The sequence below is a fragment of the Amblyomma americanum genome, chromosome 7 (genome assembly GCF_052857255.1).
Source record: "Amblyomma americanum isolate KBUSLIRL-KWMA chromosome 7, ASM5285725v1, whole genome shotgun sequence".
NCBI classification, from domain to species: domain Eukaryota; kingdom Metazoa; phylum Arthropoda; class Arachnida; order Ixodida; family Ixodidae; genus Amblyomma; species Amblyomma americanum.
Genome location: NC_135503.1, coordinates 167,658,359 through 168,811,791, shown reverse-complemented (window position 1 = coordinate 168,811,791; position 1,153,433 = coordinate 167,658,359). Strand labels below are relative to the sequence as shown.

Here is a 1,153,433-nt window from a genome sequence, read left to right as displayed (position 1 = left end):
TGCGGCCTAGGGATCGTTTCTAATGCACGGCAATATTTTCACTCTTACTGACGGAGGATCCACTGCCCTGCATCGACGACAACCACAACGGCTGAGCCTGTCTGATACGGCAGGAATATCGCTTGCCACGGGTGCCACGTGTGCCATCATCTGCACTGCGCACATCTTGGTCAAAGTAAATACTCCCGTAACCACCCGAAACGCGCATCTTTATGGACTATACAAAGGGTGACCAATGACTAAACGGAATTTGCGGCCTAGGGATCGCTTCTAATGCACGGCGATATATTCACTCTTACTGACGGAGGATCCATTGCCCTGCGTCGACGGCAACCCAACGGCTGAGCCGGGCTGATACGGCAGGAATATCGCTTGCCACGGGTGAAACGTGTGCCATCATATGCACTGCGCACATCCTGGTCAAAGAAAATACTCCCGTTACCGCCCGAAACGCGCTTGTTTATCGACTATACAAAGGCTGACCAAAGACTAAACGGAATTAGCGGACTTGAGATCGTTTCTATTTCACGGAATTATTTTCACTCTAACTGATGTAGGATCCGCTGCCCTGCGTCGACGGCAACCACAACGGCTGAGCCTGTCGGATACGGCAGGAATATCGCTTGCCAAGGGTGCCACGTGTGCCATCATCTGCACTGCGCACATCTTGGTCAAATTAAATAGTCCCGTTACCGATCGAAACGCGCTTGTTTATCGACTATACAAAGGCTGACCAACGACTAAACGAAATTTGCTGCCTAGGGATCGTTCCTCATGGACGGCGATATTTTCCCTCTTACTGACGGAAGATCCGCTGCCCTGCGTCGACGGCAACCACAACGGCTGAGCCTGTATGATACTGCAGGAATATCGCTTGCCACAGGTGCCACGTGTGCCATCATCTGCACTGCCCACATCTTGGTCAAAGTAAATTCTCCCATTACCGCCCGAAACGGGCTTGTTTATCGACTATACAAAGGCTGACGAACGACTGAACGAAATTTGCTGCCTAGGGATCGTTTCTAATGCATGGCAATATTTTCACTCTTACTGACGGAGGATCCGCTGCTCTGCGTCGACGGCAACCACAACGGCTGAGCATGTATGATACGGCAGGAATATCGCTTGGCACGGGTGCCACGTGTGCCATCATCTGCACTGCCCACATCTTGGTGAAAGCAAATACTCCCGTTACCACCCGAAACGCGCTTGTTTATCCACTATACAAAGGCTGACCAATGACTAAACGGAATTTGCGGCCTTGAGATCGTTTCTATTGCACGGAAATATTGTCACTCTTACTGACGGAGGATCCGCTGCCCTGTGTCGACGGCAACCACAACGGCTGAGCCTGTCTGATACGGCAGAAATATCGCTTGCCACAAGTGCCACGTGTGCCATCATCTGCACTGCGCACATCTTGGTCAAAGTTAATACTACCGTCGCCGTCCGCAACGCGCCTCTCAATCGACTATACAAAGGCTGACCAACAAAAAAACGGAATTTGCGGCCTTGGGAACGTTTCTAATGCACGGCAGTATTTTCACTCTTACTGACGGAGGATTCACTGCCCTCCGTCGACGAGAACCACAACGGCTGAACCTGTCTGACACGGGAGGAATATCGCTTGACACGCGTGCCGCGTCTCCCATCATCTGTACTGCGCACATCTTGGTCAAAGCAAGCACTCCTGTCACCGCCCGCAAAGCGCCTCGCGATCGACTATACAAAGGCTGTCAAACGACTAAACGGAATTTGCAGCCTTGGAATCGTTTATAATACACGGCAATATTTTCACTCTTACTGACGGAGGATCCACTGCCCTGCGTCGACGGGAGCCACAACGGCTGAACCTGTCTGACACGGGAGGAATATCGCTTGCCACGCGTGCCGCGTCTACCATCATCTGTACTGCGCACATCTTGGTCAAAGCGAGCACTCCTGTCACCGCCCGCAAAGCGCCTCGCGATCGACTATACAAAGGCTGTCAAACGACTAAACGGAATTTGCAGCCTTGGAATCGTTTATAATACACGGCAATATTTTCACTCTTACTGACGGAGGATCCACTGCCCTGCGTCGACGGGAGCCACAACGGCTGAACCTGTCTGACACGGGAGGAATATCGCTTGACACGCGTGCCGCGTCTCCCATCATCTGTACTGCGCACATCTTGGTCAAAGCGAGCACTCCTGTCACCGCCCGCAAAGCGCCTCGCGATCGACTATACAAAGGCTGTCAAACGACTAAACGGAATTTGCAGCCTTGGAATCGTTTATAATACACGGCAATATTTTCACTCTTACTGACGGAGGATCCACTGCCCTGCGTCGACGGGAGCCACAACGGCTGAACCTGTCTGACACGGGAGGAATATCGCTTGCCACGCGTGCCGCGTCTACCATCATCTGTACTGCGCACATCTTGGTCAAAGCAACAACTCCCGTCACCGCCCGCAACGCGCCTCGGGAACGACTACACACAGGCTGTCAAACGACTAAACGGAATTTGCGGCCTTGGGATCGTTTATAATACACGGCAATATTTTCACTCTTACTGACGGAGGATTCACTGCCGTTCGTCGCCGAGAACCACAACGGCTGAACCTGTCTGACACGGGAGGAATATCGCTTGCCACGCGTGCCGCGTCTGCCATCATCTGTACTGCGCATATCTTGGTCAAAGAAGCTACTCCCGTCACAGCCCGCAACGCGCCTCGCGATCGACTATACAAAGGCTCTCCAACGACAAAACGGAATTTGCGGCCTTGGGATCGTTTCTAATGCATGGCAATCTTTTCACTCTAACTGACGGAGGAGCCACTGAATTGCGTCGACGGGAACCACGACGGCTGAGCCTGTCTGATACGGCAGGAATATCGCTTGCCACGCGTGCCGCGTCTGCCATCATCTGTACTGCGCACATCTTGGTCAAAGCAACTACTCCCGTCACCGCCCGCAACGCGCCTCGCGATAGACTATACACAGGCTGTCAAACGACTAAACGGAATTTGCGGCCTTGGGATCGTTTATAATACACGGCAATATTTTCACTCTTACTGACGAAGGATTCACTGCCCTGTGTCGACGGGAACCACGACGGCTGAGCGTGTTTGATACGGCAGGAATATCGCATGCCACGGGTGCCGCGTCTGCCACCATCTGTACTGCGCATATCTTGGTCAAAGAAGCTACTTCCGTCACCGCCCGCAACGCGCCTCTCAATCGAGTATACAAAGGGTGACCAACGACAAAACGGAATTTGCGGCCTTGCGATCGCTTCTAATAAACGGCAATCTTTTCACTCTAACTCTCGTAGGATCCACTACCCTGCGTCGATGGCAACCACAAAGGTTGAGCCTGTCTGATACGGCAGGAATATTGCTTCCCACGGGTGCCACGTGTGCCATCATCTGCACCGCGCACATTTTTGTCAAAGTAAATACTCCCGTCACCGCCCTAAACGCGCTTGTTTGTTGACTATACAAAGGCTGACAAACGACTAAACGAAATTTGCGGCCAAGGGATCGTTTCTAAACCACGGCAATATTTTCACTCTTACTGATGCAGGGTCCACTGCACTGTGTCGACGGGAACCACAGCAGCTGAATCGGTCTTACACGGGAGTAATATCGCTTGCCACAAGTGCCGCATGTGCCATAATCTGTACTGCGCACATCTTGGTGTCAAAGTTAATACTACCGTCGCTATCCGCAAAGCGCCTCTCAATCGACTATACAAAGGCTGACCAGCAAAAAAACGGAATTTGCGGCCTTGGGATCGTTTTTAATGCACGGCAGTATTTTCACTCTTATTGACGGAGGATTCACTGCCCTGCGTCGACGAGAACCACAACGCTGAACCTGTCTGACACGGGAGGAATACCGCTTGCCATGCGTGCCGCGTCTGCCATCATCTGTACTGCGCACATCTTGGTCAAAGCAACAACTCCCGTCACCGCCCGCAACGCGCCTCGCGATCGACTACACACAGGCTGTCAAACGACTAAACGGAATTTGCAGCCTTGGGATCGTTTATAATATACGGCAATATTTTGACTCTTACTGACGGAGGATCCACTGCCCTGCGTCGAGAGGAACTACGACGGCTGAGCCTGTCTGATACGGCAGGAATATCGCTTGCCACGGGTGCCGCGTCTGCCACCATCAGTACTGCGCATATCTTGGTCAAAGAAGCTACTCCCGTCACCGCCCGCAACGCGCCTCTCAATCGACTATACAAAGGCTGACCAACGACAAAACGGAATTTGCGGCCTTGCTATCGCTTCTAATAAACGGCAATATTTTCACTCTAACTGTCGGAGGATCCACTACCCTGCGTCGATGGCAACCACAACGGCTGAGCCTGTCTGATACGGCAGGAATATCGCTTGCCACGGGTTCCACCTGTGCCTGTGGCATCATCTGCACTGAGCACATCCTGGTCAAAGAAAATACTCCCGTTACCGCCCGAAACGCGCTTGTTTATCGACTACACAAAGGCTGACCAACGACTAAATTGAATTTGCTGCCTACGGATCGTTTCTAATGGACGGCAATATTTTCACTCTTACTGACGGAACATCCGCTGCCCTGCGTCGACGGCAACCACAACGGCTGAGCCTGTCGGATACGGCAGGAATATCGCTTGCCAAGGGTGCCACGTGTGCCATCATCTGCACTGCGCACATCTTGGTCAAATTAAATACTCCCGTTACCGATCGAAACACGCTTGTTTATCGACTATACAAAGGCTGACCAACGACTAAACGAAATTTGCTGCCTAGGGATCGTTCCTAATGGACGGCAATATTTTCCCTCTTACTGACGGAAGATCCGCTGCCCTGCGTCGACGGCAACCACAACGGCTGAGCCTGAATGATACTGCAGGAATATCGCTTGCCACAGGTGCCACGTGTGCCATCATCTGCACTGCCCACATCTTGGTGAAAGCAAATACTCCCGTTACCACCCGAAACGCGCTTGTTTATCCACTATACAAAGGCTGACCAATGACTAAACGGAATTTGCGGCCTTGAGATCGTTTCTATTGCACGGAAATATTGTCACTCTTACTGACGGAGGATCCGCTGCCCTGTGTCGACGGCAACCACAACGGCTGAGCATGTCTGATACGGCAGAAATATCGCTTGCCACGGATGCCACGTGTGCCATCATCTGCACTGCGCACATCTTGGTCAAAGTTAATACTACCGTCGCCGTCCGCAACGCGCCTCTCAATCGACTCTACAAGGCTGACCAACAAAAAAACAAAATTTGCGGCCTTGGGATCGTTTCTAATACACGGCAGTATTTTCACTCTTACTGACAGAGGATTCACTGCCCTGCGTCGACGATAACCACAATGGCTTAACCTGTCTGACACGGGAGGAATATCGCTTGCCACGCGTGCCGCGTGTGCCATCATCTGTACTCCGCACATCTTGGTCAAAGCAACCACTCCCGTCACCGCCCGCAAAGCGCCTCGCGATCGACTATACAAAGGCTGTCAAACGACTAAACGGAATTTGCAGCCTTGGGATCGTTTCTAATGCACGGCAATATTTTCACTCTTACTGACGCAATATCCACGGACCTGCGTCGACGGGAACAACAACAGCTGAATCTGTCTTACACGGGAGTAATATCGCTTGCCACAAGCGCCACCTGTGCCATAATCTGTACTGCGCACATCTTGGTCAAAGTTAATACTACCGTCGCCGTCCGCAATGCGCCTCTCAATCGACTATACAAAGGCTGACCAACAAAAAAACGGAATTTGCGGCCTTGGGAACGTTTCTAATGCACGGCAGTATTTTCACTCTTACTGACGGAGGATTCACTGCCCTGCGTCGACGAGAACCACAACGGCTGAACCTGTCTGACACGGGAGGAATATCGCTTGACACGCGTGCCGCGTCTGCCATCATCGGTACTGCGCACATCTTGGTCAAAGCGAGCACTCCTGTCACCGCCCGCAAAGCGCCTCGCGATCGACTATACAAAGGCTGTCAAACGACTAAACGGAATTTGCAGCCTTGGAATCGTTTATAATACACGGAAATATTTTCACTCTTACTGACGGAGGATCCACTGCCCTGCGTCGACGGGAACCACAACGGCTGAACCTGTCTGACACGGGAGGAATATCGCTTGCCACGCGTGCCGCGTCTACCATCATCTGTACTGCGCACATCTTGGTCAAAGCAACAACTCCCGTCACCGCCCGCAACGCGCCTCGATCGACTACACACAGGCTGTCAAACGACAAAACGAAATTTGCGGCCTAGGGATCGTGTCTAATGCACGGCAATATTTTGACTCTTACTGATGCAGGGTCCACTGCCCTGCGTCGACGGGAACCACAACAGCTGAATCTGTCTTACACGGGAGTAATATCGCTTGCCACAAGTGCCACATGTGCCATAATTTGTACTGCGCACATCTTGGTCAAAGTTAATACTACCGTCGCCATCCGCAAAGCGCCTCTCAATCGACTATACAAAGGCTGACCAACAAAAAAACGGTATTTGCGGCTTGGGATCGTTTCTAATGCACGGCAGTATTCTCACTCTTACTGACGGAGGATTCACTGCCCTGCGTCGACGGCAACCACTGCGGCTGAGCCTGTCTGATACGGGAGGAATATCGCTTGCCACGGGTGCCACGTGTGCCATCATCTGCACTGCGCACATCTTGGTCGAAGTAAATAGTCCCGTTAACGGCCGAAACGAGCTTTTTATCGACTATACAAAGGCTGACCAACGACTAAACGGAATTTGCGGCCTAAGGATCGTTTCTAATGCACGGCAATATTTTCACTCTTACTGACGGAGGATCCGCTGCCCTGTGTCGACGGCAACCACAACGGCTGAGCCTGTATGATACGGCAGGAATATCGCTTGCCACGGGTGCCACGTGTGCCATCATCTGCACTGCGCACATCTTGGTCGAAGTAAATACTCCCGTTATAGCCAGAAACGCGCTTGTTTATCGACTATACTACCGCTGACCAACGACTAAACGGAATTTGCGGCCAAGTGATCGTTTCTATTGCACAGCAATATTTTCACTCTTACTGACCGAGGATCCGCTGCCCTGCGTCGACGGCAACCACAACGGCGGAGCCTGTATGATACGGCAGGAATATCGCTTGCCACGGGTGCCACGTGTGCCATCATCTGTACTGCGCACATCTTGGTCAAAGTAAATACTCCCGTTACCGCCCGAAACGGGCTTGTTTATCGAATATACAAGGGCTGAACAACGGCTAAACGGAATTTCCGGAATAGGGATCGTTTCTAATGCACGGCAATATTTTAACTCTTACTAACGGAGGATCCGCTGACTTGCTTCGACGGCAACCACAACGGCTGAGCCTGTCTGATACGGCAGGAATATCGCTTGTCACGGGTGCCTCGTGTGCCATCATCTGCACTACGCACATCTTGGTCAAAGCAAATATTCCCGTTACCGCCCGAAACGCGCTTTTTTGTCGTATATACAAAGGCTGAACAACGGCTAAACGAAATTTGCGGCCTAGGGATCGTTTCTAATGCACGGCAATATTTTCACTCTTACTGACGGAGGATCCACTGCCCTGCATCGACGACAACCACAACGGCTGAGCCTGTCTGATACGGCAGGAATATCGCTTGCCACGGGTGCCACGTGTGCCATCATCTGCACTGCGCACATCTTGGTCAAAGTAAATACTCCCGTAACCACCCGAAACGCGCATCTTTATGGACTATACAAAGGGTGACCAATGACTAAACGGAATTTGCGGCCTAGGGATCGCTTCTAATGCACGGCGATATATTCACTCTTACTGACGGAGGATCCATTGCCCTGCGTCGACGGCAACCCAACGGCTGAGCCGGGCTGATACGGCAGGAATATCGCTTGCCACGGGTGAAACGTGTGCCATCATATGCACTGCGCACATCCTGGTCAAAGAAAATACTCCCGTTACCGCCCGAAACGCGCTTGTTTATCGACTATACAAAGGCTGACCAAAGACTAAACGGAATTAGCGGACTTGAGATCGTTTCTATTTCACGGAAATATTTTCACTCTAACTGATGTAGGATCCGCTGCCCTGCGTCGACGGCAACCACAACGGCTGAGCCTGTGGGATACGGCAGGAATATCGCTTGCCAAGGGTGCCACGTGTGCCATCATCTGCACTGCGCACATCTTGGTCAAATTAAATACTCCCGTTACCGATCGAAACGCGCTTGTTTATCGACTATACAAAGGCTGACCAACGACTAAACGAAATTTGCTGCCTAGGGATCGTTCCTAATGGACGGCGATATTTTCCCTCTTACTGACGGAAGATCCGCTGCCCTGCGTCGACGGCAACCACAACGGCTGAGCCTGTATGATACTGCAGGAATATCGCTTGCCACAGGTGCCACGTGTGCCATCATCTGCACTGCCCACATCTTGGTCAAAGTAAATTCTCCCATTACCGCCCGAAACGGGCTTGTTTATCGACTATACAAAGGCTGACGAACGACTGAACGAAATTTGCTGCCTAGGGATCGTTTCTAATGCATGGCAATATTTTCACTCTTACTGACGGAGGATCCGCTGCCCTGCGTCGACGGCAACCACAACGGCTGAGCATGTATGATACGGCAGGAATATCGCTTGCCACGGGTGCCACGTGTGCCATCATCTGCACTGCCCACATCTTGGTGAAAGCAAATACTCCCGTTACCACCCGAAACGCGCTTGTTTATCCACTATACAAAGGCTGACCAATGACTAAACAGAATTTGCGGCCTTGAGATCGTTTCTATTGCACGGAAATATTGTCACTCCTACTGACGGAGGATCCGCTGCCCTGTGTCGACGGCAACCACAACGGCTGAGCCTGTCTGATACGGCAGAAATATCGCTTGCCACGGGTGCCACGTGTGCCATCATCTGCACTGCGCACATCTTGGTCAAAGTTAATACTACCGTCGCCGTCCGCAACGCGCCTCTCAATCGACTCTACAAAGGCTCACCAACAAAAAAAACACAATTTGCGGCCTCGGGATCGTTTCTAATGCACGGCAGTATTTTCACTCTTACTGACAGAGGATTCACTGCCCTGCGTCGACGATAACCACAACGGCTTAACCTGCCTGACACGGGAGGAATATCGCTTGCCACGCGTGCCGCGTCTGCCATCATCTGTAATCCGCACATCTTGGTCAAAGCAACCACTCCCGTCACCGCCCGCAAAGCGCCTCGCGATCGACTATGCAAAGGCTGTCAAACGACTAAACGGAATTTGCAGCCTTGGGATCGTTTCTAATGCACGGCAATATTTTCACTCTTACTGACGCAGGATCCACGGACCTGCGTCGACGGGAACCACAACAGCTGAATCTGTCTTACACGGGAGTAATATCGCTTGCCACAAGTGCCACGTGTGCCATCATCTGCACTGCGCACATCTTGGTCAAAGTTAATACTACCGTCGCCGTCCGCAACGCGCCTCTCAATCGACTATACAAAGGCTGACCAACAAAAAAACGGAATTTGCGGCCTTGGGAACGTTTCTAATGCACGGCAGTATTTTCACTCTTACTGACGGAGGATTCACTGCCCTCCGTCGACGAGAACCACAACGGCTGAACCTGTCTGACACGGGAGGAATATCGCTTGACACGCGTGCCGCGTCTCCCATCATCTGTACTGCGCACATCTTGGTCAAAGCAAGCACTCCTGTCACCGCCCGCAAAGCGCCTCGCGATCGACTATACAAAGGCTGTCAAACGACTAAACGGAATTTGCAGCCTTGGAATCGTTTATAATACACGGCAATATTTTCACTCTTACTGACGGAGGATCCACTGCCCTGCGTCAACGGGAGCCACAACGGCTGAACCTGTCTGACACGGGAGGAATATCGCTTGCCACGCGTGCCGCGTCTACCATCATCTGTACTGCGCACATCTTGGTCAAAGCAACAACTCCCGTCACCGCCCGCAACGCGCCTCGGGAACGACTACACACAGGCTGTCAAACGACTAAACGGAATTTGCGGCCTTGGGATCGTTTATAATACACGGCAATATTTTCACTCTTACTGACGGAGGATTCACTGCCGTTCGTCGCCGAGAACCACAACGGCTGAACCTGTCTGACACGGGAGGAATATCGCTTGCCACGCGTGCCGCGTCTGCCATCATCTGTACTGCGCATATCTTGGTCAAAGAAGCTACTCCCGTCACAGCCCGCAACGCGCCTCGCGATCGACTATACAAAGGCTCTCCAACGACAAAACGGAATTTGCGGCCTTGGGATCGTTTCTAATGCATGGCAATCTTTTCACTCTAACTGACGGAGGAGCCACTGAATTGCGTCGACGGGAACCACGACGGCTGAGCCTGTCTGATACGGCAGGAATATCGCTTGCCACGCGTGCCGCGTCTGCCATCATCTGTACTGCGCACATCTTGGTCAAAGCAACTACTCCCGTCACCGCCCGCAACGCGCCTCGCGATAGACTATACACAGGCTGTCAAACGACTAAACGGAATTTGCGGCCTTGGGATCGTTTATAATACACGGCAATATTTTCACTCTTACTGACGAAGGATTCACTGCCCTGTGTCGACGGGAACCACGACGGCTGAGCGTGTTTGATACGGCAGGAATATCGCATGCCACGGGTGCCGCGTCTGCCACCATCTGTACTGCGCATATCTTGGTCAAAGAAGCTACTTCCGTCACCGCCCGCAACGCGCCTCTCAATCGAGTATACAAAGGGTGACCAACGACAAAACGGAATTTGCGGCCTTGCGATCGCTTCTAATAAACGGCAATATTTTCACTCTAACTCTCGTAGGATCCACTACCCTGCGTCGATGGCAACCACAAAGGTTGAGCCTGTCTGATACGGCAGGAATATTGCTTCCCACGGGTGCCACGTGTGCCATCATCTGCACCGCGCACATTTTTGTCAAAGTAAATACTCCCGTCACCGCCCTAAACGCGCTTGTTTGTTGACTATACAAAGGCTGACAAACGACTAAACGAATTTTGCGGCCAAGGGATCGTTTCTAAACCACGGCAATATTTTCACTCTTACTGATGCAGGGTCCACTGCACTGTGTCGACGGGAACCACAGCAGCTGAATCGGTCTTACACGGGAGTAATATCGCTTGCCACAAGTGCCGCATGTGCCATAATCTGTACTGCGCACATCTTGGTGTCAAAGTTAATACTACCGTCGCTATCCGCAAAGCGCCTCTCAATCGACTATACAAAGGCTGACCAGCAAAAAAACGGAATTTGCGGCCTTGGGATCGTTTTTAATGCACGGCAGTATTTTCACTCTTATTGACGGAGGATTCACTGCCCTGCGTCGACGAGAACCACAACGCTGAACCTGTCTGACACGGGAGGAATACCGCTTGCCATGCGTGCCGCGTCTGCCATCATCTGTACTGCGCACATCTTGGTCAAAGCAACAACTCCCGTCACCGCCCGCAACGCGCCTCGCGATCGACTACACACAGGCTGTCAAACGACTAAACGGAATTTGCTGCCTAGGGATCGTTCCTAAAGGACGGCAATATTTCCCTCTTACTGACGGAAGATCCGCTGCCCTGCGTCGACGGCAACCACAACGGCTGAGCCTGTATGATACTGCAGGAATATCGCTTGCCACAGGTGCCACGTGTGCCATCATCTGCACTGCCCACATCTTGGTGAAAGCAAATACTCCCGTTACCACCCGAAACGCGCTTGTTTATCCACTATACAAAGGCTGACCAATGACTAAACGGAATTTGCGGCCTTGAGATCGTTTCTATTGCACGGAAATATTGTCACTCTTACTGACGGAGGATCCGCTGCCCTGTGTCGACGGCAACCACAACGACTGAGCCTGTCTGATACGGCAGAAATATCGCTTGCCACGGATGCCACGTGTGCCATCATCTGCACTGCGCACATCTTGGTCAAAGTTAATACTACCGTCGCCGTCCGCAACGCGCCTCTCAATCGACTCTACAAATGCTGACCAACAAAAAAACAAAATTTGCGGCCTTGGGATCGTTTCTAATGCACGGCAGTATTTTCACTCTTACTGACAGAGGATTCACTGCCCTGCGTCGACGATAACCACAACGGCTTAACCTGTCTGACACGGGAGGAATATCGCTTGCCACGCGTGCCGCGTGTGCCATCATCTGTACTCCGCACATCTTGGTCAAAGCAACAACTCCCGTCACCGCCCGCAACGCGCCTCGCGATCAACTACACACAGGCTGTCAAACGACTAAACGGAATTTGCAGCCTTGGAATCGTTTATAATACACGGAAATATTTTCACTCTTACTGACGGAGGATCCACTGCCCTGCGTCGACGGGAACCGCAACGGCTGAACCTGTCTGACACTGGAGGAATATCGCTTGCCACGCGTGCCGCGTGTGCCATCATCTGTACTCCGCACATCTTGTTCAAAGCAACAACTCCCGTCACCGCCCGCAACGCGCCTCGCGATCGACTACACACAGGCTGTCAAACGACTAAACGGAATTTGCAGCCTTGGGATCGTTTATAATACACGGCAATATTTTGACTCTTACTGACGGAGGATCCACTGCCCTGCGTCGACGGGAACCACGACGGCTGAGCCTGTCTGATACGGCAGGAATATCGCTTGCCACGGGTGCCGTGTCTGCCACCATCTGTACTGCACACATCTTGGTCAAAGTAAATACTCCCGTCAACGCCCGAAACGCGTTTTTTTATTGACTATACAAAGGCTGACAAACGATAAAACGAAATTTGCGGCCTAGGAATCGTGTCTAATGCACGGCAATATTTTCACTCATACTGATGCAGGGTCCACTGCTCTACGTCGACGGGAACCACAACAGCTGAATCTGTCTTACACGGGAGTAATATCGCTTGCCACAAGTGCCACATGTGCCATAATTTGTACTGCGCACATCTCGGTCAAAGTTAATACTACCGTCGCCAGCCGCAAAGCGCCTCTCAATCGACTATACAAAGGCTGACCAACAAAAAAACGGTATTTGCGGCTTGGGATCGTTTCTAATGCACGGCAGTATTCTCACTCTTACTGACGGAGGATTCACTGCCCTGCGTCGAAGGCAACCACTGCGGCTGAGCCTGTCTGATACGGGAGGAATATCGCTTGCCACGGGTGCCACCTGTGCCATCATCTGCACTGAGCACATCTTGGTTATAGTAAATACTCCCGTTATTGCCCGAAACGCGCTTGTTTATCGACTATACAAAGGCTGACCAACGACAAAACGGAATTTGCTGCATGGGATCGTTTCTAATGCACGGCAATATTTTCACTCTTACTGACGGAAGATCCGCTGCCCTGCGTCGACGGCAACCACAACGGCTGAGCCTGTCTGATACGGCAGGAATATCGCTTGCCACGGGTGCCACGTGTGCCATCATCTGCACTGCGCACATCTTGGTCGAAGTAAATAGTCCCGTTACCGGTCGAAACGAGGTTTTTATCGACTATACAAAGGCTGACCAACGACTAAACGGAATTTGCGGCCTAGGGATCGTTTCTAATGCACGGCAATATTTTCACTCTTACTGACGGAGGATCCGCTGCCCTGCGTCGACGGCAACCACAACGGCTGAGCCTGTATGATACGGCAGGAATATCGCTTGCCACGGGTGCCACGTATGCCATCATCTGCACTGCGCACATCTTGGTCAAAGTAAATACTCCCGTTACCGCCCGAAACGGGCTTGTTTATCGACTATACAATGGCTGAACAACGGCTAAACGGAATTTGAGGCCTAGGGATCGCTTGTAATACGCGGCAATATTTTCACTCTTACTGACGGAGGATCAACTGCCCTGCGTCGACGGCAACCACAACTGCTGAGCCTGTATGATACGGCAGGAATATCGCTTGCCACGGGTGCCACGTGTGCCATCATCTGCACTGCGCACATCTTGGTCAAAGTAAATACTCCCGTTATAGCCAGAAACGCGCTTGTTTATCGACTATACTACCGCTGACCAACGACTAAACGGAATTTGCGGCCAAGTGATCGTTTCTATTGCACAGCAATATTTTCACTCTTACTGACCGAGGATCCGCTGCCCTGCGTCGACGGCAACCACAACGGCGGAGCCTGTCTGATACGGGAGGAATATCGCTTGCCACGGGTGCCACCTGTGCCATCATCTGCACTGAGCACATCTTGGTTATAGTAAATACTCCCGTTATTGCCCGAAACGCGCTTGTTTTTCGACTATACAAAGGCTGACCAACGACAAAACGGAATTTGCTGCATGGGATCGTTTCTAATGCACGGCAATATTTTCACTCTTACTGACGGAAGATCCGCTGCCCTGCGTCGACGGCAACCACAACGGCTGAGCCTGTCTGATACGGCAGGAATATCGCTTGCCACGGGTGCCACGTGTGCCATCATCTGCACTGCGCACATCTTGGTCAAAGTAAATACTCCCGTAACCACCCGAAACGCGCATCTTTATGGACTATACAAAGGGTGACCAATGACTAAACGGAATTTGCGGCCTAGGGATCGCTTCTAATGCACGGCGATATATTCACTCTTACTGACGGAGGATCCATTGCCCTGCGTCGACGGCAACCCAACGGCTGAGCCGGGCTGATACGGCAGGAATATCGCTTGCCACGGCTGAAACGTGTGCCATCATATGCACTGCGCACATCTTGGTCGAAGTAAATACTCCCGTTACCGCCCGAAACGGGCTTGTTTATCGACTATACAATGGCTGAACAACGGCTAAACGGAATTTCAGGCCTAGGGATCGCTTGTAATGCGCGGCAATATTTGCACTCTTACTGACGGAGGATCACTGCCCTGCGTCAACGGCAACCACTGCGGCTGAGCCTGTCTGATACGGCAGGAATATCGCTTGCCACGGGTGCCACCTGTGCCTGTGCCATCATCTGCACTGAGCACATCCTGGTCAAAGAAAATACTCCCGTTACCGCCCGAAACGCGCTTGTTTATCGACTACACAAAGGCTGACCAACGACTAACTGGAATTTGCTGCCTAGGGATCGTTTCTAATGGACGGCAATATTTTCACTCTTACTGACGGAACATCCGCTGCCCTGCGTCGAAGGCAACCACAACGGTTGAGCCTGTATGATACTGCAGGAATATCGCTTGCCACGGGTGCCAAGTGTGTCATCATCTGCACTGCCCACATCTTGGTCAAAGTAAATACTCCCGTTACCACCCGAAACGCGCTTGTTTATCCACTATACAAAGGCTGACCAAAGACTAAACGGAATTAGCGGACTTGAGATCGTTTCTATTTCACGGAAATATTTTCACTCTAACTGATGGAGGATCCGCTGCCCTGCGTCGACGGCAACCACAACGGCTGAGCCTGTCGGATACAGCAGGAATATCGCTTGCCAAGGGTGCCACGTGTGCCATCATCTGCACTGCGCACATATTGGTCAAATTAAATACTCCCGTTACCGATCGAAACGCGCTTGTTTATCGACTATACAAAGGCTGACCAACGACTAAACGAAATTTGATGCCTAGGGATCGTTCCTAATGGACGGCGATATTTTCCCTCTTACTGACGGAAGATCCGCTGCCCTGCGTCGACGGCAACCACAACGGCTGAGCCTGTATGATACTGCAGGAATATCGCTTGCCACAGGTGCCACGTGTGCCATCATCTGCACTGCCCACATCTTGGTCAAAGTAAATTCTCCCATTACCGCCCGGAACGGGCTTGTTTATCGACTATACAAAGGCTGACCAACGACTAAACGGAATTTGCGGCCTTGAGATCGTTTCTATTGCACGGAAATATTGTCACTCTTACTGACGGAGGATCCGCTGCCCTGTGTCGACGGCAATCACAACGGCTGAGCCTGTCTGATACGGCAGAAATATCGCTTGCCACGGGTGCCACGTGTGCCATCATCTGCACTGCGCACATCTTGGTCAAAGTTAATACTACCGTCGCCGTCCGCAACGCGCCTCTCAATCGACTCTACAAAGGCTCACCTACAGAAAAAAACTAAATTTGCGGCCTTGGGATCGTTTCTAATGCACGGCAGTATTTTCACTCTTACTGACAGAGGATTCACTGCCCTGCGTCGACGATAACCACAACGGCTTAACCTGTCTGACACGGGAGGAATATCGCTTGCCACGCGTGCCGCGTCTGCCATCATCTGTACTCCGCACATCTTGGTCAAAGCAAGCACTCCTGTCACCGCCCGGAAAGCGCCTCGCGATCGACTATACAAAGGCTGTCAAACGACTAAACGGAAATTGCAGCCTTGGGATCGTTTCTAATGCTCGGCAATATTTTCACTCTTACTAACGCAGGATCCACGGACCTGCGTCGACGGGAAACACAACAGCTGAATCTGTCTTACACGGGAGTAATATCGCTTGCCACAAGTGCCACCTGTGCCATAATCTGTACTGCGCACATCTTGGTCAAAGTTAATACTACCGTCGCCGTCCGCAACGCGCCTCTTAATCGACTATACAAAGGCTGACCAACAAAAAAACGGAATTTGCGGCCTTGGGAACGCTTCTAATGCACGGCAGTATTTTCACTCTTACTGACGGAGGATTCACTGCCCTGCGTCGACGAGAACCACAACGGCTGAACCTGTCTGACACGGGAGGAATATCGCTTGACACGCGTGCCGCGTCTGCCATCATCTGTACTGCACACATCTTGGTCAAAGCAAGCACTCCTGTCACCGCCCGGAAAGCGCCTCGCGATCGACTACACGCAGGCTGTCAAACGACTAAACGGAATTTGCAGCCTTGGAATCGTTTATAATACACGGCAATATTTTCACTCTTACTGACGGAGGATCAACTGCCCTGCGTCGACGGGAACCACAACGGCTGAACCTGTCTGACACGGGAGGAATATCGCTTGCCACGCGTGCCGCGTCTGCCATCATCTGTACTGCACACATCTTGGTCAAAGCAACAACTCCCGTCACCGCCCGCAACGCGCCTCGCGATCGCCTACACACAGGCTGTCAAACGACTAAACGGAATTTGCGGCCTTGGGATCGTTTATAATACACGGCAATATTTTCACTCTTACTGACGGAGGATTCACTGCCGTTCGTCAACGAGAACCACAACGGCTGTACCTGTCTGACACAGGAGGAATATCGCTTGCCACGCGTGCCGCGTCTGCCATCATCTCTACTGCGCACATCTTGGTCAAAGAAGCTACTCCCGTCACAGCCCGCAAAGCGCCTCGCGATCGACTATACAAAGGCTGTCAAACGACTAAACGGAATTTGCAGCCTTGGAATCGTTTATAATACACGGCAATATTTTCACTCTTACTGACGGAGGATTCACTGCCGTTCGTCGACGAGAACCACAACGGCTGAACCTGTCTGACACGGGAGGAATATCGCTTGCCACGCGTGCCGCGTCTGCCATCATCTGTACTGCGCACATCTTGGTCAAAGAAGCTACTCCCGTCACAGCCCGCAAAGCGCCTCGCGATCGACTATACAAAGGCTGTCAAACGACTAAACGGAATTTGCAGCCTTGGAATCGTTTATAATACACGGAAATATTTTCACTCTTACTGACGGAGGATCCACTGCCCTGCGTCGACGGGAACCACAACGGCTGAACCTGTCTGACACGGGAGGAATATCGCTTGCCACGCGTGCCGCGTCTACCATCATCTGTACTGCGCACATCTTGGTCAAAGCAACAACTCCCGTCACCGCCCGCAACGCGCCTCGCGATCGACTATACACAGGCTGTCAAACGACTAAACGGAATTTGCAGCCTTGGAATCGTTTATAATACACGGCAATATTTTCACTCTTACTGACGGAGGATCCACTGCCCTGTGTCGACGGGAACCACGACGGCTGATCCTGTCTGTTACGGCAGGAATATCGCTTGCCACGGGTGCCGCGTCTGCCATCATCTGTACTGCGCATATCTTGGTCAAAGAAGCTACTCCCGTCACAGCCCGCAAAGCGCCTCGCGATCGACTATACAAAGGCTCTCCAACGACAAAACGGAATTTGCGGCCTTGGGATCGTTTCTAATGCATGGCAATCTTTTCACTCTAACTGACGGAGGAGCCACTGAATTGCGTCGACGGGAACCACGACGGCTGAGCGTGTTTGATACGGCAGGAATATCGCATGCCACGCGTGCCGCGTCTGCCATCATCTGTACTGCGCACATCTTGGTCAAAGCAACTACTCCCGTCACCGCCCGCAAAGCGCCTCGCGATCGACTATACAAAGGCTGTCAAACGACTAAACGGAATTTGCAGCCTTGGAATCGTTTATAATACACGGCAATATTTTCACTCTTACTGACGGAGGATTCACTGCCGTTCGTCAACGAGAACCACAACGGCTGTACCTGTCTGACACGGGAGGAATATCGCTTGCCACGCGTGCCGCGTCTGCCATCATCTCTACTGCGCACATCTTGGTCAAAGAAGCTACTCCCGTCACAGCCCGCAAAGCGCCTCGCGATCGACTATACAAAGGCTGTCAAACGACTAAACGGAATTTGCAGCCTTGGAATCGTTTATAATACACGGCAATATTTTCACTCTTACTGACGGAGGATTCACTGCCGTTCGTCGACGAGAACCACAACGGCTGAACCTGTCTGACACGGGAGGAATATCGCTTGCCACGCGTGCCGCGTCTGCCATCATCTGTACTGCGCACATCTTGGTCAAAGAAGCTACTCCCGTCACAGCCCGCAAAGCGCCTCGCGATCGACTATACACAGGCTGTCAAACGACTAAACGGAATTTGCAGCCTTGGAATCGTTTATAATACACGGCAATATTTTCACTCTTACTGACGGAGGATCCACTGCCCTGTGTCGACGGGAACCACAACGGCTGAACCTGTCTGACACGGGAGGAATATCGCTTGCCACGCGTGCCGCGTCTACCATCATCTGTACTGCGCACATCTTGGTCAAAGCAACAACTCCCGTCACCGCCCGCAACGCGCCTCGCGATCGACTATACACAGGCTGTCAAACGACTAAACGGAATTTGCAGCCTTGGAATCGTTTATAATACACGGCAATATTTTCACTCTTACTGACGGAGGATCCACTGCCCTGCGTCGACGGGAACCACAACGGCTGAACCTGTCTGACACGGCAGGAATATCGCTTGCCACGCGTGCCGCGTCTGCCATCATCTGTACTGCGCACATCTTGGTCAAAGCAACTACTCCCGTCACCGCCCGCAACGCGCCTCGCGATAGACTATACACAGGCTGTCAACCGACTAAACGGAATTTGCGGCCTTGGGATCGTTTATAATACACGGCAATATTTTCACTCTTACTGACGAAGGATCCACTGCCCTGTGTCGACGGGAACCACGACGGCTGAGCGTGTTTGATACGGCAGGAATATCGCATGCCACGGGTGCCGCGTCTGCCACCATCTGTACTGCGCATATCTTGGTCAAAGAAGCTACTTCCGTCACCGCCCGCAACGCGCCTCTCAATCGAGTATACAAAGGGTGACCAACGACAAAACGGAATTTGCAGCCTTGCGATCGCTTCTAATAAACGGCAATATTTTCACTCTAACTCTCGTAGGATCCACTACCCTGCGTCGATGGCAACCACAAAGGTTGAGCCTGTCTGATACGGCAGGAATATTGCTTCCCACGGGTGCCACGTGTGCCATCATCTGCACCGCGCACATTTTTGTCAAAGTAAATACTCCCGTCACCGCCCTAAACGCGCTTGTTTGTTGACTATACAAAGGCTGACAAACGACTAAACGAAATTTGCGGCCAAGGGATCGTTTCTAATGCACGGCAATATTTTCACTCTTACTGATGCAGGGTCCACTGCACTGTGTCGACGGGAACCACAGCAGCTGAATCTGTCTTACACGGGAGTAATATCGCTTGCCACAAGTGCCACATGTGCCATAATCTGTACTGCGCACATCTTGGTGTCAAAGTTAATACTACCGTCGCTATCCGCAAAGCGCCTCTCAATCGACTATACAAAGGCTGACCAGCAAAAAAACGGAATTTGCGGCCTTGGGATCGTTTTTATTGCACGGCAGTATTTTCACTCTTATTGACGGAGGATTCACTGCCCTGCGTCGACGAGAACCACAACGCTGAACCTGTCTGACACGGGAGGAATACCGCTTGTGATGCGTGCCGCGTCTGCCATCATCTGTACTGCGCACATCTTGGTCAAAGCAACCACTCCCGTCACCGCCCCCAAAGCGCCTCGCGATCGACTATACAAAGGCTGTCAAATGACTAAACGGAATTTGCAGCCTTGGTATCGTGTATAATACACGCCAATATTTTCACTCTTACCGACGGAGGATCCAATGCCCTGCGTCGACGGGAACCACAACGCTGAACCTGTCTGACACGGGAGGAATACCGCTTGCCATGCGTGCCGCGTCTGCCATCATCTGTACTGCGCACATCTTGGTCAAAGCAACAACTCCCGTCACCGCCCGCAACGCGCCTCGCGATCGACTACACACAGGCTGTCAAACGACTAAACGGAATTTGCTGCCTAGGGATCGTTCCTAATGGACGGCAATATTTCCCTCTTACTGACGGAAGATCCGCTGCCCTGCGTCGACGGCAACCACAACGGCTGAGCCTGTATGATACTGCAGGAATATCGCTTGCCACAGGTGCCACGTGTGCCATCATCTGCACTGCCCACATCTTGGTGAAAGCAAATACTCCCGTTACCACCCGAAACGCGCTTGTTTATCCACTATACAAAGGCTGACCAATGACTAAACGGAATTTGCGGCCTTGAGATCGTTTCTATTGCACGGAAATATTGTCACTCTTACTGACGGAGGATCCGCTGCCCTGTGTCGACGGCAACCACAACGACTGAGCCTGTCTGATACGGCAGAAATATCGCTTGCCACGGATGCCACGTGTGCCATCATCTGCACTGCGCACATCTTGGTCAAAGTTAATACTACCGTCGCCGTCCGCAACGCGCCTCTCAATCGACTCTACAAATGCTGACCAACAAAAAAACAAAATTTGCGGCCTTGGGATCGTTTCTAATGCACGGCAGTATTTTCACTCTTACTGACAGAGGATTCACTGCCCTGCGTCGACGATAACCACAACGGCTTAACCTGTCTGACACGGGAGGAATATCGCTTGCCACGCGTGCCGCGTGTGCCATCATCTGTACTCCGCACATCTTGGTCAAAGCAACAACTCCCGTCACCGCCCGCAACGCGCCTCGCGATCAACTACACACAGGCTGTCAAACGACTAAACGGAATTTGCAGCCTTGGAATCGTTTATAATACACGGAAATATTTTCACTCTTACTGACGGAGGATCCACTGCCCTGCGTCGACGGGAACCGCAACGGCTGAACCTGTCTGACACTGGAGGAATATCGCTTGCCACGCGTGCCGCGTGTGCCATCATCTGTACTCCGCACATCTTGTTCAAAGCAACAACTCCCGTCACCGCCCGCAACGCGCCTCGCGATCGACTACACACAGGCTGTCAAACGACTAAACGGAATTTGCAGCCTTGGGATCGTTTATAATACACGGCAATATTTTGACTCTTACTGACGGAGGATCCACTGCCCTGCGTCGACGGGAACCACGACGGCTGAGCCTGTCTGATACGGCAGGAATATCGCTTGCCACGGGTGCCGTGTCTGCCACCATCTGTACTGCACACATCTTGGTCAAAGTAAATACTCCCGTCAACGCCCGAAACGCGTTTTTTTATTGACTATACAAAGGCTGACAAACGATAAAACGAAATTTGCGGCCTAGGAATCGTGTCTAATGCACGGCAATATTTTCACTCATACTGATGCAGGGTCCACTGCTCTACGTCGACGGGAACCACAACAGCTGAATCTGTCTTACACGGGAGTAATATCGCTTGCCACAAGTGCCACATGTGCCATAATTTGTACTGCGCACATCTCGGTCAAAGTTAATACTACCGTCGCCAGCCGCAAAGCGCCTCTCAATCGACTATACAAAGGCTGACCAACAAAAAAACGGTATTTGCGGCTTGGGATCGTTTCTAATGCACGGCAGTATTCTCACTCTTACTGACGGAGGATTCACTGCCCTGCGTCGAAGGCAACCACTGCGGCTGAGCCTGTCTGATACGGGAGGAATATCGCTTGCCACGGGTGCCACCTGTGCCATCATCTGCACTGAGCACATCTTGGTTATAGTAAATACTCCCGTTATTGCCCGAAACGCGCTTGTTTATCGACTATACAAAGGCTGACCAACGACAAAACGGAATTTGCTGCATGGGATCGTTTCTAATGCACGGCAATATTTTCACTCTTACTGACGGAAGATCCGCTGCCCTGCGTCGACGGCAACCACAACGGCTGAGCCTGTCTGATACGGCAGGAATATCGCTTGCCACGGGTGCCACGTGTGCCATCATCTGCACTGCGCACATCTTGGTCGAAGTAAATAGTCCCGTTACCGGTCGAAACGAGGTTTTTATCGACTATACAAAGGCTGACCAACGACTAAACGGAATTTGCGGCCTAGGGATCGTTTCTAATGCACGGCAATATTTTCACTCTTACTGACGGAGGATCCGCTGCCCTGCGTCGACGGCAACCACAACGGCTGAGCCTGTATGATACGGCAGGAATATCGCTTGCCACGGGTGCCACGTATGCCATCATCTGCACTGCGCACATCTTGGTCAAAGTAAATACTCCCGTTACCGCCCGAAACGGGCTTGTTTATCGACTATACAATGGCTGAACAACGGCTAAACGGAATTTGAGGCCTAGGGATCGCTTGTAATACGCGGCAATATTTTCACTCTTACTGACGGAGGATCAACTGCCCTGCGTCGACGGCAACCACAACTGCTGAGCCTGTATGATACGGCAGGAATATCGCTTGCCACGGGTGCCACGTGTGCCATCATCTGCACTGCGCACATCTTGGTCAAAGTAAATACTCCCGTTATAGCCAGAAACGCGCTTGTTTATCGACTATACTACCGCTGACCAACGACTAAACGGAATTTGCGGCCAAGTGATCGTTTCTATTGCACAGCAATATTTTCACTCTTACTGACCGAGGATCCGCTGCCCTGCGTCGACGGCAACCACAACGGCGGAGCCTGTCTGATACGGGAGGAATATCGCTTGCCACGGGTGCCACCTGTGCCATCATCTGCACTGAGCACATCTTGGTTATAGTAAATACTCCCGTTATTGCCCGAAACGCGCTTGTTTTTCGACTATACAAAGGCTGACCAACGACAAAACGGAATTTGCTGCATGGGATCGTTTCTAATGCACGGCAATATTTTCACTCTTACTGACGGAAGATCCGCTGCCCTGCGTCGACGGCAACCACAACGGCTGAGCCTGTCTGATACGGCAGGAATATCGCTTGCCACGGGTGCCACGTGTGCCATCATCTGCACTGCGCACATCTTGGTCAAAGTAAATACTCCCGTAACCACCCGAAACGCGCATCTTTATGGACTATACAAAGGGTGACCAATGACTAAACGGAATTTGCGGCCTAGGGATCGCTTCTAATGCACGGCGATATATTCACTCTTACTGACGGAGGATCCATTGCCCTGCGTCGACGGCAACCCAACGGCTGAGCCGGGCTGATACGGCAGGAATATCGCTTGCCACGGCTGAAACGTGTGCCATCATATGCACTGCGCACATCTTGGTCGAAGTAAATACTCCCGTTACCGCCCGAAACGGGCTTGTTTATCGACTATACAATGGCTGAACAACGGCTAAACGGAATTTCAGGCCTAGGGATCGCTTGTAATGCGCGGCAATATTTGCACTCTTACTGACGGAGGATCACTGCCCTGCGTCAACGGCAACCACTGCGGCTGAGCCTGTCTGATACGGCAGGAATATCGCTTGCCACGGGTGCCACCTGTGCCTGTGCCATCATCTGCACTGAGCACATCCTGGTCAAAGAAAATACTCCCGTTACCGCCCGAAACGCGCTTGTTTATCGACTACACAAAGGCTGACCAACGACTAACTGGAATTTGCTGCCTAGGGATCGTTTCTAATGGACGGCAATATTTTCACTCTTACTGACGGAACATCCGCTGCCCTGCGTCGAAGGCAACCACAACGGTTGAGCCTGTATGATACTGCAGGAATATCGCTTGCCACGGGTGCCAAGTGTGTCATCATCTGCACTGCCCACATCTTGGTCAAAGTAAATACTCCCGTTACCACCCGAAACGCGCTTGTTTATCCACTATACAAAGGCTGACCAAAGACTAAACGGAATTAGCGGACTTGAGATCGTTTCTATTTCACGGAAATATTTTCACTCTAACTGATGGAGGATCCGCTGCCCTGCGTCGACGGCAACCACAACGGCTGAGCCTGTCGGATACAGCAGGAATATCGCTTGCCAAGGGTGCCACGTGTGCCATCATCTGCACTGCGCACATATTGGTCAAATTAAATACTCCCGTTACCGATCGAAACGCGCTTGTTTATCGACTATACAAAGGCTGACCAACGACTAAACGAAATTTGATGCCTAGGGATCGTTCCTAATGGACGGCGATATTTTCCCTCTTACTGACGGAAGATCCGCTGCCCTGCGTCGACGGCAACCACAACGGCTGAGCCTGTATGATACTGCAGGAATATCGCTTGCCACAGGTGCCATGTGTGCCATCATCTGCACTGCCCACATCTTGGTCAAAGTAAATTCTCCCATTACCGCCCGGAACGGGCTTGTTTATCGACTATACAAAGGCTGACCAACGACTAAACGGAATTTGCGGCCTTGAGATCGTTTCTATTGCACGGAAATATTGTCACTCTTACTGACGGAGGATCCGCTGCCCTGTGTCGACGGCAACCACAACGGCTGAGCCTGTCTGATACGGCAGAAATATCGCTTGCCACGGGTGCCACGTGTGCCATCATCTGCACTGCGCACATCTTGGTCAAAGTTAATACTACCGTCGCCGTCCGCAACGCGCCTCTCAATCGACTCTACAAAGGCTCACCTACAAAAAAAAACAAATTTGCGGCCTTGGGATCGTTTCTAATGCACGGCAGTATTTTCACTCTTACTGACAGAGGATTCACTGCCCTGCGTCGACGATAACCACAACGGCTTAACCTGTCTGACACGGGAGGAATATCGCTTGCCACGCGTGCCGCGTCTGCCATCATCTGTACTCCGCACATCTTGGTCAAAGCAAGCACTCCTGTCACCGCCCGGAAAGCGCCTCGCGATCGACTATACAAAGGCTGTCAAACGACTAAAAGGAAATTGCAGCCTTGGGATCGTTTCTAATGCTCGGCAATATTTTCACTCTTACTAACGCAGGATACACGGACCTGCGTCGACGGGAAACACAACAGCTGAATCTGTCTTACACGGGAGTAATATCGCTTGCCACAAGTGCCACCTGTGCCATAATCTGTACTGCGCACATCTTGGTCAAAGTTAATACTACCGTCGCCGTCCGCAACGCGCCTCTTAATCGACTATACAAAGGCTGACCAACAAAAAAACGGAATTTGCGGCCTTGGGAACGCTTCTAATGCACGGCAGTATTTTCACTCTTACTGACGGAGGATTCACTGCCCTGCGTCGACGAGAACCACAACGGCTGAACCTGTCTGACACGGGAGGAATATCGCTTGACACGCGTGCCGCGTCTGCCATCATCTGTACTGCACACATCTTGGTCAAAGCAAGCACTCCTGTCACCGCCCGGAAAGCGCCTCGCGATCGACTACACGCAGGCTGTCAAACGACTAAACGGAATTTGCAGCCTTGGAATCGTTTATAATACACGGCAATATTTTCACTCTTACTGACGGAGGATCAACTGCCCTGCGTCGACGGGAACCACAACGGCTGAACCTGTCTGACACGGGAGGAATATCGCTTGCCACGCGTGCCGCGTCTGCCATCATCTGTACTGCACACATCTTGGTCAAAGCAACAACTCCCGTCACCGCCCGCAACGCGCCTCGCGATCGCCTACACACAGGCTGTCAAACGACTAAACGGAATTTGCGGCCTTGGGATCGTTTATAATACACGGCAATATTTTCACTCTTACTGACGGAGGATTCACTGCCGTTCGTCAACGAGAACCACAACGGCTGTACCTGTCTGACACAGGAGGAATATCGCTTGCCACGCGTGCCGCGTCTGCCATCATCTCTACTGCGCACATCTTGGTCAAAGAAGCTACTCCCGTCACAGCCCGCAAAGCGCCTCGCGATCGACTATACAAAGGCTGTCAAACGACTAAACGGAATTTGCAGCCTTGGAATCGTTTATAATACACGGCAATATTTTCACTCTTACTGACGGAGGATTCACTGCCGTTCGTCGACGAGAACCACAACGGCTGAACCTGTCTGACACGGGAGGAATATCGCTTGCCACGCGTGCCGCGTCTGCCATCATCTGTACTGCGCACATCTTGGTCAAAGAAGCTACTCCCGTCACAGCCCGCAAAGCGCCTCGCGATCGACTATACAAAGGCTGTCAAACGACTAAACGGAATTTGCAGCCTTGGAATCGTTTATAATACACGGAAATATTTTCACTCTTACTGACGGAGGATCCACTGCCCTGCGTCGACGGGAACCACAACGGCTGAACCTGTCTGACACGGGAGGAATATCGCTTGCCACGCGTGCCGCGTCTACCATCATCTGTACTGCGCACATCTTGGTCAAAGCAACAACTCCCGTCACCGCCCGCAACGCGCCTCGCGATCGACTATACACAGGCTGTCAAACGACTAAACGGAATTTGCAGCCTTGGAATCGTTTATAATACACGGCAATATTTTCACTCTTACTGACGGAGGATCCACTGCCCTGTGTCGACGGGAACCACGACGGCTGATCCTGTCTGTTACGGCAGGAATATCGCTTGCCACGGGTGCCGCGTCTGCCATCATCTGTACTGCGCATATCTTGGTCAAAGAAGCTACTCCCGTCACAGCCCGCAAAGCGCCTCGCGATCGACTATACAAAGGCTCTCCAACGACAAAACGGAATTTGCGGCCTTGGGATCGTTTCTAATGCATGGCAATCTTTTCACTCTAACTGACGGAGGAGCCACTGAATTGCGTCGACGGGAACCACGACGGCTGAGCGTGTTTGATACGGCAGGAATATCGCATGCCACGCGTGCCGCGTCTGCCATCATCTGTACTGCGCACATCTTGGTCAAAGCAACTACTCCCGTCACCGCCCGCAAAGCGCCTCGCGATCGACTATACAAAGGCTGTCAAACGACTAAACGGAATTTGCAGCCTTGGAATCGTTTATAATACACGGCAATATTTTCACTCTTACTGACGGAGGATTCACTGCCGTTCGTCAACGAGAACCACAACGGCTGTACCTGTCTGACACGGGAGGAATATCGCTTGCCACGCGTGCCGCGTCTGCCATCATCTCTACTGCGCACATCTTGGTCAAAGAAGCTACTCCCGTCACCGCCCGCAAAGCGCCTCGCGATCGACTATACAAAGGCTGTCAAACGACTAAACGGAATTTGCAGCCTTGGAATCGTTTATAATACACGGCAATATTTTCACTCTTACTGACGGAGGATTCACTGCCGTTCGTCGACGAGAACCACAACGGCTGAACCTGTCTGACACGGGAGGAATATCGCTTGCCACGCGTGCCGCGTCTGCCATCATCTGTACTGCGCACATCTTGGTCAAAGAAGCTACTCCCGTCACAGCCCGCAAAGCGCCTCGCGATCGACTATACACAGGCTGTCAAACGACTAAACGGAATTTGCAGCCTTGGAATCGTTTATAATACACGGCAATATTTTCACTCTTACTGACGGAGGATCCACTGCCCTGTGTCGACGGGAACCACAACGGCTGAACCTGTCTGACACGGGAGGAATATCGCTTGCCACGCGTGCCGCGTCTACCATCATCTGTACTGCGCACATCTTGGTCAAAGCAACAACTCCCGTCACCGCCCGCAACGCGCCTCGCGATCGACTATACACAGGCTGTCAAACGACTAAACGGAATTTGCAGCCTTGGAATCGTTTATAATACACGGCAATATTTTCACTCTTACTGACGGAGGATCCACTGCCCTGCGTCGACGGGAACCACAACGGCTGAACCTGTCTGACACGGCAGGAATATCGCTTGCCACGCGTGCCGCGTCTGCCATCATCTGTACTGCGCACATCTTGGTCAAAGCAACTACTCCCGTCACCGCCCGCAACGCGCCTCGCGATAGACTATACACAGGCTGTCAACCGACTAAACGGAATTTGCGGCCTTGGGATCGTTTATAATACACGGCAATATTTTCACTCTTACTGACGAAGGATCCACTGCCCTGTGTCGACGGGAACCACGACGGCTGAGCGTGTTTGATACGGCAGGAATATCGCATGCCACGGGTGCCGCGTCTGCCACCATCTGTACTGCGCATATCTTGGTCAAAGAAGCTACTTCCGTCACCGCCCGCAACGCGCCTCTCAATCGAGTATACAAAGGGTGACCAACGACAAAACGGAATTTGCAGCCTTGCGATCGCTTCTAATAAACGGCAATATTTTCACTCTAACTCTCGTAGGATCCACTACCCTGCGTCGATGGCAACCACAAAGGTTGATCCTGTCTGATACGGCAGGAATATTGCTTCCCACGGGTGCCACGTGTGCCATCATCTGCACCGCGCACATTTTTGTCAAAGTAAATACTCCCGTCACCGCCCTAAACGCGCTTGTTTGTTGACTATACAAAGGCTGACAAACGACTAAACGAAATTTGCGGCCAAGGGATCGTTTCTAATGCACGGCAATATTTTCACTCTTACTGATGCAGGGTCCACTGCACTGTGTCGACGGGAACCACAGCAGCTGAATCTGTCTTACACGGGAGTAATATCGGTTGCCACAAGTGCCACATGTGCCATAATCTGTACTGCGCACATCTTGGTGTCAAAGTTAATACTACCGTCGCTATCCGCAAAGCGCCTCTCAATCGACTATACAAAGGCTGACCAGCAAAAAAACGGAATTTGCGGCCTTGGGATCGTTTTTATTGCACGGCAGTATTTTCACTCTTATTGACGGAGGATTCACTGCCCTGCGTCGACGAGAACCACAACGCTGAACCTGTCTGACACGGGAGGAATACCGCTTGTGATGCGTGCCGCGTCTGCCATCATCTGTACTGCGCACATCTTGGTCAAAGCAACCACTCCCGTCACCGCCCCCAAAGCGCCTCGCGATCGACTATACAAAGGCTGTCAAATGACTAAACGGAATTTGCAGCCTTGGTATCGTGTATAATACACGCCAATATTTTCACTCTTACCGACGGAGGATCCAATGCCCTGCGTCGACGGGAACCACTGCGGCTGAGCATGTCTGATACGGCAGGAATATCGCTTGCCACGGGTGCCGCGTCTGCCATCATCTGTACTGCGCACATCTTTGTCAAAGCAAATACTCCCGTCACCGCCCACAACGCGCCTCGCGATCGACTATACACAGGCTGTCGAACGACTAAACGGAATTTGCGGCCTTGGGATCGTTTATAATACACGGCATTATTTTCACTCTGACTGACGGAGGATCCACTGCCCTGCGTCGACGGGAACCACGACGGCTGAGCATGTCTGATGCTGCAAGAATATCGCTTGCCACGGGTGCCGCGTCTGCCATCATCTGTACTGCGCATATCTTGGTCAAAGAAGCTACTCGCGTCACAGCCCGCAACGCGCCTCGCGATCGACTATACAAGTGCTCTCCAACGACAAAGCGGAATTTGCGGCCTTGGGATCGTTTATAATACACGGCAATATTTTCACTCTGACTGACGGAGGATCCACTGCCCTGCGTCGACGGGAACCACGACGGCTGAGCATGTCTGATGCTGCAAGAATATCGCTTGCCCCGGGTGCCGCGTCTGCCATCATCTGTACTGCGCATATCTTGGTCAAAGAAGCTACTCCCGTCACCGCCCGCAACGCGCCTCTCAATGGACTATACAAAGGCTGAAGAACGACAAAACGGAATTTGCGGCCTCGCGATTTTTTCTAATAAACGGCAATATTTTCACTCTAACTGTCGGAGGATCCACCACCCTGCGTCGATGGCAACCACAAGGGCTGAGCCTGTCTGATACGGCAGGAATATTGCTTCCCACGGGTGCCACGTGTGCCATCATCTGCACTGCGCACATCTTGGTCAAAGTAAATACTCCCGTTACAGCCTGAAACGCGATTGTTTATCGATTACACAAAGCCTGACCAACGACTAAACGGAATTTGCGGCCTTCGGATTGTTTTTAATGCACAGCAATATTTTCACTCTTACTGATGGAGGATCCGCTGCCCTGCGTCGACGGAAACCACAACGGCTGAGCCTGTCTGATACCGCAGGAATATCGCTTGCCACGGGTGCCACGTGTGCCATCATCTGCACCGCGCACATCTTGGTCAAAGTAAATCCTCCCGTTACCGCCCGAAACGCGCTTGTTTATCAACTATACAAAGGCTGACCAACGACAAAACGAAATTTGCGGCCTTGGGATCGTTTCTAATGCACGGCAATATTTTCACTCTTAGTGACGGAGGATCCGCTGCCCTGCGTCGACGGCAACCACAACGGCTGAGCCTGTCTGATACGGCAGGAATATCGCTTGCCACGGGTGCCACGTGTGCCATCATCTGCACCGCGCACATCTTGGTCAAAGTAAATTCTCCCGATACCGCCCGAAACGCGCTTGTTTATCAACTATACAAAAGCTGACCAACGACAAAACGAAATTTGCGGCCTTGGGATCGTTTCTAAAGCACGGCAATATTTTCACTTTTACTGACGGGGGATCCACTGCCCTGCGTCGACGGCAACCACAACGGGTGAGCCTGTCTGATACGGCAGGAATATCGCTTGCCACGGGTGCCACATGTGACATCATCTGCACTGCGCACATCTTGGTCAAAGTAAATACTAAAGTCACCGCCCACAATGCGCTCCGTTATTGGCCATACAAAGGCTGACCGACAACGACAAAACGGAATTTGCGCCCTTCGGATCGTTTATAATGCACAAGAATATTTTTACTCTAACTGAAGGAGGGTCCACTGCCCTGCGTCGACGTTAACCAGAACGGCTGAGCCTGTCTGACATGGCAGGAATATCGCTTGCCACGGGTGCCGCGTGTGCCATCATCTGCACTGCGCACATCTTGGATGAAGCAATTGCTCCCGTCGCCGCCCGCAATGTGCCTCCCGATAGACTTATACAAAGGCTGGCCAGAAACGATAAAATGGTCTTTGCGGTCTTGGGGTCGTTTCTAATGCGCGGTAATATTTTCACTCGTTAGGTTAGTGTAAATGTGTGCAGGAAAGCGTACATTTGACCCCCTTTGTCTGCAAATCCCAACTGTAGTGGATACGTGTGTGCAGAGAAAGGGGGTCAAATGCACGCTTTCCTTCACAAATTTACACTAACTTAACGAGTGAAAATATTACCGTGCATTAGAAACGACCCCAAGACCGCAAATCTTATTTTATCGTTTCTGGTCAGCCTTTGTATAAGTCTATCGGGAGGCGCATTGCGGGCGGCGACGGGAGTAATTGCTTTATCCAAGATGTGCGCAGTGCAGATGATGGCACACGCGGCACCCGTGGCAAGCGATATTCCTGCCATGTCAGACAGGCTCAGCCGTTCTGGTAGTGGTCATCTTAATCGGAGTCGACCTTTGCACCTACTGCACTCGAATAGACGTTTTTGTAGGGATTTTTTAAGCGAACGTTATTGCCCCAGGGCATCAATCATGGATGAAGGTGTGATGAATAATGTAGTAGAGAATAAATGAATGGAAAAAGGTTACATAATTTGATGAAGTCCTGTAGAGAACGATGGTACGGTCCCTGCGTCCAGGTAATGTATGAAGCCGGGTTGCTTGGTAAAGACGTGCAACCATCAGGTGCCGGATCCTTGTAGGCTTGAGAGCTTAGCAGTCCCACAGTGTGTGATGAATGTCGGCCTCCTATTCCTCGTGTTTACATATCGACAACCTGGCCGTGGAAACAATTCTCGGTACTGAGGCTACTTCCGAGTGATGGCTGGTGTGAGGGCAACTTCGACCCGGGTCCTCCTAAGCGCAACCTCCTCTGCACGTATAAGACCGCTGGGGAAGGTTACCGCACACGGAGAGATGAGTGCACGTGTGCGGAGCCGGAGAAGTTCCTTTCTTGATGAAAGGAGGGCAAAATTGTCCAAATGAAGGAGCCGAGACGGTGATGAGTTCGTATTCGCAAGGTGGGTCGCTAAATCTGCCTGGCTTTGATAGCTCAGCAGATCCCGTGGGACCCACTCAATATGACTGGCTGCGGGATGCTGCTGCGAGCCGGTGAATGTCCTGACTTATTCTGGGACAGCGGCTAACACGTCGTAGCAACCGGACAACTAGAAGGGCGTCAGTGCTGATGACAACGCGGTCCGCAGGGAGCATAGTTATGTCGGCCACAGAGCAGAGTGCTTCTTGAACTCCAACGAACTCAGCACAAAAGCACGATGGGGGTTGCGTAAGCTGAAACCAAGAGGTTTGATTTAGGGTTGGTCTGCACGGACAGTAGATAGCTCTTGTTGCTTTGCAGTCTTGTGTGCTTGCGTCTACGTAGACAACAATGGATCCTTAAGGCATGCAAGCATCTTGTTCCTCAAATTTCTGGGGAAGCAACGATGCCGAATGAGCAGATGTTGACCGGCGATTATCTGTTGGCTTGTTCTCTCTGAGCTGTACAAACTTCCATGGGGGAAGGACTGGCGTTGGCGGCTGAAGAATGGAGTGTTAGGTTGCATAAGTCCTCAGTGCATGCGTGGAGAGCAATAGACTGGCCTTAAGGCTGCGCGCTTCACGGCGCTGCTGCACCAGCTCAACAATGGTAATGAGCTGCGCATTCTCTTGTAAATCTATGACCGGTTTGGTGCGTGGAATGCACGTAATGGTCCTCATAGCGTCTCGGTTCACGGCTTTAAGGCGACCCCATTGGGCTCTCGTTAAGATGTTGAAACTGGGCTTGATAAACAATACGTGGCTGCAGAACTGCCCTCACCAGTTGCCGTGCAACGAACGAGCCTGCGCCACCAGTTTTAGGGGAATTCTTCTAATCAAACACAAAGTCTGAATAGCTTGCTTTTTGCCTGAGAAATCCATGCAGTCGCTGATCGTGATTGGTGAATTATTAAGCCAAGGATTTTTACACTCGGACTTTCCTGTAGTAGGGTGCCTGATAGACAAAGACGGATTGGACTTGCAGCAAGTTTACGGCGTCCCCAGCGGTTGACGACTGACGTTTTTGTTGTTTTATGCACGGATAGCTGAAGTCCGATGGATGATGCGCAATTACAGGTAACATCTAAGGCATCTTGAAGGGCAGCCTACTGAGTACGAAGATCTTGGTGAGTACTCCACACCGTGATGTCGTCAGCGTACTGAAGAAATTTTATTGCACGGATGGCAGGCTAGCGCCAAGCCAGAGGGATGAAAGCAGTATTAAATAACGTCGGCGACAATACTGATCCCTGCGGCATGCCGCAGAGAGGAACAAATGATCCGACCGCTTCGCCGCTGAGGCGTATTGCAAATTGTCTGCCTTCCAGAAATCATTGGACAAAACTACGCACTCTCAGAGGGAGATGAAGCATGTCAATGGAGTTCAGAATGGCTGCATGACTGATGTTGTCATATGCCTTTTCAACGTCCATTGCTAAAACAGTACGCACATTGCGGCTTCGGGTAGATGAGAAAACAGCAGATGCTAAGACAGCCAACCCATCCTCTGTACTAATATATAGACGAAAGCCTATTTGTGCTGAATGTTAAAACCGTGCCGCTCTAGCCACCATGACAATCGTGTGGCTAGCATTTTATTCGCCAGCTTACATAGCGTAGGAGTTAAGGAGACAGGTCGCAAGTTGGCAAGGTCTGTCGGAGGCTTTCCTGGTTTCGGGATGGGAATCACGACAGCGGATTTCCTGCTTTCGGGCACTACGCCATCCAACAATACTTTTTTCATGGTGTCAAGTATTTGAGGGAGTGCAGCGCTACTCAGGTTCTTGTACACCTCGAACTGAATATTGTCCGGGCCGGGCGCTGTTTTTCGTTTTGCAACATCGATTGCAGCCAGCAACTCAGACATAGAGAATGGACACGCAATTCTATCTACGTCGACATCAGACGGCATTTGATATACATGCGCTGGGATGCCTGCCATATTTAAACTAGCGGTTGAAGAAGGCACAGCATCGTATTTCGGGAAAAACTTTCGCGCTGCTTCTTTGGCGAAATCATCTGGCGACAAGTTAGCCCCGAATCATGCGGTTGCCGCTGTGTCAGTCGAACTGCGGCCGCGCTCCATTGTACGGAATGTTCGCCAGAGAGAGGCATTCGAGGATTTTGCAGAAAATTGTTCGCACCACGCATGCCACTGCCGCCGAGAGAGGTCGCGTTCATATTTGCTTGCCTTAGCTGTAAGATAGTGCAATCGCATACGTGCCTGCGACGAAGTAGGGTCTCTCGTAGCAGGCAGCTGGGCTTGACGGCGCGTCGCCCAGAAGTTAAGAAGGCCGAGGTCTGGTGCCGGTCGACCAACATCAGTTCAGGCGGTAGTTGTAGCACTGTTGAGTGCTGTTTTTATGCGCTCAACGAGGATTGGCGAAGAATCTGAGGAGAGATTGTCCATACAAGAGCGGAAACTATCACAGTTGATCACATAAAATTTGTAGCGTTAAGGTCGGAAATTTGAGGTGTGATGACCGATGATGAGAGGGTGCTCAAGTCTGGAGCATAGGAAGCACTGCGAGTTTGACGCACTGTTCGCGTTGCTGTCCCAGGATGGCTGAGCAGCACAAATTGGGCATCCGTGAAGGCGTCCCGCACACGCCTGAACGAGGGCTTTAAGTAGGGTACCCCCAATCCTGGTGTGGGGCATTAAAGTCGCCTCCGATTAAAATCGGACACCCCGGATACTGCCGACGGACACTTCTTAACCAGCCAAGATTAATACGGCAAGAAGCACCACCGGCTGGTCTAACGTAAAATGAAACGACCACAACGGTTCCCTTCTTAAGTTTCGCAGCCACTGCCACTACCTCTTGATACGACGTGCACTAGTTTTCGAGAGCAAGGCGTACATGAGGAAAACGTGAGTCCACATACACCGCCGCCTTTCCCGGGGGAGCAGCAGTTTGTACACGACGGTCTATCATTGAAGGAGACATGTAGGCACTGAAGCCTGGAATCGATGGCAAGGCGTTTGTTTCCTGTAGCAGCATGACCCACACCTGGAGCTTGTGAATATGTAGCCGGGTCTTGAGCTCTTCCACCTTCGTGGAAATGCCTCGGCAGTTCCCCTGCAGCACACCAGCACGATTGGAACTTGCCATTTCTAGTTACTAGCCCAAGCGGTGTAGAATCACGGACGTCAGGTTAGACAACTGGCTGACCATAAACCGGAGCAAAGACGTCGCAGAGTTGTCCAGTGGCATTGCGGTAATCTGGGAAGAGGCGGCAGGAAATGACACTGGTGGGCGGCAGGAAGGCGATGTTGCTGCGCCATTGATAGATGCGGCGGATGATTCCGCTGCCCGTCTACGTCGAGCGAGCAGTTTACGGTGTTGCCGGAGCTTGGTGACCTCCGCTAAAAGACGTGCGATTCGTTCGTCGACTGCGGCCATGTCGTCCAAGCGGTAGTTCAGGCACACTGCGCTGCTTTGCTGACTGTTTTCGGATGCGTTCATTTTCAACAGTACCGTTAGGAGACTTCTGAGTTGAAGGATCATGCGAGGTGTGCTCAGGGAGCTCCGGCCACTCGTCGTCATCCCACTGGAGAGCTCCGAACCGATTGGATGTCGGCAATGAAGTTATACTGTCTTGTATTGGCCAATGCTTAGTCATTCGACGACGAGCCTGTTGTGTTGACTTTTGTTTTGTCGGACCGCTTGGAGATCTTATCTTGTGGTCGTCGGATTTACAAAGGTCTCATCGATAAGCCACTTTCCCTTCCGATGTACGTTCACCGGCAGCAGTGAAGGGGAAGGATTTGCGCATATGTCCAGTACGGAAGCAGTTATAGCAATATACCACACTCGGTTTAAATGGCCAAGGCCGTAAAATACAGCCATAATAGTACAGAAAGGCTGGTAGTGACAGAGGGCCGTGCAAGGTGACTATGCAAGAGCGCCCCTTCCCCATGCGTCGGGCCTGGATGACACGGTGCGTGGCACAGTCCAGCTCACGCTGGAGGGCAGTTTAATCCTTAGTGATATCGACGTTGTAGACGACGCAGCGCTGCAAGTCGGAGCCTTCAACTAAATACACTTGTACTGGCACTGATATTTCGCTTGTCAGTGAAATACTGGTGAGCGTTTACTGCCGTTCTACGGCTGTCAGTGTCGGAAGCCACACTGCAATGGTGTTGGAATTTGTCCTGACTGTGAAGCCCCGAAAACCTTTGGTTCAGAGGCATGCGTCCAAGTTAGCTTGTGAAGTCTTGTTCGGTATATCTGTGAGTGTTTTGTTGGCCAGTGATTTAATAGTCACTTTGTAAGAAGGCGATCCGGGTGTAGGCTTACTGAGTTCTCGATCAAAAGACAAGTGCGCTTACCTTAGGAGTCATCACTTGCCGAAGGTGTAATCAGTTGACTGTCTTTTGAGGGACGCTTGTGAGTTGCGCGAAGGCACTTTTGCACGGGTAGAGGTGCCGATAAGTCCATTGGAATACCCTGTTCATCATGACGTGCGGTTTGAGGCCCATCCGGTGGTGTAGAGTTGATGGCCATGGGCCCTGGTGGCAGATCACTCACGAGCAGTCCGGCATTTCGGGAAGGCAGGAGGGGTGCATCTGCTTATGAACCGGGAGCACAAAGCTGGACCTGGCACCGCGGATCAGGTGTCGACTGCGTGGCAGGTGATGCCACGAGAGAGGCCGGCAGAGCTACCTGCGCCAGCGTGGCAGCGGAGGCACTAAGCCTAGCGTCAGTGCCCAGCTCAGCTACACTCATGCATGGTTCCGAGGAGGCCTCAGACAGTGGGAGGACGTCCACAGCTTCTTCAGAAGGCGAGGATGCAGTTCTCTTCAAATAGCGCACGTATTTACGTGGATGGTGCGATTTTTCTGAAGAGCGCTGTGCAGCCACTTAAGCAGGGAAACACTTCTTGTTCCCCCAAGTCAGGTTTGGTTAATGGTTTATGGGGGTTTAACGTCCCAAAGCGACCCAGGCTGTGAGAGACACCGTAGTGAAGGGCTCCCGAAATTTGGACCAGCTCGGATTCTTTCTCGTGAACTGACATCGCGCAGTACACGGGCCTCTGGAATTTCGCCTACATCAAAATTTGACCGCCGTGGCCGGTATCGAACCCGCGTCTTTCGGGTCAGCAGCCGAGCGCTATAACCACTGGGCCACCGCGGCGGCTCGGTTTTGTAGGATGCAGTAGAGTTATCAAAGCATCCTCCCCTGTGTGGCTTCCGCCTGGAAACCTTGCTGTCCACTTGTACTTGGGTGGCCGTTTAACAGCGGTTCAGTGTTTAGCTCTGTTGTTCTTATACGCGGGCAATATTGAAGCCAACCCTGGCCCCGAATATGTAGATCAAGTTACAACCAGTGCCAAAGAAATGGCAGTGTTCAATAAAAAGTTTCAGAAAGATATTCCAGGAAAACTGAAAGATTAGCCGATGAATGTCAAGGACGATAAAAAACGCTTTTCTATGTAAGAAGTGCTCTGTTACTGTCAGCCATGCTTGCACGGAAGTCAAAAATGTGTGCGTGATGTTATAAAAATCTCAAGATCAACTTAGAAGCATAGAAATGAAACAGACAGAATAATCATGCCGAGTGATTGACGACCTTAGTAATAGAATGCGTCGAAATATACTTTTTAAAGGCATTCCTGGGAAGCCTTTTGAAACATGGAAAGATATAGAAGGATGTTTACCGAATTTTTCTGAAACACTTAGGAATTCCAACAGGTGAACTACAACTTGCACACAGACTTGAAGCGGAAGAAATTACTGGTGGTTTAGCTCTGGTAAACTCTGGTCCGAAGCAAAAAGCTGCATCTCCCTGGCTATGTTTTTGGTCTGGCGGTGTCCACGGCAGGCGTCGCATCGAACACACATAGCGTTAGGTTTGCTTTGTGGAGGTTGAAAGGAACTATGCAATAAGTGATTTGAGGTTAGGTAAAGCAGACCAGAGATAGGCATTCCATGACTCGTCACTCCAGGGCAAGAGCTTTTGAGCTAGCATCAATAACAACAAAAATATAGAGGACTAGAAATTACGCTCCTCCTCTCCCCCTCAGCTCGTACACGCGGGGAAACAGAAAAAAATAAAGAAAACAGCTCTGGGACTGGGTCCCGCTCATGAACACGTCAACCGCTGACGTTTCGTTTGCGACTTCCGGTTGTCGCTCCCAGCGCCTCAGCAGCAGCGTTTCTTCGGTCTCTCTCGCCTGCCTGGATTGCGGTGCGCGTCGGTTTACTTTGCTTGTCGTCTGTTGTATTAGGGTATTTCCAGGAACCCTAGTTGTAGTTTTAAGAGCCTGTCACACTAGGCCAACAGTAAAGCAGGCGACACATGTGCGTAAACTTGGCCGGCGCGCTGCAGCGGTCGGCGCTTACGAACTGCAGCACCACTGCAAGCATGGACACTCGGTGCGGCAAGCATCGATGCACCGCTTTGCCCAAGCTCAAAGCGCAAGGTGTACCACTGCGTAGCAGACACCGACCACTCACTAGTAAAGACATAATAGCCATATTATCAGACAGACCGCACGATGTATACTCGAACAGCGGCAAAGCATGCCTGCCAAAGTAGCAAGCCTTCGGCAACAGCGCCGCCCGCGCTCGCGCCTGCCGACGAATTGCTCTGCTGCCTGGCTGCCTAGGCCTACAACTTCTTTCGCATCGAGCGCCGTTTCGGAGATGCCTGCGGTAAGAAAAGGTACGCTCTTAATATCGCTTTGCGCTCAACAACTAAAGCTGTGGTCAATTTCCGCGACGCCTTTGGCAGCGGAGCTAGCGAACAGCTGCGGGCGTCAGGCGAGCAGGACCGCAATGGCGGGCGAGCGGCAGCTGCGAGGCGATTCGGGCGAGAAATTGGCCCGTATCACGGTTGTTACTTCCACCAGAGACTCGCATTGATCAACGATCCTCAAAAATGATACATTTTTTACCTTTCTCTATGCCAACGTTTTTGATTTACGTCAAAAACCATCTTAAGCTCATTTTTATGACTGCGGCCGACGGGATCCAGGCTGGTCGGCCTGCCATCTGGCTCGGTCTACTTCACGTTTGCACCAGAAAAGACAAAACAGCCATGCTATCAGAAAGGCTGCCTGCCATATGCGAACAACGATAGCATGCCTGCGCAAGGGCCGCGCTTTCGGCAACGACGCCGCCAGTGGGAGCGCCGGGCGACGGACTGCGCTGTTTCCCGGCTGTTCTGGTCGTCGCTAAGCCTAGCTGGTTTCGCATTGAAGTCGTAGCTGAGGGCGCTACGGAACCAGCCGGCGACGTGATAAAGGAACTACTCTAGTAACTTTGCCTTTACTGCGAGCCCGTTCCATGGTAAAATAAAGTTGTGCTCGATTTCCGCGACGCCTCCAGCAGCGGATCTAGCAGACGCATGAAGAGCCGCTCCAACCAGCAGCAGCAGCAGCCGGAAAAGCCGCAGCAGCAAGCGGCTATAGAATGAAATTTGCTGGTATCGTAGTTACCACTTAAACCAGCACCTCGGTAATGGCCAACGATCCTAAGAAATTACACATTTTTCACATTCATCTATTCCAGAGCTTCTTATGAACATAAATCGTGTTCGTATCTGGTGAATGTTTTAGGTCGGCGACCGATCCCGCGAAGACACCCGGTTGGCAGACTGGTTTTGTTTCCGTCGCCGGTCCCAAACCATGTCACACTGCGAAAATATCTGGTCGTCGGTCTCGCTGGTGTCGCAGTCGGCTAGTACGAGAGCTCGATTTGCCGTAGACAAGTTCCGCCGACCGGGTTGGCCAATCTCCAGTCTTCAACGGGTCGGTGTTGGCAGCGTGTCGCACATGCTAGTGTCACAGGCCCTTAGGAGAAATGGACCCAGAGCAAGACATATTAACCATGGGAGGACGAAAAAGACACTGCGAGTGCCTCCAGAACTCCCGCGGCAGAGGTAAATTGAAACCATATGCGCGAAGGCAATGGCCTGGCTCGCGCTTGCCCGAGCGCCTCGCGCGGCGGCACGAGCAGACGACCTTCACTGCAACCGGAAGTGTGCCCGCGACATCGTGGCTGCCGTGGCTCCAGCGAATGACAGCGTGTGGTGGCTTGCCGACGTCCCGGAACTAGTGAGGCTATTTTCACAATTTCAGTTCTAAAATCGGTCACTACGAGAATACCAATCGGCTCGGGAATTTTTAAAAAACACGATTTTTTAAAAATTCATAATAAATTGATTGCTCACTTTAAAACACTCATACTTAGTCGGAATGCTTCTTAGCATCATTTCTAAGCCTTGAAAGCGACTTTTATTTTATTGCATAGTCTCTTTAGCGTCCCAAAGCGACTCAGGTAATGAGGGGCGCAGTAGTGAAGGGCTCCAGAAATTTCGACCACCTGGGGTTCTTTTACATGCACTGTCATCCCACAGTACACGGGCCTCTAGAATTTTGTCTCCACGAAATTCCACCGCCGCGGCCGGGATCGAACCCGCGTCTTTCGGGCCAGGAACATCTAGCGTTAGGCTGAACGCATCAAAGTGCACAGGCGTTTTATGCAGAGCCCACTTTGATGCCCTCAGCATGCCATTCCAGCAGATGCTTTCCCGCTTCGCTCGGTCAGGGTGTGCGACGTCACGCAGGGAGTAGGCAGCACACCCGGTATTCCTCCTTTGCCCCTCTCCGCAATGCGATAACGGAGCGCACATCTGCCGCTCTCCATGGCAGGCGTCGCATCGATCACACCTAGTGTTCCGCTGAGCGCATCAAAGTGCACCTTCGCTTTATGCAGAAGCCACTTTCATGACCTACGGTCGCGATTCCGGCAGACGCTTTCCCGCTTCACCTAAGGTCAAGGTCGAACGTCAAGGTCCAAGGTCACGGTGTCACCACTTCGCGCACTTTTGCGTGCGCTCCCAGATACCTTTAGAGCGTGTGGTGGTAGCGGTCTCGGTCACAAAGGAGATGCCCTCGACTCAGCGTGGCAAGGTCAGCCGGAGACCAGCTTCCAAGTGACAAGCGGGTTGGTCGTTTGGCGCCCAGCTTTCGCCGGTCGCAAGCCAGAGAATGGGTCGGAGCCAAAAGTTCACAAACCCAAACTTTTTACAGCAGAGACGATACAGATGATTTCACAATCACTCGCGCGAGCAATTTGTGATTTAAAAAACAATGCAACTCATGCAAATTAACAATCTAGAAAGCTTACAATTTAAACAACCTTTGCACATAAAGTGGACTAACGATGAGAGACAAACAAACACAAATTGTTCCCAAGCACTGCGACAGTCCGACGACCTGAGGAGCGTGACGGGGCCGATCTGCAGACCGGCGCACGCTGCCACGCTGGTCCGTGGCTGCGCGAGTGGTGTTCTCCCGGGAGTCGAGCGGGCGCACTTCTCGGAAGCTTAAACGGCGGCTCGGGCTAACAGACAGCGGTTGCAGCCCCTCATTTATAGACGCAGTCCGCGTCTGTTTGTTCTTCGCGCCAAGGCAGGCGCGCACGTACACGCAGTTTCAAATGCGCAAGCTCCTCCTTCTCGCCCTGCGCGCGCGACCCCATTGGTCGAGCGCGGAGACAGCCTTCGAGAAATTTCTGGGTCCTTCTCGCATGCGAAAACGCCGGCGCAAGAGCGAAGGGGAAAGGGTATCACTTTAGCGCGGTCACGGTCATGACCTCTGTCTACGATGAGTAGAAACTATTCACAAATTCTAGGAAAATCGACGCCGCGCGTGGCTATGTTTACTTTGGCGCCGAGCCGGCGAGCTGAGTGGAACGGGCAGCAAAACACTCAGTTACGCGCTCTCCGGGGATCCTTCCCAGCTGTTTTTGTTTTATTTTACCGCGCGCGGGCGCGGCTGCTTACGCGCAGCGCCGGTTTTTTTGAGTATGCGCCGAATTTTCGGACACTGCCCTTCCTTTAATAATATTGTGCAACAATATTTACAAAACACAAAATTCATGCGCACATGCTTGCGCTCACAAACGGAATGGAGAATGCAAACATGTACACATCAATACAATGATGTCTCCACGTAGATTACACTTGACAATTGTCAAGATTCACTTCAATCCATGCCGCAACTCGTCAACACACTTGCATAACATTACACAGGGAGCACACAAGTACGATGCATACTTTTAGCCGACACTTCCACACAGATTTCTTATTTGCGCTTCCGTAATGCGCGCGTTAGGACCTTCAAAGTTGCCTTTTGTCGCCACAAGAGTCTCTTCGACTCGCGGGTCTCTTTTCTCGGTCAAAGTGGGCTTCTGTTTCGCCCAACCTGAAACCTCCAGATAAATTTTCCGACTCGGAAAAGAATTGTGCGCTAAGGTATGCACACACAAACAAGACAATCGATGGATTCCAGCGCACTTGCGTCGAAATACACAGGCTCACAATATTGACCGATGTTCCAATAATTTTCTGTGCGATCGAAAGGCAGCTGAAGTAATGTGCACAACAGCACATTGAACATTCCCACAACCTGCCCTAAGCTTAGGTTAGCCGGAGTTTCAGACATTTTGTCCACTTGAGCTGTCTTTCATTCGCGTTTCGCTCCTTCCTTGTGACCATTTGGCCTTTCTTTCGGCTTCGCATAGCTTTCTACTGCATTGCCCATACCTTCCTGCGGAAACGTTTTCTCTTCCACGGAGCGTTCATCCGCATGACTCTTTCGTTCTTCGTTTTTAGCTTTCTGCTTGACTGCTCCTTTCATTGAGCTAGCACGCACGCGCTTCCTCCGCCACTTTCCTTTCGCTTGGCGATCACTGCGCCGTTCCGAAGAGCAAGATTCGGATTTCTCTGTCTCGTGGCTACATTCTGGGTCCTATGGAAATTTTGCCCTCTTTATGTTTCAAAATATGAGGTCGTATATGGAGCGCTTTATTATCAGTGCAGTTAGTTCCCCGCTGTAGTACAGATTCCGCACATGTACTTCAGCTTCCGGCATGCGCTGAAACGAGTCGTCCTCTAGCCGCAGAAAGCTCTTCTTTCCGGTGAGATCCTTATCTCTCACTAATATTCGTTTCATGATTACAAGGCTGGAACCCGCGTTTTGCAAAACTTTGTTTTTTTCTCTTACCCTCCCTTCCAGGACAGGCATTCTGTTCATTTCGGCTTCCGGTAGCACGTTCACTATGGCGTTCGCCACTGGAACCTTCTTGCCGTTCTTCAGTTCTACAAAACCATTTTCATCCTCTTTCTCCAGGTGGCGACCTGAGGAGGCCCGTACGCATGGTACCTGGGGCATTGGCTTTCTTCGGTTCGGACAAACCGCGGCTCTGTGCCCCTTCAGGCCACACTTAAAACAAGCTGTTGGGCTACTGTTCGTAGCGCTGTTGTGGCACTAGACGCGTAGTGGCCTTACTTGTTGCACAGGTAGCACTTTGGTGGAGCCTTGGGGCAAAATCGGGAATCGCGGCTGTCGGTTTTCTCCGCGCTCTCCGAATTCGTATTCATAATCTTGGTCAGATTCGTTCCTCCTTGAGCCTCAAAACTTTTATCGGAAAGATTTAGCATTTCGTAGTGAGTCTTGGCTCTTTCCTTCACGTACAGCAACAAGCTCGGGTGACAGCTTCTCAGGAGCTGTTCCTTGGTGAGTAGCTCGCGAAGTTCACTCTATTCCTCTGCAATTGTTCTATCCATCGATCAAAGTTGTGATTTAATCTTGCCGCATACTTGGTTGCCGTTTCGCCATCTGTGGGCTTCCCTGCTCTGAATTTATCTCGCAATCCCTCGGTGGTGAGGCGGAATCGCTTAAGCAAGGCGGCCCTTACCTTGCTCTAGCTTGCAGCAACTTCCGGAGAAAGTCGCCCGAATACGTTTAGACTCTAGCTTCCTCGTTGAGACATGTGCTAAGAACTGTAGCACACTCACCGTCTGCCCAATTGTGACTTCCCGCGATCCTTTCGAATCGCCTAAAGAACGCGTCAACATCGTCCCTTTTTTCATCAAACCTGGGAAGTAACCTGCTGGCATCTATCCGCAGGCCGCTGCCTTCTCCTCTTGTGCTATGGATTTCCGCTGAGTGGTTAGCAGCACGTTTGAGCTTGAGCTTCATGGCAAGCAGTTCTTTTTCGCGTTCGAATTCTCTCTCTCGTTCTTTCTCAGCTTCTTCTCAAGCCTTCTGTCTCTCCTCTTCAACCCTCTCTCTCCTTTTCTGCTTCTTATCGAGCCTTCTTTCTCTCTTTTTAAACCTTCTCTCTCTCCTTTTCGGCTTTATCTTGAGCCTTCTGTCTCGCCTTTTCAACCCTCTTTCTCTCCTTTCCGGCTTCTTCTCGAGCCTTCTGCCTTTCTTTTCCAGCCTTCCCTCTCTCCTGGTTCACCCATTTCCATAGTTCTGCCCCGGACATCCCCCCATCTGGGTGCCAATCTCAACTAGTTCCTTCAAGCTCATTTTCGTATACTGAACTTCTCAAGACAAAGACTACCTCTACACGGTGAACCTCAATAACCGCTTCAGCGCGGCTCTTCACATTATCGCTCTGCGGCAAGACACTCGTTTACGACCTCTTCGTAAACTCCTTCGGACTCTCTCCGTTCTTTGTGCTTACACAACACCAAGCGTCCTGTCGTGGACGCCAGAATATATCACCACTTCGCGCACTTTTGCATGCGCTCCCAAACACCCTTAGAGCGTGTGGGGGAAGCGGTTTCGGTCACAAAGGAGAAGACCTCGACTCCGCGTGGCAAGCTCAGCCGGAGACTAGCTACCAAGTGACAAGGTTGTTGGCCGTTTGGCGTATAGCTTTCGCCGGTCGCAAGCCAGAGAATGGGTCGGAGCCAAAGGTTCACAAAACCAAACAAAGTTTATACAGCAAAGAGACGATACAGAGGATTTCACAATCACTCGTACGAGCACATACGCAGTGATTTACAAAAGCAATGCAACTCGTGCAAAGTACCAATCGAGAAAGTTTACAATTTAACAGAACCTTTGCACATCAAGTGCACTAACGCAGAGAGAGACAAACAAATAAAACACAATTTGTTCACCGTGCACTGCGACAGTCCGACGACCAGAGGAGAACGACGGGGCCGATCCGCAGACTGGCGCGCGTTGCCTCGCTGGTCCGTGGCTGGGCGAGTGGTGTTCTTCCGGGAGTCTAGAGGGCGCGCTTCTCGCGGAAGCTTAAACGGCGGCTCGGGCTAACTGACAGCGGTTGAAGCCCCTCATTTATAGGCGCAGTCTGCGTCTGTTCTTCGCGCCAAGGCCGGCGCGCACATTCACGCAGTTCTAACTGCACAAGCTCCTCCTCGCGCCGGGCGCGCGACCCCATTGGTCGTGCGCGGAGACAGCCTTCGAGAAATTTCTGTGTCCTCGCATGCGAAGACGCCGGCGCGAGAGCGAAGGGGAGAGGGTATTATTTTAGCGCGGTCAAAGTCACGCCCTCTCTGTCTACGATGAGTAGAAACTACTCAGATATTCTAGACAAATCGACGGCACGTGACTATGTCTACTTCGGCGCCGCGCCGGCGAGCTGAGTGGAAAGGGCAGCAGCAAACTCAAAATGACGCGCTCTCCGGGGATCCTTTTCCGCTGTTTTTGTTGTTTTTTTACCGCGCGCGTGCGCGATTTCTAAAGTGCAGTGCCGGTTTTTTTCGGACATGCGCCGAATTTTGTGACACACGGTAGAAGGTCAAAATACAAAGTCGAGATTGCTGGTGTAACAGGGTCACAGGCGCTGCTGTCGCTGCTGTAGCTGACGACATTTGTCGAACCTGACTTCCAGCAGTAATGCTCATGGTTTTACCTCTAGTTAGACTTGTGGCCCACTGGCCTCTAGCTACATTCATGGTCACACTTGAGGGCCCCGCTTACGGCCCGAAAAGCTGTCGTAGTGAATATTTTCGCTTCAAAATCCTGACTAGGTTCACCCCATTACTTTTTAATTTCTAGACTTTAATGATAAAAGCGACTTACTAAAGAATGGGTCTAAGCCAAAAGGTCTTGATTCGCCCTGTGTGTGGATTGAGGAGAACTCGGCAGAATGCAAGTAATGAGGAAGTTTAGAGACTTCTCGTGCTAATTGCCAGCCAGAAGAAAAACACAAGATTCCGTACAATAAGCTCCTCCTGAACAATAAGATGTATTGTTTTCACAACGCTATGAGCGAGGTAACCAAAAATGTTCTTCGTCAATTTCAGTATCAATCTTTCGTAGTTTGTTTCAAAGGCAATGCACTTTTCTTCTTATGTGGAATCCTGTTCAGCAGACCTTGTGCTCGGCACGGAAACATGGTTATCCCCTGACATTGCGGATTTTGAGCTTCTTTGTCAGGCCACTTCTCGATATTCCGAAAAGACCGAGTCACGTCACGTGGAGGTGGAGTGTTAATCGCTGTGAAACAAAAACTTGCAAGCACGTGTGATCCCTACAGATTCTCGCCTCGCGATTTTGTGGATAGCACTACCTCAGTCGCCTTTTGTAACTTGGGCCGGCGGGGTTTGCTATCGCCCGCCTGATTCACTTGAAGAATTTATTGAAAATATATATGATTAGTTACATTTTGTACAAAATAAATTTTCACTGTTGCCAATATTCCTGGCCAGTGATTTTAATTATCCAAACATCGACTTGCGTGACGGGAGGCCCCTGGGCGGTACAAGAAAACTTGAAAGTCACAATTTTCTTGTCATCTTGTCACTTTTTTAAATGCATCAAATTGTTTATGTTCCTACACGCCGTGATTCGCTCTTAGATTTTCTACATACCACAGAACAAGACAATACGTCAGTCAATGTATTAGACGGTATTAGCGATCAAAGCATTCTGCACTGTGAATTTACAGTGCCTAGGAGAATAGCAGCAAACAAGAAGAAACTTATATTCGATTACTCAAAAGTGAACACTGACATGATGATCAGAGACCTGACATCCTTTTCTGCTGAGCTCATGCATTCATTCACTCCTCACGATGCAAGTGAAAACGACACTTCTTCGCAACAAACTGATTTCGCTTAAGGAAAAAGTATATACCTAGAATCGCTATCACTCAGTCGACGCAATGTCTGCGGTTCACAACGCGCACAAAGCGCAGTATAAGCAAAGAGAAACGATTTCATTCGAAAGCCATACGGACGGGCTCCGCGGAAGACTTGAATCATTACCGCGAGCATGCGCAGTTGTGTAACTCCAAAATTGAAGCAGCCAAACACACATTTTACAATGCAGACATTTCAAGTATGGTCTAAATTAATACAAGAAAATTTTAGAAATTTATTAACCCAACTAGGCATCAGTATCTTAATACAAGTGAGGGGAGGATGCTTACTTCGGACGAGGTCGCTATACAGTGTAATTTTTTTTCCTCTGTATTCACTGATGAGACTCCAATACCAACAAACCTTCAATTTCCGACGTTAGATTCCTGCATCAATGATATAGTTGACACTCTCGAAAATATACCATCCGCCATTGATCGTCTTCCGGCGAACGCGGCACCTGCCCGCGACGAAATATGCCCTAATATGCTTAAAATAGCTGTGCCTGGAACTTCTTGTATTCTTGCTGCTGTCTTCCAACAGTCTATCGCCAAATGATTGGAAAGTTGCTCGCGTCATCTTTGTTTTTAAGTCCGGCAGCTAATATAATCCAACCAACTATGGAATTATATCATTAACTAACATATGTCGTAAATTACTGCAACACATTATTTCGTCAGCTGTCATGAATCACCACGACAAACAAGACTTTTTCTAGTCAACCAGCATAGCTTTTTGCGTCGTGTATCTTATGAAATGCACATTTTTGAGTTAATCAGTGATATTCATCATGCCGTTCACTCTTTGTCCCAAATAGACGCGAAATATACAGGTTTCACGAACGCCTTTCATAAGGTTCCACATCTGGGCCTGATTAGGAAGCTTACATATTTGAACATCAATACGAAAGTTGTTACATGGATACATAATCTTCTATCAAATCTTAAATAATCAGTATTCGTCAATAACAGTTGATCTCCACTTGCCCTCGTGTAATTTGGAGTACCACAGTATTCTGTACTCCGGCCGATCTTGTTAATATTTCTGCAAATGACATCAGTAACAACCTGTGCTCTACATTGCCACTATTTGCAGATCATGGCGTAGTATATTGTCACGAGGTTACATCAGTCCGGAGAGAAGAAAGGCTGCGAAAATGGTGTCTAAACAAAACTTTTTATTTGGCCTTACTTGCGCCCACAATGAACCTAATCAGTCAGCGGTGGCGTAGAAAAAGCGTGCGCGGCGATCGTCGAACAGAATTCGAGACGCTGTCGGCCATGCTCAATTTAAAACTGACAGCCAACATTCGCGATAAAGCGTGCAAAGTTACTAGAACAGTCTGAAACAACAAATAATCAGCTCTGCCTGGATGAGATTAATCTAGATAATTCTGGTCGCGTCATACGTATCAAACAAAGCGATAAAGCGGCGTGCCAGCAGCTTTGAAGGATGAATAAACAATGGAAAGATTCGCGGCATTACTCCCTTAACAAAAATAACATCGACCTGATGCATTAAAACAAAGAATTAGACAGTGGTTTAGCTCTGGTTAAGCCTGGATAAACAAGCGAAAAGCTTCAGTTATATTTCGTTTGACGTCATGGTTATGCTCCGTAGCTTAGCTGGTATTGTATACATTGTTTATCCATAGGCGTAGACTTGGTTACTCTATGGCATATGTTTACGAGTTAGAAAAAAAGCGACAGTATATAACTTCTTTAGCCGATGTGGCCAAGACACGCTTTTCGGCTTCTTTCCGACTTCGTTTAGCAAGGCGTATTTCACTTTGTTCAGGCGTTTGGGCTGCAAGTTTAGCTTTGGCTTTATCATTTTTCCGCTGTTGTGCAGCCAACTCCCAAGCGACTACTTCTGGATCGGACGAAATTATTTTCTCAGCTTTGCTGCAGCTGCCGCACTCTCCTTCTCTTCCATGTCGAGTGCGCACGCCTATTCTCTGGCAAGCGCATTATATAGCCTCCTTGCGCATGCACGTGACATCCATGTGCAGTAGCGCGCGGCTGCGCCGAAAGGTCAGGCGACGGAGTCGGCGGCGCTGACGGCTGCGGCAGCGCGAGGAGTGACCACATGCGCTGCACTTGACGTCACTCGGTTTCGGGCATGCGCGTAACTCACCAGTTCGGCTCACGCGAAGCTCGGCTCTGAACCGCGTAGTGAAGCTTTTCGCTTCAATAAGGCGACGAGCAACAACTAAAACGGATCGTGCTGAAATAAACACAGAGTGCGGAAACAGGGTCCTTTAGCGCGCATAATACGGCTTCAGACGGACTACATGGACAACTTCTGGTCGAACGCGGCGTCGCTGGGATGCATTCGTTGCGTCAGGGATGACTTCATAATCCAGTTCACCTAGCAGACGAAGAACCTTGTACGCGCTGAAATAGCGGCGCAAAAGCTTTGCACTCAATCCACGGCGGCGAATGGGCGTCCAAACCGAGACTTGGTACCCTGGTGGTATTCCGCGTTCCGCATTCTTAGGTTGTAGCGTCTGGCGTCGGACCGCTGCTGATCTTTGATCCATAATCGGGCAAGCCTTAGAGCTGCTTCTGCGCGTTGAAGGTAGGCGGCAACGTCGACGTTCTCTTCTTCGGTAACGTTGGGCAGCATGGCGTCGAGCGTGGTCGTTGCCTCCCTGCCATGGACGACCCTAAAGGGCGTCATCTGGGTGGTCTCCTGCACTGCGATGCTGTAGGCGAAGACGGCGTAAGGCAAGATGACATCCCACGTTTTGTGTTCGGCATCGACATACACGGCGAGCATACCGGCGATGGTTTTGTTCAGGCGCTCAGTCAGTCCGTTGGTCTGCGGATGGTATGCAGTTGTCCTCCGGTGGCTGGTTTGGATGTAACGCAGGATTGCTTGCGTAAGTTCTGCCGTGAATGCTGTTCCTGTGTACGTGAGGAGGACATCTGGATCGCCGTGTCGCCGAAGAATGCACTCCACGAAACATTTGTCGACTTCTGCACCTGTTCTTTTCGGTAGGGCTTTTGCCTCGGCGTAGCGGGTCATGTAGTCGGTCGCTATGATGATCCACTTATTTCCAGACATTGACTTAGGAAAGGGCCAAGCAAATTCATGCCGATCTGCTGAAAACACCTTGATTGTTGTTCAACAGGGTTCAGAAATCCTCCTGGTCGGGTGGGAGGGGTCTTTCGTCGCTGACAATCTCGGCAGGGTTTCACATATTGTGCGACATCGGCAGAAAGCCGGGGCCAGTAATGCTCTTCTTCAATGCGGTGGAGAATGCGAGAAAACCCGAGATGTCCAGCTCTCGGCTCGTTGTGTGAAGCCTGATTAAATTCGTCGCGGATACAAGCAGGTACAACAAGGAGGTAGGCTGTTTTGCTCGGTGCGAAATTCTTCTCCACGAGGACATCATTCCGTACACAAAAGCAAGAGAGAGTGCTCGCTTGAATGAGATAGGTGTGAAGAAACCTTGCCTACCAAGTACTCGATGAGGCGTTTTAGGTCTGGGTCCGAGAGTTTCTGCTGTGGAAAAGAGCTGGACCTGATGGGTCCCAGGAAGGCATCCTCATCGTCGTCCGGTGGCGGTGCATGTACAGGGGCTCGTGAGAGGCAATTTGCGTGAGAGTGCTTGCGTCCGGACTTCTAAACGACGGTGACGTCACACTCCTGGAGGCGCAGACTCCATGCAGCGAGGCGGCCAGATGGGTCCTTCTAATTGCAAGCCAGCACAGAGCGTGGTGATCGCAGACCACCTTGAACGGTTATCCATCCAGGTAGGGGCGTAATTTCGACATAGCCCAGTTGATGGCAAGGCACTCCTTCTCAGTTATCGAATAGTTAGCCTCGGCCTTGGAAAGGGAAGGGCTAGTGTAACTAATAATTTTCTCCAGCCCGTCGCTTTTTTGAACGTGGACGGCGCCTATTCCCACGATGCTTGCGTCGGCATGAATTTCAGTATCGGCGTTTTCATCAAAATGCGCGAGGATCGGTGGGGACTGTAAACGACGCTGAAATTCTTTCAAGGCTTTGCTTGCGGCGTTTCCTAGTTAAATGGCACGTCTGCCTTCGTTAGTTGCGTCAGAGGCGCGGCGATGCGCGAAAAGTTTTTCACAAATCGTCTGTAATGTGCGCACAGTCTGAGGAATCTGCGCACTGCTTTCTTATCGCCCGGTAGTAGACACTGTTCAACTGCAGCTGTTTTCTGTGGATCTGGGCGTACTCCCTCATTGCTAACGATGTGGCCTAGAAACAGCAGCTCTTCATAGACAAAGTGGCATTTCTGTGCTTTCAAGGTTACACCCGACGACTTGATGGCGTTTAGTACTGTTCGAAGTGTTTTGAAGTGCTCTTCAAAGTATGAGGTGAAGGCAACGACGTCATCTAAATACACCAGGCAAATATGCCACTTCAGGGCTGTCAGAACTGTATCCATTACTCGCTGAAACGTCGCTGGTGCGGAACAGAGACCAAATGGCGTCACCTTAACTCAACGAACCCATCCGGAGTGATGAATCCTGTCTTTCCGCGACCTCTTTCATCGACCTCTGTTTGCCAGTAGCCGCTCTTGAGGTCCATCGATGAGAAATACTTGGCGTTGCAGAGCCGGTCCAGTGCGTCGTCGAGGCGGGGGAGGGGGTAGACGTCCTTGTTTGTTATGTTGTTCAAGCGGCGGTAAACAACGCAGAATCGAAGTGCGCCGTCTTTATTTCTCACTAGAACAACCTGTGCCGCCCATAGGCTGTTTGATGGCTGGATGACGTCGTCGCAAGGCATTTCTTCCACTTAAACCCAGATGGCTTGTCATTCTCGCGGCGACACAGGGTAAGGGCTTTGACGGAAATGTCGGGCGTGCCGGTCAGTTGTAATGCGATGCTTGGCAATCGGCGATTGTCGGACCATCGGCGATGAAGAAAAACACTCGCCGTAGCTTCGAAGCAGATTGCAGATCTGGTCTTGTCTGTTCCGGGGCAGGGTCGGGTTGATGTCGAAAGTGGGCGTGTTCTCTTGGTCAGGCGAATCTTCTGCGGATGGGTCGGAGAGGGTGAAGGAATCTCGTAAGTCGGATATATCGTTTAAGAAAGCAATCGTCGTTCCTCTCTTAGAGAGCCGGTATTCTTCGCTCAAGTCAGTCAGCAGTACTTCGGCCTAGCCATTGCGGAAATGTGCGATGTCTGTTGCGATGCTGATTCCTTGGTCTTGAAGCAACTGCATGTTCCTTTCGATGATGGCTTCAGCGTTAAAGGCTTTCGTGGCGCCTACGGCCATGATGATGCTTGAATGTGGAGGGACTCTCACTTCTTCCAGGACACTCAGGGCAACGTAATTTTCCAGAGCTCTCATCGAAGGGATGGCCTCGTCCGTCGAAAGCGTGATCAGCTTGGATCGCAGGTCGATGATCGCCTGATGCTCATTAAGGAAACCCATTCGCAAGATCTCTTCGTGGAAACATTGCTGTGGCACAACGAAGGTCGCGGGATAGGTATGCACTTTGATAGTCACTACCGTTGGGCATCGTACTGATGGTTAATGAAGTGTCCCTCTGCGGTGAGAATTTTTGGGCGATCTCAAGCTGCTGTGACTTTCCTCAGCTGTGCAGCGAATGTTCCATTCATCACCGAGTAATCAGCACCTGTGTCGACCAGAGCGGTAACTTTCCGACCGTCGATAACTACTTCTGAGTTGGATGTCCTGGCTCTTGCGTTGCACATCGTCGTAGGCTTCTGGTCACGGCTTCGTGCCGTATAGAAATCGGCGGCAGAACGCGTCGTAAAAGCTGTTCTTGGTAGCGGCGTCGTTTCTAAGGCGGTTCGCGTCGTGGTCGAGGTTGTCATTGTATACAGTGTCGGCTTGTCGGGGGCGGCGTCTTCGTGCGGTATGGTAGTTGGAGGATCTTCGGTGTTTCGCTCTGGAGCAACCTCACCTCCAGAGGTTGCTGTCATTAATTTCCCCTACGTGGGGTGGGAGACATTCCTCGTACAGCGGCGAGGTAGGTGCTGCGTGCTGACGGAAAGTGCGAGGTGGACGGCGATGGTGAGCGCGAAACGCGGTTCGGCGAGTACTCCTCTCGACGCAGGTACTCGTCGATTCCTTGCGGACGTTAGCCGAAGCGCGGTCGTGGTGCGTCAACGCCATGTCCACGAAAACCGATAAGTCGGTACGGCCAGTGACGAAGAAAATGGCCCGCGTTTCTGCAATTGAAGCAGAACGGTATGTTGTCGGAAATCTAGCAGGCGTCGCATTTCCGGGGGCCTGAGCTTCGCTCGTAGGCTGGGCGGGCATGGGCAAGGAGGAGGCGTTCTGGAACAAGTGTGCCGTCTCAGGGAGGCCGTGGACGTTGTAGGGGGTGTCGTTGGTGATGCGGAGTGCGTACTGCAGCGGCGTAGGTCATGGCCTGGTGTTCTGTGGCCGCCGGGGTGCCAAGTGCCGGTTGCACTTCACCCCACACCACATCCATGAGAGTCGCTGCTTGCGGCTGTGCGGAGGATGCAGCAGTATAGCTCCTTGTGAACAATATCGTGGATAACTTCCCGCAAGCGGTCGCTTGTGGTGGTTGTCGTGTCCGGACAGATTGCACAAACAGATGAAGGGCGTTTGTACTGCCGCGCCCGGATGTCGAGGGTCTTCGCGATCGTGGACACTTCTTGCATGAATTCGTCGACTGTTTTTGACGACTGGCGGACGAGGCTGCCAATAAATTGTTCTTTTATGCCGCGCATTAAAAACTGAACTTACTTTTCCTTGGTCATCTCGGTGCCGGCGCGGCAAAACAGGCGCTTCCACTTTTCGACTTCACCGCGGGCGGGCTCATTCGCAAGCTGGATCCTGGATTCGAGGAGTCGTTCTGCTCTTTCTTTTCTCACGACACTGATTAAAACATTCAAAATGTCTTTCTTGAATAGCTCCTTTGTCGTTAGGGACGACTCGTGGTTTTAGTACCACGTACCAGCTGAGCCCTCCAGTGATAAATATAAGTGTCCATTTATTGCCGCATAATCCCACTTGTTCAATTATGCCACGCGCTCAAATTGGTCTAACCATTCTCCGGGGTTTTCACCTAGGTATCCATTGAAAGTTGGCGGCACCCGCGGCTGTTGCAGTATGATTGGTGTAATCATCTTTAGTGAGGTTGCAGTGCTCGTAGCTGCGTCTTTTCGCTGTCCAGTGGGGTCCGGCAGGGTCCCGAACTCAAGCTCCTCTCCCTAGAGACGTCGGCTGGTTCGATGAGCTGCTGGCTCGCCCACGGGTGCAAAGCAGAGTGGGCTAGCGTCACGACTTGAAGGGGGTGTCCGGTACACGGAAGGCTACCCAGCACCTCCACCAGATGTCACAAGGTGACTGCAGTCCGAGGAGTAGAAAGGCTGCGAAAATACTGTCTTAACAAAACTCTTTATTTGGCCTGACTTGCGCCCACAATGGGCCGAATCAGTGAGCGGTGGCCCAGCAACAAGTGTGCTCGGCGGTCGTCGAACGGAATGCCCGCCGCTGTCGGCCGTGCTAAATTGACAGTTGACCCCGCTCAATTGACTCCGCTTAAGCTGTCTCTTCTGTCAGGAACTGCTCCATGTGCCCATTGCCTTCTTTAGGACTCTCCGCTATTGCTGATGGCGTTACACCGTGATGGTGTTCGATGGGCGATGGACGTCAAATCCGCACTAGTTCGAAGAGCCGAGAACGTTGTCAATTATTAATGGCTTCAACATACAGGCAAGGATGGCAGTTGTGTAAAAACACATTGTAGGCTTGGTGCTGACGCGGAACGAGTTGGCAGCGGGTGGAAGCGAGGTTTCACCCACGGGAGGCATCTGGGGAGATGGCAGGGGCTGAGATACCGGTGTAGACCTTTGATGGGAATACTGAACCGGTGCGATGGGCACAGTTTCTTGAGGGAGTGCCACAGGCACGGAGATGGTGGATCAGTCCATGGCACAGGCCGATGTCCTTGCATCGGAAGACGGAGCAGGCTCGAGACCCGGAGGTTGCGACAGGTTGCAACAGAGCGGACGCCCGTGTACCTGTAGTCGACAACGGCGAATCTAAGCATTCGCGTAGCGTGGCCTCACTGGCCAGCGCCAAGCTATAGGCCTAGCTACCGTCTGGGGGTTCCGGTGGGGTTTTTTAACTTCAAAATGACGCCACCTTGCCGGGAATTCCTCTGCAGGGGCATCCTCGGCATTCTTTCTCACGGAGGACACTGTCCCACCCACACAACAGATGAGAAAAGAGGCGAAAAGAGGCGAAAACAGAGCTAGACGCAGACACGCATCCACCCACTAGGTCTTCGTCTTCGTCCTCCGTATCGTAGATCTTGCTTTATGAACAAAACATTCGCGCTTGGCAGGTGCCTCAATCCTCATCTTCACCTTCGTCTTCCTCATCTTTTGGAAATATTTAACAGTAATAGAGTAATTAAACACTGGCATCCACCCAAGCGCAGCCATAAAGCTGCAAAGGAAAGTACACAGTTTCCACAGGAGCTGCGTAATCGAAAAATAATTCGTCCTTTCCGCAGTTCGAACAAGGGCCAACTCTTGATTGGAGCAGTTCGTGGACCAAATGTGCTAACCAGGGCTGCTAGCATATGGTAGGACGAGAGCGAATTATTCAGTAACTCGAAATGGGAACAGTGTTGAAGAAATAATAATTAGTGTTATCGATTATTTTGTTAAATGCAGTAAGCACAACTCTGATGTTTTCTTTCATGGACACCATTTTAGTGCGGTGCATGAGATAGTACACGCAGGGCAGTGCTACGCATCTCGCACGCTCATTGCGCTTGTCGTTCAGTTGTCTGCACTCGTTTCCCACTTCCATCCTTTCTATCAGGCTCTCAGCGATTGATGCCACCATTTCCAAAGAAAACCTGCCTTTGTCATACGAGCAGCCTGCTTTACCTTCTTTAATGTTGTGCGAGCAGGACTCTTCCAGAGCAGCTGGAAGGCATGTCTGTGCAATGTCTCTTTTCACCAATTTCGATTGGCGAAACAAAATTTAAAATTCCTTTTCTTTACCTTTACTGGCACATCTCGTTTTCCCTTTCTGCGGCCTTCGTGAAGATTGCGCTGTGTTCATTGTGGTACTGTATCAAAAGTGTGACTCATCGAATAAACGAATGAACATCTAAGAACTGTAGGTTACCATTAATATCGCTTTAGTGAGTGAAAATCAGGACATGGGCGGAGGACCTAAAAAGTTCTAAATTATGCGGGAGTATATCCTCATTTCTATCTTCTGCAGCTTCTACGACTACAAGAAAATGATTTACATGTTTAAAAATTTTAAAACCTTGTACACATTGAGGCGCGCATTAATCTGTTGGTCCAAACCAGCTAAAAACAGTTAACTAAGCAACGGGGCGCCACACGCGCCTATGCATACGAAGTTGCGCTGAACAAACTTCTCCCTCACTAAGTTTACGAAAATACTGGAAAGATAATGCTCTAAAGACGATAAACAGAACGTCCAGAAAAATTCCCACATAATTCTGAAAACCTACTGTTTCTTTAGTTTCTATACTTTACTTCATTGTCGTTAAAATATCATTTTGGGAAATGGAGTAGAACAGAGCAGAATGACCAAAGCGAGGGAGACCCATATTATTCAGCCACGCGGATATACAGGTAATTGATGCACATCATTCATCAAACTACATGACCAGCAATTCTTTCCTTCTGGAGCGGAACTTTAGCGCGAATGGGCGAGCCGTTTGCAAGCAAGATTCTTTTGTACCCCTTAAGGAAGTGTGTGCCACACCTTGAAAAAAAATTTTAAGCGTACTTCTCTGTTGCTTTGGCTTCACAATAAACTTTTCTTTTAAAAGCGTTAGCAACGCTCTCCTCGTGCTCGTCTTTTTACAGCCTTTTTAGTAAAGAAGCAAGCTGATAAAACGACCTGTTTCTGATCGTGTAAGCTACTATGTTGGTTTGTATTCTCCTCTGAGGGCATTATTTAGACTGGGCCGATGTTTCTGTGCCCGTCCACTAAGTCTGAAAAGGACGCGCTGATAATTCGTTTTTTAAGTGGCGCTGATGCGCAGGGAAACACACCTAGCGCTGTGTAGAGCTTTCTAAGATTCTAAAATGAAGCGGTGCTGATGATGACGATGTCCGCAGGCTGAATGGCACGTACCCATGGCTGGCGACTGGCAGGGTGCATTGCTGGTACTAACGCACACAAGGGTAAGGAGTGGAGTAATTGGATAATTTTGTGGACTCGAATTTGGTTTAAACAAGGTGATGAAAAACAAATGAAAAAGCTGTGCATTCACTTTGTAGCATAAAAACCTACCTGACGCAAATATATATCCGTGAATAAAATCGCACACTTTCAAGACATATCCCTTGGCACTTTCCCCAAAGGAGAGGAGGATCGGAATTGAAAGCGGAAGCCCAAGTCGAGCGAGGGGGATCTCGAAGTATGTTCTACAGAGAGAAGCGAACCACCGGCAAAAGTGCAAAAAGTGATCTATTAATTCAATTTCGCCACAATACTCGCAAAGGTTTGTGAGCGATAACCCTGATCGACATAAATAATATTTAGTCTCGGAATTCAGCAGCGCAGGAGTGTTATGGACACCTCACATTTCCTTGAACTGCACATCAGCGCACTCCAAGGAAATGCCAGGTGTTGAAAATTCGCCACAACAAGGAGGAGCTCATGGCTCAGGTAATGGAGGCGCTGGAACCGTTGGAAGCGTGCTGCAATCAAGAAGACAGTATTAGGGACGAACGAGACAGTCGGTCCCCCAAGGGCAGACTTTGCAAAAAATCAGCCCTCTCATTAGAAGCAATGCCACAGTGCCAGGGACCCAGTGAAAACGTACTTCTGTAATATGTGGTGGAAAAAAATCGAAGAGATCGGCTTAGGAGTATCCCTCAATTTTTCGAGCGCTGTCAAGACGGAAAGGCTGTCTGAAAGTATAATAACTTGAGAGATACTGCACAGAATCCTTATTAAAGGGACTCTGAGGAGAAATTGAAGGTGGCTTGTATCGATAAAATACCAGCTCCTGATCACAAAAACGCCGCTCTTACTGAAAACAAAGCTCTTGTAAGGTAGAAAATAGCAAGAACCAAAATACAGGTATCGCCACCACAGGCCAATCTCGCAAGTAAAAGCGTGGTGACGCCATAGGACAAGAGACGCCACCTTGGAGGAATTTTCCATCCTATTTCGAGTGTCGAATCTCTGAGGCTATAGCAAAGGTAGGTCCCGCAGATCAATATTGAAGTAAGTTTTGTTTTAAAACCAATAGTGCACTTTTGTCACACAAAGAAGGCAGGCAAAAGACAACCTGAATGTTCGAAGCAAAGAAAATGGATGCTTGGCGGCGCCACAGGCGGCCAGGAGAGTTTCGATTTTTTATGGCACTTCGCGTCTATGAGCTTTGCGTGTCCCGTGGTTTTGTTTTTGACGCGCTTCGATTTACAAGCGCCGAACAGCAGAGGAACTCTAAGTGCCGCTTCAAGTGCTAGTTAACCTTTCAAGGAGCCTGTTAAGGCTTGTCAGATGATCGCCACGGTCGATGAAAAGCTATGATGGCACGATGGTCGGTGATCGTACAACGCAGCACTTGTGTATTCTCACGCTTGCCCGGCGAAACATTCCCGGCTGTGCCAGTCAACTTCAAACTACTTAACGGAAATCGTTTATTAGGGACGGGAGACAAGCAACAACGCAGTTCAGAAAAATTGCTGAATTCCTAGCTCTGTCAGGCCAGGATATACCTAGCGAAAGCGCGGCGATTTCTGCATCAGAAGAGTGCATTCACTAGATGCGACTTTATTGACGGCTGTAACTTGAGCCGCCGTGGCGGAGCGGTAGCGTTTCCGCCTCAAACGCCGAAGGCCCTGGCTCGATTCCGAACCTCTGCACCGGACTTCTTTTCTTTTATTCATTCAGTGGGCGGGGGGCTTCAGTGGCTCCCATGGATACCGCCACTGAATACGTTGGTTAGCTGTTAAGCGCAGGCTCTGTTAAGGCGCGTTAAAGCGAGACCCTCTATACTCCAACTGCGCTTGACCGCCGACGCGTTCGGCGGCTTCGGCGCACTCTGACCGCACTGGCGGGGAGATTGGAGCATGTATCTATTTCGCGCCGAGTGCGCCAGCCGCCGCCTGCCCGGCCAGACTGATTTGCCTCCGCGGCGAGGTGCGCGTTATATTCAATAGCTGCGGCAGTTGGGCGGAGCTCTTCTTTTCGAGCTCGGCTATTTTAATCCATTCACAGTACACATCTGAAGGTACATGCAAGTTGGCGAGAGAGCCAGATCCAGTGGACCCGTTGGATCTAGCGGAAGCCGTTGAAGCGTCGTGCGCCGGCTTTGGTTTCAAGCCGCCGACTTTAAACGCGACCGCCCTCGAGCACCCGTTTGTTTTTTTCTGGCAAAAAAGTAAATAAATAACTTGGCCCTTGTAACCATGGGAGACCTCGACGCCGCCTGCTGCGCCGTGCAACCGCGCCGTTCAAGGAATCATAATCCGTTGGCCCCAAATCCCCGGCCAGCCTCCGATGGGCGTAAGGCGCCGACCTTGTCCTGGCCCCTTGCGACTCCCTGCACTGGGGTTATGATATTTAGTTTGCAACGGCAGCTCACTGAGGAAGGGCGAAACGGCCCGCCGGCGCCTAACCTAACCGTGCTCCCTGAAAAGCATCGCACGCTCTGTGGGGCTGAGGTCGCTCAAATGCAGACCAGAGTTTTTGCGAGAGCTATGTCGTCGGGTTCGGGAACGGGATCCATCGTAACGCTGGCAAGACGCCGGTGCAAACGTAAACGCAGCGACGGTGGTGACCACCGATAGATGCCTTCAACGTGCGGCGGCGGTAGCTTTCATTTCGGCAGCTCCTAGACCGCACCGCTAGCGGCCAGAAATCACGGAGTCTCCGTTTACGTCACGCTGCACGTCACTCCGCTCTGTGTCGTCATAAGAATTCTCCGTGTCGTCATAAGAGTTTTCGAGTTTGAATCGGAGCAGCGGGAAAAAATTGTTCAACTTTGAATCCAAATTTCTTTGAAATAAATGCCTGTTTCGCTCTCGGACAAGCGTCAACAAAGCCATGAAATGCCGAACTATCAGATATTGCTAACAAAAAAATTTTTATAGGGTTCTCCTCAGTGTCCCTTTAAGGCAAACTCAATGGCCAGAAACTCGGCGACAAAAATAGGAGTATAGACAGGGGTCCGAAATAAATAGCTCAAGTCGAGAGCCACTGAGTAAATGCCAATGACTGCCTTCTCATTTTGCTGGGAGGTGTCTGTAACAACGGCAAAATGGTTAGGAAGATTAAGCAGATGCTCCTCAATAAGCCCATTTATTACACGGGGAGGCAGATCTTTTGCGTTCCCTGGGAGAGTGTCATCAAAGCAGACTACAGTATCAGCGCAGCAGTGCATAACTGGTACTATCGAATTTACTGAAACAGATATTTTTCACAGCGGGTAATTAGTGAACACAACCTGAGGAAGCTTTTACCTAGGCCAAAAAGCACAAAAGAATAGAGAGGGGTTCGTTGTAAATATGGGGTTAGCCAATCCAGGAACAGGCTCCAAGAACCTTAAAAACTTCCGCACAGTACGAAGCTGACTCCGCCAATTTAGATCAGGTATCCGCGCCTCCAAGTACAGCACAGCATTCGCCACTGATTTAGGCAGACCTAAGCAAAGGCGCAGAGCGCGTCACTCCATATCACAAAGGGGTCGAAGCTTGCGCCGTGGGGACCCAGAAAAGAGAACAGAGCTAAATTGTACTAACACGGACAATGGAGCTAGTTGATACATCTTTGAAAACTTTCCAAAGCGCTGCGAGAGGGGACACAAAGAGAAAGACACGAAGGACAAGCGCCGTCCTTCGTGTATTTCTGTTTGTGTCCCCTGTCTCAGCGCTTTCGAAAGTTTTCAGAGAACAGAGCTGAATTCATGTACTGGCCGCACATAGGCCTTATAAAGAAAGAGCAAAGTGTCGCGACGCATACCAAATTTTTTTGTTGCTGATCCTAACAAACCGGCCAAGGGCACGCTGACCTTTAAGCACAATGGTTCGAATATGGGGCCACCAGTCTAACGCCGGATCATATAGTATACCCAAGTATTTAACCAAATCAACTTGCGTTTTTAGGATAGATTGATACGGCAAAGAAATGTAAAGATAGAATGATTGTGGAAAAACAAGGTCGGCACACTTGTTGACATTTAAAGTGAACATCAAGCTGTGGAGCCAAATTTCTAGAGCACTTAAATACTCCTGCAACAATTAATACAGGATATGAATATTTTTGGCAGACGCGAAAAAAGCAATATCGTCCGCGTACACACAAACATTGACGACCGGGTGAATAGAGATATGACGCATTAGTATGTTAATCAACAACGGCGAAAGAACGGAGCCTTGTGGGACACCTCTAGACCGGGCGTATGTGTTAGAATTCAACGTACCCTCAGTGCAAAACAATGATCTGTTCCTTAAGAACTTCCTTATCCAAGCGAAGAGGTACCAATGAGGTTGTACACCAGCTAGCTTTTGAAGCAGAATGCTGCGTTCAGCGCTGTCATAAGCCTTAGCTATATCTAAAGTAACCAGAGCAGATGCCTCACCCTAATACGGCTCTCGAAGTCTTATGTGCGCGGTCCAAATTGAACAACCACTGTGGAAATCAATCTGAGCCTCACTGAGGCCTTGAATAGAGAGAACATGACTTGTGAGGCGGCTGAAGACTACCCGTTCTACAAAATTTAACCGAATTTAATGTGAGAGCAATTGACCTAGTATTGTTGAGATCAAAGCCCTTTTTCTGGTCTTTTAGCAATAAAATTATTTTCGCTGTTTTCCAATTTTGTGGAATCCAGGCTTTTTCCAAAGACGAATTGAAAATCTGCCAGAGGTCCGGTGCAAAGTCTTAAATTAGTAACTTCAGCATGCCAAACAGTTGCTCCGTCGATACCAGGGACAGCAGACTGCAGACAATTTACCATACACGCTAAATCAGATACAGAGACAGTGAACTCTGCACTCAAATGGGGTCGAAGGACAGGCAGTACGAGCATAAAAACGCTAGCAAGGCCTTGAGCTATGGACTCCAATTGGTCTTTTTTTTCCCGATGGGGCAGCACTCTGTACTGAACGATATGAGAAGAGGGCAGAACGTTATTACGTTTTATGTATCCATAGAGATTTCCGTTTGTCTGGGTTGGACAAATAGGTGTTCAGATTTTCATTGTAACATCCTTAGCCTTAGATGTGGTTCTTTTAAAAAGATGCTGCAAATAATTTGTAATTCATTCAGTACATAGGGCACTGGTTATGCGCTAGGCTCTTCCATTCGGCTTTCCTCTATCGATAGGCTTTTCCGCAGGCTTCATTCCACCAGATCGAAGGAGTCTTATTTTCAAGCGTTGACTGAACCGTAAAGACTGATCGCCGAGTGGCGTCTAACATGGAGTTTAAACTTAAGGACCACGGTCTGATTTATCCGAGTGAAGAACCGACGAGATGTCCTCACCTAGAATTCTCTTGAACAGTGTATTATTGACTACTTTTTGTGCATAACAAGTCGCCCTAAGCGGGCTGCATGCAATAGTGAATGCGATTCGGTAGTGGCCACTTGACTTCTTGTTGTTGTTGCCTTCGTGACATGGCACACACCCACGACGGGGGACAGGCCAGGGTACAGTGGAGAGACTCCATAGAATTGTTAACTGGTGTCAAACTAGTGATTGTGTCTTGGATGAAATTTTAGAGTAATTTCAAGGAAAAAGAAGAAACAAAATGTCGCGAGAGAGTATCTGGGAATTAAATATATGAAAATACCGAAACGCTCTTTTAAATGCGAAAATTTCGGAAACAATTAGCAAGGGAATCAGCCGGTAGCTGTTATATAATTCCAGAGGTATTCGCAAACAGCATGCAATGCAAATCCCCTGGCGCACGCGGCGACAGAAAGGAGGAGGGGAACCGACAAAATGAGACCCAACTTTGTAATGGGAATTTCAAGGTGTGGTCACCCCTGATGTGCAAACCTCCGGCAAGAGAGTAGAAATTGCTCCAATATCTCGATTTCACCACAAGCCGCACAAAGGTTTGTGGTACTGAACCCGCATCTCCATAAGAAAAGATTTAAACGGGAAATCTTGCACCGCATGAGTGCCATCGCTACCTCACACTGCCGGGTGTTACACGCACGAGCCTTCCATGGGTACATGAGATTTTGGTAGTCAACAGTAGACCGTAAGGGATTTAACGTGGCGGTTATAAACTGATAACTCTGAAATCGAGTAATACAGAAAAGAACAAGATTAAGGACGTTAGAGGCAACAGGTGCATTTAGAGTTGATTTTGCCAAAACGTCTGCTGCTTCATTTTGTAAAATACCGCAGTGGCCTGGTATCCAAGCGAAGCGCACTTCTTTCACCCATCCAGGAATAAAAACTTCAGTGAGCGTTTCAAAAAAGCGTTTCGTGTCGACTCCAGCCCCAACAAAACAGAGAGACAATCTCATAGGGATATCACCTGAGAAACAGTTGTGGGAATTTTCAAGGCGGCCAGCCCAATAGCCAAGAACACAGCTGGAAATATGGTTGTGTAATCCAGGACTCTAACGGAAAAGCTTCAGGAGAGAGACTGAAAAAATGCCAACCGCTGCCTTCTAGCCGGACCCAGACGCATCTGTAGCAATCACAGCGTGTTGCGGGAACTGGGCAAGGTGATCAATGAGGAGTCCAGTTTATGTCCTTTCGGGCAGATGCTTCGCATTAGGCAGGAAGCTATGATCAAAAGCAATATGCACTGTAGACGCTGCCCAACCAACTCTGCATACAAAAGTGAGATCCATACCAATGTTGGTTTAAAGGTTTCTAGTAAACACAACTTGAGGGAGGCCGAACCTTGGCCAATGAGGAGTGAGAAAAAGGGCTGGGTGCGAGACGAAAATAGGCATAGCCACACCAGGAGCCGACTCAAATGCCCGCGAAAAAATCCTCACAGTTAAAAGGTGAAAACTGGAGTTGAGGTCGGGAATACGAGCCTCTAGGTACAGAACTGCGGTGGAAACTGATTGAGGGAGACCTAGGCAGAGGCGCAGTGCACGCCTTTCTAACAGCAGCAACGGATGAAGTTTATATTTAGGGGAGCCATAAAAAAGTATGCAGCCAAATTCCAAAGTGGCTCTGACATAGGCTTTGTAGAGAAGTACAAGCGTGTCTCGGCGCATGCCAAATTTCCTATTACTTATTCTTAGTAGCCTACCTAGTGCACGCTCTCCTTTCTCAACGTTAGCCTTGATGTAGGGCCGCGAATCCATACCGGCATCATAAATGACGCCTAGATACCTCAACGATTGTACCTGAGGTATACTGCCCGAGCCATAGTGTAGTGATATATATATATGCACGTTGGTTTTAAAAACCACCATTGTGTTTTTGTGCACATTTAATACCAAATTTAACGTATCCAGCCAAATCTCGAGTGTATAAACATATAGTGTAAAATAAGGGTTTACTGGAATGTCGCACATCAGCAGATTGAATAAAAGTGGCGAAAGTACAGAACCTTGGGGCACGCCTCTGGTCTCGGCATAGGTGTCTCAAGTGAAGGAACCGTCAGAGCAAAAGAACTGCTGTCCTGTCACAAATTCGCGAATCCATGCTCAGAATATAGTACGGTGGGTGTAATACTGTCAGTTTGGAGAGATGGATCGAATATTCAACACTGTCGTACGCTTTAGCAATGTCAAGCGTCACTAAAGCTGGTACTTCATTCTTGCGCATAGCAAGGCGGACTCTGCTCTCTAAATCGACATGGGCAGGCCAAATGGAGCATCCGCGGCGAAAGCCAATCTGGGCAGAGCTCAATGCGTTGTCTTCTGAAACATGCGCTGAGAGGCGGCTGCGCACAACTCTTTCTATGAGCTTTACCAAATGGGATGTTAGTGCTATCTGCCGAATGTTATTAATATGGAGGCCTTTCTTTGTATCTTTTAAGAGCAATACCATTTTCGCCACCTTCCAGGAGTGCGGCAACCACGCAATTTCTAATGATGTATTGACCAGCTCGAGGAGGTCCCGAGTGAAGACTTGGGCGATGATTTTCAACATACCGACCGTAACACCATCCCAACCCGGAGTTGCGCAGTCTGCGTAGTCTGCGCAGGGGTAGGAGGCGAACAGAGTGACTATACGCTGCTCCTGAAAACGTGAAGCAAGCCCTTGAGCAATTCGCTCTAACACATCTTTCGCCTCGTGTGCTGAGAGCACCACCCAGGTGGTTAACTGCATAGCTAAGAAGTTCACATTCCGTTCAAAGCCTTCCTATTTTTTTGGTTTGACAAGTATGTGTTCAAATTGTGGTATTTGTCATCATTTGCCTTTGCTACGGTTCGTTTAAACGAGGCCGAGAAAAATTTGTAGTTGATCCAATTTCCCGGCCTCTGATTATGCAAAAGGCTCCTCCACGCTGCTTTGCTACGAAGGAAAGCTGTCTCACACGCGTCATTCCACCATGGGGATGGTGATTTCTTGCAAATAGCAGAACGCACAGTGAACTGGGAGCTCTCCGTAGCCTTCAAAATTGAAGAAAACACTCGCTGAGCCCTGTCGGTCCTACATAAATAAGAATCAGATGTAAGGGAGGCGCGCAAAGATCATTTGTAGGCTGCAAGATTAACTAATTTTCGGGTAGAACCATGATCTCGGAGGGGGCTCACCAGTATGGTGAAAGTAATTGGCAGGTGGTCACTAGATGCGTCGCAGTCAATTATGGACCATGCCCCTATACCTTATCCTCTTGCTGCCAAGGGCAAATCGAAAGCTGAACGCGAGTGTCTGCGGCTGAAGGTTATGGCCCGAGAATTGCAACACCACACATCATTTGCTGACCTCCATGTCTACAACATATGTCTATGTGAATCAGTATAGGAACCCCTGAAGACGTGATTTGAGTTGAAGTCTCTTGCAATGATTATCCTGCTCGAGTTTAAAGTAAGCTGTATACGTGGTCTGTTCTGCATACTCCATTTGGAAAATAGACGTTTGCAACTGTGACAGTAGTGCAGTGCGGCAAATTAAGATCTATAGCTAGAATCTCGCAATCAGAATCCATTACTTTATTTAGTTAATAATGCCCGATGACAGAATTTTGACGAAATCAGGGTCACCAACCCGCTTCCCCTACCATTTATGCTGTCCGCACGGAAAACGCAAGACCTGTTTAAATAAAATGACTTAACTGGGGAGAGCCAAGTTTCCTGCAAGATCACAATATCTATGTTATGAGAAGATACATTTTTTAAATCAAAAAGAGAAGATGCAATAGAGCGGCAATCTCATTGGAGAACCTTTACAACCGTCATGATGTCTATTCAAGAATAGAGGCTGAAACAGCCTCTTGTAGCACATCTGACTTGGAAGACACTCAAAAAGGCCCTTTTTTTGGTCTTGAGCTGGGGAACGGAGGACTTATAAGGAGAGGTTGAAGCACGACGCTTCTGCGTAGGGCAAGTCATTTCTGCATCCTTAGTGCAAACAGTGTTCCGAGAAAGACTTACAGGGACGCTGTCAAGAGGCGGCACGCGAGACGGCACCTTGGGTGATGACGTGGCAACGAAACTTTGAGCACAGGAATGCTGTGATGTTCATGCGGGTGGAACTACAAGCTGAAGTTGAGAAATGGCCTGATTTGCAACAATATTAGACAGCGCCTGCATGAAGCTGCTTAGCACGCGCTCGACCACAACTGAGAGTGCTTTTCGACGGTTCACGCTACTGATGCAGACAATGTGGCCTCGAGGTCTGGAGTAGAGGAACGCACAAGGCTAGCATATGAATGTCTTTTGCGGTTAAGGAGTGCATAAGCATCTGCCCATGAGCAGCGATTCTGCTGAATTAATTCCAATAAACTTTGCTCCTGTGATCGACTTTCACAAGTGGCATCATCGGCGCTGTGACTGCTACTGCATAGACAACAGCTTGGTTGCTCAGCGGTGCAGCTGTCGGGAGAATGACCTTCACCACACACTTGGCATCTGGTCGCTGGCTTAATTACAGGCTCTACCGCTATGTCCAAATCTCTAACAGATGGTACATCGCTGGCGTCTAGGATGCAGCGGGTCACGCCGTAGACAATTGGCTAAATTTTCAACTCCAAGGGGCATGTGCGACCAGCAAAAGTAGTTATGACTGACTCCGTGGCAACAAGCACTCCAGCCATCTCGCGAGAGCAGTGGTATACAGAAATAATTCCCGCCCCGGCTTCCTGGAACTCCTCCACAATTTCTTGAATTGAAGATGACTGGTCCACTCCACGTACAATGCTTTTAGAGCGCGCAAACTGCTCGGGAATGAAGGCTTTAACCGGCAGAGAAGACAAGGTATTACACCGGAGCAGAGCGATACGCACTAAATGTCTGCCGACTTAAAAACAATTCCATGCGTCCCAAGAGGTTGCACTTCGAAATGTCGAGATAGTGACTGGTTAGACTTTTTAGTTGATGCTGTACTGTTTTCGGATTCTTTATTTTGAGAATTCCATCTCCAGTCGGTACAAGTTCCACGGGAATTGAACTGACTTTCAGGGTTGTTGTTAGACGGACACTTTCTCTTCTTTGTCCTCGCTCAGGTAAGCAAAGAAATATGAATTAATGGAAACGACAAAATCGGAAAAGAGGAGTGCCGTGGAAGAAGCAGAAGCCTCACAAGGCGCGTGCTTCCAGGCTTTGTGAAAGGCCGTTCACGCCAGCAAGCGCCTCTTCCAACAGATTCCAACCACAGCAGGCACTTCTTCCGAGAGCCGGCCAGCGACAAGTAGTCCGAAATGGGTGAGTTCGAATGCTGTCTCTTCTGCGTGTCCTGGGGCATCACTGGCGCGTGATACACAGGTGTCTTCGGTACCCCCCGGCCCCGGTGTAACCAACGTCCGCAAGCAGCTTGGCATGGCCGTGGTATAGTCCTGTAGAATCGTGTGGAAACGCATTGGCATTACGATGGAAGCACAAAGACAGCCAAAAGCTTAGAGCTTAGTGCGAAGAAGTTATGAATGATCGCGCTGCTAACATCTTGGTACCCAACATTTAACCGTCTTCGTGATCTCGTGCATATCTGAACGACCTCCAATAGGATGAAAGCTTCGACTAAATAGAAATGCTTTGTTATATCATATACACAGAGTTTAGTGTTTCGTACGGGGACGAAGGAATAGAAGAAAACGGGACGAGCGTCCCGTATTCTATTTCTATTTCAAATTGAATCCGTCAATCTGTTGCTACCTGCTCGGTCTATGAACTTATAGTGGCAAGGAAAAAGTGAAAGGGGTGCTCTGCATTCTCGGAACAGGCGCCTGACGAAGTCTGGTTTCGAGATACTCGCGCAGACCACCAAACACCTCCCGTTGCGTCGCCCATACTTTCCTTTTTATGCGATAGCATGAGAGTCCCGTCTACTCACCGGCGGTGGCTCTCTTTGTCACTTGCTGTCTACACGAGTGGCACACGTAAGAGCCAGCTGCAACCTGCCATGGTTCATTATCATCAGCCCGACTACGCCCACTCCACGCAAAGGCTTCTCCCTTGTCTCTCCAATTAAATCTTTCATTTTCCAGCTGCGGCCGTATCCACGGCCGTCCACATAAATTTCTGCCACCCCCTGCTACGCTTGCCTTCCCTTGAAATCCACTCCGTTACCCTTAAGTACCATGAAATCCACTCCGTTACTCTTAAATACCAGCGGTTATCTTGCCTTCCCATTACTTGCCCTGCCCAAGCCCATTTCTTTCACTTGACTTCGACTCAGATGTCATTATTTCGCGTTTGTCCCGCCACCCACTCTGCGCGCTTCCGTTCTCTTAACGTTATACGTATCATTTCTCTACCCATAGCTGGCTTCTTGTCTTTAAGCTGATCTCTTTTCGTTGGCCTCAACGTTTCTGCCCAGTAGGTGAGTACCGGTAAAATGGAGCTAAGTAAGAGGCGACCGGCAACCAAATAATGGAGCGTAAAGCGGGGGGCTACCTTTCTACGGGCACCTGTTTCCTCCTGACTACAGTAAACGGTATACTAGTCGAAGTCATGATGAATAAATTGGCATGGGCAGTGCCTGTAATGCAAAGTGAATATGACCAATGGTGCTTTCAGGTAACGGGGTGGATTGAAAGCACGGAATGCTATCCATTGCTCAGGAACTCAATTGGGCAAATGAGCTTGGGAATTTTGCAGCGATAAATCAGCCACAGCTACACAAGACAGGGATAATTGAAAAAATATAGGCGCGACCTTTCTCCGGTGCTGGATGCAGGCAGGCTGATGTCGATGAAGGGGGCAAGGATAATATGGTGATTTAACGTTGGACCGTAGTTCGCTCACGTTACTCCTCTTTTCTCCTTGAAATCCAGCTGCCTACGGAATAGTTTCCGCAGTGCAAACGATGCGCTGACAATTCTTGCAGGAGCTCTTGTTCCGGCAGCGCCACCGGGATTAAAACAGAGGCACAGGAGTTCGCGATGATAGCAGGCACGATACCATATTGGATGGATTTTGTTGACACCCCCTTAGACTGTGTGCGATGACGAACGCCACCTTCCTAGTACCATCAAGGGGCAGTTTACAACATGCGATAGCATTTAAACTGGCGTCATGCACTTTCCGGCTTCTCCGTCAAGAAATTCTCTGATTGATCGATTCCTTCGTCATCAAGGACACGTGACCCCAACTAACAAATCAGAGGTAGCACTCCTAGATTGGAAAGGTCACGTGGCATTGTGATGTCCTCGCAACCTGACGACCGGGAGCAAAGTGCCCACCGTTGCCAGATTCAATGCATTTCCCCCTGCTCAAATTGGCGGTTCTCCATGAGCCTTCCGGGAGCACGGGAAGAACATCAAGACCCTCATCGTCCCCACCGTTGGCATTGTTTGAAACAATCACCTGTCGAGTCAGAAGAAGCGCATTGCTTAACCGCCGTACTACTGCACCAGTAGGGGTATCAGGACTGCTCGCAGTATATGAATGCGATTGAGATGGCCAGTCGACCAATAACAGCTGACCGCAAAATTTCAAAATATTGTTTGGTATGGCTTATGCTGTTTCACATCCCAAACGACTCAGGCTATAAGAGACGCCGTAGTAAAGGGCTCCGGAAATTTCGACCACCTGGGGCTCCTTAATGTGCACTGACATCGCACAGTACACGGGCCTCTAGAATTTCAACTCTATCGTAATTCGACCGCTGCGGCCGGGATCTAACCCCATCTTTCGGGCCGGCAGCCGAGCGCTGTAACCACTCAGCCACAGTGGCGGCTATTTCAAAATATCAGATCCCCCAAGCTGTTTAATAACTCAACCGTAAAAAAAATTCCAAGGAAATCCAAAACTTTGCAAGTATGCACAGCCAAGAAAATTAAATAAGGTCGATTATTGGGCCGGATTAGTAATAATGCCTCAAGATAATTCAAACAACGGTACTCGTATACTATAAAAGCTGACGACTGATGCATACCATATTGAAACCTGGTATTGGAACCTGTTCGAAACGCAGTTTTTTCAGGAAAATTCCAAGAATAATACACACTCATTGTAAACACCTCAGCAAGAAACTCAAACGCTCTCACATTTTCTTCTATAATAACGTGGTTAAAAAAGCCCCCAAGCCTTTATTTCGTCCTTAATCTAACTTTTCGTCCTTTCGAACTTTCGTTTTTTTGAGGGCGGGGGGGGGGGGGGCTAGCACGACCAGGCTTTTTTCCAAGCGCCTACCCCCTCTGAACTCATTCTGAAGGGCTCCGAGTAGCTTAATTCTTTATACCCATGACTGCATTATTATTTCACCGCCTGCACTGCCAGGCTGTATATAACAGGTATACAGTAATCGGTTAGAAGGACTTTATGTGCCTCCTTTCTCGTTTTTCTTCACAAATCAAATTTACATTCCTCTCTCCTGCATTGCGGAATTTGCTTACTCTTGCTGTCTCCAATGCTTCTAACAACGTTTCTTTGCTTCTCGACGAAGTCCACCGTCTATCCTAGCGGGTACGGATTTAGGGATATTTGCTTTGCCATATTTCCATTCAAGACTAGTAAGTTGTAAGCTGCTTTCTATTACGCTGTCCTGTGTTGCTCCCTCGTTTGGGGAGACAACTTATCTTCGCTCCTAAATGACTCACCTATAACAGATGTATTGTAGTTCACAGCCTCATTCCCCTCTAAACATTTTCCCTCAGCATCTTGAATATTTTCCCGCGTTTCTTTGATTCGTTTTACTCCGCCAGCTTACATGTTCCTGAATTTTCTTTCCCCTCTTTTACTTGCATCACAAACTTCAGACAGCCAGCGGTTAGTAAACTGCTTTATTTTAGCCTGGACGAGGACCTGGACTTGAGGCTTTGTTTGCCCTAAGAATCCCATTTTTGGTCTAATACCTGTCGAGGAGGCCATTTATTCGGCAACATTTGCGCATAACATTCACAGCTTCGGCCTCCTGTACCAATTGAAACCGCGTCTCCTTAAATTCACCGATCCCTCAAATTACTTGCGTTTAATCAACATTTGCTCGACCTTTTTATCACCACGCATTTATTGCTACCACATAATGCTCAGAACATCCGCAAGGTGATAAAAAACACATGCAAACACGGGCTGAAATAAAATTCTGCTGTCAAGAATGTCGAGAATCTAATGCCGAGAATAACTTCCTTTCTAAAACATCTAACGTTAAAGATCCATGAAAATCCTAGCTGCCTGCACGTATAAACCCGGCCGTTAGGACATGGACCTAAATTCCGCTCTCTAACCTGTGCTTTGCCTAACTAAACTAAATCTAAATATGCCTTACCTTAAAAGTGTTGAAATGACGGGATCTGCTGACCTAACAAAACCAGGCATATTTAGCGCACCACCTTGCGAATCCAAACTCATCACTGCCCCGGCTCCTTCATTTGGACAGTTTTAACGTCCTTTCATCAAGAAAGGAACTCCTCCGGCGCCGCACATATGCTCTCATCCCTCCGTGTGCGGTAACCCTCCACCGCGGTTTTACCCGTGCAGAGGAGGTTCCGCTTAGGAGGATCCTGGTCGGGGTTGCACTCGCAACTGCTGTCACTCAGAAGTAGCCTCATGGTTTATACTATAGGGGGGTTTAACTTCCCAAAGCAACTAAGGCAATGAGAGACGCCGTAGTGAAGGGCTCCGAAAATTTCGACCACCTGTGGTTCTTTAACGTGCACTGACATTGTACAGCACATGGGCCTTTAGAATTTCGCCTCCATCGAAATACGACCGCCGCGGCCGGGATCTAACCCGCGTCTTTCGAGCCAGCAGCCGAGCGCCATAACCACTCAGCCACCGCGGCGGCGGAAGTGGCCTCAGTACCGAGATTTTTCTCCTTGGCCAGGGCGTCCGATATGCAAACATGAGGACATTGAAGCCGACATTCATCACTTACTGTGGGACTGCCCAGCTCTCAAGCCTGCAAGGATCCGGCACCTGAAGGTAGCGGGTCTTTCACCAAGCAACCCTGCTCATACATTGCCTGGACGCAGGGGCCGTACCATCTTTCTCTACGGGACTTCATCAAAACAGCTATCCTTTTAACATTCATTTAATCACTGATACATATTTCATCACTCCTTCACCCATTATTGATGCACTGCGGTAATAAATTTCGCTTAAAAAAAACTCAAATGTGTGACGCCATCACGTCCATCCCGCAGCCGTCACTCCGTCCGGCGCGGGTCAACATGCGTAATATGAAGAGCACCGAAACGTGCGTCCGCGCCGCACGGATGGATGGATGAATGAATGGGTGTCCGGGTGTAAGGGTGGATGGATGGACGAACGGACAGGCGGACGGAGGAACGGACGGACAAGCCTGAACCCTTTAAATCGGGCGGTGGTTCAAGCCACCTAGCTGTGACTCGTGAAATTTTACTCTTGTCTTGATTTTAGACATCATTCAGATAACCTTCACTTCTTTGCTTCTACCCGCTTAAAATCTACTTTTCCTTCACTATTCTTAAACCTCAATGCTTTGAATAAATTAGGCCCGCTGCTTTCCACTGCCGAGTGAAGCCCTTTAAAGAAAAGTATCAAGTGTTCAGCCTTTTTCTCCAGCTCTCCACAAGCACCGCACAACGTGTCTATCTCGTGGTACCTGACTCTAAATGTCTTATTCCGAAAAACTCTCGTCCTGGCCTCAAGCAACAAAGAGCTTCCCGTACAATTATCAGAGATATTTTCTATGGCAATTTCCTGCTTAAGGATCCTGTGTGTTCCCAGTGCCGATTTCTTTAGCGTCACTGTTTTCCACAGAGCTCTCTCTATTTCCTTAACCTTTTTCTTGGCCAATAGTTGCTGATTTGCCCTTCTACTGCTGTCCTGATATTTTCTTGTCAATTTTCTAGTTCGCTTTCTCCATTTCGGGTCAACATTCCTTATGTACAGCTATCTGAAAACTTTCCTAGACCACTTCTTTCCCCTATTTTATTCAATCGCTCCTCAAATACTACCTTACTGCTAGCTTCTCTTCTCTCGAACGACGCCCATTCCATATCACACTGTACCCCATGATTTGGTTTATTGCCATGTGCTCCGAAAATTAGCCTCCCTACGCCGCGTTGTTTGATTTCTAACCTTGCTTGAACATCACGTCTTATGTACAGGACCACATTTCCGAAGCAGAGACTAGGAATCATCACCCCTTTTTAGATCCCTCTTACCACTTCATACCTATTGTAATTCCACAGTGCCCTGTTATTCATGGCAGCTGCATTTGTAATAGCTTTATTGATTGCATATTTTTCATCCTCTGTCAGATACTCAGCACCGTTATTTATTAAAACCCCAAAATTCTTGTATTCTTCCACTACTTCCAGCATGAACTCGTTTGTTCTATGCCTGCCACCCTCATCATTTGATATCATGACTGCAGATTTTTCCTTACTAGAATTGAAATCAAATCTATCTCCCTCTGTACCATAAATGTGTATCAACTTCTGCAACTTTTCCTTGTCAGCCCTTAGCGCAATATCTTCGTCCGCGTACATTTGCCTCGGGAATGACTGTTTAATTCAATCTCCTTGCTTTAAAAAAGCAATGTTGAATCTTAGTCCTGTCCTCTTTAGTATGGTCTCTCACCCTTGCAGGTACAACATGAACAACAAAGGAGAAAGAGGACATCCTTGCCTAAGCCCTCTCGGTCTCTCTATAGACCCTGATACATTTTGTTCCATTTTCTGAGCACTCTGTAACATTTAATATAGGTCTTTTAAAAGATTAATTACTCCATCTTCCGCATCCAATGTGTCCAGTATGCTCCACAAATCCTCTTGGATAACTTTGCCGTAATCTCCCCTGCTATCCAGAAATGCTAGCCACAGTGGCATGTGTTGCTTTTGAGCAATCTGCATACACTGGGCAAATGAAAACAGATTGTCCTCCAACATCCTTTGTTTTCGGAACCGGTTTTGTAGCTCCCCTAGTAACCCCTCGTTCTCCACCCAAGCCTGCACTCTGTCCTTTATTATCTGCATCATCACCGGGTAAACCACAGATGTCACTGCTATAGGACGGTAGTTGCTTATGTCAGCTTTATCCCCCTTGCCCTAATATGTCATGTTCCTTCTACTTAATCGCCTTTTATTGGGGGCTTTACCATCCACTATCATATTGTTCACTACCTCTAGTAATGTTTGCTTGGATTTTGGCCCTTGCTTCTTTATTTACATAATCGGAATACCATATGGTCCTGTCCACCTCCCAATAGCAGCCTTCTTCTCTGCCCTTTCCCACTCTCTTTGGTCAAAATTGCCCACGGCATTATGTTAAGCAGCGCCACCCAGCGTTAAATAGCAGACACTTTACGCGAACCTATAAAAACACAATTGAATGCGGACGCTCTCATCGCTTCGGTGGCGCAGCACTATGGAACTGGAAGTGTTAACGCGAGGATCAAAGCCGCAATACGCACAGCGCCATCCTGCAGGGCATCCAAGAGCTGCAGTTGGGGCCTAAGACCTACAACTATATTCGGGCCTTCTTAAACGGTCGCATAGCCCCACTGCATATAGATGATATACAGACCCCTCCTTCACACTTGGTAATGTTGGTACCCCGCAAGGAGCGGTGTTATCTCCCTTCCTTGGCGAAAATAATGAAGCGCCGACCAAAAGGTGTTGTCAAGATGGAAGGACGTTTCGACTTCCACACGGAAGTCTTGTTCACTGATGGAAAAATTTCGCACACAAAGCTTAAGTACGTTGTGCTAATCGTCGCAGGCATCTAGCGTACGAGGGCGGTAGATTGCCGATGTTACGGTTGAGCGTCTGATCTGTTGTCTGGATAAACAGAGACTCCAGATATTGGCGTGACATCCAGTTTTTCTCACGGCCGATAATTGCCACTTCTTCCCAAGCGATATCATGCTTCGTGTTTTCAACGTGTTCAGCCAGTGCGTTGGAACAAGCCTTCTTTTTCTTGACATCATTCTTGTGCTCATTCAGCCGTCTTTCAAAGTTTCCGCTTTCACCTATGTAGGAGTGATCGCAGTCTGAGCAGGGGATTTTATAAATTACTCCGGGAAACTTTTCCTTTTTAGCTTGTCCTTTACGGACACCAATTCGTGACGAAGCTTGCACGCAGGCACGTGAGCTATATGCACATCGTAGGTGCGAAAAATGCGGGCCAATGACTCGCTCACGCCTGGCACATAGGGTATTGCAGCTCGGGCACGGCAAGGTAGGCGAACGGGCTGAGCTGGTCTCGTTGTCTGCTGTATTACAGCGTTCACGAAGTGCTGTGGGTAGCCACAATTGTTGAGCTCGCGTCGCACTTGGCGTATGTCAGAGGCTTTTTCTTCGGGTTTCGAGCACATTCTTTCCGCACGACCGACGAGGGTAGAAACGACGGAGCGCTTATGGCACGTAGGATGGACTGAATTAAAGTGAAGGTATTGGCCTATGTGCGTGTTCTTTCTGTACACCTTGAATGATAGGCGGTCATCACGTCGCTCCACCATGACGTCCAGAAAAGGAAGACGGCCAGAAATCTCCTCCTCGACGGTAAACTGGATGGAATCTTCCATGCTGTTCAAATGGTTCGTGAAAGCAGCCAAGGCATTCTTTTTGATTATGCAAAAGCAGTCATCAATGTACCGCAGGAAGACCTTCGGGCGCGGCTCGAACGAAGCCAAAGCGCGGCTTTCCAGTGCTTCCATTGTGAGGTTTGCGGTTGTGACCGAGATAGATGCTCCCATGGCAGTGCCATGAACCTGCTTGTAGACAGTGCCTCGAAAGATGAAGTACGTGTTCTTCAAGCAAAACTGCAGAAGCTTCAACAGGTCCGATGGATCGATGGGTGTCCTAGCACTCAGTCCGTCGTCGTCTCGAAGCGCTGAACGGCATACCTCCACCGCCAGATCCACGGGGACGCTGGTAAACAGTGATCTGACGTCAAATGACACCATTATCTCGTCGCTGTCAATCGTGATTTCGCGTATTTTTTCAGTAAAATCAAAGAAGTTGCGTACGAAAGTCGGTCTCTTGCCAACGAGTGGCGAAAAAACTGTGCAAGTAGCCTGAAAGCCGGTACAAGGGAGAGCAGGTAAAATCCACTATTGGTCGCATTGGAACGCCTGGCTTGTGGATCTTCGGGAGGCCATATAAAGCAGGGGCAGATCCATTGTGGCAGAGGAGCGTGAAGTATAACGACCTGTGCTGTGGTGGAACAAACTGGAAGACGTCTGTCAAAAGCCTTTGCAACTCTCGCTCTACCTTGAGTGTAGGGTCCCGCTTGAGACGCATGTACGTGCCATCATCCTCCAGAAGCTTCGCCATTTTCTCAACGTAGTCGCTGTGGTTTAGGATGACGATGGCGTTGCCCTTGTCAGCAGGTAGGATTGCGATATCCGTATTGCTCCGCAGGCTCCTGACTGCATCACGCTCCTGAGCAAGGAGTGGGATGGGGTGCCGATGTGGCAGCTTGGCGAGTATGCTGATCGCACGGGTACGAGCTTCTTCTCGGCGATTGTTTTCCACACGTCCCACAGCCTGTTCCACGGCACAGATGATTTTTCTTGCGTCCGGAGCCGCTCTCGTATTGAAGTTCAAACCAAGCTCCAGAACGGCGAGCTCTGTTCGAGTAGGCCTATACGAAGACAGATTGTGGACGGTGGGGGTAGGTCTGTTGGCCAGACTCCCTTTACGGCCAGGTAGCAGTCTGATTAGCTTCTCTTTGTGTGTGCGCCCACGCTGACCAGACTGTAGACTAGCTACGAAGTTCGCGTGCAACTGGATGCTGACGAACTCGTTCGGACACTGGTGTTCAAGGCGGCGACGGGCAAAAAAGGCTTGGTTCTGAAGGTGCCTTATTGAGTCCTTGCACTCCAGGATTCTGGCTTGAAGCAACTGTCGTTCTGCTCTTGACACCACTGTTGCAAATGGGTTGCAAGCCCCAAGGGTAGCGTTGGCCTGGCGGCCTGGGGCACAACTGGAAACATCCGAAGGTCCTGGCAAAGGATGAGTCGACTGGCAACAGAACAACTTGTTTATTCTGGCATCTCAAAAGAGCAGCCGGTCAGGTCGACCACGTTACTCGAAGGAAGAAAATCTAAGTCTCTCTGGCGTCCGGGGCAGCTGCCTTTTTATACCCTCGGAGTCGAGGGCAAGAAGGAACGGCTCTGGATGAGGCGCCCGATACGGCGACGCTCAAACATGTTCAGACGTGATGTGCGCGTCCGCCGGGCCGGCGCCGGTCAGACCTCCTCGCCTCCCAGTTGGGGAGCTCCTCTCCCCGGCTGCCGCGCTTTGACAAGCGTGGGCACCAACATGCACACACACACGCACACACGAAGACACGTGGCATTGAAACCTGCCTGGACGCGCTTGGCGGGAGGCGTTACGGCAGCACTGAACGGGCCCAAAATGACCGCCACTTTGAACGAAGCTCCGGCGTCCGTTGCATCCACGCCGGCTATACCGCGCGTCGTAGGCGAAACGTAACAGACCGCCCCGCCGGGAGAAGGAGATCCCGATGGTCAGGGGACTGCATCCGCTGTCCGGAGGGATGTCGCTCGATGATGCTCGTAATCGAAACCGATCGTCCCTCGACGTTGCTTGAGCGCAGCGCACAGAGAAGGCCTCGTTCTGAGGTTCAGGATCACACAGGACACTGCAAAGTGACTTCGGGAGAGTTGCCATTTTTGTGCTCGTTCCCAGCAAGCGTTAGAACTACGCCGAAACGCAACCGCTCAGTCAGCAAGCACGAGACAACCCTCACTAAGCTCTGCCAGGCTCTTTCCCCTTTTATACTACTGCCTAGTTCCTTGCAGTAGTCAAGCAGCACTCAGAACGCGTCCACAAATTGGAAAATTGCACAAGAAAGCACATCATCACTTTGAAACACTAAACAAAAGCAATATGTTAAAAATCCTGCCTCAGGAAGAAAACATCAGTAACAAACAACTTTGAGGCGGATTCCTACGTTAGGGGCTTCGACTTAAGCCATCGGCGTTACCGTTGAGACTCCCCTTTTTGTAACGCACCTCAAAGGAATATTGTTGCAAAGTGAGGCTCCAGCGCAGGAGGCGGCCATTTTTGGGAGAGATGGTCTGCAGCCATTGGAGAGGGCAGTGATCCGTCTCAATGATAAATCTCGAGCCGGCTAGGTAGCATGACAATTTCTGAACGGCCCACACGAGACACGCACACTCTTTCTCGGTGGCGCTGTACGCCTGCTCACGACAGGTCAGCTTACGACTAGCATACAGGACGGGGTGTTCCACTTATCCATTGTCCCTTTGGCACAGTACAACGCCCATGCCTCGCTCACTAGCATCGCACTGAACAACGAACCCCTTTGTGTAGTCTGGCCATCGTAGCACAGGCTGGCTTGTTAGGGCGCTCTTTAGGGCGCTAAAAGCTCTTTCCTTTGTCTCGCCCCAGACGACTGTTTGGGGCTCTGTTTTTCTTAGAGCATCCGTCAGGGGAGCCGCGATATCGGAGTACCTGGGGATGTACCTCTGATAGTAGCCGGCGACACCTAAGAACGACCGAATATCGGTCTTCGTGCGCGGTTGCGGGAAGTCTCGCACAGCGGCCACCTTTATTTCAGAGGGGCGGCGACGACCCTGTCCAATCACGTGACCGAGGTAGACAACCTCGGCCTGTGCTAATTGGCACTTGGGAGCCTTGACTGTCAAGCCCGCTTCGCGCAGGCGGGTTAGCCCTGCCCGCAAGTGTGCCATATGCTCAGACCAGGATGCGGAGAATATCGCTACGTCTTCTAAATACGGTAAAGCGAATTCTTCCTGTCCCCGCAACACTTTGTCCATGAGGCTTGAAAAGCAGTATGGCGCGTTCTTCAAACCAAAACTCAAAACTTTAGGACGGAATGTTCCCATTGGTGAAATGAACGCCGCATACCTACTAGCCTCTTCTGTAAGTGGAACCTGCCAATAACCCCTGACAAGATCTAGGGTGGAAATACACTGAGCGCTACTAACTTTCTCAAGGCGCTCCTCGATGTTAGGGATCGGATAAATTTGATCCTTAGTGATGGAATTAAGCCTGCGGTAGCCGACGCAAGGACGAGGTTCCTTGCCCGGTACCTCAACTAAAATCAAAGGGGAGGTATAATCACTCTCACCCGCCTCAATAACACCGAGCTGTAGCATTTTCTTTACCTCAGCCTCCATAATATCGCGCTGGCGGGGTGACACCCGGTACGCCTTGGATCGTACTGGCTCTGGGGAGGTAAGTTCTATATCATGAGTAAGGACAGAAGTCCTACCAGGCCTCTCAGAGAACTGACCTTGAAACTCTTGTAAGAGTTGGTGTAGTTCGGTTTTCTGCTCAGCCGACAGCGGTGCTTTAATTATTAAGTCACTAATGACCTGATCAGTGTCTTCCCTGTTCGTCACTGAGCCTAGTCCCGGAAGCTCGACCGGAAGCTTTTCGGGAACGTTTACCATCATACACACCACTGCTTCCCGTTGTCTATAGGGTTTGAGCCGATTACAGTGGTAAACTTGCTGTGCTTTCCGTTTTCCTGGCACACTCACCACGTAGTTAACATCCGACAGTTTTTGAACAATCCGTGCTGGGCCCTCCCACTGCACGTCGAGTTTGTTTTTTAGCGATGTGCGCAATATCATTACCTCATCGCCCACCTCAAAACGACGGGCCCTGGCTGTCCGATCATAATAAACCTTGGCCCTCTGCTGGGCCTTTGCCATTGCTTCACCTGACAACTCCTGTGCCCTTCTTAAGCGTTCGAGGAGACTAAGCACGTACTCGACCACAACTGGGTCGTCGCCCCTGCCTTCCCACGAGTCTCGAAGCATGCGAAGCGGAGACCGCAGCGAGCGACCGTACACCAGCTCAGCTGGCGAAAACCCCGTAGCCGCATGCGGCGCGGTCCTTAATGCAAACATCACCCCAGGCAGACACAGCTCCCAATCACTTTGTTGCTCAAAACACAATGCTCTCAACACGCGCTTCATGACGGAGTGGAGCTTCTCAACGGAATTCGACTGTGGGTGGTACACTGAGCTGTGTAACAGCTTTACCCCACACCTCTCGAGAAAGGCTGTCGTCAAAGCGCTAGTAAACACTGTGCCCTGATCTGACTGGATTTCCGCAGGAAAACCAACTCGCGCAAATATGGACAGTAGTGCATTGACTATCTCAACTGAGCTGAGTTCTTTATGCGGCACGGCTTCAGGGAACTTTGTCGCTGGGCAGATCACAGTCAAAATGTGTCTGTACCCCGTGGCTGTTACCGGCAGAGGTCCCACTGTATCAATAACGAGCCGTCTAAAAGGCTCCGTAATGATAGGTACCAACTTCAACGGCGCCCTCGATTTGTCCCCTGGTTTGCCAACCCGCTGACAGGTGTCACATGTCCTCACAAAGTGTTCTGCGTCACGAAAACACCCTGGCCAATAGTACTCTTGCAAGAGACGGTCCTTGGTCTTCTTAACTCCTAGGTGTCCGGACCACGAGCCGCCATGCGACAAGCGCAACAGATCCTGACGGTAACACTGAGGCACGATCAGCTGATCGAACTGCACTCCTCTGCGGTCTAGATACTTGCGGTACAGGACCCCACCTCTTTCCACAAAACGAGCATTTTTCTTTGCGATACCTTCCTTGACATTGCAGCGCATGTTTTCTAGGCTGCCATCCTTTTTTTGCTCGGCTATCAAAGCCGACCGGCTGACTTTTAGCAACCTATTAAGTCCATCGGACGTAGGCGCGATGAGCAAATCTGCAGATAGCTCTTCTAACTTTCCCGTGTCGGGCATTTCCTCTCCAGTACCTGGTGCCTTCAACGCTACAGGCTCAATTTTATTCAGTTCGGACGTGCTCTGAATATCAGCTTGCTGCGCCTCCGCCCCTTTCTCATTGTTCGACAACGTATGCCCCGCAGCTACCGACTTTGCAGCGAGCTCCCGAACTCTCGATCTGGTTAAGGCCTGAACGCTAGCCTCACCAAACAAAAGCCCCTTCTCGCGCAGGAGGTGATCGGACCTGTTCGAAAATAGGTACGGGTACTGGGGGGGCAGCATAGATGACACTGCGGCCTCCGACTCAATTGCTCCGAAAGGTCCTTCAATAAGCACTTTTGCTACGGGCAGACACACGCTGTGAGCTTCCACGGCTTGCTTGATCCATGCGCACTCGCCCGTGAACATATCGGGTTCTACGTAAGAGGGGTGAACTACATCCATTGTAGCTGCGGAATCACGAAGCACTCGGCACTCTTTCCCGTTCACGAGGAAGTCTCGCATGTAAGGCTCGAGAAGCTTCATGTTCTCGTCAGTGCTGCATAATGACAAAAACACGACTTTTGTTTTTGTTTCTGGACACTGCGCCGAAAAGTGACCCGGCTTCTGGCACGTATAACACACGCCTTGCCTCGTCTCGAACCGCTTTCTGCGTTCGGCTTCGGCTGCCGCCGTCTCCTTACGTTCGGTCGGACTGCTTTCACTTGCATCCGCACTACGTGTGTCCCCCCTTGCTCTCATGGGTGTGAACTTCGGCCTCTCAGACTTGGAGCCAAATTCACCCTTTTGACCGTCCTTAGCTCCGCGAGCCCGACGCGTCACAAACTCCTCGGCTAGCTCGGCGTTTTAGCCACTGTACTCACGTCTGGCCTATCCAAGACCCAGTACCGCACGTTCTCAGGTAACCGACTATAAAACTGTTCTAGCCCGAAACACTGCAGAATTTTCTCGTGGTCACCAAACGCTTTCTCTTCTGTGAGCCACTCCTGCATGTTTGACATAAGCCTGTAGGCAAACTCTGTATATGACTCACTTCTGCCTTTTTCATTTTCCCGAAACTTCCGACGGAACGCCTCCGCAGACAGCCTGTACTTTTATAGCAGACTCGATTTCACTTGGTCGAAATCCTCTGCCTCCTCTCTCTTCAAGCGAGCGACTACGTCGGCCGCCTCGCCGGGTAACAAAGTGAGCAAGCGCTGTGGCCACGTTTCCCGACAGAACCCCTGCTTCTCGCACGTTCGCTCAAAGTTAACCAGGAACAAACCAATGTCCTCTCCAAGCTTAAACGGCTGCATCAGGTCAGTCATTTTGAACGATACTCGTTCTCCTGCACCGTGTGCCTGACTTCCATTACGAGCGCGTTCCATCTCTACCTCGAGACGCTTCATTTCCAAAGCGTGTTGACGGTCGCGCTCTTCTTTCTCTTTATCTTTTTGCTCTTTACGTTCGCGCTCGTCTTTCTGTTTTTGCTCTTTACGTTCGCGCTCGTCTTTCTCTTTTTGCTCTTTACGTTCGCGCTCGTCTTTCTCTTCTTTTTGCTCCCTCTCCTCAATGGTCTCAAGGCATTCCGACAGCTCGTCACCCTCAGCCTCAAGCTCAAGAATAGCCCTTAGCAGTTCTGGTTTTCTGAGTTTGTCTGAGACATCCAGACCCAACTCTCTTGCAAGCTCCAGCAATTTCGGTTTGCGCAACGACTTCAAATCCATGGCTGCTCCGAATGCTGCTTTCTCTACTGCCTACTATTGTCTTGCCGCAAACTAACCCGGCAGCAACGAAAACACAATTACCGGCTTTGTTTCTGACATTAACAAAAGCCTGGCAAAACTCAGAAGAAGAAAGTCCCGCACTCACCAAACCTCGCAGCCAAGAATTCAGCGCAGTCGTTCCGCTGCAGGCAACCAGTCATCACACAGGGCTCGTTGCACTGCTCCCGGATGGTCGTTGTGCTGCTCAGCATACAGTTGACGGCATATCTTCGCTGCTGGCCTCCGTTGTCGGGATCTCACCGTTGTTGCAAATGGGTTGCAAGCCCCAAGGGTAGCGTTGGCCTGGCGGCCTGGGGCACAACTGGAAACATCCGAAGGTCCTGGCAAAGGATGAGTCGACTGGCAACAGAACAACTTGTTTATTCGGGCATCTCAAAAGAGCAGCCGGTCAGGGCGACCACGTTACTCGAAGGAAGAAAATCGAAGTCTCTCTGGCGTCCGGGGCAGCTGCCTTTTTATACCCTCGGAGTCGAGGGCAAGAAGGAACGGCTCTGGATGAGGCGCCCGATACGGCGACGCTCAAACGTGTTCAGACGTGACGTGCGCGTCCGCCGGGCCGGCGCCGGTCAGACCTCCTCGCCTCCCAGTTGGGGAGCTCCTCTCCCCGCCTGCCGCGCTTTGACAAGCGTGGGCACCAACATGCACACACACACACGCACACACGAAGACACGTAGCATTGAAACCTGCCTGGACGCGCTTGGCGGGAGGCGTTACGGCAGCACTGAACGGGCCCAAAATGACCGCCACTTTGAACGAAGCCCCGGCGTGCGTTGCATCCGCGCCGGCTATACCGCGCTTCGTAGGCGAAACGTAACACCACGCTATGACCGAAGGGCGTATCGACCGGTCGTAGCAAGCGGAGGGACCGCGGGGTTAGGTTCCTGGCTTTGCATATGAGGTTGAATTCTAGATGAGCCTTGAACGCAGAAAGCCGGACGGTTAGCGAAACGAACTGGCGCACTTGAGTGATGAAATTCTGGCCATACGACCATCGTAGCATGATGAAATCTAAGGTTCGACGAAATCTCGTCTGGTCGGGTGAATACATTGGCGAAAATAATGAAGCGCCGACCAAAAGATGTTGTCAAGATGGAAGGACGTTTCGACTTCCACACGGAAGTCTTGTTCACTGATGGAAAAATTTCGCACACAAAGCTTAAGTACGTTGTGCTAATCGTCGCAGGCATCTAGCGTACGAGGGAGGTAGATTGCCGATGTTACGGTTGAGCGTCTGATCTGTTGTCTGGATAAACAGAGACTCCTGATATTGGCGTGACATCCAGTTTTTCTCACGGCCGATAATTGCCGCTTCTTCCCAAGCGATATCATGCTTCGTGTTTTCAACGTGTTCAGCCAGTGCGTTGGAACAAGCCTTCGTTTTCTTGACATCATTCTTGTGCTCATTCAGCCGTCTTTCAAAGTTTCCGCTTTCACCTATATAGGAGTGATCGCAGTCTGAGCAGGGGATTATATAAATTACTCCGGGAAACTTTTCCTTTTTTAGCTTGTCCTTTACGGACACCAACTCGTGACGAAGCTTGCACGCAGGCACGTGAGCTATATGCACATCGTAGGTGCGAAAAATGCGGGCCAATGACTCGCTCGTTGAAATGACTCGTTGAGAACACGAAGCATGATATCGCTTGGGAAGAAGCGGCAATTGTCGGCTGTGAGAAAAACTGTATGTCACGCCAATTTCTGGAGTCTCTGTTTATCCAGACAACAGATCAGACGCTCAACCGTAACATCGGCAATATACCGCCCTCGTACGCTAGATGCCTGCGACGATTAGCACAACGTACTTAAGCTTTGTGTGCGAAATTTTTCCATCAGTGAACAAGACTTCCGTGTGGAAGTCGAAGCGTCCTTCCATCTTGACAACACCTTTTGGACGGCGCTTCATTATTTTCGCCAATGTATTCACCCGACCAGACGAGATTTCGTCGAACCTTAGATTTCATCATGCTACGACGGTCGTATGGCCAGAATTTCATCACTCAAGTGCGCCAGTTCGTTTCGCTAACCGTCCGGCTTTCTGCGTTCAAGGCTCATCTAGAATTCAACCTCATATGCAAAGCCAGGAACCTAACCCCGCGGTCCCTCCGCTTGCTACGATCGGTCGATACGCCCTTCGGTCATAGCGTGGTGTCAAGAGCAGAACGACAGTTGCTTCAAGCCAGAATCCTGGAGTGCAAGGACTCATTAAGGCACCTTCAGAACCAAGCCTTTTTTGCCCGTCGCCGCCTTGAACACCAGTGTCCGAACGAGTTCGTCAGCATCCAGTTGCACGCGCACTTCGTAGCTAGTCTACAGTCTGGTCAGCGTGGGCGCACACACAAAGAGAAGCTAATCAGACTGCTACCTGGCCGTAAAGGGAGTCCGGCCAACAGACCTACCCCCACCGCCCACAATCTGTCTTGGTATAGGCCTACTCGAACAGAGCTCGCCGTTCTGGAGCTTGGTTTGAACTTCAAAACGAGAGCGGCTCCGCACGCAAGAAAAATCATCTGTGCCGTGGAACAGGCTGTGGGACGTGTGGAAAACAATCGCCGAGAAGAAGCTCGTACCCGTGCGATCAGCATACTCGCCAAGCTGCCACATCGGCACCCCACCCCACTCCTTGCCCAGGAGCGTGATGCAGTCAGGAGCCTGCTGAGCAATACGGATATCGTAATCCTACCTGCTGACAAGGGCAACGCCACCGTCATCCTAAACCACAGCGACTACGTTGAGAAAATGACGAAGCTTCTGGAGGATGATGGCACGTACATGCGTCTCAAGCGGGACCCTACACTCGAGGTAGAGCGAGAGTTGCAAAGGCTTTTGACAGACGTCTTCCAGTTTGTTCCACCACAGCACAGGTCGTTATACTTCACGCTCCTCTGCCACAATGGATCTGACCCTGCTTTATATGGCCTCCCGAAGATCCACAAGCCAGGCGTTCCAATGCGACCAATAGTGGATTTTACCCGCTCTCCCTTGTACCGGCTTTCAGGCTACTTGCACAAAGTTTTTTCGACACACGTTGGCAAGAGACCGACTTTCGTACGCAACTCCTTTGATTTTACTGAAAAAATACGCGAAATCACGATTGACAGCGACGAGATAATGGTGTCATTTGACGTCAGATCACTGTTTGCCAGCGTCCCCGTGGATCTGGCGGTGGAGGTATGCCGTTCAGCGCTTCGAGACGACGACGGACTGAGTGCTAGGACACCCATCGGTCCATCGGACCTGTTGAAGCTTCTGCAGTTTTGCTTGAAGAAAACGTACTTCATCTTTCGGGGCACTGTCTACAAGCAGGTTCATGGCACTGCCATGGGAGCATCTATCTCGGTCACAACCGCAAACCTCACAATGGAAGTACTGGAAAGCCGCGCTTTGGCTTCGTTCGAGCCGCGCCCGAAGGTCTTCCTGCGGTACATTGATGACTGCTTTTGCATAATCAAAAAGAATGCCTTGGCTGCTTTCACGAACCATTTGAACAGCATGGAAGATTCCATCCAGTTTACCGTCGAGGAGGAGATTTCTGGCCGTCTTCCTTTTCTGGACGTCATGGTGGAGCGACGTGATGACCGCCTATCATTCAAGGTGTACAGAAAGAACACGCACATAGGCCAATACCTTCACTTTAATTCAGTCCATCCTACGTGCCATAAGCGCTCCGTCGTTTCTACCCTCGTCCGTCGTGCGGAAAGAATATGCTCGAAACCCGAAGAAAAAGCCTCTGACATACGCCAAGTGCGACGCGAGCTCAACAATTGTGGCTACCCACAGCACTTCGTGAACGCTGTAATACAGCAGACAACGAGACCAGCTCAGCCCGTTCGCCTACCTTGCCGTGCCCGAGCTGCAATACCCTATGTGCCAGGCGTGAGCGAGTGAGTGGCCCGCATTTTTCGCGCCTACGATGTGCATATAGCTCACGTGCCTGCGTGCAAGCTTCGTCACGAGTTGGTGTCCGTAAAGGACAAGCTAAAAAAGGAAAAGTTTCCCGGAGTAATTTATAAAATCCCCTGCTCAGACTGCGATCACTCCTACATAGGTGAAAGCGGAAACTTTGAAAGACGGCTGAATGAGCACAAGAATGATGTCAAGAAAAAGAAGGCTTGTTCCAACGCACTGGCTGAACACGTTGAGAACACGAAGCATGATATCGCTTGGGAGGAAGCGGCAATTATCGCCCGTGAGAAAAACTGGATGTCACGCCAATATCTGGAGTCTCTGTTTATCCAGACAACAGATCAGACGCTCAACCGTAACATCGGCAATCTACCGCCCTCGTACGCTAGATGCCTGCGACGATTAGCACAACGTACTTAAGCTTTGTGTGCGAAATTTTTTCATCAGTGAACAAGACTTCCGTGTGGAAGTCGATACGTCCTTCCATCTTGACAACACCTTTTGGTCGGCGCTTTATTATTTTCGCCAATGTATTCACCCGACCAGACGAGATTTCGTCGAACCTTCGATTTTATCTCCCTTCCTCTTCAACCTCACTCTCATCCCCCTGGCCAAGGCTCTCAGCCGCATTCCGCACTTAGGACACACACTTTGCGCGGGTGATATAACGGTTTGGACCACATACGGCTCGGATGGCGACATAGAATCGACCCTTCAGGAAGCAGCCAGAACTATAGCTACTCACGCGGCAAACATTGGGCTTGAATGCTCCCCCACAAAGTCAGCACTCCTCATAATCCGCCCGCGGCGCGTCCCTACCTCCCCCATCACGATCTACCTGCATGACACTCCCATACCGCAAACACGTACCCTCCGCATTCTTGGCCTGCATTTACAGTACACGGGGGAAAATAACCTTACCCTGAAAGCACTAAAACAGTCCACTTACTCCGTCATCCATCTTCTTAGAAGGGTTTCACACTCACGAGCCGGTCTAGACGAAGCAGACAATCTCAAGGTGCTGCATGCCTTTTTGCTTAGCCACATTCTTTACGCCACTCCTTACCTGAACCTCTCCTGTGCGGATAAAGACAAGATCAATGCTCTAATCCGCACGGCTACCAAAGCAGCGCTAAACCTACCAAAGAGCACTAGCACGGAGAGGCTGTTCAAATTATGAATGCACAACACTATACAAGAACTTATAGATGCACATCGCTACACACAGTACCTTCGCCTGGCTGGCACGGAAACCGGACGATATATACTGGATTCTCTGGAAATTCGCATACCGGCACACACGACAGACTTCATCTCTCTCCCTCGCGCCATATACACCGCGCTTATCCTGAAACCCCTTCCTAAGAATGTCCACCCTGAATACCATCAATCCCGCCGCGTCGCGCGAGCCAGAGCTCTCCACAAAGAATATGGCACTTCATTCAGAGGATGTGCGCTGGGTGGACGCCGCGTGTGGTCCAGACCGTTCAGTAGCTGTGGCTTACCATCCAGCAGCCCCCCAATTTACCCTTTTCATAGACCCCCTATGTACCCCAGAAGAAGGAGAGAAGCAGCTATAGCAATAGCCATTGCCCAAACCAATGCGGCTTATATACTTAGCGATTCTAAAACAGCCGTTCTTAACTTCCCCCGCGGACGCGTCCAACCCCCCGCTTGGCAGATATTGAGAATGTGCACCCTAAATCCCGATAGGCGTATTGAGCTCGTGTGGGTGCCGGCTCACTCTGGCAATCCCGGAAATGAGGCCGCCGATAACATAGCCCGAGGACTTATTTGCCGGGCAAATGGCGACCCCAGCCGGGATTTCCAGAGGGAGCGGGCACACACGTTTTCAGAACTAACTCAACAAGCATGCCTTGCCCGTCAACTCTATTCCCCTCCCCACACCCGCCTATCCCACTCCCAACAAATCCTCTGGAGGCGACTCCAGACCCGAACTCTTCCTACCCCTCAGCGTCTCTCCTACTTCCGCCGTGTTTCCCCAGAGTGCACTCTCCGCGGAGCTCCGCACGCCACCCTGGACCACATCCTCTTCGGCTGCCCTGCCGATCCTCCCCGCAGGGACAGCCCGCCATCGGTACATGGGAGGAATGGGAGGCCCTCCTTGCGTCGCAGGACCCGGACACTCATCTTCGCTGTGTGAACCGGGGTGCCAGTGCCATGGCCCTACGTGGCCTGGACACATGCGCGTAATGTGACGGCTGTTCGGTGGCCCTGAGACCTTGCACGGTCCAAACTCGCTTGCTTAATAAAGTTTTTCCATCCATCCATGGACGGGACGGAGGCAGGCGACAACACAGAACGGTAGTGACAACTGAACATTTATTGAAAAAACAGCAGACCTTATATGGATCAGTGGCGCTTGTAATCTGGAAAGCAATCGTAAAATGAAGATGAAGAATGAGAAAACAATTCAATGGAAACCATGACGAAAGCAATCGGTACGGCGAAGTGATGGAAACCGAGCAAGGATGACGAAACTAACCTGCGCAGAAACTTTTCGAGGAAAAAGCATCAAACGCAGTGACCAAGAATTTCCAGGCCATCAGTCAGACGCCATATATCTTTAAAAGCAAGGCAACCGCTCTTTTAGATGGACTGAACTTGCAGATGCTGAAGAAGCAGGCGTCGGTAAGCCAGTCTGATGTCCTGAACATCTTTTTTTACGACAAAGATTCATAAGAATGCTCGTCCGTTTAGGGCGATTGTATCAGAGAGAGGATACTGGCAGGGCGAAGTCAGCAGGTTTCTTCAAACCCATCTGAAAAACCTAAAACCTAAAGACGCTTTCAAAATTGACGGGTCTAACCATTTGGTTGACGTGCTAAAACAGCCGTCCCTTGTGCTAATTGGGTGGTGTTCGTGATGTTGAAGAAATATTTTATTCTGTTCCCCATGGAACTTTTCAGTGCTGTAAGGGAGCTCATCGAAGCTGGCGACATGGCCAACTAGCCGAACTCTTGTGATGTGTCTGTGGATATCATTTCGGAGCTGCTCAGGTTCTATTTAAGTCCAACCATTCTCTCATTTGATGTTAAATTTTATGGTAAAAGGAAAGGAATCTGTATTGGCTCAAGCGTTGTGCCACTGTGCTGTGCGAAATCTTTCTGGGCAATTTAGATTTACTGCTCAAACGCAAGTTGACCCATGCCTTCATTTATAGTGTTTTTAGATACGTAGATGATTTTTTATCAGTTTAAAGCTTTCACCTAGTTATGTACTAGCTGACGTGGCAGATGAGCTTTTTGGCTGTGTTATGAAGATTTTCACATTCTCTCAATATAACTCTCGACCTTCCGCAAGGGGATTACATGCAGTTTTTGGACTTAAAGTTAGATTTTAATCAACATGACCATGCTTGCTAGGCTTTTCAGTCGAGATCGAAGAAAGCTTTACTGCCGTACGACTCATCCCATTCGAAGTTCGCAAAACAGGCCTTGGCATCTTCATGTGTTAGGTCTGCTCTTTTGAAATCATGCCATCACTAAATGCAGCTCAGTTTTCATCTTGAACTCGAGCGACTCGAAAAGGCGGGCTTTCCGAACTCCCTGTTAAGATCTGTGGCCGAATCGTTGCTCAAAAAGTTTCGCCACACGGCGAAAGAAAAAGACACCTTTTGCCATGTGCCACCTAGTCGAAATATGTGTTGTCGTCCTATATCTTCATAATATTTCCCTCAATCTTAAGGTCTCAGGCAGACATGGCTTTGACGTGGTCATGTCTGCGCCCTGCAAGCTATCAAAACTCTTCAATTTGGTGAGGAAACACACTTCAACGCATGTAGTTTGCGGCGTTCGGCATTCGAAGAAGTATGTCTCATGCGCAACTGGGGTGGTTAATAAGATTCCCCTCAGCTGTGGTCGATTTTATATGGGAAAAACTAACAGATCTTTAAACATTCGTTTGCAAGAGCATGCGCGTTCCTTGATTAGGCCCGCAGCGCCTGCCCTGGCAGTTCGCTGTCGCAGTTGCAAATGCTGCTATCCTAAGATGAATCGCAAAGAAATCATAGGAAGAAGGGGCAGTTGGAAAGGAAATTGTCGAGGCTGTCGCTATCCAGGGACCGGAGTCAGACAAGTGTGTTAACATGCCTTCTCTGTCTATTTTTCAGAAAAAATTAGTGTTTCTGTCAGCGTTTCACTAGGTTATATTTGTTTGATTCTGCGCAGGTTAGTTGTGTCATCCTTGCTCGGTTTCCTTCCCTTCGCCGTACCGATTGTTCTCGTCATGGTTGTCATTGAACTGTTTTCTCATGCTTCATCTTCATTTTACGATTGCTTTCCAGATTACACGCGCCACTGATCCATATAAGCTCTGCTGTTTTTTCATAAATGTTCAGTTGTCAGTACCGCCCTGTGTTGTCGCCTGCCTCAGTCCCGTCCTGTTTTGCGGTTTTGCTCCTCACGATGTCCTACAAGCTTGCCTACAACAAAGTCCTAAGTGTTAACGAGCATGATAGCTGTCCGATACGCCTAGCTCTGAAGGATCTTGTCTTCATGCTTTATAAATACAAAGTTAACAGCAGCTGTGAACCTTCTCTCTGGGCATGTGCGTTACATTTTGAGCCAGATGTTCAGTTTTTTTTTGGATTACAGGCGCGAAAACAGACAGACCACAAGGTAGATAAACGGGACGGAGCGCCTCTCTCGTCCTTGTTCTTTTCGCGGCGTCCCAACATCATCTACAGTCAGTGTGCAGCTGCCACAGCATCTCTGCCATTGCACTAAATGGCTCCAGAGCGCAAAAGAAGCTGCTAGACACACGAACGAATAGCCCACAAAACGACAAAACCGCGTAAAAAGTTTAGTGTGGCGGACACCACTATCATATCCTAAGCGTAGCAGCCGGAACTCAGTGGTGTGACCCGCTGCGGGCATTTGGCTGTTGCCGCAGGAGCCTGTAGCACCCTCTCCCTTAACATTAGCCTGTCAAGGCGTCAATTCACCTCATCCATGCACCTGACTTGGTTTTGAACGCGGTTCATACATAATACGGCGGTGGCAAGCGCAATGTACGAAATTCGAAACGGCGCGAACGGACGCCCGCGGCAACGTAGGTTGACGGAAAGTATTCACCCGCTTTCGAATGACAAATTATTCCGCAGCATAACTGGAGCAGGCGGGAAGACTGACTTTGAGCGCTCCTTATGTTAAGCTTATTACAAACAGCAGCCTCTGTACCGGTGCAGAAATTAATATTCACTCCAGAATCCCCAGTCGCACATTCGGCGTCTGCAGCTTTTTCAAGCAATGCGCAGCAGCGATATTTGCTGGCTTCGATTGGTGATTTAGTTATGTTACAGAGTGGCAAGTGTTGAGAACAAACAATATCAAGAAACCAAAAATAATAATGCTAAAATCATATTGATGAAGCAGAAGTGAGAAGCAGACTGATGAGGTTAAAGACGAAATCATCTTATGGAGAAATAATGGACAAACATAAACAAGCAGTTGTGGAAAATTCCAGTCATATTACTGCAGTATAAAGATATGGCTCTAAGACTAAACTTACGCGCAATAAGATTCAGTAATTAAAACTTACGGGAAGAAAACAGGTGCGGAGAACGATGTTTCATTCAACAATGTAAAGTGAATGTATGCCAAGCAACATCAATTGCACCTTTGAAGTCCAGAGAAACAAAAATCAAAGTAGAACGTTTTTCTCCGTCGATTGGTGAATGACAGGTACTGAAAAAAGGCCAACAAGCTCTTGTCAGTGTACCTTTCTTGTGGTCGTCTGTATTAGCGCTTCTTATGTTCGTCTAATGTAGCAAGTAATTTTTTGTTATTTCATACTATCTAAGAACTCGCGCAAATGATAGAAGACCTGGGCACAACTGCTTCCGAGCATGAAACAAAGCTAATTTCTGCACTGAAGCTAGTTCTTTGTTGCGAATACAGTCAAGTAGACGCTCAAGCAGCTTGCCAGCTGCCCCACTGTGGTTAGGGAATTTTGTCTCTGAAACGCACCTAATTTTTTTTTTTTAAATAGCAGCGGACTTAACAATTCTCGCGGGAAGTTCGAACTACATATGTCAGATGTCGTAGTCCCGCCTTGCCAGGTAATTGTTTCTCTTTCTTTGTACTACCCGTGGTGTTTCCTGCGGCCACCATGGTACCATTCCCCTCTTCAGGGAACTTTGCATCGTAACCCGCAGTTGCTGACAAATGTTTTATTCATTCTTGGGATTGTGAAGTTCGCGGGTCTCCTCGCATTGAAGTGGACCTCGGCATGGAAATCCGATTGGAACGATCCCATGTATTCATATGGCGTGCAGGGCAATGAACTATTAATGCGAATGTATTAAAATGCTCATTACGTAAAATACACGGCGTGGTTAGCTGAAAATTCGCTTGCTAATCGAGACAGAAAAGGCGCCACAGGTAGACGTGACATGACATGGGCTGAATGGTCAACGGTGTGTGGAACTTGATTGGACCACGTGACAGCGTGTTCGGTTGGCAGCTTTGCGTAGATCACACTGCGCTCGTTGCCCTACGAGCTTTCGGCATGGGGGAAAGTCGCACTGCAGAAAAAAGAGCACCATCGAAGCTCTTTTCTGTTAACGTTGCCGTAGTATTGTGACGAAGATCATTTCTATCGCACACGCTTGCTGGGAATGTGAATTTATGCAATCAGCGGCGACTGATTGGAGTTTCTTTCCTTCGCAGGAGAGGCTTCCGAGGTGAGCTCCATGTCCGGTAAGCATTTACGTTCATTCCTGCAACAGATTCTCCACGTGTTTGGCATGAAATCCGTGCGCATCTCACGGGAAAGCATTCACTGTCGTCCACATCAACAGCGCCAAAGACTGCATGCCTTTAGAGCCAAGCAACAAGAAATGAATCTTTACGTTACACTAACCAACTTCTAGAGGTCTGCTCGGTTAGAGCAGGCGGCAGACATTTAGAACGTCGCAATAGAGAGCTGGATTGCACGTTTGTGTTGATTTGGCCGTGTTGGTGCTAGTGTATCAGCTTTATTACGCTATGTAGCCAACAAAATCCACGGGCGTACTTTAAGCAAGCTGATTCCATATAAGGTGACCAAAAGATCTAATTTGAGAGACATGGGGGAGATTTTTGCACTGCAGTGGGCGTAGCCAGACTGATGGTGTTTATGATGAGTGGTTGGTTGGTCTCTTAAATGTACCTGACGCCTTCCATGTCCTTGGAGTATGATTAAAATAAGGATAAGGATATCCGCAATCAGTTTTGTCATCCAAGGTTATATCGAAGCAAGAAAAAAAAATTGCACGCCGTGCATACGCGATCTGCTCTATTCGCCATTTTTGGTTATGAATAAATTGAATTAAATAATATTATGTGCCTGGAAAATTATAGGGTGCAATTATGAGCGCTATAAACTCTGCTTTGTAAGTTGGTCTTATACAAAAGCTGTTTTTTACAGCGAAAAGCTGTTTAAGGATCTCACCCACACCGGAAGTTCGGCCAACTGCGAATGAGAACGAGTTTACGCAGGCTATCGCCATAAATTACTCGCAGTCTTCGTATCGGACAGGCACCTGCGTTTTTAGTGTAACGCTTCCCTTTCCCTCTCCCGCCCTTTCCCTCTACGCGTCCTGTCCGCGCGGGAGGCTTGCATGTTTTCCAAGCTTTCGTTTCGGAGCACTCGTTCTACCTCCTCTAGGGCGAATTGTGAGGAAAAGGCAGCCTCGCCGAGGAGGCCGGCTCCAGAGAGGACATTGCTATGCTCCGTTTCATGCATTAGGTGCAATGCTCTTAAATCTAGCGCTTCTGTTTGCGCTGCCTACATCTATGATAAAAGAGCAGCGTGTTCCCTGTGATGAGCGAGAAATAGAAAATGCTTTCTCTGTCGGCCTTTACGCGGCAAATTTGTCATGGCTGGAATAAACGCGTTGTTATTCATGACGACATGCTTTCTCTTTCTCGTGCCTTAGAACGGTAAGAAAACAACCGCAGAATAGCACGCATCTCTGTTTTTTCATGCGGACTACTTCCGTACTTTCCACAGCGTTGCACCTGATATATGAAACGGATAATACAGCCTGCTACCGAGAGCATCTGGGATGAGGTTGATGGGCGGCTCACGCCGCAAAGTGGCCTGTTTACATGGGCACCTAAGCAGCCTTGTTGCCATAAACAGCGCTTTGCTAAATCAAGCGATAGTGTTCTAAAGGCTCTGGGTCGTCATTTATACTAACGTACTAAATTTATTAGGCCTAACTTTTATTTATTGATTTATTCAAATAACCTCAGGGCCTGAAGGCATAAAAGAGGGGAGTGGGAAGGACATACATTGGGTCAGATACAGCGCAGCAGAAAAACAAAATGAGAAGAAATGAGAACGCGGCGTAAAATGAACAAATCTTAACACAAAATAAGGCAAGCGAAGGCAAAGGGGAAAAAAATTCCCAAAAAGAGAACATTTCTGGAAGACAGCAATAAGAAAACGAGAACGAACGCAAAATAAAACTGACTAAAATCTACATATAAAGATTACATAGGGCAGTCTTAAAAGAACTTGGGTTAGAAATATCGACAATGTGCCCGGGAAGGTGGTTCCAACTGTCCGAAGTGTCGGGCACAAAACAAGAAAAAGCCTGTTTTGTATAGCATGACGGGACACCTACTTGGCGAAGATTATCAATGCGGCCTGAAACATATGTAGGTGTAGTTAGTAGTCTGCTCTTAAGGACAGGATTGTAGTAATAGTTCTTATGAAATAGTCATAAGCGCGAAATTTTTCAGCGAAGTGAAAGAGGTGGCAATGATAAGGTAGCTTTCATAACAGTAACACTGGGGATTCGGTGATAATTGGAAAGTATGAAACGTGACGCACAGTTTTGAATAGATTCGATTTCAGTAGCTAATGATGACAAGTCAGGGTCCCAGACAAATGCTGCATATTCCAATTTAGGTCGAACAAGTGTTTTATAAAGGAGAAATCATATTGAAGAAGAAGAAAGGGAGAGGTTTCTACGCAGGTACCCCAACATGCGGTTAGCATTGTTAGTAATAGATTTCAAGCGCAGTTTTCGAGAAAGATGAGAAGTTATGTGCACACCTAGGTACTTATACGAAGACACAGTTTCAAGAGGAATAATATTAAGGTAGTTGTGGGTATTCCAATGTTGCGTCGAAAAACACGCAAATCATCACATCTATTAATGTTAAGTTTCATGTGCCATAATTTACACCATTCTGAAACTTGGTTAATATCAGATCAAAGGAAAGAAGTGTCAGACTCACTGTTAATTTATCTGTAAATAACGCATTCGCCGGCAAAAGGAAATACGGAAGAAGCAATGTTTTTAGGCAATTCATTAATACAAATCAGAAAAACTAGGGGCCCTAGGACAGAACCCTGGGGAACTTCTGAGCCCACTGGATAGAAAAGAGAGTTGGATTTATTAGCAGTCACGTATTGAGAACGATTAGTGAGGAAAGACTGAAGCCACAAGATGATGTTAGGGTCGAGATTGAGACTGTTTAATTTGAAAAGTAGTAATTGGTGAGAAACTTTGTCAAAGGCTTTGGAGAAATCGAGGAATATACAGTCAGCTATGGAACCACGGTCAAGAATGAAATGAAGGTTCTGTGTAAAGCATAGAAGTTGCGTCTCGCATGAGAATAATTTACGAAACCCGTGTTGGAAATGACTGAAAAAAAGAATTTGACTCACGGAAATTGGCAAGGTGAGAGCAGATGACATGTTTTATGATCTTACAAGGAATGCTAAGAAGTGAAATGGGCCCATATTTATTAGGAGAATGTTTGACAACAGCCTTGTGCAGAGGAACCACCTTGCCCACCTTCCAGTCGCTAGGAACACAGCCAGACACAAGAGATTGTTGAGAGAGTTCAGCAAGAATAGCAGCACTATACACTTTGGTATTTTTAAAAATGTTCGAGGTTATGCTAATCACTCTTCATGATGATGACGTCTTCAGCTGAACAATTATTTTTTCGATACCAACAGAATCTATTATAATGGTGTTCATAGACAAGAAGTCGTGGGTGTGTAATGAAGAGTTGCGGTAATTAATTCGTTAGTAAAAGAAGCCGTAAACACATTATTAAGGACATTAGCACACATTTCACTGGAAATTACTTGATCGTCTAAAGTATTAACATTAATTGTAGATGGATCAGTTTTCTTAACCACGTTCCAAAATTTTTTGGGTTTATTTAATTGCATCGACGGAAGAGTATGACTAAAAAATTACTCTTTAGCTTGTTTTAGTGCTGACTTATATTCAGGCGCAGCGGAGTGATTAGCATTCCACCGGGGCACAGAATTGCACAGTTTGGCGGAACGAAACAGACGTTTATTTTTATTTAATAGCCTTTTAGTGAATAACTAAACCAGGGCGAACATTTGGTAGTTAATACTTTTCTCAGGGACACATAGGAATCTGTCAGGAATGCAATTTTCTGCTTAAAAAGGTTCCAGCCAATTTCGATTGGGCGCTCGTGAAAAGACGTTAAGTATACATCGATAAAAGCAGCGATTTCACGATTTATGGCCTCAAAGTTGGCATATTTGTAGTCACGGATGTATTTAAAATCGCTTGTTTGGCGTGGCGACATTACGTTCAATGAAAAAGGAAGCATACAATGATCACTTAAGCCCGGCAAAAAAGATATGGGAGCCACAAGATCAAGCGACGTGGTAAGAACAAGGTGTAACAAGTTGGACGATGAAGATGTAACGCGGGTAGGCGTAGTGACAAGTTGGGAGAGATTAAAGTCGGCACATGCGCGGAAAAAATCATCGCACTCCGTTGAAAAAGGGTCTGCATAAGAACGTACATTGGACCAAAAAATAGTATGAAAGTTGAACTCTCCTACCAAAAGAATAGGAACATTTTAAAAGCGAACAATAATCGAGCAAACAGCATCATGAAGTTTTTCAACGAAAGTGGCACTGTACGAGGGAGGGCCATAGCAAATGCCCTAAATCATTTTTTTCACGCGCGTGTGCAGTTCAACCCAAAGAAGTTCTAATCAGGTAACAACATGAACAGGAGAAGAAATTAGTGTGTCGGCAACAGCGGTCACAACACCACCACCGTTTCTGTCACCCCTGTCGTAGCGATAAGTGGTAAAATGCTTGTGGCAATGAGATTTGCGAGCTATCAACTTTAGCTGAAAGCCACGTTTCAGTAAGGCAAACGATATCCGCATCACATGCGTCGATAGTCGCACAGAGCTCATCACGTTTAGGCAGAACACTTGTGATATTAGTATCAGAAACGATAATAAGTGATTGGACAGTGACGGGTGCCACCTACTCCTCACGCATCGTTAATATGCGGACGATACAGCGAACTTCTGAAACGCTGTCATTAAGCTGGTCGTAACATTAACACCTACCGTTCATGTAAAGCTTATTATAGCGGAGTTTGAATTTAGACTTTTGAGCGATACCAAATTCAACGAGTTTTTCCGCACCTGCCGAGTCAGGAGAGATAATCTTCCCTTACACTAATGTGATTATCTTTCACTTAAGAACTTGAGAAGAAAATTTTTGCCTTGTTTTAAAAGATGAGAACTTCGCAATAACTGGCCTGCTTTTATCTTCAGAAAAAGCTCCAAGTCTATGAGCCCGTTCAATCGATAGTTCTGACGGTGGCAAATTCAAGGCAGATGAATGTACATTCATAAGGTTTTCTACAGGCTCATCCCAGGACTAAGAATTGGCGTCAGAAAGGCCGTAAAACAGATTATCACGGCGCTGCCTATCTTCGAGTTCCGCCTGATTAGCCCTCAATTTCGAATTTTCACTAGCTAGGCTAACAGCAAAACATCGTAGTCGTTGGCACTCTTTCTGCAAAGATTCACTCGTTGCAGTTTTGCCTTCGACCACAGTTAGCCTACTATCAATATCTGATAAATGATTCTGAATTTCCTCCAGACTTCTCTTGATTTAGTTGACAGTACTGATTATGTCGACTTGGTCTTTCTCCATTTTGGCGGTTCGAATAGTCATATCCTGTAGCAACCAAACATATCACTTAGCTGCTCCTGCTGTGCATCGTCGTCATCTCCTGCATCGTGGGAACGGGCATTGCATCGCGGTCCTGGGTTTTCTTCCACATCACCGGACAGCAGAAGCGGCTCTTTAACAACAACGCACTCACATAGCAAACACAAAAGTATTCCCGTGTGTGGGAACAGCAGCAAGCATGCATTGTCCGATTTACTTGCGTAAACACAAGAGTCATGACTGACCTGGGCAAAGAAACGCACGAAATTAAAGAGCCTCACCACGTATCTGCTCCCACGCCCACTGATAGTTCCGGAGCACGCCAGCAGTTCTTATCGACGACGAGTGTTGATGACATAGTCGATCCGGAGGCCTTGATCCACGCGGAAGCGATCCAGCAGGGTTGCCAGTGGTGGTCAAAATCTTCACCGTGAAAGCTGACGAAACGTGTTGGCGAGTCTTTGCATTCCCGTGCTTCCGAGGTATACAAGGCGCCAAGCTGGAGACATGAAGTAACCTGGGCAAAGAAACGGGCGAAATTGAAGAACCGAATCACGTAGCTGCTCCCCGCCCACTCAACTCGCTCCTCTTCAAATTATTTGCGTCCGCAGAAGGCAGTGCATCCTGACACACCCTTGGAATCCGCGGCCGTTATGCATGTGTCGAACAGCAGCAGAAACGCAACATCGGGGAAGATTTTCTCTCAGATATAAGCAACAGGTTAACCGATGAAAATTTTGTAATACAGTCGTGCCTCCTTATATAACACCATTATTATGGGCGACATCAATTGTGTACAGTTTTCTGAGAACTAAACTTTTCAGTACTTACTTCTCGTTAATATGGAACCTCGCTGTCCAGACTGTGGACAAGGAAAATATGCGCAGAACCCATTCGGGTTCATGTGTTTGTGTCACGATATTGTGGGCAGTGATGAGAGGAAAATTTCTGCTGCACCTACAAGATGTTTCACTTTCCTCATTTTGAGTGCAGGGCTCCATGAATAACACCACACGACAAAACACCATGCGTCAAAACAGCGCGCAAGAAAGAGCAACGGAACATACCAGCACCGGGAAGAAACTGCACAGCGACCAAGCAGCACGGCGAAAAAACAGCACAGGCAAAAAACGGCTCGTGTCAAAACAGCGCACAAGAAAGAGCAAATTGGCATAACAGCACATGTAAAAAACGCCACAGCGACGAAACACCACAGGGAAAAAACAGTACGCGTCAAAACAGCGCATAAGAAACAGCAAAGCGACATAACAGCCCCAGGCAAAAACGGCACTGCGAGAAAACAGGACAGAGAAAACATGCTGGCGACAAAAAGAGCGCAAGAAAAAATACCACGCGACTGAATAGCGTACAAGAAAGAGCAAAGCAATATAACAGCGCAGGAAAAAGCCGTAAAGTCACAAATTAGCATAGGGAAAAAACATGACGGCAAAGAAGCACAGGGAAAAAACAGCACCCGTCAAAACAGCGCACAAGAAACAGCAAATGAAACGCAGGCAAGAACATCATGGGTACAAAACAGCACAGGAAAAAGCAGCATGCGTTAAAACAGCACTCAATAGAAGGAAATGCAATAAAACAGCACCGGGAAAAACACCACGGCAACAAAAAAGCACAGAAAAGACGGCACGAAGACAAAACAGCACAACGAAAAAACATCATCGAGACAAAATAACGCAGGAAAAATAGCGCCTGTCAAAACACTGCACAAGGAACAACAAAACGATAGAACAGCACAAGGAATAGATGGCGCAGCGACAAAAGACCATTGGAAAAACAGCACTCCTCTAAACAGCGCACAAGAAAGAGCAAAACGGCATAACTGCACAGGAAAATGCTACAGCTAAAAAACAGCACAGGAAAAACATCCTGGTGAGAAAGCACCACAGAAAAGAAAAGCACGTGTCAAAATAGCAGAAAAGAAACAGCAAAGCAACATAACATCACAAGGAAAAACTGCACACGGACAAAAAGTAGAGAGAAAAATATCATGGCCACAAAATAGCACCACAAAAAACAACACGCATGAAAAGAGCCAACATTAAACAGCCAAGCGACATAATAGCGCACAGGAAACAGCAGAGCGATATAACAGCTCCGGTAAAAAAAATCATTGCGACAAGCAGCGAATGGGAAAACACCAGGCATCAAAACTGCGCATAATATACAGCAAAGCGACATACCAGCACAGAGAAAAACAACACCGCAGCAAAACAGGAGAGGAAAACAACATGGAGAGATAAGAGCACAAGGAAAAATAGCACGCGTCAAAAAAGCATAGAAGAGCAAAGCGATATAACAACAAAGGAAGAAGTCGCCCAGTGACAAAACAGCACAGGGAAGAAACATGAGGGCAAATCAGCGCAGGGAAAAAACAGCACTCGTCAAACCAGCGCACAAGAAACAGCAAAGCGAGAGAACAGCGCTGTGAAGAATGTCATGGCGACAAAACAGCACAGGGAAAAAACGGCACAACGAAAGAACTGCACAGAGGAAAAACATCATAGCGACAAAACAACGCAGGGAAAACATCAACAGTCAAAACAGCGCACAAGAAACAGGAAAACGACAGAACAGCACGTTGGAAAAATGGCACAGCGACAAAAGAGCACAGGGAAAAAACATGATGGTGACAAGAAAGGACAGCGAAAAACAACATGGTGACAAAACAGCACAAGGAAAGAACAGCACGCGTCAAAACAGCGCACAAGAAAGAGCAAAGCGACATATCTTCAAAAGGAAATACACTATGGCAACAAAAAAGCACAAGGAAAAAACAGAAAGCGTCAAAACAGTGCACAAGAAACAGCAAAGTGACATAACAGCACAAGGAAAAAACGGCAGTGACAATACAGCAAAGGAAAAAACAACATGGTGATCAAATAGCACAGGGAAAAACGTCATATCGACAAAACAGTACTGTGAAAAAACAGTACATGTCAAAACAGCATTATATTGATTGTGTGCATAAATGGTGACTGCGGGAGCGAATGTGTGCTAATATAAGAGACTGTGCGCTTAGCGGGCTAGATGCGGCATTGTTAATATCGAAGGGACGCTGCGGTGGAGCAATTGCCGGCAGAGAAAGCAATGCTAACCTCACCTGTGGCATTCAACACCTCAACTCAACTCAACTCAGCACACAAGAAACAGCAAGCATCGCATCAGCATAGCGAAAACGGCAGAGGCAACAAACATCATGGCGGTAAAACAGCACAAGTAGAAAAATGCCGCCACTGTCTTTAAGGCGAAGTAAAGAGCATTAGCTGTTTGGTAGCGCAGTCTATCGTACATGCGATGTATTACCACGTTATTAGGATACTTTTCCATACTTCAAGGCGAGCAGGCGTCTACCGCCTTGAAGTCATACATTTTTGACCAATTTGGGCCGAAAAAGTTTTTCGATTCTATTTAGGGTATTTTTCCTTACCTCAAGGCGGTAGGTGCCCGGTCGCCATGAGGTATGAAATTGTGACCTGCCGAGTGCTGACGTCACGCCCGCAACGATATGCCTATTGAAAACTAAATATTAACCTAATTGGGGGATATTGGAGTCTAACATCTACTCGTCGAGCCCGATACAAATATGGCATTAGCTATATCATGAATTCTGAGCAATAAAAATTGAGCTTAACCATGACTAAATATTAACTTCAGTACTTAATATAGGTATATAACGTGTTCTACTCATCTAGAGGATTCCAAATATATAATTCGTTTTATTACGACCTCGTGTTTTACTGATTTGCAATCGAATAAACATAGTCTCGTGACTAGTTAATTACGTCACAAAATCAACACAGGGGAAAACATCATGGTAAAAAACAGCATAGGGAAAAAGATTGTAGAAAAAGCATTGTAGAAACAACCACCTGTTACATGCCAATGATGACATCACGGTACAATATAGTGGATAGAGGCGCAACTATGTAAGCATGACGTCACCGGGCGCAATGGCGGCATAGTTTCGGTTTCTAGAATCCAAGATGGCGGCCAGTATATTTGCCTGTGCCCTCCCATCTCTTTCCATCCTCCGCTAGGTGGAAAATTTGTTACTTCTCCGAGCCTGCTCAGCGTTTTCTTCACTGGCCCCGCTGGATGCAGAAAGACTTGTTTAACGCATGGCCAATAAAGCGAACGCTCTTTACTTCGTCTTCCAGACGGTGGTGCCCTGTTTTTTTCTTGATACTCAGTTAATATGGCCGACTCACTCTATGCACAGTTTTGCGCGGGGACCAAAGTGTCCATATAAACGAGGCACAACTTGGCCAAGCTTGGCCAATATGGTCTACATGAAAAGGCTGCCTCTTCCGAAGCTGCCATAACTAATTTTTTTGCATAAACATGCCTATAAAACTGCCGCAGTTTGTTTTTACCTGGTTTATGCATAAGGAGATATAGGTGCGCTAACTTAAAAGAAAAACACAGAACAACGCAAGATTCTAACGACGATTTAAAAATGCAATTTTTAATGTTTGGAGCTCTGGACATATATAGTTCAGGAATATCAGCGCTCACAGGCATAAAACATATGCTGCATTTTATTGAAGTCATTGTAGTTAAAGTGCCTCGCAGCGCATGCTGCAGGGTAAAAAATGAGAATGATGCTTAATTTATGCACCCACGCCTTTTTCGTTTGTCGCCATCACCTTCTTACGTGTTACGAATTTGAGAACACAAACAGCACAACTTTATTCGGCCCGGAAAAAAACCACTGGAACGCCATACAGACTTCCTACCTTCTTTAGCCCAAGTGCCAACATTGGTGTAGTGTACAAACTGCCGATGTCTTGCGGAGCGGCGTATACAGGATAAACGGGGCGGTGCCAGAACGTTAGGCTAGGTGAACGATGTAATTTCCTAAAAGATCATAATAGGATCTTCGTGAGCATTGCGGCGAATGAATCGAACATGAGGAGCAAAAGAGAAGTTGGTTATAAATATGTCAAGCAAAATCGAAGATGCGGGAGTAACTCGTGTTGGTTCCGTAATGGCATTTTTACATCCGTAAGCATTTATAATTCTTCCGGTTTTATGGACAAATCCTGAGGCATACTAGTGTAAAATGCTACGCCAATAATTATAGCGAAGTTAGTTTCATTTGAAAATGTCAGACAAAATTCTAGAAATACAAGAACTATTTTGCACATTCCCACTCGAGGGCGATAGAGAACGCCTGAGAAAAGTTTGTTGACTACCAAACAGAGAACTTTTATAGCAAGGTGCAAGGGCCTTGTCCGTGTTTTTATTTTTTCGTCCTGTCTACTCCTGCGCTTGTATCTTCAAGTCGTGCACCAACTCGCCCGGCAGTCGTTTTTTTTTTAACTTAACGATCTTCATGGGCGCAAATGAAGTTTAGCACTTGGTCACAAATACGGTGTTTTTTCACCATCAGTGACACTCCTCCTCCGCCACAGGTGGTTAGATTTTACAAAAAGTAATGTAAGAGGGTAAGCTTAGACATTATTTTTATGATGGTATCATGCCTTAGTTAACATAACTACTTAAAAATCAGCCGACTGAACAGTATTTCAAAACGGTCGGCTTTTTTCCTTGATCATTGGTCATTAAGATGAAACAGCTTTAAAGCATTTGCCTATTCCACTCCGCAGACTTCTCGAAAGTCCGATGGTGCATTGTAATCTTAGTTCGACATTGTGATAGCGCGGTGTACTAGCTGGTATGAGCAAGGTTGAAAACCTTTAAAGTTCGCGCGAAGTTCTTTTTGCGTCCTACATAATGTGCTGTTCCATATTTATGGCGGACAAAACGTTTCCTATTTCTGTGCCAGGCATATTTAAAATTGAGACCATTACCCCGTTCTTCATTGCCTCACGCAAAGTCCTGTTTTTTGTGGTGAAGTTTTCTTGAATGTGGAAACGCATTTCCGACTTGTTGATTTCTGCTTTTTTGCTTAAAAACTCATCCTTCAGATCCTTTCTGTACAGGAAAATGGACGATCATTCCTCGTATCTTATCGTTCATGGTGGAAGCCTGTGTGCAGAAAAGACGTCTTCCTTTGTTACTTGTAAAGATGAACCTCGGCTGCCACTTCATTCACTTTTTACAGCGTCTTCCTTATCAGTGAGAGGAATGCCATGGAAATCTAGATTTAGTTTTCTACTTTGCCATTCGAGATCATTAAGCTCTTGAGTTATCTCCTCTTTTTCAGATGCTCAGCCTTGATATTTATTGGAATAAGCTCGTTTTTTTAGCTACAATTTCTCTTTGTCCTGGTTGTGCATTGACGCAAAGACATTGTATTTATCAGATATCACTCGTTGTACATGGTCAATTTTTCTAGAGTGTCTTCCAGTGACATGAGGATTTCAAGTGTTTCGCATTAATTCTCCCATTAATGCTACGTCATAATCTACCGATAAAATATCCTGACTGCATAAGGATCTAGCCCTAAATATTGCCAGGTTCCGTTTCTAATGGCACCCTGGTCGCAGCCAGAGATTCTTGGCACCCTCCGCTGCGTCACAGGTCTGACCGCCGCACTGGCCAGTTGCTGCACAGTTGCTGGGGGCTGACGGCCAAGTGTTAAATGCTGTATTGATGTAGGAGGTTGTTGTCAAGTACAGCACCAGGGTGGCCAAATCCCCTGGTAGTGCTCTGGCGGTTCTCATCACTGAGATCAGGACGCACCCCACGCCTGGCCTTGCAATTTTATCGGCCCATTTTTTAGCGCGAAAGCACTACTCCCATGTGTCAGCACTGAGCAAAATCTTGGGATGTTTGTATGGTCGCGGCATTTTTGGGTTCGTGCCAAATGAAAGTCATAAATAAAAAGAAACCAAATTAATATCCACAACTGGGATTCGAACCCGCGGTGGCGCAAACAGATCTTCACAGGCCGCAGCCCGGGAGACTAAGCTTCACCGCAGCCGAACACGCCTCACGTTAAACGGCAACACACACCACTCGCGCTGTGAATTGCATAATGTCTTCGTCCTCTGCCATTACTGCTATGAAAATAATATTCGCGGTTTGAGCTATGTGGCGACCGTAACAAAGAGAAATTCGCTGCATGTTTTGGTGTGGAGAGCGTTCTGGTCGAAACACGGAACTAGAGCACTACTCGTTGGCGTTCAAAACATTTCTGCAGAATCGCGGCAATAGAGCACAGCCCGCCTGAGGGCATTACGCAAATTTTCATTGACGATAAAAAGATGAAGACTCTCAGAACTGGCTCCCGGGGTCTGTGGAAAACGTTATCGCGCTTTTGAGGTGCGTGGCGGTGGTGTCCAAATACAAACGTTGAACTTTTGCACAGTATTTCTTGCTTGGAAACGCTAAATCACCAGCTACAGTGTTCGATCTGGCGGAGTATGGCGTGCCACCGAGATTCCAACCCCCGTCCTCTTGCACGCGAGGCGGATGCTCTACCTCAAACCTGCTGTGCAAAACTGCGCTATCGCGTCTCAATTTAACCTTCAGCCCCTTCAGCCATGGCTCACGGCGTCATGGCTCTGGATAGGTACAGTGGAACTACCCAATGCACTGACCTTCTTCAGCCGTTCTACGGAAAAAGTCCAGCCACGTGAAAAGATCCAACCACTAGGCAGAAACGCCATCTACCTTGTCTGCGTCTTATCATCGGCAGCACGGTCTATCCATATACGAGAGGCCCATCCGCAATGTGTTTTCAAAAGCCTGCAGCTGCTGCCATCTGAGAAACTAAATTACACTATCCTCAAGCATGCATTCCTCTGTCAGATCGGCGTTTCCCGGGCACTGAAGTTGCCTATTTTCATTTGATATTAAACAGCGCTACACATTCAGACGATTACATAGAAAAACATGACAGCACGGGCGCTTGGTGATGCACTTTCCTTGCCTGAAAAAAAAAGAGCGCTACATATACAGACGATTACATAGATCGTAACGCTAGCAGCTAAAATCCTGCAAGACAGCCACAGCCGTGGCTACCAACTCACAATCAAACACCTAATATTGGTACCAGGTCACAAGGGCATCCCAGAGAACGAGACCACACTTGCATCAGCCCGAGCATTTCTCCCCAGATGTCGTGGAACCTCCCGCCCCACTACTAACTTGCATCGATATACTTGAGCACTTAAGATTATCCCGTCGGGTCAACCCTGCGCCGGCTAAGACACTAGGCAAAGGAAAGGAACTACACCTCCGATAGCTACAGACCAACACTTAAAACAACACACGAAGACCACACGCAATAGATCCGGAGTCATTTGACTCACAGGATGGGTGCCCGTGTTTTATCATGTTGCCTACATTTGCTTCCGCCAAGCCTCCGGAGCCAACCAGCCGCACCTGCAACCGAGCTCGCCACTAGAAGACCTTCCCGCCTAGACACTGACATCTCGTTTGAGCAGCAAGGGGAAGACACAACCTAGACACGGGCAAACGTCCAGTTTTCACCCTTCCGTCTCCAGTAATGCACCTCGAGACTGGCCCAATTTAAGGCACGTTTCCACGTGTACAGTGTGACTTCACAAGCCAAGTTCTACGCATTCCTAAAAGCGACGCTGCGTAACAGCTGCTACACTATTAAACCACAAGTGGTCGCCCTTACGATCTGCTCAGACAGGCGGTCCTCAGCTAATTTAATGTGCTGCTCTCCAAGGCTCCAGTGAATACCGTCAGTAAATTTGCTTCGCCGAGCCACTCAGCTTCCCTGTCACCAACATTCCTGAGTTGAAAGCCCTGCAGCCATTGGCACAGCTTCGCAAAGAGCTGGTCTTTCTGTTTCTGATGCCTTGTCATGCTCCACGACGACGGTCAGCACACCAACCGTCAGCACAATGCTGGGAACTATCGACTCGTCTGCTGGCTGCGCTTTAATCCTACGATGGCCTGTCAGCTGAAGAGGTGGGCTATCCTCAAGTGCTGATCCTGCCGACAGCGCTCGCAAGGCCGCTCACAATACGGTTTTTCCTGGAGAAGAGTTGTCCCGCCTCCATTCAAGGCCGACACTGTGGGTCCTCGCACCTGAGCTTGTAGCCTGCCGACTGGATTGGCGCCTTGCCACCAACATCGGGTGACGCCTCGTCAGACCAGCAGCCCATCCAATCGTCTGTGACTAGAGTGCACTCTCAGCGAGAACTCTACAGCAGGCGGACAGCGGTACATCCACGTTCTTTAAGCCCAATCCTTTGCACTCGTACGCCTGCGTCATCGTGCTGCCCTCATCACGCCTGCCCAGTACATCGGGCCCCTGAAAACATGGCACCACCGGCTACTGCTGTTCAACCCACATGCATACACCATGCAGGGAGTGTAGTAAAACCTTGTTGTCTGCAGTAACAAAGGTGTCTGCGCCTAAGCAGTAACCAGAGCGCCAGCTTTCGGCGGCTGCTGCTTTCCAACAATGTGGCCATGATAGGCGGTGGAAATGCAGCCTTTGCGGTCTTCTCTTTTGCCTTGTCTGTCCTCTTTTCTGCTTCTTTTATTTTTCCGTATCGTTTCCTTTTTCTTCCTTGTACCGCGCTCTAAGCAGGAGAAGGTGATGCGACGCGCCGGCACCAGGATACGTGGTACGTGTCATTCGAAAATGGTTCTCACATGCGCGCTACTCGTCGTTCTCGTGAACCTCCTCCCTCGTGCCTTTGCGACACATCTTCAGGCCACCTCTCTCTCCGCTCGCTTTACTTCTCCCCTTTCGAGTTTTTTATCTTTGCCAGAAGAAGGCAGTCTGCTCTGAATCTCTGTGCTTTAATGTCGTTTTTAATCGGTGTCTTGACCTGACCTAGCTCACTTTATATACAACATATTACAAAGAAAAGCGCTAGGCTCCGCATGCAAACCTCAATGTGGAAACCGCTTCACAATGACTTTCAAACAGGAGGAGAGGCGGAGGTGTGGTTCTGACGTTAGATCACGCTGCGCCGCAGCTGCGCTCGCTCCTCACCGCTGCCTCCCTTTCTTTGAGTAACACCAGAGCCACCGCTCGCCGAATCACGTGCTCATATTGGAAACGGACAAAATATAAGTGGCTGCCTGGCAAAGACCAGGCGTAACAGAGCTTGTGCGCCGCCAAGAAAGCTGCACCCATTACCATCCCCTCGACCCCTGTACCCTGATATTTTAGAGGTACTCGCATTAAGCTCAATAGCTGCCTTGGGGTCAACTTCATACCCCTAAGCCACTGCCTGCGCCACTCCACTTTGGCGGCTTTGGTGGCGGCTCCACTTTGCTTTTCTTTTCAACGCCAATTTGCCATCTTGTTGGAAGCGGAAGCGCCAAGTACGGTTTGGCACACGGAATACCGACGTATGAGAGGTAAGTGTACTTTCACTACTATGCATTAAGTGAGATGAAGTGCCAGAGTCTTACATTTATCTGCTAAGACAGGTGCTGTCTCAAGCATGCACCACTCAGTGTCGCGGCGTAAACAACTTGTCAGGCCTCCAGTGCACAAATGCGTTGCCTCTAGACCATACGAATTTCGCGTTCATTTAACGTCTACCACAGAACGCTCGAATGTGTTGTGTAGATTACCGATCAAATATCGGCTTACAGTGGGCTTTCGGAAAATAGTAGAATGCTGTTCGTAATGCAATATGTTTCGTTTGTTTCTGCTTAATTAAAAATCTGTCTAAACTTTATTAACTGGTTATTTAGCGTATTGGAAAACAAGAAAACAATACATAGAGAATTGTTCTCTACCACTGTTCTTTGTGGCGTCTCGCAGTTGCATGCTACTACCTGGTTCGTGGCGCGTCCCGTTCATTTCTGCTTCTGCTTGAGGTGGAGCTTTGTTCGCATGGGTCGAGGCTGTTGACAAGGGGCAAGGGCCCATTGAGAAAAAACACCTTTCTAACTGGAGAGCAGGGAGAATGCCGTTCGCAGAGTGCATCCGTCTCGCGCTCTCGACCTAGCGTAAATGTCCGCTTTGCCTTTTTTTGCTTTCCCTCTGTGAGACCATCTCCTGCATTCCAAGGTTGACCATACCATTTTTCTTCCTCTATTCCCGACAGTCACGTTCTTTCAACGAGCCAAGCAAAGCCAAACACTTTATGTGCGTTGCTGGCGGTGGCAAATGGTTGCTTTCGGAACTTTCGGGAATCGGCTTTGAGGTGATCTAAGCCGACGTACGCCAGCCGCTTTCGTCTTTCCTGTCTTCGACCGATGCGCAACCTGACTTACCTTAAGCTGTCGTTGCAGGCGACGGGCTACGTACAACCCTTCACCGCGGCTCCTGTAGAGGCCCGAAAGGCCCTTTTCCCTGCCCGGTTTCCTCGTGCTGCAGCCCATTCCACGGCGGCCATGGCTTACTCGTCTCTCGAAGCGCTCGCCTTCCTCCACACGCCTCTGCAGTGGCTCCCTCGCACCATACTGATTCTTAGGACTTTGTCCGTGCTGTGCTCGGCGCGTTTCTTGGTGTGCCAGCTCGAGCTTCAGCCTACTTCACCCATCGTCATCTGGATTATCTCCGTGTGGTTCTGTTCACAAGAGAGAGAGCTTGGTGTGCGCGTCTTTCGCGCTCCTTTCGTTTAATGCGTGCCTCAGTGTGCCCATTATAATAATCTCAGTTTCTCTTCGACTGCTGCATGTGTTTCACTTCAAATGCTTTACGCGCACTTGGACACACTGGTAGCTCTTGTTTTTGGTAGCATCGCACTCTATGTGCATCTTATCATGTGCCGTGTCAAAGTTCGCGATCCAACTGTTCACATTGTTTGCAGGCCAGGAACAGAGCGCGCATCAATCGTTTACGTCAAGATTATGAACTCATAACCTGACACTTCGCACCGCAACCGTTCTCACTCCCTGTGTACTGGCTTCGTGCCACTGGCAACAAAAAAGTTTAATGGAAGTTGTGCGATGAGGCGTACTTTTGATTACACCAGCTGCTTTTATTCTTGCTTCGCAGTAAAGCGCTACCATATGTCAAGCGCGACGGCATTTAAACGGAAGCAGTGATACTAATTTCAAGGGTCTTGCCGCTGTGGCGTCAGGTGTCTGTTGTTCAGAATATAACATCATATTCTTGCACTGTCACCAAATCTTGTCGTGTGTCAGTCGCGCCACCATGCTGCTGTAATTCTGTCCAGTGTAAAAAATGTCTTCTCTGGTAATGGTAGGTGAGCGACTTCTGCCTGGATTCGCTGCAACTTGTGTCACTGCAATTGGATGACGCTGTGAAATTAAGACATCTAAAAGTCTTGGCTAGTGTAAAAAAGTAGGAAGAGAATACTGTTATCGGAGGTAGTCTTGCATTGCAGCTTTTAAATACCTTCTTCGTAAAAGGAATGAAGAGAGGCTGCAAGAGTGGCATCTGTATTTCATTCCTCGCTCAGAGAAATCGTTTATCCTAACTAAGCAATGGTCGCTATTTCTCAAGGTTCAGTTCGGAACATTAGTATGCCTCTTCATTTTAACATTGAATGACTGAAGGACCGTCAAGAGCATTGCCTTCATTTTTCTTCCTTGATGCTTTCGCAGCATGCAGTGGTGTGCCTACAGATTGCTCTTTAACTTTTATTTGCATTCTCTGAAGCAACGTTTAGGCGGCCAAATTCACTGACTTTGTGGACCTTAAGTGCTTCCTGTGAATGTTATTGTTAATGCAGGGATCATCTTAAGTTAAGGAAAAGCAGCAAGCAATGCACGGAACCAGGATGGGTGTAACGTTAAGAAACCGGAAGCGCGTAGGCAAGGTGAGGAAACAAACGCGGGCTAATGACATTCTAGTCGAAATCAGAGAAAAAAATTGTGCTTTGGCAGAGTACATAATGCGAAGGAAATATAATCGCTAGTTCTTAACGGTAAAGGAATAGATTCCAAGAGAGGGGAAGTGTAGCAGAGGCGGCAAGAAGTGAGGTTTGCTGATAAGAAAATTTTTCAGGGACAGGATGGCGCAGCTGGCAAAGGACAGGGTTAAATGAAGAGACATAGGATAGTCCTTTGCCCTGCAGTGGGCGTAGTCAGTCTGATGATGATTATGACTTTAAAGTGTGTTTCGTATCTTGTATGCTAAGATTCTTGTCTTCAAGGACGGCTTGGATGTTTCAAATGTCTGGGTGGGGTTGCAAGTAACAGCCTTTCCAGGTAATATTATTAATTACAGGCAGGTTCTTCATGTACAGTCAGACCCGAATGAAGCGTGCACACAGGTATGGCGTACGTTTTCTACATTTCACCGAAATAATAATTTAGAAAGGCTTTATAAATGTGCACTGCGTTTCGGTGACCAGGCAATGCATTATAAAAGTACTCAGGAACAGTTCATTTCTTGCGGTAAAAACTCACCAAAGTCATCCGTTGACTTAGTCCTGCACTATCGTTCGTGTGATTACACCCTGGTTTTTTCCGTTACAGCCATCCTTTTAAGGGACAAGGACAAAGTGGCTAGAGGAATAATTGAAGCGTAGTACATGCTTAATTCTCGAGACATTTGCTTCAGTCGGCCATCAGTAGTGGTTTTGACAAAAAAGAACTACATTTCCTAAAAGGTGCCTGTCTCGATCGATAGTGTCAGGCGACGATAGTGTCGAGAGAGCTTTTGAGAGCTCCCTGTGTCGAGAGAGCTTTTGTAGTTGGACACGTACGCATATTGTTCGTGCCTTTTGTCCCGGTTTTGTTTTTTTTTAACGATCCGTAATTTATATGCTATTCTGTTCTCGTAATAAACTTCAGCTGAAGTGAGTGCTTGTTTTCTCTAGTCTCCTTTTCCGTGTTTACTGCGTTGTTGCGAATCAAGAGTAAATGCAACCTCTCCCAACTTTCTTTACTCATGCCCTGTGCTCCCTCATTTCGGCAAATGTTGGCTTCCGTCAAAAATGTCATAACTAGCCACTCTTTTCCCTTCCCTTGTCTGCTCAATAACTAACGAGGGCCTTGATTATGGCAGACCTGATGCCATAGGCCGCATGCGAGTGTTCTCGCATAGCTTCCGCAATCACCGTTTCACCACGTTCCTACGTGGTACTAACGGCAATAGAGGACGTACTGCGTTCGCGGCAATGGACGAGGATGGCGATGGTGAACACTCTCAAGGTTCGCTTACACTACACTTAAATACCCCCTATAAGCAGAAGATTGCACGATCGTCGCCGTAGCTCAGATGGTAGAGCACCGGACGCGATTTTCGGAGGTCATGGGTTCGGATCCCACCGGTTATATTTGGTTGTTTTTCCTCTGATTTATGATCCATTATCTTCAGGAGAATAATAAAAATAATCACCATAATAATCTCCCATTGATGGCCACTACAGATCAAAAACAAAACATTCCTTATGCTTCCTCGTTTCGGTGACTACTGGCTCCCCTCATTTATTGTATCGTGTGCCAGTCTACGGTAGTTCTTTGCCACTGTTTTAGGTAGTTCGCTGTGAGGTAGCCAACGGAAGCACTGTTGACTATCACAATATATCACGCATATATCACTCATGCAATTCACAATTGCAGCAGCCCCTCAATTTCTTTCCGTTCAGATATTTGGCCATAGATATTTTATGCTTCTTTCCCAGTTCAGTGCACTGGAAATAAAATTTGCCTTCTCTGTTGCAGGTAGAATCTACAATGAGTGCTACTCTGTGTCTTGTAAGCAGGATGCCGTGTTTATGAGCCATGACTTTTTCTAGAAAATGACATGCATTCGTTTGCCGTATTGAGCGCTGAGCATTGAGTGTGAAGAGGCAAATGTCAACACTTCGATTTCTTCACAGGTGAGACATCACACCAAGCTCCATTTTTATGCTACATGCGTATTAAACTAGCGAACCTTCGTATTGCGCTTATTTCACCTTTTTCAGTGCTCTGGCATGGTAAGTAGATCTGGTATGTGTGCGACAACATGTCAGTATATAGATGTATGGGCCCGTAAAGAGTTGTTTGAATTTCTGCATTTCTATTTTGCATTTTCTCTTCTAATTCTCTCTCAGCATTGGTATGTCTAATGAAATGAACCGCTTTTTGTGCTTCAGACACTTTCTGGTTTCAGGAAGTTAATACCAAACAGCGGAGGTCTGCAAAATAGTTCTTTGAGTTAAGCACAGTAATGTCTGTAATACAGGGCCAAAAGGCGTTTTGCATTTGTATTCATACCTCTAGTAGCGGAGACAATAAGAAAACTAACTTCAATTTTTGATTTCATTCTTCAAGACATCATATGGAGGCAAGCCTAGAACCAGAATGCAAAACGTGCACTGTTTATGTGTGCTTGCAGATGCCTTTGAAGAAAGACGGAAGAAATTTGCTTTATGGAGAATGGAAGGTTGAAATTTTTTTGCATAATTATATCATATTTGAACTGTGAAGTTCCATGTAAAACGATGAAACCTGCCATACTGTGCTGCATTTTCTGCGCCAGGGTTCCGACTCCTGCATCCAGCTAAAGACATTAAGGTCATCTGGCTAGACTCCTTCCGTAAGCCCAGATTTCCGCAAGTAGTTCCTAATTATGGGAGTTCTATTTCGATCATAATTTATTAGAGTGTATTACAGACACCATATTTTGTGACCTAATATGAGAAAATCCAAAAGAAGATTGAACTTTGGTATTGTTTAGCCTTGACCAATAAAATGCCATGCACATAGTGCAAATTAAAATTAAATATGACCATGGTCTAACAAAACAAACTCCTCTTTTTTTATAGGGCAATTTTTGAACCCAAAGACTGGAGTGCCACGGCTTTAAGTCATTGACACTGATGCACTTAAACTACTCGTATTCGAGATGGCGCCAGAACTGCAGAAATTGTTTCAAATAGGTGAGTAACTTGTTGCTGTATTTTCTGCTGTTGCTTAGGTGACGAACTTTTATTTTTTCGTTTAATAAAAGTGAGAGTCTCAAAATCTGAGAAGTTCGGAGCATTTAGATATTCTTGCATGAGATACTACGGTGACAAATGGAAAATAATGATGTGTTTATTATATCTTAAACTGAAATGGTGAATACTCTAAGCAAGCTTTAGTAGCTGAGTGCCTCTGCTTTCCTGTGTGGAAATAAATATAAATATGTGGAAATAACCAGGTTGCTCCGCAATGTATGGCACAGCCCAGTTTAGCACTTTGAGGCTTCTTGAGGTACAGAATGAAGACGGTAATTGCTTTAACAACAGAATACGGCACAAACCACAGGGCCAGGAAGAAATAGCTGACACAACACGCTGACCAGAATGACACTGGGAACATACACATTATGGTGTTGCCTGTCTTGTCACGCGAGATGGTCGCTCAGGATAGGTGTTAAAGTAATCTGATGCAGACGCTTTCTTTCTGTGCGTGGTTCTCACTGTAAAACTGAACGAACAAGAAGCAAAAGGTAACAGCAGAGCATGCCCAGGTCCTTGTGCTTCCGTCCGCAAGCAGTCTGTATGTGCAGTTTTGAAAATCTTTTTTTTTCGCTCGCAACATGCATTATCGCAGCATGTGTCGAGGAAAAACACATTTACTTGATTTCAAATGACAGCGCACTCACAGGTCCCGGTAATAGCACACTAAGGTATTCTAATACATCTACAGGGCGCCTCACGAGGAATGAATTCTCAGGCTTCAGAACAGGTAGTGCTCTTTGCAGAAACTGTTCCAAAGTTTATTTCCACATGAATCTCTTTTAAATAATGTTTCAGAAAGGCAAGCCTTCCTTATCTGTCTTTTCTGTGAAAAAATGCCTAAGGCATGACTCTTTCTGCTTCTACACGAATGCTGAAATATTTGTGAGATATCTCTTTCCACATTGGAATCGCTCGGCAAAAAACACAAAAAGGCTACCATGAGGCTGTGCGAAGCAACGGGAATAACAAACGCTTCACAGCAGATGAAGAAGCAGAAAAACGTTCTCTCTGGCCTTTTTTCACACCAGGGAAATAAGGACACTTATCACTTTTGTCAACATTTTGTAAAGGTCCACGTGTCAATGCCCTTCGGTTAAATTTCTGCAAAGCGTCCGTTCTAAAAGCTTGAGAATCTATTCCTCGTGAGGCGCATCGCAGAGGTATCGGAATACCTTAGTGAGCTGTGACCGGCACCTGTGAGTGCCTTTTCACTTGATATTAGGGATCTATACACTTCTTGCATATGCTCTAATAACGGAAGCTGTGAGTGAACACAAGATTTGCGTAATGTGCGCCAGATTGATTGTGAGGAAGTGTGAGGCCATTTTCCTTGGTCGCAGATCTGTGCGGTTAGTAACATGGACACAAAGAAGCCATCTGCATCGAAAGTATTTGGCACACATCCTGAGCTACTTTGTTTTCGCACGAAACGAGAGATAACTATAATGGCATTCATGCACACAGTGTCGTCCAGGTAAGCGCATTGTGTCTGCTTCTGCCTGATCGTGGAGTTTTTTGCTGTTTCCTGTAATGAAAAATGAATTTTATGCAATGAATCGTAATGGTTTATATCTCAGTAAATAGTTTTCGCAAGCTTCTAATAAATCCAATTGCTGAAGAGGATATGGTCTTATTATATTTAATTGTTTTTTATTCATACCTCAAAGGCCCCGTTACTGGGTATTATATGAGAAGGAGAAATTCCTGAAATTGTGAAATTTATTTACAATTCGCGTTGTGTTTCTACTTAAAGGTGTGGTTTTATACCTTACAGATGAATCTGACAGCAATGTTCAGAGACACAACGTATGCATTTATGAAAATAAAATATATGCACATGTATTATCCCGAAACACTGTTCTTTCTAAGCTGCATGATTTGTATGTATGCAATACACAAGTTGCATAAACGAAGGACTTGCACATAAAACTTCAATTCTTCGGCACCTGAACTGCTACTGCAGATGTTTGAATGAATATCAAGACGTTTGGTGAGTCACAGAAATTGTGAATATCGATGAGCACTGTCAGTATGACTGAGATGGATTTGCAAGTGTGGTCATCTGGGACCACGCACTGCTCCTGTAACGTTTTGTCCAAGCCAATGGCGACAAGCCGCATCACTTGAAAGCATGGAGAAGGGTCCGAGTAGAGCTTACACGAAAGATTACGTAAGCCATTTTTTCCGGATGGTTTCTGTGCTAAATTGCACGTAATTTCCGTGATTAAAAACACGGAGTTCGGCTTTAGGGCTTTCCATGTTTCTCAGAGTGTCTGTTTATGAATTACGTAAAGTGGTAGGCAAAGCATTACCCCAGGTTTCTACTTAAACATGAGCAAATTCTTTTACTGTTTATGCCATGACACCTATTACGCTTGGCACAGCACAAGCAGGGTAATAAACGTGAGGAACCTGTTCCTTTACTTACTGCTATGCTGTTGGGTAGAATCGCTGCATCGTGCAATGTTGCTTTGTTTTTCCGGTGTCCTCCATTAATAGTGCTCGAATGGACACTGCACATCAAATGCGGATAAGTGGGAGCCGTTCGACGGAAATTTAGCTTTTTTTTTAGTTCTATTTACCAGCCTGTAACTTCCAGAAACACATTATGTATAAAAGCAGTTTAGTATTCCTCGGGCAGCTTCTGGCATTTGTCTCTTGCGCAGCAGTCCACAACTGAAGTAATTCTGCAGCCATTATGCTTAGCAAAGCACCAGCGGGCACAAGTATCCAGTTCAGAGAGCACTGCACACCGGTACTGCACGTAAAGCAAGATAAGCTGAGCAATAGGTCTCTCCTACATGCAATTGTCGCGTGCACTCCCAGAAACCCTTACAGCGTGGGGCGTAGCGGTCTCGGCCCCAAAAGGGATGTCCTGCACTCAGCGTGGCAAGCTTAGTCAGCAACCGGCTACCAAGTGACAAGGGGGTAGTCGTTTCATGCCCAGTATTCGCCGGTCGCTAGCCACAGAATGGGTTCGAGCCAAATGTTCAGAAACGATAGAAACTTTATACAGCAAACAGGCGATACATAGCAATTTTTGATCGCTCGTAATAACACATGCAAAGTAATTACATAATACAATGCAACACATGCAAAGTAACGCAATAGAGAGACTACGAAACAAGAGAGGCGTTGCACATACCTGCACTAATGCTCTACAGAGGCAATCAAAGCACAACACAATTTGTTCACCGGGCACAGTGACAGTCCGACGATCAGAGGATCCCACGGGGTTGTCCCTAACGCAGGAGAGCGCTGCCTCGCAGGTCCGTGGCCGGACGAGTGGTGCTGACCCGGCAGCCGTGGGGGCGCGCTTTTCCGAAGCTTAAACGGCGGCTCCGGCTTACAGACAGCGTCCAACGACCTTCATATATAGGCGCGTGCCAAGGCAGGCGCCTCCGTCAGGAAAGAGTAATATTTTCTACAAACTCCTTGAATGATCGACGGCACGCGCGCACGTGATTCGTTTCGCAACACTCCGGCGAGCGAAATGCAGAAGGCAGCAACACACACAAGGTTGCGTGCTATCCGGGGTTTGTTTCTCAAATGTTCCAGAATGGTCTATGTCACGTTATGGCGAGAATTCTTCCGCGTCACGCTGGATTTCTGAATATGAGCCGAATTTTGTGCCACCAGGCCTTGGAAAAAGCTTATACCCATTAGAGTACTGGAGGGAACCTGCGGCACTTGGGATTGAACCCTCTCGCCTCCTCCACGCGAGGTGGATGCTGAAATATCAGGAAGATATGAGAAATTTAGTGGCACCAGTTAAGGGACACTTGTTTCCTAATTCGAATATGGGGTAGATTTTTCAGGGAGCATTTTATCCAAGAACATTTTTTACCGAGTTTTTACAAGCGTATGTAATTTAAAAAATGTTTAGTAATTATGTAAACACTTGAAAGCATACCAATATAACTAAACTGATTTCACTGTCCATGTTAATGTATACGACAAAAACAGAATTCAGTCAACATACAGTTGCCTCATCGTTTCCCACATAAAGTGGCAACTTTTCTGCGCGCCACACCAGATGAGTGCTTCCTCAACAGGTGCGACTCACGAGATGAGCAAAAAAGCGAGCTCAGGCAGCAGCGGTTCCCGTGTTGCTCTTGCTCAACTCTTCATGATTTCGGTCGCGAGCGCAAAACGACACAAATCTGTAATTGGCGAAGCACCGACATCACTAACAAATGAAGGAACACGACGCCAACAGTGACCGGCGTCGCAAAGCAGGCCACAGCGCCCGAGATAAGTCGACTGATGGAGTTCGCGAAACACGCAGACGATCAAGGTGTATTGTTGAGCAAGCTGGTGAGACATTCTGTAGGAAAACAGCCCAAAAAACACAGGACTAGGGAGACAGACAGACTCTAACGCTGACTAACAACTGAGTGTAATTAGTTCGAGAGCGGAATAAATGCACGGTAAAAATGACTGCTGCACAGGCGCGGAAAAGGAAATCAACAACGACGTCAAGGCAAGAGCACCAAGACCATCAGACAGTGTTAAGATAGTTCAGCTCGTGGCGTGATAATAAAACAGAAGGTTTGCTGGCACATGAAGATCCCTTGCGCGCGATGAGAATTTGGCACTGTTCAAATCGTGCGAGAACTACGTCGCCCTTTTTGAACAGAACAAAATTATCAGGCTCTACCCCGAGCAATGCACGAGGGAGATCTATAAAGCCCTTGTCATCACGCGCAACGGATCTTCATGTGCCAGCAAACCTTCTGTTTCATTATCACGCCACGAGCTGAACTAAACACCGACTGACGATCTTGGTGCCCTTGCCTGGACGTTGTTTTTTTTTCTTTTCCGCGCCTGCGCACCAGTCATTATTTCCGTGTATTCATTTCGCTCTCGCACTAAATGCACTCAGTTGTTAGTCAGCGCTCGAGTCTATCTATCTTTCTTGCGCTGTGTTTTTTACGCTGTTTTTCTACACAACGCAGAGGTTGCGCGGTGTTTTCAAAGGCCGCGTGGGTTAGAAATTCAAAAGGAACAGAGAAAGAGAGGCCATTTGTCATTTCGAAACTTCTTGCAGTTAGATCTTATATAGGTTATTTAGCGCCAATTCCTCCTTCAGTCAGGTTCAGAGCGGATGTTGAGGCCGTTACGGCTTTAGTGGAGGCTTCTCAATTAGCCGGGACTTAAATTCTTCCGGCTTTGCTCCCCTTTGCGGCAGGGACTCCAATTTTTTTTTAATTTGAAGCCTTCTACAATAGTATTTAAAATTAGGCTATTTTATACCTAAATCTGCCTTCTTATGAAAGGAACTATCTATCAAAATTTTCATTTAGCTGCGCGTAGGTAAAGAGAATTTTAGTTAGGTCAAATCTAGCTATTTTCGTTTATTCTATGTTTATTCTAGGGAATGTTCTCTGTCAGCTGTCTTCCAAATAATTATCAGTGACTTGGAAGCCGCAGAAGCAGATGATGTTCTTTTTGGAGCCGTCGGGCCCCGAGGCGCATTAGTCTATCAGCGTCGAAAGGCACCTCCCAGCTCCTAACCGCAGTTACAGTCCTTCAACGACTTAAAATATAAAAAATAGCAACCCTGCCAGTTCTACATTCTGATATAGTCTAACGTTCGACGGAATACCGTCTGGTCAGGATGAAGCATAATAACAGGGTGAAGTTTGGGTCACTGACCAAGTCAAGAACAAACGAAAATGACGTTTCGGGTCCCGTACGGGACCCTTGTTCACAATAAGACTGTCAAAGAAGAAGGCGGGAACAATCCTGAAGACTATATAATCCCACCTTCTTCTTTGACAGTCTTATTGTGAACAAGGGTCCCGTACGGGACCCGAAACGTCATTTTCGTTAGTTTTTGACTTGGTCAGTGACCCAAACTTCACCCTGTTATTATACATTCTGATATGTGAGATGATCGGAACCAGCCATCCATGCAGGAGTTAGAGCAGCTTCCTCTCAATCATCCTCGAAGAAGCCTCGGCGTCGACAGCGACTTTTTAACCTCTCCAGGTCCGCAAGAAAAGGAGTGACAGGAAAAAACTTTTCGCGTCTTATGAACTGGATAACAAAAAAAAATTCACAGGACGGTTACGACTGTGTAACGCGAGATTCAGCGATAGCTCTTTAGGCTTTTATTTGTGGGCAAATATTGCTGGCGCACTGGTGCAGTGGTCAAGTGATGCACCCGTGTACTGGGCAGGCGGCTGTTGCAAACAGCCACGCGTAGGCTTATGCGACCCAGGTTGGCTGGTACGCAAGCGGTGAATGCCCTAGCACCCACCAGGGACGGGCGCCTAACAGCTATCACTGTAAAACCGTGGATAAGACAATTGCTATGATACACGACATGAAAAGGGTAGGAACACGTGTGTCCCTATTCACTTGAAGGCTTCCCGCAGCCGCTATTTTCTCGCGCCGTGATTTTCCAGAAAACTGTTCTTTGCCACCTGAAAGCCCATGTGCACGCCACAAACTGTGCAAAATTGATTTGTCGTTTTTTAACCATCTACTTCAGCCAATTAGAACAGCTATTGCGAGAGTCACCTTCGTTCATTTCATATTCATTTAAATGCATTGACATTCATCACTGCTGAACAAATTGGAAGTGATGCGGGGCTAACTTTATCTTGGCCGGGTACGCACTCAACTAGTCTGTACTCCACTGCATCGACATTTTCAAATTTCCTTGACCTATAAGACTCTCCGCGTGATCCTCCTTTTAGCTTTTTCTTGGGAATGTCAGTACAGCTGGGCTCTGTCGACACAGTTCACCTGATGCGTTTACTTTGGGGATGGGAAGATTGCTGCCTATCTAGGTGCCCAGTGTCCATATCTTACTCAGTCTTAAGCGCTTCTTGCCGCAAGGAATACAGATCTTAACAATGTAGTTGTAAATCGGCCTTATTATCCCTAAGAAATCGCACTAAACATTGATCCTGCCACCCGCTTGCGAGATAAACAGCAGCCGATAAATGCAGCTCGGAGGCTTCGTGCATAGAAAGTTTTTTCGCAACAGTTGTATCGATATTACAAAAGTATTGGGTAAAGTCTTCCGCATGGATTTCTGTGCGTCTAGTTGGTGGGATAATGTGCGACAATATATGATCCTTCTCTCGAAGTGTAATACTTGAGTCAACTATTTGTCACATTTTACGCGGGGCTTGCTTTCAAAAAGAGTTGTATCATACCTCCACGGAATTTTCTAAGTAAAGCCAGAACTTTTTTTCTATGTATTTAATATCGTACTCGATAGTATTCATTCGCTTTGAACTGTTAGTGCTTTCTGTACCATTTTTCTTTAGTTTGAATAGCGGTCAAGATCTCAGTCGTTACGCAAGAACATACTGGGTCAGAATAATATTTTTCATCAGCAATTGTTTCTTTAAAGGAAGATGAGGTAACATTTATGAGGTGGTGAAACTCTTCATTAATATTCGTACTGTTCGCAACCTTTATCTATAAGGTGCTTTTCACCCGTTCCTTAATTTCTTGTTTGAGAGGGGAGCAAGGTTTTACAAAGAACACTGGAATATGATCACAAATATCTGCATCCATGACACCAAAGACAGACGGCGAGATATACAATTTGCTAAGGCATGACTTCTGAGTGTCGGAGTAGAGGGGGTGAGTCCAGTTGGTTTTGCTATTTCATTAAAGGACCAGTAAGACCCTATCATGTTCACGTATGGTGTTGCGTTGTCGTTTAAGGTGTCAATGTTGATGTCTCCAAATATTATTGATGATATCTCCACAGGAATATTCACAGAAGCGAAATGCTCTAGGGCAAGTTCAAAGGCATCTATAAAACGACTGTGTGAATTTCGGGAAAGCAAAAAAAAAACCTACGGTTAACTTTGAACCTAGTTCGAGGAATAAGAAATCATATGCTTTGACAATCTGGCATGCCAGTTTGGGACAATGCTTAAAAGAAATATTCTTGTGTATATACAAAGCAACTCCTCCACCATGCTTCTCTGTTGGCGGCAAGAGGTGGACTGAATTAAAATTTGGTATGTTACGGAATTTCTTACTCAAAGGACAGAGAATTTAATACAACCAGGGGAGAATCAATACTGTTAGTTAAGTTTCCTATAATGCAGTGTAGTATCTTCAGATTATGTGCATCTGTAACAGCTGCACTTAGATGCGACACACTACACACTTTTTAAGATGGCTTCCCTACTGCAGAGGCCACTAAATAATACAATTAAATTCAGTTCTTCTTCAGATGTGATGTCAATGACCAACGAGGTTTAACTTTTCCTGACAAGAATTTTTTTATTGAAAACCCAGAAAAATTTCCATTGTTTTCCTTTCCTTTTTTGAGTGGTCTTTCCGAGTAAGATCTTCAATTCTGGACATAAACGTCCATTAATGTAAATTGGATTGTCATCGTCGAATTGCTGGTTAACTGTGGAAAGTTTCTTCTATTTTGCGAGTAGAAGGAAGTTTTCTGCAACTTTGCGAAATGCAAACCGAACAACAATGTTACACTTCATCTTACCTTTGGTTGATACGCGATGAACAACATCAATGTCTGACGAAGAGACTTCCATACCAAGTTGACCTCAAGTGCCTGTACGTTTTACAGGTACTCAAACAGTGAGAGGAAGACCCTGAATTTCCTTGTTCATTGCCCTGCTGTATTGCTTTAAATCTGTCACGTACTTCTCTGTGGCGACAGGTTCCTGCTTAAGGTGTAGGTTTCCTTTCCGAACTTCCCCTATTGTGCATAGAAACGCATACAGGTTGTTTCACCTATGATTTTACAGAATTTTTAAAACAGGTTTTTTGAGTTTAAAGAGCGCTTATTTCGCCGCGGATTATAAGCAGTGCATACTTCAGAATACAGCTAAATGTGCTAAATATTAGGCTAATTAATATTGAATACTTTATAACTATTACTGTTACGCTCCTTTATCATTGACAGGTGTGTACTGTACCGCAAGCATCAAAAAATTGCTTTTTGAAAATTATTTTTTGAGGAAAGCAAATGACGTAGTAACTGTCTCACATATCACTGTGCGGACCCAAACCGCGTCGTAAATGAAGGAATAAAAAAGGGCGTGAAAGAAGATAGGAACAAAGAGGTGTCGTAGTGGAGAGCTCAAGATTAATTTCGACCACCTCTGGATCTATAATGGCGACTCAGCTGTTAAGACGCTTGTCTACTGAGCCGGGGTACCCGGGTTGGAACCCGACCGCGGCGACCGCATTCTGATGGCGGCGAAACGCAATAGGCGCCCGTAAGGTGTGCGATGTCAGTGCACGTTAAAAATCCCTGGGTCGTCAAAATTAATCAGGAGACCTCCACTACGGCACCTCTTCCTTCACAAAGACCAATCTACATCAGTTTAGAATTTCGAAAATGCGGTTACTATCGCCGCTGCAGCCCAACAAATTTCGCCTAATTCGACGAGTTACGTGTACTGGAGAGGTTGCTTTTCCTGCAAATTCGCATGTATTTTAGCGCGATGAAGGCAAAATTTGTTGAGCCACAGCGCCGAGGGTAAGCACGTATTCGCAATTGTAAAAACTAATATGGGTATTAGTTAGCCTCTGGAAGGAGGCGCACCTGTCACACCTGCCAGCAGTCAAACTAAGCAAAATGCTGTATGGCAGAACAATCTTTGGCCACGGTGGCGCGACCGCAGGTGAGCTTCGCTGGCCACTGCATTGGGCCACTACGCCGTTTTCGCTGCCCGACATTCCGCGTGTTCAACTGCCAAACTCTCGCGCCCTGCTTTGGATGTCGCCGTCTTTATCAATGTCCATCCGTGCGCGACGGATTGGGAACGCACCGCTATCGTATTTGTAGTGTATATTACCCCCAACCCTTATCATATCTTACTATCGTTCCCTCGTTTCTTTCCCTCTCTCTGTCCTTTTATTCCCGCTAGCCGCAGCTGAGGTGCTTCAGGTTTCAAGGGCAGATGCCGCAGCTAGCAACATCTTCTGCTTCCATTGTTATTTTATTAATAAATAGCCACTAACAACAAGTATCGCATTGCCCTCATAAAACGAGCCTCGAAACGACATGAAACAGAAGTGCTTCCATGCCTAATTTGCGTATGGCCTAATCCGTCCTAATCGTCCGTCATTTGTTTCCTGAAATTTTTTTTCATAACTTCTGCTTAGGAATGCCAGCACTGGAGACTATGTTGCATTGTGCTTCAATTAAATACCTTGATGCGGCCCTATTTCTTTCCAAAAGATGGGTCACATGCTCTCGAAGCCGACGGTGGACCCTAAAATCAATGCAGGAAACTAACATGGAAATTTCTCTTATTACGTAAGAGGGGGCATGACACCGCCAGTCACAGGATGCTCACCAACCTGCTAACTTTCCAGGTCCTGACGTTCTGGATCCCGGAAAGTACCCTCCCTTCGGCCTTCTACAAACCACCTACCGGATTCTTCCGCTCACAAGAAGCGAACGCCCCTTCAACCAGATATTTTCCGCCTCAAGCGAACACCACCAGTGATCCGCCACCCACAGTGCATTTCCGGCTCTCTGCCCGGCAACCATGGCATTCACCGACGTCATCAATCACGGGACCTGATCGCTGGCTACTTAACCGTCAGCAACCTGCCAGCTGCTTGGGGCATGACACCGCCAGTCACAGGATGCTCACCAACCTGCTAACTTTCCAGGTCCTGACGTTCTGGATCCCGGAAAGTACCCTCCCTTCGGCCTTCTACAAACCACCTACCGGATTCTTCCGCTCACAAGAAGCGAACGCCCCTTCAACCAGATATTTTCCGCCTCAAGCGAACACCACCAGTGATCCGCCACCCACAGTGCATTTCCGGCTCTCTGCCCGGCAACCATGGCATTCACCGACGTCATCAATCACGGGACCTGATCGCTGGCTACTTAACCGTCAGCAACCTGCCAGCTGCTTGGGGCATGACACCGCCAGTCACAGGATGCTCACCAACCTGCTAACTTTCCAGGTTCGTTACCTCACATTTTGCAAAGAATTAAGGAGTGATGATAGATTCCTTGTTGCGGTGTCGTCCCCTACGACTTGAAGCGCTTTTTTGTCAGTCTTCTCCATATTTGCTGTACCACGTTTGCATTTGATTTGCTATGCCAGCTTATGTTATTGCTGTCCGGCGATGTCGAAGAGAACCCTGGACCTCCCTCTAATAGCGACGACATTGAAATCCAGGAAGCCATCAAGCGCTTAGAAATCAGCCTAACAGCGATACACGCTGAGCTTGAGCAAATTAAATCGATTCAAAATGCACAAGAGAAGCGGATATCTGACTTTTTAAATAGCACAAATAATTTTGATGCAGATAAACAAAGTGTCTCGGGCAATGTATTCAACGCAGGAGTGTCACATAACCTGGAACGTGAAATAGCCGCCTTGAAAGCAGCAAGCGTTGATACCAGCAATCGAATGCGTCGGGCAAATCTTTTGTTCTTTGGGATCAACGATTCCTTCAATGAGCAATGGAAAGATTCCGAGGAAAAAGTTCTGTCGCTCTGCGAAAACAATCTAGACCTAAAACTTGATCATTCATGCATAGAGCGTGCACACCGTCTTGGTAACTTTTCATCATCAAAAAAGCGCCCTATAATCGTAAAATTCGCTCATTTCAAGACGAAAGAAACCATACTGAGTTGCGGACGTAAGCTCAAAGACACAGATTTTGCAATTAGAGAGGACTTCGCTGCTCCCACGCGGTTTGCACGCTCAAAACTGTTGGCTTTCATCCGGCCGCTGAAATGTGCATTTAAGCTTAGCTTTGACAAACTGTACGTGGGAAGCAAGTGCTACTTTTATGACCCCGCATCTGATAGTGTCAAAGAACACACCATGCCTCGCCCCACACGTCACAACGCCGCACCACCTGATAGCATCCATGACAATGGTAATTGACGCACTGCCACACAACCCACCCGGGCTCCCTTCAGCACTCGGCCGCGTTCTTTTCTGGATTTAAACATCACATTTACTAACATACGAAGTGTAATGCCAAAACGTGAAGAACTTCTCTGCTTTATCGAGGACAGTAATACAGACATCATTCTACTCACTGAAACGTGGCTACACCAGGACATATACGACCACGAAATTTTTCCCTCCAACGCTAACTTAACACTATATCGTCGCGACAGACTGGGCAAAAGAGGAGGAGGAGTACTTCTAGCCGTGAAAAGCACCGTATCATCATCGCTCATTAGCCACGACGATATCATAGAACTGACGTGGGTCTGCGTACAATGTACAGGTATCAAAACAGTTTTTGGTATCTGCTACCGTCCTCCTGGAAATAGCCCATCATTCTGCAATTCCCTTCGCCTTTCACTGACATCAATTCGGAGCAAGCTACCCAACACGCCTATCTTTCTATTTGGTGACTTCAACTACCCGACTATCAACTGGGCTCTGCTATCAGAACCTCACAAATCACAATCAAACGAAGCAAAACAGTTCCTTGATTCAGTTCTAGATTTCAACTTACATCAAGTAATAACATGTCCAACAAGAGGCGACAATACACTGGGTCTTTTACTGACATCTAATCCAGACGACATTAAAAGCATAAACATATTACCGGGCTTCAGCGATCATAGCCTCCTTCATATATGCATCTCATTACCTATCAAAAATAGATCCCCTACCCAAAAGCTTATCACTGATTATAAGAGAGCGGACTTTGAAGCAATTAACCAGGAACTTGAACAGTTTTATGAACACTTTAGTACTATATACTCATCTCGCTCTGTCAACGCGAATTGGGAATTATATAAAAACATGATACTTAATTTACAAGCTTCTTACATTCCCACCGTCCTTATAAAGACTGATTTAAACAACCAATGGTTCAACAACCGTCTTAAAAGCCTCCTTAACAAGAAAAAACGGCACTACAGGCATGCGAAACTAGTTAATGGCTGCACGGCATGGGAGCGATACCGTCTTAGTGCAGATAATTATGTTAAAGAATTGAAGGCGTCTAAAAAGAAATTTTTTTCTTCTGATCTGCTATCAATATTACAATCAAACCCAAGTAAATTCTGGCGAATTCTCTCCCCCAAAAGACATACTAAGCAGTTCGAACTCTCAGGAGATGATGACCAACCGGTCGAGTTAGATCAATGCGCGACGGCTCTTAACAAGTATTTTTCATCAGTGTTTTCTTCCACTAACGCTATTGTTCCTTCCATGCATGACTTTCCAGTGACTTCAATGCCAGAAATAGAAATTAATGCCGATGGAATAGCCAACTTAATTAACTCCCTCAAACTATCGTCGTCAGCTGGATGTGACCAAATTAGCACCAAAATGTTAAAGAATACTACCGCAATATCAAGTAAAATACTATACCTGTTGTTCTCACAGTCCCTAAGTACCGGCGAAGTTCCTCACGATTGGAAAAAAGCAAAAATAATTCCTATTTACAAATCAGGAGATCGGTCAAAACCAAACAACTATCGACCAATTTCGCTCACCAGCATCCCGTCCAAACTCCTTGAGCACGTAATAGCATCAAATTTAATTGCTCATCTTGAATCACTAAATTACTTTTACCCGCACCAACATGGCTTTCGAAAACTACTATCATGCGAAACACAGCTCGCCGAATTCACTCACGACATCCTTCAGTACATGGACAATCGCCTACAAATTGATGCCATCTTTCTCGACTTTTCCAAGGCATTCGACCGTGTTCCGCATAATCATCTGCTAGCTAAAATTGCTTTACTTGGAATCCCGCAAACATTACTTATCTGGCTCGAGCACTTTCTTAAAGGGCGCGTGCAATTTACATTCGCCAACTGTTGCAGCTCATCGCATACTGACGTCACATCAGGTGTCCCTCAGGGCGCAGGGTTATCACCGTTGTTATTCTTAATCTACATAAATGATCTCCCATCTAACACAATAACCAAACTTCGACTTTTTGCGGATGACTGCGTCGTTTATAACATCATCCATGCCCCTGAAGACACCATTAAGCTACAAAGTGATATAGACACAATTGCATCATGGTGTGGAAAATGGCACATGCCACTTAACCTAGACAAATGCCAACTCATGTCCTTTTCTCGTAAACAAACCTCTATTAACTGCACATACCATATTAATTCAACTCCCATTGCCCGAACTTCCTCTTACAAATACCTTGGCGTTCACCTGACATCATCCTTATCATGGGTCACTCATATTAATTCAATATGCTCCCAGGCCTCACGCACTCTTGGTTATCTGCGACGGAACCTAACATCAGCACCACCTGAAATCAGACAACTAGCTTATCAGACATACGTACGCCCAAAGCTTGAATACGCCTCATCCATCTGGAACCCTTCACAAGCATACCTTACAAATGAATTAGAAGCCGTTCAAAATCGAGCTGCACGGTTCATCATGTCACAGTACTCGCGTGATAGTAGTGTCACTGCACTAAAACGAGCCCTTTCCCTCCCAAGTCTCCAATCACGTCGCATCGTATCACGCCTATGCCTCCTTCATTCCTTTTTCTACCGCCCTATTAACAGGCATCCTTTGCTGCAGCCGCCATCAAGAATATCCCCTCGCCTAAACCACACTCATCCCATAGCTCCCATTAAAGGCCGCACATCAGCTATGAATGTTTCATTCTTCCCAGATGCAATAGCCCGATGGAATGCCCTGCCTGATAATATTGCTTCTTGCACAGATCGAGCAATTTTCCGCACTGAATTAGCGAATCACCTGTGTCTTACGTGATGTATTCGGCTTCATCAAATAATCTGATCCTGTGTTACTATCTCCTTTAATGTTTTTAATTTTAATGTTTTAATTTTAATGTTTTGCTTTGTTTCGTTTCATTGCTTTTTGTTTTTGTTTTTGTTGAGCTGGCACCATATGTTGTACACACTGTTCTTGCCCCCGCCTTATGTAATGCCCACGGGCCCTTAAGGCTTCAATAAATGAAATGAAATGAAATGAAAAGAAGCAGTATTGTGACAAAAAAAAGGTCGCCACCGTCTGGAAGACGTTGAAGAACAGAGCGTTAGCTGTTTGGTTTACTAGAATTGATATGAAATAGTTTAAAGGGAGGAACACCAATGGAAATACGAATTTGTACGTTTACTTCCCCATATGATAAACACACTCAAACATTTCACTGGTACATATTGCAACCAACTATCATACAAATCACTGTTTAATATATTCACTGACACCATCAAATCCTTGACTTGATTGGATATACAAACTATCTTCTTCCATAACACTTTTTTTGTCATCCATGAATTCACATTCTTCTTGGCGGTAAATGGCGCTAGAAGTCCTAATGCGAGATGTGCTGTTTTCTAGTTGCTGCCACAGATGGCGCTGTGAGCTCAGGGTGGTAGCAGACCTCACGAAATCTCGAAACGTTATGAGTAGTTGCTCCCACAGATGGCGCTGCGATTTCAGGGTGGCAGCAGACCCCACGAAATCTCGAAACGTGATGAGTAAGAGCTAACGCTCTTAAAAGTTTAAAACACAGAGTCGGACATCTTTGTTCATGCCTTTCATAAAGCCCAGTGCGTGCCGTCGTCAGCAAAAAATAAGCCCTAACATTAGCTTGTTGAAGCTCTACACATCCTTTCAAAATATGTATTAACATAATTGGTAGCAATACAGCGATTTAAAAGCACCTTGAACGTGATACATATGTAAAATATACATTGGAAGAGCACTTGAAAATTTGCAGCGGATTTTAAGCTACTTGCTTGTCGTTTTAGCGGCTCTTACCTACTTTTTCGATGCAATCTAGCTCCTTTCAGGCCATGGGATTGGGCAGCAGTGGTCTGCAGTGACTCATGGGCTATAGCTTTGGTCTCCTAATACAATTGCCGTGGGGGCATCGCCAGATCATGCTAATGAAATTTCGGTCAACGTAATTAATCCGAAGCCCTCCGTCACATCTACGTTCACACCCTTCATACAGCTTAGAGATGAAGAAGACGTTGTATAAATTCATTGCATGCTCAGTAAAAAGGTGCATTACAGTCGATAGGTTAAACCAGCATACACAGAGCATGAGCACAAGATATAAAGACAAGAAGGCGTTGTCCTTAAAATCCGAGCCAAGACCGTCTGATCTAAATCTCATGCATTCTTATCACTTTACTATGGCTTCACCCGTCGACACCCGTGCCACTACGCCTGTGTGAAGCGTGTTTCCCGCTGTGGTGCGCTATGCTGAAATAGTGAATGCTCCATATCATTCCATCCTTTTAAAGCCGCAGTACTTCTACTGGGGTAAAGAGGCAGAGGTCAATTACAGCCCACAACACATCAAATAAAACTAATCGTTTCTGTCCTTCTGGAGGCCTAAGATAGCAGTTCGAAGCTACTTGTTTAAAAAAAAAACACAATTTCCTTTTTTACCTCATAAGCGTCTAATTCATAAAATGAAGGCGCTGAAAAATACAGAGCAATTAACTAGCTGAGAGAATTAATGAAACCGGTGCGAAGGTGTACTCAAAGATGTTCGTTCCATATTGCAACTTATCAGGTCTCGTGTTCCACAGCGTTTCATGTTAAAGCTAAGTTTACTTTGGTCTGTAATAATGATAATCACGTTGGTATTAACTCTTAGAGGCTCGTGTTCTCTAAGCACTGTTATATACCGTCCTTTTATAAAGTTGCAGAACGTATTGAATTCTAAGTTGTACCTAAAGAAGATAACTGGTAGAGGGATTAGCAAATTCATACAGATGGCAATAAGACGAACTTTCTTCGTTTTAACAGAAACATTCAGCACTTATAGTTTCGCACTAAACTCAGTCGTTCTTGAACCAGTACAATTACAATATATTTAAATATTTAAAAAACACTGATCAAGTTATTTCACTCCAACCCGCTCCTGGAGTTTATGTACTGATTCAATTTTTCCTAAGACATAGAAGACTTGATTTTCTCCATGGCTCATTTCGGTATGCTAGCCAGAACAGTGAGCTACTAGCGTATGCCTCCAAACAACGCTCGATATTGGAATGTGCGCGCATTTGGACTACTTATCCGGGTTTCCTTATTAATAAGCTGCAAAGCATGGCTCCTAGATTTATTTCTGGTAAATACTCAACATACGGAAGTATATCAGGAATCATGCGCGATATCGGCTTCTTGTTATAGGAATCTAGAAAGAAACGGTCCGGGCTTGCATTTTTCGTCATCATATATTATAATCATACTAAGTACCCGGCAGAACTACCGTGGACATAAGTCCGTGAATCCTTCATAATTGCTAGCCTAACCCTACAAAGCCAGGTCATACCGTTTTCGTTTCCACACTAGGTAAGTATTTAATGGAGTCACCTCCCCAGACCCACTGCATATTCTGCTCACCACACATCTGAATTACATATTAGCTTCAACATCTAATTGTCAAATCATTTATTTGTCTTACTCTGGCACAAAATGTTCCTGTATAAAGCAATTCATGTAACCATTTGATTGTTTTATTACAATTAACTGATGTTATCTCTTCATTATTCAACTAATGTTTTTATAAGTTTTCGAGGAATAAGAGTTGTATCTGACAAATGATTAGATGTTCTTTCCTGTGTATGCTTGTCTTACATATATGGTTGAGCATGCACCACCTTGCATGCGGGAGGTGCGGGGTTCGATCACCAGTGCCGCCGGGTACCCACCGGTGATATAATGGATGCAAGCTTTACTCTGGGCTGGTGCTGACTGAAATCCTGGGAAAGCTGGTTTTTGGGCCCACCTTGAATATTGGAAAATACCTTGTGTCATGGCGCTCGTTGGCGTGAGATGCTCTTGTGTCATAAAAATCCATAATTTTCATCACCTTTCAATGATGTGAACAGGGGAGGAGTTTGTATACGTCATCCTCCTGCTGTTCGCTAAAACCACCTAGACTGTCATCATGAAAAGTCGCGCCTATACTGCTGTGGCCTTGCCACACAGACTATTTGCACCTCTATACATAAACTAACACGGCACTCGTCATGGCAGTCAGGTTCTGTACTCGCTTCCCTCGAGAAATTCACGGGTTCAAATCGGACACGTGCAACTTTTTTGGAGGAAAATTTCTGATAATGTGAAACATGGACGACACACACATCACTGAAATCGCTGACCGCGGCCAGTTATGTCAGCTACAGACCGTTGGCGTTAATTGTCGTTGCCGTTGACAGTGTTCTAGACTCAGATGATTTTGAGGAAAGGAAGGCGCATAGCTGGATTTCTCGGTCAGTGGACGCCTCAATCGCGCTTTGAGGTATTTGGTGGTGGTGAGAGAGAGAGAGAGAGATGTGGGCTGCATGCATTAGCGCTGACAACGTTGTGGCAGACACGCGGCACTGCAGCTATAGGCCGCAGCGTTCATTTCTTGATCAACCTCTCGAGATCAACCATTAATTTTACTGACACCTGCCAGGGTGGCAGGGTGGGTGCAATGCCTATCTAGTGTGCGGAATGCGCTCAACGTTACAGACGCCAACCCGCGTCTACTTGCCCGATACACCACAGCTTTCTCTCGATAACCAGGTTCAAAAGTAGTTGAACAGCAGCTAATTTTTTAACGCCATCTCAAGGTCACGTCCGCAAAGAAAGTGTTCGCGAGAGACGGCAACATGTGGCGTCACAAGCCTACAAGTAACTTGCTGATGATTATCATATAATTAAACACTAATTAACATACATGATAAATGCTAGTTTGTTTTTTTGGTAACAAGAATAACTGGTAGATTTAATGGTAACTTCATATTCGTAAGACGTTATCCAAGCTGACGCTACAACGGTGTAATGGGACGTCGCACCTGGTTACATGACAGTGTAATGTCAGACCAAGTCACGCAACAACAATGTAATGATTAGAAACAATTTTATTTCCATACGTACACATGTCAAGGTGCCCGTTTTGGGTGGAAAAAACAGCGCGAAAGGGACGGAAGACAAAGAAGAAGGAAACCTCACGGACGAGCGGATATATTGACATTCACAAGTATAAATGACGATCCACTTAAAATGCAAGGCGATCCAATTAAGTAGGTACCATAAGCTTCTTTGAGTAACAGGAAATGCTCGTGGGCGAGGCAAAACACGAAAGTATACCTATTGACAGAAGAGTGAAGCAGCAATGATCTCACCCAAAAAAAAGACCTTAGAGCCAGTTTGGCCTAAAAACCAGAACAAGGCGATCATTGCTAAAAGAAATGATCGTCATGAAAGTGCGGGGCCCAAGGACCTGCGTGTCCCTGTCTCAAATAAATTTTTCACCACTACCACCATTACCGGAGAAATTCTTCCACTTGCAAGAAAGAGAGTTCCTCCGACAAGAAACAGACGCCAACGCAAAATCGCTTAGTGGGAAACAGATGGGCTACAACATGCTCACAAGAAGAATTTTAGTGATCGCTGTAGGCGACATCGCTACAGAGAGGTATCCTCTTACATTCATTTTTGAAAGTGGAAAAGGGTTTATTGTAATTTATAATTTTATCTCTCCTATGGAGAAATTTGGTAACTTGAAAAGGCATTGTTTGATGGCCATAATTTGTCCTTACTCTCGGCATCCTTATTTTAGGGCTCTGATAGCGTACAAGCTTACTCTGTACGTGGATGTGACATACAAACGATTCCTATGTACCCATTGTAGCAACTTAATGTGGTATACCTTTTCTACCCTCAGCATCTTGTACTTTGTAAAAAGTCGATGCGTTCTTAGCCACCTTTTCTCGCTGTGATAATCTTCGCATATGCATAATACCTTCTTCTCTAATGTAATTAATTTTTTGTAAGTGGAAGCAGTTGTATCGCAGACTAAGATACTATATATGATTCCGGAATTTACCCCCGCCGCGGTGGCTCAGTGGTTAGGGCGCTCGACTACTGATCCGGAGTTCCCGGGTTCGAACCCGACCGCGGCGGCTGCGTTTTTATGGAGGAAAAACGCTAAGGCGCCCCTGTGCTGTGCGATGTCAGTGCACGTTAAAGATCCCCAGGTGGTCGAAATTATTCCGGAGCCCTCCACTACGGCACCTCTCTCTTCCTTTCTTCTTTCACTCCCTCCTTTACCCTTCCCTTACGGCGCGGTTCAGGTGTCCAACGATAATGAGACAGATACTGCGCCATTTCCTTTCCCCCAAAACCAATTATTATTATTCCGGAATAGAACAGCAATTTAGTGTCTGCTTCATCCAAGATGGAATTAAGTGTTGGATACTGTACAGACAACCAGTGACACGTGATAAGTCAGCCTGAAGGCAAGTAACGTGGGCGCTCCAGTACAGACCACTACTAAGCCATACACCCAGGACATTTTGCTCAGTGACCACCTCTAGCAGACTGCCTTCATATCTGATGCTAATAGGAAATATAAATACGTAATATTTAAGCCCACAAGCGTGAGAGACGAGAGTGGTGGTGGTAGTGGTTTTATTAAAAATAATAGTAAAAAGGAAGGAAAAGATTTTTGCTAGCCCCGGCATCTGCCATCGACACAGGTGCTTCAGTATCGATGGCAGATGCCGGGGCTAGCAAAAATCTTTTCCTTCCTTTTTACTATTATTTTTAATAAAGCCACTACCACCACCACTCTCGTCTCTCACGCTTGTGGGCTTAAAAATTACGTATTTATATTAAGTTTTATTTGGAGTAATGCGATTGGCTTGTAGCCAGGTGGAAAGTTTTCATAAGTAATAATTAACACATTTTCAAGGCATCTATTGGTTGTTCCTGCAAAAAAATATATTCGTGTTGTCAGCATAACTCAGCATTAATGTCGTCAACATTAACTGAGGAGATCCTGGTATCATAGTTATATCATTCACACATATAAGAAATTTTAAAGACCCCAAAATTGATCCTTGAAGCACGCTGTGTCGTATATCTACTTTAATCGATCGTTTATGAATACATATTGAGATCTGTCTTTCAGGTACGTTTTCAGTAGTCAATAAATTGCATTCCGCCGACTGTACACGCAGCGCGTCCACGCTGCTACCCTGGCAGTTGGAAATTAAATCAATGGTGGATGGCGAGAGGTTGGTCAGGTATTGAACGCTGCGGCCTATTCCTGCAGTGCCACGTGTCTGTCGCAACGTTGTCAGCGCTAATGCATGCAGCTTTCATCTCTCTCACTGCCGCCACGTACCTCAGAACACGATTGAGGCGTCCACAATCCCAGGAAGCCAGTTACGCGTCTTCCTTTCCTCTATATTGCTACGCTACTAACTACTCTAGTGGCGCCATACAGCGACTAAACAGCATTTCCTGGCAGTTGGCAAGCCTAGAACCATCTCGGGGCTAGATGACTCGTCTTCATCTTCTTGCTGCCTGCTGCCTTGCGCGTTCCAACGTCTTGCGCGTCTAATTAAAGCAAGTAAACCAGCCCTGCTTACGTCAACCGTTTCTCAGTGACATATTTGATGGAGGTGCTGGGTAACGGCCCATGTACGCTGACCTCGAGGACACCTTTACGTCAGCTCTCAACGCGTGGCTACAACACCAGTCCACAAGGCGAGCCGCCGCCTGCGAGGCCTACAACCCGAGTTCGGCCAACTGACAGCGCCGGTAAGGGCCATGACATCCACCGCGGCTAGCCAGACAAGTCAGCACTCCGGGAATGCCCCGCCATTTGTCCTTCACGCACCTCGATCGCAGCCACCGTTCCACGGGGACAGGTTCGAGGACGTCGAAGACTGGTTGGTCAGCTTTGACCGAGTGGCGGGTTTCAATGAGTGGGACGGCGAGCGCAAGCTGCGCAACGTCTAATTTGCGCTGCAGGACTCGGCCAAAACGTGGTTTGAGAACCACGAAGCTTCCTTTACCACCTGGGAGGCTTTTCGTCGAGAGCTCCTAGCGACATTTACCAGCAGCGAAAGAAAAGAGAAAGCTGAAATCGCCCTGCGCTCGAGATCACAGCAGCCGAAAGAAGGGGGTCGCGATGTTCATCGAGGACATGACCCGACTGTTCAATCGGGCCGACCCTACTATGCCCGAAGCCCAGAAGGTACGCCACTTAATGCGTGGCGTAAAATTGCAGCTGTTTGCCGGACTGGTCCGTGACCCTCCACGAACAGTGTCCGACTTCACCAAGGAGGCAATGGGTATCGAGCGCTCTTTACAGGAACGGGGCGCCCACTACGGACGTCAGGCTACTGTAGCAGCCGCTTCCCAGTCCCAGTACACGCATACGTCGCTGCCTGCCGAGGACCTTCGAGAGCTTGTAAAAAGCCTTGTGCGCGAGGAACTGGCGAAACTTCACTTTGAAGCTCCACAGGTCAGCGTCGCTGCCGTTACGGACGTTGTCCGCGAAGAAATCCGAAGAGTTGTGCAGCCACCCCCAGCTCCACATCCGGCGCCCTCCGTTATGACGTACAGCGAGGCGCTACGAAGTCCCGGGCCAGCGATGCGAGCCTTTTCCCCCATCGCTCATGTGCAATACCCGCAGGAGCCAATCGCAACAGCACTTCCGGGCCGCAGGAGTTCAGGCCCCCCGTGAGCAAAGCGCACGTTTGGCGTACGCCAAACAATCGGCCGCTCTGTTACCACTGCGGAGAGCCCGGCCACATCCTCCGCCACTGCCCCTACCGCAGGATGGGTTTAAGGGGGTTTTCACCTGACGCACCTCGACCACGCTACGGTGAAAGACCACGGGATATCGAAGAGTACTTGGCTGATAACGTGCAATCTTCGACCTCGCAGCGACGCCAGTCCCGATCGCCATCCCCAAGGCGATTCTCTTCGCCCGGCCGCCCGTCATCGTCGGGCCAGTTCAGAGGTACGTCCCCACGTCGGGAAAACTGAAGCCGGCGTCCTCCGGGGGTAGGGCTGCCGCTACTGGACCGAGTCAAGAGCCTCCACCCGACGATTCGCCGCGACGCTCCGACCGACGACGACCTGACCCGACGACCTCGACGACGCGCTGCGACCGACTGGCCTCCGCCGAAATTCCGGTATCCGCCGACAACCACGACGTTAACGCACTCGTGGATACCGGCGCCGATTTTTCGGTAATGAGCAGACGGTTAGCCATGGTCTTGAGGAAGGTTCTGACCCCTTGGTCTGGGCCGCAAATCCGGACAGCTGGTGGCCACGTGGTAACTCCGATCGGTGTCTGCACTTCGCGAATCCAGATCCGCGGTGTTACTTTCCCTGGTTGCTTTGCTGTTACCCGAGTGCTCCAAAGACCTCATACTTGGTTTGGATTTCCTTCAAGAGTACGGTGCCGTTATCAACCTCCAGGAGCTAATCGTGTCGTTTTCCACCCAAGGTCCTGTCGACGACGATACCAAGCCAAGCAGGGCTAAGTTATGCGTCTGTGACGACCACGTTTTGATCCCATCAAGATCCAGCATGTTTGTTACTGTAGAGAGCGATAACAGCACCAAAATTCGTGGCATCGCTGAAACCAACATGTCGCTGTTCCTTGGTCGGCAAGTCTGTGTTGCTCGAGGAATTGTTGAACTGAACAAGGGCCGAACCGAACTCTTGGTGACCAATTTTGGTTGTGAACCTCAGTGTTTGCCTGGCAGAACAGCTATTGCGTATTTCGAGGAACTCAGCGAATTCGCGGGACAGCACGCTTTGTCCGGAGCCCCAGCATCAGCAGAGGAACCGACCACTCCCATAAACACTAACGTGAACCCAAACCTCCCAACTAACCAGAAACGCTGCTTGGAAAGCGTTATCCAGTCTTTCTGCGACTGCTTTGCCTCGACCTCTAAGGTTAGGCAGACACCGTTCACAAAGCACCGAATTATAGTTGACGACAACCAACGGCCGTTATGTCAGCCGCCCTACTGCATCTCTTCAAAGGAGTGCGATGCCATTCGCCGCCAAGTTCAAGAAATGCTCAAGGATGACGTGATACAGCCGTCGACGAGCCCGTGGGCGTCGCCTGTTGTTCTAGTGGCAAAGAAAGATGGAACCCTACGGTTCTGCGTTGATTAGAGACGTTTTAACAAAGTCACTAAAAAGGATGTTTATCCTCTCCCGCGTATTGACGACTCCCTGGACCGGCTGCGCCACGCCAAGTACTTCTCATCGCTAGATTTACGAAGCGGCTATTGGCAAATCGAGGTGGACGAACGCGACCGGAAAAAGACCGCCTTTATTACACCGGACGGTCTACGAATTCCGGGTGCTCCCTTTCGGCCTGTGCTCGGCTCCTGCAACCATCGAGAGGATGATGGACAGCGTTCTTGCCGATCTCAAATGGCAGTCCTGTCTCGTGTACTTGGATGACGTTGTCATCTTTTCTGACACGTTTGAAGAGCACCTGAGACGCCTGCGCGCTGTGTTCGAAGCAATTCGGTCGGCCGGTCTTTCCCTGAAGCCCGAAAAGTGTCACTTCGCTTTCGAAGAGTTGAAGTTTCTGGGCCACCTCGTGAGCGCTAAAGGGGTTAGCGCAGACCCCGATAAGACTGCTGCCGTGGCTGCTTTTCCTATGCCCACCGATAAGCGCAGTGTGCGCCGCTTTCTGGGACTGTGCGCCTATTATCGGCGTTTTGTGCAGAACTTCTCCCAGATCGCTGAGCCCCCTCACGCGACTCACGAAAGATTCCGAACCATTCTTCTGGGGCCTGGAGCAACAGCAAGCCTTTGAAGACCTCCGCACTCGTCTCCAAAGTACGCCCATCCTTGGACACTTCGACGAGTCAGCCGACACTGAACTACACACAGTCGCCAGCAACATCGGCCACGGTGCGGTCCTTGTGCAGAGGCAGGATGGTCTCGAACGCGTAATCGCATACGCGAGCCGCACCTTGTCACGATCTGAGGCGAACTATTCTACCACCGAAAAAGAATGCCTGGCCATTGTGTGGGCAGTAACAAAAATTCGCCCGTACCTATATGGCCGCCCTTTCAGGGTCGTCAGCGACCATCACTCGCTGTGTTGGCTGGCGAACCTCAAAGATCGCTCGGGACGGCTTGCACGCTGGAGCCTTCGACTTCAGGAATTCGACGTCACCATCGTCTATAAGTCTGGTAGGAAGCACAGTGATGCCGACTGTTTGCCTCGTGCTCCTATCGACAACAACCGAGCTGACCCCGACGACGATTCTGTTTTTCTTGGTGCCATCTCCACGTCCATCCTCATTCAACACCAAAGGGACGACAGCGAACTACGGCCCCTCATTGAGTATCTAGAAGGAAGCGCTCAGTCTCCCCCGCGAATCTTTTCGCGCGGGCTGTCGTCGTTTACGTGACCGCGTCCTGTATAAGAAAAACTACAGTCCAACAGAAGCTGGCTATCGACTCCTCGTGCCTGCGGCCCTTCGCGACAAACTCCTGCAGGCGAGCCATGATGACTCATCTTCTGGTCACCTGGGTTTTTGTCGAACTTTGGCACGAATACGGCAAAAATACTACTGGCCAAGGGTTGCCGCAGTTGTGAAACGTTACGTAAGAACTTGCCGCGAGTGCCAGCGTCGCAAGACACCGCCGACTAAGCCAGCCGGCCTACTCCAGCCTATTGATCCGCCTCAGGTTCCCTTCCACCAAGTTGGCATGGACATACTCCGGCCATTTCCGGAGTCCTCTCTGGGTAACCGCTACATTGTGGTCGCCACCGACTACCTCAGCCGATACTGTGAGACTAAAGCTCTTCCCCGTGGTACTGCTGACGAAATTGCGAACTTTTTCATTCAAAACATTGTGCTTCGTCACGGTGCACCCACCATCATTTTAACTGACAGGGGAACAGCGTTCACCTCGGCCCTTACGCAGGAGGTTATGCGCCTAAGCGGCACCAGTCACCGCAAAACAACCGCTTACCAACTTCAAACGAACGGCCTCACCGAACGGCTCAACAAGACGATCGCCGGCATGATTTCTATGTACGTCGACGCGCACCACCGGAACTGGGACGCCATACTCCCTTACGTCACCTTTGCTTATAATACTGCGGTCCAGGAAATGACATGCTTCAATCCATTTCGTTTAGTACATGGTCGCGAAGCCACAACCATACTTGATGCAGTGCTGCTTCCAGCTAGCGCTACCCCCTCTGTTATGGGTGCTGCCCAATTTGTTCGTTACGCTGAGGCCGCCCGACAACTCGCTCGACAGCGCATCCGGCACCAGCAAGTTCACGATGCTCGGCGCTACAACTTCCGCCACCGAAATGTGCGTTACCTGCCCGGCGAACAAGTCTGGGTGTGGAGCCCAAACCGCATGAGGGGGCGCTCTGAGAAGCTTCTACGCAGATACTTTGGCCCTACGAGGTGCTCCGCCAGCTCAGTCAAGTTACCTACGAAGTTCTCCCCCAAGGAACAGTTCGCTCTTCTAGACGGCCGACCTCCGAAGTTGTCCACGTCGCTCGGATGAAGCCGTACCACGCCCGCTAGCCCCTCGCGCGTGTCTGCACCACACGCCAGACACGTGCGACTACCCTTGTGGTCCTGCCTGCAATTGCTACCACACCGAGTCGGTTTCTTCAAGAGAGGGGGAGCAATGCTACGCTACTAACTACTCTAGTGGCGCCATACAGCGGCTAAACTGCATTTCCTGGCAGTTGGCAAGCCTACAGCCATCTCGGGGCTAGATGCTTCGTCTTCTTCATCTCTCGTGCTGCCTGCTGCCTTGCGCGCTAACGTCTTGCACGTCTAATTAAAGCAAGGAAACCAGCCCTGCTTACGTCAAACGTTTCTCAGTAACAATATCATTCGAGTCTAGACCTTTGTCAACACCAACAGCATTAATACAATGAGTGCAGACGGTCTATAGCTTCAGTGCCGCGTTTCTCCTAGAACGTTATGAATGCAAACGCATGCAGTGCACATCTGTCACTACCACCATGTAGATTAAAGTTAAAGGCGATTGAAGTGTCCACTGCCCAAAGCGGCAAGTTATGAGCCGCCTTTCCATTGCTTTCGAAGAAAATTGAAGATTGGCTTTTAAAATTGGTTTTAATAATAATAATAATAATAATAATTGGTTTTTAGGGAAAGGAAATGACTCAGTATCTGTCTCATGTAACGTTGGACACCTGAACCGCGCCGTAAAGGAAGGGATAAAGGAGAGAGTGAAATAAGAAAGGAAGAGAGAGATGCCGTGCTGAAGGGCTCCGGAATAATTTCGACCACCTGGGGATCTTTAACGTGCACTGACATGGCACAGCACACGGGCGCCTAAGCGTTTTGCCTCCTTAAAACGCAGCCGCTGTGGTAGGGTTCGCGCCCGGGAGCTCCGGATCAGTAGCCGAGCGCCTAACCACTAAGCCACCGCGGCGGGGATTAAGATTGGTTATGAAAGTTGGTTTTAGTTAAAGGAAATGGCGCAGTAACTGTCGCACATATATCGGTGGACACCAGAATCATGCAGTAAGGAAGGGATAAATGTAGTTGGGCTGAAGGTCGTTGTAGGTCATTCTCTGGCCTAAGAAATGACTGCTTTGCTAGCGTAGTGAAGTTTTTCGCTGGATAAATGAAAATTGGTTTTCGAAGAAAGGAAATGGCGCAGTAACTGTCTTGCATATGTCGGTGGACACCCAAACTGTGCCGTAAGGGAAGGGTTGAAGGAGGAGGTGAAAGAAGAAAGGAAGAAAGATGTGCCGCCGTGGAGGCCTCCGGTAAACTTTCGACCACCTGGGGATCTTTAACGTGCACTGACATCGCACAGCACACGGGCGATGTAAGTGCACGTTAAAGATGCCCTGCTTTTCGCTACAAAATTGGTTTTGAGGAACGAAAATGGCACAGTAACGGTCTCACGTATATTAGTGGACACCCGAACCGCGCCCAGCGGCGGCGAGGTCGCGAGCCAAAGCACCTGCGGCTCGGCTGAAGGTCAAACTCCGTCTTTCGCGAAACGCACCGCAGCTAGCCCAGTGAAGCTTTCGCTTAAAATAAAACACATGGTGGAAGCCACAGTTGGCGCGACGCCAGAATCTTTAAGCAGACAATGTTCGATGGAAGCGGAGCAGGTGGTGGTGTTGGTGGCGGTGAAAAACATCTATTTCCAAGCAATACAGAGTGGGAAAACCCTCCAACATGGCACGAGGCAACCCTTAGGGGGCTGCCCTTAAAAAGCAAAGTGTAGCCCTTAGAGGGCTATCCGTTTCAGGCGATATTCTTGGGTCACTTCAGCCGCTCCAGGCGGCCGGCAGTTAGTGTGTCGGCGACCTCTTGCGCTCTTGCCGTAGCCTTGGCCCGGGACTGAACGTCCGGGCCCTGGCTGGCGAGAACAGCTTCACATTTTTCAAGCGTTGGCGATGTGACTATATCTGACGGAGGCGGATCCTCCGTGCCGTCCCAGATTATGTGGTCTAAGGTGGCAGTCTCGCCGCACAGCTGGCAATACGGATTTACCAAATCAGGAAAGATAATGGAACACGTCCACGGGTTCGGCTGCGACCGCGTTTGCAGTCGCCTCTACGTGGTAGCCTGTTCGCGGCTCAGCGAAACGTGCGGAGGAGGCAGGCTCGCAGTAAGCTCCCTGTAATAATTGGTTATGCCCTGAAATGTAATTAGCGTCTCGCCCCTGGGAAATCCGGGTCCGAGACCCCCGCACCGGCTCGGCTGACAAAACCTCAAAATACTGGTGAGCGGCTTCGCTCCCTGGAACGCCCGCGTGGACCAGGACCCATACCAGACCCACTTCCTTCCTATCTTTTGGCATCGCACGAATAATCTTGTATGCAGTGGCGGAGATACGTTCCCTCGCGAGTTTGCGAAGGGCCGTTTTGGGATCACTGAGAATTGTGCCGGTGCCTTCCTGAACGATCCCTAGTGCTATTGCAGCCTCTTCGGCCTCAACTCGGTCCGTGACCACCGTAGCTGCTACCCTGCGGGAGATGCTCACCGCGCTCACAGCGAAAGCGTCTTTGCCTGTTATGTGCCGCATCAACATCCACGGCATTATCGTCCCCTTGATACTGTTTGTTTAACGTCTTCGCCCTGGCCTCCCTCCGGTTTCCGTGACTGTCCGCTTGCATGTTCTTGGGGATAGGTTTGACGCGAATGCGTTCGCGCATCTCTGTAGGTATAATCACCGGGCCTGAAGGGTCCTCGTCCTGAATGCCTAAGCTTCGCAAAATGTAGAACCCCGTATCTGTCTGCCTCAGCCGCTGCTCTTGCGATGTCAGTTGTGCCTCGATGAGCTCTTCAAGGGTGTTGTTGACCCCAAGAGACAGAATTGTCGCGGTGGGCGTGTCTCTGGGGAGGCCGGGAGCCCTCTTGTATGCCTGCCTTATCAGGCAGTTCAGATTTTCACTTTGCTCTCTTGATATCCAGGTAAGCGATAGCGTACACGAGCCGACTGATGAAAAAAACCTGAACGAGCCCAAATGTGTAGCGCTCTCTCATGCCCTGCCGCCCAGTGGCCACGTGCTTAATGAGCCTTATGGTTTGCTTATCCGAGGTCGTGAAACTGTCCAGCGTTACTTTGTTGCATCTGCTGGATTGTATAAGCATTCCAAACACTGGTATCATATCTACTTCCAGAATTTCGTTGTCTTGGGTTTTCAATTGCATCCTATTGGACTCAGTTTTGCAGGCCCATCCGTTATTACGGATGACCAGTAGTTCCGACTTTTGTGGGGAGCATTCCAGTCCTGCCCAATGGGCTTGGGCGTCTACGACGTGAGCCGTCTCTTGTAGGGCCGTCTCGATCTGCCCGTCCGATCCGTGATTCATCCATAGCGTGACGTTATCAGCATACAGGGTAGGTCTAATACCCTCTATGCCGTCAAGTTTTCTAGGGAGCGTGATCAGCGCAGTGTTGAATAGGGCGTCGGTAATTATCCGTCGCTGGTCAGCAGCAGCGGAGCTGGCCAGGAGAGTCTACCAATATGACTTCGGCATGGCTGGGGATGGAGGGTGTGGGAAGGTAGGACATGTGAGGGGGACGGGAAGAAAGTGTTTCGGTTTCCTGCAGAGCTCACACGAGGAGAGGAATTGATTGGGGTATGGGGCATGAGGGAGAATATAGTAGGGAGCAGTAGGGGGAGTGGGTCTGGCGCCGACGCCAGTGAGAAGCCTCCGTTAAGGTTAGAGAGGGTGGCGGTGGTGCGTAAACGCGCCGGGTATCTCGGTAATACATAGGTGTTAATATCTTTGAACGTAAGCAGACGCTTCTGGGATGGTGGAGGAGGTCCAACTCCGGCCCAGAAAGTGAGACCTCGGGCGAGGGAGTGGACCTCCTGGTGACCCGGAAGGCCTGCGTGTGCGGGTGTCCAGAAAAGGGTTATGGGGCGGGTGGAATTTTAGAAGCGTAGAATCCGAGCCGTGGTGCGGGATGTCATGCCTTCGGTGAAATTGGATAGCGTGCATTTTGAGTCGGAGAGAATTTCGATTGCAGAGGTGGAGATGACAGCGAACGCAATGGCCGCTTCTTCTGCAATTTCGGATCAGTCTGTGGTGATCGAGCATGATGCTAATAATCGGGTCTGTTTGTTAGCGATAGCGAGGACCAAGCGGGAGTTCGACAAGTACGCTGCCACGTCCACGCAGGCTAACTCATAACTGTCGCCGTGCAGCTTTTGAAGGGCTTTGGCGCGGGCTGCCCTGCGATCTCCGTCGTGCTCGAGGTGCATGTTGTTTGGGATCGGAAGGATGATGAAATGAGAGCGCCGGTCTGGAGGTAGGGGACCCCCTCTGTAGGAAGGGGAATCGGGGTGATGCCTAGCTGGCAGATCAGAGAGTGGCCTGCCGCGGTACCCGACAGGCGAGTTAGCTATGCTACTAGAGTGGCTTCTGCCAGCACTGAAACGGGTTGTTGATTCCGAGGTTGAGGTGCCCGGCATTACAGGTGCTAGGGGTAGGCTGAGGGCGACCTCAATGCAGCTTCTGAGGAGCGCGTTGTTGCGGTCCCGCTCCTTCTGCTTTAGAGGGAGGTAGGGGAATGAGTACGCCGTGTGGTTCTTGATGTAGGCTTGGGTGAGGAGGAGAGTGTTGCGCTCCCGCACACCCGCGTGCTAGTTCGCCACGCGCCAATGCGACGGCGGGCTTGCTGGGTCCGGAGAGTTTGTATAGCGCGGCCGTGCGCGCCGTGGAAGTAAAGGACGTGGCTCAGATGTCAATCAGTGGGAAGACGCCAAAGTAGTCTTTATTTCCAAAGCCGGCAAACCACTTCCTCTCCTATCCTCTGTCCCATCTCTTACGTCATGTGTGGGCAAGCTCATGGAGCACGTTCTACAGACCCGGCTCAACCCGCATTTGGAGAACAACTACATCATGCCTTCTAGCATGTTCGGTTTCCGCCCGGGCTTGCCCGCCCAGGACGCGTGCCTACAGCTCAAGCACCACATCCTTGACTCCCCCGAGGGCGACACCAAGGCTATCGTTGCCGTCGACCTAACAAAAGCTTTCGACAACAATACCCACGCAGCGGTCCTAGAAGGCCCCCACTGCCTAGGCGGATGCACGCGGATGTACAATTACGCCCGAGATTTCCTGTCCGAACGCACAGCCACACTCACCCTGGGCATCCATCGGCTTCCAGGTGTCTCGGGAGCACGGGTAACTCCTCAAGTTGCTCTACTGTCTCCTATCCTCTTTAACATGGCCCTTCTCCAACTCCCCCACCAACTCACCCAAGTACCAGACACATTTAAGCCTCTATGCTTACGACATCACTGTCTGGGCAAATCGAGGCAGTAATCCCGACACAGAACACAACCCACAGTCGGCCCTTAATATCAACTCATACGCTCGCGCGCGCGGCTTAGACTGATCCCTTTCCAAATTAGAACTCTTCGTCTACCGCCCCCGGCCGCACAACACCGTTAACCCCATCTCCCATCACACTCACTCTACGGAACCACCCAATTCCCCCGGTCTCCAGGATTCTTATCCCGGGCTTCGTCCTGCACTCCTCGAGGAGCAGGTATTCGCGCCGCGCGCTCCATACGTAGTCCTGCTGGTGCTCGGGTTTCTCGGGCGCCACTGCGCTCGACAGAGGAAATGTCGTCGGTGCCACAAAGAAGCCCCTGACATGCTCAAAAGCATTCACAACCAAATGTCGCCTGTGAACTACTCGCAGGTAGCGCAGCGTATCGAGTCGACATCTATTGTAGCTCTTCTGCGCTAGGTGTGCAAGACATCGCAACACCGCGCGCAGTAACTGACTGTTCTCAAAAATTTATGCGCTCCATAGGGAAGCTTAGTGTTGCCTTTATTAACGCGACAGCGTTGAGGGTTCCATTCAGTGGATAGAGCAGCGGCGACCGCTCGCCTTCCAGGTTGTTCAATCGCCACATTCGGATTAGTCGGAAAGGTGTGACATCAGACGTGGAGCGGCAGAAATGAAACGTTACTCAAGCTGTGATTTCAAAGTGGCAATATATCTGAAACATAACGACGGCATGCAAGTATATTGTCGCGTCTGAGTGATCTCCAAGCAGGACCTAAGGAACAACCGCTTCGTCTTCTTCTACCCTCCCGCTCGTGGCCTCAGTCGCCGTCGTCTTTCCTGAGGCATTTGCCTCCTCCCCAGGAGGCATTGTCACGATGGCAAGTAAAAGTAAACTAGTAATGGTTTCACTACAAATGGTATGGCTTCATGCGGACATGTTCGACGCCGGCTTGGAGCTGGCGTCGCTCCGATGTCGAACACCTATCTGGCGCCACCTGCTACGTTACATCGCTGAGCGTGGTTGAACGACGTAGGGTCCGAAGTAGCGCCGCAGCAGTTTTTCTGAGAGTCCACGGCGGCAGATAGGCGTCCAGACCCACACCCTCCTCGTTCATAGCATGCCATGGCGAAGATTATACCGTCGTGCATCATAGTCCTGCTGGCTTCTGATGCGCACACGCGCTAGCTGCAGAGCTTGCTCTGCGCGTTGGGTAAATACGTCGGCGCCTGACCTACAACTTCGTCGTCGGCGTTACGGTGCAACATTGCATCCAGCATAGGAACACTGGTCGCCCATAAAGAAGGCTCAAGGGTGTCTTGGGAGTGGTTTCCTGCTGGCCAGTATAGTAGGCAATGTAAGGTACGGGAGAATTGCAGCCCAGTTCTGTGCTATACGACGACGTACATAGAAAGCACATCAGCGAGGGTCTTATTAAGGCGTTCCGTCAATCCATTGGTTTGAGGATGGCAGGCCGTCGTCTGACGGTGACTGGCGCCGCTGAATCGGGGAACGGTCGCCACAGTTTCGTCAGTGAACGCAGTTCCTCTGGCGTGTATGATGAGAGCCGGGGCGCCGTGCCTCAGGAGAATATTTAAAAAAAAAAACCGAGCTACTTCGGTGGCTGCGCCCCTAGGCAGATCTTTCGTCTCCGCGTAGCGAGCGTAAGCAATCACTTTCCCCGCGTTATTCTGACGTTGCACAACCACAGCACCTAAACACATATTGCTCGCATCTGTCATAAGAGGCGTAGGGTTATCCTCATCAAAGTGCACCAGTACAGGTGGCGACTGTAGGCATCTCCGGATTTCAGTAAAAAGAGGTGTTCTTTACCCCAGGTAAAGGCCGCTTTGTAGCCTGTTAGTGAAGTTAATAGCCAGGCAGTATCGGAGAAGCCAGGAATAAATCGGCGGTAATACGTAGGTGCAAAGGACCAGGAAGCGCCACAGCGTTTTCTTGTGCGTGGGTGTTGGGAACTTGGTGACTGCAGAGATCTTCGCGGTATCGGGTCGCACACCGTCCTGGCTAGCTACATGGCTTAAGAACTGAAGCTCCTCGTAACCAAAGTGGCACTTCTCAAGTTTTAGTGTGAGGCCCGTAGACAGTAAGGCCTGAAACACGGCGAGCAAACGGCGCTGGTGCTCCTCGAAGGTGGCCGAAAATATGATGACGTCGTCAAGGCCCACAAGCCACGTTTGCCATTTGACTCCGTAGAGGACAGTGTCCATCAGTCGCTGAAAGGTTGCTGCTGCCGAGCATAAAACTAATCAAAGAACCTTAAACTTATACAGCCCGTCCTAAGTAAAAATCGCTGTCTCCTCCCCGTCCCGCTCGTCGACTTATGTTTACCAATATCCGGTTTTCGGGTCCATTGATGAGAAGCAACGTGTGTGCCGCAGCCGCTCAAGCGAAACGTTGATGCGAGGGAAGGAGTACACGTCGGTATGGGTACCTAATTGAGCTTACTGCAGTCAGTACAAAGTAAGATGCCATCATTTTTGTTGAAAAGTACCACGGGGGACGCCAGGTGCCCGGCGACGGCTGGATAACATCGTCTCTGAGCATATCAGTCGCCTGGCGCTAGATTGCTTCACGTTCTTTCGGAGCTACACGGTCAGGGTTCTGTCGCATCGGGCAAACCGTGTCGTCCGTGAAAACCCGATGTTTGGTCAAAGGCGTTTGGTCGAGCCTCGACGCTGAAGCGAAACAGTCTCGAAATTCGCCTATCAGGTCAAGAAGGCAGGCCCGTTCTGAATGCTACAAACTTGGGCTGACGTCGACGACGGGTGCGGGCGCCTTGAAAACTGATGCTTCTTGTTGCAGGTTGAAACAGTCCTAAACATTTGGTAAGCTGTCGAAAAAGACCACAGTTGTATCTTTCGGAATTTGCTGGCGTTCGCCGCTTAACTTGGTCAGTAGCATTTGAGTGTATCATTGGGCCAAGGTGACTAGCCCACGCGCTTTAGAAACACCACGGCTGAGGATTAGGCCGATTGTCTGCTCGGTGACGCCATTCCCGGTATAAACCACATCACACTTCACAGTAAGAAGAGAACAGGCTCGCGGAGGTAATGTCACCTTTTTCATCGGCAACACGTAGGGGCATCAGCAGGAAAGTAAACACAGGGCGAATTGAATGACACTGTGCCTAACGTTGATTACGACCCCATGAAACCGCAGAAAGCCATGCCCAAGCAAGGTCTTTGATGCAGTCGGAGAGGGTGACGAAGGTGCCAACGAACACCGCATTGCCAATGCTTATCCGGGCAGTTCACTTTCGAATCGCCGCCAGCAGCTTATCCCCAGCACTTCTTATTACGAGTCCAGTCCATTAAGTTCTAACTTTGCGCAGTTTATTGGCTACTTTGTGGCTCAGAATTAAAAAATTGGCCCCATTATCCACTAGAGCGTGTACTTCCTGCCCGTCAATGAAAACGGCGAGGTCGGCGCTAACAATTTTGGGGGGAGTTTCTCGTGTATTTCGCATTTGAAGCCTTAGTGCGCAAGGTCGGCGGTATCTGTGCCGTCGTCGTGACTGCTCGTTTCGTGTGGTATTTTTGGCGGTAGAGCGACAAGATCAGTCATAAGAGCATAGTCAGAACTACGTGTTGCGGTAGCCGGTAAAGAGAGCTTTGAGGAATTTTGTGCGTTTGCAGCCTCCCCAGTAAGGTTGCGGCCGTTCGTTTTCCAGGGGAGGGCATGGAGACCGCAGTCCGCTAACATCAGCAAAGCTACGATTGGGCTGCGACGAATAACGCGTTGTGGATGGCGAGCGGTGGCGATATTCACGTGAGTCAGCTTCCCTGTTCGTTGTGTGGCCCTGCATATGCGCAGAATCAGCGTCGAAATGGCGGCGAGCAGAATCGGGAGCAAAGGCATGCTCCTCTCGCGGTAGCGGCAGTACCGATACACAGGGCCTGGTTGCCCGCAGTAGAGGCAGAGAGGTAGGCTGTCAGTGGAGCAACACATGTCGGTTCGACGCCGTTGAGAGCACCTTTAATGCGGTGCCCACAGGTCTCCCTGGGAGAATCGCGTCTCCTGACGGGAAGGTGAGCTTGACATGGCATGGCCTGGCGGCTGGCTACGAACGGCTGCTGCATAGCTCACAGGTGGCCCGTGGTATCATTCGGGAACGGCGGAAGCGTAGTTGACAGGTTGTGGTTCTTGATATGGCCCGTGGTATGTTTTGGGAACGACGGCAGTGTAACTGACATGTTCTGGTTCGTGGTATAGGTGAGTAACGTTAGCCGTGCAGTTGCCAGTGTGTAGTCCTCGTACGGGGCAAAAGGTGACGGGCCTTCTGAATTTCGTCCCGCACGATTTCTGCGATGGCCGCTGCCGGCTGAGCCTTCAGAGCAGTAAACCTCTGCACCTCTTCATTGACAATTTCTTGAATGAGTTTGCGCCGAGCACTCCCACTAGCTCCTGTCAGCACCGCCGCACTCGTAGGAGTGCCGTCGTACGGCCGGCCATACTGGCAGTGCCGTCTGTGGAGGGCACGCTCGATCGTTGTGGCGTCCTTGACGAAGTCACTGATGGTCGTAGGCGGGTTACGTACCAAGCCGGCAAAGATCTGCTCCTTGACGCCACGCATTTGACGCCGTAGCTTCTTTTGTTCACTCGTGTCCGGATCGGCACGGTAACAGAGGCGGGCCATGCCCTCCGCGAAGATAGCCGCGAATATCATTCGGCTTCTGGATGCGCGCTTCAAGCAGGCGCAGTGCGTTTTCTCGACAACCAGGGCTCGCAAAGGTGTCTACTACCTGCCGGCAGAACTCGCTTCATGTTGTTAAGGTGGCCTCGACATTCAAACCAAATTCTGGCGCTTTCTTGAAGCGCTAAATAAGCGTTGGACAGTTTTTGGTCTGGGCTCTACTGGTTGAACTGGCGACCCTTTCGAACTGGTCGAGTCAGTCTTCCACATCCTCGAACGCATTCCCGCGGAAGCACTCCGGCCTCTTGGGGTGTGGCGAGTCAGCGGCGTAGGTGTGATGTGTGCCATGCCTTCGGGAACATGGCGAACTTGGATGCTTGAAGAGCCGCCCGGTAGATGGATGTACTCCGGGGTTAGGCTTAGAAAGCGGCGGCTAGCGCGATGAACAGGAGTGTTAATGCTCGGGATTCGCTGTGCACTGTCGGAAAGAGTCCTGCGTTTTTGTAGCGGAAGCTACACTACTCTAGCCAGGGCGATTTCGCCCGCCTTGGCCGTCAGCTCCTACTGCGCCGCGTTTGACGTCACTGCTGCGCCGCCGCTGCCACCGCCGTCTACTCCACCGCCTCGCCTCCGCCCCCGCTGTGCGTTGATGCTACAATTATCTATGCGCCTTACTGAACATGCGCATGGGTTCGAATGAACACAGAAGGCGATGCGCTCGGCCGTCAGTTGAAAGCCATGAAAGAAGAAAAGCCTTGTTCGTTGCGGCAGCAACGTAGGCTTCGGGAGACGAACTCGACAGACCCCGAATTCGTTGCCCGGGCTGTTCGCCACGACTGACAGGCTCACAGGCTGACATCAGTCAGGCTGTATCAGATAATGGCCCCTTTCGCTACGTATACTAGGCGTAGCAGAGCTAAGCCACCGCTAATTTTTTTAGCTCCGTCTTCTGCTAGCATCCCGCTCGTGGTCTCAGTCGTCGTCTTCTATGCGACAATATAATGTAAAACAATTGCGATGAAAACAACTTGGGCTATTGAGAGGCGAAAAGAACCCCTGACCCTTTAATTGAGATTTACACACGCTACTCCTAGGCCACGCAGGTAGAGTCGCGGGTAAGAAAGATTACCACAGTGACGTCGCCGGAGGGGCGAAAATCGCACCCCGCGGCTGACGTGGCGGAGTTCTCTGCGAAAACCCCTGGCACATTCGTTATCGACGTATTCCTAACCACAGCGCCTAGCGTTGCTACCTTCCGGCCTGTCGGCGCGTCACTAGTGCTAGTCTTTGCTCGCGACTTTACCCTTTTAAAGCGGGGTTTTATATGTATGTTGCGCGGACTTTCACATAACATGCTAGCTTACTACTGTATGCTATTGATAATGAGTATGTGGGCGATTTGCGATTCATTAAAAAAGTTTGCTCCGGTTCAATTACTGCTAAACCTGGTTAGAGAGCGAGGTGTATCGGACAACTAGACGCGGCTTGGCGTGTGTAACGTTGACTTCAGTGCGCCCACCCTGTCATCTTGCAGGTGGCAGTTAAATTTAAAAAATTGAAAATTGGTTTTAGGGGAAAGGAAATGGCGCAGTATCTGTCTCACATCTCGGCGGACACCTGCATCGCGCCTTAATCAAAAGGATAAAGGAGGGAGTGAAAGAAGAAAGGAAGAAAGAGGTGCCGTACAGTGGAGGGCTCCAGAATAATTTCGACCACCTGGGGATCTTCAACGTGCACTGACATCGCACAGCACAAGGGCGCCTTTGCGTTTGACCTCCATCGACACGCTGCCGCCGCGGTCGGGTTCGAACCCGAGTGCTCCGGAGCAGCAGCCGAGCGCCTTAACCACTGAGCCGCCGCGGCGGGTAAATTAATATTTGATCGCGAGAGGTTCTTCACCCAATGAACGCTGTGGCCTATTGCTGCAGCGCCATGTGTACGGCACAACGTTTGCAGCCCACAGCTCTCTCACAATCGCCATGTACTTCAAAGAGCCATTGAGGCGTCCACTGTTCCCGGGAGGTAGTTATGCACCTTCCTTTCTTCAAAATCATCGGAATATAGAACGTTGTCAACGACAACGGCGATGAACACAAATAAACGCCGACGGTCTTTAGTTTGACTGCCGTGTTTCTGCTACAACGTTGTGAATGCTAACGCATGCGACGCACATATGACACTACCGCCACGTACGTTAAAGCGCGATTGAGCTGTCCACTGTCCCAAGGGGCCAGTTATGCGCCTTTCTTTTACTTTCAAAGAAAATTGAAGATTGGTTCCGAAAATTGGTTTTTAGGAAAGGAAATGGCACAGTAACTGCCTCAGATATATCAGTGGACTCCCGAACGGCGCCAGGCGGCGGCTACGGCGCGCGGAAGATCACCTGTGCTTCGGCTAAGTTCGAATTCCGGCGTATACGAAACGCGCCGCAGGTAGCCCAGTGAAGCTTTCGCTTCAATAATTGGTAGTGACTAACCGAGTAGCAAAGCGCGTGCCTGTGATGGGAGTGTATGGAAACAGCTGCATGCGGTATGATCTTATACCCGATTTAATAGAGAAGTGCATATTGCAACCGCGCAAAACGACGAGGGACGAAGAGAAGAATGCACAATACACAACGCGTTGTGTCTTGTGCATTCTTCTCTTCGTCCCTCGTCGTTTTGCGCGGTTGCAATATGCACTCCCTTGTTAACCACCAAATAGTCCACCTTTGCTTCTTAAACCTGATTTAATATCTGCTGCGGGTCCTTGGCCACAAGATATTGAACTTATTTTTGGAATATGGCGGTGTGCTCGGCTTGAAGCACTCCGGCACGGGTCGGCTCGGTATTGCACTGCCTTCGGGATCGGCCCGGGGCATATTCGCGCGGGCCTTTTCTTTCTATCTTTGCTCTCCTATCCTTTAGCTCTCCTACTTTCAGCACTCGGCAGCGAGCGTGGCTCGGCTTGAGCCAGTAGGCAGGCCTGCGCACTTTCCTTTTCTTTCTTCCTATCAGCAACAGCAGCAGCAGTGTCATGTGACATCAGTTTTTAGTGTGATGTAACCTTGTTAGAGCATCTCTTTGGGTAATAAGCGAATGATATCAACTGGAGTCACTGAGAATGAAGGCGGACCGTAGCCGCCTACACATTTTTTCGCCTACTGATTATTTACCTTGAGGAATTTTCTGCATGGTTTCATTTTCGCTAAGGCTTGTTCGGCAGTGGCGGATACTAGTAAGCGGTTCCTGTAATGTGTATGCATAGTCGATCACTGTTCCATCACATAATTTAGTCGCGAAAAGCGCGTGGCGTTGTTTTCTTGCCTACCAAGCTGCCCACAGTCGCGCGGCGTTAGACACGCAGGCATGTTTAACTGAACCCAAAGCCCTTGTAAAACAATGAATGTACGTGATGTAATTCTACTTTCTTTATGCTGGTCGTTCGCTTCTAATATAAGATGAGGGCCGTAAAGAAGCAGTTTAAAGAAGCTTTATGTAAGCACGCTCATATATTTCACACTTCACTAGTTGTAATTACGCCTGCACTGAACTCGATAGCTGATGTCTTTACATAGTCGCAATAACAACCGAATGCTCCAGCGAGATTTTGCACATTGAGGCGGGAAACGAGGAAATTAAAATGACTGACATCTTTATAATTGTGGGTAACACGTGTGATGCTCTGGAATCAAGTGTGAGAAGAATCCGAGTAAATAATGCAATTAAGATATACCGTGAAATTATATTTCATGTCGCTTCTACTAAAATAATTTTACTTTTCGCTCTTTTTGGTCGCAGAGGTGTCCACGGCCGGTAAGTCATATTTACCTATTGCGCAGACACGCGAATGAGCCTTCAACTTTTCTATTTGGCCGTATTTGTTTCGTTGCAACCTTCTAAGTTTACCCTCCCGCTTGTTTTCAATTTCAGACACAGCGTAAGTTGAATTTGTCTTCATGGCTGCCGTCGCATGTACAAGCGCATGGTTAGAGGTCGAGAAAGGGGTTGGCGCCAATGAGTGTCCTAGTGTATGCTAACGTTTCATGCACAACGAAGCAAGCGGCGGATCTGCTGGGTGATCTGAGAGCAAGCTCAGACTGTTACGCACAATTATCCGCCGTGTCACCAAACCCCTTGCATCAATTTAGGCGAAGTTATCCAGTCCACTCCGTCTCCCGCATGGATTGGAGCAGACACTCGACAGCTCTTCCGGGTGGCGTGGCAAAGGTTTTGCGGCTTCACTGGTCAGGTGAACGGTTCTTCGAGAGCATGCAGCGAAGCTCAGTGTGGAAAAGCCTAGAAGCTAAAGCGTGCTTAATTTGTTTGGTAAACCCACCCATGGTTTCAAAAGTATCATAAAACCGATCTTACATATTTTAACAAGATCGAACGAGGGCCATGCGAGCTTGTTTTCTTCGTAAAGAAGGTGTACAAGAAAATATATTTTTGTCAAAACATCTGCAACTTCCAAGTTTTTGCTAACACCTGTGAATTTTCCCATGCCAATGAACTGAGGCTTGCTACAGTAACACGGAAAGCCGAGCTATTTGTTAGGACATTATGAGGAAACAGCGTGAAACACAGCAGAAAAGAAAGAAGACGGGACCAGCGCTATGAACAGAATTAATGCGAGGAAACACACATAACTACACAGAATAGTCATGCAACGAGGTGCGCAATTATTTATAAAACCAGACACTGAAAATTCTTCAGATTCGTGAAGATATGAGATTCCACGCCAATGGATTACAGCAGATTCGTTGGTTACGCATGTGTCGCGGTTCTTTGGATGAGGTATGTTTCCTCCAATTCTTTTGTCAATAATCTTTATCGCTTGTATAAGACCGAAACTTCGTTGATCAGTGGGGTGCAAGGGGGTTGGGGTGACTATTTTGGTCGTGCAGTGCAAAATTTGAGGACAGATCTTTGCCCAAGGAACTATTCTATTCTTGCAGCCGTATTTTCAGGCATCTACCTGTTTGGCCAATATAGTTTTCCCACACGAGAAAGGCACATTATAAGCGACACCTTCTGTACATGGAAGGAAAGGTACCTTATGCTTAACATAGCATTCCGTGCTGCTTACGCTTGTTCAATTCTGAACTCTTAATTTTCTGTCCACTTTTACACAAAGGCCACCCAGTTTCATGCGCGCGGAGAACACCACTTCCACACACTACCTGTTTCCTACATGTTTTTGGGCGATGCGACAGCCCATGAGTGTATGGCACCACGGCGAACTTCCTTTTCTGTTTTCAGGAGCCCCTGTAGTCTCTGGTCTTTCACTCGACTTTACTTTTTTAAGGTTCTTGCTACACGCTAGCAGGATAACATCGTTAGGAAAGCCGGCTGACTTTAGTTTGTAGCCGTGCTCTTGCAAACTATACTCGATGGCACGTTCGCAGAACTTGAACACCGCCGAGCAAATACTTGGCACTGCTATGCCATGGGAGACATGGGACATTAGAGACATGGGAGAGGCATTTTCCCTGCAGTGGATGTAGTAAGGCTGATGATGATGATTATTCTATACTAAACTTCACAAGCTTGGAATGCTCAGAGTTTTAATTCATCAATGACCTGGTTGACCTCGGCAGTAAGCTCTAGCAACCATGGTCTTTCCTCAGAATCAGCCCTAAATCCGAAAATTGCAACATGCCTTCAGACGGAGTTTCGAAGCTGTATTTAAGGCCTTTTCTATAGTTCCTGGATTGCCTTAAAATGTCTTTGACACGCTTGGTAACGCCATGTGTTGGAGCACCCCGTCTGTTGTGATCCATAGGCGTGAAATCTCATATCTTGACGAATATGAATGATTTTCAGTGTCAAGTTTTATCTACGTACATGAGACCGTGGTTGCAGACCATTCTGTATATTTACGTGTGTTTTCTCAAATAAATTCTGCTTATAGTCAGCACTCGTCCTGTCTTCTTCCTTGTCCGCTGTGTTTCACGCAGTTTTTTTTTCATTTCTTCATAATTATGGTTGCTATAATGAGCTCATAGTTTTCTTGGAGCTTGCTGTTTTTAAGATTACAAAATTAAGGACCTACTTAGGCATTTCCAAGAATGGCTTTTGTTGTAGACAAGATTTTTATTTGCTTGTAACGGGCTTCGCCATTACGAGTTTCTAGGCTAGTTTGGTATCGCTTAAAGATTTCAACCTGTATAGATCCTGTATAGAAGCGATCACACGAGAAAAAACGACGAAAATTCATGCGCGTTCGAAGGCCAACCAAGAACGACATTTCATTTTTGCAAAACGTTATGGTGTACTACTGCACGCTGCTCTTTCAGTCCTTATCAATCGGGCCTCTGCAATCTTAGGGTTTGGGCGATCCCCGCTCTTAGCTTACAGTTAGTATTAGCTGACCAACAGCTAGCAGGGTTTGGTAAGTATCCTAACAATGCACAGGTAATCTCTCTGTTTTTTCACTTTTTGTTGACGGAATCTTTACATTCTACTTGCCACGTGTCAAAAGAATCCGGTACATTACTTTTCCTGCGCCCTCAGCACACTGGCATCCTTGTACCGCCATGTATGACTGGACATATCGCGCAAAAATGACTTCACATTTGTCAGGGACAAGGAGAGGAGGCAGCGGGATGCGCTGGCGCAGGTGTGGGTCGGACACAGGAGATGCCTCGCCCATCTACGCCGCTCGTCGATAATTTGAGATGCCTCACATCTCCGCGCCATCATTAAAACGTCTTATCGCTCTGCTCCCTCTCTCTCGTTGGCTCCGCACTCTCTTTTCGAATTTGTTTCGTTGTTGCGAAGAATAAAATCAGTCTGCTCTGAATCTCCATGTTGTCAGCACGTCTGTTTAAATGCTGCAGCGAAGCCGAAGCCCTTTCTATTAAACTGCTGACCCAGACACATCGAAACTCTAAGCCCGACCACGAACAACCGACCACACTGAGCTCGCCTTCCTTCGCGGCCGCAGAGCTAAATCTTGCAATTTTCCAAAGAAACCACAAGTATGATTCAGCCAAGTCGCTGCTCGCTTCCAGCTCCAGAGCATCATGTCGAAGTCTACGAAACATCTGCACGTGGTCGCTGTGCTGGCTCCCGACATCGCCGACGTCATAGACGACATACTTCTGTCTACACCGCCTGAGGACCCATACGAGGAGCTGAAGAGCGCCGTGCTTCAGCGCCTCAAGACTTCTGAACAAGGCAGATCCGGCAGCCTGGGTAAGGAAGTACTTGGGGACGAACGTCCCACACAACTGCTGCACTGCATGCGGCAACTACTGGGTGTCAAGTGGGGGAGCTTCCCAACCTTCGAGTACTGCTCCTCCAGCGATTTCCACACTCCATGCGACTGATTCTAGCTGGCTCGGAAGATATGACACTCGACAGGCTCACTTAAATGGCTGACCGTATCGCTGACTAGTTCGTGAGCCGCGGTGTCCACCTCCCCAGCACGGGTTGTCGAGAAGGCCTACCGACTGTCTCATCAGGAGGCAAGAATCTATCAGCTATCTCTTGTGTTGAAAAGCTCAATACCTCCGCTGGAGCTCGTTACCTGCAGGACACGGATTTTGCCTCCACATGGTGACCTCAGGAGTGTCTATTTGGGTTTTTGCGGACAGTGTTTCAGTGATTTCTATTTAAGTGTCACTACGGTGGAGCAATTGCCGGCAGCAACTGCAAGGCTAACCCCACCAGTAGTTTACAACCACTCAACTCAACGACAATGTTCCAGACACAGCCGCCCACCATCATGTGGAGCAAGGACGCAGTCCCGCAGCCAGTCCAGCGAAGATGATCGCCGCGTCTGCTAGTGCCATCAACGTTTTAGGGAACGAGTCACCTGGTGCACGCATTCTTTATCACGCACGGGAAACGCTCCAGTCAGTCACTGACGACCGCGTGTGACACCGGCCAGCAGCTCAGCCGCCTGTTCCTTGTTGTTGACTGCGTCAGTGGCACCCAACTGCTGGTGGGCACTGGAGCCAAGATTTCCATCGTCCCTACAATGGCCGGAAATAACCAATGCGGCAAGTTCACATCTCGTTTGCACGCGCTGAACAACACCGCGATTACGTCATAAAGCCTCTGCTCAGTGACAGTGGACATTGCATTGGACTCAGACGCCTGTTCAGATGGATTTTCGTGTTAACCGCTGCCAGCTTTGCCATGTTTGAGGCAGACTTCCTGAGCTACTTCAACCTGGACGTAAGCGTTCGTGATCGTCAGCTGAAAGACAGTATCAGGTCGCTCACAGTACTCGGAGTGAAGACGAACTGTCATCTTCTGAAATATGCTCGTTTTGTCTTACCTCAACCTATTAAAGGATACTGGCCGAATTCACCATGCTCACGAAGCCGCGCAACACAAAGCTTACCGTGAGGCACAAGGGGACGCACCATATAGTCACCACCGGACCACCTGTCGCAGCCCGGTACCGACGGCTTGCTGGACAGAGGCTGAAAATCGCTCACCGGGAGTTCGAACACATGCTGCACCTCGGCATAATGCAGCCCGCTTCTGGCAACTGATCCTCTGCGCTAGATATGCTCCCTAAAAAGGACTCGGAATACTGGCGGTCCTGTGGTGATTACCCTGCCATAAGCGCTAGGACTACGGCCGATAAGCATCCACTGCCTTACAGCCAGGATTTTAGTGCCCGTTTCGCTGGAACCAAAACCTATAGCAATATTGATTTGATGACCGTCGAAGCTAGTGACATCCCCTATACGGCTGTAGTAACACCTTCTGGCCTTTTTGTGTTTGCGCGCATGGAATACGGATTGAAAAACGCAGCACGAACATACCAGTGCTCCAAGGGCGCGTTAACTCGCGGGCTGATATTTGTGTTCGTGTATCTGGACAAGGTTTTGATGGCAAGCAACAAACCTCACTCAACACGAGAGCCAGCTCCGCTTCCTCTTCAAGCGCCTAGACGAACATGCACAAGTGTTGATACCTCAAAAATGCATCTTCAGCAAGGAAAGCCTGGAATTCTTCGGCCATCGTGCTACTTCTCGACGTCCTGTCCCTTGATTCACGAGTACAAGTAATGAAGGACTTTCCCACCCTAAATTAAACCGTGCCTGAGCCCGTTCCGGAGAGTAAACAGAGGACGCTGTCACCTGCTACGGCCAGGGGTGTCTCCAGCGCTGTTGCCACCCATCCGGGTGGTGCCCCCACCGCCAACAACACCGGCATCACCTCCACGGGCGCTTGGACCGGGAGTTTGTACGACGCAGCCAGCGACGACGCCAGCGACGCCAGCCCAGCCATGTCGTACACCGCCTCAACGCCGGCTACTGGATCCGCACAACGCCGCAGCCTCACCGAATCAACCGTGAGCACGAACGCCGACCGCTACCAGTAGAACGCTAGTAGTAGACGCTAGTAGCTGTGTTACCGGGTCGTGTGTATTTAGTCTGTGTTTTGTATTAGTTTTGTTAGTTTTGTGTTCTAGTGTGTGTGTCACGTAGGGTGTAGTAAATGTGCGTTTGTGTGGGTACACCTGTCGCCTAGTCTATTCTTTCAGTCAGAGTGTTCTCAGGGGAGATCCATGACAAAGATAAGTGGCGAGCCTATGCCAGGATTCATTTCCTTGTTTCTTTATTGCTTTGTCTAGGATTTTTCCGATCTCTCGGCGGCAGGAAGTATGGATTTGGGAACAACGTTAGAACTGGCACTCAAGCTTGGGTTAAGCAAGGAAGAGACGATGCGTCTCTGCGACCAGCAGAAAGAGGAGGCAGATAGGCAGAGAGAGGAAAGGACGCAAGCTCGCGCAGACGCCTCCGAAGCAGAAGAGCGTGAGGATAAAAGAGCTCGCGAAGCAGATGAGAGAGCTCGCGAGCAAGAAGAGCGAGAGACTAGAAGAGCTCGCGAGGCAGTAGAACAGGAGAAAAGAAGGATAGAACGGGAGAAAGAGTTCCTTTTGTGGAAACAGGCGCATGTCGCGGGGGGATAGGAGGAGATCACGCACAATGATCAGCGTTCCTTAGCGGGTACAGAATCTCCTAGACCGGCTAGAGTTTGTAAAAGAAAGCTGAAGGGTCCTTTTGATGGCAAGGGATATGATTTGGATGCATATCTGCAACGATTCGAGCGGATGCCTTTGGGGCAAGGCTGTGAGCGCTGTGAATGGGCCACGGCATTGATCATGTGTGGAGTTTGACAGGCGCTGATTGTGTTTCGAAGTATGCCTGCTGCTGATTCTATGGACTACGAGAAAGTGAAAAAGGCACTTCTACAAAGATTCAGGTTTACGGCAGAGGGTTTTCGTGAGATTTTGGACCGTGAAACCTGAGGATTCGGAAACCGCTAAGCAGTTTTCCTGCAGGCTAACCAACTATTTTGATAGCTGGCTTGATATGCCAAACACAGAAAAGAGTTGTGAAGGGGTGCGTGACAAGCTGGTCACAGAGCAATTTGTAGCATGCTGCAGCTCTAAGCTAGCGCTACTGCTGAAAGAAAGAAAGTTGTGTTCATTGGAAGAGTTCCCCGCCACTGGAGGCCAATTTCTCGAGGCTCAAGGGCAAAGAAATTTGAGTAAGGCAAGGGAGGAAACCCAAAAGATCCCAGAGACAGATGCGGCAAAACCAAGAGCATATGGCGGTGCATCTAAGGCGCCAGTAAGGTGTTTTCTCTGCGGCAAGGGGGCACACCGTGCAGCTGACTGTCAGACTAGTAGGGCTGCTCAAAAAACACAGGTTGCGTGTCAAGGGTGCACGAGGAAGGGTCATGCTCTGGATGAACGCCGATACATAACGCAGGACCGAGCTGCAGGCGTTGTCGACTGAAGGGTAGAACTTGTCACGCCACCCGAAGTTGCACAGCTGAAAGGAGAGCTAACGCCGCTGGAAAATGAGGCGGTGAGTGGAACACCCAAGTCGAAAGCAGCAATGCCGGTGGTTGTTGGGCAAATAGGGGACCGTCCTATATTGTTGCTTAGACACAGCGGAGCCAACACAGTCTTGGTTCGGAGAAGCCTGGTGATGGACGAGGATCTTACAGGGGAAGCGTCGGCCGTCACTCTTGTAGATAGCACAGTAAGGTACATTCCTGAAGCCAGGATTCTAGTGTCCACGCCATACTATACGGGGCAGGTAGTGGCAAAATGAGTAGGCCAACCCATCTACGATCTGATCTTGGGAAACATTACGGGTGCAAGAAGTGTCGGAAGACCCCGATCCCGAGTGGAGGATGCTCGACGTTGAAGAACATCCAAAGGAGGAAAGGCCTGCGACAGCTCAGACGGGTGCAGTCAGTTTCTCGTCGCCAGTAGAGACAAGAGATCAAGCGACAGCGCGAACAACGCATCGTCCGCTCTCTACTCCTGTTGAGATGTGCCTTAGCGCAACACCGGGCGAAATTGCAATTAGGCAAAAAGAAGACCAAAGCCTGAAGGCCTTCTTCGAAAGAGTCGGGGAAAAAGTGAAAAAAAGAAGTGTCGTACGTCCTTCGAATATCAATTGGTAAATGGTCTTTTGCACAGGGAATTCATATTTAGTTCAGCAAGGCGGGTCCAACAGCTGGTGTTACCGAGAGATATGCGAGAGACCATGCTACGCTTAGGACATGACGCCATTACGGCCGGACACCAGGGTGTTCAAAAAACGGTGTCTAGGATCACCGAGGAGTTCTCTTGGCCGGGTGTTCAGAGTGATGTTAAGCGCTTTGTTCACTCATGTAACGTGTGCCAGCACACAGTTCCGAAGGGAAGAATTGGTCCCGTACCTCTGGGCAAGATGCCAGCCATCAACCTACCGTTTCAGCGAGTGGCAATTGACATTGTGGGGCCAATCTCTACAGTATCCGCCAAAGGCAATAGATATGTGCTTTCTCTGGTTGACGTGGCCTCTCGTTATTCTAACGCTATTCCACTGAGATATATTGACAGTATCCAAGTGGCGGAGGGTCTCGTGGAAATGTTCTCGCGTTATGGGCACCCGAGGGAAGTTTTGAGTGACCGGGACTCGAACATCACATCGGGACAAATGAAGGAGGTTAACCGCCTTTTGTCAGTAAGGCAGTTACTTACAACGCCTTACCATCACATGTGTAATGGGCTTGTAGAAAGGTTCAACGGCACCCTCAAAAATGTTATCAAGAAAATGTGCCAGGAGAGACCTACTGATTGGGATAGATATCTCCCAGCTATTTTGTTCGCTTACCGCGAAGTACCGCAAACGAGTCATGGTTTCTCGCCCTACGAGATATTGTATGGGAGAACCGTTAGATGTCCACTTGCAATACTCAAAGAGCTGTCGGCTAATAAGGAGATAGCATCAGATCTCAAGAAAACATACACGTACGTTCTTGAGTTGCGGGACAGGTTGAAGGAAACATGCAGGCTTGCACATGAAGGCCTGGAAAAGGCGCGTGAACGCCATAAGGGATATTATGAAAATAAAGCTATTCACAGGATTCTGAATCCGGGCGACAAGTTTCTCGTCCTGCTACCCACGGATCATAAGTTACTGATGCAGTGGAAGGGCCTGCACCTTGTGACGCGGAAGAAAAAGGACATGGATTATGAGTTATTGATAGATGACACTAAGAACGTTTTCCATGTAAAAATGTTGAAGAAGTGCGAAGAAAGGGGTCCCGTACGGTACGCCCCCAAGGTAGCATGTGCTGTAGTTGCCGAGGAGACAGGTAATATTTCCGAGGTGCCTGCGTGCAGTGGGAGGAAAAATGCAGGAGGGGATGACGTACTAATGAGGCCCAATGTAAATGAAGACAGACGATCACAGCTCTACTCCAAATCAAGGGGTAGATGTTTTCGGATAGGCCAGGCAAAACGGAGGTCATAGGTTACAAATCAGACCTGCATACAAATAGAGTCAACTAAATAGCTCTAGGTATTTCTGGGATGCATCTTGTTGTTGTTGCTGTGTTAATGTATCTCTTGAATCTATCTTGTTGTTGGTGGTGGTGGTGGTGTTAAGTGATTACACAAGGGAGTGTGTTGTGGACATCGACATGTTTAGTAAGGACTCTGAACGGACAGCGGCAGAGATGTTTGTGTGTTCTGAAAACGAAATTAGGTGTGCTGTATTAGTGGTGTGCGTTTGGTGTGTGCTGGACATCTGCGGTATGTTGTGCGCTGGATCCAGGAACTAAGAACGAAAACCACGCAAAGGACGATACACAGGGAAGAAGTAGACAGGATCCGCGCTCATCCTGTCTACTTCTTCCCTGTGTATCGTCCTTTGCGTGGTTTTCGTTCTTAGTTCATGGATTACCAACTAGCCCCCCATCGTACACTCCTGGATCCAGGATCGCCACAAAATGTAGTCGATTGGCTGGACGGCTTGAAGATGATTATGACTTGTGCAGTTTTTTATGGAAAAACTCTTGAGAGAGGGGGCCTTTGTCACATATAATAAAGAGTCCAAAATGAAATTATGAACGAAAGAGGTGTGAAGAAGACGACGTGGATTAACCGAAGAATAAAGAAGAGGAAGAAGCATTCGGTGAGGTGGAGAGAGGTGATAGGTGGAGAAGAGAAGAACACGACGACAATGCTTAAGTGTACTAACGCGAAGACTATAAAAGGGCGAGTGAGAGCGAGGCACGAGGGGAACAACAGAGAAGCCGAAGCTCCGGTGGGTCAGGGACGCATCGGCTGGAAGAGAACGACGCCGGCTACTGCTCCGGTGAGCTCGCGTTCTACGGCTTCGCATCATGGACTTCCTGCCGTGCCTGAGCCCGTTCCAGGGAGTCAACAGAGGACGCTACCACCTGCTACGGCCAGGGGTGTCTCCAGCGCGGTTGTTACCCATCCGGGTGGTGCCCCCAAAGCCAACAACACCGGCATCACCTCCACGGGCGCTTGGACCGGGAGCTTGTACGACACAGCCAGCGACGCCGCCAGCGACGCCAGCCCAAGCACGTCGAACGCCGCCTCGACGCCGGCTACTGGATCCACACAACGCCGCAGCCGCACCGAATCAACCGTGAGCACGAACGCCGACCGCTACCAGTAGAACGCTAGTAGTAGACGCCAGTAGCAGTGTTACCGGCTCGTGTATATCTATAGACTTTGTGTTTTGTGTTAATTTTGTCAGTTTTGTGTTCTAGTGAGTGTGTCACGTAGGGTGTATTAAATGAGCATTTGTGTGGGTAAACCTGTCACCTAGTCCATTCTTTCGGTCCAATTGCTCTCCGGGGAGATCCGTGACAAACTTGCATCGGGGATTTATCCTCTCCTGTGCCGAGTTTCTCCAACCGCTCAGTGACCTCCTCTGCGGTGACTCAAAGGAGACCCGAGTTCTGTTAGAGAGAGGAGCACACTGACGCTTTTCTCAAAGCAAAGCACCGGCTGGCCGACGCAACTCCTGATGCACCCCCTTGCGAAAGCTCGAACGCGCCTGATGGTCGACGCTTTACCAACGGCAGTAGGGGCTGTCCTTCAGCAATACGATGGCTGTGCGTGGTTAGCAGTAGATTTCTTCCCTAAATACCTCAAGCCTGCAGAGGTGCGGTTTAGCACATTTGGCAGAGAGATGCTGGCAATATATTGCGCTGTCAAGCATTTTCATTTATTTCTTGAAGCCCGAACTTTTTGAATGCTAACCGATCACAAGCCTCTAACCTTCGTGATCATAAACAACAGCTCTTCGAGCTCTGAACGCGAAATCCGGCAGCTTGCGTTAATTTTATGATTCATTACTGGCATTCGCCCATGGCACCGGATCCGAGAACGAAGCAGCCGACGCTCTCTCCCGAATCAGCGCACTCTATATCAGCCTTTCTCTTTGGATTTCGAAGCACTCGCAGCCGCCCACGTAGGCGACCCTGAACTACGTAGGCTACGTGACGGAAATTAATCCCTGGTACTTGCTCAAATACGGCTTCCATACACCACATCAAAAGTGACGTGCGACACCCCCAAAGCAGATTCGTAACCCTTCTTTGCCGCTTAATTTAGCTGTAGAAAATTCTACAGGGCAGAGAGGCTCCTATTCAGGCGCATTATTGATAGCCTATTCGCCAGCCCTTACATTGGTAACTCTGTTTTTGGCGAGACGGAGTTTTTTCCTTCGATTATATGTTAGTTTGTCTTTAGGGGTGCTATAAGTGCTTTCTTATGGACTAATGCGGTGCATAAGCAAGACTGAAGACTTATGACTAAGGCTCAATATTGCTGCGGGGGAATTTAATATGCTGAAGAAAAGACGGGAAAATACCCGGCGAAACACTCAGTCACGCCAGCGCTGACTAACATATGGGTGACTGTAATGCTTCAACCCATTCAAAATACTCGCGACGGCTATCGAACCAACAACAGAAATATACATCCAAAAGGATAGGCAAGTGTGATCCTTTAGCTCAGCTGTGAACATACGCACACCATTGGTGCGTCAACAAAACTGGCGACTGCCTGACTAAGGGCTTCCGGTGGCGCTCGACAACAGCATTGCCTCTGGAGAAGACAAGGACGCCATCTTCTAGATGTGCCGACGTGAGAAACCTGCAAAATATCACACAAAACCTGTCGTCAACGGGTTTTCCGGAATCGTCTTAGCTGAGCGTTCCGAAAAAGTTTCGGGAGCGTTGCCGAAACACTGGCCACCCCCACACCAGCAAATCGGAGTAACAACGCCGCCGGTGTGCCCTAGTAAACGGGTTGTCCAAGCAGAAAGCGTTTTCCGCTCGATGCAGTCCTATTTCGATCGTGGGAAAGGACGAAACTTGAAAGTCCCTAATGATTTCCTCAAGAAGGAAGCAAGATGTTTATGGTATGCTGCTTTCGGACTGGTCTTGTTACGCTGGTCAGGCGCAGTGATGGATTACCTCGGAGGCCCTGCTTCTTCCAGAAGTAGCCCCTAGCACGCAGCCTGGAAATCCTATGCATGTCGTCTGAATGTCCTGCCGCTTTAATCACAGAGCAATCTAGAAAGATAATTCTTATTCGAGGACACGCAGGCATTTCTATGCCCATATGCTGTCGACTGCAACGGGTGTCTTGCATTATGAAGCCATCGATTGAATTCGTCCCACAGAGGACAGCTTTCTTTGACACCGGAGCCACGTTGCTTAGAGTTGGCCTTGGTTTCTTCGTGTTTATTTGCTCAAAATCTGTAATATTGGTTAAGGGCGAACATTGCCTTTCACATATATATAACGCTGTCAGCAGGGATACATTCATTTACAGGAGATCTGAAATGAAGAACAGGCATAAGACCTATCTTTCAAGGCAAAAGAAATCGCGCAGGAGGATGGCTCGTTTGTTTGAACACTATCCATCCTGCTTTTGGAATAGGGTTGGCTTCTCTGGATACAAGAGCGTGAAGGGCGCTTAGGGTATTTGATGGTTGGATATCCATCTTTGCAATGTTTGTAATGCAGGAGTTATTAGTCATTAGCATACGCCCAAGCAGAGTTATACGTCTACAAGAGAAAGCTGTGCAGTTTTCAGAGACTCAATAGTTAAGAAAAAAATTTCTCCTGACAGCCGGTTTAAAAACTCAACAAGCCTGGCTCTGTACTATCTTCAGCGTTCTGTACTATTTTCTTTTTCTACCTGTTTTGTGTTCGCGCTGCTGATACATATGGATCGCAACAAACTAGCTCGGCAGATGGTGTTATTCAAGCCCGGCTAACAGACGCAAGACGGGAACGCACTGATGAAAAACTCGAAGAATAAACGAAGCTCCCAAGGTAGAGTAGATTTGCAATAAAGAATTACTCAGTACCGACTACCCAAACGTAGCAATATGGCTACCATCGAAAGGTGTTCAGCTTTCATAGAAACTTCTTGCCTGAAACCAACAGCCGTCCTGGTCTCAACTGTACTCCACCGTGGGGGATTCCACTAAGTATTGAGAAAACTCAGTTTCTACTTCTATTTTTTGACCATTTCGCTCACCCCAATTCCTTCTGCTAACCTTCCTGGATAGCTCAGGTTGTAAGGCGACTTCCCTGGACAGGTGGTGGTCCCAGGTGCAGGCCCTCGACAAGGACAAACTTTTCTTCAAGTGAGAGACTCCACGAGAGATGAAACTGTCCAAGTACTTCAAATTTTTATTATCCTTCACTATTTCATATATTGTGCGCACATTTGCTCAGCAGGCCAGCAGTGAATTTTGTTGTATGAAAATGTTCAAATTTCAACCGGAAAAAAATTTAAATGATATGGAGGCAGAGAGTTTTTTCATAAACTTAATTTCGCAAATTTACAATGACGTCAGAATCGAGGTATGAAAGCCAAGATGAGTATTTGGCGTGCTAAATTTGAAGGTGAGAAAGAATACGTTAGGCTTATGTTCGCCATTCTGGTCAAGTTGTCGATTGCCAGAAAAAAATTCGAAAATAACGCGTCTCAAAGTAGGCGATTTTCAAGACTTTTTTCTCGCGAAAATAAAACACATCTTCAATTTGCCCAGTAGACAAACATCTAGGTGCTAAAATAATGTACAGACTTTCATTGTTACATGATATAAGAAAATAGAAAAATTATTGACCGAAATTTCGGCATCGTTGATTATGGGAGTGTTAATCAAAAATGAAAGAAAAAAAACGCCTCAATTTTTCTGCAACTTCTGAAACAAGTCTCTAAAAGGATGCGAAAAAGAATAACAAAGAACATAATGCTTATTCCGTTTCCAACAATATCATCCAAGCTAAAACTTGTAGCTTCTTGAGCATCGCCATGAGCGCCTAAATGAAACGCGGAAGCAGCAAGCACGCCTACCGCTGCTCTAAATTTTCCCCAGATCCCATGACTGAGACTTTTTCCATCAGGAGAGAGCATACTTAATTACTTTTTGTGGACAAACACTGATATGTGGCGTAAGCAGGATTCGATGGCGCCGCTATCGTCGAGCGCGGGTAACAACTGAGAGCGCGGCCCTTAGGAATGCGTGTAAAGAAAATGTATGAATATAATTTTCTTACTTCACAGCGCATTTGCGAAGCCGTGCGTGTCCCCCGGCTTTCGCTTTACCGTTCCACTCCAGGCATAGCGTTGTTAATTTTCTTTTCTAATCAGCGTTTGATTTAAAAATACATTTTGGTTTCATTTTTAGCTGTTCATTTGATTGGTTATGCTGGTATATGCTGGATTCGTTATATGCTGGAGTAGGCATTCCCTCAACTTATGTACAATTTTCTTTAAGCTCTTGCCTATCACAAAGACTATCAATTGATTTAAAGGGGTCCTCCTTCTTTAATAAAAGGCGATAAAAGCCTCTATTACCGAATGTGGATTTTAAAATGTCTCTGGCAAGCACATATTGTGTTGCGTACAAAAATTCGCTTTGAAATTACGTTGTACGCTTCCACGTTTCTTTGTTTGATATAGACGGCTTTTTGTAATAAAAGACGACCTCACAGGTCCGCAGTGCAATAAGAAAATTACACTCAGGGCATTTATTTGCATGCATTCCTAAGGGCCGCACTTGAAATTGTTACCCTCACTCGGAAATAGCGGCGCCATCGAGTCCTGCTTACGTCATAGATCTCATTTTAGCCACAAAAAAGTAACTTGGTACGCTCTGTTTTGATTGAAAGGGGCTGCCCTGGGATTTGAGAATAGGGCGTGCTTGCTAATTGCGCACCTTCATCATATATATATATATATATATATATATATATATATATATATATATATATATATATATATATATATATATTGTAGAGCGGTTTATTGGCACGTTGGAAGCACCGGTGAAGAAGACTTAGTACACGTAATGTACGAGCCAGCGAGGCGAGAGACTGGGACACAAGCGGCAGCGTTCCAGCACGAGCATCCGACGGACTTCTATATCTCAGTAAACGAGGGCGGAAGCGCTTCGTCGTCGTTGGCGTCGGTGCTGGATCATCTTCTTCGTTCCAACTGCCCCGGCAGAAAAAGGGAGCCATCCTGGCGATTCAAGGCTAGGAGCCGACGAGGGTGCTTTAATAAGCCTTCAAGCGGCTGACATGAACGACGTCGCGGCCACGGCGGCGATGGTCCGAAGAAAGTGTCACCGGTTCGATAACGTAGTTTACCGGTGACCTACGCTCTAAGATGCGATAAGGGCCGATGTGCTTGGCCGAAAATTTGGACGAAGCCGGAACAGAGCCAGACCAGTGAGCCAGTGGAGAAATGAACAGCGGGCGGGTCTGGATCGGAATCATGGTGGTGGAGGCCTTAACAGTCTGCGGTGAAGGAGCGAGCCAACTGGCGGCACTGCTCAGCGTGGCGGGTAATGTCAGAAAGGGAAGTATATTTCGAGTTGTCGGGGTTGTAGGGAAGGATTGTATCCAACATAGAAGGAGGTTCGCGCCCGAATAAAAGAAAGAAAGGGGAAAAGCCGGTGGTTGCTTGAGAGGCGGTGTTATATGCATAGGTGACGAACTGAAGAACCTGATCCTAATTAGAGTTGTCGGAGCGAATGTACATGGCGATCATGTCCCCAAGAGTCCGGTTGAATCGTTCGGTGGGGCCGTTGGTTTGAGGGTGGTGAGCAGTAGTGGTGTGGTGGACTGTATGGCACGCAGCGAGAAGCTCGCAAAGAACTTTAGACAAGAAAATGCGGCCGCGGTCACGGAGAAGTTCTCGAGGAGTGCCGTGACGCAGGACAAAGTGATGAAGAAGGAATAAGGCTACATCGCGAGCAGTAGCCGCCGGTAGGGCAGCGGTCTCAGCATACCGAGTCAGGTGGTCCACGGCGACTATGATCCAGCGATTCCCAGCGGTGGCGAAGGGCAGTGCCCATATAGGTCGATGCCCACACGATCGAAAGGGGAAGCCGGACATGGTATTGGTTGTAACGGGGCAGTCGAAGGGCGAAGCGTCGACTTCCGCTGCTGACAAGCAGTGCAGGAGCGAACGTAGCGACGAATGAAGTTGTACATGCCCCGCCAATAGTATCTCTGGCGTAGTCGCTCGTACGTTTTCAGCGAGCCAGCGTGAGCGCTCTGAGGGTCGGCGTGGTGGTGTTCACAAATCTCAGATCGGAGATGTCGGGGAATCACAAGAAGCCACTTTCGGCCGCCTGGACGATAGTTACGGCGGTGTAGAAAATCGTCGCGGAGGGCAAAATGGGAAGCTTGGCGAAGAAGGGCCCGAGGGAAGGAGGCCGTAGAGGGTGCACGAAGTACGTCGAGCAAGGATGAAATCCATGGATCTTGGCGTTGTTGAAGGGGCATGTCCATGGCAGTGAGCGCTGCGAGTACGGAATCAGATATTGGCGAAGAGTGCGCAGGAGAGCGCAGTGGCGAGCTTGACAAGGCGTCTGCGTCGGAGTCAGGGTGTAAGAATACCATCTGAGGTGTTGACACTCTCCCCCCGCCGAGCGCGAGAGCGCCGCCCACTGGCGGCCACAATATGTTCGGGGGGAGGGAGAAGGGATGCCGTGGAAACTGGTCGCTAACTTAGAGGGCGCTGCGAAAGGCGGGCCCACGCTGGGCGGCTCGGTTCGGCGTGGCGCGGTACTGCGCACGTGTTTTTGGCACATTTCATAATGCGCGGCTGCGCTGCTGTGCTGTAACAAGTTCTTTTAATTTGCACCGAGACCTTGTGTTTGGCTATCGTCGGCAGAGTAGCCCACAGCAGGTGAGTACTGCGCTGAGTGCTGTGCGATGGGAATAAAGTGCTTCGTGCCAAACTGCAATTCAGGTTAATAATAATAATAATTGGTTTTTTGGGGAAAGGAAATGGCGCAGTATCTGTCTCATATATCGTTGGACACCTGAACTGCGCCGTAAGGAAAGGGTACAGGAGGGAGTGAAAGAAGAAAGGAAGAAAGAGGTGCCGTAGTGGAGGGCTCCGGATTATTTTCGACCACGTGGGGATCGTTAACGTGCACTGACATCGCACAGCACACGGGCGCCTTAGCGTTTTTCCTTCATAAAAGCGCAGCCGCCGCGGTCGTGTTCGAACCCGGGAACTCCGGATCAGTAGTCGAACGCCCTACTACTGAGCCACCGCGGCGGGCGCCTCTTACGTTGCCATGATAGAATTACTGCGGGGTAATTCTTGGCTACACTTGGCTATTGGTACACGTTTGCGATTTCTTGATACAAGCTATGCGTGCATTCAGGCTACCGGACATGTGCCGAGCGTGTGCCATTATTCAAAGCTCCGTCCGACAATGTTCGTTTGGAGAAGTGGCGCCGGGCGATTCCCAGGGCAGACCGGACGTTAGTGCCCACTGACCATGTCTGCGCCAAGCATTTTGCAGAGGATTCGATACCCCGGGAATATTACGCGCAGCTCGATGGAAGAGTGCTACTTTACGCGTAAAAGCGGCCCGTGCTTTCCAAAGATGCAGTTCCTACATTATTTCCGAACTGTCTCAAGTATCTCACGCGGCCAGACCGACTTATCAAGTCACCCCGGAAGACGAAACCTCCTGCGCAAGCAACCAAGCTACTTCGGCCGAAAGTCGCCGACAACGGTGCGATGCAGCTTCTCCGAACTTCCTTGCCTGCTGTGATGCCTGCAGATCCGGAAACAGCCTTGGAGCCAGCGGTTAAGCGACAGCATCTTGACTCTGACTTTGCCACTCTGATGCCATGTCTGGCACTAGATGGTGCTTCAACAAATACACCGCATCGTCATCTAGCATCCAGTGTAAAGGAGCTTACTGAAAATTATGCCCGTTCTATGATAATTTGCATCGGAATAAAAATGCCATTTTCTCCAGCTTTCGTGTTAGGTTATGGTTCATGATCCGACGCGCCCTTTCATCCCGCCGGATACATTTCCGGCGAGGGAAAGTTTTTACCTAAAACTTCAGTCGTAAATAGACGCGCTATTCTAGTACTGTGCATCTTGAAAATTAGCCCACTCAACGAAACAATGTTTGAACGGTCTTCATATAGAGTGAAGAAGCAACGATAAGCGTGCAGCAAACACTTTCCGATGCTATATTTCTCTTCCTTTGTGAGCGGAAAAAGGCACGAGCACCGCCACATATGTTTATTATGCTTAGATCTATGATTAGATCGAATGAAACATGAATTGAGAGAGGAAGCGAAAGGTGAATGAGCTACGAGTGTTGCTCGACCGAGTCGATATCATTAATTGCTTTACACAAGATAATTTTATGCAAACAAAATTTGAAGAATGCCACACTGCAGATTTTAATTTCAAGCAACGAATTTCCTTTGCGTTTTGAATTCAATTCACGCCGCCAAAACGAAAATTGAGCTTGGGCAGCGGAATCTCAAGGCGCCAGAACAGCTCAACTGGGCCCGCTGACATCGGCGCCATCTGTCGGTTTGCAGCCGAACTGCAAGGAGCGCTCCGCTGCGGCCGAACATAATAGGGCCGCTCCAGCGGGCGCAGTGTCAACACCTCAGTATCCTTGCACCATGGTCGGAGTGCTTGCGGCCCGACCGGTAAACTACGGTAATATCGAATTCCTGAAGACGGAGGGCCCAGCGGCCAAGGCGCCCTGAGGGATCTTTGAGTGAGGCCAGCCAGCACAAGATGTGGTGATCAGTGACGACGGTGAACGGGCGGCCATATAAGTATGGGCGGAATTTTGTTAGAGCTCACGCTACGGCGAGACACACCTTTTCTGTCACGGAGTAGTTCGACTCAGCTTTGCTGAGGACACGGCTGGCGTACGCAACGACGTATTCAGAAAATTCGGGCTTGCACTGGGCAGTGACAGCACCGAGGCCGATTCCACTACAAATGATAAAAAATAAAAGAAAACCGATTAGAAACATTCCCCTATGTACCTTGGTTTCGTTGACTGTTAGCTTCCTTAATATGTCTGTCAAACGAGCACCTCATTTCATATGCCTTGTCTGCTAATATATATATATATATATATATATATATATATATGTGAGGGCTTAACTTCTCTTGGGAAAGTATTGAAAAGGACAGGCTCTCTCCGAAACGTCGACTCAAAACAAATCTAGGGCTAAATGAAGCGTTTCTCAACTTTGCATTTTACATCTAGCAACCAAATACGTTTATCTTTCTATATATATATATATATATATATAACCTTTATCCGTAAAGTTCCGAGACTGACTTCATTAAAAAATGCGTTTAACATTGAAATAATTTGTGCACCACCCCTTCGAACTTCGAAAGAGTATCTCTTGCAGGCTATGCACAGCTGCCAACGCTTTATGAGGTCTTGGAAACAGTTGGAAAACGCTTCTTTTGGCTGGGCTGTCAGCTCCTTTGTCGTGGCTTCTTGAATGCCCTCCACGCTTCCCATCCAGCTACCTTTTAGGGCTCTCTTCACACAAGGAAACAGGAAAAAATCGCATATAGAGGTCAGGCGAGCATGGCGGATGGTGAAGTACAATGATGTTGTGCTTGGCGAGAAATTATGTCACGCTGAGTGCAGTGTGCGGCCTTGCGTTATCATGGAGAAGGCTCCATTGTCCAGATGCCCATCATTCAGGGCGACGGCGTCGCAGTGCATCACGCATGTGTTGCAGTAGGCGGATATAAAACTCTTGATTCACCATCTGCCCTTGTGGGACGAACTGGTGGTGTGTGATACCTCCGGCATTGAAAAAAATTATCAGCATCGTCTTTGGTTTCGTCTTCGGTTGCCGCACCTTTCTCGACGCCGGAGAGCTTGTAGACCGCCATGCGGCACTCTGTCTCTTTGTTTGGAGATCGTATTGAAAACACCATGTTTCGTCTTCAGCAATGATGCTGTCGACGAACGCAACATCCTTCTCTGCCTCGGAGAGCAAATCAGTGCTCACTGATGCCCGCTTGTCCTTCTGATCTTGTGTGAGGGAGTGCGCCACAAGTCTGGCATTCAGCTTTCGTTTACCCAAGTCCTCACGCGAAATTTTCTGGCATGTTATCTTCCTAATATCGAGAGCATCTGATAGGATTCAGACTGTAATGGTGCGGTCTTGCTGGGCGATTTCCCTGATCCGCGTCACGTTGTTTCATTCCGTGAGGTTGAAGGGCGCCCCTGCCTTGTGTCGTCTTCCACCGACGTTCTCCCCGAAACGTACCTCTTGTGTCACTCGAAAACTCGCGCCCACGATAATGTCTCTTTGCCGTAAGCGTCACAAAGGATCTCATACGTCTGTGTGGCTGTGTTGCCAAGCTTCACGCAGAATTTTATGTTTACACGCTGTTCCAATGTAGACGTCCATCTCTCCACATTCACTCACAGCAGAATGCGCAGACGACTAGTGGCAACGTATTTTGCACATGTGCCATCTTGCGGCTGCCAAAGTAATTAACACAAATAGCCCTGGTTAGTGTGAAAAGATGGCGATACACACACGCATCAAAATTTGTTTCGTGGAATCATTTCTAGAGAAGAAAATAAATCAGTCTCCAAAATGTACGGAAAAATGACACACACACACAATTATATATATATATATATATATATATATATATATATATATATATATATATATATATATATATATATATATATATATATATTGTACAGAAGAAGATGACAGAAAAAGAAGATGACTCATGAGAAACAGGAAGACGGCCCTGAGCCTCAGCCGTATGGCCATCGCCGCAAATATCTGTGCCCAACCTGGCTGCTCTCGGACTGTTTTCGCTACTGCTCCCGTCCTCCCAGCTCCTTTGAATAAACCCCGCGTTAGATTTCGTGAAAGTGCCCGATAACAGCCCTAGAATTACGCAATCGTATTCTCCCGCCACCTGTGTAGCCTAACAATGTTCAACAAGCCGCGGAAGTGCATGGGCCCAGCTGTAACCTGCGCCGGCTCCCTTCTCCAACCGGATCCAGCCATCTTCAGCGGGACCGATGAGCAGGATGTCGAATATTGGCTCACTTTTTACGAGCGAGTGAGCCTTTACAAAAAACGGGATGACGCGACAAAACTAAATAACTTAATTTTTATCTCACCGACGTTGCTAACCTGTGGTATCGGAACCACAAGGTGGACATCCGAACTTGGCCTGCTTTCAAGACAACCTTATCCGAATTGTTAGGTCGTCCTGCGGTCCGGAAACTCCGCGCCGAACAAACCTTGTGTGAACGGTCACAGCAGGCCGGCGGAAGCTTCACCAGTTGCATAGAAGATGTCATTGACCTATGCAAGCGTGTCAACATCAATATGGCCGAAGCTGACAAGGTTAAGCACATTTTGGTAGCGCGCGGCTTGCGCAGCGTTGCTGAAGTCGTAACCATCTGCCAAAGCTTCGAGGAGTTGCGGAAGAAGAGGCTCCTGACTCGTCAGCACCCCCGACAGGTTGAGTCGCTTGCTGGGCTGACACCAGCATCCAACACTTCCTTCCTGCTGCAGCAGATCAAAGACTGTTCCGGAAGAAGTGGCGCGTCAGCTCTCTCTTTTTCCAAGCCCTACAGAGCAAGCTCCATATTTGGCTCCTGCTCTTAGACGTGCCATCCAAGAGCAGGTTGCCGAGGCTCTTCCACCCGCCCATCCGCCCCCTATGGCCGCTCCGCTGATGTAAGCGGACGTCGTCGCCAGACCTCGACCGCCTACCCATCATTTCCCTCGAACACCTGCGCGAGCGGCAGCTCCTTCTCTTCGACCGGCTGCGCGAGTCAGCAATTCCTGACGCTCAATCGACAGTCGGCCTATCTTCTACAAATACGACTTCCTTGGCCATGTGGCCCGGCTTTGCCGTCGTCGTCTCTAAGCCGATGCGCCACCTCCTCAAGATCCCGCGTAGTGGAATTCCACGAGTCAGTACTCCGGGCCTGCTGAGCTGCCGTCAAGCCGTCCTTTTTCTCCTGACCGTTCTGCCCTTTCTAGACACCGTTAACTTTTGCAGAGGCGCCGCACCGTTTCTCTTATGCTTCGTCGCCCCAATACCATTCAGGAAAAATCTGGGTGCCGCAGTTACTGATGTGAGAACTGCGTCCCCGTCGAACTTTCCAAGGCCTCGCATATCCCCTGCTAATCTGTTCGAAGTTTCTGTCGTGGGTATTTCTGTCTTGGCTCTTGTGGACACCTGTGCTGCAGTTTCTGTTATGCACGAAAAGTTTTGTCGTTCTTTTAAGAAGCTAAAGACGCCGATTGCTGGACCGTCGCTACGTACGGCGAGCGCTGAGCACATCAAGCCATCCGCTGGGTACACTGCTCGAGTTGTGAGTCAGGACTCCTTCTACACTATGCAATTCGTTGTGCTGCCTCCCTGTCCCCATCCTGTTATTCTGGGCTGGGATTTTCTTTGCCGCCTTGAAGCTATCATCAATTGTGCTAAAGCGGAAGTTGGGTTCCCTTCTCCACCCAATCCTTTGCTGGACGCTACTGCTTGTATTGCCTGTGTCAAAGCCTTCTCGCTAACTACATCGACATTCTCCAATGCTCATCCGTTTTTGTTCACCTGTCTTGCTTCTGTATAGGTGACATGTCCTCTTTGCTCCAGGCCGTACTTTTGTGCATCGCAACTGTCTCCCTCTGCCACACGCCGTACTGTGTCCGCTGGCCTATCGATATTTTTGGTCTTGAACCGGTTTTCCTGCCCTACCGCTCTGCGCCTTTGTGAATACTTCGGCAGTGTGCAGCCCATCGCATCTCTGCTCATCCCTGAGGAGACCGACGATAGACCGCCCCTCGCCATGAATGCACTCAGCCCACCTGCCTCTGCGTCAGATCCCACTTCTACAGAATTGTTCTTGCGCTCCATCCACGCCGATGTTCCTCCGCCGCAAAGAACACAGCTTCTCACCTTTCTTCATCAATTCCGCTCTTCCTTCGACGCTCACCAAAGTGCCTTGGGCCGAAATTCCGAGGTCACCCATCGCATCGACATTGGTGCTCAAGCGGCGCTGCGGCAGAGCCCTTATAGTGTGTCTCCAACCGAGCGCCAGACTATTGCAGAGCAAGTCGACCAAGTGCTTCAAAACGGCGTAATTCAGTCCTCAAGCAGCCCTTAGGCATCGCCTGTGGTCCTTGTGAAAAATAAAGATGGCTCCACACACTTCTGTGTCGATTAGCGCCGCCTTAACAAGATCACGCGCAAGGATGTCTATCCCCTCCCACGCATAGACGACGCACTGGACTGTTTGCAAGGGGCGGTGCTCCTTTTGTCCCTCGATTTAGGTTCTGGGTACTGGCAGGTCCTCATGGAAGCGGCCGATCACCCCAAAACGGCGTTTGTGACCCCCGACAGACTGTATGAATTTACTGTGATAGCGTTCGGCCTTTTTAATGCCGCTGCAAGCTTCGGAAGGATAATGGTCACCATTTTGCGTGGAATCAAGTAGATGTGCCTATGCTGCCTCGACGACATTGCCGTCTTTTCCGCCGGGTATGAAACCCATCTATCCAGCCTGAAGCATGTTTTTACCTGCTTCTATGACCGCGGCCTGCAGCTCAACTTGAAGAAATGCCGTTTTGCTGCGCGTCCATTCACCGTTTTAGGCCACGTTGTCTCCAATCAAGCCGTCTGTCCTGACCCAGACAAGCTTCGCGCTGTCGCTGCCTCTCCCAAGCCTACTTCTTTTAAAGACCGGCGCAGCTTCCTAGGTATGTGCTATTACTTTCGCCGGTTTACTCTCAACTTTACTTCCATTGCTGCGCCTTTAACACAACTGCCCGGCAGTTCCGATTTATCGCTGTGGTCTCCGGCGTGTGACGAAATGACATAGTTTCATTAGAAAAAAACTACGATCTAAGCCGGCCGCCGTCGCAGAATACCCGACGCAGGGTGCAATCAAGGACTTAACCATACTAAACATAAATGCCCGAAGTATCCTCAACAAAACTGATCACCTTGAGTACTTACTACTAGAGCACGATCCCGATATAGTAGGCATCACCGAAACGTGGCTGACGGCAAACATTTCGAATGATGAAATCGCCCCTCCAAACTATTCAGTAATACGTAAAGATCGCCAGACACGTGGCGGAGACATAGCGCTACTAATAAAACAACACTTTTCCTTTGTCATCCTCCCAGATGTAGAAGCCGAGGCCATATTTTGTAAGCTAGAAGCCCATGGTGCTCATATTGTCATAGGTTGTGTTTATCGTAGCCCTTCTTCAGGGCACGAGAGCATAAAAATATTTCAAGAGTTCATGCAACGTCACATTCGCAATCTCAATACTCGAGTTATACTCATGGGTGATTTTAATCTACCTGAGATGGATTGGACAAATATGAACCTCTCATCCCCTGCAACTTATGCGATCGTCGATTTAATGTTGAACTTTAACCTTCGCCAAACTGTATCATGTGCAACACGGACGCAAGATACAACGAAAACAATACTTGATCTTATATTTCTCAGCGATAATTTTCCGCTAGACCAGTCCCAGACTGACATCATCAAAGGGATGTCTCACCATGATATTCCTATATGCGTACTACCCCTGGGGATCACTATCACGCCTCGAACTGAATTAACAACGGTGCGTAATTTTGACAAAGCTGACGATGCTAGCATACTCACTTATCTCGAACATGAATTTCATTCCTTTTCCGCACTTTCATGCAATACAGATACAGATATTAATGCTCTCTGGCTTAAGTTTAAGAACACTGTAGGTCACTGTATATCTCATTTTGTACCGCTGTTAACAAAACGCCCTCGTACAAAAAATCCTTGGATTACACGTGAGGTTATTCATGCAAAACCACGAGTTAAACGGCTCAGGCAGAACATGAAACCCAAAGGAGTAACCGCACTTGAAACAAGTAAACTGGCGCATGCTACTTCAGACTTTAAGTAAAAAGCAAAAATGGCCAAACAACGCTACTTTCCGGTTACACTTCCTAATTTCCTCACGAATAATCCGCGACGGTTCTTGGAACATTTTAGCACCAACAGAAATAATACTTCACACTTGCCAGTTCCAGAAAAGAATAAAAAAGCAAATGCTTATAATGATTATTTTCGTTCAGTTTTTACTGTAGATAACTGTGTTATACCCAGAGCAGAATTATGCAATGGTTCGGAAATTGGTCCCCTTAGCATTACCGACGCTGGTGTTTTCAATCTTCTGCTCGGTCTGGACAGTAAAAAAGCAAGTGGCCCAGGTGAAATTCCAAACGCCTTTTTAAAACGATATGCTGAACCCTGCAGCAGGTACCTAGGTCTAATCTACCGTAAATCCCTTGCCACTTGCAGACTACCAGACGACTGGAAAATCGCCAAGGTATTGCTGATCCATAAATCAGGAAAAACTTCTTTGGTTTCCAACTTCAGGCCGATATCACTCACTAGTACCGCATGTAAAATACTAGAACATACAATTTCAAAGCACCTAACAGAGTTTCTAGAGTGCAATAACTTATTGTCGCCTCATCAGCATGGATTTCGCCGCGGCTTATCAACAGTTACTCAATTAACAGAAGTTGTGCATGACCTAGCTTTAAGTATTGACAAAAACAGCCAAACTGACATCATATTACTCGACTTTGCTAAAACCTTCGACTGCGTATGCCATTCCAAACTAATCGTAAAACTACGGGGTTACATCCGTGATGGGGAACTTTTGGCTTGGATTGAAGATTTCTTGTGGCAACGTTCCCAACTCGTTTTGTATGATAACATTCAATCTGAAACGGTACCAGTCACATCCGGAGTTGCTCAAGGGTCTGTCCTTGAGCCACTGCTGTTTCTTATATTTATTAATGACATTACCACCGACATTACCTGTAACATCAAACTTTTTTGCAGACGATTGCATAATTTACAGAGAAATCAGAAGCCATCAAGATCATGCCATACTTAACAGATCACTGCAAAAACTTTCGGACTGGTGTAGTGATTGGCAAATGTCAATTAACAATGTGAAATCTGTAGCAATTGCAGTAACTACAAAAAAGCAACCATCAAATTTCTTGTACAAAATCAATGGTACTCCACTGGCCTTCGTCAATGAACACAAATTCTTAGGAGTTACATTAACTAACGATCTTAGATGGGGCAAACACATTGACAACATTACTTCAACTGCATTACGAAAACTGTTCTTTCTTAAAAGGTGTCTCCGTCTTGCGCCAACACAAACTAAACTTTTAGCTTATAAAACGTTTGTTAGGCCTGTACTAGAATATGCTAACACTGTTTGGTTTCCTGAGTCTGTAACCAATATTTCGCGACTTGAAAGAATTCAACGTAAAGCAGTGAGGTTTATTCACAACAGATACAAAAGAAACGACTCACCAACACAACTAGCTGAAATCTCCAGGCTTGAAATGCTGTCAACAAGGGCAAAGCGCGAGCGACTAAAATTTCTTTATCAGCTCCTTAATAACACATTTAAGATCGATTCATCAAAGTACATTTCACTGTCACTAAAACGTGCATTAAGAAACCAGCACGCGTATACGCTAACCGAATATCCTTATCACAGTGACACCTTCAAAAATTCTTTCTTCCCGCTAGTAACAAGAGAATGGAACCGTCTAGACGAATCCATAACTAACGCCGATTCATTTTCAAATTTTTGCACCGAACTAGAAGCCGTGTTTTAAAACTAGAGGAGTGGCTAGAAGTATTTTTCTGCATTTTTGTCTATTTTAAGGAGTACACGACGTGTTGTGCCCATGTTAATGTTCATGTTTGTTGTGCCCATGTTAATGTTCATGTTTGCGAACGAGCATGTTTTTTCTTCAGTTACTTGAGCAAATATGTCAACTTCTTTTGAGTTTTTTTTTCTGTGATATGAACTGTCTAATTTATAGCTGTCTTACGCACAGCCGCTTTTAGAAATGTTATCCTCTGTTGTGATACGTGCTATGCCCACCTGCTAAGGTCTCAACTAGAGACTGACAGTATTTCAAATAAATAAAAAATAAAAAATATAACACCTTGCGCCACCTCCTCACAGCGCCTCTCATACTGCAACATGGACTCGGCGCCGTACTTGCGCAGCGCATCTCTGGTTTCGATGAATACGTTTTTGCCTTTGCAAGCCGCACACTTACAAAGGCTGAATCTAATTACTCCGTCAGTGAAAATGAGTGTTTGGCCATCGGATGGGCCCTTGCCAAATTCCGCCCGCACCTCTATTGCCGCTCTTTTGACGTTGTGACGAACCATCATTGGCTTTGTTTGCTTTCCTCCTTGAAAGAACCATCCGGCTGCCTTGAAATGTAGACTCTTCGTCTGCAAGAATATGACATCCGCGTGGTATATCGCTCCGACCGCAAGCATCGAGACACTGATGAGCTGTCCCGCTGCCCGCTTCCAGCCGAACTCACCAGCCTTTCCACCTCTGACGCCTCCCCATCGTCGCTTCACATAAGCGACATGCACTCAGCGCAACGTAGCGACCTCTGGATCTTTTCGCTTCTCGACTTTCTCTCCAGCCCCACAGCTGCTTCTCCATCCCGTGCTCTCTGCCGCCATGCTTCCCAATTCGTCATTCGCGATAATCTCCTCTATCGCTGTAACTACAGCTCCGACGGCCTCAAGTGGTTACTCGTTATTCCTCGCCACTTGCGCGCGCAACTCTGCGCCTATTTTCACCTGACCCACAATGCGCTCAAGCAGGAGTTTTCAAGACATGCACCCGCATCCGGCTCCGCTACTACAGGCGCGGCAAGTACACCTTCTTACTTAAGTACGTACGCTCTTGCCTCGCATGTCAATGTGCAAGGCATCTTCTCATCGTTCTGTTGGAGAGTTGCCCCAGCCGCTTCCTTCCTCACTAGGCACTGTCCACCGGATCGGCATTGATTTTTACGGCCCCGTTTCATACAGTGCGGCTGGCAACCGTTGGGCTATCATGGCGGTTGGTCATCTGACGCGGCATGCCTAAACCGCCGCCCTTCCGTCTGCCACAGCAGCAGACACTGCCTCCATCATTTTGCAGCGTTTCGTCCTTCGTCACGGTGCACCTCGTGAACTGCCTAGCAACCATGGACCCGTCTTTTTGTCCGATGTCGTCAAAGCCCTACTCCGCCAGTGCAACATAATACATTGAACCACCTCCGCCTACCATCCGCAGACCAACCGCCTCACCGAGCGATTTAACCTCACCCTCGGAGACACGCTCTCTATGTATGTCGCATCTAACCACTCAGAATGTGATCTCGTCCTTCCTTCTGTTACTTGTGCCTAGAACACCGCTCAGCAGTCCACCCCTACTGGCTTCTCTCTTTTCTTTCTTCTTTACGGTCGTCATCCGTGTGCGTCTGCTAATGAAAATTAGAGATGCTTGGCACTCGCGTGCTCATCTTCTTACCTCATCTTCATGCTCATCTTCTTTCCAGCATCCGTTTGCTTGTTGTTTTGTTCATGTGTCGTGCATGTGTGCTAATGCCAACTCGTTAAGAAGAGGAAGCAGATCGCTTTAACTGCAGTCTTGAGAAAGGACAGGCTCTGTTCGGTACGTCGACTCAAAATAAATCTATGGCTAACTGATACGTTTTTACCTTCATATATATATATATATATATATATATATATATATATATATATATATATATATATATATATATATATATATATATATATATATATATGAAGGGAGCTAACAGTCACCGAAACCAAGGTGCATAGAGGAACGTGTTAACTTTTTTTTAATGTGTTATGCTTTTCAGTGGGATAATAATATTTAGATTAATAAATCGCTTGTACAAAGTTACTTATAAAGCAGCAGAAAAAACAACCATGCCGCCGGTGGGATCCGAACCCACGACCTCCGAATATTGCGTCCGGTGCTCTTACCAACTGAGCTACGGCGACGGCTGTCCAATCTGCTGCTCTCGTGGGTATTTATGTTTACTTGGGTGTAAGCGAGCCTTGATAGTGTTCACCAGCGCCACCCTCGACCATAGCGACGGACGTAGCACGTCCTATAATACCGCGAGCGTGACGTAGAACGTCATCTAACGGCGAGGGCGGAAACTGTGCGAGAGCCCTCTTATGCTACCTATGGCATAAAAACTGCCAGAACCGAGACCCTCGTTAAGCTATTAGCAGACAAGTTAGGAAAATGAGGGGCCCGTTTGACAAATTTATGAAGGGAGCCAACAGTCACCGAAACCAAGGTGCATAGTGGAACGTTAATTTTTTTTTTAATGTGTTATGCTTATCAGTGGGATAATAATAATTAGATTAATAAACCGCTTAAAGAAAATTACTTATAAAGCAGCAGAAAAAACAACCATGCCGCCGGTGGGATCCGAACCCACGACCTCCGAATATCGCGTCCGGTGCTCTTACCAACTGAGCTACGGCGACGGCTGTCCAATCTGCTGCTCTCGTGGGTATTTATGTTTACTGGGTGTAAGCGAGCCTTGAGAGTGTTCACCAGCGCCACCCTCGACCATAGCGGCAGACGTAGCACGTCCTATAATACCGCGAGCGTGACGTAGAACGTCATCTAACGGCGAGGGCGGAAACTGTGCGAGAGCCCTCTTATGCTACCTATGGCATCAAGACTGCCAGAACCGAAACCCTCGTTAAGCTATTAGCAGACAAGTTAAAGGAAATGAGGGGCCTGTTTGACAAATTTATGAAGGGAGCCAACAGTCACCGAAACCATGGCGCATAGAGGAACGTTAATTTTTTTTAATGTGTTATGCTTATCAGTGGGATAATAATACTTAGATTAATAAATCGCTTAAACAAAGTTACTTATAAAGCAGCAGAAAAAACAACCATGCCGCCTGTGGGATCCGATCCCACGACCTCCGAATATCGCGTCCGGTGCTCTTACCAACTGAGCTACGGCGACGGCTGTCCAATCTGCCGCTCTCGTGGGTATTTATGTTTACTGGGTGTAAGCGAGCCTTGAGAGTGTTCACCAGCGCCACCCTCGACCATAGCGGCGGACGTAGCACGTCCTATAATACCGCGAGCGTGACGTAGAACGTCATCTAACGGCGAGGGCGCAAACTGCGCGAGAGCCCTCTTATGCTACCTATGGCATAAAAACTGCCAGAACCGAGACCCTCGTTAAGCTATTAGCAGACAAGTTAGGGAAATGAGGGGCCCGTTTGACAGATTTATGAAGGGAGCCAACAGTCACCGAAACCAAGGTGCATAGAGGAACGTTAATTTTTTTAATGTGTTATGCTTATCAGTGGAATAATAATAAGATTAATAAACCGCTTAAAGAAAATTACTTATAAAGCAGCAGAAAAAACAACCATGCCTCCGGTGGGGTCCGAACCCACGACCTCCGAATATCGCGTCCGGTGCTCTTACCAACTGAGCTACGGCGACGGCTGTCCAATCTGCTGCTCTCGTGGGTATTTATGTTTACTGGGTGTAAGCGAGCCTTGAGAGTGTTCACCAGCGCCACCCTCGACCATAGCGGCAGACGTAGCACGTCCTATAATACCGCGAGCGTGACGTAGAACGTCATCTAACGGCGAGGGCGGAAACTGTGCGAGAGCCCTCTATGCTATGCTATATATATATGCTATATATATATATATACTATGCTATATATATATATATATATATATATATATATATATATATATATATATATATATATCGAATTATACGCTTCGTTTAAGGAAACATTTTTATTTTACTCGACATTTCGATCGGAGGGCCGATCTTTTTCAAGTTACCAAACAATGCATGGGCGCGTGTTTTTATAGCATAGACCTTTACACACAGAAGGCTTAAAAGGAAAAGAAATAAAGAAAAATAAAGAAAAGGGGAGAGGGCGGCCGGGAGAACGGAACACGACAGACGCCTATGGCATATTAGGGAAGCAAAGACAGAAGGACATATTGCAGGCCTTCGGGACACGAAAATCTGGTCAACCTAACCTCACAAAAAAACAACGTAACGCCTTAGTGTCACTCGGGAAACGAACCGACATCGTCATTAAGCCCGCCGAGAAGGGTGGAGGTATAGTTATTTTGGACAAAGATGATTACATTCAGGAGGCCAACCGCCAACTCAACGACTCAAAATTCTATAAGAAACTATCATCAGACCCCACCTCTGATCACCACAAGATCATAGCAAAAACTCTGAATAAACTAACCGATGAAGGTGAATTACCACGGCGAATAAATAAGGCGCTGACTCCAAAAAATGCCTCCACGGGAGCTTTTACATGCTTCCAAAAATACACAAAGAGAACCATCCGGGGCGACCTATTGTTTCTGGTGTCGGCACACTCACAGAACCGATCTCCGGTTACATCGATTCTCTCATCAAATATATACCTCCGAAAAATCCATCTTATATACGGGGTACTAACCACTTTCTGAGATAATTATCTGATGTCACCTTCCCTCATGGCGCTTTCCTAGTTAGCCTGGACGTGGTGTCACTTTACACTAACATCCCACATGACGACGGAATCCAGGCCATGGTTGGAGCCTATAAAGAACACAGAATACTAGACTATCCCAGTCCAAGTGCCATCGAGACGCTTGCAACTTTGGTTCTTTAACTTAACACTTTCGAATTCAATAACTCATATTATCTTCAAACGAGTGCTACGGCTATGAGCACTAAAATTGCTTCAAATTACGCCAACATATTTATGAAAAAAATTGAATCAGACTTCCTTTCCTCATAACCAACCAAACCGGATTTTTACAAATATTTTCTTGATGAAATTCATAATTTGGACAGAAACAGAGGAAGAACTTATTCATTTTATCACCCCATTCAGCAACATACATCCGAATATCTCTTTCACACACTCGTACTCAACTAATCGCATTAACTTCCTTGATGTGCTTGTGCGTGTTGAACGGGGTGCATTAATCACTATCGTTTATAAAAAAACCCACAGACAGACAACAGTATCTCCATTTCAACAGTTGCCACCCACGCCATTGCAAAACTTCAATTCCATGCTCACAGGCTATCCGATTCAAACGCATTTGCTCTCGATCAGAAGATTTAAAAAAAATGCTAAACAGACGGGTGAAATTCTAAAGAAACAGCACTACCCGTCATCTATCATCAACGATGCAATTAAAAGGGCGGAAGTTGCTAACCGTAAACACATCCCTGCGGAATCCCCACCAACACCGCATCGCTCTAATCTAGTACTGACATTCACAGACAACCTCCCGAATATTAACAAAATCCTTTAAAAACGCTTCAATATCATAGAACAAAGTGAGTGGCTCTCAAAAATGTTTTCCGATGGTCCCCCAGGTAACATACAGAAGGCAAAAAAATTTACAAAACCAGCTTTTGCACTCAACGGTTAATAAACCGAAGGCGGTGGGTTGCACACCGTGCGGAAAGAACAGATGCCAAGATCGCAAACACATGAAAACCACAGCACTGGCTAAAAGTACCCATTCAGATTTCAAACACTTTATCCGAGAGGACGTAAACTGCGATTCCAGTAATGTGGTTTACATGCTCGAATATGGCGAATGTCAAATGCAATACATTGGCCAAACAGACAATTGCTTCCGATTAATATTTAATATACAACCACCGCTCACATACTCAATCTCTTATTGGCCTCCCACTTTCGAGACACCTCCGCGAAAAAGGCCGTTTGAAAAACTTAAAATAAAGATATTGCAGAGTAACTTTAAAAACACTCAGGAGCGCGAACAACGCGAATCATACTTCATTTTCATCATTTTCAAATTTAACACAGTTCAAAATGGCATCAACGAAAACCATGGCACCCTATCGTCTCTTTCGATGGCAGAAACCAAAGAAAATTTCAACCCTAATAGACAAAGTACCACCACTGACTGAGTCGTCTGAGGTCATACCCCTGTTGCATGTCAGTTTCGGCTAGCTGTTTCCATCTGCCGTTCTACTCATTCTTTGGTCCCGTGAGGGCCACATGTCCTCTTCTCTTTCTTCTTCTTTTTCTGTCATTATATTTTTTAATTTTTAAATTTCTCTATGTTATATTTCTTCTTTTTTGCATTCCTGTCAACAAGCCTTTCCATCTGGTCCTCCTATGGGAAGCTCATCTGGTTTTAGCGCCTCGCTTGTCACCATGTGGGGCAACATTGGGCGGTCATAACCTGTTCGGCCTCGTCCGGGCCATCTTTCGGAGTGGCACGTGGCCAGAGAGATACAGACACCCACAATTGGCGGACACATCCCTTCTTTTGTTAAGCCCCACCACGTATTTTTCTTCTTCTTTGATTTTCCCCTTTTCTCTGCTTTTGTTTTTCTCTCTCTCTTTTTCTTTTTCCTTTTTTCTTGTCGCAGTAGCCGCGTGCGCACCCAGCCCGGCCTCCCCCTTTCACCTCGTGTGTGCGTGTGTGTGTGTGTGTGTGTGTGTGTTTGTGTGTGCAGTAAGTTCACTGGTACGCGACGCGCCGTCTTTGGTTCCCTAGTATGCCATAGGCGTCTGTTGTGTTCCGTTCTCCCGGCCGCCCCCTATCCCCTTTGTCTTCTCTTTATTTTTCTTTATTTCTTTTCTTTTTAAGCCTTCTGTGAGTAAAGTCCCATGCTATAAAAACACGCGCACATGCATTGGATGGTTACTCTTGAAAAAGATCGGTCCTCCGATCGAAACGTCGAGTAAAATGAAAATGTTTCCTTAAACGAAGCGTATACTTCGATGTATAGTATTTTAAGCAGTCAAGTACCTCATGTTTTCGCCACTACTAAATATATATATATATATATATATATATATATATATATATATATATATATATATATATATATATATATATATATAGGAGTTTGAGCTCTGATAACATTGCTGGTTGTTGGAAACAAAATAATGCAACATGTTCTTATGCATTGCTTTTGCCACCTTCTAGAGACTAGTTTACAAAATTTTAAGGAAAAATGTGGATTGGATTTTTTCTTGATTTTTGAACAATATTTCTACGCTCAAAATGGCATATTTAGGATAATATATCTTGAACTTCGCTATATTATGAGACAATGAAAGTAGGCACACTGCTTTAGCACCTGGATGTTTATCTGTTGCGAAAAATTTAAAGGAGATGTGCTTTATACTTTCCAAGAAAAAATGCTTGAATAAGCGTGATTTGAGACGTGTCCTTTTTTGGAAATTTCCTCTAGCAAGCGACAACTTCCTCACATCTGCGGATATAAGCCTAACATATTCTTCCTCACCTGCACTTTTAGGACGCTAACTATATCCATCATGGCTTTCATATGGCGATTCTTACGTCATTGTAAATTTTCGAAATTCAGGTGTGCTTGAAAACGCTTCCTCTCGCACGACGTCATTGATATTTTTTTTCTGCTGATTACCGTTTTCTCAAAACTAGATGGCCTAAGCCGCCGGCGTAGCTCGGTTCGTAAAGCACCGGACTGCTGGCATACTAAATAATGTGTGCGTAACATATAAAATAATAGAGAAAATTCAAAAAATGAGATATTAACGCAGCTTGATCTCTCGTGGAATCGCCCAAGTGAGAAATTTCTGTGAAGTCAGCATACACCCTATTCACTACCAGATTTGGCGGGTGACAGGAGGCTCCTGCGTGGGTGCGGGCGCAACAAAAAAGACTGAATGAAGGCAGGTGATGAGCGAGGCAATGCAGAGCAAGATTGTCTGGCAAGTGTGGCTGCGGCAGCCTGCTTGTTGCGCGCCATTTTTCCCTGGATAGGCGCTTCGCGGCATCGGCAAAGTGGATAAGTTTTATAGCTTTCCTTTGTAGTCATACGGCAGGGCTTTGACTGCTGATACTAAGCGCTGCCTTGTTAAAACTCTATTCCACCCGAGGCGATTCCCCTAAATTTAAGCACAACTTTGTATTGCATGTCATAGTTTGTCCCCTTTTCTGTGTTTATTCCTCCAGGCCCTCGGAAGAAATTCAGTGTTTGTGTTCTGTTTCTGTATTTTGTTCCTTTGTCTTTGCCTTTTCGGTGGGCTTTGCTTCACTTATCATCAACAGCAGAAGCCTACCTAGGTGCACTCCAGGACAGAGGAGTTTCGTTAACCCTCTAACGAACCTTATTCCTGCCAGTCGTAGCCAATTTATCGCTGAAAATTTCCTGATCTCATGAACCCACCTGACTCTGAGGTCCCCTGTTAAGTTAACCATATCGAGAAATACATTGCCCTTCTATTAGTGACTGTCAGCTATATGCCATGTCATGCCGATTGCTCGTTGATTTCGAAAAACTCGCGTTTTGTTTGTGACCAATCCAATAGTCTTGCGATGTGCTTCGAGTTCCGGTCACTGTTTGCTTCCTTCTTTATCACAACAAGCCCCCTCTATTCCTTTCCCTTGTCTGCTCAATATCTTAACGAGGGCCTCGGTTCTGGAAGTCTTGATGCAATAGCTAGCATAACGGTGTCTCCTACAGCTTCGCCCTCACCGTTCAATCACGTCTCACGTGGCACTCGCGATAATACAGGACGTACAACGTGCGTCCCTACGCACGGGTGTGACGCTCACTCAAGGTTTGGTTGCACTACACTATAAGTGCCCCCGACAGCAGAAGATTGGATAGCCTTCGCATTATGACAGTTGGTGGAGCACCGGACGCGAAATTCGGAGGTCGTATGTTCGGATTCCATCAGCGGCATGTGGCTGTTTTTCTGCTTTGTAATAATTATGTTTAAGCGATAAAATATTTACACCAATATTATCGCATTGATCAACACCACACATGAAAAAAATAGACATCTTCTATACTATTTGGTTTGGGTGACTGTGGGCTTCCTTCATATTCATTCCAACGAACCCATCTTTTCTCTTCCCTTGTCTCCTTTCTCTTAAATTTGCACTCCTTCGTTTTCTTTTTTTCTCTTGGTGTCCCCGGTCGCAGCGCTTTTACAAGTGTTAAAATTATATTTACACGCATCATTTTCATATTTTTCATAATTGTCAACCAAGAAGCTGAAGATTCCGTGTTACTTTCTCTCTCGGGTTGTTATTTGGTAGTCACTCTTATATTTTTCGTTCGGTTCTGCTGTGGAGTGTAGGACAACAGCAGTTTAGCTGTCACCAAATACGATGAGGAAGGGGATGCCTAATGCCATCTTGATCGAGCCAGCTTGTATACTCCCTGGACTTTCTCGTTTGCGTGTAACTGTACCCCAAGTAACCGGGAGTTCACCACCACTCTGTACGACGCGCTGTCACCTTGCCTTGATGTGACTGCTTACGCATCACCTTTATTCTCGGTGCAGAAAAGGCGGTGGTGGAGGCGGCGGAGGAAGCAAGGCCAAGATCCTCGTTCCTGTTGTTGTAGTGCTTGTTGTCTTGTCTGTAATCGGAGCTGTCATCATCACCGGTGGTCAGGGTAAGTAGGTTGCATTGTTTCTACGGATCTCTCCCGTATACTGGTGACAAGCATTACGTACTCGAAAATGGAGCTCGTAATTTTCCTTTAGCCACGCCCTGTCACGTCTCGTCACAGAAATGACTTGTTCCTTCGCAACATGCTTTTTTCATTTTCACAGTGTGTACTGCTCTAGCCAGTTCATTTCATTTACGAGCGAGGTCCCAATTGCTAGTGACAAATAGTGATTAAGGTTTTCAGGATATCAAAAAAGCAATTCATCTCCACTTCTGAAAATTGCACGCCAGCAATCTGAATAGAAAAGTAACTGCATATATTTGCGAGAATCTGTGGCTACTGCAAAAGACAGCAATCGGTGGCCAACATTCCTTTTCGCGGCACAGCCCTGTAACATAGCGGTGTCTCAGGTTTTTGTGCTTACGCTGCCCCTGCATATATCAAACAAATTGTATACATTGGCATTAGGTATTTCTAGATAATTCTCGCAGATAACTGAGTGATCTAAAAAATTGTACACTGTTCAGATAACCTTCCAAAGCGCGCAAGATAATTGGGATCAGCGTGTCTAACCGGAAATTTTTGTGGTTCAGTTCTGATTCAGGTTCCCGCCTTTCCGGTTAAATCGCGGGTTTGGCTCCGGGGCGACATTCCGTGCCGACTCGGGCCGGTTCAGACCGAATCGAGCAACTTGAAACGTGTTCAAGACAAAAATAATCCTGAACAAAGATGAGATAAACAAGTAAAATTTGTTTTATGAGACAAGTTTCAGTTTACCCACCTTATTTTATTGTACGCGGCAAAAAATAGGAATATACAGCAAGACGTCGAAAATAAAGTAAACAAAAAAATGCCAATCGGCTATGTGTATACTAGCATCCATCTGATGAGGTATAGTCGAAAACAAGTCTCTGAACCGCGTGCTGCGTAAACAAAGCCGATAGCTATATTGTTAGCCGTCGGATGAACAGCGCCCTTTCGGTGTTGAAAGAACAAGATTTCGATTTTCATCTCCGCAAGTGTGGTCTCCCGTCGCCGCCTAATATAAGAGCTATCGACCTTGTTGACGGAGCACGCGGTCCAGATACTTTTGTCTCCGACTGTACATAAAGCAAAATTCTTGTTGGTTTTGCGCCTACAAAACCCTACAGCTTCAGCAGATCTGGAGACCACGTGACACGAGAAATAGGTCTCTCCCGAAGCTTGTGTCAGTCGAGATAATTTCCGGTGCGCACAGCATTTACGTTATGGCTTCTACGGTGCCGCACACTATTGAGAGAAGAAGCTATCTCGTTTCGGCAACTATATACAGACAGAAACCCTTCCACCTCCCCAAAATCAACTTGCCAGCCACCCTCATCTCACCCACCCTCTTCTATGAAGCATCCCGTCGAATCGCTACCACATCTACGAGAATATGCGAGCACCTCCTCAACCACCCATCCCCACCCAGCAAGAGCCTCGCGAAAATGCTGGCTCTCCTTAACAACAAAGAGCTTACCAACCAGATTTTGTTTATTTCACCTGTTCGAAATCGCCTTTGTAGTTAGCAATCTGCCCCTATAACTCAGCATCTTCAAAAATTCGCGGCTGCTCTCTAGTACGGCCTAAAATTTATATTTTGGTCGATGCTAGTGACGTCGCCCTTTCGAGAGCGAGAGGTACTGCTCGGGGAACACTTCCGATCTTATCGCGGATGAGAAAATGAACTTCAATGTCTCACAAGGTCAAACTGGACTTGACTTTGTGGTTGTATGGCCCAAGCTATGGTAGTGTGACCATTTTATCATATGACTATAATCACTGCTTACCTGATTTTGACCCTTCCCTTTGACATTTGATTTGAGACAGTGGAGATCACGCTTAACAGAGCTTTCGCTCGTACAACTATATGTGGAAGCCACGATAAACACTAGCCATTATTTATAAAAAGAAGAGCATGATAAACAAGAGCAGGCTTGAATAGGTTGGGAGCACATCGTGTCTGCACTGACATAAATTTGCAACATCCCTGCGGCGTTGTGTTGCGACACTGTTGTAAGTGTTGCATTGTGCGTGGAAGAAGGTACATGCGCGGCATGGAGATTTCGCACCCTTTCTGGGGCGTTATCAAAGAGAGACCTAAGCGCCCTAATAATCTTATACTCACTTGATAGAATGTGATGAATCTGCCGTGCACTTTTTGTCCGCGAACTTGTTTCAGGGTTTTCATTTTTCAATAGCTCATACCACCCTTTCCTGGCGGCTGGCCTAAAAGCGAAGAAGGAATCACCTCTCTTTTCTGAACATAGTCGTGAGAGAATCTTTGGCTGATAGATTCGGTTTGTCACTCTCTCTTTTTCCTTAGAATACCTGTACGGCCTTTCCAGAAGGCCCATAACAAAGGTTCTGATCGGCCATTGCATCCTGCTGCCTTTCCAAGCCTTTCTTTATAACTGTTCACTATAGGGATTCAGAAGCACCTTCAGAGGAGAGTAAACTCGCTAAATCTCTCTAATGAACACCGGAGTCAAATAATAGAATTCTACACGCACCAGAGAGCCCGTAATGAAGCGCGAAAGTCCACAAGCCCTTTCCGACTTCTTAATACTCGCACTCTCAATTTCACGCTCCGGCTTATCTATTGGTTATATTTTTCAAGGCCACACGGCTGCGGTGGCCGCCGCCAGTCAGCCGCGCGCTGAGGCCGCCGAAGGAGGTGAGACCGTAAAGCGAGCAAGTAATGCCGAGTGGACGGGATAGGCGAGATGTTGCTAAAATTTAAATCTTTACTATAAAACACATTAAAAAATTCTTGCTGGAAGATATTTGTGAAGCGGCGTTCTTTAAAATTCCAGGAATACCTGCACCTTTCAGAGCTCATCTGAAGCGTGTTCAGAAAGTGTAAATTTATTTGGCCGAAAAACCCTTTTTTCAGACTAGAAACCCGGACATCAAGTGTTAGGACGTGCCTTCGTGCCAAGGGTACATTTGTGCTGTGGGCAGCAAAAGGCAACGAGAAACTCTTGAACAATGAACTGATTTGCATTATGTCGTCATGCTGTGTTCTTTTGGCCCGCACTTGTGAAGAGTTTTAAAAAGATATTGAGATCAAGCCTTACACTACAAAATTTCCGCCTGTAAGGAAACACTCCGGAACCCTGTGTGTGCTTTTCGTATTAAGTGGACCGTTTGCGCGTGGAGAGGCCGCATGATGAATAAAGACGCAGAACCGCCGCATCCAACGAGGTTCATAGAACTGCATGCTAGGGCATTTGCCACCTCTTGATTAGCTGCCCTTTCGTTGAATTAAAGCCGGTCAAGAAAGGCACGAGCGAGCGCCAGGCAGGTTCCTGGTATATCCCTTGCAGCACCAATAAAAAAGAATCTTCGGAGATAGCCGAGTAGCATAAGGCATCGACCTTTCTGTTGCGCCCCCACTGATTGGGATCCCACTCGGGGTGGTTGGAATATGGAGATTTCTTTGCGTTAGTGCTTTAGTATTATAGCATCACAATTGCCGTGATGTCCATGCGCGTTGTGCGCCTGTGCGTGTGCAGCCTCGACCCTTTATGCATGTTCCGGTCGGCGCACATCCGTGCACCAACCGATAAAAATGCCCAAAGTAGTCGCAGTGACAAGCAGCGATGCTCTAACAAGTTACAAATTTTCGATCCGACGCCGTGCTCAGGCGCTTGCACGTGAACCAGCCTTCACACACGAAGAATCAAAAGTGCCATAGCGAGAGACAGACATAAGTGAACCATTTTCAAGATTCAGCATTTCGAGAACAGCGTGACCAAGACGCCTGCTAGCGATTAGCATCTATTTTTTTTTCATCTGCAGAACACTTTGAGCGCACCGGCATAAAAAAAAAACTTTTCATCGCAGTTGAATCTCAGTGCAGTACCATCTTGACGTTAGAAATCATTGTTCAGTTTTTTCTTTACTGGGGTTTAACGTCCAAAAGCGACTCGGGCTGTGCAGAACGCCGTAGTGAAGGGCTCCGGAAATTTCGACCACATGGGTTTGGTTATCCTTGGTTTATGGGAGTTTAACGTCTCAAAGTGACTGAGGCCTTGGGGGACGCCGTATAGAAGGTCTCCGCAAATTTGACCCCCTGGGGTTCTTTAACATGCACTCACATCGCACAATACACGGGCCTCTAGAATTTCGTCTTCATAGAAATTCCGCCGCCGTGACCGGGATCAAATCCACGCCTTTGGGGTCAGCAGCCATACGCCAAATCATTGTTCTTAGGGTTTACTGTGGTTTAACTTTCCAAGCGACTCAGGCTAGGGACTCCGCAATTAAGCGCTTCGGAAATTTCGACCACCTGGGGTGCTTTAACATACACTCAGATCGCACAGCACAAAGGCGTCTAGCAATTTTCCTCCATCTAAATGCGACCGCCGCGGCTGCGACCTGACCCGCGTCTTTCGGGGCAGCAACCGAGTACCATAACCACTGAGCCACCACGGCGGCACTGGGCGTAATTATGTTCACCTGCCAATAACCGCATGCAGTTCCGCATTGTCCCTTTGTGTAATCGACATTGAACTTTCTTATCTCTTGAGCATTAGTACCGCTACCACAAGCCACCGTTTCCTTACTTATTAATGCGATAGCATTATATGGCTATGTCCTATCGGAAAAACGTCATCCAAAATATCCCAGCAAAATTTGTCGGCATGAAAACTACGCCCCATATGGATGTAGATAAAAAGCTTTTTGGTGTTGGGCAAAACATTCATGAGCATGAAATATGCATTGGTGATATTGACCCATTTTAATTACTTAATTAGATTTATTTATTGATTTAAATGTTTCAGTTCGAAGCATGCTTTTTCGTGAAAGTGTTGGTGAAAAAATACTTTGTGTGTGAAAATATGCTGCGGTTAAAATGAGAGCAAAAATTGTAATCAAATAAATAATAATGCTTTAATTAATTCGTAGAACTGATTCAATGGAATTGTCAAGGTCATCGTCAGACTTGTTGCAGAGTATCAGAGGTGACAAAAAGAAAAATTGTAGTTAAAACAATTATGAATTAATGAATGTCACTGATTTAAGACAACTGACAAGTCACGTGCTAACTTCCGACGGCGGTTTGGGCCGATGGCATATGCATCTTAAGTTGTATGCTTTAAAGAGCGGTTGACGTGTCCACCGAGATGTTGAGATCTGAGAGCTACTGCATTCTTTCCTCCCCTCGAAGACATTTCCTTTCCCCAAAACACATGCTTTCGCATTCCTCCACGTAGGCACACTTAAGGGCCCTCTAAATTTTTCCCGTTGCGTGGAAGAAAGAATATTCGCATTCAAAAAACTACCGCAATTTATACATTCTATATTTTCTAAAAATACTACAGTAATATCTGGATTTAACGTGTCGAAGCGACCCGTGGCTATCGGGGACGCTTTAGTGGACGGCTCCATATTAACGAAGACCATAAGGGGTTCTTAAACGTGCTCCCGCCGCACATCACAAGTGCCTTTTTGCATTTCGCCGCCATCAAAACGGGACTCTGCGGCTGGGACTGAACCCGCGACCTTGGGATCAGCAGCCCTTCGGCACGGTCACTGAAGCATCGTGAAAGGTCTTATTTAGTATTTGCTGTCTTACTCAACAAATACTGCCCAAAAGTAAATGAACTGCACAAAGTGATTGGGTCGTTGCGCCTATGTTCTACATATTTATCCTACAGGACACAAAGGGAAGCTGTTCTCACTGGGTGCTTTAAGAGTTGCAGCAGTGCTACTAATTTGATCAAAATCATAGGCACAAATTTGAAAGGGGGAAACTAATAAAGACAAGATTTCACATCACTATGGCACACAATGCAGTGGAATTGCCGAAAGCACGTTACAGAAGCGTAATTAATTGGGGTTCTTTCCAGACACAAGAATTCGCTCGATTTTGTTGTCAAATAGAGTGGGTGCCATTTTTCTCCTGCCCAGTGCAGACAGCTTTCGGTGGCTAGCACTCTACTTGCTAGCACATCTCATTTTCTCTGAAGAAAAAGGTATTCCGGCCTGCCAAAACAGTGGGGCTGAACCGATTCCCGAACGGGTTCGGAACGATTCCTTTCAGACGTTTCGGTTCGTGTTCAGTTCCAAGGTCGCGATAAAATATGGGTTTGGTACCGGTTCTACACCTTGATTAAGACACTTTTTTCCTGGCATGGTGATTTAGGCTCGACATCAAACACTAGAAAATGTACACTTCTCAAGTTCTGCAGGAACAGCAATAACACTTTTAATGCACAAAGTAACCATGCTCCCTTGCCAAAGCGCAAGGTTTTAAATTATTAATCGTTCATTGATGTGCTGACTTCGGGGTCAAGCATTCAAGCCACGTCGTGCAGAAAGCAACATCTTAAACACCTCCACTTCAGTACATGATGTGCAACGCAATTTTTGTTCTTTTACCGCAAAACGCCTTCACTTTATTTCTTAATTATACATGCTTGCTTACTCGATCACTTAGCTAATTAAAATTACTTAAATTTCTGTAAAGGGTTAGCGTACATAATACAGAAAAAAAATTCGCAGAAACACTTAAGTCTCGTTATGTGTAGAAATTGAAAATCATTACTGTCCATTGGGGCATTGTGCATGCATATTATTTGTGCATGTATTAAAGTTATTTTCTACGAGTTGCAATCGCATACTGGTTGCGACCGAGATCACAAAAGTTCGGACAATCTCGTTGCACGGCGATGAGGTTGGCTAAGTCAACATGCAGTGCACTCAAGACGAGACATTTGGGTGCGGATTGTTCACTCCAGGCGATGAGTTCGATGTCAAAAGAAAAATCAGCCCCCCTCCACCCCCCCCCCCCCACACACACACACGAACGCACACACATGAAGACGAACGGTTTTAAGACAAACGGTTTTAGCACGGTTTTGATACGGCAGTCTGTGATGGCGTAGAATTTAAGGTACTGATGTCACTATTTCGAATTCCTTTCGCAAGCTAGCCTCCACTTTGACTAGCGCATGTAAGCTAAAACCAACGAGAAATTGTGTGACACCACCTGGAAACTGTACGACAAACGGTTGGGTCACAGTGGTGGCACAAATGTCGGGAAAACTGGCGCCACATCAAGGTCTGCAAATGGTGAGTATATATAGATGAACGAAATATGTATTATTGTCTTAGCTGATTGTGCTCGGCCTCCTGTGCGCGGCATACGGCCGCCTGATGACGTCAATCAATCTCTTGCCATCGCTGCGATTTTCTGTACCATGTGCGAGTACGCATATACACATACGCACGCAACGCCATTTCTTGCAATTGGACTGATAATACTTTCGAAGCATTAAAAATAACGGGAATCAATCTTCGGGTCGTAGTACACAAAAAACGGTTTTTCATTGAGAAAGGGCTCTTCTTATCGCAGCGAGTTCTCGTGGAATGTTTTCTTGTTAGCAGGGAAGCCCGTATTCGTTATATTTGCAGCTGACGGCCGGAGCGAAGAGTGAAGCGTGATAGGCGGCGCAAATGTGAGGTGTCTGTCGTAGCTCAGCATAAAACAACGTGTGAAACAAGCAGGCACCGTACTGAAGCGTTCGGGAAATTTCTACCATCTACGGTTCGTTAACATGCGCTAACATCCCACAGTACAGGCTCTACAATTTCGCTTCCATCGAAATGCGATCGCCACGGCCGGGATCGAATCCGAGTCTTTCAGGTCAGTAGCCGAGTGCCGTAGGCACTGAGCCACCGCGGCGGCTTTTAATGCAGTATGTGCATATTTCTTTAAATTTATTCAGTAGTACAGAGACCTAATTTCCTTGAAAATCCCTCCGGTATAGGTGAAGATAATCAAGTGCCTTTTCATCACTGGCACGCGACAAGCTTTTACAGGAATAGGCATTGCTGGTAAGAGTTCTTTGGCTTTCTTTAACGCTGCATGAAAAACGGTCCATACTCTGATTGCAGAGGCCGTTTTCTTTTTCTAAATTCAATAGTGCAAAACTTGCACAGGCCCAAGAAGGGTGGGCCAAAAGATTAACAAAGCATTACAAGGAAAGTTAATAAAATATCGAACTATCAATGCGCAGTGAGAGGCAATGAATCCTTCAAGTCTGCTGCAGTGCCAGGAAAAAATGAAATTTTGAGCACATGTTTCGCGCAAAATAAGGCATCACCAAATTTGGATGTTGCTGGTGCGTGGGACATGACGTTAAACGAGATAGGGTAACCGCATAATTGCTAGAAATAATAATAATAATAATAATAGGTTTTTGGGGAAAGGAAATGGCGCAGTATCTGTCTCATATATCGTTGGACACCTGAACCGCGCCGTAAGGGAAGAGATAAAGGAGGGAGTGAAAGAAGAAAGGAAGAATAGGTACCGTAGTGGAGGGCTCCGGAATAATTTCGACCACCTGGGGATCTTTAACGTGCACTGACATCGCACAGCACACGGGCGCCTTAGCGTTTTTATGGAAGAAAACTGCAGAAGTAAATTTTTCCTACGTTGTTCGAGACATTGAATGCCATTAGCCTGCATTGTTTCAGAGGGTGAGTTATAGAGTGAAAATTGTGTGTAAATAGACCTTACAGCTTTCCTGTGCACATTTTCGAGGCGGGGCAACATTGCGCTTAGTAAACGAATCCCAAACAAAGCATGCGTATTCGTGTTTCGGTCCAATTAGTGCATTTTAAGCAAGTAATGTTACGCTAGGAGGTAAATTTTTAAGCTTGAGTCTTAAAAATATTGTCTATAGAAAGCAGATGAGCAGATATTATCTATGAGTCAATTCTCAGATCAAGTATTAGAAAGTGCGCCACCTAAGTGGCGCATTTCCTTTCTAAGGGGCGATATTAAATCTCTACCTGTAATTGGAATGAACGTGCGTAAAGGAAAGCGATGTTTTTTGGTATAAAGACTGTGTCACGGATCTCCCCGAATCACACTCGAACCGAAAGAATGAACTAGGCGACAGGTCTACCCACACAGACGCACATTTACACATGAACACATGAACCTACGTGAACACACACTACAACACAAAACACAAAGAATGAAATTACGCACGACCCGGGATCACTGCTACCAGCGTTTACTACTAGCGTTCCTCTGTTAGTGGTCGGCGTTCGTGCTCACGGTTGGTTCGGTGAGGCTGCGGCGTTGTATGGATCTGGTAGCCGGCGTCGAGGCGGCTTTCGACGTGCTTGGGCTGGCGTCGCTGGCTGCGTCGTATAACCTCCCGGTCCAAGCGCCCGTGGAGGTGATACCGATGCTGTTGGCGTTGGGGGCACCACCCGGATGGGTGGCAACAGCGCTGAAGACACCCCTGGCCGTAGAGGTGGTAGCGTCCTCCGTTGACTCCCCGGAACGGGCTCAGGCACGACAGGAAGTCCACGATGCGCAGCCGTAGAACGTGAGCTCACCGGAGCAGTAGCCGGCGTCGCTCTCTTCCAGCCGAAACGTCCCTGACCCGCCGGAGCCTCCGCTTCTCTGTCCCCCCCCCCCCCCGCCGTGCCTTGCTCTCCCTCGCCGTTTTATAGCCTTGGCGTTAGTCCACGTAAGCCTTGTCATCGTCTTCTCCTTCTCTTCTCCACCATTCATCTCTTTCCACCTCACCGAATGCTTCTTCTTTATTCATCGGTTAATCCACGTCGTCTTCTTCACAGCTCATTCCTTCATAATTTTATTTTAGACTCCTTATTATATGTGACACTGTGTAATCTGCATGAAGTTTCATAAGCCACGTTTTGCTTCTTTGATAAAATGTTTGGAAGAGCCGAGTTATGTTGGGTTTGATTGTTCGTTTATGTGATTTCCTGAAACAGCATACAATAATCCACAAATTACTTATTTGCCCACTGGGACTAACTACAGTGAAAATATCGTTGACATACAGTACAAACAGTAATGGCTCCAGCACACTCCCTTAGAGAACCCGGGAACCGACCGGAAGGCAGCATTATTGTTGCTCATTTACTGCTACAAAGTCATATTGATTGGCTCGTTCGGTTATCCTTTTTCTTGCTGGCATCACAGAGTAGTCCTTTTAGAACCTCGCTCCGCTTGGTCGTGGTCAGCTGGGCGGCTTGCCGCTTGAAGAAAACACAGCTCTTTTTAGGAAGCCACCAAAATGAGCCGTGCGGTGGTGTGAGAGAATGCAATGTCTCCTAGAAGTGGCTAGATGTGCTTGAGAGCGGACCAAAGTACGGCATTCGACCGGTGGTGCCTGCCCATTAACTGCTGGCCACAAACATGAAGATTGAGGAAAAGTGACAGGAGAAAACCATGTTTGTTGGAAGGATTGGGCGGATCTCAAAAGATCTGCTACGGCGGCTGTGACCAGTCGACTGGAGCGTGATGTCCGCTATGTTACGTCTTATTTTAAAAAGACTGAGCTGTGTCTCCTTCAGTCAGACAAATATGGTAGGTTTGTGGTTATGAAAAATGGCCTTTACAATGAAAGAGCGTTAAAAGCGGTTGGCAAGAACTTTATTGGCATTAAAAAGGCGGCTGTGAGAGTAAAAACAATGTTTATTAACTTTTCTAGGGCCTTGCTACTGCCAAAAGTGGCTAGTGGTATAGGAAAAAGTAAACGGAACTCTCTTTCAGTATTCTGCACTACTAAAACCCACAGACCTGACATACCGTTCAGGACTATAGTATGCGAAAATGGTTCGTGGCAGCATAATGTCGGACGTCTTTTGCAAAGGAAGCTTAACTTTCTTAAACTGGGCGACCCGTTTCATCAAGGAACTCACTAGAGGTTCTTCATTGTTTTAAGGCAAATCTATAAATTAGGTCCGCATTTTCGGTAGACATAGAGGATTTCTTTTATACTGTCCCGCATGCTGAGCTTCATGCATCTGTATTGCCGTGTGTTAACAGTACAGGTGAAATGGCCATTCGTGATGCCGCGGGTATGACTTCGGAAAAATGCTTGGATTTAATGAAGCAATATCTTTAGGGCACTTTAGTCGTTTTTAATCAGCAACCTTATTTACTGAGAAAAGTGTATGTATTGGTTCCTGTCTCGCCCATATTTTGTGACATTCTTAGGTGTTTTAGACAAGGAGATTGCACAGTTGTTTTTAGGAGGAACTTTTTTTTTTAATCTTCAGATACTTTGACGATTTTCTTATCCTTTTGTTTATTGCTCTTGACAATTCTTTTAAAGGTAATATGTCGAAGATTTTAAGCGTTCTTAACGTAAACGGTCTCACGGCCTAATCTTTACGCATGAACTCTCAAATGACAGAAGACAGCAATTTTTAAACCCAAGCTTACCGTTCCGGGAGGACCGTTTATGGCGGGGTTAATTTCCCCGTGTTAGCAAATAACTGCTACCCTTCAATACAGTTAATTCAAAAATTATGATGTGCACCATCGCCTCTTCATGCATTAAGTCCTCGCTTTGCAAGTCCTGTCCGCACCAAATTCACGGTAGCCTAGCAAATCAGGTTGCCGCCTTTTGCGTCCTGGGTTCCCCTGATTGGTATTGACTGCCGTCGCTGAGAACCTTCTCCAAAAAACAAAGCGGTTTACCAGTCCAAAGAATCCTGAAGAAAGAGGGCCCTGCGGTAAACCGAAAAATACAAAGTTCACTATAATAAGCTCGTCATCGTTACCACCGCGTACACTCTTGACCACGTTTCAAAGTCGTTCCTCGCACTCCATAGCTACTCCATGGCCTTACTGAAAGGTCAAAGCTCCTTCTTTTGACCTTCTTTACACTAACATCCGCAGCCTTCCACCTAAGCTTGGCACCCTCGACATTCTCGTACGCACGACGGAGAGCAACCTAATTGTATTAATGGAAACGTGGCTAAATTCGTCCATAGGACACAAAGAGATACATTCTGTGTTTCCAGATTTCAATTTCGTTCGACATCACAGGATATATAGGCGAGGAGGGGCGTAATATTAGGTGCTCGTCATTCATATAGCTGTTCCGAGATTGAAGCACTCCGCTTGAAAGCTACGTCACATCAGCACATTACCATTCTTTTTTATGGTTACTTTAATTTTCCTGATAGTACCTCTTGTGACCTCCCTGACATTGCATTCAAAGATGTCATGTCAGGGATATGTAATAGCAGAGAAAAACGCGTGCCTAACCTATGGCTTGTCTCAGCTCGTATCTAACCCAACCAGACAAACTGATCGTTCTTCTAATATTCTTGATCTCGTTTTCTCTTCCCGCCCAGATATCGTTTAACCGCCACTTAACTTATCTTGGATTAGTGACCACTCCGTAACACTAAAGACATTTTCCTACCACCTGCCAGGCCTGAAAAAGCAATGAAAGACGCTCCCCTTCTACGACAAAGGGAACTACACAGCCATGGACACAGAACGGTCCGATTTTTGGGCGTGGCTGGTCCTTGACTTCTCACTCTTCTAAAGAAATTAACTGGTCTCTCTTCAGACACAAAATTCCCCAACTGAATGATAAGCACATCGCTGCTATCATCATCACTGAAAAATCATCGTTACTGTTGTTTAATAACGAACTAAAGCATCTGAACAACAAAATAAAAATACTTTTTCGAAGCACCAAGCCCTGGCGCCTGGAAAAGGTATGAGTACGCAGTAAAGATATTCCAATCTTTAGCAAGCCAAACCAAATGTTCTTTTTTGCTCAGTATTACCGTCTGTGCTACTCACCAACCCTAACAAGTTTTGGAAAACTATTAACCCTGCACGCCGCAAACCTATAATATTGTTCAACGATGACAACATTCTGAAACTGGAACATAAAGTCTGTAGCATTCTTAACTTCTTTTTTGCTCAGTGTTTCTAAAGAACCGGACGGCAGATTACCATATTTTCCTGTATTTGAACATCCTGCTATGCCAGACATTTTGTTAGATCCCAGTGGAATTAAGAAGCTAATCGAATCATTGAAAGTATCATCATCATCTGGTATTCATGGCTTAAAATCGAACGCCCTAAAGAATATTAAAAAAATTGTTATTTTGATATTATTCCACCTTTTTAAATCATTTTTTCATACGGTGTGCTCCCGCAAGGCTGGAAAATAGGCTGGATCATCCAAAGGTTCCTCTTTTTCACGTAAAATTTACCGCCTTGTTTTCCTCAAAAGCATCTCTTCAAAATTAATGGCACATGATATTTAATCACATTGTTCCCGTGATTCCAAACTAGCCCTTTTTATCAAAGACCTTAGTTCGCATCTTGACTTAAATATACCCGTTGACACGCTCTTCCTTGACTTTGAAAAACCCTTCGATAAAGTACCGCACAAAAGATTACTACTAAAACATTCGCGTCTAAAGCATTTATTGATGAAATGGCTTCAAAATTTTTCGACTTACAGAGTAATTCGTCCACGCTAACAAATCTTCGTCCCCTCGTTTTCCACTTGCTTCTGGTGTTCCTCAAGGCACAGTGCTTGGACCCTTGCTTTTTCTTATTTACATTAACGACCTTCCTCCCAACGTGACCTCTAACATCTGACTTTTTGCCGATGATTGCATAATTTACCGCCCGATTTCCGCGACCACTCACGCCGACACCCTTCAACAAGATCAGACTCCAAGGAAAACTTGGTGCAAGCTTTGGTTAATGTCCCTTAATATTCTAAAACATGTTTCATGTCTTTTCATCGCAGGTGATTCCACATTCCATCTAAACATGTTATTTTTGGTTCTGAAGTGTGTTCCGTTCTTACCTCAAAGTGTTTTGGCATTACTTTGACGCATACCTGAACAATGCATTCACATATAACAAACATCACTAATGATGCTAACCGCTCCCTTGGCTTTCTACCTCGCAATCTCCGTTTTGCAACCTCTTCTATCAAATTGTTAGCTTACCAAATTTTGTGTCCGACCTAAACTAGGATTCCCTTCAGCCGTATGGGACCCTCATCAGTCAGACCTCTCAATAACACTTGAAAATATACAAAATCGCGCTCTCCGCTTCATTTACTGTGATTACTTATATTATACTAGTGTGTCTCCTCTGAAATACAGAGCCTCATTATCTTATTTTGAAATGAGAAGAAAAATATCTTGATTATGCCTGTTCTATAAATTTTAAAATTCATCTTTAGCAGCATCAATCATACCAGCAGCACATCGTCTCTCCAGCATCATTCACCGCAGCAAGACCGTGCACCCACCCCCTGCAAGAACTACATCTTATTTCCAATCTTTTTCGTCAAATCTCTGTACTGGAACAATCTGCCGCAAGAAACCATAGCTCGTACCAACTCCATGAAATGAAAAAAAGATCGAGGCCATCGTCTAGTAGTCTTTCATTCCCATCCCTCATGTAATGCCCCATATCCTGGTCTTTGAGGTAATAAATAAATAAATGAATAAATTAATAAATGAATGTAAAACCTGAAGTTGCCGTAAGTGCACAGAGTGTCCCATAATCTGAAGAAAGTGCCTGACATACATAGGATACCGCTGGCTTTTCCAGGCCCGAACAAAATACCCCGGATTTGTGACACTGTGCGCCCTGGGTGCACGATAAAACATCGGCTTACCTTCACCCGCTGTATGGAAGGAGTGGTGTATGAGATACTCCTGACCTTTTGTATGTCCTATATAGGGAAAACGAGGAAGTGCCTCAAGAAACACCTTGGGGATAAATATTCCCAGATAAATATCCCAAGCAGCACGCCGATAATGGCCCGGAACTGGTCGAATACCGGAGAAAATTGGCTCCAATAAAGGCCTATAATGGCATCTGACTGGGGCGCTACACGATTAAGTGTTCGAGCCAGTGCACCCCATTGGCTTTCCAATCAGAAGCCATTAATGGCATACAAGGTTATTTATTGGCTGGCCTGAATGACATTCCTTGGCTATTCAATAATAGCCATCCAAGATTCCTCATTGGCGTATCTATCATAAGCAGCCGGCCATACTCAGCGGCTATCCAATATTTCCCATCCAAGCATATCCACTGGTTGTTTATCATAGGCATCCAGGGACACTTTCTGGCTACCCACTATTGCCTACTCAAGCTTATACATTGGCTGTTCGCAAAACGCATCCCGCCACTCACTGGCTACCGCACATTTTCCACCTAAGTGCACCCGCTGGTTGTTCACCGCATGCATCTAGGGACACTCTCTAGCAGTCTTATTAGTCATTCCTCAACCTTGCTTACTATGCATTTTTTGCTTCGCACTGCCAAATCCATCGACGAGTATTCTATTTTGGCAACCGTTGTCTATGCCATTAGTTTTTTAAATGTCTCATTCTATTGTTACATGCATTGGAAAGAAGCAAACCAGCGATGATGCTTAATTTTTGAACATTTTAATAAAACATAACAAAGAGCCACAGGTCTACTCGGGCAGTGGAGGCTGCACGGAGGCAATTAGTCCTGTAGGGTCTCATCAGGGCTGGACCGCCTCGCCACAGGCTCAGCTGCTGGAGCAGGCCCTGGGTTCAAGGAAGCGGCTACATTAAGGGCAGGACCAAGTGCCATCCCAGTCAGCTAGTACCTCAGCCATGCGCTTTTTGCGGCCGCCTACCTTGGTGCAAGCTGTGGACAGCCACCTGCGAATGTATGCCGGGACAACTTGCACAGCTGCCTTCTCCTTTTCGGTGATGGCATCTGCACATACAAACAGCAAAAGAAAACGTTATTCGGCAATATGCATTTTGGACAATAGTAGCTGGGATAGCTCGTACATGCAGTAAGGAAATAAAAATATCACCTGTAGCCCCTCCGCAGAGCCTTGTCAACATAAAGGCTCTCTTGCTGAACTTTAGCTGGTCGGGAAGGCCCATAATATGCCTTCGCAACACTGGCCGCAAACTCAAGCAGCTTGCGGGCCCCTAGCTGGACGAGCTACCGGCGCTGCAAACAAGAAGCAAATAATTGTGAATGACAATTTGAAATCACAAAAATAGAAAGTATTCTGCGAAAAAATAAACTCTTCGGCTAGTGGGTCATGTATTTTGACTCTTACAGTGCAAAAAGGAAAAGGAACAAGCTTGAACAAGCACTGCGATCCTTGTCCTTTTTAGCGAAAACATATCTGCGTGTCTCGAACCCGTTTTAGCGAGCAGCCGCTTTCTACCACGACCCAAGGATCGCGTCCCCACCGAGAAGCACCCAGATGTAATTTACAAATTGTCATTCTCTATGTGCCCGGCCTCATTCAGCGGCTAGACAAAAAGCCTCGATCAGAGAATCAGGCAGCACAAGGATGACGTCCGCTCAATGATTTCGGAAGACAACACCATCGCCGAGCGCTGTGAACACATCAACAACAAAATGGCCTGAGGAGATGAGAGTCTTAATTTGCCGTGAAGCTTAATCCGGTCAAGCGGAGGCTGGCAAAGGAGATTTTGTATAAAGAAGAGGTGAGTGACGTGACCGATCCGCCAAACTCCGCCCCTGCTCTTGGAGTCACGTTCACATGGGTTGCAGGGAGCAGCCGAGAGAGACCAGAGAAGCGGCCGGGCTATGGAGGCAGTGGGAAGGGTCGAAAAAGAAGGGGCCTAAACGATACCCCCTTGAAGGGTTGTGTCCGCGTGCCGGCACTGGAGGGGAAAAAAGACTCAGGGGGAAAGAGAATAGATGCGCGAAAGGAAGGGAGATAAGAGAAGAAAAAGAAAACGCAGAGATGGAACAGACAAAAAAAAAAACAAAGACGGCAGCGGGCTATAACCCACGCATGCCAATTCTACTTCCACTGTACGACCATTGCGGGGCGACACTCTACGCGTTGCCCCTTGTCTCGGTGCGCAAACTGTGCTGGAGAAAACTGGAGCTCCACCACCGCAAGTTCCTGCGCGTGTGCCTCGGCGTTCCGAAAAATTCTCAGCGCGCCAGAAAAATGCCCAGCCCCAGCCCGCCCTGGCCTGCTGCCTCAGCCAGAGCTAGTCGGCATCGCGGGAAAGCGGAGCACGCCCCTCTGCGCTATGCAGCAGCTGACCAGAGCCGTCATACACGAGGAGCCTCAGGACCATCTGCTCGTGTACACCGACGGCTCAGTGGTCCGCGACAGCCGCTCCCTCGCAGCGGCGGCTACCATCCCCACCATGCGTCTGCACAGCCAGACACACGCCACCTTCCTGGGCTCCTCCACTACGGCGGAGCTGTTGAGGATTTAGCTGGGATTTTACCTGCTGCTCTCCATTGTCCCTCCGCCATCCAGGAGTGCTCCGCTATTTTACTCCCGCACCGCCCTCACCCGCCTGCAGTGCAACAGTCGTAGTACCCCACTAGTGGGCGGCATTCGCGCAAGCATCGAGTGCCTAGCGCACAAATAATGCGTTGTGCGTGGACAGTAGGTGCCCGGCAACTGTGGCATCGCTGGCAACGAGGAGGCCAACGAACTTCGCGACCGCCGCACAGCAGCTACCTCCGAGTGATCTCCCCCTTGCGCTGGAGGACATTTGTGCGGTTATCCACGACCATGTCCGAAAGCAGCACCCCGACCCACGCATCGCAGGAGGTGAGCACATCGCCAGCATCAACGGCTGCCGCGCTCTTTCGCGTTCGCAACGCGCAATGACCCTCCGCGCGCGCATCGGCTGCGTGTGGCCTGGGGAACGACGGGTGCGTCACGGACTCGCGACGAGTGGTGTGTGTGATGGATGCGGTGCAGTGGAGACACTGGAGCACCTGCTCCTTCGCAGTGCCGCGTTCGCTGACACTCGTCGCTATATGCTCGCGGCCTATAGGACGCTGGGCATACTCCCAGACTCGCTCAAGACACTATTGTGGCCGCAGGGCAGTGCGCACACCCGTGAGCGAACCATGGTGAGCCTATGTGCATTTCTCGAACAGACGGGCTTGACGTCCCGTCTGTTTTGCGCCAGGTAGTGACGCGCAGGGATCTAACGCTCCGTGTGAACTACTTTGGACGAATAACAGCTGGGCGCCCCACCCCAGCGTTTGTGTGAAAAGTGTTGTGCGTGTGTTTTTATTTTTTATTTCTTAACTGCACATACGCACATCCTGGACAATTTTATTGTTACCCTTTGTAAATAGTGTATATATGACCACTCCCTGTGTCCTTTCTCGTTGCCCTCTCAACACTTTCATTTCACTTCTTCAAACTGCCTGTTATGCTTTATTTCCGGTGCCCCAGCTCAGTTGCCGCCGCCACAGCGATGGCAGATGCCGGGGTTAGCAAAAATATTTTAACTTCTATTTTAATATTACATTTATTAAACAGTTACTACTACTACTACGACTATTGCACAAAAGCTCTGCTCAAGACAAACTCTGCTGCGCCGATGCCACCTCGACAGAACTTCGCCGAAGACATACAGCTAAAAAATTATAAGCAACGTTCGCCGGTGCGCAATGAACCATAGGTTGCTGCCATTAAACAAAATCATGCGCAAAGTCAGCGATAGAATATAGGGATGAAGAATTCACCTATAATGAGTGTTTCACCTGATTTTCTGCAATTTCTTTAAAACAAGCTTTTGGAGTTAGAAGACTGCATTTTCGGCGTAACATTGACAGTGGTGTAGTGCTTTTATTACAATTAAAATGAGCTAATTGGCATGCCGCTTAACTGATAGTAAGTAGTTAAGTTTTTAGCTATTGCTGATAAGCTTTGTAATTACTGGATGGCGTGTAGCCCACGGTAAGTAAAATCCATATAATATAATAATAATAATAATAATTGGTTTTTGGTGAAAGGAATTGGCGCAGTATCTGTCTCATATATCGTTGGACACCTCAACAGCGCCGTAAGGGAAGGGATAAAGGAGGGAGTGAAAGAAGAAAGGAAGAGAAGGGTGCTGTAGTGGAGGGCTCCGGAAACATTTCGACCACCTGTGGATCGTTAACGCGCACTGACATCTCACAGCACACGGGCGCCTTGGCGTTCTGCCTCCATAAAAACGCAGCCGCCGCGGTCGGGTTCGATCCGGGGAACAATAGATCAGTAGCCGAGCGCCCTAACCACTGAGCCACCGCGGCGGGTAACCTCCGTATCAGATTTTGAATTTCGAAACCGCAGTTACCCTGGGCGCTCTGGCCCAACAAATTTCGAGAACATCGCGCTAAATTACAGACGCTTCCGAGAACCCTCCAGACAAATGAACTTCTCCAGCCAAAATAGGAAACAGCAGCCAAAATTTGTCGGGGCCACTGCGCCGAGGGTAACCACAATTTCAAAACCATAAGAACTGATTCGAATATTATTTACGGTGGGTTAGCGCCTCTGAATAATTAAGGAGCCTAACAGTAACCGGTAAAAATTAATTATTCAAGATTTGTTAACCAGCCTGCTAGTTATCACTTCATAGCTGTGTTGTGATGTGCTACATAATTGACAATGCCATGGCGGAAAAAGCGCTCTTGTGGCTCAAGAAGACTAATTTAGAAATTGCTGAAAGTATTATGTGAGCTAACTCATAACGGCGTGTATTCTGGAGATTGCGGGTCGCGAGTTTATGTACGTGCGAAGCAATACCTACAACAATTAGTATAAATATACAAGAAATGTACTCACGTATCAACCAGGTGGCTGCACACGGTTTGCGATACATTTTCAAAGATATCATGTGTGGAAGGGAAGAAACGGGTCCGAAGGGCTGTGTGCTCCGGCAGTCAACCGGAGTAGAGGCTGCAGTGGGAGCGCGGCAAGCTGTGAGAAACGGGCAGGGGGTGGACAGAACACAGGAGCCTCAAAAGGCTCGCAAGGTCAAGAAAAAAAATTTCGTTCCTTGCTACGATGGGGTAAAGGGGGGATGCGGCGCGGGCATTAACTTCTCTATGACGAGGAGCAGCGTTGGAAGGGGGGGATTGAAAGGATAGTAACGTGAAGGGCCCTTCGTGCGCCAAGAAGGAGCGGAGAAAGGCAAGAGGTAAAGACGCCCGCGTTTCCGTGCGGGGTGTCACAGAAGGAAGGTTGCAATGCAAGAATGCAAGTTAGGGAGGTCGTCGAAAAAAAAAACGGGCTGCACGCTGTGGCAGCCGAAGATGGTCCATTGAAAGTTCGCGGAAACAGTGGCTCAGCTGGGCTATGTCAGGATATATGTAGCGAAAGCAAGTGTGAAACACCCCGGTTGGTCTTGTCCACACATTCCACAACGTATGAAGCACAGGCATAAACGTCCAGTAAGACCTGCAGGTCCATGTTTGATTTCAGTACCGAGGCTATCCAAGTATTGAAGGGGTCGCGTCACTCTTACGCCTATTCTCCAGGCTAACGGCACGTTGTTCTTCGGTTTCTAGAGCCGCCGCTGAAGTCTCTTGGTCGCATGCCATCGTTCATCACGGGCCGTCCTCAGTGAAGCAGGGCTCAGGTTCCTCCTCCAGCTGCTGTCGCTGTGGCTAGCGGTCGAGACACCGGACGTTAAACGTGCCTGCCTCGCGGCGGCATATTCACGGCGGCGTTTAGCCAGTCGTTCGGCGCGCTGTTTGTTTCCTGGGCGATTCGTTTCCTCTTCATCTCGTTCCGCGCTCGATTCCAGGCCTCCTCCAGCATATCAGAATTGTTGCCGTCCATACTGTGGTTGCGGCGCACGTCAGCTCTCCTTTTCAATCCTGTGACATATTACCACGCATGCGACGCAGCTGTCGAAGCGAGCGGAGGCGAGCGCAACGACGAGGAACGCGGTGTCACGTCCTACCAAACGGCGGCGGCGGCGAGCGGTGCAGTGTGACGTCATGCCAGATGGCGCGGCGAGCGTGCGAAGCACAGTGACCTTCCGCGGCGAGGCGCGCGTTGTGGCGTCACGTGCCTCGATGGAGTACCGCCACGGCGAAATCGCGAGTTTGCGGCCAATAACGCTTTCGCGTTAAGAGGCCCCGGCACACCAAGGACTGCATCCTCTGTAAGCGCGGTGCACTGCAGCGCTCGGCTCCGCCATGAGGGCTGAAAAGTAACTTAGGTCTGTAGGATATTTCTGAATTTTAAAACTGCGCATGGACATGAAAAAGAGCTTTTGGTACTTGTCATCGTCGCCGGCTACTTTTGCAACGGGAGCTGCGGCAAGCTATTAATACACAACACAGAACTAATGGACACGCCAGAAATGCATACTGTTTACTAGGAAGCGCACAAAACGGACGAGTGACGGAGGAGGGGACTTGCGCTTCCTAGTAAACAACATGCATCACCAACTAGCCAGGTAGCTTGCTCTCAAGAAATGCATACAGGCAGTGAATGAATATCTTGGAATGAGTGAAGAAGATCACATTAAAGAATGAATAAGAAATAAACAAAATATTTAAATAACCCAAAAGCAAGACTATATTTGCAGTATTATATGCGTAATAACCACAGCCATATGCGCAAAACTGAATACAATTTAAAGTAACTAACATTAAGTCATAAAGGACATAACATAAAAGACATAACATAAAGGACATAACATCACAGATCCGGAGGTAAAGCGAAAGATTGATTAAGACAGTCAGGAAAAAAGAAATGGAACTGAGGACTTTTAGACAGGACAGAAACAGTGGGCCATACAGGAATTGTACGGCTGCGGACAGAATGGTATGGACCAAGATTCAGCAGCCAAACACATATGACGAGTTTGGAAGTGAAAATTACCTGATTTTTACATTTAAGGATGCAATTACGGTTCTTTCGTTTTTGCCTATATCAAGGCAGCAGCGTTTCTATTTCTGTTATGATATGCCAGGTAAGAGTCAATTGGAACCTGGAGCCTGTAATCACGATAATAATATAGGAGTGCCTTAGCAAGTTGTGTGAAACCGACTACTTGGGTGCTGCTATGAGCCGTGTGGGCACGTCTGCTTCGTTTTTATATGCTGAAAAGGTGCTTATTTTTTAGGCTAATTGGCTAATGTTTCACATATTCGCCTAGGGAAAATCGCGTGATAGCGGCAGCTAGCGCCTCAGGACGCACGTTCTCTGAAAATAAAATCCGCTCATTTCCGGAGCGCAGCCTCGACTCGATCGGCTTTGCATTTGCAGTGGCCGCAAAATATTCGCCAGTAATCTGCTAACCCGTTCGCTGACTAGTCCTTTAAAGAGGGTAAAAAACGCTACGTAAAAGGCGCCTTACTAAAAACAGTTTGGTCTGCTTCAAAAAATTACTTTTTCCATGGTCCAGTATTTAGGAACTTAGGCCATTAAAAGTAAATTCACAAAACGAACGAACTATAGACTATGCCACACGACTCCCAACAGTGCAAAGATGATTGAGCTGAGACACTTTCATAATTTTTGCCCACAACTTTTAATAATTTATATACGTAATAAATATCAGGTGGGTGAGGAGTAATGGAATACCTATTGCTCAACCACTTTTCTTAACCGCGCAGTAAACATCACGTCATGCTGAAAGAATAAAAAGAAGCCTCCATCATGAAACATGCCGGCGACGCGCGAAGATGGCTTGCGAAATTAAGCGGATGAGCTTATGTAAGCGATCACGGCAAGAAGACGCCCGCAAACAAATTTTCAGGCTTAATTTATTTTTGACCGTTCCAATTCTTTAACGTAGCGTTGGCGGCCTTGAGATTGCTAAGGGGGTTGTTGGATCCTTAATATCATAGATCATATTATACGTTTTAATCCTATCGCCCACACCACCTGGACATTAAGGACATATACTTGTCAAACTGCCTCAGACGAAAGATATCGATCGTGCCCTCTAAACTGAGGATCATGCTCACAACTGCTGAGCAGCTTGAGGCCATGCGCGAAGAACCACAAAGGCACTCGAGTCAAAATTCTTGCGACAAAATTAAGTTCGTTTGCTAGGAGACTACATAGATTACTGAAAACGCGGCACTAACCCGTCGGAAGGAGAACGGCACTGAGGGCAGAAGGTGCTAGCCGCCCAAACCACAGAAGTTATGTGCCAGTGCATTCGAATGAATCTTCAAGCGGAAAGTGGTCTTTCTGAATACGGGCACCCGTGGATCCGTTCTCTGTCTTCTGCCGTACATGCGTCGAGCGCGTCTCCTTGTTGGCTACTCCTCCTGGGGATCTCTTCACCCAGAGGGCCATTCGCCACTCCCGCACATACTTACTTTGCACAGGTGAGGCAACGGCCCCGCAATTTCCAGGAAATTGGTGAGTGTTGCGCCGAGTTCACTCCGCTACTCATCGGGCCGCGTTTCGGAACAATGGGGAGACCAGGGGTCGCACTCCGTCCTGTAGAGTGATTGGGAAGCGTGCAGGCGCACGCGCGCACACGGCGCTCGTTTTGCCCGAGCTTGGGGGCGGCTCAACCAAACTCAATTATCCCAGCGAACGGTGATAGAGACAGAATGGAAGATTGTGTCCTGAAGATGGCGGTGTGGCCACCGCCGACGACAAAGGCAAAACCGAGGGGCTGAGGAACAAAGAGCGCACGCTATAAAAAAGTTCCCAATCAAACACCCGAGAACATAGCCATAACGCGACCGGCTCTCACACACCTGCCAAGCCGCTCGGCTGCGCTTGCCCGCGCTCGCCGCTATTAACATTGTGAACTCGCACTGCTCATATGGCTCTCACCGCTATACTGACAAAACCGAAAGGTGCATTTGAAGCTGTTTTATCTTTCTTATTTTTTGGCACTGTGGCCTAAGCAAAATCTAGTTTGCACGGCTTATGAACTAGACTACAATACTTGCCTCGCGTGGCATCACACGTAGAAGCCAAGTAGTGTCATGATCAATGCCGACGAGCCATCAGAATTGGTGCGAGAATATTGACCAAGGTATGCGGGGAAGTATGCGATTTCGGCGGCCAGTCGCTACAGGCAGGACAATGCTGAACAGCGTATGCCAGGGTATACACATTTCATACAAGCGATTGTTTCTCGTGGGACAATGTTGACCAATGGATCCCTAGATTGGTGCTACACGGTGGTGCAATATTGGGCAGCCATACCCACTAAGTATGCATTGTTGATAAGTCATCCCAACTTCAAGGGCAGTATTGACCAACCTATACCAAGATATGTCTGATGTTCACTGGCCATAAAAATTGGCATGACAACATCTACCAACGATTGTCATGATGTATCCTCCTACTCTGGCCAGCCATCGCCGCTGCCAGGGTAATCTTCGCCATCGAATGCCAAGTTATAGGCGATGTTGACGGGAAATTACTAATGGCAGGCCATCGTAGATCGCTGTTCATCAGGGTATGCCAATGTTGGGGAATAAAGAGCCTAGCCGGGCCATTATTGAACGTGTTCTCAAATCGAATCGCCATTATTGGTAACGCATTGGCAAGAACGAGCCACCGTAGGACCGCGGATTACCAACGCGTTTCAAATATCGGACCGATGACTTGTGCTGCCTGGAATGCCAGTTTGGTCAGCTATGCTAGCACGTGGAACTGTGAATCTCGACTGGGAAAGGCGAGGGTTCTAGGCAGAAGCAAGATCAAGCAGGTGAAGCTTTTATTGGAAGCCATTCAGAAAGAAAAAGGCAGCCTTGTGCGTGACACTTCAGTTGAATTGTATGTGGCGGAGTACGATTTTCTGTGCAAATATAATAGTGCGAGGCGATAAGTCAGGACTCTGGCAAGGCACGTGGAGTGAAAACGTGGGTGTAGCCTGAGGCTATAACTGTATGTGCTTTTCTTGTGCAAAACATTGTTGGAAGTTGGCGCCTGTCGGTCTTCTCGTCTCTTTTGTGTATGTGAACTTTTGCGGCAAGGTGTTTCAAGTTTCAAGGTGCAAAAACAATTAGCCCAGCAATATGCTTTACTAAAGAACTGTTAAAATTAAGAACACAACATTTCAAGAAACCCGAAAGCGATCTGCACAGACACAGGGAAGGTTATTCACAGCTAAAACAAACTTTGCTGATGTAGTGTGAAGGGGTGGGGAACTACTTCAGGCAGCAGACTTCGGCGCCTGCTCAGACCACACACAGTAAGCTTGAGGCAATGCCATCCGTGACCCCGGAAGATTCAGGAAAAGGTTCCCTGCCACCACTAACAAAGGGCTGGCCGGCGTCTGGGTCGGCAGCCCGCCAGGCTTCTCCCATTGAGGAGAGGCCTAAAACTCCTGCACACGCAGGAACATTTGTGCACCCGCAGGTACAAGAGCACCTCTAGGGAGGCAATGGACAAAACACCAAGATTGCCCCCGCTTCAGCGAAGGTGGAGCTCTGATGATCAAAAAATAAAAAAAGTCTCAATAACAGGCTAAAACACTCCGCAGACATATTTTTTAAATACACCTTAAAAATTCACTTAATATGGCATTTTTTTTACCGGAATTGTCGCGGATAATAAAAATACTAATGCGATGTAAAAGATATTGAACTTGCTTTCTCCTGTCACCCTCTGTCTACAACAAAGAAATTAGAACAAGAAATTTGAATTACCGCCTTTTGTCCACAGCATTTCGCATAATTTAAAAAGAGTAGCTGGAACAATCGGAGTAGATATTGTTTTCACTGCCCCTCGAAAGCTTTCAAATTTTTGCGCTCTTTATAGCAGGAATATTGCCAAGAAACCAGCTTGCAACATCAAGCATGCAACTAAATTTGTTGAGTGCACTGTTTTCATTGTGTACGAAATACCTCTAAGCTGCGGCAGCGTCTACATAGGCCAAACTGGCCGATGCTTGAATGATCGCTTACGCGAGCACTCCAAACCACTCGAGGGTGTAAGCGGTAGGCACTTGCCCATGCATTGTAGAGACTGCGGGTGCCGTCCTCTTTTGTACAAAACTAAGGTTGTTGGCCGCGCCAAAGACCAGCTTGCCAGGGAAATTCTTGAGGCGTCTAACATCCAAAGTACTGGAAGGGACAAGTGTGTTAGCGAACCTTCCCTCCCTCTCTTGCATAAAGAATTTTGTTTCCTCAATTCAAAGTAAAATTTTTCTTCGTGATGAAAGTTAAAGATACAAGGGGGTGTTTGCTCTTACCTTTTGTCTGGGGCTCTGAATTTTTGTCCATGTGATGTTTTCTTGATAACTGTATCGGCGTCGTAATCTTTCCGTTTGTTGCTGCGTGGCTGAACGTGCGCACTGGTTTTCTCGAGATTGGATTTCAAATAAACCTGCAGTTGTTAGCGCTCATCCTGTGTTTTCTCTGCACTGTCCTCTATTCATGCGCTATGTCTTTTTCAAAAGGCCTAATGGTGATGCCTGCTTACTGCATTCGTCGTAGGACAATGATTAGATGAACGAGGTGCTATTTTATACTTTGCAAGAACACTACTACGTCATCCAAGTTTGCCATAGCGTGGTTAAATTTAGCGTATCAGAGCACAATATCCATTACTCCCTGAAAAGTCGCAGGTGAATTGCACAAACCGAAGAGCAATCGGACAAACTAAGAACCATCCCAGATAGCAAGTGCATGCAGTTTTCTTAATTTCACAGCAGTCAATCGGAATTTGCTGACAACCCATGATACAATGGAGAGTAATGAAACTTAGTTGACCCGATTGAATAGATGGCAGAGTCGACTGAAGGAGAGGGGTATGAGTCTCGCACTGTAACAGCATTGAGCCATCGGTAATCTACAAACAATTATGGTGAGCCTTTTTTTTACGCACAAGAACAACCAGAAATGGCTAGGACTTTTTTGTGGGTCTCAACGCACCGGTGGCTACCATTGCGTCGAGGGAACCATCCATAGAGCTCGCTTGTGCGCGCTCAGAGACCTCGGGTTGAATCTGATGAGTCTGATCGGTCGCGCACAGCCAGTGTGAATCGTGTGAGTTAGTACATCCTGTGAGGATCCTCTGTGAAGGAAGTGGCAAAGCGTCTGATTTTTGCCTCGATTCTGCATCTTCCGCTGGTGACACCCTCCAGGACTTCAAGACATCGACAACGCCACTTCCTGTAATATTCTCCGAAGGGCTGTTTGTGGCAAGCAACTCTCACTACTGCTCGGGGGGCTTGGTCATGAATATAAATACGTGTGTAGCGGTGCCGCACCGGTAGATGCCCTTATAGAGATCCATCGTTATTCCTCCCTTTGCTATGAGAAACGGCCCATTATGACTGGAGAGGACACACCGGGGAGATATGGAAAGCGCTGCCTATTATCTTTTGCCTATAACACATAAATTAACCGTAACACATAAATATGAGCTAGTTGGTTGATGTTCGCAATTTTTACCAATGCCGCGACAGGGAACAGGGAGCAAGAGACAGAAGGAAAAGCGCTGCTAACAACTGAAAGTTTATTGAAAATACATGAGTAATATACTGTTATATACAACCACAAGCGCATGTGCTACCCCTCGCCGAAAAAAACATAAAAGAGACTCCTAAGAATCCAAATAAGAAACCTTAAAATCATCGATGGTTACTCTCAGTTTCTTTACATACCTGTCGCTTTTTTTCTGAATACAATCTACTTTACTCAATTCCCTACTCAATTTATCTTCATACATGAACACAATCTTAGCCTGATAAAGAAGCGGAGTACATGCTTTCCAATCGATACTTTGGACACACTGGGATCATTAAGATTAGCGTCTCTCTAATGTGGGGCCAAATTGGATGGCGGCCACCTTTCAAAGACGTTTTCTGTTAGCGCAAACGCATGTTTATGCACTTCCCAGTTTGCCCTATATAATTCTTTCCGCATGCAAAAGGAATATCACAAACCACTACCTCTGCACATGCCACAAACCGCAACTGATGCTTCACTTGGCTCCCTTTCTTAGTTTTCGTTCTTGTTCGCTGGCTCTTCTATCAACTATAGAAAAAATTCTTTCCAGCTTATTGGGAGCTGTAAACATTCCGGCCAATCTGGCCGCAACTAGTGGTGCGCTGTCCAGGCGGTTTTCATTTAGGCAAGAAATTGACGGCATTGCGCTCACTCTGCGTTTATGCGGTTCTTAGGGCCATGATTCCTGCACAGGAGGCGGTGTCGATAGACCAGGCGCTGCCGATGGCACCTGTGACGATTTCAGCTGGACGTACAATCTCTGTCTCAGCTGATCCGGCGGTTGGCCGCAGCTCTGCTTCCTGCCATCAGGGAGATGTGACGAAGAAGGCTATGCTCCGTGCTGCGGCTTTTGCTCCAGTGGTCCCGAACTTGAGTACCGGCGAATAGGTCTGAGTACGCTCACCTCCACTTGCCGCTGGTAGGGTGATGAAGGTCGATTGCTTGCACCCACAACTTTTTCAGCGAAAGAGGGCAGACGTGTTGTGCCCACAACCTCGTCAGCTAGAGGGGGTAGGCCAGTTGCACCCATAACCCTGTGACCGGGAGGTGACAGAAATGTTTCACCAGCAACTCAGTCAGCGGGAGGTGGCGGAGATGTTGCACCAACAGCTCTGTCTGGGGGAGGGAGCAGACGTGTTGCACCCACAACTGCGTCAGAAGGAGGGAGCGGACATGTTGCGCTCGCAAATCTATCACCTGGAGGGAGCGGACGTGTTTCGCCTACAACTTCGTCAGCGGGAGTGGGCGGACGTGTTGCACCCACAACTCCCCCAGCAGGAGATAGCGGACATGTTGCACTAACAACTCCGTCAGCGGGAGGTGGCCAAAATGTTGCACCAACAACTTCGTCAGCGAAGGGGGCCGTCGTGTTGTACCCAAAACTCTGTCAGCGGAGGGGTGGACGTTTTCCACCCACAACTCTGTAAGCGGGAGAGGGCGGATGTGTTCACCCGCAACTTCGTCAGTGGGACGAAGCTGGTGAGTTGAACCCACAACTCCGTCAGTGGAAGGGGGCGGTCGAGGTTCACCCAAGCTAGGGGGAGAGGTGGTCGCGTTGCAGCCCAAACCGCGTGGCAGCCAACAGCTGCTCTTGGAGGCTTCCTCAGCGCCTATGTCAGGCTCTGGTACTGGGTCGCGTAGTGGCCTTGTTCTCCGTAACAGAGGCAAACTGGAGGTGGATCGGCACGAAAAACAGTAGTTCCGCCTTCACCTGAAGGCAGAGTCCGTGTGGTACTTGCTGGCCATGTATTCGATCCATGCAGAAAAGCGCTCGAGGGATGCTTCACGTCCCAACGTGAATTTTTGCTCGCGTACCTGTTCGCCCGACTTTGGGTGCAAAAAGACCTTGCCTTCCAGGAAACGGAGTTCGTGAGCCGTGCTGTCGCCCGATGAGTGACACGCCCACATTCAGCACGAAAATACGGGTTTATTCCGGAACAAAACGACGCTCGAAAAGGGGCACATCATAGAACAACGGAGCCAAGCATGCGCCATCTCCCAGGACAGCGCAAGGCTAAGGCTGCAAGAAAGCAGCCGCCGCATGTGACCGTGGCAGAACCGAAGTGCAGAGTCGAAAGGGCAGTTAAAAAGAAGAAACAAAAAGTAGAATATGAAAAGTGGAGCGAAATAAAGCACTTGAATATAATAGCCCTTGCCTGCACCATTTTCGTACAACAGACCTAATCCAATTTATTTATTGAAATACAGCGCACGAATTCGCATTATTGTAGGGGAGGCCCAGCATGGAGAGGCCAAAAAACAATTGTGATGTTGGCACACGAAGGTGGGAAAATATAAGGGGGAGGAGCTACTAAGCTACCATCGGCCAGAGACGCAGGCCAGGAGAGACTCTCCTGATCTTTCCTGGGAAGTCGAAGGTAGCGGTGGGTTTGGGATATAGGTACGGGGTGATGGGAATTAGGTGATAGTGAGACGCAGATTACACGAAGCAGCAGCGATGATGGCTTGAAACGCTACATCAAACCTTGCTGCTTGTGTAGCAGCCACTCACGCCAAACAGCTCTTCCATCCTTGCAGATGGCACTTCGAACTGCGCTCTGATCCCGGCACGGTGTCGCCGCGCCATGCCTGTACATCCTGCCTGCTCGTGCTGATCGCTGAAATTTTGCACGCTCTAGCAACGCTCCCACAGGAATTCCCCCTCGCGTCGCTTCGCTACCCTATTAAAGCCTTCACCGCAGCGATTGCCCCATCTGGCGCGCAGCAGCTCGGTAAACGCAGCTGCGCTGCCTGCACCCGCACCTAGATGACTAGAAAAGGGTGCGCAGTTTAAATGGTTGCAAAGAGAGCCGTAGATCCCCGCACAACATAGCCCATATAAGGGAGAGACAATCCTTCTTTATTGCTTAATAGTTAGCAAAGGCTTTCGACAGGGAACGAGTAGCGGACGCGAATACCATCGGCCCGTCGCTTTTCTGAACGGGGACAGCACCTATGGCCACGCTGTTTGCGTGTTTTGAATGATGAGGTGGACGTGGTATTCTCGGCTAAGAATAAGGTAGGGTGGATACGCGCCGCCATTGAGAAGTGTGATGCACCGAAGAAAAGTTTGTGGTGTGAAGCATTCCGATTCGTTTGTGGACGGTGCTTGTCTCACATATTGTAGAAATTACACAGGGCAGACGGGACGTTGTCAAAATGTACGCCTCCAGGAACATGCCAGGTCACTTGACGGAGGATTGGGGACGCATTTGACCAACCATGTGAAAAGCGACAAGTGTGTCTCACTCTTCAAGGAAACGCGCGTTTCCTGACGTTCTCTGGAAACAAAGATAAGACTTCCCGGGAGATTATGGAGGCCTTCTGTATAAGGAAGTCGGCCGATGAATGCGTGAGTTCACCACCATTGCTGCTACTTGACGCTGAGATTGATCTTCTTGAAGGAGCATTAAACTTATAAGAGGTTGATTCATGATGCTGTATCACGTGTAATTGCCTGGCGGTTTTGTAACCTGGTTCTGGACTGCGCACGTAACCGTTGGTTTTTTCTACATATATTTTGCGCTTCTAATAAATTTTGCAAGTTGTTAGTGAGCACTTGTCTTGTCATGACTGCGTCTACGTCCTTGTCCTTGCGGTGCCACATAAATATTAAGTGGTATTAATTTCTCTTTCTGCTTTTCGTCCAACCGCCAAGGATTGAAGGGTACTGTAAACAGCGTTGACGTTCTTTCATGACTTCCGCTTTCAGTGCTTCCTATTTGAATGCACATGTCACTTCGACAGCTGGGTGTAGAGACCAGCAAAACGCTAAAAGTTATTAAAACTTTCGGTAGCACGGAGACAGCCCCAAGAATCTGCGCAGATCATTCGCGATTGTCGGCGGCAGTAACTGCACGATAGCAGCTGTTTTCTGCTGGTCAGGGAGCATTCCATCCGCACTTGCGGTATGGCCGTTGAACCGCAGTTCCCCGCAAACGAGGCGGTGTTGTGCCCGCCCTGATAACATGCATACTGCTGAAAAACTTTTCAGGCGATCCTGAAAATTCTAAGCGAAGACGACGGCAATACCTGTTGTATGTGGCTAATTTCGGCACTTGGGGCAGCAAGTTCCGTGCCCATTACACACAGGAATGTTATCGGAACCGAGAAAGCACCAAATAGCAATGTCCAACTCGAGCAGCCCATTCGGCGTGGTGATGGTGGTCTTTCGATTTCTTTTCATCGAATACGACCTTCCAATTCCGTCTCTTTAGAGCCATGGACAAGAAGCACTTGGTGTCGCAAAGGCGACCTTAGGGTGTCGTTGATCCAGGGCACAGTTGAGTTGGCAGTAATAGACGAAAAACAACAGTTCCGTTCTTTCTGTTGTCAAGGTCGACTAGTGCTGCCCAGAGACTGTTCGATGGCAGGACGACATTGTCCGGCAGCTGTTCCTCGGCTGGTTGCAGGATGATTTGGGTCTCACGCCTAGAAACACCGTAGAGACATCGTCGGAGAGGGCGGGTGTCTTCGCCTGTTATAATTCCATGTTTGGTATCAGAAGTTCGTCGGACCTTTAAGGGGGCAGAAAACAGTCCCATAGCTGCAAAGAAATCTCTGCAGAAGTTTTATTCACTGCAGCTGCGGGGTTTGGTTCCGTGGAATCATTGACAGCGGGTGTCACAAGGCGAGTGTTTGCTCACCTGAGGAATTTCTTTCAGGAAGGCGGTGGTCGTGCCTCGACTAGTGGGACGATATGGGGTTGATACTCACACCGGCAGCTCTTTACCAGAGCGGAGACTTGTCCATTTCCGAACTGCATGATGCCACTTGTGATTGGATGCCTCCTTTCAGCAGTAAATGAATTTTTCATTCGAAGTCGCCATCGATGTTTTCGGGCGTACGAGCCGCTACGGAGGGCAGAATGGGTGGGGGGGGGGGGCACTCACGTTTTCTTTGTGCACACTGAGCGCTGCTTGATTATTCAGTGGCAAGTCTGGAAGCAGTGCCTCGACCGACGAGCCTGCGATGGATTTAGATCTGATATCGATCATCGCTGGGTGCTGTATTAAGAGCCCTCTTCACTTCACTTCATGGGAGCAACTTTGAAGGGCGAAGAAAGTCTAAATTCTCTCACTCTAGTATAGCGTCTTCCTTCGATGTACTGAGGTGGCCTTCAGCTTTGAGCTTCTGCGAGCCATCCCAATCGGTCTTAATTTTGTGCAAGTGAGCGGCGAAGGGTCTACTGAGTGGAATGAGCGCGAAGTAAGGAAATTGAAAAGACGATGGAAGAGGTTGAAATATGAGACAGTCAGGTCGACGAATTAAATGACGACACTGAAAATATTGAATGCAGGAGCCGCCGCTTTAACTTTGAATTCCATGGCATCCAAGTATCTCAAAATGAGGGCCTACTTAACCATACAAATGCACTGACTGCTCAGAACAGACTTCCGGCGCTCACACTAAGTAACGTAGTGGCAACTCACTGCCTGCCAGGAAAAAAAAAGATAAAACACCAGGGATCATTTGTCGGCATGCAGGCTGATAGAGACGCGTAGTGGCAAAACGGAAACAAACTTCATGTAGCAGGCGATAACTTCGTGCGGAAAAAGCCTAACGAGAAGATCCCGTGCACTGCTCTTCGAAGCTAAGAACTGGACAAAAATTTCTGAAATGCAAGAGCGTGTGGCACAGCAACGGCTGAATTCTAATGCGAAAGGCTGATAGAATGAATGTAGAGCTGGTTTCTAGCACTGACAACTTAGATAAGCTTGCTTATAAGCTGGGAACTAAGGGGATGGTGCTTTGTTCTGCCACGCAACTTTCCGGAACATATTGGCAGACCCATTTTTGCAGTATTTCAGATGTTTTCTTCTGGATGTCAAGTCGACTAAAAACAAGAAGCTAGCCCTGGACGTGCATTTTTAGGGGATGAATGAGTCACTAGATTCAGTATTGTTAAATTAGAGTCAAGCGACGGCGCCGATACCTACCGTCTTTCCGGATATGAAATATGCAGCTTCAACCGCTCCGCTATACGGGGTGGCGGAATATGTATTTTAGTGGAGAAAACATACGACTTTCAACTACATCAAGATTGCTGTATACATTAAGAATATTGTGAACTTTTATCTCTTCGTGTGAAAAATGCTTTGCTCGTAACCTGTTACCGTCCTCCAGATAGGGAGCTAGCACCTTTGATCATTTGGAAACACTCTTTTCGTTTGTGTATATCAATTGTTATAATGTTATTTTTGGTGGTGACATTAATATTAATATTGTTACGTGGCGCGAGACGTGATGACAAATGGCAACGAGATTTTTTTTAAAGCCGCTGCTGAGCCCTTGCGCTTCGTCTGGCGCCAGTGTCAGATTCGTCTTCGTGACAATATGATAAACAACTCTTTGCAAACCAACCTTATTCTTTTGGCAAACACTTGTGCTATTTAGGAAACAATTGATAATCCAACGAGAGTGACACAAAGTACATCGTCCTTAACTCATGTATTCCTTACCAAAACCCATGCATGCAGAATTAAAGCAGGGCTTCTGATATCAGAGCTCAGCGACCATTCGCCCGTATTTTTATACGCCATAGGTCAGGTGGACACTAGCACGGCCCGACATACATTTATTTCGAAACATGACATAGCGCAACAATGCCCAGTTCTGTGATTGCATGCACGTCGTGGGACCAAGTTGTTTTAAGCAAAGGTTTCATCACTGCAAACGACATGTCCTTCAAGATACTAAAGCCAACGTATGAGGAAATATTTCCTTTAGTAGGAGCGAAAAACGATTATAAATTTCAGAAACCTTGGATTAGCGCATTGCTTTCCGCCAGAATTCGCAAAAATAACTTTTTCCACAAGTTTATTCAAAGCAAAGATGAAAAAACACTACTGGAGCTTAAAGGCAATCGTATTTCTTTACATAAAGATATAATGAATGCTAGGCGTGATAGAGAAAATACCTTTTTTCCTGCAGCCGAACGCAGTAATGTACTTTGGTGTAAGCTGTACTCAGTGCTTAACTACAAATTAGCACCCAAAAAAGTGTTTAAAATGAAAGTAGATGACGTAGAGATATCAGGAAAAGTCACTTCCGGATATTTTAATAATTATTTCACAAACGTTAACAGTAGCACTTTTTTCAATGACTGCTTCTTTCAGCGTTTTAATGTTTTGTTTAGTGTTCTTGGCTCCGTAACTTAAGCAGAAATTACAAATATAATTTTAAATTTAAAGAATACTCCTGCCAACGATGTTGAATTTATTCAAGTAAAACCAATCAAACACGTCGCGAATTTGCTTGCTTTGTGTCCAGTGCATATATTTACGTTTTGAGCAGCCCATATTTCCTCAATTGCAGGTCGATTGAGCAAGTGTATTCCATAAAAAAAAGTGCGAAAATGATTTAGGAAATCATTGTTCCACACGAATGCTTCCTCTCCTTCCTCAAGCTTTAGAAAAGGCTACCTTAAAACGTGTGACAAGTTTTGAAGAAAAGTTTAAGTACCTTTTTCCGACCTACTTCATGTTTCCAATGATGTGGCACAAGGCAGCATCCTGGACTCCTTTCTTTTCAATTCATACGTGCAGGTGACGTGCTATGAGATAGGAAATTATATCAAAACTTCCTGTATTTTCTTTTAAAAAGTTGTCCCAAGTAATGGGTATACTTTCTCGTAAACACCACGAATTGCTTCTTCACATTGTGATATTGACAAAATAGCGTTCTCTCTTAGAGACTAGACTACGGTCACTTAATATGGGCATCAACTACCAAATCTAATACAAAATGACTGCTATGCCCTCAAGAAAGTTTTTAAGAGCTTTCCATGTCGACTCCGGTTCAAGAAGCTTATGAGTTGTGCGAAAAGCTAAAATAATTTTAAAACTTGTCAATGTGGTACGAAACTACGCCGAAAGAAACATACCTTGCTTAATGGCGATAATATAAGAGGAATACCTACAGGTAGGCACTTTGGAAATGCTGCAAAGGCTCGCCGAAAACTATTGCATTACGTGCGCAATATAGAGCGTCAAGGTACGACGTTGTCGCTCTGAGTAGACTTGCAAAAAGACATTTCCAGCATCGTTTCTGTCCATGCACAAAAAGGCACGCGAAAACATGGTCGCTAGTCAACCATATTCGTGGTAGAAGCCTAGGTAACCAGACAATAACACACTTTTTCCCGGAAAGCCCTGAAGCTTTGGCGAATGGCTTTAATCATTTTTTTCGCAGGCCCCACCTCAGAAAACACTCCTTCAATAGGAGCCCCTGATTGTTCGTTGAGAGAAACTGTATATGCCTCCGCCCATCTGCCGCAGTTATCAATTGCCAATTTGAGCAAAATTATCGTTAGCTTTCGTCTGAACAAACCACTTGGTATAGATAGCTCATCACTCCGTCTTTTACAATGAAGCTGTGCTGCGCTGTCAGGTCTTCTTTTGTTCATAATAAACGGCTTTCTAGATCGCCCTTGTATTCCAGAAAAAATTTGGGCCGAGATTAGAGAAATGATTGGATACGGACCTCAAATGAAATATTAACAAAGTTAATGTCCCCTAACAAGAATATAGGTAAGGCAGGATAGCGAGACACGATGAAGCTAATAGCATCATGCAGTTCATCGATGAACGTTGCTCCGGTATTTGGAGGGCCTTAACATACGCCGAGTATTAGTCTGCTATTTCTGAGAGTGATACCAACACATGCTGTTTTCAAACTAGGACACACGTGAATGGAAAACGACGGGATTGATCTTGATACAGCATGTAGTGCTCCACCACCAGTGCCGGCTTTCTCTATCACGACGGTAGATATCGAACTTCCTTTCAACGTCGAAAATTTCACTACTGTGAATTCTTGCATTCAGCCATGTTTCGGTTAAAATGATTATGTCGGCGTCTGTAGCCGAAACAACGGAGCCAAGTTGATTTCGCTTGTTTGTTATGCTTCTTGTTTTGAAAAATATTACTGAAACCGCCTTAGATGCCTGACGAACGCCACATCCCGTCGATAACCTCTAACTTCCTATGCTCTACGCTTCACTAGACGACGATGTTTTCAGTTTCTTAGTACGCGCACGAGTGCGAGAAGCCGGTCCACATTTTTTATGATTAGTCGGGTCGCCATGCACGTCTCCAGTGTGAGGATGATTTTTGCTGTTTATCATTTGGATGTTATCAGAGCACTTATCGTAGGTATGCGTGGTGTCATTCACACATAGTTTATCATACCGAAGCTGACACCGATACATCGCTGCTTTTCAGTTTTGAACGTTGTGTTAACACCATTCGCTTGAACTTAAAGATAAGGAATTTGACAATCACAGGCCTGCATCGATCTTCTTCATAACCACCACCGAGATGATGCGCACGCTCAACCGCATCATGACTAATATTGGCGTCAATATATTCATTTATTAAGTCAACGACCTCCTTCTCACTTTCATGGCACGTTTCGTCGCTATCAGTGGTGCCGAAAATCAACAGGTTGTTGCGACGGCCTCTGTCTTCAAGTCCATCAAGCCTTGAACGCATATCGCAGTTTTCCTGAGCAATGTTTTGAATGGTCTGATTGGCTGCGTAGAAATCCTGTTTTATATCCTCGAGATCATCACATCTGGTTTGAACAGAAGATATCCTGTCATTCATAGCTGTGATTTTCGCTTCAAGAAATTTCTGTGCTGTTTTTATTTCGTTAACGGACTTTATTAGTTCAGCTTGCTCCTGGGCTAAAGTGCCTGTCGGCATTTTCAACTCCCGTAAATGCTGAAGCATCAATTTCTGCCAATAACCTTTTTCTGTACGTACAGAAGGATTATCTCTATTAGACCTGTTGGGACCAGGATTGCTCTCGACGTCGCCACACACAACAAAAGCATTCGCAGTACATCAAAGCACTCATCGAAAATGTCGCAAAAAACGTGTGGACAAGAGAACAGCAATAAAGAACGACTGCATGAGCGTTTAGCGTATAACGAGTGCTGTTTACATACCTGAAAAAATTGAAGATAGGAAACGTCAATCATCTTCACTTTGGGGCCGTTCCCATGTCCACTCAGGTGCCGCCAGTTGGCCACGGTATTTATACGCTCCGAAGTTGGGGATGTTTTCCACGATGCGGCTGTCCTCTTGTACCAGACGAACGTGTCATTGTAGAAAGCACTCAAGCCATTTACAGCCGCCTGGTGGTACGTCCGGGTGTTATTGCTGATTGGCACGGGCACAATGAGCGGCTGGTAGTTTGGTTCCATGTCGTAGAAAGGGCACCATGCGAGGAAGATCAGGACCTGAAGAAATCGAAGCTAGGAAACGTCAAGCATCGTCACAGTTGGACCGTTCCCATGTCCACTCTGATCATGTTCCCATCTGTTCCCACGGTTCCCACTGTGATCATGTTCCCATGTTGAGGAAGACATTGGTTTTCTGTTCATTTATTCTTAGGCCCGCCGTACTGCTCTGCCTGTATACCTCATTGATCATGGTGTGCAGTTCATCTCCGGAGCGATCGCAACGTCACCAGCGAATCGCAGATTACTAAATTATTTTTCATTAACTCTTCTCTAAAACTGATCCCAACCCAGGCTTCTAAATGATTCTTGTGAACAGGCACAGGCAGTGAATTGCATTGGCGTGGTCGTGTTTCCTTGCCTGACTCTATTCCTTATTAGAATTTTATTGCTTAAGTTTTGGACGACTGTGGCAGCTGCGCAGCCGTTATGGATATCCACTACTATTTTTCCATGAGTGCTCTTCGGAACTACTAACCCACAATTCCCGCAAAATTGCTGATGTTTTGGCTGAGTTAAATAATTTTTTCTTAATCCATGAACGCTACCTATGATATATCTATGATACATTGGGCAGTGGTGGCGCTGGCAGGTTGCTGCACAAAGGTGGTCTTCAACTGTTTTGAACTTGCAGTCCCCGGAAAACTTACCGTATCATGTGCGATCTTCAATGTGCTATCACAGCTTATCCCGCCGAGTGGGGCTGCATACCGTGCTGTCATCATGTAAAGACAGGCCTCTTCGTTGCGACTGTAAAACTGCGCAGCTCGTCAGCCTTCATACATCGTGCAGCGGTGGCGGTAACTGGTCGCTGCACAAGGGTGCAAGCATAAAACTGTTTTGAATTTGCAGTCCCCAGCAGGATTACTGTATCGAGTGCGATCTGCAATATGCTATCTTACCTTATCCCGCTGAGTGCGGCTGCATGCCGTGCTGTCATCACGTAAGACAGGCCTCTTCTTTGCGACTGTAAAACCGTGCAACTTATCAACAGCCTTCATGCATCGGACAGAGGTGGCGGTGGCTGCACGAGGGTGGTCTTCAACTACTTTGAGCTTGCAGTCCTCGGCTAGATTACCGTATCAAGTGCGATGTGCTATTTTAGATGATCCGGGATGCAAGGAACATTTATGTATAAAAGGAAAACTGATAGGGGAGCAAACGCTCCTTGGCCCTATATACCTGTGGACAGGAGCTAAAGCCAAAGAGAAAAACCGGAATATGTTAGAATACATTGCAAGCGACATTGATGAGCTAGAAGGACAGGGCGAGATAATTTTATTAGGCGACATTAACGCCCATATAGAAGACCTGGATGGGTGCACAGATTCGACAGGAAGCATGCTGCAGGACATGTGTGACAGGCATGATTTAGTTTTATCAGACAGTACCGAGAAGTGTGAAGGGCTCATAACATAGAAGGCAGCGAGTATGCACTTGACGATAGATTATGCACTAATGTCACAAGGATGTATAATAGATTAGGGGTAGGGAGCATAGATGAACATGGTTCCAGAATTCTAGGTAGTGACCACAAGCGCATAAAGTTGACGTTCAGAAGAGAAACCAATGTAGGACTGAAGCGAGATGGACAATCAGGGGGGAATTTTTACTCAGAAATGCAATTGGAAGCAGCAGCCAAATGAAACAGAAAGTAATTTTTGAGGATAATGATACAGAATGGACTTATACCAAATTAACTCGATTACTTGCGCTAGATCTAGCTGTGATGACAACCATAATGCCCAGGTCCACACGGGACGGAGAGGCAAAGAGACACCGTAGGGCTCAGTTTAAACAAACAGGTATATTCAGTAATTACACATGAATAAGATTATACATCAGAGGCTGGGGCGTCCGAGCTTACGTGCCGACGACTTCATGGGGGCGATGGAGTGGCTCCGGAGTTGGGCTCGAGCGGTTGCTGGTGGTAGCTGCACGCCGTCGGGTTTCGGCGCTGAAGGCCCTCTTGGCGAACGATGTCGTCCTGAGCGTGTATGCAGTAGAATTTCAATAGTCGTCCGTTTCTTCGAGGATGGTTCACAAACCCTTCCTCTAGTGTCGTTCGGCTTGGAAGATGAACAGGAGGCGAGCTTGTAGATGATGACAGCAGAGCATAATTTTACAACATACATATACAGAGAGTTAAACTGGAAAAAGCAGAACTGAATTTACAAAAGAACAAACTTTGCACTTCTTTACTCATCGACCGGGCAGGTTAGTGCCTAAGTAGCATCACATTACATGCTAAGCATGGAGCCCCAGCTCAGACTGGACCGCATCCGTTTACATGTGCTTTTAAGCACTTGATTAACAGAGGACTAAGGGCGGTCATTTCCAGTGGCCCGCCCAAAGCATCAATTCTCCAATCCAAAATAACATGCGAGATGGGGACCACCCCTTGGGTTGGGCTTAGCCTCGAACCCAGAGTCTGTTAACAATACAAACTAAATAAACAACAAAAACGCCACCACTCTCTCTCAAGTGAGAGTATACACAGGCTCTCTCTTCGGAGCTAATTCACTAGCGCCTGTCTTTCCACATTCTTGGAGAGTACTGCCTGTCCGCCATGACAGGTGTCCGTCACGGCCCTTCTGGGAATGCGCTTTTGTTCACGAGGCACGGCGGGAAGCTGTGGGTGCCTTCCCGGCGATAGCCCACGTCGAAAGGGGAAGGAGGGAAAGAATGTTGTCTTCGCGGTAGCGCATAGCGTCGGCTGTGGTACGGCGCGCTCTGGCCCGCTGACAGCTCCCTTGTCCTGGAATGTGCCCGGAAATTGGGGAGGATAAAGCCTGTTTCCCCGCGGCGGCGGCGGCGGGTCCGGTTGTTCTGGTCGTCACTCAAAGAGCATGGCTGGTTAATTGATGATGCCGCTGTCACGGCGGCGGGTCCCTTCGTCTACGCCGCGCCGTCGAACGTGGATCCTCGTAGCACACACAAAGAAATACCTGGGTTTCCGTCTACGCCGCGTCGTCGAACAATGTACTTCGTAGCACACAAGGAATGTCACACTCGCTCACCCTCCAGAAGAATGTTCTCCGAACATTTGAGTCCCTGCAGCTCCCCTTGTCTTTCAGAATCGCCTCGCACAGTGCGTCCGACAAAACACTTTTCGCTGCACTCAACACCACTGCACAACACCAATGCCTCCGCTGTCATAACTGGCGTCTCCAGGGGCAGCACTGATCTTCTTTTACAGATAAACATGAAACTCAGCACCCAAGCCTCTCCTTTCTAGTCCAAACTGGACGAAATAAACTTACCACAGTTACAAAGGAGCTCCCACTTCTAGCACGATCACGGCACAGACAAAAAATATAGATAACGAAAGGAAGTAGGGCAGGTTCTGCATGCGCTCCGCATGCTCTCCTGTGAAGGTGTTACTTAATGACAGAAAGGTTTAACTATTAACTCCGATAACTTAACACATACGCATATAGCAATGTTATGAGCTGCGGCATTACACAATTCTAACCAGTTCACAACTCCGCTCTGTTTACGCCATTAGTCCGACTTAGCTTTCCGATTTCGCAGCGGATATCGGCCTTCATGAGTCATACTAAGTAAGTCTGTGCCCCTTTGTCTGCTTTGGGACTCGCGAGGGCTCGTGGCAGGAGCCTCTCCTGGCGTTATCTGCGCGGCAACCTCGCGCGCTTCTTCTTCTAGCAATGCATGAAGTAAATCCGGTGGCATTCCGGCCGTCACCTCGGGCGCCTGCCGAACAAATGCAGGAGAGGGCGTTTCTTGCGAACTATCTGCGCGCTCCGCTTCACTTCTGTCCCCATCAAAATCCGCGCTTTCCCTTTCCTCATTTCGTGAATACTGAACCGGTGCCGACTTGAGGCGATTTGCGTGTATCCTTATCAAACGCCGGTTCACGTCTCGGACTCTGAAGTTTATCGGAGAAAGCTTCTCGACAACCTCGCACGGTCCTCTCCACTTCGTCTGGAACTTACGAGCTAGCCCAATCTGCCTTTGGCAGTTTTCAATGTACACGCTGTCCCCCACATCAAACGGCGCGTCTCTAGCACTGCGATCGTGCACCTCCTTCCTGCGCTTCGCCGCTTTCTTTAAGGACTCCTTTGCGATGTCCCTCGCCACTTGCAAGCGCGATTCTAGCTCAACCTTATAGTCGTCCAGTGAAGCGTATGTGACACGACGGGGGCCCTCTGGCACTTCACTAGGCTGGTCCGGGTCTCGGCCGTAGAGAAGAAAGAATGGCGATTCGCCCGTGCTCTCGTGTGCTGCGGAATTGTAGGCAAACATTGCATACGGGAGCCACAAGTCCCAGTCCCGCTGGTCGCGCGAAACAAAATGCGACAGGAACCCGGCCACGGTTTGGTTCAGTCGCTCCACCGCGCCGTTGCAAGCCGGATGGTACGGTGTTGTCTGCTTCTTAGCGATCTTAAGCAGCTCGCAAACTCTCCTCATTAGCTGCGACACGAAGTTCGTTCCCCGATCTGTCAAGAGTTGCCTCGGGGGTCCATGTCGGAGCACGATCTGTTCGACAAATGCTCTTGCAACCGTGTCTGCCTTCTGATCTGGGAGTGCTACCGCTTCCGCGTATTTTGAAAGGTGATCGACAAATACTAAAATGTACTTGTTTCCGGAAGTGGTCGTGGGCAATGGGCCCATTATGTCCATACCTGTCCGCTCGAAGGGAGCCGAAACCTCAGGGAACGGCTGAATTGGAGCTGGTCTTCGTCCCTTGGGTGTTTTTCTTTCGAGACAGGAATGACACTTCGCACAGTAGTCTCTAACATCCTGTCGCATGCCACTCCAAAAGTACAAACGCTCCACACGCCTGCGTGTCTTCGCTACGCCAAAATGACCGGCGCATGGCGCATCGTGAAACGCGCGAAGAACCCTTTCTGTCCACGACCGAGGCATGACGACTCTCTCCCAAGCGGTTTTCTCTGGTCTCCCTTTCCTGGTTGGCCTCGTGCGCCGACACAGGGTGCCGTCTTTGCCAATGAAATAACCTAGCTGTTCGGGGTGAGACGGTGCGCCCTCTAAGCTTTCGATTATTTGCTTCAGGTCAGGATCTTTGCACTGCTCTGTGCGTAATTCGGCGGGGTCGACTACGGGGACAAACTCATCTATAGCTGCCACGGCAGCTGTGCGGCTGAGTGCATCAGCATTCAGATGCGTCTTTCCTGACTTGTGCTCAACTTCAAAGCAGTATTCCTGCAGGTGTAGATTCCATCTAGCGAGTCGCGAGCTAGGGTCCCTGACACTCATCACCCATTTCAGAGGATGGCAGTCTGTGACTAGCTTGAATTTGCGGCCGTAAAGGTAGCATCTGAAGTGCTTTACTGCCCAGACAACGGCGAGGCACTCCCTTTCCGTAGCTCCGTACTTTTGCTCTGTGGGGCTCAGCTGTCGGCTAGCAAAAGCAACGGGATGTTCTTTGCCCTCGATAACCTGAGAGAGCACGGCATCAACTGCGAACTTTGACGCATCTGTGGCCATAACGAAGGGCAAATTAAAATCCGGGTGGCGCAACAGCGGTGCACTCATTAGCTTCCTTTTCAGGGCCCCAAAAGCATTCTCCGCGTTTTCGTCCCAGCGAAAGGCGACATTTTTGGCTGTTAAGGCAGTGAGCGGCTTAGCGAGCTTGGCGAACTCCTCTATGTGCCTTCGGTAGTAACCGATCAGGCCGAGAAACTGCCGGACCTGGCGGACGCTAGTCGGGGATGGAAAATCTGAGACACACCTTAGTTTCTCAGGGTCCGGTCGCACGCCGTCAGCTGAAACAACGTGCCCGAGGTATTTCACCTCGTTTTTGAGGAATTGGCACTTAGAGGGCTTCAGCTTGAGACCCGCTCCTCTTAGTCGCACCAAAACCTGCTCAATATCGCGCAAATGGTTCTCAAAACTGTCACTGTATATGATAATGTCATCCATATACACGAAGCACAGCCTCCCCAGAAGACCTGCCAGGATAACATCAGCGGTTCTCTGCCAGACAGCAGGGCTGTTGGCCAGACCCATCGGCATTCTTTTCCATTCATAGTGCCCTGAGGGCGTGTTGAATGCCGTTTTCTCGGCATCTGCCGGATCCATTGCTATCTGCCAGAATCCCGCCGCCATGTCCACTACCGTGAAGTACCTGGCAGAGCCCAGCTGAGCAAGCGTCTCCTGTATATTGGGGATGGGGTATGGATCGATGCGAGTTACGGTATTTAGTTTGCGGGAGTCCACTACCAATCGATACGAGCCATCTGGCTTTTCCACCAATAGTGCTGGTGCTCCCCAGGGTGACTTTGAGTGTTCGACAATGCCGCGATCAATCAGGTCCTGCACCTGCCGCTCCATCTCCTCACGTTGGGAGTAAGGAGTCCTGTACGCACGCTGGTAAACGGGCGATGAAGTGCCGGTTTCTATCCTGTGCTTTATAACGCCACAGCAGCCCAAATCCAGGTTGGACGCGGCGAATACCTCCGAGTAGTCGTTCAGCAAACCAGCCAGAGCCTCCCTCTCCCTGGATTTTACGTGAGAAAGATCGAACGACACCTTTGGAGCAGCCGAAGGACTAGCATGCTCTACAGTTGCGAGTACCGTATCGGTGGGCTCACGTTGCTCTATCGCAGAGGTGAAGAAAGCCAATGTTTTGTTCTTGGGAAGGCTCAGTGGCTGCTGGCTACAGTTAACCACCCGTAGGGGCACTCTGTGGGCGTCATTAACTGTCACGAGGCACGCGGCTGCCTTCAGGCCATTGCTGAGAGAGTCGACCGGCTCAAGCACTCCCACGGCGCCGCTCTCTACATCTGAAGGCACAAACGCGTACAAAATGTGCTCCGACCAAGGAAGGACGACCGCCTCCTCGACCAGCCGGACGGCAACCCGCGAATATACCTTTTCCAATGATCCCACTGTTTGACGGGTGTCAATATCGGTCATGCGAATCTCAGCCCCTCTCCTGTTCAAAAACGGAACTTTTGAGCCGCCCGCATTAACCTCTTCCTCAGAGAATGAGACTACTACCTTCCCTTTTCTCAAAAAATCCTGCCCTAATATACCTGACACTCCGTTTGGCAGAGACACCTTGTCCGGGCATACGTAGCAGGGGTGCTCCAATGCAATTCCGCCGAGAGAGAAGTGTAACCGGTAGAGTCCACTTATGCCAAGAGGATCCCCCGTTATGCCTACAAATTTGGTTGCCATACCACCAGACGCTTCCAACACCTCGCGGTCCCCCTTCCTTCGAAGCGTGTTAAAACTGCTCTCCTTAAGCAATGTCACCTTTGACCCCGTATCTATCAACAATTCCATACAACAACCATTTAACTTGCAACGCACAACAGGGCATGCCTCGTCGGCCACACAAACTACCACCACCTCATCATCTACTGCTCCCTCCCCACGCTCCTCAGGCTGGGGAGGACGAACTAGTTTTTTGTCTCGGTATCTGGAGCCCCGCTGTAGGCTTGCTTAGGGCGTGTCTCGCCTGCTTCTCTTTGTGGCTCCCCACGGCGCACGTTTTGGCAGAACCTGGCGATGTGTCCGCGACCGTGGCAAGCGAAGCATACGATTTCTTCAAAATCTCGCATACCGCGCCTGTAGCTTTGTGGCGGTCTCCGGTTTCCAGCGAATGGGCGCTGTTGAGCGCGCGCTTCAACCTGGCATTCTACCTGCTGAGATAGCAGCTGTTCTAAGCGATCTAACCGCTCTGTCAAGAGAGCAACCTCAGGGTTGAGCACCGCTCTCTCTATGACGCGTACTCTCGCTGCGGCTGTCGTTAACGCCTCATTTCGTTCCTCATCCAATGCGGCCTCCACGGCTTGGTCGAAATTGCTCGGCTTGCGCGAGAGCACGAACCGGCGCACGGGGTCTTGCAGACCAGCCACGAACAAAGCGGTCATTTCCTCTTTAAGTATATCCTCCGCGTATTTCTTCCTTAGCTGGTCTCCTTCCTCCTCCCTGCTTAACGTATCGCGTGCTAGGCGCTGAAGCCGCGACGCAAATGTTCGCACGTCCTCCCCTACCATCTGTCCGGCGTCACGGAACCTCTGTACCCGCACGTGACGTGGTTCAGTGTCGAAATGCTCAAACGCGAGCTTCTTAAATTCCGCAAATGATTTTGTGGATTTTACTTTTTCGTCTCGCCAGGCAAAATCATGAGCAGCTCCTGCCATCTTACACCTCGCCATTCCCAGCATTTGAGCATCGGACCATCCCCCCATTTTCCCAATCTCTTCTAGCATGGAAAAGAAATCGCAGATTGGAACCCCTGTCTTATCTCCCGTAAACGTCGGAATGACGCTTCCTAATGCCAGCATGCTTGCTCCGAGCGACGGCTGTGGAGTGGGAGCTCCCTCAGATACAGTCATTTTTTTTTTCAAGCCCTCCAGTGCCTCAAGCCTCTCAAATGGGGGTAAAAGTCCCACAAAATCAGTCCCGTGATTCCCTCTTGATTACAATTTTGAAGTCATGAATGTCACAGCATTCAGAGGACATTTGCTTTTGACACCCCACTTCTGACACCAGTGTGATGACCCCCATAATGCGCAGGTCCACACGGGACGGAGAGGCAAAGAGACACCGTAGGGCTCAGTTTAAACAAACAGGTATATTCAGTAATTACACATGAATAAGATTATACATCAGAGGCTGGGGCGTCCGAGCTTACGTGCCGACGACTTCATGGGGGCGATGGAGTGGCTCCGGAGTTGGGCTCGAGCGGTTGCTGGTGGCAGCTGCACGCCGTCGGGTTTCGGCGCTGAAGGCCCTCTTGGCGAACGATGTCGTCCTGAGCGTGTATGCAGTAGAATTTCAATAGTCGTCCGTTTCTTCGAGGATGGTTCACAAACCCTTCCTCTAGTGTCGTTGGGCTTGGAAGATGAACAGGAGGCGAGCTTGTAGATGATGACAGCAGAGCATAATTTTACAACATACATATACAGAGAGTTAAACTGGAAAAAAGCAGAACTGAATTTACAAAAGAACAAACTTTGCACTTCTTTACTCATCGACCGGGCAGGTTAGTGCCTAAGTAGCATCACATTACATGCTAAGCATGGAGCCCCAGCTCAGACTGGACCGCATCCGTTTACATGTGCTTTTAAGCACTTGATTAACAGAGGACTAAGGGCGGTCATTTCCAGTGGCCCGCCCAAAGCATCAATTCTCCAATCCAAAATAACATGCGAGATGGGGACCACCCCTTGGGTTGGGCTTAGCCTCGAACCCAGAGTCTGTTAACAATACAAACTAAATAAACAACAAAAACGCCACCACTCTCTCTCAAGTGAGAGTATACACAGGCTCTTTCTTCGGAGCTAATTCACTAGCGCCTGTCTTTCCACATTCTTGGCGAGTACTGCCTGTCCGCCATGACAGGTGTCCGTCACGGCCCTTCTGGGAATGCGCTTTTGTTCACGAGGCACGGCGGGAAGCTGTGGGTGCCTTCCCGGCGATAGCCCACGTCGAAAGGGGAAGGAGGGAAAGAATGTTGTCTTCGCGGTAGCGCATAGCGTCGGCTGTGGTACGGCGCGCTCTGGCCCGCTGACAGCTCCCTTGTCCTGGAATGTGCCCGGAAATTGGGGAGGATAAAGCCTGTTTCCCCGCGGCGGCGGCGGCGGGTCCGGTTGTTCTGGTCGTCACTCAAAGAGCATGGCTGGGTTATTGATGATGCCGCTGTCACGGCGGCGGGTCCCTTCGTCTACGCCGCGCCGTCGAACGTGGATCCTCGTAGCACACACAAAGAAATACCTGGGTTTCCGTCTACGCCGCGCCGTCGAACAATGTACCTCGTAGCACACAAGGAATGTCACATAGCTAACGTGCTAGTACAGCCAAAAGGAAAAAGACGCAACCCCAAGAGTTTGTGCGATGAAGAGGTCAAGAGGGCGATAGAGGAACGTCAGGAATTATCCAGGGAACACAGGTATTCCAAGAAGAGGGGGGAACTAGAAGTCGAAGAAGACAGAAAATGGGATACCTTCATAAAGTGTAGAACGGAAGCATCCTAGTTGACTAAAGAAAACATATGAAGAAAGGGTGCCCAATGGATGTGAAATCCAAATAAAAAGAATAGAAAACCAGCTCAAAAATTCCGGTAAAATCTAAATGCAATGAGTAATAAGACTAGGATAGAGCAATGGTTTATTGTTACATATCACGGCATTCAACCAGAAGGAGATGAAGCAATGAAAGACATAGGAAGAAGGATGACAGAAAAATTTAAAGAAATGTGGCACATAATTTATTGAAGGAGGATAGACCAGTTACTGCAATAGCTTTACTTGAGCAAATAGAGTGGGAAAATGAAGATAAGAAGGTTCCTAGTGGTACAGCAGCAGGACCAGATGGTGTTCTGATTATGTTAATAAAGAAGCTAGGACCAAAATCCAAGCAAAAATTAATGCAGGTAGTGAATAAAATGATAGTGGATGGAAAAGTCTACCATGAATGGTGTTTAAGTAGAATAAACATGATATATAAGGGAAAGGGGGACCAAGCTGACGTAGGTAAATAGCGTCCCGTAACAGTGACATCTGTGGTTTACACTGTGGTGATGCAGGTTATAAAGGACGGATTCCAGGCTTGGAAGGATGGCTTGGATGGCTTCTAAATGTTTCTTGTGAACAGGCACAGGCAGTGAATTGCATTGGCGTGGTCATGTTTCCTTGCCTGACTCTATTCCTTATTAGAAGTTTATTGCCTAAGTTATGGACGACTGTGGCAGCTGCGCAGCCGTTATGGATATCCACTACTATTTTTCCATGAGTGCTCTTCGGAACTACGGACCCACAATTCCCGCAAAATTGCTGATGTTTTGGCTGAGTGAAATAATTTTTTCTTAATCCATGAACGCTACCTATGATATATCTATGATACATTGGGCAGTGGTGGCGCTGGCAGGTTGCTGCACAAAGGTGGTCTTCAACTGTTTTGAACTTGCAGTCCCAGGAAAACTTACCGTATCATGTGCGATCTTCAATGTGCTATCACAGCTTATCCCGCCGAGTGGGGCTGCATATCGTGCTGTCATCATGTAAAGACAGGCCTCTTCGTTGCGACTGTAAAACTGTGCAGCTCGTCAGCCTTCATACATCGTGCAGCGGTGGCGGTAACTGGTCGCTGCACAAGGGTGCAAGCATAAAACTGTTTTGAATTTGCAGTCCCCAGCAGGAGTACTGTATCGAGTGCGATCTGCAATATGCTATCTTACCTTATCCCGCTGAGTGCGGCTGCATGCCGTGCTGTCATCACGCAGAGACAGGCCTCTTCTTTGCGACTGTAAAACCGTGCAACTTATCAACAGCCTTCATGCATCGGACAGAGGTGGCGGTGGCTGCACGAGGGTGGTTTTCAACTACTTTGAGCTTGCAGTCCCCGGCTAGATTACCGTATCAAGTGCGATCTGCTATTTTAGATGATCCGGGATGCAAGGAACATTTATGTATAAAAGGAAAACTGACAGGGGAGCAAACGCTCCTTGGCCCTATATACCTGTGGACAGGAGCTAAAGCCAAAGAGAAAAACCGGAATATGTTAGAATACATTGCAAGCGACATTGATCAGCTAGAAGGACAGGGCGAGATAATTTTATTAGGCGACATGAACGCTCATATAGAAGACCTGGATGGGTGCACAGATTCGACAGGAAGCATGCTGCAGGACATGTGTGACAGGCATGATTTAGTTTTATCAGACAGTACCGAGAAGTGTGAAGGGCTCATAACATGGGAGGCAGCGAGTCTGCACTTGACGATAGATTATGCACTAATGTCACAAGGATGTATAATAGATTAGGGGTAGGGAGCATAGATGAACATGGTTCCAGAATTCTAGATAGTGACCACAAGCGCATAAAGTTGAGGTTCAGAAGAGAAACCAATGTAGGACTGAAGCGAGATGGACAATCAGGGGGGAATTTTTACTCAGAAATGCAATTGGAAGCAGCAGCCAAATGAAACAGAAAGTAATTTTTTAGGATAATGATACAGAATGGACTTATACCAAATTAACTCGATTACTTGCGCTAGATCTAGCTAACGTGCTAGTACAGCCAAAAGGAAAAAGACTCAACCCCAACAGTTTGTGCGATTAAGAGGTCAAGAGGGCGATAGAGGAACGTCAGGAATTATCCAGGGAACACAGGTATTCCAAGAAGAGGGGGGAACTAGAAGTCGAAGTAGACAGAAAATGGGATACCTTCATAAAGTGTAGAACGGAAGCATCCTAGTTGACTTAAGAAAACATATGAAGAAAGGGTGCCCAATGGATGTGAAATCCAAATAAAAAGAATAGAAAACCAGCTCAAAAATTGCGGTAAAATCTAAATGCAATGAGTAATAAGACTAGGCTAGAGCAATGGTTTATTGTTACATATCACGGTATTCAACCAGAAGGAGATGAAGCAATGAAAGACATAGGAAGAAGGATGACAGAAAAATTTAAAGAAATGTGGCACATAATTTATTGAAGGAGGATAGACCAGTTACTGCAATAGCTTTACTTGAGCAAATAGAGTGGGAAAATGAAGATAAGAAGATTCCTAGTGGTACAGCAGCAGGACCAGATGGTGTTCTGATTATGTTAATAAAGAAGCTAGGACCAAAATCCAAGCAAAAATAATGCAGGTAGTGAATAAAATGATAGTGGATGGAAAAGTCTACCATGAATGGTGATTAAGTAGAATAAACATGATATATAAGGGAAAGGGGGACCAAGCTGACGTAGGTAAATAACGTCCCGTAACAGTGACATCTGTGGTTTACACTGTGGTGATGCAGGTTATAAAGGACGGATTCCAGGCTTGGATGGAGAACGATGGGGTGCTAGGGGAGCTACAAAATGGACTCCGGAAACAAAGAAGGTTGGAGGACAATCTGCTTTCATTGACGCAGTGTATTGAGATTGCTGAAAAGGAACACAAGCCCCCATGGCTAGCATTTCTGGATATAAGGGGAGTCTACGACAAAGTTATTTAAGAGTATACTTGTGGGACATACTGCGCACATTCGATGTGGAAGATGTATATATATACATATATATATATATATATATATATATATATATATATATATATATATATATATATATATATATATATATATATAATATGAAGGTAACATAGTACTCATAAGATGGGAAAAGAATGTAGCAGGGCCTGTAGATATAAAACTTGGGCATAGGTAAAGATGTCCTCTGTCTCATTTGTTGTTCACGTTACCTTCAAGGGTTGGAGACCAAGGTAGAGAGGAGCGGACTAGGCTTCAAAGTTTCTTTTTCAAGCAAGAGGAAGGGATTAAACAGTCATTACCGTGACTAATACACGCGGATTATTTAATGCTAAGGGCTGACAACATGGAAGACTTGCAGAAGTTGATAGACATAAGTGGTACAGAGGGACATAGATTAGGTTTCAAGTTTAGTAAGAAAAAATCTGCAGTCATGATAGTTAATGATGAGGGCGGCGAGCATAGAATACAGGATTTCACGATAGAGGTAGTGGATGGGTACAAGTATCTTGGGGTGTGGATAAATAACGGTGCTGAGTATCTGACAGAGCTTGAAAAATATGTAATGAATAAATCTAGTAGGAATGCAGCTGTCATGAAAATAGGGATCATTTTCGCTCTCAGCGCAACACGAACAGGACACAAGACGAAGACCTAGCACAAACAAGCGCTGAATAAAAATAGGGCACTGCGGAATTGAAATAGGTATGAAGTGGTAAGAGGGATCTAGAAAGGGGTGATGGTTCCTAGCCTGACTTTCAGTAATGCAGTGCTGTGCATGAGACCAGATGTTCAAGCAAGGTTAGAAATCAAACAAGGCGGCTTAAGGAAGGTAGCTTTGGGAGCGCATGGCAATACACCAAATCAGTGTGTACAGGGTGATATGGGATGGGCGTCGTTCGAGAGCAGAGAACCCAGCAGTAAGATGGCATTTGAGGAGCGATTGAGAAAAATTGGGGGCAAATCAGCAATTATCTGTTAAGGAAAATGCTAAAGAAACAGACAGAGCTCTGTGGAGAACAGGGATGCTGATGAAATCAGAACTGGGAACATACGGGATTTTTAAGCAGGAAATGGCCAAAGAAAATATCTATGATAAGTGTAGGGAAGCTATTTGTTTTTTGAGGCCAGGACGGTTGTCTTGAGGACTAAGACATATAGAGTCGGGTACCACAAGATAGACACGTTGCACGTTGCGTGCGGAGAGGAGGAGGAAACGGCTGAACTCTTGATACTTTGTAAAGGATTTCACCCTAGTGAAGCCACGAACCCACTACACTCAGCTTCACGATGTAAAATCCACTTTTGGTTCGATGAATTAGAGTGTCCCTCAGGGTTCAATTTACGGACCACTTTTATTTATTTTGCATATCAACTGCATTGTCTGCATTCCATTAACTGCTAATATTATGATATATGCCGACGATAAAAATGTCTTTTTTTTCTCGCTCCAATCTTCAAGGGCTTTAACAGCAATCCAATGCCTCGCTTAACCAGTGAGAGATTTGGCTCTCTGTTAGCCAACTTCAGTTAATCGTCAACAACACAAAGTTTATGCTCTTCCATCCAAAAACAAACCATTAAGTCATAACTTCAATTTAACTTTTATTGACTTGATCATCGAGTAAGTTCATAGTTCCCGGTTTCTAGATGTATATTTTCACAGTCATATGCGGTGCACAGGTTATGTACTCTGCGTTAGACCTAACATGGCTGGGTCTATTTGTGTTAATCTATCGTATTAGGCATCTGCTTCACTACAGGTTAAAAAAACTATCATATTTTGCCCTTGTTCATTCTCATCTTGTATACTGCAACTTGGTAACCTTTAAGAATGCCTGCTTGCTTCATTTGGATGTTTGAAGTCTAAGGGTGTCCTGTCTTTATTAGCGATTCCCTCAGCACAATCTCCCGTCCGTCCTTCAACAGAATTACTGGTGCCTTGGCCAGGTGCTTTCCTCCTTCGCGTTGCTACTAAGGTTTCCTCTTCCCTTACTGGCTGGATGCCTGATTGCTGTATACTACTGTATCTCATTTAAGTTCTGATGGCATTGGCTACAGTATAGATTTGTGTAGAAATCTGCCACTACATTAACTATCTTATTTATAATATTAACGGCATTGCCGCCTTTGTCTCTTAACGCCTAGATGTGATTTTCCTATACCAAGCTTCCTTTTAGGCGCCTTTAGGCTACTTAAACTTTTTGCGCATGTCGGTTCTATCCTTATTAAACTTTGTTATGTCAGTTATTTTGTGCTTAGTGATTAACTCTGCCGGATTTATTCTGCCTGCGGGGTTTGATGCTTTCATGCCTTGGCGTTTCCTAATTAGATCTTTCGGGTGCTTAGAGAAATTGGCGGCATCATTTCAAACTATCCTACCACCTACGTCTGCTGCATACTCGTTAACGTAAGCTGCGAGAATATCGTTAACAGCTTTAACAATATGACTGAAGGAAAAGGAACGCCGACCAAAAGGTTGTTTAAAACGAAGACGTTTCGGCTTCCATACGGAAGCCTTCATCAAGGCTTCCGTATGGAAGCCGAAACGTCTTCGTTTTAAACAACAACCTTTTGGTCGGCGTTCCTTTTTCTTCAGTCAAGAATCTTCTACCCGACCAGACGAGTTTTCGTCAGAATTTAGATATCAGCTTTAACAATATAGTCGTCGTCCGTTAACTTCGAATATCTCTATCGTATTGATATCCTGAATTTATCTATTTTGCCTTTTACTGTTAAGTCGTTAATCAGCTCCTCCTTCACTAGTTTTTTTCTGTTCCGTCGTCTTGAAGTCAAGACTGATCCGAGACCTTACAATAATCTGGTCGATACAGCGTACCTTTCCGATAACCTCCGCATCGTCCAAGACGCCAGGGTGCCGCAAAGTTTGAATTTTATTTCCGTTTTATTCTCACCATTGGGGTTCTTCGGCGTACGCTTCCTGTTCTATTCCTGGAAAAAGGTATTCATATCCTTATACTATATATCTCTTCGAGCTATACTAATAATTTCTTCTTGCTAAACATACAGCCTATGCTATAGTCGCCTACTGCCTGCTGTCCAGCCTGCTTCTTTCCTACTTATATTGATGTCTCCCATCAGTACTGTGTTTTTGTTTTCACTTTGGTAGTTATCGATTTCAAGTCTTCATGGAAGCTTTTGACGATTTGGTCATCATTGCTGGATGTACACGCGCAAGTCTGTGCCACCTTTAGTTTCTACATCTTAAGTCTTGCTGGCCGTCGATATGCACAAATTGTTCGATAACGTTTGCCACTATGTTATCCGTAAAGAGCTCGCTAATTGCTATACTAGCCGGCGTGCCCAGAAATAGGTTCGGAATTTCCTTGTAGCCCGTCCAGTTCGTTTGCATAGCGTGACGCCTGGATGGACCTCAAGCACTAATTACTTGGATAGGCATGTTCCCCAGGGTTCCATCTTGGGACCCATGCTGTTTAACCTGGCCATGTGCAGAGTAGCAGTTAACCTCCAATCCAACGTGACTCAGCATTTCTATTCGCGATCTATGCTTATGATGTCAGCATCTTGACTGAAGCGTCAGGCTACACTGATAAAGAAAGCATACATGTCGAATTACAGGCAGTTCTCAGTCTGGAGACCGCCCTTACGGCTTTCCTCCGACAAGCCTCCGACTTTCCCCTCAGAAGACGGAACTTGTCAGCGTAGATGCTAAGCATTGGACCAATACCGACTTGCGCATCTCGCTCCATATTGAGCCACACACCGTACAATCGCAGACGGAGAGATTAGTGTACGCTGTTTGCCTATCGCAAGCTGCAACAGCCGCCAAAAGTGGGTGCGCAATTTAATAGAGGCATGGCCGGCCATGCTGCTCACAGAACGTCGTCGGTGTAGAAAGTTCGGAGGAGCAAGACAACATGCTTGTCGTGCCCTAGCTATGGCTGTTGCCATAGGAAACAGCTTATATAGCGCTACCCTATCTGCATTCACTCTGGCCGATGTCAAGAATCTCGAACGCTTTCATAGGTCTACACAACGAACCGTCACTGGGCCACCTAAGCAAACCAATATAATTGCACATGAACGCGCCGCTGATCTGCCACCACTACATGAAATTATGCGCGAGGCCAACATCTGACATTAGATTCCCTTGTAAAATACCCTGTAAGGCCGGCACCCTATAGCTTGGGATTTCCAACAACATGACGATGCTCCCCCACACAATCAGTCTCGACCCCATGGAAAACACCGACCGCTTCTCGTCTATTATGTAGTCCCAAGCTCGTGACAATATACCCCTCCGCAAGCTCCTCGCAACACGCCAGCTTGTGGATGGACAGCTACCCTCGACATCTACACTGATGCCGCTGTCAGGCGACCAATCTCGAATGGCGTTGATTCGTTTGCAGACACCCGTCTACTCGAGGGTCTGCACGTGCCACCTTCCTTCCATTACCCCACTGCAGTCTGTGATTTTCGCAATCTGGGGAGTCATTGCCTCCCTCCCTTACGCTGGTATCAAACCTGTCAGTGTCCTCATTGCTTCACACGCGGCATACTCAGAGATTATTCGCCTTGCCTCGGGGTTGCGACGGCCATTCAACACATTATCCGCAGTCATGCACAGGTTGGCAATCAGATCGAAATCATTTGGACACCGGGTCATACGGGTGTGCCAAGGGACAATATGGCGCTACATGCTGCTGCTGCTACCGCGGGTATGACGATCAACACTTCATTACCTCCACCCCTTAGGGCAAACCCGTACAACCTCCCTTCCACCGCCCTTTTTATTTTCGCAAGTGATACGACCGCACAGTTAACGAGTTTCTTTGTGGCTTAACAATCATCGGCACGTCAAACCGATTAGCTGCCTTTGTTAGGTTGTGTGTGGCATTGTGCAATGCTGAAGAAATTCCGGTCTCTGTTGACCCTCCAGAGGCTTCCCAGCAGTCGTTCGCGTTCCGGGCTTCATTTTCTTTCGCAGCGTTTCTTCCACTGACACCGCGACCGACCAAAGGCAGAGAGCTGAAAACAGCCTAGCCAATTGATGATCAAAATTTGCGGATTCAAGGCATGAGCGAATAGCGGTCTTTTGGTTCGAAGTGAATTTGAATCGGTTGGTGATTTTCTTCAAATAATTTTGAAGCAAACATTTCGAATTCTTCTAGTGCGCAAAATAATTTGAATGGCCAATAGGCATTATAAAATCGTGTATTTTTCAAACAAAATAGGACATTACCTGAAAATAAAAGAGAATGCGTTGAAATTTATTGCACAGATTGAAGCGTGTCGACGTCCTGCCATAGGGGCCATCGAAAATTAGGGAGTTGGCCTATATGTGGAGCTGACACATTTGGGGTTGTGAGACCCATTTGAGACCCATGAGTGCTAGTCTTAATTGCGGTTGCGTCTTTGCGCAGTTATTGCTTTTAAACGACGACTCCATGAACACGTGCTAGCGAGTGCGCAGGGTTTTCCATTAGGGGTAGCCAAGTTTCTCCGCAGCGCTCCCCGCCCCACCTTCCCAACTCCCTCCCACCCAATACCAGTGTTATGGTACTGGAACATCTACAAAATATTAGTAAGCAGTAGTTTTAGTATTATCGTCAAAAAACCTGCATGGCCATATCCCTGAGCTTTAAACGATGGGACAGGTCGAAAAGAGTAAATGCATGGGGAACTTGGCACCTCCATTAGATGACGGTGAAGGCGTCAGTTCCAGCATGCTAGAGCATCGTTCCGGCATCCTAGAGTGAAATAGCGTTTCGAGCTTGGCGTGCTACAGAAATGTGTTGCATGTTGGCTACACAAAGCAATTCATACACAACCTACTTGCACCCCGCCATGAATGGACGATAGATGCATAAAAGTATGGTATGCGCGTACTGTTCCGCGGCTGCTGCGGTTAGCTGTATATCGCGAATGGTAATTTTCCACATTTAAGTGGCCCCGAAGATCAAAGCTACGCTTTGTATTCACCAGAATTATCGGCTTAAGGAAACAGTGCCATTCAACTATATATATATATATATTATATATATATATATATATATATATATATATATATATATATTGCAATGTTTACCCTATAATATACAGGACTCATTGAGACACGCAAGGTTTGGTTACAAATTGTATACTTCAATATTCACATTTGAACAGCGCAATAAAACAACGGGACACAACGAAGAAAGGACACCACAAGCGCTGACTCGCAACTAGATTTTAATTCACGTCCAAGCATCTTAACTACTAAGAACGCCAAACACAAACAAGAGGGAAAAACCAAAAGAAAAACGATACAAAGCTGCTAATCATGCCCACAAAAGTGACAATCAGCACGAGCGCGAGACTACACATCTTGGCCGGATAAAAACATCATCTCTTTATCAGTTAGTGTGACAGAAGGATCACTAATACAGCTATCAGGTTCCAAGCGGATGTGAAAAGTTTCCAAAATTTCCCGCGTTAGGCTGTCATTATGTTTTCCTAGGATGACGGTGTTAGACAACAGAGGGGTGCAAGTACCTTCTCTCCAGTGGCGGGCAAGGTTACAAGAAGACCCATTATCTCGGGACCTGTGGTGCTCACTAAGACGAGCGTTGATACAACGTCCTGTCTGGCCAATATAACTCAACCCGCAAGTGCACGGAATCCTGTAGACAACCCCCACATTACAGGGCACAAAAGGGTTCTTAAGGTTGGTCTGACAACCCCCAGTCTTTTTCTTCGCGGTTGTTGCCTTAGCCTTCTCTTCCACCTGCCTGCAAACACCTCTAAGTTTTTTAGGCGCTGAAAAGACCACATCAACATCGTATCTCGCCGCAACATTCTTCAAACCATGTCCCACACCATGCGTGTAAGGCACCACCACAAACTTCTTTTTTTCCTTTTTGGCTTATCCCCGCTCTTGATCCATCTAAGAAGCTTATCGCATTCCCTGGAAATCACATGAGAAGGGTAACCACTAGATTTTAATCGGCCAACTTGACGCAAAATACTTTCATTGATTCTTTCAAGACATGATTTGTTCATGGCAGATTTCAAGCTAGAAAAAACAATGCCATTTTTTTTTGCGGATTCAAGGCATGAGCGAATAGCGGTCTTTTGGTTCGAAGTGAATTTGAATCGGTTGGTGATTTTCTTCGAATAATTTTGAAGCAAACATTTCGAATTCTTCTAGTGCGCAAAATAATTTGAATGGCCAATAGGCATTATAAAATCGTGTATTTTTCAAACAAAATACGACATTACCTGAAAATAAAAGAGAATGCGTTGAAATTTATTGCACAGATTGAAGCGTGTCGACATCCTGCCATAGGGGCCATCGAAAATTAGGGAGTTGGCCTATATGTGGAGCTGACACATTTGGGGTTGTGAGACCCATTTGAGACCCATGAGTGCTAGTCTTAATTGCGGTTGCGTCTTTGCGCAGTTATTGCTTTTAAACGACGACTCCATGAACACGTGCTAGCGAGTGCGCAGGGTTTTCCATTAGGGGTAGCCAAGTTTCTCCGCAGCGCTCCCCGCCCCACCTTCCCAACTCCCTCCCACCCAATACCAGTGTTATGGTACTGGAACATCTACAAAATATTAGTAAGCAGTAGTTTTAGTATTATCGTCAAAAAACCTGCATGGCCATATCCCTGAGCTTTAAACGATGGGACAGGACGAAAAGAGTAAATGCATGGGGAACTTGGCACCTCCATTAGATGACGGTGAAGGCGTCAGTTCCAGCATGCTAGAGCATCGTTCCGGCATCCTAGAGTGAAATAGCGTTTCGAGCTTGGCGTGCTACAGAAATGTGTTGCATGTTGGCTACACAAAGCAATTCATACACAACCTACTTGCACCCCGCCATGAATGGACGATAGATGCATAAAAGTATGGTATGCGCGTACTGTTCCGCGGCTGCTGCGGTTAGCTGCGGTTAGCTGTATATTTTTTTTTCTCTCACCTGTAATCGATTAAGGAAACCCAAAATGTGTTAACACCTTTTGTGATACTACTGGCATATTTCTGGACATTAACATGGGTGCATCCCTATTAAAAATGGTTTACTGATGCACCTGATTTGAATATCTAATAATAATAGCCTTTATTTCCATCAGCATGATGGGGGAGGTTGGGGAAAAAAGCTAGACAGCTTCACAGGTTCCCGCCCCGCCATATAAAATACACAATTGCTTCCACAAAGGCCGAGCTAAGCGGGCAACAGAACACATTTCAAAACTAAGCGCAGTCATAACGACCATAAGAAATGAAAATAACACGAAATAAAACAAGTTATCATGAAACGAAAGAAACAACGTAGTATCAATAGTGAGGCCTATTTTTACATACTGAGACAATTGTAGTGCTATCGCATTCACATGGCTCTAGACACACACAAAAACTACAAATGCATATTTACACGTATTAAGGGGTATATTTCAAGCCATTACATACAACAGTACGTTAAACATTGTAAAGACATTCAAAAATCAATTCAGGTATAGTAGGATAATGTTAATGATCTACAAGAAAATAGATTTAATCCCAAAAAAAAAACAATTTTAGGTCTCTCATTGATGCTTTTACGGGATGTATGTTGTCTCTATAACAAATAATAAATATTTCTGGCAGTTTTTGTTTAATCATTTGCTTCCCGTAGTTTGTTCTGCACCTCTCAATTTTCCAAATTTCCGGACAACGTGTATCATGCGAAGGTGTTCTCTTTGATAAGAAAGCTAAGGAAGAAAGAAAGTTTGTTTTGTTTTACATCTTTTTTGTAAGTTAAGCACAGGCGGTAAAGGTAGAGTTGAGTAATTTTTATAATCCCTAATTGTTCATATAAAGGCGAACTTGGGTGATCCATTGGAACATTAAAAATTTGTCGCAACATTCGTTTCTGCAATGTAAGGACTTCTCTTTTCATTTGTAGCAGTAGTACTCCCCCAAACTAAGTGAGCATTATTAATGTGAGAGTCAAATAATACATTGCAAAGAATGACCTTAACGTTTAATGGCAACGACTCTTTATTAATGTATGTAACTCCTACGATGCTTGACAGCTTGGAAACATGTTCGACGTGATCATCCCAAGACAGATTTTCATTAAAAACTACACCAAGAGTCTTGAAAGCATGGAGTATTTCTATTTTTGAATTGCCTAACCACAAATCTGCATTAATAAAAACATTCTTATTTCTGGGACGAAAGTATGGCCTTTGTCTTAGACGTGTTTATTTTTAACGCGTTAGCCTTTGCCCAATCATGTAGCCGTGCTAATGAGTTGTTTGCTTTAGTGATAAAATCATTGGGATACGCAGCAGAAAAAAGCTTAGTCGTATCATCGACATAAGTTATATATTTATTACTCGGGTCGTTATGGACAATGTCTTTTAAATAGATATTAAATAAAAAGGGACCAAGTATAGTTCCCTGTGGTACTCCTGATGTTATTGGTTTTGGAACTGACGAAAAACGATTGAGGTAAACATACTGCTGACGATCATTTAAATAAGAATTTAACAGCGTTAGAACATTCCCACGTATTCCATATGCTTCTAATTTTCTAAGTAAGATAGAATGGTTAAGAAAGTCTAATGCTTTTGTAAAGTCTACAAACACACCCAAGGCCAATTCTTTTTGCACAAAAGCATTTAAAATGAATTCTTTTTGTTGTAGTAAAGCCTGTTCTGTTGACCGGTGTTTACGGAAGCCAAACTGTGACCTGTTTAGTACGTTGTATTTATCGCAGAAGTTATTTATTTTGTCGAGAATAATTTTTTCTAATCCCTTAGAGAAAACTGGAAGTATTGACACAGGCCTATAATTACCAATGTCGTTCTTATTACATTTTTTATACAACACTGTGACTTTCGCAAGCTGTAATCGTTTCGAAAACACTCCCTGCAATAAGCAAAGGTTGAATATGTAGGCCAAACGAGGTGAGATAATATCAATTACATGTTTCACAGCTTGAATTTTTATGTCATCTGCGTCGCTGCTTTTACTGTTATTTATTCCTTGAAATACTGAGACAACTTCAGCCTCTATTACATAGCTCAAAAAAAGGGATTCCTGATGGACTACTTTGATGTAACTGAGTGCGCCATCAGTAGGACTGTCTGGATTAGGATTGACAAAATATCTATTGAAATCGTCTGCCAAACGTGTCCCCGAGATCTGTTCCGTGCCACGCTCAATCTTCGTAACAGTGGTTAGATTCGTGCGGCGATAAAGGAATGCGTTTAGTTTTTTCCAAACTTCATCTGTGTTGCCTGCTGAGGTCTCAAAAAAATTGCAAAAGTATTCATTTCTTGCACATCTAAGCTCTTCTTTCAGTTTATTGCGAAATTTTTTAAAAGTTTTCAATACATCTGAATCACGAGTAGCTAGAAATTTAGCATATAGTTTATCCCTTGTTTCCATCTTTCGCTGAAGTTCCCTCGTCACCCACGGCTTACGTATCTTCTTTGACTTCGAAAATGTCTTAATGGGGAAACACTGATTGTATATTTCTAATGATTGCAGCAAAAATCTAATAAAATCACTTTCAGCGTCAATCGCGTTAAGCACAGCACTCCAATCGACACACGAAATTTGCTGTTTAAACATGTCCATGGCTGTGTCTGAAAATTCCTGCAAATATTGCGGGGCAAGCTTTTTCCTGGGCAGAGTACACTTCTCTAAGCACACACACACATATATATATATATATATATATATATATATATATATATATATATATATATATATATATATATATATATATATATATATATATATATATATATATATATATATATATATATATATATGCCAAAATGATCACTTATATGTGTGCACATTGTTCCGGCCTTTATATTAGTTTCATGCAAGTTGGTTATAAATATGTAAAGCAATGTGGAAGATGTGAGAGTCACTCTTGTTGGTTCCTTGATAATATTCTTACATCCGTAAACACTTATTAATTGCTCAAGTTCCCGTTTTATAGGCAAATCCCCAAGCATATTAATGTTGAAATCACCGCCAATGATCACAGCAGCTTATTTTCACATTAATTGCTCAAGTTCCCGTTTTATAGGCAAATCTCCAAGCATATTAATGTTGAAATCACCGCCAATGATCACAGCAGCTTATTTTCACTTGAAAATGTCAGCAAAGATTCCAGAAACACAAAAACGTTTTGCACATTCCGAGTTGGCGGACGACATACTAGGCCTATTAAATATTTTTCAACTACCAAAGACAGAACTTCATAATCTTCTTGCATGTAAGTAAAATTTGGCACTTGGTCGCAATCATGGCAATTCTTCACCACCAAGGACACTCCTCCTCCACGAGTGGTGGTTCGGTTTAACAAATAAGTGTTGTAATAAGGTAATTTTAGAGCATTGGCTTCATCATTACACCAGGTCTCAGTTAACATAACTACATCAAAAGCAAAATCAAGCCTACTGAACAGTATTTCAAATTGGACTTTTTTTTTTCGTGCCGACTGGGCATTGAGAAGAAACAGTTTAAAAGAATTCGCATATTCGCCTCCACAGACTTCTCGAAAGTCAGACGGTGCAATGTAATCATTTTTTGACATAGTGACGACGCTGACTACGGGCTCATAAAGAAAGATTGAGAGCTTATGCTATTTGCGCTAGGTCCTCCTTGCATCTCACGTGATGGGCTCTTGTTCCATCTTTCTGGCGAACAAAAACTTTCCCGTTCCTATGCCAGGCATATTTAAAATTGAGCTCTTTAGCCCAGTTTCTTGTTGCCTGAAGCAAAGCCCTGTTTCTTTTGGTCAAGTTTTCTTGTGTGTAGCAACGCATTTTCAGCTAGTTGAGTTGTACTTATTTTGCTTAGAAACTGATACTTCAAAGCCTTCCTTGCAAAATGTACAATGATGCCTGGTATCTTAACTTTCGATGCTGGAAGCCTGTGCAGAGCAACAACGTCTTCCTTTCTTAACTCTGGAAGGTCAAGCTCTGCTGCCACTTCATTCACTTTTGACAGCAAGTCTTCCTTATCACTGACAGAAAGGACATGAAACTCTAGATTTAAATTTCGACTTTGTCATTCGAGATCGTTCAGTTCGTGAGCTATCTGCACTTTTTCTGATTCGCGGTCTTGAGACTCAAAGGCATTAACTCGTTTTTTAGCTCAGTTTTCTCCTTGTCCTGTTTATTCATGCGCGCAAGAACTTCGTCATATTTATCAGGCATAACTTGTACTGCATGCTCGATGTTTTCTACAGTGTCATTCAGTGACATGAGCCTTTCTAGTTATCTATTAATACCTTGAAGCACAAGTGCAATGTCTGGATCTTGTTCCTTTTTTGTTTTACTGCTTTGGCTGCCCCACGCCTTCGCAGCCTTACATGATTGGCAGCGCCAGGCTTTCCGCCACAATTCCCCTTTCGATTTGGAGGTGGATTCTTCTATCCCAGAGCAGTTACCGTAGTGGTAAATGCAAGAGCACTCTGCACACATCAGACCATCATCACAACTCTCATCACAAGCAGGGCAATCATCTGTAGTAAGAATGTATACAAAATCTCGAAGAACTGCCCAGAGCACAACGCGGAAATGTATGTGATGTTCTCTTCCTTCAAGAAGACAGGAACCCGTCACAGTACAGTTCAGGACATTGTCTGCCCGAGTGGAAACCAGAGATGCAGAAGGGAGGCTGCACGCCTTTTTTAACTTTCTGCAGGACACGGATCTGCAGGAACGGACAGCAGGAACGGACTATTGCCTACTGTGATTGAATGTGTGCGTAGATGCTGTCTTCTGGAGTGGACTACGTTATACTGTGAGTGAATGTGTGTATGGATTGTGGCAGTACACTGGACCATTTTCTACTGTGACTGAATATATGCACAGATGGCGACTTCTGGAGTGGACTGTGATGTGGACTGGGTGGATTCATTGTGTGCATAGATGGTGACTGCGGGAGAGAATGTGTGCTATTATAAGAGACTGTGCGCACAGCGGGGTAGATGCGACACGCTTTAGGACATTATTAGTATAAAAGGGACGCTACGGTGGAGCAATTTCTGGCAGATGAAGCAAGGCTAGCCCCACCTGTAGCATCCAACACCTCAACTCAACTCAACGCTCCTTAGAGGTCAAACCAATATGTCACTGCTGTAGGAGATGCACACATATGGAAGTGCAGTTATGAATTGCAGGCAGTGCAGGCTTGAAAAAATAAAAATCAGTGCATGATGAAGGTAGCTTCAGGCGATGCCAAAGTTCAAATGATCCTTGGAACAGAGGTTGAGATGGGTAGGATTTAACAACGCGCTTCTAATATTTAAAAAGCGCATAATCAGAAAGGCAAAAAACACAAATTAAGGAGCTTATTCAATACAACAGTGCAGCAGACTGCAGAATAAGGGCAAATATAATATATAAACTAAAAAGGGAGAAAAGGGAGGAAAACAGAAAATATCTCGAAACCTTTCTGAATCATGACATTACACTTGAATAAAAAATGACTATGTGATATCTGGGCCTTAGAGCATTTGGTGCTCGAAATCACATATGAAACGCAATAAAACTTAGCTACATACAGGTGTTCCACACAAACTGCATTGACATCTCAGACAGCAGGTTAGCGAAGGAATGAATATTCAATAAATATTGCCTTCTTGCACAAACATGCTCCATATAGCTGAAAGTTTACTGGCACATCTCTGGGAACCACATAAACACACACAAGCCATGCAACAGTCCTGTAAATATTGTAACATTTTCAGCTGTACATTAAAACTCTGGCAGCGTGCTTTCCTCACACTAGCGCAGACATGAGCGTGCCTCCTATGTTTTGCTTCTTAATTCACTGAAAACGCTTGCATATAGGGAGAAAAAATGGCAGTTTGCATGTAGGTATTATGTGTGTCCCGCGACGTCAGCGGGACGATCTTTATCCAAACTGCGACTCAGTGGAACCCTGGACTAGGGGCCCAACCCTGCTTTGAAGGTCAACAGTCTGCAGCGATGAAGAAGAAGACCAAACGCTAAACCCTTAATGGACCAAATAAAGTTTTTTTCTCTCTATCTCTCTCTCCGAACTGCACCAAAAAGTGAATCAGTTGTTCTGTAAGGATGCGGTTCACCAGTAATATCAGGCGCCTCTGATGCTGCTATTTCTGGAATTAGACAACAGAGAATACAATTCAGCAAAATTACATCTGCAGTGCAGCACAGGGCTCGTCATGACAACACACAGTATGAAACTGGTATCCATTACACCATAATTTGCGCCCTACATTCGCATCAGATCTCTTTACTTGGAAGCAGTAGAAAATGAGTAGGTGTTAAAGTAGTTAAACCCAGTAGACTTGCGAAAGCTGGGGCTCATTCTTCAATATGAAGGGACACTTAAGCCCCAGCTTAACGGTATGACGCTATATCTTTAGTGCGTAGATGTCCACATATGCAGAGTAGGTCATTCTCTATTTACCATTCATGTATGGCAGCAAGCCCTCATACCACCAGCTGTTGAATGGAACAGCGGTTAAGCGATGCGTCGCTGCACTGGCGGTGGCTGTTGTTATAGCCACCACTAGGGATTGTGCGACGCATTTTGCTCGCCCCGAGCAACCTCTCGCGCAGCTGGCGTGGCACTCCTCCGAACTTGCGCGAGCTTACCCGAGTAACTCTCTCTACAACGGTGGGAAGGATGTTGTAAAGCTTTCGTCGAGTATTAGCCCTGAACAGAGTGGACTACCCGGCGATTTTCTTCGGGCAACTTATAAGTGCGAAAGCACTCGTACGCTAACCTGCACCAACTGAAAATCTTGTCAGCATACGTATTATCGTACGTTCGTTCGACCTTGCGTCGTTTACCAGCAACCAGAGCTGGGGTTAGCTGGGGTAGTAACTCGGCTGGCGTTACTACCCGAGCTAACCCTAGTTACTCGGGTAAGCTCGGTTAGTAACTCGGGTTGCTAGTAAGCGACGCAAGGTCGAACGAACGCACGAAAATACGTATGGTGACAAGATTTTCAGTTGGTGCAGGTTGGTGTACGAGTGCTTTCGCACTTATAAGTTGCCCGAGGAAAATAGCCGGGTAGTCCACCCTGTTCAGAGTTAATACTCGACGACAGCTTTACAACATCCTGCCCACCGTTGTCGAGACCGCGCCCGTTCGAAAGATCACCTGTACTATGTGAGCACATGTGGCATATACACCAAACCGTCCAGAGTGTGCTCCGCAGGCCCCACATGGCTCAAGCTCACAAGACAAACCATTACATGCCCAGAATAATTATCATTGCCCAGCAGGAGAACGCCAGAGTTCTCGCTGCCGAGAGAACACGACGTTGTTGCACGAAGACCCGCTGTAAGATCCAAGGCACGAAGACCTGGCTGTAAATGAAAGTGACTGAAAATGTGGACGTCAGAGGCGAAAAACCTGCGGCGTTCCCCAATTTTGTTTTCATAAAAATAGCAAAAAAGCAGCTGCCTTCCTCAGCGCGATAATGAAACCACAGCAACGCGTCCCCATGTGTGCTTCTTCTTTTAGAGCACTCTCCCGTTATCGCACAGTCAGCTGGTCATCCCGGCACATTACGAAAACTTTGTGCCACCTTTCATGAAATAGAAATGTTTTTTGTATCGTAGTAATTTCACTGGCGTCTGGGACTCCTAGAGGCAGTTTTCTATATACGTGAATTGGATCCGGCAAAAATACTACATGCATCAAAGTAAAATTGGCGACACGAAAAAAGCACACTCACCAGTGTTTCTTTTCTGCAGAAGGCACCTCGAAATGCGCGCACGTTTGTAGGCAAACATGACGAAACTTCTCACTTTCTCCGAGCATTTTGCTTGTCAAACACCGTCATTTTGATGTTCATAGAGGAACAAAACTCAGAAACTGCGATAACCTCAAAACGGGCGTTGATATTGGCATGTTTGACAAATTTTTACGCACGGCCAGATGAGCTTTGATTCAACTACTCGCTGCGTCACCATTTATGCTCAGAGTGTAATTAGTTCGTGGTCACACGCAATTCTAAGAGGGAAAGATAGATGAGTCTAGGCAGGGGTTTTCTAGGCGACCAACGAGCTCCCCACAAAATGAAAAAAAAAAGCCTGTGGGTGAGTTGAGCGGAAGAGGTAAAGAGCGTATGCGCTGAGCGCGCCGCCATAGATTTCCGGCTGCTAGTGTTGGCGCCTAGCCTGCTTCTCTTCCACGTATGCCAAGCAGAGAAAAGCGTCGGTCACACTTGGGGAACCTTGCCTCGCTGCGGTTTATTTACGGCTGGTCGACAGAACAGCCGCTTAAGGACCAGCGTCAGGCAGCGATGCTTTGGACACATACTTTCTCGCTCGTAGCCGCTTCTAAGCGGGGCTGTAAGCAGCCCACCGCAGTGCGCTTCTTATATTGCCGTTGCTAACCACGACATTAATAAGAGTGTCTGAACTGAGTATTATTGAGAAAAAGACGCTTTTTAAAGAACGCTCTTTGTATATGTAACCCTCTTTGTAACACAATAGACACATCTTCGTCAGAGATTAATCAACAAAGCTCTCTAAAAATGTGAATTTCATGCAGACTCAAGGTCGTGCTGCGAACACTAGTGTCGCCTGTATTCTATTTCCTTTTACATGCTGCGGCAACGCCCCGTGTTACAGAACCTCGGTGTTCCAGTAACAAAGCAGTTTTTATCTTAGTGGTGAAAACACTCTGGTGGAATCATTATGCTCGCCTACTGCTCGGCTCGGTATCTGAATGATCAGCTCGAGAAGTATAGAAAATGCTGTCGTAATCGCGTATTGAGGCGTATTCATGTCTGTCACCTGTACACCTTTGGGCATGACAGCGGAATGCTCTGCTCTACGATTTAGGCACGTGAGAAATACCTCAGCTGATGCCAAACACCACAGCCTGGATTGACGCACGATTCCGCTCTCATGTGGGCCCATGCTCATATCCGTCTTACCCGCTTTGGGAACCGAGAACATCATATATAAGTCGTATCGTGACCCAATTTTCTTCAGTCGATTTGCCATGCCATGAATTTAGCTGTTACAGGCATTGTACTGAAAACACATCCTTTTTTTGTGGTTTGTGGGCTTGTATGGCCCCTGGCCCCCCTACTGAAACGAATCCGTGTGAGCAAGTATGGAACACTAATGGATTCTGTATCTATTACATATTGCGCGTATAGAGGACAAACGGATTCCATGCAGTCGATACGGGGGTCCTTGCTGAACTTTAATATTTTATACGCCGGCTACGGCCGGCTGCATGCGGAGAGGATACGGGCGTCATATGGTTTTTACGGACCACAATGAAGCTTGTACGGCCGATATGGACGTCTACGTGCGGAACATACAGATTTATTCCTGATGTCATACGACCCATACACACTCCGTTTGCATTCTTCATACGGACATGTACGGCTCATACGGAAACTGCATCATATAAACGGAGAAACACGGAAGAAATGCTTTATATTCACGGGAAGTTGACGACCTACAGCCCAACGTTCTCGACAAGTAAGGGCACGCTAGCGTGTGACTGGAACGTACGTACGTTCCAGTATCTGCCCTTATTTTCCCAGGCTCGTGCCCGCAAATATTTGTACCTTTCGACGGCGGTGATAACTGCACTCGACCGACGACGTCGAAGATCAGAATCACTGGCGCTGTCGGCCGCGCTCAGTTTACAGGTGGCGAAGAACTTTCGTCATAGAGCGCGGGAACAGGTGGCAGGAATAGAACGCGAATGTCCTGGAAAGTTGCGCGCGATTACGATCGTTCCAGAGAATCCAGGCAGCATCTCGATTGTGTAGCAAGCAAACTGATAAGGCCGCCTGTTTGAGCGCCGGCGAGGAACCAACACCCGGGGGAAAAAATCGAACTTGTTCGAGCCGGTTCTAGCTGGAACCAGTTGAACTGGGTTATGGAACAATTTCTAGCTGGAACTGGGTGCCTTTCCGATTCCAGCAGGAAAAACCAAAGAAAATTGCAAGGTACAGCCAGCAGCATGCACGCCGGCAGATAGCTTCCGGCCGCGGAGCGTGTTACGCAGCGAAGCGTAAACACATTGAATTTTTTTTTTACCTGAGGGTCCTTAACTTGCGCTGACATTGCACAAAACAGGGACGCACCCAATTGTTAGCTCTTTCCATCAAAAAGCGGCCACCGCAGTCGGGATTTAACCCCGCGCGACCTTGGGATCAGCAGCCGAACGACTCTAATTGGCACTCATTGTTCCGGGTCCCAAAGAAGCTTCCATCCGATATGCTTTGAAGCATATTTGCAGACCCTGATGGTCACATAAAGACTTAGCAGTTAAAGTAGCAAAAATTTGTGGGTATATAAGTACACTCGTCTTTCTACAAGCAGCCACATTATTAACGCGACAGCTTTAAGGGCCCCCTGTCGCAGAAAAGCCGGTGTCGTCGGCGGTGTTGGCCGTGAGCGAAAATTCCCAGAAGCGCGCACGTAGCGCCATCAGGCGGCGAACACAAAAACCACTCCCGTCTCGTCCTCCTCCTCCTTCTCGCAATTTGCCCCACTACCCCCAACAGATAGCGCGCGACGGTAGCGACTCCCGCCCGCTCGTCTCGTTCGGGCGCAGTGGGGCCGTGCTCGGACGCAGGAATCGCGCGGTTAGCGGCGAACAACTTAGCGCACATCAACGGCGCGTTCACCACGAAGCTTGCGGCTTGCTGCCCGTTCATTCGGCGCGGAAGCTATGCTGGAATTAGTGGCATCGGGTGTGTCGAATACGATGTGCCGACAAACTACGACTGCAACTTGAGTCCCGCGCGTTTCCGCAAGGCGCCTGGCAGCGCTTCTACGTGGTTTGCCGCTCCGCGCGTCAGTTTCACCGTAGGTAGCAGAGCGATTTGTCTAACGGGAAAGGCGTCGCACCGAACGGGCGATGGCGTTCCGTGGACTCCCTGGCAGTGCTCCAACACGCTGTGTGTTCCACTCTTAAAGGCGACGCTTAAGCGTCCTCCAATATTTTTTCTTTCATTTCATTTCCTTCTTTTTAATTCAGTTGGTTTATCTATTTGTTTTATTTATTCGCTCTTCAAAGGCCGCTACCTTGTTTTAACAAGTGAGGGGTACAACAACATTACAGCAAATCCAAAATTTGATAGCCCGACATAGATGCGACGTGAGGCTGGCTGGTGAGCCGAGAACTTTTTGTGCCTCTGCAAAAGACTCATTTAGCCTTGCCTAGATGTAGCTGACAGTTCTAGTGATAGGTGAGGGTAATTTTTAACATCGGTGCTGGGAGAAGCATATATCCGCGCAAATATCGGTGCGCAGCTATTGCAGCCGTGGTTTGCGCTGTGAAGCTGAGAACTTCGGTGGTGTCTGCTTTTTTTTTGACACGCAGAGAGTAATTTTTCATAGAGCCTAACATTCTCATTTTTTCATAGCTGAGCACGAACAGTGCTGTAGTAGTGAAAGCTAAATTTTTGCGGTATTTTCTACAGGTATTTTGAGCAATCGCACGAAAATAGAGCAGACCTGCGCTGCCTGATCTACGCAATCCAAAGCAGGAGCTGTAAAAAGCCGGAGCTATCCCTAGTCGATACTGTAGAAGCTTGGGCAAGTTGGTGTGACATTGTTTTTCAGCAGCGCAGGACACAAAGGATGAGAGAAGTGCACAGACACGGCGCTAAACTTACAACTGGTTTTTATTGAGGCGATTTCCACTACTTAAATACAGTGGCAACCAATCTCAAATGAAAAGACAGATACACAAAACAGATTGGCAATAATGACAATAAAAACCAGTGGTAAGTTCAGCGCCGTGTCTCTGCACTTGTCTCGTCTTTTGCCCCCTGCGCTGCTGAAAAAATATCCCTAGCTGAACATAGCCGAACAGCTGTTTCTTGTTTTAAGCAATGACGGCGCCAATAGCGTGCGGCGATCGTGGTTTTCTTCATTCACCTTTGTGTGTGTGTGTGTGTGTGTGTGTGTGTGTGTGTGTGTGTGTGTGTGTGTGTGTGTGTGTGTGTGTGTGTGTGTGTGTGTGTGTGTGTGTGTGTGTGTGTGTGTGTGTGTGTGTGTGTGTGTGTGTGTGTGTGTGTGTGTGTGTGTGTGTGTGTGTGTGTGTGTGTGTGTGTGTGTGTGTGTGTGTGTGTGTGTGTGTGTGTGTGTGTGTGTGTTAATTAATGACCCCTACGCGCGCGCGCGTAGGGGCCATTGATTTTTTTATGCACTTCATAAATTGAGTTCACTGACGTACCCTAGATATAGTAGTTCTCTCTACATGTGTGGGGGTAGACCCCGTGTACTGCGTGATGTCAGTGCACGTTAAAGAACCCCAGGTGATCGAAATTTCAGGAACCCTTCACTACGGCGTCCCTCATAGCGTGAGTAGCTTTGGGACGTTAAACCCCAATAAACCAGACCTACATGTGTGGTATATGAGGCGGCCGTGGAACTGATGGCGAGTGCCCTGGCGATTTTCGTCGAAACCTTCCCGGGAAGATGCGATGTGGACTCCACTGCGGTCACGGACGACGAAGGCATTTACTTCAACAGCGTTGAAGAATTGAGTAGTAAGTCAGCATTTTGCACTCTGTACTTAGTGGGCTTAGGTCAGGTGAAGAGCGCGGCGCCATTAACAGGCGTTTATACTTGGTAAATAAAAGAGTGGCCGTTTCTTTGTTTGCTTGGCGAGCAGAAGCCAATTTTAATACAATTTTGGACGTGAAGGCTTGTTTTACGCCACTATGTTCCAGAGCGATACATTCCTTTGCTGCCTGCTCGTAACTGCTGTGCCATTTTCTCACGATCGAGAATCATTTAATTCATGCTTCCTGAAGGATTGTGTTGTGTCAGTGCCTGTTTGCGCTGACCTCTAAAGCTATGTCCTCGGTGCCTAATCCAGCTTGCGCATGCAAGCTTGTATGAAATTTGAAATCGCTGTTCACTATTCGGTCTATTTAACTGACGTTGCCCATCGAATCATCTTTCAGCGCAAAAAACGTTTTTAGCAGTAAGTCTGCTTGTGGGCAGTAAATAAAAAGGCACGCATGACTGGGCTAGTCAGTGCGTGGTATGCTCTCGACTGGCGTGTTGTCCTTCACTTGTGGCCGGGAAATGTTACCGGCCCGGATTATCACAAATGGTGACGAGTGATAAACCACGGTCACGTATCCGTTATCCGCCACCCTGTATCGGCCATTTCTGTTGCCGGGAAGGTGGAACCATTAGACGCGGATACGTCGGATTGGACCGAGTATCGTGAACGGGTGGAACTGTACTTCTCAGCGAACGACATCGCCGAGGAGAAGACTGCTGTGTTTCTGACATGCTGTGGATCAGAAACGTACTCTCTGCTGCGGAGCATGCTAGCCCCTACGAAGCCTGCCGGCACCACCTTGGCTGCAATTTTCGACGCTCTGAACAAGCACTACTCGCCAAAGGTATCGGAGGTTGTGGCCAGTTTCAAGTTTTTTTCTCGACACCGGCGGAACGGAGTGTCCGTTAGCGACTTCATCGCATCACTAACGAAGCTTGCCGATGACTGCAAGTTCGCATCGTTTCGTGAGCGGATGCTGCGGATGCAAATCGTGAGCGGAATCAACGTTGTCACAATGCATACTCGGCTGCTGGAAACGGCAGATTTGGAGTTCGAGACCGCAAAGAATACCATCATTGCCATGGAGGCTGCACGGAAAGATCCCCGTGTATTATGTACTAAGCTACTCCAAGCGACGCCAGTACAATCCGAGGAGTCTGCGGATGTTGTGAAAACCAAGAAGCAGGCAAGTGGGTCTTGTTTCCGGTTTGGGGGGAATAATCGGGCACCTCAATTCCGTCACGTGAGTAGCGTTTGTCTCAAGTGCGAGTAGAAAGGTCGTCTGGCCAGAGTATGCCGGTCAAGCACGTCAAAAACTGCAAAAACGAGGTTCCGGAATTGACCTAAACCTGTCGACAACCTGGAGGACGAGCTGGCGGCGACGGAATACAGGCCAGAGAAGGAGGCAGCGTACGACTTATGGACGCTTCAAACGGCAGGGCCAGAGCCAATGCGTGTTGAAGTTTCCATCAATGGGGTAACTTTCGACATGGAGCTCGATACCGGCGCCAATGTGTCAACTATCAGCAAGAGGAAGTTTACGCGGCTGTTTCCCTCGGCGAGACTGGAGACATCGGAGGTGCAGCTGAGAGAATTTTTTTGGCGACACGAAGCCTGTCGTAGGCAAGTTCGTGGCAACCGTGAAGCTCGGTGAGAGCGAATGTGTGCTGCTTTTGTTCGTCGTGAACGGCCGTGCTCAACGCTGCTCGGTAGAAGTTGGATAAAAGAATTTCAGCTCGGAATCCGCAAGCCAGAAAGTCAATGCGGTGACGTCCGTGGAAGAAGTGGTGAGTCAATTCCATGAAGTGTTCTCGGAGGGACTGGGCACCCTTGACGGCGTGACCACCCAGATTACCGTGCAAGAAGGTGCTAAGCCATGGTTTTTTTAAGCCGCGGGTCGTTCCGTTCGCGTTAGGAGGCAGAGTTGCCGACGAGTTGCAGTGGATGAAACGTGAGGGAGTCATCCGCCCTGTAAAGACGTCCGAATGGGCCACGCCCATCTTTCCCGCAGTAAAGTGGGATGGCCGCGTTCACCTGTGCGCCGACTTCAAGATGACAGTCAACACCGTGACGGTGCTGGAGGTCTACCCAATCCGTCGCATCAAAGAGCTGTTTGCAAGGCTAACGGGGGGCGCTAAGTTTACAAATCTTGACCTGAGAGATGCGTGCCAGCAGGTTAAGCTGCACGAAGACTCTAGAAAATTGGTCACCATCACCACCACGAAGGGCTTGTACCAGTTCACCAGACTTCCGTTTGGGATGTCGTCAGCCCCGGCTTTATTTCAACGCGAGATGGAGAACCTTCTGCACAATCTTGATCATGTCACGGTATACTTTGACGATATACTGGTGACAGGCGCCAATGACAGTGGCCATTAGGCTAATGTGTGCCGAGTCGTGGAGCGACTGAGGAGAGCCGGGCTGCGGCCGAAGCTTTCTAACTGCGAGTTCCTGGTACCTAAGGTGGAGTATCTGGGGCGCGTCATCAGTGCATCCGGTCTTCAACCGAACCCAACCAAGACCGAAGTCATGCTGACAGCACCAGTGCCTCGGAATGTGAAGGAGCTACAGAGCTACTTGGACCTGATCAACGTTTATAGAATGCTCGTGCCAAACCTGTCTAGTGTGTTGCACCCCCTGAACCGCCTGCTGGGGGAGGGGCTCGGTGGTGCTGGACGTCTGAGGAGGAGCAAGCTTTCTGGAAAAGCAAAGAGCTGCTTACGTCCCGCTAGAGTTTTAGCACATTTTGACCCTGCAAGGCCGACAGTGCTGATCACAGATGCCTCACCTTACGGCCTGGGGGCAGCCTTGGCACTACGCGAGACGTCGGGGGAAGAGCGTCCCATTGCTTTTGCGTCTCGAAGTCTGGCGGCTCCAGAAAGGAACTACAGCCAGTTGAACAAGGAAGCGTTAGTCCTCGTGTTTGGGGTCACAAAGTTCAGACAGTACTTGCGGGGTCGACCGTGCGAAGCCGTCACTGACCAGAAGGCACAACTAAGTTTGCTCGCAGCAGACAGACCTGTCCCAGAGTCGTGCTCTCCCAGCGTGCTAGGATGGGCCGTGCTGTTTACTCGGCATTGATATACACTAAGCTAGTGGTCTGGTAGCCACATAGCACTTGCGGACGGACTGAGTCGCCTGCCACTTCCCACAACAGAATTTCCCGTGGACTGCCCTGCTGCCGTCTTCATGCTGGCGGCAGTATACCCGTGAATGCGCTCGTCAGCTGCTGTTGCTGACGCCACTTCCCGGGATCCAGTGGTTTCGCGAGTGAGGGAAGCCTTGTGGACTGGCCGCCAGTTGTACATGGGGCCTGAGGGGAAACCGTATGAAACACGGTTATCTGATATGAGTGTGCAAGGGAACAGCGTGCTCTGGGGCAATCGTTCGTTGGTCCCTGCATCACTCCAGGCTGACATCTTGAGGCTGCTTCATGAGGGCCGTCCAGGGATATCCAAGATGAAAGCTGTAGCGAGGAGGCGCATATGGTGGCCTGCAATGGATGACTATATCGTTGCTGCAGTCCAGGGGTGCCCCACGTGCCAGGAGCAGCAGCGAGTGTCACAGCCAATACCGGTCATGCCCTGGGGATCAGGTATTCGCCAGAAACTTTAGGCCAGGGCCTGCTTGGGTGCCGGCTGTAGTCACAGCTCCGAAACCGTTTTCATCGGACTTCCAACTGGCAGACCGACGACGTTGCACGCGCCATCATGATCATCTCCGTACTCAAACCCGCTACCCTAGGTTGAGCATAACCAACCGTCCATCACGGTCACAGACCCTGACGTTCCCGGGCCCAGTCCTGACATATCCAAGCCGGCAGGGCAGGTTGTGGCACCTGACTTGTCCGATCAGAGTTCTGAAATCCACTGTCCAGGGGCATCAACTGAGAAATCTAGGCAGCCAAGGGCTGCAGAAGGTACAGCGTCCCCTCGTCAAACACCTGTCACCACGCCTTGCCGAAGGGGCACCAGGGTCCGTCGGCCTGTACAGTGCTACTGCCCATAACTAAAGTGTTGCCATTGTTACGCATAATAGCCTTATAATTGTTTGTGTTTTTTATTAACTTAGGGTGGGAGTTATGTGACGTTATTGATCACCGGAGGGCACCACCGCGTCGGTAAATAAAAAGGCACGAATGACTGGGCTTTCTCTTGCAATGCGTGGCATGCACTCCACTGGCGTGTTGTCCTTCACTCGTGGCCGGGAAATGTTCCCGGCCTGGATTACCACACATCTCCACTTTAGTTACCATGATTCACCTGATGCTTTTTGCATACACTATCCTCGTAAGGCCAATTTTAGAATAATCAAGCACTGTTTGGTTCCCGCAATCAATCACTAACATCACTCGGCTTGAGAGAATGCCACGAAAAGCTGTCAGGTTTATACATAACAAACACAAACCCTCTGAATCCCCTACCGATCTTACCGCATCATCTGGCCTTCCATCACTATTATCTAGGGCAAAAGAATCCCGCCTGAAGTTTTTCTATCAATTATTACGCAACAGCTACAGTATATATGTGTCTAAATATGCATCCTTCTCACAGTCACGGCAATACCAGCACGAGCATGCGCACACGCTAACTGAATACTTATGCCGAGCGAGCGCTCTCAAGCATTATTTCTTTCCTTTAGCCATCAGCGAATGGAATCAACTTGATCCATCGATTACCATGTCGGACTCACTATCTTTCTTCATCTCAAGGTTAATAAAATGTAACAAGAATCAGTAAAATGCCAATAGTCCTACATTTTACCAGATGACTGCCCAACAATAATTTATTTACATCTCTTGATACTATGTTATTTTAAGGATGATTGCGTTGTCTATTGTCACCTGTTAACTTCTTTTTCGCTTTCTTCTAGTTCCTATTGTTAAATACTTCGAATACTAGCATGCTGGCTGGCATGAACGACTGCTGCTGTACTTATTTTCTTTTTTTGTTACAGTTATGTATCTTCAAAGTATTCTTGGTAACCTGCCTACTAGTAGTTACCTAACACTTATTCTAAGATTTATCTTTTTGTTGATCTACTTGTAATTTCTCTTTTATGCTTTGAACTCTAAATTGAACCAATTTCCCACCTGCTACGGTCTCTTACTGAGACTGGCAGTATTATATATAAATAAATAATAAATAAATAAACAATTTGTCCGCCAACACTAATATTGCAATGCTGCAAAAACTGCGGCTAGTTCATCGTGTTTTTAAGTATTAGTAGAAGGCTTTCGTGAAGGGAAGGAGTGACTAGTCATCAGCATTCACCCAAGCGCAGTCTTGAGGCCACGAAATAAATTGTTCTTTAGGCACTCTCTATATGGGATATCGAACTGAGGCCCTAACAAATAATTTTTGAATTTTTATAATTCTCCTTGTTAATAGAGTAGCAGGTGCCGTGTATTTATTTCTGAATAGCACAATACTCTTGGGTGTACTTATTTAGTCGAGCAGAAATTTGAACTAACTGTTGTATGAATAACCAACAATGATTACTTCATTGTTGAGGAAACAGTTTACCTTGTAGATGCTGAGATTGCGTGCACTTTTTCAAATCGATTATTTGATTTAATGCAGATTAAGTTATATCTTCATGTGCTGCTTGCCTTTCGCAGGTACCTTTCCCAGGGCAGGCGTGGTCATGGCACCTTGAAGAATGACAGAAAAAAATGAAGTTGGTTGACATTTTAACAGCGTAGAAGAACTGCACCGCGTTCATATGCAGTGCGGCTCGTCAGCATTTTCAGAGGTTACACGGCTGTGGGTAATAAATTGAAACCACTGGGAAACGTGACAGCATCACTACTTATTATGTGCCAGTGCAAGTAATTGGGCACAGAGTGGGATTGCTGCTTGTTTTGTGAAGCGCACATTTTGCTTGGTCTTAGCACACATTTTTTTTGCTGCAGCTGATGAAAAACTTCGTCCACAATGCATATAAGTCATTGATATGCAATTGGTAGAAAACTTCTCAATTGCCGCATTTTTAAAAGCCAACACTGCCCATTTCAGGTGTAGATGTAAATTTGTACCAGGCAGAAACGTGTCCGTAACTTCTGTATACTGCGGAAAACGTTTGTCTATATCATATAGAAAATCATATGACTTCTGTATTCTACGGAAATCCATATGTTTAAGCAATATATAGAGCTCCAATTAGATTTCATATAATATGGAGTCCGTATTCTCATATGTGTGTATGAAAGGAATTTGCGGAGTCCATATATGCGGTTTTTTCCAGTAGGGCCGAGTGTCCTTCAATAGTATTATGCAGCATCTTTCTCAGTTGCGAAAATTTCGCTGCACGTTGCTACGGTTGACTACTCCGCGCCCTGACACTGTGGCGCGTGCTCAGCCGTCAGCAGTGATGCGACGCGTTGGCATCATAACGCAATGACTCGAAACTTGTACAATTCATTCAGTGTGGCGCATGTGAAATGCAAGTGGGACTGCGACACTGGCGCCGCAGATTTCTTCTGTGCCGCACTGCCACGCCGGCTGCAGGGAAACGGTCGAAATGGAGTCGTTGTTCACATCGCCGAGCGGCTGCATTTAGCTCAGGGTGCTGCAATCAATCCCATGGTCAATGAATGAATGTCGGGCAATTAATCGCTCAATTAATCATGAAGTTTATCTTGGAATTGGTCACGCCGAGGCAGGAATCTGAGACTGTTCACTTCGACTTTACGGACACCACGGCGAAAAACGAACTTTGACGTCCATTAGAGCATTCGTGTCATCCAAGCTGTCGTATTGTCGCATGAGAGCAGGCGGTCATGAAGCATCGTAAAATTGTGCCCATTCAGTGCTAGAATTCTCCAACACAGCCCGTGTAAATGACGGCTGTTACGTGGTCCAGCAGTAGCAGCCATCCTCTTCGTTGACTTCATTTATATTACGCCCCAGACACGCGAGCTCCATCTTTTGGGTAAAAGCTTTACTAGCCCCACCAAACGAAGTTCCCTAGGCCACCGGCGTTGAGGCAGATAAGGTCCTAAAAAGATGGCGTCATAAAATCCGTCATCTAGCCACCTAAGCGAGTGCGACGGCGGCGTGCGCAACAGATGCCAAGGGCAGCCACCTCAATCCTCCATCCCCAGCTGCGTCCGGCGCGCCACTTGTTCATACGGCATAACTGGAGAACCTAGTTTCCCTATACATTCTTACAAAAATTGTGACGCAACCATTTGTCGTGCAGCTTTCACTCTGATGTCATACGATTTTCCGTTGAATGTAGCTTTCATGTGCTAGTAATGTTGGAGGCAAGCTTGAGACAGAGATTCGAACCGACGACATACGCACCTTCGATTATATACCTTCCCAGACCCTACCATTTCCATGAGGCTTGGTATAGGTGTCCATCTTAATGTGAGACAATTACTGCCTATTTTCTTTCCTCGAAAACCAATTTTCTTTGAAAACAGCGTTCCGGGTGATGTCATACGAGTGCCCCATGCACATAGTACACACCTGCTAGTCAAGTTCAAGGCTAGCTCGCGGCAGCTATTCCAACCGAGTATCCGAGTCTTGCACTCAGACCTTTGTGGCATCAGCGCCGTTCCGAGGCGCGCCTTCGTTTCATTTTGAAGTACGCAACCTGCGTCGAGGTAAAGGTCATAGGTCGAGGTCGAGGTCATAGCGAAACACTAATGCCTTCACATTCACAGCACGTAAGCATTCTTAAGTGTCCCCTGAAGGTGCATAGACTACTACAAATAGAGGTGTAAGCGCGGCTTGCTAAAAGCGGCAGATCATATACTGCGCCTCAGCCGTGCAGAAAGGGATAACGAAGCTCTACTGCGTAAACAGCGATTTCGCACAAGACGGTGGCAATGTTACTCTCGGGAACAGTATTTCGAGACAGCAAACTTGGCACAAAAACAAGCCAATAGCTGTAACAATTCATTGCATACGGAGGGGCAACGAGTTCGCGGTTTCCGTGTTCTTTGTTTTAAACCTTGCATGTAAAATTTGCAAAATGTAGCATTTTATGCCGCCAAGCTACGTGTGGGCAATAAGAGACTGTTGTTGGGCGTGCTCCGCATTAATTTAGGCAGCTGGGTAACCCTCGCTAACATTACACAGCATACGGCCGTTTCCCCAGTTCGCCCATCAATTAAAAAACGACCTCCATGGAAAGTCGAACCTGCGGCCTTAGGGTCTGAATCCGAATTTCAAAGGCACTGAGCCAGTGCGGGAAGTGATAATTATCCGACTTCATTTACACACTGCTGAGTCAGAATAACTCGTTTGACATTTGATGCCTGCACACTTGTTTATTCATTCCAAAACAGTATATGCATATTTTATCACAAAAGCCGGCTTCCATCGCCGTCCAAGCGACGAAATTCCTTTCTTACGGCACCACGATCTCCAATGACGTCAGCAGCAGACCATAAGATAGTGATGTCTGCAGCAAAGAACAATAAATAGAATTTCTTGCGAAGGTGCGGTAATCGAACCAAGGACCTTGACAAGCACGTTACTTCTAAGCGAATAATAATGCACCTAGTGGGAGCGTTTCCTTACGACGGTACGCTGATGTGTAGGTGTGTCATTAGAAAGGAAGGAATTCATTAGAAAGGAAGGTCTCATTAGAAATGAAGGTGTCATTAGAAAGGAAGCATCCGCCTTGGCGGGCCATGAACCAAGTTCCAAGGTTGATAGGTGTTCATAAACGGTCAAAATGTACTATCAGGATTTCATTTTAACCTCGCGTTCAGCTTCCCCACCAGCCTCTTAGTTCAGTTTTACATATCAACGCTCGCTCCGCTAATAATAAAGACCAGATAACGGAACTGCTGAGCCAAATCACGTTTCATTTTAGTATTATTATGCTAACCGAAACATGGTTCAATAGCGATAGCAGCGCACTACGCCTAAATGGGTACAGCAATTATTTCATTAATCGGCCGAACAGGCGTGGTGGCGGTTTTGCTGCATACATTGAAACGCAGCGCCGTTGCGTTCCTATTCCGGAGTTCTGCATTTCAACGAGTGATTATGAGATGTTAACCTTGAAATGGAATATAAAAATTATAACGGTAGTGTACCGGCCTCCGAATGGCATTATTTCAAGCTTTATAGACCTCTTTGAAACATTCTTATATTAAGTTAGCGCAAACAATTTTCGCCTCATCTGCGGAGGTGTTTCAATGCATATATCGCAGGGGATAGCACCTTAACCCGTTTTCTGATTACCCTTCAGTCGACTGGTTTCATGAATTTAATCAACAAACCTACAGGTGTTACACAGACTACTTCATCCTGTATTGGTCTGCTGATTACCAATATTGAAACTATCGTCAACCAAGCTGGTACCATTACCTCAGATGTCAGTGATCACTGTCCTGTGTTTATGTTCTTTTACACAGATTCGAAAAGTGGTAGGCGTCCTGAAGCGCCAATTTACGTTCAATACATATCAAATAGCGCTCTGGAAACAATCGAGCATGACATTAGTATTCACGATTGGTCCCACTTATACGAGATAAAAGACGCAGATGTTGCGTACACAAAGTTTATTTTTGAATTTATAACAATATACGCCTCATATTTTCCTCTCAAAGAAATTAAACAATCAGAAAAATATGAAAACCGTGGGTCACACTCGCACATATTAAAATGATAAAGAACTAGAATAAGCTTTACCACGCTCTTCTAAGTACTCGGTCGCCAGAAATTTTGATTACATTCAAAAGCGCACGAAACAAACTAAACGCTCAGCTTAGACACGCCAAACGAACATATTTTCAGCAACTATTTTCTGAACTTAAAGGAAACAGCCCAACGTAGTTTGGAAGCTGATAAATGGCCTTATGGGCCGCGGAAAAAAGAGCGCGTCAGTCGAAAGAATAACCCATAAAGGAACTGAGCTGTCAGGGAACGCACTTGCTGACCATTTCAATAGTAATTTCACGAATGTTGGAATACCTGTGAATCAGATATCCAATTCAGAAACGAGGATAAAGACATGCGCCGACAGTCTATTTCTTGAGCCTACCGACGAGTTACAGGTTTACAGGACATTCATGAACTTAAACAATAGCAAGGCCTTAGACACAGATAGCCTTCAAATAAAACCAGTTAAGTATGTCATAGAATTCATAGCTCCTGTGGTTGCTCATATTTTTAACCTGCTTCTAAAAACAGGCGTCTATCCTGTTGAAATTAAGAAAAGTAGGGTGAACGTCATATTCAAGGGTGGTGACAGAAACGACACAAGCAATTATAAGCCAGTCTCTGTCATTCCTGTCTTTTCTAAAGGATTAGAGAAGGTGATGTTCACTCGCATGTCTAAATTTTTCCATTGTAAGAATATTATATGTGACGCCCAATTCGGCTTCCGGAAAGGACGCCTAATGAATTTATTGTGTAAAATATTCAAGAAGACCTTTTCACTCTCGGCCTGTTTATCGATTTTTGTAAGGTGTTTCACGGCCTCAACCATAAAATTTTAATTTACAAGCTTTCACTTGGTGGAATCCGCGGAACACCTCTTGCTTTAATAAAGTCGTACTTAGAAAGCAGGAAGCAGGCAGTGTACATAGATAATGAGAAATCCCGTTTTTTACCAGTAGAAAACGGTGTACCACAAGGCAGTGTATTAGAGCCCTTGCTTTTAATTATATATATATATATACCTATAAGAAAGGACAGCCTCTGTCCGAAACGTCGACTCAAAATAAATCTATGGCTAAATGAAGCGTTTTCAACTTTGAATTTTTGCCTCTAGCAACCAAACACGTTTATCTTTCTATAAACGTATTTGGTTGCTAGAGGCAAAAATTCAAAGTTGAAAACGCTTCATTTAGCCATAGATTTATTTTGAGTCGACGTTTCGGACAGAGCCTGTCCTTTCTCAAGACTGAAGTTACAGTGGTCTTCTTCCTCTTCTTAAGGAGTTGGCACTGGCACACATGTACGACACATGAATAAAAGAAACAAACGGTGGCAAAGAATACTAGAAAAGATACAGATAGAAAGGGAAAAAAGGGGGAACAAATAAAAAAGAAAAACGTGTTGTACCCCGCCGCCCACCCCGAAGCCGAGGGGAGCCGACCCCGGACGAGGAAAACAAAAAAAAGGAAAACACGGAGCGGGAGAGGATAATGGCTACCCATCAAGGCAACAGAGCGGCGGCGTGTAAGGTGGACAGGAGCAGACCGTGGCGGGATCGCCCTACACACAAAAGTTAAAGACGCGTGCACTCGCGTGCCCCGTACACAAAGAGTAAACAAATAAACAGAATAAAATGCAGACAGGGTCGGAGCTTCCGTCATCTTGAACCACTTCGGCAGCCAGAGCCAAGGCCGAATCAGCGGCGCCGTGAGCTTAACTAAACACACGTGCACTGTGCATGAAAACACCCAGACACACAGCAGTAAAACATCCGAGCTCATGCCAGTGTCCTGTGGCGGCTAAATGACAATGGCGGGAGCATTTAAGCGAGTAAGGTGTACAGAAACAGACGGTGGCGGAATTGTCCAACATATATAAATTGGAGATGCTTGCACTCGCGTGACCTGGCCAGAAAAAGTAAACAAATAAACAAAATAAAATGCAGACAGGACAGGAGACTTCCGTCATCTGGAACCATTTCCGCAGCCCGAGTCAAGGTAGAATCAGGGCGCCGTGAGCTTAACTACACACACGTGCACTGTGCCTGAAAACACCCACAAAAGAAAAAAAGTGGAAAAACATCCGAGTTCGGCCAAGTGTGGTGTGGGAGGTAAATGTGAATGGCGTGAGCAATTAGGCAAGGGTTCTTCAATTGCACCCCGTCGTCAAGGTAATCGAACTGGGAAGATAGGGGCAGGATGGGGTAGGGAATGAAGAAATTTGTGTGAGCTTGAAAAAGATGTCGCTGGCAAGAAACGACCGAGGTATGTCAAGCTGGCTCTCGTAATGTCAGCAACGGCCCTGCAAGGGGCGGATGGAGGACAATACACCTGGACTTTCATTAATGCCGTGAGGAATTGTTTCAAATTTGTAAATGAAGTACGACTCGCGTTGTTCTCTTTCCCGGGTGTTGTGGAACCCACCCTGCAGGACTGTTAACTTAATTGCATCAAATGGGTGGTTTCGCTCAATAATGTGTTTTGACAAGGGAAGGTTGGGTAGGGATAAGATATGCGCGCGGTGGTTATTAAAGCGAATTCGTAGAGGGTTGACGGTCTGTCCAATGTACTGCATACTGCACACACTGCATTCTAGGAGGTATATTACGTTGCAGGAATCACAATCAAAGTTGCCATTAATTTCCCATTTGAAGCCTGAAGCTGTGCTTACTGCACATCTTGATGTTTGTATGTGTTTGCAGACCTGGCATCTACTTTTTCCACAGGGCCGGCACCCCAAAACCGGCTGGTTATTTGTTTTTGAGTGTACAAGAATATTTTTAATGTTTTTTGGTCGTCTGTAGATCACGTGAGGGGGAGCAGTGAAAATTTTGGTGAGGCGCTCGCTTTGTTCGAGGATGTTGAAATGTTTTCTGAGGATTTTGTTTACGTTAGGCGGGTTACTGGTGAAGGTAAGTACGAGATTGGCCCGGTGGTCTGTTTTGTCGTTGTAGCGACATCCCTCCAGTATTTGCTCTCGGTTGAGTTTAGATGCCTTTTCAATGGCATCGTCGACAATGGCGGGGGGGTATCGTTACTTAATGAGGACTTCTCACATGCGTTTGGAATTTTTTACGAAGTCCTCGTCTTGGGAACATATTCTTTTAAATCGATGTGCCTGAGAGTATGGGATGCTTGTTTTAGAGTGACGAGGATGGCAGCTTTGGAAGTGTAGGTATTGTTGGCGGTCCGTCGGTTTTCTATATACACCGGTGGTAAGTGAGCCTTTGTTTACCGAAATCTCAACATCTAGAAAGTTAATTTTGGTGTTGGAGTACGTGTAAGTGAAAGATATGTTGGGGTGGACGAGGTTGAAGTTTTCAATAAAACGTACGAGTTCTTGCTCTGTGTCAGTTCATATTAAAAAGATGTCATCCAAGTAGCGTTTGTATAGGGTGGGCTTAATGGGGCAATCTTTCAGAAATTTGGATTCAATACTATGCATGAAGATATTGGCGTAGGTTGGTGCCATCCTTGTACCCATGGCTGTGCCATTAATTTGCAAATAGTGTTCATTGTTAAATTCGAAGTTGTTATATTCGAGTACGATTTTTGCCAGTATTTCTAAAACACGTGGGGTAGGGGTTTCCTCCTTTCTGTTTTGTTCATACGCTTCGATCAGAGATTTAATGCCATCGGAATGAGGAATGTTTGTGTAGAGAGAGACTACATCTAGTGTTGCCAGGAAGGCTCCTTCCGGGAGTTTGAGACCTGCTATTGCGCGAAGGAAATGGTTTGTGTCGCGTATGTATGATGCGTGTGTTGTTGGAATATGTCTAATTAGTGTGTCAATGTAACTGGAAATTGGTTCTGTAATCGTGCCAATGCCAGATACTATAGGGCGGCCAGGATTATTCTTTTTGTGGATTTTCGGTAACATGTAGAATCGGCCCGGCGACGGGTGTGGTGCGGTGAGGGCTTTAGATAACCGTAGGGATATGTCTCCATTCTTCGCAAGTTGACCCGGGGTCTCCGCTACAAAATGTTGGTATTGCGCAGTTGGGTCTGCTTCAAGACGTTGATAGAAACTAATGTTAGAGAGTTGTCTCAAGCCTTCTTCAATGTATTTTTCGCTGTCCATGACAACTATACCACCTCCCTTATCCGCTGGTATTATGATTATATCTGTCCTTCTGCTCAGAGCCTTCAATGCATCCCGTTCGTTTTTAGACAAGTTCTGCCTCCCTGGAGTTTGGTTCTTGTAGGCGTAAATAATGTCTTTCTGGACGGCGTTAATGTACATGTCCAAGTGTTTGTCCCTTCCTATACTAGGAGTCCAGTGGTGGTTAGTAACGACGAGTTCTCTGCTATCCGCGGTAACCCGCGCCCGATCGAAGAAGTATTCCCGGAGTCGCAACATTCGTGCAAAGTTGTCCAAATCTTTTAACACCGAGAATTCGCTGTATTTACCGGTGGTAGGGCAGAATGTAAGGCCTCGAGAAAGGACGGATATTTCCTCTGTCGTTAAGGCCCTGGTTGATAGATTAATAATATTGTGCTGGAAAGCAAAGTCGGCGCTTGGAACCGCAAGATTATTATTAGTAGGTGCTGTCATTTCAGATCGTTCTACGCGTGTTTCTTGAACTGTTGACGTTTGTGTCGTTCTACTGGATTTGTTGTTGGAGTTTATTATAATAGTGGGGTTAATATTTGTAGCTGCCTCCGTTCTTGATTCTTTTTCGCTTGTTATTGATTTTGACCACACGTGTTCTGGAACCCTGTCTCGAATAAATTTTTTGTGTTTGGTCTTGCGTACCTCAGTCGCTCTCTTTTCTTCAAAGAACATAAGCTCTGTGGCCTCCACGGTGGAGGGCCAGGTTGATACGATATCCAGCCGGAAAGAAGAGCTTCCCAGCACCCCTCTATCACGCTACGATCTTCGAAAGCGCTGCGGTTCGGCACAACGGGTTCGTCAACAGTGACATTCAGGCCGCGTGAGTACGCCGACTCTCTCTCACTCATCCTACCGACAGCCTTCCTCAAATAACTCTAAATTTTTAAAATTAAGAAAAATTGTGGATAAACGAATTAGGCATGAACTACATATTCATAGCCTAAAGGCCTATCTTGAATCAAAAATCGTACCAAAAGGTTTACAAGTGTCGCTAACACCATCAATGGGTGACCTGTGTGAAGAGGAGAAGGCTAATTGGAATCGTATACTACAATCTGCCTCTTTAAATTTGCTTGTAGTTACCATTGGCCACTTTGAGAAGGCGTTGGTGGCTCTGAGAATGGAAGAGAGTCGTGCTCATCAACAAATTACCCTTACCGCGCTGGAGGCCACAGAGCTTATGTTCTTTGAAGAAAAGAGAGCGACTGAGGTACGCAAGACCAAACACAAAAAATTTATTCGAGACGGGGTTCCAGAACACGTGTGGTCAAAATCAATAACAAGCGAAAAAGAATCAAGAACGGAGGCAGCTACAAATATTAACCCCACTATTATAATAAACTCCAACAACAAATCCAGTAGAACGACACAAACGTCAACAGTTCAAGAAACACGCGTAGAACGATCTGAAATGACAGCACCTACTAATAATAATCTTGCGGTTCCAAGCGCCGACTTTGCTTTCCAGCACAATATTATTAATCTATCAACCAGGGCCTTAACGACCGAGGAAATATCCGTCCTTTCTCGAGGCCTTACATTCTGCCCTACCACCGGTAAATACAGCGAATTCTCGGTGTTAAAAGATTTGGACAACTTTGCACGAATGTTGCGACTCCGGGAATACTTCTTCGATCGGGCGCGGGTTACCGCGGATAGCAGAGAACTCGTCGTTACTAACCACCACTGGACTCCTAGTATAGGAAGGGACAAACACTTGGACATGTACATTAACGCCGTCCAGAAAGACATTATTTACGCCTACAAGAACCAAACTCCAGGGAGGCAGAACTTGTCTAAAAACGAACGGGATGCATTGAAGGCTCTGAGCAGAAGGACAGATATAATCATAAAACCAGCGGATAAGGGAGGTGGTATAGTTGTCATGGACAGCGAAAAATACATTGAAGAAGGCTTGAGACAACTCTCTAACATTAGTTTCTATCAACGTCTTGAAGCAGACCCAACTGCGCAATACCAACATTTTGTAGCGGAGACCCCGGGTCAACTTGCGAAGAATGGAGACATATCCCTACGGTTATCTAAAGCCCTCACCGCACCACACCCGTCGCCGGGCCGATTCTACATGTTACCGAAAATCCACAAAAAGAATAATCCTGGCCGCCCTATAGTATCTGGCATTGGCACGATTACAGAACCAATTTCCAGTTACATTGACACACTAATTAGACATATTCCAACAACACACGCATCATACATACGCGACACAAACCATTTCCTTCGCGCAATAGCAGGTCTCAAACTCCCGGAAGGAGCCTTCCTGGCAACACTAGATGTAGTCTCTCTCTACACAAACATTCCTCATTCCGATGGCATTAAATCTCTGATCGAAGCGTATGAACAAAACAGAATGGAGGAAACCCCTACCCCACGTGTTTTAGAAATACTGGCAAAAATCGTACTCGAATATAACAACTTCGAATTTAACAATGAACACTATCTGCAAATTAATGGCACAGCCATGGGTACAAGGATGGCACCAACCTACGCCAATATCTTCATGCATAGTATTGAATCCAAATTTCTGAAAGATTGCCCCATTAAGCCCACCCTATACAAACGCTACTTGGATGACATCTTTTTAATATGGACTGACACAGAGCAAGAACTCGTACGTTTTATTGAAAACTTCAACCTCGTCCACCTCAACATATCTTTCACTTACACTTACTCCAACACCAAAATTAACTTTCTAGATGTTGAGATTTCGGTAAACAAAGGCTCACTTACCACCGGTGTATATAGAAAACCGACGGACCGCCAACAATACCTACACTTCCAAAGCTGCCATCCTCGTCACTCTAAAACAAGCATCCCATACTCTCAGGCACATCGATTTAAAAGAATATGTTCCCAAGACGAGGACTTCGTAAAAAATTCCAAACGCATGCGAGAAGTCCTCATTAAGCAACGATACCCCCCCGCCATTGTCGACGATGCCATTGAAAAGGCATCTAAACTCAACCGAGAGCAAATACTGGAGAGATGTCGCTACAACGACGAAACAGACCACCGGGCCAATCTCGTACTTACCTTCACCAGTAACCCGCCTAACGTAAACAAAATCCTCAGAAAACATTTCAACATCCTCGAACAAAGCGAGCGCCTCACCAAAATTTTCACTGCTCCCCCTCACGTGATCTACAGACGACCAAAAAACATTAAAAATATTCTTGTACACTCAAAAACAAATAACCAGCCGGTTTTGGGGTGCCGGCTCTGTGGAAAAAGTAGATGCCAGGTCTGCAAACACATACAAACATCAAGCTGTGCAGTCAGCACAGCTTCAGGCTTCAAATGGGAAATTAATGGCAACTTTGATTGTGATTCCTGCAACGTAATATACCTCCTAGAATGCAGTGTGTGCAGTATGCAGTACATTGGACAGACCGTCAACCCTCTACGAATTCGCTTTAATAACCACCGCGCGCATATCTTATCCCTACCCAACCTTCCCTTGTCAAAACACATTAATGAGCGAAACCACCCATTTGATGCAATTAAGTTAACAGTCCTACAGGGTGGGTTCCACAACACCCGGGAAAGAGAACAACGCGAGTCGTACTTCATTTACAAATTTGAAACAATTCCTCACGGCGTTAATGAAAGTCCAGGTGTATTGTCCTCCATCCGCCCCTTGCAGGGCCGTTGCTGACATTACGAGAGCCAGCTTGACATACCTCGGTCGTTTCTTGCCAGCGACATCTTTTTCAAGCTCACACAAATTTCTTCATTCCCTACCCCATCCTGCCCCTATCTTCCCAGTTCGATTACCTTGACGACGGGGTGCAATTGAAGAACCCTTGCCTAATTGCTCACGCCATTCACATTTACCTCCCACACCACACTTGGCCGAACTCGGATGTTTTTCCACTTTTTTTCTTTTGTGGGTGTTTTCAGGCACAGTGCACGTGTGTGTAGTTAAGCTCACGGCGCCCTGATTCTACCTTGACTCGGGCTGCGGAAATGGTTCCAGATGACGGAAGTCTCCTGTCCTGTCTGCATTTTATTTTGTTTATTTGTTTACTTTTTCTGGCCAGGTCACGCGAGTGCAAGCATCTCCAATTTATATATGTTGGACAATTCCGCCACCGTCTGTTTCTGTACACCTTACTCGCTTAAATGCTCCCGCCATTGTCATTTAGCCGCCACAGGACACTGGCATGAGCTCGGATGTTTTACTGCTGTGTCTGGGTGTTTTCATGCACAGTGCACGTGTGTTTAGTTAAGCTCACGGCGCCGCTGATTCGGCCTTGGCTCTGGCTGCCGAAGTGGTTCAAGATGACGGAAGCTCCGACCCTGTCTGCATTTTATTCTGTTTATTTGTTTACTCTTTGTGTACGGGGCACGCGAGTGCACGCGTCTTTAACTTTTGTGTGTAGGGCGATCCCGCCACGGTCTGCTCCTGTCCACCTTACACGCCGCCGCTCTGTTGCCTTGATGGGTAGCCATTATCCTCTCCCGCTCCGTGTTTTCCTTTTTTTTGTTTCCCTCGTCCGGGGTCGGCTCCCTGCGGCTTCGGGGTGGGCGGCGGGGTACAACACGTTTTTCTTTTTTATTTGTTCCCCCTTTTTTTCCTTTCTATCTGTATGTTTTCTAGTATTCTTTGCCACCGTTTGTTTCTTTTGTTCATGTGTCGTACATGTGTGCCAGTGCCAACTCCTTAAGAAGAGGAAGAAGACCCCTGTAACTTCAGTCTTGAGAAAGGACAGGCTCTGTCCGAAACGTCGACTCAAAATAAATCTATGGCTAAATGAAGCGTTTTCAACTTTGAATATATATATATATATATATATATATATATATATATATATATATAAATGATACCGTGAACATTGATTGAAATGTAAAATTCTGTCATATATGCAGACTACAGACTACAGCAGCGTAATAATTTCGGGTCCTAATGTAGACGATTTAATCATAAAATATAATCAAATACTTTACAAATTACACATGAGGTCCAATTTAAATTGCATAAGGATAAATCCTCAGAAGACAAAAGTAGTAATATTTAGAGCTAAAACTAAGACAGTCAAAACATGACAAGCCGTCAGATGCGAGGGCCAAGAAGTGAATGAACATAAAATTTTCGGGGTTACGTTCTCTTCAAACTTAATTTGGGAGAAACGCATAGAAGCTGTTTGTAGAAAACAAGCCGCAGTGACGGGAATCTTATCTCGCTGCTGACATCTTCTTACAACACAGGCCAAAATCCAAATTTATCACGCACTGTTTGCTTCACATATCGACTACTGGGGTCTAGTATGGGCTACAACGACAAAAGCAAACGTTGCAAAGATAGTTGTACTTCAAAAGAGGATCATGCGACATATCGCAAACCTTGACTAGCTGTCTCCCACGCGAAGTGCTTTTATAAGTTACAACATCGTTACTGCTGATTATATGTATCCGTATCGCCTGCTCCGCTCTTTTTAATTTTCCACTGTAGCTTTCCAAGATTTTTTTAATGAATCTAGGATCTCTAAAAAGAAGACATGTTACACTATCCACACGTAATGATGTCTGGGTCCGCCCGAAATTCTGAAATAATTATAAATTTCAGTCATTACAGCATAATATGCCTTTTATTCTAAATGAGCATAAATGTGCGATGAGTTGCGGCGTAAAAGAACTGAGAATGTATTCTCTAATAAAGAATAAATGGCTATGCGTGTTTACCTTTTTATTTGCAAGAGCTGTTTTTCATGAACATGTATGAATTCTTTTCAAAACAAAGAGACGCCGACCAGTTGAAATGTATCCCCCCGGCCAGACGGGATTCCGTCACACTCTCGACTTCATGTATGAATTCTATTTTTCTTTATATTTCTGTCTGCTTAACTTCTCTTCTTGGTATTGTGCTGTGTTCAAAACTATAAGTACAGTTATTGTAAACACATTTTGAAATAATATGCTGTTTAGTTAATAATTTATTTGCATTTCTGCTATTGTATCACTCATTGTTCTTTGCATTTCTTGATGTCAATTAATATGGACACTACCTGTTGCTGTAAACCACTACTGCCTTGTAGAAGGGGTCATGGGCTTAGGCTAGCGGTCGAGACAGCTTTTAGCTCTTGACTCTTTCCAGGATAAATTATTTCTGGAAAAGTAAAGAACTGAATTGAATTGAGAAATTTAAATAACCACCCAACAGAGGTCACGATGAGACACTGGTTTCGCATTCAGATTATGTAAGCAGGCCTAAATATCGCCCGTACTTTTTGTGTACTAAATATTTGTCGAGTAGGTATGATATTTGAGAACACAAATATGTGGAGTGAATTACAAAGCCGGGTGCGTCATATTTGTTGTGAACGTCTGCCTTCAAACGGTTTTCGAGTTTATTAGTAGTACGGATCATGTGATAGAGGAGTTCTAATTTCGATGTAAAATTTTATATTCCTCACGGTGGCTCTCCCAGGTTCTGCCGAACATACTCCCTCTAAAAAACACTCTCTATAGAGATTGTCAAATAGCGATACCCGCACTTCCAAGCAGCAATAAGTTCTCTCATGTAGCCATGCACTGGTCGCGTGCGCCGTCGGAAGCGCGTAACCACAGTGCAGCACCTGCAACTTTTGCTCTTCATTGGAGGCAAAAGAGCCGCGGTACAGCTTTCCATGACCGTCTATCTCATGGGCCCCACCGCCTTGGACTAACCCTGGGCCCTCATACTCATCATATTATATTTTTACCTCCTAGATAATTCTTACTGACGTTACGTTGTAGTAAAGTCGGAATAAGTTCCTTCAAGCGTCACACGGCAGCCCTGACGATCAATCATGACATTATTGCCAACCCATGTCTTTCTCCAATCTTTCTTTTTCCTCTCAGAAGTGCCCAGTGAATTATCTGCATGACACACAAGTTCACATGATAGAGGCCTAAGAAACACATAGGCCAGTAAATGCTTTCAGTGCAGCAGCAGCTTATGCCTCAATTTTGCAGTGCTGCGGCCTCTTCCTCATGACTTGTCGCTGCGCCCCTAGTTGCAGTTTCTGTGCCTGTAAAAGCTTTCTGGAAAGCTCCATCACCCGCAAACGAGCACGAAAAGAATCTGGTAACAAAAAACCTCTGGATGCTTGGATATGGTAAAAAGAAAAACCTCGTGCCATGGCGCTCTTTGGCCACAGATGACCTTGCGCCATCCAAATTAATCATCATCATCGGTGGCAAAGTGTTATCGTCGCCGTCTGCTACGAAGAAATTCCAGTGCCACTCGTTTTTGTATTTTTTTCTTGCTTAGACGATCCAGCCAACAAAAGCAGCGAGTCCGCGGAAGAAGGTCCGTCTGGTTCAGGTGGAGGAGGCCCCAGTTCTTCAGGTGATGCAGGAGAAACAAAGAAGCCCAGTGAGTAGCGTGCCTTTTTTCTCAAGAGCGGAAGGGTCCGAAAGATGTTCCCCTGGAGACAGGCGCGATGCAGCAGCTCGCTCGCACTACGTACGCCAGGGGACATCCGTTCTTATATTTGAACCACTTCAAGAAACTCCTCTGGTGTTGTACATGCCATCTTCGGTCCTACGAAGGAGCCGACAGTGAACACCATATTGCTTACAGCGCAACAAGAACAGCACACGAGAGGAAAGACTAACACAAACAAGCGCTGAATTCATAATTTTGCTCAGAGCGCAAGAAGAATGGGGCACGAGACGAAAAACTAACACAAACAAGCGCTCTTAGTCCCGTTCTTGTTGCCCAATGAGCAAAATTATGAATACTAACCAACACGCCCAAATATCCGCCTTGCTGACCGACAGTGAAGAGAGGGAGGGGTGCAGCTTAGGAAGGGGGCCTTGGAATGCGGCTAGTTTTTTTAGCATGTTCTCAAAAGTTGTCCGCTCCAGTTATTGATTTCATGTTAAAACACTGTCAATGGATGATCGCATAGAAGGTAGGAGAGTCCATTTTGTAAAAAAGTGGCGATAGTTGCCCCTATGCTCGGCTTTAAGCGCGATGGCGTTAGAAACCCCGTTCCTCAGAAAATGCGGTGTCGGCGTTGTCGATGTTGCCGTTGTCAGCGAAAATTCACGGGCATGGCTCTGGCAGGTGGTCCACACAGACCAACCGAGGAGGCAGGTCGGCGGACTAGGTTACGCGATCTTATTGCTTCATCACACCCTGCCCAACGAATCATGTGCGAACTACCCATCGTGGCAGCTTGCTGCTAAATTAATGATTGTTAGCTCCAGAATGCAAGCCTGAGTGACACAAGGCCCTTCGCTGAGAGCACCTGCCATCGCAGGGAAGGGGCGCATCGCTTCACCGCTGCACCACTAAGCAAGGAGGAGTCTGAGGACTCCCAGGGCTCTAAGAATGTCAAGTAGAGAATGACATTCTTCATATATCGGGAATCAACGCATTGCGCCACCGTGTCAGTCCCTTAAAGCGAAGGTTAAGTCTCCCCTCCAATTTTTTCCGCCTATGTTTTTAGCACTCCCACAAACTTGAAGCTATCGTCTATGATTCGCCATTTTGAAACACAATTTTAAATCCCCCCTTTAAATCTTACGGCACCGCCTCGCATTTGAGCCATCAATCTTGCATTCAGTTTATTCTAACATCCAAGGTAGACTCATTCATGTGACCTTTATCTCTAATCCCTAAGGACTCATGTAAAGTTACTGTGCCTGCATGCACACCCGGATGGAAATTTCCACATTATAATATAAGATGTCCAATTCTTTCGCCTGATTTACCAAGCAGGGCACATGTGTCATAATCTTGGTCAATTTTCGTATTGCAGCTACGCCTTCTAAAAACATCCTGATCCGTTTTTCCAGAGTAGAACGCTGCCTATAGAATTTTGATAGGATGATTCTTTCCTCCTTTGTCATTTCCGATGTCGATATAGTTCTAAGTCTGCTTGATTTTCAGTTAGACAAGTTCGTAAGTGTTGCGATTTTGGCTGCTGTGTAAATCTCTTCATTTTTCAGTGCTCGTTTCTTACATACATACTGGTTAGTTTTTAAACGTTTTGCGCCACTGAGTACGAATGCTGTTTCTATATAAGTATTTGAATATCTTAGATGCCCATTTGTTATCGTTCATTTTCTTTGAGCGCTCTTTGTACAGTATTTTGCTCTGAGCTTCCTCTGCTTCGAACTATGCCCAGCCTATACGTACGCATGTAATGGTGCATTTGTTGTTTTGCCGTAGGAACTTAGTGCTAATCGTTCAACAACTGTCAAAATATCCGGCGCATATTCGAAACAAAACCGGAGCACCGCGAAAGCAATCGCGCCCGCGCGCGTTGTAGAGAAAACGAACAGCGGAGAAGGAACCCCGGAGAGCGCGTAACCTTCTTTGTGCTGCTCCCCTTTCCGCTTTGCTCACCGGCGCGGCGAAAAAGGAAATACGGCCGCGTGCGCCGTCGATTGTTCCAGAAGGTCGGAGTACATTCTACCCATTGTGTATACAGAAGGCGTAGCTTTGACCGCGCTAAGTGTTTCTCTCTCCCCTTTTCTCTCGCGTCGACAACGGCGCATCCCGAGAATGACCTGGAAACTTCTCAAATCCGGATTTAGCGCTCGACCAATGGGGTCGCGCGCCCGACGCGAGAAGGAGAAGGAAATTGTGCAGTTGATATTGCATGTATGTGCGCGCCTGCCTTGTCGCGAAGAACGAACAGACGCGGAGCACGCCTATAAACCTTCCTTAAACCTAACACTACGCGCCAAACACGAAATCATCATACACAATCATTAACCCCTTACAGTGCTAGGATTAACGCCTTTAAATGCTCATTTTTTCCACGCACCATTGAGGAGTGGAACAGGTGTTCGCCAGATCTCTTAACCAGAGCTGATTCTTTTGAATCAATGTTTTCTTCACAGCATTTAATTTGAGAGCCGTTTTTTTCGTTCACTTTTTGTATTTTGCATCTGAGCCTTGTATTTATTGCTGTATTTTGTGTTACACCTTGTATTTAACATTTTTTCAATTTTGCTAAACCTGTTCTTTTTTGCATATATTATGTACTCGCCCCTCCTGCTTGGGCCTACTGTAGGCCTGCAGTATGTTCTAAATAAAAATAAATAAATAAAAATGAGGGGCTGTAACCGCTGTCCGTTAGCCCGAGCCGCCGTTTAAGCTTCCGAGAAGCGCGCCCGCTCGACTCCGGGGAGAACACCACTCGCCCAGCCACGGACCAGCGAGGCATCGTGCGCCAGTCTGCGGATCGGCTCCGTCGTGTTCAACAGGTCGTCGGACTGTCACAGTGCCCGGTGAAGAAATTGTGTTTTGTTTGTTTCTCTCTCTCTGTGCACTTAAGGTGCAAAGATTTTTGTTGTATTGTAATCTCTCTCGAGTGTTACTTTGTGCGAGTTGCATCGTATTGTAAATCGCTTTGCATGTGCGCGGACGAGTGATTGTGAAATCCTCTGTATCGTCTGTTTGCTGTATAAACTTTGTTTTGTTTTGTGAAGTTTTGGCTCTGACCCATTCTCTGGCTTGCGACCGGCGAAAGCTGGGCACCAAACGACTAACCTCCTTGTCACTTGGTAGCTGGTCTCCGGCTGAGCTTGCCACACTGAGTCGAGGGCATCTCCTTTGTGACCGAGACCGCTACCCCCACACGCTCTAAGGGTGTCTGGGAGAGCACACAAAAGCGCGCGAATAATTGACAACAGCTCTTTCATTTATTTCTTGTCCCAATCGAACTGCTGCCCCTAGGCACAAAACATTCCCAAAAGCAAGTCTTGGCATCAATATTCCTTTCCGAATACCTCTCAGTACTTCATATCTATTATACTTCCATAATGCCAGTTGTTCCATTGCCAAGGCCCTTCTCCTTCACCCTTTCTCCTCAAGAGTGTATTCATCTTTTAAATGTATATCTCAACTTGCTTCCTCCGCACACCGAGATGTTCGTGTGTATTGTGTGTTGTGTTTTATGGCACATAGGCAGCTCAGTCCATCATGCGCCGAACTCAAGGTGCGAGATTTTTGTATTTTGCCAGTGTGTTCACGCTTATCCTTGCATATCTGCCCTTCGTTTACTCATACTCCGAGGTATTTAAAGTTCGGAAGTCTGGGTGTCTGCTAGCCTTGTATTTTAAGTACTTTATTGCGCTATACGTCAAGCCTAGAGCATCTCTTCTGTCTCCACAAGAACGGACCAGAGTCTGTAAATCTTTGAGGCTACAGTAAGTTCAACATACATTAAACCACGGAGCCGCTGTTCTACAGCTCTCCATCTAAGCTGTGTCATAGACCCTAACCTTTATTACATTCTTGCAGCCCGCTTTTCATATTTATCGTATCAATCAACTTGGAACTAAAAGCTCTGCCGTAATCATTTTCATACCTCGGCGGCTAACGTAGTTCTGAACCCTCCCCATGCAATTTCCACGTTATTATGTCTGAAGATTTCCTTTAGGTAATCAATTATCTCATGACGTATATGTTCATCTTTGAGTGTCTTCCACAGGAATTCCCTATTTATGTTTTCATAGAGACAGCTTATCTCCAGAAGGCTAAATACGAGGCCCTGCTGTCCACTATGCCCTTTCCAAGCATTGGGTCAGCACCAAGAGGCTATCATGTAAGCAGCTATTGCTTCTGAAGCTGTTCTGACATTCGCCGAGTATATTGATATTGTGAACTAGTGAATGCCCGGAGCAAGCTTTATTCCCAGCCGCGTCAATGCTGTTCACGACGAAGACGACGATGGGAGATGATGGGTATAGGCAAATGAAGATGAGGGTCACGCAAAATGCTTACAATAATTGCCCCCTCCCCCCGAGGATGAAAGCGACCATCCTGGTTGCTAGTTAGAAGGATGACGGGCGACGCGCAAAGGGCTTGAGGCGCGACAAGTAGACGCTCTCGATGCCAAGACAGCGACGATCAGATGAAACGTGTGCGACACGATGGTTAACAGGCGACGTTTGTTGGAGCATTGTATACGGAGCAATATAGCGGCTCATAAGTTTTTGCATAACCCTATTGTGCGCACTGGTGTCCACCGTTTAATCTTATCACCTGGGGAAGGGAATAAGAAACTTGACGATGGGCAAGGTCATAACTGCATTTTCGGGAGGCCTGACAAGCGTCCATGTTCAGTCGCCAAGTTCGCGGCAGTGGACGAGGCGGGAAGTAGATTGTTCGTGCGAAGGTGCTGGAGAAGAGACGGCGGAAAAAGAAAGGTGCTTTCAAGATGACAGTAAGGGAGCGGCCACAAACAAAGAGAAATTGAGAGTAACGGGTCGTTCGGTGCAGCGCTGTATTGTAGGCAAAGGTAAAAAGTGGAAACAGGGAGTCCCAATTGGTACGGTCAGGTTGAATGAAGGTAGAGAGCATGTCCAAAACGGTTCGATGGAAGAGTTCGGTGAGGCTATTAGTTTGGGGATGAAAAGCAGAGGTTCTTTTGTGGATGGTATTCGAGCCAGAAGAACTTGCTCCAAGACGGCTTGCCTTGTCGCGGTCGCTGAGAACACGAGGAGCTCCGTGGCGCAGAAAAATGGCGTGCGGGAAAAAATTCGCGATCTCTGCAGCCGAGACGGAAGAAAGAGCAGCAGTTTCTGCATATCGAGTGAGGCGGTCAACGGAGGTAACTAAGCGATTTTCCGCAGGTGTCAACGGCGGAGGTCAATATAGGTCGATGCCGGCCACGTCGTACGGAGTGACTGGGCAAGGAAGTGGTTGTAGGAAATCCGCAGAAGGAGACGTTGAAAGTTTATTGTGTTGGCAGGGAACACTGGTGGCAACGTATTTTCTAACGCTAGTCGAAAGGCTCAGCCAAAAGAAGGGTTTTTAAGGCAATCGTAGGTCTTCCGGAAGCCCAGGTGACCAGCCTTCGAATCATTGTGGAACGCTCGCAAAAGTTGACGGCCAAGGGGATGGAGAACAACAGGAACCCAGAATTGGCCGAGAGGTTTGTTATTGTGCCGGAGCAGCATGCCTATCTGTATCGAGAAATTGAGAGTTGGCGGCGCAGTCGCGCGTCCGGAGGCTGCGTTGCACCGTTGAGCCGATTGATGAGCATTCGGCAGTCAGTATCTGCCTGTTGTTCCGAGGCGAAATCTCTGGACATGGATGGGAAGACGAAATCAATGTGGGCAGTTGTCACGGCAGGAGACGGGTTATCCTCAGGACGTCCTGGAGCTGGAGACGACCTTGTTGGGAGTGGCGGCGAAGTGAGCGGGCAAAGAGAAAGAGCGTTGGCGTCCTTATGATAGTTGCCAGATTTGTAATTGATGGTGAAATTGAATTTCTGGAGGCGGAGAATCCAGCGCCCGAGCAACCCAGATAGGTTCTTAAGGATGACAACCATCAAAAAACATGGTGGTCACTAACGACTGTGAAGTGGCGGCCATAGAGATAGGGGCAAAATATTTGAACGGTCGAGACCAAGGCGGGACATTCCTTTTCGGTGATGGTATGGTTCTGGAGACAGTGTACGACTCGCGTAGGCAACAACCTTTTCGGCGGATTAAACTTGTCGCTGCAAAAGCACAGCTCCAAGACAGTGGCCGCCGGCATCGGTGTGCATAATGTTTGGAAGCAGACTCATCAAAATGGCAGAGTACTGGATCAGACGTCAGAGCTTGTTTAAGTTCTCCAAATGCTGCCTCGCAATCCACCAACCAGACGAAATGTTTTCCAGCTGTCAGATGTTTGTGTATAGGAGACGCGATGGAGGCGAAGTGGCGGATGAAGATGCGAAAGTAGGATGCCAATTCAAAGAAACTGCGAAGCTCTTTGTAACTAGATGGACGCAGGAAATGCGAAGCAGCCGCAAGTTTATCGGGGTCAGGGCGGGTGCAATCTCTACTGAAGACATGCCCAAGCACTTTCATGGATTTGGAGGCAAAGCGACATTTTTTTATTATTCAGATGAAGGCCAGCCCCTCCAAGCATCTTCGGACACAGCGGCACGGCCGTGACAATGTCACCAAATGTACCCCTACCTGTGCAGGTTATCGCTGGCTGCTTGCTCTTAGTTTTTGGCGGATCGGCATCGTTCCCTGCTGAAGGATGCTGCCTGCACCTTGACGGAATCAACGGGACGTAATAGCCCCAAGGGTACAGCTCGTTCTGCGCATCTTCATCCGACTTCGATATATTCCACCTCCCGTACGTGGATAAGGAGGACTACGGCGTACTACCTTCAGGCACGCTGACATCACCACGCCATTACAGGACAGCAAGGCCAGTGGATATAAGAGGCGCTCCTGCAAGCTCCTGCTTCAGTGGATACGGCGGCACGGCCATGACAATGTCACCGAACGTACCCCTACCTTTGCAGGTTTTCGCTGGCTGCTTGCTCTTCGTTTTCGGCGAATCGGCATCGTTCCCTGCTGAAGGATGCTTCCTGCACCTTCACTGAATCAGCGCGGCTCATTGGCCGCTTGGCTACAGCTCGTTGTGCGCATCTTCATCCGACTTCGATATATTCCGCCTCCCGCACGTGGATAAGTGGACAAGGACTACGGCGTACTATCTTCGGGCACGCACGTCACCACGCCATCACGGGACAGCAGGGCCAGTGGATATAAAAGGCGCTCCTGCAAGCTCCTGCTTCAGTGGACACGGCGGCACGGCTGTGACGATGTCACCAAACGGACCTCTACCTGTGCAGGTTTTCGCTGGCTGCTTGCTCCTAGTTTTTGGCGAATCGGCATCATTTCCTGCTGAAGGATGCTGCCTGCACCTTCACTGAATCAACGCGGCTCATTGGCCACTTGGCTACAGCTCGTTGTGCGCATCTTCATCCGACTTCGATATATTCCGCCTCCCGCACGTGGATAAGTGGACAAGGACTACGGCGTATTATCTTCGGGCACGCACGTCACCACGCCATCACGGGACAGCAGGGCCAGTGGATATAAAAGGCGCTCCTGCAAGCTCCTGCTTCAGTGGACATGGCGGCACGGCCGTGACGATGTCACCAAACGGACCTCTACCTGTGCTGGTTTTCCCTGGCTGCTTGCTCCTCGTTTTTGGCGAATCGGCATCATTTCCTGCTGAAGGATGTTGCCTGCCCCTTGACGGAATCAGTGCGGCGCAATGGCACTTTGAGTACAGCTCGTTCTGCGGTTCTTCACCCGACTTCGATATTCTCTGCCTCCCGCACGTGGATAAAGACTATGGTGCACTATCTTCGGGCACGCTGACGTCACCACACCACTACGTTACAACAAGACTAGTGGATATAAAAGGCACTTCTGGGAGCTCCTGCTCCAGTGGACACGGCGGCACGGCCGTGACAATGTCGCAAATTGTACCCCTACCTATGCACGTTGGGGATGAAAAGTATTGTTTTGTTAGTAGTAACCCTTGTATAATGGTGCTTGCGTGTCCACATCAGCTCTTGCATTAGCTGTGTGACTGTTTTTCGATGGTAGTCGTTTTACTCAAGCTGTGTGGAGACACTGAATACAACCCCGTCCCTCTTACTGAAGAAATGTTCAATGAACTAATTAGCACACAAAAAGGAAATATTGTCCAAAATCGCAGATAATCAGCAAAGCCAAACTTTGAGATACGCATTCTTGATATACAAACCAGGCTTCAGACTACTGAAAACAAACTGCGTAGCCTTGACGGAACACACAAAAGGCTTGACGACTAAGAAACTGCAGTGGAAGGTCACTGCATGACCATTAATAGTATCTCGAGGCAGCTTGACGATTTAGGAAATCGGTCTCGTCGCAACAACCTCATAATTGGAGGAGTAAAAGAGGAAGGGCGCGAATGGTAAGAGATTTTGCTGAAGAAGGTAAATAACAATATATTCGGGGAAAAATTTTGCACAATCTAAATGCTATCGAAAGAATTCATAGATTAGGAAAGAAAACGTCGGGCAAGAACTGTCCTGTTATCCTGAAACTAATGATTTTATAGATAAGATAAAAATTATGTAGAACTGACACTTGCTCAAAGGTAGTCAAATAAGCATATCAGAGGTCTATTCTAAAAGAGTTGTTGATATCCGCAAAAAGCTGTGGAAATGGTCAGATGTGGAGAACACCAACGGCGAGAAAGTTAACTTACTTTTTGATAAGATCAAAATTGGCGACGACCTTTATGTTTGGGCTGAAGTAACCGGTCAGAGAGTGAAGTGTCACACCCCAAAAGAAAGCGAGCATATTTGACTCAATAATTCTGTCAATAATTCTCCGCATTATGGCTACAAATATAAACGCAAGAAGCATTGCAAACAAAGAAACTGCCATTGAGAGCATTATCTTGGAAGACGATCAACCACGTATACTAAAAAAAACTGAAACTTGGCGACATCAAGATGTATCGGACGAGGACGTCACGCCGCCTAATTATACAATAGTGAGAAGAGATTGGATAGAAAGAGGGGGTGGAGTGGAAATCATGGTCAAAAGCGATATAGTATTTTCTGTGTTAGATCGTTCAAGTAAACTATAATCAATATGGAAAAAAATTAAAGTAAATAACCGCTAGGGATTTGTAGGTGGTGTACAAAAAGCTCCAAACTCCTCTGTAGACATGCTTGTTAGCTTAAAAAATTTCATGGACATGAATTTCAAACCGGATGACCCAATCCTACTTTTTGGTGATTTTATTTTGCCCGGAATTGATTGGAATACACTTTCCTTTAGTCCAACGAATATGCCTATCTGTGAAGAACTAATTAAGCTTACATATTGCTACAGCATAACTCAAGTTGCAGAAGGTTACACCAGAGTATGCGAAACAACGTCATCACTTCTTGACTTCATCTTTGTATCCTCAGAACTGCTACTATATATTTGTACCTGTGAACCCTACGAAAGTATATCAGATCACAAAATGGTAATAATTGCTTTAGGTATGGTGCCAGATCATTCGCATAGTAAACTTCGCGGCCGCTGACGATGTTAGTGTGTTGGAATGCCTCGAAGGTTCATTTGATGATTTTATGCATCTTGCTGATAGTGGTGCTGCAGTCAACAAACTATGGGCTTACTTTTCAAACATAGTGGAGCACTGTATTAAGCAATTTATTTTCAAGGGTTTAAAATGTACAAGAAAGAAGAATCCCCGGATGACAAGAGAAATCATACATATGAAACGGAAATTAAAACGAAAACTGAGGGCAAACAGGATTAAGTCTCTCCCTTGTGAGAGCAGTGTCAATAATCAAATGAGTAAGGAATCAAGCGTCTTGTCAAGGTGGCTAAGGAGAAGTTCTACAATGTAAGACTGAAAACATTTTCAATCGAGGCACCTAGCAAATATTGGTGCTATGTTATTCCTGCGAAGCCTCGACAAAATGGAGATAAAAATAACACAGGAAGAGCTGAAAACCTTAACTCGTTTTTTTTCATCCGTCTTCACTTCTAACGACAAATTGCCACCAAAAGTAGCAGACGCGCCTGGCTGCCCTCCAGTTCAATTCTTAAGAGCAAGGAGGGCTTAACTTGCTGCTTGAATTGTCTGTAAAGAAAATCCCAGGCCCTCCGTGGAAGCGCCATCGAATTCCTGTCCAGATATGCAGAGTTGGTTGCTAAATACCTGACAAAAGGTTTTCAAATATCCACAGGTTCTTTCCCGTCCGCTTGAATGTATGCAAAAGTTAATCTGATCCTTAAGAGTTTCTCTACATCGATTATCAATAATTTCCGACCAATTTCTCTCCTTTGTACATGTTATAAGTTGCTTGAACATTTTCTATTTAGACACGTTGTGGCGTATGTTGAAAATAATAATACATTTCATCCTACTCAACATGGGTTAAGAAAAGGCCGAGCTCATATAAATCGTTCACGATCTTTTCGAAAGAATAAACTACCATTGTCAATCTCAAACATTATTCCTGTACTTTTCAGAAGCATTCGATAGGGTATCCCATCCATAGTTGATGCTAAAGAATAATGCTATATTCAGGAACTCCAAAATAACAAACAGGTTTTCTTCCTACGTCTCCTCGTCTAGTATATCGTCTTCTTCCCCGGTGGTTTCAGGGGTTCCACACAGAAGTGTCTTGGGCCCCTTTTTATTCCTGGTTTTCATACATGATCTCCCAAAATCTATAACAGTTGCAATCAGACAGTTCGCTGATGGTTGTGTGGTATAAAAAACAATTAAGATCTGAACTGATCAAGAACTGAACGCGAATCTGCATGCATAGAAAATTTGTGTGCTAAGTGGCAAATGGTGCTTAACTCTGACAAATCCGTAAAATATAATGATATATCCTTACTCCATGGCAGGTAAACCAATTAATAGAGTACAAGAGCATAAATATCTCGGCTTAACCTTCACTTCTGACCAATACAGGAATACAAACTTAAATAACGTGTGATCCAAGGCACACAAAGCAATTTTGGCACTAAGACGCAAAATCCGTAATGCAACTTCCGATGAAAAAACTCTCAATTATAATACCGTCGTAAAACCTGTAATAGAATATTTCAAAATGGTTTGGGGTCAGTACACTGCGTCTAACAAAATGAAAATTTAGAAAGTTCAGAAACTCGCTCCCCGTTCAATCTTCAGTTAATATCGCCGGTCTCATTCACAGACGGAATTATGAAAATTAGCAAACCTTAAAAGTCTTGAATACTGCACAAAGGTAGACAGGCTGAAGTTCCTTTACCTCTTTATTCATGTCCTTTTTCATATCAACACATCAGCCTAATTTGCAATACACCCTAATGAGACATCAAGACATCGCTATAGCATGTACATTCCTGGGCCGCGTTCCTATAATGATTGTTTTAAGTACAGCTTTTGTCCTAGTGTTATCAAAGAATGGAACTTGCTGCCTGGCTCCATTGGAAATATTAATTCCCTCGATGCTTTTCTAGAAAGCCTGAAATCATACCTAGACCGTGATACACCAGTATAATAGTTCTGCCTCAGAACATGCGTTTTCTTATCTACGGTTTCATTTTTCTTTTGTGTCTTTTCTCTGGACGTTCTAGTAATGAAATGTACCTTGCTTTGAATGTGTGTTTATTAGATTTTGCACTCATGTAATAGCCTGAGAAAGGCTGACAGTATGAATGAAAGATTGAATGATTGAATGAATGAATGAATGAATAAATGAATGAATGAATGAATGAATGAAGAACATCATACAGGCGTTGAAGGTGGTCACGAAAGGTCGGCGAAAAGGTGACATCACCCAGGTAACAAAGGCAAGCTTTTCCTTTGAAGCCCCGCACAACTGTATCAATCGTGCGCTCGAACGTAGCAGGAGCGTTGCACAACCCAAAACGCATAACGTTGAATTCGTACAAGCCATACGGGCTGGTGATCGCTGTCTTTTGTTTGTCACCTTCATGAATAGGGATTTGGCAGGAACCGGATCGCAGGTCGAGGCTAGAGCAAAATTTAGCTTCCTGTAAGCAGTAAAGGGTGTCGTCAATGCAAGGCAAGGGTGTACATCCTTGGGAGTGATGTTGTTCAGAGCACAATATTCGGTTAAACGTACAGAACCATTCTTCTGCACTAACACGACTGGTGAGAACCAAAGAGTGGATGAAGGAAGTGTGATGTTACGATTCAGCATGTCAGGAACATTGGCCTGGATAATCTGGCGTTCGGAACTAGACACCCGGTACGGGAGGCGACCGACGCTCCCAGAGCCGTCAGTTCCGATGTGGTGGGTGGTTGTACATGTTTGGCCCAAAACTGGGGAATGTATGTCAAAGGAACAGGCGTGCTTCTTCAAGACGGCGACCAAGGCTTGTGCCTGAACTGAGGTGCGGTCGGAGCTGGTATTAGCGGAAAGTATCTTACCAAAGGAAGCAGAGGAGGAGGCTGGTTGTACGGCTTTGTGAAGCAAGAGAACAGTCATAGGCTGAACGCTGGCGATTGAAGCGACAGTAGATCTTTAGCGCAGAAGAATATGCTCACGCGTAGTGTTTGAGGCGGCCAGTAGTGGCGAACCGCGTGAAAAACGAAGCGACACAACAATAAAAATTCGTTGGGACAGAAAGCGCTGGCTCAGTACAACTAATGGTGGGTGATGTTACGATTCAGCATGTCAGGAACATTGGCCTGGATAATCTGGCGTTCGGAACTAGACACCGGTACGGGAGGCGACCGACGCTCCCCGAGCCGTCAGTTCCGATGTGGTGGGTGGTTGTACATGTTTGGCCCAAAACAGGGAAATGTATGTCAAAGGAACGGGCGTGCTTCTTTAAGACGGCGACCAAGGCTTGTGCCTGATCTGAGCTGAGGTCGAAGCTGGTGGTAGGGGGAAGTGCCTTACCAAAGAAAGCAGAGGAGGATGCGGCTTGTGCGGCTTTGTGAAGCGAGAGAATAGTCATAGGCTGAACGCTGGCGATTGAAGCGACAGTAGATCCTTGGCGCAGAAGAATACGCTCACGCGTACTGTTCGAGGCGTAGTGGTGAACCGCGTGAAAAACGAAGAAGCGACAAAGCAATAAAAATTCGTCGGGGCAGAAAGCGTTGGCTCAATACAACCAATGCGTCCCCATTGCTAATGTGGGCGGAGAAAACGAATGACATCGTCACAGCCATGATACAGGACATGGTCAGCGGCTGTAACCAAGAAGCGAGGCGTCCGGTCAGACAGGTCACAGATTGTGGTTTCATTAATCGCGAGATGGCTGGCCGCGCGTTATAAAAGCGGACACTGATGAACGGTAATTTCAGCCAAGAATGAGCTAATGAGCACAGGAAGACAGCACAGCCAGTTCGATGTGGTGGCAAATCTCGTTGATTGAGATCCGAGCTGTACACTGTACTGAAGGATTTATCGGAGCCTCATTAGCAGCACGGAAATGCGGTGTACGGAGTACGGACGTTTTTCAAAAGTAAGCGCAGGTCGGATCGGATGGCAGAGAGCGGCGCTGGTATCGATTAGTGCTTCCACAAGAGTTCCTTCAATTTCTACGAAAAACATATTGGACGGGGCCGGCGGAGGACTTGCCGGATTAGGTCGTGGTGCAGTTTTACTACCTCAAACTGCTCTAGTCAGTTTTCCGGGCGGCAGTTTGAGAGCTGAGAAGGTGTGAAGAGGCGGTGAAGAGCGACGGAAAGGTGAAGGGCAGCTGCGGCGTGATCCACGGACGTGTGAAGCTTGATCAGTAGGAGGCGGCGCTGAAGGAGAGCGACGATTATCGTAGTTCGGGCGGTACGGAAACTGCAAGTACTTGTCGACGTGTCGGAAATCAATGTGACCTGCAGGTTCGTCACGCATTCGCTGGCTACAGACTCGGGCGACATGGCCATTAATTCCGCAGTAAAAACATAGGGGACGGGTGAACGGTGACTCCACACAGGAGGATAAGCAGCGGCGGAAGGTCTTGAAGAAAGAGTGGCGAGGTTGTGATTCACAGGTTCAGAAAGAGAAGGCAGGAAAGGTGACGGTGGTGTCGCAGCAGCTTCAGCATACGTCGGGAGGCAGCGGAAGACAGGGGGATCTTTATTAACTGGACGCAATAGCGGGGACAGCTCATCTTTGATCATGGCGCGCAAATTGGGTCAGTAGGAGAAGGTAGGAAATTGGCGGCAGACGAAGAAATCGCGCCATGGAGTTATTAGGATATTATGGAGCAAATGAGTGTGCGCGAGTCTGAAATGGTAGAAGGGGGAGAATCCAACGTTTCTTGAAGCCGGTTCGACTGCAGGTCGTCAAGACGCTGGAAGGTGGTGCGAATGTCCTCTATCCAGGAAGGACTCCAGGCGGCTAGAGCAGTGAAGGTGAACGAGCCGATGCCTTTCAGGACATGGCGAACGCGGTCGGCTTCAAGCATGGCCTCGTTCACGCGGCGGCAACGAGCAAGCATGTTCTCAATGCGAGATGTGTAACGCGGTCGGCTTCAAGCATGGCCTCGTTCACGCGGCGGCAAAGAGCAAGCATGTTCTCAATACGAGATGTGTAGGACTCTCCTGGGAGCTGAACGCAAGTATCCAAATTTTTTTGTAGACAGCGGGGCCAGCGATGACGGTCACAAGGAACTGGCGAATCTGCGACGTGAATTGAAACATGTCGTGAAAGGAGACTTCACGGTTGAGAAACCATGTTTTGGCCACAGCAGACAAATAAAAGGAGACATTTATGAGCTCCATCGAAACGTCCCATGGATTGAAAGCGCTTTCGCGGTCGTAGTGCTGCAGCCAGACTGACGTCTTCACCACGAAGGCCCGCGAAAACTGCAGGGTCGCGCAAGCAGGTGCTTACCGTCCGAGCGGGCTGGCCCAGCAGCAGGGGCTCCACTGGGTCCCAGACTGTCGGCAGAAGGATCAGAGCCAAGAGGAAACATGCCGGTGGTGACAAGGGGGAAGCGCGGTGGGCTGTTGGGTCGACGTGCTCCATCGGTGCAGGTGGGCCGACCAGGCAGCGGCCGGAACGAAGCTCTAGGGGCGGAGAGGTACAGAGGGACAAGAGCCAACTATACCACGTCTGTGCTAGTGAATACCCGGAGCCGGCTTTATTGCCAGCCGCAGCAGCAATGGCGTTCGCGACGAAGACGACAATGGGAGATGATGATGAATATAGGCAAATGAAGGTGAGGGTCACGTGCGATGCTTACTATGCTTTCTATCTATATCTGCCTTCCTATTTTCAGCCCCGGTAGTGCCAGCTTTTGTGCAACAGATGTTACCCCAATCGGTCTAAAAAATCTGAAGGATTTTGTGTTCACGTGGGATCACTGCAGCCACTAGCCCTTCTAATACTGAGTTACTCACACATCGCGAGTACGTCTCGGACCACACGGGCACCTTCTGTGGGAGCATTATGGTCCCTCAGATGCTGCGCTCCTTCGCATGTTACGAGGCTAATATTAGTATAGTGCCTATAACACCAGCAAAGTAAAGAAGACCTGATGAAGAGCCATTATCCGCTAGCCAGCGTTTCTACAATAGGGTTTCTCTTCACATTCGAAAAGCATTCATAAATGCAATGGGTTCAATGGGCTTTCGCTCCGAGGATGAAGCACTGATGAGTGTCAGGAGGGTGTGATGTGGTGAAGATAGTGAGATGGGGAACGCGATCTTTCTTTGTTTTTTTTTGAGAAACATTCTTACAGAACGTCGTGTTTTGAACATCGCTGCCAAATGTTAACAATCAATGCTTTTATCTCAAAGAAAACTATGCATGCAGGAATACTGCAAGGCGGAATTACGAGGTCCTGTTCTTACTTAGCTTGTATATTAATGATGATAAAAAGATTGATGGCACCTTTAGACTGCGCGAAAATACAAAAGGAAATTGAAGAAGGTAGACAGCACAAGCGTTGACTTTAAACTAGTTTTACGCTAAAACGTATGCAGCTCATTTTGTCGAAAAGCCGTCGGCGTCGTAGTAGTCGTTGTAGTAGTATTTTTCGGCACCGCGCGTCGGAAATAGTCGGAGGCTGCGTGAAAATCACAGGGAACACACACTCAATGAATAAAAAAGTCTGGGTGAAGGCTGGGAATCAGTGAATTTGGTGTTCTAGACGGAGAAGCTTCCTCTCCGCCACGCCTGCTCGATGTTTGGACATGTGAGTCTAGTGAGTGCACGGGATTGTTAGAAGCTTATCTTCGAGGTCTGCTCTGAGGCGTACAAAAGAGGTTATGAGCATGTAATTATAGATGTCGGATTTAGAGAGTACCATGCGTCTCCGTCAAATTTTCTGCGGGCTTCGTGTGCAGCATAACTTGGCAGTGCCCCTCTTGACTCTTGACAAGTTTGGAGCGCGCAGAGTCATACGAGAGCAGTGGCTTGTTGGCATGTGGTTCGTATTTCCACTAAATCTAATTGTCTTGAAATAAAAGCCTGATGTCAAGGAAGTGAAGACTGTCCTCTGATGGCAATTCATGGGTACTGATAAGAGGCTTCACAAATGCCATAAAAAATCCTGCCCTCAGCTAATAATCGAAAGTTTTGCTCAACAAGTACAGAGGCTAATTGAAGACGGTTTTCCTACCCATATTCTTCTAAGTGTTGCCGAAATGCTCCTTAAGGAGATCGGTTACCCTCATGTTCCACCACCGTCCCATTCACTAAACAAATTGGCTGTGATTCCGTACACTCACCGCTTGTCCCACCGCTTGAAGAAGATTGGACAACGGGCAAAAGTGAAAGGCACTTGTTCAGCTCTAGAGAAGCTGCAGACAACTTGCAGATTGACAAGACCAGGCCCTGCTACAAATAGTGGGTGTAAGATGAATCATCAAACCAAGTTCGTTAAATGGACGGAATTCATTGTGTACTGCATACCACTGACGTGTGGAAAGAAGTGTGTAGGTCAAAGTGAAAAGTGGTTAAACGAGCGCCTTCATGAACATCATTACAATGTTAACGAAAAGAAAGGTGGTTTTTTAGATGCGCACTGCAGAAAATGTGAATCAAAGTGTAAACCTCTTTTTCAAGCATGCACGGTCATTTCCAAAAACACTTGCAAACTCACGCGGGAAATAATCGGAGCAGGAATGATAGGTAGCTTAGGTGATAAGTGCATAGAGAAACCCTCTGTTGGGCTATATCGTAAGGAATTAGATTCTCTCAGAAGCCACTAACAACTGACTGTCTGCCGCGCTCGCGCAATGTATCGCTATGTCATATATATCTACAGGCTCTCTTCCGCAATAAACTCTTGCAAGTTAGCGTTCGTGTGTGTTTTTTCATGTCCTTGTCTGGTGTTGCGCTATTTTATACGTCATGCACTACCAACAAGCCCAAACTGCCACCTTATTGGATTTTGTTTGGATTTATACTGCCGTGTAGAAAATGCTGCATCGGCCGATTCAGCCAGTGCAGTGCTTAAGTGTGCGGTCAAGTGGCATATGTGGCTATCGAGGCAGTATAATGCTACGGAAACCTTGGTACACATTACGAATGGTATTAGGATAAACATGATTCGATTGAGCAAATTCTGTTACATTGACCGATAATAAGAATGAGCACAAAATTCTCCAAGCTTTGCCCTACTGATTCGTAAAGAAAATTGTGGCACCACTACATAACAGGCTCTTTTCTTAAAGCACGTAAAATTTTTAAAACACAGATTGTCAACTCGCATGCGTTTTGAACTTGTTTCCTCGACGGAGTGGTTTTGTGAATAATTAAAGGTGCCCTTTAATAATTTAGATCTCTGTTCTTGTTGTGTGAAGATATCAACTGTGCCTGCTTTACCTAAGGATAGTCGGCATACTCTGGTTCTCATTATGCGCTTCATGGCAAAAGACCTGACAGTTCTTCTAGCAGTGTGAGCGCTAAAAGAGTAGTGCATACTTGAACATCCTTCCATTTCCATTTATTTTTCGCTTCCGCCACCAGCCAAAATACATCTATCGTGAAAAAAACAGCTGAAAAATACATCTCTGTAATGCTTCAACTACGCTACAGGTCTGAAAATAGTAAACATTATTTTTCGTTAATCCATTACACATACAAAAAAAACTGTTTTAGAGCTGGGCTGTTGCCTATACTTGTCGTTTAATTATATTCTGCTGTCATATGTATTCACTGATCCTGAATACCTTATTCATGCGTTATGCTCAAGGCTTCTCGGCTTATTACTACTACACGGCGCTTAAGTTATATATTAAGAAAGAATATACCTCTCTTGCAGCCTTCAGTGGGCCAAACAAAGTCCTGTTCTGCTTCATTGGAGAAACAACACGCTTGGAGGCTGACGACTTTCCAGACGACAACCTTTGCACTCATCTGATTCTGCAGTGTGCCGAAGTCAGCGAAACAAACAAAGATTTTCAGCTGAGCACGAGTTGCGAAGGGACGAAAAAACATATGGACAATCTCCTAACGAATCGTTATAAGAAGACTGAAGGTGGCATATCAGTGCAAGGAGAGTAAGTGAAAGTAAATTTATACCATTTCTCTCCACTGTTTTTAACTCGCATCGCTTTTGAAATCTGTATCTGGTTACTCTCTCACAGAAGCAGCGCAGTGCAGCGTTCCGGCGTGTAAGCAACTTTTTGGCCATCAGCTTAGACAAACCAATAAGACCGCTTCACATTTCACGCCTCGGCGATGGTTAGAGGTTCAAATCTCAAGCCAAACTCTTGACTTGATGACAAGTTTCAAATTGTGGAACATCACTATTGTACCAAAAATAATTTTTTACATCAATTCATTTTGTTTTTTTTCAACGCGAGGTTAAGGACCCCCAGGCGAAAAAGCTGTTTTATGACAGCTTGAAAAGTGCCTGGGGTCCCATACAAGCCAGCAATGGTCACACAATAATAAAGTCTAAGTTCACTTCTTCAAAGAAAATTTGAAACAAATACAAAATAAAACAATTAACAAAACAATATCTATACATGAAAATTTCAAGTAAGCTTTATGCTTCAATTCACGATGAAGACTGGAAAAAATTCCCGAATTCATACTTGTCAATCCACCTGTAATCACAATCTGAACGAGGTTATTGTACATAGTTACAAAATTCTGTCTGAATTGCTTTTTATTGAAGGTTTCTAAATATATTTCCGTCTTTTCATAATCATTCAGATGGAATCAGTACGCCGGCGTGGCACAAACCAGCTTTCACAGCTGGGAGTACGAACGTGGCGTTTTTGCTTGCCTAAACTTTCGGAACTGTTTAAAAACTTTTGAAGTGTATGATATGCAAGAAAGAATACGCATTGGGCGAAATTTTAGATAATGTGTTGCTGTTATTAATTTACACTTGAGAAACAGTTCTTCTGTCGGATGGTAGCAAAATACATCAGAATATTACGACGGGCTTTTCTCTGTAGAAGGGAAATTGCGTCCACATCTATTTGTATTGTTGTGTGGGCACCCGTCACCAAATACCGCCTAAATAGTGGGACATACAGCCAGTAACTAAAGGGGAAGTATGTCATCTTTCTAAATTGTCGAAAGCGGTGTATTATGTCATTAACGGAAATGAAGAGGTTCAGTACTTCGTAGCCGGAAATTGTCGCAAGTGTTGTACTGTGTCGTAACCGGAAATTGTGGCAGAAAAGAAGCAGATGGTTGCAGGAGCCAACCAAGTAAGTAGTCGAACTAGAAGCAGCCAGTCACACGCAGCAGCATCAAAAAACGCAACGCGGACGCATGTGTCACTTAAGCCGACTTCAGTTCCCTCGTAATTTTGTTGTTCTCCATACAGCTGAAGAAGCCCAAAAAAGGATTTCCTATAAATGCACAAGTATATATATATATATATATATATATATATATATATATATATATATATATATATATATATATATATATATATATATATATATATATATATATATATATATATATGTATATATATATAATTTTTATTTCTGATGTTCACGAATGGAGATTATTAGTGAATATATTTTATTGCTTTAAGATCATTTATTTTAAAAGAAGAAGAAAAAACAACCACATGCCGCTGGTGGGAACCGAAACCATGACCTCCGAATTACGCGCCCGGTGCTCTACCAACTGAGCTTTGGCGACGGTTGTCAGATCTCCTGCTTTCGGGAGTATTTAAGTTTACGGTTGACCTAACCATGAAAGTGTACACCAGCGCCACCCTCGACGATAAACGGCAGATGTAATACGTGCTGGTAGAGCATCGGACGCGTCATTCGGAAGGCGTGGGTTCGGTTCCCACCTGCGGCATGTGGTTGGTTTTTCTTCTGCTTTTCAAATCAATTATCTTAAAGCAATAAAATTATTCATAATAATCTCTATTCACTCACACCATACATGATAATATAATAATAAAAATATCTCCTATGCTCCATAGTTCCTGTCGCTGTTGGCGTCTGATAATTATAACGAGCCCCTCATTTCCCTTTCCTTGCCTCCTTAATAGCTCAACAAGGGCCTCGGTTCTAGCAGCTTGATCCATAGGAATCACAAGAGCTTTATCCCATAGCTTCTGCCCTCACCGTTTAATGGCGTTCCACGTCACGCGAGATGTAATGCAGTTACCATTCGTTACCTACGCTTATAATTCTGCAACGCAACTACGGGTTTTTCCCCATATTTTTTTCTCTACGGCCGGGAGCCATCTTCCATTAAGGACACCATACTCCCTTGCCGCTCAGGTTCCTCCAAATTTACAACCGTCTCTCAAGCCGTTGCACATTCCTAAGAATGCCATTAACTCGCCCGTTCCTTTACTTCCCACGACGAGCACCGTCAGAAAAGTGCCCGCGCCACTTCTACCTGTCTGCCGCCGGCATAACTTCCTGAATCCTTAGTTTGGATTTGGGTGCCCTCGTCCAGCCCGGGCCAGTCTACAAAACTGCTGAGCAAATACCACAGCCCCTATCGCGTAGTTCAGCAGACATTTCCAGTTAATTATCTCGCCTAGTCCCTCACGCCTTTGCCAGATCATCGCTGCCGCGGCTGTGAAATTGTCCACTTCGACCGCCTGAAACACTATTATGTCCCCGCTATCATCCCGTGCCCTTAGGCCTTCAGGATGGCGCCTTTTACCCCGGGAGTATTGTAAGACAGACAATTTGGGTTTGATGCCCCAGTGGCCAGTGCAGCCGAAGGACAGAAAGCAGGCTGAAAACGAAGCTGGCGAAGTTCAGATTTGGCGCTCACGAACCCTTGACCATACTGAGCTGCTCTGTGCCAACAAAGATTGTGGTCGTCTATATTTATTCCTTGATTTGCGTCATTACAATATATATATATACGGAGGTCGCGGCTGCATGCTTGTTTTTGCTCCTGCTTTATAAGTATTTTTTTTAAGCGGCAGATTATTCGAAGTAGTTTTCTCCCTTTGATCACCACTACAAATTAAAAGAAAATAGAAACATTCCTCTTTGCACATTGGTTTCGGTGACTGTTGGCTCCCCTCGTATATATCGGCATTGCTCAATGGGCCAGTGAAGACTTGCAATCTAAAACGGTCACAAATGGTATGGTTTGTAGTTTATGAGGGTTTAACGTTCCAAAGTGACTTAGCCTATGAGAGACGCCGTAGTGTAGGGCTCTACAAATTTCGACCACCTGCGATTCTTATAACTTCAACTGACATCGCACAGTACACGGGCCACTAGAATTTCGCCAACATCAAAATTCGACCGCCGCGGTCGGGATCGAACCCTTGACTTTCATGCCGGCAGCCGAACGCCATCGCTACTCAACCACCGCGGTGCCAAAAGTGGTACGATCATCTTGGTTCATACGCCAACTGTTGCGGACCGTGGACTGTCTTTCATCAGGGCTAAAGTTCAGTGAACACAGAGATCCGCGCATTTACTGTACTGATAATAGAGGGACTCTCTATAAAAATGATAATAGCGCTAATAGAGGATTATAGGAGGGACTCTCTCTTTCTCTTCTATGAGAATTAAAACACACACACACACATAACGGAGTTGAAGGCGAGAGTTCCCTCTTCTATTCAAGGAAAGAGAGATGGTAGTAAAAGATGCAAGTTAGAATAAATGCAGACGTAAAAGACAAGTAGCGGGTGCGGTGAGGGGTGAGTTTTCTGCGAGAATACGCGCACAAGAAAGCTTTCTTTCGTCGGGAGCGAGAAGTGTGAACACAATTGTAAAATATAACGAAAACGAAAAAAACAAGAAAAGAGCAAAAACGAAAAAAAAACAAGAGAATAATAAACTGAAATGGAGCAAAGCAGCGCACATAGAAAGAACCGCTTCCCAGCGGTGCAGGCGTTGAGGACCATTCCAATGTAGTTTACGGTTGCTCAAGAGCAACCAGTGACCGTTACGACGGCGGCGCGTCGCCTCAGCGGCAGGAAAGCGCTCCTCCATGCGGAAAGCCGACCCCACGATGAGGTTCTGCAGAGAGCCTCCGTTCGTCAGAGGGCCGCCTGTGCCACACGTCCCACCACGGACAGTTCGTTGGGTGGGAGGGGGGCTCGAAGGACGTGGAGTAAAAGAGAACCAGCAGACATAAAAGGAGTACGGAGCGGGGGGAGCACGGTAAGCACGGTAACTGAAAAATCACAAATGGGAGCTTCTTTCGCCTCTTTCAGTTAAACAGATTATTGAGGAAATCAGAATTGTCAAAGTTCTTATTGTTGCCATCGGTTAATGTTCGAAATTGTGCATCAAATATGACTCGATATGCTCTCTTTCACGGTTTGTTTGAAAGCATGACTGGAGGACTACTAACCGGATGCTTTCGAATGTCTGCTGTGGCATACATGGGTGCTTAAAGAAGGGCAGTGCGTGAATATGGGCCTTGTATTTGTTGAATCACAGCCTGAACGGTGTTTCTGTCTGGCCAATGTATTGCATGCCGCTTCTTGAATAGTATTAAACTTAGCGATAAACTTGGGTTCACATAGTTTACATCTGACAGTGCCTGTCGGTCCTTAGGAGAGCAGAAAGTTGGGCTAGTTGGTTGAAATGCATAGTGAATAAGTTGGCGCGGAAAAACGAGGACAAGTGTTATTTTCACATTGGCGCATGGACTGAAAAATGTTGCCGGGTGTTATCAAATTCCGATTGTGTTTTCCGCCCCTCGGAAGTTGGGAGCAATCTGTTCACAGGTGCACAAACGGATGGAAGAAGGAGGCGAAAGAACGCTACGAAAAACAAGAAAAACAAGAAATTAATGCAACATCAAACACAAAACCCCGTTCGTTACCTGTGCCAGGGGGGTTGTGTACAGATTGCCGTTGTCGTGTGGCGCTCTATACATCGGCCAAACTGGACGATGCGTCAACGAGAGATTAGGAGAGCACCGAAGATTGCTCGGGGGAGATTCTCTTGATAACCTTCCTAAACATTGCCGCACGTGCATTACAAACGACAAGGGAAAGAAAATCCAGTGTAAACCGCTTTTTGAAAAAACGACCATCCTATTCAGGCACAGGGAGCAACTCACGCGGGAGCTCATGGAAGCCTTTCATATGCGCATCAGTGGCGATAAGTGCATTAGTCAGACTTCCGTCCGCTTCTCCGATAGGGAGTATTTGTCCCTAACCAAATCATTGGGATTCACGGGGTAACTTGTGGTGTTCATGACGTTTGTTTGTTTTTGTTTTTGTTCTTGTTGGTTTCACTATTTATTCGAGCATTGTCTGGAATAAACCTTCAGTTGTGAGTAGCGCTCGTCTTTGTTTGTCTCACTTGTCCTCGTTTTTACGCGCCAACTTCTTCAGTATGCCTGTCGGTCCTCTCTATTTCTGGTTGCAGAGGGTATATGTAAGGTGTCCCAGCTAACTTTAGCCAGGGTTTAAAAATATGCCATGGCACTCTAGGACGACGCGACCAAATGCACGTTGCTAGATATTGTATAGAGCAACTCACATTAATTTTGCATTGGTATTAATTGCATATTCAGTCGAGATTAAATAACTAACTTCGGAAGCAACGAATGGAAGCGAACAAGGCCAATGATAAAGTTGTAGAACGGTCCGCGAAACGCCTCATTACACAGTATTCAACAGTATTCAATCTAGTACGTATCCGCTTTTTCGCTCTCAGCAGATCCCCCGCAATACAAAAATACCACGTGTGATGTCCGCTTTCCACGCATCAATTGCAGTGCTTTCAAACGTTCTACCCAGCAAACAAACAGCTCATTTACACCGATTTGCTGCTGCTTAAAATTGACAGGGCTGCGACGCAGGCGCTGGCTGTGCGATTACGAGAGCGCAAACGATGACGACTGTGTCTGCTGGTCGCAATCATCGAGCACCGCAAGGGAAGCGTACAATGCTGGCGTAAATCGCACAGCTAGGTGCTGCGTCGCTGCCCTGCCACCTTTTTAAGCGGCAGTGCACCGGGCTAAATGATGTGTTCGTTCCTACACGGAACGTTTCAGAGCACTGCTATCGCGGCGACCAAGCGGGAATGTCACGTGGTATGTTTTTGTATTTCGCGGACATCGGCAGTGAGCAAAAAAAGCTGGCACCTAATAGAAGGAAACTTGAAAACCTTTCAATCGGTCGTTTTGCAGAGCGAACTCTCTCATTGGCCATTTTCGTCTAATTTCTTTGCTTGCAAGGTTGGCTAATTAATATACAGTAATTAATTAATCCCGACTAATAGTGTGACTTGCTCCATACAATAACCAGTAGCATGCATTTGGTTGCGTTCTGCGTATTTTTAAACCCTGACTAAAGTTAGCTGGGACGCCTTGTATATATATATAGTACATAGAGAGTGAGAGAGAGGAGGGCATAAGCGTACCTAGATGCTAGAGGTAAAATGGGAAACTGAGAAACGCTTCATTTAGGTTGCTGACACATTTCTGACACATTTAGGTTTCTGATGTTTCTGACACATCCTGTCATTTGTCAAGACTGCAGTTACAGGGATGTCCTCCTCTCCTTTAGGAGTTTGCATCGGCACACATGTCCGACACATCAACAAAACAACAAGCAAACGGATGCGGAAAGAATGCGGACTAAAAAGAAAGTACTCTACTGCGGACACAAAACACATTCTAAACATTCTAGCGCACTAAAAAACAGATTACTACCCGGGGTTGGTATGCCGACCCTGTAAAAAAAGCAGATGCCAGGTCTGCAGAGATACATATACACACATCAAGCTGTGCATTAAGCACAGCCTCAGGCTTAAAATGGAAACCCAATGGAACTGTAATTGTGATTCCTCCTGCGTTATATACCTCCTAGAATGCAGTGTGTGCACAATAGAGTGCGTTGGGCAGATAATTAACGCTCTACGAATTCACTTTAATAACCATCGTGCTCATATCATATCCCTACCCAACCTCCCCTTGTGAAAACACAATCACGAGAAAAATCATGTTTCACGCAATAAGTTAAGTCCTACAGTGTGGGTTCAACAGTACCCGGGAGCGGGAGCAACGCGAGTAACACTTTATTTACAAGTCCGTAGCAATTCCCCAAGGCATTAACGAAAGTCTCGACGTGTTGCTCTCACTCGGTCATTTGTAAAAACAGTGCTGACGTTCTGAGTTCCGGCTTCACATACCTCGGTCGTTCCTCGCCAGTCGCATTTTTTAAAGCTTCTGCTTATTCGATTACACAAAGCTCTCCATCCCCTAACACAGCCTTCTGCTCTTCCCTAGGTCGACCACACTGGCGAGCGCGGTGCAGTCAAAGAACCCTCGCTTAAACGCTCCCGCCATTAATTGTGGCCCCCACACACTTCTTTCCCGAACTCACATGCGTTGCCGCCTTTTTTCTTTTGCGTGCGTGCGTGTGTGCGTGCGTGCGTGCGTGCGCAGTACACGTGTGTCTAGTTGCGTTCACTGTGCCGCTGAAGAGTCCGCCTTGTCTGATCGTGCCGAAGAAGTTCCAGATGACGGAAGTCCTCTGCCCTCTCCGAATTTATTTTATTTTGCGTCTCAACTTACTCCTATCAGTCGGCAGCACTCGAATGCTTGCATCTCTAATCCTTATCAGCTCGGTCGTTCCGCCACCTTCTTCTTCTGTGCACTCGACTCGCGGCTCTGCGTTGTGGCCGGGGACGGGGCCTATTCTTCCCGCGCTCTCCTCGCATTTTTTTCTTTTTGCGCCAGCGCTTACGGCGAGAATTCCCAGATTTTTCGTTGTGTGTTTGTTTCACTGTCTATATTTCTGAAGCCTGCTTGGAAGCAGTCTGCTCACCTGCCCACCGGGAGATGGGCAACCTGTCCAGGCATATACATGGTGTTTCATCTAAGATTTTACACAATTTTTAAAAATAGGCTTCCTGAGTTAGAAAAGCACTTCTGCGGCGCAGCATTACCTGTGGTGCAATACATCACAATAAAGCTAGGACGTGCAAACTACCAGTCTGGCTAACTAATACAGAACGGCTAAATTTTTCAATATTACTGTTGGGCTCCTTAAATACTGAGAGCCGTGTAACCCATCAAATGTGATACATATATAATATATTGAATTTCCAAAGTGCACTTATCCTCGGCTGTGGCCCAACACATTTTGGCTATTTCGATGAGGTACGTCCACAAGAGTTTGCTATCCCTGAAAGATTCTTGAAAACGGATGTATCGATAGTTTAGATGCCCACCGAAAGTAAAATAAAATTTGTGGAACCTAAATGTTTTTTGAGGAATTCTACGCATTTGTGTTGGAAGCAATGCAAAGACATTTTTCGGTTGCTCTAGTTCTGCAGCAAACAAATAGCAAACTTTGCTCAAAAACTAAGAAATTCCAGAACGGGACAGATGATTCACAAATATGCATTTAAGTGGAATATAATTTTAAAAATTCGAGAAGAAAGGCGAGCTTTGACAGAGATTTAAAAAAAACACACACGCCCTCCCTGATTTTTTAAACATTCCCTTGAACACCTTTAATACAACTATAAAATTAAACTACTAAAACATAGTGGCTGTTCGGGCGAGTTGGTTTGCCATGACGGAACATATAGCGGTTTTGCAGTTTTCCCTAAGGATATTTTCAATGCAAAAGCAAATGAGGCCATTTCAGTACTCTTCAACTGTCACGCTAAGGAGTCACTTTCTAGACTGAAAACTCGTGCAAAAACATTATGTCAGCAGCTAAACCTCGATGGGGTCGTGAAGCACATAGAAAGTAGTACGCGTAATTATTTGGAAGTCTTTTGTAGTTCGAAAGCGCACTAACCTGACATGCCTTCAAGCGTAATTGTATCTGAAAATGACACCTGGCAGAAGTGAGTCGCTTCCTTTCTAAGAAATAAACTAAAGGTTTTGACTCTCAAGGACCCATTCCTTATAAAAAACTAGGAGGAGATCTTGAAATTCTTCACAGCACAGCATGACAAGGGCGTTCAAGCCTTCTCCGTCGACATTAAAGATTTGTACTACTCACTACCCCAGACAGGCTTAGCAAAGTGCATAGAAAGAAGCATTGACTTAATTCAGGGCCGTTGAATTTAAGAACGCTACTGGTGTGTCAATACAAAAATTTTTATATCTTTTAGTTTTGTATCTCCGGTCCAAATTTATTAACTGGCAGGCAAAACCCTACATTCAAAAGGAAGGTATATGTAGCGGGTCTTGCTTGGCACCAGTACTAAGCAATCTGTTCTTTTCTCATCTTGACAGGATTCTTAATGATCGCCTTAAATCTACAAGAGTAAAAAGAGTTTTGTTATGTTGATGATTTTGTGGTCGTCATCGACGGCACCATGGACCATATTCGGATCGCAAGCTCCGAGATAATCTCAGTAATCAAAGAATGTTTGAACCCGCTTCAGCTGACGTCTGAAATGCCAGCTAACAATGAAATTCGTTTTTTGGACATTAAGTTAACTTTTGCAGAAGATCGCACATGCTGGAGCTATGCACCTAGGACTCACAAACCATTTCTTCCGTACACTTCAGCTCATTCAAAACTAATCATGCGAAGCATAATCGAAACCATCTTTAAGAAAGCACTGTAAAAGTCATGCCAGCACATGACGAGCAATAGTTTCTACCAGCAGGTTGAACGGTTGCAAGAAGTAGGCTATCCTAGTGCACTTCTGGTAGCAGTAGCCGAAAGTTTGATCGGAAAAAACCCAGGTCAAAGCTCGCCCGAGCAATATAAACGGGTAGCGGTGCTTCCGTATATCCACAAGATTTCGCATAATCTAAAAAAATCGGGCAGCGTGCAGGAGTCAAAGTAGTGTTTTCAGCACCTAATAAACTGGCCAAGCTTTGTAGGATAACCGATCGCTATGCTGTTAAAAAAGAAACGTGCACAATAAGGCACCAAAACAAGCGTGTACAATGTGCAGAAGGGATGGTATATCCCTTGCCCTTGTCGTGTGGAAAATATTACATTGGTCAAACCGGTAGGTGTATTAATGAAAGACTCCAAGAACATAATAGGAACTTGGAGAACGACAAAGGAAACCTTGCCGAAAACTGTTTGGATTGCAAGGTGGTTGGATGCCATCTAGTTTTCAAAGAATGCCGAATCATAAGCAAGAATAAACAGCAACTAACTCGTGATATTGTAGAAGCCAGACAGATACGAAAATTGAAAGATAAATGTGTTAGTGCCGCATCTATCTCGCTCTTTAAGAAAGAAATTGACTTCCTTTGTTATGTCAATAAAAAGTAATTGTGTTATGAGGTGACTCACGACATGATAGCCTGGTAGTTTTTCTGCGATATTCAGCCTGTCTAAAAATTCGCATGCAATGAATAAACTTCAGTTGAAAGTTAGCGCTCGTGGTGTCTCTTTTATTGTTCGTCGTGGTTTCGTAGCGCTATATGTTCCGTCCTAAAACAGACTATATTTTGTTCAGTTACCTTTACTGAATGTTATGTGTTAAAAATAGCAATGGGCATAAATTAGGCTTCGAACTGAGCACACGTCATTGCAATTTAGTGAGCACAATGATAGAGCCTGAGAATACAGCTTGGAAGCATGTTTTTCCTTCTCAGCGTATTGTTAATCCTGTTAAACGGAATTTTAAGTATTCTTTTGTCGTAATTCCTCCAGCTCTTGATCACGCGAGCAAAAAAAAAAAAACTTCAGGTCTTCCTAATTTGAGTCTTCTGGCCTTCCTAATTTGAGTCTACTGTTATTTTCTAGCTATCATGAATATTGTCAAGGCATTATAATTATACATTGTCCTTATTCGGCGGAAATACTTTTTCGGCGGTAATACTATCAGAATTCTTAATACTGCATTTTAATAAACCCGGGTTCGAACCCGACCGCGGCGGCTGCGTTTTTATGAAGAAAAAACGCTAAGGCCCCCGTGTGCTGTGCGTTGTCAGCGCACGTTAAAAATGCCCAGGTGGTCGAAATTATTCCGGAGCCCTCCACTACGGCACTTCTCTCTTCCTTTCTTCTTTCACTCCATCCATTATCTCTTCCCTTACGGCGCGGTTCAGATGTCCAAAGATATATGAGACAGATACTGCGCCATTTCCTTTCCCCAAAAACCAATTATTATTATTATTATTATTATTATTTTAATAACGGCAATTTTTTCAAGTGTCAATATATATATACCTTCATTGCAACCCTGATTATTTTACTTTCATTACATTACAACTGACAGGTAATTTTGGCTAACGTTCAAGCCGGAGCGGATTCAACTACTCCATGAACTCTTCACACTGGACATTGGCAGCGCGCATTAGCCCACAAACGCTCTCCTATCTTGCGTATGTCGCGTTTTATGGTTATGATGGCCCTCCATGTCAAGGTCTGTTCAGAAACCGTATCCAGCATTGAATCGTTTAGCATTTCAATGTCTCGATGTCTTATGAGAAACGCGAACTACTCGAAAAGAAAAAAACTTTTCAGCTGTGCGACTCCGTTTTCGCAAAACGTACTACAAAATAAAGGAGAACCGTTCATGTGGCAATACCGATAAAGAGCGGCCCCGCAGAAGACAGCAATCTTGTACAGAACTGATTTCACTACAAAACAGTATTGTAAGTCACCTAGGTGTTGCCTAAATTATGTTGAACATCTTTTTACATTCGATGCATATAGTTATCGCTTACTTTCCCAGCTCTCTTGCATGCTGTCCTAAAACTCAGTCAGCTGACTATACCGTAGGTCCTTAGTGCTAATATTATTTACCTTTCCTCTGAGTGCGCCTACGAAGCAAGTGGCTCTTTCTAAGCTTCTATTTGCTATTGTGATCAAGGTGGGAAGCCTTTGTTAACTTGCTCCGTGTTTGTCAAGTAGCCAAGCATCGCCGTTGCACGCACTTTCGCTTTGCCTAGTGGCCGTAAACAAGTTTATGTGATATTCCTGGCGTGACCGATTATGTAAATATTTGATCTGACAGCATCTGGGGGTCCTTTCATTGGCAAAAGTTGCCTTCCCATATAGATGGACGCAATGCTGGCTTGATGCATGTCATGCGACGGAGCCAGCCAAGTATGCGCCGGTTCGTTAAACAGTTCGTCGGAAATAATGATTGTTCTCCGCGTGCAATTTTTTGACATGGAACTACATGTGAAGAGCGGTAGCCAATTTTTCCCTTAAGGTACACTTTCAGTCCATTTGGAATCCCAACTATTTAGATGTATTCAATGCAGAAGTACAACACCATATTTTCTGCTCATAGCTCTGCTATCCTTCATTCGCAAATCCTTTAGGAATAGATCTTGTAAATATGTAATAAAACGGACTCGGATAGGTTGTTCTCTCTACAAAAAAGAGCCTTGCGCACTTTGGGTAGATACAGTGTTAGTACTAAGGACATGTTTACCTCTTGTAAGGTGTTACCGGTTTTTCTATGCTACAAACACTACTTAGCACTCCTAATCTACCAAAAAATAAAACATGACTTTGAATCTTTTTTCCCGTTCTTATTTGAATAGAGCAATCACACATAACTTGCGCACAATTTTTTTGATTGGTTCTAGGCCTCGTACTAATTACGGCACCCAGACTACAGATCACCAAATAACAGTTTTATGCAACACATATCCAACATTAATTGCTTGTGCCCTAGAGAGTGTCAACATTCATCAATTCAAGAAGAAAATGAGGCATCTTTTGAACACCCCCGTGTGAAATTTTATTATGCATACCTGCTGCATTTCATTGTTATTCCTACTGTACTGTATGTATGTGTTTTTCTTTTGTACGCCACTTGCTATTGCTCATTGTTGATGACCTCTTCAGTATTATTTTCTACCTGACCAGTGCTTGTGTAATTGCTTATTTTGAATTCTTGTCTCGCCGTGTTTGGTGTACCACTGTTCTCATATGTTACTCCGCACCATCTGCACCGACGTGTAATGCGGGTGTTAGGCCTCGCCAGGAGACATCCTGGTCTCCTTTAGCCTCTCCCCGCGAACACCACGGATTGTTGTCCGAAATAAATGAAAAAAAGAAAAAGAAAAAAACTTATCGTAATTCGGCTGCCCTACTTAAAAATTATTACAGCGAATGCTCTAATACTACATGTTTCCCAACGTCAGTCTTCAGGCGAGTTTCACCTTGAGGCCCGGAGCGCAAGCAGGTGCACACCTGCACGCGCTAGCTGGCTCCGCCACTAGCTATACCACCTGGTTAAGAGCGGGTGGGTTGGGAGAGGCGAAGCTGCACGTGCTTCCAGGCTTCGTCGATGTGATATCACGTGACTAAGAGAAGGTGTAACAGCTGCTGCGCTGGTGGCTCCTCCTTCATTTTCATGGATGAGGCATGCGCCGGACTGTGTCAAATCTTCGGCGTCAAGCCGCTTCCGATCATGTAGTCGATGTAGCTCGCCGAGAAGGTGTATTGCCGAGGACGCGAGCTAAACGAGCCGCTGAAACCGAGGAGTAACGAGAGGCTCCAGGAGGGAAAGGCCGAACGGTTAGCGGCGGAGGCTGCCGATGCTGTCTCTTCAACGACGGCTTCGCCCTTTCGGGAGACTGAAATATCGGAATCTGAGTCTAACCGGCGTTTGAGGGAACACAGCATTTATTTGGTGGAAATATAATCTGCAACGAATAGGTTTAGTCATGACTTCACTGAAAATAAACTTTAATCAGAACTGTGTACCTAGTCTTTGCTAAACAAAAATAACGCAAATGATTTATAAACCTATGCTTAACAAAAATACTTTACAAAGCATAACCAAGCAAACTAAGCCACGCAGAGTTTTCGCTCTGTATAACTAGATTTAGTAGAGTTCAATCTCTTAAAATTGTTTTTCGGCAATAAGGAAGTCTCAGCTATTTAACCATCTTATTCGACTCCGATGTTGCGGTTAGGTTTTTCGCGCTCACTGCATATTCATTTTTCTTTTAGTGGCAAACGTTACCACATTTCAGCAACGCTAGTCATCACCGAAGATCCAGGCTGCACTAGCGTGCCGAAAATAGGCACAAAAACGTCTTGTTCCTCGGATAAAAGCGCCTTCCTGGCTCATTTTACAGCACCAAAAGGACAAAACACAACTATAGCATTTCGCGCACCTTTATGTTTATTTATTTATTTATTTATTCAAAATACCCCCAAAGGCCCTCATTTGAGGGTATTACATGGGGGGGGGGGAGTAAGTACAAAGCATTGTTATAAGGTTAAAGATATTGCACTAAAATAAAATAGAAATCACAAAATATTAATCATAAATAGGCATTCACAGAAAGGGTCGCAACAATGCACATAACAGCAAAATTTGAGCATAAATAACAGCACCGCTAGAAAAAGAAAAATACAACACTGGAAAAGGTGCGCTGAAGTACAAAAAAAAATATAAAATAAAAAGAAGACAAGGCGGAAGAAAAGAACGCTCAAAAAATACCTTTTTAGTTGTTGAAACATGAGTGCATAAGATGTTGGAATTTATTTAGATCAGATTCAGTGGCAATTTCTGATGGCAAAGCGTTCCATTCGGTTATTGTGCGTGGTAAAAAAGAATAGGCATAATGGAATGACTGGCAGTTAATGCGTTTAACTTTGTAAGGATGATCGCGACGTGGAAAGATAACTGGCGGTGGCTGAAAGAATTCATCATGAAGGGAAGGATGGTGATAAAGCTTGTGGAAAAGTGACAGACGGGAAATTTTTCGGCGCAGTGCTAAGTTATCTAACTCGGCTTTAGTCTTCAATGAGGTGACGCTGGTGTAACATGAATAATCAGAAAAGATGAATCGCGCAGCACGGTTTTGCAGGGCTTCGATGTTACTGATGATATAATTTAATTAAATCAACTATCGTTGATCACACTGTTGGCAGCCTTACTAAACGCCTTAAAACTTTGAGGTAAATTTTTTATAAATCTGATTCTCAGCCAAATTGCCATGCTTTGCATACTTTTAAACAGGGCAAAATTCCGAATCCCATTACCAGGCGTCTAGGAGCCACGTGAAGAAGCAAATGTATTCCTGTTTTGAATTCTAAAAAACACTTACCTGAAAAAACATGTCTTCAAGTTATTTTCTGAGACCCTGCCATTGTGGGAACAAAAACGCAACCTCATGAAATCAATTCGAAATCGAATGCAAGACCATTGCCCTTTTAAACACACAATATTCTCTATTGGTAACTGGTCCGCGTGAGGTCAATAGTTTTATATTAGAAAAAAGCGTTCGTTGGTTGTCACCGACAAACGGTCAACGTACGCAGGGCACGTTTACTTATGCTTGCTAGGACGCGTAGCTCGACAGAGGCAAACGAAGACCCCTCTCCGCAAGAATGCCCAAAGCTTGCCAATCTTCAGATAAGGCAGTTCGGGCGTGGTGCGGCGCCACTAGTGGGTTACTACAATAAATACTACCTACCTAGCTATAGTAAATCTATATCTATCAATAATAAATACCCCTCTTGTAAAGCCCTCACCCAAAGGCTCTTGAGGTACCTAAATTAAATACTAGTGGGATATTACTCCCCGCTCTTTCAAGGGCACCGGCCCAGTACCAGACAAATGACAAATAGGAAGAGAAGAAACGTCGGAAGTTTGTGCCACCTGATGCTGACATGCATGCTAGCGGGAAGCAGCATTGCGAGCAGCATGGTGGCGGCTCCGCGACCATGGACTGAACGAAACGAATTGAAGCGCGCCGTTACTTAAATCGCAGTGCAATTAGCAAAGGTGGCGTAAGAGAGTATTTCGTCCCAGTTCCGGTTTTCCGCATCGACATACAAGGAAAGTAGTAGTAGTAGTAAAAACATTTATTTTCACAGAAGGAAGAGTAAGGGAGTAGGGTGATGGGGATAGATAGAAGTGGAGCTGCAGTGGTCGGTATTCCCTAGTCCAGGATCCCGTTGGCCTCCGCCGCTGCCTTGGCCCTCGTCACCAGCATAAGCTGTGTGCTCGGGTCGGAGTCAGCCAGGAGGGCCTCCCACTGCTCTAGACTAGGGCTATTTATCTTTGGTAGTAAAGGGCTTTTTTCACAGCCCCAGGTGGCGTGGTACGTTGTGGCGTAGCCCCCACACCACACGCACTCTTTCGCATATCTGTTCGGCCACATTTTATGATACATGGCTCTGCTTGGGTAGGTGTCTGTTTGTAGTCTTCTGAGCGTGGTGGCCTGCTCTCTGTTGAGGATATCCGCCGGAGCCGAGTACTTCTTGCGCGCTCCCAACAACGCCTTCATTGCCTCCCCGTACGATCAGACAACAAGGTGAGGAGCGAGGCAATGCAAGGTTCCCTCAGTTCGGAAAGCACGTCAGGGACGTCGAGCGACGAGATATCGTAGCCGCAGACAATGACACAGGCTTAAACGCACGGGAGCAATGAACGGGGAAGAGTGCCTGTGTCAGATTGCTAGTATCCAGAGCGATGTACGACTTAAAGATAAAACTCCTAGAGACCTATAGCCGAGCGGGTGTGCGGTATAAAATAATGTCACAAGCGGCAAAAGGATGGGCTTTCGGCTAAGGGTTCGGGACGAAGAATGCAGTGCGGGATGAGACAGCAAGGTGAAGAGCGAGGCAATCCAAGGTTCGCTCAGTTCGGAAAGCACGTCAGGAACGTCGAGCGACGAGATATCGTAGCCGCATACAATGGCACAGGCGAAATCGCACAGGAGCAGTGAACGGGGAAGGGTGCCTGTGTCTGATTGCTTGCATCCAGAGAGATGTAAGACTTGAAGATAGAACTCCTAGAGACCTATAGCCAGGCGGGTATGGCGCTAGAAAATGCCGTCACGAGCGGCGCAGAGGAAGGCACAGGAGCAGTCGCATGAGAGCGGTGAACGCGGAAGGGCATCAGTGTCAGTTTGCTTGCATGAAGAGGGTTGTACGACTTGAAGGTAAAACCCCTACAGAGCTAAAGCAGAGCGGGTATGAAGGTATAAAGAGCTGTCATGGTCGGCAATGTGATGGGCTTGGCGGCTAAGAAAGTACGCGGTGTTGGATCAGACAGGAAGGTGAGGCGCGAGGGAATCCAAGGTTCCTTCAGTTCGGAAACAACGCCAGGGGGTTTGAACGGCGATATATCATAGGCGCAGACGAAGCCACAGGCGGAATCACATGATAGCGGTGAATTGGCAAGGTAGCCGGTGTCAGATTGTTTGCCTCGAGAGCGTCGTAAGCCGAGCGGGCATGGCGGTATAAAAGGTCGTCACGAGCGGCAAAGTGATGGGCTTGGCTGCTAATGATTCGGGACGACGAACGCGATGAGGGATCAAACAGGAAGGTGAGGAGCGATGCAATCCAAGACTCCTTCATTTCATAAAGAACTTCAAGGACGTTGAACGACGAGATATCGTAGGTTCAGAGGAAGGCACAGGCGGAATCACATGGGTGTGCTGAACGGTCAAGGGCGTCGGTGTCAGATTGCTTGCATCCAGAGCGATGTAGGATTTCAAGATAAAACTCTTAGAAACCCAAAGAAAGGCGGGTACGGCTTTATAAAAGGGTGTCACGAACGACAAAGTGATGTGCTTGGCAGTTAAGGTCCGGAACGAAGAAAGCGGTGAGGGATCAGACACAAGGTGCTGTGCTAGGCAATCCAAGACTGTTTTATATCATAAAGAACTTCGGGGTCGTCGAACGACGACATATCGTAGGTGCAGAGGAAGGCGCAGGCGGAATCACATGAGGGCGATGAATGGGGAAGGACGGCGGTGTCGGACTGCTTGCATCCAGAGCAATGTACGACCTGAAGATAAAACTCCTACAGAACTAAAGCTGAGCGGGTAGGGCGGCGGTACAAAAGGCCGTCTGGAGCGGCAAAGTTCTTGGCGGCTTAGGGTTTGTTACGAAGAACGCGGTGAGGAATCAGACAGGAAGGTGAGATGCGTGGAAATAAATGGTTTCCCCATTTCAGAAAGAAATTCAGGCACGTCGAACAACGAGATATCGTAGGTGCAGAGGAAGGCACAGGCGGAATCATATGGGAGCGGCGAATGGAGAAGGGCGTCGGTGTCGGATTGCTTGCATCCAGAGCAATATTCGACTGGAAGATAAAACGCCTGGAGAAGTAAAGCAGAGCGGGTATTTCGATATGAATGGTCGTCACGAGCCACAAAGTGAAGGGCTTGGAGGAAAAGTGTTAGGGACGAGTTACGTGTTGAGGGATCAGACACGAAGGTGCGGTCCGAGGCAATTGAAGATTCCTTCATTTCATAAAGAACTTCAAGGACGTTTAACGACAAGATATCGTAGGTTGAGAGTAAGGTAAAGAAGGAATCATATGGGAGTGGAGAATGGGGAAGGGCGTCGGAGTCAGATGGTTTGCATCGATAGCAATATACGACTGGAAGATAAAACGCCTGGAGAAGTAAAGCCGGGCGGGTATGGCGGTATAAATGGTCGTCACGAGCGGCAAAGTGATGGGCTTGGCGGATAAGGGCTAGGGACGAGGAACGTGGTGAGGGATCAGACACGAAGGTGCGGTGCGAGGAAATCCAGGACTCCTTCATTTCATAAGAACTTCAAGGACGTTGAACGACGAGATACCATAGGTTATGAGGAAGGCACAGGCGGAATCATGTGGGAGCGGTGAATGGGGAAGGGCGTCGGTGTCAGATTGCTTGCATCCAGAGCAATATACGACTGGAAGATAAAACGCCTGGAGAAGTAAAGCATAGCGGGTATCGCGGTATATGTGGTCGTCACGAGCGGTAAACTGGTGGGATTGGCGGAAAAGTGTTAGGGACGAGGAACGTGGTGAGGGATCAGACATGAATGTGCGGTGCGAGCCAATCCAAGACTGCTTCATTTCATAAAGAACTTCAAGGGCGTTGAACGACGAGATATCGTAGGCTCAGAAGAAGGCACAGGCAGAATAATATGGAAGAGCTGAATGGGGAAGGGTGTCGGTGTCAGATTGCTTGCATCCAGAAGAGTATATGACTGGAAGATAAAACGCCTGGAGAAGTAAAGCCGAGTGGGTATGGTGGTATAAATGGTCGCCACGAGCAGCAAAATGATGGGCTTGGCGGATAAGGGTTAGAACGACGAACGTGGTGAGGGATCAGGCACAAAGGTGCGGTACGAGGCAATCCAAGACTCCTTCATTTCATAAAGAACTTCGAGGTCGTTGAATGACGAGATATCGTAGGTTCACAGGAAGGCGCAGGCAGAATCATATGGGAGCGGTGAATGGGGAAGGGCGTCGGTGTCAGATTGCTTGCATCCAAAGCCTTGTACGACTGGAAGATAAAACGCCTAGGGAACTAAAGCCGAGCGGGTACGGCAGGATAAAAGGCCGTCGCGAGCGGCAAAGTTATGGGCTTGGCTGCGAAGGTTTTGGGACGAAGAACGCGGTGAGAGATCAGACAGGAATGTGCGGAGCGAAGCAATCCAAGGTTCCTTAGTTCGCATGGTGCTGAGGGGATGGATGCAACTGCTGCTCCGCCTCTTTTACAGAGGCGGAACAGCTCTCTCGAGCGAAAAAAAGACAGGCCTCTCATAATGGGTCCAGAACATCAGTAAACCTCATATCGTTCCACCCCAAAAGATAAACATGGCTTTTTTAGTTCAGTGGAACTGTAGGGGCCTGTTTAGGAATTACAGAGACATAGCAGATATTTTAGGATCAATGTTGCCCGTATCCTTATATCTTCAGGAAGCCAATCTAGGTCAACAACATATGAATATTCTCAAACATTACAAAACCTTCAGACGCGATCGCGAGCAGGCTAATAGACTCTCAGGCGGCGTCGCGATTGTCGTTCGAAGCTGCGTCTCTGCTCGAGAAATCAAAACCAAAACAAAACTTGAAGTTGTTTCGGTCAGCATCATCAGCTATTAAGCAATTACTATCTGTTCTGTTTATATTCCTCTACATTTTACACTAACGGTTCATGATCTACAAGAACTCATTCACGAGCTTCCACAACTATATTTAGTAGATGGGGATTTTAACGCTCACTCCCCTTTTTGGGGAAGCGAGGGCTGTAACTATAGGGGACAAATAATCAAAGATTTTATTCCTACAAGTAATGTATGTCTTTTAAATGCGGAAAAAGCTACATACTGCTCCCCTACCTCGGGGTAAATGACCTGTTTAGATGTGTCATTTACTTTACCTTCTGTTTTTAACGATTTTAAATGGAATATCATTGACAACCCATATAGTAGCGATCACCTCCCTATACTAATCAGTTTAATATCTCCACCGGAAATAATCCCCACAAAACCGCGGCGCTGGAAGCTGCATCTAGCACACTGGGAACTTTTTAGAGAAAAAGCCACTTCACAAAATGTTGATTTAGAAAACCTGGCCATCGATCAGATAAACAAGAAGTTCGCCGATTGTTTTGTAACGGCTGCAGAATTAGCTATTCCGCAGTCTTCTGGAGTAGTGCGACAAAACCACAAAGTGCGGTGGACAAGAAACTGGAAGGAAGCAAAGAAAACAGCAAATTGGAGATTTGGGTAAATTTCGCAGGTATCCGACATATGAAAATCTCGTATATTTTAAAAAGGTAAGAGTTAAAGCTCGGTACATCCGTCACATTGCCGAATAAGCTTCATGGCAGAGTTATGTTCCATCTATAAACAGTCAAATCACATCTAAAACTGAGAAAATATGGGAGCATTTCGTAAATTAAACAACTTCTCACCGTTCACAATTCCTCTTCTGACAACACCTGGTACAGAAACAAGCATAAGAGAACAGGCAGACATTTTGGGTGAACACTACGCTGCAGTTTCCAGTTCATCGCAATAAATGCACTCATTTATAAAACACAAAAACGTAACCGAAAAACGAAGACTTTCAATAAGTGGAGGTGAAAAAGAAGAATACAACAACTTAATTACTCTCCAAGAAATAAACACAGTACTGTCTGTCGGAAAGAAAACTGCTCCAGGAGCAGACCAAATACACTATGAAGTGCTCGCCCATCTTTCTGAGCCAGCTGTAGAAGCATTTTTAAGATTCTTTAACAAAGTATGTGTTTCGGGGAAAATACCTGAAGCCTGGAAGAAAGCTTTTATTGTACCGTTTCTTAAACCTAATAAACCTCCATCATCTCCTAGCAGTTATTGACCCATAGCTCTTACCAGTTGCCTCGCCAAATACTTTGAAAGTCTCATGAATATAAGAATAACGTTTGTCCTTCAATCTTGCAAACTTCTAGATATCTATCAATGCTGTTTTAAAAAGGGATGCTCCACAAAAGATTACCTAGTCCGTCTAGAAAATACTGTCAGAGAAGCTTTTATCCACAAACAATACTGCTTTGCAGTCTTTTTCGATTTAGAAAAAGCTTATGATTCAAAATGGAGGTTCGGTATTCTTCAGGACTTAGGTGAGGTCGGCATCCGTGGAAGAATGCTGAACTCCCTTAAAGACTTTTTGTCTAACCGTTCACTTATTGTCCGCCTGGGCTCAACGCTTTCGTGAAATTTTGTTCAAGAAAATGGAGTACCTCGAGGCTGTATTTTAAGGACAACCCTCTTTGTTGTAAAAATGAACTCTCTTAGTAAAATAATCCCGAGGTTCGTTATGTACTCATTCTATGTAGACGACCTTCAAATAGCTTGTACATCCTAAAATGTATCAACATGTGAAAGACAAATACAATTGACAACAAAAAACTAGCAGCATGGGCGGATAAAAATGGTTTCCGGTTTTTACCACAGAAGTCAGTGGCAATACTGTTCTCATTAAAACGACGATTACAGGCAGATCCGACCCTACATCTGAACGAAACAGAGTTGCCCGTAAAAAATAAGCACAAATTTCTAGGTAAAACATTTGACAAAAAAATTCACTTTCCTGCCTCATATTAATGCATTAAAAAGACTTCCCGATCACTGAACATACTCAAAGTACTTTGACATAAACACTGGGGTTCTGACAGGGCAAGCATCCTAAAAATTTACCGCTCTGTGGTACGATCCTGCTTAGCCTATGGCAGTATAGTATATAATATCACCAAGGCCATCGTACTTGAAACGACTCGACCTAGTGCAGAATTTAGGTTTACGCCTTTCAACTGGTGCTTACAGGACGTCACCTATAAACAGTCTTTATGTTGAAACCAACGAGCCGTCACTTACAGAAGACCCATGATCACATGCTCGTACATTCTAAAAATTCGTTCACTGCACAAAAATATTTGTTACCCCATCGCTACAGAGTGCCCATCTAGAGTACTCTTTAACAATAAACCGCGAGCTACCCCCCGTCCAGTGCTCTTACGATTCCAAGACATGTGCCAGAACCTTGCGTACTAGACAGATTGCCAAGCATTTCTCGAAAGCGAGGTCCACTGCCGCCATGGTGCAACTTTCCGGAAACCTGTGATCTCACTCTTACAGACTTCCGTAAAAAAACAAATTCCGCAAGAACATATACAAGAATTCCTCACACCTGAAGAAAAATACAGTAATCGCGCAGCTTTTTATACAGACGGTTCCAAAACAGACACGTTGGAAGTGCAGCGGTAGATGGGAATTGGAATAAAATAGTAAGACTTAGAGTGTGCTTCAATCTTCACTGCGGAAAGTTACGCTATCGGTGTAGCCACAGAAAAAATAGAAAATGAGAACCTCGCCAACAGTATTATTTACATAGACTCGCTAAGTGTGCTCACAGCCGTTCATTCTAGAAATGCAATAACCCCGCTTCTTGGCGACGTCATACTAAGCATCACAACAGCCCTAGCTCAATGACAAAACATAAGACTCTGCTGGGTACCAAGTCACATCGGCATAAAGGTCAATGAAAGAGCAGATTTGTTTGCTGCTCAAGCTTGTGGCAAGCAAATAAAGAAAGCAAATACTACAATGTAAGGCAAGGAAAATTTGCCAGTCCACTTGGGACAGCAAAGTAAATAACAAGCTACACTGAATAAAACCAGTGATCGGTGAATGGAAGTCAGGAGTGCATCAGAAATTTTTCAACGAAGTCATTATCTGCCGCCTCTGTATAGGCCACACACACATTACTCACAACTTCCTGCTAACAAAAGAAGGTAAACCAGTTTGTGCATGTGGAGATCACCTTACAGTCAGTCACATTTTAATTTCATGTTCAAAACTGGAAAAGCAACGGATAAAGGGCTTATCTTTGTTTTATGACCAACGCATCCGTTTTCATCCATCACTGCTCTTAGGTGATAATGCAATTGTGGACATGTACTGCGATTTTATATTTTTAGCAGAAGCTGCTGTTCTTAAAAATATGCAAAACATGACCCAGTACTTTGCCTGATGCACCTCAGCCACTTTCGCAATCCAGGGGAAAGGGCTGAGGAATTTTTTATTTTAAATCGTGGGGGCGTCCAGTCCTTGCCCAGCCAAGGACGGCTGATGAGGTTACACAGCCTCTTTGAAATCTTTAATATTGTTATGAAGACGAAGAAGAGGGCAGTGGCGCGGGACGGAGCGCTCGCGCTAGGCCCTCAGCCATTAAATCATTTCTTCATTCTGTAATCATGTCGTGCTTTCATTGGCTTGCCACCACGTAACATTTGGTGTGAGGTGCTGGGAACGCATCGTCATCCTAGTCCCCGGAGCATCACCGCCTTCTGGTCGCCTTCGTCGTCGGCCGAGGGGACCTGGGCTCCGCCGCCCGGCCCAACCCCAGCTCGAACTGTCCAGAACCGACCAGCCGCTTTCCCCCGCCCCGTCCCCAGCCCCGAACACAAGACACGACGACCAGGACCTGACATACGATGACCCGACTACGACCCGAACCAAGACGGCACCCCTGCCCAGGCTGTGTGGCGATCCCTCAACCCTTGACCTTCGGCAGTGGGTGACCGACCGCTGGACCTGAAGCTCCGGGGGCAACCGTCCACCAGATAATCTCCTTCATCTTGGTGGCAAGCCTTTCATCTTCTTCTACCCTTTCTGGCCATGCTCATTGTCACCTCACCGTAATTCAAGCAATCGATCGGGACGATGGCTCGGAGGACCGGGGTCATGTTATGAAGACGAAGAAGATGGCAGTGGCGCGGGACGGAGCGCTCGCGCTAGGCCCTCAGACATTAAATCATATCTTCATTCTGTCATCATGTCGTGCTTTCCTTGGCTTCCCACCACGTAACAATATCTTCTTTTGCTCTCAATACTTGGCAGAAAGGTGTAACCTTTTAGGCATTCTACACCGACATAATTTTTATACGTTTGTAAAATTCCACAGAAAAAATTTCTTATACCTTGAGCTTGGCGCGTGATACCCTTAGTCGCTTATGCGCCATTAAACACAACTCGACTCACAGTTCGGTAGTACTGTCAGGGACGTCGAACGACGAGATATCGTAGGCGCAGACAAAGGCACAGGCGGAATCACATGGGAATGATGAAAGGGGAAGGGTGTCGTCAGATTGCTTGCATACAGAGCGATGAACGAATTGAACATAAAACCCCTAGAGACCTAGAGCCGAGCGGGTATGGCGGTATAAAAGGCCGTCACGAGCGGCAAAGTGATGGGCTTGGCGGCTAAATGTTTGGGGTGAAGCACGCTGTGAGGGATCAGACAGGAAGGTAAAGTGCGAGCCATTCCAAGGTTTCCTCAGTTCGGAGAGCACGTCAGTGACGTCGAACGACGGCACATCGAAGCCGCAGACGAAGGCACAAGCGCAATCACATGGGAGGCGTTAACGGGGAAGGGTGCCTCTGTCAGATTGCTTGACCAGAGCGATGTTCGACTTGAAGATAAAACTCCTAGAGAGATAAAGCCAAGTGTGTATGGTGGTAAAGAAGGTCGTCACGAGCGGCAAAATGACGGGCTAGGCGGATAAGGGTTTGTTACGAAGAAAACGGTGAGGGATCAGACAGGGAGGGGAGGAGCGAGGCAATCCAAGCTTCCTACAGTTCGGTAAGAACGTCAGGGGCACCAAACAACGAGATATTTTAGGGGCGGAGGAAGGCACAGGCGGAATCACATGAGAATGGTGAATTACGAAGGGATTCGGTGTCAGATTGGTTGCTTCCAGAGCGAAGTACGACTTGAATATAAAACTCTTAGAGACATAAACCCTAGAGGGTATGGTGGTAAAGAAGGCCGTCACGAGCGGCAAAGTGATGGGCTTGGAGCCTAAGGATCCGGGACGAAGAACGCGGTGAGGGATCACACACGAAGGTGAGGAGCGAGGCAATCGAATGTTTTTTCAGTCCGGAAAGAACGTCAGCGGCGTGGAACGACGAGATATCTTAGGCGCAGAGGTAGGCACAGGAGCAATCGCATGAGGGCGGTGAATGGGGAAGAGCATCAGTGTCAGATTGCTTGCATCAAGAGGGTTTTAGGACTTGAAGGTAAAACTCCTAGAGAGCTGAAGCCGAGTGTGTAGGGCGGTACAAAGGGCTGTCACGAGCGGCAATGTGATGGGCTTGGAGGCTAAGGATCCGGGACGAAGAACGCGGTGAGAGATCAGACATGAAGGTGAGGAGCGAGGCAATCTAGTGTTCCTTCCATCCGGAAAGAACGTCAGCGAAGTCGAACGACGAGATATCGTACGCGCAGAGGAAGGCACAGGAGATATCGCATGAGAGTGGTAAATGCGGAAGGACGTCAGTGTCAGATTGCTTGCATCAAGAGGGTTGTACGACTTGAAGGTAAAACCCCTACAGAGCTAAAACCAAGCGGGTATGGCGGTATAAAGGGCTGTCACGGTCGGCAATGTAATGGGCTTGGAGGATAAGGTTCCGGGACGAAGAACGCGGTGAGGCATCAGACACGAAGGTGAGGAGCGAGGCAATCGAATGTTCCTTCAGTCTGGAAAGAACGTCAGCGGCGTCGAACGACGAGATATCATAGGCGCAGAGGAAGGCACAGGAGCAGTCGCTTGGTAGCGGTGAATGGGCAAGGGCGTCAGTGTCAGATAGCTTGCATCAAGATGGTTGTACGACTTTAAGGTAAAACCCCTAGAGAGCTGAAACCGAGCGGGTAGGCGGTATAAATGGCTGTCGTGAGCGGCAATGTGATGGGCTTGGAGCCTAAGGTTCCAGGACGAAGAACGCGGTGATGGATCAGACACGAATGTGAGGAGCGAGGTAATCGAATGTTCCTTCAGTTCGGAAAGAACAGCAGCGGCATCGAACGACGAGATATCGTAGGCGAGGAGGGAGGCACAGAAGCAATCGCATGAGAGCAGTGAATGGGGACGGGCGTCAGTGTCAGATAGCTTGCATCAAGATGGTTCTACGACTTAAGGTAAAACCCCTAGAGAGCTAAAGCCGACCGTGTAGGGCAGTATAAAGGGCTGTCACGAGCGGCGATTTGATGGGCTTGGAGGCCAAGGTTCCAAGACGAAGCACGCGGTGAGGAATCAGACACGAAGATGAGGAGCGAGGCAATCGAATGTCTTTTTTCAGTCTGGAAAGAACGTCAAGGGCATCGAACGAATAGATATCGTAGGCGCAGAGGAAGGCACAGGAGCAATTGCATGAGAGCGGTGAATGGGGAAGGGCGTCAGTGTCAGATTGCTTGCATCAAGAGGGTTGTATGAATTTAAGGTAAAACCCCTAGAGAGCTAAAGCCGACCAGGTATGGCGGTATAAAGGGCTGTCACGAGCGGCAATGTGATGGGCTTGGAGGCTAAGGTTCCGGGACGAAGAACGCGGTGAGGGATCAGACACGAAGGTGAGGAGCGAGGCAATCGAATGTTCCTTCAGCCGGAAAGAACGTCAGCGCCGTCGAACGACGAGATATCACCGGCGCAGAGGAATGCAAAGGAGCAATCGCTTGAGAACGTTGAATGGGGAAGGGCGTCAGTGTCAGTTTGCTTGCATCAAGAGGGTTGTACGACTTGAAGGTAAAAGCCCAAGAGAGCTGAAGCCAAGCGGGTATGGAGGTGTAAAGGGCTGTCACGAGCGGCAATGTGATGGGCTTGGAGCCTAAGGTTCCAGGACGAGGAACGCGGTGATGGATCAGACACGAATGTGAGGAGGGAGGTAATCGGGTGTTCCTTCAATTCGGAAAGAACAGCAGCGGCATAGAACGAAGAGATATCGTAGGCGCAGAGGAAGGCACAGAAGCAATCGCATGAGTGCGGTGAAAGGGGACGGGCGTCATTTTCAGATAGCTTGCATCAAGATGGTTGTACGACTTTAAGGTAAAACTCCTAGAGACATAAAGCGACCGTGTAGGGAAGTATAAAGGGCTGTCACGAGCGGCGATGTGATGGGCTTGGAGGCCAAGGTTCCAAGACGAAGCTCGCGGTGAGGGATCAGACACGAAGGCGAGGAGCGAGGCAATCGAATGTTGCTTCAGTCTCGAAAGAACTTCAGCGGCGTCGAACGACGAGATATCATAGGCCCAGAGGAAGGCACAGGAGCAGTCGCATGAGAGCGGTGAATGGGGAAGGGCGTAAGTGTCAGATTGCTTGCATCAAGAGGGTTGCACGGCTTTAACGTAAAACCCCTAGAGAGCTAAAGCCGACCGGGTAGGGCTGTAGAAAGGGCTGTAACGAGATGCAATGTGATGGGCTTGGAGGCTAAGGTTCAGGGACGAAGAGCGCTGTGAGGGATCAGACACGAAGGTGAGGAGCGATGCAATCGAATGTTCCTCCAGTCCGGAAAGAACGTCAGCGCCGTCGAACGACGAGATATCATAGGCACAGAGGAATGCAAAGGAGCAATCGCATGAGAACGTTGAATGGGGAAGGGCGTCAGTGTCAGTTTGCTTGCATCAAGAGGGTTGTACGACTTTAAGGTAAAACCCCTAGAGAGCTGAAGCCAAGCGGGTATGGATGTGTAAAGGGCTGTCACGAGCGGCAATGTGATGGGCTTGGAGGCTAAGGTTCCGGGACGAAGAACGTGGTGAGGTATCAGACACGAAGGTGAGGAGCGAGGCAATCGAATGTTCCTTAAGTCCGGAAAGAACGGCACCGGCATCGAACGACGAGATATCGTAGGCGCAGAGGAAGGCGCAGAAGCAATCGCATGAGAGCGGTGAATGGGGAAAGGCGTCAGTGTCAGATCGCTTGCATCAAGAGGGTTGTATGAATTTAAGGTAAAACCCCTAGAGAGCTAAAGCCGACCGGGTATGCGTTATAAAGGGCTGTCACGAGCGGCAATGTGGTGGGCTTGGAGGCTAAGGTTCCGGGACAAAGAACGCGGTGAGGGATCAGACACGAAGGTGAGGAGCGAGGCAATCGAATGTTCCTTAAGTCCGGAAAGAACGTCAGTGGCATCGAACGACGAGATATCGTAGGCGCAGAGGAAGGCACAGAAGCAATCGCATGAGTGCGGTGAATGGGGACGGGCGTCAGTGTCAGATAGCTTGCATCAATATGGTTGTACGACTTTAAGGTAAAACCCCTAGAGAGCTAAAGCCGACCGTGTAGGGAAGTATAAAGGGCTGTCACGAGCGGCGATGTGATGTGCTTGGAGGCCAAGGTTCCAAGACGGAGCACGCGTGAGGGATCAGACACGAAGGCGAGGAGCGAGGCAATCAAATGTTCCTTCAGTCTGGAAAGAACTTCAGCGGCATCGAACGACGAGATATCATAGGCCCAGAGGAAGGCACAGGAGCAGTCGCATGAGAGCGGTGAATGGGGAAGGGCATCAGTGTCAGTTTTCTTGCATGAAGAGGGTTGTACTACTTGAAGGTAAAACCCCTACAGAGCTAAAGCCGAGCGGGTATGGCGGTATAAAGGGCTGTCACGGTTGGCAATGTGATGGGCTTAGAGGCTAAGGTTCCGGGACGAAGAACGCGGTAAAGGATCAGACACGAAGGTGAGGAGCGAGGCAGTCGAATGTTTTTTCAGTCCGGAAAGAAAGTCAGCGGCATCGAACGACGAGATATCGTAGGCGCAGAGGAAGGCACAGGAGCAATCGCATGAGAGCGGTGAATGGAGAAGGGCGTAAGTGTCAGATTGCTTGCATCAAGAGGGTTGTACGGCTTTAACGTAAAACCCCTAGAGAGCTAAAGCCGACCGGGTAGGGTTGTAGAAAGGGCTGTCACGAGAGGCAATGTGATGGTCTTGGAGGCTAAGGTTCAGGGACGAAGAGCGCTGTGAGGGATCAGACACGAAGGTGAGGAGCGATGCAATCGAATGTTCCTTCAGTCTGCAAAGAACGTCAGCGGCGTGGAACGACGAGATATGATAGGCGCAGAGGAAGGCACAGGAGCAATCGCATGAGAGTGGTGAATGGGGAAGGGCATCAGTGTCAGATTGTTTGCATCAAGAGGGCTTTGCTACTTGAAGGTAAAACCCCTAGAGAGCTGAAGCGGAGCGTGTAGGGCGGTACAAAGGTCTGTCACGAGTGGCAATGTGATGGACTTGAAGGCTAAGGTTCCGGACGAAGACCATTGTGAGAGATCAGACAAGAAGGTGAGGAGCGAGGCAATCGAATGCTCCTTCAGTCCGGAAAGAACGTCAGCGCCGTCGAACAACGAGATATCATAGGCGCAGAGGAATGTAAATGAGCAATTGCAAGAGATCGTTGAATGGGGAAGGGCATCAGTGTGAGTTTGCTTGCATCCAGAGGGTTGTACGACTTGAAAGTAAAACCCCAAGAGAGCTGAAGCCAAGCGGGTATGGTGGTAAAGAAGGCCGTCACGAGCGGCAAAGTGATGGGCTTGGAGCCTAAGGATCCGGGACGAAGAACGCGGTGAGGGATCACACACGAAGGTGAGGAGCGAGGCAATCGAATGTTTTTTCAGTCCGGAAAGAACGTCAGCGGCGTGGAACGACGAGATATCATAGGCGCAGAGGAAGGCACAGGAGCAATCGCATGAGGGCGGTGAATGGGGAAGAGCATCAGTGTCAGATTGCTTGCATCAAGAGGGTTTTAGGACTTGAAGGTAAAACTCCTAGAGAGCTGAAGCCGAGTGTGTAGGGCGGTACAAAGGGCTGTCACGAGCGGCAATGTGATGGGCTTGGAGGCTAAGGATCCGGGACGAAGAACGCGGTGAGTGATCAGACATGAAGGTGAGGAGCGAGGCAATCTAGTGTTCCTTCCATCCGGAAAGAACGTCAGCGAAGTCGAACGACGAGATATCGTACGCGCAGAGGAAGGCACAGGAGATATCGCATGAGAGTGGTAAATGCGGAAGGACGTCAGTGTCAGATTGCTTGCATCAAGAGGGTTGTACGACTTGAAGGTAAAACCCCTACAGAGCTAAAACCGAGCGGGCATGGCGGTATAAAGGGCTGTCACGGTCGGCAATGTAATGGGCTTGGAGGATAAGGTTCCGGGACGAAGAACGCGGTGAGGCATCAGACACGAAGGTGAGGAGCGAGGCAATCGAATGTTCCTTCAGTCTGGAAAGAACGTCAGCGGCGTCGAGCGACGAGATATCATAGGCGCAGAGGAAGGCACAGGAGCAGTCGCTTGGTAGCGGTGAATGGGCAAGGGCGTCAGTGTCAGATAGCTTGCATCAAGATGGTTGTACGACTTTAAGGTAAAACCCCTAGAGAGCTAAAGCCGAGCTGGTATGGCCGTATAACGGGCTGTCATGGTCGGCGATGTGATGGGATTGGAGGCTAAGGTTCCCGAACGAAGAACGCGGTGAGGGACCAGACACGAAGGTGAGGAGCGAGGCAATCGAATGTTCCTTCAGTTCGGAATGAACGTCAGTGACGTCGAACGACGAGATATCATAGGCGAAGAGGAAGGCACAGGAGCAGTCGTTTGCGAGCTGTGACTGAGGAAGGGCGTCAGTGTCAGTTTGCTTGCATGAAGAGAGCTGTACGACTTGAAGGTAAAACCCCTAGAGAGCTGAAACAGAGCGGGTAGGCGGTATAAAGGGCTGTCGTGAGCGGCAATGTGATGGGCTTGGAGCCTAAGGTTCCAGGACGAAGAACGCGGTGATGGATCAGACACGAATGTGAGGAGCGAGGTAATCGAATGTTCCTTCAGTTCGGAAAGAACAGCAGCGGCATCGAACGACGAGATATCGTAGGCGAGGAGGGAGGCACAGAAGCAATCGCATGAGAGCGGTGAATGGGGACGGGCGTCAGTGTCAGATAGCTTGCATCAAGATGGTTGTACGACATTAAGGTAAAACCCCTAGAGAGCTAAAGCCGACCGTGTAGGGCAGTATAAAGGGCTGTCACGAGCGGCGATTTGATGGGCTTGGAGGCCAAGGTTCCAAGAAGAAGCACGTGGTGAGGAATCAGACACGAAGATGAGGAGCGAGGCAATCGAATGTTTTTTTCAGTCTGGAAAGAACGTCAAGGGCATCTAAAGAATAGATATCGTAGGCGCAGAGGAAGGCACAGGAGCAATTGCATGAGAGCGGTGAATGGGGAAGGGCGTCAGTGTCAGATTGCTTGCATCAAGAGGGTTGTATGAATTTAAGGTAAAACCCCTAGAGAGCTAAAGCCGACCAGGTATGGCGGTATAAAGGGCTGTCACGAGCGGCAATGTGATGGGCTTGGAGGCTAAGGTTCCGGGACGAAGAACGCGGTGAGGGATCAGACACGAAGGTGAGGAGCGAGGCAATCGAATGTTCCTTAGTCCGGAAAGAACGTCAGCGCCGTCGAACGACGAGATATCACCGGCGCAGAGGAAGGCACAGAAGAAATCGCATGAATGCGGTGAATGGGGACGGGCGTCAGTGTCAGATAGCTTGCATCAATATGGTTGTACGACTTTAAGGTAAAACCCCTAGAGAGCTAAAGCCGACCGTGTAGGGAAGTATAAAGGGCTGTCACGAGCGGCGATGTGATGGGCTTGGAGGCCAAGGTTCCAAGACGGAGCACGCGGTGAGGGATCAGACACGAAGGCGAGGAGCGAGGCAATCAAATGTTCCTTCAGTCTGGAAAGAACTTCAGCGGCATCGAACGACGAGATATCATAGGCCCAGAGGAAGGCACAGGAGCAGTCGTATGAGAGCGGTGAATGGGGAAGGGCATCAGTGTCAGTTTTCTTGCATGAAGTGGGTTGTACTACTTGAAGGTAAAACCCCTACTGAGCTAAAGCCGAGCGGGTATGGCGGTACGAAAGGCTGTCACGGTTGGCAATGTGATGGGCTTAGAGGCTAAGGTTCCGGGACGAAGAACGCGGTAAAGGATCAGACACGAAGGTGAGGAGCGAGGCAATCGAATGTTTTTTCAGTCCGGAAAGAAAGTCAGCGGCATCGAACGACGAGATATCGTAGGCGCAGAGGAAGGCACAGGAGCAATCGCATGAGAGCGGTGAATGGAGAAGGGCGTAAGTGTCAGATTGCTTGCATCAAGAGGGTTGTACGGCTTTAACGTAAAACCCCTAGAGAGCTAAAGCCGAACGGGTAGGGCTGTAGAAAGGTCTTTCACGAGAGGCAATGTGATGGTCTTGGAGGCTAAGGTTCAGGGACGAAGAGCGCTGTGAGGGATCAGACACGAAGGTGAGGAGCGATGCAATCGAATGTTCCTTCAGTCTGCAAAGAACGTCAGCGGCGTGGAACGACGAGATATCATAGGCGCAGAGGAAGGCACAGGAGCAATCGCATGAGAGTGGTGAATGGGGAAGGGCATCAGTGTCAGATTGTTTGCATCAAGAGGGCTTTGCTACTTGAAAGTAAAACCCGTAGAGAGCTGAAGCCGAGCGTGTAGGGCGGTACAAAGGTCTGTCACGAGTGGCAATGTGATGGGCTTGAAGGCTAAGGTTCCGGGACGAAGACCATTGTGAGAGATCAGACACGAAGGTGAGGAGCGAGGCAATCGAATGTTCCTTCAGTCTGGAAAGAACGTCAGCGGCGTCGAGCGACGAGATATCATAGGCGCAGAGGAAGGCACAGGAGCAGTCGCTTGGTAGCGGTGAATGGGCAAGGGCGTCAGTGTGAGTTTGCTTGCATCCAGAGGGTTGTACGACTTGAAAGTAAAACCCCAAGAGAGCTGAAGCCAAGCGGGTATGGAGGTGTAAAGGGCTGTCACGAGCGGCAATGTGATGGGCTTGGAGGCTAATTTTCCGGGACGAAGAACGCGGTGAGGGATCAGACACGAAGGTGAGGAGCGAGGCAATCGAATGTTCCTTAAGTCCGGAAAGAACGTCAGTGGCATCGAACGACGAGATATTGTAGGCGGAGAGGAAGGCAAAGAAGCAATCGCATGAGAGCGGTGAATGGGGAAAGGCGTCAGTGACAGATTGCTTGCATCAAGAGGGTTGTATGGATTTAAGGTAAAACCCCTAGAAAGCTGAAATCGACCGGGTATGGCGTTATAAAGGGCTGTCACGAGCGGCAATGTGATGGGCTTGGAGCCTAAGGTTCCAGGACGAAGTACGCGGTGATGGATCAGACACGAATGTGAGGAACGAGGTAATCGAATGTTCCTTCAGTTCGGAAAGAACAGCAGCGGCATAGAACGACGAGATATCGTAGGCGCAGAGGAAGGCACAGAAGCAATCGCATGAGAGCGGTGAATGGGGACGGGCGTCAATGTCAGATAGCTTGCATCAAGAGGGTTGTACGACTTTAAGGTAAAACCCCTAGAGAGCTAAAGCCGACTGTCTGGGGAAGTATAAAGGGCTGTCAAGAGCGGCGATGTGATGGGCTTGGAGGCCAAGATTCCAAGACGGAGCACGCGGTGAGGGATCAGACACGAAGGCGAGGAGCGAGGCAATCGAATGTTCCTTCAGTCTGGAAAGAACTTCAGCGGCGTCGAACGACGAGATATCATAGGCCCAGAGGAAGGCACAGGAGCAGTCGCATGAGAGCGGTGAATGGGGAAGGGCATCAGTGTCAGTTTTCTTGCATGAAGAGGGTTGTACTACTTGAAGGTAAAACCCCTACAGAGCTAAAGCCGAGAGAGTATGGCTGTATAAAGGGCTGTCACGGCTGGCAATCTGATGGGCTTGGAGGCTAAGGTTCCGGGACGAAGAACGCAGTAAAGGATCAGACACGAAGGTGAGGAGCGAGGCAATCGAATGTTCCTTCAGTCTGCAAAGAACGTCAGCGGCGTGGAACGACGAGATATCATAGGCGCAGAGGAAGGCACAGGAGCAATCGCATGAGAGCGGTGAATGGGGAAGGGCATCAATGTCAGATTGCTTGCATCAAGAGGGTTTTACTACTTGAAGGTAAAACCCCTAGAGAGCTGAAGTCGAGCTTGTAGGGCGGTACAAAGGTCTGTCACGAGTGGCAATGTGATGGGCTTGAAGGCTAAGGTTCCGGGACGAAGACCATTGTGAGAGATCAGACACGAAGGTGAGGAGCGAGGCAATCGAATACTTCTTCAGTCCGGAAAGAACGTCAGCGGCGTCGAAATACGAGATATCATAGGCGCAGAGGAAGGCACAGGAGCAGTTGCATGAGAGCGGTGAATGGGCAAGGGCGTCAGTGTCAGTTTGCTTGCTTGCATCACGAGGGTTGTACGACTTGAAGGTAAAACCCCTAGAGAGCTTATGCCTACCGGGTAGGGCGGTATAAAGGGCTCTCACAAGCGGCAATGAGATGGGCCTGGAGGCTAAGATTCCGGGACGAAGAACGCGGGAATGGATCAGACACGAATGGGAGGAGCGAGTCAATCGAATGTTCCTTTAGTCCGGAAAGAACTTCAGCGGCGTCGAACGACGAGATATCATAGGCGCAGAGGAAGGCACAGGAGATATCGCATGAGAGCGGTGAATGGGGAAGGGAATCAGTGTCAGATTGCTTGCATCAAGAGGGTTTTACGACTTGAAGGAAGCTGAAGCCGAGCGTGTAGGGCGGTACAAAGGTCTGTCACGAGCGGCAATGTGATGGGCTCGGAGGCTAAGGATCCGGGACGAAGAACGCGGCGAGGGATCAGACACGAAGGTGAGGAGCGAGGCAATCGAGTGTTCGTTCACTCCGGAAAGAACATCAGCGAAGTCGAACGACGAGATATCGTAGGCGCAGAGGAAGGCACAGGAGCAATCGCATGAGAGCGGTGAATGGGGAAGGGCCTCAGTGTCAGATTGCTTGCATCAAGAGGGTTTTACGACTTGAGGGTAAAACCCCTAGAGAGCTGAAGCCGAGCGTGTAGGGCGGTACAAAGGGCTGTCACGAGCGGCAATGTGATGGGCTTGGAGGCTAAGGATCCGGGACGAACAACGCGGTGAGGGTTCAGACATGAAGGTGAGGAGCGAGGCAATCTAGTGTTCCTTCAATCCGGAAAGAACGTCAGCGAAGTCGAACGACGAGATATCGTACGCGCAGAAGAAGGCACAGGAGCGTGGTAAATGGGGAAGGACGTCAGTGTCAGATTGCTTGCATCAAGAGGGTTGTACGACGTGAAAGTAAAACCCCTACAGAGCTAAAGCCGAGTGGGTATGGCTGTATAAAGGGCTGTCATGAGCGGCAATGTGATGGGCTTGGAGCCTAATGTTCCAGGACGAATAACGCGGTGATGGATCAGACACGAATGTGAGGAGCGAGGTAATCGAATGTTCCTTCATTTCGGAAAGAACGGCAGCGGCTTCGAACGACGAGATATCGTAGGCGCAGAGGAAGGCACAGAAGCAATCGCATGAGACGGTGAATGCGGACGGGCGTCAGTGTCAGATAGCTTGCATCAAGATGGTTGTACGACTTTAAGGTAAAACCCCTAGAGAGATAAAGCCGACCGTGTAGCGCAGTATAAAGGGCTCTCACGAGCGGCGATGTGATGGGCATGGAGGCCGAGGTTCCAAGACGAAGCACGCGGTGAGGGATCAGACACGAAGGCGAGGAGCGAGGCAATCGAATGTTCCTTCAGTCCGGAAAGAACTTCAGCGGCGTCGAACGACGAGATAACATAGGCGCAGAGGAAGGCACAGGAGCAGTCGCATGCGAGCGGTGAATGGGGAAGGGCATCAGTGTCAGTTTGCATGCATTAAGAGGATTGTACTACTTGAAGGTAAAACCCCTACAGAGCTAAAGCCGAGCGGGTATGGCGATAAAAAGGGCTCTCACGAGCGGCAATGTGATGGGCTTGGAGGCTAAGGTTCCGGGACGAAGAGCGCTGTGAGGGATCAGACACGAAGGTGAAGAGCGATGCAATCGAATGTTCCTTCAGTCTACAAAGAACGTCAGCGGCGTGGAACGACGAGATATCATAGGCGCAGAGGAAGGCACAGGAGCAATCGCATGAGAGCGGTGAATGGGGAAGGGCATCAGTGTCAGATTGCTTGCATCAAGAGGGTTTTACGACTTGAAGGTAAAACCCCTAGAGAGCTGAAGCCGAGTGTGTAGGGCGGTACAAAGGTCTGTCACGAGCGGCAATGTGATGGGCTTGGAGGCTAAGCATCCGGGCAAAGAACGCGGTGAGGGATCAGACACGAAGGTGAGGAGCGAGGCAATCGAGTGTTCCTTCAATCCGGAAAGAACGTCAGCGAAGTCGAACGACGAGATATCGTAGGCGCAGAGGAAGGCACAGGAGCAATCACATGAGAGCGGTGAATGGGGAAGGGCGTCAGAGTCAGATTGCTTGCATCAAGAGGGTTGTACGACTTGAAGGTAAAACCCCTACAGAGCTAAAGCCGAGCGGGTATGGCGGTATAAAGGGCTGTCACGGTCGGCAGTGTGATGGGCTTGGAGGCTAACGATCCGTGACGAAGAACGCGGTGAGGGATCAGATATGAGGGTGAGGAGCGAGGCAATCCAATGTTCCTTCTGTCCGGAAAGAACGTCAGCGACGTCGAACGACGAGATATCACAGGCCAAGAGGAATGCACAGGAGCAGTCGTATGAGAGCGGTGAATGGGGAAGGGCGTCAGTGTCAGTTTGCTTGCATCAAGAGGGTTGCACGACTTGAAGGTAAAACCCCTAGAGAGCTAAAGCAGAGCGGGTATGGCGGTAGAAATGGCTGTAATGAGCGGCAATGTGATGGGCTTGCAGGATAAGTTTCCGGGACAAAGAATACGGTGAGGAATCAGACCCGAAGGTGAGGAGCGAGGCAATCATGTTCCTTCAGACCGGAAAGAGCGTCAGCGACGTCGAACGACGAGATATCATAGGCACAGAGGAAGGCACAGGAGCGGTCGCTTGCGAGCGGTGACTGGGTAAGGGCGTCAGTGTCAGTTTGCTTGTATGAAGAAGGTTGCACGACTTGAAAGTAAAACCCCTAGAGAGCTAAAGCCGAGCTGGTATGGCCGTATAAAGGGCTGTCACGGTCGGCAATGTGATGGGCTTGGAGGCTAAGGTTCCCGGACGACGAACGCGGTGAGGGATCAGACACGAAGGTGAGGAGCGAGGCAATCGAATGTTTTTTTCAGTCTGGAAAGAACGACACCGGCATCGAACGAATAGATATCGTTGGCGCAGAGGAAGGCACAGGAGCAATCGCATGAGAGCGGTGAATGGGGACGGGCGTCAGAGTCAGTTTGCTTGCATCAAGAGGGTTGTACGACTTGAAGGTAAAACCCCTAGAGAGCTAAAGTCGAGCGGGTATGGCGGTATAAAGGGCTGTCACGAGCGGCAATGTGATGGGCTTGGAGGCTAAGGTTCCAGGACGAAGAACGCGGCGAGGGATCAGACACGAAAGCGAGGAGCGAGGCAATCGAATGTTCCTTCAGTCTGGAAAGAACTTCAGCGGCGTCGAACGACGAGATATAGGCGCAGAGGAAGGCACATGGGCAGTCACATGAGAGCGATGAATGGGGAAGGGCATCAGTGTCAGTTTGCTTGCATGAAGAGGATTGTACGACTTGAAGGTAAAACCTCTACAGAGCTAAAGCCGAGCGGGTTTGGCGGTATAAAGGGCTCTCACGAGCGGCAATGTGATGGGCTTGGAGGCTAAGGTTCCGGGACGAAGAACGCGGTGAGGGATCAGACACGAAGGTGAGGAGCGAGGCAATCGGGTGTTCCTTCAATCCGGAAAGAACGTCAGCGGCGTCGAACGACGAGATATCATTGGCGCTGAGGAAGGCACAGGAGCAGTGGTAGCGGTGAATGGGGAAGGGCGTCAGAGTCAGTTTGCTTGCATCAAGAGGGTTGTACGACTTGAAGGTAAAACCCCTAGAGAGCTAAAGCCGAGCGGGTATGGCGGTATAAAGGGCTGTCACGAGCGGCAATGTGATGGGCTTGGAGGCTAAGGTTCCAGGACGAAGAACGCGGCGAGGGATCAGACACGAAAGCGAGGAGCGAGGCAATCGAATGTTCCTTCAGTCTGGAAAGAACTTCAGCGGCATCGAACGACGAGATATCATAGGCGCACAGGAAGGCACATGAGCAGTCACATGAGAGCGATGAATGGGGAAGGGCATCAGTGTCAGTTTGCTTGCATGAAGAGGATTGTACGACTTGAAGGTAAATCCTCTACAGAGCTAAAGCCGAGCGGGTTTGGCGGTATAAAGGGCTCTCACGAGCGGCAATGTGATGGGCTTGGAGGCTAAGGTTCCGGGACGAAAAACGCGGTGAGGGATCAGACACGAAGGTGAGGAGCGAGGCAATCGGGTGTTCCTTCAATCCGGAAAGAACGTCAGCGAAGTCGAAAGACGAGATATCGTAGGCGCAGAGGAAGGCACAGGAGCAATCGCATGAGAGCGGTGAATGGGAAAGGGCGTCAGTGTCAGATTGCTTGCATCAAGAGGGTTGTACGGCTTTAAGGTAAAACCCCTAGAGAGCTAAAGCCGAGCTGGTATGGCGGTATAAAGGGCGGTCACGAGCGGCAATGTGATGGGCTTGGAGGCTAAGGTTCTGGGACAAAGAACGCGGTGAGTGATCAGACACGAAGGTGAGGTGCGAGGCAATCGAATAATCCTTCAGACTGGAAGGAACGTCAGTGGCGTCCAACGACGAGATATAATAGGCGCAGAGGAAGGCACAGGAGCAGTCGCTTGGTAGCGGTGAATGGGGAAGGGCGTCAGAGACAGTTTGCTTACATCAAGAGGGTTGTACGACTTGAAGGTAAAACCCCTATAGAGCTAAAGCCGAGCGGGTATGGCGGTATAAAGGGCTGTCACGAGCGGCAATGTGATGGGCTTGGAGGCTAAGTTTCCGGGACGAAGAAAGCGGTGAGGGATCAGACACGAAGGTGAGGAGCGAGGCAATCAAATGTTCCTTCAGTCCGGAAAGAACGTCAGCGACATCGAACGATGAGATATCGTAGGCACAGAGGGAGGCACAGGAGCAATCGCATGAGAGCGGTGAATGAGGAAGGGTGTTAGTGTCAGATTGCTTGCATCAAGAGGGTTGGACGACTTGAAGGTAAAACCCCTGGAGAGCTGAAGCCGAGAGGGTAGGGCAGTATAAAGGGCTGTCACGAGCGGCAATGTGATGGACTTGGAGGCTGAGGTTCCGGGACGAAGAACGCGCTGATGGTTCAGACACGAATGTAAGGAGCGAGGTAATCGAATGTTCCTTCAGTTCGGAAAGAACGGAAGCGGCATCGAACGACGAGATGTCGTAGGCGCAGAGGAAGGCACAGGAGCAGTTGCATGAGAGCGGTGAATGGGGAAGGGCGTCAGTGTCAGTTTGCTTGCTTGCATCACGAGGGTTGTACGACTTGAAGGTAAAACCCGTAGAGAGCTTATGCCTACCGGGTAGGGCGGTATAAAGGGCTCTCACAAGCGGCAATGAGATGGGCCTGGAGGCTAAGGTTCCGGGACGAAGAACGCGGGGATGGATCAGACACGAATGTGAGGAGCGAGTCAATCGAATGTTCCTTCAGTTCGGAAAGAACGTCAGCGACGTCGAACGACGAGATATCATAGGCGTCTAGGAAGGCACAGGAGCAGTCGTTTGCGAGCGGTGACTGGGGAAGGGCGTCAGTGTCAGTTTGATTGCATGAAGAGAGCTGTACGACTTGAAGGTAAAACACCTAGAGAGCTGAAACCGAGCGGGTTGGGCGGTATAAAGGGCTGTCATGAGCGGCAATGTGTTGGGCTTGGAGACTAAGGTTCCAGGACGAAGAACGCGGTGATGGATCAGACACGAATGTGAGGAGCGAGGTAATCGAATGTTCCTTCAGTTCGGAAAGAACGCCAGCGGCATCGAACGACGATATATCGTAGGCGCAGAGGAAGGCACAGAAGCAATCGCATGAGAGCGGTGAATGGGGAAAGGCGACAGTGTCAGATTGCTTGCATCAAGAGGGTTGTATGAATTTAAGGTAAAACCCCTAGAGAGCTAAAGCCGACCGTGTAGGGCAGTATAAAGAGCTGTCACAAGCGGCGATGTGATGGGCTTGGAGGCCAAGGTTCTAAGACGAAGCACGCGGTGAGGGATCAGACACGAAGGCGAGGAGCGAGGCAATCGAATGTTCCTTTAGTCCGGAGAGAACTTCAGCGGCGTCGAACGACCAGATATCATAGGCGTAGAGGAAGGGACAGGAGCAGTCGTTTGCGAGCGTTGACTGGGGAAGGGCGTCAGTGTCAGTTTGCTTGCTTGAAGAGAGCTGTACGACTTGAAAGTAAAACCCCTAGAGAGCTGAAACCGAGCGGGTAGGGAGGTATAAAGGGCTGTCATGAGCGGCAATGTGATGGGCTTGAAGGCTAAGGTTCCGGGACGAAGACCATTGTGAGAGATCAGACACGAAGGTGAGGAGCGAGGCAATCGAATGTTCCTTCAGTCCGGAAAGAACGTCAGCGCCGTCTAACGACGAGATATCATAGGCGCAGAGGAAGGCACAGGAGCAATCGCATGAGAGCGGTGAATGGGGAAGGGCATCAGTGTCAGTTTGCTTGAATGAAGAGGATTGTACGACTTGAAGGTAAATCCTCTACAGAGCTAAAGCCGATCGGGTTTGGCGGTATAAAGGGCTCTCACGAGCGGCAATGTGATGGGCTTGGAGGCTAAGGTTCCGGGACGAAGAACGCGGTGAGGGATCAGACACGAAGGTGAGGAGCGAGGCAATGGGGTGTTCCTTCAATCCGGAAAGCACGTCAGCGAAGTCGAAAGACGAGATATCGTAGGCGCAGAGGAAGGCACATGAGCAATCGCATGAGAGTGGTAAATGGGGAAGGACGTCAGTGTCAGATTGCTTGCATCAAGAGGGTTGTACGACTTAAAGGTAAAACCCCTAGAGAGATGAAGCCGAGCGGATATGGCGGTGTAAATAGCTGTCACGAGCGGCAATGTGATGGGCTTGGAGGCTAAGGATCCGTGACGAAGAACGCGGTGATGGATCAGACACGAATGTGAGGAGCGAGGTAATCGAATGTTCCTTCAGTTCGGAAAGAACGCCAGCGGCATCGAACGACGAGATATCGTAGGCGCAGAGGAAGGCACAGAAGCAATCGCATGAGAGCGGTGAATGGGGAAAGGCGACAGTGTCAGATTGCTTGCATCAAGAGGGTTGTATGAATTTAAGGTAAAACCCCTAGAGAGCTAAAGCCGACCGTGTAGGGCAGTATAAAGAGCTGTCACAAGCGGCGATGTGATGGGCTTGGAGGCCAAGGTTCTAAGACGAAGCACGCGGTGAGGGATCAGACACGAAGGCGAGGAGCGAGGCAATCGAATGTTCCTTTAGTCCGGAAAGAACTTCAGCGGCGTCGAACGACGAGATATCATAGGCGTAGAGGAAGGCACAGGAGCAGTCGTTTGCGAGCGTTGACTGGGGAAGGGCATCAGTGTCAGATTGCTTGCATCAAGAGGGTTTTACGACTTGAAGGAAGCTGAAGCCGAGCGTGTAGGGCGGTACAAAGGTCTGTCACGAGCGGCAATGTGATGGGCTCGGAGGCTAAGGATCCGGGACGAAGAACGCGGCGAGGGATCAGACACGAAGGTGAGGAGCGAGGCAATCGAGTGTTCGTTCACTCCTGAAAGAACATCAGCGAAGTCGAACGACGAGATATCGTAGGCGCAGAGGAAGGCACAGGAGCAATCGCATGAGAGCGGTGAATGGGGAAGGGCCTCAGTGTCAGATTGCTTGCATCAAGAGGGTTTTACGACTTGAGGGTAAAACCCCTAGAGAGCTGAAGCCGAGCGTGTAGGGCGGTACAAAGGGCTGTCACGAGCGGCAATGTGATGGGCTTGGAGGCTAAGGATCCGGGACGAACAACGCGGTGAGGGTTCAGACATGAAGGTGAGGAGCGAGGCAATCTAGTGTTCCTTCAATCCGGAAAGAACGTCAGCGAAGTCGAACGACGAGATATCGTACGCGCAGAAGAAGGCACAGGAGCGTGGTATATGGGGAAGGACGTCAGTGTCAGATTGCTTGCATCAAGAGGGTTGTACGACGTGAAAGTAAAACCCCTACAGAGCTAAACCCGAGTGGGTATGGCTGTATAAAGGGCTGTCAGGGTCGGCAATGTGGTGGGCTTGGAGGCTAAGGATCTGGGACGAAGAACGCGGTGAGGGATCAGACACGAATGTGAGGAGCGAGGCAATCGAATGTTCCTTAAGTCCGGAAAGAAAGTCAGCGGCATCGAACGACGAGATATCGTAGGCGCAGAGGAAGGCACAGGAGCAATCGCATGAGAGCGGTGAATGGAGAAGGGCGTAAGTGTCAGATTGCTTGCATCAAGAGGGTTGTACGGCTTTAACGTAAAACCCCTAGAGAGCTAAAGCCGACCGGGTAGGGCTGTAGAAAGGGCTGTCACGAGAGGCAATGTGATGGTCTTGGAGGCTAAGGTTCAGGGACGAAGAGCGCTGTGAGGGATCAGACACGAAGGTGAGGAGCGATGCAATCGAATGTTCCTTCAGTCTGCAAAGAACGTCAGCGGCGTGGAACGACGAGATATGATAGGCGCAGAGGAAGGCACAGGAGCAATCGCATGAGAGTGGTGAATGGGGAAGGGCATCAGTGTCAGATTGTTTGCATCAAGAGGGCTTTGCTACTTGAAGGTAAAACCCCTAGAGAGCTGAAGCGGAGCGTGTAGGGCGGTACAAAGGTCTGTCACGAGTGGCAATGTGATGGACTTGAAGGCTAAGGTTCCGGGACGAAGACCATTGTGAGAGATCAGACAAGAAGGTGAGGAGCGAGGCAATCGAATGCTCCTTCAGTCCGGAAAGAACGTCAGCGCCGTCGAACAACGAGATATCATAGGCGCAGAGGAATGTAAATGAGCAATTGCATGAGATCGTTGAATGGGGAAGGGCATCAGTGTGAGTTTGCTTGCATCCAGAGGGTTGTACGACTTGAAAGTAAAACCCCAAGAGAGCTGAAGCCAAGCGGGTATGGTGGTAAAGAAGGCCGTCACGAGCGGCAAAGTGATGGGCTTGGAGCCTAAGGATCCGGGACGAAGAACGCGGTGAGGGATCACACACGAAGGTGAGGAGCGAGGCAATCGAATGTTTTTTCAGTCCGGAAAGAACGTCAGCGGCGTGGAACGACGAGATATCATAGGCGCAGAGGAAGGCACAGGAGCAATCGCATGAGGGCGGTGAATGGGGAAGAGCATCAGTGTCAGATTGCTTGCATCAAGAGGGTTTTAGGACTTGAAGGTAAAACTCCTAGAGAGCTGAAGCCGAGTGTGTAGGGCGGTACAAAGGGCTGTCACGAGCGGCAATGTGATGGGCTTGGAGGCTAAGGATCCGGGACGAAGAACGCGGTGAGTGATCAGACATGAAGGTGAGGAGCGAGGCAATCTAGTGTTCCTTCCATCCGGAAAGAACGTCAGCGAAGTCGAACGACGAGATATCGTACGCGCAGAGGAAGGCACAGGAGATATCGCATGAGAGTGGTAAATGCGGAAGGACGTCAGTGTCAGATTGCTTGCATCAAGAGGGTTGTACGACTTGAAGGTAAAACCCCTACAGAGCTAAAACCGAGCGGGCATGGCGGTATAAAGGGCTGTCACGGTCGGCAATGTAATGGGCTTGGAGGATAAGGTTCCGGGACGAAGAACGCGGTGAGGCATCAGACACGAAGGTGAGGAGCGAGGCAATCGAATGTTCCTTCAGTCTGGAAAGAACGTCAGCGGCGTCGAGCGACGAGATATCATAGGCGCAGAGGAAGCCACAGGAGCAGTCGCTTGGTAGCGGTGAATGGGCAAGGGCGTCAGTGTCAGATAGCTTGCATCAAGATGGTTGTACGACTTTAAGGTAAAACCCCTAGAGAGCTAAAGCCGAGCTGGTATGGCCGTATAACGGGCTGTCATGGTCGGCGATGTGATGGGCTTGGAGGCTAAGGTTCCCGAACGAAGAACGCGGTGAGGGACCAGACACGAAGGTGAGGAGCGAGGCAATCGAATGTTCCTTCAGTTCGGAATGAACGTCAGTGACGTCGAACGACGAGATATCATAGGCGAAGAGGAAGGCACAGGAGCAGTCGTTTGCGAGCTGTGACTGAGGAAGGGCGTCAGTGTCAGTTTGCTTGCATGAAGAGAGCTGTACGACTTGAAGGTAAAACCCCTAGAGAGCTGAAACAGAGCGGGTAGGCGGTATAAAGGGCTGTCGTGAGCGGCAATGTGATGGGCTTGGAGCCTAAGGTTCCAGGACGAAGAACGCGGTGATGGATCAGACACGAATGTGAGGAGCGAGGTAATCGAATGTTCCTTCAGTTCGGAAAGAACAGCAGCGGCATCGAACGACGAGATATCGTAGGCGAGGAGGGAGGCACAGAAGCAATCGCATGAGAGCGGTGAATGGGGACGGGCGTCAGTGTCAGATAGCTTGCATCAAGATGGTTGTACGACATTAAGGTAAAACCCCTAGAGAGCTAAAGCCGACCGTGTAGGGCAGTATAAAGGGCTGTCACGAGCGGCGATTTGATGGGCTTGGAGGCCAAGGTTCCAAGAAGAAGCACGCGGTGAGGAATCAGACACGAAGATGAGGAGCGAGGCAATCGAATGTTTTTTTCAGTCTGGAAAGAACGTCAAGGGCATCGAAAGAATAGATATCGTAGGCGCAGAGGAAGGCACAGGAGCAATTGCATGAGAGCGGTGAATGGGGAAGGGCGTCAGTGTCAGATTGCTTGCATCAAGAGGGTTGTATGAATTTAAGGTAAAACCCCTAGAGAGCTAAAGCCGACCAGGTATGGCGGTATAAAGGGCTGTCACGAGCGGCAATGTGATGGGCTTGGAGGCTAAGGTTCCGGGACGAAGAACGCGGTGAGGGATCAGACACGAAGGTGAGGAGCGAGGCAATCGAATGTTCCTTAGTCCGGAAAGAACGTCAGCGCCGTCGAACGACGAGATATCACCGGCGCAGAGGAATGCAAAGGAGCAATCGCTTGAGAACGTTGAATGGGGAAGGGCGTCAGTGTCAGTTTGCTTGCATCAAGAGGGTTGTACGACTTGAAGGTAAAACCCCAAGAGAGCTGAAGCCAAGCGGGTATGGAGGTGTAAAGGGCTGTCACGAGCGGCAATGTGATGGGCTTGGAGCCTAAGGTTCCAGGACGAGGAACGCGGTGATGGATCAGACACGAATGTGAGGAGCGAGGTAATCGAGTGTTCCTTCAATTCGGAAAGAACAGCAGCGGCATAGAACGAAGAGATATCGTAGGCGCAGAGGAAGGCACAGAAGAAATCGCATGAGTGCGGTGAAAGGGGACGGGTGTCATTGTCAGATAGGTTGCATCAAGATGGTTGTACGACTTTAAGGTAAAACCCCTAGAGACCTAAAGCCGACCGTGTAGGGAAGTATAAAGGGCTGTCACGAGCGGCGATGTGATGGGCTTGGAGGCCAAGGTTCCAAGACGAAGCTCGCGGTGAGGGATCAGACACGAAGGCGAGGAGCGAGGCAATCGAATGTTGCTTCAGTCTCGAAAGAACTTCAGCGGCGTCGAACGACGAGATATCATAGGCCCAGAGGAAGGCACAGGAGCAGTCGCATGAGAGCGGTGAATGGGGAAGGGCGTAAGTGTCAGATTGCTTACATCAAGAGGGTTGCACGGCTTTAACGTAAAACCCCTAGAGAGCTAAAGCCGACCGGGTAGGGCTGTAGAAAGGGCTGTAACGAGAGGCAATGTGATGGGCTTGGAGGCTAAGGTTCAGGGACGAAGAGCGCTGTGAGGGATCAGACACGAAGGTGAGGAGCGATGCAATCGAATGTTCCTTCAGTCCGGAAAGAACGTCAGCGCCGTCGAACGACGAGATATCATAGGCACAGAGGAATGCAAAGGAGCAATCGCATGAGAACGTTGACCGGGGAAGGGCGTCACTGCCAGTTTGCTTGCATCAAGAGGGTTGTACGACTTTAAGGTAAAACCCCTAGAGAGCTGAAGCCAAGCGGGTATGGATGTGTAAAGGGCTGTCACGAGCGGCAATGTGATGGGCTTGGAGGCTAAGGTTCCGGGACGAAGAACGTGGTGAGGTATCAGACACGAAGGTGAGGAGCGAGGCAATCGAATGTTCCTTAAGTCCAGAAAGAACGGCACCGGCATCGAACGACGAGATATCGTAGGCGCAGAGGAAGGCGCATTGCAATCGCATGAGAGCGGTGAATGGGGAAAGGCGTCAGTGTCAGATCGCTTGCATCAAGAGGGTTGTATGAATTTAAAGTAAAACCCCTAGAGAGCTAAAGCCGACCGGGTATGGCGTTATAAAGGGCTGTCACGAGCGGCAATGTGATGGGCTTGGAGGCTAAGGTTCCGGGACAAAGATGGCGGTGAGGGATCAGACACGAAGGTGAGGAGCAAGGCAATCGAATGTTCCTTCAGTCCGGAAAGAACGTCAGTGCCGTCGAACGACGAGATATCATAGGCGCAGAGGAATGCAAAAGAGCAATCACATGAGAACGTTGAATGGGGAAGGGCGTCAGTGTAAGTTTGCTTTCATCAATAGGGTTGTACGAGTTGAAGGTAAAACCCCAAGAGAGCTGAAGCCAAGCGGGTATGGAGGTGTAAAGGGCTGTCACGAGCGGCAATGTGATGGGCTTGGAGGCTAAGGTTCCGGGACGAAGAACGCGCTGAGGGATCAGACACGAAGGTGAGGAGCGAGGCAATCGAATGTTCCTTAAGTCCGGAAAGAACGTCAGTGGCATCGAACGACGAGATATCGTAGGCGCAGAGGAAGGCACAGAAGCAATCGCATGAGTGCGGTGAATGGGGACGGGCGTCAGTGTCAGATAGCTTGCATCAATATGGTTGTACGACTTTAAGGTAAAACCCCTAGAGAGCTAAAGCCGACCGTGTAGGGAAGTATAAAGGGCTGTCACGAGCGGCGATGTGATGGGCTTGGAGGCCAAGGTTCCAAGACGGAGCACGCGGTGAGGGATCAGACACGAAGGCGAGGAGCGAGGCAATCAAATGTTCCTTCAGTCTGGAAAGAACTTCAGCGGCATCGAACGACGAGATATCATAGGCCCAGAGGAAGGCACAGGAGCAGTCGTATGAGAGCGGTGAATGGGGAAGGGCATCAGTGTCAGTTTTCTTGCATGAAGTGGGTTGTACTACTTGAAGGTAAAACCCCTACTGAGCTAAAGCCGAGCGGGTATGGCGGTACGAAAGGCTGTCACGGTTGGCAATGTGATGGGCTTAGAGGCTAAGGTTCCGGGACGAAGAACGCGGTAAAGGATCAGACACGAAGGTGAGGAGCGAGGCAATCGAATGTTTTTTCAGTCCGGAAAGAAAGTCAGCGGCATCGAACGACGAGATATCGTAGGCGCAGAGGAAGGCACAGGAGCAATCGCATGAGAGCGGTGAATGGAGAAGGGCGTAAGTGTCAGATTGCTTGCATCAAGAGGGTTGTACGGCTTTAACGTAAAACCCCTAGAGAGCTAAAGCCGAACGGGTAGGGCTGTAGAAAGGTCTTTCACGAGAGGCAATGTGATGGTCTTGGAGGCTAAGGTTCAGGGACGAAGAGCGCTGTGAGGGATCAGACACGAAGGTGAGGAGCGATGCAATCGAATGTTCCTTCAGTCTGCAAAGAACGTCAGCGGCGTGGAACGACGAGATATCATAGGCGCAGAGGAAGGCACAGGAGCAATCGCATGAGAGTGGTGAATGGGGAAGGGCATCAGTGTCAGATTGTTTGCATCAAGAGGGCTTTGCTACTTGAAGGTAAAACCCGTAGAGAGCTGAAGCCGAGCGTGTAGGGCGGTACAAAGGTCTGTCACGAGTGGCAATGTGATGGGCTTGAAGGCTAAGGTTCCGGGACGAAGACCATTGTGAGAGATCAGACACGAAGGTGAGGAGCGAGGCAATCGAATGTTCCTTCAGTCTGGAAAGAACGTCAGCGGCGTCGAGCGACGAGATATCATAGGCGCAGAGGAAGGCACAGGAGCAGTCGCTTGGTAGCGGTGAATGGGCAAGGGCGTCAGTGTGAGTTTGCTTGCATCCAGAGGGTTGTACGACTTGAAAGTAAAACCCCAAGAGAGCTGAAGCCAAGCGGGTATGGAGGTGTAAAGGGCTGTCACGAGCGGCAATGTGATGGGCTTGGAGGCTAATTTTCCGGGACGAAGAACGCGGTGAGGGATGAGACACGAAGGTGAGGAGCGAGGCAATCGAATGTTCCTTAAGTCCGGAAAGAACGTCAGTGGCATCGAACGACGAGATATTGTAGGCGGAGAGGAAGGCAAAGAAGCAATCGCATGAGAGCGGTGAATGGGGAAAGGCGTCAGTGACAGATTGCTTGCATCAAGAGGGTTGTATGGATTTAAGGTAAAACCCCTAGAAAGCTGAAATCGACCGGGTATGGCGTTATAAAGGGCTGTCACGAGCGGCAATGTGATGGGCTTGGAGCCTAAGGTTCCAGGACGAAGTACGCGGTGATGGATCAGACACGAATGTGAGGAACGAGGTAATCGAATGTTCCTTCAGTTCGGAAAGAACAGCAGCGGCATAGAACGACGAGATATCGTAGGCGCAGAGGAAGGCACAGAAGCAATCGCATGAGAGCGGTGAATGGGGACGGGCGTCAATGTCAGATAGCTTGCATCAAGAGGGTTGTACGACTTTAAAATAAAACCCCTAGAGAGCTAAAGCCGACTGTCTGGGGAAGTATAAAGGGCTGTCAAGAGCGGCGATGTGATGGGCTTGGAGGCCAAGATTCCAAGACGGAGCACGCGGTGAGGGATCAGACACGAAGGCGAGGAGCGAGGCAATCGAATGTTCCTTCAGTCTGGAAAGAACTTCAGCGGCGTCGAACGACGAGATATCATAGGCCCAGAGGAAGGCACAGGAGCAGTCGCATGAGAGCGGTGAATGGGGAAGGGCATCAGTGTCAGTTTTCTTGCATGAAGAGGGTTGTACTACTTGAAGGTAAAACCCCTACAGAGCTAAAGCCGAGAGAGTATGGCTGTATAAAGGGCTGTCACGGCTGGCAATCTGATGGGCTTGGAGGCTAAGGTTCCGGGACGAAGAACGCAGTAAAGGATCAGACACGAAGGTGAGGAGCGAGGCAATCGAATGTTCCTTCAGTCTGCAAAGAACGTCAGCGGCGTGGAACGACGAGATATCATAGGCGCAGAGGAAGGCACAGGAGCAATCGCATGAGAGCGGTGAATGGGGAAGGGCATCAATGTCAGATTGCTTGCATCAAGAGGGTTTTACTACTTGAAGGTAAAACCCCTAGAGAGCTGAAGTCGAGCTTGTAGGGCGGTACAAAGGTCTGTCACGAGTGGCAATGTGATGGGCTTGAAGGCTAAGGTTCCGGGACGAAGACCATTGTGAGAGATCAGACACGAAGGTGAGGAGCGAGGCAATCGAATACTTCTTCAGTCCGGAAAGAACGTCAGCGGCGTCGAAATACGAGATATCATAGGCGCAGAGGAAGGCACAGGAGCAGTTGCATGAGAGCGGTGAATGGGGAAGGGCGTCAGTGTCAGTTTGCTTGCTTGCATCACGAGGGTTGTACGACTTGAAGGTAAAACCCCTAGAGAGCTTATGCCTACCGGGTAGGGCGGTATAAAGGGCTCTCACAAGCGGCAATGAGATGGGCCTGGAGGCTAAGATTCCGGGACGAAGAACGCGGGAATGGATCAGACACGAATGGGAGGAGCGAGTCAATCGAATGTTCCTTTAGTCCGGAAAGAACTTCAGCGGCGTCGAACGACGAGATATCATAGGCGCAGAGGAAGGCACAGGAGATATCGCATGAGAGCGGTGAATGGGGAAGGGAATCAGTGTCAGATTGCTTGCATCAAGAGGGTTTTACGACTTGAAGGAAGCTGAAGCCGAGCGTGTAGGGCGGTACAAAGGTCTGTCACGAGCGGCAATGTGATGGGCTCGGAGGCTAAGGATCCGGGACGAAGAACGCGGCGAGGGATCAGACACGAAGGTGAGGAGCGAGGCAATCGAGTGTTCGTTCACTCCGGAAAGAACATCAGCGAAGTCGAACGACGAGATATCGTAGGCGCAGAGGAAGGCACAGGAGCAATCGCATGAGAGCGGTGAATGGGGAAGGGCCTCAGTGTCAGATTGCTTGCATCAAGAGGGTTTTACGACTTGAGGGTAAAACCCCTAGAGAGCTGAAGCCGAGCGTGTAGGGCGGTACAAAGGGCTGTCACGAGCGGCAATGTGATGGGCTTGGAGGCTAAGGATCCGGGACGAACAACGCGGTGAGGGTTCAGACATGAAGGTGAGGAGCGAGGCAATCTAGTGTTCCTTCAATCCGGAAAGAACGTCAGCGAAGTCGAACGACGAGATATCGTACGCGCAGAAGAAGGCACAGGAGCGTGGTAAATGGGGAAGGACGTCAGTGTCAGATTGCTTGCATCAAGAGGGTTGTACGACGTGAAAGTAAAACCCCTACAGAGCTAAAGCCGAGTGGGTATGGCTGTATAAAGGGCTGTCATGAGCGGCAATGTGATGGGCTTGGAGCCTAATGTTCCAGGACGAATAACGCGGTGATGGATCAGACACGAATGTGAGGAGCGAGGTAATCGAATGTTCCTTCATTTCGGAAAGAACGGTAGCGGCTTCGAACGACGAGATATCGTAGGCGCAGAGGAAGGCACAGAAGCAATCGCATGAGACGGTGAATGCGGACGGGCGTCAGTGTCAGATAGCTTGCATCAAGATGGTTGTACGACTTTAAGGTAAAACCCCTAGAGAGATAAAGCCGAAAGTGTAGCGCAGTATAAAGGGCTCTCACGAGCGGCGATGTGATGGGCATGGAGGCCGAGGTTCCAAGACGAAGCACGCGGTGAGGGATCAGACACGAAGGCGAGGAGCGAGGCAATCGAATGTTCCTTCAGTCCGGAAAGAACTTCAGCGGCGTCGAACGACGAGATAACATAGGCGCAGAGGAAGGCACAGGAGCAGTCGCATGCGAGCGGTGAATGGGGAAGGGCATCAGTGTCAGTTTGCATGCATTAAGAGGATTGTACTACTTGAAGGTAAAACCCCTACAGAGCTAAAGCCGAGCGGGTATGGCGATAAAAAGGGCTCTCACGAGCGGCAATGTGATGGGCTTGGAGGCTAAGGTTCCGGGACGAAGAGCGCTGTGAGGGATCAGACACGAAGGTGAAGAGCGATGCAATCGAATGTTCCTTCAGTCTACAAAGAACGTCAGCGGCGTGGAACGACGAGATATCATAGGCGCAGAGGAAGGCACAGGAGCAATCGCATGAGAGCGGTGAATGGGGAAGGGCATCAGTGTCAGATTGCTTGCATCAAGAGGGTTTTACGACTTGAAGGTAAAACCCCTAGAGCTGAAGCCGAGTGTGTAGGGCGGTACAAAGGTCTGTCACGAGCGGCAATGTGATGGGCTTGGAGGCTAAGCATCCGGGCAAAGAACGCGGTGAGGGATCAGACACGAAGGTGAGGAGCGAGGCAATCGAGTGTTCCTTCAATCCGGAAAGAACGTCAGCGAAGTCGAACGACGAGATATCGTAGGCGCAGAGGAAGGCACAGGAGCAATCACATGAGAGCGGTGAATGGGGAAGGGCGTCAGAGTCAGATTGCTTGCATCAAGAGGGTTGTACGACTTGAAGGTAAAACCCCTACAGAGCTAAAGCCGAGCGGGTATGGCGGTATAAAGGGCTGTCACGGTCGGCAGTGTGATGGGCTTGGAGGCTAACGATCCGTGACGAAGAACGCGGTGAGGGATCAGATACGAGGGTGAGGAGCGAGGCAATCCAATGTTCCTTCTGTCCGGAAAGAACGTCAGCGACGTCGAACGACGAGATATCACAGGCCAAGAGGAATGCACAGGAGCAGTCGTATGAGAGCGGTGAATGGGGAAGGGCGTCAGTGTCAGTTTGCTTGCATCAAGAGGGTTGCACGACTTGAAGGTAAAACCCCTAGAGAGCTAAAGCAGAGCGGGTATGGCGGTAGAAATGGCTGTAATGAGCGGCAATGTGATGGGCTTGCAGGATAAGTTTCCGGGACAAAGAATACGGTGAGGAATCAGACCCGAAGGTGAGGAGCGAGGCAATCATGTTCCTTCAGACCGGAAAGAGCGTCAGCGACGTCGAACGACGAGATATCATAGGCGCAGAGGAAGGCACAGGAGCGGTCGCTTGCGAGCGGTGACTGGGTAAGGGCGTCAGTGTCAGTTTGCTTGTATGAAGAAGGTTGCACGACTTGAAAGTAAAACCCCTAGAGAGCTAAAGCCGAGCTGGTATGGCCGTATAAAGGGCTGTCACGGTCGGCAATGTGATGGGCTTGGAGGCTAAGGTTCCCGGACGACGAACGCGGTGAGGCATCAGACACGAAGGTGAGGAGCGAGGCAATCGAATGTTTTTTTCAGTCTGGAAAGAACGACACCGGCATCGAACGAATAGATATCGTTGGCGCAGAGGAAGGCACAGGAGCAATCGCATGAGAGCGGTGAATGGGGAAGGGCGTCAGTGTCAGATTGCTTGCATCAAGAGGGTTGTACGACATTAAGGTAAAACCCCTAGAGAGCTAAAGCCGACCGGGTAGTGCGGTATAAAGGGCTGTCACGAGCGGCAATGTGATGGGCTTGGAGGCTAAGGTTCTGGGACAAAGAACGCGGTGAGGGATGAGACACGAAGGTGAGGAGCGAGGCAATCGAATGTTCCTTCAGACTGGAAAGAACGTCAGCGGCGTCGAACGAAGAGATATCATTGGCGCTGAGGAAGGCACAGGAGCAGTCGTTTGGTAGCGGTGAATGGGGACGGGCGTCAGAGTCAGTTTGCTTGCATCAAGAGGGTTGTACGACTTGAAGGTAAAACCCCTAGAGAGCTAAAGTCGAGCGGGTATGGCGGTATAAAGGGCTGTCACGAGCGGCAATGTGATGGGCTTGGAGGCTAAGGTTCCAGGACGAAGAACGCGGCGAGGGATCAGACACGAAAGCGAGGAGCGAGGCAATCGAATGTTCCTTCAGTCCGGAAAGAACTTCAGCGCCGTCGAACGACGAGATATAGGCGCAGAGGAAGGCACATGGGCAGTCACATGAGAGCGATGAATGGGGAAGGGCATCAGTGTCAGTTTGCTTGCATGAAGAGGATTGTACGACTTGAAGGTAAAACCTCTACAGAGCTAAAGCCGAGCGGGTTTGGCGGTATAAAGGGCTCTCACGAGCGGCAATGTGATGGGCTTGGAGGCTAAGGTTCCGGGACGAAGAACGCGGTGAGGGATCAGACACGAAGGTGAGGAGCGAGGCAATCGGGTGTTCCTTCAATCCGGAAAGAACGTCAGCGGCGTCGAACGACGAGATATCATTGGCGCTGAGGAAGGCACAGGAGCAGTGGTAGCGGTGAATGGGGAAGGGCGTCAGAGTCAGTTTGCTTGCATCAAGAGGGTTGTACGACTTGAAGGTAAAACCCCTAGAGAGCTAAAGCCGAGCGGGTATGGCGGTATAAAGGGCTGTCACGAGCGGCAATGTGATGGGCTTGGAGGCTAAGGTTCCAGGACGAAGAACGCGGCGAGGGATCAGACACGAAAGCGAGGAGCGAGGCAATCGAATGTTCCTTCAGTCTGGAAAGAACTTCAGCGGCATCGAACGACGAGATATCATAGGCGCACAGGAAGGCACATGAGCAGTCACATGAGAGCGATGAATGGGGAAGGGCATCAGTGTCAGTTTGCTTGCATGAAGAGGATTGTACGACTTGAAGGTAAATCCTCTACAGAGCTAAAGCCGAGCGGGTTTGGCGGTATAAAGGGCTCTCACGAGCGGCAATGTGATGGGCTTGGAGGCTAAGGTTCCGGGACGAAAAACGCGGTGAGGGATCAGACACGAAGGTGAGGAGCGAGGCAATCGGGTGTTCCTTCAATCCGGAAAGAACGTCAGCGAAGTCGAAAGACGAGATATCGTAGGCGCAGAGGAAGGCACATGAGCAATCGCATGAGAGTGGTAAATGGGGAAGGACGTCGGTGTCAGATTGCTCGCATCAAGAGGGTTGTACGACTTAAAGGTAAAACCCCTAGAGAGATGAAGCCGAGCGGATATGGCGGTGTAAAGAGCTGTCACGAGCGGCAATGTGATGGGCTTGGAGGCTAAGGATCCGTGACGAAGAACGCGGTGAGGGATCAGACACGAAGGTGAGGAGCGAGGAAATCGAATGTTCCTTCTGTCCGGAAAGAACGACAGCGACGTCGAACGACGAGATATCGTAGGCGCAGAGGAAGGCACAGGAGCAATCGCATGAGAGCGGTGAATGGGAAAGGGCGTCAGTGTCAGATTGCTTGCATCAAGAGGGTTGTACGGCTTTAAGGTAAAACCCCTAGAGAGCTAAAGCCGAGCTGGTATGGCGGTATAAAGGGCGGTCACGAGCGGCAATGTGATGGGCTTGGGGGCTAAGGTTCTGGGACAAAGAACGCGGTGAGTGATCAGACACGAAGGTGAGGTGCGAGGCAATCGAATAATCCTTCAGACTGGAAGGAACGTCAGTGGCGTCCAACGACGAGATATCATAGGCGCAGAGGAAGGCACAGGAGCAGTCGCTTGGTAGCGGTGAATGGGGAAGGGCGTCAGAGACAGTTTGCTTACATCAAGAGGGTTGTACGACTTGAAGGTAAAACCCCTAGAGAGCTAAAGCCGAGCGGGTATGGCGGTATAAAGGGCTGTCACGAGCGGCAATGTGATGGGCTTGGAGGCTAAGTTTCCGGGACGAAGAAAGCGGTGAGGGATCAGACACGAAGGTGAGGAGCGAGGCAATCAAATGTTCCTTCAGTCCGGAAAGAACGTCAGCGACATCGAACGATGAGATATCGTAGGCACAGAGGGAGGCACAGGAGCAATCGCATGAGAGCGGTGAATGAGGAAGGGTGTTAGTGTCAGATTGCTTGCATCAAGAGGGTTGGACGACTTGAAGGTAAAACCCCTGGAGAGCTGAAGCCGAGAGCGTAGGGCAGTATAAAGGGCTGTCACGAGCGGCAATGTGATGGACTTGGAGGCTGAGGTTCCGGGACGAAGAACGCGCTGATGGTTCAGACACGAATGTAAGGAGCGAGGTAATCGAATGTTCCTTCAGTTCGGAAAGAACGGAAGCGGCATCGAACGACGAGATGTCGTAGGCGCAGAGGAAGGCACAGGAGCAGTTGCATGAGAGCGGTGAATGGGGAAGGGCGTCAGTGTCAGTTTGCTTGCTTGCATCACGAGGGTTGTACGACTTGAAGGTAAAACCCGTAGAGAGCTTATGCCTACCGGGTAGGGCGGTATAAAGGGCTCTCACAAGCGGCAATGAGATGGGCCTGGAGGCTAAGGTTCCGGGACGAAGAACGCGGGGATGGATCAGACACGAATGTGAGGAGCGAGTCAATCGAATGTTCCTTCAGTTCGGAAAGAACGTCAGCGACGTCGAACGACGAGATATCATAGGCGTCTAGGAAGGCACAGGAGCAGTCGTTTGCGAGCGGTGACTGGGGAAGGGCGTCAGTGTCAGTTTGATTGCATGAAGAGAGCTGTACGACTTGAAGGTAAAACACCTAGAGAGCTGAAACCGAGCGGGTTGGGCGGTATAAAGGGCTGTCATGAGCGGCAATGTGTTGGGCTTGGAGACTAAGGTTCCAGGACGAAGAACGCGGTGATGGATCAGACACGAATGTGAGGAGCGAGGTAATCGAATGTTCCTTCAGTTCGGAAAGAACGCCAGCGGCATCGAACGACGAGATATCGTAGGCGCAGAGGAAGGCACAGAAGCAATCGCATGAGAGCGGTGAATGGGGAAAGGCGACAGTGTCAGATTGCTTGCATCAAGAGGGTTGTATGAATTTAAGGTAAAACCCCTAGAGAGCTAAAGCCGACCGTGTAGGGCAGTATAAAGAGCTGTCACAAGCGGCGATGTGATGGGCTTGGAGGCCAAGGTTCTAAGACGAAGCACGCGGTGAGGGATCAGACACGAAGGCGAGGAGCGAGGCAATCGAATGTTCCTTTAGTCCGGAAAGAACTTCAGCGGCGTCGAACGACCAGATATCATAGGCGTAGAGGAAGGCACAGGAGCAGTCGTTTGCGAGCGTTGACTGGGGAAGGGCGTCAGTGTCAGTTTGCTTGCTTGAAGAGAGCTGTACGACTTGAAAGTAAAACCCCTAGAGAGCTGAAACCGAGCGGGTAGGGAGGTATAAAGGGCTGTCATGAGCGGCAATGTGATGGGCTTGAAGGCTAAGGTTCCGGGACGAAGACCATTGTGAGAGATAAGACACGAAGGTGAGGAGCGAGGCAATCGAATGTTCCTTCAGTCCGGAAAGAACGTCAGCGCCGTCGAACGACGAGATATCATAGGCGCAGAGGAAGGCACAGGAGCAATCGCATGAGAGCGGTGAATGGGGAAGGGCATCAGTGTCAGTTTGCTTGAATGAAGAGGATTGTACGACTTGAAGGTAAATCCTCTACAGAGCTAAAGCCGATCGGGTTTGGCGGTATAAAGGGCTCTCACGAGCGGCAATGTGATGGGCTTGGAGGCTAAGGTTCCGGGACGAAGAACGCGGTGAGGGATCAGACACGAAGGTGAGGAGCGAGGCAATGGGGTGTTCCTTCAATCCGGAAAGCACGTCAGCGAAGTCGAAAGACGAGATATCGTAGGCGCAGAGGAAGGCACATGAGCAATCGCATGAGAGTGGTAAATGGGGAAGGACGTCAGTGTCAGATTGCTTGCATCAAGAGGGTTGTACGACTTAAAGGTAAAACCCCTAGAGAGATGAAGCCGAGCGGATATGGCGGTGTAAATAGCTGTCACGAGCGGCAATGTGATGGGCTTGGAGGCTAAGGATCCGTGACGAAGAACGCGGTGATGGATCAGACACGAATGTGAGGAGCGAGGTAATCGAATGTTCCTTCAGTTCGGAAAGAACGCCAGCGGCATCGAACGACGAGATATCGTAGGCGCAGAGGAAGGCACAGAAGCAATCGCATGAGAGCGGTGAATGGGGAAAGGCGACAGTGTCAGATTGCTTGCATCAAGAGGGTTGTATGAATTTAAGGTAAAACCCCTAGAGAGCTAAAGCCGACCGTGTAGGGCAGTATAAAGAGCTGTCACAAGCGGCGATGTGATGGGCTTGGAGGCCAAGGTTCTAAGACGAAGCACGCGGTGAGGGATCAGACACGAAGGCGAGGAGCGAGGCAATCGAATGTTCCTTTAGTCCGGAAAGAACTTCAGCGGCGTCGAACGACGAGATATCATAGGCGTAGAGGAAGGCACAGGAGCAGTCGTTTGCGAGCGTTGACTGGGGAAGGGCATCAGTGTCAGATTGCTTGCATCAAGAGGGTTTTACGACTTGAAGGAAGCTGAAGCCGAGCGTGTAGGGCGGTACAAAGGTCTGTCACGAGCGGCAATGTGATGGGCTCGGAGGCTAAGGATCCGGGACGAAGAACGCGGCGAGGGATCAGACACGAAGGTGAGGAGCGAGGCAATCGAGTGTTCGTTCACTCCTGAAAGAACATCAGCGAAGTCGAACGACGAGATATCGTAGGCGCAGAGGAAGGCACAGGAGCAATCGCATGAGAGCGGTGAATGGGGAAGGGCCTCAGTGTCAGATTGCTTGCATCAAGAGGGTTTTACGACTTGAGGGCAAAACCCCTAGAGAGCTGAAGCCGAGCGTGTAGGGCGGTACAAAGGGCTGTCACGAGCGGCAATGTGATGGGCTTGGAGGCTAAGGATCCGGGACGAACAACGCGGTGAGGGTTCAGACATGAAGGTGAGGAGCGAGGCAATCTAGTGTTCCTTCAATCCGGAAAGAACGTCAGCGAAGTCGAACGACGAGATATCGTACGCGCAGAAGAAGGCACAGGAGCGTGGTATATGGGGAAGGACGTCAGTGTCAGATTGCTTGCATCAAGAGGGTTGTACGACGTGAAAGTAAAACCCCTACAGAGCTAAACCCGAGTGGGTATGGCTGTATAAAGGGCTGTCAGGGTCGGCAATGTGGTGGGCTTGGAGGCTAAGGATCTGGGACGAAGAACGCGGTGAGGGATCAGACACGAATGTGAGGAGCGAGGCAATCGAATGTTCCTTAAGTCCGGAAAGAACGTCAGCGGCATCGAACGACGAGATATCATAGGCGTAGAGGAAGGCACAGGAGCAGTCGTTTGCGAGCGGTGACTGGGGAAGGACGTCAGTGTCAGTTTGCTTGCATGAAGAGAGCTCACGACTTGAATGTAAAAACCCTAGAGAGCTGAAACCGAGCGGGTAGGGCGGTATAAAGGGCTGTCATGAGCGGCAATGTGATGGGCTTGGAGCCTAATGTTCCAGGACGAAGAACGCGGTGATGGATCAGACACGAATGTGAGGAGCGAGGTAATCGAATGTTCCTTCAGTTCGGAACGAACGGCAGCGGCATCGAACGACGAGATATCGTAGGCGAGGAGGAAGGCACAGAAGAAATCGCATGAGAGCGGTGAATGGGGACGGGCGTCAGTGTCAGATAGCTTGCATCAAGATGGTTGTGCGACTTTAAGGTAAAACCCCTAGAGAGCTAAAGCCGACCGTGTAGGGCAGTATAAAGGGCTGTCACGAGCGGCGAAGTGATGGGCTTGGAGCCTAAGGTTCCAGGACGAAGCACGCGGTGAGGGATCAGACACGAAGGTGAGGAGCGATGCAATCGAATGTTGTTTTCAGTCTGGAAAGAACGTCACCGGCATCGAACGAATAGATATCGTAGGCGCAGAGGAAGGCACAGGAGCAATCGCATGGGAGCGGTGAATGCGGACGAGCGTCAGTGTCAGATAGCTTGCATCAAGATGGTTGTACGACATTAAGGTAAAACCCCTAGAGAGCTAAAGCCTACCGTGTAGCGCAGTATAAAGGGCTGTCACGAGCGGCGATGTGATGGGCTTGGAGCCTAAGGTTCCAGGACGAAGCACGCGGTGAGGGATCAGACACGAAGGTGAGGAGCGATGCAATCGAATGTTGTTTTCAGTCTGGAAAGAACGTCACCGGCATCGAACGAATAGATATCGTAGGCGCAGAGGAAGGCACAGGAGCAGTCGCATGAGAGCGGTGAATGGGGAAGGGCATCAGTGTCAGTTTGCATGCATGAAGGGGGTTGTACTACTTGAAGGTAAAACCCCTACAGAGCTAAAGCCGAGCGGGTATGGCGATAAAAAGGGCTCTCACGAGCGGCAATGTGATGGGCTTGGAGGCTAAGGTTCCGGGACGAAGAACGTGGTAAAGGATCAGACACGAAGGTGAGGAGCGAGGCAATCGAACGTTTTTTCAGTCCGGAAAGAAAGTCAGCGGCATCGAACGACGAGATATCGTAGGCGCAGAGGAAGGCACAGGAGCAATCGCATGAGAGCGGTAAATGGGGAAGGGCGTAAGTGTCAGATTGCTTGCATCAATAGGGTTGTACGACTTTAAGGTAAAACCCCTACAGAGCTAAAGCCGAGCTGGTATGGCCGTATAAAGGGCTGTCACGGTCGGCAATGTGACGGGCTTGGAGGCTAAGGTTCAGGGACGAAGAGCGCTGTGAGGGATCAGACACGAAGGTGAAGAGCGATGCAATCGAATGTTCCTTCAGTCTGCAAAGAACGTCAGCGGCGTGGAACGGCGAGATATCATAGGCGCAGAGGAAGGCACAGGAGCAATCGCATGAGAGCGGTGAATGGGGAAGGCCATCAGTGTCAGATTGCTTGCATCAAGAGGGTTTTACGACTTGAAGGTAAAACCCCTAGAGAGCTGAAGCCGAGCGTGTAGGGCGGTACAAAGGTCTGTCACGAGCGGCAATGTGATGGGCTTGGAGGCTAAGCATCCGGGCAAAGAACGCGGTGAGGGATCAGACACGAAGGTGAGGAGCGAGGCAATCGAGTGTTCCTTCAATCCGGAAAGAACGTCAGCGAAGTCGAACGACGAGATATCGTAGGCGCAGAGGAAGGCACAGGAGCAATCGCATGAGAGCGGTGAATGGGGAAGGGCGTCAGTGTCAGATTGCTTGCATCAAGAGGGTTGTACGACTTGAAGGTAAAACCCCTACAGAGCTAAAGCCGAGCGGGTATGGCGGTATAAAGGGCGGTCACGGTCGGCAGTGTGATGGGCTTGGAGGCTAAGGACCCTGGACGAACACAGTGAGGGATCAGACACGAAGGTGAGGAGCGATGCAATCGAATGTTCCTTCAGTCTGGAAAGAACGTCAGCAGCGTGGAATGACGAGATATCATACGCGCAGAGGAAGGCACAAGAGCAGTCGCTTGGTAGCGGTGAATGGACAAGGGCGTCAGTGTCAGCTTGCATCAAGATGGTTGTACGACTTTAAGGTAAAACCCCTAGAGAGCTAAAGCCGAGCTGGTCTGGCCGTATAAAGGCTTCACGGTCGGCAATGTGACGGGCTTGGAGGCGAAGGTTCCCGGACGAAGAACGCGGTGAGGGTTCAGACACGAAGGTGAGGAGCGAGGCAATCGAATGTTCCTTCAGTTCGGAAAGAACGTCAGCGACGTCGAACGACGAGATATCATAGGCGTAGAGGAAGGCACAGGAGCAGTCGTTTGCGAGCTGTGACTGGGGAAGGGCGTCAGTGTCAGTTTGCTTGCATGAAGAGAGCTGTACGACGTGAAGGTAAAACCCCTAGAGAGCTGAAACCGAGCGGGTAGGGCGGTATAAAGGGCTGTCGTGAGCGGCAATGTGACGGGCTTGGAGCCTAAGGTTCTAGGACGAAGAACGCGGTGATGGATCAGACACGAATGTGAGGAGCGAGGTAATCGAATGTTCCTTCAGTTCGGAAAGAACGGCAGCGGCATCGAATGACGAGATATCGTAGGCAAGGAGGAAGGCACAGAAGCAATCGCATGAGAGCGGTGAATGGGGACGGGCGTCAGTGTCAGATAGCTTGCATCAAGATGGTTGTGCGACTTTAAGGTAAAACCCCTAGAGAGCTAAAGCCGACCGTGTAGGGCAGTATAAAGGGCTGTCACGAGCGGCGATGTGATGGGCTTGGAGCCTAAGGTTCCAGGACGAAGCACGCGGTGAGGGATCAGACACGAAGGTGAGGAGCGATGCAATCGAATATTGTTTTCAGTCTGGAAAGAACGTCACCGGCATCGAACGAATAGATATCGTAGGCGCAGAGGACGGCACAGGAGCAATCGCATGAGAGCGGTGAATGGCTAAGGGCGTCAGTGTCAGATTGCTTGCACCAAGAGGATTGTATGAATTTAAGGTAAAACCCCTAGAGAGCTAAAGCCTAGCGGGTATAGCGGTATAAAGGGCTGTCACGAGCGGCAATGTGATGGGCTTGGAGGCTAAGGATCCGTGACGAAGAACGCGGTGAGGGATCAGCCACGAAGGCGAGGAGCGAGGCAATCGAATGTTCCTTCAGTCTGTAAAGTACGTCAGCGGCGTCGAACGACGAGATATCATAGGCGCAGAGGAAGGCACAGGAGCAGTCGCTTAGTAGCGGTGAATGGAGAAGGGCGTCAGTGTCAGTTTGCTTGCATCAAGAGGGATGTACGACTTGAAGGCAAAACCATTAGAGAGCTTAAGCCGAGCGGGTATGGCGGTATAAAGGGCTGTCACGAGCGGCAATCTGATGGGCTTGGTGGCTAAGGTTCCGGGACGAAGATCGCAGTGAGGGATCAGACACGAAGGTGAGGAACGAGGCAATCGAATGTTTGTTCAGTCCGGAAACAACGTCAGCGGCATCGAACGACGAGATATCGTAGGCACAGAGGAAGGCGCCGGAGCAATCGCATGAGAGCGATGAATGGGGAATGACGTCAGTATCAGATTACTTGCATCAAGAGGGTTGAACGACTTTAAGGTAAAACCCCTAGAGAGCTAAAGCCGACCGTGTAGGGCTGTAGAAAGGGCTGTCACGAGAGGCAATGTGATGGGCTTGGAGGCTAAGGTTCCGGGACAAAGAACGCGTTGAGGAATCAGACACGAAGGTGAGGAGCGAGGCAATCATGTTCCTTCAGTCCGGAAAGAACGTCAGCGACGTCGAACGACGAAATATCATAGGCGCAGAGGAAGGCACAGGAGCAGTCGCTTGCGAGCGGTGACTGGGGAAGGGCGTCAGTGTCAGTGTGCTTGTATGAAGAAGGTTGCACGACTTGAAGGTAAAACCCCTAGAGAGCTAAAGCCGAGCTGGTATGGCCGTTTAAAGGGCTGTCACGGTCGGCGATGTGATGGGCTTGGAGGCTAAGGCTCCCGGACGAAGAACGCGTTGAGGGATCAGACACGAAGGTGAGGAGCGAGGCAATCGAATGTTTTTTTTCAGTCTGGAAAGAACGACACCGGCATTGAACGAATAGATATCGTAGGCGCAGAGGAAGGCACAGGAGCTATCGCATGAGAGCGGTGAATGAGGAAGGGCGTCAGTGTCAGATTGCTTGCATCAAGAGGGTTGTACGACTTTAAGGTAAAACCCCTAGAGAGCTAAAGCCGACCGGGTAGGGCGGTATAAAGGGCTGTCACGAGCGGCAATGTAATGGGCTTGGAGGCTAAGGTTCTGGGACAAAGATCGCGGTGAGGGATCAGACACGAAGGTGAGGAGCGAGGTAATCGAATGTTCCTTCAGACTGGAAAGAACGTGAGCGGCGTCGAACGACGAGATATCATAGGCGCTGAGGAAGGCACAGGAGCAGTCGCTTGGTAGCGGTGAATGGGGAAGGGCGTCAGAGTCAGTTTGCTTGCATCAAGAGGGTTGTACGACTTGAAGGTAAAACCCCTAGAGAGCTAAAGCCGAGCGGGTATGGCGGTATAAAGGGCTCTCACGAGCGGCAATGTGATGGGCTTGGAGGCTAAGGTTCCGGGACGAAGAACGCGGTGAGGGATCAGACACGAAGGTGAGGAGCGAGGCAATCGAGTGTTCCTTCAATCCGGAAAGAACGTCACCGAAGTCGAACTACGAGATATCGTAGGCGCAGAGGAAGGCACATGAGCAATCGCATGAGAGTGGTGAATGGGGAAGGACGTCAGTGTCAGATTGCTCGCATCAGGAGGGTTGTACGACTTAAAGGTAAAACCCCTAGAGAGATGAAGCCGAGCGGATATGGCGGTGTAAAGAGCTGTCACGAGCGGCAATGTGATGGGCTTGGAGGCTAACGATCCGTGACGAAGAACGCGGTGAGGGATCAGACACGAGGGTGAGGAGCGAGGCAATCGAATGTTCCTTCTGTACGGAAAGAACGTCAGCGACGTCGAACGACAAGATATCACAGGCGCAGAGGAAGGCACAGGAGCAGTCGTATGAGAGCGGTGAATGGGGAAGGGCGTCAGTGTCAATTTGCTTGCATCAAGAGGGTTGTACGACTTGAAGGTAAAACCCGTAGAGAGCTAAAGCAGAGCGAGTTTGGCGGTAGAAATGGCTGTAATGAGCGGCAATGTGATGGGCTTGGAGGATAAGTTTCCGGGACAAAGAATACGGTGAGGAATCAGACACGAAGGTGAGGAGCGAGGCAATCATGTTCCTTCAGACCGGAAAGAGCGTCAGCGACGTCGAACGACGAGATATCATAGGCGTAGAGGAAGGCACAGGAGCAGTCGCTTGGGAGCGGTGACTGGGTATGGGCGTCAGTGTCAGTTTGCTTGTATGAAGAAGGTTGCACGACTTGAAAGTAAAACCCCTAGAGAGCTAAAGCCGAGCTGGTATGGCCGTATAAAGGGCTGTCACGGTGGGCAATGTGATGGGCTTGGAGGCTAAGGTTGCCGGACGACGAACGCGGTGAGGGATCAGACACGAACGTGAGGAGCGAGGCAATCGAATGTTTTTTTCAGTCTGGAAAGAACGACACCGGCATCGAACGAATAGATATCTTAGGCGCAGAGGAAGGCACAGGAGCAATCGCATGAGAGCGGTGAATGGGGAAGGGCGTCAGTGTCAGATTGCTTGCATCAAGAGGGTTGTACGACTTGAAGGTAAAACCCCTAGAGATCTAAAGCCGAGCGGGTATGGCGGTATAAAGGGCTGTCACGAGTGGCAATGTGATGGGCTTGGAGGCTAAGGTTCCAGGACGAAGAACGCGGTGAGGGATCAGACACGAAAGCGAGGAGCGAGGCAATCGAATGTTCTTTCAGACTGGAAAGAACGTCAGCGGCGTCGAACGTCGAGATATCATTGGCGCTGAGGAAGGCACAGGAGCAGTCGTTTGGTAGCGGTGAATGGGGAAGGGCGTCAGAGTCAGTTTGCTTGCATCAAGAGGGTTGTACGACTTGAAGGTAAAACCCCTAGAGAGCTAAAGCCGAGCGGGTATGGCGGTATAAAGGGCTGTCACGAGCGGCAATGTGATGGGCTTGGAGGCTAAGGTTCCAGGACGAAGAACGCGGCGAGGGATCAGACACTAAAGCGAGGAGCGAGGCAATCGAATGTTCCTTCAGTCCGGAAAGAACTTCAGCGGCGTCGAACGACGAGATATAGGCGCAGAGGAAGGCACATGGGCAGTCACATGAGAGCGATGAATGGGGAAGGGCATCAGTGTCAGTTTGCTTGCATGAAGAGGATTGTACGACTTGAAGGTAAAACCTCTACAGAGCTAAAGCCGAGCGGGTTTGGCGGTATAAAGGGCTCTCACGAGCGGCAATGTGATGGGCTTTGAGGCTAAGGTTCCGGGACGAAGAACGCGGTGAGGAATCAGACACGAAGGTGAGGAGCGAGGCAATCGAATGTTCCTTCAGACTGGAAGGAACGTCAGCGGCGTCCAACGACGAGATATCATAGCAAGAGAGGAAGGCACAGGAGCAGTCACTTGGTAGCGGTGAATGGGGAAGGGCGTCAGAGACAGTTTGCTTACATCAAGAGGGTTGTAGACTTGAAGGTAAAACCCCTAGGGAGCTAAAGCCGAGCGGGTATGGCGGTATAAAGGGCTGTCACGAGCGGCAATGTGATGGGCTTGGAGGCTAAGTTTCCGGGACGAAGAAAGCGGATAGGGATCAGACACGAAGGTGAGGAGCGAGGCAATCGAATGTCCCTTCAGACTGGAAAGAACGTGAGCGGCGTCGAACGACGAGTTATCATAGGCGCAGAGGAAGGCACAGGAGCAGTCGCTTGGTAGCGGTGAATGGGGAAGGGCGTCAGAGTCAGTTTGCTTGCATCAAGAGGGTTGTACGACTTGAAGGTAAAACCCCTAGAGAGCTAAAGCCGAGCGGGTATGGCGGTATAAAGGGCTCTCACGAGCGGCAATGTGATGGGCTTGGAGGCTAAGGTTCCGGGACGAAGAACGCGGTGAGGGATCAGACACGAAGGTGAGGAGCGAGGCAATCGAGTGTTCCTTCAATCCGGAAAGAACGTCAGCGAAGTCGAACGACGAGATATCGTAGGCGCAGAGGAAGGCACATGAGCAATCTTATGAAAGTGGTGAATGGGGAAGGACGTCAGTGTCAGATTGCTTGCATCAGGAGGGTTGTACGACTTAAAGGTAAAACCCCTAGAGGGATGAAGCCGAACGGATATGGCGGTGTAAAGAGCTGTCACGAGCGGCAATGTGATGGGCTTGGAGGCTAACGATCCGTGACGAAGAACGCGGTGAGGGATCAGACACGAGGGTGAGGAGCGAGGCAATCGAATGTTCCTTCTGTCCGGAAAGAACGTCAGCGACGTCGAACGACGAGATATCACAGGCGCAGAGGAAGGCACAGGAGCAGTCTTATGAGAGCGGTGAATGGGGAAGGGCGTCAGTGTCAGTTTGCTTGCATCAAGAGGGTTGCACGACTTGAAGGTAAAACCCCTAGAGAGCTAAAGCAGAGCGGGTATGGCGGTAGAAATGGCTGTAATGAGCGGCAATGTGATGGGCTTGGAGGATAAGTTTCCGGGACAAAGAATACGGTGAGGAATCAGACACGAAGGTGAGGAGCGAGGCAATCATGTTCCTTCAGACCGGAAAGAGCGTCAGCGACGTCGAACGACGAGATATCATAGGCGCAGAGGAAGGCACAGGAGCAGTCGCTTGCGAGCGGTGACTGGGTAAGGGCGTCAGTGTCAGTTTGCTTGTATGAAGAAGGTTGCACGACTTGAAAGTAAAACCCCTAGAGAGCTAAAGCCGAGCTGGTATGGCCGTTTAAAGGGCTGTCACGGTCGGCAATGTGATGGGCTTGGCGGCTAAGGTTCCCGGACGACGAACGCGGTAAGGGATCAGACACGAAGGTGAGGAGCGAGGCAATCGAATGTTTTTTTCAGTCTGGAAAGAACGACACCGGCATCGAACGAATAGATATCGTAGGCGCAGAGGAAGGCACAGGAGCAATCGCATGAGAGCGGTGAATGGGGAAGGGCGTCAGTGTCAGATTGCTTGCATCAAGAGGGTTGTACGACATTAAGGTAAAACCCCTAGAGAGCTAACGCCGACCGGGTAGTGCGGTATAAAGGGCTGTCACGAGCGGCAATGTGATGGGCTTGGAGGCTAAGGTTCTGGGACAAAGAACGCGGTGAGGGATCAGACACGAAGGTGAGGAGCGAGGCAATCGAATGTTCCTTCAGACTGGAAAGAACGTCAGCGGCGTCGAACGACGAGATATCATTGGCGCTGAGGAAGGCACAGGAGCAGTCGTTTGGTAGCGGTGAATGGGGAAGGGCGTCAGAGTCAGTTTGCTTGCATCAAGAGGGTTGTACGACTTGAAGGTAAAACCCCTAGAGAGCTAAAGTCGAGCGGGTATGGCGGTATAAAGGGCTGTCACGAGCGGCAATGTGATGGGCTTGGAGGCTAAGGTTCCAGGACAAAGAACGCGGCGAGGGATCAGACACGAAAGCGAGGAGCGAGGCAATCGAATGTTCCTTCAGTCCGGAAAGAACTTCAGCGGCGTCGAACGACGACATATAGGCGCAGAGGAAGGCACATGGGCAGTCACATGAGAGCGATGAATGGGGAAGGGCATCAGTGTCAGTTTGCTTGCATGAAGAGGATTGTACGACTTGAAGGTAAAACCTCTACAGAGCTAAAGCCGAGCGGGTTTGGCGGTATAAAGGGCTCTCACGAGCGGCAGTGTGATGGTCTTGGAGGCTAAGGTTCCGGGACGAAGAACGCGGTGAGGGGTCAGACACGAAGGTGAGGAGCGAGGCAATCGGGTGTTCCTTCAATCCGGAAAGAACGTCAGCGAAGTCGAACGACGAGATATCGTAGGCGCAGAGGAAGGCACATGAGCAAACGCATGAGAGTGGTAAATGGGGAAGGACGTCAGTGTCACATTGCTTGCATCAAGAGGGTTGTACGACTTAAAGGTAAAACCCCTAGAGAGATGAAGCCGAGCGGATATGGCGGTGTAAAGAGCTGTCACGAGCGGCAATGTGATGGGCTTGGAGGCTAAGGATCCGTGACGAAGAACGCGGTGAGGGATCAGACACGAAGGTGAGGAGCGAGGCAATCGAATGTTCCTTCTGTCCGGAAAGAACGTCAGCGACATCGAACGACGAGATATCATAGGCGCAGAGGAAGGCACAGGAGCAGTCGCATGCGAGCGGTGACTGGGGAAGGGCGTCAGTGTCAGTTTGCTTGTATGAAGAAGGTTGTACGACTTGAAGGTAAAACCCCTAGAGAGCTAAAGCCGAGCTGATATGGCCGTATAAAGGGCTGCCACGGTCGGCAATGTGATGGGCTTGGAGGCTAATGTTCCCGGACGAAGAACGCGGTGAGGGATCAGACACGAAGGTGAGGAGCGAGGTAATCGAATGTTTTTTTTAGTCTGGAAAGAACGACACCGGCATGGAACGAATAGATATCGTAGGCGCAGAGGAAGGCACAGGAGCAATCGCATGAGAGCGGTGAATGAGAAAGGGCGTCAGTGTCAGATTGCTTGCATCAAGAGGGTTGTACGGCTTTAAGGTAAAACCCCTAGAGAGCTAAAGCCGGCCGGGTAGGGCGGTGTAAAGGGCTGTCACGAGCGGCAATGTGATGGGCTTGGAGGCTAAGGTTCTGGAACAAAGAACGCGGTGAGTGATCAGACACGAAGGTGAGGAGCGAGGCAATCGAATGTTCCTTCAGACTGGAAGGAACGTCAGCGGCGTCCAACGACGAGATATCATAGGCAGAGAGGAAGGCACAGGAGCAGTCACTTGGTAGCGGTGAATGGGGAAGGGCGTCAGAGAGTTTGCTTACATCAAGAGGGTTGTACGACTTGAAGGTAAAACCCCAAGAGAGCTGAAGCCAAGCGGGTATGGAGGTGTAAAGGGCTGTCACGAGCGTCAATGTGATGGGCTTGGAGGCTAAGGTTCTGGGACAAAGAACGCGGTGAGGCATGAGACACGAAGGTGAGGAGCGAGGCAATCGAATGTTCCTTCAGACTGGAAAGAACTTCAGCGGCGTCGAACGACGAGATATCATTGGCGCTGAGGAAGGCACAGGAGCAGTCGCTTGGTAGCGGTGAATGGGGAAGGGCGTCAGTGTCAGATTGCTTGCATCAAGAGGGTTGTACGACTTGAAGGTAAAACCCCTAGAGATCTAAAGCCGAGCGGGTATGGCGGTATAAAGGGCTGTCACGAGCGGCAATGTGATGGGCTTGGAGGCTAAGGTTCCAGGACGAAGAACGCGGTGAGGGATCAGACACGAAAGCGAGGAGCGAGGCAATCGAATGTTCTTTCAGACTGGAAAGAACGTCAGCGGCGTCGAACGTCGAGATATCATTGGCGCTGAGGAAGGCACAGGAGCAGTCGTTTGGTAGCGGTGAATGGGGAAGGGCATCAGAGTCAGTTTGCTTGCATCAAGAGGGTTGTACGACTTGAAGGTAAAACCCCTAGAGAGCTAAAGCCGAGCGGGTATGACGGTATAAAGGGCTGTCACGAGCGGCAATGTGATGGGCTTGGAGGCTAAGGTTCCAGGACGAAGAACGCGGCGAGGGATCAGACACGAAAGCGAGGAGCGAGGCAATCGAATGTTCCTTCAGTCCGGAAAGAACTTCAGCGGCGTCGAACGACGAGATATAGGCGCAGAGGAAGGCACATGGGCAGTCACATGAGAGCGATGAATGGGGAAGGGCATCAGTGTCAGTTTGCTTGCATGAAGAGGATTGTACGACTTGAAGGTAAAACCTCTACAGAGCTAAAGCCGAGCGGGTTTGGCGGTATAAAGGGCTCTCACGAGCGGCAATGTGATGGGCTTTGAGGCTAAGGTTCCGGGACGAAGAACGCGGTGAGGGATCAGACACGAAGGTAGGAGCGAGGCAATCGAATGTTCCTTCAGACTGGAAGGAACGTCAGCGGCGTCCAACGACGAGATATCATAGGCAGAGAGGAAGGCACAGGAGCAGTCACTTGGTAGCGGTGAATGGGGAAGGGCGTCAGAGACAGTTTGCTTACATCAAGAGGGTTGTACGACTTGAAAGTAAAACCCCTAGAGAGCTAAAGCCGAGCGGGTATGGCGGTATAAAGGGCTGTCACGAGCGGCAATGTGATGGGCTTGGAGGCTAAGTTTCCGGGACGAAGAAAGCGGTGAGGGATCAGACACGAAGGTGAGGAGCGAGGCAATCGAATGTCCCTTCAGACTGGAAAGAACGTGAGCGGCGTCGAACGACGAGTTATCATAGGCGCAGAGGAAGGCACAGGAGCAGTCGCTTGGTAGCGGTGAATGGGGAAGGGCGTCAGAGTCAGTTTGCTTGCATCAAGAGGGTTGTACGACTTGAAGGTAAAACCCCTAGAGAGCTAAAGCCGAGCGGGTATGGCGGTATAAAGAGCTCTCACGAGCGGCAATGTGATGGGCTTGGAGGCTAAGGTTCCGGGACGAAGAACGCGGTGAGGGATCAGACACGAAGGTGAGGAGCGAGGCAATCGAGTGTTCCTTCAATCCGGAAAGAACGTCAGCGAAGTCGAACGAGGAGATATCGTAGGCGCAGAGGAAGGCACATGAGCAATCGCATGAGAGTGGTGAATGGGGAAGGACGTCAGTGTCAGATTGCTTGCATGAGGAGGGTTGTACGACTTAAAGGTAAAACCCCTAGAGGGATGAAGCCGAACGGATATGGCGGTGTAAAGAGCTGTCACGAGCGGCAATGTGATGGGCTTGGAGGCTAACGATCCGTGACGAAGAACGCGGTGAGGGATCAGACACGAGGGTGAGGAGCGAGGCAATCGAATGTTCCTTCTGTCCAGAAAGAACGTCAGCGACGTCGAACGACGAGATATCACAGGCGCAGAGGAAGGCACAGGAGCAGTCGTATGAGAGCGGTGAATGGGGAAGGGCGTCAGTGTCAGTTTGCTTGCATCAAGAGGGTTGCACGACTTGAAGGTAAAACCCCTAGAGAGCTAAAGCAGAGCGGGTATGGCGGTAGAAATGGCTGTAATGAGCGGCAATGTGATGGGCTTGGAGGATAAGTTTCCGGGACAAAGAATACGGTGAGGAATCAGACATGAAGGTGAGGAGCGAGGCAATCATGTTCCTTCAGACCGGAAAGAGCGTCAGCGACGTCGAACGACGAGATATCATAGGCGCAGAGGAAGGCACAGGAGCAGTCGCTTGCGAGCGGTGACTGGGTAAGGGCGTCAGTGTCAGTTTGCTTGTATGAAGAAGGTTGCACGACTTGAAAGTAAAACCCCTAGAGAGCTAAAGCCGAGCTGGTATGGCCGTATAAAGGGCTGTCACGGTCGGCAATGTGATGGGCTTGGCGGCTAAGGTTCCCGGACGACGAACGCGGTAAGGGATCAGACACGAAGGTGAGGAGCGAGGCAATCGAATGTTTTTTTCAGTCTGGAAAGAACGACACCGGCATCGAACGAATAGATATCGTAGGCGCAGAGGAAGGCACAGGAGCAATCGCATGAGAGCGGTGAATGGGGAAGGGCGTCAGTGTCAGATTGCTTGCATCAAGAGGGTTGTACGACATTAAGGTAAAACCCCTAGAGAGCTAACGCCGACCGGGTAGTGCGGTATAAAGGGCTGTCACGAGCGGCAATGTGATGGGCTTGGAGGCTAAGGTTCTGGGACAAAGAACGCGGTGAGGGATCAGACACGAAGGTGAGGAGCGAGGCAATCGAATGTTCCTTCAGACTGGAAAGAACGTCAGCGGCGTCGAACGACGAGATATCATTGGCGCTGAGGAAGGCACAGGAGCAGTCGTTTGGTAGCGGTGAATGGGGAAGGGCGTCAGAGTCAGTTTGCTTGCATCAAGAGGGTTGTACGACTTGAAGGTAAAACCCCTAGAGAGCTAAAGTCGAGCGGGTATGGCGGTATAAAGGGCTGTCACGAGCGGCAATGTGATGGGCTTGGAGGCTAAGGTTCCAGGACAAAGAACGCGGCGAGGGATCAGACACGAAAGCGAGGAGCGAGGCAATCGAATGTTCCTTCAGTCCGGAAAGAACTTCAGCGGCGTCGAACGACGACATATAGGCGCAGAGGAAGGCACATGGGCAGTCACATGAGAGCGATGAATGGGGAAGGGCATCAGTGTCAGTTTGCTTGCATGAAGAGGATTGTACGACTTGAAGGTAAAACCTCTACAGAGCTAAAGCCGAGCGGATTTGGCGGTATAAAGGGCTCTCACGAGCGGCAGTGTGATGGTCTTGGAGGCTAAGGTTCCGGGACGAAGAACGCGGTGAGGGGTCAGACACGAAGGTGAGGAGCGAGGCAATCGGGTGTTCCTTCAATCCGGAAAGAACGTCAGCGAAGTCGAACGACGAGATATCGTAGGCGCAGAGGAAGGCACATGAGCAAACGCATGAGAGTGGTAAATGGGGAAGGACGTCAGTGTCACATTGCTTGCATCAAGAGGGTTGTACGACTTAAAGGTAAAACCCCTAGAGAGATGAAGCCGAGCGGATATGGCGGTGTAAAGAGCTGTCACGAGCGGCAATGTGATGGGCTTGGAGGCTAAGGATCCGTGACGAAGAACGCGGTGAGGGATCAGACACGAAGGTGAGGAGCGAGGCAATCGAATGTTCCTTCTGTCCGGAAAGAACGTCAGCGACATCGAACGACGAGATATCATAGGCGCAGAGGAAGGCACAGGAGCAGTCGCATGCGAGCGGTGACTGGGGAAGGGCGTCAGTGTCAGTTTGCTTGTATGAAGAAGGTTGTACGACTTGAAGGTAAAACCCCTAGAGAGCTAAAGCCGAGCTGGTATGGCCGTATAAAGGGGTGCCACGGTCGGCAATGTGATGGGCTTGGAGGCTAATGTTCCCGGACGAAGAACGCGGTGAGGGATCAAACACGAAGGTGAGGAGCGAGGTAATCGAATGTTTTTTTAGTCTGGAAAGAACGACACCGGCATGGAACGAATAGATATCGTAGGCGCAGAGGAAGGCACAGGATCAATCGCATGAGAGCGGTGAATGAGAAAGGGCGTCAGTGTCAGATTGCTTGCATCAAGAGGGTTGTACGGCTTTAAGGTAAAACCCCTAGAGAGCTAAAGCCGGCCGGGTAGGGCGGTGTAAAGGGCTGTCACGAGCGGCAATGTGATGGGCTTGGAGGCTAAGGTTCTGGAACAAAGAACGCGGTGAGTGATCAGACACGAAGGTGAGGAGCGAGGCAATCGAATGTTCCTTCAGACTGGAAGGAACGTCAGCGGCGTCCAACGACGAGATATCATAGGCAGAGAGGAAGGCACAGGAGCAGTCACTTGGTAGCGGTGAATGGGGAAGGGCGTCAGAGAGTTTGCTTACATCAAGAGGGTTGTACGACTTGAAGGTAAAACCCCAAGAGAGCTGAAGCCAAGCGGGTATGGAGGTGTAAAGGGCTGTCACGAGCGTCAATGTGATGGGCTTGGAGGCTAAGGTTCTGGGACAAAGAACGCGGTGAGGCATGAGACACGAAGGTGAGGAGCGAGGCAATCGAATGTTCCTTCAGACTGGAAAGAACTTCAGCGGCGTCGAACGACGAGATATCATTGGCGCTGAGGAAGGCACAGGAGCAGTCGCTTGGTAGCGGTGAATGGGGAAGGGCGTCAGTGTCAGATTGCTTGCATCAAGAGGGTTGTACGACTTGAAGGTAAAACCCCTAGAGATCTAAAGCCGAGCGGGTATGGCGGTATAAAGGGCTGTCACGAGCGGCAATGTGATGGGCTTGGAGGCTAAGGTTCCAGGACGAAGAACGCGGCGAGGGATCAGACACGAAAGCGAGGAGCGAGGCAATCGAATGTTCCTTCAGTCCGGAAAGAACTTCAGCGGCGTCGAACGACGAGATATAGGCGCAGAGGAAGGCACATGGGCAGTCACATGAGAGCGATGAATGGGGAAGGGCATCAGTGTCAGTTTGCTTGCATGAAGAGGATTGTACGACTTGAAGGTAAAACCTCTACAGAGCTAAAGCCGAGCGGGTTTGGCGGTATAAAGGGCTCTCACGAGCGGCAATGTGATGGGCTTTGAGGCTAAGGTTCCGGGACGAAGAACGCGGTGAGGGATCAGACACGAAGGTAGGAGCGAGGCAATCGAATGTTCCTTCAGACTGGAAGGAACGTCAGCGGCGTCCAACGACGAGATATCATAGGCAGAGAGGAAGGCACAGGAGCAGTCACTTGGTAGCGGTGAATGGGGAAGGGCGTCAGAGACAGTTTGCTTACATCAAGAGGGTTGTACGACTTGAAGGTAAAACCCCTAGAGAGCTAAAGCCGAGCGGGTATGGCGGTATAAAGGGCTGTCACGAGCGGCAATGTGATGGGCTTGGAGGCTAAGTTTCCGGGACGAAGAAAGCGGTGAGGGATCAGACACGAAGGTGAGGAGCGAGGCAATCGAATGTCCCTTCAGACTGGAAAGAACGTGAGCGGCGTCGAACGACGAGTTATCATAGGCGCAGAGGAAGGCACAGGAGCAGTCGCTTGGTAGCGGTGAATGGGGAAGGGCGTCAGAGTCAGTTTGCTTGCATCAAGAGGGTTGTACGACTTGAAGGTAAAACCCCTAGAGAGCTAAAGCCGAGCGGGTATGGCGGTATAAAGGGCTCTCACGAGCGGCAATGTGATGGGCTTGGAGGCTAAGGTTCCGGGACGAAGAACGCGGTGAGGGATCAGACACGAAGGTGAGGAGCGAGGCAATCGAGTGTTCCTTCAATCCGGAAAGAACGTCAGCGAAGTCGAACGAGGAGATATCGTAGGCGCAGAGGAAGGCACATGAGCAATCGCATGAGAGTGGTGAATGGGGAAGGACGTCAGTGTCAGATTGCTTGCATCAGGAGGGTTGTACGACTTAAAGGTAAAACCCCTAGAGGGATGAAGCCGAACGGATATGGCGGTGTAAAGAGCTGTCACGAGCGGCAATGTGATGGGCTTGGAGGCTAACGATCCGTGACGAAGAACGCGGTGAGGGATCAGACACGAGGGTGAGGAGCGAGGCAATCGAATGTTCCTTCTGTCCAGAAAGAACGTCAGCGACGTCAAACGACGAGATATCACAGGCGCAGAGGAAGGCACAGGAGCAGTCGTATGAGAGCGGTGAATGGGGAAGGGCGTCAGTGTCAGTTTGCTTGCATCAAGAGGGTTGCACGACTTGAAGGTAAAACCCCTAGAGAGCTAAAGCAGAGCGGGTATGGCGGTAGAAATGGCTGTAATGAGCGGCAATGTGATGGGCTTGGAGGATAAGTTTCCGGGACAAAGAATACGGTGAGGAATCAGACACGAAGGTGAGGAGCGAGGCAATCATGTTCCTTCAGACCGGAAAGAGCGTCAGCGACGTCGAACGACGAGATATCATAGGCGCAGAGGAAGGCACAGGAGCAGTCGCTTGCGAGCGGTGACTGGGTAAGGGCGTCAGTGTCAGTTTGCTTGTATGAAGAAGGTTGCACGACTTGAAAGTAAAACCCCTAGAGAGCTAAAGCCGAGCTGGTATGGCCGTATAAAGGGCTGTCACGGTCGGCAATGTGATGGGCTTGGCGGCTAAGGTTCCCGGACGACGAACGCGGTAAGGGATCAGACACGAAGGTGAGGAGCGAGGCAATCGAATGTTTTTTTCAGTCTGGAAAGAACGACACCGGCATCGAACGAATAGATATCGTAGGCGCAGAGGAAGGCACAGGAGCAATCGCATGAGAGCGGTGAATGGGGAAGGGCGTCAGTGTCAGATTGCTTGCATCAAGAGGGTTGTACGACATTAAGGTAAAACCCCTAGAGAGCTAACGCCGACCGGGTAGTGCGGTATAAAGGGCTGTCACGAGCGGCAATGTGATGGGCTTGGAGGCTAAGTTTCCGGGACGAAGAAAGCGGTGAGGGATCAGACACGAAGGTGAGGAGCGAGGCAATCGAATGTCCCTTCAGACTGGAAAGAACGTGAGCGGCGTCGAACGACGAGTTATCATAGGCGCAGAGGAAGGCACAGGAGCAGTCGCTTGGTAGCGGTGAATGGGGAAGGGCGTCAGAGTCAGTTTGCTTGCATCAAGAGGGTTGTACGACTTGAAGGTAAAACCCCTGGAGAGCTAAAGCCGAGCGGGTATGGCGGTATAAAGGGCTCTCACGAGCGGCAATGTGATGGGCTTGGAGGCTAAGGTTCCGGGACGAAGAACGCGGTGAGGGATCAGACACGAAGGTGAGGAGCGAGGCAATCGAGTGTTCCTTCAATCCGGAAAGAACGTCAGCGAAGTCGAACGACGAGATATCGTAGGCGCAGAGGAAGGCACATGAGCAATCGCATGAGAGTGGTGAATGGGGAAGGACGTCAGTGTCAGATTGCTTGCATCAGGAGGGTTGTACGACTTAAAGGTAAAACCCCTAGAGGGATGAAGCCGAACGGATATGGCGGTGTAAAGAGCTGTCACGAGCGGCAATGTGATGGGCTTGGAGGCTAACGATCCGTGACGAAGAACGCGGTGAGGGATCAGACACGAGGGTGAGGAGCGAGGCAATCGAATGTTCCTTCTGTCCGGAAAGAACGTCAGCGACGTCGAACGACGAGATATCACAGGCGCAGAGTAAGGCACAGGAGCAGTCGTATGAGAGCGGTTAATGGGGAAGGGCGTCAGAGTCAGTTTGCTTGCATCAAGAGGGTTGCACGACTTGAAGGTAAAACCCCTAGAGAGCTAAAGCCGAGCTGGTATGGCGGTAGAAATGGCTGTAATGAGCGGCAATGTGATGGGCTTGGAGGATAAGTTTCCGGGACAAAGAATACGGTGAGGAATCAGACACGAAGGTGAGCAGCGAGGCAATCATGTTCCTTCAGACCGGAAAGAGCGTCAGCGACGTCGAACGACGAGATATCATAGGCGCAGAGGAAGGCACAGGAGCAGTCGCTTGCGAGCGGTGACTGGGTAAGGGCGTCAGTGTCAGTTTGCTTGTATGAAGAAGGTTGCACGACTTGAAAGTAAAACCCCTAGAGAACTAAAGCCGAGCTGGTATGGCCGTATAAAGGGCTGTCACGGTCGGCAATGTGATGGGCTTGGCGGCTAAGGTTCCCGGACGACGAACGCGGTAAGGGATCAGACACGAAGGTGAGGAGCGAGGCAATCGAATGTTTTTTTCAGTCTGGAAAGAACGACACCGGCATCGAACGAATAGATATCGTAGGCGCAGAGGAAGGCACAGGAGCAATCGCATGAGAGCGGTGAATGGGGAAGGGCGTCAGTGTCAGATTGCTTGCATCAAGAGGGTTGTACGACATTAAGGTAAAACCCCTAGAGAGATAACGCCGACCGGGTAGTGCGGTATAAAGGGCTGTCACGAGCGGCAATGTGATGGGCTTGGAGGCTAAGGTTCTGGGACAAAGAACGCGGTGAGGGATCAGACACGAAGGTGAGGAGCGAGGCAATCGAATGTTCCTTCAGACTGGAAAGAACGTCAGCGGCGTCGAACGACGAGATATCATTGGCGCTGAGGAAGGCACAGGAGCAGTCGTTTGGTAGCGGTGAATGGGGAAGGGCGTCAGAGTCAGTTTGCTTGCATCAAGAGGGTTGTACGACTTGAAGGTAAAACCCCTAGAGAGCTAAAGTCGAGCGGGTATGGCGGTATAAAGGGCTGTCACGAGCGGCAATGTGATGGGCTTGGAGGCTAAGGTTCCAGGACGAAGAACGCGGCGAGGGATCAGACACGAAAGCGAGGAGCGAGGCAATCGAATGTTCCTTCAGTCCGGAAAGAACTTCAGCGGCGTCGAACGACGAGATATAGGCGCAGAGGAAGGCACATGGGCAGTCACATGAGAGCGATGAATGGGGAAGGGCATCAGTGTCAGTTTGCTTGCATGAAGAGGATTGTACGACTTGAAGGTAAAACCTCTACAGCGGGTTTGGCGGTATAAAGGGCTCTCACGAGCGGCAGTGTGATGGTCTTGGAGGCTAAGGTTCCGGGACGAAGAACGCGGTGAGGGCTCAGACACGAAGGTGAGGAGCGAGGCAATCGGGTGTTCCTTCAATCCGGAAAGAACGTCAGCGAAGTCGAACGACGAGATATCGTAGGCGCAGAGGAAGGCACATGAGCAAACGCATGAGAGTGGTAAATGGGGAAGGACGTCAGTGTCAGATTGCTTGCATCAAGAGGGTTGTACGACTTAAAGGTAAAACCCCTAGAGAGATGAAGCCGAGCGGATATGGCGGTGTAAAGAGCTGTCACGAGCGGCAATGTGATGGGCTTGGAGGCTAAGGATCCGTGACGAAGAACGCAGTGAGGGATCAGACACGAAGGTGAGGAGCGAGGCAATCGAATGTTCCTTCTGTCCGGAAAGAACGTCAGCGACGTCGAACGACGAGATATCATAGGCGCAGAGGAAGGCACAGGAGCAGTCGCTTGGTAGCGGTGAAATGGGAAGGGCGTCAGAGTCAGTTTGCTTGCATCAAGAGGGTTGTACGACTTGAAGGTAAAACCCCTAGAGAGCTAAAGCTGACCGGGTAGGGGGGTAAAGGGCTGTCATGAGCGGCAATGTGATGGGCTTGGAGGCTAAGGTTCTGGGACAAAGATCGCGGTGAGGGATCAGACACGAAGTTGAGGAGCGAGGCAATCGAATGTTCCTTCAGACTGGAAAGAAAGTGAGCGGCGTCGAACGACGAGATATCATAGGCGCAGAGGAAGGCACAGGAGCAGTCGCTTGGTAGCGGTGAATGGGGAAGGGCGTCAGAGTCAGTTTGCTTGCATCAAGAGGGTTGTACGACTTGAAGGTAAAGCCCCTAGAGAGCTAAAGCCGAGCGGGTATGGCGGTATAAAGGGCTCTCACGAGCGGCAATGTGATGGGCTTGGAGGCTAAGGTTCCGGGACGAAGAATGCGGTGAGGGATCAGACACGAAGGTGAGGAGCGAGGCAATCGAGTGTTCCTTCAATCCGGAAAGAACGTCAGCGAAGTCGAACGACGAGATATCGTAGGCGCAGAGGAAGGCACATGAGCAATCGCATGAGAGTGGTGAATGGGGAAGGACGCCAGTGTCAGTTTGCTTGCATCAAGAGGGTTGCACGACTTGAAGGTAAAGCCCCTAGAGAGATGAAGCCGAGCGGATATGGCGGTGTAAAGAGCTGTCACGAGCGGAAATGTGATGGGCTTGGAGGCTAAGGATCCGTGACGAAGAACGCGGTGAGGGATCAGACACGAAGGTGAGGAGCGAGGCAATCGAATGTTTTTTTTTCAGTCTGGAAAGAACGCCACCGGCATCGAACGAATAGATATCGTAGGCGCAGAGGAAGACACAGGAGCAATCGCATGAGAGCGGTGAATGGGAAAGGGCGTCAGTGTCAGATTGCTTGCATCAAGAGGGTTGTACGACTTTAAGGTAAAACCCCTAGAGAGCTGAAGCCGAGAGGGTAGGGCAGTATAAAGGGCTGTCACGGTCGGCAATGTGATGGGCTTGGAGGCTAAGGTTCCCGGACGAAGAACGCGGTGAGGGATCAGACACGAAGGTGAGGAGCGAGGCAATCGATTGTTTTTTTCAGTCTGGAAAGAACGACACCGGCATCGAACGAATAGATATCGGACGCGCTGAGGAAGGCACAGGAGCAATCGCATGAGAGCGGTGAATGGGGAATGGCGTCAGAGTCAGATTGCTTGCATCAAGAGGGTTGTACGACTTTAAGGTAAAACCCCTAGAGAGCTAAAGCAGAGCGGGTATGGCGGTATAAAGGGCTGTCATGAGCGGCAATGTGATGGGCTTGGAGGCTAAGGTTCCGGGACGAAGAAAGCGGTAAGGGATCAGAAATGAAGGTGAGCAGCGAGGCAATCGAATGTTCCTTCAGTCCGGAAAGAACGTCAGCGACATCGAACGATGAGATATCGTAGGCACAGAGGAAGGCACAGGAGCAATCGCATGAGAGCGGTGAATGGGGAAGGGCGTCAGTGTCAGATTGCTTGTATCAAGAGGGTTGTACGACTTGAAGGTAAAACCCCTAGAGAGCTGAAGCCGAGCGGGTAGGGCAGTATAAAAGGCTGTCACGAGCGGCAATGTGATGTGCTTGGAGGCTGAGGTTCCGGGACGAAGAACGCGGTGATGGTTCAGACACGAATGTGAGGAGCGAGGTAATCGAATGTTCCTTTAGTTCGGAAAGAACGGCAGCGGCATCGAACGACGAAATGTCGTAGGCGCAGAGGAAGGCACAGAAGCAATCGCATGAGAGCGGTGAATGGGGACGGGCGTCAATGTCAGATAGCTTGCATCAAGAGGGTTGTACGACTTTAAGGTAAAACCCCTATAGAGCTAAAGCCGACCGTGTAGGGCGGTATAAAGGGCTGTCAAGAGCGGCAATGTGATGGGCTTGGAGGCTAAGGTTCCAGGACGAAGAACGCGGTGAGGGATCAGACACGAAAGCAAGGAGCGAGGCAATCGAATGTTCCTTCAGTCCGGAAAGATCTTCAGCGGCGTCGAATGACGAGATATCAGGCGCAGAGGAAGGCACAGGAGCAGTCACATGAGAGCGATGAATGGGGAAGGGCATCAGTGTCAGTTTGCTTGCATGAAGAGGATTGTACGACTTGAAGGTAAAACCTCTACAGAGCTAAAGCCGAGCGGGTATGGCGGTATAAAGGGCTGTCACGAGCGGCAATGTGATGGGCTTGGAGGCTAAGGTTCAGGAACGAAGAACGCGGTGAGGGATCAGACACGAAGGTGAGGAGCGAGTCAATCGAGTGTTCCTTCAATACGGAAAAAACGTCGGCGAAGTCGAACGACGAGATATCGTAGGCGCAGAGGAAGGCACAGGAGCAATCGCATGAGAGTGGCAAATGGGGAAGGACGTCAGAGTCAGATTGCTTGCATCAAGAGGGTTGTACGATTTTAAGGTAAAACCCCTAGAGAGCTAAAGCAGAGCGGGTATGGCGGTATAAAGGGCTGTCACGAGCGGCAATGTGATGGGCTTGGAGGCTAAGGTTCCGGGACGAAGAAAGCGGTGAGGGATCAGAAACGAGGGTGAGCAGCGAGGCAATCGAATGTTCCTTCAGTCCGGAAAGAACGTCAGCGATATCGAACGATGAGATATCGTAGGCACAGAGGAAGGCACAGGAGCAATCGCATGAGAGCGGTGAATGGAGAAGGGCGTCAGTGTCAGATTGCTTGCATCAAGAGGGTTGTACGACATTAAGGTAAAACCCCTAGAGAGATAACGCCGACCGGGTAGTGCGGTATAAAGGGCTGTCACGAGCGGCAATGTGATGGGCTTGGAGGCTAAGATTCTGGGACAAAGAACGCGGTGAGGGATCAGACACGAAGGTGAGGAGCGAGGCAATCGAATGTTCCTTCAGACTGGAAAGAACGTCAGCGGCGTCGAACGACGAGATATCATTGGCGCTGAGGAAGGCACAGGAGCAGTCGTTTGGTAGCGGTGAATGGGGAAGGGCGTCAGAGTCAGTTTGCTTGCATCAAGAGGGTTGTACGACTTGAAGGTAAAACCCCTAGAGAGCTAAAGTCGAGCGGGTATGGCGGTATAAAGGGCTGTCACGAGCGGCAATGTGATAGGCTTGGAGGCTAAGGTTCCAGGACGAAGAACGCGGCGAGGGATCAGACACGAAAGCGAGGAGCGAGGCAATCGAATGTTCCTTCAGTCCGGAAAGAACTTCAGCGGCGTCGAACGACGAGATATTGGCGCAGAGGAAGGCACATGGGCAGTCACATGAGAGCGATGAATGGGGAAGGGCATCAGTGTCAGTTTGCTTGCATGTAGAGGATTGTACGACTTGAAGGTAAAACCTCTACAGCGGGTTTGGCGGTATAAAGGGCTCTCACGAGCGGCAGTGTGATGGTCTTGGAGGCTAAGGTTCCGGGACGAGGAACGCGGTGAGGGCTCAGACACGAAGGTGAGGAGCGAGGCAATCGGGTGTTCCTTCAATCCGGAAAGAACGTCAGCGAAGTCGAACGACGAGATATCGTAGGCGCAGAGGAAGGCACATGAGCAAACGCATGAGAGTGGTAAATGGGGAAGGACGTCAGTGTCAGATTGCTTGCATCAAGAGGGTTGTACGACTTAAAGGTAAAACCCCTAGAGAGATGAAGCCGAGCGGATATGGCGGTGTAAAGAGCTGTCACGAGCGGCAATGTGATGGGCTTGGAGGCTAAGGATCCGTGACGAAGAACGCGGTGAGGGATCAGACACGAAGGTGAGGAGCGAGGCAATCGAATGTTCCTTCTGTCCGGAAAGAACGTCAGCGACGTCGAACGACGAGATATCATAGGCGCAGAGGAAGGCACAGGAGCAGTCGCTTGCGAGCGGTGACTGGGGAAGGGCGTCAGTGTCAGTTTGCTTGTATGAAGAAGGTTGCACGACTTGAAGGTAAAACCCCTAGAGAGCTAAAGCCGAGCTGGTATGGCCGTGTAAAGGGCTGCCGCGGTCGGCAATGTGATGGGCTTGGAGGCTAAGGTTCCCGGACGAAGAACGCGGTGAGGGATCAGACACGAAGGTGAGGAGCGAGGCAATCGAATGTTTTTTTTCAGTCTGGAAAGAACGACACCGGCATCGAACGAATAGATATCGTAGGCGCAGAGGAAGGCACAGTAGCAATCGCATGAGAGCGGTGAGTGGGAAAGGGCGTCAGTGTCAGATTGCTTGCATCAAGAGGGTTGTACGACTTTAAGGTAAAACCCCTAGAGAGCTAAAGCCGGCCGGGTAGGGCGGTATAAAGGGCTGTCACGAGCGGCAATGTGATGGGCTTGGAGGCTAAGGTTCTGGGACAAAGATCGCGGTGAGTGATCAGACACGGAGGTGAGGAGCGAGGCAATCGAATAATCCTTCAGACTGGAAGGAACGTAAGCGGCGTCCAACGACGAGATATCATAGGCGCAGAGGAAGGCACAGGAGCAGTCGCTTGGTAGCGGTGAATGGGGAAGGGCGTCAGAGACAGTTTGCTTACATCAAGAGGGTTGTACGACTTGAAGGTAAAACCCCTAGAGAGCTAAAGCCGAGCGGGTATGCCGGTATAAAGGGCTGTCACGAGCGGCAATGTGATGGGCTTGGAGGCTAAGGTTCTGGGACAAAGATCGCGGTGAGGGATCAGACACGAAGGTGAGGAGCGAGGCAATCGAATGTTCCTTCAGACTGGAAAGAACGTGAGCGGCGTCGAACGACGAGATATCATAGGCGCAGAGGAAGGCACAGGAGCAGTCGCTTGGTAGCGGTGAATGGGGAAGGGCGTCAGTGTCAGATTGCTTGCATCAAGAGGGTTGTACGACTTTAAGGTAAAACCCCTAGAGAGCTAAAGCCGACCGGGTAGGGCGGTATAAAGGGCTGTCACGAGCGGCAATGTGATGGGCTTGGAGGCTAAGGTTCTGGGACAAAGATCGCGGTGAGGGATCAGACACGAAGGTAAGGAGCGAGGCAATCGAATGTTCCTTCAGACTGGAAAGAACGTGAGCGGCGTCGAACGACGAGATATCATAGGCGCAGAGGAAGGCACAGGAGCAGTCGCTTGGCAGCGGTGAATGGGGAAGGGCGTCAGAGTCAGTTTGCTTGCATCAAGAGGGTTGTACGACTTGAAGGTAAAACCCCTAGAGAGATAAATCCGAGCTGGTATGGCCGTATAAAGGGCTGCCACGGTCGGCAATGTGATGGGCTTGGAGGCTAAGGTTCCCGGACGAAGAACGCGGTGAGGGATCAGACACGAAGGTGAGGAGCGAGGCAATCGAATGTTTTTTTTCAGTCTGGAAAGAACGACACCGGCATCGAACGAATAGATATCGTAGGCGCAGAGGAAGGCACAGGAGCAATCGCATGAGAGCGGTGAATGGGAAAGGACGTCAGTGTCAGATTGCTTGCATCAAGAGGGTTGTACGACTTTAAGGTAAAACCCCTAGAGAGCTAAAGCCGGCCGGGTAGGGCGGTATAAAGGGCTGTCACGAGCGGCAATGTGATGGGCTTGGAGGCTAAGGTTCTGGGACAAAGATCGCGGTGAGGGATCAGACACGAAGGTAAGGAGCGAGGCAATCGAATGTTCCTTCAGACTGGAAAGAACGTGAGCGGCGTCGAACGACGAGATATCATAGGCGCAGAGGAAGGCACAGGAGCAGTCGCTTGGTAGCGGTGAATGGGGAAGGGCGTCAGAGTCAGTTTGCTTGCATCAAGAGGGTTGTACGACTTGAAGGTAAAACCCCTAGAGAGGTAAAGCTGACCGGGTAGGGCGGTATAAAGGGCTGTCACGAGCGGCAATGTGATGGGCTTGGAGGCTAAGGTTCTGGGACAAAGATCGCGGTGAGGGATCAGACACGAAGGTGAGGAGCGAGGCAATCGAGTGTTCCTTCAATCCGGAAAGAACGTCAGCGAAGTCGAACGACGAGATATCGTAGGCGCAGAGGAAGGCACATGAGCAATCGCATGAGAGTGGTGAATGGGGAAGGACGCCAGTGTCAGTTTGCTTGCATCAAGAGGGTTGCACGACTTGAAGGTAAAGCCCCTAGAGAGATGAAGCCGAGCGGATATGGCGGTGTAAAGAGCTGTCACGAGCGGAAATGTGATGTGCTTGGAGGCTAAGGATCCGTGACGAGGAACGCGGTGAGGGATCAGACACGAAGGTGAGGAGCGAGGAAATTGATTGTTCCTTCTGTCCGGAAAGAACGTCAGCGACGTCGAACGACGAGATATCATAGGCGCAGAGGAAGGCACAGGAGCAGTCGCTTGCGAGCGGGGACTGGGGAAGGGCGTCAGTGTCAGTTTGCTTGTATGAAGAAGATTGCACGACTTGAAGGTAAAACCCCTAGAGAGCTAAAGCCGAGCTGGTATGGCCGTATAAAGGGCTGTCACGGTCGGCAATGTGATGGGCTTGGAGGCTAAGGTTCCCGGACGAAGAACGCGGTGAGGGATCAGACACGAAGGTGAGGAGCGAGGCAATCGAATGTTTTTTTTTTCAGTCTGGAAAGAACGCCACCGGCATCGAACGAATAGATATCGTAGGCGCAGAGGAAGACACAGGAGCAATCGCATGAGAGCGGTGAATGGGAAAGGGCGTCAGTGTCAGATTGCTTGCATCAAGAGGGTTGTACGACTTTAAGGTAAAACCCCTAGAGAGCTAAAGCCGGCCGGGTAGGGCGGTATAAAGGGCTGTCACGAGCGGCAATGTGATGGGCTTGGAGGCTAAGGTTCTGGGACAAAGAACGCGGTGAGTGATCAGACACGAAGGTGAGGAGCGAGGCAATCGAATGTTCCTTCAGACTGGAAGGAACGTCAGCGGCGTCCAACGACGAGATATCATAGGCGCAGAGGAAGGCACAGGAGCAGTCGCTTGGTAGCGGTGAATGGGGAAGGGCGTCAGAGACAGTTTGCTTACATCAAGAGGGTTGTACGACTTGAAGGTAAAACCCCTAGAGAGCTAAAGCCGAGCGGGTATGGCGGTATAAAGGGCTGTCACGAGAGGCAATGTGATGGGCTTGGAGGCTAAGTTTCCGGGACGAAGAAAGCGGTGAGGGATCAGACACGAAGGTGAGGAGCGAGGCAATCAAATGTTCCTTCAGTCCGGAAAGAACGTCAGCGACATCGAACGATGAGATATCGTAGGCACAGAGGGAGGCACAGGAGCAATCGCTTGAGAGCGGTGAATGAGGAAGGGTGTCAGTGCCAGATTGCTTGCATCAAGAGGGTTGGACGACTTGAAGGTAAAACCCCTAGAGAGCTGAAGCCGAGAGGGTAGGGCAGTATAAAGGGCTGTCACGAGCGGCAATGTGATGGGCTTGGAGGCTGAGGTTCCCGGACGAAGAACGCGGTGATGGTTCAGACACGAATGTAAGGAACGAGGTAATCGAATGTTCCTTCAGTTCGGAAAGAACGGAAGCGGCATCGAACGACGAGATGTCGTAGGCGCAGAGGAAGGCACAGAAGCAATCGCATGAGAGCGGTGAATGGGGACGGGCGTCAATGTCAGAAAGCTTGCATCAAGAGGGTTGTACGACTTGAAGGTAAAACCCCTAAAGAGCTGAAGCCGAGCGGGTAGGGCAGTATAATCGGCTGTCACGAGCGGCAATGTGATGTGCTTGGAGGCTGAGGTTCCAGGACGAAGAACGCGGTGAGGGATCAGACACGAAAGCGAGGAGCGAGGCATTCAAATGTTTCTTCAGTCCGGAAAGAACTTCAGCGGCGTCGAACGACGAGATATCATAGGCGCAGAGGAAGCAACAGGAGCAGTCTCTTGCGAGCGGTGACTGGGGAAGGACGCCAGTGTCAGTCTGCTTGTATGAAGAAGGTTGCACGACTTGAAGGTAAAACCCCTAGAGAGCTAAAGCCGAGCTGGTATGGCCGTATAAAGGGCTGTCACGGTCGGCAATGTGATGGGCTTGGAGGCTAAGGTTCCCGGACGAAGAACGCGGTGAGGGATCAGACACGAAGGTGAGGAGCGAGGCAATCGATTGTTTTTTTCAGTCTGGAAAGAACGACACCGGCATCGAACGAATAGATATCGGACGCGCTGAGGAAGGCACAGGAGCAATCGCATGAGAGCGGTGAATGGGGAATGGCGTCAGAGTCAGATTGCTTGCATCAAAAGGGTTGTACGACTTTAAGGTAAAACCCCTAGAGAGCTAAAGCAGAGCGGGTATGGCGGTATAAAGGGCTGTCATGAGCGGCAATGTGATGGGCTTGGAGGCTAAGGTTCCGGGACGAAGAAAGCGGTAAGGGATCAGAAATGAAGGTGAGCAGCGAGGCAATCGAATGTTCCTTCAGTCCGGAAAGAACGTCAGCGACATCGAACGATGAGATATCGTAGGCACAGAGGAAGGCACAGGAGCAATCGCATGAGAGCGGTGAATGGGGAAGGGCGTCAGTGTCAGATTGCTTGTATCAAGAGGGTTGTACGACTTGAAGGTAAAACCCCTAGAGAGCTGAAGCCGAGCGGGTAGGGCAGTATAAAAGGCTGTCACGAGCGGCAATGTGATGTGCTTGGAGGCTGAGGTTCCGGGACGAAGAACGCGGTGATGGTTCAGACACGAATGTGAGGAGCGAGGTAATCGAATGTTCCTTTAGTTCGGAAAGAACGGCAGCGGCATCGAACGACGAAATGTCGTAGGCGCAGAGGAAGGCACAGAAGCAATCGCATGAGAGCGGTGAATGGGGACGGGCGTCAATGTCAGATAGCTTGCATCAAGAGGGTTGTACGACTTTAAGGTAAAACCCCTATAGAGCTAAAGCCGACCGTGTCGGGCGGTATAAAGGGCTGTCAAGAGCGGCAATGTGATGGGCTTGGAGGCTAAGGTTCCAGGACGAAGAACGCGGTGAGGGATCAGACACGAAAGCAAGGAGCGAGGCAATCGAATGTTCCTTCAGTCCGGAAAGATCTTCAGCGGCGTCGAACGACGAGATATCAGGCGCAGAGGAAGGCACAGGAGCAGTCACATGAGAGCGATGAATGGGGAAGGGCATCAGTGTCAGTTTGCTTGCATGAAGAGGATTGTACGACTTGAAGGTAAAACCTCTACAGAGCTAAAGCCGAGCGGGTATGGCGGTATAAAGGGCTGTCACGAGCGGCAATGTGATGGGCTTGGAGGCTAAGGTTCAGGAACGAAGAACGCGGTGAGGAATCAGACACGAAGGTGAGGAGCGAGTCAATCGAGTGTTCCTTCAATACGGAAAAAACGTCAGCGAAGTCGAACGACGAGATATCGTAGGCGCAGAGGAAGGCACAGGAGCAATCGCATGAGAGTGGCAAATGGGGAAGGACGTCAGAGTCAGATTGCTTGCATCAAGAGGGTTGTACGATTTTAAGGTAAAACCCCTAGAGAGCTAAAGCAGAGCGGGTATGGCGGTATAAAGGGCTGTCACGAGCGGCAATGTGATGGGCTTGGAGGCTAAGGTTCCGGGACGAAGAAAGCGGTGAGGGATCAGAAACGAAGGTGAGCAGCGAGGCAATCGAATGTTCCTTCAGTCCGGAAAGAACGTCAGCGACATCGAACGATGAGATATCGTAGGCACAGAGGAAGGCACAGGAGCAATCGCATGAGAGCGGTGAATGGGGAAGGGCGTCAGTGTCAGTTTGCTTGAATGGAGAGGATTGTACGACTTGAAGGTAAAACCTCTACAGAGCTAAAGCCGAGCGGGTATGGCGGTATAAAGGGCTGTCACGAGCGGCAATGTGATGGGCTTGGAGGCTAAGGTTCAGGAACGAAGAACGCGGTGAGGGATCAGACACGAAGGTGAGGAGCGAGGCAATCGAGTGTTCCTTCATTACGGAAAAAACGTCAGCGAAGTCGAACGACGAGATATCGTAGGCGCAGAGGAAGGCACAGGAGCAATCGCATGAGAGTGGCAAATGGGGAAGGGCATCAGTGTCAGTTTGCATGCATCAAGAGGGTTATACGACTTGAAAGTAAAACTCCGAGAGAGCTAAAGCCGACCGTGTAGGGCGGTATAAAGGGCTGTCACGAGCGGCAATGTGATGGGCTTGGAGGCTAAGGTTCCAGGACGAAGAACGCGGTGAGGGATCAGACACGAAAGCGAGGAGCGAGGCATTCGAATGTTCCTTCAGTCCGGAAAGAACTTCAGCGGCGTCGAACGACGAGATATCGTAGGCGCAGAGGAAGGCACAGGAGCAGTCGCTTGCGAGCGGTGACTGGGGAAGGGCGTCAGTGTCAGTTTGCTTGTATGAAGAAGGTTGCACGACTTGAAGGTAAACCCCCTGGAGAGCTAAAGCCGAGCTGGTATGGCCGTATAAAAGGCTGTCACGGTCGGCAATGTGATGGGTTTGGATGCTAAGGTTCCCGGACGAAGAACGCGGTGAGGAATCAGACACGAAGGTGAGGAGCGAGGCGATCGAATGTTTTTTTCAGTCTGGAAAGAACGACACCGGCATCGCACAAACAGATATCGTAGGCGCAGAGGAAGGCACAGGAGCAATCGCTTGGTAGCGGTGAATGGGGAAGGGCGTCAGAGTCAGTTTGCTTGCATCAAGAGGGTTGTACGACTTGAAGGTAAAACCCCTAGAGAGCTAAAGCCGAGCGGGTAAGGCGGTATAAAGGGCTGTCACGAGCGGCAATGTGATGGGCTTGGAGGCTAAGGTTCCGGGACGAAGGAAGCGGTGAGGGATCAGACAGGAAGGTGAGGAGCGAGGCAATCGAATGTACCTTCAGTGCGGAAAGAACTTCAGCGACATCGAACGATGAGATATCGTAGGCACAGAGGAAGGCACAGGAGCAATCGCATGAGAGCGGTGAATGGGGAAGGGCGTCAGTGTCAGTTTGCTTGCATGGAGAGGATTGTACGACTTGAAGGTAAAACCTCTACAGAGCTAAAGCCGAGCGGGTATGGCGGTATAAAGGGCTGTCACGAGCGGCAATGTGATGGGCTTGGAGGCTAAGGTTCAGGAACGAAGAACGCGGTGAGGGATCAGACACGAAGGTGAGGAGCGAGGCAATCGAGTGTTCCTTCATTACGGAAAAAACGTCAGCGAAGTCGAACGACGAGATATCGCAGGCGCAGAGGAAGGCACAGGAGCAATCGCATGAGAGTGGCATATGGGGAAGGACGTCAGTGTCAGATTGCTTGCATCAAGAGGGTTGTATGACTTGAAGGTAAAACCCCTAGAGAGCTGAAGCCGAGAGGGTGGGGCAGTATAAATGGCTGTCACGAGCGGCAATGTGATGGGCTTGGAGGCTGAGGTTCCGGGACCAAGAACGCGGTGATGGTTCAGACACAAAAGCGAGGAGCGAGGCGTTCGATTGTTCCTTCAGTCCGGAAAGAACTTCAGCGGCGTCGAACGACGAGGTATCGTACGCGCAGAGGAAGGCACAGAAGCAATCGCATGAGAGCGGTGAATGGGGACGGGCGTCAATGTCAGATAGCTTGCATCAAGAGGGTTGTACGACTTTAAGGTAAAACCCCTAGAGAGCTAAAGCCGACCGTGTAGGGCGGAATAAAGGGCTGTCAAGAGCGGCAATGTGATGGGCTTGGAGGTTAAGGTTCCAGGACGAAGAACGCGGTGTGGGATCAGACAGGAAAGCGAGGAGCGAGGCAATCGAATGTTCCTTCAGTCCAGAAAGAACTTCAGCAGCGTCGAACGACGAGATATCCAAGGCGCAGAGGAAGGCACAGGAGCAATCGCATGAGAGCGGTGAATGGGGAAGGGCGTCAGTGTCAGATTGCTTGCATCAAGAGGGTTGTACGACTTTAAGGTAAAATACCTAGAGAGCTAAAGCCGACGGGGTGGGGCGGTGTAAAGGGCAGTCACGAGCGGCAATGTGATGGGCTTGGAGGCTAAGGTTCTGGGACAAAGAACGCGGTGAGGGATCAGACACGAAGGTGAGGAGCGAGGCAATAATGTTCCTTCAGACTGGAAAGAACGTGAGCGGCGTCGAACGACGAGGTATCATAGGCGCAGAGGAAGGCACAGGAGCAGTCGCTTGGTAGCGGTGAATGGGGAAGGGCGTCAGAGTCAGTTTGCTTGCATCAAGAGGGTTGTACGACTTGAAGGTAAAACTCCTAGAGAGCTAAAGCCGACCGTGTAGGGCGGTATAAAGGGCTGTCACGAGCGGCAATATGATGGGCTTGGACGCTAAGGTTCCAGGACGAAGAACGCGGTGAGGGATCAGACACGAAAGCGAGGAGCGAGACATTCGAATGTTCCTTCAGTCGGGAGAGAACTTCAGCGGCGTCGAACGACGAGATATCGTAGGCGCAGAGGAAGGCACAGGAGCAGTCGCTTGCGACCGGTGACTGGGGAAGGGCGTCAGTGTCAGTTTGCTTGTATGAAGAAGGTTGCACGACTTGAAGGTAAACCCCCTGGAGAGCTAAAGCCGAGCTGGTATGGCCGTATAAAGGGCTGTCACGGTCGGCAATGTGATGGGCTTGGAGGCTAAGGTTCCCGGACGAATAACGCGGTGAGGGATCAGACACGAAGGTGAGGAGCGAGGCGATCGAATGTTTTTTTCAGTCTGGAAAGAACTTCAGCGGCGTCGAACGACGAGATATCATAGGCGCAGAGGAAGGCACAGGAGCAGTCGCTTGCGAGCGGTGACTGGGGAAGGGCGTCAGTGTCAGTTTGCTTGTATGAAGAAGGTTGCACGTCTTGAAGGTAAACCCCCTAGAGAGCTAAAGTCGAGCTGGTATGGACGTATAAAGGGCTGTCACGGTCGGCAATGTGATGGGCTTGGAGGCTAAGGTTCCCGGACGAAGAACGCGGTGAGGGATCAGACACGAAGGTGAGGAGCGAGGCAATCGAATGTTCCTTCAGTCCGGAAAGAACGTCAGCGACATCGAACGATGAGATATCGTAGGCACAGAGGGAGGCACAGGAGCAGTCGCTTGGTAGCGGTGAATGGGGAAGGGCGTCAGAGTCAGTTTTCTTGCATCAAGAGGGTTGTACGACTTGAAGGTAAAACCCCTAGAGAGCTGAAGCCGAGAGGGTGGGGCAGCATAAATGGCTGTCACGAGCGGCAATGTGATGGGCTTTGAGGCTCAGGTTCCGGGACGAAGAACGCGGTGAGGGATCAGACACGAAGGTGAGGAGCGAGGCAATCGAGTGTTCCTTCAATCCGGAAAGAACGTCAACGAAGTCGAACGTCGAGATATCGTAGGCGCAGAGGAAGGCACAGGAGCAATCGCATGAGTGGCAAATGGGGAAGGGCATCAGTGTCAGTTTGCATGCATCAAGAGGGTTATACGACTTGAAAGTAAAACTCCGAGAGAGCTAAAGCCGACCGTGTAGGGCGGTATAAAGGGCTGTCACGAGCGGCAATGTGATGGGCTTGGAGGCTAAGGTTCCAGGACGAAGAACGCGGTGAGGAATCAGACACGAAGGTGAGGAGCGAGGCGATCGAATGTTTTTTTCAGTCTGGAAAGAACGACACCGGCATCGAACAAACAGATATCGTAGGCGCAGAGGAAGGCACAGGAGCAGTCGCTTGGTAGCGGTGAATGGGGAAGGGCGTCAGAGTCAGTTTGCTTGCATCAAGAGGGTTGTACGACTTGAAGGTAAAACCCCTAGAGAGCTAAAGCCGAGCGGGTAAGGCGGTATAAAGGGCTGTCACGAGCGGCAATGTGATGGGCTTGGAGGCTAAGGTTCCGGGACGAAGGAAGCGGTGAGGGATCAGACAGGAATGTGAGGAGCGAGGCAATCGAATGTACCTTCAGTGCGGAAAGAACTTCAGCGACATCGAACGATGAGATATCGTAGGCACAGAGGAAGGCACAGGAGCAATCGCATGAGAGCGGTGAATGGGGAAGGGCGTCAGTGTCAGATTGCTTGCATCAAGAGGGTTGTACGACTTGAAGGTAAAACCCCTAGAGAGCTGAAGCCGAGAGGGTGGGGCAGTATAAATGGCTGTCACGAGCGGCAATGTGATGGGCTTGGAGGCTGAGGTTCCGGGACCAAGAACGCGGTGATGGTTCAGACACAAAAGCGAGGAGCGAGGCGTTCGATTGTTCCTTCAGTCCGGAAAGAACTTCAGCGGCGTCGAACGACGAGGTATCGTACGCGCAGAGGAAGGCACAGAAGCAATCGCATGAGAGCGGTGAATGGGGACGGGCGTCAATGTCAGATAGCTTGCATCAAGAGGGTTGTACGACTTTAAGGTAAAACCCCTAGAGAGCTAAAGCCGACCGTGTAGGGCGGAATAAAGGGCTGTCAAGAGCGGCAATGTGATGGGCTTGGAGGTTAAGGTTCCAGGACGAAGAACGCGGTGTGGGATCAGACAGGAAAGCGAGGAGTGAGGCAATCGAATGTTCCTTCAGTCCAGAAAGAACTTCAGCAGCGTCGAACGACGAGATATCCAAGGCGCAGAGGAAGGCACAGGAGCAATCGCATGAGAGCGGTGAATGGGGAAGGGCGTCAGTGTCAGATTGCTTGCATCAAGAGGGTTGTACGACTTTAAGGTAAAATACCTAGAGAGCTAAAGCCGACGGGGTGGGGCGGTGTAAAGGGCTGTCACGAGCGGCAATGTGATGGGCTTGGAGGCTAAGGTTCTGGGACAAAGAACGCGGTGAGGGATCAGACACGAAGGTGAGGAGCGAGGCAATAATGTTCCTTCAGACTGGAAAGAACGTGAGCGGCGTCGAACGACGAGGTATCATAGGCGCAGAGGAAGGCACAGGAGCAGTCGCTTGGTAGCGGTGAATGGGGAAGGGCGTCAGAGTCAGTTTGCTTGCATCAAGAGGGTTGTACGACTTGAAGGTAAAACTCTTAGAGAGCTAAAGCCGACCGTGTAGGGCGGTATAAAGGGCTGTCACGAGCGGCAATATGATGGGCTTGGACGCTAAGGTTCCAGGACGAAGAACGCGGTGAGGGATCAGACACGAAAGCGAGGAGCGAGGCATTCGAATGTTCCTTCAGTCGGGAAAGAACTTCAGCGGCGTCGAACGACGAGATATCGTAGGCGCAGAGGAAGGCACAGGAGCAGTCGCTTGCGACCGGTGACTGGGGAAGGGCGTCAGTGTCAGTTTGCGTGTATGAAGAAGGTTGCACGACTTGAAGGTAAACCCCCTGGAGAGCTAAAGCCGAGCTGGTATGGCCGTATAAAGGGCTGTCACGGTCGGCAATGTGATGGGCTTGGAGGCTAAGGTTCCCGGACGAATAACGCGGTGAGGGATCAGACACGAAGGTGAGGAGCGAGGCGATCGAATGTTTTTTTCAGTCTGGAAAGAACTTCAGCGGCGTCGAACGACGAGATATCATAGGCGCAGAGGAAGGCACAGGAGCAGTCGCTTGCGAGCGGTGACTGGGGAAGGGCGTCAGTGTCAGTTTGCTTGTATGAAGAAGGTTGCACGTCTTGAAGGTAAACCCCCTAGAGAGCTAAAGTCGAGCTGGTATGGACGTATAAAGGGCTGTCACGGTCGGCAATGTGATGGGCTTGGAGGCTAAGGTTCCCGGACGAAGAACGCGGTGAGGGATCAGACACGAAGGTGAGGAGCGAGGCAATCGAATGTACCTTCAGTCCGGAAAGAACGTCAGCGACATCGAACGATGAGATATCGTAGGCACAGAGGGAGGCACAGGAGCAGTCGCTTGGTAGCGGTGAATGGGGAAGGGCGTCAGAGTCAGTTTTCTTGCATCAAGAGGGTTGTACGACTTGAAGGTAAAACCCCTAGAGAGCTGAAGGAGAGAGGGTGGGGCAGCATAAATGGCTGTCACGAGCGGCAATGTGATGGGCTTTGAGGCTAAGGTTCCGGGACGAAGAACGCGGTGAGGGATCAGACACGAAGGTGAGGAGCGAGGCAATCGAGTGTTCCTTCAATCCGGAAAGAACGTCAACGAAGTCGAACGTCGAGATATCGTAGGCGCAGAGGAAGGCACAGGAGCAATCGCATGAGTGGCAAATGGGGAAGGGCATCAGTGTCAGTTTGCATGCATCAAGAGGGTTATACGACTTGAAAGTAAAACTCCGAGAGAGCTAAAGCCGACCGTGTAGGGCGGTATAAAGGGCTGTCACGAGCGGCAATGTGATGGGCTTGGAGGCTAAGGTTCCAGGACGAAGAACGCGGTGAGGGATCAGACACGAAAGCGAGGAGCGAGGCATTCGAATGTTCCTTCAGTCCGGAAAGAACTTCAGCGGCGTCGAACGACGAGATATCGTAGGCGCAGAGGAAGGCACAGGAGCAGTCGCTTGCGAGCGGTGACTGGGGAAGGGCGTCAGTGTCAGTTTGCTTGTATGAAGAAGGTTGCACGACTTGAAGGTAAACCCCCTGGAGAGCTAAAGCCGAGCTGGTATGGCCGTATAAAAGGCTGTCACGGTCGGCAATGTGATGGGTTTGGATGCTAAGGTTCCCGGACGAAGAACGCGGTGAGGAATCAGACACGAAGGTGAGGAGCGAGGCGATCGAATGTTTTTTTCAGTCTGGAAAGAACGACACCGGCATCGAACAAACAGATATCGTAGGCGCAGAGGAAGGCACAGGAGCAGTCGCTTGGTAGCGGTGAATGGGGAAGGGCGTCAGAGTCAGTTTGCTTGCATCAAGAGGGTTGTACGACTTGAAGGTAAAACCCCTAGAGAGCTAAAGCCGAGCGGGTAAGGCGGTATAAAGGGCTGTCACGAGCGGCAATGTGATCGGCTTGGAGGCTAAGGTTCCGGGACGAAGGAAGCGGTGAGGGATCAGACAGGAAGGTGAGGAGCGAGGCAATCGAATGTACCTTCAGTGCGGAAAGAACTTCAGCGACATCGAACGATGAGATATCGTAGGCACAGAGGAAGGCACAGGAGCAATCGCATGAGAGCGGTGAATGGGGAAGGGCGTCAGTGTCAGATTGCTTGCATCAAGAGGGTTGTACGACTTGAAGGTAAAACCCCTAGAGAGCTGAAGCCGAGAGGGTGGGGCTGTATAAATGGCTGTCGCGAGCGGCAATGTGATGGGCTTGGAGGCTGAGGTTCCGGGACGAAGAACGCGGTGATGGTTCAGACACGAATGTGAGGAGGGAGGTAATCGAATGTTCTTTCAGTTCGGAAAGAACGGCAGCGGCATCGAACGACGAGATGTCGTAGGCGCAGAGGAAGGCACAGAAGCAATCGCATGAGAGCGGTGAGTGGGGACGGGCGTCAATGTCAGATAGCTTGCATCAAGAGGGCTGTACGACTTTAAGGTAAAACTCCTAGAGAGCTAAAGCCGACCGTGTAGGGCGGAATAAAGGGCTGTCAAGAGCGGCAATGTGATGGGCTTGGAGGATAAGGTTCCAGGACGAAGAGCGCGGTGTGGGATCAGACACGAAAGCGAGGAGCGAGGCAATCGAATGTTCCTTCAGTCCACAAAGAACTTTAGCGGCGTCGAACGACGAGATATCATAGGCGCAGAGGAAGGCACAGGAGCAATCGCATGAGAGCGGTGAATGAGAAAGGGCGTCAGTGTCAGATTGCTTGCATCAAGAGGGTTGTACGGCTTTAAGGTAAAACCCCTAGAGAGCTAAAGCCGGCCGGGTAGGGCGGTGTAAAGGGCTGTCACGAGCGGCAATGTGATGGGCTTGGAGGCTAAGGTTCTGGAACAAAGAACGCGGTGAGTGATCAGACACGAAGGTGAGGAGCGAGGCAATCGAATGTTCCTTCAGACTGGAAGGAACGTCAGCGGCGTCCAACGACGAGATATCATAGGCAGAGAGGAAGGCACAGGAGCAGTCGCTTGGTAGCGGTGAATGGGGAAGGGCGTCAGAGTCAGTTTGCTTGCATCAAGAGGGTTGTGCGACTTGAAGGTAAAACCCCTAGAGAGCTAAAGCCGAGCGGGTATGGCGGTATAAAGGGCTGTCACGAGCGGCAATGTGATGGGCTTGGAGCCTAAGGTTACGGGACGAAGACAGCGGTGAGGGATCAGACACGAAGGTGACGAGCGAGGCAATCGAATGTACCTTCAGTCCGGAAAGAACGTCAGCGACATCGAACGATGCGATATCGTAGGCACAGAGGGTGCACAGGAGCAATCGCATGAGAGCGGTGAATGGGGAAGGGCGTCGGTATCAGATTGCTTGCATCAAGAGGGTTGTACGACTTGAAGGTAAAACTCCTAGAGAGCTAAAGCCGAGCTGGTATGGCCGTATAAAGGGCTGTCACGGTCGGCAATGTGATGGGCTTGGAGGCTAAGGTTCCCGGACGAAGAACGCGGTGAGGGATCAGACACGAAGGTGAGGAGCGAGGCGATCGAATGTTTTTTTCAGTCTGGAAGGAACGACACCGGCATCGAACAAATAGATATCGTAGGCGCAGAGGAAGGCACAGGACCAATCGCATGATAGCGGTGAATGGGGAAGGGCGTCAGAGTCAGATTGCTTGCATCAAGAGGGTTGTACGACTTTAAGGTAAAACCCCTAGAGAGCTAAAGCCGACCGGGTAGGGCGGTATTGAGGGCTGTCACGAGCGGCAATGTGATGGGATTGGAGGCAAAGGTTCTGGGACAAAGAACGCGGCGAGGGATCAGACACGAAGGTGAGGAGCGAGGCAATTGAATGTTCCTTCAGACTGGAAAGAACGTCAGCGGCGTCGAACGACGAGATATCATAGGCGCAGAGGAAGGCACAGGAGCAGTCGCTTGGTAGCGGTGAATGGGGAAGGGCGTCAGAGTCAGTTTGCTTGCATCAAGAGGGTTGTATGACTTGAAGGTAAAACCCCTAGAGAGCTAAAGCCGAGCGGGTAAGGCGGTATAAAGGGCTGTCACGAGCGGCAATGTGATGGGCTTGGAGGCTAAGGTTCTGGGACAAAGAACGCGGTGAGGGATCAGACACGAAGGTGAGGAGCGAGTCAATCAATGTTCCTTCAGACTGGAAAGAACGTCAGCGGCGTCGAACGACGTGATATCATAGGCGCAGAGGAAGGCACAGGAGCAGTCGCTTGGTAGCGGTGAATGGGGAAGGGCGTCAGAGTCAGTTTGCTTGCATCAAGAGGGTTATACGACTTGAAGGTAAAACTCCGAGAGAGCTGAAGCTGACCGTGTAGGGCGGTATAAAGGGCTGTCACGAGCGGCAATGTGATGGGCTTGGAGGCTAAGGTTCCAGGACGAAGAACGCGGTGAGGGATCAGATACGAAAGCGAGGAGCGAGGCATTCGACTGTTCCTTCACTCCGGAAAGAACTTCAGCGGCGTCGAACGACGAGATATCGTAGGCGCAGAGGAAGGCACAGGAGCAGTCGCTTGCGAGCGGTGACTGGGGAAGGGCGTCAGTGTCAGTTTGCTTGTATGAAGAAGGTTGCACGACTTGAAGGTAAACCCCCTGGAGAGCTAAAGCCGAGCTGGTATGGCCGTATAAAAGGCTGTCACGGTCGGCAATGTGATGGGTTTGGATGCTAAGGTTCCCGGACGAAGAACGCGGTGAGGAATCAGACACGAAGGTGAGGAGCGAGGCGATCGAATGTTTTTTTCAGTCTGGAAAGAACGACACCGGCATCGAACAAACAGATATCGTAGGCGCAGAGGAAGGCACAGGAGCAATCGCATGAGAGCGGTGAATGGGGAAGGGCGTCAGAGTCAGATTGCTTGCATCAAGAGGGTTGTACGACTTTAAGGTAAAACCACTAGAGAGCTAAAGCCGACCGTGTAGGGCGGTATAAAGGGCTGTCACGAGCGGCAATGTGATGGGCTTGGAGGCTAAGGTTCCAGGACGAAGAACGCCGTGAGGGATCAGACACGAAAGCGAGGAGCGAGGCAATCGAATGTTCCTTCAGTCCGGAAAGAACTTCAGCGGCCTCGAACGACGAGATATCATAGGTGCAGAGGAAGGCACAGGAGCAGTCACATGAGAGCGATGAATGTGGAAGGGCATCAGTGTCAGTTTGCTTGCATGAAGAGGATTGTACGACTTGAAGGTAAAACCTCTACAGAGCTAAAGCCGAGCGGGTATGGCGGTATAAAGGGCTGTCACGAGCGGCAATGTGATGGGCTTGGAGGCTAAGGTTCCGGGACGAAGAACGCGGTGAGGGATCAGACACGAAGCTGAGGAGCGATGCAATCGAGTGTTCTTTATATCCGGAAAAAACGTCAGGGAAGTCGAACGACGAGATATCGTAGGCGCAGAGGAAGGCACAGGAGCAATCGCATGAGAGTGGCAAATGGGGAAGGACGTCAGTGTCAGATTGCTTGCATCAGGAGGGTTGTACGACTTAAAGGTAAAACCCCTAGAGAGATGAAGCCGAGCGGATATGGCGGCGTAAAGAGCCGTCACGAGCGGCAATGTGATGGGCTTGGAGGCTAAGGATCCGTGACGAAGAACGCGGTGAGGGATCAGACACGAAGATGAGGTGCGAAGCAATCGAATGTTCCTTCTGTCCGGAAAGAACGTCAGCGACGTCGAACGACGAGATATAATAGGCGCAGAGGAAGGCACAGGAGCAGTCGCTTGCGAGCGGTGACTGGGGAAGGGCGTCAGTGTCAGTTTGCTTGTATGAAGAAGGTTGCACGACTTGAAGGTAAAACCCCTAGAGAGCTAAAGCCGAGCTGGTATGGCCGTATAAAGGGCTGTCACGGTCGGCAATGTGATGGGCTTGGAGGCTAAGGTTCCCGGACGAAGAACGCGGTGATTGATCAGACACGAAGGTGAGGAGCGAGGCAATGGAATGTTTTTTTCAGTCTGGAAAGAACGACACCGGCATCGAACGAATAGTTATCGTAGGCGCAGAGGAAGGCACAGGAGCAATCGCATGAGAGCGGTGAATGGGGAAGGGCGTCAGTGTCAGATTGCTTGCATCAAGAGGGTTGTACGACTTTACGGTAAAATACCTAGAGAGCTAAAGCCGACGGGGTGGGGCGGTATAAAGGGCTGTCACGAGCGGCATTGTGATGGGCTGGGAGGCTAAGGTTCTGGGACAAAGAACGCGGTGAGGGATCAGACTCGAAGGTGAGGAGCGAGGCAATCGAATGTTCCTTCAGACTGGAAAGAACGTCCGCGGCGTCGAACGACGAGATATCATAGGCGCAGAGGAAGGCACAGGAGCAGTCGCTTGGTAGCGGTGAATGGGGAAGGGCGTCATAGTCAGTTTGCTTGCATCAAGAGGGTTGTGCGACTTGAAGGTTAAAACCCCTAGAGAGCTAAAGCCGAGCGGGTATGGCGGTATAAAGGGCTGTCACGAGCGGCAATGTGATGGGCTTGGAGGCAAAGGTTACGGGACGAAGAAAGCGGTGAGGGATCAGACACGAAGGTGAGGAGCGAGGCAATCGAATGTTCCTTCAGTCCGGAAAGAACGTCAGCGACATCGAACGATGAGATGTCGTAGGCGCAGAGGAAGGTACAGAAGCAATCGCATGAGAGCGGTGAATGGGGACGGGCGTCAATGTCAGATAGCTTGCATCAAGAGGGTTGTACGACTTTAAGGTAAAACCTCTAGAGAGCTAAAGCCGACCGTGTAGGGCGGTATAAAGGGCTGTCACGAGCGGCAATGTGATGGCCTTGGAGGCTAAGGTTCCAGTACGAAGAACGCGGTGAGGGATCAGACACGAAAGCGAGGAGCGAGACATTCGAATGTTCCTTCAGTCCGGAAAGAACTTCAGCGGCGTCGAACGACGAGATATCATAGGCGCAGAGGAAGGCACAGGAGCAGTCGCTTGCGAGCGGTGACTGGGGAAGGGCGTCAGTGTCAGTTTGCTTGTATGAAGAAGGTTGCACGACTAGAAGGTAAACCCCCTAGAGAGCTAAAGCCGAGCTGGTATGGCCGTATAAAGGGCTGTCACGGTCGGCAATGTGATAGGCTTGGAGGCTAAGGTTCCCGGACGAAGAACGCGGTGAGGGATCAGACACGAAGGTGATGAGCGAGGCGATCGAATGTTTTTTTCAGTCTGGAAAGAACGACACCGGCATCGAACGATTAGATATCGTAGGCGCAGAGGAAGGCACAGGAGCAATCGCATGAGAGCGGTGAATGGGGAAGGGCGTCAGAGTCAGTTTGCTTGCATCAAGAGGGTTGCACGACTTTAAGGTAAAACCGCTAGAGAGCTAAAGCCGAGCGGGTATGGCGGTATAAAGGGCTGTCACGAGTGGCAATGTGATGGGCTTGGAGGCTAAGGTTCCGGGACGAAGAAAGCGGTGAGGGATCAGACACGAAGGTGAGGAGCGAGGCAATCGAATGTTCCTTCAGACTGGAAAGAACGTCAGCGGCGTCGAACGACAAGATATTATAGGCGCAGAGGAAGGCAGAGGAGCAGTCGCTTGGTAGCGGTGAATCGGGAAGGGCTTCAGAGTCAGTTTGCTTGCATCAGGAGGGTTGTACGACTTGAAGGTAAAACCCCTAGAGAGCTAAAGCCGAGCGGGTATGGCGGTATAAAGGGCTGTCACGAGCGGCAATGTGGTGGGCTTAGAGGCTAAGGTTCCGGGACGAAAAAAGCGGTGAGGGATCAGACACGAAGGTGAGGAGCGAGGCAATCGAATGTTCCTTCAGTCCCGAAAGAACGTCAGCGACATCGAACGATGATATATCGTAGGCACAGAGGAAGACACAGGAGCAATCGCATGAGAGCGGTGAATGGGGAAGGGCGTCAGAGTCAGATTGTTTGCATCAAGAGGATTGTACGACTTGAAGGTAAAACCCCTAGAGAGCTGAAGCCGAGAGGGTAGGGCAGTGTAAAGGCCTGTCACGAGCGGCAATGTGATGGGCTTGGAGGCTGAGGTTCCGGGACGAAGAACGCGGTGATGGTTCAGACACGAATGTGAGGAGCGAGGTAATCGAATGTTCCTTCAGTTCGGAAAGAATGGCAGCGGCATCGAACGACGAGATGTCGTAGGCGCAGAGGAAGGCACAGAAGCAATCGCATGAGAGCGGTGAATGGGGACGGGCGTCAATGTCAGATAGCTTGCATCAAGAGGGTTGTACGACTTTAAGGTAAAACCCCTAGAGAGCTAAAGCCGACCGTGTAGGGCGGTATAATGGGCTGTCACGAGCGGCAATGTGATGGGTTTGGAGGCTAAGGTTCCAGGACGAAGAAGGCGGTGAGCGATCAGACACGAAAGCGAGGAGCGAGGCAATCGAATGTTCCTTCAGTCCGGAAAGAACTTCAGCGGCGTCGAACGACGAGATATCATAGGCGCAGAGGAAGACACAGGAGAGTCACATGAGAGCGATGAATGGGGAAGGGCATCAGTGTCAGTTTGCTTGCATGAAGAGGATTGTACGACTTGAAGGTAAAACCTCTACAGAGCTAAAGCCGAGCGAGTATGGCGGTATAAAGGGCTGTCACGAGTGGCAATGTGATGGGCTTGGAGGCTAAGGTTCCGGGACGAAGATTGCGGGGAGGGATCAGACACGAAGGTGAGGTGCGAGGCAATCGAGTGTTCCTTAAATCCGGAAAGAACGTCAGCGAAGTCGAACGACGAGATATCGTAGGCGCAGAGGAAGGCACAGGAGCAATCGCATGAGAGTGGTAAATGGGGAAGGACGTCAGTGTCAGATTGCTTGCATCAAGAGGGTTGTACGACTTAAAGGTAAAACCCCTAGAGAGATGAAGCCGACCGTGTCGGGCGGTATAAAGGGCTGTCAAGAGCGGCAATGTTATGGGCTTGGAGGCTAAGGTTCCAGGACGAAGAACGCCGTGAGGGATCAGACACGAAAGCGAGGAGCGAGGCAATCGAATGTTCCTTCAGTCCGGAAAGAACTTCAGCGGCCTCGAACGACGAGATATCATAGGCGCAGAGGAAGGCACAGGAGCAGTCACATGAGAGCGATGAATGTGGAAGGGCATCAGTGTCAGTTTGCTTGCATGAAGAGGATTGTACGACTTGAAGGTAAAACCTCTACAGAGCTAAAGCCGAGCGGGTATGGCGGTATAAAGGGCTGTCACGAGCGGCAATGTGATGGGCTTGGAGGCTAAGGTTCCGGGACGAAGAACGCGGTGAGGGATCAGACACGAAGCTGAGGAGCGATGCAATCGAGTGTTCTTTATATCCGGAAAAAACGTCAGCGAAGTCGAACGACGAGATATCGTAGGCGCAGAGGAAGGCACAGGAGCAATCGCATGAGAGTGGCAAATGGGGAAGGACGTCAGTGTCAGATTGCTTGCATCAGGAGGGTTGTACGACTTAAAGGTAAAACCCCTAGAGAGATGAAGCCGAGCGGATATGGCGGCGTAAAGAGCCGTCACGAGCGGCAATGTGATGGGCTTGGAGGCTAAGGATCCGTGACGAAGAACGCGGTGAGGGATCAGACACGAAGATGAGGTGCGAAGCAATCGAATGTTCCTTCTGTCCGGAAAGAACGTCAGCGACGTCGAACGACGAGATATAATAGGCGCAGAGGAAGGCACAGGAGCAGTCGCTTGCGAGCGGTGACTGGGGAAGGGCGTCAGTGTCAGTTTGCTTGTATGAAGAAGGTTGCACGACTTGAAGGTAAAACCCCTAGAGAGCTAAAGCCGAGCTGGTATGGCCGTATAAAGGGCTGTCACGGTCGGCAATGTGATGGGCTTGGAGGCTAAGGTTCCCGGACGAAGAACGCGGTGATTGATCAGACACGAAGGTGAGGAGCGAGGCAATCGAATGTTTTTTTTTCAGTCTGGAAAGAACGACACCGGCATCGAACGAATAGTTATCGTAGGCGCAGAGGAAGGCACAGGAGCAATCGCATGAGAGCGGTGAATGGGGAAGGGCGTCAGTGTCAGATTGCTTGCATCAAGAGGGTTGTACGACTTTACGGTAAAATAACTAGAGAGCTAAAGCCGACGGGGTGGGGCGGTATAAAGGGCTGTCACGAGCGGCATTGTGATGGGCTTGGAGGCTAAGGTTCTGGGACAAAGAACGCGGTGAGGGATCAGACACGAAGGTGAGGAGCGAGGCAATCGAATGTTCCTTCAGACTGGAAAGAACGTCCGCGGCGTCGAACGACGAGATATCATAGGCGCAGAGGAAGGCACAGGAGCAGTCGCTTGGTAGCGGTGAATGGGGAAGGGCGTCATAGTCAGTTTGCTTGCATCAAGAGGGTTGTGCGACTTGAAGGTTAAAACCCCTAGAGAGCTAAAGCCGAGCGGGTATGGCGGTATAAAGGGCTGTCACGAGCGGCAATGTGATGGGCTTGGAGGCAAAGGTTACGGGACGAAGAAAGCGGTGAGGGATCAGACACGAAGGTGAGGAGCGAGGCAATCGAATGTTCCTTCAGTCCGGAAAGAACGTCAGCGACATCGAACGATGAGATGTCGTAGGCGCAGAGGAAGGTACAGAAGCAATCGCATGAGAGCGGTGAATGGGGACGGGCGTCAATGTCAGATAGCTTGCATCAAGAGGGTTGTACGACTTTAAGGTAAAACCTCTAGAGAGCTAAAGCCGACCGTGTAGGGCGGTATAAAGGGCTGTCACGAGCGGCAATGTGATGGCCTTGGAGGCTAAGGTTCCAGTACGAAGAACGCGGTGAGGGATCAGACACGAAAGCGAGGAGCGAGACATTCGAATGTTCCTTCAGTCCGGAAAGAACTTCAGCGGCGTCGAACGACGAGATATCATAGGCGCAGAGGAAGGCACAGGAGCAGTCGCTTGCGAGCGGTGACTGGGGAAGGGCGTCAGTGTCAGTTTTCTTGTATGAAGAAGGTTGCAAGACTAGAAGGTAAACCCCCTAGAGAGCTAAAGCCGAGCTGGTATGGCCGTATAAAGGGCTGTCACGGTCGGCAATGTGACAGGCTTGGAGGCTAAGGTTCCCGGACGAAGAACGCGGTGAGGGATCAGACACGAAGGTGATGAGCAAGGCGATCGAATGTTTTTTTTCAGTCTGGAAAGAACGACACCGGCATCGAACGAATAGATATCGTAGGCGCAGAGGAAGGCACAGGAGCAATCGCATGAGAGCGGTGAATGGGGAAGGGCGTCAGAGTCAGTTTGCTTGCATCAAGAGGGTTGTACGACTTTAAGGTAAAACCGCTAGAGAGCTAACGCCGAGCGGGTATGGCGGTATAAAGGGCTGTCACGAGTGGCAATGTGATGGGCTTGGAGGCTAAGGTTCCGGGACGAAGAAAGCGGTGAGGGATCAGACACGAAGGTGAGGAGCGAGGCAATCGAATGTTCCTTCAGACTCGAAAGAACGTCAGCGGCGTCGAACGACAAGATATCATAGGCGCAGAGGAAGGCACAGGAGCAGATACTTGGTTGCGGTGAAAGGGTAAGGGCGTCAGAGTCAGTTTGCTTGCATCAAGAGGGTTGTACGACTTGAAGGTAAAACCCCTAGAGAGCTAAAGCCGAGCTGGTAGGGCGGTATAAAGGGCTGTCACGAGCGGCAATGTGATGGGCTTGGAGGCTAAGGTTCTGGGACAAAGAACGTGGTGAGGGATCAGACACGAAGGTGAGGAGCGAGGCAATCGAATGTTCCTACAGACTGGAAAGAACGTCAGCGGCGTATAACGACAAGATATCATAGGCGCAGAGGAAGGCAGAGGAGCAGTCGCTTGGTAGCGGTGAATCGGGAAGGGCTTCAGAGTCAGTTTGCTTGCATCAGGAGGGTTGTACGACTTGAAGGTAAAACCCCTAGAGAGCTAAAGCCGAGCGGGTATGGCGGTATAAAGGGCTGTCACGAGCGGCAATGTGGTGGGCTTAGAGGCTAAGGTTCCGGGACGAAAAAAGCGGTGAGGGATCAGACACGAAGGTGAGGAGCGAGGCAATCGAATGTTCCTTCAGTCCGGAAAGAACGTCAGCGACATCGAACGATGAGATATCGTAGGCACAGAGGAAGACACAGGAGCAATCGCATGAGAGCGGTGAATGGGGAAGGGCGTCAGAGTCAGATTGTTTGCATCAAGAGGATTGTACGACTTGAAGGTAAAACCCCTAGAGAGCTGAAGCCGAGAGGGTAGGGCAGTATAAAGGCCTGTTACGAGCGGCAATGTGATGGGCTTGGAGGCTGAGGTTCCGGGACGAAGAACGCGGTGATGGTTCAGACACGAATGTGAGGAGCGAGGTAATCGAATGTTCCTTCAGTTCGGAAAGAACAGCAGCGGCATCGAACGACGAGATGTCGTAGGCGCAGAGGAAGGCACAGAAGCAATCGCATGAGAGCGGTGAATGGGGACGGGCGTCAATGTCAGATAGCTTGCATCAAGAGGGTTGTACGACTTTAAGGTAAAACCGCTAGAGAGCTAAAGCCGACCGTGTAGGGCGGTATAAAGGGCTGTCACGAGCGGCAATGTGATGGGCTTGGAGGCTAAGGTTCCAGGACGAAGAAGGCGGTGAGCGATCAGACACGAAAGCGAGGAGCGAGGCAATCGAATGTTCCTTCAGTCCGGAAAGAACTTCAGCGAAGTCGAACGACGAGATATCGTAGGCGCAGAGGAAGGCACAGGAGCAATCGCATGAGAGTGGTAAATGGGGAAGGACGTCAGTGTCAGATTGCTTGCATCAAGAGGGTTGTACGACTTAAAGGTAAAACCCCTAGAGAGATGAAGCCGAGTGGATATGGCGGTGTAAAGAGCTGTCACGAGCGGCAATGTGATGGGCTTGGAGGCTAAGGTTCTGGGACAAAGAACGCGGTGAGGGATCAGACACGAAGGTGAGGAGCGAGGCAATCGAATGTTCCTTCAGACTGGAAAGAACGTCAGCGGCGTAGAACGACAAGATATCATAGGCGCAGAGGAAGGCACAGGAGCAGTCGCTTGGTAGCGGTGAATGGGGAAGGGCGTCAGAGTCAGTTTGCTTGCATCAAGAGGATTGTACGACTTGAAGGTAAAACCCCTAGAGAGCTGAAGCCGAGAGGGTAGGGCAGTATAAAGGCCTGTCACGAGCGGCAATGTGATGGGCTTGGAGGCTGAGGTTCCGGGACGAAGAACGCGGTGATGGTTCAGACACGAATGTGAGGAGCGAGGTAATCGAATGTTCCTTCAGTTCGGAAAGAATGGCAGCGGCATCGAACGACGAGATGTCGTAGGCGCAGAGGAAGGCACAGAAGCAATCGCATGAGAGCGGTGAATGGGGACGGGCGTCAATGTCAGATAGCTTGCATCAAGAGGGTTGTACGACTTTAAGGTAAAACCCCTAGAGAGCTAAAGCCGACCGTGTAGGGCCGTATAAAGGGCTGTCACGAGCGGCAATGTGATGGGCTTGGAGGCTAAGGTTCCAGGACGAAGAAGGCGGTGAGCGATCAGACACGAAAGCGAGGAGCGAGGCAATCGAATGTTCCTTCAGTCCGGAAAGAACTTCAGCGGCGTCGAACGACGAGATATCATAGGCGCAGAGGAAGACACAGGAGCAGTCACATGAGAGCGATGAATGGGGAAGGGCATCAGTGTCAGTTTGCTTGCATGAAGAGGATTGTACGACTTGAAGGTAAAACCTCTACAGAGCTAAAGCCGAGCGAGTATGGCGGTATAAAGGGCTGTCACGAGCGGCAATGTGGTGGGCCTAGAGGCTAAGGTTCCGGGACGAAAAAAGCGGTGAGGGATCAGACACGAAGGTGAGGAGCGAGGCAATCGAATGTTCCTTCAGTCCGGAAAGAACGTCAGCGACATCGAACGATGAGATATCGTAGGCACAGAGGAAGACACAGGAGCAATCGCATGAGAGCGGTGAATGGGGAAGGGCGTCAGAGTCAGATTGTTTGCATCAAGAGGATTGTACGACTTGAAGGTAAAACCCCTAGAGAGCTGAAGCCGAGAGGGTAGGGCAGTATATAGGCCTGTCACGAGCGGCAATGTGATGGGCTTGGAGGCTGAGGTTCCGGGACGAAGAACGCGGTGATGGTTCAGACACGAATGTGAGGAGCGAGGTAATCGAATGTTCCTTCAGTTCGGAAAGAACGGCAGCGGCATCGAACGACGAGATGTCGTAGGCGCAGAGGAAGGCACAGAAGCAATCGCATGAGAGCGGTGAATGGGGACGGGCGTCAATGTCAGATGGCTTGCATCAGGAGGGTTGTACGACTTTAAGGTAAAACCCCTAGAGAGCTAAAGCCGACCGTGTAGGGCGGTATAAAGGGCTGTCACGAGCGGCAATGTGATGGGCTTGGAGGCTAAGGTTCCGGGACGAAGAATGCGGTGAGGGATCAGACACGAAGGTGAGGTGCGAGGCAATCGAGTGTTCCTTCAATCCGGAAAGAACGTCAGCGAAGTCGAACGACGAGATATCGTAGGCGCAGAGGAAGGCACAGGAGCAATCGCATGAGAGTGGTAAATGGGGAAGGACGTCAGTGTCAGATTGCTTGCATCAAGAGGGTTGTACGACTTAAAGGTAAAACCCCTAGAGAGATGAAGCCGAGTGGATATGGCGGTGTAAAGAGCTATCACGAGCGGCAATGTGATGGGCTTGGAGGCTAAGGTTCTGGGACAAAGAACGCGGTGAGGGATCAGACACGAAGGTGAGGAGCGAGGCAATCGAATGTTCCCTCAGACTGGAAAGAACGTCAGTGGCGTCGAACGACAAGATATCATAGGCGCAGAGGAAGGCACAGGAGCAGATACTTGGTTGCGGTGAAAGGGTAAGGGCGTCAGAGTCAGTTTGCTTGCATCAAGAGGGTTGTACGACTTGAAGGTCAAACCCCTAGAGAGCTAAAGCCGAGCTGGTAGGGCGGTATAAAGGGCTGTCACGAGCGGCAATGTGATGGGCTTGGAGGCTAAGGTTCTGGGACAAAGAACGCGGTGAGGGATCAGACACGAAGGTGAGGAGCGAGGCAATCGAATGTTCCTTCAGACTGGAAAGAACGTCAGCGGCGTAGAACGACAAGATATCATAGGCGCAGAGGAAGGCACAGGAGCAGTCGCTTGGTAGCGGTGAATGGGGAAGGGCGTCAGAGTCAGTTTGCTTGCATCAAGAGGATTGTACGACTTGAAGGTAAAACCCCTAGAGAGCTGAAGCCGAGAGGGTAGGGCAGTATAAAGGCCTGTCACGAGCGGCAATGTGATGGGCTTGGAGGCTGAGGTTCCGGGACGAAGAACGCGGTGATGGTTCAGACACGAATGTGAGGAGCGAGGTAATCGAATGTTCCTTCAGTTCGGAAAGAATGGCAGCGGCATCGAACGACGAGATGTCGTAGGCGCAGAGGAAGGCACAGAAGCAATCGCATGAGAGCGGTGAATGGGGACGGGCGTCAATGTCAGATAGCTTGCATCAAGAGGGTTGTACGACTTTAAGGTAAAACCCCTAGAGAGCTAAAGCCGACCGTGTAGGGCCGTATAAAGGGCTGTCACGAGCGGCAATGTGATGGGCTTGGAGGCTAAGGTTCCAGGACGAAGAAGGCGGTGAGCAATCAGACACGAAAGCGAGGAGCGAGGCTATCGAATGTTCCTTCAGACCGGAAAGAACTTCAGCGGCGTCGAACGACGAGATATCATAGGCGCAGAGGCAGACACAGGAGCAGTCACATGAGAGCGATGAATGGGGAAGGGCATCAGTGTCAGTTTGCTTGCATGAAGAGGATTGTACGACTTGAAGGTAAAACCTCTACAGAGCTAAACCCGAGCGAGTATGGCGGTATAAAGGGCTGTCACGAGCGGCAATGTGGTGGGCTTAGAGGCTAAGGTTCCGGGACGAAAAAAGCGGTGAGGGATCAGACACGAAGGTGAGGAGCGAGGCAATCGAATGTTCCTTCAGTCCGGAAAGAACGTCAGCGACATCGAACGATGAGATATCGTAGGCACAGAGGAAGACACAGGAGCAATCGCATGAGAGCGGTGAATGGGGAAGGGCGTCAGAGTCAGATTGTTTGCATCAAGAGGATTGTACGACTTGAAGGTAAAACCCCTAGAGAGCTGAAGCCGAGAGGGTAGGGCAGTATAAAGGCCTGTCACGAGCGGCAATGTGATGGGCTTGGAGGCTGAGGTTCCGGGACGAAGAACGCGGTGATGGTTCAGACACGAATGTGAGGAGCGAGGTAATCGAATGTTCCTTCAGTTCGGAAAGAACGGCAGCGGCATCGAACGACGAGATGTCGTAGGCGCAGAGGAAGGCACAGAAGCAATCGCATGAGAGCGGTGAATGGGGACGGGCGTCAATGTCAGATAGCTTGCATCAAGAGGGTTGTACGACTTTAAGGTAAAACCCCTAGAGAGCTAAAGCCGACCGTGTAGGGCGGTATAAAGGGCTGTCACGAGCGGCAATGTGATGGGCTTGGAGGCTAAGGTTCCAGGACGAAGAAGGCGGTGAGCGATCAGACACGAAAGCGAGGAGCGAGGCAATCGAATGTTCCTTCAGTCCGGAAAGAACTTCAGCGGCGTCGAACGACGAGATATCATAGGCGCAGAGGAAGACACAGGAGCAGTCACATGAGAGCGATGAATGGGGAAGGGCATCAGTGTCAGTTTGCTTGCATGAAGAGGATTGTACGACTTGAAGGTAAAACCTCTACAGAGATAAAGCCGAGCGAGTATGGCAGTATAAAGGGCTGTCACGAGCGGCAATGTGATGGCCTTGGAGGCTAAGGTTCCAGTACGAAGAACGCGGTGAGGAATCAGACACGAAAGCGAGGAGCGAGACATTCGAATGTTCCTTCAGTCCGGAAAGAACTTCAGCGGCGTCGAACGACAAGATATCATAGGCGCAGAGGAAGGCACAGGAGCAGATACTTGGTTGCGGTGAAAGGGTAAGGGCGTCAGAGTCAGTTTGATTGCATCAAGAGGGTTGTACGACTTGAAGGTAAAACCCCTAGAGAGCTAAAGCCGAGCTGGTAGGGCGGTATAAAGGGCTGTCACGAGCGGCAATGTGATGGGCTTGGAGGCTAAGGTTCTGGGACAAAGAACGCGGTGAGGGATCAGACACGAAGGTGAGGAGCGAGGCAATCGAATGTTCCTTCAGACTGGAAAGAACGTCAGCGGCGTAGAACGACAAGTTATCATGGGCGCAGAGGAAGGCAGAGGAGCAGTCGCTTGGTAGCGGTGAATCGGGAAGGGCTTCAGAGTCAGTTTGCTTGCATCAGGAGGGTTGTACGACTTGAAGGTAAAACCCCTAGAGAGCTAAAGCCGAGCGGGTATGGCGGTATAAAGGGCTGTCACGAGCGGCAATGTGGTGGGCTTAGAGGCTAAGGTTCCGGGACGAAAAAAGCGGTGAGGAATCAGACACGAAGGTGAGGAGCGAGGCAATCGAATGTTCCTTCAGTCCGGAAAGAACGTCAGCGACATCGAACGATGAGATATCGTAGGCACAGAGGAAGACACAGGAGCAATCGCATGAGAGCGGTGAATGGGGAAGGGCGTCAGAGTCAGATTGTTTGCATCAAGAGGATTGTACGACTTGAAGGTAAAACCCCTAGAGAGCTGAAGCCGAGAGGGTAGGGCAGTATAAAGGCCTGTCACGAGCGGCAATGTGATGGGCTTGGAGGCTGAGGTTCCGGGACGAAGAACGCGGTGATGGTTCAGACACGAATGTGAGGAGCGAGGTAATCGAATGTTCCTTCAGTTCGGAAAGAACGGCAGCGGCATCGAACGACGAGATGTCGTAGGCGCAGAGGAAGGCACAGAAGCAATCGCATGAGAGCGGTGAATGGGGACGGGCGTCAATGTCAGATAGCTTGCATCAAGAGGGTTGTACGACTTTAAGGTAAAACCCCTAGAGAGCTAAAGCCGACCGTGAGGGCGGTATAAAGGGCTGTCACGAGCGGCAATGTGATGGGCTTGGAGGCTAAGGTTCCAGGACGAAGAAGGCGGTGAGCGATCAGACACGAAAGCGAGGAGCGAGGCAATCGAATGTTCCTTCAGTCCGGAAAGAACTTCAGCGGCGTCGAACGACGAGATATCATAGGCGCAGAGGAAGACACAGGAGCAGTCACATGAGAGCGATGAATGGGGAAGGGCATCAGTGTCAGTTTGCTTGCATGAAGAGGATTGTACGACTTGAAGGTAAAACCTCTACAGAGCTAAAGCCGAGCGAGTATGGCGGTATAAAGGGCTGTCACGAGCGGCAATGTGATGGGCTTGGAGGCTGAGGTTCCGGGACGAAGAATGCGGTGAGGGATCAGACACGAAGGTGAGGTGCGAGGCAATCGAGTGTTCCTTCAATCCGGAAAGAACGTCAGCGAAGTCGAACGACGAGATATCGTAGGCGCAGAGGAAGGCACAGGAGCAATCGCATGAGAGTGGTAAATGGGGAAGGACGTCAGTGTCAGATTGCTTGCATCAAGAGGGTTGTACGACTTAAAGGTAAAACCCCTAGAGAGATGAAGCCGAGTGGATATGGCGGTGTAAAGAGCTATCACGAGCGGCAATGTGATGGGCTTGGAGGCTAAGGTTCTGGGACAAAGAACGCGGTGAGGGATCAGACACGAAGGTGAGGAGCGAGGCAATCGAATGTTCCCTCAGACTGGAAAGAACGTCAGTGGCGTCGAACGACAAGATATCATAGGCGCAGAGGAAGGCACAGGAGCAGATACTTGGTTGCGGTGAAAGGGTAAGGGCGTCAGAGTCAGTTTGCTTGCATCAAGAGGGTTGTACGACTTGAAGGTCAAACCCCTAGAGAGCTAAAGCCGAGCTGGTAGGGCGGTATAAAGAGCTGTCACGAGCGGCAATGTGATGGGCTTGGAGGCTGATGTTCCGGGACGAAGAACGCGGTGGTGGTTCAGAAACGAATGTGAGGAGCGAGGTAATCGGATGTTCCTTCAGTTCGGAAAGAACGGCAGCGGCATCGAACGACGAGATGTCGTAGGCGCAGAGGAAGGCACAGAAGCAATCGCATGAGAGCGGTGAATGGGGACGGGCGTCAATGTCAGATATCTTGCATCAAGAGGGTTGTACGACTTTAAGGTAAAACCCCTAGAGAGCTAAAGCCGACCGTGTAGGGCGGTATAAAGGGCTGTCACGAGCGGCAATGTGATTAGCTTGGAGGCTAAGGTTCCAGGACGAAGAACGCGGTGAGGGATCAGACACGAAAGCGAGGAGCGAGGCGATCGAATGTTCCTTCAGTCCGGAAAGATCTTCAGCGGCGTCGAACGACGAGATATCCTAGGCGCAGAGGAAGGCACAGGAGCAGTCACATGAGAGCGATGAATGGGGAAGGGCATCAGTGTCAGTTTGCTTCGGTGAAGAGGATTGTACGACTTGAAGGTAAAACCTCTACAGAGCTAAAGCCAAGCAGGTATGGCGGTATAAAGGGCTGTCACGAGCGGCAATGTGTTGGGCTTGGAGGCTAGTGATCCGTGACGAAGAACGCGGTGAGTGATCAGACACGAAAGTGAAGTGAGGCAATCGAATGTTCCTTCTGTCCGGAAAGAACGTCAGCGACGTCGAACGACGAGATATTATAGGCGCAGAGGAAGGCACAGGAGCAGTCGCTTGCGAGCGTGACTGGGCAAAGGCGTCAGTGTCAGTTTGCTTGTATGAAGAAGGTTGCACGACTTGAAGGTAAAACCCCTAGAGAGCTAAAGCCGAGCTGGTATGGCTGTATAAAGGCTGTCACGGTCGGCAATGTGATGGGCTTGGAGGCTAAGGTTCCCGGACGAAGAACGAGGTGAGGGATCAGATACGAAGGTCAGGAGCGAGGCAATCGAATGTTTTTTTCAGTCTGGAAAGAACGACACCGGCATCGAACGAATAGATATCGTAGGCGCAGAGGAAGGCACAGGAGCAATCGCATGAGAGCGGTGAATGGGGACGGGCGTCAATGTCAGATAGCTTGCATCAAGAGGGTTGTACGACTTTAAGGTAAAACCCCTAGAGAGCTAAAGCCGACCGTGTAGGGCGGTATAAAGGGCTGTCACGAGCGACAATGTGATGGGATTGGAGGCTAAGGTTCCGGGACGAAGAAAGCGGTGAGGGATCAGACACGAAGGTGACGAGCGAGGCAATCGAATGTTCCTTCAGTTCGGAAAGAACGGCAGCGGCATCAAACGACGAGATGTCGTAGGCGCAGAGGAGGGCACAGAAGCAATCGCATGAGAGCGGTGAATGGGGAAGGGCGTCAGTGTCAGTTTGCTTGCATGAAGAGGATTGTACGACATGTAGGTAAAACCTCTACAGAGCTAAAGCCGAGCGGATATGGCGGTATAAAGGGCTGTCATGAGCGGCAATGTGATGGGCTTGGAGGCAAAGTTTCCAGGACGAAGAACGCGGTGAGGGACCAGACACGAAAGCAAGGAGCGAGGCATTCGAATGTACCTTCAGTCCGGAAAGAACTTCAGCGGCGTCGAACGACGAGATATCATAGGCGCAGAGGAAGGCACAGGAGCAGTTGCTTGCGAGCGGTGACTGGGGAAGGGCGTCAGTGTCAGTTTGCTTGTATGAAGAAGGTTGCACGACTTGAAGGTAAAACCCCTAGAGAGCTAAATCCGAGCTGGCAGGGCGGTATAAAGGGCTGTCACGAGCGGCAATGTGATGGGCTTGGAGGCTAAGGTTCCGGGACGAAGAACGCGGTGAGGGATAAGACACGAAGGTGAGGAGCGAGGCAATCGAGTGTTCCTTCAATCCGGAAAGAACGTCAGCGAAGTCGAGCGGCGAGATATCGTAGGCGCAGAGGAAGGCACAGGAGCAATCGCATGAGAGTGGTAAATGGGGAAGGACGTCAGTGTCAGATTGCTTGCATCAAGAGGGTTGTACGACTTAAAGGTAAAACCCCTAGAGAGATGAAGCCGAGCGGATATGTCGGTGTAAAGAGCTGTCACGAGCGGCAATGTGATGGGCTTGGAGGCTAAGGTTCTGGGACAAAGAACGCGGTGCGGGATCTGACACGAAGGTGAGGAGCGAGGCAATCGAATGTTCCTTCAGACTGGAAAGAACGTCAGCGGCGTCGAATGACGAGATATCATAGGCGCAGAGGAAAGCACAGGAGCAGATTACTTGGTAGCGGTGAAAGGGGAAGGGCGTCAGAGTCAGTTTGCTTGCATCAAGAGGGTTTTACGACTTGAAGGTAAAACCCCTAGAGAGCTAAAGCCGAGCGGGTATGGCGGTATAAAGGGCTGTAACGAGCGGCAATGTGATGGGCTTGGAGGCTAAGGTTCCGGGACGAAGAAAGCGGTGAGGGAACAGACACGAAGGTGAGGAGCGAGGCAATCGAATGTTCCTTCAGTCCGGAAAGAACGTCAGCGACATCGAACGATGAGATATCGTAGGCACAGAGGAAGACACAGAAGCAATCGCATGAGAGCGGTGAATGGGGAAGGGCGTCAGTGTCAGATTGCTTGCATCAAGAGGGTTGTACGACTTGAAGGTAAAACCCCTAGAGAGCTAAAGCCGACCGTGTAGGGTGGTATAAAGGGCTTTGACGAGTGGCAATGTGATGGGCTTGGAGGCTAAGGTTCCTGGACGAAGAACGCGGTGAGGGATCAGACACGAAGGTGAGGAGCGAGGCAATCGAATGTTTTTTTCAGTCTGGAAAGAAGGACACCGGCATCGAACGAATAGATATCGTAGGCGCAGAGGAAGGCACATGAGCAGTCGCTTGGTAGCGGTGAATGGGGAAGGGCGTCAGTGTCAGATTGCTTGCATCAAGAGGGCTGTATGAATTTAAGGTAAAACCCCTAGAGAGCTAAAGCCGACCGGGTATGGCGGTATTAAGGGCTGTCACGAGCGGCAATGTGATGGGCTTGGAGGCTAAGGTTCCGGGACGAAGAACGCGGTGAGGGATCAGACACGAAGCTGAGGAGCGAGGCAATCGAAGGTTCCTTCAGTCCGGAAAGAACGTCAGCGGCGTCGAACGTTGAGATATCATAGGCGCAGAGGAAGGCAGAAGAGCAGTTGCATGAGAGCGGTGAATGGGGAAGGGCGTCAGTGTCAGTTTGCTTGCATCAAGATGGTTGTAGGACTTGAAGGTAAAACCCCTAGAGCGCTGAAGCCGAGGTGGTATGGCCGTATAAAGGGCTGTCACGGTCGGCAATGTGATGGGCTTGGAGGCTAAGGATCCGGGACGAAGAACGCGGTGAGGGATCAGACAAGAAGGTGAGGAGCGAGGCAATCGAGTGTTCCTTCAATACGGAAAGAACGTCAGCGAGATATCGTAGGCGCAGAGGAAGGCACAGGAGCAATCGCATGAGAGGGGTAAATGGGGAAGGACATCAGTGTCAGATTGCTTGCATCAAGATGGTTGTAGGACTTAAAGGTAAAACCCTAGAGAGCTGAAGCCGAGGTGGTATGGCCGTATAAAGGGCTGTCACGGTCGGCAATGTGATGGGCTTGAAGGCTAAGGTTCTCGGACGAAGAACGCGGTGAGGGATCAGACACGAAGGTGAGGAGCGGGGCAATCGAATGTTTTTTCAGTCTGGAAAGAACGTCACCGGCATCGAACGAATAGATATCGTAGGCGAAGAGGAAGGCACAGGAGCAATCGCATGGGAGCGGTGAATGGGGAAGGGCGTCAGTGTCAGATGGCTTGCATCAAAAGGGTTGTATGACTTTAAGGTAAAACCCCTAGAGAGCTAAAAGCGACCGTGTAGGGCGGTATAAAGGGCTGTCACGAGCGGCAATGTGATGGGCTTGGAGGCTAATGTTCCAGGACGAAGAACGCGGTGAGGGATCAGACACCAAAAGCGAGGAGCGAGGCATTCGAATGTTCCTTCATTCCGGAAAGAACATCAGCGGTATCGAAGGACGAGATATCGTAGGCGCAGAGGAGGGCACAGAAGCAATCGCATGAGAGTGGTGAATGATGAAGGGCTTCAGTATCAGATTGCTTGCATCAAAAGGGTTGTATGACTTTAAGGTAAAACCCCTAGAGAGATAAAGCCGAGCGGTTAGGGCGGTATAGAGGACTGTCCGAGTGGCAATGTGATGGGCTTGAAAGCTAAGGTTCCGGGACGAAGAACACTGCGAGAGATCAGACACGAAGGTGAGGAGCGAAGCAATCGAATGTTCCTTCAGTCCGGAAAGAACGTCAGCGCCGTCGAACGACGAGATATCATAGGCGCAGAGGAATGCAAAGGAGCAGTCGCATGAGAACGTTGAATGGAGAAGGGCGTCAGTGTCAGTTTGCTTGCATGAAGAGAGATGTACGACTTGAAGGTAAAACCCATAAAGAGCTAAAGCCGACCGTGTAGGGCAGTATAAAGGGCTGTCACGAGCGGCGATGTGATGGGCTTGGAGGCCAAGGTTCCAAGACGAAGCACGCGGTGAGGGATCAGACACGGAGGCGAGGAGCGAGGCAATCGAATGTTCCTTCAGTCCGGAAAGAACTTCAGCGGCGTCGAACGACGAGATATCATAGGTGCAGAGGAAGGCACAGGAGCAGTCGCATGAGAGCGGTGAATGGGGAAGGGCATCAGTGTCAGTTTGCTTGCATGAAGAGGGTTGTACTACTTGAAGGTAAAACCCCTACAGAGCTAAAGCCGAGCGGGTATGGGGATATAAAGGGCTGTCACGGTTGGCAATGTGATGGGCTTGGAGGCTAAGGTTCCGGGACGAAGAACGCGGTAAAGGATCAGACACGAAGGTGAGGAGCGAGGCAATCGAATGTTTTTTCAGTCCGGAAAGAAAGTCAGCGGCATCGAACGACGAGGTATCGTAGGCGCAGAGGAAGGCACAGGAGCAATCGCATCAGAGCGGTGAATGGGGAAGGGCGTAAGTGTCAGATTTCTTGCATCAAGAGGGTTGTACGACTTGAAGGTAAAACCCCTAGAGAGCTAAAGCAGAGCGGGTATGGCGGTATAAATGGCTGTAACCGGCGGCAATGTGATGGGCTTGGAGGATAACGTTCCGGGACATAGATCGCGGTGAGGAATCAGACACGAAGGTGAGGAGCGAGGCAATCGAATGTTCCTTCAGTCTGGAAAGGACGTCAGCGGCGTCGAACGACGAGATATCATAGGCGCAGAGGAAGGCACAGGAGCAGTCGCTTGGTAGCGGTGAATGGGCAAGGGCGTCAGTGTCAGATAGATTGCATCAAGATGGTTGTACGACTTTAAGGTAAAACCCCTAGAGAGCTAAAGCCGAGCTGGTATGGCCGTATAAAGGGCTGTCTCGGTCGGCAATGTGATGGGCTTGGAGGCTAAGGTTCCCGGACGAAGAACGCGGTGAGGGATCAGATACGAAGGTGAGGAGCGAGGCATTCGAATGTTCCTTCAGTTCGGAAAGAACGTCAGCGACGTCGAACGACGAGATATCATAGGCGAGGAGGAAGGCACAGAAGCAATCGCATGAGAGCGGTGAATGGGGAAGGGCGTCAGTGTCAGATTGCTTGCATCAAGAGGGTTGTATGAATTTAAGGTAAAACCCCTAGAGAGCTAAAGCCGACCGGGTATGGCGGTATAAAGGGCTGTCACGAGCGGCAATGTGATGGGCTTGGAGGCTAAGGTTCCGGGACGAAGAACGCGGTGATGGATCAGACACGAATGTGAGGAGCGAGTCAATCGAATGTTCCTTCAGCTCGGAAAGAACGTCAGCGACGTCGAACGACGAGATATCATAGGCGTAGAGGAAGGCACAGGAGCAGTCGTTTGCGAGCGGTGACTGGGGAAGGGCGTCAGTGTCAGTTTGCTTGCATGAAGAGAGCTGTACGACTTGAAGGTAAAACCCCTAGAGAGCTGAAACCGAGCGGGTAGGGCGGTATAAAGGGCTGTCATGAGCGGCAATGTTCTGGGCTTGGAGCCTAAGGTTCCAGGACGAAGAACGCGGTGATGGATCAGACACGAATGTGAGGAGCGAGGCAATCGAATGTTCCTTCAGTCCGGAAAGAACTTCAGCGGCGTCGAACGACGAGATATCATAGGCGTAGAGGAAGGCACAGGAGCAGTCGTTTGCGAGCGGTGACTGGGGAAGGGCGTCAGTGTCAGTTTGCTTGCATGAAGAGAGCTGTACGACTTGAAGGTAAAACCCCTAGAGAGCTGAAACCGAGCGGGTAGGGTGGTATAAAGGGCTGTCATGAGCGGCAATGTGACGGGCTTGAAGGCTAAGGTTCCGGGACGAAGACCATTGTGAGAGATCAGACACGAAGGTGAGGAGCGAGGCAATCGAATGTTCGTTCAGTCCGGAAAGAACGTCAGCGCCGTCGAACGACGGGATATCATAGGCGCAGTGGAAGGCACAGGAGCAATCGCATGAGAGAGGTGAAAGGGGAAGGGCATCAGTGTAGATTGCTTGCATCAAGAGGGTTTTACGACTTGAAGGTAATACCCCTAGAGAGCTGAAGCCGAGCGTGTAGGGCGGTACAAAGATCTGTCACGAGCGGCAATGTGATGGGCTCGGAGGCTAAGGATCCGGGACGAAGAACGCGGTGAGGGATCAGACACGAAGGTGAGGAGCGAGGCAATCGAGTGTTCCTTCAATCCGGAAAGAACATCAGCGAAGACGAACGACGAGATATCGTAGGCGCAGAAGAAAGCGCAGGCGGAATCACCTGAGCAGGGCGAATGGGGAAGGGCGTCGGTGTCATATTGCTTGCATCCAGAGCGATGTACGACTTGAAGATGAAACTCCTAGAGAACTAAAGCCGAGCGGGTATGGCGGTATAAATGGCTGTAACGAGCGGCAATGCTATGGGCTTGAAGGCTAAGCTTCTCTGTCAAAGAACGCGTTGAGGAATCAGACACGAAGGTGAGAAGCGAGGCAATCGAATGTTCCTTCAGTCAGGAAAGAACGTCAGCGGCGTCGAAAACGAGATATCGTAGGCCCAGAGGAAGGCACAGGAGCAATTGCATGGGAGCGGTGAATGGGGAAGGGCGTCAGTGTCAGTTTTTTTGCATCAAGAGGGTTGTTCGTCTTGAAGGTAAAACCCCTACAGATTTAAAGCCGAGCGTGTAGGGCGGTATAAAGGTTTGTCACGAGCGGCAATGTGATGGGCTCGGAGGCTAAGGCGCGGGGGCGAAGAACGCGGGGAGAGATCAGATACGAAGGTGACGAGCGAGGCAATCGAATGTATCTTCAGTCCGCTAAGAACGTCAGCGGCATCGAACGACGAGATATCGTAGGCGCAGAGGAAGGCACAGGAGCTATCGCATGAGAGCGGTGAATGGGGAAGGGCGTCAGTGTCAGATTGCTTGCATCAAGAGGGTTGTACGACTTGAAGGTAAAATCCCTACAGAGCTAAAGCCGAGCGGGTATGGCGGTATAAAGGGCTGTCACGGTCGGCAATGTGATGGGCTTGGAGGCTAAGGATCCTGGACGAAGAACGCGGTGAGGGACCAGACACGAAAGCAAGGAGCGAGGCATTCGAATGTACCTTCAGTCCGGAAAGAACTTCAGCGGCGTCGAACGACGAGATATCATAGGCGGAGAGGAAGGCACAGGAGCAGTTGCTTGCGAGCGGTGACTGGGGAAGGGCGTCAGTGTCAGTTTGCTTGTATGAAGAAGGTTGCACGACTTGAAGGTAAAACCCCTAGAGAGCTAAATCCGAGCTGGCAGGGCGGTATAAAGGGCTGTCACGAGCGGCAATGTGATGGGCTTGGAGGCTAAGGTTCCGGGACGAAGAACGCGGTGAAGGATCAGACACGAAGGTGAGGAGCGAGGCAATCGAGTGTTCCTTCAATCCGGAAAGAACGTCAGCGAAGTCGAGCGGCGAGATATCGTAGGCGCTGAGGAAGGCACAGGAGCAATCGCATGAGAGTGGTAAATGGGGAAGGACGTCAGTGTCAGATTGCTTGCATCAAGAGGGTTGTACGACTTAAAGGTAAAACCCCTAGAGAGATGAAGCCGAGCGGATATGTCGGTGTAAAGAGCTGTCACGAGCGGCAATGTGATGGGCTTGGAGGCTAAGGTTCTGGGACAAAGAACGCGGTGCGGGATCAGACACGAAGGTGAGGAGCGAGGCAATCGAATGTTCCTTCAGACTGGAAAGAACGTCAGCGGCGTCGAATGACGAGATATCATAGGCGCAGAGGAAAGCACAGGAGCAGATTACTTGGTAGCGGTGAAAGGGGAAGGGCGTCAGAGTCAGTTTGCTTGCATCAAGAGGGTTTTACGACTTGAAGGTAAACCCCTAGAGAGCTAAAGCCGAGCGGGTATGGCGGTATAAAGGGCTGTAACGAGCGGCAATGTGATGGGCTTGGAGGCTAAGGTTCCGTGACGAAGAAAGCGGTGAGGGATCAGACACGAAGGTGAGGAGCGAGGCAATCGAATGTTCCTTCAGTCCGGAAAGAACGTCAGCGACATCGAACGATGAGATATCGTAGGCACAGAGGAAGGCACAGAAGCAATCGCATGAGAGCGGTGAATGGGGAAGGGCGTCAGTGTCAGATTGCTTGCATCAAGAGGGTTGTACGACTTGAAGGTAAAAGCCCTAGAGAGCTAAAGCCGACCGTGTAGGGTGGTATAAAGGGCTTTGACGAGTGGCAATGTGATGGGCTTGGAGGCTAAGGTTCCTGGACGAAGAACGTGGTGAGGGATCAGACACGAAGGTGAGGAGCGAGGCAATCGAATGTACCTTCAGTCCGGAAAGAACTTCAGCGACATCGAACGATGAGATATCGTAGGCACAGAGGAAGGCACAGGAGCAATCGCATGAGAGCGGTGAATGGGGAAGGGCGTCAGTGTCAGATTGCTTGCATCAAGAGGGTTGTACGACTTGAAGGTAAAACCCCTAGAGAGCTGAAGCCGAGAGGGTGGGGCTGTATAAATGGCTGTCGCGAGCGGCAATGTGATGGGCTTGGAGGCTGAGGTTCCGGGACGAAGAACGCGGTGATGGTTCAGACACGAATGTGAGGAGGGAGGTAATCGAATGTTCTTTCAGTTCGGAAAGAACGGCAGCGGCATCGAACGACGAGATGTCGTAGGCGCAGAGGAAGGCACAGAAGCAATCGCATGAGAGCGGTGAATGGGGACGGGCGTCAATGTCAGATAGCTTGCATCAAGAGGGCTGTACGACTTTAAGGTAAAACTCCTAGAGAGCTAAAGCCGACCGTGTAGGGCGGAATAAAGGGCTGTCAAGAGCGGCAATGTGATGGGCTTGGAGGTTAAGGTTCCAGGACGAAGAGCGCGGTGTGGGATCAGACACGAAAGCGAGGAGCGAGGCAATCGAATGTTCCTTCAGTCCAGAAAGAACTTCAGCGGCGTCGAACGACGAGATATCATAGGGGCAGAGGAAGGCACAGGAGCAGTCACATGAGAGGGATGAATGGGGAAGGGCATCAGAGTCAGTTTGCTTGCATGAAGAGGATTGTACGACTTGAAGGTAAAACCTCTACAGAGCTAAAGCCGAGCGGGTATGGCGGTATAAAGGGCTGTCACGAGCGGCAATGCGATGGGCTTTGAGGCTAAGGTTCCGGGACGAAGAACGCGGTGAGGGATCAGACACGAAGGTGAGGAGAGAGGCAATCGAGTGTTCCTTGAATCCGGAAAGAACGTCAACGAAGTCGAACGACGAGATATCGTAGGCGCAGAGGAAGGCACAGGAGCAATCGCATGAGAGCGGTGAATGGGGAAGGGCGTCAGTGTCAGATTGCTTGCATCAAGAGGGTTGTACGACTTTAAGGTAAAATACCTAGAGAGCTAAAGCCGACGGGGTGGGGCGGTGTAAAGGGCTGTCAAGAGCGGCAATGTGATGGGCTTGGAGGCTAAGGTTCTGGGACAAAGAACGCGGTGAGGGATCAGACACGAAGGTGAGGAGCGAGGCAATCGAATGTTCCTTCAGACTGGAAAGAACGTCAGCGGCGTCGAACGACGTGATATCATAGGCGCAGAGGAAGGCACAGGAGCAGTCGCTTGGTAGCGGTGAATGGGGACGGGCGTCAATGTCAGATGGCTTGCATCAGGAGGGTTGTACGACTTTAAGGTAAAACCCCTAGAGAGCTAAAGCCGACCGTGTAGGGCGGTATAAAGGGCTGTCACGAGCGGCAATGTGATGGGCTTGGAGGCTAAGGTTCCAGGACGAAGAAGGCGGTGAGCGATCAGACACGAAAGCGAGGAGCGAGGCAATCGAATGTTCCTTCAGTCCGGAAAGAACTTCAGCGGCGTCGAACGACGAGATATCATAGGCGCAGAGGAAGACACAGGAGCAGTCACATGAGAGCGATGAATGGGGAAGGGCATCAGTGTCAGTTTGCTTGCATGAAGAGGATTGTACGACTTGAAGGTAAAACCTCTACAGAGCTAAAGCCGAGCGAGTATGGCGGTATAAAGGGCTGTCACGAGCGGCAATGTGATGGCCTTGGAGGCTAAGGTTCCAGTACGAAGAACGCGGTGAGGGATCAGACACGAAAGCGAGGAGCGAGACATTCGAATGTTCCTTCAGTCCGGAAAGAACTTCAGCGGCGTCGAACGACAAGATATCATAGGCGCAGAGGAAGGCACAGGAGCAGATACTTGGTTGCGGTGAAAGGGTAAGGGCGTCAGAGTCAGTTTGCTTGCATCAAGAGGGTTGTACGACTTGAAGGTAAAACCCCTAGAGAGCTAAAGCCGAGCTGGTAGGGCGGTATAAAGGGCTGTCACGAGCGGCAATGTGATGGGCTTGGAGGCTAAGGTTCTGGGACAAAGAACGCGGTGAGGGATCAGACACGAAGGTGAGGAGCGAGGCAATCGAATGTTCCTTCAGACTGGAAAGAACGTCAGCGGCGTAGAACGACAAGATATCATAGGCGCAGAGGAAGGCAGAGGAGCAGTCGCTTGGTAGCGGTGAATCGGGAAGGGCTTCAGAGTCAGTTTGCTTGCATCAGGAGGGTTGTACGACTTGAAGGTAAAACCCCTAGAGAGCTAAAGCCGAGCGGGTATGGCGGTATAAAGGGCTGTCACGAACGGCAATGTGGTGGGCTTAGAGGCTAAGGTTCCGGGACGAAAAAAGCGGTGAGGAATCAGACACGAAGGTGAGGAGCGAGGCAATCGAATGTTCCTTCAGTCCGGAAAGAACGTCAGCGACATCGAACGATGAGATATCGTAGGCACAGAGGAAGACACAGGAGCAATCGCATGAGAGCGGTGAATGGGGAAGGGCGTCAGAGTCAGATTGTTTGCATCAAGAGGATTGTACGACTTGAAGGTAAAACCTCTACAGAGCTAAAGCCGAGCGAGTATGGCGGTATAAAGGGCTGTCACGAGCGGCAATGTGATGGGCTTGGAGGCTGAGGTTCCGGGACGAAGAATGCGGTGAGGGATCAGACACGAAGGTGAGGTGCGAGGCAATCGAGTGTTCCTTCAATCCGGAAAGAACGTCAGCGAAGTCGAACGAGGAGATATCGTAGGCGCAGAGGAAGGCACAGGAGCAATCGCATGAGAGTGGTAAATGGGGAAGAACGTCAGTGTCAGATTGCTTGCATCAAGAGGGTTGTACGACTTAAAGGTAAAACCCCTAGAGAGATGAAGCCGAGTGGATATGGCGGTGTAAATAGCTATCACGAGCGGCAATGTGATGGGCTTGGAGGCTAAGGTTCTGGGACAAAGAACGCGGTGAGGGATCAGACACGAAGGTGAGGAGCGAGGCAATCGAATGTTCCCTCAGACTGGAAAGAACGTCAGTGGCGTCGAACGACAAGATATCATAGGCGCAGAGGAAGGCACAGGAGCAGATACTTGGTTGCGGTGAAAGGGTAAGGGCGTCAGAGTCAGTTTGCTTGCATCAAGAGGGTTGTACGACTTGAAGGTCAAACCCCTAGAGAGCTAAAGCCGAGCTGGTAGGGCGGTATAAAGAGCTGTCACGAGCGGCAATGTGATGGGCTTGGAGGCTGATGTTCCGGGACGAAGAACGCGGTGATGGTTCAGACACGAATGTGAGGAGCGAGGTAATCGGATGTTCCTTCAGTTCGGAAAGAACGGCAGCGGCATCGAACGACGAGATGTCGTAGGCGCAGAGGAAGGCACAGAAGCTATCGCATGAGAGCGGTGAATGGGGACGGGCGTCAATGTCAGATAGCTTGCATCAAGAGGGTTGTACGACTTTAAGGTAAAACCCCTAGAGAGCTAAAGCCGACCGTGTAGGGCGGTATAAAGGGCTGTCACGAGCGGCATTGTGATTAGCTTGGAGGCTAATGTTCCAGGACGAAGAACGCGGTGAGGGATAAGACACGAAAGCGAGGAGCGAGGCGATCGAATGTTCCTTCAGTCCGGAAAGATCTTCAGCGGCGTCGAACGACGAGATATCATAGGCGCAGAGGAAGGCACAGGAGCAGTCACATGAGAGCGATGAATGGGGAAGGGCATCAGTGTCAGTTTGCTTGGATGAAGAGGATTGTACGACTTGAAGGTGAAACCTCTACAGAGCTAAAGCCAAGCAGGTATGGCGGTATAAAGGGCTGTCACGAGCGGCAATGTGATGGGCTTGGAGGCTAGTGATCCGTGACGAAGAACGCGGTGAGTGATCAGACACGAAAGTGAAGTGAGGCAATCGAATGTTCCTTCTGTCCGGAAAGAACGTCAGCGACGTCGAACGACGAGATATCATAGGCGCAGAGGAAGGCACAGGAGCAGTCGCTTGCGAGCGTGACTGGGCAAAGGCGTCAGTGTCAGTTTGCTTGTATGAAGAAGGTTGCACGGCTTGAAGGTAAAACCCCTAGAGAGCTAAAGCCGAGCTGGTATGGCTGTATAAAGGCTGTCACGGTCGGCAATGTGATGGGCTTGGAGGCTAAGGTTCCCGGACGAAGAACGAGGTGAGGGATCAGATACGAAGGTGAGGAGCGAGGCAATCGAATGTTTTTTTCAGTGTGGAAAGAACGACACCGGCATCGAACGAATAGATATCGTAGGCGCAGAGGAAGGCACAGGAGCAATCGCATGAGAGCGGTGAATGGGGACGGGCGTCAATGTCAGATAGCTTGCATCAAGAGGGTTGTACGACTTTAAGGTAAAACCCCTAGAGAGCTAAAGCCGACCGTGTAGGGCGGTATAAAGGTCTGTCACGAGCGGCAATGTGATGGGCTTGGAGGCTAAGGTTCCGGGACGAAGAACGCGGTGAGGGATAAGACACGAAGGTGAGGAGCGAGGCAATCGAGTGTTCCTTCAATCCGGAAAGAACGTCAGCGAAGTCGAGCGGCGAGATATCGTAGGCGCAGAGGAAGGCACAGGAGCAATCGCATGAGAGTGGTAAATGGGGAAGGACGTCAGTGTCAGATTGCTTGCATCAAGAGGGTTGTACGACTTAAAGGTAAAACCCCTAGAGAGATGAAGCCGAGCGGATATGTCGGTGTAAAGAGCTGTCACGAGCGGCAATGTGATGGGCTTGGAGGCTAAGGTTCTGGGACAAAGAACGCGGTGCGGGATCTGACACGAAGGTGAGGAGCGAGGCAATCGAATGTTCCTTCAGACTGGAAAGAACGTCAGCGGCGTCGAATGACGAGATATCATAGGCGCAGAGGAAAGCACAGGAGCAGATTACTTGGTAGCGGTGAAAGGGGAAGGGCGTCAGAGTCAGTTTGCTTGCATCAAGAGGGTTTTACGACTTGAAGGTAAAACCCCTAGAGAGCTAAAGCCGACCGTGTAGGGTGGTATAAAGGGCTTTGACGAGTGGCAATGTGATGGGCTTGGAGGCTAAGGTTCCGGGACGAAGAAAGCGGTGAGGGATCAGACACGAAGGTGAGGAGCGAGGCAATCGAATGTTCCTTCAGTCCGGAAAGAACGTCAGCGACATCGAACGATGAGATATCGTAGGCACAGAGGAAGGCACAGAAGCAATCGCATGAGAGCGGTGAATGGGGAAGGGCGTCAGTGTCAGATTGCTTGCATCAAGAGGGTTGTACGACTTGAAGGTAAAACCCCTAGAGAGCTAAAGCCGACCGTGTAGGGTGGTATAAAGGGCTTTGACGAGTGGCAATGTGATGGGCTTGGAGGCTAAGGTTCCTGGATGAAGAACGTGGTGAGGGATCAGACACGAAGGTGAGGAGCGAGGCAATCGAATGTACCTTCAGTCCGGAAAGAACTTCAGCGACATCGAACGATGAGATATCGTAGGCACAGAGGAAGGCACAGGAGCAATCGCATGAGAGCGGTGAATGGGGAAGGGCGTCAGTGTCAGATTGCTTGCATCAAGAGGGTTGTACGACTTGAAGGTAAAACCCCTAGAGAGCTGAAGCCGAGAGGGTGGGGCTGTATAAATGGCTGTCGCGAGCGGCAATGTGATGGGCTTGGAGGCTGAGGTTCCGGGACGAAGAACGCGGTGATGGTTCAGACACGAATGTGAGGAGGGAGGTAATCGAATGTTCTTTCAGTTCGGAAAGAACGGCAGCGGCATCGAACGACGAGATGTCGTAGGCGCAGAGGAAGGCACAGAAGCAATCGCATGAGAGCGGTGAATGGGGACGGGCGTCAATGTCAGATAGCTTGCATCAAGAGGGCTGTACGACTTTAAGGTAAAACTCCTAGAGAGCTAAAGCCGACCGTGTAGGGCGGAATAAAGGGCTGTCAAGAGCGGCAATGTGATGGGCTTGGAGGTTAAGGTTCCAGGACGAAGAGCGCGGTGTGGGATCAGACACGAAAGCGAGGAGCGAGGCAATCGAATGTTCCTTCAGTCCAGAAAGAACTTCAGCGGCGTCGAACGACGAGATATCATAGGCGCAGAGGAAGGCACAGGAGCAGTCACATGAGAGGGATGAATGGGGAAGGGCATCAGAGTCAGTTTGCTTGCATGAAGAGGATTGTACGACTTGAAGGTAAAACCTCTACAGAGCTAAAGCCGAGCGGGTATGGCGGTATAAAGGGCTGTCACGAGCGGCAATGCGATGGGCTTTGAGGCTAAGGTTCCGGGACGAAGAACGCGGTGAGGGATCAGACACGAAGGTGAGGAGAGAGGCAATCGAGTGTTCCTTGAATCCGGAAAGAACGTCAACGAAGTCGAACGACGAGATATCGTAGGCGCAGAGGAAGGCACAGGAGCAATCGCATGAGAGCGGTGAATGGGGAAGGGCGTCAGTGTCAGATTGCTTGCATCAAGAGGGTTGTACGACTTTAAGGTAAAATACCTAGAGAGCTAAAGCCGACGGGGTGGGGCGGTGTAAAGGGCTGTCACGAGCGGCAATGTGATGGGCTTGGAGGCTAAGGTTCTGGGACAAAGAACGCGGTGAGGGATCAGACACGAAGGTGAGGAGCGAGGCAATCGAATGTTCCTTCAGACTGGAAAGAACGTCAGCGGCGTCGAACGACGTGATATCATAGGCGCAGAGGAAGGCACAGGAGCAGTCGCTTGGTAGCGGTGAATGGGGAAGGGCGTCAGAGTCAGTTTGCTTGCATCAAGAGGGTTGTGCGACTTGAAGGTAAAACCCCTAGAGAGCTAAAGCCGAGCGGGTATGGCGGTATAAAGGGCTGTAACGAGCGGCAATGTGATGGGCTTGGAGCCTAAGGTTACGGGACGAAGAAAGCGGTGAGGGATCAGATACGAAGGTGACGAGCGAGGCAATCGAATGTACCTTCAGTCCGGAAAGAACGTCAGCGACATCGAAAGATGCGATATCGTAGGCACAGAGGGTGCACAGGAGCAATCGCATGAGAGCGGTGAATGGGGAAGGGCGTCAGTATCAGATTGCTTGCATCAAGAGGGTTGTACGACTTGAAGGTAAAACTCCTAGAGAGCTAAAGCCGAGCTGGTATGGCCGTATAAAGGGCTGTCACGGTCGGCAATGTGATGGGCTTGGAGGCTAAGGTTCCCGGACGAAGAACGCGGTGAGGGATCAGACACGAAGGTGAGGAGCGAGGCGATCGAATGTTTTTTTCAGTCTGGAAAGAACGACACCGGCATCGAACAAATAGATATCGTAGGCGCAGAGGAAGGCACAGGACCAATCGCATAATAGCGGTGAATGGGGAAGGGCGTCAGAGTCAGATTGCTTGCATCAAGAGGGTTGTACGACTTTAAGGTAAAACCCCTAGAGAGCTAAAGCCGACCGGGTAGGGCGGTATTAAGGGCTGTCACGAGCGGCAATGTGATGGGCTTGGAGGCAAAGGTTCTGGGACAAAGAACGCGGCGAGGGATCAGACACGAAGGTGAGGAGCGAGGCAATTGAATGTTCCTTCAGACTGGAAAGAACGTCAGCGGCGTCGAACGACGAGATATCATAGGCGCAGAGGAAGGCACAGGAGCAGTCGCTTGGTAGCGGTGAATGGGGAAGGGCGTCAGAGTCAGTTTGCTTGCATCAAGAGGGTTGTATGACTTGAAGGTAAAACCCCTAGAGAGGTAAAGCCGAGCGGGTAAGGCGGTATAAAGGGCTGTCACGAGCGGCAATGTGATGGGCTTGGAGGCTAAGGTTCTGGGACAAAGAACGCGGTGAGGGATCAGACACGAAGGTGAGGAGCGAGGCAATCGAATGTACCTTCAGTCCGGAAAGAACTTCAGCGACATCGAACGATGAGATATCGTAGGCACAGAGGAAGGCACAGGAGCAATCGCATGAGAGCGGTGAATGGGGAAGGGCGTCAGTGTCAGATTGCTTGCATCAAGAGGGTTGTACGACTTGAAGGTAAAACCCCTAGAGAGCTGAAGCCGAGAGGGTGGGGCAGTATAAATGGCTGTCACGAGCGGCAATGTGATGGGCTTGGAGGCTGAGGTTCCGGGACCAAGAACGCGGTGATGGTTCAGACACGAATGTGAGGAGCGAGGTAATCGAATGTTCTTTCAGTTCGGAAAGAACGGCCGCGGCATCGAACGACGAGATGTCGTAGGCGCAGAGGAAGGCACAGAAGCAATCGCATGAGAGCGGTGAATGGGGACGGGCGTCAATGTCAGATACCTTGCATCAAGAGGGTTGTACGACTTTAAGGTAAAACCCCTAGAGAGCTAAAGCCGACCGTGTAGGGCGGAATAAAGGGCTGTCAAAAGCGGCAATGTGATGGGCTTGGAGGTTAAGGTTCCAGGACGAAGAACGCGGTGTGGGATCAGACACGAAAGCGAGGAGCGAGGCAATCGAATGTTCCTTCAGTCCAGAAAGAACTTCAGCGGCGTCGAACGACGAGATATCGTAGGCGCAGAGGAAGGCACAGGAGCAGTCGCTTGCGAGCGGTGACTGGGGAAGGGCGTCAGTGTCAGTTTGCTTCTGTGAAGAAGGTTGCACGGCATGAAGGTAAACCCCCTGGAGAGCTAAAGCCGAGCTGGTATGGCCGTAAAAAGGGCTGTCACGGTCGGCAATGTGATGGGTTTGGAGGCTAAGGTTCCCGGACGAAGAACGCGGTGAGGGATCAGACACCAAGGGGAGGAGCGAGGCGATCGAATGTTTTTTTCAGTCTGGAAAGAACGACACCGGCATCGAACAAATAGATATCGTAGGCGCAGAGGAAGGCACAGGAGCAACCGCATGAGAGCGGTGTATGGGGAAGGGCGTAAGAGTCAGATTGCTTGCATCAAGAGGGTTGTACAACTTTAAGGTAAAACCCCTAGAGAGCTAAAGCCGACCGGGTAGGGCGGTATAAAAGGCTCTCACTAGCGGCAATGTGATGGGCTTGGAGGCAAAGGTTCTGGGACAAAGAACGCGGTGAGGGATCAGACACGAAGGTGAGGAGCGAGGTTATTGAATGTTCCTTCAGACGGGAAAGAACGTCCGCGGCGTCAAACGACGAGATATCATAGGCGCAGAGGAAGGCACAGGAGCAGTCGCTTGGTAGCGGTGAATGGGGAAGGGCGTCAGAGTCGGTTTGCTTGCATCAAGAGGGTTGTACGACTTGAAGGTAAAACCCCTAGAGAGCTAAAGCCGAGCGGGTAAGGCGGTATAAAGGGCTGTCACGAGCGGCAATGTGATGGGCTTGGAGGCTAAGGTTCCGGGACGAAGAAAGCGATGAGGGATCAGACACGAAGGTGAGGAGCGAGGCAATCGAATGTACCTTCAGTCTGGAAAGAACTTCAGCGACATCGAACGATGAGATATCGTAGGCACAGAGGAAGGCACAGGAGCAATCGCATGAGGGCGGTGAATGGGGAAGGGCGTTAGAATCAGTTTACTTGCATCAAGAGGGTTGTACGACTTGAAGGTAAAACCCCTAGAGAGCTAAAGCCGAGCGGGTAAGGCGGTATAAAGGGCTGTCACGAGCGGCAATGTGATGGGCTTGGAGGCTAAGGTTCCGGGACGAAGAAAGCGGTGAGGGATCAGACACGAAGGTGAGGAGCAAGGCAATCGAATGTACCTTCAGTCCGGAAAGAACTTCAGCGACATCGAACGATGAGATATCGTAGGCACAGAGGAAGGCACAGGAGCAATCGCATGAGAGCGGTGAATGGGGAAGGGCGTCAGTGTCAGATTTCTTGCATTCAAGAGGGTTGTACGACTTGAAGGTAAAACCCCTAGAGAGCTGAAGCCGACCGTGTAGGGCGGTATAAAGGGCTGTCACGAGCGGCAATGTGATGGGCTTGGAGGCTAAGGTTCCAGGACGAAGAACGCGGTGAGGGATCAGACACGAAAGCGAGGAGCGAGGCATTCGAATGTTCCTTCAGTCCGGAAAGAACTTCAGCGGCGTCGAACGACGAGATATCATAGGCGCAGAGGAAGTCACAGGAGCAGTCGCTTGCGAGCGGTGACTGGGAAAGGGCGTCAGTGTCAGTTTGCTTGTATGAAGAAGGTTGCACGACTTAAAGGTAAACCCCCTAGAGAGCTAAAGCCGAGCTGGTATGGACGTATAAAGGGCTGTCACGGTCGGCAATGTGATGGGCTTGGAGGCTAAGGTTCCCGGACGAAGAACGCGGTGAGGGATCAGACGCGAAGGTGAGGAGCGAGGCGATCGAATGTTTTTTTCAGTCTGGAAAGAATGACAAAGGCATCGAACGAATAGATATCGTAGGCGCAGAGGAAGGCACAGGAGCAATCGCATGAGAGCGGTGAATGGGGAAGGGCGTCAGAGTCAGATTGCTTGCATCAAGAGGGTTGTACGACTTTAAGGTAAAACCACTAGAGAGCTAAAGCCGACCGGGTAGGGCGGTATAAAGGACTGTCACGAGCGGCAATGTGATGGGCTTGGAGGCAAAGGTTCTGGGACAAAGTACGCGGTGAGGGATCAGACACGAAGGTGAGGAGCGAGGCAATCGAATGTTCCTTCAGACTGGAAAGAACGTCAGCGGCGTCGAACGACGAGATATCATAGGCGCAGAGGAAGGCACAGGAGCAGCCGCTTGGTTGCGGTGAATGGGGAACGGCGTCAGTGTCAGATCCCTTGCATCAAGAGGGTTGTACGACTTGAAGGTAAAACCCCTAGAGAGCTGAAGCCGAGAGGGTAGGGCAGTATAAAGAGTGTCACGAGCGGCAATGTGATGGGCTTGGAGGCTGAGGTTCCGGGACGAAGAACGCGGTGATGGTTCAGACACGAATGTGAGGAGCGAGGTAATCGAATGTTCCTTCAGTTCGGAAAGAACGGCAGCGGCATCAAACGACGAGATATCATAGGCGCAGAGGAAGGCACAGGAGCAGTTGCTTGCGAGCGGTGACTGGGGAAGGGCGTCAGTGTCAGTTTGCTTGTATGAAGAAGGTTGCACGACTTGAAGGTAAAACCCCTAGAGAGCTAAAGCCGAGCTGGTATGGCCATATAAAGGGCTGTCATGGTTGGAAATGTGATGGGCTTGGAGGCTAAGGTTCCCGGACGAAGAACGCGGTGAGGGATCAGACACGAAGGTGAGGAGCGAGGCAATCGAATGTTTTTTTCAGTCTGGAAAGAACGACACCGGCATCGAACGAATAGATATCGTAGGCGCAGAGGAAGGCACAGGAGCAATCGCATGAGAGCGGTGAATGGGGAAGGGCGTCAGCGTCAGATTGCTTGCATCAAGAGGGTTGTACGACTTTAAGGTAAAACCCCTAGAGAGCTAAAGCCGACGGGGAGGGGCGGTGTAAAGGGCTGTCACGAGCGGCAATGTGATGGGCTTGGAGGCTAAGGTTCTGGGACAAAGAACACGGTGAGGGATCGGACACGAAGGTGAGGAGCGAGGCAATCGAATGTTCCTTCAGTCTGCAAAGAACGTCAGTGGCGTGGAACGACGAGATATCATAGGCGCAGAGGAAGGCACAGGAGCAATCGCATGAGAGCGGTGAATGGGGACGGGCGTCAATGTCAGATAGCTTGCATCAAGAGGGTTGTATGACTTTAAGGTAAAATCCCTAGAGAGCTAAAGCCGACCGTGTATGGCGGTATAAAGGGCTGTCACGAGCGGCAATGTGATGGGCTTGGAGGCTAAGGTTCCAGGACGAAGAACGCGGTGAGGGATCAGACACGAATGCGAGGAGCGAGGCATTCGAATGTACCTTCAGTCCGGAAAGAACTTCAGCGACGTCGAACGACGAGATATCATAGGCGCAGAGGAAGGCACAGGAGCAGTCGCTTGCGAGCGGTGACTGGGGAAGGGCGTCAGTGTCAGTTTGCTTGTATGAAGAAGGTTGCACGACTTGAAGGTAAACCCCCTAGAGAGATAAAGCCGAGCTGGTATGGACATATAAAGGGCTGTCACGGTCGGCAATGTGATGGGCTTGGAGGCTAAGGTTCCCGGACGAAGAACGCGGTGAGGGATCAGACACGAAGGTGAGGAGCGAGGCAATCGAATGTTCCTTCAGTCCGGAAATACGTCAGCGACATCGAACGATGAGATATCGTAGGCACAGAGGAAGGCACAGGAGCAATCGCATGAGAGCGGTGAATGGGGAAGGGCGTCAGTGTCAGATTGCTTGCATTCAAGAGGGTTGTACGACTTGAAGGTAAAACCCCTAGAGAGCTGAAGCCGAGAGGGTAGGGCAGTAAAAAGGGCTGTCACGAGCGGCAATGCGATGGGCTTGGAGGCTGATGTTCCGGGACGAAGAACTGCGGTGATGGTTCAGACACGAATGTGAGGAGCGAGGTAATCGAATGTTCCTTCAGTTCGGAAAGAACGGCAGCGGCATCGAACGACGAGATATCGTAGGCGCGGAGGAAGGCACAGGAGCAATCGCATGAGAGCGTTGAATGGGGACGGGCGTCAATGTCAGATAGCTTGCATCAAGAGGGTTGTATGACTTTAAGGTAAAACCCCTAGAGAGCTAAAGCCGACCGTGTAGGGCGGTATAAAGGGCTGTCACGAGCGGCAATGTGATGGGCTTGGAGGCTAAGGTTCCGGGACGAAGAACGCGGTGATGGTTCAGACACGAATGTGAGGAGCGAGGTAATCGAATGTTCCTTCAGTTCGGAAAGAACGGCAGCGGCGTCGAACGACGAGATATCATAGGCGCAGAGGAAGTCACAGGAGCAGTCGCTTGCGAGCGGTGACTGGGGAAGGGCGTCAGTGTCAGTTTGCTTGTATGAAGAAGGTTGCACGACTTGAAGGTAAACCCCCTAGAGAGCTAAATCCGAGCTGGTATGGACGTATAAAGGGCTGTCACGGTCGGCAATGTGATGGGCTTGGAGGCAAAGGTTCCCGGACGAAGAACGCGGCGAGGGATCAGACGCGAAGGTGAGGAGTGAGGCGATCGAATGTTTTTTTCAGTCTGGAAAGAACGACACCGGCATCGAACGAATAGATATCGTAGGCGCAGAGGAAGTCACAGGAGCAGTCGCTTGCGAGCGTTGACTGGGGAAGGGCGTCAGTGTCAGTTTCCTTGTATGAAGAAGGTTCCACGACTTGAAGGTAAACCCCCTAGAGAGCTAAATCCGAGCTGGTATGGACGTATAAAGGGCTGTCACGGTCGGCAATGTGATGGGCTTGGAGGCTAAGGTTCCCGGACGAAGAACGCGGCGAGGGATCAGACGCGAAGGTGAGGAGTGAGGCAGTCGAATGTTTTTTTCAGTCTGGAAAGAACGACACCGGCATCGAACGAATAGATATCGTAGGCGCAGAGGAAGGCACAGGAGCAATCGCATGAGTGCGGTGAATGGGGAAGGGCGTCAGAGTCAGATTGCTTGCATCAAGAGAGTTGTAAGACTTTAAGGTAAAACCACTAGAGAGCTAAAGCCGACCGGGTAGGGCGGTATAAAGGACTGTCACGAGCGGCAATGTGATGGGCTTGGAGGCAAAGGTTCTGGGACAAAGAACGCGGTGAGGGATCAGACACGAAGGTGAGGAGCGAGGCAATCGAATGTTCCTTCAGACTGGAAAGAACGTCAGCGGCGTCGAACGACGAGATATCATAGGCGCAGAGGAAGGCACAGGAGCAGTCGCTTGGTAGCGGTGAATGGGGAAGGGCGTCAGAGTCAGTTTGCTTGCATCAAGAGGTTTGTACGGCTTGAAGGTAAAACCCCTTGAGAGCTAAAGCCGAGCGGGTATGGCGGTATAAAGGGCTGTCACGAGCGGCAATGTGATGGGCTTGGAGGCTAAGGTTCCGGGACGAAGAAAGCGGTGCGGGATTAGACACGAAGGTGAGGAGCGAGGCAATCGAATGTTCCTTCATTCCGGAAAGAACTTCAGCGACATCGAACGATGAGATATCGTGGGCACCGAGGAAGGCACAGGAGCAATCGCATGAGAGCGGTGATTGGGGAAGGGCGTCAGTGTCAGATTCCTTGCATCAAGAGGGTTGTACGACTTGAAGGTAAAACCCCTAGAGAGCTGAAGCCGAGAGGGTAGGGCAGTATAAAGGGCTGTCACGAGCGGCAATGTGATGGGCTTGGAGGCTGAGGTTCCGGGACGAAGAACGCGGTGATGGTTCAGACACGAATGTGAGGAGCGAGGTAATCGAATGTTCCTTCAGTTCGCAAAGAACGGCAGCGGCATCAAACGACGAGATATCATAGGCGCAGAGGAAGGCACAGGAGCAGTTGCTTGCGAGCGGTGACTGGGGAAGGGCGTCAGTGTCAGTTTGCTTGTATGAAGAAGGTTGCACGACTTGAAGGTAAAACCCCTAGAGAGCTAAAGCCGAGCTGGTATGGCCATATAAAGGGCTGTCATGGTTGGCAATGTGATGGGCTTGGAGGCTAAGGTTCCCGGACGAAGAACGCGGTGAGGGATCAGACACGAAGGTGAGGAGCGAGGCAATCGAATGTTTTTTCAGTCTGGAAAGAACGACACCGGCATCGAACGAATAGATATCGTAGGCGCAGAGGAAGGCACAGGAGCAATCGCAAGAGAGTGGTGAATAGGGAAGGGCGTCAGTGTCAGATTGCTTGCATCAAGAGGGTTGTACGACTTTAGGGTAAAACCCCTAGAGAGCTAAAGCCGACGGGGAGGGGCGGTGTAAAGGGCTGTCACGAGCGGCAATGTGATGGGCTTGGAGGCTAAGGTTCTGGGACAAAGAACACGGTGAGGGATCAGACACGACGGTGAGGAGCGAGGCAATCGAATGTTCCTTCAGTCTGCAAAGAACGTCAGTGGCGTGGAACGACGAGATATCATAGTCGCAGAGGAAGGCACAGGAGCAATCGCATGAGAGCGGTGAATGGGGACGGGCGTTCAATGTCAGATAGCTTGCATCAAGAGGGTTGTATGACTTTAAGGTAAAATCCCTAGAGAGCTAAAGCCGACCGTGTATGGCGGTATAAAGGGCTGTCACGAGCGGCAATGTGATGGGCTTGGAGGCTAAGGTTCCAGGACGAAGAACGCGGTTAGGGATCAGACACGAATGCGAGGAGCGAGGCATTCGAATGTACCTTCAGTCCGGAAAGAACTTCAGCGACGTCGAACGACGAGATATCATAGGCGCAGAGGAAGGCACAGGAGCAGTCGCTTGCGAGCGGTGACTGGGGAAGGGCGTCAGTGTCAGTTTGCTTGTATGAAGAAGGTTGCACGACTTGAAGGTAAACCCCCTAGAGAGATAAAGCCGAGCTGGTATGGACATATAAAGGGCTGTCACGGTCGGCAATGTGATGGGCTTGGAGGCTAAGGTTCCCGGACGAAGAACGCGGTGAGGGATCAGACACGAAGGTGAGGAGCGAGGCAATCGAATGTTCCTTCAGTCCGGAAATACGTCAGCGACATCGAACGATGAGATATCGTAGGCACAGAGGAAGGCACAGGAGCAATCGCATGAGAGCGGTGAATGGGGAAGGGCGTCAGTGTCAGATTGCTTGCATTCAAGAGGGTTGTACGACTTGAAGGTAAAACCCCTAGAGAGCTGAAGCCGAGAGGGTAGGGCAGTAAAAAGGGCTGTCACGAGCGGCAATGCGATGGGCTTGGAGGCTGATGTTCCGGGACGAAGAACTGCGGTGATGGTTCAGACACGAATGTGAGGAGCGAGGTAATCGAATGTTCCTTCAGTTCGGAAAGAACGGCAGCGGCATCGAACGACGAGATATCGTAGGCGCGGAGGAAGGCACAGAAGCAATCGCATGAGAGCGGTGAATGGGGAAGGGCGTCAATGTCAGATAGCTTGCATCAAGAGGGTTGTATGACTTTAAGGTAAAACCCCTAGAGAGCTGAAGCCGACCGTGTAGGGCGGTATAAAGGGCTGTCACGAGCGGCAATGTGATGGGCTTGGAGGCTAAGGTTCCAGGACGAAGAACGCGGTGAGGGATCAGACACGAAAGCGAGGAGCGAGGCATTCGAATGTTCCTTCAGTCCGGAAAGAACTTCAGCGGCGTCGAACGACGAGATATCATAGGCGCAGAGGAAGTCACAGGAGCAGTCGCTTGCGAGCGGTGACTGGGAAAGGGCGTCAGTGTCAGTTTGCTTGTATGAAGAAGGTTGCACGACTTAAAGGTAAACCCCCTAGAGAGCTAAAGCCGAGCTGGTATGGACGTATAAAGGGCTGTCACGGTCGGCAATGTGATGGGCTTGGAGGCTAAGGTTCCCGGACGAAGAACGCGGTGAGGGATCAGACGCGAAGGTGAGGAGCGAGGCGATCGAATGTTTTTTTCAGTCTGGAAAGAATGACAAAGGCATCGAACGAATAGATATCGTAGGCGCAGAGGAAGGCACAGGAGCAATCGCATGAGAGCGGTGAATGGGGAAGGGCGTCAGAGTCAGATTGCTTGCATCAAGAGGGTTGTACGACTTTAAGGTAAAACCACTAGAGAGCTAAAGCCGACCGGGTAGGGCGGTATAAAGGACTGTCACGAGCGGCAATGTGATGGGCTTGGAGGCAAAGGTTCTGGGACAAAGTACGCGGTGAGGGATCAGACACGAAGGTGAGGAGCGAGGCAATCGAATGTTCCTTCAGACTGGAAAGAACGTCAGCGGCGTCGAACGACGAGATATCATAGGCGCAGAGGAAGGCACAGGAGCAGCCGCTTGGTTGCGGTGAATGGGGAACGGCGTCAGTGTCAGATCCCTTGCATCAAGAGGGTTGTACGACTTGAAGGTAAAACCCCTAGAGAGCTGAAGCCGAGAGGGTAGGGCAGTATAAAGAGTGTCACGAGCGGCAATGTGATGGGCTTGGAGGCTGAGGTTCCGGGACGAAGAACGCGGTGATGGTTCAGACACGAATGTGAGGAGCGAGGTAATCGAATGTTCCTTCAGTTCGGAAAGAACGGCAGCGGCATCAAACGACGAGATATCATAGGCGCAGAGGAAGGCACAGGAGCAGTTGCTTGCGAGCGGTGACTGGGGAAGGGCGTCAGTGTCAGTTTGCTTGTATGAAGAAGGTTGCACGACTTGAAGGTAAAACCCCTAGAGAGCTAAAGCCGAGCTGGTATGGCCATATAAAGGGCTGTCATGGTTGGAAATGTGATGGGCTTGGAGGCTAAGGTTCCCGGACGAAGAACGCGGTGAGGGATCAGACACGAAGGTGAGGAGCGAGGCAATCGAATGTTTTTTTCAGTCTGGAAAGAACGACACCGGCATCGAACGAATAGATATCGTAGGCGCAGAGGAAGGCACAGGAGCAATCGCATGAGAGCGGTGAATGGGGAAGGGCGTCAGCGTCAGATTGCTTGCATCAAGAGGGTTGTACGACTTTAAGGTAAAACCCCTAGAGAGCTAAAGCCGACGGGGAGGGGCGGTGTAAAGGGCTGTCACGAGCGGCAATGTGATGGGCTTGGAGGCTAAGGTTCTGGGACAAAGAACACGGTGAGGGATCGGACACGAAGGTGAGGAGCGAGGCAATCGAATGTTCCTTCAGTCTGCAAAGAACGTCAGTGGCGTGGAACGACGAGATATCATAGGCGCAGAGGAAGGCACAGGAGCAATCGCATGAGAGCGGTGAATGGGGACGGGCGTCAATGTCAGATAGCTTGCATCAAGAGGGTTGTATGACTTTAAGGTAAAATCCCTAGAGAGCTAAAGCCGACCGTGTATGGCGGTATAAAGGGCTGTCACGAGCGGCAATGTGATGGGCTTGGAGGCTAAGGTTCCAGGACGAAGAACGCGGTGAGGGATCAGACACGAATGCGAGGAGCGAGGCATTCGAATGTACCTTCAGTCCGGAAAGAACTTCAGCGACGTCGAACGACGAGATATCATAGGCGCAGAGGAAGGCACAGGAGCAGTCGCTTGCGAGCGGTGACTGGGGAAGGGCGTCAGTGTCAGTTTGCTTGTATGAAGAAGGTTGCACGACTTGAAGGTAAACCCCCTAGAGAGATAAAGCCGAGCTGGTATGGACATATAAAGGGCTGTCACGGTCGGCAATGTGATGGGCTTGGAGGCTAAGGTTCCCGGACGAAGAACGCGGTGAGGGATCAGACACGAAGGTGAGGAGCGAGGCAATCGAATGTTCCTTCAGTCCGGAAATACGTCAGCGACATCGAACGATGAGATATCGTAGGCACAGAGGAAGGCACAGGAGCAATCGCATGAGAGCGGTGAATGGGGAAGGGCGTCAGTGTCAGATTGCTTGCATTCAAGAGGGTTGTACGACTTGAAGGTAAAACCCCTAGAGAGCTGAAGCCGAGAGGGTAGGGCAGTAAAAAGGGCTGTCACGAGCGGCAATGCGATGGGCTTGGAGGCTGATGTTCCGGGACGAAGAACTGCGGTGATGGTTCAGACACGAATGTGAGGAGCGAGGTAATCGAATGTTCCTTCAGTTCGGAAAGAACGGCAGCGGCATCGAACGACGAGATATCGTAGGCGCGGAGGAAGGCACAGGAGCAATCGCATGAGAGCGTTGAATGGGGACGGGCGTCAATGTCAGATAGCTTGCATCAAGAGGGTTGTATGACTTTAAGGTAAAACCCCTAGAGAGCTAAAGCCGACCGTGTAGGGCGGTATAAAGGGCTGTCACGAGCGGCAATGTGATGGGCTTGGAGGCTAAGGTTCCGGGACGAAGAACGCGGTGATGGTTCAGACACGAATGTGAGGAGCGAGGTAATCGAATGTTCCTTCAGTTCGGAAAGAACGGCAGCGGCGTCGAACGACGAGATATCATAGGCGCAGAGGAAGTCACAGGAGCAGTCGCTTGCGAGCGGTGACTGGGGAAGGGCGTCAGTGTCAGTTTGCTTGTATGAAGAAGGTTGCACGACTTGAAGGTAAACCCCCTAGAGAGCTAAATCCGAGCTGGTATGGACGTATAAAGGGCTGTCACGGTCGGCAATGTGATGGGCTTGGAGGCAAAGGTTCCCGGACGAAGAACGCGGCGAGGGATCAGACGCGAAGGTGAGGAGTGAGGCGATCGAATGTTTTTTTCAGTCTGGAAAGAACGACACCGGCATCGAACGAATAGATATCGTAGGCGCAGAGGAAGTCACAGGAGCAGTCGCTTGCGAGCGTTGACTGGGGAAGGGCGTCAGTGTCAGTTTCCTTGTATGAAGCAGGTTCCACGACTTGAAGGTAAACCCCCTAGAGAGCTAAATCCGAGCTGGTATGGACGTATAAAGGGCTGTCACGGTCGGCAATGTGATGGGCTTGGAGGCTAAGGTTCCCGGACGAAGAACGCGGCGAGGGATCAGACGCGAAGGTGAGGAGTGAGGCAGTCGAATGTTTTTTTCAGTCTGGAAAGAACGACACCGGCATCGAACGAATAGATATCGTAGGCGCAGAGGAAGGCACAGGAGCAATCGCATGAGTGCGGTGAATGGGGAAGGGCGTCAGAGTCAGATTGCTTGCATCAAGAGAGTTGTAAGACTTTAAGGTAAAACCACTAGAGAGCTAAAGCCGACCGGGTAGGGCGGTTATAAAGGACTGTCACGAGCGGCAATGTGATGGGCTTGGAGGCAAAGGTTCTGGGACAAAGAACGCGGTGAGGGATCAGACACGAAGGTGAGGAGCGAGGCAATCGAATGTTCCTTCAGACTGGAAAGAACGTCAGCGGCGTCGAACGACGAGATATCATAGGCGCAGAGGAAGGCACAGGAGCAGTCGCTTGGTAGCGGTGAATGGGGAAGGGCGTCAGAGTCAGTTTGCTTGCATCAAGAGGTTTGTACGGCTTGAAGGTAAAACCCCTTGAGAGCTAAAGCCGAGCGGGTATGGCGGTATAAAGGGCTGTCACGAGCGGCAATGTGATGGGCTTGGAGGCTAAGGTTCCGGGACGAAGAAAGCGGTGCGGGATTAGACACGAAGGTGAGGAGCGAGGCAATCGAATGTTCCTTCATTCCGGAAAGAACTTCAGCGACATCGAACGATGAGATATCGTGGGCACCGAGGAAGGCACAGGAGCAATCGCATGAGAGCGGTGATTGGGGAAGGGCGTCAGTGTCAGATTCCTTGCATCAAGAGGGTTGTACGACTTGAAGGTAAAACCCCTAGAGAGCTGAAGCCGAGAGGGTAGGGCAGTATAAAGGGCTGTCACGAGCGGCAATGTGATGGGCTTGGAGGCTGAGGTTCCGGGACGAAGAACGCGGTGATGGTTCAGACACGAATGTGAGGAGCGAGGTAATCGAATGTTCCTTCAGTTCGCAAAGAACGGCAGCGGCATCAAACGACGAGATATCATAGGCGCAGAGGAAGGCACAGGAGCAGTTGCTTGCGAGCGGTGACTGGGGAAGGGCGTCAGTGTCAGTTTGCTTGTATGAAGAAGGTTGCACGACTTGAAGGTAAAACCCCTAGAGAGCTAAAGCCGAGCTGGTATGGCCATATAAAGGGCTGTCATGGTTGGCAATGTGATGGGCTTGGAGGCTAAGGTTCCCGGACGAAGAACGCGGTGAGGGATCAGACACGAAGGTGAGGAGCGAGGCAATCGAATGTTTTTTCAGTCTGGAAAGAACGACACCGGCATCGAACGAATAGATATCGTAGGCGCAGAGGAAGGCACAGGAGCAATCGCAAGAGAGTGGTGAATAGGGAAGGGCGTCAGTGTCAGATTGCTTGCATCAAGAGGGTTGTACGACTTTAGGGTAAAACCCTAGAGAGCTAAAGCGACGGGGAGGGGCGGTGGTAAAGGGCTGTCACGAGCGGCAATGTGATGGGCTTGGAGGCTAAGGTTCTGGACAAAGAACACGGTGAGGGATCAGACACGACGGTGAGGAGCGAGGCAATCGAATGTTCCTTCAGTCTGCAAAGAACGTCAGTGGCGTGGAACGACGAGATATCATAGTCGCAGAGGAAGGCACAGGAGCAATCGCATGAGAGCGGTGAATGGGGACGGGCGTTCAATGTCAGATAGCTTGCATCAAGAGGGTTGTATGACTTTAAGGTAAAATCCCTAGAGAGCTAAAGCCGACCGTGTATGGCGGTATAAAGGGCTGTCACGAGCGGCAATGTGATGGGCTTGGAGGCTAAGGTTCCAGGACGAAGAACGCGGTTAGGGATCAGACACGAATGCGAGGAGCGAGGCATTCGAATGTACCTTCAGTCCGGAAAGAACTTCAGCGACGTCGAACGACGAGATATCATAGGCGCAGAGGAAGGCACAGGAGCAGTCGCTTGCGAGCGGTGACTGGGGAAGGGCGTCAGTGTCAGTTTGCTTGTATGAAGAAGGTTGCACGACTTGAAGGTAAACCCCCTAGAGAGATAAAGCCGAGCTGGTATGGACATATAAAGGGCTGTCACGGTCGGCAATGTGATGGGCTTGGAGGCTAAGGTTCCCGGACGAAGAACGCGGTGAGGGATCAGACACGAAGGTGAGGAGCGAGGCAATCGAATGTTCCTTCAGTCCGGAAATACGTCAGCGACATCGAACGATGAGATATCGTAGGCACAGAGGGAAGGCACAGGAGCAATCGCATGAGAGCGGTGAATGGGGAAGGGCGTCAGTGTCAGATTGCTTGCATTCAAGAGGGTTGTACGACTTGAAGGTAAAACCCCTAGAGAGCTGAAGCCGAGAGGGTAGGGCAGTAAAAAGGGCTGTCACGAGCGGCAATGCGATGGGCTTGGAGGCTGATGTTCCGGGACGAAGAACTGCGGTGATGGTTCAGACACGAATGTGAGGAGCGAGGTAATCGAATGTTCCTTCAGTTCGGAAAGAACGGCAGCGGCATCGAACGACGAGATATCGTAGGCGCGGAGGAAGGCACAGAAGCAATCGCATGAGAGCGGTGAATGGGGAAGGGCGTCAATGTCAGATAGCTTGCATCAAGAGGGTTGTATGACTTTAAGGTAAAACCCCTAGAGAGCTAAGCCGACCGTGTAGGGCGGTATAAAGGGCTGTCACGAGCGGCAATGTGATGGGCTTGGAGGCTAAGGTTCCCGGACGAAGAACGCGGCGAGGGATCAGACGCGAAGGTGAGAGTGAGGCGATCGAATGTTTTTTTCAGTCTGGAAAGAACGACACCGGCATCGAACGAATAGATATCGTAGGCGCAGAGGAAGTCACAGGAGCAGTCGCTTGAGAGCGGTGACTGGGAAGGGCGTCAGTGTCAGTTTCCTTGTATGAAGAAGGTTGCACGACTTGAAGGTAAACCCCCTAGAGAGCTAAATCCGAGCTGGTATGGACGTATAAAGGGCTGTCACGGTCGGCAATGTGATGGGCTTGGAGGCTAATACCCCTGTCACACGGGCATTTCGAGGGCCCTCGAACCGATAGTCTATCGACTCAAAGGCGATCGAGCGCTGCCACACGGGCAGTTTCAATGGCGATCGAGTCAATAGCCTATCGAGTCAACGGAGTAGCGCAGAACTCCATCGAGATTTCGAGGGCCTTCGAGCGCTGCCCAAGGTTGCTAGCGTTGCTCCGAGCGGCGCCAAGCGCACTTTCGTACACGACGCATTTATTGTACAAAAGCATGAACAATCATTATTCGCATAAAATTTAATGCAAACAGCCTGTAACATTATTTTAAAATTTTATTAGTCTGGTTTTAAGTGCATTAAGCGCATTAATTTTGCGTTGCAGTCTTTGCGTTGCTTGCGTACTTAATGTTGACAACATGGCGGCACCCTGCCCGCCCGCTTCACAAAGATAACAGCTTCGTCGCTAATCCCTCAAAGCAATATCGTGTTCTAAGCTGTTGTATTCGCCTTCGATTTGCCCATTATTACCCTCGCATAAAGTTTCAAGAGACAAATAGCTCTTGTTTTTCAGATATCATAGCAATTTCCCAGGTCTTAAGCCTGACGAGGCAGCGCTCCGACGCAGTTGTACTGGCTTGGTTTTGGCTCGTCTTGTATTAGAGTGGCTACAGCAGTGTCTGCACATGTCCGTCGCGTACGTGCAATTAAAAGGGTTTGAACGACTCGCGTATGCGTGTATTTCAGCATTTAGTATACATTTATCAAATATTTTTGTTATTTTTGCAAAATCCAAAGTAGCGATTGTGGCGCCACACATCCGTGGCGTAAGACACGAGAACCATTTCAATGGCCATTGAGATTTGCCGTGTAGCAGCGACGAGTTCGATGGCGATTGAGAATCTCGAAGACCCTCGACTCGAGGGTGATTGAAACTGGCCGTGTGACAGGGGTATAAGGTTCCCGGACGAAGAACGCGGCGAGGATCAGACGCGAAGGTGAGGAGTGAGGCGGTCGAATGTTTTTTTCAGTCTGGAAAGAACGACACCGGCATCGAACGAATAGATATCGTAGGCGCAGAGGAAGGCACAGGAGCAATCGCATGAGTGCGGTGAATGGGGAAGGGCGTCAGAGTCAGATTGCTTGCATCAAGAGGGTTGTACGACTTTAAGGTAAAACCGCTAGAGAGCTAAAGCCGAGCGGGTATGGCGGTATAAAGGGCTGTCACGAGTGGCAATGTGATGGCTTGGAGGCTAAGGTTCCAGTACGAAGAACGCGGTGAGGGATCAGACACGAAAGCGAGGAGCGAGACATTCGAATGTTCCTTCAGTCCGGAAAGAACTTCAGCGGCGTCGAACGACGAGATATCATAGGCGCAGAGGAAGGCACAGGAGCAGTCGCTTGCGAGCGGTGACTGGGGAAGGGCGTCAGTGTCAGTTTGCTTGTATGAAGAAGGTTGCACGACTAGAAGGTAAACCCCCTAGAGAGCTAAAGCCGAGCTGGTATGGCCGTATAAAGGGCTGTCACGGTCGGCAATGTGATAGGCTTGGAGGCTAAGGTTCCCGGACGAAGAACGCGGTGAGGGATCAGACACGAAGGTGATGAGCGGGGCGATCGAATGTTTTTTTCAGTCTGGAAAGAACGACACCGGCATCGAACGAATAGATATCGTAGGCGCAGAGGAAGGCACAGGAGCAATCGCATGAGAGCGGTGAATGGGGAAGGGCGTCAGAGTCAGTTTGCTTGCATCAGGAGGGTTGTACGACTTGAAGGTAAAACCCCTAGAGAGCTAAAGCCGAGCGGGTATGGCGGTATAAAGGGCTGTCACGAGCGGCAATGTGGTGGGCTTAGAGGCTAAGGTTCCGGGACGAAAAAAGCGGTGAGGGATCAGACACGAAGGTGAGGAGCGAGGCAATCGAATGTTCCTTCAGACTGGAAAGAACGTCAGCGGCGTCGAACGACAAGATATCATAGGCGCAGAGGAAGGCAGAGGAGCAGTCGCTTGGTAGCGGTGAATCGGGAAGGGCTTCAGAGTCAGTTTGCTTGCATCAGGAGGGTTGTACGACTTGAAGGTAAAACCCCTAGAGAGCTAAAGCCGAGCGGGTATGGCGGTATAAAGGGCTGTCACGAGCGGCAATGTGGTGGGCTTAGAGGCTAAGGTTCCGGGACGAAAAAAGCGGTGAGGGATCAGACACGAAGGTGAGGAGCGAGGCAATCGAATGTTCCTTCAGACTGGAAAGAACGTCAGCGGCGTCGAACGACAAGATATCATAGGCGCAGAGGAAGGCAGAGGAGCAGTCGCTTGGTAGCGGTGAATCGGGAAGGGCTTCAGAGTCAGTTTGCTTGCATCAGGAGGGTTGTACGACTTGAAGGTAAAACCCCTAGAGAGCTAAAGCCGAGCGGGTATGGCGGTATAAAGGGCTGTCACGAGCGGCAATGTGGTGGGCTTAGAGGCTAAGGTTCCGGGACGAAAAAAGCGGTGAGGGATCAGACACGAAGGTGAGGAGCGAGGCAATCGAATGTTCCTTCAGACTGGAAAGAACGTCAGCGGCGTCGAACGACAAGATATCATAGGCGCAGAGGAAGGCAGAGGAGCAGTCGCTTGGTAGCGGTGAATCGGGAAGGGCTTCAGAGTCAGTTTGCTTGCATCAGGAGGGTTGTACGACTTGAAGGTAAAACCCCTAGAGAGCTAAAGCCGAGCGGGTATGGCGGTATAAAGGGCTGTCACGGTCGGCAATGTGATAGGCTTGGAGGCTAAGGTTCCCGGACGAAGAACGCGGTGAGGGATCAGACACGAAGGTGATGAGCGGGGCGATCGAATGTTTTTTTCAGTCTGGAAAGAACGTCAGCGACATCGAACGATGAGATATCGTAGGCACAGAGGAAGACACAGGAGCAATCGCATGAGAGCGGTGAATGGGGAAGGGCGTCAGAGTCAGATTGTTTGCATCAAGAGGATTGTACGACTTGAAGGTAAAACCCCTAGAGAGCTGAAGCCGAGAGGGTAGGGCAGTGTAAAGGCCTGTCACGAGCGGCAATGTGATGGGCTTGGAGGCTGAGGTTCCGGGACGAAGAACGCGGTGATGGTTCAGACACGAATGTGAGGAGCGAGGTAATCGAATGTTCCTTCAGTTCGGAAAGAATGGCAGCGGCATCGAACGACGAGATGTCGTAGGCGCAGAGGAAGGCACAGAAGCAATCGCATGAGAGCGGTGAATGGGGACGGGCGTCAATGTCAGATAGCTTGCATCAAGAGGGTTGTACGACTTTAAGGTAAAACCCCTAGAGAGCTAAAGCCGACCGTGTAGGGCGGTATAAAGGGCTGTCACGAGCGGCAATGTGATGGGCTTGGAGGCTAAGGTTCCAGGACGAAGAAGGCGGTGAGCGATCAGACACGAAAGCGAGGAGCGAGGCAATCGAATGTTCCTTCAGTCCGGAAAGAACTTCAGCGGCGTCGAACGACGAGATATCTTAGGCGCAGAGGAAGACACAGGAGCAGTCACATGAGAGCGATGAATGGGGAAGGGCATCAGTGTCAGTTTGCTTGCATGAAGAGGATTGTACGACTTGAAGGTAAAACCTCTACAGAGCTAAAGCCGAGCGAGTATGGCGGTATAAAGGGCTGTCACGAGTGGCAATGTGATGGGCTTGGAGGCTAAGGTTCCGGGACGAAGAATGCGGGGAGGGATCAGACACGAAGGTGAGGTGCGAGGCAATCGAGTGTTCCTTAAATCCGGAAAGAACGTCAGCGAAGTCGAACGACGAGATATAGTAGGCGCAGAGGAAGGCACAGGAGCAATCGCATGAGAGTGGTAAATGGGGAAGGACGTCAGTGTCAGATTGCTTGCATCAAGAGGGTTGTACGACTTAAAGGTAAAACCCCTAGAGAGATGAAGCCGACCGTGTAGGGCGGTATAAAGGGCTGTCAAGAGCGGCAATGTTATGGGCTTGGAGGCTAAGGTTCCAGGACGAAGAACGCCGTGAGGGATCAGACACGAAAGCGAGGAGCGAGGCAATCGAATGTTCCTTCAGTCCGGAAAGAACTTCAGCGGCCTCGAACGACGAGATATCATAGGCGCAGAGGAAGGCACAGGAGCAGTCACATGAGAGCGATGAATGTGGAAGGGCATCAGTGTCAGTTTGCTTGCATGAAGAGGATTGTACGACTTGAAGGTAAAACCTCTACAGAGCTAAAGCCGAGCGGGTATGGCGGTATAAAGGGCTGTCACGAGCGGCAATGTGATGGGCTTGGAGGCTAAGGTTCCGGGACGAAGAACGCGGTGAGGGATCAGACACGAAGCTGAGGAGCGATGCAATCGAGTGTTCTTTATATCCGGAAAAAACGTCAGCGAAGTCGAACGACGAGATATCGTAGGCGCAGAGGAAGGCACAGGAGCAATCGCATGAGAGTGGCAAATGGGGAAGGACGTCAGTGTCAGATTGCTTGCATCAGGAGGGTTGTACGACTTAAAGGTAAAACCCCTAGAGAGATGAAGCCGAGCCGATATGGCGGCGTAAAGAGCCGTCACGAGCGGCAATGTGATGGGCTTGGAGGCTAAGGATCCGTGACGAAGAACGCGGTGAGGGATCAGACACGAAGATGAGGTGCGAAGCAATCGAATGTTCCTTCTGTCCGGAAAGAACGTCAGCGACGTCTAACGACGAGATATAATAGGCGCAGAGGAAGGCACAGGAGCAGTCGCTTGCGAGCGGTGACTGGGGAAGGGCGTCAGTGTCAGTTTGCTTGTATGAAGAAGGTTGCACGACTTGAAGGTAAAACCCCTAGAGAGCTAAAGCCGAGCTGGTATGGCCGTATAAAGGGCTGTCACGGTCGGCAATGTGATGGGCTTGGAGGCTAAGGTTCCCGGACGAAGAACGCGGTGATTGATCAGACACGAAGGTGAGGAGCGAGGCAATCGAATGTTTTTTTTCAGTCTGGAAAGAACGACACCGGCATCGAACGAATAGTTATCGTAGGCGCAGAGGAAGGCACAGGAGCAATCGCATGAGAGCGGTGAATGGGGAAGGGCGTCAGTGTCAGATTGCTTGCATCAAGAGGGTTGTACGACTTTACGGTAAAATACCTAGAGAGCTAAAGCCGACGGGGTGGGGCGGTATAAAGGGCTGTCACGAGCGGCATTGTGATGGGCTTGGAGGCTAAGGTTCTGGGACAAAGAACGCGGTGAGGGATCAGACACGAAGGTGAGGAGCGAGGCAATCGAATGTTCCTTCAGACTGGAAAGAACGTACGCGGCGTCGAACGATGAGATATCACAGGCGCAGAGGAAGGCACAGGAGCAGTCGCTTGGTAGCGGTGAATGGGGAAGGGCGTCATAGTCAGTTTGCTTGCATCAAGAGGGTTGTGCGACTTGAAGGTTAAAACCCCTAGAGAGCTAAAGCCGAGCGGGTATGGCGGTATAAAGGGCTGTCACGAGCGGCAATGTGATGGGCTTGGAGGCAAAGGTTACGGGACGAAGAAAGCGGTGAGGGATCAGACACGAAGGTGAGGAGCGAGGCAATCGAATGTTCCTTCAGTCCGGAAAGAACGTCAGCGACATCGAACGATGAGATGTCGTAGGCGCAGAGGAAGGTACAGAAGCAATCGCATGAGAGCGGTGAATGGGGACGGGCGTCAATGTCAGATAGCTTGCATCAAGAGGGTTGTACGACTTTAAGGTAAAACCTCTAGAGAGCTAAAGCCGACCGTGTAGGGCGGTATAAAGGGCTGTCACGAGCGGCAATGTGATGGCCTTGGAGGCTAAGGTTCCAGTACGAAGAACGCGGTGAGGGATCAGACACGAAAGCGAGGAGCGAGACATTCGAATGTTCCTTCAGTCCGGAAAGAACTTCAGCGGCGTCGAACGACGAGATATCATAGGCGCAGAGGAAGGCACAGGAGCAGTCGCTTGCGAGCGGTTACTGGGGAAGGGCGTCAGTGTCAGTTTTCTTGTATGAAGAAGGTTGCAAGACTAGAAGGTAAACCCCCTAGAGAGCTAAAGCCGAGCTGGTATGGCCGTATAAAGGGCTGTCACGGTCGGCAATGTGACAGGCTTGGAGGCTAAGGTTCCCGGACGAAGAACGCGGTGAGGGATCAGACACGAAGGTGATGAGCGAGGCGATCGAATGTTTTTTTCAGTCTGGAAAGAACGACACCGGCATCGAACGAATAGATATCGTAGGCGCAGAGGAAGGCACAGGAGCAATCGCATGAGAGCGGTGAATGGGGAAGGGCGTCAGAGTCAGTTTGCTTGCATCAAGAGGGTTGTACGACTTTAAGGTAAAACCGCTAGAGAGCTAACGCCGAGCGGGTATGGCGGTATAAAGGGCTGTCACGAGTGGCAATGTGATGGGCTTGGAGGCTAAGGTTCCGGGACGAAGAAAGCGGTGAGGGATCAGACACGAAGGTGAGGAGCGAGGCAATCGAATGTTCCTTCAGACTGGAAAGAACGTCAGCGGCGTCGAACGACAAGATATCATAGGCGCAGAGGAAGGCACAGGAGCAGATACTTGGTTGCGGTGAAAGGGTAAGGGCGTCAGAGTCAGTTTGCTTGCATCAAGAGGGTTGTACGACTTGAAGGTAAAACCCCTAGAGAGCTAAAGCCGAGCTGGTAGGGTGGTATAAAGGGCTGTCACGAGCGGCAATGTGATGGGCTTGGAGGCTAAGGTTCTGGGACAAAGAACGCGGTGAGGGATCAGACACGAAGGTGAGGAGCGAGGCAATCGAATGTTCCTTCAGACTGGAAAGAACGTCAGCGGCGTAGAACGACAAGATATCATAGGCGCAGAGGAAGGCAGAGGAGCAGTCGCTTGGTAGCGGTGAATCGGGAAGGGCTTCAGAGTCAGTTTGCTTGCATCAGGAGGGTTGTACGACTTGAAGGTAAAACCCCTAGAGAGCTAAAGCCGAGCGGGTATGGCGGTATAAAGGGCTGTCACGAGCGGCAATGTGGTGGGCTTAGAGGCTAAGGTTCCGGGACGAAAAAAGCGGTGAGGGATCAGACACGAAGGTGAGGAGCGAGGCAATTGAATGTTCCTTCAGTCCGGAAAGAACGTCAGCGACATCGAACGATGAGATATCGTAGGCACAGAGGAAGACACAGGAGCAATCGCGTGAGAGCGGTGAATGGGGAAGGGCGTCAGAGTCAGATTGTTTGCATCAAGAGGATTGTACGACTTGAAGGTAAAACCCCTAGAGAGCTGAAGCCGAGAGGGTAGGGCAGTATAAAGGCCTGTCACGAGCGGCAATGTGATGGGCTTGGAGGCTGAGGTTCCGGGACGAAGAACGCGGTGATGGTTCAGACACGAATGTGAGGAGCGAGGTAATCGAATGTTCCTTCAGTTCGGAAAGAATGGCAGCGGCATCGAACGACGAGATGTCGTAGGCGCAGAGGAAGGCACAGAAGCAATCGCATGAGAGCGGTGAATGGGGACGGGCGTCAATGTCAGATAGCTTGCATCAAGAGGGTTGTACGACTTTAAGGTAAAACCCCTAGAGAGCTAAAGCCGACCGTGTAGGGCGGTATAAAGGGCTGTCACGAGCGGCAATGTGATGGGCTTGGAGGCTAAGGTTCCAGGACGAAGAAGGCGGTGAGCGATCAGACACGAAAGCGAGGAGCGAGGCAATCGAATGTTCCTTCAGTCCGGAAAGAACTTCAGCGGCGTCGAACGACGAGATATCATAGGCGCAGAGGAAGACACAGGAGCAGTCACATGAGAGCGATGAATGGGGAAGGGCATCAGTGTCAGTTTGCTTGCATGAAGAGGATTGTACGACTTGAAGGTAAAACCTCTACAGAGCTAAAGCCGAGCGAGTATGGCGGTATAACGGGCTGTCACGAGCGGCAATGTGGTGGGCTTAGAGGCTAAGGTTCCGGGACGAAAAAAGCGGTGAGGGATCAGACACGAAGGTGAGGAGCGAGGCAATCGAATGTTCCTTCAATCCGGAAAGAACGTCAGCGACATCGAACGATGAGATATCGTAGGCACAGAGGAAGACACAGGAGCAATTGCATGAGAGCGGTGAATGGGGAAGGGCGTCAGAGTCAGATTGTTTGCATCAAGAGGATTGTACGACTTGAAGGTAAAACCCCTAGAGAGCTGAAGCCGAGAGGGTAGGGCAGTATAAAGGCCTGTCACGAGCGGCAATGTGATGGGCTTGGAGGCTGAGGTTCCGGGACGACGAACGCGGTGATGGTTCAGACACGAATGTGAGGAGCGAGGCAATCGAATGTTCCTTCAGTCCGGAAAGAACGTCAGCGACAACGAACGATGAGATATCGTAGGCACAGAGGAAGACACAGGAGCAATCGCATGAGAGCGGTGAATGGGGAAGGGCGTCAGAGTCAGATTGTTTGCATCAAGAGGATTGTACGACTTGAAGGTAAAACCCCTAGAGAGCTGAAGCCGAGAGGGTAGGGCAGTATAAAGGCCTGTCACGAGCGGCAATGTGATGGGCTTGGAGGCTGAGGTTCCGGGACGAAGAACGCGGTGATGGTTCAGACACGAATGTGAGGAGCGAGGTAATCGAATGTTCCTTCAGTTCGGAAAGAATGGCAGCGGCATCGAACGACGAGATGTCGTAGGCGCAGAGGAAGGCACAGAAGCAATCGCATGAGAGCGGTGAATGGGGACGGGCGTCAATGTCAGATAGCTTGCATCAAGAGGGTTGTACGACTTTAAGGTAAAACCCCTAGAGAGCTAAAGCCGACCGTGTAGGGCGGTATAAAGGGCTGTCACGAGCGGCAATGTGATGGGCTTGGAGGCTAAGGTTCCAGGACGAAGAAGGCGGTGAGCGATCAGACACGAAAGCGAGGAGCGAGGCAATCGAATGTTCCTTCAGTCCGGAAAGAACTTCAGCGGCGTCGAACGACGAGATATCATAGGCGCAGAGGAAGACACAGGAGCAGTCACATGAGAGCGATGAATGGGGAAGGGCATCAGTGTCAGTTTGCTTGCATGAAGAGGATTGTACGACTTGAAGGTAAAACCTCTACAGAGCTAAAGCCGAGCGAGTATGGCGGTATAAAGGGCTGTCACGAGCGGCAATGTGGTGGGCTTAGAGGCTAAGGTTCCGGGACGAAAAAAGCGGTGAGGGATCAGACACGAAGGTGAGGAGCGAGGCAATCGAATGTTCCTTCAGTCCGGAAAGAACGTCAGCGACATCGAACGATGAGATATCGTAGGCACAGAGGAAGACACAGGAGCAATTGCATGAGAGCGGTGAATGGGGAAGGGCGTCAGAGTCAGATTGTTTGCATCAAGAGGATTGTACGACTTGAAGGTAAAACCCCTAGAGAGCTGAAGCCGAGAGGGTAGGGCAGTATAAAGGCCTGTCACGAGCGGCAATGTGATGGGCTTGGAGGCTGAGGTTCCGGGACGAAGAACGCGGTGATGGTTCAGACACGAATGTGAGGAGCGAGGCAATCGAATGTTCCTTCAGTCCGGAAAGAACGTCAGCGACATCGAACGATGAGATATCGTAGGCACAGAGGAAGACACAGGAGCAATCGCATGAGAGCGGTGAATGGGGACGGGCGTCAATGTCAGATAGCTTGCATCAAGAGGGTTGTACGACTTTAAGGTAAAACCCCTAGAGAGCTAAAGCCGACCGTGTAGGGCGGTATAAAGGGCTGTCACGAGCGGCAATGTGATGGGCTTGGAGGCTAAGGTTCCAGGACGAAGAAGGCGGTGAGCGATCAGACACGAAAGCGAGGAGCGAGGCAATCGAATGTTCCTTCAGTCCGGAAAGAACTTCAGCGGCGTCGAACGACGAGATATCATAGGCGCAGAGGAAGACACAGGAGCAGTCACATGAGAGCGATGAATGGGGAAGGGCATCAGTGTCAGTTTGCTTGCATGAAGAGGATTGTACGACTTGAAGGTAAAACCTCTACAGAGCTAAAGCCGAGCGAGTATGGCGGTATAACGGGCTGTCACGAGCGGCAATGTGGTGGGCTTAGAGGCTAAGGTTCCGGGACGAAAAAAGCGGTGAGGGATCAGACACGAAGGTGAGGAGCGAGGCAATCGAATGTTCCTTCAATCCGGAAAGAACGTCAGCGACATCGAACGATGAGATATCGTAGGCACAGAGGAAGACACAGGAGCAATTGCATGAGAGCGGTGAATGGGGAAGGGCGTCAGAGTCAGATTGTTTGCATCAAGAGGATTGTACGACTTGAAGGTAAAACCCCTAGAGAGCTGAAGCCGAGAGGGTAGGGCAGTATAAAGGCCTGTCACGAGCGGCAATGTGATGGGCTTGGAGGCTGAGGTTCCGGGACGACGAACGCGGTGATGGTTCAGACACGAATGTGAGGAGCGAGGCAATCGAATGTTCCTTCAGTCCGGAAAGAACGTCAGCGACAACGAACGATGAGATATCGTAGGCACAGAGGAAGACACAGGAGCAATCGCATGAGAGCGGTGAATGGGGAAGGGCGTCAGAGTCAGATTGTTTGCATCAAGAGGATTGTACGACTTGAAGGTAAAACCCCTAGAGAGCTGAAGCCGAGAGGGTAGGGCAGTATAAAGGCCTGTCACGAGCGGCAATGTGATGGGCTTGGAGGCTGAGGTTCCGGGACGAAGAACGCGGTGATGGTTCAGACACGAATGTGAGGAGCGAGGTAATCGAATGTTCCTTCAGTTCGGAAAGAATGGCAGCGGCATCGAACGACGAGATGTCGTAGGCGCAGAGGAAGGCACAGAAGCAATCGCATGAGAGCGGTGAATGGGGACGGGCGTCAATGTCAGATAGCTTGCATCAAGAGGGTTGTACGACTTTAAGGTAAAACCCCTAGAGAGCTAAAGCCGACCGTGTAGGGCGGTATAAAGGGCTGTCACGAGCGGCAATGTGATGGGCTTGGAGGCTAAGGTTCCAGGACGAAGAAGGCGGTGAGCGATCAGACACGAAAGCGAGGAGCGAGGCAATCGAATGTTCCTTCAGTCCGGAAAGAACTTCAGCGGCGTCGAACGACGAGATATCATAGGCGCAGAGGAAGACACAGGAGCAGTCACATGAGAGCGATGAATGGGGAAGGGCATCAGTGTCAGTTTGCTTGCATGAAGAGGATTGTACGACTTGAAGGTAAAACCTCTACAGAGCTAAAGCCGAGCGAGTATGGCGGTATAAAGGGCTGTCACGAGCGGCAATGTGGTGGGCTTAGAGGCTAAGGTTCCGGGACGAAAAAAGCGGTGAGGGATCAGACACGAAGGTGAGGAGCGAGGCAATCGAATGTTCCTTCAGTCCGGAAAGAACGTCAGCGACATCGAACGATGAGATATCGTAGGCACAGAGGAAGACACAGGAGCAATTGCATGAGAGCGGTGAATGGGGAAGGGCGTCAGAGTCAGATTGTTTGCATCAAGAGGAGTGTACGACTTGAAGGTAAAACCCCTAGAGAGGTGAAGCCGAGAGGGTAGGGCAGTATAAAGGCCTGTCACGAGCGGCAATGTGATGGGCTTGGAGGCTGAGGTTCCGGGACGAAGAACGCGGTGATGGTTCAGACACGAATGTGAGGAGCGAGGCAATCGAATGTTCCTTCAGTCCGGAAAGAACGTCAGCGACATCGAACGATGAGATATCGTAGGCACAGAGGAAGACACAGGAGCAATCGCATGAGAGCGGTGAATGGGGAAGGGCGTCAGAGTCAGATTGTTTGCATCAAGAGGATTGTACGACTTGAAGGTAAAACCCCTAGAGAGCTGAAGCCGAGAGGGTAGGGCAGTATAAAGGCCTGTCACGAGCGGCAATGTGATGGGCTTGGAGGCTGAGGTTCCGGGACGAAGATCGCGGTGATGGTTCAGACACGAATGTGAGGAGCGAGGTAATCGAATGTTCCTTCAGTTCGGAAAGAACGGCAGCGGCATCGAACGACGAGATGTCGTAGGCGCAGAGGAAGGCACAGAAGCAATCGCATGAGAGCGGTGAATGGGGACGGGCGTCAATGTCAGATGGCTTGCATCAGGAGGGCTGTACGACTTTAAGGTAAAACCCCTAGAGAGCTAAAGCCGACCGTGTAGGGCGGTATAAAGGGCTGTCACGAGCGGCAATGTGATGGGCTTGGAGGCTAAGGTTCCAGGACGAAGAAGGCGGTGAGCGATCAGACACGAAAGCGAGGAGCGAGGCAATCGAATGTTCCTTCAGTCCGGAAAGAACTTCAGCGGCGTCGAACGACGAGATATCATAGGCGCAGAGAAAGACACAGGAGCAGTCACATGAGAGCGATGAATGGGGAAGGGCATCAGTGTCAGTTTGCTTGCATGAAGAGGATTGTACGACTTGAAGGTAAAACCTCTACAGAGCTAAAGCCGAGCGAGTATGGCGGTATAAAGGGCTGTCACGAGCGGCAATGTGATGGCCTTGGAGGCTAAGGTTCCAGTACGAAGAACGCGGTGAGGGATCAGACACGAAAGCGAGGAGCGAGACATTCGAATGTTCCTTCAGTCCGGAAAGAACTTCAGCGGCGTCGAACGACAAGATATCATAGGCGCAGAGGAAGGCACAGGAGCAGATACTTGGTTGCGGTGAAAGGGTAAGGGCGTCAGAGTCAGTTTGCTTGCATCAAGAGGGTTGTACGACTTGAAGGTAAAACCCCTAGAGAGCTAAAGCCGAGCTGGTAGGGCGGTATAAAGGGCTGTCACGAGCGGCAATGTGATGGGCTTGGAGGCTAAGGTTCTGGGACAAAGAACGCGGTGAGGGATCAGACACGAAGGTGAGGAGCGAGGCAATCGAATGTTCCTTCAGACTGGAAAGAACGTCAGCGGCGTAGAACGACAAGATATCATAGGCGCAGAGGAAGGCAGAGGAGCAGTCGCTTGGTAGCGGTGAATCGGGAAGGGCTTCAGAGTCAGTTTGCTTGCATCAGGAGGGTTGTACGACTTGAAGGTAAAACCCCTAGAGAGCTAAAGCCGAGCTGGTAGGGCGGTATAAAGGGCTGTCACGAGCGGCAATGTGGTGGGCTTAGAGGCTAAGGTTCCGGGACGAAAAAAGCGGTGAGGGATCAGACACGAAGGTGAGGAGCGAGGCAATCGAATGTTCCTTCAGTCCGGAAAGAACGTCAGCGACATCGAACGATGAGATATCGTAGGCACAGAGGAAGACACAGGAGCAATCGCATGAGAGCGGTGAATGGGGAAGGGCGTCAGAGTCAGATTGTTTGCATCAAGAGGATTGTACGACTTGAAGGTAAAACCCCTAGAGAGCTGAAGCCGAGAGGGTAGGGCAGTATAAAGGCCTGTCACGAGCGGCAATGTGATTTGCTTGGAGGCTGAGGTTCCGGGACGAAGAACGCGGTGATGGTTCAGACACGAATGTGAGGAGCGAGGTAATCGAATGTTCCTTCAGTTCGGAACGAACGGCAGCGGCATCGAACGACGAGATGTCGTAGGCGCAGAGGAAGGCACAGAAGCAATCGCATGAGAGCGGTGAATGGGGACGGGCGTCAATGTCAGATAGCTTGCATCAAGAGGGTTGTACGACTTTAAGGTAAAACCCCTAGAGAGCTAAAGCCGACCGTGAGGGCGGTATAAAGGGCTGTCACGAGCGGCAATGTGATGGGCTTGGAGGCTAAGGTTCCAGGACGAAGAAGGCGGTGAGCGATCAGACACGAAAGCGAGGAGCGAGGCAATCGAATGTTCCTTCAGTCCGGAAAGAACTTCAGCGGCGTCGAACGACGAGATATCATAGGCGCAGAGGAAGACACAGGAGCAGTCACATGAGAGCGATGAATGGGGAAGGGCATCAGTGTCAGTTTGCTTGCATGAAGAGGATTGTACGACTTGAAGGTAAAACCTCTACAGTGCTAAAGCCGAGCGAGTATGGCGGTATAAAGGGCTGTCACGAGCGGCAATGTGATGGGCTTGGAGGCTGAGGTTCCGGGACGAAGATTGCGGTGAGGGATCAGACACGAAGGTGAGGTGCGAGGCAATCGAGTGTTCCTTCAATCCGGAAAGAACGTCAGCGAAGTCGAACGACGAGATATCGTAGGCGCAGAGGAAGGCACAGGAGCAATCGCATGAGAGTGGCAAATGGGGAAGGACGTCAGTGTCAGATTGCTTGCATCAGGAGGGTTGTACGACTTAAAGGTAAAACCCCTAGAGAGATGAAGCCGAGCGGATATGGCGGCGTAAAGAGCCGTCACGAGCGGCAATGTGATGGGCTTGGAGGCTAAGGATCCGTGACGAAGAACACGGTGAGGGATCAGACACGAAGATGAGGTGCGAAGCAATCGAATGTTCCTTCTGTCCGGAAAGAACGTCAGCGACGTCGAACGACGAGATATAATAGGCGCAGAGGAAGGCACAGGAGCAGTCGCTTGCGAGCGGTGACTGGGGAAGGGTGTCAGTGTCAGTTTGCTTGTATGAAGAAGGTTGCACGACTTGAAGGTAAAACCCCTAGAGAGCTAAAGCCGAGCTGGTATGGCCGTATAAAGGGCTGTCACGGTCGGCAATGTGATGGGCTTGGAGGCTAAGGTTCCCGGACGAAGAACGCGGTGATTGATCAGACACGAAGGTGAGGAGCGAGGCAATCGAATGTTTTTTTTTCAGTCTGGAAAGAACGACACCGGCATCGAACGAATAGTTATCGTAGGCGCAGAGGAAGGCACAGGAGCAATCGCATGAGAGCGGTGAATGGGGAAGGGCGTCAGTGTCAGATTGCTTGCATCAAGAGGGTTGTACGACTTTACGGTAAAATACCTAGAGAGCTAAAGCGGACGGGGTGGGGCGGTATAAAGGGCTGTCACGAGCGGCATTGTGATGGGCTTGGAGGCTAAGGTTCTGGGACAAAGAACGCGGTGAGGGATCAGACACGAAGGTGAGGAGCGAGGCAATCGAATGTTCCTTCAGACTGGAAAGAACGTACGCGGCGTCGAACGACGAGATATCACAGGCGCAGAGGAAGGCACAGGAGCAGTCGCTTGGTAGCGGTGAATGGGGAAGGGCGTCATAGTCAGTTTGCTTGCATCAAGAGGGTTGTGCGACTTGAAGGTTAAAACCCCTAGAGAGCTAAAGCCGAGCGGGTATGGCGGTATAAAGGGCTGTCACGAGCGGCAATGTGATGGGCTTGGAGGCAAAGGTTACGGGACGAAGAAAGCGGTGAGGGATCAGACACGAAGGTGAGGAGCGAGGCAATCGAATGTTCCTTCAGTCCGGAAAGAACGTCAGCGACATCGAACGATGAGATGTCGTAGGCGCAGAGGAAGGTACAGAAGCAATCGCATGAGAGCGGTGAATGGGGACGGGCGTCAATGTCAGATAGCTTGCATCAAGAGGGTTGTACGACTTTAAGGTAAAACCTCTAGAGAGCTAAAGCCGACCGTGTAGGGCGGTATAAAGGGCTGTCACGAGCGGCAATGTGATGGCCTTGGAGGCTAAGGTTCCAGTACGAAGAACGCGGTGAGGGATCAGACACGAAAGCGAGGAGCGAGACATTCGAATGTTCCTTCAGTCCGGAAAGAACTTCAGCGGCGTCGAACGACGAGATATCATAGGCGCAGAGGAAGGCACAGGAGCAGTCGCTTGCGAGCGGTTACTGGGGAAGGGCGTCAGTGTCAGTTTTCTTGTATGAAGAAGGTTGCAAGACTAGAAGGTAAACCCCCTAGAGAGCTAAAGCCGAGCTGGTATGGCCGTATAAAGGGCTGTCACGGTCGGCAATGTGACAGGCTTGGAGGCTAAGGTTCCCGGACGAAGAACGCGGTGAGGGATCAGACACGAAGGTGATGAGCGAGGCGATCGAATGTTTTTTTCAGTCTGGAAAGAACGACACCGGCATCGAACGAATAGATATCGTAGGCGCAGAGGAAGGCACAGGAGCAATCGCATGAGAGCGGTGAATGGGGAAGGGCGTCAGAGTCAGTTTGCTTGCATCAAGAGGGTTGTACGACTTTAAGGTAAAACCGCTAGAGAGCTAACGCCGAGCGGGTATGGCGGTATAAAGGGCTGTCACGAGTGGCAATGTGATGGGCTTGGAGGCTAAGGTTCAGGGACGAAGAAAGCGGTGAGGGATCAGACACGAAGGTGAGGAGCGAGGCAATCGAATGTTCCTTCAGACTGGAAAGAACGTCAGCGGCGTCGAACGACAAGATATCATAGGCACAGAGGAAGGCACAGGAGCAGATACTTGGTTGCGGTGAAAGGGTAAGGGCGTCAGAGTCAGTTTGCTTGCATCAAGAGGGTTGTACGACTTGAAGGTAAAACCCCTAGAGAGCTAAAGCCGAGCTGGTAGGGCGGTATAAAGGGCTGTCACGAGCGGCAATGTGATGGGCTTGGAGGCTAAGGTTCTGGGACAAAGAACGCGGTGAGGGATCAGACACGAAGGTGAGGAGCGAGGCAATCGAATGTTCCTTCAGACTGGAAAGAACGTCAGCGGCGTAGAACGACAAGATATCATAGGCGCAGAGGAAGGCAGAGGAGCAGTCGCTTGGTAGCGGTGAATCGGGAAGGGCTTCAGAGTCAGTTTGCTTGCATCAGGAGGGTTGTACGACTTGAAGGTAAAACCCCTAGAGAGCTAAAGCCGAGCGGGTATGGCGGTATAAAGGGCTGTCACGAGCGGCAATGTGGTGGGCTTAGAGGCTAAGGTTCCGGGACGAAAAAAGCGGTGAGGGATCAGACACGAAGGTGAGGAGCGAGGCAATCGAATGTTCCTTCAGTCCGGAAAGAACGTCAGCGACATCGAACGATGAGATATCGTAGGCACAGAGGAAGACACAGGAGCAATCGCATGAGAGCGGTGAATGGGGAAGGGCGTCAGAGTCAGATTGTTTGCATCAAGAGGATTGTACGACTTGAAGGTAAAACCCCTAGAGAGCTGAAGCCGAGAGGGTAGGGCAGTATAAAGGCCTGTCACGAGCGGCAATGTGATGGGCTTGGAGGCTGAGGTTCCGGGACGAAGAACGCGGTGATGGTTCAGACACGAATGTGAGGAGCGAGGTAATCGAATGTTCCTTCAGTTCGGAAAGAATGGCAGCGGCATCGAACGACGAGATGTCGTAGGCGCAGAGGAAGGCACAGAAGCAATCGCATGAGAGCGGTGAATGGGGACGGGCGTCAATGTCAGATAGCTTGCATCAAGAGGGTTGTACGACTTTAAGGTAAAACCCCTAGAGAGCTAAAGCCGACCGTGTAGGGCGGTATAAAGGGCTGTCACGAGCGGCAATGTGATGGGCTTGGAGGCTAAGGTTCCAGGACGAAGAAGGCGGTGAGCGATCAGACACGAAAGCGAGGAGCGAGGCAATCGAATGTTCCTTCAGTCCGGAAAGAACTTCAGCGGCGTCGAACGACGAGATATCATAGGCGCAGAGGAAGACACAGGAGCAGTCACATGAGAGCGATGAATGGGGAAGGGCATCAGTGTCAGTTTGCTTGCATGAAGAGGATTGTACGACTTGAAGGTAAAACCTCTACAGAGCTAAAGCCGAGCGAGTATGGCGGTATAAAGGGCTGTCACGAGCGGCAATGTGGTGGGCTTAGAGGCTAAGGTTCCGGGACGAAAAAAGCGGTGAGGGATCAGACACGAACGTGAGGAGCGAGGCAATCGAATGTTCCTTCAGTCCGGAAAGAACGTCAGCGACATCGAACGATGAGATATCGTAGGCACAGAGGAAGACACAGGAGCAATTGCATGAGAGCGGTGAATGGGGAAGGGCGTCAGAGTCAGATTGTTTGCATCAAGAGGATTGTACGACTTGAAGGTAAAACCCCTAGAGAGCTGAAGCCGAGAGGGTAGGGCAGTATAAAGGCCTGTCACGAGCGGCAATGTGATGGGCTTGGAGGCTGAGGTTCCGGGACGAAGAACGCGGTGATGGTTCAGACACGAATGTGAGGAGCGAGGCAATCGAATGTTCCTTCAGTCCGGAAAGAACGTCAGCGACATCGAACGATGAGATATCGTAGGCACAGAGGAAGACACAGGAGCAATCGCATGAGAGCGGTGAATGGGGAAGGGCGTCAGAGTCAGATTGTTTGCATCAAGAGGATTGTACGACTTGAAGGTAAAACCCCTAGAGAGCTGAAGCCGAGAGGGTAGGGCAGTATAAATGCCTGTCACGAGCGGCAATGTGATGGGCTTGGAGGCTGAGGTTCCGGGACGAAGAACGCGGTGATGGTTCAGACACGAATGTGAGGAGCGAGGTAATCGAATGTTCCTTCAGTTCGGAAAGAATGGCAGCGGCATCGAACGACGAGATGTCGTAGGCGCAGAGGAAGGCACAGAAGCAATCGCATGAGAGCGGTGAATGGGGACGGGCGTCAATGTCAGATAGCTTGCATCAAGAGGGTTGTACGACTTTAAGGTAAAACCCCTAGAGAGCTAAAGCCGACCGTGTAGGGCGGTATAAAGGGCTGTCACGAGCGGCAATGTGATGGGCTTGGAGGCTAAGGTTCCAGGACGAAGAAGGCGGTGAGCGATCAGACACGAAAGCGAGGAGCGAGGCAATCGAATGTTCCTTCAGTCCGGAAAGAACTTCAGCGGCGTCGAACGACGAGATATCATAGGCGCAGAGGAAGACGCAGGAGCAGTCACATGAGAGCGATGAATGGGGAAGGGCATCAGTGTCAGTTTGCTTGCATGAAGAGGATTGTACGACTTGAAGGTAAAACCTCTACAGAGCTAAAGCCGAGCGAGTATGGCGGTATAAAGGGCTGTCACGAGCGGCAATGTGGTGGGCTTAGAGGCTAAGGTTCCGGGACGAAAAAAGCGGTGAGGGATCAGACACGAAGGTGAGGAGCGAGGCAATCGAATGTTCCTTCAGTCCGGAAAGAACGTCAGCGACATCGAACGATGAGATATCGTAGGCACAGAGGAAGACACAGGAGCAATCGCATGAGAGCGGTGAATGGGGAAGGGCGTCAGAGTCAGATTGTTTGCATCAAGAGGATTGTACGACTTGAAGGTAAAACCCCTAGAGAGCTGAAGCCGAGAGGGTAGGGCAGTATAAAGGCCTGTCACGAGCGGCAATGTGATGGGCTTGGAGGCTGAGGTTCCGGGACGAAGAACGCGGTGATGGTTCAGACACGAATGTGAGGAGCGAGGTAATCGAATGTTCCTTCAGTTCGGAAAGAACGGCAGCGGCATCGAACGACGAGATGTCGTAGGCGCAGAGGAAGGCACAGAAGCAATCGCATGAGAGCGGTGAATGGGGACGGGCGTCAATGTCAGATGGCTTGCATCAGGAGGGTTGTACGACTTTAAGGTAAAACCCCTAGAGAGCTAAAGCCGACCGTGTAGGGCGGTATAAAGGGCTGTCACGAGCGGCAATGTGATGGGCTTGGAGGCTAAGGTTCCAGGACGAAGAAGGCGGTGAGCGATCAGACACGAAAGCGAGGAGCGAGGCAATCGAATGTTCCTTCAGTCCGGAAAGAACTTCAGCGGCGTCGAACGACGAGATATCATAGGCGCAGAGGAAGACACAGGAGCAGTCACATGAGAGCGATGAATGGGGAAGGGCATCAGTGTCAGTTTGCTTGCATGAAGAGGATTGTACGACTGGAAGGTAAAACCTCTACAGAGCTAAAGCCGAGCGAGTATGGCGGTATAAAGGGCTGTCACGAGCGGCAATGTGATGGCCTTGGAGGCTAAGGTTCCAGTACGAAGAACGCGGTGAGGGATCAGACACGAAAGCGAGGAGCGAGACATTCGAATGTTCCTTCAGTCCGGAAAGAACTTCAGCGGCGTCGAACGACAAGATATCATAGGCGCAGAGGAAGGCACAGGAGCAGATACTTGGTTGCGGTGAAAGGGTAAGGGCGTCAGAGTCAGTTTGCTTGCATCAAGAGGGTTGTACGACTTGAAGGTAAAACCCCTAGAGAGCTAAAGCCGAGCTGGTAGGGCGGTATAAAGGGCTGTCACGAGCGGCAATGTGATGGGCTTGGAGGCTAAGGTTCTGGGACAAAGAACGCGGTGAGGGATCAGACACGAAGGTGAGGAGCGAGGCAATCGAATGTTCCTTCAGACTGGAAAGAACGTCAGCGGCGTAGAACGACAAGATATCATAGGCGCAGAGGAAGGCAGAGGAGCAGTCGCTTGGTAGCGGTGAATCGGGAAGGGCTTCAGAGTCAGTTTGCTTGCATCAGGAGGGTTGTACGACTTGAAGGTAAAACCCCTAGAGAGCTAAAGCCGAGCGGGTATGGCGGTATAAAGGGCTGTCACGAGCGGCAATGTGGTGGACTTAGAGGCTAAGGTTCCGGGACGAAAAAAGCGGTGAGGGATCAGACACGAAGGTGAGGAGCGAGGCAATCGAATGTTCCTTCAGTCCGGAAAGAACGTCAGCGACATCGAACGATGAGATATCGTAGGCACAGAGGAAGACACAGGAGCAATCGCATGAGAGCGGTGAATGGGGAAGGGCGTCAGAGTCAGATTGTTTGCATCAAGAGGATTGTACGACTTGAAGGTAAAACCCCTAGAGAGCTGAAGCCGAGAGGGTAGGGCAGTATAAAGGCCTGTCACGAGCGGCAATGTGATTTGCTTGGAGGCTGAGGTTCCGGGACGAAGAACGCGGTGATGGTTCAGACACGAATGTGAGGAGCGAGGTAATCGAATGTTCCTTCAGTTCGGAACGAACGGCAGCGGCATCGAACGACGAGATGTCGTAGGCGCAGAGGAAGGCACAGAAGCAATCGCATGAGAGCGGTGAATGGGGACGGGCGTCAATGTCAGATAGCTTGCATCAAGAGGGTTGTACGACTTTAAGGTAAAACCCCTAGAGAGCTAAAGCCGACCGTGAGGGCGGTATAAAGGGCTGTCACGAGCGGCAATGTGATGGGCTTGGAGGCTAAGGTTCCAGGACGAAGAAGGCGGTGAGCGATCAGACACGAAAGCGAGGAGCGAGGCAATCGAATGTTCCTTCAGTCCGGAAAGAGCTTCAGCGGCGTCGAACGACGAGATATCATAGGCGCAGAGGAAGACACAGGAGCAGTCACATGAGAGCGATGAATGGGGAAGGGCATCAGTGTCAGTTTGCTTGCATGAAGAGGATTGTACGACTAAGGTAAAACCTCTACAGAGCTAAAGCCGAGCGAGTATGGCGGTATAAAGGGCTGTCACGAGCGGCAATGTGATGGGCTTGGAGGCTGAGGTTCCGGGACGAAGAATGCGGTGAGGGATCAGACACGAAGGTGAGGTGCGAGGCAATCGAGTGTTCCTTCAATCCGGAAAGAACGTCAGCGAAGTCGAACGACGAGATATCGTAGGCGCAGAGGAAGGCACAGGAGCAATCGCATGAGAGTGGTAAATGGGGAAGGACGTCAGTGTCAGATTGCTTGCATCAAGAGGGTTGTACGACTTAAAGGTAAAACCCCTAGAGAGATGAAGCCGAGTGGATATGGCGGTGTAAAGAGCTATCACGAGCGGCAATGTGATGGGCTTGGAGGCTAAGGTTCTGGGACAAAGAACGCGGTGAGGGATCAGACACGAAGGTGAGGAGCGAGGCAATCGAATGTTCCCTCAGACTGGAAAGAACGTCAGTGGCGTCGAACGACAAGATATCATAGGCGCAGAGGAAGGCACAGGAGCAGATACTTGGTTGCGGTGAAAGGGTAAGGGCGTCAGAGTCAGTTTGCTTGCATCAAGAGGGTTGTACGACTTGAAGGTCAAACCCCTAGAGAGCTAAAGCCGAGCTGGTAGGGCGGTATAAAGGGCTGTCACGAGCGGCAATGTGATGGGCTTGGAGGCTGATGTTCCGGGACGAAGAACGCGGTGATGGTTCAGACACGAATGTGAGGAGCGAGGTAATCGGATGTTCCTTCAGTTCGGAAAGAACGGCAGCGGCATCGAACGACGAGATGTCGTAGGCGCAGAGGAAGGCACAGAAGCAATCGCATGAGAGCGGTGAATGGGGACGGGCGTCAATGTCAGATAGCTTGCATCAAGAGGGTTGTACGACTTTAAGGTAAAACCCCTAGAGAGCTAAAGCCGACCGTGTAGGGCGGTATAAAGGGCTGTCACGAGCGGCAATGTGATTACCTTGGAGGCTAAGGTTCCAGGACGAAGAACGCGGTGAGGGATCAGACACGAAAGCGAGAAGCGAGGCGATCGAATGTTCCTTCAGTCCGGAAAGATCTTCAGCGGCGTCGAACGACGAGATATCATAGGCGCAGAGGAAGGCACAGGAGCAGTCACATGAGAGCGATGAATGGGGAAGGGCATCAGTGTCAGTTTGCTTGGATGAAGAGGATTGTACGACTTGAAGGTAAAACCTCTACAGAGCTAAAGCCAAGCAGGTATGGCGGTATAAAGGGCTGTCACGAGCGGCAATGTGATGGGCTCGGAGGCTAGTGATCCGTGACAAAGAACGCGGTGAGTGATCAGACACGAAAGTGAAGTGAGAGGCAATCGAATGTTCCTTCTGTCCGGAAAGAACGTCAGCGACGTCGAACGACGAGATATCATAGGCGCAGAGGAAGGCTCAGGAGCAGTCGCTTGCGAGCGTGACTGGGCAAAGGCGTCAGTGTCAGTTTGCTTGTATGAAGAAGGTTGCACGACTTGAAGGTAAAACCCCTAGAGAGCTAAAGCCGAGCTGGTATGGCTGTATAAAGGCTGTCACGTTCGGCAATGTGATGGGCTTGGAGGCTAAGGTTCCCGGACGAAGAACGAGGTGAGGGATCAGATACGAAGGTGAGGAGCGAGGCAATCGAATGTTTTTTTCAGTCTGGAAAGAACGACACCGGCATCGAACGAATAGATATCGTAGGCGCAGAGGAAGGCACAGGAGCAATCGCATGAGAGCGGTGAATGGGGACGGGCGTCAATGTCAGATAGCTTGCATCAAGAGGGTTGTACGACTTTAAGGTAAAACCCCTAGAGAGCTAAAGCCGACCGTGTAGGGCGGTATAAAGGGCTGTCACGAGCGGCAATGTGATGGGATTGGAGGCTAAGGTTCCGGGACGAAGAAAGCGGTGAGGGATCAGACACGAAGGTGACGAGCGAGGCAATCGAATGTTCCTTCAGTTCGGAAAGAACGGCAGCGGCATCAAACGACGAGATGTCGTAGGCGCAGAGGAGGGCACAGAAGCAATCGCATGAGAGCGGTGAATGGGGAAGGGCGTCAGTGTCAGTTTGCTTGCATGAAGATGATTGTACGACTTGTAGGTAAAACCTCTACAGAGCTAAAGCCGAGCGGATATGGCGGTATAAAGGGCTGTCACGAGCGGCAATGTGATGGGCTTGGAGGCAAAGTTTCCAGGACGAAGAACGCGGTGAGGGACCAGACACGAAAGCAAGGAGCGAGGCATTTGAATGTACCTTCAGTCCGGAAAGAACTTCAGCGGCGTCGAACGACGAGATATCATAGGCGCAGAGGAAGGCACAGGAGCAGTTGCTTGCGAGCGGTGACTGGGGAAGGGCGTCAGTGTCAGTTTGCTTGTATGAAGAAGGTTGCACGACTTGAAGGTAAAACCCCTAGAGAGCTAAATCCGAGCTGGCAGGGCGGTATAAAGGGCTGTCACGAGCGGCAATGTGATGGGCTTGGAGGCTAAGGTTCCGGGACGAAGAACGCGGTGAGGGATCAGACACGAAGGTGACGAGCGAGGCAATCGAGTGTTCCTTCACTCCGGAAAGAACGTCAGCGAAGTCGAGCGGCGAGATATCGTAGGCGCAGAGGAAGGCACAGGAGCAATCGCATGAGAGTGGTAAATGGGGAAGGACGTCAGTGTCAGATTGCTTGCATCAAGAGGGTTGTACGACTTAAAGGTAAAACCCCTAGAGAGATGAAGCCGAGCGGATATGTCGGTGTAAAGAGCTGTCACGAGCGGCAATGTGATGGGCTTGGAGGCTAAGGTTCTGGGACAAAGAACGCGGTGAGGGATCAGACACGAAGGTGAGGAGCGAGGCAATCGAATGTTCCCTCAGACTGGAAAGAACGTCAGTGGCGTCGAACGACAAGATATCATAGGCGCAGAGGAAGGCACAGGAGCAGATACTTGGTTGCGGTGAAAGGGTAAGGGCGTCAGAGTCAGTTTGCTTGCATCAAGAGGGTTGTACGACTTGAAGGTCAAACCCCTAGAGAGCTAAAGCCGAGCTGGTAGGGCGGTATAAAGGGCTGTCACGAGCGGCAATGTGATGGGCTTGGAGGCTGATGTTCCGGGACGAAGAACGCGGTGATGGTTCAGACACGAATGTGAGGAGCGAGGTAATCGGATGTTCCTTCAGTTCGGAAAGAACGGCAGCGGCATCGAACGACTAGATGTCGTAGGCGCAGAGGAAGGCACAGAAGCAATCGCATGAGAGCGGTGAATGGGGACGGGCGTCAATGTCAGATAGCTTGCATCAAGAGGGTTGTACGACTTTAAGGTAAAACCCCTAGAGAGCTAAAGCCGACCGTGTAGGGCGGTATAAAGGGCTGTCACGAGCGGCAATGTGATTACCTTGGAGGCTAAGGTTCCAGGACGAAGAACGCGGTGAGGGATCAGACACGAAAGCGAGGAGCGAGGCGATCGAATGTTCCTTCAGTCCGGAAAGATCTTCAGCGGCGTCGAACGACGAGATATCATAGGCGCAGAGGAAGGCACAGGAGCAGTCACATGAGAGCGATGAATGGGGAAGGGCATCAGTGTCAGTTTGCTTGGATGAAGAGGATTGTACGACTTGAAGGTAAAACCTCTACAGAGCTAAAGCCAAGCAGGTATGGCGGTATAAAGGGCTGTCACGAGCGGCAATGTGATGGGCTCGGAGGCTAGTGATCCGTGACAAAGAACGCGGTGAGTGATCAGACACGAAAGTGAAGTGAGAGGCAATCGAATGTTCCTTCTGTCCGGAAAGAACGTCAGCGACGTCGAACGACGAGATATCATAGGCGCAGAGGAAGGCTCAGGAGCAGTCGCTTGCGAGCGTGACTGGGCAAAGGCGTCAGTGTCAGTTTGCTTGTATGAAGAAGGTTGCACGACTTGAAGGTAAAACCCCTAGAGAGCTAAAGCCGAGCTGGTATGGCTGTATAAAGGCTGTCACGTTCGGCAATGTGATGGGCTTGGAGGCTAAGGTTCCCGGACGAAGAACGAGGTGAGGGATCAGATACGAAGGTGAGGAGCGAGGCAATCGAATGTTTTTTTCAGTCTGGAAAGAACGACACCGGCATCGAACGAATAGATATCGTAGGCGCAGAGGAAGGCACAGGAGCAATCGCATGAGAGCGGTGAATGGGGACGGGCGTCAATGTCAGATAGCTTGCATCAAGAGGGTTGTACGACTTTAAGGTAAAACCCCTAGAGAGCTAAAGCCGACCGTGTAGGGCGGTATAAAGAGCTCTCACAAGCGGCAATGAGATGGGCTTGGAGGCTAAGGTTCCGGGACGAAGAACGCGGTGATGGATCAGACACGAATGTGAGGAGCGAAGCAATCGAATGTTCCTTTAGTTCGGAAAGAACGTCAGCGACCTCGAACGACTAGATATCATAGGCGTAGAGGAAGGCACAGGAGCAGTCGTTTGCGAGCGGTGACTGGGGAAGGGCGTCAGTGTCAGTTTGCTTGCATGAAAAGAGCTGTACGACTTGAAGGTAAAACCCCTAGAGAGCTGAAACCGAGCGGGTAGGGCGGTATAAAAGGCTGTCATGAGCGGCAATGTGATGGGCTTGGAGGCAAAGTTTCCAGGACGAAGAACGCGGTGAGGGACCAGACACGAAAGCAAGGAGCGAGGCATTTGAATGTACCTTCAGTCCGGAAAGAACTTCAGCGGCGTCGAACGACGAGATATCATAGGCGCAGAGGAAGGCACAGGAGCAGTTGCTTGCGAGCGGTGACTGGGGAAGGGCGTCAGTGTCAGTTTGCTTGTATGAAGAAGGTTGCACGACTTGAAGGTAAAACCCCTAGAGAGCTAAAGCCGACCGTGTAGGGCAGTATAAAGGGCTGTCATGAGCGGCGATGTGATGGGCTTGGAGGCCAAGGTTCCAAGACGAAGCACGCGGTGAGGGATCAGACACGAAGGCGAGGCAATGGAATGTTCCTTCAGTCCGGAAAGAACGTCAGCGAAGTCGAGCGGCGAGATATCGTAGGCGCAGAGGAAGGCACAGGAGCAATCGCATGAGAGTGGTAAATGGGGAAGGACGTCAGTGTCAGATTGCTTGCATCAAGAGGGTTGTACGACTTAAAGGTAAAACCCCTAGAGAGATGAAGCCGAGCGGATATGTCGGTGTAAAGAGCTGTCACGAGCGGCAATGTGATGGGCTTGGAGGCTAAGGTTCTGGGAAAAAGAACGCGGTGCGGGATCAGACACGAAGGTGAGGAGCGAGGCAATCGAATGTTCCTTCAGACTGGAAAGAACGTCAGCGGCGTCGAATGACGAGATATCATAGGCGCAGAGGAAAGCACAGGAGCAGATTACTTGGTAGCGGTGAAAGGGGAAGGGCGTCAGAGTCAGTTTGCTTGCATCAAGAGGGTTTTACGACTTGAAGGTAAAACCCCTAGAGAGCTAAAGCCGAGCGGGTATGGCGGTATAAAGGGCTGTAACGAGCGGCAATGTGATGGGCTTGGAGGCTAAGGTTCCGGGACGAAGAAAGCGGTGAGGGATCAGACACGAAGGTGAGGAGCGAGGCAATCGAATGTTCCTTCAGTCCGGAAAGAACGTCAGCGACATCGAACGATGAGATATCGTAGGCACAGAGGAAGGCACAGAAGCAATCGCATGAGAGCGGTGAATGGGGAAGGGCGTCAGTGTCAGATTGCTTGCATCAAGAGGGTTGTACGACTTGAAGGTAAAACCCCTAGAGAGCTAAAGCCGACCGTGTAGGGTGGTATAAAGGGCTTTGACGAGTGGCAATGTGATGGGCTTGGAGGCTAAGGTTCCTGGACGAAGAACGCGGTGAGGGATCAGACACGAAGGCGAGGCAATCAAATGTTTTTTTCAGTCTGGAAAGAAGGACACCGGCATCGAACGAATAGATATCGTAGGCGCAGAGGAAGGCACATGAGCAGTCGCTTGGTAGCGGTGAATGGGGAAGGGCGTCAGTGTCAGATTGCTTGCATCAAGAGGGCTGTATGAATTTAAGGTAAAACCCCTAGAGAGCTAAAGCCGACCGGGTATGGCGGTATTAAGGGCTGTCACGAGCGGCAATGTGATGGGCTTGGAGGCTAAGGTTCCGGGACGAAGAACGCGGTGAGGGATCAGACACGAAGCTGAGGAGCGAGGCAATCGAATGTTCCTTCAGTCCGGAAAGAACGTCAGCGGCGTCGAACGTTGAGATATCATAGGCGCAGAGGAAGGCAGAAGAGCAGTTGCATGAGAGCGGTGAATGGGGAAGGGCTTCAGTGTCAGATTGCTTGCATCAAGAGGGTGGTACGATTTGAAGGTAAAACCCCTAGAGAGATAAAGCCGAGCGGTTAGGGCGGTATAGAGGACTGTCACGAGTGGCAATGTGGTGGGCTTGAAGGCTAAGGTTCCGGGATGAAGAACACTGTGAGAGATCAGACACGAAGGTGAGGAGCGAGGCAATCGAATGTTCCTTAAGTCCGGAAAGAACGTCAGCGGCGTCGAACGACGAGATATCATAGACGCAGAGGAAGGCACAGGAGCAGTCGCATGAGAGCGGTGAATGGGGAAGGGCGTCAGTGTCAGATTGCTTGCATCAGGAGGGTTGTACGCCTTGAAGGTAAAACCCCTACAGAGCTAAAGCCGAGCGGGTATGGCGGTATAAAGGGCTGTCACAGTCGGCAATGTGGTGGGCTTGGAGGCTAATGATCTGGGTTGAAGAACGCGGTGAGGGATCAAACACGAAGGCGAAGAGCGAGGCAATCGAATGTTCCTTCAGTCCGGAAAGAACGTCAGCGGCATCGAACGACGAGATATCGTAGGCGCAGAGGAAGGCACAGGAGCTATCGCATGAGAGCGGTGAATGGGGAAGGGCGTCAGTGTCAGATTGCTTGCATCAAGAGGGTTGTACGACTTGAAGGTAAAATCCCTACAGAGCTAAAGCCGAGCGGGTATGGCGGTATAAAGGGCTGTCACGGTCGGCAATGTGATGGGCTTGGAGGCTAAGGATCCTGGACGAAGAACGCGGTGAGGGATCAGACACGAAGGTGAGGAGCGAGGCAATCGAATGTTCCTTAAGTCCGGAAAGAACGTCAGCGGCGTCGAACGACGAGATATCATAGGCGCAGAGGCAGGCACAGGAGCAGTCGCATGAGAGCGGTGAATGGGGAAGGGCGTCAGTGTCAGTTTGCTTGCTTGCTTCACGAAGGTTGTACGACTTGAAGGTAAAACCCCTAGAGAGCTTAAGCCGACCGGGTAGGGCGGTATAAAGAGCTCTCACAAGCGGCAATGAGATGGGCTTGGAGGCTAAGGTTCCGGGACGAAGAACGCGGTGATGGATCAGACACGAATGTGAGGAGTGAAGCAATCGAATGTTCCTTTAGTTCGGAAAGAACGTCAGCGACCTCGAACGACTAGATATCATAGGCGTAGAGGAAGGCACAGGAGCAGTCGTTTGCGAGCGGTGACTGGGGAAGGGCGTCAGTGTCAGTTTGCTTGCATGAAAAGAGCTGTACGACTTGAAGGTAAAACCCCTAGAGAGCTGAAACCGAGCGGGTAGGGCGGTATAAAAGGCTGTCATGAGCGGCAATGTGATGGGTTTGGAGCCTAAGGTTCCAGGACAAAGAACGCGGTGATGGATCAGACACGAATGTAAGTGGCGAGGTAATGGAATGCTCCTTCAGTTCAGAAAGAACGGCAGCGGCATCGAACGACGAGATATCGTAGGCGCAGAGGAAGGCAGAGGAGCAGTCGTTTGCGAGCGGTGACTGGGGAAGGGCGTCAGTGTCCGATAGCTTGCATCAAGATGGTTGTACAACTTTAAGGTAAAACCCCTAGAGAGCTAAAGCCGACCGTGTAGGGCAGTATAAAGGGCTGTCACGAGCGGCGATGTGATGGGCTTGGAGGCCAAGGTTCCAAGACGAAGCACGCGGTGAGGGATCAGACACGAAGGCGAGGCAATGGAATGTTCCTTCAGTCCGGAAAGAACGTCAGCGGCGTCGAACGACGAGATATCGTAGGCGCAGAGGAAGGCACAGGAGCAATCGCATGAGAACATTGAATTTGGAAGGGCGTCAGTGTCAGATTGCTTGCATCAAGAAGGTTGTACGACTTGAAGGTAAAACCCCTACACAGCTAAACCCGAGCGGGTATGGCGGTCTAAAGGCTGTCACGGTCGGCAATGTGATGTGCTTGGAGGCTAAGGATCCTGGACGAAGAACGCGGTGATGGATCAGACACGAGTGTGAGGAGCGAAGCGATCGAATGTTCCTTTAGTTCGGAACGAACGTCAGCGACCACGAACGACTAGATATCATAGGCGTAGAGGAAGGCACAGGAGCAGTGGTTTGCGAGCGGTGACTGGGGAAGGGCGTCAGTGTCACTTTGCTTGCATGAAGAGAGCTGTACGACTTGAAGGTAAAACCCCTAGAGAGCTGAAACCGAGCGGGTAGGGCGGTATAAAGGGCTGTCATGAGCGGCAATGTGATGGGCTTGGAGCCTAAGGTTCCAGGACAAAGAACGCGGTGATTGATCAGACACGAATGTAAGTGGCGAGGTAATCGAATGCTCCTTCAGTTCAGAAAGAACGGCAGCGGCATCGAACGACGAGATATCGTAGGCGCAGAGGAAGGCACAGAAGCAATCGCATTAGAGCGGTGAATGGGGACGGGCGTCAGTGTCAGATAGCTTGCATCAAGATGGTTGTACGACTTTAAGGTAAAACCCCTAGAGAGCTAAAGCCGACCGTGTAGGGCAGTATAAAGGGCTGTCACGAGCGGCGATGTGATGGGCTTGGAGGTCAAGGTTCCAAGACGAAGCACGCGGTGAGAGATCAGACACGAAGGCGAGGCAATCGAATGTTCCTTCAGCCCGGAAAGAACGTCAGCGGCATCGAACCACGAGATATCTTAGGCGCATAGGAAGGCATAGCAGCAATCGCATGAGAGCGGTGAATGGGGAAGGGCGTCAGTGTCAGATTGCTTGCATCAAGAGGGTTGTACGACTTGAAGGTAACACCCCTAGAGAGCTGAAGCCGAGCGTGTAGGGCGGTACAAAGGGCTGTCACGAGCGGCAATGTGATGGGATTGGAGGCTAAGGATCCTGGGCGAAGAACGCGGTGATGGATCAGACACGAATGTGAGGAGCGAGGCAATCGAATGTTCCTTAAGTCCGAAAAGAACGTCCGCGGCATCGAACGACGAGATATCGTAGGCGCAGTGGAAGGCACAGGAGCAATCGCATGAGAGTTGTGAATGGGGAAGGGCTTCAGTGTCAGATTGCTTGCATCAAGAGGGTGGTACGATTTGAAGGTAAAACCCCTAGAGAGATAAAGCCGAGCGGTTAGGGCGGTATAGAGGACTGTCACGAGTGGCAATGTGGTGGGCTTGAAGGCTAAGGTTCCGGGATGAAGAACACTGTGAGAGATCAGACACGAAGGTGAGGAGCGAGGCAATCGAATGTTCCTTAAGTCCGGAAAGAACGTCAGCGGCGTCGAACGACGAGATATCATAGACGCAGAGGAAGGCACAGGAGCAGTCGCATGAGAGCGGTGAATGGGGAAGGGCGTCAGTGTCAGTTTGCTTGCTTGCATCACGAAGGTTGTACGACTTGAAGGTAAAACCCCTAGAGAGCTTAAGCCGACCGGGTAGGGCGGTATAAAGGGCTCTCACAAGCGGCAATGAGATGGGCTTGGAGGCTAAGGTTCCGGGACGAAGAACGCGGTGATGGATCAGACACGAATGTGAGGAGCGAGGCAATCAAACGTTCCTTCAGTCCGCAAAGAACGTCAGCGGCATCGAACGACGAGATATCGTAGGCGCAGAGGAAGGCACAGGAGCAATCGCATGAGAGCGGTGAATGGGGAAGGGCGTCAGTGTCAGATTGCTTGCATCAAGTAGGTTGTACGACTTGAAGGTAAAACCCCTACAGAGCTAAAGCCGAGCGGATATGGGGGTATAAAGGGCTGTCACGGTCGGCAATGTGATGGGCTTGGAGGCTAAGGATCCTGGACGAAGAACGCGGTGAGGGATCAGACACGAAGGTGAGGAGCGAGGCAATCGAATGTTCCTTAAGTCCGGAAAGAACGTCAGCGGCGTCGAACGACGAGATATCATAGGCGCAGAGGCAGGCACAGGAGCAGTCGCATGAGAGCGGTGAATGGGGAAGGGCGTCAGTGTCAGTTTGCTTGCTTGCTTCACGAAGGTTGTACGACTTGAAGGTAAAACCCCTAGAGAGCTTAAGCCGACCGGGTAGGGCGGTATAAAGAGCTCTCACAAGCGGCAATGAGATGGGCTTGGAGGCTAAGGTTCCGGGACGAAGAACGCGGTGATGGATCAGACACGAATGTGAGGAGTGAAGCAATCGAATGTTCCTTTAGTTCGGAAAGAACGTCAGCGACCTCGAACGACTAGATATCATAGGCGTAGAGGAAGGCACAGGAGCAGTCGTTTGCGAGCGGTGACTGGGGAAGGGCGTCAGTGTCAGTTTGCTTGCATGAAAAGAGCTGTACGACTTGAAGGTAAAACCCCTAGAGAGCTGAAACCGAGCGGGTAGGGCGGTATAAAAGGCTGTCATGAGCGGCAATGTGATGGGTTTGGAGCCTAAGGTTCCAGGACAAAGAACGCGGTGATGGATCAGACACGAATGTAAGTGGCGAGGTAATGGAATGCTCCTTCAGTTCAGAAAGAACGGCAGCGGCATCGAACGACGAGATATCGTAGGCGCAGAGGAAGGCAGAGGAGCAGTCGTTTGCGAGCGGTGACTGGGGAAGGGCGTCAGTGTCCGATAGCTTGCATCAAGATGGTTGTACAACTTTAAGGTAAAACCCCTAGAGAGCTAAAGCCGACCGTGTAGGGCAGTATAAAGGGCTGTCACGAGCGGCGATGTGATGGGCTTGGAGGCCAAGGTTCCAAGACGAAGCACGCGGTGAGGGATCAGACACGAAGGCGAGGCAATGGAATGTTCCTTCAGTCCGGAAAGAACGTCAGCGGCGTCGAACGACGAGATATCGTAGGCGCAGAGGAAGGCACAGGAGCAATCGCATGAGAACATTGAATTTGGAAGGGCGTCAGTGTCAGATTGCTTGCATCAAGAAGGTTGTACGACTTGAAGGTAAAACCCCTACACAGCTAAACCCGAGCGGGTATGGCGGTCTAAAGGCTGTCACGGTCGGCAATGTGATGTGCTTGGAGGCTAAGGATCCTGGACGAAGAACGCGGTGATGGATCAGACACGAGTGTGAGGAGCGAAGCGATCGAATGTTCCTTTAGTTCGGAAAGAACGTCAGCGACCACGAACGACTAGATATCATAGGCGTAGAGGAAGGCACAGGAGCAGTGGTTTGCGAGCGGTGACTGGGGAAGGGCGTCAGTGTCACTTTGCTTGCATGAAGAGAGCTGTACGACTTGAAGGTAAAACCCCTAGAGAGCTGAAACCGAGCGGGTAGGGCGGTATAAAGGGCTGTCATGAGCGGCAATGTGATGGGCTTGGAGCCTAAGGTTCCAGGACAAAGAACGCGGTGATTGATCAGACACGAATGTAAGTGGCGAGGTAATCGAATGCTCCTTCAGTTCAGAAAGAACGGCAGCGGCATCGAACGACGAGATATCGTAGGCGCAGAGGAAGGCACAGAAGCAATCGCATTAGAGCGGTGAATGGGGACGGGCGTCAGTGTCAGATAGCTTGCATCAAGATGGTTGTACGACTTTAAGGTAAAACCCCTAGAGAGCTAAAGCCGACCGTGTAGGGCAGTATAAAGGGCTGTCACGAGCGGCGATGTGATGGGCTTGGAGGTCAAGGTTCCAAGACGAAGCACGCGGTGAGAGATCAGACACGAAGGCGAGGCAATCGAATGTTCCTTCAGCCCGGAAAGAACGTCAGCGGCATCGAACCACGAGATATCTTAGGCGCATAGGAAGGCATAGCAGCAATCGCATGAGAGCGGTGAATGGGGAAGGGCGTCAGTGTCAGATTGCTTGCATCAAGAGGGTTGTACGACTTGAAGGTAACACCCCTAGAGAGCTGAAGCCGAGCGTGTAGGGCGGTACAAAGGGCTGTCACGAGCGGCAATGTGATGGGATTGGAGGCTAAGGATCCTGGGCGAAGAACGCGGTGATGGATCAGACACGAATGTGAGGAGCGAGGCAATCGAATGTTCCTTAAGTCCGAAAAGAACGTCCGCGGCATCGAACGACGAGATATCGTAGGCGCAGTGGAAGGCACAGGAGCAATCGCATGAGAGTTGTGAATGGGGAAGGGCTTCAGTGTCAGATTGCTTGCATCAAGAGGGTGGTACGATTTGAAGGTAAAACCCCTAGAGAGATAAAGCCGAGCGGTTAGGGCGGTATAGAGGACTGTCACGAGTGGCAATGTGGTGGGCTTGAAGGCTAAGGTTCCGGGATGAAGAACACTGTGAGAGATCAAACACGAAGGTGAGGAGCGAGGCAATCGAATGTTCCTTAAGTCCGGAAAGAACGTCAGCGGCGTCGAACGACGAGATATCATAGACGCAGAGGAAGGCACAGGAGCAGTCGCATGAGAGCGGTGAATGGGGAAGGGCGTCAGTGTCAGATTGCTTGCATCAGGAGGGTTGTACGCCTTGAAGGTAAAACCCCTACAGAGCTAAAGCCGAGCGGGTATGGCGGTATAAAGGGCTGTCACAGTCGGCAATGTGGTGGGCTTGGAGGCTAATGATCTGGGTTGAAGAACGCGGTGAGGGATCAAACACGAAGGCGAAGAGCGAGGCAATCGAATGTTCCTTCAGTCCGGAAAGAACGTCAGCGGCATCGAACGACGAGATATCGTAGGCGCAGAGGAAGGCACAGGAGCTATCGCATGAGAGCGGTGAATGGGGAAGGGCGTCAGTGTCAGATTGCTTGCATCAAGAGGGTTGTACGACTTGAAGGTAAAATCCCTACAGAGCTAAAGCCGAGCGGGTATGGCGGTATAAAGGGCTGTCACGGTCGGCAATGTGATGGGCTTGGAGGCTAAGGATCCTGGACGAAGAACGCGGTGAGGGATCAGACACGAAGGTGAGGAGCGAGGCAATCGAATGTTCCTTAAGTCCGGAAAGAACGTCAGCGGCGTCGAACGACGAGATATCATAGGCGCAGAGGCAGGCACAGGAGCAGTCGCATGAGAGCGGTGAATGGGGAAGGGCGTCAGTGTCAGTTTGCTTGCTTGCTTCACGAAGGTTGTACGACTTGAAGGTAAAACCCCTAGAGAGCTTAAGCCGACCGGGTAGGGCGGTATAAAGAGCTCTCACAAGCGGCAATGAGATGGGCTTGGAGGCTAAGGTTCCGGGACGAAGAACGCGGTGATGGATCAGACACGAATGTGAGGAGTGAAGCAATCGAATGTTCCTTTAGTTCGGAAAGAACGTCAGCGACCTCGAACGACTAGATATCATAGGCGTAGAGGAAGGCACAGGAGCAGTCGTTTGCGAGCGGTGACTGGGGAAGGGCGTCAGTGTCAGTTTGCTTGCATGAAAAGAGCTGTACGACTTGAAGGTAAAACCCCTAGAGAGCTGAAACCGAGCGGGTAGGGCGGTATAAAAGGCTGTCATGAGCGGCAATGTGATGGGTTTGGAGCCTAAGGTTCCAGGACAAAGAACGCGGTGATGGATCAGACACGAATGTAAGTGGCGAGGTAATGGAATGCTCCTTCAGTTCAGAAAGAACGGCAGCGGCATCGAACGACGAGATATCGTAGGCGCAGAGGAAGGCAGAGGAGCAGTCGTTTGCGAGCGGTGACTGGGGAAGGGCGTCAGTGTCCGATAGCTTGCATCAAGATGGTTGTACAACTTTAAGGTAAAACCCCTAGAGAGCTAAAGCCGACCGTGTAGGGCAGTATAAAGGGCTGTCACGAGCGGCGATGTGATGGGCTTGGAGGCCAAGGTTCCAAGACGAAGCACGCGGTGAGGGATCAGACACGAAGGCGAGGCAATGGAATGTTCCTTCAGTCCGGAAAGAACGTCAGCGGCGTCGAACGACGAGATATCGTAGGCGCAGAGGAAGGCACAGGAGCAATCGCATGAGAACATTGAATTTGGAAGGGCGTCAGTGTCAGATTGCTTGCATCAAGAAGGTTGTACGACTTGAAGGTAAAACCCCTACACAGCTAAACCCGAGCGGGTATGGCGGTCTAAAGGCTGTCACGGTCGGCAATGTGATGTGCTTGGAGGCTAAGGATCCTGGACGAAGAACGCGGTGATGGATCAGACACGAGTGTGAGGAGCGAAGCGATCGAATGTTCCTTTAGTTCGGAACGAACGTCAGCGACCACGAACGACTAGATATCATAGGCGTAGAGGAAGGCACAGGAGCAGTGGTTTGCGAGCGGTGACTGGGGAAGGGCGTCAGTGTCACTTTGCTTGCATGAAGAGAGCTGTACGACTTGAAGGTAAAACCCCTAGAGAGCTGAAACCGAGCGGGTAGGGCGGTATAAAGGGCTGTCATGAGCGGCAATGTGATGGGCTTGGAGCCTAAGGTTCCAGGACAAAGAACGCGGTGATTGATCAGACACGAATGTAAGTGGCGAGGTAATCGAATGCTCCTTCAGTTCAGAAAGAACGGCAGCGGCATCGAACGACGAGATATCGTAGGCGCAGAGGAAGGCACAGAAGCAATCGCATTAGAGCGGTGAATGGGGACGGGCGTCAGTGTCAGATAGCTTGCATCAAGATGGTTGTACGACTTTAAGGTAAAACCCCTAGAGAGCTAAAGCCGACCGTGTAGGGCAGTATAAAGGGCTGTCACGAGCGGCGATGTGATGGGCTTGGAGGTCAAGGTTCCAAGACGAAGCACGCGGTGAGAGATCAGACACGAAGGCGAGGCAATCGAATGTTCCTTCAGCCCGGAAAGAACGTCAGCGGCATCGAACCACGAGATATCTTAGGCGCATAGGAAGGCATAGCAGCAATCGCATGAGAGCGGTGAATGGGGAAGGGCGTCAGTGTCAGATTGCTTGCATCAAGAGGGTTGTACGACTTGAAGGTAACACCCCTAGAGAGCTGAAGCCGAGCGTGTAGGGCGGTACAAAGGGCTGTCACGAGCGGCAATGTGATGGGATTGGAGGCTAAGGATCCTGGGCGAAGAACGCGGTGATGGATCAGACACGAATGTGAGGAGCGAGGCAATCGAATGTTCCTTAAGTCCGAAAAGAACGTCCGCGGCATCGAACGACGAGATATCGTAGGCGCAGTGGAAGGCACAGGAGCAATCGCATGAGAGTTGTGAATGGGGAAGGGCTTCAGTGTCAGATTGCTTGCATCAAGAGGGTGGTACGATTTGAAGGTAAAACCCCTAGAGAGATAAAGCCGAGCGGTTAGGGCGGTATAGAGGACTGTCACGAGTGGCAATGTGGTGGGCTTGAAGGCTAAGGTTCCGGGATGAAGAACACTGTGAGAGATCAGACACGAAGGTGAGGAGCGAGGCAATCGAATGTTCCTTAAGTCCGGAAAGAACGTCAGCGGCGTCGAACGACGAGATATCATAGACGCAGAGGAAGGCACAGGAGCAGTCGCATGAGAGCGGTGAATGGGGAAGGGCGTCAGTGTCAGTTTGCTTGCTTGCATCACGAAGGTTGTACGACTTGAAGGTAAAACCCCTAGAGAGCTTAAGCCGACCGGGTAGGGCGGTATAAAGGGCTCTCACAAGCGGCAATGAGATGGGCTTGGAGGCTAAGGTTCCGGGACGAAGAACGCGGTGATGGATCAGACACGAATGTGAGGAGCGAGGCAATCAAACGTTCCTTCAGTCCGCAAAGAACGTCAGCGGCATCGAACGACGAGATATCGTAGGCGCAGAGGAAGGCACAGGAGCAATCGCATGAGAGCGGTGAATGGGGAAGGGCGTCAGTGTCAGATTGCTTGCATCAAGTAGGTTGTACGACTTGAAGGTAAAACCCCTACAGAGCTAAAGCCGAGCGGATATGGGGGTATAAAGGGCTGTCACGGTCGGCAATGTGATGGGCTTGGAGGCTAAGGATCCGGGACGAAGCACGCGGTGAGGGATCAGACATGAAGGTGAGGAGCGAGGCAATCGAAGGTTCCTTCAGTCCGGAAAGAACGTCAGCAGCATCGAACGACGAGATATCGTAGGCGCAGAGGAAGGCACAGGAGCAATCGCATGAGAGTTGTGAATGGGAAAGGGCTTCAGTGTCAGATTGCTTGCATCAAGAGGGTTGTACGATTTGAAGGTAAAACCCCTAGGGAGATAAAGCCGAGTGGTTAGGGCGGTATAGAGGGCTGTCACGAGTGGCAATGAGATGGGCTTGGAGGCTAAGGCTCCGGGACGAAGAACGCGCTGATGGATCAGACACGAATGTGAGGAGCGAGGCAATCGAACGTTCCTTCAGTCCGCAAAGAACGTCAGCGGCATCGAACGACGAGATATCGTAGGCACAGAGGAAGGCACAGGAGCAATCGCATGAGAGCGGTGAATGGGGAAAGGCGTCAGTGTCAGATTGCTTGCATCAAGAGGGTTGTACGATTTGAAGGTAAAAGCCCTACAGAGCTAAAGCCGAGCGGGTATGGCGGTATAAAGGGCTGTCACGGTCGGCAATGTGATGGGCTTGGAGGCTAAGGATGCTGGACGAATAACGCGGTGAGGGATCAGACACGAAGATGAGGAGCGAGGCAATCGAGTGTTCCTTCAATCTGGAATGAATGTCAGCGAAGTCAAACGACGAGATATCGTAGGCGCAGAGGAAGGCACAGGAGCAATCGCATGCGAGTGGTAAATGGGGAAGGTCGTCAGTGTAAGATTGCTTGCATCAGGAGGGTTGTACGACTTAAAGGTAAAACCCCTACAGAGCTAAAGCCGAGCGGGTATGGCGGTATAAAGGGCTTTCACGGTCGGCAATGTGGTGGACTTGGAGGCTAAGGATCTGGGACGAAGAACGCGGTGAGGGATCAGACACGAAGGTGAGGAGCGAGGCAATCGAATGTTCCTTCATTCCGGAAAGAACGTCAGCGGCATCGAACGACGAGATATCGTAGGCGCAGAGAAAGGCACAGGAGCAACCGCATGAAAGCGGTGAATAGGGAAGAGCGTCGGTGCCAGGTTGCTTTCATCAAGAGGGTTGTACGACTTTAAGGTAAAACCCCTAGAGAGCTAAAGCCGAGCCGTTAGGGCGGTATAGAGGACTGTCATGAGCGGCAATGTGATGGGCTTGGAGCCTAAGGTTCCAGGACGAAGAACGCGGTGATGGATCAGACACGCATGTGAGGAGCGAGGTAATCGAATGTTCCTTCAGTTCGGAAAGAACGGCAGCGGCATCGAACGACGAGATATCGCAGGCGCAGAGGAAGGCACAGAAGCAATCGCATTAGAGCGGTGAATGGGGACGGGCGTCAGTGTCAGATAGCTTGCATCAAGATGGTTGTAGGACTTTACGGTAAAACCCCTAGAGAGCTAAAGCCGACCGTGTAGGGCAGTATAAAGGGCTGTCACGAGCGGCGATGTGATGGGCTTGGAGGACAAGGTTCCAAGACGAAGCACGCGGTGAGGGATCAGACACGAAGGTGAGGCAATCGAATGTTCCTTCAGTCCGGAAAGAACGTCAGCGGCATCGAACGACGAGACGAGATGTCTTAGGCGCAGAGGAAGGCACAGCAGCAATCGCATGAGAGTTGTGAATTGGGAAGGGCTTCAGTGTCAGATTGCTTGCATCAAGAGGGTGGTACGATTTGAAGGTAAAACCCCTAGAGAGATAAAGCCGAGCGGTTAGGGCGGTATAGAGGACTGTCACGAGTGGCAATGTGATGGGCTTGAAGGCTAAGGTTCCGGGATGAAGAACACTGTGAGAGATCAGACACGAAGGTGAGGAGCGAGGCAATCGAATGTTCCTTCAGTCCACAAAGAACGTCAGCGGCATCGAACGACGAGATATCGTAGGCGCAGAGGAAGGCACAGGAGCAATCGCATGAGAGCGGTGAATGGGGAAGGGCGTCAGTTTCAGATTACTTGCATCAAGAGGGTTGTACGACTTGAAGGTAAAATCCCTACAGAGCTAAAGCCGAGCGGGTATGGCGGTATAAAGAGCTGTCACGGTAGGCAATGTGATCGGCTTGGAGGCTAAGGATCCTGGACGAAGAACGCGGTGAGGGATCAGACACGAAGGTGAGGAGCGAGGCAATCGAATGTCCATAAGTCCGGAAAGAACGTCAGCGGCGTCGAACGACGAGATATCATAGGCGCAGAGGAAGGCACAGGAGCAGTCGCATGAGAGCGGTGAATGGGGAAGGGCGTCAGTGTCAGTTCGCTTGCTTGCATCACGAAGGTTGTACGACTTGAACGTAAACCCCTAGAGAGCTTAAGCCGACCGGGTAGGGCGATATAAAGGGCTCTCACAAGCGGCAATGAGATGGGCTTGGAGGCTAAGGATCCGGGACGAAGAAACGCGGTAAAGGATCAGAAAGCAAGGTGAGGAGCGAGGCAATCGAATGTTTTTGCAGTCCGGAAAGAACGTCAGCGGCGTGGAACGACGAGATGTCATAGGCGCAGAGGAAGGCACAGGAGCAATCGCATGAGAGCGGTGAATGGGGAAGGGCATCAGTGTCAGATTGCTTGCATCAAGAGGGTTTTACGACTTGAAGGTAACACCCCTAGAGAGCTGAAGCCGAGGGTGTAAGGCGGTACAAAGGGCTGTCACGAGCGGCAATGTGATGGGCTTGGAGGCTAAGGATCCGGGACGAAGAACGCGGTGAGGGATCAGACATGAAGGTGAGGAGCGAGGCAATCGAATGTTCCTTCAGTCCGGAAAGAACGTCAGCGGCATCGAACGACGAGATATCGTATGCGCAGAGGAAGGCACAGGAGCAATTGCATGGGAGCAGTGAATGGGGAAGGGCGTCAGTGTCAGTTTTTTTGCATCAAGAGGGTTCTTCGGCTTGTAGGTAAAACCCCTACAGTTTTAAAGCCGAGCCTGTAGGGCGGTATAAAGGTTTGTCACGAGCGGCAATGTTGTGGGCTTGGTGGCTAAGGATCCGGGACGAAGAACGCGGTGAGAGATCAGATACGAAGGTGACGAGCGAGGCAATCGAATGTATCCTCAGTCCGCTAAGAACGTCAGCGGCATCGAACGACGAGATATCGTATGCGCAGAGGAATGCACAGGAGCAATCGCATGAGAGCGGTGAATGGAGAAGGGCGTCAGTGTCAGGTTGCCTGCATCAATAGGGTTGTACGACTTGAAGATAAAACCCCTAGAGAGCTAAAGCACAGCGTGTATGGCGGTACAAATGGCTGTAACGAGCGGCAGTGTGATGGGCTTGGAGGCCAAGGTTCCGGGACAAAGAACGCGTTGAGGGCTCAGACACGAAGGTGAGGAACGAGGCAATCGATTGTTCCTTCACTCCGGAAAGAAAGTCAGCGGCATCGAACGACGAGATATCGTAGGCGCAGAGGAAGGCACAGGAGCAATCGCATGAGAGTTGTGAATGGGAAAGGGCTTCAGTGTCAGATTGCTTGCATCAAGAGGGTTGTACGATTTGAAGGTAAAACCCCTAGGGAGATAAAGCCGAGCGGTTAGGGCGGTATAGAGGGCTGTCACGAGTGGCAATGTGGTGGGCTTGAAGGCTAAGGTTCCGGGATGAAGAACACTGTGAGAGATCAGACACGAAGGTGAGGAGCGAGGCAATCGAATGTTCCTTCAGTCCGGAAAGAACGTCAGCGCCGTCGAACGACGAGATATGATAGGCGCAGAGGAAGGCAAAGGTGCAATCGCATGAGAACATTGAATTAGGAAGGGCATCAGTGTCAGATTGCTTGCATCAAGAGGGTTGTACGACTTGAAGGTAAAACCCCTACAGAGCTAAAGCCGAGCGGGTATGGCGGTATAAAGGGCTGTCACGGTCGGCAATGTGATGGGCTTGGAGGCTAAGGATCCTTGACGAAGAACGCGGTGAGGGATCAGACACGAAGGTGAGGAGCGAGGCAATCGAATGTTCCTTAAGTCCGGAAAGAACGTCAGCGGCGTCGAACGACGAGATATCATAGGCGCAGAGGAAGGCACAGGAGCAGTCGCATGAGAGCGGTGAATATGGAAGGGCGTCAGTGTCAGTTTGCTTGCTTGCATCACGAAGGTTGTACGACTTGAAGGTAAAACCCCTAGAGAGCTTAAGCCGACCGGGTAGGGCGGTATAAAGGGGTCTCACAAGAGGCAATGAGATGGGCTTGGAGGCTAAGGCTCCGGGACGAAGAACGCGGTGATGGATCAGACACGAATGTGAGGAGCGAGGCAATCGAACGTTCCTTCAGTCCGCAAAGAACGTCAGCGGCATCGAACGACGAGATATCGTAGGCACAGAGGAAGGCACAGGAGCAATCGCATGAGAGCGGTGAATGGGGAAAGGCGTCAGTGTCAGATTGCTTGCATCAAGAGGGTTGTACGATTTGAAGGTAAAAGCCATACAGAGCTAAAGCCGAGCGGGTATGGCGGTGTAAAGGGCTGTCACGGTCGGCAATGTGATGGGCTTGGAGGCTAAGGATGCTGGACGAAGAACGCGGTGAGGGATCAGACACGAAGATGAGGAGCGAGGCAATCGAGTGTTCCTTCAATTTGGAATGAATGTCAGCGAAGTCAAACGACGAGATATCGTAGGCGCAGAGGAAGGCACAGGAGCAATCGCATGCGAGTGGTAAATGGGGAAGGTCGTCAGTGTCACATTGCTTGCATCAGGAGGGTTGTACGACTTAAAGGTAAAACCCCTACAGAGCTAAAGCCGAGCGGGTATGGCGGTATAAAGGGCTTTCACGGTCGGCAATGTGGTGGACTTGGAGGCTAAGGATCTGGGACGAAGAACGCGGTGAGGGATCAGACACGAAGGTGAGGAGCGAGGCAATCGAATGTTCCTTCATTCCGGAAAGAACGTCAGCGGCATCGAACGACGAGATATCGTAGGCGCAGAGAAAGGCACAGGAGCAACCGCATGAAAGCGGTGAATAGGGAAGAGCGTCGGTGCCAGGTTGCTTTCATCAAGAGGGTTGTACGACTTTAAGGTAAAACCCCTAGAGAGCTAAAGCCGAGCGGTTAGGGCGGTATAGAGGACTGTCATGAGCGGCAATGTGATGGGCTTGGAGCCTAAGGTTCCAGGACGAAGAACGCGGTGATGGATCAGACACGCATGTGAGGAGCGAGGTAATCGAATGTTCCTTCAGTTCGGAAAGAACGGCAGCGCCATCGAACGACGAGATATCGCAGGCGCAGAGGAAGGCACAGAAGCAATCGCATTAGAGCGGTGAATGGGGACGGGCGTCAGTGTCAGATAGCTTGCATCAAGATGGTTGTAGGACTTTACGGTAAAACCCCTAGAGAGCTAAAGCCGACCGTGTAGGGCAGTATAAAGGGCTGTCACGAGCGGCGATGTGATGGGCTTGGAGGACAAGGTTCCAAGACGAAGCACGCGGTGAGGGATCAGACACGACGGTGAGGCAATCGAATGTTCCTTCAGTCCGGAAAGAACGTCAGCGGCATCGAACGACGAGACGAGATGTCTTAGGCGCAGAGGAATGCACAGCAGCAATCGCATGAGAGTTGTGAATTGGGAAGGGCTTCAGTGTCAGATTGCTTGCATCAAGAGGGTGGTACGATTTGAAGGTAAAACCCCTAGAGAGATAAAGCCGAGCGGTTAGGGCGGTATAGAGGACTGTCACGAGTGGCAATGTGATGGGCATGAAGGCTAAGGTTCCGGGATGAAGAACACTGTGAGAGATCAGACACGAAGGTGAGGAGCGAGGCAATCGAATGTTCCTTCAGTCCACAAAGAACGTCAGCGGCATCGAACGACGAGATATCGTAGGCGCAGAGGAAGGCACAGGAGCAATCGCATGAGAGCGGTGAATGGGGAAGCGTCAGTGTCAGATTACTTGCATCAAGAGGGTTGTACGACTTGAAGGTAAAATCCCTACAGAGCTAAAGCCGAGCGGGTATGGCGGTATAAAGAGCTGTCACGGTCGGCAATGTGATGGGCTTGGAGGCTAAGGATCCTGGACGAAGAACGCGGTGAGGGATCAGACACGAAGGTGAGGAGCGAGGCAATCGAATGTTCCTTAAGTCCGGAAAGAACGTCAGCGGCGTCGAACGACGAGATATCATAGGCGCAGAGGAAGGCACAGGAGCAGTCGCATGAGAGCGGTGAATGGGGAAGGGCGTCAGTGTCAGTTCGCTTGCTTGCATCACGAAGGTTGTACGACTTGAACGTAAACCCCTAGAGAGCTTAAGCCGACCGGGTAGGGCGATATAAAGGGCTCTCACAAGCGGCAATGAGATGGGCTTGGAGGCTAAGGATCCGGGACGAAGAAACGCGGTAAAGGATCAGAAAGCAAGGTGAGGAGCGAGGCAATCGAATGTTTTTGCAGTCCGGAAAGAACGTCAGCGGCGTGGAACGACGAGATGTCATAGGCGCAGAGGAAGGCACAGGAGCAATTGCATGGGAGCAGTGAATGGGGAAGGGCGTCAGTGTCAGTTTTTTTGCATCAAGAGGGTTCTTCGGCTTGTAGGTAAAACCCCTACAGTTTTAAAGCCGAGCCTGTAGGGCGGTATAAAGGTTTGTCACGAGCGGCAATGTTGTGGGCTTGGTGGCTAAGGATCCGGGACGAAGAACGCGGTGAGAGATCAGATACGAAGGTGACGAGCGAGGCCATCGAATGTATCCTCAGTCCGCTAAGAACGTCAGCGGCATCGAACGACGAGATATCGTATGCGCAGAGGAATGCACAGGAGCAATCGCATGAGAGCGGTGAATGGAGAAGGGCGTCAGTGTCAGGTTGCCTGCATCAAGAGGGTTGTACGACTTGAAGGTAAAACCCCTAGAGAGCTAAAGCACAGCGTGTATGGCGGTACAAATGGCTGTAACGAGCGGCAGTGTGATGGGATTGGAGGCCAAGGTTCCGGGACAAAGAACGCGTTGAGGGCTCAGACACGAAGGTGAGGAACGAGGCAATCGATTGTTCCTTCACTCCGGAAAGAAAGTCAGCGGCATCGAACGACGAGATATCGTAGGCGCAGAGGACAGCACAGGAGCAATCGCATGAGAGCGGTGAATGGAGAAGGGCGTCAGTGTCAGGTAGCTTGCATCAAGAGGGTTGTACGACTTGAAGGTAAAACCCCTTGAGAGCTAAAGCAGAGCGTGTATGGCGGTACAAATGGCTGTAACGAGCGGCAATATGATGGGCTTGGAGGCTAAGGTTCCGGGACGAAGTACGCGGTGAGGGATCAGACACGAAGGTGAGGAGCGAGGCAATCGAAGGTACCTTCAGTTCGGAATGAACGTCAGCGGCGTCGAAAGACGAGATATCGTAGGCGCAGAAGAAAGCGCAGGCGGAATCACCTGAGCAGGGCGAATGGGGAAGGGCGTCGGTGTCATATTGCTTGCATCCAGAGCGATGTACGACTTGAAGATGAAACTCCTAGAGAACTAAAGCCGAGCGGGTATGGCGGTATAAATGGCTGTAACGAGCGGCAATGCTATGGGCTTGAAGGCTAAGGTTCTTTGTCAAAGAACGCGCTGAGGAATCAGACACGAAGGTGAGAAGCGAGGCAATCGAATGTTCCTTCAGTCAGGAAAGAACGTCAGCGGCGTCGAAAACGAGATATCGTAGGCCCAGAGGAAGGCACAGGAGCAATTGCATGGGAGCGGTGAATGGGGAAGGGCGTCAGTGTCAGATTTTTTTGCGTCAAGAGTGTTGTACGACATTAAGGTAAAACCCCTATAAATATAAAGCCGAGCGGGTATTGCGGTATAAAGGGCTGTCACGAGCGGCATTGTGATGGGCTTGGAGGCTAAGGATCCGGGACGAAGAACGCCGTGAGGGATCAGACACGAAGGTGAGGAGCGAGGCATTCGAATGTTCCTTCATTCCGGAAAGAACGTCAGCGGCATCGAACGACAAGATATCGTAGACGCAGAGGAATGCACAGGAGCAGTCGCAAGAGAGCGGTTAATGAGGAAGGCGTCAGTGTCAGTTTGCTTGCATCAAGAGGGTTGTACGACTTGAAGGTAAAACCCCTAGAGAGATAAAGCCGAGCGGTTACGGCGGTATAGAGGGCTGTCACGAGCGGCAGTGTGATCGGCTTGGAGGCTGAGGTCACGGGACGAATAACTCTGAGAGACCAGACACGAAGGAGAGGTGCGAAGCAATTGAATGTTCCTTGAGTACGGAAAGAACGTCAGCGGCGTCGAACGACGAGATATCATAGGCGCAGAGGAAGGCACAGGAGCAATCGCATAAGAGCAGTGAATGGGGAATGCCTCAGAGTCACATTGCCTGCGTCAAGATTGTTGTACGACTTTAAGGTAAAACCCCTAGAGAAAAAAAGCCGAGCGGGTATGGCGGTATAAAGGGCTGTCAAGAGCGGCAATGTAAGGGGCTTGGAGGCTAAGGATCCGGGAAGAAGAACGCGGTGAGAGACCAGACACGAAGGTGAGGAGCGAGGCAATCGAATTTTTCTTCAGTCCAGAAAGAACGACGAGGTATCATGGGCGCTGAGCAAGGCACAGGAGCATTCGCATGAGAACGGTGAATGAGGAAGAGCGTCTGTGTCAGGTTGCTTGCATCAAGATGGTTGTACGACTGGAAGGTAATACCCCTAGGGAGCTAAAGCAGAGCGTGTATGGCGGCATAAATGGCAGTCATAAGCGGCAAAGTGACGGGCTTGGAGGCTAAGGTTCCAGGCCGAAGAAAACGCTGAAGGATCAGACACGAAGGTGAGGAGCGAGGCAATCGAACGACGAGATATCGTAGGCGCAGGAGAAAGCACAGGCGAACATGAGAAGGGCGAATGGGGAAGGGCGTCGTTGTCAGATTGCTTGCATCCAGAGCGAGGTACGACTCGAATATGAAACTCCTAGAGAACTAAAGACGAGCGGATATGGCGGTATAAATGGTCGTCAGGAGCGGCTATGTAACGAGCTTGGTGGGTAAGGTTCCGGGATGAAGAACGCGATGAGGGATCAGACACGAAGGTGAGGAGAGACGCAATCGAATGTTCCTTCAGTCCGGAAAGAACGCCAGCGGCATCGAACGACGAGATATTGTACGCGCAGAGGAAGGCACAGGAGCAATCATATGAGAGCGGTGAATAGAGAAGGGCGTCAGTGTCATTTTGCTTGCATCAAGAGGGTTGTGCGACTTGAAGGTAAAACACCTAGAGAGCTAAAGCAGAGCGGATATGGCGGTATAAATGGCTGTAACGAGCGGCAATGTGATGGGCTTGGAGACTAAGGTTCCGGGACGAAGAACGCGGCGAGGGATCAGACACAAGGGTGAGGAGCGAGGCACTCGAATTTTCCTTCCAGTCCGGAAATAACGTCAGCGGCGTCGAACGACGAGATATCGTAGGCGCAGAGGAAGGCATAGGAGCAACCGCATGAGAGCGGTGAATGGGGAAGAGCGTCGGTGCCAGGTTGCTTGCATCAAGAGGGTTGTACAACTTGAAGGTAAAATTGCTAAAGAAATAAAGCCAAGCGGGTATGGCTCTATAAAGTACTGTTACGAGCGCCAGTGTCATGGGATTGGAGGCTAAGGTGACGGGATGAAGAACGCGGTGAGGGATCAGACACGAACGTGAGGAGCGAGGCAATCGAAGGTTCCTTCACTTCGGAAAGAACGTCAGCGGCGTCGAACGACGAGATAGATATCGTAGGCGCAGAAGAAAGCGCAGGCGAATCACTTGAGAAGGGCGAATGGGGAAGAGCGTTGGTGTCAGTTTCTTTGCATCCAGAGCGATGTACGACTCGAATATGAAACTCCTAGAGAACTAAAGACGAGCGGATATGGCGGTATAAATGGTCGTCAGGAGCGGCTATGTAACGAGCTTGGTGGGTAAGGTTCCGGGATGAAGAACGCGGTGGGTATCAGACACTAAGGTGAAGAGCGCGGCTATCGAATGTTCCTTGAGTTCGGAAACAACACCATGGGCGTGTAACGACGAGATATCGTATGCCCAGAGAAAGGCACAGGCGGAATCACTTGAGAGCTGCGAATGAGGAAGGACGTCGGTGTCAGATTGCTTGCATCCAGAGCGATGTACGACTTGGAGATAAAGCTCCTAGAGAACGAAAGCCGAGTGGGTATGGCGGTATAAAACGACGTCAAGAGCGGCAGAGTAATGGGCTTTGCGGCTAAGGGTTCGGGATGAAGAACATTGGTGAGGGATAAGACACGAAGGTGAGGAGCGAGGCAATCGAATGTTCCTTGAGTTCGGAAAGAACACCATGGGCGTCTAACGACGAGATATCGTACGCGCAGAGAAACGCCCAGGGGAAATCACATGAGAGCGGCGAATGAGGAAGGGCGTCGGTGTCAGATTGCTTGCATCCAGAGCGATGTACGACTTGGAGATTACACTCCTAGAGAACAAAAGCTGAGTGGGTATCGCGGTATAAAGGCCGTCAGGAGCAGCAGATTAATGGGCGGGCTTGGCGGCTAAGGGTTCGGGATGAAGAACATTAGTGAGGTATAAGACACGAACGGGATGAGCGAGGCAATGGAATGTCCCTTGAGTTCGGAAGAACACCAAGGGCGTCTAAAGACGAGATCTCGTACGCGCAGTTGAAGACACTGGCGGAATCACATGAGAATGGCGAATGAGGAAGGGCGTCCGCGTTAGAATATTTGCATCCATTGCATGTACCACTTGAAGATATAATTCCTAGCGAACTGAAGCCCAGCGGGTATGGCGGTATAAAAGGCCGTCAGCAGGGGCAATGTGATGGGCTTGGTGGCTAAGGTTCTGGGACGAACAACGCGGTGAGGGATCAGACACGAAGGTGAGGAGCGAGGCAATCGAATGTTCCTTCAGTCCAGAAAGAACGTCAGCGGCGTCGAAAGACGAGATATCGTAGGCGCAGTGGAAAGCACAGGCGAAACGACATGAGAGGGGCGAATGGGGAAGGGCGTCGGTGTCAGATTGCTTGCATCCAGAGCGATGTACGAGCTGGAGATAAAACTTCTAGAAAACCAAAGCCGAGTAGGTATGGCGGTATAAAAGGCCATCACGAGCGGCCAAATGATGGGCTTTGAGGCTAAGGGTTCGAGACGAAGAACCTTGGTGAGGGATAAGACACGAAGGTGAGGAGTGATGCAATCGAAGGTTCTCTCTTCGGAAAGAACGTCAGGGGCGCCGAACGAAGATATACCGTAGGCGCAGAGGAAGGCACTGGCGGAATCACATGGGAGCGGTGAATGGGGAAGCTCGTCGGTGTCCGATTGCTTGCATCCAGAGTGATGTACGACTGGGAGATAAAACACCTAGAGAACTAAAGCCGAGCGCTTACGGCTTTATAAAAGGCCGTCACGAGCGGCAAAGTGATGGGCTCGGCAGCTAAAGGTTCGGGAAGATGAACGCGGTGATGGATCACACACTTTTGTGAGGAGCGAGGCATTAGAACGTTCGTTCCTTCAGTTCGTAAAGAACGTCAGGAGCGTCGAACGAGTTTGGTTTACTAAAACTCTTGACTGGTACAAAAATATTACACGCTTTTAGTACACCTCTGATCCACCGGAAAAAGGCAGGATTGGTATTAAAATGAAAAGTGCCGCAAGCAGAAACCTTCAAAGACCTTCAGTGCCGTTTACAGTGCCCACCAATCCTCGCGCACTTTGATGAAAACGCGGATACTGAAATTAATACTGTGTGGGGATCTGCCCTGCAGTCGCCTGTGTAGACCTTCCCGTGATGCACCGTGCAGCACCAGCCTCGCCTTGAGGAGAACACTCCCTTGTTAGTTACCTTAACTAACGAGAGAGGGCGCCAGCGTCGAATCGCGAGACTGCTCGCACCCGGGAGGGCAAAAAGGCGGTTCGACTAGGATCATCGGCGCGAGCGGACGTGTCGCTCGGCGGCTCCGCTCATCGCCAGCGGGGAGAATACGGCGGGAAGACTGGCTGCCGTATCTCGTCACGTCCGGCCTCGGAGTACATCCCTTGCCCTAGCGCGGCGAACATTCGCTCGGAACCTTGCTGTTGAGTCGGACGACCTCGATTCATTAGCATATCTTGTTGCTATCTGGCTTTACTGTTGCTGTAGCAAAAAATGCCTGTTTGTGTCAGCCAATATGTCATTCGTTTTTTCCATCAGAGCAAGGCCCGCCATGGTCGGCGAGCGCTTGGTAGCGTACGCGATCACGGGGTGGGGTCTGGAGGTTTTGAACTGTCAGTCCCGAATAAGCGGGGAGAAACTATACATCTCCCCAATTAAACCCAACATCTGGCAGCCCAACGTGGGGCCTGCTCTTGGAACAGTGGATGACTGTTCGGTTCGAGAAACGTTCTTTTTCCGGACTTGCTCAGGATTGCTGCTAAGCCTAGAGTGAATTTTGATCGCTAGGCCCGGCTGCCTGCTTTTTGAGTGCGAGGTGTATTGCTCTGCACTATGTTTGAACTTTTCGACATGCTCAGCACGTTTTTCGCTAAGTTTCCCAGGCATTTCTTCGCGGGAATCACTTGGTTCGCATCGCGGGAGCGCGAGGCCTAGCGCCCGCGGAGTTGCCGAGCCCGAAGCGAGTGAGTACGGAAGCCGCGTGGATGGTCCGAGTTTTCCGCAAACATTTTTCTCTGCTGTTTCTTTTTCAACTCTGGGAGTCGCGGCTCCGGGAGCCGGGTGGCCTGGGTCAAGGGGTGAAGCTACGAGCTGTCTGGTATTGCAGCTTGGCACCGAGCGCTCCGACACCATTCGATACGGTGGGCGCCGACCGCTCAGAAGCTACTCTGTGCAATGAGCGGTGTAGGAGCACCCCACAAAGCTGATGTCTCCTCGCGGGTGCGCTCACGTAACCCGTCTCGGGTGTTTGTTTTGGTCGCAGTCGTTGTCAGTGGTAGTCAGGCCTAATGTTTTTTGGAGCTGTCTGCACCACGTCAGAAGAGGCACGACCATCGGGCTGTGGTATTGAGAGGGGCCGCACTTTGCTGCCCGCCAGTATTTTTTTGTAACTTCGCAAGAACTGAGCAGCCTCGTTCAACTCAAGAAAGGGCTCTGTTCACTCGAACTTTGCGTTTGCACAGCCACCCGACACGTTTTGCAAGCGAGTTAGGCATTGTGCCACGAAGTCCTTGTGAATGCCGTTTCCCCTCCCGTGGCCTACGTTAAAGGCACGCCGAGAGTGTTTCGGCAGTTTTGCAGATCCGATGGAGCCACACAGGCTCACTGCCCGGTGCACATCGTCTCACTGCCACCTGCTGCGACGGAGCGGCCTGTATCCTGTTCGCCGCATCCATCCGGGAAGCTGTGGCGAGACCGGTCAGCAGTCACCTCCGGCTGCTACTGCACTGGCGACTACTGCAGAATCCTGGCCTGCAGTTTTCCCACCGGCTTTGTATACGCGGGCCTGCGAACACGGTAGACCACGGGCCATGCGAGTCGTCCCAGCGGAGAACTTCACGCCGCCTTCGGAAGTTTGCGTGCACGTTGACGGCGTGACCTCCGCTGCAAGACCTGTCTCAAGTGCATGAAGTCCAGAAGACTCCTTCATAGCATGTACTTTCAGGCGCGTAGGTCTGCTTAAGATTGTTGGGGATGTGGGGATATGCTCTGCAGTCCCCTGTGTAGACTTTCCCGCGATCCACCGTGAGGCAGCAGCATCTCCTCGAGGAGGATAACATTCACTTGTTAGTTACATTAACTAAAGAGAGAGGGCGCCAGCATCGCAGCGCGAGAGACTGCTCGCACGCGGGAGAGGGCAAAAAGGTGGTTCGGCTGAGATCGTCGGCGCGAGCTTACGTGTCGCTCGCGGCTCCACTCTTCGCCAGCGGGGCGAGGAAGAGGCATGAAGACTGGCTCTCGTATCTCGTCCCGTCCGGCCTCCGAGTATATCCGTTGCCCTAGCGCGGGCGAACATTGCTGGTGAGTCGGACGACCTCCAACCATTAGCATATCTTGTTGCTAACTGGCGTTATTGGTGCTGTAGCAATAAATGCGTTTGTGTCAGCCAATATGTCATTCCTTTGTTCCATCAGAGCAAGACCCGCCGTGGTCGGCGAGCGCTCGGTAGCGTACGCGATCACGGGGTGGAGTCTGCGGTTTTGAACTGTGTCCGCTGTGATTAAGCGGGGAGGAACTATTTATCTCCCAGTTAAACCCCACAACCGACGCAAGAAGCGTGGGCCTAGCCATCCGCCTCTTTCAGAAAAGCAACGAACTGGAGAAAATAATCGCATAAGCTAGCCTCTCCGTTTCCAAGGCCAAGGCTAACTATTCGACAAAAGAGAAGGACGTGTCTTGCCATGATCTGGGCTACTTCGAAATTCCACCCTTACATGTACGAACAACTATTGAAGGTGGTCAGTTATCACCACGCACATTGTGGGCTTGCAACTTTGAAGGACCCCTCCGGCCGCCTCGCTCGAATGAGTTTGCGCCTCCAGGAGTTTGACGTCACCGTCGTTTACAAGTCCAGACGCAAGCACTCTTACGCCGATTGCATGTCATGAGCCCCTGTGGATGGACCGCTGCCCGATGGCGATGACGACGCCTTGCTACGACCCATCAACTCCTGCTCTTTTGCACAACAGTAACGCTTTCACCCCGACCTAAAATGCCTTATCGAGTATTTGGGAGGTAGTTGTTTCACCCCCCGCCTCGTTCAAGCGGTTGCTGTCTTCCTTCTTAGTGCACAATGATGTCTTCGCGACGAACTTCACAGCAAACAAAACAGCTTACCTCCTTGTGGTACCTGCAAGTCTCCGCGAAAAAGTTCTCAGACTTCACACGACGAGCCGACAGCTGGACGTTTCGGTCTCGCACCTTGCGCGGCATTTAAGACATGTATTACTGCCCCGACTGTCTGCTGAGTCGCACATCATGTGAAACACTGCCGATATTGTCAGCGACGACAGGCTCCTCCCATTGCACCAGCGGGATTTCTGAACCCCAATGAACCCCTCTCAAGGCCCTTTCATCAGATCGGCATGAACTTGCTTGGCCCTTTCCCGAGGTCAACGTCTGGAAATAAGTGGATCATCATGGCGACCGACTGCGTGATCCGCTACGCCGAGGCAAAAACGCTACCGACTCGAGCAGCAGCAGAAGTCTCCAAATTTTTCGTTGGGTGCATTCTTCTGCGTTACGGCGCCCCGATATGCTCATCGTAGACAGAGAAACAGCATTTACGATGGAAGTGACAAAAGCTATTCTGCGTTACAGCTAAACGAGCAACCGTAGGACAGCTGCATACCATCCGCACAGCAACGCACTGACCGAGTGCGCGTCAAGGCATCGCCGGTACGCATGTCATGTATGTCGATGCCGAACACAAGACCTGGGACGTCATCCTGTCTTACGTCGTCTCCGCCTACAAAGCCGCAGTGCAGGAAAACACCGAGATGACGAATTCCAGGCTCGCCCATGGCAGGGAGGTCATGACGGTGCTAGACGCCATGCTGTCCAGCGTTACCGAAGAATATTACGTCCATGTCGCCTCCTACATTCAACGCGCAAAAGAATCCCGGAGACTTGCCCGATTACGGATAAAATTTCAGCAGCGGACCGACCCCAGATGCTACAAACTACGAAGACGCAAAGCCAAATACAAGATAGGGGACCGAGTCTGGGTTTGGACGCCCGTTCGCCGCCGCGGATTGAGTGGAAAGCTTTTTCGCGGCGCTTTTCCGTCCCGTACAAGGTTCTTCGTCGGCTAGGTGAACTGGACTATGAAGTCGGCTCTCACGAAATGGCTGCATCCCAGCAACGCCGCGTGCGACCACAAGTTGCACATGTCGTGCGTGTAAGCCTTAAAATGGGCAGTAAAAATTAAGTATGCTGTGGTTCCCACACTCGGAGTTTATTTTTCACAATTCGTTTTGCCTCTAGATTTATGTATTTAAGCATCGGGGTTGATGCTTCTTGGACAGGGGAGTAATGCCACGAATTTTGAAATGTTTGCTTGTTCCTTCTTGAAAACTGCCGGCACGCCGTTTTACCGCATTTTTTGCGATGCAAGACGCGAGCAGATTAATCTCGATTGATCGCATCCGGGCGGACTTGATTCTACATTGTCAGTCAGGCGGACTTGATTCTAGATTGTTCCAGAATGTTCTAGAAAATTTGCACATTTTAACTCGAACCTTCGCGAACAGCTTTAAATTGAAGTCTAGGGTTCGACGGAATCCCGTCTGGCGGGGAAAATTCATACTGATGAAGAAAACATACACTCGCCAAGGTTCAAAGAAAATAAGAAGGAATTGACGTTTCGGCGCCCGTACGGGTGCCTTGATCACAAAGAAGCGAAGGACGGGCAGGTGAGCTATATATGGGCAGTTTTTTGAAGGGTGCGCAGGTATATCTCTGGGAGATTGCCACGGGTCCGGTTAATCGTGTTTGGCGTGGATTGAATGCACAATGATTCTATGAGAAGGCGTTTTGGTAATGATTTTTTCCTTTGCAATTACACGTGCTGCGTCCCAGTCGATGGTATGGCCAGTTTCTTGATGATGTTGCGCCAAAGCGTTTGAGATAGATTTTCCTTTGGCGACGTCATTTTGGTGCTGTTTGAGCCTTGTCTTGAATTTGCCTGTTTCTCCGATATAGGAAGCGTCGCAATCGTGACAGGGGATTTTGTAGATCACGCCTGGAAAGCTATCGATGTCAAGAGGGTCCTTGACTCGCAAGAGTTGTTGCCGAAGTTTGCACGACGGGACGTGGGCCACATGAATGTTATAATCTGAAAAGATGCGAGCAAGGTTCTCACTCACACCGTGGGCATACGGAATCGGCACCCGCTTCTTTGCGCATGCGTCAGTTCGGATAGTCGGAGCAGAGGCGCGTCGTTCTTGGGATCGTAGTATTTGGGCTGGGTAACCGTTCCGTATCAGGTCTTGCCTGACCTGTTTCACTTCTGCTGCTCTGCGCTTAGGACTTGAGCATATCCTAAATGCGCGGTTGAACAGAGACGCCGCGACTGAGCGCTTGTGCCCGATGGGATGAGATGACTGAAAGTTTAGGTACCTTCCGGTGTGAGTGGGTTTACGATAGACGGTGGTTTGCAGAGAATGCGGTGAGCGTTCCACGAGGACGTCGAGGAAAGCGATGTGGCCATCCACTTCCTCCTCTAGGGTGAACTGAATGCTTTGCTGGAACGTGTTGAGGTGCGCTAGAAACCTGTGTACGTCTGGCCGGTTGATGACAGAGAAGCAGTCGTCGACATAGCGTACAAAAAACTGCGGTGGGGGGTCGAATGAGGCAAGTGCTGCGGATTCTATTGATTCTAAGGCAAGGTTAGCACATACTACAGAAACTGAGGCACCCATGGCTGTTCCGAAAGTCTGTCTGTAGAAGTTCTTGTTGAAGGTGAAATAAGTATTCGAGAGGCAGAATTTTAGGAGTCGGCAGAGGTCGTCGGCTTCAATCGGGGTTCGTTCAGGCAAAGTCGTGTCTTCGTTCAGGGCTTTCTTGCAACACTCCACCGCAAAATCCACAGGCACAGATGTGAACAAAGACTTCACATCGAAAGAAGCCATTACTTGGGTGTCGTCAATGGGCACATTCTTCAGCTTCTCGATGAAGTCGCTTGCATTCCGGACGTGCGTGGCGGTTTTTCCCGCTAGAGGGGCCAGCACCCGGTGAAGGTAGCCAGAGAGCTTGTTCAGCGGGGACCGTGTAAAGTCCACAATTGGACGGAGCGGTGTGCCCTCCTTGTGCACTTTTGGTACGCCGTAGATGGCAGGAGCGGCGCCATTGTGACACAGTAGCTTGTTGTAGATATATTGACCGTCGGACGGGGGGACGTATTTGAATACATCAGCGAGAAGCTTCTGAAGTTCAGCTTCTATCTTTCTGGTCGGGTCCCGGTTTATCTTTGCATAGGTAGTTTTGTCCTCCAAAAGTGCCGACATCTTTTTTATATATTCAGTCCGATCTAGCACCACAGTGGCGTTCCCCTTGTCGGCCGGAAGGATCACGATTGCCTCATTCTTTTTTTTTAATCTTTTGAGGGCTTCCTTTTCAGGGCGTGGGAGTGCGCTGTCTTTTTCTTTTCGTAACTTTGAAAGTGCTCCGATGGCACGAGAACGTGCTTGGTCGCGTAGGCTGGCGTCAATCTTTCGCACTGCTAGCTCAACGGCACATGTCATGCTTTTCGCATCAGGGACGGGTTCAGTGTTGAAGTTGAGTCCCTTGTTAAGAAGCGAGAGTTCAGCATGGTCTAGCTTGCACGAAGACAGGTTGTGTACGCAAGAAGTTGCTGTCTCTTCTGTCTGCCGCCCTAGGAGCAACCGGAACTTCGTTTCTTGATTCTGCTGTCTTTGTTCCTGAGTGTTCGCTGCCACACTGTTCGCGTAGAGCAGGACATCAAAGGCGTCCATAGCTAGGGTACGTTCTAGTGCCTGTTGAGCGAAGAAGATGTCGTTCTCCAGACGCTTAATCGTTGATCTTGTCTCCAGAATTCTCGCTTGTAGTAGAAGTTTTTCGGCTCGAGCGATAACATTTTTCCCAAACGGGGTACATACCAGAATTGGTAGACGCATGGACTTCGGGACCAACCCATGGCTCTTGCATCGGAGGTTGAAGCGTAGGTGGCACAGGAAGGAGGTAAGCCTCGTTTTCAGTGCGACGAACTGTCGAATCTTGGTTACGGCTGGCGGCCCGTACTTTTCGCGGAGAGTAATGAAGTCTAGGGTTCGACGGAATCCCGTCTGGCGGGGAAAATTCATACTGATGAAGAAAACATACACTCGCCAAGGTTCAAAGAAAATAAGAAGGAATTGACGTTTCGGCGCCCGTACGGGTGCCTTGATCACAAAGAAGCGAAGGACGGGCAGGTGAGCTATATATGGGCAGTTTTTTGAAGGGTGCGCAGGTATATCTCTGGGAGATTGCCACGGGTCCGGTTAATCGTGTTTGGCGTGGATTGAATGCACAATGATTCTATGAGAAGGCGTTTTGGTAATGATTTTTCCTTTGCAATTACACGTGCTGTGTCCCAGTCGATGGTATGGCCAGTTTCTTGATGATGTTGCGCCAAAGCGTTTGAGATAGATTTTCCTTTGGCGACGTCATTTTGGTGCTGTTTGAGCCTTGTCTTGAATTTGCCTGTTTCTCCGATATAGGAAGCGTCGCAATCGTGACAGGGGATCTTGTAGATCACGCCTGGAAAGCTATCGATGTCAAGAGGGTCCTTGACTCGCAAGAGTCGTTGCCGAAGTTTGCACGACGGGACGTGGGCCACATGAATGTTATAATCTGAAAAGATGCGAGCAAGGTTCTCACTCACACCGTGGGCATACGGAATCGGCACCCGCTTCTTTGCGCATGCGTCAGTTCGGATAGTCGGAGCAGAGGCGCGTCGTTCTTGGGATCGTAGTATTTGGGCTGGGTAACCGTTCCGTATCAGGTCTTGCCTGACCTGTTTCACTTCTGCTGCTCTGCGCTTAGGACTTGAGCATATCCTAAATGCGCGGTTGAACAGAGACGCCGCGACTGAGCGCTTGTGCCCGATGGGATGAGATGACTGAAAGTTTAGGTACCTTTCGGTGTGAGTGGGTTTACGATAGACGGTGGTTTGCAGAGAATGCGGTGAGCGTTCCACGAGGACGTCGAGGAAAGCGATGTGGCCATCCACTTCCTCCTCTAGGGTGAACTGAATGCTTTGCTGGAACGTGTTGAGGTGCGCTAGAAACCTGTGTACGTCTGGCCGGTTGATGACAGAGAAGCAGTCGTCGACATAGCGTACAAAAAACTGCGGTGGGGGGTCGAATGAGGCAAGTGCGGCGGATTCTATTGATTCTAAGGCAAGGTTAGCACATACTACAGAAACTGAGGTACCCATGGCTGTTCCGAAAGTCTGTCTGTAGAAGTTCTTGTTGAAGGTGAAATAAGTATTCGAGAGGCAGAATTTTAGGAGTCGGCAGAGGTCGTCGGCTTCAATCGGGGTTCGTTCAGGCAAAGTCGTGTCTTCGTTCAGGGCTTTCTTGCTTTCTTGACGCCAGCCTACGCGACCAAGCACGTTCTCGTGCCATCGGAGCACTTTCAAAGTTACGAAAAGAAAAAGACAGCGCACTCCCACGCCCTGAAAAGGAAGCCCTCAAAAGATTAAAAAAGAATGAGGCAATCGTGATCCTTCCGGCCGACAAGGGGAACGCCACTCTGGTGCTAGATCGGACTGAATATATAAAAAAGATGTCGGCACTTTTGGAGGACAAAAATACCTATGCAAAGATAAACCGGGACCCGACCAGAAAGATAGAAGCTGAACTTCAGAAGCTTCTCGCTGATGTATTCAAATACGTCCCCCCGTCCGACGGTCAATATGTCTACAACAAGCTACTTTGTCACAATGGCGCCGCTCCTGCCATCTACGGCGTACCAAAAGTGCACAAGGAGGGCACACCGCTCCGTCCAATTGTGGACTTTACACGGTCCCCGCTGAACAAGCTCTCTGGCTACCTTCACCGGGCGCTGGCCCCTCTAGCGGGAAAAACCGCCACGCACGTCCGGAATGCAAGCGACTTCGTCGAGAAGCTGAAGAATGTGCCCATTGACGACACCCAAGTAATGGCTTCTTTCGATGTGAAGTCTTTGTTCACATCTGTGCCTGTGGATTTTGCGCTAGAGTGTTGCAAGAAAGCCCTGAACGAAGACACGACTTTGCCTGAACGAACCCCGATTGAAGCCGACGACCTCTGCCGACTCCTAAAATTCTGCCTCTCGAATACTTATTTCACCTTCAACGAGAACTTCTACAGACAGACTTTCGGAACAGCCATGGGTGCCTCAGTTTCTGTAGTATGTGCTAACCTTGCCTTAGAATCAATAGAATCCGCAGCACTTGCCTCATTCGACCCCCCACCGCAGTTTTTGTACGCTATGTCGACGACTGCTTCTCTGTCATCAACCGGCCAGACGTACACAGGTTTCTAGCGCACCTCAACACGTTCCAGCAAAGCATTCAGTTCACCCTAGAGGAGGAAGTGGATGGCCACATCGCTTTCCTCGACGTCCTCGTGGAACGCTCACCGCATTCTCTGCAAACCACCGTCTATCGTAAACCCACTCACACCGGAAGGTACCTAAACTTTCAGTCATCTCATCCCATCGGGCACAAGCGCTCAGTCGCGGCGTCTCTGTTCAACCGCGCATTTAGGATATGCTCAAGTCCTAAGCGCAGAGCAGCAGAAGTGAAACAGGTCAGGCAAGACCTGATACGGAACGGTTACCCAGCCCAAATACTACGATCCCAAGAACGACGCGCCTCTGCTCCGACTATCCGAACTGACTCATGCGCAAAGAAGCGGGTGCCGATTCCGTATGCCCACGGTGTGAGTGAGAACCTTGCTCGCATCTTTTCAGATTATAACATTCATGTGGCCCACGTCCCGTCGTGCAAACTTCGGCAACGACTCTTGCGAGTCAAGGACCCTCTTGACATCGATAGCTTTCCAGGCGTGATCTACAAGATCCCCTGTCACGATTGCGACGCTTCCTATATCGGAGAAACAGGCAAATTCAAGACAAGGCTCAAACAGCACCAAAATGACGTCGCCAAAGGAAAATCTATCTCAAACGCTTTGGCGCAACATCATCAAGAAACTGGCCATACCATCGACTGGGACGCAGCACGTGTAATTGCAAAGGAAAAATCATTACCAAAAACGCCTTCTCATAGAATCATTGTGCATTCAATCCACGCCAAACACAATTAACCGGACCCGTGGCAATCTCCCAGAGATATACCTGCGCACCCTTCAAAAAACTGCCCATATATAGCTCACCTGCCCGTCCTTCGCTTCTTTGTGATCAAGGCACCCGTACGGGCGCCGAAACGTCAATTCCTTCTTATTTTCTTTGAACCTTGGCGAGTGTATGTTTTCTTCATCAGTATGAATTTTCCCCGCCAGACGGGATTCCGTCGAACCCTAGACTTCATTACTCTCCGCGAAAAGTACGGGCCGCCAGCCGTAACCAAGATTCGACAGTTCGTCGCACTGAAAACGAGGCTTACCTCCTTCCTGTGCCACCTACGCTTCAACCTCCGATGCAAGAGCCATGGGTTGGTCCCGAAGTCCATGCGTCTACCAATTCTGGTATGTACCCCGTTTGGGAAAAATGTTATCGCTCGAGCCGAAAAACTTCTACTACAAGCGAGAATTCTGGAGACAAGATCAACGATTAAGCGTCTGGAGAACGACATCTTCTTCGCTCAACAGGCACTAGAACGTACCCTAGCTATGGACGCCTTTGATGTCCTGCTCTACGCGAACAGTGTGGCAGCAAACACTCAGGAACAAAGACAGCAGAATCAAGAAACGAAGTTCCGGTTGCTCCTAGGGCGGCAGACAGAAGAGACACCAACTTCTTGCGTACACAACCTGTCTTCGTACAAGCTAGACCATGCTGAACTCTCGCTTCTTAACAAGGGACTCAACTTCAACACTGGACCCGTCCCTGATGCGAAAAGCATGACATGTGCCGTTGAGCTAGCAGTGCGAAAGATTGACGCCAGCCTACGCGACCAAGCACGTTCTCGTGCCATCGGAGCACTTTCAAAGTTACGAAAAGAAAAAGACAGCGCACTCCCACGCCCTGAAAAGGAAGCCCTCAAAAGATTAAAAAAGAATGAGGCAATCGTGATCCTTCGGCCGACAAGGGGAACGCCACTGTGGTGCTAGATCGGACTGAATATATAAAAAAGATGTCGGCACTTTTGGAGGACAAAAATACCTATGCAAAGATAAACCGGGACCCGACCAGAAAGATAGAAGCTGAACTTCAGAAGCTTCTCGCTGATGTATTCAAATACGTCCCCCCGTCCGACGGTCAATATATCTACAACAAGCTACTGTGTCACAATGGCGCCGCTCCTGCCATCTACGGCGTACCAAAAGTGCACAAGGAGGGCACACCGCTCCGTCCAATTGTGGACTTTACACGGTCCCCGCTGAACAAGCTCTCTGGCTACCTTCACCGGGTGCTGGCCCCTCTAGCGGGAAAAACCGCCACGCACGTCCGGAATGCAAGCGACTTCGTCGAGAAGCTGAAGAATGTGCCCATTGACGACACCCAAGTAATGGCTTCTTTCGATGTGAAGTCTTTGTTCACATCTGTGCCTGTGGATTTTGCGGTGGAGTGTTGCAAGAAAGCCCTGAACGAAGACACGACTTTGCCTGAACGAACCCCGATTGAAGCCGACGACCTCTGCCGACTCCTAAAATTCTGCCTCTCGAATACTTATTTCACCTTCAACAAAAACTTCTACAGACAGACTTTCGGAACAGCCATGGGTGCCTCAGTTTCTGTAGTATGTGCTAACCTTGCCTTAGAATCAATAGAATCCGCAGCACTTGCCTCATTCGACCCCCCACCGCAGTTTTTTGTACGCTATGTCGACGACTGCTTCTCTGTCATCAACCGGCCAGACGTACACAGGTTTCTAGCGCACCTCAACACGTTCCAGCAAAGCATTCAGTTCACCCTAGAGGAGGAAGTGGATGGCCACATCGCTTTCCTCGACGTCCTCGTGGAACGCTCACCGCATTCTCTGCAAACCGCCGTCTATCGTAAACCCACTCACACCGGAAGGTACCTAAACTTTCAGTCATCTCATCCCATCGGGCACAAGCGCTCAGTCGCGGCGTCTCTGTTCAACCGCGCATTTAGGATATGCTCAAGTCCTAAGCGCAGAGCAGCAGAAGTGAAACAGGTCAGGCAAGACCTGATACGGAACGGTTACCCAGCCCAAATACTACGATCCCAAGAACGACGCGCCTCTGCTCCGACTATCCGAACTGACGCATGCGCAAAGAAGCGGGTGCCGATTCCGTATGCCCACGGTGTGAGTGAGAACCTTGCTCCCATCTTTTCAGATTATAACATTCGTGTGGCCCACGTCCCGTCGTGCATACTTCGGCAACGACTCTTGCGAGTCAAGGACCCTCTTGACATCGATAGCTTTCCAGGCGGGATCTACAAGATCCCCTGTCACGATTGCGACGCTTCCTATATCGGAGAAACAGGCAAATTCAAGACAAGGCTCAAACAGCACCAAAATGACGTCGCCAAAGGAAAATCTATCTCAAACGCTTTGGCGCAGCATCATCAAGAAACTGGCCATACCATCGACTGGGACGCAGCACGTGTAATTGCAAAGGAAAAATCATTACCAAAACGCCTTCTCATAGAATCATTGTGCATTCAATCCACGCCAAACACGATTAACCGGACCCGTGGCAATCTCCCAGAGATATACCTGCGCACCCTTCAAAAAACTGCCCATATATAGCTCACCTGCCCGTCCTTCGCTTCTTTGTGATCAAGGCACCCGTACGGGCGCCGAAACGTCAATTCCTTCTTATTTTCTTTGAACCTTGGCGAGTGTATGTTTTCTTCATCAGTATAGCTTTAAATTGAGCACGGCCGAAAGCAGTGGGCATGGCGTTCGACGACCACCAGCGCGCTTGTCGCTACGCCTTCGCCGAGTGATTCAGTACATCGTGGCCGCAAGAAAGGCCCTGTAAAGAGTTTTCTTTACACGCCATTTTCAATCTTTCTCCTCTTTGCATTGCAGTCACCACCACGTGATATCCGGTTTAGGTGCGAGGTGCCGTCCATATTCCGGACACCTCATTCCTTCCTTCAAGTTGTGACGCCAGCCCTCTGCGCTGCGTGAAAACCCACGACCTCCGAATTACGCGCCTGGTGCTCTACCAACACAGCTGCGGCGATGGCTGTTGTATCTTTTCTTTACGGGGGTATTTAAGTTTACGTGTGACCTAACCTTGAGAGAGTTCACCAGCGCCACCCTCGTCTGTAAGCGGCGGACGTAGTACGCACTGTATTACCGCTGATGTGACGTGGAACATCATCGAAGGCGAGGGCAGTAACTATGGGATAAATCTCTTATGCCTCCTATTGCATCAACGCTGCCAGAACCGAGGCCCTCATTTTTTTCTTCTGCTTTCTAATCAATTTTCAATCGATAAAATATAGAATAATAATGATCATAATTTTAAGACGGCAGGTGTTAAAATTAACATGCGGAACACCAAAGTTATATACAATACTCTCCTAAGGGAACAGCAGTTCACAATTGGTAGCGAAGTGCTGGAAGTGGAAAGTGAATGCGTCAAATTAGGGCAGGTAGTGGCCGCTGATCAGAATCATAAGAAGGAACTAACTAGAATAATCCGAATGGGGTGGAGGGCATATTGCCGCGAATCATGAATGACAATTTATCAGTATCGCTCAAGAGCAAAGTAGCTGTATCTTCCCGGTACTCACCTATGGGGCAGAAACGTGGAGGCTAACAAAAATGGTTCAGCTTAAGTTAAGGACAACGCACAGAGCTTTGGAAAGAAAAACGATCGGTGTGTGTGTGTGTGTGTGTGTGTGTGTGTGTGTGTGTGTGTGTGTGTGTGTGTGTGTGTGTGTGTGTGTGTGTGTGTGTGTGTGTGTGCGCGCGTGTGCGCGTGTGCGTGTGTGTGTGTGTGTGTGTGTTCCACTTCCCTTCTCTTCCCTTAATGGGGTTGTCTTATTTTCCAGGGCTATAAAGGATTTGAATGGTGTGACATTAGGTCATGACCGCATGAAACAACATGTGGAAGCCAAATACCTCCATTTTGGAATACACAAGTGGATAGATAAATTCAGTGTGGAGAACTTCAAAACCAAATTCATGCCCTATCTCAAGGTAAGCAGGAGTCATCAAATATGCTTCTTTTGAAAACTTTTCCGGTGTTTAATGGGCCCCTAGCATCGATCATAATATTGCGAAGTACTTCCCGCGGATTTACGGAAAGTCGCTGCGAAATTCCGAAGTGCCTAAAGAATGCAACAAAGCTAAAGTCACCACACTTTCAAACTCCTCAAAGTACCTCGATGTTTCATTCACCTGCACCGTGTGTAAGATACTTGAACATGTTGTTGCGAACAGGGATTTATTCCGATCACGACGGGCGAGTCACACCATTTGCGTCCGCTTGTTCAGCACGAGAAACATTCATCTCGTTCTCCTCATCTTCTTCGTAGTCAGTGATGCCGACCCAATAGAAGAGGCATCGCCTCATCATGGGCGTCGCACTTCCCCTTACGGGGCAGAAGCCCACAGGGCAAGTTAATAAGCACCGCGCGAATGGTAGGGCTTCAGGCCGGCAACGTGAGTCGCTTCAGTTCTTGCAGAACGACGGCCGCTTGCCGTGAGACACGCTATACGCTAATTGAGCTCGCTAATTTTATCAATTATAACATAGGGTCCATCGTAGTGGAACAGCAGCTACTGGGACACTCCCTGCTTTCTGCCAGGCCGCCACAACAAGACCAAATTCCCGGTGCTGTAAGTGGCGTGACAGCTGTGGGCATTGTAACGCGCTTTGGACTGATCTTGGGAGGCGAGAATACGAAGGCGGCAAGGCGCCGGGCATCTTCAGCGAGACTGAGTGTCTTCGCGATGGAGGGATCTTCATGAAGGTTGGCGGGAAACGGCTGTATGGTGTCTAGGGTGTAGCGTGGGAGGCTGGCATATAGTAAAAAGGAGCGGAATCCAGTAGGCCTCATGGCACGCGGTATTGAAAGCGTAAGGGACGAGCGGCAGTACTCTGCCCTAGTTTTTGTGCTTTGAATCAACGTACATTGACAGCATTTTAGTGATCATTGAGTTCGTGCGCTTAGTTATCCCTATCGTCTGGAGATTGTGAGGCAAGGAATGGCGAAAATGCAATGCGCATAAACGGAGAAGCTGCTCCACGACGTCAGCGGCGAACTGCCGACCATGGTCACTGATGGTAACATTTGGTGGTCCATGGCGGAGAAATATGGAGCGCAACATAAAAGAGAACGAATGATACGCTGTAGACTAGTGTAGGGCTGCCGTTTCGCAATGCCGAGGGAAGCAATCAACGCAAACCACTATCAAGCAGTTTCCATGATATGACTTGGGAAAGGGTCCCAGGAGGTCTATGCCCACGTGCTTGAACGGTGCTGCGCGTGTTGTCATAGGATGAAGGTCACCAGATGCAACGCTAGTCAGCCGCTTATATCGTTGACACTGGGTGCAGCTGGTGACGTTCAGTCGGGGCCTGCATTTTGAGCCAATAGAAACGTGCTGGGTACGATAGAGCGTTATATGCGACCCAAGATGTCCAGATGTAGGGTCGTCGTCATTCTCCTGCAAGACAGAGGTGTACAGGCCGTTCGGAACTACGAGGACGAAGCGCTGGCTGGTGACGCCGACGCGACTTAGTGGTCGAAATTATCAATGTTCAACTCAGTTTTAGGAAGGGCCAACTGCCAAAGACAGTCCGCGTCAGCGTGCCGGCGACCACTCTTCTAGGCGACTCTGTAAGCAAACTATTAGAGCCGGAGAGCCCACCGTGCAAGGCGCCCACACGAGTCACGAAGGTTAAAGAGCCAGCAGAGGGCATGATCGTCGGTGACGATGGTGAACGGGCGTCCGTATAGATACGAATGGAAACGCTGCGTGGCGAAGACGACGGCGAAGCATTTCTGCTTGGTGACCGTTTAATTGCGCTCCGGCTTTCTCTGAGCGAGCGACTCGCATGCGCAACAACGCGATCTTTGTCGCTGCGCCGGACAAGCACAGCGCCGAGGCCAACACTCCTGGCGTGTCGGTATGAATCGGTGTGGTGGCGGAGGGTTCAAAGTAGCGAAGCACAGGGTGGGACGTAAGAAGGAAGTTTACTTGGCGGAAGGCGGAGACACACTCAGGGGTCCACTTGAAACACACTTCTATCTGAAGCAGGCCTGCCAGCGGGTATGCGATGCCCGCAAAGCGATGAATGAAGCGGCGAAAGTATGAACTCAAGTCCAAGAAACTTCGCAGCTCTTTGACAGACTGTGGAGGCTTAAACGACTCGACAGCTGCAGTCTTGACTGGATCAGGTCTCACGTCGTCTTTGCGAAAGAGGTGTCCAAGCAATAACGCTTGACGCGCACCAAAGTGGCACTTTTTAGGGTTAAGCACAAGGCCAGCTTTGCGCATGCAATCCAGGACGAGAGCAAAGCGGTCGTGCTCACTGAACGTCTTCTGGAAAATGACAACATCGTAGCACATGCATATTTATTATTTCAAGCCACGGAGTATAGTGGCCATATCTCTCGAAGGTGGCGGACGTATTACAAAGGCCGAATAGCAATGTGTTCAATTCATCAAGGCCGTCAGGCGTAATAAACGCTGTTTTCTATTTGTCCGCAGGAAGCATAGGAACATGTTAATACCCCTACCGGAGGTCATTAGACGTAGGAGGCTGAAAAAAGGCACTCGATCGCATAGTCGATTCGAGGAAGGGGGAATACATATTTTCTTGTGACGGCATTAAAGTGATATTCCACGCAGAAACGCCGTGATCTATCCCTCTTTCGAACAACAATTACTGGAGCAGCCCAGGGACTCGGCGACTCGGTATTTTTATTCTTCATCCTCTTCTGTCTTAACAAGAGAGACAACCTTGCATAAATTTACGATTTCCTTTGGCGAACATCCCCCTCACTTGTTCATTGATAACCTGCGTTCAGACGGTGATACTCAGTAGGGCTTTTGTCGGATCAGATGTGAGGTGCCAGTGTCAACCCTGTGCAGCGTCCGAGACGAGGGGATGGAAGATGGGCCGCCGGGCCCATCCACAGTGTGAAAAGTCACACTGTGGAGTGTCGCGGAGGATGGCCAACAGAGCACTGCGCTCATGCGAGCAAAGCGAGTTGTCGATCATGCGAAGTAACTGTGACTCGTAGTAAAGCTCTGGCGCTGCTGCGCCCATGCCGGCGGTAACCAACGCCACGGACACTGGCCAGTCGTGGCTGCATGACTCAAGCTTCATGCCTTCAGACATAGCTACAGATTCTGTCGGACATTTTACTGTCCCACTTCAGTGCTTCCAATAGTGGCGGAAACCATGGCATGAGGAACCAAGATATATTTTTTCATGCGGGTTAAATCTTTCGGCTCCACAGTAGCATCAAACACGTCGAGACTTGTATCTGGACAGGAACCCGGTACGCATGCAGCCGAAGAAGGAGGCACGAGAGTATCTCGGGTAACACATAACGCACTCTCTCCACTGCACGAGCCTTCCTCAATGTCTGTGGTGAAACATTTGCCGACGCTGGGCTCACCGGTGTTACTGTCGACGTTATTGCCAGATATCTGCAAAAAATCGAGGCCAAGAATAACGTCATGCGTCGATCGGGCGAGCACCGTCATTTCTGTACCGAAAACTTCACTGTTCAAGGAAACAACACTACACACTGCATGAAACGGTTCGGCACTCAAATCACCAAACTGGACATTTTTGTCCCATCCAAACACTAGTCACTGCCCGCGAGGAGACACTTAACGTAGCACTCGTAACTGAAACAGTAGCAACGGTATGCACTAAAGCCGTCACAGGTAGACCGTCCACTGGCACATTCACTTTATTCCGTAGCATAACTACAGGCAGGAGTATCACTTCCGGCGGCAGACATCCAGCGCCTCACCCCCCATCGGTCGCACCGACTAGTTTTCCGGCGGGGGCGAGGACGAACGGGGTCGGGGTGATGTAGATCGACGAGTGCGAAAAACTGAAGGCGGTGTCACACTTCTATCCGATGCGGGCGAATGATTCCGCATTTGAACAGGCCGTGGGTTGCCGGAATCAGGCGCGTAGGATGGGCACCGAGAAGGAGCAGGTTGGTAATGTGGCCGCGGAGGATAGGTAGAGGAACCGTAACGGAATGGTTGTCGGCGTGGACAAAATCGCGAAATGGGACCGGGGCTGACCGCAGCGGTAACACACAAGGGAGGGACCAGGAGCAGGCTGAGTCGGCAAGAAGTCATACGAAGTATTGAGCCGAAAGTTCTCAATGCATGTGGCCGGCGTAGGCTGGTAGAAGCAGAACTGGTGCTCCGGGAGCGATTGCGGTATGTTTGTCGACCGCAGCTATCGGGGTACTCAGTGCTCCTCAAAGTCCTTTGCGTTAACGGCTGTTGGCAAAAGATGGCACGTGAGATACGCAGGAGGGAGTTCTAGCGACCTGGTAAACTCTTAGCGAACGATCTGGCCGATCGTGGAGGCCAGATCACATGACGATGGTATGTCTACAGCTGCAACCGTCGTCACCCCGACCAACCGTCCAAATTTCGGTGTGATGCGACGCATTTTCAATGTCTAAAACGTGCGACAATGCTGGATGACGTAAGACACGGACTTGAGACTTTCTTTTCTGATAAGAAAATTGTAAATGTCTTCGGCGAATCCTCGAAGTGGCCAAATTTGTCCTCGTCGGTCGTGAGAGGAGAGACGACCTTGCATAAATTTACGATTTCCTCAGTGTATTTGGTACATGTCGCACCCACAGGGAAACTGAGCCCTTTGCTCAAGCGCTTGTTCAACGCGCTTCTCCTTCCCAGCTGAGTCGCCGAAGCACTTCTTGAGCTCCTCTACAAAGCGGTGCCATGTTGTGAAAGATTCCTCGAGGTTGTCATTCCGCATTAGGGCCGTAACAATGCAGTTAATTGAAATAACACATGGTCTGGCCATGACAACTGATAGATGTGTTCAGCTTGATTTGATTATTTTTGATTAATCGAAAGTCATTGGCGTCGTGTCCAATAACAACACAAAATGAACAGCAATCCGACAGCCGCTACTTAACAAAACGGTTTAAAGCGTATAATTCAGGATATCGTCATTTTGTTCAATATGATAACCATTCTTTCAATCTAGTCGATGCCCTCTCCGGTGTACCGCAAAGTGAAGTTCTCGCACCAATCCTCTTCCTTTTGTATATTTTAAACTCATAGCAGACAGCCAAGACGCAACTGTTCAGATGTTTTCTGACGATTGTGTCAAAAGAATTCAATAAGCAGGAAATTCAGGTTAAATTCAGATTGTACTTACATCGACAGACAACTAGTGTCAGAAATGGGGAATGAATATTAACCTGGCGAAATATGTGCTCACGAAAATCACGAGACAGGAAAGCTCACTTGTGTTCCCTGTGAGCATGCATGCACCTTAAATGAGATAGCCATGTGTCTTTTATAGAAGGACTTGCCCTGTTCAGTATTCGCTATAGCAGGGCAGAATGATGGGCCTGTTGGTATGGCATGTGTGTTCGTTGGTATGGCATGTGTGTTCCTGGTGTGTTCGTGTTTTTTTAGCTGGTAATTTCTTCTTTAACAGTATTCGCTAAAGCGGGCATTTCGATCTCCTGCAGCAGATGCAAAAATACAAAAAGAATGCACCACAAAAATTCTGCAGTTACATAAGCGGAAAAGAGACCTTTGCGTCTGGGATATTAGTAAAAGGTTCTTTAAGCGCAGAATTTTGATGCCTACTTTTAAAGCGTCTTTTCAAATTCCAGTTCATATACCCCTACAGCCCACAGTTTCATGACACAGAAGTGAATTTTGTTTCTTCCGCCGAGGTATTTTCTATGTCACTGAAATTGAAACCAAAAAACATGTGGACCTGATAACATTCCGAACATCTTTCTACGGGTATATGCTAAATCAGGTGCAAAGTTTTTCTGTGTAATGTTACAAGCGTGCTTGTGAGCTGGCAAATTGACAGATTTCTCAAATCGTCTGTCCATCCAAAAAGAGATCGCTTACTGGTATCAAGCTATCGCCCAATCTCTCTCATTTCTTCTTCCAGTAATTCATTGAAATATTACTGATAATCACATGAAAGAATTCCTAAGAGGCACTTCATTCTATCTATATTCCAGCTTGTTCTTAGTAAAGGGTATTCAACACTAACCCAATTAGTAACAATCGCTCATCCGCTTGCGTTAACCCTACACAGTAATGGCGAAGTTAATATGATATTCTTAACTTTTAGCTAAGTTTTAACGAAGTAAATCATGATGAATAATTCGAAAACTTAAATCTATTGGCCTTCATGCGATAATAGATATCTGGAATCACGTAAGCAGTAAGTATGTCTCAATCGACGGAGATGAATCGGGCGCTCTTTTAGCCACTCTGGATTCTGGAGTGCCTCAGGGTTGTGTACTCAGAGCTTTATTTCTGCTGTATATCAATGACATCGTTGACCCAGCTGTTCTTGATGTAGAGATGCGGTTGTTTCCTGATGACTTCTTGGTGTAACGTGACATTACATGTTGTGATCACCAGGTTGACCTAAATATTTCTCCACTATCCTTGCATCGTGTTAGAACTGAGACATGACCTTAACCAAAGAAAAATGAACCTTTTTCGCGTGACACGTAAAAAAAATGTTTGAGTAGAGGTACACAATGAACAATCACCATTATATGAATCATCCAGCTTTATATACGTATGTATAACATTAACTTAACACATTTTCTGGAATTCACACGTGGAAAATATTTGCTCGTCCGCCCTTCGTAAACTGTAGTTTTAGCGGAATAATCTTTTTAAATCGGTGGTAAAGTTAAACTACTCCCCTATAAACTATTATTAAGGCCCAAGCTCGAATATTCATGGTTATTGTGGGATGGTACGCTAAAACATTTTTTATGGGCTTTGAAAGAATCCAAAAAAAAGCCGTAGGATTTATTTGTTATTAGTTTTCACCGTACGATATTTCCTCTAAGGTGTTTAAATCTAACACACTCGAACTCTTTGAAACAGCAAAAAACATTCCACGAGAATTCCTTTGCTCATAAATAACAAACTGACGCTTGAGCCTGCACCCCACTTATCATTTTTAGCTACATCCATCACACGGCACCATCATGCTGGTTCACTTGCCCCTTAATTTGCTCGAACTGACACATTTCAATTATCCTTTTTCCCGCGTAACATAAGCGAGTGGAATTCACCGACACAATGACATATTGCGTAGTCATTCTGCATGCTTTCTATTTCGCTGTTCGTTTTACTTACTGCTCTTAGATTTAAAATACGTACTTCTGTAATTGCTGCGCTTGGACCTGTAGTATGGATTAAAAAAATAATAATAAAAACAACTGCATGGAGGAAGGCAAGATTCAGCGAAACCAAAAAAAGCTTGACTCTAAGCTATGGTGTTAATCCGGGGGGAAACAATGAAGTAGTTCTTTTCAGTCTGGAAGACAATTGAATAGAAAGTATATGAAAAACAACCACATGCCGCCGGTGGAATCCCAACCATCGACCTCCGAATTTTGCGTCCTGTGCTCTACAAATGGGGCTACAGTGGCGGCTGTCCAATATTCTGCTTTCGGAAGTATTTTTGTAGCCTATAAGTTAGCCTTCACAATGTTAACTAACGCCGCCCTCGTCGATAGCGGCGGACATAGTACGTCCTGTATTACCGTGATTGTCACGTGAAACGTGATTTAACGGTGGGTGCTAAAGCAATGGAGGACACTCGTCCGTTGCCTATGGCACCAAGACAGCCAGAACATGGTCCCTTGTTGAGCTGCTCAGCACAGAGCTGTGGGGGAAATGAAAGGCCCCTTATGACAAACACGAGGCAAACCAACTGTTACCAAAACCAAAGAAAAAATAGAGAAATGTTATTGTTATTTTCACTTGAATGTTCTTATTAATGGGAACTAAATAAAATATTTATTTTACGGCCCATATATCATTTATTTGAAGGAAGACAAGCCGGTGGACTCCGCCTTGCGCGAACTTTGTCCTGCGCCATGTGCCCTTTAACACTAAGCGTCCAGCTGCTTTTCGTATGTACGCAACACTGGCACTTACCTCTACCCGTCTATACCAGCAAGCAACGATCGACAGCAGAGGAGACCACCGGCTTCGGAGGAACAATCCTTCTCAATTCCTCACACGCATCGTTCGGGCTCTGCAGGCAAGAAGCAAGGCGTACTAGCGACTAAAGCTTCGCAGACAGATAGACAGTGGTGTTTTAAATAAAGAATTACATTCGACGTCTACAGCTTCACCTCACTCTGCCAGCGAGTCTTTTTGTCCGTTCAAGCAGTCCTCTGAAACCTACAAAATTGGGCAAGGTGGTGCATAAGCGCTGTCCAAAGATTCTCGTTTCCTGTTTCTTATTAGAGTTAGTTCGCTGTATCTTCGACCAAAGGTGTTTTAGCTACATCATCTTCAGAAGCAGCCCAAATACGCCCACCGAGGCGTCTCCTAAATCCCTCCAGTTAACCCGGTCCCGTGACAGCCGCGGCCCGTTATCCCCGCCAAATTCATAATCTCATTCCCCTCCCTAACTTCCTGCTGCCCACTTCTTTCATTTACTTCGCTTGGAAATTCAGTCCGTTACCTTTAATGATCATCGGTTATCATTCCTTTCCAGTTGGTGCCCTGCCTACGCTGATTTCTTCTCTTCCACTAGGATTCGGAACTCGCGTTTGTTGTCCGAACCCTAAGCAGCACGCCGATAGTGGCCCGTAACTTGCCGAATAACGGAGAAACTTGGGTCCAATAAATTCCTATAACGGCATCTAACTGGGGCGCTACCCGATGCAGTGGTTGTGCCAGTGCACCCCACTGGCTTTCCAATCAGCAATAATGGCATACAAGGTTATTGAATTAATTTAATGACATTCCTTGTCTATTCAATATCAGCATTTCAAGATTCCTAATTGCCGCATCTATCATATGCAGCGGGCCCAACTCAGCGGCTATCCAATATTTCCCGCCCAAGCTTATCCACTGGTTTATCACAGGCTTCCAGCGACACTCACTGCCTACCCAGTATTGCCTTCCCAAGCTAATACATTGGTTGTTTGCAAAAAGCATCCAGCCACTTACTGGCTACCGAATATTTCCCACCCAAGTGCACCTGCTAGTTGTTCACCGCATGCTTGTAGGAACACTCACAAGCAGTCCGATTAGTCGCTCCCCAACATTGCTTACCATGCATTCTGTGCTTCGCACTGCCAAATGCATCTATGACGAATGTATCATTTCGGCAACCAGTGTCTATGCAATGAGTTCGTAAATGCCCCATTCTATTGCTATATGCATTTAAAATTAGCAAACCAGCAATGAAGTTCAATGTTTGAACATTTATTAAAAATATAACAAAGAGGCGCAGGTCTAGGCGAGCATTGCAATCTGCGCGGAAGCCATTAATTAGTTCTGTCGGGTCTCATCAGGGCTCGACCGCCTAGCCAAAGGCTCCGCTGCTGGAGCAGGCCCCGGGTCCGAGGGAGCAGCTGCATTGCAGTAAGGATTATAAACAAAAATATCACCTGTGGCCCTTCTGCAGAGCCTTGTCAAAATTTAGGCTTTCTTGCTGAACTTGAGCTGGTTGGCAAAGCCCATAATAGCCTTCACAACACTGGCCACAACTTCTGGCAGCTTGCGGGCCCCTAGCTGGACGAGCTGCCGGCGCTGAAAACAAGAAGCAAATAATTGTGAGTGGCAATTTGAAATCACAAAAATAGAATGTCTTCTGCGACAAAACAAACTGTTCGGCCAGTTGATCATGTATGTTAAGTTTTACAGTGCAAAAAGGAAAACGAACAAGCTTGATGAAGCGCGGCAATCCTTGTCCTTTTTTGCAAAAACATGATATCTGCGTGTCTCAAGTCTGTTTCAACGAGCAGCCGCTTTCTATCACGACCTAAGGATCGCGTCCCCACAAAGAGACAGCAGGATGTAGTTTACAAAATTCCCTGCTCCATGTGCCCGGCCTCATTCAGCGGCTAGACAAAACGCCTCGATCAGAGAATCAGGCAACACAAGAATGAGGTCTTGTCAATGAATTCGGAAGGCAACACCATCGCTGAGGACTGTGAACACATCAGTTACATTATCGCCTACGGAGATTAGAGTCTTGATTGGCCGTGAAGCGTAATCCTCTGAAGCGGAGCCACATTGAATCATGAAATATGCTGCTAACAAAGGAGACTTTGAATGGAGAGGAAGTGAGCAACGTCACCGATCCGCTGAAGTCCGTCCCTACTCTTGGATCCACGATTCCCATGGGGAGCAGGGAGCAGCCGAGAGGGACCAGCGAAGCAACCGGGCTTTGGAGGCGGAGGAGGAAGGGTCTGAAAGCAAGGAAGGGGACAAACCAATAACCCCTTGAGGGGCTCTGTCGGTGCGTGGACACTGGAGGCGAAAAAAAAGACCTAGGAGGAAACAGAATAGATGCGCGAAAAGGAGTAAAGAGAGAAAAAACGGTCTAGGGGTCGTCCTCCTTCGATGCACGGGAGGCAACGGTGAACCTCAATTTGGGCATACGCTCGTGGACTCGGAGAGGACCGCTGGGGCCATAAAGTAGTGTTGTCTGCTATACTCTGGTATGTGTACGCGCTGGAAGAGGAGAGTGCGAGCTTTGGGGAGCAAATACAGTGTGCCACTGCCTACGATCACGGATGCCGAAGGCACCTGCTGGAGAAAAGGGAAGGTGCGGCAGCGTGTGGTGGCGACGGAGACAGAGCTGTGGAAGACCAGCGCGAAGGACAAGCCAGCTCTCGGACTGTACACCACGCTCAAGCAAGAGATTGTGCAGGAGCGCTTCTACGACAACTCAGTGCAAGGCAGTGAACTACTCTTGGAGGCTCCGGCGAGGGTGCTGCGTAAGAAGTGGCAAGCCTGGATTGCCGACCAGGACAATGCGGACATCATGTGCACAATGTGTGGGCAGGAAGAGGATGCGATCGATCATGTTGCTCTGATATGTCGATCGCTCCACCCCTGCGAACCGAGTGGATATACCCTTCCGCAAGCACTGGGTTTTGACTCAGGTCAACCGACAGAGGGCAGTGCGACCAACAGCGAGGTGAACGAGCAAGAAGCCATTTACAAGGCCCGGGTGGTCGACACTACAACCCCCCCCCCCCCCCCTGAAAATTGGAACAGGCTCAAATGTTAAGTGGTAGTGACGACTCGGCGGGACAGATTCCACCGTAGCGTCTCAAGGTTGGTTAGGATTCTGGTGTAATGTCCACCCGTTATAAAGGGATAAGCCCCAAATCTAATCCAATCAAAAGGAACAGACAAAAAAAAGAAAGACCGGCAAGGTCGAGTCCTTGCTGGCATATCAGTCCAAGGGTGCATACAGCCGGCGGTTTTTCATCGCAGGGGTGTGTTGAACCTCGAGAAGCAGTGTCAAGACGCTTCGTTGAAGCGCACTGGCGCATATAATTATCCAACGCCAGCAAAGCCGAAGCAAGCTCGCGAGAGCGCTGATCTAGCATGTAGTGCTGGGGGACCCATTGGGGTACGGCCGGTCTCGAGGGGAGCGCGCTCGCGCCGCCGCGGGGTGGTGGAAGGGGGTGTAAGGATGACGCAAGTGAAGGGAGCATCGCTTCTCCCCGAAGAGATGTAGAGGAGGAGGGAAAAAAGGAGCAGAGATGCTTTCTGCCGAAGGGAAGAGTGAAACAATGTAGAGGTGGAAGGGGGAGGAGGAGGAGAGGGACGTTGGGCGAGGAAACATATGCAACGGCAGCGGGCTGCACCCCATGCATGCCACCGAAGGCCACATCTCCCGGGGTGACAGGGACTGAATGTACGGGCCGAACAACAGTACCCTCCTCGGCCTGCGGCAGCAGCCGGAGGAAAAATTCAGGGGGGGGGGGGGCACTTTGTTGACCTAAAGTGCGGTGAGGCGAAAGCCTTTAGCGCCGTGTTGCTGCTGGTGTCACTGGTGGGTGGTTAAGATGTTCATTATGTACACAACTCATTGTGAATCTGAACCGCTGGGGACACTGGAGGGAGTCTTAGGAGGCATCCTTCTGGTTCAACGCTTTTCCGCAAACACACTCCAGCGTCCTAGACAAGGAGAACTACGTATGTGTCGGCAGGAAGTAGCGTAGTTGTTAGCACGCTAGGCTGCGAAACGGAAGGATGGTGGTTCGAATCTCGTCGTGCACAAAGATCTTTTTATTATCAAGTTGCTAAAGAGCGTGACATCGGACAGACAGGCTCGCGGCCGCGAATATGAGCCAATAAAATCTTTCGCCTAAAAACCAGAAGATGCGTCGCCGCGAGCACTCTCGAAGGCTGGACGTGAATGCAGCCCCCGTCACTTAGAGAAGAATTGCATCGCCCATGGAAATATCCCTGAATAGAATTCGCCATGTGTTAACAGAAGAAAAGCGAAGGCCGGCCCCTGCCGCTACTGGCTCGCATTTCAGTCAACCTTTAAGAAGGGACCGAGTTGGTCGCGAAATGTTCGGCTGAAATTAAAATATTGGTTCTCTCAGTATTTTTCAACGTATATTTCCTCTCAAAATTCTACTCGGACCATACGACTATTGCACAAAATTCCTGCTCAAGCCCATGCCCGACTCCGGCGATGCCACTTCGAGAGACCTTCGTCGAAGACGTACAGCTCAAAAATTTTGTGTAACGTCCGCCAGTGCCCAAGGACCCATCGGTTTGCTGTAATTAAACATACGAAGAGGAAAAGGAGCAAACGTGAAGCATACACAAGAGCCCCTAACAGCTGTATCCCATCTAACGCGAAATACCACACCCGAGGAAGACCTTCTTGAATGATATGTAACGTCCACCGGTGCGCAATGACCCATCAGTTGCTGCCATTAAGCAAATTCATCTGCAAAGTCAGCGATAGAATATAAAGATGAAAAATTAACCTATACAGTATGTCACACCCGAATTTTGCACATTAAAATAGGCTTTTTGAGTTAGAAGAGCGCTTTTTTTTGGCATAACATTGAGAGCGGTGCAAAGCATTACATTACAGTTAAAACGAGTTATTTGGCAGGCTGCTTAACTAATATTGAGTAGTTAAGTTTTATTTATTCCAAACTAGTTACCTCAAACTAGTTCTAACTAGCGCCAAAATACGTGCCCTTTCGAGGTGCTTCGAGGCAACGCAACATCCCCAGCAAAAATAGCAAAAGAAACAGCCAAATTTGTGGGGCCACAGCGCCGAGGGTAACAACGTTTTGAAAACTGTAAAAACTGATTTGCATATGACTTACGATGGGTTTGTGCCTTTCAATAATTAAGAAGCCTAACAATAATAGCGAAAAGGTTAATTATTCTGTATTTGTTAACCAGCCTGTTTGTTAGCACTTCTTAGCTCTATTCTGATTTGCTATATCACTGGCTATGCTATGGCGGAAAAAGCGCTCTTGTAGCTCAAGAGGCTTATTTAAAAAATTGCTGAAGGTGTTACGTGAGCTAACTCATAACGGAGTGTATTCTGCAAATTGCGGGTGGCGAGTTTATGTGCGTGCGAAGCAACACCTACAATTTAAATAAATCTACAAGAAATGTACTCACATATAAACCAGGTGGCCCCAAAGGGTTGGCGATACTTATAAAAAATATTAACTGCAGAAGGAAAATCCAGGTCCCGAAGGGCTGTGCGCTCATTCAGTCAACCGAAGTAGAGATTGCAGTGGGGGCGCAGCCACCCGTGAGAAACGGGCAGAGGATGGACAGAACACTGAGGCCTCAAAAGCCGGAAAATTCAAGATAATTTCGTCCTTCGCGACGATGGGAGAAAGTGGGGATGCAGCACGGGCATTAACGACGAGGCGCCGTGTCGGGGGAGAGGTGGAGGGGTACTGAAAGCAAAGTAATGCGAAGGGCCCCTCGTGCGCCAGGAATTAAGGAAGAAAAAGGATAAAGATGCGCGGGTTTCCTCACGGACTGCTGATGAAAGAAGGTTGCAATGCAAGCTAAGGAAGTCGTGAAAAAAAATTGGCTGTGGTTTAGCTCTGGTTAAACCTGGTCGAATTGCGAAAGCTTGGTTAGTTTTCGCCTTAGAATTTAACTGTTCGGAAGCAGTAGAGCAACGAAATTCAGATCTAGACTCTTCGTCGGCAGCTTCCATGGCGAGACTGATCAAACAACGCGTAGCGCACCGCTATATATCCCAGTGAAGCCGCCACGGAGCGAGCGCAAGGCGAGGAGGTCGTCATATCAACGGAAAGACCACCTGCTAGGCGCGGTGACAGCTCGGTGACGACGGCACACGCGACGAGCGGGTCCCTTCTAGCTGCGGCGAGGATCAAGCTGACGTCACGCGTCGTCGTAGCAACGGAGAGAACTGACGTCATACCACTTGCCAAGTGCAGCGTCGGCTCTGGCGTACGCCATACGCGACGGGTGGTTAGACCTGGCGTAGTATTGCTTTCGCATTAAAAAACGGTCTGCAAGCCGCGGCAGCCACGGAGAGCCCATTGAAAAAGTTCGTGGAAAAAACACGTGGCCGCGGCACTCCCGGGACTGCATTCTCTGTAAGCGCTGAGCACTCCAGCGCGCAGCTCCGCCATGGGGGCTAGAAAGTAACTTAGTTCTGTAGGGTATTTCTGAATTTAAGAACTTCACAAGCACATGAAAAAGAGAACTTGGTACCTGCCAACGTCGCGGGCTACTTTTGCAATGGGAGCCGCGACAAGCAATTAATACACAACACAGAACAAATGGACACGCCAGAAGTGCATACAGACAGTGAATGAATAAGGATATCTTGGAATGAGTGAAGACGATCACATTAAAGAATAAATAAGCAATAAAGACTATATACAAATAACTAATAAGCAACACTGTGTTTGTCGTAATATATGCTTAAAAACGCAGGCATGTGCGCAAAACTGCATACAATTTAAAGAACATAACATTAAGATCATGATCAAAGATCCGGAAGTAAACCGAAAGATTGATTGAGACAGTCAGGAGAAAAGAAATGGAGGTAAGAGTCAATTGCAAATCAGAGCCTGTAATCAAAATATTAAAAAAAGGAGTGCCCTGGCAACTTGTGTGAAACCGACCAGTTGTGCGCTGCATTGAGCCGTGTGGCCTAGTCTGCAGCATTTTTACATCCTGAAAAGGTGCTCAGTTTTTAGGCTAATTGGCTAATGTTTAATATGTTCGCCTAGAGAAAATCGCGTGATAGCAGTACCTAGCGCCTCAAGACGCACGCTCTCTGATAACAAAGTCTACTCCTATCCGGAGCGCTGCCCCCACTCGATTGGCTTTCCGTTTGCAGTGCCCGCAAAATATGCGCCAGCAATCTGCTAACCCGTTCGTTGACTAGTTCTTTTAGGAGGGTAAAAGAACGCTAAGTAAATGGTGCCTTACTGAAAAGATTCCACTCTGCTTCAAAATTTACTGTTTTCCCCGGTTCAGTATTTTGGAACTTAGACTTCTCATTCAAAGTAATTTTCCGGAACGAACAAACTGCAGACTATGCCAAACGATTCTCAACACTGCAAAGATGGTTTCGCTGAGACACTTTCATAATAATTACCCGCAGCTTCCAAAATTTTGATACGTGAGAGAAATTTCAGGTAGGTGAGGAGAAATGGAATACCTATTGAGTATCCACTTCTTAACCGCGCAATAAAGATCACGTCATGCTGAGAGGTTCAAAAGGCCCCTCGATCTTGATGCATTCCGGGTAAGCCCGAAGATGGCCTGCAAACTTAAACGGATGAGATTATATATGTTATCACGGCAAGAAGAGGCGCACAAGATGCGCCAGTGGTCGTATCCAAATAAATCTTTTCTGTTTAGCGCATGGCGAGGTGAAGCAAAATGACTTAGGCACCATACAGTAGGGTGAAAAGTTTGCATGCAGTAAGTAAAAACTCACAGGACAGTTTAGCGTGTACAAGATGATTGAATGCCCGGGTGTTCGCTGCAGTGCGAGCAAAGCATTTTTCAGAGTTCTTCTATTTTGACAGTTCCAATTTTTAATGTAGCGAAGACGGTATTGTGATCGCTAAGTGAGTTGTAGGAGGCTGAACATCATGGATCACATCATACGTTTTAATCGTATGGCCCACACCACATGAAAGTTAAGGATATATACTTGTCACACTGCCTCAGACGAAAGATATCGATCGTGTCCTCTGAACTCAAGTGCATGCTCGCAACTGTCGAGCAGCTTGGGGCCATGCGCGAAGAATCACAAAGGCACTCGAGTCGAAATACTTGCGAAAAAATTAAGTTCTCTTTCTAGGAGACTGAATAGACTACAGGAAACGCTGCACTAACCAGCCGCAAGGAGAACTCCGCATCTAAGGGCACAAGATGCTGGCCGTCCAAACCACATAATTTGTGTGGCAGTGCATTCGAATGAATCTTCAAGCGGAAAGCTGTCTTTCTGAATACGGGCACCAGTGGATCGGTTCTCTGTTTTCTGCCATACATGCGTCGAGCGCGTCTCCTTGTTGGCTACTCCTCCTGGGGATCTCTTCACCCAGCGGGCCATTCACCGCTCCCGCAGGTGCCTACTTCGCACAGGTGAGGCAACAGCCCCGCAATTTCCATGCATGAAACTCGCGGGTGTTGCGCCGAGTTCACTCTGCAACTCATCGGGACGCGTTACGGGACAGTGGGGAGATCAAGGTCGCACTGCGTCCTCTAAAATGATTGGGATGCGTGCATGCGCATGCGCGCACAAGGCGCTAGTTTTGCCCGAGCTCAACCAAGCTCAATTTACCCAGCGTACGGCGATCAAGAGAGACGTAATGGAAGTTTCTGTCCTGCGGATGGCGGTGCGGCCTCCGCCGACGACGACGACGCAAAACTGAGGGACTGAGGGACAAATAGTGCTCGCCCTAAACAAGTTCCTATTCAAAGACCCGAGTACATACGCAAAACGCGAACGGCTCGCACACACCACCCAAACTGCTGGGCGCAGTTTACTTTGAGAGCTCGCACTGCGCATAAGGCTAACACCGCAATATCGACAAAACTCTAAGGTGCATTTCCAGCTGTTTTTTTCTCTTTTTGGGCACTGCAGCCTAAGCAAAATCTAGTTTGCACTGTTCATGAAGCAGAATATTACAATACTTGGCTCGCTCGACATCACACGTAGAGGCTAAGTATTGTCATGATCAGTGTCGCCGAGCCATCAAAACTGGTGGGAGAATATTGACCAAGGTATACAGGATGTATGCAATTTCGGCGGCCATACGCAACAGGCAGGACAGTGTTGAAGAAGATATGCTAGGATATACACATTCCATATAAGTGATCGTTGACCAATGCGCACCAAGATGAGTGCTACATTGGCTACCAATCGCAACAGGTGGGGCAATACTGGGCAGGCAACCCCAGTTAGTATAGATTTTTGGGAAGTCATCGCAATCTCCAGTGCAATATTGACCATCTTATACCAGTATATTGCCATTGTTCACTTACTATAAAAATTGGCATGACATCCACCAATGTATGCCATAATGCCACTCTGGCTAGCCATCCCAACTTCCTGGACAATATTGGCCATCGAATTCTAGGTTGTATGCGATGTTGGCGGGCCGTTACATCTGGCTGCCCATCGTTGCTCATTTCTCACCAGGATATGCCAATGTAGGGGAAAAAGAGCATAGCCGGGCCATTAATGCACGTGTTCTCGAATCGCATTGCGATTATTCGTCACAGATTGGCAAGAACGGGCCACCGCAGGACCACGCATCACCAACGCGTTTACAATATCGGTCCGATCACATGTGCTGCCTGGGTACTCTGCTCTATGTCTCTTAATCGTAATGTTTGTCACGGATCTCCCCGGAGAACATTCGGATCGAAATGATGGAGCAGGCAACAGGTGCACCCACACAGACGCAAACTTGATACACCCTACGTGACACAAACACAAGCACACAAAAATAACTAAAAAAACTAGCTGAAAACACAGACTACTAATAGTAGTAGTAGTAGTAAAGACTTTTATTCGACCATAATTTATAGGCCGAGCATGTCGACCGCCTGGGCGACCAGAAGCCGCTGTTCTTCTTCCCCTTCAGCGCCAAGCCAGTCGAGCCAGGTGGTGATGGATAGAAAGGGTGGGGGGAAGGAACCCGACTGCTGAGCAGCCGGGCAATAGAAGAGGCAATGGGCCAGGTCCGCATAGATGCAGGGGCAGTTGGGACAGGAAGGGTCCGATCGATAGCGATAGAGGAAGAGGCGGGACGGGGTGATAACTGCATTCATCTGAATGTGCCGAAGAAGGCGAGACTCCGGCACCGTGAGTGATGGATGAGGAGGAGGGTAAAGGCGTTTGTCGAGGCGGAGCTCAAGGTAGACCTCTTTTATGGTGCGGCGAAGGGTGAGCCTCCCACCGTCCTCCGAGGGCTTGGGCCAGGGGATCAACGGTGCCCGGAAACGTGTGTCGCGGGCGAGCTGATGGGCCAGCTCATTGCCGTCAATCCCTGAATGCCCAGGGACCCAGCGGAGGAAAACGATGGAAGGCTGCAGTGCGGAGACCGCTCGTTCGACCTCCTGTTGGAGAGAAGGGGTCAGGGTGCGTTTCTGTATGTGGTGTATAGCGGCTTGTGAGTCTGAATAGACTGTGTACTCTTGGAGAGAGGGAAGGAGGGCGAATGACTGGAGGGCATGCGCAATGGCGAGGACCTCGAGGGACAATGCGTCTGGAGGGTGTAGATACGGCCCGCTGGTGTGGGTTTCAGGAGAAGGGAGGTGTGGATGGTACAGGGCGTAGCCGCAGGAACCTCGAGGAGCCACGAAGGAGGCATCCGTGTAAGCTACACCCTGGGTATCAAAGAGAGGGGAATGGTGCTGTGCGGCCGCATGACGACGTCCGGCGTGCAGGACGGGGGACATGTTGGTCGGGAGGGGAAAGATACGAAGATTGGGAGCGGGGGTGGGAATAGGAGAGGTAAACGGGGAGATTGGAATGGGCGAGATACCCGCTTGAGTCAATAACCACTGACCCTGACGGGTAAGGGAAAGCCGGGCAAGTTGCGAGTCACGATGGAGACTGAGAAGAGAACGAAGAGGATGGAAGAGGCCTGTGGCAAAGAGCTTAGTGGTAGAGGTAGTGATAGGGAGGTTGAGAGCTGCCTTGTAGAGGCCCACAAGGGCAGTCTCGAGAGCGTTAAGTTGAGTCTGATTGAAGGAAGCGTAGGGTGCAAAGTACAAGACTTTGTTGAGGGCCAGCGCGTGGGCAACGCGGCACGCGTGAGCCTCGTGGAGACCTGAGCGTCGAGTGACCACGCGCCGCAGGAGGTGAGTTACAGAGTGGCAGGTGGTGACAGCGCGGTGGAGGGCTTGCACATTCTTAGCCGCATGCAAAGGGAAGCCAAGAACTTTGCACTGTGTGACGACAGGAATGGGAGAGCCAGAAAGGTGGAGAGAGATGAAGTGGTTGTGTGAGCGCTGGTAGGAGGAATGGTTGAGAAGGAGAAGCTCGGATTTCTCAGGAGCAGGAGAGAGGCCAGCGGTGGTGAGAAAGGAGTCGATGAGATCTAGGCCACGTTGCAGGGTGTCCTGTACGTGACCGGGAGAGCCAGATGAACACCAGAGAGTGATGTCATCGGCGTAAAATATATGATGCAGGTCGGGAATTTCAGCTAGCTGGGAGGCGAGAGGGGCCATAGCGAGATTGAAAAGGGTAGGAGAGAGAACAGCACCTTGAGGAGTGCCACGGGTGAGGTGGTGTGGGTTAGACAAGTGGGTATCTACTCGAAAGCGAGCCACACGTTTAGAGAGGAATGAGCGGATATAGGAGTACATGCGGGAGCCACAATCCAAAGAGGCGAGTTGAGAAAGGATGTGATCGTGGCAAACACCGTCAAAGGCCTTGCGAACATCGACAGTCACAAGTGCGTAAATTTGAGTGGGTGTAGGGGACAGGAACGTTTGCTGGAGAATCAGAAACATGTCCTGTGCACAGACGCGGCGTCGGAAGCCAATGAGAGAATGGGGGAAGAACTCCCGTGCCTCAAGAAAATCAGAGAGGCGAGTCAGAGCCATTCGCTCAAGGGTCTTACCAACGCACGACGTCAGGGAGATTGGGCGGAGGTTAGAGAGAGAGGGAGGTTTGCCCGGCTTTGGAATCATAGAAATAAGGGAGGATGTCCAGGAGCTCGGCAAGCAGCCGCTCTCCCAGGCCTCATTGTAGGTTTGAAGGAGGAATTCTTTGGCGCAGTCAGGAAGGTTACGAAGTGTGGTGTATGTAATGGCATCCTGACCGGGAGCCGAGCGTGTAGAATTAGCAGCCAGAGCAGATTCGAGCTCCCGGAGAGTGAAGCATTGGTCCAGATTGGGGTTAGGTCCACCTGAGTACACCGGGTAGGAGGGTGCCAGAGGGGGCGGGAGGTAGAGAGAGGCGAGTTGATCAAAAACTTCGGAGGGAGTCCCCTGAGTTGGGGCTTTAGCTAGAGTGGGAGCAAGGGCAGGCTTATTGCCAAGGAGGGATTTAAAGAGAGACCATGCGGATCACGAGTGCAATGCAGAATCAAGGCCATCACAAAGAGCACTCCAACGAGAATGCTCGAGGGATGCGCAGTGGGCGACGATCTCAGCCCGCAGAGCAGTGATCCGGGAGGAAAGTTGGGCATTGTGTGGTTGGGAGCGAAAGGAGCGTTGAAGACGTTTACGGCGACGCCATAAACGGATAAGGTGTGGATCTGGGTCCTGGATTGGGTAACGAGAGCGAACGCGACGGCTACTGGACGTGAGCGCTGCAGAGATGCGCGACGTCCAGTCGTCGTAGGATTGAAAGGAGTCGGGGGGAGATTAGTGCGAAAAGCATGCCAGTCAGTGTGAATAACCGGATGACAGCGAGGGATGTGGGAAAGAGAGGTGGTGATATGGATGAGAAAGTGGTCACTTAGAAGAGTTTCGGCTGTCGCCTGCCAGTGAAAGGAAAGTGAACCCCGAGAGAAAGTGAGGTCGGGTGTCGTGGGGCGTTGTGAAGCAATGCCCGCTCGAGTAGGAGAGCCAGGAGTATTAAGAAGGGTGAGGTGGCGTTCCTGGACCAGACAATGCAGGAGGCGGCCGGGTTTGAGGGTTTGTGGGTAGCCCCAGAGTGTGTGAGGGGCATTAAAGTCACCACCAAAGAGGAGATGGGAGGTAGAAGGAAGAGAGTGAAGGAATTTGCCCAGAGCAGAGAATAAAGAGCAAGTGACAGGGGGGTTGTAAAAAGACAAAAGGACGAGTGAGATGCGGGAAGAAGGGTGGTAATAAACCACACAAACTAAATATTTAAGGAGGGTGGAGGGGATGTCAATTTGCTCTACGAGCACGTCACTGCGTACATAAATACACGCAAGTGGCGTGGCCGTAGTGGCAAGGTAGGCGCGGTAGCCTGGGACATTGCGGGCCGTCCGGGTCTCCTGGAAAAGGGGAAAATGAGGCAGAGAGGGGCGGGTGAGTAGGTACTGGTGGAGGGGGGTCTTATTGTGGCAAAGATTTCGGCAGTTCCACTGCACAATTTCGAGGTCCTCGCCAAACGCCATTATGAGAGTGGAGAGGAACGCGATGGTACGCGTTCCTTCTTTTTTGCCGGGGGCAGTGACTCATGGACGGATTGGAGCATAGATGTGAAAGATTCCAATTGCTTTGATTGTGCTTGGAGGGTGGTAAGAATCTGGAGAACCGAAGTTTCCAGCTGAACCAAGCGAGTGTGATGTGCCTGTGTGGTGGTTTCGACAAGGTCAGCCAAAGGGGCGACCTGGGCGCTGGAGGAGGGAGTGGGGAACGTGGCAAGGTGCTCATTTAGCTTGCTAAGCTGGGAGGTAAGAGGGGAGGTGGTTGTCTGGAGGGTTTGAGTCAAGGCATGTATCTGCTGTTGTAGATCGTGGGAAATGCGCTGCTGCTCTCGCTGCTGGCGTTCCAGCATTGCGAGCCGGAGGTCGAAGGAGCGGCTCGCGTCAGTCAAGGATGGAGAGGGTGGTGTAGTGGAAGAGAGGGACGCTGGCACCGAGGATCCTTTAACTATGGCGGCGAAGGAGCCTGGTGGTGACGTGATCGGAGCTGATGGATATTCATGATTAGAGGAGGAGGACGAGGAGGAGGAGGAGGGGGTGGTGGGTTGAGTGGCCCGGCGCAAAGCTAGGCGTCGGAGGTATGCAGCTTTAGCACACTCGCGTTGTTTAGCAAGGAGGAAGGGGCAAGTGGGGTCGAGGGAGGGGTGGGTATTCACCTGGCAATGAACGCACCAGGGCTGGGCACACACATGAGCGGAAGGGTCAGCGGGTAGAGGAGCAGCACAGCGACGGCACTTTGCCGGAACGCTGTGCTGGGGGCATTGGTGGGCGCGGTGGCCTAGAGTGAGACAACGGGTGCAGGTGGGAGGCTTAGGTTTATGAGGACGGCACCGGAAGGCAACGCGTTTGAAATATACAAAGTGGGGGATGACGGTACCAGCGAACGTTATGAGCACTGATTGAGTGGATCCCATCATGCGAGCAGCGAGAATATCTGTTTTGAAAGATTCTAGTTCATGCATGAGCTCATCAGGAGTGAAGTGGCCACCGGCGTTATGGATGACGCCGAGGCATGAGATGGGAGGATGGGGGGAATAAGTTTTGATGCTGACAGGCTTACCGTGAAGGTGAAGGTGCGTGATAGAAAGTAGGAGGTGGGCGGTGAGAGGAGAATGAGTTTTTAAAAACACCAGGCTTTGGGCTGGCTTGGCCTGAAGGGTGATGTCTGCACTGGTCTTGGAGGAAAGTTGTGCAGCGGAGGTGACTGCGGCGAGCACGTCGTAGAGAGGCAGCTTGGGATTGAGGGTACCAGGAGGGAGTTGTATGCCAACAGTGATGAGCTCGGAGCGGGGTCGGGTGGCGGAAGCAGGCTTACGGCTGGCACCGATGGTGCTCCAGCCGATTTCCGGGGATGGAGTGTCGTCTACCGGGGACGCCATGAAGTCCATGTCTGCCGACGAATCGTCAGCCTGGGGCGCAATCTGCGACGCTGGTGCCGGGCTGCAGGTCTTGGTGTCAGCGGGTAATGTGGCTGGTGTAGGCGCGGCGGCACCGGGGGCGTCGACGAACGCAGGCGGCTGCGACGCGTCTATGGGCCCAAAGGTGTTGACGTCTCTTAGAGCGTGGAGTTGGCGAGCAGTGGACGCTGCGGCGACGACGAACGCTGCCGGCTGCGCCGCGGCCGGGAACATGACCCGGGAACACTGCTACTAGCGTCGAGTACTAGCGTCCTACTGTTAGCGGTCGGCGGTCGTGCTCACGGGTTTTTCGGTGCGGCTGCGGTGTTGTATGGGCCCAGTAGCCGGCGTTGAGGTGGCGTTCGACGTGCTCAGGCTGGCGTCGCTGGCGGCGGCGTTGGCTGCGTCGTACAAGTTCCAGGTCCAAGCGCCCGTAAAGGTGATGCCGGTGACGTTGGCGTTGAGGGCACCACCCGGATGGGTGGCAACAGCGCTAGAGACACCCATGGCCGTAACAGGTGGTAGCGTCCTCCGTTGTCTCCCCGGAACGGGCTCAGGAACGGTAGGAAGTCCACGGTGCGAAGCCGTAGAACTCAAGCTCAATGGAGAGTAGCCAGCGTTGCTTTCTTCCAGCCAAAGTGTCCCTGACCCGCCGGAGCCTCCACTTCTCTGCAATTACCGTCGTGCCTCGCTCCCCCTGGTACGTTTATAGCCTTGGCTTTAGCCCAAGTAATCCTTTCCATCGTCCCCTTCTCTTTTCCGCCAATCATCTCTTCCCACCTCACTGAATACTTCTTCGCCTTCTTTATTCTTCGGTTAATCCACGTCATCCTTATCGCCATCCTCGTCGTCGTATTTAAACTTCTCTCTTTCAAACTTTTATATCAAACTCTCTATTATATATGACAAGGACCCCCTCTCTCAAGGGTTTTTCCATGAAAAACTGCTCACATCGCCCTCATCTTCTAGCCTTCCAGCCAACCGACTATCTTTTGTGGCGATTCTGGACATAGCACACAACACACCGCAGATGTCCAGCACACACAAAACTGCATTTTCAGAACACTAACACACCATTGCCGTTGTCCGTACGGTGTCCTTAAAAAGCATGTTAATGTCCACCACACACTTTCTTGTATAATCACATAACAATAACAACAAAAAGATGCATCCCAGATATAGCTAAAGCTGTATAGTTGGCTCTATCTGTACAAAGATCTAAATTGTAACATATGACCTCCGTTTTGATTGGCACATCCGAAAACACATCCCCCTTGATTTGGAGTAACGTTGTGATCGTCTGTCTTCCTTCAAATCGGGGTTTATTGGTACCTTATTTCATCCTACCCTTTTATTCCCACTGCACGTGGGCACCTCAGCAACATCATCTGTCTCCTCGGCCACTACCACGCATGCTACCTTGGGGGCATACCGTACTGGAACTCTTTCCTCGTAGGAGAGCAGAAAGTTGGGCTAGTTGGTTGAAATGCATACTGAAGAAGTTGGCGCGGAAAAACGAGGACAAGCGAGACAAACAAAGACGAGCGCTACTCACAACTGAAGGTTTATTCCAGACAATGCTCGAATAAATAGTGAAACCAACAAGAACAAAAACAGACAAACGTCATGAACACCACAAGTTACCCCGTGAATCCCAATGATTTGGTTAGGAACAGATACTCCCTATCAGAGAAGCGGATGGAAGTCTGACGAATGCACTTATCGCCACTGATGCGCATATGAAAGGCTTCCATGAGCTCCCGCGTGAGTTGCTCCCTGTGCCTGAATAGGATGGTCGTTTCTTCAAAAAGCGGTTTACACTGGATTTTCTTTTCCTTGTCGTTTGTAATGCACGTGCGGCAATGTTTAGGGAGGTTATCAAGAGAATCTCCCCCGAGCAATCTTCGGTGCTCTCCTAATCTCTCGTTGACGCATCGTCCAGTTTGGCCGATGTATAGAGCGCCACACGACAACGGCAATCTGTACACAACCCCCCTGGCACAGGTAACGAACGGGGCTTTGTGTTTGATGTTGCATTCATTTCTTGTTTTCTTCTTTTTTGTACCGTTCTTTCGCCTCCTTCCATCCGTTTGTGCACCTGTGAACAGAGCGCTCCCAACTTCCGAGGGGCGGAAAACACAATCGGAATTTGATAACGCCCGGCAACATTTTTCAGTCCATGCGCCAATCTGTGCACATATGGTATGACTGCAAAATTTTTTTGACGCTCTTTTTCCCGGAGTTTAGGTCGCGACCCATCCTTGACCCACCTTACCAATCTTCCACAAGCTTCCACAATTATATGCTGAGGGTACCCGCTTTCTTTCAGCCTCTTCACCTGGGACTCGACGCTTTCCTTGATAGCATGTGAGCAAGACTTGGTGATGGCCGCTTTTAGACAGGAAGTGACTATCCCGTTCTTAATGACTTTGGAGTGACCGGATGAATAATCAAGTAACGCTTTTTTGGCCCTAGGGTGGTATGCGCAACAAATATGTTTGGGGCGAAAATGCAAAGACAGATCTAGGAACTGGAGCCTTCCATCTCTTGGTACTTCTACTGTGAAATTGAGACCAGGGCCGCACTCCTTAAAAAGTTTTAGCACATTGACGACGGTGCGTTGCAGGTTGGGTTCAGAAGACAACACTAAATAGTCATCAACATACCTACATGCCTTCCAAATTATCCCTCCTGATTTCTTTTCTATGGCTCTGTCCATCTTAGCCAGAAAAATGTTGCTAAGGATGGGGGCTATGCGAGACCCGATACAAACACCAGTTCGCTGTACGAAAAATTTCCCGTTCCACCCTATGACCGTTGATTTGAGATAAAACGTGAGTATCTCCAAAAAAGACCCAACAGATACACCACATCGGGACACGAATGCGGCCTCGTCGTTGTGCTCCATAATGCATTCCTGGACACTTTTTACATCTCGTTACTTGGCATTGAATAGTACAAGTCCTCAATGTCTGCGCTAAAAGAGGTACACTGTCCTGGGATGCTGTTGCTGAGTAGACTCACCACTGCCTCAGAATTTGCCACCATGAAAGGGTCCTCCACGCTTAGGCTTCCCAGATGTTTCTGAAGGTACATGGCCATCGGTAATTGCCATGTGTTCCGCTCGGACACGATTGCCCGGAACGGAAATCCTTCCTTGTGGGTTTTTGCCGTAAAAAATGCGGCTAGATGAGGGTCTTCAGCTTTCTTGATGCCATTTGCTAGTTTCTCCAGGTTGTGGCGGAGCGCCAAAGCCAAAGCTTCTTCCTTTATCTTCTTCTCCTTGAAGTCGATCCCTCTGAAGTTCTTCGCGATGGCTGCCTCGGCTTTCTCCGCGAACATTCCTTCAGGAATCAACACGAACCCCCTAGCTTATCCGCACATAGTACTCGCAGCCCGGCAGATGTCAAGAAGTCGACAACCCCAGCAGTGCTCCAACGGTTTTCTTTTTCTTTCTTATTCTCATGGGTCCATGCCACCACGTCGACGCATTCCTCGGAACATCTTGCCTGAACTTCACTGCGCGATAACCGCAAAATTGTCCGGGCAACTGCTATCTTTTCAACAGGTTTTAGCACCAAAGGCAAGCCGAACTTCGGACCAAGCTTGAGGACTTCCATGTGCTGGGCAGGAACTTCAGCGTTTCCCAGTGTCATAACGTCCTGAATCGGTCTTAGAGTCTTTTGCGGTTTTGGCAATGTTGGGAGAATACAATTCCAAAGCAGCTCAGTCAGGTACGACGAAGTGGCACACCAGTGACGAAATGTCGAGTCATTTGTCGTTCTGCCACGGACGTTACGCAGCTGGTCCTTAAAAAATCTAGCTTGCCTGCACCACTCCGACCTCAACATTCGGCACAGTCGTTTTCGGTGTCCCGCCGAGGGTTCCAAGAACCCTGTGAACACAAGCACATCCGTAGGGCACAGACCATAACGAAGATGCCAGGAAAAGACCCTCGCCTTGCACGCGCACACAGAAACGGCTGCAACAATCACTGCAGGGTCATTGAAGTTAAACAAGTTACAGAAAAAAGAGCCCGATGTACTAGAAATAACACTTAGGAGAGCAGAAAGTTGGGCTAGTTGGTTGAAATGCATACTGAAGAAGTTGGCGCGGAAAAACGAGGCCAAGCGAGACAAACAAAGACGAGCGCTACTCACACCTGAAGGTTTATTCCGGACAATGCTCGAATAAATAGTGAAACCAACAAGAACAAAAACAAACAAACGTCATGAACACCACAAGTTACCCCGTGAATCCCAATGATTTGGTTAGGAACAGATACTCCCTATCAGAGAAGCGGACGGAAGTCTGACTAATCCACTTATCGCCACTGATGCGCATATGAAAGCCTTCCATGAGCTCCCGCATGAGTTGCTCCCTGTGCCTGAATAGGATGGTCGTTTTTCAAAAAGCGGTTTACACTGGATTTTCTTTTCCTTGTCGTTTGTAATGCACGAGCGGCAATGTTTAGGGAGGTTATCAAGAGAATCTCCCCCGAGCAATCTTCGGTGCTCTCCTAATCTTCGTTACCTGTGCCAGGGGGGTTGTGTACAGATTGCCGTTGTCGTGTGGCGCTCTATACATCGGCCAAACTGGACGATGCGTCAACGAGAGATTAGGAGAGCACCGAAGATTGCTCGGGGGAAATTCTCTTGATAACCTCCCTAAACATTGCCGCACGTGCATTACAAACGACAAGGAAAAGAAAATCCAGTGTAAACCGCTTTTTGAAAAAACGACCATCCTATTCAGGCACAGGGAGCAACTCACGCGGGAGCTCATGGAAGCCTTTCATATGCGCATCAGTGGCGATAAGTGCATTAGTCAGACTTCCGTCCGCTTCTCTGATAGGGAGTATCTGTTCCTAACCAAATCATTGGGATTCACGGGGTAACTTGTGGTGTTCATGACGTTTGTTTGTTTTTGTTCTTGTTGGTTTCACTATTTATTCGAGCATTGTCTGGAATAAACCTTCAGGTGTGAGTAGCGCTCGTCTTTGTTTGTCTCGCTTGTCCTCGTTTTTCCGCGCCAACTTCTTCAGTATGTCTTTCCTCGTACTTTATCAACATATTTACACAGAAAGCCTTCTGAGTATCATTTATCAATAATTCATAATCCATGACATTTTCTTCCGCATCACAAGGTAAGAACCTTTCCATTGCATCAGTAACTTATTATGATCTGTGGGAAGCAGGATGATACTCTGTCGCCCGGAATCAGATTTCTGTGAGTGTCTTTCCTGTCATAGTAGCCCTTATAGCGTTCGTGCGCCCTTTCCAGGCCTTGATGAGCACACCTGCATGTTTCCTCTAACTTGTCCCCCTACTCAATAACGTATGTGTACGTTGTCTCGAGATCTGACGCAATCTCTTTATTGGCCTACATCTCTTTGAGTATTATAAATGGACCTCTAACGGTTCTCCCATACATCTCGAGGGGCGAGAAACCATGACTCATTTGTGGTTCTTCGCGGTACGCGAACAAAAGCGCTGCAAGGTATCTACCTCAATCAGCAGGTCTTTCCTGGCACATTTTCCTGCTCATATCTTAAGGGTTCCGTTTAAACACCCTACAAGCCCATTACACATGGGATGGTAATGCTTTGTTAGTAACTGCCTTACTGACAAAAGGCGGTTAACCTCCTTCATTAGTTCCGACGCGAATTTCGAGCCCGGTCACTCAAAATTTCCCTCGGGAACCCATAATGCCAGAACTTCTCCACAAGACCATCCGCCAACAGGATACTGTCAATAGTCTTCAATGGAATAGCGTCAGGATAACGAGTGGCCACGTAAAACAGAGTAAGCACATATCTATTGATTCTGGTGGAAACTGGAGACATTGGCCCGCAATGTCAATAGCCACTCTTTTAAACGGTAGGTCGGTGGCTAGCACCTTGCCCAGGGGTACGGGACCAACTCTTTCCTTCGGAACTGTGCTCTGGCACACGCCACATGAGAGAACAAAGCTTTTAAAGTCATTCTAGACATCTGGCCAGAAGAACTCGGTGATCCTAGACACCGTTTTTTTAACACCCTGGTGTCCGGCCATAATGACGTTTTGTCATAAGCGTAACACTGTCTCTCTCACATCCTTCGGTAACACCAGCTGTTGGACCCGCCTTCCTGAATTAAATATGCATTCCCTGTGCAGAAGCCCGTTTAACCATTGATATTCGGTTGACGTACGAATCCTCGTTCTTTTCCCTTTTTTCCCCCGACTCTTTCGAAGCAGGCTTTCAAGCTCGGCTCCTCTCTTTGCCTAATTGCAATTTCACCCAGTGTTAGCCTCAGACACATCGTAACCGAAGTAGAGAGCGGACGCTGCGTTGCTCGGGCTGTTGCTTGAGCTCTTGTCTCCACTGCCGACCAGAAACTGACCGCCCCATCACCTGCCTGAGCTGTTGTGGGCCTTTCCTCCTTTGGGTGTTTTTGAACGTGGAGCATCCTCCACTCGGGATCGGGGTGTTCGACACTTCTTGCACCCGTAATGTTTCACAAGATGAGATCGTAGATTGGTTGCTCTATGCATTTTGCCACTGCCTGTCTAGTATAATATGGCGTGAACAGTAGAATCCTGGCTTCAGGAAGGTACCTTACTGTGCTAACTACAAGAGTGACGGCCGACGCTTCTCCTGTAAGATTCTCGCCCTTCACCAGGCTTCTCCGAACCAAAGCTGCGTTGGCTCTGCTGTCTCAAGGCACTAATATAGGACGGTCCCCTATTTGCCCAACCACCACCGCCGTTGCTGCTTTCTACTTGGGTGTTCCACTCACCGCCTCATTTTCCAGCGGTGTTTGCTCTCCTTTTATTTGTGGAACTTCAGGTGGTGTAACAAGTTCTGCCCGAGATTCGACAACGCATGCAGCTCGGTCCTGCGTTCTATATCGGCACTCCTTCAGAGTATGACCCTTCCTCTTACAGCCTTGACACGCAACCTGGGACTTTTGGGCAGCGCTACTAGTCCAACAGTCAAGTGCACGGTGTCCCACCTTGCCACAGAGGAAACACCTTACTGGTGTCTTAGATCCAGCACCATAGAATTTTCGTTTTCTCGCATCTGTCTCTAGGAGCTCTTGGGTCTCTATCTGCCTTACTCATATTTCTCAGCCCTTGAGCCTCGAGGAATTGGTCTGCAGTGTCTGCGAACTCTTCCAATGAACACAACTTTCTTTCTTTCAGGAATGGCGCCAGCTTTGATCTGCAACAAGCAAAAAACTGCTCTGTCACCAGCTTGTCACGCATCGTTTCAAAACACTCTTTTGTATTTCACACATCAAGCTACCTAACGAAATATTTGGTCAGCCTGCAGGAAAACTGCTTAGCATTTTCAGCATCCTTAGGTGTCGCGGTGCGACATCTCGCGAGAACCCTCTGCAGTAAGCCTGAATCTTTGCAGGAGTACCTTCTTGACTTTCTCGTAGTGCATGGATTCAGCAGCAAGCATCCTTCTAAACACATTCACCGCCTCCCCGACTAAACACATGCTCAATGCCATGGCCCATTAATTACGCTAACCTTGCCCCAAAGCTATCCGCTGGAATCGTTGCAGATATGCGTCCAAATTCTGGCCGGTCTAGGAGATTCTGTTCCCGCTAAGGAACGCTGATCATTGTACGTGATCTCCTCATATCATCCTGCGACATGCCCCTGCTCCCTCAAAAGCAGCTGCTTCCGTTATATCCTTCTTTTCTCCTGTACTTCTGCCTCGCGAGCTCTTCTAGTCTCTCGTTCTTCTGCCTCGCAAGCTCTTCTAGCCTCTCACTCTTCTGCCTCGCGAACTTTTTTATCTTCTCGCGCTTCTGCTTCGCGAGCTCTTTTCGCCTCCCGCTCTTCTGCTTCGCGACCGTCTGCGCATGCTTGCGCCCTTTACTCTCTCTGCCTATTCTCCTCCTTTCTCTGCCTCTTTGCCTCCTCTTTCTGCTTCCTTGTCCTAGAGACGCATTGCGTCTTCTTTGCTTACCCCTAGCTTGAACGCCAGATCTGATGCTTTCGCCAAATTCATGCTTTCTGCGAGAGATCGGAAAGATCCGAGACAAAACAAAAAGTAACAAGGAAATGAATCTTGGCACAGGCTCGCCACTTAACTTTGTCACGGATCTCCCCGGAGAGCTGTTGGACCGAAAGAATGGACTAGGCGACATGTGTACCCACACAGACGCAAATTTAATACACCCTGCATGACACAAACACAAGCACACAAAAGTAACAACACTAACACATAACACAAAGACTACTAATATACGCGACCTGCGAATACTGCTACTAGCGTATAGTACTAGCATCCTACTGTTAACGATAGGGGTTCGTACTCACGGTTGGTTCGGTGCGGATGATGCTTTGCATGGGACCAGTAGCCGGCGTCGAGGTGGCGTTCGACGTGCTTGGGCTGGCGTCACTGGCAGCGTCGCTGGCTTCGTCGTACAAGCTCCCGGTCCAAGCGCCCATAGAGATGATGTCGGTGACGTTGGCGTTGGGGGCACCACCCGGATGGGTGGCAACAGCGCTGGAGACACCCCTGGCCGTTGCAGGTGGTAGTGTCCACCATTGACTTCCCGGAATGGGCTCAGGAACGGTAGGAAGTCAACGGTGCGAAGCCGTAGAACACAATCTCACCGGAGCAGTAGCCGGCATCCCTCTCTTCCAGCCGAAGCGTCCCTGACCCGCCGGGGCTTCCGCTTCTCTGATCTTTCCCCCGTGCCTCGCTCTCCCTCGCGATTTTACAGCCTTATCTTTAGTCCACATATGCCTTGCCGTCGTCCTCTTCTTCTCTTCTCTTCTCCATCAACCATCTCTTGCCACCTCACTGAATGCTTCATCTTCTTTATTCTTCGGTTAATCCACGTCATCCTTATCGCCATCCTCATCGTCTTCTTCAAACCTCTTTCTTTCATACTTTTATATCAGACTCCCTATGATATGTGACAATGTTAATCGTTTTTTTACATACGTTGTTGCGTTGTCTTCAATTGATGCTCAACCTTTTTCGCTATTATGCACGCTTTTATCTCATAGGTGAATACAGGCAACATACAGCTGCTACATACTTCTCTCTTGCGGAATATTGGTAAGCTGCCATTCATGATTTGAGAGAAGTCTATCAACGTTCTGGACCCCATTCTTAGTACTGTTATCTCGCTCTCGTGATTTGGATCTGCAGCCAATACCAGCCCGAAGTAGACGTGCTCCCTTACCACTTCCAGCACCGCGCTACCAATTGTAAAGTTATTTTGCCTTCCGACATTGTTGTAACCTATGTTTGTTTTCTGCGTATAATTTTTTAACCTAGCTTTGTTATTTGTTTTCCTATGTAATTGGTGCTGCTTTGCAATGCATTCTTTGAGAGCCTTATCAAGGCAATGTCATCAGCGAGTCGAAGATTACTAAGGTATTCACGATATAAGCACGATAACAGTCTTATTCCCAACTGCTCCCAACCCAGATGTCTCGACTCCTCCTATAAAAAGGCTGTGAAAGCAATGGAGAGAGCGGGTCTCCCTACTGGACACCTTTCTTCACTGGAATTTTATTGCTGTCTTTAAGGAGGGCTATGTTGGCTGTGCAGGCATTATTGATATTTTCTAGTATTTCTGCATGAGCATCTTCTGTAGCCTTATTGTGCAACACGTGCATAACTGCTGACGCTTCGACGTATTATTGTAACCTGTTAGGTCTATTTGTAGCGGTTAATTATTTCCTGTGTTTTTCTGTATCGTCTGATGAACAGTGCGAATATGGTTTGTTGTGGAGTGCCCCTTATGAAAGCATGACTGGTCATATAGTTGCTTAAGGTTTTCGTTATTTTATTAGCGATTATCTCGGAGATGCCTTGAAGGCAATGTACAGTAAGCTGATATTCATTTTTTTATGAAATTAAAATGCTCTTAGCGGTTTCCCAGAGTTCTAGTACACTCAAAGTCATACGGCATTGCGTATACAGAGTGGCGAGATCTTCTAGGACAATCTCTGCACCATAATTCAACAGATCTCCTGTTACTTTATCCTCTCCAGCTCATTTCCCATCCAACTACGCAGGGTTTCAAATTTGGGCCTACAATAACAACTTAAGGGTATCTGACCAAATTACATGAGAAGCCAAGCGTAGAAAGGGGCGGCAGACAGGTGGAAGGATCACATTAAAATGTTTGCGACCCTAGATTGCCTGTAGCTTGCAAAGGACAGGGTGAATTGGAGAGTAGGCGCAGTAAGGCTGCAGCTGCGGCTGCTGCTGCGGCTGACGATAGTGATGTACTGGGAAGCTAGCCTACGGTAGCCGACCTTACAATTACGGAGTATTATTCAGGAGCCGTGAGAACTGGCAGCCGGGAAATTAAACATTTAGCTGTTTGTTATAGAGGGCAAGGAACGTGGGCAGATTTACTACACAAATCTAAGAACATGGCACCTGCAATCAGTCATGTAACTTCATGTACCCAGTGCCACAGGAGAAGACTGGGAGCATATACGGACATTGAACGTGAACGTTAAGTTAATCTGATAGGAACCAGCTTGTTAGTGCAGCTTTCAATGTGCACTTGAAAATTACAGCCCGAAAATGCCAGCGTGGGCCTCTTAGTACGTGAAGAGAGCCTGTCATACAGTGCAGTGCCGTTACGGGACAATACCCGGTGTTTGGGGCGTTCATCTAAAATATTTCCTTTCTTTCAAAAAACAGAAAACACGAATAAATATCCAGACAATAATCCCAAACATATTAGTTATGTAACCCACTGCGTTTTGCATTTTGACTTCGACCACCTCCAAATGCGATTCAAGCATAGCAGATCGCACTTTTTTCAATTTGGCATTTTCTTCTAAATTTAGTAATTTGTATTCGAGTTCATACATTTTAGCTCGGCAGTACATGTCGCAGGAAGTGAATGAAGCGTTTTACATTGGTGATGAATATCGCTGATCGCTGATGAAAACGGTACATTTTAGGCTAAAGTAATGAGCTAAGTGGATACATAACTTCCTACTGGCAGTTTATGGGTGATTGATAAAGTACACTGCCCATTAAAATTCTCGCGCGTATAAGAATGCGAACTACTTTTAACGAAATTTTTCATTACATACTTTTCCACTTTCCTGGAAAAATTCACAAGGCTGTTACATGACTAAATATTTCTCATAAAACATTGCAGGAATTTGCTTTTGGTAGTGCGATAAAAAGCTATAGGAATTTAATTTTAAAAAATCGAGCTGAAACGAAAAGCGTGGTTCGTCAAAAGAACCGCTAAGGTGCTCGTATTTTTTGGTAGACATGTAGCATCTCTAATAATAATATAATAAAATCAAAGATTTTACGCGTTCTACCTACAGACGAAATTGGAATCGCTCTTCATTTTTTGCTGTCTTCCTTTGCAGAGTATCAATGAAAATTTAAAACAATTAAAACCTGATCGAATGTCTTCCGAAGCACCAGACCCCCTGTATGGCTTTGTGGGCTTCCAAGTCAAGCCGTATAAGAAAGAAGATGTCGTCGAAGCAGCGAAAGCGATGGAAAACGCAATGTAAGCAACACCGAGATTTTGGAAGGAAAAGAAGCAGAAAAATTTTAAACAGTGTGTAATTTCTATAGAATGCGTAATGGTGAAAGTTAATGGAGGGGAAAAAAGGTTTTGCCATTAAATCAAATTGCTTCTTCATTGCATCGCTCCGCAGACTTATTGAGGTAGGGCTTAGCATGCCTTACAGCGCCTAACGTCCCAAAGAGCTAATTTTATTTTTATTAATTTATTGATATTGCGGAGTAGCTTGATTCCTAGCAGGGGTGAGTATAGATACAAGTAAAAATTAAACGAGACATGAGAATCATTGAAAAGCGAATAGATGATGCGAAAAAACAGAAGAAAAAAAACAAGGGTTTCGCATGCATGGGAAGGCTCTCAAATTGTCAACAAATATTTCTACATTCGCGCTAGTCACTACAGACTTCGGCAGTTCATTCCACTCAGTAATCGATTTGACAAAAATTGAGTGTTTAACTGTATTAAAATATGCACGAAAATTTTGTAAAATTTTGCCATGGTTATAACGCGTACTTTTTTTTTGAAGCGATGCTTATTGCCTCGGGGTATAAAAACTATGAAATGAGATATGAGTAAGATGATTTAATAAATGAAAAAAGGTGGGCTGATCCGTTAAAATCATGAAGTGAACGATGATATGGACCCTAGGTCCAAGCAATAAAGAAATCCGGATGGTCCGGTGAGAGACCCACTGCCGCAGTGTGCCGAATTCTCGTCGGTTTCAGCGCCGGGCAATCCTACAACAGGTGGTGGATATCCGCCTCACAGTCTCTGATCTTGCAGACTGGATACCTGGGGCGGGGATATAAATCTTTGAAATGCGGCCACTTGCGTGTCACAGCTCTAGTTAGGGCAATCCCGACCCGTATTTTCCGACGCGCAACCTCCTCCGCACGGGTAAGACCACAGGGGAGAGTTACCACACACGGAGGGTTTAGAGCACGTGTGCAGCGCCGGAGGTGTTCCTTTCTTTTAAAAGGAGGGTGGTGTCATCCAGAGTGAGGACTCGAGGCAAACACGAGGTTGGAGTCGAAAGGCGGGTCGCAGAATCTGCGCGGCTTTGTGCGCTCAGGAGGTCACGCGGGACCCACTCAATGCGGATTTGCTGCGGGATGCGTGCCGCTGGACGATGGATGTCTTGGCGATTTCTGGGGTGCGACTGACTCGTCGTAGTAGGCTTATAGACGTGAAGGGTGTGGGTGGTCCCGGTCGGGAAGGTGGTCCCGGTTCACAAATCAGGTAACAACAGTTCTCTCAACTACCGCCCTATGCTAATTACTAGAGCAGATCCTGTACTCCCATATCGCTAACTTTCTGGAAACTAACTCGTTCTTCAACAGCGCCCAGCACGGTTTCCGAAACTTTCTTTCATGTGAAACGCAATTGGCATCATGCACTCACAACCTTCATATTATCATTATAAAGGCTCAATAGCTGACTGTATATTTCTTGATTTCAAGAAACTATTTGAAAAAGTTTGTCATCGACTCCTCCTCTTCAAACTAGCCAAACTAAACCTTGAGCCTAACATCCTACTTTGGCTTGAACAATTTATTTTAAACCGTTTACAGTTTGTATCATCTAACAATCGCAACTCATCATTATGTTCCGTTGGCTCTGGCGTGCCTCAGGGCCCTGTGTTAGGTCCTCTGTTGTTCCTGATATACATTATTGACCTACCTGACTGTGTAACCTCTGACATTCAATTAATTTGCTGATGATTGTGTTGTCATTCGAGAAATTAACAGTTCGGACGATACTAATGCCTTGCAACATGATATGGATGCTATTACTAATTGGTGTGACTTATGGAAAATGGACCTTAATACATCTAAATGTAAAGCCTTACGTGCCTCTAGAAATTCCTGCAGTACTAACGTCTATTACCTAAATAACAGTGCGCCCGAACCCGTCACTTCCTAATGTTATCTCGGCATCAAAATCTCTTCTGATCTTACTTGGTCCCTTCACATTAACACCATAATTAACATTGCTAATCGCATGCTCGGTTATCTTTGCCGTAATTTTTCTTCTGCCGCCAGCTCACTTAAAGTTCTCCTGTATAAGACACTAATCCGTAGCAAACTAGAATACGCTGCATCCATTTGGGACCCTAGCTGTGCTAACCTAACCTATGCCTAGGAGCTTGTCCAGAATAACTCCGTTCGTTTCATTCTGCATAACTACCATTGTACTGCTAGCATATCATCAATAAAACGCATGTTAAATCTTCCTTCATTAGCTTCTCGTCGGAAATTTTCTCGAATTTGCTTATTCTCTAAAAAATTTTATATTTGTCCCAAGATTCGAAGCGCACTAATTCCTTCACCTTCGTGTCTGGACCACGCACACAAGGTTGGAATTGCTCCACTCAGGACGAAAACACGCAGCAACTCCTTCATTCCTCGAAAATCCAAGGACTGGAACCACCTTCCCGGATCGATTGCCAGCATTGTAGACAATACCACTTTAGAACCGCATTAGCCACCATTGTATATGTCGATCATTAATTTGTCTGCTTTGTGTTATCTTTCTGTATTGTATCTCATTCAACCACTCCCCTCTGTAATGCCCCAGGCCTTGAGGGTAAAATAAACAAAATAAATAAATAAATTTTTGCGGGCCGTAGGTAGCATGAGAACGGCGGCCAAACAGCAAAGTGCCTCATGAACCGCGATCATCTCCACACAGAAAGAGGAAGGAACTTCTGAGAGGCGAAACGTTGACGTTTTGTTCAGTGCAGGCTTGCAAGGACAGTAAACGGCCGTTGTTGTTTCGCAAGCCTGGATGCTTGCGTCAAGGTACATGACGATGGAGCATTGCGGCAGATTGGCGTCTTGCTCTGTAATTCGGTCGCGAAATGACGATGCCGCGCGGGTAGATAATGGCCGACGTAGATCAGTTGGTTTGTTGTCGCTTAGCTGAACAAAACGCCAGGGAGGAAGAACTAGCAGGGGCGGCTGCAGAATGGAGTGCGATAAAGCATATGCCCTGAGTGCACACGTTGTGTGTGTAAGGTTTGACTTTGGGCGGCGAGCATCGCGTCGTTGCGGCACCAGCTAATCTAGTGTATTAAGTTGCGCATGTTCTTGGAGCCCCACGATCGGGGTAATGCGGGGAAGGAAAGTAATGACCCTCATTGCCTCTCGATTAACAGATTCTAGAAGATTGCATTGTGCCCCTGTCAAATTTATTTATACACATACCTCAACGGCTCCAACTGGAGTATTGCGTGAGGGGGGTAAGACAAACAACATATAGCGAAAACAGGAGCAAAAAAAAACATAGCTAACAACAAATCAAAGAATCAAAAGAAACAGAAAAATTGAATCGAAAGACGCCGAACAACATCAAGCAAACGAAGAAGAACAACAACACTCTGGACGATCAGAAACGCGCATCGCTCATCGAATTCCTGCAAAGAACTGCAAACGCATGTATATTTATAAACTGCTTGCAAGGATAGAGAATGACAGCCAAGTCGCATGGTGCAAAAGAAACGTGTGCGCATCACTACGGAATCAATTTTTAAATGTTTCTCTAAACGTGTCTAGATTATTAATTTCAACAATGTGGCTTGGAAGATCGTTCCAAGCTGCTATTGCCAGAGGCATTGCAGATTTGTTAAATGCATTTGTGTGGCCAAAAACACGTGTGAAAATGTGTGCGTTATATAAGCTGCGATATGTGTGAAATGGGCGGGAAAGGGGTAATGTAGTTGCGTGTTCACTGTGAGTGATTTTGTGCAGTAAGCAAAGCAGAGCTATAGTCCTTCTAGATTCAAGAGATGGGAGTGATAGTGATTTCTTTATAGCAGTTACGCTAGAATGCCAACTTTAATCTTTCGCGATGAAACGCGCAGCACGGTTTTGAACAGATTCGAGAGAATTTATTAAATATTCCTGATGTGGCGACGAGATGGCGGAAGCGAATTCGAGCTGAGGACGAACAAAGGTTCTGTACGCTATTTCACGAGTGGCTGAAAGGGCTTCACGTAGGTTTCGTTTTAGGTAACCAAGTGTGCTAGATGCTTTTGCTGTAACATGTTTTATATGCGCCTTCCATGATAAGTTTTTTGTAATATGAATACCGAGATATTTGTACAAGGGGGTGACAGTGACAGCGCTGTTATTAAGCGAGTAAGTGAAACGAGAGTTAGTTTTCTTTCGGCTGACAGTCATTAATTTGCATTTTTCTGTATTTAGTGACATTTGCCATAGCGTGCACCAGTTTGTAATCTTATCTAGATATTTTTGAAGAGCGATATGGTCGTCGGGTGTCTTAATTGCTGGAAATGCTGGAATTGGGCGTGGTAAATGAGGCGCAGTTGCACAACCGCCCGCACCAACTGTCGTGCAACATGAGAGCGGGCTCCGCCTGTGTTAGGGGCTATTTGTCTAATCAGACCCAACGCCTGAATTGCTTGCTTGTAAGCTTGAGAAAGCCAAGCAGTACCTGTTCCTGACTCGTGTATTGTCAAGCCCAAGATTTTTACGGTCGAACTTTCTTGAACTGGAGTTCCGGATAGATTGATACGAATTGGTGTTGCAGCGAATTTACGGCGCCCCCAGCGGTTGGCGACTGACACGAACATGGTTTTGCTCACTGAAAGCTCCACACCAATTGAAGAAGCAAAAGTCGACGTAATATCGATGGCTGATTGTAGGCCTCCTGCTTGAGTCATCGGGTTGTTTTGGGTGCTCCACACCGTTATGTCATCACCATACAATAAGAACTCAATTTCAGAGACATCATGTAAGCGCCAAGCAAGGGGGATAGAAGCAATATAAAGTAATGTTGGCAATAACACCGATCCCTGGGGAACGCCGTGAAGATGCACAAATGATCCGACGGCCTCAGCACTGAGACGTATGGCAAAGTGTCGGCCTTCAAGGAAGGATTTAACAAAATTGCTCACTCTAACGGGCAAATGCAGCATGTCAAGTGATTGCAGGATGGCAGCATGACTTATATTATCGAACGCCTTTACAACGTCCATGGCCAGTACAGTACGTACATTGTGCCTGCAAGTAGAGACCAGAACTTCTGACAAGACAGCCAGTCCATCTTCTGTGCCTATGGATGTATGAAAGCCAATTTGGGCAGGATGGTAGAAACCATGGTGCTCAAGCCATCACGACAGTCGTGTGGCAAGCATTTTTTCTCTAAGCTTGAATAATGTTGGCGTAAGTGATATAGACCGGAAATTTCCGAGGTCTATCGGTGGCTTTCCCGGCTTTGGTATGGGGATCACAATAGCCGACTTCCAGCTTTCTGGTACGACGCCTTCTATCTATACCTTGTTAATGGCGGCGAGGAGTTGAGGCAGTACAGCGGAACTTAAGTTCTTGCAAACCTCGTACGGAATAGAGTCCGGACCGGGCGCAGTCTTCCGACGGGCCTCGTCTATTGCTGCAAGCAACTCGGGCGTTGAAAATGGGCTTGCAATTCCCTCTGCGTCGGCTGTAGATGGGAGCTTATCGACATATGCTGGAACGCGTACTTGCTCGCAAAACAAGAGTAATGTAATCATGAGTGTGTATCTTAATCAAATTATTATATATTAGGTACAGAAATTTCAACCTAGCTTCAGTGCGCCTTGTGTGGAGAGATTCTAGGTCAATAGAATTGATCATAGCTGCTACACTGTCTTTTCGTTTGTATCTGTTGCAAATGAAACGGGCTGCGATGCTTTGCACTCCTTCTATTTAGAAATATTCTTGGCTGTAAATGGCTCCCATAAACAACAGCCATATTCCGGATGAGGCCGCACCAAAGCATTACACGCTGCCAGTTTCACGTGTTTGGGGCTTTTGGCAGTTTACGTCTCAAACACCGTAGAGTCTTTAGAGCTTTCCCACAAGTAATATCGAAGTGGGCATCCCAGTTTAGGCGATTAGATATCTAGACTCCAATGTAGTTTACAGACGAGGATTCTGGAGGATTCTTACAGAGGAGTATTTTTGAGAACTCTGGAATAAACCAGTGTTGACACCTGCGAATAAATTTCGACCACGATGCGTTGACATCGCGGACGGTTTTTGTATTTCGCCTGCATTGAAATAGGGCCAAAATTACTGACTACATTACTCTCCAAGGGATGCGACGTTTTACTGGCCCTCTTGAATACAATTCCGGACAAACTCTCTACTGCTGCGAAGACGCGTTTTTCTAGTAACAAGGAGAGAGAAATACCTCTTGGCACTGTAACTGCTCAGTGATTTGTGGGAGCCTTAACTACCTCGTGGTATAGAAAGTAGCAAGCAGGACAGATACAAGTTGGGGTCATTGCGAAAAGTTATATAAAATTGGACTGCGTAGAGCAGCATTGGAGAAGGAGTAGGATTCAAGCAGCGGCGTTGGAGAACTCTACGGCATTCTGCGCAGAAAATATCGTTTTAATAATTACCTTACCCCAACAGAGTCGCAGGTGCAGAACGGTGCTTCTTTGCTGGTGCAGTGGGGACGGACAGAGCCTTTCACATGATCTGGCACGTCTGCAGGGAAACTTTATTTGGCAGAGGGGAGAGGAGGGCCGGGTCCGTGCGCGGCTGTCGTACTTGACAAGACCACTCGACACATCAGCCGGCAGGAAAAGTACTGTGAATCCAGCGAACCCAATATGATACCCAAGCTCTAGTTCGCCGACGTGGTGTAAGCGCCACGTGCCTCGTCTGGTCGCACGAGGCCAATTCGCCCGAAGCGTGCAGAGTCGTTCGCTCGCGCCAAATGCGCTTCACGCGTTGTATTCCAGTTTTGATGGCATCGACATCTTTGTCTTCACGGAAAACTAGAATTATTTTCTCTTAATTGGTTTAGGTTATAGGGGTTTAACGTCCCAGATGACTCAGGCTATGAGAGACGCCGTAGGGAATGGCCCCTGAAATTTCGACCAACTGGAGTTTTCTAACGTGCACTCACATCGCCCAGTACACGGGCCTCTAGATTTTCGCCTTCATCGAAATGCGACCGCAGCGGCCGGGATCGAAACCACGTCTTTCGGGTCAGCAGTTGAGCGCCGTAACCACTAAGCCACCACGGCCGCCATTAGTGCTAATTGTTTCTTTAATTTCGGTACGCCCGGTCTCCTCTGAGTCTGTATCATTTGGGTGGACAAAATCAGGAGACATGATAAATTAAGAGTGCACTCAAGAAATATGTCACCTAGTCATGCCGAGGCAAACACAAAAGAATAAGCAAGTTACATAAAATAAAAACCCGAATGAAAAACGTTACCAATCTAGTAAGCAGGCGATGCATCAGGATGAAAATTCGACGAAATAATAGCAAACGAGAGGAGAATAAAAATAAACTAACGTTGAAATGACAATCGACTGAAACGCTCACAGGCATTTCACTACACAGATAAGACTGCGCTATAGATTAGTTATGAATATGTCCGTGACGTGAGCTAAGTTAATGAGTCCGCAGTTATCAGTCAATCAATAAATCAATCAATAATTTATTTTCGCATACAAAATACAGCAAGAAAGGTCACTGAAGAAAAAGCCACTTTGTTGTGGCTTGACTCAGCTCCAGTCACCCATCAATCATTATCTGCGACGAACGATGAATTTACATGCAAATTACGCAGAGGAAAAAGCAAAAAACATATATCAGAAAAATACTGTAACTAGACCAGGAAAGATGACATATTAAGTCACTGCAGTGTGTAATGATGGCAGTATATGACCTTTATATGATTACTTTGGCAATACGTTCATGGGATAGTTGTTCGATGTCAATTTGTGATGTGTGCCGGTGTTGATTTAGTATTGCTGATAACATATGTTCCTTTGACTGTAATTAGTTCGTGATGATGGAACGAGCAAAGGGGATTGATTACGAAAGGAGAATATTTACTCAGTGTTTTTCATTTGCTCTAAATCTAAAAGTTAATCTAAGGTGCCTTTAATGGCCCTTTTGTATGTGCAAAGTAATTTATGCCCGTACATATCTGGCGCATTAATTATCTTATGTGGATGAAAAAGTGGTGATATGTATTCCGAGAATGACACATTTTCAACTGCGCGGAGAGCTCGTTATCGGAGGACAGATAGGATAGGATGGGAAAACTTTTATTGAATCATAAGTATTTAGGCGATCAGAAGTCTTCTTGCTTGCTTCGCGTGTCGCTGTCTTCACGCTGCGCTGCAGGGAAGGCTTCTTCAGCAAAGGGTGATCCCTCAGTCCAGGGCTCCACTGAGTTTGGCTGCATCCCTAGCGTGCTCTACCATCCTCTTTTGGACGGCGAGCTCGCAGCTGACGAGCCGGCTCTCCCAGTGCTCCGCACTCGGGGGTTTGTGTTCTCGGAATGCGTTGTTTCGTTCGCCTTCCCATGTTATGTGAAATAGTGTGGGTGTGGCCCCGCACCACGGGCATGTGCCCTTATATTGCGTTGGAAACATCTTGTTGTATATAAAGAGGTTGGGGAAGGAATCTGTTTGTAATCTACGCCAATCTGTTGCCTCCTTCTTTGTTAGTGCTTTATGCGGGGGCGGATATTTATATCTCACCCCTCTGTGATGTTGGAGTAGTTCTGAATAGCTGTCCCCGAGGATCATGGCGCTCAGACCACGGCTCTCCTGCTGCTGTCCGACTCGGAAACAAAAAGCTCGAGCTAGACCATCCGCCGCCTCATTGCCCCTTATGCCCTCATGCGCAGGTATCCAGATTAAATTATGTTGGACTGTTATGCTCTCTGAGAGGTTGCACTCTCTGAGCACCTTAAGAGCAGCTTTGCTAATTCTGCCCTTCGTATAATTTCGACAGGTCTCTTTTGAGTCCGTGTGAATATTCAATGATTTATTCTCCCTATATCCTTTTGTGCCGCCAGCGCTACGGCTAACTCCTCGGCGTCCGTTATACTCCAGATTTCCGTGGATGCCCCGGAGGTTAGTTCCCAATCTTTGTTTACTACCACTGCCGTGCCTATGTATTTGCTTCTGCCGCTCGCTACTTCCATAGCGCTTGCGTCCGTGTAGAAGGTGTTATCCTTCCCCGCTAGTGTTCTTTGAATGTGTTCTGCCCTGGCCTTCCTTTTGCCTTCGTGGAGCCTGGGGTCCATGTTCTTTGGAATGGGTCTGACATAAAATGTTTTCCTTATTTCGGTAGGCATGTCTTCGTACCGCTTTGTGTCGATGTATTCGCAGTCTATTCTGTCGAGCAGTGCTCTTCCAGTGTAGGTCCCTCCTAGTCTTTTAATTTGCGATTTTCATTGCGCTTCCACCATTTCTAGGAAGGTGTTGTTGACGCCAAGCTGCATGAGCTTTTCGTTGGGTGTGTTGCTTGACAGGTGTAATTCTGTCTTGTATGCTTTCCTTAGAATGGTTTCGATTTCTTCATTAGACGTTTTGGTCCTTACGTGGAAGGGAAGCGAGTACGTAACTCTGCTTATTATGAGGCTGTTGACCAATCTTAGGGTGTCTTCTTCTTTCATCCCATGTCTTCTTTGAGAGACTCTGCTTATCATTCTGCTTACACTTTCTGTTGATTTCTTGAGTAGGGAAATCGTGTGGTCGCATTTCCTACTACCCTGCAGCCACGTGCCGAGGATGCGGATCATTTTGCATTCCGGTATGAGTTGTCCTTCGAGAGTGACTTCCAGTTTCGCCTTAGTCTGGTGTCGGCCCACTCTCAGGAGTTCAGACTTTTCGGTAGAACAGTTGAGGCCTCTAGCTGTCACGTAGTTTTCCATGCATCTCGCCGCTTCTTGCAGTGCGGCTTGCTTTTCTTCTAAGGTCCCTCCGGTAGCCCAGACCGCGGTGTCGTCCGCGTACATCGCGTGTCGGACTCCCTGGATTTGCTCGAGTTTTCTTGCTAGGCCAATCATCGCCACGTTGAATAATACGGGCGAGATTACGGAGCCTTGGGGCGTACCTCTGCTAGGCGTTGCAAAGATATCGCTCCTTAGTTCTCCTAGGCCTACTGTTGCCGTTCTGTTTGAAAGGAAGTCCTTCACGTAATCGTGTGTTCTCTTCCTGCAGTTCGCGTTGATCAGACCTTCCATGATGGCCTCGGGGCTTACGTTGTCGAAGGCTCCTTTGACATCGAGCGCCATGAGCACGTTTTCGCCCTTTCTTGTCATAGTTTCTAAGACCTCCTTCTCGAGCTGTAGCAGGACATCTTGCGTCGAGAGGTTGGCTTTGAACCCGAACATTGAGTTTCGGTAGTACTTTTTGCTCTCCAGGTGTTGTTGGTTATCGATTTGAATTTTCTTGCCGGGTTTGGGGATCATCACTACGACGGCGTGTTTCCATGCCGCCGGGACTCTCCCTTCTTGCCATAATTTGTTTAAGTAGCGGACTAGCTGGTCTATCGCTTCGTCGCTGAGGTTTCTAATGAGGGAGTTCCGTACTCGATCTGCTCCAGCTGCTGTGTTCTTGGTGGCTGATCTAATTGCCTCAATGACCTCTTCCCTAGAGATGGGTCGATCCATGTTCGGGTTTTCTTCGCCTCGGTATTCACCGTGGTATCCCTCCGGTTCTCCCGTTCCGTAGCATTTCTTGCGAACCTCTTCGAGCATCTGCTCGTCCGTTCTTTGATACTGGTGTATTAATCTTTGGATAGAATTGCTGCTTTCCCGTTTGCTCTTGCTGGGATCCATCAGGCTTCTGAGTATTTGCCACGTTCTGGCTCTACTGAGGGTGCCCTTCAGCGAGTCTGTGAATTGTTGCCACCCCTGTCTAGCCAGTTGCGTAGTGTACTCTTCCGCCTTCTTACTGATCTCAGCAATCTTCCTCTTGAGTTTCTTATTTAGTTTTTGTTTTTTCCATGGTTTGGTGAGACCGCGCCTTGCTTCCCATAGCCTAAGCAGCCGCCTATCTACCTCCGGTGCTTCCTCGGTCCTGTCCACTTCTCGGGTGTACATCTCTTGGATCTGTTTTAGCTGGTGGCTCCACTCCTGCGGGGAGGTTATGTCGCCGCTCATCCCTCTGCAGTGTTCTCGAAAAGCGTCCCAGTCCGTTAGCTTGGCTGTGCCGATCTTCCTTTTCGTATGTTCTGCCTCCAGTTGCAGGCGTAGAATGTAGTGATCGCTCCCAAGATTCTCGAGCGTATTTTCCCATTCCACGTTTCTGGCATTCTTTACGAAGGTTAGGTCAGGGCAGGTGTCTACACTGACGCTGTTTTCTATTCTGGTTGGTTGGGCTTCATCAATTAGGAGCTCGCATCCTACGTTTTCAGCCGCAGTGCTAATCTCTCTACCCTTTTTGTCGTCTTTCGCGTAACCCCACTGTGGACTCTTGGCATTGAAGTCTCCTGCTACGACTAGCGTGTTTTGTCCCGCTAGTTTTTTAGCTTCGGCGAAGAGCTTTACAAACTCGCCGTTCCTCTGCTTTGGTGAACTATATACGTTAATTACGAAAGTGCTTTTCGCTTTCCGCTTCTTCTTCGGAATGATCTCCGTTATTGTGTGTTCGATGTTTGTGTCCTTAATCTCGTCGTGTGCTATGGTGACTATCTTGTTGCTTATGAGGGTTGCGACCTTGCCTCTCTCCAAACACGTGTAGCCCCTAAATATCGGAGTGGTGAAGGTTTCTTGTAATAGTATTAGGTCTGGCATCGTACCTTTGTGATTGATGAATTGTTGCAGGAGCCCCTGTTTATGCCTGTAGCCCCTGCTGTTCCATTGCCAAATTTCTAATTTGTTGCCTGCGGCCATATTGGGGCGTTGGTAATATTGTGAATATTAGCGTTAGCTATCCTGGGGTTTCTGCGTTCCCGCCGAAGCGGCGCTCGTTGTGTAGTATATCTCTAGAGTCATGGATCTTTTGCACGTTCTGGTTCTTTATGTAATTGCGGAATCCCTGTTCTTGTAGGGCTACTTTTTGTTGTGTGGTTTGAAATTTTCTGCACATTCGTTGCTGTACCCCAGGCTAAAACACAATAACACACGTGGGAATGGAAAAGAGGGACCGATGGATCAGGGTGATTCCATTCCTTGATCATGAGAGGGGAGCAAGAATACATGAAAGTGTCATTACGGCACGAGTATTCTGTATAGCGCGTGGGTATTTATGCTTGGATGATCATGACTGCTAAAAACGTGTCACGGACTATAAAACGACAAAAAGGGCAGTGGCGCCGCATGGACCCTTCGCGCCAGGGCGGCCGCTATTAAATCATGTCATCGCCATCGGTCATCACGTCTAGTTTTCGGCTTGCTGTAACGTAGCTTTTGGCGGTGAAGGAATGGGGTAACCATCACCATGCTAGTCCTGGAGCTTCGGCGTGATGCCTCTGTCGTGGTCGTCGGCCTTGTGTTCTGCTCCGCACCGCCCAGCTGTGCCCCAGCCGATATGACGAGAACCGACCTCACCGTTAGCCCGGGCCTCTCCATAACACAAGACGAACTGATCTAGATACTGACCACACCCTACGCGACTCAACCGATGTCAGCCCCCTGCCTTTGCCGTTTGGTGCGCCCATGTACGTAGGCCATCGGCTCAAGGTGACGTGGGTTCCGGAAGCGTTGTGGACCCAGCGTTCATTCGATCATCTGCTCATCTCTTTCTTCGTGACGGCAAGACCTAGATATTTTCACGCGACAGCATTAAGGGTCTCGTGACGCAGAAAAGCCGGTGTTGTCGGCGTCGGCGGCGTTGGCTGTAAGCAAAAAATCCTCCCCCTCGCACTCCTCCTCCTCCTCGCAATATACGCCACTGCCCCGATAGATAGCGCGCCAAGGCAGCGCCCCCCGCTCGTCTCGTTCGGGCGCAGTGGGGCCGTGCGGGCACGCCGGAAGCTATGCTGGCGTTGGTAGCATCGGGTTTGTCGAGAACGATGTGCCAACGAACTACGACTACAACTTGAGTCCTGCGCGTTTCGGCAAGGTGCCTGGCAGTTCTTCTACATGTTTTGCTGCTCCACGCGTCCGTTTCACCGTACGTAGCAGATCGATTTGTCTGACGGGCAAGGCGTCGCGCCGAACGAGCGATGGCGTGCCGTCGACTCCCAGGCAGTGCTGCAACACGCTGTCGCGTTCCACTTTTAAAGACAACGTTTAAGCGCCCTCCAATTTTTTTCCCTTCTCGTGCTCATTCGTCCTGTCAAGCCCATTGTCACGTCTAACGTTTCATCGTCACCCTTATACTTCTAGTTCGTGCGGGCGAGACAATCGCTCGGTGGCCTCGTGTAGTGTCACGGCCTACAAGACGACAAAGTGGGCTGTGGCGCCGGACGGAGTGCTCGTGCTAGGCCCGCAGCCATTAAATTCTAAGTAGGCTGCTGCCATTCCGCTTGCCGTCATGTAACAATATATATTGGGAAGGTCTATAGTGAACCAGCTTAAAGAAAAATTTGAGTCGCCCATGTGGCACTCTAGATGATTGTGTCGCTTAACCCGAAATAGCAGTGAGGTTATTTGTTTAATCAATGCGTTTATATCTTTTACGAATACTCCACAATGCTTCACGCTGTGAAATCTAAGGTTCGACAAAATCTCGTCTGGTCGGGTGAATACATTGGCGAAAATAACGAAGCGCCGACCAAAAGGTGTTGTCAAGATGGAAGGACGTTTCGACTTCCACACGGAAGTCTTGCTCACTGATGGAAAAATTTCGCCCACAAAGAGTAAGTACGTTGTGCTAATCGTCGCAGGCATCTAGCGTACGAGGGCGGTAGATTGCCGATGTTACGGTTGAGCGTCTGATCTGTTGTCTGGATAAACAAAGACTCCAGATATTGGCGTGACATCCAGTTTTTCTCACGGCCGATAATTGCCGCTTCTTCCCAAGCGACATCATGCTTCGTGTTTTCAACCTGTTCAGCCAGTGCGTTGGAACAAGCCTTCTTTTTCTTGACATCATTCTTGTGCTCATTCAGCCGTCTTTCAAAGTTTCCGCCTTCACCTATGTAGGAGTGATCGCAGTCTGAGCAGGGGATTTTATAAATTACTCCGGGAAACTTCCTTTTTTAGCTTGTCCTTTACGGACACCAACTCGTGACGAAGCTTGCACGCAGGCACGTGAGCTATATGCACATCGTAGGTGCGAAAAACGCAGGCCAATGACTCGCTCACGCCTGGCACATAGGGTATTGCAGCTCGGGCAAGGCAAGGTAGGCGAACGGGCTGAGCTGGTCTCGTTGTCTGCTGTATTACAGCGTTCACGAAGTGCTGTGGGTAGCCACAATTGTTGACCTCGCGTCGCACTTGGCGTATGTCAGAGGCTTTTTCTTCGAGTTTCGAGCATAATCTTTCCGCACGACGGACGAGGGTAGAAACGACGGAGCGTTTATGGCATGTAGGATGGACTGAATTAAAGTGAAGGTATTGGCCTGTGTGCGTGTCCTTTCTGTACGCCTTGAATGATAGGCGGTCATCACGTCGCTCCACCATGACGTCCAGAAAAGGAAGACGGCCAGAAATCTCCTCCTCGACGGTAAACTGGATGGAATCTTCCATGCTGTTCAAATGGTTCGCGAAAGCAGCCAAGGCATTCTTTTTGATTATGCAAAAGCAGTCATCAATGTACCGCAGGAAGACCTTCGGGCGCGGCTCGAACGAAGCCAAAGCGCGGCTTTCCAGTGCTTCCATTGTGAGGTTTGCGGTTGTGACCGAGATAGATGCTCCCATGGCAGTGCCATGAACCTGCTTGTAGACAGTGCCCCGAAAGATGAAGTACGTGTTCTTCAAGCAAAACTGCAGAAGCTTCAACAGGTCCGATGGATCGATGGGTGTCCTAGCACTCAGTCCGTCGTCGTCTTGAAGCGCTGAACGGCATACCTCCACCGCCAGATCCACGGGGACGCTGGTAAACATTGATCTGGCGTCAAATGACATCATTATCTCGTCGCTGTCAATCGTGATTTCGCGTATTTTTTCAGTAAAATAAAAGGAGTTGCGTACGAAAGTCGGTCTCTTGCCAACGAGTGGCGAAAAAACTTTGTGCAAGTAGCCTGAAAGCCGGTACAAGGGAGAGCGGGTAAAATCCAGTATTGGTCGCATTGGAACGCCTGGTTTGTGGATCTTCGGGAGGCCATATAAAGCAGGGGAAGATCCATTGTGGCAGAGGAGCGTGAAGTATAACGACCTATGCTGTGGTGGAACAAACTGGAAGACGTCTGTCAAATGCCTTTGCAACTCTCGCTCTACCTTGAGTGTAGGGTCCCGCTTGAGTCGCATGTACGTGCCATCATCCTCCAGAAGCTTCGTCATTTTCTCAACGTAGTCGCTGTGGTTTAGGTTGACGGTGGCGTTGCCCTTGTCAGCAGGTAGGATTACGATATCCGTATTGCTCCGCAGGCTCCTGACTGCATCATGCTCCTGAGCAAGGAGTGGGGTGGGGTGCCAATGTGGCAGCTTGGCGAGTATGCTGATCGCACGGGTACGAGCTTCTTCTCGGCGATTGTTTTCCACACGTCCCACAGCCTGTTCCACGGCACAGATGGTTTTTCTTGCGTCCGGAGCCGCTCTCGTATTGAAGTTCAAACCAAGCTCCAGAACGGCGAGCTCTGTTTAAGTAGGCCTATACAAAGACGCTGTATATTTTCCGGTTTCGTTACGTTAGTCAGCGAGGGAACCTAACTGTGTTAATGTACTCGGCATTAGGTACGCACGTCTTACTGGAAAATATGCCAGATACTATTCATAGCAACTTAGGCAATAAGGAGAAAACCTTTTGATACCTTGAATCACTACATATTGTCAGAAAGCGGTGACTGCAGTCTAAAGAGCAAAGGAAAACAAAAATACATGAATCGCTGACCAAAGGCTTGTATCGGCGATTCATGTATTTTTGTTTTCCTATGACGCTACTACCCGACCAGACGAGATTTCGTCCAACCTTAGACTTCAAAGAGCAAAGAGACTGCGAAAATAGTGTCTAAACAAAACTCTTTATTTGGGCTGACTTGCCCCCACAATAGACTCTATCACTCGGCGGCGGCGTAGAAACAAGCGTGCTATGCGGTTGTCCAACAGAATGCCCGCCGCTGTCAGCCGTGCTCAATTTAAAGCAGGCAAAGTTGCTAGAACATTCCGGAACAACGTACAATCCGCTCAGCCTGGATGCGATCAATCGAGATAAATCTGGTCGCACCTTGCATCACAAACAAGGCGATAGAGCGGCATGGCTGCAGATTTGAATAATTTACAAACACTGCAAAGATTCGCGGCATTAATCCCCTCTCAAAGAAGCATCGACGCGATACATTAAAACAAATAATGCGACTAGCAAGAAGTAAAATGGATCGTGCGAAAATAAACAGAGTGTGGAAATCCGATGCCTTTTAGCGCGCAAAATAGGGCCTCAGATGGACGACATGGATAATTTCTGGTCGTAAGCAGCGTCGCGGGCATGCAGTCATTGCGTCAGGGACGACTGCATCATCCAATTCACCTAGCCGACGAACAACCTGGTACGAGACGAAATAGCGGCGCAAAGGATTTTCACTCAATCCACGGCGGCGAATATGTGTCCAAACCCAGACTTGGTCTCCTGATTTGTATTCCGCGTTGCGTCTTCGTAGGTTGTACCGTCTGGCGTCGGTGCGCTGCTGGTCTTTGACCCGTAATCGGGCAAGCCTTCGAGGTTCTGCGCTTTGAAGGTAAGCGGCGACGTCGACGTTCTCTTCTTTGGTTACGTTGGGCAGCATCGCGTCTAGAGTGGTCGTGGCCTCCCTTCCATATACGAGCATTAAAGGCGGCATCTGGGTGGTCTCCTGCATTGCAACGTCGTAGGCGAGGACAGCGTAAGGCAGGATGTCGTCCAATGTATTGTTCGGCATCAGCAAGCATGGCGAGGATATCGGCGATGGTTTTGTTTTGGCGCTCGGTCAGTCCGTTGGTCGGCGGATGGCACGCAGTTGTCCTCCGGTGACTGCTTTGGCTGTAACGCAGGATGTCTTGCGTTAGTTCCGCTGAGAATGCTGTTCCTCTGTCCGTGATGAGAACATAGGGGGCGCCGTGTCGCAGAATTCACTCAACGAAAAATTTGGCGACTTCTGCTGCTGTTCCGTTCGGTAGGGCTTTTGCCTCGGCGTAGCAGGTCAGGTAGTCGTCCGCTATGATGATTCACTTATTTCCAGACGTTCACTTGGGGAAAGGGCCAAGCAAGTCCATGCCAATCTGCTGAAAAGCATTGAGGAGAGTTCGTTAGGGTTCATAAATCCTGCTGGTCGGGTGGGAGGGGTCTTTCTACGCTGACAATCTCCGCAGGTTTTCGCATAAGGTGCGACATCGGCAGGCAGTCTTGAATGCGGCGGAGGGTGCGAGTAAAACGAAAATGTCCAGCTGTCGACTCGTCATGAGAAGCCTGTAGAACTTCTTCGAGGAGACAAGTAGGTACAACAAGGTGGTAGGCTGTTTTATTCTCTGCGAAGCTGTTTTTCATGAGGACATCATTCTGTACACAGAAGAAAAACAGTCCTCGCTTGAATGAGGCGGGGGTGAAGAAGCATTGCATACAAAGTACTCAATGAGGCGTTCTAGGTCGGGGTGCGAGTGTTGCTGCTAGGCAAAAGAGCTGGGGTTGATGGGTCCCAGGAAGGCCTCCTCATCGTCGTCCCGCTGCGGCGCATCTACAGGGGCTCGTGAGAGGCAATCGGCGTCAGAGTGCTTGCGTCCGGACTTGTAAACGACGGTGGCGTCAAACTCCTGGAGGCGCAGACTCCATCGAGCGACGTGGCCAGAGGTCTCCTTCAAATTAGCAAGCCAGCACAGCGCGTGCTGATCGGTGACCACATTGAACGGTCGTCCGTACATGTAGTGGCGGAATCTCGACGTAGCGCAGATGATGGCAAGGCACACCTCATTTGTCCAATAGTCAGCCTCGGCCTTGGAAGAAGAACGGCTTGCGTATGCGATGACTTTCTCCAGTCCGTCGCTTCTTTGAACGCGGGCGGCGCCTAGGCTCACGCTGCTTGCGACGGTATGGACTTCAGTATCGGCTTTTTCATCAAACTGTGTTAAGATTGGTGAGGACTGTAAACGACGCTGAAGTTCTTTGAAGGCTTCTTCTTGCGGGGCTTTCCATTTAAATGGCACGTCTGCCTTCGTCAGTTGGGTCAGGGGCTCTACGATCCATGAAAAGTTTATTGACAAATCATTGGTAAAATGCGCACCGTTCGAGAAATCTGCGCACTGCATTCTTATCAGCCGCTGGTGCACACTGTTCAAGAGCAGTTGTTTTCTACGTGTCTGGGCGTACTCCTTCCTTGCTAACGATGTGGCCTAGAAACAGCAGCTCTGCATAGGCAAAGTGGCACTTCTCTGCTTTCAAGGTTAGGCCAGACGACTTGATGGCGTCTAGTACTGTTAGAAATCTGTTGAGGTGCACTTCAATGTTCGAGGCGAAGACAACGATATCTTCGAAATGTACCAGACAGATTTCCCACTTCAGGACTGCCAGCACTGAATCCATTACTCGCTGGAACGCCGCTGGTGCAGAACAGAGACCAAATGGCATCACCTTGTACTCAAAAAGCCCATCCGGAGTGATGAATGCCGCCTTCTCGCGATCTCTTTCATTGACTTCAACTTGCCAGTAGCCGCTCTTGAGGTCTATCGATTAGAAATACTTGGCGCTGCAGAGCCGGTCCAGAGTGTCGTCGTTGCGGGGGAGGGGGTAGACGTCCTTTTTTGTTATGTTATTCAAGCGGCAGTAATTAACGTAGAATCGAAGTGCGCCGTCTTTTTTCTCACAAGAGCAACCGGTGCCACCCATGGGCAGTTTGAAGTCTGGATGACGACGTCGCGAAGCATTTCTTCCACTTGGTCCCGGATGGCTTGTCGTATTCGCGGCAACACATGGTAGGGGCTTTGACGAAGAGGTCGGGCGTTGTGGTCGGTTATAATGCGATGCTTGGCAATTGGCGTATGTCGGACCTCCGGCGATGACGAAAAACACTCGCTGTAGCTTCGAAGCAGGTTGCGGATCCTGTCTTGTCTTTCCGGGGCAGGGCTGAGTTGATGTCGACAATGGGCGAGTTCTTTTGGTCAGGCGAATCTTTTCCGCATGATTAAGAGAGGGCGAAGGAGTCTTGTAGGTCGGCTATTTCGTCGAAGAAAGCAATCGTCGATACTCTGTAAATGTGCCAGTATTCTTCGCTGAAATTAGTCAGCAGTATTTCGGCCTGGCCATTGTGGTATTGTGCGATCCCTCTCGCGATACTGATTGCTCGGTCTAGAAGCAACTGCATGTTTTCCTTGATGATGGCTTCAGTGCTAATGGGTTTCATGACGCCTTGTCACATATATTAAGGAGCCTAAATAAAATTTTGAAGGAAAGGTGTGAAGACGTGGATTACCCGAAAAATAAAGAAGACGAAGAAGAAGCATTCAATGAGTTGGAGAGAGATGATTGGTGGAGAAGAGAAGAAAACGACGACGACAAGGCTTACGTGTACTAAGGCCGCGGCTATAAAAGGGTGAGGGAGAGCGAGACACGGGGGGAATAGCAGAGAAGCGGAGGCTCTGGCGGGTCAGGGACACATCGGCTCGAAGAAAGCGATGCCGGCTACTGCTCCGGTGAGCTCGCGTTCTATGTCTTCGCATCGTGGACTTCCTAAAGTGCCTGAGCCCGTTTCGGGGGTCAGCGGAGGACGCTACCACCTGCTACGGCCAAGATTGTCTCCAGCGCTGTGGCCACCGATACGTGTGGTGCCCCCAATGCAAACAACATCATCATTACCTGCACGGCCGCTTCTACCTGGAGCTTAAACGAAGCAGCCAGCGACGCCGCCAGCGACGCCAGCCCAAGCACGTCGAACGCCGCCTCGACGCCGGATACTGGATCCATACAACGCAGAGTCGCATCGTACCAACCGTGAGTACGAACGCCGACCGCTAACAGTAGGAGGCTAGTAGTAGACGCTGGTAGCAGCGTTCCCGGGTATTCTGTATTTATAGTCTTTTTGTTTTGTGTTAGTTTTATTAGTTTGGTGTTCTAGTGTGCGGGTGTCACGTAGGGTGTATTAAATGTGCGTTTGTGTGGGTACACCTGTCGCCTAGTCCATTCTTCCGGTCCGAGTGTTCTCCGGGGAGATCCGTGACAAAGATAAGTGGCGAGCCTGTGCCAGGATTCATTTCCTTTTTTCCTTTTGCTTTGTCTCAAATTTTTTCGCTCTCTCGACGGCAGAAAGTATGGATTTCGCAAGAACGTTAGAACTGGCGCTCAAGCTTGGGTTAAGCAAGGAAGAGGCGATGCGTATCTGCGACCAGCAGAAAGAGGAGGCAGAAAGAGGAAAGGGCGGAAGCCCGCGCAGGCGCCCGCGCAGATGTTTGCAAGGCAAAAGAGCGAGAGGCTAGATGGATAGACTGGGAGCAGGAGTTTCTTTTGTGAAAACAGGCACATGTCGCGAGAGGTATGAGAAGATCACGGACAGTGATCAGCGTTCCTTAACGGGTTGAGAATCTCCTAGACCGGGAAGGATTTGTCCAAGGAAGCTGATGCCTCCCTTCGATGACAAAAGAGATGATATGGACGCATATCTGCAACGATTCGAGCGGATAGCTTTGGGGCAAGGCTGGGTAGTGGCAAAATGCGTAGACCAACCAATCTACGATCTCACCTTGGGAAACATTACGGGTGCAAGAAGTGCCCAAGACCCCGATCCCGAGTGGAGGATGCTCGACGTTGAAGAATATCCAAAAGAGGAAAGGCCCGCGACAGCTCAGACGGTTGCAGTCAGTTTCTCGCCGGCAGTGGAGACAAGAGCTAAAATGACAGCCTGAGCAACGCAGCGTCCGCTCTCTACTCTTGTTGCGATGTGACGGAGCGTAACACTAAGCGAAATTTCAATTAGGCAAAAAGAAGACCCGAGCTTGAAGGCCTGCTTCGAAAGAGTCGGGGAAAAGGTGAAAACGATGAAGAGTCGGACGTCATTCGAATATGAACTGGTAAATGGCCTTCTGCACATGGAGTGTTTATTTAGTTCAGGAACGCGGGTCCAACAGCTGGTGTTACCAAGAGATATGCGTGAGACCGTGCTACCCTTAGGACATGACGCCATTATGGCCGGACACCAGGGTGTTCAAAAAACTATGTCTAGAATCACCGAGAAGTTCTTTTGGCCCGGTGTTCAGATTGACGTTAAGCGCTTTGTTCGCTCAGGTGACGTGCGCCAGCGCACAGTTCCGAAGGGAAGAGTTGGACCCGTACCTCTGGGCAAGATGCCAGCCATCGACCTACTGTTTCAGCGAGTGGCTATTGACATTGTGGGGCCAATCTCTCCAGTATCCGCCAAAGGCAATAGATATGTGCTTACTCTGGTTGACGTGGCCACTCGTTATCTTGACGCTATTCCACTGAGAACTATTGACAGTATCCAAGTGGCGGAGGGTCTTGTAGAAATATTTTCGCGTTATGGGTTCCCGAGGGAAGTTTTGAATGACCGGGGCTCGAACTTCACATCAGAACTAATGAAGGAGGTTAACGGCCTTTTGTCAGTAAGGCAGTTGCTGACGACGCCTTACCATCCCAATGTAATGGGCTTGTAGAGCGGTTCAATGGCACCCTCAAAATATGATCAAGAAAATGTGCCAGGAGAGACCTACTGATTGGGATAGATATCACCCAGTTCTTTTGTTCGCTTACCGCGAAGTACCACAAACGAGTCTTGGTTTCTCGCCCTTTTAAATGATGTATGGGAGCACCGTTAGAGGTCCACTTACAATACTCAAGGAGCTGTGGGCTAATAAGGAGATGGCATCAGTTCTCAGGAGAACATACACATACGTTCTTGAGTTGCGGGACAAGTTGGAAGAAACATGTAGGCTCGGACATAAAGGCCTGGAAAGGGCGCGCGAACGCTTTAAGGGCTACAATGACAAGAAAACCACTCAAAGCAATCTGAATCCGGGCGGCAGGGTTCTCATCCTGCTTCCCAAGGATGATAATAAGGTATTGATGCAATGGAAGGGCCCTTACCTTGTGAAGCAGAAGAAAATGACACGGATTATGAGATACTGATAAACAGCACCAAGAAGGTTTTCCATGCAAATATGTTGAACAAGTACGAAGAAAGAGTTCCTGTGCAGAGTGCCCCCAAGGTAGTGCACGAGGAGACAGATGATGTTGTCGAGATGCCCACGTGCAGATGGAAGAAAACTGTAGGTTGGGATAAGGTGCTAATAAACCCCAATTTGGATGAAGCCCGAACCTCACAGATAAAGGTCGTACTCCAAAGCAGAGAGGATATGTTTTCAAATGTGCCAGGCAAATCGGATGTCATATGTTGCAGACTAGATCTCTTTACAGATAGACCAATCAGCGTGAAGCAATACCCACTACCTTTAGCAGTTCAAGAATCAATTGAAAATGAGGTGCGGGATATGTTGGAGCTTGGTGCGATTGAGAGGTCGTGGTCAGCATACAATGCACCTCTCGTGGTTGTCAAAATTTCGATGATACTAACCGACTGTGTGTAGATTTTCGTCGGCTAAATGACATCATAGTACCCGATGCAGAACCAAGAGCGGACGTGGTGTTCGCTAAGGTGGCTCACAAAAGGTTTTTTGGAAGATTCGTCTAAAGAGAAGACTGCCTTTTCGTGCTCGTTGGGTTCGTTCTAGTTTAAATTTATGCCTTTTGGTTTGAAGACTGCATCTGCAATGTTCACGAAGCTGATGAGGAAGGTTCTGGATGGGCCGCATCGCGACGAAAGACGACATATTGGGCAAAATAACAAAATACAGCAGGCCCAGACACCGACAACAAAGAGGCACAGTCGCTCCTGGGTCTAACGGGATACTACAGGCACTTTATTTCCTATTATGCCCACATAGCCCACCCGCTTGTCGAACTCACTAAGGGCGCAAGCAATAAGCTGAATTGGACTCCTGAATATGAAAATTCATTCGTAATGTTAAAAGGGCAAATGGCAAAACCGCCTGTACAGCTTGCTGCGAACCTGAAGAAACAGTTTGTGGTTCGCACTGATGCATGAGACCGAGCTTTAGGAGCCGTACTCTTGGAGGAAGAGAATCGCGGGCTACATCCGATATTTTTTGCAAGCAAGAGATTATCGGCTAGTAACGCAACTACTTCATTGTTGAAAAGGAATATTTGGCGGTGGCGTGGGCGGTAAAAAAATTACACATTTATCTTTATGGGAGACATTTCAGGATGCAAACAGATCACCAGCTGCTTGAATACCTAAAGCAAAAATGAACAATAGTAAAGTCATGAGATGGAGTGGCCATGCATGAATACTCATTTCAGGTGAAATATATTAAAGGCAGTGATAACGCTGGAGCGGCCTTCATGAGTAGAGCCAACTGAACACCTCTACATATCTCTGGGAGGTATCTTGTTGCTGTTGATGTGTTAATGTATCTCTGGGATTTATTTTGTTGTTGTTGTTGCTGTTTTTGGTGTTATGTGATTATTAGATGGAGTGTGTTGTGGACACCAGACTGTACGGACCACGGCAGTGATGTGTTAGTGTTCTGAAAATGCCGTTTGGTGTCCTATGTTCGTGGTGCTCTCTTGGTGTCTGCTGGACACCAGCGGTGTGGTGTGTGCTGGGTCCAGAATCGCCACAGAAGTTCGTCGGTTGGTTTGATTGCTTGAAGATGAGGATGACGTGAGCAGTTTTTCATGGAAAAACGCTTGAAAGAGGGGGCCCTTGTCACATATAATCAGGAGCCTTAATTAAATTTTAAAGGAAAGGCGTGAAGAAGACAACGTGGATTAACCGAAAAATAAAGGTGAAGAAACATTCGGTGAGGTGGAGAGATGATTGGTGGAGAAGCATTCGGTGAGGTGGAGAGAGATGATTGGTGGAGAAGACAAGACGACGACAAGGCTAACGTGTACTAAGGCCAAGGCTATTAAAGGGCGAGGGAGAGCGAGGCACGGGGGGAACAGCAGAGAAGCGGAGGCTCCGGCGGGTCAGGGACACATCGGTTGGAAGAGAGCGACGCCGGCTACTGCTCCAGTGAGCTCGTGTTCTACGGCTTCGCATCCTGGACTTTCTGCCGTGCCTGAGCAGTCAACAGAGGACGCTATTGCCTGCTCCGGCCAGGGGTGTCTCCAGCGCTGTTGCCACCCCTCCGGGTGGTGCTCCCAGCGCCAGAAACAACGGCATCACCTTCACGGGCGCTTGGACCTGGAACTTGTACGACGCAGCCAACGCCGCCGCCAGCGACGCCAGCCTGAGCACGTCGAACGCCACCTCAACGCCGGCTACTTGTCCCATACAACGCCGCAGCCGCACCGAACAAACCGTGAGCACGAACGCCGACTGCTAACAATAGGGCGCTAGTAGTAGACGCTGGTAGCAGTGTTCCCGAGTCGTGTGTATTTATAGTCTTTTGTTTTGTGTTAGTTTTGTTAGATTTGCGTTCTAGTGTGTATGTCACGTAGGGTGTGTTAAATATGCGTTTGTGTGGGTACACCTTTCGCCTAGTGCATTCTTTCGTTCCGAGTGTTCTCCGGGGAGATGCGTGACACCCTACGGTCGCGGTAACGCTTGAACAGGGTGAGACACTAACTTCTTCCTCCAGGACACTCAGCGCAACATGTTTTTCCAGAGTTCTCATCGAAGGGGTTGCCTCGTTCGTCGAAAGCATGATCAGCTTGGATCACAGGTCGATGATCGCCTGATGCTCACTAAGGAAATCAATGCCCAAGATCACTTCGCGGGAACATTGCCGTAGCACCACGAAGGTCGCAGGATACGTATGTCCTTTGGCAGTCACTTGCGCTGTGCATCGACCTGATGGCATAATGAGGTGGCCCCCTGCGGTGCAAATTTGTGGGCCGTCCCAAGCGGTCGTGACTTTCCTCAGCTGCGCAGCGAATGTAACATTCATCACCGAGTAATGGGCTCTAGTTTCGAGTAGAGCGGTAACTTTCCGGCCGTAGATAACTAGTTCAAAGTCGGACATCCTGGGTCTTGCGTTGCATGTCGCCCTTGGCGTCTGGTCACGACTTCGTCGCTTATGAGAGTCCCGGGTGGGGTGTGTCGTCAAAGCTTTTCTGTGTGGCGGCGTCGTCTTGAAAGCAGTACGCGTCGTGATCGGGTTGTCATTTTTGCTGCGTCGGTGCAGCGAGTGTATCTTCTGCATGCGGCGGAGCGTGTGCAGCGTCTTCATGGTGCGTGGTCGGTGGAGGATCTTCGCCGTTTCGCTCGTGAGCAACCTCACCTCTAGAGGTTGCTGTCAATAGTTGCCCCTACGGGGGCTGGGAGACATTCCTCGTACCGCGGCTGCCTAGCTGCGGCGTGGCGACACAAAGCGGGAGGTTGACGGCGATGATTGAGCGCGAAGAGCGGTTCGCCGCGTGTTCTTCTCGTCGCAGGTACTCGTCGACTTCCTGCGGGTGTTAGCAGAAGCATGGTCGTGGGGCGTCAGCGGCAAATCGTCGAAGGCCGATACGTCGGTACGGGCAGTGACAAAGAATATGACCGGCCTCACCTCAATGGAAGCACAACAGCCTCTTGTCGGAAGTCCTCCAGGCGCCGCATTTCCTGGGGCTTGAGCGTCGGTCATAAGCTGGGCGCGCGGGGGCTGGGAGGCGGCGTTATGGAACAAGTGGCTCATCTTGGGGAGGACGTAGGGGTTGGTTTTGGGGCTCAAGAGTGCGTACTGCAGCGGCGTAAATCATGGCCTTGGGTTCTGTAGCCATCGGGGTGCCTAGTGCCTGTTGCACTTCTTCTTGTACCACATCCATGAGAATCGCTGCTTCCGGCTGTGGGGAGGATGGCAGTGAACGGCGCAGCTCCTCGCGGATGACTTGGGTGACAACTTCCCGCTAGCTGTGGCTGGTGGTGGTCGTCGTGTCCGGACGAATTGCACAGACATAGGAAGGGTGGTTGTATTGCCGAGCCTGGACGTCGAGGGTCTTTTCGATCGTGCAGGCGTCTCGCATGAATTCGTCGACTGTTTTTGGCGGCTGGCGTACGGGGCTGCCAAAGAGTTTTTCTTTTGTGCCGCGCATTATAAACTGAACTTTCTTTTCCTTTGTCATCTCGGGGTCGGCGTGGCGAAAGAGGCGCTTCATTTCTACAACGTAACCGCGGACGGGCTCGTTCGGAAGCTGGACCCTCGACTGAAGGAGTCGTTCTGCTGTTTCTTTACTCATAACACTGGTGAATACTTTCAAAAGTTCTTTCGTGACTAGTTCCCATGTCGTTAGGGACGACTCGTGGTTTTCGTACCATGTACGCGCTGAGCCCTCGAGGAAAAACAACTCGTGTCCAATTTTTGCAGCATTATACCACTTGTTGAATGATGCCACGCGCTCAAATTGGTCCAGCCATTCTTCGCCTAGGAATCAACTAAAAGTTTGCGGCACCCGCGGCTGTTGCAGTTCTATCGGCGTCGACATGTTTGGCGAGGTTGCGGTGCTCGTAGCAGCGTCTTTTCGTTGTCGGGTGCGGTCTGCCAGGGTCCCGAACTCAGGCGTCTCCCCCTGAAGACGTCTGCGGGCTCGGTTAACTGCAGGCTCGTCCTCCGGTGCGAAGCGCAGAGGGCTGGTGTCACGACTTGAAGGGGGCGTCCGGAAACATGTAACGCACCCAGCAACTCCACGAGATGTCACGAAATGGTGACTGCAGCCCGGAGAGCAAAAAGGCTGCGAAAATGGTGTCTAAACAAAAACAAAACTCATTATTTGGGCTGAATTGCGCGCGCAATGGACTGAATCACTCGGCGGCAGCGTAGCAACAAGCGTGCTCAGGGGTCGTCGAACAGAATGCTCTCCGCTGCCTGCCATGCTCAATTTAAAGCTGATAGCGAACTTTCCAGATAAAGCGTGCAAAGTTACTAGAACATTCTGGAAGAATATAGAATCAGCTCTGTCTGGATGCAATCAATCGAGATAAATCTTGTCGCGTCTTGCATCGCAAACGAAGCGATAATGCGGCGTTCCGCAGATTTGCAGAATGAACAAATATTGCAAAGCTTCGCGGCAATAATATGGAACAGGCATATTTGCCATAGAATTTTTGGGCCGTTTCTGACATTATTATGTTTTCGAAATGTCCCAGATCGTAGCCTTGGTGCGGCGCATAGTTCATCTGTACCGTTGCAATTTGGAGTCCCACATCGACCAATTCAGGGGACACTTAAGATTTGTTCGATTCAGCCGTGATTCTCTGGACCGCCGGCTCTGGTTCACGGTGCGTTGCACCAAAGTCCTCGATTCATTGCTCCATCTGCACCACTGTCCGCGATTGATTTTGGTGCAGCCGTGGTGTCGCTGTGGTGCAAGAAACCTTGGCACCGTCCGCGAAGGAGGTGCACGAAAGTTGTGCACATGCAGGCAGCTTTGAGCCGACAACGCACAGACTACACTAACATGCTCTTAAATATTGATGGCGAATTGAGGGAGGTTTTCGCTGTCGTCGACGGGCCCTATGTCATTTTGCGAGAAAATGACGCTGAAATATACGGGGCACCAGGTAACTTTCTGTGTTCTTTTTGTACCTGCTACTTGTAAAAGATATATCTAAGCCGTCGGTGTGCGTGCGAGTTGACACAAAACATTTTTTTTCAGACGGCGCAACAATGGCGTGTGGGCTATAGGAACAATACGGGCAGGGCGAATCGCGGGCGTGTTTTGCCGGCGCCGGTACCTATGCCTGCAGCGCTAGCCAGATGCTAGTGGTTCTCCGCTGCCTGGACATTAATTCTGCTGCGGCTACGGGGATTCCGGGGCTCACGCAAAGCAGCGAGGTAGCTTAGAAACTTCTTATAAAGAGCTAAATGAGCGAGGCGGGCTCCCGACGGTAATCTATGGGCGCCCCTATAGGTGTCAGAAAATATTCAGGGCCTTGATGCGCGCCAAAACATCTTCGAACGACTCTCTAGATACTCTGAAGACCCTCATGAGTTCAAAAATGAAGTAGCAATTGCAATCACGCTTTTACAGTACATCGGAATTCGGCTCTGATCGGTCCAAAGAAGTGAGTTGAGGTAAAGGACAGCACGGAGTCGGTTTCCTGGTATTCACTGCCGTAAGAGTAGAACTACTCCTTAACAAAGATCTATGGGATGTCCGCGTCGCTGACCATGGCCAACTCCATGGACGACGCAAGTCTCGTTGCGCACGAAAGCGACCGCACACAAAAAACACACGCGAGAATGCAGCACTGAACACCTGTACGGCGAGCAGACGACAAGAGCTGCCTGCACGCGCTCAATTGAAAATTGTCGCACATAAGGTGCGGCGCTGCTTACACACTGCACCTGCACCACAAAACTGGTTCTGCACTGCGCTGGCACCATTGGCACTTTTCAAGACTGGCGCCGTGAACCAGCTCTGAATCGAATAAAGCTTTTAGCTTTACCCCAAGTAAGCCGCTGCGGTGATTCAGTGGTTATGGCGGTCGGCTGCTGTCCCGAAAGACGCGGTTTCGATCCCGGCAGCGGTGGTCGAATTTTGATGGAGGCGAAATTCTAGAGGCCCGTGCACTGTGCGGTGTAAGTGCATGTTCAAGAACCCCAGGTGTTCGAAATTTCCGGAGCCCCTTCACTACGGCGTCCCTGGTAGCCTGAGTGGCTTTGGGACGTTAAACCCCCATAATCCATAAACCATCTACCTCAAGTGCACAACTCGAATCTATGTGGCCGAATTAATTTAAAGGGACAGTGAACAAAAAAAAGAATAGGCGGTGACCTAAATGATAGCAGAGAGAAAACATTCGCATGAAGCATTTACTTATTGAGAGCAGTCGTTAAACTCTAAGGGTGGCGTGTTATATTTCTTATGATACGCTGAATCTCTGATTCCTACAGGAATTAGACTGCATCCAAGGGTGTTATCAGTCGCTGAGTAAATTTTTATGGCTCTGCTATAACTTTAGGCGGTGGCTTCAATTTTTTCGGAATAAAATGGTATACAAGCCAAATGCATAATGTAGCAGGTTTTCTGAATTTAGTGCTATTTTTTCTATTGTTGCAACTACTTATGGCTCCGACGCGTGCCGATACTATTCTCGACTAGGTTGGTACAACGCATCCTCAATGATAATGCATCAGTGTATTGATATGCTTAAGCAACCATCACGTTGTGCATTGTTTGGTCAGTGTTATTACGCCGAAACAGCTTTCCCAGACAAACACTTGATCTCCAAGAAGCATTATCTCCGGCAAAAACGGCCGACAGTGGTGTACAAGGGCTAAAAAACGTTGCGACAAGAAGAAAAAGAGACTACGCAAAAGCCAAGCGCGTAAAGACGGAATGTGCTTGGGCAGTGTGCTAGGCATCCTCGAAAGTTCTGAAGTAGCAAATCAAGAATGGAAAAAACACATTCTTCAGTCTTCGTTATCAGAATTTGCAGAAGTCCTACCCGAAAAAAAATTCTGATAGGTGATTTCTCCAGCACTCATGATAGAGCTTCCAGATTTCGCCTTTCAATCTGGACACACAGAGAGGACGGAATTTTGCAATCCGATCAAGTTCTTTTTGTTCAGCGCCTTTCAAGACGAAAAATGCCCCCGCTTGTGTTTCTTTTTAATCTTCCTATTTAGAGTACCGCCTATGACGCATCTATCAGCTATGAATATGTTTGCAAAGTGATTGAGCGTTTAACTTATATTGCACTCCAGGCCTCGATGACATCAGAGCTAAAATTGTAGTGATAACGCTGCACAATTGCTCACCAATGCTCTCCAACATATTTACAGTTGTCTCTTCGTAGTGACAATATCACTGATTGGAAACTTCCGCAAGTGGTGCCAACCCTCGAATCAAGCTTCAAAAGGCAACTCACTCACTCAGTCACACCAATCGTTTGTAAACTCTAAAACACATTTCTACCTTTCACATGCCGCCGAGGACTTGATCAACAAGTGTTACAGCCTTGTTTCTCAATTTTCGAGATACTTCGACGAATAGGCGAACTGTACTAGGAAGTCTTTCTCAAATGAGCGACAGCATCGTAGTGGCGCCGAGCTCGTCCAGAGATTCTACATGTCGTGAGCCTTAAACTATATATCCGCTAATGTACGGTATGTATTTACACATCGTGTTTATTTCTGCATATCCCATATTTATTTTCTTCACCTTTCCAAACGTTAAGCCATCGGGCCGCTGCTTCAACGAAAGAGGATTAATGCCGCGAAGCTTTGTACCGTCTCTTGGTCCATTGTCAAAGCCGCTAGCACGCGGCTTTATTCCTTTATTTATGACGGGAGATTTGACCATTGTATAATTACAGACACGTGCAGCTACTTCTACGCTGCTCGAAATTGCTGTGGTTGCCTTCTGCACCGTCTTCCTAAGTGATCTGCGTCAGCTTTGAATTCCGTGTGGCCGAGACCGATGGTTATTTGTGCTGCAACAACCAGCAAGCACGCTTGTTGCTATCGCCACCGCTTTGTTGTTGAGTTGTTTGTGTGCGCAAGTCCAAGCCCCAATTAACAATTTCTTTCAAAACCTGTCGCTGTGCTCATGAGTCCTGGACTGCCAACACCATAACATGCCAATATTTAAAATCAGTTCTGAAGTTCAGCATTTCACAGAAAAGTGACAGCGCGTCATTAATGGTTTCGCGTTTATTTTGAGACCATTGGAAACACCAAAACAGAAATAGCACTGTGGCGCTCTAAAGGGGCCAGGATGTGCATCACTGGGCTAAAGCTCCCGGCATTGCTGGTGCAATGCTTAGGGAAATCACCTAAGGTTGAGTACATTTGTAATAAGCCAGTACCTACTCTCTACCATTTACCCAGGCGCAGCCACGCAGCTATAAAGCAAAGCCATGCAGCATCCAAAGAGTTATGGCAGCTTTCCGTACAAGTACAACTAGTGCCATCTGCCGGCAGTGGCAGCAAAAGAGCGGTTAATTGAAACGAAAGGTGCGCAAAAAATTAATACTGAACGAAAGCAGCTGCAAACAATGTTTAGGGAATTTGCATCACACACACTTAGGAGAAGGATGTGGCGAAGGTGAGCGCTGTACTGTGGTCATAATACACCATTCTATTGAAACATGCCTTACTATAAATACTTGAGTCCGCACATATTAATGAATACGTATACTGCGAGAGCCACAGGGATCAATTGGGGCAATAATTCTTATTCGTACATCGAGTTATTCATCTCGCGATAACGTGTCATAACAAAAACTGTAAACCAATTGTTTCGCTGAGCACATCACAGCATAAACAAGTAGTTACTCAAAAATTAAGCGGCTCGCGAAAAGTACCTGTAGTAAATAGTGCGGTCAGTCAACAATTTGTCAAGCATATGTTAAAATGTGGACATAGGTCAGCTTAGCTTAAAGTAAATAGAAAAAAAGAAAACGCCACCGAAATAAGGACTGCACTGAGCCCCAATATTTTCACACAGGTCACACGCTGCTGCGGGGCAGACTTTCGTACCTGTGGCAGGCTTGATCACTCCCAGGCGGCTGTAGACGCTGCTGGGAACACCGTATTCCGGGTTTGCGCCTCATCTCCTGGGACGCATTGCTCCATGCACAAACTGAATTAAGCTGCTACAAAGTACGAGACGAGAGCCGCTGGCTAACTGTGTGTTCAGTCATCCAGCAAATAATAATTGTACACAAAGGTCTACATATTCGAGAGTAAATAAAAAGCAAACACGACGCCTACGAAGAGACAACAGCCTCGTACCGATGCTATCACACAGGTTACACAGTGCCGCAAAAGTTTGCTCATTACCACTGTAACAATTTATGCCATTTATGCCAATTTATCCCACAATATATACCATGAGCGCTGCCTGTAGGGCCGCCGCTGAAATCCCTCTTGTGACCGATTGTAAAAACAGAGACGGGGCCCGCTGGCCGTTGCCGCTCTCGTTTCCGGCTTGTCGCAGCCACAGCTGTTGAACTTAGTGCCTGAGATTTCGCCTTCGTGTTTTCCAGTGAAGGATATTCCTCTAGCTGCGGAAATAAAGGCAGAGGTTGATCGGCGCTCAACGAGAGTGCTCGCTTCTTAGACGCCGCTGCATTATCGCCATCCCAGTGCGCGAACGAGTAAGAGCAACTGTGCGCCATGGACGGATTGTTTCACCTGTAAATTACCCCACCAATGCAGAAACCTAACTTGTGCAGTTGCGGAAGAGTTTGTGGGAGAACGGTGCGATCCTTGGTGAAATTATTTTCTGTGTCACTAAAGTAGACCGGTCAGTTACTGACTCGTGAACAGACTGAAAAATGAGGGGGCGACGGGAAACTGAACGCCTTCTACGCTGAATTTCAGGATTCACCACCAATGTCCTCGTTGTTAAAGCACTGCAATATGGCACCAGGGGTGAAGGTAATCCGTAAAAGCACTTAGCGAAGCAGTTAGCGTGTTTTCATTTTATATTCGCCGTACAAAAAGACGTAATATAAAAAATCGCGGGTATCCCACGTAACTTTTAAAAATGCAGTTTTCGAAGCCAACATTGTTAACTCCAAACTACTGCACTACCAGTAATATTGTCCGTGTAAAGTATGCTGCAGCCTTTGTCACTCTGTGCTCCTTGGTTTGAAATGAAAAGAAAATGCTAGTAATTACTAACAATTTAGCGAAAAAAATTACAAAATTAAAAAAGCTAGCCTGAGATCTTTCTGGTTTTCATTATATATTTAGTGAATAACATTATTTCTGAGGGGCTAACAGACCTGCGAAAATTACCCATCTTGGTGGCTTGGCGGCTTTGGCATTTCACCACCGATATCGACATATTTATCAGAAAGGGTGACAAAGCGGAGCACAGCTGCACGCCCATTTCAACAGGATGAGACGATGAGAGAGTCTCTGAAACACGAACATGCACTGTGCGCCCGCTGAAAATTGCCCTGGCCATAACGCAACAGGCGCCCGCTCACCCGTGGATACTGAGCCCAAAGATGTAGAATCAACGGCTGACCGCGGCGACCTAATTCTGACGCAAGCGGAATGCAAAAGAATTCCCGCGGTGTGCAACATCAGTGCACGTAAAAGAACCTCAGATGATCCGAATTAATCCGGATTTCTCCGCATCGCCATTCTGCGTAGTCCACGTGCGGTTTGCGGATGTTACACCTCACATATATTTATACCACTTTTCCAACACAAAAAAATAGTCAACAATTAACACAGAAAAAAAACGAAACGGGATCTCTATATTTTGCGATAATTATCAGTTGTCTGCAACCATGTATTGCAAGCAATTAGGTAAACTATGAAGTTTCATGCTTCAGTAAGTTTACATTTTTAAATAGAACGTCTTGTTGGGATACTCGGTACAATACTTCAGACATAGTATTTGCGCGAAACACATACACGCACGACAAAGTACTGGGCGAGCGCTAGCTTGTCACCTTTTTAGGTGCCGAGCCGTGTCAGGTACCGCTCGCAGAATCGTGCGCAGGTGAAGTAGTTAAGCCTATGTTTGTAATGTTCAGTGACATTAGCATGTTGTAAACATAAGGCAGACGATGTAATACAGCGCACAGGAATGAGTCAGAAGCACAATATGCCATGGCACAGTACATGCCTGAGGTAAATAGGCAGCATAAAACGCAGACATCCTATGTCACCTATAGCAACCAATGAAGTTTGGTACATCAGTGCAAGTTAGGGAGTTGTAAAGAACGCTGAACAGCGTGACGCTGTTCATACCTAAAATAAAAACGGGGCAAGGATAGACTGAAATTGCTCACATGCGCAGAACAGGGGTTTTTTTCGCTATATTCAGCCATGGGTCGGTTGCGAGTCCCGTCATAAACAAGACAGCGCGCCAGAGTTGCGCGGAAATGAATGTCGCGATTTTCAAACCTACACCTGCCTTTGAGATTAAGAGCATGCACGTGCGATTATTTCTTGAATCCGTAAAGCATGCGTATGAATGCACATGCATGCATGTAGACATTTTGAGAAAGACGCGTAAACAAATGGCCAGTCAACAGCAGCAACAAGCCAGCGGCAAGCCATTGGGAGCCGCCCCGCCACTGCATCGCAATAGCGACGACAGGCGGCGCACCCAGCTCTGGGCTCAGAGCTCGCACATTATTCTGACCTGGACACTTTACATGCAGTTGATGTCTACATCTAGGCAATAAGGGCTATCTCACATACCAGATCGACAGCTTCCGTCTACGCCCCAGGCACGCACGTCTACGCAAAGCATGAGGCGATCTCACCCTACCGACAGAATTGAACTGGCAGAGCTATCGAAGATAATAAATAACCGCTACGAGTAGCCGACATAAGGCAGTTTAATATAGAGAGAATCGAGCATGCCATAAAAAACGGAGGCAGCCTAAAAGATGAAGACGAATTTATTCATACAAAAAAACCAGATGTATGCGTTAAGAGACAATGAGGGCAATGTCATTAGCAATATGGATAAAGTAGTTGAAATAGCCGAAGAGTTCTACAGAAATCGGTACTGTAGCCAATGTAATCAGAACGTTAATGTGAGACAGTAGCGCACAACGATGCGTCATTCCGCCAGTAACGAAAGAGGAAGTAAAGAAAGCCATAGGAGCTATGTAAAGTGGAAAAGCAGCTGGGGAGGATCAGGTGACCGCAGATCTGTTGAAGAACAGAGGGGAGACCCGTGCTAAAAAAAAATAACTACTCGCTATATGCAATGCCTTATGAGCTCGACCATACCAGAAGCTTGGAAGATTGAATACATTATCTTAATTCACAAGAAAGGAGCCCTAACACATGAAAAATTGCATACCGATCAGCTTACTATCCGTTGCTGACAAGGTATTTACAAAGGTAATCGCTAATAGAGTGAGAGCAACTTTTGACATTACCAAATGATCAGGCAGGATGTCCTAAAGGATATTGTACAAAAGGTGATATTGCCACTATCAATCAGGTGATAGATAAATGCGCAGAATATAACCAACCCCCATATATAGCCTTTATTGATTACGAGAAAGCATTCAACTCAGTGGAAACCTCAGCAGTCATACAGGCATTGCGTACTCAGGGTGTAGAAGAGATTTATTGCAAAACACTGGAAGTTATATATATATATATATATATATATATATATATATATATATATATATATATATATATATATATATATATATAGCGGCCGCACAGCTGCCATAGTCTTCCATATAGTCTGCAATAAAATTCTAATAAGGAAGGGCGTCAGGCAAGGAGACACGATCTCGCCAATGCTATTCACCGCCTGTTTACAGGAGATATTCCGAGGCCTGAATTGGGAACAGTTGAGACTAAGAGCAAATGCACAATACCAAAATAATGTGCGATTCCCTTATGAGATTGCCTTGCAGAGTCACTCAGGAGAAGAACTGCAAGTCATGATCAATGAGTTAGACAGGCAGAAAAGGTTAACATTCCACACAAACACGGTTGTCCATTATAACTCGTTTCGTCCCCGGACCTGTAATGATCGGAATAACCTATCTGCATCACTCACAAGTATAACTGGAGAAGGAAACATTAAATCCGCATCGCAAAGCTTCTTTTTTGCCTAGTGTTAAATCTCTTTCCATTTTTATAACTTTATTGTGTACTGTGTTCGTTGTTGCATTTTTATATTCTTGTTATAGTTTTGACAACAATGCCGCATTAGAAACTACACCTTTTTACCTTGTTGTTCTTTTTATTTTATTTTCTTTTCTTCGTGTGCGAAATTAAACTGTACCCGCCCCTCCAATCTGTAACGTACATCTGTACCCTGAGGATATCTTTAAAAAATAAATAAACAGAACGCTTGGTCTAAAATTAACACGCAGAAAGCCAAAGTAATATTCCCCAGTCGTGCAAGGGACGGCAGTTCACAATTGGCAGCGAGGGGCTGGAAGCGGTAAAGCAATACATTTACTTACCGCAAGTTGTGACAGCTGATCCAAATCATCAGAGGGAAGCAACTAGAAGGGTAAGAATTGGGTGGAGCGCATATAGAAGGTTCTGTCAGGTTATGAATGGCAGTTTACCAATATCCCTCAAGAGCAAATTGCACAACAGCTGTGTCTTACCGGTACTCATCTACGCACATAAACGTTAAGACTAACGAAAAAGGTTCATATTATGTTAATGATAACGCAGCGGCGGCGCAGCTCGCGCATTATTCCGGCCTGGACACTGTGCTTGCAGTTGATCTCTACATCTCGAAAATAAGGGCTACCTATCATAACCTATCGACAACTTTCGTCTACGTTTCCTGGCACTGGGCCCAGGACGGTTCACCTCAGCATCGCGCATCTGGCCTCGCATATAAAGCAGCAGCAGCGGAACTGCAGACAGCTCGGCAGCTACGTCTGCGCAGCTCGCGCATTATTCCGACCTGGACACTGTGCTTGCAGTTGATCTCTACATCTCGGAAATAGGGGCTACCTGTCATACCTTATCGACAACTTTCGTCTACGTTTCCTGGCACTGGGTCGAGGACGGTTCACCTCAGCATCGCGCATCTGGCCTCACCTATAAAGAGAGCAGCAGCGGAACTGCACACAGTTGGTCAGCCGCGGCGGCGAAGCTCGCACATTATTCCGACCTGGACACTGTACATGCAGTTTATCTCTACATCTCGGAAATAATGGGCTGCGTGGCATACTTTATCGACAACTTTCGTCTACGTTTCCTGGCACTGGGCCGAGGACGGTTCGCCTCAGCATCGCGCACCTGGTCTCACCTATAAGGCAGCAGCAGCGGAACTGCAGAATGTTCGACACCTGCGGCGGCGCAGCTCGCGCATTTTTCCGTCCTAGACACTGTGCTTGAAGTTGATGTCTACATCTCGGAAATAAAGGCTACCTGGCATATCTGGTCGACACCTTTCGTTTACGTTTCCTGGCTCTGGGCCGAGAACGGTTCACCTCAGCATCGCGCATCTGGCCTCACCTATAAAGAGAGCAGCAGCGGAACTGCAGACAGTTCGGCAGCTACGGCTGCGCAGCTCGCACATTATTCCGACCTGGACACTGCACTTGCAGTTGATCTCTACATCTCGGAAATAATTTCTACCAGTCATACCATATCGACAACTTAAGTCTACGTTTCCTGGCACTGGGCCGAGGACGGTTCACATCAGCATCGCGCATCTGGCCTCACCTATAAAGACAGCAGCACCGGAACTGCAGACAGTTCGGCAGCTACGGCGGCGCAGCTCGCGCATAATTCGGACCTGGACACTCCACTTGCAGTTGATCTCTACATCTCGGAAACAATGGGATGCGTGGCATACCTTATCGACAACTTTCGTCTACGTTTCCTGGCACTGGGCCGAGGACGGTTCACCTCAGCATCGCACACTGGCCTCACCTTTATTATAAATGCAGGAGAATCGGAACAGCAAACAGTTCGGCAGCTGCGGCGGCGCAGCACGCGCATTATTCTGACCTGGACACTGTGCTTCAAGTTGATGTCTACATCTCGGAAATAAAGGCTACATGACATACCTGATCGACAACTTTCGTCTACATTTCCTTGGACTGGGCCGAGGACGATTCACCTCAGCATCACGCATCTGGCCTCACATATAAAGAGAGCTGCGGAACTGCAGACAGTTCGGCAGCTACGGCTCCGCAGCTCGCACATTATTTCGACCTGGACACTGTACATGCAGTTTATCTCTACATCTCGGAGATAATGGGCTGCGTGGCATACCTTATCGACAACTTTCGTCTATGTTTCCTGGCACTGGGCCGAGGACGGTTCACCTCAGCATCGCGCATCTGTCCTCACCTTTAAAGAGAGCAGCAGCGGAACTGCACACAGTTGGTCAGCCGCGGCGGCGCAGCTCACACATTATTCTGAACTGGACACTGAGCTTGCAGTTGATCTCTAAATCTCGAAAAAGAAGGGCTACCTGGCATACCTCATCGACAACATTCGTCTACGTTTCCTGGCACTGGGCCGAGGACGGTTGACCTCAGCATCGCGCATCTGGCCTCACCTATAAAGAGAGCAGCAGCGCAACTGCAGACAGTTCGGCAGCTACGGCTGCGCAGCTCGCACATTATTCCGACCTGGACACTGCACTTGCAGTATCTCTACATCTCGGAAATAATTTCTACCAGTCATACCATATCGACAACTTAAGTCTACGTTTCCTGGCACTGGGCCGAGGACGGTTCACCTCAGCATCGCGCATCTGGCCTCACCTATAAAGACAGCAGCACCGGAACTGCAGACAGTTCGGCAGCTGCGGCAGCGCAGCACGCAAATTATTCTGACCTGGACACTGTGCTTGAAGTTGATGTCTATGTCTCGGAAATAAGGACTACCTGGCATATCTGGTCGACAACTTTCGTTTACGTTTCCTGGCTCTGGGCCGAGAACGGTTCACCTCAGCATCGCGCATCTGGCCTCACCTTTATTATAAATGCAGCAGAATCGGAACAGCAAACAGTTCGGCAGCTGCGGCGGCGCCGCACGCGCATTATTCTGACCTGGACACTGTGCTTGAAGTTGATGTCTACATCTCGGAAATAAACGCTACCTGGCATACCTGATCGAAAACTTTCGTCTACATTTCCTTGCACTGAGCCGAGGACGGTTCACCTCAGCATCGCGCATTTGGCCTCACCTATAAAGACAGCAGCATCGGAACTGCAGACAGTTCGGCAGCTGCGGCGGCGCAGCACGCGCATTATTCTGACCTGGACACTGTGCTTGAAGTTGATGTCTACATCTCGGAAATAAAGGCTACCTGACATACCTGATCGACAACTTTCGTCTACATTTCCTTGCACTGGGCCGAGGACGGTTCACCTCAGCATCACGCATCTGGCCTCACATATAAAGAGAGCAGCGGAACTGCATGCAGTTCGGCAGCTACGGGTCCGCAGCTCGCACATTATTTCGACCTGGACACTGTACATGCAGTTTATCTCTACATCTCGGAGATAATGGGCTGCGTGGCATACCTTATCGAAAACTTTCGTCTACGTTTCCTGGCACTGGGCCGAGGACGGTTCACCTCAGCATCGCGCATCTGGCCTCACCATTAAAGAGAGCAGCAGCGGAACTGCACACAGTTGGTCAGCCGCGGCGGCGCAGCTCACACATTATTCTGAACTGGACACTGCACTTGCAGTTGATCTCTACATCTCGGAAATAATGGCTACCAGTCATACCATATCGATAACTTAAGTCTACGTTTCCAGCACTGGGCCGAGGACGGTTCACCTCAGCATCGCGCACCTGGTCTCACCTATAAGGCAGCAGCAGCGGAACTGCAGAATGTTCGACACCTGCGGCGGCGCAGCTCGCGCGTTTTTCCGTCCTAGACACTGTGCTTGAAGTTGATGTCTACATCTCGGAAATAAAGGCTACCTGGCATATCTGGTCGACACCTTTCGTTTACGTTTCCTGGCTCTGGGCCGAGAACGGTTCACCTCAGCATCGCGCATCTGGCCTCACCTATAAAGAGAGCAGCAGCGGAACTGCAGACAGTTCGGCAGCTACGGCTGCGCAGCTCGCACATTAATCCGACCTGGACACTGCACTTGCAGTTGATCTCTACATCTCGGAAATAATTTCTACCAGTCATACCATATCGACAACTTAAGTCTACGTTTCCTGGCACTGGGCCGAGGACGGTTCACCTCAGCATCGCGCATCTGGCCTCACCTATAAAGACAGCAGCACAGGAACTGCAGACAGTTCGGCAGCTACGGCGGCGCAGCTCGCGCATTATTCGGACCTGGACACTCCACTTGCAGTTGATCTCTACATCTCGGAAACAATGGGATGCGTGGCATACCTTATCGACAACTTTCGTCTACGTTTCCTGGCACTGGGCCGAGGACGGTTCACCTCAGCATCGCACACTGGCCTCACCTTTATTATAAATGCAGGAGAATCGGAACAGCAAACAGTTCGGCAGCTGCGGCGGCGCAGCACTCGCATTATTCTGACCTGGACACTGTGCTTGAAGTTGATGTCTACATCTCGGAAATAAAGGCTACCTGACATACCTGATCGACAACTTTCGTCTACATTTCCTTGGACTGGGCCGAGGACGATTCACCTCAGCATCACGCATCTGGCCTCACATATAAAGAGAGCAGCGGAACTGCAGACAGTTCGGCAGCTACGGCTCCGCAGCTCGCACATTATTTCGACCTGGACGCTGTACACGCAGTTTATCTCTACATCTCGGAGATAATGGGCTGCGTGGCATACTTTATCGACAACTTTCGTCTACGTTTCCTGGCACTGGGCCGAGGACGGTTCACCTCAGCATCGCGCATCTGGCCTCACCTTTAAAGAGAGCAGCAGCGGAACTGCACACAGTTGGTCAGCCGCGGCGGCGCAGCTCACACATTATTCTGAACTGGACACTGAGCTTGCAGTTGATCTCTAAATCTCGAAAAAGAAGGGCTACCTGGCATACCTCATCGACAACATTCGTCTACGTTTCCTTGCACTGGGCCGAGGACGGTTGACCTCAGCATCGCGCATCTGGCCTCACCTATAAAGAGAGCAGCAGCGGAACTGCAGACAGTTCGGCAGCTACGGCTGCGCAGCTCGCACATTATTCCGACCTGGACACTGCACTTGCAGTTGATCTCTACATCTCGGAAATAATTTCTACCAGTCATACCATAACGACAACTTAAGTCTACGTTTCCTGGCACTGGGTCGAGGACGGTTCACCTCAGCATCGCGCACCTGGTCTCACCTATAAGGCAGCAGCAGCGGAACTGCAGAATGTTCGACACCTGCGGCGGCGCAGCTCACGCATTTTTCCGTCCTAGACACTGTGCTTGAAGTTGATGTCTACATCTCGGAAATAAAGGCTACCTGGCATATCTGGTCGACACCTTTCGTTTACGTTTCCTGGCTCTGGGCCGAGACCGGTTCACCTCAGAATCGCGCATTTGGCCTCACCTATAAATGCAGCAGCTGCGGAACTGCAGACAGTTCGGCAGCTACGGCTCCGCAGCCCGCACATTATTCCGACCTGGACACTTTACATGCAGTTTATCTCTACATCTCGAAAATAATGGGCTGCGTGGCATAAATTATCGACAACTTTCGTCTACGTTTCCTGGCACTGGGCTGAGAACGGTTCACCTCAGCATCGCGCATCTGGCCTCACCTATAAAGGCAGCAGCACCGGAACTGCAGACAGGTCGGCAGCTGCTGCGGCGCAGCTCGCGCATTATTCGGACCTGGAGACTGTGCTTGCTGTTGATCTCTAAATCTTGAAAATAAGGGCTACCTGGCATACCTTATCGACAACTTTCGTCTTCGTTTCCTGGCACTGGGCCGAGGACGGTTCACCTCAGCATCGCGCATCTGGCCTCACTTATAAAGGCAGCAGCAGCGGAACTGCAGAGAGTTCGGCAGCTGCGGCGGCGCAGCACGCGCATTATTCTGACCTTGACACTGTGCGTGAAGTTGATGTATACATCTCGGAAATAAAGGGTACCTGGCATATCTGGTCGACAACTTTCGTCTACATTTCCAGGCTCTTGGCTGAGAACGGTTCACCTCAGCATCGCGCATCTGGCCTCACCTATAAATACAGGAGCAGCGGAACTGCAGACAGTTCGGCAGCTGCGGCGGCGCAGCACGCAAATTATACTGACCTAGACACTGTGCTTGAAGTTGATGTCTACATCTTGGAAATAAGGACTACCTGGCATATCTGGTCGACAACGTTCGCCTACGTTTTCTGGCACTGGCACGAGGACGGTTCGCCTCAGCATCGCACACTGGCCTCACCTATAAAGGCAGCAGCAGCGGAGCTGCAGACAGTTTGGCAGCTGCGGCGGCGCAGCTCGCGCATTATTCCGACCTAGACACTGTGCTTGAAGTTGATGTCTACATCTCGGAAATAAAGGCTACCTGGCATATCTGGTCGACAACTTTCGTCTAGGTTTCCTGGCTCTGGGCCGAGAGCGGTTCACCTCAGCATCGCGCTTCTGGCCTCACTTATAGAGGCAGCAGCAGCGGAACTGCAGACTGTTCGGCAGCTGCGGCGGCGCAGCACGCGCATTATTCTGACCTTGACACTGTATTTGAAGTTTATGTATACATCTCGGAAATAAAGGCTACCTGGCATATCTGGTCGACAACTTTGTCTACGTTTCCTGGCTCTGAGCCGAGAACGGTTCACATCAGCATCGCGCACCTGGCCTCACCTATAAATGCAGCAGCTGCGGAACTGCAGACAGTTCGGCAGCTACGGCTCCGCAGCTCGCACATTATTCCGACCTGGACACTACACCCAGTTTATCTCTACATCTCGGACATAATGGGCTACCTGGCATACCTTATCGACAACTTTCGTCTACGTTTCCTGGCACTGGGCCGAGGACGGTTCACCTCAGCATCGCGCATCTGGCCTCACTTATAAAGGCAGCAGCAGCGGAACTGCAGACAGTTCGGCAGCTGCGGCGGCGCAGCACGCGAATTATACTGACCTTGACACTGTGCTTGAAGTTGATGTCTACATCTCAGAAATAAAGGCTACCTGGCATATCTGGTCCAATACTTTCGTCTACGTTTCCTGGCTTTGGGCCGAGAACGGTTCACCTCAGCATCGCGCATCCGGCCTCACCTATAAAGGCAGCAGCAGCGGAACTGCAGACAGTTCGGCAGCTGCGGCGGCGCAGCTCGCGCATTTGTTCTGACCTAGACACTGTGCTTGAAGTTGATGTCTACATCTCGGAAATAAAGGCTACCTGCCATATCTGGTCAACAACTTTCGTCTACGTTTCCTGGCTCTGGGCCGAGAACGGTTCACCTCAGCATCGCGCATCTGGCCTCACCTATAAAGACAGCAGCAGCGGAACTGCAGACAGTTCGGCAGCTGCGGCGGCGCAGCACGCGCATTATTCTGACCTTGACACTGTACTTGAAGTTGATGTCTACATCTCGGAAATAAGGACTACCTGGCATATCTGGTCAACAACTTTCGTATACGTTTCCTGGCACTGGGCCGAGGACGGTTCACCTCAGCATCGCGCGTCTGGCCTCACCTATAAAGGCAGCAGCAGCGGAACTGCAGACAGTTCGACAGCTGCGGCGGCGCAGCTCGCGCGTTATTCCGACCTAGACACTGTACTTAAAGTTGATGTCTACATCTCGGAAATAAGGACTACCTGGCATATCTGGTCGACAACTTTCGTCTACGTTTCCTTGCACTGGGCCGAGGACTGTTCACCTCAGCATCGCGCATCTGGCCTCACCTATAAAGACAGCAGCACCGGAACTGCAGACAGTTCGGCAGCTGCGGCGGCGCAGCACGCGCATTATTCTGACCTGGACACTGTACTTAAAGTTGATGTCTACATCTCGGAAATAAGGACTACCTGGCATATCTGGTCGACAACTTTCGTATACATTTCCTGGCGCTGGGCCGGTGACGGTTCACCTCAGCATCGCGCATCTGGCCTCACCTATAAAGGCAGCAGCAGCGGAACTGCAGACAGTTCGGCAGTTGCGGCGGCGCAGCTCGCACATTATTCCGAACTAGACACTGTGCATGAAGTTGATGTCTACATCTCGGAAACAAAGGCTACCTGGCATATCTGGTCGACAACTTTCGTCTACGTTTCCTGGCACTGGGCCGAGGACGGTTCACCTCAGCATCGCGCATCTGGCCTCACCTATAAAGGCAGCAGCAGCGGAACTGCAGACAGTTCGGCAGCTGCGGCGGCGCAGCACGCGCATTATTCTGACCTGGACACTGTACTTAAAGTTGATGTCTACATCTCGGAAATAAAGACTACCTGCCATATCTGGTCGACAACTTTCGTATACATTTCCTGGCGCTGGGCCGGTGTCGGTTCACCTCAGCATCGCGCATCTGGCCTCACCTATAAAGACAACAGCACCGGAACTGCAGACAGTTCGGCAGCTGCGGTGGCGCAGAACGCGCATTATTCTGACCCGGACATTGTGCTTGAAGTTGATGTCTACATCTTGGAAATAAGGATTACCTGGCATATCTGGACGACAACTTTCGTCTACGTTTCCTTGCACTGGGCCGAGGACGGTTCACCTCAGCATCGCGCATCTGGCCTCACCTATAAAGACAGCAGGATCGGAACTGCAGACAGTTCGGCAGCTGCGGCGGCGCAGCACGCGCATTATTCTGACCTGGACACTGTGCTTGAAGTTGATGTCTACATCTCGGAAATAAAGGCTACCTGACATACCTGATCGACAACTTTCGTCTACATTTCCTTGCACTGGGCCGAGGACGGTTCACCTCAGCATCACGCATCTGGCCTCGCATATAAAGAGAGCAGCGGAACTGCATGCAGTTCGGCAGCTACGGGTCCGCAGCTCGCACATTATTTCGACCTGGACACTGTACATGCAGTTTATCTCTACATCTCGGAGATAATGGGCTGCGTGGCATACCTTATCGAAAACTTTCGTCTACGTTTCCTGGCACTGGGCCGAGGACGGTTCACCTCAGCATCGCGCATCTGGCCTCACCATTAAAGAGAGCAGCAGCGGAACTGCACACAGTTGGTCAGCCGCGGCGGCGCAGCTCACACATTATTCTGAACTGGACACTGCACTTGCAGTTGATCTCTACATCTCGGAAATAATGGCTACCAGTCATACCATATCGATAACTTAAGTCTACGTTTCCTGGCACTGGGCCGAGGACGGTTCACCTCAGCATCGCGCACCTGGTCTCACCTATAAGGCAGCAGCAGCGGAACTGCAGAATGTTCGACACCTGCGGCGGCGCAGCTCGCGCGTTTTTCCGTCCTAGACACTGTGCTTGAAGTTGATGTCTACATCTCGGAAATAAAGGCTACCTGGCATATCTGGTCGACACCTTTCGTTTACGTTTCCTGGCTCTGGGCCGAGAACGGTTCACCTCAGCATCGCGCATCTGGCCTCACCATTAAAGAGAGCAGCAGCGGAACTGCACACAGTTCGGCAGCTACGGCTGCGCAGCTCGCACATTAATCCGACCTGGACACTGCACTTGCAGTTGATCTCTACATCTCGGAAATAATTTCTACCAGTCATACCATATCGACAACTTAAGTCTACGTTTCCTGGCACTGGGCCGAAGACGGTTCACCTCAGCATCGCGCATCTGGCCTCACCTATAAAGACAGCAGCACAGGAACTGCAGACAGTTCGGCAGCTACGGCGGCGCAGCTCGCGCATTATTCGGACCTGGACACTCCACTTGCAGTTGATCTCTACATCTCGGAAACAATGGGATGCGTGGCATACCTTATCGACAACTTTCGTCTACGTTTCCTGGCACTGGGCCGAGGACGGTTCACCTCAGCATCGCACACTGGCCTCACCTTTATTATAAATGCAGGAGAATCGGAACAGCAAACAGTTCGGCAGCTGCGGCGGCGCAGCACTCGCATTATTCTGACCTGGACACTGTGCTTGAAGTTGATGTCTACATCTCGGAAATAAAGGCTACCTGACATACCTGATCGACAACTTTCGTCTACATTTCCTTGGACTGGGCCGAGGACGATTCACCTCAGCATCACGCATCTGGCCTCACATATAAAGAGAGCAGCGGAACTGCAGACAGTTCGGCAGCTACGGCTCCGCAGCTCGCACATTATTTCGACCTGGACGCTGTACACGCAGTTTATCTCTACATCTCGGAGATAATGGGCTGCGTGGCATACCTTATCGACAACTTTCGTCTACGTTTCCTGGCACTGGGTCGAGGACGGTTCACCTCAGCATCGCGCATCTGGCCTCACCTTTAAAGAGAGCAGCAGCGGAACTGCACACAGTTGGTCAGCCGCGGCGGCGCAGCTCACACATTATTCTGAACTGGACACTTAGCTTTCAGTTGATCTCTAAATCTCGAAAAAGAAGGGCTACCTGGCATACCTCATCGACAACATTCGTCTACGTTTCCTTGCACTGGGCCGAGGACGGTTGACCTCAGCATCGCGCATCTGGCCTCACCTATAAAGAGAGCAGCAGCGGAACAGCAGACAGTTCGGCAGCTACGGCTGCGCAGCTCGCACATTATTCCCACCTGGACACTGCACTTGCAGTTGATCTCTACATCTCGGAAATAATTTCTACCAGTCATACCATATCGACAACTTAAGTCTACGTTTCCTGGCACTGGGTCGAGGACGGTTCACCTCAGCATCGCGCACCTGGTCTCACCTATAAGGCAGCAGCAGCGGAACTGCAGAATGTTCGACACCTGCGGCGGCGCAGCTCGCGCATTTTTCCGTCCTAGACACTGTGCTTGAAGTTGATGTCTACATCTCGGAAATAAAGGCTACCTGGCATATCTGGTCGACACCTTTCGTTTACGTTTCCTGGCTCTGGGCCGAGACCGGTTCACCTCAGAATCGCGCATTTGGCCTCACCTATAAATGCAGCAGCTGCGGAACTGCAGACAGTTCGGCAGCTACGGCTCCGCAGCCCACACATTATTCCGACCTGGACACTTTACATGCAGTTTATCTCTACATCTCGAAAATAATGGGCTGCGTGGCATAAATTATCGACAACTTTCGTCTACGTTTCCTGGCACTGGGCTGAGAACGGTTCACCTCAGCATCGCGCATCTGGCCTCACCTATAAAGACAGCAGCACCGGAACTGCAGACAGGTCTTCAGCTGCGGCGGCGCAGCTCGCGCATTATTCGGACCTGGAGACTGTGCTTGCTGTTGATCTCTAAATCTTGAAAATAAGGGCTACCTGGCATACCTTATTGACAACTTTCGTGTTCGTTTCCTGGCACTGGGCCGAGGACGGTTCACCTCAGCATCGCGCATCTGGCCTCACTTATAAAGGCAGCAGCAGCGGAACTGCAGAGAGTTCGGCAGCTGCGGCGGCGCAGCACGCGCATTATTCTGACCTTGACACTGTGCGTGAAGTTGATGTATACATCTCGGAAATAAAGGGTACCTGGCATATCTGGTCGACCACTTTCGTCTACATTTCCAGGCTCTTGGCTGAGAACGGTTCACCTCAGCATCGCGCATCTGGCCTCACCTATAAATACAGGAGCAGCGGAACTGCAGACAGTTCGGCAGCTGCGGCGGCGCAGCACGCAAATTATACTGACCTAGACACTGTGCTTGAAGTTGATGTCTACATCTTGGAAATAAGGACTACCTGGCATATCTGGTCGACAACGTTCGCCTACGTTTTCTGGCACTGGCACGAGGACGGTTCGCCTCAACATCGCACACTGGCCTCACCTATAAAGGCAGCAGCAGCGGAGCTGCAGACAGTTTGGCAGCTGCGGCGGCGCAGCTCGCGCATTATTCCGACCTAGACACTGTGCTTGAAGTTGATGTCTACATCTCGGAAATAAGGACTACCTGGCATATCTGGTCAACAACTTTCGTATACGTTTCCTGGCACTGGGCCGAGGACGGTTCACCTCAGCATCGCGCGTCTGGCCTCACCTATAAAGGCAGCAGCAGCGGAACTGCAGACAGTTCGGCAGCTGCGGCGGCGCAGCTCGCGCGTTATTCCGACCTAGACACTGTACTTAAAGTTGATGTCTACATCTCGGAAATAAGGACTACCTGGCATATCTGGTCGACAACATTCGTATACGTTTCCTGGCACTGGGCCGAGGACGGTTCACCTCAGCATCGCGCATCTGGGCTCACCTATAAAGACAGCAGCACCAGAACTGCAGACAGTTCGGCAGCTGCGGTCGCGCAGAACGCGCATTATTCTGACCTGGACATTGTGCTTGATGTTGATGTCTTAATCTTGGAAATAAGGATTACCTGGCATATTTGGTCGACAACTTTCGTCTACGTTTCCTTGCACTGGGCCGAGGACCGTTCACCTCAGCATCGCGCATCTGGCCTCACCTATAAAGACAGCAGCACCGGAACTGCAGACAGTTCGGCAGCTGCGGCGGCGCAGCTCGCACATTATTCCGAACTAGACACTGTGCTTGAAGTTGATGTCTACATCTCGGAAATAAAGGCTACCTGGCATATCTGGTCGACAACTTTCGTCTACGTTTCCTGGCACTGGGCCGAGGACGGTTAACCTCAGCATCGCGCATCTGGCCTCACCTATAAAGAGAGCAGCAGCGGAACTGCAGACAGTTCGGCAGCCACGGCGGAGCAGCTCGCGCATTATTCTGACCTTGACACTGTACTTGAAGTTGATGTCTACATCTCGTAAATAAGGATTACCTGGCATATCTGGTCGACAACTTTCGTATACGTTTCCTGGCACTAGGCCGAGGACGGTTCACCTCAGCATCGCGCATCTGGCCTCACCTATAAAGGCAGCAGCAGCGGAACTGCAGACAGTTCGGCAGCTGCGGCGGCGCAGCACGCTCATTATTGTGACCTGGACACTGTACTTAAAGTTGATGTCTACATCTCGGAAATAAGGACTACCTGGCATATCTGGTCGACAACTTTCGTATACATTTCCTGGCGCTGGGCCGGTGACGGTTCACCTCAGCATCGCGCATCTGGCCTCACCTATAAAGACAGCAGCACCGGAACTGCAGACAGTTCGGCAGCTGCGGTGGCGCAGAACGCGCATTATTCTGACCCGGACATTGTGCTTGAAGTTGATGTCTACATCTTGGAAATAAGGATTACCTGGCATATCTGGTCGACAACTTTCGTCTACGTTTCCTTGCACTGGGCCGAGGACGGTTCACCTCAGCATCGCGCATCTGGCCTCACCTATAAAGACAGCAGGATCGGAACTGCAGACAGTTCGGCAGCTGCGGCGGCGCAGCACGCGCATTATTCTTACCTGGACACTGTGCTTGAAGTTGATGTCTACATCTTGGAAATAAGGATTACCTGGCATACCTGATCGACAACTTTCGTCTACATTTCCTTGCACTGGGCCGAGGACGGTTCACCTCAGCATCGCGCATCTGGCCTCGCATATAAAGACAGCAGCATCGGAACTGCAGACAGTTCGGCAGCTGCGGCGGCTCAGCACGCGCAATATTCTGACCTGAACACTGTGCTTGAAGTTGATATCTACATCTCGGAAATAAGGACTACCTGGCATATCTGGTCAACAACTTTCGTATACGTTTCCTGGCACTGGGCCGAGGGCGTTTCACCTCAGCATCGCGCGTCTGGCTTCACCTATAAAGGCAGCAGCAGCGGAACTGCAGACAGTTCGGCAGCTGCGGCGGCGCAGCTCGCGCATTATTCCGACCTAGACACTGTACTTAAAGTTGATGTCTACATCTCGGAAATAAGGACTACCTGGCATATCTGGTCCACAACATTCGTATACGTTTCCTGGCACTGGGCCGAGGACGGTTCACCTCAGCATCGCGCATCTGGGCTCACCTATAAAGACAGCAGCACCGGAACTGCAGACAGTTCGGCAGCTGCGGTGGCGCAGAACGCGCATTATTCTGACCTGGACATTGTGCTTGAAGTTGATGTCTACATCTTGGAAATAAGGATTACCTGGCATATTTGGTCGACAACTTTCGTCTACGTTTCCTTGCACTGGGCCGAGGACGGTTCACCTCAGCATCGCGCGTCTGGCCTCACCTATAAACACAGCAGCAGCGGAACTGCAGACAGTTCGGCAGCTGCGGCGGCGCAGCACGCGCATTATTCTGACCTGGACACTGTACTTAAAGTTGATGTCTACATCTCGGAAATAAGGACTACCTGGCATATCTGGTCGACAACTTTCGTATACATTTCCTGGCGCTGGGCCGGTGACGGTTCACCTCAGCATCGCGCATCTGGCCTCACCTATAAAGGCAGCAGCAGCGGAACTGCAGACAGTTCGGCAGCTGCGGCGGCGCAGCTCGCACATTATTCCGAACTAGACACTGTGCATGAAGTTGATGTCTACATCTCGGAAACAAAGGCTACCTGGCATATCTGGTCGACAACTTTCGTCTACGTTTCCTGGCACTGGGCCGAGGACGGTTCACCTCAGCATCGCGCATCTGGCCTCACCTATAAAGGCAGCAGCAGCGGAACTGCAGACAGTTCGGCAGCTGCGGCGGCGCAGCACGCGCATTATTCTGACCTGAACACTGTACTTAAAGTTGATGTCTACATCTCGGAAATAAAGACTACCTGCCATATCTGGTCGACAACTTTCGTATACATTTCCTGGCGCTGGGCCGGTGACGGTTCACCTCAGCATCGCGCATCTGGCCTCACCTATAAAGACAACAGCACCGGAACTGCAGACAGTTCGGCAGCTGCGGTGGCGCAGAACGCGCATTATTCTGACCCGGACATTGTGCTTGAAGTTGATGTCTACATCTTGGAAATAAGGATTACCTGGCATATCTGGACGACAACTTTCGTCTACGTTTCCTTGCACTGGGCCGAGGACGGTTCACCTCAGCATCGCGCATCTGGCCTCACCTATAAAGACAGCAGGATCGGAACTGCAGACAGTTCGGCAGCTGCGGCGGCGCAGCACGCGCATTATTCTTACCTGGACACTGTGCTTGAAGTTGATGTCTACCTCTCGGAAATAAGGACCACCTGACATATCTGGTCGACAACATTCGTCTACGTTTCCTTGCACTGGGCCGAGGACGGTTCACCTCAGCATCGCGCATCTGGCCTCGCATATAAAGACAGCAGCACCGGAACTGCAGACAGTTCGGCAGCTGCGGTGGCGCAGCTCGCCCATTATTCTGACCTGGACACTGTGCTTGAAGTTGATGTCTACATCTTGGAAATAAGGATTACCTGGCATACCTGATCGACAACTTTCGTCTACATTTCCTTGCACTGGGCCGAGGACGGTTCACCTCAGCATCGCGCATCTGACCTCGCATATAAAGACAGCAGCATCGGAACTGCAGACAGTTCGGCAGCTGCGCCGGCGCAGCACGCGCAATATTCTGACCTGGACACTGTGCTTGAAGTTGATATCTACATCTCGGAAATAAGGACTACCTGACATATCTGGTCGACAACTTTCGTCTACGTTTCCTTGCACTGGGCCAAGGACGGTTCACCTCAGCATCGTGCATCTGGCCTCGCATATAAAGACAGCAGCACCGGAACTGCAGACAGTTCGGCAGCTGCGGCGGCGCAGAAGGCGCATTATTCTGACCTGGACACTGTGCTTGAAGTTCAAGTCTACATCACGGAAATAAGGACTACCTGGCATATCTGGTCGACAACTTTCGTCTACGTTTCCTTCCACTGGGCCGAGGACGGTTCACCTCAGCATCGCGCATCTGGCCTCGCATATAAAGGCAGCAGCACCGGAACTGCTGACATTTCGGCAGCTGCGGCGGCGCAGCACGCGCATTATTCTTACCCGGACACTGTGCTTGAAGTTGATGTCTACATCTCGGAAATAAGGACTACCTGGCATATCTGGTCGACAACTTTCGTCTACGTTTCCTTGCACTGGGCCGAGGACGGTTCACCTAAGCATCGCGCATCTGGCCTCGCATATAAAGACAGCAGCATCGGAACTGCAGACAGTTCGGCAGCTGCGGCGGCGCAGCACGCGCATTATTCTGACCTGGACACTCTACTTGAAGTTGATGTCTACATCTCGGAAATAAAGGCTACCTGGCTTACCTGATCGACAACTTTCGTCTACATTTCCTTGCACTGGGCCGAGGACGGTTCACCTCAGCATCACGCATCTGGCCGCGCATATAAAGAGAGCAGCAGCGGAACTGCAGACAGTTCGGCAGCTACGGCTCCGCAGCTCGCACATTATTCCGACCTGGACACTGTACACGCAGTTTATCTCTACATCTCGGAAATAATGGGCTGCGTGGCATAAATTATCGTCAACTTTCGTCTACGTTTCCTGGCTCTGGGCTGAGAACGGTTCGCCTCAGCATCGCACACTGGCCTCACTTATAAAGGCAGCAGCAGCGGAACTGCAGACTGTTCGGCAGCTGCGGCCGTGCAGCCCGCGCATTATTCTGACCTTGACACTGTACTTGAAGTTGATGTCTACATCTCGAAAATAAGGACTACCTGGCATATCTGGTCGACAACTTTCGTCTACGTTTCCTGGCTCTGGGCCGAGAACGGTTCACCTCAGCATTGCGCATTTGGCCTCACCTATAAATGCAGCAGCTGCGGAACTGCAGACAGTTCGGCAGCTACGGCTCCGCAGCTCGCACATTATTCCGACCTGGACACTACATCCAGTTTATCTCTACATCTCGGAAATAATGGGCTACCTGGCATACCTTATCGACAACTTTCGTCTACGTTTCCTGGCACTGGGCCGAGGACGGTTCACCTCAGCATCGCGCATCTGGCCTCACTTATAAAGGCAGCAGCAGCGGAACTGCAGACAGTTCGGCAGCTGCGGCGGCGCAGCACGCGAATTATACTGACCTTGACACTGAACTTGAAGTTGATGTATACATCTCGGAAATAAAGGCTACCTGGCATATCTGGTCGACAACTTTGTCTATGTTTCCTGGCTCTGAGCCGAGAACGGTTCACCTCAGCATCGCGCATCTGGCCTCACCTATAAAGGCAGCAGCAGCGGAACTGCAGACAGTTCGGCAGCTGCGGCGGCGCAGCTCGCGCATTATTCCGACCTAGACACTGTGCTTGAAGTTGATGTCTACATCTCGGAAATAAAGGCTACCTGGCATATCTGGTCAACAACTTTCGTCTACGTTTCCTGGCTCTGGGCCGAGAACGGTTCACCTCAGCATCGCGCATCTGGCCTCACCTATAAAGACAGCAGCAGCGGAACTGCAGACAGTTCGGCAGCTGCGGCGGCGCAGCACGCGCATTATTCTGACCTTGACACTGTACTTGAAGTTGATGTCTACATCTCGGAAATAAGGACTACCTGGCATATCTGGTCACCAACTTTCTTAAACGTTTCCTGGCACTGGGCCGAGGACGGTTAACCTCAGCATCGCGCATCTGGCCTCACCTATAAAGGCAGCAGCAGCGGAACTGCAGACAGTTCGGCAGCTGCGGCGGCGCAGCTCGCGCATTATTCCGACCTAGACACTGTACTTAAAGTTGATGTCTACATCTCGGAAATAAGGACTACCTGGCATATCTGGTCGACAACATTCGTATACGTTTCCTGGCACTGGGCCGAGGACGGTTCACCTCAGCATCGCGCATCTGGGCTCACCTATAAAGACAGCAGCACCGGAACTGCAGACAGTTCGGCAGCTGCGGTGGCGCAGAACGCGCATTATTCTGACCTGGACATTGTGCTTGAAGTTGATGTCTACATCTTGGAAATAAGGATTACCTGGCATATTTGGTCGACAACTTTCGTCTACGTTTATTGCACTGGGCCGAGGACGGTTCACCTCAGCATCGCGCGTCTGGCCTCACCTATAAAGACAGCAGCAGCGGAACTGCAGACAGTTCAGCAGCTGCGGCGGCGCAGCACGCGCATTATTCTGACCTGGACACTGTACTTAAAGTTGATGTCTACATCTTGGAAATAAGGACTACCTGGCATATCTGGTCGACAACTTTCGTATACATTTCCTGGCGCTGGGCCGGTGACGGTTCACCTCAGCATCGCGCATCTGGCCTCACCTATAAAGGCAGCAGCAGCGGAACTGCAGACAGTTCGGCAGCTGCGGCGGCGCAGAACGCGCATTATTCTGACCTGGACATTGTGCTTGAAGTTGATGTCTACATCTTGGAAATAAGGATTACCTGGCATATTTGGTCGACATCTTTCGTCTAAGTTTCCTTGCACTGGGCCGAGGACGGTTCACCTCAGCATCGCGCGTCTGGCCTCACCTATAAAGACAGCAGCAGCGGAACTGCAGACAGTTCGGCAGCTGCGGCGGCGCAGCACGCGCATTATTCTGACCTGGACACTGTACTTAAAGTTGATGTCTACATCTCGGAAATAAGGATTACCTGGCATATTTGGTCGACATCTTTCGTCTACGTTTCCTTGCACTGGGCCGAGGACGGTTCACCTCAGCATCGCGCGTCTGGCCTCACCTCTAAATGCAGCAGCAGCGGAACTGCAGACAGTTCGGCAGCTGCGGCGGCGCAGCTCGCGCATTATTCCGACCTAGACACTGTGCTTGAAGTTGATGTCTACATCTTGGAAATAAGGACTACCTGGCATATCTGGTCGACAACTTTCGTATACATTTCCTGGCGCTGGGCCGGTGACGGTTCACCTCAGCATCGCGCATCTGGCCTCACCTATAAAGGCAGCAGCAGCGGAACTGCAGACAGTTCGGCAGCTGCGGCGGCGCAGAACGCGCATTATTCTGACCTGGACATTGTGCTTGAAGTTGATGTCTACATCTTGGAAATAAGGATTACCTGGCATATTTGGTCGACATCTTTCGTCTACGTTTCCTTGCACTGGGTCGAGGACGGTTCACCTCAGCATCGCGCGTCTGGCCTTACCTATAACGACAGCAGCACCGGAACTGCAGACAGTTCGGCAGCTACGGCGGCGCAGCACGCGCATTATTCTGACCTGGACACTGTACTTAAAGTTGATGTCTACATCTCGGAAATAAGGATTACCTGGCATATTTGGTCGACATCTTTCGTCTACGTTTCCTTGCACTGGGCCGAGGACGGTTCACCTCAGCATCGCGCGTCTGGCCTCACCTATAAAGGCAGCAGTAGCGGAACTGCAGACAGTTCGGCAGCTGCGGCGGCGCAGCTCGCGCATTATTCCGACCTAGACACTGTGCTTGAAGTTGATGTCTACATCTCGGAAATAAAGGCTACCTGGCATATCTGGTCAACAACTTTCGTCTACGTTTCCTGGCTCTGGGCCGAGAACGGTTCACCTCAGCATCGCGCATCTGGCCTCACCTATAAAGACAGCAGCAGCGGAACTGCAGACAGTTCGGCAGCTGCGGCGGCGCAGCACGCGCATTATTCTGACCTGGACATTGTGCTTGAAGTTGATGTCTACATCTTGGAAATAAGGATTACCTGGCATATTTGGTCGACAACTTTCGTCTACGTTTATTGCACTGGGCCGAGGACGGTTCACCTCAGCATCGCGCGTCTGGCCTCACCTATAAAGACAGCAGCAGCGGAACTGCAGACAGTTCAGCAGCTGCGGCGGCGCAGCACGCGCATTATTCTGACCTGGACACTGTACTTAAAGTTGATGTCTACATCTTGGAAATAAGGACTACCTGGCATATCTGGTCGAGAACTTTCGTATACATTTCCTGGCGCTGGGCCGGTGACGGTTCACCTCAGCATCGCGCATCTGGCCTCACCTATAAAGGCAGCAGCAGCGCAACTGCAGACAGTTCGGCAGCTGCGGCGGCGCAGAACGCGCATTATTCTGACCTGGACATTGTGCTTGAAGTTGATGTCTACATCTTGGAAATAAGGATTACCTGGCATATTTGGTCGACATCTTTCGTCTACGTTTCCTTGCACTGGGCCGAGGACGGTTCACCTCAGCATCGCGCGTCTGGCCTCACCTATAAAGACAGCAGCAGCGGAACTGCAGACAGTTCGGCAGCTGCGGCGGCGCAGCACGCGCATTATTCTGACCTTGACACTGTACTTAAAGTTGATGTCTACATCTCGGAAATAAGGACTACCTGGCATATCTGGTCGACAACTTTCGTATACATTTCCTGGCGCTGGGCCGGTGACGGTTCATCTCAGCATCGCGCATCTGGCCTCACCTATAATGAAAGCAGCACCGGAACTGCAGACAGTTCGGCAGCTGGGGCGGCGCAGCACGCGCATTATTCTGACCTGGACACTGTACTTAAAGTTGATGTCTACATCTCGGAAATAAGGACTACCTGGCATATCTGGTCGACAACTTTCGTATACATTTCCTGGCGCTGGGCCGGTGACGGTTCACCTCAGCATCGCGCATCTGGCCTCACCTATAAAGGCAGCAGCGGCGGAACTGCAGACAGTTCGGCAGCTGCGGCGGCGCAGAACGCGCATTATTCTGACCTGGACATTGTGCTTGAAGTTGATGTCTACATCTTGGAAATAAGGATTACCTGGCATATTTGGTCGACATCTTTCGTCTACGTTTCCTTGCACTGGGCCGAGGACGGTTCACCTCAGCATCGCGCGTCTGGCCTCACCTATAAAGACAGCAGCAGCGGAACTGCAGACAGTTCGGCAGCTGCGGCGGCGCAGCACGCGCATTATTCTGACCTTGACACTGTACTTAAAGTTGATGTCTACATCTCGGAAATAAGGACTACCTGGCATATCTGGTCGACAACTTTCGTATACATTTCCTGGCGCTGGGCCGGTGACGGTTCATCTCAGCATCGCGCATCTGGCCTCACCTATAATGAAAGCAGCACCGGAACTGCAGACAGTTCGGCAGCTGCGGTGGCGCAGAACGCGCATTATTCTGACCTGGACATTGTGCTTGAAGTTGATGTCTACATCTTGGAAATAAGGATTACCTGGCATATCTGGTCGACAACTTTCGTCTACGTTTCCTTGCACTAGGCCGAGGACGGTTCACATCAGCATCGCGCATCTGGCCGCACCTATAAAGACAGCAGGATCGGAACTGCAGACAGTTCGGCAGCTGCGGCGGCGCAGCACGCGCATTATTCTGACCTGGACACTGTGCTTGAAGTTGATGTCTACATCTCGGAAATAAGGACTACCTGACATATCTGGTCGACAACTTTCGTCTACGTTTCCTTGCACTGGGCCGAGGACGGTTCACCTCAGCATCGCGCATCTGGCCTCGCATATAAAGACAGCAGCACCGGAACTGCAGACAGTTCGGCAGCTGCGGTGGCGCAGCTCGCCCATTATTCTGACCTGGACACTGTGCTTGGAGTTGATGTCTACATCTTGGAAATAAGGATTACCTGGCATACCTGATCGACAACTTTCGTCTACATTTCCTTGCACTGGGCCGAGGACGGTTCAGCTCAGCATCGCGCATCTGGCCTTGCATATAAAGACAGCAGCATCGGAACTGCAGACAGTTCGGCAGCTGCGGCGGCTCAGCACGCGCATTATTCGGACCTGGACACTGTGCTTGAAGTTGATATCTACATCTCTGAAATAAGGACTACCTGACATATCTGGTCGACAACTTTCGTCTACGTTTCCTTGCACTGGGCCAAGGACGGGTCACCTCAGCATCACGCATCTGGCCTCGCATATAAAGACAGCAGCATCGGAACTGCAGACAGTTCGGCAGCTGCGGCGGCGCCGCACGCGCATTATTCTGACCTGGACACTGTGCTTGAAGTTGATGTCTACATCTCGGAAATAAACGCTACCTGGCATACCTGATCGAAAACTTTCGTCTACATTTCCTTGCACTGAGCCGAGGACGGTTCACCTCAGCATCGTGCATCTGGCCTCGCATATAAAGACAGCAGCACCGGAACTGCAGACAGTTCGGCAGCTGCGGCGGCGCAGAAGGCGCATTATTCTGACCTGGACACTGTGCTTGAAGGTCAAGTATACATCACGGAAATAAGGACTACCTGGCATATCTGGTCGACAACTTTCGTCTACGTTTCCTTGCACTGGGCCGAGGATGGTTCACCTCAGCATCGCGCATCTGGCCTCGCATATAAAGGCAGCAGCACCGGAACTGCTGCCATTCGGCAGCTGCGGCGGCGCAGCACGCGCATTATTCTTACCCGGACACTGTGCTTGAAGATGATGTCTACATCTCGGAAATAAAGGCTACCTGGCATATCTGGTCGACAAGTTTCGTCTAGGTTTCCTGGCTCTGGGCCGAGAGCGGTTCACCTCAGCATCGCGCTTCTGGCCTCACTTATAAAGGCAGCAGCAGCGGAACTGCAGACTGTTCGGCAGCTGCGGCGGCGCAGCACGCGCATTATTCTGACCTTGACACTGTACTTGAAGTTGATGTCTACATCTCGGAAATAAAGGCTACCTGACATACCTGATCGACAACTTTCGTCTACATTTCCTTGCACTGGGCCGAGGACGGTTCACCTCAGCATCACGCATCTGGCCTCGCATATAAAGAGAGCAGCGGAACTGCATGCAGTTCGGCAGCTACGGGTTCGCAGCTCGCACATTATTTCGACCTGGACACTGTACATGCAGTTTATCTCTACATCTCGGAGATAATGGGCTGCGTGGCATACCTTATCGAAAACTTTCGTCTACGTTTCCTGGCACTGGGCCGAGGACGGTTCACCTCAGCATCGCGCATCTGGCCTCACCATTAAAGAGAGCAGCAGCGGAACTGCACACAGTTGGTCAGCCGCGGCGGCGCAGCTCACACATTATTCTGAACTGGACACTGCACTTGCAGTTGATCTCTACATCTCGGAAATAATGGCTACCAGTCATACCATATCGATAACTTAAGTCTACGTTTCCTGGCACTGGGCCGAGGACGGTTCACCTCAGCATCGCGCACCTGGTCTCACCTATAAGGCAGCAGCAGCGGAACTGCAGAATGTTCGACACCTGCGGCGGCGCAGCTCGCGCGTTTTTCCGTCCTAGACACTGTGCTTGAAGTTGATGTCTACATCTCGGAAATAAAGGCTACCTGGCATATCTGGTCGACACCTTTCGTTTACGTTTCCTGGCTCTGGGCCGAGAACGGTTCACCTCAGCATCGCGCATCTGGCCTCACCTATAAAGAGAGCAGCAGCGGAACTGCAGACAGTTCGGCAGCTACGGCTGCGCAGCTCGCACATTAATCCGACCTGGACACTGCACTTGCAGTTGATCTCTACATCTCGGAAATAATTTCTACCAGTCATACCATATCGCCAACTTAAGTCTACGTTTCCTGGCACTGGGCCGAAGACGGTTCACCTCAGCATCGCGCATCTGGCCTCACCTATAAAGACAGCAGCACAGGAACTGCAGACAGTTCGGCAGCTACGGCGGCGCAGCTCGCGCATTATTCGGACCTGGACACTCCACTTGCAGTTGATCTCTACATCTCGGAAACAATGGGATGCGTGGCATACCTTATCGACAACTTTCGTCTACGTTTCCTGGCACTGGGCCGAGGACGGTTCACCTCAGCATCGCACACTGGCCTCACCTTTATTATAAATGCAGGAGAATCGGAACAGCAAACAGTTCGGCAGCTGCGGCGGCGCAGCACTCGCATTATTCTGACCTGGACACTGTGCTTGAAGTTGATGTCTACATCTCGGAAATAAAGGCTACCTGACATACCTGATCGACAACTTTCGTCTACATTTCCTTGGACTGGGCCGAGGACGATTCACCTCAGCATCACGCATCTGGCCTCACATATAAAGAGAGCAGCGGAACTGCAGACAGTTCGGCAGCTACGGCTCCGCAGCTCGCACATTATTTCGACCTGGACGCTGTACACGCAGTTTATCTCTACATCTCGGAGATAATGGGCTGCGTGGCATACCTTATCGACAACTTTCGTCTACGTTTCCTGGCACTGGGCCGAGGACGGTTCACCTCAGCATCGCGCATCTGGCCTCACCTTTAAAGAGAGCAGCAGCGGAACTGCACACAGTTGGTCAGCCGCGGCGGCGCAGCTCACACATTATTCTGAACTGGACACTTTACTTTCAGTTGATCTCTAAATCTCGAAAAAGAAGGGCTACCTGGCATACCTCATCGACAACATTCGTCTACGTTTCCTTGCACTGGGCCGAGGACGGTTGACCTCAGCATCGCGCATCTGGCCTCACCTATAAAGAGAGCAGCAGCGGAACTGCAGACAGTTCGGCAGCTACGGCTGCGCAGCTCGCACATTATTCCCACCTGGACACTGCACTTGCAGTTGATCTCTACATCTCGGAAATAATTTCTACCAGTCATACCATATCGACAACTTAAGTCTACGTTTCCTGGCACTGGGTCGAGGACGGTTCACCTCAGCATCGCGCACCTGGTCTCACCTATAAGGCAGCAGCAGCGGAACTGCAGAATGTTCGACACCTGCGGCGGCGCAGCTCGCGCATTTTTCCGTCCTAGACACTGTGCTTGAAGTTGATGTCTACATCTCGGAAATAAAGGCTACCTGGCATATCTGGTCGACACCTTTCGTTTACGTTTCCTGGCTCTGGGCCGAGACCGGTTCACCTCAGAATCGCGCATTTGGCCTCACCTATAAATGCAGCAGCTGCGGAACTGCAGACAGTTCGGCAGCTACGGCTCCGCAGCCCACACATTATTCCGACCTGGACACTTTACATGCAGTTTATCTCTACATCTCGAAAATAATTGGGCTGCGTGGCATAAATTATCGACAACTTTCGTCTACGTTTCCTGGCACTGGGCTGAGAACGGTTCACCTCAGCATCGCGCATCTGGCCTCACCTATAAAGACAGCAGCACCGGAACTGCAGACAGGTCTTCAGCTGCGGCGGCGCAGCTCGCGCATTATTCGGACCTGGAGACTGTGCTTGCTGTTGATCTCTAAATCTTGAAAATAAGGGCTACCTGGCATACCTTATCGACAACTTTCGTCTTCGTTTCCTGGCACTGGGCCGAGGACGGTTCACCTCAGCATCGCGCATCTGGCCTCACTTATAAAGGCAGCAGCAGCGGAACTGCAGAGAGTTCGGCAGCTGCGGCGGCGCAGCACGCGCATTATTCTGACCTTGACACTGTGCGTGAAGTTGATGTATACATCTCGGAAATAAAGGGTACCTGGCATATCTGGTCGACAACTTTCGTCTACATTTCCAGGCTCTTGGCTGAGAACGGTTCACCTCAGCATCGCGCATCTGGCCTCACCTATAAATACAGGAGCAGCGGAACTGCAGACAGTTCGGCAGCTGCGGCGGCGCAGCACGCAAATTATACTGACCTAGACACTGTGCTTGAAGTTGATGTCTACATCTTGGAAATAAGGACTACCTGGCATATCTGGTCGACAACGATCGCCTACGTTTTCTGGCACTGGCACGAGGACGGTTCGCCTCAACATCGCACACTGGCCTCACCTATAAAGGCAGCAGCAGCGGAGCTGCAGACAGTTTGGCAGCTGCGGCGGCGCAGCTCGCGCATTATTCCGACCTAGACACTGTGCTTGAAGTTGATGTCTACATCTCGGAAATAAGGACTACCTGGCATATCTGGTCAACAACTTTCGTATACGTTTCCTGGCACTGGGCCGAGGACGGTTCACCTCAGCATCGCGCGTCTGGCCTCACCTATAAAGGCAGCAGCAGCGGAACTGCAGACAGTTCGGCAGCTGCGGCGGCGCAGCTCGCGCGTTATTCCGACCTAGACACTGTACTTAAAGTTGATGTCTACATCTCGGAAATAAGGACTACCTGCCATATCTGGTCGACAACATTCGTATACGTTTCCTGGCACTGGGCCGAGGACGGTTCACCTCAGCATCGCGCATCTGGGCTCACCTATAAAGACAGCAGCACCAGAACTGCAGACAGTTCGGCAGCTGCGGTCGCGCAGAACGCGCATTATTCTGACCTGGACATTGTGCTTGATGTTGATGTCTAAATCTTGGAAATAAGGATTACCTGGCATATTTGGTCGACAACTTTCGTCTACGTTTCCTTGCACTGGGCCGAGGACGGTTCACCTCAGCATCGCGCATCTGGCCTCACCTATAAAGACAGCAGCACCGGAACTGCAGACAGTTCGGCAGCTGCGGCGGCGCAGCTCGCACATTATTCCGAACTAGACACTGTGCTTGAAGTTGATCTCTACATCTCGGAAATAAAGGCTACCTGGCATATCTGGTCGACAACTTTCGTCTACGTTTCCTGGCACTGGGCCGAGGACGGTTAACCTCAGCATCGCGCATCTGGCCTCACCTATAAAGAGAGCAGCAGCGGAACTGCAGACAGTTCGGCAGCCACGGCGGAGCAGCTCGCGCATTATTCTGACCTTGACACTGTACTTGAAGTTGATGTCTACATCTCGTAAATAAGGATTACCTGGCATATCTGGTCGACAACTTTCGTATACGTTTCCTGGCACTGGGCCGAGGACGGTTCACCTCAGCATCGCGCATCTGGCCTCACCTATAAAGGCAGCAGCAGCGGAACTGCAGACAGTTCGGCAGCTGCGGCGGCGCAGCACGCTCATTATTGTGACCTGGACACTGTACTTAAAGTTGATGTCTACATCTCGGAAATAAGGACTACCTGGCATATCTGGTCAACAACTTTCGTATACGTTTCCTGGCACTGGGCCGAGGGCGTTTCACCTCAGCATCGCGCGTCTGGCTTCACCTATAAAGGCAGCAGCAGCGGAACTGCAGACAGTTCGGCAGCTGCGGCGGCGCAGCTCGCGCATTATTCCGACCTAGACACTGTACTTAAAGTTGATGTCTACATCTCGGAAATAAGGACTACCTGGCATATCTGGTCCACAACATTCGTATACGTTTCCTGGCACTGGGCCGAGGACGGTTCACCTCAGCATCGCGCATCTGGGCTCACCTATAAAGACAGCAGCACCGGAACTGCAGACAGTTCGGCAGCTGCGGTGGCGCAGAACGCGCATTGTTCTGACCTGGACATTGTGCTTGAAGTTGATGTCTACATCTTGGAAATAAGGATTACCTGGCATATTTGGTCGACAACTTTCGTCTACGTTTCCTTGCACTGGGCCGAGGACGGTTCACCTCAGCATCGCGCGTCTGGCCTCACCTATAAACACAGCAGCAGCGGAACTGCAGACAGTTCGGCAGCTGCGGCGGCGCAGCACGCGCATTATTCTGACCTGGACACTGTACTTAAAGTTGATGTCTACATCTCGGAAATAAGGACTACCTGGCATATCTGGTCGACAACTTTCGTATACATTTCCTGGCGCTGGGCCGGTGACGGTTCACCTCAGCATCGCGCATCTGGCCTCACCTATAAAGGCAGCAGCAGCGGAACTGCAGACAGTTCGGCAGCTGCGGCGGCGCAGCTCGCACATTATTCCGAACTAGGCACTGTGCATGAAGTTGATGTCTACATCTCGGAAACAAATGCTACCTGGCATATCTGGTCGACAACTTTCGTCTACGTTTCCTGGCACTGGGCCGAGGACGGTTCACCTCAGCATCGCGCATCTGGCCTCACCTATAAAGGCAGCAGCAGCGGAACTGCAGACAGTTCGGCAGCTGCGGCGGCGCAGCACGCGCATTATTCTGACCTGGACACTGTACTTAAAGTTGATGTCTACATCTCGGAAATAAAGACTACCTGCCATATCTGGTCGACAACTTTCGTATACATTTCCTGGCGCTGGGCCGGTGACGGTTCACCTCAGCATCGCGCATCTGGCCTCACCTATAAAGACAACAGCACCGGAACTGCAGACAGTTCGGCAGCTGCGGTGGCGCAGAACGCGCATTATTCTGACCCGGACATTGTGCTTGAAGTTGATGTCTACATCTTGGAAATAAGGATTACCTGGCATATCTGGACGACAACTTTCCTCTACGTTTCCTTGCACTGGGCCGAGGACGGTTCACCTCAGCATCGCGCATCTGGCCTCACCTATAAAGACAGCAGGATCGGAACTGCAGACAGTTCGGCAGCTGCGGCGGCGCAGCACGCGCATTATTCTTACCTGGACACTGTGCTTGAAGTTGATGTCTACCTCTCGGAAATAAGGACCACCTGACATATCTGGTCGACAACATTCGTCTACGTTTCCTTGCACTGGGCCGAGGACGGTTCACCTCAGCATCGCGCATCTGGCCTCGCATATAAAGACAGCAGCACCGGAACTGCAGACAGTTCGGCAGCTGCGGTGGCGCAGCTCGCCCATTATTCTGACCTGGACACTGTGCTTGAAGTTGATGTCTACATCTTGGAAATAAGGATTACCTGGCATACCTGATCGACAACTTTCGTCTACATTTCCTTGCACTGGGCCGAGGACGGTTCACCTCAGCATCGCGCATCTGACCTCGCATATAAAGACAGCAGCATCGGAACTGCAGACAGTTCGGCAGCTGCGCCGGCGCAGCACGCGCAATATTCTGACCTGGACACTGTGCTTGAAGTTGATATCTACATCTCGGAAATAAGGACTACCTGACATATCTGGTCGACAACTTTCGTCTACGTTTCCTTGCACTGGGCCAAGGACGGTTCACCTCAGCATCGTGCATCTGGCCTCGCATATAAAGACAGCAGCACTGGAACTGCAGACAGTTCGGCAGCTGGGGCGGCGCAGAAGGCGCATTATTCTGACCTGGACACTGTGCTTGAAGTTCAAGTCTACATCACGGAAATAAGGACTACCTGGCATATCTGGTCGACAACTTTCGTCTACGTTTCCTTCCACTGGGCCGAGGACGGTTCACCTCAGCATCGCGCATCTGGCCTCGCATATAAAGGCAGCAGCACCGGAACTGCTGACATTTCGGCAGCTGCGGCGGCGCAGCACGCGCATTATTCTTACCCGGACACTGTGCTTGAAGTGGATGTCTACATCTCGGAAATAAGGACTACCTGGCATATCTGGTCGACAACTTTCGTCTACGTTTCCTTGCACTGGGCCGAGGACGGTTCACCTAAGCATCGCGCATCTGGCCTCGCATATAAAGACAGCAGCATCGGAACTGCAGACAGTTCGGCAGCTGCGGCGGCGCAGCACGCGCATTATTCTGACCTGGACACTCTACTTGAAGTTGATGTCTACATCTCGGAAATAAAGGCTACCTGGCTTACCTGATCGACAACTTTCGTCTACATTTCCTTGCACTGGGCCGAGGACGGTTCACCTCAGCATCACGCATCTGGCCGCGCATATAAAGAGAGCAGCAGCGGAACTGCAGACAGTTCGGCAGCTACGGCTCCGCAGCTCGCACATTATTCCGACCTGGACACTGTACACGCAGTTTATCTCTACATCTCGGAAATAATGGGCTGCGTGGAATAAATTATCGTCAACTTTCGTCTACGTTTCCTGGCTCTGGGCTGAGAACGGTTCGCCTCAGCATCGCACACTGGCCTCACTTATAAAGGCAGCAGCAGCGGAACTGCAGACTGTTCGGCAGCTGCGGCCGTGCAGCCCGCGCATTATTCTGACCTTGACACTGTACTTGAAGTTGATGTCTACATCTCGGAAATAAGGACTACCTGGCATATCTGGTCGACAACTTTCGTCTACGTTTCCTGGCTCTGGGCCGAGAACGGTTCACCTCAGCATTGCGCATTTGGCCTCACCTATAAATGCAGCAGCTGCGGAACTGCAGACAGTTCGGCAGCTACGGCTCCGCAGCTCGCACATTATTCCGACCTGGACACTACATCCAGTTTATCTCTACATCTCGGAAATAATGGGCTACCTGGCATACCTTATCGACAACTTTCGTCTACGTTTCCTGGCACTGGGCCGAGGACGGTTCACCTCAGCATCGCGCATCTGGCCTCACTTATAAAGGCAGCAGCAGCGGAACTGCAGACAGTTCGGCAGCTGCGGCGGCGCAGCACGCGAATTATACTGACCTTGACACTGTACTTGAAGTTGATGTATACATCTCGGAAATAAAGGCTACCTGGCATATCTGGTCGACAACTTTGTCTATGTTTCCTGGCTCTGAGCCGAGAACGGTTCACCTCAGCATCGCGCATCTGGCCTCACCTATAAAGACAGCAGCAGCGGAACTGCAGACAGTTCGGCAGCTGCGGCGGCGCAGCACGCGCATTATTCTGACCTTGACACTGTACTTGAAGTTGATGTCTACATCTCGGAAATAAGGACTACCTGGCATATCTGGTCACCAACTTTCTTATACGTTTCCTGGCACTGGGCCGAGGACGGTTAACCTCAGCATCGCGCATCTGGCCTCACCTATAAAGGCAGCAGCAGCGGAACTGCAGACAGTTCGGCAGCTGCGGCGGCGCAGCTCGCGCATTATTCCGACCTAGACACTGTACTTAAAGTTGATGTCTACATCTCGGAAATAAGGACTACCTGGCATATCTGGTCGACAACATTCGTATACGTTTCCTGGCACTGGGCCGAGGACGGTTCACCTCAGCATCGCGCATCTGGGCTCACCTATAAAGACAGCAGCACCGGAACTGCAGACAGTTCGGCAGCTGCGGTGGCGCAGAACGCGCATTATTCTGACCTGGACATTGTGCTTGAAGTTGATGTCTACATCTTGGAAATAAGGATTACCTGGCATATTTGGTCGACAACTTTCGTCTACGTTTATTGCACTGGGCCGAGGACGGTTCACCTCAGCATCGCGCGTCTGGCCTCACCTATAAAGACAGCAGCAGCGGAACTGCAGACAGTTCAGCAGCTGCGGCGGCGCAGCACGCGCATTATTCTGACCTGGACACTGTACTTAAAGTTGATGTCTACATCTTGGAAATAAGGACTACCTGGCATATCTGGTCGACAACTTTTGTATACATTTCCTGGCGCTGGGCCGGTGACGGTTCACCTCAGCATCGCGCATCTGGCCTCACCTATAAAGGCAGCAGCAGCGGAACTGCAGACAGTTCGGCAGCTGCGGCGGCGCAGAACGCGCATTATTCTGACCTGGACATTGTGCTTGAAGTTGATGTCTACATCTTGGAAATAAGGATTACCTGGCATATTTGGTCGACATCTTTCGTCTAAGTTTCCTTGCACTGGGCCGAGGACGGTTCACCTCAGCATCGCGCGTCTGGCCTCACCTATAAAGACAGCAGCAGCGGAACTGCAGACAGTTCGGCAGCTGCGGCGGCGCAGCACGCGCATTATTCTGACCTGGACACTGTACTTAAAGTTGATGTCTACATCTCGGAAATAAGGATTACCTGGCATATTTGGTCGACATCTTTCGTCTACGTTTCCTTGCACTGGGCCGAGGACGGTTCACCTCAGCATCGCGCGTCTGGCCTCACCTATAAAAGCAGCAGCGGAACTGCAGACAGTTCGGCAGCTGCGGCGGCGGAGCTCGCGCATTATTCCGACCTAGACACTGTGCTTGAAGTTGATGTCTACATCTTGGAAATAAGGACTACCTGGCATATCTGGTCGACAACTTTCGTATACATTTCCTGGCGCTGGGCCGGTGACGGTTCACCTCAGCATCGCGCATCTGGCCTCACCTATAAAGGCAGCAGCAGCGGAACTGCAGACAGTTCGGCAGCTGCGGCGGCGCAGAACGCGCATTATTCTGACCTGGACATTGTGCTTGAAGTTGATGTCTACATCTTGGAAATAAGGATTACCTGGCATATTTGGTCGACATCTTTCGTCTACGTTTCCTTGCACTGGGTCGAGGACGGTTCACCTCAGCATCGCGCGTCTGGCCTTACCTATAACGACAGCAGCACCGGAACTGCAGACAGTTCGGCAGCTACGGCGGCGCAGCACGCGCATTATTCTGACCTGGACACTGTACTTAAAGTTGATGTCTACATCTCGGAAATAAGGATTACCTGGCATATTTGGTCGACATCTTTCGTCTACGTTTCCTTGCACTGGGCCGAGGACGGTTCACCTCAGCATCGCGCGTCTGGCCTCACCTATAAAGGCAGCAGTAGAGGAACTGCAGACAGTTCGGCAGCTGCGGCGGCGCAGCTCGCGCATTATTCCGACCTAGACACTGTGCTTGAAGTTGATGTCTACATCTCGGAAATAAAGGCTACCTGGCATATCTGGTCAACAACTTTCGTCTACGTTTCCTGGCTCTGGGCCGAGAACGGTTCACCTCAGCATCGCGCATCTGGCCTCACCTATAAAGACAGCAGCAGCGGAACTGCAGACAGTTCGGCAGCTGCGGCGGCGCAGCACGCGCATTATTCTGACCTTGACACTGTACTTGAAGTTGATGTCTACATCTCGGAAATAAGGACTACCTGGCATATCTGGTCAACAACTTTCGTATACGTTTCCTGGCACTGGGCCGAGGACGGTTCACCTCAGCATCGCGCATCTGGCCTCACCTATGAAGGCAGCAGCAGCGGAACTGCAGACAGTTCGGCAGCTGCGGCGGCGCAGCTCGCGCATTATTCCGACCTAGACACTGTACTTAAAGTTGATGTCTACATCTCGGAAATAAGGACTACCTGGCATATCTGGTCGACAACATTCGTATACGTTTCCTGGCACTGGGCCGAGGACGGTTCACCTCAGCATCGCGCATCTGGGCTCACCTATAAAGACAGCAGCACCGGAACTGCAGACAGTTCGGCAGCTGCGGTGGCGCAGAACGCGCATTATTCTGACCTGGACATTGTGCTTGAAGTTGATGTCTACATCTTGGAAATAAGGATTACCTGGCATATTTGGTCGACAACTTTCTTCTACGTTTATTGCACTGGGCCGAGGACGGTTCACCTCAGCATCGCGCGTCTGGCCTCACCTATAAAGACAGCAGCAGCGGAACTGCGGACAGTTCAGCAGCTGCGGCGGCGCAGCACGCGCATTATTCTGACCTGGACACTGTACTTAAAGTTGATGTCTACATCTTGGAAATAAGGACTACCTGGCATATCTGGTCGACAACTTTCGTATACATTTCCTGGCGCTGGGCCGGTGACGGTTCACCTCAGCATCGCGCATCTGGCCTCACCTATAAAGGCAGCAGCAGCGCAACTGCAGACAGTTCGGCAGCTGCGGCGGCGCAGAACGCGCATTATTCTGACCTGGACATTGTGCTTGAAGTTGATGTCTACATCTTGGAAATAAGGATTACCTGGCATATTTGGTCGACATCTTTCGTCTACGTTTCCTTGCACTGGGCCGAGGACGGTTCACCTCAGCATCGCGCGTCTGGCCTCACCTATAAAGACAGCAGCAGCGGAACTGCAGACAGTTCGGCAGCTGCGGCGGCGCAGCACGCGCATTATTCTGACCTGGACACTGTACTTAAAGTTGATGTCTACATCTCGGAAATAAGGACTAATTGGCATATCTGGTCGACAACTTTCGTATACATTTCCTGGCGCTGGGCCGGTGACGGTTCACCTCAGCATCGCGCATCTGGCCTCACCTATAAAGGCAGCAGCAGCGGAACTGCAGACAGTTCGGCAGCTGCGGCGGCGCAGAACGCGCATTATTCTGACCTGGACATTGTGCTTGAAGTTGATGTCTACATCTTGGAAATAAGGATTACCTGGCATATTTGGTCGACATCTTTCGTCTACGTTTCCTTGCACTGGGCCGAGGACGGTTCACCTCAGCATCGCGCGTCTGGCCTCACCTATAAAGACAGCAGCAGCGGAACTGCAGACAGTTCGGCAGCTGCGGCGGCGCAGCACGCGCATTATTCTGACCTGGACACTGTACTTAAAGTTGATGTCTACATCTCGGAAATAAGGATTACCTGGCATATCTGGTCGACAACTTTCGTATACATTTCCTGGCGCTGGGCCGGTGACGGTTCATCTCAGCATCGCGCATCTGGCCTCACCTATAATGAAAGCAGCACCGGAACTGCAGACAGTTCGGCAGCTGCGGTGGCGCAGAACGCGCATTATTCTGACCTGGACATTGTGCTTGAAGTTGATGTCTACATCTTGGAAATAAGGATTACCTGGCATATCTGGTCGACAACTTTCGTCTACGTTTCCTTGCACTAGGCCGAGGACGGTTCACATCAGCATCGCGCATCTGGCCGCACCTATAAAGACAGCAGGATCGGAACTGCAGACAGTTCGGCAGCTGCGGCGGCGCAGCACGCGCATTATTCTGACCTGGACACTGTGCTTGAAGTTGATGTCTACATCTCGGAAATAAGGACTACCTGACATATCTGGTCGACAACTTTCGTCTACGTTTCCTTGCACTGGGCCGAGGACGGTTCACCTCAGCATCGCGCATCTGGCCTCGCATATAAAGACAGCAGCACCGGAACTGCAGACAGTTCGGCAGCTGCGGTGGCGCAGCTCGCCCATTATTCTGACCTGGACACTGTGCTTGGATTTGATGTCTACATCTTGGAAATAAGGATTACCTGGCATACCTGATCGACAACTTTCGTCTACATTTCCTTGCACTGGGCCGAGGACGGTTCAGCTCAGCATCGCGCATCTGGCCTTGCATATAAAGACAGCAGCATCGGAACTGCAGACAGTTCGGCAGCTGCGGCGGCTCAGCACGCGCATTATTCGGACCTGGACACTGTGCTTGAAGTTGATATCTACATCTCTGAAATAAGGACTACCTGACATATCTGGTCGACAACTTTCGTCTACGTTTCCTTGCACTGGGCCAAGGACGGTTCACCTCAGCATCACGCATCTGGCCTCGCATATAAAGACAGCAGCATCGGAACTGCAGACAGTTCGGCAGCTGCGGCGGCGCCGCACGCGCATTATTCTGCTTTGGACACTGTGCTTGAAGTTGATGTCTACATCTCGGAAATAAACGCTACCTGGCATACCTGATCGAAACTTTCGTCTACATTTCCTTGCACTGAGCCGAGGACGGTTCACCTCAGCATCGTGCATCTGGCCTCGCATATAAAGACAGCAGCACCGGAACTGCAGACAGTTCGGCAGCTGCGGCGGCGCAGAAGGCGCATTATTCTGACCTGGACACTGTGCTTGAAGGTCAAGTATACATCACGGAAATAAGGACTACCTGGCATATCTGGTCGACAACTTTCGTCTACGTTTCCTTGCACTGGGCCGAGAATGTTCACCTCAGCATCGCGCATCTGGCCTCGCATATAAAGGCAGCAGCACCGGAACTGCTGACATTTCGGCAGCTGCGGCGGCGCAGCACGCGCATTATTCTTACCCGGACACTGTGCTTGAAGATGATGTCTACATCTCGGAAATAAAGGCTACCTGGCATATCTGGTCGACAAGTTTCGTCTAGGTTTCCTGGCTCTGGGCCGAGAGCGGTTCACCTCAGCATCGCGCTTCTGGCCTCACTTATAAAGGCAGCAGCAGCGGAACTGCAGACTGTTCGGCAGCTGCGGCGGCGCAGCACGCGCATTATTCTGACCTTGACACTGTACTTGAAGTTGATGTCTACATCTCGGAAATAAGGACTACCTGGCATATCTGGTCGACAACTTTGTCTACGTTTCCTGGCTCTGGGCCGAGAACGGTTCACCTCAGCATCGCGCATCTGGCCTCACCTATAAAGACAGCAGCAGCGGAACTGCAGACAGTTCGGCAGCTGCGGCGGCGCAGCTCGCACATTATTCCGACCTGGACACTGTACATCCAGTTTATCTCTACATCTCGGAAATAATGGGCTACCTGGCATACCTTATCGACAACTTTCGTCTACGTTTCCTGGCACTGGGCGGAGGACGGTTCACCTCAGCATCGCGCATCTGGCCTCACATATAAAGAGAGCAGCAGCGGAACTGCAGACAGTTCGGCAGCTACGGCTCCGCAGCTCGCACATTATTCCGACCTGGACACTGTACACGCAGTTTATCTCTACATCTCGGAAATAATGGGCTGCGTGGCATAAATTATCGTCAACTTTCGTCTACGTTTCCTGGCTCTGGGCTGAGAACGGTTCGCCTCAGCATCGCACACTGGCCTCACTTATAAAGGCAGCAGCAGCGGAACTGCAGACTGTTCGGCAGCAGCGGCCGTGCAGCACGCGCATTATTCTGACCTTGACACTGTACTTGAAGTTGATGTCTACATCTCGGAAATAAGGACTACCTGGCATATCTGGTCGACAACTTTCGTCTACGTTTCCTGGCTCTGGGCCGAGAACGGTTCACCTCAGCATTGCGCATTTGGCCTCACCTATAAATGCAGCAGCTGCGGAACTGCAGACAGTTCGGCAGCTACGGCTCCGCAGCTCGCACATTATTCCGACCTGGACACTACATCCAGTTTATCTCTACATCTCGGAAATAATGGGCTACCTGGCATAACTTATCGACAACTTTCGTCTACGTTTCCTGGCACTGGGCCGAGGACGGTTCACCTCAGCATCGCGCATCTGGCCTCACTTATAAAGGCAGCAGCAGCGTAACTGCAGACAGTTCGGCAGCTGCGGCGGCGCAGCACGCGAATTATACTGACCTTGACACTGTACTTGAAGTTGATGTATACATCTCGGAAATAAAGGCTACCTGGCATATCTGGTCGACAACTTTGTCTATGTTTCCTGGCTCTGAGCCGAGAACGGTTCACCTCAGCATCGCGCATCTGGCCTCACCTATAAAGGCAGCAGCAGCGGAACTGCAGACAGTTCGGCAGCTGCGGCGGCGCAGCTCGCGCATTATTCCGACCTAGACACTATGCTTGAAGTTGATGTCTACATCTCGGAAATAAAGGCTATCTGGCATATCTGGTCAACAACTTTCGTCTGCGTTTCCTGGCTCTGGGCCGAGAACGGTTCACCTCAGCATCGCGCATCTGGCCTCACCTATAAAGACAGCAGCAGCGGAACTGCAGACAGTTCGGCAGCTGCGGCGGCGCAGCACGCGCATTATTCTGACCTTGACACTGTACTTGAAGTTGATGTCTACATCTCGGAAATAAGGACTACCTGGCATATCTGGTCAACAACTTTCGTATACGTTTCCTGGCACTGGGCCGAGGACGGTTCACCTCAGCATCGCGCATCTGGCCTCACCTATAAAGGCAGCAGCAGCGGAACTGCAGACAGTTCGGCAGCTGCGGCGGCGCAGCTCGCGCATTATTCCGACCTAGACACTGTACTTAAAGTTGATGTCTACATCTCGGAAATAAGGACTACCTGGCATATCTGGTCGACAACATTCGTATACGTTTCCTGGCACTGGGCCGAGGACGGTTCACCTCAGCATCGCGCATCTGGGCTCACCTATAAAGACAGCAGCACCGGAACTGCAGACAGTTCGGCAGCTGCGGTGGCGCAGAACGCGCATTATTCTGACCTGGACATTGTGCTTGAAGTTGATGTCTACATCTTGGAAATAAGGATTACCTGGCATATTTGGTCGACAACTTTCGTCTACGTTTATTGCACTGGGCCGAGGACGGTTCACCTCAGCATCGCGCGTCTGGTCTCACCTATAAAGACAGCAGCAGCGGAACTGCAGACAGTTCGGCAGCTGCGGCGGCGCAGCACGCGCATTATTCTGACCTGGACACTGTACTTAAAGTTGATGTCTACATCTTGGAAATAAGGACTACCTGGCATATCTGGTCGACAACTTTCGTATACATTTCCTGGCGCTGGGCCGGTGACGGTTCACCTCAGCATCGCGCATCTGGCCTCACCTATAAAGGCAGCAGCAGCGGAACTGCAGACAGTTCGGCAGCTGCGGCGGCGCAGAACGCGCATTATTCTGATCGGGACATTGTGCTTGAAGTTGATGTCTACATCTTGGAAATAAGGATTACCTGGCATATTTGGTCGACATCTTTCGTCTACGTTTCCTTGCACTGGGCCGAGGACGGTTCACCTCAGCATCGCGCGTCTGGCATCACCTATAAAGACAGCAGCAGCGGAACTGCAGACAGTTCGGCAGCTGCGGCGGCGCAGCACGCGCATTATTCTGACCTGGACACTGTACTTAAAGTTGATGTCTACATCTCGGAAATAAGGACTACCTGGCATATCTGGTCGACAACTTTCGTATACATTTCCTGGCGCTGGGCCGGTGACGGTTCACCTCAGCATCGCGCATCTGGCCTCACCTATAAAGGCAGCAGCAGCGGAACTGCAGACAGTTCGGCAGCTGCGGCGGCGCAGAACGCGCATTATTCTGACCTGGACATTGTGCTTGAAGTTGATGTCTACATCTTGGAAATAAGGATTACCTGGCATATTTGGTCGACATCTTTCGTCTACGTTTCCTTGCACTGGGCCGAGGACGGTTCACCTCAGCATCGCGCGTCTGGCCTCACCTATAAAGACAGCAGCAGCGGAACTGCAGACAGTTCGGCAGCTGCGGCGGCGCAGCACGCGCATTATTCTGACCTGGACACTGTACTTAAAGTTGATGTCTACATCTCGGAAATAAGGACTACCTGGCATATCTGGTCGACAACTTTCGTATACATTTCCTGGCGCTGGGCCGGTGACGGTTCATCTCAGCATCGCGCATCTGGCCTCACCTATAATGAAAGCAGCACCGGAACTGCAGACAGTTCGGCAGCTGCGGTGGCGCAGAACGCGCATTATTCTGACCTGGACATTGTGCTTGAAGTTGATGTCTACATCTTGGAAATAAGGATTACCTGGCATATCTGGTGGACAACTTTCGTCTACGTTTCCTTGCACTAGGCCGAGGACGGTTCACATCAGCATCGCGCATCTGGCCGCACCTATAAAGACAGCAGGATCGGAACTGCAGACAGTTCGGCAGCTGCGGCGGCGCAGCACGCGCATTATTCTGACCTGGACACTGCGCTTGAAGTTGATGTCTACATCTCGGAAATAAGGACTACCTGACATATCTGGTCGACAACTTTCGTCTACGTTTCCTTGCACTGGGCCGAGGACGGTTCACCTCAGCATCGCGCATCTGGCCTCGCATATAAAGACAGCAGCACCGGAACTGCAGACAGTTCGGCAGCTGCGGTGGCGCAGCTCGCCCATTATTCTGACCTGGACACTGTGCTTGGAGTTGATGTCTACATCTTGGAAATAAGGATTACCTGGCATACCTGATCGACAACTTTCGTCAACATTTCCTTGCACTGGGCCGAGGACGGTTCAGCTCAGCATCGCGCATCTGGCCTTGCATATAAAGACAGCAGCATCGGAACTGCAGACAGTTCGGCAGCTGCGGCGGCTCAGCACGCGCATTATTCGGACCTGGACACTGTGCTTGAAGTTGATATCTACATCTCTGAAATAAGGACTACCTGACATATCTGGTCGAAAACTTTCGTCTACGTTTCCTTGCACTGGGCCAAGGACGGTTCACCTCAGCATCACGCATCTGGCCTCGCATATAAAGACAGCAGCATCGGAACTGCAGACAGTTCGGCAGCTGCGGCGGCGCCGCACGCGCATTATTCTGCTTTGGACACTGTGCTTGAAGTTGATGTCTACATCTCGGAAATAAACGCTACCTGGCATACCTGATCGAAACTTTCGTCTACATTTCCTTGCACTGAGCCGAGGACGGTTCACCTCAGCATCGTGCATCTGGCCTCGCATATAAAGACAGCAGCACCGGAACTGCAGACAGTTCGGCAGCTGCGGCGGCGCAGAAGGCGCATTATTCTGACCTGGACACTGTGCTTGAAGGTCAAGTATACATCACGGAAATAAGGACTACCTGGCATATCTGGTCGACAACTTTCGTCTACGTTTCCTTGCACTGGGCCGAGGATGGTTCACCTCAGCATCGCGCATCTGGCCTCGCATATAAAGGCAGCAGCACCGGAACTGCTGACATTTCGGCAGCTGCGGCGGCGCAGCACGCGCATTATTCTTACCCGGACACTGTGCTTGAAGATGATGTCTACATCTCGGAAATAAAGGCTACCTGGCATATCTGGTCGACAAGTTTCGTCTAGGTTTCCTGGCTCTGGGCCGAGAGCGGTTCACCTCAGCATCGCGCTTCTGGCCTCACTTATAAAGGCAGCAGCAGCGGAACTGCAGACTGTTCGGCAGCTGCGGCGGCGCAGCACGCGCATTATTCTGACCTTGACACTGTACTTGAAGTTGATGTCTACATCTCGGAAATAAGGACTACCTGGCATATCTGGTCGACAACTTTGTCTACGTTTCCTGGCTCTGGGCCGAGAACGGTTCACCTCAGCATCGCGCATCTGGCCTCACGTATAAAGACAGCAGCAGCGGAACTGCAGACAGTTCGGCAGCTGCGGCGGCGCAGCACGCGCATTATTCTGACCTTGACACTGTACTTGAAGTTAATGTCTACATCTCGGAAATAAGGACTACCTGGCATATCTGGTCGACAACTTTCGTCTACGTTTCCTGGCTCTGGGCCGAGAACGGTTCACCTCAGCATTGCGCATTTGGCCTCACCTATAAATGCAGCAGCTGCGGAACTGCAGACAGTTCGGCAGCTACGGCTCCGCAGCTCGCACATTATTCCGACCTGGACACTGTACATCCAGTTTATCTCTACATCTCGGAAATAATGGGCTACCTGGCATACCTTATCGACAACTTTCGTCTACGTTTCCTGGCACTGGGCGGAGGACGGTTCACCTCAGCATCGCGCATCTGGCCTCACTTATAAAGGCAGCAGCAGCGGAACTGCAGACAGTTCGGCAGCTGCGGCGGCGCAGCACGCGCATTATTCTTACCCGGACACTGTGCTTGAAGTGGATGTCTACATCTCGGAAATAAGGACTACCTGGCATATCTGGTCGACAATTTTCGTCTACGTTTTCTTGCACTGGGCCGAGGACGGTTCACCTAAGCATCGCGCATCTGGCCTCGCATATAAAGACAGCAGCATCGGAACTGCAGACAGTTCGGCAGCTGCGGCGGCGCAGCACGCGCATTATTCTGACCTGGACACTCTACTTGAAGTTGATGTCTACATCTCGGAAATAAAGGCTACCTGGCTTACCTGATCGACAACTTTCGTCTACATTTCCTTGCACTGGGCCGAGGACGGTTCACCTCAGCATCACGCATCTGGCCTCACATATAAAGAGAGCAGCAGCGGAACTGCAGACAGTTCGGCAGCTACGGCTCCGCAGCTCGCACATTATTCCGACCTGGACACTGTACACGCAGTTTATCTCTACATCTCGGAAATAATGGGCTGCGTGGCATAAATTATCGTCAACTTTCGTCTACGTTTCCTGGCTCTGGGCTGAGAACGGTTCGCCTCAGCATCGCACACTGGCCTCACTTATAAAGGCAGCAGCAGCGGAACTGCAGACTGTTCGGCAGCAGCGGCCGTGCAGCACGCGCATTATTCTGACCTTGACACTGTACTTGAAGTTGATGTCTACATCTCGGAAATAAGGACTACCTGGCATATCTGGTCGACAACTTTCGTCTACGTTTCCTGGCTCTGGGCCGAGAACGGTTCCCCTCAGCATTGCGCATTTGGCCTCACCTATAAATGCAGCAGCTGCGGAACTGCAGACAGTTCGGCAGCTACGGCTCCGCAGCTCGCACATTATTCCGACCTGGACACTACATCCAGTTTATCTCTACATCTCGGAAATAATGGGCTACCTGGCATACCTTATCGACAACTTTCGTCTACGTTTCCTGGCACTGGGCCGAGGACGGTTCACCTCAGCATCGCGCATCTGGCCTCACTTATAAAGGCAGCAGCAGCGTAACTGCAGACAGTTCGGCAGCTGCGGCGGCGCAGCACGCGAATTATACTGACCTTGACACTGTACTTGAAGTTGATGTATACATCTCGGAAATAAAGGCTACCTGGCATATCTGGTCGACAACTTTGTCTATGTTTCCTGGCTCTGAGCCGAGAACGGTTCACCTCAGCATCGCGCATCTGGCCTCACCTATAAAGGCAGCAGCTGCGGAACTGCAGACAGTTCGGCAGCTGCGGCGGCGCAGCTCGCGCATTATTCCGACCTAGACACTATGCTTGAAGTTGATGTCTACATCTCGGAAATAAAGGCTATCTGGCATATCTGGTCAACAACTTTCGTCTACGTTTCCTGGCTCTGGGCCGAGAACGGTTCACCTCAGCATCGCGCATCTGGCCTCACCTATAAAGACAGCAGCAGCGGAACTGCAGACAGTTCGGCAGCTGCGGCGGCGCAGCACGCGCATTATTCTGACCTTGACACTGTACTTGAAGTTGATGTCTACATCTCGGAAATAAAGGCTATCTGGCATATCTGGTCAACAACTTTCGTCTACGTTTCCTGGCTCTGGGCCGAGAACGGTTCACCTCAGCATCGCGCATCTGGCCTCACCTATGAAGACAGCAGCAGCGGAACTGCAGACAGTTCGGCAGCTGCGGCGGCGCAGCACGCGCATTATTCTGACCTTGACACTGTACTTGAAGTTGATGTCTACATCTCGGAAATAAGGACTACCTGGCATATCTGGTCAACAACTTTCGTATACGTTTCCTGGCACTGGGCCGAGGACGGTTCACCTCAGCATCGCGCATCTGGCCTCACCTATAAAGGCAGCAGCAGCGGAACTGCAGACAGTTCGGCAGCTGCGGCGGCGCAGCTCGCGCATTATTCCGACCTAGACACTGTACTTAAAGTTGATGTCTACATCTCGGAAATAAGGACTACCTGGCATATCTGGTCGACAACATTCGTATACGTTTCCTGGCACTGGGCCGAGGACGGTTCACCTCAGCATCGCGCATCTGGGCTCACCTATAAAGACAGCAGCACCGGAACTGCAGACAGTTCGGCAGCTGCGGTGGCGCAGAACGCGCTATATTCTGACCTGGACATTGTGCTTGAAGTTGATGTCTACATCTTGGAAATAAGGATTACCTGGCATATTTGGTCGACAACTTTCGTCTACGTTTATTGCACTGGGCCGAGGACGGTTCACCTCAGCATCGCGCGTCTGGTCTCACCTATAAAGACAGCAGCAGCGGAACTGCAGACAGTTCGGCAGCTGCGGCGGCGCAGCACGCGCATTATTCTGACCTGGACACTGTACTTAAAGTTGATGTCTACATCTTGGAAATAAGGACTACCTGGCATATCTGGTCGACAACTTTCGTATACATTTCCTGGCGCTGGGCCGGTGACGGTTCACCTCAGCATCGCGCATCTGGCCTCACCTATAAAGGCAGCAGCAGCGGAACTGCAGACAGTTCGGCAGCTGCGGCGGCGCAGAACGCGCATTATTCTGATCGGGACATTGTGCTTGAAGTTGATGTCTACATCTTGGAAATAAGGATTACCTGGCATATTTGGTCGACATCTTTCGTCTACGTTTCCTTGCACTGGGCCGAGGACGGTTCACCTCAGCATCGCGCGTCTGGCATCACCTATAAAGACAGCAGCAGCGGAACTGCAGACAGTTCGGCAGCTGCGGCGGCGCAGCACGCGCATTATTCTGACCTGAACACTGTACTTAAAGTTGATGTCTACATCTCGGAAATAAGGACTACCTGGCATATCTGGTCGACAACTTTCGTATACATTTCCTGGCGCTGGGCCGGTGACGGTTCACCTCAGCATCGCGCATCTGGCCTCACCTATAAAGGCAGCAGCAGCGGAACTGCAGACAGTTCGGCAGCTGCGGCGGCGCAGAACGCGCATTATTCTGATCGGGACATTGTGCTTGAAGTTGATGTCTACATCTTGGAAATAAGGATTACCTGGCATATTTGGTCGACATCTTTCGTCTACGTTTCCTTGCACTGGGCCGAGGACGGTTCACCTCAGCATCGCGCGTCTGGCATCACCTATAAAGACAGCAGCAGCGGAACTGCAGACAGTTCGGCAGCTGCGGCGGCGCAGCACGCGCATTATTCTGACCTGGACACTGTACTTAAAGTTGATGTCTACATCTCGGAAATAAGGACTACCTGGCATATCTGGTCGACAACTTTCGTATACATTTCCTGGCGCTGGGCCGGTGACGGTTCACCTCAGCATCGCGCATCTGGCCTCACCTATAAAGGCAGCAGCAGCGGAACTGCAGACAGTTCGGCAGCTGCGGCGGCGCAGAACGCGCATTATTCTGACCTGGACATTGTGCTTGAAGTTGATGTCTACATCTTGGAAATAAGGATTACCTGGCATATTTGGTCGACATCTTTCGTCTACGTTTCCTTGCACTGGGCCGAGGACGGTTCACCTCAGCATCGCGCGTCTGGCCTCACCTATAAAGACAGCAGCAGCGGAACTGCAGACAGTTCGGCAGCTGCGGCGGCGCAGCACGCGCATTATTCTGACCTGGACACTGTACTTAAAGTTGATGTCTACATCTCGGAAATAAGGACTACCTGGCATATCTGGTCGACAACTTTCGTATACATTTCCTGGCGCTGGGCCGGTGACGGTTCATCTCAGCATCGCGCATCTGGCCTCACCTATAATGAAAGCAGCACCGGAACTGCAGACAGTTCGGCAGCTGCGGTGGCGCAGAACGCGCATTATTCTGACCTGGACATTGTGCTTGAAGTTGATGTCTACATCTTGGAAATAAGGATTACCTGGCATATCTGGTGGACAACTTTCGTCTACGTTTCCTTGCACTAGGCCGAGGACGGTTCACATCAGCATCGCGCATCTGGCCGCACCTATAAAGACAGCAGGATCGGAACTGCAGACAGTTCGGCAGCTGCGGCGGCGCAGCACGCGCATTATTCTGACCTGGACACTGCGCTTGAAGTTGATGTCTACATCTCGGAAATAAGGACTACCTGACATATCTGGTCGACAACTTTCGTCTACGTTTCCTTGCACTGGGCCGAGGACGGTTCACCTCAGCATCGCGCATCTGGCCTCGCATATAAAGACAGCAGCACCGGAACTGCAGACAGTTCGGCAGCTGCGGTGGCGCAGCTCGCCCATTATTCTGACCTGGACACTGTGCTTGGAGTTGATGTCTACATCTTGGAAATAAGGATTACCTGGCATACCTGATCGACAACTTTCGTCAACATTTCCTTGCACTGGGCCGAGGACGGTTCAGCTCAGCATCGCGCATCTGGCCTTGCATATAAAGACAGCAGCATCGGAACTGCAGACAGTTCGGCAGCTGCGGCGGCTCAGCACGCGCATTATTCGGACCTGGACACTGTGCTTGAAGTTGATATCTACATCTCTGAAATAAGGACTACCTGACATATCTGGTCGAAAACTTTCGTCTACGTTTCCTTGCACTGGGCCAAGGACGGTTCACCTCAGCATCACGCATCTGGCCTCGCATATAAAGACAGCAGCATCGGAACTGCAGACAGTTCGGCAGCTGCGGCGGCGCCGCACGCGCATTATTCTGCTTTGGACACTGTGCTTGAAGTTGATGTCTACATCTCGGAAATAAACGCTACCTGGCATACCTGATCGAAACTTTCGTCTACATTTCCTTGCACTGAGCCGAGGACGGTTCACCTCAGCATCGTGCATCTGGCCTCGCATATAAAGACAGCAGCACCGGAACTGCAGACAGTTCGGCAGCTGCGGCGGCGCAGAAGGCGCATTATTCTGACCTGGACACTGTGCTTGAAGGTCAAGTATACATCACGGAAATAAGGACTACCTGGCATATCTGGTCGACAACTTTCGTCTACGTTTCCTTGCACTGGGCCGAGGATGGTTCACCTCAGCATCGCGCATCTGGCCTCGCATATAAAGGCAGCAGCACCGGAACTGCTGACATTTCGGCAGCTGCGGCGGCGCAGCACGCGCATTATTCTTACCCGGACACTGTGCTTGAAGATGATGTCTACATCTCGGAAATAAAGGCTACCTGGCATATCTGGTCGACAAGTTTCGTCTAGGTTTCCTGGCTCTGGGCCGAGAGCGGTTCACCTCAGCATCGCGCTTCTGGCCTCACTTATAAAGGCAGCAGCAGCGGAACTGCAGACTGTTCGGCAGCTGCGGCGGCGCAGCACGCGCATTATTCTGACCTTGACACTGTACTTGAAGTTGATGTCTACATCTCGGAAATAAGGACTACCTGGCATATCTGGTCGACAACTTTGTCTACGTTTCCTGGCTCTGGGCCGAGAACGGTTCACCTCAGCATCGCGCATCTGGCCTCACGTATAAAGACAGCAGCAGCGGAACTGCAGACAGTTCGGCAGCTGCGGCGGCGCAGCACGCGCATTATTCTGACCTTGACACTGTACTTGAAGTTAATGTCTACATCTCGGAAATAAGGACTACCTGGCATATCTGGTCGACAACTTTCGTCTACGTTTCCTGGCTCTGGGCCGAGAACGGTTCACCTCAGCATTGCGCATTTGGCCTCACCTATAAATGCAGCAGCTGCGGAACTGCAGACAGTTCGGCAGCTACGGCTCCGCAGCTCGCACATTATTCCGACCTGGACACTGTACATCCAGTTTATCTCTACATCTCGGAAATAATGGGCTACCTGGCATACCTTATCGACAACTTTCGTCTACGTTTCCTGGCACTGGGCGGAGGACGGTTCACCTCAGCATCGCGCATCTGGCCTCACTTATAAAGGCAGCAGCAGCGGAACTGCAGACAGTTCGGCAGCTGCGGCGGCGCAGCACGCGCATTATTCTTACCCGGACACTGTGCTTGAAGTGGATGTCTACATCTCGGAAATAAGGACTACCTGGCATATCTGGTCGACAATTTTCGTCTACGTTTTCTTGCACTGGGCCGAGGACGGTTCACCTAAGCATCGCGCATCTGGCCTCGCATATAAAGACAGCAGCATCGGAACTGCAGACAGTTCGGCAGCTGCGGCGGCGCAGCACGCGCATTATTCTGACCTGGACACTCTACTTGAAGTTGATGTCTACATCTCGGAAATAAAGGCTACCTGGCTTACCTGATCGACAACTTTCGTCTACATTTCCTTGCACTGGGCCGAGGACGGTTCACCTCAGCATCACGCATCTGGCCTCACATATAAAGAGAGCAGCAGCGGAACTGCAGACAGTTCGGCAGCTACGGCTCCGCAGCTCGCACATTATTCCGACCTGGACACTGTACACGCAGTTTATCTCTACATCTCGGAAATAATGGGCTGCGTGGCATAAATTATCGTCAACTTTCGTCTACGTTTCCTGGCTCTGGGCTGAGAACGGTTCGCCTCAGCATCGCACACTGGCCTCACTTATAAAGGCAGCAGCAGCGGAACTGCAGACTGTTCGGCAGCAGCGGCCGTGCAGCACGCGCATTATTCTGACCTTGACACTGTACTTGAAGTTGATGTCTACATCTCGGAAATAAGGACTACCTGGCATATCTGGTCGACAACTTTCGTCTACGTTTCCTGGCTCTGGGCCGAGAACGGTTCCCCTCAGCATTGCGCATTTGGCCTCACCTATAAATGCAGCAGCTGCGGAACTGCAGACAGTTCGGCAGCTACGGCTCCGCAGCTCGCACATTATTCCGACCTGGACACTACATCCAGTTTATCTCTACATCTCGGAAATAATGGGCTACCTGGCATACCTTATCGACAACTTTCGTCTACGTTTCCTGGCACTGGGCCGAGGACGGTTCACCTCAGCATCGCGCATCTGGCCTCACTTATAAAGGCAGCAGCAGCGTAACTGCAGACAGTTCGGCAGCTGCGGCGGCGCAGCACGCGAATTATACTGACCTTGACACTGTACTTGAAGTTGATGTATACATCTCGGAAATAAAGGCTACCTGGCATATCTGGTCGACAACTTTGTCTATGTTTCCTGGCTCTGAGCCGAGAACGGTTCACCTCAGCATCGCGCATCTGGCCTCACCTATAAAGGCAGCAGCTGCGGAACTGCAGACAGTTCGGCAGCTGCGGCGGCGCAGCTCGCGCATTATTCCGACCTAGACACTATGCTTGAAGTTGATGTCTACATCTCGGAAATAAAGGCTATCTGGCATATCTGGTCAACAACTTTCGTCTACGTTTCCTGGCTCTGGGCCGAGAACGGTTCACCTCAGCATCGCGCATCTGGCCTCACCTATAAAGACAGCAGCAGCGGAACTGCAGACAGTTCGGCAGCTGCGGCGGCGCAGCACGCGCATTATTCTGACCTTGACACTGTACTTGAAGTTGATGTCTACATCTCGGAAATAAAGGCTATCTGGCATATCTGGTCAACAACTTTCGTCTACGTTTCCTGGCTCTGGGCCGAGAACGGTTCACCTCAGCATCGCGCATCTGGCCTCACCTATAAAGACAGCAGCAGCGGAACTGCAGACAGTTCGGCAGCTGCGGCGGCGCAGCACGCGCATTATTCTGACCTTGACACTGTACTTGAAGTTGATGTCTACATCTCGGAAATAAGGACTACCTGGCATATCTGGTCAACAACTTTCGTATACGTTTCCTGGCACTGGGCCGAGGACGGTTCACCTCAGCATCGCGCATCTGGCCTCACCTATAAAGGCAGCAGCAGCGGAACTGCAGACAGTTCGGCAGCTGCGGCGGCGCAGCTCGCGCATTATTCCGACCTAGACACTGTACTTAAAGTTGATGTCTACATCTCGGAAATAAGGACTACCTGGCATATCTGGTCGACAACATTCGTATACGTTTCCTGGCACTGGGCCGAGGACGGTTCACCTCAGCATCGCGCATCTGGGCTCACCTATAAAGACAGCAGCACCGGAACTGCAGACAGTTCGGCAGCTGCGGTGGCGCAGAACGCGCTATATTCTGACCTGGACATTGTGCTTGAAGTTGATGTCTACATCTTGGAAATAAGGATTACCTGGCATATTTGGTCGACAACTTTCGTCTACGTTTATTGCACTGGGCCGAGGACGGTTCACCTCAGCATCGCGCGTCTGGTCTCACCTATAAAGACAGCAGCAGCGGAACTGCAGACAGTTCGGCAGCTGCGGCGGCGCAGCACGCGCATTATTCTGACCTGGACACTGTACTTAAAGTTGATGTCTACATCTTGGAAATAAGGACTACCTGGCATATCTGGTCGACAACTTTCGTATACATTTCCTGGCGCTGGGCCGGTGACGGTTCACCTCAGCATCGCGCATCTGGCCTCACCTATAAAGGCAGCAGCAGCGGAACTGCAGACAGTTCGGCAGCTGCGGCGGCGCAGAACGCGCATTATTCTGATCGGGACATTGTGCTTGAAGTTGATGTCTACATCTTGGAAATAAGGATTACCTGGCATATTTGGTCGACATCTTTCGTCTACGTTTCCTTGCACTGGGCCGAGGACGGTTCACCTCAGCATCGCGCGTCTGGCATCACCTATAAAGACAGCAGCAGCGGAACTGCAGACAGTTCGGCAGCTGCGGCGGCGCAGCACGCGCATTATTCTGACCTGAACACTGTACTTAAAGTTGATGTCTACATCTCGGAAATAAGGACTACCTGGCATATCTGGTCGACAACTTTCGTATACATTTCCTGGCGCTGGGCCGGTGACGGTTCACCTCAGCATCGCGCATCTGGCCTCACCTATAAAGGCAGCAGCAGCGGAACTGCAGACAGTTCGGCAGCTGCGGCGGCGCAGAACGCGCATTATTCTGACCTGGACATTGTGCTTGAAGTTGATGTCTACATCTTGGAAATAAGGATTACCTGGCATATTTGGTCGACATCTTTCGTCTACGTTTCCTTGAACTGGGCCGAGGACGGTTCACCTCAGCATCGCGCGTCTGGCCTCACCTATAACGACAGCAGCAGCGGAACTGCAGACAGTTCGGCAGCTGCGGCGGCGCAGCACGCGCATTATTCTGACCTGGACACTGTACTTAAAGTTGATGTCTACATCTCGGAAATAAGGACTACCTGGCATATCTGGTCGACAACTTTCGTATACATTTCCTGGCGCTGGGCCGGTGACGGTTCACCTCAGCATCGCGCATCTGGCATCACCTATAAAGAAAGCAGCACCGGAACTGCAGACAGTTCGGCAGCTGCGGTGGCGCAGAACGCGCATTATTCTGACCTGGACATTGTGCTTGAAGTTGATGTCTGCATCTTGGAAATAAGGATTACCTGGCATATCTGGTCGACAACTTTCGTCTACGTTTCCTTGCATTGGGCCGAGGACGGTTCACCTCAGCATCGCGCATCTGGCCGCACCTATAAAGACAGCAGGATCGGAACTGCAGACAGTTCGGCAGATGCGGCGGCGCAGCACGCGCATTATTCTGACCTGGACACTGTGCTTGAAGTTGATGTCTACATCTCGGAAATAAGGACTACCTGACATATCTGGTCGACAACTTTCGTCTACGTTTCCTTGCACTGGGCCGAGGACGGTTCACCTCAGCATCGCGCATCTGGCCTCGCATATAAAGACAGCAGCACCGGAACTGCAGACAGTTGGCAGCTGCGGTGGCGCAGCTCGCCCATTATTCTGACCTGGACACTGTGCTTGGAGTTGATGTCTACATCTTGGAAATAAGGATTACCTGGCATACCTGATCGACAACTTTCGTCTACATTTCCTTGCACTGGGCCGAGGACGGTTCAGCTCAGCATCACGCATCTGGCCTCGCATATAAAGACAGCAGCATCGGAACTGCAGACAGTTCGGCAGCTGCGGCGGCTCAGCACGCGCATTATTCGGACCTGGACACTGTGCTTGAAGTTGATACCTACATCTCTGAAATAAGGACTACCTGACATATCTGGTCGACAACTTTCGTCTACGTTTCCTTGCACTGGGCCAAGGACGGTTCACCTCAGCATCACGCATCTGGCCTCGCATATAAAGACAGCAGCATCGGAACTGCAGACAGTTCGGCAGCTGCGGCGGCGCCGCACGCGCATTATTCTGACCTGGACACTGTGCTTGAAGTTGATGTCTACATCTCGGAAATAAACGCTACCTGGCATACCTGATCGAAAACTTTCGTCTACATTTCCTTGCACTGAGTCGAGGACGGTTCACCTCAGCATCGTGCATCTGGCCTCGCATATAAAGACAGCAGCACCGGAACTGCAGACAGTTCGGCAGCTGCGGCGGCGCAGAAGGCGCATTATTCTGACCTTGACACTGTACTTGAAGTTAATGTCTACATCTTGGAAATAAGGACTACCTGGCATATCTGGTCAACAACTTTCGTATACGTTTCCTGGCACAGGGCCGAGGACGGTTCATCTCAGCATCGCGCATCTGGCCTCACTTATAAAGGCAGCAGCACCGGAACTGCTGACATTTCGGCAGCTGCGGCGGCGCAGCACGCGCATTATTCTGACCTTGACACTGTACTTGAAGTTGATGTCAACATCTCGGAAATAAGGACTACCTGGCATATCTGGTCGACAACTTTGTCTACGTTTCCTGGCTCTGGGCCGAGAACGGTTCACCTCAGCATCGCGCATCTGGCCTCACCTATAAAGACAGCAGCAGCGGAACTGCAGACAGTTCGGCAGCTGCGGCGGCGCAGCACGCGCATTATTCTGTCCTTGACACTGTACTTGAAGTTAATGTCTACATCTCGGAAATAAGGACTACCTGGCATATCTGGTAGACAACTTTCGTCTACGTTTCCTGGCTCTGGGCCGAGAACGGTTCACCTCAGCATTGCGCATTTGGCCTCACGTATAAATGCAGCAGCTGCGGAACTGCAGACAGTTCGGCAGCTACGGCTCCGCAGCTCGCACATTATTCCGACCTGGACACTGTACATCCAGTTTATCTCTACATCTCGGAAATAATGGGCTACCTGGCATACCTTATCGACAACTTTCGTCTACGTTTCCTGGCACTGGGCGGAGGACGGTTCACCTCAGCATCGCGCATCTGGCCTCACTTATAAAGGCAGCAGCAGCGGAACTGCAGACAGTTCGGCAGCTGCGGCGGCGCAGCACGCGCATTATTCTGACCTTGACACTGTGCTTGAAGTTGATGTATACATCTCGGAAATAAAGGCTACCTGGCATATCTGGTCGACAACTTTCGTCTACATTTCCTGGCTCTTGGTCGAGAACGGTTCACCTCAGCATCGCGCCTCTGGCCTCACCTATAAAGACAGCAGCAGCGGAACTGCAGACAGTTCGGCAGCTGCGGCGGCGCAGCACGCGAATTATACTGACCTTGACACTGTACTTGAAGTTGATGTGTACATCTCGGAAATAAAGGCTACCTGGCATATCTGGTCGACAGCTTTGTCTACGTTTCCTGGCTCTGGGCCGAGAACGGTTCACCTCAGCATCGCGCATCTGGCCTCACCTATAAAGACAGCAGCAGCGGAACTGCAGACAGTTCGGCAGCTGCGGCGGCGCAGCACGCGCATTATTCTGACCTTGACACTGTACTTGAAGTAATGTCTACATCTTGGAAATAAGGACTACCTGGCATATCTGGTCAACAACTTTCATATACGTTTCCTGGCACAGGGCCGAGGACGGTTCACCTCAGCATCGCGCATCTGGCCTCACCTATACAGGCAGCAGCAGCGGAACTGCAGACAGTTCGGCAGCTGCGGCGGCGCAGCTCGCGCATTATTCCGACCTAGACACTGTACTTAAAGTTGATGTCTACATCTCGGAAATAAGGACTACCTGGCATATCTGGTCAACAACTTTCGTATACGTTTCCTGGCACTGGGCCGAGGACGGTTCACCTCAGCATCGCGCATCTGGGCTCACCTATAAAGAGAGCAGCACCGGAACTGCAGACAGTTCGGCAGCTGCGGTGGCGCAGAACGCGCATTATTCAGACCTGGACATTGTGCTTGTAGTTGATGTCTACATCTTGGAAATAAGGATTACCTGGCATACCTGATCGACAACTTTCGTCTACATTTCCTTGCACTGGGCCGAGGACGGTTCAGCTCAGCATCGCGCATCTGGCCTCGCATATAAAGACAGCAGCATCGGAACTGCAGACAGTTCGGCAGCTGCGGCGGCACAGCACGCGCATTATTCTGACCTGAACACTGTGCTTGAAGTTGATATCTACATCTCGGAAATAAGGACTACCTGACATATCTGGTCGACAACTTTCGTCTACGTTTCCTTGCACTGGACCAAGGACGGTTCACCTCAGCATCACGCATCTGGCCTCGCATATAAAGACAGCAGCATCGGAACTGCAGACAGTTCGGCAGCTGCGGCGGCGCAGCACGCGCATTATTCTGACCTGGACACTGTGCTTGAAGTTGATGTCTACATCTCGGAAATAAACGCTACCTGGCATACCTGATCGAAAACTTTCGTCTACATTTCCTTGCACTGAGCCGATGACGGTTCACCTCAGCATCGTGCATCTGGCCTCGCATATAAAGACCGCAGCACCGGAACTGCAGACAGTTCGGCAGCTGCGGCGGCGCAGAAGGCGCATTATTCTGACCTGGACACTGTACATCCAGTTTATCTCTACATCTCGGAAATAAGGACTACCTGGCATATCTGGTCGACAACTTTAGTCTACGTTTCCTTGCACTGGGCCGAGGATGGTTCACCTCAGCATCGCGCATCTGGCCTCGCATATAAAGGCAGCAGCGCCGGAACTGCTGACATTTCGGCACCTTAGCGGCGCAGCACGCGCATTATTCTTACCCGGACACTGTGCTTGAAGTTGATGTCTACATCTCGGAAATAAAGGATACCTGGCATATCTGGTCGACAACTTTCGTCTAGGTTTCCTGGCTCTGGGCCGAGAGCGGTTCACCTCAGCATCGCGCTTCTGGCCTCACTTATAAAGGCAGCAGCAGAGGAACTGCAGACTGTTCGGCAGCTGCGGCGGCGCAGCACGCGCATTATTCTGACCTTGACACTGTACTTGAAGTTGATGTCTACATCTCGGAAATAAGGACTACCTGGCATATCTGGTCGACAACTTTCGTCTACGTTTCCTGGCTCTGGGCCGAGAAAGGTTCACCTCAGCATTGCGCATTTGGCCTCACCTATAAATGCAGCAGCTGCGGAACTGCAGACAGTTCGGCAGCTACGGCTCCGCAGCTCGCACATTATTCCGACCTGGACACTGTACATCCAGTTTATCTCTACATCTCGGAAATAATGGGCTACCTGGCATTCCTTATCGACAACTTTCGTCTACGTTTCCTGGCACTGGGCCGAGGACGGTTCATCTCAGCATCGCGCATCTGGCCTCACTTATAAAGGCAGCAGCAGCGGAACTGCAGACAGTTCGGCAGCTGCGGCGGCGCAGCACGCGCATTATTTTGACGTTGACACTGTGCTTGAAGTTGATGTATACATCTCGGAAATAAAAGCTACCTGGCATATCTGGTCGACAACTTTCGTCTACATTTACTGGCTCTTGGTCGAGAACGGTTCACCTCAGCATCGCGCCTCTCGCCTCACCTATAAAGACAGCAGCCGCGGAACTGCAGACAGTTCGGCAGCTGCGGCGGCGCAGCACGCGAATTATACTGACCTTGACACTGTACTTGAAGTTGATGTGTACATCTCGGAAATAAAGGCTACCTGGCATATCTGGTCGACAACTTTGTCTACGTTTACTGGCTCTGAGCCGAGAACGGTTCACCTCAGCATCGCGCCTCTGGCCTCACCTATAAAGGCAGCAGCAGCGGAACTGCAGACAGTTCGGCAGCTGCGGCGGCGCAGCTCGCGCATTATTCCGACCTAGACTCTGTGCTTGAAGTTGATGTCTACATCTCAGAAATAAAGGCTACCTGGCATATCTGGTCGACAACTTTCGTCTACGTTTCCTGGCTTTGGGCCGAGAACGGTTCACCTCAGCATCGCGCATCCGGCCTCACCTATAAAGGCAGCAGCAGCGGAACTGCAGACAGTTCGGCAGCTGTGTCGGCGCAGCTCGCGCATTTGTTCTGACCTAGACACTGTGATTGAAGTTGATGTCTACATCTCGGAAATAAAGGCTACCTGGCATGTCTGGTCAACAACTTTCGTCTACGTTTCCTGGCTCTGGGCCGAGAACGGTTCACCTTAGCATCGCGCATCTGGCCTCACCTATAAAGACAGCAGCAGCGGAACTGCAAACAGTTCGGCAGCTGTGGCGGCGCAGCATGCGCATTATTCTGACCTGGACAATGCGCTTGAAGTTGATGTCTACATCTCGGAAATAAGGACTACCTGGCATATCTGGTCGACGACATTCGTATACGTTTCCTGGCACTGGGACGAGGACGGTTCACCTCAGCATCGCGCATCTGGGCTCACCTATAAAGACAGCAGCACCGGAACTGCAGACAGTTCGGCAGCTGCGGTGGCGCAGAACGCGCATTATTCAGACCTGGACATTGTGCTTGTAGTTGATGTCTACATCTTGGAAATAAGGATTACCTGGCATACCTGATCGACAACTTTCGTCTACATTTCCTTGCACTGGGCCGAGGACGGTTCAGCTCAGCATCGCGCATCTGGCCTCGCATATAAAGACAGCAGCATCGGAACTGCAGACAGTTCGGCAGCTGCGGCGGCTCAGCACGCGCATTATTCTGACCTGAACACTGTGCTTGAAGTTGATATCTACATCTCGGAAATAAGGACTACCTGGCATACCTGATCGAAAACTTTCGTCTACATTTCCTTGCACTGAGCCGATGACGGTTCACCTCAGCATCGTGCATCTGGCCTCGCATATAAAGACAGCAGCACCGGAACTGCAGACAGTTCGACAGCTGCGGCGGCGCAGAAGGCGCATTATTCTGACCTGGACACTGTACATCCAGTTTATCTCTACATCTCGGAAATAAGGACTACCTGGCATATCTGGTCGACAACTTTCGTCTACGTTTCCTTGCACTGGGCCGAGGATGGTTCACCTCAGCATCGCGCATCTGGCCTCGCATATAAAGGCAGCAGCACCGGAACTGCTGACATTTCGGCAGCTGCGGCGGCGCAGCACGCGCATTATTCTTACCCGGACACTGTGCTTGAAGTTGATGTCTACATCTCGGAAATAAAGGCTACCTGGCATATCTGGTCGACAACTTTCGTCTAGGTTTCCTGGCTCTGGGCCGAGAGCGGTTCACCTCAGCATCGCGCTTCTGGCCTCACTTATAAAGGCAGCAGCAGAGGAACTGCAGACTGTTCGGCAGCTGCGGCGGCGCAGCACGCGCATTATTTTGACGTTGACACTGTGCTTGAAGTTGATGTATACATCTCGGAAATAAAAGCTACCTGGCATATCTGGTCGACAACTTTCGTCTACATTTACTGGCTCTTGGTCGAGAACGGTTCACCTCAGCATCGCGCCTCTGGCCTCACCTATAAAGACAGCAGCCGCGGAACTGCAGACAGTTCGGCAGCTGCGGCGGCGCAGCACGCGAATTATACTGACCTTGACACTGTACTTGAAGTTGATGTGTACATCTCGGAAATAAAGGCTACCTGGCATATCTGGTCGACAACTTTGTCTACGTTTACTGGCTCTGAGCCGAGAACGGTTCACCTCAGCATCGCGCATCTGGCCTCACCTATAAAGGCAGCAGCAGCGGAACTGCAGACAGTTCGGCAGCTGCGGCGGCGCAGCTCGCGCATTATTCCGACCTAGACTCTGTGCTTGAAGTTGATGTCTACATCTCAGAAATAAAGGCTACCTGGCATATCTGGTCGACAACTTTCGTCTACGTTTCCTGGCTTTGGGCCGAGAACGGTTCACCTCAGCATCGCGCATCCGGCTTCACCTATAAAGGCAGCAGCAGCGGAACTGCAGACAGTTCGGCAGCTGTGTCGGCGCAGCTCGCGCATTTGTTCTGACCTAGACACTGTGATTGAAGTTGATGTCTACATCTCGGAAATAAAGGCTACCTGGCATGTCTGGTCAACAACTTTCGTCTACGTTTCCTGGCTCTGGGCCGAGAGCGGTTCACCTCAGCATCGCGCTTCTGGCCTCACTTATAAAGGCAGCAGCAGAGGAACTGCAGACTGTTCGGCAGCTGCGGCGGCGCAGCACGCGCATTATTCTGACCTTGACACTGTACTTGAAGTTGATGTCTACATCTCGGAAATAAGGACTACCTGGCATATCTGGTCGACAACTTTCGTCTACGTTTCCTGGCTCTGGGCCGAGAAAGGTTCACCTCAGCATTGCGCATTTGGCCTCACCTATAAATGCAGCAGCTGCGGAACTGCAGACAGTTCGGCAGCTACGGCTCCGCAGCTCGCACATTATTCCGACCTGGACACTGTACATCCAGTTTATCTCTACATCTCGGAAATAATGGGCTACCTGGCATTCCTTATCGACAACTTTCGTCTACGTTTCCTGGCACTGGGCCGAGGACGGTTCATCTCAGCATCGCGCATCTGGCCTCACTTATAAAGGCAGCAGCAGCGGAACTGCAGACAGTTCGGCAGCTGCGGCGGCGCAGCACGCGCATTATTTTGACGTTGACACTGTGCTTGAAGTTGATGTATACATCTCGGAAATAAAAGCTACCTGGCATATCTGGTCGACAACTTTCGTCTACATTTACTGGCTCTTGGTCGAGAACGGTTCACCTCAGCATCGCGCCTCTGGCCTCACCTATAAAGACAGCAGCCGCGGAACTGCAGACAGTTCGGCAGCTGCGGCGGCTCAGCACGCGAATTATTCTGACCTTGACACTGTACTTGAAGTTGATGTGTACATCTCGGAAATAAAGGCTACCTGGCATATCTGGTCGACAACTTTGTCTACGTTTACTGGCTCTGAGCCGAGAACGGTTCACCTCAGCATCGCGCCTCTGGCCTCACCTATAAAGGCAGCAGCAGCGGAACTGCAGACAGTTCGGCAGCTGCGGCGGCGCAGCTCGCGCATTATTCCGACCTAGACTCTGTGCTTGAAGTTGATGTCTACATCTCAGAAATAAAGGCTACCTGGCATATCTGGTCGACAACTTTCGTCTACGTTTCCTGGCTTTGGGCCGAGAACGGTTCACCTCAGCATCGCGCATCCGGCCTCACCTATAAAGGCAGCAGCAGCGGAACTGCAGACAGTTCGGCAGCTGTGTCGGCGCAGCTCGCGCATTTGTTCTGACCTAGACACTGTGATTGAAGTTGATGTCTACATCTCGGAAATAAAGGCTACCTGGCATGTCTGGTCAACAACTTTCGTCTACGTTTCCTGGCTCTGGGCCGAGAACGGTTCACCTTAGCATCGCGCATCTGGCCTCACCTATAAAGACAGCAGCAGCGGAACTGCAAACAGTTCGGCAGCTGTGGCGGCGCAGCATGCGCATTATTCTGACCTGGACAATGCGCTTGAAGTTGATGTCTACATCTCGGAAATAAGGACTACCTGGCATATCTGGTCGACGACATTCGTATACGTTTCCTGGCACTGGGACGAGGACGGTTCACCTCAGCATCGCGCATCTGGGCTCACCTATAAAGACAGCAGCACCGGAACTGCAGACAGTTCGGCAGCTGCGGTGGCGCAGAACGCGCATTATTCAGACCTGGACATTGTGCTTGTAGTTGATGTCTACATCTTGGAAATAAGGATTACCTGGCATACCTGATCGACAACTTTCGTCTACATTTCCTTGCACTGGGCCGAGGACGGTTCAGCTCAGCATCGCGCATCTGGCCTCGCATATAAAGACAGCAGCATCGGAACTGCAGACAGTTCGGCAGCTGCGGCGGCTCAGCACGCGCATTATTCTGACCTGAACACTGTGCTTGAAGTTGATATCTACATCTCGGAAATAAGGACTACCTGGCATACCTGATCGAAAACTTTCGTCTACATTTCCTTGCACTGAGCCGATGACGGTTCACATCAGCATCGTGCATCTGGCCTCGCATATAAAGACAGCAGCACCGGAACTGCAGACAGTTCGACAGCTGCGGCGGCGCAGAAGGCGCATTATTCTGACCTGGACACTGTACATCCAGTTTATCTCTACATCTCGGAAATAAGGACTACCTGGCATATCTGGTCGACAACTTTCGTCTACGTTTCCTTGCACTGGGCCGAGGATGGTTCACCTCAGCATCGCGCATCTGGCCTCGCATATAAAGGCAGCAGCACCAGAACTGCTGACATTTCGGCAGCTGCGGCGGCGCAGCACGCGCATTATTCTTACCCGGACACTGTGCTTGAAGTTGATGTCTACATCTCGGAAATAAAGGCTACCTGGCATATCTGGTCGACAACTTTCGTATAGGTTTCCTGGCTCTGGGCCGAGAGCGGTTCACCTCAGCATCGCGCTTCTGGCCTCACTTATAAAGGCAGCAGCAGAGGAACTGCAGACTGTTCGGCAGCTGCGGCGGCGCAGCACGCGCATTATTTTGACGTTGACACTGTGCTTGAAGTTGATGTATACATCTCGGAAATAAAAGCTACCTGGCATATCTGGTCGACAACTTTCGTCTACATTTACTGGCTCTTGGTCGAGAACGGTTCACCTCAGCATCGCGCCTCTGGCCTCACCTATAAAGACAGCAGCCGCGGAACTGCAGACAGTTCGGCAGCTGCGGCGGCGCAGCACGCGAATTATACTGACCTTGACACTGTACTTGAAGTTGATGTGTACATCTCGGAAATAAAGGCTACCTGGCATATCTGGTCGACAACTTTGTCTACGTTTACTGGCTCTGAGCCGAGAACGGTTCACCTCAGCATCGCGCATCTGGCCTCACCTATAAAGGCAGCAGCAGCGGAACTGCAGACAGTTCGGCAGCTGCGGCGGCGCAGCTCGCGCATTATTCCGACCTAGACTCTGTGCTTGAAGTTGATGTCTACATCTCAGAAATAAAGGCTACCTGGCATATCTGGTCGACAACTTTCGTCTACGTTTCCTGGCTTTGGGCCGAGAACGGTTCACCTCAGCATCGCGCATCCGGCTTCACCTATAAAGGCAGCAGCAGCGGAACTGCAGACAGTTCGGCAGCTGTGTCGGCGCAGCTCGCGCATTTGTTCTGACCTAGACACTGTGATTGAAGTTGATGTCTACATCTCGGAAATAAAGGCTACCTGGCATGTCTGGTCAACAACTTTCGTCTACGTTTCCTGGCTCTGGGCCGAGAACGGTTCACCTTAGCATCGCGCATCTGGCCTCACCTATAAAGACAGCAGCAGCGGAACTGCAGACAGTTCGGCAGCTGTGGCGGCGCAGAACGCGCATTATTCTGACCTGGACATTGTGCTTGAAGTTGATGTCTACATCTTAGAAATAAGGATTACCTGGCATATTTGGTCGACAACTTTCGTCTACGTTTCCTTGCACTGGGCCGAGGACGGTTCACCTCAGCATCGCGCGTCTGGCCTCACCCATAAAGAAAGCAGCAGCGGAACTGCAGACAGTTCGGCAGCTGCGGCGGCGCAGCACGCGCATTATTCTGACCTGGACACTGTACTTAAAGTTGATGTCTACACCTCGGAAATAAGGACTACCTGGCAAATCTGGTCGACAACTTTCGTATACATTTCCTGGCGCTGGGCTGGTGACGGTTCACCTCAGCATCGCGCATCTGGCCTCACCTATAAAGGCAGCAGCAGCGGAACTGCAGACAGTTCGGCAGCTGCGGCGGCGCAGCTCGCACATTATTCCGAACTAGACACTGTGCTTGAAATTGATGTCTACATCTCGGAAATAAAGGCTACCTGGCATATCTGGTCGACAACTTTCGTCTACGTTTCCTGGCACTGGGCCGAGGACGGTTCACCTCAGCATCGCGCATCTGGCCTCACCTATAAAGACAGCAGGATCGGAACTGCAAACAGTTCGGCAGCTGTGGCGGCGCAGCATGCGCATTATTCTGACCTGGACAATGCGCTTGAAGTTGATGTCTACATCTCGGAAATAAGGACTACCTGGCATATCTGGTCGACGACATTCGTATACGTTTCCTGGCACTGGGACGAGGACGGTTCACCTCAGCATCGCGCATCTGGGCTCACCTATAAAGACAGCAGCACCGGAACTGCAGACAGTTCGGCAGCTGCGGTGGCGCAGAACGCGCATTATTCAGACCTGGACATTGTGCTTGTAGTTGATGTCTACATCTTGGAAATAAGGATTACCTGGCATACCTGATCGACAACTTTCGTCTACATTTCCTTGCACTGGGCCGAGGACGGTTCAGCTCAGCATCGCGCATCTGGCCTCGCATATAAAGACAGCAGCATCGGAACTGCAGACAGTTCGGCAGCTGCGGCGGCTCAGCACGCGCATTATTCTGACCTGAACACTGTGCTTGAAGTTGATATCTACATCTCGGAAATAAGGACTACCTGGCATACCGGATCGAAAACTTTCGTCTACATTTCCTTGCACTGAGCCGATGACGGTTCACCTCAGCATCGTGCATCTGGCCTCGCATATAAAGACAGCAGCACCGGAACTGCAGACAGTTCGACAGCTGCGGCGGCGAAGAAGGCGCATTATTCTGACCTGGACACTGTACATCCAGTTTATCTCTACATCTCGGAAATAAGGACTACCTGGCATATCTGGTCGACAACTTTCGTCTACGTTTCCTTGCACTGGGCCGATGATGGTTCACCTCAGCATCGCGCATCTGGCCTCGCATATAAAGGCAGCAGCACCGGAACTGCTGACATTTCGGCAGCTGCGGCGGCGCAGCACGCGCATTATTCTTACCCGGACACTGTGCTTGAAGTTGATGTCTACATCTCGGAAATAAGGACTACCTGGCATATCTGGTCGACAACTTTCGTCTACGTTTCCTGGCTCTGGGCCCAGAACGGTTCACCTCAGCATTGCGCATTTGGCCTCACCTATAAATGCAGCAGCTGCGGAACTGCAGACAGTTCGGCAGCTACGGCTCCGCAGCTCGCACATTATTCCGACCTGGACACTGTACATCCAGTTTATCTCTACATCTCGGAAATAATGGGCTACCTGGCATACCTTATCGACAACTTTCGTCTACGTTTCCTGGCACTGGGCCGAGGACGGTTCATCTCAGCATCGCGCATCTGGCCTCACTTATAAAGGCAGCAGCAGCGGAACTGCAGACAGTTCGGCAGCTGCGGCGGCGCAGCACACGCATTATTTTGACCTTGACACTGTGCTTGAAGTTGATGTATACATCTCGGAAATAAAGGCTACCTGGCATATCTGGTCGACAACTTTCGTCTACATTTACTGGCTCTTGGTCGAGAACGGTTCACCTCAGCATCGCGCCTCTGGCCTCACCTATAAAGACAGCAGCAGCGGAACTGCAGACAGTTCGGCAGCTGCGGCGGCGCAGCACGCGAATTATACTGACCTTGACACTGTACTTGAAGTTGATGTGTACATCTCGGAAATAAAGGCTACCTGGCATATCTGGTCGACAACTTTGTCTACGTTTCCTGGCTCTGGGGCGAGAACGGTTCACCTCAGCATCGCGCATCTGGCCTCACCTATAAAAACAGCAGCAGCGGAACTGCAGACAGTTCGGCAGCTGCGGCGGCGCAGAACGCGCATTATTCTGACCTGGACATTGTGCTTGAAGTTGATGTCTACATCTTAGAAATAAGGATTACCTGGCATATTTGGTCGACAACTTTCGTCTACGTTTCCTTGCACTGGGCCGAGGACGGTTCACCTCAGCATCGCGCGTCTGGCCTCACCCATAAAGAAAGCAGCAGCGGAACTGCAGACAGTTCGGCAGCTGCGGCGGCGCAGCGCGCGCATTATTCTGACCTGGACACTGTACTTAAAGTTGATGTCTACATCTCGGAAATAAGGACTACCTGGCAAATCTGGTCGACAACTTTCGTATACATTTCCTGGCGCTGGGCCGGTGACGGTTCACCTCAGCATCGCGCATCTGGCCTCACCTATAAAGGCAGCAGCAGCGGAACTGCAGACAGTTCGGCAGCTGCGGCGGCGCAGCTCGCACATTATTCCGAACTAGACGCTGTGCTTGAAGTTGATGTCTACATCTTGGAAATAAGGATTACCTGGCATATCTGGTCGACAACTTTCGTCTACGTGCCGAGGACGGTTCACCTCAGCATCGCGCATCTGGCCTCACCTATAAAGACAGCAGGATCGGAACTGCAGACAGTTCGGCAGCTGCGGCGGTGCAGCACGCGCATTATTCTGACCTGGACACTGTGCTTGAAGTTGATGTCTACCTCTCGGAAATAAGGACTACCTGATATATCTGGTCGACAACTTTCGTCAACGTTTCCTTGCAGTGGGCCGAGGACGGTTCACCTCAGCATCGCGCATCTGGCCTCGCATATAAAGACAGCAGCACAGGAACTGCAGACAGTTCAGCAGCTGCGGTGGCGCAGCTCGCCCATTATTCTGACCTGGACACTGTGCTTGAAGTTGATGTCTACATCTTGGAAATAAAGATTACCTGGCATACCTGATCGACAACTTTCGTCTACATTTCCTTGCACTGGGCCGAGGACGGTTCACCTCAGCATTGCGCATCTGGTCTCGCATATAAAGACAGCAGCATCGGAACTGCAGACAGTTCGGCAGCTGCGGCGGCTCAGCACGCGCATTATTCTGACCTGGACACTGTGCTTGAAGTTGATATCTACATCTCGGAAATAAGGACTACCTGGCATATCTGGTCGACAACTTTCGTCTACGTTTCCTGGCACTGGGCCGAGGACGGTTAACCTCAGCATCGCGCATCTGGCCTCACCTATAAAGAGAGCAGCAGCGGAACAGCAGACAGTTCGGCTGCTACGGCAGAGCAGCTCGCGCATTATTCTGACCTTGACACTGTACTTGAAGTTGATGTCTACATCTCGTAAATAAGGATTACCTGGCATATCTGGTCGACAACTTTCGTATACGTTTCCTGGCACTGGGCCGAGGACGGTTCACCTCAGCATCGCGCATCTGGCCTCACCTATAAAGGCAGCAGCAGCGGAACTGCAGACAGTTCGGCAGCTGCGGCGGCGCAGCACGCGCATTATTCTGACCTGGACACTTTACTTAATGTTGATGTCTACATCTCGGAAATAAGGACTACCTGGCATATCTGGTCGACAACTTTCGTATACATTTCCTGGCGCTGGGCCGGTGACGGTTCACCTCAGCATCGCGCATCTGGCCTCACCTATAAAGACAGCAGCACCGGAACTGCAGACAGTTCGGCAGCTGCGGTGGCGCACAACGCGCATTATTCTGACCTGGACATTGTGCTTGAAGTTGATGTCTACATCTTGGAAATAAGGATTACCTGGCATATCTGGTCGACAACTTTCGTCTACGTTTCCTTGCACTGGGCCGAGGACGGTTCACCTCAGCATCGCGCATCTGGCCTCACCTATAAAGACAGCAGGATCGGAACTGCAGACAGTTCGGCAGCTGCGGCGGTGCAGCACGCGCATTATTCTGACCTGGACACTGTGCTTGAAGTTGATGTCTACCTCTCGGAAATAAGGACTACCTGACATATCTGGTCGACAACTTTCGTCTACGTTTCCTTGCACTGGGCCGAGGACGGTTCACCTCAGCATCGCGCATCTGGCCTCGCATATAAAGACAGCAGCACCGGAACTGCAGACGGTTCGGCAGCTGCGGTGGCGCAGCTCGCCCATTATTCTGACCTGGACACTGTGCTTGAAGTTGATGTCTACATCTTGGAAATAAGGATTACCTGGCATACCTGATCGACAACTTTCGTCTACATTTCCTCTCACTGGGCCGAGGACGGTTCACCTCAGCATCGCGCATCTGGCCTCGCATATAAAGACAGTAGCATCGGAACTGCAGACAGTTCGGCAGCTGCGGCGGCTCAGCACGCGCATTATTCTGACCTGGACACTGTGCTTGAAGTTGATATCTACATCTCGGAAATAAGGACTACCTGACATATCTGGTCGACAACTTTCGTCTACGTTTCCTTGCACTGGGCCGAGGATGGTTCACCTCAGCATCGCGCATCTGGCCTCGCATATAAAGAGAGCAGCAGCGGAACTGCAGACAATTCGGCAGCTACGGCAGCGCAGCTCGCATATTGTTCCGACCTGGACACTGTACTTGCAGTTGATCTCTACATTCGGAAATAATGGCTGCGTGGCGTACCTTGTATACAACTTTCGTTTACGTTTACTGGCACTGGGCTGAGGAAGGTTCACCTCAGCATCGCGCAACTGGCCTCACCTATAAAGGCCGCAGCAGCGGCACAGCAGACTGTTCGTCATCTGCGGCGGCGCACCACGCGCATTATTCTTACCTGGACATTGTACTTGAAGTTGATGTCTACATCTCGGAAATAAAAACTACCCAGCATATCTGGTCGACAACTTTCGTCTACGTTTCCTGGCACTGGGCCGAGGAAGGTTCACCTCAGCATCGCGCATCAGGCTTCACCTATAAACACAGCAGCAATGGAACTTCAGACAGTTCCGCAGCTGGGGCGCCGCAGCTCGCGCATTATTCTGACATGGACACTGTACTTGCAGTTGATCTCTACATCTCGGAAATAAAGGCTACCTGGCATACCTGATCGACAACTTTCGTCTACGTTTCCTGGCACTGGGCCGAGGAAGGTTCACCTCATCATCGCGCATCAGGCATCACCTATAAAGGCAGCAGCAGCGGAACTGCAGACTGTTCGGCAGCTGCGGCGGCGCAGCACGCGCATTATTCTGACCTGGACACTGTACTTAAAGTTGATGTCTACATGTAGGTAATAAGGACTACCTGGCATATCTGGTCGACAACTTTCGTCTACGTTTCCTGGCACTGGGCCGAGGACGGTTCACCTCAGCATCGCGCATCTGGCCTCACCTTTAAAGGCAGCAGCATCGGAACAGCAGACAGTTCGGCAGCTGCGGCGGAGCAGCACGCGCATTATTCTGACCTGGACATTGTGCTTGAAGTTGATCTCTACATTTTGGAAATAAAGTCTACCTGGCATATCTGGTCGACAACTTTTGTCTACGTTTCCTGGCACTGGGCCGAGGACGGTTCATTTCAGCATCGCGCATATGGCCTCATTTATACAGACAGCAGCATCGGAACTGCAGACAGTTCAGCAGCTGCCGCAGAGCAGCTCGCGCAATATTATGACCTGGACATTGTACTTGCAGTGCATCTCTACATCGTGTAAATAAAGGCTAACTTTCATACCTGATCGAAAACTTTCGTCTACTTTTCCTGGCACTGGGCCGAGGAAGGTTCACCTCATCATCGGGCATCAGGCTTCACCTATAAACGCAGCAGCATCAGAACTTCAGACAGTTCGGCAGCTGCGGCACCGCAGCTCGCGCATTATTCTGACCTGGACACTGTACTTGCAGTTGATCTCTACATCTCGGAAATAAAGGCTACCTGGCATACCTCATCGACAACTTTCGTCTACGTTTCCTGGCACTGGGCCGAGGAAGGTTCACTTCAGAATCGCGCATCAGGATTCACCTCTAAACACAGCAGCATCGGAACTGCAGACAGTTCGGCAGCTGCGGCGGCGCAGCACGCGCATTTGTGTGACCTGGACACTGTACTTGCAGTTGATCTCTACATCTCGGAAATAAAGGCTACCTGGCATACTTGGTCGACAACTTTCGTCTACGTTTCCTGGCACTGGGCCGAGGACGGTTCACCTCAGCATCGCGCATCAGGCTTCACCTATAAACCCAGCAGCCTCGGAACATCAAACAGTTTGGCAGCTGCGGCGCCGCAGCTCGCGCATTATTCTGACCTGGACACTGTACTTGCAGTTGATCTCTACATCTCGGAAATAAAGGCTACCTGGCAAACCTGATCGACAACTTTCGTCTACGTTTTAAGGCACTGGGCCGAGGAAGGTTCACCTCAGCATCGCGCATCAGGCTTCACCTATAAAACAGCAGCAACGGAACTTCAGATAGTTCCGCAGCTGGGGCGCCGCAGCTCGCGCATTATTCTGACCTGGACACTGTACTTGCAGTTGATCTCTACATCTCGGAAATAAAGGCTACCTGGCATACTTGATCGACAACTTTCGTCTACGTTTCCTGGCTCTGGGCCGAGGAAGGTTCACCTCATCATCGCGCATGAGGCTTCACCTATAAACACAGCAGCATCAGAACTTCAGACAGTTCGGCAGCTCCGGCACCGCAGCTCGCGCATTATTCTGACCTGGACACTGTACTTGCAGTTGATCTCTACATCTCGGAAATAAAGGCTACCTGGCATACCTGATCGACAACTTTCGTCTACGTTTCCTGGCATTGGGCCGAGGAAGGTTCACCTCATCATCGCGCATCAGGCTTCACCTATAAACACAGCAGCATCGGAACTGCAGACAGTTCGGAAGCTGCGGCAGCGCAGCACGCGCATTATTCGAACCTGGACACTGTACCTGCAGTTGATCTCTATATCTCGGAAATAAAGGCTACCTGGCATACCTGATCGACAACTTTCGTCTACGTTTCCTGGCACTGGGCCGAGGAAGGTTCACCTCATCATCGCGCAACAGGCTTCACCTATAAACACAGCAGCATCGGAACTGCAGACAGTTTGGCAGCTGCGGCGGCGCAGCACGCGCATTATTCTGACCTCGAGACTGTGCTTGATGTTGATGTCTACATCTCGGAAATAAGGGCTACCTGGCATACATGATCGACAACTTTCTTCTACGTTTCTTGGCACTGGGCCGAGGAAGGTTCACCTCATCATCGCGCATCAGGCTTCACCTATAAACACAGCAGCATCGGAACTGCAGACAGTTCGGCAGCTGCGGCGGCGCAGCACGCGCATTACTCGGACCTGGACACTGTACCTGCAGTTGATCTCTACATCTCGGAAATAAAGGCTACCTGGCATACCTGATCGACAACTTTCGTCTACGTTTCCTGGCACTGGGCCGAGGAAGGTTCACCTCATCATCGCGCATCAGGCTTCACCTATAAACACAGCAGCATCGGAACTGCAGACAGTTCGGCAGCTGCGGCGGCGCAGCACGCGCATTATTCTGACCTCGAGACAGTGCTTGATTTTGATGTCTACATCTCGGAAATAAGGGCTACCTGGCATACATGATCGACAACTTTCGCCTACGTTTCCTGGCACTGATACGAGGACAGTTCACCTCGGCATCGCGCTTCAGGCTTCACCTATAAACAAAAAGCAGCATCGGAACGGCAGACAGTTCGGCAGCTGCGGCGGGCAGCACGCGCATTATTCTGACCTGGACACTGTGCTTGAAGTGTATCTCTATATCGCGGAAATAGAGGGTACCTATCATACCTGATCGACAGTTTCGTCTACGTTTCCTGGCACTGGGCCGATGAAGTTTCACTTCAGCATCGGGCATCAGGCTTCACCTATAAACACAGCAGCATCGGAACTGAAGACAGTTCGGCAGCTGCGGCGGCGCAGAACGCGCATTACTCGGACCTGGACACTGTACCTGCAGTTGATCTCTACATCTCGGAAATAAAGGCTACCTGGCATACCTGATCGACAACTTTCGTCTACGTTTCCTGGCACTGGGCCGAGGAAGGTTCACCTCATCATCGCGCATCAGTCTTCACCTATAAACACAGCAGCATCGGAACTGCAGACAGTTCGGCAGCTGCGGCAGCGCAGCACGCGCATTATTCTGACCTCGAGACAGTGCTTGATGTTGATGTCTACATCTCGGAAATAAGGGCTACCTGGCATACATGATCGACAACTTTCGCCTACGTTTCCTGGCACTGATACGAGCACAGTTCACCTCGGCATCGCGCTTCAGGCTTCACCTATAAACAAAAAGCAGCATCGGAACGGCAGACAGTTCGGCAGCTGCGGCGGGCAGCACGCGCATTATTCTGACCTGGACACTGTGCTTGAAGTGTATCTCTATATCGCGGAAATAGAGGGTACCTATCATACCTGATCGACAGTTTCGTCTACGTTTCCTGGCACTGGGCCGATGAAGTTTCACTTCAGCATCGGGCGTCAGGCTTCACCTATAAACACAGCAGCATCGGAACTGCAGACAGTTCGGCAGCTGCGGCGCCGCAGCTCGCGCATTATTCTGACCTGGACACTGTGCTTGAAGTGTATCTCTACATCGCGAAAATAAGGACTACCTGGCATATCTGGTCGACAACAATCGTCTACGTTTCCTGGCACTGGGCCGAGGACGGTTCACCTCAGCATCGCGCACCTGGCCTTACCTATAAAGGCAGCAGCATCTGAACTGCAGACAGTTCGGCAGCTGCGGCGGCGCAGCACGCCCAATATTCTGACCAGGATACTGTGCTTTAAGTTGATGTCTACATCTCGGAAATAAAGGCTACCTGGCATATCTGGTCGACAACTTTCGTCTACGTTTCCTGGCACTGGGCCGAGGAAGGTTCACCTCAGCATCGCGCATCAGGCTTCACCTATAAACGCAGCAGCATCGGAACTTCAGACAGTTCGGCAGCTGTGGCGCCGCAGCTCGCGCATTATTCTAACCTGGACACTGTACTTGCAGTTGATCTCCACATCTCGGAAATAAAGGCTACCTGGCATACCTGATCGACAACTTTCGTCTACGTTTCCTGGCACTGGGCCGAGGACGGTTCACCTCAGCGTCGCGCATCAGGCTTCACCTATAAACACAGCAGCATCGGAACTGCAGACAGTTCGGCAGCTGCGGCGCCGCAGCTCGCGCATTATTCTGACCTGGACACTGTACTTGCAGTTGATCTCCACATCTCGGAAATAAAGACTACCTGGCATACCTGATCGACAACTTTCGTCTACGTTTCCTGGCACTGGGCCGAGGACGGTTCACCTCAGCATCGCACATCAGGCTTCACCAATAAACACAGCAGCATCGGAATCGCAGACAGTTCGGCAGCTGCGGCGCCGCAGCTCGCGCATTATTCTGACCTGGACACTGTGCTTGAACTGTATCTCTACATCGCGAAAATAAGGACTACCTGGCATATCTGGTCGACAACAATCGTCTACGTTTCCTGGCACTGGGCCGAGGACGGTTCACCTCAGCATCGCGCACCTGGCCTTACCTATAAAGGCAGCAGCATTGGAACTGCAGACAGTTCGGCAGCTGCGGCGGCGCAGCACGCTCATTATTCTGACCAGGATACTGTGCTTTAAGTTGATGTCTACATCTCGGAAATAAAGGCTACCTGGCATATCTGGTCGACAACTTTCGTCTACGTTTCCTGGCACTGGGCCGAGGACGGTTCACCTCAGCATCGCGCATCTGGCCTCACCTTTAAAGGCAGCAGCATCGGAACAGCAGACAGTTCGGCAGCTGCGGCGGAGCAGCACGCGCATTATTCTGACCTGGACATTGTGCTTGAAGTTGATCTCTAGATTTTGGAAATAAAGTCTACCTGTCATACCTGATCGAAAACTTTCGTCTACTTTTCCTGGCACAGGGCCGAGGACGGTTCACCTCAGCATCGCGCATCAGGCTTCACCTATAACCACAGCAGCATCGGAACTGCAGACAGTTCTGCAGCTGCCGCAGAGCAGCTCGCGCATTATTATGACCTGGACACTGTACTTGCAGTTGATCTCTACATCTCGGAAATTAAGGCTACCTGGCATACCTGATCGACAACTTTCGTCTACGTTTCCTGGCACTGGGCCGAGGACGATTCACCTCAGCATCGCGCATCAGGCTTCATTTATAAACGCAGCAGCATCGGAACTGCAGACAGTTCGGCAGCTGCGGCGGAGAAGCTCGCGAATTATCCTTACCTGGACACTGTACTTGCAGTTGATCTCTACATCTCGGAAATAAAGGCTACCTGGCATACCTGACCGACAACTTTCGTCTGCGTTTCCTGGCACTGGGCCGAGGACGGTTCACCTCAGCATTGCGCATCAGGCTTCACCTATAAACACAGCAGCATCGGAACTGCAGACAGTTCGGCAGCTGCGGCGGAGCAGCTCGCGCATTATTCTGACCTGGACACTGTACTTGCAGTTGATCTCTACATCTCGGAGATAAAGGCTACCTGGCATACCTGATCGACAACTTTCGTCTACGTTTCCTGGCACTGGACCGAGGACGGTTCACCTCAGCATCGCGCATCAGGCTTCACCTATAAACGCAGCAGCATCGGAACTGCAGACAGTTCGGCAGCTGCGGCTGCGCAGCTCGCGCATTATTCTGACGTGGACACTGTACTTGCAGTTGATCTGTACATGTCGGAAATAAAGGCTACCTGGCATACCTGATCGACAACTTTCGTCTACGTTTCCTGGCACTGGGCCGAGGAAGGTTCACCTCAGCATCGCGCATCAGGCTTCACCTATAAACGCAGCAGCATCGGAACTTCAGACAGTTCGGCAGCTGCGGCGCCGCAGCTCGCGCATTATTCTGACCTGGACACTGAACTTGCAGTTGATCTCCACATCTCGGAAATAAAGGCTACCTGGCATACCTGATCGACAACTTTCGTCTACGTTTCCTGGCACTGGGCCGAGGAAGGTTCACCTCAGCATCGCGCATCAGGCTTCACCTATAAACGCAGCAGCATTGGAACTTCAGACAGTTCGACAGCTGCGGCGGCGCAGCTCGCGCATTATTCTGACCTGGACACTGTACTTGCAGTTGATCTGTACATCTCGTAAATAAAGGCTACCTGGCATACCTGATCGACAACTTTCGTCTACGTTTTCTGGCACTGGGCCGAGGAAGGTTCACCTCAGCATCGCGCATCAGGCTTCACCTATAAATACAGCAGCATCGGAACTTCAGACAGTACGGCAGCTGCTGCGCCGCAGCTCGCGCATTATTCTGACCTGGACACTGTACTTGCAGTTGATCTCTACATCTCGGAAATAAAGGCTACCTGGCATACCTGATCGACAACTTTCGTGTACGTTTCCTGGCACTGGGCCGAGGAAGGTTCACCTCAGCATCGCGCATCAGGCTTCACCTATAAACACAACAGCATCGGAACCGCAGACAGTTCGGCAGCTGTGGCGGCGCAGCACGCGCATTATTCGGACCTGGACACTGTACCTGCAGTTGATCTCTACATCTCGGAAATAAAGGCTACCTGGCATACCTGATCGACAACTTTCGTCTACGTTTCCTGGCACTGGGCCGAGGAAGGTTCACCTCAGCATCGCGCATCAGGCTTCACCTATAAACACAGCAGCATGGGAACTGCAGACAGTTCGACAGCTGCGGCGGCGCAGCACGCGCATTATTCTGACCTCGAGACTGTGCTTGAAGTTGATGTTTACATCTCGAAAATAAGGGCTACCTGGCATACATGATCGACAACTTTTGCCTACGTTTCCTGGCACGGGACGATGACAGGTAAGATAAGATAAGATAATAATGGTTTATTTGCTTCACCTATAAAAAAAAGCAGCATCGGAACGGCAGACAGCTCGGCAGCAGCGGCGGCGCAGCACGCGCATTATTCTGACCTGGACATTGTACTTGGTGTGTATCTCTATATCGCGGAATAAAGGGTACCTATCATACCTGATCGACAACTTTCGTCTACGTTTCTTGGCACTGGGCCAAGGAAGGTTCACTTCAGCATCGCGCATCAGGCTTCACCTATAAACGCAGCAGCATCGGAACTGCTGACAGTTCGGCAGCTGCGGCGTCGCCACAGGCGCGTTATTCTGACCTGGACACTGTACTTGCAGTTGATCTTTACATCGCGGAAATAAGGACTACCTGGCAAATCTGGTCGACAACAATCGTCTACGTTTCCTGGCACTGGGCCGAGGACGGTTCACCTCAGCATCGCGCACCTGCCCTTACCTATAAAGGCAGCAGCATCGGAACTGCAGACAGTTCGGCAGCTGCGGCGGCGCAGCTCAAGCATTATTCTGACGTGGACACTGTACTTGCAGTTGATCTCTACATCTCGGAAATAAAGGCTACCTGGCATACCTGATCGACAACTTTCGTCTACGTTTCCTGGCACTGGGCCGAGGACGGTTCACCTCAGCATCGCGCATCAGGCTTCACCTATAAACACAGCAGTATCGGAACTGCAGACAGTTCGGCAGCTGCGGCGGAGCAGCTCGCGCATTATTCTGACCTGGACACTGTACTTGCAGTTGATCTCTATATCTCGGAAATAAAGGCTACCTGGCATACCTGACCGACAACTTTCGTCTACGTTTCCTGGCACTGGGCCGAGGACGGTTCACCTCAGCATCGCGCATCAGGCTTCACCTATAAACGCAGCAGCATCGGAACTGCAGACAGTTCGGCAGCTGCGGCGGAGCAGCTCGCGCATTAATCTGACCTGGACACTGTACTTGCAGTTGATCTCTACATCTCGGAAATAAAGACTACCTGGCATACCTGACCGACAACTTTCGTCTACGTTTCCTGGCACTGGGCCGAGGACGGTTCACCTCAGCATCGCGCATCAGGCTTCACCTCTAAACGCAGCAGCATCGGAACTGCAGACAGTTCGGCAGCTGCGGCGGAGCAGCTCGCGCATTATTCTTACCTGGACACTGTACTTGCAGTTGATCTCTACATCTCGGAAATAAAGGCTACTTGGCATACCTGACCGACAACTTTCGTCTACGTTTCCTGGCACTGGGCCGAGGATGGTTCACCTCAGCATCGCGCATCAGGCTTCACCGATAAACGTAGCAGCATCGGAACTGCAGACAGTTCGGCAGCTGCGGCGGAGCAGCTCGCGCATTATTCTGACCTGGACACTGTACCTGCAGTTGATCTCTACATCTCGGAAATAAAGGCTACCTGGCATACCTGATAGACAACTTTCGTCTACGTTTCCTGGCACTGGGCCGAGGACGGTTCACCTCAGCATCGCGCATCAGGCTTCACCTATAAACGCAGCAGCATCGGAACTGCAGACAGTTCGGCAGCTGCGGCGGAGAAGCTCGCGAATTATTCTTACCTGGACACTGTACTTGCAGTTGATCTCTACATCTCGGAAATAAAGGCTACCTGGCATACCTGACCGACAACTTTCGTCTACGTTTCCTGGCACTGGGCCGAGGACGGTTCACCTCAGCATCGCGCATCATGCTTCACCTATAAACACAGCAGCATCGGAACTGCAGACAGTTCGGCAGCTGCGGCGGAGCAGCTCGCGCATTATTCTGACCTGGACACTGTACTTGCAGTTGATCTCTACATCTCGGAAATAAAGGCTACCTGGCATACCTGATCGACAACTTTCGTCTACGTTTCCTGGCACTGGGCCGAGGACGGTTCACCTCAGCATCGCGCATCAGGCTTCACCTATAAACGCAGCAGCATCGGAACTGCAGACAGTTCGGCAGCTGCGGCGGCGCAGCTCACGCATTATTCTGACGTGGACACTGTACTTGCAGTTGATCTGTGCATCTCGGAAATAATGGCTACGTGGCATACCTGATCGACAACTTTCGTCTACGTTTCCTGGCACTGGGCCGAGGAAGGTTCACCTCAGCATCGCGCATCAGGCTTCACCTATAAACACAGCAGCATCGGAACTTCAGACAGTTCGGCAGCTGCTGCGCCGCAGCTCGCGCATTATTCTGACCTGGACACTGTACTTGCAGTTGATCTCTACATCTCGGAAATAAAGGCTACCTGGCATACCTGATCGACAACTTTCGTCTACGTTTCCTGGCACTGGGCCGAGGAAGGTTCACCTCAGCATCGCGCATCAGGCTTCACCTATAAACACAACAGCATCGGAACTGCAGACAGTTCGGCAGCTGCGGCGGCGCAGCACGCGCATTATTCGGACCTAGACACTGTACCTGCAGTTGATCTCTACATCTCGGAAATAAAGGCTACCTGGCATACCTGATCGACAACTTTCGTCTACGTTTCCTGGCACTGGGCCAAGGAAGGCTCACCTCAGCATCCCGCATCAGGCTTCACCTATAAACACAGCAGCATCGGAACTGAAGACAGTTCGGCAGCTGCGGCAGCGCAGCACGCGCCCGTGTCTGTGTCTTCTTCCTTCGTGTTTTCGTCTCGTTCCTTGCGCTGTTTTTTCATCATGGATTACCAACTAGCCCGGCATCTTGCACTCGAGACTGTGCTTGAAGTTGATGTCTACATCTCGGAAATAAGGGCTACCTGGCAACCATGATCGACAACTTTTGCCTACGTTGCCTGGCACTGGGACGAGGACAGTTCACCTCGGCATCGCGCTTCAGGCTTCGCCTATAAAAAAAAGCAGCATCGGAACGGCAGACAGCTCGGCAGCTGCGGCGGCGCAGCACACGCATTATTCTGACCTGGACATTGTGCTTGAAGTGTATCTCTATATCGCGGAAATAAAGGGTACCTATCATACCTGATCGACAACTTTCGTCTACGTTTCCTGGCACTGGGCCAAGAAAGGTTCACTTCGGCATCGCGCATCAGGCTTCACCTATAAACCCAGCAGCATCGGAACTTCAGACAGTTCGGCAGCTGCGGCGCCGCAGCTCGCGCATTATTCTGACCTGGACACTGTACTTGCAGTTGATCTCCACATCTCGGAAATAAAGGCTACCTGGCATACCTGATCGACAACTTTCGTCTACGTTTCCTGGCACTGGGCCGAGGAAGGTTCACCTCAGCATCGCGCATCATGCTTCACCTATAAACGCAGCAGCATCGGAACTTCAGACAGGTCGGCAGCTGCGGCGGCGCAGCTCGCGCATTATTCTGACCTGGACATTGCCCTTGCAGTTGATCTGTACATCTCGGAAATAAAGGCTACCTGGCATACCTGATCGACAACTTTCGTCTACGTTTCCTGGCACTGGGCCGAGGACGGTTCACCTCAGCATCACGCATCAGGCTTCACCTATAAACACAGCAGCATCGGAACTGCAGACAGTTCGGCAGCTGCGGCGGAGCAGCTCGCGCATTATTCTGACCTGGACACTGTACTTGCAGTTGATCTGTACATCTCGTAAATAAAGGCTACCTGGCATACCTGATCGACAACTTTCGTCTACGTTTTCTGGCACTGGGCCGAGGAAGGTTCACCTCAGCATCGCGCATCAGGCTTCACCTATAAATACAGCAGCATCGGAACTTCAGACAGTACGGCAGCTGCTGCGCCGCAGCTCGCGCATTATTCTGACCTGGACACTGTACTTGCAGTTGATCTCTACATCTCAGAAATAAAGGCTACCTGGCATACCTGATCGACAACTTTCGTGTACGTTTCCTGGCACTGGGCCGAGGAAGGTTCACCTCAGCATCGCGCATCAGGCTTCACCTATAAACACAACAGCATCGGAACCGCAGACAGTTCGGCAGCTGTGGCGGCGCAGCACGCGCATTATTCGGACCTGGACACTGTACCTGCAGTTGATCTCTACATCTCGGAAATAAAGGCTACCTGGCATACCTGATCGACAACTTTCGTCTACGTTTCCTGGCACTGGGCCGAGGAAGGTTCACCTCAGCATCGCGCATCAGGCTTCACCTATAAACACAGCAGCATGGGAACTGCAGACAGTTCGACAGCTGCGGCGGCGCAGCACGCGCATTATTCTGACCTCGAGACTGTGCTTGAAGTTGATGTTTACATCTCGAAAATAAGGGCTACCTGGCATACATGATCGACAACTTTTGCCTACGTTTCCTGGCACGGGACGATGACAGGTAAGATAAGATAAGATAAGATAATAATGGTTTATTTGCTTCACCTATAAAAAAAAGCAGCATCGGAACGGCAGACAGCTCGGCAGCAGCGGCGGCGCAGCACGCGCATTATTCTGACCTGGACATTGTACTTGGTGTGTATCTCTATATCGCGGAATAAAGGGTACCTATCATACCTGATCGACAACTTTCGTCTACGTTTCTTGGCACTGGGCCAAGGAAGGTTCACTTCAGCATCGCGCATCAGGCTTCACCTATAAACGCAGCAGCATCGGAACTGCTGACAGTTCGGCAGCTGCGGCGTCGCCACAGGCGCGTTATTCTGACCTGGACACTGTACTTGCAGTTGATCTTTACATCGCGGAAATAAGGACTACCTGGCAAATCTGGTCGACAACAATCGTCTACGTTTCCTGGCACTGGGCCGAGGACGGTTCACCTCAGCATCGCGCACCTGCCCTTACCTATAAAGGCAGCAGCATCGGAACTGCAGACAGTTCGGCAGCTGCGGCGGCGCAGCTCAAGCATTATTCTGACGTGGACACTGTACTTGCAGTTGATCTCTACATCTCGGAAATAAAGGCTACCTGGCATACCTGACCGACAACTTTCGTCTACGTTTCCTGGCACTGGGCCGAGGACGGTTCACCTCAGCATCGCGCATCAGGCTTCACCTCTAAACGCAGCAGCATCGGAACTGCAGACAGTTCGGCAGCTGCGGCGGAGCAGCTCGCGCATTATTCTTACCTGGACACTGTACTTGCAGTTGATCTCTACATCTCGGAAATAAAGGCTACTTGGCATACCTGACCGACAACTTTCGTCTACGTTTCCTGGCACTGGGCCGAGGACGGTTCACCTCAGCATCGCGCATCAGGCTTCACCGATAAACGCAGCAGCATCGGAACTGCAGACAGTTCGGCAGCTGCGGCGGAGCAGCTCGCGCATTATTCTGACCTGGACACTGTACCTGCAGTTGATCTCTACATCTCGGAAATAAAGGCTACCTGGCATACCTGATAGACAACTTTCGTCTACGTTTCCTGGCACTGGGCCGAGGACGGTTCACCTCAGCATCGCGCATCAGGCTTCACCTATAAACGCAGCAGCATCGGAACTGCAGACAGTTCGGCAGCTGCGGCGGAGAAGCTCGCGAATTATTCTTACCTGGACACTGTACTTGCAGTTGATCTCTACATCTCGGAAATAAAGGCTACCTGGCATACCTGACCGACAACTTTCGTCTACGTTTCCTGGCACTGGGCCGAGGACGGTTCACCTCAGCATCGCGCATCATGCTTCACCTATAAACACAGCAGCATCGGAACTGCAGACAGTTCGGCAGCTGCGGCGGAGCAGCTCGCGCATTATTCTGACCTGGACACTGTACTTGCAGTTGATCTCTACATCTCGGAAATAAAGGCTACCTGGCATACCTGATCGACAACTTTCGTCTACGTTTCCTGGCACTGGGCCGAGGACGGTTCACCTCAGCATCGCGCATCAGGCTTCACCTATAAACGCAGCAGCATCGGAACTGCAGACAGTTCGGCAGCTGCGGCGGCGCAGCTCACGCATTATTCTGACGTGGACACTGTACTTGCAGTTGATCTGTGCATCTCGGAAATAATGGCTACGTGGCATACCTGATCGACAACTTTCGTCTACGTTTCCTGGCACTGGGCCGAGGAAGGTTCACCTCAGCATCGCGCATCAGGCTTCACCTATAAACACAGCAGCATCGGAACTTCAGACAGTTCGGCAGCTGCTGCGCCGCAGCTCGCGCATTATTCTGACCTGGACACTGTACTTGCAGTTGATCTCTACATCTCGGAAATAAAGGCTACCTGGCATACCTGATCGACAACTTTCGTCTACGTTTCCTGGCACTGGGCCGAGGAAGGTTCACCTCAGCATCGCGCATCAGGCTTCACCTATAAACACAACAGCATCGGAACTGCAGACAGTTCGGCAGCTGCGGCGGCGCAGCACGCGCATTATTCGGACCTAGACACTGTACCTGCAGTTGATCTCTACATCTCGGAAATAAAGGCTACCTGGCATACCTGATCGACAACTTTCGTCTACGTTTCCTGGCACTGGGCCAAGGAAGGTTCACCTCAGCATCGCGCATCAGGCTTCACCTATAAACACAGCAGCATCGGAACTGAAGACAGTTCGGCAGCTGCGGCAGCGCAGCACGCGCCCGTGTCTGTGTCTTCTTCCTTCGTGTTTTCGTCTCGTTCCTTCCGCTGTTTTTTCATCATGGATTACCAACTAGCCCGGCATCTTGCACTCGAGACTGTGCTTGAAGTTGATGTCTACATCTCGGAAATAAGGGCTACCTGGCAAACATGATCGACAACTTTTGCCTACGTTGCCTGGCACTGGGACGAGGACAGTTCACCTCGGCATCGCGCTTCAGGCTTCGCCTATAAAAAAAAGCAGCATCGGAACGGCAGACAGCTCGGCAGCTGCGGCGGCGCAGCACACGCATTATTCTGACCTGGACATTGTGCTTGAAGTGTATCTCTATATCGCGGAAATAAAGGGTACCTATCATACCTGATCGACAACTTTCGTCTACGTTTCCTGGCACTGGGCCAAGGAAGGTTCACTTCAGCATCGCGCATCAGGCTTCACCTATAAACGCAGCAGCATCGGAACTGCAGACAGTTCGGCAGCTGCGGCGGCGCAGCACGCGCATTATTCTGACCTGGACACTGTGCTTGAAGTGTATCTCTACATGTCGGAAATAAAGGCTACCTGGCATACCTGATCGACAACTTTCGTCTACGTTTCCTGGCACAGGGCCGAGGAAGGTTCACCTCAGCATCGCGCATCAGGCTTCACCTATAAACCCAGCAGCATCGGAACTTCAGACAGTTCGGCAGCTGCGGCGCCGCAGCTCGCGCATTATTCTGACCTGGACACTGTACTTGCAGTTGATCTCCACATCTCGGAAATAAAGGCTACCTGGCATACCTGATCGACAACTTTCGTCTACGTTTCCTGGCACTGGGCCGAGGAAGGTTCACCTCAGCATCGCGCATCATGCTTCACCTATAAACGCAGCAGCATCGGAACTTCAGACAGGTCGGCAGCTGCGGCGGCGCAGCTCGCGCATTATTCTGACCTGGACATTGCCCTTGCAGTTGATCTGTACATCTCGGAAATAAAGGCTACCTGGCATACCTGATCGACAACTTTCGTCTACGTTTCCTGGCACTGGGCCGAGGACGGTTCACCTCAGCATCACGCATCAGGCTTCACCTATAAACACAGCAGCATCGGAACTGCAGACAGTTCGGCAGCTGCGGCGGAGCAGCTCGCGCATTATTCTGACCTGGACACTGTACTTGCAGTTGATCTCTACATCTCGGAAATAAAGGCTACCTGGCATACCTGATCGACAACTTTCGTCTGCGTTTCCTGGCACTGGGCCGAGGAAGGTGCACCTCAGCATCGCGGATCAGGCTTCACCTATAAACGCAGCAGCCTCGGAACTGCAGACAGTTCGGAGGCTGCGGCGGCGCAGCTCGCGCATTATTCTGACCTGGACACTGTACTTGCAGTTGATCTCTACATCTCGGAAATAAAGGCTACCTGGCAAACCTGATCGACAACTTTCGTCTACGTTTCCTGGCACAGGCCGAGGAAGGTTCACCTCAGAATCGCGCATCAGGCTTCACCTATAAACACAGCAGCATCGGAACTTCAGACAGTTCGGCAGCTGCGGCGCCGCAGCTCGCGCATTATTCTGACCTGGACACTGTACTTGCAGTTGATCTCTACATCTCGGAAATAAAGGCTACCTGGCATACCTGATCGACAACTTTCGTCTACGTTTCCTGGCACTGGGCCGAGGAAGCTCCACCTCAGCATTGCGCATCAGGCTTCACCTATAAACACAGCAGCATCGGAACTTCAGACAGTTCGGCAGCTGCTGCGCCGCAGCTCGCGCATTATTCTGACCTGGACACTGTACTTGCAGTTGATCTCTACGTCTCGGAAATAAAGGCTACCTGGCATACCTGATCGACAACTTTCGTCTACGTTTCCTGGCACTGGGCCGAGGAAGGTTCACTTCAGCATCGCGCATCAGGCTTCACCTATAAACACAACAGCATCGGAACTGCAGACAGTTCGGCAGCTGCGGCGGCGCAGCACGCGCATTATTCTGACCTGGACACTGTGCTTGAAGTTTATGTTACATCTCGGAAATAAGGGCTACCTGGCATACATGATCGACAACTGTTGCCTACGTTTCCTGGCACTGGGACGAGGACAGTTCACCTCGGCATGGCGCATCAGGCTTCACCTATAAACGCAGCAGCATGGGAACTGCAGACAGTTCGGCAGCTGCGGCGGCGCAGCACGCGCATTATTCTGACCTGGGCACTGTGCTTGAAGTGTATCTCTACATCTCGGAAATAAAGGCTACCTGGCATACCTGATCGACAACTTTCGTCTACGTTTCCTGGCACAGGGCCGAGGAAGGTTCACCTCAGCATCGCGCATCAGGCTTCACCTATAAACACAGCAGCATCGGAACTGCAGACAGTTCGTCAGCTGCTGCGCCGCAGCTCGCGCATTATTCTGACCTGGACACTGTACTTGCAGTTGATCTCTACATCTCGGAAATAAAGGCTACCTGGCATACCTGATCGACAACTTTCGTCTACGTTTCCTGGCACTGGGCCGAGGAAGGTTCACCTCAGCATCGCGCATCAGGCTTCACCTATAAACACAGCAGCATCGGAACTGCAGACAGTTCGGCAGCTGCGGCGGCGCAGCACGCGCCCGTGTCTGTGTCTTCTTCCTTCGTGTTTTCGTCTCGTTCCTTGCGCTGTTTTTTCATCATTGATTACCAACTAGCCCGGCATCTTGCACTCGAGACTGTGCTTGAAGTTGATGTCTACATCTCGGAAATAAGGGCTACCTGGCAAACATGATCGACAACTTTTGCCTACGTTGCCTGGCACTGGGACGAGGACAGTTCACCTCGGCATCGCGCTTCAGGCTTCACCTATAAAAAAAAGCAGCATCGGAACGGCAGACAGCTCGGCAGCTGCGGCGGCGCAGCACGCGCATTATTCTGACCTGGACAATGTGCTTGATGTGTATCTCTATATCGCGGAAATAAAGGGTACCTATCATACCTGATCGACAACTTTCGTCTACGTTTCCTGGCACTGGGACGAGGACGGTTCACCTCAGCATCGCGCATCAGGCTTCACCTATAAACACAGCAGCATCGGAACTGCAGACAGTTCGGCAGCTGCGGCGGAGCAGCTCGCGCATTATTCTGACCTGGACACTGTACTTGCAGTTGATCTCTACATCTCGGAAATAAAGGCTACCTGGCATACCTGATCGACAACTTTCGTCTACGTTTCCTGGCACTGGGCCGAGGAAAGTGCACCTCAGCATCGCGGATCAGGCTTCACCTATAAACGCAGCAGCATCGGAACTGCAGACAGTTCGGCAGCTGCTGCGCCGCAGCTCGCGCATTATTCTGACCTGGACACTGTACTTGCAGTTGATCTCTACATCTCGGAAATAAAGGCTACCTGGCATACCTGATCGACAACTTTCGTCTACGTTTCCTGGCACTGCGCCGAGGAAGGTTCACTTCAGCATCGCGCATCAGGCTTCACCTATAAACACAGCAGCATCGGAACTGCAGAGAGTTCGGCAGCTGCGGCGGCGCAGCACGCGCATTATTCTGACCTGGACACTGTGCTTGAAGTTTATGTCTACATCTCGAAAATAAGGGCTACCTGGCATACATGATCGACAACTTTTGCCTACGTTTCCTGGCACTGGGACGAGGACAGTTCACCTCGGCATCGCGCTTCAGGCTTCACCTATAAACACAGCAGCATCGGAACTTCAGACAGTTCGGCTGCTGCTGCGCCGCAGCTCGCGCATTATTCTGACCTCGACACTGTTCTTGCAGTTGATCTCTACATCTCGGAAATAAAGGCTACCTGGCATACCTGATCTACAACTTTCGTCTACGTTTCCTGGCACTGGGACGAGAACAGTTCACCTCGGCATCGCGCTTCAGGCTTCACCTATAAAAAAAGCAGCATCGGAACGGCAGACAGTTTGGCAGCTCGGCGGCGCAGCTCGCGCATTATTCTGACCTGGACACTGTACTTGCAGTTGATCTCTACATCTCGGAAATAACGGCCACCTGGCATACCTGATCGACAACCTTCGTCTACGTTTCCTGGCACTGGGCCGAGGACGGTTCACCTCAGCATAGCGCATCAGGCTTCACCTATAAACACAGCAGCATCGGAACTGCAGACAGTTCGGCAGCTGCGGCGGAGCAGCTCGCGCATTATTCTGACCTGGACACTGTACTTGCAGTTGATCTCTACATCTCGGAAATAAAGGCTACCTGGCATACCTGATCGACAACTTTCGTCTGCGTTTCCTGGCACTGGGCCGAGGAAGGTGCACATCAGCATCGCGGATCAGGCTTCACCTATAAACGCAGCAGCCTCGGAACTGCAGACAGTTCGGAGGCTGCGGCGGCGCAGCTCGCGCATTATTCTGACCTGGACACTGTACTTGCAGTTGATCTCTACATCTCGGAAATAAAGGCTACCTGGCAAACCTGATCGACAACTTTCGTCTACGTTTCCTGGCACAGGCCGAGGAAGGTTCACCTCAGAATCGCGCATCAGGCTTCACCTATAAACACAGCAGCATCGGAACTTCAGACAGTTCGGCAGCTGCGGCGCCGCAGCTCGCGCATTATTCTGACCTGGACACTGTACTTGCAGTTGATCTCTACATCTCGGAAATAAAGGCTACCTGGCATACCTGATCGACAACTTTCGTCTACGTTTCCTGGCACTGGGCCGAGGAAGCTCCACCTCAGCATTGCGCATCAGGCTTCACCTATAAACACAGCAGCATCGGAACTTCAGACAGTTCGGCAGCTGCTGCGCCGCAGCTCGCGCATTATTCTGACCTGGACACTGTACTTGCAGTTGATCTCTACGTCTCGGAAATAAAGGCTACCTGGCATACCTGATCGACAACTTTCGTCTACGTTTCCTGGCACTGGGCCGAGGAAGGTTCACTTCAGCATCGCGCATCAGGCTTCACCTATAAACACAACAGCATCGGAACTGCAGACAGTTCGGCAGCTGCGGCGGCGCAGCACGCGCATTATTCTGACCTGGACACTGTGCTTGAAGTTTATGTTACATCTCGGAAATAAGGGCTACCTGGCATACATGATCGACAACTTTTGCCTACGTTTCCTGCACTGGGACGAGGACAGTTCACCTCGGCATGGCGCATCAGGCTTCACCTATAAACGCAGCAGCATGGGAACTGCAGACAGTTCGGCAGCTGCGGCGGCGCAGCACGCGCATTATTCTGACCTGGGCACTGTGCTTGAAGTGTATCTCTACATCTCGGAAATAAAGGCTACCTGGCATACCTGATCGACAACTTTCGTCTACGTTTCCTGGCACAGGGCCGAGGAAGGTTCACCTCAGCATCGCGCATCAGGCTTCACCTATAAACACAGCAGCATCGGAACTGCAGACAGTTCGTCAGCTGCTGCGCCGCAGCTCGCGCATTATTCTGACCTGGACACTGTACTTGCAGTTGATCTCTACATCTCGGAAATAAAGGCTACCTGGCATACCTGATCGACAACTTTCGTCTACGTTTCCTGGCACTGGGCCGAGGAAGGTTCACCTCAGCATCGCGCATCAGGCTTCACCTATAAACACAGCAGCATCGGAACTGCAGACAGTTCGGCAGCTGCGGCGGCGCAGCACGCGCCCGTGTCTGTGTCTTCTTCCTTCGTGTTTTCGTCTCGTTCCTTGCGCTGTTTTTTCATCATTGATTACCAACTAGCCCGGCATCTTGCACTCGAGACTGTGCTTGAAGTTGATGTCTACATCTCGGAAATAAGGGCTACCTGGCAAACATGATCGACAACTTTTGCCTACGTTGCCTGGCACTGGGACGAGGACAGTTCACCTCGGCATCGCGCTTCAGGCTTCACCTATAAAAAAAAGCAGCATCGGAACGGCAGACAGCTCGGCAGCTGCGGCGGCGCAGCACGCGCATTATTCTGACCTGGACATTGTGCTTGATGTGTATCTCTATATCGCGGAAATAAAGGGTACCTATCATACCTGATCGACAACTTTCGTCTACGTTTCCTGGCACTGGGACGAGGACGGTTCACCTCAGCATCGCGCATCAGGCTTCACCTATAAACACAGCAGCATCGGAACTGCAGACAGTTCGGCAGCTGCGGCGGAGCAGCTCGCGCATTATTCTGACCTGGACACTGTACTTGCAGTTGATCTCTACATCTCGGAAATAAAGGCTACCTGGCATACCTGATCGACAACTTTCGTCTACGTTTCCTGGCACTGGGCCGAGGAAAGTGCACCTCAGCATCGCGGATCAGGCTTCACCTATAAACGCAGCAGCATCGGAACTGCAGACAGTTCGGCAGCTGCTGCGCCGCAGCTCGCGCATTATTCTGACCTGGACACTGTACTTGCAGTTGATCTCTACATCTCGGAAATAAAGGCTACCTGGCATACCTGATCGACAACTTTCGTCTACGTTTCCTGGCACTGCGCCGAGGAAGGTTCACTTCAGCATCGCGCATCAGGCTTCACCTATAAACACAGCAGCATCGAAACTGCAGAGAGTTCGGCAGCTGCGGCGGCGCAGCACGCGCATTATTCTGACCTGGACACTGTGCTTGAAGTTTATGTCTACATCTCGAAAATAAGGGCTACCTGGCATACATGATCGACAACTTTTGCCTACGTTTCCTGGCACTGGGACGAGGACAGTTCACCTCGGCATCGCGCTTCAGGCTTCACCTATAAACACAGCAGCATCGGAACTTCAGACAGTTCGGCTGCTGCTGCGCCGCAGCTCGCGCATTATTCTGACCTCGACACTGTTCTTGCAGTTGATCTCTACATCTCGGAAATAAAGGCTACCTGGCATACCTGATCTACAACTTTCGTCTACGTTTCCTGGCACTGGGACGAGAACAGTTCACCTCGGCATCGCGCTTCAGGCTTCACCTATAAAAAAAGCAGCATCGGAACGGCAGACAGTTTGGCAGCTCGGCGGCGCAGCTCGCGCATTATTCTGACCTGGACACTGTACTTGCAGTTGATCTCTACATCTCGGAAATAACGGCCACCTGGCATACCTGATCGACAACCTTCGTCTACGTTTCCTGGCACTGGGCCGAGGACGGTTCACCTCAGCATAGCGCATCAGGCTTCACCTATAAACACAGTAGCATCGGAACTGCAGACAATTCGGCAGCTCGGCGGCGCAGCACGCGCATTATTCTGACCTGGACACTGCGCTTGAAGTTGATGTCTACATCTCGGAAATAAGGGCTACCTGGCATACATGATCGACAACTTTCGCCTACGTTTCCTGGCACTGGGACGAGGATAGTTCACCTCGGCATCGCGCTTCAGGCTTCACCTATTAAGACAGCAGCATCGGAACTGCAGACATTTCGGCAGCTGCGGCGGCGCAGCACGCGCATTATTCTGACCTGGACACTGTGCTTGAGGTGTATCTCTACATTGCGGAAATAAAGGGTACCTATCACTCCTAATCGACAACTTTCGTCTACGTTTCCTGGCACTGGGCCGAGGACGGTTCACCTCAGCATCGCGCTTCTGGCCTACCCTATAAAGACAGTAGCATCGGAACTGCAAACAGTTCGGCAGCTGTGGCGGCGCAGCATGCGCATTATTCTGACCTGGACAATGCGCTTGAAGTTGATGTCTACATCGCGGAAATAAGGACTACCTGGCATATCTGGTCGACAATAATCGTCTACGTTTCCTGGCACTGGGCCGAGGACGGTTCACCTCAGATATCGCGCACCTGGCCTTACCTATAAAGGCAGCAGCATCGGAACTGCAGACAGTTCAGCAGCTGCGACGGCGCAGCACGCTCATTATTCTGACCAGGATACTGTGCTTTAAGCTGCTGTCTACATCTCGGAAATAAAGGCTACCTAGCATACCTGATCGACAACTTTCGTCTACATTTCTTGGCACTGGGCCGAGGACGATTCACCTCAGCATCGCGCATCTGGCCTCACCTATAAAGACAGCAGCATCGGAACTGCAGACAGTTCGGCAGCTGCGGCGTCGCAGCTCGCGCATTATTCTGACCTGGACATTGTGCTTGAAGTTGATGTCGACATCTTAAAAATAAGGACTACCTGGCACATCTGTTCGACAACTTTCGTCTACTTTTCCTGGGACTGTGCCGAGGACGGTTCACCTCAGCATCGCGCATATGGCCTCACCTATAAAGACAGCAGCATCGGAACTGCAGACAGTTCGGCAGCTGCGGCTGCGCAGCACGCGCATTATTCTGACCTGGACACTGTGCTTGAAGTTTATGTCTACATCTCGGAAATAAGGGCTACCTGGCATACATGATTGACAACTTTTGCTTAGATTTCCTGGCACTGGGACGACGACAGTTCACATCGGCATCGCGCTTCAGGCTTCACCTATAAAAAAAAAGCAGCATCGGAACGGCAGACAGTTCGGCAGCTGCGGCGGCGCAGCACGCGCATTATTCTGACCTGGACACTGTGCTTGAAGTGTATCTCTATATCGCGGAAAAAAAGGGTACCTATCATACCTGATCGACAACTTTCGTCTACGTTTCCTGGCACTAGGCCGAGGAAGGTTCACCTCAGCATCGCACATCAGGCTTCACCTATAAACACAGCAGCATCGGAACTGCAGACAGTTCGGCAGCTGCGGCGGCGCAGCACGCGAATTATTCTGACCTGGACACTGTGCTTGAAGTTTATGTCTACATCTCGGAAATAAGGGCTACCTGGCATACATGATCGACAACTTTTGCCTACATTTCCTGGCACTGTGACGACGACAGTTCACATCGGCATCGCGCTTCAGGCTTCACCCATAAAAAAAAAAGCAGCATCGGAACGGCAGACAGTTCGGCAGCTGCGGCGGCGCAGCACGCGCATTATTCTGACCTGGACACTGTGCTTGAAGTATATCTCTATATCGCGGAAAAAAGGGTACCTATCATACCTGATCGACAACTTTCGTCTACGTTTCCTGGCACTAGGCCGAGGAATGTTCACCTCAGCAGCGCGAATCAGGATTCACCTATAAACACAGCAGCATCGGAACTGCAGACAGTGCGGCAGCTCGGCGGCGCAGCTCGCGCATTATTCTGACCTGGACACTGTACTTGCAGTTGATCTCTACATCTCGGAAATAAAGCCTACCTGTCATACCTGATCGACAACTTTCGTCTATGTTTCCTGGCACTGGGCCGAGGACGGTTCACCTCAGCATCGCGCATCAGGCTTCACCTATAGACACAGTAGCATCGGAACTGCAGACAATTCGGCAGCTCGGCGGCGCAGCACGCTCATTATACTGACCAGGATACTGTGCTTTAAGTTGATGTCTACATCTCGGAAATAAAGGCTACCTGGCATACCTGATCGACAACATTCGTCTACATTTCTTGGCACTGGACCGAGGACGGATCACCTCAGCATCGCGCAACAGGCTTCACCTATAAACGCAGCAGCATCGGAACTGCAGACAGTTCGGCAGCTGCGGCGGCGCAGCACGCGAATTATTCTTACCTGGACACTGTACTTGCAGTTGACCTCTACATCTCGGAAATAAAGGCTACCTGGCATACCTGATCGACAACTTTCGTCTACGTTTCCTGGCACTGGGCAGAGGAAGGTGCAACTCAGCATCGCGGATCAGGCTTCACCTATAAACGCTGCAGCATCGGAACTTCAGACAGTTCGGCAGCTGCGGCGCCGCAGCTCGCGCATTATTCTGACCTGGACACTGTACTTGCAGTTGATCTCTACATCTCGGAAATAACGGCCACCTGGCATACCTGATCAACAACTTTCGTCTATGTTTCCTGGCACTGGGCCGAGGACAGTTCACCTCAGCATCGCGAATCAGGATTCACCTATAAACACAGCAGCATCGGAACTGCAGACAGTTCGGCAGCTCGGCAGCGCAGCTCGCGCATTATTCTGACCTGGACACTGTACTTGCAGTTGATCTCTACATCTCGGAAATAAAGCCTACCTGTCATACCTGATCGACAACTTTCGTCTACGTTTCCTGGCACTGGGCCGAGGACGGTTCACCTCAGCATCGCGCATCAGGCTTCACCTATAAACACAGTAGCATCGGAACTGCAGACAATTCGGCAGCTCGGCGGCGCAGCATGCGCATTATTCTGACCAGGACACTGCGCTTGAAGGTGATGTCTACATCTCGGAAATAAGGGCTACCTGGCATACATGATCGACAACTTTCGCCTACGTTTCCTGGCACTGGGACGAGGATAGTTCACCTCGGCATCGCGCTTCAGGCTTCACCTATTAAGACAGCAGCATCGGAACTGCAGACAGTTCGGCAGCTGCGGCGGCGCAGCACGCGCATTATTCTGACCTGGACATTGTGCTTGAAGTTGATGTCGACATCTTAAAAATAAGGACTACCTGGCACATCTGTTCGACAAATTTCGTCTACGTTACCTGGCACTGGGCCGAGGACTGTTCACCTCAGCATCGCGCATCTGTCCTCACCTTTAAAGGCAGCAGCATCGTAACTGCAGACAGTTCGGCAGCTGCGGCGGCGCAGCACGCGCATTATTCTGACCTGGACACTGTGCTTGCAGTTATCTCTACATATCGGAACTAAAGGCTACCTGGCATACCTGATCGGCAACTTTCGTCTACGTTTCCTGGCATTGGACCGAGGACGGTTCACCTCAGCATCGCGCATGTGGCCTCACCTATAAACACAGCAGCATCGGAACTGCAGACAGTTCGGCAGCTGCCGCAGAGCAGCTCGCGCATTATTATGACCTGGACACTGTACTTGCAGTTTATCTCTACATATCGGAAATAAAGGCTACCTGGCATAGCTGATCGACAACTTTCGTCTACTTTTCCTGGCACTGTGCCGAGGACGGTTCACCTCAGCATCGCGCATATGGCCTCACCTATAAAGACAGCAGCATCGGAACTGCAGACAGTTCGGCAGCTGCGGCGGCGCAGCACGCGCATTATTCTGACCTGGACACTGTGCTTGAAGTTTATGTCTACATCTCGGAAATAAGGGCTACCTGGCATACATGATCCACAACTTTTGCCTACATTTCCTGGCACTGGGACGACGACAGTTCACATCGGCATCGCGCTTCAGGCTTCACCTATAAAAAAAAAAGCAGCATCGGAACGGCAGACAGTTCGGCAGCTGCGGCGGCGCAGCACGCGCATTATTCTGACCTGGACACTGTGCTTGAAGTATATCTCTATATCGCGGAAATAAAGGGTACCTATCATACCTGATCGACAACTTTCGTCTACGTTTCCTGGCACTAGGCCAAGGAATGTTCACCTCAGCAGCGCGAATCAGGATTCACCTATAAACACAGCAGCATCGGAACTGCAGACAGTTCGGCAGCTCGGCGGCGCAGCTCGCGCATTATTCTGACCTGGACACTGTACTTGCAGTTGATCTCTACATCTCGGAAATAAAGCCTACCTGTCATACCTGATCGACAACTTTCGTCTACGTTTCCTGGCACTGGGCCGAGGACGGTTCACCTCAGCATCGCGCATCAGGCTTCACCTATAGACACAGTAGCATCGGAACTGCAGACAATTCGGCAGCTCGGCGGCGCAGCACGCGCATTATTCTGACCTGGATACTGCGCTTGAAGTTGATGTCTACATCTCTGAAATAAGGTCTACCTGGCATACATGATCGACAACTTTCGCCTACGTTTCCTGGCACTAGGACGAGGATAGTTCACCTCGGCATCGCGCTTCAGGCTTCACCTATTGAGACAGTAGCTTCGGAACTGCAGACAGTTCGGCAGCTGCGGCGGCGCAGCACGCGCATTATTCTGACCTGTACACTGTACTTGCAGTTGATCTCTATATCTCGGAAATAAAGGCTACCTGGCATACCTGATCGACAACTTTCGTCCACGTTTCCTGGCACTGGGCCGAGGACGGTTCACCTCAGCATCGCGCATCAGGCTTCACCTATAAACGCTGCAGCATCGGAACTGCAGAATGTTCGGCAGCTGCGGCTGTGCAGCTCGCGCATTATTCTGACCTGGACACTGTACTTGCAGTTGATCTCTACATCTCGGAAATAAAGGCTACCTGGCATACCTGATCGACAACTTTCTTCTACGTTTCCTGGCACTGGGCCGAGGAAGGTGCACCTCAGCATCGCGGATCAGGCTTCACCTATAAACGCAGCAGCATCGGAACTGCAGACAGTTCGGCAGCTGCTGCGCCGCAGCTCGCGCAATATTCTGACCTGGACACTGTACTTGCAGTTGATCTCTACATCTCGGAAATAAAGGCTACGTGGCATACCTGATCGAACTCTTTCGTCTACGTTTCCTGGCACTGGGCCGAGGAAGCTTCACCTCAGCATCGCGCATCAGGCTTCACCTATAAACCCAGCAGCATCGGAACTTCAGACAGTTCGGCAGCTGCTGCGCCGCAGCTCGCGCATTATTCTGACCTGGACACTGTTCTTGCAGTTGATCTCTACATCTCGGAAATAAAAGCTACCTATCATACATGATCGACAACTTTTGCCTACATTTCCTGGCACTGGGACGACGACAGTTCACATCGGCATCGCGCTTCAGGATTCACCTATAAAAAAAAGCAGCATCGGAACGGCAGACAGTTCGGCAGCTGCGGCGGCGCAGCACGCGCATTATTCTGACCTGGACACTGTGCTTGAAGTGTATCTCTATATCGCGGAAATAAAGGGTACCTATCATACCTGATCGACAACTTTCGTCTACGTTTCCTGGCACTAGGCCGAGGAAGGTTCACCTCAGCATCGCGCATCAGGCTTCACCTATAAACACAGCAGCATCGGAACTGCAGACAGTTCGGCAGCTGCGGCGGCGCAGCACGCGCATTATTCTGACCTGGACACTGTGCTTGAAGTTTATGTCTACATCTCGGAAATAAGGGCTACCTGGCATACATGATCGACAACTTTAGCCTACATTTCCTGGCACTGGGACGACGACAGTTCACATCGGCATTGCGCTTCAGGCTTCATCTATAAAAAAAAGCAGCATCGGAACGGCAGACAGTTCGGCAGCTGCGGCGGCGCAGCACGCGCATTATTCTGACCTGGACACTGTGCTTGAAGTGTATCTCTATATCGCGGAAATAAAGGGTACCTATCATACCTGATCGACAACTTTCGTCTACGTTTCCTGGCACTAGGCCGAGGAAGGTTCACCTCAGCAGCGCGAATCAGTATTCACCTATAAACACAGCAGCATCGGAACTGCAGACAGTTCGGCAGCTCGGCGGCGCAGCTCGCGCATTATTCTGACCTGGACACTGTACTTGCAGTTGATCTCTACATCTCGGAAATAAAGCCTACCTGTCATACCTGATCGACAACTTTCGTCTACGTTTCCTGGCACTGGGCCGAGGACGGTTCACCTCAGCATCGCGCATCAGGCTTCACCTATAAAAACAGCAGCATCGAAACTGCAGACAGTTCGTCAGCTGGGGCGGCGCAGCACGCGCGTTATTCTGACCTCGAGACTGTGCTTGAAGTTGATGTCTACATCTCGGAAATAAGGGCTACCTGGCATACATGATCGACAACTTTTGCCTATGTTTCCTGGCACTGGGACGAGGACAGTTCACCTCGGCATCGCGCTTCAGGCTTCACCTATAAAAAAAAAAGCAGCATCGGAACGGCAGACAGTTCGGCAGCTGCGGCGGCGCAACACGCGCATTATTCTGACCTCGACACTGTGCTTGAAGTGTATCTCTATATCGCGGAAATAAAGGGTACCTATCATACCTGATCGACAACTTTCGTCTACGTTTCCTGGCACTGGGCCGAGGAACGTTCACTTCAGCATCGCGCATCAGGCTTCACCTATAAACACAGCAGCATCGGAACTGCAGACAGTTCGGCAGCTGCGGCGGCGCAGCACGCGCATTATTCTGACCTGGACACTGTGCTTGAAGTTTATGTCTACATCTCGGAAATAAGGGCTACCTGGCATACATGATCGACAACTTTTGCCTACGTTTCCTGGCACTGGGACGAGGACAGTTCACCTCGGCATCGCGCTTCAGGCTTCACCTATGAACACAGCAGCATCGGAACTTCAGACAGTTCGGCAGCTGCTGCGCCGCAGGTCGCGCATTATTCTGACCTGGACACTGTTCTTGCAGTTGATCTCTACATCTCGGAAATAAAGGCTACCTGGCATACCTGATCGACAACTTTCGTCTACGTTTCCTGGCACTGGGCCGAGGAAGGTTCACTTCAGCATCGCGCATCAGGCTTCACCTATAAACACAGCAGCATCGGAACTGCAGACAGTTCGGCAGCTGCGGCGGCGCAGCACGCGCATTATTCTGACCTGGACACTGTGCTTGAAGTTTATGTCTACATCTCGGAAATAAGGGCTACCTGGCATACATGATCGACAACTTTTGCCTACATTTCCTGGCACTGGGACGACGACAGTTCACATCGGCATCGCGCTTCAGGCTTCACCGATAAAAAAAAGCAGCATCAGAACGGCAGACAGTTCGGCAGCTGCGGCGGCGCAGCACGCGCATTATTCTGACCTGGACACTGTGCTTGAACTGTATCTCTATATCGCGGAAATAAAGGGTACCTATCATACCTGATCGACAACTTTCGTCTACGTTTCCTGGCACTAGGCCGAGGAAGGTTCACCTCAGCAGCGCGAATCAGGATTCACCTATAAACACAGCAGCATCGGAACTGCAGACAGTTCGGCAGCTCGGCGGCGCAGCTCGCGCATTATACTGACCTGGACACTGTACTTGCAGTTGATCTCTACATCTCGGAAATAAAGCCTACCTGTCATACCTGATCGACAACTTTCGTCTACGTTTCCTGGCACTGGGCCGAGGACGGTTCACCTCAGCATCGCGCATCAGGCTTCACCTATAAAAACAGCAGCATCGGAACTGCAGACAGTTCGGCAGCTGCGTGGGCGCAGCACGCGCGGTATTCTGACCTCGAGACTGTGCTTGAAGTTGATGTCTACATCTCGGAAATAAGGGCTACCTGGCATACATGATCGACAACTTTTGCCTACGTTTCCTGGCACTGGGACGAGGACAGTTAACCTCGGCATCGCGCTTCAGGCTTCACCTATAAAAAAAAAGCAGCATCGGAACGGCAGACAGTTCGGCAGCTGCGGCGGCGCAGCACGCGCATTATTCTGACCTCGACACTGTGCTTGAAGTGTATCTCTATATCGCGGAAATAAAGGCTACCTGGCATACCTGATCGACAACTCTCGTCTACGTTTCCTGGCACTTGGCCGAGGAAGGTTCACCTCAGCATCGCGCATCAGGATTCACCTATAAACACAGGAGCATCGGAACTGCAGACAGTTCGGCAGCTCGGCGCCGCAGCTCGCGCATTATTCTGACCTGGACACTGTGCTTGAAGTGTATCTTTACATCGCGGAAATAAGGACTACCTGGCATATCTGGTCGACAACAATCGTCCACGTTTCCTGGCACTGGGCCGAGGACGGTTCACCTCAGCATCGCGCATCAGGCTTCACCTATAAAGGCAGCAGCATCGGAACTGCAGACAGTTCGGCAGCTGCGGCGGCGCAGCACGCTCATTATTCTGACCAGGATACTGTGCTTTAAGTTGATGTCTACATCTCGGAAATAAAGGCTACCTGGCATACCTTATCGACAACATTCGTCTACGTTTCTTGGCACTGGGCCGAGGACGGATCACCCCAGCATCGCGCATCTGGCCTCACCTATAAAGACAGCAGCATCGGAACTGCAGACTCTTCGGCAGCTGCGGCGGCGCAGTTCGCGCATTATTCTGACCTGGACACTGTGCTTGAAGTTGATGTCTACATCTCGGAAATAAGGGCTACCAGTCATAACTGATCGACAACTTCCGTCTACGTTTCCTGGAGACGGGCCGAGGACGGTTCACCTCAGCATCGCACATCCGGCATCACCTGTAGAGAGATCAGCAGCGGAACTGCAGACATTTGGGCACCTGCGGCGGCACAGTTCACATTGCATCCCTACCTGGACCCTGTAATTGCATATTGGTTGATATTCCTTTAACCTTGTCTTCAGTTTGTTTCTCTTCTTCGCCAGCGATGACCTATGCGAGTGAAGAAGGTTGTTGTTTTCACGGTGGCTTGACTATTACTGATTATAATATGGAATGAAAAGAATGTCTATGCTCATATCACTTGGAAAATTTCCCGAGAATCTCAATACGAGACATTGTACTGAACTGAAGACAATCTTCCTACTGGTTCATTCCCGAAGTTAATGCAAATTTCAAAAGTTATCATCGTCTACAAGAAGGGAGGAAAAAGTGGTGTGTCTATTTAGCGACCAGTATCAATATTACCGGCCTTAATTTTCAATAGGATTAGAAAAAATAGCCTGCAAGAGAATAAATAATTTTTGCTTAAATTTCAATCTTTTTCCCCTTCCCAGCTTGGCTTTATCCACGGGAAATTAACTGAAACGGCGTATTAACGCAAACAAAATCATACTGGATGCAATTGAAAATCGAGAAATCTGTATCGGAGTTTTTGTAGACATTTCAAAGGCTTTCGATCGATTCAGTCATAGTGTTTTAGTGCAGAAACTGGAGTTATACGGCATTCGCGGAACGCCCCTAAACTTTATAGTCTTACCTTCACCTTCCTTATCAGAGAGTCAAAATAGGGTCCCATCTGTCATCATCTTAAAGTTTTCTACTGGTGTGCCGCAAGGCAGCATTTTAGGGCCTCTCCTGTTCATATTATATATAAATGATATATTTATTATACATGATATACCAAAATATGTCACTTACGCAGATTATACGAGCTTATATTTTTCAAGGCACCTCATTTCATCTTCTCACAATTATAAATTACGCAATGAATCGAATATAAACCAGGAGTGAAAATAATGTACTACTTTTAAATACTGAAAAAAACTAAAGCCGTACTTTTTCATGCAAGGCAATCAGCAATTATTCACAACGTCCACATAAAGCTTGGGAGCACCAACGTAGAATTCGAAGACATGGTTGAAATTCTAGGAATACGTTTCCACAATCACATGAACAGGAACGCCCAAGTTGATTCGGTCGTCGCTCATCTGTCACGGTGTGTTGGTATTCTCGCTAAATTCCGAGACTTCCTTCCTGTCTCAGTCAAGTTAAAGATATATAATGTCATTTTTTGTCTCACTTAAACTACTGTTTTTTGGTGTGGGGCACTACAACAGACACAAATATGCAAAAAATATACATGCTGCAAAAGAAAGCTATCCGTTACATTGCCAATGTTGATTACCACGCCCCTACCCATCACTTATTTTCACACTTCCGGATTATGCCAGTTCATAGCTTGTACTAATATCACTTAGCAACCAGATACAAAATATCTCTAGAATATAATACCCGAGGGTTTCTAGACATAACTTGCCTCGCTCAAACTGTACCGACTTATACCCTGCGCAATACATAAAAATGGTTTATTCCTTTTTACCGCACCAACTATGGGAATCAAATGTTAAGTTACAATATGCCACAATTATTAAACCAATTACAGTCGATTGATGTCGATATTTCAAAAAGCAGCTTGCGCGAAATTAGAGCCACCTTTACATAAGCAATTATAACGCTGTTTCAGTATATATATATATATATGTTTTTTGGTATAAAATTATTTTGTATGTATATCTGCGTCTGAGTAAAATGTTTTGTCTATAGCGTTGGCCGATCTTCCGATGCTTGCAATCTTTTACATAGTACTCATATTTCCTACTGTATGCCATGAAAAGGGTGGTCCGTGGGTCCCTCAAGTGATCTGCGATCACTTTTCACCCGGACCTACCCACATCTATGATGTAAATAAAATAAACTTGAAACTTGAGACTTGAAATCTGTTCGAGAGCAGTGGCGCAACCCTATGTGCAGGGGAGTAAAGCAGAAGAAAGTAGCAGACTTCGTCATTGTTGGAGTTATTGCTGAACTTGAATATTAAGTGAAATCCTCACAGAAACCGTCACTACTGCCGAGATCAACGCACAGCTGCTATCTGATAAATACGGCACAGAGCTGAAAGGACTTGAGCGGAGAGGCAGAGATATCACTGAGATAGCAAAACATTTTGATCGAAATGTTAACACGGCAGGTAGTTAAGATATCAGCAGCATTAAGAAAGATGTCAATGAACTCGAATGGCACCACAGTAAATTAAATTTAGAAGCACACGGATTCAGCCAGTCGCATCACAAAGATTTGCAAGTGAAAGTAAACACTGTTGCTACGTCGCTAAAGCTGCCGTCACTTATGAACAAAGACGTCACTGCGATACTACGCTGCCCGTGTAAACAAAATAATGCGTGTGGTGTTTTTCTGCGCTTTGTACAGCCGACAAGGAAGCTTGTCTAAAAAGCCTTGCCCAGCTCCGAGAGGCAAATTCAGTTGTTTTCCCAGCAAGGCCTAAGCAGACACGCACACTTCTCCATGAAACTAAGCTGCGGGCTAAAGAAAAGAACGCACGTTTCGTTTGGCACAGCGAAGGAAAGGTTCCGAGCAGAGGCAAAGAAGGCTAATGCACAATCTTTGCTAGATCCCTCAACAACCTGTCATTGGTTGCTTAGGCATATTGTGACCGTCATTGCTACATCTCTTCTTTTCAGTGTAGTTTTCAACAAATGAGCTAAAAGATCATAGTCATGACAACCGCTAACATACGTCGTGATAAAGCCTGAGAAGTGCCGCCGAACTGGAGTAAGGAAACGCGCCGACAAAGAGGAAAGACTCTAAAAACGGCGCCGTGCGCGAATTTCGGGTTCCTCGGCCTAAGCGAATGAGGAATGGCTTGTTTTTTGAAGTCAGTCGGTCCTAAACACGAGGCAACGACAGGGCGGCTCGGGTGGACCGGCGGTTGGTTTTTTTTATCCTTCTTGCTAGCTAGCCAGAGTGGCTAACAGCGACTCGTGTGTTTTAAACTCTATCTATTCTTGTTGTAGTATGTTATATATTTAGCCACGGTGGCTTACACCGAGGCATTTTTTTTATATTGTGTACATTTCCTTTGCGTTATGACATCTACGTCTGAAAGGTGGCGGGAAATTAAGTCATCTATTGGCTAGAGAGTACGTTATGGCGGGATAATAGTCTATTGGCTGAATAAGTAGTTTTGACGGGAATGCAACGAGATCAGTGTGCGTGATGGAGAACGCAAGGAGGTTTTGTGTGGCTGCCGCAGAGATCGTCGTTTGCGGCTGGTAGTAGTCCCGGGGCCACGGAGTTGGAGACGGGAGATCCTTGAGCGGCAGCTGGACAGGCTGGACGTGTGGTGGCCGACGGTGGACCGGGGTCGCGGAAGTTTGAAGTTTATGTTTAGATAAAGCGGTGAGGACGAAATCTTTCGGAATATGGAAATCAGTCGTGTGTATATTGTAATAAATACCTTCTTGAGGAAAGCCTTCCAAGTGCCAACGTCAGAATACCTGCACACCTCTCTGACCTCACAAGTCGCGAAGTCTCTTGGGTAACTCACGAGGCCCGCCCTCTACCTCTTTACGGCAACATCAGGATCAAACAGCATCCACGAGAAAGTGAGAGAAGGAAGAACAAAATTCATGCCTGGCGCAGTAGACAGGATCCAATACAAGAGACCGCTGCTTTGCGGCGGGAATGAGGAAGAAAGAGAGAACGCAAGTTGAGAAGATGTTGAGCTAGTGAGCTCACCAGCAACGTTTGCACTTGGGCGGAGAAGAGGAGTGGAAAACCGGACATCGAGAAAGAACGACGGCAGAAGACACAGCAGACGGATCTTCAACGATCATTGCACCTTCGACGTCTACGTAGGTGTGGAAAGGAATCGTGGACACCAACGGAGAAAGGGAGGACGGACTGAAACTGAGCGGGACATGAATGAGGGGAGTGTTGCCTGTCAAGACTGGTGGCGTGTCGGAATGAAGTTCAGAATAACGGCCTGAGGAGCGAGTTGGTGCATGATGAAATGAACGGCTGCGCAAATCAGGACAGAGACAAGAAAGAGACACCACATGCGCACACTACCAACTGTTTATTCTATGGAAAAGTAGCATATTTAAACAGTTCCGCTCAAGCATGATACTCATATCATTATCACTTCGAAACCAGCACGTGGTATGAAAATCCGCTACATCAGGTTAACAGACTATATACTGCAGATTAGACTAACAGTTATATCTGATCAAAGGAATTAAAAACAAAACAAAGGGGCCATCTCTTAGCAAAAGCAGTATCAAACAATCGTAGCAACAGCAGAGTCATGCAGAAGAAGCAAAAGCAGTCAGAAAAAGAAAGATAAAACCAATAAAAAAATAACAACCCACATAAACAAATAGCCGACGGCCACTAGAAATGGTATGCTGAAAAGTAGCACAGAACATGACGTCACAAAAAACTTTCTAGGAAGGAAACTTCATTTCTACAGAGGAATACCGAGGCGTTGCTGACACATGTGCTTCCTTTCTTTTTTATCATAAATGCCTCAAGTATTTCACGCGCCACCTGATCGCGACGAAACGAAGTTCATTGTCGCAGAACTCTGGAATTTTGTATGAAGGTCGAGGTTTGTGGGGAAGGCGGCAATAGGGAAATGGTGACCAAACAGCGCTGCTCTCAGCTTTTGTTCCTTTATGCTCACGAGGGGAAAGAGTACACTACTGTCGCCAAAGATGGATAATAACACTGAGTGAAGCTGAGATTTGGACGAGTTGGTAAGCATTTATGGGGGTGCACAGCGCAACAAAGGCAAGACAAGCGCTGATTAGCAACTGAGTTTATTGAAGAACGAAAAGTGGTAATGTGGTACCATGAATGGATAATAACACGACTGAGGGAATAAGCGAGGCAAGCCAGAGAAATGGCCAACCTGAACCCAAAATGCACATAGAAATATAAATTGAGAAGATGAAGCTAGAGCGGTCCAAAATTGAATACGAGACAGAGAAATTGCGCAGACAAGGCCGAGCGAATCTTTCACAAAGGAAAGAAGCAGTGAATTACTCTACAATGCTGAGCAGTGTACTTCCTCGAATGCCGAAAGATGAGCCGCTTATTCAGGAGTGGTTTTAATAGGTGGAGATGCTATTTCTCTCCTTCAGAGTGCCGGAAGGCGTGCAGTCCATCACCCTGATTCCTTACGTCAATGACCGCATGCGATAGATGGCGATACAAGGCCGGACGAAAGAAATATTTGAGTACGAACAGCTAAAGGAGGCATTTGAGGAAGTTGAGACTGATCCCGGCGGAATAACAAAAATGTTTGACACAGCCAAGAATGGGCTGAAGGAATCGTGGCACCAGTTCGGCTACCGAGGGCGGAGCTACTGCTTATATCAGCAGTAGAAAAAAGACCGAAACGGAGGACCTGATGTAATTTGTAGTGGTTGACAAATTGAAAGATGTCCTGTTCAATGATGCGCTGCAGCAGATAGCACTTCAGGAAAACAAAAGGTGGCTCAAAATAGATGGGCTTACAGAAGTAGTCGAGGCTGTGCAGAGCAGCCGATGGGAATCACCGTGAGTTAGCGTTCCGCGCATTATTACGGCCAGTAGTGAAGGACGTAGAAGAGAGGAGATGGCTTGGACATTGAAACTCGACGAGGAAGAGCAGATAGACCTGAAGTATGCACCATTTAAAGCACATACGACGATATGCCAATGTTACCGTTGTGGCCGAGCAGGTCACATGGCTAAGGAGTGCCATGGAACTGAAGTGTACACCGGAAACAGAATTCTATGTGTTCGTAACGTTGCCACGGAGTAGCATGCCTCCAGCAGGAAATGGGAGCAGGATAGGGGAAAGAACACTGCGTCACCCCTTTGTAACCGATGTGGCCGTTTAGAGCTTATGGCCCAACAATGCCAAGATTTTGAGGCTAGGAAAATTACTGCCAGAGTGATAGAAGTGACCACTCACAACGCTGAAATTCGGTGACAGTATCAGGAGCCAAAAGTGAGCACTCAGTTGGCGGAGACACTTGTGGGTGATGTTCGTCTTTGTTCGGGCGAATCATTCATCTTGACGCGATCGGATTTGGGTGCGCACATCACAGTGGTCAGGATCTCACTGCTGCCGCAGGAATGTGTAGATCCACAAGGTAAAAATAGCACCGAAGGGAGCCTTCGGACATGAGATTGAAGCTGAGCGTTCGTATGTGCCAATAGAGTTGATCGGAGGCACCATATGCTGCTAGCTTATGCGCAGTGACAGCGGAGTTCAAATCAAATCATCAAATCATATTTTATTCTCCAGAAAGTATCTGGATGGTCACCTGGGCTAAAAGCTGTACGAACAGCTTGACGAAGGCCCAGGAAACCATTACATGGCAGCAGCAGACAAAACGAAATAACAATTAATGAACAATACAGTAGTGGTCGTCAATAAATAAATAGAAAAGAAATTATACAGCGTATGCATGAGGGCAACACAGCAGAAATAAGATAACAGAATGTTTATCAATAATGAGTGAATGCAAAAAAAAAAGAGTACAGTGATGACAGACATTTTCTCAGATGACATAAGAATAAATACAGATTACATTTTCACAAAGTATATTAGCAGTTGTTTTGGACTAAATCCAGCAGTATCTTTATATTTATTTAGAAAAAATGGCAGATTGTGAACCAAGGATTGCAGCTTGTAATCAGTTCGAAACTGTGGTAAGGACCAAGTGTCAGTACAACGAGTGTTAACTTTTGGTGCACGATATTCAAGGGAAGCAAGTTGTGTCAAGAAAATACTCATACCTGTGGAAGAAAAGTATGTTATTTGTAACAAACGAAATTCATATATGTTATTTACACGGATCATATTGAAAGATGCTATTGGGGAATTAACACTTGATGTTGGTTCGGTGTTTGCGATAAGACGAACAATTTTCCTCTGCAAAACGAGAAGCTTGTTAATATTTCTTTTAGTTGTTGTTGCCCATACCAGTGTACAGTAGTTAATATGAGAAAGAAATAGAGCGTAATATATTTGTAGTTTAGCGCTTGTGGGAAGAAACGTGCGGCAGCGTGAGATTACGCCAGTAACAGCAGACAGTTTTTTAGAGATATAAATAATTTGAGCGTCCCATTTAAGATGGGCAGAAAAATACACACCGAGAACCTTATGCTCGCTGACTATTTTTATATGCTGGTCTTGAAAAACGAATGAATTCACCGGAGGAACTGTTTTATTCTGAGCACGAAAAATAACGGCTTTGGATTTAGTTGGGTTTACTTTGATTTTATTTACTCTAGTCCATGCCGATAGTTTAGTAAGGATATCATTGCATTTTAACTCTAGTGCGCTAATATTACTCCCAGAAATAAGTAAGGTGCTATCATCAGCATAGATTATGAATTTAACTGTGGTGTCAATATTTACGATATCATTGATAAAAGTATTAAATAAAAGGGGCCCCAATATACTTCCTTGTGGCACGCCACATACTATTGGTAAGAATGATGACCTTTGGTTGTTAATACATACGCACTGGTACCTATTTTCTAAGTAGGATTTAACTAAAGCCAAAGCTGTACCACGAATTCCATATGATGAAAGTTTACTAATGAGAATACTGTGATCAATGGAGTCAAAGGCTTTACTAAAATCGAGGAAACTTCCGGCTGTCAATAAATTATTATTAATATTTTCCAAAATTATTTCCTTCAGGGCTAACAAGGCGGCTTCGGTCGACCGTCCCTTTCTGAAACCAAACTGTGAGTTTGTCAAAATACTGTGCTTATCATGAAAGTTTGTAATGCGAGAAAGAATAATTTTTTCCAATCCCTTCGAAAATACTGGGAGGACAGAAATGGGACGGTAATTGGACGCAAGATTGTGATCACCGCCTTTGTACAACGCAGATACCCTCGCACATTTCATAGAAGTTGGAAATATGCCTGTCTCAAGGACAAGATTAAAAATATGAGCAAGGGCAGACGTTAGCAATTCTAATACATACTTAACAGGTTTAATTTGAATATCGTTAGTGTCCAATGATCTACTGTTTTTTAGGCTCATGAATGTGCTGTGTATTTCATTTTCATCTGTAGGAGCAAAAAATATGCTTTCAGCACAGCTATAAGCTATGGTGACTGTATCTGAGGGAGAACTATTCGGTGTTGCAGAGTTTACAAAATAATGGTTGAAGTATTCAGCTATGTCGTGATCTCCAAGTTCACGGTCATTAATAGTTACCTTTCTCGGAAGTGAACGGGAGTCATCCCGTCCAAGGACATTGTTTATAATTTTCCATGCAGCACCAGGTCGTTGCCTGTTTATATCTGCAAACAGTTTTTGGTAATATGCAGTCTTCGCACGTTTAATCTCCGCGTTTACTTGATTCCTTGTTTTCTTAAATTCCTTTAGGGCGGCTTCGGAACGTGAACGTAGAAAATCATGATAAAGGCGGTTTTTCGTTCTAATCAATTTCAGGTGTTCCCGGTTTATCCCTGGTTTTCTCGTTTTCCTTGATGACTTAAGTGTTATCAATGGGAAGTGCTTTGCATAGATGTCCACAAAGATTTTAATAAATTCACCGTATGCATCATTCGGATTTGTTTTGTTCAGGACAGTTGACCAATCACATGTCGATAAATCTTGTCTGAACATTTCTAAAGTGTCCTGCGTGATAGATTGAATTAGAATGGGTTCTTTAAGTTCTCTTGTTTGAGTGCAGTTTGTTTGATAAGTCATAAATACAGGGCAATGGTCACTTATGTCAGAAGTTAGGGTACCAGAGGTATGAACTTTTGTATTTATATTTGTCAAAATAAAGTCGAGTGCGGATTGAGTAGTGACTGTAACTCGTGTAGATGTTGTGATTAGGTTCAGAAAACCAGAGGAATGTAACGCAGTCTTAAATTGTCGAGTAGTGTTGGTATCAGCAAGCATATTTATGTTAAAATCGCCACCGCAGACAAGGCGGAAGTTGTTGCTGCATACATAGTCTAGCAATGACTCAAAATACTCTATGAAAGATTTTACGTTACCTCCTGGTGGACGATATACAACAGAGATTGTTTCATTTTTGCATTGTACGGTGATGATTTCAAAGTCGGAGGTTACTTTGCTAAAGTCAGGCAAAATTTCACAGTTCTTGTGTACTTTAACATGAACTGCAACACCACCACCTCGTCTGCCAGTACGATTTAAAAAGAAATTCCTATAACCTGGTAATCTCAACATATTACATCCGTCGTGATACCACGTCTCTGACAACATCACGATACTAAATTTAAAACCAAAATCATCCAGAAATGAGATAAGAGCATCTTCTTTTCCACTCACAGAACGTGCATTAATGTGCAGAACAGATTCGCAAGATTTTGCAGGAGGTTCAACATCTTTAGGAAAAATGAATTCTTGGTACTTCATAGAGGAATCCATGATGTGCTAGCTAATATGCGTTGTTATCAGAGGAACGAGTCCTATTCCGACTGACCAAATATGCCTTCAAGATCACTTTCATGTGCTATCAACACGGCTGAGCTGCCATCTGATTGCTTTGCGTAGATTTTGCCGCTATACGCCCCAACTGATTTCCATTTGTGTTTGTGTTTCTTTTTTACAGTCATCGCAAGTAGTTTCTTGAGCGCGGGACAGAGGTGCTCGTTTACAAAAACAGGTGCTGTATCGTCAAGGCCGAGGTCGTCATTTGTCAGCCGTGCTTTCTTGGCTTTTTTCAAGACAGCATCCCGTTTTGAGCGTGTCTTGAACTGCACGACAATGCTTTTGTTCTTATCAGCCTTTCGTGTCGGCACCCGGTGGCAGGCTTCAATGTCACTTTCCGCTATCGGTTCTTTCACAGCATTGCCAATCCTAACAAGCAAATCTGTCACGCTTTCATTTTCTTTCTGAATGACGCCTTGAATTTCGATGTTTGCCCTCCGAGAATACTGCTCTGAAGACACCATACGATTTTCAAGATCTTGAATTTTACTTTCTGCTGCGAGACATTTTTTGCGGAGGGCTTTCTTTTCTGTTGCAAGACATTCTTTTTTCAAGACTTGTGATTCCAGTTTTTTATTTAGTTCATCAATACTGCCGTGAGCAATGTCAAGGCTCTGCACAAGATTCCTTTGTTCAGCTTTCAAATCCCGGATTTCATTGCGCAAATCCCTCTCTAGTGATTCGCGAAACACTTTAAGCTCTTGCCTTATTTCATCTTTAAATTTGAGAAAGTCGGCCTCTTTAATCGACATAGTGCATGCGACCGGTGTAACAAGCGGAAACAACGCTAAGAGTTATGTACTTGGCAAGTAGGACGGTCCTAAGAAAATACTTTTTCGGAACAGGGAGGCATTATCAATAAAAAGTTGCAACCAGAGCAGCAGCAGGGACAGCAGAAAAGTATTACAAGAGAAAAAGAAAACACGGTAGTGTTAGAACTAACCTGCACACAAATAAGAGAAGACTTAGATGTTGCACGTTTCGCTGTCGCTGCTGCTCTTGTGGCGATCCCTTGATGCCCGCTTGATTTTATAGCAGCGGCCACCGGAAGGTTGATATGCGCAGCTGCAGAGCCCGCACGTGTAACTGGCGATGATACGGCTTGCAGGTGAGGGTAGCAGGCGAGGGTGGAAGGAGTGGTTGACTGGGTAAGCGGGAATCTGCACACAAATAAGAGAAGAATTAGATGTTGCACGTTTCGCTGTCGCTGCTGCTCTTGTGGCGATCCCTTGATGCCCGCTTGATTTTATAGCAGCGGCCACCGGAAGGGCGACGGCAATGTTCCGGAAGGTTGATATGCGCAGCTGCAGAGCCCGAACGTGTAACTGGCGATGATACGGCTTGCAGGTGAGGGTAGCAGGCGAGGGTGGAAGGAGTGGTTGACTGGGTAAGCGGGAATCTGCACACAAATAAGAGAAGACTTAGATGTTGCACGTTTCGCTGTCGCTGCTGCTCTTGTCGAGTGCTCTTGTCGAGTTGGCGAGTGAAACTGACTGCTTTTTAACGGTGAATGACTATAAGGAACCTTTCAAGCAGAGGAAACCCCTCAGCACGCCGCACGACAACAGCGATGTTCGAGGCTCGCCTCGGTGGACTTGCTTTTTCTTTTTATTTGCATGCATGCTTCCTGCATAATTTGCCTTCACTTGAAAAATGCGATCCTGTGGCGTATGGTGAGGTGTCTAAAAGTGTACCTTTCTTTCATGTACTTGCATGCATGTATTCCTTTTCGCAGGGTAACTCGGATTGTACATTGACGTGAAGATTTAGTGCATTCTCGCACTAGGGAAAGCTGCGGCGGCTTGAGACAGCCTAAAGTGAAAACATGCTTTTTCCCGAGGTCGCGAAAAAAATGGGTTAAAGAATGGAGAAGGGGGGAAGTGTCACGACGCAGCTAATGTATGTCGCGGTAAAGCGTGAGGAGTGCCGCGAAAAGGGAGCAGGGGAACGCGCCGACAAAGGGGAAAGACTTTCAAAACGGCGCCGTGCGCGAATTTCGGGTTCCTCGGCCTAAGCGAGTGAGGAATGGCTTGTTTTTCGAAGTTAGTCGGTCTGAAACACGAGGCGACGACAGGACGGCTCGGGTGGACCGGCGGTGGGGTTTTTTATCTTTATTGCTAGCTTGCCAGAGCAGCCAACAGCGTCGCGTGTGTTTTAAACTGTTTCTCTTCTCCTTCTAGTATCTTGTATATTTAGCCACGGCGGCCTACACCGAGGCGTGTGCTTTCTACTCTGTACTTTTCGTTTGCGTTCTGACATTTACGTCTGAAAGGTGGCGGGAAAGTCTTTTCGCTAAAAAGTAAGCTTTTGCAGGAGAATAGCCTATTGGCTGAGGAAGTAGTGTTCGCAGGAAAGCAATGAGATGGGTGCGCGCGAAAGAGAGAGCAAGGAGTTTGGTGTATGTCTGCCGGACAGATCGATCGTGTGCGGCCGGTGGTGGTCCCGGGTCCGCAGAGTTGGTGACTGGAGCTCGTTGAGCGGCGGCTGGACAGGTTGGCCGTCTGTTGGCCGACGCTGGTCCGGAGTTTTTTTAGTTAAAGCGGAGAGGCCGAAATATTTCGGCATATGTAAACCAGTTGTGTAGATTTTGTATAAACTTCTTGAGGAAAGCCTGCCAAGTGTCCATGTCAGAAGACCTGCACACCTGTCTGAACTCAGCAGTCGCGAAGTAAGACCCCAGGGTCACTCCGATGCCCGCCCTTTGCCACTCCACGTCAACATCTGAATCAAACTGCAACGACGAGAGAGTGAAAGAGAAAAACAATTTTCAACTATCATATAGGTTCATAATACTTTCCACGGCTATGATTATTTCATTTCAACCTTTAATCAGCAAGAAACATTTTTGATGAATTCTTCCTACATTATTCTGCTGTCTGAAACATGGTGCACTATTCAGGATACATTTATTTTATGGCTGAAGGGGATATGAGGCCAAAAAGTGTTTTGTCAAAAGGCGTTTTCGTCTACTCAAGATGAAGTCAAAGACTCATTTCCCAAACTACTTACCCTAAACCACCTAGCACAGGACCAGAGGAAAGCTTGTACACAATGTATCACTGATGGGCACCCGGCGACGCTTGGAATCGAACCGCGCGCTTCCCGCATGCGAACTGGATGCTCACAGCACTAGGCCACCGCTGCGGCTGATACACCGCCTATAATATCTGGTTTTATTGTTTTTTTTCTTTGAGCTGTGAAACGCATCGTTGTGCTGGGGTGTGTATGTCAGTGAAAAATATATACAACAGTGAACTGCTTCAGGCGTTTACCTCAGCAAGCAAACATGCATGCAGGAAAGATAACTATAAAAATGAAAAATGAAATATTTTTCACGGTATACAATCCGCCTGATAGAGACCACACTTTTTTCTTTGACCAGATGAAATCATTTTTTACTACTGCCTAGCTAAAATTACTGAAGTATATGGCGGCGATTTCAATATTGCTATATGTTCTAATACTAGCAATGACGTGAAATAACCTTGGTATATGAAACATAGTTGTTCTAAAATGTTATTATGTTGTTTACCCAAATTGCTGCCACCACTTTGATATCAGGAGAGCAGAAAGTTGGGCTAGTAGGTTGTTATGCGCTCAAGAAAAATTTGCGCAGAAACACGAGCACAAACTCGTAAAGAACGGGATAGTCATTTCCTGTCTTAAAGCGGCCATCTAAGTCTTGCCCACATGCAATCAAAGCAACAGTGGCGCCCCAGTTGAAAAGAGTGAAAGAGAGTGGGTACCCTCATCATGTAATCGTTGAAGCCTTCGGGAGGTTGGCGAGAATGATGGAGCCATTGTCGAGACCCAAACTCTGGGGCACAGAACGTCGAAGTGTTGCCGTTGTACCTACGTGCACAGATTGGCATATGGACTGGCATGGCGTCACAACATAGCGGTAGGGGTTTCCGCCCCTCGAGTGTCGGCAGATATCTATCCACAGGTCCTCAGCGGGAAAGAAAAGGGCGACAGAAGGAAAGGAAGGAAAATTATTGCAGTATCACGCGCACAGACCCGTTCGTTCCTTGTGCCAGGAAAGTTGTCTATAAGTTGCCGTTATCCTGTGGTGCATTGTACCACACTGCCGCACGTGTGGTACGAACGGTAAGAAAAAGATCCAATGCAAACCGCTCTTCGACAAAACAACAATTCTATTCAGAGACAGGGACCAACTCGTGCGTGAGCTCATGGATGCTTTTCATATGCGTATCAGAAGAGATAAGTGCTTCGGACAGACTTCCGTCTGCTTCCCTGAAAGGGAGTTTCGGTTTTTGGCCAAATCACTCGGTTACACTAGGTGACACGTGATGCTCATGATGATAGCCCCAATCTGGTCTTGTTTTGATTTCACTATATATATATATATATATATATATATATATATATATATATATATATATATATATATATATATATATATATATATATATATATATATATATATATATATATATATATATATATATATATATATATATATATAGTATAGAGAGATAAACGTATTTGGTTGCTAGAGGCAAAAATTCAAAGTTGAAAACGCTTCATTTAGCCATAGATTTATTTTGAGTCGACGTTTCGGACAGAGCCTGTCCTTTCTCAAGACTGAGGTTACAGGGGTCTTCTTCCTCTTCTTAAGGAGTTGGCACTGGCACACAAGTACGACACATGAACAAAAGAAACAAACGGAGGCAAAGAATACTAGAAAAGACACAGATAGAAAGGGAACAAAGGGGGAACAAATAAAAACGAAAAACGTGTTGTACCCCGCCGCCCACCCCGAAGCCGCGGGGAGCCGACCCCGGACAAGGGAAACAAAAAAAAAAGGAAAACACGGAGCGGGAGGGGATAATGGCTACCCATCAAGGCAACAGAGCGGCGGCGTGTAAGGTGGACAGGAGCAGACGGTGGCGGGATCGCCCTACACACAAAAGTTAAAGACGCGTGCACTCGCGTGCCCCGACCATAAAGAGTAAACAAATAAACAGAATAAAATGCAGACAGGGCCGGAGCTTCCGTCATCTGGAACCACTTCGGCAGGCAGAGCCAAGGCCGAATCAGCGGCGCCGTGAGCTTAACTAAACACACGTGCACTGTGCATGAAAACACCCAGACACACAGCAGTAAAACATCCGAGCTCATGCCAGTGTCGTGTGGCGGCTAAATGACAATGGCGGGAGGATTTAAGCGAGTAAGGTGTACAGAAACAGACGGTGGCGGAATTGTCCAACATATATAAATTGGAGATGCTTGCACTCGCGTGACCTGGCAAGAAAAAGTAAACAAATAAACAAAATAAAATGCAGACAGGACAGGAGACTTCCGTCATCTGGAACCATTTCCGCAGCCCGAGTCAAGGTAGAATCAGCGGCGCCGTGAGCTTAACTACACACACGTGCACTGTGCCTGAAAACACTCACAAAAGAAAAAAAAGTGGAAAAATATCCGAGTTCGGCCAAGTGTGGTGTGGGAGGTAAATGTGAATGGCGTGAGCACTTAGGCAAGGGTTCTTCAATTGCACCCCGTCGTCAAGGTAATCGAACTGGGAAGATAGGGGCAGGATGGGGTAGGGAATGAAGAAATTTGTGTGAGCTTGAAAAAGATGTCGCTGTCAAGAAACGACCGAGGTATGTCAAGCTGGCTCTCGTAATGTCAGCAACGGCCCTGCAAGGGGCGGATGGAAGACAATACACCTGGACTTTCATTAATGCCGTGAGGAATTGTCTCAAATTCGTAAATGAAGTACGACTCGCGTTGTTCCCTTTCCCGGGTGTTTTGGAACCCACCCTGTAGGACTGTTAACTTAATTGCATCAAATGGGTGGTTTCGCTCATTAATGTGTTTTGACAAGGGAAGGTTGGGTAGGGATAAGATATGCGCGCGGTGGTTATTAAAGCGAATTCGTAGAAGGTTGACGGTCTGTCCAATGTACTGCATACTGCACACACTGCATTCTAGGAGGTATATTACGTTGCAGGAATCACAATCAAAGTTGCCATTAATTTCCCATTTGAAGCCTGAAGCTCTGCTTACTGCACAGCTTGATGTTTGTATGTGTTTGCAGACCTAGCATCTACTTTTTCCACAGGGCCGGCACCTCAAAACCGGCTGGTTATTTGTTTTTGAGTGTACAAGAATATTTTTAATGTTTTTTGGTCGTCTGTAGATCACGTGAGGGGGAGCAGTGAAAATTTTGGTGAGGCGCTCGCTTTGTTCGAGGATGTTGAAATGTTTTCTGAGGATTTTGTTTACGTTAGGCGGGTTACTGGTGAAGGTAAGTACGAGATTTGCCCGGTGGTCTGTTTCGTCGTTGTAGCGACATCCCTCCAGTATTTGCTCTCGGTTGAGTTTAGATGCCTTTTCAGTGGCATCGTCGACAATGGCGGGGGGGTATCGTTGCTTAATGAGGACTTCTCGCATGCGTTTGGAATTTTTTACGAAGTCCTCGTCTTGGGAACATATTCTTTTAAATCGATGTGCCTGAGAGTATGGGATGCTTGTTTTATAGTGACGAGGATGGCAGCTTTGGAAGTGTAGGTATTGTTGGCGGTCCGTCGGTTTTCTATATACACCGGTGGTAAGTGAGCCTTTTTTTACCGAAATCTCAACATCTAGAAAGTTAATTTTGGTGTTGGAGTACGTGTAAGTGAAAGATATGTTGGGGTGGACGAGGTTGAAGTTTTCAAGAAAACGTATGAGTTCTTGCTCTGTGTCAGTCCATATTAAAAAGATGTCATCCAAGTAGCGTTTGTATAGGGTGGGCTTAATGGGGCAATCTTTCAGAAATTTGGATTCAATACTATGCATGAAGATATTGGCGTAGGTTGGTGCCATCCTTGTACCCATGGCTGTGCCATTAATTTGCAAATAGTGTTCATTGTTAAATTCGAAGTTGTTATATTCGAGTACGATTTTTGCCAGTATTTCTAAAACACGTGGGGTAGGGGTTTCCTCCTTTCTGTTTTGTTCATACTCTTCGATCAGAGATTTAATGCCATCGGAATGAAGAATGTTTGTGTAGATAGAGACTACATCTAGTGTTGCCAGGAAGGCTCCTTCCGGGAGTTTGAGACCTGCTATTGCGCGAAGGAAAGGGTTTGTGTCGCGTATGTATGATGCGTGTGTTGTTGGAATATGTCTAATTAGTGTGTCAATGTAACTGGAAATTGGTTCTGTAATCGTGCCGATGCCAGACACTATAGGGCGCCCAGGATTATTCTTTTTGTGGATTTTCGGTAACATGTAGAATCGGCCCGGCGACGGGTGTGGTGCGGTGAGGGCTTTAGATAACCGTAGGGATATGTCCCCATTCTGCGCAAGTTGACCCAGGGTCTCCGCTACAAAATGTTGGTATTGCGCAGTTGGGTCTGCTTCAAGACGTTGATAGAAACTAATGTTAGAGAGTTGTCTCAAGCCTTCTTCAATGTATTTTTCGCTGTCCATGACAACTATACCACCTCCCTTATCCACTGGCTTTATGATTATATCTGTCCTTCTGCTCAGAGCCTTCAATGCATCCCGTTCGTTTTTAGACAAGTTCTGCCTCCCTTGAGTGTGGTTCTTGTAGCCGTAAATAATGTCTTCCTGGACGGCGTTAATGTACAAGTCCAAGTGTTTGTCCCTTCCTATACTAGGAGTCCAGTGGTGGTTAGTAACGACGAGTTCTCTGTTATCCGCGGTAACCCGCGCCCGATCGAAGAAGTATTCCCGGAGTCGCAACATTCGTGCAAAGTTGTCCAAATCTTTTAACACCGAGAATTCGCTGTATTTACCGGTGGTAGGGCAGAATGTAAGGCCTCGAGAAAGGATGGATATTTCCTCTGTCGTTAAGGCCCTGGTTGATAGATTAATAATATTGTGCTGGAAAGCAAAGTCGGCGCTTGGAACCGCAGGATTATTATTAGTAGATGCTGTCATTTCAGATCGTTCTACGCGTGTTTCTTGAACTGTTGATGTTTGTGTCGTTCTACTGGATTTGTTGTTGAAGTGTATTATAATAGTGGGGTTAATATTTGTAGCTGCCTCCGTTCTTGATTCTTTTTCGCTTGTTATTGATTTTGACCACACGTGTTCTGGAACCCCGTCTCGAATAAATTTTTTGTGTTTGGTCTTGCGTACCTCAGTCGCTCTCTTTTCCTCAAAGAACATAAGCTCTGTGGCCTCCAGCGCGGTAAGGGTAATTTGTTGATGAGCACGACTCTCTTCCATCCTCAGAGCCACCAACGCCTTCTCAAAGTGGCCAATGGTAGCTACAAGCAAATTTAAAGAGGCAGATTGTAGTATACGATTCCAATTAGCCTTCTCCTCTTCACACAGGTCACCCATTGATGGTGTTAGCGACACATGTAAACCTTTTGGTACGATTTTTGATTAGAGATAGGCCTTTAGGCTATGAATATGTGGTTCATGCCTAATTCGTTTATCCACAATTTTTCTTAATTTTAAAAATTTAGAGTTATTTGAGGAAGGCTGTCGGTAGGATGAGTGAGAGAGAGTCGGCGTACTCACGCGGCCTGAATGTCACTGTTGACGAACCCGTTGTGCCGAACCGCAGCGCTTTCGAAGATCGTAGCGTGATAGAGGGGTGCTGGGAAGCTCTTCTTTCCGGCTGGATATCGTATCAACCTGGCCCTCCACCGTGGAAGTCAGTTGACGCTGTGCTGCACTAGAATGGCCTGATGCTCAGCCTGGGCTTGCTGGAGTACTGGCGCCGCTCGCTCCGGATTTCGGTGTTGTGCTGGGAGTGGTGGGGGTATGCACATGGTTGGCCTTAGATGGTGGTTGTTGTCGGTGGGTTCCAGCGGATAAGCTTGTTGCTGAGGTGGATCTCTCGGCGGTGCTGTCTGGTGTGGGGTCCCTGGGCGACTTCGGGATAGCAGGAACAACTTTACTCTCCAATTTGCGAAGATGTGGTGGCCGCGTTGGTGTTGGCAGTAGAGCCCTGCGTTGGGTCACGGTTGATCTTGCACCGGCCATCTCGGAGAAGAGCCCTGCGTTTTCTTGCGGTTTTTTGGGGCGGCACCCTTGTAGGACCCCTGTTTTACCCTCCTCTTCCTGTCGCTGCGTCTCCGCGATGGTCGGGAACCGTTGGTCTCCGGCTTGCATGTATTCTTCCTGGTGGCTCTTGAGAACCTCTGAGTAGGTGCGAGGCACCTGGGTGTGACACTGCACGGGGAACCGGCTGAAATCGTCTCCTGCTGGCAGGTGGTCTTGCCATTCTATCAGGAAATGTCGCTGGTAGTCAAGGAGGAGGTTATAAATATGCCATGACAAGATGGAAACTCCACCAAAACTTGGATGAACTCCATCTGCTGCGAGGACACTGGATGGTGGATAGGTCTCCAGCGAATGGTTGAGGAAAAACGCGTTGGTTTCTCGTCGACAAAGTTCAGAAAGCTGGTAGTTGAACCTCTCAGCCCGGCGATTGAATTTATCAACGAATCGCCAGTTACTGGACCGTCGCCGGCGGTTAGGGGCGCGGGGTAGTACCAGCGTTGCATATATTACTTGAATTTTGGGGCGCTCAGTGCGGATGATGTTGAAGGCTTCTGCGTACCTTTCGATCGTGGTCTGGATGTCGTCGCTGCTGAGATCATTTGTTCCCAAATGCAGAATCACAGCGATCACACTTGAAGGAACGAAGTCCAGTAGATTCTTGAGGTCGCTGATCTTGGCTCCAGGTTGGGTAATGAAGGCCGGGGAGCACCGACTCGCGGCGTCAAAGTGGTTGAAGAGGTGCTAAGTCTGTGAATCTCCAATTACTGCCCATTTTGGCGGATGAAGAGGAAATTTCCAAAAAACTGTTTTAGAAGCGTTGCTAGCAGCCATCGATGAAATGCAGTATAGAAAGATAAACGTATTTGTTTGCTAGAGGCGAAAATTCAAAGTTGAAAACGCTTCGTTTAGCCATAGATTTATTTTGAGTCGACGTTTCGGACAGAGCCTGTCCTTTCTCAAGACTGAGGTTACAGGGGTCTTCTTCCTCTTCTTAAGGAGTTGGCACTGGCACACAAGTACGACACATGAACAAAAGAAACAAACGGAGGCAAAGAATACTAGAAAAGACACAGATAGAAAGGGAACAAAGGGGGAACAAATAAAAAAGAAAAACGTGTTGTACCCCGTCGTTAGCTGTTGTAATGTTAATAAACTAGTAATTTACCATTAGAGTTTTTCGTACAAACCTTGTCCCTCGCCCCAGGAAGAGTCGAAAGTCGTTCATCACTCTTGGCCTCCTTTTAGAAATTAGTACTAAGTACGCCATGTACAAGAAATTAATTGCCGAAAGAGAGGCTGCTGCTCTGACACAATATAAAAGGTCCGCAATAATTTCAATAAAGTTTTCAAGCTTGCAAACATTGAATATTATAACAACATACTTACACAGTCCTCAGACATTACAGCCGCGAAATTGCAGACAACTCCGTTTTTGGAACAAAGTTGTTCAAAACCGTGGCCGAATTTGTCACCAATGGAACAGTAATCAGAAATAATGAAGTTGCAGATACTTTCAACCAATTGTTAGTAAACTTGTCCCTCTTGCGAGCATCATGGAGCCACTTTAATTACTTGAGAGAAGTAGTAGATTCTATATATTTAGAACATTTAACTGGGGCTGAAATTTTGTCCATAGTTTGACAGTTAAAGCCTACTAGCAGCTGTGATAATTTTGACATTGCGGTGTGCCCAGTTAAGCTTGTCGCAGACATAATTACATTTACTTACCGACATATATAATATCTGTATCTATGCCGGTAGCTTCCCTGAGAACCTAAAGACAGTAAAAGTGTGCATACTCTAAAAGGAAGAGAAAGGAAATAAAGATATTCTAGCTAATCACCGCTCCTTTCTGTCCTATTGGTTTATTTCTAAAGTCCTTGAGAGTGCCCTTCATGCGCGCCGGATCATTTATTCTCATAAACAGGGATTCATAATAGCATCGTAATATGGCTTCCGTAAGAAACATTCCACCGAATTGCGTGTGTCACAGCCGTAGGCTTGGATATAGAAGATGACGAAGTGCGGTGCTTGTGCCTGGTCGATGAGGAAGACGTGGAAGACGAGGGATTGGCTAAGTATTGGGCGGCTGGTCCTGCTTTCCGTTTCCCCCTGTGCCTTTGCGCCTTTTTTTCTTGTGTAGATAACGCAAGCGCTCAGTTTCTAAATCAGAGGTAATGTCTACGCAGTCTCTCGGCAGAGGGAGGTCTCCTTGGTCGGCTTCCCTACCGCCTCATGATATGCCTCTGGAAGCTTTCCAACGCTCCGGCATTCGCAACATTCTTGTGGCGCTGGTGCCAAAGGATGGTGGTTCTATCAAACTTAACAATCCAGTGCTTGTTCGAGCTGCTGTCTATGAGGCCACTTCCCTTTATGGTGCTATCACTGAGTTAAGGCAGTTTGAACGTGGCGGGATTCTGTGCCGTTCACCAGATGTGTCGTGCGCAAAGGATCTTCTAAACTGCTCTTCTTTTGGGTCTCTTTCGGTAAACAGGTTTATTCCATCTCATCTGGTCTGCACAAAAGATCTGGTCCGCGGTGTGGGCTCTTGCTTGTCTCCATTTGAGACCCTCGACTTTCTCTCCACAGCGGGTGTTGTTGCTGTGTATCGCTGTAGCCGAGAGGTGAACAATGAGCGGGTGCCAACGGAAACAGTTATTGCCACTTTTGCGGGTACTGCCTGCCCCTCAGAAATAAAAACATGGCCCCTAATCTTCCGTGTAGATCCCCTTCCGCCTAAGCCACTGCAGTGCAGCAATTGCTGGCGATATGGCCATAGTGCTCGTGGCTGCAAGTCCACCTTGCGCTGTTGCAAATGCGGCAGTGACCATCCAACAAATTTATGCTCTGATCAAAACGAGAAGTGTTGCCTTTGTGGTGGATCTCACGCTGCAAATTCTGTGGATTGTCCTTCTCGGTATCCTGAATTGCAAATTATAGAAATAACCGACCGCAAACGCTGTTCGCGGCGCAAGGCAATAGAAGAAATTAAAGGGAGAACGCACGGCTATCCAGGTGTGTCAGGCCGTTCAGGAGTGACACTAGATTCGTCTATCTCTCAGGCAATAGTGAATGCTGTGGAAGTCTCTATGGCTCAGATGGTTGACAGGATAGTGTCCACTGTCACATAGTGCATATCTAATGCTCTGGCAACGCAGACTACCCAGGCTATGCAAATTCGAATGACTTATGCCATGTCAGCCATGCCTTCGTTAATGACCCAACATTCCTTGCTTGAGCAGTCTCAATCCCAAGAACAAGTTACTGCTGTTTCTCCAATTCTTCGGTCATTAATTCAGATAATGACCAAATTATTCATGATGCAGAGATGGTGGATTCGGATACGCGAATCCTCAAACGCAGCGGATCCCCCATGTCTAAACCTTCTTCATATCCTCAGCCTAAATCAAAGAAGCAACAGATTGGCTCTACGCCGAAAGAAACTAATTTAGGGGAGGAAGTTGCTGCTAACCGAATTTCTCAATCATACCGATGTTAAGAGTTCTCCACTGGAACTGTCGGTCACTTCTTTCAGCTTCAGAAGACTTGGTGTACCTTATATCTCAACATAATCCAAACATAATTATTTTGCAAGAAACATGGCTTACATCTGAAAAAACTTCCATTTGCAAAATTATTCTTCATTTCGACAAGATCGTCAGTCAAGAGGAGGAGGGTTACTCCTACTAGTTTCTTGTAAATTTTGTCCCAGGGCTAAGATTACTTTTCAGTCCTCTACTATTGACTCTGAGTTATTGCCTTTACACTTTGAAATTCGAGGCTGCTATCCGTTTTCATTTGTAAATGTTTATTTTGTTTGCGGTGTGCAGGATACCAGGCTGCTAGATCTCCTGCTCCTTAATTGTCAGAAGTCAGTTCTCTTGGCCCTTGGCTTTAATTCTCATCATGTGTCGTGGGGATTTAGGACAGACTTCTGCGGTAAGCGCCTTTGGGATTGGGTTACTGATAACAACCTTTCGTGTATGAATTTCGTGTCTGAATTTCTCCGCGCACAAATTTGACCTGTGTTAGATTTAACTTTCACCAGCCTTAGTGTTCCTGTACTCAATTGATCGACTGTGGATTGTGGAACATCTAGCGATCACATACCTATCGTTTATGATGTTAATTGCCGCTTAACTCCGACGTGCTCTTAGCTCAGGTCATATATAAACTATGTCCAGTTTCAGTCCTCTTTGCGCTCCACTCTTCCTTCAGCGGTTCATTCTGCTGAAGAACATACAGAAAAAGGCATATGCTTGGCCATTGATGAATGCCGAAATAAATCTGAATTTTTGGTACGTACATCAAGAGAGAACGTCAGCTAGATGGTGGAGTGCAGATTGCTCGCGGGACTACAGACGCAGAAAGGCTGCATGAAAGAAGCTCCTACACAATCAGTGCCAAAAAAAATGGCATGATTATCAGTTCATTGCGGCTACTTTTAAACGCAGTCTCACAAGCGAAAGAAAATTATGAATCCGAGCATTTTGATTTCCTCTCAAAATCACGAAATCGTCGCCCACTTTTCAGTTTCTTAAGATCGCGAAAAAGATTGCGGCTTTAGAAAATTCATCCTCATGTCTTTTGACTACGCAAGAAGCAATAGAAACAGTTGAGGCAATTGCCAAAGGATTAGAGCAGCGTTTTGCCTCTGTATTTTCTTTGCGCTACGCGTTTGTGGCATCAGTGGACCAGTTTCAGCATGTCCCCCCTACTACCCTTCCCGAGCTTTCCCCGATAATGTTGAGGCTACCAACAACTGTTCTGGCCCTGATAGAGTAACATCAAAAATGTTAAGGATCCTCTTTGAGGAGTCTCCTACATCCTTATTGCAGCTGGTTAATATTTCAATCAAACATGCATGGATTCCTTCTGAGTGAAAAATCGCAAAATTGATCCCTTTACCTAAAAATAATGGTGATGACTATTGTCTGGATAATAGACCCATTTCATTGACATCAAACGTGGTTAAATTAATTGAAAGGTAATACTCCTACGTATTTCGGAGTTTGTGGACCGTAATAATATCCTTAGTTCCTGTCAAATTGATTTCCGTCAAAAGTATTCCATATGGAATGCTCACACCGATCTTGAGAGTCGCATTCGTCTTGCGCGGCACCAAAAAATGCATGCTGCGTTGGTGACATTAGATGTAGCCAAAGCTTATGACAGTGTAGAATACTACATATTTTTGCAAAGATTATATACTCTGCAGTTTCCGAATTACTTACTTGCGCGGATATCTGCGTTCCTTGAACAGTTCTTTTGTATACTAAATGGTGGGAATTCTGGAAAGTATAAACAATACAGAGTTGTTTACAAAGGGCAGTCTTGTCGCCTGTGCTCTTTATTATTATTTCATGTTGCACATGAAAGCCAACAAACACGGCTATACGAATGTCGAGGTGGATGAGAAAATGCGTTAAAAACCAAAAAAATCACCTGAAAGCAAGCATGTCTTTAAAACCGAAAAAAAGAGAGACGCGACCTTGAGAAGCCGTAAAGGCAAAAACTAAAAAACGTAACATGGAACCAGTGACAGCCAACAATGAACACGGATATAAAATAAAATATCGAGGCAAATGACAAGAAGTGACAACAAAGAATCTAAACTTTGAATACTACAGGGGGAAGACAGGCATGGAGTGGCTGCTATGAACGGAGGTTAGAGGATGGTAAAATCAATTAAAACTAGACAGGAAAGCAATATCCCTCTGTGAAAGTAAAACACAAGGCGTACTAACACATTCACTCTTGAGATTTAAAATCTTAGCTGCTTCTATTATTTCGCGAGTCACCTGCTTGTGGCATTTCTTTAAAATCGTGGCTTTTTCAAATACCGGGGCGCATTATTTATCAGGGCCTAGTTGTTCGTGCTGATATTCCCTACAGTGCTGTGCAAGGTTCCTGAGTGAAGTTCTAAATAAATAACTTCTATGTTCCATTAGCCGTTCGTTGATATATCGGCCTATTTGGCCGATGTTTCAAATTTCCTTTTACCATCTTACCAGTTTTCCAGCTTACCAGCTTCTTTTTACCAGCTTTTTAAGACCTTTACCAGCTTAGAAAGAAGTATTGTTCAGTCTACTTTTATTAACTGCCTAACTAAATAATGCGATCATAAAATGGAGGAAAGTTTTGCTACTCAAGTCTGCTGGCTGACTGTTTCTGGCTACCCACATCAAATTCTTACCTCTGTAGCGGAAAAGATGTTTAGAAGCAGCAGGCGTAGAGGAACCAACACTGATGTGCGACAGCGAAATAATAAGGTAGCCGTTATTCCCTATATGCACACGATCTCCCACTATCTTTAAAAAATAGGTAGAAAGGCAGGTGTAGATGTTTTTTCCGCCCGATTACATAACACGCCACACCGCTGGTGTCATGTGCCGAGGGAGTAGTGTATTCTGTCCCTCTGACATGTCGGAAGGCGTACATCGGCCAACCAGGCCAAACAGGCGGATGTATCAACGAACGGCTAATGCAGCATAGAAGGGATTTATCTCGAACTTCTTTCAGGAACCTTCCACAACACTGTAGGGAATGTCAGCACAACCAACTAGGCTCTGATCAAAATGCGCCCCCGTGTATGAAAAGACTCTAAAGAAATGCTAAAATTAGCTGGCTTGCGAAATAATAGAAGCAAGCAAGATTTTAAATCTCAAGAGTGAATGTGTTAGTGCACCCTATGTTTTACTATCACAGAAGGATATTGCTTTCCTGTCTGGTTTTAATTGATTTTGTCTTCCCTTACCTACCGTTCATAGCAGCCACTTCATGCCTTGTCTTCCCCCTGTAGTATTCATAGTTTAGTTTCTCTGTTGTCACTTCTTGTCATTTGCATCGATATTTTATTTTACATCTGTGTTCATTGTTGGCTGTCACTTCTTCCATGTTACGTTTTTTACAGTATTTGCAAATATGGATTTTCAAGGTCGCGTCTCTTTTTTTTTCACTTTTAGAGACATGCTTGCTTGCAGGTGCATTTTTTGGTTTTTAACGCATTATGTCGTCCACCTCGACTTTCGTATAGCCGTGTTTCCTTGGTGGCTTTCATGTGCATCATGGTTTTCATCGGGTCCATGGCCTTGGTGCTTCTATATTGTGTATTGTCTTGTTTTGTTTTTCACATTTAAGGGCGCGTTTTTTCCGTGTCGCGTTTTATTAGCACATGTAAGGACGCTGTAGGTGGCGCCGGGCGCTTTCAGCGCGCCCGCCGCCGAAAGAGAAGTGTGGAACTTTCTGGAAGTCTCGTGTGCACGCGCGCTCCCGATCGCATTCCAGCGCAAGGCCCAGGTCCTCCTCTCTCGCTACCTTGACCTAGCGGCGCGCGGCTGGGCGATTCTAGAAGCCGCGAGCACGTGCCGAAGGTGGGCGCAGAGGGGAACAACAGTGTCAATGCCACGGCGCCTACTCCCTCTCCCAGTGCCCTCGCTCAATTCTCCAACATTCGGATGACGCTATAAGAGTGCGCGCTGCATGTTTTCATTGGGATTTCGCGTTGGGCTTCGAACGAGCGAAGTGGCAAGCCCCGGCTTCGATATGCCGTGAGAAGAGAGCTTGCAGCTCCTGCGTTTGTAGTGTCAAGCGCGCTGCTTCAGTTTTATTTTCTGTGTGTGTGCCTGTCCTGTGTTTAAACGCTTGATAAAGTTGAACTCTCAATCAATCAATCAATCAGGTTTATTTCACATCAAGGATGTGGCGAGCGGGGACAAAAAGCCTATAGAGGCTTGACGGAGGTCCCCGCCCCCTACAGCAACTACATTGTGCACAAAAACCCACAATCACACAACGGTACATTATATGTTATGCCTGTGACATATTTAAAACAAAAGCACATTGCATCGAAAATAAAACACGTTCAGGGCATCAAAAAACACATAACCATCAAACATATCACGTAAAGAGGGAAGGCATAAAAGCAGGCTGAGTTAGTACACTAAAGAAAGAAACTATATGCTGTTACTCTTCACTAATTACAGTTTTTCACAAATTGTTTAAAATGGACGGGATATTATAGGACAGCATTTGTCTGCCGTAGTTAGTTCGCGTTCGCGGTAAATACCAGTTGTCTCCGATGCGCGTATTGTAGGGGCGTTCTCTGCATGTTAGTCGAGACAAATCAGCGAGAAATGCAGTTCCTTGATTAATATTTGATGTGTGCTTTTTGCGGAGCATGACAGAGTACAATTGCACAATAGGTACAATGTGTAATGCCTCAAAGACAGGTTTGGTGTGTACATCATTTGGGATGTTGTTAATTGCACGAACTGCTTTTTTCTGTAGTGCATGGTGTTTTGTAATATTGGAGACAGTGGTTGTACCCCAGACTAAGAAACAATAAGTTATAACACTGGTGAACAAAGAGTCGTACAAAAGTTTTTTTATGCATTGTGGAAAGTAGTACCGAAACTTGGACAGGATACCTACTACTCTTGAAATTTTGGCAACTGTATTATCAACATGAACATCCCAAGATAAGTTCTCGTGGAATGTGACACCAAGGCTTTTAACGGAAGAGGAGACGTGTATTTTTGATGAACCGATCGATAACGTTAACTCAGAAACAGACTTATTACGGGGTCTAAAAAGCACAGCTTTTGTTTTGCTTATATTGATATTCAGCGAATTGGAAAGTGACCAGTGGTGTAGCGAACGTAGGCACCTCGTAGCATTTACTTCCAGACTCGATACACATGGTGCCCTGAAAAATAGGCTGGTGTCATCAGCGTAGATAACAAAAGTTGTGTTAGGGTCAATGTTTACAATATCATTAATGTAGAGATTAAAAAGTAGCGGTCCGATATGCTACCCTGGGGTACGCAGGCAGCAATATGCTTGGGGTCAGATAGTGTGTTATCAATCACAACCTGCTGAAAACGGGCCTCTTAATATGATTTAATGATACTCCTCGTCTTCCGTGTGCCCATCGTCTGCACTTCGTGCTACACGTCACCCGCCAAATCACTTGCACCTCGGAGAAGAGAGGTGCAGGATAAGAACCTTTGAAAACCTTACTGCACCTTTTCGTTTTTAATGTGAAAAAAGAGAGGAGAAAAAATTCCTTCGTTCAACTTTTTCGCGCTGCTTGTTTTTTCACCCATCTGGGATTGGCTTATTATCTTTTCGCCAGTATAGTTTGACTCTTTTTTTCGTGCAGTTTTGCAATGTTGTACGTGTTACCAAAAAAGTAACTAAATACGTTACTCGTTAGTCTAATAAAAAAGGAGGGCGTTACCGCCCTACGTTACCTACAAAAAAAAACTAACGCTTTGTCGTTACCGTTACTGATAAAAAGTACCGCACGTTACTTTGCCGTTACTTCAAGGCCAATAATTTTAATTGGTCTTCGCCTTAAGAACTTACGATAACAATTTTATAAAGCTCACATTTCACATAAGGCTTATAGCCCAAAGAAGATTTTACGCGAAATCTTGATTTAACGAGAATAATTTGCAGAAATGTGCAAGAGCTTAGCAATGTTATATTGGCCGGAAGTTGCCTGTAGAATTACTTGTGATGGCTTCCAACTCTGCGGCACATGGCGAGGCCATTAAACGCGAAATGATATTTCACCATCAATTCTAAATTCACAACAAATCATCGCTGTACTCACTACAAATTTCAGGTAATTGTGAAAAATTGTGATGATCCAAAATGCTCCGCATGCTTCCACTATTACGAGAGTTGTGTGTGTGAGTGGTTTGGGAAGAGGAGGTAGGTGAAGACAAGTGTGTGAATACGTGGCATGCACGTGTTTCGTGCTTCATAGCTACTCTTTTTTTTTATTTGGGTGAGTTGTCGAGGCTAGCTGCTTTCTGCTATGCATGCGAGCCGCAACAAGAGTCGTAGAGAGCACCTGTACATTTTGCTTATTTACAACGTAACTTTAGGTGCTCTGCGCTGGTTTTTCTGAAAAAGAGGGCGGAGTGGGTCACAATTCTAACAAAAAGCGACTAGTAACGTGGCACCTCACGTTACCGAAAAATGTTAACGCAAGAACGTTAGCCATTACAGTTCCGAAATGGTAACTAGTAGGTTACTAAGTTACCAAAAAAGTAACGCGTTACCGCCAACTGCCGTTTTGATCCTGCTGATTGACACGTGCTTTAATTTCCCGTGTTTTTTCCTGGTGGGCGGTGGATGTGAGGGTATATGTAAGTGTTTTGCGTTTTTCCAAAATAAAGTTGCTGTTCAGCGCCCGTTTGTCTTTGTCCGTGTTCCTGCGTCCGCGTCTTCTTGAGCGGTGAAACACGTTGGTTTATAGGGTTTAACGTCCCATATTATGTCAGCGTCTACTACCTAGAGAACCACACCTGCCTCGTTTGTTTCACCTCAGCACTACCCATAGAAAGCCAATGAATCGTTTCTCCTGTTAGCATTATTCCGCTCCTCGAATCGACCCAGGCTTCAGAACAGTGACCTTCGGCATACAAGTCGCCGCATGCCGGATTGTTCCGTCCTACCAGTTGGTTGGACCTTATCAACAATCATCTGTGATTGGAAATATAGCTGATAAGACACCAGCATCTCCACCTGAGCTACTAATTTGCACATGTCTCTCCTCACCGCGGGAACGTCCTATTCTTGCTTTGAGTGCGGACACTCACTCATCAAATGCCCTAATTTCATGCAGTCGAAATATTGAACTGCCGCAAATAGGATCTCGCTATAAGTTTTCGTCCCCTGGTTTATTAACAATTGCATCTGTGCAAGCATTATCTTTTCCAGCTCACTGAAATTTCAAATTCTTAAGTTCACGCAGCTTTTCTGCCTCCTTCTTCTCAGTATTCACACGGCGCATCATGCACTCCCAATCATACAGAGATCTATCTTGTCATCAGTCACGACAGTAGGCTCCTCGGTGCGGACGAGTTAAGCTCTGGCTCTCTCAGTACCTCGCTGACATGAACCACATCTATGGTGTCGCTGTGTTCTCCCAGCAGCTCTTTGGCTTGACCTTTCTCGATGCGACAGCCCGGTTCTTTCAGCACCTTGTCGACTTCAGCCTCTTTAACTGATCGCCTGGCTCCTTTCTTGAACCCGAACGTGAACGCCTGGCTCCTTCCGCAGCTCATGGATTTGGCACCACCACGACTCATCAGTCTTCTGGCTCTTTCAGCTCCTTGCTGACTTGAGCCTCCTGCGCCCCATTACTCTCGACCAGCAGTCTCCGAAGCTTCCAACGTCAGCCTTTGCCGCTGACTCACGTTTGCCCCTTCAGCACATACCGCGGTGTGGCGTGTCCACCGACTTTATCTTCTCGCTCTCCGTAAGATGCCTCGAGCAGAAAGACGTTGCAAATCCTTTCTCGACTGGGCCAGTTCATTTTCCCTCTCGATCTTATAGACGTAAATATGGTTTGATGATGATTAAAAGGAGGCTTCTCGTCTTGCAGATTCCATATTGCTCGATCACGTTGCTTGAGGACACTTCTGGCGAGATTAACTTTTTATTCATCATCATCATCATCATCATCAGCCTTACTACACCCACTGCAGGGCAAAGGCCTCTCCCATGTCTCTCCAATTAACCCTATCCTTTGCCATCTGCATCCACTCTTTGCCTGCAAACTTCTTAATCTCATCCGCCCATCTAACCTTCTGCCGCCCCCTGCTACGCTTACTTTCTCTTGGAACCCACTCCGTTACCCTTAAAGACCAGCGGTTATCTTGCCTTCGGATGACATGCCCTGCCCAGGCCCATTTCTTTCTCTTGATTTCGACTAGGATGTCATTAACCCGTGTTTGTTCCCTCACCCACTCTGCCCGCTTCCGATCTCTTAACGTTACACCTATCATTTTTCTTTCCATGGCTCGCTGCGTTGTCCTTAACTTAAGCTGAACTCTTTTCGTTAGCCTCCACGTTTCTGCCCCGTAGGTGAGTACCGGTAAGATTATGCTGTTGTACACTTTCCTCTTGAGGGAAATTGGTAAACTGCCACTCATGATCTGCGAGAATTTGCCATATGCGCTCCACCCCATTCTTATCCTTCTAGTTATCTCCCTCTCATGATCCGGATCAGCTGTCACTACCTGCCCTAAGTAGACGTATTCCGGCACAATTTCTAGGCTCTCGCTGCCAATTGTGAACTGTTGTTCCCTTGCTAGACTGTTGAACATTACCTTGGTTTTCTGCATGTTAATTTTTAGACCCATCGATCTGCTCTGCCTGTCTAACTCGTTGATCATGATTTGCAGTTCACCTCCTGAGTGACTCAGCAAGGCAATGTCATCAGCAAATCTCAGATTATTTAGGTATTCTCCATTTATTCTTATTCCCAACTGTTCCCAATTCAGGCCTCGAAATACCTCCTGCAAACATGCGGTGAACAGCATTGGCGATATCGTGTCTCCTTGCCTGACGCCCTTCCTTATTGGAATTTTATTGCTGACTTTATGGAGGACTATAGTAGCTGTGCAGTTATATATATCTTCCAGTATTTTGACATAAGGCTCTTCTACCCCCTGATTACGCAATGCCTGTATGACTGCTGAGGTTTCCACTGAGTCGAATGCTTTCTCGTAATCAATGAAAGCTATATATAGAGGTTGGTTATATTCTGCGCATTTCTCTATCACCTGATTGATAGTGTGAATATGATCTATTGTGGAATATCCTTTACGAAAGCCTGCCTGATCATTTGGTTGATTAAAGTCTAACGTTGCCCTGACTCTATTAGCGATTACCTTAGTAAATACTTTGTAGGCAACGGATAGTAAGCTGATCGGCCTGTAATTTTTCAAGTCCTTGGCGTCTCCCTTGTTATGAATTAAGATAATGTTTGCATTCTTCCAAGCTTCTGGTACAGTCGAGGTCATAAGGCATTGCGTATACAGGGTGGCTAGTTTTTCTAGCACGATGTCCCCTCCATCCTTCAACAGATCTGCTGTTACCTGATCCTCCCCAGCTGCTTTTCCCCTTTTCATTGCTTCTAAGGCTTTCTTTACTTCATCTTTCGTTACTGGCGGGATGACGCATTGCTGTGCACTGCTGTCTTTCTCATTGGCGCTCTGATTACATTGGCTACTGTACAGCTCTGTGTAGAACTCTTCGGCTACGTTAACTATCTTATCCATATTGCTAATGACATTGCCCTGCTTGTCTCTTAATGCATACATCTGGTTTTTACCTATGCCTAGTTTCCTCTTCACTGTTTTTAGGCTACCTCCGTTCTTTATAGCATGCTCGATTCTCTCCATATTAAACTTCCTTATGTCGGCTACCTTGCGCTTATTTATTAACTTTGATAGCTCCGTTAGTTCTATTCTATCGGTAGTGTTAGATGCCTTCATGTTTTGGCGCTTCTTAATCAGATCTTTCGTCACCTGAGATAGCTTCCCGGTATCTTTTCGAACTGTCCTACCGCCTACTTCTACGGCGCACTCCGTAATTATTGATGTCAGGTTATCGTGCATTGAGTGAACATCAAGATCATCTTCCTCAGTTAAAGCCGAGTATCTGTTTTGCAGCGCTATCCTAAACTCCGGTGCTTTCCCTCTTACGGCTAACTCGTTAATGGTCTTCTTCTTCGCTAGCTTCTTCCGTTCCCTCTTCAAGTCTAAGCTAATTCTAGACCTCACCATTCTATGGTCGCTGCAACGCACCCTTCCGAGGACGGCCACATCCTGAATGATGCCAGGTTTAGCGCATAGTATGAAGTCGATTTTATTTTTAATCTCACCATTGGGGCTCTTCCAGGTCCACTTCCTGTTTTCTCGTTTGCGGAAGAAGGTATTCATGATCCGTAAATTATTTCTATCCGCGAATTCGACTAATAACTCTCCCCTGCTATTTCTAGAGCCTATCCCATAGTCACCTACCGCGTGGTCGTCAGCCTGCTTCTTGCCCACCTTCGCATTGAAGTCGCCCATCAGTACAGTGTACTGCGATTTTACTCTATTCATTGCTGATTCTACGTCCTCATAGAAGCTTTCAACGGTCTGGTCCTCATGGCTGGATGTGGGTGCGTAGGCCTGCACCACTTTCAGCTTGTACCTCCTATTCAGCCTAATTACTATTGCTGCTGCCCTCTCGTTAATACTGTAGAGCTCCTCTACGTTGCCAGCTATATCCTTATTAATGAGGAAACCCACACCTAGTTCTCGTCTATCCTTTAACCCGCGATAGCACAGTATGTGTCCGTCCTTTAGCACTGTATACGCCTCACCTGTCCTCCTAACTTCGCTAAGCCCTATCACATCCCATTTAATTCCCGCTAGTTCCTCGAACAGCACTGCTAGGCTAGCCTCACTAGCTAAAGTTCTAGCGTTAAACGTTGCCAGGTTCAGATTCCAATGGCGGCCTGTCCGGAGCCAGAGATTCTTAGCACCCTCCGCTGCGTCACAGGTCTGACCGCCGCCGTGGTCAGTTGCTCTGCAGCCGCTGGGGACTGAGGGCCGAGGGTTAATTGATTTGATCATAGAAGGTTGTGGCCAAGTACTACACCAGGGAGGCCAAATCCTGCTCTGGTGAGAGAGTGCGTTGTCGGTTCTGGTCACCAAGATAAGGCCGCACTCCAGGCCTGGTTATGCAATTCCATCGACACGCGGATCTTTTTTTTTTTTTTTAAACTCGGTGGAGAATTGCGCGGCACCAGGATTTGAACCCCGGTCCTCTTGCACGCGAGGCGGATGTTCTGCCTCTACGCCATCGCTGCATCGTCTAACTTTTTATTAACAATTAATAAACAATGAAAGATACAACCAAGGAGAAAACTTATTTACATTTGACTGACTTCTAGTTTTACCCAAGAAAACGAGCCATCAGTCCTTCCGAAACCGCTGCTTTTAAACACTATGTCCCCGCCCTCGGAGGGTACAGTAACCAATCAGGTAACTACACAAAAATCCACCCAATAAATCGTTGTGCAACGCAAAACATAACAAATCAACGATTTGGAAAGGAAGAAACAGCTAAAAAATGATCGAGGAAAGAAAACTCATCTCGACTAACACTGTACAAATATGACACTTTCTACCATCGAGATCTCTGTTCTTCCCGCCAGCTTAGATTCTCGCTTTCCCATAGTGCGGGCTATTTCAACCTCTCGGAAACCCAATTAAGAGGAAAGGCCATCTCCGAGGTACATCTGTTCATTACCGTCGCTCACAAACTGTCTTCATGCGACAGCAACTCTCGACAACAACGGCAACAACTCTCGTACAATGAGCGGTCATTCCTTATGTTTCCAGCTAGCATGGCAAGGTCTTGTTGACCACGCCTCAAGTAGACACCGTACGCTTCGAGCAGCGGCCTCGAACACGTGGCACAAAAACCACGCGGCGCGGTGCGGATTCTGGTGGCTTGTCGCCACCCGCGTGCGCCCACCTCACCACAAGAACGTGCACAATGGTATGAAACAAATACCAAGAAAATCTGAGCATGATGGTAACTGCCATAATCATCATCATCAGCCTTACTACACCCACTACAGGGCAAAGGCCTCTCCCATGTCTCTCCAATTAACCCTATCTTTTGCCAGCTGCATTCACCCTTTGCCTGCAAACTTCTAAATCTCATCCGCCCAACTAACCTTCTGCCGCCCCCTGCTACGTTTACTTTCTCTTGGAACCCACTCCGTTATGCTTAAGGACCAGCGGTTATCTTGCCTTCGCATTACATGCCCTGCCCAAGCCCATTTCTTTCTCTTGATTTCGACTAGGATGTCCTTAACCCGTGTTTGTTCCCTCACCCACTCTGCCCGCTTCCGATCTCTTAACGTTACACCTATCATTTTTCTTTCCATGGCTCGCTGCGTTGTCCTTAACTTAAGCTGAACTCTTTTCGTTAGCCTCCACGTTTCTGCCCCGTAGGTGAGTACCGGTAAGATTATGCTGTTGTACACTTTCCTCTTGAGGGAAATTGGTAAACTGCCACTCATGATCTGCGAGAATTTGCCATATGCGCTCCACCCCATTCTTATCCTTCTAGTTATCTCCCTCTCATGATCCGGATCAGCTGTCACTACCTGCCCTAAGTAGACGTATTCCGGCACAATTTCTAGGCTCTCGCTGCCAATTGTGAACTGTTGTTCCCTTGCTAGACTGTTGAACATTACCTTGGTTTTCTGCATGTTAATTTTTAGACCCATCGATCTGCTCTGCCTGTCTAACTCGTTGATCATGATTTGCAGTTCACCTCCTGAGTGACTCAGCAAGGCAATGTCATCAGCAAATCTCAGATTATTTAGGTATTCTCCATTTATTCTTATTCCCAACTGTTCCCAATTCAGGCCTCGAAATACCTCCTGCAAACATGCGGTGAACAGCATTGGCGATATCGTGTCTCCTTGCCTGACGCCCTTCCTTATTGGAATTTTATTGCTGACTTTATGGAGGACTATAGTAGCTGTGCAGTTATATATATCTTCCAGTATTTTGACATAAGGCTCTTCTACCCCCTGATTACGCAATGCCTGTATGACTGCTGAGGTTTCCACTGAGTCGAATGCTTTCTCGTAATCAATGAAAGCTATATATAGAGGTTGGTTATATTCTGCGCATTTCTCTATCACCTGATTGATAGTGTGAATATGATCTATTGTGGAATATCCTTTACGAAAGCCTGCCTGATCATTTGGTTGATTAAAGTCTAACGTTGCCCTGACTCTATTAGCGATTACCTTAGTAAATACTTTGTAGGCAACGGATAGTAAGCTGATCGGCCTGTAATTTTTCAAGTCCTTGGCGTCTCCCTTGTTATGAATTAAGATAATGTTTGCATTCTTCCAAGCTTCTGGTACAGTCGAGGTCATAAGGCATTGCGTATACAGGGTGGCTAGTTTTTCTAGCACGATGTCCCCTCCATCCTTCAACAGATCTGCTGTTACCTGATCCTCCCCAGCTGCTTTTCCCCTTTTCATTGCTTCTAAGGCTTTCTTTACTTCATCTTTCGTTACTGGCGGGATGACGCATTGCTGTGCACTGCTGTCTTTCTCATTGGCGCTCTGATTACATTGGCTACTGTACAGCTCTGTGTAGAACTCTTCGGCTACGTTAACTATCTTATCCATATTGCTAATGACATTGCCCTGCTTGTCTCTTAATGCATACATCTGGTTTTTACCTATGCCTAGTTTCCTCTTCACTGTTTTTAGGCTACCTCCGTTCTTTATAGCATGCTCGATTCTCTCCATATTAAACTTCCTTATGTCGGCTACCTTGCGCTTATTTATTAACTTTGATAGCTCCGTTAGTTCTATTCTATCGGTAGTGTTAGATGCCTTCATGTTTTGGCGCTTCTTAATCAGATCTTTCGTCACCTGAGATAGCTTCCCGGTATCTTTTCGAACTGTCCTACCGCCTACTTCTACGGCGCACTCCGTAATTATTGATGTCAGGTTATCGTGCATTGAGTGAACATCAAGATCATCTTCCTCAGTTAAAGCCGAGTATCTGTTTTGCAGCGCTATCCTAAACTCCGGTGCTTTCCCTCTTACGGCTAACTCGTTAATGGTCTTCTTCTTCGCTAGCTTCTTCCGTTCCCTCTTCAAGTCTAAGCTAATTCTAGACCTCACCATTCTATGGTCGCTGCAACGCACCCTTCCGAGGACGGCCACATCCTGAATGATGCCAGGTTTAGCGCATAGTATGAAGTCGATTTTATTTTTAATCTCACCATTGGGGCTCTTCCAGGTCCACTTCCTGTTTTCTCGTTTGCGGAAGAAGGTATTCATGATCCGTAAATTATTTCTATCCGCGAATTCGACTAATAACTCTCCCCTGCTATTTCTAGAGCCTATCCCATAGTCACCTACCGCGTGGTCGTCAGCCTGCTTCTTGCCCACCTTCGCATTGAAGTCGCCCATCAGTACAGTGTACTGCGATTTTACTCTATTCATTGCTGATTCTACGTCCTCATAGAAGCTTTCAACGGTCTGGTCCTCATGGCTGGATGTGGGTGCGTAGGCCTGCACCACTTTCAGCTTGTACCTCCTATTCAGCCTAATTACTATTGCTGCTGCCCTCTCGTTAATACTGTAGAGCTCCTCTACGTTGCCAGCTATATCCTTATTAATGAGGAAACCCACACCTAGTTCTCGTCTATCCTTTAACCCGCGATAGCACAGTATGTGTCCGTCCTTTAGCACTGTATACGCCTCACCTGTCCTCCTAACTTCGCTAAGCCCTATCACATCCCATTTAATTCCCGCTAGTTCCTCGAACAGCACTGCTAGGCTAGCCTCACTAGCTAAAGTTCTAGCGTTAAACGTTGCCAGGTTCAGATTCCAATGGCGGCCTGTCCGGAGCCAGAGATTCTTAGCACCCTCCGCTGCGTCACAGGTCTGACCGCCGCCGTGGTCAGTTGCTCTGCAGCCGCTGGGGACTGAGGGCCGAGGGTTAATTGATTTGATCATAGAAGGTTGTGGCCAAGTACTACACCAGGGAGGCCAAATCCTGCTCTGGTGAGAGAGTGCGTTGTCGGTTCTGGTCACCAAGATAAGGCCGCACTCCAGGCCTGGTTATGCAATTCCATCGACACGCGGATCTTTTTTTTTTTTTTTAAACTCGGTGGAGAATTGCGCGGCACCAGGATTTGAACCCCGGTCCTCTTGCACGCGAGGCGGATGTTCTGCCTCTACGCCATCGCTGCATCGTCTAACTTTTTATTAACAATTAATAAACAATGAAAGATACAACCAAGGAGAAAACTTATTTACATTTGACTGACTTCTAGTTTTACCCAAGAAAACGAGCCATCAGTCCTTCCGAAACCGCTGCTTTTAAACACTATGTCCCCGCCCTCGGAGGGTACAGTAACCAATCAGGTAACTACACAAAAATCCACCCAATAAATCGTTGTGCAACGCAAAACATAACAAATCAACGATTTGGAAAGGAAGAAACAGCTAAAAAATGATCGAGGAAAGAAAACTCATCTCGACTAACACTGTACAAATATGACACTTTCTACCATCGAGATCTCTGTTCTTCCCGCCAGCTTAGATTCTCGCTTTCCCATAGTGCGGGCTATTTCAACCTCTCGGAAACCCAATTAAGAGGAAAGGCCATCTCCGAGGTACATCTGTTCATTACCGTCGCTCACAAACTGTCTTCATGCGACAGCAACTCTCGACAACAACGGCAACAACTCTCGTACAATGAGCGGTCATTCCTTATGTTTCCAGCTAGCATGGCAAGGTCTTGTTGACCACGCCTCAAGTAGACACCGTACGCTTCGAGCAGCGGCCTCGAACACGTGGCACAAAAACCACGCGGCGCGGTGCGGATTCTGGTGGCTTGTCGCCACCCGCGTGCGCCCACCTCACCACAAGAACGTGCACAATGGTATGAAACAAATACCAAGAAAATCTGAGCATGATGGTAACTGCCATAATCATCATCATCAGCCTTACTACACCCACTACAGGGCAAAGGCCTCTCCCATGTCTCTCCAATTAACCCTATCTTTTGCCAGCTGCATTCACCCTTTGCCTGCAAACTTCTAAATCTCATCCGCCCAACTAACCTTCTGCCGCCCCCTGCTACGTTTACTTTCTCTTGGAACCCACTCCGTTATGCTTAAGGACCAGCGGTTATCTTGCCTTCGCATTACATGCCCTGCCCAAGCCCATTTCTTTCTCTTGATTTCGACTAGGATGTCCTTAACCCGTGTTTGTTCCCTCACCCACTCTGCCCGCTTCCGATCTCTTAACGTTACACCTATCATTTTTCTTTCCATGGCTCGCTGCGTTGTCCTTAACTTAAACTGAACTCTTTTCGTTAGCCTCCACGTTTCTGCTCCGTAGGTGAGTACCGGTAAGATTATGCTGTTGTACACTTTCCTCTTGTGGGAAATTGGTAAATTGCCACTCATGATCTGCGAGAATTTGCCATATGCGCTCCACCCCATTCTTATCCTTCTAGTTATCTCCCTCTCATGATCCGGATCAGCTGTCACTACCTGCCCTAAGTAGACGTATTCCGTCACAATTTCCAGGCTCTCGCTCCCAATTGTGAACTGATGTTCCCTTGCTAGGCTGTTGAACATTACCTTGGTTTTCGGCATGTTAATTTTAGACCCATCGATCTGCTCTGCCTGTCTAACTCATTAATCATGATTTGCAGTTCACCTCCTGAGTGACTCAGCAAGGCAATGTCATCAGAAAATCATAGATTATTTAGGTATTCTCCATTTATTCTTATTCCCAACTGCTCCCAAATCAGGCCTCGAGATACCTCCGGTAAGCATGCGGTAAACAGCATTGGCGAGATCGTGTCTCCTTGCCTGACGCCCTTCCTTATCGGAATTTTATTGCTGCCTTTATGGAGGGCTATAGTAGCTGTGCAGTTGCTATATATATATATATATATATATATATATATATATATATATATATATATATATATATATATATATATATATATATATATATATATCTTCCAGTATTTTGACATAAGGCTCTTCTACCCCCTGATTACGCAATGCCTGTATGACTGCTGAGGTTTCCACTGAGTCGAATGCTTTCTCGTAATCAATGAAAGCTATATATAGAGGTTGGTTATATTCTGCGCATTTCTCTATCACCTGATTGATAGTGTGAATATGATCTACTGTGGAATATCATTTACGAAAGCCTGCCTGATCATTTGGTTGATTAAAGTCTAACGTTGCCCTGACTCTATTAGCGATTACCTTAGTAAATACTTTGTAGGCAACGGATAGTAAGCTGATCGGCCTGTAATTTTTCAAGTCCTTGGCGTCTCCCTTCTTATGAATTAAGATAATGTTTGCATTCTTCCAAGCTTCTGGTACAGTCGAGGTTATAAGGCATTGCGTATACAGGGTGGCTAGTTTTTCTAGCACGATGTCCCCTCCATCCTTCAACAGAGCTGCTGTTACCTGATCCTTCCCAGCTGCTTTTTCCCTTTTCATTGCTTCTAAGGCTTTCTTTACTTGATCTTTCGTTACTGGCGGGATGACGCATTGCTGTGCACTGCTGTCTTTCTCATTAACGCTCTGACTACGTTGGCTACTGTACAGGTCTGTGTAGAACTCTTCGGCTACGTTATCTTATCTATATTGCTAATGACATTGCCCTGCTTGTCTCTTAATGCATACATCTGGTATTTACCTATGCCTAGTTTCCTCTTCACTGTTTTTAGGCTACCTCCGTTCTTTATAGCATGCTCGATTCTCTCCTTATTAAACTTCCTTATGTCGGCTACCTTGCGTTTATTTATTAACTTTGATAGCTCCGTTAGTTCTATTCTATCGGTAGGGTTAGATGCCCTCATGTTTTGGCGCTTCTTAATCAGATCTTTCGTCACCTGAGATAGCTTCCCGGTATCCTTTCGAACTGTCCTACCGCCTACTTCAACTGCGCACTCCGTAATTATTGATGTCAGATTATCGTGCATTGAATGAACATCAAGATCATCTTCCTCAGTTAAAGCCGAATATCTGTTTTGCAGCGCTATCGTAAACTCCTGTGCTTTCCCTCTTACTGCTTAGTCGTTAATGGTCTTCTTCTTCGCCAGCTTCTTCCGTTCCCTCTTCAAGTCTAAGCTAATTCTAGACCTTACCATTCTGTGGTCGCTACAACGCACCTTTCCGAGGACGGCCACATCCTGAATGATGCCAGGTTTAGCGCATAGTATGAAGTCGATTTCATTTTTAATCTCACCATTGGGGCTCTTCCAGGTCTACTTCCTGTTTTCTCCTTTGCGGAAGAAGGTATTCATGATCCATAGATTATTTCTATCCGCGAATTCGACTAATAACTCTCCCCTGCTATTTCTAGAGCCTATCCCATATTCACCTACCGCGTGGTCGTCAGCCTGCTTCTTGCCCACATTCGCATTGCAGTCGCCCATCAGTACAGTGTACTGCGATTTTACTTTATTCATTGCTGATTCTACGTCCTCATAGAAACTTTCAACGGTCTGGTCCTCATGGCTGGATGTGGGTGCGTAGGCCTGCACCACTTTCAGCTTGTACCTCCTATTCAGCCTAACTACTGTAGCTGCTACCCTCAGGTTATTACTGTAGAGCTCCTCTACGTTGCCAGCTATATGCTTATACATGAGGAATCCCACACCTAGTTCTCGTCTATCCTCTAACCCGCGATTGCACAGTATGTGTCCGTCCTTTAGTACTGTATACGCCTCACCTGTCCTCCTAACTTCGCTAGGCTCTATCACATCCCATTTAATTCCCGCTAGTTCCTCAAACAGCACTGCTAGGCTAGCCTCACTAGCTAATGTTCTAGCGGTAAACGTTGCCAGGTTCAGATTCCAATGGTGGCCTGTCCGAAGCCAGAGATTCTTAGCCCCCTCCGCTGCATCACAGGTCTGACCGCCGCCGTGGTCAGTTGCTCTGCAGCCGCTGGGGACTGAGGGCCGAGGGTTAATTGGTTTGATCATAGAACGTTGTGGCCAAGTACTACACCAGGGTGGCCAAATCCTGCTCTGGTGAGAGAGTGCGTTGTAGGTTCTGGTCACCGAGATCAGGCCGCACTCCAGGCCTGGTTATGCAATTCCATCGACACGCGGATTTTTTTTTTAAAACCCGGTGGAGAATTGCGCGGCACCAGGATTTGAACCCCGGTCCTGTTGAACGCGAGGCGGATGTTCTACCTCTACGCCATCGCTGCATCAGCCATCAACTGCCATCACCGCGTTTCAAAAAGGTATGCTCCTGACTTCCATCCATCCATCCATCCTGATGTATGCGTCCCGGGAAGGAGTTTGACATATCCCGTTTTCTCGGAATCATTCCTTGTCCGGCTGCCCTTATCCTGCTGGGTAGCGACGACAGACCCCCTTCTCTACTGTTGTAAGGAGGGCAGAAAAAGAAACTCAATGGGCATTCCTTTTCCACGAGCCTAGACGCGACAAACAATCCAGAGTCGCAAACTTCCCTCCTCTTAACCAACAATAGGACATAGCGTCGTGAACGTAACTGTCGCTTTATCCCAACGATTGAACGATGCCACGCACCGAATTTAGTACAGCCCTTCCTCGGTGTCTTCGCTAGCGGAGCCATTGATGGTTGGCGCACCCGCGGCTGTTGTACGATGGTCGTGCTCGACGTCTGCGCCGAGCTCATCGCTGACGTTGCAGCTTCTTCTCTCTGTCGGGTACTGTCCGGCAGGGTCCAGAACACAGGTTGCGCCCCTTGGAACTGGTGACAGGTCCCTCCGTGCGAAGCGCAGAGGGCTGGCGTCAGGCTTGCAGGATGCGTCCGATACATGGGATTGCACCCGGCACCTCCGTCAAATGTCAGGTAGTGTTGACGGGAGCACGGCAGGGAGGAAGATAGCGAAAATGCTTCCAAACAAAGTTATTTATTAGACAGTTCTAGCTCATCGATTTCAAGCTCGGCTCTGCTTACGCTGACCCGCTCACCATAAGCGGAGCGGAGGGGCAGCAAGCATGTTTTAGCAAACGGTTCCGCTGGTACGCCTAAGTGCAGTGGGTTTGGACTTTTGGCGCCTTCTGGCGGGGATCAATGAAACCGCGTTGACAAACAGAATCAAGGTTGTCTTTCTTGTTCATATCTCTTTTGTTGCTTCCATGGCAATTTATTGGTGTCAAGTGAAGATGCTTAGTTTGTAGGACAGCTGGTAGGGCAAATGAAATAAGGAAAACGCATTTTGGACTGATAGTTTGATTCATTTAGACCCATGCCGTACTGAGTTGTTTGTGCGAGTGGCCGCTTTCATTCGCTATTTCGGTGTTTTTCCCACTTACAACTCTGTGCATAAGAATTCAGATTCCGGCAGTGCACGTTCCCTTTGTGGCGACTAAGCTGGACGTAGTCGATCTCTTGAGTTGGAAACGTTTGCATTGTGTCGAGGTTAAACCCTTTGCATACGAGTTGCAGATCATCTACTCATCAGTCATCACCAAACTTCGTCCTTCTTCTCTTCCTTCTTGTTTTTTTTTTGTTTGCCGTGCGTCGCTGCGCTGAAAAAAATGAGCTTAAATTATCAAACTAAATCGAGACAAGCTTGAAGGAAGGGGATTATTATTTTTTAATTTGCTTTGCATATTTCAGAAAGCAGTCGGTAAGGAGGTCTACGCGGTTCTTCAAAGTGCGTAAGGTCAAATTGCGCTTTACTGCGATCACGGCTTTTTCTGGCACCCGCGGCCAAATGTGCACGCAAACACTCTAAAGAATTCATCGCAACTACGTCGCAGAGCAAAAAAAGAATCCTCGCCGATTTTGGACTGCTTTCAAATACTCTAGTCTAGCGAAATTATCCCTTCAAACAGTGATACTTGGAAGCGCACTCAGACGCGACCTTCGGGCAATAGTGGCTGGATAAGGGATACATTATACTCTAGGCACCATAGTCGGGCCGGAGGCTGCCATCTTGAACTAGCCGAAAAACCCGAGACATGTCCGTGCTATATGACGCTTCGCTAAGTCGGCACGGTAGCAGAACCGTGGCACCGCTCCGCTGACACTCTAAGGGCCGCTGTACGGTCGTTTTTTTTAGCCGCATTCACACGCGTCCTTGAGACGTGCGCAAGGGCCCTACAGCAGAGCACATGAACGCATTCGCCCGTGGGCACGAAGTTGGTCAACTTCAACTTTTAGACGCACAAGCGGATGGTCGCATCCCTCTGTTGGGTCCTGTCGCGCGACGTGCCGGTGCCAGGCCGCGCCTCCTCAGCAAGATGGCCGTCCGCGAAGCGTATTGAGAAACCAGGCCAAGTAGGTGGTAGCTGCGCCGAAAAACGCATAATTTTTGCCGCATGTAATAACGAGTGTTCACAGCGGCTTCGAGCTTGGCCGTGTGCAACAGCCGCAAGCGTCATTTTCCGCCAGGTTGTTTTGTCGCCGTCTAACCACTGGAGTTGACCGAGCGGCCTTCAGACCTACGCTGTCTACGCAAAATGTAACAGTGGCGGAGTGGCAAATAGCTTATTTGGAGCGCTTTGCGATACTTACAAGTGTTAGTTATTCGCGCGAGTGTCTTCAAGAGCGAAGCAGCTCCCCAGGGTGAAATTCCTGTGTACACAGCAGGCTTCACAGCGCAGTGAGAGGGGTGTGTGTAGTGGAAGTGACTGTGGTCGGAACGAGCGGTGTTGCGTCATTCAGTGGCATTGCCTGAAAGTGTAATTACGTTTCACAAACTCACTACGCACGCTTTGTTTTCCGAATGCCAAAACGAACTTCGAACTCTACAGGAGATCGTGCTTTGTTCTATGTTTGAGAAATGCCGTGATTGGGATGTGACGAAATGAACTTCGAGCTGTACTGCTAGTCGCATTCGTTGCAGCGGTTGCAGTGATCGCGAACGCAAGTAGTTGTTCCTGCGGCGTAGCCAATGCTCATATTTATCGTGGTTCGTGTGTACTGTGTTATAGAATCGCCCTTAGTGCGCCATGATTATTCTGAAAGCTGTGTTTTGCATATGCGAAAGTACCTCATCTGCACGGCCGTTGGGCAGTTTTCTGCAGGGACTACAGAAGCGTCGCCACAATTTTTGGAATTGTGACCCATAAAGTACATTTTGCGACTATGAATGGTGTGCCGGTGTCACTGTGCAATCCATGTAAGAACATCCGTGTGCAAGGCAGTTGTCACTTCCGGAGCGTCATTTTTTATTTATTTGCCTGCTATTGAGGCCTATATCTACAATGATCATTTACATGACAAATTGAATGAATCCAGCTTCCCCTACATGTCATAATGGGCTGAGCCAAAGCAGTAGTATTACGTTTCGGTTCTGACATGTTATCGCCAGATCAGGATGATTTATTGACGAATAAAAACCACTGTACAAACTTATTCACAGACATTTCACAATGGACAAATCTCTAATATGTGCAGCTCTTTTTCATGGGCATTTCATTTGATATTGCCGCGAATATTTGCAGTGCTTGTTCGTTTTTCAAATCTGCCGCCACACCACCTTATCCCTTTCTTTGCGACGCAAGGCGCGACTAGATTTATCTCGATTGATCGCAGCCAGGCAGAGCTGATTCTACGTTGTTCTGGAATGTTCTAGTAACATTGCACGTTTTATCTCTAAAGTTCGCTATCAGCTTTAAATTGAGCACGACCGACAGCGGCGGGCATTTTGTTCGACGACCGCCGAGCACGCTTGTCGCTTCGCCGCCGCCGAGTGATTCAGTCCGTTTTGGGTGCAAGTCAGCCCAATAAACAGTTTTCCTTTAGAAGACCCTTTCGTCCGTCTTCATCGCTGCTTCGACTGACGTCACCATTACGTGACATCTGGTGGAGGTGCGGGGTAGCCTTCCATGTTCCGGACGCCCCCTTCAAGTCGTGAAGCCAGCCCTCAGCGCTTCGCACCCGAGGACGAGCCAGCCGACGTCTCCAGGGAGAGGAGCCTGAGTTCGGGAAACTGCCGGACCGAACCAGACAGGCGAAAAGACGCTGCTTCGCGCACCGCAACCACGCCGAAGATGTCGACACCGATCATACTACAGCAGCCGCGGGTGCCGCCAAATTTCAATGGATCCCTAGGCGAAGACCCTGAAGAATGGTTGGACCAATTTGAGCGCGTGGCGTCATTCAACAAGTGTGATGATGCGGCAAAAACTGGACACGTATTTTTCTCATTGGATGCCTACGCACACACGTGGTACGAAAGCTACGAGTCGTCCCTTACGACATGGGAGCTATTCAAGAGAGAACTATTAAAGGTATTCACCAGTGTCGTGAGGAAAGGAAGAGCCGAACGACTCCTCGAGTCCAGGAGCCAGCTTCCGAATGAGCCCGTCCGCGGTTACGTCGAGGAAATGAAGCGCCTATTTCGCCGCACTGACTCCGAAATGACCGAGGAAAAGAAAGCTCAGTTCTTAATGCGCGGCGTAAAAGAACAACTCTTTGGCAGCCTCGTCCGCCAGCCGCCAAAAACAGTCGAGGAATTCATGAAAGAAGCCTGCACGATTTAGAAGACCCTCGACGTCCGAGCTCGGCAGTAAAATCGCCCTTACTCTGCCTGTGCAATCCGATCGGACTCGACGGCCACCACCAGCGACAGCTTGCGGGAAGTTATCCGCGAAATCGTCCGAGAGGAGCTACGCCGGTTAATGCCATCCTCCCCACAGCCACAAGCAGAGAATCTGATGGATGTGGTACGGGAAGAAGTGCAACAAGCACTTGGGACCCCGACGGCCACAGAACCCCAGGCCATGACCTACGCCGCTGCAGTAAGTACTGCTCAGCCCCAGCGACAACCCCCACGTCCTCCCCGAGATGACCCACTTGTTCCACAACGCCGCCTCTCAGCCCCCGCCCGCCCAGCCTATGACCGACGCTCAAGTACCAGGAAATGCGACGCCTGGAGGACTTCCGACAACCGGCCGTTGTGCTTCCATTGCGGTGAGGCCGGGCATATTCTTCGTCACTGCCCGTACCGACGTATCGGTCTTCGAGGATTTGCCGTTAACGCCCCACGACCACGCTTCGGACAACGTCCGCACGTAATCGACGAGTACCTGCGTCGAGAAGAGTACACGCCGAACCGCTTTTCGAGCTCACCATCGCCGTCAACCTCGCGCTTTGCGTCGCCACGCCGCAGCTACGCAGCCGCGGTACGAGGAAGGTCGCCCAGCCCCCGTAGGGGAAACTAAAGGCAGCAACCTCTGGAGGTGAGGTTGCTCACGAGCTAAACGCCGAAGATCCTCCACCGACCACGCCCCATGAAGACGCTGCACCCGCGACGCCGCATGAAGAACCGACACTCGCTGCACCGACGCCGCACACAATGAGAACCTCGACCACGACGCAAGCTACCTTGAAATCGACGCCGCCACCCAGAGGAGCATCGACCACACGCCCAACCCGTGACTCGCATACGCGATGAAGCCGTGACCCGACGCCGAGAGCGACATGCAATGCAAGAGCCAGGACCTCCGACCTAGAAGTGACTATCGACGGCTGGAAAGTTACCGTTCTAGTCGACACAGGAGCCGATTACTCGGTGATGAATGGAACATTCGCTGCGCAGCTCAGAAAAGTCACAACGGCTTGGGACGGCCCACAAATTCGCACCGCTGGGGGCCACCTCATTACGCCATCAGGACGATGCACAGCGCGAGTGACTGTCAAAGGACATACCTATCCTGCGACCTTTGTTGTGCTACCGCAATGCTCCCGCGAAGTGATCTTGGGTATGGATTTCCTTAATGAGCATCAGGCGATCATCGACCTGCGATACAAGCTGATCACGCTTTCGACGGACGAAGCCATCGCTTCGATGAAAACTCGGGAAAATCACGTTGCCCTTAGTGTCCTGGAGGAAGAAGTGAGCGTCGCACCCCGTTCAAGCGTTATCGTGACCGTAGGCGCCACGAAAGCCATAAACACTGAAGTCATCATCGAGGGGAACATGCAGTTGCTACTAGACCGAGGAATCAGCATCGGAAGAGGCATCGCACATTTCCGCAATGGCCAGGCCGAAGTACTGCTGACTAACTTCAGCGAAGAATACCGGCATATTAACAGAAGAACGACGATTGCTTTCTACGACGAAATATCTGACGTACGAGATTCCTTCGCCCTCTCCGACCCCTCCGCAGAAGATCCGCCTGACCAAGAGAACTCGCCCACTTTCGACATCAACCCAGCCCTGCACCGGGACAGACAAGACCAGATCCGCAATCTGCTTCAAAACTACAGTGAGTGCTTTTCGACATCGCCGAAGGTGCGACAGACTCCAATTGCCAAGCATCGCATTATAACGGATCAACACGTCCGACCTCTCCGTCAAAGCCCCTACCGTGTGTCTCCGCGAGAACGACAAGCCATCCGGGACCAAGTCGAAGAAATGCTTCGCGACGACGTCATCCAGCCTTCAAACAGCCCATGGGCGGCACCGGTTGTTCTAGTGAGAAAGGAAGACGGCGCACTTCGATTCTGCGTGGATTACCGCCGCTTGAACAACATAACAAAGAAGGACGTCTACCCCCTCCCCCGCATCGACGACACACTGGACCGCCTCTGCAACGCCAAATATTTCTCATCGATGGACCTCAAGAGCGGCTACTGGCAAATTGAGGTCGACGAAAGAGATCGCGAAAAGACAGCATTCATAACTCCGGATGGGCTGTTTGAGTTCAAGGTGATGCCATTTGGTCTCTGCTCCGCACCAGCGACGTTTCAGCGAGTAATGGATACAGTGCTGGCAGGCCTGAAGTGGAAGATTTGTCTGGTATATTTAGATGACGTCGTTGTCTTCGCCTCGAACTTTGAAGAGTACCTCAAAAGACTTCGAACAGTACTAGACGCAATCAAGTCGTCTGGCCTAACCTTGAAAGCAGAGAAATGCCACTTTGCCTACGAAGAGCTGCTGTTTCTAGGCCACATCATTAGCAAGGAAGGAGTACGCCCAGACCCGCAGAAAACAGCTGCTATTGAACAGTTTCAACCGCCGGCCGATAAGAAAGCAGTGCGCAGATTTCTCGGACTATGCGCATATTACCGACGATTTGTGAAAAGCTTTTCGCGCATCGCCGAGCCCCTGACCCAACTGACGAAGGCAGACGTGGCGTTTAAATGGGAAGCGCCGCAAGCAGAAGCCTTCAAGGAACTTCAGCGTCGTTTACAGTCCCGACCGATCCTTGCGCATTTTGATGAAAACGCCGATACTGAAGTTCATACCGACGCAAGCAGCGTGGGACTAGGCGCCGTTCTCGTTCAAAAAAGTGACGGGCTGGAGAAGGTCATCGCATACGCTAGCCGTTCCCTTTCCAAGGCCGAGGCTAACTATTCGACCACTGAGAAGGAGTGCCTTGCCATCATCTGGGCTACGTCGAAATTCCGCTCCTACCTCTACGGACGGCCGTTCAAGGTGGTAAGCGACCACCACGCGCTCTGCTGGCTTGCCAATTTGAAGGATCCCTGTGGCCGACTCGCTCGATGGAGTCTGCGTCTCCAGGAGTTTGACGTCACCGTCGTTTACAAGTCCGGACGCAAGCACACTGACGCCGATTGCCTCTCACGAGCCCCTGTAGATGCACCGCCGCTGGACGACGATGAGGACGCCTTCCTGGGACCCATCAGCGCAAGCTCTTTTGCTCAGCAGCAACGCTCGGACCCCAACCTAAAAGGCCTCATCGAGTACCTGGAAGGCAAGGTTTCTTCACCCCCCGCTTCATTCAAGCGAGGACTGTCTTCTTTCTGTGTGCAGAATGAGGTTCTTGTGAAGAAGAACTTTACAGCGAACAAAACAGCCTACCTCCTTGTTGTACCTACTTGTCTCCGCGAAGAAGTTCTACAGGCTTCACACGACGAGCCGACAGCTGGACATCTCGGGTTTACTCGCACCCTCCGCCGCATTCAAGACAAGTATTACTGGCCCCGACTGTCTGCCGATGTCGCACACTATGTGAAAACATGCCGAGATTGTCAGCGACGAAAGACTCCTCCCACACGACCAGCAGGATTTCTGAACCCCATTGAACCTCCCTCAAGACCCTTTCAGCAGATTGGCATGGACTTGCTTGGCCCTTTTCCAACGTCAACATCTGGAAATAAGTGGATCATCATAGCGACCGACTACCTGACCCGCTACGCCGAGGCGAAAGCCCTACCGAACGGAACAACAGCAGAAGTGGCCAAATTTTTCGTGGAGTGCATTCTTCTTCGACACGGCGCCCCCGATGTGCTCATCACGGACAGAGGAACAGCATTTACGGCGGAACTCACGCAAGCCATCCTGCGCTACAGCCAAACCAGCCACCGGAGGACAACTGCATACCATCCGCAGACCAACGGACTGACCGAGCGCCTGAACAAAACCATCGCCGATATGCTCGCTATGTATGTCGATGCCGAACATAAAACCTGGGATGTCATCCTGCCTTACGTCGTCTTCGCCTACAACACCGCAGTGCAGGAGACCACCCAGATGACGCCTTTTAGGCTCGCCCATGGCAGGGATGCCACGACCACGCTAGACGCCATGCTGCCCAACGTTACAGAAGAAGAGAACGTCGACGTTGCCGCCTACCTTCAACGCGCAGAAGAAGCTCGAAGGCTTTCCCGATTACGGATCAAAGATCAGCAGCGGTCCGACGCCAGACGCTACAACCTACGAAGACACAACGCGGAATACAAGCCAGGAGACCAAGTCTGGGTGTGGACCAAGGTAGATGTACACTGGTAGCGAAGGCTCCATAGACGCCCATTGGTCCAAAAAATGGCGGCTCGTGGGCACTCCAGCGCCCCCTGGATTTTGGGGGGCAAACTACGCAAACGTGACGTAGAATGACGTCACGCATACGTATGCTTTGGCGCGTATTATAAAGCGGTCTTTCTGTAGAATCCGCATTTTCGAGCCCGTACCTCTCGAAGGTTGCTGCCTTTCAGCGCGCCCCAACCTTTGCCAGTCAAATGTGCTCGCCTTGTGTGCTCGAGTTCCTGCTAGTTATGGCCTTGTTAATGTGCAATTGGGAACGCAATGAAAGTGACCGGTAAAGGAGGGGCAGCATAGAAAGGCAGCAACACTTCCAGACACTGGCGTGGCCGGGTTAGCCGGGTATCGAAACAAGGCCTGCAAAGACGCGCTGTAATGCACCGCACACTCATGAAAAGGGGGCAGGTCAAGAGTGTTGCAAAAATACAAAATTTGCCAGGTTTTAATAAAATGACTTACCTCTTTCATAAAACAAGGTGCTAATATATTTTTTTCTTTTCTATTGGCAGATTACATTCCAATTTTGTAGCTTTATCATTTCATTATATGAGTTTTTGCCCCCCATCCTCTGGTTGTGCTGCAGTCGCGCTAAACCACTTTTCGGCCCAGCCTTCGCCACCACTTTAAATCCGCCTTGTGTGGACGCCCATTCGCCACCGTGGATTGAGTGAAAAGCTTTTGCGCCGCTATTTCGGCCCGTACAAGGTTCTTCGTCGGCTGGGTGAACTGGATTATGAAGTCATCCCTGACGCAATGACTGCATCCCAGCGACGCCGCGTACGACCTGAAGTTGTCCATGTAGTCCGTCTGAAGCCGTATTATGCGCGCTAAAGGCCGCTGCATTTCCATGCTCTATTTTCGCAAGATCCGTTTTTTCCCTTACTAGTCGCATTATTTGTTTTAATGCATCGGGTCGACGCTTCTTTGAGAGGGGAGTAATGCCGCCAATATTTGCAGTGTTTGTTCGTTTTTCAAATCTGCCGCGACACCACCTTATCGCTTTGTTTGCGACGCAAGACGCGACTAGATTTATCTCGATTGATCGCAGCCAGGCAAAGCTGATTCTACGTTGTTCCGGAATGTTCTAGTAACTTTGCGCCCTTTATCTCGAATGTTCGCTATCAGCTTTAAATTGAGCACGGCCGACAGCGGCGGGCATTCTGTTCGACGACCGCCGAGCACGCTTGTCGTTTCGCCGCCGCCGAGTGATTCAGTCCATTTTGGGTGCAAGTCAGCCCAATGAACAGTTCTTTTAGAAGACCCTTTCGTCCGTCTTCATCGCTGCTTCGACTGCCGTCACCATTACGTGACAATATATACTCCGACAACAACGGGCATCCGCACGGGGACAGTTGTATTCCGAATTTGGCAGGAAAATAAAACCCTATGGGTTGTGGTATAGAAATAAAATCACAATTACATAATGGGTATAAACATTGTATGCCTGCAATTACTAATTGAAGCGTTATCATATCGCACCGCAAGCCGAATTCTAAGCCCACCTTGACCCCCCCCCCCCCCCCCAAAAGGAAGCAAATACAGTTTGGGATGTATCTTCAGGGGAGGCAACTCGACAATGGGTAGACGTGCATCGTTATTTCTCTGACAAATGGCGCTAGGGGGCGATCATTCCGCTAGGCGGCGTGCGTGCACGCGTAGCCGAGCTTGCTGGCAATCCACCCCGTTTCAAAGGGTAATACGTTCCATTTCTCGAGACGAGCAGCGCATTCTTCTCCGCTTTCTTCATATAGTAAACCAAACAGCTAACGCTCGTTACTTCAACGTCTTGAAGACAGTGGCGGCGTTTTTTTTCACAGTTTGCTCACTGCATAGTAAGATACGGCAAGGCAACCGGCGCAGAGACCGTCGCTCGCCGTGCTGCGATATTGCTAGCGTAATGGTCGTTCGAGTGACGCTAAGTCGACGAACAAAGGGCCATGTCTGTGGCTTCCAGTTGTGTGGTGTCGCGGCGTTTCACTGAACAGGAGCGCGACACACTGGAAGGAGCTAAGTGACAAGCCTGCAGTTAAGATTGGCCCCCTTGAGCTGTGTCGACCTCTCTCGTTGTCACTACATGTCGCTTCGATGCAGTTTTCCCGAACTCCGCCACAGGTTGCGTGTTGTATACCACTTTTGCTCACAACTCTACATAGATTGGATATCTATGAGTGTTAATTTAAGGCATTCTGTAATCCCGCTTATCTCAGGATGTTAGGCTGTGGAGTTTGTGCTGGGTAGAAGAGAACTGAAGGATGTCCTCCTAGACTTTCGACAATAGCGGCCGCGGTCGGTGAGGTGTTCTCGTGGCGCATCGTGGTGAAAGATGATGTCGTGCAGAAGAAAGTCCGCAACATCAGTAGCGCAACTCATCAGCAGTGGACGCGTGATGGCGCATCTTGTGGTAGAGTCGGTAGCGGCAGCAATTCACTTATAGCCTGATTGGGTCGGCTAAAGAGGGCCAAGAAGGTCGATACCTACGTCATAGAAAGGAGCGGGAGTAAGTCCGTAGGCTGGTGGTGACCAGGAGCCGGCACAGCTGCTTTTTTACGGTGTTGACAGCGTCCCTCATAGCCTGAGTTGCTTTCAGACATTAAACCCCCTAAACCAAAGCATAACACGTCAAAGGCGACGAGGTAGCAACGGAAGCCACTGTGTAATCCTGACCAAAAGAAACGGCGGTGGTCGTGCATACATGTCCGAGACACACAAAGATGTCCGGGTGATTGGCAGGTCGTGAAGTTCTGAAATTACAGCTCAGAAGAGGCGCTGAGGCACGTCAAGCAGCAGGTCAGGCCCGTCAAGGCAGAGATTGGGTAGGTACTCAATACCATCTTCAAGCACAAAACCCGCAGTGAGGGATCGGGACGGGCAGCTGCGAGGCCCTCAATGATCGTGCATAACAACTGGCCCCGTTGCTGTTCGGTAGCAACGTTAGAAATTTAAAATTGGCGAAGAGAGAAGGTGCCATGTCGTTTTCGTCTGAGTCGGGTGGATCCACAAGGTGGTGGATAAGCAGTCAGTGTCCTGACGCAGACGTGCGGACTTGAACACTACGCTGAACCACTAATCCTGAATTCTCAAGGTTCAGCGACCAGGACGCCTCTTGCGGTCCTTAAAAAAAGAAAACCAGCAAAGGGCGTGGATTTCGGTCACGGCGGAGAAAGAACGTCCGATGAGGTAAGGACGGAATTTAGCAGCTGCTCAAATGAGAGTCAGGTATTCAAGCTCAGTTATGGAGTGGTTGCCACGGCGGCAGAAATAAGACGGCAGGCGTATGCAATGACCTGATCTTGGATCAGCTGCCGCTGGGGTAACACAGCACCGATCCCATGTCTACTGGAGTTTGTACAAACTACGGTAGGGTCTTACAAGTCAAAACGGGCTAAATCGGTGATGAGCGTTGAACAGGCTTCCACTTGGGCGGGGCCCCAATACAACGAACGTCGTTTTTCAGGGGGTCTGTGAGTAGATGGCGAAAATATGAATGACGGCCAATAAAGCTGCATACATCATTTGGATACTGTAGAAATCTTTGACGGCGTGAATTTTATTCGGGTCCAGCCGTATTCCAGACGAATCAAATAGATGCCCAAGGAGTGTAAGCTGGCTCCGGCCAAACTGACACTTGGGATTTCAGCGTGAGCTCGGCGACGGGTAAAAGGGTGACGACTGCGCACAGGCGGTGATACAGTGGGATCGGCGGGTTCTCGCATAAGAGGTAGGTAAAGTTGGAAGACATTTGAGATGCATTCGAAGGCGGCAGAATTGACGGAAAAGAATTTATCTCGAAGATAACGTCTTGAGGACAATGGCCGAGGACAGCAATATAAAACGGAAGTATATCGTTCCACGATAGAGAAACGAGCAGTGCACATTCCAGTGACGGCAGATGTTCCTTCATGGGTCACAAGGACAACTGCTGAGGCGGCAGGCATGAGCACATCGCGCAAGCGATGCTGTAGTTTGGAAGACCTCACTGACATCTGCGCTCCGGTATTGATCAAGGCGATTACAGGCACACCATCCATGTGCACGTCGAACAAGTCGCATCTGGTTTGGAAAGTCGAAAGAGGATTTTCGGGGAGAATCGTGAGAGCAGCATCACCTCCAAACTCTGCAGCCATCAGTTCTCTGAATAATATCTGGAATCCGGGACAGCGGAGGACGGCCGGCGAGGTTGAAGCGATGGAGATTGAAATCGCTGGGGTAAAGACGAGTGGTTGATGACAGAGGCCTGAGCGTCGGGGCTAGAGAACTGCGGTTCGAACGGCCACGAAGAGGGGCGGAAATATGCAGAGCCCGGATAGCGTTGGTGGGTAGATGTTGGAGGGCTTCAGCAGTGGCGGCAAATGTGGCCAACGTGGCTCTTTTTAAATGATCTTCAAAACTTGCCAACACGGGTATTTTGTTCGAAACCGAGCGCATTTTCAGAAATGGCGTACTCTAATTAGGGACTCCAAAACGAATTTGCATATTGCCGACAGAACAGGATCATATTTTCAAGTTTAATATTTCTAGGTTTCAAATTTGTGAAGATGAAAAAATACAGACTTTGTGCTATGCACTGAAAACGGCTCATAAGCTACCTTCGAAGCTGCCACAATCTGCTCCGATTTTCGTGCTTTGTGGCCGAAGAGTTTCTGTAATAACAAGTGCCTTAGGGCTCCAATTAAGGACCACTGTTCTTTTTAGTGTTTATTCTTAGTTTCCATTACAGTTCATTAACTCAAGCGTTTTACTCTGCAGATGATTAAAAATTATTCCGTAAGATCGAGACCTTACAAGAATGCCGCCATTAACAAGTTGACATTCACAATTTTGAGAAATGGCATTGAATGAATCGCCCTAACTAGAATAATAAGCAAGTTCGTTTTTTCTCTCCCTATAAAACCCGACATAGTTATGCTTGAGTATATTTCTCGGCCATGCAGATATCACTACCTGCCCACATTCGAGACCTTGGTGTTATTGTTGTCAAAAGCTTTGCATGTACTAACTTCAATTGTATGGCGCGCATTGAGACATATCGGTCTTATTTCTGGGTGAAGGGGAAATTTTGTCCATTCGAGTGTCTACATTCAATATACTGTGCTGTCATCAGACCACGTCTCAATTTCGCGGCAGCTGCCTCGAATAGCGTCTCTGTTAGGTATTGCGAGGAAATGAATAACGTTCACCGTAAGCTCATACGCATTATTATGACAAATATATTGGTCACTGTGGCTTCTACGACCACGATTTCCTTTTATCAGACCTAATTATGTCTACTATTCATGACAGGCAACTCATGCATGACATGCAATTTCCTCAAGAAGTTGGGCGTGGCTCCACTGACTGTGAATAGTTATTGATGTCACTGAGATTGCTTATACCTCATGCAAAAAGAAAATTTTCTCATGACTCCTTCACAGATCACATATAGTTCGATTTTTCTTAACATGGACATAATCTTCTTATGTAGGACGTATTGTCGGGCTAGTTGGTGCAATACTTCAGACACGTTCTACTTAAGCATATTTCTTGTTCTGCGGCCCCATCTTTATGTGTTCCTTCTTCCTATCCTCAAGTGGATGCTTTGTTCTCGAACATACTCGCTTCTACCGTGCGAGAAAGAAACCTCACTTCGTGCCTCAAGAAGGGCTTGACGCCTTTTGAAGCAAGTGCAATTTTTGAAAGCGTTAAGGCGTCGCCTGGACGTGCCAAGCGTTTGTGTAAGCTCCTGAGAACTGAGATCCGGCGGGAAGCTCGACTTTGCCAGGACTGGTTCCGTCCTGTACCCTGTGCTGCGTGTGTGTCTTTCGCGCAACTACCATGTCTTAACGGACATAACCGTCTAAACTGCTGTTATTCATAGCTCATTTTAATATAATCTTTTTTAAATTGCCTGTGATATATAGAGTTTATATCATGTTTGCATTTGACCTAGTAAGTGCTCGTTTCGGCCAACAGGCTGTTGAGGCGCACTCTAATAAATCTACTTACCTACCTAACCTACCTATCTGTCTACTTAACTACGCACCTACCTGCCTGCCCTATCTGTCTGTCTGTCTGTCTGTCTGTCTGTCTGTCTGTCTGTCTGTCTGTCTGTCTGTCTGTCTGTCTGTCTGTCTGTCTGTCTGTCTGTCTGTCTGTCTGTCTGTCTGTCTGTCTGTCTGTCTGTCTGTCTGTCTGTCTGTCTGTCTGTCTGTCTGTCTGTCTGTCTGTCTGTCTGTCTGTCTGTCTGTCTGTCTGTCTGTCTGTCTGTCTGTCTGTCTGTCTATCTATCTATCTATCTATCTATCTATCTATCTATCTATCTATCTATCTATCTATCTATCTATCTATCTATCTATCTATCTATCTATCTATCTATCTATCTATCTATCTGTCTGTCTGTCTGTCTGTCTGTCTGTCTGTCTATCTATCTATCAACTATATATATATATATATATATATATATATATATATATATCTTTCCGTTATCTATCTGTATATCTGTCTGTCTTTCTATCTGTCTGTCCACCTACTACCCACCTACCTGCCTGCCTGCCTACCCACCCACTTTTTGACAGTTTGGGACGTTAAACGCAGCAAAACCGAGCCAAATATATAGAAAATATACGGGCCTAGCCCTTCCAAAAAAGCACTGCCCATTAAAATGATACACTAAAATTCTGGTAATGATAAGTACGTTCGTGCGCTCTTGATTGCACTAACAATGTTTGCATTAATAATACCCCCAATCGTGTGTGTCATGCCGAAAATGCGATTTATTCTCTCCTATTTCTCTAGAGGCCTTGGAGTTCTCTTCATCATTCACACGAATTTTGAAATGCCCAACGACGACACGAAGTGCGTGTACGGTGGCACCCCTTTGAATCTGCCTGGAGAATGCGAAAAGCCAACCTTCGTAAGTTCCCTCCCGCCAGAGAGACATGACCGAGGTCGCGCCAAATTTCGTATGTCCTTTCCCGGTTGCCACACGCGTCACCTCTGATTTGTCATTATTAATTTATTTATTTGTTTACTTATTTATACATTCATGGCTTATAGGAAGCCCTCTGGAGGGGAGTGGCTTTATTACATGATTATATTGAAAAAGGACAAAAGTGAATAACCCAACTAATCGGGAGAAATACAGCCAAGAAAACAACAATAAACAGAAGTAAATCAGTAAAATAGTAACAGAGCAAAACCCCAGAAATTATAGCACACGGAGGAAAAAAACTAAAAGGAAAAAAACGCAGCAGTAATGACAACGAGCAAAAGACACATCGTTTACACTGGGATGAAGTGGCTTTGTAATGCGTTTTTTAGTGCTTTGCGAAAATGATCGGTGTCTGTGATAGCGACTAATGTAGCAGGGAGGTAGTTGCACTCGTGACACGTTCCTGGTGGGAATAAATATGAGTAGGTGACTGTGCGCTGCAATGAACTTTGAAGCGACGATGAACACGTGAGGAGATATGAAATGCTGTAGTAATGAACCGAGATTTGAGTGTGTGGTTATGATACAGATTTTGTGAAAAAAGGAAAAACGCGGTAGTTTTCTCTGGAAAGAAAGAGGCGGAAAGTTATGTGCAGTTTACATATTAGGGACGCTAGCAGTACGATGAGAACTGTCAAGAATAACACAAACATGCCGATTTTGCTTTCTATGCGTTTAAGGCGGCAAAGATAAACGGCTTGGCGCTTCGCTCACGATGATAGTAAATATCGCATTGCCATCTAGAAAAATTGGCGCGCCCTTGTCTGTGTTATTGTGCCCTCGACATGTTATTTTGTAGTGCTGGCTACGTAAGGCACTTGACCACGCAAGATCCGCCGTTGGCGCTTGTGTTGCTTTCTTTTCTGCACTAGCAGTGGAAAGGACGTGGCGCTTACGAGCGCCAACTGGAGCTGTCCATCGAGCCGAGCGCCGCGCTAGCCTCCCGCGTTTATTATTATACCCACTGCATGTGCGAGCTGCATGTGTGGGATTGCAGGAATCACTGCTCACTTCACCGCACTATTATAGACTGAGCCTCCCAGTTTGAGAACAGGGAACTTTTGTCAATGGTAATTCGGTTTTAATATGATGCGTTTTAAATAACGCCGTTTTTTGCTGGAAACTTGCCCTATATGAAGGCCTTTATGCAAAACCTAATAATTGTTTATTATTTGCTGACACCAGGCTCTTTTCTACATTCGTCCAAAGAAGAGAAGAATGGGTTTGGACTATCACTTGCAGATTACCCAAGTGCAAGTTTTATTCGTCATGATGTGGACTTGAACTTTTTAATCACACTCAGCAGCAGAAGAGCGCCGGGGTTATTGCACATAATCTAAACCTCAATGCACAAAAAAAACAAGCCGAAAGGAATCATCAAACTCGAAAAATTTTATATTTTCTCGAAGCAACATGATATCAAATGAAAAACATTTTTGACAACATTAACAAACAGGGTGATACAGAGCACACATTTTAAACTGCTCATGGAACAGAATAAAGCATTAAATTAAAGATACCAGAGCTAAAGCTCCTGCAAAAATTAGTGGATTCGCTCTGGTAATCCAGGTTATACAAAGCGAATGATGTCGGCGTTCACTGTGTTCATTGGCGTTGGCGTTGACAATGTTCTAGACTGCGAATGCTTTGAGTAAAGGAAGGGCGCATAACTGGCTCCCTGGGTATGCGGATGCCTCATTCGTGCTTTGATACATGTGGCGGTGGTGAGAGAGAGATATGGCCTGAATGCATTAGCGCTAACAGCATTACGGCTGACATGCGGCCCTGCAACAATAGCTAGGCCGCAGCGTCCATTTGGTGATCAATCTCTCGCGATCAACCATTAAATGCATGCCACCTCTCAGAGCAGCAGGGAAGGTGCGCTGCCTATCCAGTGTGTGGAACGCGATAGAGGCAGGCTTTTGCAGTTGAACACCAACGCCACGTACATAAAAGCGAGATTGAGGTTCCACTGATCCACGGAGCCGGTTGTGCGCCTTTCTTTTCGTGAAAATGAATGGCCTTTGCAAATTTGACAACGCCAAAGAACTCTATGAACGCCGTCGGCTCACTTGTTTTTTTTTTTTTTGAGGAAATGAAATGGCACAGTAACCATCTCACATATCTCGGTTGACACCCGAACCGCGCATTAAAGGAACGAATAAAGGAGGCAGGGAAAGAAGAAAGAGAAAACTGAAAATTGAAAGTTGGATTTTGAGGAAAGGCGCAGTGCAGCGCAGCGGCGGAACACCAGTGGCTCGATGCTACTAGTGGCGCATGCGCAGTAGTGACTTGGGAGCGAGAGAGAGAGAGAGAGAGAGAGAGAGAAATACCCGCGGCGAGGCACGCGTTGTGAAATCATGTGCCTCCTCAGACTACCGCCAAGGCGAAATCGCAAATTCGCGGCCAGTACAGCTTTCGCATTCAAACTTCCCGCGCACAGTTCATTGCGGTGAACTGCCGCATCATTTTCATGTCGAAGAATAATTTTTTCCAGCCTAATAAAGACGACAGAGAAGAGAACAACCTACGCAGGTCAAGGCTCCCTCGTGTTTTTTCGGCTGGTAAAAATTATTCTCGACATGTCATACCAACTGGCTCGCCATTCAGCCTTGCTTCATTATTTTGATGTACGAAAGAGAGCTAGATTATAAATTGTTTATTCCAAATGTCAACCTGGTGCTCCAGCACTGCACCGCCAACATGTCAGAGAAGCTTGGGTTTATTTTTCTTTTTTTTTTTGTCAAGCTCTTGTAGTTCCGGCAGCTGCAAACGGTATACACTTTATCCTACATTTTGTCATGGGAACAGTAACCCTTCATGACTAACATGAAGAATGCTTTCAAAGTGCAGTTCCAGTAACAAGGCTCTGAAGAGAAACAATTCGTAAGTTATGCTTGCATAATAATTAAATACCGTCTATCATGCACGTTTGTTGCCGCGCATAACTCTACGATAAATCCTAAATAGTGGCATTTCAGGTGCAAAAAATTACCGTTCCCTAAAAGAAAATCAAAGAGCTGCAGTGGAATGGTAGGTGGAAGTGTTGCAACAGAGCAACAGCAGTGCAAATTAAATATTAAATAATGGAATCGAACCAGTTATTTAAACCTTCGCTATGAAATTTAAGAATGCCTTTGTTTATTTGTTTGAAAATGCTACAGGCAAATCCTTGGCCCAGGCAGGATTGAAATACATTGTTTCTGCATATAATTAAAACAGTGAAAAACATACACTTGCATAGCAGCACACAAAAAGTAAGAAACAGAAAACGCAACTTCACACAATTTAGATTGTAATAAGGCGTTCTAGCTCGCAGACGAAATATTTGGAATGAAATACATGTTTCGGCGAAAATTATATTCTTCGACAGCTCTTGAAAAAAGTTGCATTCAAAATTATTTGTTTCAGCTAAGATCGGAGCAAGTATTCGTCAACGTTACGCGTTCTTACTGGACGAGGTTTAATGCGGTCTAGAAGTTTAGGTTTATTTTTTTTTTCGGTCAAGCTCTCGTTGAAAAATCTCCGTCGATTTATTTTCCAACTGGTATCAAGTCTATCATTCTTATTTGAATACAGTAACTGTAATGAGGAGTATTTATTTTACAAATATCAATTTTACAGCTTCGGTTTTTACTCTTTGAAATGCACGATGTCCTTTTATGTGCACGGGTCCCACACTCGTTCAGCACAATCTAGTAATGTCCTTATGCATGTACAATAATCTCTTTTCTTTAGGTGCACTAGTCCATAATCCAATTTTCTTCGTGAAACACATAACTTTTGAGACGCGGTTGTACTATTATTATTAATATGTGTCGACCAGTTTAAGTTAAAAAAAATGGAGTACCGAATAATTTATATCTCAAGCCTTCTGAAATAACTATGTCATGAAGAAATATATTTTTGTAGCTATCCGCAGAAAAACGGCTATTTCAGTGTTTAGCTCCATACCCCATTTCAAACAGCACTGATGAATAGCGAATATTGCTTGTACACACAAGGGATCATGTTCGGTCAAAATTCTGCATACCTCTTGTATTCTTTTATATGCGCAGGGCTACTCAGTGTGCTGGCCAGTGTTACTCCACGGTTGCCGTATTTTAAGACCCTGGCATCTTTTCCGTCAACCGAGGCATTCTTAGTGTGGTCGCGCTACAGTGGCCATTCCCCACATTTCGCTGTGGTTGGTTTGCATGTTTGTTTGTTTGCTTCTCTGTATGTTTGCCTGGAGCCTGCTCTGTGACAGGCTGCTCACCAGAAGGTGGGCAAAGTGCTTAGGTATGTGTACACTATATAAATATTGAGCAGACAAGGGAGGAAAAATAGGTAATCGTTGTGACGAACATGCCCCGCCGCGGTGGCTCAGTGGTTAGGGCACTCGACTACTGATCCGGAGTTCCCGCGTTCGAAACCGACCGCTGCGGCTGCGTTTTTATGGAGGAAAAACGCTAAGGCGCCCGTTGTCTGTGCGATGCCAGTGCCCGTTAAAGATCCCCAGGTGGTCGAAATTATTCCGGAGCCCTCCACTACGGCACCTCTCTCTTCCTTTCTTCTTTAACTCCCTCCTTTACCCTTCCCTTACGGCGCGGTTCAGGTGTCCAACGATATATGAGACAGATACTGCGCCATTTCCATCTCCCCCCCCCCCCAAAAAAAAACAATTATAAAACAATCCAATTGTGACGAACATAGAGGAAGCCAACAGTCACCGATTCCAAGGAGCATGGGGATTTTTTCTCTTTAATTTGTGTTGTTTGTCAACGGGAGATCGATAGGGTAATTATTCAAAAAATTGAATGGTAAGCAGAAGAAAAAGAAACCCCATGCCACAGGTGCATCCGAACCCACGACCTCCGAATATCGGATGCGTTGCTCCATCAACTGCACTACGGCAAAGGATGTCCAATCTTCGGCATTCGGGGATATTTATGGTCAAGTAAAACTCTAGTTCGGGCGAGTTGGTTCATGTTGAAAGAAAAACTGGTAATGGCGCAAGAAACGGGGACACAGAAGGCACACAAAAGACAGGCCTGACGCCAACTTACAACTGGGGTTTATTGCACCTAGCCTGCCTTTTATGCCACAACCAAGCCATATCAACAAATGCGTAAACGTTGTACATATCAAACGGCAATTCATGCGAACACTGGCAACAAAGTAACGCTGTTCACTACAGAATCTAATCTACACAGAGCTTGGGAAGCCAACTTCTTTTCTGGCCAGCAGAAATAATAACAACATTATCCAAGGGGCATGACAAGTCCACACTATCAATTTATGAAACGCGTGAAGAAGGTGAAAAAGAGCACGAATTGAACGACATTGAGATAAAACCACGTGAAAAAAGATGACAATAATGAGGGATGAAGTCTGAAGATACAGCGCCTAGCGTCAAGTGATAAAAACTGAATATCATTCCTGTAAAAAACAGTCGTCTTAGCGTCTAAAAAACTAAAAATTGTAAAACACCGAAAGAAAGGAAGAAACAAGAGCACAAAACCAAGGGAAATCTGCGAACTACAAAAAACCTTCTATAAAAGACGTCTCGGCACTGCTAAGAATATTGGAAGGCCTGCTAACGCATTTGTTTCCAGCTTTTTTGATGAAATATGCCTCAACAATCTCACTCTCAGTTTTATCTTTTCCACTCTTGAAAAATCTAGTTTTGTCGAATTCGGGACGGCACTTAGAACAGCTATTGCAGTGGTCAAAGAGGAAGCTCCTTTCGTTGTTGCGCAAGTTTCGGGAATGTTCACTCGCACGCTCATTAAAACAACGACCTGTTTGCCCGATGTAAACGAGGCCACAGCTAAGCGGTATCTCATAAACCACTTGTGTCCTGCATTGCGTGAACTTTTTTTGGTGGTTTATGGTGCAAGCCGGCCGCTTTTCTCTGTTGGTCATGGCACAAAGTCTTGAAAGCTTACAAGGCGCGGTGAATACAACCTGAACATTGTGTCTGCTCGCTATTTTATTAATATTATGCGACACATTGTGAATATACGGTATTACTGTTACTGATGAATGCGAAACCGGCTCCCTGATGCGAGTGAGTTGCTTAAGTTTCTGCAAAAGCATTTCGCAAACCGCCGAAATTAGACAAAGCGGATAACCTGCATGTTTTTGCCTTTCAACTTGAGTGCGAAAGCTTGTTGACAACATGTGGGGGCAGGATTTGTTTAAGGCAGATTGCAGGGAGTTAGAAACAATCGCGCGTTTTACAAGCTTTGAATGAGCGCTGTCAAATGGTAGCAAGCCTTTCTTAGAACGCGGGTTGTACATCCAACAGAGACCTTTTTCCGGAAACAATAGCTTGATATCTAAAAACTGGAGTTGGCCTTCCGTAGGGACCTCCTTGGTAAACGTGAGACCCTGGCCGTGGCTTGAGAAAACGGACACAATCCTCACGACGGCAGCGTCTAAATCCTGTTCCGGATTGTCCTTCATAATGACCAAGAAATTGTCGACATTCTTGTGTATGGAAACTACATGAGGGTCACTGATATGTCTGCTGATGTCCGCTCCTACCACTGAAAGGAAGATGTCGCAAAGGACGGGTGCAACAGAAGAACCGATGCAGATTCATTTCTTCTGGACGTAGAACTTTCCCTCGTAGGAAATTGCGGTGGATTTCAAGTAGAATTCTAATAGCGTAATGAAATTATCAGTGCTTATTCCAGTGGCATTTTAGAAGCGAACTGCTCCTGTAGATAGGGTTTTATCCCTGACCGCTCTTCGCAGTCCTTGGTGAGGAACTGACTAGTACAGTTCCTCTATGTCATTGGATAACGCGGTGTACTTGTGGGCGGGCAAAGCCTCTAAATGCTTAATAACGTCCGATGAACTGCGCACAAGGAAAGGGTCATCGGTTACCAGGGTGCCAAGGTTTGTCTGGAGGTAGCGGCTAACGAGACGTTGCTAAGTTCCTTTTTCTGACACGATGATGCGCAGCGGGAATCCAGGCTTGTGGGTCTTTACAGTGAAGAACACTTCAAGAAATACTCCCTTTTCACCCTTTGCCAATTTCTTAATGCCTTCTAGATGCAACTTTTCTAGGATTTGAAGAGCTTCTCCTTTTTGTTTTCGAACTTTAAACGGGACCTGTTTGAGGTTTTTGTGTATTGCAGCCAATGCCTTTTCACGGAATACACCAGCGGACAGGAGAGCAAAGCCACCCTCCTTATCAGCCTGTAGCGGTACGAGATCATTGTCCTTTAGTGCAGTAGAAAGCTTCTGCAATGGCGGCTTTTTCGAACGACAGCCATGTTCTGTGGCCTTCAGACAAGCAACGCCGTCGCTTATGATTCTTCCTTTTTCCTGGTCTGGGGCATTGTTAGCCACCCTTCTTACCATGGCAAGTAGCTCTTGACGCTGAGCAAAAGGAGCCAGGCTGAACTTTGGGCCTTTTTCCAAAATCCGTTGGACTTTTTCAGGCACAACTGCATTTCCTAGCATGGTAAGCTGCCTGGGGCTTTCAGCAGGCTGCCTCTTTTAACGGGGAATAAGGCTCAAAAGAGCACGCTGCCAGAGAAACTCTGTAGAACATGCCGCCATACGCTTCATCTCTTGAAAACGCCTTTTTTCCTTGGCAGGTTCACTTCCTACCACGACGAGGACACGAAGCCAGTCTTGGTACATTCGTACTTGCCTCCAGTACTCAGACTTGAGTATCTTGCAGACGCGCCTGACGTGTCCCCAAGATGGCTGCAAAACACCGAATAATGACTGAACCTCCAAAGGAACTATTTTCCATTTCAAGCAGTAGGAGACCACTCGAGAGTGGCACGTTGAGACGGCAATCAGGTTGAGACACGTAATGGCAGGTTCGGTGCGGAAACTTCGAAAGAGGAAAGGGCCCATTGTAGGAGAAATATGGTCAAGTAAAACTCTAATTTGGGCGAGTTGGTTCATGTTGAAAGAAAAACTGGTAATGGTGTAAGAAACGGGGACACAGAAGGCACACAACTTACAACTGGGGTTTATTGCACCTAGCCTGCCTTTTATACCACAACCAAGCCATATCAACAAATGCTTAAACGTTGTACATATCAAACGGCAATTCATGCGAACACTGGCAACACAGTAACGCTGCTCACTACAGAATCTAATCTACACAGAGCTTGGGAAGCCAACTTCCTTTCTGGCCAGCAGAAATAATAACAACATCATCCAAGGGGCATGACAAGTCCACACTATCAATTTATGAAACGCGTGAAGAAGGTGAAAAAAAGCACGAATTGAACGACAATAAGATAAAACCACGTGAAAAAAGATGACAATAATGAGGGATTAAGTCTGAAGATACAGCGCCTAGCGTCAAGTGATAAAAACTGAATATCATTCCTGTAAAAAACAGTCGTCTTAGCGTCTAAAAAACTAAAAATTGTAAAACACCGAAATAAAGGAAGAAACAAGAGCACGAAACCAAGGGAAATCTGCGAACTACAAAAAACCTTCTATAAAAGACGTCTCGGCCCTACTAAGAATAATGGAAGGCCTGCTAACGCATTTGTTTCCAGATTTTTTGATGAAATATGCATCAACAATCTCTCTCTCGGTTTTATCTTTTCCACTCTTCAAAAATCTAGTTTTGTCGAATTCGGGACGGCACTTAGAACAGCTATTGCAGTGGTCAACAAGTAAGCTCCTTTCGTTGTTGCGCAAGTTTCGGGAATGTTCACTTGCACGCTCATTAAAACAACGACCTGTTTGCCCGATGTAAACGAGGCCACAGCTAACCGGTATCTCATAAACCACTTGTGTCCTGCATTGCGTGAACTTTTTTTTTGTGTTTTATGGTGCACGCCGGCCGCTTTTCTGTGTTGGTCATGGCACAAAGTCTTGAAAGCTTACAAGGCGCGGTGAATACAACCTGAACATTGTGTCTGCTCGCTATTTTCTTAATATTATGCGACACCTTGTGAATATACGGTATTACTGTTACTGATGAATGCGAAACCGGCTCCCTGATGCGAGTGAGTTGCTTAAGTTTCTGCAAAAGCATTTCGCAAACCGCCGAAATTAGACAAAGCGGATAACCTGCTTGTTTTTGCCTTTCAACTTGAGTGCGAAAGCTTGTTGACAACATGTGGGGGCAGGATTTGTTTAAGACATCAGCAGACATTTCAGTGACCCTCATGTAGTTTCCATAAACAGGTATGTTGACGATTTCTTGGTCATTATGAAGGACAATCCGGAACAGGATTTAGACGCTGCCATCATGAGGATTGTGTCCGTTTTCTCAAGCCACGGCCAGGGTCTCACGTTTACCAAGGATGTCCCTACGGACGGCCAACTCCAGTTTTTAGATATCAAGTTATTGTTTCCGGAAAAAGGTCTCTGTTGGATGTACAACCCGCGTTCTAAGAAAGGCTTGCTACCATTTGACAGCGCTCATTGAAAGCTTGTGAAACGCGCGATTGTTTCTAACTCTCTGCAATCTGCCTCGCATTACAGACTGGTCTTAGGCAGTGTGCGTCGTTGTTTGAGTTCGCTCATTCAGCCACTGCGCCGTTGCTGCCAGTTTCTCGCATGCAACACCAGATTAGCACGGGTGCACCTCTACCTACCAGACATAGGCCTTGGCGCGTGTCCCAGGCCTAAAGAACAGTGAACAACGAGCAAGTGCAAGATATGCTACAGAAAAGCGTCATCCCGGAGTATTCTAAACCAGGGCAATGGCTCGAAGACAAACAAGAAAGGGACAGAACACAGCGCTGTTTGTTCAGCGCTCTGTTTTGTCCCCTTCTTTGTTTGGTCAGCGCTGTGCTTTGTCCTTTGATTGTTTGATCAGCGCTGTGCTTTGTACCTTCCTTGTTTGGATTCGAGCCGTTGCGCCCGTTTAGAAGAACCATGCCTGACCAACTCGCCCATCCGTTCACGTTATCCGGGAGTCGTCTAGCCTGTGGGCTGCCCCTGATATACTAGTGCGGAAGATAACTCATGGCTCTTTCGAAAAGACAACCGTCGGTCAAAATGCTGTCACAAAGAATGTCTACCGGCCCCAGCGTATCGACGCTTTAAGCATCGCAATGCCTCGCCCACCGGCTTGTCGTAATCGGTCACACCACCTCACTTCGCTTTTGAGAAGATCGGGGCTAACATGGTTGGTGCCCTTCCCAAGCATACGAGGGGCAAACGCTGGATTATTCTGTGCGTCAACTACTTGAATCGATACGTCGAGACAGCTGCTTGTCCACAAGGACGGTATCTGATCCAGCCCACAGAAGATATCGAAAGACTGGTGATGGTGCAGGCCTGCACCGCAAAAGCTTTAGTGATCTTGAATTCCAAGAAATACCACTTTGGTAAGCGGCAAAACCTTGTCCTCGGCATTCTTGCCTACAACGACGGTATCCGACCCAATCCACAGAAGATAGCTGCGATATGTGAGTTTCCACAACCACGATTTTTAAAATTCTTTAGAAGCTTCGGTGCTCTGTTGATATTTTCATCGCGCTAACCAAGGCTTCGCACAACCCACTCATCCACCGACTTTCCTTCTACATAAAGACACCCCGTTTGTAGGGTCGCCTGCATGTAATCTCTATTCCAGCAGCTGAGGGGTTAGCTAACTTCTGGACCTGTGCTACTCCACTTTAACCCATCAGCACTTAGTGAAGTACACACCAACGCCAGTGTCGTGGACGTTGGCGCGGTTTTGATTGAACTCCACCACAGCGCCTATCACGTGGTCGCATACACAAGCCGCACTTTGATGAAATCGGAACCAATTATACCGTGACGACCGCCGAGTGTCTCGCTCTAGTCTTTGCTGTGCTGAAGGTTCGAACATATCTTCATAGACGTCACTTCAAGGCCGTTGCGGATCATTACTCTTTTTGTTTCTTGTTGGCCTCGGCAGTCTCTTAGGTCGACTGGCTCGATGGGCCTTACGCCTTCAGGAATATGACTTGACTGTGGCATATAAAACCTGTCACCGCCACGCTGATGGCGACTGCTTGTCCTCTTTCCCTTTACCAGACACGGCAAGCTTCGTAAAGGACTTAGATGACTGTATCTTTCCTCTCCGCAGAGTTTCCAAGCCTTGCGGCTTTTCAGCTAGAACAAAGCCATGATCCTAGTCACGAACCGTTGTTCAATCAACCCTGTATGTTTGCACTTGTCACGCCACTGCTCGTATCAGAGGGCGTGCTCTTTAAGAACTATTTAAGTGACAGTGCACACCTGCATTTGGTCGTTCCTGCCAGTCTTTGGCGCGTTGTATTCGTGCCATGCACGATGGTAGGGACTCCGGTCACAAAGGGTTTACTCGTACATTCCGCAGAATGCGCCAACGTTTAAAGAGCGTTAGCTCTTACTCAATGCGTTTACAGATTCTGTGGGGTCTGCTACAACCATTTATCACAGCGCCATCTGTGGCAGCAACTACTCATCACGTTTCGGGATTTCGTGAGGTCTCCTACCACCCTGAGGTCAAAACGCCATCTGTGGCTGCAACAAGAAAACAGTGCATCTCGCATTGAGACTTGTAACGCCATCCACAATAGCATTGTAGAAACAACCACCTACCGCGTGCGAATGATGATGTCACGGTCCAATATAATAGAGGGAGATGGAACAATGTGAGTATTACGTCAGGGGACGAAATGACGGCATAGCTTCGTTTTATCGAATCGCTGATGGCGCCCATTAAAAATTACTTGTGCCCTCTCATCCCTCCCCCCCTCTCACTAAAAAGTGTCCTAAAACGGGTAAAAAATTGTCCCGTTAAGGAACCGCTATACATGTACACATTCGTTCTGCTATATCACTCCGAGAACAATGGGCACCAATTCGGGCACAGCTGTATACCGAACTTGGTAAGCAAATAAAACCCTATTGGTTCTAGGCCCACCTTGACTGCCAAAACAAAGCAAATACCATTTGGGACGTATCTTGAGGGGATGCACCTTGACAATAGGTAGACGTGCATCATAATTTCTCAAAGATGGCGCTAGGCGGCGTGCGTGCACGCGTGTCTGAGCATGGTGGCAATACACCGCGTTTCAAAGGGTAGTACATTCAGTTTCTCGAAACGAGCGGCGCGTTCTTCTTCGCTTTCTTCATCTAGTAAATCAAACAGTTAGGGCTCGTTACTTGAACGTCTTCCAGACGGTTGCGGCTTTTTTTTACGGGGCTTGACTTTACAAGGCAACTCACCAGTATGTCGCAGACTGTTTACAGTGTCAACGCTTTAAGCATAGCACTGCCTCGCCCACCGGCTCGTTCCAGCCGGTCACACCACCTCACTGCCCATTTGAGAAGATCGGGACAAACATGCTTGGTCCCCTTTCCAAGTCTACGACAGGCAAACGCCGGGTTATTCTGCGCGTCGAGTAGTTGACTCGGTACGTGGAGACAGCTGCAGTCGTGCCCACCAAAGCAACAGACCTTTCATCTGTTATACCACACTCGGTCGTCCTTCGCCATGAACTTCCTCGAGTCGTAATCAGCGAACGCTGGCGCCAGTTTACTGCCAACATCGTGGAAGACCTACTACGGATCTGCCACTGTGACTATGGTCATTCGGCGCCCAACGAACCACAAACGAATGGACTGATAGAGCGCATCAACCAAATCGTCACTGACATGGTGTCCATGTATGTAGCTGCTGACATTAAGAACTGGGACCCAATAGTACAGTTTGTCACGCACGCCTACAAAACTGGAAAACACGACGTCATTGGATACTTCTCCTTATTTATCCTTTAATCTCGCATCTGACGTACCTTTCTGGACATGATTCGTCCCTTTGCTCAACATGCTGATGCGTTCATTAGCAGACCCTTTGCATTGCGGAAGAAGCTAGGTGTTCTAGCTCGCCTAAGAACAATCACGACAGAAGCTTGCACCAAGGGCCGTTGCTACAGTGCACATTGCAGTTACGCACGAGCCGGCTGACAACGTTTGGCGCGGGACTTCCCTGCGTCGACGGGCCTCTACCAGAAAGTCCTCTCGAAGTACTGCAGCCATTTCACTGTTCCCGATTGTCTAGGCGATGACAACTAGAGAACTGATAAAGTTACGCGAGGTAACCGCCGGTCCCTCAAGATCCAGGTTGCTCACGTAGCCGGCCTCAAATGCTGCCATTACAAAGCTAACTTGTTCGAAGACGAGCTTCATCGTAGCCGGAGAAGTGTTACTAGGCGCTGCCGGGTTGCAGTGCAGTGAGAAGACGACGACGAACTCGATGGGTGTGAGACCGAGCTGTGGGGCACGCTGAACGTTGACCGTTCCATAATGTCCCTGATCCCCGCTTTGGCCTTGTAAATAAACCCGTTCCCGTCTTCGCAACTTCTTATCCACATATATTATATCCACATATATTGTCCACACAATTCTTACTTCAGAACGAAAGCTCTATGCTTGATGTACAAACCCTGAGAACGGCTGGTTTCGTCAATATGACCTTCAATCTCAGCCAGGATCAGGACCCCGCTCGGGGCAAACAGTAAAAGCAGGAAGCAGCAAGAAAATGCCAGCTCGCGACATCCGGAGTACGCCCGAAGCAAGAAACATTTGGCGCCAGCGGCGCGCCTTAGACGACTGCTGGAGCGTACAGCGCCTCTCTTTAGATGGCGCTGGCGCCCGCGCAGTGGGCTCACGGAAACCGGCGCACTAACTCACACTAAGCGAAGCAAACAGCAGCGAGCTCTGCGACAGATACAGTGAGAGCCTACCTACAAAGAAAAAAGCAAAATTTCTGCAAACCAATGGTATAGTCTTCTGACAAACCAAGCAAAACCGAGCTATCGCTCGACAAACATGATTTAACCACGTTTAACCACTGCAAATTTTTTTACGCATGGGCACTAACATATTGCTGCAAAGGTTTATTCATTTTTTTTAATGACGGCAAAGGGCTTAATCGCTTTATTTGTGAATTATGACTCGACCATATTTGTCTTGAAAGAGCGCAGCCTGGTGGAAGCTATTGTACAGTGTTCCCGACTGTTGGTGGTTTGCATGCTGTATCTCTAAAGTTCGTCTTAAGCTTTAAATTGAGCACGGCCAAGAGCAGCGGGAATTCGGTGCGACGACCACCGAATCATTCAGTTATTTTTGGGCGCAAGTAAGACAACTAGTTAATTTTGGAAGCCGTTTTCGCTGTTTCCCTGATCGCCGGATTGCCGTTACACTACACGACATGAGGTGAAGGTGCCGGGTACCAGATATTCTTGTCGACCTCACCCCATGGCTGCAGCAGAAGGAGCCCGAGCGGGTCGGGAACAGACGCACGCAGACACCATGAAAGCCGCCGAAGCCGCCCGAACAGAACTGCGAAGCAGCTGACGTCTCCAAAATTTTGCACCCGAACACGGACTGCTACTGACCCGCAAGCGAGTGCAAAAGGGCTCCTTAGAGTCAACGTCAATCATGGCTACAGCACCGCCGTCCATTATTGTGCACCAACCCTGCCTGCCGCCCACGTTCAACGGCTTACCGAGCGAAAGTCCTGAAGAATGGCTCGAGGGATTGCAACTTGTGCCCATGTTCAACAATTGAGAAGAGGAGACGAATGTAAAGCATGCTTTCTTTGCCCTGCAAGGCCCGAATGCCAGGACCCTTCTCTGGCGACCTGGGAATCGCTCAGGTGACAGTTCAGGGCGTTCACAAGCATCGTCAGGAAAAAAACAGTGCAGCTGTTTGTGCAGCCATGGATCCAGTACCCGAATAGGACAGTGCCCGCACGCGTAGGAGAAATGAAGAGCCTTTTCGACGCGCCGATCCTGACATGACGGAAGGGCAGGAAGTGGAGCTTTTGATGCAATGTGCCAAAGGGGCATTTATGGCTGGTCTCACCCGCAGTCCAGTACCGTCGCTGAATTCACTAGCAAAGCGGCCACCATTGAGAACACTCTGAAAACGCGCGAGCCCGTCATTTGGGGACCTCGACAACCCTCTTGGATGGCACAGCATTCGGAGACAACAACCGGGACGTCATCCTCGAGATTGTGCAGCGAAAGCTGCGTCACCTGTCGTCATCTTCCAACAAGCCTCAAGTAGCCGCTCACGCGGAAATCGTCCGCGAAGAAGTGCATCATGCTCTTGGCTCTCCGTCATCGACGCCATTACCCACGCCGCTGCAGCACGCACACCTCAAGTGGCAGATTTGTGATGACGTCGTCACCTACTCTTCGATTGGTGTAAACAGAGTAATTGATAGTACTTTTATACTGTTTGTGCGCGTATCCTGTCTCGAAGCTATTATGCCTCAAAACGTTAATGCCATCGAAAATAACAACAACTTGAATGGACGCTCTGTTATATTGAAACGAGATGATATTTGTTAATACAGTCGTGCAATTTCGACTTCAAAGTCATCATGGTCCGAGCACATCACGAAGATTGCAGCTGATGCATCGAAATCACTTGGGTTCATCAGACGGCACCTCAGTTTCTCCCCCCCCCCCTCTATTCGTAGTCTAGCTTACAAAACTTTCGTGCGAACCAAACTAGAATTTGGCTCCCCAATTTGGAATCCACATCAGGCTTACTTAATCGATAGCCTAGAAGCCATTCAAAACTGTGCAGCCCGATATATTTCCTCCAACTACGACACCTACTCCAGTGTTACCAATATAAAATTATCGCTTGACATGGAGCCTCTGATGCATAGACGGAAAATCGCCCGTTTGTCATTATGTCATAAGCTATACTTCTATTTTCCTTCGCTTCGGGATTCTCTTCTGCTTCCACATTTCCGAACATCACGCCGCCTCTTCAACTCCATGAGCATTCTACGTCTGCACGGCTCTTCTAACACATTCAACAAGTCATTCCTACCTCTTGCCATTGAAGAATGAAATTCATTACCAGACCATATTGTAATAGAATGTGATCCATATAAGTTTCGGCAGTTGCTGACATCCCATTTGAAAACATGATGTGAAGAATTTCTTGCTTGCTTCTGTTTGCCTCTGTTTTTTCTTTATTGTTGCTGTTTTTATATTTTGTTAATGCTTATTAAAAGTAGTTGCATATATCCTGCTGATCACTGATTGTGTCAATGTTTGACAGTGACCTACTTTGTAGTTTTCGATGTTCCGCTCCCCCCCCCCCCCCTTGTGTAATGCCCCTTCCAGGGGTCTTTAAGGGCCAATAAATGATGATGATGATGATCACGATGACAGAAATGTGATACTGAAATGTCTCAGAATAACTTATATTGCCAGGCTACGATCATGTCTCCTTGCATCGTCAAGAGAGCAGAGGATGTGGTGCCTCAATGCAAGTTGGAACTCGGGTTTTAAAAACTGTCGAATATAGCACCATCACCGATAATTACGAAGTGTATCGCGTGCAAGATCGAAACGACACATACTTAGTTGTTCATCGTTCTCAGCGTGTAAGCCCCACGTTCCTTGAATTCTGCGACAGCTTTTTGTTATTCGCAAACCTCAATGGATAGCAGCTCACAATTGGCGGAGATTTTAACATAGACCTCCTGGAAGACTCAGCACCTTTGACAACCTTTTTGTCCATAGTATGGTGGATTAGATTTAGTAATATGGGATCCTCCGCTGCGACTCTTACCACGTCAACGTCAACATTATTCTGCGTATTTTGACAAACCTATCTGCCGAATATACATTGTCTGCCACCGTAAGGTATGACATTAGAGATAATCTACCTATCTTCACTTTTTTACTTGTCAAATAATATAACGCGCCCCTACGTACAGCAAATGAAAACTTTACATATCGCGTAATAACGCTACGCATGCTAGAAAGGTTCAGAAAAGAAATAGTGTAAAGAAACTAGGGTGAACTCAGAAGCATCACTAATGCAAGCAAGGAAGTGTACTGAAAGTTCTTGCGTATATTAAAAACGATATATTTTCAGTTCCTCCCAATGTCTAGTGTAACCTCACATAAATATCCCCAAAACACAGGACTGACGCCAACTTACAAGTGGGGTTTATTGCACCTAGCCTGCCTTTTATACCACAACCAAGCCATATCAACAAATGCCTAAACGTTGTACATATCAAACGGCAATTCATGCGAACACTGGCAACAAAGTAACGCTGCTCACTACAGAATCTAATCTACACAGAGCTTGGGAAGCCAACTTCCTTTCTGGCCAGCAGAAATAATAACAACATCATCCAAGGGGCATGACAAGTCCACACTATCAATTTATGAAACGCGTGAAGAAGGTGAAAAAAAGCACGAATTGAACGACAATGAGATAAAACCACGTGAAAAAAGATGACATTAATGAGGGATGAAGTCTGAAGAAGCGGCGCCGCTCGCTCCCACGGTGAATACGCGGGGTCGGCACCGCCGCCCGCGCAAAGAAAAGAAAGGGAGCGTTTCCCGGAACGCGCTACGGGGGAAAGGGTCGTTTATGGGACGACACATGCCGCCGCGCTATCCCCCAGTAACGAGTACCAGGCCAGCACCTTGGCGCGGGCACTTGTCGGCGTCTCCGTGTCGGCAAACAGCTCGCCGGCCGGCGGGAACACCTGCCTCTTGAGCTCAGCGGCTCTACAACTTCCCCCTCAAGAGGATATCTGGGCTATGAGCACAGACTAGCCGAAAATATGACAAATGAGACACTGAGTTCATGCAAAAAAAAAAAACGCACCACACAAATACGCTGCGGTACGGGCGTCTTTCACATTGTCCCTCCTCCTTCTTGCCCGTTTCAGTCCCGCAGTCTTGAGTAGGAGTCGGGCAGTTTTCACGGCACCAGCGCGGACACAAAACACAAAAGGAGCACATACACACTGGCTTGCGGGAACGTTCACGTTCGCCGGGGGGCTCAGGCTCGATCTGCTCCCTCCCATGTTACGTTGGGGAGGCGAGACAACGCGTCCGCATTCGCATTGTTGGCCCCTTTCCGGTGGGTGATCGCTACGTTGTAGCGCTGCAGTGCGAGAGCCCACCTCGTCAGCTTTGCCCCATGCGGCGTGCACGCGGTCAAATAAGACAGAGGGTTATGGTCGGAGACGACATTTATTTCCGCCCCAAATACCCAGTAGTCAAATTTTTTCAGCGCCCAGATAACGGCGAAAGCCTCGCGCTCGATTGTCGACCACCTTGACTGTGTCGGAGTAAAGCGGTGGCTGGCGAAGGCAATCGGCCTCTCCCGACCACCATCGTCCATTTGTGCCAGACAGGCGCCAGCTGCGATCTGAGACGCATCTGTGAACAGCCAATAAGGCTTGCTAAGATCCGGAGTGCTCAGCATAGTTGCACGACAGAGTGACATTTTCATTTGTTCGAACGCCCGTTGGGCTTCGTTTGACCAAGGGATTGGGTTTGGTACTCCACGCTTCGTGAGAGCTGTCAGCGGTGAGGCGACTTCCGCGTAACCTTTCACGTACTCACGGTAGTATCCGCAAAGCCCAAGAAAGCTACGGAGCTCCTTTCTTGTCGTTGTCGCGTGTATGTCCCGTATAGCGGCGAGTTTGTCAGGGTCTGGTCCGTGCGTGCCTCCTCCCACCACGTGCCCCAAATACCTTATGCGCGCCTGGCCAATCTGACACTTTTGACTACTTACTTTCAGCTTAGCCTCACGTAAAAGACTCATGATTGACTCCAAATACTCGAGATGCTCTGACCATGACTGCGAAAAGATCGCGACATCGTCAAGGTACGCCGTGGCATACCCTTGGTGCTTGGACAGAAGTAAGTTCATCATTATTTGGAACGTTGCTACAGCATTTTTTAGTCCGAAAGGCATGACGCGCCAGGCGTACTGGCCGTCATGCGTCACGAAGGCCGTTAAGTGCTGGCTCTTTTGTTCTACCGGAACCTGCCAATAACCGCGTCATAAATCCACCACAGTGATAAATTTCGACTGGCCTACTTTCATGATGAGTTCCTGGGCGTGCATCATAGGAAAAGCGTCTGTTTTCGTCCCAGCGTTGAGGGCTCTGTAATCAACAGATAGACGGACCGAGCCATTTTTTTTACCCACGCATACCACGGGATGCGCGCAGTCGCTTTCGACTGGGTATATCAGCCCTAGCTCTAATAGCTCCTCCACTTGGCGGCTGACCTCCTTCCTGAGAAGTTCGGGCACTCGATACGGGAATGCTCGTTTGGGTCTGTAACCGTCCTCGAGCACGATCCGATGGGTTCCCACTTCCGCGATCCCGGGGGTTTCGCTAAACACCTCTGGGTACCTCGCGAAGAGCTCCGCTATTTCGGAACGTTGTTCTTCTTTGAGATGGGCCAATTTTGTTGCTTTAATCGGAGTTTGTCCTTGAATTCCGGCTTCCGCGCAAGGCGCGTATACTCTACGTTTCCAAACTCCTCATCTTCATCTAACACTACGCCTACGTGACTGACTCGCGCGTAATATGGCCGGAGCCGGTTGGCATGTACAACAGACGTCTTTCGCGCCCCAGTATCGATGCGGTAAGAATTTTGTCTCTATCGTCCTACCACTGGGAACGGCCCCAGCCATTTCGGTGAGAGCTTGCCGCCACGATCTGTGTCGAACAAAAGCACCTGGTCGCCGACATTGAAGCTCTTAACACGTGTAGCCCTGTTGTATGCCTGAGCGTAGCTACCTTGGCGAGCGGTAGCCGTTAGTCCTGCTACCTCAGCCGTTATCTCCATCTGTTCGCGAAGCTGCTGAAGGTATTTCGCCGGCGCCTCTCTGAGTGTACTTGGGACCCGTATCTCACCGGTCCACGTGCGCTGCAGGATCGCGAGCGGTCCGGTCGGATTCCTGCCGTAAAGCAAACGAAACGGGGCCACGCCTGTTGTGTCGTGGGGGACCTCCCTGTATGCCCACAGCACGAATGGGATTAGTTTGTCCCAGTTTTTGGCGTCCTTTCCCATAACATGAAATATCATGTTCTTGAGTACGCGGTTCCACCTCTCGACGGTCCCGTTGCTCTCTGGATGTTCCGGCGTAGAAAAGCGGGGCGAACATCCCAGCCTAGCGAGGAACGCCTGTGTGAGCTGCGAGGTAACGTTTGTTCCCTGATCGCTACATATGACCTCGGGTACACCAGTGCGACTAAACACTGTCAGCAACGCGTCACACATCGCTCTTGCTGTTAGTGAACGCAAGCAAATCACTTCAGGCCATCGCGTACATAGGTCCACCAGGCAAAGTGCATACTTGTGCCCTCGCGCGGAAGGCACGTCAATCGGCCCTATTATATCCACGTTAACCACCTGGAACGGGTGTTCCGGCCTAGTGAGGGGAGTGATAGGCACCCTATCTCGGATCGACCTGTCTGATCGGATTTGGCACCCGTGACATGTTTTACAGTGCTGCTTCACTTCCTGTTCGAGGCCAGGCCAATAAAAGCTGTATTTTACCCTTGCCCTTGTTTTCCTGGCCCCGAGATGGCCTCCCCACAGGGACTCATGCGCCAGCAGCAGTACCTCCTGACGTCTTTCGCAGGGCAACACCAACTGCTTAACCCTGGCACCAGCGATCGTGTCCCAGTGGTACAGCAGTCCCTCCGATATGAACATGCCCCCCTTTCCGGATTTCGCGTCAGACCAAGCCTTTCGGAGACTTTCGTCGCTCACCTGCGCTGCACGAAATTTCTCCCGCTGGCTGAAAGTCTCCGGTGCGTCCGTCACTTCCTCATCCCGCAATTCGGCCGGCGGGGCTTCCGCACTTGTTTCAAGTATAGTCGCCTCAGATACCGTTTCGCTTCCTGTACCAAACTCGCTACCGGGCTGGCCAATTGTCGCGTCAGATTTAGGGGTCTCAGCAAAGACTGCCACTGCTTCACCCTGGCTGCCTTGTGATAACAGCTCCCAGTCTTCTTTAGACAGAAGACAGTCCACTCCTTCGGCGAGCTTATTGGTCAGTGCACAAATAATCCGCACCTTTTGCGGCTCTAACACTAAAGCGGACGACCTCAGACCGATGGGGAGACTTACTAATTTTGCTTCGATTGTGTTTCCGAAGGCTGCCACTAACCTAATGTTGCCCGTTGTTTCACGATACGTGTTCGGCACGAGGTCCTTCCTCACAACGGTGACCTCGCTGCCGGTATCCAGTATGGCCACGGTGGGTACGCCAGCGCAGTCCAGCTGCACTTGTTGCAGCCTGGACTTTCGTATTTCCTCTCGTTGAGGCACCTTGATTTCTGCGACCAAAACGTTCTCCGAGTGACTCGCCGGGGCGTCCCTAACAGTTCCTGGGTCTGCTATTGTCATCGCGTTTGCCCGGGCGTCTCTACGGTTATCGTCTTTCTTTTGAATGACTCGCGGGCAGTCTTTAGCGAGATGACCTGCAGCTCGACATACGTAGCATGTGGGCTGCCGTTTCCCATCGTGTGCAGCCCGTGATGGGGCCAGCGACGCGCTGCGTGGGCCAGCCTGTTCTTTGCTTGCTGGCTGTGCGCTCGCCTGTCTCACTGCGTGGTTCTTTCCTTTCGCCTGCTCGAAAGTTTGCATCGCCCGCGCAACCTCATCTGGCCTAAGCCATTTCTCGCCCTCGCGTAAGCGAATGCGCTCAAGGCCTTCCTTCGCCTTAATTCGGTCAGCTACTATGAGCGAAACCACTTCCTCCTTGGAGCTCGCTTGTCTTGAACGGAGGTAATACTCGAAGTAGGTTTTTACCCGTGATGCGAACTGTGCCCATGTTTCATCCTTCCGTTTAGACGCTCCTTCGAACCTCTCTAAATACTCGGGCGGGCTTAGCTGAAGCTCACTCAAGACCGCCGCCTTCACCGCCTCGTAATCACGGCACGCTTCGTCTCCCAGTCCACGCAAAAAGTACCTCACCCGCTCCGTTAGAGTCGGAATAATCAAGTGCACCCTACTGGAATCGGGGACGTTGTAAGTCGCAAACATCCGTTCGACTTCATCAAACCACATAGGTACATCTGAGTCGGCTGGCAGCCTTAGTCCCTTAAGGACTTTAGCACACTTAGTGGTCGGGTCCAGGCCTGTCTGCCGCTGCCCGCTCCCATCCGAGACAGGTGGGGACTGCCTGGCACCCCCAAACTCCAGTTCAGCCCTCCTCATCGCTATGCGCTCCTCTGCCTCCAGTTTGAGTCTTTGCAGCTCAAAATCTAGCTCTAGGCGCCGCAAAGCATAAGAATCCGGTTCTATATTAGCAGCTACCCCGAGGAGCTCACCGCCTGTCTCGACTTGAGCTGTCCCTCCCGGGGGCGCTCTGCTTTCCCCTAGGTTAGATGTTTCATCTGTGGATGTTTTCGGTGTCATGCCGCTCTCCTCTGTTTCACTGTCCGCCGTGCTCGCCATCATGCCCCGCGTCCTAACCATACACCCCTTTAAATTCGAGCCGAGAGTCCTCTAGCGAATCGTAAGAAATCCCGCTCACCAGTGTTGCGTCGACGCTCGCTCCCGTCGGTGCGCTCTGCTGCTCCCTGCCGTGAAGCCACTCCCTGCAGGCCGCTTGGGACGACTGTACCCCGAAGGTCCCTGGGTCCCAGTGCCTCTCAAGCTCCGCTGTCACGCAGTTCTGCTGTCGCTGACGGTCCGTCGAGCGCTGTCTTCCGGTGTTCAGGACCCGACACCTCTGGGTCTTCGCTCGAGCCGGAGGCGATGGCTGCCAATCCTGTCGACTGCGCCAGTTGAGGTTCTTTTCTTCCTTGCTTGCTGTTGCGTAGCGAGGTCAGGCCGTCTCGTTGTCGTTACGGCCCGGAATTCTGATTGGCAGTTGAGCGAAGGAGGATGACGATTTTCGTCTTGGGACGAACAAACAAATCTTTATACAGGTGAGATTAGAGTAACATGGATGATAGAGTTTAGACAGAACGGGACAAAGGGAGATCAACAACAGAGTGGAGCCGCCAGAGCTCTCCCAGTCAAAAGCTCCTGGCGAGAACCCCTAGCTTCCCGCCAACATCGTCTCTTAACCCCTCAGCTCTTCGCTGATTGGGTCGTAGAAGTCGCCAATAGCTGGGCATTTAGGCGGGCCCACCGTGCTTCCAGCGAGACCCACGTGACCCACAAAAGAAAGCACAAAACAAGAAAAGCAAGCGCAGTCGTACACAGCACCTTCCCCTCAGGAAGTCGGACTGCGCTGACAATTCGAGGCAGGCACATCAGCACACGCACATGCACAGAACTGTCATTTGTCCCCTTTTCCTGGAAACGGCGTCGGCCAGCAGAGACATAACAAATGGCCAATACATGGGTCGTCCCGTCGCCAGCGTTGTCTGCAAGTTCGGGGCCGTGTGCGTAATCGAGGTGCTCATCTCTCTTCGCCGCTCGTGCTCCCGGCTTCCCGCGCGTCGCCCAGAAGCGGCGCCGCTCGCTCCCACGGTGAATACGCGGGGTCGGCACCGCCGCCCGCGCAAAGAAAAGAAAGGGAGCGTTTCCCGGAACGCGCTGCGGGGGAAAGGGTCGTTTATGGGACGACACATGCCGCCGCGCTATCCCCCAGTAACGAGTACCAGGCCAGCACCTTGGCGCGGGCATTTGTCGGAGGCTCCGTGTCGGCAAACAGCTCGCCGGCCGGCGGGAACACCTGCCTCTTGAGCTCAGCGGCTCTACACCAGTTATGGAGACGTATTGACTGTCCACACTTCTACGCAACCATCATTTACGGCAGCGATAGCCCGTGGCACGAGAACATTCTATTTCGCAGCGTTGTGCGCATCTCGCTCGACTAGCAAGTAGCGGATGCCCATGAGGCTGTCGGAAGTGTGAACAGGAGCGAACACTGCTGCCATAGCTGGTAGTAACACACCTCGCATGACACTAAAAGCACCGTCACTGCGGTCGGGTTAGTGGTCCAGAAAAGTTGGCAGCATTTAGCGCTCGGGAGAAATTTCTCGAGGCCCGCAGTCCAGAGTGGCTCCGAATTAAAGTAAAAACTTTGGTGGTGGTTTAGCGCTAGTTAAACCTGAAGTGACGCGATAGCTGCAGCTCGCTGAGTAGAGTTTGCTCAGTTCAACGCGAAGTCAGTCTTTCGCAGCTCTGTTTCTCTGGGCGTTCCTTCTTTATCGTCGTCCCACTTGAAACGGCGCATGCGTGTCACATATAATAGGTAGTCTGAAATAAAAATTGGCTGTGGTGTAGCTCTTGGAAAACCCTAGTTGAATTGCGAAAGCTTCGTTTCCTTGGCACGTCGTCTACACTGCGTCTCATTCCGACGCTCTCGAGAATGCAAAGCGGTCTCTTCCGCAGTTGAAGAGTCACTACTGGACGTGGCACTTCTTCTAGCCGCATCTTCGTTACGGAGCTTCTCGAGTCTTGCGGCGCGTTCTTCTGGCGTCTCTTGAGCGCGTTGTCTCTTCGTCGCTATAAACGTTCTGTCGTTGATGCGTCTCTTTCGCGCTCCCCAGAACGACTACAAATGCACGCCGTTTAGCTAAACGTAGTTCCCGCTCTTCATTCGTTTCTTCTGCACGCCGCCGCTTCTTAGCTGCAGCACATCGTTGCAGCTTCACCTTATACACATCATCCGAAATACCGTGGTGGATTCGCTGGGAGGACTGCGAAGAGCCGAGTTAGGGGGCCGCTTTTCCACAGTTCGCATGACGTCACGTACAGCGAGCGCTCCTCGCGGCATCGGCGCGCAGCTGCAGCATGGAGGATTCGCTGGGACGATCGCGACGAGCCGAGTTGGGGCCCCGCTTTTCCACAGATGGTATGACGTCACACATAGTCACGCTAAAGGTCAACGGTGGATTCTCCGGGACAACGACCAAGAGCGGAAACCTCGAGCAGTATTGATTTCGCAATAAAAGTATGAAGGAAAGAGGTTTGAAGAAGATGAAGAGGACGGCGGTAACGATGACGTGGACTAACCGAAGACTAAAGAAGATGGAGAAGTATTCCGTGAGGTGGGAAGAAGATGCCTTGACGAGGGATAGGCTAAGTATAGGGCGGCTGGTCCTGTTTTTCTTTTTTCCCTGTGCTTTTGCACCTTTTTTCTTGTGTGGATGACGTACGCAGTGAGTTTATAAATCACAGGTAATGTCTAAGCAGTCTCTCGGCCAGGGGAGGTCCGCTTGGTCGGCTTCCCTACCACCTCATGAGATGCCTCTGAAAGCTTTTCAACCCTCCAACGTTCGCAGCATTCCAGTGGAGCTGGTGCCAAAGGATGGTGGTTCTATCAGACTTAACAATCCAGGGACTGTTCGAGCTGCTCTCCAGGCGGCGACTTCCCTTTATGAGGCAATCACTGAGGTAAGGCAGTTTAGGCGTGGCGGGATTCTGTGCCGTTCACCAGACCTGTCGTGCGTAAAGGTTCTTCTAAACTGCTCATCTTTTTGATCTCTTTCGGTAAATAGTTTCATTCCGTCTCATCTGGCCTGCACAAAAGGTTTCGTTCGCGGTGTGGACTCTTGCTTGTCTCCATTTGAGACCCTCGACTTTCTCTCCACAGGGGGTGTTGTTGCTGTGTATCGCTGTAGCCTAGAGGTGAACAATGAGCGGGTGCCAACGGAAACAGTTATTGCCACTTTTGCGGGTACTGCCTGTCCCTCAGGAATAGAAGCATGGCCCCTAATCTTCCGTTCAGATCCCCTTCCGTATAAGCCACTGCAGTGCAGCAGTTGCTGGCGATTTGGCTATAGTGCTAGTGGCTGCAAGTCCACCTTGCGCTGTTGCAAATGCGGCAATGACCATCCAGCAAATTTATGCTCTGATCAAAACGAGAAGTGTTGCCTTTGTGGTGAATCTCACGCTGTAAATTCCATGGATTGTCCTTCTCGGGATCATGAATTGAAAATTCTAGACATCACCGACCGCAAACACTGTTCGCAGCGTGAGGCAATATCAGAAATTAAAGAGAGAGCTCACGGCTATGCAGGTGTGTCAGCCCGTTCTGGAGTGACACTAGATTCGTCTATCTCTCAGGCAATAGTAACTGCTGTGGAAGCCTCTATGGCTAAGATGGTTGACAGGATAGTGTCCACTGTCACAGAGTGCATATCTAACGCTCTGGCAACGCAGATTACCCAGGACATGCAAATTGAAATGACTTCTGCCATGTCAGCCATGCCTTCGTTAAGGACCGAACACTTCTTGCCTGAGCAGTAAGCCCCATTTAACTGCTGTTTCTCCACTTCCTCGGTCCACTAATTCAGATAATCCTCTAATTATTCATGATGCAGAGATGGTGGATTCGGATACGCGAATCCTCAAACGCAGCGGATTCCCCATGTCTAACCCTTCTTCTTCACATCCTTAGCCGAAATCAAAGAAGCAACAGATTCGCTCTAAGCAGAAAGAAACTAGTTTAGGGCAGTGTCACATATATTAAGTAGCCTAAATTATATTTTAAAGGAAAAAGCTGTGAAGAAAACGCGAATTAACCGAAGAATAAAGAAGAGGAAGAAGAAGCATTCTTTGATGTGGAGAGAGATAATTGGTGGAGAAGACGACGACGACAAGGCATACGAGGACTAACACCGAGGCTATAAAAGGGGGAGTGAGAGCGAGGCACAGGGGGGAACAGCAGAGAAGCGGAGGCTCCGGTAGGTCAGGGTCACATCGGCTGGAAGAGAGTGACGCCGGCTACTGCTCCGGTGAGCTCGCGTTCTACAACATCGCATCGTGGACTTCCTGCCGTGCCTGAGCCCGTTCCGGTGAGTCAACAGAGGACGTTACCACCTTCTACGGTCAGGGGTGTCTCCAGCGCTGTTGCCACCCGCGCCAACAACGCCGGCATCACCTCCACGGGCGCTTGGACCTGGAGCTTGTACGACGCAGCCAGCTACGCCAGCCCAGGCACGTCGAACACCGCCAGTGACGCCAGCCCAAGCAGCACGGCGAACGCCGCCTCGACGCCGCCTACTCGATCCATACAACGCCGTTGCCACACCGAACCAACCGTGAGCACGAACGCCGACTGCTAATAGTAGAACACTAGTAGTAGACGCTAGTAGCAGTGTACCCGGGTCGTGTGAATTTATAGTCTTTGTGTTTTGTGTTAGCTTTGTTTGTGTTCAAGTGTGTGTGCCACGTAGGGTTATTAAATGTGCGTTTGTGTTGGTACACCCGTCGCCTATTCCATTCTTTCGGTCAGAGTGTTCTCCGGAGAGATCCGTGACAAAGATAAGTGGTGAGCCTGCCAGGATTAATTTCCTTTTTCTTTTTTGCTTTGTCTCGAATTTTTCCGATCTCTCGGCGGCAGAAAGTATGGGTTTGGCAAGAACGTTAGAACTGGCGCTCAAGCTGGGGTTAAGCAAGGAAGAGGCGATGCTTCTATATGACGAGGAGGGAAAGAGGCAGAAAGAGGAGGCAGATAGGCAGAAAGAGGAAAGGGCGCAAGCACGCGCAGACGCTCGTGAAGCAGAAGAGCGCGAGGCGAAAAGAGCTCGCGAGGCAGAAGAGCGGGAAGAGAAAAGAGCTCGCGAGGCGGAAGAGCGAGAAGATAAAAGAGCTCGCGAGGCAGAAGAACAGGAAAAAAGAAGGATAGAACGGGAGACGGAGTTTATTTTGTGGAAACAGGCGCATGTTGCGGGAGGTTATGAGGAGATCACGGACTATGATCAGCGTTCCTTAGCGGGTACAGAATCTCCTAGACCGGCCAGAGCTTGCCCAAGGAAGCTGATGGCTCCTTTTGATGACGAGAGATGATTTAGATGTATATATGCAACGATCCGAGCGGATAGTTTTGGGGCAATGCTGGGAGCGCAGTGAATGGACCACGGCATCGAGCATGTGTTTAGTCGGAGAGGCGCTGAATGTTTTTGGAAGGATGCCTGCTGCTGATTCCATGGACTACGAGGAAGTCAAAAAGGCACTCCTCCAAAGATTCAGGCTTACGGCAGAGGATTTTTGTGAGAGATTTCGCACCGCGAAACCTGAGGATTCGGAAACCGCGAAGCAGTTTTCCTGCAGGCTGACCAACTATTTTGACAGGTGGCTTGATATGTCAAACACAGAAAAGAGTTTATAAGGGGTGCGTGACAAGCTGGTCACAGAGCAATTTTTAGCGTGCTGCAGCTCAAAGCTAACGCTATTCCCGAAAGAAAGAAAGCTGTGTTCATTAGAAGACTTCGCAGACACTGCAGACCAATTCCTCGAGGCTCAAGGTTAAGGAATTTGAGTAACGCAAAAGAGGAAACCCAAAAGACCCTAGAGACATATGCGGCAAAACCAAGAGCATATGGCAGTGCATCTAGGGCGCCAGTAAGGTGTTTTCTCTGCGGCAAGGTGGGACACCGTGCAGCTGACTGTCGAACTAGTAATGCTGCCCAAAAAAGACAGATTGTGTGTCAAGGTTGTAAGAGGAGGGGTCATACTCTGGATGAATGCCGATACAGAACACAGGACCTAGCTGCATGCGTTGTCGACTCTAGAGTAGAACTTGTCACGCCACCCAAAGTTCCACAGCTGGAAGGAGAGTAAACGCCGCTGGAAAATGAGGCAGTGAGTGGAACACCCAAGTCGAAAGCAGCAATGCCAGTTTTGATTGGGCAAATAGGAGACCGTCCAATATTGGTGCTTAGAGACAGCGGAGCCAACACAGTCTCGGTTCGCAGAACCCTGGTGAAGTACGAGGATCTTACATGGGAAGCGTCGGCCGTCACTCTTGTAGATAGCACAATGAGGTAGCTTCCTGAAGCAAGGATTCTAGTGTCCACGCCATATTATACTGGACAGGTAGTGGCAAAATGCGTAGACCAACCGATTTACGATCTCATCTTGGGAAACATTACGGGTGCAAGAAGTGTCGAAGACCCCGATACCGAGTGGAGGATGCTCGACGTTGAAGAACTACCAAATGAGGAAAGGCCCGCGACAGCTCAGACGGGTGCAGTCGGTTTCTCGTCGGCAGCGGAGACAAGAGTTCAAGCAACAGCCCGAGCAACGCAGCTGCCGCTCTCTACTCCTGTTGCGATGTGCTTGAGCGTAACACCGGGCGAAATTGCAATTAGGCAAAAAGAAGACCCGAGCCTGAAGACCTGCTTCGAAAGAGTCGGGGAAAGAGTGAAAAGAAAGAAGAGTCGAACGTCATTCGAATATCAATTGGTAAATGGTCTTCTGCACAGGGAATGCATATTTAGTTCAGGAAGGCGGGCCCAACAGCTGGTTTTACCAAGAGATGTGCGAGCGAACGTGCTACGCTTAGGACATGGCGCCATTATGGCCGGACACCAGGGTGTTCAAAAACGGTGTCTAGGATCACCGAGGAGTTCTTTTGGCCGGGTGTTCAGACTGACGTGAAGCGCTTTGTTCGCTCATGAGACGTGTGCCAGCGCACAGTTCCGAAGGAAAGAGTTGGTCCCGTACCTCTGGGCAAGATTCCAGCCATCGACCTACCGTTTCAGCGAGTGACGATTAACATTGTGGGGCCAATCTCTCCAGTATCCGCCAAAGGCAATTGATATGTGCTTACTCTGGTTAACGTGGCCACTCGTTATCCTGACGCTATTCCACTGAGAACGATTCACAGTATCCAAATGGCGGAGGGTATCGTGGAAATGTTTTCGCGTTATGGTTTCCCGAGGGAAGCTTTGGGTCACCGGGGCTCGAACTTCACATCGGAACTAATGAAGGAGGTTAACCGCCTTTTGTCTTTGAGGAAATTACTGACAACGCCTTACCATCCCATGTGTAATGGGCTTGTTGAGCGGTTCAACGGCACCCTCTAAAACATAATCAAGAAAATGTGTCAGGAGAGACCTACTGATTGGGATAGATATCTCCCAGCTCTTGTGTTCGCTTACCGCGAAGTACCGCAAACGACTCTTGGTTTCTCGCCTTTCGAGATGGTATATGCGAGAACCGTTAAAAGTTCACTTGCAGTACTCTAGGAGCTGTGGGCTAATAAAGAGATTGCATCAGATCTCAAGACAATATACACGTACGTTCTTGAGTTGCGGGATAAGTTGGATGAAACATGCAGGCTTGAACATCAAGGCCTGGAAAGGGCGCGCGAACGCTATAAGGGCTACGATAACGAGAAAACCCTTCACAGAAATGTGAATCCGAGCCACAGGGTTTTTGTACTGCTACCCACGTATCATAATAAGTTAATGATGCAATGGAAGGTCCCGTACCATGTTACGCGGAGGAAGAAGAACTTCGGTTATGAATTAATGGTAGTTGACGCTAAGATCGTTTTCCATGTAAATATGTTGGAGAAATACGAAGAAAGGGGTTTCGTGCGGTACGGCCCCAAGGTAGGATGTGCGGTAATGGCCGAGGAGACTAGTGATGTTGCCGAGGGGCCCACGTGCAGTGGGGACAAAAATGCAGGAGGTGATAAGGTACTGAAGAAGCCCAATTTGGATGCAGACAGAGGATTACAGCACTACTTCAAATCAAGGGGGAGACGTTTTCGGATGGGCCAGGGAAAACGCAGGTTATATGTTGCAAGTTAGACTTGTATACAGAAAGAGCCAACTGAACAGAGCCAACTGAACAGCTCTTATGTATCTCTGGGATGTATCTTGTTGCTGTGTTAATGTATCTCTGAGATTTATCTTGTTGCTGCTGTTGTTGGTGTTATGTGATCATACAATGGTTCGTGTAGTGGACACGAACACGTTTATTAAGGACTCTGTACGGACAGCGGCAGTGGTGTGCTAGTGTTCTGAACAAGCAATTTGGTGTGCTGTGTTCGTGGTGTCCATTTGGTGCGTGCTGGACCTCTGCGGTGTGTTGTGTGCTGGGTCCAGAATGGCTACAGAAGATAGTCGGTTGGCTGGATAGCTTGAAGATGAGTATGACGGGAGAAGTTTTTCATGGAAAAACTCTTGAGAGAGGGTGCCCTTGTCACATATATTAACTAAAGCGGCTGTTTGGGCTTGTTGGTAGTGAACATGGTAAAAGAATGCAGCGCGAAAAAAACAAGGACGAACAGAAGTGGACAGGACAGGGCACTGACTACCAACACATTTATTCCGAAAGATGAGCAGCTTATATAACGCAGTCCAACACCCACGTGACCAAGAAAATAGCAAACGCGTTCAACTATCTAATACAAAAAAAAACGAAGTACACAATATCAAAGTGATACATATCTAGGTAACGCAAAGTCAGCCAAGAACCGATAAAACCGAGAGGACCACGACGAACCGTAAGGTGCACGCATGGAAAATGATCAGTCAGCGACCTTTGCCGCCAATGCAGCACGAGGCAAAACGAAAACGAAAATAACAATATAGTCACCGAACACTAAGTAAAAGACGAGGCTAAAAGCAGGGTCGGGGCCAAACGCATAACAAAACAATACAAAACGCAACGCAAAAGCTGAGTCAACCGTTCACAGTCAAACTGAGTCAAAAAAGTTGAAAGTCCTCTAGAACATCTTTTTTTCTTTTTTTTAATCATGTCTGCTTTTAATTCTTGTTCTAGAGAACTTTCAACTTTTTTGACTCAGTTTGACTGTGAACGGTTGACTCAGCTTTTGCGCTGCGTTTTGTATTGTTTTGTTATGCGTTTGGCCCCGACCCTGCTTTGAGCCTCGTCTTTTACTTAGTGTTCGGTGACTATATTGTTATTTTCGTTTTCGTTTTGCCTCGTGCTGCATTGGCGGCAAAGGTCGCTGACTGTCATTTTCCATGCGTGCACCTTACGGTTCGTCGTGGTCCTCTCGGTTTTATCGGTTCTTGGCTGACTTTGCGTTACCAAGATATGTATCACTTTGATATTGTGTACTTCGTTTTGTTTTTTTTTTGTATTAGATAGTTGAACGCGTTTGCTATTTTCTTGGTCACGTGGGTGTTGGACTGCGTTATATAAGCTGCTCATCTTTCTGAATAAATGTGTTGGTAGTCAGCGCCCTGTCCTGTCCACTTCTGTTCGTCCTTGTTTTTTTCGCGCTGCATTCTTTTGCCATGTTCACATATATTAAGGAGCCAAAATTATACTTTAAAGGAAAAAGGTGTGAAGAAGACGACGCAAATTAACCGAAGAATAAAGAAGAGGAAGAAGCATTCTTTTATGTGGAGAGAAATAATTGGTGGAGAAGCATTCGGTGAGGTGGAAAGAGATGATTGGTGGAGAAGAGAAGACGACGACGACAAAGCATACGCGGACTAACACCGAGGCTATAAAAAGGGGAGTGAGAGCGAGGCACAGGGGGGAACAGCAGAGAAGCGGAGGCTCCGGCAGGTGAGGGTCACATCGGCTGGAAGAGAGCGACGCCGGCTACTGCTCCGGTGAGCTCGCGTTCTACTACATCGCATCGTGGACTGCCTGCCGTGCCTGAGCCCGTTCCGGTGAGTCAACAGAGGACGCTACCACCTGCTACCGCCAGGGGTGTCTCCTGCGCTGTTGCCACCCACGCCAACAACAACGGCATCACCTCCACGGGCGCTTGGACCTGGAGCTTGTACGACGCATCCAGCGACGCCAGCCCGAGCACGTCGAACACCGCCAGCGACGCCAGCCCAAGCAGCACGGCGAACGCCGCCTCGACGCCGCCTACTGGATCTATACAACGCCGTAGCCACACCGAACCAACCGTGAGAACGAACGCCGACCGCTAATAGTAGAACACTAGTAGTAGACGCTAGTAGCAGTGTGCCCGGGTCGTGTGTATTTATAGTCTTTGTGTTTTGTGTTAGCTTTGTTTGTGTTCTAGTGTGTGTGCCATGTAGGGTGTATTAAATGTGCGTTTGTGTTGGTACACCCGTCACCTAGTCCATTCTTTCGGTCCGAGTGTTCTCCGGAGAGATCCGTGACAGGCAGCAGTTGCTGCTGCCCGGATGTCTCAACCATAGGGGTGTTAAGAGTTCTCCAGTCGAACTGTCGGTAACTTCTTTCAGCGTCAACAGACTTGCTGTACCTTATACCTCAACATAATCCAGACATAATTATTTTGCAAGAAACTTGGCTTAGATCTGAAAAACACTTCCATTTGCAAAGTTATTCTTCATTTCGACAAGATCGTCAGTCAGGAGGAGGAGGCTTACTCCTACTAGTTTCTTCTAAATTTTGTCACAGGGCTAAGATTACTTTCATGTCCTCTACTATAGACTCTGAGTTATTGCCTTTACACTTTGAAATTCCAGGGTGCTATCCGTTTTCATCAGTAAACGTTTAATTTCCTTGCGGTGTGCAGGATACCAGGCTGCTAGATCTACTGCTCCTTAATTGTCAGAAGTCAATTCTCTTGGCCGGGGACTAATTCTCCTAATGTGTCGTGGGGCTTTAGGACAGATTTCTGTGGTAAGCGCCTTTGGGATTGGATTACTGATAACAACCTTTCGTGTATGAATTCAGGTTAGACCACATTTATCCGCGCACAAATTCGAACTGTTTGATTTAACTTTCACCAACCCTAGTGTTCCTGTACTCAATTAGTTGATTGTGGATTGTGGAACAACTAGCGATCACATACCTACTGTTTATGATGTTAATTACCGCTTAACACCGGCTTGCTCTCAGCTAAGGTTATATATAATCTATGACCAGTTTCAGTCCTCTTTGCGCTCCACTCTTGCTTCAGCGGTTAATTCTGCTGAAGAACATACAGAAAAAGGTATATGTTTGGCCATTGCGGAATGCCGAAAGAAGTTCGAATTTTTGGTACGTACATCAAGAGAGAACTTCAGCTAGATGGTGGAATGCAGATTGCTCGCGGGAATGCAGACGCAGAAATGCTGCATAGAAGAAGCTCCTACACAATCAGTTCCCAAAAAATTGGCATGGTTATCAGTTAATTTCGGCTACTTTTAAACGCACAGTCTCACAATCGAAAGAAAATTATGAATCCGAGCATTTTGATTTCCTATCAAATTCAGGAAATCGTCGCGCACTTTTCGGTTTCTTAAGATCGCGAAGAAGATTGCGGCTTTAGAAAATTCATCCTCATGTCTTTTGACTACGCAAGAAGCAATAGAAACAGTTGAGACAATTTCCAAAGGATTAGAGCAGCGTTTCGCCTCTGTACTTTCTTTGCGCTCCGCGTTTGTGGCGCCATTGGACCAGTTTCATCATGTCCCCCCTACTACCCTTCCCGTGCTTTCCCCGATTATGTTGAGGCTACCAACAGCTGCTCTGGCCCTGATAGAGTAACATCAAAAATGTTAAGGATCCTCTTTGAGGAGTCACCTACATCCTTATTGCAGCTGGTTAATTTTTCAATCAAACATGCATGGATTCTTCCTGAGTGGAAAATCTCAAAATTGATTCCTTTACCTAAAAAGAATGGTGGTGACTATTCTCTGGATAGTAGACCCATTTCTTTGACATCAAACGTTTTTAACTTAATTGAAAGGGTCATACTCCTGTGTGTTTCGGAGTTTGTCGACCGTAATAATATCCTTAGTTCCTGTCAAATTGGTTTCGGTCAAAAGTATTCCTTATGGAATGCTCACACCGATCTTGGGAGTCGCATTCGTCTTGCGCGGCACCAAAAAATGCATGCTGCGTTGGTGAAATTAGATGTATCCAAAGCTTTTGACAGCGTAGAACACTACATATTATTGCAAATATTATATACTCTGCAGTTTCTGAATCAATTGCGTGGATATCTGCGTTCCTTGAAAACAGAGTTTTTTTTGTACTAAATGGTGTGAATTGTGGGAGATATAAACAATTCAGAGGTGTTCCACAAAGGGCAGTCTGGTCGCCTGCGCTCTTTAATATTCTAATGAGTTCCATTCCCAGCCATCAAAACATTCGCACGTTCGTCTATGCGGACGATATTGCATTTTTCACTGCTGCCGCTGACATTAAATCTCTCTATGTGCGCCTGCAATCGTACTCATTGTGCTTGAAAGTTGGTTGGGTGACCTACGTCTCACCTTTAATGTAAACAAGTGCGCTGTACTTGTTTTTCAATTGAAAGATCCTGTTCATCTCTCAGTTACCGGTGACAAAATATTCAAGTTATCCATTAAAATACCTTGGAGTCATTTATGATGACAGCCTCTCATGGCGCTCCCACATTGACCGTGTCGCAGCGAAAGGGGCTCGTGCTGTGGGCATGTTGCGTGGATTTAGTAGTCTCCGGTCTGGAATGTGGAGAGATGTACTTTCGCTGATATATGTTTTGTATGTCCGACCAATTTTAGAATTTGGATCTGTGCTGTTTTCTGGTACTGCTCCTTACAAAATTCGGCCGCTCGTTCTTTTGGAGCAGGAAGCGCTTCGGTTGTGCCTTGGCCTCCCCAAATGTGTGGCCATTAACGTGCTTAATCTTGAAGCCCGTATTCCTCCTTTATCATCTAGATTTCAATTCCTAACTGTTCAGACGTACCTAAGGACATATGAGTCAGATTTACACCGCTCCTTGTCTCTTTTTGTTGCCAGCCGACTTCTTATTTTGGAGTCCACTGGCCTAGATTTCATACTCCGCAGATAGTCATGGTACAAACTTTGCTTGAACCTTTAAATGTTCTTTTGCATAACATCCTTCCGACAAAAAACAGTGGGTACTCTGTATAAATTGTCAGTGATGACATTTTCCCGAAAAACGCTAAGCAGTTACCACCCCGCATTTTAAATGGATTATTAGAGGACCATTTACAAAGCCTACTTATTAGCTTAACGATTGCTACTGACGCCTCCCAATGTAATGAAAAAGCAGGGACGGGTATATATTGCCCACTTCTATATTGGTCTTTTTCTGTGCGGCTTCCCGACTACACCCCAATTTTTCAAGAGGAGTTTCTGGCGGTGGTGCTTGCTCTTCGCAAACTAGAGCCAGCTTTCTCTTCGGTGGCTGTCATTACAGACTCCCTTTCTTTGTGTTCGTCCCTTACTTCAGCTGTAGATTCGCCAATTCTAAGCACCTTCCATTCCTTACTCCCTCCGCATTTGAGCCTTGTTCACACATATGGGTGCCAGGTCATAGCGGTGTGACAGCCAATGAAGTTGCGGACTGCCTGGCAAAGGCGTCCCTCAATGGCCCCGTGCTACTTATTGTTCCGGCTACAGCGTGCATTACAGCAGCGAGGTTTCGGCGACAACTGGGTCTCTTTTAAGATCTGATGATTACCTGCACCTGAGGTATTCGTGGAGCAGGCAATCATGCCATTCACGGCAGGTTGAGGTATCTCTATCAAGACTCCGCTGCCAGATCCCACCCTTAAATTTTTATTTGCGCAGGTCTGGGTTGGCGCTTAATCTTTTCTGCGTATTTTGTGGTGACCACAAAACCATAGGCCATTTTTGTTGTTTTTTCGCCGGTAAACCATGATGCGAAGACGGTTTATAGAAAAATCTATACAACAGCTTGGCCTTTGTTTGAACAGCCGTCTTGTCGTTTGGAGCCACCATACTTGGGTACAGCCACAAGTCTCTTTTTGCTGCCGTGCAAAATTCTTAATAGAATCAAGATGGCGACCTTGTTAATTTTTTTTTAATTTTTTTCAATATTACTTTTATTCTTACAATTATCATTATCATTTAACTACTCGCCTATAAACATCAGTCTCGATCTCGTGTGTCCGTTATGCATTTCCCGTTTCATTTTTTGTTCCTTTTTGTTTACTTCCGTCCTTTCTATACATTTTAATTTCGTCCAGGAATTATTTACCCCAAAAACTTTTTGCCACCCAATTCTTGGCCAATCATCTTATGTCGGCATTTGCCATACTTTGTGGACAACAACAATAACATGATTGGTGGAGAAGAGAAGGAGAAGACGACAACAAGCATACGTGGACTAACGCCAGGGCTATAAAAAATCGAGGGAGAGAGAGGCACGGGGGGAAGAACAGAGAAGCGGAGGCTCCGGCGGATCAGGGACGCCTCGGCTGGAAGAGAGCGACGCCGGCTACTGCTCCGGTGAGCTCGCGTTCTACGGCTTCGCATCATGGACTTCCTGCCGTTCCTGAGCCCGTTCTGGGGTGTTAACTGAAGACGCTACCAACTGCTGCGGCCAGGAGCGTCTCCAGCGCTGTTGCCACCCATTCGGGTGGTGCCTCTAATGCCAACATCACCGGCATAACCTCCACGGGCGCCTTGACCGGGAGCTTGTACGACGCAGCCAACGACGCCAGCCTGAGCCCGTCGAACGCCACCTCGACGCCGGCTACTGGACCCATACAACATCGCATCCGCACCGAACCAACCGTGAGCACGAACGCCGACCGCTAACAGTAGAATGCTACCAGTAGACTCTTGTAGCAGTGTTTCAGGGTCGTGTGTATTGATAGTCTTTGTGTTTTGTGTTAGTTTTATTAGTTGTGTGTGCTAGCGTTTGTCGCACGTAGGGTGTAATAAATGTGCGTCTGTGTGGGTGCACCTGTCGCCTAGTCCATTCTTTCGGTCCGAGTGTTCTCCGGGCAGATCTGTGACAATGCGCAAATGCTGTTGCAGCTCGGCTTCGCCGGCGCGCCGTGCCGCCAGCAGCAGCAGCTGCTGCGCACCAGGTGGCTGGTCACGTCACCAACCACGTCATCAGCCACGGCGCCGCGCTGCCGGCAGCTGCTCTGCACCACGTGACCGACCACGTGACAGCATGGCGGCGCAGCCACCACCACTTCGCCGCCACGCTGAAGGCTCGAAATGCTACCGTACTGTAGCTATCGCTACAAAAACAAGTATCTAATATGGCATCGTTGGTGGCACTAATAGTACGACGAATTGCACTCGAAATTTCACTCCAGCACGTGTGACAAACGAAGCAGATACCAACATGGCGAAAAGTTTTACTTCCAACACCAAGAAAACTGACATTCTGATCCCCAAACAACCACTACTTTTTGTCAGAGGCGCTTTTTGAAAGACTGATCACCCACAACATTGGCACCAGCGTCTACAAAAGCAAGAGTATTTAAGCCACCAACACAAACAGACACTTTGTTCTTCAACATAACGGCATACAGAGGAAATGGGAAGACGACCAGTCCGTGACCTGACCTCTACCGGCCGCAGCAGCTAGTTTTGCGGTTGCGGTGGTGAAGAGCGACGACGAGGTGATGGCGAACGACAGCGTCGTGGTGGCGGTGGTGTAAGGCTGCGGTCAGAAGCGGGCGAATCGATTCGGGAGGGTCGGCCTGCCGCGCCAGAAAACGTGTTTGGCTCGCGTTGAGGTGGCCAGAACCTGATCTGTTCGGAGCTTTCCCGCCTTGGCGGAGGCCCTGTATCAGATTCTCTGGTAGGTTTGATGGTTGCCGCTCCGGATGGTCATGATGGGAAATTCTGTGTGTAGCTTGGCCAAGCGTCGGCTGTTTGGAACATATGGAGGATCCAGGAGACAAACTCCGCCTCAAATAAGAGCTGTGTCTGTCCCCTTCATCGTTTTTGTTCTCGTCCTTTGCGCTGTGCATCAACCAGGACGCATTATAGCCCGCCTGCTACCGATTGCACATCCAACACGTGTGCACTCCAGAGGATACATCGTCTCAGCTTCGAGCTATGGCGCCAGAAGCTTTGGGTCCTTCCTGTCCCGCGCAACATGGACGCGCAGACACACGAAGGAAGACGAAAGACGCGCGCTGGGGCCCTCAGACACCAACACGGGTTCAACCAGGATGACGTGGCAGGGCCGTCGCCCATTTAATTTCATACGACCGACGTACTTCACCAGTACCCACATGTTAACGGCCTCTCATATCGAACTCCATTTTCAGCGCTAGCCGAGGACGTAGCCATTGCGCTTGCCGCCTAGGACCCGACTTCGAAGGTGACCATCACAGATTCGCGTAGTGTCTGTGAACAATACGTGGCTGGCGAAGTTTCCCCTTTAGCCTACCATATTCTAAAGCTGGCAGTCAGCAAATTTGACCCTTCACGCAAACGCATAGCTTAGACTCCGAACCATCTGGGCTTAGAGGTAACGAAGCTGCGGACGCGGCCGCCCTAGCGCATACTCTCCTCAGAGGCTGAGAGATTAGGCAACCGCGTCTGCGTTTGAGGAAAATTCGGCATTTCTATCGCCAACGGCATCGGCTTTTCCCGATCCCTGCTAAGTGTCTGAGTAAAGGCGATAAGCGAACTCTCGAGCGCCTCCAGACCAAAACTTTGTTGCAATAACAGAACGTTTTGACCCCAAAATTGATGGGCACTGCCCTCTCTATGGGGAACTTCCGCAGGGTTTGGGCCTGTGAAAAGAATCATTCCCTTTCCCCAAACTCTTCCATTTGCCGAGAGGCATGGGAGGCAGCCCTGCTCAATTACTTGGGGCTGGAGTCTGAAAGGGCTCTAGTCCAACGGGCGCGAGTGGCGGCCTCGTCGAGCAGAGTCCCGAACTAAGGACTCCACCTGTGTAAAGGGCGATTTTTGGCCTGTAAACTATCTTCACTACATAAAGTTTTCGCCACCTTATACACTCTTGCATGTGATACCAAATTGCGAGGAAGAGAACTGGTTTATTTACAAGGCCAAACCAGAAATCGAGGACCTCACGTAACGGTCAGCGTTCAGCTGGCCCCACAGCTATGACTTGCGCCATCGAGTTCGCCGTCATTTTCTCTTTTCACTACCACGCGGCAGCATGCCGTAACTATGTTACCGCTAAGTTTTAATTTTGGTGATCGCAAAGTCGCCGACGGCTGGTTTTATCCCTTTATTTGCGACTAGAGAAGGCACTAGGTTTATCACCAATGATCGCAACCACGCCTAAGGTTTCACCATCGTTCCAGACGGTCGTAGTTAAGTTTATGCTCGTGCCAGTTTTAAATTCAACGCGGACGAACGCAGAAAGCTTCTTACCTGTATGTGTTTTTGATTTTTTGCTTTTTTCGTGCAACATGCATGCGCTTTTATAATGTCAGTTCTGCGTCACTCTGCCACCCGCAAACGAGGTGCAGGCGTCTTGGATGTCTGAGAGCTTGTCTAAGATAGCAACCGTCGTGCCTCTATTGTCTTGTCGCTATTCGTCGTTGAAAGGGGGTACCAGAACCTCAGATTGCCCATTTCAGAGAGAGGCAGTGCCTTAAGCCTGGGTCAAAAAGCAGCTTTCTATTTGCCTTAATCTTCTCAGTCATCTAGGTAGCCGCACAGGCGATGGCAGTTTTTCATCAGCGCAATGAAGCCGACGTGACGTGGCCTTTGATGGCAGTCTAAAACGCTAAAGACATGGATTACCGAGCACCGTCGATCGCTCGATGCTCAATAAAAATACTGCCCTGTAGTGGTGATGGCAGCCAAGCAGGCATTCTTAAGGAAACCCTTCATGAGCCAGACTCGCGTCACGAAGTAAAGAATTACTCGGCGGTCATCGGATAAATGCCCGCCGCGCTCAAATTGAAGCTGACAAGGAACTTTCGAGATGCGGCGGCAAAGCAAGCACAACAGCCTGGAACAACAAAGAATCGACTCTGTCTGGCTGCGATCATTAGAGATAAATGTGTGCGCGTCTTGCATCATAAACACAGGGGTAAAGCCGCATGTTTGCAGATTTGAAGAATATGGTTTATGGGGGATTTAACGTCCCAAAGCGACTCAGGCTATGAGGGACGCCGAAGTGGAGGGCTGCGGAAATTTCGACCACCTGGGGTTCTTTTACGTGCACTGACATCGCACAGCACACGCGCCTCTAGAATTTCGCCTACATCAAAATTCGACCGCCGCGGCCGGGATCGAACCCGCGTCTTTCGGGCCGGCAGCCGAGCGCCATCACCACTCAGCCACCGCGGCGGCTAGATTTGAAGAATAAACAATCATTAAAAATCTTCGCGTAAATACACCCCTCTTCAAGGTGCATCGACCCGGTGCTTTACAACGGGAAGAAATATGGGCAGATATAAACGCTAAGAGCGCAAAAACAATCATTTCATTTGCGCGCAGAGAGTCCAAAAGCACGCATTATAATGCTTTAGGCGCACAACGCGGGCAACTGCGGTGTCACTCCATCGGGGGCTACTTCGCACTTAACTTCCTATCTGCCTATTCGTCTAGCTAAGCTCTGCAAGTTTATGAACGATGTGTTACGGGCCGAAGTAGCGGTTAAAAAGCTTTTCGCTCAGTCCGCAGTAGCGAATGTGCGTCCACACCCATAAGCAGTCACCCGGCTTGTATTCTGTATGCCGTTCGATAGGCTGTAGTGTCGGTAGTCTTTAATCTACAGGAAGTCCCGGTGTCATGCTTCTTCCGCGCGCTGTAGGTAGCAAGTTACGTCAAAGTTTTCTTCGGCAACGTTTAGGAGCGGTTTAGCGTGTTCGTGGCCCCCCTGCTGTGGACAAGCCAAACTGACGTCACTCGAGTGACCTCTTGGATTGTCTTGTTGAGGCGAAGAATACGTCAGGCAGGATGACGTCCCAAATCTCTTGTTCCGCCTCTACATACATGGCAGCCATGTCTGCTATAGTCTTGCTGAAGCGCTCCCTAAGGCCATTGATCTGCGGTTAGTAAGCAGTTGCCCTCTGGTGGCTTGTGTGATGGTAGTGCAGGATGGTTAGTGCAGGATGGTTAGCGTGAGTTCCGCCATCAAAGCTGTTGCTCTTTCGGTGATCACTTCAGGAGAGTCGTGTCTCAGCAGTCTGCAGTCCACGAAAATTTTGGCGACTTCTGCCGTTGTTCCGTTTTGCAGGGTTTTGGCCTCGGCGTAGCAGGTAATACAATAGGCAGCTACGGTGAATCACTTGTTTCCCGATTTTAACTTCGAGAAAGGGCCAAGCGACCTATACCGATCTGCTGGAAGGACCTGGTCTGGGGTTCATGGTGTTCAGAATTCCTCCTGGTCGTATGGAGGCTACTTTTGTCGCTGACAGCCTCGGCATATTTTCACAACGCGTGACATCAGCAGATACTTGTGGCCAGCAATACTTGCTTGAAGGCTTCGGAGGGTGTGTGTAAATCCGAGATGCCCAGATATCGTCTCATTATGCGATGCCTGTAGAACTTTATCCCGAAGAATGGCGGGTACGGCAAGAAGGTAAGCGGTTTTGTTCCTTGCGAGCTTTTCCTCCAGTACGACAACCTTGACGCAGAATGAAGGCAACCGGAGTCCGAGCGCTCATCAGCGTCACCCTGCCTACGTCCACTGCAGAAGAAGTGTTTCTCCCATGTCTCAAATCAAATCAAATTTATTGTATTCAAACATCCTGAGTTGCTTAGGGGCGAAGACAAAAAGCCTTTAAGAGGCTTGTCAAGGTCAGTGCCCCCTACAAGGCTTACATTGGGAAAAGCGGAATGCTTGAATTGGAGCTGGTGAATTAGCCGAAAACTCAGAAAGCGCAGCTGCTCACAGAGAAGAAAGACGTACAAAATAAAAAAAAAACGAAAATGGAGATAACAAAAGGCAAACAGTCTCGATGTTTCACATGAAAAATGTAGTGTACAGAAGTGCCCAAGAATAAAAAATGGGCGGAAAAAAATCCTACAGATCGCTGTCACTCTGCTTATTTCACAAACAAAAAAATAAACTCACTTTATTGCAACGTACATTTTCTAGCTAAGGAAACATACTGCGTAGATCCATGAACGATTTCTTGATGACATCTCGGTTATTTTCACCGGACAGTTCTTTCATGATAGATGGCAGACAATATTTCAACATTTGTTTCCTGTATTTTGTGCGCAGTACATAAACTTTTCAGTTTTCCGGATTTCGCGTACAATACACGGGATGGTTCACAGCAAGTCCGGCTAGTTCATCTGGAGAATTGTGGTGTCTAACTTAAAGTCCTGTTCAATAAAGGATTAGCCTATTGGAATATATACCAAATATGTTAAAAGTTTTTAAACCGTGCGGCTGTGTGTGAGTCTTTTGCAAAATGCGGAGAACACGTTTCTGCAAACGTGACGTTTTATTACTATTTTCAAGCGTTGTGGTTCCCCAGACAAGCGCACCGTAATTCATCACTGTGGAAAAACAGGGAAATGTATAAAAATACACTAACTGAGATGTAAAAAGGATGAAGAGTAGCGACGCAAATGGCCAGTCGTACGCGAGAGCTTCCGGGAGATATAGGTAATATGGTCACCCCTTGATATATTGTCTGACAGAATGATTCCTAATATTTTAACATGGCGAACCACTTTAATTGCATAATTTTTTATTGCAAGGGATGGAAGACAAAGACCTTTTGTGACGTCAATGAAAGATAACTGCTTTTGTCTTTGCAACATTGGTCTTCAAATCATTCTCCACTCCCAAAGTATGTATTCGTTCCAATGTCCTATTTGCTCGATCGGCTAAATTGATGTTCGATTGTCTGGAAAAAAAAACACTTCTGTCTTCTGCTTATATATAATAGTCTGATTTATCAATATTAACAATATCATTGGTATAAATTAAAAACAGGAAGCTTTGAAAAGCTTTCCCTGTGAACACCTGAAACTACTCGTTTAATAGCTGAGTGTTGTTTTTCAATCCCGACAATTTTTATGCGGTATTGTAAAAAGATGTAAAGAAAGAACATTGCCGCGAAAGCCATAGTATTCCATCTTCTGAAGTAGGATGCCTTGATTGATTAGGTCGCAAGCTTTCGTAAAGTCTAAAAAGATGCCTAACACGATATTTTTATTTTCGAATTTTTTTAGTATCAGCTCCTTTGAGCAAGCAAAGATAACTCGATTGATTTATTTTTTGGGAAGCAGTAGTGAGGCGGAGTTACGATTTTGTCTTTCAGAAAAAGCCTGCAAGCGTTCTACAATGCTCTTCGAATACCTTGGACATGACGGAAAGGATATAAATTGGAGGATAATTTAATAGTTCGTCTAGGTTGCCTTTTCTATAGATCACGGTAACCCTTGTGCATTGCATGTTACGCGGGAACACACCTGACGACAGGCAGGCGTTAAATATCTGCATCAGATATGGTAGTGTTACGTCCATAACATCTGGTGTGATTAGACGTCCGAGCGCACCTTCTGACTTCTGAGCGATACAAACGTTGCAATGACTTCATCAATAGTGACGGGCTGCAAAGACAAACTGTGGCCTGTTCCATGTAACTAAGTAGTAGTGTTGTTGCGTATCTGTGCAACGAAAAGTAAATAATCGTTAAGGGCGTTGGCTAGGTCAACCCAGGTTAAATATACATTATCTACCGTTAATTTCGAGACTGATTCGGGTGGCTCTCTGGTCAGAAAACTCAATATCCTCCATATGTCCTCTGATCGGCCAGTCGAGGAGTTGAAAAGATCTGCGTGATCACTATTGTTCGCTGCACGTATACATCTTTGTTGACAATATTTCTGTATTTTAGTGTATTTTAATGTGTCAAGGCATCTGGTTTGAAAAACTTAGCATACAGTTGATCTCGTCTTCTATTAAGCTTTAGCATGTCGTGCGGAAATCTATGGCTCGCGAGCCTTTTTATGCCGTCTAAACGTAACAACTGGAAAGCAATCGTAATAGGCATCATAAATTTTTCCCTCAATTTATCGTAAGCTTCTTCAGCGTTTCTCAACACAAGTACAGCGACCCAATTCAAGCCGGTTACTCGATCGCAAAAGGACGACAGCTTTACTGGGTTTATTTCGCGGTCCTGGAAAGATTATCTTCTATTGATGTTAACCATAGGCTAAATAGACATGAAAATTGGAAGACGATCGCCGCGTGCATAATTTATGAACCCTCATTTCACATGGGATATATCAATATTTGTGATGAAGAGGTCTAATACAGACTGTGAAGTTGCTCTCGTGTACTGTGCGATGTCAGTGCACGTGAAAGACCCCCAGGTGGTCAAAATTATCCGAAGCCCTCCACTACGGCGTCCCTCATAGCCAGAGTCACTTTAAAACGTTAAACCCCTATAAACTAAACTAAATTATGTGAAGTTGCTGCTATTCTTGTGGATTAATCTATAATATTCTTGCATTGCTCACTGTGTAACAGGGTTTCGAAGTTTTATTTTACACTGTTTTCAGCCAGGCAGATCATGTTGAAGTACCCACCTAGAATTAAGTGGTATTTGTGCTCTTGGACGTGCTCTAAAATAGAATCCAAAAACGAAAAAAAACTGGCAGGTATGTCCAGATTGTGAACGGTAACAATCACAGAAAATGTTTGACCCTGACCTCAACATCAATGTTTCGAGGTCTGGCGTGACAGCTCAGAATTCTGGCTGCACTTCGCTGTTCATATTGTTCGAAGTCAGGGCACCAACACCACCGCCTCGGTGGTCAGTGCTATTCATAAAATGACCGCTATTCAGGCATACGAAACACATCATGCTCAGTGTTGAACCAAGTCTCAGATAACACGACTGCATCAAACAATGCTCCTGCAAAGAGATTAGTGTATTTATATCTGCCAGACTGCAAATTAAAGCGAACACCGTTAACCGTGCCTGTGTGTTGGTACCGGCATACTTGCTACGTTCCAATATATCTAGGTAACTACCATCCAAGGAAGCCATGTAGAAAGAATAAAAAGTAAAGGAGTGCATTCGGGTGTTAAATCATGTGTCTCACATTTCGTTCAAGTAAGGCGCTTCTTGAGCCACTTCGTCACTGAGAGCCAATCAAAAGCGCGCGCCTGTAGTAACAATTATCAGTTTCCGTCCAAGCATAGGAACAGGGCGCCAGCCTTCGCTATCAGTTGCATTCATAATCGGTGAAGGCACGTTTTGAAGGTACTTGCTGTTTAGTAACATCAATCTGATAGATGCGCGCTGAGCAGCGGTGTTTTTTTAATTCTGCAGCTATTTTGTAGTTCAAGCGGTGACCCATACTTGTTTCTTTTTTTTTCCGAGTAGTCTGTTCGATGTACGCGTGGGCTACCTGTGTGCCTCTACTGAAACCTGGTAAGATCGTTGTCGTTCTTGATATTGATCAATTCCGAGCCGTTCGACTGCCTAGCATATATCTTTCCACCTCTGCTCTAGACATACTTCCATCCGGCAGCTTTTTTCTTAGTAACGGCCAAGCTCAGAAGGCGCCGAATAACGGGGCAATAGTGGGCAACCTAAGACCGGTGATGATGTGATTCCTAATTCTTTGCTGCTCAGTCGCAGTTTCCTTGCTTTTTCGACCATTTTGTCCCTTTTTTACGCCTAGTGAATTGTACAATAATATTGTTTGGCTCAGATTACGAGGCAGCGCGATGACACGCCTGTACGTCTTCGGCATAATGGGTCCACCAGTCAGCGCTCCAAGTTTGCAAGCAATAGCAGTGAAGTCTTCGTCGGAGCTTTCTCCTATTCCTTTGATTTCAATGTTTTTGCTGCGCCAGTACTGCTCTGAGAACACTATTGGGAACTTGCGCTCAAGTTAGCGGTGCCGATTGCAGCGCCATACACACTTCATAGCGAGAAGAGCAAGCAGTTTTGGATAGTACTTTTAGTACTTTTCCGCGCCATCTGCAGGCGCTTATTGGCGTCAGCCTCCGCGCTCTGTCGAAGATGCACGTGCCGTGCGTCAGCTATCTGGGCTACGCCGAGAGAAGCTAGGCAATGAATGCTGTCAGCCACACGCTAGTATCCAATCGCGCAGAGTGTGTTCTCGCGTTCGCAGCGGTCCAAGCTGCTGACAAAAGCAGTTTTGAGTCACGGAATGGAACAATTGCAGTGCCACCTTGCAAGCGCAGGTTCCTATAGGGGGCACACAGCATCAGCGAGTCGTGTTTGAGTAGCTTGTAGTGCCGCAAGTAATGCACTGTTCTCTTCTTTCAGGGCAGAATTCTCAGCCTTGGCAGCATTAGAGTTATCCCACATTTCTTCAAAGACGCCCTTCACGTACTCCAAGCTCCGAGTATGTTCGGAGAGTTCGTTTCGAAGTGTTCTAATTTCTGCGCGCAACTCACGCTCTAATACTTCTCGCACGGCTTTAATTTCAAGGCGGAGTTCATCACGCAAGTCTTTTATCTTCCGCCACACGGTCCCTTTAGTGCAACTAACAGCCACAAGCACAGACAATGTACGCAATATTGGTAGCAGTAGCAGCAGACAGAAACAAGCAACATCCCAGTACTAACAGAACAGAATTTTTTTAAAAGAACCTGCAAAGCGTGACAGATAAGGCGTCAACTTGTGTACGATGCGCTGACACTGCCGAAGAGAAACGGAACCAACTAACCCTGTCCTGTGCCAGCTGCGGCAGCTCGCTGCTCCATCGAGCGAGTTTGCCACTCGGGTTGTTCAAGTGGGCGAGCCAGCACAGGGCGTAACGGTCAGTCGCAAATTTGAAAGGCCTGCCGTAGAACTACGGGCGTAACATAAACGTTGCCCATACTATCTCAGGAGCGTCGCTGATCTGGTGGCCTCTGCCTCTTGCAAGGACTGGTTGGCGTGTGATTTTACTCTCTCGCGCCCTTGCTTTGTGAACGCGAACGACGTCTAGCCCAATAATGCTTGAGTCGGTAAGAATTTTGGTTCCGGCATTTTTGTCCAAGTGTCCAAACCCTGGCGGCGACTCTAAGCAACACTTAGGTTCCTGGAATGCTCCTCGTTGCGCTGCTTCCCACTTGAACGGCCCATCCGACTTTATCAGCTGTGCCTGGGGTCCGGCGATACGCAAAATGTTTTTTTAAAAATAGTCGGTAACACGCGCACAGCCCTAGGAATCTCCGCGCAGCTTTCGTGTAGATCGAGTGTGGAAACTGCAATGACAGTGGCTTTCTGCGGGTAAGATGTATTCCAGCCTTATCTGTGATGTGGCCCAGAAACAGCAGTGTCTCGTCAGCGAAACTGCGCTTATCTGGCTTCAAGGTGAGTTCTGATGACTTGATTGCACGGCCCGAAGCATTTTTAGCCGATGGTAAGAGGTCGACGAGAAGATACGACGTCATCTAAGTATGCGAGACAAATTTTCCGCTTGAGGTCCGCCAAATCTATCTCCATTACGCGCCATACGTTGCTTGGGCAGAACAGTCAAAATGGCCAAAAGTAGCACAGAATGGGATGCCTCGTACGTCCCACATAGGCAAGTGGGGTTGGAAAACCCGCCTAGAACCTACGTCATCCTCCTGTGGGCAGTGAGTGCGCCGACCCAAATTGGTCGTGCCCAATTGATTTTACAGGGGTCACATATAGGTGTTCATAGGGATACCTCAGGCCGCATGCCTACATCTAGCCGACATCAGTCCCTTCTCGGGTGCTTGAGGACAGAGAGTCAATCCGGGCTGAATGCTGAGAAAACCTCTGCTCAGTGCACTTGTGATCAGCATCGATGCCTCCCAGGTCGGTGCAAGGAAAACCTTCCTGCTCAGCCTCGAGTTCCTTACCACCGCCTCTGCTGCCACGTTGCCTGCTACTCCTGTGTTCTTGATTTCCAGAAGCAGGAGGCTTCCAACAGACATCGTAGATGGGCCACGTCTCGAGTAGAAGCAGAAGGCTTCTAGAAGCAGGAGGCCTCCAGCAGACATGGGAGATGTGCCACGACTCGAGTAGAAGCCTTCTGCTTCTACTCGTGTAGAAGCAGGAGGCTTCCAGCAGACACGGGAGATGTGCCACGACTCAAGTAGAAGCCTTCTGCTTCTACTCGTGTAGAACCAGGAGGCTCGCAGCAGACACGGCAGATGTACCATGACTCGAGTAGAAGCCTTGTGCTTCTAATGATGTAGAAGCAGGAGGCTTCCAACAAAACATGGGAGAATGGTAATCGCTCAAATGATATGATAATCGCAAAAAGAATGATAACCGTTCGGACACTTCCCTCTTCTTGAAAACTAAACATTTTGACAGATTTGCCTGTCCGGTTGGGTTTGAAGATTTATAATGAACTGCACATCTCCAACCAAAAATTTTAACTTTAATCCAACGTTTCTAAGCCGACTCGGCTCCTTCATCAGGGGTGACTGAGGGCAGTAGCTAGCGTTTTTTAAGTATGGAGGGGAGGGGGGTCCAAGGAACGACAGCTCTGACGCGAAAGCGCGGAGGAGGGTGTGGGGGATTTTGGCTGTTCGTCACGCTGGCGCACTGCATGGAGTTGGTGAATGGCGACTTTTTTTCGTTGAGTTGAAGAGCGAAGTCTCTAGGCATATACTGGGGGCAGGTTTCATTTTGTGCGGTTGATGTTGTTCGGGGTGGTTAGGATGGGCCAGGACTCCAGAAGGTGCCTTTTGTGGTAATTTGTTTTGGTTCCGAGGATGCGGGTTTCTTCGAAGTTGATTCTATGGTCGGAGTCCTCGGAATGTTGTCACAGAGTGGGAGCACGCATACAATGGGCTCCAGTTTGTCACGGAGTGGGAGCACGCATACAATGGGCTCCACACTCTCTGATACCAATTCTAGGGGAGGAGAGACAAACACCTCCACCCAGGTGCCAGACCTTAAGCAGGACCGAGTGGCTAACCGGCGATAGGTCCACGCCTGACCAGCGGCTGTCCGGAGGCACGACACAGGAGTCGGTAATAAGGATGAAGGAATTTAATTAGCAAAGCGGAACAACACTTATCATGTCATCAATTACAACAAAACATGGGAACTGAACAGACAGAACAAGTTTTAGATTCTGCACACAAAGTCTAAGATGACAGATGAGAATAAATACAAGTATAAAAAGCACTTTTTAAGGACAGAATTAAGAATAGAGTTCGTAAAGGCGGGAGTGGCGGGGCTTAGCTGTTCGGGTGGTTGAGGTCCGGTCCGAGATGGCGTCGGGCTGTCGCTGCCGGGTCCCCGGAGTCGCTACTCGCTGGCCAGACACTTCGCGACGAGCCGACCACCTCTCGGCTGACACTTCACACACACGCGCGGTTAGCCAGCACACCGCCACATCCAAAATCTCCACTCCGACTACCCTCCGCCGCATTCTACAGTCCCCCCCGCAGCGTCCCCATCTCCCTCTCTCACAGTCCCCAGACAGCCCGGGGCCCGGGGCCGACGAATCAGAGGCTGTGACGGACGTACAAGAGGTCATCGGCCAAACAACTGCTTTCACCCGGTCGGAGACCAGACAGAAGAGGGGGGGGGGGGGGGCGGAGTGCAGGCGCGGATGTTTAGGATGGAGCCCCGTCGCCGGGCTTAATCGCCGCGGGGCAAAATCGCAACCAGCGCGAATTCTGTTTCAAATGTTCGGCTACTGGATTGCGCTATCTTGCGAATTTGCGGACGTCGTTTTTATGTTGCCGAATTCTTCCTCCATGGTCTGCGGCCACCGACCCGGAGGTCTTTCACACGAGCGCTTAAAAGCAAAGCTGTGCCTCGCCCATAATCACACCATGAAGTATAGGCCGAGTCGGTCCCCTAACGCCGTTTTCTGCAAAATTATCTTGGTTGGCGTCAGTCATCATTCTCCTAAATAATTTATCCAGCGGGATAGAATTGAATGGTACAGAGCTAGCAGATGATTGCAATGATTATTTCCTTTCTTTTGCTTACACATCAAGTAACAGAATTATTTATCCTGCGTTGGTGCCCGCAATCGTGCAACAATATTTATAGAGCCGCTTACTACAAATGAAATTGTAACGAAACTTTTTTCACTGAACACTAAAGCTACAGATGCGCCAGGTTTGCAGATACACCCTTAACGAAGGTCATCGATATCTTTGCGCGTTGTCTTCCTCAAATAATTTATATGCCTTTGCTGTACAGAGTTTTCCCGCATCTCATGCATACAGCGCATGAAACAAAAATGAAATACGAAATTATCTCCCCATATCATTCTTTCCAATATTTTCTAAATGCCTGGAAAATTTATTCGGAAACGACAGTCCTGTTTCGCTTACCGGTGTAACGCTGGCACTACTGCTCACTCTGGGTTTAGTAAGGCAGAAACTTGGGCTAGTTGGATATTGTTTGAACTCATATTTTCTAGCGCTTAGTGAACACAAGGGACAAGAACACAAATACACAGGACGTACGCTAGTCTTCAACTGTCGTTTAATTGAAAAAACATTCAATATAAGACATCTCAAATGCTGATATTCACACACGCGCAGTAGCAACGCCACGTTTCAAGAACAACAATTCTTTTTTTGATAGATAAACAGATGGGGTGCTGACACATTTTGAACCTTCTTTATCAATGCACATAGCTTCGAAAATTTCCCGTTCCGATTGCGTTTTTAGTGTTCCTAGAATGCTTGTTTCATGCAAGATTGGTGTGCAGGGTACAGGGTCAGGGTCGCCAGGGTAACGTTAGATGAGACAGCGTTTGCAGTGCACCGCGAGATTCCCCCCCGCCGATATGGATTCTGTTGCCAAGCGGTGCTCTCTCAGCCTTTCATTAACGCATCTTCCTGATTGCCCGATATAAGCTTTGCCACAAGTGAGCGGGGTTTTATAGACAACACCCATTTTGCATGGTACGAACTTCCTTTGGTGGTTCTTAGTGCACATTGGCTTCCTTGCCTCGCTGTTCACGAGTGGGCACAAGCGCACTAGTTTCTTTGGGGCAGTCAAAACAAGATCGACGCCACACTTTTTCGCCACCTTTTTTAGACGGTGCGACATGTTGTGAACATACGGCATAGCCACAAGCTGAGTCCGCCGCTGGGGATCGTCACGGTTATGTTGCTTCCCAGTTCTCACTTCCTTCAGCAGCTTTTCCGCAACAGATGTCAGAGTTCCCTCTGGAAATCCGGCGTTCTCTAGGCGAAGCTTTTGCAGTCCCACACTTTTTGTGATGCAATGCTCACACGACATATTGAGAGCAGCGCGGAAGGCATTCATGGCAATACCCCTTTTTACAAGTTTAGAGTGCGCCGATTGATAACAGAGAATTTCTTTTTTTGTTCTCGGCTGATACATCCAGCAAACACGTGCCTTTTCAAACCTAATGCATATATCAAGGAACTGCAGCCTCTCGTCGTTTGGGATTTCGGTTGTAAAGGCTAGACCCAGGCTACAGGAATTAAAAACATCAAGCACATTTTTCACCACATCGTTCGGTTTGTCAGACTCTGTTAGATTCATTACAACAAGGTAGTCATCAACATATCTAAAAATGCGTTTAACTTTGTCAGTGTTAATCCGCGCGACAATGCGTTGGTCAATGTATGCTAAAAAGACAGAACTAAGAACGGGGGCGATGCAGGACCCGATGCAAATGCCATCCTTTTGTACATATTCTGCACCTTCATGCTTTATGACAGTCGATGACAGGTAAAATGAAACAAGGTTTAAAAAGCTTTCAATTGACATGCCAGTAGAATTCTGAAATGACACAGGGTTTCCACTTTCAATACAGTCGCGCAACGCAATCAAGATTTCCCCCTGCGGCATCGAGTAAAAAAGCTCTTTTACATCTACTGTAAAGGCAAAATTAACGTGCCTAGAATCTTCGTGGTTCTTAAAATAGTCCACTACTTCATTAGAATTACTAACCAGAAACGGGTCCTCAATTTTCAAGAGACTTAATTTCTCTTGCAAGAATCTAGAAAGGACGCCTTGCCATCACCCTTTCTCTGTTACAATTGTCCTCAGTGGCACATCCGCCTTATGTGTTTTTGCGGAGAAGAAAACGCTTAATCCCACTTCCTTACTGGCACCTATCTTTTTGCCTAAATTATCCAGTCCCTTCTCTTTACATAACCTTAATGCCTGTTTTTTCGCTTTCTGGCTGGTCACCATCGGAGCTACAAAGTTCTTACTTAATGCCATTTTTACCTTTTCATTGTACACAGTGTTTAACATGACCACAAATCCTCCCTCCTTATCCGCTACTAAAAGCTTCAGATTGTTAGTTCTTAGATACTGAATAGCATCTTTGATGGGTTCACTCACACTTTTCTTAGTTCCTTTTTGCCTCATAAGGCAATCGAGGCCTTCGGAAATGCACCATCCCTTGTCATCGTCCTGTGCTTTGCTGGAAATCCTTCTCACTACTGACAGTTGCTCGACAGAAGTCATCTTGGGCTCCGTGCAGAACTTGGGACCGTAGTTTAGGACCTTTTCCACTTCCTTGGGTACCGACGTACCGAGGCACAACACTTGCCCTTGCTGGCATCCCTTCTTTTGTTGGCGTCTCTTCCATTCACATAGTTGTGATACACATTTTCCCCAAAGGTACTCCGTCTTAGTAGATGCTTCACGGTTCCATGATTTGAATACATCTTCTCTTACCCCGGGGTATAAATCCTTTGTTGTCGCTTGCAGTCGTAGTATACCTTGCAGGTGACGTACTTGCCTCCACAGTTCCCCTCGCATGATCTTCATAATCCTAACAGCATGTCTTGTAGAAGCAGTTGCCGGGTTGAAGAAGGAAGAAACCTCCGAAAGGATAATCCGATTCTTAAGCGCAAACGAGCACATTCTTGCGCGGCACGTTGCTACGGCGATGTAGTTGGTGATCACAGCTGAAAAATTCTGAAGTAGGAGAGGATGAAAGAAAGGGCCCATTGTACTAGAAATGATATTTAGTAAGGCAGAAACTTGGGCTAGTTGGATATTGTTTGAACTCATATTTTCTAGCGCTTAGTGAACACAAGGGACAAGAACACAAATACACAGGACGTACGCTAGTCTTCAACTGTCGTTTAATCGAAAAAACATTCAATATAAGACATCTCAAATGCTGATATTCACACACGCGCAGTAGAAACGCCACGTTTCAAGAACAACAATTCTTTTTTTGATAGATAAACAGATGGGGTGCTGACACATTTTGAACCTTCTTTATCAATGCACATAGCTTCGAAAATTTCCCGTTCCGATTGCGTTTTTAGTGTTCCTAGAATGCTTGTTTCATGCAAGATTGGTGTGCAGGGTACAGGGTCAGGGTCGCCAGGGTACCGTTAGATGAGACAGCGTTTGCAGTGCACCGCGAGATTCCCCCCGCCGATATGGATTCTGTTGCCAAGCGGTGCTCTCTCAGCCTTTCATTAACGCATCTTCCTGATTGCCCGATATAAGCTTTGCCACAAGTGAGCGGGGTTTTATAGACAACACCCATTTTGCATGGTACGAACTTCCTTTGGTGGTTCTTAGTGCACATTGGCTTCCTTGCCTCGCTGTTCACGAGTGGGCACAAGCGCACTAGTTTCTTTGGGGCAGTCAAAACAAGATCGACGCCACACTTTTTCGCCACCTTTTTTAGACGGTGCGACATGTTGTGAACATACGGCATAGCCACAAGCTGAGTCCGCCGCTGGGGATCGTCACGGTTATGTTGCTTCCCAGTTCTCACTTCCTTCAGCAGCTTTTCCGCAACAGATGTCAGAGTTCCCTCTGGAAATCCGGCGTTCTCTAGGCGAAGCTTTTGCAGTCCCACACTTTTTGTGATGCAATGCTCACACGACTTATTGAGAGCAGCGCGGAAGGCATTCATGGCAATACCCCTTTTTACATGTTTAGAGTGCGCCGATTGATAACTGAGAATTTCTTTTTTTGTTCTCGGCTGATACATCCAGCAAACACGTGCCTTTTCAAACCTAATGCATATATCAAGGAACTGCAGCCTCTCGTCGTTTGGGATTTCGGTTGTAAAGGCTAGACCCAGGCTACAGGAATTAAAAACATCAAGCACATTTTTCACCACATCGTTCGGTTTGTCAGACTCTGTTAGATTCATTACTACAAGGTAGTCATCAACATATCTAAAAATGCGTTTAACTTTGTCAGTGTTAATCCGCGCGACAATGCGTTGGTCAATGTATGCTAAAAAGACAGAACTAAGAACGGGGGCGATGCAGGACCCGATGCAAATGCCATCCTTTTGTACATATTCTGCACCTTCATGCTTTATGACAGTCGATGACAGGTAAAATGAAACAAGGTTTAAAAAGCTTTCAATTGACATGCCAGTAGAATTCTGAAATGACACAGGGTTTCCACTTTCAATACAGTCGCGCAACGCAATCAAGATTTCCCCCTGCGGCATCGAGTAAAAAAGCTCTTTTACATCTACTGTAAAGGCAAAATTAACGTGCCTAGAATCTTCGTGGTTCTTAAAATAGTCCACTACTTCATTAGAATTACTAACCAAAAACGGGTCCTCAATTTTCAAGAGACTTAATTTCTCTTGCAAGAATCTAGAAAGGACGCCTTGCCATCACCCTTTCTCTGTTACAATTGTCCTCAGTGGCACATCCGCCTTATGTGTTTTTGCGGAGAAGAAAACGCTTAATCCCACTTCCTTACTGGCACCTATCTTTTTGCCTAAATTATCCAGTCCCTTCTCTTTACATAACCTTAATGCCTGTTTTTTCGCTTTCTGGCTGGTCACCATCGGAGCTACAAAGTTCTTACTTAATGCCATTTTTACCTTTTCATTGTACACAGTGTTTAACATGACCACAAATCCTCCCTCCTTAACCGCTACTAAAAGCTTCAGATTGTTAGTTCTTAGATACTGAATAGCATCTTTGATGGGTTCACTCACACTTTTCTTAGTTCCTTTTTGCCTCATAAGGCAATCGAGGCCTTCGGAAATGCACCATCCCTTGTCATCCTCCTGTGCTTTGCTGGAAATCCTTCTCACTACTGACAGTTGCTCGACAGAAGTCATCTTGGGCTCCGTGCAGAACTTGGGACCGTAGTTTAGGACCTTTTCCACTTCCTTGGGTACCGACGTACCGAGGCACAACACTTGCCCTTGCTGGCATCCCTTCTTTTGTTGGCGTCTCTTCCATTCACATAGTTGTGATACACATTTTCCCCAAAGGTACTCCGTCTTAGTAGATGCTTCACGGTTCCATGATTTGAATACATCTTCTCTTACCCCGGGGTATAAATCCTTTGTTGTCGCTTGCAGTCGTAGTATACCTTGCAGGTGACGTACTTGCCTCCACAGTTCCCCTCGCATGATCTTCATAATCCTAACAGCATGTCTTGTAGAAGCAGTTGCCGGGTTGAAGAAGGAAGAAACCTCCGAAAGGATAATCCGATTCTTAAGCGCAAACGAGCACATTCTTGCGCGGCACGTTGCTACGGCGATGTAGTTGGTGATCACAGCTGAAAAATTCTGAAGTAGGAAAGGATGAAAGAAAGGGCCCATTGTACTAGAAATGATATTTAGTAAGGCAGAAACATGGGCTAGTTGGATATTGTTTGAACTCATATTTTCTAGCGCTTAGTGAACACAAGGGACAAGAACACACACAGGACGTACGCTAGTCTTCAACTGTCGTTTAATCGAAAAAACAATCAATATAAGTCATCTCAAATGCTGATATTCACACACGCGCAGTAGCAACGCCACGTTTCAAGAACAACAAGGAAGCCAATGTGCACTAAGAACCACCAAAGGAAGTTCGTACCATGCAAAATGGGTGTTGTCTATAAAATCCCGCTCACTTGTGGCAAAGCTTATATCGGGCGATCAGGAAGATGCGTTAATGAAAGACTGAGAGAGCACCGCTTGGCAACAGAATCCATATCGGCGGGGGGGGGGGGGGGGGGGGAGGGGGGAATCTCGCGGTGCACTGCAAACGCTGTCTCATCGAACGGTACCCTGGCGACCCTGACCCTGTACCCTGCACATTAATCATGCATGAAACAAGCATTCTAGGAACACTAAAAACGCAATCGGAACGGAAAATTTTCGAAGCTATGTGCATTGATAAAGAAGGTTCAAAATGTGTCAGCACCCCATCTGTTTATCTATCAAAAAAAGAATTGTTGTTCTTGAAACGTGGCGTTGCTACTGCGCGTGTCTGAATATCAGCATTTGAGATGTCTTATATTGAATGTTTTTTCGATTAAACGACAGTTGAAGACTAGCGTACGTCCTGTGTATTTGTGTTCTTGTCCCTTGTGTTCACTAAGCGCTAGAAAATATGAGTTCACTCTGGGTTCTGTATGAACAAATCGACAAAATTAGCTCTCCTTGCTCACAAAAAATGCATAAAACTTGACATTGAAGACGCCGACCAGAAAAAATAAAAGAACACACAAAAGACGTTTCGGCTCCCATACGGGAGCCTTGTTCACAGTAAAAAAACTAATTCAAAGAATTCATGCTGCAAAACTTTGAGCTGATACACAATGTACTCAGATGCGTTTGGCCTTGTTAATCATTCTTTTGCTTAGAAAATTTGAAGAGTATGGCATCAGAGGTAAATCTTCGCAGCTAATTTCGTTATATATGTGATATAGGTGCCAGTTTCCAAGCATAGCTCGTGAATATTCTCTCAGTAAACACGTAGTTTCTTACGTTGCTCATGGGAGTATTTTGGGCCCTTTCCTGTTTGATCTTGATGATAACGATAACAGCAGTGTTTTTGCTAGGTACTTCAAGCACTGATCTTCGTATCTAGCGAATAAAACTTTTAACGAATATAGCTCTTTAGCAGTGAGCAAATATTTGCAAATTAACTTTAATAAACCTAAAGCTGCGATGTATTTCTCCTGCCATAAACAGTTTGAGCTTCCCTTATTGAACTAGACAATGCGAGAATAGAATTTGTGTTCTTAAACACTTGGTGCATCCTTTACACACGATATGTCGTGGAGCGGCATCATTTGCTTAATTAATAAACTTTCTAGAAGGGAAGGTGTCATGCGTCGCCATTTTTCAATTTTCCTATACCTGTTAACAGGCAACTTTATAACTTTTTGTTCTCGTCTATAATTAACTACGGATGTCTCGTATGGGCAAAAACAGGTGAAATAAATTTACTGTTTTACAGAAACGCGTCTTCTGGATTGGATGTAAAGTTCCATATATCTTTCCCACACAGCAAGTTTTTAGACATGCACCATAATACCAATAAAATCGATTTATAACTATAGTTTGTGCTATAAATATAAACTTGCAATAGGGAAAAAGGATCACATCATGATGAAATCTTTGAAATGTCACTATAGTTTGGAACACACAGATGAGTTGTCCGCGCAACGCCAGACTGAGAGGTAAGCGGCATTCGTGCGGTGCAGACCGGTTGTAATCGTTCTGCGCACTTATGCGTGCGCGCTCAGACACCCTTAGGGCGTTGAGGGTAGCGGCCTCGGTCTCAAAAGAGATGCATTTGACTGAACGTGGCAAGCTCTGCCAGAAACCAGCTACCAATTGACAAGGGCAGTGGTTGTTTGGTGCTCAGCTTTCGCCATTCGCAAGCCAGAGAATGCGTCAGAGCCAAAGGTTCACAAAGAAAACAAAAATTATACCGCAAATAGATGGTGCAGAGGATTTCCTAATCGCTCGCACGAACACAAAGTGATCTACAATACAATGCAACACGTGCAAAGTAACACTGTAGAGAGATTACATATAATACAACAAAAATCATTCACTTAAGTGCTCTAATACAAGAGAGACAAACACAATTTGTTCACCGGGCAATGCGATAGTACGACGACCAGTGGATCATGAGAGAGCCGTCGCGCTGGCTGACGCACGCAGCCTCTGTGGCCCGTGACCGGGAGAGTTGTGTTGTCCCGGGAGCCGAGCGGGAGCGCTTCTCAGAAGCTTAAACGGCAGCTCCGGCTGACAGAGAGCGGTGAACGCCCTTCAGCTATAGGCGCGCTCCGCGTCTGTTCCATATTCGCGCCAAGACGGGCGCGCACGCACTTGCAGTATTAACTGTACAGTTTCCTTATTCTCGCGCCGGGGACGCGTCACTATTGGTCAGGCCTGGAGACCGGCTTACAGAAAATTCTAGTTCTTGCTTGCGGTGCGCCGCCGCCGGCGCTTGAGCGAAGTTAAGAGGGCATCACTCAGCACAATCATGGATACGCTGTCTTCATCGGCAATCAGTAGAATTTACTCAAACCTGAATTCTTCGATGGCGCGCGCGGACATGTTTCCTTTCGCGCCCCGCCGGCAAGAGAAGTGGAAAGGGCAGCAACACGCACAAGGTTCAGCGCTTTCCGGGGTTTCTTTCTCCACTGTTCTAACGGCGTGCGTTGGCGAGATCGCTTCCGCGCTGCGGCGGTTTTCCGAATATGCGCCGAATTTTGTGGCACTGTCCATTCCTTTAAGAATAGTGTGCAGCAATTTTCACAAAACACAAAAGTCACGCACACATGCTTGCGCTCACAAACTCGAACGACAGATCTCGAGATGCATACATCAATATAATGACGTTTTCACAGACATGACACAAGGCGATTGTCAAGGTGTATTACACAACATGCCGCAACTCTGCTTAACAGTAACAAAATGTTCCAAGCAAAAAGCACTCAACTATAAGGCATGTTTTCGCCTATGTTTCCACATTCGGCTAACCCCGTCTTTTCGGGACATACTTGCCCTGAATTAGATTTCGCAAGCAGTCATGGCTCGCTTTCTAACGCGACTCGGAGTTCTATTTCTATGTTACATTCGGGTCTTCTTCCTCCTTCTACAGGGGTTTTTCTTCCGAATTCGGTCCCGGCTTTTTTCCCTGCTCTTATTCCTGTCTGGGTTCCAGCCCAAACTTCGAATCCTTCTTTTCCTGCGGTTCGCGCGTCTCTTGCGAAGAAAATTAACGCCAGTTGGCTCTTGACGGCTCCACTTCTCGTGCCTTCCTTCTTCACCAGGTACTGTGTTCTGTTTGCCCTTCTGCCTCCATACTGAGTCCACACCGAAAGCTGGGCTATTTCTTCTCAGCTTATTTTTTACCGTGATGCCGTGTGCGAGTGGTTCGAGTGGTTGCACCCGACTCAGCTGTCTTCAGCTTGGTTCTCTTTTTTCCAGTTGCTTCCTGACCTTTCTTAGAAGCACATCCTGTTCGACTTCGCCTGCATCGGTGGAGTTCGATTCGCTTTTGTTTCTTTTTACATTCTTCCAAACTCTTCTCCGGCCATCCCGGCTCATTTTCAGCTGGTTCATCCGAGTTGCTCTCTCGCGATGAAGTCTCTGGTTGAGATTTTTTTTGTTCCTCCAGAACTAAACTTTGTGTTCCTTCCAAATCCGTCTTTTTCTATTTATTTTTTCTGGCGTCTCCTTGAGCGCAGTTGTCAGAGCACGCCTCATGAGTATTTGGAGACACAGTCTTCTTGCTTCCCAAATCTGTTTCCTTTGATTCTTCCTTCGGTTTGTGAGTTTCAAAACAGTCGAGCTCCCTACCTTGCACTGCAATTTCGCCTTCAGCACAAACAAAAGATTTCTCACCTTACTGATCGGGAAAGCCCACGCAGATCAATTCCAGCCTTCGCGAGCGGACTGCTGCAAGGTGTCGCAGAGTGAAGTAGGCCAGGTGGAGCGTAGGTAGGGCATTTGTGGCGCTCATACCGCGTGCAACTGATCACATACCGTTTTGCCGTGGAACGCATTTTCAGCCGGCAAAGCCGCTCTTGAGCTCTATGGAGCGTACGAGCCGATCTTAAATGTCCGAAGGCAGAGTCGTCGTGCAATTCATGCAAATGTAGGAGCACAGAACTTTTGGAACAACGAGCAGGTATCATGGGCCCACAGGGGAGTGGTTCATTTTCCGTAACAGACCGTCGCGAATACAAAAAAAACAGCCTGTAACTCCCTCGTTGCGCGAGGTGGCAAAGAGGTGTTGTAAAACCGGATGGTCACACTGCTCAGTTTTAAACCTCTGAACCTCAGGAAAACTTGGATCGATGGCTGAGATGTAATGGTCGAAAATGTCACTGTGACACTATGTCGAAGGACACTCCTTTCGAGAAAAAGTCTGCAAGGGCGTGTCGCTGCCAGCTCCCTTATACGACATTGAAGACGTACTACGGAGGGCGCAGCGTGCGACGCCACCGCAAAGATTTTGAACATTGACGAGCCAGCTGAGGAGTGGCGATCAGTCACAATATGCGACCATACAGGTATGATCAGAACATCGGCCAGATGAAGATAAGAGCAAGGCATTCTTGTTCAGGAACAGGGTGCACCCTAAAGAAAGATGTGATCTTAGTCTTTCTGGAGGGGGGGGGGGGGGGGGGTAAGTCACTTGTAGCTGAGCTGACACCTTTTTTGGAGAAAAGTTACACTGCTTCTTGGACCCGAAGTATTTATGCCCCTGCACGTAGTGTAATGTTACGCTTCTAATACCATAAACTTGTACTGCCATAAGAAGAGTAACTCTAAGCCGGCTAGCTATAACATAAGGCCTTCGTAAAAGAGGTAAGTGCTAGTCTGAGGACAGCATAAACCTATATTAGCATGAAAGGTGCGAGTTTGTACCTTGGGCAGGCAGATTTACGCTACATCTAGAAGTGCAAAGTTACTTTGTCAAAGACTAAACTTATACCGCATAAACAGAGGAAAGTCTGCACCCCTGCGATGCAAGCGTATACCATCACATGTTGGATAATGTTACCTTTCTAGGGGTTCAAGGTAATGCCCTATTGGGCAGGGTATCCATGGACTATCAGTTCATACATGTATACTGTCCGCACGAGAGGACTATTACCCTTCTGTAGCGTAAGCCTGCCCACTGAATGCAGGACTAAAATTGACCCATATTGTGTAAGCTGTAGTCATTCTGGAAGTGCAGATAGTGTCGAAATGTTGCGAAAAATCTTTTATACGAGATGGGCTATGTCATCTTGTGTTCAGATGAAAGTGCTACTGCAGAATGCACTCAAAGGATTCATCAAACAATCGGATAAAGGACCATACTGTCGTATTTATTTTGCCACATGCAACACCATATTACAGCAATCGCCCTGGCAGTCTTCTCCATACAGGTGGTGGCAGTATGCACCATGTATTTGATCTGCACAGAAAGGAAAACATTCAATAAATTTTCCAACCACAAAGCTTAGTACTATGTGGCCATGGGCTTAGTTACCACATGTCTAAATATGTAAACTGCACAAAAGGCAGAGATAAAGGAAGATGAATGAAAATCAGGAAATGCATATAGAAATCAAGAAATCAGTACATCTCAATGACAGCTACTTAGTCGCTCGGACACGTTCACATAATCCCAAGCACACCAGCTTTTCAGGAAAAAAATCTCGCTTTGGCCAACAAAACCGAAAACCACTAAGAAATCAGAAAAATCCGGAATACTGTTGCCAGCTACATGGTTGAACTGTAGGCACCCCAGGTGGCAGATTACTGGGAGGGTCGTGTCCAGAAATAGAAAAAGACTTGCATGAAACGGAAACTAGTAAAAGCTGAGAAAGTAAACTGCGATTAAAAAAATCCTTTCCTCCATCCTTATGCGTTTAGTTCTCCATATTTTGTTTTCATTGTAAAATCATGCTTTATTCTCTCGCTTCACCTCGGCTCTCGTTTGCTGCTTTTCCATTCCATCGTCTAGATATTTACATTTCTGCTTTAAAAACTTACCTTCCCAGTGGTATGATTTCTAGAGTGGCTAAGGTGTGAGGCACCCTCCGGTAACAATGCGGCTCTGGTCGTTGATGCCATGTTTTGTAGCCCACAGTGGGAATATTTTTCCTAAAAGCGAAGTGTCTAAGTGTCCGTGAGTGATATTGCCAGCTATAATTTTCAGTATGTTCTGCTTTCCCTGCATATATTACCTGTGAATTCATTTACTATTAGCATGATGTAAGAGTAGGTTCCTAAGAGTAGACTGTGCCTCTGATGTCACTATTGGGTGCATCCCACTGTTGCTGCCTTGGCATAAAATTTAAATTCTTAGGGAAAGGCTTGTACATGACACAAATGCTATGCACTGTACACTTTTAGAGTACCACTCCTGGAAAACAAGGAGAACCTTTCTGCTAAAATTGAAATAATAGCAAGGCCAACTAGCACATCTAATCAGTCGTCTCCACTCATGTGGTGATCAGGTGACGTCATTCGCACGAAACAATATGAACCATTTTAATATGCCTTTATTTGTCTTAATTTATTTCCATAACCATACAATTTCTGGGGAACTTAAAGAAAATGTTGCTCACGGCAACTTTATGGACCTTAAACCCAGTCTGTTGGCAGCAGCAGCAGGCACAGTCCCTGATTCGGAATTGACAAAAACAATCAAAAACAAAAGCTGTAACAAAAAAAAGACATGTCGGCTTACGCATTATGCCAGCAATCGGAAATGCAATGTAAGAAAGGAGAAAAACTACGCAATCCACAGTGTACACCTGAGCAACAAAAGCAGTGATCGAAACTATAAAGTTAACATTTTGAGGAAAGAAAAAAACATGATAAAGGCTAATATCAGAAGGAGATTTACAACAACAGCCTACATCAGAAGCATTCACAAAAAAGCAAGACAGGTACCTTTCATTTAGTTTCATAACATGTTTTATATTACATACCTACATACTGCCTGTGGAAAAAGCTTTGGTTACTGGACCGGCCTTCATTGAAAGATTACTTCTACTACACAAGCAGCATAAAAAAACTTCTTTCTAAAGCCCTATTTTTGCTTGAGCAAGAGATTACAAACCTTGACCTTTTATATACATAGTGCTGCTTCTTGCAATGCCTGCAGCATATTTATTTATTTATTTGCACAAGTGCAGTCCCTATAGGGGCTATCGCAGTAGCGAACCTATGCAATCAAAACTAAAGATACGGTAGTAAATATTTAAACATCAAGGTTGAGTACATAGGGAACATTACACAAATTGGGAACACGGTTATAGTAAATAGTGAGATTACGAATCAGTTATGGCCTCTATAAATCTGTCCATAGAGAGCGAACGCACTGGCCCTGACACTGTATTCCAGTCTTCAATGGTGCATGGAAAGAAACTTTATTTAAAGACGTTTGTGCCAGCAAAGTATGGTGACAGATTAAGATTATGATAACTTCTTGTTGACCAAGGTGTGGCAGTCGTGATGTACCTGTCGCTTAAGAGTCGGTAGTGCGAATGAACGGCACAGTGCAGAAATTGTAACGATTCTAGTGGCCGGCGTGTGGCAAGGGTAGTTATTTGTAAAGATTTGAGGAAGGTGAAAATTCACGTCGACATTTATAACATATGAAGCGAACTGATTGAATTAGGATGGGCTCAATTTTCATAATCTCTGTTACCTTGTAAGGATTCCGAACAAAGCAAGCATAGTCAAGAATTGGTCGGTTTAGGGATTTATACATTAGTCACCTGGTTTCCTTCGGGGCCTGAGCTGATGTTCGTCTAAGATATCTTAATTTTTAGGGCTTTGTTACAAATGCAGTCCATACGTTTGGACCATAATAAGTTGGAGGTAAAAATTATTCCTAGATATTAGTAATAGGACGCACTTTGAAGGGGGTATGTTAGAAATATGAAAAGAGTAATCAAAAATTCACGGAGAGGAACTATTGCTGAATGTCATGACAACAGTTTTACTAAAGTTAGTATTCCTCTGCCAACATTCGCACCACCTACAGAAGCTAGAAAATGATTCATTATTGCGAGAGTGATTATCTGAATAGTTAATGATGTCATATAATGCGCAGTCATCAGCGTACATGCAAATGTTTGAGGTTATATTACAAGGCAGGTCATTTATATACAATAGAAGCAATATAGGTCGTAAGACCCAGCCTGGTGGCACACAAGATGTTACGAGGGTGACGAAAGACCGGGCTAAACTGTAGTTAACAAGCTGTAAGCACTCAGAGAGGAAATTTCAGATCCAGGTCACTAAGGACTGAATACTTCAATATAAGATTTAATTTGAACATTAACTTAGAATGAATAACAGTGTCAAATGCTTTTGAAAAATCAATGTACAACTAAAAATCAGTTATACATCCGTCCACCAATGCCAATTGACTGTAAGGCTGAAAGAATGGCTTCATGTGTGACGTTGTCAAATGCTGCCTTCACGTCAAGAAACACAGCAATCACCATAGACCGCTCCGTTTTGCTGCGTTTAACACAATTTGTTAGGGCAATAACGTTGTCAATGCTGCTGCGTCCTTTTCGGAAACCGGACATGGCCGAAGGGTAAATATCTCTGTTTGTCAGGTCCCAGGTAAGGCGGGAGTGTACCATTTTCTACATCAGTTTTCCGATGCAGCTTAGAGGCGCAATGGGACGGTAAGCGTTTAAGTCAATTGATGGTTTTCCAGGCTTGAGGATAGGCATCACACGCGCACGCTTCCAACACGTTTCAAGGCTGCAGGTCTCCCAGGAGGTGTTATAAACTGCGAGCAGCTCAACATTGGTCTTACTTCTCAGGTGAGAAAGGGCAGTTTAGCGTACACCGGCCGGTCCTGGGCACGATTTTTTATTGGTATCTGCCAAAGCAGCAAGAAGTTCTTCCATAGTGAACAGTTCATCAAGGAGGGCAGTATTAGGTGAAGGGGTAAAGCTTTGTAGAGGCAATGGCACCGATATAGCTGTTAATCGAGCAGTGATCTTAGAACAGAAAGCCTCCGCTGCATCGACACGAGAAATGTTGGCATTTACAGCTACGCAGTTAAAAGGATTTAGTGGGGCGGGCTGACTACTGAGGCTGTGTACAATGCTCCATACCTTAAAAAGAGGCTTTCTGGGATCAAGCTGTGCACAAAAGGATCGTCATTCTCGTCTTGCCAGCTTTTCCCAATGACGTTACCATGTTTCTCTGTGCGCCTAGCAAACCTGATGTCTTCTCTATAATTTGTTCTGCGTGCTCGTCTCTCTGCTCGGCGGCGAATTACTCGTAGTCGCCGATATTCCGCATTTGCAGTTGAGTGCACTTTTGGTAGCTTAGTAACCTTTGTGCTGGACGTTTTATCACGTGCTACAGCAGCGATGAAGCATTAATAATTGACGTTTGAGAGGTCCACTCTTTCTACTGTGTCAGCGAAAACTTCCCAATTCGTGTAGCGTACCACACGGTGCTGTGCACATAAGAAAGCACTACCAACCTCAATGTACGTAGGTAGATGAGATTCTATGTCGACACTCGAGGTTGTTGAAGACGACAGGTGAACTGAAATCATCGAAATGTCAAGGGCACTGGATCTTGTACCTTGATAAAAGGTTGCCTGGCAGTTGTTGAGGAAAGTGAAATTGTTGCACTGTGCGAAATCAAAGAACTGTCGTCTTCTGGCTCTTGATCTGATGCCTCCCAAGCAGGTTGGTGTGCGTTGAAATCTTCCGTTATGATGTGCGGCGCAGGAGTAATGCGTACAATATCCTGAAGGCGGTCGACGTCAAAGTATGTACCTGCCGATCACTGTGAAGGACAATTTCATAATGTTGACGGTGGCTGCAACATATTCATTCCATGAGTCGGCAGATATTGGTTGTGGAATGGAGATGACGTTTCCCAAAAGTCAAGATTCCATCCTTCCTCGTCCCTTCTGTGGCCTAAACACGCTACTCTGCATCTCAACAACTGGTCTTGCTCCCCAACTCCTAACAGATGGTGGCAGCGGTGGTATGCTGCTACCCCTTGCCCTATAACAGCGTTGAGTGGCGCTAGGCGTTTCGTTGATCGTGCCGAAAATTGTGCGTTCAGCGCTGAACTCATGGACAGGCTCAGCCGGGGCAGCTGCGGCCGACGCCACAGTTGCATGCGCATCGGGTTCACACACAGCGAGCTTTAAACTGTTCGGCAAAACGACGTTTTGAGAAGAGGAATTAATTGTCCACAACCACGCGCTACCATTAACAACAAATGTCAGACAGTGCGGCTCTATAACATTGCGCTTTAAGCAGGTCGAACGTGCGGTTCCACTAAAGCTTCAAACATTTCCTGATTGGCAGCTGCAGCGAACACCAGGACGCACATTACAGTCCATGATAGGTCAACAGTATCTTGGGACAAACAAAAGACCGTTGCTGCGTCACACGAACTCTCGATGAGGCTGGGCGCTATCATGCGCTCGAAATAACTTCTCCACACAGCTCCAGAAAGTCCATTTCTTGAGTGACATCACTGGTAGAGCTAAAGATAACGATGAATTCCGCTTGTGAAATGGCTCCACCCACTGCAGCTTCCAGATTACCCAGTCCCAGAGGATGCAACGGCACTTCACTCACGCCACAAAAAGTTGTGGTTCCATAAAATTTGGCCTAACTTTGTGTCGCAGTTAGCAGTCAAGTCTCCTACTGATCACAGAAACAGTTGCACCTGTATCAAAGAGAGCTAATGTATACACGCCATTAACGGACACACAAACTTCATTCTTAAGCATTGAAACAGCGGGAGGATGCGTCCAGCTGACTCAACTGCCACCTCTTTTTCGCTTCTACTACTTCGTCTTTGCCCGCCGTGCCAACATTTTTACTTATCCTTTTTGCCTTGCAGTTCGCGCTCTACTCATTTCTTGTTCATAATGTACTTACGACGTTTTTTCCGCTCTTACTCAGTGCCTTGTTGGGCTGGGTAAAGTATTTATAGAAAAAACAATAAATATAACTTTTTCTCTCAGCTGACTAACCCATGTTATTGCTGAGATCTAGCTTTTTCTTTAGGTGTCTGATCATGCCTTCAGCCTCGAAAAACAAGCCCCTAACCGTGACTGCCTGCGATTGCGATCCTGTGAACAAATTCATAACATTTCTACGCCTAGGCCTCTGCATTTCAGCAAAACATGTCTGTTGGGCCTTCGAGCTGAGGGGAAAAAAATCCGTGCTGCCCTTTGTGTCAGCGCACTCGATGTTAGTCGAATGAAGGATAAAGTGGCCCTCGTGCGAGAAGCCGCCCACCACCTTGGTGTTTCATTCGCAGCCAAATAAACTTTATTATTACTTATCAATCGAGGTATCGTCCGGCCGTGCCTCAGTGATGCCCTTACAAAGCCACGCGAGCACCGCTTAGAAACGTTATCGCTTGTTCTTCCCGCGGCTATAGGCATGATAAGAGACATAAAGGATAGGTCCTGGCACCAATGCGGTTGACTCAGCTTGCAGAAAAAAAAATGGATTTAATTCCTTAGATACATGCTATCTCTGAAAAACACGGAGAGGTAGGTAAACGAGCTGTGCGGAAGTGGTCTTCCCAGCACCGGAAATGATATCACAACACTGCAAGAGTCTCAATTCTCCTGTCATTGAGAACACAAACTGTGAATTCAGCCGCCAGCGCCGGTTTGTAACCTGCGCCGATGTCTACTCCATTCTTAGTCTCGTGGTCGAGCCTACAACAGCCAAATTGCCTGATGCCTGAGTGAGAGGCTCCGGAATAGAAAGAAGTCAACGTGAGTAAACAGGACAGAAACCTAGGCCAGTTTGCGCCCACAAATTTCTTCATGAAATCATGACTGTTTTAAGCCAAAGAAAACCTATACTTGGCGGGGCAATAGTCATCTAGCTGAATTTTGGTAGCTGTGATAAGGGCACAGCTTTTCCTTAGGCACAGTGACGAAGTAGCGCCTCTCTCCAGGCATTCGGTTCACATGTCAACATAGTCTACGAAGACCATTCAGTGTGCAGAATTGTTGTTTTATAGTGTTGTGACTAAATTTCATACGTTATTTATCGCTGCTTTCGAGGAGGGACACGACATATCGCTTTGATGCTTTAGTTTCCTCCTGCTTGCGCTTACGCGCTCAATCACGCTCAATTGTGTAAATATTGGTGCTATGCCTCGCAGCAAACGAGTTGAAGTCAGCGTTTTGTGGTGTTTCTCGGTTCGACTGCTCTCATATTAAAGGCGATGGAGTCAAGGGTCCCGCTCAGAAGGCGTCTCGGCGCCGTGCGTCGTAGTTTGCTTGTCGAGAGTATTCGGATTGGTCGAGAGTATGTTATTATAAGGTCGCAGCTTGAGTCAGGTGACGTTGTGGCATGTGGGAACTTAAGGTAAATCAATTGCGCCGAATAGAAAATGGCATAGAGGTAGAGCATCCGACTCACGTTCAAGAAAACCAGGGTTCGAATACCGCTGCCGTGCTATACTCCACCGGGTCTGAAGCAAATAAAACTCCGCGTGTCCATGGCATTGCCCAGCAAGTCCTGGAGGCGCCCTCATTTCTGTGACCAGAACCGACCAAGAGATCCTTCACCAAAGCTGGATTTGGCCACCCTGGTAGAGTACTTGGCTACAGCTTTCTATGACCAAATCAATTAACTCTCGGCCTTTAGTCCCCAGCGGCAGCGGAGCAACCGATCACGTCAGGAGGTCAGAACGGTGACGCAGTGAAGGGCGCTATGAATTCCCGGCTCCGGACAGGTCACCATTGGAGTCTGAGCCTAGCAACGTTTTACGCTAGAACCTGATACAGTGAGGCTACCATAGCAGTTCTGTTCGAAGAACTAGCGGGTATTCCATGGGATGTCAATGAACTTGGTTAGTTTAGTAGGTAAGATGAGAATAGAAAATACTAAGGGGCGGGCACCTACTCTGCAATGGTGGATTAGCGGACCGACGAGAACTATCTGAGGGATTCCGCATCAGTCATGGTATACCTGGTCAGTATGGTTAAGGAGAGGGTGGCAGCTTTCGTAATTATAATTAATAAGATGTGAAAGCTTAAAGGTGGTGCAGGCCTACTTTCCTACATCCAGCCGTGATGACCAGGTTGCTGAAAGCTTCTATTCAGACAAAGAATCAGCAATGAACAAAGCAAAATCATAGTACACTGTACAGGTGGGCGACTTCAATACGAAGATAGGCAAGACGCAGGCGGGAAACGAGGCGGTAGGCTAGTTTGGCATAAGCTCAGCTATAGCACGAGGGAGTAATTATTTGAGTTCGATGAAGAAAGATAACTCATTAATCAAGAATACCTTCTTCCGAAAACGAGAGAATAGCAGTGGAGATGGAATAGCCCCAGTGGCGAGACTAAAAATGATACTGACTTCATACCATGCGTTTATTCTGGTATCGTGCAGGATGTGCAGGTCTTCAGAAAGGTCCGCTGTAGCAACCACACAATAGCAAGGGCTCAAATTAGCTTCGACTTGAAGAGCAAACGGAAGGAACGGAAGAAAGGCTATTAAGCTGTTTGCGACGCAAAAAAAAATTTACGAAAAACTAAGAAGCAGCCTTTTAATCTTTCTTTAGCTGCACGCCACAAAAAGTACGCTACTGTCCAGATTACCTACTGAAACATGCGAGAAAATCTCACTATGAGCAAAAAATACATAAAAATGATAATAACACTAAAAAGCAATGGAAGTTTTCGAGTGACTTCCTCAGACTACCCAGCGCTAACAGCCCCCTTGCTGAAATTAATTTCAATGGTAAAGTCTACACTGAGCCATACGGCATTGCGAATGCCTTTAGTGACTTCCTTTCTGCGCCTCATAATAGTCCTCCACTTAGTTCCGAAATAAACATAAAGCATTATAAACAATCTTTTTTACATTTCCCTGTTTCCCCTCGTGAAATCGAACTGCTGATTACTGGCCTCAAGGACACTAGCGCTGGATTCGATAAGATATCCTCCCGCCACCTTAAACTTGTAGCCAATCTGGTTTCTGAACTACTTCGTCATGTTAATAATCTCATCCTAAAGACAGGTGTTTTTCCTGCTTGCCTCAAAACAGCTAAACTAACCCCAGTGTTCAAGAAAGAGACAGACGAATAATTTCTAGCTATCGACCCATATCTATTTCGTCTTCTCTCTATAAGCTAAATGAGAAATTAATTGTTCAACGCTTAAACAATTACCTAGATAAATTTAAGATAAATTCCCCTACCAGTTTGGTTTTCGGTTTGGCTGCTCGACTAACTTAGCTCTGATCTCTCTGACTGATTTTATCAAGCAAGGTATAAATAATGGCAAGTTTGTTGCCTCTGTCTTTTTACATTTTACATAAGCTTTTGATATGATTAATCACTCCATATTGCTTAAAAAACACGAATTTTATGGAATTATAGGACTCGTGTCGCGACTCCTGAAAAGCTATTTGCAAGGTCGCCACAAATAATCAATATTTAAGGAAGATTCTCACAAGCTAAAGCAATTAACCAAGGTGCCCCTCAGGGCTTTATCTTATGCACCTTACAATTCATACTATAAATTAACGACCTTCCTAATTCTAGTAGCCCAACTCACTGTGTCTTATATGCTGATGACACTACAGCGTAATTGTCTAATACGCCCATAGATGATCTGACTGTCGAATTAAATGCCGTTCTGAGTAATGCAGCCGAATGGTGTACCGATAATCAGCTTGTGATTAATCCTACGAAAACGAAATTCAGTCTTCAAAAGTAGCCAGAAAATTTTTTCGTTTCCTCTACATTAACCCTTTCTTCTTGCAATGTTACAGCTTCTGATAACAGCAACTTTCTGGGTGTTACGCGTGATTCAGCTCTTAAATTTTCCGTCCATGTCGCTCATCAAAAAAAAGATCCATGTTTGCCATCAGAGCGCTAATTGAGGCGCGTCCATAATTTCCATACAGCCTACTCCTATCTTTGTATTATGCCTTCATACACAGTCATATCACTTATGGGATTATTTCATGAGGAAATATTTATCATTGCCATTTATCATCTCTGCGACACTTACAATACCCGGCCATCCGCATTATTACGTACCAGTAGCCCTTTCTCTACTGATGCTCGTTCTTTATTGCATGAGCACAATATCTAACCAGTCCGCAAGCTTTTCCAGTGTAATCTTGGAATCTTGTTCTCTAGACTACAGCATGGCATCCTACATTTTAAGTTTGTAGGCCCCATCCTGCTGATCAATCACAACCCTATGAGATTTGTAGCAAAAAAACAATTTTCTGCTCCCCAAAGTCGATACCAATTATAGTAAAACGACGTCGTCTTTTCAAGCAATTTTATTTTGGAATACATTGCCGCCCACACTAAAAGCACCAATTTCTTTTCCTGCATTCAAGAATAACTTCAAGGTATTTTTGTTGGAATGCTGATGTTTGATTCTCTTTTTATGTATATTACCTCGTTTTGTGCTTTTAGACTTTTTGTGGTGAAGTATTCATTTTTTATTTTCTATATTTTATAATTATGCGTTAACTTTCCCTGTAAATATTTCTTGTATTATTGATCTATCGAGGGTCCCGGTACAGTCTTTGACTATAGGACACTCGTCTACACACGTATGATCTTTTGTGTACATTTTGGGACCAATAAACTCTTTTCTCGCCAAAAAAAAAAATAGGAAGTCCAGTGGCGAGTTAACGGTAAGGGGAAAAGTAGAACAATTCAGGATATTCGTGCAGAACAGACGTTCGACTGCAACTGAGGAAAACGATATTAATGTTCAAACAATGAACAATATCGTTAGTAAGGTGTGGGTGGGGGCTTGTTGGTAATGCATCACGAAAAGCGCGAAAAAACACACGGACGCAAGTCCTTCGCTTGTCCTTCGTCTTTCTAGCGTCTGTGTGTTTTTTTCGCGCTTTTCGTAAAAATATATTCACAGCTATCATTTACAAGTGCACATTATAAGTACGCGGTAGAATAGTTCGCTAAGATACTGGCAAGCTATCACAGGAGGCGAAAGATCTGATCTGAAAGAAAATGAAAAGCATGAAAGCGTCTGACCGTAAAGACAGATAGAACAGGCAGAGGTATCAAAGTTAATAAATTCGCGTAAGGTAGCCGACATAAGGAAGTTAGAAATGAAAGAATCAAGCACGCTGTAAAAAATGAAGGTAAGCTAAAAACGGTGACGAGGAAACTAGCCAGAGGTGAAAACCAGATGGATGGGCTAAGAGAGAAAGATGGCAACGTTATTAGCACTATGGATAAGATAGTTGAGCTAGAATAGAGTTCTGCAGAAATCTATGCAGTATTCAATGTAATCAGAACATTAATGAGAAAGACAGTAGCGCACAGAAATCGGACATCCCGTCAGTAACAAAAGAAGAAGAGAAAGCATTAGGAGTAATGCAGAGGAAGAAAGCAGCTGGCGATAATCAGGTGACAGCATATCTGTTGAAAGATGGAGGAGAGATTGCGCTAGAAAAACTAGCCACCCTGTATACGCAATGCCACATGAACTCGAGCGTTGCAAAAGCTGGGAAGACTGCTAACATAAATTTTAATAAATTAGAAAGGTGTTATCAAGGACTTAAAAAATACCAGGCCGATCAGCTAAGTGTCTGTTACCTACAAGGTATTTACTAAGGTAGTCGCTAATAAAATCAGCACAACCTTAGACATCAATGAACCAAATAATCAGACAGGCTTTCGTAAAGGATACTGCGCAATATACAATATCCACACTATCAATCAGGTTAGAGAGAAATGCGCATAATATAACGAACCCATATATGTAGCCTTCATTGATCTCAAGGAAGCGTCTGACTCAGTGGCAACCTCAGCAGTCATGAAAGCATTGTGAAATCAAGGTGTGGAACAGTCTTATTTGAAAATACTGAAAGATATATTCAAGAACTCCACCGCTACCATAATCATTCATGAAGTAAGCAATAAAATTTTGATAAGGAGTAGTGTCGAGCAAGGAGACACGATTATCTGCAATGTTATTCATCAAATTTTAAAAGGAGGTGTTCCACGGCCTGAATTGGAAACAGGGATAAGAGTTAATATAGAATACATAAGTAATCTGCTATTCACCGATCATATTGCCTTGCTGAGTCACTCAGGTGATGAACTGCAAGCATGATCAATGAATTACAGGCATGGCGGAACCATGAGTCTCAAAAGTAATATGGAGAAAACCAAAGTAGTGTTCGAAAGACTCACACGAGAAAAGCAGTTCACAATTGATAGCAAGGTGCTGGAGCTCTAATGAAATACATCTACTTAAGGCAGGTCATCATAATCATCACCATCAACATGATTACGCCCGCAGCAGTGCAAGGCTGGTAGGAACCTCTCAGCGGTATCATGAGACGGTAATAACTAGATCAATAAGAAAGTGGTGGAGCGCATATAACATGTTCTCTTGAATCATGAATGGCAGTTTATCGATATCTCTCATCAGAAAATTATATAACAGCTGCATCTTACCGCTACTCACCTATGGGGCAGAAAACTGGAGGATAACAAAAAGGGTTCACCTTAAGCTGAAGACAACGCAGCGAACTATGGAAAGAAAAATAATAGACGTAACCTTAAGTGCCGGGAAGCGGGCAGAGTGGGTGAGAAAACAAACGCCGGTTAATATTATCCTAGTCAAAATCAAGAGAAACAAATAGGCTTAGGCAGAACATGTAATGTGAAGGCTAGATAGTCTCTAGTCCTTAAGGGTAACGGTCTGGATACCATTTTGAGGGAAGCGTAGCAGAGGGTGGCTGAAAGTTACGTAAGCGGATGTGATTAAGCTGGGACATACGTTGGTCCCAACTGTCAAAGGTCAGAGTTAGTCACACGGGAGAGGCATTCGCACTGCAGTAGTCGTTGGTGGGCTGATGATGGTGGTGGTTAGGATAGGGATTTAACCCATACTACTTGAATTTCTAATCAAGTATGTTTCCTCTAGGACGTGCAAGCAGGTTCGTTCGACTAGGTTATAGGGAAGTCTCCAGCATCGGTGTCTCCAAAGTGACATGCTAAAAAGACCCCAGGCTGCTGAAGGTGCCCATTAATGATTTTGCGCCATACCTTTAATAGGACACTGACGCGAAATTCACGTTGCGTTGTAAAAAAGAGTTAGAACTAGAATATAGGGATTACTGCCCGATGCCAGTCTCGGCAAGTACAAGCGCTATGACAGAGACGAAAAAGAGCACTAACCTCTGAAGCTGACAAATGTCCGTGATGGTTATGCGTTTGGGTATTGAGGCGCAAAAGTTTTGTTTTGAAACCACTAGTGCACTTTTTCCACTTTGGGAGGGCTGAAAAAGTCGGTCTTGGCGTCGCAAGGGAAAGGAAACCTATATTTGGTGGTGCACCAGGGCTGCTAGGTGAGTTTCGGTATGTATTGCCCGAGTGCTTTTGTTTTTGACGCGCCTCACTGTATAATTGACGAAGAAGAAGGAGCGCCGACCAAAGAAAACAAAAAACAAAAACAGACGTTTCGGCTCCCTTACGGGAGCGTTGTTCACATTGAAATGAAGCAAGCAGCTCAGTGGCATTACATATGCTTGAAAAGAGGCCGCAGGGAGCGTGCGTAGATTGGGTTAAGATTTCCATCGTTGCGGTTGAGGGTGTGGCTAGTAGTTTGGATGATTAATGATTCCAAGTGCAGGCGAGGGTATAGCTTCTTTTCCGTTGAAAGCACGTGTGCCCGACCCCAGTCGATGTCATGGCCTGTAGATACTGCGTGCTCGGCGATAGCATTTGAATCCACTTTTTTGTTACGTACATCGTTACAATGTTCTTTTAGCCGCCTCTCGAAATTTCCGGTTTCGCCAATGTATGCGTAGTCACAGTCGGAACAAGGAACCTTGTACACTACGCCAGGATATTTTTCTTTGGGAAGGGGGTCTTTGACATTTACTAACGCATGGAGCAGTTTTCTTGTCGGAACGTGGGCGATATGAACACCAAAGGTGCGCATGATGCGTGCTAAAGCCTCGCTTAGTCCGGGAGCATAGGGCACGGCAGCACGTTTCAAGGGTGACCGAGGAGTATCGCTTGCTGGGCGACATAACTGTTTTTCCACAGATTGCACAAATGAGGTCGGGTAGTTGTTGCTTGAAAGTTCTTGTCGTACAGTTTGAAAATCAATGGTCTGGTCTTCAAGGGAGCTGCTGATGCGTTGCGATCGTTTGAACAAGGACATAGCGACTGATTTCTTCTGTGTAGCAGGGTGAACCGAATTAAAGTTAAGGTATCTTCCGGTGTGGGTCGGTTTTCTATAAACGCTGAAACTGAGCTTATTGCTGTCCCGCCTTATCAATACATCCAGAAAAGGCAACACACCATTCGCTTCTTCTTCGGTAGTGAAGTCTATTGCTCGTTCTATAGAATTCAAATGGTGCGAGAAGGCGGGAAGTCAGAATTACGAATCAGGCAAAAGCAGTCGTCAACATATCTCAGCAAAATTCTAGGAGCTGATGAAAACGTTTCAAGGGCACGGCGCTCGACGGATTCCATACAGAGGTTAGCGACTGTCACTGATATAGAGGCACCCATTGGTGTGCCCTGAAGTTGACGGTAAAAGCGTGGGTGCCTCTATATCAGTGACTGTCGCTAACCTCTGTATGGAATCCGTCGAGCGCTGTGCCCTTGAAACGTTTTCATCACCTCCTAGAATTTTCCTGAGATAGTTGACGACTGCTTTTGCCTGATTCGTAATTCTGACTTAGCAGCCTTCTCGCACCATTTGAATTCTATAGAACGAGCAGTAGACATCACTACCGAAGAAGAAGCGAATGGTGCGTTGCCCTTTCTGGATGTATTGATAAGGCGGGACAGCAATAAGCTCAGTTTCAGCGTTTATAGAAAACCGACCCACACCGGAAGATACCTTAACTTTAATTCGGTTCACCCTGCTACACAGAAGAAATCAGTCGCTATGTCCTTGTTCAAACGATCGCAACGCATCTGCAGCTCCCTTGAAGACCAGACCATTGATTTTCAAACTGTACGACAAGAACTTTCAAGCAACAACTACCCGACCTCATTTGTGCAATCTGTGGAAAAACAGTTATGTCGCCCAGCAAGCGATACTCCTCTGTCACCCTTGAAACGTGCTGCCGTGCCCTATGCTCCCGGACTAAGTGAGGCTTTAGCACGCATCATGCGCACCTTTGGTGTTCATATCGCCCACGTTCCGACAAGAAAACTGCGCTATGCGTTGGTAAATGTCAAAGACCCCCTTCCCAAAGAAAAATATCCTGACGTAGTGTACAAGGTTCCTTGTTCCGACTGTGACGACGCATACATTGGCGAAACCGGAAATTTCGAGAGGCGGCTAAAAGAACATAGTAACGATGTACGTAACAAAAAAGTGGATTCAAATGCTATCGCCGAGCGCGCACTATCTACAGGCCATGACATCGACTTGGGTCGGGCACACGTGCTTTCAACGGAAAAGAAGCTATGCCCTCGCCTGCACTTGGAATCATTAATCATCCAAACTACTAGTCACACCCTCAACCGCAACGATGGAAATCTTAACCCAATCTACGCTCGCTCCCTGCGCCCTCTTTTCAAGCATATGTAATGCCACTGAGCTGCTTGCTTCATTTCAATGTGAACAAGGCTCCCGTACGGGAGCCGAAACGTCTGTTTTTGTTTTTTGTTTTCTTTGGTCGGCGCTCCTTCTTCTTCGTCAACATGTTTGTCCCCGACCAGACGAGTTTTCGTCGAACTCTCGACTTCATCACTGTATAATTGCGGAGCAGCAGAGGAACTCCAAGTGCCCCTATAAGAGCTCCTCATACGAAGTTCATGCCTCCGCACGCTCATGCAACGATGAAAGCAAATGTGGCTAGCTATGGTTGCACGAGCTGACACGTTAGCAAATGCTTCTTCAACGTACCAAGACGCTGGGGTGTATGACGAGCTCTGCGCGCAGACAATTACTACAGAAATTAAATATGTCCGTATGTACGATTCTCTTCTCATCAGTCGTGACGATGGTTCGGCAGTGACAGCACTATTGCCTTTTCTTGCTGCCGACGTTGCTGACTCCACAGCTCACGGACTATCCTGCCAGATCCGCCATCTCAGCCCACAAAAGCATCGCATGTTGTGCGGCGTTGCGTTCACTTAAAACAACGCCGCAGTTCATCGTGAGAACTTCGCTGTCGGGATCGGGAGCGGATTCTATCGTAATGCTGTTGGAAATGTAAACTAAGCGACGGTAGCGACGACTTATAGAGGCCTTCAATACCCGTCTGGTGGTAGTTTCTTATTTCGGCGGTGCTCGCAGCCAACAAGCACGGAATCCACGTTTACGTAAATTTTAAGTTATTTTGTCATCAGAGAGTCCCGAGGCTCAATCAGAACGGCGGGAAGAAGTCAACTTCGAATCCAAACCTCTTTACGATAAGAAGCGTCTTTCGCCGCCGGACAAGCGGCAACAAGACTACTATGTATGCATGTATAAGCATATGTGCATGTATACTGATGAAGAAAACATACACTCGCCAAGGTTCAAAGAAAATAAGAATGAATTGACGTTTCGGCGCCCGTACGGGTGCCTTGATCACAAAGAAGCGAAGGACGGGCAGGTGAGCTATATATGGGCAGTTTTTTGAAGGGTGCGCAGGTATATCTCTAGGAGATTGCCACGGGTCCGGTTAATCGTGTTTGGCGTGGATTGAATGCAAAATGATTCTATGAAAAGGCGTTTTGGTAATGATTTTTCCTTTGCGATTACACGTGCTGCGTCCCAGTCGATGGTATGGCCAGTTTCTTGATGATGTTGCGCCAAAGCGTTTGAGATAGATTTTCCTTTGGCGACGTCATTTTGGTGCTGTTTGAGCCTTTTCTTGAATTTGCCTGTTTCTCCGATATAGGAAGCGTCGCAATCATGACAGGGGATCTTGTAGATCACACCTGGAAAGATATCGATGTCAAGAGGGTCCTTGACTCGCAAGAGTCGTTGCCGAAGTTTGCACGACGGGACGTGGGCCACATGAATGTTATAATCTGAAAAGATGCGAGCAAGGTTCTCACTCACACCATGGGCATACGGAATCGGCACCCGCTTCTTTGCGCATGCTTCAGTTCGGATAGTCGGAGCAGAGGCGCGTCGTTCCTGGGATCGTAGTATTTGGGCTGGGTAACCGTTCCGTATCAGGTCTTGCCTGACCTGTTTCACTTCTGCGGCTCTGCGCTTAGGACTTGAGCATATCCTAAATGCGCGGTTGAACAGAGACGCCGCGACTGAGCGCTTGTGCCCGATGGGATGAGATGACTGAAAGTTTAGGTACCTTCCGGTGTGAGTGGGTTTACGATAGACGGTGGTTTGCAGAGAATGCGGTGAGAGTTCCACGAGGACGTCGAGGAAAGCGATGTGGCCATTCACTTCCTCCTCTAGGGTGAACTGAATGCTTTGCTGGAACGTGTTGAGGTGCGCTAGAAACCTGTGTACGTCTGGCCGGTTGATGACAGAGAAGCAGTCATCGACATAGCGTACAAAAAACTGCGGTGGGGGGTCGAATGAGGCAAGGGCTGCGGATTCTATTCATTCTAAGGCAAGGTTAGCACATACTACAGAAACTGAGGCACCTATGGCTGTTCCGAAAGTCTGTCTGTAGAAGTTCTTGTTGAAGGTGAAATAAGTATTCGAGAGGCAGAATTTTAGGAGTCGGCAGAGGTCGTCGGCTTCAATCGGGGTTCGTTCAGGCAAAGTCGTGTCTTCGTTCAGGGCTTTCTTGCAACACTCCACCGCAAAATCCACAGGCAAAGATGTGAACAGAGACTTCACATCGAAAGAAGCCATTACTTATTTCACCTTCAACAAGAACTTCTACAGACAGACTTTCGGAACAGCCATGGGTGCCTCAGTTTCTGTAGTATGTGCTAACCTTGCCTTAGAATCAATAGAATCCGCAGCACTAGCCTCATTCGACCCCCCACCGCAGTTTTTTGTACGCTATGTCGATGACTGCTTCTCTGTCATCAACCGGCCAGACGTACACAGGTTTCTAGCGCACCTCAACACGTTCCAGCAAAGCATTCAGTTCACCCTAGAGGAGGAAGTGGATGGCCACATCGCTTTCCTCGACGTCCTCGTGGAACGCTCACCGCATTCTCTGCAAACCACCGTCTATCGTAAACCCACTCACACCGGAAGGTACCTAAACTTTCAGTCATCTCATCCCATCAGGCACAAGCGCTCAGTCGCGGCGTCTCTGTTCAACCGCGCATTTAGGATATGCTCAAGTCCTAAGCGCAGAGCAGCAGAAGTGAAACAGGTCAGGCAAGACCTGATACGGAACGGTTACCCAGCCCAAATACTACGATCCCAGGAACGACGCGCCTCTGCTCCGACTATCCGAACTGACGCATGCGCAAAGAAGCGGGTGCCGATTCCGTATGCCCACGGTGTGAGTGAGAACCTTGCTCGCATCTTTTCAGATTATAACATTCATGTGGTCCACGTCCCGTCGTGCAAGCTTCGGCAACGACTCCTGCGAGTCAAGGACCCTCTTGACATCGATATCTTTCCAGGCGTGATCTACAAGATCCCCTGTCATGATTGCGACGCTTCCTATATCGGAGAAACAGGCAAATTCAAGACAAGGCTCAAACAGCACCAAAATGACGTCGCCAAAGGAAAATCTATCTCAAACGCTTTGGCGCAACATCATCATGAAACTGGCCATACCATCGACTGGGACGCAGCACGTGTAATTGCAAAGGAAAAATCATTACCAAAACGCCTTCTCATAGAATCATTGTGCATTCAATCCACGCCAAACACGATTAACCGGACCCGTGGCAATCTCCCAGAGATATACCTGCGCACCCTTCAAAAAACTGCCCATATATAGCTCACCTGCCCGTCCTTCGCTTCTTTGTGATCAAGGCACCCGTACGGGCGCCGAAACGCTAATTCATTCTTATTTTCTTTGAACCTTGGCGAGTGTATGTTTTCTTCATCAGTATGAATTTTCGCCGCCAGACGGGATTCCGTCGAACCCTAGACTTCATATGCATGTATATATGCGCATATATGTATACATGCATATATATGAATGTATGTGGTTTATGCATATTAAACCAGTTGTGAGTGGCGCTCTGTCCCGTTCTCTCCTCTCGTACGTGTGTGTGCGTGGTTTTTACGCCTTTAAAGTACAATGATCAGTTACCAACTAGCCAAACAAGAATTTCTTTTAAGAGTACCACATTTCTACTGCGCGAAAGACGAACGCAAAAACGAAACAATTCCAGAGAAACATGCCGCTGACTAACTACTGAATGATTCACAATTGAGAATATGTATAGGCCGAAGAAAAACGAGAACAACCAATGAGCGCTCCCCCCAGTTAAGAAAAATGACTATTCAAATTTTACCAGAGTGATGAGTTTGCATGACCCCAGCCCGTAAAAACAAAAAACAAAAACACAAGCTGAAGAAGGCACAACGCACTTTTGTAGTGACTAAGGCCTTGCAATCGCAGGATCACAATCCTATTTTTCTGTAGGGTTACTGAAGCCTTTGCTGCGCACGCTTCGCAGTCTTCAAGGATAGAAAATGGTTGGAGGACACCACGTGACACTTGGTTGTTAACTAAGCTACGAAATACTAAACTATGTGATTACGCTGCCAGCATCTATTACTCTGTGGCAAAATAAGCAATACTACTATTGTTAATAAACTAGGTGGATACACTTCAGACTCCTTTCGTGTTCGAGGGCGTAAGCCCACCTGCTTAGTTTGTGAACGTAGTCGCCGCGCACTGCAGCACCATGTAAGCCGATGCCACGCAGCAGGAAGTTTGACCACTGCATGACTCTACGTAGGCGCCGCCGCGACGCCTCCGTAACGTGGCCCACTCTCCGCTTGAACAGTATGACGCGATGGCTAATGACTTCATGCCCATATATATTGCGACAGCGTAGAGAGTTCGTTCGGTCGGAAAGCCGACGGCGTCGAAGTAGTTGTAGTTGCGCGCACCGTGCGTCGTAAATATTCGCGTCCTGCGTAAAATTCCACGCACGCTCAATGAATACAAAAACCGGAGTCGTGGCTCGGAATCGAGCCAGGGCATTTGGAATTCGATGTGGGTACGCGGCTCGACGTTGGGACATGAATGAAGGCGCGTATAGTGAATGCACTGGTTTCTTATAAACGTAACTTCGAAATTTGTGCTGAGCCGTACACGAGTAACTATGAGCAAGTAAATTACTGATGTCAGAGTTAACCAAGAGAGAGAGAGAGAGTGAGAATAAAGACTTAATGGTAAAAGTGAAGACCGGAGCGGATTGTGGGTGGGGTCCTCGGTCCAAGACTCCAGTGGCTTCCGCCGACGCTTTGGCGATGGCGACTAGCGCCTCCTGATCTTCCAGGGTGCCGCTGGCAGCGTCACCTCCCACTGCTCCAGCGCCGCGTTGTGTGGCTTTAAGTGGTTTGGTTTAGCTGAGCACGTCCATGTAACGACCGTGAATGTGGGAATTTCGCCACACGAAGGACATGTATCTGTGTATAATGTTGGGTTAATGCGGTGTAGGTGGGGAAGATTGGGGAAAGTGTTTGGATGCGTCTAAGGTGGTAGGAGTCCTCCAGGGAAAGTTTCTTATGTGGCGGGGGGTAGAGACGCCTATTTATGCGGAGGGTCTCTAGGCGGGTTGAAAAATGGGCTGAGAGGGGTTAGAGAGTAGAGTCAGCGGGCCCCGCTCGGTTAGTGTAATCTCGAGCTAGGGCATCTTCCCGAATATTGCCATCGAAACCTGCGTGTCCTGGGACAGGTGATGACGTGATCATACTGGAGATGGCCGCCCAGTACGCGGAGAGCCGTGCGCGGGACACGTCTACTCGTATAGGCTCTGCAGGCGGCTTGGGAGTCTAAAAATATGAGTGCCGTGGTGTTGCGTGTCGCTCATTTTGTTGGTGATGGCTATTGCAATGGCTTCTGCGGCCGCCGGATCCTGTGCCGTGAAGGACACTCCAATAAAAGTGGTGTTGGTGTTATTGAAAGCAGCGCAAGCATCATAAAGTTGAATGGCGCAAGGGAACGAACACAGGAACACACAAAGACAGAAAGAGCGCCTCTTTCTCTCTCTGTCTTCCTGTGTTCGTTCCCTTGCGCATTCAAATTTATGATGAACCAAGTAGCCCAACAGCCAGTACTTCTGCAGCGCAACCATATCTGTGGGGCTGTGCTGTGGGGACCTGCCCTGCAGCCCCCTGAGTTTGCTTTCCCGCGAGGCACCGTGCAGCAGCAGTCGTACCCCGAGGATGAGCGCGTTCCCTTGCCAGTTACATTAACTGGCAAGAGAGGGCGCCAGCGTCGCTGCGGGGGAGACTGCTGAAGCCTGCCCGCGGGAGATGGGGTCTCTTGGGCCGGGATAAGCGCCGCGATCGGACGCGTCGCTCGGTTCTCCGCTCTTCGCCGACGGGGCGAAGAAGCGACGGGGAGACAGGCTCCCGTACTCGTCCCGTCCGGCCTGCGGAGTTTATATCCCTTGCCCTAGCGCGGGCGAACATTCGCTCGGAACCTTGCTGGTGAGTCGGACGTCCTTGATTCATTAGCGTACCTTGTTGCTAGCTGGCGTTATTGTTTCTGTAGCAATAAATGCCTGTTTGTGTCAGCCAATGTGTCGTTCCTTTGTTCCCCCAGAGCAAGGCCCGCCGTGGTCGGCGAGCGCTCGGTAGCGTACGCGATCACGGGGTGGGGTTCGGGCGGCTTTGAACCGTGTCAGCCGCGATTGAGTGGGGAGAACGTACTTATCTCCCCATGTCAACCCCACATCTGGCAGCCCAACGTGGGGCCTGCTCTTGGAACATTGGACGACTGTCGGTTCGGTTCGAGGAACGCTCTTTGTCCGGACTTGACAAGTGCTAGGCCTAGAGTGAATTTTGATCGCTAGGACCTGCGGCATGCTTTCTTGAGTGCGAGGTGTATTGCGCTGCAGCATGTTTGAACTTCTCGACATGCTCAGCACATTTTTTTTTCCCTGGAGTTTCTTCGTGAGAATGACTTGGTCCGCATCGAGGGAGTTCGAGGCCTAGCGCCCGCGGAGTCGCCGAGCCCGAAGCGAGTGAGTACGGAAGCCGCGTGGGTGGTCCGAGTTTCTGTATATATTTTCTCTACTATCTCTTTTTCGACTCTGGGAGTCGCGGCTCCGGGAGCCGGGTGGCCGGGGGCCACGGGTGCCGCTACGAGCTCGCTGGTATTGCAGCTCGGCACCGGGCGCTCCGACACCGTTCGATACGGTGGGCGCCGACCGCTCAGAAGCTGCTTTGTGCAGTGAGCGGGGTAGGACCACCCCACAAAGCTGACGTCTCCTCGCGGCTGCGCGCACAAAACCCGTTTCGGGTCTTTCTTGTGGTCACGGTCGTTGTCGGAGTGGTCGTTAGGCCTGAGGCTTTTCGGAGCTGCCTGCACCACATTAAAAGAGACATGACCACCGGACCGTGACGTTGAGAGGGGGCGCACTTTGCTGCCCGTCCGTTTTTTTTTGTAACCTCGCACGAACCGAGCAGTCTCGTTCAACTCAAGAAAGGGCTTTGTTCACTCGAACTTTGCGTTTGCACAGCCGCCGACACGTTTTGCTAGCGAGTTAGGCATTGTGCCACGAGGCCCTTGCGGATGCCGTTTCCCCTCCCGTGACCTACGTTAAAGGCACGCCGAGAGCGTTTCGACAATTTTGCAGATCCGGTGGAGCCACCCAGGCTTGCTGACCGGTGCACATCGTCTCGCTGCCACCTGCTGCGACGGAGCGGCCTGTATCCTGTTCGCCGCATCCATCCGGGGCAGCTGTGGCGAGACCAGTCAGCAGTCACCTCCGGCTGCTGCTGCCCTGGCGACTACTGCAGGATCCTGGCCTGCAGTTTTCCCACCGGCCTTCGATTCGCGGGCCTGCGGACACGGTAGTCCGCGGGCCATACGAGTCATCCCAGCGGAGACCGTCACGCCGCCTTCGGAATACCGCGGAAGTCTGCGTGGACGCTGTCGGCGTGACCTCCGCTGCAAGACGTGCCTCAAAGACATGAAGACCAGGAGACTCCTCCATAGCATGTACTTTCAGGCGCGTGGGTCTATTTAAGGTTGGGGGGATGTGGGGACCTGCCCTGCAGCCCCCTGAGTTTGCTTTCCCGCGAGGCACCGTGCAGCAGCAGTCGTACCCCGAGGATGAGCGCGTTCCCTTGCCAGTTACATTAACTGGCAAGAGAGGGCGCCAGCGTCGCTGCGGGGGAGACTGCTGAAGCCTGCCCGCGGGAGATGGGGTCTCTTGGGCCGGGATAAGCGCCGCGATCGGACGCGTCGCTCGGTTCTCCGCTCTTCGCCGACGGGGCGAAGAAGCGACGGGGAGACAGGCTCCCGTACTCGTCCCGTCCGGCCTGCGGAGTTTATATCCCTTGCCCTAGCGCGGGCGAACATTCGCTCGGAACCTTGCTGGTGAGTCGGACGTCCTTGATTCATTAGCGTACCTTGTTGCTAGCTGGCGTTATTGTTTCTGTAGCAATAAATGCCTGTTTGTGTCAGCCAATGTGTCGTTCCTTTGTTCCCCCAGAGCAAGGCCCGCCGTGGTCGGCGAGCGCTCGGTAGCGTACGCGATCACGGGGTGGGGTTCGGGCGGCTTTGAACCGTGTCAGCCGCGATTGAGTGGGGAGAACGTACTTATCTCCCCATGTCAACCCCACAGTGCATAGGAAGCCACATCCACATACAAAGCCGAAGAGTCTTGGCCGTATTGCCTGCGGAGGCTGCGAAAACGGGCCTGACGGCGCGAGACCCGTGACTCGTGGTTCATATGGCGAGGGATGGAGTTCATGTAAAGGCGTGAGCGGACAGCATTTCGAAGAACTCCGGTCAGGGCCATGGTGCTGATGGCTTGCAGGTCCCCTATCCTTGAAAGGATGGCCCTACCTGCCGTGGTCGTGAGGAGACGTGTCTGTTGGGTGTTCAGAAAAGCCTCCTTGCATTTCCGCAAACGTGTTGTGAATCCAAAGTGCAAGCACTCTAGTGATGGATGTACACATGGGAAGGCCCAGAGCTGTTTTAAAAAGGGTACAGATAAGGATATCGATCCTACACTCGGCGGTGCGATCATCACTGTGGTATGGGAGACCATACTGGATTCCACTCATGGCCAGGGCCGTGACGAGGCGGATAGTGTCATCCTCGCGCTTGCCCTTGCGATGTCCAGCGATGCGTCGTACCATACGTGCGATATTGAGCACAGACGTGCGTAGAGTGGCAATGGTGTGGGTGGGCTTGCGTCATGCTGGACCCACAGGCCAAGCACTCAGACGAGTGATTTTTCTTCTATAGGGTGGTTGTGAACATTGAGCTTGATTGGGCCGGGGGAGCGATAGCGAGGACCAAGAATACGGAAGATTTCAGATTTGTGCGGTGCACACTGCATACCGCTGGTCTGAACAAAATGCTCGACCACACCGATGGCTGTTTGTAAGGCTTGCTCTTTGGCCGCGAGCGATCCTCGGGTTGACACGATGGTGATGTCATCCATATAGAGCGTATATCCGATGTCGGAGAGTGTAGAGAGCTTGTGGGCGAGAGGGGCCATGGCTATATTGAGTAGTAGTGGTGATAGAACAACACCTTGCGGAGTGCCCTTGTCAGGTGTTTGGAAGGAAGACGATCTAGTAGACTTGATGCCTATGGTGGCTGTGCGGGCAGTGAGGAAGGTGGAGATATATTTAAAGATGCGCTATCCACAGTGTATCTGATTTATACCTTCTAGGATTGCACAATGGGAAATGTTGTCGAGGGCACCCATAATGTCAAGTGTTCGAAAAAGGTGCTTTCCGCCAGGAGGTATCTCCGTCAAGACTTCATGTTTGATAAGAAGAAAGGCGTCTTGCGTTGAAAGCCCTGGTCGAAAGCCGAGCCGAAACGAGCCGAGTCGAGAGCCGAAAGGGGGAAAGAGATTATGATCTTCAATATAGTTGGGCAGGCGTGTCTGGATGACTCACTCGTACAGCTTGCCAAAGTAGGAGGTGAGCGATATGGGCCTGAGAGCAGAGAGAGAGTGTGGCTAGCTGGTCTTAGGGATGAGTATCACTTTTGCGTGCTTCCATTAAGAGGGTAATTTGCCTTGTGTCCACAGTTCATCATTGATATATTGGGTAAGTGCTTGAAGGGAATCATTGGATAGGTTGCGTAGCATTGCTTTATTGATTTTGTCTGCACCTGGGGCACTAGAGCGGCTACAAGCGCGTGCACCTGCGAAGACCTCTTCATAAGTGATTAGCGCGTCGAGTTCCGGGTTGGTGTGGCCGGTGTAAGTGGTAGATGAGTTAAGTGGCTGTCGAGTGCCGAAATATTTGGAGCGGAGGGTGGCCAGAACCTCTTGGTCAGTGCCGCTGAACTGATGGGCTACTGCTTGCACGGTTCTGTTGGTAGACGCCTTTCTTGTTTCAGGATGTAGAAGGCTACGCAGTATGGCCTATGTTTTGGAAGTTCTCAGGGTGCCACTAAGGGAGACGCAAAACTGATGCCAGTTTTGGGTGGAGAGTTGCGTTGCGTGGTCCTGGGCTCGTAAGGTAAGCTGCGCTATGCGCTTATTGAGGCTGCGGTTATGCCGTTGCCGCCGCCATCTTTTCAGCAGGCCATGACGGGCCTCCCAGAGGTGGAGGAGATGGGGGTCGACTGCGGGGTTGTCAATGGTCCGTTGGAGAGCCTGCGTGTGCGATTTATGGGTGTCACAGAGGGCCTGGGTCCATGCCGCGATATCAGTAATAGGGCTAGAATGTCGAGCCGCGGCTCTGTAGGCCACCCAATTGGTGAACTTGATACCGAGGGGCATCCGGTGCTGCGGGGACAGTATGCTGATTGAGAGTATGTAATGGTCGCTTCCTAGGGTTTCCCCTAGGTTAGTCCAGGTAGGGCGGATGACATTCTTACTGAAAGTGAGATCCGGACAGGGGCCACGAGAGACACTATTACCTAGCCTTGTGGGGGCTGAGAGATCTGTTATCAAGGTAAGGTGTGCGGCGTCCACAGCATCCAGGAGAGTGGTCCCCTTGCCTGTATCGACTCGGTAAGCCCAGGTGGCGTGTGGAGCATTACAGTAGCCAAGTACCACGAGACGATTACGTTGGGCTATGCGTTGGCATTCCGAAAACAGGGGGGCAAACGCAGCGTGTTTTTGTTGAGGAGGACTGTACACATTGAGGATGAACGTACTTTGCTTGCGGGCCTTTCGCGGAATAATTTCGACGAATTGATGATCGATGTAGGACGCGTTGTGGACATGTGCTGTAACAGCTATCGTTTTCGAAACCAGGATGGCTACCCGGGATGCGAGGTGAGTCTGAAGCGTGTAATAGCTTTGTATGCGGTTGGGCCCTTTGCCCACTTCTTGAAGACAAATGACGTCTGGAGGGACCGGGACGGAATGTATATATTGGAGAAGAGATGCTGCTTTGGGACGAAAAGAACGGCAGTTTCATTGCAAGATGTCAAGGTGGTGGAGCGGCGGGGTCGATGCGTTATTGGGCGCCATGACGGCGCCGTGCCGGGATGCCATCCCGATTCTCCGAATCACTGGCTTCCGACGGCAGACACATGCGGCGTTGGTGGGGCCCACTAGGGGGATCGCCGGATGGGATTCGTTTACGCGGTAGGCGGTCCATGCAAGTTGTGAGGGAGGTATGCATCTCCTACATCTGCTGCTGGAGTTGTTGCACAGTAACCAGCTGGTCCTGTATCTTTTGCTGAAAGGTGGTCATTTGCTGCTGAATTTGGTGTTGGTATTGCGCGAGTTGCTGTGGCACGGTCAGCAAGATGTCGTTATTCATACGGTCCAAGTATTCTAACTGGGCAGGAATGAAGGGCGCGGATGTTTGGGGGTTGCGTTGCTGTCGAATTGTTTGGTGGGGGTGTTACTGAAGCAGGTGCGGAAGGGTTATGCGACTGGTCTCCCGGAGCTTGTGTTGTGTGCTTGGTGGTTTGTTGACCTAGCTGTGTGTTCATGTGTGATATTTCCGCCTTGAGTTTGATGATTTGCGTAGATTGAGTTTTTGGCGCAGAGGGGGCAACAACTGACCGGCTCACCTGTGGTCCTGAGGCTGGTGCTTCCACCTGTGGACACTTGGCCGTCCCGGATAGTTTCCTGACCGGTGTTTTACTTGTCTTCATGCGCTCTGGGGAGGGGTCTGCTTGCGGGGAGGCTTTCCTGAGGAGTCTCTTTCGGAGCTGAACCACCTTGGGCGACCGAATCGAGTCTTGGGTGTTGAGGTTTGAGCTTTCCAGGTCGTGTTTTGAACCAGGCGTTGGCGGCATTCCCGTGCTTCACTAAGGTGAGCTTCCAGCAGGATGTACACCTCGGGGTGCAGGGATGTCCAGAGTTTGGGTTAAGAGTGCAACAGATGCGGCAGATAGAGATGTCCGGTGTAGGGCAGACGTCGGAACAGTGGCCCACTTGGTGACAGACTTGACATACATGCTTGGTCGGCTTGAATGGGTAGCAGGGCAGTTCACCTCCATAGTAGGTGACCGCCCGCGGAGTATTACGGGTGTCGAAGGTAAGGATGGCCGTTCTCGGGGCGCCCAGTGGCGAGTCCGGAGGACGTCTACGCCGGAAAAAGCGGTCCTGAGGACATCCATAAGCTCGGTTTCCGAGGTGTTGGGGTTGAGGCCATGAATGACGGCCTTGGAGACGGTCTCCGAGGTTGTAACATAGGCAGAGACAGCGTAGACCTTGGACGCGAGCGTAAGGCTGTCGATTTGTCGGACTTCATATGACGTATCAAGATCGGAAGTGCTGGTGATAATGATGTTGCAGCCCTGATGAATGCGCACCCTGAGGGAGCTCATTTTTATGGGGGAGCGGCAGGCTTGGGCTGCAGCAATGGCGATCTCTGGGGTAGACCTCCATTGCTGTAGACTTCCATGTAGACCTGGATAGACCTCCATGCTTCAGAAGTAGACCTTTCTTGGGGCGGAGAATAATTTTGTAATCCTGCTTGGATAATGGAAGAAGGCGGTCGGGGCGAGTTGGAGTCTTCGAAGGGGTGGATATAGGTGGCGCAGATGAGGATTGGATTGTGACTCCCGTCACCGTGACTGGATTACCTCGAGCCAGGCGTTTGTGTTTGCTGTGGGTCAGAGAGAGAGCCCAGTCAGAGGTTGGGTTCTTCACAGGTGTCCCTCACGGAGAACCAGCGTTCTCCTGTGCCGGCAGAATGTTTGGAGGAGGAGGATTGAGCTCCATGTCTTCTTCCTCTTCGGAGGTGGAAAGGAGGGAGCAGCGGCGGCAACGGGAGCTCTGCGGAGCTTCGCCTGCGTCGGCGCTGGCTGCTGCCTCGTGATTCATGCCTCGCAGTTGTGAGTAGACCCGCGCTGAGCCTGGTTGGGCTTATCCAGACGTAAAACTTGCCCCAGACGTGTCTGATGATGTTCAGTCGGTGGTCCACAATAAAGTGTGGCGTCCGATTAATACTGTTGAGGCAATGTGATGAAATTGGTGGAGCTCATGTGAAACGCGTCCGTACGCATTAGCCACTTAGCGGCAAAAAAGACCCCAGGTGGTCGAAATCATGCCACCTTTCTCCCTTCAGAGTTAACCGACTACCATGCGTTTCCGGTAAATTTCCTCCGTGTCTGTCGTTAACTTTTCATGCAGTCGTACCGCCATCCTGTGGTACCCACTGAAGCCTCCATCACTATCCACGGCGCTGGCCCGGCAGATGGCGCGCGTAGACGACAGCAGTTAAAGCCCCTTGATAATTTGAAAGTAGCGATACTCTCCTCCGCGCCGCACTTTCCTCCTCGATTATGCTCGCGCGGCGGCTGCGAGCTCTACGCAAGACACGCTTTTTCTCCTTGACGCCCGCCGGCCGGCCGCAGCAGTGAGTGAAGCGCGTGTTTTTGGGCCAGCTCTGTGCTCCAGGAGGGCACAAAATTTTTAAAAATTGCGGCGGGAAAAGCATTGAGAATGCCGAAAGTAACGTTCATGAACAGATTGGTTTCTTATTAGAACTGTTTGAATGGGGAATACTGATGTAAACAGCTTTCAGGCGAGTTCTGTACTGCAGACACTTTCTAAGACACACGATAAGATGTTTTACTTTGTGCACCTGATCTAGTACTGCCTCTGACTTTGTCTGTATTTGTTTTTTTAGAGCGTGAACTCTGTCACCGCGGTAAAACTTCAGAAAACGACCCAGGCTGGTTCTTTGGACTTCGAGATCAGAGAAGGTCAAAGCGGGATTAAGTCTATTTCGCTGCTGTCAAGCTATCTGTCTAAGCATAGTAAATGTCACGTGATCAACCGTGAGTTTTGATCATTGCTTAATTATACACTTATTTTGAAAATTACTGGGGGCCAAATCAATGGATATTCAGTAAATTTCAATGAATTTTCGCTGCAGCATCGAGTCATATACCGCCGGAAAGCTTAGGCCAAGTGTAATGGCACTGTGCTAGTTAGCGATCCGCATTATTCTGCGTTAGTTAATTTTCTATAAAACCATACTTTGAGCTAGACGATCAAGTCATATACTGTTGAAAAGCTTAGAATTTATGCAAATACTCTGAATTAGTTCGCTATACCTATAATTAGCGTTAATGAGCTATATGCATTGAAAACCACCCTTTGCTTTAAGCATCGAGTCATATATCTTTCGATAGTTTAGGTTGAGTGCAAATGAGCTCATATAGTTATCGACCCGAATTAATTAGTGATTATTATTTAACTGCAGTTAAATCCAATCTTTGCGCTATAGATAAAAAACTAAGGGAAAGTGTAAACACAATATGCTAGCTAGCAAAACTTACAGACAAACCTCACAACAACAGAGCTAACACTCTAACTAGGCTTAACACGAACTGCTTCATATTGTTTTTCTTTGCTTGAGCATACTTGCATGCAGTAGGTCTTATTTAACGTGCACCCGGTTACAATAAATTAGTCATGAGTGCATCCTCTGTCCATAGGTTTGTCTCATCAGTGTGAAAGTTGCTTTTGCATTCTAGTCTGTTCACTGAATAAAACAGTCGCGAACTTTCAATGCGACCAAGGGGCGCGGACATTCATCGGCCGCAATTCACCAAACATTATTAGACACTGGTGTCAAGGAAGCTTAAGAATATACTCGGTATAGTTGTGCAAAATAACCTAAAAACGAAGCAGCAAACAACCCTTGAAGTATGACTTCCAACTAACGGCGTCAACCATTTGTTATGACGTCGTGGCTAATCCCCTAACCCGACTATATATGGTATCATGAAAACCGCGTAACCATATTCACGCCGCTTGCTGCAGTTGTACGCGCAAGTGCACGGCATAGCACTTGCGTGTTGCAATAAAAGCACAGCACTGTAATATTCGCTGGCAGAGCCTAGGAGAAAAATGGTGCGGCGGAAAAAGAAAAGCACCACCAAAACGCCGGACCCGCGCGTTTCCAAGGGCAACAGCAGGGAGACGAATCGTCGCGCAGGAAATCGGGCGGAGATCCGGCCCTCAATGAAGGGACGAGCAAGGGGCGAGGAAAAGTCGAGGGGGTCGCGCGGCGGCGGCAAAGCTCAATGGCTGGCCGAACTTTTGTATTATCAAGGGCTTTAACAGCAGTTAAAGGACGAAGAAGTAGGTGTATACGCGCTATGCGAGACAAATCTCAAGGATCTAGAAGATCCAGCGCTTATTGATGGCTGCGTCTGGGAAGGGAGCAACAGAACAGCAACGGGGAGAGCAAGGAAGGAGAGTAGGTATTCTGATATATCAAGGAACAAATTGGGAAAGAATAACGGCAACTTCCAAAAAAATGTCTGGGTATCAGGTACAACTGCGGTAAAAGGAAATGGCTAAGAGTAGTTAATTTTGAGCCAGGGGGCAAATGCAGGCAAGAAAAGAAGGATATGGTTAAGTGTCTCAATGACCATATAAAGCAGTTTGGAGACGGTGCCGATATTATTCTGCTGGGTAACATGAATTGCCCCATCGAGGATCTGGATGGACCACAGATTGTAACGACAAGTTGACGCTAGACATTTGTGTGCGACACAACCTAGTTATTGTAAATAGAGGAACTAAGTGTGAGCGACAAATCACGTGGGAATCCCGTAACAGGCAAACGACCATTGACTAATGCTTAATGTCGTAGGGGATGTATAGCAAGCTCGCAGTAAAGGAAATAGACCAGGAGAGGAAGTACAGCCCGGGAAGTTAGCATAAAGGTATTAGTCGACAGCTGGGAGCCCTGATCAAACGAGAAATGCTGGCAAGTCACAAAGAGAACGCAAAATTAAATTAATGAGGAACACACAGAGGCCGGCATAGAAGAAGATATAGAGAAACTCCCCACAAAAAGTGGGATTACAATCAGTTAGAACTACTCATTAGTACAAAAATAAAGCAAGTAAAAGGAGCAAACCGCTGGAGAGGAAAGAGGAAGCCGCGAAGTTGGTGGAATAAGGAAATTAGGGAGGCCATCACACAGAGAAGCAAAGAGGGCGCAGTAATGTGAACAGGAAATTGTCCAAAAATGGGAATCTTATCGACAACAGAAACATCAAGTGCATGTCCTCGCCCACGCTAAAACAAAGTAATCTTCTCATCGCTGGCTGGCTGAAGTTCATGATGTAACTAAAGGGGGGCTAACAAAATTCTGGAACCATATAAGCTGGCTCGGGAAAGCGCATCACAGAAAGAAGGAACAGATTAACAATGCCGAGGGAAAATGTTTAGAGGTAGATGACGCTGTGAACTACATTTCATTAGTGATAGCTGAGTCATTACGTAAAGTCGATAGTGTAATCGCCTCAAATGAGGGAGCAACACAGGACAGCACAACTGAAAAAAGCTTAAAACTGACAGCTTATAACTGTAAAAAGGCTGAAGCAAACATTCCAAAATGCGCGTCCGCAGGGCTAGACAAAATTCCCATCAAGTTAATTAAAGAACTTTACCCAAGGGGCAAGGAAGCGCTGATAAAAGCGTTGGACATAGTCATATCAAATAAGCACATTCCGCACAGCTGGAAAGAGAGTAAAATGAATTTGATGTACATAAAAAAAGGCGATAGGATGAACATAAAATCCCTCCCACCGATTACGATAACATCACTTATATACAGTCTGGTAATGCAGGCGGGGGAATTAAAAATGCAGTCATGGGTAAAAAGTCACAGAATACTCGGGAAAACTTCAGAACGGGTTCAGTAGTGGTAGGCGCTTAGATGATCGCCTCTTCGTGCTTACCCAGTGCATAGAAATAGCTAAGGCGGGAAACGAACATCTGTATTTAGCCTTCCAGGACATAAGCGGCGCATACGGCAACGTCAAAAGGGAGCTCCTGTGTAACATATTAAAAGATGAAGGTATCGGTCAGGAGGTAATTGATTCTCTACAGGAAATGTGTCGACAAAATAAAGTTGAAATAGCATGGGAAGGTATTATTGGTAGGACAACTGTCGAGGTACATAAAGGATTAAGGCAAAGTTGTCTCCTATTCCCGCTGCTGTTGAAGCTTTATATGATAAGTATGGAAAGAAGGCTACAAGGAAGCAATCTAGGTTATAATCAGTCATACAGACTAGGCGCAAAGGTTGTTGAGCAACGACTACCGGGTTTAAAGTAGCGGACGATATTGTACTGTTGCCAGATAGCCAGGAAGATTTGTCAACTCTGGTTAATTGCTGTTGAGACGAAGGAGCCGCTCTAGCTTTCAGTTTTAGTGCAACTGAGTCAGGTGCGATGATTTTCATCTATACAACTGATCAGCAGCTTACATTACAAGGCCAATAAATACCCCGAGTGGCTGAATGCAAATATCTCGGTGTATGGGTAAACTAAGGCCAGATGCACACGGAAAAGCCCGAACAGTCTCCCACAGGAAAGGGGCGAAGAGATGCCGGGATAATTAAACATAGGGCACTGTGGAGGTACAACAGCTATGAATTACTGAGAGGTATTTGGAAAGGAATAGCGCCGGGGCTTACTTTCCAGAATGCGGTTCTGTGCTTAAGACAGACGTTCAGTCGAGATTAGAAGTAAATCAGAGAGCTGTTGGATTGTTACCACTAGGTTCCCACGGGAAAAGAACAAACGAGGCAGTACAGGGGGATATGGGCTCGGCATCGTTCGAAGCACGGGAGGCTCAGAGTAAAATTCTATACGAAGAACGACTGAGGAAATATGACAATAACAGGTGGGCAGCTAAGGTTTTTAAACACCTCTATAGAATGAGCGTTGACTCACACTGGCGGAAACGAAATAGGAAGCTTACCAGTAAGTCTGACAGATACGAGGACGGAGAAAGAAAGAGCATTAAACGAGAGGTTAAAAACGAGGAAGATAAACACTGGATAAATTCAATGGTAAGAAGCATAGTGTAGAACTATATCGATACTAGAAAGGCAGGTCAGGAAGGAAGCGTTTTATAACATAATAGGCAGTGCCCTACCCTTGAAGCTAGCTAGGTCGGGATGTCAGAAGGCGCAGCTATAAAAATAATTTTAACGAAGAAGATGACACATGTGCTGTGTGTGGTAAATCTGAAGAAACAATAGAACACCTCATACTAAAATGTGATGGTATCCATGCCGATATCGGTGCAGGCACAGTCACTCTTGCTGACACCCTAGGGCTTAGAGATAGCAATAGTCATGTAAATAAATCTGCGGCAGAAGTTAGCGCAAAGCGATTGGAAGATTGGTGGCTCAAAAGCAGAGAGGTGGCATAAGGTTAAAGGTGTAGGAAGACGTACTTAAAGAAAATGGCGAATTTTAATAACTTACAACAGAGTTAAACAAAAATAAAGGAAAATAGCTCAGCATGGTGGCAACTGGCATCACCCCGTTTCAAAGGGGACGCTACTACCTTCCATTTGTCCATCCTTTCGGCTTTTTGTTTTGACAGCCGTACGGTGCAGACGCATGTTTCGGTGCTCCTGGGATGGCGCGTAGTGATCGGGAAGGGACGGACGGACGACTGCGAGAGCTCCCTGGCTACGTCGAATAGTTGAGTTCTTTCCTACAATATCTTGAGAGTTTAGATTTAGGCCAGTTTTATTCAGGCTAGTTTTTAAATTTAGGCTACTTAGGTAAAGTGCACGCGAAAAAAGCATGTCAGTTACCTAACGGCCTGGTCTATTCTGGCCGGCAGCTATGGTTTTCAGCGCTCACATGTGACTTAACTAGTTTATACAGGTAGTTATTCCTTTCCTAGGTGATCGGCTTTTGTGGTAGGCAGAAGTTTATTTGAGCAGGTGCCTGCAAGCGGTTTTTTTAACCTTTAGATAATCTAGCATTTTGTGGTATCAATAATCGAGTGCTGCTATTATGGTCAAGCAGCTGAATTTTAAATTCAAGGAGTGTGAGGCGGCGGTGAATTTGAAAGAAACGCAGTTTTAAACTCTAGAGGAGGCCGAAAGCGCGGATTTTATGTGCAAATACTGCGTAGTGGACGCCCGGACAGGGCTGCCCATGCAAGCACCAACCTAGCGTTGCATATGAGTGCTCTAGAAAGAAAGCTACAGGTAGAGAGGGCAGAGAAGGGCAAACTTCAAGAAAAGCTTAGACAATTGCTGGACGCAAAAATGGCTGACGCCGCCATACGAAGCCACAATGGCGGACATTCCAGCGCCAGCCACGTGGATGGGGCCTGCACTGGCATGGATCGCAATAGGAAAGTAAGTCATCCAGGCTTAGACAGCAACAGCTACGCAGAGGTGGCAGCTAGGAAGCGTAAAGGCCATGGAGAGAAGGGAAAAAGCTAACCACAAAAGAACAAGGTCATAGTCACTGATAAAGAGCAGCAAACACCGGAAGTTAGGAGGAAGAGAATACCCTAGTGCTTATCGCTGGCGACTCAAAGATGAGGAGGTGCAAAAGAACTATAATGGGGCATGTAAAAGGTGATAAGCGGGTAGCAGTCGGGGCATTCCCAGGCAGGACAATGGACGCAGTATTGAGACCGACAAAAAACGAACTTTCCGAGAATGCTGCAGAGCGCAATTTGGTAGTGGCATCGGCGGGGCTAAATGATGTCCTGAATGGTGAAGTCGCAAAATAGTGGAAAGTGCGGAGGAAGTTGACGATTTAAGGGCGATAGCAGAGAAAGTGCGGATCATGGTGTGCACAGTGCCGGAGGTGCAAGGACGGAACTCAGAGGTTGTCAAGAACGTTGTGGCTGTTAGTCAAGAGATAAGGAAGTTAAGCCAGGAGAAAGGCCTTGCATAGGCAGACATAAATAAGGACGTCCATAGATCAGGCTTTCGCAGGGGATTTACACGAGATGGCATCCATTTTAGTGGAAGGTTAGGGGCTGAGATCGGCTGGCGCCTAACAGGCCGGGCATTACCTTTTTTAGGGGTTCCTCGGCTGCTCAGGGCGTAAAGGTAGGAAGAAGCGAACTAGAAAGAGTAACAATCGTGGCTGAGCGCAAAAAAATGACCACTGGGAGGTCCAGGAAGAAAACTACGAAAAAGAAATTCAATACCAGGATCAGTTACATAAACATGCAAGAGGGTAGAACGAGAGTGAAATGGTTAGAATCAGAAAAGCAGGTAAATGACGAAGTAGGTGTATACGCGCTATGCCAGATACATCTCAGGGAACTAGAAGATCCACCGGTTATTAATGGCTACGTCTGGGAAGGGAGCAACAGAACAACAACGGAGAGGAAGGGAAGGGGAGTAGGTATCTGACATATCAAGGAACAAATTGCCAAATAATGAAGTCAACTTTCAAAGAATCTGTCCGGGTATCACGTACAATTGCCGCTAATTGGTCATGGCTAGGGGTAGCTTATTTAGGGTCAGGTGACAAATGCAGGCACGAAAAAAATCATCCAGTTAATTGTCTCAATGACGATATAAAGCAGTTTGAAGATGGTTCTCTTATCTGCTGGATGAAACGAATGGCCATATAGAGGCTCTGTATGAATACACAGATTGTAACGAAAGTTAAGGCTAGATTTCTGTGAGCGACAGACCCTTGTTATTGCAAATAGAGAAATTAAATGTCAGCGACAAATTATGTGGGAATCCCGTAGCAGGCAGTTGACCATTAACTACAGCCTAATGTCGCAAGGGATCTGTAGCTAGCTCGAAATAATGGAAATGTACGAACAGGGGAAGTACAGCCTGGGAAGTGATCATGAGCATATTAGTCGACAGCTGGGAGCCCTGATCAAGAAAGAAATGCAAAGAAATCAAAAAGAGAACGCAAAATGAAATGTGTGACGAACAAATAGCGGCCGCCATAGAGGAAACAATAGAGAAACGCCCCACGGAAAACTTGGATTACAATCAGTTAGAACTACTAATTAGTACCAAAATAAAACAAGTAAAAGGAGTAAACCGCTGGAGAGGCAACAAGAAGCCACGAAGCTGATTGATTAAGGAAATTACGGAGGCCATCAACCAACGACGGATGGCTTGAACGGAACACATAGAAGCACAGAGAGCGCAGTTATCTGAAGAGGAAAAAGGCCGAAAATGTGTACCTTATCGACAAAAGAAACAGCAAGTGCAGGTCTTCGTCCAGGCTAAAATAAAGCAGTCCTCTCATTCCTGGCTGGCTGAAGTTCGTGATGTAACTAAAGGGGGCCAAGAAAATTATCGAACCATATAAGCTGGCTGGGTAAAGAGAATCACAGAAAGCAGGAACATATTCACGATGCCGAGGGAAAATGTTTAGAGGAAGATGACGCTGTGAACTCAATTGCATCAGTTATATCTGAGTCATAAAGGAAAGACGATAGGGTAATCACCCCAAATGAAGGAGCGACACAGGACAGCACAATAGAAACTTAGAACTGACCAGTCTTATTTGTAAAAGGCGGAAGCAAATATTCCAAAATGCACGTACGTAGGAATAGAAGAAATTCCAATCAAGCTAATTAATGAACTTGACCCAAGAGGCAAGGAAACGCTGATAAAAGCATTGGATGGAGTCAAGAAAAATAAGCAAATTCCACACAGCTGTAAACAGAGTAAAATGAATTTGATTTATAAAGGGAAAGGCGATAAGATGGACCCAAAACCCTTCCAAGTGATTACAATAACATCAGTTATATACAGGTTGCCGATACAGGCGGTGAAATTAAAAATGCGCTCACGGTAGAAAGTAACAGAATACTCGGAGAACTTCAGAACGGGTTCAGAAGAGGTACGCCTGTTCGTGCTTACTCAATACATAGAAATTGCTAAAGCGGAATACAGACCTCTGTATTTAGCCTTCCTGGACATAAACGGCGCATACGACAACGTGAACAGGGAACTTCTGTGTAACATATTAAAAGATGAAGGTATCGGTCTTGAGCTAATTGATTTTCTACAGCAAATATGTCGACAAAATAAAGTTGAAATATCATGGGAAGGAATTAAGAGTACGACAACTGTCGAGGTACATAATGGATTAAGCCAAGGTTGTCCTCTATCCCCGCTGCTGTTTATGCTTTATATGATAAGTATGGAAAGAAGGCTACAAGGAAGCAATCGAGGTTATAATCAGTCGTATACACATGAGGTGGAAAGGCCGTTGAGCAACTACTACCGGTGTTAATTCATAGGTGTGAATTCATGCGGACAATATTGTACTGTTGGCAGATAACCAGGAAGATTTGCCAACTCTGGTTAATTGCTGTGGAGACGACGGAGACACTCTAGGTTTCAGTTTTATAACAACTAAATCAGGTGTGATGATTTTCAACGATACAACTGATGAGGTGCCCACAATGCAAGACCATGAAATACCCCGAGTCGCCGAATACAAATATCTCGGGGTATGTATAGGCAAACGAAGGACAGGTATACATGGAAAAGCACGAACAGTCTCTTATGGCAAAAGGGCGAAGACATGCCGGGATAACAAAACATAGGGCATTATGGGGGTACAACCATTATAAAGTACTGAGAGGTATTAGGAAAGGAATATTGGCGCCGGGGCTTACATTCTGGATTGCGCTTTTGTGCCTAAAAGCTGAAGTTCACACGAGATTTGAAGTAAATCAGAGAGCTGTTGGAAGATCAGCAAGAGGTGCCCATGGCAAAACCACAAACGGGGCAGTACAGGGGGATGTGGGTTGGGCATTGTTCGACGCTTGGGAAGCTCAAAGTGATATACTATATAAAGAACGCCTGTGGAAATTGGGCGATAACAGGTGGACAGCTAACGTATTTAAAAACCTATACAGAAACAGCGTTGACTCACAATGGCGGAAAAGAACTAGGAAGCTAACCAGTAAGTATGCGAGACACGAGGACGGAGAAAGAAATAGTAAACGACAGGTTAAAAACGCCGAAGGTAAGACTTGGGCAGATTCAACGGAAAAGAAGCATATGTAGAACTATATCGATACTGGAAAAGGCATATCAGGAAGGAAGTGTTTTATGATAACTGAAGAGGCAGTGCCCTATTCCTTGACGCTAGGTCAGTGCGTCTTAGAACGCGCAGCTACAAGAAGAAATTTAACGAAGAAGATAACACATGTGCTGTGCGTGGTAAATCTGTAGAAACAATAGAATACCGCGTACTCAAATGTTATGGTATCTATCTAGATGTCGATGCTGCACAATCACTCTTCCTGGGGTCCTAGGGTCTAGAGATAACAATTGTCATGTAAATAAATCTCCGGTGGAAATTAGCAAAAAAGTATTGGAAGATTGATGGCGCAGAAGCAGAGAGCTGACAAGGTTAGAAGTGCAGCAAGGCGTATTTAAAGAAAATTTGGAATGTTAACAACAATTTAGAACACAGTTAAACACAAATAACAAAAAAAGTTGATTATGGTGGCAAATGCGATCACCCTGTGTCAAAGAGGACGCTACAACCTCCCATCCATACTTCTGCGTCGGAGTAGTGCCTTTCTTTTATGAAGTGGTGACATGGAACCGCACCCGTCTGCAAGTGTTAGTGTGGAGTAGCGTCTGTGTGGTTTGCAGGCTCATACAGGCTCCGAGCAATTTGTCCAACGGGCAAGGCGATGGCGTTCCGTGGGCTCCCTGACAGCGCTGCAACACGCTGTCGCTTTCCACTCTTGAACGCGAAGCTTAAGCGTGCTCAAATTTTTAGGAATATTCCTTTCTCTGCTTACCGGTCATAGACCCCTGGGAGTCCTCATAACACTGCTGGAGCAGTGATGCAGCGGTGTTCCATTGCCCTGGGTTGTCATTTGCTGCCACAGGTGGAATTTGTGTGATCCAGGTTGCTCTCCTCGTGTAACCTCGCGCGACACATGATAAATTTAACCGCCACTTGCCAGGTTGCTTGAGGACACCATTTTTATGTGTACCATCGAGTGTTAATACATACAAACCACACAGACGGCGTTTCGCTCAGTGGGGCAAGAAAGCGCTAGGCCTTAAATACATTTGATACAGATCTCCTCAGTGTACCTATAAGGCGTTTAAGAAGCAGCGTAAGTGTCCTTCGAACTATTTCTCCGCAGTGGTGAAGTAAAGCATGCGAAACTGGCTAGGTGATTTGTGTGTACAGAGTTTTCTGATGACAGTGCAGCATCGGTTGAAACTACTGAGAATAAGGATAGCATGCAGGCTTTTCGCAAGAATATTCTCGTACGAGACTTTTGGCGTGAAATTTCAAGTGCAAGGCTGCCAGAGTTTTTGCAGCGGGTGTTTTACACTCAGGGCAATCTTGCTCAAGCCCCTTTCTACATTCGCTAGCTTTCGCCAAGTCATCCAAAGCAGTTCTTGAACGGAACTTCATCTGAGGATGTTTACGGGCTAGCTCTCCACAACCATACTTAGTGTCCCGTCAGTAGGCGAACATATAGATTCATCGCGGGTACAAGCAACGACTGAGGAGATTTGACGAGCGACGCCTCGTGCGTGCATCGTCGTATATTCTTGGTACTTGTCCTCGTAATCATGGTACAGTCTGTATAAGGCAGAGCTCTTTACCTAAACCATTCCATCTTTTCAGAGTGACTACGTGGCTATGCAAGACAGCCTGGCTTTCACGAAGGGGTCCAAGGTGGCCGCAGTGTTTGACATGGCGGTTGTAGAAACTCAGTTTACGGAGGTACCAGTTGCGAAGAAATTCAGCGAGATGACCAAGTCTCGTGAGCTTAAGTCTTCACTGAAGGAAATAACGGCGGTAAGTAAGCATTACCGTGAAGACTGCGGAAGATGTCTCAGTTATGTGCTGGCTTGCTTGGCGCTCACGGGCACTCACTTGCGTATAACAGAGGAAAACCAGCGCCATAGTATAGCTGACAAAGCAGTCATTAACTGGGGTGCAAGAAAGACTTACACAAAGCGCAAGCTCGTGCAACCGGTTGTGGCCAATAACTTATAAACAGTGTAGCAATATCTACTAAAACATGGATATTCGAAACACTTGCACACACATGCAAGAAAACACAATTTATTATCTTTCGAGGTTTGTCCATAGCTCAGCCTCATACCACATAGACTGTAAGTCTGATCTGACCGCATAGTTTGGAAGCGCAAAGAAAAAGTGCCTACTTTCCTAATTGATGACGTAAACTACTGAGCCAGTTGCTTTATGGCTCACACTGACAGAAACGGCGCAAAAAAGACGCAGGCTAGAAGTGCGCAGAAGAACTTATCTACAGCCATACCTAATGACTGGAAAGCATCTTCTGTCGAGGCCGTCTCGAACAAAAGCGAGCAACTGTGTGTCCTATTATCGCACAATACCTAGACTATTTTAATGTAAGTACATGAAACATTTTGAGCCAAACTGCATTTCGCTTTCTTCAAGAAAGCAGCAAGTTCTCGCATTACATAGCAGTATAACTTTCGAAAGCTATTTTCGACAGTTATTGATTTAGTCACCGTATATCACTCTCTTGCTTCCGTCGTTGATTCTAGCCAGTAGACAGACATGATTATCGACTCCAGCATGGCGATAGACCTTGTGCGTCACACCATAATATTTCATTACCTACAACTGTTTGAGTTGCCTAATTTTTGCTCCCTAGATGACAACTTATTTCAAGCAGCGTAACCATCTAGTATGTAGCTATACGCGGAGACTGTTCTAACGGTCACATTCCGGTCACATCTGGAGTCCCTCAAGCTAGTCTTTGTGCCCCTGCTTTTTGTTACATCGTAAGTGGCTTACGTTGCTTGAGCCGAGGCTGTAAAAGCAGGGGTAGAACAGAACTTGGTGACATCAATGACTTACCTTTGCCGTCATATGCAAATTCTTTGATATTCACCTCAGGGTAGAGTGCCTTAGGGTCCAGTTGTAGTCCAGTTGTAGAGGGGGTCCGAAACAACCAACCCAGTTTTTGTGGCAATTTACTTTCTTCTTGGTCCTTTTTTCGGCTGTTTAAGCACGCGTAATATCAAAGGAAAGAAAACGTCTCATTGCACTCACGTATATATTCCCATTATATTTTTATTTCTTCTTTATGGCCAAAGCCGTCGGCACGCGGTTTATCATTTGCTTGCGACGCCAGATGCGACCAGACCCATCCAAAATAATCGCAGCCACGTGAAACTGCTTCATTTTTCCCCAGGTCGTTGTAGTTGCTTTGGCGCTATCTCTTGACAGCGTTAACTTGAGCGCGGCTGAGCTTACGAATGCTGAGGACACTTAATGCCACGCCGCCGCCCAGTCATTAAATTCTTTGAGGCTCGAGTCAGCCTAATAAAGGCTGGCATTTCGAAGCTTTTTCGCTGTATTCCTCAAAACTGCGTGCCAAGATGATTTTCATTAAATCGGGGCCACGCAGTGGCACCGCCGCGAACTGAAGAAGGACGAGCTCACGCGGTCGCCTGCTCTTTAGTCTGAGAGGTTCACGGCCATATTTAGGCGCTCTTGTCTGAACATTCCTATAAAATATACCTTCACAGTGCTATTACGTACATGTTGGCAGGCTAAGAACGTTGAAGAGCCGCTATAGGTGCGTGCGTTTACCGGTACCAGCAATAAAAAGCGCAGGAACATGACGTTTGCACGCTGTAGTGGAATGTTTGCAGTGTCATGACAACGCAGCTCTTGCGAGGCACCAAGCCTATACTTCATGAAGGACACTTTGCCTATTATAATAGTGTCGTCGTAAATAGAATATGTTGTATGTTAAGAAATATCGCTCGGCTCACATCGCCGATCGTTTTTTGAGCGGATTCAGCGAGCATGCGCCTCGCATGTTTCCAGCCTGCGGGGGGCGGAAAGCTGCTTTACGGTCACTTTGCTGCTTGCGAGCGAGCCGGATGGTTTCATCGTTCAAATTGGCGGTCCCGGCAGTGACTCTCGCCTAATAGCGTGCGGCGGTAAAGGCACGTGTTTGTTGCAAAACACGCATATATGTTACGGTAGAAATTGCCCGCATTATTGCGGCGTACTCGGAACATCCGTTGCATCAATGGTTGTTGTTTTTTTTTTCCTGTGGGATTTTCGCCGAAAGCAAAATCGTGGCCGACACTGACAGCCGCGAACCAATTAACGACAAAACTTTGCAACATCGCAGGCGGTTATGATCATCGGAAGCGATCTCATTGCAAACCATATGTATTTGGTCAGTTTCTATCCAAGAGACTGAAAAACGTGTCACATCGCAATCGCGTACATCCCTCGTTCGATCAGCATATGTTGCCACAGCGGTCAACTATTTATGCCTCAAAATAACAGACGCTGCCCCATCTCAAAGTTATGCTGCCGCGACGGTTTCGGAACGACGGCGCGATTCTTACTGCAAATTCTCGATGGGGCCAGACTACAGTACAGGCTGCTAATAACCATCCGCAATTACAACCGGGATACTTACATTTTTCAAATAGTCCAGATTTCGTGCAATTTTTATTCAGTTATTCAAGATATCACATTGCAGTGTTTTTTTCGTTGCTGTCAGAGGAAAAAATAATTGCACTTGCAGCCTTTCCCAAGCACTTGCATAGAGTTACCACTGTAATATGTAAATGGTATCGTACCTGGCTCGCTTCTGACTATTATTGCAAAAGACATGCTTATCGAATAAATGTATGACGTGTTTTTTTCTGAATTGTGGATACATTAAAATTTCACTTTTTTGCACTGTTGTCAAGCATAAATGCAATTGCACATGAGAGATTATGTTTTCAACCATTTAAAACAGTTAAAACCAGTTGGAATGAACGCAGTTCTGCATTTCACTTAACAGTGCAAAAATAGTCATTTATTTTTGTCAAGTTCTTCAGGCCATCGTGAAACACTATCCTGAATATATTTATACGTGCCACTGTAGAAGAAGTAGAAGCGCCTGCATTTGTAGAGAAAGAAGATAGTTCTCTCTCGCTCGCGCGCTCGGTCCACTTAGGGACCGCCGCAGTTCTTTTCTTCTCCGGGGGTTCTTCGAATTGTTCGTAACAATATAAAGTCACATGAGCAGCATGCATTTGTAGCATTCTCACTGATACACGTTATGAAGTCGGTGTGTTGTCTAGCTGAATAGATGATAAGAGACAAGCGCCAAGGAAAGTCTGACACACATAGGCGCAATAATGCATTCTTACATTTGCAGTTCACGATTTTTTTCCTGACTTGTGCTCAGTGGGCAAGTTAGCCGAAATGCAACCGTAGCGTCCGACAAAACTATTGTGTAAATCTGCCCCGATATTACTTGAAATTGATTGTGAGGGAAGTTCTTACGCATAAGAGAGCATTGTATTAGTTTGCCGACCTGAGCAAGCAATTTCATTAGACCAATTTTTTTCATTTGATACCTCAAAGGCCCCTGGTATGGGGCACTGCATGAGGGATGGGCATGGCAGTTAAACAACAATGATCTTGATAGCGTTCTTAAAATGGATGGCTTTGATATGGTGCACGGTGTCCTGTCGTCGATCATTCCAGTCCCGCGGAATGACGCGACGAAAAAGATCGAGAATGAGTGGTAGTTCTTGCAGGAGGTGGGGGGCATAGACGGCCTTATGGTGACTAATACGGCTGGAGAGGCGAGGAGCATATGGTATGACTTATTCTCCTAGAAATTAATAAAAATATATGAAGGAGACACAAAGGTGAAATTTTTTGGCGCGTTTCAAGGCTGGGTAAGATCGCTCTAGATTTTAAATTACACACACTAGTGTAGTATAAAAAAATCAAAATAAATGAAGCGGATAGCACGAATTTGTATTTTTTTAAGGTTAACTCGAGGTTTGACTGGTAAGGATCCACTATTGCTGAAGCTTTGCAAGACACTACTGGCCTGTGTGCCGGCGAGCTCCAACCAATATTCTCTCCGACTCAAAATCCGCCCTATCCGATTTCGCCAAAGGCCTGATATCCCGCACCGCGGCTCCGCTTCTACACTTCTGGCACCCCACCGCCCCGTAACCCTTATCTGGACCCCCGCACACGTGGGCCTCCCGGCTAACGGGGAGGTCCACTCCCTCGCCCGAGGTCTCACTTTCCGGGCCGGAGTTGGACCTCCTCCGCCATCCCAGGAGCGTCTGCTTACGTTCAGAGATGTCCTTACTCACTACCGTTATAGCCGGCGCGTTTGCACACCGTCGGCTCCCTCCATAACCTTAACCCAGGGCTACCACTGGCGCCGACTCCAGACCCGAACTGCTCCCTACACTATTCTATTTCATGCCCTCTACCCCGACCAATTCCTCTCTTCCTGTAAGCTCCGCGGCGAACTGGGAGACTTTCTTCAAGTCCTCCCCACATGCCCTGCCTTCCTACACCCTCCATCCTCAACAACGGCGGAGTCATATTGGGAGACTCTCCTGGCCAGCTCCGCTGCTGATGAGCAGCGCCGGAAAATTACCGACGCCCTCAAGCGGATGGCCCTCAAAGGGCTGTCCTTTTGCATTGTAAAGACAGCCCCTAAGGGTTGCCTCGTGTCATGTTAGGGGGTTCGCCCCCCTCTGTATTGCTGGGCAATAAATGTTTTCCACCACCACCGGAAACTATTTGTGCCGCGAACGCTGCGACCTACCCTCGGCACAGCATGGTGCCGGCCTCGTCGCAGACGCGGGGCTCATGTTAAGCCGGAGACGCACCCCTGTCGGACTTGACATGTTTGCGAGAGTCGCGAAACACGGCTGTTGCCCTCTCCTCTCGTATGGAAACGCGGCTGGGTCTGGATTCCCGCAGCTTGGTCACGTGACTCCGGTGTTCGAAAACGCGGCCGTCGACGGATACCGGGAGTATTCCTCCGGCAGCGGGGAGAGCAGCTGCTTGTGGAGCCAATATGTACTTTCAAAGACTCTCTTTTCTTCTTTTGGGTGGAAATAAAGACCCAATTGCTAACCTTCATCGAGTCCGTAGCACGTACCTTGCAACAACGGACATCAATACTTAGGTATGCTAATTATGTGATGGCTTGGGTGCCAAATCGCCGATTGCGCCGTATGAAACCAACGGTACGATTAGCCTCGTTAGCGATGTTCATGATATAAGATGAACTTGTCAGGTTTTCCGCTACTGTAATACTCCAGTACTTACACGAAGAGACGAATGACACTTCCGAACCAAAAAGAGTATTTAAAAGGAGTTCGCATCTACCGACGATGGAGCGAAATCAAACATGTTTTGGAAATATTAAAAGAAATTAACCAACGTTTGCACCAAGTTTCGATTCGGTTAAGGTCTTTTGAAGAATACCAATGTCAGTTCTGTTAGTGATTGGGCGTTAAATTACACAATCATGAGCAAATAAGCAGATAGTAGAGGAAGTAATGGAAGGAAGATCGTTAATGTATATGAGGCGAAGCAATGGTCCTAGTACTGTACCTTGGGGAACAGTTGAAATGACCGGGCTACGAGCAGAAAGATAATTGTTAGCATAACAGATTGCTCTCTCTTAGTCAAAAAGTTACAAATCCATTAACAAAACTAACGGATTAAGATTTAGGCACGATAGCTTTAGTAGCAGTCTTTGGTGCGTTACATATCGAAAGCTTTTTCGAAATCAAGGAAGAGAGTGTCAGTAGGAACGTTTCGGTCAAGATTGAAGCTTAGGTCTTCAATAAAGAGAGCCAAATGAGAGTCAGATCAACGTCCTTACCAAAAGCCATGTTGGTTAGGAGGAAAAAATTTTACTGAGACGAGGAATTTGACTATGTGCGAATAAATAATACGTTCCATTACTTTAGAACAGACGCTTCTGAGGAAAATTGGACGGCAATTTTTGCATGAAACAGGCGAGCCCTTTTTGGGGACGGCAATGATCTTACCAACTTTCTACTCTAGTTGAAGGACACCTGTTGATATGGACTGCTGAAAGAGGTGGCACAGTATTACGTTTACAAGGTTTTTAGTATTTTTTAGGATTTTAGAATTTCTCCTCTCATCACCAGATTGAGATGCATGTTTCAATGTTTCCATGAGTTTCATGGTGCCATTAGCACCAAATGTAAGCTGTGGCATAACTCGGTGGCCAAGAGCTGGGAATTCCGGTAAGCCACGGTCGGGTTCACTTGTAAAAGTTAAAAAAATCGAGAGCGTGGATAGATACGAGTTCCGGGATAAGGTTGTTGTCGTCGTCATGTAATATTGGAGGCTTAGAATGTGATGGGTTTATAGTTTTCCAGAACTTTGCGGGGGTTGGTGTGCAACATGGAAGGTTGGACAGACGAGAAAAATGTACGTTTAGTTTTGCCTGGTAAGGATAAGGATGTTTTTTTTTTCTGCAGAATAATATCTTTCCCACGCACATGCGGTGTCAAAGCGTTTTGCGGATTGAAAAAGTATTTATCTTTTTTCTTTCTGAGGCGTTTCATCGCTGTGTTAAACCATGGCGACGACGGTTTTTCGCTGAGGGTGATAGCAGGGACGTGTTCAGCTAGTAGTTGATGAATCTTGTTTCTGAAAGGGAACCAGTCAACGTCGATTCATCGTTGTCACAAATCTCAGAGAAACCGCATTCAGAAATCACGTAGTTCGGAATTAATGGCTCCATACTTGCCTTTGCCGCACAGTGTTAATATTCTTCGTGTTTTTTATGCGTGACAACTGGCAGGAGTATGTGGATTTAATTACGGAATGATCACTGAGTGCTGGTAAATGAAGTAGCGGCGCGACGTTATCAGGGTGAGAACTTAACATGAGGTTGAGTATGTTGGATGAATGATTGCTTTCTCTTGTCGGGTTTGATACGAGTTGGGAGAGACCAAAAGTTAGACAAACGTTGAGAAAATCACTTTCTATGTTATCTTTACATGTTGGGGTGGAAAGGTCGGACCACGTTATTGCAGCAAAGTTAAATTCGTCGAAAAGAACGATGGGCGTATGTTGGTAAATCGCGGTTATCACTCGAAGTGCTTCGTGTAAATTGGCAATAAAGCTATCGGTTAAATCGGGTGTACGGCAGCAAACGCCTGTGATTAAGAGAGTAAATGAAGCGTGGCACTGAATGAATAATATTTCTAGAGAGGATGAAATTTTAACTTCAGAACAACGAAGCGAATCATGAGTCCTTATTAGCACGCCTCTTCCCCGTCTATCTGTTCTGTTGCGACGAAAAATAGCGTTGTTAGTAAAAACGAAAACTATTTCAGAGTCACATATAGATGATGTTAGCCAGGCTTTAGTGGGTATGATTATGTTGCTATCTATTGTTTGCGCAAGACTTTCAACGGCGGCGAGTTTGGGAAGGAGGCTTCGGACATTACTGTAAAGGAAGGACAGGGAGCTAAGCTTCGGACCGACTGGAGGTTTAAGCTGTAGCTAAGGCGTGCAGGGGACGACTTTATGTGAAGCATGGTCAAAAATATAAAGTGTCTTATCACTGAATAATTTATTATGACGGAGCTTGTATGTTTCTGGTAGTAATTTCGGAATTTCTACTAACTTTTTCCCGACAAAGAGAGTAGGCTTTGAGTAGTCTTCGGAGATTCTGCAGTCAATGCTTTTGTGTTTCTAGAACAAGAAAGACCTTTCTCTTTAATTTTAAAATGATCGAATTTAACAATTATCGGTCGGTTCTTGTCGTTTTGAAACTTCCTTAGCCTGTTCGTTTTATCATCATTCACGGGGCTGATTGTCACGTCGAGTTTGTCCCTATACAACTCTCAAACGAACTGTGCTGATTCGGCCCATGCTTCGTGGTCAGTGTCTGAGAAGCCGAAAAATATTAAATTGTTTCTGCGTGATCTATCCTCAAAATCAGCCAGTTTGGTAGAAAAGCTCGCAATTTCTCCCGAATTTCGCTCCGCAAGCGTTTGAACATCGCCAACATTTTTCCGAATTGCGGCAAAAATAGCACAACCTACTTCAATTTTCACGAGTCTTGTTTTGATTTCTTCGAATGTTTTATCATTTCCCGATAATTTTGAACGAATGCCTTTCATTTCGCTTAAAAAAGCTGCTTTCCCAGAACTTATTTCATCAAGGCTTCCATCATTTCATCTCAAGTACCAGTGGGGTTGGTGTTAGGTCCGGGATTTTCTTCAACGTCACCTGCCAAGATTAGCAGTTCAAGAGAGCAAGCTGCCGGGCAAAATTAGTAACTGGTGTATGACACTGAGAATGTCATAAGCACTCGCTAAGCAACACTGTGGGCTTGGCAGTACAAGCAACGCAGCATGACTGGTGCACTTTGTAAATAGTGTGCGCGATAATTTACCCGTACAACAAAGAGGGTACGCAGGTGAGCGGACGTGGCCGTTGGTGCTGTGCTGCGAAGCCCATTAAAGGTGACGGATACTGGAGTGGTCCTTTTATGCCGTCCACGGGCTGGTGACGTAGTACTATGTATGCCGATGCTCGATGCTGAGAGGGGAGGAAGCGGTTCGAGGCGCGCATGCGCCACATTTAACCAGATAGCAGAGTCGTTGCTGGTGCAACGTCCACGCCGACAGCGGGGGAGACCGAGGGCACTGGGTGTGTTGAGCTGGGTCAGGCGATCGTAGCCGGGCAGGGAAGCGGATCCGAGCGACGACTCGTGCCAGCAGCGGCCCCGGGAGGACCGAATCGCCCACGGCCCCCTCGATGCCGATGTGGAAGCTATCAATCGGACAGACTGGCACAAGCGCAAGCGCAACAGAGGCGAAGCAGATGAGCGGACGTGGCCATCGCTGCTGTGCTGCCAAGCCCATTAAAGGCCATTAACATATATTATACTTAAACTGTCCTAAATGACAATACTTTAGTGGTGAGCTCTGACATCGTGAGCCAAGTAGGAACTTGATGACTTTACAATTTTCAATTAAGGGAATAATTAACCGTTAGCCTCCAAGCACAGCCATATGGCTACAAAGGAAAGTTTTTCAGCTTTTCTTTGTAGTCTTAAGACTGCACTTGGGGTGATGCTAATGAGTAATCACTTCCTTACTGGAAACCATCTCCACGTCGAAGGATTCGACTAGAACACTGGACCAACACCGTTCCCACATCGAGCTCATCCTACCATGTATCAGCCGCCCATGTTAGCTCAGTCGGTAGAGCGACTGCCCCGCACAGGCGGTGGTGAGATCATGCTACATTGCGAACCATGTTAATGGCTGAGTGTTTGAACCTGTATACAGAGAATATACCGCTTTCGGCAAGCCCATGTAAATAGGCTAAATGTAATTGTGTTGAAAATAAAAGAAAATGCGAATTCTTAGTAACATTAACAAACAGCCCATTCTAGAGCATGCAAAATGTTTTAAATTTAGAGAACTGAAACGCTGGTATTGATTGCAAGATGGCACATCCCATATAGCCGTCAGTGAAGGCATGTGAGAAAACATTAAAGGGAAGGTCATAATGTAACAAAGTGCTGGGGCCTAAGAGCGATGTCCTGCAGAAAATAATGGCAGGAAAAAAGCAGGATCTGCAAGAAATGCCAAGGGAAATGTACCGACCGTTGGCTGTTTAAGCTTGGATCCTGTTTCGAGCTGTTGGATGCAAGTTAAAGCAAGAGAAAATCAACCTTACATATAAAGGGAATCACATGCTTTCTCAAAGCCACGAAAAAAAGCATCGAGCGGTTTGTTGCAGTCGAAGTGCACGTCGTGAAGAACAAAATCATGTTGGCTCTAGTAGGAATGTTTTCTAAAAGCTTGCCGATTTGAATGAAACGACTTAATATGCCCAAATACTATAGCAGCGCAAGAGTACAAAATGTGTTTGGTGCGTCCTGCTGTTTTCAATCTGCTGTTTAAAAGTGGTGTCAAGTATCGCCAATCGTTATTCAACAAACAAACTGCTCCGTCATACAACACATCCTTCTATTATTCTTTCATAATTTGCAAAGACAAATGTGCGTCATTAGTCACATAGTTAAATAAGACAAAGATAAGTTGCTTGTGTCATCATCAAAACTAAAAAAATTGTCCCAAATTTTATGTGTGCAGCCATGCCTCATTAGTATAGGCCCCGTTAACTTGGACTCAAATTATGGATAGTTTTTCTGGGGACAGAATTTTTTCAATGCGCTTAGGCTTCGTTAACATGGAAACTTGCTGACCGGAGTGGACACAGTGAAAATGCATAGAACCTGTTGTTGCATGTGTTCTTGTCGCACCAATGTGTAGATTGGAAAGACTGTTAACACTTTGGATTGAGAACATGAATCAAATACTGCTTGAATCATTCACCTTTCTTAAACACTGGAATTGTCATCGCACTGCTTCCCCACTGTGAGCAATGAATTTTATGTTAACCTGTGAACTGCCAGGTACACCGACTTCTCCTGCTCAAAATTTCTGTTTGCCAAAGCACTTCTCTTTGTGGTGTACAAATCATTCTCAGGGCTCGGCGACTCACATCCTAACGTAGACTGCTCATTGCACAAAACAAACTAAGCTGCTTAAAAATAAAAGAACAGAGCCGCTTGCTTACATTAATCATCATCATCATCAGCAGCATGACTAAGCCCACTGCAGGGCAAGGGCCTCTCCCATGCCTCTCTATTCAACCCTATCCTTGTCCAGCTGCGCACACCGTATGCCCGCGAACTTCTTAATCTCATTCGCCAACTTAACTATCTGCCGCCCTCTGCTACGCTTGCCTTCTTTTGGAATCCACTACGTTAGCCTGAAGAACCAGCGGTTATCTTGCATTCGCATTACATCTTCTGCCTAAGACCATTTCTTCCTCTTGATTTCAACTAGGATGCCACTAAACCACATTTGTTCCCTCTCCAAATCTGCCCGCTTCCGGTCTCTTAACGTTATACGTATCATTTTTCTTTCCATGGCTCGTTGCATTGTACTTAACTTAAGCTCAACCTTTTCCTTTAGCCTCTACGTTTCTGCCCTGTAGGTTAGTACAGTTAAGATACAGGTGCTGTACATTTTTCTCTTGAGGATTATTGGTAAACTGCCATTCATGATCTGAGAGAACCTCCCTTATGCGCTCCACACCATTCTTATTCTTCTAGTTATTTCCCTTTTATGATCCGGATCAACAGCCACTACCTTCCCTAAGTAAACATATTCCTTTACCACTCACAGCTCCTCACTACCAATTGTGAACTGCTGTTTCCTTTGTAGAGTGTTGAACATTACTTTGGTTTTCTGGATTTCAATTTTTCGACCCACCTTTCTGCTCTGCCTGCCTAACTCATTGATCACGTTTAGCAATTCATCTGCTGAGTCACTAAGCAAGGCAATGTCATCAGCGAACTGCAGATTATCTACGTACTCTCTATTAACTCATCCCTAACTATTTCCAATCCAGGCCTCGGAATACCTACTGTTAACAGCCGGTCAATAGCAATGGCGAGGTAGTGCCTCCTACTTGCCTGACACCCTTCCTTATTGGAATTTTAGTGCTCACTTTATGGAGGACATTGGTATCTGTGCAGTTGCTATAGACGTCTTAATGTATTTTCACATAAGGCTCTTCTACTCCTTGATTCCGCAATGCTGCATAACTGCCGAGGTTTCCACTTAGTGAAATGTTTTCTCGTAATCAATAGAGGCTTCATATAAGGGTCGGTTATTTTCTCCGCATTTCTCTATCACCTGGTTGATAGTGTGAATATGATGTATTGTGGAAAATCCTTTACAAAATCATGCCTGATCATTTCGGTAATTTAAGTCTAAGTTTGCCTTGACTCTATTAGCGATTAACTTAGTAAATACCTTGTAGGCGACAGACAGCAAGCTGACCGGCCTGTAATTTTTAAAGTCGTTGGAGACTCCTTTCTTGTAGATTAAGATAATATTAGCGTTCTTCCAAGCCTCTGGTACGGCCGAGGTCATCAGGCAGTGTGTATAGAGGATGGCTAGTGTTTTAGCACAATCTCCGCTCCGTCCTTCAACAGATGTGCTGTCACCTGATCTTCAGCATCTGTTTTTCCCCTTTGCATCGCTCCGTAAGGCTTTCTTTACTTCTTTCATTACTGACGGGATGACACAATGCTGTTCGCTACTGCCTCTCAGATTAGCGTTCTGATTACATTGGCTACGGCATAGATTTGTGTAGAACTCCTCGGCTACGTTAACTATCTCATCAATATTTCAGTCAGTCAGTCAATAGTTTTATTTTCATCACAAAATGATGAAGGTTGGCTTAGGAAAAAGTGAAAACAACTTCCACTTGAAACGGCCTGAACCCCTTGTATACATGGCTAACAGCGCAGGGGGACACGTGTACAAAAAAAAATAAAGAACACGGCTAGGTTTTGCACGAGAAATGAAGCACTAAAGTTTAGTTTAGTTTATAGGAATTTAACGTCCCAAAGAAACTCAGGCTATGAGAGACGCCGTAGTGAAGGGCTCCGGAAATTTCGACCGCCTGGGTTTCTTTAACGTGCACTGACATCACACAGTACACGGGCCTCTAGAAGTTCGCCTCCATCGCAATTCGACCGCCGCGGCCGGGATCGAACCCGTGTCTTTCGGGCCGGCAGCCGAGCGCCATAAGCACTCACCCACCGCGGCGGCAAAAGCGCTAAAGATTTGGCACGTTAGATGTACATTCGGTAAAATCAAGAAACATGTCAAGCAAAGCAGTCACTAGTTCTCAAAGATTAAATTAAGGATAGTTGCCTGGCCAGTTGGTACATGGTATCACCGAAAAACAGCGCTCTTACACGGGACAGAGAAAGAGGAAAGACACGCACACAGCGCTCACTTACAACTACAGGTTTATTGCATTCCTCGCAATAAATACCAGAAAGGAAACCGCAAACAAAAGAAGGCGAGGAAGAGTTCCTTCGGTCACATCATGCCGCCATGGTTATTCAAGATATGCAATCTCTTTTCTTGTCATTGCCATCGATGGCGTGCTAGCGCATGACGCCCTTTCCTGTCTGTGATGAATGCTTCATACAGCTCGCGCTTGTGCTGGTGATTATACCGCCTCAAAATCTGGCTTCGTCCAAGGTTAGGAGTGCATTGACAGGCAGAAACGTGTTTTTCCAGCGTGCTGCCGTATCCCGTGCTGATGTTATTGGCGTGCTCTCGTAAGCGGTCGTTTATGCAGCGTCCCCTTTGACCCACATAAGACGCTTCGCATGACAGTGGAATGTCATTGATTACCTCAGTGCCACAGGTGGCTAACATTTTGGCATGCTCCTTATTGTACCGCGCTGGTTTTTGGGCTTCTTCGTTCACCATTCTGCAAAGCAAATTGAGCAATGCAATAAACCTGCAGTTATAAGTCAGCACTGTGTGTGCGCGTGTCTTATTTCTCTTTCCCACGTAAGAGCGCTGCTTACTCGGTGTTCTCACATCTACCAGAAAAAAATAAGTGGTTCAAGTGACCAAATGCAGTCTCAGGCACAAACAACATAAATGAGATTACAATCATAAACATAAGTCCCGGATGTCTTTCGGACTGTGCGTATCAATACTGACGCTCTTCAAAATAAGTTTATTTAGCAGTACTGGAACGTTATGGCGCAGCATTTGATGACCATATATAGTCCGAGAAAAGGGAATCCTCCAAAACTCAGGATTTCGCAGAATATATGTTGGATCATATGGTTACAGCGCGCACATGTCTAGAAAGCTGTCGTGGATATGATAAAGGGAATTTTTATACCTTCTGGCTAAGTAATATTCGTAGAGTTTCGGAATTTTGATGATATTGAGGCGGGTAAACAACTCATCTGTGTTTGCTCGGAATTCTGCATTTGCAATAAAACGAATCGCTTTCTCTTGGAGTCGAAATAGTTTTTAGATATTTGTCACCGCGGTACTGCCCCAGACCAAAAAACAATGACTGAGATATGGCAAAAACAGCGTATTGTAAAGTATTAGTTTTATTGATACTGGTAAACAGGAGCGATATTTTGCAAGAACACCCGTGCATTTCGAAAGTTTAGATACAACATTGTCAATCTGAGCGTTCGAACTCAAATTTTTATGAAAAATAGCTCCTAGTTCTTTAACAGAATGTGAAACGCTTAAAATGGAGTCCCCCATGCATAAATCAAACTTTTGAAGAATTACACGTTGCCTGGGGTGGAATATGACTGCTTTGGTTTTTGTGTATTTATTATTAGAGAATTTTCTTCACTCAAAGCTCTCAGTTTGTCTAGTGTACTATTTACAACAGGAATTATTGAATCAGGAGTGTCGCCTTCAAAAAGAATATTGGCATCGTCTGTGCATATTATGTATTCCGGTATGTTGGCGATGTTCGTGATGTTATTTATATGCATAAGAAGCAATAGCGGATCTAAAATTCTACCCTGTGGAACACCGGTTTTAATATTCAAAAAAGATGAGGTCTACTTAGTTATCATTACACACTGAAGACGATGCTGCAAATGTGACTTTATAAGAGACAGAGGAGTGCCACGAATGCCTAGAATTTCTAGTTTTCTTAATAAACGCTGGTGATTTAGCCGGTCGAACGCCTTAGAAAAATCTATATATACTCCTGGACCGATCTGTTTATTATCAAAAGCAATCAAAATAATTTCTTATTAGATCAACAGGGCGGTTTCAGTAGACTTGCCCTCCAAAAACCTGTATTGGTATGAAGACAGTAAGAGAATTTAGAGCAAAACTTCGTTAATCTGCTGTGGATAACCTTTTCTAAACCTTTAGAAAAGACTGCAAGGATGAATATGGGCCAATACTTAGACATATTATTTTTCTCCACTTTTAAGCTGCATAATGACTTTAGAACTCTGCATTAATTTGGGAAACTGCCCAGAAAACAATGCAAGGTTATGTATGTATTTAAGTGCAGGAGGTGCAAGACTGACAACATGTTTCACCCGTCTTATTTGAATGTCATCAATATCGCAGGCTTTCCTCTTTTTGAAAGAGGTAAAAATTAAGGAAATTTCATGTTCACCAGTTGGTCTAAGAAAAATACTACCAGTATTACGTCTTATATCTAGCCCCACTGTATCATATGATGGCACATTACCGACAATGTTTATGAAAAACATACTGAATGCTTCTGCCAATTTTGATCCTTGTATGTGGTGCCCTTCATGCGGTCTTCGTTCTTGTTGGTCCAGCATCATTTGGTCAGTTGGCTTTTTTTTCGTCATGTCTTTTTGTTGTTTCATATTTCATTCATTTTGTACTTGCTGTGTCATGCCTTGTTGTATTGCTTTTTTTTTCTTCCTCTTTTTTTTTCTGGCCTATTCTTCTGTTACGTATCCTCATCCCCCCTGCAATAATGCCTTCGGGCGCTGCAGGTATTTCCAATAAATAAATAAATAAATAAATAAATAAATAAATAAATAAATAAATCCACTGACAGGAGAAACAGTTGTAGCACGACTGAACAAAAATCTGTTCAGGCTTCAAATTGCTTATGCAAGAATGCTCTTTTCTCACGCTTTCAAAGAGCAGTCATCTTATTCCGTATTGTTTATAGTTCAAGTCGCTTAAAAACTTAGCGCTCAGAATTTTTTTTAAAAGCTTTGTTTTCTTTTTTATCCTCCTTGCATGCGTTCTAGTGATGCAGGGCTAGCGATTTTTTCATTTATCCTTAGAGTCTTCTCTTCAAAATGTTGCTGATAAATCATTTTAAAATTAGAAATGAAAGACTCCTAGGCTGCATCCACGTCCTCAGAGTGGTACACATCATCCCAGTTTATGGTTGCAATGCTTGCTAAAAATGCGTCAAGTGTATAAGGTGTAATATTCTGTATGGTAAACCAAGGTTCGCCGTGCACTACTTTATGAGCGGCTGCTATGAGCATGAACATCGGAAAATGGTCACTAATATCCCAACAAAAGACACCCGAATGCACATGGCTTGCGTCAATATTAGAGATAAATAAATCGATTAAAATTTCTGTGCGGACGGTGACACGGGTCGCAGTTTCTGAAAAAACTCAGAGTGCATTTGACTCTATGATCGAAAGGAACTCTGGTTGGCAAGTGAGGGCTTAAGGATATGGAGATTAAAATCTCCTGCAAGAATAGCTTTGAACCTGTTTTTCTTTCATAGACTCCAGGATACTGTCAAGGAAAACGAAGAAATTACTTAATTTAGAATCAGGAGGCGGTAAACTAGACAGCATATGTAACCACGAGATTTAAAAGTTAGCCATTGAATACCTGCATTCATAATGCTGAACTCTGGGATCAGTTCGAAGCCCTGCCCATATTTTGCCAGAATTACCACAGCACCACCGATTTTGTTTGATCGTTTCAGGAAAAAGCTTTGATAACCTGCAGGAGAGTTTGTATACCATGCTTCTGTTAACATGATCACGTCAAATCAAAGGAAAATTCATTTAAAAATGTAGCCAACTCTTCTTCTTTATGTCTTGCGGAACAGGCATTAAGGGGAAAGCATGTCAGCCTGATATCGTTGTGCGAACGAATGACGGCATTTACATCAGATGCTGGCACCGCCATTTTCATTGAAACGATCTGATCAAGATCCTGTCTTTGTGTGATACGAATGACATCAGATTACTCATCTTTCTTTGCAAGCACTTTTCTGTTTTTCATCCAAACAAAGCTCCACTTATGTTCCTTCTTTTTTGATATGACCATTCCAAGTAACTGCTTAACTAACGGGCATAAATGTTCCTTGATGAAAACTGGGGCGCCGGGGGAGTGGCCAAGATCTTTTGTCGAAATTCCCATATTTTTCGCCTTCTGTAGCACTGCATCACGTTTGAAGTGGTGCCGGAATTTGACGACAATACTCGGTACAGCATCTGAGTTCTTTGCTGGCCCACGATGAGAAATCTCAATGTCATCATCAGCAATGGGCACGTGTAGAAGTACCCCAATGCCGTGAAGACTCTTAGGAAGATGCTCGTCCTGTTGATGAGGTATGCCTTTTAGTTCAAGGTTACAGACCCTAGGATACTGCTCGGAAGCTGTGATCCTCTGCTCATGCAAGTTTGTAACTTTTTTCAGTCCTTAAATCTCGTTCCATCTTAGCTTTGGATTGAGTAATACTTGTTGGGGGGCTAGAGCGGCTGTAGCGCCGAAAAAGACAATACACAGCTAGTGAAACGAGACAGGCTCAACTTTCAACTGTTTATTCACAGCAAATGCGAGTGAATATAAGGACAACAATTCATTCGCATTTGCAGTGAATAAAGCGCAGCTATGCAGCAACAAAGCGGAGCTATTCATCTTTCTCAGGAATTGCATAAAGAAAAATTAGTCCTTGTGCGGAGTTCGAACCCGGGACCACCGCTTTACCAGAGAAGACACTCTACGCTGTTCCGAACTTAGTTCCCGCTCTTGTCACTCCGAATCATTGACCAATTCGCTCTCGCCCTACTATAAGCTTCCCGTCCCGTTTAGCTGAGTAGCTAGAGCGACTGCTCCAGTGTACCGGTAGGCCCGGCTCGAACCCCGCACAAGGACAAATTTCACTTTGAGTACGAAGTTCCTGAGAAGGTTGTATAGTTGTCCTTTGTGGCCGTATGGTAGGACTTGGGTGGCCGTCAAGAAGCAATTACTCTTATTACAAATTTACTTCACCCTGCGGGATTCCCCTAAAGAATTGACGAACATCTGTGTGTCTCTGAAAATATACTTGAGAAAATACACACCGATCAGGTTACTCTCCGTTAAGTACATGGTATTTACTGAGGAAATAGATAAGAGTGAGGGCAACATTAGACTTTAATCAACCAAATGATCAGGCAGGCTTTCTTAAAGGATATTTTACAATAGATCATATTCACACTATCAATAAGGTGAGAGAAATGCGTAGAATATGACCAACCCATATATGTAGTCTTTATTGATTAAGAGAAAGCATTTCCCTCAGGGGAAACCTCAGAAGTCTTAGAGACATGGCGGAATCAGTGTTCAGAGGAGCCTTATGTCAAGATACTGGAAGATATATATATATATATATATATATATATATATATATATATATATATATATATATATATATATATATATATATATATATATATATATATGGTTATGGGATTGGCGCCGTGCTAGCCCAACGTCACCAAGGGCAAGAACGCGTTATTGCATATGCCAGCCGCCACCTTTCTACAGCTGAGCGAAATTACTCAATTACAGAGCGCGAGTGTCTAGCTCTTGTTTGGGCTGTAGCTAAGTTCCGACCGTACCTATTTGGCCGTCCATTCTCCGTAGTGACCGATCACCACGCCCTTTGTTAGCTGTCTTCACTGAAAGACCCCACAGGCCGGCTCGGACGTTGGACGTTGCGCCTCCAAGAGTATTCTTACACTGTTCATTACAAGTCAGGGCGTCTCCATCAAGACGCCGACTGCCTGTCTCGGCACCCTGTAGAGCCGCCTGATCCTGGAGACAACGACCTCGGCCCGTGCCTCTTCGCTATCTCCGATCTGGTTAACATCGCGGACGAGCAGCGACAAGACTCTTCCTTGCGTATTCTCATTGATCGCCTCAACTGTGCCAGCCGAGATCCTTCATTGCAACTGTTCGTCATTCAGGATGGCGTCCTATACCGCCGCAACCTTCGTCCTGACGGACCTCCGCTCCTGCTAGTCGTTCCCCACCGTCTCCGTTCATCTGTCCTAGCGGAACTACACGACCTACCGACCGCAGGCCACCTCGGCGTCTCCCGCACATACGATCGGGTCCGACGCCGCTTCTTTTGGCCTGGTCTGTACCGCTCTGTTCGGCGTTACGTTGCCTCCTGCGACCTCTGTCAACGCAGGAAGAGACCATCAACGTTGCCTGCTGGTCTTCTACAGCCTATTGACGTACCTCTCGAACCATTCTACCGTGTTGGACTCGACCTTCTCGGACCTTTTCCGACGTCCTGCTCCGGCAACCGTTGGATTGCTGTCGCGACCGACTATGCGACCCGGTACGCTATCACGCGTGCGTTACCAACAAGTTGCGCAACCGATGTCGCCGACTTCCTATTGCAGAACGTAATCCTTCACCACGGCGCTCCACACCAATTGCTGACGGACCGCGGCCGCTACTTTTTGTCCCGAGTAGTTGACGATATCCTCCGGTCCTGTGGCACGCAGCATAAGCTCACTACAGCTTACCATCCCCAGACGAACGGGCTTACCGAGCGCCTCAACAGGACTCTGACCGATATGCTATCCATGTATGTCTCGCCCGACCACCGCGATTGGGACGTTGCCTTGCCTTATGTAACATTTGCTTATAATTCGTCGCGGCATGATACCACCGGCTATTCTCCTTTCTACCTTCTGTTTGGTCGGCATCCTGCGCTGCCATTGGATACATTACTACCGAGTTCTACTGCCTCGACCACAGAGTATGCACGTGACGCCATCTCCCGAGCAACTATGGCCCGTGAAATCGCCCGAGACCGGCTCACCGCATCTCAGACCTACCAGAATTCAGTTTACGACCGCCGGCATCGCCCAGTACACTATCCGCCGGGCTCACTCGTCCTCCTTTGGTCTCCTTCTCGCCGTGTAGGTCTCTCTGAGAAACTTCTACGTCAGTACAGTGGCCCTTATCGAGTTCTCCGTCAGGTGACCGACGTGACCTACGAGATTACACCTCTTCATGCTCCGACGTCGTCCACTAGCCCTTTGACTGACGTCGTTCATGTAGTCCGTCTCAAACCGTACCACACGCCTGCTACATCATCCACTTAGCACCGGGACGGTGCTTTTGCCGCCGGGAGTTATGCTACGGTTGTGCTTGTGCTTGGAACGCTCGTGCTTGGTGCGCTCGCGCTTGGAACGCGAAGAGGACGAAGTGCGTTTCTGCGGCTGGGCTTCGCGGGCCCGGTTGTTCGGCTGCGTGGCTGTAAGCTGTTTCCCTGTAAATATATTTTCCCTTTTGGTGTGCACATCTTCACGTTACATTATATATATATATATATATATATATATATATATATATATATATATATATATATATATATATATATATATATATATATATATATATATATATATATAGCCACTGCACAGCTATCACAGTCATTCATAAAGTCCGAAATAAATTTCCAATAAAAAAGGGCGTCAGGCAAGGGGACCGGATCTCGCCAATGCTATTCACCGCCTGTTTACACGAGGTATTCCAAGGCCTGAATCGGGAACACTTGGGGATAAGAGTTAATGGAGAATACCTAAATCTGCAACTCGCTGATGACATTGTCTTGCTGGGCCACTCAAAAGGTGAACTGCAAATCATGATCAATGAGTTAGACAGGCAGAACAGGACGGTGGGTCTAAAATTAACATGCAGAAAACCAAAGTCATGTTCAACCATCTAGCAAGAGAACAGCAGTTCACAATTGGCAGCGAGGTGCTGGAAGTGGTAAAGGACGTCTACTTAAGGCAGGTAGTGACAGCCGACCCGAATAATGAGAGGGAAATAACTAGAAGGCCGACATCGCTGTAATTGTATTACTGAGTTTAATTTAAAATAATTAAATTGCATTTATTGGAAATTTGTAAGGTACTCCATTACTTTTGTGGGCTGGTAATATAGTAATGTAATTTCAATGTTTATTTTCCAGAAAGTGATTGGAGGGTCTCCTTGGCTAAAAGCTGCTCATGCAGCTTGACTAAGGCCAAGAAGACCATTACATAGCAGTATCAGTAAAAACACATTATAATTAAAACAGACATTTACCTCTAATTTGCAACAGTAATTACAAGGTTTGTACAGAATTCGGAGCACTGAACTTATACCAGGTAAATAACACAAGTCAGACATCAAACAAAGTACACAAAAAACACATTTCAAGAAACGTGGCAAAAAAAACATTGTACAGTTGATTTGCATGAAAAAAAGCACAAGAACAGAACAGAAAAAAAGAAACAAAAAAAATATAAGGTGCAACAAAACAGCATACCAAAGCAAAGTATTACCAGGGGAGAGCAATTACAAAAAACAAGACCTCAAACCTCTTCTATTCAAACCTAAAGTGTGAGTATTTTTGTTTAGTATAAGTGGGAGGTTATGTGATAACACTTGATACTTATAAAAAGTTCGGAACCGTGGGATTTCCCACAAATCTTTATTTCTTGTGGGTACGTTAGCGCCGCGGCGCTGCAGTGATGCTAATGACATTAGTTGGTTTATTGTAGTAAGGGAGGAAAAGTAAAATGTTTTCAATAGTCGGAATTCATAAATATCCTCAATACGAAGTATTTCAAATGACCTGAAAGGTACTTGTTGTAGTGGCCATTGGTTCCGTATTGGCAATATGACGAATTTTTCGCTTGTGTATTACTAGAAGCCTGTTTAAATTTCTTTTAGTTTTTGTGCCCCATACTAAAGTACAATAATTTAGATGAGAGTTAAATAATGCTTGATATATCTGAAGTTTCGCTTTCAAAGGAAGTATACTGCGGCAGTGTGCTAGAGCTCCTGTAACTGAAGACAGTTTTTTACATAGATACTTGATATGAGTATCCCAGCCTAAGCTAGAAGAGAAGTATACTCCAAGAATCTTGTGGTGGTAAACAACTTCTATTTCTAGAGTTTCGAACATAATTGTAAGGTCCGTTTTAACTTCTTTATTCCTGGTGCGAAAAAATCATTGCTTTTGTTTTGACAGCATTTATCTTGAGTGGTTTGCTTTAGACCAAACATACAGTTTTTCAAGTACTTCGTTACATTTCAGTATTAAATTATCTATGTTTGTTCCAGAAATAAGTACAGTGCTGTCGTCAGCATAGATGATAAAATCTGTTGAATGATCTATGTCTACAATGTAATTTATATAGGCGTTGAAGAATAGCGGACCAAGAACGCTGCCTTACGGGACTCCATATCTAATAGGTAGAATCACTGAATTATGGTTGTTTAAGTGCACAAACTGAGCTCTGTTTTCAAGGTATGTTTTGAGCAAATCTATGCACTTTCCGCGGATTCCATAAGATTGCAGTTTACTGATTAAAATTTGGTGATTCAGGCAGTCAAATGGTTTTCTAAAATCTACGAAAACTGCAAGTGTGAACATATTGTTTTCTATGTTTTGCAAAATATTTTCTTTTATTGCTAATAGAGCCATTTCCTTCGACCTGTCTTTCCTAAAGCCGTATTGCACGTCACTCAGAACGTTATGTCTATCAAAGAACCCAGTTATTCTAACAGAGATTATTTTTTCCAGCGCTTTCGAGAAGGCTGGAAGAATAGATATAGGTCAATAATTTGTTGGCAAGCTGCGAACTCCTCCTTTAAAGACAACTGACGTTCTAGCTATGTTCATTGCATCTGGAAATTTTCCGCACTCTATTACTAAGTTAAATATATGTACAAGTACAGGCGTTATTATGCTCAAGACGTATTTAACGGGTCTTATATGAATATTATCGGTACCTAACGCCTTGATGTTTCGTAAAGCCATAACTATACTGTGGATTTCAGACCCATCGGTTGGCTGTAAGAATATGCTGTCAATGATGGTGTCTCGGTGATTTCTGTTTTCGGTGAGGTCGATTTCCGTTTGAATTGGGTCAGCGACATTAATGAAAAAATGATTTAAGTAGTCAGCAACTTCCTTGCCGCCAAGTTCACGGCCATTTATCATTAAAGTATCTGGCGGGGAATTTTTGCTTCCACGGCCTACAACACTATTCATTATTATCCAGGCAGCGTTGATGCGCAGTTCAGCGATATTAGCAAAGATTTGTTCATAATATGAAAACTTGGCACGCCGCAGCTCCGCATTCCGCTTCTTCCGAAGGGTTTTAAGTCTTTCAAAGTTGTATCCAATCGTGTACGTAAAAAGGATTGATAAAGGCGGTTTTTGCTTTTTATCTTTTTTAGATGCTCTTTTGTCACCCAGGGCTTCCTCGCTCTTTTAGAGCGTTTAAGAGCTTTTAATGGGAAATATTTTTCATAGACAAGCATGAAAAGCTTGATAAATTCATTGTAAGCTTCATCCGCGTTACCTTTTGATTTTACTATTGACCAATCTTGGCATAATATTTCTTGTTTGAACAGCTCTAAACTGTTTTCAGTGATGCACTGAGTAGTGAACCATTTCTTTCGCCTTTCCTTTGGTATTGAATTTACGTAGTGCGCAAGGAAAACCGGGCAATGGTCACTGATGTCGGATGAAATTGTGCCTGCCCTGTTTATTGTAGTATCAATGTTTGTTATTAAAAGATCAAGTACTGAACAAGCGGAACATGTAATGCGTGTTGGTGTTTCAATTACATTTGCGAAACCAGACGAAACCAGTAGTATATTAAATTCACGTGCAGGATGGCTATCTTCTAAGACATTGATGTTGAAATCACCCCCACCAACCAATATCATGTTATTTTTTGAGACGAAGTTTAAAGAAGATTCATATAAATCTAGAAAGCGCATAATGTTACCGTTTGGTGGGCGGTATACAACAGAAATTACTTGGCTTTCATTTTGAATTGTCAGCATTTAAAAATCATCAGTCACCATACTGAAATCTGTCAAAATTTCACATTTCTTCTGAGCCGAAACAAGTATCGCAACACCACCACCTCGTCGGTTTAAGCGATTAAAAAAAAAAGGTCTCGTACCCATCTATTTCCAACACAGGACAATTGTTTGAATACCAAGTCTCTGACATCATTATCACATCAAACTTAAGAGAAAATTGCTGCAAAAGAAGGATGATATCATCTTTATGTTTAGCCGAACGTGCGTTAATATGCAAGACCGATTCACAAAAACGATGCTGAAGGTTGAGATTTGATGGTAAGATCAGTTCGCGATAATCCATTTTGGCTTCTTTTTTTTTCCGTCTGTACAAGCAACTAAGCCTGCACACACTTTACTCATTATCATTGGATGAGGACGCTACGCTAGCCTGGGCGGAAAAGATTTTGTCGATGTCAAGTTCAGTAAGGATCTGCAAAGCCGGCATGCCATCGGCTTGTTTTGCGAAGATCTTTCCGTTGCTCGTCCAGACGGATTTCCATCTATTTTCGTACTCTTTCTTGACAGTCAGCGCTAGAAGCTTCTTAAGTACTGGGCATAGGTGTTCTTTGATGTAGGTATGATCTGAAGTGTTCAGGGCGATGGTGCTGTTTGTGAAACGAGTCTTTTTTGCTTTTCCGAGGACGTTGTGGCGTTTAGCGCGTGACTGGAACTGTACGATGATGTTTGCTTTATCAGGGTTTCGTGTGGGCACACGGTGGCAAGCCTCAATGTCATTCTCAGTAATTGGTTCTTTTACAGCATCACCAATCTTCGCGAGAATATCAGTGACCGATTCATCTTCACTTTTAGCCACATCCTGTATCTCAAGGTTATTTTTTCTTGAGTACTGTTCAGAGTGGGTTTGCCGATTTTCAAGATCTTTCAATTTGGCCTCCATCAACGTGAGCCTCGCTTGAAGTGCCTCATTTTCAGCAGCTTTCTGTCGGTTTTTAGCAACTTCATCGTCCAGTTTCTTTTTTTAAGTCATCTATTGTTCCATGGGCGAAGTCAAGGCTTTGGATTATATTTTTTTGTTCACTCTTAAGATCACGGATTTCGCTACGCAAGTCTCTTTCCATCGACTCGCGGAAAACCTTGACTTCCTGTCTGATTTCCTGTTTCATCTTTGCTAGTTCGGCTTTCATATCATCCTTCATGGCGAGAAATGGTTACGTGTAGCCAAGAAAGAAGAAAAAAACGGAAAGGCAAATACACAACGGTACAGTGTCAAACAAGCGGCGCGATACAAAATGAACTACAGTACAAGTAGCAGCAGCAGCAGCCGTGGTTCAAAAACCAAAAACTGAAATAAACTGTTTGAAAAACAGTTGTACCAACCTGTAGAGAGCAGGAAACTTTAGAGCGTGTTGCCGAGGCCACAACTGCTGCTGCTATGATTCTGGGGGTCTGGCGGCAGAAGATTTTATGGTCAGTTTTCACGCAGGCGCAGAAACGGCAGAAGGCGTATCCGGTGAGTTGCTTGTGGCGCCCGAGAAGTTTATCTGTCCACCGATGTTGGCAGTAAACCGTTCTCAGGCCAGACCCAGGGTGCGGGACAAGTGATGGCTTGGTAGATCAGCTGTGCACATGGGACCTGTACAGAGCAGGAAACTTTAGAGCGTGTTGCCGAGGCCACAACTGCTGCTGCTATGATTCTGGGGGTCCGGCGGCAGAAAATTTTATGGTCAGTTTCCACGCAGGCGCAGAAACGGCAGAAGGCGTATCCGGTGAGTTGCTTGTGGCGCCCGAGAAGTTTATCTGTCCACCGATGTTGGCAGTAAACCATGCTCAGGCCAGACCCAGGGTGCGGGACAAGTGATGGCTTGGTAGATCAGCTGTGCACATGGGACCTGTACAGAGCAGGAAACTTTAGAGCGTGTTGCCGAGGCCACAACTGCTGCCGCTGCTATGACGCTGGGGGTCCGGCGGCAGAAGATTTTATGGTCAGTTTCCACGCAGGCGCAGAAACGGCAGAAGGCGTATCCGGTGAGTTGCTTGTGGCGCCCGAGAAGTTTATCTGTCCACCGATGTTGGCAGTAAACCGTGCTCAGGCCAGACCAAGGGTGCGGGACAAGTGATGGCTTGGTAGATCAGCTGTGCACATGGGACCTGTACAGAGCAGGAAACGTTAGAGCGTGTTGCCGAGGCCACAACTGCTGCTGCTGCTATGACGCTGGGGGTCCGGCGGCAGAAGATTTTATGGTCAGTTTCCACGCAGGCGCAGAAACGGCAGAAGGCGTATCCGGTGAGTTGCTTGTGGCACCCGAGAAGTTTATCTGTCCACCGATGTTGGCAGTAAACCATGCTCAGGCCAGACCCAGGGTGCGGGACAAGTGATGGCTTGGTAGATCAGCTGTGTACATGGGACCTGTACAGAGCAGAAAACTTTAGAGCGTGTTCCCGAGGCCACAACTGCTGCTGCTATGATTAATTGTTATGGAGCAGTATTTGCACGCAAAAGTAATTAAATACTAACGAAATTACTCTTGCTGAGTAATGAGTCCATACTCCTTTTTGTATCGGCCAAGCTGTGGCCTCACGTTTGCGGTGTTGACTGTCTGCAAGGTGAACAATTAGCATCCATTCATGCGAAAATGCTCGGTAGGAAGCATCAAAGTGGTGCGTCTAAACGAATGGTGAAGTTAGAGAAGAGCGTGAAAAGAAGTTGCGAAAGATGGCAAAGTACCTACTGAATGCAGCTTCCGCGGAGCATTATGATCGCTCTACCCAGAGACCGTGTGAAACTCCCAAATGTACCCCGACTGTGCTTCTGTGGAGGACTTGCCAACTCCATCAGCACGGTTTCCTGACAAGAAGCAAGGTTTGGCTCATCTTGGTTGTCTGGATCCTGTGAAAACGGTGCCAACCTCGGTCGTCCATATTTCTAAGCAATCGACGCTAAACGAGCCCTGTCCTGCTCCAAAGTCGGCAACGTCTATGCTACTCGCCCGGGCACCTGCCACAGAGCTCCAGGAGTCCGGTCCGCCACGCCCGATTTCTACTACTGCTGATCAACAGGTGCCAAACCTCCCCGATGAGCCTCCTTCAACTGACGAGTGCCAGGAAACAGCACTCCAAGAACCGACTCGCTGGTTTCCGGTTAGTTTCGCTTCAAATAATTACGTTCCGACCCACAAAGTGTGCCTCGAGAGGACGAATGAGACGGCTTCTCGTTGCGGCAACAAATAAGTACAGACACCCCCGCAGCAAGAGGTAGGTTGCGAGATTCTCCGAAGTGACCCTTCTAAGTGGCCGGACGTTATTACTGACAGCTTTCGGAGTGTATGCCATGAGAAAGGCCCATTGTGTGTTCAAAATCGGGCAGAAATTTTTCCATCTTTCGAAAAGAAGTACAAAACTCAAAAACACTATTTGTGGCCTCATCTTTTCGTGCGAAAGGCGTACGAGCGACACCGGTTAATGTACTCGGAGACCAAAGGTTCCGTTTTCTGTTTCATGTGAAAACTATTTTCGATTTCAAGCAACCCAGTGCTTTCGCGACGCACGGCTTTTCCGACTAGAAAAATCGAGAACCGACAAGAAAAGTGCAGAAGAAAAGGTTTGCGCACATGAAAATAGCGTCGAGCACCGGAACTGCGTGGCAGCATGGCTCGCCCGCTCTAACTCGAGCAGCACAATTGACAAGGAGCAGGTTAAGCATCTTGTCACTCAGACCGTTTACTGGACAGAAGTGTTGAAGCGCATATCGTTGTAGTTAAGCTTCTAGCTGAGCGCAACCCAGCGTTTAGGGGCAGTGAGGAGATTTTTGGTTCACCGAGAAATGGCAATTATAAGGGAGTGCTTGAGGCCATTGCCAAGTTTGATCCCTTTCTAGAGGAGCACTTCAAACGCTACGGGAACAAAGGAAAACGTCACCCATCGTATCTGTCAAAAACCATTTCTGATGAATTTATCGAGAATATGGCAAAGGCTGTCAAGAAGCGTCTCCCTGACGAAGTGAAACGTGCAAAATAGTTCTCTTTAATTGTTGATTCGACTTCATACCTTACGCACGTTGTATCAGCTGTCAGTTGTTTTACGATACTATTTAAATGGGAAAGTGTACGAACGCTTTCTTGGATTTGTTCCAATCGAGTCGCATACCAGCTTGTATTTTTTTCGATACCGTGATGTCCCTGTTGACGACCAATAGCATCTCAATTGATGATTGTAGGGGCGAAGCTTATGATAATGCGAGCAACATATTAGGAAAATGCAAAGGACTGCAAGCTCAAATCAAACATCTGAACAAATAGGCAGTCTACGTCCCATGTGCTGATCATTCACTGAACTTAGTTGGTGCGTGTAGCGTTGACAGTTGCCTTGAGGCAGCCAAATTTTTCACTGTAATTCGAAGACTGTATGTATTCTCCGCTGCCTCACCTAAGCGATATAGGTATCTTTTGGACAGCTTGGGCGGAACTGGCCACCAGCTTGTTTTAAAAAGTCTCCCTGAGACCAGCTGGTCAAGACACGCTGAATTATGTAAGGTCATTCTGAAAAAATTCAATGCAGTCTTCTGTTGCCTTGAAGTTATATCAAGAAACGAGGAAGAAAACGGTGACACTAGGAACGAAGCGCACTCTCTCTTCAAGAAAATCACAAAGCTAGAGACTGCATTCATGGGGTTTTCTGGGGTGATATCTTGGAGCGCTTTGATAAAAAGAGCGTAGCCCTTCAGAAACTAGGCCTAGACATTTCAACTGCTGTAGACCTGCTGAGCCCTCTAGAAGGCTTCGTTAATTCTTTGCGACCTCTCTTTGACACCTTTGAAGAGAGAGCATGCACGCTAAGTACCAATCAATGTTATCAGGATGAGGGCAAACGCATCGTTTTGAGTAAGCACCCGGACGGAAAAGGCGATAGTGCGCTACAAAGAAGAAAAAAGTTTATCGTAGAGGCCTACAATTTTGTACTTGACAGTCTAGGCTCTGCTTTGCGAGTACGAAAGGCTGCTACACTGAACCCTGCGAAAGGTTCGGATTCTTAAAATTGCTGACAAAAGTTTGGAGTGAGGCCTCTCTGGCACAGCAGGCTGAGAAGTTGGTGAAAACCTACCAAAATGATTTCGAGCCAGCATTTCCGGCTTAAGTCGTTCAGTTCACGAACTTTCTTCAAAACTCTGTGTGTCAGGACACAATTCCCCTGGGAATAATGAAGTTGCTGCACGAAAGAAATCTTATTGATGTGTTTCCGAACCTTTCTATTGCTATGAGAATGTACTTAAGCATACCCGTGTCAAACTGTGAGACCGAACGATCGTTTTCCAAGTTGTCGCTGATAAAAAATCACCTTTTTACGAGCTCCCTTGACGACAAGGTGAACTCGCTTGCTATCATGTCCATTGAAAGTGACCTCCTCCGCGATCTATGTTTCGAACAGACTATATCTGATTTCGCCAATGCGAAGACGCGAAAGATGCCATTTTAAAAGAGAACTGTTTGCGCTATACGTGAATAGTTCCAATAAGTCCATTGTGTCGCCTCCCAGCCTCCACGTTGCCAATGAAACGCTGAGCAGTGTAATTCAGGATATGCAAATCTTCGTTGCTCATATCTTGTTTGTTCTTCTTGCGAGATTTAGCGTGCTTATAGAGAACTGTATTTTTGTTGTTTTCATAGTGCCACGTTTATGTGGTGCAGTCCTTGCTTGTGTTGCCTTTAACGAAAATATTTTCAAATAATGCTTTGTAATTACACTTCGTAATTTTCTTCTGTATTCTAGCGCATTTTATGGTGTTTATATTGCATTAAGTATTGTATATATCTATTGCATATTTATAGAGTAATGCGTATAACGATTACTGCAGTCTGATGCTTGAATTTTAATAATGTTTTGGATACAACCATGCGTCTCCTCACGGGATTTAACTTAGTGATGCAAACAAAGCCTAGCTTCAGAAGGATCGACATCTGAGCTGTGTTGTCTTCTCTATGTTCTTGTTCGTCTTGAGTGCACTTAACTTTTTTCAAGCCTAGCTTTTGCTGAAAACAGAATGCAGATAAATCACAAAGTGAATGTTTTGGTTTTTACAACAGCACGCGTTTCAAGCAAGTTTTGTTGTTTTCCGTATATTAATAACATTATTAATAATCCCGTTGATCGCACTTCATTCTTTTTAATTTGGTGGAAATTAAATGAAACATAGCATATTTCCAGTAGCGTAGCAGGTGACCGGGGGGGAAGGGAGTCATTATTGGAAAATGGGGCCTGCATGTGTATTATCCCAAGGCCCCCGTGTTTCTTATTCCGGCCCTGCTTGAGTTCCTATGAGCGGCCACGGCCAGCGAGCAACGCTTCTACTCTGCCACTGAGCCTTCAATGTTCTCCCCAGTGCGTGCCTGTCACCTTTTCATTTTCCAAAGCGCCACTCCATGTGGTGGCGCTACACTATAAATGAGGTAATAGAGAAATGCGCAGAATAAAACTCGTTATATAGCCTTCGCTGATTCCGAGAAGCCATTTGACTCTGTAGAAACCTCAGCAGTCATGTAGGCATCGCAGAAACAGAGTGTAGAATAGTCTCATGTGAAAATACCGGAACATATATACAACAGTTGCCCGTAAAGCTCCGAGACTTAGTCCATATTAAAACAAAATTCGTTTAACATTGAAATTATTTGTGCAGCACCCCTTCGAAACAGTCTACCTTGCAGTCAATGCACAGCTTCCAACGCTTCTTGAGGTCTTGGAAACAGTTGGAAAACGCTTCTTTTGGCAGGGCTGTCATCTCCTTTTTCGTGGCGTCTTGAATAGCCTCCACGCTCCCCATCCAGCGACCTTTTAGGGCTCTCATCACACGAGGAAACAGGAAAAAATCGCGTGGGAGAGGTCAGGAGAGTATGGCGGATGGGAAGTATAGGAATGCTATGCTTGGAGAGAAATTTTGTCACGCTGAGAGCAGTGTGCGACCTTGTGTTATCGTGGAGAAGGCTGCCTTGTCCAGATGCCCATAAGTCAGGGCGACGGCGTCGCAGTGCATCACGCATGTGTTGGAGCACGCGGATATAGAACTCCTGATTCACCATCTGCCCTTGTGCGACTAACTCCTGAAGTATAACACCTTTGGCATCGAAAAAAAACTATCAGCATCGTCTTTGTTTTGGTCTTCTGCCGCAGCACCTTTCTCGACGCCGGAGAGCTTGCGGACCGCCATTGGGCACTCTACCTCTTTATTTGATGACTGTATTGAAAACACCATGTTTCGTCTTCAGCAATGACGCTGTCGACGTATGCAGCATCATTCTCTGCCTCGGAGAGCAAATCAGCGCTCACTGATGCCCGCGTGTCCTTCCGGTCTTCAGTAAAGCAGAAATTTGGGCAAGTTGGTACGTATCCATTTTGAAACAGCGCAACAAAGACGGGATGTGGAAACTGAGGTGTAAAGACAAGCCCTTGTTAAACTTCAGGTCAGGTCATTCCAAGCTTATAAAAGAAGGCATTATCTTGTCGTGCCTCCAATCTTCACTCAAGAAGTCCTGCCATGAAATGATTGGGGAGAGCAATGCAGCCCAATCAAACAGATTATGCGCGAATGGCTATCCGGCTCACCTCATTTCCAGGGCAGCGGAGAAATTGCTTAGGCACGTGAAGTATGGGGCTCGGCCGAGTGCAAGAAATGAAAATAAAAATAAAAATAAAAGGCCGGCAGTGGTTCCATATGCGCACAGCATGTCCCATGGGCTCAAAAAAGTGGCAGGCAGATATGGCGTTGACGTCGTATTTTCTGCCCCGAAGAAATTAGGCAGAATGTGTAGACAGGTAAGGCAGAGGCAGGAGGGAAACAAAAGGGCTTGTCAGGTGCGCCATGTTTCCCCTTATGTACCTTGCGAGGTAGGGGTAGTATACCAAATTCCCTTCTCGTGTGGCGCCACATATATTGGCCAAACAGGAAGATGCATCAACAAGCGACTCATGGAACATGAGAACACCAGAAAAAAAGACCCCCTGTCACACGTGGCGGTCCACTGCATAAGGTGCAAATGCAAACACGAAAAAGAGTACGAAAAAAGAAAAACAGAAGGAGACCCTCTCACTAAAGGTGCATTCCGTTGCAAGAAATGCAAATGTACCCCCAACTATAAGAACACCAATATCGTGTTTCGCCATTGTGATAAGATGACGCGAGAAGTTTTTGAAGCTTTTCTTATACGTGAGAAAGGCGCAACGTGCATTAGTTGCCCATCGGTCGCCCTTTCCGAAGGGCAGATTGGATATCTGGCGTCACATGTGGCATGAGTTGACTATGGTGGCGATTAATCTTTCCTAACTCTGTATATATTTTGTGTGTTTTTTCAATAAACCCAGTTGTTAGTCAGCGCATGTTTGTCTTTACACCTCAGTTTCCACGTCCCGCCTTTGTTGCGCTGTTTCAAAATACTTCCGGTCTTGTTTGAGGGAGTGCGGCACAACTCTGGCATTCAGCTTTCGTTTCCCCAAGTTCTCAAGCAAAATTTGTTGGCATGTTGTCTTACTAAAGTCGAAAGCATCTGATAGCATGCGGAGTGTAATGGTGCGGTCTTGTTGTACGATTTTCCTGATCTGAGCCACGTTGTTTTCATTGCGTGAGGTTGAAGGGCGCCCCTGCCTTGTGTCGTCTTTCACCGACGTTCTCCCCGAAACGAACCTCTTGTGCAACTCGAAACTCGCGCCTGCGATAATGCCTCGTTGCTGTAAGCGTCTCGAAGGCGCTCATACGTCTGTGTGGCTGTTTTGCCGAGCTTCACACAGAATTTTAAGTTTACGCGCTGTTTTTAGGTGGACGTCCGTCGCTCCACATTCATGAAAAAAAACAGTCACAAAAGACAATGAATATAAGAATGCCTTCAAATGGACCTAGTTGGTTCGTAATCATCGACATTGTTATGGCGCTACTCAAGGTTTACACAGCCTAGAACGACACATACAGACAGGGCGTAAACTATCAACTGATTTTATTGCGTGGGAAATTTGTTTTATCTGAACTGTTAAGATGAAAAGACACAAAAACAAGTAGCTTCATGGAAATGAGTTGTCTAATCTTCTACTGACAGGCATGCGTAGAGGACGGAGTCTTTCACTTCCTTAAAAAGTTTATCTCTCACTTCGTCAGCGCTACCGACGGGTCGCTTAGGCAAGTGCCTTCCTTCTCAAACGTAATGCAAAATTCTTCATATAGCTCCCTTTGCATTTTATCTTGGGATCAAAGGATGACAGTGGTGCTACCAAGCAATGGCTTGCAGTTTTTGCACTTGGAGCAATGCGCCGCCATATTACCCGACGCGGGAGTCAAGCCGCATAACCTGCGATGCTCCCGGAGCCGTTCATCGTCCCGTCTGACCGACATATGCTCTGCCACATGATTACGGTATCTTGTACACGACTCCGAAGTTACATGCCACAAACTTGGTCGCGTGCTTGACCCCACACGTGCTCTCACTATTCCTTGGCTGTGGTTTGGTTTGGTTTATGGGGTTTAACGTCCCAGAGCGACTCAGGCTATGAGAGACGCCGTAGTGAAGGGCTCCGGAAATTTCGACCACCTGGGGTTCTTTAACGTGCACTGACATCGCACAGCACACGGGCCTCTAGAGTTTCGCCTTCATCGAAATTCGACCGCCGCGGCCGGCTTGGCTGTGGGCTGTTCACGTTAGCACACAAGCTTCTCCGTTTGTTTGGCGCAGAGAACACAACTGCCACATTATGCCTTTCTGCAACTTTCTTAAGCCTATGCGAGACGGCATGTACATAAGGCAATACAACCGGCCTCTTATTTTTGTCCCGCTCTTTTTTGCCCTTTTGTTTCCCTTTTTCGACTGTCTTTAGAACACTATCAGCCACTGATACAAGCATCTGTGTGGGGTAGGCCGCTGCTTTCAGGCGTTCAGCTTGCAAGTTTATGCTGTCACTAACTTTGTGATGACAGGACATTTTCACTGCCTGGATGAAAAAAGACTTCGCAATTCCGCGCTTTCTGACGCAATTCCGCGCTTTCTGAGCTTCGAGTGCACCGAATCAAACGGCAACAGTCCCTTTTCACTTCTACATTTGAATTGCCAGCATAAATGTTGCCCCTCTGAGATGGAGATATCGAGGTACTGCAGGGTTATGCCCTTCGGGACCTCATGCGTAAACTCAAGTCCAGGGTCCACTTTTTCAAATTGCTCCAAGATGTCATCTATGAAGCTATCCGTCACGCCTCCCTGACGAGAGCGGAATAAGAAATCATCAACATACCTGAAACATTTAACGACACCGAGTGGCTTCAAGGTTTCAGCAAGCAGTCGGTCTCCTCTGGCCAGGAACAAGTCACAGAGCACAGGGGCTATGCAACTGCAATACAGATCCCTTCTTTCTGGGTTTACACATCCTCGCCGAACTCGATGAACAGAGAAGACAAGTACTTCGCTATGAGAGCCACAAAATCCAAGGTGCTAACACCGCTTTCATTCATAAATTTCACTTCACCATATTCAGCAATTGCTTCTTCCGCCACATCAAGTAAATGTTTCTGTTGAGTATTGTAGAATAAGTCCTTTACATCAATCGACAAGCAAGATACCTTTTGCTCCTCTTGCAGAAACGCGATCACCTCTCCCGAATTCTTGACTAGAAAAGGGTTTATGATGGACAGTTTGTTCAGGTTTTCCTGCGGGAAGCTCGCCAATATTTTTTGCCACGTACCTCTATCTTCCACAATTGTTTATTTATTTTATTTCAGAGGTACTGCCAGCCTTCGCAGAAGGCCTTGGCAGGAGTGAGCATACATGGTGGAGAAAGTACAAAAAAGCACTACAAGATATGATAATGATAACAGTGGTGTCATCCGCCTGCTTGAGCAGATTAACACCGAGAAAAAACAAAAATAAGAAAGAAAAATGCTTTGTACAAGCTCGCGCTGTTCAGGCATATAGAAACAACACTGGCACATAACACAAGAACACTGGCATCAATAGCACGCTTTAGTAAATAAACACTAACGGTAGACATACGCTCATCCATCAGCAATGACAATAATCACAACCACAGAGCAATATCAATAGCGGGAACCAAAAACGCTTAGGTTGAGTTAACTTATGCACTTCAATTTTGATAAGAAAGATTTGACAGTCGGGCATTCCACAGTGACACAAGGCAAAGCGTTCCACTGACGGACGGTTCTCGGAAAAAAGGAATTTTGAAAGGTATCTGTTCGGCACATATATTCTTTTACTTTTTTGGAATGGTTTGATCGTGTACATCGCCGTATAACATGTTCGATATAAATGCTACTATCTATACCTAGCTTACTATTGTAGAGTAGATGCATGTATTTCATTCGTTCAAAATACCGTCGCAATTGTAATGGTTCTAAATTAGCTTTTTCCATGAGAGCAGTTGCTGAGGTACGCCAACTATATGAGTTATAGATGAATCGAGCGGCCTTTTTTTGGATGCTTTCGAGTTTGGCAATGTTTAATTGTGTGCACGGATCCCAGACTACAGAAGCGTATTCAAGAACGGGTCTGATAAAAGTTTTGAAGGCAAGGAGTTTTATCTCTTGTGTAGAATTGCGCAGGGTTCTTCTCATGTAACCTAGTTTCTGCATAGCCTTTTTTGTAATGTATGAAACATGTTCATTCCATCTGAGATCTGAGATGAGGATTACACCTAAGTATTTACAGCTTTTAACGGAAGATAGAGGGTGTCCATTGACGGAATAGGGAAATAGCAGGGGTTTTCTTTTGCGTCTTACTGTCATTGTTACCGTTTTCTTCCTGTTTATTTTCATCTGCCACGTTGAGCACCAGTTTTCTATTTGAGCTATTTGAGATTGGTCATTCGAGTTTTTAATTTCTTGATAAATAATACAATCATCAGCAAAAAGTTTTATTTTCACGGGTACTACACTAGCAATATCATTAATAAAAACTAGGAAGAAAAGGGGCCCAAGAACAGATCCCTGTGGAACACCCGACTGGACAGACATATAGCTCGAGCACACTCCATCAATTCCCACACATTGGCCTCTACAGGAGAGATAAGCTGCTATCCATGCAAACAATGTGTCGTTCTTGAGTATGGTTCGCAGTTTTAATAGCAGCTTTGGGTGGGACACGCAGTCGAAAGCTTTCTCAAAATCTAAAAAAATAATATCGATCTGGCTTTGTTTATCGAGTGCTGCTGCAAAATCATGCACTGCCTCTATAAGTTGCGTGACCGTAGATACGCCCCTGAGGAAGCCGTGCTGTCGGGAATCGACTAAGTTGTGCTCCTCCAGGAAAGAAGATATGTGTTTGAAAATAATATGTTCCATTATTTTAGCGCTTGTGCTCAATAGAGAAATTGGTCTATAGGATGCTAGAAGTGATTTGTTTTCCGCTTTCGGTATGGGCGTAATTTTCGCATACTTCCAGTCAACTGGAAGCCCTGCTTGAGATAGGGATATTCTAAAAATAACAGATAAGTATTTGGAGCACCACTCTGCGTACCTGTACAGGAAGGCGTTTGGGATCCCGTCAGTTCCGTGTGCCTTTTTTGTATCGATGTTCAGTAAAAGCGATGAGACGCCTTGTTCTGATATGGATACATCACTGATAGCGGAGTTACCATGGCATGCAAAATATGGTCTTTTGCCGTCATCAAATGTAAATATGGAACAGAAAAATTTGTTGAATGCGTTCGCAATATGGGACTTGTCAGTCACAGTCGCACCGTCGATATACATACTACAGAATTGGTCTTTTCTGGGTTTAAAATGCCGCCAGAACTTGGCAGGGGATGAGACAAGGAAAGTTTTCATGGTTACATGATGATAATTATATTTTGCTTTTCTTATGCATCCCTTCAGCTTAAGGTGCATGTCTGAAAGCTTGAGCATATTAGAAGGAGAGGGAGACTTCCTGATTTGTTTTCTAAGTCTTTTTGTTTTCCGCTTTAAGCGCACAATCTCTTTGGACATCCAGGGATTTGTGTTATGTACAATTTTTTGAGTACATGGTACGAAATCATTTATACACTTTAACACCAAACTCTTAAAAATTAACCATAAGCGGTCCACCCGACATGTCTCGGAAAGAGAGTGGAAGTTAGAAAAGGAGCCGTCCAACGCATCCAGAACGCCAACGTCATCGGCACGTGAAAAATTTGGAAAAGCACGTTTATGCTTCCTGCAGTTAGGAACAATGTTTAGTTGGAAGGCTAAGCATATCATCTTGTGGTCTGATATGCCTTCCACGATGTGCAGTTCTGGACCACGACAAAGTAGTCCATCGGATAAAAGAAATAAATCTAAAATGGGCGCTGAGTCGTTCTGAATGCGTGTGGGCTGCTTTACAAGCTGGGTTAAACTATGGAAAGAATTATGTCGACGAAGGGCTCTGCTGATTTGGACAGAGGTTCAGGAAATTCGCTTTCCCAGTCAATGGCCGGAATATTAAAATCGCCGCCGATTAAGATGTTGGGTGAGATTTTTTTTGCACTCAGAAAGCAAATCATTAAGTTTTTCGAAGAAGATATTATCGAAGTTAGGAGGCCTATAAAATGCTCCTATGATAAGGTTCAGTTCCCTTAAACAAATCTTAGCAACAACACACTCAATTTCAGGTATGTCGGGCAACCTAACTACTTGCAATGACTCTTTAAACATTATTGCAACTCCGCCACCCCTAGAACTTCTGTCTTTACGGAGTATGCGGTATCCTGGTGGTGTTATTTCGAAATCGTGAACCTCAGGGTGTAACCAAGTTTCTGTTATAATTAAAATATGTGGTTTGTGTCCTATTGTTATGCTTTCTACATCATCCAATTTATTTAGTCCGCTCCGAGCGTTTAGGTTCAAGCACTGAAAATGTAAGGGGGGGTCACTATTAGTTCATTGTGTCGGTGATTTCTTGCTGGGGTCTGGGCGTTTACCAACTGGAATTCTTATATTTGCAGTGTCGTCCCATTAAACAGCTCACCGTCAACCTTTATCTTATCATACACCAATCTAACTTTCCTTCCAGTTTTCCTAATTTCCGATGTGCTGTCCCATAGTTTCTTCCTCTTCTGACGCGTCGCTGCCGAGAAATCTTCAGAAATCGAGATACCACTGTCTTTTAACTTAAAGCAATTCTGCATAATGCGGAACTTCTCGCGATGATCGATAAGCTTTAGGATTATAGGTCGGGGTTTGTCCGGCTGTATTCGACCGATGCGATGTATCCGTTCAGTTGATGACACAGTTATGCCTAGCTTCTTTTTAAACACGCCCTCAACTACGCGCGAGGTAAGGCCTTCAGGTGTCTCCTCAGCCACCTCAGCAATGCCAAAAACAAGAACATTATTTCGTCTGGAACGGTTTTCCAAGTCGATAAGCTTGCTCTGGAGATATTGAAAACTTCTTTCAAGGCCAGAAACCCTTGTACCAACTTCGGTTATAGCTGAAGATGTGGCTTCGACTTTTTCTAGTTTTGCCTCAATTTCATCGAGCCTTTCTGAATGTTCTTTTGGCCCTCAAGTATTTCAATCAGCATTTCTTCTGTCGTAGGCCCAGGGTTGGATTCTATGTCACCACATAGCATGAGCAAGGAGAACAGATTTTGAATTTTGCAAAAAATCACAAGAACACTGTGGGGGCACGTCAGCTGGATGAAACAACGATTACTGGTCCTAACAGAAGAAGTTTGACAACTAACCTGCACAAAAAGGTGAAACGGGTTTGACATGCTGACAGGTGGCCAGCTGGCGTGCCCACTGAAGATCTTCGGATGGGGCTATCTTTTTATATCCTTCGCTGCCGATGTTGATGGGGCTGGACGCAGTGATGCCCAGTGGTCTTGAAAGAGCGGCCAATCTTGTGCGCAGTCTCCGTCGGGGCTAGGCGCAGCGTTGACAAAGCGTATCATATCCTGTGATGCGCTGGACTTGGCTGTCGTGGCTAGCAGAAATATCTGCACAAAAAGGTGAAACGGGTTTGACATGCTCACAGGTGGCCAGCTGGCGTGCCCACTGAGCAGATTGCCCTGCTTATGCCTGTTTACCGAGAAGAAGACATTCAAACACAATGTCTTGCATTCCTTTATGCCATTTGCTAGTATTTCTAAGCCCATGGACTCACAAAGCTGAAATGCTTCTCTTCGAATGGCTTTTGGTCTTCTTTCGTTCAGGTTTTCCTCTCTTGAAGTTCTTCAGTATCGCTTCTGTTGCTTTCCTTTTCTACAGTCCTGCATCAATGACAGCAAACTGTTCTGTTTTATCTGACATCAGAAGCTTCAAGTCGTTTTCTCGAAGGAATTTCACAACTCTTCCCGGGTGCAAGCGAGGACACGATGTAGTGACTTCCCTTTCTATGCACTTTTGCGCCTCCAGTTTGCATGCATCTATTTTTTCCTTGTCGGCTTTGTTGGCTATTGCATGGGACATACCTAAGAGTTGGAGTGACGTTGCGGTAAGCTGGATAGCGTACTTCGGTCCCTTGCTCAAAGTCGCAAAAAATTTTTCTGGTATGCAGCTCCCAGTTAGATATACCATGTTAGACTCTTCCCGGGCATTTTTTATCCTCCTCGGTAAATTGCGAAGGGAAGCATCCCATGCTAGCTGACCTAGCACTTCTGCAAAGTCAAAAAAGTACTTCACTATTTGCTTGCTATTCCTTGAGTCCAGCGTTGAAGCGCAGAAAACCCTGATGTAGTCTTGGTAGATACGCACTTGTCTCCAGGTCTCTCCACGCAAAAGTTTGCAAAGGCGTCTCGACATTGTCTCTGTTGGTGTCATGAATCCGAATAGGAGCGAAATCACCGGTCCACTCACTCCATTACACAAGGCATACGTCAGTGTCCGTGTGCGGCTTCTGGCTTCAGCGATGAGCGAAATGAAAAGAAACACTTGTGGGAGGGGGGTAACATAGGAACGTGAAGGCCCGATGCACTGGAAATGAATCTAAGAAGAGCTTCAAATGGGCCTTGTTGGTTCGTAATTTTCGGCATTGTTATTGCGCTACTCAAGGTTTACACAGACAAGAACGACACATACAGACAGGGCGCAAACTATCAACTGATTTTATTGCGTCGGAAATTCGTTTTATATGAACTGTAATGATGAAAAACACAAAAAAGTAGCTTCATAGAGATGAGTTGTCTAATCTTCTTCTGCTGACAGGCATGCGTAGAGGACGGAGTCTTTTCACTTCCTTAAAAAGTTTATCTCTCGCTTCGTCAGCGCTACCGAAGGGTCGCTTACGCAAGTGCCTTCCTTCTCAGACGTCATGCAAAATGCTTCATATAGCTCCCTTTGCATTTTATCTTTGGATCGCAGGATGACAGAGGTGCTATCAAGCAATGGCTTGCATGACATGGTTTACGCAAAAAACGTACAGGCGCACTTGTAACAATGCGCCGCCAGATTACCCGACGAAGGAAGTGAAAAGACTTCGTCCTCTACGCATGCCTGTCCGCAGAAGAAGATTAGACGACTCATCTTCATGAAGCTACTTGTTTTTGTGTCTTTTCATCTTAACGGTTCATATAAAACGAACTTCTCACGCAATAAAATCAGTTGATAGTTTGCGCCCTGTCTGTATGTGTCGTTCTTGTCTGTGTAAACCTTGAGTAGCGCAATAACAATGTCGAAGATTATGAACCAACTAGGCCCATTTGAACCTCTTCTTAGATTCATTTCTAGTACATCGGGCCTTCACGTTCCTACGTTACCCTCCCTCCCACAAGGGTTTCTTTTCATTTCGCTCATCGCTGAAGCCAGAAGCCGCACACGGACACTGACGTATGCCTTGTGTAAATGAGTGAGTGGACCGGTGATTTCGCTCCTATTCGGATTCATGGCACCAACCGAGACAACGGCGAGACGCCTTTGCAAACTTCTACGTGGAGGGACCTGGAGTCAAGTGCGTATCTACCAAGACTACATGAGGATTATCTGCACTTCAACGCTGGATTCAAGGAATAGCAAGCAAATGGTGAAGTACTTTTTTGACTTGGCACAAATGCTAGCCCAGCTAACATGGGATGCTTCCCTTCGCAATTTACCGAGGATGAGAAAAAAATGCCCGGGAAGACTCTGACGTGGTAAATCTAACTGAGAGCTGCATACCAGAAAAAATTCTTGGGACTTTGAGCAAGGAACTGAAGTATGCTGTTCAGTTTACCGCAACGTCACTCCAACTCTTAGGTATGTCAAATGCAATAGCCAACAAAGCCGACAAGGAAGAAAGAGATGCATGCAAATTGGAGGCGCAAAAGTGCACAGAAAGGGAAGTCACTACATCGTGTCCTCGCTTGCATCCCGGAAGAGTTGTGAAATTCCTTCGAGAAAACGACTTGAAGCTTCTGATGTCAGATAAAACAGGACAGATTGCTGTCATTGATGCAGTACTGTACAAAGGGAAAGCAACAGAAGCGATACTGAAGAACTTCAAGACAGAAGAGAACCTGGACGAAAAAAGAAGGAAAGCCATTAGGAGGGAAGCATTTCAGCATTGTGAGTCCATGGGCTTAGAAAAACTAGCAAATGGCATAAAGGAATGCAAGACATTCTGTTTGAATGTCTTCTAGGTAAAGACGCATAAGAAGGGCAATCAGCTCAGGACAATAGTAGAAGATGGAGGTACGTGGCAAAAAATATTGGCGAGCGTCCTGCAGGGGAAGCTGAACAAACTGTCCATAAAATACCCTTTTTTAGTCAAGAATTCGGACGAAGTGATCGTGTTTCTGCAAGAGGAGCCAAAGCTATCTTGCTTGTCGATAGATACAAAGGACTTATTCTACAATGTTCCACAGAAACATGTACTTGATGTGGCGGAAGAGCAATGGATGAATATGTTGAAGTGAAATTTATGAATGAAAGCGGTGTTAGCATCTTGGATTTTGTTGCTCTCATAGCGAAGTACTTGTCTTCTCTGTACATCGAGTTCGGCGGGGAAGTGTACACCCAGAAAGAAGGGATATGTATTGGCAGTTGCATAGCGCTTGTGTTCTGTGACTTGTTCCTGGTCAGAGAAGACCGACTGCTTGCTGAAACCTTAAAGCCACTCGGTGTCGTTAAATGTTTCAGGTATGTTGATGATTTCTTAGTCTGCTCTCGTCAGGGAGGCGTGACGGAAAGCTTCATACAAGACATCTTGGAGCAATTTGAAAAAGTGGACCCTGGACTTGAGTTTACGCATGAGGTCCGGAAGGGCGGAACCCTGCAGTACCTTGATATCTCCATCTCAGAGGGGCAACATTTATGCTGGCAATTCAAATATAGAAGTGAAAAGGGACGGTTGCCGTTTGATTCGGCGCACTCGAAGCTCAGAAAGCGCGGAATTGCGATGTCTTTTTTCACCCAGGCAGTGAAAATGTCCTGTCATCACAAAGATAGTGACAGCATAAACTTGCAAGCTGAACGCCAGAAAGCAGCGGCCTGTCCCACACAGATGCTTGTATCAGTGGCTGATAGTGTTCTAAAGACCGTCGTAAAACGGAAACAAAAGGAGAAAAAAAGAGCGGGACAAAAATAAGAGGCCGGTTGTATTGCCTTATGTACATGCCATCTCGCATAGGCTTAAGAAAGTTGCGGAAAGGCATAAAGTGGCAGTTGTGTTATCTGCGCCAAACAAACGGAGAAGTTTGTGTGCTAAAGTGAACAACCCACAGACAAGGAATAGTGAGAGCACGTGAGGGGTCAAGCACGCGACCAAGTTTGTGGCATGTAACTCCGGAGTCGTGTACAAGATACCGTAATCATGTGGCAGAGCATATGTCGGTCAGACGGGACGATGAACGGCTCCGGGAGCATCGCAGGTTATGCGGCTTGACTCCCGCGTCGGGTAATATGGCGGCGAATTGCTCCAAGTGCAAAAACTGCAAGCCATTGCTTGATAGCACCACTGTCATCCTGCGATCCCAAGATAAAATGCAAAGGGAGCTATATGAAGAATTTTGCATGACGTCTGAGAAGGAAGGCACTTGCCTAAGCGACCCGTCGGTAGCGCTGACGAAGTGAGAGATAAACTTATTAAGGAAGTGAAAGACTCCGTCCTCTACGCATGCCTGTCAGCAGAAGATTAGACAACTCATTTCCATGAAGCTACTTGTTTTTGTGTCTTTTCATCTTAACAGTTCAGATAAAACAAATTTCCCACGCAATAAAATCAGTTGATAGTTTGCGCCCTGTCGCCATGTGTCGTTATTCTCTGTGTAAACATTGATTAGCGCCATAACAATGTCGAAAAAAAAAAAGACAAGGGACCAGAGAAATATTGTTCACGCCACAACGCCCCAACACCGCACAGCAGATGGGCTTCTACGATTTCGCCTCCATCGAAATTCTACAGCCGCAGCCAGGATCGAACCCGCGTCTTTCGGGCCAGCAGTAGAGCGCCATAGCCACTCAGCCACCCCGGTATATCCTAGCTTTGGTTTAGTTGTGCACACTCCTTCTCTTCTCCCTTGTCTTTTGTGACTGTTTTGTTTTTAAGCGAAAGCTTTACTAGTACTGCCAGCGAGCCAATCCGGCTCGTCGCGCACATCAGCTCGTAGGCTGACCGTGAGCGGGCGTTGCCTAGCAACGCCGCAGCCGCGCTCCAACCGATGGCACCCCCATCGACGCCGCTGCCGTCGCCGCTCGCTCCACCAGATATGCTCCGCTGGGGGAGAGGAGGTGTCTCCTCGTGGGATGTGTGTGCGTGCGTGTGCGCGCGCGCGCGCGCGCGCGCGTGTGTGTGTGTGTGTGTGTGTGTGTGTGTGTGTGTGTGTGTGTGTGTGTGTGTGTGTGTGTGTGTGTGTGTGTGTGTGTGTGTGTGTGTGTGTGTGTGTGTGTGTGTGTGTGTGTCGCGAACGTAGGTTCCGTGGGCTCCGCAGAATTAAGATTTAAGAGAAGTGGGCACTTCTACAGAGACATTCATTTAACAACGTTTCGACCGCGGTGCGGTCTTCTTCAGGACTGTAGTTGTCTCGCGTCAGATGAACGTTTTAAGTTTGTGAGCTGTGGAGGAGGGAGAAAGGAGTGTAACAAGCAAATAGCAACAGTTCAAAAATTTGACAAAAAATAAAAAATAATCATGGGGGTGCGGGCAGCAGACAGGGACAAGATTGGGGGAGGAAGCAAAAAATAGAACTAAAAGAAAAAAAGGGGGAACTAGTATAGTAAGGAAGGACGGGGTAAAAAAGGAGATGGCGAAAAGAGAGAAAGGGAGAGGAAGACGGTGCAGGGGACATGGGCAGCGCGGCAACCACAGGCGTAAGAAAGCAAAACGTGCAAACAAAACGCAAAAAACAAAATGCATAAACACAAAGGTGGGCGCCCTTGCAGATGCGCGGCCAAAGAGGCGCAGCTGCGCAAATGGCATTGGCAGCGACGAACAGGCCAATCCAGGAGCCTTTTGGGGGGTCTCACTAATTTCCGGTGAGCCGAGGGATAGAACGTTAAGGAAGGAATGGGCTACGTTAACGAGCACATGTGTAAGAACCTACTCAGGGGGTCTTGGTTTCACTGAACAGTGCATCCCTCTCCCAGGGCGGGTCGCTGAACCGACTTCGTCGGGAATACTTGTTTGTATTGGAGTGGGAGATTTTAAATTCTCTGAAAAAAGTAAAGAACGAACGTCAAAGCTTATCAATACTGCACGAGGCAGGATAGTGTAAGTAATGAGGGGTGTGATTGCCTGGGATATACATTAGGAGTTATAAAGGGTATATCTGTGTTAGCCAATAAACGACGAGTGTAGTATTATTGTGTTTGGAGGTCGTGAATAAAAGAAAGGGTACCATGCTTTTCGTTAAGACCTTTTGAATAGTATTAAACTTGTGCATAACATAGGATTCACTTTGTTCACGTTCTCGCCTGTTTCTGAAGCGCCCTTGAATAATTGTTACTTTTAGTTGATCAAATGGGTGCCCTTCTGACTTCGCATGCTTGGATAGGGGAAGATTTGGGAGAGACTTGGTGTGTGCGCGGTGACTGTTAAATCGAATGCGGAATGCAGTGTTTGTTAGTCCTATGTATTACTGGTTGCACACAGTGCATTCAAGAAGGTAAATAATGTTTGATGAGTCGCAGTCAAAGTTGCCGTTGATTGAATGCAGGAAAACTGACCTCGTACTAGTTGAGGAACACGTAGTCTGCATGTGCTTGCAAACTTTGCAGGGATCTTTACCACAGGTCTGGCATCCATTTTTTGGGGTTTTGTGTTCCTTGGAGTGGACTAGATGGTTCTGAATGTTTTTGGCACGCCTGTAAATCACGCGTGGTGCGCATGTAAATATTTTCGATAGTCGTTGACTTTGCTGGAGAATATTAAAGTGCCTATTAAGAATTCTGTTTATGTTCGGTGCGTTACTGTTAAATGTGAGAATAAGGTTTGTAGTGTAATCATTTCGGTAATCTCTTCGGTGCCCCTGGCGTATTTGACTACGGTTCAGATTTGAAGCTCTGCTTATGGCGTCATTAATAAGGGTACGTGGATAGCGATGTGTTAAGAGCACGTTGCGCATGGGTTCGGAGTTGTCATGAATGTCTAGGTCGTTAGAGCAGATTCTTCGAAAACGATGGGCCTGCGAATAAGGGATGCTGGTTTTGCAGTGACGGGGGTGGGCGCTTTGAAAATGTAGATATTTTTGGTAGTCGGTTGGTTTTCTATAAACGGTTGTACGAGCTGACCCCTTGTCCATCAGAATATCAACATCAAGAAAATTGATTTGACTGGCTCAGTAGGTGTGCGTAAACTTTATATTTCGGTGTACGGAGTTGAAACTGTCAATGAAATGGATAAGTTGTGGTTCTGTGTTTGTCCATATTATAGAAATATCATCCAAGTAGCGCTTGCAAAAGTGCGGCTGAATTGGACAAGAAGAAAAAAATTTGGACTCTATATGATGCATGAAGATACTGGCATAATTTGGGGCCATTCTTGTTCCCATAGCGGTGCCACATACTTGTAGACAATACTGAAGATCAAATTCGAAGCTATTATATTCTAACACAATTTTGGCTAGTGTTCCTAAGACGTTTGGGCTTGGAGATTCATGAGGTCTCTGCTGTTCATAAGATTCTAAAAGGGCTGCAATGCCGTCGGCATGGGGAATGTTTGTGTATAAGGATGTTACATCCATGGTCACAAGGAAGGCTCCTTCAGGTAGTTATATTGTCTATCTGGCGGAGACAGTGGTTTGTATCTTTGATGTAGGATGGATGTGTGGCTGGAATGTGGCTAATTAGAGTGTCAATGTACTTTGATATTGGTTCTGTGATGGTGCGGATTCCTGAAATTATTGGCCTTCCAGGAATACCGGCTTTATGTAATTTTGGGAGCATGCAAAAATGCCCAGGATAAGGATGGGTAGCCGTGAGTGCCTTGCATAGTTTCGGGGAGATTTCATTGTTTTGTGAGGTGGAGGAGGATGTCAGATATTACTTTTGAGTGCTCGTCGGTGGGGTCGTCATGACGTTGTTTATAACAATTATTGTCAGAAAGCAGTCGGACGCATTCTACTATATAGTCATCCCTCTTCAAGATAACAATGCCTCCGCGCTTATCAGCTGGCTTTATGACGATGTCGGTAGGGTTGCTGAGTGCCTCTAGAGCAGTACGCTCTCTTTTAGGAAGATTGTCTGGTCTTAACCTGTGGTTTTTAAAAATTTCAATACTGTCATTCTGAACTGCCTTAATATAGATATCCCAGTGTTTTTCCCGCCCGATGTTGGGAGTCCAATTTTCGTTTGCTGGGTGGAAGTCCGAGTTTTGGTGGGGGTTTTCGGGCTTATCAAAGAAGTATTCTCTGAGGCGAAGTTTTCTGGCGAAATCGTCAAGATCTTTCAGGAGTTGGAATTCACTGTATTTGCCTGTGCGGGGGCAAAAAGTCAGCCGTCTAGATAGGACGGCTCGCTCATACACTGTGATGGCCCTGTTTTGAGAGTGTTTGCCCTTGACTGACCTTTGCCTGAGCGATATAAGGGTGGGGAGAATTTGACCCAACCGCACTTGGTACTTCATTCAGCCATTCGTCATGAGGAACTTTGTCCCGTGTAAATTTTCTAATTTTGATTATGCCTATTTCTGAGGTTGTTTTTTTGTTTTGTTTTGTTTTGTTTTGACACGTTCTAGTTCCTCGGCCTCCAGCGCGGAAACAAGTAGGTTATTCCGAGCCCGACGCTCCTCTGTTCCCAGTATCACCGAAGCTTTCTCAGAGTGTCGAATTGTGATTTTGAGTAACTCTAGGGAAGCTGATTTTAATATGTCGTTCCATTTCTTTTTGTCTCCTTCTGATAGATTATTCATTGCTGGTATCAGCTTCACTTGTAGACCTTTCGGTACGATGTTAGCCCGAAGGCACGTTTTTAAGGCTTAAACATTAAGGTCATGTCTAAGTCGCTTTTTTATTTATTTACTTATTTATTATTTTACCCTCAGGGCAAAGCAAAACAGAGGAGAGTGGGTAATACATAATATCACTGAAAATACAAACAACAGCAGAGAACGATAAATTATCACAACATAGATAAGTTAGAATAAGTGATCAACACAATATATCATTCAATAGAAGCGGTAACAGCAGACCTAAACAATACAGGGTCAGGAATTGTGACAACTGAGGAAGGAAGGTGGTTCCAGTCAAATGACGCGCGAGGAATAAAAGAATCCGAGAATGTTTTAGTTTTCTATATAGAAATGCATACCTTATGTATGTGATCTGTGCGGCGCGAAATATATGAAGGGGGAAGAAGTAACGCGTAGCGAATAGACGCATGATGAAATATTTTGTGAAAAAGGCACAGGCGTGCAATTTTGCGTCATGATGCAAGTGAAGATAGGCCTAGGGTAGTTTTCATAGCGGTTACGCTTGATGTACGCCGAAAGTCAGAGAGAATAAACAGCGCTGATTAGTGTTGTACCTTCTCCAGTAGGTCGCTCAAACTCTTAACACCATGGTCCCACATTGATGAAGCATATTCTAGTTGTTAACGTACGAGTGTCGTATAGAGTAAAAGTTTGATGTTAGTTGTGGCTGCGTGACAGTTACGTCTCAGATATCCGAGCATGCGAGTAGCTTTGTTAGTGATGTGCTCAATGTGCGCATGCCAGCTAATGTCAGACGTAATATGAATTCCGAGGTACTTATATCTTGTAACTGGATCAAGCAACACATCTTTAAGAGTATATACGGGCAATTCACTATTAACGCGAGAAATGCGCATTAGTTTGCACTTTTCAGCTTTTAAAGCCATATTTCAAGTTTTACACCATGTTAAGATAGCGTAAAGGTCAGACTGAACCATGTGCTTGTCACTATCATTTGTTATTTCCCGAAAGAGGACGCAGTCATAGGCAAAAAGATGTACAGAAGAAGAAAGGTCACTGGGTAAGTCGTTGATAAATATCAGAAAAAGCAGGGGCCCCAAGACGGTACCTTGGGGCACACCGGAATGGACAGGGTGAACGGTGGAATTAACGTTGCTAAGGGCAACAAATTGCTGACGATGGGTAAGAAAAACTTGAGCCATTTTAGAATGTTAGTGTCTAATCCCACCATGCGCAGTTTTAGTAGCAAAAGATGATGGGAAACCTTATCAAATGCCTTCGCGAAACCTAGGAAGATGCAGTCGGCGATCGAGCGGCAATCTAAAATTGCGTGGAGTTTGTGCGTGAATAAGAGTTGATGTGTTTCGCATGAATAGTATTTCCTAAAACCGTGCTGAGAAGGATGGAAAAGCGAGTTTGATTCAAGGAAAGTGACAATATGTGAAAAGAGTATGTGCTCTAAGATTTTTCATGGGATGCTGGTAATGGATATGGGCCGGTAGTTAAAACTCGAATGTTTATTACCAGATTTATGCACAGGAACCACATTACCTATCTTGCAATCGGCCGGTAGTTCACCGTTTTCCAAAGATTGCAGAAATATTTTAGTTAAGGCAAGCGATGAATACATTTTAGTACTTTTCAGGAACTTTGCAGTAATGCAATCAACACCAGCACTGGAGGATATCTTAAGATTATCAATTATTTTACCTATACCGTCAGGATGGATGACGACAGGGTACATTGGGAGGAAGTTATTATGAGACAGTTGAGGGAAATCCGTAGTTTCACCACTTGAAAAAAAGCTCAAAAATACATCATTCAGTACATTTGCACAGGTAGTATCAGATATAGGTTCGTCACTTGAATTCGTTTGTATTATTCTAGACGTTTCAGAGGGGTTGATGACGCTCCAAAATTTTCTTGGGCTTTTGAGCAACATACCCGGTATAGTGCTATTCTGGTAATTGGCTTTAGCGTTCTTGACCGCAGATTTGTAAGTGTAAGCTGCAGAGCGATTACGGGACCAATGATGTTCAGTGCGGGATTCTTTAGCTGAACGGAAGAAGCGTTTCTTACCGTTAGACAAGCGCTTAATATACGCGTTATACCATGGCGCATGCTGCTGATAAGATATTACGCGAGTGGGTATGAAACGGCTGGTGAGATCTAAGCTTTTGTTCTTGAATAAGAGCCAGTTTGCGTTCACCGATCGCGAGTCGAATTCGTCAAAAACATTGGCCAGGAAAGAACGTAGTTCATTATTAACTGTGTTGAAATCAGCGCTATGATACATGCGTATTATTTTAGTGTAACTAGCCGACTTTTGTATGGGAATGTTGACAGAAAAATTGAGCAAAGAATGGTCGCTTAACTGGGGCATGTAGGTTATTTCTGAGCACAGTTCTGGGCTTGTTGTTAGGACGAGGTCTAATGTACTTGTTGTAAATTCAGTAATTCTTGTAGGCTGAGTAACAATTTGGGTAAGATTAAACAGTGAGCATAAATTAGTGAATTCCTTACATAGTGTCGAAAAGGAGAATGGTTGCACCGAGGACCAATGGATGCCCGGAAAGTTAAAATCACCCAATAGAAAGATTGATGGCGAAGGGTAACGCGTTACTATAACATTAATGGTATCATGAAGCTATGCAACAAATGTAGGAGATGCATTAGGCGTTCGATAGCATGCGCCTAGGATTATTGTCTTGTATCCTAGTTGAAGAGGTACCCATATAATTTCGATGCTTGATGTTATGTGAAGAGAAATGTCTATTTTTTTACTGAGTGCTATTAGTACGCCACCACCCTGCCGATCTTTCCTGTCACAACGATAGAAGTGGAAATGATTTAGTGAATCGAATATTTCAGAATCACGTATGTATTCATGCAGCCAAGTTTCAGTTAGGACAACGATGTCAGCGGAGCACGCACTTATGGCAGAGGAGAGTTCTGTACGTCTTTTGATGACACTTCGGATATTAGTAAATAAAACTGATGTTTGAGCTGCGCTTAGACAACGATCACTGCCCCTCGGTAACCGTTAGGCAGATTTACAAGTGCTAGATGCAGCGGAGAGAGACGAAGGCGCGTGCTGGGTTATCGGCTTGGCGCGTTCTGCGGTAATCTGAAATGTTTTATCGATTACAGCGTCATACATGTAGGATCAGTCATTCACGACCAACTTATTGTATTTTAGCTTAAAAGATAAGGAGCCGGGCAGTGATTTGGCGAAGCCAATCAGTTTTTTGCGTGCATGGCGTGTAGCATACGAGTAATCTTCTGTCACTTGAACGTCTTCTTTTAACTCTTTTTTACACTTCAGAATTTTTTCTGTGGTTTTGAAGTTGTTGAACTTCACTATCCCCGGATGGCATCCAGAGTCAGTGTACCGCCCTAATCGATGGGCTCTATCTATGTCATTTGGCGAGAGTTTCACATTTCACATTTCATTTATTCCACATTTATCCTGTTACAGAAAAAATGTGAGGGCAAGGACTAAAAGCTGCTAGTTAAGCAGCTTGACTAAGGCCCTTGCCCCCTTTGATGGCAGCGTACAGCGGTTTCAAATCACACAAAAATTTACACACAATGATTAGATTAATTTCTGCAGAAGTTCTTGCACTACAGCACAAAATACGATCAAATAATATTTTACGCGCGTACACCAGAAAACATTATACCGAGTCAGCACACGCACACACACACATATATATATATAAAAACTCTATACACAAAAATTTATACAACATGTGCATACTTCAAAAATGATATCTGAAACAAAGACAAATGTATTTATACAGAAATGTTTCATTAATTACAACATGGAAATGCCAATCCTTATTCTATTGCTTCATACTGTTAGATTCCTAAAATATTTAACGAGTGCGGGTCTTGACGCTGTTCTTATGTCCATGTCTGTGTCTTGAAGTGTGTTTAATAATACTGGCAAGCGATGTTCCAATCTATTAAAACCGTTATTTGTGCGCGAAAAGGGGACTAGCCAAATGTTTCTGTGTCTTATGTTGTAAGGAACATCCCAAGATTGTCTGAGATGGCAAAGCGAGAGAAAGCATGTATTGGATTTTGCCAACGAGATTTTATACTTCATACTTAAGTTTAAATTGTATAGATGTACTGCAGGGACTATATTATATGTTGAGAAAAGCTCTATTGTATGGCCATCATACGGTAAGCCTGCAATGTGACGGATTGCTTTCTTCTGCATTAAAAATAGTCGGTGTATGTTCGCCTTTGATGTCGTTGCCCAAACAAGGCTACAGTAATTGATGTGTGGGGTAAATAAGGCATTATATAACATTAGCTTTATCTTAGGTGGGACAATGTAACGAAATCTGCACAGAACGCCACAGGCCTTGGCCAAGTTGCGAAGCACATTTGTTACATGTGCATCCCAATTTAAATGTTCATTAAATACTACACCTAAGGTTTTCACCTCACGTACAGTATCTATTTTTTCTTGGCCAATCTTTAAACAAATACCGTAATCAAGAATTTTTTGTGCAGGTCGAAATAGGACAGCCTTGGTTTTTTTCGTATTTATTTCTAATGAATTTACTTTACCCCATTCTAACAGTTTACTAAATGTAATATTACCTAAAGACGATAATTCACTAGCGTCCTCTGACTGAATAAAGAAACTTGTGTCATCGGCATAGACTACAAAGAATGCCTGGTTGCTTATTGTTACTATATCATTTATATAGATAGTAAAAAGAATGGGTCCTAATATACTACCTTGTGGCACTCCACAAGATATATTGCGTAGAGCTGACGACTCCTCTTTTAGTGAAACGCTTTGTTGTCTCGCGGACAGATAGGATTGTAAAAGGGCAAGAGGTATTCCACGGAATCCGTAATGTTCAAGCTTAGAAAATAGAGTTGTGTGGTTAATTCTGTCAAATGCCATGGAGAAATCTACAAAGGCGCCTAGTGTTAATTTTCGTTGTTCGAAACCTTTAATAATAAATTCCTTTTGTGTGAGAAGGGCCAGTTCTGTTGACATACCTTGTCGGAAACCAAACTGCTGGATGGATATTATAGAATGCTTATCACAGAACGATACAACTCTTTTGCAGATGACTTTCTCCAATCCTTTTGATATGACAGGCAGCACAGAAATAGGCCTATAATTTGAAAACTCATTTTTGTCTCCCGACTTAAACAGAACAGTGACTCTGGCTAGCTGCATTTTTTGTGGGAAAACACCAGTAGTCAAACAGCTATTGAAAATATGTGTGAGAGCAGGTACCAGGAGCTCGAGCACAAACTTTATGGGGCGGATAAGAAGGCCATCAATACCACGCGCTTTGCTATTCTTCAAAGACATAAAAATAGAATACACTTCATCTGGAGTAACTGGATCAAAAAAAGCACTGTGGGCATTCGGTAGACACAAGTAGGACGATGCTTTATCATCATGGTTACTGTTCGCTAAAGTCGTAAAGTATTCATTAAACTTATTTGCTAGTTCTCTTCCTTTAAAACTTTGATTATTGACACTAATTTCGAGGTCTCCACTTTCGTGCGTATTGCGATTTAAAAGTTTATTTAATTCACGCCAGAGAGCGTCTCCCCGAGTTGCAACGCGACCAAAAAGATTTTCAAAATAAGTGTGTTTGAAGTTCCGTAGCTCTTTTGTTACGCTGTTTCTGTATTTCTTAAATGATATGAAGTCATTGGGGTCTTTTGTTTTCAAGAACTGAAAATACATCGCATTTTTTTTACTAATCATTCTAATACATTCGTCAGTGAGCCATGGTTTCCGACATTTTTTTCGTTTTTTGACAGATTTGTACTTAAAGCAATCTGTGTAAGCACGTTTAAGCAAACCCAAGAATATGTCGTAGGCATCATCAGCAGTAGTACACTCAAGCGCAGATGTAAAGTCAATTTCCTCAACTGCAGTTCGGAAACGTTCAAGCGTTTTTTCATTAATTTCTTGAACTACAAATGATTCACAAGGCTTTTCGAAGTTTTTACATAGCTCACCGGGCTTACAAAACATAAAAATAGGCAAATGATCACCCAGAGCTGCCGTTATACAGCCGGCTTTGATACAGCCTTCCGGATTATTTGTGATGAATATGTCAAGAAGACTTTCAGAGTGACAAGTGATGCGTGTAGGCTCTGTTATAACGGTTGAACAATGAAAAGTGTCCAGAAGCAGACACATACGTTGCGAGTTTAGAGTAGGCTGAAGCATGTTAATGTTGCAGTCACCACCGATGGTAATGTGCAGTTTATTCAAACACGCGAAATTCAGGAGCCTTTCTAAGTAGGCAAAAAATTGATCAGTATTCCCATCTGGCGGCCTATAAGTAACGACAAATATAGATTGCTTGCATTGGAGCGTCAGAGTCTCGTAATCGGGAGTAATAGCTGTGAAGTCGGGGAGCACTACGCATGGCAACTGTTCTGATATCAACTGCATTACTCCCCCACCACGCCTGCAGGGTCTGTTTAGGTAGAAACTCCTGTAGCCTGGTAGACAAAGCACTTCTTCTTGCGTTTTATACCATGTTTCGGTTACCATTATCATATGAAACTTGAACCTAAATTCATCAAAAAATGTTGTTAGTTCATCGTATTTGTTCCTTGCAGACTGCGCATTAAAATGTAGAAAGGCAAGGTGCGCACTGTCTTTCGGGCAAGCGATATTTTTCGGTGTGTTCATCAGCACGGGGAAAGAAGATGCACTGAGTAGCGCAAGAGGTGCTTACACAATCTTTTCCAAATCAGCTTCACATGAAATCCGGATGACACGAGATGTCTCCGTTTTCCGCGCGAAAACTTTGCCGCCTTTTGCCCATGCAAAACGCCAGCTCATTGCCTTCTTTTTTGCGATAGTCTTTCCTAGCAGAAACTTAAGCTGAGGACAAAGGTGTTCGTTCACAAACACCGATGCCTTGGTTGAAAATCCTAGGTCTTCGGTGTTTAGTTTCTTGCTGCGTGCCTTGTCAATCACTTGGTTTCGTTTCGCACGGCTGTTGAAAACGGCAACAATGTTCTTGCTTTCGGCGTCGTTCCAAACAGGAACACGATGACACACCTTGATATCCTGCCTATCTATAGGCTCACCCACTGCGTCGCCCACTTTAGCAAGCAGCTCTTCTAGGTTTTCATTATCCTCACACGGTACACCCTTTATATCAATGTTCTTGATCCTAGAATACTGATCTTGTTCAGTTACTCTAACAGAGTTGTCGTGCACCTGTTTTCTCAGATTTTCAAGCTCCTGTAGCAATTCTTCATGAGATTCTTTAAGTGCAGCATTTTCCTTTTTTATTTCGGCGCACTCTTGTTTCATTTCTTCGTAGTCTTTGTTGATGTACTCTAGGCTATTTTTTAGCTCCCTCAGTTCCTTTCGGAATTCACGCTTTAGGTCAGCAATTTCTGTCATGTCGCAAACAGCACGCAAAGCACTACACGTATCAAAAACGTCACCGGCAGCAGAGGCAGGGCAGAGGACAGTGCAAAAGAAAAGATACAAAAATGACAGCTCAAACCTGCGATTCAAGATGAAAGAATAAGCGTTGTTGTCGGTCCACTGCCTCCGCTGCCAAATGACCAGGATGGCGATGTTGCAGTCCTTTTACAGCCAGGCGACGTAGCAGTGCTGTGATGCAGTGCCACGTGATGTCCACCACGTGATGTCGCAGGTATGCAGGGGTCCTTTTGTTGGCCGGAAATCAGCCCAGGCAGTCCGGTGGTCCACACTATCAGCTGATAGCGCTCGGGGCAGTAGGCGTCTGCGATTCAAGATGAAAGAATAAGCGTTGTTGCCGGTCCACTGCCTACGCTGCCTCCGCTGCGCGGGGTCAACACATTTTGACAGGACGTTTAGAACCTTTATTGCGAAAGCAATACTGCTCGAGGCTTCCGCTCTTGGCCGTCGTCCCGGAGAATCCACCATTGACCTTTAGCGTGACCTATGTGTGACGTCATACCAGCTGTGGAAAAGCGGGGCCCCAACTCGGCTCGTCGCGATCGTCCCAGCGAATCCTCCATGCTGCAGCTGCGCGCCGCTGCCGCGAGGGGCGCTCGCTGTACGTGACGTCATGCCAGCTGTGGAAAAGCGGCCCCCCAACTCGGGTCGTCGCGATCGTCCCAGCGAATCCTCCACGCGCCGCTGCCGTTGGGGAGGCTCTCGCTCTACGTGACGTCATGCCAGCTGTGGAAAAGCGGCCCCCCAACCCGGCTCGTCGCAGTCGTCCCAGCGAATCCTCTACTGTATGTCGGATGATGTGTATAAGGTGAAGCTGCAACGATGTGCTGCAGCTAAGAAGCGGCGGCGTGCGGAAGAAACGGATGAAGAGCGGGAACAACGTTTAGCTATACGGCGTGCATATTGTAGTCGTTATGGAGAGCGCGAAAGAGACGCAACAACGTCAGAACGAAGCGAGCAAGAGACAACGCGTTCAAGAGACGCCAGAAGAACGCGCCGCAAGACTCGAGAAGCGTCGTAACGCAGATGCGGCTAGAAGAAGTGACACCTCCATTAGTTACTGTCCAATTGCGGAAGAGACCGCTTTGAGTTCTGGAGAGCGTCGGAATGAGACGCTGTGTAGATGACGTGCCGAGGAAACGTAGCTTTCGCAATTCGACTTGGTTTAACCAGAGCTAAACCACAGACAATTTTTTTTCGTTTTATTCCATTTTCATGGTCATTCTCATCGGCGATACCATGAAAAACTAGATTATTTCTACGACTCTAGTCTACTAATTCATGAATTCGTGCCTGCAGCACTTCATTTTGTTTGCGGATATCAACAGCAGTGCATTTGAAATCCTGTTTTACTTCGTCAATTGCTTCAAGTGAGTGGTCAACTGTCGTAAGCCTGGAATTCATACTGGCGAAGGTTCAATTAATACTTTGCTGCCCGCTCCGTAGTTCTTCTATGGTTTTCTTCATATCTTCGTTACTGGCTGAAAGCGCGACTGACTGTGCCTGCAATTCCTTCAAGATACGAAGTATTTCCATGTTTTGCTCCGATTGTGTTAATACGGCATTAGCGGCAGGCTTACTCTCCTCGATCGATGTGTCTGCGCTCGAATCACCGCCGATTATTTTAGTGCGCGTGTGAAAAGGACCTGGATTTACTTCCACATCTCCCGACAATAGCAAAAGAAGACAGCTATTGAAGCATTCAGTCAACACGCTCAAAAACGCCCGTGGGCACGGGAGCAGCAGTAAGCATCGATTGTCACTTTCCTTAGCACACAAAAGAATGTAGTTACGCACCTGCATGGCAAACAAAGGCGGCCTTTTAGCCATTGTCGCTGCAACGCTGCTCTCGTGCCCACTGAAGCGGTCCCACCGACACCAGCGCTTAAATACTGGCGTTGAACATGCTGTCGATGACCATGCCGCGGCCTTGGAGTGATAAAGACTGTTCACAGATCTTGAGGGCGCCCCCTGATGAACGAACGGAGGCACATAACAGGAAGCAAACTCCGTCAATTGGTGCAGAGAAGCACTGTCACGGGCAGGATGGCAGATGTAGATGCTGTGCGCCACAAGTGGAAGCAGCACCTGCATGGCAAACAGAGGCGGCCTTTCAGCCATTGTCGCTGCAACGCTGCTATCGTGCCCACTGAAGTGGTCCCACGGACACCAGCGCTTAAATACTGGCGTTGAACTTGCTGTCGATGATCATGCCGCAGCCTTGGAGTGATAAGGACTGTTCGCAAATCTTGAGGGCGCCCCCTGATGGACGAACGGAGGCACATGACAGGAAGCAAACTGCGTCACTTGGTGCAGAGAAGCACTGCCACGAGCAGGATGGCAGATGTAGATGCTGTGCGCCACAAGTGGAAGCAGCACCTGCATGGCAAACAGAGGCGGCCTTTTAGCCATTGTCGCTGCAACGCTGCTCTCGTGCCCACTGAAGCGGTCCCACGGACACCAGCGCTTAAATACTGGCGTTGAACTTGCTGTCGATGACCATGCCGCAGCCTTGGAGTGATAAGGACTGTTCGCAAATCTTGAGGCCGCCCCCTGATGAACGCACGGAGGCACATGACAGGAAGCAAACTGCGTCACTTGGTGCAGAGAAGCACTGTCACGGGCAGGATGGCAGATGTAGATGCTGTGCGCCACAAGTGGAAGCAGCACCTGCATGTCAAACAGAGGCGGCCTTTTAGCCATTGTCGCTGCAACGCTGCTCTCGTGCCCACTCGTTATGAATTATTTTTCGTAGTTTAAGAAAAGCAGATGTTTTGAAACAGGGCTGCCGGTGATATGAGAACAAGGGAGGCGGTGTACTCACGCGGCCTGTGTATCAGTCCCGGCGCACTCGCTGGGCGAAACCACAGCGCTTCCGGAGGTCATATGGTAAAACAGGGGTGCTGGGGGTCAGTCCACAGTTATATGACGGGCTGCTGGTGATGGGTTCCTGTTCTGGTGCAGAATCCACGGTAGGTTTCCGCCTCGGTTGTTTACTTCTCTTCGGGCTTGCCTCACGACATGATGGCTTGTTTGATGTGCTCGCCTGGGCTGAGGTGCTTGCTGTAGGGGAATGTGCTGCTGCTGTGCCACTGGTGGTCTGGGGTGGCTGTTTTAATGCTGCGCTGCAGCGTCCCCTCTATGTCAAGGAGGTGAGTGGTGGGCTGGTGGTGGTGTCTGGACGGCTGGCTGCTGCTTGTCTGGTAGACATAGCATTTTGGCCTACGACTTGTGCAAATGTTCGAGGCTCTGGAGCATTCATCGAATTTTGTTGCTGCCGAGGCTCTGGATTTTGTGGCGCGTAACCTCTCCATTGCCCCAACGTGCGGTGGCGAATTCGGAGGATTAAGTTATAGATGTTCCAAGACAATAACGAGACTCCACCGAAGCTGGGGTGCACGCCATCTGCAGACAGAACTGTGCTAGGGTGAAATATTTCCATTCGGTGGTTTACGAAGAAGGTGTTCTGCTCTCGTCGGCTGATGTCGACCAAGTCTCTCCCAAATCTTCCCCTATCCAAGCATGTAAACTCAGAAATACACCCATTTGACGAAGTAAAAGTAACAATTATACAAGGGGGCTTCAAAAACAGGCGAGAACGTGAACAACGTGAGTCCTATTTTATCCAAAAGTTTAATACTATTCAAGAAGGTCTTAACGAAAATCCTGTCACCCCTTCTTTTATTCACACCCCCCCAAAAAATCATACTACACTTCTCATTAATTGGCTAACTCAGATATACCCTTTATAACTCCTAGTGTATATCCCAGGCAATCATACCCCTCATTACTAACACTATCCTGCCTCATGCAGTATTGATAAACTTTGACGTTCTTTCTTTACTTTTTTTCCGACAATTTAAAATCTTCCACTCCACTACAAGCAAGTATTCCCGACGATGTCGGTTCAGCCAGGGAGAGGGATGCACTGTTCAGTGAAACCAGGACCCCCTGAGTAAGTTCTTACACATGTGCTCGTTAACGTAGCCCACTCCTTCCTTAACGTTTTAGCCCTCGGCTCGCCGGAAATTAGTGAGACCCCCCAAAAGGCGCCTGGTTTGGCCTGTTCGTCGCTGCCAATGCTATTTGCGCAGCGGCGCCTCTTTGGCCACGCATCTGCAACGGCGCCCACCTTTGTGTTTGTGCATTTTGTTTGTGCGTTTTGTTTGCACGTTTTGCTTTCGTACGCCTGTGGTTGCCGTGCTGTCCATGTCCCCTGCACCGTCTTCCTCTCCCTTTCTCTCGTTTCGCCATCTCCTTTTTTACTCTGTCCTTCCTTACTATACTATTTCCCCCTTTTTTCTTTTATTTCTATTTTTGCTTCCTCCCCCAATCTTGTCTCTGTCTGCTCCCTGCATCCCATCTTTATCTTTTTATTTTTTTTTTTCAATTTTTGAACAGTTGCTATTTGTTTGTTACACTCCTTTCTCCCTCCTCTACAGCTCACAAACTTAAAACGTCCATCTGACGCGAGTCAACTACAGTCCTGAAGAAGACCGCAAAGCGGGCTAAACGTTGATAAATAAATGTCTCTGTAGAAGTGCCCACTTCTCTTAAATCAGTATATATATATATATATATATATATAGTGACAAAAACATGAGGTACTTCACTGCTTAAAATAATATAATTCGAAGTATATGCTTCGTTTAAGGAAACATTTTATTTTACTCGACGTTTCGATCGGAGGACGGATCTTTTCCAAGAGTGACCATATAGTGCATGGGCGCGTGTTTTTATAGCATGGGACTTGACACACAGAAGGCTTAAAAAGAAAATAAATAAAGGAAAAGAAAAATAAAGTGAAGAAAAAGGGGGTAGGGGGCGGCCGGGAGAACGGAACACAACAGGCACCTATGGCATATTAGGGAAGCAATGACGGCATATTAGGGAAGCGCGTCGCGTACCCGTGAATTCACCACACACACACACACACACACACACACACACACACACACACACACACACACACACACACACACACACACACACACACACACACACACACACACACACACACACACACACACACACACACACACACACACACACACACACACACACACACACACACACACACACACACACACACACACACACACACACACACACACACACACACACACACACACACACACACACACACACACACACACACACACACACACACACACACACACACACACACACACACACACACACACACACACACACACACACACACACACACACACACACACACACACACACACACACACACACACACACACACACACACACACACACACACACACACACACACACACACACACACACACACACACACACACACACACACACACACACACACACACACACACACACACACACACACACACACACACACACACACACACACACACACACACACACACACACACACACACACACACACACACACACACACACACACACACACACACACACACACACACACACACACACACACACACACACACACACACACACACACAAGAGGTGAAAGAGGGAGGCCGGTCTGGGCGCGCACGCGGCTACTGCGACAAGAAAAACGGGAAAAGAAATAGAGAGAGTGAGAGACAACAGCAGAGAAAAAGGGAGAAGAAAAAAAAAAGGTGTTGGGGCTTAACAAAAGAAGGGATGTGTCCGCCAATTGTGGGTGTCTGTAGCCCTCTGGCCGCGTATGTGTGGCCACGTGCGACTCCGAAAGATGGCCCGGACGAGGCCCTACAGGTTGAGGCCTCCCAATGTTGCTCCACATGGTGACACGCGAGCCGCTAAAACCAGATGAGCTTCCCATAGGAGGACCAGAAGGAAAGGCTTGTTGACAGGAATGCAAAAAGGAAGAAATACAGCACAGAGAAATTTCAAAAACATAAAAAAATATGTAATAACACAAAAAGAAGAAGAAAAAGTAGGGGACATGTGGCCCTCGCGGGACCAAAGAACGAGCTGAACGGCAGATTAAAAAAACTAGCCGAAACTGACGTGCAACAGGGCTATGACCTCAGATGACTCAGTCAGTGGTGGTACTTTGTCTATGAGGGTTGAAATTTTCTTTGGTTTCTGCCAACGAAAGAGAGGATAGGGTGCCATGGTTGTCGTTGTTGCCCTTATAAACTGTGTTAAATTTTAACTGTGTTGAACTGTGTTAAAAGGGTGGTAACGAAGATGCGGCTAAAAGAAGCCGTGCCACGTCCGGAAGTGACTCTTCAACTGCGGAAGAGACCGGTTTGAGTTCTCGAGAGCGTCGGAATGATACGCTGCGTAGACGACGTGCCGAGGAAACGAAGCTTTCGCAATTCAACTAGGGTTAACCAGAGCTTAACCACAGCCAATTTTTTCAAGTTAAAATGTACCAACTGGCCCGCATTTCAACCCTTCTCCACATTCACTCAGAGTAGAATGAGCAGACAACTAGTGACCAGGGATGGATGGATGGGTGAAGAATGGATGCGGCTGAACCCTTTAAATCGGGCGGTGGCTCAAGCCACCTAGCCATGACTTAAGAAATTTTACTCTTCTCTTGATTTTAGCCATTAATCAGATAACCTTCGCTTAGTTACTTCTACTTGTTTAAAATCTACTTCTCCTTCACTGTCCTTAAACCCCAATGCCTTGGATAAATCAACCCCGCTGCTTTCTTCTGTAGGGTGGAGCCCTTTACAGAAAAGTATCAAGTGTTCAGCCGTTTCCTCCTCCTCTCTGCACGCAACGCAAAACGTGTCTATCTCGTGTTAGTTGACTCTATATGTCTTAGTCCGCCAAACTCCCGTCTTGGCCTCAAACAACAACAAGGTTCCCCTAGAATTATCATATATATTTTCTTTGCCAATTTCCTGCTTAAAAATCCTGTATGTTCCCAGTGCTGATTTCGTCAGCATCCTTGTTTTCCACAGAGCTCCCTCTGTTTCTTTAACCTTTTTCTTAACCGATAATTGCTGATTTGCCCCCCTACTGCTGTCCAGATATTTGCTTGTCAATTTTCTAGTTCGCTTTCTCCATTTCGTATCAACATTCCGTATATAAAGGTATCTGAAAACTTTCCTCGCCCACTGCTTTTCCCCCATTTTTCTCAATCGCTCCTCAAATGCTATCTTACTGCTAGCTTCGCTGCTCTCGAACGACGCCCATCCCATATCACCCTGTACCCCCTGATTTGGTGTATTGCCGTTTGCTCCTAAAGCTAGCCTCCCTACGACACGTTGTTTAATTTCGAACCTTGCTTGAACATCTGGTCTCATGCACAGGTCGCATTACCGAGTCAGGCTAGGAACCATCACCCCTTTCCAGATCCCTCTTACCACTTCATACCAATTGTAATTCCACAGTGCCCTATTTTTCATGACAGCTGCATTCCTAATAGCTTTATTTATTACATATTTTTCATGCTCTGTCAGATACTCAGCACCATTAATTATCCACACCCCAAGATACTTGTACTCATCCACTACTTCTAGCGTGAACTCCTGTTTTCTATGCTCGCCGACCTCGTCATTAAATATCATGACTGCAGATTCTTCCTTACTAAACTTGAAACTTAATCTATCTCCCTCACTACCACATATGTCTATGAACTTCTTGCAAATCGTCCTTGTTGTCAGCCATTAGCACTATATCATCGGCGTATATTAGTCCCGGTAATGACATTTTAATCCATTCTCCTTGCTTGATAAAGGAAAGGTTGAAGCCTTGTCCGCTCCTCTCTAGCTCGGTCGTACAACATGAACAACAAAGGAGACAGATGGCACCCTTGCCTAAGCCCCCGTTGTATCTCTACAGGCTCTGATACATTTTTTTTCCATTTTATAAGCACTCTGGTACCTTTATATATATCTTTTAAAAGATTAATTACTCCATCTTTCACATCCAATATCCCCAGTATGTCCCACGATACTCTTGAATAGCATTGTCGTAGTCTCCCTTAATATCCAGAAATGCTAGCCATAGGGGCCTGTGTTCCTTTTCAGCAATCTCCATACACTGCGTCAATGAGAACAGATTACCCTCCAACCTCCTTTGTTTCCGGAACCCATTTTGTAGCTCCCCTAGCACCCCCTCGTTCTCCACCTAAGCCTGCAATCTGTCCTTTATAATCTGTTACACCACCCTGTAAACCACAGATGTCACGGTTATGGGACGTTTGTTACTTACGTCAGCTTTATCCCCCTTTCCCTTATATATCATGTTCATTCTACTTAACCGCTATTCATCGGGGACTTTCCCATCCACTATCATTTTATTCACTACCTGTGTTAATGTTTGCTTAGATTTTGGTCCTAGCTTCTTTGTTTCTAGTGGAATTTTCTACATGAAGTGCCGTCTAGCCGCTGCGACAGCAAATTACATAAATAGCTCAGGTTAGCCCGAAAAGATGGCGCTACACATACGAATCAACATTTGTTTGGGGAATCATTCCTAAAGAAGAAAATAAATCAGTCTCAAACTTTACGGATGAAGGTTTTATAACGACTGCACAGCTACCATAATCCTCCATAAAATCAGCAGTAAAATTACAATAAGGAAAGGTGATATTCCCCGCCTGTTTACAAAGGTATTGTGAGGGCTGAATTGGGAGCAGTTGGGGATAACAGCTAGTGGAGAATACCTAATCAATCTTCGATTCGCTGATGACATTGCCTTGCTAATCATTCAGGAGATGAATGAAAAGCACGATATGCATTGTAGGTAAATCTAAGTGCTTTCTTTTGCACTCCTTCAATATGATTCACATTTACTTTCGAGTGCGGGTCACAAACGGCGTCAGACTATTCCAGCAGTAGGCGTACTAATGCAGTGTAAGCTGCTAACTTCGTTTTATGGGTTTATGGGGGTCTAAGATCTCAAAGCGACTCTGGCTTTGAGAGATGCCGTAGAGAAGGGCTCCGAAAATTTCAACCACCTGGGGTTCTTTTAACGTGCACTGACATCGCACAGTACACGGGCCTCTAGAATTTCGCCTCCATCGAAATTCGACCGCCGCAGCCAGGATCGAGCCCGCGTCTTTCGGGCCAGCAGTCGAGCTCCATAGCCACTCAGCCATCACGGCGGCTCCTTTCTTTGTTTTAGTTGAGCATTGTTTCGACGATATCTTATTAGGCGAAGCCTGCTGGACGCCTATAAAACTATATTCCCTATGTTATGGGTTATGGGGGCTTAACGTCCCAAAGCGACTCAGGCTATGAGGGACGCTGTAGTGAAGGGCTCCGAAAATTTCGACCACCTGGGGTTCTCTAACGTGCACTGACATCGCACAGTACACGGGCCTCTAGAATTTGGCCTCCATCGAAATTCAGCCACTACGGCCGGAATCGAACCCGCGTCTTTCGGATATTCCCTATGTGCGAGCTCCAACTTAAGCTACTGTTATATACAGTTCCGAAGTATTTGTACTCTTGTGCAGGACTATTAGCTACATGTGCGATATGTTGCTTAAACGATATTCAAAAACTTTTGTCTTTCATTCCGAGTATCCGGTCCCGTTATCTCCGAAGTTACCTTTGCCGACAGCGCATAAGTTTAATTTTTATTTATGTGCATACTACAGACCATGGTTTAGGTCCAAGCAGGAAGGGCAGGTGCACAAAAAGCAAAAGTATAGCAACAAAAATACAACCATACAGCAAAGATAATGTAGTAAAGCAACAATACAGCAATGCAAGACAAAGCAGAAAAAAATACATAATACGCAATATCAAAGATGGCTGAGGAGCGCGTCTGTTTTTCAGGGTTGATTTGGTTCGGTTAATGAGTTCCAGTCAGATGCGTGGGAAAAAAGAAAACTTGAACGAGTTAGTCCGGGCAAAATATGGTTTTAAAAGAGCTTTGTGGTAGTGTCGTGTATTCCGTGTTGGCATTGGGGAAAGATAAGCAGAAGGGTCAAGTCTCAGTTTATTATTAAGAAGTAATGAATGAAAATCTAAACGAAAATTTCGTCTTCTTACCTGTAGTTCTTCAATACCGTTAGCATGCATCAAGTCTGAGGTGGAGTCAGTGGGTAGATATTTTGAATATATGAATCTAATTGCTTTCCTTTGAACGTTCTCGAGCTTTCTTATGTTAGACTTAGTATACGGGTCCCAAATTATGCAAGCATATTCAAGCTTGGGTCTAATTAGAGTATTGTAACCTAAGAGCTTAACGTTAGCGGGGGCATTTCGAAGTTTATGCCTTATATAACAGAGCTTACGCAATGCGAGTGAACAGATGTTATCTATGTGAGAGTTCCAGGAAAGGTTATTAGTAAGTGTTACACCCAAGTACTTTACGGACGCTACTTGTTGCAATGGTGATGATTCTAATTTATATGCATATTGTAGAGCGTTTATCTTGTTGGTTATGCGAAAAGAAACACTTTTATCTGCGTTCAGTGTCATGTCCCAGCGCTTGCACCACTGTACAATATTAGTAAGCGTATTTTGTAGGTCACTCTGATCGTTTTCATTGCTAACATCGCGAAATAAAACACAGTCATCAGCATATAATCGAATATGTGCGCCAGTACAAACTTCACCGATGATGTCGTTAAAGTATATTAGAAAGAGTAGTGGCCCCAGTACGCTTCCCTGTGGCACGCCTGATGTGACTGGGAGACAGCCAGACTGGTGACGACCGATTGAAACATGTTGACTCCGGTTAGTTAAATAATCATTTATCCAGGAAATAAATATAGGCGGAAGTCCAATAGTTTTTAGTTTTAGAATAAGGCTGTGGTGTGGAACTTTGTCAAACGCTTTACTGAAATCTAGAAAGATCGCGTCAATCTGGCTGTTATTGTCAAGTGATGCCGCAAATGAATGGATAACTGAAAGTAGTTGAGTTACTGTGGAAAACCCTTTGCGAAAACCATGCTGGTAATCTGTCAGAATGTTGTTGCGATCTAAGAATTCATTAATGCTAGTTGCGACAATATGTTCCATTAAATTGCAGCAAGATGACGTTAAGTATATAGGTCGATAATTGGTCACCTGAAGGCGGTCGCCTTTTTTAAATACAGGTACGACTCGGGCTATCTTCCAGTCCTCAGGTACACACTCGGTTAACAATGACGCGCGAAATATAATAACCAAAACCCTGGCCAGAGATTCAGCATACCTCCGAAGAAAACCGTTAGGAATATCGTCGGGCCCTGGGGATGATTTAGTTTTCAGGTTTAGTAACATTGAAACGACACCATCATACGAGATGAAGTTAACTTCAGATGGATGTGCTGAAGTTGTGCTTGGTGCATCGTACGGTTTTGGTTTAGAAAATACACTGTGAAAGTAATTGTTAAAATGGTGAGCAATGGCAGGCTGATTGGTAACCGTTGTACCGTTGATAGTCATTTCTGATATAGGGGCTTTTTTATCGCTAATGTGGCGCCAGAATTTACCCGGGTCGTTTTTTATGAAGTTCGGCAGAGTTGTTTTGAAATAATAATCTTTTGAACGGCGTACAGCAAGGGCGAGGTTTTCTCTTAAATGGTTGATTGTGCTCTGCTGTGCACGATGCTTTTTTAGCCTTTTGATTCGGCGTCTGAGATGAATGATACTGCGTGTCATCCAAGGCGTCTGCTTGCGAATGTTTTTCTATTTTACAGGTATGAAATTTATAAGGCAATAGTGACACATTTTCTTAAACTGATTCCAGAGTGCGCAGGCGTCGGTTCCATCAAATTCGACAATGCATGTTTCAAGATGCTCAATAACTGAGGCGTCATCGGCACGTGTGAAGTCCATGATACGATGTGCTTTACATGTTTTTGTCTTGGCAAGCGGCTTTATGGGAATGAAAACACTAACAAGATGATGATCTGAAAGTCCTGGTGCGACAGACACGTTGCAATCATGTAAAACATGGGGAACAAATGCAAGATCCAACACTGAATTACTCATGCGAAATTCGCGGGTTGGCTCGCGAACCACTTGACACAAGTTGTGCGTGAACATAATGTCGAATACAATATCCACGTTTTTTTTGTACCCGGAACATGGCTGCAGACGTTCCCAGTCAACGCCAGGTAAGTTGAAATCACCGAATAGCAATATTTTACTCTTTTTCTAATTTGACATGTGAACTTGTAAATTAGTTAGATAATCTTGCGTTACATTAGGAGGCCTGTAAACCGCATACAAAATAAAGCAATGTCCCCAGCAAAACAGTTTCATGCAAAGGCACTCAAGATCAGGTACATCTTCTAGCGAAACAGCGTGTATATTATTTTTAATGAGTACTGCAACACCTCCACCTCTCGAGGGCCTATCCTTGCGAAATACCTTGTACGAGGGTGGAAAGAAGAGGTCGTCGGTAATCTCGCTGTGCAGCCAAGTTTCTGTTATAACCGCAACGTGAGGGTTATGTTGTAGAAGGATTTCAAGCTGCTCGGTTTTATTGGCGACGCTTCGAGCGTTAACATTAATTATTCGGAGATGCTTATTCACTGTCACTGTCGCAATTCCTTTGTCACCTCTATTACGTTTATGTTGGGGAAATCGGTATTTAGAAGCAGAGACCTTTTTATGGCTTAGAATTGCGTGATCTATGGAGTTTACTGCACCACTGAAGGCGTTAAGGGTCGTGTCTGTTTCGTACGATAGTTTTTTCGCAAAGGCACCTTGTCGTTCTTTTCATAGTCCCAAACGTAGGCTTGACTGTTGATAAAAATTTTGTCGAAAACTAATGAAACTTTGTCGCCTTTATCGCGGTTCGGCTTGGTACTGTTCCAGAGATTTCTTCTTATGTCTCTTGTTTTATAGGAAAAGTCTTCACCGATCGATATACCACTGTCTTTCAGTTTACGTCCTTGCTTTAGAATTTTGGTTTTTTGACGGGAGTCCAGCAGCTTGAATATAACTGGCCTAGTTTTGTTCTCTGCAGGTTTTCCCAAACGATGAATGCGCTCTATGGTAACTGGTGCGAGATCAAGTTTGTCCTGAATGATCTTTTGGTTAACATCACGCTCCAAGGACTCAGAAGTCTCGTCATCTTCTTCTTTGAAGCCGTAAACAATTAAGTTCGATCTACGGCTGCGGTTTTCCAAGTCATCTATTCTGTTTTCCAGGTTTTGAATTACACGATTCATAGATTCGAGCTGGTCTTGACAGAGAACGATTTTGGCTTCCAGTCTCGATACTGCGTCTAGTTTAGTTTCTATGTCAGTCAACCGTTTTTCTTTGATCTCTGATGTCTGCAGCTATATCTTCCAGTTGTTTTGAAAGTTGTGCATTATTGGGACCCGGATTTGTCTCAATATCACCATCCAGAGCTAACAATTCTTTCACGTACAGAGCAACTCGATAGAAGAACCAACACATCCGTGGGCACGGCAGCAGAAATAGAAAGGGATCACTAGAAGGAATACATTTTGCGTAGCGTTTCCTCACCTGCGGAATGAAGAGGAACGGATTACGTGACCGCATCCCTGAAATGCCACCGTGCCCAGTGGGCGCGCCGGTCCCGAGTGGGTCATTTATAGGCTGGTGATGTGGTGGCGCTGTTCCTTGGTCATGCACGATGTCATCGGTGCGTGTAGCCGCTGACTGTCTTATCATGAAATTCCAGGGCGTCGGATGAAGCACAGGATTCACGTGAAAGGCGGTGATGTTCTGGATGACGAACTTCTTTTCATGCACAGGCGGCCCGGCGAAGCAGCTGGCGATGGCCAACAGCACACCGATCCACAACTGCGGAATGAAGAGGAACGGATTACGTGACCGCATCCCTGAAATGCCACCGTGCCCAGTGGGCGCGCCGGTCCCGAGTGGGTTATTTATAGGCTGGTGATGTGGTGGCGCTCTTCCTTGGTCATGCACGCTGTCATCGGTGCGTAGCCGCTGACTGTCTTATCATTAAATTCCAGGGCGTCGGATGAAGCACAGGATCCACGTGAAAGGCGGTGATGTTCTGGATGACGAACTCCTTTTCATGCACAGGCGGCCCGGCGAAGCAGCTGGCGATGGCCAACAGCACACCGATCCACAACTGCGGAATGAAGAGGAACGAATTACGTGACCGCGTCCCTTAAATGCCACCGTGCCCAATGTCACTTTAGTAACGGCGTTGTAGAAAGGGATACACGGAGAACAACTTATGCGATTGCAGTGCTGAGAACGTCATTCGGAGTCAGCTGTGAAGCTTTAAAATGGCGCACAACAGTGCCATGAAAAAAAGAATAAAGGAGAGAGTAAACGAAGGAAGGGATGCTGCAGTGGAGGACTCCGCCAGGGCCTCGGCAAAGAGCGGCGCCTCTCTTCTTTCATTCTCACCTTCTTGCGTAACTCCCCAAGCTTTATTTCGCATCTTTCCTTTCATCCCTCTCGCCCTCACCCCGCCAGCTTTAGCTGCCATTAAGGTGTTCGCCTAGGTATGTAAAAGCTACAGTGCAATTTCCTTTCCTCCAAAGACTGAGCTGCTGAGTCCGATGCCGCGTTCACGAGGAGCGAAGAAGAAAGAGTCCACGAAGGGTTTTCACGAAAAGTGTGCGCCGCGGGATGCCCGTAGATTTTCCATTCCGGTGTAAGTTGATGTTCTCCATTCCGACGGAAAAGTCGAAAGCGTGTTGATATCCGAAATGAACGTGCAAGACAACACCGGTAGCGGTGGTGCTGGCTCACAAAGCGGCAAAGCCCGGTCGCCGAACGGATGCCAGAAAGTGAGGCTAAGCAAAGTTCCTATATGTGCTCGAAACAAACAGGCCGGACCCAATTGACAAAACACGCTCGAAAAGAGAGGTGAGGCCAAGTATCTGAACTTGCGCGAATTATAAAAGAAACGCCAAGTAGCTATTTGTTCGTCGGGCTGGCTCGTCGCTTGAGTAAAATGTCTGCAAATATGCTTCTGCATGCGCTACCATCCGCTTAGCGTGCATGCGCCAGACCGGAAGCTGCGAATTCGAACCAGCACACGCTGAATAATGCGCATGTCAGAAGTTTAACTCCACTAAATTTTATGATAGAAAGACAGTTTTCCAATTTTACACGGCTCTTCGAAATTGGTTAGGCCTTCTTTATTTCTAAAGTAACACTGACGAAAGACGAGGAGTTAGAGCAGGTGACTCGATGTCACAAAATTCGGCACATATTCGAAAAATGGCGCTGCGCGTAAGCAATCTCGCCGCGCGCGGTAAAATGAAACAATAAAAAACAACGGGCAGGGACCCCCGGAGAGCGCGTAAACCTTGCGTGGGCTTTCCACTCAGCTCGCAGGCGCGGCGCCAGAGTAAACATAGCCACGCTCGGCGTCGATTTCTGTAGAATGTCTGAGTAGTTTCTACTCATCGTCGACGGAGAAGGCGTGGCCTTGACCGCGCTAAATGATACCCTCTCCCCTCCGCTCTCTCGCCGGCGTCTTAGCATGCGAGAAGGAACCAGAAATTTCTGGAAGGCGGTTTCTGCGCTCGACCAATGGGGTCGCGCGCCCGTCGCGCGAAGAAGAAGTTTGTACGGTTGAAGCTTCGTGTATGTGCGCGCCTACCCTGGCGCGAAGAACACACAGACGCGGTCTGCGCCTATAAATGAGGGGCTGCAACCGCCGTCTGTTAGCCCGAGCCGCCGTTTAAGCTTCCGAGAAGCGCGCCGGCTCGACTCCCGAGAGAACACCACTCGACCATCCACGGACCAGCGAGGCAACGTGCGCCAACCTGCGGATCAGCCCCGTCGTGCTCCTCAGGTCGTCGGACTGTTGCAGTGCCCGGTGAAAAAAATTGTATTTGTTCGTCTCTCTCTGCGTTAGTGCACTTTAGGTGCAAAGATTTTGTTGTATTGCAATCTCTCTCGGTTGCTACATTGCATGAGTTGCATTTTATTTGTAAATCACTTTGCATGTGCTCGTACGAGTGATTGTGAAATTCTCTGTATCGCCTCTTAGCTGTATAAACTTTGTTTTCTTTTGTGAACCTTTGGCTCCGAACCATTCTCTGGCTTGCACCAAACGACCAACCCCCTTCTGGTTTCCGGCTGAGCTTGCCACGCTGAGTCGATGGCATCTCCTTTGTGACAGAGACTGCTACCCCCACACGCTCCATGGGTGTATGGGAGCGCACGAAAAAGGGTGCGAAGTGGTGACACTCTAACGGCGGTGTTACGATGACTTCTAGCACCTTCCAGATATCGAGTGTTTCACTTCAGATGTTAGTTTTTAAAAATACGCTTTTTGAATTTGGACAACAATTTCAAAAGTGTAGTGCATCACAATAGAGATAAGAGGTGCAAACTAGTAGACTGGCTAACTAATATTGAATAGTTAACTTATGAACCGTTATTACGGGGCTGCTTATTTATTGAGAGGCGTGTAGCCCACCGTACGTAATACTCATATCTGTTTCTAGAATTTGTAAAACGCAGTTACCCTCGGCGCTGTAGCGCAACCGGTTTTGCCTGGATTGCGCCTAAATAGATGCATTTTCAAAAATCAAGCGGGCAAAGCAATCGAAACAGTGAAACTCTGTTGGGGCCACAGTGACGTGGGTTACTATAGCGGCATCAGCAGCTCTGGCCTGCTTGAAGACTGTCGCTTATCGTCCGGTGCACCTCGAAGGTAGCCTGCAGAACACGCTTTCCCGTTATAAGCAAAATCGATGAAATCACCGAGAAGCGTTCAGCGTATCAATGGAAGTAGACACTGGATGAGTGGGGGAGCATCTTGATGTCGCTGAAAGTCCCAAGCCAGAAGGCCCCGGCGTTGAAGGGTGTTTTCCATGTGAATGTGATGTCGGATGTTGACCTCGCGGATGGTGTGCTGCAGTGGGGGCCAGGCAGCAGCGCGTTCAAGTGCACCTACATTGTTGTGTTTATACAGCCCAGGTTTGGTGTGCTGTGTAGGCCCATGAAGGCGTTCGAGATTCTTGATGTCCGCCAGAGAGAATGTATATAGCAGAGCGCCATATAAGATCTTTCCCATGACAACAGCCATAACTAGGGTGCGACAAGTATGTTGTTCTAGTCCTCCGAATTTGTTACACAGGTCACGTATTCTGTGTATCATGGCCGGTCATGCCTGTCGTAATTTGAGCACACACATTTGGGGGCTGTTGCAGCTCGCGTAAGGCATACCAAGTACACTGATCTGTCCGTTCCGGAATTGTGTGGTATGTGGCCCAATATGGAATGTGATGCGAATGTCGGGATTTGTCCGATGCTTACAATCTATGCTGATAAGTTCCGTTTTCTGAGGGGAAACTCGCGGGCATATTTCGATAAGGGCGGTTTCCAGGCTGCCTGTTTTGCGACCAGCATGCTTTCTTTATCAGTGTAGTCTGCCGCTTCGGTCTATATGCTGATGTCATCAGCATAGATCGCGAATCGGGCCGCAGTGGTAATTTCGACGTTTCGTGCTACTCTGTACATGGCCAGATTGAGCAGCATGGGCCCCAAGATGGAACCCTGGGGAACTCCTCTAGCCAAGTAATAGGTGCTTCAGATCCATCTAGGCACCATGCCATGTATAGGAACTGGTCGGGCTACAAGGAAATTCCTAATACAATTCTGGGCACGTTGGTTATGGTAGCTATAAGTGAGCTCTTCGAGCATAACATAGTAGCGAATGTTATCGAACGCTTTGTGCATATCGACTGCCAGCAAGTAGTCTGTCAGGGCATGCGTGTTGTGCGATTGATGACGCGCCACATGGGCCAGAGACAATCGTCAGTGCCTAGATTAGGGCGAAAGCTCGTCAGATCTGGACGATAACCAGATCGAACTGCTTCGAGATATTATGAAATAGTCATGTGAATCATATTCTCGATAGTATTACAAAGTTGAGGTCAAGGAGATTGCTCTGAGTGAGACTGCTACGATTCTTGCAGTCTATAGCAGGTTACGGTATTGGGTAAATACGAGAGAGTTTGAATTCATTAAGAACAGTCCCTGAAGCCCAGAGATCGTTAATGACCTCTAAGAGCGCTTCCTGAGCATCAGCTCCAAAGTAACGAGGTTCCTGCCAAGTTACTCGATCGTAGGCGGATGCAGATTGAGAGCAACCTGGTTTGATTGGAGCAAGAATTTCATGCTGAAGGCGTGATAGAGATCGGGACCAGACTCTGTGATGACCTGACCGCCTGGAGGCGTGGACGTTGTGAGAGACGCGTGGTGAAAGAAGGCCGTAGCGACCTCTTTCTCTACTGAAACGGGGCCAGAATACATGAGTTCAGTGAGCGAATGGGGACTCTTCCCTTTGCCACTGAGGCTGCGAAACATGCGCCATAATCCCTGAAGTCTCGGTACTCGGCTAAAGCGGTCGCAGGTGGAATGCCATGCCTCGCCTTGTTGAAGCTGGTACTCACATATTAAATTGAACTAACGCTTAACTTTCATGAGATCAAAATGGCGCTTGCCACGCGAACGGTATCTTTGCACCAGACGATGCGGTTCTATCCAGAGATTGGTCAAATGTTTGTCCATCAGCTGAATAGTGTCATCACATGGAACTGTTTCTCGCCTGAGGGTGCGAGGTTGTAGTAGGACATTTAGGAGGCTTTCGACTGCCGTAAAGATACAGTGGCATGGGTCTGAAAAGCCTTCCTATTAGTGACAAAGGTCGTGGTTTTAACACGGAGACGTTTGCGACTAAGCGCCAAGAGAAAGGTGATCGCTGCCCCACGACTCGTCACACACTGTCCAGTGCCACAAGGCGTCTGAATGTGCGGTACCCTGGAAGTGAACGGAGCCCACGCGTTTCCTCGAGAAGAAAAAAACAGTGGGCAGCGCTTTAGAACATCTGAAGGTTCGAAGTTGGGGACCAGTTCGATTATAGCTGCGACAGTTTCAGTGAATGCCTTGAACCGCGGAACACATGATGACGGCAGTGGTTTCCGGCGCTTGTCGTCATCAGTGACGACAGTGTGCTGGAGATAGTCGAACGTAGTCGGGAACCGGCTTTGCATGGTGTTCAGTGCTTGCGTTTACATGCTGACCATTCCGCCTCAGAGCGCTTGCTCTAGTTTGTGAGACTTTGCCTTAGGAGGCCAATAATATGTGACTAAGCTGAATCTGAGTCAATGACCGGCTTGACATGGTGTGCTGTCGACTCGCTTTGATGGGAAACTGAAGTTTTGCTGCTGCGCTTAGGAGGGTTGGAACGTGCTTGTTTTTTTTTTCTCATTCAACACTAGCTCTCGCAATTTCTTATTTTCTTCTCGGAGTTCGTAGGTTTCATTCGTGGACCACCGATGAGTTGAGTAAGGTAAGGAGCAGCAGCATTTTGAGCCCAAGTAACCATGTGTGTGTTGTGTTATGATTAATGGCACATAGGCAGCTTAGGCCATCATGCACCAAGCTCAAGGTATAGGAAACGTTTTCTGCATGTTTTTAGAGACATAAAAATCATCTATAGTGTAGAGGACCTTAAACATTCGCAAAATCTAGTAAAAATAGACAAAAACAATTATTAGAAATGGCTGATCGCAAAATCCTTAAAGACGGTTTGGCAGCTTCATCGGCCATCCTTGGCTAGGCAAGGATCTCGAGGCTCCTAAACAATCAAATAGAGACCTCAGCCTTCTTCTCAGGAACGAGAAAGTGACTGAGAGATATTAAAAATCAATCAAAACCTGTATTAGCAATCACCGTTCTTGAAGAAATTCTGTTTCCTTTAAAAAACTAAAAACTTCAGATATATGCATAATGTCAATATCACTTAAGAGCAGTGGTGGGTGAAAAGGGATGTATTCATCAGTAATGTTGGCTGAAGCACATTTTTCTTACTTTTCTTCAGTTTTGAGCATGACAATAATTTATGGTTTACTGAGTTCTCTTCCACAGTTTCCGCATAGCGGTCTGTCTTGTTTTGTTAACAGACAATATTCTTATGTGCGTCCCATGCAAAGTAGACAAAGTTACGTTTCTGAAACGTTTGTGATGCGTTCATGATTTCTATTCTCCCAAAATGGATTTCACGAAGTGCTGCTTACTTCGTTTGTTTTCGCAAGTCGCTAGCCATTTATCTTTCAATTTAGTGTGTTTTAAAGGGGCTCTAATAATGTTCCTGTATGCCTGGGATGGTAAAGTCCGCCGCTTCACGAGATTGTCAAGCACCAATTTTTTAATGCGCTTTGTAGAAGCTATCTGTTGTCAAAATTTAAATTTCAGCGTATTCGCGCCTTGCCCTCTCCTTTCGTCCCTTTTTGCATGCTGGAAGGATGGCGCTCCTCCGCCGGCCTCACCTCCGGGACCCGCCGGACCCGCCGGAGCTACACGGTTTATTGGGCGCGGCAATGGTAGCTACCTGTAGTCCGAAAGAATCTAATTGATACCACCCTTCAACTTGTATACGCAGGCGCGAGCGACGGAGGAGAGTGCGCGCATGAAAACGTCGCCGGGAAGGGTTCGCTTGCTTTCGCGAGTGATTGTGGGTTCTCTGCTGCGTATAGAAGTGTACTATTTGACTCAAGTTTTTATGACGACACAGTGCCCTCAGAAGGTGTTTCAGTGCTTTTTTACTTTCATACAGTGTCTTGAGGCACTTTTCTTGATTTCTCCGCTGCATGCTCGTAAAGCTCATGTGTCTGCGCTCTCATTTTCCTATACCTCGACATGGCTCGACACTGTTGCGCTCAGGGGGCATGGCCGGATTGTAGAGGGGACAAGGGAGATCGGAGATGGGGTTGCGAAGAAGACAAGAAAAACTTTTTACAACTATCTACATTTTGTACACGTACAACAACTGGAAGTGCTTCTCAGTAAGAGTCTCGATGAGAGGGAGCTTCTCAGCCGTACTCGGGGTCGAGTTTTATAGGGTTTTAACGCGACAGCGTTAATGAGCTCGTGTAGCAGAAAATCCGCTGTCGTGGGCGGCGTTGGCCGTGAGCGAAAAAACAAATTTATTGGCCTAGCCCTGCAAGGCGATGATATACGTGGCGTAAGCGCGGTGACTTCTGGTTCGGAAGAGTTAATAAATAGAATGCGATAAATGCATTCAATCATCATCAACTTCATCATCATCATCATCAGCTGACTACACCCACTGCGGGGCAAAGGCCTCTCCAACGCCTCCCCAATTAACCCTGTCATTTGCCAGCTGCGCCCACCCTATGCCTCCAAACTTGCTAATCTCAACCGTCCACCTAACCTTCTGCCGTCCCCTGCTATGTTTGCCTTTTCTAAAAATCTAATCCGTTACCCTTAAGGATCAGGGGTTATCTTGCGTTCGCAGTACATGCCCTGCCCAAGCCCATTTCTTCCTCTTGATTTTGACTAGGATGTCATTAACACGCGTTTGTTCCCTCACCCACTCGGCCCGCTTCCGGTCTTTTAACGTTAAACCTATCAATTTCCTTTCCATGGCTCGCTGTGCTGTCCTTAACTTAAGCTGAACCCTTTTCGTTAGCCTCCACGTTTCTGCCCCGTAGGTGAGTACCGGTAGGATACAGGTGTAGTAAACTTTTCTCTGGAGGGGTATTGGTAACCTCCTATTCATGATCTGAGAGAACCTGCCATATCCGCTCTACCCCATTCGGCTACTTTAACTACCTTATCAATATTGCTAATTACATTGCTCTCCTTGTCTCTTAACACATACATCGGGTTTTTCCCTATGCCCAGCTTCCCCTTCTCCGCTTTTAGGCTACCTCCGTTCTTTAGAGCATGCTCGAGTCTCTCCATATTAAAGTTCCTTATGTCGGATACCTTACGCTTTGTGTTGTGCCTTTATTCACGGTTAAACATGGAGCTGTCATGGCGGAGTGGTAGCGTCTCCGCCTCAAACGCCAAAGGCCCTGGTTCGGTTCCCAGCCTCGACACAGGGCTTTTTTTACTCACATTTGTGACGTCACTGCTCCTCGCGCATACGTAGCACGGCTCTCCAGGATGCACGCGAAACTGGTCAACCTCGGCCAGTGCAGCTTATGCTACAGAATCCTCCTCCTCGCACTTCTCCTCCTCCTGCTCCTCCTCTTCTTCCTCCTCCTCCTCGTAACCCCACTGCCCCAACAGATAGCGCACGACGGCAGCGCCTCCTGCTGGTCTCGTTCGGGCACAGTGAGGCTGTGCGATCACGCAGGACTCATGCGGTGAGCGGCGAACAACGCAGCGCACATCCAAAGCGCGTTCACCACGAAACGCGGCTTGCTGCCCGTTCGTTCGGCGCGGAAGCTATGCTGGCGTTCGTGGCATCGGGTTTGTCGAGAACGATGTGCCGACCGACTACGACTGCAACTTGAGTCCAACATGTTTCGGCAAGGCGTCTGGCACGTCAAACCCAACGTGGTTTGCCGTTCCGCACTTCCGTTCCACCGTACGTAGCAGAGCGATTTGACTCAGGAGCAAGGCGTCTGGCCGAATGGGCGATGGCGTTCCGTGGACTCCCTCACGTCACGTTCCGCTCTTAAAGGCGAAGCTTTAGCGTCCTCCAATTTTTTTCTTCCCTGAAATCCTTAGATGAAGACCGGGTCTGCCGAGAAAGGAGGGTCCTGAAACATTCACTGTGGCACTCGTCATGCACTTTCTCCTTAGGGAAGACTCCCCTATCATGTGTTGAGCATGAGAGGAGGATGCCATCTACGTCGTGCCGACGGCGCAATGTCTGCGAGTGGCGCTCTCACGGTTCCCAGCTGGTCGCACGTGTTCCTCATCAGTGCACCGCCCGGGCTACTCACAAGGCCACCCGGGGTAGGGAAATCACTCGCCGGCAGCTTCCCCTCTGAATACGAATGCCGCTTTCAAAACATGATGACTAGAACCCGCTGCGCCTGGATCCGCTTGGAGCGTTCATTTGCGGTCGCCCTTGTAAGCTCTGCGCTGGCGGCTTTCAGAGGAGACTTACTTTCCCCGCTGCAGTGAATAAACCGGGTGGGGGGGGGGGGGGGTAGACTTTGCATCGCCTTCACTGACTCAACGGCAGCCCGTGGGAAAGTCCGCTGCATCTTCGCCAGTTTCCCACACGGCAAAAGCGAAACGTAACAGCAACCTAGAGCATCTTATCCTGTGACCTGTGTTGTGACTTAGAGTTTCGTTATATGCTTCCGACTAGAGGTCAACTGTATTTCTAGAATAAAGTGCATAAGGTAGGCTCAGTGAGTCAGTGTAAATTATGCTGTTTTCCATAATGTAACTTATTTTTCTGCCCGCAGTACACAAACCGCATAACATTCATCACTGGAAATCGATGCACAATTTGACGATGTTACTTTTTTTTTCAGTTTCCTTGTACTACAGCACTGCACTCCCCACATATTTTGTAGATTTTGAGTCGTCTGTGTAGAATTCTGTGCAGCTTGCATTATTGTCTTTAATAGCCAAATATTCCTATAGTATGTGACCACGTGACATTTGGCTTTCGAGAAGTTGTGTTGATGTGAACTCACACACAGACAGTAGGCTCTACCACAATGGCAGTGGATTGTGTGTTGGGGAAATTTCAGGTGCCGCATCTAGCAATCCTAATACTTGCCATTCATCTTCGATGCGTATTAACAGAGGTCTTATAGATTGGGGCTTTTTATTGCAGAGTATTGGAGGGCCACTTTGTGGCTAAATGATTAGAGAGGTATTTCGCTAGGGACTTCATAATTAGCATACATGCGCAAATAAGCATTTGTGATGACCCCCATAATGCGCAGGTCCACACGGGACGGAGAGGCAAAGAGACACCGTATGGCTCAGTTTAAACAAACAGGTATATTCAATAATTACACATGGTTAAGGTTATACATCAGAGGCTGGGGCGTCCGAGCTTACGTGCCGACGACTTCATGGGGGCGATGGAGTGGCTCCGGAGTTGGGCTCGAGCGGTTGCTGGCAGAAGCTGCACGCCGTCGGGCTTCGGCGCTGAAGGCCCTCTTCGCTAACGATGTCGTCCTGAGCGTGGATGCAGTAGAATTTCAATAGTCGTCCGTTTCTTCGAGGATGGATCACAAACCCTTCCTCTAGTGTCGTTCGGCTTGGAAGATGAACAGGAGGCGAGCTTGTAGATGATGACAGCAGAGCATAATTTTACAACAGAACAAACTTTGCACTACTTTACTCATCGACCGGGCAGGTTAGTGCCTAAGTAGCATCACATTACATGCTAAGCATGGAGCCCCAGCTCAGACTGGACTGGACTGCATCCGTTTACATGTGCTTTTAAGCACTTGATTAACAAAGGACTAAGGGCGGTCATTTCCAGTGGCCCGCCCAAAGCATCAATTCTCCAATCCAAAATAACATGCGAGATGGGACCACCCCTTTGGGTTGGGCTTAGCCTCGAACCCAGAGTCTGTTAACAATACAAACTAAATAAACAACAAAAACGCCACCACTCTCTCTCACGTGAGAGTATACACAGGCTCTCTCTTCGGAGCTAATTCACTAGCGCCTGTCTTACCACATTCTTGGCGAGTACTGCCTGTCCGCCATGACAGGTGTCCGTCGCGGCCCTTCTGGGAAGCTGTGGGTGCCTTCCCGGCGATAGCCCACGACAAAAGGGGGGGGGAGGGAAAGAATGTCGTCTTCGCGGTAGCGCATAGCGTCGGCTGTGGTACAGCGCTCTGGCCCGCTGACAGCTCCCTTGTCCTGGAATGTAACCGGAAATTGGGGAGGATAAAGCCTGTTTCCCCGGGGCGGCGGCGGGTCCGGTTTTTCTGGTCGTCACTCAAAGAGCATGGCTGGGTAATTGATGATGCCGCTGTCACGGGTCTCCGTCTACGCCGCGCCGTCGAACGTGGATCCTCGTAGCACACACGGAATGTCACACATTGTTCGATCTCCTATCTGCAAGGGGCGGTTCATCTGCTCTGAAGTACAGATTATTCACGAGGTATGTTCTGTACTCACCAGTTCAGAGACGCAAACCTAGGTCTTGCACCTGATCGAGTCGTTTAAGGTAGGGTGGTCTCGCTAACCCATACACTACACATCCATAATTTAAAGTAGAACGTACTACAGAGCGGCAAATTTGTAAAATACATCTTCTGTCAAATCCGCAGTGTTTTCATGAAAGTACTTTCAGTATGTTCAGACACTGTGAGCGTTGATGTGAGGTAGAAATGCGAGTTTTTTGACAAATATAATGCTTAGAAATTTATCCTGAGGTGGGGCCTGCTTGTAGGCTTCGTTTGAGCGAGAATACAACAGCCACTGTTTTCTGTGTGGAAAAATGACAGCCGTTTCTATCTGACCATGTCACTAGTTTAAATGACGGAACCCAACAGTCACCGATACCAAGGAACATAGGGGATTTCTTTTTGTTTTCTTTTTTGTAGTTTTTATCAAAGTTAGATTAATAAATCCAGGAGAAAAACAAGCATATCGCACCCGGTGCTCTACAAAGTGCGCTACAGCGACGACTTTCCTATCTTCTGCGGTCCGGGCTATTTATGTGTAGTGTAACGGAACCTTGAGAGTGTTCACCGGCGCCACACTCGTGCATAGCAGCGGACGTAATATGTAATGTATTACCGCGAGTGCCATGTAGAAACTTAGTCGAACGGTGATTGCTTTGCAAGGTACCTACGACATCAAGACTTCCAGGTTCGAGGCCATCGAAGAACTTTGCAGTGACGAACTATTTTCTTCTATCCTTTATGTCATAAAGAGCATTTATTTCAATTCTCTTGTCTGCTGAATAGTTCATCAGGCGCTGGTCATAATCAAATCAGAGGAATCATTTAAAACGCTGGTGATATGACTTCTGAGGTTTGTAGTGCCGCAAGTGCAGCATCATGCAGGCGCGCCCATTTGGGCACAAACGCACTACCATGACCCCTTTTCATGGGAACAGCCTGCCCAACAAGGTCGGACTGTGGTCGTTTGCGGTCCGTGTTTTTCCGCACCGCCCGCGAGTTGCGGTTTGTGATATACGAAGCGGCGACCGAGGCTGTGTATAACACGAATGCTGCAGCCTCATGCCACAAGATTGGGCATCGCAAGGAGCAATGCCCCGTTCCAGGGGCTGCAAGATGCTAAACCTGCTGTTTGCGGCAACATGAAGAGGGCACGCCATGCCCGAACGCAGAGCTCAAATGCCGTAACAGCAGTAGTTCTCATTTGGCATGTCCAAAAATTGTCCAAAACGGCGACAAATCCACAAACAAATTGCACAATACAAAAGTATAAACCGGCTACAAAGCAGCAATGCAAGGAAGGGAGCCACAGGGACGTCAGCACAGCGAACTTGAGAATGGAAAGGAAGAAAACTCGTCCAAACCGGTAGCCAAGGCTAAACGGCGCCCTTTCTACACCGGCCCAAAGGCACCCGTCGCACACTGAGAAAGCAGCCAAAACACCTATGCTAAAGTTGCTAAACAGGCGGACGAGCATTTCGAGCGATCAATCGAGATAAATCTGGTCCTGTCTTACATCGCAAACAAAGCGATAAAGCGGCGTGTCGGCAGCTTTGAAGAATGAACTAACAAAACACTGCAAAGATTCGAGGCAATATCTTCCCTGTCCAATGACACCGCTAAAATTTCGAGTGGCGTCTTGAACAACGATTGGCACAATTAGAGCTGTCCATCCTTCAAATGTGCAAGAACTTAGTATTCGGGCCTTTTTTGTTAAACTGCCTTGTTTGTATCCCCACCCTGCTAAAATCCCAACAACGTGATTGTAGTACCAATAAATAAATAAATAGAAACAAGTTTCCGCACCATTATGGAGCGTGTTATGCTTTCGGGGAGGTTCCATTTTGGCACTTCTCATCCGACAATCGCGGCAGCATCAGCTCTACCTGCTCCTCGGGCAACACCAAAGTTAACTGCCTCTAATGCCACACAGCTTCAGCATGACTAACTATTCTTGATTACTGCCGCGGGCAACTGTCCTCGCTTCGCAGCAAGTGAGCGGGCGTGATCGCCCGGTTCCTCAGCATGCAAGACGATAAGAGTTATTAGTTATCGCCATTCAGGAGTGCAACGGCCCAGTGCTGCGAATAATTGGCTATGACGGAGACGTCCCGCCTGAAGACCTTGCTGCACCTGCGGAAAGTGCACGGTACGTGCGGAGAGGAGCAGTGCACGTGCAGCTAGACACGCAACCGTGGTGCAACGCGTCACTCAGCGTCGTCAGTTGCCTGGGTACAAATCTCACCACCGCGCACAATCCTCGTCCTCTACGTTTACGTCGCTCCCGAAAATACGAGGAATAAGGCTAATCGGGGGGGGGGGGGGGGGGGGGGGCACCTGTTGACTTCAGCTTCAGCTCCCATTTTATAAGGCTTTATCCCCAAGATATACTTTTATGCGGGGACTTGAGCTCTCACCATATCGCTCGGGGATACAACACATGCAGCCGGCGAGTCAGACGTGTCATGCAAAGAACCTCAGAGTGGTTGACACTTCTCAACAAGCCCCAAACACACACTCGTCTAGGACAGATATGTCAAAAAGCAGACACGTCACCTGATCTTACCTGGAGCACTTGTCCAAAACTGTTTCGATGGGAAATGTTTGACGACTGCATGGGAAGTGACCATTCTCCAATACTGATACGTTTTCGCAGAGGCCATGCCAACACGATGAAGCCAGATGCCACTACGCGGCTAAGTCTATCACACAATGGGATAAATATCGTCAAGTAGTGGGGCAGCAGCCTCCATCCAGGTTCATTAACCAGCTGGCATCACAGCTGTGCGAATCCAAGCGGAGAGCCACAAAGAGCCTTGGAGTTTCTTCTGACCACCCGGTGCCTGATCGGCATTTGTTCACCTCATGGAATAGAAGGCGGCGGATTCTCGGGAAACAGAGGTGGTCTGATCGTACTCCGTACCAAAAAAAGGAGGTTACGTAACATACAACGCTCCATAGACCATTATACTAATAGGCTCGCATAAGACCACTGGATGGAAATTTGTGCCTCCATCAACGAGCAAACTTATACATCTAATGTTTGGGGCCTCCTGCGTTCCCCCCTCAACCAGCGCAAGACGACCGAGAAGGCGGCGCGTTTTTCCCTCCGAGAAGGAATTGTAGCACCACGTGCTACGATGATCCGGCCGAAGGAAAAGACGACTCGCGCCGGCTTTCGCGCTGTGCGCGAGAAGAGACGCTGCACACTCTGCGCACAGTCTGCGCAGTCTTGTCTACGCTTGGCTGAGTCGGTCTGTAAAATATAATTTGTGGACAGCAGACAATTATGTCGGTGTAGTTCTTATATGCCACAAATTGGTGACTGCGGACTTCGTGCCTTCAGTCTCAGCTCCCGCCCTGCTTCTTCCTCAGCCGCTCTGGTAGGCCTCCCGCTGCCTGGAGCCCGAGCCCCGCTCTCTTCGCCTTTTCTACCTCCTGTGCGCCATGGCCTCGGATTCTTCCTCTGATGCGCCGCCTTCTTCACAACTCTAGTCAGTCCTTCTTGAGTCCTGGGCATGTGCCCTCAAGCTTCCAGAATTCTGGTTGTCGGACACCGAACTTTGGTCCATTACGATACAGAATCATTGTTCCGTCGTCATCACGTCAGTTCGCAGTCGACCATGTACCATGTCGCCGGAGCGCCCAGTACTTCTGCCGTTGTTCGTCGCTCTACGATCCCCACCAGCCCAGCGACCTTACGACCATCAAAAGTCTACGCTCATCCAGCGCACCACCGGCACAGAACAGCGTCGATGGCAGCAGCTCATTACCTCCGAGGAGCTCGGCGACCGCAAACCTACCGACTTGCCACGCCGCATGCGCACACTGGCTACTGGCCTGGTTACATCTACCGACAGTGCCCTTCTGCGGGAACTTTTCCTGCAGCGCCTTCCACAGCAGGTGCGCATCCTGTTGACTGTGTCTTCATCTACGACCCTGCTCTCCTTGGCTCAGCTAACCGACAAGAGTCCCATGGAAGTCGGTTTTCCCTCGGTGGCTGCAGTGCTTCGTCCTCCTGACATCCTGTCCCCCGGTGCGACTGATAGCGATCGCTATTCGCGGCTCCTCGATGCTAACGCGGAGCTCACCCTCCAAGTCGCGCAGCTTGCTGTCGCACACGCCGGACAGTTCGCAACATCGCCATTCCAGCCCCCATCACGCCAGCCACCGTTCTCCTCCTTCAGTTACGATTTGCTGGTACCACCATCGCTACGGCTCCGGTGCACAGCAATTCCGACAGGCCTGGTCCTACGTGGAAAACGGTCGGTCCAAAAACTGACGACGACCAGTGTTCTCGGACCAAGATCCAGTTTCCTCTTCCATGTTACCGACCGTAGCACCAAGATTCGCTACCTCATCGGCACTGTTGTCGAGCTCTGCGTCCTTTCTCCTACACTGGCCGAGCTCTACCATTCTCCTGCCTCGCCTCCGCTCACCACTGTCAACTGATCCACCATACGGACCTACGTTCAAAAGTTGGTGACTCTTGCCATCGGTCTCAGACGACCTTTCGCTGGGTTTTTGTCATCGCGGACATGCGCCTGCCTATAATCGGAGCTAATCTGTTCTTCCTGCAGACGTCTTGCCCCTCAGACACCACGTACGAGAAGGATGACCTTTCCTAAAACGCAACCCACTTAACAAGCCCTTCACTGTGCCCGAGCTGCAGAATGCCCTGCAGCATGCTAATGCGCGTAGTACTCCGGGAGCCGATCAGGTGTGTGTCGCCCATCTACGTAATTTACCCCCCGAGTACATGCAAGCTCTCCAAGAAGAGTTTAACAGAGTCTGGGATACCGGGGTATTGCCCCCTTGGAAGTCATCGGTGGTCAAACCCATTATGAAGCCTTGGCAAGCCACCTCATACCTTATCCAACCTCCGTCTTATGTCCTTAACCTCTTGCGTCTGTAAAGTCATGGAAAGCATGGTCAACAAACGATTAATGTGGTACCTTGAAGATAACGACCTCCTGGCTCCTTTGCAGTATGGATTCCGCCCTGGACTGCATACACAAGATGTGCTGCTCCGCCTCCAAGAGGACGTCCTCGACCCTAACTCTATGCACCCAAGATCTGTTATCGGAGTTCACATACGCAAGGCCTTTGATGCCGTCCCACACAGCACCATGATGAGAAAAGCTCGCAACCTTGGACCCAGAGGAAAAATATACAACTTCGTAGCTGGTTTCCTAGAGGAGGGGAGCTAGCAGGTACATGTTGGTCAGGAAACCAGTTCTATCCACCCCAACTTAGTAGGCGTCCCTGAGTTCCGTGGTCTCCCCAACACTGTTTAATATAGCTATGCACCAACTACCCATGGGTCTTGTGGACGTACCTGGCATGCAGCACGCGCTTTATGCTCACGACGTCACCGCGTGGAGAAATCAGGGCCCATGACATCATTCACGACTGCGCCACGGAGACTGGTTTACACACTGCCCCAGATGAAACTGAATTTGTCATCATTCACGGTGACCGATCCACAATAACCAAAAAGGAGGAGAAACGGTGTTTTAAAGATTCCATCGGCAACCAATCCATTGCACGAAAGCGGACTATCCGAATACTTGGCATTCACTTGGACGAGAACTTCACAGCGAACACCTGGGCCCAACGCGTCAAAAAACAAATTCCGCACGTTTTACGAAGAATCAGTAACCGCACCCGCGCAGTACACGACTATGAAATGCGGCAATTTATCGAGGCTTTTCTCGTCGCCCGCATCATGTACGGGCTGCCGTACATCCTCTTAACCCTACGCAGTTGATCGCGATTGACTGCTTACTTAACGAAGCCAGACTCACCGTCACAGGACTTCCGAGGTGCACACGCCTTGATGCGGTCAAGAGCTGCAGCAAGCTCAATGACCTCTCAGAGATCCTCGACATGCACAATCACACGCAGCAGACGAGACTTCGTGGCAAAAACGCCGGGCGGCACACGAGCTCACTATCCCTCAAATGAACGTGTTGTGCGCACGGGCGCTGCACTTCCTGCAGACGGCATCAGCCACACTTGCTATTCCACTGCGTGGTACGACCAGACAACTGAGAATCAGGGCCGATATCATCATACATCGGCAGAAGCGCCACCCAATACCCGATCCGAGCTAATGGCCATTTTAGACTATTTGGAACCGGCTTTCGCAGTTTCTTCTGAAACTATGGGTTTATGGGAGTTTAACGTCCTAAAGCGACTCAGGCTATGAGAGACGCCGTAGTGAAGGGCTCCAGAAATTTCAACCACCTGGGGTTCTTTAACGTGCACTGATATCGCACAGTACACGAGCCTCTAGAATTTCGCCTCCATCGAAATTAGACCGCCACGGCCGGGATCGAACCCGCGTCTTTCGGGCCAGCAGCCGAGCGCCGTAACCACTCAGCCACCGCGGCGGCCTCTTCTGAAACTGATCCCATTCACCATCGTGTGTAAACGGACTCTCGAACTGCCTACCGGGCATGCGCCGACTTTCCTTATACGGACCCTGCAATGCAGAAGATAAGGAATAGTGCATGCCTGTTTTCGGTCCCCGCGCACTGGGTCCTCGCAGCCCCCCACCCCCCGCTGGGTTCCCGCTCCACTGGTCCCGCGCAATGGGGTATCCCTGGAAATGAAAAGGCTCATGCATTAGCACGTGCTCATCTCTCTGCTCTGCTAGTCAGAGCTTCCGCTATTCTTCCGTCGCTACCACACACGAGGTTGCAGATCCAATCGCGAAGAGGCTTGTGACGAAACTACATAGCGCCGCCTACCTCACGGCAGTGGGCAACCGCCTCTCTGTATCTGCGCTTCCCCCGATGGTATTCAAGAGACGAGAATCAGTCCTGCTGCCGCGAATTCAAGCAGACACCGTCCTTACTCCCTTCTGGTTCAACCGTTTTCACCGGGGCTGCACGACGCCGCCTGTATCTGGTTCCTGCTCCAGGTGCAACTGCCGCGCGGACCTTAACCACCTGTTCTGGAAATGTCCTCTCTACACATCACTTTGTCTTCGAGCCCTGGCCACTAAGGGACGCCATGACCTTCTTCTATCTGAACCTGAACCTGCCCCGATACTTCGTCTCCAGATCGAGCCATCGAGCTCTGGTGGGCACTCCTCGTGTTCATCCAATACTCGGAGGCGCCGCTGGTCGCCAATCGGCTGCGCAACGCCCACGAGAGGCACGCAGCCTCCACTTAGCTGCCTCCAGGAAGCTTGCATAAAACGGACGCAGCCTTACCCCTTCTCCTTTACAGCACCGCCTCCCCTTCCACCGTAGCGCCTTCGGCGCATTTTACGGAGGAATAAACATGGTTTGAATCAATCGAGCTTCAGCTATAGTGTTTTTAAAATTTAGGAAGTTCTCCTGTGTCGAGTACTTGCGAAATTTACTCCGTGATTTCTTTTCTTGTTTTTTTTCTTCATCCTTGCAGTGTTGTGTCTAGCACACGTTGTGGTTTTGTCGCGCCACTCCTGAAGACTGAGGAATAAATAAGTGTGCAGCAGTTATTCGATTCGTGCACGTTTTATTTACTTGAACAATGCTGAGAGTTTCTAAAACTATTTTTCTAAAGTGACATTTGCTCTAAAAAGTTGCCAGTCTCCTCAATGAAGCTTCCAACGTCGCGCTTTTGTTGGGATGATTGCCGGCGCAGATGTTAAACTTATTAGTACAGGGAACTGATCACTGCTACATAGCTTGCCGATGACGACCAATTTAAAATCACTAAAAACAGACGGTAAACTAAGAGACAAATTTTCACAGCTCATTTTCGCAAAGGTTGGGGAGCACTATGTTGCCTTTTTCCTTATTACAAAGACATACATTATATGTGAGTTTAAAATATTCGATTATTTGACCCTTAGAGTCAAAGCGTTCGCTTCCCAAAAAAGAGTAGGGAGCGTTAAAATCACGATCTACCAGACATGCCTCGAGGAGTTAATTGATCAATTCTAGATCATGAACTGTCGTTGTGAGATTTGGAGGAAGATATGCAGAACAGATTTTTATTGTTTTGTAGCTGACGATGCTTGCCGCAACCGCCTGAAATTTTGTATTGAGTTCTATTTCTTGAACAAAAATTGCGGCGCCTCCCGATAGTCTATTTGCCGGCACGCGATCGTGCCTAAAAGTTTTATAATGTTTCAGCATATCCAGATGTTGCGTACCAAGATTGCTATCCTCAAGACATAAAACATCGGGTAAAATTGACCCTATAATATGTGTTATGTCACTGTAATTCCTCAGCAGTCGTATACAGTTCCACTGAACTAAGTCACTTTTTGTGTTTTTGAGTAGGAATAAAATTGAGTTTACTTACGTTCCGGGCCCGTCATCAGGGCTTTTTTTTTCGCTCACGAGAGCTGTTCCGCCGCTTAAGAGTGGGCGGAATGGGCCTTACATCGATAACCTCGCCAGTGGTGCTGGAAGACCGCGGAGAATCCGCGGGTGGGTGTGTTTCAGGCCTCCCCCGATGGTGGGAACACTGCGGGATGCCGGCCCATAGACCGGCACTCCCTGCTTTCGAGATGGCACAGCAGCCTTCGCTGTCCGTGCCTGGGGCGTGGATTTCCGTGCCAGACTCTCGGTGAAAGTGGCTTGGGCAAGCGCCGTTATGCTGTGTAGTGCACCACCCCTGCGCACCGCATCAGCGAAATTTGTTTTGCCAGTGCAGGAGAATGAGCCTTGTGAGAGTGCATACCACCTCGGTGCTTTTGTGAGTATATTTTCTTTATTCTTAATGGACATGATTTCTATTTTTTCCAGGGTGTACAATCCCTGAAATATGCCGGATGGTCCCCCTGGCAGCTTGCACAAATTGGGGTACCGTCACAGTTATCGTACTGATGATCTTTTGAAGCGCATTTTACGCATGTTTCATGGCCGCGACAGCTCAGGGACCCATGACCGTATTTCTGGCACTTGAAGCATCTCCGAAAGTTAGCCATATATGGGCGCACATTAAGCTTGATGTACCTCACTTGTATTGATTCTGGCAATGTGCTAGATTTTGTCAGGATAAGATGTTTCGTCGGAGTGTCCTTGTTATCTTTACGCATCTTGATTCGGTACACGTTGTTTACTTTTGATCACCAAGCCCTTCCTGTATTTCTGCCTCTGTTAAAGGAAGGTCGCTCTCAGGGATGATTTCACGGGTCTTGCTTAGGGATCTGTGAACTGTGATGGAAACAGGTATTTCCATTATGGTCACAATGTTCAGAAGTTTGGAGTGCGGAAGGTTATTTATGGTTCAAGTAATAAATCAAAGCTGTTAACTTTAGTTACTTTGTAGCGCGGTCCCAACGTGTCTATCAAAGACTTGGAAACTATGACGAAGTCAAAATTCTGTTGGGCTTTTTCAACTTCGCTTTGTGCAACATCTTACTTTGGAAAACTTATCTTCTTCTTTTGAAAGAAGTGACTTTCCTCGTTCCGCCCTCCTTTGTGAGGGCGATCGTTTGGAGCTAAACGAGGAGCCATGAAAAATATGTATTGTTTGGAAGTGGTTCCAGCCACTCACCATGGAATCCAATGAGGAGACGAGACAGGTACTGGCAAGCAAGTCCTGCCCACGCAAACTGTACACTGCGGCGATAACCAAATATGGGGCAACTCGGGGTGGCTGCACCACGCAAGGTTAACCCTAGCCGCCAGGAAAGGAAGAAAAACAAAGAAGGGAAGATGGAACCGAAAGGTGGTCAGAAAGAGATAGGTAAGTGAAATATTTTTTAAATCAGTTGCTGGGCGAGTTGGTACTTCATGCTAACATTCACAGCGCAAGACGAACACGGACACGAGGCGCTTTGTGGTGTCTCCCCTCGTGTCCGTGTTCGTCTTGCGCTGTGAATGTTAGCAAAAAGTGAAATATGTAGAGGAGCACAGTAAAGAGCGACTGCTGAATTGTCCCGGTCGGGTCAGGCCGGAGGTGCCGTCTACGGGAAGCTGGGGCCAAAGTGGTGTGTTGCCTCAGTCGAGGAACCTTAAGGATCCAAACGCTTGGCATCGGTTCAGCCACAGGTTCGCCTTTTTCGCGTACACGGCTGAGCCACGCAGGGCTAAGCGCGGGTGCTCGGGTCCGTAGTGACGCACTACTAACTATCATGCACGTGCGGGGATGTCCCTGTCGATGCTCGGAAACCCACGGATCGTGGTGTGGCAACTTGCGAATCTCTGCTTGCTGCAGACTCCCCTGCGGGCCCCAAGTGACCTGTTTAGAAGATTTCCTGCAAAGGTGTAAGCCGGGCTAGTTGGAACATTCTTTGCATGTAAAAAGCGCAGCAGACGGGTCCAAGATAAGAAGACACACACATGGGCGCTGATTATCATCTGAAAGAAATTTATTGCAGCAAGGTTAATATAGAAAACCCATACATAGATAAAAGCATGAAACCTTAAAACTAGGTGACAAGGTTCTCCTAATCAGCCATCGAAAAATCTGATTTTATTTCTTTTCAAGTTAACAGAAGGAGTACTGCCGCACTTCTCCCTCGTTGACGAATGGTGTACGCCTCAAAAAGTTCGCGGTCAAGCTGGTTCTTGTATCGTTTAAGAACCTTGGTCCTGTCCAAAGTGGCAGTTCACTGGCATGAGGTCACGTGTTCAGGCAATTTCTTCCTTGCGCCGTCTTTTATATCTTTATTATGCTCTCTGAAAGGAAAATCGTAGACGACTTCCTTTGGAGAATCAACTAAACCTTTTTCGTGTTTCTTTCCACACTGTTTTAGCAACGTTGTGATCCCGTACGTGCGCGGCGTGAGTAATCCGCTGAAAAAAGCCTTAGAGCGGTCCGACGTCAAGTTGGTTTTCTCTGCGGCAAACAAGCTGGAAAATCTTTGCAAGTTGGTCATTCGAGCAGATACTTTGCCAAAACAGCTAGCAGCAAAGGTAACCTAGCGCGGATGGCTGCTAGGTTACCTTTTATACTGGACGCATCTCTACTTCCATGAAAAGACCGGCCTTACCGCAGCCTGTCGCAGGCTGGGCTTTCTAAACAGCGTCGTTCATCGAGTGCATGCATGCACACCGCAAGAAATGTCTGGTAAAGGTAACGACCGCAATGGCTCAGCGTGCACTACATGCTGTTCAGCGTCTTACGACGACAAGTTCAGTAGACCAGTATAGCTTGTCTTCTACACAATAACAGTACTGCCTGGCTGCAAGTCCTTCACAAAAAGAAATATAGCACATTATCCATACGAAATAGGCGGAATTGGCACCGCTTGCCTTCTTTTTTGCAAACAGTTCGATCGGTAAAACCACGGAGAAAACGCCCGTGCACTGCATCTAAAATTCCATAAACATTTTTAAGACGCCAAGACCACAGCAAAACAAAGGACCGCACAATACACAGTCTTCCATGCGGAAAATTGTTTATGATCGCTGTTTGTGTGTACAAGTATACGAGCTGAATAATAATAAGGTGCATGCATTTGTGAAACTTTTTTTTCCAATAGCGCAGGGCCACGTGACTGGTTCTTCGTGTGCAGCTACTGTGAGAACAGAAAATGTCCGTTTTATTCGTGAATAGTTTTCTTTCTTGGGTCACTAACAGATATTTTCTCTGAGGCAACCGAACTGTTCTGTAAAATGTCTGTTATTTTACTCATCTTTTACAGTGTATATTAGTCGACACCCAAACCGCGCGGTAAGGGTGGAGAGGAAGCTGGGAGTGAAAGAAGAAAGAGGTGCCGTAGTGGAGGTCTGCGGAATAATTTCGACCACCTGGCGGATCTTTAACGTGCACTGACATCGTACAGCACACGGGCGCCTTTTGCGTTTCGCCTCCATCGAAACGCGGCCGCCGTGGTCGGGTTCGAGCCCGGATGCTCTCACTCAGCAGACGACCGCCTTAACCACTGAGCCACCATGGATGAGTTCATATTGAAAAAACAAACGCTGTGGTATGCTTTTCTTTCTAATGGTAAGAGGAGGAGCTGCGTCTATGATTTTTGCCTGCTCGCAGCGCAGGTGCGCCGTGATATAATTCATTGTCCGTCCGTGTCCTATCTTGATCCCGCCGCGGGAGCGCCCTGCAGCCGGAGCTTCAAGTAGTGATGTCTCCGCGTCCATTACGCGCACCCTGTCACTGATCGTTGCAGCAAAGTGCGAGCGTGTGCAAAGTTTGGTGAAAACAGGCTTCGTCTGTAACCGTTCAGCGAATACAGTTGCTTGCTGCACCAATGCGAATGGCTACTTCTGCTATAAAAGATCTATATTTCTCCAGTATATTTAGATTACGTCATTGTCTTCGCCTAGAGCTTTGAAGAGCACCTAAAACGGCCTCGAACAGTACTAGAGGTAATCACGTCGACCGGTCTAACCCAGAAAGCAGAGAAATGCCACTTCACCTATGAAGAGCTGCTGTTTCTAGGCCCCACTGTTAGTAAAGAGGGAGTACGCCCAGGCTCGCAGAAAAGAGCTGCTATTGAACAGCCTCCCCCGCCGGAAGACCAAAAAGCAGTGCGCAGATTCCTCGGACTGTTCGCATCTTACCGGCGATTTGTGAAAAACTTTTCGCCCATCGCCGAGCCCCTGACCCAACTGACGAAGACAGACGTGCCATTAAATGGGAAGCGCCACAAGCAGAAGCCTTCAAAGACTTTCAGCGTTTTTTACAGTCCCCACCGATCCTCGCGCATTTTAATTCAAACGCCGATACTGAAGTTCATACTTACGCAAGCACCGTGGGCATAGGTGCCGTTCTCGTTCAAAAAAACGACTGGCTGGAGAAAGTCATCGCATACGCTAGCCGTTCCGTTTGCAAGGCCGAGGCTTATTATGCGATGACCGAGAAGGAGTGCCTTGACATCATCTGGGTTACGTCGAAATTCAACCTCTACCTTTAAGTACCGCAGCGGTGGCCAAGTGGTTGAGCATCCGCCTCGTATGCGGGAGGTGCGGGGTTCGATCCCCAGTGCCGCCGGGTACCCACCGGTGATACAATGGGTACAAGCTTTCCCCTGGTCTGGTGCTCGGCTGATTTAGGGTGAAATGCTTGGGAAATGGGTCTCTGACCCCACCTTGAGAAAAAGAAAAAATACCCTGTGACATGGCGCTCTTTGGCCATAGCTGCCCTTGCGCCATAAAAATCCATAATCATCATCATCAACCTCTACCTTTATGGACGACCGTTCAAGGTGGTCAGCGATCACAACGCACTGTGCTGGCTTCCCAGATTGAAGGACCCCTCCGGCTGCCTCGCTCGATGAAGTCTGCGCCTCCAGGAGTTTGAAGTCACCGTCTTTTACAAGTCCAGACGCAAGCACTCTGACGCCGATTGCCTCTCACGAGGCCCTGTAGATGCACCGCCGATGGGCGATGAGGAGGACGCCTTCCAGGGACCCATTAGTTCCACCTTGTTTACCCAGCAGCAGCGCTCGGCACCAGGCCTAAAACGCTTCATCGAGTGGTTGAAAGCCAAGGTTTTTTTTGTCATCCCCTGCCTCATTCAAGCGAGGATTGTCTTCGTTCTGTCCTCGTGTAGAAGAATTTCGCAGCAAACGAAAAAGCCTACTTGATTGCTGTACAGGGCCGTCCAAAATATGTGCGAACACGGCGCAGCCGAGTGCGCAACCGCGCATCCCAGCTACGCGGCGCAGGCGCACAGGAGACTGGAGGTGGTGCTTCGTGTCGTATGCTGCAGTGAGGATGAACACCGTGCTTGCTTTGCTGGGAAGAACACCTAAGTAAACAAGCTAAGATGATGCTGCGGGAAAGCGCACTTCACTCCCTGCGGTGCATTGTTATTGGTTCCACGTGTTACAACTGAGCGGCGCATGTTCGCAGTTTCGCGATCTCGGTTAAATACTGGCGTTGTTTCGAATTGCTCACTTCGAGATTGGATGGGTTTATGCCGTTAAACATCCCAAAGCGACTCACGGTATGTGACACGTCGACGTAATGGAGGGCTTTAGATTATATTTACCGCCGGCGATTCTTACTATTGTAGTTTAAAGACACACGCACACGAACGAGGAGAACGGGAAAGATCGCCACTCATAACTGGTTTGGCGCCGTTAAAATACAATTATCAATTACCAACTACCCAAGAAGAGGTTATCTTAAGATTCTTACCAAGCACTAATATAGCGCGTTAAATGACCGCCTTTCGTTTCTCATCCATCAAAACTGGGCCGCAGCAGCTGAGATCGAACTTGGTTCCCCCGGTTGGGCGCCCCCAATGATTGAAGTGCGCTTTCTCGCAGTGCAGTCTCAGCGCGTTTATTTAGGTGCGCTTCCCAAAAAAGCGAGCACGGGGCTCTTCAGCACTGTAGCAGACGGCACGAAGCACCGCGTCCAGTCTCCTGTGCGCCTGCGCTGGATAGCTTCGATGTGCGGCCCACCCATAACCCATAACACATCCCACACCTGCCACCAGCGCACCAGTTTACTTCACCGCTTGTTCCTTTGATGTCACTGGACATACACATCACTTCGCTGTTTGTTGACAACCACACGTTACTTCGTCGCCACAGAGCAACGGCGTTTACGGCAGAACTGGTGGAAGCCATCCTGCGCTACAGCCAAACAAGCCACCAGAGGTCAACTGCATACCACACACAGGCCAACGGACCGCCTGAACAAAACGATAGCTGGCATGCTCGTCACGTATGTCGATACCGAACACAAGACCTGGGGCGTCCTCTTGCCTTACTTTGTAAACGCCTACAACACTGCAGTGCAGAAGACTGTCGCCACAGAGCAACGGCGTTCATGGCAGAACTGATGGAAGTCATCCTGCGCTACAGCCAAACAAGGCACAGGAGGTCAACTGCATACCACCCGTAGGCCAACGCACCGCCTGAACAAAACGATAGCTGGCATGCTCGTCACGTATGTCGATACCGAACACAAGACCTGGGGCGACCTCTTGCCTTACATTGTAAACGCCTACAACGCTGCAGTGCAGAAGACTGTCGCCACAGAGCAACGGCGTTCACGGCGGAACAGATGGAAGTCATCCTGCGCTACAGCCAAACAAGCCATCAGAGGTCAACTGCATACCACCCGTAGGCCAACGCACCGCCTGTACAAAATGATAGCTGGCATGCTCGTCACGTATGTAGATAACGAACACAAGATCTGGGGCGTCCTCTTGCCTTACATTGTATACGTCTACATACGTATGTTTTATATATGCTCGTCAATGGAAAAGAGTCCACGACCACGCTAGACGCCATGCTTGCCTACGTTAGCGATGAAGTTAACGTCGATGTCGCCGCCTACTTTCAACAGCAGCAGTCAGGTTCAAATCCGTGTACTCCTGCTCAGTAGACGAGCGCCTAAACCCGGGCAAGCGCGTTAGTTCCTGCCGCCTCTGTGCCTCAGTGGCTATGGCGCTCGGTTGCTGACCCAAAATACGCGTGTTCGATCTAGGCCCCGACAGTCATATTCCGATGGAGGTGAAACTCTAGAGGCTCGTGACTGTGCGATGTCAGTGCATTTTAAAGAACTCCGGGTGGTTAGAAATTCCTCTAGACGTTCACTACGGCGCCCCTCATAACATGTGTTGCTTTGGGACATTACACCTTTAAAACCGAATCAAGCTACCAGTTCTTTCTCTTGAAGGCCTTGCAGAGTAAATTCTATTCCTTCTATGTGAAGCTTTCTTGTTAGCTTGAGGTGAATTGTTATGTGTTTGTATTCAACGTTTTATCGCCCTCAGGCTTAGGGAGCAAGAGACAATCCAAGGTTGAATTATTTAACTGGTCTTTTCTACTTTTTCACTGAGAACAGTGCCTGCATAGAGGCCCAACCGCGCTGTTTCTCTTTATATCTTTAGTGCGAATTGTATTTGAAGCTCTACTAAGACTGAACTGAGGCCGTCTGCCCTCCCAAAGCTTTCGTCTCACAGCGAGCATTGTAGGTGTATGTAGCCTTTGCACATATTACATATACTTACGCAGCAGGCAAAGTTAAAGGCAGTTTCCTAAGAATCCCTGCTTGATGTCTCACGAGGTATAACAACTCTGTTTGGAGAAAATACAAATGCCTTGCATAGAAAAATATGTGTGCCGTGGGAAAACTTGTTGCTGTACTCTCTCTTGCACATCTTGTCTGCCATTATTCTCCCCGTCTGGAGATGAAAGCCATGTATGCTCATAGCACAGCTCTAGGTACCAGAATGTTACTGCACGAGATGGCACAGCAGTTTCTTTTGTAACAAAATTTTCCATATCAAGAGCGCAATAGAAACTGCTGTGCCATCTCATGACCGGTATATAGATTTCTGCTAAGAACAAACATGCCTTTAAAAGGCAGACAACAGGCCAAATATCCGACAAAAGGGGAAATAGACAGCACAGCAACAATTCTTTCCCAAATCCTCAATAGAAGTAGCTATCTTCCCGAGGTTGCAAGATGTATTTTCTTCAAACTGAGTTCTCATCGGTTCTGAGACATCGAGTACGGGCTCTTTGTAAAGTGTCTTTCATTTTACACCATTCTATTACCACAGATACAAAACGTGTTAACCACTTCTATAGTTAGATAAGACCTCTCCTAGCCGACACTATCATTACATTAGCGCAGCTAGAAAACACCTCAAAACACCTCCAAAGAGCTAATCAATATATCATTTCATTTCATTTATTTATGTCCATTTACCAGGAAACGGAACAGGCCAAAGTAAAAAAAGTAAAAGCTGCTTGTTGGCAGCTTGAGCGGTTCTTAGCCGCCTGTACATATTGGCAGATGGGTGTCGAAGAGCACTTTAACGAAAGAAAAACAACACAACATGGTTATATGTATCGCGATGATTTAAATGATTGAATTCACAAGAGAGATTAGCTCCGATGGCGTCAAGGTTCAGATGTCAATTCCGACTTCTAAATAAAAATTTAGTAGTCGTGGCAAGGCGTTTGGTACTATATGATGACCGTAATTTGTTCTCGAAACACAAATGAACCATTTTTCAGCGCTGCGTGTCATATGTGCGCACATTTTCTTTAGGTTTGCTATGTTCGTTATTACGTTGCTAAATCCTTTAGGTGGAAGTAGAAGGTGCGTAACAGAATTCGTTCGTAGGGAAGTTTGCTTTTTGGTATGTTGTACTTGCTGAAAAGGCATTCGTTGTGTGAGGTATAGGGCACGTCAGCATAGCACGTATTGTTTTTTTTTTGCATGAGTAGTATTTTAGAAAGATAAGAAGCTGATGTATCCCATACAAAATTTCAATAATTTCCTTGTGAGGGAAACAGTGCATTGTAAATGATCAACTTTGCTAACATGTGTAGAAGGTAACGTGTTCGATGTAAGATACCTGTTAGGGGCTTAATGTCTCCAGTAAAAACTCCACGTGAGCGTCTCATTTCAATGTGCCGGTGAAATGTCCGCCAAGTACTTTTACTGAACTAACAACCACTGTATTGGTTGCCTTATATGATATCGTATGCGTTTTTGGAAGACACGTACCTTTTGTCTGAAAGATGAATGCTTGTGTTTTCTTGGAGTTTACTTTTATAATGTTGTCCTGGCACCACTTAGAGAGATCGATTAGTAAAATGTTCGCGGTGTTAATAAGGCCTGTATATGGGTTTGATTATAAAAACGCTAGTGTCCTCTGCATAGTTCATGACATTTGCTACCTCGCGGGTAAGGACAATGCCATTTATGTACATGTCACTTAAAAGTCCGCAAGGTCTGGAGGTAAACGTATAATAGCCTAGAGAGAGCGTTGCATAACTCTAAGCTACAGTAGGGTTTCAACACTTCAGGTGACTATGTGAAGGCGTGGCCTTTGGTCTAGGTGAAGATTACTTGCCTATTTCTACAAGCACAATTCCCGTTTCGTGGGGCTGCTCGTAAACAAAGCCCATATGGAGTCTGCATGCGCAAAAATGTCCGGATCCTTCCGCCGCTTATGATGGTGTTCGTGCTCAGTTAATTGCGCGAGATGAGCTCAGCAATCTCTTGCACCGGGTGCAGGGTCCACTGAAAATCTCAGAAGCTCTAAGGGACCCTTCGGCATTATTGCTAGAGGGCTGAGAATTGGCGTGCTTGTTTTCGCGACGCCTAGGCTGGCTGGATTCTGCATGCGCAAAAAAAATGATCAGATCGTTCTTTTGTGACGGCACTTCTGTTGCCATTTCCGTGCGACCCAATTAATGATTGCACAGTTCTGCTGCGTAACCTGCTTATACCCATGCTATACGGATGCGTTCCAGTGCCATCTCAGTCGAATGGCAATCATGAAGGCTCAGAATGGAATTCAGACTGCCGCGGCGCTAGACAATTTCCAAAGCACTCGAAAGCTGCAGCACGTTTTCATACAAGGACGACGTGAGCGGTCTGCGCGGTCACAGTTGTCCGACGACGACACCAGCACGATCAACAGCCGCATATCACGGAAGTGTGACATGTTTTTAAAACCAAGACACCGACAAATCCAATCGGCGGACGGGCATCCTTCGTGTCCTTGGCAGATCGGCGGCTGCGCAAAAACTTGGCGCTTATGAGGCGACGGCAGGCATTACCTATCCATGTGTCTTCCTCATCCGTATTGGAAATAAGCAAAACGAGCGGATGCTTTTCATATGTGCACACTTCACCAACCATAAGCGCTTACTCAATTCATTTTAATCAACTACGACCCCCTTCTGCGGCGAGTGGGCCTAGCGAGTCCACAGGGTTTGTGTGTGCGGTTTCAGCGGTCATGGAGAGCGAATTCACAAGTTTTAGCGAAATCAAATGGCGTCCTGTGTACTTCTGAAAACAATGACCAGAAATCGACTATTTCTTACATCAAAGGACGCGCATACAATCAACGGGAAGCACCGGTGTGATCCATATGGCAGATAAATGGTTTAGGTGGCAGCAGCATTAGACGCTGTCGCTAGTGATTAAAAATTTGGCCGTTTAAATTAATGCGAATGGTAATCGAACATACTTCCGGACAAAGTGATTTAAAATCAACTCTTGCTCACATCAGAGCAAGCAGGGATAGTTAGCGAGAAGCTCCGGTCCAACGCGATGTCAAAAATACGTCTATCAAGCTGTCTCCCAGGCGGACGATCGCATCGGCGCTTCCTGCAGATTGAGCAGACAAGGGAACGGGGCTCGTCATGACATACACATAACAACAAACCGATGAGCACAGAAGAGTGTTTGTATACTTTCTCTTTATATTTAAATTTGTTTTGTTGATCAGTTGGAAATTATTAACTTAATTGTGTAATCACTCAAAGATTGTAGGGATTTTACGGCGGCGTTGTAGGCATTGAAACGTTGAAAGAGTTCCCGGTGATGACACTCGTGATCTTGTGGAGGACGACTCGCGACGAGGATGTCATCGATGTAGGAAAATACAGCCCGGATTCCGCGCCTCACTTCAACAATGAATCTTTGGAAAGTTTGAACTGCTTGGCGTAGCCCAAAGGGAATGCGCGCGTAATCAAACTGGCCGAAGGGTGTAGTGAGGGCCGTCTTCGGGAGATGGGCCGGCTCAACGGGGATTCGATGGTACACCTTGACAAGGTCCACTTTACTAAAGATCTTGCATCTTTCCAGATGTCCACTTAAGTCTTGAATGTGTGGAAGGGGATAGCTTTCGTGGTCATTGCGAGCATTGAGACCCGGGCGGTAGTTGCCGCACGGACGCCGGTCACCCGCTTCTTTCTCGGGCACCAGATGGAGTGGTGAGGCCCAAGTGCTGGACGAAGGGAGAATAGTACCCAGCTGGAGCATGTGGTCGAATTCCAGTTTAGCAATCACCAGACGCTCACCGGAGAGGCGGCGCGGACGAGCTGCGACGGGTGGACTACGCGTGACAATGTGGTGGGTTATACTATGCTTGTGCGGATGATGATTACAAGGCCTCGTGACCTCTGGAAGGTCTGCGAGGACTTGGGTATACAGGCAGGACGGGATCAGCGTGCAGATGCCAGTGCAAGCGATAGCCGATATAGCGCCAGTGATGGAAAGGCACTTCGTGGTGTCGATGAGATGATGGCGACGCATGCTGACGCCCAGATCAAGATGCGTCAGGAAATCGGATTTGAGGATAGGTTGATGGACGTCAGCGACAATGAAGACCCATCGAAATGTGCGCCGCAGGCCACAGTAAGAGCTGGAGACCATACGTGGCGATGGAGGTTGAGTTGGCAGCACAGAGAGTAGGTCCAGGTGACTTGGAAGTACGCTCAGCCTTGGAGGACGGCAGTACGTTGACTTCGGCGCCTGTGTCGACGAGGAAGCGTAGGCCCGGAAATGAGGTCCATGAGTACGGAAAGCCGGCCGGAGTGATGGGCGGGGTCACATGCCGCGTCAGTGATTTCGCAGCGCGTTTCCTGGCCAGTTGCATGGTGGAGTGAAGTGGCGGCCGCGGGGCTGGTAAGTTCGGCGATACCAGCAAATACGCTGGTTGCGTTGACCGGACGAGCGCGGACCGATCGGCGAAAACAAACGGCGGCGCGGACTTGCGGAGAAAACGTGCTGGCCATGAGAGGATGTCCGAAGGGCATCGCGAGAAGTGGCGAGCTGGTCGATCCGGGCCCCTATCCATGAAACCTTGGAGGACCGTGGTGCAGAAGAGAGGGCGGCGACGGAAAAAAAAAGACACGTCGTGGACTCGATCAGCTATCTGGGCGAGGCGGTCAAGGATCATGTATCCCACAGCAGCCAAGACGAGGCAGGTGTACAGCGGCAAGCGCTGCAGGAAGAGCTCCCTCAACAGTACGCCGTTCGAGTGGGCGTTGCTTTCGCACAGGAGCTGCCCCATGGTAGTGAGCAGCTGGGAAGGACGGCGGTCTCCAAGGCTCTTAGCAGGTGAGCAGCTGCTCGAGGCGCGCTCTCTCGGACGCCGTATTTCGGTGCAGAAGGCGCTGCTTAAGTCGCTGGTATGGGGCATCGCCCAACGGTCCAACGATGACGTCCCCCACCTCTTGAGCCACCTCAGGAGGCAGGTTGGAAAGTAATTGATGAAACCAAGATGCCTCCGAGATGACCTGTTGCAGATGGAAGGTGGCTTCCACCTGGGCGAACCAGATCTGCGGATGCTTGGGCCAGAATGTTGGAAGGCGGAGCTGGATAGCACCGAGGTCCCGTGGGTGCAAGGTAGCGTCATGCAAAAGATCGCCTGAGAGCAAAAGGTAGCTGACGTCGGCCATTTCTTAGGCCGGAGTCACCACTGCAGGTAATTTGCGGGCTCGCAGCGGAGCGCCACAGCAAGAGGACCAGCGTAGCAGGCTTTTAGCACCGAACAGCCCGTGCCGGGTATGCGCACCGAGCACGCGCCGTTCATGTTTGTTTTCTTCTTTCTTCCGTTGGGAACGCCGATCTTAGCGCCTCCGCTTTGCAGCGTCACTGTGCGCTATAACTGGTTAGAAAGTAAAAGAAAAACAGCCATATTTCATTGGTAGGCCCGTAACCCATGACTTCGTTCCCCAGCGCCAACCTCGCCCAGAGTCTTCGAAACCAAGCATCATAGGGAAGTGTTTTTTTTTATTTGTTCTCGCCGCTGTGGTGGCTTAGGGATTGTGGTGCTCGGCTGCTGACCCAAAAGACGCGTGTTTGAACCCGGCCGCGGCGGACACATATCGATGGAGGCGAAATGCTAGAGGCTCGTGTACTGTGCGATGTCCGAGCACGTTAAAAAAAAAGGCCGCCACCGTTTGGAAGACGTTGAAGTAACGAGCGTTAACTGTTTGGGGTTACTAGAATTGATATGAATGAGATTAAAGGGAGGTTTCGGCCGCCCAGCGTTCTCGGAAGTATACGAGTATATCTAATCTGTTGCACTTATTTCCCTGATCTTCTTCGGCCACGGTATAATATGTCGATGGTTTGGGATCATCCATGTCCTTCTTCAAACACACTGTGGTAGTCAACGTATCGGCAAAACGAGCGCATCCAAGAGGAGCGCCTGAGGGAGACGGCTCGTTACGGATGGATTGATGGATGGATGGAACATAAGAACGTCCCCTTTGAAACGGAATGAATTGCCACCATGCTCGGCTACGCGTGCACGCACTCCGCCTAGCGGAGCCATCGACGCCTTGCGCCATCTGTCAGAGAAATTACAATGCACGTTGCCCGTTCTCGAGTTACGCCCCTTGAATATACGTCCCAAATGGAATTTGCTTCGTTTGGGGGATCAAGGTGGGCAAGAATTCGGTCTGCGGTGTGATATGGTAACGCTTCAATTAGTAGTTGCATGTGCACAATGTCTCCCTATTATTTAGTTGTGGTTTTATTTCTATACCACAGCCCAGTGGGTTTTAGATGCCTACCAAATTCAATGCACAACTGTCCCCGGATGGGTGCCCCTTTTTGTCGGAGTATATATAGCGGAACGAATGTGCATGTAATAGCGGTCCCCTACCGGGACAGTTTTCCGACCCGTTGTGGAATGCTTGCTTTTGGGGTGCTGGGGTGCGGTGGGCGAGTGAGGGAGGGAAAGGGATGGGAGAGTATAACTAACTTCAATGGACGCCATCTTAGATTCGAGAAACAAATTATGCAGCCATTTCGTCCCCTAACGTCGTAGTTCAACCTCCATCCACGATATTGGATTGTGACGTCATCAGTGGCATGCAGCAGGTGGTGGTTTCTACAATGCTCTTGTAGATAGCGCTACAACTCTCAACGCGGGATGTGCTGCATTCTAGTTGCTGACATAAACGGCGCTGTGATCTCAGGGTAGTTGACAGCTGTGCGGTGCGGACGTTTGTTTCGATGCTCTTCGGACTACGCGCGGTAACGGGACCTGACGGACTGCGAGAGCGCCGTGACTACGACAAATCGATGAGTTCTTTCCTTTCATATTTTGAGTGCTTAGATTTAGGCTAGTTTTAGATCTAGGCTAGTTAGGTGAAGGGTTCGCGAAAGAGCAGGTCAGGGACCTAACGACCGGGCCTTTTCCGGCCGGCAGCTGAAGATTTGCAGGGCTCATTTCTGATTTAACTGGTTTAGACAGGTAGTTCGTATTCCTTTCTAGGTGATTGGCTTTGGAGGTAGGTAGACTTTTATTTGAGCACGTGGTTGCACATGGTTTTTTCTTTTGTAGCATTTTGTGGTAGTTATAATAGAGTGCTGATAAGATCGTCAAGCAACTGAAGGTTAAATTCAAGGAGTGAGGCGTCGTTGATTTGAAGTGTCGAATCTGAGGAGGAGGCCGAAGGCGCGGACTTTATTTGCAAATGCTGCGTATAAGCGCCCGCCTGGACAGGGCTGACGAAGCGAACACCAGCCTAGCGCTACGTATGGATGCCCTAGAAAAAGAGCTGCAGGTAGAGAGGACAGAGAAGCGGAAACTTCAAGAACAGCTTAGTCAAGTGTTGGAGGCAAAAATTGCTGACACCGCCAAACGAAGCCACTTTGGCGGAAATTACAGCGCCAGCCACGTGGATGGGGCCTGCGCTGGCATGGACAGCGATAAGGAATTAGGTCAGGCAGGTTCAGACAGGAACAACTACGCACACGTGGCAGCTAGAAAGTCTGGAGGAGATGGAGAGAAAGGGAACAAGCTAACTTCCAGGAAGCGGCGGGGTTAATTCATGTCTTGAATGGTGAGGCCGCAAAAGTAGTGGAAAGATTAGCGGAGGGAGTTGATGATTTAAGGGCGATAGCACATCAAGTCCAGATCGTGGTGTGCACAGTGCCAGAAGTGCAAGGACGGAACGGAGAAATTGGCAAGAACGTTGTGGTGGTTAATCAGGAGATAAGGAAGTTAAGCCAGGAGAAAGGCCTTGCAGAGGCAGACATAAACAGGGAAGTCCATAGAGCAGGCTTTGGCGGAGGCTTTACACGAGATGGCATCCACTTTAATGCAAGGCTAGGAGCCGAGATCGGGTGGCACCTGGCAGGCCGGGCAGTAGCTTTTTTACGGGGTCCACTGGGTCTGAGGGCATATGGGTTGGTAGAAGCAAAGTAGATAGTGCAGCAATGGAGGCGGGCGCCAATAAAATGGTCACTAGGAGGTCCAGGAAGAAAACTACAAAAAAGAAATTTAACACCAGGATCAGGTACATAAACATGCAAGGCGGTAGAAAGAGTGCGAAGTGGTTAGAGATAGAACAGCAGTTGAAGGACGAAGAAGTAGGTGTATTCGCGCTATGCGAGACACATCTCAGGGATCTAGACGACCCACCATTTATATGTGGCTACGTCTGCGAAGGGAGAAACAGAACAGCGGAGAGGAAGAGAAGGAGTAGGTATGCTGATATATCAAGGAACAAATTGGCAAAGGATAAAGTCAACTTGCAAAGAACATGTCTGGGTATCGGGTACAATTGCCGGTAAAACGACATGGCTAGTAGTAGTTTACTTAGGAACAGGGGACAAATGCGGGCAAGAGAACACCGGTCTAGTCAGGTGTCTCAATGACGATATAAAGCAGTTTGGAGAAGGCGTCGATATTATTCTGTTGGGGGACATAAATGGCCACATCAAGGATCTGGATGAAACACAGATTGTAACGGGAAGTTGATGCTAGACTGCTGTGAACGACACAACCTAGTTATTGTTAATAGAGAAACTAAGTGGGAGGGACGAATCACGTGGGAATCCCGTAACAGGCAAACGACCATTGACTACTGCTTAATCTCACAGGTTAGGTATAGCAAGCTCGCAATAATGAAAATAGACGAAGAGATGAAGTACAGCCTCAGTAGTGATGTAGTGATCATAAGTGGATTAGTCTACAGTTCGGAGCCCTGCTCAAATGAAAAATGAAGGGGAGTCAGAAAGATTGCCAAAATTTAATGACGAACAAATAGCGCAAATAGCGGCCTGCATAGAGGAAGCAATAGAGATACATCCCATGGAAAAGTGGGATTATCAAAAGATATAACTACTCATTATTACAAAAATAAAACAAGTAAAAGGAGTAACCCGCAGGAGAGGGAAGAGGAAGCCACGAAGTTGGTGTAATAAGGAAATTAGGGAGGCCATCGAAAAACGACGGTTGGCATCACGGGAACACAAAGAAGCAAAGAGGGCGCAGTTATCTGAAGAGGAAATAGGCCGAAAATGGGTATCTTATCGACAAAAGAAACAGCAAGCGCACGTCCTCGTCCAGGCTAAAATAAAGCAGTCCTCTGATCGCTGGCTGGCTGAAGTTCGCGATGCAACTAAAGGGGGGGCCAAGAAAATTCTGGAACCATATAAGCTGCCTGGGCAAAGAGAATCACAAAAATCAGGAACAGATTCACGATACCGAGGGAAAATGTTTAGAGGGAGATGAAGCTGTGAACTACATTTCATCAGTTATAGCTGAGTTATTTAAGAAAGACGATAGAGTAATCACCCCAAATGAGAGAGCAACACAGGACAGCACAATAGAAAACAGCGTGGAACTGACGAATCTTGACTGGAAAAAAGCGAAAGCAAATATTCCAAGATGTACGTCCGCAGGGATCGACGAAATTCCAATAAAGCTAATTAATAAACTTGGCCCAAGAAACAAGGAAACGCTGATAAAACTATTCGAGGAAGTCATAACGAATCGGCAAATTCCGTACAGCTGGAAACAGAGTAATATGAATTTGATTTATGAAGGAAAAGGCAATAAGACGAACATAAAATCCTTCCGACCGATTACGATAACATCAGTTACATACCGGCTGGCAATGCAGGCGGTGAAAATAAATATGTAGTCATTGGTAGAAAGTAATAGAATACTCGGAGAACTTCAGAACGGGTTCAGAAGTGGTAGGCGCTTAGATGATTACCAGTTCGTGCTTACCCAGTGCATAGAAATAGCTAAGGCGGAAAACAGACCTCTGTATTTAGCCTTCCTGGACATAAGCGCTGCATACGACAACGTGAACAGGGAACTCCTGTGGAACCTATTAAAAGGTGAAGGTGTCGGTCATGAGGTAATTAATTTTCTACAGGAAATATATCGAGAAAATGAAGTTTAAACACCATGGTAAGGAATTAAGAGCACAACTGTCCAGGTACACAAAGGATTATATCAAGGTTGTCCTCTATCACGGCTGCTATTCATGCTTTGTATGATAAGCATGGAAAGAAGGCTACAAGGAAGCAATCTAGGTTATGATATGTCGTAAACATTAGGCGGAAAGGTTGCTGAGCAACTACTACCGGGTTTAATGTATGTGGATGATATTGTACTCTTAGCAGATAGCCAGGTAGATTTGCAAACTTTGGTGAAATGCTGCGGAGACGAAGGAGACAGTCTAGGTTTCAATTTTAGCGCAACTAAGTCAGTGGTGAGGGTTTTCAACGGTGCAAGTGATCAGGAGCTTACACTGCAAGGCCATGAAATACCCCGAGTGGCCGAATGCAACTGATCAGGAGCTTACAATGCAAGGCCATGAAATACCCCGAGTGGTCGAATACAAATATCTCGGGGTATGGGTAAACAAAGGCATATGTACCCGGAAAAGCACGAACAGTCTCTCATAGCAAAAGGGCGAAGAGATGCCGGGATAATGGAACATAGGGCACTGTGGGGGTACAACAGGTATGAAGTCTTCAGAGGTATAGGAATAATGGTGCCGGGGCTTACTGTCGGGAAATCGGTTCTATGCTTAAGGGCTGAAGTTCAGTCGCGATTAGCAGTAAATCGGAGAACTGTTGGGAGATTAGCACTAGGTGCCCACGGGAAAACCCCAAACGAGGTAGTATAGGGGGATATGGGCTGGGCAACGTTCGAAGCACGGGAAGCTCAGAGTAATGTACTATACAAAGGACGCCTGAGGAAATTGGACGATAACAGGTGGACAGCTGAGGTATTTAAATACCTGTACAGAAAGAGCGTTGACACACAGTGGCGGAAACGAACTAGAAAGCTGGCCAGTAAGTTTGCCAGAGACGAGGAAGGATAAAGAAAGAGCATTAAACGACAGGTTAAAAGCGTCGAAGTTAAAAATTGGATAGATTCAATGAAAAAAAGCATAGTGTAGAACTATATCGATGCTGGAAAAGGCAGATCAGCAAGGAAACGTTTTATGATAACTCAAGAGGCAGTGCCCTCCTCTTTGAAGCTAGGTCAGGGTGTCTTAGAACACGTAGCTAAAAAAAGAAATTTAACGAAGACGACGACACATGTTCTGTGTGTGGTTAAATCTGTAGAAACAATAGAACACCTCTCTAAAATGTGATGGTATCCATCCCGATGTCGATGAAGGCACAGTCACTGTTCCTGAGGCCTTAGGGTTTAGAGATAACAATAGTCATGTAAATAAATCTGCGGTGGAAATTAGAAAAAGCGATTAAAGGATTGGTGGCTCAAAAGCAGAGAGGTGACATAAGTTTTAAAATGTAGGGAGACGTATTTTAAAGAAAATGGTGAATTTTATTAGCGCCTTACAGCTGAGTTAAATATAAAGGAAAAAAAACTGAGCCTGGTGGCAACTACCACTGCCCCGTTTCAAAAGGGGACGCTCGTACCTACCATCCATCCATCCATCCATCCGGTAGCGGACCCCACGAAATCTGGAAACGTGATGAGTAAGAGCTAACGCTCATAAAACACCATTTGGTCGAAATTTCCGGAGCCCTCCTATACGGCGTCCCTCATTGCCTGAGTCGCTCTGGGACTAACCGCACAAAGCCATGAAACCACTCATTCGTGGTCGTGGGTTCGGATTACAACGGCTGCATGTGTTTTTTCTACTTTCTAATCAAGCTATCAGACAACAACACTCGTCAGAAAAAATATACCATCTAACACTCCTGTATGCTCTTTAGTGTCAGTGACTGATTCCCTCATGTGTATGTCAAAACGAACCCATAATTTTTCTTCCATTCTCTTCTCAATATCTTCGCATTGATTTCGGTTCTGGCAGTTTTGATGTCATGGGTAGCATATGAGGGTTCCGCATAGCTTCCGCCCTCACTGTTTGATCACGTTCTACGTGACCCTTGCGGTATTGGAGGACGTACTACGCCCCTTGCTCTGCACGAGGGTGGCGTTGGTGAACGCCGGCAAGGTTAGGTTACACGTCAGAGGAATATCCCCGGCAGTTTAAGATTGGGCAGCCGCCACCGTAGCTCGGTTGGTAGAGCACAGGATGCCTAGACTAAATCGGAGGTCGTGGGTTGAGGCCCCACTGGTGATATGTGGTTGATTTTTCTTCTACTTTCCTACCAATAATCTGTTAGCGATAAAACAGCTTTTCTAATAATTTCCAGCTGATAAATAAAACGAACTTAGAAAATAAAGAGCCTACAAATATGGTTCTATGCGCATTGGTTTCGGTAACTGTCGGCTTTCATCAAGTGTACTTCCTACAGATTGTCGCACTGCATAAATAACCGCGCGTACAAAGGGCTGAGCAGAACGGTAGGTCTCAAATTTAACATGCAGAAAATCAAACTAATGATAAACAGTCTCCCAGAGGAACAGCAGTTCGTATTTGATATCAAGGTGCTGGAAGTGGTAAGGAAGTTTGTACACTTAGGTCTGGTAGTGGCCGCTGATCCGGATTTTGAGAGGGAAATAACTAGAAGAAAAATTGGCAGTGGATTAGCTCGGCTATGCCAGGATGTACTTAGAAGGAAGTCTTGTTGGGCTAGTTGGCGCATTGCTTTGAAGAACCACGTTGCGCATTCAAAAGAGACAAACACAGCAAAAGGCCAAGGAGACGAAAGAGCGCAAACTATCTACCGAGTTTATTTGTGTGAAGGTGCCTTATATATGCAGAATCGCAGCAAAAAAGACAAGGGGAATGAGAGAGGGGAGAGGGGGGCAAAGCCAGTCATTTCCAGATTAACAACATGTGCCGAGAAAATTCTTCTCCTTCTTGTACAATTTGACAGAAGTGTCGATTATACATTTATCGCCGTTTTCTTTTATGTGGTAGGCCTTCAGAAGCTCACGCGCTGTTTTGTTGTTACTTTTTCTTAGAATTTTTATCTTCTTAAGCAGAGGCTCGCATCCACTGCAGGCAAGGCAAAGAACGGGCAGATTCGCTCTTTCTTTAATTCGAATTTATCGGGTATGTTCCACTGCGCGTTCATTCACGCAACGGCCTGTTTGTCCCACTTAGGCGCCTGCACACTTGAGCGAGATTTCATAAACCACGCCCCTGGCACATTTGACAAACGTTTCAGCACTCACTGCCTCTAGCTCCTTGGTTACTGATTCTCGGGCACAAGCCTGCGAGTTTTTGTGGGGCAGAAAATACGACGGACACCGTGCCTCTTGGCCACTTTTTTTACATTTGTGCGCCACTTTTTGTATATATGGCACCACCACGGTCTTCTTTTTTGGCAGCGGCTCATTCGCGCTACCTTGATCTCTTCTTTTTTTCTTCCTAAGAAGATTCTCGGCTACAGCTGTTATTACGTCGCAGGGGAAGCCGGCTGAAAGCAGCCTTTCAATTTTGTTATTAAAGCTGATATGCATTGCATGCGGGCATGACTTGGTAAGAGCTGATTCCAGGCACGAGCTTGCAATTGCTGTCTGGACTACCTTCGAATGCGCGGAATCATACGGCAGTAGCTCTTTCCTTGCTTGTGGAGCGTAGTGCCAGCAGGCATGTTGTAAGCCGACGTTCAGGTTAATATCTAAAAACCGCCTGTAGTTGAGCCGGTATTTCCAGCCCACGGCCTGCTAGCAATCAACCGGCGGATCTCAAGCTAGGCTGACCAAGAAGACCAAGAAAGATGCCTGCTGGAAGGTGTAGAAGCTTTGACCAAGGCGGTCAACACGGCGTCTACCAAGCATGCCAAAGACCCAACCAAAAGGGTGGTCTCGTTCTTCAAGCAAAACGAATTGCGCTTGCTTGCTTAAGGCAGACAATAAGGGAGGATTTGTCGTACTACACGATAAAGTTTTCAACGAAAGGCGGACCAAGTTATCGCAAAGAACTTCGTCTGTGTGAAACCTAGCGCTGCAAGGATCAAGAGCAGAGCCGCTGCTTTGTGCCGTGACCTTAGACTGTCCAAGCTCGCTAGCTCAATAACTGCATGTAAAACGATAGCGCTGTCTGTATTCTTCGCTGCAAAAACGCACAAGGACTCAATGCCGTTTAGAACAATCGTTAGTGAGGAGGGATCATGGCAGTTCCTAATAAGCCAGTTTTTACTGAAGCACCTCAATGCTTTACAACTTGAAGACGCTTCTTATACTAAGAACTCGACTGATGTAGTAGCCTTCTTCAATTCCAGTGACCAGCCGCCACGGCTGAGTTGTAATGGCGCTCGGCTACCGGCCCGAAAGACGCGGGTTCGATCCCGCCTGCGGCGGTCGTATTTCGATGGAGGCGAAATTCTAGAGGTCCGTGTAATGTGCGATGTCAGTGCACGTTTAAGAACCCCAGGTGGTCGAAATTTCCGGAGCCCTTCACTACGGCGTCTCTCATAGCCTGAGTCGCTTTGGGACGTTAAACCCCCATAAACCAAACCAATTCCAGTGGCCATATCAGCTATGCCTTTTCTGTAGATGTTGAGGATTTGTTTTATTCAACGCAGCATCAAGGGTTGTTTTAGCTGTCCGAGATTGCATTTAAAGAATTGGGATAATAGGCTTTCAAAACTCAGGTGCGGTATCAGCAGAAGGCTTCATGTCTTTGCTCGAATTTTATTTGAAAGTCACCTTCATATCTTTTAAAGACAACTTTTACATTCAACGACAAAGAATTTGTATCGGTTCTTGCGTTGCCTCTGTTCTTAGTAACATATTTTTAGCCGCCATTGACCGCTCCCTAAATGACGAGTTTGCTAATCTGAAAGTACTGAAGTGCTTTAGATATGTTGACGATTTTTTCATTGTTTTATCCAAACAAATAACATTGACCCACAATAATTCAGTGAGTAGAATAATAACTGTCTTAATACAGTATGGGCGAGGCTTGACCTTTACGCATGAACTTCCTTCTAATGGATCGTTGAAGTTTTTAAATATTAACCTGAACGCCGGCTTACAACATGCCTGCTGGTACTACGCGCCACGAGCATAGAAAGAGCTACTCTTACCAAGTCATGCCAGCAAGCAATGCATATCAGCTTTAGTAACCAAATTGAAAGGCTGCTTTCGGCCGGCTTCCCCTGCGACGTCATAACAGCTGTGGCCGAGAATCTTCTTAAGAAGATAAAAAGAAGAGATCAAGGTAGCACGAATGAGCCGCTGCCAGAAAAGAAGATCGTGGTGGAACCATATATACACAAAGTAATGCACAATTTAAAAAAAGAGGCCAAGAGGCACGGTGTCCCTGTCGTATTTTCTGCCCCACAGAAACTCGCAGGCTTGTGCCCGAAAATCGGTAACCAAGGAGCTAGAGGCAGTGGATGCAGCATGAAACATGCTGAAAAGTTTGTCATATGTGCCACGTGCGTGGTTCATGAAATCCCGCTCAAGTGTGGAGGCACCTACGTAGGACAAACAGGCCGTTGCGTGAATGAACGCGCAAGGGAACATGCCGATCAATTTGAAATAAAGAAGGAGGGAATCTGCCCGCTCATTGCCTTGCCCGCAGTGGATGCGAGCCTCTGCTTAAGACGATAAAAATTCTAGGAAATTGTATTAACTAAACAGCGCGTGCGATTTTGAAGACCTACCAGATAAAAGGAAACGGCGATAAATGTATAAGCGACACTTCTGTCAAATTGTACAAGAAGAAGAATTTTCTGCGCACATCTTGTTAATCAAGAAATGACTGGCTTTGCCCCCCTCTCCCCTCTCTCATTCCCCTTGTCTTTTTTGCTGCGATTCTGCATATATAAGGCACCTTCACACAAATAAACTCAGTTGATAGTTTGCGCTCTTTCCGTCTTCTTGGCCTTTTTCTGTGTTTGTTTCTTTCGAATGCGCAGCCTGCTTCTTCAAAGCCAGGATATACTTAACGAGAGGTATGTTTCCCTGGCTGAGCTTGTTGTTGTCACTGTATGTTTATCAATGAGTGACATTGGGCACCATCTCGGCGGCTATGCGCCGTCTATTACGCTTGGCAGTCTAGCATCTCCGTTTGGCAAGCCGTTCCTCATACCCCAATCGTGGTTCTTTTTCGCTCATGGTTGTACACTACTGTGGACGGCCGTTGGCTGTGTGCTCCATTCCCGTCAGAACGTCTGGAGAGGCCGAGGAGGTGGCCATAGACTTGGCGATGGTCTCCACCTCTGCAGAAAGCATCTTCAGTGACTCTAAATCTCCGATTCGCAATTTCGCCAAAGGCCGGGTCTCCTCCGTCACCCTATCTCTCCTCCACTCCACCAAGGACCAACTCCGCCCGATCCAACTGATCTGGGTCCCTGCGCACTCGACCAATCCAGAGAACAAGGCTGCCTACAATCATGCCCGAGGATTCGTCGACCAGGACGTGGTGTCGCCCATCCTGCGAACGGCGAGAGATCGTATGGTTACATTTCATGACATAACCATGCACTACCACTTAGGTAGACTTTTACATCCCTCCGCACATATTTCTCTAACAAAACCTGAAGAGGTTGCGTGGTTGTAACTCCAAACGAACACCTTCCCCACCCCCCGCGATATATGCCTGCATATACCCTGGGAGATAACTAGAAGGATAAGAATGGGGTGGAGCGCATATGGCAAATTCTCGCAGATCATGAGTGGCAGTTTACCAATTTCCCTCAAGAAGAAAGTGTACAACAGCATAATCTTACCGGTACTCACCTACGGTGCAGAAACGTGGAGGCTAACGAAAAGAGTTCAGCTTAAGTTATGGACAATGCAGCTAGCCATGGAAAGAAAAATGTTAGGTGTAACGTTAAGAGATCGGAAGCGGGCAGAGTGGGTGAGGGAACAAACACGGGTTAATGACATCCTAGTCTAAATCAAGAGAAAGAAATGGGCTTGGGCAGGGCATGTAATGCGAAGGCAAGATAACCGCTGGTCCTTAAGGGTAACGGAGTGGATTCCAAGAGAAAGTAATCGGAGCAGGGGGCGGCAGAAGTTTAGGTGGGCGGATGAGAATAAGAAGTTTGCAGGCAAAGGGTGGATGCAGCTGGCAAAGGATAGGGTTAATTGGAGAGACATGGGAGAGGCCTTTGCCCTGCAGTGGGTGTAGTAAGGCTGATGATGATGATGATGATGATGATACCCTGGGGTCTACTATGTGGCCAACATGCCACTCTATCCCGCATAGCTTGATGAGGTTCACTGGTCACTGACCAAGGTCAACAAAAAATGACGTTTCGGGAGCGCTACGGCTCCCTTGTTCACAATGAGCAACCAGCTGGACGTCCCGGGCTTTTTGTAGCGGTTACTATCGTTTTGAGGCATTTCGCATAGATAGAGTGCAACGTGCCGTCATTCTTATTTATTGTGTTGGGCGTAGTCTGGATGATTAATGACTCGAGATTTCGGTGGGCTGATACATTCTTTTCTGTTGTCACTATATCTGCTTCATCCCCGTTAATTTCGTGAACAGTCTCTTGCGCATGCTCCGCGATTGCGTTCGTGGTCACTTTTCCTTTTCGTACATCGTATTGATGTTCTTTCAGGCGTCTCTTGAAGTCTTTCGTTTCCCCTGAAGACGCCTGAAAGAGACGCCTGAAAGAACATCAGTACGATGTACGAAAAGGAAAAGTGACCACGAACGCAATCGCGGAGCATGCGCAAGAGACTGGTCACGAAATTAACTGGGATGAAGCAGATATAATGACAACGGAAAAGAATGTATCAGCCCGCCGAAATCTCGAGTCATTAATCATCCAGACTACGCCCAACACAATAAATAAGAATGACGGCACGTTGCACCCTATCTACGCGAAATGCCTCAAAACGATAGTAACCGCTACAAAAAGCCCGGGACGTCCAGCTGGTTGCTCATTGCGAACAAGGGAGCCGTAGCGCTCCCGAAATGTCATTTTTTGTTGACCTTGGTCAGTGACCAGTGAACCTCATCAAGCCATGATTCCTGACCAGACGGTATGCCGTCGAACCCTCGACTCTATCCCACATACTTTGGGCTTGCCCTCAGGACTCCCCTCGGCGAAGTTTGCAGCTCTCGAATCCAGACGACTGGGAGGCCGCATTGCTCAGTTGCGACTCGGACGCACAGATCCGGGCTGTGACAAGAGCCCTACAAGCCGCCGAACGCCACAAGCTGATGGCCCCTTGATGGGGCTATAAACCCACACCCATCTGCTAGTTTTTTTCTACGGAAATAAAGTTTATCCTCCTCCTCCTCCTCTCTCTGTTCTGGCGTCTCCGCTGCCCTCTTCGCCTTCTGACGCTCATTCTCTCTTTACTGAATAGCCAAGTGCCAGGCGACAACCTCACGATCGGAAGAGTTAATCTTCTCTTGTCTACACCGCCGTTTAACAGCGGCTGGACTCTCCTTCCCTGCATCCATATCAAACGTTGTGATACAGCCGCCCATTACATCTCCACCTTTTATACGCAGTGCTGCGCATGCGACGCGGGGTTCGGGTGATAGAGCGGCGTACGGTGAGGTGGCGTCGAAGCGCGTGCGCTTCGTTCCGGCGGTGTAGCGGGCGCGCGGGCGCGGCGAAGGCGAAGCGCACGCCGCACCTGTTTCACCTCGCCGGTTGCCATGATAACGGCGCAGGCGCACAACTGGCCTCTCCCAGCCGCCGCGAAATGCTCGACTGGTACCCCAGTGTAGCTCTCGCTACAAAAGAATACGGTGGAGTGCATATGGCAGGTTCTCTCAGATCATGAATGGCTGTTTGCCAATATTCCTCAAAACAAAGGTACACAATAGCTGTATCATACCGGTACTCACCTACGGGGCAGAAACGTGGAGGCTACCGAAAAGGGTTCAGCTTAAGTTAAGAACAACGTAGCGAGCTATGGAAAGAAAAATTATAGGTGTAACGTTAAGAGACCGGAAGAGTTAATGACATCGTAGTCGAAGTCACAGGAAGAAATGTCCTTGGTCAGTTCAGGTAATACGAAGGAAAGCTAAACGCTGGTCCTTAAGGGTAGCGGAGTGGATTTCAACAGAAGGCAAGCGTAGCAGGGGGCGGCAGAGATTTATGTGGACGGATGAGATAGGAAGTATGCGGGGATACGTGTAGCAAAGTAAAAAGTGCAGTTGTGCTCATCTGCGCACTCGTGGAGAAATTTCACGCTCGCTCGGTAGTTGCTCAATGCATGAATCTTTAAGGTTCACTTCAGCGAGTACACGAGCTATTTGTTAATCTAAGAGCCGAAAAAAAGTGGGTAGCGGGTATAGAAATCAGCACCAACAGAGCCGGGGCAGTAGTGCGGCGCGGCTGCTGACTAGACGAAGCGATGGCGACGCTATTGGTCGGTGGGGGCTTTGTTCCCGTTTCGAAGGCATTCCAAAATATTAAACGTCTCCACGGAGCTCCGTCGAGTCAAATGTCATACAATCCGAATGTCATTGAAAAACTTCGTGTAGTAAGTAGCTTATGTGCTACCGTAGAGTCGAATGACATTCCGTTGGTAGGCATGCGACAAGCCCGTGTAGCAGGGGTACTGATTAACTTTCAGCAGCTCAATACGGGTGCAGCTACACTAGCGAGAGGTGCTCGTGGAGCACTGCGTGACTGGGATCCGCATGTGCGCCATGCTTTAAGGTCCTTGCTTCTGTTGTGTTTTAATCTCGCAACCGTTTGAATGCGTCATCCTTTTCAAATGCCCATCTTTTGCGACGGCCCCCAGTTGGAGACGAATCTGCATGGACCTGCTGAATTCTTCATGAAGATAACGCATTGAACATCTAGCGTAAACGATGCCCGGCGTCCATACAAATGGCGGTAGACCACTATGTTGCCAGACTTCGTATCACCCCAAGTTGTTCTGAACAAGAATTTAGATTGAGTCATACATGCATAGCTTTATTGCAATCACAGTTTGAGCGAAGGTTGAAGTGATGCTTCGCGGCTGAGATCCGCCAAGGTCAATGCGCAGTGGCATTCGCATCATCAGCGTTTGCTTTCGCTTCACAGCATTTGTATGTGATGTTCCGTTGTTTTGTTTTTGGTAGCTTCGTCCAGAAAGTGAGGAAAATTACTATACACACGTGAAACACAACTGCGTTTTCGCCACGTTTTCTTTTCTGATTTTTTGGTAGCGAAGTCGGGGAGTGGCTCTTGGACGATTTTATACGGTCGCAGCTGCAGTCCCATATTTACCTTTAATTTGTGCGCAGGACCAATTTTAAAAGCTACGATTACTTTTTAGTGATGTTTGCAACAACTTTATTCTCCTCTCCTATTCATTAAATTGAAATGCTGAGTCGGTTTTGGCTATAATTCGCTTTAGAAATTCATAGACAGGTTTAATTATGTATACTCGGCGTTTTTCTTTGGAATGTTTGGTCAAAATGAAGTTGAAGGTTGATGCCGCTTACCCTCAAGAATCGCTGCAGGCAAATTTATAGAGTCCTGAAACACTTGCCAATTGGTAGTTCCGGCGAGAGGTGTTCACCTGCCAAGCGGGCGATAGGAATGCTACGGGCTAAATTGATGGCCTCGTTCATTGCAGGCGTGCAAGGGGACACAAGTGCTCACAGAAGCCGGAATGGCTGCCATCACCGGCAAGGTGGACGGCACGACTGTGTATGCGTACGACGATGTAACAACCTGGCAGTTTAAGGTACGTCTGTGTCGATGCCATGAAATTTGTCACACAAGCACTTATTCGCAAAGCCATTCGGACGGAGATCTGCACTAGTGAAAAATGTCTTGAGCTGAGCGCGTGAGTCAGGCGGGTAAGCATGCACGGATAACACAAGTCCGCCGGATACACATGGCTGACAGTCGAGAACTTCTTGCATGAATGAATAGCAGGATACGGGCCCATCGAAAAAGACAAAGGCTGAAGTTTCGCTCATGTTTTCATAATATGAAACTAGCAAGTTCCGCTGTTTACCACATCATCTATTTCGATTTTATCATGTATTACTCTTTTTTCGCGCATTATTATTTTTGGCGCTGCACTTCTGCGTCCATGGCTCACGTGCCTGCATTTGCACATTATGAAAATAATCATCCAACATGATAGCCACAATTTTACCGTAATTGTAACGAACGGGTTCGCCTTACGAACGCATCCTCTAATTGGGCTGTTTAAAAGTAGTTTTTTTCCTGGCGCAATACATGGACCTCTCTTTTGTGCCTCGCAATGTCCTAGAGATGATAGTGCTAGCAACCGTACTTTTTGCAGCGATAGCTACACTACGCCAGCCACTTCGCGAGGACAGCGTGGATTCGCGCTGAGCCGTGGCACCATCGCTCCGCCAGCTGTGCGCATGCGTGGAGTGACGTCATAGCCCGCAGCTGCACCGACGTCGGAGCAGACGTCGCCCGCTTCGTCAGGACTCAGTCGTGCGCATGCACGGAGTGACGTCAGAGCACGCAGCTGGTGCGCGCGCCGCGCGCCTACATTACGCTAGCATTTTGAGCCTTCAGCGTGGCGGCGCCGTGGACGCCGTGGCAGCTGCCGGCGGCGCGGCGCTCCGGCGAAACTGAGTGCAAGTGGACTGGAGAGAGGGGAGAGAGTGAATCCACGTCCAGGCACGAAGATGAAGAAGGAACGCCCAGCGAAACGGAGCGGCGAAAGACTGACTTTGCAATTCGACTGAGCGAGTTCCACTCGGCCAGCTGCAGCTATGGCGTCACTCCAGGTTTAACCAGAGCCAAACAACAGCCGTTTTTCATAGCTGAAACAACTGAGCAATAGTAGAAGCACCATCGGTGAATTTCAAGTCTACTATACACCACCACACCGGAAAAGCAGCCAATAAGAATATTCCGCGGGGAACCCACGAAACAATTGAAACAATGCAGATCATAAAGGATCTTTGTGTTATCTGTCATGCCAGCACGTTCACTGCGACAGCGAATTTTGTCGCCCTAGTCCATGTGTGTGCTTGCCGACCGGTAGGTCACCCTTAAATTTCTTCGGTGCCATGGCCCGCCAGCGAGCCATCGATGACGCCAACTGCTGGTCACTGCAAAGAGATTGAAATAGCGACATGGCACCTGCGCTTTTTCAGGCTCTTTGAACACTGTGAGCTGTCCTACGCGTGCATCACGAGACTCGGTATTCAGTCTCACGGCACCAATACAGAACGTGGCCCACCGGTTACACACAGCGCAGTGAACGTGTGATTGTAGGAACTTCCTGCGGTTGGCCTTCGCGTTTAATTTTCTGAGCTGTGTTAGCATGAACCCTTGCTGCGCTGTCTTGGACAGCATTGTGGACTACTGGTCGAGTTATATGTGCGGGTTTAAGATAAAACCAGTTGGCTTACTGTCGAGAACGGAAAGCATCCTGAACGGAGAGTGTTGTTGTGTTTAGAATATGCGTTGTAATGGAACAAGAGTATATTCACCCCGGCTAGTTTATCTCCCAGTGTTACTGCTTCAATGTTTATACGATTATTTTACCACGCGTAATAAAGGCACCTCCCCTCCTCCCCAGTTTTCAGTGAATTTTGAATATAAATTTTCCGTTCGATATACATGTAAACACGGAAACACATTTAGGAGCGCTGTCGTCAGTTGTGTAGACAGCAAGCTAGCAGTTTTTCTGAGCGTGTGTGTCATCTTGAATGGGATAAAAAAATAAATAGCGTGCAAGCAAGACAAAGAAAATGATAGTCACAAGCAAACTTACAATCAGGGGCTGTGTAATTGCATAAATTCAGTAGACCAGGAACCGGAAACGAGGAAGTGGTCAATACATGAGAGCAACAAATGCATTAAGAAAAACAGTGCAAACCCACAAGAATGTATGCATTCTACTGTCAACCAAACAGATATTCTCTTGTTCCTGGCCAAATTTCTGGGACTAATTTACGTCTTCTGGAAGGCTGTTCCAACCAGAAATTTTCCGTGGATAAATCTTGTTTTTTTTTTCTTGTAAAGGTTGGCTTCCTTTGTTCCGATCAGCGACCCCTCTTGGGAAAGGGTGGCGGGAAATGAAAAAGCATTAGGTAACAAAGGGTCACACCTTGCGGGTTGTGCACAGCAGAGAGAGCACGTTTATGGCGCTCTGTATAAATAAAGAAAATATTCCATAGGTTCCCCCTTAATATTAGAACGCCACCCGACGGCGCCGCGCGAAAGGCTCAGCCGGTCCACCCAGGGCGGATTTTTTTACGGCCTTTCGAAAATGACATGGGAGCAGGCGCCGGTCGCGTTCTTTCCGCTTCTGGGAGAATATCCCCGGAGTCAAGGCTTGGCCGTGGGTGGAAGCAAACAGTCCGAACGCATTACGTAAACAATGCTCTGCTGCGGTCGGCGCTCACGCCGAGTGTTTCTTTCTGTTCGCTGTACCAGAGGCTGTTTGCTGTAGCCTGTCCGTGGGAAAGCCTTTTGGGCTAGACGTGCCGTCGAAATCGCCACCTGGGCACAGCACGCCCTGCTTGCGAGAGCAATTTCAGCGCCAAAGGCACTGTCCGAGAGGCGTATCGCAGCCCTGGTAACAAGCACACTACGCCGACAGCTGCCCTCTCGCATAGCCGGGCATAGAGTGCCAGCTCAGGTCGTGCCCGATGTCGAAGAGGGGAGCGTCCGGTGGGACTACGAGGCGGCATTCGGTCGGCTAGCTCTGGACTACATCGGTCGGACTGCTTCGACAGCTCATAGAGGTTACGAAAATAGTTTAGCATCAACGTTTGACTAATATTACCCGCCATCTGAAATTCACAACACAAGCCTCTCAGGGGAAGGTTTCCAAGGTGAATGATCCTGACGCGCCGGCGGCACGGTCTTCTCGGTTGCCGCAGGCTTTCCCAAGCGGTAGTTCTTGTGCATAGGAGAGTGGTGTGACGTCTGAAAATTCTGTGCTTGTGTCCCAGTGCAGCTACGTGTATGCGCAGTAATTTGGAACACGGCACTTTCGGTGGGGACGTTCAAAACGGCAGACTGCATTTCGATTGGCCTGTGCCCAAACACAACGGATTCCCTTTCTAGGGACCTTGGGACAATGATCAGCTTAAAAGACCATGTTTTAGCGCCGATAAGTGCGTTCTCACAATCGTTCACCGTGTAGACATGCACACTAAATCTCTCATCGCTACGAAGCTTCATCTACTCTTCTGACTGCTGCGGAAGCTCTCCGAACCGAGACTGGCGAGGCTCAACCCTGCAACGAAGGATCTAAGGGTCCCGAATCAAAAACCGTCCAGTGCTGAGGACTCTCGCGCAAGACGGAGGACTGAGATTCAGTCTGTTGTTGAAACTTTTGTGTGTAAAATGTTAATGTGTATAATAAGGGTCAATTGGAGAGACATGGGAGACGCCTTTGCTCTGCAGTGGGCGCAGTCAGGCTGATAATGATGATGGCAACCGGTACTAATAAGAAGGGTTTGTTTAATATATTGTTTAATATATATAAAGGGTCCCACACGATCTAACCATACTCAAGTATAGACATATGTTTGCTGCAAGTCAATAGTTTAAGATTAAACCGAGCATCTTGGAATTTGCATTTGAGAAGAGAAAGGCTTGCAGAAGCTGATGAAGAAATATCTGAAATATAGGTACTTCATACTGGATTACTAGTAAGAGTGACGCTAAGATATTTATAAACAATAAACTGAAAATTAAGACATTTGTGCATGTGATAAAAAACTGAACCGATATTATTTTATCAGTTACACTTACAAACACTGTTTTCTGAAGGTAGCGCTTAGTACACCTTTACACAAATCTTTTTACACCAATGTTCTGTTGAAAATATCGATGGCAGCAATAATTTTTGGCCGTTTAGTTGGCATGTACTGTTGTACCCGTAAACAATGCAATCAACAGCTAATAGTCGAATGATAAACCAGTTAAGAAATACTTGAGTTAAATCATTAACATACAACAAAATTCACAGGACCTAAATAACGCCCTGCGGCAGCCAAGGGGTTAAAATGAGGACATCACAAATATTGTCATTCATATCTACGAACTAATCTATGTTCTTCATGCATGAACTTAAGCGCTAGGAACAGTAATGCGTCCTAACTTACAGAGCAATTTGCCACGGTAAACTTCAGCATATGCTTTAGAGAAGTTTGAAAATGTAATTGCCGCCCAGCGAGCTTTGCAGATTTCACGCTCCAATTTTTTGAACGAGCGGAATGTTGTCTAGTCCCCGCGGTATGACTGCATCCTGCAGTTGCGAAGAGAGCCATAAAGGAGGCTCAGAAACTGGCGAGTCAGGCGATTTTAAGGGAAGAATAAGAGAACACAAGAACGACATCAGCGAATGTCGCACGCCATCGAACGCACTGGCAGAGCATGTTCAAGAAACGAAGCACACCCTTTACTGGGAAACCACTACAATCTTAGATACAATGAAACCTTTATCGTCACGACTGCTTTTAGAATCTTTTTATATACAGACTACGGATAACGTTATTAACAGGACAAAGAATAATCTCCCGGATAACGACGCCCATTCACTGCGCTGTCCAGTGCGCATATACGAAGCGGCCTATTCCGTCCATCGTCATTGTGAACAATGGACCCGTAGGGGTCCCAAAACATCCTGTTTTAGAATTATTTTTAGTTTTGGAGACTGTTTTATTCAACCACTAGGCTCAGACTCTACACCGTTAGCAGACTTGGCTCCTTGCAAGGACGTGTTGGGCAATTCCCTCCCCGGCGCGGTCGCAATGCTTAGTTTAGAAAAGACAGCGCAAATCGCGAGAAACACGACATTGACAGAGACAGGGCCTTGAACGGTTGCACTTTTGCCGCAAAACGGAGCCTGCTCACTGACTCCTGGGGTCGCGCGTAAGCATTCGCTTTCCGCGAAACACCGCGTGACGAGGACCTCGTGTCGGAGCGAAAGCTGGCAGCGCTGCATGGCACCGGCAATTGCCCGCCTCCCTTCTGTTTCGCCTGCGGTTTTGGTGTTCTCGCTTCTGTGTGCTGTAAGAATGGGAACTGTGTGAACGAATTTGCAGGTGCTCGTGGGTAACGACATCGCAGGCGCCGGCGTGCCATTGGCGCTTACAGTTTTAAAGAAATTATTCTCACTCACTCTAACGAGCGCTAAATTACTGTTAACTTAATTTAGGCAAACAGATGTAATAGAGGATTTTTGCTTCCAAGGGGGTCTCTAGTGAGGATCGGCAACCTTCCGACTGCAGCTCGGGAGCTCTGCTCCAAAGGTGTTGTGCGCCCATGGGTATGATTGACTATATTGCTATTTAATCTTATTCTTTCCTTTCAGATTTGACAGTTTAACTAAAGTTTCGTTCCTATCATTAAGAGATCAAATTAAGCAATGCTACGAAATCAAGCCTGCTGGTCCCTTCTTACAGCACGTCCACGTGACCAGAATCATAAAGTGTCATTGCAAACTCATGTACAGTAGCCGCTAATTGGGTAACAGCAAAACAATTTAACGTGTTTGCATTACACGCCCGAAAAAGTGTTCGCAGGCGGTGTTACCTGAACTCTCCACCTACCACGTGCCACGTTTGGCAGGTGGTCTCGTAATAATTTCTAGGGGATATTAGGGATAGGCCCCAAGGTGGCTTCCGCAGAAGAATTGGCGGGTGGCTGCCGTGGAAGCTGGAGAGGGAGGAATGTGAGCGGAGGAGAGCAAAAATATCAGAGCGGCACTCTCCCGTTGAAGTGGTTTTGTGCAAGCTTCCCTTGAAAGTTTAAGGGCGTTGCGCTATGAGTGGCTCTCTCGGAAGAGGGAACGTGCAGAGAGTGCGACGACGCCGGGAATAGCAGCAATCTCGTAAGGTGCGTCGGCCACACTGCTCTTGAGGGGAAAACAAGTAGAAGCAGCAAATGTGAAGCAGTATAGAGAACAGTCTTTGCAAATAAAGGCAGATCTAAAAAAATACTTTCATGTCACACAGTGCGGAATTAAAAATGCTGCGCTTTTCTATCAAATTGTGCCACCGATCGCCTACGATTTTTTTTTTCAGTTAGGCATGACTTAATATAGCCTGACAAAACATGCTCTAATAGCTGGCAGCTTGTACAAGCAATTGAAAAAGGTGTGAAATTAGGGCAATGGAAGGATTTGAGGACTCTGCGAGCGCCGGGACACATGTCACGCTTTGCAAGTGTCTGGCGACCTTGCAGCTTACGGCTCACGCTGTGAAAAAGACTGATCCGAGCTGGACCTTCGCTCACGGTGTTGCGCAGCCAGTTATTGATGAAACTATTGATGAAAGTGTTGGCCAAATAACGCAATACATTGAAAAGGGAAGTTATCGAAGCCTTCCCAATGAACTCAGCTTAGAGAAAGACTGTGTAAGGTTTATGGATTTTGGGGATTGAACATCCCAAAGCGACTCAGGCTATGGGAGACGCTGTAGCGAAGGGCTCCGGGAATATCGACCAACTGGGGTTCTTTAATATGCGCTGACATCGCACAGTACACGGGGCTCTATAATTACGCCTCCATCGAAATTCGACCACCGCGGCCGGGACCGAACCCGCGTCTTTCGGGCCAGCAGCCGAGCGCCATAACCACTCAGCCACCGCGGCGGCTTAAGACTATGTAAGCGTCCATTCTGTTTCGCTGAACAAAATGTAGCTTCTATTCCAGGACACCAACAAGTTCTGAACTTAAATTTCGAACGTGCGCAGTGTTGCAAATGGGTCGCGAGCCTCAAGGGTAGCATTGGCCTGGCGGCCTGGGGCACAGCTGGAAATATCCGAAGGTCCTGGCAAAGGATGAGTCGACTGCCAACAGAACAACTTGTTTATTCTAGCATCGCAAAAGAGCAGCCGGTCAGGTCGACCGAAATGGAGAAACGAGCGACCACGTTACTCGACGGAAGAAATCGAAGCCTCTCTCTTGGCGTAGTAGTAGCAGTAAGTGGATGAAAGGGGAAGAGGAAAGGAAAATGCACGGGCCTGTGTCCGGGGCAGCTGCCTTTATACTCTCGGAGTCGAGGGCAAGAAGGAACGGCTCGGGATGAGGCACACGAGACGGCGACGCACGGACACATTGAGACGAGAAGTCACGCGTCCGCCGGGCCGGCGCCGGTCAGACCTCCTCGCCTCCCAGTTGGGGAGCTCCTCTCCCCGGCTGCCGCGCTTTGACAAGCGTGGGCACCAACATGCACACACACGCACGAAGACACGTGGCATTGAAACCTGCCTGGACGCGCTTGGCGGGAGACGTTGCGGCAGCGCTGAACGGGCCAAAATGTCCGCCACTTTGAACGAAGCCCCGGCGTCCGTTGCATCCGCGCCGGCTATACCGCGCGTCGTAGGCGAAACATAACAGACCGCCCCGCCAGGAGGAGATCCCGATGGTCAGGGGACAGCATCCGCTGTCCGGAGGGATGTCGCTCGATGATGCTCGTAACCGAAGTCGGTCGTCCCTCGGCGTTGCCTGAGCGCAGCGCACAGAGAAGGCCTCGTTCTCAGGTTCAGGTTCACACAGGACACTGCAAAGTGACTTCGGGAGAGTTGCCATTTTTGTTCTCGTTCCCAGCAAGCGTTAGAACTACGCCGAAACTCAACCGCTCAGTCAGCAAGCAGGACACAACCCTCACTAAGCTCTGCCAGGCTCTTTCCCCTTTTTTACTACTGCCTAGTTCCTTACTGTAGTCTAGCAGCACTCAGAACGCGTCCACAAATGGGAAAATTGCACTAGAAAGCACGTCATCACTTTGAAACACTAAACAAAAAAATATGTTAAAAATCCTGCCTCAGGAAGAAAACATCAGTAACAAACAACTTTGAGGCGGATTCCTACGTTAGGGGACTCGACTTAAGCCATCGGCGTTACCGTTGAGACTCCCCTTTTTGTAACGCACCTCAAAGGAATATTGTCGCAAAGCGAGGCTCCAGCGCAGGAGGCGGCCATTTTTGGGAGAGATGGTTTGCAGCCATTGGAGAGGGCACTGATCCGTCTCAATGATAAACCTCGAGCCGGCTAGGTAGCATGACAATTTCTGTACGGCCCACACGAGACACGCGCACTCTTTCTCGGTTGCGCTGTACGCCTGCTTAAGACAGGTCAGCTTACGACTAGCATACAGGACGGGGTGTTCCACTTCTCCATTTTCCCGTTGGCACAGTACAACGCCCATGCCTCGCTCACTAGCATCGCACTGAACAACGAATCCTTTTGTGTAGTCTGGCGATCGCAGCACAGGCTGGCTTGTTAGGGCGCTAAAAGCTCTTTCCCTTGTCTCGCCCCAGACGACTGTTTGGGGCTCTGTTTTTCTTAGAGCATCCGTCAGGGGAGCCGCGATATCAGAGTACCTGAGAATGTACCTCTGATAGTAGCCGGCGACACCTAAGAACGACCGAATATCGGTCTTCGAGCGCGGTTGCGGGAAGTCTCGCACAGCGGCCACCTTTATTTCAGAGGGGCGGCGACGACCCTGTCCAATCACGTGACCGAGGTAGACAACCCCGGCCTGCGCTAATTGGCACTTGGGAGCCTTGACTGTCAAGCCCGCTTCGCGCAGGCGGGTTCGCACTGCCCGCAAGTGTGCCATATGCTCAGACCAGGATGCGGAGAATATCGCTACGTCGTCTAAATACGGTAAAGCGAATTCTTCCTGTCCCCGCAACACTTTGTCCATGAGGCTTGAAAAGCAGTATGGCGCGTTCTTCAAACCAAAACTCAAAACTTTAGGACGGAATGTTCCCATTGGTGAAATGAACGCCGCATACCTACTAGCCTCTTCTGTAAGTGGAACCTGCCAATAACCCCTGACAAGATCTAGGGTGGAAATAAACTGAGCGCTACTAACTTTCTCAAGGCGCTCCTCGATGTTAGGGATCGGATAAATTTGATCCTTAGTGATGGAATTAAGCCTGCGGTAGTCGACGCAGCGACGAGGTTCCTTGCGCGATACCTCAACTAAAATCAAAGGGGAGGTATAATCACTCTCACCCGCCTCAATAACACCGAGCTGTAGCATTTTCTTTACCTCAGCCTCCATAATATCGCGCTGGCGGGGTGACACCCGGTACGCCTTGGATCGTACTGGCTCTGGGGAGGTAAGTTCTATTTCATGAGTAAGGACAGAAGTCCTACCAGGCCTCTCAGAGAACTGACCTTGAAACTCTTGTAAGAGCTGGTGTAGTTCGGTTTTCTGCTCAGGCGACAGCGGTGCTTTACTGATTAAGTCACTAATGACCTGATCGGTGTCTTCCCTGTTCGTCACTGAGCCTAGTCCCAGAAGCTCGACCGGAAGCTCTTCGGGAACGTTTACCATCATACACACCACTGCTTCCCGTTGTCTATAGGGTTTGAGCAGATTACAGTGGTAAACTTGCTGTGCTTTCCGTTTTCCTGGCAGACTCACCACGTAGTTAACTTCCGATAGTTTTTGAACAATCCGTGCTGGGCCCTCCCACTGCACGTCGTGTTTGTTTTTTAGCGATGTGCGCAATATCATTACCTCATCGCCCACCTCAAAACGACGGGCCCTGGCTGTCCGATCATAATAAACCTTGACCCTCTGCTGGGCCTTTGCCATTGCTTCACCTGACAACTCCTGTGCCCTTCTTAAGCGTTCGAGGAGCCTAAGCACGTACTCGACCACGACTGGGTCGTCGCCCCTGCCTTCCCACGAGTCTCGAAGCATGCGAAGCGGAGACCACAGTGAGCGACCGTACACCAGCTCAGCTGGCGAAAACCCCGTAGCCGCATGCGGCGCGGTCCTTAATGCAAACATCAGCCCAGGCAGACACAGCCCTCAATCAGTTTGTTGTTCAAAACACAATGCTCTCAACACGCGCTTCATGACGAAGTGGAGCTGCTCAACGGAATTCGACTGTGGGTGGTACACTGAGCTGTGTAACAGCTTTACCCCACACCTTTCGAGAAAGGCTGTCGTCAAAGCGCTAGTAAACACTGTGCCCTGATCTGACTGGATTTCCGCAGGAAAACCAACTCGCGCAAATATGGACAGTAGTGCTTTGACTATCTCAACTGAGCTGAGTTGAGTTCTTTAAGCGGCACTGCTTCAGGGAACTTTGTCGCTGGGCAGATCACAGTCAAAATGTGTCTGTACCCCGTGGCTGTTACCGGCAGAGGTCTCACTGTATCCATAACGAGCCGTCTAAAAGGGTCCGTAATGATAGGTACCAACTTCAACGGCGCCCTCGATTTGTCCCCTGGTTTTCCAACCCGCTGACAGGTGTCACATGTCCTCACAAAGTGTTAAGCGTCACGAAAACACCCTGGCCAATAGTACTCTTGCAAGAGACGGTCCTTAGTCTTCTTAACTCCTAGGTGTCCGGACCACGAACCTCCATGCGACAAGCGCAACAGATCCTGACGGTAGCACTGAGGCACGATCAGCTGATCGAACTCCACTCCCCTGCGGTCTAGATACTTCCGGTACAGGACCCCACCTCTTTCCACAAAACGAGCATTTTTCTTGGCGATACCTTCCTTCACATTGCAGCGCATGTTTTCTAGGCTGCCATCCTTTTTTTGCTCGGCTATCAAAGCCGACCGGCTGACTTTTATCAACCTATTAAGTCCATCTGACGCAGGCGCGATGAGCAAATCTGCAGATAGCTCTTCTAACTTTCCCGTGTCGGGCATTTCCTCTACAGTATCTGGTGCCTTCAACGCTACAGGCTCAATTTTATTCAGTTCGGACGTGCTCTGAATATCAGCTTGCTGCGCCTCCGACCCTTTCTCATTGTTCGACAACGTCGGCCCCGCAACTACCGCCTTTGCAGCGAGCTCCCGAACTCTCGATCTGATTAAGGTTTGAACGCTCGCCTCACCAAACAACAGCCCCTTCTCGCGCAGGAGGTGATCGGACCTGTTCGAAAATAGCTGCGGGTACTGGGGGGGGGGGGGGGGGGGGGGGCAGCATAGATGACACTGCGGCCTCCGTCTCAAGTGCTCCGAAAGGTCCTTCAATAAGCACTTTTGCTACGGGCAGACACACGCTATGAGCTTCCACGGCTTGCTTGATCCATGCGCACTAGCCCGTGAACATATCGGGTTCTACGTAACAGGGGTGAACTACATCCATTGTAGCTGCGGAATCACGAAGCACTCGGCACTCTTTCCCGTTCACGAGGAAGTCTCGCATGTAAGGCTCGAGAAGCTTCATGTTCCCGTCATTGCTGCATAATGACAAAAACACGACTTTTGTTTTTGTTTCTGGACACTGCGCCAAAAAGTGACCCGGCTTCTGGCACGTATAACACACGCGCGCTTGCCTCGTCTCGAACCGCTTTCTGCGTTCGGCTTCGGCTGCCGTCGTCTCCTTACGTTCGGTCGGACTGCTTTCATTCGCATCCGCACTACGTGTGTCCCCCCTTGCTCTCATGGGTGTGAACTTCGGCCTCTCAGACTTGGAGCAAATTCACCCTTTTGACCGTCCTTAGCTCCGCGAGCCCGACGCGTCACAAGCTCCTCGGCTAGCTCGGCGGCTTTAGCCACTGTACTAACGTCTGGCCTATCCAAGACCCAGTACCGCACGTTCTCAGGTAACCGACTATAAAACTGTTCCAGCCCGAAACACTGCAGAATTTTCTCGTGGTCACCAAACGCTTTCTCTTCTTTGAGCCACTCCTGCATGTTTGACATAAGCCTGTAGGCAAACTCTGTATATGACTCACTTCTGCCCTTTTCATTTTCCCGAAACTTCCGACGGAACGCCTCCGCTGACAGCCTGTACTTTTTTAGCAGACTCGATTTCACTTGGTAGAAATCCTCTGCCTCCTCTCTCTTCAAGCGAGCGACTACGTCGGCCGCCTCGCCGGGTAACAAAGTGAGCAAGCGATGTGGCCACGTTTCCCGAGAGAACCCCTGCTTCTCGCACGTTCGCTCAAAGTTAACCAGGAACAAACCAATGTCCTCTCCAAGCTTAAACTGCCGCATCAGGTCAGTCATTTTGAACGATACTCGTTCTCCTGCACCGTATGCCTCACTTCCATTACGAGCGCGTTCCATCTCTACCTCGAGACGCTTCATTTCCAAAGCGTGTTGACGGTCGCTCTCTTCTTTTTATCTTTTTATGCGAAGCATACTAGCCGCACAACCGAGCTCTTCCTTGCTGCGCCGCGTAGCTACCACTTGACCTACATCGGCGCACCACGCGATATGACGTCACAACATCTGTGAAAGCTGGGGCTCAACTCGTGCGCTCGCTTGCGGACGCGCAGCCTCCGCCGGCGGCCTAACTCCCGCTCCTACCGCTAGGAGATACTGACGTCACGCAATTGTATAAAAGGCGACGCACTCGTTGAGTCAGTTGAGCATAGAGATGGGAAAAACGGCTCACTTCTGTGAGCGGCTCAGAACGGCTCCGCTCACTGAAGTGAGCCGGATCATTTGAACGGCTCACCCGCTCACTTGGGTCGCTCAGGAAAGAGCCGGGTCTTTTGAGCAACTCCTTCAAAGAACGAGTGAGCCGTGGTTCTTTCCTTTCCACTCCCTCTCTCCACAAGTGCGGCGCAGGGACCATCACTTTTTTTTCTTTTCCTTCCGCATGCTACCAATACCACCTAGATAACTTTACAAGGCCCCCGAACGACCTCCTCGCCAGGCGTCTACGTCACTGCTAAGAGATGCAGCGCGCAGCAGGTTGACGTGGCGCCATCTGGGAGAAAACTGACTAAGCGGAAAAATTCTGTTCCCTCGATCGGATTTGGAATTATCCTGGCTTGGCTCGAACTTGGCTATTTTCTTGTCGCTTCAATTAAAACTCAACAAAGCTCTTTTCTTATTTTTGCAACGCTTATATTAACCAGTTTATAGTTTGAAATATTGCAAAAATAAATGTCGTGTTAAGCCTTGCATCCTTGCTGTCAACTGCGGCTTTAACAATGTTTAATATCAAACTCTACTTCCGCTTGAAAGCTAATGCCAGTCCGCATCCTAAGTTGGTTAGGAACACTGAGACAACCAGTACGCACATGGTCATGGTGGTAGCTGACGTGAATGTGTCGCGTTTTCACGGAAGAGCTCAAGAACTGTGCAAGCTTTTTCATCTGCAGAGGCTTCGTTTGCGTGTTTGAACCTGCGTAGCCTCAGTTCTGAAATGCCTGGCTGCTGCTGCACCCCAGTCTGCAGATCAAATTATGATGGTGGTCCGAGTGTCCGCGCCTACAAGTCAAGTTTCCTGCCGACGAGACGCAAAGGCTATGGACAAAGGCTATTTCTCGCGAAGATTTTGTGCCAACCAAGCACACTGTGGTAAGCGTCGCTTTTGGTGCTGTTTTTTCAGGATGCTTGCCTTAAACTTTTTGCTTCAGTAAAACTTCTTTTTAGCCTAGTTAGTACATTTTGAACCAAGGAAAAGGAGCAGCGCGAAAGCATGCAACCACGCAAGAAAGGACAAGACACGAGCGCTGTTCTCGCGTTTTGTGCCGTCTCTTGTCCTTTCTTCTCTTGTGGTTGCATGCTTTTGCGCTGCTCCTTTTCCTTGGTTTTGTGCTTCACACGACATTTTTTTTATGGCTTGCTTCGGAGAGGGGACTTTTTCTTCACTTTCTTATTACTTCGCTTGCGGAGTTTTATTTCCCAGTTATTTCGCTTGCCGAATTTTGTAAGCCTGTCGCCCAAACCTAATGGACTTGTGGTTTTACTTTGTTTTTAGGTGTGTGAAAAACACTTTCAAACGAGTGACTTCGTCAGGTTTGCAACGTACACGGACGAGAACACTGGAAACGTTATCGAAGTTCCGCTGCAGCGTGTCCGCCTGAAGCCAGCTGCTGTCCCGAGTGTGTTTCCCGGCTGCCCGAAATATCTCTCTCAGCCACCATCTTCGCGAGAAGCTCCTGCAGAAAAGGAGGCCCGACTCGAGGCAGCGTCACTGCGAAAAGCGATACAGTTTTCTGTTGCTGCTCAAGAGGAAGAAGATCGCAGGAACAAAATTTGCAGTTTTGGGGAGCTGTGTTCTGCCCTTCCGAAGCTTAAGACTTCTGACTTCTGGACAGTGGTCACTACGCAGGCAAAGGTTTTGTTCCTGGAGCTCTCCCTCGACCAAGCTCCCGCAGTGCGTTCATCAGTGGTGGTTTTAGACGACCTGTCTGTTCAGGTGTTTCTCGGAGGGTCCCGTCTCCACAATCTTGGAGACGAATGTGTGCCGTCACAAATGAAGGATTTAAAGGAGCTTGATGAAGTGCTGCAGTCTGTTGAAAAGCTGCAGAGTTGTGCTAGTGACAGCGAAAAAGAACACCAGCTTCTCGCAACTGTGCTAATGCTCCTGGATGAGGTGAACAAGGATTATGAGCTCCAAGAACATCATGGATGAAACTTACAGGTACCGAACTTTGTGCGAAGCCAAGTCGAGCTTGTTTTGAAAAATGTGCCTCGATATCCACCAGATGTACTCGTGTTTTCAGGTCTGCTATATACCATTTCTCCACATGCATACAGGTTCATCAGAAGCTCGCTTAAAATTAAGCTGCCGCACCCAGACACTATTCGACGACTGTGTTCGTCATATCACATAAATCCGGCACTTGAACAGCAAGATCCTTGTTTCTTGAACTATGCTAAAACTGTATTGCAAGCAATGGCCGACCACGAGCGCACTGTGACATTAATGATGGATGAGATCCATCTTCAAACCTATTTTGAGTACAAAGCAGGCTTCGTTACAGGTGCCGCAGCCAATACTTCCGATCCGGCTAAAACAGCATATGTGGTCATGCTACAAAGCCTTTTGTCAAGCAACAAGGATGTTGTTCACATTTTGCCAGTCGTACAGATAGATGCAAAAGCACTGCATCTATTTTTGCACAAGCTCATTACTGACCTTGAGTCACTTGGATTTAAGGTACTAGCTGTTGTTTCAGACAACAATGCTATCAATCGGAAAGCCATGACATTTTTTGCTAGCCCCCCCAAAGCCAGTATAGTTTACACACACCCAGCTGATTCCTCTCGTCCACTGTTTTTCATTTTAGACCCTGTGCACCTTTTGAAGTCAATTAGGAACAATTGGCTAAACCAGAGAAACAGTGGAAAGTGTATATATTACCCTGATCCAAGCAGCAATGACCCAAAGCCCCAAAGCCACCTATTCTTACGGCATCATTTAAATCTTTGTGTGATCTGCATGAGGCTGAGCAAAATAACCTTTTAAAGCTGGCCCCAACACTCTCACTGAAAGCACTGAACCCATCAACTATGGAGCGCTAGAACGTTAAGCTTGCTCTCAGGATTTTTAATGAATCGACAGCAGCTGCACTGCAATGTTCCGCTGTACAACATGCTAAAGGAACAGCAGATTTCATAAACACCATTTTGACATGGTGGCGAATAGTGAATGTAATGACGCCAAGAAAAGGTGAACACCTGCGTGATGAAATGCAGTCTCCGATTGCGTCAACAACATGTCCACAGCTTGAATTTTTGAGGAAAATACCAGAGTGGCTAGACTACTGGGCTAGCTAGCCTCAGACACGATGCTGGCCACCTGACGAAGGAAACTCACATGGCTTTTGGCCACACGAGCCACACTCTGCATGAGATCGCTTTATGCTGCCTGGAAGAGCTGGGATTTCGGTATGTGCTCCTTGGAAAATTTCAAACAGATTGCCTTGAGGATAGATTCGGGAAGTACCGCCAGCTATCCGGAGCCCAATACCATGTCTCGATCAGGCAGATTTATGAATCTGAGAACAAGCTAAGGCTTCAAAAAGTACTGGACATGCCTGATCTTGACATTATTGCAGAACCGATCTCCGTCATAAGTGTTGAATCACTTTGTGCACAGTTCAGTATAGCAGTGACGAATGCTGATGTAGCAAAAAAATCGTCGATGATTCCCGCTGTTACGTATGTTGCGGGATACTGTGCCCATGCAACACTGAAAAAGCTCATGTGTATGTCGTGCAAGGACAATCTCGTCCTGGATAACACCAGTTTGGACCATGATGACACACTGCTCATTTCAGGCATGACAAGAGGAGGATTAAAGTTTCCACGAGATGTTGTAGTGAACGCTGTACTTTATACAGAAACAGTCCTTGACAAATTGATGAGTGAGCAGTATGCATCCAAATTTCTGGCTTTTCCAAATCAGAAGGAGGCCCTTGTTTCTCTTGTGTCAACCATTCTCCACTATTCTGGAGACCTTGATACGTGTGATTCTGGTCATTCGCCCGAAAAAGTCATGCACCATATTTTGAGTGCTGCTGCCAACACGCTGTTAAATAATCTGTGCAAAACGAAAAACAACACAACAGTGTCGAAGGGGCAGCGAAAAATGCAAACTTTAAAGAGTTGAGGATTGATGACTGTATCGTTTAATGGCAAGTGTTTCTGAGATAGCGGACCTTTCTTGCACACCTGATTACATTATAAAGATAGCTGTGTATTAAGGCATTTTATAATCTGTACATGTTCTTTTCATACTTAGCAACTGCAGCAATAGAACATTTGATAGAACTGTAGTGAGTGGTAACTTGTGTACCAAATTTTTTTCCCTTCTGTATGATGGACATGTAAATGCAAATGGGTATGTTTGTTCCTGTTTCATACAGTATGGCACTGAACAAATTGTACTGGATTCTTGTGTGCGCATCTCACCAAATCACACAACTTGGTGACAGCTATATTCTTTGTGTATGTGTGTGTGAGTGTGAAGTGCTTAATTAAACTCTTTATTCACTGTATTCGTTGCAAATTTTTTTAGAAATCTTGCTGGTTTGTTGTGAAACATCCGTGCAACGTGAAGTAGTATAGAATAACATATGAAGGAAGCTGACAGTCAATGCAACCAAGGAAAGCATAGGGGAATGTTCGATTTTTACTGAAGTGGTTATGAGTGGAAAGTGAATAGTGTAATCATTTTATGGATGCAAGACAACTGACTAGGAAGAATTAAAAAAAAAGTCAAAGGAGCTACAACTGGGGCTAGTTGAAAATGCATTCTTGAAGGGGATGATAAGCGCTGTCAAAATACGAGAAGGGACGAACAAACAGGACAAAGCGCTTTCTAGCAACTGTTTATTCTATGAAGAAACATGAATATATATATACACATGTTAATGTCAAATCATGCGCAGAAGAGGGAAGACCGCACCGCACTGACAGGAGCGATATGAAGAAAGAAATAAAATAGAATAGAAACGAACAACACGTGCCTTTACAACAGCCGAAGATTACTTATCTTGAGGTAGTTTAATTCAGTTCTCCCTAACAGCACCGAAGCGGAGCTAACGCATTGCTTATCTGGAGCAACATGCATAGCGAAGGCGTCGATTATTTCGCGTTCCCGCCTGTTCCTGAAGAATACATATTCTAATCAGAAACCGTTAAATACTAATATTACGCTGGCATAAAACACGCAGTATTTTGAGAAATGGGTGCCCGACGGGCAACCGGAAAAACCGCGTGGGGTGAAGCTGACTTCCAGGCACATCTGCTGTGTGTGACGTCACGGACGCGTGCGGAGGCCTTGAGCTAGTCTAGGTGGTATTGATGCTACCGGCTCCTTCAAGCGCGTCTCTAGCTCTTTATTTTTTTCTCTCCCTTGCTACCCCGCCTCATTCTCTCACTCTAACCCCCTCTCCCCCGCGACGTGCACGCTTCATCAACGTATTCTTTTTTTCTTTTTCTTTTAGCGTGAGGTCACTGCGGGCTTCCGGTCTACACCGAGAGTTCCCTGTAAAGCACCGAGCTCCCGAGTCCCCACCCGGTTGTCTCCCCACAAACATTGACAAAGGCGTAGGAGTCACTGTCCGTTTGACAGCATCCCTGTGACGGCCCAAGGCTCCTAGCTTTGTTAAGCGCGCACATTCACCCCCGCACAAAAAAAGCAAGCGTGGCGCACACAATGAGTACATGCGCCGCTCGTTTCGATGCTCCATTCTCACGGCAGGGGATCTCCATGCCGCTTATTCTGCGGAAATATGCGCACTGCCACGTGTTCCGCGAAGGGCCCTTTCCTTTGCTGGCATTCTTGATGGCGCCGAGGCGTCGCGGGCCTCCGCTATCTGATATTTCTGGGACGAGCCAGTGGGTTAGTGCAACACCCTCTCAATGCTAAGGCCTCTCCACCGGCCGCGTGACGTCACGCCAAGGGACCGTGCAGGCCCCGCGCTCCGCGATTTCAGCGCGCCGCGCCCGTCTGCACTATTCGGGTACTGCCGTACGTAGCTGCCTTATAAGTGATTCCTTCATTTTCATTTTTGTCGTTGCTGCAGAAAAGAAATTCGCTAGTTTGTGCGCGCCTTAGGCTATCATTTTATCTGCTTTATATATTTTTTTTATTGCAGAACACCTTATTGTCAAGAAAGTTCGAGCTGCTAATACAGTTTTTTATAATAAACAATTTAGCATACGGCCGCCAATTTCGCATTATTGGTCATTATAATAAAAAATTGATTAGTTAATTTCAATTAATCATCTAATTATTAGGTTCTATCACGTACATGATGTCTGCCGTGCGGTAAAATCCATCTGCACAGACCGCACATGCGTATATCTAGTTGTTAAAGTAGAAGTTCGTGAACATTGAAAAAAAAAAACACCGTCTACTGCGCATTGTGTTAGTTTTATTCTGTATTGTGTTTTGCTTAAAGCTTTCACACACAGCAATAATGACACTCACAATAATGTTGCGCTGTTGAGTATTTGTACAGCTAATCTGACCCTTACAATAAAAAACGACGAGACACCAGCAATGAAGTGTGCGCAAAGCATTTTTATTGCTTGGGAATAAAACTTACTTCTTCTTAAGCGTTGCTGCTTTCCGGGCTGCGGCCTTCTGCTGCGCATTGTCTTGTATGGCATCATTTCTTAGTTTGCAAAAGTTGTTTAGAACAACGTTGGTTGCAACGCGTACTACCAAGCGCAGGAGAGTTTGTGCAGTGTGGCCATTTTCACATGTCTCAATGTCGTGTTCGTCCAGGAGGGAAATCGTCTGTGAAATCACGACACCACGTTGATTTCTACAGGAGAGAAAATCTTCCGCGGTTGCTCCAAAAGACAACTTCTCTGCAACTAGTTTAGTCATCAGTACCATGTGAACTGTGCATGGCTGGGGAAACTTCAGCCCTCCTCTCGACAGGTTAGCTATCATGGCAGTATTTTCCGCTTCGATCTCTCGATTTTCAATCACCAATGTGCTGAAGCAAGCAGAACATGAAAGCTTCTTTAAAGCAGCATGAGCAGCGTATCCTGCAATGTAGACAATAGCATCCATGTCAGAGTGGGCGTGTGTAATATCGTCGTCGCTGACAGCCACAGAAAAGTTGCATGGGACAAGATCCTCACTTACGTCTTCAAACTCTGTTTCCTCGCGTGGAAATGTCAAAAGTTTTTGAAGACGAAGCTTCTTCTCACATTCGTAGAGCTGACGCACGGAAATGTGGTACTGTGATCCTGCCAGCTGGCGGTAACGGCCGAACCGGTCTTCTAGCGCATCCGTCTGAAATTTGCCCAGCAGTACGTACTTGAAGTGAAGTTCTTCTAAGCAGTAGCGCGAGAGTTCTACCAGAGAATAGCATGTCAGTCGCAAAGCACTGTGAGTCTCTTTCGTCAGCGAGCCACTGGTGATGTTTATTCTTGCCCAAGCGTCCAACCAGTCCACAACGCCGCTCAGGAAAGCTAACTGTGTGTCATCAACAGACCTTACAGGGTCTTGCATGCTGTCCCTTAGCCTCTGGCCTTTGCAAGGGGTCTTAACATTGACTATTTGCCACCATGTGAGGATAACGTCAATGAAAAGAGCAGTCGACTCAGCTTGAGGAATCTTGAACGCGGAACCATGTGTCCTGAGGGCATTTGAAACAAACTGATTAATGACGTCGAGAGCGAGCTTTACATTTTGCCGCTCCATTGAGGTTGGATTCACGGCTTTTGCGTTCAGTCTGTAAGCAGCCTTCACAAGCGACGTCTTCTCTGAAGAATAAAGCTGCCGCACAGCTGCGAAAGAAGCAGCTTTCATACGAGGAGGCCCTTCGGGCATTGCTCCACTCAAGTCCATTTCAGGGAAATAGAGGCATGTTCCAGGGTTTTTCTGGTTAATCCAATTGTTCCTAATGCACTTCAAGAGATGCACAGGATCGACCACGTAGAAAAGAGGGCGAGCGTTATCGGCTGGATGGGGATAGACAATGCTCACCTGAGGACTTGTAGCAAATAACGACATCATCTTGCGGTTCAGAGCATTGTTGTCCGTTATCACAGCGATAATTTTGAGCCCCATTTTCTCAACATTAATGATTATGTTCTTAGCATGCTCGTGCAAAATTTCTGCGCTCAGTTTGCTCACAGGTAATATGTGAATGACGTCCTTGTTTGCAGAAAGGAGTGATTGTACCATGAACACATGGGCTGTTGTTGCTGGTTCCGTTGAATGAACCGACGATCCTACTATTGTGCCCCCTTTGTAGTCGAAGTATGGTTTTATGTGGATCTCATCGATCATCAGGGTCACTGTCTTCTCGTGGTCTTTCATTGATTTGACTCGTTCTCGGATGTAGGAGAGACAGTGCGGTTGATTTTGCTCCACAAGAGGGTCAGCTTTGTAATTTGAGCAAACACGGCGCAGTGTGGAAGGATGGGGCAGAATGATTCTTGATGCAGCTCTTGTGAAGTGATATGCGTGAGGAGAAATTGAATTCAAAATACTGGCGAATACCAGCAGCTCTGCGCTATACACATGCTGTTTCGCGAGGAGAAGCTCTATCTGCTCAACCAGAAATTTCAGCAAAGAAGACTGTTCTTTCGTCGTATCACTGTCCTCAATGAGGTCTGCAAGCAGTGAACCGACAAACTGCAATACTTTAGTATGTTTCGACTCTTTCGTCACCTCAGGTATATTATGCAAGCCTATCTCGAGTTCTTCTAGCAGCAAGGACAGGCTGGAGGTGTCGCATACTTGAGCTGGCAGAATCCTGCCTGAAGGAAGCGACAGAAGCTTCACTCCATTCAAGAAAACAGAAAGTGACAGATCAGGGAGAACTACCAAGGCGCATTTCACATTAGGTGAAGGATCATTCTCGATGAGAAGGAACCTAACGCACTGCTCATCGACAGAAACGGTCCAGAATTTCGTGTTGCAGATTCCAGGCAACTTAGATTTGAACTCCTCGTAAGATGAAACTTTGTTTCTTTTCTGTTCAAGCTCATTAGACTGAAGTGACTTCCTCATAGCCTCCTGCAAAGCAGCGTTTTCCCTTCTTGCTTTTTTCGTCTCTGGCGATTCACTCCGTCCAGGCGTTGAGGACAAGTATTTTGGGCAGTTTGGAAAAACAGAAGGCGCAGCATCAATCTTCAACTGTAGCCTGTCACGCTTCACCTCTATTATTTTCCCTGTCAGTTCATCTTGGTGTGACAACGTCGTAATGAAGTCGCCTGCGTGGAAGTGCAGTTCACACACCTGCACGAGAAAATGAAGCAAGGCCATTCGCCATGACTCTCCATTGCCTAAAACACTAAGTAAAAAGAGTCTGAATAGTGAACAGCTTTTACATATTTACACAGCTTTTACACAAGCCTTATGCACATCCACAGAACTAAATGCTTCCTGGACAATTCATACATAAGTGTAAGAAGTGATATCATTGCCTACAAAGACAGCATGCCTTTCCGGGAGCGACAGCTCACAACTAAGATAATTACCAGCGCCTATTAAGCAATATTTCAGAGTCTTACCCTCGAATGCTCTGTAGGTGTGAAATCCTTCCGTGGAATGGCTCGCAACCAGGCTTTTCTTCGTACTTCGTCTCTTGGGAAGCAATAAACACGTACTTTGGGACCATTCTGGTAGTTCCCGCGGCACCCGGGAACACAGCACCGGCCCATGTTTCACGAAGTTGCACTCGCTACACGGCAGGCAATCAGTTTCCCATTCGTGCGCTAGCACAGGTACGCACGCCACACAAGAAACGGCCACACGAAACAGACACAGCCGTGCGAGGAGCGAACGGAAATGCACCCAACGCCAGGCTGAAAGACTCAAGCAGCAGCTAGACGCTCACTGCAAGACTGCGTTCGTGTCTGTGCTTGCCCGGGCAAGCGCGAGCACATCGAGGGAGACAACCGAGCGGAGCGGAGCCGCGCTTGGTGAGCAGCCTGACCGGACACTTGGCGTGACGTAGCGCGTGTGGAAAGGAGGGCCTGGAGAGGCCTGAAGAAAGTATTTAGAGGGTGTTGGTTAGTGGCACCGCCAGTTAGCTGAGAAAAAAAAAAGAAAGAAAACTTGTCATCCTTCGAGAGGCGACGCGCAGGTGGGGCGGGGAAGGAAAAGAGCATCACGCAATAAGGGTAAGGGCTCCCGTAATAATAGGTTTTTCGGAAATTTTCGTTATGTGTTTTTCTTTTATCCAAGCCCTGGACTCGAGGTTGTGTCAAACTTCAGGGCTGTACGTGGCTACCTTCATTGGTTATCGAAACTTAGGACGGGCCTCGAAATACGGCCGCTCTAACTTCTTTGTTTATAAAACTTACGAAAACGCAAGCAAATCTATTACAAATCATAAGTCGGTATTGCCTAGTTTAGCTAGAGGCTCCGTGAAGTGGCTTGTAATTCTGCAAATATACCTAGGCTTTAATACGTGGGTCGATAAGTAAGGTCTTGTAGTGTATGTTCTCTGTGTGAGAATTACCTTTTTTTAGTTACAGTTAATCCTGCCGTCTGTGTGAGATCTGCTTCGGTAACTCAGTTTGCCTTTGTACATTTATGTAGATATATTTCCTCTCTTCATCATCTGCATTCGACAATCATCCCGATCTTCAAACACTGCCTGGAGAGGCCCTGTTCCTCTCTTAAGAAAAGGAAGAGACCATGCCTGCATTTACTACACGGCTATTTTACTGATGCATATATCGTTTTGTTTTCATGAAAGCCAAATAACTAGCAGGTTACTGCTATAGAGTTTAGTTATTTCGCATTAAAAAAACGATATTGTCATTAGCAGAATAACCGTGTTATAGGTATTTTTACTAGTACCTTCGAAATGTTGCACCAGCTCACGATGCACGATCGGTGGGAGTCGTGAGACATCGCTCGAACAACAGCTGTCAACGAGTGGCGCCATCCTTTGCCAATGATTTGCCAGAAACGTTCTGAGCGAAACAGCGCTCGCAGACAACGGACGACAACAAGGAAGACACAACACCGCTGGACAACACAAAGTGAGGACAAGCTCTGCGAGCGCTCTTTTGCTCGGTCGGAATGTATCTCAACCAATTCGCCCAGAAATACGCACTTTGCCAGAAGACCCGGCTCTGATTGAACGGTTCTTCGAACGGCTCACTGAACGAGAGAGAAGCGGCCCTCCAAAACAGCCGCACGGCTCACTGAACGAGAGAGAAGCGGATCTCCAAAAGAGCCGCACGGCTTACTGAACGAGAGAAGCGCCTCTCCAAAAGAGCCGCACGGCTCACTGCACGAGAGAAGCAGTTCACCAAAAGAGCGGCTCTCCAAAAGAGCCAAACGGCTCACTGAGCCAAAGACCCGGCTCTTCAAAAGATCCGGATCTCCAAAGGAGCCAAACGGCTCACTGAGCCATAGACCCGGCTCTTCAAAAGATACGGATCTCCAAAGGAGCCAAACGGCTCTTCAAAAGATCCGGATCTCCAAAGGAGCCAAACGGCTCACTGAGCCAAAGACCCGGCTCTTCAAAAGATCCGGGTCTTAGGCTCAGTGAGCCGATTGGCTCCTTTGGAGATCCGGATCTCTTGTTCAGCGAGCGGGCGACCCGTTCACTCAACCAGCTTTCTCGCGCTGCTAATAGATGGCGCGCAAATCGCACCCAGCAGCTCTGACCACGGTGTTAGAAGTACTTTAGGTGATACGACGGCGCGCCTCCACCGTGCAACCGCCGCGGAGAACATTCGGACGAACTTCCGAGAATGCCATGAGAGGGCGCCACTGAGTGTCGGGCCCACGTGGTCGGGCCGGTCGGGTCTACCGTGTCCCATCGCGGCACTATTCTAGCGCTATCTCCGCGCGTGGTGCTCACTCCACGTGCTAGCTAGCTCTTGTGCTGTGCTTGACATTCGCCGTCGCTCACGCGCTCTTCACGAGAATCATTGCTCGGAGAAGCGATTATTCTCACCGACCATTGCGCCCAGTCGCACAGTGATGAAAAAGTGATGACATGGGGAGAAAGTGCTTCGTTCCTCGATGTAACTCCGGTTACAAGACGTGCTCTGAGAAGGTGTCCCTGTTTGCAGCTCCAAAGGATGAGGACCGCCTTAAAGCTTGGCGACACGCCATACCGCGCAAGGACCGCTTGCTGCAGCCGACTGACCACGTGTACGAGAAGCACTTTGAACCGAGCTTCGTCACTAAAACATGGGAGGCTCATTTCAACGATCAAGTGTTAGCAAGTGCGCCTCGAATAGCTACTTTGGCTGGTGACGCCATTCCGACGATTTTTCCCGGATGCCCGGATTACTTGTCGAAGAAGACAAAACGAAGAAAAGAGCCTATGGATCGTCAGAACCCCGCCGCTCCCAAGCGGCATCGTGCTGCAGACGACGACCCATTGGGCACACAGGCACCCAACGACGGCGGAACTTCAAGCGAATCCCTGCAATCATCCAGTGTGGACAATGGAAGTGCGCCTGAAAGCTGCTCAAGTTCGACCAGTCCGGATGCTGAACTCAGGAAAGGGCCTTTCGATGAAGTTTTTCACAATCCTGGGTGCATAACTTTGCCAACTGATGCGTGGGCATGCCATAAAACTGACATCGATGGGGTGCGGGCGATTGTGTTCTGTGAGGTGCAGATTTCTCGAGGCGCAGTGGTACTGCCCGATGCTGTTGAACCTGATGACAGGTATAGCTATATGGGTGCTCCTCCTAGCCATATAATAGTAAGGAAAGCAATCAGCATCGACTGGGACCTTGTTGGAACTGTTGCCTTGCTAGGTAAGCGTGTGGCTCTTCAGTCTCTTGAAGTTCCTTGCGATATAGCATGCACTGCTAATATTGAAAAGCTGTTGCTGCATGTGCACCGGATGCGCTTGTGTGTTGGTGGACCAGGAGTCAAGCAGTACACAAATGTTCGCCCAGCTACTGCCTTTGTTGACATCACAAGCCGGTGGCGGCACAGTAACTGTGCTTTCTTTGTAAAGGGTACCGAGACTGCATGCCCGCGCTGCAAGTGCCTAGAAACAACACTTCGAATACACTACAAGCGCATGCTGAGCAAAAGTACAGGAAATAAGTCCGTACGATACGTCCGCATGACTACTGCTAAAAAGGGCGATGGTGCTCTCTTCAGAAGGGCTCAGTATGCTTTGAAGAAATCGGTTAGCCGTCTGACAAAGAGAGTGAAGGCACTGACGACTCAACTCAAGGACACTCAAAAAAAGTTATCGTCCATTTCTGATGAGGCCCTAGATGACAAGCTCCGGCATTTGAGACTTCCAGAAGGGCAGAAAGCAGCTATTAAAGAATGCATACCAGCTGCCAGACGCACCAACAAAAAGAGCAGACGCTATACCAAAGAATGGCTTTTACTCTGTCTTCTATTGCATATACGCAGTCCATCAGGGTACTCTTTTCTAAGAGACAACAACATCTTACCACTTCCTTGCACATCAACTATAAGGAAGTACTTATCTATGGTGCATGTTAATTGTGGCTTTGACACCCGTTTCCTCTCTGCCTTCAAAAGAAAGCTGGCGACAAAGGATAGTTTTAAGCGGCATGGAATTCTGATATTTGATGAGATCCATGTCCGCAAGGAAATGAAAGTTAATGCGAGAACAATGACCTACATTGGTCATGCGGACTTCAGAGACGAGGTACAAGCACCCAACCAGTTGGCAGACAATGGACTAGTCTTCGCGTTCCGTTCTTTTGGGGAAAATTATTTCCAACCTATTGCAGTCTTTGCAAGTCGTGGACCAACGAAAGGGACAATACTGGCACAACTTATAATGAAGTCTATCCTTCTACTTGGAGATGCTGGTGCACTTGTCGATGGAATTGTGTGTTATGGTGCTGCAACCAACCGGTCAATGTGGAAGCATTTCGGTGTAACAGGAGTTCTAGAAGGCGCTAGAAATAGCTTTTTGAACCCTGCATGTGACGACCGTGATGTTTTTGTTTTTTCGGACGCACCACATCTCATCAAATGTGTACGCAATCGCCTGTTGCAGCACGAAATGTTTAGCATCAATGGGAGCCGAGCGTTTTGGTCGCATTATGATAAGCTCTTTGTGGCGGACATGAAAGCTGAAGGCCGATTCAGGGTATGTCCAAAACTGTCGTTTTCTCATTTGAATCCTACTAATACAGAAAAGATGAGAGTAAAGCTTGCTACTCAGCTTTTTAGTATGAGCGTTGCAAACGGCCTGCAGTTTTATTCCAAGAGAGGAATAGAGGGACTCCGAAATGTAGAATGCACAGTTGAGTTCACAGTCAGAATTAATAATTGTTTGATGCACTAAATCGCGCACATCCAAACGAAGGGCTGAGGTTGGGTGGCGAGGAGTTTAAAGTGCTGGAGTCTTCTTTACAGTGGCTGAATAAGTGGGAGAAGGATGTCAAGGCTGGAAAAATTGATCGCCATAACTTTTTATCAGACAACTGCTGAAGGGTTGCGAGTGACCATACTTTCCACAATGCAGCTTTCTAAACACCTTTTGGAAAAATGCGACTTCAAGTATGTCCTGACAGCAAAATTTAATCAAGATGTTCTGGAAAAATTTTTTGGAGTCATCCGTCATGCAGGTGGCCAAAATGAACATCCCTGCCTGCAAACTTTTCTGCAGCTTTACAGCTTGCTGTCTACTTACAGTCTAATGAAACCGCCTAAGTACGGGAACTGCCAGTTGGAGGCTAAAGAGGAACCGCGTCTGCTGAGTCTTTCAGATCTGACAACTGCATTTTTAGAAGATGCGCCTAGTCAGTCTCGATTGGAAGAGCTTAAGGCGAAACTTGATGGCTATGTGGAGAACGAAATTGAATGCGAGGCTGTGTTTGAAAATGTCTCCATGGCGACCAGTGTGACATATTGCATTGTTTACTATGTGACAGGCTTTCTGTCCAGGAGGCTACTGAAAAACACGGGCTGTTCACAGTGTAGACTCGGGCTAGTAGCAACAGATAATGTGGCAAGAAAGCCTGAAGCAGCTCTTGTAATGTGCAAAACCCGTGGAGGGCTTAAACATCCTCACTCCGCGCTCTTCTACTTTGTGAAGCAGACAGAAGAAATATTGCAGAAGCACGCTGATGACAAAGAAGTGTATGACATCACCATTGACTACGCGCTAGAAAACTTCAATTTCTCTTTTCCGTGTCCAGAACATAAAAGAGATATAATGGCACAAGTGTTGCACTACTACGTCGGATTGCGAATGCGCCAGTACTGCAAACAGCTCAAGAAAATGAGCCCAACAAAAGCCAAAACATTCGCAAACTCTCAAAGCTGGAATAAGTGGCATGCTGCCATTTTATGGAACAACGTAACGGGTTTTCATGAGATGATACTGTGTATAGGACTATGGCTAAAGATGTACAGAACTACGTTTAGAGTTCAGTGTTTCCATGTGTGTTGTCTTTTTCTGCCGTTGCTCTCGATATTTCGTTTAAATTTATGTCACTGCATCTTTGTTACTTGTCAAGAACTGCTAGCATCGCTGATGATTACTTTGCTGTTCACTGGCATTCGTCAAAATAAATCATGTGTATCGCGAACTCTGCTACTTGCCTCATTTCCTCTTTGTTGCGGAATCGCATCTGCAGCTTGTTTGCAGTTTACACAAGTACCAGCTTGAAGCATTTAAAATATAGATATGTGTTATCCACTCTCATGAAACTGAGTTGGAGGCATTGGGCAAGTGGAAAATAAAAATTAAAATAGTAAAAACTGAATATATCAAATCACAATGCGCCGCCCCAACAGCACCACACTCCGCAGTTCGGCACATCGCGATCAACGCCGATTTCGCGTTTAAAACCGCCTATATTCGCTTGCAATGCAAACAGAAGCGTTCAGCGGCGATAACAGTGCCGTGCAACGTTAATACTGTCCGCTTAAGGAGCGTAAATCAACGCCGCAGCGCCAGAGTTCACTGGATCACCCGTAAGACGGAACGTGAAACAGGCTCGGCAACGGGCACGGGAGGCCCGACTCACGCTAACGCCATCTAGAGGCGGACGAGGGAAGTAGGGACAAATGTGTCTCGCCTCCGGGTGCGTCGTCGTATCACCTAAAGTACTTCTAACACCGTGGCTCTGACGGACGGTTCGACACGGCTAACTGAACGACAAACCAGCTTTCTCGCACTGCTAACAGATGGCGCGCAAATCGCACCCGGCAGAAGACCCAGCGACCCAGCTCTGACGGACACGGAACAGACAGTTCGCCGTTCGGCACGGATCACTACGCGGGACTACGGTCCTATGGACCAGTGAGCCGGTTCTCCAAAAGAACCGCCGCTCACTTTTACTGAGCCCAAGCTCACCCGGCTCAGACGATCCGGCTCACTCCTGAGCGACCTATCTCTAGAACTTGAGCAGCGAGATGTCGGCCATGGGGAGGGCGGCTCGCCAGACCGCAAAGCGCAAGTTACAAAGAGCCACGGAAACGGGAGAAGAACGAGAAGTACGGCTTGCCAAGTGACGTATGCTTCGCATCCTAGGCTTAACCGTAAGCTAAGCCAGGCCAGTTTTGTTCTTTACGTTCGCGCTCGTCTTTCTCTTTTTGCTCTTTACGTTCGCGCTCCTGTCTTTTTGCCCTCTGCTCAATGGTCTCAAGGCATTCCGACAGCTCGTCATCCTCAGCCTCCAACTCAAGAATAGCCCTTAGCAGTTCTGGTTTTCTGAGTTTGTCTGAGACATCCAGACCCAACTCTTTTGCAAGCTCCAGCAATTTCGGTCTGCGCAATGACTTCCAATCCATGGCTGCTCCGAATGCTGCTTTCTCTACTGCCTACTATTGTCTTGCCGCAAACTAACCCGGCAGCAACGACAACCACAATTACCAGCTCAGTTTCTGACACTAACAAAAGCCTGGCAAAATTCAGAAGAAGAAAGTCCCGCACTCACCAAACCTCGCAGCCAAGAATTCAGCGCAGTCGTTCCGCTGCGGGCAACCAGTCATCAAACAGGGCTCGTTGCACTGCTCCCGGATATTCGTTGTGCTGCTCAGCATACAGTCGGCCGCATATCTTCGCTGCTGGCCTCCGCTGTCGAGATCTAACCGCTGGCAACCAGTTGTTGCAAATGGGTCGCAAGCCTCAAGGGTAGCGTTGGCCTGGCGGCCTGGTGCACAGCTAGAAACATCCGAAGGTCCTGGCAAAAGATGAGTCGACTGCCAACAGGACGACTTGTTTATTCTAGCATCGCAAAAGAGCAGCCGGTCAGGTCGACCGAAGTGGAGAAACGGGCGACCACGTTACTCGACGGAAGAAATCGAAACCTCTCTCTTGGTTGGCGTCCGGGGCAGCTCGGGGAAGGAACGGCTCGGGATGAGGCGCACGGACACGTTGAGACGAGAAGTGACGCGTCCGCCGGGCCGGCGCCGGTCAGACCTCCTCGCCTCCCAGTTGGGGAGCTCCTCTCCCCGGCTGCCGCGCTTTGACAAACGTGGGCACCAACATGCACACACACACACGAAGACACGTGGCATTGAAACCTGCCTGGACGCTCTTGGCGGGAGGCGTTGCGGCAGCGCTGAACGGGCCAAAATGTCCGCCACTTTGAACGAAGCCCCGGCGTCCGTTGCATCCGCGCCGGCTATACCGCGCGTCGTAGGCGAAACGTAACAGCAGCAACGCAAGTGAATAAGCCGCATGTTCTTACACACGCAGCACCAACATTACTTTTGGCATCAAGGTCTGACTGGGAACAACAACAAAAAGATCTAGGCTGTCTCAAAGTTGTGCAAAGTGTTGCAGCCGGTCTCTGTATAGACACAAGGCAACACTTAGTACATCTCATCTAGTTCTGCGGCCTGCAATATGTGTTTTTACTTTTTTTGTCACGGCTTACGTGTTTGCTTTTCCACCCTTTTTCCTTTTCGTTTAAGTAAAGAATAAACAGTTGGTAGTGTGCGCTTAACCACGTTGCCTGTCGTGTTTTCTCCTTCCTTAACCTGTTTCTGCCATAACTATGCACTTCTCTTCAATGCTTTCATTAGTATAAGACCAACTAGGCCGAACACTAGCTATGCTTAACAGTAATTAGACACTGAATTTATCTCTTTTTGTGCATGGTAAAACAGAAGCTCTTTTTCAGTGAGCCGGAACGCAGTCTGTTATATAGTACAGCTTGGAAGATCATTACCAGAAAATGTGCAGTAACGTAGTGTTTCAAGAATGCATTTTGAAGGAACCTGCGCTTTCGTTATAACCCCATTAGTCGATATCTCAGGCACGACGTCAGAAGCGAACCAGCTCACGTTTCCGCTTTATAGTTAACCCATGCGCCTTCACGCAGAGCATCCAAATATATCCAGTGGTACAAAAGGTATACGCGTTTCACCTGCCTGATGCTCCAATTCTATGGGGTGAAATGATTGGAAAATGGGTATCTGACCGCACGTTGTGTCAAAATAAAGGGCCGCAACAAGCAATACGGCACAAACTGGACTCCGGTCGCCCGCAGACAGATTTTCCATCAAGGGAGGCTGAGCTGACCAAGGCCATTACCCAGGCAATTCTCCCCAGAAAGAGCCGAGCACCAGGCCGGGAGAAATCTTCTACCCGTTATAAAAGGAGTCGGTATCCGGCGGCACATCCTCCCGTATACGAGGCGGATGGTCTACCGCAAGGCCGTTGCTTCGTTGGTCTTTAGAAATGCTACCGCTTTAACTGTGCGTGATCAAACTCAATGCAGGGAGCGAGTGGGAGCCGAAGCCGCGGCGGGTACCTTTTTTGCCTTGAGGGTGCTGCTCTACAGTAATGAGTATTCTACCTTCACGTGTAAAGTGTTCCGGAGATTTCAGTTTTAAAACCAGCACAATTTCATTACTTTCCGTCACTGAACTTCCACTTATTCAAGTTCATTTACATTGCCCCAGCCTATATCGAGGTATTGCCAAAAAGAACTTTGACGGATCACTCTCCAAAGACTGGCGATGTACTGCAGTGAAATTGTGCTTTCTTGAAAGCTTTTTGCTCAGCACTTTGCGCTCTAAATCGGAAATTTTTGTGTTTGTTTTTGCGATTTTTTCTCTTTTGTTTTGTAGTTTACGGCTGATGTGCCTTAGTTTCTTCCTAATGCATGCAGTTTGTCGATTTATTTCTCACTTTTCTTGCAGGTATAAAATGATCAATACAATACCGAATAGCGTTTGCCAGGTGTTTGCTCAAGCTATGGACGTCCTAGTGAATACTGTCATCAACTTCATCTCCCGCGTAATCACTAATCGCAGCGTCATTTGTGCGGCAGCAGTATTTTTCCATGACCGTAGTAATTTGGAGTGATTTGTGCTCTGTTTGATTGTCCAGGGAAAATGTCTAGAGTGATAAGAAATAACAGGTTCGAGGTGAGAAGACAGACAGCGTTTAGCTAAAAAAAAGGTCTTACACGTACACCATCCTTGCGGGTACATTCACTCGCAGTTTCCCCTAATCCAAAGAGAATGTCCAGTAAAGCATTATGATTTTGGTCATTTCCTTACACCAGGTGTTTGCAGTCAATGTGGCGATGGTAACGAATCATAGCATAACATAGCATAACAAGATTATACGTTAGAACTGCATTTCTGTTATGTAGCGTTAAGCCATCGTCATGCTATTTCTCAAGAATTAAGTCGGGAGCTCCTGGCGCGTCATAAAGAGTGCACAGCAACAAAAATCATTATACAATGGAACTTTCATAGCAGGGATTTCGTTCAATATGGTAACACAGAGGGAAGATTTACCGACAACTGCGATGCCCCCCCCCCTCCCACCATTAACTGCGATAAATAAGATATAATTCGGCAGACATGTTTTTGAAGTGATAGCTCCACTACTACAGGTAACGGGCGAAGAGAGCACCGTGTACTTCCCATGACCTTCAAGGCTCAGCCAAGGTGAAGCCTACAGTTTACAAGTTTCGAGACCAAGTGAATAGTCAATGGTCAGACCAATGATCAAGCCATTCCAAAGGTCAAAGGTCAATGTCAAATATCAAGGTCATGTCAAGGTCAGGTCAAGGTCAGCCAAAACCGGGCTACGTGACCGACTGTTCGCTCGCCGATGAGCCGAAACGTGGCGTTTACGTTATAGGGCGTGGCGTCACGCCCTCATTGACCGAGTACATAACGGGAAGAGCTCCGGCGCGCCTAGCAAGGAAGTCGACAAGCGATGTTCAAGTGCTAGGCCGTGCACCACGCCTTCAGGCGAGCATAATAGAAGCGGCGGAGACGCCTAGCAGTTAGAGCCGTGGAGTCTGGCGCTGAAGAATTGTCGCGCTGCACGAGGTACAGCTGGCAAAGACCAAAGAAACGACCAAATCGTGGCATAACAAGAGTTCGCCAGGCCAAGCCATCGTGGAGCTGCCGGTTCTCCCTCGGTTTAGCCAAACCACCATTGATTTTTCCTTCCTGTCTGTTGTTCGTCCTTCACTGCAGCGTGCCTCATAGCCGGTTCTCTGGCACGTTGAACAACCATAAACCATATTTTGTTTTGTTTTGTTGTGCGACGCGGCGTTCTGTGTAAGCCGAGTGCGACGCGTGCTCGCGTTCTATGTCTGCGGTGCGCATGCTCAGAACTTGTGTGCCCTTTCCCCTCGCGGGTATGAAACGAGCACGAACAAACGCCACGTCGGCATTCTTTTGCGGTACTGTTCCCGACTGTCACTCATTAAGGAATATTGCAGAAAACAGTAAAACCTTCGTAGCGTGTCTACCTTCATTTTTCTTCTGGAAGAATTTGCCTCAAGTAATGTAATGTTTTCTGAATGTCTTGCACATGGTGCATCTTCGTAATACAAAATGGATCCTAGATCTGTGCGCTATTGATCTCGATAAATCATGAGCTCTTAATATTAGTTGCAACCATTGTAGCAGCGTGTAAGAAATTTTTCTGTGCGTGCAAGAAATTAAATAATGTACAGATATGTGATTGGCTCTCTTCAAGCCTGGAGAAGCTGTACAGGACAATAAACACTTGTTTGCAAAGAAGCGATAAATGAAGCCGTAAAGCATGAAACGCACAAAAGCTGCAGAGTGTTCTACGCATTGCTCGCGCTTGATACAATGATGCGAATAAGGCCTCGAGTCAGTCACCGTGCTTAAGCCTCTCAATGCTGAAACGTACTTTTCGAGCACGCTCTTAGCTTAATAAGGGAGTAAACACTCATTGGCATCCACCCGAGCGCTGACATGCGGCTACAAAGGAACGCTATACAGCTTTCTTAGAAACTTCGTAAAGAAAAATTCGTCCTGGTATTAACACGTTCACTCTGTAGCCCCTTATCATTGTTTTGATCTCTGTGCGTCGTGGCCCACCGGTGGATCACCTGATGCTTTCCGCGGGTGCGGCGTGACACACCGGTGGGGTACACTTCTGAGGCTGTTTTTTCCGCCTGCTGAAAGATGGCTCTACTGGCATTTTCGGTCGCAGCTTGCGCGGGCTACTTTAATCATGCATGCTAGCGCAGAAAATCATCACGTGGTTCAGTTGGCCCGTGCATTTCCAGGAAGTTGCTTCGCCTGGGACCGCATTTTATAAGAATCCAGTGTCCATTTTTCTCTCCATTTCGCTTGACGGAATCATCGGACGAAAGCAGCAGTCGACCAATCACAGAAATTAAAAGCAGCAAATACCCGCGTGGACGAGAGCCTTCGACATTCGTTGCGCGCTGTGGTTCAATATGGGCTGCAAATTGCATCCAATAGTGAGGTCCGGTCGCCAATGAGCCAATAGTCAAGTCGCTTCCCACGGATGTTTGAACAGCATGCCTACGTCATCGAACAATAATGACGTGACGTAAAGGACCAAATGGATCATAAAAACAAAATGGGTAATGAATCCTTGTAGCGTACGGCATCTGGAGAATTTAACGAGTCATTTATTACCGCAACTCTGCTCGCTTCAACCCCAGTGAACGCGACTGAAGCTCGTTCTCAAGGATGTCCTTGAAAAACAGCGCCCTTTCTGTCTACAAAATTTCTGCTTTATGTAACTAGAGCGCGGCCAAGAGTTTCGGTCGTTCTGGTCCGAACAAGTGCCAGAGGCGCTTGTTGCTCTCGCACCCTTTATTTTTTTTTTCCTGGGCATGCACAAGTTTCCACAATAAAGAGTTTGCGTTTTGAAGCCGTTGCCTGCTACGTTTACTACCCACCGACCAGCTCTCCTTTGTGGGGCAACGCTACGGGACACTGCGTTTAATCATTCACTAAGCACCAAGACTCAAGAACAAGACCTCAAGCTCGACATTTTATTGAAGTACTTCCAGAGTAACTTTCGGAAGAAAAAAAAAACAGTTGAAATCACAGCATTTGCAACTAAACGTCATACGTGCCACCAGGTCACGATGTCTAAAACGTAGTCTGTGTTCAGGAGTTCTACTCATGCAGAAGTTTGAAACATGACAAACACATAAATGGCATTCCCGCGCATTTTGCGCAAAATGCAACTTACTTCGCCATTAACCTTGCCTGCTCTGGACTTCTGCGGGCTCTGAGCGATGCGTAGTATCCAGCACATCTCCTTCGCACAGACCGTGCAGGTCCATCGGCCTTTTCCAGCGTATGGGCGCGTTTTGTTCCGCGTGTCCTTTCGGTCTCAATCTGAGCTGCGGCGAAGAGTGCGCGTGCCAGCTCCTCACGGAATTCGATGACTGGCGACGTTTTACTGTCCATCATTGAACGGACAACCCATGCGTTTTCAGCTGCAGTTCCAACGATGAGCTCCACCGCAGCTTTCCTGTACCACTTGAGCCCTTTCCGTAGGCAGGAGTAGTAGGGCGTCATTTGGTCACTGTAGTCTACGCCCTTTTTCGCCACGTTGTAGAAGAGGACTGTGCGCGGTTTCATGATCGACTCACCCTTTCTCGTTTTTCTTTCCGGTATCAACAAGGCTGGCGTTATGCTCAGCAACCGTTGTCATCACGAGAACAGGCCGTTTATCCAACCACTTCAGCACCTTTACGCCGTTGTGGGATTCAAGACCAACGGCTTCCCCTTTTTTCACTGTAGCTTGTGTAACTTCTTTCGGAAGCCCCTTTCGGTTCGATCGGAGAGTATCATCTTTTAACAGGCGTGACGTAAGCGGCATGCTCGCGTAGAAGTTGTCGACGAAAAATGTGCGCACAGAGCCGGTGAAGCCAGCCATCAAATTTACTACTACTTCTATGGCATGCCCCATGCCCGCTATGGTGCCAGATTTTCTGAAATATATCTGCACTTCCTATGTATAGCCCTCCTTCGTGCAGGCCTTGTATAGCTTGACTCCATACTTGTGGGCTTTACCAGGGATGTATTGCCTAAAGGCGAGGTGCCCGCGCCACGGAATCATCGTTTCGTCAATGGCAATCTCTTTGCCTGGCTCCAACACTGAGCAGAAATTGCGAATCATTTTTTCCATCAAGGGTCGAATACGTTAGAGACGATCCTGCGGTGCGCTCGGTCCTCGTTATCTGCGAAATGCCAAAACGTTAGTAGCAGCAGAAACCGGTCGCGGGTCATGTTCTGGCAAATGCAGTTTACGCCGTACAGATAGCTTCTTGCCGAGTAGAGCTGCAGATTCGGAAGCCTTATTAGACCCATGCAGATCAGTACACCCACTAACACTTTCATTTCTTGCACGTTTGTCTCAGTCGATTTCTTCACGCGCGATTTCTCTAATATGACGTTCGAGTCTATGTACTGCTTCTCATACCTGTTTGTCTCATGAACCATCATGTCCCAAATGTCATCAGTCAAAAAAAGAGAAAACAAGCTGAGAGCATCGTTGCTAGTCGAGAAGCTGATTAGCACGGGAGCGCTCGAATACGACATCGCTCTCCAGCTTTCGTCAGGTACTGCAGCCTGAACATCACCATTTTCCGAATCCTCAGATACCGCTTCACCGCAAACGCTTGGCTCACCATCCCACAGTTCAGAAGAACTTTCCAATAACTCTTCGAGGCTGTCACCGTCGCTGCTGGAACACTCAACGTTCGCTGGAGCAGACGTTGTGCCGCACAAAGTGGATGGCAACGTATTTGGGCTGCCGTGTGTCCCGGAGGATCCGCTTCCACCGCAGGGTCTTTTCGTCTGGTTTTCTGTACCTCCTTCGAATTTTCTACAGTCCATCACAATTTTTGAATGCTTGTAAAAAATGGAAAGCACAAGGATGAGTACCACGAGGGTTGGCACTGAGAGTGAGCCAAGATATTGCGAATATGACAGACTAATTCTTCAGCTGAGCTGTTGCACACATTGTGAGCGCTTTTCAAAAGTACGTTGCGAATGTGAAAAGCGCCCAAACAAAAGGCTGGAGCGGGTAACTGCAACATTTTCTGCGCCGTTTTCTGATAGCTGTCAGCTTTATCATCAGACGCATTGCAAGCGCCAAAGTCAATAAATAGAGGCGCGCTTTATATCTCTACCGCCATCTTTAATATTGTCACGTAGTGGTGACGGCAGTCGAAGCAGCGATGAAGACGGACGAAAGGGTCTTCTAAAAGAACTGTTTATTGGGCTGACTTGCACCCAAAATGGACTGAATCACTCGGCGGCGGCGAAGCGACAAGCGTGCTCGGCGGTCGTCGAACAGAATGCCCGCCGCTGTCGGCCGTGCTCAATTTAAAGCTGATAGCGAACATTCGAGATAAAGGGCGCAAAGTTACTAGAACATTCCGGAACAACGTAGAATCAGCTTTGCCTGGCTGCGATCAATCGAGATAAATCTAGTCGCGTCTTGCGTCGCAAACAAAGCGATAAGGTAGTGTCGCGGCAGATTTGAAAAACGAACAAACACTGCAAATATTGGCGGCATTACTCCCCTCTCAAAGAAGCATCGACCCGATGCATTAAAACAAATAATGCGACTAGTAAGGGAAAAAAACAGATCTTGCGAAAATAGAGCATGGAAATGCAGCGGCCTTTAGCGCGCATAATACGGCTTCAGACGGACTACATGGACAACTTCAGGTCGTACGCGGCGTCGCTGGGATGCAGTCATTGCGTCAGGGATGACTTCATAATCCAGTTCACCCAGCCGACGAAGAACCTTGTACGGGCCGAAATAGCGGCGCAAAAGCTTTTCACTCAATCCACGGCGGCGAATGGGCGTCCACACCCAGACTTGGTCTCCTGGCTTGTATTCCGCGTTGCGTCTTCGTAGGTTGTAGCGTCTGGCGTCGGACCGCTGCTGATCTTTGATCCGTAATCGGGCAAGCCTTCGAGCTTCTTCTGCGCGTTGAAGGTAGGCGGCAACGTCGACGTTCTTTTCTTCTGTAACGTTGGGCAGCATGGCGTCTAGCGTGGTCGTGGCATCCCTGCCATGGACGAGCCTAAAAGGCGTCATCTTGGTGGTCTCCTGCACTGCGGTGTTGTAGGCGAAGACGACGTAAGGCAGGATGACATCCCAGGTTTTATGTTCGGCATCGACATACATAGCGAGCATATCGGCGATGGTTTTGTTCAGGCGCTCGGTCAGTCCGTTGGTCTGCGGATGGTATGCAGTTGTCCTCCGGTGGCTGGTTTGGCTGTAGCGCAAGATGGCTTGCGTGAGTTCCGCCGTAAATGCTGTTCCTCTGTCCGTGATGAGCACATCGGGGGCGCCGTGTCGAAGAAGAATGCACTCCACGAAAAATTTGGCCACTTCTGCTGTTGTTCCGTTCGGTAGGGCTTTCGCCTCGGCGTAGCGGGTCAGGTAGTCGGTCGCTATGATGATCCACTTATTTCCAGATGTTGACGTTGGAAAAGGGCCAAGCAAGTCCATGCCAATCTGTAAAGGGTCTTGAGGGAGGTTCAATGGGGTTCAGAAATCCTGCTGGTCGTGTGGGAGGAGTCTTTCGTCGCTGACAATCTCGGCATGTTTTCACATAGTGTGCGACATCGGCAGACAGTCGGGGCCAGTAATACTTGTCTTGAATGCGGCAGAGGGTGCGAGTAAACCCGAGATGTCAAGCTGTCGGCTCGTCGTGTGAAGCCTGTAGAACTTCTTCGCGGAGACAAGTAGGTACAACAAGGAGGTAGGCTGTTTTGTTCGCTGTAAAGTTCTTCTTCACAAGGACCTCATTCTGCACACAGAAAGAAGACAGTCCTCGCTTGAATGAAGCGGGGGGTGAAGAAACCTTGCCTTCCAGGTACTCGATGAGGCCTTTTAGGCTGGGGTCCGAGCGTTGCTGCTGAGCAAAAGAGCTTGCGCTGATGGGTCCCAGGAAGGCGTCCTCATCGTCGTCCAGCGGCGGTGCATCTACAGGGGCTCGTGGGAGGCAATCGGCGTCAGTGTGCTTGCGTCCGGACTTGTAAACGACGGTGACGTCAAACTCCTGGAGACGCAGACTCCATCGAGCGAGTCGGCCAGAGGGATCCTTCAAATTGGCAAGCCAGCAGAGCGCGTGGTGGTCGCTGACCACCTTGAACGGCCGTCCGTAGAGGTAGGGGCGGAATTTCGACGTATCCCAGATGATGGCAAGGCACTCCTTCTCAGTGGTCGAATAGTTAGCCTCGGCCTTAGAAAGGGAACGGCTAGCGTATGCGATGACCTTCTCCAGCCCGTCACTTTTTTGAACGAGAACGGCGCCTAGTCCCACGCTGCTTGCGTCGGTATGAACTTCAGTATCGGCGTTTTCATCAAAATGCGCAAGGATCGGTGGGGACTGTAAACGACGCTGAAGTTCCTTGAAGGCTTCTGCTTGCGGCGCTTCCCATTTAAACGGCACGTCTGCCTTCGTCAGTTGGGTCAGGGGCTCGGCGATGCGCGAAAAGTTTTTCACAAATCGTCGGTAATATGCGCATAGTCCGAGAAATCTGCGCACTGCTTTCTTATCGGCCGGCGGTTGAAACTGTTCAATAGCAGCTGTTTTCTTTGGGTCTGGGCGTACCCCTTCCTTGCTAATGATGTGGCCTAGAAACAGCAGCTCTTCGTAGGCAAAGTGGCATTTCTCTGCTTTCAAGGTTAGGCCAGACGACTTGATTGCGTCTAGTACTGTTCGAAGTCTTTTGAGGTGCTCTTCAAAGTTCGAAGCGAAGACAACGACGTCATCTAAATATACCAGACAAATTTGCCACTTCAGGCCTGCCAGCACTGTATCCATTACTCGCTGAAACGTCGCTGGTGCGGAACAGAGACCAAATGGCATTACCTTGAACTCAAACAGCCCATCCGGAGTTATGAATGCTGTCTTCTCGCGATCTCTTTCGTCGACCTCAATTTGCCAGTAGCCGCTCTTGAGGTCCATCGATGAGAAATATTTGGCGTTGCAGAGGCGGTCCAGTGTGTCGTCGATGCGGGGGAGGGGGTAGACGTCCTTCTTTGTTATGTTGTTCAAGCGGCGGTAATCCACGCAGAATCGAAGTGTGCCGTCTTTCTTTCTCACTAGAACAACCGGTGCCGCCCATGGGCTGTTTGAAGGCTGGATGACGTCGTCGCGAAGCATTTCTTCGACTTGGTCCCGGATGGCTTGTCGTTCTCGCGGAGACACACGGTAGGGGCTTTGACGGAGAGGTCGGACGTGTTGATCCGTTATAATGCGATGCTTGGCAATTGGCGTCTGTCGCACCTTCGGCGATGTCGAAGAGCACTCACTGTAGTCTTGAAGCAGATTGCGGATCTGGTCTTGTCTGTTCCGGTGCAGGGCTGGGTTGATGTCGAAAGTGGGCGAGTTCTCTTGGTCAGGCGGATCTTCTGCGGAGGGGTCGGAGAGGGCGAAGGAATCTCGTACGTCAGATATTTCGTCGTAGAAAGCAATCGTCGTTCCTCTGTTAATATGCCGGTATTCTTCGCTGAAGTTAGTCAGCAGTACTTCGGCCTGGCCATTGCGGAAATGTGCGATGCCTCTTGCGATGCTGATTCCTCGGTCTAGTAGCAACTGCATGTTCCCCTCGATGATGGCTTCAGTGTTTATGGCTTTCGTGGCGCCTACGGTCACGATAACGCTTGAACGGGGTGGGACGCTCACTTCTTCCTCCAGGACACTTAGGGCAACGTGATTTTCCCGAGTTTTCATCGAAGCGATGGCTTCGTCCGTCGAAAGCGTGATCAGCTTGGATCGCAGGTCGATGATCGCCTGATGCTCATTAAGGAAATCCATACCCAAGATCACTTCGCGGGAGCATTGCGGTAGCACAAGAAAGGTCGCAGGATAGGTATGTCCTTCGACAGTCACTCGCGCTGTGCATCGTCCTGATGGCGTAATGAGGTGGCCCCCAGCGGTGCGAATTTGTGGGCCGTCCCAAGCCGTTGTGACTTTTCTGAGCTCCGCAGCGAATGTTCCATTCATCACCGAGTAATCGGCTCCTGTGTCGACTAGAGCGGTAACTTTCCGGCCGTCGATAGTCACTTCTAGGTCGGAGGTCCTGGCTCTTGCATTGCATGTCGCTCTCGGCGTCGGGTCACACCTTCGTCGCGTATGCGAGTCACGGGTTGGGCGTGTGGTCGAAGCTCCTCTGGGTGGCGGCGTCGATTTCAAGGTAGCTTGCGTCGTGGTCGAGGTTCTCATTGTGTGGGGCGTCGGTGCAGCGAGTGTCGGTTCTTCATGCGGCATCGCGGGTGCAGCGTCGTCATGGGGCGTGGTCGGTGGAGGATCTTCGGCGTTTAGATCGTGAGCAACCTCACCTCCAGAGGTTGCTGCCTTTAGTTTCCCCTACGGGGGCTGGGCGACCTTCCTCGTACCGCGGCTGCGTAGCTGCGGCGTGGCGACGCAAAGCGCGAGGTTGACGGCGATGGTGAGCGCGAAAAGCGGTTCGGCGTGTACTCTTCTCGACGCAGGTACTCGTCGATTTCGTGCGGACGTTGTCCGAAGCGTGGTCGTGGGGCGTTAACGGCAAATCCTCGAAGACCGATACGTCGGTACGGGCAGTGACGAAGAATATGGCCGGCCTCACCGCAATGGAAGCACAACGGCCGGTTGTCGGAAGTCCTCCAGGCGTCGCATTTCCTGGGACTTGAGCGTCGGTCATAGGCTGGGCGGGCGGGGGCTGGGAGGCGGCGTTGTGGAACGATTGGCTCATCTCGGGGAGGACGTGGGGGCTGTCGCTGGGGCTGAGCAGTACTTACTGCAGCGGCGTAGGTCATGGCCTGGGGTTCTGTGGCCGTCGGGGTGCCAAGTGCCTGTTGCACTTCTTCCCGTACCACATCCATCAGAGTCGCTGCTTGTGGCTGTGGGGAAGATGGCAGTAATCGGCGTAGCTCCTCTCGGACGATTTCGCGGATAACTTTCCGCAAGCTGTCGCTGGTGGTGGCCGGCGTGTCCGAACGGATTGCACAGGCAGAGGAAGGGCGATTGTACTGCCGAGCTCGAACGTCGAGGGTCTTCTCAATCGTGCAGGCTTCTTGCATAAACTCCTCGACTGTTTTTGGCGGCTGGCGGACGAGGCTTGCAGAGTTGTTCTTTTACGCCGCGCATTAAAAACTGAACTTTCTTTTCCTCGGTCAGCCCGGGATCGGCGCGGCGAAATAGGCGCTTCATCTCCTCGACGTAACTGCGGACGGGCTCATTCGGAAGCTGGATCCTGGACTCGAGGAGTCGTTCGGCTCTTTCTTTCCTCACGACACTGGTGAATACCTTCAATAGTTCTCTCTTGAATTGCTCCCATGTCGTAAGGGACGACTCTTAGTTTTCGTACCACGTGCGTGCGGAGCCATCCAATGAGAAAAAAACGTGTCCAATCTTTGCCGCATCATCCCACTTGTTGAATGACGCCACGCGCTCAAATTGGTCCAACCATTCTTCAGGGTCTTCCCCTAGGGATCCATTGAAAGTTGGCGGCACCCGCGGCTGCTGCAGTATGATCGGTGTCGACATCTTTGGCGAGGTTGCAGTGCTGGTAGCAGCGTCTTTTCGTTGTCTGGTGCGGTCCGGCAGTTTCCCGAACTCAGGCTCCTGTCCCTGGAGACGTCGGTTGGCTCGCTGAGCTGCTGGTTCGTCCTCGGGTGTGAAGCGCTCAGGGCTGGGTTCACGACTTGAAGGGGGCGTCCGGAACATGGAAGTTACCCCGCACCTCCACCAGATGTCACGTAGTGGTGACGGCAGTCGAAGCAGCGATGAAGACGGACGAAAGGGTCTTCTAAAAGAACTGTTTATTGGGCTGACTTGCACCCAAAATGGACTGAATCACTCGGCGGCGGCGAAGCGACAAGCGTGCTCGGTGGTCGTCGAACAGAATGCCCGCCGCTGTCGGCCGTGCTCAATTTAAAGCTGATAGCGAACATTCGAGATAAAGGGCGCAAAGTTACTAGAACATTCCGGAACAACGTAGAATCAGCTTTGCCTGGCTGCGATCAATCCAGATAAATCTAGTCGCGTCTTGCGTCGCAAACAAAGCGATAAGGTAGTGTCGCGGCAGATTTGAAAAACGAACAAACACTGCAAATATTGGCGGCAATATGATAGCGGAAACGCATTTTCATGCATTTGTGGAAGCATATCGTCGCCGCACTGCAAGAAACGTCTCGTTGTTTGCGCCACCACGGCTGGACTACGTTGCGCGACCCACCGGTGGGCCACGACACAGTGAACGTGTTTAGCTAAGGGCTTGCTCGAAAAGTACGTTTCAGCAGTGAGAGGCCTAAGCACGGTGACTGACTCGAGGCCTTATTCGCATAATTGTATCAAGCGCGAGCAATGCGTAAAGAAAAATTCGTCCTGGTCCCGGGAGCAGGACGAATTTTTCTTTAAGTACGAAGTCTATAAGAAAGCTGTATAGCTTTCCTCTGTAGCCGTATGGCTGCGCTCGGGTGAATGTCAATTAGTAATTGCTCCCTTATTACAAATCCACTCCACCTTGAAGGATTTCCTAATCATCTGACCAACCCAGTTCCCACTTCGAGTTTTTGATCAATTCGCTCTCGCCCTACCATGAGCTAGCCGTCCCGCTAGCTCAGTTGGTAGAGCGACAGCTCCGGTGAAGCGGTGGTCCCGGGTTCGAACCCCGGAGCAGGACGAATAACAGTACCTTTTGCTGGGCTAGTTGGTGTAACATCGTCTACCAAAAGTAAAAACAGCGCTAATTTTTACACAAACCACACAGAAAGACCAGACAGGAAGGGCGCTAACTACAACTATGTTTATTGAAAGCCACATGTTGCATATATATAGCCCGAAGAAGGGGAACGCATTCGCATTTCATACATGGTAAACAAAGGAGAAAAAACAACAACAAAAACACACTCACACTCAGACAAATCCTACTCATTATCGCGTATTTTATAGCAATCTATGCTCACTTTCTCGTAGGGAGATAGAAGTGGTGCTAACGCACATGCCACCTATCTTTGATTAAAAAGACTTCTGCCAGTTCTTTCTTTCCCTCCTTTACCCCTTCCTTTACGGCGCGGTTCAGGTGTCCAACAGTATGTGAGACAGATACTGCGCCATTTCCTTCCCCCAAAAACCAATTATTATTATTATTATTATTATTATTATTATTATTATTATTATTATTATTCTCGAGCTAATCTGTTTTTGCTTCTAGCAAGAATTTTAATCTCGCCAAGTCGTGGTTCAAAGTTTTTTTCGTTTTTATCAATGCAGGAGCGGCAATGGGCGGGTAGGTTGTTCTGATGCGTTCCCTAACAATCTTTTATGTTCCCCTGCACGCTCGTTTAAGGAACGTCCAGTCCGGCCGACGTACGCAGCCCGTCCTGCCTGGCCTTTCTGCGTGGTTTGTGTAAAAATTAGCGCTGTTTTTACTTTTGTTGCACAGAGCAGGACGAATCTTTGTTTAACTACGAAGTTTTTAAGAAAGCTGTATAGCTCTCCTTTCTAGCCGTATGACCGCACTCTGCTGGATGTCAATAAGTAATTACTCCCCCTCATTACATATCTACTCCACCTCTGGGGATTCCCCTGAACATTTGACCAACCCTTAGCTTAAAAAGAGAATTAAAAGACCTCTCTGGAATAATTACCAGATAAACGCCTGTCTTCATGCGCTCCACTCCACAGTTGTACTTTGCAAAACTGCATCCTCTAGAGACGGTGGAATTTAGGGTAGGAGTAGGGTTCGTGAGACATGAGGGCGCAAAATGGCAACATGGACTAGTAAGGGAACATGACGAGCGCTGCACTTTCAACGAGATTTATTTAAGGGAGAGCGCTTATATAGACTCTGCCCTTATCCACGCTCTTAATTGAAGTCGACAATGTTTGTCAACTGCGATTAAGAGCATGGATAAGAGCAGGGGCTATATAAGCGCTCTTCCTTGAATAAATCCTGTTGAAAGTGCAGCGCTCGTCCAGTTCTCTTACTCGTCTGTGTTGCCATTTTGCGCTCTCATGTCTTTCACGAATACGCACCAACAAGCCCAGTTGCAAGTACTTCTTAGTAGGGTTCAACTCTGTTTTTGAGAAATTTCTTCGAGATGGAAGACTCGGGATGCACTGGGTGTTACCCGAATACGAATTGCCCTATGCATACATAGCCTTGTTTAGCCAATATTTTTTTGTTATGAGTATGCATTTACACGTGTCAGTCAGATGAACATGCAGGAAAAAGAGGTAGAAAGAAGTTAAGATTGCCTCAGGAGAATAAGTACATTTTTGTCTATTGAGGCTCCCGTAAGCCGTTGTCGTAATCTCAAAGTATCTAATTAGTTCCGGCAGCAATATCTTTCTAAGACAGTGCAGGCGTGAAAGCAATCTTTTGAGAAACCTCGATCTCTCATGTTCTCATGAAAGGAACAGCGCAGTCACAAAGCGATAATGGTGAATGACGCAGACGCTGAGTAACAACTGATGTATATTCTAAGGTGCACACAAAGAGCTGAGTTAACTTCACGGGCGGTGTAAGGGGCTTAATAAAAGCTATAAACTTCTTACAAACGATAAAATTCATGGTTTTAAGATAGTGGCAGGAGTGTCAGTGGTGCGGGGGATCAACAAGGGCGAACGATGGGCGGTGAATCTTGCGACCTAGGAATGCGGTAACAAGTTTAACGAAAGAAAATCGAATCGAGAGCGTAATAGATTGATTGCCATATATGCAGAATCTCATTCTCTACTTTACACTCACAGATCCCTGGGAGTCATAATACCCCTGCTGGCGCTGTGGTCCAGCGGTTAAACGATGAGCCACTGCCCTGCGATGGCAGGTGCTCCCAGCAGTGGGCCTTGTACGGCCCAGGTTGCTCTCCCCGAGCGACCAACAATTAATTTCGCTGCCACCTGCCACAGTAGGCAATTTGCTCACTATCCGGTATAGAGGTTGTGATGACGCCGCAAGGTCACGTGACTTTGGTGGCCCCCTCTACCTCCTAGGTTGCGCTCTGGACACCACCTGCCAGAGTCGTGCTCGTGATTTATTCCTCCCAACGCCAACGACGGATTTTCTGGCTAACGTAGCTTTGAACGCTTAAGCGTTACAATGTGGCTAAAGGGTTAGGTAACGGTGCTAAAATGAACTCTTCAATGGCAGGCAAGAATAGGACTTCTCCAGATAGGTGGTCTTTTTTGTACTTATGTCAATGTTTAGGAAGCTCACACATGTGACACCATGGTTTCCGAAGAGGTAGGCTTCATGTATTTGTGGTGTTCGTTTGTCTTGGTAGCCACCTGAAATATCCGTCTGATCCAGGGATGGCAGCCTAGAGCCCTCCTTAAAAGGAACAGGCCGAATCCTGCCTGTGCCCTTCTACAGTGATCTTGAGTGTTCCCGCCGACGATCGTTCATGAATCTTCCTGTTTGTCCAATGTAGGACAATATGACAGCGGTATCACGTAGACGACCGAGGTGACACATGAATTCAGGAATCCTAGTCTGTGGTTTTCATGCATGTGTCTTTTCGCTAATAGTCTTGGTTGGCTTTTTGCTGTGGTGTCCTAATTTGTTGGGCTCCGAAAAATGTGCTCGAACTCCAAATTTCCCAGCTATCTTAATTCTGTGGCTCAGTTCCTGTACGTACACTTTTGCTCTGGGCCAATCTGTAGTGCGGTTATTGCGATTCATTTGGCTGACGGCTTTCAGCAATTTTAAAAGCGTTAGCTCTTACTCATCCCGTTTCTCGATTTCTTGGAGTCTGTACCACCTCCCTTCGGAGTGAATTTTCTCTCCGAGGAATTTAAGATGGCGGCCCCCGTAGTAAATCGATATAGCATCCCAATTGGTGTTTGATTGGTGATGTCATTAGTATATCGAATTGATTATATCGATTAGTATATCGATATCACCAATCAAGCAATTAGTATGTCAACAAGTATATCAATTAGTATTAATATCAATAATATACTAATATATATAATATATAATTATAATATACACAATTTTAATTATTTATAATTCTTATAATAATAATATCAATTAGTATATTGATTGGTGGCGTCACTTATAAATCAAAGAATTCAACTTCGCATTTCCATGGGTGTATCTCACTTTAATCTCATAAATATCAATTCTAGTAAACCAAACAGCTAACGCCCGTTACTTCAACGTCTTCCAGACGGTAGCGGCATCTTCATTTTTTCCGCTAAGGATTCAGGAGCAACTAGGAGCATCCTGCTTCTGTCAAGCGCTCCACTTGCGCCTCGAAGCTAGCTGGGGTGCAGTGGGTAAGCAATTTTTGAAGAGATTTGTTTAGAGACAGCGAGAGAGAAATAGAATTTGCAGGCGCTGGGTGCTCGATGCCGTTAGTCCAGGGTTCCACTGGCGGCCGCTGGCTTCCAGACTGACAGGATATCCAGGCTTGTTGCTGCATGCCCTCGCTGGTTAGGGCCGCCTCCCACAGATCGTGTTTCGGGTATGGCACTTTTAACGTTGGATCTGGCTTGTGCTGCAATTCTCATGATTAATGATAGTGTGTCCAGCTTGCTCCGCACCAGCTACAGTAACGTTGGTATTTAGCGACAAAAATATCCGCGGGGGTGTCGGCTTCACTTCTATGCCTTCCGTAGAGCGCATGTGGGAGTGCTACGCTTCACCAGTTTGAGCGCGCTGAGGAGAATGGTAGAAGGCGTTTCATCGAGCGTGCAGTCCACTTCCAGCGGATGTGATTCAATGTTAGGATGAGGACCATGTAGAGAAACATGTTTCTTGTTTGGTGTTTTTTTGCTTTTAACGAAAGTGCTGGCAGTTTAGAACACAACAGCCGTAGGATACCTTCCGGTGTCAGCTGGTTGCCGGCAATAGAGCTGTAGAGAATAAGACAGTCATCAACACACCTCATGATCTTGATGACCCCGTAGTCGTTCGATGCGTCCGTATGCTCTGGCCATAATAGGCTAGCAACAAGTCACCCAGCATTGGCGCGGTGCTAGGCAGGACGATATGCATATACCATAGTTTTGCTTGTAAGGAATCCCATATGTGGAAATGGACGAAAACAGAAGGCAGAGCTCAGCAGATAGAGAAACCTGCTGAACCACTAGCATTTTGAAAGCGAAGCGTTCCGTGCTACTGGCTCATTGCCACGTCCGGTTGACTTGTGCTACTCTCCAGAGCAAAAGAGGGAAACTTCACAAGGACAAAAAAAGGTAGACTATACCAAATAACAACCGAAGGTTTATCTGTTCTGACACGTCAGTAATATAGAGAAAGCATCAAAAACGTTAGCTGTGGTTTAAGCACTGCTGATCCTGGTTAGAGAGCGAAAGCTGTGGTGTATCGGGCAATAGACGCGGCTTGGCGCTGAGTGCGTTCAGCACACTGGATTGGCAGCGCGTTCACCCTGCCACCATGGCAGTTAAATGAATGGTTGGTCACCAAGTGAACGCTGCGGTCTATTGCTGCAGTGCCGTGCGTCTACCACAACGTTGTCAGCGCTAATGCATGCAGCCCACATATCTCTCCCACCATGCCCACGCATCTCAAAGCACGACTGAAGCATCCGCTGACCCAAGGAGCCAGTTATACACGCTTCCTTTCCTCAAAACCATTATAGAACGTTGTCAACGCCAGCTCCAGTGAACACAATGAACGCTGACAGCCTATGATGACGATGATGATGAAGTTTTTTAATAAAAATATTAATAAAAAGGAAGGAAAACATTTTGGCTAGGCCCGGCATCTGCCACGGCCTATTGCTTCAGTGGCGCATGTCTGCCCCAACGTTGTCAATGCCAACGCATGCAGTGCCCACGTGGCTGTTGTTTCCACTGCAGGAACAATGAAAAGGAAAGTGCACGGGGCATCCTAACTGGCTCAAGCTGAGCCACAATCGCTGCCCCATGCAGACCGTAGGAGAGTTGAGAGAGATAAGACACGCACTGTCACTAACGCCACTTAGCTTAAAGCGCGACTGGTGGTGGTAGTGGTTTTATTAAAAATAATAGTAAAAAGGAAGGAGAAGATTTTTGCTAGCCCCGGCATCTGCCATCGATACTGAAGCACCTGAGCTGGGGCAGCGGAAATAAAGGACAGCAGGCAGAATAGAGAAATGAAATGGAAGAGGTGAGGGGACAGGAATAGAGGACAGGGGGAGAAGTAATATGTACAAACTATTTACACAATAAAAAATGTGTCCAGGTTGTGCGCGTGATAAATTCATTTTAGAGGAATTAAATCACACACGCGCACAGCACTGTGTAGGTTACAACGGGAGTGGGGCGTCCAGTTATTAATCGTTCAAGGTAGAACTCGCGGAGCGTTCGGTCACTGCGTGTAACTACCTGACGGAGAACAGACGGGACGTCAAGCTCGTGTGTTCGAGGAATGCACAGAGGCTCACCAAAGTTCGCTCACGAGTGCGTGCACTGCCCTGCGGCCACAAAAGCGTCTTGATGGAGTCTGGTAGTATGCCCTGCGCCCTATAGGCCGCGAGCATATCGCGACGAGCATCATCGGCGAACGCGGAGCAGCGAAGGAGCAGATGTTCTAGTGTTTCCACTGCACCGCATCCGTCACACACGTCACTCGTCGCGATTCCTTGACGCACCCGTCGTTCCCCGGGCCACACGCAGCCAATGCGCGAGCGGAGGATCATTGCACGTTGTGACCGTGTAAGTGCGCGACAGCCGGTGACACTGTCGATGCGCTCACCTCCGGCGATGCGTGGGTCGGGGTGCTGCTTTCGGAGATGGTCGTGGATGGCCGCAGGCACGTCCTCCAGCGCAAGGGGCAGATCGCTGGCAGGTAGTTGGTGTGCAGCGGTCGCGAGGTCGTCAGCTTCTTCGTTGCCGGCGATGCCGCAGTGACCGGGCACCCACTGTGCACGCACGGCACAACCTCTGCGCGAGGCGCTCGATGCGCGAGCGAATTTCCCGCGCTAGTGGGGTACCGCGGCCGTTAAATTGCAGGCGGCTGAGGGCGGCGCGGGAGTCGCAAAGCAGAGCACTCCTGGGCGGCGGAGGGCCGAAGGTGAGCAGCAGGTCCAGCCCGAGCCGGATCCCCATCAACTCCGCCGTGGTGGAGGAGCCCAGGAAGGCTGCATGTTGCTGGCTGTGCAGTCGCAGGGCGGGGATGATGGCCGCCGCAGCAAGGGAGCAGCTGTCGCGGGCCACTGAGCCGTCGGTGTACACGAGGAGATGGTACTGGAGCTCCTCGTGTATGACGGTTCTGGCCAGCTGGTGCACAGCAAGAGGGGTGTGCTCCGCTTTCCCGCGATGCCGACGATCTCTCGCTGTACCTCCGAGGCAGCAGGCCAGGGCGCGCAGGAGCCGTAGGTGGGTGGGCCTTGGGTCAATTGCTCATACTCGAGCAGCGCCGCGCCCATTCGTGAGCGCGGGTGCGAGCGCATACGCTGCAGCAGCGAGCCGCCGTCCGGTGCGCGGTGAAGCCGGTCGATGTGATTCAGTGCCCTGCGCGCTGCTTGGAGCTCAAGGGGCCACGCTCCTGCCTCGGCCAACGTTGCGGCGCACTGTGAGTTTTTGGGCAGGCCTAGGCACACGCGCAGGGACTTGCGGTGCTGAAGCTCGAGCTTCTTCCAGCACGGCTTGCGCACCGTGACGACCGGCAGCGCATAGAGCACCGCCCCCAAAGCTGCGGCATTGTATAGACGCAGCGCGGCTTGCTGGGAGATGCCCGGCCTCGAGCGGTGAGCTTGTGCACGGCGGCGGTGATCCTTTTCATCTGCAGACAGGCCTTGGTCGCCGCGGGGAGGAAGGAAAGGCGCCAGTCGATGTCCAGGCCAAGGTACCGCACCAATTTACGCCAAGGAATCGGAGTCCCGTCCAGTGACAGTGGCGCAGGGTGCGCGCGCGAGCGCGAAACGCAGGCCATGGCCACTGATTTGTCCGCGCTCAGCGACAGACCAAGGCCGCGCAAGCTGGCATCGATTGCGGTCAGGGCTTCCTGAAGGCACCCCCGCACGCGGAACGCCTCGCCCGGTGGTCCCCGGCACCACAGAGCTATGTCGTCTGCATATATGGACATGTACACATGGTGTCGCCCGCTCGTGGGGAGGGAGGCCGGCACCACCGACATGGCCACATTAAACAGAAATGGTGATAGGACAGAGCCCTGCGGCACGCCCATGTCGACCGGGCGAGGCTTGGAGAGTTTACCCCCTACTCGTACGCGCATGGTGCGCCCGCTCAGGAAGCCATGAACGTATCGCAAAAGGCGCCCGCTCACACCAGCCCCCTCAAGCACCGCGAGAATTGGTGCGCGGTTAACGTTGTCAAAAGCGCCAGAGACGTCCAGTAGCAGCAGCAGCGCAACCTGGCCTGCTGCCCTGGCATGCTCCAGCGCTGTAACAACGTCCGGTATAGAATCAGCCGTGCACCGCATCCCACGGAAACCCGTCTGCCGCTCGTCAAACAAATCAGCCTCCGCAACCCGCTCGTTCAGACGCTGCAACGCCATATGCTCCATGAGCTTACCTGCCGCCGATGTTAATGCCACTGGCCGGTATCCGCTCAGCTTCGTAGGTGGGCGCCCTGCCTTTCGGATGGGACAAACGACCGCGGTTCGCCAATCCTCCGGTAGCTCCCCGCGTTCCCACACCAGGTTGATCTGCTGCAGGAGGATCTGTCGTTGCTGCGCATACAGGTTTCGCAGCATTTGGTATGTCACCCCGTCCGGTACGGGTGCCGAGCGGTGGCGGCAGCACTGCTGCGCATTGTTCAATTCCGCCGCGGTGAACGGCGCATCACATGGACCTTCCGAGGCGACGGGCGAGGGACTGGCGTCGCTTCTGGGGCTCTCAGGAGCAGCTATGTTAGCGGCGTTTGCGGGGCTGGGCGGCGCGAACTGATCGGCAAACCGCTCTGTCAATTCTACAAAGCTGAGCCCGCTGGAGATTGCGAGGGCGGCCAGCGGTTGAAGGTTTGCCTGTGGTTCGGTGATGCGCCGCAGGGTGTCAAACAGCCTCCGCGAGCTGACATCTTCGTCCATCCTTTGGCATAGTGAAGCCCACTGCCGGCGGTATAGCTTGTTGGCGTGGCGGCGCGCTGCTGCGTCCAAGCGGTTGTAGACAGTCCTGTCGGCGGCTCTGTCAGTCCGTCGCGCCCGTCGCTCTGCGCGATCTCTCTTCTCGCGCAGATTGAGCAGCTTCATGTCAGGTGTGGGCTACCCTGCCCTTACCTCTGCTCGTTGGGTGGCTGCGAGAGCGCTTCGGACTAGACTTGAAAAGAAATCTGCGCCAGTGGCCGCCGCCTCATCGACCGCCCGCCTGAGCGCACTCCAGTTGGTAATGGAGTAGGCACGTTTGGGGCGCGCCTCCATCGCAGTGGGTTCAATTAGGATGGAGTAATGATCCGAGCCCCAGAGAGATGGTGATCGGCGCCATGTCGCCTCGATGCCTCTGGATGCGAAGGCAACGTCGATGCAGGAGGCGGTTGTTCCGCGTCGTCGAAAGGTGGGCTCGCCGGTGTTCAAGGGGGTGAGTCCCAGCTGCGTTGCTGCGTCGTGCAGGTCGTCTCCACGCGCGGAGTGGCGTGCACTGCCCCACGCACTACGGTGGGCGTTAAAATCACCACAGATGATTTGGCGCGGGACACAGCACGAAGACACAGCACGAAAACACAGCGCGTTCCACGCGACAGCTGAACGCACATAAACACTGGCCACCGACGTGTCAACACCACCGACGCGCACTGTCACCAGCACGCACTCCTGCATGGGCGTCAGATGTCGCCGCCGCTGAGCCGACGAGGGTGTGCTGGACGTCATGCCGCACGTATATCGCGCACCTTGATTTCCCGGGGCGATGAGATGTGACACAACAGGGCACTGCAGCACAGGTGGGTTCCTCGCACGTGGTGGCTGAGTGGTACCCAATGTAGCCAGGTAGCCGCATCTGGGGTTCCCCGTCATGTGAACGTACGTACGTCTCCTGCAGCGCGATAACTTCCGGCGAATCCTGTGCGATGCGAACTCGCATTTCGGCGTACCGCGCCGCAAGTCAGCGCACGTTCCACTACAGGATGGATGGTATGCGGGAGGGAGTCCGGCGGCTAGCCATCATGCTGGCTTATCTGTGCGGGAGCACCCGCTGCTTCTAAGCAAGCCCGATGTCCTTCGGTGCCCTCCGGGAAAAGTGCGCTGAGGGCGCGCAACGCCAGCTTTAGGCGCGCGATCTCTGCGTCCCGTGCGTCAGGGGGCTGGCCGTGAGAAGCGGCCGCAGGCTCGGGCCGCGCTGTACGGGACGCCGGGCAACCGAATCGCCGCTGCCGCTGCCGGCGCTGCCGTTGCTTCTGTGTCTGCTGCTGCTGCTGCTGGGGTGTTCCCCTGACGACCTGCGCATAAGAAAGAGCGCGCGGCGTCTGCTGATGTTGCTGGGCTGAGGCCGCTGTCTCAGCCTGGACGACGGCTCGGACAACCCGCCTGGACATCGGGGCCATGGATGTGGCCATTAAAGTGGCCACGTGACGCTCTCGCTGCCAGTGCGGGCACGCTGGGTCAATGGCTGCGTGCCGCCCCCCGCAGTTAAAGCAGCGGGGCTTGCTCGCGCAGGTACCAGGCTCGTGCGGCCCGCCGCAGCGCGTGCATCGGGCAGGAGCACGACACACCTCAGTGGCATGCCCCAGGCTGGCGCACTTGGCACACTGGAGCGGCCGGGGACGGCAGGGGCGGACCGCGAGCCTGCGCTTGAATATGGTGATGAACGCCGGGGGTGTCGGCGCCGCAAAACGGAGAGCGAGTGTGCTGCCCGACAGAGACGCCGACACCATCGGTACCGTTGACTCCGCCGCCGCTAGCAGCTCCTCCGCCGTCCTGCGCCCGTCCACACCGAAGACCAGGCCGGAGCTTTGATTCCGAGGAGGAGGCTCCTTGGCGCAGTCCGGCACGCCGCGGATGACGGCCGTGGCTAGCAGGGCCTGGAGAGCATCGCTGCTCCCCGCGTCCACTGCCACCACATTCCGCCGCATGTTTACCCGGACGGCGAGGACGCCCGGGCGGGATCCGATCTCCTCGGCCAACTCCCAGCCCTGTTCCCTGGTGAAGGCGGTGCCCCGGTTCACCGGCCGAAACAGCACCGTCCCCACCAGGCTGGACGGGACCTCCACGGCAGCCGCGGCTCGCTCCATGGCAGCTCTCCGACGCCGCTGCGCCTTGGTAGTGATAATGCGCCACGGGACCAGGCTGGCCCCAGCATCAGCGTCGCCGCTGCCTGCGGGGCATTGCTGCGGCGCGCCGCGGAGTTGTGCGCGTGAGTTGGGCGCGCTCGCTGCCAGCAGACGAAGCCCCAGCCGCAGCCTGGTCTCGTGCGGCGGGATTTGGTGAGGTCGCACCCGGTTTTCTTCCGGACGCCGTCGACCCACCAGCAACAGCAGCAGCATCAGCAGCAGGCTGGAGGTGGGCTCCATGGGGCTCGTGCTGGGAAGGCCCTGCTCCTTCGAGTGTGGAAGGAGAGGGAACAGTGACGGTGGGGGGCCTTCGAGCTTCCCGCTTGGCCACCGCGATGTCCCTTTTGGTTTCCGAGTCCCTCTCCTCCTCGGACCCCGTTGAGCGTCGCCGTTTCCGGAGAGCAGACTCGTTCATTGGGGTGCACATGCTCTCCTCGGCTGCAGGTGTCCGCGGTGAGCCCGCAGCAGCAGCATCAGGGGGAGAGGGCATCACAGCCGGTTCCCCAGGAGTAGCAATGGCGGAAGGAAGCGCAAGGGTGGCCAGAAATGGCGGGGAGGGAGCCGCCATGGAGTTCTGCGTCTGGTGAGCGAGCGCCATGGCGTCCCTCAAGGCTAGAACGCGTGGGCCCGCCGGCGACACGTCCAAGGTCCCGATCACGGACTGAAGGTTCTCCGAGGTGGTGATGAGCGCCGCCGTCAGGCACCTCACCGTGTCCCGCAGATCAGCGATCTCGGCCTGCATTCGCCGAATGGTGCTGGACGACCTTCCTCTGGACGGCGTTCGTCTCCGTGATCGTGAGCGTGAGCGGCCTGCCCTGCATTGCTGATTGTCACCGCTGAACACAGGCCTTCGCTCGTTCACGGTGTCTGTGGCTTCCATGGGGAGATCCCGCAACGCCGCGAAGCCTTAGGCCCAGCGTCCGAAGGAGCAGAGAGCTAAAAAACACGTCCGCTCGCTTCGAACGCCCACCGAAGAATCAAAAAAGCGCGACTGAAGTGTGTATTTTCCCAGGGGGCCAGTTATGCGCCATTGCTTTAGTTTCAAAGCTCCCGCTGAGAAATTAATTGGTTTTTGAGGACAGGAAATGGCACAGTAAGTGCCTCACATATCTCGATGGACGCCAGAACCACGCCATAAGAAAGGGACAAAGTTTGTAGTAGTAGTAGTAGAAAACATTTATTTCAAAAAGGTAGGATAGAGAAGCGAAAATACAGGTTTTGGGTGGATTCCTTATTTCAGGACACCAATGTCCACTGCAGTTGCTCTTGCTTGGGATATCAGCTTTCGCTGCGTCCCCAAGTCAGAGCTGAGCAGGGCAGACTCCCACTGTTCCTCGGAGTGATGTTTGTCTAGTTCGGGGGACTCGGGACCGGAGCAACCCCATGTTACTTGATATGTTGTTGGAATTCCGCCACACCAGGGGCAGATGCTGTCATATCTGTCGGGGAAGATTATGTGGTACTTGTGTAGGTTAGGAAAGGTGTTCGTCTGTAGTTGTTGCCATTCCCTCGCCTCTGCCGCCGTTAGCTTACGGTGTGGTGGGGGATAGAGTTGTCTTTGTGTTCGGAGAAGGAGGAGGCGCTCGCCGTACGTAGAGGGGAGAGGGGTGAGGTCGGGGAGGTTAGTCGCTCGGTTAGTATATCCTCGAGCTAGACTGTCCGCGGGCTCGTTTCCCTCGAGCCCCTCGTGGCGAGGAGTCCAAGTGATTTGGTGCTTACATGTGGAATTTTGAACTTGTGGGGTAGTCAGAATGGGAGCGACGGAGTGTGGAAGTCTGCCAGAGAGGAAGAGGCGACACGCGGACTCCAAGGGACAAAGGAGTCAATAAAAGAAGGGAGAAAGAGCTGCCGTAGTGGTCGTCTTCGGAATAATTTCGACCCCCTGGGAATCTTTAACGTTCACTGACCGCACAGCACACGGGCGGCTTTGCGTTTCGCTTCCGTTGATACGCGGCCGCCGCAGTCGAGATCGAACCCCGGTACTCCGGCTCCGTAGCCAAGCGCCTTAACCGCCGACCACTGCGGCGGGCGCCGATTATTTTGTTGAAAGGAAGGGCGCATAACTGGCTCCCTGGGTAAGTGGACGTCTGTAAGGTGCACACCAAATCGTCGGGAGATTTTTTAATGCGCTGCGTCGACAGTAGTGTGTCGACAGCGGAGCGCTGGGCGTGCCAGCCCAGAGTTGCGCGTGTGCACGTGCGAATTGTGTTCGCGAGGCAACGACGACGAATAGCGTGGCGAGCACCTGGAGCGGAGAGCTGACGTGTCAGCAAACCGAGGTGTGAAAGGAAACAGCGCAGCGGAGGTCGTGTCATTCATGCGTGGAGGTGGGAGCCGCCAGGCGTTGGGTCCGTGCTGCCGGGTCCGTGCTGCCCTTGGATCACCGACGCAAGCCTCCTGCGTCCCTTAGATGTTTGGAGGTGGCAGACGGTGGCCCCGTGCTGCCGAGAGGCTTCCTTGGGTAGCCTACATAAGCCTACGGCGTTTCGGGACGCTGTCGACGGGTCCTGGCTGCACTCTTTCTGCTGCTGCCAAGTTCTTGGGGCGGTTGACGGGAGTCCACCGGCGTTTTCCTGTGGCCCTCTCCGCTCCTACTACCACCTGGCTCTCTTCCGCCGCTTCCTTCGACGCAACGCCAGCTACGCGTCGCAGTTCGTCTACCTGCGTCTGCCTTGTCTACAAGGTATCCCCGCTTCCTATAGGACTCGCAACATCTACTGAACTCTTTCCTTTAAACTTTAGTGTTTTACGCTTGTTGAGTGTGTGTGTTTCTTTGTGTTTTTGTTTCTTATTGGCTCCTTTAAATTATAAATACGTCTTCGTTTTGTCTTGTTCGAACCTGCATGCGATAGCGTTCCCCTTCGGAAGGTCGGGGACGCGTTACTGATTCGCGACAATTGGTGCCGCGGGACAGGACGAAGTCGTATAACTTTCACTGGGGTTTTTTTAAGTATAAGAAAACAATGAGCACGCTAAAGGAGTTAATTGAATTAAGCAAAGAGTTGGAGTTGAGAGAAGCCGAGCTGCGCACGTGGGTGGCTACCCAACAAGAGAAGGAACACGCAGCACGTGCAGCCGAACGTGAGGCTAAACGCGAGCATGAAAAGGCGCTAGCAGAAGCCGAACGCGAGCATGCAAAGTCGCTAAGCAGAAGCCAAAAGCGACCATGCACCATGCAAAGTCGCTAGCAGAAGCTGAAGAGAGTAGATTGCAGCTCCAAGGAAGGCTCGCAGAAGATGGTGGGGGTAATCGAAAACCCACAGCAGGGCCCTTTCTAGCGGTTAGCCCTCACAAGTTGATCTCGCCTTTCGACGATCGCATGGATGACTTGGATGCATACCTCGAACGTCTTGAGCGTATCGCAAAAGGGCACAGCTAGCCTAAGGAAAAACGGGCTAAAGCACTCAGTAGATTTTTGACTGGAGAGGCTCTCCGTTTAATAGGTCGATTGTCTTCCAAGATTCAATAGATTATGATAAGCCAAAACTAGCCCGGCTCTATTATTTCCGGTTCACAGCAGGGGGTTATCCTAAATGGTTTCATGAAAGTAAGCCGCTCGTGTATTCTTGAACAGGCAAGCAATACACAGCAAGCTTGTGTAGTCTTTTTGATCCGCGGCTCGAGATGTCGGGAACGGCCACTACGTACAGTGATTTAAAGGTGCCAACAAAAGTTTTCGGAACATGAAATTTGCAGCGAGGAGCGATTGCTCAGTAAGAGAAGCGTGCAGTCACAAACTAAAGAGTGTGCTTTGTAACTCCCTGCGTGATCTGCAAAATACATTCCTCAATGCCTGAACACGCTTCTGCTCAAGCAAGGAAATCAACGTTTTTCTTGATTTCAGTGTTCCGAAAACTGTTGTGGTCACCTTTACGTGACTTGGTGGTAGCCAAATGGTTTATGAGGAACTGTGATAGTCGTCTGGTGATTTTCCTTCGAGAAAGAAAGTGTAAGACGCTGTATAAAATGGTTGATGCCGCAGACAACTTTCTAGAAGCCCAGCGGCAGAGATATTTCTCTTCATTCAAATAATCGTTCAAGGTGGTCATTCCGAGAGAAAATGATGTTCCATTAGGTATGTAGTCTGGAAGATGCCTCGTTTTTAACCCACCTGGTCATAAGGCTGCCAATTGTGGCTACAAGCGAAATATGATTTATTGCGTTTATTGCCGAAAGGCAGGGCATGATGTAAGTTCCTGCTCAAGGAAGCACGAGAACCAGAAGCAATCGTCTTGTTGTGTTCAGCCACAGAGTTTTGCACCTTAAACGGCGTCCACAACAGCAGACAGGCTTGAAACAGCTGAGGATAGAGTCATTTATGGCCCAAATTATCCGGAAAGAGCCAGCAGACGCAGAACACATGCCTGTCCTAGAGGGAGAGCTCCGAGGCCTACCCGTACGTGTTTTGCGGGATACGGGGACGGGGAGCAATACAGTGGTTGTGCGAAGAGCACTAATCACTAGCGGAGCTCTCACTGGCTCGAGATCTACTGTGTCCCTTGTTAATGGCAGAAGTCTGGAAGTTCCCGAGGCAGAAGTTTATATCGCTTTCGGCTGTTTCAGTGACTCGGCCCTGGTGAAATGCACGGAGACACCAGTGTGCGATCTCATAACTTTAAATATACCGCAGACCCGTGAGCCGTCAAATCCAGATATTAATTGGAAGAAATCAGAAGGCGCTGCTAAATTATGTCCTGACATAGACAATGATGAGGTTGCCAGTGAAAACGGCGAAGGCTAGGGCCCAGCACCAGAACTTAGGGAAAATTCTGCGTTAAGCGTCGGTCCCGAGCAGTTCACGAAGGAAATGCTAGAAAAAGAGCAAATAGACAATGGTTCATTGAAGGCGTGTTGGGTGAAAGTAGGAAAGGTGTTCCATGGCAAGCACGGCACATCGCACTCGTATTCTGTCGTAAAAGGCTCGCTGTACTGCCTATATCACCTCGCCCCCGGCAGAGGTTCGGCAGGTAGTATTCCAAAGTCTTACAGATCACAGGTGTTAAGCCTTGCCTACGATAGCCCGTTGGCGGGATGTTCAGGCATGAAGAAGACTACAGATTTAGTTCTGGAAGACTTCTACTGGCCAGGAGTGCAGGAGGAGATTAAGAGATGTCAGCCGTGCGACTCCTGCCAAAGGACATGCCCGAAAGGCAAACCAGGAAAGGGATTAGGGGACTAAAAGGAAGAAGAGAGAAGGAAAAAAGGCATAACACGCACACGCACAACGCTGTCACAATTTGTCACTCAATCCAGTCGCTCTCAAGTAGGCAAAGAGTGCCTTGTATGCCTTGAGGGCAGTCGACTGCTGTGGCCATGGACCGAGGATCTTTTGCTTTGTTAATGGGCGAGGATCGAGGTGGTCCAGGGCACAACACAGTGTATGTCTTGCACTCGCAAATTCAGGGCACTCACAGAGAAGATGAGCGATGGTCTCCTCACAACCACAGCTCTCACAGGCAGTGCTGTCGGCCATCCCCAAAGCTGGAAAAGCTCCGTTGGCACGCATGCCGCTTATCGACGTTCCGTTTGATCAGGTCGCTGTCGATATTATCCCTGCGCTGTCGCCTACATCGATGAAAGTAAATAGATATATTCTCACTCTCGTCGATTTTGCCACGTGGTATCCCGAAGCCGTGGCTCTGCCAAATATAGATTCAGCAACCGTGGCAGAAGGTATGGGGGAGATGTTTTAACGAATAGTTTTTCCGAGAGAGGTATTTCAGTAGAATACTATTCTTGGGCAAGTTGATTCATAGCTTGAGTAGATGAAGCGCACAAAAACACAGCACACAGGAAAAAAAAGGCACGAGATAGGCGCTGTTTTCGAGAGGCAGCGCCTGTTTCCGAGAGAGATCCTTTGTGACCTGGGCTCCTGTTTAACTTCCGAAATGGTGAGGGAACTTAACGATCTCTTGGTGATGAAACGTCTCAGTACGACTCCTTACCACCCAATGTGAAATAAAATGGTGAAGAAAGTTTATTTAACGGCACACTGAAGCAGATGGTGCGGAAGCTCAGGAAAGAGCAACCCAAAGCATGGGGTCATTATATCGCTCCGCTTCTGTTCGCATACAGAGAGGTGCCGCAGGCGAGTCTGGGGTTTTCTCCGTTTGAGCGATACTTGGACGACATGTGTAACGACCGCTCGCAGTCCTCAGAGAGCTCTAGACAAGGAAAGAGCTGGGAGAGGACACGAAAACGACATATGGTTACGTTCCCGACATAAGAACATCTCGAGCAGACTGAGAGAGCGGCACATAAAAATTTGTTGCGTGCTCAACAGTATCAGAAGAGATATTACGACAGGAATAGGAAGAAGCATCATTTAATTGTCGGAGATTGAGTTGAGCCCTCATTCTTTTGCTGAGCAGTCACAACAAACTCCTCATGCAGTGGAAAGGTCCAAATGTGGTTTCTGCGAAAAATAACGACGTGGATTATTGGATATACTTGGGCCACATTAAAAAGCTCTTCCACATCAAAATGCTGAAAAGATACGAAGAGTGTGCGTCCCAAGTGACCGCGCAGGAGTCATCTTAAGTCCCAATCGAAGAAGGTGACTCAGGCTTGGAAAACGTAGACGCTGATTGCCTGAGCAGTTTGTAAATTGCCGGAGGGGGGTGTCCAATGTACAGTGCTACTATCCGGTGTGTTGGCAACGGCTACATGTGCAAATTTAGTGTACGAGTGTTTGCAAGTTCTTTTTAATTCTTTTCGTTCTCTAGTTTTGAAATGTTCAGTGAGTAAATTTTAACCTTTATGGTACAGATGTGTTCGAATTTTGTGTCCAATTTTTTGCAGGCTTTCTATTTTCCCTTGTGTCATATGTATAATGCTGGGCCCCAAGTTCCATCTGTGTGCGTCTCTATGTGCCTCCATGTGTCACTGTGTAAAGTGCCTTCGGTCATTTCAACGGCGTCTAACTTGTCCGTTTACCACGTGAGCATTAGTGTTGTCTCCACCAACGGCAGTTTTTCTATGTGAAAAAACATTTCCCAGGGGGGAGGGGCATATGTGAGGTGCACATTAAATCGTCGGAGGATATTTGAATGCAGTGCGTCGACAGGGGTGTGTCGGCAGCGGAGCGCTGCGCGTGCCAGCCGAGTGTCGCGCGTGTGCACATGCGATTGGCATTTGCGAGGCGACCACAACTAAGAACGTGTCGAGAACGAGGAGCGGAGAGCTGACGTGTCAGAAAACCAGGGTGTAAAGAGGGAGGAGGTGGTGGTGGTGAAAATATTTAGTAGGAATGGACCGGAGGTCTGTTTGGATCAGCCCGTAAGGGACCGATCCTTACAAGCATAGGTGGAGGCCCCTAGTTTGGGACCCCAGTAGCAGTGGCCGCTGCCCGGTCGCGCCCGACTAAGGCTTGTGGGGCCTGTAAGTCGTGCACATGGCACCAAGCAGGGTCGCATTCCAGTCCTCCCTGGCTTGGTAGGCGATCAGTAGAATAGCCGGGTTGGAGGGGCAGGCCCACACCACGTGACAGGTGTCAGAAGACTTCGCTCCACAGTGCGGGCAGCTGCCGTTAAAGGAGGGGTCAAAATGTTTTAGTGCTGCCGGGCACAAAAATGTATTGGTGAGAAGGCGGAACCCGCCGCGGTGGCTCAGTGGTTAGGGCGCTCGACTACTGATCCGGAGTTCCCGGGCTCGAACCCGACCGCGGCGGCTGCGTTTTTATGGAGGAGAAACGCTAAGGCGCCCGTGTGCTGTGCGATGTCAGTGCACGTTAAAATCCCGAGGTGGCCGAAATTATTCGGGAGCCCTCCCCTACGGCACCTCTTTCTTCCTTTCTCCTTTGACTCCCTCCTTCATCCCTTCCCTTACGACGCGGTTCAGGTGTCCATCGATATATGAGACAGATACTGCGCCATTATCTTTCCCTAAAAACCAATTATATTATTATATGAGGCGGAGAAGGAGCCGCTCATCCGCTTTCTTGAGGCCCTTACAGGGATGAGGGTAAAGGCGATGACTGTCTTGATAATAGGTTGTAAGATCTTTAAAGGTATAGACCGGATCGAAACCGGGTTCCTGATCGAGTGGAGAGGAGAAAGAAGCCAGCGCAGCGGATGTCGTGTCATTCAAGCGTGGAGATCGCAGCCGTCGGACGTTGGGTCCGTGGCAGCCGATGTATTGAGGGTCCGTGCTGCCGAGAGGCTTCCTTTTAAGTTTGGAGGCGGTAGCCGATGTACTGACGGTCGGTGCTGCCTGGAGGCTTCCTTGGATTGCCTGCATAGTTTACGGCGTTTCGGGACGTCGTCGACGGGTCCTGGCAGCACTCTGTCACCACTGCCAAGTTCTTGGGGTGGCTGACCGGAATCCACCGGCGTTTTCCTGTGGTCCTCTCCGCTCCTACTACCACCTGGCTCTTTTCCGCCGCTCCCTTCTACGCAATGCCAGTGACACGTTGCAGTTCATCTACTCGCGTCTGCCCTGTCTACAAGGCCCTTGTCTTACCTATATCTTCAATATCTGTATAAGCGAAGGCACGTTTCCTCGAACGATGCAGATAGCGCGAGTCGCTGCGCTCTTTAAAAAAGGCGATAAAAACGACTTAGGAAACTATCGACCGTTATCAATCCTTCCCGTAGTTTCAAGTCTTCGAAAAAGTTATTTTAAAGCGACTATCCGAATTCGAGCAGAAACATTGCCTGCTGACTGATTGCCAGTATGGCTTCCGTAAGGGTTTAGGCACACAACTCGCATTGCTACAACAAAAAGAACACATACTAAATCAGTTTGAAGAAGGAAGACTTGTACTAGGAATTTTTATTGACCTGTCAAAAGCATTTGACTCCATCAGTCATCAACTTTTAATTAAGAAACTCCAACACTATGGCTGTCGTGGTAACGCTGCATCTCTTATACGCTCCTACTTGGAATTTCGTAGACAAATAGTCGTCATAAACAACCACAGTTCTAACCCATTATCTATTTCAGCAGGGGTCCCACAGGGCAGTATATTAGGACCTTTTTTATTTAATATGTACGTGAATGATATTGTGAATATTGATGCAACCGTGAAATTTATCATGTACGCGGATGATACCAGCATATTATTAACTGGTAAAACTAGTGACGACCTTGTTGATGCTGCTAATTTAACATTAATAAAACTAGACGAATGGACACGTAAAAACAGCCTGACGATTAATGCAAACAAAACAAAAGCCGTATTCTTTCGAAGTAAAAACAAAAGCATAACAATACAAAAGTCTATCTACTTAAATGCCACTCCTCTCGAAGTAACTTCCAGTATTAAGACATTAGGTGTTATCTTTCAGCAGAATATGTCATGGGATGTCCACGTGGACAGTATGCTAATTAAGCTACCACAAGTAATTGGGCTAGTATACCGCAATCGCAATTTACTACCACCAAAAATCTTACTGTTACTTTATAATACCTTATTCTCCTCCCGACTCAATTATTGTCACTTAGTTTGGTCTACGACAACTTACGGAAATTTGCAGAAGCTTCACAAGTTGCAGAAAAGGCTTGTAAGAGTAATAGAAAATCTGCCGTGTTATTCACATACGTATCATCTATTTCCCAAATACAACATAATTCCTGTTACCAAACTGTTTGATTATATCCTTTGCAAGGCAATTAAGAATGAAAACGCTAGCAACAGTTCATTTCTACATCGTCTAGCCAGGTTACAACCAAACACTACTACACGCCAGACACGTCACACGGAGCTCTGGAAAGTAAGGACGTTTCGCACAACATACGGCCTACAAACAATACAGAATAAACTACCCCGGTTACTAAATGATTTAAATCATAAACATATCCAACTTTAAAAGGTGACGTTCAAAACACTCCGCCGGTATTTCAACATGTACTAGGACACTTCGCTTGCCATTCCTGTTTACTCTGTCACGTTGTTGTTTACCCTGACTGTACCGCTTGTCTGTATTCGCTTTGTATTGAATTTTATTTGAAGCAAAATGTGCTTAATTTTATCTGTTACTTTCGCTAAACTCATTGCCATCGCACATGAATGTTTCATTGCTTTTGTAAGTGCTTTCTAACTTCATTCTACCACATTTTCTGTATAATTTTATGTAGTTCTTGTGAGTGATTGTAATTGCAGATGTTTTCATGTTTTGTTCTATTTAGTTTTTGGATGAGACATGCCGTTTCATTGCGCCTATGATGCTGTCAAGTGTATAGGGGGGCCTCCGGCTTTGTCAAGCTGTCGCTTGTGACAGCTTTTACTGCGGGTCTCCCGCGCCATGTATTCATTAGGCGCAAATAAACCATTATTATTATTATTATTATTATTATTATTATTATTATTATTATTATTATTATTATTATTATTTTCGCTCCACATCGGACGCACAATATCTGGTGAACTCTTTCCTTTAAAGTGTAGTGTTGTACGCGTGTTCAGTGAGTATATTTCTTTGTGTTTTCGTTTCTTATCGGCTCATTTCCTTTTAATTATAAATAAGGCTTCGTTTTGTTTTGTTTCATCTGTTGACTTGTTCGAACCTGCACGCGATAGCAGCCCCCTTCGGAAAGATGGGGACGCGTTGCAGAATCGCGACAACGGCTTAATCGAGCTTTGAAGTACGTAGCGATGGTGAGTGAGAGATATCGGCTGCGTCCATTAGCGCTGACTGCGTTGTGGCAGACACGCAGCACTGCAGCAATAGGCCGTAGCGTTCACGGGGTGACCAACCTCCCGCGATCAACCATTAAATTTACAGGCCCACACTTTCCTCCGTATTTCCCACCCTGCCCTTATTCGCGCCGGCGCCTTCTCACTCCAGTGCACTCTCTGCAGCCACTCCCGAGCAGACTATGCTCACATTCTTTATTCATGTCCGGCACTTTCTCCGCCCGCCTCCTGCCTTCTAAACAGTCCGCAGCTGTGGGAGGCTGCTTTGGCCAGCACGTAGCAGTACATGCAAATACGGTTTACAACTTGGGCAGCGGAAGTCACTGCCAAGAATGACATGGAACCTATGACTGGCAGCCGGAAGGCCACCCAGGGAGCGACGGCATTATAATTTTCTCTTCTTTTTGGCCTCAACTAAAGTTTTTCTCCACCACCATTAACTGCCACCTGCCAGGTTGGCAGGGTGGGCGCACTGCCTATCCAGTGTGCGTAACGCACCCAACGTTACAGACGCCAAGCCGCATCTGATTGCCCGATACACCACAGCTTTCACCCTCTACCCAGGTTCATCACTAGTATAATCGCAGTTAATTTTTGTCTATTTAGTACAACTACCTAGAGCGACCACTGCCTCTTCAACACAACAAATATGATCCATCCTTTCGCGCGACCCACAACACAAGCCCAACTCCCAGATTGGACCACGTTCAGGCAAAATTATAACACTGCGATACCCATACAAGAGCAAGGCTACCAATGTTGGTCCGAACAATTGGTCTATAGCGTTCGCTCCTCCAAAGCACAAACTCTGCTTTTAGAGACGGTCTCGGACGTAAACAACTACCTTCTCAACTTCTGGGAGGCCCGGCATTACCTTATCCGTCGATGGCGCCGGAAAAAGTACAACCGGAACCTTAAAGCTTGCATCGTCGAGCTCACCCAACGATCGGCTGAGTATGCAGACCAACTCGTCGACTCCAACTGGGTCACCTGATAGAATACGGCCGCGTGGCAGATGTCTAGCTGTAACACGTGGCAACTTGTTTGCGCCCTATTTGACCCAACGCAAACAAGCGCGCAAACTCCTCCAAAGAGCAATACAAAGCTTTCTGGGCAACACAACTCAGTTGGCACACAAGCTCTCGGACCAGTAGTAGTGCACCACCCAGAACCCCCGCGGGCCGGCGTACTCTTATGCAGGCTCTGAGAACGTAGAGCTGGATCATCCGTTTCAGCTCCACAACCTGAGGGCGGCCCTGGCCAAAATGGAACGTGGCAGTGCTAATGGTCGGGACAAAATTACAGTCAAATTGTTAGGCAGTCTGCCCGACCAGGCATAGCTATATTTAATGGATTACATTAACTTTGTCTGGCTTGGGGAAGTGCTACTACGCAACGACTGGTAGACCGTCTTGGTCACAAACACGGACAACCTCCGTCCCATCTTTATGACTTCCTGTGTGAGAAAAACCCATGGAAACGATGGTACGCGACAGGTTTTCCGAGTTTATATAATCCCAGCACCTTTTCGCAGACACAATGTTCTTGTTTCGTTTACACAGAACTGCACAGGATGTCCTGCTACAAGTCAATCGGTCTGTCCTTTATCTCATCGAATGCCCCCACAATGGTGGTACTTGCCTTGTATTTGAAAGGAGCATTCGACACCGTTACGCAGGAGATCATTCTAACTCAGCTCGCTCAAACTAACTCATGCAGAAACGCCTTTGAATAGAGTCGCAATTTTTACCGACAGGAAATTTTTCAATCGAATGCAGTATAACGAACACGGTCCTTTTGATTTAAGAACTAGGGGTACACCACAAGGCGCCTTGTCCTCTCCCCTGTTATTCAGTCCAGCTATGGTGCACCTACCGGCCCAGCTGGGCACTGTCGCCGGTGTGCAGCACGCGCTGTTTGCCGATGACATCACCCTGTGGGCCACGCACAGTTCTCTCGGAGATTGAGGCCAACCTGCAGGAGGCCGTGACCATAGTGGACCGTTATGCTCGCAGCTGCGGCCACCAATGCTCCCACGAAAAGAGTAAATTTGTGCACGTATGCCCCTCACAAGGTGTACAGCCAAAATTGCATTGTGTATTGAGACAGGTTCAATCCCCGAAAATATTGAAGTCCGGGTACTGGGGCTTTTTCGACGTCAGCACCGACAGACAGACAGACACAACATTGGCCGAACTCCGTAAGGTCGAGGACCAGGTGGGCCCCATGATCAGCCGGGTTTATAACAAGCGAGGGGGGTTACGATGCAAGGATGCCTTGCGGATGGCGTATGCATATGTAACCAATCGAATTTTATATTCAACTCCGTCCCTCTACCTGCGGATGCAAGACGATGATGCACTCGAAGTCATCGTCCACAATATTATTAAGCGGGCTCTGTACCTCCCCGCGAACACCCTCAACCAGCGCCTCCTAGGACTGGGCAGCATGCTGAACACATTTTGGGAGCTCTGGGAAGCCCATTTGACCATTCAATGCACACGTCACTCGAAGTCATCGTAGGGTCACCGCCTCCTTCCCCGACTACACATTCAACACACCATTCTCATGGAAGAATGCGTATTCCATCGAAACGGAGATGCGCCCTCCACGTGCGCACTCTTCACGCGAACATGAACCGTGAGGACCATAATAGCCGGTGCCTGGCGCGGGCGGAAGCCACGGCCTTCCATGAGGATCGAAACCCGGCGCATTCTACGTGGATGCCCCCGGCCTCCGCCATGGGGGATGGTACACAGCCTCAGCCGTTCACCAATCCAGACAGTGAACGGCCCTACTTTCTGAGCTCGTGACGTAACACACGGGGAGCAGGTCGCCATTACGTTGCCTGAAACTCTTTCCACTTCCAAAACAATTATTTTCGACTCGCTATGGGCCTGTCGGAACGTCCAGCAGGTCTGGGACCGTACCTAGCCTGCCGCCTTCTGCAAAACAGCGTCTACGCCGGGGCCCCGCAAACCGAAATGTCGTTTGAGCTCCTACACACCTGGGCCTTGGGGGAAATGAGGCAGCTGACGACACCGCCCGCGCGCTCTCACCGGGCATTCCTTTCTGATCCCGACGAACACGAACTCGAATTCACTGCAGCTTACACCTTCAAATACATTGTTTTACTTTATCAGTCCGGCCACGGCCTTTATCCCCGCTTATGTAAAGGTCTCTCAAAGGCGGAGGAGCGGCTTACGCTCAGCCTGTATACTAATACTTCGCTCTGCACGGCAGCTCTCAAGCACTTAGACCCTTCTTTCTCGGGCAATTGTCCGCTCTGGGCGAAGAAGTCTTCAGAAATCAACCACATGGTGTTGGCCTGCCCCTCCCACCCTGTTATCGCACCTCACCCCAGCCCAACCAGAGAGGACTGGAAGGCATACCTGCTCCGCTGCTCTGACCTATAGGCCAACATACCTTAGTCGGGCGAGCCCTGGGCTGCTGCCAAAGCCACTGGGGTCCCGAACTAGGAACGTCCACCTAGCACTTGTAAGGGTTGGTCCCCTCTGGGCCAGCTCATGCATAAGCTTCTGTAAGTGTACTTGCCGATAACTGTTTTCCGCCACAACCACCGCCTTCATCGCATCTTCACAAGCCAGGCGCTGAAGCTGAAAGACAAATCTGCGTGGTCGGCGAAACCCGCCGAACATGTCATAGTACAGCTTTCGCTTTAAAGCCACAGGTAGAACAAGGATGGATAGAGAGACATGAGATTCGGAAATCGAGCACGAGAACCTTGAGCAGAGTTCATAATAGGACATTCAACTCCTTATCCGGATGGGCTATGGAAGGAGTGCTGACAAAGTGGTCATGTAGGCTGGACAATTTTTCCGCCTCAATTCTTTCTCGCGTGGTATTGTCACCGCACCTGCGCAGCACTCACATGTTACTCAACTCAGGTGTGCACTTATTATTTCGGCAGTGAAAATCCAGAATTCCTGAAATCCGTTCTTTCACATCATAGTTCTGCCTTCATAATGTAGTATTAAGGCATTGGCTCGTTTCGCCTACGTATGCATTACCACAAGTCAAGGGAATCGAATATTTGACGCCTTCATCACAAAGAACGAAACGGTCTGGATAGGTTATGATGCAACCGATATATCTTCAACTCACCTGATTTCCCCGCTTACACTCGGCTTCTTTACTCTTTACTCTTTTTACTCGCCTTATTTAGGTTGAAATGCTTCGGAAATGGGGCTTTGACCCCACCTTCAGCAAAAGAAAATACCTTAATCCATGGAGCTCTTTATCCATAGATGCCCTTGAGCCATAAAAATCAATAATTATCATCAACCCACTCAAGACCTTGGAACACCCCCTGCCAACAGGCAGTGAATACTTGGGGCGAGATCGTGTCTGCCTGCCTGACACCCTTCCATACTAGAATTTTGTTGCTGACTTCACGTAAAACTCTGGTATCCTTCCAGTGGTTATAGATATCTTCCAGTACATTGATTTAACATCAAGTCTCTTCTACACCCTGGTTCCGCAATTCGTGCATAACTGTGAGGTTTCCACTGCTATTTCACAATCATTTAATACTGTGTAAAGGTGTTGGTTATATTTTTTTGCATTTCTATACCACCTTATTGATTTTAATTATGGGTTATTGTAGTGTGTCGTTTACGATAGCTTTCCTAATCATTTGGTTGATTGAAGTGTAAGGTTGCTCTGATTTCATTAGTGATTACTCTAATAAATGCCATGTAGGCAACGGAAAGTAAGCTGATTAGTCGGTATTACTTCACCACCCCGGTGTCTCCTTTATAAAGCAATTAATATAATCTTAACATTGTTCCAAGCCTCTGGCACTCTCAAAGTTTTAAGGCATTGGGTATAGGGGGTAATAAAGGGACGTCACGGGCGTCATTTTGTTGCCCAGCGCATAGCTTCAGCAGTGCAGGATCGAGCAGGGGGCTATAATGCTGTTAGACCCGCCCGCAGACTTTCGCAGCGCTCCATAAACAACAAAATGACGGCCGCTGTGACGTCTTTGAATACACCCTATACGGTGTGTCTAGTGGGTTTTCTAACACAATCTCACTTCCGTTCTTCAAGAGATCTGCTGTTACCTGTTCTTCACCAGCTAATTTCCCTCTTAGCATTGCTCCTATGGCTTTCTTTACTTCTTCTTTGGTTATGGCGGGATGTCCCATGCATTTGCTGTGCGCTACTGCCTCTCTATTTAACATTAGGATTACATCGGTTCCTGTGTAGATCTGTGTAAAACTCTTCGACTACTTTAACTATATTACCGATAGTGATAATGATTTTGCCCTCCGTGTCTAAACGCACACATCTGTTTTTTTCTTACGCCTAGTTTCGTCTTCATTGCTTGTCGGCTACCTGCGCTCTTTATTGCATGCTCGATTCTCTGCATATTAAACTTCCTTATGTCGGCACCTTGCGCTTGTTTAATAAATTTGGTAGCTCTGTCAGTTCTGTTCTGTCTGTAGGAGTAGACGCTTCAATGCATTGGCGTTTCTTAATGACACCTCCCTTCTCCAGAGATAACTGGCCGGTATCCTGTCGAACCATCCTTCCGCCTACTTCTACTGCACACTCCGTAATCATAGCTTTGAGATTATTGTTCAGCGTTTGAACATTAAGACCGTCTTCCTCACAGCCGATATCTGTTCTGCAGCGATATCCTGGATTCCTCAACTTTGGCATGTAGGCTTTGGCGTGTAGGCTTCGCATGTAGGCATGTAGGCTTGCACCACCTTCAGCTTGTACCATTTATTAAGCCTAATACGATAGCTGCCTCCCTCTTGTTAATTCTCTAGAACATCTCTATGTTGCCAGCTATATCCTGATTGATGAAGTATCATAGGCCTAGCTGTCGTCTTCCCGCTACGCACCCTCCCCTTAGTACTGTATACGCCTCACTTGTGCTCCTAACCTCACTAAGCCCTATTACATCATATTTAATACTCTCTAGTTCCTCAAACAGAGCTGCTATACTAAGCTCACTGGATAAGGTTCTAGCGTTAAAGGTTGCTTTGTTCAGCGTTTAATGGTGGCCTCTCCAGCGACAGACATTCTCAGCACCCTCCGCTGCGTCAAAGCTGTGACCACCGACTTTATCAGTTGCTCCGCAGCCGCTGGTTGTGAATTTTTTTTTACTAAAAGTGGGTCGTCAATATTCAGCAACTTAAGTTGCCTGTGAAAAAGTTATTGAACAGGCTTCTGCCCAGTTCCTGTCTCCGAAACTATGACACGAAGAGCAGGATTGACCTAACAAGTTTTTGAACTGTACAAACAATTACAACAATAAGTATTTTTTGCGGGTCAATGCATTACATAGCTTCCCTAGGTTCAGGCGTTCGCACAGTTTCTTGGCCTGGTTTCTTTAGGCTGCATCATCCATAAAAGGACGAACTCATCGCTTCAGAGGCCCTGGCAGCGCAGTATCCTGTCAGTAAAACCGCAAAGATTCATTCGCTGTCCTCAGGAAGAAGGCAAAGTTCATTTTCTTTGACGTAGGTAAATCGCATGCTAGCCGACTTGTAACGATTCCACACTTCTACGCCTTCGGAATCGCAACGTTCCACCCCACTTCCAGGAGGGAGTCTGGAAACTTGCCGGGCCAAGCTACGGAACCGATCTCTTTCGTCCAGCTTCAAACTTAACACAACGATCCAAAATGTCGTGAACGGTTTTGGGATGAGTGTGTACGAAGTTTGTTAACCACTGCATCATTAATTCATGCTTGAATAGTGGCGTCAAAAATCCTGCAGCTACAAGCTGGAAGATCATTTTTAAATATGGCGCACCGACTAGTGTAGTCTGGATACCCGCCGACGCTCTTATTCTCAATGGCTGAGGCCCTGTTTAGAACAAGAGACACGCAGACAAGACAAGAACCAAAGCTGGCTGCGATCCCCTTTGCACACTTGTTTTCACACAGCTTGGAAAAGTTCCCAGGAAGAGTAGAAATAACAGACGCTCTTTTTTTCGGCCCAGGACCGCTTGTCAAGTCTGCGCAAGCGCGTAAATCAAATCGACAGAAGCCGATCGTTCGCACCATAAGCAGCCCCGAGCGGTTCGTTTCTTGTGCTGAAGGAGTCGTATATGCGATTCTCTTGCCTTGTCACATAAAATACAGTTTTAAATATAACCATGAATGAAAGAAGTTTGCAGAAGACGAAGAGGATGGCGATAAGGATGACATGTATTAACCGCAAAATAAAGAAGATGAAGTATTCAGCGAGGTGGGGAGAGAAGACTGGTGGAGACGATAAAAAGAGGACGACGACAAGCATGAGGGCTGCGAGCGCCAAGGTTATAAAAGCGCGAGGGAGAGCGAGGCACGGGGGGAAGAACCGAGAAGTAGAGGCTCCGGCGGGACAGGAGCGCCTCGGCTGGAAGAGAGCAACGCCGGCTCCTGCTCCGGTGATATCGAGTTCTGCGGCGCCACACAGTGAACTTCCTGCCGTTCCTGAGCCCACTCCGGAGAGTCAACCGAGGACGCTGCCACCTGCTACGACCAGGGGTGTCTCCAGCGCTGTTGCCACCCGTCCGAGTGATGCCCCCAACGCTAACTTCACCAGCTGTCACAAAGTTCGGCGCATTTTCGAAAAAAAAACCGGCGCTGCACCTAAGCAATCGCGCCCGCGCGCGGTAAACTAAACAAAAAAAAATCGCGGGGAATGACCCCCGGAGAGTGCGTAGCTTTGCGTAGTGCTGCAACTCAGCTCGCCGGCGCGCCGTCGATTTTTCTCGAATGTCGGAGAAGCTTTTGCTCGTTGTCGACGAAAAGGGGGTAACCTTGACCGCGCCAAAGTGACACCCTCTCCCCTTCTCTCCTTCACCGATGACTCAGCGTGCTGCGAATGACCTAGATTGTTCTATAAGGTGGTTTCCGCTCTCGACCAATGGGGTCGCGCGCCCGGCACAAGAAGGAGAAGGAGTTTGTGCAGTTAAAGCTTCGTGTATGTGCGCGCCTGCCCTGGCGCGAAGAACAGACGCGGACTGCGCCTATAAATGAGGGGCTTCAACCGCTGTTTGTTAGCCCGAACAGCCGATTAAGCTTCCGAGAAGCGCGCCCGCTCGACTCCCGGGAGAACACCACTCGCCCAGCCAAGGACGGACCAGCGAGGAAACGTGCGATAGTCTGCGGATCGGCTCCGTCGTGCTTCTCAAGTCGTCGTACTGTCGCAGTGCCCCGTGAACAAATTGGGTTTTCATTATTTGTCTCCATGTGTGTTAATGCACTTTAGGTGCAGTTATTGTGTTAAATTGTAATCTCTCTCTATTGTTACTTTGCACGAGTGCATTGTATTTGAAAATCACTTTTTATCTGCTCGTACGAGTGATTGTGAAAGCCTCTGCATCGTCTCTCAGCTGTATAAACTTAGTTTTGTTTTGTGAACCTCTGGCTCCGACCCATTCTCTGGCTTGCGACCTGCGAAAGCTGGGCGCCAAACGACCAACCCCCATGTCACTTGGTAGCTGGTCTCCGGCTGAGCTTGCCACGCTGAGTCTAGGGCATCTCCTCTGTGACCGAGACCGCTACCCCCAAACGCTCTAAGGGTGTCTGGGAGCGCACGAAAAAGTGCGTGAATTGGTGACATATTATGGCGTCCGCGACAGGATGTTTGGTGCTTTGTGACCTCGGAGAACGGAGAAAGAGTCGGAAGGAGTTTGCGAAGAGGGCGTAAACGGGTGTTTAGCAGCAGAGCGATATTGTGAGGTGCCGCGCTGAAGCGGTTATTGAGGTTCACCGTATAGAGGTAGTCTTTGTTTTGAGGAGTTCGTTCTCCAAATATCAACTTGAAGGAACTAGTTGAGATTGGCGTCCAGATGGGGATATCCGGGGCTGAACTACGAACGTGGGTGAACCCGAAGAGAGAGAAAGTTGAAAAGCAAAGACCAAAGGCTCGAGAAGAAGTTGAGAAAGAAAGAGAGAATTCGAACGCGAAAAGCAACTGCTTGCCATGAAGCTTGAGCTCCAACGGGCTGGGAACCACTCAGCGGGAGTCCATAGCCCTAGAGAAGGCAGCGGCCTGCGGATAGATGCCAGGAGATTAATTTACAGATTTTATGAAAAAAGGGACGATCTCGACGCGTTCCTTTGGCGATTCGAAGGGATAGCGGGAAGTCAGAATTGGCCAGACAGTGAATGTGCTACCGTTCTTAGCACATCTCTCAGCGGGGAAGCTCTAAGCGTATTCGGGCGACTTTCTCCGGACGATGCTGCAGGCTACAGTAAGGTAAAAGCCGCCTTCCTTAAGCGATTCCGACTCAACACCGAGAGATTCCGAGATAAATTCAGAACAGGGAAGCCCACAGAAGGCGAAACGGCAACCCAGTATGCGGCAAGGTTAAGCCACTACTTTGATCGGTGGATAGAACTCTCAGAAATTGCACAGGAATACAGTGAACTTCGCGAGCTTCTCATCAAGGAACAGTTCCTGAGTAGCTGTCACCCGAGCTTGTCGCTGTACCTGAAGGAAAGAAGAGCCAAGACTCTCTCCGAAATGCTAGATCTTGCCCACCAATTTCTAGAAGCTCAAGGAGGAACAGATATGACCAAGATTAAGAATACAAATTCGGAGAGCGCGGGGAAAACCGTCAGCCGTGATGCCCGATTCAGCCCAAAGGCTCCCCCAAAGTGCTACTTGTGCAACAGGTTAGGCCATTATACATCTAACTGCTGCAACCACGCTACAAACAGTAGCCCAACAGCTTCTTTTAAGTGCGGCCTGAGGGGGCACAGAGAAGCGGTTTGCCCGAACCCAAGGAAGCGCATCCCCCGGGTATTGTGCCTACGGGCCTCCTCAGGTCACCACCTGGAGGAATAAGATGAAAATGGCTTTGTAGAACTACAGAACGGCAAGAAGGTAACAGTGTCGCATATATTAAGGAGCCTAAATTAAATTTTAAAGGAAAAAGATGTGGAGAAGACGACGCGAATTAACCGAAGAATAAAGAGGAAGAAGCATTCGTTTAGGTGGAGAGAGATGATTGATTTTATTTATTTATGTATTTATTTATTAGAGATACTGTTAGTCCGGTCAGGACCAAACTAGGAGTGATACAGGGTACATATTACAAAGGCGGAACACGACAAACAAAACAGCAGCACCATCCAGTCGGTGCCAGGTTTAACATATCAAAAAGTGGAACTGACCTCTAAGCAACAAATAAAAATGCGCAAAAATATCGCTGCAACGAAACAGAAAACAATGTGAAAACACCATGCCCAACACAAATGCAAGGCGCATTATATCAGGCACTATACCAACAATCACGAACTCCGGCAGAGAACACAGAGAACACAGAAGCGTTCGGTGAGGTGGAGACAGATGATTGGTGGAGAAGAGAAGACGACGACAAGGCTTACGTGGACTAACACCGAGGCTATAAAACGGCGAGTGAGAGCGAGGCGCAGGGGGGAACAGCAGAGAAGCGGAGGCTCCGCGGGTCAGGGACGCCTCGGCTGAAAGAGAGCGACGCCGGCTACTGCTCCGGTGAGCTCGCGTTCTACGACATCGTATCGTGGACTTCATGCCGTGCCTGAGCCCGTTCCGGGGAGTCAACAGAGGACGATACCATCTGCTACGGCCAGGGATGTCTCCAGCGCTGCTGGCACCCATCCGGGTGGTGCCCCTAACGCCAACAACACCGGCATAACCTCCACGGGCGCTTGGACCTGGAGCTTGCACGACGCAGCCAGCAACGCCGCCAGCGACGCCATCCCAAGCACGTCGAACGCCGCCTACTGAATCCATACAACGCCGCAGCCACACCGAACCAAACGTGAGCCCGAACGCCGAACGCTAGTAGTAGACGCTCATTGTAGTGTGCCCGGGTCGTGTGTAGTTATAGTATTTGTGTTTTGTGTTAGTTTGGTTAGTTTTGTGTTGTAGTGTGTGTGTCACGTAGGCTGTATTAAATTTGCGTTTGTGTGGGTACACCCGTCGCCTAGTCCGTTCTTTCGGTCCGAGTGTTCTCCGGAGAGATCCGTGACAACCAGTCATGAACGCCGTAGTGAACGCGCTACCTGAAGCCGAAATGAACAGAATGTCTGTCCTGAAAGAGAAGGTAGGAGAAAAAACACAGTGTTGTGAGACACGGGAAGCAGCGGTGTAATCATAAAATGAAGGTTTGTGAGAGATAAGGATCTCACTCTAACGAAGAGCCTTGTGCGGCTAGTCGGCGGCTCCTTTCAGCGCTTGCCCGAAGCTGAAGTACATGTGCGGACGCCCTACTACAGCGGGAAACTGCACTGTGCATGCAGCGCCCCATATACGACGTCATATTGGGAAATATAAAGGGGGCAAAATTTCCAAAGGGGCCAGAATGTAGCCTCGAGAAAGAGAAATCCAAATCCTGCTCTTCGGAACGGCGCAATGAACGCCAAGCAAAAAATTAGTGGCGAAGGAAGCGCGAGCGCGCTAGCTCAAGTAAAGGAGCAGTGAAGCAGACAGCCAAGCACGAAGAACGAAAGGGTCACGCGGATGAACGCCCCGAGGAAGAAAAAACGTTTTCGCTGCGAGGGGCGGGCACTGCAGTAGAAAGCCGTGCAGAACCGAAAAAAAGGCCGCGGAATCGTCACAAGGAAGCAGCGAAACGCGAAAGACAGCTCAAGAGGACAAGGTGTCTGACACTCCGGCTAGGCTCAGTTTAGGGCAGGTTGTGGACATGTTCATCGTGCTTTTGTGCACATTACTTCAGCTGCTTTTCGATCGCACAGGAAAAATCTAGAATGTGCCCAAGCGTGCATTCAAACCGGTCAATATTCTGAATCTGTGTGTTTTGACGCAGGTGGCCTGGAATCCGTCAATTACCTTGTTTGTGTGTGCATACCTAAGCGCACAATTCATTTCCGAATCGGCAAATTCATCTACAGGGTTCAGGTGGGACGAAACAGAAGCCCATGTCGACCGAGAAAAAGACCCGCGAGTGGAAGAGACTCTTGTAAACTGTGAACGTCCTCACGCGCGCATTATCGAAGCCCGAGTAGGAAATGTATCTGGCAGTATAGGCGCAAGCATGTCTTGAACTTGAATGCTCCCTGTGGAGTTCGCTGACCTTTCCGCGAACTTGTTTGCCTTGTGTTCGCAAGGAAGGCCGCTGCAGTGGGGTCGGAAGTCGCCAACAAAGGGACCCGTCTCAGCCTCCCCTGCTTGCAGCGGACGGCCTTGTTTACTCCGCGCCGTCACTGGCATAGCCCGTCTTAAGAAGTCTAAGCATGTACAGCTGTCGACATGTGGTCGTTGTTAAGGGGTTGGCGAGGTTTCGGGGGCGCATGAGATACGGCTGAGTATTAGCCGAGTGACCGGAAACCCACTATTCCCGTAACCACTGTGTTCGTCTCGTGCGGTGTGTTCTGTAAACACTTTAGTGATCGTGTCGTTGGCTTACGTTGGTCGCTTGTGCGAAAGAGAAAACAAATGCTAGGAAAGTGGTAACCGCTCTGCCGTGGGTGCCGTGGGAAAGGGCAGTCGCATTTGTGCTGTTGTGTATTTGATTGAAACTTCTTTCCCAAATGTTTAATCAGTACTCTTCCCCAATCTATGATTAGTTGACTGAAACCTTATTTTCCTTTCCCAACCACTGATTGGTTAGGTGAGCCGCTTGTAAGCTTATTGGTTGCTGTCCCCGCCAAAGGCGGAGATAGAGGGTTTAAAAACAAGCGCTCTGGGTTGAAGGAGGGCTGAATTCGTCTGATCGACGGTTTAGTCATGTAAATTGTTTTCTCCTTTCTTTGTTTCTTCTCGTTTTATTTATGTTGTAAATAATTAGTTAACCTTCTCCTTTCTTCGAATAACCTGAATGTTTGCGAGTTATAACCACCGGGTCATCAATAAACCCCGATTTCATCATCAACAAGATTCCCTCTCATCACCACCAGAAGGGGGAAACCCAACCGGCGCAGTCGACACAGGATCGCAACTTCTTTCTACTCGAGGCATTGGACGGAAGGTGAGAAGAACAAGTCGGTGGACAAGCTATTTGTCCTAAAGGAGAAAACGTGATGCTGCGTCGAAAGACGACGTCGAGACCTTCAGGATCACGGGTCGAGTTCAAGAGGACGTCGGAGGCTCAAGTCAGCGACGAGCTGAAGGAGCCGGGCAACGACAAGCCATCGAGGGTTCGAGTCAGCGCACTGCTGAAAAAGAAGCAGGCGTCTACCTCGAAAGGGTTCAAGTCAGCTAGCTGCTGAAAAGTAACCAGGCGACCAAGTGAAGCGAGGTCCGAAGCGGTGATCTGCCGAGGGACCAGGTTCAACTTGTGGGCGTCTACCTTCCCGGAAGCCCACTGTCATCACGCTGAGACCGACAGTGCTGCGGTCGTCGGAGCATCGAAAGAGGTAGGACACCTTCCTGCTTTCTCCGAATTTGTCATGTCTGTGTAATAGTCGTACGCTATACGGTAGCATTGAAATGACTGATGCAGGGATGGATGCCGCGAGGGGGCAATGTCTATAGCCTATCGAGCAACTCGCGTCAACTGAGCAGGCACTAGGAAACATGACGCAAACTTTGTGGAAAGAAAAGGAGCGCAGGGCTCAGATGTTTGAAATGGGAACGTTGAAGCTCCAAATTTAGCTTAAAGAAATAAAATTGATGCAAATGCAGCTTCCGCCACTAGCGGATGCACAACATGGAGAGCGGTTGGGCGATTATGCAAATGAATTGAAAACGGTGCTGGCTCCTATGCCAGAAAAGGACCCTTTGGCGTCCGCGGGCCATATGGGTGGAGGTCAGAAGAGCGCCGCACCTGAGGTGACATCGACGCGGTTAGCGATACTGCAACTGCGGTTGCAGATCGCAGAAGTAGAGAGGGAATCGCTGGAACTGAAGCGTGAAACGTTTCGTCTTCGTTCGGAGCGTATAGCACGAGAACAGGCCAGCGAGACACAAAAATACAGGTGCTGGAAACGCAGAGAGCGAGGCAGGAATTAAGAGATGTTAACTCTGAGTCTGACGTCACTGTCCCTGGTAGATTAGTTCCCCAGAACTGCGAAAGCGCACGACAAACTTTAAGGGTAACAGCAGGTTCTGATGAAGTTGTCGCCGAGGTGGCCTGTAGGCCATCACTGGCAGCTGAGGACGCGCCGCTCGTGTCGGTCGAGCTGTCGCTACAAAGAACGCAGGTTGCACGAACTAGGAAAGTGGTATTGGCAGACACGTTGAGCGCGCCGGGCAACAGCAAACAGCTGCTTGAGGATTCAGCGACGGTTTCCATGCATTATTCTGGAACAAAGGAAACGCACGCAGAAAACCATCGGACATCTAGAAAGAGTCATAGCCGCCGAGTGTACCCTAAACGCGAGAAAGCCGAGTCCTCTCACACTACACCTGCGGGTGACTCAGACAGTAGCGACAGGAAGGGCAAGGTGAAGGCCTGCTTTTCGGTTCCTTCTAGCAGTGCATGCGTTTCGGGTTTGAGGAACGCACCTACACCTTCGGCTAGGTCTGCGGTGACCGCACACAGTATTGGCAACTGCTAGTTGACTGTTTCTGCTTTCGGTACTAAAGACAGGCACATACATTAAGTCTGCATCCACAGTCTGTCCAAAAGCACCTCTCACTTTTATTTTACCGGAACAGTCATCTCGATACGATACAGGCACCGTCTCTGCCCTCACACTAATCTCCGCCCCTAAATCTACACAAGCATCTGCCTGGTTATCTCCGATTTGTAACCTTACCCTGGTAAGGGAGTCCGATTTACCCAATTGCTCTCGTTGCCGCCCTTTCAAGTTTCATATTCTAGCTTATCAGGAACCAATATTTGGCTCGGGCTACTAGTTTGCCCGCGTCCTTCTTAGAGTCTGTTGCGTCCTGTCTTTGCTGTGCACTTGGGCAGTGAACAGAGATGTGCCCATATTTCTTGCAGCGAAAGCACTTCGCCCCTGCATGTCGATTTTTGCCTCCAGAGTCGGGGCTTGGGATTAGCATCTGCCATTCTCGTTGCTCCCCACCTTGCTGTGGTGGTTCAAGACCTTCGAACCTCTCCCTCTGTTTGCCTACCCGTCGACTTTCCTCGAACGTCTCCGCTAACCAGGCAATCTCATCGGCCGTAAGCCAGTTCCGGTTCTCATTCTGCATGACATATGTGCTCACTTTGTCTGGAAGCGCTCATGTGTGTTCTTTCATGTTCTTGGCTGATGTTGCGCTATTTTATACGTCATGCACTACCAACAAGACCAAACCGCCACCTTGTTGGACTTGTTTGAAACGATCTGCTATCATTAAATCTTTCAGATCCTCCAGACTTTCTACCTCTCGGCTTTTCACATAGTACGTGAACATTATCTCGAGCTTGGTCGCTACGTGATGCCACGAGTCACCTTGCTCTTTATGTACCGCCATGAACAACCGCTTGTACTCATTCGGAGTCATTCTGAGCTCTTTTAGAACTCTTTGCTTAAGCTCCACGTATGGCATTACCTTTCCGTCGGATTCGCTAGCCCTCATTTTCTCAGTCACAAATGGCAGTAGGATAGCCCCGCAACTTTCTTTCGGAATCTTAAGGGTCTCTATCTTCGTGTATACGCTTTTGAACCATGCGGGCACTAATGGGTCCTTTCCTGGCATAGGAGCCAGCACCGCTTTCAGTTCTTTTGCGTAATCGCCCAACTTTGGACCTGACCACTCAACTCAACTCTTCCTATTTGTGTAGTGTTAATGTGTAGCCGAGTTGCGGTATGTGTTGAAGTAGTTTGTGACTATTGTCAAGTGCCATCTATGTATCAACATGACTGAATGTATGTATTCTGGCGTCCGCCATATAGACTGTGAGCGCAAGCATGTGCGCACGAATTTTGTGTTTTGTGAATATTGGAACAAAATTCGGCGCATTTTAAAAAAAGACCGGCGCTTCGCTTAACTAATCACACCCGCGCGCTATAAATTAAAACAAAAAAAAAACAGCGGGGAAGGACCCCCGGAGAGTGCGTAGCTTTGCGTACTGCTGGAACTCAGCTCACCGGCGCGGCGTCAATTTTTCTCGAATGTCGGAGAAGTTTTTGCTCCTTGTCGACAGAAAGGGGGTAGCCTTGAACGCGCCAAATTGATACCCTCTCCCCTTCCCTCCTGCACCGATGCCTCAGCGTGCCGCGGATGACCTAGATTGTTCTAGAAGGTGGTTTCCGCGCTCGGCCAATGGGGTCGCGTGCCCGGCGCAAGAAGGAGGAGGTTGTGCAGTTGAAGCTGCGTGTATGTGCGCGCCTGCCCTGGCGCGAAGAACAGACGCGGACTGCGCCTATAAATGAGGGGCTTCAACCGCTGTCTGTTATCCCGAACAGCCGATTAAGCTTCCGAGAAGCGCCCGCTCGACTCCCGGGAGAACACCACTAGACCAGCCAAGGACAGACCAGCGAAGCAACGTGCGCCAGTCTGCGGATCGGCCCCGTCGTGCTTCTCAAGTACTGTCGCAGTGCCCGGTGAACAAATTTTGTTTTCATTATTTGTCTCCCTGCGTGTTAATGCACTTTAGGTGCTGTTATTTTGTAAATTGTAATCTATCTCCATTGTTACTTTGCACGAGTGCATTGTGTTTGAAAATCACTTCGTATCTGCTCATACGAGTTATTGTGAAAGCCTCTGTATCGTCTCTCAGCTGTATAAACTTTGTTTTCTTTTGTGAACCTTTGGCTCCGACCTATTCTCTGGCTTGCGACCGGCGAAAGCTGGCACCAAACGACCAACCCCTTTGTCACTTCGTAGCTGGTCTCTGGCTGAGCTTGCCACACTGAGTCTTGGGCATCTCCTCTGTGACCGAGACCCACAGAGGACCCCCACACGCTCTAAAGGTGTCTGGGACAGCACGCAAAACTGCGCGAAGTGGTGACACCAGCAACACCTCCACGGGCAATTCGACCAGGAGCTCGTACGACGCCGCCAACTATGCTGCCAGCGACGCCAGCCTGAGCACTTCGAACGCAACCTCGATGCCGGCTACTGGACCCATGCAACGCTGCATCAGCACCGAACCGTGAGCACGAACGCCGACCGCTACTAGTGAACGCTAGTAGTAGACGCTAGTAGCAGAGTTCCCGGGTCCTGTGTATTGGTAGTCTGTGTTTTGTGTTAGTTTTGTAAGTTTTTGTGCTAGTGTTTGTTTCATGTAGGGTGTCTTAAATGTGCGTCTGTGTGGGTACACCTGTAACCTATTCCGTTCTTACGGTTAGTGTTCTCCGGGAAGATCCTTGACACTTGTGGTCATGCGTATGTAGACCTAACCAGCATATGCCCTAATAAAAGATAAGAGAATCGTTTTTAAGTAAGCGCGGTCTCGTCGTGTCGCCAGATAAAAGTTCAGCAATTGCATTTTCGAGACGCGATCTTTCACGCTACGTGCTAGAGGTTTCTGGTACCCCCAGTACCATACGTTACAAGCCATAAATTCCCAGGAGTGACATTTGACAGGTCACTGTCACGGTCCCCACATATACAACACCTTGAAATCAAGCTCTGCTCTTACGCCTCTATCTTTCGTATGCTCTCCACCATCAGCAAATGCTGCTCTACACCTTAATTACTACGGCTGTATGGTGCGCTGTGTGAAGGCCTCCTACGCTACAGTCTCCCAGCTCTTCAGGGCATCTCACAAAGAAATATCAAACTGCTCGAAGCTATGCAAGCCTTAATAATCTGCCTCAGTCTTCCCAAGACGACCTCCACAGTGGGTACTCTAGCAGCGAGCAGGCGTCTATCTGCATCAGCATGGCTAACTCAGGAGTTGCTTCGTGCCCAGATGCGATTCGTGGCTCGTATACCTCACCATCCACTCGCAGCGCACTGCATAGAGGAAGTTTCTGACATTCTCCCACTACACTACCAGCGCCCTGTCACGACCTCCTCCCCACCTTGGAGGGACACAGCATGGCAAATCAAAACAACGGTTCTTCGCATCAAAAGAAAAACAACCACCCCCGATCCCGCACTGAAATATTTTGGCCTTGAACACAGTTATGGGTCTTACAGTGCATACCGTCACATCTACAGTGATGGCTCTGTCACATCCGTCTCATCAGAGATTGGCGTCTGGGTTCCGTCAACGCGCACCAAAATTTCGGCGTTACTCAGTCATCGCACCTCGACTACTGCTACCGAGCTGGCTGCTCTGCGAGCAGCATTTACTTAAATTCTTCAGCAAGCTCAAACAGCGTGGGTTATCTTTAGTGACTCTCGGGCTGTATTACAATCCATAAAGTCACCAGGAAGCCTTCAAGAGCTGATCATCGAAGACTTACACAGATTCCACTCCGAGGCCTGTGAGCTTGGCCATCGTGTTGTGTTGCAGTGGTTACCCGCTCACTGTGGCCTTGCTGGCAACGATCACGCTGACGGTGCAGTGAGGTCAGCGCATGGCGACACCACCTTGTTCCTACCTATACCGTTTTCTCGCAGTGATGGCGCGAGACTTCTAGCTACAAATTCCTGGCACACTTAACGCTCTTTGTGGTGTGATCCGGAACATCAAGACAGACCCCTTCTTCGTATTGACCCCACTTGTGACTTCCGCATGCCACGCAATATAACTCGACGTGATCAAAATTGCCTCCACTGAATTCGCCTGGAAGCTGCCTTCACTAAATTCAATTTACATAAAATTGGTGCAATACGTAGCCCTGTGTGCCCCACATGTGGTCTGCCCGAGGATCTGCCACATTTGATCTCCCGCTGCAAACGCTTCAACAATCATCGCAGGACACTTGTAAGTGCTTTAGGACTACCACAGGATGGTCCCGTGTTCATCGAGCATGTCCTAGGACCCTGGAGGAACGCGGCTTCAGGTGTGCGCGCTACAAAAGCATTTTTAGTGTTGTTAAGAGACATAGGTTTGGTGGATATTCTTTGACAGTTTTGTGCGTGCGTGTGTGTTTGTGAGTGCGTAACTGTGCTTGATTTCACCATTCACCCTTTCTTTTTCTCTTTTCGTTTTCTTTTCACCATCCTCTTCTCTATCCTTCTCTTCTTTCACCCTCATCTGGAGTAGCATTCCAGGCCGACAACCAGCAGACATCTTCTATTCCATTAAAGTTCTTTTCCTTCCTTCCTGACTACAATCTGTAAGAGCGGATTTCAGGCAACCTGCGGTTGCAATGCTAAAGCTGTAAATGCGCAACTGATTTAGGTAACATGAAAGTGCTGCGCAAGTGCAGTAACAAAACCAAGCGAGAAATCATTGACGCTGAAAAATTCGCGAGTCTAAAAGAGCTCTACGTCAGCACTCCTTTAGCCTTTTTCGATAAGGAGTTGCGTTTCCTATCGGGAGCTGGGTGACCATGGTTCTCTTGCTTATTTCTGGTTCCGATATCTGTCAGGCTTAGTTCTTATTTTTGATGCTTGCTGCATATTTTCTCAGGTGGCAGAACAAAAGAAATGAGCCGACGCTGAGGCAGGGAACGAATATCAAACGTTACCACACTTAACAAAGGTCGTCTATTCAAATCCCTGGCGTGAGCTAGGCTCCAACTTACCTAATATGTTTATGCTGTACGGAACGCGGAATCGTATGACGGCCTCCGGGATATTCTGTGGCAATCGGTTGGTCCACAAATTTTACTCGAATGTTGGGACCACGTGGCCCGGCTTTACGCCTTCCAGACAGGTCGATATATACCGGATCGTCATAGATTGCTTTCCAGTTGTGTTCAAGCATCACGCTGCCGCCTGTTATTGCGTTATTCCATTATCTAAACCCCTCGATTATCATTGCAAAGAGTGGGTCACGCTTTGCGTTATAACGCATAACGCTGCGACCGGAAGCGCACGATGTACAGCTTACCACTCCAAAACTCAAGTTGTTAGTCAGCGCCAGTGTCTGGCCTTCCATTTTCTCTGTCCTTTGTGTGGTTTGCGCTATTTTGCTTGGGGCTGATAAGGGAAGTGTTAATGGGATGCACTGATATTGACTTCTCCGAAAACGTACCTAGCAGCTACTTCCATGTGTCCCATTCGTGTACGATAACATGGAAGGCGGAACCTTTTTTTGTGTCTTTGCAGAGAAGACGACATTCCATGTTAGCCCTGTCCTGTTGTGATGCCTGACGCCAACTTGATCAATCCTGTTTTTCTGGCAGAGTGCTCAACTTTCCCCCTTTTTTGGCGCTCTTGCCTTGCGTTCTTCGAAAATGATGTTCGTGTGCCTGCTTGGCTTTTTCGAGTTAGTTCAATTGTTCACTATTACAAGTACTCCTTCTATGTCTCATAGGAGAAGTTTTGTCTCACTGTCTCGCACAGCAGGCACAGTGTCTCTGGTCTTGATTACTCCAATCTCGCATTGCTTGCTGGGCAGCGCGTCAACGCCTATGTGTACGAACATGACGGTGTCAGCTGCTTTTGCTTTTAAGGCTGTGGACCGGACAAGGCTCTGGAGCTCGGTTTTGCTCAGGCGTAGTTGGACGCAGAATTTTGGGCCGAGGCTGAGCGCATTCTTCACTTCGGTAGGAACAATTGGCGTTCCTAATGTCCGATCTTCGTGAATAGTAGCTGGAAGGCACGCCTTTCTCGGGAGGGTAACCACTATCTGTCTCAACAAGAACTCTGGTGTCTGGTCGGCCGGCTTTAGCTGTCTAAGGTAGAGGTGCTCGTGGCGCCCAGGAGACGCGAGCAGAAATTCTTTAAGACGTACTATTAGAAAACAAACTGTAGCCGTATGGCTTCGTTCGGGTGGATTTCAATGAGTAACTACTCCCTTATTACAAATTTAATCCACACTGGGGGATTCTCCTAAACATTTGACCAAGACGAACTTCCCTCCATGCTTCTGATCTGAATATTCGGCTGTGATGTGCACAAGAAATCTTCGGAGGATTTTCGAACGCGGTACTTCAGCAGTAGTGCGTCGGAAGGCGGAGCGCTGTGCGTGCCAGCCCAGCGCTGTGGGTGCGCTCGTGCGAATGGTGTGTGCGAGGCGACTGCAAACAAGAGCGCGGTAAGCACGAGGAGCGGAGAGCTGACGTGTCAGAAAACCGAGTTGTGAAAGGAGACAGGGCAGCGGAGATCGATTGATTCAAGCGTGGAGGTAGCAGCCGTCGGACGTTGGGTGCGTGCTTCCGTGGACCTCCCTTAAATCAAGCTTCTTGCATCGTTTTGAAGTGTGGAGGTGACCGCCGATGGACAGAGGGTCCGTGCTACCGGAAGGCGCTATTGGATATCCTGCTTGAAGCCTCCGGTGTTTCGGGATGACGTCGATGGGTCCTGGCTACACTTCTGCTGCTACCAAGTTCCTCGGGCTGTGGACGAAAGACCACCGGCGTCTTCCTGCAGTCCTCTCCGCTCTTACAACCACCTGGCTTTTTTTCGCCGCTTCCGTCGAAGCAACGCCAGGGACGCGCCGCAGTTCATCAACCTGCATCCACCCTGTCTGCAAGGCATCCCCGCGTCACCTGGGACGTTCAGTACCTGGTGAACTGTTTCCTTTATTTCTATAGTGTTGTACGCGTGGTAAGCGGTTTTCTTGTTTTCGTTTCCGTTTCTTATTGGCCTTTTTCCCTTAAATTATAAATCGGGATTCGTTTTGTTTTGCTTGATCTGTATGCGGTCCTTTTCGAACCTGCACTCGATAGCGTGTCCTTTCGGCAGTCGGAGACACGTTACCAAATTCGCGACATCGGCACAGGCGATGTCCCTGAGAAAGTGCAAATGGCCTAAAATTATGGCTATGACTGCTGGCAGCCACAAATTCTTAATGTGGTGCCTGAAATATCTAGCTCTGCAAATGGCGGGGATAAGAAGATTTGGTACGAACATGTGGACTCAAGGGGAATTGGGAATGGAAAGTGTCCGATGCAGAATAAATGAAGTTCGTGAGGGTAATATTGCCGGCTAGCTGGTTCTACATGAAGAGTGGAACAGCGCAACCACAACACGATCAAGGTGAACGACGCAGGCTCTGACCAACAACTGAAGTTTATTCCAAAGTGGACACAAAATATGTAGTCTTGAGGCAATCAGCAGTCATCGTCAAGGGCTGTGTAAAGGAGCGAATAAAAGCTATAAAATTCATACACACGTTCTATTTCAACAAAATGCAAATTTTGTTAAGGTTGTGTGATGAATGACAGATGTAAAAAGATCAACAAAGGATTATGGTAACGACGTGCGGTGAATGCCTTCCCTAAAAACGCGGTACCAAGTGTAACGACAGCAAGTGATAATAATATTTAATGGCGGGGCAAAAACCTTTTAAGGATGTCTACGACACTCCCTAATGCTAAATTTGAGCAGAGATCTGTATACTTGGGCGGCGCGAACAGCAGATTCCTCTCGTCGGCGTCGCCTAGTCTGTCCTCTCGGCGGCGGCGAATACCTGCGGCCTCGGTGTCGCGAACCTCTGGATTTTACGTCGACGGTGCTGAGCCTGTGCTCGGGCCGCTCTTTTAGAAGCAGAGGCAGACGAAGTATTTCCACCGGTTGCGTCGCTCAATCTTAAGAGAGGACTGGCTGAGACTATTGAAGCCAAAAATTGGCTGTGGCTTACCTCGGCTATGCCAGGATAGACGTGGCGAGAAGTACGTTTCCCTGGCTGAGCTTGTTTTTCGGAAACTCGAATGTTGCGATGAGTCACGCGACGGACCTTCACATCCTCTTATGTTGGTTCCCGTTGAATGACGCCTTCTATAGGCTCCATCTCGGCGGCTATGCGCCGTCCCTTACGCTCGGCAGTCTGGCATCTACGTTTCGCAGTGCGTTCCTCTCTCTGTTCGGGCGTCTCCGCTGCTCTCTTTGCCTTCTGACGCTCATCCCCTATTTGTTGAGTAGCCAACTGGCAGGCGACAACCTCAGGATCGGAAGAGTTTATCTTGTCTTGTCTATACCGCTGTTTACCAACGGCTGGAGTCTCCTTCTCTGCATGCATGTCAAACGTTGTGATACAGACGCCGACTACATATCCGCCTTTTATGCGCGATGCTGCGCGTGCGACGCGTGGTTCGGGTAATAGGGCGGCGTGCGGCGAGGCGGAGACGAACAACGCGGCGCAGATTTAGGGTCTCTGGTTACCATGGCATCGGCGCATGCTCACAACCGCTCTTTCACATGACGTCACGCTCGTTTCTGACGGTGGAGCAGGCGCGCGGCTGCGGCGACGGCGAAGCGCACGCCGCACCTTGCTCCTCTCCGGTTGCCATGGTAACGGCGCATGCGCACAACTGGCCTCTCCCATGCACCACGAAATGCTCGACTGGTAGCCCAGTGTAGCTCTCGCTACAGAACTTTACCCCATTGAGCGAAAGCCTGTCCGTGTGAGTGATAACACCCGATGGTCTAGGGTCTGTCTGCTTCCTTCGACGAAGCTTGAGCAGGAACCGGTCAACAGCATACAACGCGCTTGCACGCTGTAATGTATATCTAGTAGCTTCTTTTAAATCGAGCGATAATGGTACAACTCTGAACTTTAAAACTTTTGGGGTTCGAATAACAGCGGAAAAATCACACAGGGACAAATCTGTTTAACGATAACAAAAACATTGTCTATATTCAAGAGGCATTACACACGTCTTCCGACGACTCTTCTTTCCGCACTGGCCCCGTCCACACGCTTTTTCACTCTCAATCCACGAGGCACTCTTTCCCCCTCTCCCGCACGTGCACATGGTTTGGTTGTCGCGTCCCCACCCCCACACATGCGCCGTGTTTGACATATGGAGTTAATTCGGGAAGGAGACCGCTTGCGGGCGTGTAGCTGAAACGCCGTCTGTAGCCGACCGCGCGGGTCTCCCTTATGTCACTGCCCATTAAAGGCGCCGGGCTGTTGGTGGTCTTTTGTCCGCTCTCTTTGGGGCGCCGCCGTTCGGGTGTCTCCAAGGGCGCCCAGGTTTCTGTTGCCGTCTGTTTCTGCTTTGTAGCACTTTACTCAAGCTAGGCGCTTCTTTCCGGGGAACTGCTGTTTCTGCTCCTTCGTTTCCTTATTTCTTTACATCCTCCCCCCCCCCCAAAATGAGTATACTCATTTTATGTTCGTTTCTAAGGGGTAGAGGAGCTGTACCGGTCGTCTTATGATTACCCCGGACGGCATCTTGACGGTGCATGATCGGATATGTCCATCTCGCCCCTTAAAGACCTCCACAACGCGAGCAGTCTGCCACATATGCCTCGGCGCATTTTCTTTGTGCACGATCAGCAAGTCGTCCACGGCTATGACACTCGCAGGGCTTGAAGAGGCGAAGTGGGCTGACCGCAACTGAATGATGTACTCCTTCAACCATCGCTTCCAAAATGAATTTATGATAGTTTTCCGGTATTTCCACCTTCGACCTATGTCTTTTGCAGTGGCCGAAGGAATGGACGCTGTCCTTGCTTCGGGAAAAGCGGTCAGCCGTTTGCCCGTGATGAGATGGGAAGGCGTCAGGACCGATGATTCCCCTGGGTCTGCGGAGGCGTATGCCAGTGGCCGGGAATTAATCGTCTCTACGTCTGCCAGCGCTGTGGCTAGCTCCTCGAATGAGAGGCTTTGATGTCCGAGGATTTTCCGCAGCGTTTCATTAACTGTCTTCACCATTCGTTCTCACCAGCCTCCCCACCATGCTGCTTTTTCTAAGATGAACTTCCAAGATAGCTGCTGAGAAGTGATGTAATGTTGCGTTTCGCGGCTGCGAAGAATATTCCACAGCATCTGCATGTCTTTGGAAGCCTTCTTAAACGTCAGAGCGTTGTCGCTGTATATAGTCGAAGGCAGTCCCCGGCGCGCGACGAAGCGTCGTAAAGCCAGTAAAAACATTCAGTAGTTAAATTAGAGACCAGCTCCAGGTGAATTGCTCTTGTTGTTGCGCAGGTGAATAGGGCAATGTAACTTTTGGAGCTGCCATCCTTCCTTCTTGTGTACAATGGGCCGGCAAAATCAATGCCCACAACTTCAAAAGCCTGATTGCCGCTCAATCTGTCGCAAGGAAGAGGTGCCATAGGTGCTGTTGCCGCCTTAAGTCGTTGTCGGCAGCACACAGGGCAGGACGCTATGATTTTCTTTAGTTGTTGCCGTGCGCTAGGAAACCAGAAGGACTCGCGAAGTTCCGTCATACTTGACGGCACCCCCCCCCCCCCCCCGTGTAAGGTGCGGCGGTGCGCTGCATTCATCACCAGGTTTGCAACAGCGTTATCCTTCGGGAGGAGAATAGGGTGCTTCACGTCTTCTGGCAGCGTTGCAAATTGCAGTCTTCCTGTGACCCGGAGCAACCCCTCGGTATCCAAAAAGAGCTGAAGCTGAGCAGCTTGCGAGTTAGGTAGCGTTTCTCCACGGGATAGCTTCATAATTTCATGACCGAAGCCTTCTCTTTGGGCACATCTAATCCAGAAGTTGCGTGTTGTGTCAATCTCCTCCGCGGTAAGAAACTCCTCACCAATAGCATTTCTTTTCCGTCAGTTGTTTACAAATCTTCGTATCCAGGCTGTCACTCTCATCAAGCAAGTAAGGCTGCTATAATTTTCTGCTCGCAGCAATGGAGTATTGTGTTCAGAGACTAAAAGTTGAATTGTTTGTCTCTCTCTTTTTTCTGCAACTATCTTGTGCAGTGCTGGGGCGTTGGCCGTCTCCGGGAAATCTTCTATGCCTATGGCGTCCAGTTTCGCGACGTTCTGCGGCGTGGTGTGTGCCTGGTCAGCTGTCTCCAAACCTATCCGTAATATGCAAACGTTGTTTGCTAGTATGAGGTTAGAGGTCACGCTGTACGGCCCCCGGATAGTCCAACCAAGCTTGTGTTAACGGCTGCCAACCCTTCGTTTTTGTCACTTCGCTGCACTTCACCAGTTTGGAATTTCCAGAGGTGATCGGCGCCAATTAATAATCCAATTCCTTGGACAGATGTCATGCCGGGATAGAGAAATTTGTCTGCGATTAATGCTCCTCCGAGTTTCATATTTTGCACGAAACTGTAATCTGCGGGCACTTGCTGGACATCCTTGCATATAAAGGGCACATCAATAGCCTCTACTGTGGTTTCCTGGCCGCTATACTGGCTCCGAATGCGAAGTTCGACGAGTCGGCATCTCTGCAACTGCGCGGCAGGCTTCCCAAAGGTGTTCAGATGGAATTCGCTCTCTCCCAACGTCTTCAAATGAAGTGTGTTTGAGATGTGTTCTCGAATGAACGTTTCCTGGCTTCCACCGTCCATTACGCCCCGGATGTAGCCGTATTTAGTGTCCCCCACAGCAAAGGCGCGGAAAGTCTGCAGCGCTGTCTCTTGAGTCTCTTTTCTGTTAGCGGCTGCATGCACATTCGTGGCAGTGACCTCCGTTGGCCCGCCGGTTTTGTCTATTGTCCAATTTCGATTTCACATTGAGGTGGCGTCTCTTCTTCCGCAATTCTCGCAGCTTATTTTTCTCCTGCAATCTTTAGATCTGTGCCCCCACTTCGTGCACCGAAAGCACCTTTTTGCCCTGGCTAACTTCTGTATTCTCTTTGTTTGTCAGCGCAGCTGTGCAAAACTCAGTGCCATGCTTGCTTGAATCACGGAAGGCACATTTCTCAGCCTTTTCCGGTTGCGTAGAAAGCACAGCGGCACTGGCAGTATGCTGATTCGGTCGTTTTCCGAAGTGGTCTATGTGATATGGCTTCCTCTCTGCCACAGTGACAGGATCTTGTTTGCACCGCTCTCGGCACTCGGTCTCCACTAGCAGAAACTCTAATATCTCATTTAACCTGCCGTCAGATCTGCCTTCTGTGTGCGTAGAGGTGGAGTTATGCGCTGGCGAGGCGGGGCTGCTACCGGCTGACGACAACGCATCTGTCTTTGTAGCTCGGCTTGTCAGTCGATGAAACTCTACTACCATGTCTCGCGGCAGCGCTGTTAGTAGAACGATGTCGCAAAGCATTGCAGAGTAAGCATGCGTGGTCACTCCCAGTCCCGCGAGTCCGCAAATGTGTCCTTGCTCATGGTCGTAAAGCCGGCGGAGTCCCCTCACATCTCCTGAAGACGATACAGACGGCAGTATCCGTAACTTGGTAAGGTGTTCCGGATCTATTCGTCCCTTGTCGCCGAAACGGCGCTGCAGTATCTGTACTGCGTCGTCATAGCAGGCCTCTGTTGCCTGCAATCCTCTTACCGCCGACGAGGAGGACCCGGTGAGGAGGCTCTTTAAGTAATGGAACTTCTCCGCTTTCGACAAGCTCCGATTTTCATGCACCGTCTCGCGGAAGCATTCCCAAAAAGTCTGCCAGTTGGCTCACCGTTGAAGGATTCTTGATGCAGGTTCGCGAGCTTTATGCCACTGTGCCTTGGTGTCGGCAGCGACTCTTGCATGGATTCGGCGCTGTGTACTGCAGGCGTGGTCGGTTGCGAAGCTGCTATCCAAGCCTTGAGTAGACCGATTGTGTTCATGGCCCGGTCGTCGTATTCGATGGCCTCGGTGAATTCGGTCTCGAAAGCTTCCTCCGGTAGATGGTCCTCCATGTCGTCGTTTAACTTCCGCAGTTCGTCGTTGCTTACTTGTAATCTGTGCAGCAGCGCTGTTAGTTGATGAACGTCGGCTGTCGGCAGCACTGCTGTGGCCTCGTTGATTATGATGGTGTTCTGCTCTCGTCGACTTCTCCTCTTGGCCTTAAGCGTTTCCATGTTCTCGTTTCTTCAGCTCAGTCTTTGGAGTCCCTCGTGGTCCGTTCGGATTTCACTGCTGTCTTCTCATCCCGAGTTTCGGCACCATGTAATGTATATCTAGTAGCTTCTTTTAAATCTAGCTATAATGCTACAACTCTGAACTTTAAAACTTTTTGGGTTCGAATAACAGCGGAAAAATCACAGGGACAAAACTGTTTAACGATAACAAAAACATTGTCTATATTCAAGAGGCATTACACACGTCTTCTTCCGACGACTCTTCTTTCCGCACTAGCCCCGTCCACACGCCTTTTCACCCTCAATCCACGAGGCACTCTTTCCCCCTCTCCCGCACGCGCACATGGTTTGGTGGTCGCGTCCCCACCCCCACACTTGCGCCGTGTTTGACATCTGGAGTTCATTCGGGAAGGAGACCGCTTGCGGGCGTGTAGCTGAAGCGCCGTCTGTAGCCGACCGCCCGACTCTCCCTAATGACGCTGCCCATTAAAGGCGCCGGGCTGTTGGTGGTCTTTTGTCCGCTCTCTTCGGGGCGCCGCCGTTCGGGTGTCTCCAAGGGCGCCCAGGTTTCTGTACCGTCTGTTTCTGCTTTGTAGCACTTTACTCAAGCTAGGCGTTTCTTTCCGGGGAACTGCTGTTTCTGCTTCTTCGTTTCCTTATTCTTTACGCACGCTCTTTAAGAGCCATAAGCGGGCTACGCTAGCAGAGGGAGGAAGTTTCGCAGCGCCCCCTCCCGCTAGGGTCCCGAGAGGGTTCGAAACTTCTTGAACGTTAATTCATGGGAACCGCCTCGCCACGGTCATGCATAGTGGAGGACCGTGTCCCTGCTCTGGGACGCGCCAGCAGGAGAAAGCGCTCCCCTTGCGCGCCCAAGAGTTGCGCTTGAAAACAAATTGTTCGGTGGGAGCCAAGGTTAACACCTCTTCAGATAGGTGATCTTAAGTCAATAGATAGCTGCTGACACTTGTGACGCCACGGTTTTGATTTAGGAAAGCGTCATGTGTGCGTTTGTAGGAGTAGCTGCGCGTGTGTATTTCTCCAGTTATCTGGAGTGTTCCGGCAAGCGCTCTTTGATGCATCATGGTTCAAGACGCGGAGAGATGCATCAGTGAGTGCCAGTGCAAAACTCTATCACACGATGCAGGCAGTGATTTGCCTCTTCGCGTTCCATGACACTCTCTGGGCATGTGTTCTAGCTGGCAGTCCTCAAGGAATACGCTGCGTGAACGTGCGCTCGTTTTCTATCCTTTCGCTGGTCGCAATTTCGTCATATTTCACCCAGCATTTGAGATCAAATTACATTTTGACACTCCTCGGAAAGTTCACTCGTAAACTCTGCTGATATATGACCTAGGAACATAAAACTAAGCATGGATACCTGCATTAGGTTGTCTAGGCCTCGCGAAGATTTTAACGCTGCTTTATTTTTAAAACTATCGATAGTGAAAAGGGAACATACGCAACATTACTCATCGTCATGATCATCACCACCAGCTTGACTAGGCCCACTGCAGGCAGAGGCTCCTCCAATATCTCTCCGATCAACCCTGTCCTTCTCGAATTAACTCTGTGCTTACTATCGACGTGCATGAGAAGGAAGACAACAGCCACCGAAACCAAAAACATAGAGGAATGTTTTTATTCCTTCTATTTCTGGCGTTTCTCAATGGGTGACCAGTCATCATCATCATCATCATCATCATCAGCCCTACTACACCAACTGCAGGGCAAAGGCCTCTCCCATGTCTCTCCAATTAACCCTATCCTTTGCCAGCTGCATCCACCCTTTGCCTGCAAACTTCTTAATCTCATCCGCCCATCTAACCTTCTGCCGCCCCCTGCTACGTTTACTTTCTCTTGGAACCCACTCCGTTACTCTTAAAGACCAGCGGTTATCTTGCCTTCGCATTACATGCCCTACCTAAGCCCATTTCTTTCTCTTGATTTCGACTAGGATGTCATTAACCCGTGTTTGTTCCCTCACCCACTCTGCCCGCTTCCGATCTCTTAACGTTACACCTATCATTTTTCTTTCCATGGCTCGCTGCGTTGTCCTTAACTTAAGCTGAACTCTTTTCGTTAGCCTCCACGTTTCTGCCCCATAGGTGAGTACCGGTAAGATTATGCTGTTGTACACTTTCCTCTTGAGGGAAAATGGTAAACTGCCATTCATGATCTGCGAGAATTTGCCATATGCGCTCCACCCCATTCTTATCCTTCTAGTTATCTCCCTCTCATGATCCGGATCAGCTGTCACTACCTGCCCTAAGTAGACGTATTCCGGCACAATTTCTAGGCTCTCGCTGCAAATTGTGAACTGTTGTTCCCTTGCTAGGCTGTTGAACATTACCTTGGTTTTCTGCATGTTAATTTTTAGACCCATCGATCTGCTCTGCCTGTCTAACTCGTTGATCATGATTTGCAGTTCACCTCCTGAGTGACTCAGCAAGGCAATGTCATCAGCAAATCTCAGATTATTTAGGTATTCTCCATTTATTCTTATTCCCAACTGTTCCCAATTCAGGCCTCGAAATACCTCCTGCAAACATGCGGTGAACAGCATTGGCGAGATCGTGTCTCCTTGCCTGACGCCCTTCCTTATTGGAATTTTATTGCTGACTTTATGGAGGACTATAGTAGCTGTGCAGTTGCTATATATATCTTCCAGTATTTTGACATAAGGCTCTTCTACCCCCTGATTACGCAATGCCTGTATGACTGCTGAGGTTTCCACTGAGTCGAATGCTTTCTCGTAATCAATGAAAGCTATATATAGAGGTTGGTTATATTCTGCGCATTTCTCTATCACCTGATTGATGGTGTGAATATGATCTATTGTAGAATATCCTTTACGAAAGCCTGCCTGATCATTTGGTTGAATAAAGTCTAACGTTGCCCTGACTCTATTAGCGATTACCTTAGTAAATACTTTGTAGGCAACGGATAGTAAGCTGATCGGCCTGTAATTTTTCAAGTCCTTGGCGTCTCCCTTCTTATGAATTAAGATAATGTTTGCATTCTTCCAAGCTTCTGGTACAGTCGAGGTCATAAGGCATTGCGTATACAGGGTGGCTAGTTTTTCTACCACGATGTCCCCTCCATCCTTCAACAGATCTGCTGTTACCTGATCCTCCCCAGCTGCTTTTCCCCTTTTCATTGCTTCTAAGGCTTTCTTTACTTCATCTTTCGTTACTGGCGGGATGACGCATTGCTGTGCACTGCTGTCTTTCTCATTAGCGTTCTGATTACATTGGCTACTGTACAGGTCTGTGTAGAACTCTTCGGCTACGTTAACTATCTTATCCATATTGCTAATGACATTGCCCTGCTTGTCTCTTAATGCATACATCTGGTTTTTACCTATGCCTAGTTTCCTCTTCACTGTTTTTAGGCTACCTCCGTTCTTTAGAGCATGCTCGATTCTCTCCATATTAAACTTCCTTATGTCGGCTACCTTGCGCTTATTTATTAACTTTGATAGCTCCGCTAGTTCTATTCTATCGGTAGTGTTAGATGCCTTCATGTTTTGGCGCTTCTTAATCAGATCTTTCGTCACCTGAGATAGCTTCCCGGTATCTTTTCGAACTGTCCTACCGCCTACTTCTACTGCGCACTCCGTAATTATTGATGTCAGGTTATCGTGCATTGAATGAACATCAAGATCATCTTCCTCAGTTAAAGCCGAGTATCTGTTTTGCAGCGCTATCCTAAACTCCTGTGCTTTCCCTCTTACGGCTAACTCGTTAATGGTCTTCTTCTTCGCTAGCTTCTTCCGTTCCCTCTTCAAGTCTAAGCTAATTCTAGACCTTACCATTCTGTGGTCGCTGCAACGCACCCTTCCGAGGACGGCCACATCCTGAATGATGCCAGGTTTAGCGCATAGTATGAAGTCGATTTCATTTTTAATCTCACCATTGGGGCTCTTCCAGGTCCACTTCCTGTTTTCTCGTTTGCGGAAGAAGGTATTCATGATCCGTAAATTGTTTCTATCCGCGAATTCGACTAATAACTCTCCCCTGCTATTTCTAGAGCCTATCCCATAGTCACCTACCGCGTGGTCGTCAGCCTGCTTCTTGCCCACCTTCGCATTGAAGTCGCCCATCAGTACAGTGTACTGCGATTTTACTCTATTCATTGCTGATTCTACGTCCTCATAGAAGCTTTCAACGGTCTGGTCATCATGGCTGGATGTGGGTGCGTAAGCCTGCACCAGCTGTCGCAATACAGCTGTCGCAATTGCTGAGTTGATAGAGCACCGAACCGGAAATTCAGAGGTCATGAGTTCGGATCCCAACGGCGAAACAGGGCTGTTTTTATTCTGCTTTGAAATCATTATCTTTAAGCGATAATATAAATGCACAATTGATCTCCCAATGATCAACACCACAAACTAAAAAAAGATATTCCCTTTGTTTCTTTTTCGGTCGCTGTTGGCCTCCTCCTTATCTATGTCGTAACGGGCCCCTCAGTTCGCCTCTCCTGTCTGTTCAACAGCTTGAATGATGGCCTCGGTTCTGGCAGTCTTGTTGTCATAGGCGCAACCCTCACTGATCGATGACGCTCCACGTCACACTCGCGGTAATACAGCACGTACTACGCCCGCCGCCATGGACGAGAGTAGCATAGGTGAACACTCTCAAGGTTACGTTACATGAGACATAAATGTCCTCGAATGCAAACATTGGGTAATCGTTGTCATAGCTCAGTTGGTACAGCACCGGAACTGAAATTCGGACATCGTGGGTTCGAATCCCAGACGTGGCGTGTGGTTGATTTAAGGCGGAAGCCTTTTATGTCCCTTTACCACAAAACACATTTCTCGGCGTCCTGATACAGAAAAAATTCGTAGATCCGAGGGACTGGTTAAAAGTGGAGAGGGAAGCGGAGGGAGGAAACACGAGAGGAGTACAAAGAAATCGGACAGCGGCGGAAGAAAGAGCGCCGAGTTGAGAAGCACCGGCAGGGAGCGGAGCTTCGGAACACGCTTCGTGACGCAGTCGCGCAGTCAAGGCTAAAATAGAATATCCTAGCAATGTCCTTGCCTTTCAAAAGAAAGCCGGAATTTCTGTGGAAAACTTCATGCGCCTGCTCGAATTTTTGTCTCAGCGCCACGCTCGTCTTCATTCAGAACGATCTGTATGTACAGCGACAAGGCATCTGCATAGGTTGATGTGTGGCACCTGATCTGTCAAACATCTTCCTTGCTTCCATATATCACGACACTAATAACACCTAGCCACCGCGGTGGCAGAGTGGTTATGGCGCTCGGCTGCTGGCCCGAAGACGCGGGTTCGATACCGGCCACGGCGGACAAATTTCGATGGAGGCGAAATTCTAGAGGCCCGTGTACTGTGCGATGTTAGTTCACGTTAAAGAACCGCAGGTGGTCGAAATTTCCGGCGCCCTTCACTACGGCATTTTTCATAGCTTGAGTCATTTTGGGACGTTAAACCCCTACAAACCATAAACCGACCATGGATAACACTTGTAACGACGAATGTGTTCTGAGATTCTTCAGATATGCTGACGACTATATCTGGTGCTACTAAAAGACCAACCTCCTTTGCCCTACCTAAACCAGGTGGAACTTCTTTTAAACACCTTTATACATCATGGAAAAAGCCTAGTTTTCACTCTTGAGCTCCCTGTCGACATGAGTCCACAGTCTCTGGACATTAAACTGACAGTTAAAAAGGCACATACCTGCTGGTTGTTGAGCCCTCGGTTCAAAAAGGAACTGCTGCAACACGATTCTGCTCACAAGAAAAGAGTAAAGAGATCCATAGCAAATGTATGCCTTGATTCGTGACTGAAGAACTTCTGCGTTAACATGATTCAACATAGTTTCTCTGAGCAGATCAACAGGCTAAGAAAAGCAGGGTATCATTGGCATGTTACCATGACAATTGCTGGAACAATGCTGCAGAAAGTAAAAGGGGGAAGAAAACAGCGGAAAAGAGGTTCTTATCTCAGCACCCCCCCCCCTCCCCTGAAACTTGCGAAGTTAAACCCTGTTGGCGATGTCGGGTTCGGGGTCGCGGCTCGACGGAAAAACGGTCAAGACGACACCCGTTTCTCCCGCCACGACAGGAGTGCCGTTGAGTGAAAGGAGTTGGGTGATGGGAGAAAAATTACGAGTGGGTTTATTTACATTTTTGCAAGCGTAAAGATAAAAAAGTGAGATTATTTGACTGCACTCGCTGTCGAGTTGTATAGCGTTCTCTTCCATGAATTCGCCACGTTGAGGACGCCCTCTCCCGGATGAGAGTGGCTAGAAACTGTCACTTGTGCGCACAAACTCACACTCCCGCCTATATGGACACGCCCCCGCAATATGTTGAGCCTGAGGGAGAGAATACCGCCGAGGTAATGTCCTCTGGCCAGCTGAAGGTTCCCACAGGCTGCCGACTCTTGTTTTTCATCAGATGACACCCTACGCGCAAGGCCGGAACGCAAGGTCGGGAAAACAGGCAGAAAGTGGTCCTTTGTCCTTAGAGATGTTTGCTATGGATGGGGAAGATGCCCGCCAACCCAACGCGGTGCTCGGCATTTCGAAGGCTTACCGGAAGCGAGGCCCTTATTTCCGCCAACAGAGTCACGGCAACTGGAGACGATAACGTCCGCTTGTTGCCGCGGCGGCGTTCGACACGGGAGGAGACTTGTGAAAGGGGGCCGGTCGTGATAAAACTTCAGCCCTTCGCTCCCACACTCCGACCAGGCAAAGCTGTGTAATCCCAACCAGCGGGCACCTGGGTCATCCCCGTGTGGTCGGTGAGGGAAAGCATGGAAGCAATCAACTTCAAGTTGCTCGGAGCCACCCCGTAGAAACCGATGTCCTGGCTGCAAAGAGGCGAGACATGCTGACGTTGATCTTAACAGATCCTCCGCGGCCCGGAAAACCTCGAATGGCCGCCGTTTCCAGCCGCTGGGCAAGAGGGGATGTTCTTGAGTACACGTTGATTTCCTGGCTCTCAACATCAACTCCCAAGGCAAAACCCAAAGCGCGAAACCAACAACAATGGAAAACATAGATGGGACATTCCCAACAACAAATCACTGCTCGCAAGCGCTCGCATTTTACTCAAGACCCACCAGGCTTCTTTCTAGTGCCGAACAAAATCCTGCTCCATAATGAAGACTGAATTTAAGGTCAAAGCGAGCGTGCACAGCACATCTGAGGTCGCCATAGAAAGACTGCCACGTTGCACGATAAGCGCTGGCGTGTCCGACCCTACAAACGTTTGAATAGAAACTCCATTCCTTATCAATAAAAACTCCTATCCCCCTATACCACCCGAATATTGAAAGTCTTCTTAAATTTTCGCTCAAGCCCAGATTATTCTACGGGTTCTTCTCAAGGAAGCTTGATTGCTGGAGACTGAGAATCAACTGTTCCACTTGGACTAACAAAGATGCGACTGTGAATCAATCTGTACTCATTCCCGTACTGGCGAAAGGCTTCTCTTAAACACATTCTGTCAATTCTGCACCTCGACACAATCATCTGCACACAAAGCTGCTACAGCTGTTCTCCACAGAATTCTGCAGCTTCACTTTGTTGGGTTAATCTCCGAATAACACAATCGGCTAGCCAACCACGCGCCGATAATCACAAGTGCTCAAATGTGCACAAATACACCTACTTTCATTTCCTCTGCAATGCAATAGCTACACTGCCGTTAACGTAGCAACAAGCCCTTGGTACCTCGACCGAGCTTTAAACGTCTGAATCTATTAAAGAAACAAAAAGAAACCTGTGCCGAAATCCACGGTCACAAACATGTCTTCCGCGAGAAGTTTAAATTAAGTAATCAACGTATCGTCTGCAAGACTCTTAGCTCCACTCCTGTGAGTTATGTGCCATTATCAATTGTTACAGAAGCGTGAATTGCTGGGCGAGTTGGGACATGTTCAAGAAAAAAAGCCAGTGAAACAAGGAGCAAGACCGGGATTAGGCACACACAGACTGTCGCCGGACTTTAAACTGACTTATTATTGGTTCTTCCATGTATTTAAACCCACTAACGCAAGCGCACATACATTCCTCAAAGTGCGGACGACATTACAAACCAGATAAACCGCAGCGGTGGCCAAGTGGTTGAGCATCCTCCTCGTATGCGGGAGGTGCGGGGTTTGATCCCCAGTGCCGCCGGGTACCCACCGGTGATACAATGGGTACAAGCTTTCCCCTGGTCTGGTGCTCGGCTTATTTAGGGTGAAATGCTTGGGAAATGGGTCTTTGACCCCACCTTGAGAAAAAGAAAATACCTTGTGTCATGGCGCTCTGTGCCCATAGATGCCCTTGCGCCATAAAAATTCATAATCATCATCACAAACCAGATAAAAAGTTCCACTTTTTATCAGTGTTAATAACAGACGGGACGCTTATGCAAACACCTTCATTCTGTTTGATTAAATACGCTTCTAACAGTTCGCGCTCGTGCCTGGACTTTCCGCAGCCGATAATGGCAGTGCTGTTAAGCAAAGCTGAGCAGTTTCGGCACTCCTTCTCATCTATGGCCAGGTTGCTCCCTGTACCAAAACGCAGAGTTCTACCGTGTTCTCTGAGTCGCTCGTTCTAGGGCTGCCCTATCTGCCCTATGTAAATTTTTCCACAAGAAGTAGGCATAGAATATACTACCCCCACAGCACACTTCGTAAACTTCGTTTGGTGCTTTGCTTTCCAGGCAGGTTCTCGCTGAGAGCCGAAAAGACGAATTTCACACCAAATTTCTGGGAAAGTTTTTTTAGCCCTTGCGAAATACTGTCACCGCTTTGAGGGGATCACCTCAAAGTTTTTTGTCCTATCTGTTAGGTACTCGGTATTGGCAGGAGACTTCTTCAATTTTTGCCCAAAATTTCAGCGACCACCATGGCAACGAGGAAGGAAAACCAGAAGCCTCCATTCCGACCACCTGCTCGGCAAGACTGCTGCATAGCATGCAGGCAACTTTTTCTCAGTGCATTTCAGAAACACATGTTGGCAATGCCACGTTTTACCAGCTCCGAGTGAGCGGAAGCATAAGGAAAAAGCGCCTTTTTAGACCGAATAGCATACTTCAGCAAGCGTGCACATGTCCGTAAGCTCAAAATTTGAGTTCTAAATCTATAAACCTGATGGTGTTGTCAATGGATGAATCTTTTGAGAAGAAAATGTTCTTGGAACACGCGGAACAGGCACTAAATACATTTAAAACTCGTCGGCCACAGGGGTTAGTAAGTAAGTTGATAATCAGTTTAAAATTATTAAAAAATTGTCCACATACCTAAATATTTTGCAATACGCTTGTGGTGAAGCTTTCTTCAGCGACGAATCGAGCTTTTCCAAAAACTCGTTACACAGCACAGGCGCAACCCTCGAACCTATGCAAATACCTTGCTTTTGTATAAAATAGTTGCCACCGTGCTGTACAATAGTGGACCTTGGGTAGACTCAGCAGTTCCAGGAAGGAGTCGAGTGCTATTACGCATTGGTTCTGGAAGTCAACCATCCCGTCGACCTCAATCGAATCGCGCACTGCTTGTAGCAGCTCATCCTGCGGTATTGAGTAAACAAGTCCTCTATGTCGATTGATAAAGCAGCTTTGGCGCTGGGAAAGCCGCCGCTGAGGCTCTCCACGAACTACAAAAGGATCAGAAGGAACAAGCCCTCCTAAGGCGCGCTGAAAAAAACCTGACACCATCTTCTGCCAAGAGCCCTCCTCAGTCAAGGTGGCTCTAAAAGGATTTCGCAGCTTGCGAGTCATTGCCGTGAAATAGACACGCAAGACGTTTTGTTCACATTTGCGGTTTTCATTTTTAAATCCAGTCAAATTGGGCTCTTTGCGCAAACAGAGGGCTAAAGCCTTTGCCTTACGAGGTTTTATATCCGATGGCATACAATTCTTTTGGATCGCTTCGTTCGCCTTTTGCAGCTGTTGTTGATGAGTCGCGGCTCGACGGAACCACGGTGAAGACGATGCCCGCTCTGACCAGGACCAGAGTGCCGCTGAGTGAAGGGGTTCGTTCGTGGAGAAAGAAGATTAGGTTGCATTTACATTTACATTTTTACAAGCGCAAAGATCACAAGTGGGAACTGGAATCCCTGTCGAGTTTTATAGCGTTCTTCTTCCCTAAATTCACCAGGTTTCTCGCCGGGGAGGGAGTTACCTCAAAGTTTCACTTGTGCGCACAAACTCACACTCCCGCCCTTATCTACACACCCCGTCACATGTTGAGCCCAAGATAGATGATGATGCCGTCGAGGTAAAGTCCTCTAGCCAGCTGAAGGTTCCCACGGGCTGCCGACACTGTTCTTCATCAGATGGCACTCGACGCGCAAGGCCGGGAAAAGAGGCGGAAAGTGGGCATTTATCCTTAGAGATGTTCGTTATGGATGGGGAAAATGCCCGCCAGACGGCCGTGGTGCTCGGCACGCCGAAGAGCTACCGGAAGCGAGGCCCTTATTTCCGCCAACATACTCACGGCAATTGGGGAAGGTAACGTCCGCTTGTCGCCGCGGCTGCGTTCGACGCGGGAGGAGACTATTGAAAAGGGGGTAAGGTTGTGCTCAAACTTGAGCCCTTCGCTCTTTCGGATACAAACTCCGACCGTACAAAGCTCGGTACTCCGAATCAGCTGATACCTGGGGCATCTCCGTGTGGTTCATGACGGCAGGTTTGGGAGAAATCACCTTCAAGTTCCTCTGAGCCACTCAATAGAAACAAATGTGCTTGCTTCCAGCAGGGGAGACATGCTAACTCCGTTCTTAACAGCAGCGTTGAAAATGCCAGAGCAGTTATTGTTTACAGATGAAAACATTTGGACCATTGCCATTTGTATCATTTTAATATCACAGAACATGATGATACAGCACGGTGGAAAATAAAATCAATTTCATTTTGATATATCACAGAACATGAAGATACAGCATGGTGGAAAAAAAAATCACTTTCATTTTCATGTCACAGAACATGAAGATACAGCATGGTGGAAAAAAAATCTCTTTCATTTTAATATCACAGAGCATGAAGATGCAGCACGGTGGGAAAAAGTCCCTTTCCAGAAACAAATAACCTGCAATCTTTGAGTACAGAAATAAAAAAAAAAATAAAAACAACTCTTCCTGCCTCATACAGGGCAAATTTAATGAAGAAGTAACTTATGCCTGTCCTGAGCAAATCACATGGGAGGGAAATTAAAAGGTACAAATTACCTTAACATCACTTAACAGAAATTAAAAATACAAAACTTGCAAGGCTTTCTTGAGTTAACATCACATATGTATTGCATTAAAAACCACAATGCAGAAAGTCTTGAGTAAATATCACACGAAGAAGTAAAAATGCACATATAACTTTGGTTCAACTTGACTAAAAACATTTATACAAGTCATGAAAAGCTTTATACTTGCATATTTGTACCTGTAGGTACTTGAAGCCTGCTGTTTTTGTTGTTCAATACGACATAATTATGAATTATAAATAGGAAATAAGTTGCAGCTATACAAACATGTTCAGCGCTGAGTGGCTTATAATTAGGACCATTCTGACAGTGCTCATCATTGCTATGAAAGAGTATACAATATAGATTTTATTTGGTTTCTGAGGGTTTAACGTCCTAAATCGACTCAGGCTATGAGGGACGCCGTAGTGGAGGCCTCCGGAAATTAGTACAAGCATATAATACTTACATAGAAAACATTGTTCTGCCTGCAGAATTTGTGACAAAAAGTATAGTACTGTCATGTACATCAGTTAGTTCCACTCATTTCACATTCCTATATTGCACAGCGCACTCGAAAACTCGCCACGATGTCAGTCTACCTGACTAAAAGCATGAGTTTAAAAATAAGCAGTAGTTGTCAACAACAGCCCACGGTCCACAGTGCTGTGCTGCTCTGCTAACCAACCACAGCAGTAAACAAAATCAGCCACAGCCTTTTGTTCCACTTCATTAAGGACAAAATTTACCTTAGCCAGGTCTCAGGAGAATGTATACAAGATATGGACAGATGAGATGAAACGTATGTGTAGGGATGGGAAACGGTCTTGTAAAGTAACAATGATGAAACCTTCAGGGAACATGTATTTTTGTGTGCCGATTCCAAATATGCCATTTGATTTCACATGTAACAAGTCCTTGCGCACTTATGAGGCATGGTATGTAAATTTTTTGTGCACAGCTTATAAGAAATTTTGCTACAGATAACTCTCCAATATTGATGCCATTAGTTTTTGGAACATCAAGGAATGCAATGTAAGGGCTATATTACAACCCTACCTATCATAAAATCTGATTGACAAGGTTTTTAATTTGCTATTTCAGAAATGGTAATAAAAAATATACTTCCCGTTTCTGAAGTGACAACTTCAAAGCCCTGTAACTCTAGTTCGTTGGTAGGCAGGATGAAAATTTTACCTTTATTGCATTCTTTAACACAGCCGCCGCAGTGGCTAAGTGGTTATGGTGCTCGGCTGCTGGCCCGAAAGATGCGGTTCGATCCCAACCGCGGCGGTCGAATTTCGATGGAGGCAAATTCTAGACACCCGTGTACTGTGCGATGTCAATGCATGTTAAAGAACCCCAGGCGGTCGAAATTTCCGGAGCCCTTCACTACGGCGTTCCTCATGGCCCGAGTTGCTTTGGGACGTTAAACCGACATAAACCAAACCATTCCTTGAATATATCTTTAAATGCTATTGACAAATTTTTACATAATATATTGCACAGTGAACAAAATCCTCTTTTACAAGAAATCAAATGGTATATTTGCAGCCATCACACTAAACTGCAGCGTGTTTGCTGAAAATTTGAAGTCGACTTCATCAGTAAAAATTCCACCAGCAGTTATGTTTGCATGTACACGGAAAGAGTGATAAAAAAAAAGTCAGTCTGAGAACTGCACACACTTCGCTGCTGTCGCAAGCACATCGGCATGCATTTGTACACGCAGCCTTTCTGGGCACTGCCTGACATAGGAAGCAATCAGCATTCCAAAATGCTCAGCCTCATCAGCTTCCCCACCTATTATTTTTGAAAGGGCATTAATTTCATCATCATACACCTGTTTTCGCTTTTTTTGTGATGCCGCTACGGGCAGCAGCACATTCCAATTTCGTAACTAATGGCTGTGGAGTCTGCACCACTGTTGTGGAGCCTGCATCGCTGTCTCCAGCACCAGTGTCCGTGCATGTTGCATCGTCTGCATATATGCTTGCAAACATCTGCTCTGGTGTTACACTGCCATTGGCACAGTCGTCAGCTGGCAGCGGCTCCAGGTTACCTGAAGTCCTGAAGAGATACGAGGAAGCAAAGGTATATATACTTCACGTTTCTGAAGTGATAACTTCAAAGCCCTAAAACTCTAGTTCTTTGGTAGGCAGGATGAAAATTTTACCTTTATTGCATTCTTTAACACAGCCGCCGCAGTGGCTAAGTGGTTATGGTGCTCGGCTGCTGGCCCGAAAGATGCGGGTTCGATCCCAACCGCGGCGGTCGAATTTCGATGGAGGCAAATTCTAGACACCCATGTACTGTGCGATGTCAATGCACGTTAAAGAACCCCAGGGGATCGAAATTTCCGGAGCCCTTCACTACCGCGTCCCTCATGGCCCGAGTTGCTTTGGGACGTTAAACCGACATAAACCAAACCATTCCTTGAATATATCTTTAAATGCTGTTGACAAATATTTACATAATATATTGCATAGTGAACAAAATCCTCTTTTACAAGAAATCAAATGGTATATTTGCAGCCATCACGCAACACTGCAGCGTGTTTGCTGAAAATTTGAAGTCGACTTCATCAGTAAAAATTCCACCAGCAGTTATGTTTGCATGTACACGGAGAGAGTGATAAAAAAAGTCAGTCTGAGAACTGCACACACTTCGCTGCTGTCGCAAGCACATCGGCATGCATTTGTACAAGCAGCTTTTTTGGGCACTGCCTGACATAGGAAGCAATCAGCATTCCAAAATGCTCAGCCTCATCAGCTTCCTTACCTATTATTTTTGAAAGGGCGTTAATTTCATCATCATACACCTGTTTTCGCTTTTTTTTGTGATGCCGCTAGGGCCAGCAGCACATTCCAATTTCGTAACTAATGGCTGTGGAGTCTGCACCACTGTTGTGGAGCCTGCATCGCTGTCTCCAGCACCAGTGTCCGTGCATGTTGCATCGTCTGCATATATGCTTGCAAAAATCTGCTCTGGTGTTACACTGCCATTGGCACAGTCGTCAGCTGGCAGCGGCTCCAGGTTACCTGAAGTCCTGAAGAGATACGAGGAAGCAAAGGTGCTCAACACTAAAGTAAACAGTGTGCGTGCCTTATGCTTCCTGACAGTATGATTTTGTGATGACCAACCGAACAGCTTCTTGATCACAGTAGAGTGATAACTGTCCCAGATCTATAGCTATAGCTGTATCATGCAATATAGATGCCACTTCTTGACGACTGCTGTGAAAAAGGAACAGGTAGGAAAATGCACATAAAGGCTGTGAGTGATAAAAGCAGTTACAGATTAATGATGACAAAATGTTTACATCACTGCCCAGCATCTTGTACTTTGAAAAGTAAAACTCAGCGTACTTACGGACGGCCAGTGACTGTGTCTCTTAGAAACAGGAGTCGGTCATAAAAAAACCATTTCGTAGCAGCGTCGTCGCCATCAAAGCAGTCTTCGTCTTCGTCTTCTGCAGGAGCACCACTCCTGGGTGTGGGGTTGCGGGCCTTATACAACCTCCGGAACGTATCCCGTAGGTTCTTCCAGCGGGCCTTCACGTCAGGAACTGCGAAGTGTAGATTATACTTATAACCACGCAAGTGTGCGCTAAACAGAGAATGCTTCAAGCATTAATTAGTTAAGCAATGATTACAGTACAAGTCAGACGTTTCATGTGGTTCGGTGCCGTAATTAACGCGCTTGTCCGGCGTCCACGCGCTGTTCTCAGTCATGTTCACGATCCACAAACTAAACTCCAGGCTGTCAAGTTCAATGCCGTGACCGCGGGCGATAAGCACGCGACTCGCTGAAAAAGCACTCACATACCATTCACATTTAAACGAAATGCCAGCAGCCGAAATATTCAATATATTCGCATTCCACTGAGCATCATGAGCCATACACACTGACAACGTTCCAGTTATGAATATAAATATAGACACGTAATTACGCGGCATCAAAAAAAAGCCAGGGCGCGAAGCGCACGTGCAAGAAGCGATAATGACAGCGGAAAGTTTGCGACTCACCAGTGGACCCAAGTGTCGCTGCGATGCGGCGCCAGGCGACATTCCTGCGCTGCTGCGATATATAGTGCGTGTAGGACATATCCCTCAGCACCCTTTCCTCCTGGACTTGTTCAATAAGCCTTTCATTAAACTCTTGCATAGCTGCCATGGTGAGGGATGCGTCGGCTGCTGCTCCGCTGAAAGCCCGCCGGAAGAAAAAAAAACACTTTCGCGCGCAAATCGGATCGGAAGTTACGCACTCGCAAGGCCTACCGTCATTGGCTAGTCTCGCGCAGCACTTCCGGGCGATGGGCGAAATTTTCTACAAACCCAGAACCTAGGCGACGCGATGAGTGACAGCGCTTCGGCGGCCCTCGGCCCACCGCGCGATGCCATCGCGCGGCGTGTCGCCGCGAATTTTCGCCTCATGCGGTTACCGCTTTAACCCTGTCCTTTCCCAGGCAGCACAACAGCATTGGGCGAACACTGGGCAATCATTGGCTAAAATTGGCATGAGCAGAGGTCCGACATTGTCATTTAGGCAAAATGCTACCACTTTAACACGTTGGCCCCACTTTCAGGCCAGTTCTGGACCAACGTTCGGCCGATCAAGGGACGAACGCAGGCCTGGCGTTCGTTCCGCGACATGGGACAGTGAAGGCCCCGGATTGGCTTCCCAGCTTTCGAACACTGGCATCCAGCTATCGAACATTGATATCCAGCTTTCAAACATTAATAACCAGCTTTCAAACACTCGTATCCTGCTTTCTAAAGTTTGCACATGCAGCCCAATGACTGGTACTGTGGATGCACCTTTCAAGCCCTCAAATATTCATAAATGAGGGCGCCTAATAATTCAGGAAAAAGGCCGGTTTATTGCATCGAGTTACAAAGATCACGCTTCTAGCGCACGCAGAATGGCTTGCGCTATTACCAGTCATCCTGGAAATTAAAGGAAAAGACCTAAGAGCATGGTGGCAGAGGCTGTGGGAAAATCATTTATTTTCAAGTTTGCTGCGTGCCGATGATTCATATTGGACAGCGCAGCTCGGCAAGCTGCTGCAGCACGGCTAAGGCATCCATAAAGTGCTTAACGGAGCTGTCCTCCTGTGAACTGATCAGTCATATCTGAAGTAATCGTTGCACTTCTCTTGCAAGAGGACTCTTCCACTGCACTCTAATTCCTCGTCCAGCTCTTGCACGATGAACTCACAATGCGTCGAGCCTGCAAAGAGAGGCATGATGTCATGCTGAAACTAAATATGGCCGTCATAGGACACAAGCAGAAATGATTAAAAAAAGCTGAATTTGTGAGACACCGTCGGCGTGAAAACACTCGACACACATTTTACAGGGTAATCTGTAACAACTAGCACTGCATATTTTGCACAAAGTAAAATTTAATTTGTCTTGTACTAATTTCGTGATTTCCAGAGTAACACGCCGTTTCGCACCTCCAGTAAGATATTCAATGTGAAAAAAAAAACAAAGTAATGTGATATTGAAATGAAATTAAGGTATTATTTTGTTTTAATATCATAACTCCGTATCTCTAAATTGAGAGCGCATTTTTTGTTCCGGTAAAAATGCACTGGTTTTAGCACCTCCACCGTATAGAGCCGAAACAACAGTTTTGAACAAAGCTCGTTTTTTTTCGGATAGGGTTGAAAATAAATAAGCTGGATGGAAAAACCTCCGAACCCCTTTGTTTTTTTTCTTAAATCAGCAGTTTATCTTAGTCGCTTCCATTGAATGTAATACAGATTCGAAACTGACTTGAAAACCACACAAAACACCCCTTTGACAGGCCATAGTAATGCCTTATTTTCATTGAGAGATAACTTGGCAAAAGCTTTAAACATAAATTGCGGATTTTTTATTTCACCTGCAAGTGTGTTATCCAAAGAGAAACAGCGCGGAAGTAGTACACATATCCTTGCTACTGGTCTGTAGTGGAACACTAAGCAGTTCTGACTCTTATCTTGCATAAACGGTACATGACAAACGTGTTCCTGAATGCATCGGATGTCAGGTCACCTGAATTCAAGCCCGCTGTTCGACAAAGTAGTGAATGTTTGGTTAATTCATTGCACCAAAGACGAAAAATAAAATTCTTTCCATTGGGGCAGATCTGCACTGCGCACGACGTCAAGCCAGACATTTGGCAATGAGAGTAGATACATAGAAGTCGTTCTCGCGCTTTGTCTCCTTCTCTGTTCCTGCCGGAAAAGTAAAGCCGCATGTAGTCAAAGCAATACTTACTCCCAAAATCACATTCATTTCCGAACGTATCTCAAGTTAAAATATTTGCTGTAATTAAAAATAAGATATTGCAGGCCAGGGTAGCGAACCGCGTCGGAGCTCTCATATAGTATCAGATGTGGCTTTTCGCTTGCGCAGACTACGAACAGAGCCAGCTCGAGTGTGCATGCTCTTTCGTCGCGCTGGCTGTGCGGTTGTGCGCCGACGTGCCAGACAAGGCAAGTATCGTCCAGTCAAGAATGTGTCGTGGAGATGCCTAGCGCTGTGACGAATGACAGGGGAGACGACAGTGATGGAAGAAGAGGGGGGGGGGGGGGGGAATGGCTGCAGAGGGGAGAGCCATTTTTTTTTTTACACAGCTTTTGTGGTCGCAAAAAAAAAAGTTTTCAGCAGAAAGGTAGAGGAAAGATCTTTGGGGGGGGGGGGGCGGGGGGGGGGGGGGCACGAATGGCGCAGCGTGTAGCAGCGCGCAGGAGAAAATGCTAGGAGAAAGTTAGTAACAAAAGAAAACGTTTCGCGCAGTAGGCGTTACCACGCTGCCTTGAAAAGGGCACCTCCGGGAGATGAGTTGAGGAGATAGGAGACTTCAAAAGAGAGAGGGGACGGGGGCCGAAACATGTGAAAGAGGTTTGGAATTCTCCGAGAATGAGTCATAAGCAGTTTTTAAAGTAAGGGTGCGGAAAACGCGGAAGCGTCAAAGTATTCTTGCAAGGCCGCCGGATAATCATCATAAAACAATAAATAAAATATTATGCAAGCAAATTCGCATACGGGACATGTGGCAAACAAGCTAGGTTAACATGCGTCGAACACCATTTGTCAGTAGATTTATTCGCTGATCGTTGAAGAATCCTCCAGCATTTTTTTGGCGTGGAAATTTCGCACAAAAAGCTAAAACAAACAAAACTGTTTTGAATATTGGCTGAAAACTATTTCGGATGCTTTTCATCAATAAAGATAGTGTTCGAAAGCAAAAAAAAATGAATTTTCGAGCAAACAAGTAAAGACGGGAGTATGAGCTATAGCCCTCAATGCAAAATCGCAACAGAACAATAAAATGCACAAAAACAACAGGTGCACGGATTATTGGGCGAGTTTGTTCATTGCAAACACCTACAAGCGCACAAAAGCACAAAGGCACGAAGAAGTAGACTTAGACACCATGAGCGCTTACCTCCAACTGAAAACTTTATTGACAGCACCACACATTGAATCGGCCTTGCTGCATGACGTCATCTGACCGCGCTAGCGACCTCAATTGGCCACACTCAGAAAATTAATTTCTTTGGCTGTCAGTGCAACAGATGGAGCGCTGACGCATGACACACCCGCTTTCCTAATCAGATCTGCTTCTATTATTTCTATTATTTGTTAGAAAAAACAACATTTTCAAACATTACCTTCTACAGAAAAGGAAGGAAAAAGCAAATCTATAAACACAGGGTAAGGCGCGATCACAGGGAACGACGTACGGAAGCGTAGGAATCTCTTACGGCGTGATCGCTTGTGTTTATGAAGCAGCGGCCTAATATTTCGCGCGTGCCCAACTGTAAATTACGAGGCCACTGCTTCGTTTCTGGACGTTGCTAAAATGGCGCACAAAGTCGGCTTAGGGAATGCACTTGCACTAAGTTATTACGTTTGATTTAGGATCTCTGTTAAGCAGACACCCACTGCGTAGTGTGGCAGTGAATTCTCTACAGGGAAGAAAAAAAGCTTTTTTTATTTAAAAAAATTATGAAATGAAAGTCATGTGATTTTTTTTACAAGAAAGCCCTTTTGGGCTGGTTTTCAGATACTCGAGCAAGCAGAGCGTGCAAAAACGCTTTCAAATACATAAATTCTACGACAAATAGGCGAGTTATTATGCCCAGAAATCGGACAAAGGCGACAGCGTTAGCTCTGTCTGTGCACTTTTCAAAAAAACTATACTTTTTTTTATTAGCTTCTTAGCTAAGTCTCATATAGGTACACAAATCATTACAAATGGGTCATGCCAACGCGCATTCGTTTATTACTAAATTTACGATACATTCTAAAAGGAATTTTTGTGGTTAGTTGCAGCGAACAGTCAGAAAAAATGTCGATGGCAGCAGCGACTACAGCGAGCGAATGCGTTTGCAATGCTTCCGAATGCGTTTGGAAATTGTTGCCAAGCACCTTAGAACTCAACTGACCAGCGGCGGAGCCCGCGGCCGACGTCGCCGCGCCTCGACGGCGTCGACATATATACTCCTCCTTTAGTTTCTCCTGTACGAGAGCTCCCTCTGGCCGGCGCGATCTCCTGACAGCTTGGGTTTCAATTAGTTTTTTTTCATAATTATCCTTTATCTCCGACTGCGCAGTCTGAAAATATTCGTTGTTTATCCAACTCCACACATATACTGCGAAAGTGTTCGGTAAGAAAAAGAAAAATTTTAACTCGCACAAGCCCAGCCCAGGAGCTCAAACGAGTTTTAGCGCGTTCGAAAATTATAAACAGCCGACATTGTACTCTACAATAAAATCAATCTTCTACCCAGTATAATGGAGGGTACAATGTTCACCAACATCTGCCATATGCTTTTAACACTGGATAAGGGGTGGCAAGCCATGGCCACTATAACCATGTTTCGAAAATAGCTTAGCCAATTCTGGCAAAGACTACAACTCTGGATAACATGGCCCACGATAGCCAGATTTAGAAAATGACTTAGCCAATTCTGGCAAAGAGTGGGAGAACTGTGCCTAACATGGCCCATGATAGCCATAATTTCATGATGGCACAGCCAATATCAGTTGCTCATTGGCACCTCTGGGCCTACTTTGGACCACGCTTTGCCAGTGGCTTTGTAATATTGGCCCGCGGTCATGTGCTACCTGGGTTACCTGCCGTGCCTACCCTATGCCTGCTAACTTCTTATTCAATAAGCAAATCTTAAGCAAATGCGTGAATGGTAGGGCATGGCAGCACGCTGTCAGCGCTGAAAGATGAAAACCTGGAGCTGCCAAAGTACTGCAAAAATTGTAAATGCAAATCAAAGTTTACAAACATGAAGATCATAGCAGAAGTCGTCACACTGTGGCACGCGAACTACTCATTTCATTTGCATTTATTTCAGTCATGTACAATGGCTGAGGAGAAAGGAAAAAAAGCCGCGCACGCGGCTTGACAAAGCTCCCATCTCCCGTAGCGGCTTGGCACGGCGATGACAGGCAGCAGTAAAACAATAACAAGAGAATGCATGAAATAACAAATATGTACAATATCTTCATAACAGATCACCAGAATAGTCTCGGTACTGTTACACACACGCAAATGATAGTTTAATCACAGCACATGGATACTTAGTTTATTTTACCGTTGATATGATTCATTGTTTTGTAAGAACATATTTCTGACAGCGTTATATGAAACGGAAAGAATGGATTGATTAGTGAAAGCATTTCCATTAAGGAAAGATGGCAACACATACCTGAGTGTTTGAAAACCGTAATTTGTGCGTGGACAAGGTACATACCAATATTCGTAGTGTCTTGTGTTGTGAACAGCGGTATTTTCCCGTAGATTCGCAAGGTCAGAAAAAAATGTGCTGTCACTATGTACCTGAGATTTGTACTGCTGAATTACACGGTACTGATGAATAACCCTTGCATCCATAATGCGGTATTTTGCAAATAGAGCACTCGTATGTGCTAAGTATGTGGCACCCGCAATTGCTCTGACTGCATTTTTTTGTAATGTCAAAACCTTTTGAATATTAGTTTGCGTCGTTGTACCCCAAACCAAATGACAATATTTAACATGAGAGTCAAAGAGGGCATGGTAAATAACAAGTTTTGTCCTAGTAGGTATCATGCACTTTAACCTTCTGAGTATGCCGACAACGCGAGCTAGCTTACTCTCTATTTGCTCGATGTGGTAGTCCCATAACATAAATTCATTGAAGTGAACGCCAAGTGTTTTTACAACATTACAACTCGAAGCGTTTTTCATCATAAAAAGGGCTGAGATGTGCGTTAGCGAGAGTTTGATGCGCTTGAAACAAAAGGAACATTTCTTGGCGACACGTGTGTAAATTTGATACGATTCTGAACTGATGAATGACTTTATGAATAATGTGAAGGTAGACTAGGTCGAGACGACAAGATGGCCGTGTCTTGCGTTTATTCCAATGGAGAACCCCAGGGGCGTGCCACAGGTGAGACCGTGATGATGATAATTGTATGTCCAAGTGAATGAAGATTATCCATGGAAGACTCACACAATCTGCTCGGGGGGGTTGGAAGCGGTCATCCTGGCCGCTCATAAGCAACCGATGCACCGCGGCGCGCAAACGGCTTCAAACGGGAAACATGGACAGTTTCAGTATCACGGTGCCGTCGATCGGCCGAGACAAGAACAGGTGTGACTCTGTAGTTCACTGGGGAAGTTAGGTTGATGGCCCTTAGGGACCATGATAGCGGTAGTGAAATTTGTCACTAAGGCCGGAGGTGCGCAGTGGTGTGTAAAGTAGTACTTCGTCATCAGGTCAGAAAGAGACCACACGATGAGTAGAATCGTAGCGTCTCTTGCGGTCTTCCTGGCAAGCTTCAGTGTTGAGGCGAGCAAGGTGACGGCATCTGGCCACACGGGACACGAACTTGGCAGGTACTGATGTGGAGTTATATTCAGGCTAGAGAAGAAAGAACTGGCGAAAAGTTTGGTGAGAGGACGGCCGTAAAAGAGGAAGAACGGAGATTAACCGGTAGTCCGCTGTATTGCTGTATTTTCGGCGAAAGTGGCGAACGGTAGAATAGTGTCCTAATTTCAATGATCCGGTGTCACGTACATGAAGATAATATCCGAAAGGATGCGAGGAAAACGCCCAGTCAGACCGTTGGTCGGGGGATGATAGCTTGAGGTTGTCTTATGAAGGGTGGATGATGCGTGAAGAACTTCGGCAACGACTGTCGATAAGAAGGTCTTCCCGCGGTCACTTAGCAGCCCCCGAGGAGCACCATGCCGCAATGCAATAGATTGCGAAAAGAAATTTGCAACCTCTTGAGCAGAGCCGGTGCGCACGGTGCTGTGTCAGCGTATCGCACAAGGTGGCCGACAGCTGTGATGATCCAGTGGTTACCTCGATCGGAGAGAGGCAGGGAACCATATAAGTCGATGCCGACGACTTTAGCGGCGTGGCGGGACAGGAAAGGAGTTGTAGGAGGCCAGCGGGTAGAGAAGCCGGTCGTTTGCGACGTTGACACAGGAGGCATTAAGCGACGTATTTAGCAACACTGAAGGGAAGGCCAGGCAAAAGAAACGAAGCTTCACGCGGTTTTAGGTTTTGAGGAAACCTAGGTGGCCGGCAGTAGGCGTCATCGTGGAGAGCCGCTAGGATATGGAGGCGAAGCACCCGCGGTACTACTGAGATCCAGCGGGTTCCATCGGGGCAATATACGTAGCGGCGTAGGATGCCATCATCGAGCTTGAAGTTGCGTAGCTGTTGGCGGAGCCTACCATTGGGTGGGTTTGAAGCGCCAGTAAAGGGGTCGGTGATGGGACAGGAGTAGGTGTCGGTTAGGTGCTGCGAGCGGAGTGCTTGCATTTTGTCAGAGTCGTGAAAAGAAACGTCTGTGATGTGCGTCGGAGAGGGCCGGCTGTGTTCAGAGGACGAAAGGCATTGTGTAGAAAACCAGCACGCTGATTCCGAAAGTAAGAAGTTTTTCGCACTGATGAGACAAAACGGTATCAGCTGCGGCCGTAAGGGTATGATGTAGGTCAGAAAAATCGGACGCAAACTGACGGTCTTTCATATGGCTGACACGATCGCCACAAGAAATTAACGCTGAAGCTGTTGACAAGAACTCCCATAAAAAAATCATGACATGCGCTCAAGGTGAGAGCACAGTAAACTACACATGGTGGCGGACACCATTGATAACAACGCGCACGCCGCACTTCACAGAAGGGCGCTGTGTGACATCGTTGGCTCCACGAAGTTCAGCCCCATCATACGGTAACGTAAGTTTCCGCAAACGGCAGCACAAATCAGCGTGAATAACAGAATTGCATCCCCTGTGTCAATCACAGCTTGGAACTGTAATCCTTCAGCTAAAACAGATATCGTATTCCACGGGAGATTTGGAGGAATTTTAGTGAGTTCGCAAAGTGCACTTTCACCTCCAGAAACTTCATCGCCTAGTTTTCCGAGTGGCAGGCAGGGAGAGCTGTTGCGGGCTCTGGTTAATTGCTGTGGAGATAAAGGGGACACTCTATGTTTCAGTTTTAGCGCAGCTAAGTCAGGTGTTATAATTTTCAACGATACAACTGATCAGGTGCTTACAATACAAGGCCATGAAATACCCCGAATGGCCGAATACAAATATCTCGAGGTATTGGTAAACGAAGGGCAGATGTACACGGAGAAGCAAGAACAGTCTCTCATAGCAAAAGGACATAGAGATGACGGGATAATGAAACTGGGCATTATGGAGGTACAACCAATATGAAGTTCTGAGCGGTATTTGAAAAGGAATAATAGTGCAGGGGCTTACATTCGGGAATGCGGTTCTGTGGTTTAGGGCAGAAGTTCAGTTGAGATTAGAAGTAAATCGGAGAGCTGTTGGAAGATTACCACTAGGTGCCCATTGGAAAACCACGAACGAGGCAGTATTCGGGGATATGGGTTGGGCACCGTTAGAAGCACGACAAGCTCAGAGTAAAATACTATACGAAGAACTCCTGAGGAAATTGGACGATAACAGGTGGGCAGCTAAGGTGTTTAAATACCTATACAGAAAGAGCATTGACTCATACTGGCAGAAAAGAAGTAGAAAGCTAGCCGGTAAGTATACCAGACACGAGGAAGGAGAAAGAGCGTTAAACGGCAGGTCAAAAACGCGGAATGCAAAAATTGGAAAACTCAATGAAAAAGGAGCAGAAGTGTGGAACTAAATCAACACTGGAAAAGGCAGATCAGGAAGGAAAATTATAACTCAAGAGGCAGTCCCCTACTCTTTCAAGCTAGGTCAGGGTATCTTAGAACGCGCAGCTACAAAAAAATTTACCGAAGACTACACAAGTGCTGTGTGGGTAATTCTGTAGAAATAATAGAACACGTCATGCTAAAATATGATGGTATTCATCGCGATGTCGATGCAGCCACATTCAATCTTCCCGAGGCAGAGAGGCGACATAAGGTGTAGGAAGACGTATTTAAAGAAAATGGCGAATTTTAATTTACAACAAAGTTATACAAAAATAAAGAAAAAACTCACTGTGGTGGCAACCGCCATCACCCCGTTTCAAAGAGGACGATCCTACTTTCCATCCTTCCCTCTATCCATCCTTGGGGACACTGAGCGGCGATATGGAGATGGGGACCGGCGTCGGGAAACATCGGCCCCACTAGGTGCAGACGAAGGTACCGGCGGCGGAGAGAATCGGCGAGGTGGGCTGGGAAAAGGCCGGTGTTGATAATAGGAAGAAGGTAGCTCACTCTCGAAGGCTGCGTAACCACGGCGCTCGTCCTGAAGGCGTCACGACCAAAGCGGGAGATATGTCTTCTGATTCCACAGTAATAGCACACTGGTCTTGAGGGGCGCCAAGGTGCATAAAAGGATGGTGCAGCTTGAGCCGTCGTCATCGCGTTGATGTGGTTGTATGTCGGTTCCGGTCGGGCTGGGGTACAAAGGGTGGGGACGATGCAGTGACTTGACCGTAAGTCTGCGCTGGGCGGGGAGCAGGAGGGTCGGATGCAATAGGGTGGGTGATTGATGGTGGTGCTGTTGGAGATGGAGGGGCCTTTGAGTAGGCTGACTCGTTCTGCGCAAGCCCCGGCTCCGAAGGACGTTGTCAGACTCCGTTACGGAGGAAACTGTACACTAAGGCTACTTACATTTTTACAAGCAAAAATATCAAAGGTGGGGGTTTCATTGCACTCGCTGTCGAGTTTTATATCGTTCTTCGTCCCTGAATTCCCTAGGTTGAGGACGTCCTCGGTGGGGTCGGAGTGGCCTGAAACTTTCACGCACGCGCACAAACTCACGCCACCGCACATATGGACACGCCCCCGTCACATGTCGAGCCCGAGAGAGAGAGAAAGATACCGTCAGGGTCATTCCGACTGCGCTGCATGACGTCAACTGGCCAGCCCACGCGCCGCTGACACCTGTTCTTCATCAGATGACAACCGACGAGCAAGGCCAGAACGCAAGGTCGGGCAGAGAAGCCGAAAGGGGTCGTTTGTCCGTTGAGATTCTTGCGAAGATTGCGGACGATGACCGGAAGCCCGCCGCTGTGCTCCCAACGCCGACTAGCCACTGAAAACGAGGTTTTGTGTTTCCCAACTCTCACATATATTAAGGAGCCTAAATTAAATTTTCAAGGAAAAAAAGGTTTCAAGAAGACGACGCAAATTAACCGAAGAATAAAGAAGAGGAAGAAGAAGCATTCGTTGAGGTTGAGAGAGATGATTGGTGCAGAACCATTCGTCGAGATGGAGAGAGATGATTGGTGGAGAAGAGAAAAAGAGGACGACAAGGCTTACTTGGACTAACACCGAGGCTATAAAAAGGCGAGTGAGAGCGAGGCACTGGGGGAACAGCAGAGAAGCGGAGGCTCCGGCGGGTCAGGGACACTTTGGCTGGAAGAGAGCGACGCCGGCTACTGCTCCGGTGGGCTCGCGTTCTACGGCAACGCATCGTGGACTTCCTGCCGCGCCTGAGCCCGTTCCGGGGAGTTGACGGAGGGCGCTACCACCTGCTACGCCCAGGGGTATCTCCAGCTCTGTTGCCACCCATCCGGTTGGTGCCCCCAAATCCAACAACACCGGCATCACCTCCGCGGGCGCTTGGACAGGGAGCTTGTACAACGCAGCCAGCGACGCCACCAGCGACGCCAGCCCAAGCACGTCGAACGCCGCCAGCAAAGCCAGCCCAAGCACACCGAACGCCGCCTCGACGCCGGCTACGGGAGCCATACAACGCCGCAGCCGCACCGAACCAACCGTGAGCACGAACGCTGACCGCTAATAGTAGAACGCTAGTAGTAGACGCTGGTAGCAGTGTGCCCGGGTCATCTGCATTTACAGTCTTTGTGCTTTGTGTTAGTTTTGTTAGTTGTGTCTTCTACTGTGTGTGCCACGTAGGGTGTATTAAATGTGCGTTTGTGTGGGTACGCTCGTCGCCTAGTCCATTCTTTCGGTCCGAGTGTTCTCCGGGGAGATCAGTGACACCAACATAGTCACGGAGATTGGGGAGGATAACGTCCGCTTGCTCGTCCTTGCGACCTCCGGCCTCTCGGGTCCCATACTGCGACCGGACAACACTTGCTAAATTGGAACCAGCTGACACCTGGGTCCATACCGCGTGGTCCTTGGCGGCAAGCCTGGGAACGATCACAATCGAGTTGCTCGGAGCCACCCAGTAGAAACATAAGTGCTGGCTGTCAGCAGGCGAGACTTGCTGTCAAGGTCAAGGTCAAGGGCAAAGCTTATTTTGCAGTCAAATACATGGCTGAGGAGAAGGGGAAAATCTGCACTTGCGGCTTGACAATGCTCACAGCTAATCAAAAATGGCTGTCGCCGTTCGTAACAGTGCGGATACCAGCTTCATTAGGAGGTGCCGGAGAATTATCGCCCCCGTGTCGGCAGAAAGGAATGCCAACTTGGAGCTATTCGCGGATCATCGCTCGAATCAGTGTTCGAAGATCGGATGAGCAGAGGTAAAGGCTGTAGCGAGGCCGAGCTCTGCGGGGAAGGGCTGCAATAGAGAGGACTGCAGCTGGTTGAGGCGTTGGCAGGTGGTAATGACACTTGAAGGAGGTTGGGCAATTAGGGTAGTAAAAGCCACAGAATTGATTCCTTTCAGTGCGTGGTGGACGCAGTGAGTCTCCGGCATGGTGGGGCTAAGCGCCCGCAAAGCACGCGTACTTCTTTCATGTAAGACGCATGGGATTTCTTCGGGACCTTGCAATCGGAAAGCAGGCTTTTTCATCGCGACCTCGGTACTAATAGCTTGGTCAGCAAAGTACTGACTGAACTGCTGTTTGAAGGTGGGCCAGTTAGTGGTGTGGGGCTCACGGTTTAAGAACCAGTTTCTGGCGAACTCAGTGAGGTAGAAAGAAACGCTGGGGAATTTTAAAGCCCCGTCCCATTGGTTGTAGGCACTGCAGCGTTCATTGGTGTCGAGCCAGGCATCCACTTCTTCGTCACGACGACTAGCGAACATCGACGGGTCGCGTTGTCCTGTGGGCGCGGTCGGAGGGGGCGGGGCATGTGAGGCCGAGGTAGGGGTCCGGGAGAGTCGGGGTGGTCTCCGGTTGACTTGACGATGGTGGTAGGTGCGAAACGGCGACCGGAACGCAGCACCAGTGAGAGTCAGGGTACAAGGCAGCAAGGGGATCGAGTTTCACCTCCACTTGTGAAGGAAGGTTAGGCCGAGACACCAGGAGGACTGTGAAAGAAGTCTAGACCAAGGCGGCAAGACGGCCGTTTCTTCGTTTATTCCAATAGCGAACCCGAGGCGCTTGCCACAAGCAGAGCCGCGGGATGGTGATGGTATGTACAAGTGAAACAAGATGATCCAGGGAAAGCTCACAGTATATATACATACGCGCGATCTTTCCGAATATACAGCTGTGAGTTAGCGCCTGTCTTGCCGCATTTATATGTCGCGCTAAAGAATTTTCCTTTGAAAAAACATGAATGAAATAGCATCTAAGCAAACTCTCCTGAAATGCCTTCTGCCGTGGGCCCTATTCGATATAATCCCCCTTCGACCCCCCAATCTTCACATGTCGTCAACCAGGTCGCATTCTTTTTGAGCCGTGCGCGCCTGATCACATTTTGCCTGAAAACGTCACATCCTGTGCCTGTCGTGTGCCTGTGCCTGTCGTGTGCCTCTCGAAATCAGTGCCCTTTCCGGAGCCGTCCGGTCATCTTATGACCATGTCAAGGGAATATGCCGCATCGTTCGATCTGAGCTTTGGCGACAGGTACGTTTATTTTCTGACTGGCTGTGGGTCCTATGCTACCCGGAAAGCCAACATGAGAAGGAATCAATCAGAAGAATGCGAACACTCTGGCGACTAGCGGCGGAAACCACGGAGTTCTGATGAGGGATGTTAACGCACCTGTTACATGCTAGGCAATAGAAGACTACAACCACACATGGTGTTGCAAATGGGTTGCAAGCCCCAAGGGTAGCGTTGGCCTGGCGGCCTGAGGCACAGCTGAAAACATCCGAAGGTCCCGGCAAAGGATGAGTCGACTGGCAACAGAACAACTTGTTTATTCTGGCATCGCAAAAGAGCAGCCGGTCAGGGCGACCACGTTACTCGAAGGAAGAAATCGAAGTGCCTTCTCGGCGTCCGGGGCAGCGGCGTTTTATACACTCGGAGTCGAGGGCAAGAGGGAACGGCTTGGGAAGAGGCGCCCGATACGGCGACGCTTCGACATGTCCAGACGTGACGTGCGCGTCCGCCGGGCCGGCGCCGGTCAGACCTCCTCGCCTCCCAGTTGGGGAGCTCCTCTCCCCGGCTGCCGCGCTTTGACAAGCGTGGGCACCAACATGCACACACACACACGCACACACGACGACACGTGGCATTGAAACCTGCCTGGACGCGCTTGGCGGGAGGCGTTACGGCAGCACTGAACGGGTCCAAATGACCGCCGCTTTGAACGAAGCCCCGGCGTCCGTTGCATCCGCGCCGTCTATACCGCGCGTCGTAGCCGAAACGTAACAGACCGCCCCGCCGGGAGAAGGAGATCCCGATGGTCAGGGGACTGCATCCGCTGTCCAGAGGGATGTCGCTCGATGATGCTCGTAATCGAAACCGGTCGTCCCTCGACGTTGCTTGAGCGCAGCGCACAGAGAAGGCCTCGTTCTCGGGTTCAGGATCACATAGGACACTGCAAAGTCACTTCGGGAGAGTTGCCATTTTTGTGCTCGTTCCTAGCAAGCGTTAGAACTACGCCGAAACGCAACCACTCAGTCAGCAAGCACGAGACAACCCTCACTAAGCTCTGCCAGGCTCTTTCCCCTTTTATACTACTGCCTAGTTCCTTACAGTAGTCAAGCAGCACTCAGAACGCGTCCACAAATTGAAAAATTGCACTAGAAAGCACATAATCACTCTGAAACACTAAACAAAAGCAATATGTTAAAAATCCTGCCTCAGGAAGAGAACATCAGTAACAAACAACTGTGAGGCGGATTCCTACGTTAGGGGCTTCGACTTAAGCCATCGGCGTTACCTTTGAGACTCCCCTTTTTGTAACGCACCTCAAATGAATATTGTTGCAAAGCGAGGCTCCAGCGCAGGAGGCGGCCATTTTTGGGAGATATGGTCTGCAGCCATTGGAGAGGGCAGTGATCCGTCTCAATGATAAACCTCGAGCCGGCTAGGTAGCATGACAATTTCTGAACGGCCCACACGAGACACGCACACTCTTTCTCGGTGGCGCTGTACGCCTGCTCACGACAGGTCAGCTTACGACTAGCATACAGGACGGGGTGTTCCACTTCTCCATTGTCCCTTTGGCACAGTACAACGCCCATGCCTCGCTCACTAGCATCGCACTGAACAACGAACCCTTTTGTGTAGTCTGGCGATCGTAGCACAGGCTGGCTTGTTACGGCGCTCTTTAGGGCGCTAAAATCTCTTTCCTTTGTCTCGCTCCAGACAACTGTTTGGGGCTCTGTTTTTCTTAGAGCATCCGTCAGGGGAGCCGCGATATCGGAGTACCTGGGGATGTACCTCTGATAGTAGCCGGCGACACCTAAGAACGACCGAATATCGGTCTTCGTGCGCGGTTGCGGGAAGTCTCGCACAGCGGCCACCTTTATTTCAGAGGGGCGGCGACGACCCTGTCCAATCACGTGACCGAGGTAGACAACCTCGGCCTGTGCTAATTGGCACTTGGGAGCCTTGACTGTCAAGCCCGCTTCGCGCAGGCGGGTTAGCACTGCCCGCAAGTGTGCCATATGCTCAGACCAGGATGCGGAGAATATCGCTACGTCGTCTAAATACGGTAAAGCGAATTCTTCCTGTCCCCGCAACACTTTGTCCATGAGGCTTGAAAAGCAGTATGGCGCATTCTTCAAACCAAAACTCAAAACTTTAGGACGGAATGTTTCCATTGGTGAAATGAACGCCGCATACCTACTAGCCTCTTCTGTAAGTGGAACCTGCCAATAACCCCTGACAAGATCTAGGGTGGAAATAAACTGAGCGCTACTAACTTTCTCAAGGCGCTCCTCGATGTTAGGGATCGGATAAATTTGATCCTTAGTGATGGAATTAAGCCTGCGGTAGTCGACGCAAGGACGAGGTTCCTTGCCCGGTACCTCAACTAAAATCAAAGGGGAGGTATAATCACTCTCACCCGCCTCAATAACACCGAGCTGTAGCATTTTCTTTACCTCAGCCTCCATAATATCGCGCTGGCGGGGTGACACCCGGTACGCCTTGGATCGTACTGGCTCTGGGGAGGTAAGTTCTATTTCATGAGTAAGGACAGAAGTCCTACCAGGCCTCTCAGAGAACTGACCTTGAAACTCTTGTAAGAGTTGGTGTAGTTCGGTTTTCTGCTCAGCCGACAGCGGTGCTTTAATGATTAAGTCACTAATGACCTGATCAGTGTCTTCCCTGTTCGTCACTGAGCCTAGTCTCGGAAGCTCGACCGGAAGCTCTTCTAACTTGCCCGTGTCGGGCATTTCCTCTCCAGTACATGGTGCCTTCAACGCTACAGGCTCAATTTTATTCAGTTCGGACGTGCTCTGAATATCAGCTTGCTGCGCCTCCGACCCTTTTTCATTGTTCGACAACGTCGGCCCCGCAACTACCGCCTTTGCAGCGAGCTCCCGAACTCTCGATCTGGTTAAGGCCTGGACGCTAGCCTCACCAAACAAAAGCCCCTTCTCGCGCAGGAGGTGATCGGACCTGTTCGAAAATAGGTACGGGTACTGGGGGGGCAGCATAGATGACACTACGGCCTCCGTCTCAAGTGCTCCGAAAGGTCCTTCAATAAGCACTTTTGCTACGGGCAGACACACGCTATGAGCTTCCACGGCTTGCTTGATCCATGCGCACTCGCCCGTGAACATATCGGGTTCTACGTAAGAGCGGTGAACTACATCCATTGTAGCTGCGGAATCACGAAGCGCTCGGCACTCTTTCCCGTTCACGAGGAAGTCTCGCATGTAAGGCTCGAGAAGCTTCATGTTCTCGTCAGTGCTACATAATGACAAACACACGACTTCTCTTTTTGTTTCTGGACACTGCGCCGAAAAGTGACCCGGCTTCTGGCACGTATAACACACGCGCGCTTGCCTCGTCTCGAACCGCTTTCTGCGTTCGGCTTCGGCTGCCACCGTCTCCTTACGTTCGGTCGGACTGCTTTCACTCGCATCCGCACTACGTGCGTCCCCCCTTGCTCTCATGGGTGTGAACTTCGGCCTCTCAGACTTGGAGCCAAATTCACCCTTTTGACCGTCCTTAGCTTCGCGAGCCCGACGCGTCACAAACTCCTCGGCTAGCTCGGCGGCTTTAGCCACTGTACTAACGTCTGGCCTATCCAAGACCCAGTACCGCACGTTCTCAGGTAACCGACTATAAAACTGTTCCAGCCCGAAACACTGCTGAATTTTCTCGTGGTCACCAAACGCTTTCTCTTCTTTGAGCCACTCCTGCATGTTTGACATAAGCCTGTAGGCAAACTCTGTATATGACTCACTTCTGCCTTTTTCATTTTCCCGAAACTTCCGACGGATCGCCTCCGCTGACAGCCTGTACTTTTTTAGCAGACTCGATTTCACTTGGTCGAAATCCTCTGCCTCCTCTCTCTTCAAGCGAGCGACTACGTCGGCCGCCTCGCCGGGTAACAGAGTGAGCAAGCGCTGTGGCCACGTTTCCCGAGAGGACCCCTGCTTCTCGCACGTTCGCTCAAAGTTAAGCAGGAACAAATCAATGTCCTCTCCAAGCTTAAACGGCCGCATCAGGTCAGTCATTTTGAACGATACCCGTTCTCCTGCACCGTGTGCCTGACTTCCATTACGAGCGCGTTCCATCTCTACCTCGAGACGTTTCATTTGCAAAGCGTGTTGACGGTCGCGCTCTTCTTTATCTTTTTGTTCTTTACGTTCGCGCTCGTCTTTCTCTTTTTGCTCTTTACGTTCGCGCTCGTCTTTCTCTTTTTGCTCTTTACGCTCGCGCTCGTCTTTCTCTTTTTGCTCCCTCTCCTCAATGGTCTCAAGGCATTCCGACAGCTCGTCATCCTCAGCCTCCAACTCAAGAATCGCCCTTAGCAGTTCTGGTTTTCTGAGTTTGTCTGAGACATCAAGACCCAACTCTCTTGCAAGCTCCAGCAATTTCGGTTTGCGCAACGACTTCAAATCCATGGCTGCTCCGAATGCTGCTTTCTCTACTGCCTACTATTGTCTTGCCGCAAACTAACCCGGCAGCAACGACAACACAATTACCAGCTCTGTTTCTGACACTAACAAAAGCCTGGCAAAACTCAGAAGAAGAAAGTCCCGCACTCACCAAACCTCGCAGCCAAGAATTCAGCGCAGTCGTTCCGCTGCAGGCAACCAGTCATCACACAGGGCTCGTTGCACTGCTCCCGGATGGTCGTTGAGCTGCTCAGCATACAGTTGACCGCATATCTTCGCTGCTGGCCTCCGTTGTCGCGATCTCACCGCTGGCAACCAGTTGTTGCAAATGGGTTGCAAGCCCCAAGGGTAGCGTTGGCCTGGCGGCCTGAGGCACAGCTGAAAACATCCGAAGGTCCCGGCAAAGGATGAGTCGACTGGCAACAGAACAACTTGTTTATTCTGGCACCGCAAAAGAGCAGCCGGTCAGGGCGACCACGTTACTCGAAGGAAGAAATCGAAGTCTCTTCTCGGCGTCCGGGGCAGCGGCGTTTTATACCCTCGGAGTCGAGGGCAAGAGGGAACGGCTTGGGAAGAGGCGCCCGATACGGCGACGCTTCGACATGTCCAGACGTGACGTGCGCGTCCGCCGGGCCGGCGCCGGTCAGACCTCCTCGCCTCCCAGTTGGGGAGCTCCTCTCCCCGGCTGCCGCGCTTTGACAAGCGTGGGCACCAACATGTACACACACACACGCACACACGACGACACGTGGCATTGAAACCTGCCTGGACGCGCTTGGCGGGAGGCGTTACGGCAGCACTGAACGGGTCCAAATGACCGCCGCTTTGAACGAAGCCCCGGCGTCCGTTGCATCCGCGCCGGCTATACCGCGCGTCGTAGCCGAAACGTAACAATGGAAACGTGACGATGCTTGGAGATGCCAACGTTCCTCAAGAATAGCCATCTTGTCAAAAGTCCCGAAGTACGCTTTTCGACCCCGAATCGTGCAGGAGGAACTACTTCCACACAACAGATATATCTCGAATAGGACAGAGCCTGAAAATCGTTACCGGTGTCTACTGAATTATGTGGACATCCTCATACAAACTGCTCAAAAAACAAGGACCCGACAGGATGTGACGTCAAACAAGGTCACCAACAACTTCAAGGACAATCACCACTGTCTGCTGCAAAGCGAAAAAGAAGGAGGGTTTGTTGTAATGCCATGTGAGATGCAAAAAGAGAGTCACCGATGCCGTTGCGAAGAACATGGCTCTTGTGAGGGCCGCCGTGGTGGCTTAGTGGTTTTGGCGCTCGGCTGCTGACCCGAAAGACGCGGTTTCAATCCTGGCCGCGGCGGTCGAATTTCGATGGAGGCGAAATTCTAGACGCCCGTGCACTGTGCGTTGTCAGTCACATTAAAAGCCACAGGTGGTCGAAATTTCCAGAACCCTTCACTACGGCGTCCCTCAAAACCTGATTCGCGTTGGCATGTTCAACCCCCATAAAGCATAAAAAGGTATCAAGGCTCTTGTGAAGACAAAGGTGACCAAGGTTAAAACAGCGCCCACCTCTCTCGGCAACCAACTAAAGTTAGTCAAGCTTGCAAATACCACCGGGGACATCAGGAAAAGCAGCATCACGGTGTTTGTCGCAGCTAAGATTCATAAGCCCGAGGTGCCTCTTCGGTCTATCATGAGTGAGAGGCACACATGGCTACTTCAGGTGAGCCGCCACCTTCTAAAGCAGTTGAACCCCCAGTCCTTGCTAGTTCTTGATGACCCGCTCGCCACGAAGAACTCTCTGGGCGTTATTGCCTTCTTGAAGCAAAGCAGATACATTGGTTACGCGTTTTTCATACATCTCCATAATTTGTTCTATTCGATCCAGCGCAAAGAACTGTTCACGGCAGTCAAGGCCAAAGTAGAATCTAGCAATGTCATTGCCTTTCAAAACAAGCCTGAATTTGTGTGGAAAACTTCATGCGCCTGCTCGAATTTTGTCTCAGCGCCACGCTCGTCTCCATTCAGAACGACCTGTATGTACAGCGACAAGGCATCTGCATAGGTTGATGTGTGGCATCTGTTCTGTATAACATTTTCCTCGCTTCTATAGATCATGACCTTAGTACTACTTGTAACGACAAATGGGCTCTGAGGATCTTTAGATGTGCTGATAGACCTGGTGCTACTAGAAGAGCAACCTGCTTTGACCTACCTAAACACGGCTGAACTTGTTTAAAATATCTTTAGACAGGGCGTAAAAAGCCTCGCATTTCACTCTTGAGCTCCCTGTCGACATGAGTCCACAGTTTCTGGACATTAAACTGACAGATGAATAGACACATACCTGCTAGATGTGCAACCCACGATTCAAAAAGAAACCGCTACGATAAGATTTTTCTCACTCACGAAGAGTAAAGCGAGCAATAGCAAATGTATGCCTTCATTCGGTACTAAAGATGTCCTTCCTTCACAGGATTGAACGTAGTTTCTCTGAGCAGAATAACAGGCTAAAAAAAGCAGGGTGAACTCAGCATGTGATCGTGTCAATCGCTGAGACACTGCTGCAGAAAGTGAAATGGCTTAAGAAAACATCGAAAAAAAATGATGTAAACACCGACAGTAGTGCCGTAAATTCATCCAATGTCCCATAATCTGAAAAAAGTAGCAAACAAGCACAAAGCCCCGGTCGTTTTTTCAGCCCCCCTGAAACTTGCGAAGTTGTGCCCTTGCAAAATGAATTCAAAAGAGAAAAATGTTGGATGCGGGAAGCGCCATGCCAACCCGTAGCCTCTGTCATTCGGTATGTTATCCATTGGACGAACAAGCAAATGTGTGAGTGATAGGGCACGGCAACGCGAGCTGTCAGTGCTAAACGACGCAAACCTACATCTGCCAAAGCACTGCAAAAATTTTAAATGCAAACCAAAGTATAGGAACATAAAGATCACAGGCAGTAGTTGTGACCCTGTGGAACGCGAACTACTAGAGGCGTTTTTATTAAAAAAAACAGCTGATATGTGTATTAGCGACATTTCGGTGTGCTTGAAACAAAAAGAACACTTCTTGGCGACTCGTCTGTAACATTGTGAATATTCTCATATGATGAATGAGTTTATGAGCAAATATATGTATACGTGCGCTTTTTTCTGCGCAGTTTGTAAGCTTTTGCCTGTCTTGTCCCGTCTATTGTTGTGCTTAAAAAGAATTTCCATTGCATGTTTTTTTTTAACACTCAAAAGATGTCTTTTTTTTCGCATTTTATGGTTGGCGCACAGCGCAAACCATTATGAAGCTTCAACATGCCAATCGTATACAGGCCAAGCCTTCTCTCGCCCTTTCATTGAAGCTCATCACTTTGTTCTATGTAAAAATTCTCAGTAGCAAACAATCCCATAATTTACCTTTTCTTTGCAATCAGTATGTCCGACGGTATGTTTAACTACCCACGGCTGACGTTATCCCCGATAAATCTCAGCACGCAATTTTGGAAGTTTTCAGGCAGCGGAGAAACCACCTTAACGGCACATCGTTTAAGCTATGAGGGAGCTTATCAATATATGGGATGTACGCTGCAGGTGACTTTTTCCTCACAGTCATTGACAGTTCGTTTGCCTCCAGCAATCTTTGATTTTTGTACGTTATTTTTATGGAAGCACTGTAAGTCAAATGGAAAATGTATCCTGAACAGAATAGGCGGGCTACTTGCTGTCCCAAAAAAGCTGTCAAAGTATGGCGACAGATTTTTAGCGAGCGCAGCCTCAATGCCAGCGTTCGACACCTCAAGTTTGTTTAAAGTATTGTGAGTGTAAAAGAACTTAAAAGACGCTTATGTGTCTTTCTGTTACAAAGGTCGGATAGTTTTCAAAAGGCGGTCTTGCTTTTTTCGTGCCTGACACTCCTGTCTTCTTCACCCTCCGCTGCGAGTCCGCATTAATCCTCTCCTTGCATCACTCTCGCCTCAAGCGGGTGACTTGGATTCCGCTGACTCGCGGCTCGTGTGGCGCTAACTCGCCTTCTAACGCAGGACCTGCATTGGAAGGGAAGAGCTGGCGTTCACACTCGGCCAACCTGTCCCGCCGACCGTCCCGGTCAGAATCGTCCTCGCGTTCCGATTCTGCAGAGCTTGTCTCGTTGAATTCCTGGTCCCAAAGCTTGAGCTTGTCAACCGATGCAATACTGTTGTATGCTTTTCGCCTCTTTCGCACCTGAGGCATGTTTTCTGTGCGGTAGTGGTCGTTGGGAAGCCTTTCTCAGACGATGTAGGGTCCTTTTTATTTTTCTTTCAGTTTCTTACACTCCCGGCTTGCTGCCGGTTCTCGATCTACTAGCACATCTCCGGAATTGTACATCAGTGCTTCCACCCGATTACTGTTGTACCGCTCCTATTGCTTGAATTCGTCTTCTGGGATGTTCTGCTCTCTGCAGCTCGCTTGGCTTTTACTACGTGTTCAAACTCTGCGCGCGGGTGTCTTCCACGCTGTCGCGTTTGATGCCACATGGCGTGAAGTTAAAGAACTGTCCGAACCGTGTGGTTTTAGTAGCTATGGGGAGCGTATTGCTTATCCCCCACATCACCTGCGGCAGCGCAGTGTTCCAGTCTTTACCGTTTGCATCTTCCGTCAAGCGTGCCACTGCCGGGGCTGTCATGTGATTATACCTTTCGACTTGCCCGTTAGCTCGTGGTGTGGCAGTACCGCTTTTAAAGTGTGTGATGTTGTAAGTCTCGCACGCTGCTTTAATCTTGGCGCTTGTAAAGCACTTCCACGGCCCGTGATCACCATAGCCGGTGGGCCAAATATTCCTGCCACATCGTGTCGAAACTGCGCCGCTGGTGCAGCAGATGTGTCGCGGACTGCAAGCAACAATGCAAGCTTTGTGAAGGAGTCGACTTCTCCGAATGTATAGGCTTTTTCAGACTTCCTCCTTACTAAGGGGCCGAGGTGAGCGATGTGTATTGATCGAAATAATTTGTTGCCCTTGTCCATGTGGTAGACTTTGCGCGGTCTCTTTCCAGATGGCGTCTTGTGAAAAAGACATTCGATGCAAGAAGCTATGCATCTTCTTACGTAACGCTTCATGCTTTGAAACCAATCTCTATCACAAAGTTTCTTCAAGGTTTTCTCCACTCTATAATTGCCAATGTCGTCATGGCATGTCCTGGTGATTCTCCAGGAAGCCTAATTTGGAAATACTGAAAGCAATCCTTCGTTCGTGTCAGTCTGTTGGTTCTTAAATACAATGCCGTGACGCAACCGGTACTCGTTTTTGACGCTACTGTCTTCTTTGGGGAGGACATTTTTCATAGCACATCCTTCAAAACTTGTACCTTTGGTGGTGGTGAACAAGTATTTTAATGAAATTGTTTAGGAGGTTTTAGCGGCGGTTGGAGCTTCAGTACGGAACCCCAATGGCGTAGGCTGCTGTCCGGGCTCTTTCGATGAGTACTTTTTGTCTCGTTTCGTCCAAGCTGGTAAGAACTGCCTCCCACCCCTCCTAAGTTGTGTGGTTATTAATAGTGACCACGTGATTTTGTTACCAGGCCCACACTATATTGTAAAGGTCCGCATTCTCCGCGCAATATTAGCTTTATGAGTCAAGTCGGATCTATTGCGTGTAGTCTTCGTGGGTTGTTGTAAATGTTGGTCTGCAGCTTTCGGAGGTGTAGTTCCTCTCCTTTGTCCAGTGTCTTAGCTTCGGGAGGGTAGACCCGACGGAATGATCTTAAGTGCTGAAGTATGTCGGTGTAAGTTAGTAGTGGGGTCGGAGGTTCCACGACATCCGTACTGGTTGCCCGGGGGAGAAATGCTCGTGCTGAGGCATGTGCGCTCTCGTTCCGTGGGATGCTCTAGTGACCTGGTACCCATATTGACTGTTTGTGTGTGTGGGTTGGTAGCCACGGGTGTAGCTATCAAGAAGGATTTTAGCTGCTAGCGGTGCGATACTGCCCCTTAGAAAATTTTGATACGCTGTTTGTGATTATGTAAAAATATATTCCGAGGTAGTGTGTGTTGCAGCTAGAGCAATCGACCCTTCTGCAGCCAGTATGTGCTGGCTACCCAGTACTAGTCCGTCCATTGTTCTATTTTGGTGCAATAGCCCGACGGCCGCCCTTCCCTGCTCGGGACCTGCAGCGTCGACATAGAACATGTCCTCGCGCCCACTGTAGTGCCTTTTCATAACTTCTGCCATTGCTTGTCGTCTTTACTGGTGAAAATCGGGGTGCATATTCTTGCGTAGTGGAGCGGCCTTGAATTCTCCTCTCTATGAGGCTGTGATGTCGTTTTTGTGTCTAGCTCTCCGGGATATTGATGTTTAAATCACTGACGACTTGTCAGCCATTCCGAGTAGTGGAGCGCTGTACCACCTGCGCTGTGAGGTATGCCTCTGTCAGCTCGTCTATCGTGTTGTGGACGCCCAGTCGTAAGAGCGGGTCCGTCGATGTCGCAAGAGGGAGGCCCAGGGCCTTGTCGGCTGTTCTGATTATGACGTCGGGCTTCTTGGTGTCAAGCTTCGTGAGACGGAGGTAGGGTGCTGCGCAGTAACGCGGCTTACGACGAAAGCCTGCACCAGACGCAGAGTATCTTCTCGCATCCCTGATTTCCGCGTCGTTATCCTGACGATCATCCTGGCGACTTGCTCACTCACGAGCCGGAGTTTCTAGAGGGTGAGGAGGTTTTTGCCGTTGTTATTTATGCACTGACCCAGCGTCTTCAGGGCTTGAACTTTCTTGATGGGTGAGTTGTCAATGTGAATGCCGATGGTGTCCTGATTCTTGCGTTGACGGACAACTATGAGTTCAGATTTTTTGGGAGAGCACGTTAGTCCACACGCCCGAGCTTAATTTTGAAGTGTTGTTGCCACTATTTGTACTTGTTCTTCAACCATTCATATACTTCCCACGATTGTCCAGATGGTTATATTATCAGCATACAGGTCGTGGCGTATGCCCTGTACCTAATTGAGAGGGAGTGGCAGATTTAGAAGTGCAATATTGAAGAGAACTGGGGATAGTACTGCCCCTAGCGGAGTGCGTGTCGTGCCCATCTCCACTTGCGTTGTTTGTTCTGTACAGGTTCTGATGTTGAAGGTTCTGTCCGTAAGGAAATCGCAGATGTACGAGTAGACCCGCTGGCCACAGTTCGTGCTGTGGTGGTTGTTAAGTATCGTGGAGTGGTTGACTTTGTCAAACGCTTTCTTGATCGAGGGTTAGAAGCGGTCGGTTACTGCTTCTGCGTGCGGGATCAATGTCTTCGCATTTGAGTTGCAGAAGCAGACCATGGGTGGAGAAGTGTGCCATGAATCCAAACATCGTGTGTGGCAGTAGCTCGCTTTCCTCAAGATAGTTGGAGAGTCGCGCGTGGACTGCCTTTTCCATGAGTTTACCTGCGCACGATGTGAGGGATATGGGGCGCACGTTTTCGATGCAGATTTTCTTGCCGAGTTTCGGGGCAAAATCTACATAGGCTGTTTTCTATGATAGTGGAATGATGGTTCCGGTGCGCCAGCATTCGTTTATGTAATCCGTGAGCTGCTGCTGAGCCTCGTGTCGAGATTGGCCAGAAGTCCGACCGTAACTTTATCTTGTCCCGGGGCTCTGCCTCGGCGCATATCTGCTAGTGCTGCTATGATTTCTCCTGAAGTGAAGCCTCTATCTAGGTCTTCGTTCTGTTCCACCCGGTACTCCTTATTGAAGGGTTGTGAGTTTCTCGCGGTGCAGATATGGCGATGCGTGAGTTCATCCCGGAGTTCGTGATGCATTCCTTGAAACCTGCGTAGGGCTCGGTGCAAATTTCCGTGTTGTTCACTCTTCGCTCTCGGAGAGTCAATCCGGCATCGGAGAAGGTTCCACGTAGTCTTGCTGTCTAGGCGGTCATTGAGGGATCCGCACTTTGTTGGCCAGTTGGTGCGAGCCAGGTCCCATGCGTATTAGTCTACTTGAGTAGTAAGCTTGGCTATTCGAATTCTGAGTTTCCGATTGTGTCTTTGCTTCTTCCACCGTTTTATGAGACCACGTTTGGCTTCCCAAAGATGTAGAAGGTGGTTGTCAACAGCTGGGTGGTCCTCCGTGGTGGCGAGGACTTTTGTGAGCTTTTCTTTCACGTCGAGAATGGAGGCCGCCCAATATTCGTAACTGGTTATTTGTTCCAATGTAGCTAGTTTGGCATCCTTCCTGGATGTCTTTCAGTCTGTAATTCTGGCTTTCCCTCGTGGTTTGCTGTGCTTGTTGCTTTCGAAGATGGTCTGCAGCACGCAGTGGTCCCTGCCAAGGGACTCTCCCGTATGGAGCCACTCATAGTTACGGGCATTGAGGACGAACATGAGGCCGGGGGAAGTATCCCGCGTTATGTTGGTACCGACTCGCTTCGGGGGCTGCGGGTTAGTAGGATCAGTGCCATGTCAGAGATGGCAGATGCTAGTTTTCTGCCCCTCGAGTCTTCCCTTGGGGATCCCCATAGGGAGCTAAAAGCATTGTAGTCCAACTACAGCTAGGAGGGTAGGAGGGTTTTTGGCCTTCTCTTAGTATTTTAAGATAAATCGCGTTGAAGGCTACGCGGCGCGCTTTGGGGCGACTACATATATTGAGAACATAGGTGCCCTTGCTGTTTCTGTGTTGTGATAGTAGCTTTATGAATGTATGTTCAATGTCGCTGTCTAGATTAAGGTCTATACTGGTGGCCGTGCATGATTCGTGGACTAAGATGCATGTCGGGGGATTTGCTTTATGTGTTGAGTATTCTCTGATCTTAGCTTCCATATTCACTTCTTCCAGGGCTACTAGTTTCTGCGTATGGGCATGAGTGTATGTAATGCTGTAATGTTTTCCTCTTCCGTTTTAGTCCCCTGCAGTTCCATTGTAGGACGGTGAATTTAGATCCGGGTTAACGTTGAGCATTATAAACGTGGGTCTGATTCTGTAGTGTGCCTTCAGGTTGTTGACCTAGTTGAGTACTGAGTACGCGATGAGTTTCCATTTTACCCGGTAGCTTTGCGCTCTTCTTGTGGGAAACATGTGATAATTCCTGAAGTTTGTGATCAACTCTAATCTCCTGCGCTTGCATCCTGATTAGAATTGGCTCGATGTTTTCCATCATGGGTTTAATAACCGATTCGAACGTGCTTGTGATTGCCGTCTTGATCATAATTTCTAATTTTATCTCAATAAGGTCTTGAGTCGTGTTTTCCAAGCGGGTGATGCGTTCCTGTGTTTGGGGTGCTTTGTATATTGCGTCTTTAGTGCCTGCTGTGGCTGTGCCTGCGGAGTTGGTGCCTGCTGCGGTGCCTCTGATGGAGTTGGTTGCCTCGGGGGGTGCTAGTGTCTAGTGCTGTGGGCACGGAGGGGGTTCCGCTGCCTTAAACTCCTCCATCGGACATGCGTTGCGTCGATGGAGGTAATGTATTTTTTCGATTGGTTGCGATGCCCAATTCCTGTTTTACTGCTCTAGTTGCTGACTTTAGTTGTTCACCCTCTGCTTTAAGTTGTTTGTAAGCCAACGCTTCGGGGGAGGAGACCGCTACATCTTCTCAGATTACCTTGGTGCCGTTGCGCTGCTCTTGCAATAGAGTCTTGTCTTCTCGCCTGGACGGCTGCCGATGTGGTGCGACACCTTATCAGTAGTTCCAGGTCCTTTGCTTGAAGAGCCTGAGCCGGGTGGTGCTGTGTGAGTCGTTTGGTGAGTCAGTCGGTTACCGCTGCTCGATGGGCCTCTGTTGCTGGACCGGTTGCGATGCCTGGCTCTGGAGTGGTGGTTGACCTCTCCTATCTTGGGCTTGGTTGGGTGCGATGTTCGGTAGTTGTGTTTGCATTGATTCGACCCAATCAGATGTGCACCTTCGCAGATCGTACACTTGGGTTGGCAGTTGTGATATTCTGAAATATCTTGCTGACCACACTGTGGACATCTTGACTTCGCAGGCAAAGGCAAACATCCGTCCGGTGTCCAAGTTTCACGCACAGAGCAGAGACTGGCGTTGTTTTCTTGTATACGCGAACGGGAAGTGCTTCACCGTGTTACAAGAAGTGAAATGGGGCATTTCTTCCTGCGAACGTGATGGCCGCCATGTTGCAGGAACCTAGTTTCCTTGCGCTCACCACTGATGCGTCCAGAGAGCGAAGCGCTTTTGTGATTTCTTCGTTAGAAACCTTAGGGTCCGCTTGTATTACTCATTTTCACGTGTCTTCGGAGAGGCGGAGCTAGGAGTACACTGCGTGTGCTTTGTCCCTAAGTTGAAGTGCTTGAATTGCCAGAGTCTTTCGGATCATTTTGGGCGTTTCGCACCCCGAAGACGATAATGTCCTTTTCCTATATGAGTCAAACGCCGAGTTCGGCTGAGCCATTGTCCACGCTTGCTGCCATGTGCAAGGCGTTTCCGACCGCGTTGCTTCCCCTGAATTTGCCGAGATCCAGCATTACTTTAGGATTGATTATGATGATTGCGTCTTGCTTGTTCAGACGTGGCTGCAGAGGAGGCTTCCAACGCTTGACTTGAGTGCTGGCCGTCCGTTGTAGAGGCGTATCAGCTGCCACGGTGACGATGCCATCTTGCGTATGACCTCTCTGCCATGCCGAGTGGTTGTCACGGGCTGATACGCGTTCCCACTCTTCTATCTTGAGTTGTATAATAGCTTCCATAAACTTGTCGAAAACTGGCATTTTCGCCTGTGGCATGGTGACAATCTACATCCCCTTCGGGTCGAATCCCATCAGGGTCGTCATGGTTTGCGGCAGAGTTTGCCCGCAGAGCCGCGGCGGCCAGCTGAGGCGAGGCCTAACCTTTAGGCTTAGCTACTCGTGCGATCCGCTTAGACTTCAAATTCACGTAGAATTTCAGAAAATGTTCACACCTGAAGAAGGGTGGGTGGTCTCCTCGTTGTTCTGGAAGTGTATCATTCAGCTGGACGACGGTGAGCACGCCATTTATCGCTATGCATGTTGCGAGGACATGAAGGCCAGGGACAATATCTGTCTCTTCAGGAGGGTCGTGTGTAGAGCGGCTTAGTGAATCAGCTGGTGTCATTGCCGCCTCCTTGTCATATACCATGTCGAAAATGAACTCTTGCAACCGTAGCTAACATCTGCCAATTCGGGGACGGAGATTCGTTTTGCTCATCGTTGGCCGTAGTGCGTTGCAGTCAGTGACCACATTTAAATTCATCCCGATTAGGTATACTCGAAGCTTTTCTAACGCCCAAACAACCGCACGCTCTTCTAGTTCTTATGAGTGGTTATGGTGAGCTGAGTGTTCGTAGCCAGCTGTCCACCGGCTTGCGTAGACGACAGGATGAAGCGGTTCGTCTGCTTTTTCTTGAAACAGTAGGGCTCCTAGGTCATCGTTGCTGGCATCCGTATGCACCTCTGTTCTCACTTCGAACGCGAAAGGAAAATGAAAATGAAAATTGGTTTTTGGGGAACGAAATGGCGCAGCATCTGTCTCACATCTCGGCGGACGCCTAAACCGCGCCAGAAGGGAAGGGATCAAGAAAGTACGGAAAGAAAGGAAGAAAGAGGTACCGTAGCGGAGGGCTCCGAAATAATTTCGACCACCTGATGGACCTTTAAGATGCACTGACATCGCACAGCACACGGGCGCCTTTGCGTTTCACCTCCATCGAAGCCCTGCCGCCGCGGTCGGGTTCAAGCCCGTGTACTCCGGATCAGTAGCCGAGCGCCCTATCCACTTAGCGACCGCGCCGGGTAGCGCCAAACGCCTTCCAGTCAACCTCATCTTCAATTCAGCGAACATGGCATCCTAATCGAAGGTCCACTTCCATACTGCGTGCTTAGACGTCACATTCACTACAGGTCTAGCAGTGTTGGCGAACACTTACAAATCATCGAATATAGCTTGCCAGACTGAAAACCTTGCGCACCTGGTGTACATTTGTGGGTTCCAGAAAGTCAACGACGCTGTGGTTCTTTAAACTTCCAGGTCATGCTCCTCTGGCAGAAATGTCGCAGCCAAAGTAATTGGCTTCTCGTAGAAGAAACGCGTTCTCTGTGGACGCTGAAGCAAGACGCAGCGAGGAAGAGACGTGAAGAAGCTCGGCATCTTTGAGCTCGGCCTCTGGTCATAAGTTGCTTGCCATCTCTGAATAAGCCACGTTGTAGTACTAGTACTTCGCATGGGAATGCAGAGTAGATCACGTGGAGGGCTCCTCTAGACTTTGCGAGAATCAAAGAAGATGTACGAGCCTGTGGTGTACGCGTCTGTGTGCTATTGTAGTCAACGAATGCCAGGAAAACGACTTGGAAATCAGGGATGCGAGAAGATATTCTGCGACTGGTGCAGGCTTTTTTCGTAAGCCGCGTCGACTACGCAGCACCCTACCTCTGCCTCAGGAAGCTTGACATCAAGGATATCGTCGTCATATTCAGAACAGCCGACAAGAAGGCCCTGGTCTCCCTCTTGCGACATTCGACGGGTCGGCTCTTAGGACTGGGCGTCTACAACACGATAGACCAGCTGATAGAGGCACACTTCACGGCGCAGATGGTACGGCTTTGCACTGGTCAGAGTGGCCGACAGGTCCTCAGTGATTTAAACATCAATCGCCCCGACAGCTACACACCAAAAACGACATCCAAGCCTCATAGAGAGGACAATTCAAGGCAGCTCCACTACCCAGGAATATGCACCCCGATTTTCACCAGTCAAGACGACAACCACGAGCCTAACCCATATATGCCTAGTGTCCTATATGTAGGACACTGAAAATTTTTCAAATAACTCGAAATTTTTTTTTGTCAAAAAGCTAGCGCCCCCTAGGGGGTGTTTCTGAGGCTATGGCCTTCTCGCGTGCAAGTCTTGGTTAGCGTGGGAGCACAGCTCGCCACGTGCTTGCAGTTTCAAAATCGGCGTTCCGCGTGAGTTCCCGGGTTCGAACCCGACCGCGGCGGCTGCGTTTTTATGGAGGAAAAACGCTAAGGCGCCCGTGTGCTGTGCGATGTCAGTGCACGTTAAAGATCCCCAGGTGGTCGAAATTATTCCGGAGCTTTCCACTACGGCACCTCCTTCTTCCTTTCTTCTTTCACTCCCTCCCTTATCCCTTTCTTAACGGCGCGGTTCAGGTGTCCAACGATGTATGAGACAGATACTGCGCCATTTCCTTTCCCCAAAAAACCAATTATTATTATTTCCGCGTGAGCTTCGACGAACGCCATGCCGAGAAAGAAAATGTAATATAAATTGAAATGATTTTTGATGTTTTCGAGATTTTTGTCAGTTATTCCTGAGTAATTCAATATGCTGTGAAAACAATGTCAATGTGGTATAGGCAACATTTTTTTGTTTACGATCTGTCAAACAGCGGTGTCCTATATGTAGGACGCTAGGCAGATCGGGGGTCGCTGTTGTGTCACTCTGGAACGCGCGATGCGTCGCGCGCGTAGCGTTGAAGTAGCATAGTAAAATACATATGGACGTATGGCAGAAACTTTTTTTTTCCAATTGCAGTCAGAAGATTCCCTGCAGTTCATTTTACCGCAGAAGAGATCCGCAAACGCTCCACGACATTCTAAACCAGATTGACGCTGGGGAAGATGTACCGTCTACGGTGGCCATTCTTCCGCCCGAAAATCACGCGGCGGCAGTGACAGACGAAGAAAGCGGTGATGAAGAAGGCACCAGCATGGACCATCTGCCGGGGAGCACTCTTCGTGCTGAAGTTCTGGACACTTGTTCAGAGTCAAGTGAGGACGAGAACGACCAGGAGCCACCAGCTAAGCAACAGACACGACGTGTCAAGTGGGATAAACGCGACTTGAACGCGAGTTTCCCAACTCGCCACTCGTGTGATTCAGACTCCGCTGAAGGAGCACCCCTAACTCCAGTAGAGGCATTTGAAAAATTTTTCGATGATGAAGTCATCAACCTGCTTGTTGCAAACACCAACACCTATGCACAACAGAAGAATCGGTTGTTGAACGTGAACGCAGGTGAGATGAGATGTTTTCTCGGCATTCTGCTTCTCAGTGGCTATGTGCCGGTTCCAAGGCGTCGCATGTTGTGGGAAAACTCACGTGATTCTCATAATGAACTGGTCGCGAACTCTATGAGGCGGGACCGATTTGAAGCCATTTTCCCCAACCTACATGTGGCTGACAACAACAACCTAGTACAAGAAGAGAAATTCACAAAACTGCGACCACTGTTTAGGCTCTTGAATGAACGGTTTCTGTTGTATGCTCCATTACTAGACTGCTTCAGCATTGATGAAAGCATGTGCGAGTACTTCGGAAAGCATGGATGCAAGCAGTTTATGAAAGGGAAACCAATCCGATTTGGCTATAAATTGTGGTGCGTTTGCACCCCTTTGGGCTATTTGCTTTCTGTTGAGCCCTACCAAGGGAGGTATGGCGTCAATGTGGATGATAAAAACAAGCTTGGTCTAGGAGGATCTGTTGTTACAGAAATGGTGTGCAGGTTGAAAAAAAGGCTTGATTACTGTTTTCATGTGTTCTTTGACAACTTCTTTTCAAGTCTCAAACTTGTTAGAATGCTCAAGTGCACAGGCACCGTGCGGGATAACCGAATAGAAAACTGTCCCATCCTGACACAGAAAGAAATGAAAAGCATGAATCGAGGCTTCTACGATTACAAAGTCGACGCTGAATCTGAAATTATTGTATGTCGCTGGAAGGACAACAGCACAGTGACCGTCGTCTCAAATGCTCACGGGGTCGAGCCAACACAAATGGTGAAAAGATATTCGAGAGAAAACAAGTCCAAAGTCACGGTGGAGCAGCCGTTCTTGATTTCGAGCTATAATGGCAACATGGGAGAAGTTGACTGACTAGACCAAAATATTTCAAAGTACCGCACAGCCATTCGAGGAAAGAAGTGGTATTCTTCACTCCTGACATATCTGGTTGATGCATGTGTGAATAATGCATTACAGTTGTACCGAATTGGAACGACCAAAACAGAGCTCCTCACATTTCGAAGGACGATAGCGATGTCGTATATGAAGAGTTATGGCACCAAGCCATTGCGTGGAAAACCGGCAATCTTTACTGGAAGCCCAAAGCCGATTTGACCGCATTGACCACTCAGTGATCCCTCAAGAGAAGCAAACAAGGTGTGCTCATTGCCATGAGAAGACCACAACACGTTGTGAAAAATGCGACATCGGAGTCCATGTGAAATGTTTCAAATTGTACCACTCAAAGGAGTAGTATATGTGCCTAGTGTCCTATATGTAGGACGGCTACAAAAACGCAGTTCGAAAAATTTTTTTTTGAATAAAAGGTTGATTCTACTTTCTGAGGTACCAGAAGCAATTATTACGGGAAAATAAATCACTTTTCTTAATTTCCCCAAGTTCAGGCATATATGGGCTAAGCTATGAAAAGGCACTACGGTGGGCGCGAGGCAGTGTTCTATGTCGACGCTGCAGGTCCCGAGCAGGGAATGGCCGCGTTCGTAGTAGTGCACCAAAACAAAGTGCTGGACGAACTAGCACTGGCTAGCCATGACGTACTGGCGGCGGAAGAAGTGACGATTGCTCCACCTCGATATACATTCTTACAGATTCACAGACAGCATATCGCAATTACTTAAGGGACAGGACCGCAGCGCTAGCAGCCAAAATCCTGCAAGATAGAAATATCCGTGGCTACCAACCCACACACAAACACTTAATATGGGTACCAGGTCACCAGGGCACCTCAGGAGACGAGAGCGCACATGCCCCGGCCCGAGCATTTCTCCACCGGGCAACCAGTATGGATGTCGTGTAACCTCCTTCGCCACTACTACCTTACACCGACATACTTCAGCACTTAAGATTATCCCGTCGGGTCTGCCCTCCGCCGGCTAAGACACTAGACAAAGGCGAGAAACTACACCTCCAAAACCTACAGGCAAACACTTACAACAACCGAAGAAGGCTACACGCAATAGATCCGGAGTCATTTGGCTCACAATGCAAACTCTTCCGGGAGAGGGTGGACGTGTACAATATAGTATGGACCTTCCAACGAAATCAGGCGGCCACTATTATTAACCAGCCAACGCTTACTGAATATATGATGCACTAAACAATGCTTTGGTCGTGCTTTCTGGTTCCAACAATTATCACTAACATTTCGTCCTTTACTCCAGCACTACACTTTTGGTTTGTGAACATGAATGATCCATGTAATGGGTCATTACTCATAGTGGGACATGACCACAGGCACTATACCAAGCTGGAAGGTGATTGCGACGGATCTCCCCGAATAACACTCGGACCGAAAGAATGGACTAGGCGACAGGTCTACCCACACAACCGCACATTTAATACACACTACGTGACACACGCACTAGAAAACAAAACTAACAAAACTAACACAAAACACAAAGACTGTAAATGCAGATGACCCGGGCACACTGCTACCAGCGTCTACTACTAGCGTTCTACTATTAGCGGTCAGCGTTCGTGCTCACGCTTGTTCGGTGCGGCTAGGCGTTGTATGGATCCAGTGGCTGGCGTCGAGGCGGCGATCGACGTGCTTGGGCTGGCGTCGCTGGCTGCGTCGTATATGCTCCAGGTCCAAGCGCCCGTGGAGCTGATGCCGGTGTTGTTGGCGTTAGGGGCACCACCCGGATGGGTGGCAACAGCGCTGGAGACACTCCACTCCATAGCAGGTGGTAGCGCCCTCCGTTGACTCCCCGGAACGGACTCAGGCACGGCAGGAAGTCCACGATGCGAAGCCGTAGAACGCGAGCCCACCGGAGCAGTAGCCGGCGTCGCTCTCTTCCAGCCGATGTGTCCCTTACCCGCCGGAGCCTCCGCTTCTCTGCTGTTCCTCCCGTGCCTCGCCCTCCCTTACCCTTTTATAGCCTTGGCGTCAGTTCACGTAAACCTTGTCGTCTTATTCTTCTTCTCTTCTCCACCAATCATCTCTCTCCACCTCACCGACTGCTTCTTCTTCATCGTCTTTATTCTCTAGGTTAATCCACATCGTCTTCTTCACCCTCTTTCCTTCATAAATTTATTTTGGCATCCTTATTGTCTTTGACAAGGGCTCCATCTTTAAATAGTTTTTTCCATGAAAAACTCGTCACGTCATCCGCATCTTCACGCCATCCAGCCAACCGACTATCTTCTGTGGCGATTCTCGACCCAGCACACAACACACTGCAGATGTCCAGCACACACCAAGAGCGCACCACTAACATAGCGCACCACACGGCGTTTTCAAAACACTAACACACGACTGCCGTTGTCCTTACGGAGTCCTTAATAAACATGTTGGTGTCCACAACACACTCCCTTGTATAATCACATAACACCAACAGCAACAACCACAACAAGATAAATCCCAGAGAAACATTAACACAGCAACAACAACAAGATACATCCCAGATATACCTAGAGCTGTTCTGTTAGCTCTATCTGTATACAAGTATAATTTGTAACATATGACCTCAGTTTTGCCTGGCCCATCCGGAAACGTCTCCCCCTTGATTTGGATTAGAGCAGTGATCGTCTGTCTTCATTCACATTAGGCTTCATTAGTACCTTATCCCCTCCTGCATTTTTCCCCCAACTGCACGTGGCCACCTCGGAAACATATTGTCTCCTCGGCCACTACCGCACACGCTACCTTGGGGGCGTACCGTGCGGGACCCGTTTCTTCGTATTTCTTCAACATATTTGCATGGAAAACGTTCTTAGTGTCATCTATCAATAACACATAATCCATGCTCTTTTTCGTCCGCGTCACAAGGTACGGGACCTTCCATTGCATCACTAACTGATTATGATCCGTGGGTAGCAGTACAAGAGCCCTGTCGCCCGGATTCAGATTCCTGTGAATGGCTTTCTTTTCATATCACTTATGGCGTTCACGCGCCTTTTCCAGGCCTTGATGTGCAAGGCTGCATGTTTCCTTCAACCTGTCCCGCAATTCAAGAACGTATGTGTATGTTGTCTTGAGATCTGCTGCAATCTCCTTATTAGCCCACAGCTCCTTGAGTATTGTAAGTGACCTCGAATGGTTCTCCCATACAACATCTCGAAGGGCGAGAAACCAAGACTCGTTTGCGGTACTTCGCGGTAAGCGAACAAAAGAGCTGGGAGATATCTCTCCCAGTCAGTAGGTCTCTCTTGGCACATTTTCTTGATGATATCTTTGAGGACGCCGTTGAACCGCTCTACAAGCCCATTACACATGCGATGGTAAGGCGTCGTCAGTAACTGCCTTACTGAAAAAAGGCGGTTAACATCCTCCACTAGTTTCGATGTGCAGTTCGAGCCCCGGTCACTCAATACTTCCCTCGGGAACCCATAACGCGAAAACATTTCCACAAGACCCTCCGCCACTTGTATACTGTCAATACTTCTCAGTGGATTAGCGTCAGGATAACGAGTGGCCACGTCAACCAGAGTAAGCACATATATATTGCGTTTGGCGGATACTGGAGAGATTGGCCCCACAATGTCAATCGCCACTCGCTGAAACGGTAGGTCGATGCCTGGCATCTTGCCCAGAGGTACGGGGCCAACTCTTCCCTTAGGAACTGTGCGCTGACACACGTCACATGAGCAAACAAAGCGCTTAACGTAACTCTCAACACCCGGCCAAAAGAACTCATCGGTGATCCTAGACGCCGTTTTTTGAACACCCTGGTGTCCGGCCATAATGGCGTCATGTCCTAAGCGTAGCACTGTCTCTCGCATATCTCTCGGTAACACCAGATGTTGGACCCGCCTTCCTGAACTAAATATTCATTCCCTGTGCAGAGCACCATTTACCAATTGATATTCGAATGACGTACGACTCTTCTTTCTTTTCATTTTTCCCCGACTCTTTCGAAGCAGGCCTTCAGGCTCGGGTCTTCTTTTTGCCTAATTGCAATTTCGCCCGGTGTTACGCTCAGGCACAACGTAACAGGAGTAGAGAGCAGACGCTGCGTTGCTCGGGCTGTCGCTTGAGCTCTGGTCTCCATTGCCGACGAGAAACTGACTGCACCCGCCTGAACTGTCGCGGGCCTCTCCTCTCGATGTTCTTCAGCGTCGAGGATCCTCCACTCGGGATCAGTGTCTTCGACACTTCTTGCACCCGTAATGTTTCCCAAGATGAGATCGTAGATTGGTTGGTCTACGCATTTTACCGCTACCAGCCCAGAATAATATGGCGTGGACACTAGAATCCCGGCTTCAGGAAGGTACCTTACTGAGTTATCTACACGAGTGACGACCGACGCTTCCCCTGTAAGATCCTCGTCTTTCACCAGGGTTCTTCGAACCAAAACTGTGTTAGCTCCGCTGTCTCTAAGCACCAATATAGGACGGTCCCCTATTTGCCCAACCACCACCGGCATTGCTGCTTTCGACTTGGGTGTTCCACTCACCGCCTCATTTTCCAGCGGCGTTTGCTCTCCTTTCAGCTGTGGAACTTCAGGTGGCGTGACAATTAAATTCTACCCCAGAGTCGACAACGCATGCAGCTCGGTCCTGCGTTCTGTATCCGCACCCATCCAGAGTATGATCCCTTCTCTTACAACCTTGACACACAACCTGTGTTTTTTGGGCAGCGCTACTAATCCGACAATCAGCTGCACGGTGTCCCACCTTGCCGCAGAGAAGACACCTTACTGGCGCCTTAGATGCACTGCCATATGCTCCTGGTTTTGCCGCATCTGTTTCTAGGATCTTTCGGGTTTCCTCCTTTGCCTTACTCAAATTTCTTAGCCCTTAAGCCTCGATGAATTGGTCTGCAGAGTCGGCGAACTCTTCCAATGAACACAACTTTCTTTCAGGAATAGCGCCAGCTTTGAGCTGCAACACGCTAAAAATTGCTCTCTCACCAGCTTGTCACGCACCCCTTCAAAACTCTTTTCTGTGTTTGACATGTCAAGTCACCTATCAAAATAGTTGGTCAGCCTGCAGGAAAACTGCTTAGCGGTTTCCGAATCTTCAGGTTTCGCGGTGCGAAATCTCTCACGAAAACCCTCTGCCGTAAACCTGAATCTTTGGAAGAGCGCCTTTTTGACTTTCTCGTAGTCCATGGAATCAGCAGCAGGCACCCTTCCAAACACATTAAGCGCCTCTCCGACTAAACACATGTTCAATGCCGTGGCCCATTCACTGCGCTGCCAGCCTTGCCCCAAAGCTATCCGCTCGAATCGTTGCAGATATACGTACAGATCATCTCTTTTGTCATTGAAAGGCGCCATCTGCTCCTTGGGACAAACTCTGGCCGGTCTAGGAGATTCTGTACCCGCTAAGGAACGCTGATCATTGTCCGTGACCTCCTCATATCCTCCCGAGACATGCGCCTGTTTCACAAAATCAACTCATTTTCTCCTCTTCTTCTGCCCCGCGAGCTCTTCCCTGTGCCTCGTGACCTCTTTTCTCTTCTCGCTCTCCTGCCTCGTGAGCTCTTTCCTCTTCTCGCTCTTCTAATAATAATAATAATTGGTTTTTGGGGAAAGGAAATGGCGCAGTATCTGTCTCATTTATCGGTGGACACCATAACCGCGCCGTAAGGGAAGGGATAAAGGTTGGAGTGAAAGAAGAAAGGAAGGAATAGGTGCCGTAGTGGAGGGCTCCGCAATAATTTCGACCACCTGGGGATCTTTACCGTGCACTGATATCGCACAGCACACGGGCGCCTTAGCGTTTCGCCTCCATAAAAACGCGGCCGCCGCGGTGGCGCCCTAACCACTGAGCCACCGCGGCGGGACTCGCTCTTCTGCCTCGCGAGCTCTTTTCGCCTCGCGCTCTTCTGCTTCACGAGCTCTCTTCTCGCTCTTCTGCCTCGCGAGCGTCTGCGCGTGCTTGCGCCCTTTCTTCTCTCTAACTCTTTCCCTTCTCCTCATAAAGATGCATCGCCTCTTCCTAGCTTGAGCGCCAGTTCTAACGTTCTTGCGAAGTCCATAGATCGTCGAGAGATCGGAAAGATCCGAGACAAAGCAAAAACAAAAAAGTAAATGAATCCTGGCACAGGCTCGCCACTTATCTTTGACACGGATCTCCCCGAATAACACTCGCACCGCGAGAATAGACTTGGCGACCGGTGTATCCAAGCAAACGTGCATTTAATACACCCTACGTGACACACGCACTAGAACCCAAAACTAAAAAACACAAAACACAAAGCCTATAAATGCACACGATCCGGGAACACTGCTACCAGCGTCTACTACTATCGTTCTACTGTTAGTGGTCGGCGTTCGTGCTCACGGTTGGTTCGGTGCGGCTGCGGCGTTGTATGGATCCAGTAGCCGGCGTCGAGGCGGCGTTCGATGTGCTTGGGCTGGCGTCGCTGGCGGCGTCGCTGGCTACGTCGTATAAGCTCCCGGTCCAAGCGCCCATGGAGGTGATGCCGGTGTTGGCGTTGGGGGCACCACCCGGATGGGTGGCAACAGCGCTGTATACACCACTGGCCGTAACAGGTGGTAGCGTCCTCCGTTGACTCCCCGGAACGGGCTCAGGAACGGCAGGAGGTCCACGATGTGAAGCCGTAGAACGCGAGCTCACCGGAGCAGTAGCCGGCGTCGCTCTCTTCCAGCCGATGTGTCCCTGACCCGCCGGCGCCTCCGCTTCTCTGCTGTTCCCCCCGTTGTCTCACTCTCTCTTGCCGTTTTAGAGCCTTGGCGTTATTCCACGTAAGCCTTGCCGTCGTCTTCTTCTTCTCTTCTCCACCAATCATCTCTCTCCACCTCATCGAATGCTTCTCCGCAAATCATCTCTCTCCACCTCACCGAATGCTTCTTCTTTATTCTTCGGTTAATCCACGTCGTCTTCTTCACCCTCTTTCCTTCATAATTTTATTTTGGCCTCCTTATCTGTGACAGTGACAGCCAGGCAGGGGCCGGTGGTTCAACATAAGCACTTGCAAAGGGAGTGCACCATGATGTTTTTCACACATGGGGCAAGCTGTTTCAACTTCTGTTCCGCCTTCAGAAAAAGTGCGCAACGCGCTGCTGAGGGCCTTGGGGTTATACTGGCAAACACACTGACAATGAAGTGGCAGCCGGTGGGGCACTTTGTCACTGCAGCTTCTGGCCGCATACAGGTTGGCCAAGGGCGCAACCACACCACACGGTTGCTCACACCCTTGCACATGTGGGTTGTGCACTGACACGAGGCAATGACAGTGGCAACAGGAACAGTGGCTGATATGACTCTCCACGCCAGCATGGTGAGTTGTCGCTAGACGTTAGAGTTTCCACAACTGTCGCTGCACCATCCCTAGATACGCCTGCCTTCGGAGACGCGGCGTCCTAAAGAGGACGAAAATACAGTAGCTCATTGCTCTTCCCTAGAGGCGGGTGCGGAGGATCCTGTCTCTACGAGGTAGCGAGCATTAGGAGGTGGGTCATTGTATCTAGGCCAGTGGAAGTGTCACCTGCATCCTCTGCTGACATGGGCGTATCCAAACAGAGGTTGTTAAGTCAGGCACGCGCAGTGATGATGCACAGTCTTCACTCCCACTGGCAGTGGTGCATCCGGTGCCTTTGAAAGCACCGGAAGCAGCTCCTCAGCGCACCGATACAGCGCTCAACCACCAATTGTGTGAAAGCATGTGGCGTGTTGTACAGGCCTTCGGCTGAGTCGGGTCTGTATGCCACGAAACTGGTGCAAGCAGCCATGGCTCCAGTGGGGCAACATTTCATCTCATTTCTTTGTTCCAGTTTTTCGCGCAATATAATAAACTGGGGACGGTGAGAAAAAAGCAGCGTCCTCCACTGCTTGACAAGCCTCGCCGCCCCTGGATGTTGGCAGCGGCACATGATGCACGATAGTATACATAGACATTGACTGAGATATTAGCATTCAGGAGTAGAAAATTCAAACAACACTTGGTACAGAATCACTCGGCATGACAGCAACATAAAGACGAACGCGTCATATATTGATAACACCATTTCTTACTGAAAAAAAGAGGAAAATTAGAGAGTACATTCTTGTACTGCCCAAAACGTCCAGCAAAAACAATTTTAGTTAACAGTGCAGTAAGATATACAGGTTGCGAATTGAAGAGTGACATGGTACTAAGTTCATTAGGCAATGATATGTTTAGAAGCCTAGGTAAGATAGACCCGAGCATCATGAAACCATAGTTGGTTTTGATTTGTGGGCTTGCATACGAGCCACAGCTTCTAATATTATAAGGATATTAGCGAAGTGTAAGTGTAACAAGATTGGAAGAGTAGGTGTCATTTTTGGACATTGTTCGCTTATAGAAGCATGCCAACTAGTAATGAAACAAGTGTCTCACGGACGCCTGCATAAGAAAAAATGATGCAATTAAGCATGTCCTTCCTCATTTATCTCAACAGCCTAACAGGAAGCTGTACTATAAAATGGAATACTCGTGCTAAGTAGCCCACAGCCAGACAACGTATGATTGAGGTGTATAAGTGAGCATTGCTGTAAGGTCAGAGTTTCATTATCATACTGATATAAATGATGTGCTATGATTGCCTACACAGCACAAGTTCCGTCAGCTGCATTTTTCCTTGGTTTCTTCGACAGGAAATACCATGCATGTTAACAATGTTATATGTGTCCTGTGTTTCTGCCGCAATTATATATAACAGAAGAGTGACAATACACTGTAGCTTACTGTAACGTGTCTGCAATGGTGTAACTAGTCACACTCATTCTTGTAGCTTTAGCAGATCTGCGCAAATGCATATTGCTGGCACTCAATATATGTAATCAAGGTCGCCCGACGGCTGACAAAACTTTTTACTGCTTACCCAGAAAAAACTCATCGTCGTCCATCAGGCCTCCCTCCACCTCAGAGTGCCGCCAGATAACCTCGTTATGGAAGGATCCGGGTCAGCGCATGTCCGCGGCTAGAATGCACATGTTCACGCCACAGACCTGAGAAAAACACGCACAGGACGAACTTAATCGTTAACTTTCGTTGCCGATGTCCGCACTTGTAGCCGAACTCATGCGGTCAAAACCAGAGGCCTAGATCTGTTTACTATCATGTTTGCAGCGTAAAGCCCATTACGGCTTGTCTGCATCACTGTCCCGCGGCACCTTGATGGCGCCATCGACACACCCGGCGACGCCGTGGATGCTGTCACGTCGAAAGTTTAAGCAAAGGAAGCCCTCCTTCGCCGCCGCCTTCTCTTCTGGTTTCTACGGAAAGCGAACACAACCCTTCTGTAACCCAACGTTGACAATGTTCACCGCTAGCCACCGCAAACACTTGCTCACAGTCGGTTGGGCTACGCCGAAGTTTGCTTCGTTTCCTACGGTGCCTTGACACCCACCGGTGGTGAAGAAGCGCAGGGCGCACAGCACCTGCCACTCCACTGACATCGCGATCACCCGCGCACCTCCCAGTTCAACGGCGAGTTCGTCGCACAGCTACTGTGCAGTCTCCTTCCTAAGTTGAAACGTCGAAGTAACTCGTCCCGCGCGTCAAAACCGTCTTCACGCGCCCTCCTACAGAATTGCTCGCGCGGCCACCCGCGTATACGATGATGTGAACAGCCGCCATTTTCGCCCTCAAACGGTTTGAGACCACTTTCTTCGCTCTCAAAATATTGCCGCAATCAGCTCGCATTGGGTGAGCAACGCCAACATTTCTGCCACGTTCATGACGTCAGCCGGTGACGCAAAAAACCAAAATGGCCGTCGGTAACAGCCGACCAATAGGAGCGAGGAATTGAGACCGTGTTTGAGACTTTTCGATTTAGAGCGATCCGTAATTCGGCCCCTGTTGCCTTACCTTACCATACTGCCGCTCTTTTTCTTTTTTCCTGTCTACCACTTCGGCAAAGTGCCTTTTGTTCTCTGGAGTAAGGTGCTCAATCACAAACAGCGGTTTGTTACCGCTTGAGAACCCCAAGTAATCGCTAGCAAGGCGAACTGATAGAACTCATTACGCTACTTCTGTGATAAAAAGTTTACAACTAGATTCATCTGTGATGTTTCTGAGGCAAGCTCGCTGACATACACCAATATCGTCTGATGTGACAAAGCATTAGATTTTTTCCCCCCTTTTGCTACAATCAGCTCGCAGTTATCATTTTAGTCAATGGCATTCCTTTCAATACCACTTTATTAAAGCAAATAGATGGAAAACTTTACTGGCAAGCGAGTTTGGACCCTTTAAGTTCTCGTGGCAACCGCACAGCCCTCACTTTACGCGCATGTGTCCAGGCCACGTAGGACCATTGCACTGGCACCTCGGTTCAGACAGCGAAGTCGGGTGCCCGGATCCTGCGACGCAAGGAGGGCCTCCCATTCCTCCAATGTTCCGATGGCGGGTTCTCCCTGCGGGGGAGAAAGCATTACTAGGCTATGTCGGCAATTGACGTGTGCGAAAAAACTGGACGCAAAATGTGGAAGCAAAATGTGTCGCACAATATGACGTCATCAACTAGTAGAGAAGTTATGATTTAATGTGTATGACAATTGGTATATAAATAGAGTGCCATGTCATTGTCATGGTCATGTGAGTAATTGTTGTTGAGTCATGAGTCAAGACCAGAATAATAACCAATGTGGTCATCACAGTCGTTGTCTTCGGATGCGGCCTGCCTCCTGAAGGAGCTAACAAACTCTCGCAGGAGCAGTTCGTAGTTAACGTCAGTAGCGGCGCAGAAGCTTCTCAGGGCGTCCCCGCAGACGGATTGGGGTCAAAACCGAAACTTGGTCGCCAGGCTGGTAAAGCACCACCCGGTGATGAAGGTTGTAGCGTTGAGCATCGCTTTCTTGCTGGGTGCGGGTTCGCTACGAACAGTTCAGCGCCAGCGACGGAGGAATGTGCAACATCTATCTGTAACATTGCGTCGATCATTGTCGTAGCTTTTCGACCGCGCACCAAACGAAACTGCGTGGAGCGCGTTGTCTCTTGAACAGCAGTGTTATAGGCTAACCTGTCGCAAGGCAAGCTCTGGTCCCGATTTTAAAGCGAAAGCTTTATTGGCCGCAAACTCGCGATTTCGCCGTGGCGGTACTCCATCGAGGCACGGGACGTCACAACGCGCGGCACGCCGTGGAAGGTCACTGTGCTTCGCGCGCACGCCGCGCCTTCTGGCATGACGTCACACTGCGCCGCTCGCCGCCGCCGCCGTTTGGTAGGACGTGACACCGCGTTCCTCGTCGTTGCGCTCGCCTCCGCTCGCTTCGACAGCTGTGTCGCATGCGTGGTAAGCTGTCACAGGATTGAAAAGGAGAGCTGGCGTGCGCCGCAACCACAGTATGGCCTGCGACAATTCTGGTAAGCTGGAGGAGGCCTGGAATCGACAGCGGAACGAGATGAAGAGGGAACGAATCGCCCCGGACACAGACGAACAGCGCGCCGAACGACTGGCTAAGCGCCGCCGTGAATATGCCGCCGCGAGACAGGCACGTTTGACGTCCGGTGTCTCGACCGCTAGCAGCAGCGACAGCAGCTGGAGGAGAGACCTGAGTCCTGCTTCACTGAAGACGGCCCGTGATGAACGATGGCATGCGACCAAGAGACTTCAGCGGCGGGCTCTAGAAACCGAAGAACAGCGTGCCGTTAGCCTAGAGAATAGGCGTAACAGTGACGCGACCCCTTCAATCCTTGGATAGCCTCGGTGCTGAAATCAAACATGGACCTACAGGTCATACTGGACGTTTATGTCTGTGCCTCATACGTTGTGGAATGTGTGGACAAGGCCAATCGGAGAGTTTCACACTTGCTTTCGCTACATATATTCTGGCATAGCCGAGCTAAGCCACTGCCATTTTTTACGGTCAGCGTCAACGAACATCGAAAGCATGTCGACGATAGTCATTTTGAGACGCTCAGTCAGTCCATTTGAGGATGGTACCCTGTGATTCCACTGTGATTGTTGCGACTGCGCAGGATATGAGTAAGGGCTCAGTAAGCGTGCCTCTATCAGTCAAAACGACAATAGGGGCACCGTGACGGACGGCTATGCTAAAGATGAAAAAAGTTAGCAATTTCAGCAGTGGTGCCGCGGGGAAAGGCTCTCGTCTCACAATACCGGGAGAGGTAGTCGGTGGCAGTTTTAAAGCGCCTGCTCCCATGATGATGTCGGAAGTGGTTCCAGCAACTCCATGCCGACGTAGTAAAAGGAGATTCGAGTCGAATCAATGGGCTTCAGTAGGCTGGCCGCCATGACAGGTGTCTTCCGACGTTGGCACGCATGGCAAGTGTTAACATAGCGCTGGACGACTGTAACAATTGCACCTGGACCAGTAATACTTTTGACGTTCCCACCCCAACGTGGGAGAATAGCCGATGGGGCCTAAACACAGCTTGTCGTGGCACGCGTGCAGAACTTCGTCTGGAAGCATCGTTGGAACCGCGAGCACGTACAGAGTGTTCATGGGGCTTCTCTTGTAGAGGATGCCACCCCGTGGGCAGAACGACGAGCGCCCGCAAGTGAAGAATCGAGGCGGCGACGACGCGTGGCCTTCGAGATACACTCTATTGGGGGTCGCAGTTCGGCGTTGTTGGGATTCATGTAGCGCGGTCGGGCCGGAGAAGGGAAGAAGAAAATCGGAGGAAGAAAACATGGAAAACTTTATACAGAGACTATTTACATACTGTACTGGAGAGAGCAACTGAGAGTGCCTCTCAGTAAAGGGAGCTTCTTAGCGGTCGGGAGTGTCTCGGTACCCAAACCAGCGGCTCGTTAAGTGCCCTTCGTATTCCCCAGATCCCTGGCTGACGAATACAGTTCCAAGATTGGTGTCCAATCAGACGATGACACTGATGATACCGCCCACGGTAGGGCGGTGCTGATCTCTCGCAGCTCGGTCGATGGAAAGGGTACAAGAACCGGTCGCATTGTTGTCAACACAGCCTGCACGTGGGCGCGCACGTGGGTCCGGAATGCGCCCATGTAGCCCAGGAATGCGTGTACGTGACACAGGAATGCGGGCCGATGTGGCGCAGGAATGTCAGGCTGTTTTCCAGCAGGGGTTGAAAGATCTTGCACTTCCTCGTCAGATGACCGCAGCGTGGAACCTCTGTCGAAGGCGCAGCTCTCCGTCAATTGTCAACCCCTGCTTGACTAATGAGGACAACGCTGCATTCGTCGACCCGATGGCATGCTCGACCACGTGGGGACGCCATTGTCTTCCGACAATGGTGTCGCCTCGCTGCTTCCGACATTTCTGCAGCCAATAAGTTTCTTCCAGGGGGCTCATTCACCTTCGCAGTGGTTTTCAGGGAATCCTCCCTATCTCCAAATTCGCCGAAATCAACAGCAGGAAGGGAGCGTGAGCACTACAGCGTCGCATCTCTCTTGTTGCATGAACACAAATGTGATTAAAGCGCCCAGAAAAGCGAGATCATCTTCTACGTCCGCAGTGTTGTGCGGGATAGGAGCACCGGACTGGCAGTCTGCGTTGCTGTCAGAGTTTTAATCGATGGTAATATCGAATTCCTGCATCGGAGGCTCCAACGCGCTAGCGTCCCCAAGGCGTCTTTAAAATTCGCGAACCTACAAAGGGGGTGGTGAACGCTCGCGACTCGAAATGGGCGACCATACAAGCACGGGCGAAATTTTGTTACCACCCAAACGACAGCAAGGCCCTCTTATTCCGTGGAAGAATAATTCGGACAGATCGCGACAGTCTACAACTTCCATAAACAATCACGCGCTCAACACTACCTTGCACTGAACGAGGACGGCGCCCAGACTGAGATTCCTGGCATCGATGTGTAGTTTCATGTTCGCCTCCTAGTCGAAATGGCCAAGGATGGGGGAAGTTTGCAGGCTGTTTCTGAGCTCCTCGAAGACCTTCTGCTGTTCTTGGGCCCAGAAAAAACGTTGCTCGCCGTTTGTCAAGCAAGTTACAGGCTCGGCTAGTCGGGAGAAATCTCGCACAAAACATCTGTAATAGGCGCAGAGACCCAAACGACGGCGCACAGCACGTTCATCAGGGGGTGTCGGGAACGCAGAGACGGCAGCAGTCTTCTCAGAGTTAGGGCTAACACCCTCAGCGTTCACGACGTGGTCCGAAACTTGGGCCGTTGAAACGCAAAGTGTCATTTTTCTGGCTGGAGCGAGAAGCCGACCGATCGTATGGCCCCCAGTGCTGCTCTCAAGCGCTTGAGATGCTCGTCGCAGATGGCAGAAGGAAAGGACTTCGTCAAGGTAGACAAAGGAGAACTACAATTTGGAGCCAACTAGGCCAGTATCCATCATCGTTATTTCAACGGTGGCAGAAGCGGACACAAGCCGAAGGGTAGCACCTCGAACTCATACAACCCGTCGGGAGCTACGAACGCTGTCTTCTCGCGGTCTCGTTCATCCACCTCTATCTGCCAGTACCCACTGTGGAGCTCAAGAGAGGAAAAGTAGCGGACCCGTTGCAGCCGGTCGAAAGAGTCATCGGTTCGTGGTAAAGGGTAAACGCCCTTTTTGGTAATTTTATCAAGTCTTCGATAGTCGACAAAAAACATGAGTGTCCCGTCTGTCTTGGCGACCAGCACAATTAACGGGCGAAACCCATGGGCTTATAAACGGCTGTATGACATAACCCTGGAGCATTTCGTCAAACTTCTGCCGCATCGCCTCACCTTCTTTCTTCGACGCTCGATAGGGGTGCTTACGGATAGTGTGTTCGTTGTTATCAACTATGGTGCTATGTTTCGTTATGGACGTTTGCCTGACATCTAATTAAAGGTGGTCGCAAAGCAGTCATGGAAAGAGTCAAGGATGGTTTGCTGGCGCCATTGCTGATCAGTGTTCAAATCATGATTTAAGTCAGCCTTAACTGTTCGGCTAAGACCCACTGGAGGGGTGCTCCTGGACATTGACTTTACGCAATGTGCTGCGGGCTCGTTAGTTTCATCGAAAGCGCCCATGACAAGTGGCTGTATTCGGCGCTTAAGTTCTTGGCTAGAAGCCGAGTCTACTGATTCTGCAGGGCAACGATGCCCCAAGTGAGGGATACTTTTTGGCTCAGCAGTAACGACAGGTTTGATTCTGCGACGCCGTTGGACGTGCGGGGGTTTTCGCGCTTCGCCGTAACAAACAGGCTGGCACTTTTGTCTCTTTACTGAGCGAGATGTATTTCCATATTTCCACTTTTGTTTTGTTTTAGCGCGAAAGGTCTACTTCACGACAAAATCTGCAAAAGCTAGGCCAGCGCAAATGCCTTCAGCTTCACCTTGAATAAATAAATAAATAAATAGATAAAACAAATATTGCCCCGACAGGGATTTAAACACGCATTGCACTGCACTAGACCACTATGTTATAGCCACATTTTTTTATTGCATGGAACTCAATCCCGCGAAGCTACCACTTTTGAAGTGCTGTTTCCTTGCCAGTCTGCTGAAGATTACTTTGGTTTTCTATATGTTAATCTTTAGACCCACGATTCTACTCTGCCTCTCTTACTCATCGATCATGCTTTGCAGTTCATCTCCTGAATCTCCTGAGTTACTCAACAAGGCATGTTCCGGCTCACCATCTTGCCAGTCTACCTATTACTAGAGCGCGCACATCGTTCACAAACGCCATTGGTGCACATTCCGCCATTCTGCCGTCGCAGTTTGCACCCGCTTCTAGACTGTCCTCGCCACTTTGGAGCATGCACAATCCCCGTGTGCTTCGTTCAATACCTGCCATCAGGAAGAAGATCGATTTATCACCGATAGAACTGAAACAAGTCACTCTTGAATATTTTCATGAGCACCATGCAAACCGGGTGCACGTCTACACCGACGGCTCAGTGAACACTATCAGTTCTTCGTGCTCCGTGGTCATCCCCCCATGGACTACAGAAATTAGAGTTAGGAAAGCTGACCAGACTTCTTCGACGGGTGCTGAACTCACCGCTCTTCGTGTCGCCATTGAACACATCAATCAGCAGCGTCATCAGCAGTGGTCTATTTTCACCGATTCCAAAGCTGCCCTCCAAGGCTTACAAACTTCTTTTCGCCGTGGATCCCTTGAACAGCTGGTCGCACAAATTTGCAAACTACATCACTGTGCCATAAATAAAGGGCACGACATTATCTACCAATGGCTACCGGGGCAGAGCGGCATAACAGGCAATCACCGCGCGGATGAGGTCTCGCGAACGGCTCACAACGACGGCGAGTTTGTGTCGATCCTCTTTTCGAGATCAGACGCAGCGGGCAGGCTTCGCCTTCTTCTGAGTGACATCACCCTTGCCGCGTGGAATTCCGGTCAATTTTTCAATTCACGTTTAAAATCCTTGGACACAGATTTGAAGCTCCGGCTTTCATCCGATCTACCACGATGTGAAGAAACTATGCTGTGTCGTCTGTGGCTTGGTGCATGTTTCACCAACAATTACTCGTTGTTAATCGGTATGATGGCTGACAGCCCTGCATGTGCCATCTGCGGGTATGACGAGACTATATCCCACATTCTTTGTGAATGCCCTGCCTACAGCGCCCAAAGGCAGTCGCCCTGCCGTGCGCGGGAGCGTCTAGATCGACGCCCACTGACGAAAACGAAGATTCTGGGCCACTGGCCGTGGCGATCATCGGCGGTGAAGGCCTCCAAAGCAGAGCTCCGCTTCTTGCGAACTTCTAGCCTGCCCGATAGGCTGTGACTTTAACGAACGCTCACTTTTCATAGTGACTCTCCTTTCTCTTTCGTTTTATTTCCTCACCCCTTTCCCCCGTTTAGTGTAGCAAACCAATTATCCTGATGATGATGATGTGGATGATGCTGATGTCCTCAGGTTGAATGGCACGTACCCACGGCGGTGGATTGGCCAGGGTGCAATGCTGATACAAACGCACACATGGGTAAGGAGGGCAGTAAATGAATAATTTTTTGACGAAGACTCGAATTTGGATTAAAAAGGCGATAAAAAACGGAAATTCAAGCTGTGTCACATTCTAGCATAAAAATCTACGTGATACAAAAATATATCCATGAATAAAATCGCACACTGGTTTCAAGGCATATCCCTTGGCGCTTGCCCCAAAGGAGAGGAGGATCGGAATAGACAGAAGTAGCATAAGTCGAGCGAGGGGCATCTCCAAGTAAGTTCTACGGAGAGAAGCGGACCGCCGGCAAAAGAGGAACAAGTGATTTATTGACTGAATTTCGCCATAAGACTCAGAGACGTTGGTCAGCGATAACCCTGATCGGCATAGAAATTTAGTCGCGGTATTCTGCAGCGCAGGAGGGTCCTGGACACCTCACATTTCCTTGAACTAAACATCCGCAAACTCCAAGGAAATGCCAGGTGTTGAAAACCCGCTATAGCAAGGAGAGGCTCATGGCTCAAGTAGTGGAGGTGCTGGAACCTTTGGAAGCGTGCTGCAGTCAAGAAGACTGTTTTAGGGACGAACGGGACAATAGGTCTCCCAAGGGCGGAATTAGCTAAAAAATCAACCCTCTCATTATAATCAATGCCACAGTGCCCAGGGACCCAGTGAAGACGTACTTCTGTAATATGTGGTGGAATAAAAATCTAAGGGATCGCCTCATAGTAGTATCCCACGATTTTTAGAGCGCTGTCAAACCGGAAAGACTCTCTGAAAGTATAATAACCTGAGAGCTATTGCAGGGAATCCTTATTAAGGCCAACTCAATGGCCAGAAACTCGGCGACAAAAACAAGAGGATAGTCAGGGGCCCGAAATGAATAGCTCCAGTCAAGAGCCATTGAGTAAATGCCAAAGGCTGCCTTTTCATTTTGCTGAGAGGCGTCTGTAAAACGGCACTATGGTTGGGAAAATTGTCCAGATACTCGTCAATAAGCCCATTTATAAAACTGGAGGCAGATTTTTAGCATTCCCTAAGACGGCGTCATCAAAGCAGACTACAGTATCAGCGCGGAAGTGGATAACTGGTACTACCGAATTTATTGAAACATATTTTTCACAGCAGCGAATTAGTGAACACAACCAGAGGAAAATTATACCTAGGCCAAAAAGTACAGAATAATAGAGATGGGTTCGTTGTAAATATTGAGTTAGCCAATCCAGGAACAGGCTCCAAAGAACCTTAAAAACGTCCGCAGAGTAAGAAGCTGAAACCGCAAATTTAGATCATGTATCCGCGCCTCAAAGTACAGCACAGTATTCGCCACTGATTTAGGCAGAAGTAAGTAAAGGCGCAGAGCTCGTTGCTTCATAACAAATAGGGGCTAAGGCTTGTACCTTAGGCACGCAGAGAAGAGAACAGAGCTGAATTCAAGTATTGGCCATAGGCCTTATAAAGAAAGAGCAAAGTGTCGCGGCGCATATCAAATTTCTTGTGGCTGATCCTATCCAACAGGCCAAGGGCACGCTCACCTTTAAGCACGATGCTTCTAATATGGGGCTGCCACTGTAACGGCGGATCATATAGTATATCCAAGTATTTAACCGAATCAACTTGCGGGATTAGGATACAGTGATACGCCTAAGAAATTTAAAGAGGGGATGTGAAAAACAAGGACAGCACACTTGATGAGATCTAAAGTTAACATCAGGCTGTCGAGCCATACTTCTAGAGCATTTAAATACTCCTGCAACAATTGATACAGGATATGAATATTTTGGCGGAAGCGAAAAAAGCAATATCATCCACATACACACAAACTTTGATGACCGGGTGAACAGGGATATCATGCACTAGTATGTTAAACAACAACGGCGAAAGAACGGAGCCTTGTGGGACACCTCTAGACTGGGCGTATGTGTTAGAATATAACGTACCCTTAGTGCGAAAGAATGATCGGTTCCTTAAGAACTCTCTTATCCACGCGAAGAGGTAGCAAGGAGGTTGTACACCAGCTAGCTTTTGAAGCACAATGCTGCGTTCAGCGCGGTCATACGCCTTAGCAATATCTAAAGTAACAAGAGCAGATACCTCTTTTTGCTTCATAGCAACCCCAATGTGGCTCTCCAAGTCTACGTGCGTGGTCCAAATGGAAAACCCACTACGGAAACCAATGTGAGCCTCACTGGAGCCTTGAAGAGACAGAACATGATTCGTGAGGCGGCTGAAGACTACCCGTTCTATAAGCGTAACCAAATTTGATGTGAGAGCAGTCGGCCGAATATTGTCGAGATCAAAACCCTTCTTCTGGTCTTTTAGCAATAAAATTATTTTCGCTGCTTTCTAGTTTTGTGGAATCCAGGCTTTCTTCAAAGACGGGCTGACAATCTGCAAGAGGTCCGGGGCAAAGCCTTGCATTAGTATCTTCAGTATGCCAACAGTTACTCCGTCAACCCCAGGGGCAGCAGACTGCAGGCAATTTACTACACACGCTAAATCAGATCCAGAGACCTCAGTGAAGTATGCCCTCGAATAGAATGGGGACGAAGGAAAGTCAGTGCGGGCATGAAAACGCGCAGCAAGGCCTTGACCTATGGCCGATTATTCTTCCGGTAAGCAGCCCTGCCTTTTCTCTTCTTCCACCTCCTCCTCCTTCTCCTTCAGCAAGGCATATTCATCTTCGAATCGCAAATCACTTAGGTATTCTCCTAAAATTCCTATCCCCAACTGTTTCCAATCCAGGCCTTGCAGTAGCTCTTATAAACAGGCGGTGAATATCATTGGCGAGATCGTGTATCCCAGCCTGATACCCTTCCTTATTGGAATTACATTGTTGACATTAGGGAGGACTGTGGTAACTGTGCAGCCGTTATCAATAACTTCCTATATTTTTATATAAGACTCTTCTACGCCCTAATTCAGCAATGTTTACACGACTGCTGAGGTTTCATCTCACTCAAAGACCTTCTCGTATTCAATGAAGGCTATATTTAGGGGTTGGTTATATTCTGCGCATTTCTCGATCACCTGAATGATAGTGTGAATATGATCTATTGGAGTTAAACATTTACGAAAGCCTGCCTGATTATTTGGTTGATTGAAGTGTTAGGTTTCCCGACTGTATTAGCGATTACCTTAGTAAATACCTTGTAGGCTAAGAACAGTAAGCTGGTTGGACTATCATTTTTTCAAGTCCATCACATCTCGTTTCCTAAGATTTATGATAATATTAGCGTTCTTCCCAGCTTTATAGCTTCCAAGAAGTCATAAGGCTATTGAGGGGTCGAATTTTCTCTAGCACAATCACCCCTCCGTCCTCCAAAAGGTCTGCTTTACCTGATCCTCACCAGCTGCTTTCCCCATTTGCATTGCTCCTAAGGTTTTATTTACTTCTTCTTTAATGGAGGGATGTCCTATTGCTGTGCGCTACTTCCTCTTTAGCTCCACATCCCTCCACTCTGCCTGCACATCTAAATTACGGCAAGAACGGACAACCATTCAAGGCGCCAGTCCTGCGCAGCATAAACCCCCACTCCCGCCATCGCCAAGGCGCACTGCTCACCGAGCAGAGATTTAGATGAACGAGGCGACTTTGCATGTCGATCCCTCATGCGCTCTTCCATAGGCTAAATAGTCCAATCAGTATTACACATCACACAAAGTCCCGGAGTTTTTCAGGATAGGCAAGAACCTTACAGCGTAGGGTGATATCTGAATGTCCTTTTTCATTTTCCGCTGAACTATATCCCCCCAAAAAAGAAACACTGCAGCGCATCACCACACAAAACAACGATCTATGGTCTCTGGTTTGTCGCACAGGCGACAGTTCACGGACCATGGCAGAGAAGTCCCCTTGCTGCGAAGCCAGGCATTAATGGGCAGAGTTGAAGTGTGGAATTTAAAAAAAGTTTCTGTGGCTTATTGAATATACATTCGCTGAACTCACTTCAATGCACTACATTCCATAAATCAAAGGTAAGATTGCCGATACATGAGCACAGGGAATGTAGATTCTATTATTACTTGTGTGATCTGCCTTATTGGCATATCGAATAAATATTGCAACCAGAGGCCAACAGTCAGGAAATCAAATGTACCAGCAACTCCTTTAGGAAACCACACAAAATACCTCACGGAAACGACCAGCCTTAGCGAACAGATAGGGCAGACGCCAACCCAGTCGCCTTCTAAGCACCGCCAGCAGATAGGGGTGACTGGCAGCTTTCAAGAAGAAAAACATGAAAACATGAAGCAAGCTTGTGAACAAACAAGTAATTGCACAAGGTCAACTTTTCCAGACTTGAGAGAAAGAAACAAATTGTCTCTACGCAAAGCTTTCCATTGAGAACGGCAAAGGTCGCGAATAGTATGTGCAAGACAAGCTTTGCAACCAAGATGGTGTGGAAAACTTCTGTCCAAGCAAGAAAAAAATTGGAGGACGCTAAAGCTTCGCCTTTAATAGTGGAACGCGACAGCGTGTCGCAGCACTGCCAGGGAGTCCACGGAACGCCATCGCCCGTTCGGCCCGACGCCTTTCCCGTTAGACAAATCGCTCTCCTATGTACGGTTAAACGGACGCGCTGAGCGGCAAACCACGTAGAAGCGCTGCCAGGCGCCTTGCCGAAACGCGCGGGACTCAAGTTCAGTCGTAGTTGGTCGGCACATCGTTCTCGACAAACCCGATGCCACGAACGCCAGAATAGCTTCCGCGCAGAACGAACGTGCAGCAAGCCGCAAGCTTCGTAGTGAACGCGCTTTGGATGTGCGCTGCTTTGTTCGGCGCTCACCGTGTGATTCCTGCCTGCCCGTACGGCCTCACTGCGCCCGAACGAGACGAGCGGGAGGCTGCCGTCGCGCGCTATCTTTTGGGGCAGTGGCGTACATTGTGAGGAGGAGGATGAGGGGGAGGAGAGATTTTTCGCTCACAGCCAACGCCGCCGACGACACCGGTTTTCCTTCGACACGGGGCCCTTAACGCTTTCGCGTTAAAATTGGCAGTGTCTTAGCTTGGCTATGCCAGGCCCAGATTATACGCAGCGAGAGGAAAGTACGTACGTTTCCCTGGCTGACCTTGGTGGGGTCACAGTACGTTTAGCAATGAGAGACATTGGGCTCCATCTCGGTGGCTATGCGCCGTCTCTTACGCTCGGCAGTCTGGCATCTACGTTTCGCAATGCGTTCCTCTCTCTGTTCGGGCGTCTCCGCTGCTCTCTTTGCCTTCTGACGCTCATTCCCTATTTGTTGAGTAGCCAACTGGCAGGCGACAACCTCAGGATCGGAAGAGTTTATCTTGTCGTGTCTATACCGCTGTTTACCAGCGGCTGGAGTCTCCTTCTCTGCATGCATGTCAAACGTTGTGATACAGCCGCCCATTACATCCACGCCTTTTGTACGCAATGCTGCGCATGCGCGCGTGGTTCGGGTGATAGAGCGGAGTGCGGCGAGGCGGCGACGAAGTGCGCGGCGCACCTGTGGAGTCTCTCTGGTTATCATGGTATTGGCGCATGCGCACAGCTGATCATCCGCGTGAAGTCAGCACGGCTTCGACCAACGTTTTTAGATAAGGATAGTTGGAAAACTTGCCACCGGGATGCGGCGCCACTTCCGTTGCCACTTTGTTCTCCAATAGACGCGAGCGTCACGTCTAAGGTTTTGACAGTGCCACGTTAGTTTTCTTGGTTTTCTCTTCGCCGCCGCTACACCAATTGGCTGCGCTTGGTCACGTGGACACTTTGCTGCAAAACTGGTCTACGCTGGCTTGCGCCTCGCGTCGTCTGTGCCGGGCGCGGCTGTCTACGCCACGCTCGTTTACGTATTGCTAATTTGGCGTGCGATCAACGCTTGCAGTACGAGAGGCCACGATGCTCGGCACTGAGCGTTTGGCTGCAGATCTCGGCCGGAACTGAAAGCCCTTCTTTCCGCAGTTCCACGCGGCAAGATCAGAGAAACACGACGTGCCGCTTACCCCCTCGTAGTTTTAGTTCCTTGCGTGTGTAATATGCGGTTGTGCAAAGTAGGCTGTAAACTTTCCTCTATTGATTAGATGACTAAAAGCTGAGTGTCTGTAAATAAAACCTGGCTAATGCTTAAAAAGACGCTAAATGCTTTTTCTTTCTTCTTGCGGCATATCCACTTTTAATTTTTTCCTTCAGCCACTTTCTCTGTTTTAATGCGTCGAGATGGAAATATAATGGTACTGGTGGTTTAGGCATTTTCTTTAAATGATCGATACTGGGAGCACGCTAGCTTTACTTCTTGAATGTCTATCTAATACGCATGTGATAATCTGTTTGCCAACACGTCTTCAAAGTGCTCGGCTAAGGTTATGGTTATAAATGCTACTAAGCCGTCTTGTTTCATTAATACAAAAGAGATGAAGGGGCAACTTACATTTGTATTCATTAAAAACACATTTTTGTATGCACGCGAGTCACCGTCCGCTGACGCTCCTCAAGCTGGAAGTAGCAGACGACGCGCCCATCCCAAAGCGACTGCAGCGCCACCGCCTAGGCGGTAACCGTTTTGTTCCACTCTGAGTTGAGTTGAGTTTACTTGTTGCATGCTACAGGTAGGATTAGCCTTGCTTAATTTGCCGTCAGTTGTTCCACCGTAGCGTCACTTATATGGTAATAATGACCTAAATCCTGTCGGATCTGTCCCGCTATGCGCACAGTCACTTATAATAGTACATATTCGACTCCCGCAGTCACCATCTATGCACACATTCACTCACAGCAGAACATACTTCACTCCAGAAGTCACCATCTATGCACATATCCAGTCACAGTAGAGCATAGTCCATTGCAGTGCCAGCATTCGTGCACACATTCACTCACAGTATAACATAAATAGTCCACTCCAGAAGACACCATCTACGCACACATTCAATCACAGTAGGCCATAGTTCCTTCCTGCTGTCACCATTTAGAAACAAGATCAGTGTCCTGCAGAAATGTTAAAAGAACGCGTGCATCCTCCCTTCTGCAAGTCTGGTTTCCACTCGGGTAGACAATGTCCTGGACTATACTGTGAAGGGCTCATGTCCCCTTGAAGGAAGCGAACATCACATACCTTTCCGCGTTGCAGTCTGGGCAGTACATGATGTAATGTTCGATATCCCCGCAAACACCACATAAACAGCATAGCGGAGACGATGTCATGCCGTCTTATTCATCCAGAGTACGAGCAGAGCCCGTGCCAATTCGATGTAGTAGAGTCGCCTGGGATCTTCTTAGTTTCTTAGTCACGCATGGCTTGTGGAGCGCACTCCAAAGGGTACTGAAATAATCGAGCACCGTTTCTCTGAAGTCTTTTTTAGTTTTGAGGTACTTTTTTGTTGAATTTCTTGACAGAGCTTTATGGGCGAGACTGTCTGCCGCCTCATTGCCTCTGACTCTAGGTGAGAGGGCACCCATTGGAAATGTAGAGTATATCGTTGAGGGTTCGACGGAAACCCGTCTGGCGAGGGAAATTCAGCATATCCTTTTAAACGAACACTCGCCAAAGTCATAACGGAAAAAAATAACCGTAAGAGAATTGACGTTTCGGCACCACTACGGGTGCCTTGTTCACAATGGGATGAAAAACGAGACGGGCTGCTGCTTATGTAGGGAAAACGTTGCGTTTCGTGCGGATGTATATCTCGGGTAGATTGCCCTGCGTCCTGTTAATCGCTTGGCTTGTCATTTGTATGTGAAGGGATTCCTTGAGCAGACGAGTAGATAGTAGGCGTGTCTCCTGCCAAAGGCGCCAGTCATAAAGGAAAGGGGTGCCCAAGGAAGGGGTGCCCAAGATACACAAGAAGGAGGTACCACTTCGCTCGATTGTTGAATTCACACGGTCACCACTGAACAAGTTGTCGGGATACCTCCACCGGATACTGGCGCCTTCGGCAGGAAACACGCCTACGCACGTCAAAGACTCGGCACATTTCATTGACAAACTCAAGACTGTGATTTTTGGCGATGATCACAATATGGTGTCGTTCGACGTGAGGTCCATGTTTACTTGCGTGCCGGTGGACTTCGCAGTCGAGTGTTGAAGGAATGCCCTGAAGAACGACTTGTCTCTGCCAGAACGTACGCCCGTAGAGACCGACGACTTGTGCCGGCTCCTAAAATTCTGCTTGTCAAACACATACTTTGTGTTCAACAAGACGATGTACAAGCAGATCTTCGGCACAGCAATGGGAGCCTCTATTTCCGTAGTCTGCTCCAACTTGGCCCTAGAAACGATAGAGAGTCGTGCGCTTGCATCTTTCGACCCGCCACCAAGGGTTTTCCTGCGGTACGTCGACGACTGTTTCTGCATCACCCGACGACAGGATGCGGAAAAATTTCTACGGCACCTGAACTCATTTCAAGAGAGCGTTAGTTCACGATGGAAGAGAGCAATGGGCGCCTCCCTTTTCTCGACGTCCTCATCGAACGAACAGCAAACGGCATCACGAGGAGCGTGTACAGGAAGCCTACCCACACAGGAAAGTAGCTGAAATTTCATTCTGCGCACCCAATAGGGCAGAAACGCTCCGTTGCCGCGGCGCTTTACAATCGTGCCTTCAAGCTTTGTTCAAGCCCATGCAAAGGAACTTGTGAAGTCCGCCGCATAAGAAAGGAGCTTTCAAAGAACAGATACCCGCGTCAGTTCTACAATCACAAGAACGACACGCTGCAGCCCCTCAAGCCGAAGCAAAAGCAGCCAATAAGAAAAAAATAAGAAAAAACGTGCAGCCATCCCATATGCCCCTGGGGTCAGTGAGACGTTATGCCGGATACTGGCTGACTACGACATCCAAGTTGCCCATGTCCCATCCAGCAAGCTCAGAAACCATTTGGTACGAGCAAAGGACCCGCTTGAAAAGACCAGTTACCCTGGGGTAGTTTACAAAATTCCTTGCAAAGAATGCAGTGCAGCCTATATAGGTGAAACAGGGGACTTCAGGAGACGATTCAAAGAACACCAGCGTGACGTCAACAACAAGAAAGTGACTTCTAACGCTCTCGCCGAACACCAGCAAAACACGGGCCACTTGATTGACTGGGATTCCACGCGCATACTTGAGAAAGAAAAATCATTATCTACTCGTCTGCTCAAGGAATCCCTTCACATACAAATGACAAGCCAAGCGATTAACAGGACGCAGGACAATCTACCCGAGATATACATCCGCACGATACGCAACCTTTTCCCTACATAAGCAGCAGCCCGTCTCGTTTTTCATCCCATTGTGAACAAGGCACCCGTAGTGGTGCCGAAACGTCAATTCTCTTACGGTTATTTTTTTCCTTTATGACTTTGGCGAGTGTTCGTTTAAAAGGATATGCTGAATTTCCCTCGAAAGACGGCTTTCCGTCGAACCCTCAACTATGTTGCTCTTCGCGAGAAACATGGGCCGCCTTCTGTTACCAAGATTCGACAATTCGTCAACCTCAAGACAAGGCTGACTTCGTTCCAAAGCCACCTCCAGTTCAATCTTAGTTGCAAATCACATGGATTGATCCCCAAGTCTCTGCGGCTACCGATCCTCGTGCGTACGCCAACTGTAAGACAATCCATTGCTCAAGCTGAAAAGCGACTACTGCAGGCAAGGATCCTCGAGACAAAAATGCACAATCAAACGCCTGGAGAATCACATTTATTGCGCCCAACAGTTCCTGGAAAAGCTCATTCCCGCGGACTTCTTTGATGTTCTTCTGCATGCCAACAGCGAGGGCGCCAAGAATCAAGAATTGAAACATATGGCACAAAATGCCAAGTTCAAGCAGCTGTTGGCCAGTCCGCCTGAGGCCGGGGTGACAGCGAGTATATGCAACCTGTCTTCGCACACGCTTGATCCGCATGAACGCAGCCTACTTCTCCGAGGCCTCAACTTCAATACTCGCGCTCCTCCAAATGCTGTTAACATGACCTGCGCTGTTGAAGAGGCTATACGCAAGGTCGCCCCCAGCTTACAAAGCGAAGCACGCTCAAGGGCCATTGGAGCTCTTTCTAACAAGACTCGCACTTTTACACCCGCAGAGCAAACAGCATTGACCAGGCTGCAGAAGAACAAAGACATCGTCATCTTGCCTGCTGACAAGGGTAACGCCACTGTCGTTTTAGACCGCACCGACTATGTGCGAAAAATGTACGCCCTTCTGGAGGACACAACGACGTACGCCGAAGCTGGCGCGAGACCCTACAAAGAAAATCGAGTCCGAGCTGCAAAACCTTCTTAGTGATGTTTTCAAGTTCGTCCCCCCCGACAAAGGCTATCTTTACAATCGCCTGCTTTGTCACAACGGCTCGGCGCCAGCTATATACGGGGTGCCCAAGATACACAACAAGGAGGTACCACTTCGCCCGATTGTTGACTTCACACGGTCACCACTGAACAAGTTGTCGGGATACCTCCACCGGATACTGGCGCCTTTGGCAGGAAACACGCCTACGCACGTCAAAGACTCGGCACATTTCATTGACAAACTGAAGACTGCGACTTTTGGCGATGATCACATTATGGTGTCGTTCGACGTGAGGTCCATGTTTACTTGCGTGCCGGTGGACTTCGCAGTCGAGTGTTGCAGGAATAGCCTGAAGAACGACTTGTCTCTGCCAGAACGTACGCCCGTAGAGACCGACGACTTGTGCCGGCTCCTAAAATTCTGCTTGTCAAACACATACTTTGTGTTCAACAAGACGATGTTCAAGCAGATCTTCGGCACAGCAATGGGACCCTCTATTTCCGTAGTCTGCTCCAACCTGGCCCTAGAAACGATAGAGAGTCGTGCGCTTGCATCGTTCGACCCGCCACCTAGGTTTTTCCTGCGGTACGTCGACGACTGTTTCGGCATCATCCGACGACAGGATGCGGAAAAATTTCTGCGGCACCTGAAGACATTTCAAGAGAGCGTTCAGTTTCCGATGGAAGAAGAGAGCAATGGGCGCCTCCCTTTCCTCGACGTCCTCATCGAACGAACAGCAAACGGCATCACGACGAGCGTGTACAGGAAGCCTACCCACACAGCGAAGTACCTGAATTTTCATTCTGCGCAACCAATAGGGCAGAAACGCTCCGCTGCCGCGGCGGCGCTTTACAATCGTGCCTTCAAGCTTTGTTCAAGCCCATGCAAAAGAACTCGTGAAGTCCGCCGCATAAGAAAGGAGCTTTCAAAGAACGGATACCCGCGTCAAGTGCTACAATCACAATAACAACACGCTGCGGCCCCTCAAGCCGAAGCAAAAGCAGCCAATAAGAAAAAACGTGCAGCCATCCCATATGCCCCTGGGGTCAGTGAGACGTTATGCCGGATACTGGCTGACTACGACATCCAAGTTGCCCATGTCCCATCCAGCAAGCTCAGAAACCATTTGGTACGAGCAAAGGACCCGCTTGAAAAGACCAGTTACCCTGGGGTAGTTTACAAAATTCCTTGCAAAGAATGCGGTGCAGCCTATATAGGCGAAACAGGGGACTTCAGGAGACGATTCAAAGAACACCAGCGTGACGTCAAAAACAAAAAAGTGACATCTAACGCTCTCGCCGAACACCAGCAAAACACGGGCCACTTGATTGACTGGGATTCCACGCGCATACTTGAGAAAGAAAAATCATTATCTACTCGTCTGCTCAAGGAATCCCTTCACATACAAATGACAAGCCAAGCTATTAACAGGACGCAGGGCAATCTACCCGAGATATACATCCGCACGATACGCAACGTTTTCCCTACATAAGCAGCAGCCCGTCTCGTTTTTCATCCCATTGTGAACAAGGCACCCGTAGTGGTGCCGAAACGTCAATTCTCTTACGGTTATTGTTTTCCTTTATGACTTTGGCGAGTGTTCGTTTAAAAGGATATGCTGAATTTCCCTCGCCAGACGGGTTTCCGTCGAACCCTCAACTATGTTGCTCTTCGCGAGAAACATGGGCTGCCTTCTGTTACCAAGATTCGACAATTCGTCAACCTCAAGACAAGGCTGACTTCGTTCCAAAGCCACCTCCAGTTCAATCTTCGTTGGAAATCACATGGATTGATCCCCAAGTCTCGGTGGCTACCGATCCTTGTGCGTACGCCAACTAGAAGACAAACCATTGCTCCAGCTGAAAAGCGACTACTGCAGGCAAGGATCCTCGAGACAAAATGCACAATCAAACGCCTGGAGAATGACATTTATTGCGCCCAACAGTTCCTGGAAAAGCTCATTCCCGCCGACTTCTTTGATGTTCTTCTGCATGCCAACAGCGAGGGCGCCAAGAATCAAGAATTGAAACATATGGCACAAAATGCCAAGTTCAAGCAGCTGTTGGCCAGTCCGCCTGAGGCCGGGGTGACAGCGAGTATATGCAACCTGTCTTCGCACACGCTTGATCCGCATGAACGCAGCCTACTTCTCCGAGGCCTCAACTTCAATACAGCGCTCCTCCAAATGCTGTTAACATGACCTGCGCTGTTGAAGAGGCTATACGCAAGGTCGCCCCCAGCTTACAAAGCGAAGCACGCTCAAGGGCCATTGGAGCTCTTTCTAAGCTTGCTAAAAGCAAGACTCGCACTATCACACCCGCAGAGCAAACAGCATTGACCAGGCTGCAGAAGAACAAAGACATCGTCATCTTGCCTGCTGACAAGGGTAACGCCACTGTCGTTTTAGACCGCACCGACTATGTGCGAAAAATGTACGCCCTTCTGGAGGACACAACGACGTACGCCAAGCTGGCGCGAGATCCTACAAAGAAAATCGAGTCCGAGCTGCAAAAACTTCTTAGTGATGTTTTCAAGTTGGTCCCCCCCCCCGACAAAGGCTATCTTTACAATCGCCTGCTTTGTCACAACGGCTCGGCGCCAGCTATATACGGGGTTCCCAAGATGCACAACAAGGAGGTACCACTTCGCCCGATTGTTGACTTCACGCGGTCACCACTGAACAAGTTGTCGGGATACCTCCACCGGATACTGGCGCCTTTGGCAGGAAACACGCCTACGCAAGTCAAAGACTCGGCACATTTCGTTGACAAACTGAAGACTGCGACTTTTGGCGATGATCACATTATGGTGTCGTTCGACGTGAGGCCCATGTTTACTTGCGTGCCGGTGGACTTCGCAGTCGAGTGTTGCAGGAATGCCCTGAAGAACGACTTGTCTCTGCCAAAACGTACGTCCGTAGAGCCCGACGACTTGTGCCGGCTCCTAAAATTCTGCTTGTCAAACACATACTTTGTGTTCAACAAGACGATGTACAAGCAGATCTTCGGCACAGCAATGGGAGCCTCTATTTCCGTAGTCTGCTCCAACCTGGCCCTAGAAACGATAGAGAGTCGTGCGCTTGCATCGTTCGACCCGCCACCTAGGTTTTTCCTGCGGTACGTCGAAGACTGTTTCTGCATCATCCGACGACAGGATGCGGAAAAATTTCTACGGCACCTGAACTCATTTCGAAAGAGCGTTCAGTTCACGATGGAAGAAGAGAACAATGGGCGCCTCCCTTTCCTCGACGTTCTCATCGAACGAACAGCAAACGGCATCACGACGAGCGTGTACAGGAAGCCTACCCACACAGGGAAGTACCTGAATTTTCATTCTGCGCACCCAATAGGGCAGAAACGCTCCGTTGCCGCGGCGCTTTACAATCGTGCCTTCAAGCTTTGTTCAAGCCCATGCAAAAGAACTCGTGAAGTCCGCCGCATAAGAAAGGAGCTTTCAAAGAACGGATACACGCGTCAAGTGCTACAATCACAAGAACGACACGCTGCGGCCCCTCAAGCCGAAGCAAAAGCAGCCAATAAGAAAAAAATAAGAAAAAAACGTGCAGCCATCCCATATGCCCCTGGGGTCAGTGAGACGTTATGCCGGATACTGGCTGACTACGACATCCAAGTTGCCCATGTCCCATCCAGCAAGCTCAGAAACCATTTGGTACGAGCAAAGGACCCGCTTGAAAAGACCAGTTACCCTGGGGTAGTTTACAAAACTCCTTGCAAAGAATGCGGTGCAGCCTATATAGGCGAAACAGGGGACTTCAGGAGACGATTCAAAGAACACCAGCGTGACGTCAAAAACAAAAAAGTGACTTCTAACGCTCTCGCCGAACACCAGCAAAACAAGGGCCACTTGATTGACTGGGATTCCACGCGCATACTTGAGAAAGAAAAATCATTATCTACTCGTGTTCTCAAGGAATCCCTTAACATACAAATGACAAGCCAAGCGATTAACAGGACGCAGGGCAATCTACCCGAGATATACATCCACATGATACATACGCAACGTTTTCCCTACATAAGCAGCAGCCCGTCTCCTTTTTTCATCCCATTGTGAACAAGGCACCCGTAGTGGTGCCGAAACGTCAATTCTCTTACGGTTATTTTTTTCCTTTATGACTTTGGCGAGTGTTCGTTTAAAAGGATATGTAGAGTATATCATCTGCTGTGCAGGTTATGCACCAAGGCGAGAGAGCTTATAGACAAGGCATCAGTAGGGAAACCGCGCTCTAACCTCTGAAGGGCAGGTTTTGAATCAGAGTGACAACAGGTTGAGCCCGACAAGATCCTAACTTCCGTAAAGCCACCTCAATAGCAGCATGTTCGGCCGTTGTGGAGGATACGACAGTAGTAAAGCGTACAGACCACTTACTGTGCAAAGAAGGAATGCAAAAAGCCGCTCCGCTAGCTTGTTTCACCCTGTCCACAAAACCATCCGTGAAAATTGGAGGATTGCGGGCATAATCTTTTTCAAAGGACAGCTGCCAAAGGACCGCTGCGCTTTGCGCTGACATGAGGAATTGTGACCTTACAGTCGAGGCTCGGAAAAGACGAGGGATGGGGGGTCGACCTTTTCCTTTGCCTTCGGACATTAAGGCCTAAAGAACGATGAGTATTAAGTGCCAAGTATATAGGCCTTCGACTCATATCTCTTGCAGAGCCGCTGGACAAAGGATTCCCAGCTGCCATCTCTCCTATGCGGCGAAGATGCATTAGTGGTCTCTGAGAAGCGACAAGGCTTCGATAAAGACTCATGAAGTACTTAGGCCCTTTCTATGGAAAACTTCCAGACGTTCAAGCCGTGATGCCGAGGGGGAAATTAAAAGTATTTGGTACATTATGCAACTGACCACCAGCGCATCATGATGTCTGACCATTGAAGAAGGATGATTTCCCCATTGCTCACTCGCAATTCTATAGGTCTCATTGAGGCGCGAAGATAGAGATGAGAAAATCGCGTCGACCGCTTTTCGCCACTGTAGACGGGAGTCAATAATGACGCCCGGAAAACACGTGTGATTGAATTGGCAGATGCAAGAGTGACCAAGGTCTATCTTCAACCGCGCTTGACGTCTTCCTACACCTGGAAACAGAACAAAGCCGGATGTTTCCACTTATAGAGACCATCCCACACCTTGGAGGTAAGCTTGTACCGAAAGTAGAGCCTGTCGTGCTATCAGGGCTAATCTCTTGTGTTCGTAGCCAGTAATCCGAATATAAATGTCGTCAGCATACATTGACATACGCATTTGCCTGCAATTTTTTTGCAACGAATCGGGAAGACCAGCCATTACGACGCTAAAGAACCTGTGGGAAAGGACACTTCCTTGAAGCACACCTCCTGAGAGAACCCTTTGGGTTCTTAAGGTACTCCCTAACCGTACGTGTCACGAACCGCACCATCACTGATAAACGTGTAAATGAATCTTAACATATGGCCCCGTATACCCATGCCTTGTAAACTGTTCTGAATTGAGCTCTGAAGTCCGTTGTTATAAGCTCTTGCAACGTCAAGAAAAGTGCCTAAGGTGCACACCGACGCCGCAGGCCACTGAGCGCAGTCTAAAGGTCCCTAAGCGCGAACGGGACGTTCATGATAGACCTGGAGGAAGCAGGTGGTGTATATATATCCATTTCAGAATTAGCACGTACAAGTACGTCTTCAAACGCCTCTGCCAAGCACGCAATAGTTTTTTTCTTGCGTATTGGAAGAGCTTCAAAAGGCTTCCAAGGGCGAGATTCTCCAGCAAGGCTGCCAATAACTCGCCAAATTCTCGTCATCGGTGAGAACACAGTCAAACTAGCGCAGAATGAGGCCCATTGCAACCTGTAGAGCTTGTTCGTTTGCCGCCGAATAACAGGCCTATTGAAGGTCGTCTTCAAGTTCTGTCGTCCATCGTCCACATGAATTGCTGCTCCGCCCTTCTCGCTGCGTAGAGGTTCCTGAGATTTAAATCCGGGGCCGGAAAATGACCAGGTAACTTGACCGCCGTAGTTGCTGCTATCTTACTAGAAATCATTTTGTCAATAACATCACCAGAAACACGATCTAGGTGCTATCTGTACTTGTCACAGTTGACCCGATTGCTGATTCTGGGACCATACATACGAAAGTCGGACACAAACACAAAACTTGGCTGTGGTTTAGCTCTGGTTAACCCTAGTTGAATTACGAAACCTTCGTTTCCTCGGCACGTCTACGCAACGTCTCATTCCGACGCTCTCGAGAACTCAAACCGGTCTCTTCAGCAGTTTAGTCACTCCAGGACGTGGCACGACTTCTTCTAGCCGCATCTTCGTTACGACGCTTCTCGAGTCGTGCGGCGCGTTCTTCTGGCGTCTCTTGAGCGCGTTGTCTTTTCCTCGCTTCGTTCTGTCGTTGTTACGTTTCTTTCGCGCTCTCCATAACGACTACAATACACTGAGGCGAAGCGCATATATATATATATATATATATATATACCCCCGCCAGGCGACACCTCCTCTCCCTCTACCCCAGCGAAGCACATCTGGTGGAGCGAGCGGCGACGGCAGCGGCGGCGACGGCGGCGCCATCTGTTGGAGCGCGGCTGCGGCGTTGCTAGGCAACGGCGGCTCAAGGTCGTCGGCCACGGCACACTGCATACGGCACACGGAATACTGTTGAAGTGTACGACGAGCCGAAATGGCTTGCTGACTGGCGTAGTAAAGCGCTTTCAAATCGAATAATGATCACTTCCCATACGGTCAGGCGCTGTTGACCACCTCGACCACCTCGCGCTGTTGACCACGTCGACTAGAGATGCCCACGGGGACACACTCTTGGCCACATTACCTGGTTTTCTTGTCACTTGTGCATATGAGAGTCCCTCTTGCCATCGAGTCTGGCTGTGATCCAGTCGCTCAGGAACACGGACACTTTTTGCTGGAGGTCGAACAACGGACTCGCACGCAATGGACCTTGGCGTCTTGCTGGTCCCAGTTTTCTTAGGGACATTGTTGGGTAACGCAACAGCATCAGACTCCACCAATGGAAACTCGTCAACTCCTGGCACAGGCTTCTCAGTCGGTTGAGTTTCGGGACCAGCAAAGAGGGATATTCGACGGTGCAGAGCGCTCAGACGGAAGGGGCAGCCTCAGAAACTCGCTGGATGATGACCACCGCAATCGGCGCAAGCAAAACCGACCTTGCAGGCTTTGAAGTCGTGGTCGCCACCGCACCGCTTACAGCGTCGATCTTTTATGCAAACTTTCGCCACGTGTCCAAACAGTTGGCATCTAAAACACCGTGGAGGAGCTTCAGTGAAATCTGCAACTGCGTGTTTTGTAAATGCCAAATCATTTTTTCGGGGCGCTCTGAATCGGGAGCGAATGCCAGCACAATAGAGTTGGTAGGTTTCGCAGCCCATTCCTTTTCTTGAGACTCCCCACGGCGCACGAGTCGTTTCACGTCCAAAACACCTTGTTTGGTTTTTGGTTTTATCAGAGTTTAATGTCCCAAAGCGACTAAGGCTAAGAGGGACGCCGTAGTGAAGGTATCCGGAAATTTCGACCACCGTGGGTTCTTTAACGTGCACTGACATCGCACAGTACACGGGCCTCTAGAATTTCGCCTCCATTGAAATTCGATTGCCGCGGCCGGGATCGAACCCGCGTCTTTCGGGCCAGCAGCCGAGCGCCGTAACCACTCAGCCCCCCAGCGGCCCGCAAAACACCTTGTGGTTTCTAGTAATTGTGTAGGCCGCTTTCTGAACACCACTTCCGTACACCCTTAATAACACAGGTGTTCTTCATGTAGGAATGCAGCAACCGCATTTTAGCTTTGATGTCACCAATCTGAAAGCACTGCAGGAGCTTGTCAACCTGATCTTCCGTCGAGACATTGAGCTGAAGAGCCCCTTGATTGGTGAACCGTCTACGAATCGGAGCTGATCCCAGCAGTGATTGAATGGCCGCGAAAATTAAGATGAAATTCCTCTCTCTTAAATCAACCCCTTTCTCTGTGGGCTCAACCATTACCGGGATCCCGACCGTTCGTTGCTTGCGATGACTCACCAACTTGAAGTCCTCGTTGTCCACGTCAGCCATATCGGCCACTGACTCGTCACCGTTCACGATCGTTGACTCAGCCCCACTAAGCGATGAGGTCTCGCTGGACGGCTGGTCGTCTCCATGTTCTGGTCGCTCCACAGCCTGGAAAGCCATGGCCGCCTCTTCTGAGCCAGCCTCCTTACATTGGCGTGGTCCCTTTACAGATGCCGGCGCCGGAGCAGCCGTACTCTTCCCATAGAAACATTTGTTAGGTTGGGGCAACCTAGAATAATGAAAATAAACCCCTGCCTGCGCCACTGACGTACAACAGGCTTAATAAAGTACCGCCTTGAAGACGCAGCCGTCTTCGAATATTCAAATAGAACTAGGTAGATTAGGCAAAATTAGGTAAATCACCAGAGCTGAGGAGGCAGTACGTCGAAAAACGACTTCGTCTTCCTCGTCCAGCAGGTTTTTGTCCTCTGGGTCCGCTCCGCTCCCTGGCGCGCCGCCGCTGTTTTCCAACTGCCGTTATCTAAGAACGTTGGCTCCGACGATAAAGCGGGCTTGAGCTTGACGCCTCAATGAGAATTTCTGACTCCCAATACCCATTACTCTGGACCTGAACGAGGGAAACCACAAGACACTGTAGGGAATCAGTGTCCCACCTTATGCCACCAAAATATTAATTTTCGTGCCCTAGTAGCCAAGCCAGAATCATCTAGATTTTTACAAATTTAGAGCCGAACCATAGACGTCACAAAACTGCGGTGCTAAATTCATAGCGCTTCAAGCACACTATTTACCGGCACAGAAACGGCCGGCGTCATCGGCATTGGCTGAAATCGTAACTTTTGCCTGATGAAGTACGAATCACGATCTCACGATAATGATACACAAGGATTCTAGATACAAAGAAAACACACAGAGGTGATAAATGGCAACCCTGCCGGACAGAAGAGAGCGAATCACGCCTCTTGCTAAACAGCAACACACTCTCGGGCTGTGCGTTGCACATCGCCATGCTCATCAACTTCAATCTGCTTAACGCCGCCGTGGTGGCTCAGCGGTTATGGCGCGCGGCTGCTGACCCGAAAGACGCGGGTTCGATGCCGGCCGCGGCGGTTGAATTTCAACACAGGCGAAATTCTAGAGCCCAGTGTACTGTGCGATGTCATTCTACGTTAAGGAACTCCAGGTGGTCGAAATCATTTGCCGCCCTCCACTTCGGCGGCATGAGTCGGTTTGGGGAATTAATCCCCATAAACCAAACCGAAGGCAGCCTTGTTTGCAACCTTTTGTGTCTGTCACCTGATCACTTGGAGAAACTGTTCAGAAACTTCACATGTGCGTTAAAGTGTAATGCTGACAGCAACTGTTGATGAAGTAGGACTTGAGCACAGTTCGCTGTTCGATAACGGCTGGCACCGAGTTGTACAAAAACAGGTCCTTGCATACCCCGTAATTTTCTAATCTGCCGTACCCACAAAATAACAAACCAGAGCTGTTCAGAATATCTCTCTGATAACTCTCTTGTCCTGGCGACGACCTTGAAGCAGCCATGCTTTGCTTCTATCCCACAAAAAGTATTACCGTAAAATGTGGTTGCCGGGACGTCAATATGCAAGTCGCGAAAACGGATAATTTAATTTACCTTTCCGCCCAGAAAGCAATATCCGCCCACAGACCATGGCTTCAGAGTGCATACACGTGCTACAAAAAAAATGGGCGGTGTCAAGTGCGTGTCCTGCGGTAGCACCTATCAATGCAGCTCATTGGGAACGTTATTTCTCGAAAAATGTATGTATTTTTTCATCTGCCTCCTCCCATCATCATCAACCCCCATCGTGACCCTTTTTTTTCTCCTCTTCGCGCTCCCCAATGCAGAATAGCAGGCCAGATATTTTTCAGGCCAACCTCTCCGCCTTTCAAGTCAATAAACCCTCTCTCTCGTCTCGCTAATTTACTTGAATTAAAATTTCTAGGCTACAAGATAAAACGCTGGTGCCTATAATGAACCATCTCAAGCATTTTTATTTGGAAGGCTTTGCTGCGTAATCTGTGTCTAAATCCCAGGGAAAATTCACTTTTTTTGGGAAATTTGGAAGCAATTTATTTATAAAGCCTTTTTAACATTTTTATTTTAATTTTAGCGAAAATCCAGCAGAGAAGAAAAGTGCAGATATTTCTTGAATAAATTACCGAAGTTGATGCAAAAACTCCTTTAAATGCACAATTTCCTTTTTCCCCACAACAAATATCTTTATAAAGTATGATATCCTTCCAATCTTCGCGTTATACTTTTACAGGCTTCTATTATGCTATAAATACTCTTCACAACAACGTGACAATCCCTTTATTGTACTTGGACAACTGAGAGAAAATAGCAGCTGCCGTAACACTAGATACAAAGAAACTTGGATCACTCCAACACCAAGAACTTACTCTATAAACCAGTCCTTAAGTTACAACCTTCCCCTCTTGCTAAACAAACTAATCCATGACAATTTTGATATTACCAGAAATTCAAAACACAATATCCGTGACTACTGCTGAGACAATTTCAATCTGTGAAAGAAGCAGACATGATTTTTTTTTATATTTTAGTGATGTAAAACGTTTGCTTTGAGTACATGTGTGTATTGCGACTTTCGTTTTGCATGTGTGTTCGCGCTTCGCGTAAATGTGGATTTGCATCGGATACCCATGACATTACAAATTGATGTAAATGATGTGACCCTCGCCTTCCTTCTGTACTGCCACTGTCTCAAGGAGTCGGGACCTCCAGTCAAGCTGTTACCACAGCTTTTAGTCCCGGCTCCTCCTTTGTAAGAAAGGAAAATAAACTTGAACTTGAACTTGAACTTACTGAACTAAGAAAACGCGAAAAACACATGCATGATTTCATTGGATATACATTTCTATAGTGCCAGTGAATATTTATATATAATACATGTCATTGTACCCTGTATCATAATTTCAATATTTAAGAGCGTTAGCTTTTGGTCATCACGTTTCTCGATTTCTTGTGGTCTAGTACCACCTGCCTTCGGCGTGAAATTTTCTATCTCCGAGGAATTCAACAGCGTCCACCGAAGGGTGGGCTGGTTGGTTTTTCATGGTGTTTTACCAGCGCAAGAAGACGCGGACCAAGGAGCACAGGACAAAGACATGGGGGAGGATTCCCTGAAAACCACCGTGAATGTGAATGAGCCCTCTGGAAGAAACGTGGCTGAGGAACATCGGGTGCAGCGACGATAATAGCGTCCCCACGACGAAGAACAAGATCAGTGTTGCCCTCTTCAGTCACGCTGGGGTTGAACAATTGCCAGAGTGCCGCGCCTTCGACAGAGGTTCCGCGTTCCGGTCATCAGTACAGGACCTTTCAACCCCTGCTGGGAAACAGCCCGCATTCCTGTGTCACGCAGGCGCCTTCCGGTTCCACATGGGCGCGTTCCGGACACACGTGCGCGGCCACCTGGAAGCCGCGGGGACGACAACGTGACCGGGTCCTGTTCCCTTTCCCTCGACCGAGCTGCGAGAGAACATGAGGACGTTAACATTTTTTTTTATTTCGAGGAAAATACTTCGATGAAACTATGTTCACACAATCGCCACCAAGTCTTTTTTTTTTTCCGTGTAGTCTGCGGTTGTCGATTTTGTGTCTGGGACGATTTGGCGTGCAATGAAGCATAGATAAAACGACTTACAAAGGAGCAAAATGCTATCACACAGAGCTGGAAAAGTATCTTCTAAACCGAAATTGTATTTCCGATACCAAAACAAGATGCCCAATCAAAATTGATTTTGATACATACACTCGATACTGTATGGTCAATACTAAGATACATCACTGAAATCGCCATTATTGTAAAGCTGGTAAATGGTTTTCTAAGTTAAGAAATATGTCCCTGCTTTTTGGGTTTTTTTAGTGTCTTTGATGTAGCACACTGTATTTGATAGGGTTTAAATTAATCCAGCCACCCGGGTTTCTTTAAGCTCCACTGTCAATGCAGTTAGTTTCGTTAAAACTTTACCATTGGAATGATGCTATATTGACGTAATTGTAGCGATCACTTGCTTAAGCAGCCTATCAAGGTCTTTTTTTTTCTAAACCTTACGTTGTTCATGCGAACTAGTCTGTGAGCACTCGACTACACACGAATAAGCATAGAACTTTTTTGATGTTTTTCGCTTGTTACTGCAGTATTTACCGGTCGTCTTTGCCTTTGTCCTGTGCTAAAAGGCTCGATCTCAGAGCGTTTGGGACAACTGAACATTTATTTCCCCAGCACTGTGCCTAACAGACGGTTGAAACTGAACATTCTTCGTTAAAGGCTTGAAGGAAAACATCAACGAACACAATAGCTGCAAGTAGAGGTTTTATTCGGCAAAGCATATCTTACTGATATCTGGTGTTTGGAGTTCTTTTACTTGAAAGGTAGCTGAAACAGTTCTCAAATCGCGTGAAACGCTGTGGTCGGCAAGAAAGGACGTTGAAAATCATGTGTGTAAATTTTTTCCCCATTCTGTCCCGCAAACAGAGCTGCAATCGCTTCTTAAAAACCCGCCGCCGACACGCCCTCGTCGCTTCCGGAAGCGCCGGGTGGGGGGACGGCAGAGAGGAAGAACTGGCGGAAGTGACGCCATTCACGGAGAGTCGGCCGGCCGTCCGGCTGCGCTTGCTTCGCTGCGGTCCGCACTTTGGCGAACCACAGATCAACGCAACCTTCTGCCAGTGCCGTTTACTTTCGTTCCAGCGTTCCGTGTAACGCTTGAAGCCTGTATATAAACCAGTTTTGGCATTGTACTTCTTTCGAACAGCGCTCAGCACACAGCTTGGTAGAATCCGTCGGTTGATCTCTCCCTGCCTTTTCCAGGTTAACTAGACAATCTGGTGGTACGCAGCATGCCGAAACTGCCTGCACAAAATATTTGCATCAGTATTTCTCTTTTAGTTACATTACTTTCTTACCTGTTTCTTAACTCATTGCCTTTTCCAGCTGGTTCACATCCATGCTGAGCTAAGGCCACTTCCGGTACTGTCTTTAAGGCACAAAGTCTTGAACTCTTTTGAGCTCGTTACGCACTGTGTGCCTTTTGCTTTTTCCTGATTGCTTGCACCTCATGGCAGCGCAAGCAATTCTCTTAATTTTTCATCAGCGCGCAGCAAACGCAGCTGCACCTAACTGAACAAAAAAAAGCCATTATATAAGCCTATTATACTTGAGCAGAGCAAACATTTGCATTCATGAGCGCTTGGTCATGGCTGACTATCGACAATGGAGCCAGAATTCATGTTAATTTTTTCTTGAGTCAGAACGGCAAAGTTGTCGAGTCGCGGTACGCATACAAATATATCATCCACAAGTTATTCTGCTGGTTATCTCGATACGCAACAGCAGCAACTTTATCTCGCAGCACACTAGTTTTGATAAGCAGCATTGCGAGCTCCGAAATTCCGCCATAATTATTGTTCAAAAGCGTGTTCAGCATGCAAAATAACAACAACAACGCACGGGGGTAAGCGCAGAAGTTTCATGGTAGAACAGTAGCCCGAACTTGCGAAAGAAGAAAAGCGCTCACGGGAGGTTCCTCCCGATCCGCCTCGTCTCTTCGCGCTGCAGTAGAGCAGTGAACCCACTCCAAGTCGTCCAGCTTGGCATTCTTTTGCAATTCTAAAAGGCCATCGGGAGTAATTAGGCGAGCAACTATAAATAAAAGAACCAAGAAATGCTTTATCTCTCGCGACTCGTGTAAGCGGGCCGGTGATCTGATTTAGATCATGTTTACAGGCGTTACAAGAAGCTGGTCAAGAGAAAAAAAAAAGGCGCAGGACCAGGGGAAGACACACACAGACTGCTGCCGGAAAGAAGTTGGTGGCCAGGCTTTTATGCAGAAGCGGTAGACAACAACGTTTCGGTGCAATTTCCTTTTTTTTTTCATTGCCACTTGCACAAGCACCTGCACAAAAGATATGCACGCTCATGCACCTACGCCAAACATACGTATCAGTCGAGATTTGGTTTTCGTATTACACTGGTAGGACGTGAAAGGCCTTTACTGGGTTAACGAAATTTCCGGCTTGCAGGCGCCGCCGTGCAATCGCTTCTCTATTAGCTTCCTATCCGGCGGTGGCAGCAGTTTTCTGTTCTGTAGTCTGTAGTTCACAACGATTTTGGAATAGCTGGTTTGCGGGCACTCGTCCAGGTTCCGACCGTGCGGCGGTTACACGGTTACCCGGATGGGAATGCGCTGACGACATCTTTTTAAGCAGAGTTAAAGACTGCTACGATGAAGCATTTCCACCAGTACAGCTCATAAAACACAAAAAATGCAGGAAGTCATGGGTCACTCACGAGTTATACGTAAGAATTAGAGATAGAGATAAATTTTATAACACGTTTATTCGCTCGAGAGACTTAGACAAACTATTGGAGTACAAGTAATGTCAAAACAAGTTGAAATCCGACCTTAACAAAGCCATGTCTGATTATTACAAAACAAAATTCACTTCAATATCTCTTGTGGAGTTCGCTGACCATTCCGCGAACTCGTTGGTCTTGTGTTCGCAAGGAAGGCCGCTCCAGTGGGGTCGGAAGTCGCCAACAAAGGGGCCCGTCCCGTCCCTGCCTCCCCTTCGTGCGGCGGACGTCCTCGTTTACACAGCGCCTTCACGGGGTTGACCCGCCGGGAAAAACGCTAACCATATACAGCTGTCGACATGTGTGCGTCGTCAAGGGGTGACGAGACTTCGGCGATGCGGGAGAGATACAGCTGGGTGGGGACCGAGTGCTGGGTGACCAGGAAACGGATTATTCCCTTAACGACTGTGTTCTCTTTGTTGCTGTCAACAACCTGAGTCATCGCCTCGTCTGCACATGTTTCTAGCATCTGTGGTGTCGTGGGTGGCGTGGGGAACGGAAGTCGTATTTGTGTTGTTTGTGTGGTTATTTGAAACCTCCTTCCCAAATGTTTTAATCAGAACTTTTTCCTCAATCTCTGATCAGTGGGCGGACCTTATTTTCCTTCCCCTAACCACTGATTGGCGAGATGGGTCGTTTGTTATCTTATTTGTTGCTGTCCCCGCTAAGGGCGGAGACAGAGGGTTTAAAACCAAGCGCTTTGGGTTGAGCGGGGGCTGAATTCGTCTGATCCACGATTTAGTCATGTAAATAGTTTTCTCCTTGCTTTGTTTCTTCTCGTTTTTTACCTATGTTGTAAATAAATAGTTAACCTTCTCCTTTCCTTGAGTAATGTGAATGTTTGCGAGTAGAACCACCGGGTCATCAAGAAATCCCCGATTTCATCATCAAGTAGTCTCCTCTCATCGCCACCGGAAGGGGAAACTCAACTTCTCTAATCCTAAAAGAACTGGGGAAGAAGTCAGAAGTCTTATGGTGTTGGGAATCAGGAAGCGTGACTGGGCCGGAGAAGAGACGAGGACGATCGGAGGAAGAAAACTTGGAAAACTTTATACAAGGACTATTTACAGTATGTACAAGTACGGGCAACTGAGCGGGCTTCTCAGTAAAGAGAGATTCTTAGGAGTCGGGAGTCTCTGATACCTCTCAAGAAGGGGGCTCTGTTGGCATCAAACCAGCAGCTCCTTAAATACTCTTCGTATTCCACACATCCCTAGCTGGGGAATACAGTTTGAAGAATGATGTTCAATCACACGATGGCACTGATGGTACCACCCACGGCAGGTCCTGATGCTTCTTCGCAGCTCGGGCGAGGGAAAGGGAACAGGACCCGGCCACGTTGTCGTCCCCGCGGCTTCCAGGTTGCCGCGCACGTGCGTCCGGAGGGCAGCTGCATGACAGAGGAATGCTGGCTGTCTTCCCGCAGGTGTCGAAAGATCCTGCACTAGTGACCGGAACGAATACGCTTATGGTCGTCGCTGGCATTCCTGTTGAACACTATCGTTGCTATGGGGACGCTATCGTCGCTGCTTCCGGCATTCCTGTTCGAACACGTGGAGATGCTATTGTTGTTTCCTCTGGCAGTCCTGCACTCACGTCTCTTCGCCGAATTCCACAGCAGGAAGGAAGCGCGTCACAACAGCACCCCCGCTGCCAGATATTGCGCCCGGAAGATGAACTGCTCGCACGTAGCTCGGCTGACTGGGCGCAGCAGGAACCAGATGTTCTTTGGGAGTCATCTGACGACCTTCAGTGCCGAAGATCGGCATCGCTTCCCCTCGTCAGATGGCCGTTTTGGCAAATTCTCTGCAATGCTAGCCAAAAGGAATCACAGACGCCAAACCACACCTGAGGGCACGTGCCCTCAGAACCCACTCATATCGCCAGACCAAAACTCAGGGCCAAAACTGCACTTAGCAAAAAAACTTCAACTAAAACTTGAAGAGATCAAATGTTTTGCCTGAATGAACACATGGTGTCTCCCGACGAGGAGTTTATACACGGCACCTTTCCAAGGCTTGTGCTCCCGCTCGAGGCGCACTTCGATAGGGAAAAAAATTCGCTAAATGAAATCAGGTTGGTGCTCAGAGGGAACGCGGTACGGGAATAGGTGACTTGATTTGGCCGACGTGGCGTTCAATATTGCCCGCCCCAATACCTAGAGTCAAGGTACGTTATACCGCTCGCTCTTACTTATCCTTGGCCGAAATAAGGAAACGTACTCCTAGGTATGTAGCCTGATTATGAACAACATTACTGCGAAGAAAATGGGAGATATGCGCTCTCCATTAGGAAGAGAATATGAAATAAATAATAATAATAATAATAATAATAATTGGTTTTTGGGGGAAAGGAAATGGCGCAGTATCTGTCTTATCTATCGTTGGACACCTGAACCGCGCCGTATGGGAAGGGATAATGGAGGGAGTGAAAGAAGAAAGGAAGAAATAGGTGCCGTAGTGGAGAGCTCCGGATTAATTTCGACCACCTGGGGATCTTTAACGTGCACTGACATCGCACAGCACACGGGCGCCTTAGCGTTTTTCCTCCATAAAAACACAGTCGCCGCGGTCGGGTTCGAACCCGGGAACTCCGGCTCAGTAGTCGAGCGCCCTAACCACTGAGCCACCGCGGCGGGTATGAAATAAACCTCCAAACTACAAATTTGGGGGACATCCCCTTTTGTAAAATATTTACTAGCTAAAAGGCTCGGCTTAGCCCGTCGGCATTTGTGTGGAGCGTGCCTTTCTTGTAGCGAACCTCGAAGCTGTGGTGCTGGAGTGCCAGGCTCCACCTCAGTAGACGACCTTTTTTTGGCGACATATTGTGCAGCCAAATCAAAGGGCAATGGTTCGTTTCTCCTGTGAAACGGGACCCGGAGACGTAGCATGCCAGTTTGTCTATCGCCCAAACGAGGCATGCGCATTCTTTTTCAGATGTGCCATACGCCTCTTCCCGCGTGCTGAGCTTGTGGCTCAAGTAAAGGAGAGGCCGTATATATATATATATATATATATATATATATATATATATATATATATATATATATATATATATATATATATATATATATATATATATATACAGTGAAAAGGTCACAACTGGTTCGATTATCTAGGTTTATTCACCAACGGTTTCAGACGGTGGACCGTCCTTCATCAGGTTCGACTTTACCCTGATGAAGGACGGTCCACCGTCTGAAACCGTTGGTGAATAAACCTAGATAATCGAACCAGTTGTGACCTTTTCACTGTGCAAGTTTTCACTGGCCCGTTGAGCAACCCTAACTGCTTCGATATATATATATATATATATATATATATATATATATATATATATATATATATATATATATATATATATATATATAAATATATACATCTTCTAATCATGAACTATGTACATTCAAATATGGCAATAAGTGTGACTAATTTACACCGTGAAGTCTCTTCAAGTATAATGTTGTTATTTTGCAGAATGTTTAGGTAATGTGATAAACTATATGTCAATAACTGCTTACCGTATGTGGTGCGGCAGAAAGGTACACACCATTACATTGTGTTCCGTGTATTGTAGGATGGGATCGAACGAGTTAGATTGAGACTTCATAAATGGAAATCATTATTAGTGGAAACTGCATTTTTATACATGGAGATTAGCTTGAATGGGAATTAATCTGAGATTGTCATGATATTAAACTTTGCAAAGTAGGGACCCGTATGAGTACACAACGGTACATTAGCTATTAATCTAATTGCTCGTTTTTGAACAATTAGAATTTTTATTTGGTTTTTCTTGGTTGTTAATAATTGCTTGGTTGTTGATAATGCTGATAATAGCCTGCTAGGCCAAGAAAAGCTCTGAGTTCCGATTTTGCGGTTGGTACTGCACCACGGCAGCCACTTTAAGTTCTGCAGGTCTGTGTTGGCCTCGTCCAACCACGTGCCCAAAAGAGTTCACTTCGGTGCACCCCAGGTGGCATTTTCCCACCCTTACCGTTAAACCATCCTCAAGCAGTCGGCTCAACACAATACGCAGGTGTTCAATGTGCTCCTCCCAGTTTTGTGAAAAAATGGCCACGTCGTCAAGGTAGGGGAGAGCGAAATCTGCAAGTTCCCGCAGCACCTGGTCCATTAACTTTGAAAACAGTACGGAGCATTTTTCAAGCCGAAGCTCAACATTACAGGGCGAAACGTGCCCGCGGGGGACACGAATGCTGCGCACCTGCTGGCGCGCTCAGTGAGTGGCACCTGCCAGTAACCACGAACTAAATCCAGTGAGGATATATATTGTGATTTAGCGACTGGTTCAACCCTCTCCTCGATGTTCGGAATGGGGTAGGTCTGGTCCACTGTGATTGAATTCAGTCTCCGGTAGTCCACGCAAGGTCTCGGGTCCTTGCCTGGAACCTCTACAATAATGATTTAGTGACGTATAGTCACTTTCACAGGGCACTATGACGCCAAGTTCGCACATACGGCGGATCTCCGTCTCAATGATTTCTTTTTGTCTTGGAGAGACACGGTATGGTTTGCTCCTGATTGGCTGCTCGCTGGACAGCTTAATGTCGTGTTCGACTAGGGTTGTTTTTCCTGGCTTGTTTGAAAACATCGACTCAAAGTCGCGGACGACGTTTTTTATGTCTCCTCGTTAATTTTCCGACAAACGTGGCTCTTTGTCGGTTGAATTTAGCAGCTCATTCGCTGCCTGCTCGTCCTCATGTGTGACATAAGGTATGTCTGAGATCTCTTCATCTGGCATGTTCAGCGCCATGTTAACCATGGCCTGACGCTGCACATAAGGCTTCATCAAATCACTGTGGATTATCCGATTATGTTTGTTCTTAAATTTGACCTCATAGTTGGTGTCCGAAAGCTTGGACACCACCTTAGCTGGCCCTTCCCATTGCACCTCAAGCTTGTTCTTTTTTGACGGACGCAGCAACATCACCTGGTCACTAGGTTGAAAGGTGCGCTTGCGTGCTGATTTGTCGTAGTACACTTTAGACAGTGACTGCGCTGATCTGACATTTGCTTCCACGAGGTCTCTGGTTTTCGCAAGTCTTTACAGTAGTTTCAGGACGTATTCCACTACACAGGGATCCTCTCCGTAACCCTCCCATGACTCCCTTAGCATGCGCAGTGGGGTCCTCAAGTCACGCCCGTAGACTAGTTCAGCGGGGCTAAATCCTGTGCTTTCGTGGGGGACGGATCTCATTACAAAGAGTGCTGCTGGAATGCAGCCTTCCTAATCTCCCTTATGCTCAAAACACAGAGCCCTAAGTATCCGCTTTAGCACTGAGTGCATACTCTCGACTGGATTTGACTGAGGGTGGTGAATGGAACTGCGGATTATTTTATTCCCACACCGTTCAAAGAACGTTGTTGTCAAGCAGCTTGTGAACATGCTCCCGTTATCACTTTGTATCTCTGCAGGGAACCCCACGCGAGAGAAAATTGATAAAAGGGCGTCTACAACACATGCGGAACTAAGCTCCTTCAAGGGAATGGCCTCGGGAAATTTGGTTGCCACGCACAGTGAGGTCAGAATGTAGCGACAGCCAGAGTTGCACCCTGGCCGTGGGCCGACAGTATCTATTACAAGACGCCGAAAGGGCTCTGTAATTATGGGAACTAGTGTCATGGGTGCTTTCCATTCATCTGCCGACTTGCCGCCCCGCTGGCAGGTGTCGCAAGATCTAACAAGCTGTTCCACATCTTTCCAACAGCGAGGCCAGTAATATTCGAGGGCTAATCTTGCTTTCGTTTTCTTTATGCCCAGGTGGCCCGCCCATGCATTTCCGTGTGCGAGCTCTAGAAGCTACCGCCGGTACTTCTCAGGCACTAGGAGTTGCTCATATGCCCGTCCCTTTGAGTCGCAGTATTTCCGGTACTGAAGGCCGGATTTCTCATCAAATCTGATGTTCTTTCTGGCGACTCCCTCGCTCACCCTATAGCTTAGAGCTCTTAACGATGGGTCGTTTTTCTGCTCTGCAATAAGTGCTTTCCTGTCAACCTTAGTCAACTCCTCCCAACAAGTCGAAGCAGATGTTAATATCGGACCCTTCGTGTTGGTTCCTGTTGTCCCATTCTCTACGGAATCGGCAGCTCCTTGGATTTCATGAGCTACCGCTCGTTCGGGAACACCTTCATGGTCATGCTCATGCGGTTTAGACGGATCAGTTTTTCTGCACGCATCCCCGGCTGGTCGGGAGAGTGGTTCGGTGCCTGCTCATTTATCGGCGCGCAGTCGAGTTTCTTTGCGAGCTTTCGCGCTCGAGAACGTGTTAGCGCCATGCAAGCCAAGCCCGAGGTGAAAGAGAGACCTTTCTCTTTCAGCAGCTGCTCGGATTTGTTCGAAAACAGGTAGGGCAAGTGTGTCAGCAAGTTTGCGCTAACTGCCGCTTCTGTGTTTAGCCTGACAAAAGTCCCCTCTAGGGTCACCTTCGCTATAGGCAAGCATGCACTCTGTTCCTCGGCGACCTGCCTAATCCAGGCGCATTCGCCGGTATAGTCCGTGGAAGAAACACAGGACGGGTGAGCAACATCTATGGTAGCCGCTGAATCACGCAGTGCCCTGAATTTCTTGCCATTTAAAACCACGGCCCGCATGTATGGCTCCAGCAATTTAACGTTTTCCTCCGACTCGAGCATGCATGCGAACGCCGTCTTTTGATGTTTGCAGTTCACTTAGATGTGACCCTCCCTGCTGCAATTATAGCAGACAATGGGCTTTCGCGCTTCAAACGCGCGAGCTCCAGGTACCTGCTGTTTCGGCGAATCGGCAGATTTGGGTGTCTCCATCTTGTTTTCGCTACCTCCTTTTGATCCCGCTTCCTCTGTCCGGTGATCTCGGCGTGCTGGTGGCACCCTTCGGTCGGGAATTCTCTTTAAATAGGTTTCCCCTTTCCTAACTTGTTATCGTACCCTGCCTTGCTTTGGAGGTTTCGGCGAACGTAATACTCGTCTGCGAGCTGTGCTGCTTTGTCTAGGTCTATATCTCTTAGCCTATCTTGCAGCCATATCCTCAGATCTTCTGGAATCGTGCTATAGCACTGCTCTAGTGCGATGCGCTCCAGTACCTTGTCATGACTTCCGTGCACCTCAGCGGTCTTAAGCCACTCGTTTAGGTTGACTTTAAGCCGGTACGCGAAGTCAGTATGTGACTCTCCGCCTTTCTTTGACTGCCTGAATCGCTGCCTAAAGGCTTCAGCAGAAAGCCGGTACTTTCTAAGCAGTGCACTCTTTACCTTCTCGTAGTCATCACACTCTTCCCGTGAGAGGCGAGCCACCACTTCGGCCGCTTCGCACGGAAGGAGAGGATGTAACTTCTCAGACCAAGCACTCTTGTCGATGTGCACCTTCCCGCATGCACGTTCGAAATTTACCAAAAAGAGTGCAATATCGCCTCTCACGCGGTACGGTGAGACGGGATCCTGCAATCTCTGCCTCCCTTGCTCCTCTACCGAAGCTACAGGGCTAGGACGCGCCATATTCCCTCTGTTGGACGCGATTTCGAGCGCCTCCATTTTTCCTCTGCCTCACGGACCTCCCGTCTCTCTTGAGCCAACCGAAACTCTTTTTTTTCTTTCTGCTCGCACAATTCCCGTCTCTCTTGAGCCAACCGATGCTCTTCTTTTTCTTTCTTGCGCCCAACAATCGTTTCCAAAACCTCATCGCCCTCCTCAGTAGTCACCTCCTCCTGCCGCATGGCCTCGAGAATTTCTTTTTTCTTTTCGCAGAACGTAGCGAAATCCCCAGCTCCTGGCAAATTTCGAGCAGGTCCAGCACTTTTAACTTCTCCATCGGGTGTTCCACCATGCGTTAGCAAGCCCACTAACACAAAAGCCCTAGCTTGAAGTGGACAAAGCAATTTCCCTAAATCAGTTTCCCAGACAACAGGAATCCGTACCTAGCATCTGCCTGTGCTAGTACGGTCGGGCGAAATGAACGGAAAACATTGGGTACTCACCCTGCCAAGGTATAGCTGACGCCTGTCAGTCCCGTAGCTGCCGAGGTCCATTGGAGCCGGTAACGTCACGTGGACGTCCTACCGCTGCCATCCAGTTGTTGGGATTCAGGTAGCGTGACTGTGCCGGAGAAGAGACGAGGACGACCGGAGGAAGAAAACTTGGAAAACTTTATACAAGGACTATTTACAGTATGTACTAGTACGGGCAACTGAGTGGGCTTCTCAGTAAAGAGAGATTCTTAGGAGTCGGGAGTCTCTGATACATCTCAAGAAGGGGGCTCTCTTGGCATCAAACCAGCAGCTCCTTAAATAATCTTCGTATTCCCCAGATCCCTAGCTGGGGAAAACAGTTCGAAGAATGATGTCCAATCCCACGATGGCACTGATGGTACCACCCACGGCAGGTCCTGATGCTTCTTCGCAGCTCGGTCGAGGGAAAGGGAACAGGACCCGGCCACGTTGTCGTCCCCGCGACTTCCAGGTGGCCGCGCACGTGCGTCCGGAGGGCAGCTGCATGACAGAGGAATGCTGGCTGTCTCCCCGCAGGTGTCGAAAGATCCTGCACTAGTGACCGGAACGAATACGCTTATGGTCGTCGCTGGCATTCCTGTTGAACACTATCGTTGCTATGGGGACGCTATCGTCTCTGCTTCCGGCATTTCTGTTCGAACACGTGGGGACACTATTGTTGTCGTTCCCTCTGGCAGTCCTGCAGTCACGTCTCTTCGCCGAATTCCACAGCAGGAAGGAAGCGCGATCACAACAATGGGAAGCCCCAATAATACGATACCTAGCACACTAATGCTTAATGGTACTGAATACTGTAGTACTTAATGACAATTTTATGAACGCTGGTGCATACTCACACCCTAGAGCACTGAAGGGGGAACAGAAAACTATATCTGTGCTGAAAGCTCGAATAATATTTTTCTGAACCCCTGCACGGAAACTGAAATTTTCTCCTTCCTTACGTCCTTAAAAAGAAACACGGCACTTGGGGTTGATGACGTCAAAGTCGAGCCGATCATAGCCGTTGCTGATATTTTATGCGCTCCTTTACGTCATATTTACGTCACCCATTCACATATCTGCGCTTGGCGTGGCTCGTGCAATTGAACGCCTTCCTCACCACACTAGCCCAGGACCCGATGGTATCAACGCGAAACTGTTAAAGATAACCTGCCAGCACACAGCTTTCCTGCTATCTCTCATTTTCCAGCAGTCACTCGATACGACATGTGTGCCAGAAGATTGGAGGTCCGCTTATGTAATCCCGGTATTTAAATCTGGAGACAGGTCCGTTCCTAATAATTACAGGCCGATTTCACTAACCTCGATATGTTGCAAGGTACTCGAACACATAATATACACTAACATTATGACTCATCTTAACCAGAACAACTTGCTTCATAACAACCAGAATGGCTTCCGCAAACATTTATCGTGTCAGACACAGTTCTTTGAGTTAATAACGGACCTTCATCAAGCAATCGACTCTTCCCTCTACATTGACTCCATCTTCATTGACTTCTCTAAAGCCTTTGATCGCGTGCCTCATAACCGCCTGATGATAAAAATACGAAACCTGCAGCTGGACCAACATACCACGCAGTGGATTAACGCATTTCTAACAAATCGCTTTCAGTCAGTTAAGTTAGGGAGCTTCTCATCAAGACGTACAGGTGTTGATTCAGGAGTTCCCCAGGGTACGGTGCTGGGTCCACTGCTTTTCTTAATATATATTAATGACATCACGTCGAACATAACATCCACAATACGATTATTTGCAGACGACTGTGTGATTTGCCGAGCAATATCGAGCCCTTGCGACATCGTTGCTCTCCAGACTGATCTTGACGAGCTAACTCATTGGTGCGACAGGTGGCAAATGGTAATTAACGCAGATAAAACTAAACATATTAAGTTTACTTCCACTGCTAGCCCGAGTCCTAATGCCTACACAGTTAATAATACTATCATTGAAACTGCAGCGTCGGTAAAATACCTCGGTGTAAATTTTAACTCTAATTTATCCTGGAACACTCATATTGAACTGATCACTGCCAAAGCCTTAAAAAAACTTGGTCTTCTTAAACGCCGACTACACCTAGGCAACCAGGACACAAAACTGAATGCATTCAACATGCTAATCAGGCCTGCGATCGAATACGCGTCAGTGATCTGGAACCTTTATCATACCTATCTTATTAACATGTTGGAATCCATACAAAATAAGGCAGCTCGATTCATCCTTTCCCGTTACTCTAGATACCAAAGTGTAACAGCACTGAAAACATCGCTACATCTCCCGCCTCTGGTCATGCGCAGAAAATTCAGCCGCTTATCTTTTTTCCACACTCTTTACCACAGCAACACACCATTTGCAAGTTCACATCTTCTCCCGGCACCGCACACATCGGCTCGTGTAGACCATATCAAGAAGACTAAACCCATTTTCGCTCGGACAGAACAATACAAGTACTCACCTTTGGTCCTGGCTATTGAAGAGTGGAATTCGCTTCCGTCTAGCATTGCGAATATCAATGGAACATCATCATTTCAAACAGCTCTTTGGTCATACTTAGAAAATTCCAATGTAGAATGATGTGCGTTTTTTTTTTCGTTTACTTCAGTGTGTGCGTGTCGGCCCAAACGTTCCTCGAAATGTTAGATGCCATCCTTTGTAACTTCTGAAGGTGTAAATTTTGTTATTTTGATTTGTGGGATTTGTTACATGTGCATTTTTCCAAGCACCTGTTCATAGCCACTTTTTCCTATTAACTTGTACCCTACTTCTTAACTTGTTTATTTCTGTGTTCAGCCGTTTATGTTTTGTGTTGTATATTTAAGTTTTCCTTGATGAATCCCCCCCTATGTAATGCCCGCATTGGGCCTTTAGGGTATTGAAATAAATAAATAAATAAAATTTGTAATGAAGCTTTAACTAGCGGTGTTTTCCCTGTTAACATGAAGATAGCCAGAGTCGTAGTTATACACAAAGGAGGTCGGCATGGTGATATAATTACCACCATATTTTATTGTTGCCTGTGTTCTCGAAAATTTTAGAGCGTCTCCTGGAAATTCGTTTAACGAGCTTTTTTGAAGAGAAGAAAGCCTTCGCCGATGAGCAATACGGTTTTCGTGAAAATAAGTCTACAGAAATGTCATTACTGAATGCTAAAGAAAAACTGTTGAGTAATTTCGAGAATAAACTATTTACTATTGTATACTTCTTAGATTTCAGGAAGGCTTTCGACTCAATAAAGCCTAATATTCTGTACCGAAAATTCCCGTTCTACGGCATTCGAGGAGTAGCGCTCAGATTGATTCGAACGTATTTATCTGGAAGATTGCAGTACATACACCTTAATGGTTTTTGTTCTGAGTTAAAAGAGATAACATATGGTGTTCCGCGGTGTTCTATACTGGGACCTTTGTTGTTTACTATCTACATTAACGACTTTACACGCATTCCACATAACCCTCACAAAATTATCAACGCTGATGACACTACCTTGTTTTTCCATGGGAATTACTTGGGCCATGTTGCATGCCAAACTAACACATGGTTTAATGAATTGTACACTTGGCTGATGGTTAATCAACTGCAATTAAATGTTAGTAGAACAAAATACGTCATATTCAAACCAAGAAATAAACCTGATTACGAAAACATCATTGTTAAATATAATGACTCTGTAATAGACAGGGTTTCTAGTTTTAAATTCTTGTGCGTTTATTTTGAAGAGCACTTGAGCTGGACGCCTCAAGTAGACAAGATGCATGCGAGTACATGCAGATGTGTTGGCATGCTGTAAAAAATTAGGTACCTGCTTCCTGCCTGGCTTAAGCACCGGGTATACTACGCCCTTGTTCAATCACATTTCAATTACTGCTTACTAATCCGGGGCTCTACTACAAAGTCTAACCTTGACAAATTGATGCTTCTTCAAAAACGAGCGATGCGATGCATCGAAAACCTTGAGCGGCTGGAACACACGGCCCCGGTGTTCCTAAAACATAACGTCCTAACAATAAACCAGTTATATGAGCTGAAACTTGCTATTCATATTAGGAACGAAATCATGCGAAATCCTTCAGTGTTAACTAACTTAAGCCAGCTCAGTACTACACGGTATAACCTTCGAAAGAACTTCTTGAGATTACCCGCCTAAGAACGAGGTATGGTACACAAACACTGTCGTATTTAATTCCCAAAATTTATAAATACACACCCACCTCTTCTTGACATATTACAACAATGTAGAGTACTCAAAACTTTCAAAAATGCCTTCAAAACGTACATACTGTCCAACTCAAAGCTTTAAACATACATGTTTTGAAAACCACCTAAACTTTATGTTGGATGTTATTTTTTGCTATTGCACTAACACTTGTGTAATGTTGTAATCATTTGTACAATTCTGTGCACTGTACGGGTGACAGGGCCCTCGTCAGGCAGAGAGCATTTGCCTTTTGATCTGTCATCCTAGACCGTCTGTGTCTGAAAGAATGTTACAAATAAATAAATAAATACCCCCGAGTAGCCCTGCTGCGCAGCGAAGAACCCGCTCGGCAGAAACAAGCCAATCCGCCTGGCGGCTGAGGCCTCGAAGAGATAAAATCTGTTAGCCTTTAGTCACGGAGGCTCCGGCCCCCGCCCTCCAGTCCTGCGTGTCGGGGGCGGTGAGTAGTAAAGGATCTCCATTTCCGGTGGAAATAAAAGCTGTCATCCACACAGTCGAGATTTCCAACACGCGAAAATGTCGCGACTTGACTTGCGCTTCCGGCGCACTTCGCGGCGTCGTTGGTTCCGCCGTTTTCTGAAGCTGCTCATGGCTCGAACATGCATGGTGAAAGTCCGAACTATTCAACACCGCATGAATCATCTGTAATTTCCAAAAAGTAGTCCTTAAAAGCCAGCTGAAGCAACGCACTACGCAGCAACGCCGTCGGTGCCGGCCGATAATCCCCGTGGATGACGTCACGGCAGTCCCGGCCAATCGCGGGCAAAAGGGGCGGTCGCCCGGCGCCCTGAGGCGATGGGGTGCGTTTTCTTCTAAAAAACAGCCTTTTGCGTATATTTCCGGTCTTTTTGAATGAGATATTCTTTTTCAGGGGACTAAAAGCTATAAATTACGTATAGAACTCTTTTTTTTTTTTCGAAAACTGCTTCAGCTTCCTTTTACCGGCAGTGGCAGCATTTCCTTAAATTGTCGGCTCGAAGCAGCCTCTCGATGTGGCCGTGCTTTAACCGAAGGAAATGAAAAAAATGATCTGTACACAGGAGCACACGAGCACGCTGTCGTGGTCGCATTTTATGGAGGTCGCTTTTAAAGCGACAGAATTAAGGGCTATGTTATACTCCAACGTAACGGGCGCGCGACACCGTCACGTCACGTTGGCCAAAGCGAGATCCTCTATACTCCGACGCCGCTTGACCACCTACGTGTTCCGCGGATTCGGCGCGCTCTGACGGTGCTGGCGTCGCAATGGACCACGTGCCTATTCTGGCCTATTCTGCGCCGGGCGCATCGAAGCCGCGAACCCAGAATGCACCGCGCGTGTCGGCTGGAGAGAGCGCAGCCGCTACTTGGAGGCAGCAGGCCGGACGAATGGATTTCTGCCCATGCGCGCCGCTCGTAGCTCAGCGCTGTCTCGCGTCGGCGCGGCTGAAGTATAGGGGGGGCGAATTTCAGCCCGGCGCAGTGTCGCGTACTTGACGGTTCCGATCACAACCACCGCGCTCGCGCGCGCCGAGAACGTCGGAGTATAACAGAGCCAGCAATACGGGTACCGTTCAGCGGAGAAACCGCCGTAGTCGGAGCTAGCTTGTCGAGAAAATCGTGACTGGTCGAAAGGCTCGCCACGTCAAAGCCACATGACCGCGCGCTGGTAATTAAAACACACCCCAACCATCCCACATTGCAACAATGATGACACCACTACGGAATCTCGCATTGGTCTGCAGGGTAGTGACGTCATTCCACCACCATTACGTTGTGCCTCTAAAGAAAGAAAATCAATTGCGCTGAAAACGGTCTGGCTGGGTCTCGAACCGCTCCCCACTGAGCCGGGTGCGCTGCCTCTCGACTACTGAGGAACTTTTTCTTCTTTGTTGCCTTCCAAGGCGTCGGAATACAGTGCAGTATTAAGACACTCTAAGCTAGCAGGGAACATTCCCTCTTATTGAGTTGCTACAAATTCCTGAACGCCAAAAAAATCATAATTGCAGTCTCTGTCCATCACATAATAGATTGTTAAATGTTCGTTCAAAATAGGTAAAAATTGGTGGTGGTTTAACTCTGGTTAACCGTGCTCGAAAGCGAAAAGCTGCCTCTCCTTATATCACCAACGCAATTCAGACCAGACTGCCCCTGGTGCGGCAGTACGCCCACACTCTATCACATCACCTGGGAATGCAAGAGAAACATAGCATTCCACAATCAACAAACACCGAGTGCGGAGCAATGGGAGAGCTGTCTCTTCAGCAGCGAGCTTGAGGTCCAGAGGGCCTTGGTAAAGCACGCAACTGAAGCGGCACAACTCAGTGGAGCCCTGGACTGAGGGCCCACTCTTGCTTGAAGACTCAAGTCGCCAGCGCCCAAGCAAGACGACCAGGAAGTCTTCATCCCCGCGAACCTCTTGGAAAGAAATAAAAGTTTTCTCTCTCTCTCTCTCTCTCCTTGGCTACTTTTGTGGTCGAGCGACTGGCGGTTTCCACGGCAGGCGTAGCATAGAACACACCTAGCATCAAAGTGGACCGGCGTTTTATGCAGAACCCGCTTTGATGCCATGCGCATGCGATTTCAGCAGAAGGAGGCGGCGGAAGGAGGCTGAACGCATCCTGAGAGGTCTGTATATGAAGAGGTTATTAATATGGGCACCGGCCCATCAAAACGTCAGGGAGAACGAAGCAGCGCACATCCTTTCCTGAGCACCTCACCTCCGGGCAACGATGGAGCAACCAGCATGCAAAAACCTAAGAGAAGCACCGGTCATGTACCGAGATATCACGGAAGGACTCAGTAGAAGAAAATTACCACCCCCAGACAAATCGCTTTCACTAAAGGAAACAATGGCCTGGAGGAAGATACAAACGGAGACCTATACTTTTCGCCAGAAATCTTAGGTATATACAATCAGCACAAGATTGAGGACAGGGTATGTAAATACCGTATAGCTAAAGGTACCTTGGCACACGTAACTATAGAATGCGGCAGCTCTCCAGGGGCTGCGGAGTTTAATCATGAAACAGCCCGGGAAGATTTGCTACGAAGCGAGGATCCCGCTACGCAGAAAAAACTCCTCAGCTTGGCGGCCGAGGCTGTGACCGACCAACGGCGCCGTCCCCTGCCCGGCATCCCAACCCCCAGGCCCTCGGCTTGGGCTGACGCTCACGGGGGAGCGAGCTACCACTCTTTGGCTAAATAAAGTTGATCGACTGACTGACTGAGCGCACCTGGGATGCCTCCTTTCCTCCTGTCCGCAACGCGGTGACGGAGCGCAGATCTGCCGCTCTCCACAGAAGGCGTCGCACCCAACACACCTAGCGCTAGGTTGAACGCATCAAAGTGCACCGGCGTTTTATGCAGAACCCACTTTGATGCCCTGCGCATGCGATGCCGACAGACGCTTTCCCACTTGGCCAAAAGTCAAGGTCAAAGGTCAAAGTCCAGATAGTTGGTTTAACAGCGCCGGCGTCGAACCTGACTACCACCAATTATGCTCATATCTTGACCTCTACCTATATTAAAGAACATACTTGCGGCCCCCGCTCACGGCTCGAAAAGCTGGTGCAGTGAAGCTTTTCGCTTCAAAAGGTGTTTTATAAGAATGAATTTTTTTTAAGCAATAAAGTAATTAAATACAATAATGAGCGGTGCCCGCCTCTGCAAAAGGCACCCCCGGCCATTGAAAGGACCAGTTGACGCTATCACTTCATACCCTTAAGGCTGAGCTTAGATGTCCCCCCTAAACAGTGAAACACAACCGCCTAGACTCGAGGATCCTCGACGTAAATTTTTCTTCGCGCATCTTGAGAACTGCCGTTCGTTGTAGCGCTGCTCCAAATGAAAAGAGTGGACCTGCTGATGCACTGGATGACCCCATTGACTCTCGTGTAGAAGAGAGCGTGACCTTTATAAAGCAAACAATTGTTCTGTAAGACCGAAATTCTTCTATTTCTGTTGGCAACCACCGCAACTACGATTTTTTTTCGTTTGAGCTTAACGTCCCGAAGCGGCTCAGGCTATTACGGAGGAATGCCGTAGGAGAGGGCTCCAGGTCATTTCGAACACCTGGGGCTCTTTGACGTGCATTAGCCACACTAGCCTCTAGCACTCTCAGCTTGTTTATTTCACTCACAGTGAAGAAGTGTTTGCATCGTCACTGTGACTGTTCTTGTAATTTTTCCCGGCTGCTGAGCGAGCGCCGCCAGCCCGAAATCTGAGCGCAGCAGCCTCAAATTCTGCGGCAAGTTTTGTTTTGTAGCGAGCGCTACACTACGCCAGCTTTTCTAGCCTTCAGCGTGGCACCCCTTGAGCTCCGTGGCGGCGCCGTGGCTGGTCACGTGGTTGGTCACGTGGTTGCCCACGTGGTGGAGAACAGCTGCTGCTGCCGGCGGCGCGGCGCGCCGGCGGAACCGATCTGCAACAGCTGTGCGCATGCGCCGTGTCAAGGGGGGGGGGGGTGGAGAGGAGGAGATAGTGAATCTACGTTCCGGGACGAAGATGAAGAAGGAACGCCCACTGAAACGGAGCGGCGAAAGACTGACTTTTCAATTGGACTGAGCGAGTTCCACTCGGCCAGATGTAGCTATCCCGTCAATCCAGGTTTAACCAGAGCTAAACCACAGCCATTTTTTTTTTGAGAATCGAGTATCATTGAAGTGCAGGATGGAGTAAAGTTGTATTTTTGATTCTGATGCTCCGGTACTTTCATGTTTGGCAAGCGATGATATTAGCGAAGACGTATGTATCTCCGAATCTGCTGCCGTGCCAGCTACCAAATTCTTCCATGGCGACCAGCCAAAGAATAAGGAGAGATGAACGATGAAAGTGAGATGACTTTTAATGGCTGCTGGCCTCGCGCGAGCGCTCCGTCCCGCGCCACTGCCAGCATTGTCTTTGTGCCACTACCCGGGGCTGTCGAGCGATCGTCCCGATCGTGAATAGCAGAAGGCACCGACGAAGAGATGAGCTCGCTGGTGATGGGTTCAGAGGACGGTACAACGGAAATAGCATGGGAAGGGGGGGGGGGGGGGGGGGAATGAGTGCTGGCCGCCACGATGAAAGATATGGCCGAATGAACCCTTGTCTATGAAGATTCCGGGCCGCAGGTCGCCAGAAGCCGACGGCCGAAGCCCTTGCACGCACTGAGCGGCAGGGGCAGGGGGCTGTGTCCTCACGTGTCGGCAGCGTCTCGGGTCGGCCGGGTCATGGGGTCGAGTCGCGGCAGCGTCATGTCGTCGTGTCTTCTGGTCAATGGGGGGGGACGGGGCTGGGGTGAGCGGCGAGGTCGGTTCGGGCTTGGCCGGCTGGGGCACGGCCGGGCGGCGTGGATAAGAACTCACGGCTGACGACCACGGCTGACGGAGGACGCCGAAGCTCCAAAGCCAGGATGGGAATAATACTCCGCACCTCACAACAAATTTTACGTGGCCACTGCCAGCTCCGTCGTCTTCGTGACAATGAGCAGTTCAGAAAAAAAAAAACTAAAAGGACATGGGGCTCTCAAACTCTTGTCCTCACGAAGGACTGCGTCAAGGATCTCGGTGTCACGTTTACTGCGATAGTGACTAGAATGTACACGTCGACGCAATAACTTCCAAAGCATCCCGCCTTCTCTATCATTTAAAGAAACCTTAAAGATATCACTGCATCCTGAAATGAGACATTTTGCATCACGAATGATAGGCCAGTTCTCGGATATTTTAATAGGTAAGCAGCAAGGTTTCTGACTGCGAAGTATATTCTTGTGTTAGAAGCTTTGAAGTTCGAGAAGCACCTGAATGGAAACTGCTATCCCACGGAGGAAGAGTTTTGAGATTAATGTTCTTGAACGATATCTACAATACTAGAACGGAAATTAAATGCAAGAGCTATTTAAAAGAGCACAATTAAGCTTCCAGTAGAAGGAACCATGTCATGCATACTAGACGGTATTACTGCCAGTTTAATACACTCGAATACACATTTTGAAGCGAAAAGCTACGCCAGCTTTTCGAGCCTTCAGCGGGGCCGCACGTTCGACCTTGAATTTAGCTAGGGGTCAAGCAAGGAAATAATGCCTGTCTCAAATATCTCTGTGGGCACCCGAATCGCGCCGTAAGGGAAGGAAAGGGAAACAAAGTTGGTTGTAAGGAAAGGAAATGACTCCTGTCTCACATATCTCGGTGGACACCCGAACCGCGCCTTAAGCGAAGGAAAATAAAAGTTAATTGGTTTTAAGAAAAGAAAATCAAGCCTGTCTCGCATTGCGCCATTTCTTTTCAACAAAAACTAATTTCTTTTTCAATTCGGCTTTTTGAAATTATCTGCAGGGTTTGTAGGGCATCGTTTTGGAACGGATTTTGTTCCATATATCCCCATACAACGAACAATATTACAGTTATAATAAACTGTATATCTCCAACCAAAAATTTTAATTTTAACCCGGCGTCTCGAAGCCGACTCGGCTCCTTCATCAGGGGTGACTGAGGGCAGTAGCTAGCGTCTCTTAATACCCCTGTCATACGGGCATTTCAAAGGCCCTCGAACCGATAGGGGGTGACTGAGGGCAGTAGCTAGCGTCTCTTAATACCCTTGTCATACGGGCATTTCAAAGGCCTTCGAACCGATAGCCTATCTACTCAAGGGCGATCGAGCGCTGCTACACGGGCAGTTTCAATGGCCATCGAGTCAGTCTATCGAGTCAACGGAGGAGCGCGGAACTTCATCGAGATTTCGAGGGCCTTCGAGCGCTGCCCAAGGTTGCTAGCGTTGGTTCGAGCGGCGCCAAGCGCACTTTCGAACGCGATACACTCATGGTACAAAAGCATGAAAACATTATTCGCCTAAACTTTAATGAAAGCAGCCTGTAAAAGAATTATAAAATTGTCTCAGTCTGGTTTTAAGCGTATTAAGCGCCCTAATTTTGCGTTTTGGTCTTCGCGTTTCTTGCGTACTTTGCGTTGACAACATGGTGGCGCCTACCCGCGTGCTTCACAGCGATAACCGCTTCGTCGCTAATCCCTCAAAGCAATATCGTGTTCTGAGCTGTTGTATTCGCCTTCGATTTGCCCATTCTTACCCTCGCATGAAGTTTCAAGAGACAAATAGCTCTTGTTTTTCAGATATCAAGGCGATTTCCCAGGTCTTATGCCTGACGAAGCACCGCTCCGACGCAGTTGGACTGGTTTAGTTTTGGCTCGTCTTGTATTAAAGTGGCTGAAGCAATGTCTGCATCTGTCCATCGTGTACGTGCAATTAAAAGGGTTTTGAACGACATGCGCTTATGCGTGTGTTTCAGCATTTAGCACACCTTTATCAAATATTCTTGTTATTTTTGCAAAATCCAAAGTAACGATTGTGCCGCCACGCAAGCTTGGTTTAAGACACGAGAACCATTTTAATGGCCATTGAGATTTGCCGTGTACCAGCGACGCAACTCCTTCGAGTTCTATGGCGATTGAGAATTTCGAAGGCCCTCGACTCGATAGCCATTGAAACTGGCCGTGTGACCGGGGTATAAGTATGGAGTGGAGGAGGGGGTCAAAGGAACAACAGCTGTGATGCCAAAAGGAGTGGGGGAGGGGAGGGGGGTGGAGGCCGTTAGTTACGTCGTCGCACTGCAGGAAGGTGGTCAGTGGCGACTTCATTTTGTTGCGTTGAATAGCGAAGTCCCTGGACATATACTGGGGACAGGTTTCCTTTTGTGCGGTTGATGTTGTTCGGGGTGCTTGGGACGTGCCAGGATTTGCCTACCTGTTCCCAAAGATCGGCCGCGGAGAGAAAGAGCCCATGGTATTGTCGACAAAATTCCTTGCGCCGACTGCGACGCAAGCTAAATTGGGGAATCCAAAAAATCTCAAAGAATGAATTCGGCACTATAAAAACGACGTCCGCAAATTCGCAAGAGAGCGCAGTCCAGTAGCCGAACATTCCGAGGTCTCCAACCATATAATCAAATTCGAAGAAACCCGCATCCTCGGAACCAAAAAAAAAAATTACCACAAAAGGCTCCTTCTGGAATCCTGGCACATCCAAACCACCTCGAACAACATCAACCGCACAAATGGAAACCTGCCCCCAGTATATGCCCAGGGACTGCGCACTTCAACTCAACGAAAAAAAGTCGTCATTCACCACCTCCCTGCATTGCGACAACGTGACTAACAGCCTTAAACCCCCCCCCCCCCCCATTTCCTCTTTCGCATCACAGCTGCCGTTCCTTTGACCCGCACCTCCCCTCTAAAAGACGCTAGCCTACTTGTACTCCCTAAGTCACCCCTGATAAAGGAGCTGAGACGGCTTCGAAACGTTGGGTTAAAATTAAAATCTTTGGTTAAAGGTTTACAGTTTATTATAAGTCTTCAACCCAACCAGACAGGCAAATCTGTCAAAATGTTTAGTTTTCAATCTTACAGTTGTAAATATCACCGAAGCTACAATATATTAAATATATACAGTCTAGTGTGAGGGCCTTTAATGTCGTTTCGAAGAAAGCAAGATGTTTATCAAATAAAAAAAGGCCTACTACAGTGTGTGTGTTAGTATGGCTATCTATGGAAACAGCCAGTCGCTCGACCACAAGCGTAGCCAGGGAGATGTAGCTTTTTGCTTTCGACGAGGTTTAACCAGAGCTAAACCACCAGAAATTTTTTTCCAACACGATAAATGATTGTAATTATTGCCTAATGAAATATGCAACACCGGAAGTTCCAGGCTGTTTTAGCAAATTTACTGATATAATATTGGTTTTTGTCGATGTTGTCTGCGTCTTTCAGTAGCATATCTAAAGGCGCCGTCTGTACATCGTTTGTTAACGTCTCTCTTAATGACACCTACGTCCTCAGGTTGATTGCTTCACTGGACTTATGTACCACTGGAGGTGTTGCAACGTTTTCTTTTTATAATTTAATCTGCTTTATTGAATTCTTTCCATCTCATTTTTGATGTAATTAACCGTCTGCATGCAATAATCTCATTTGGGGTGGTGCACGTACCTAGTATAAATAATCCATTCATCCTCCTTTCCATCCATTCATCCATTCACCCACCCACCTATCCATCCATCCATCCATCCATCCATCCATCCATCCATCCATCCATCCATCCATCCATCCATCCATCCATCCATCCATCCATCCATCCATCCATCCATCCATCCTTCCATCCATCCATCCATCCATCCATCCATCCATCCATCCATCCATCCATCCATCCATCCATCCATCCATCCATCCGTCCGTCCGTCCGTCCGTCCGTCCGTCCGTCCGTCCGTCCGTCCGTCCGTCCGTCCGTCCGTCCATCCATCCATCCATCCATCCATCCATCCATCCATCCATCCATCCATCCATCCATCCATCCATCCATACACCCATCTATCCGTCCGTCTGTCCGTCCGTCCGAATTTACAGCTATTTGGCATGTTCTATCCGAAAGACGTATTTCAGAATTATGCGGTGTTTTGTGTGCTATAGCACAATATTGTCTCAGCTTGAATTTGAGTTGCCAGTGTCCGCATTGCTTGCTTCGAAAATAAGTCTTTTTTTCTTTAACGTGCTACCTGAAATTTTATGCCCATGTTTTCTTACTGACTGTCGTGCTTAATGCTAGGTCACAAAATGAAGCAAAAATAAGAAACTTGAACATGGATTTTCTGTAAAGTATCTACTGTGAACAGCTTTTCTTTAGCGAGCTCAAAATGTCGCGAATTCAGCTTGAGTTAAAGTGCGAGAATATTTCGCGGGCGCTACCTTTCGCGAAGGAAGATCAGGTTCGCCATTATTGCTGCTGGCGGCGAGGAAGCTTTTGGACGCTGCAAACGCAGGAACGTAGCTGACAGCAACGCTGTGCCTCACTCTCATGACGATGAGAACAATACCCAGCAAACGCCGGCCGAACTAATCGCGCCGACCACACCCGCTACGCTCCTTGCCATTTCTTTTTCTGCGAAAACCCGCTCACATAGGCGCATTGGGTTTAGTTGAGGCTGTAGTTAAGAGCAATGCTGGCTTCTCCTAACCAGAGGCGGCAGGCGTGACTCATCCGTGAAAGCATTCGCCGTTTTGTACCTTGTCAGCTCTGCACCTAATCCCTTTAATGACAGACTCAAAGATGCAGGCGAACAAGGCCGCATTTTCTTGCTTTAGGCCGGTGCATGTGAGCATTATGCGCGCATGAGCGTGGGCCTAGGAGACGGTAACGCTGCGCTAGATTATTCTCCTTCCCTTTGTCGCGCGGTTGGTCGCACAAACGCGTTGACCTAAAAACACGTGCAGCAAACTTATGTGCTATTTTCGGCGGAAGGCCCGGCGCACACGCAAGACACTACTGGGAAAAGCAGTAGTAGCCTAAAGAAAAGTGTTAACGGCTGCCTGTCCTTAAAGAAAAGGACCTTCCTGTGGTCGTTTAAGCGCTTTTCCCATTCCGCAGCTTCACCCGGGGCTTTTCAGCGTAAACGCACAATTCAGAACACTGAATCTCACTCGCAAAAGCCGTCAGAAACTTTCGTGGTTTTTCTGTTCTTCTGCGGGGAAAGTCGGGGTTTTTTTTGCGTATAGCTACCACATAAATTTTTGCGTGACTACTACTTCCCGAGCTGTAAGCCGTTCCCGGAAAATGTGAGAATTAGGTTCTTATGAAAATTACGTCGTTGCACTTAACAAGAGTTACGGATAAAATACGAAGGTCGCTGTCACTTAATCGTCAGTTGTTACCGACGCTGCAAAGCGTTCATTGACTACTTTCTGTGTGCTTCAGAGAAATGTGATTCTCTCTGCCGCAGCTTTCCAAGATCCTTGGCAAGACTGCGCCCCACCACTTGGGCTTCGCCGTGACTCGCGTGGACTACGACAGGGAGGACTGTGACCAACAACGCAGCTACAAGCGGCTCGAGAAGTTCAAGTCTACCAGCAGGATTTCAAGGCAATAATAAACGAGTTTTAAGCGCATCAATTGCTTGCGCCGTGTCAGAACGCTGCGAAAGCACCTGTCAGCTGCCGGTCTCTTTTAAGCACTGCAAGCTGCGTGGCCAGCTGACCGAACCACGACGAGACGACACTCAGGTGACATGACCCACAGACCTTGCTTGTAGACCGCGTATAACCAAATCCATGCAAAGCAGAACAATGCGACGACCATGACCGTATGCGGAATGAACAAAGCAGACCAGAGCTAACTTGTTTTCCATTTTGCCCCGGTTTTTCTCCGCCGTGAAGGCATAGTGGCGCGCTCCACGAAGTTTCAGTTCCAAACGGAAAGATCCAGACAAGGCAGCGTCCTCTGGATTGTTCCATTAAAGGACACATTTCAGTTTTTCTTTGCCTTTCTTAAGGTCTCTAGTCATTAGAGAGTTATATCATATCGTTACCGTTAATAAGAACAGAAAGTTGGGCTAGTTGGTGTGGATTCATACTTGACAGCGCAAAAAAACGAGGACAAAAGCGAACGAGGAGACACAACACAAGCGCAGACTATCAACTGAACTTTTATTCACTGAAAGGGAGCTTTATAGGCGTGATAAAACACAAAAAACAACAAAAGGAACCGCCACAACCGATGTACAAAGAAATCAATGACATTTCATTCCTGCGTGATAAGGAACACCACAGCAACAGGAAAACCAAATTCAATCACATCAGGCCAACTCCCCGTACTGTCTACTTGCCCCCAAGAAACTGCGCAGAAAAGGAACTTCCTTATCCTGCAGGCTGACCGACGGTGATGCGGCACACGCTTCACTCTCTTTCTTAATCAAGTAAGCTTCTATCAACTCCCGGCATACCCTATCTTTGTGCCTGAACAAGATACTTGTCCTGTCAAGGCGAGGAAAGCAATCTTTGCAATCCCTGCAGTGCAAAGCGAGGTTGGAGGACACAGCACCTTTTAGAGATCTGCGGTGTTCCGCTAGACGCTCATTGATACATCGACCAGTCTGGCCGATGTAATTCTTACCACAGGAAAGTGGAACGCGACACACAACACATGTGTCGCAATCTGTGAGTCTCTTTCTGTGGGCTATCGTGCAATCATTCACTGCGCGGTTACCACCATGCTCAATCTTTTTGCGCACAGCACTGCACACACCACCGAGTTTGTTCTTCGCGGTGAAAACAACTTTCGCCCCGTACCTCGTTACCGTGTTTACGTTACCGTTTACCGTGTTACCGGACGCCGGACTTTCCGGTTGGCGCGGCGCACGCCAGAAGACGTTTTAGCGTACCGTCTCTCCCATAACAATTTACCGTAGGGTTAAAACGAGTGATGATGATGGCAGATGCCCAGCTTTTAGTGATGTAAAAAATACGGATGCATACCGTTTACCGGGCCCGGCTAGCGACATCTCTGCATGCGCCGGTACTTACCGGTCCGCTAGCACTTTACGGAATTTCATTTAGCTTTGAGGAGAGTTAGCGTTCACTCGTAAAGAAACATGGCGGCGCACTGCATGGCCACTTCGGACCAAATACACCACCGTCGCCGCGTTCTTCGGCGCCATTTCTCGTTATAAATGACGGCATTCGCTTTTAATTTTCACTCTCACTCATACGTCGAGGTTTGAGTAACAACTAGGCCACGTTTTGGAGATAATCTACCTATTGTTGAGCAGTTAAGCCTAGCTACATGTAGTGTACATAGCCAAATAGCAACCACTGCACTGCAGCTCTTCAGTTTTGTGCCTGTTTAACATTTTTGTATATTTTCATGATTTTTTTTCTTGAAAAAAAATACCGGCAATTCTTTTACTGTATTCATCAGTAAGTGCAGAAAATACAGAAGATTCTCCAGACCGGAGTTAGCGCGCTTTGACTTACTGTTACTAGATGGCGGCACTGTGTTTACATCCAAACACACAAAGAAGCCATGATGTGGCACGGCAAACAGGTGTCGTAGTTGCGCTTTTTTACAGAGCTCGCAACGCAACATGCGCTGCGTATGCAATCTTACTGAGGTCTACGTAGTGAAATTGTCTACTGGCCAGGGTAAGCAAAGGTGTCTAGCTTCACGGGCAGATTTGAAAAGCCGCTGAGTCGGCTGTTAGCTGAAGTGTAGTCGGTACGTCTTTATATGCAGAGAAAAAGATTATTAAAGTTCATGTAGCATCTCACTTCATAGAAATGACTGCAATGCATCCGTATTTTTGTTTGCAATAAATGCTGGGCCATCTGCCATCATCATCACTCGTTTTAGCCTTACGGAAACCTGTTGAGCCCGGAATACATGGAGCGTTTTTGAGGCGATTTTCGCCTGACGGCGCCGATTTGACGCCCGGCGTCGACAAAAACGCCCGCCGCCGCCGATCAGGACCGGCTAGATTTTGACGCGGCGCGCACGCGTCTGACGCTACCGGAAGTGCCTGTCGGAGTCACTTCCGTCTGTTTTCGGCGGGAGCGCCAGCCGTCTCACCGTTCCTTGCCGTCCCTTGAACACTTCGCGCGCGTGCGCTGGTCAGCACCATGGCTACGTCGGGGAAAGCATCACGCGTGGAGTTTAACGACAAACTTATAGGCGCGATACAGAAGCGTCCCATATTGTGGGACAGCACAAGGAAGGATTTCAAGGAGCAGAGGAAGAGGATGGCGGCGTGGGCCGAAGTGGCCACCGAAGTTGGATGTGACCCGGAAGGTATGGTTGCATTGCTACTAGTATTTCTAGCAAGACACAGTGCAATAACTTTGTTTTACAACCAGGTCAGATAAAAAGGGACGCGCGGTATATCCGCGCCGACTTGCTTAAATAACCAACCACGTCAATGGAAGCCAAGATAAAAAACTCGCATGCTTGTGCAATAAGCAGCTGTCATTGATATTACAAAAATATTATATTTAACTGTTTTATTTGATGGTAATGTGTGATAGTAAACCGAGGTTAATCTGTGTGATTCTACTTGCAGACAATAATCTACAGGGGCGGTGGAAGAGCCTTCGTGATACATTCACGAAGAAGCACCGCGCGTGGAAGACTGGTGCGCCAAGTGGCTCGGGAGCTGCTGATGCACTGCACGTGAAGTGGCCGTATTTCCACATGATGTTTCTAAAAGATCAGGTGGAGATTGGCAGGTATGTCCCCAATGCTTCGTGGGTTACTTTTCGAAATAACTTACTTGCAAAAGGAGCTGAAGAAAGCCTTATGTAGCAACATAAGGATGCTGGGCAGGTAAAAGCATATTCTCAGTAAGACCAAATGGCATAGGAACTGTTGTACAGTAGATGTTGAAATTTCTGTCTTGTTAAGCACACAGATTTTTTGGGCCCACCACTAGGCCAATCAATTGCATTTCAATACGAGGCGTGTGCTTCCAAACAAGGAAATCAATAAAACATTCGAGAAACCAAATTGTGAAATCTAAACCGTGTGGTGTTCCGTGTCATCTGACGCTTAATGTTTCTTTCAGCACCTTCTCAAACAGCCATGTGCAGGACGGTGAAACTGCAGACTCGGTGCTGGAATCGATCTACAGTGAAACAGAAGGTGCAAATTTACATTCCAGTTATGCTGCTATGCACCTGCAAACACTGTCGTTCACAAGTACCCACACTTGCAATATAATGAGCCAGCAGTGATGTCTCTCAGATGTGAAAATAATTTATTTACTTCTGATGCTGAAACACTGCAAGGTGGTTTAGTTAAAGCAGGAAGCGATCATTGTATGCACTGCATTCAACTTATGCTGAACACCATCTTGTCCTGTGTGAGCTCGGTCCTACGTGTGGGCTCTGTTCTGAAATTCATGCTTTCATTTATGAAGAAGCAGCATGGGAAGTTTACAAATCATTTCTTTACTTTTCCACTCTTTAAAACGATCCAAAAACCTTTCTGAGTGCTTAAGGTTTGCAATTCTTTTCTTTATTCAAGATGGAGCAGAACCTCCTGAAGATGGTGCTTTCTCTCCACTTGTGCCCTCAAGAAGTACCAGTCCAGAGCCACACACACCAAACGGGAGCTCACAAGCCACCACCGCTGCAAGAACCCTGGCAGCCCCTCGGTCTGGCACAGGAACGAAAAGGAAAGAGAGGTCTCAGTGGCAGTACGACATTGATAAAGTTGACGCCTTGATAACTGAGGACAAGGACCAAGCGTCAGTCTATGGGCAGCTAGTTGCCCACAAGCTGCGTGCATGCCCGAAGCATGCGAAACGGGACATGGAAATGGATTTGCTGCAATTCATAGCGAAGTATACATTTCATGATAACCCTGAATAAATGCACATCAGATAGTTTTCTAACAGAGCTCGTATAGTGACAATGGGTGCTTTAAATCCACTATGGATTCTGTGGCACTGCAAGTCCAGTGTGAGCCCACTGCCACGAAACGGCACCTTCCTTAAAAAAGTACTGGGCGAAAAGATTTCTTGTGTCCGCAGCACTTGCTCTGTAGTTTCTGGACTGCGTTGTTTCAAGGTCAAGCAGGCTACTTGACACAGCATCACTTCTCCACTGGCCTGGGACGATATTCCCATAATCATCCTCGGAATCCACATAGCCAGGTGGACAGTAGGTTATTTCCCAGGCAGAAGGGATGAAGTTATGAAGAGCGCAGCAAGCCAGGACAGCAAAGGTTGCATTTTTGGGTAGAAGGTTCATGGGCCCAAGCAAGATTCTCCAACGAGCTGTCAAAATGCCAAAGGCATTTTCCACGATGCGCCTGCACCACATTTTGTAAAAACATGATTATTTGCAGCTGTGCTATAGCATTACACAAGTTATTTTACTTCAAAGAAGTTTCTCTGAGTGCACTTCATCTATTAGTAATTGAAAGAATATCACATAAGAGAACATTTGCTAAATCTTGTTTCAAAGGTGCATACACACCAAACTTTAGTGCTATATTCACTACTTCATTGCCTTAATTCACCATAAGACTAAATAATGCTGCCTCGAAAGAAAGTGTGACAATGAATGAAAAAAACGGAGACCATATTGCAGCTCTCTTGTGCCTCATGCGACCTGTGTATAACTGTAGTATCGAAGCCACCATTTGGCTATTTATGCCGGAACAGCGTGACCAAAGGGATTCATTTTTAAACTATGCATTGGTCGTAGACAAATACAATGTGGTGATTTATGTTTATAATGCCTCATGAATAATTACAAAGAAGAAAACACACTATCAAGAAAAGGTGTTTAAAACTTAGTTTTTTACAGGCAGGAACGAGAAGTATGTACTGCAGAAAACAATTTTCTCTTGCTTCCTTGTCACTCAATCACAGCATAAGATACTGTACTGAGCCATCGCTGGGCATGAAAAGCAGTGCAAGAACACTTGAGTTTGTCCTTTGTTTTCCATCAACACAAATAAAACAATGCCATATTTTTACAATGGCATTCGATACCTTGCTCTGCGCAGCGGGTAGTTGAACACCTTCTGGATTGGCAGCATGCCTTTGCCCGGGAATGGACGCAAAAAATCTGTCCTCAATTGGAATGCTTCGTCCCCGACAAAAACATGCGGCGCAACCTTCTGGCTTTTTGGAAGGCGTGCTGCTGCTGGTAGGGCCACGACGCCATCATTGAGCTTTTTTCCAAATGTGCACGATTTGAAGACTCCGCCGTCGCTGTGTCGGCCTGGTGCACCGACATCTACCATCATGAACTTGTACTTTGCATCCACGATGGCCATCAAAACAATAGAGAATGTCCCCTAATAAAAGAAGAACATTAGACATGCATGAGCACCCCTTGTATATGTATGACATCTGGTTCAGCTTATGGAGTGAACAGTACCTTATAGTTGAAAAAGCAGCTTCCAGAATTTGGTGGTGCAGTAATCTGGACGTGCTTTCCGTCTACTGCTCCTACACAATGAGGAAAGTTCCAACGCCTGCTGAATTCTTGTGCAGATTCCTCCCATTGCGCAGGCCCTGGATCCTAAATGAAAAAAAAAGAGCAAACGTGAATATCTGGGCGGATGTTTTGGAAGTGAGAGATGCTAAAAATGGTCTTGCTTTCTGAATTATTTCACTTAAGCCACTACAATGCTCTTCACGTTAGCCCTTTTGGCTCTTTCATGCAAATTTAAGATTGCTACATCGCCTATTAAAGTTCCACAACCAGAGTCAGGAACAGAATTAGGCAAGAAATACATACAGGCAGATAGAGCGGCTCCAAGTGCTTCCAGATCACTCTGCAGGCATTGTGAATCACAAGCCGACATGTTGCTGGTGCAACTCGAAATGTCAGTGCTATCTGCTTGATTGCCATTCCCGAGGATAGGTACCTGTGTACGATAAGAAAGTAGTTGAAAAGTTGTGTGAGAGCGTCACTGCAGTCACAAGTGCTACAGTACCTGAGGGTTATAGCAAGTCTCTCTTCAGAGCAAAGAGGCTCCCGGCAAACAAAATTCCTCCTCAGGTCACTGCGGAAAATGCTGTGCAGTTCGTCAAATTGCTTCGGACTCATCCGATAGTATCGGAAGAACATGTCTTCATCTGTCTTCATGACTTGAAACTGCAATGACAACAGTGAAACAAAAATTACCAACTGACACCAAATATTTACTCCACCCTTCATCATTACACAAATGGTAGGTGACGTACAGAGATGTGGAGCTTATTTTGTGATTATTAATATTTGAGTGGGCATTTTTCTAGC

At 48.9% G+C, this 1,153,433-nt stretch overlaps 2 protein-coding genes, 1 long non-coding RNA gene, 1 other non-coding gene and 1 pseudogene across 4 annotated transcripts; 3 read left to right on the top strand and 2 right to left on the bottom strand.

Moving 5' to 3' along the window:
* The first annotated feature begins 67,978 nt into the window (after positions 1 to 67,978).
* Positions 67,979 to 154,974, top strand: LOC144097581 (uncharacterized). Its single transcript, XR_013307075.1, has 3 exons — positions 67,979 to 68,097; positions 93,910 to 93,939; positions 154,960 to 154,974. It is a non-coding gene; the product is annotated as an uncharacterized LOC144097581 (long non-coding RNA).
* A 28,677-nt stretch (positions 154,975 to 183,651) lies between these two features.
* On the bottom strand, positions 183,652 to 183,725 carry TRNAL-CAA (transfer RNA leucine (anticodon CAA)). Its single transcript has one exon. It is a non-coding gene; the product is annotated as a tRNA-Leu (tRNA).
* A 7,354-nt stretch (positions 183,726 to 191,079) lies between these two features.
* Positions 191,080 to 1,146,788, top strand: LOC144097579 (uncharacterized). The gene is made up of 9 exons (XM_077630249.1): positions 191,080 to 191,186; positions 282,994 to 283,098; positions 301,245 to 301,482; positions 505,608 to 505,755; positions 539,957 to 540,102; positions 726,155 to 726,272; positions 826,953 to 827,126; positions 942,467 to 942,577; positions 1,146,629 to 1,146,788. The coding sequence occupies exons 3-9, from the start codon at positions 301,421 to 301,423 to the stop codon at positions 1,146,773 to 1,146,775; spliced, it is 906 nt and encodes a 301-aa protein (XP_077486375.1). The 5' UTR covers positions 191,080 to 191,186; positions 282,994 to 283,098; positions 301,245 to 301,420; the 3' UTR covers positions 1,146,776 to 1,146,788.
* Positions 744,013 to 748,555, bottom strand: LOC144096891 (uncharacterized). The gene is made up of 2 exons (XM_077629718.1): positions 746,215 to 748,555; positions 744,013 to 744,784 (listed from the first exon to the last, which is right to left on the bottom strand). Exons 1-2 carry the CDS (start codon positions 748,553 to 748,555, stop codon positions 744,126 to 744,128), a joined length of 3,000 nt encoding a protein of 999 aa, XP_077485844.1. The 3' UTR covers positions 744,013 to 744,125.
* Positions 911,263 to 913,313, top strand: LOC144096890 (uncharacterized; annotated as a pseudogene).
* Positions 1,146,789 to 1,153,433: the final 6,645 nt, after the last annotated feature.

Excerpts from the sequence above, each read along its gene's own strand:
- LOC144097579 (XM_077630249.1), top strand. The coding sequence starts at position 301,421 with ATGGACAATCTCCTAACGAATCGTTATAAGAAGACTGAAGGTGGCATA. Across the intron at positions 301,483-505,607 it reads GGCATATCAGTGCAAGGAGA|GGCTATAAAGGATTTGAATG; the intron begins GTAAGTGAAAGT and ends CTTATTTTCCAG. Across the intron at positions 942,578-1,146,628 it reads TAACAACCTGGCAGTTTAAG|CTTTCCAAGATCCTTGGCAA; the intron begins GTACGTCTGTGT and ends TCTCTGCCGCAG.
- LOC144096891 (XM_077629718.1), bottom strand. The coding sequence starts at position 748,555 with ATGGCGAGCACGGCGGACAGTGAAACAGAGGAGAGCGGCATGACACCG. Across the intron at positions 744,785-746,214 it reads TACGCCGGAACATCCAGAGA|ACCCTGACAAACTCGCCGCT; the intron begins GCAACGGGACCG and ends CGCACGGACCAG.